This window comes from Moschus berezovskii, chromosome 3, assembly GCF_049115385.1.
Source record: "Moschus berezovskii isolate FMDL1 chromosome 3, NW_MosBer_1.0, whole genome shotgun sequence".
Taxonomy (NCBI): domain Eukaryota; kingdom Metazoa; phylum Chordata; class Mammalia; order Artiodactyla; family Moschidae; genus Moschus; species Moschus berezovskii.
The window spans coordinates 25,691,962-26,805,438 of record NC_142462.1 but is presented as its reverse complement, the minus strand read 5'-3'; the positions used below and the strand labels follow the sequence as shown (position 1 = coordinate 26,805,438).

At 38.6% G+C, this 1,113,477-nt stretch overlaps 1 protein-coding gene and 1 pseudogene across 1 annotated transcript; one reads left to right on the top strand and one right to left on the bottom strand.

Moving 5' to 3' along the window:
- Positions 1–380,259: 380,259 nt before the first annotated feature.
- Positions 380,260–884,783, top strand: THSD7A (thrombospondin type 1 domain containing 7A). The gene is made up of 27 exons (XM_055420502.2): positions 380,260–380,557; positions 593,990–594,821; positions 653,278–653,526; positions 656,523–656,704; positions 694,822–694,977; positions 696,572–696,784; positions 772,083–772,277; positions 784,472–784,706; positions 789,211–789,326; positions 804,391–804,523; positions 805,920–806,023; positions 818,944–819,138; positions 820,881–821,144; positions 836,078–836,256; positions 840,648–840,781; positions 845,600–845,753; positions 848,753–848,897; positions 850,452–850,567; positions 854,549–854,666; positions 854,914–855,059; positions 855,479–855,653; positions 867,513–867,686; positions 871,606–871,701; positions 874,963–875,045; positions 875,396–875,606; positions 878,599–878,686; positions 879,375–884,783. Exons 1-27 carry the CDS (start codon positions 380,383–380,385, stop codon positions 879,457–879,459), a joined length of 4,953 nt encoding a protein of 1,650 aa, XP_055276477.2. The 5' UTR covers positions 380,260–380,382; the 3' UTR covers positions 879,460–884,783.
- Positions 763,893–768,770, bottom strand: LOC148778303 (proteasome subunit beta type-6 pseudogene; annotated as a pseudogene).
- Positions 884,784–1,113,477: the final 228,694 nt, after the last annotated feature.

Sequence of the window (1,113,477 nt, the reverse complement as noted above, 5' to 3'; positions counted from 1 at the left end):
AAAAAGTCCACTTGGTAGGATTATTAGCCAACTGGATACAGCAGAAAAAGAATTCATAAATTTGAGACAGTTCAATAGAAAGTATACAAACCAAATATAAAGAGAAAAAAAAAGGGGGTGGAGGGGGACAGATGGAAGTGTCTGACATTTGCAGGACAGTATCAGATGGTCTAGCATACGTGTACTTAGAATTCAAGGAGAAGAAAAAAGAGGACGGAAGAAGTATTTGAAGAGAGAAAAACTAAGAAATCTCCAAAACAAATGAAGATATCAATCCAGGAAGCTCAGTGAATCCTAAAAAGCATAAAATTGAAAGAAAGAAAAGCAAACTTAGGAGATCATAGCAAAAAAATCTTAAAACCAGTCACAGAAAACCGATACACAATATATGCAGGGAGAAAATGGTTTTAACAATCATTAGTGATTTTTTATGTAAAAAACAACAGATGCCATAGAAAATGGAATGGAATTTTTTAAGTGTCTTAAGACTATAAAAAAATATGTATCAATTTAAATCTTATGTCTAGCAAAAAAAGCCCCAAATATTTCAGCCAAAACAAAGCTTTTTTCAGACAGACAAAAGCTGAACAAATTCATTTCCAGAACATTTCCAGCAGAAATTCCAGAAGTTCTTCAGGCTAATGTGAAATGACATCAGATGAAAATTTTGATATATAAATAAATGTATAGAGAAAGTTTCTTTTTCTAAAGCTATACATACCTTTAAAAGATTATTGACTAAAATAGGAGAACAAAATGGCGGAGGAGTAGGTGGATATGGAGTAAATCTCTCTCCATGGATACATCAGGAATACACCTTCAGACACAGAAAACCAGTTGAGAGCAGACCTGACCAGAGGAAAAGAATATATAGAACCACACAAAACTCAGTAGGAGGAAGGAACTGGGGGAAAAACAGGAGTGTTATTAGGACTGGACCTGCCTCTGGCAGGTGGAGGAACTGAAACAGGGGTCCGATCCCCACATTGGGGCAGTTGTCTGAATCAGAGGAGGAATGTTTAAGGCTGAGAGTGAAACAGCTGATCTGTGGCAGTCTAAATGAAATGAGAATCAGACAGTCCTTGCTGCAGCCATATATACCTGGCACAGGGACATGGATCAGCTAGAAGGCTCAGCAGCTGGGTGCTGGAGTTTGGGGATTGTGGAGCAATCCCAGGCTGAGGGCTGCTGTTGACTGTGGAGAAACAGATTGAGGGGAGGTGAAGAGGGAGATTGTGATGGGAAATGCCTGTGGAGGACAGCTGAGCAGCCATGAAAGCAAGGTGATACTTCTGGGTCATGTGTAGCGGGTGGAGCCGGCACCATAGCCCCTCTCCCCCCACATGCCAGGCATCAGCAGCTGAACAATAGAGAGGCTGGTCCATCAAATGCCTGATGCACTGAACTACAGAGCAGGACCCCACCCAGGGTGCCCCTTAAATGCCAGATGTGCCAATCTACAGAGTAGGACCCAGGCCAAGGGGGCCCCTCTATGTGCCTGACTCGCTGAACAACAGAGAAGGACCCCAGGCAAGGGAGCACTCGAAGTGCCTTATATCAAATACAAGAAAAAAAACAGGATTAAATAACAGCTTTATAAATAACCAATAGGATACTGAATAAATCAAAAGGGAAATAAAAAAAAATTCTAGAAACAGATGACAGTGAAAACACAACTCAAAACTTTTGGGATGCAACAAAAGGAGTCCTAAGAGGGAAGTTTATAGCAATACAATCCTACCTCAAGAAATAAGAAAAACATCAAATACACAACCTAACTTTACTCCTAAAACAACTGGAAAAAGAAGAACAAAAAAACCCCAAAATTAGTAGAAGGAAAGAAATCATAAAGATCCGAGCAGAAATAAATGAAAAAGGAATGAAAGAAACAATAGTGAAGATAAATAAAACTGAAAGCTAGTTCTCTGAAAAGATATACAATATTGACAAGCCTTTAGCCAGTTCAGTTCAGTTCAGTTCAGCCACTCAGTCATGAGACTCATCAAGAAAAAAAGGGAAGAATCAAATCAACAAAATTAAAACAGAGAGGTTACAACAGACAGTGCAGAAATACAAAGGATTATAAGAGACTATTATGAATAACTACTGCTGCTGCTGCTAAGTCACTTCAGTCGTGTCTGACTCTGTGCGACCCCATAGACGGCAGCCCACCAGGCTCCCCCGTCCCTGGGATTCTCCAGGCAAGAACACTGGAGTGGGTTGCCATTTCCTTCTCCAATGCATGAAAGTGAGAAGTGAAAGTGAAGTTGCTCAGTCATGTCCAACTCTTAGTGACCCCATGGACTGCAGCCTACCAGGCTCCTCCGTCCTTGGGGTTTTTCAGGCAAGAGTCCTGGAGTGGGTTGCCATTGCCTTCTCCATTATGAACTACTATATGGCAATAAAATGGATAACCTGGAAGAAATGGACAGATTCTTAGAAAAATTCAGTCTTTCAAACCTACCAGGCTCCTGAGTCTATGGGATTCTCCAGGCAAGAATACCAGAGTGGGTTACCATGCCCTCCTCCAAGGGATCTTCCCAACCCAGGGATTGAACCTGGATCTCCTGCATTGCAGCCAGATTCTTTACCATGTGAGCCACTAGGGAAGTTCCACCCCCCCACCCCCTCCAAAAAAGGAAAAGGTAGTGAAAATTTAGTCATTTGGTAATGCAAATCAAGACCATTTTCCAACCACTTGAAGGGCTGAAATGTAAAACAAAAGCAAAAAACCCTGAGAATATGAAATGTATCAATATTAGTTCATTAATGGTAACAAGTTTACCTCACTCATATAACCTGTTTCTATTGTGTAAACTGTTGTACATAGGACTGTCCTATGGTGAACATTTGAAGCAACTAAAATGCTCATAAATTGCTAATGAAAATTGAAAAGTAAATTATTTGGAGAACCATCTGGCAGCTTCTTATTAAGTTAAACATACATCTATCCTATGACCAACGTACCTAAAAGAATATCAAATGTGCCCATAAAAAGACTTATACAGGAATATTCATGCAGTCTTATTCTTCCTATGTCAAAACTTAAAGAAAAAACCCAACAAATATCCATCAACAGGGTAAAGCAAATGATATACATTTGTACATTCATATAATAGATTCAGTTCAGTTCAGTCGCTAAGTCATGTCCGACTCTTTGTGAACCCATGAATCACAGCACGCCAGGCCTCCCTGTCCATCACCAACTCCCGGAGTTCACTCAAACTCATGTCCATCAAATCGGTGATGCCATCCAGCCATCTCATTCTCTGTCGTCCCCTTCTCCTCCTGCCCCCAATCCCTCCCAGCATCAGAGTCTTTTCCGTTGAGTCAACTCTTCGCATGAGGTGGCCAAAAAATTGGAGTTTCAGCTTTAGCATCAGTCCTACCATGAACACCCAGGACTGATCTCCTTTAGAATGGACTGGCTGGATGTCCTTGCAGTCCAAGGCACTCTCAAGAGTCTTATCCAACACCACAGTTCAAAAGCATCAATTCTTTGGTGATCAGCTTTCTTCATAGTCCAACTCTCACATCCATACATGACCACTGGAAAAACCATAGCCTTGACTAGACGGACCTTTCACTACTCAGTAATTTTTAAAAAAGAACAAATTACTGATAAAAACAGCATGGAAGAATCCCAAGAATATTTTGATGTGCAAAATAATCTAGATTTTTTTTTTGAGTCTGTCATAAATGACTTTTATTAGGTTGAGGAGGGTCTCCTCTACACTGACTCTGTTAAAAGGTTCTATCATAAATAGATAGAATTTTGGAATTTTGCCAAAAGTTATTCTTTTGTCCCTTAACTTATGATTTATTATTTTTACTGTTATGTTTGGAATTTCTTTTTTTAAATTATTTTTTAATGAAGGATAATTGCTTTACAGAATTTTGTTGTTTTCTGTCAGACCTCAACATGAATCAACCATAGGTATACATTTATCCCCTCCCTTTTGAACCTCCCTCCCATTTCCCTCCCCATCCCAACCCTCTAGGTTGCTACAGAGCCCCTGTTTGAGTTTCCTGAGCCATATAGCAAATTCCCTTTGGCTACCTATTTTACATATGGTAATGCAAATTTCCGTGTTACTCTTTCCATACATCTCACCCTCTCCTCCCCTCTCCCCACATCCATAAGCTTGTTCTCTATATCTATTTCTCGATTGCTGCCCTTTAAATAAACTCTTCAGTACCGTTTTTCTAGATTCCGTATATATGTATTAGAATATGGCATTTATCTTTCTCCTTCTGACTTCACTCTGTATAATAGGTTCTAGGTTCATCTACCTCATTAGAACGGACTTAAATCCATTCCTTTTTATGGCTGAGTGATATTCCATTGAGTATATGTATCACAACTTCTTTAGCCAATCATCTGTTGATGGACATCTAGATTGCTTCCATGTTCTAGTTATTGAAAATAGTGCAGCAATTAACAATGGGATACATTTTTTTTTTTTTTAAATTTTGGTTTCCTTAGGGTATATGCTTAGGAGTGGGATTGCTGGGTCATATAGTGGTTTTATTCCTAGTTTTTTAAGGAGTCTCCATACTGTCTTCCATAGTGGCTGTATCGATTTACATTCCCACCAACAGGGCAAGAGCGTTCCCTTTTCTCTACACCCTCTCCAGCATGTATTGTTTGTAGAGTTTTTGATGATGGCCATTCTGACCCATGTGAGGTGATCTCTCATTGTAGTTTTAACTTGCATTTCTCTAATAATGAGCGATGTTGAGCATCTTTTCACATGTTTGTTCATCATCTATATGTCTTCTTTGGATAAATGTCTGTTTAGGTCGTTTCCCACTTGTTGATTGGGTTGTTTGTTTTTCTGGCATTGAGTTCTATGAGCTGCTTGTATATTTTGGAAATTAATCCTTTGTCAATTGTTTCATTGCTATTATTTTCTCCCATTCTGAAGGTTGTCTTGTCACATTGCTTATGGTGTCCTTTGCTGTGCAAAAGCTTTTAAGTTTAATCAGGTCCCACTTGTTTACTTTTGTTTTATTTCCATTACTCTAGGAGGTGGGTCATAGAGGATCTTGCTTTGATTTATGTCATCGAGTGTTCTGCTTATGATGTTTTCCTCTGAGAGTTTTATAGTTTCTGGTCTTACATGTAGGTCTTTAATCCATTTTGAGTTTATCTTTGTGTATGGTGTTAGGAAGTGTTCTAATTTCATTCTTTTACATGTAGCTGTCCAGTTTTCCCAGCACCATTTATTAAAGAGACTCTCTTTGCCCCCATTGTGTATTCTTGCCTCCTTTGTCAAAAATAAGGTACCCCTAGGGGCATGGGTTTATTTCTGGGCTTTCTATATTGTTCCATTGGCCTATTCTTCAGTTTTTATGCCAGTACCATACTGTCTTGATGACTGTAGCTTTATAGTATAATCTGAAGTTAGGAAGGTTGATTACTCCAGCTCCATTCTTCTTTCTCAAGACTGCTTTGGCTATTTGGGGTCTTTCGTGTTTCCAAATGAATTGTGAAATTTTTTGTTCTAGTTCTGTGAAAAATGACATTGGTAATTTAATAGGGATTGCATTGAACCTGTAGATAGTGTTTGGTAGTATAGTCATTTTCACAGTATTGATTCTTCCTACCCAGGAACATAGAATATCTCTCCATCTGTTTATGTCATCTTTGATTTCTTTCATCAGTGTCTAATAATTTTCTGTTTACAGTTCTTTTGTCTCCTCAGGTAAGTTAATTCCTAGATATTTAATTCTTTTTGTTGCAATGGTGAATGGGATTGATTCCTTAATTCCTGTTTCTGATTTTTCAGTTCAGTTCAGTTCAGTTCAGTCGCTCAGTCGTGTCCAACTCTCCACGACCCCATGAATCACAGCACGCCAGGCCTCCCTGTCCATCACCAACTCCCGGAGTTCACTCAAACTCATGTCCACAGAGTCGGTGATGCCATCCAGCCACCTCATCCTCGGTCGTCCCCTTCTCCTCACGCCCCCAACCTTTCCCAGCATCAGAGTCTTTTCCAGTGAGTCAGCTCCTCGCATGAGGTGGCCAAAGTATTGCAGTTTCAGCTTTAGCATCAGTCCTTACAATGAACACCCAGAATCGATCTCCCTTAGAATGGACTGGTTGGATCTCCCTGCGGTACAAGGGACTCTCAAGAGTCTTCTCCAACACCACAGTTCAAAAGCATCAATTCTTTGGCGATCAGCTTTCAGTTAGTATGTAGAAATGCAAGTGATTTGTGTGTATTGATTTTGTATCCTGCAACGTTGCTAAATTCACTGATTAGCTCTAGTAATTTTCTGATACTATCTTAGGGTTTCTATGTACAGTTTCATGTCATCTGCAAACAGTGAGCGCATTACTTCTTATTTTCTGATCTGGATGCCTTTTGTTTCTTTTTCTTCTCTGATTGCTGTAGCCAGGACTTTCAGAACTATGCTGAATAACAATGGTGAAAGTGGACACCCCTGTCTTGTTCCTGATCTTAGGGGTAATGCTTTCAGTTTTTCACCATTGAGAATAATGTTTGCTGTGAAAGTGCTGCACTCAATATGCCAGCAGATTTGGAAAACTCAGCAGTGGCCACAGGACTGGAAGAGGTCAGTCTTCATTCCAGTCCCAAAGAAAGGGAATGCCAAAGAATGCTCAAACTACCGCACAATTGCACTCATCTCACACGCTAGTAAAGTCATGCTCAAAATTCTCCAAGCCAGGCTTCAGCAGTATGTAAACCGTGAACTCCCAGATGTTCAAGCAGGTTTTAGAAAAGGCAGAGGCACCAGAGATCAAATTGCCAACATCCGCTGGATCATGGAGAAAGCAAGAGAGTTTCAGAAAAATATCTATTTCTGCTTCATTGACTATGCCAAAGCCTTTGACTGTGTGGATCACAATAAACTGTGGAACATTCTGAAAGAGATGGGAATCCCAGACCACCTGACCTGCCTCTTGAGAAACCTGTATGCAGGTCAGGAAGCAACAGTTAGAACCAGTCATGGAACAACAGACTGGTTCCAAATAGGAAAAGGTGTACGTCAAGGTTGTATATTGTCACCTTGCTTATTTAACTTATATGCAGAGTACATCATGAGGAACGCTGGGCTGGAAGAAGCACAAGCTGGAATCAAGATTGCTGGGAGAAATATCAATAACCTCAGATATGCAGATGACACTACCCTTATGGCAGAAAGTGAAGAGGAACTCAAAAACCTCTTGATGAAAGTGAAAGAGGAGAGTGAAAAGGTTGGCTTGAAGCTCAACATTCAGAAAACAAAGATCATGGCATCTGGTCCCATCACTTCATGGGAAATAGATGGAAAAAGAGTGGAAACAGTGTCAGACTTTGTTTTTTTGGGCTCCAAAATCACTGCAGATGCTGATTGCAGTCATGAAATTAAAAGACGCTTGCTCCTTGGAAGGAAAGTTATGACCAACCTTGATAGTATATTAAAAAGCAGAGACATTACTTTGCCGACCAAGGTCCGTCTAGTCAAGGCAATGGTTTTTCCCGTGGTCATGTATGGATGTGAGAGTTGGACTGTGAAGAAAGCTGATCGCCGAAGAATCGATGCTTTTGAACTGTGGTGTTGGAGAAGACTCTTGAGAGTCCCTTATACTGCAAGGAGATCCAACCAGTCCATTCTAAAGGAGATCAATCCTGGATGTTCATTGGAGGGACTGATGCTAAAGCTGAAACTCCAGTACTTTGGCCACCTCATGAGACGAGTTGACTCACTGGAAAAGACTCTGATGCTGGGAAAGGTTGGGGGCGGGAGGAGAAGGGGACGACGGAGAATGAGATGGCTGGATGGCATCACCGATTCTGTGGACATGAGTTTGAGTGAACTCCGGGAGTTGGTGATGGACAGGGAGGCCTGGCGTGCTGTGATTCATGGGGTCGCGGAGAGTCGGACACGACTGAGCGACTGAACTGAACTGAACTGTAGGTTTATCATATATGGCCATTACTATGTTGAGGTAGGTTCCTTCTATGACCACTTTCTGAAGAGTTTTAAAAATAAATGGGTGCTGAATTTTGTCAAAGGCTTTTTCTGCATCTATTGAGATGATCATATGGTTTTTATCTTTCAATTTGTTAATATGTTGTATAACATTGATTGATTTGCATATATTGAATAATCCTTTCATTCCTGGAATAAACCCAACTTGATCATGGTGTATGAGGTTTTTGATGTTTTGCTGAATTCTGTTTGCTAAAATTTTGTTGAGGATCTTTGCATCTACGTTCATCACTGATATTGGCCTGTCGTTTTCTTTTATTGTGTTGTCTTTGTCTGGTTTTGGTACCAGGGTGATGGTGGGCTCGTCGAATGAGTTTGGAAGTGTTCCTTCCTCTGGAGGTTCATGACATTGTACAGGAGACAGGGATCAAGACCATCCCCATGGAAAAGAAATGCAAAAAAGCAAAATGGCTGTCTGGGGAGGACTTACAAATAGCTGTGAAAAGAAGAGAAGCGAAAAGCAAAGGAGAAAAGGAAAGATATAAGCATCTGAATGCAGAGTTCCAAAGAATACCAGGAGAGATAAGAAAGCTTTCATCAGCGATCATTGCAAAGAAATAGAGGAAAACAACAGAATGGGAAGGACTAGCGATCTCTTCAAGAAAATTAGAGATACCAAGGGAACATTTCATGCAAAGATGGGCTCGATAAAGGACAGAAATGGTATGGACCTAACAGAAGCAGAAGATATTAAGAAGAGGTGGCAAGAATACACAGAAGAACTGTACAAAAAAGATCTTCCTGACCAAGATAATCACGATGGCGTGATCACTCACCTGGAACCAGACATCTTGGAATGTGAAGTCAAGAGGGCCTTAGAGAGCATCACTACGAAGAAAGCTAGTGGAGGTGATGGAGTTCCAGTTGAGCTATTTCAAATCCTGAAAGATAATGCTGTGAAAGTGCTGCACTCAATATGGCAGCAAGTTTGGAAAACTCAGCAGTGGTCACAGGACTGGAAAATGTCAGTCTTCATTCCAGTCACAAAGAAAGGCAATGCCAAAGAATGCTCAAACTACCGCACCATTGCACTCATCTCATATGCTAGTAAAGTCATGCTCAAAATTCTCCAAGCCAGGCTTCAGCAATATGTGAACTGTGAACTTCCAGATGTTCAAGCAGGTTTTAGAAAAGGCAGAGGCACCAGAGATCAAATTGCCAACATCTGCTGGATCATGGAGAAAGCAAGAGAGTTCCAGAAAAACATCTATTTCTGCTTTATTGACTATGCCAAAGACTTTGACTTTGTGGATCACAATAAAGTATAGAAAATTCTGAAAGAGATGGGAATCCTAGACCACCTGACCTGCCTCTTGAGAAACCTGTATGCAGGTCAGGAAGCTACAGTTAGAACTGGACATGGAACAACATACTGGTTCCAAATAGGAAAAGGATTACGTCAAGGCTGTATATTGTAACCCTGCATATTTAACTTATACACAGAGTACATCATGAGAAACGCTGGGCTGGAAGAAGCACAAGCAGGTATTAAGATTGCCAGGAGAAATACCAATAACCTCAGATATGCAGATGACACCACCCTTCTGGCAGAAAGTGAAGAGGAACTAAAAAGCCTCTTGATGAAATTGAAAGAGAAGAGTGAAAATGTTGGCTTAAAGCTCAACATTCAGAAAACTAAAATCATGGCATCTGGTCCCATCACTTCATGGCAAATAGATGGGGAAACAGTGGAAACAGTGTCAGAGTTTATTTTTTTGAGCTCCAAGATCACTGCAGATGGTGATTACAGCCATGAAATTAAAAGGTGCTTACTCCTTGGAAGGAAAGTTATGACCAACCTAGATAATATATTAAAAAGCAGAGACATTACTTTGCCAGCAAAAGTCGGTCTAGTCAAGGCTATGGTTTTTCCCTTGGTCATGTATAGATGTGAGAGTTGGACTGTGAAGAAAGCTGATCGCCGAAGAATTGATGCTTTTGAACTATGGTGTTGGAAAAGACTCTTGAGAGCCCCTTGGACTGCAAGGAGATCCAAGCAGTCCATTCTAAAGGAGATCAATCCTGGGTGTTCATGGTAGGACTGATGCTAAAGCTGAAACTCCCAGTACTTTAGCCATCTCATGCGAAGAGTTGACTCAACGGAAAAGACTCTGATGCTGGGAGGGATTGGGGTAAGGAGGAGAAAGGGACGACAAAGAATGAGATGGCTGAATGGCATCACCGATTTGATGGACATGAGTTTGAGTGAACTCCGGGAGTTGGTGATGAACAAGGAGGCCTGGCGTGCTGTGATTCATGGGGTCGCAAAGAGTCAGACACGACTGAGCGACTGAACTGAATGACCTGAACTGAACTTTCTGTGAAATTTTTTGAAGGACTTTTAGAGGTATAGGCATTAGATATTCTCTAAATGTTTGATAGAATTCTCTCGTGAAGACATCTGGTCCTGGGTTTTTGTTTTTTGGGAGATTTTTGATCATAGCTTAGATTTCAGTGCTTGTAATTAGTTTGTTCATAATTTCTGTTGTTCCTGTTTCAGACTTGGCAGATTGAATTTTTCCAGGAATCTGTCCATTTATTCCAGGTTATCCATTTTATTGCCATATAGTTGTTCATAATAGTCTCATAATCCTTTGTATTTCTGCATTGTCTACTGTAACCTCTCCTTTTTAATTAATTTAGCTTTTTTTTGTTGTTGTTCTTTTTCCAGTTGTTGTAGATGTAAAGTTAGGTTGTCTATTGCATGTTTTTCTTATTTCTTGAGGTAGGATTGTATTGCTATAATCTTCCCTCTTAGAACTGCTTTTGCTGCATCACATAGGTTTTGAGTTGTGTGTTTTCATTGTCTTCTGTTTCTAGAAATTTTTTGATTTACCTTTCTACTTCTTCAGTAAGCTGTTAGTTATTTTGAAACATGTTGTTTAATCTCTATGTCCTTGTGTTTCTTACAGTTTTTTTTCTTGTTGTTGATATCTAGTCTCATTGTGTTGCGGTCGCAGAAGATGGTTGATGTGATTTCAGTTCACTCGCTCAGTCGTGTCCGACTCTTTGTGACCCCATGAATCACAGCACGCCAGGCCTCCCTGTCCATCACCAACTCCCGGAGTTCACTCAAACTCATGTCCACAGAGTCGGTGATGCCATCCAGCCATCTCATTCTCTGTCGTCCCCGTCTTCTCCTGCCCTTAATTCCTCCCAGCATCAGACTCTTTTCCAGTGAGTCAACTCTTCGCATGAGGTGGCCAAAGTATTGGAGTTTCAGCTTTAGCATCAGTCCTTCCAATGAACACCCAGAATTGATCTCCTTTAGAATGGACTGGTTGGATCTCCTTGCAGTCCAAGGGACTCTCAAGAGTCTTCTCCAACACCACAGTTCAAAAGCATCAATTCTTCGGCGATCAGCTCTCTTCACAGTCCAACTCTCACATCCATACATGACCACGGGAAAAACCATAGCCTTGACTAGACGGACCTTGCTTGACAAAGTAATGTCTCTGCTCTTTAATATGCTGTCTAGGTTGGTCATAACTTTCCTTCCAAGGGGTAAGCGTCTTCTAATTTCATGACTGCAATCAGTATCTGCAGTGATTTTGGAGCCCCCAAAAATAAAGTCTGACACTGTTTCCACTGTTACCCCATCTATTTCCCATGAAGTGATGGGACCAGATGCCATGATCTTAGTTTCTGAATGTTGAGCTTCAAGCCAATCTTTTCACTCTCCTCTTTCACTTTCATCGAGAGGCCTTTGAGTTCCTCTTCACTTTCTGCCATAAGGGTGGTGTCATCTGCATATCTGAGGTTATTGATATTTCTCCCAGCAATCTTGATTCCAGCTTGTGCTTCTTCCAGTCCAGTGTTCCTCATGATGTACTCTGCATATAAGTTAAATAAGCAGGGTGACAAGATACAACCTTGACGTACTCCTTTTCCTCTCTGGAACCAGTCTGTTGTTCCATGTCCAGTTCTAACTGTTGCTTCCTGACATGCATACAGGTTTCTCAAGAGTCAGGTTAGGTGGTCTGGTATTCCCATCTCTTTCAGAATTTTAGTTTTCTTAAATTTACTGAGGTTTGATTTATGACCCAAGATGTGGTCTACCCTGGACAGTGTTCCATGTGCACTTGAGGAGGTATATTCTTCTGCATTTATATGGAACGTCCTGAAGATATCAGTGAAAACCATCTCATCTCATGTATCATTTAAGACTTGTGTTTCCTTATTCAGTTTCTGTTTTGATTTTCTGTCCATTGGTGTGAGTGGGGTGTTATCGTCTTCTACTATTATTGTGTTACTGTCAATTTCTCCTTTTATATCTGTTAGTATTTGTCTTTGGAGAAGGAAATGGCAACCCACTCCTGTATTCTTGCCTAGGGAATCCAAGGGACGGAGGAGCCTTGTGGGCTGCAGTCTATGGGTCGCACAGAGTTGGACACGACTGAAGTGACTTAGCAGCAGCAGCAGCAGTGTTTGTCTTATGTATTGAGGTGCTTCTGTTTGGGTGTATAGATACTTATAATTGTTATGTCTTCCCTTGTATTGATCATTATGTAGTGTCCTTCCTTATCTCTTGTAATATTCTTTATTTTAAGGTCTGTTTGGTTTGATATGAGGATTGCTACTCCAGATTTCTTTTGCTTCCTCTTTGCATGGAATATATTTTTCCTTCCTCTCACTTTCAGTATATATGTGTTTTTAGGTCTGAAGTGGGTTTTTTGTAGACAGCATGTATATGGATCTTCGTTTTGTATCTATTCAGTCAGTCTGTGTCTTTTGGTTGGATCATTTAATCCATTTATATTTAAAGTAATTATTGATATATATGTTCCTATTGCCATTTTCTTAATTGTTTGGAGTAGATCTTTTTCTTCTCTTGTATTTCTTGACTATATAAGTCCCTAAAACATTTTTTGTAAAGCTGGTTTGATGGTATTGAGTTGTCTTAACTTTTGATTGTCTGAAAAGCTTTTTATTTCTCCATCAATTTTGAATGAGATCCTTGCCGGGTACTATAATCTTAGTTGCAGATTTTCTCCTTTCAATACTTTAAATATATCCTGCCATTCCCTTCTGGTCTGCAGAGTTTCTGCTGAAAGATCAGCTGTTAAGCATATGGGGTTTCCCTTGTATGTTACTTGTTGCTTCTTCCTTGCTGCTTTTAGTATTCTTTCTTTGTGTTTAGTCTTTGTTAGTTTGACTAATATGTGTCTTGCCATGTTTCTCCTTGGGTTTATCCTGTATGGGACTCTTTGTGCCTCTGGACTTGATTGACTATTTCCTTTTCCATGCTGGGAAAATTTTCAACTATAATCTCTTCAAAAACTTTCTCATACCCTTTCTTTTTCTCTTCTTCTTCTGGGACCCCTATAATTAAAATGTTTGTGCATTTGATATTGTCCCAGTGGTCTCTGAGACTATCCTCAGTTCTTTTCATTCTTTTTACTTTATTCTGCTCTTCAGATGTTATTTCCCCCATTTTTTCTTCCAGCTCACTGTTTCGTTCTTCTGCTTCAGATATACTGCTATTGATTCTTTCTAGAGTATTTTTTAATTTCAGTAATTGTGTTGTCTCTGTATGTTTATTTCTTAATTCTTCTAGGTCTTTGTTAATTGATTCTTGGATTTTCTCCATTTTATTTTCAAGGTTTTTGATCATCTTTACTATCATTATTCTGAATTCTTTTTCAGGTAGTTTTCCTGTTTCCTCTTGATTTAGTTGGACTTCTGTGTTTCTAGTTTGTTCCTTCATTTGTATGGTATTTCTCTGCCTTTTCATTATTTTTTTTTTTAACTTATTGTGTTTGAGGTCTCCTTTTCCCAGTTTTCAAGATTGAATTCTTTCTTCCTTTTGATTTCTGCCCTCCTAAGGTCGGTCCAGTGGTTTGTGTAACCTTCATATAGGGTAGGACTTGTGCTGAGTTTTTGTTTGTTTGTTTTTCCTCTGATGGGCAAGGCTGAGTGAGTTGGTAATTCTGTCTGTTGATAATTGGGTTTGTATTTTTGTTTTTCGTTTAGATGAGGCTTCCTGCACAGGGTACTGCTGGTGGTTGAGTGATGCCAGGTCTTGTATTCAGTAAGCTTCCTTTATGTGAGTTCTCACTTTTTGATACTCCCTAGGGTTAGTTCTCGGAGAAGGCAATGGCAACCCACTCCAGTACTCTCGCCTGGAAAATCCCATGGATGGAGGAGTCTGGTAGGCTGCAGTCCATGGGGTCGCTAAGAGTTGGACACGACTGAGCGACTTCACTTTCATGCATTGGAGAAGGAAATGGCAACCCACTCCAGTATTCTTGCCTGGAGAATCCCAGAGACGGGGAGCCTGGTGGGCTGCGTCTATGGGGTCGCACAGAGTTGGACACGACCGAAGTGGCTTAGCAGCAGCAGCAGCAGCAGCAGCAGGGTTAGTTGTCAGGCAGTCTAGGGACTTGGGGTCAGTGCTCCCACTCCAAAGGCTCAGAACTTGATCTCTGCGCCACTGTGCGCCAGCCCGGCTCCTGGCTCTCGGATCCCAGTCCTGGACAAAATAATCTAGATTTAAAAAATATATACAATGTAATTCTGTTTACATGAATTTCAAGAAAAGGCAAAGGATATCAATCCTGGGTGTTCATTGGAAGGATTGATGCTAAAGCTGAAGCTCCAATACTTTGGCCACCTCATGCGACGGAGTTGACTCACTGGAAAAGACTCTGATGCTGGGAGGGATTGGGGGTAGGAGGAGATGGGGACGACAGAGAATGAGATGGCTGGATGGCATCACCGACTCGATGGACATGAGTTTGAGTGAACTCTGGGAGTTGGTGATGGACAGGGAGGCCTGGCGTGCTGTGATTCATGGGGTCGCAAAGAGTCGGACACGACTGAGCGACTGAACTGAACTGAATATATGATTATAGAGGTCAGAAAGTGATTGTCTTGGGTAGAGGTAGAAATGGATAAAAGCAGCATAAGGAAACTTTCTGGGATTATATAAATGTTCTTTTATTTTAGTTTTAACAAAAAAGTGTTGTATGCAATTGCCCAAACTCTTTGAACTGAACACTGTAGATCTTTCTTGTATTATATGAAAATTATACTTCAATAAAATTCTTTAAATTTATACCTTAGAAAACTTAAAGTATTAGATGAACTTTTATTTATCTTACTTCGTCTTCCATCCTGGAGGTTTCTGTTTGTCTTGAGTTTTCATTGCAAGGACTTAATATTCCATACTTTTTTCCAATGAGACTATAAGGTGATATTCAATTAATTAGTTTGGAGCTCTATTTGATGTTTATATCTTGTTACTCTCATTAATATTTAGTTGGGCTTTAAATTCCTCTTGTATAGAGGGTGTGCCTTTGTCTGGCCTGTGTTGCCCAGTCTTTTTGCTGCTTTATTTCCTTACCTGTTTTCCAGGATTTTGAACTTATTACCTCTTCTGACCTTCAGTACCTGTATAAACTTTAAAGTTCCTTCTTGTGTCTATGTTTCTTTTTCATTCATTGCACTATCTCTATAATGCTGTTCCATGAATTGGAGGAATGATATACTGGTTTTGAAATAAGTGTTAGCATTGCATACAGTACATTTGAAAGAAATTACTTCTAAGAAAAGTAAATTAAAATAATGAAACTGAGCAAAAAATGAGTTGATGCTTTGACTGTATTTGAATAGATGTATTTTCTTCTGTATATCTAGCCTGATTTGATCATGAATAGTGTGGATGAAATTTTAAAATTCAGTACATGTACTGTGTCATGAAAATCATTGTGTATTACATATCTTAAATTATTTTTAATATTTGCTATTAAATAATTGTTTTGTGCTTTATTTTTAAGGTTTTTCTGATCAAAAACTAGGAAGAGAGTGAAGATAGGCATAATTAATTATATGTATTGGTTATTAATAATAAATCATGCTAAATAATTAAAATTTAATAATAAATAGTATTCAGAATTTTGAAATGGACAATAGATACAGATTGAATACTCTAAACCAAAGAGGCAAAGTTGACAGTAGCTTTGAAGAGCTGTTATCAGATAATAATAGTGAAATGCCATTTGCACTTTAATCTAGAGAAAGAGTTAGGGAAGGTTGTCAGATACTGGAAAAAAGAAATGAGAATTGTGTCCTGCAGAATTGGCTCATTAATTCCACTCAAGTGTGCCCTTTTGTTCATCTAGTCACATTTGAGCAGCTTAGCCCCTCTGTGTCTGACCCCAGACGTGTGGGCTTGAGTATTTGATAGGATGGCTGGTGCCTTCTGGAAGGGAATTCAAGTGTAAACACTGCCAGGAGTCTGCAGTGAGTCCTTGGTCTTCTGCCTTTCCTTTCGTGTTCTTCCTGTCACTTTGATTTCATTCCTGCTCTGCTTATAATGTACTCATCACCTTGCAATCGAAGTTTTATGTTTTTGCTGCTTAATCATTAATTCCCAGCTAATGTTAAACACTTGGTATATCATCAGTGCCTTACTTTTATTATTCTCATTATATTGAGAATTAATGATCTACATGGAAGTACTGCCCCCTGCCCCAACTCCCCGACAGATGTATTTGACCTTTTCACCTAATATAATCATTCCTATGACATTTGCCAACCTATTTTCATTGAATTATTTTGGAGAGTTCATAGAATACTTGGCGGCAATACTTTGAGTCACAAATACAAAACTAAACAGCAAACAGGGAACATTTGAACAGGCTTTGGCACCAGCTAAATAAACCAGTTGGAAGACACAATCTGCTGCTTGAATCTAGTACCTGATGACGAATGGAAAATTACAGAGCCTCACTTCTAACCTTGACATTGTTTTAGGATGTGTTTCACAAGAGATCAGGCATGTATATGCAATAGGTAGAACACCCAAAGATAAGCTCTGTTAAAGACAGCATCTGTGAGAACATTCTACTTGTTTTGCTTTTCCTATCCTGGCACTAGAACTTGACTAGAATAATTATGTAGAGGTCATTGTTACAAATATGCCTGCAATAATTCTTTTATTAGGACTCTGTTATGTGCTTGTCTAGAATCACTGAACTCACTGTGGAATGAGAACTATATGAACTTTACTATTCAGTCAACTGGGAACATAGCTACATGTAACATACAGTGGATTTCCATATTCCTTTTTCACTGAGAAATTGCCATAAAATTTATCCTGATGTATGAAAAGACATCACCTTCTTTTAAATCAAGCTTTGGTTCATTTCTTTTGTTCTCTAATTATGGTGGGTATGCTGTTGTGTCTCTATGCTTATGTTTCCTGTTTGTTTCGTAAATTTTTCTAATTCTTACTCCAAGTCTTCAAAGTTTAATTGTCTTTAATAGTTATATTTTTAAAGGTTGACATCTTTCTTATCTTTTTTATAAAATACATAATGCCAGTTTTATATTTCCAGATACAGTGTGTTTTTCTTTTTAGAAAGAATGTGAAAATGTGTTGCACCTCTTCTTTTTTTTTTAGGGATATCCATGTTCTTTGGGTAGCTGACTAAGTGGTTTCTTCAAAGGAGGGGGGGTAGGATACAGAATTCTGATTTTGAAGAGAAGAATCCAAGTTGGAAAGAGTAGAAATATACTTGTGTTTTTGTGTAATGCCAAAGAATAACTTCTTAAATATTCACTGTAAACTATTTTATACTGATAATGTAGATTTTATACAAGTAATTTTAAGCATAGTAATACAGATTGTTGAACCTCAACATTTTTGTCTACAGTGTCTGAAAACAGGGGGCTTAACAGTGGTCTTAAACAAACCAAAACTGCTGAGGGATTTCTTCTTAACTGTTAAGACCCATGTGCCAACAGATGATATGGTTTATAATAATTGTTGGCATACTTAATTATATAATTTTTACAGTGAAAGTGACCTTTTCTTCTTGACACAAATCATTGTAAACTTCCACCGATCCTTTTTCCACTTGGGGAACCTTACATAGAACATAGACAAGAAATTACAGTGCATTCACGACAACTTCCCAACTGATTTTTTTTTTTTTTTCCCAAAAAAGGAAAAATTAATTTCATTTTCACAAATTACCTCAGGAAAGAATTTTTGATCACCGTGGTGGTTATCAGTTCAGTCGCTCAGTCGTGTCTGACTCTTTGCGATCCCATGAACCACAGAACACCAGGCCTCCCTGTCCATCACCAACTCCCAGAGTTCACCCAAACTCATGTCCATTGAGTCGGTGATGCCATCCAACCATCTCATCTTCTGTCATCCCCTTCTCCTCCTGCCCTCAGTCTTTCCCAGCATCAGGGTCTTTTCCAATGAGTCAGCTCTTTGCATCAGGTGGCCAAAGTATTGGAGTTTCAGCTTCAACATCAGTCCTTCCAATGAACACCCAGGACTGATCTCCTTCAGGATGGACTGGTTGGATCTCCTTGCAGTCCAAGGGACTCTCAAGAATCTTCTCCAACACCACAGTTCAAAAGCATCAATTCTTCAGTGCTCAGCTTTCTTTATAGTCTGACTCTGACCACTGGAAAAACCATAGCCTTGACTAGATGGACCTTTGTTGACAAAGTAATGTCTCTGCTTTTTAATATGCTGTCTAGGTTGGTCATAAGTTCCCTTCCAAGGAGTAAGCGTCTTTTAATTTCATGGGTGCAATCACCATCTGTAGTGATTTTGGAGCCAAAAAAATAGTCAGCCACTGTTTCCACTGTTTCCCCATCTATTTGCCATGAAGTGATTTATAGACCTATGAAATTGCTAACAACAACATAGCCTAGACCTCTCTTGGATGTGGCAAATGGGTAGACAGAGAGTGTGTTTTTCCAAAGTGAAAAATGTAATCTTGTAAAAATAAATCTTTTCAAAATTAATGTTTTAATTAAGATTTTATTCATGTATTTTAAGGGATATGGATGTTCTTCTTTTGTTAGAGTTGTCAACTTAAAAAGATGCACAATGTGAGAGTTGCGAGTTAAGTTTTATTTGGGCAAAATGAGGACTGCAGCCTGCAAGACAGCACCTCAGATGGCTCTGAGAGACTGAGCCAAAGAGGCAGGGGTGGGAGAAAGGCCAATATATGTGCGATTTTGGTGTAGGGGGAGGTCATGCCATCAAGCGTTTATCTTTGCCAAGGTTTTCTGCTAGTCACAAGGAGCTGATGTCACCATGAAGGGATTCAGTACTTTTCTAGATATGAGAAAATTCAAGGATTGGGTTAATAAAATCAGTTCCTGAAAATGTCGAACTATCTGAACATCTGTTCTGCCAGTTTTCCCAGAGCATGGAGTGCCTCCTTCTTGATACTCACCGTGAACTCTCTTCTCGGGGAGTTGAAGGTCAGCTGCTGCTGCAGCATTTGTAATTGGCACAGTGTTTTATTCCCCTTTTAGAAGTTTTTCACAAGTTGAAGTCAGAAGGTACTTATCTTGTATAAGTCCAAAAGGCAAGGGACCTAAAATCCATTTTTAAAACGATGTTTAAAAAAATAATTTTACCTCAGACACCATTGCCAGAAATATCACAAGTAAACAGTAAATAGTTGTTGAGTGCATAAAGGAATATCGGGGAGGAACAATACTTTACTATAATTTGAACCATATATATTTTATCCAGTTAAATGGTGCTAAAGTCTGAGATACAGAAAGCAAGCCAGCTTCACTCACCATTATTATTTAGCCCTTCATTATTACTAGTTATCCCCATCTGTGTTGGCTCCTGTATTGTGTACTCCCTCCCCAACAGTATCAGTTCTTTGCCTCCCACAGAACATTTTACTGCCCTGAGCTCTTGTAAGCAGTTGAACTTCTTCTTAAGACTTGAAAGATACTCTGAAAAAAATGAAGGAACTAAGGAACCAATTATAAACTATAGAATGATAATGAGACATTATATAGTAACATGCTAATTAATAGCCACTCAGGAGGACTTATTAAAGTGGACCACGTGGTCTGACTGTATCACTTTATTGATAGCGTCTGTACTATAGAGGCAGGAAAACAAGTATCGTACTGTCTTCCCCTCCTTATTTGGAACACCCAACATCTGTCAAACATTTGCCTCCTCTGTTTCCTCCACCTCCCAGAGGAAAAGGGACTGTTTATTTCAGAGACTGATTTTAAGATTAAAAACGCATGTGATTGCAATTTAAGTTTCTTACTGTTCTACTTTCCTTCCAAGGGGTAAGCGTCTTTTAATTTAATGGCTGCAGTCAGCATCCACAGTGATAGAATCTGATGCTGGGAACGATTGGGGGCGGGAGGAGAAGGGGATGACAAAGAATGAGATGGCTGGATGGCATCACCGACTCGATGGACATGAGTTTGAGTGAACTGCGTGCTGTGATTCATGGGGTCGCAAAGAGTTGGACACGACTGAGCAACTGAACTGAACTGAACTGAACTGTTCTACTGCTCTCCTACTCTGTGTCCTGCCCCACAAGCCTCTTCTTTCTAAAGCCTCATCTTCTTGTTCTAAAGCTCACTGACTATAAACCTATCTCTGTCTATCTATGTAGACTGAACTGAAATACTCTCTCAAAACATATAAATTTACATTCACAAATTTATTTACATCAAAAAATTTAAAATTTGTACTAACAAAACTCAGACCATTTTGGTGCAGTTAGAAGTGCCTTGAAAGTGCCCTCCCTGCACTCACCTTGGAAATTTACAAACACTATGTTCAGTAGTGATGATAGTATAGCAAGATAACATTTCCTTACTCATATTAACATCAGTATGAAGTAAAATTTATATCAGTGGTAGACAAAAAGTATACAAAGTCAAAGATAAATAATCTTTTAAGATAATGCAAAGTAGTATAAACATGAAATATCATGGCATGTGTTTTTTAAAATTTATTTTTAGAGTATAGTTGCTTTACACTGTTTCAATGTTTCAATTTTGAGGAGAGAAATGTAAAAACATCACAGTCTTTTAACATGACTTTGCGTACTTGAAACATTGCACATTTTCCATGTTTGTCACACAGTATAGGTATTCTAGTGTGAACAAGTATAGGTTCATTGATGACAGTTCTAGAAAGAAATCTCCTTTAACAGGATCATAATTCTGCTGAGAAGCCCTTCATGTTGTTTCACTGTTCTGTCTGAGCTTCTCCTGTGGCTTTAATTCACCTATCATATTTTGTTTTCTAAACATCTCCAGAAGGGAAGAGAGTATTTTGTTTTACTGCAGCTGTTGTATTGCTTAGGTGTATGATACTTTTGTAATATAACATAATAAGATGTATTACAGTTTAATGAGTGTTGTTTTTTTGAGTTAGGAGATCACATGTAATTGAATCACACTGAATTGAATAGGTTGGTTTAATTCCTGGAATCAGTACTGCTAGATCTGCTGGGAAGGCCCACCAAAATTATTTTATCAATTATAGAATTGCACATGATATAATGGAGACCATAATAGACTCCAGATTCAGAGGATGTTATAACTTAATGACCAAACAATACAGTTAAATGTCATTTTCAAATAAATATTATTATTGATCCAATGTCAGCAGCATATGTACTTATAGCTTCTCTTCCTGATATCCAGATTATTTACATTAATCAGCATCCCCTCTCTCTCTCTCTCACATACAGACACACACACAGTCTTCACAGTCTTAGCATTTAAGAGGTATGAAAGATTCTGAAATTAACTGATGTTATCCAAAGTCTCATTAGCACACTGCTCTTATCAACTAGTTAGTTCATCACTTATACCCTAAAATCCTTCCAACAATTATTTAAAAGGCTAAATAATTAAGTTTCAGTCAGAATGTTTCATATTCTAAGTATCATCCATATTTTATATGGATATTAAGTAGTTTATGTATTTTACAGGAAATGGGAAATATATTTTCATTGTAACCTTCGGATTAAGTGTACCATGTTGCATTTAAAATGTCATGCAGAAAAAGAGTTTGTTTATCACTTATTAGAGATTACATCAGCCTGCAAGTGTTGTCATTTTAGGTTTACTTCAGAATATTGTGGGTTTTCTTACAATGACATATTTGCACACAGGTACAGACTATAATCTCAGATATGCTGATGACACCACCCTTATGGCAGAAAGTGAAGAGGAACTCAAAAGCCTCTTGATGAAAGTGAAAGAGGAGAGTGAAAAGGTTGGCTTGAAGCTCAACATTCAGAAAACAAAGATCATGGCATCTGGTCCCATCACTTCATGGGAAATAGATGGGAAAACAGTGGAAACAGTATCAGACTTTATTTTTTTGGGCTCCAAAATCACTGTGGATGCTGATTGCAGCCATGAAATTAAAAGACGCTTACTTCTTGGAAGGAAAGTTATGACCAACCTTGATAATATATTAAGAAGCAGAGACATTACTTTGCCAACCAAGGTCCGTCTAGTCAAGGCAATGGTTTTTCCCGTGGTCATGTATGGATGTGAGAGTTGGACTGTGAAGAAAGCTGATCGCGGAAGAATTGATGCTTTTGAACTGTGGTGTTGGAGAAGACTCTTGAGAGTCCCTTGTACCTCAAGGAGATCCAACCAGTCCATTCTAAGGGAGATCGATCCTGGGTGTTCATTGGAAGTACTGATGCTAAAGCTGAAACTGCAATACTTTGGCCACTTCATGCGACGAGTTGACTCACTGGAAAAGACTCTGATGCTGGGAAGGGTTGGGGGCGGGAGGAGAAGGGGACGACGGAGAATGAGATGGCTGGATGGCATCACCGACTCTGTGGACATGAGTTTGAGTGAACTCCGGGAGTTGGTGATGGACAGGGAGGCCTGGCGTGCTGTGATTCATGGGGTCGCGGAGAGTCGGACACGACTGAGCGACTGAACTGAACTGAACCGAACAGACTATAACTTGGTCATTACTTTCATTAATAAGAGGATTTTAAATAATTAATTATTGCCTCTTAGGTGTAGTATATAATAGTTTGAAAACAAGAAAAATCAAGAGTGGTTATTTTCATGCTTTAGTCATTGGGCTTCCCTGGTGGCTCAGAGGTTAACGCGTCTGCCGCCAATGCTGGAGACCCGGGTTCGATCCCTCGGTCGGGAAGATCCCCTGGCGAAGGAAATGGTAACCCACTCCAGTATTCTTGCCTGGAGAATCCCATGGACGGAGAAGCCTGGTAGGCTACAGTCCACGGGGTCGCAAAGAGTCGGACACGACTGAGCGACTGAACGGAACGGAACAGTCATTCCATATCTGGAGAAAACAGAGTGGCTGGAAAACACAGGGCTGAAGATTCAGAAAAATGAGAATCTGAATCCAGATTTGTGGATATATGTACGTATGTGTGCAGGGATATATTAGCATTTAGCATAAACATTGTAATATTTTACTTTTCTAAAAATATTGTTTTTGTGTTTTGTTTTGTTTTTTAAGTTTTGGCTGTGCTGGGTCTTAGTTGGTTTATGGACTTTTCTCTAATTGTGGCAAGGGGGTTGCTACTCTCTAGTTGCTGCGTGCGGGCTTCTCTGCGGTGGATTTTCTTGTTGCAGAGCACAGGCTCTAGAGTGTTCGGGTTTCAGTAGTTGTGGCTCCCAGGCTCTAGAGCACAGGCTCAAAAGTTGTGGCTCATGGGCTTAGTTGCTCCATAGCATGTGGGGTCTTCCCAGACCAGGAATCAAACAATGTCTCCTGCATTGGCAGGCAGATTCTTTATCACTGAACCACCAGGGAAACCCTAATTCCCATTTTAAATTTAATTTTTATCCTGTTAATGAAAATTTGTTTTGTCAAATAATAATGTTATGTTTTTTTACTAATGATTAGAAGGTTTGAATCAGCACACTTACCAAAGAGACACAGAAATCATTTCAAGAGTGTCATAGCATTCCTAGAAAAATGGATAGTTTCTTTCTGAAAAAAGAAATTAGAACCTAGAGGCATAATTTATAAATCTGTGCTCAGTACAGTGGCCAGTGGAAGACCTTTTTACCATGTTGGAGTAGTCTTTTCCAAAACTTTGCTATACCCACAGACCCCAGTTAATGTATCCGATGCCCAGTTTCTAGACAGTGCTTTCCCACAGAACTTTCTGCAGTGATGGAAATGTCCTTTATCTGTACCATCAAATAGGACAGTCATTAGTAGCCACATTTGGGTTGAGACAAAAGGTAGAGACAGTGGAGATGAATTTTGTATTTTCTATAATTTTTTTAAAATTTAAATAATCACGTGTGCCCAGTAACTATTCTGTTGGACAGCACCGTAGCACTTAATCTTTATTGTGCTGTTCATTATAGGGGATGTTTTTAATAACTGCATTTTGACCCTTACTCTGATAAGCTGTGTTACTGTGGTTCATCGTGTCACAAGCAACAGAATTCAACTTTAAATAAGAGGGGAATTTATTAGAAACATATTAAGTTAATTCATGAATTAAAGTATGAATTAATCAACTAAGCTTCAAAAAGACAGACAAAAAGCCAACTCCAAGGACCTGAGTATCAGAAGCCTGAGACTTCTAGAGGGGCTACTACTGAAGTGACTTAAGTTTTAATATTCATCCAGAAAGAATCTTACTGTCTTAATGGATCAAGTGTCTAACTGGATCAGTTTATCCTTGATCTGAGGTCAGCTGGTAAAGAATCCTCCTTACCAGAAGGAGACACAGGAGGCACAGTTTACATCCCTATGTTAGGAAGATCCCTTGGAGAAGGAAATGGCAATCCACTCCAGTATTCTTGACTGGGAAATCCCATGGACAGAGCAGCCTGGTGGGCTGCAGACCCCTGGTGGGGTCGCAAAGAGTCGGATACAACTGAGTGACTAAGCACAGCGCAGGGGTGGAGGTAGACAGAAAATTATCTTGGTACTAAAGCCGGTCGAAAGATCAGTGTAAGCTGGGTAGGCACTCCAACTTGTGCCTAGCATAAATACTAATTTAGATCAATATTCAGGAGGTTAGCATGACCTATAGGAAAAGACTATTTACAATAGTTCAACTATAGTATGTGAAGTATTTCCTAAAATCTTCTCTTGCTACTTAGGGTGTTGCATGTATGGTCTCTAAGCACTGGCCTCACTGGACGTTATTAGAAGTGCACAATCTCAGAGTGCAACCTGGGGCTACTGAGTCAGCATGTGCATTTATTCAAAAGACATTCTAAGTGATTCGTATGCACGTTAGGTTGGAGGAGACCACATGAAATGTTTGTCAGGTCAGCTTAATGAAAGTTTTCATGTGATAATTTTTAACAAGATACTACATATTTATTTACTGTGAGTATATATGGATAAGGGCCACATGGCAGGCCACTGAAGGTACATCTGGGGCCCGAGAGCAGCCTCTGTCCGACAGCAGCTAGAAGCAGGGCTCTAAGTCACACAGCTGCAAGGAACTCTGTCAAAAACCTGGAGGAGTTCGAGAAGAAAATTCTTTCTTACCTGAGTTACAGGTCAAGAGCTGAGCTGTGAACAGAGTGAGCCTGGGTGACATGGTGATTGCCGTCTTTTGAGAAATCAGGAGACCCAGCTAAGTTATGTCTGAACTGCTGACACACAGAAACTGCTAAGCTACTAGGTTTGTGGTAACTTATTATTCAGTAGCAGATAACTAATACAACTGTCATGAACCATAGATGCTATTTCGTATGTAGACTTGGATGAAATCACTTAGAATATAATGCCCAACAACTATCAATCCAATACTGTTTTATAGGTCACTTTTTAGTCAACTTTTAAAAGCATGTAAGTGCTGTGCTAAGTCCTTTCCATCGTGTTCAACTCTTTGCAATCCCATGGACTGTAGCTTGCCAGGCTCCTCTCTCAATGGGATTCTCCAGGCAAGAATACTGGAGTGGGCTACCATTCCCTTCTCCAGGAGATCTTCCTGAACTAAGGACTGAGCCCTGTCTCTAAGTCTCCTGAATTGGCAGGCAGGTTCTTTACTGCCAGTGCCACCTGGGAAGCAGTCTAAGTGCTATGTCTAAGCCCAAATCCAAGTTTTCAGGAAAGAAAATGTTATTTGGCATGCTTAGATGAAGTGTCTAATCCATGAACTCAATCACTGTAATAGGAAGAAATCAGGGCACCTAGAATGAACACTGGCAAGGCCTCCATCTCTGTGAGTAGGGGGAAGGAAAGTGCAGTTGTCAGAGAAGAAAGTCACGGGCTTGGCAAACACCTTCACATTTGTCTGCAAATCTGTCCACTTGAAAGACTTAGAATGATACATTTTGATTTTCATTTCTTGGCTACTGCATTTAGGGTCTGTACCAGTCAGAATTCTGCATAACAGTTTTTCTGTTTCAAGACCTATTTGTTAAGGAACTTAGATTCATTTTTAAAAACCACATTTGTCATAGTATCAAGGGAGACTTTGTACTGATGTTTTTAAAAGCATGTCTGACATTCTCTGACATGTAGTGTTTTTATTTTACTTAATTATAAAAATAAATGACTGAGCACATACAAGCACACACACACAAAGTGCATATACCAGACTGGGAGCTGGCCATGCTTCTTTCTCCTTGACCTATAAACAAAATGATCAGGCTGCCTTCATAAGATGCCCTTGATCTTCCAAAATGTGGCCGTTCATGGAAGTCAGCAACACTGAATTTCTAAAGAGGTCAAAGAAAGGATAATCTATTTGGCAGGAGGCTTGGCTGATACCACAGCCCATCCTTTAGAAGATCACTGTCGCTCTATATAAGGTTTACTAGGGATGTTATTGGCTCTCTGCTCTCATCTTCTAAGAGACTTCGCTTTGGCCTCAGTCTAGGAAGGGGCAGGCGTATATGACCAAGAAATCCTTGCCTCCTGACCACAGTGATGTGTTCCTGAGGTATATTTTTCACTCTGGCTAGAGCATTCCAGTTTTCTCTTGTGCCAGTGAGTGGGGGAAAGTTTTGGAATTGTAATATGCAGGAACTATTGGTTTAGTTAACTGTGGATACCAAAGAGGGACACTATAAAGAACTGCTGCTAAGGTTATTCTTCTGACATGGCCTCACAGAATTTTATGATGAAGGAGATGATACTGGCTCGTGGAGAAGGCTGATGGACTGGTGACATGGAGGTGGTGGTGGTAAAGCATAGATCAAAATTACTTTTGTTTCAGAGAAAGGGAACAGCTCTTGGCCAAAGAGAAATACCATGAGAGGATATAAGGGTTGATGGTCTAATCATGCTTCACCTTATGAAACAGAAACATCTAAAAAATTAAACTGTCGTATACCTTAAAGAATGGAGTAGGAAATGGCAACCCACTTCAGTATTCTTGCCTGGAAAACCTCATGGACTAAGGAGCCTGTCAGGCTCCTCACAAAGAGTCGGACATGACTGAGCATGCGCACCTGAAAGACTAGGTCAAAAATTATTTTAGTGTCTTTAGAATAAAGAAGGATTGCCTCAAATTATGTCCACCTGCAAATTATTCAAAATAAAAGCAGTACATTAACTCATTTTTACAAATAGTTTTCTTTTGTGTGTGTAAAATTTTCATCAATTAATTTAAATGTTCATTTGAAAATGCTTATGAAGTATGTGGTAATTAATCCTAAAGTTGAATATTCTTAGCTTTTCTTTCTAAGTAATGAGATTTTTTTGTGTCTTTAGAATTCTTCATTTTACTTTGTTACAGTTTAGAAATCTCTGAAATAATGAAGTCATAACCAGAAATATAGAATAATCTTTAGTTTGAAATATTCCTAAACAAGGGAGAGACATAAACAAAATGGCCATATAGGAATTCCTAGGACCTTATTTTATCCAGAAACTTCAGTTTGTTTAACTGTCCACACAGGAAAGTGTAACTGTCCCCACTTCATAAGTGCTAAGGATTCCAGGTAAGGGATTTCAGGTCTCTGACTTATTCTAGCAGCTGCTCTTTCCAGGAAACAAAGAGGTATCTGCATTCCCACATTCATGGCAGTTGTACTCACAATAGCCAAGACACAGAAAGAACCTTAGTGTGTGTTCATGATGACTTCATATCTATGATGAGTGGGTAAAGCTAATGTGGTTTATATACCGCATATGAAATATTATTCAGCCATTTTTTTTTAAAAAGGAAATCTTAACTTTTGTGACAATATGGATGGACCTTGAGGGCATTACAGTAAGTGAAATAAGCCAGAAAAAAAAAAGGCAAATACCATATGTTGTCACTTAATACATGGAATCTGAAAAAGCTGAACTTACAAAGATGGAGAGTAGAATGGTATTTCTTAAAGACTGAAGCGGGTGGGAGGGGATGGGAGATGTTTGTGAGAGTATATATTGAATACTACCAGCTATAAGATGAATAAATTCTGAGGATCTAAAGTACATCACAGTGGCCATAATTACCAATGTGTATTATGTATTATGTGACAACTGAAATGTGATATTTCCGGGAAAAGCAATAAACCACTGAGTCATTTTCTCAACCAAAATTACCAGGCGATTCTGCCCTTTAGAGGAATACTCAAAATTCGATACTCAGAAAGAGTGGTCAATGATGTTTGTGTTGAATAATACCTTACACCCTACAATGAGGGCTTTGAATTCTTTCCAGTTTTGTGCTGTGTCTTAACAGTGTTACTAGCCAAGGTGCCTGATTACATTCACTTCGTTTGGATATTATGCCAGTCTTATAAATTATCAAACTGAAGCTGAGACGAATGATATTTTCATCCTTGTGCTTCTCAAGTTAGTGTTAATATCCTAAATTATCTTAGATGATTGGCTTTTATATCCAAAATATATCTATTATATGGGTGATTCATAACTTAGAATTCATTATAGATGTTCATTTTCTTAATAAGGGCTTCCCTGGTGGCTCAGACAATGAATCCACCTTCAATGCAGAAGATGCGAGTTTGATCCCTGGCTCAGGAAGATCCTCTGGAGAAGGGAATGGCAACCCACTCCAGTATTCTTGCCTGGAGAATTCCATGGACAGAGGAACCTGGTAGGCTACAGTCCATGGGGTCGCAAAGAGCTGGACATGACTAAGCGACTAACACTTTCAGTTTCTTTATAAACCTATGCCAGATCACTCCCTAGGCTTCAGCTAGAATAGATTCAGCCATAAGATATCACAGACGATCTTAGTCCCTACAGTATACTTTTGAAATCGACATCATAAAAGGGTGATACTGTCCTGTCATTTTCAACTTTTAAAGAAAAATAAAGGATTTCTTCTTTTGCAAATGCATTATTAACTTTTGTATATTATAATCAAAATTGTGCATTCACTGTGCTTAACTATGCAGTGTTGAGCAGAATATTTTAATTTATTATTATTTTAAAATGTATTTTACAGAAGTAAACACTGATTTACATTGTTGTGCTAATTTCTACTTTATAGCAAAGTGATTTAGTTTTGCATGCCTTCTTTTTCACGTTCTTTTCCATTATCACAGAATGTTGAATATAGCTCCCTATGCTATACAGTGGGCTTCCCTGGTGGCTCAGAGGTTAAAGCGTCTGCCTCCAATGCGGGAAACCCGGGTTCGATCCCTGGGTCGGGAAGATCCCCTGGAGAAGGAAACGGTAACCCACTCCAGTATTCTTGCCTGGAGAATCCCATGGACGGAGAAGCCTGGTAGGCTACAGTCCACGGGGTCGCATAGAGTCGGACACGACTGAGCAACGGAACGGAACGGATGCTATACAGTAGGACCTTATTGTTTACCCATTCTGTATAAAATGCTTTGCATCTGCTAATCCCAAATTCCCAATCCATCCCTTCTCCATACCCCTACCCCTTGGCAGCCACATGTCTGTTCTTTATGTCTGAGTGTCTGTTTCTGTTTCATGGAAAAGTTCATTTGTATCATATTTTAGATTCTACATGTAAGTGATGCCATGTATTATTTGTCTTTCTCTTTCTGATTTACTTCACTTAATATAATCTCTAGGTCCATCCATGTTGCTGCAAATGGCATTATTTCATTGTTTTTATGACTGAGTAGTGTATCATTGTACATATATACCACATCTTCTTTATCCATCCCTCTGTTGATGGGCATTTAGGTTTTACCCATGTCTTGGCTATTGTAAATAGTGCTGCAGTGACATTGGCATGCATGTATCCATTTGAATTTTAGTTTTTTCTTGGTATGAATGTTTTGTTAATCTCTTATTCATTAGATCACTGTTTATGACACCAAGTTAAAGTGTAAAATTCACAAGTCACATGTGAGTTGATTGTTTAAACCTCATAATGCTTTCTTTATATGTAAATTTAAAAAATGAAAGACCTATCCGGATGTTAATATTTTTTTGTGTTATTCCTAAGTTGTTTCATTGAATATAGCATATTAAAAAGGACCGTCTACCTTTACTAAGCCAGTATTCTTTATATTTTCTTTCCTTTCCTTATTTCAGTTCCTTAGTTTTCTTGCTCATACAATTAGGTTGAACCGTATGAAATTACAGTTTCTGCCATTTCTTTTATTTGGCTTAACATAAGAGAAATTGAATAGAAAATGAATAAATTTTTATAATACCAAGAGTATTTGAAAATTCAATGAATAATACCATATGTCAAAATTTTTTCTTGGGAAAAAAGATAACCTGGAATTTCCAGACAAAAATTACATTTAACTTCATCAATATAAACATTATACTTAGTTCCATTATGATTCTAAGAACAATTCATCTGGGGTTAATCATGTTGTAGACATTATTATCTATGAAATAACATCTTACAGAGAAGATGAATATTTCTACCTGAAAGCACACAAAGCATATTCCTTCTTGATTAATTATCTTGTCTTCAAAACTTGATATATGACCAGTCATTCAAACTACTGAATTGTGGATTTTGTGTAAATTCCAGTTATTATTAAAAGTAACCTACCTTGGTAGGAGGAGCAGTTTTCTCAGAACTACAGAGATGCTGTCTCCCATTATTAGATCCTAGAGTGCTTTCATTGTAAACAACTGTTTTGTTGGTACCTATAAAACAAAAGTCAAATTAACCTAAGAACTTTTTTGAACAAGAAAAAGCAGTTTAGGAAGCGTCATTGAGGCCTTCTCAATGGGCCTTACAGATGCTAATAAGAGCAATTAAGAATATCAACAAAAAACTTGGAAAAAAAAGTTCTAGCTATTATTTCAATGAGATAAAAAAAATTTATTTTCTTTTAAAAAAGGAGTTGCCACTAATATTCATTGTATGGTTATTTAGAATGGGATAAATAAAATAGACATTTATGTGATTAAAATAAGATTTGATACTATACTACCTAAAGTTGGCTTCCCTGTTGGGTCAGACGGTAAAGAATCTGCCTGCTGATGCAGGAGACCCAGGTTTGATCCTTGGGTTGGAAAGATCCCCTGGAGGAGAGAATGGCAACTCACTCCAGTATTATTGCCTAGAGAATTCCATGGACAGAGGAACCTGGCAGGCTACAGTCAATGGGGTCACAAAGAGTTGGACACGACTGACTAACATTTTCACTTTCACCTTGGTAGGATGATTCTGCAATGTCTTTTTCTTGCCTTACAGTCAAGCTGTAAAACTGGTAGCCTTGTAAATAAATAAATAATGATAATAATATGCTGCAATTGTATTCTGTCTTAATATAAAATAATAAACAACTAGGTACCTCACTCTTTGCTCATGTTTTGTTCTAACATGATGGACTGTTATACAGCAATGATGCAAACAAAATAGAGTCAGTATTAAAAACAGTATCTACTATTAATATTTTGTACTCTAGTCACATTAAGATTGAGTGAAATCTTTTTTTCACTGAAAATGACTTAAGTTATGTTAAGTATTGGAACTGTTGGTAGATGTATAAAGCTGTTTGGGATTTGGTGGCAGATCCTTAGGTATCAGGACAGATAAGAGAAAGCAATATAAATATAGAAAAAAAGAAACAGAAATTTTTAGTTTTTAAGAATATTGTTTGAAGTTAGAAGAACAACAGAAAGTTTGTCTATAGTGATCCTTTCTAACACTTAAAAAATTATGGAAATAGACTGAATATAGTCATTATTAATATCTAAGTTTCTTAAGTATTTTTCAAAATGGGCCTTTCAGATATTGGCTAAATTGTGTTTTGGTGAAATTAAAGGAAAAGAAGTTACAAGATTGGCCAGTAGTTTTTATCTTGTAGACTAGAAGTCTATTTGAATATTATTCTGTCACAGAAAAATTATGTTCCATTCCTCCTCTGCTAACCTTTTTCCTTTCTTCCCTCCCTTCCTTCCAGCCTCCCACCCTCCTTCATTTTTTATTTTCTCCCTTCTCCTCTTGGTGAAATTAAGACAAAGGGGGAAAATGAGTTGAGAGGAGAGATGGGAAATGCTCTTAATACCACAAAGACTTTCAATGACAAAACGACAATCTTAAAGACGAGGAATGATCTGCTAATTCCTTTGTCCATGTGCTATGGAGGCCTTTTCTTCCCAGTAATGCTGTTTGTGAGATGATGATGATCTATCTTAGATATCCTTAGTGTTACTCTGGCCATCATGCCCACTGTAAGGCTCTTTATCCAATTTCACAGATGATAATTTCTAGTTTGTAAACCATTGGTTATCAGCTAAAAGAAATCATGCAGAACTAATGATTTGGCTACTGTAATTAATCTTTATATAGTTTAATCCCTGTTTGATGAATTGATCTGCATCAAAGAATGGAGTATTTATTCCAAATCATATCCTTGGTGTACTGATAATCAATTTTTACTATCATCATAGTCATCTAGAAGAAAGGAGGAAGAAATTGATACATCTCACATATAGACCATCATAATGTTTTACTAAATGAGGAATTCTGAATTCTTTGCCTTCCTACACAAGGTCAACTCTGGATATAAAATAACAAGGAGCAATTAAGAATAATAAATGAGTAATGACAAAAGTCATGGGGTTGCAAAGAGTCGGACACGACTGAGCGACTGAACTGAACTGAACTGAACTGAATGACAAAAGTTGAGCTTCCCAGGTGACTCAGTCGTAAAGAATCTGCCTGTCAACGCAGGAGACAATGGGTTCTATCTCTGGGTCAGGAAGATTCCCCCAAATGGCAATCCACTTTAGTATTCTTGCCTGGTAAATTTCATAGATAGAGGAGACTGGCAAGTTACAGTCTGTGGAGTTGCAAAAGAGTCAGACACGACTCCATGATTAAACAACAATGACCAAAGTATTAAAGATTTAGCTCTTGTTTATAATCTATCACATATTACATTCTAACTCTTAATTCACTTATGCCGAATTATTATATGTAGTAGAAAATATACTTACTAAACATTGCTTTAAAATCTTTCAAAGTTCTGTAGCTACTCCAGGATTGGATATGTTATTGTTTTAACCCAGTGGCTCTCAAATGGGGATGATTCTTTCTCTTGGGGGGACATTTGGCAATGTTTAGAGATATTTCGTTCGTCATGATTTAGAGTTTGCTCTTGGCATCTACTCGGAGGCCAAAGTTACTGCTAAATATCCTGTGATGTACAGAAAAGCGCCCTTTAACAAAAAATCATCTGGCTGAAATATCAAAATAATGCTGAGGTTATAAAATCCTGAGTTAAACATACATTAACACTTCCTGGGTCCTTGATATTCTTAGGAATATCTGGAGATACAAAATAGGCCAGGTAGTCAATACACTCAAGAAGCTTGAAATCTCAGAGAAGAATTGAGTTGAAAGTGCAAATAATGATAACAATGATAGCAAATTGATTAATACATCACGAAAAGAGAAAATAAAGTCATAAAGACTCAGTAGAGTCAACTCACACTTTCTTGGGAACTTATTTTTACAAAGAGTGCATATCTGGAAGATTGGCTAGAAGTAAAACTTTGATTCCAGAATTTATATGAAATTGTTATTTTTAAAAGTATTTTCCAAGTTTCTCCCCTGTTGTAGCCAGTCTCCAAGATGATCCCCTATTATCCTCTTGTCCTGAAATATGTGCTTCTGTGTATCCCCCTCCCACACTGAATGGTGCTGACCTGTGCGACCACTAAGCTATGGAGAAAGTGATGCGCAAACGACAGGGTCTAGTCATAAAAGGCATCACAGCTCCCTCCTTGCTTTCTTTCGGATCTCTAACTGTAGAGGAATCCAGATGCCGTGTCATGAGGACACGCAAGCAGCCTTGGGAGAGGCAGATATGCAGAAGAACTGAGGATTCCCACCAACAGCCAGCACCAAACTGCTAGCCAGGTATGTGAGTGGATCACTCAGCTATCATCAGGCCTCAAAATGACCGCAGCCCTGACAAACATCCTGGTTGCAGCCTCGTAAGGGACACTGAGCTAGAACTGCCCAATATAAGCAGCTCCCAAATTTCTAATGCAAAGAAACTGTCAGAGAAAATAAATGTTTATTGTCATTTTTAAGCCTCTAAGTTTTGGGGTAATTTGTTATGTAGCAGTATATACCTAATATATTCTTCATGGGAGTTGTCTCGTTTTATGCTTCTAATAACAGTGTATGAGAGCACCTGGTGTCCTCTGTCTACACTTTCTAACACAGTGTGGTGTCATTTTTTTTTTTTAATGCTTTACAATGAAACAGGTAAATAATAGCATGTCATTGTTAATTGGATTGCATTTTCTTAGTGTGGTTAAACATATTTCCACACATTTAAGAATTATTTAATTCAGTATGGTATCTATTCACATACTTTGCTCATTTTTCTACCAGGTATCTGTTGTTTTCTTGTTTATTTTTAGGGACCTGTCATATATTGAGAAAATTTGCAATTTGTGTTTGATCCAAGTTGCAGATTTTTTCCTCTGGGTTTTAAAAAATGATTTTTCAATAAAAACTTAAATTTTTGTGGTAAAAATTTTCAACATTTAAAAAATTACTTTTAGACTTTGTACCACATTTATAAAACTCATCCTATTTCTGAGGTGACTTTCAAAATCCTACCATGGATTTTTCTAGCATTCTTGGTATCCTTTTTATATTTAAATATTTAATTCATCTGGAGTTTATTTTATATTAAGATATAAGGTAAAGATTCAGCTTCATTGATTGATTTTCTTGTTCCAAATAGTTACTCGAATCAAAACACCAATCATTCTGAACAAATCTTTCTCCTAATTTCAAATGTTTTCTTTCTTTTATACTAAATTGTGTTTGTATTTGGATGAATTTCAGGTTTTAAATCTATCTGGTATATTCTGTTGGTTGAAATCTCTGCCTATGTTATGTTACTGTAGAGTTACATTATTTTTATGATATACTACTTCGCAGAATGATTCTATTTACTAACTCAATTCAATATTTGTTGAGCACTTGCTGTATGTCAGATACTGTTTTAAGTGTTCAGGAAAAAGAGTGAAAATATCTTTGTGAAAATATACTTCTCAGTGGAGAAAATAGACAATCCTAAACCAAATCAGTTTATAATATGAAAAAAGCAAATTGGTATAAATACTATATTTTATATAGGCTTTTCACCAGCAGTTTCTCTGAGAAGGTGACATTTCATGTGGAAGTAAAATGAATATGATTTAATAGAGTAAAAGCATTGCTGGCAGAAGGAAGAGTGAGTACAAAGCTGATAGGCATTCGAAATGCATATTTGAGGAATATTACTGGAGAAAAGTGGGCTTCTCAGGTGGTGCTAATAGTAAAGAACTTGCCTGCCAATGCAGGAGACAAAAGGGACGCAGATTCAATCCCTGGGTGGGGAAGATCCCGTGAGAGGGCATGGCATCCCTCTCCAGTATTCTTGCCGCCTGGTGGGCTGCTGCCCATAGGGTCGCACAGAGTTGGACACGACTGAAGCAACTTAGCATGCATACATGCATTGGAGAAGGAAATGGCAACCCACTCCAGTATTCTTGCCTGGAGAATCCCAGGGATGGAGAAGCCTGGTGGGCTGCCATCTATGGGGTCGCACAGAGTTGGACATGACTGAAGAGACTTAGCAGCAGTGGCAGCAGCAGAAACAACCTAGGTGCTCATCAATGGATGAATGGATAAAGAAGATGTAATACTAATTCAACCATGATAAAGAAGAAAATTTTGCAGTTTTTTTACTATATGGGTGGATTTTGAAGACACAATACTAAGTGATATTAGACAGAAAAAAGACACACTGTGTGGTGTCATTTATATATGGAATCCAAAAACAACACAAAAATGCATATAGACAGTGGAAGAGTGGTTGCCAGGGGCTAGGGAGTGGGGGAATATCGAGAGGTTGGTAGAGGGGTACAGACTTTCAGCTCTAAGATGAGTAAGGTCTGAGGACCTAATATAAAACATGTGGACTACAGTTGATAATACTGTACTATGCAATTGAAATTTTCTAAGAGAGTAGGACTTTAGTCGTCTCGTATTTAACAAAGAAAGCAAGGAAGAAAGAACAAAGAAAGGAATTGCTAGGTACCTGGAGTGGAGGATTCCTATACTCACCTATCCTGTTCTCAAGGAGGTCACAGTATGGAGAGAGCAGCAGTCACTAGGATTTGATGAAGTCATGAGTGATCATGAGGCTCAATTTATCAATTTTATGTTTATTTGCTTACTATTCATATTTTTTCTTTTGGTGAAATATATGTTCCAATATTTTATTCATTTTTAATGAGACTGATTTTATAGCATTTTAAGTATTATATATTCACAAAATATTCTTTTATAAAATACGTATTTCTCTACTTCTGTCCTTTTTCTATTTCTGGATGTAATCCAAGATTTTGCAATGTATTTAGGCATCACATCTCCTAGTTTCCTCTAGTTTGTGGAATTTTCTCTGTACTTTCTTGAAAGTTTTAAAGATTACTGGTTAAATGTTTTATAGAATATTGCTCAATTTGGGTATAGATGATATTTTCTCATGATTTCCCTGAGAGTCTGGGTCTTGAGGGAAAATATCAATGCCCTTCTCATTGCATCCTATCAGAGGCACAGAATAGAAACATGTATTATCACTGGTGAGCTGAACCTTGATCACTCGTTTGACAGTGTATCTGTAAAGCTTCTCCCCTGTAAAGTCACTGTTTTTCCCTTTACATAGTCTATTCTTTACAAGTGAGTCATTAAGTCCAGCCCAGAGCAGGAGAACTGAGCTCAGTTTTCTGGAGGGAAGAGTATGAAGATGTTTGTGTAGGTGTTTAAATGACTGTAATAATTAATACATGTCTTTTGAGGGGATACTTTGACACTGTGCAGCTATCCTGTTTCTCCTCAAAGTTTTGTCCACTAATTTTATCATCAGCGTATCTTGTCTTCTGCAGTTGCTACTGTTGTGTTCTAATGGTTATTTTCTGTTTCTCACACTTGTATATTTAATCTTTGGAATTCTTCTGTAAGAAGGATTTGTTCTTTCTCTCCCATTTGTTTCTTTAATTCTAGGGTTTGAAAAACTTTTCCTGATAAGGTCCAGATAGTAAATATTTTAGACTCTGAAGGCTGGATTTTGAAGGCAAAATCCAAAGTATCTGTTACTCTAATAGTTGCTCTAAGACATTGTTCCAAACTTTGCAGTCACTTTTGACTAAGTTGTGTCTGAACCCATGGACTGTAGCCAGCAAGTTCCTCTGTCCATGGGATTTCCAGAATACTGGAGCGGGTACCATTTCCTTCTCCAGGGGATCTGTAGTCTACTGTTAATTGTGTATGTGTAAAAGAGCATTTCATAATAAGACACCTATTTTAAAAAACTGAGACATTTGGACATTGTCTTCTGGATACATTTTAATTAATGGAACATAAAATATGCTCTTGAGAGAACTTGGTGCTGTTTAAAGATTTGACAATTGGAAGATGCTTTTTCTTAGTGGAAATACAGTCTCTTATAACTTCAGCCAACTTCAGACATAGGTTCCTATATTTTATAGATGATAAAACCAATGCTTGGAGGGCTTAAATTTTGTGAGGTCCTATATAGGGCTGAGACCAGAGTCTAGACTCTAATACTAGTGAGCGGTTTTTTCCCATTATCCTTTGCTGCCACGTACAAGAAGATATGAATATGTCAGATAAAAAATGTAGAGGTAAACTAGTCTTTTAAAAAGTTTTCCAACTATAATGATTTAAGAGTGACCATTACCTGTAATATTGGAAAAAGAAAATCCTTGTCTATTTGGTGTTTATGACTGCTCACTGCCGGGGAAGGTGGCAAGCAATAAAAGAAGTGCACAAACATAAAACAAGTGCTCTGGCTACCATTTGTTTCAGCAATTGTCAGGGAAGATAAATTAGTCAGCACAAATTCCCCAGAGGTGGCATGATGTGTAAGCCTAATAAAACCATACCTGATGATTCCCGTGGAGAATGAAAGAATAACCTCAAAGAAGAATCAGAATTAACAAGAAATGAGACCAATCTTTCACAGCACCATGAAGGTTAGAAAGATAAAGCTATAGTACTCCAAAAGCCATGAAATTACTTCTAAAGGCAATAATCGATTTAGTGGGAAACATTAGAAAACTACAAGTCAAAAGCAACATCAACAAGAATGGTAAGCCCTGGAGGTCACAATCATCCAACAAAATGCTAGCTAAGCCCTGTTTCCTTCCGCCTGCTCCTCAGTTAAGATTGATTCTGTCCTGAATCCTGAGCCTGAAACAACTGTTTCCTGGGGAGAGTTCTTTTCACTTACTAAGGATTACATTTCCTTCACTGCTTTTACAAAAAGGATGTAAGGAAGGAAGGTGGAAGGAATGGAGGGAAAGGGGAAAAAGAAGAGGAGAAAAAGTCATTTGTCCATTTTCTTCCTTGATTATTTGCTTTACTTGACTGGTTGATCAGAAGACCTTCAATGAAATAGATTAGTTCAGCATTTTATGTTTCTCACAATAATATGAGTTTATTATAATAATAAGTAATGATTTTCTCAATCATTTCAAGTCTTTTCTGAGTAATATGCCTTGCTCTGTGCTCTGATAGGACTTCCCGGGTGGCGCCTGCCAATGCAGGAGACATGGGTTCAATCTCTGAGTCAGGAAGATCCCCCGGGGAAGGGAATGGCAACCTGCTGCAGTATTCTTGCCTGGGACATCCCAGTGACAGAGGAGCCTGGCAGTCCATGGGGTCACAAAAGAGTCGAACATGACTTGGCAACTAACGACAACATTAATTTTACTTATACATTTAGTTTTTGTCAAATAGCTGTACTTTCTGGTAGAAACAATTGATTCTTTCATACACTTCTCTTTACTCTCAAGAGCCATTACCTAGAGACAAGCACTTGCAATCACTTAATTCATTGTTCTGGTCTTTAACTCATATTTCTAAATCACATACACATGCTGATACTCCCTGATTTTCAGTTACAGATATCTATTGAATTCCTTGATGAGGTTTTACTTCTCTTTGCCTCCTCCCCTCCTATCACAAATACTTTCCCTCTTCCGGTATTTCCAATGCACATATTCATAACTGTTGGCTAAATAAACATTTAGCATTTGTAATATTTATACATACCTAAATATTGATCACAATAAAGGCTGTATATTTTTCTGGCCACATAAAATATACTTTTGATTTTCTGGGAAAAGTTATGTTGACTGTCTCCCCTTGGTAGCTTCTGATTTCTCCCTATAATAACATGGAAATTTTTTTTCCAGTCTCCCAAAGAAAATACACTCCACAGTGAAGCAGTTAGTGAAAAAGATTTTACTAAAGACCTGTTAAAAGAGGAGACTTCAGAACACGGGTCGTATATTGTATGCCACATAATAATTTTACATCTTTAAAAATCTCCCTGAAGAATCATTCCCATGTCTTTTTTTCTCAGTTGCCTGATAGTGAAGGGCAACTTTTCTCAGTTGCCCTCCCTCCTAATAATTTATGTAATTCCCTGTGCATAGAGCTCTCTCTGACTCTCCCATCTTTTGATTTGCCTGAATCTTTCTTTTTCTCTTTTTACTTTATGGCTGTGCTGCAGGGCATGCAGCATTTTAGCTCTGCAACCAGGGATCAATTCTACATCTCCCGCACTGGAAGGCACAATCTCAACCACTGGACTGCTGGAAAAGTCCTGCCTGAATCCTTTCTGATGCCATGTATTGTAGTCCTCCTCAGGCTTTTCATTCTTAGAAACAACATATGACATCAGTGGTGTGTCTGTAAAAGAAAGACCTTTGTGTCAGAGTAGTCCATTATTTCCTGGTGATGTTGTTTAGTCACTAAGTCGTGCCCAATTCTTTGTGACCACATGGACTGCAGCACACATCTTCCCTGTCCTTCACTATCTCCTGGAGTTTGCTCAAACTTATGTCTATTGAATTGGTGGTGCTATCCAACCAGCTCGTCCTCTCTTGCCCCCTTCTCCTCCTGCTCTCAATCCTTCCAAGCATCATGGTCTTTTCTGAGTGGGCTCTTTCCATCAGGTGGCCAAAGTATTGGAGATTAAATAGCAAATGAAGCAACTGACAAATAATTAATCTCAAAAATATACAAGCAACTCCTGCAGTTCAATTCCAGAAAAATAAATGACCCAGTCAAAAAATGGGCCAAAGAACTAAACAGACATTTCTCCAAAGAAGACATACAGATGGCTAACAAACACATGAAAAGATGCTCAACATCAGTCATTATCAGAGAAATGCAAATCAAAACCACAATGAGGTACCATCTCACCCTGGTCAGAATGGCTGCTATCCAAAAGTCTCCAAGCAATAATTGCTGGAGAGGGTGCAGAGAAAAGGGAACCCTCTTACGCTCTTGGTGGGAATGCAAACTAGTACAGCCACTATGAGAACAGTGTGGAGATTCCTTAAAAAACTGGAAATAGAACTGCCATATGACCCAGCAATCCCACTACTGGAAATACATACCGAGGAAACCAGAATTGAAAGAGCCACGTGTACCCCAATGTTTGTCGCAGCACTGTTTATAATAGCCAGGACATGGAAGCATCCTAGTTGTCCATTAGCAGATGAATGGATAAGAAAGCTGTGGTACACACAATGGAATATTACCCAGCCATTAAAAAGAATACATTTGAATCAATTCTAATGAGGTGGATGAAACTGGAGCCTATTATACAGAGTAAAGTAAGCCAGAAAGAAAAACACCAGTACAGTATACTAACGTGTATATATGGAATTTAGAAAGATGATAATGATGACCCTATATGCAAGACAGCAAAAGAGACACAGATGTATAGAGCAGTCTTGTGGACTCTGTGGGAGAGGGCAAGGGTGGGATGATTTGGGAGAATGGCATTGGAACATATATATTATCATATGTGAAACGAATTGCCAGTCCAGGTTTGATGCATGAGAAAGGGTGCTCAGGGCTGATGTACTGGGATGAACCAGAGGGAGGGGATGGGAAAGGAAGTGGGAGGGGGCTTCAGGATGGGGAACACATGTACACCCATGGCGGATTCATGTCAATGTATGGCAAAACCACTACAATATTGTAAAGCAGTTAGCCTCCAATTAAATAAATTTATATTAAAAAAACCCAAAAAACACACAAAGTATTGGAGATTCAGCATCAGTCCTTCCAATGAATATTCAGGTTTGATTTCCTTTAGGACTGGCTGGATTTTTATCTCCTTGCTGTCCACAGGACTCTCATAAATCTTTTCCAGCACCACAATTTGAAAGCATCAGTAACTCCTAGACATCAAGTGGTGGTGGTGCTGGTTTAGTCACTAAGTCGTGTCTGACTCTTTGCGACCCCATGGACTATAGCCTACCAGGCTCCTCCTACCAGGGATTTCCCAGGCAAGAATACTGGAGTGGGTTGCCACTTCCTTCTGCAGGGTATCTTTCGGACCCAGGGGTTGAACTTGCATCTCCTGCATTGCAGGTGGGTTCTTTACTGCTGAGCCACCAGGGACGCCCAAACATCAGGAACTTAATATAAAAAGATTTCTTGTGCCCAGTGCAAATTGGTGGGAGGGGGTCTGCACTAGGTTGATTTATACTTCCATAATCATGGTCATAATACATTATTTTCACTTACATTTTTAGGAAAAGCAAGTCACATGTCTATACATAACTGTATTGGTTACCCTACTGTGTGCCAGGGACAAACAGTATTTTAAAATAGCTCTAATGATAATTTTAACCATTATGGTAACTCTGTGTGCATGCATGCTAAGTCACTTCAGTCATGTCTGACTCTCTGAGACCCTATGAACATGAGCCTGCCAGGCTCCTCTGTCCACAGGACTCTCCAGGCAAGAACACTGGAGTGGGTTGCTGTGCCCTCCTCTCAGGGATCTTCCTGACCCAGGGATTGAACCCACGTCTCTTGCATCTCCTGCATTGGCAGGCATGTTCTTTACCATTAGCGCCACCTGAGAAGCCCATAGGAAGTATGAGTGAGTGATAGTCACTCAGTCGTGTCCAACTCTTTGCGACCCCATGACTTGCCAGGATCCTCTGTCCATAGGATTCTCCAGGCAAGAATACTGGAGTGGGTTGCCATTTCATTTTCCAGGGTATGGTAAGTATAGGGACTCCCTATACTGCAAACAAAGGAGACTCTTACAAATAACATACATATATAGTTACTTTTATATGTATTTTTCATAGAAAAACCTGGACAAAATGCAACAGAAGTCCATGGTTTCTTTTACATTTACATTTTCTAGGGGTTGTTGATCTTCTTAAATCATTAAGCTTATGCTCTTCTCCCAAAAACTTGTGAAATGTTTGCCATTTGCTGTAAATATTTTACTGCACAAATCTCCTTCCACTTTGCTTCAGAGAGTCCAATTATTATATTATTTGATATTGTCCCACAGGTCACTGCAACTCTGTTAATTATTTTTCAGTTTCTTTACTCTTCCTTTTGCATAATTTCTATTAATCAGTCTTCACATTCTTCAACAATTTCTTCCACTATCTCCAGTAATTTTTCATTTAAGTTATTGAACTTTTCAGTTCAACTTTAGCATTTTTTAAATTGTGTTCACTTCCCTGCTGTGTTATCTTTCTACTTACTCATTATTGTCGTCCTTGTTGTTGTTGTTCAGTCGCTAAGTCATTTCCAGCTCTTTGCGAATCCTTGGACTACAGCACACCAGCCCTCCCTGTCCCTCACTGTCTCCTGGAGTTTGACCAAATTCGCGTCCATTATTTACTCATGATTGCAATGAAGTAAACATTTTATTTTTCTGCTTTGAACATATTTAAAACAGCTTCCTTAACATCTCTGTTAAATCCAACATAGGTACCTGGTCATCACTGATCTCTTTTAGGGATTGGTGTGCATCCCTCAATACGCTGGCACCTTTAATACTGTTAATTCCACTTGGACCTCAGATGACTGATCACTCACAGCAATGGTGGAAACACAGAGTCAACCCTGGCAGAAGACAGCCCTTAATGGCCTGCCACTCCAGGAAAAGTCTAAAGCACCATGATCTGTACTCAGCCTGAAGTACTGTTGCTTTTTCTGGGGCCTGCTAACACATCTGCCCATATTGTACTGCCAAGAAATGACTGTTAGGATTTAGAGAAAACCAGCTTACGGTTCTCAGGGGGAAAGGGTTGTGGGGAAGGAAGAGAAAGTTAGGGAGTCTGGGATAACGTGTGCACACTGGTATATTTAAAATGGATCACCAGCAAGGACCTGCTGTGTAGCTCAAGGAATTCTACTTAATGTTATGCAGCAGTTTGGGGGAGAATGGATACATGCATGTGTGTGACTGAGGCCCTTTGCTGTTCACCCGAAACTATCACAACACTGTTGATCGTCTATACCCCAATACAAAATAAAATTTTTAAAGTGAAAAAAGAAAGAAAGAGATGACTGTTAGGGCACTGGTGACTCCTTTTATATACCATCAGATTGAGCTAGTCTCTTTCTGGAGTGCCAGCCTGTTACTCTAAAGTCTCTTTAGTCAGGGGTATTAGTTGGATTATGGGGCCAGGAGAGAACTCTGCAACTTCCCTTATGTAGTTAAATATTAACTGTGAGGCCTAAGAACCAAAGTAAAGGACCACTCATTTGGGAAGTATTTACATAATGTGCTAAAAAAAGTTTCATCTTTGGCGTAGATAATTAGTCAAATATTTTATCACCCCTTGGTGTCTGGGGTCTGTCTCCATGTATCAGTTTTATAGCATATATTGTAAAATTATCTTTTTTAAAAAGATATATATATATAAGTGAAAATAACTTATTTCCCATTTTATATATTTTGATAGCTTCTAGGAAAAAGGAGGGCCCAGTTAGCCTGACTCACTTCTAATTCATCCATTGGGTCACCCATCTAATAGAGGAAAATGTAACCTCCCTTATCTTAAAATGTCTAAAGAAAATCACTCTTCTGTGAGTTTACTTCTAAATTCATTCATTATTACGTTAACTTAAAATATTGTAAAAGCTATTTAAATTTTCCAAAAGGTGACATACCAACTTCTGAGAAGTGGAAATAAATCTAAGGCAAAACCTTAATTATTACATGCATACTTGATTTGTTATTGTAATACATTTTAGTTTTATTTATTAAAGTCTAAAATAAAAATTATTTAATGCTGAGAACATTGAAAACACTAATGTAAATTTATCTCAAAGAGTAACATTCTAGTGAGAAACTGAATATCAACTATTATATATTAACATAGTGTCTTGAAAAAAGAATATTAGTGTAATGACAATCTAGGCATTTACTCACAGCAGAATATATTTCTGATTAAGAGTAACTATTATTTCAGACCCAGTAAGCAAATTGAGAGTACCCATTCATTTCATGCAAACCTCTGACTAGCTGCCTATGGAAACAAATGTTTCTCATTGCTCAACTAGGCTGGGTTCAAACTGGTGACCTGGAGGCGAAAGGTTGTGGATTCTGTTATCAATCATCTAAGTGACCCATTCCTCTAACAGCAAAGCACTGGCTCAGACAAGGGAGGGGAGAATTATTTGATTCAACTCATCAACACATTATGCCAGTCTGTTAGCAAATATCATCTTGTACAAAATATGAACAGCATAAAAAGTAGCTTCTTTTTATTGGAACATATGGAACATACATGAGGAAATGTGCCAAATCCAACATTCTGCAGATTGCTATGAACTGTTAGCGAGAAGATTCATTTGCAGTTCCAAAGTATTTCTTGCCTGTGACTGTCAAACAATGGCAGTATGATGGATTGAGTTACCCCAAGCAGATCTCCTGTGAATAGTCTCTGGCCTCTGTCAGATAACATTACAGACATGACTTTTACACTCACTGTTAACATACATGGGGAATAAGTTATTTCACTTTTCTGTCACACCACTTTTTATTTCTTTGTATTAGATAACACAATAGAGAGTAAAAAAATGATTGTGGATATAGAGCTGGCAGAGAAGTCAAGAACTGCAGTCTGGAATACTCATTGCTTCATAAAGATCACTCACATACCTAATTTCTGAAAACAGTACAAAAAAAGTGGAGGCAGAATGCTGTCTTAGGATTAGTTAGCAATAAATATTCAATGCAAATATGAAATGTACTTTTGTGCTTTTGTCTGAGATAACCTGACTCCTAAAACACTGTAGCAGAATGTCTTTTCTGAAAGGATTCCAAAATGGTTTCAGCTGCAATTTTATGTCTAATTCATCAACGGCTTACTTTGTGCCACAGAATGTTCTAGAATACAGAAATGGACAAAGCCAACAAGTTACCAAGCATTGCATGAACATAACTGATACCCTACTGAGAAGAGATAATACAGAGAGAGAAATAAATGATAATGATAGTTTTAGTAAGTAATAGTTTAAAGAACCCAAAACAAGGTAAGTAAAAATGGGAGTCATGTGGTTTTATATCATTAGATAAGTTATTCATAAAAGGTCTGTGTGAGCAGATAACATGTGAGAAGGAGTATGAATAAAAATGAAAGCAAGTTTAAGGTAAAATTCATTTCAGGCAGAAAGGACAATTAAAGGACCATGGTAAGGAATTTGCGTGGAATGCTCAAGAACTGGCAAGAAGATCAGTGTGTCTGGATAAAATTGGATGAAGGAAGGAAAGGCAGACTAGGGGATGAGAGTTATCCATGGGCTAGATCATTTGGGACCACAAGTTATATAAATGCTTTGGGATTTGTTCCAAGTGTCATAGGTATGATTGGAAGGCTTAAACACAGGGATAGATTATTTACCTGTTAAAGAACTTCTCTGCCTGGGTATGGAAATAGACACTAGAGGTTTAAGAATTGAAGAAAAGAGTTCATTGCAGTAGCCCAGGCAAGAATTCCTGATAGATGGAACCAAATGATTATAACAAGTAGTACTCCTACTCTGGACATAATTAATGCTGATAGGATTTTGAGTCTGAGAGTACCAAAGGCATCAAGAATACTTATAAGAGGTTTACCTGATAAGCTGAGTGAATGGCTGGGCCATTACCTTAGATATGGAACATTAAAAGAGATGCCATTTTGAATGGCAAAGGGATCAGCACTCTATTTTGGATAGGATGAATGTATGAGAAAATGCCTGTTGAATAGCTGTATTTATTTTCTACGCTGCATCACAAATCATCACAAACTTAGTGACTTAAAACAACACAAGTTTATTATTTCGCAGTTTCTGTGGGGTTGGAGTGTGGCTGTGGCTTAGCTGGATTTGCTACAAGCCTGGAAGCAAGCTATCAGCCATCTGGGTTCTCATCTGGCAGTTTGATTGGGGAAGGATCAGCTTCCAAGCTCATTCAAATTGTTGGCAGACTTCCTTTCCTTGCAGCCATTGGATTTATGTAGTCTTGCTTCTTTAATATCCACAAGGAAAGCAAGACTCTAGAGCAATCAGCTAGCAGGATGGAGCCTCATATAATACCAGAGTTGGAGAGATATGTTTTAGAGTTATCAAAGTATTAATATTTCAGAGTCTTGGATCCAGAGGAAAATATAATCAACAGTGACATGGAAATGGTGGTTTATTTCAGTGGACATATAGTGGGAATATTCCAGTCAATCAGATTTTATTAAAAGGTGCAGAAAATAATCCTGAGATCAATTTTGCTACTTAATGGGTCAGTTCCTGTCTGCCTTCACATGGCTATTATTCTTAACTAATTGCTGGCTGCTAGAAGAGAGTTGTGTGCTTAGCCACTCAGTCATGTCCAACTCTTTGCGACCCATGGACTGTAGCCCTCCCGGTCCTCTCTCCATGGGGATTCTCCAGGTGAGAATACTGGAGTTGGTTGCCATACCCTCCTCCAGGGGATCTTCCTGACCCAGGGACTGAACCCATGTGACCTGCATTGCAGGCAGATTCTTCACCATTTGAGCAAGCCCTTCAAAGGTTTAGGATGTGCTTCCTAGGTGGCTCTGTGGTATGAATCTGCCTGTCAGTGCAGGAGACACAAACAACACAGATTTGATCCCTGCATCAAGAAGACCCCCTGGAGCAGGAAATGGCAACCTGCTCCAGTATTCTTGCCTGGAAAATTCCATGGATAGAGGAGCCTGACAGGAGCAAAGGGGAGCTCCTCCCTTGCTCCCCATGGGGTTGCAAAGAGCTGGACATGACTGAGTAATAGTATGCACGCACACACACAACAAATCCCAACACAAATACTATTCTAAGAGCTTTTATAAGGTCATCTAATTTTATCCTTACAATAAACTAGTGAGATAGACAATATTGCTATTTTAATTGATGAGAAAGCTAATGCTCAAGATCATACAGTTACTAAGATGTATAACTAATCGATGTGCTGTGACTTCATAATCTACACACTTAACCACGTCCTTCATAGTGTCTCTTTTTGTGTCCAAATTGCCTGGGTCCTGATTCCAAGTCTCCACTTCTGATCACTGACTGTTGTTCTTTATGCCTGCATGAATTTTTTTGATTTGTTTTCTCTCATCCTCCATCCAGGTAGTATCTATTTACTTCCTCCTTCCCTTAAGATCAGTCTACATATACTTTGTAGACTGCAATTGATTCAACATTATGTAATAGAGGTTATCTTTCATAAACTTTAGTCTCATCACTAAAGACTAAGTTATTTAAGGAATTCAAATCTGAATTAAAGTAGTGCACAAGAAGAAATTAGTTAAATCTGTTAGTTTGAACCTAAAGAAAGAGGAAATCCAAGAGAAGGAAGGAAGGTGATTTTTGAGTAGGAGAGAAAGAAGTAAACACATTCATCATTCTTACAATTATTATGCAAGCAGGCTATATGCATTATACATAAGAATAAACAAGGAATTATAACTTGAGAAATAAATATTTAAAAAGGGATGGTGCAAAATATGTTTCTCAATCATAATGGAATGCATTATAGTAGAAATTTCAGTGGATTCCTTTTTGTCTTATTGAACTTAGCTCCTGGTGAGTGGTTATAACTAATACATCTTATACAACGCATTCACTTATTTTTGTTCAAATTATATATAGGACATGGTTTAGTATATCTTTTTCACTCTAAGCATTTTTATCCTTCACCCAGTATTAGCATTAAGGTATGTTTATATTGCATATTCAAATCGAGGGGTACAACTATATAGAAGATCCTTTTTCTTACTGAAAAACAGTCTAAGAGAAATTATTATTTAAAAAGCTCTGATATTTATAATAGTTTTTACTATGGAAAATCCCAATCTAATTTTCCTTGCTAGATGTTTTAAGGAATACAACTTAAATGATTCTCAGTTCAGTTCAGTTCAGTCGCTCAGTCATGTCTGACTCTTTGCGACCCCATGAATCACAGCACACCAGGCCTTCCTGTCCATCACCAACTCCCTGAGTTCACTCAAACTCATGTCCATTGAGTCGGTGATGCCATCCAGCCATCTCACTCTGTCGTCCCCTTCTCCTTCCATCCCCAATCCTTCCCAGCATCAGAGTCTTTTCCAGTGAGTCAACTCTTCGCATGAGGTGGCCAAAATATTGGAGTTTCAGCGTTAGCATCAGTCCCTCCAATGAACACCCAGGATTGATCTCCTTTAGAATCAACTGGTTGGATCTCCTTGCAGTCCAAGGGACTCTCAAGAGTCCTCCAGCACCACAGTTCAAAATCATCAATTCTTCAGTGATCAGCTTTCTTCACAGTCCAACTCTCAAATAATTCTAGATGTAAGCAAATCACTTTTCATATCAGAAATATAGAGTATGTGCCTATATAAAATTGCATGTTCATAAAGTCATTGTTGATCCTCTTAAACTTGTTCATCATAGTAACCTGATCTAAAGACTTAAGTATAATGTGTAAGGTTGACTGTTTCTGAGAGGGCTTCTGAATAGCAAGAATAGTTCCAGTAAGTATTATTGATAGAATATATTCCCACCAAGACTAGGTATTTATTTTACTCATTCTTTATGTAATAGAATCTGCTGTCATTAAGGGGAGAAAAATTATAGTCTCTAAATGCAAATGATCTCAATTTGTATGATATCTACCTATTCTAATTAATTCTAATATTTTACAGTGTTTATTGTGGAGTTTCTTTTACATTTTATTATGAAGTTGAATATCTAGCCTTGTTTTTTAAAAAATTAGAGTCATCTTTTCCTTATTATTTCTACTTATAGTACTTATATAGAATTTTTAAAAATGTTAACTCAGAGCTATGCATTTGAGAGCTCCCTCAAAATACATAGGGAACAATCCTCCATAAGTTCACACTGCACTGGGCAAGGATGTGGTTGGCTGTTACTCATTTTGCTCACCTTCCAGTTCCCTGAAGGAGCATAATGATGCCAAATACTACTTGCTCACAGTTTCATGTTGCCTATGAATCAAATTGTGGGTTCTTTCTAACAGTTTACTGAGAACATAGAAGCAATAACAAATTATCAATAGTGAATGAAACAATGACCAGTCATCTCATATTTTTGTGTTTTGTAGGAAAACATCAGTGCAAGGAACCCAGGCTTGCTTTTCTGGACTCATGATTTTTTTTTTCTCCCTGAAAAGAATTATAATTTGTGCTTTAAAAAGAAAATGTGGTAAGCGGCTTGAAGAGATTTCACCTTTATGGGACTTAGTTATGCAGCCCGAAGGAAAATTGAATTTAGACTACAGGTAAAACTTAATCTAAACTGTTTGGCCTGCTAGATGGGCTTTCTACTGTTTATACTTCACTTCATATTGAAGACAGTCTACATTTAGTAACAGTATTCTACAGAGTTTTCCTTACTCTTCCTGCTTTTGTGCTAAGTTGCTTCAGTTGTGTCCAGCTCTATTCAACCCTATGGACTATAACCCTCCAGGCTCTTCTGTCCCTGGGATTCTCCAGGCAAGAATGCTGGAGTGGGTTGTCACGCCCCATGTGCCTTTTTGTGGGAACTGTGAAGATTCTTTGTATCTACTTCTAGTACATATGGAAACATAGACTACCTCAAAAGTATTAACTAAGCTGACATTAAATTAATGCACTATATTATCTATGTGAAATTAAAATATGTGATGTATCCTGATTTCATTCTGGATTTACCACTTAGAAAGTGGTGACGATCTTTAACCACTATGACGAAAGAAGTTGATTCAGTCTGTTCTGGCATCAGTTCAGTTCAGTTCAGTTCAGTTGCTCAGTCGTGTCCGACTCTCCGCGACCCCATGTCTGTTCTGGCATATCTCCTTTGAATCTCCTTTGCGCTTGATCTATGTGCCTATCCTGAGTCCTCAGTCACTAAAATGAGTTCATGCTGTAACTACTAAGTTTTTGTACACAAGATTTCAATGTTAATTTTTTATTAATATATTTTACATTGTGAAATAGTTTATTTCTGGAGAACAATTTGACACTTTATGAAGTTAAATATACAGTTGCCATATGACCTGCCAGTTCTACTTCTCGGTGTTCACCCTAGAGAAATAAAAATTTAAATTCACACAAAAACCCATACATGAATATTTATAGCAGCTCTGTACTGTGAATGGATAAACACGTTTCTGCACAATCACTCTGTGAAAGACTACTCAGTACCGAAAGGAACGGACTTCATACATGCATCAACGTGGATGCATCTCCAAAACATTATGCCAAGTGAAAAAAAGCCAAAAGGTTAAGTAACCATTGTGTGGTGCCTTTGACTGCTCTACTGACAGATCAGTGGCGGCCGGGGTAGAGGAGGGGGCATGGCGATGAAGGGAGAGCACAGGGAGATATGCTGGGGGTGATGAAGCAGCCATGGGGTCTCCAGGGTGGCTCCACGGGTAAAATATCTGCCTGCAATGCAGGAGACACAGGTTTGGTTCCTGGATTGGGAAGACCCCCTGGAGAAGGAAATGGCTACCCACTCCAGTATTCTCTCCAGGAGAATCCCATGGACAGAGGAGCCTGGCAGACTGCAGCCCACTGGGTTCCAAAGAGTTGGACATGACTGAGCACACACACACACACACACACACACACAAGCTGTTCCTTATTCTGATTGTGATGGTGGTTACACAAATCTATCTCTGTGTGTATAAACATCATTGAATTGTATACTGTCTGCTGTGTGCTTAATCACTCAGTCGTGTCCAACTCTGCAGCCCCATGGACTGTAGCCCACCAGGTTCCTCTGTCCATTGGGATTCTCCAGGCAAGGATACTGGACTGGGTTGCCATGCCCTCCTCCAGGGGATTTTCCCAACCCAGGGACTGACTCCAGGTCTCCTGCATTGCAGGCAGATTCTTCACCCTCTGAGTCACCAGGGAAGCCCAAGAATACTGGAGTGAGATCTTCCCGACGCAGAAATCAAACTTCTCTCTCCTACATTGCCAGTGAATTCTTTACCAGCTGAGCTACCAGGGAAGCCATGAATTGTACACTAATAACAGTTAATTTTACTGCATGTTAATTTGAAAATACAATAAAAACAACAATGTCATCACACACTCACTGCTGCTGCTGCTGCTGCTGCTAAGTCACTTCAGTCGTGTCCGACTCTGTGTGACCCCATAGACGGAAGCCCACCAGGCTCCCCTGTCCCTGGGATTCTCCAGGCAAGAACACTGGAGTGGGTTGCCATTTCCTTCTCCAATGTGTGAAAGTGAAAAGCGAAAGTGAAGTCGCTCAGTCGTGTCCGACCCTTAGCGACCCCACGGACTGCAGCCTACCAGGCTCCTCCATCCGTGGGATTTTCTAGGCAAGAGTACTGGAGTGGCTTGCCATTGCCTTCTCAGACACACTCACTAGAATGGCTAAAATTTAAAAACCTATTTGGAGTCAGGTATTTGGATAATTGTTCTTCAATTTAGGTTCATCTGACTGGAGAGCTGCAGTCCATGGAGTCGGAAAGAGTCAGACATGACTGAAGCAACTGAGCGAGTGAGTTTTTCTCATGCTTAGATTGAGATTACAGGTTTTGGGGATAAATGTCCAGAGGTGAAATGCACTTTTCATCACATTTTATCAGGGAGTACATCAGATCAACATGATTTGTCACTAGTAATATTAACCTTGATCAACTAGCCAAGGTAGTGTTGGCTTTTCCCATACAGGACTTTGAACTTATACACAGGTTGGCTAGGCAGGTGGAAGGAGTGGTCCCGAGCTTAGCCTTGACACAGTCAGAAAACAGGCAGACCAGATTCAGTCCCGCCTCATCTCAGAGAATACTACTGTAAAGGTCAGAAGTGGGGTCACCCCTCTGACATCTGCTCTGCTTGCCCCTACCCTGGACTTCTACTTTAGGAGGGTTTGAGATTCCTGGCAAATCAAGAACCTGCTGCCTCCTGCTCTCCGTTCTGCTCAGGGCAGCCAGAGCTTCTCCACAATCAAAATCACTTGACAGCTCTCTCAAATTCATATCGTTTAGCACATTCGCATGGTTTTTTGGATGAAATCCATATCTCTCACTCAGATGGCTGATCTGCTTCTGCCCCCCTCACACCCTCTGCTCATGCCTCCCTGACTCCAGCCACAGCACCCTCTTTTCTGCTCCAGGAATACACAGACCTCAGTCCCAACTCGGGGCCTTTGCACTTACTCATCCCTTGCCTGGAACTCTCATTTTCCTCAGATCTCCTTATGGCTAACTCATCCTGCACATCTCAGCTCAAGTGGCCCCTCTGCAGAGAGCTTTTCTTTCTCCACTTCTCCTGGGTGGCTCTCTTTCCTTCCAGATTCCCACTTCATAGTCATTGGTCCACTCTGAAATCACCTAGTTTATTTGGCTGTTGATGCCCATATCCCCTGTGAATTGTGAACTCCAGAAGAGCCACCGCCTCATCTGCCTTGGTCACCACTGTTCCTTGGGGGCTAAACACAGGGTCTGGCACAGAGTAAGTTCATAAATTAAAAAATGTTCTATGAATTAATAAATCTTGCCTTTTTCTGTATTCTTGAAATCGATCAGAGGTTTAAATAGGAATATACTTGTGACTTAGAATCACATATTCTATATGTTGAACCAATCAGGAGTTCAAACTGGAGGATAAATGCCAGTAACTGAAACCCCACCCGGTTCATTCAGAAGAAATTTCCTAGGTGACAGAGCTATATTCCTCAAATGGAGCAGAAATTTCAACTAAACATTTGGGACTCTGCCCTTTATATACAGGCAAGAATACTAGAGTGGATTGCCATGTCCTCCTCCAGGGGATCTTCCTGACTGAAGGATTAAACCCGTGTCTCTTATATCTCCTGTACTGGCAGGTGGGTTCTTTACCACTACTGTCACCTGGGAAGCCCATATATATATATATATATACATATATATATATATACATATATATATATATATGGTGGCTCAGTGGAGTTCAAACTGGAGGATAAATGCCAATAACTGTGAAGCCCCAAGTTGTTTACTGGGGGGGTTTCAGGGCGTGGGGAGGGGGAATGAGGGAATATGCATGGGCGTGCTAAGTCGCTTCAGTCGTGTTCAACTCTTTGTGACCCCATGGACTGTTGCTTGCCAGGCTTCTCTGTCCATGGGGATTCTCCAGGTATGAATACTAGAGTAGGTTTCTGTGCCCTTCTCCGGGGGATCTTCCCAACCCATATACCCATGCACACACACACACACATATATATATAAATATTTTTATTGTGGCAAAAGTCACAGAATATAAACATACTATTTTAACCATAATCAACTATATGGTTATAGTAGCACTAAGTACATTCACATTGTGTAACTCTCATCATCATCCATCTCTCGAATTTTTCACCTTCCTAAATTATAATTCTATCCCCATTAGACACTAACTTGCCCTTCCCCCTCCCCAGGCCACCTACCCCATAGTCCTGGAATCTACCCATATACTTTCTAACCCTATGAATTTGACTATTCTAGGTTCCTTCTATAAGTAGACTCAGTATTTGTCTGCACCTGCTGTATATTGGAATGCATTTTTAAGTTTAACTTACTATACATCCTATAAACAGATCGCACCTTCTTTTTTCTACCTGTGCTATACAGTAGGTTCTCAAAAGTTATCTATTTTATATGCACTGTATATATGTTAACTTCAATCTCCCAATTTATCCCACTTCCCTTTTCCCCCCTTGGTGTCCATACATTTGTTCTCTGTGTTTCTGTCTCTGTTTCACAAATAGGTTCATCTATACTATTTTTCTAGATTCCACATATATGTGTTATTTTGCAATATTTTTTTTTCCTCTTTCTGACTTAATTCACTCTGTATGACAGTCTCTAGATCCATCCACACCTCTGCAAACGGCATAATTTTTTTCCTTTTTTTTATGGCTGAGTTATTCTACTACATACACGTACCACATCTCCATCCATCCCTCTGTTGATAGACATTTAGGTTGCTTCCAAGTCCTAACTATTGTGAACAGTGCTGCAGTGAACATTGCAATACATGTGGCTTCTGGAATTACGGTTTTCTCCAGATATATGCCCAGGAGTGGGACTGCTGGGTCATATGGTAGTTTATTTATTTACTTTTTTAGTTTTTTTAAGGAACCTCCATACTGTTCTTTATAGTGGCTATATGAATTTACATTCCCACCAATAATGTAAGAAGTTTCCCTTTTCTTCACAGCTTCTCCAGCATTTATTGTTGTAGATATTTTGATGATGGCCATTTTAATCACTGTGAGGTAGTACTTCATTGTAGTTTTGATTTGCATTTCTCTAATAATTAGTGATGTTGAACATATTTTTCATGTTCCTCTTGGCCATCTGTATGTCTCCTTAGGAGAAATGAATATTTAGGTATTCCACCTATTTTTGATTGGGTTCTTTATTTATTTATTTTGGTGTTGAGCTGCAGGAGCTTTTTGTACATTTTGGTGATTAATCCCTTGTCAGTTGCTTCGCTGCAAATATTTTCTCCCATTTGGAGAGCTCTTTTCATCTTATTTATGTTTTTGCTTTTTTTTTTGGCTACGCAAAAACCTTTAAGTTGAATTAGGGTCCCATTTGTTTACTTTTTTTTAATTTTCATTACTCTGGAGATGTTGAAATATTTTAGATTTGTTAAAATGTTAAAAAGAATGTACAGAGAGTTCCTGAATGCCCTTCACCTATTTTCCCTTTATATTGACGTTGTACATAACCAAGGCACATTTGTCAAAATGAACAGTTAGCATTGGTATGGCATCACCGACTCAATGGACATGAGTTTGGGTAAATTCCGGGAGTCTTGGTGATGGACAGGGAGGCCTGACGTGCTGCGATTCATGGGGTCGCAAAGAGTAGGACACGACTGAGCGACTGAACTGAACTGAACCTCACTATTAAAAAAAAAAAAAAACAACTACAGACTTTATTCAGATTCTTCAGTTTGTTTTCTAGGATCAAATTTCTATTTTAGGATACACAGTGGTGATAGTGTTTGCAAGCATCAAGATTTTATCCATTGCCTTCCTCCATCATGCTCTAATCAGCTTGCTTAATGGTCCTGAGTATGTCTTCCTGTTCTTGATGTTCCAGTTAACAGTACAGTCATTTAAATTCGCTGATCTTAGTGACTTCTGTGCCCATTTTGTTGAATTGCTGTTCATGGTGGAATCCATAGCCATCAATGACTATAATAATGGTAGGAGGAAGATGATAGTGGCATAAGGAATATAGAGAAAGAGGTTTGGTTTCACTGTTTTTGGTAGAAAGACCTATTTATTTGTGAAATCTCAGCTTACAATGTAGCTTCACTACTGCAGTGACATGAAAAGACCTAGGACATGTTAAACATTCAAAAGCAACAAGAATCAGGGCAATTAATATCACACACATTAAGCCTTTGAAACTGAATGTATCAGTTTAGTTTTCCTAACCAATCAAAAGAAGAGGTCATTATTATACAAAATTTGTTGTTTAAAGTTATTAGGTTAAAAATCTTAAGAATTAGACTTTAATGTATATTTTAACTTTTTATTTTATACTGGGGTATTAACAATGATTAACAATGTTGTTTTCAGGTGTACAGCAAAGTGATTCAATTATACATATACCTGTATCTATTCTTTTTCAAATTCTTTCCCCAGTTAGATTGTTGTGTAATGTTGAGCAGAGTTCCCTGTGCTATGCAATAGATCCTTGCTGGTTATCCATTTTAAATACAGCAGTTTGTACATGTCAATCTCCGACTCCTAAGTATCCCACCTCTCTCTTTCACCCTGGTAACCATAGATTCTTTCTCTGTATCTGTGAGTCTATTTCTGTTTTGTAAATAAATTCATTTGTAACAGCTTTTGAATCTGCATATAAAGGATATCATACTGGATCTATTTTAAAAATATATCTAATTTATGTATTATATATAGGTGTCTACATAATACATATACATATGTACATATATACATAATACATGGCCATATATACATAATATATATATATAATTTAGATGCACTTTAAAATATTTTAAAGTGTGATCCTTAAGATCTTTAATTTGCTAAATTTCTAAACAATTATGTATGTGACACACATACACACACATACATACACATTCAGTGCCAGGAATTTTATTCTGAGCACTACTTTAGCTGTCTTCTTAAAATTTTGATGTTTTATTTGCATTTTTAGAGTACCATTTGTAGTAGATTTATCTGTGTTGTTTTGAGTGTATTCTATACAACTCTTGTGACGCTCTGTTGCACTATACATACATATTTTGTATGTGCATGTACATATGTTTGTGGTAAATCTATGTTGTTGTTGTAGAAACGTATGTTTCTGTGCTGTTGTAGAAGCAGAAAAACATCTGCTTTATTGACTGTGCCAAAGCCTTTGACTGTGTGGATCACAACAAACTGGAAAATTCTTCAAGAGATGGGAATACCAGACCACCTGACTTGCCTCCTGAGAAATCTATATACAGGTCAAGAAGCAACAGTTAGAACCAGACATGGAACGATAGACTGGTTCCAAATTGGGAAAGGAGTATGTCAAGGGAAAGGAGTACATCAAGTCTGTAGATGGTCACCCTGCTTATTTAACTAATATACAGAGTATATCATGCAAGATGCCGGGCTAGATGAAGCACAGGCTGGAATCAAGATTGCCAGGAGAAATATCATTCACCTCAGATATACAGATGACACCACCCTTATGGCAGAAAGCAAACAAAAACTAAAGAGCCTCTTGATGAAAGTGAAAGAGAAGAGTGAAAAAGTTGCAGAGTCAGACATGACTGAGCCACTTTCAGCCCCTTTGCTAAAAACCCACTTCTGTGTTTAATGTTCTTTTTCTTTGACCCACATCATCAACACTGCCCTCAAAATCTAACCCCCCTATAGGATATTCCGTCACATGGACTAAGTTCCTGGGAAGCTGGAAATCATGATTCTTTAACTTTTTAAACTGCCAGAAAAGGAGGGGGAGAGAAAACATTCTTACCCACTTGATCACCAGAACACCAGTATGAGCAGAATCTGGACCCCAATTCAAGGATGACCTGCAATCATTCATGTTCACAGGATTTGACAGCTGGAAACCCAAGGTTACACAAGGCTGCAAGGTTGCCTTTGTGAAGAAATGGCTTGAAGGACTCCGGGTTCTCTCTTCAAGGGTTGTGATGTCTCCACAAAGAAGACTTCATATGGATTGGGGTGGACCAGAAAGCATCAAAACACCCAGAAAAGGACATAATCAAAGCTGATCTTTTTATACTGTAGTACTTTGTTGTTCACGGTTCACATATTGCTGAAGCCTGGCTTGGAGAATTTTGAGCATGACTTTACTAGCGTGTGAGATGAGTGCAATTGTGCGGTAGTTTGAGCATTCTTTGGCATTGCCTTTCTTTAGGATTGGAATGAGGACTGACCTTTTCCAGTCCTGTGGCCACTGCTGAATTTTCCAAATCTGCTGGCATATTGAGTGCAGCACTTTCACAGCATCATCTTTCAAGATTTGAAATAGCTCAACTGGAATTCCATCACCACCACTACTTTGTTCGTAGTGATGCTTTCTAAGGCCCACTTGACCTCACATTCCAAGATGTCTGGCTCTAGGTCAGTGATCACGTTATCGTGACTATCTTGGTCGTGAAGATTTTTTTGTACAGTTCTTCTGTGTATTCTTGCCACCTCTTCTTAATATCTTCTGCTTCTGTTAGGTCCATACCATTTCTGTCCTTTATCGAGCCCATCTTTGCATGAAATGTTCCCTTGGAATCTCTAATTTTCTTGAAGATATCTCTTGTTTTTCCTATTCTGTTGTTTTCCTCTATTTCTTTGCACTGATCACTGAAGAAGGCTTTCTTATCTCTCCTTGCTATTCTTTGGAACTCTGCATTCAGATGCTTATATCTTTCCTTTTCTCCTTTGCTTTTCGCTTCTCTTCTTTTCACAGCTATTTGTAAGGCTTCCTCAGACAGCCATTTTGCTTTTTTGCATTTCTTTTTCATGGGGATGGTCTTTGTCCCTGTCTCCTGTACAATGTCACGAACCTCTGTCCAGAGTTCATCAGGCACTCTATCAGATCTAGTCCCTTAAATCTATTCCTCACTTCCACTGTATAATCATAAGGGATTTGATTTAGGTCATACCTGAATGGTCTAGTGGTTTGCCCTACTTTTTTCAATTTCAGTCTGAATTTGGCAATAAGGAGTTCATGATCTGAGCCACAGTCAGCTCCTGGTCTTGTTTTTGCTAACTGTATACAGCTTCTCCATCTTTGGCTGCAAAGAATATAATCAATCTGATTTCGATGTTGACCATCTGGTGATGTCCACGTGTAGAGTCTTCTCTTGTGTTGTTGGAAGAGGGTGTTTGCTATGACCAGTTTTAGAAAAGGCAGAGACACCAGAGATCAAATTGCCAACATCCGCTGGATCATGGAGAAAGCAAGAGAGTTCCAGAAAAACATCTATTTCTGCTTCATTGACTATGCCAAAGCCTTTGACTGTGTGGATCACAATAAACTGTGGAACATTCTGAAAGAGATGGGAATACCAGACCACCTGACCTGCCTCTTGAGAAACCTGTATGCAGGTCAGAAGGCAAGAGTTAGAACTGGACATGGAACAACAGACTGGTTCCTAATAGGAAAAGGAGTGCGTCAAGGCTGTATATTGTCACCTTGCTTATTTAACTTATATGCAGAGTACATCATGAGGAACACTGGCCTGGAAGAAGCACAAGCTGGAATCAAGATTGCTGGGAGAAATATCAATCACCTCAGATATGCAGATGACACTACCCTTATGGCAGAAAGTGAAGAGGAACTCAAAAGCCTCTTGATGAAAGTGAAAGAGGAGAGTGAAAAGGTTGGCTTGAAGCTCAACATTCAGAAAACAAAGATCATGGCATCTGGTCCCATCACTTCATGGGAAATAGATGGGAAAACAGTGGAAACAGTGTCAGACTTCATTTTTTTGGGCTCCAAAATCACTGCAGATGCTGATTGCAGCCATGAAATTAAAAGACGCTTACTCCTTGGAAGGAAAGTTATGACCAACCTTGATAATATATTAAAAAGCAGAGACATTACTTTGCCAACAAAGGTCCATCTAGTCAAGGCTGTGGTTTTTCCCGTGGTCATGTATGGATGTGAGAGCTGGACTGTGAAGAAAGCTGATTGCCGAAGAATTGATGCTTTTGAACTGTGGTGTTGGAGAAGACTCTTGAGAGTCCCTTGTACCTCAAGGAGATCCAACCAGTCCATTCTAAGGGAGATCGATCCTGGGTGTTCATTGGAAGGACTGATGCTAAAGCTGAAACTGCAATACTTTGGCCACCTCATGCGACGAGTTGACTCACTGGAAAAGACTCTGATGCTGGGAAAGGTTGGGGGCGGGAGGAGAAGGGGACGACGGAGAATGAGATGGCTGGATGGCATCACCGACTCTGTGGACATGAGTTTGAGTGAACTCCGGGAGTTGGTGATGGATAGGGAGGCCTGGCGTGCTGTGATTCATGGGGTCGCGGAGAGTCGGACAAGATTGAGCGACTGAACTGAACTGAACTTTGTTGTTAAATAACCCCAGTATTGTATTTGCATTTATCTTTTGTTCATCTGCTTTCACTTACAAACAGTATTATGTAATAGAGGAAAATGGAAAAATGCAAATGAGTTTAACTTTATTTTATACATTGTATATATGTACACCTGAACCATTCATTTGGGTTTTGTTAAAGAGATAGTCACAAAGGGCTTATGCAAATCATTTTGAATTGATAATTAGAAAACTGAATAAGCAATCCTGTGATCTACCAATTTGTTTTATCTCAATCAGGATTATGAATCTAGAATTACTATTTCAGTCATTTTGATTTGAAGTAACTCTAAATATAAAAGGATTACATGTAATGATGTCTCCCAGTCCTTCCATGTGGATATTTTTTAAGTGGACTTGTATGCTAATAATTCTAGACCAAAGTAAATATGGCAGAATATTTATACATGAAAAAATAATTTTACAAATATTTTCTATAATTGTATTATTCGTTTAAAATGTTGATAGCTTGTGTTAGTTTCAGGGAGGGGTGTATATTCTGGTAAAAAATACTTGACTTTGTAATTCTATGTATTCTATACAAATTATAGCAGAGCCGTTTTAAGACAGCCTTGTCACATTTTTTTGTTAATTGTGAAAATTTTATTCGAAGTGATGTTTATGCATTGAGTGCATAACGACCAACTAGTTAGAGTAAGTGTGAACAGTGAAACATACTGTATGCTGTACAAGACATATTGTAATTTGCTGTTTTAGCATCTGTATTTTGGTTAGAAGATATTATTAAATGCAGATGTTAAGGGTTGGAAAAGTCTAATTTTACTTTTAGAACTAATGGATATAAATTTGTTTTTGCTTGATTAAAATAGCTTATTCTTATGTTGTCTCTTTTAAAACATTTTAGTGTTAATTCTTTTGTGTAGCAAGGCAGCAATTTCATTTGTATGAGTCACAGCATTGTTTCACATATGATTCATTCAGTATATTTCTGTTTCCTCACTTGTTTACATTCCATGGTACCTGCTTACATGCTTAGGACTCAAATGGGATATGACATTAAAAAAAGCAGAATAAAAAAAAAACCCTCAACATTCAGAAAACTAAGATCGTGTAATTTGGTCTCATCAGTTCATGGCAAATAGATGGGGAAATAGTGGAAACAGTGACAGACTTTATTATTTTGGGTTCCAAAATCACTTCAGATGATGACTGCAGCCATGAAATTAAAAGATACTTACTCCTTGGAAGGAAAGTTATGACCAACCTAGACAGCATATTAAAAACAGAGACATTACTTTGCCAACAAAGGTCCATCTAGTCAAGGCTATGGTTTTTGCAGTAGTCATGTATGGATGTGAAAGTTGGACTATAAAGAAAGCTGAGCGTTGAAGAATTGGTGCTTTTGAACTGTGGTGCTGGAGAAGACTCTTGAGAGTCCCTTGGACTGCAAGGAGATCCAACCAGCCAATGGTAAAGGAAATCAGTCCTGAATATTCATTGGAAGGACTGATGTTGAAGCTGAATCTCCAATACTTTGGCCACTTGATGCGAAGAACTGACTCATTGGAAAAGACCCTGATGCTGGGAAAGATTGAAGGCGGGAGGAGAAGGGGACGACAGAGGATGAGATGGTTGGATGGCATCACCCACTCGATGGACGTGAGTTTGAGCAGGCTCCAGGAGTTGGTGATGGACAGGGAAGCCTGGTGTGCCACAATTCACGGGATCACAAAGAGTGGGACAGGACTGAGTGACTGAACTGATAGTTAACTATGTTGTTTTTGTTGTTTAACCACTTAGTCCTGTCCGACTCTTTGCAACCCTATGGACTGCAGCCTACCATGCTCCTCTGTCCATAGGATTTTCCAGGCAAAAATGCTGGAGTGGGTTGCCATTTCCTCCTGCAGGGGATCTTCCCCACTCAGAGAACGAACCCATGTCTCTTGCTTGGCAGATGTTTTCTTTACCCCTGAATCACCAGGGAAGCCTGTGATATAGCTTCATATTTGTATTATATTTGTATATCTATATCTGTGTCTATACTATGATATTTCTTTCTTTTTTTTTTTTTTTTATGCGTCGAACCTGGACTGGTCACTTATGATAATATACATGCTACAATTCCATTCTCCACAATCATTCCACCTTCACCCTCTCCCACAGAGTCCCAAAGACTGTTCTAAATGCCTATGTCTCTTTTGCAGTCTCTTATACAGGGTTCAGGTTACCATTTTTCTAAATTCTATATATATGCGTTAATATACAGTATTGATGTTCTTCTTTCTGGCTTACTTCACTCTGTATAATTGGCTCCAATTTCATCCACCTCATTAAAACTGATTCAAATGCATTCTTTTTGATGGCTGAGAAATACTCCATTGTGTATATGTACCAAAGCTTTCTTATCCATTCGTCTGCAGATGGACATCTAGGTTGCTTCCATGTCCTGGCTATTATAAACAGTGCTGCAATGAACATTGGAGTACATGTGTCTCTTTCAATTCTGGTTTCCTCGGTGTGTATGCCCAGGAGTGCGATCGCTGGATCATATGGCAGTTCTATTTCCAGTTTTCTGAGGAATCTCCACACTGTTCTCCATAGTGGCTGTACTAGTTTGCATTCCCACCAACAGTGTAAGAGGGTTCCCTTCTCTCCACACCCTCTCCAGCATTTATTGCATGTAGACTTTTGGATAGCAGCCATTCTGACTGGTGTGAAATGGTATCTCATTGTGGTTTTGATTTGCACTTCTCTGATGATGAGGGATGTTGAGCATTTTTTCATGTGTTTGTTAGCCATCTTTATGTCTTCTTTGGAGAAATGTCTGTTTAGTTCTTTGGCCCATTTTTTGATTGGGTCACTTAGTTTTCTGGAATTAAGCTGCAGGAGCTGCTTGTATAATTTGGAGATTAATCCTTTATCAGTTGCTTCGTTTGCTATTATTTTCTCCCATTCTGAAGGCTGTCTTCTCACCTTGCTTAGAGTTTCCTTTGCTGTGCAGAAGCTTTTGATTTTAATTAGGTCCCATTTGTTTATTTTTGCTTTTATTTCCAATATTCTGGGAGGTGGGTTATACTATGATATTTCTAACCCCACCACTTTTGTCTTCTCCTGGGACTCTGATGACAAGAAAGTGAATCTTCTGTTACAGTTCTGCAAATCCACAAGGGTGTGTTTGTCTGTTCATCTATCTATTTCTTTATTGATATATGTAGCTTTCTCTTTGTTGTTTGAACTGGTTAAAGAGTTAGATATGAAAGTCCTTTGAACGTTCTCTCTATGAAGTGCAAGTAGAACTGAAAAAGGATATAGTAATAGAATATAATGTGTCTGTGTAATGAACAAATATTTATATAGTTATAATGAGATAAATGCTGTTATGGGCTATAAACTTTTATAATTAACCGATATTCCAAAGTCAGGAAATTTTGTTATTATTATTGACTGGGACATAAATATCACCAATCTTGCAGTGAAAATACAATGTATGGGTGGCAGAAATTGGATGATAGACTGAGGAGAGGTGGGGGAATTATAATACTGTCATCGTCCAAAGTAGGTCACCAAAAAATTATATCTGTAAATAATGGAGTAAAAAATAAAATTTTAAACTGTTACTATTCCACAGTGACTGTGTAATATATAAACTAGATGCTCATTAAACTTTTTAAATACAGCTAATCTAAATTTCTGGCTATTATTGCAGCATCCTAAAGCTGAATTATGGCCAGTAAATTGGAAATAAAAGTAATATACACTGTTTACTGATTTCTGAAAATCAGAACATGTTTTGTTTTTCTACATTCTCCCCCATATTTTTTTATGCAGCTTTATTTTCTCTAGGATATTTATTATTTCATTTTTCTTTATGGAAGAAAAAGTGTTTCCCTTCCTCACTATATTTTTATTATTTTCAGCATCTCATTCATTCATTCAGTTTCCTGGTATCCAGTATCTGTTATTCTTCCTCAATCCTGCTGACTTCTAATTTTGGTTTGAACACTCACTTCATACTTGGACTGTAACTTTCCTATATAGCTTTTAAATTTTTTTCCACAAGATTCTGGTTTGGTTTGTTCTGATATTCTATGCTTTTCTAAAATCTACAAGATGCTCTAACTTATAAGTAAGAAGAGGTATTACTTGTGCCAAATTTTTCATCTTTAACTGGAAGCTCATGATAGCATTATAAATCAGTCATGATTCAAATTCATAGCAAACACCAGGACAGAAAATAAATCATAGAAACAATAGGTATATATGATCCATGAATGCATCTAAAGATTCTACCCTATTTTTATGTTTGAAAAAGTGACAGTTTTTAAATAATATTTATGTAGATTTAGTATAATTGTCCTAAAATCTGAACAGAATTGAATAATCACTGAAAAACAACTTTCAAAGGTTGAGCAAGACAGAGAGGTATTTTCATTTAGAATTGTTAATAATATTTTTCTTTCTCACAGTTTCTAGCTTAACTCTAATGCATTTTAATTGCATCTTAACTTTACTGATCACTCAAGGCTAGTAAGAAGTGAATGTGATGATGGTGAGGAGACATTTTAATGTAACTGATAGATTAATTAACATTTAAGTATTTGAGTGTACATAAATCTTGAGATCAGGTTCTGTATCAAATTAGTTAAATTTTTCAGTGTTATTACTAAATTAAGATGCTGAAGTCTCTTAGGCTTTATTTTATCATTTGCTCCTTTATTACTGGAAAAGGTAATTGTGCTAGCCTGTGAATTTTTATAAGCTAATATTAGAAATGTTTAATGATAGCATATCGTTTAGTTAATTTAAAACTTGGTGCTAATAATTTTATACTTGTCAAGTCTTCCCAAAACTATATGAAGTATTCTGCTATCAATTTAGCAAAATTTAAATCATTGTGAGATATAACAAACTAATATTTGTATGTTGCAGTTCAGTAGTTAGCAGACTGCTTTGCTCAAAATAGGTGTTACACTAAGCTTGAATGAATGAGTAATTTTGGGATTACTGAACCAAAACCTGTGGTTGCAGAATGGAAATATTTTGAGATAATAGAACTGGCTTTGTTTTATATAAAGAATACTCAAAGCAGCTTTGGATAAGCAGTTGACAGCTTTAGGGTTTGTGTGTCTGGGAAAGAGATAAATCGCAGCCTGTTGTGTAGAGAACACAGAACTGTAAGCCCAAATTGAAATATTCAGTGGCAGAGGGATAGATGAGAAAAAAATGGCTTAAAGCTCTTACTCTTTCCTGATGGTATTACTTCCACCACTAGAAATTCCTCTTATAATTGTGAGTACAGCAAGAAGTGAGACATAGTTTTCAACCCTTCCTTTAAGCATGGAGTCTTTTCCTTTATGAGAAATAAATTACTGGGCACAGCCATACTTGAAAATAATTGTGACTCTGTGGGAGAGGACAAGAGTGGGATGATTTTGGAGAATGGCATTGAAACATGTATATTATAAAATGTGAAACGAATCGCCAGTCCAAGTTCAATGCATGATACAAGATGCTCGGGGCTGGTGTACTGGGATGACCCAGAGGGATGGGATGGGGAGGGAGGTGGGAGGGGGTTCAAGATGGGGAACACATGTACACCCGGGGCAGATTCATGTCAATGTATGGCAAAACCAATACAATAATGTAAAGTAATAGCCTCCAATTAAATAAAAAAAAATTTAAAAGAAAATAATTGTGATATTTATTTTAAGTACCTAGATTTTCATAGAAAATTGGAAAAGTTTTAGTAAGAAATGGACTATTCAAATCATATACCCAGAACCCTTATAATCCCTAATAAGGGCAATTATTAATGCAATTATTGATGATTAAATATTTATCAGTTAGCAGTTAAGTTTTAGGGCAGCTTTGTGATCCAAAGATATATTCATATAGCCCATCTAAGAAATGTTTTCCTAACTTCATTCTCCCCAGTTAAGTAAAACTTTCCACTGTCATCAGTTCAGTTCAGTTCTGTCGCTCAGTTGTGTCCAACTCTTTGCGACCCCATAGACAGCAGCATGCCAGGCTTCCCTGTCCTTCACCATCTCTTGGAGCTTGCTCAAATTCATGTCCATTGAGTTGGTGATGCCATCCAACTGTCTCATCCTCTGTCATCCTCTTCTTCTTCTGCCTTCAATCTTTCCCAGCATCAGGGTTTTTTCTAATGAGTCGGCTCTTCACATTGTGTGGCCAAAGTATTGGAGCTTCAGCTTCAATGTCAGTCCTTCCAATGTACACTCAGGACTGATCTCCTTTAGGACAGACAGGTTGGATCTCCTTGCAGTCTAAGGGACTCTCAAGACTATTCTCCAACACCACAGTTCAAAAGCATCAATTCTTCTGCGCTCAGCTTTCTTTATAGTCCAACTCTCACATCCATATATGACTACTGGTAAAACCATAGCCTTGACTAGACGGACCTTTGTTGGCAAAGTAATGTCTCTGCTTTTTTCATATGTTGTCTAGGTTGGTCATAACTTTCCTTCCAAGGAGTAAGCGTCTTTTAATTTTATGGCTGCAGTCACCATCTGCAGTGATTTTTGAAGCCCCCCAAAATATATGACTATCTGTCATATATTTAATTTAAAAAAAAAGTAATGCCGGATTTTTTCCTCTTACTCCCCAATTTAATCCATTGTACCACCTAAGTAACTCTCTTAATTAGTTCACATCTCTCTGTGCTTATTGTCAGAATCCTCAACTGGGCTGTAGTCAGTACAGCCATATTCCCTTTGCTTTTCCTCTCCATTCTCCAAACAGCAGCCAGGATATGTCCTTTGTAAACCATCTCCGTCACACTGCTCATTTCCACCCTTCCCTGGGATCCTTAGGAACTCTTGGAACACAGTTGTCAAATGAGTATTTTTTGGAATAGATAAGCTAAAATATATAAACACCAAATTTCCTAGCTCTTCAAATAAGGTTGGTTTAATTAATTTTTTGTTGTTTAGTTGCTACGTTGTGTCTGACTCTTTGAGATGCCATGAACTGTAGCTGACCGGGCTCCTCTGTCTGTGGAATTCTCCAGGCAAGAATACTGGAGTGGGTTGCTATTTCTTTCTGCAGGGGATCTTCCCGACCCAGGGTTGAACCCTGGTCTCCTCCATTGCAGTGGATTCTTTACTGAGCCACAGGGAAGCCCCTCCAAGCTCATGTGTATGCACAGCTCTCCTGTGTGCTCACTTCATGTAAGCCACTCTGATTTTCTATTTCAGCATACAGTGGCTTCTCCTGCCGCACAGATTATATATATGTTGTCCCCTCTTCCTGGAATGTTTTACCCCTTCTCTTAGCCTTATCTAAATGGTGATCCTGTTTCAAATCACAATATGGATATTGCTATGCAGGTAAACATTTTCTAACTCAAATAAGCTCCATCCCCAAATTATGTATTTCCTTAGCACTAGATAGTGAAAGACAGGGAAGCCTGGCCTGCTGTGTTCCTTGGGGTCTCAAAGAGTCAGACACAACTTAGCAACTGAACAATAGCAAAAACCTGGGCTCATAGTTTACTATGAAAAGCTAGGTTCTAACACACAACCTCAATTTTGCACATAAGAGTTTCTTGATAGTTAGTAAATATTGGTTTAATACTTTCTTCTCAGTTAATTACTGAATGTGAACTCTACAAAAAAAGAAACTTTTGTTAACTGGGTCCATCATCTGAATATATGATATTGTCTGGTATGTAGTAGGCATACAAAAAATATTTGTTAGTTGACTGACAAATATAATGATTTAGAATTTACTTCCCTGGTGACTCAGATGGTAAAGTGTCTGCTGGCAATGCAGGAGACTCAGGTTCTATCCCCGGGTTGGGAAGATCACCTGGAGAAGGAAATGGCAACCCACTCCAGTACTCTTGCCTGGAAAAGTCCATGGACTGAGGAGCTTGGTAGGCTACAGTCCATGGGGTCACAAAGAGTCAGACATGACTGAGAGACTTCACTCACTTCACTCATATAGTGTCATATACCTAAAAGATTTTTTTCTAAATCTATGTGCACCCCTTGTTATGTTGAACTTTGTCAGGCTAGTAGGTAAGGTGAAGAGAGGAGAAGGTGGGAAAAAAGATTGAGGAGCTAGAGGGGAAAGTGAAGGGAAGGTAAAAGGCAAACACTGACAGTAGAGAATAACATCAAATCTTAGAACATGACAAAACATATCCAGAAGTCTTTCCTGTTGTTTTTTATTTTCTTTTTCTTTCAACACAAGTCTTGCTATTTAGAGGCTAATTAACTAGAATGATGTCGCTATATCTTTACCACTGTTAACTTTTGACATTTATATAGGCCATTAACGCTTCCTCTAAAGTGACCATGTGGAGGGAGTGGGGTGAAATTTAAGCCAGGCAATTTGCTTCCTGTTGACAGAGTTTGTAATATGATTGATGGGGGCAGAAGGTGAAGCTATCTGGTAAAATGAGTTTTTTGCATTATCTGTGTATTTCATATATCAATGCCAGTATTTCTCAAACTGCAGGTCAAGACTCTAGAGGGAAGGGTTACAATATAATTTAAGGGGTTTCATATATGGGAACTATTTGGAGGTGGAAATTGTGGGTTATATTGAGAGTGTGAGTCATCTTATTTTCCTGAGCTCTCCACAATTCCTCCCTCCTAACCTGTTAAAATTTGTTTTAACAATATTCTGCCAATTAGAGGATGTAAATCTTTAAGTTGTATTATTCATAGGGTAAGCACTTTAAAAGAAAACGTTTAGAGTGTTGAAATCACCTGGCTGTGCAATTCTGCCTGTAGTACCTTGCATAGTGCCTTAAATCAATTTATGTCTATAGGTTGATTTGCTTTCCCTTTACTCACAGGAAAAAAATATGATGATTATAAGAGAAAATGAATAAAATGTGGAATTGATAGGTACCACCCATCATATTAGTTATTGGTTATCATAGAGAAGAAAAAATAAAGTGTGCAGAAAACGTTTGTTCTTTATAAATTTGGTTTGAGCTCCTGATATATTAATAATACTAAACCCCAGATTAACTGTATTTACCAAGGTATCTTTTATATATTTCATGTTTAATTTCAGGCCTTGGTTATGCTTTTGTGCCCCATTTGTCCATTTCCTTTTACATCACCCTTCTCTATTTTACCCAAGAAAAAGATCCTTTTATTTGTGGACCATGAAGATTTATATTAGTTTCTAAAATTTTACTGCCAAATTACATTCATATTGATTCAAACAACTTTGGTTGAATATTAAGCCCCTGTACACATTTTTTTTAATTTTTAGTATATGAACATGGAAAATAATGAAAGTGAATTGTTTACCTTATCTAAACAATTTTCAGAAGAAATAAAGATGATAATGATAAAATTTTATATTAGAATTGCTTGTTATAGATGATTTTATTATAACTGACAATCCAACTTAGAGTCATAAATAAGTAAACTGATATCTGCAGTCATATATTTTATTTTTCTATTTGTTGTTGTTGTTTAATTACTAGGTCGTGTCCAACTCTTTGAGACTCCATGGACTGTAGCCCACCAGGCTCCTCTGTTCATGGGATATCCCAGTCAAGAATACTGGAGTTGGTTGCCATTTCTTTCTTCAGGGAGTCTTCCCAGCCCAGGAATCAAACCCACATCTCCTGCATTGCAAGCAGATTCTTTACCACTGTGCCACTGAAGAAGCCCTGTTTTTCTATTCAGTTTTGTTCAGTTCAGTTCAGTCACTCAGTCGTGTCCGACTCTCCGCGACCCCATGAATCACAGCACGCCAGGCCTCCCTGTCCATCACCAACTCCCGGAGTTCACACAAACTCATGTCCATCGACCTGGTGATGCCATCCAGCCATCTCATTCTCTGTCGTCCCCGTCTCCTCCCACCCCCAATCCCTCCCAGCATCAGAGTCTTTTCCAGTGAGTCAACTCGTCGCATGAGGTGGCCAAAGTATTGCAGTTTCAGCTTTAGCATCAGTCCTTCCAATGAACACCCAGGATTGATCTCCTTTAGAATGGACTGGTTGGATCTCCTTGCAGTCCCAGGGACTCTCAAGAGTCTTCTCCAGCACCAGAGTTCAAAAGCATCAATTCTTCGGCGCTCAGCTTTCTTCACAGTCCAACTCTCACATCCATACATGACCACGGGAAAAACCATAGCCTTGACTAGACGGAACTTAGTTTTCATTAAAATTAAATAAAAGAATTCTTAATTTTCCAGTAAGATATTCCTCTAAAAATACATTGCACTACTTTAACATCACTTCATGGGAAATAGATGGAAAAACAGTGGAAACAGTGTCAGACTTTGTTTTTTTGGGCTCCAAAATCACTGCAGATGCTGATTGCAGCCATGAAATTAAAAGACGCTTACTCCTTGGAAGGAAAGTTATGATCAACCTTGATAGTATATTAAAAAGCAGAGACATTACTTTGCCAACAAAGGTCCGTCTAGTCAAGGCTATGGTTTTTCCCGTGGTCATGTATGGATGTGAGAGTTGGACTGTGAAGAAAGCCGGTTGCCGAAGAATTGATGCTTTTGAACTGTGGTGTTTGAGAAGACTCTTGAGAGTCCCTTGGACTGCAAGGAGATCCAACCAGTCCATTCTGAAGATCAATCCTGGGTGTTCATTGGAAGGACTGATGCTAAAGCTGAAACTGCAATACTTTGGCCACCTCATGCGACGAGTTGACTCACTGGAAAAGACTCTGATGCTGGGAAGGGTTGGGGGCGGGAGGAGAAGGGGACGACTGAGAATGAGATGGCTGGATGGCATCACCAGGTCGATGGACATGAGTTTGAGTGAACTCCGGGAGTTGGTGATGGACAGGGAGGCCTGGCGTGCTGTGATTCATGGGGTCGCGGAGAGTCAGACACGACTGAGCGACTGAACTCAACTGAACTGAACTTTAATATCAATATTTAAGAACAGTTTTTGACTGCAAGTAATTCTAAAGGAGATCAATCCTGGATGTTCATTGGAGGGACTGATGCTAAAGCTGAAACTGCAATACTTTGGCCACCTCATGCGACGAGTTGACTCACTGGAAAAGACTCTGATGCTGGGAAAGGTTGGGGGCAGGAGGAGAAGGGGACGACGGAGAATGAGATGGCTGGATGGCATCACCGACTCTGTGGACATGAGTTTGAGTGTACTCCGGGAGTTGGTGATGGACAGGGAGGCCTGGCGTGCTGTGATTCATGGGGTCGCGGAGAGTCAGACACGACTGAGCAACTGAACTGAACTGAACTGAACAGACGCAAATTATCTTAGGCGTAAGAGGTCATTCATTAGTTAATATGATTTCTAAGGGCCTGGGTGTATCTGAAGATGACTGAGAGCTGGAAGCTGTGAGGAGCACCACGACATTCTTTCAGTTTACCTTCTTGTGTCATTTCGCTTGTCATATACTGCTTTCTTCATAAAACCAAAGTCATGACGTATGATATCACTTCTCTTATAGTTTTGCAAGAAAGAAAAGCAAGAACCCTCTTTTTCCACATCTTGGGAGAGATTCTCACTAACATGATGGGATTAATATCCATAGCTTGACATGTAGGGAAGTGGTTGCATTATGTTGGCCCTGTTTTCATTTCCTGCCCATCCAAATAACTGAAGATGACAATGTAGCATACAATGCGGATATTATTGTGAACCCAGGATATCACCCAAATGTGCATGGGCAAAGTTTTAATATGCACTTAAGCCAAGTTATATAATATGCACACACACATGCAAACACATACAATATAATTGTGCATACTAAAATCTTAAAATAGATTATCTGAAGTTATTTAATTGTATATTTGATAACTTCATTTAATTGAGATATTAATTTTAAAAAAGAAAGGCTCCTTATGATTGCCAAGAGTGGAGGGGTTGTGGGAGAGATGAACATTTGGAAATTTGGATTTGGTAGATGCAAACTATTGCATTTACAATGGGTAAACAATAAGGTCCTACTGTGTAGCTCAGGGAACTATATTGACTATCTTGTGATAAACTATAAAGGAAAATAATATAAAAAAGAATGTATATAACTCAGTCACTTTGCTGTACAACAGAGATTGGCACATTAGAAATCACCTATCAGTTCAGATCAGTCGCTCAGTCATGTCCGACTCTTTGCGACCACCTGGACTGCAGCATGACAGGCCTCCCTGTCCATCACCAACTCCTGGAGTTCACTCAAACTCATGTCCATTGAGTTGGTGATACCATCCAACCATCTCATCCTCTGTCATCCCCTTCTCCTCCTGTCTTCAAACTTTCCCAGCATCAGAGTCTTTTCAAATGAGTCAGTTCTTCGCATCAGGTGGCCAAAGTATTGGAGTTTCAGCTTCAACATCAGTCCTTCCAATGAACATTCAAGACTGATTTCCTTGAGGATGGACTGGTTGGATCTCCTTGCAGTCCAAGGGCCTCTCATGAGTCTTCTCCAACACCACAGTTCAAAAGCATCAATTCTTCAGTGCCTAGCTTTCTTTATAGTCCAACTCTCACATCCATACATGACCACTGGAAAAACCATAGCCTTGACTAGACGGACCTTTGTTGGCAAAGTAATGTCTATGTTTTTTAAAATGCTGTCTAGGTTGGTCATAACTTTTCTTCCAAGGAGTAAGCATCTTTTAATTTCGTGGCTGCAATCACCATCTGCAGTGATTTGGGAGCTCCAAAAAATAAAGTCTGTCACTGTTTCCACTGTTTCCCCATCTATTTGCCATGAAGTGATGGGACCAGATGCCATGATCTTAGTTTTCTGAATGTTGAGTTTTAAGCCAACTTTTTCACTCTCAAAGCTCGTTCACTTTCATCAAGAGGCTCTTTAGTTCTTCACTTTCTGCCGTAAGGGTGGTGTCATCTGCATATCTGAGGTTATTGGTATTTCTCCTGGCAATCTTGATTCCAGCTTGTGCTTCATCCAGCCCAGCGTTTCTCATGATGTACTCTGCATGTAAGTTAAATAAGCAAGGTGACAATATACAGCCTTGACATACTCCTTTTCCTTTTTGGAACCAGCCAACATCCTCTGGATCATGGGAAAATCAAGAGAGTTCCAGAAAAACATCTATTTCTACTTTATTGACTATGCCAAAGCCTTTGACTGTGTGGATCACAATAAACTGTGAAAAATCTTGGAAGAGATGGGAATACCAGACCACCTGACCTGCCTCTTGAGAAATCTGTATGCAGGTCAGGAAGCAACATTTAGAACTGGACATGGAACAACAGACTGGTTCCAAATAGGAAAAGGAGTACATAAAAAAAAAAAATCAACTATACTTCAATAAAAAAAGAAAGCCTGCTGCTAGCTTCTAAATTTGGTCATTGATTTTTCACATGTAAGTAAATATATTTTTATTCAAAATAAGAGGCAGAAAATATAATTTATTTTTATAAAATATTTTTAAAGATACTTATGTAAGAATAAACACTTCAAAAAGTGTTAAGACAACATCTAAACAATGTGTGAGTCAAAGAAAAAGAGCAAAGGCGGACTTAGAAGTGATTTTGAATTGAACAAAAAATGAAAACTCAGTGTATTAGAATTTGTGTGATGATACTAAAGCAGTATTAAAGGGGAAATTTGTAACAGTAAATGCCTATATTAGGAAAGGAAAAAAGGTCTCAAATCAATGACTTTAGTGTCCACCATAAGAAACAAGAAAAATAAGAACAAAATAAAACCAAGTTAAGTGGGAAAATGAAATAAGATCAGAGCAGAAATCAGTCAGAATAAGAGCAAGATGGCAGAATAAGTAGACCCAGCCCTTGTCCCTCCACAAAGACACTGACTTAACAATCAGTTCAGTTCAGTCTCGTCGCTCAATTGTGTCCGACTCTTTGCGACCCCATGAACCGCAGCATGCCAGGCCTCCCTGTCCATCACGAACACCCGGAGTTTACTCAAACTCATGTCCATTGAGTCGGTGATGCCATCCAACCCTCTCATCCTCTGTTGTCCCCTTCTCCTCCCGCCCTCAATCTTTCCCAGCATCAGGGTCTTTTCAAATGAGTCAGCTCTTCACATCAGGTGGCCAAAGTAATGGAGTTTCATCTTCAACATCAGTCCTTCCAATGGACTTAACAATATATGGGCCAAAATATCTTTATGGGTACTCCAGAAATCAAGAAGTTGTGGAACCCTATGCAGGTGAAAAGTTAAGAACAGCCACACTGAAATTAATGATAAGAACTAGTTCACTTTATTCCCAGTTGCCTCACCCTTAAGTCAGCAGAACTCATTGCTGTTGAAGAGAACTTCAACTCATGGCTTCTTGATGGGAAAGAGAAAACTAGAATATGTGTCCAACATGTAAGATTTTCACAGGACTGCCTGAAGGACTTTATTTCCTTTTTATATGACTTGGAGCATTGCCATGGTTCGAAACAGCATAGTTTGGATTCCTTGGGCCACTGAAAGTAAGAGAGAATAAGAGTACCTTGCTCTTATGCCAGAGGACCTGCAGTGCGATAGACAGGCCAGCATGGGTTGGCACTGTCAGAATGCACTGAATTTATGGCTTCTTGGACGGGAGAGATAAGAGTGGGGCATTCATCCAAGTATACAAGGGTTGCCAGATGGAGTGATTTCTGACTGGCCTGACTTCTAGCACTGACAGAGAATCAGGATACTTTGGATGCCTGCAGGCCACAGAATAAGAAGGAGCTGGACAACTTCATGCTGCAGTACCACAGAACCTGCAGTATTGCAGATAGACACTAGAGGGAGTAAGAGATTATGAGCTACTGAAACAGAATAGCAAATCTCTCTAGTCGGGAAATTACAGGTACAAGAACAGAGAAATTGCATCCCCCCGAAAAAGGTTTCAGGGGGCCCCAGACTCTCTAGCTGTGTTAATTGGTGAAAATCTTCCCCTGTAAAAAGCCAGCGTAAAAATACTCAGGGAAATGCTATTTTTTTCAAATGAAAAATAGCACACACGTACAAAAAATCACGGACACACACAGAGACAGGAAAACAGTACAATCAAAGGAACAAAATAAATCTAAACAAACAAAGATCTATGAATTACCTGGCAGATAATTCAAGGTAATTGTCTTAAAGGAGATCAGTGGTCTACAAGAGAACACAGATAGACAACTAAACAAAATCATGAAAATACATGAGCAAAAGGAGAATATCAATGAAGAGTCAAAAAGTACAAAAAAGAACCAAATAGGAGTTCTTGAACTGAACAATACAATAACTAAATTGAAAAACTCACATTTGATCAAGCAGAAGAGAAATATCAGCAAACTCAATAATAGTTCATTTGAAATTATTGAATCAAAGGAGCAAAGAAAGAAGAATATAGAAAACTGAAGAACGCTTAAGGGGCTTAGGGATATGATTAAGCAGCCATTACATACATTATAGGAGTTCTAGAAGTGGGGAATGGGGGAGATTAAAAGAAAAAAGGAGAAAGAAAGGGACAGAGAATGTAAATGGAGACATAAAACGTAATTTCCCAAACCTGAGAAAGCCTCTTGATGAAAGTGAGAGAGGAGAGTGAAAAAGTTGTCTTAAAGCTCAACATTCAGAAAATTAAGATCATGGCATCCAGTCTCATCACTTCATGATGAATAGATGGGGAAACAGTGGAAACAATGGCTGACTTTATTTTTCTGGGTTCCGAAATCACTGCGGATGCTGATTGCAGCCATGAAATTAAAAGATGCTTACTCCTTGGCAGAAAAGTTATGACCAACCTAGACAGCACATTAAAAAGCAGACACACTACTTTGCCAACAAAGGTCCATATAGTCGAGGCTATGGTTTTTCCAGTAGTCATGTATGAATGTGAAAGTTGGACTATAAAGAAAGCTGAGCATCAAAGAATTGATGCTTTTGAACTGTGGTGTTGGAGAAGACTCTTGAGAGTCTCAAGGATATCCAACCAGTCCATCCTAAAGGAGATCAGTCCTGAGTCTTCACTGGAAGGACTGATGTTAAAGCTGAAACTCCAGTACTTTGGCCACCTGATGTGAAGAGCTGACTCATTGGAAAAGACCCTGATGCTGGGAAAGATTGAAGGTGGGAGGAGAAGGGGATGACAGAGAATGAGATGGCTGGATGGCATCACTGACTCAATGGACATGAGTTTGGGTAAACTCCGGGAGTTGGTGATGGACAGGGAGGCCTGGCATGCTGCAGTCCATGGGGTTGCAACAGACATGACTGAGTGAGTGAACTGAACTGAACTGAGAAAGGAAATGGGCACCCAAGTCCAGAAAGCTTAAGGAACTCCAGCTAAAATAAATCAAAAGAGGTCCACACCAAGAGAAACAGTATAATTAAACCATCAAAAGAGAAAAATCTTGAAATCAATAAGAAAAGCAGCTTGTCATGTACCAGGGAGCTCGCTTAAGATTATCAGTAGGTTTCCTGGCAGAAACCTTTCAGTCTGTAAAAGAGTAGGATGACATATTCAAAGTGCTAATAGGAAAAGAAAACTACAATCTAAGAACAGTGTATCCAGCAAAACTGTCCTGAAAAGATGAAGGATAAATAAAGACTTTCCCAGGTAAACAACAGCTGAGAGAATTTATCACCATTAGACCTACCCTATAAGAAATTTTATAGGGAGTTCTGCAAGTTGAAATGAAAGGATATTATATAGCAATGTAAAAGTATATGAAAATATAGCTTGCTGGTAAAGGCAAATGTATAGCTTAATACAGAACGCTGTAACACTGTATTGGTAGATTAGAAAGCTTCTAATTTTGATACAAAATTTAAAAGATAAAAAACGTAAAAATTAACTATAACTACAAAATTATGTTAATGCACCCACAATATATAAAGATTAATTTGTGACACTAATAATAAAAGTGGGGGTGGGGATGTGTAAGAGTAATTTTACATATGATTGAAGTTGTTATCAATATAAAATAGATTTTTATAGCTATAAGATGTTTTCTATAGGCCTCATGGTATCCACAAAAAAATATCTATGGAGGATACATAAAAGAAAATGAGAAAGAAATCAAAGCCTGTCAATACAAGAAAAAAAAATAGCAAAAGCTTCACATCTTTCACAGCAAGTACTGTCAGAAAACTGTGGAAAAGTGAAATAGAGAGGTACATCTGCTCTTTATTCCATCATAAATAGGAATTTTATCCAATCATAAATTTTTGGAATTTTTGGAATTTTTAATCAATCATAAATTAATTGTTTTAAGACTTTATTTTAAGTGGAGTTTTAGGTTCACAGCAAAACTGAGAAGGTGGTATTGCAGTTTCCCATTTACCACTTGTTCCCACACATGTGTGGCCTTCTCTTATCAACATCCTCCAAGAGGATGCTGCATTTGTTACAACTGATGAATCATTATATCATTATCACCCACAGTGCATAGTTTACATAGGGTACACTCTTGGTGCTGTGCAATCAAGAAATACAATACACAAATATATTCATGTATATAATACAAATGTTTAATAATAAGTATCCATAACTATAGCATCATTAATCATCAGAGGATTTTCACTGCCCTAAGTTGGACACGGCTGAACAACTGAACTGAAGAACTTTTTACTTATTCGTCACTGTCCTTCCAGCCTTAGCAACCACAGTTTCTCCTGGCTCTATCTTGGCCTTTTTCAGAACGTCACTGTTGAAATCATACAATGTGACCATTTCAAATAGGCTCATTTCACACATTTACGTTTCCTCCATGTCTTTTGTGATAGATCATTTGTTTTAGTATTGAATAGTATTCCCTTGTCTGGATGTCCCATACTTTATTTGTCTTTCCACCTACTGTTGGACATCTTGGTTGCTTTCAAATTTTGGCAATAATGAACAAAGCTGTCTGTGTATAGCTTTATTATAAACAATTATAAACATTTGTGTGGAAGATTTTGTGTGGGCATGCTTCCAGCTCCTTTGGGTAAATATCAAGGAGCTTGATTGCTGGGTCATATGGTATGAGTGTCTTTAGTTTTGTAAGAAACTGTGGAAATCTTTTCCAAAGCGGCTGTAGCATTTTGCACTTCTGCCAGCAATGTATGAGAGTTCCCATTGCTCCGTGTTCTCTTTGGTGTTGTCAGTGTTTTGAATTTTAGCCATTCTAATAGTGTGCAGTTGTATCTCACTGTTATTTTAATTCGAATTTTTAATGACATATGATGTCAAATGTCTTTTTATATAGCTTATTTGCATCTATATATCTTTTCTGGTGAAATGTCTTTAAGGGTATGGGCCCACACAAATTGATTTTAAGAGATGGTTAGATAGCATCACTGACTCAGTGAACATGGATTTGAGCAAACTCCAGGAGATAGTAAAGGACAGGGAAGCCTGGCGTACTGCAGTTCATGGGGTCACAAAGAGTTGGACACTTAGCAACTGAACAACAATAGCAACTTTTTTATTTAAAAAAAATTTAGTCTAAACTTAAAGTCCTCAAAATATGTGCTTTTTACCATTAAATATAATTTAGTCAATTGAATATACTTTCTAGCCATTCAAAATGCTTTCTAATATATATCTCTCAGCCGTGTCTGACTCGTTGCCACCCCATGGACTCTACAGTCCATGGAATTCTCCAGGCCAGAATACTGGAGTGGGTAGACTTTCCCTTCTCCAGGGGATCTTCCCAACCCTGGGATCGAACCCAGGTCTCCCGCATTGCAGGTGGATTCTTTACCAGCTGAGCCACTAGAGAAGCCCAGGAATACTGGAGTGGGTAGCCTATCCTTTCTCCAGCAATCTTCCTGACCCAGGAATCAAGCCAGGGTCTCCTACATTGCAGGCAGATTCTCTATCAGCTGAGCCACAAGGGAAGCCCCCTAATATATATAGAAAAATATATTTAAATAAATATTTTAATGATTATTAACTTTGAAAATTTATACTTTCAGTTATAAAAATTATCATGGTTCACAATTAATATAGTTTTCAGTTCAAAAATATCTGAATGGTATATATAAGCCTGAGGCTTTTGAAATTGTATGCACTTTAACATATGAGTTGCTGCTGCTGCTGCTAAGTCGCTTCAGTCATGTCTGACTCTGCGACCCCGTAGACGACGGGCCCCTCTGTCCCTGGGATTCTCCAGGCAAGAACACTGCAGTGGGTTGCCATTTCCTTCTCCAATGCATGCACGCATGCTAAGTTGCTTCAGTCGTGTCCGACTCTGTGCGACCCTGAGGACAGCAGTCCACCAGGCTCCTCCACCCACAGGATTCTCTAGGCAAGAATACTGGAGTGGGTTGCCATTTCCTTAATTATACGATGATAAATTTGTCCCAGGAAAATTAAAGACAATTATTAGGAAAAAATAGGATAAAGAGTAAAAATAGATTTCATACCTCTGTTTGTTGCTAAGATATAAGGAACTCACCACTGTTTTATGAAAGTACATCAATAATAGGATCTCTAATATGCATTGTGCTTAGTATAGATTGTCTACAAAAGAGAGTAGCTTCTTAGTGATTGAAAATATAATCTTTAAATATATCACAATAAATTTTTTAATAGACAATAATCATTTTTCTGTTGTTAACTTACTATATGGAATTAGCGATTTTAGTTTGCAATAAACATAACATTTGATATCCAATCAATATTTAACTTTGTTTTAATGAAAATTATAAACTTGGTGACCTAAATTAATCTTGCATTGCCTGTATTTGAAAAACATTGAGGAAATTGTATGATTGGGAGAGACAAATTTGTTTTGCTGTTAGTAGTGATACATTCATATTTTCCAGAAAGCAAAAGAACTGTAAAACTATTTGAAGGATTTGGGTCCAGTTTCAAGGAAAAAAAAAAATATTTCTTAGATGTTAGAAAGTTCATATGTCCCTCATAGTGAAATCTGGAGAAGGAAATGGCAACCACTCCAGTATTCTTGCCTGGAGAATCCCAGGGACAGAGGAGCCTGGTGGGCTGCCGTCTATGGGATCGCACAGGGCCGGACACAACTGAAGCGACTTAGCAGCAGCAGCAGCATAGTGAAATCTTGCATATGAGAATAAGCCGGTTTACTGCAGGCTATTATTACCTCTGACATGGGAGAATTGGTACTACCCATTATGTATCCCAACTCTGTAGAAAGGTTTTCCACCTTCCTGCTTCCTCCCTTGTCTGAGCACTCATATCCCTAGATCTCCTTATTCGGTATCACAGAATCAGTGTGGCATGGGTGTCATTATTACCAAATATGTGTCCTTTATGACATGACAATGCAGTCAACCCTTGAACAACATGGGTTTGAACTGCACAAGTCCACAAATACCCAGAATCTTTCTCAGTATATACATGCAGTAGTACACAAATCTGAGGCTGGTTGAGCCTGTGGATGCAGAAAGGCGGTTGTGGAGAGTTGACTAAGTGACTTGAGCATCCAAAGAGTTTGACGTATGTGGGGGTTCCTGAAACTAATCCTCTGCAGATACCGAGGGACAACTGTATCACTGTTGAATATCCAGAAAAAATACATCGGTGTTCAGCACTAATGTACAACCCACAATTTTCTAAATGTGTTTCATTTTTTACATAAAGTTTGCCCTTCTAAAGGCAATGTCTTAAAGCTCTACTCACGTGATATGTAAATACATATAGGCATACCTTGGAAAGCTTATGGTTCTGTTCCAGATGACTGCAATGAGGCAGATAAAGCAAATCTCACAAAGGTTTAGGTGTTATAGTGCATTTAAAGGTATGTCTATATGATCCTGTAGTCTTATATGTGTGTGATAGCATTATGTCTAATAAAAAGCAATGTATATACGTTAGTTTAAAAATTGTTTATTGATTTAGAAAATGCTGCCATCATCTGAGCTTTCAGTGACTTGTAATCTTTTTGCTACTGAAGGGTCTCATCTCAGTTCTGATGGCTGCTGACTGATAATGGTGGTGGTTGCTGAAGACTGGGGTGGCTATGGCAAGTTTTAAAAATAATACAGCTATGGAGTTTGCCACATCAATTGACTCTTCCTTTCATGAATGCTTTCTCTCTAACATGCAACTGTTTGGTAGTATTTTATCCACAGACCTTATTTCACAGTCAGAGTCAGTCTTTCAAATCCTGCCACTGTTTTATCAACTAAGTTTATATAATATTTTAATTATTTGCTGTCATTTTGTCAGTCTTCACAACATCTTCACCAGGAGTAGTTTCCATCTTAAGAAACCATTTTCTTTGTTCATTCATAAGAAACAACTGTCTGTGGAAGTTTTATCATGAGATTGTAGCAATTAGTTACATCTTCAGGTTCCATTTCTAATTCAAGTTCTCTTGTTAATTCCACCACATCTGCAGTTACCCACTCCATTAGAAATCTTGAACCCCTCAAAGTCATCCATGAAGGTTGGATCAACTTCTTCCAAGCTCCTGTTAATGTTGATATTTTGACCTCTTTCATGAATTTCCTTAATGACATCTAAAATGGTAAGTCCTTTCAAGAAGGTTTTCAAATTACTTTGCCCAGATCCATCAGAGGAGTTAGTGTCTATGGCAGCAATAGCCTTAAGAAATGTATTTATTAAAGAATAAGACTTGACAGTTGAAATTGCTCCTTGGTCTGTGAGTTACGGAATGGATGTTGTGTTAGTAGGCGTGAAACAGCATTAATCTCATTGTGCATCTCCATCAGAGTTCTTGGTGGTTAGGTGCATTGCCAATGAGCAGTTATGTTCTGAAAGAAGTCTTTTTTTCTGAGCATAGAGCTCAACAGTGGACTTAAAATATTCAATAAATTATGTTCAAAGTAGATGTGCTGTCTTGCAGGCTTTATTGTTTCATTTATAGAACACAGGCAGAGTAGATTTAGCATAATTCTTAGGGGCCCTAGGATTTTTGGAATAGTAAATGAGCACTGACTTCAACTGAAAGTCACCTGCTGCATTAACCCTTAACAAGAGAGTCAGCTTATTTTTTGAAACCATATACCATGCATGAAGTATGACTAGCTATGAGAGTCTTAGATGGCATCGCCTTTCAAAATAGGCTGTTCTACCTATCAAACAAGCTGTCCCATCTACATTGAAAATGTTTAGTATAACCACCTCCATGAATTATTTTAGCTAGATCTTCTGGATAACTCGTTGCAGCTTCTACATCAGCAGGGGCAGATTCACTTTGCACTTTTTTTTTCATGGAGATGACTTCTTTGCTTCAATGTCATGAAGCAACCTTTGTTCAAAATTTCCTTTTGCAGCTTCTTTATTCTCTTGGCCTTCATAAAATTAAAGAGAGTGATGGCCTTGCTCTGGATTAGGCTTTGGCTTAAGGGAACATTGTGCTTAGTTTGATCTACCCAGACCACTAAAACTTTCTCCATATCAGCAATATGGTTGTTTTGCTTTCTTATCATTTGTGTGTTTACTGGAGTAGCATTTTCAAATTCCTTCAACAACTTTACACTCACAGCTTGGCTAACTGGTTCCAGAGGCCTAGCTCTTGACCTATTTTGGTTTTCAGCATGCCTTCCTCAATAAACTTAACATTTCTAGTTTTTGATGTAAAGTGAGAGGTGTACAACTCTTTTGTTCACTTGAACGTTTTGAAGTCATTCTGGTTGTTAATTGGCCTAATTTCAATATTGTTGTGTCTCAGGGAATAGGGAGGTGTGAGGAGATAAAAACATTTGAAACATTGTGAGAATTACCAAAATGTGACACAGAGACATGAAGTTGAAAAATACTTTTGGAAGAATGGTGCCAATGGACTTGCTCAATTGTGAAAAACATAATATCTACAAAGTGAAGTAAAGTGAAGCTGAAAAAAACTAGGTATGCCTATACATGGGACTTCCCTGGTGGCTCAGATGGTAAAGAGTCTGCCTGCAATGTGGGAGGCCCTGGCTCACTCTCTGGGTTGGGAAAATCCCCTGGAGGAGGAAATGGTAACCCATTCTGGTATTCTTGCCTGGAGAATCCCATGTACAGAGGAGCCTGGTGGGCTACCAGTCCGTGGGGTCACAAAGAGCTGGACATGACTGAGCGACTAACACTTTCACTTTATGCCTGTACATGTCTTCATTCCTCTTTGAAAACATTATATTAAAGTATATTATGTAACATACAGTTACAGGTACTAGTTATAGTTCTAGGTAACTGTACAGTTCACTGAAGTTTTTATAAGATGAATACGCTTATGGTACAACATGTGCATGTGTGCTCAGGCATGTCCAACTCTTTGCAACCCTGTGAGCTGTCATCCACCAGGCTCCTCTGTCCGTTGAATTCTCCAGGCAAGACTACTGGAGCAGATTTCCATTCCCTCCTCCAGAGGAACTTCCTGACCCAAGGATCAAACCTGTGTCTCTTACATCTTCTGTATTGGCAGGCAGATTCTTTACCACTGAGCCACCTGGGAAACCCATGCTTATGGTAGCCATCACCCAAATCCAATACAGAACACTGTCTATCAGCCAAGAGGACTTTTTCACCTTCCTATCAGTCATTAACTCTGTCTATTAAAAAGTTACTGGTGTGCTAGCTTCTACTACCATGGTTTGGCCATTTTTCGTTCAGTCGCTCAGTCGTGTCCGACTCTTTGTGACTGAGCGACTCAACTGAAAATCGCCAAACCATGGTATCTCTAATTTTCTTGAAGAGATCTCTAGTCTTTCCTATTCTGTTGTTTTCCTCTATTTCTTTGCATTGATCGCTGAGGAAGGCTTTCTTATCTCTCCTTGCTATTCTTTGGAACTCTGCATTCAGATGCCTATATCTTTCCTTTTCTCCTTTGCTCTTCACTTCTCTTCTTTTCACAGCTATTTGTAAGGCCTCCCCAGACAACCATTTTGCTTTTTTGGCCATTTATGTTTATGTAAATAAAACCACAGAGTCCACTCTTTTCTCTGGCTTATTTCACTCTAGACATTATGTCTGAGAAATCTGTCCACGTTGCTGCATATAGCAGTAATTTGTTGCTTAAATTGCTGTATAGTATTCCATTGCATGGAAATGTGTCCGTGTAATTACTATACAGTGAAGGGATATTTTTACTGTTTTGCCTATTTTGAATAATTCTATATTTACTAGTTGTGTTTGTGTGTGTGTGTGTGAGCATCATTTTGGGGATGGTACCTAAGGGTAAAATTGCCAACAGCTCGTAAGAATGTATACATTCAGTTATGCTCAGCTTTTATAGAAACTGAAGTAGTTTTCCAAAGTGTCTTTGTGTAAGTATGAGCAGTGTAAGAGAATGTTAGTTCTGAATTTGCTAGCCACCACTTTTTGTGATCACACTATCAATCTTCTCAGTGTGTAGTAGTGTCCTATTATTGTGCATATTTGCATACCCTTATAAGTCATGATATTGCCTATCCCTTTATTTTATCATTGGTCACTTAGGTATGTGTACTATCACTAATGAAATGCTTGTTCAAACCCTTTGCACATTAAGAAAAAAATTCTGCCATTTTCTTGCTAATTGGCAGGAGTTTTATTACATCATTGGAAAAGGAAATGGCAACCCACTCCAGTACTCTGGCCTGGAAAATCCCATGGACAGAGGAGCCTGGTAGGCTGTAGTCCATGGGGTCACAGAGTCGGACATGACTGAACGACTTCACTTCACTTTATTACATCACAGATGAGTACTTTGCCGAGAATATATGTTTAAAATATCTTCTTCCAATTTAGTCTTTTGATGAACATTAGTTCTTCATTTAAATCAAGTCTAAATTGAACATATTTTTGTTTATAGCTGTTGCTTTTTGTGTCCTATTTAAAAACTACCTTTCATTTGCTTACAAAATTATTCTCCTATGTTATCCTCTGAGTAGGGGCTAAAAGAAAAGATGATTAAAATGGAGAAAGAACAGAGGGATTAGAGTATTAGACAGATTATCTGAATCATTAGTTTTCCAACTTTGCTGTACATTGAGACATGTGGAAAGTTTTTAAGCCCCTCATGCCCCTGCTGTACCCCAAATTGACTAATAAAAAATCTCTTGGTTTGGTGCCCAGGCAGTGGTATATTTTAACTGGAGTGGAGAGCATTTAGGTGGGGAGAAAATGAGCAAAGAAAGAACTGCACGGGAGCAAGTACTGTGAATGTCAATTCGGGCTAGATTGTGGGTGCCACAGAGTGAAATAATGGTGACTATCATGGGAATTAAAGCCATGGTTTGTTGAGTTTTGAGTCCAGAATAAAGATTCAAATTGAATTCAACAAATAACAGGGCTGAACAAGTTTTTTAAGGAAATTAATATGATTCACTAATCCATTAAGAGGATTAAAGTGGCAGGGGATAGAGGTGGATTATAAGTGAGGGAAACGAGAAAAATTTCAAATTAGTACCTGTGTTCTGGTTCTTATAACTCTGGTAATTATTAGAAACTGTGTGGTGAATTTCACATGTATGGGATTTTTCTGACAAGAGGATCTAAAGCTACCATCAGATTTTCAAAGGAATCTGAAATTCCCAAAGTCTAACAGCAAGTAAATTAGAGAAGGAAATCAGTTAGAAGTTATTATGTTTTGCCACTTAAAAAGTTATTGAACACCCAAACCATGAAAAGAGAAGATTGGGGGTGGGAGGAGAAGGGGATGACAGAGAATGAGATGGCTGGATGGCATCACCAACTCGATGGACATGAGTTTGGGTGAACTCTGAGAGTTGGTGATGGACAGGGAGGCCTGGCATGTGTGATTCATGGGGTCGCAAAGACTCGGACACGACTGAGCAACTGAACTGAAATGAACTGAATGGCAGAGATGTTTATTGGTGGACTAAGAGGTGTCAGAGGCTGAGTGTGTGTGAGAGAGAGAGAGAAAAGGGAAGAGGCAGAGGGGAGGGGAAAAAATAGTGAGAACACAGTATGAATTAAAAGACAAGATAACAGGAAGAATAGATACATGATTAACAGGAAAATAATAAAAACGAGTAATGGAAGAGGCATTAGGTTAAGGTTTTATAATTTTATTTATTCATTGGCTGTGCTAGGTCTTTGTTGCTATGGCGGGCTTTTCTCTAGTTGTGGCGAGGGATGAATGCTCTCTAGTTAGTGGAGCACAAGCTTTTCATTGTGGTGGCTTCTCTTGTTGTTGAGCATGGGTTCTAGGGCACACGGGCTTCAGTAGTTGAAGTTCCTAGGCTCCAGAGCACAGGCTCAGTAGCTGTGGTGCATAGGCTTAGTTACTCCATAACAAGTGTAATCTTCCCAGACCAGGGATTAAACCCACGTCTCCTGCACTGGCAGGCAGATTCCTTACCATTGAGCCCCTGGGAATCCCCCTGAGGTTAAGATTTTAAAACTTGAGATTGACAGACAATTTGATATATAGACCTGAACTTCTAAATAAATTGTATTGACATGATCAGAAAGAAAAATCAATAATCAGTTCATGAACATGAATGTAAAAGTTGCTCAGTCGTTTCTGACTCTTTGTGACCCCATGGACTATACAGTCCATGGAATTCTCCAGGCCAGAATACTGGAGTGGGTAGTCTTTCCTTTCTGCAGGGGATATTCCCAACCCAGGGATCGAACAATTGCAGGTGGATTCTTTACCAGCTGAGCCACAAGGAAAGCCCAATCAATCCATGGTCCTTATATTTTTACTGTAAGCATTCAGTGGGTATAATTTTCATTCTAGCCATTTTGTTCTTTGCTATCAAAAACTTGTTCTTTTATTTTCTGCTTGGTGATCTACACATTAAATAATTTTTAAAATAGATATTGAAAACAGAATAAGATCCTTTAACAGATTTAAAAAGTAATTATTTTAAGTGATAAAATTATGTGCTAAAAAGTTTAGATTTAGATGCAACTGTCAAACGAGCTTAGGAATTCATTATAATTATGAAAGGATACATTTTAAAAACTCATTTTTCTTACATAGAGGTAGGAAAGAATTATTGCACAAAGAGCTGATAGATGAGCTGAATCATATCACTGCTTCACAGATAAGGCTAGTGTGAATGAAATAATATGTTTAATGGGAAAAAGTTGACAGGTTCCTAACTTTAAACGTTTACATACATGTCAAGCCAGAATAATGGCATTTGGTACCCTTGGGTTAAATAAAAAATCCGTGAGAAAAATCATAGACTTGGTTTTTGGCAAATTGTGTTCATAAGGTAAAACCACATTCATTTTATACTAATAAAATAAGCTGAGCGTTGCTTGAGTGTAGTCTTTGCAAATAGCCATCATTTCAGAGAGTGAGTCATCATAAAGTCCAGCTGTGTTTATTGTTATCGTATCACTGATAGCTTGATAGCTACAGCTTCAATAAGTCTTTGTGATAAAATTAAATTTTTATTTTCTAAGACTTGACAATCTGATAACTTCCATAGGGCTAAATATACTAGGTGATAAAAGCTTAGTTTTCTATATCCTCTGTCTTCCTAAGTTTTTGATGTGATGTTATGCCTTCAGATATCTACTGGGCATTCTTGAAATTAGTGAAATTGGAAAACTTTAATCTGCATCCCTATTGTTGGTTATTTTTCCTAGCAGATTTCAGCAACCGGGAAGCAAGCTCAGAAATGGTAGATAATTGTTAGGATTTTGGTAGATGAGTGGGTGGGAAAACCAGAGAGGAAGGCAGGGAAATATATTGAGTGTATTTGGATTAATAGGTAATGGGATCTGAGCTGAATAAGAAAGTTAGTAAGCATAGGATGGGGTCACCAAGCAGTGAAGAGGTAAAGAAAGACCTGGCCATCTCGGATGTGTTGTAGAACCTTGAGAGTGGGAATAATTAAACAGGATAATAAAAATATAGTATTTATATTTAGAATGTACGGACTTTTATACAGTTGATACTCAATAAGTACTCTTTCTAGTGCCCACTATTTCCTCCTTGCTCTGAGGACAAAGGGAATTTTATGTGTGATATTATTTAACTTTGCTGATTAACAAAAATAAAAAAATACATTATGCTTCAAAGTAATTCTTAATGATAAATAAAAATAGATACACAATAGTGAGAGCATGTTAGGAAATGAATGTAACAGAAGAAAGTGACTTTTAAATGATGAAGAAATATTATTTTTACTTTAGTATTCATTTTTAGAGTCTTTGTAATGATTCTCTGTAATTATAGTGTTCTTATTTTTGCAATGTACTGGCTAAGCCCAGTTGAAATTAGAGGATATGAAGTACTAAACCACTGTAAAAGAAATAATATCACAATATTAATAGGTTTGGTATTCCATGTAGATTAATCAAACTAAGGTGTTAAATTGTAGATATCCAAATTATCTTCATTATAATTTTATAGGAAAACCTACTTAAAGGTAGTATACAAATATACCTAGTATCAGTTCAGTTCAGTTCAGTCGCTCAGTCGTGTCCGACTCTCCGCGACCCCATGAATCACAGCACGCCAGGCCTCCCTGTCCATCACCAACTCCCAGAGTTCATTCAAACTCATGTCCACAGAGTCGGTGAAGTGAATAAAAATGTGTCCTATAATAAATTAGCTTATGATACCAAGTCTTCTTATATAATGAATTCTTTTTGGGGGGCTTTTATTATTAATATGAAAGTAATAATAAGGAACTAATACATCATAATGGCTTTTGTAAGCATAACTACAACTACTTTTGTAAAATGCAGGATGATAGGATAAAAACATTAAAATAAGCATCATTAATTTATGTTGAATTATAATGCCTGGTATGTTCCCATTAAACCTTGGTCAAATCTATTTTTAGCTTTGTTAAAAATTACTTTAACTTGGTCAGTTTTGATATCTTTGTTTCCCCTTACCCACCCATAGTGTGGTTGCCCACCTTTTAATGAAGAAGAGAGAAGGACAAATATTAAACAAATAGATGTGAAGAGAGGTTTGCTCTATCATTTACTTCAACCATTGACAAGAGTGTCAGAATTTGTACATGGATTTTGTGTCAGAATTTGAATGTGGATTTTAGTCAATAAGAATAACTGAAATTTGTGGCAAAGTAAAATGTACTGAAACTCAGATGGAGTGTCTGGATGAGACTGATGCCCATGCATGTGTAGGACTCATGAAATTACTAAACTTTTTAATCTTCATCTTTACTCAGAAAAGAAATTGATAGTTCCTAACCTCAAGGACCTTATTATCTAGAAGAATAAGGCAAGGCAAATGTGTGTTCAATAAGTAAAATAATATTCAGGGTGTATGAAGCTGAGAATATTTTCCTCAGACTAGGGAATTCAAGGGAGCTTCATAAGAAAGATAATACTTCAAAGGAAGCTAGGTGGGCAAGTTGGACTGAATTCATTTGGGGAGGGAGTGTGGACCAGTGTGTATAGAGACAAGAGTTGTAGGTGGGGCCAGGATATTCCAGACAGGTCCGATCCTGCAGAGGTCTGGAGGTGTGAGAGAATGTTTACATGTTCAATATTAGATACAGTTAAGTGTGGCCAGGAATGTAAGAGAATTATGAGGGATGATGCTAGAATGTTGGGTAGGGGCATATTGTGCAGGGATTTGTATGCTAAAGCAAAGAGTTAGATTTTATTGTTCCATCTGAAAAGAGTCATTGAAGAAAAAACAGTGGAAAGATTTTTCAAAAGGCCCCTCTGGTGGCAAAGTGAAAATTGATTGGACAGTGTATCTGGATGAAAAAGAAAAATTTAGAGACTTAATAAGCACGTGCAAACAGAAATGGCCAGTGTAACAGAAAATGATGTTTTCAAATACCTTATTGCAGCAGAGGAAAGAATCTTTTTCCTCTCGTCTTGTCCTCATGATCTTTCTAAAACGTTAATTTGTGTATGTGAAATCAGTGTTTCCTCTAGAGACTCCACCAGGGAGGAATCCACTTAGAGGGTATTTCGGGGTGAAGGCAGGATTTATTTCCTTGGGCACAGAGGGCGTGCATATCTGCTAAGTTGCTTTAGTTGTGTCCAACTCTTTGTGACCCCATGGACTGCAGGCTGCCAGGCTCCTCTGTCCATGTTCTTGTCCCAGGCAAGATCCAACCTGTCCATCCTAAAGGAGATCAGTCCTGGATGTTCATTGGAAGGACTGATGCTGAAGCTGAAACCCTAATACTTTGGCCACCTCATGCGAGTCCAAGGGACTCTCAAGAGTCTTCTCCAACACCACAGTTCAAAAGCATCAATGTAACTTTTTCAGAAAGGCTATAATATAGAATTTTACCAGTCATCATTGAGTATAACCTGGTTTCTATTGTCTTTTGGAATCAGTAATTGATGGTATTTTCTTCTGGTCTATACTGGTTTTGCTGGTTAGCCTCCACCTCCTCTACAGTTGAATATAAATTCTGCAAGAAAAATGTTTTAATGTGTGTAGTTAATCTTATTATTGCCGGAGCAGTTTGTCTCATTGGTGGAGCTCAATATTTATTTGTTGGATGAATGAAAATCCCCCATAAATCTTCTCTGGAAGCAGCTTTTGTCATTACTTGAGAAATCAGATTTGAATTACAAAAAATGCTTATTTTGCTTCATGTGTTTTTGGTTCGACTCTCAACATAAATTGTCAAAATCTTAGCTGTAATCTGCAGTTCTTTAGTAATCACCATAAAAACCTCATTCTCTGAGAACATCATTTTTAGTGCTGAATATGTGTTGGATGTTTGTCCGGACATAACCATTCTTTTCATTGAGTTGCAACTGGGAATTAACTATTTGCCTTATTTACTGATTAGCAACTCATATTGTTGCTAACTAAATGCATTTCAACCATGTAAATGATTTATTATTCCAATAAAAAATAATGAAGAAACTGATTCACTTGCATTCTTAAAGAAATCCATTAATGGCAATGCTATAAGATTAAGACTATCCATATGTGCTTTAATACAAACACCCCAGAAATTTTAGTGATTTTAGGAGTATAATACTACCTTTGAAAGGGATGGGATAATGCCATTACCAATAAAAAGAGAGACTCTTGATCAAGTAAATATATTCTGGGATTGCTTCTAGCTTGTGCAGTGCTGCCAGGTGATGAGCTTGATAAAGGAGTTGGTTTGTGTTTCAAGTGCTATCTATACTACTGACGATGTGGACTGGAGAATATAGAGATCTGGACATAAACTGGATGAATAATGAGTTGCACAGAGCTTTTATCTTTTTTTTTTTCTTTTTAGGGAAGCTATTCAACATTGAAAAAATGTAGTTAAAATTTTTTTAATATCAAGAAATTAGCTTTAATCAATTCCTCTAAGATTAAGAATAAAACAAGGCATGTTTTCTTTTCAGGAGACAAGACTGAAACTTGAACTTACAAAGCATACTTAAATATACAGAGATTCCTAGACACACTCATTTAATACCTTGTAACACAGTAGCTTGAGAAGAAATATGCAGAAATTTATATATAATTAAGATCAAGGTGTAAAAATGCTGGCAGTGGACTCTCCAGTAAATGCCTATTATCAGAAACTCACCTGAAGGAGCAAAGCTAGAGGAAAGTAATTAATCTTCAAGACTGAAAGTGTTATAATAGCAATTGTCCTTTTTGAGGTATATAATTGAATTTTCAAGAACATAGAATCATCTACTTTCAAAGGTGAAAACAAAGAATGTGTATGGATTTATGACTTTCCTAAGCATCATTTTTATTTTTTAATGAAGAGTTTCAAACTATTCATCTAGGTGAGATGTATATAATGACTGATCAAATTGTATCTTGGAACAGGCTGTCTAAATAGCTTATGATCACACACAGTGACAGTTTTAATAGGTTTCATCAACAAGGACTTCATGAATGAAAGGACGGATAATTTCTCTTCGTATATGAGATAGGTTCTTTTCTTTCTGATGCTACCACCTCAAAAAATCTTTTCATGAATTATACAAAGCTTACAGCACTACTTTCAATCAGATAGTACTTGCATGCCCTTCAGTGATAAAGTTTCAAAGAAAGTCCTTCTCCTCGGTGAAAAAGGAGGAGAGAGAAAGCTTCATTCACTTTTCAGCACAGTATACAGGGCCAAGCATTGTGATGCATTATAGGTTTTGTGTGTGCACAGTCACTCAGTCATGTCTGACTCTTTGAGACCCCATGCAGCCCACCAGGCTCCTCTGTCCATGGGATTTTCCAGGAAAGAATACTGGAGTGCATTGCCATTTCCTATTCCAGGGGATCTTCCTGACCCAGGAATTAAACTTGACTGTCTTGCATCTCCTGTATTGGCAGGTAGATGCTTTACCACTGAGCCACCTAGGAAGCCCACTATAGGTTTACATAGATAATAAAATACAAAGGTTTCTTGCACTTTGGTGTTTTCCATCTGTTAAACAGGTTTTTTTGTTTTTGTCATTTTTAAAACAACTTGTGCTAAGTCTTGGAATGAACAGTGTTCCAGATGAAAAGCAGTGGAAAACTTGTTTAGAGAGAATGTTTTGAGAGGGCTTGTTTTGGGGCGGGTGGGTTGGCTTTTAAGCTAAGATTTAAAAAGATATGGCGGAGAAATCACTGGGTGAAAACAAGTGAATGTGGTTTTATATGACCCAAGAGAAGAAAAGAAGGAAGGTGACTAGAGAGATGAGTCATCCCCTGCAGATGAGTCAGTTAAGAACAATGACACATAGTCATTAGATTAGGAACAGGAAGGGTTATAAGTTGCTTTGGCAAGAGAAATTTCAGTTGAGGGTAGAGAATGAAATTCAAATTGCTCAGAATTGAGGAATTAATGAGGGCAAGGCTGGTAGTAGTAAAAGGAAGTTCATGAATACAACCAATATCAAAAGCAACTTATATAGCCAATTTCATGTTGTTATATGATCTAAACACTTGATAACACAAGTTATGTTAGTAGCATTATTCCATGGTAGGTTATCATAAGAGAGTATTACATAACCATTAAATGTAATGTGAGAGAATATTTAACAATATATGAAAAAGCTCACTCATTTATAAATTGAAAAACAATGCGAATTCATGTCAATGTATGGCAAAACCAACCAATATAATATTGTAAAATAATTTGCCTCCAATAAAAAATAATTAAAATAAAAGATACAAAATAGATAAAAAAAAAAAAAGAAAAACACTATGTAATATTGGCTATACAGAAGTCTTTTAAATATATGATTCTAACACTTCTGCCTATGAATATATAGATATAAAAAAAGATGGAACTTTCACGGTGGTCCAGTGGTTAAGACTGATGATGGTGGTGGTTCAGTTGCTAAGTGGTATCCGACTCTTGTGACCTCATGGACTATAGCCCACCAGGCTCCTCTGTCCATGGAATTTCCCAGGGAAGAATATGAATGGGTTGCCATGCCCTCCTCCAGGGGATCTTCCCCACCCAGGGACTGAACCTAGTTGTCTTGCATTGCAGGTGGATTCTTTACCCACAAGCCACCAGGAACACCCCATGGTTAAGACTATGCACTGCCAATGCAGGGGAGCTTGGATTTGATTTCTGATCAGCAAACTAAGATCCCACATACAGTGCAGCCAAAAGGCAAAACAAACAAAAGAAATCAAAAAAGATGTCAATGTTAGATACCATTATTTTATATTATGTTCTATATATATATGTGTGTGTGTGTAAATGCAACTACAAGAGTTCATATTCATTCACTATAAACAGGTGTTATATAAGTATAAACAGTTGTCATCTCTGTGTGATTGTTTTATTGACATTAATTTTTTAACAATGAATGTATATCTTGTAATGATAACGTAAAGATTAAGCATCATAAATAAAGTGTAACAAGCTCTAAACTCACATAGACTTGCTTCAAGTCTATGCTCTGGTAGTCACTAATTTATCTTCCCAGAGTTACTCTTTCATCCTCTGTGAAAACAGAATTAAATAGATGCCTTGTAAGATTTGCAAGATCATATTAACAATATATTAAAAGTTCTAGCACTTTAATAATGATTATGCTGTCAATAATTTACTGCTATAGTCTGAATGTTTGTGTTCCTTCCAAATTCATATGTTGAAACCTAATACTCAGTGTGATGGTAATTGGAAGAGGGATCTTTGGGAGGTGATTAAATTTTGAATGTTGAGCTCTCAAGAATGGGATTAGTGCCCCCAGAGAGTTCCCTGCCCACTCTGCCATGTGAAGACGTAACAAGAATGTATTTGCCCATGAATTAAGAAGCTGGCTGTCACTAGACACCAGATCTTCCAAAGTGTGATTTTGGACTTTACAGCCTCCAGAACTATGAGTAATAAGGTTTTTTTTTAAATGACCTGATTGGTGATGTTTTTGTTGTAGCAGTCCCAACAAACTAGGGCACTTCCATAGATTTTTTTTAAAAAGTTATATATTCTTATATGTATATATGGGCTTCCCTGGTAGCTCAGCTGGTAAAGAATTCCCCTGCAATGCAGAAGACCTTAGTTTGGTTCCTGGGTCAGGACGATTCTCTGGAGAAGGATAGGTTACCCACTCCTGTATTCTTTGGCTTCCCTGATGTCTCAGATGGTAAAGAATCCGCCTGCAATGCGGGAGACCTTCATTCGATCCCTGGGTTGGGAAAATCCTCTGGAGGAGGGCATGGCAACCCACTCCAGTATTCTTGCCTGGAGAATCCCCATGGACAGAGGGAGCCTGGTGGACTACAGTCCATGGGGTCGCAAAGAGTTGGACATGACTGAGCAACTAAGCACAGAACAGCACATATGTATATATACTACAATATGTATATATAATTTTAATATGTATGGAAAAGTGAATTTGAAAGTGTTAGTCGCTCAGTCTTCTCTGACTCTTTTTGACCCCATGGACTGTAGCCCACCAAGCTCCTATATCCATGGAATTCCCAAGGTAAAAATATTGGAGAGGGTAGCTATTCCCTTCTCCAGGGGATCTTCCCAACCCAGGGATTGAACCTGGGCCTCCTGCATTGCAAGCAGATTCTTTACCATCTGAGCCACTAGGGAAGCATGTATCATATATATCATATACCTTCAGTAGGATGTATTAAAAAGAGCAATGGTGCAATAAACTAGGGAAAGAAGAGAATTTTAAGTAAACTAATGGAATTATTAGGTAAGCTAGTTGGTACAAGACTATACGGTCTTATACTTTTAGAATAAAAATAGTAATTTTTAATAGGAGAAAGGTTTTATCACCCATGATATATATTCTTCAAGGATTTTTTGTATTTTAAGGTATATTCAGGAAGTATCCTGTCATCATTGACTATGTGCTTACATATTCTATAAAACCCAAATGTGTCCCCCTCCCCATTCCTGCCCCTTTCCCTGCTCAGGACTGTTGGACAAAAAGGCAATAAAATGGGGGTGTGCTTACTTTCCTGTTTAAAAAAAAAAAAAAATGTGATTCATTGAGATGTTAAAGGTGTAATTATGCTTCTGGAATTTGGAGTGTAGAAGGATCTAAAAGTGAAATGAAAAGACCAATCATAAATTGGGCCCACAAAAATGAAAAGCAGTGATTTTTCTGTGCTATTTTATAAAAAGCAGAACCAGGTCATTCAGTTATTTTTACTTTAAGGATAGGTTAGAAGATTAACTCCTTTTCTTCTTGTGATTAAGTTTGTGTAGGTTTTATAGTAAAATTTATATCTTCTTTAAAAGTTATAGCAAAAGAGAATAAAGTTTTCCTCACCTAAGGCTACTATGAAATTGCAACTCAGAGGGAATTTCTCTTTCATAACTTCTATCATCAATGCAGGTTCATAAATTTCAGCTTTTTGTTTGAGTGTTCTATAAAAATGGAGACATAAGTTGAGTTTGGTAGATGCCTATTTATTTATATAAAAAGCTGTGTATACCACATATGTCCATTAATGATCTTTTGCTATATTTATTACTGCTAAGCAAGTCTGATATTTTGGCACATAGATGAAGGTATTGGCAGACACATTCCCTACCCTTAAGGCAGTTCTAATCTGTGATAACATGGATGAAAACAATCACATAAAGAGTATTTAGGCAAAAATATGGTACCAACTTTGAATAAGAAACAAAAATAATAAACTGAGGGTTTGGTGCATTTTTGGGAGAAATCAGCAAAGTAGTAATAGATGCATATGTAAATAAGCTCAGAAAAAGATTGTTATCCTCTCCTGTGTTCCTGGGGAGAAATTATGGGACTTCAGTGATAGTTTGAACAGTAAAAGAAAATACATCAGAGAGTGCTTTTGGGTAGATACTCTTGATATCACACAGATTTTTCCACTGTACAGTGATGAGTTTCATCCACTGAGGATAAAATTGGATTATATATCAACTCTCAAAGTACAGTTATATGATGGAGTTATTATCACCAACCATTAAGAGTCCCATTGCTGAACTTGCTAAGACAGCAGGGAGCAATATGGACAAAACATCTGGTATTATTTAAAAGCGCATCCTTTGCTGTCAGGAGATTCCATTACTGGCTTGGCCACTCCATCTAATGATCTGTAAGCCTTCTTTTTCTTATCTGCAAAACAGACGGAGTAAATAGTCCTTACAAACTCTCTTGTACTATCAGTAATGGTCTATGGTTCAGATTCACCATCAAACCCATGAGACACAGTATCTTTTAACCAATACCAATTTTTTTGTTTTGTTTTTTTAGCTTTAAGGAAACTTCACACATAGCAACAACATGGCAGAGGCTATGGATTCTGCATGACTACTTTTTTTTTTTGTGCGTGTACTACATATATATACACATATATTTGGTTGTGCCAGATCTTAGTTGCAGCACATGGGATCTTTGATCTTCTTTGACGCATGCGGTTTTTTGTTTTTTTTTTTTTAATTTTGGCAGGCAGGATCTTTAGTTGCAGCATGCAAACTCTTAGTTCTGGCATGTGGGATCTAGTTCCCTGACCAGGGATCACACTCAGACCTCCTGAATTGGGAGTGCAGACTCTTAGCCACTGGACCACCAGGGAAGTCCATAACATGTACTGCTTTTGATGTCCCAGTCATTTCATACTTGGGGCAGTGTGATCGTAAGATGCTGATCAACCTAGGCTTAGAGAGTAATCAATGCTACAGTTCCTTTAGCTTTTTCCTTTAGTCACAGTCACCTCAGGTGCTCATAATTAACTCAGTCTTCAGAAAACTTGCTTCTTATCAATAGAGATTATTCATTACTTCCTGTGATCAACAAAGCAAGTGTTTGGTTCAATACGTAGTTCTTGGCTGGATTCTCACTTATTTTCTATGTGGCATCCCATTTTTCTATAAATCTTGTGAAATATATTGTTAGGAGAATTGACTGAGTCAAATTCTTAGGCATCCCTGATAAGTATCAGTCAACAATTACCCTTATTAATAAGATTCAAAATATGAGACTGATGTTTGGTTTTCAGGTGTTATCTGACCAGATTCTATTTAGGACATGATATCTATAACTGTACTGCTGCTCCTACTAGACACATACACCTTTATAGCTTTTCTTAGTATCACACCTGGAAGCAATTTTTACATTGCTTTCTAATCAAGAGTTGAAGGTATTAATTTTCTTTAGTTTATATTTTCATCAGTAAATAAACATTTAGACATATTTCCATTTTGGTATCAAAACTGTGTTTTTTCCACAGCATTGGATTTAATTATGTCTCCACTCAGGCAAAGTTGCCAAAGATCTCTTTCTATTTTGAGCATATTACTGGAATTGTAAAATTTTAGTAAAATTTGCAAATATAAATGAATGTTCCATAATATTTATTTATATACTCATGAACATGTGCTCAATTGTGTCTGACTCTTAGGCTACTGTTCATTGGATTTCTCAAGTGAGAATACTAGAGCAGGTTGCTACTTCCTTCTCCCAGGGGATCTTCCTGATGCAGGGATTGAACCCGGGTCTCCTGCATTGCAGGTGGATTCTTTACTGCTGAGCCGTTAGGGAAACCCAGTTTATGTACATTCTTATCCTTCAGTGTTACAGCTCAGAGGTGAAGCAGATGGACAGATGATTGTACTTTGCATTGTTAGTCTTCAGAGGACCATACACGTAGAGCAAGGGAGGGAAGCTAATCATGTTGCTTCGTCTGCTTTTTTCAGGGCTGCTTTTCTTCCATTACTTTTTTAAACCCATAAAATAGAGAAATATCATATTTTTAGTATCTTGGGGTCCTTTGGTCCAAGGTTCTGTTAGTTTTCAGATTTTAAACCTTTTGGAGAAAGTTGTGAAGAAAAAATGTACTTTTTATTATGACATTGTTTCTTGTCTCTCTTCCATTTCTGCCACTTCTCTTCTCTCCTCTTGTTTCCAACTTAGTCTGATAATATGACTTGAACCAACAAGTTCAATTTTGAAAAAAAAAATACAAGGAAGTGTAATATTTAAAAGTACAAAATAACAGTAACCAACCAAAATCAACCCAAAACAGAACAACTTCCCTTGCATTGTCCGTCAGTTCCTAAGTGTGTCTCTTCTTAGAAAGGATGCTTCTTTCCCTACAAGGAGAATCTCTTCTCTATCCTATATTTGTTTTGGTAAATGATGTAAGAGTTTCTGTGTGAGGAGGAGAATGAATATTTTTTAATGTACAGGCAAAAACTACCTTTCAAAGGAAATGTACCAGGAGATCAATAGGGGCATCTCTTCCATCTTCAATGATTTTGTGCTTAAATAATTTGACTGTTTATTTCCTAGCAAGAGTTAGGACTTTTAGACTCTCAATAACAGATAATGCATTACTTTCCTAGTTAGTTCATGACTTAATCAGGACTTATTTCCATCCTAGCTCATGCAGACATGATAGTAATGTATGCTGAGGCCCTTGCATCCTAGTTTGATGAAAAGAGGAGGAAGTTACGATCCAGCTTTATGGGAGCAAGAATATGAATACATCTTCAGAGCTATATCTTGCAATGAATAATTATCTGTATATTATCTGAATGGTTTAGAGAGAAAAGTCATGGATATTGGCATGTAGATGTGACATTTTAAATTTGATGGTAAGCTTTTATACTTTATTTTGCTGTATTTTCATAAAGTTAATTAAATTAGTTATTTTATGTAAAATATATCCAGTTTTATATTATTCCTCTACTTGCCCACTTTTTTTCTATTAGAAACTCTTCAGTAGTCTGTCTCAGTTCCCAAACTTTGCTATCAAAATCATCTCCAATACTTACTTAAAAAGCAGATATCTTTGTCCAACCTCAGACCTACTTCACTAGGTGACTTTAATGCAAAATGTAGGAAGCAGTTAGTTGTAGATCTGTTTCTCACCCTGCCACTTCTTCACTCTATAATTGAAGAGGTTCATTCAGTATTCAGCAAACATTTGTTGATTGCCGTCAAAGTGCTGGAGACTGTGCTAGGTACCAGTGGTCCTAAATAAGCAGGAGATATTTCTGTCTTCAAGAAGTAATCAAACACCAGAGAGTTCTAAAGCACAACACAGTGTGACACACAGCATAATAGATAAGTGAAAAGTACAATAGTAGCAAAGAAATAGAGCCGCCTCCCTGTGTACAGAGGTGGGTACATTGTTTCACAAAAGGTACTACTTGTGAGCTGGGTTGGAGTAAGTTTCTGAAGAAGTAGACAGACACCCTAGAGAGAGAAAAAATAAATATCCCTAAAATGTTCAGAGAGAATGAAAATTTCTGGTGGTTGGAGCCTACCATGCATAGGTAGAAATCTAGGGGCTTGAGAAGGGCCCTAAAAGTAAGCAGACTTTTTTAGTCTACAGGTGATGAGAAATATTGAAAAATTTTAAGGAAAATGGTATAACCAGGTGAAGGTCTGTAGCTGCTTATGTATTACAAGGCAAATCATCTCTTAAAAGGAAGATTGTACCTTAATATTGCCACTGCCCCAAAACAGCAAAATAGTATTGGTTATTATGAATGAATGTACAATGTAAAATAATCAGCTTTGATTTTTAAAATGGAATTGATTGGATTACTTTCATTCAGGGCACAGAATAGTCAAAGATTCTAGTGATCTTGCTATAGGTAATGTTCCAAAGGACAAAATCTCTGTATTTTTATATAAAGTTTGAAAAGCAGTTATTAAGTTTGTAAACATGAAATGAAATGGTGTTATTTTTTAATTCCCCTCTTTCCTTTTGGAACTTTTTGCTTGTGTATGGAATTCTTAAATGCAGTTCAGCTGTGACAATCACAAGCGCTGTCACAAGCCAGAGTGCCCTATCTCTATATATGTCCTTCATCAGCTCAGGAAGTTCTTATTCAATTTTCAGGGACAAAGGAGAAATGAAAAAAGTCTCAGGACAGGCCAAGGAGATTCACTTACTATTTATAGAATAACCTTATGTTGGAGAGAATCAGCTTTTCAAAGAGAGGGAACTAAAGCTTTCAGTATATGTTTAATAGGAATGACATCATTGTGAAATATAAGGAAACAACTCCAAAATGAAAGGAATCGTTTGTAATTCTAAAAGGAGAATGTAAAGAATAAATATAAAATTATCAATGAGCTAAACTGAATGATTCTGTCATCTATTTTTTCATTTATTATTCTCTCTGGATGTTTATCTTGAGAATATTTTCTTAGGCAAGTTTTGCTATCCCCTCAAGACCTGTCCTAATAGTATGATATTACAAAGTTAACATCACCTTTGCACCCTGAATATCAGCTCTACACTCATATTGAATTTTTGCAAGTGTAAAATTGATGTGTTAATGCATTGTGGCTTTAAAGTAATTATTCCATTTAAGTAATATTTAAAATAATATTTTAAAATTCTACTCTTGTGGATCATAAATCCTGCCCAGTTTAAACTCTAGAAGTGTGAGAGATACTCTGTTCCTTTTTTGTTTGAAACCAATTTCATGGAGCTGTAGTTTTTTGCAGCGCTTTTATTATATAACTGGGCCCAGAAGATCCCCATCCCCCATCTGTTCACTATAATGTTTTCTTCCCATTTTATTCCAGAAGATGCCAAGACAGCCTCCTGGTGGGTTACCTTGGCAACCTCATGTGTCATGTTTTAGAACATCCTGGGGCTGCAGTTTTATTTCCATTTGCATGTGCTTCATTCAGCTAACTGTAAATTAAAAAGGCCTTTTGTAGTATCAACCTCTTTTTTTCTTACAGAGTGAAAAACAGATAATTAAGATTACTGTTCAGTAAAATCCATTTATATTTAAGACTATATATAGGAACACTTAGATTGCTCTTACATGATCCCCTGGAGAAGGAAACGGTAACCCACTCCAGTATGCTTGCCTGGAGAATCCCATGGATGGAGAAGCCTGGTTAGGCTACAGTCCACGGGGTCACAAAGAGTCGGACATGACTGAGTGACAGAACGGAACGGAACAGAAAGTGGTATTTTTCACAAGTATGTCATAAACTGATGCTGTAATGCCATATAATATGCAGTGTATTATACACATAATACCCAATGTGACTGCTTGATCTCATCTTTGAAAAGCATGTCACTTTACAGTCTTTTGATGACAACCTAGTTTTATTACATCAAGCTACAGATTTCCAATCAAGCAAATATTGAAAGTATATCATTTAGTGTTTTTCATCTGAATAGTCCCATCTCTTTAGCTATATCTTTTTAAAAGTGTCATGATTTTTTTCTGTAAGTTTAAAAGACTTTTAACATATTTTTGCTGAAAATAGCATACAATTTGTGTTAATCTTTCAAAGGTAGACTTTAGCAATTTTATAAAAAGCAAGAGACGTAGAAGGTCTGTAATTTGAGCAAAGTTATATATAAAATTGATAACAAAGCTAAAATGAGAAGCAGTTCTCTTTGAAACTCCAGCATTTGTTAGGTATCAAAGTGAGGGCAATGAATCAATGTTTTCAGTTCAGAAGAAAGCTACAGTCCTGCGTGCTCCACAGTCTGCAAGATAGATTTTGCTTCTTTGTGAAGAGTTTAGGCATTCCGTGATGACTGACAACATTCCGAGAAAACATTCTGCTATGAAATAGTTACATTTTTCTGTTAGACCCAGCCTCAATGTTACTTTGAAATAAATAAACGTCTCTTTCAAAGAAAGGATCTCTGAAGAGCTTTTCTAGGTAATTTTGAGGATCATCATAAACTGGGCTAGCTAAATGTTCCCCTTTCTGCTGGGAGCCAGCGAGGGAAATCCTACCCGTGGCAAAGGTCAATTGGGGAAGAGGCCTGACGGGCAAAGGCTAATCAGGACTCGAGGAACCCCCTGGACTTACCTGAGCATCTACCCCAAAGAAAACTGGAGTCTGACTGCCTTACTATCTTACGCCTCTTACCAAGTCCTCTAATACTTACGGGGGCTTCCCCCCAACCACCTTTCTCTGAAAACATTAATTCAGAGCTGTAGTTACAAAGTTCTCCTTGGCTTAATAGGAGTGTTCCAATCCAAGCCCCTCTGATAGCTTTCTAACTTGCATGACAAGTTTGTCCGGGCTCTTACAACTACGAGTGTGACTGTTTACAGCCTCCCAGCCATGCAAGGACAGAAAGCCTAATATTCTAAAATACAGGAATTTGTTGAAGAAGTTAAAATCATCAGAATAGTACTAAAAAAGATTTCATTGTTGAATCAATGCTTGCTGCAAAGTTTCCTCTATCTATTGTATCCTTGGAAATATATTAATCACATATAGAGAAAATAAGTAGTAGCCTTTGATTTAACCACATCAGATCTTAAGTTAATAAATTCCTTTCTTGTAGCTCACTACACCTTTGCCTTAAAGGAATGTAACTTTGTCATGTGTCTAGCACCTGACTTTAGGAAAATCACCTTAAAAGAATATAAGACTTTTTCTAGCTAACTAACCTTTGTTAGGAGAGAGGGCCATAAACTGTTAGCAGGCCTTCTGGCCAGAAGATGATGTAAACCACCTAAAACTTTTGTATATCACGAGACATACAAAAATGAGCCCTGATCCTGATAAGGGTCAAGACTGCTGACCCCGCGTGATTTTGGCGTGACTCTATACCTCTCTTTCTCTATTTTTTATGTGCACAACTTAGGGTATAAAAACAGCACTGGAAAATAAAGTTTTGGGCCTTGCTCACTGAAGCTTGGTCTCCCCATGTCTCTTTCTCTTTTTCCGTCCTTTTCTCTATTCTCCTTTTTCTGGTTGAGATCCTTGGAGCGCTGGGCCCTCTGCGTTTACTTATCTGCCTGGGCTTCTAAGACCCACTGGAGGGGGTGCCCTGGTGGGGTGCCTCCAGTGATTCGAGAGGGCGCCTGCGGCCTACGTAAACAGAGCAAACCCTGTGCTGGGGTTTTATTGGTTTCCAGCGTAAACCAAGGAATCATCAGCCTCTCTCTCTCTCTCTCTCTCTGACGCCGACGCCGTTCATCCCGAGGATACCCTGGGCCATATCGAGGCTGGTCCCCGATACCTTTCCTTTTTTAGTGCGATATACTGAATATTCTGGAGAAGGCAATGGCAACCCACTCCAGTGTTCTTGCCCGGGGAATCCCAGGGGTGGCGGAGCCTGGTGGGCTGCTGTCTATGGGGTCGCACAGAGTTGGACACGACTGAAGTGACTTAGCAGCAGCAACTGAAAATGCATCAACATGTGCAGGGTTATTCAGTTCGTATTCTCTTTTATAGTGATACCTTCTAGGCTTCATTATCCTTAGTATGTCATATATTAGCTTTGAATTTGATGAAGATGGTCAAAATAGATCGATCATCTTTGTTCATAAACTTTTTATTTTTCAAAATCCTCCCCATCCTAAAAGTATTAGGAGAATCTTCTAATACGGTGCACCCATTAAGGATGTCTGTATCTGAATATCATTTTTTTGGTCAATATCCTTAAAGCAATATGGTTTCTTTAGACATGAGTTTGTACTGGACAATTCAATACCTAATAAGGGCCTGGAGTAAAAGATGATATTTTTTAACTCCAAAGAGGAATAAAATTAGCTTGATAGTTTATTTATTGGTTTGGAAATCCTTTGAAGAGATAAGAAGGAGACAGAAGGACTGGTGCCCAGACTAACTTTGACAATGACATTCAGCTTGTTCATTTTAGATCAACTACCAATATCCAAGTCTTGTTCTTACAACACTATTAAAATCTTCTCCAGACTTTAGCTGTTTGTTGACACCAATGATTGCTTCCAATTTTTTTTTTTTAGGTGAACAGTTTTAATGGTTGCATATCAAAGGCAGATTGTTTCTCCTATAGCCACAGTAAGGTTGCATGTATGTGTATGTATGCTCAGTTATATCTGACTCTGTGACTCCATAAACTGCAGCCCGTCAGGCTCCTCTGTCCATAGGATTTCCCAGGCAAGAATACTGGAGTGGGTTGACGTTTCCTTCTCCAGGGAACTCTTCCTGACCCAAGGATTGAACCTGCGTCTCCTGCATTGTAGGTAGATTTCTTACAACTGATTTTCCTGGGAATCTCACAGTAAGGTTCCGTTCCGTTCCGTTCTGTCACTCAGTCGTGTCCGACTCTTTGCGACCCTGTGGACTGTAGCCTACCAGGCTTCTCTGTCCATGGGATTCTCCAGGCAAGAATACTGGAGTGGGTTACCGTTTCCTTCTCCAGGGGATCTTCCCGACCCAGGGATCGAACCTGGGTCTCCTGCATTGGAGGCAGACGCTTTACCCTCTGAGCCACCAGGGAAGCCCCACAGTAAGGTTAGCTAGCACTAAATGACAGGTGCAATAGTTATCTCTGGTTCTGAGCAGCCATGATTGAGATCATTGAGCAGATCTTCTAGTCAATGGAATGGTTTTTCATTTTAAATATTTTCAGATGACCTTTTGTGCAGATGGATGAGGTAAACATCTTTTTCAGTTCATGGTATATTGTCAGTCAACACTGTTTCTTGCAAAGCTTCTCTCTTGTTTTCATTCTTTCTCTTAATTTTTTATAATTTTATTGTGGTATAATTTACATATGAGAAACTGAACCCATTTAAACTGTATGATTTATAAGGTTTGACATGTGAAAACATCTATGAAATTACCATAGATGTAGTTTTCAGTCCATTAACAGAGGAACCTTTTCATGTATTTTGATTCTCAAAATATTATTATTATTATTGACAATAAAGACTCCTGAGGTGCCCAGAGTCACACAGTTACTTGGCTCTAGTCTGAATCTTAAATTCAAGTTTATCAATTTCTGGTTTTCAAGTCTCAACATGGAATATAGAGTTTATTAACTGTCTTGAGTCTTATTCATGGCTGTTGAGGAAGTTCTTTATGTTTTCAGAGCTTCAGCATCCCTTTTTTTAACCTGGAAGATCAATTCTTTGCCACTTATTTCAGACACCTGTGAGTAATGCTAAAGCTGAAACTCCAATACTTTGGCCACCTCATGCGAAGAGTTGACTCACTGGAAAAGACTCTGATGCTGGGAAGGATTGGGGGTGGCAGGAGAAGGGGACGACAGAGAATGAGATGGCTGGATGGCATCACCGACTTGATGGACATGAGTTTGAGTGAACTCCGGGAGTTGGTGATGGACAGGGAGGCCTGGCGTGCTGTGATTCATGGGGTCGCAAAGAGTCGGTCACGACTGCGCGACTGAACTGAACTGAACTGAACTGAATGAGTAATAAATGAGGTGATAAATATGAAAATTCTTTGAAATTTACAAAGTGTAAGATACATGAAGAATTTATGGATGGTAAAGTGAAGTCTCTGGGAGGAAAGTAACTGTTTTTGTGGGGTGTCCATAGAAGAAAGTCAAAACTAGAGCTCTAAATACACTCTAGTTAAGAATGATAATCCCATGATCTTCACTGAATATTTTTATTTTAGCTACTTAGTAACTTTGTTTCATGTAAAACATTGCTTCACATTGCTACAGATAGAATTAATCTCTGAAATAACATGAATACATTTAACATAATTATTTTAGTGTAGTTTTTCCTCCATGGTCAGGAAACTAAAGGCTGGAATTAGAACTTTTATCAGAAAATAAGATATATGCATGCTAATTCAGTATATAACATCTTTTCATTAAATTGATTTTATAAACAAAAATTTGTCTAACAGTATGTCATATTTGTTTTCCATTTTTGTCAGATTTAATCTATAAATTTTTCATGCATTTACATTTCAGGCGATTTACAATTCTCTTGATTAGTGTATCTATCCATTTCCCCATGTACAGGACAATTAATCTTATTTTCCCCCTGGGGTCTATTTTTAACATTTATTAGAGAAAAGAAGTAGAACATGAAGTGCCAGTAAAGAAATTATCATGTGTGTCATTTGCTTTCAGTTTTGAATAATATAGGTGAAGTATATGTTAGCCCCAGAAAAACCCTAAATGTTGTCTTCTTACTACTTAAAGCATGTGAGGACTAACTTATAATGTAAAGAAGTAGATCTTTTTTTCCAAGTTACTTTTATAACAAAATTCACTTCTTGAATAATTCAGAACAGTGATTCTTTAGGGGGAAGAGGAGATGGTTTTGCTCCATTGCAAGTGAAAGTATTAGTCCCTCAGTCCTGTCTGACTCTTTGTGACCCCCATGGACTATAGCTGGCTAGCCTCCTCTGTCCATGGGATTCTCCAGTCCAGAACACTGGAGTAGGTTGCCATTCCCTTCTCCAGGTGATCTTCCCAACTCAGGGATGGAACCCTGGTCTCCTGCATTGCAGGTGGATTCTTTACCATATTAGCCACCCAGAAGCCCTTTGCTCCAAAGGAATTTTTGGTAATATCTGGAGATGTTTTGGTTTTAACAACTGAAGGGGTGCCGCTAGTATCTAGTCAGTAGAGGCCAACGGTTAGGCTAAACATCCTACAATGCACAGGACAGCCCCCACAACAAAGAATTGTCCTGCCCAAAATGTGAATAGAGCTGATATTGAGAATCCTGGCTTAGATTCAGTGGGTTTCAAAATCTCATAATTGGTTGAAAGACTCACTGAGGGTTGGGAAAGGGAGAAATTTTACAGAGGCAGATTGAATAGGCATAAAAGAAAGTCATGATTTCAGCATCCAGTGCTATGGTTTTCACATTTGTTTAAAAAATTAGAGACTTTCGAAAGTTTGAGAAACAATCCACGTAGACTTAAAAATAAATCACACCTGAAAGCGGTTCTATCAAGGGTGTTGGGAGATCAGCTTGCTTGGTCGATCAGATCACTAAGGGTGGCCAGGAAGAAGGAGAAAAAAATGGAAGGGAAAATGTAGTAAGAGCAAAATCCAAAAAGGTAAGCCTGTGAAGGGAATAGCAATACTGTGGTGTCCTTTGCTGATTTTTTTGTGTAGTTTATTGGGTGGGGGTGGGGGGGTGCGGGGTAGGAGGGTGGAAAGAGCGAGTGAGTGGGAAATTATCTGCCAGTCTCTCAACTTCAGACGGTGAGGTGGACCCCGTCACAGGATCGGTGAGGGGGCTGGGACCCAGGGTTTGGGGTCTGAGCATGGCCACTGGCTGTAGGATATACACCTCCGGGCTCCGATGCCCGCGGATGGGACGGGGCTGTGGCTGCGGCCGGGTGCGCACCAGCCCTCTCTGAAGGCAGGGATGTGTTGGGCGCACGGAGAGAGGAGCGCACTCCCAATCTCGCTCCTGGGGCGCGCTGGTCTTGAGCGCATCCTCTGCCAGACTCCGGCCTCCATGCCGCGCCCTCCTCGGTGTCTGTCCATTCCCAGCCGCTGGGCCCGCAGGCTGAATGAGTATTTGTTGCTCCTGTCCATCGCGTCTTTCAGGACCCCATGGGGAGCTCCCTGTGCCGGCTCCGGATAGTTCACCGAGAGGGCGGCCCGCAAGGCCTCCGCCCTTTGATTTTTGGGGAAAGAACCATGCAACACTGTTGCTTTGAAGTTTTTTTCTATTTAGACAACACCCCAAGAACTGAAAGTTCCAAAATAGTTCTCCTTCAGTTCAGTTCAGTCGCTCAGTCGTGTCCGACTCTCTGAGACCCCATGAATCACAGCACGCCAGGCCTCCCTGTCCATCACCAACTCTCGGAGTTCACTCAAACTCATGTCCGCAGAGTCGGTGATGCCATCCAGCCATCTCATTCTCTGTCATCCCCTTCTCCTCCCGCCCCCAACCTTTCCCTGCATCAGAGTCTTTTCCAGTGAGTTAACTCGTCGCATGAGGTGGCCAAAGTATTGCAGTTTCAGCTTTAGCATCAGTCCTTCCAATGAACACCCAGGATCGATCTCCCTTAGAATGGACTGGTTGGACCTCCTTGCAGTCCAAGGGACTCTCAAGAGTCTTCTCCAACACCACAATTCAAAAGCATCAGTTCTTCGGCGATCAGCTTTAGTTCTCCTTACACATTATTATTATTATTTTTTGGAGGAGGGGTGGGGCGAGGTGGACTAGGACATGGAGAGACTGGGAGAAATTTGACCCAATGGAAAAAGTAAATATTTTAATTAGCACATTTATCCTTTACTTTCCTCATTCTAAGCTGTTATCTTTTATTTCTTTGAACAAATATGACCTGAAGTTAGAGTCTGAAAACTCAGGCAATCTTGATTCCAGCTTGTGCTTCCTGCAGCCCAGTGTTCCTCATGATGTACTCTGCATAGAAGTTAAATAAGCAAGGTGACAATATACAGCCTTGACGTACTCCTTTTCCTATTTGGAACCAGTCTGTTGTTCCATGTCCAGTTCTGACTGTTGCTTCCTGACCTGCATACAGATTTCTCAAGAGGCAGGTCAGGTGGTCTGGTATTCCCATCTCTTTCAGAATGTTCCACAGTTTATTGTGATCGACACAGTCAAAGGCTTTGGCATAGTCAATGAAGCAGAAATAGATGTTTTTCTGAAACTCTCTTGCTTTCTCCATGATCCAGCGGATGTTGGCAATTTGATCTCTGGTGCCTCTGCCTTTTCTAAAACCTGCTTGAACATCTGGGAGTTCACTGTTTACATACTGCTGAAGCCTGGCTTGGAGAATTTTGAGCATGACTTTACTAGCGTGTGAGATGAGTGCAATTGTGCGGTAGTTTGAGCATTCTTTGGCATTGCCTTTCTTAGGGATTGGAATGAAAACTGACCTTTTCCAGTCCTGTGGCCACTGCTGAGTTTTCCAAATTTGCTGGCATCTTGAGTGTAGCACTTTCACAGCATCATCTTTCAGGATTTGAAATAGCCCAACTGGAATTCCATCACCTCCACTAGCTTTGTTCATAGTGATTCTTACTAAGGCCCACTTGACTTTGCATTCCAGGACGTCTGGCTCTAGGTGATTATCTGGGTCGTGAAGTTATTTTTTGTTTAGTCCTGTGTATTCTGGGCTTCCCTGGTGACTCATATGGTAAAGCGGCTGCTTGCAATGTGGGAAACCTGGGTTTGATCCCTGGATTGGGAAGATCCCCTGGAGAAGGAAATGGCAACCCACTCCAGTACTCTTGCCTGGAAAAATCCCATGGACTGAAGAGCATGGTAGGCTACAGTCCATGGGGTTGCAAAGAGTGGGACACGACTGAGCGAGTTTACTTTCACTTTCTGTGTATTCTTGCCACCTCTTCTTAAGATCTTCTGCTTCTGTTAGGTCCATGCCATTTCTGTCCTTCATTGTGACCATCTTTGCATGAAATGTTCCCTGGGTATCTCTAATTTTCTGGAAGAGATCTCTAGTGTTTCCCATTCTATGGTTTTTCTCTCTTTCTTTGCACTGATCACTGAGGAAGGCTTTCTTATCTCTCCTTGCTCTTCTTTGGAACTTTGCATTCAAATGGATATATCTTTCCTTTTCTCCTTTGCTTTTCGCTTCTCTTCTTTTCACAGCTATTTGTAACGCCTCTTCAGACAGCCATTGTGCTTTTTTGCATTACTTTTTATTGGGGATGGTCTTGATCCCTGTCTCCTGTACAAGGTCACGAACCTCTGTCCATAGTTCATCAGGCATTCTATCAGATCTAATCCCTTGCTATCAGTTCAGTTCAGTTGCTCAGTCGTGTCCTACTCTTTGTGACTCCATGAATCACAGCACGCCAGGCCTCCCTGTCCATCACCAACTCTCAGAGTTCACTCAAACTCATGTCCATCGAGTTGGTGATGCCATCCAGCCATCTCATTCTCTGTCGCCCCCTTCTCCTCCCGCCCCCAATCCTTCCCAGCATCATAGTCTTTTCCAGTGAGTCAACTCTTCGCATGAGGTGGCCAAAGTATTGGAGTTTCAGCTTTAGCATCAGTCCTTCCAATGAACACCCAGGATTGATCTCCTTTAGAATGGACTGGTTGGATCTCCTTGCAGTATAAGGGACTCTCAAGAGTCTTCTCCAGCACCACAGTTCAAAAGCATCAATTCTTCCGCGATCAGCTTTCTTCACAGTCCAACTCTCACATCCATACATGACCACTGGAAAAACCATAGCCTTGACTAGACAGACCTTTGTTGGCAAAGCAATGTCTCTGCTCTTTAATATACTATCTAGGTTGGTCATAACTTTCCTTCCAGGGAGTAAGCGTCTTTTAATTTCATGGCTGCAATCAGCATCTGCAGTGATTTTGGAGCCCCCAAAACAAAGTCTGACACTGTTTCCACTGTTTTTCCATCTATTTCCCATGAAGTGATGGGACCAGATGCCATGATCTTTGTTTTCTGAATGTTGAGCTTCAAGCCAACCTTTTCACTCTCCTCTTTCACTTTCATCAAGAGGCTTTTGAGTTCCTCTTCACTTTCTGCCATAAGGGTGGTATCATCTGCATATCTGAGGTTATTGATATTTCTCCTAGCAATCTTGATTCCAGCTTGTGCTTCTTCCAGCCCAGCGTTCCTCATGATGTATTCTGACCCTTGAATTATTGCCAAATTCAGACTTAAGTTGAAGAAAGTAGGGAAACCCACTAGAGCATTTAGGTATGACAAAGATCTTATTGAGGGTCAGATACAGAGGGGTCTAATTAGACAAGTGAATCTAGTTTAATGGAATAACCCTGTTCAGCTGAAACTAGGACTTGGTAACAAAATGGTAAAATTGTTTCACAAAATTTAAAAATGAATTCCCATTGTCTCTTACCTGCGTCTAGATTTACTGTTGATGTTATATGAAAATAAAATTTAAGATTAATTTTGCTGATTTTTTTTAAACCCTCCCTGGCACTGTGTATATGTTACTGAGAGATGCTTAGGAAGAGTTCTGTGGAATGTAACCTATTTGAAAGAGGAGAATTTGTAGGGTGGGGGGAGCAGAGTGGGAGCATAAGGACACTTATTATTTCATTATTGAAATAAATGCCAAATCTGTAAGCTAAGCTACTTTGAAAAAACTTTAGTTTCATGTATGGTAGAGTAAAAGGAGGCTGAAAAATTTTGTTGGCGTTTTGCTTACTAATTGTGTAGTCTAAGACCAGTAACTTAACAGTTTGGGGGCAGTTTCTTCAACCTTCAAAGATAGTCAGTGGTTTGATTAGTGGGAACACATAACTGTTTTTCAGGCTGTAACATGAATTATCATCTTCCTCACTCCTAACAGCCTTAGGTGGACCAGGTGAAGGTGGGATGATGCTTCCCAGGTGCTTCTCATCATGATCTTTTCCCTTCCCTCCCCATCAGGAGATTCTTGAATCCTCGTGGACCAAAGACTGGGTAAGTTGTATAACTTTATAAACTGTTGAGTTTTTGACTATTCTGCCAAAGATTTTCTTTAGTCACAATTTTTTCTTAAGCATAAGTAGTAATAATATAGGTTTAAATTGGGTTGAGTGGTGAATGATGTATCTTAGAGTTGTATTTGAAATGTTGTTAAGTTGAAATATGTCTAACCATGAGTGTGGCACATACATGTTAAAGCTTCTGTGTGTAGGCCTAGACATTCAAGAATGAATACTCTTGAGGTCTTTCTGGGCTACATGAAAATACTTTTATAAGTTAATTAAACCTTTAATTTCTAATTTGGTTCACTTGTATCTCCGACCGCCTGGTTAAGGCCCTGTGTAAACTGGGCTCATTTGAGCCCCTTCTTGGCCTTAAGATGTGCACTGTTTTCACTAAAATTTACCTTGAATCATTATCTGCAATGAATTTTTGTTTTGAGTACATGAGATTTTTATGATTGATATGCCATGTATATGAATTAATCTAATTTTATTTATATAGATTGCTATAGTATTGAATGTATAAATGTTAATATATGTGAAGGTGAGTATAATATTAAATTTGCTGTCTGATTAGATCAGACATGATATTTTGAAGGTTTGGGGATTTGGTACTGCATTTTCTGGTAGATATTAATAATCTGAGTCAAAAAAGATCTCAGCCATTGATGAGGTGTTACTTGGAATTCCTTAGGTGGGATGAATAATCTGTGCAGATGAGATTCTATAAACCTGTTCATCAGATATTTCCAAGGTTATATCTGGGTAAATTCTCCTTTATATCTTTAATCTCTGAGATATAATATGTGTTAACATTGGGGAATTTGAACTAAGGAATACAAGAATTGTGTCAGTGTGTTGGGCACATTTCAAGTCAGATCTGCACCACTCACATAAGACTTGGAAACAAGACAATGAAAGTGTAGTTTTCCACCGAGTTTATCAGTTACTAGCAAGATAAATCAGGGGTAGCTAGAGGTTTGATGAGAATGTTAAGATCTGTGGAGTGGCTTGTTTGGGTCAAATCAATGGTGCTTCACCCATTTTCTATGGAGGAATGGAATGAAAGGCTTTTTGAAGAAGGGAATGTTTTCTCATCACCTGAAATTAAGTTGGAGAAAGTTCACAGTATCCGTTCATAGGGTTTGGTAATGTTTCTTGACATTTTGGAGAGTCATACCTACATGTATTTAAAAAGAAGAGACAAATGTCCCTGCCAGAGGAGAGCTAGGAAGCTGCATTAGGAGTAAACTGCAGTGACATCTTCCCTGGAAGCTCAGACGGTAAAGCATCTGCCTGCAATGCAGGGAGACCTGGGTTCGATCCCCAGGTCGGGAAGATGCCCTGGAGAAGGAAATAGCAACCCACTCCAATACTCTTGCCTGGAAAAATTCCATGGATGGAGGAGCCTGGTAGGCTACAGTCCATGGGATAGCAAAGAGTCAGACACGACTGAGCGAGTTCACTGGCAGTGACATCTGTCATGGGAAAAGGCTGTTTACATTTGACTGATTCTTGGGAAGAAGTTGACTTGAAACCATTTAGAAAGTTTTTCTAACCAGGAAGACCAAAGGTGGACCTCTGAAAGTGAGTAGAAGCCACTAGCAGAGAGGAATATTTCACGTCAGAGCAAGTTTAGTGTTCAGTTGGGTGTCCTTGGAGAAATGGACAGATGTATTCCTTCTTACCCCAGTCAGGATTTGTCCTCTGTTGCCCAGAAGACTCAGCCTCCATATGACATTGGCACCTGCCCCTTCCTCCATGTGACCCCTAAGGGGTCTAGTGAAGGGGGAAGGACTCAAGAGAAGAAAGCACCTAACCTGGTCACTGCTACAGGCTTATTAACCTGAAATGGGCTCAAAATGGGAAAAGCAGAGGTTTCACCTTTATGAAGTTTGAAAATTTTGATTGTTACATTAGGTGGACATTTTAACTAGTGAAATGGGATGATCCTTTTGATTAAAGGGAATTTGAAAACTGTGGATACTTCTTAAGGTTTTATCTAGGAACAGGAAAAGAATTATCCCAGAGAAGAATGTTGAAAGACAGTGGGAGAAAGTTTTTTATATTTACTAGGGAGTCTAACTTCTTTAAAGAAATGATTATTCTGTGATTCCTTTGTCTTTGTCCCGGCTGTGGGATCTTGGCCAATGTGCTTAATTTGTCCAAAGGTTTGGTTTCTATAGCAGTTAGAAAATCCCATGGATGGAGGAGCCTGGTGGGCTATAGTCCATGGGGTCGCTAGGGGTCGGACACGACTGAGCGACTTCACTTTCACTTTTTACTTTCACACATTGGAGAAGGAAATGGCAACCCACTCCAGTGTTCTTGCCTGGAGAATCCCAGGGACGGGGGAGCCTGGTGGGCTTCCGTCTATGGGGTCACACAGAGTTGGACACGACTGAAGTGACTTAGCAGCAGCAGCAGCAGCAGCAGTACAGGAGCATAATATTCGTACCTATCTCAAATCTTATTGTGAGAAACAAATGTTACTAACACAGTGCCTGACACAATGTAGAAAGTGAAAGTCTCTCAGTCGTGTCCAACTCTTTGCAACCTCATGGACTCTACAGTCTATGGAATTCTCCAGGCCAGAATACTAGAGTGGGTACCTATCCCATCTCCAGGGGATCTTCCTGACCCAGGAATCAAACTGTGGTCTTCTGCATTACAGGTGGATTCTTTACCAACTGAGCTATCAAGAAAGCCTGATGGTTCAGTATCAGGCACAGTTAGGTGCTAATTTACCTGTTTAGGTGAATTATTAGAATGACTTGGCTGAAGCAATAGAAATCAACAGATTTTGAGCCTTGATTGAAGAAAGTGGTGACCAAAGGCACAAACTTGTCTGATGCCTTGATTCTGGCTACTACTCCCAGATGTGAGGAAGGAAGCGTCACCTTGCCTAACCAGTTTTTCCGATGCCTTTAAAAGTAAGCACAGTAAAACAGCTTCTTAAAGATACAACTGAGTATATATCTGTGAAAATAGGGGCACAAACCAGGGCTTCTCTGGGCCATTTATATAAAGTAGTTTTAGGGGGAAAATAAAGATTCTGGTGAAGCTGAAATGGAATCCAGTTGTTGAAGGCAAAGGCAATACTTAGAAGTCAGATTGAATAGATGTCTAAATCCAAATGCCAGTGAATTATTTTCAGATAATACCACATCAAAGGCACTTGTGGCTGTGGATAATATGTAAACATTTGAAATCTCAGAACCATTACTTTGGCTTCAAACACCGGGAAGGTGTTTAAATGGTAACCAAGGAGTAGTATCACTTTTGCTATCTTTGAGTTTATATGCTCCAGTTGTTTACGAAAAATAAACCAATGTATTATGAAATTAAAGACATAAACTAAACTCCAGAGGAGTGACATATGGTTGGGAAGGCACTAAAAATATGCAGATGGATTTTGATATTCTCATAAACATTAAGGCTTGATTTGGTTTTGGCCTTTTTGTTAACTTTTAGTAAAATTATACAAGTAAGTATCTGCATACCAGGGAAAATAATCTCAATTAAAACATCCAAAAGAGAAGGCATCCAGCTCACTGTGACTTTTTCAACCACACAAATTGAGCTATAAAAAATATATATATGTATAAAAGAATGCCCATGGTGCATTTTTCTGTTCTTTAAAAGAAGTAAAAGTACCTAGCTCTTTGATCTTGTCTCTAGTCTCTTGCCTTTTTAAACGTGGTTCCAAGGACACTTATTTCTCCATAAATATGTAATCAGTAGGAGCTGACAAAATAACTTTGTGCAACTCCTTGTTCATTTTCCCTCCACAGCTTCGTAGCTCTTAAATTAGAGATTAAAAAAATTCGATGTGTGGGAGGCAGAGGATCAGTGCAAATCCATCTGAACTTGAAAGAATCTTTTGATATTTTTAACTAAGTGTCCATACTGGGATGAACAGTATCATTATCTTTTCATTCAATAAACTACTGTTTTTAGAAACTAACCCAAGTTATGAAGAACAGTAAATATTATAGTTTTAGTGAAAATGTTGTTATAAATATAGAGTTGTGTATTTTAAAACTTATTTCTTTTCTGTCTTGTCTTCTGAAAACAAGTGTTTAAAAGAAGCTTGGAATGTAATTTTGAATTGACAGTGTACTCACAGGTCCTTCTCCCTCATTTTATAACTGAATCTTAGATTGAGATTCTACATCGATTAGTAGGACTTGGACTGGAAGATAAACCTTGCTGTACATCTTTATGATAAAAAGAAGTCCAGGAAAGTTAAGATTCTGTGACAGTGACTTGTTTTTTTTTTTAAAGGTTCAGATTTTTGGGGACAGATTTATGTAAGTGAGAATAGCTTAATTTGATATAGTATTAGTCTTATTTAATAAAGGAATAGGAAATAATAGTTTTAAATCATTTATCTAAATTATTTTAGTTTAGAGATGTAAAACTATAGTTTGAAAACGTTGAAGAATATTTGAGAGAACATTTACCTGGATAAAGCAACAGGAATTACTGTTTATCATTCTTTCCTTCTTTAGTAGGGTATAGCAATCTTTCTTAAAATTCTCAATTTTTTTCAGCATTTTCTAGGTTGTAACTTTCGTTGAATGAAAGCACAATTCTTAAGGAATTTGAACCAGCTTTTTAATTTCAATTATTTAATTATTTTTAACAGTGCTCATTTTATAACATTAATTTCAGTACTTGATGTATTGAATATTTTATTATGTGCTGCTGTATGTACTTGAATGTTCATATTCTGGTTAACTCTAGTAGTTCTGAGCAACATAATGTTTGTCAAATTTACCAACTGCTTGGCATACCATTTTTCTTAAATAGCTTTATAGGCATTTACTGAACTATGTACTAAAAAGAGTTTATTCATTTGTAATCCATATATGATACTATATTGGAAAATGGAATGGAAACCCACTCCAGTATTCTTGCCTGGAAAGTTCTATGGACAGAGGAGCCTGGCAGGCTACAGTCCATGGGGCTGCAAAGAGTTGGACACGACTGAAGTGATTTAGCACGCACATACACGTGATATTATATATGTATAGAAATTCATTTGCCAATAAAAATCCTACCTATCTGATAATTTTTATTATATTTTTTATAATTTTATATAATTTTTATACTTTTAATAGAATAATAATTGTTTAATAAATGACATAATTGGTACTCTGTTTGAAAGGAATCAAACTGGATGAATTAAATCATTTGTTATTTTTAGGCTAGGCTATCCTTAAACTTTAATTAAAGAGGATGTTAAACTTGTTAACGTAAATGATTTATAAGCAAATGATTGTGTTGCCACTTGCTATTGAAATCAGAACATTTTGGTATAAAGCAATGAATTAAATAACCACTCTATTTTCTTTAGAAGCACTTGAGTTTCTATAAGGTTTAGAATTTCATCCATTCTTCAAACTCCTTTTCATTAAATTTCTCTTCAACCACCATGATTTAAGGTAAAATACCTTTTGTAGTGGGTAAGAAGTGATGCCCTTAATTTAACCAACTATGTGACAGATGTGATGTGAAAGTAGTTAAGTAACAATGAAAGCTACTCCTAGAGACAAATAAAAAACACACTGCATAGTTTCACAGGAATTTTCATCTGTTTAATGTATAGTGACGTTTGAATCATTGGGAGTATTTGAAGAAAGGTTTGGGTCATTAAATAAAGAGTAGATGGTAGTTCATCCATGTTGGTTTCTGAAATTGGCTGTAAAATGTATCATGAAATAAATTCCTCCCACTTGCTATTTTGTCCCCTGTATGTTTGATACTCTGCATGTGAATATCAGGCTGAAATAGTGGGACTTAAGTACTTAATTAGGTGACTCAGAATTAGATATTAAGTATAGGAGTATGCTGCTGCTGCTGCTAAGTCACTTCAGTCGTGTCCAACTCTGTGTGACCCCATAGACGGAAGCCCACCAGGCTCCCCCGTCCCTGGGATTCTCCAGGAAAGAACACGGGAGTGGGCTGCCATTTCCTTCTCCAATGTGTGAAAGCGAAAAGTGAAGTCGCTCAGTCATGTCCGACCCCCAGCGACCCCATGGACCGCAGCCCACCAGGCTCCTCCATCCATGGGATTTTCTAGGCAATAGTACTGGAGTGGCTTGCCATTGCTTTCTCCGATAGGAGTATGGGGAATCTCTAAATATTTTAAACCGTGTGGCTAATATAATATATTTAAGGCATGATTGAAACTGGATTGTCTTCTAGTAAAAGTTCAAGAATCCAGAGTTAGATTTGACTGTTTTAAAATTACATGGTCGTTAACTTGTAGTCAGTGTTGTTGGTTTATCACAAAACAGTATTCTTGTTAGCAGAAATCATTGTCACCATGAGAGTACTTTCAATCACAAGCACTAGAGATTTGATACTGACACATGTTGAGAGAATGTCGCATTCAATTAAAACTAGCCCATTAATGGTGAAAAATGTGTTTTCTGGAGCCAGACTGACTGTATGCAGATCTTGGCTTCACCATTTCCTAGCCATGTGATTTTTGAACAAATGGCTATCCTCAGCTGTCCTCCCATGAGGCTGAGTTTGTGAAATGACATATGTATACATTCTTCAAAGTCTTGCTCTAAGGGTTGAATGACTTAGTATATATCAAGTGCTTAGAATATTGCCTAGCACATTTGAATTATCAACAAATATTAGCGATTAGTTAGTTCTCCACCCTGTGCCCCACCACCGTGCTTTTTTTGTCCAGCTGCAGTGCGTTTCAGACTAATTTGTGCTAAATTCTCATCTTTTGATTTCTCCTGCTAGATTCATACCTTTTTGGTTTATGGAAGAAAGTAACTTGTCTAAGACTGAATTATGTGTGTCTGGTTATATAAATATATGTAAAGATGTGTGTGTATATGAGAGCCGTATGAGTAATATTTTGGACAATGTATCAGGAGGATTTATAGGGTTTCTCTTTAAATAGCCATATTCTTGTTAAAGGCAATAGTTTGGACCGTTTTACATATGTACTGAAACAATGTTTACAGATCTTAATAAGGCACTGACATGACATGTACATCTTTCATTGAGTATATTAGATCACTTGCTCCCACACTTCTTAGAAGATTCCTCTAATGATTACAGATCTGTGAACCACCACATGATAGTCAAAGAAGTTTTTCCTCGAGGATACTAAAAAGTTGATGTGGGAAGCTTTCAGTTTAGTGGTTAAGACTGACTGAGGATTGCCTTTGTTGTCAGTAGCTCTATAATCTTACACAAGTTACTTAATCACAACTCCTCTTTAAAACAGCTTGAATTTTACATTATTGTAATTCATAGAAATGCTTTATTATATTTCAGACAATGTTGCTCATAGTTCAAATGATTAAAACAGGAACTGGCAAAGAGCAAAGTGTGCAAAATGAAATTGCAATTCTATAACTCTTACCAATTGTTTCAAATGTTTATGTTACGAAGAGAATGAGTAAAAAAATCTCACAATTATTTCCTCCTAGATGAAGCGTTCTCTAAAAGCATCTCTGGTAGTGGACCTCTACAGCATTTTTATATATGAACAATAATTTTTTTTCAGTGAAAGTATCATTTGCATAACAGCTTGTCTTTAATTTGGAAACATTAAAAATTAATGTCAAGGTGAAAAATTGGGTTGTATCCCACACTTGAAATATTTTTTGAGAACTTAAAAAACCTCAATGTCACATGATTTGTCGGTTCTATAAGTGTTTACTTCTCAATTTTTCTACAGAATAATCAGTCAACGCAAAAGTCATGAGAAACTAAATTTTGCTTTGGCTGTGGAAACAGCCTCAGAAATACAAAATCTGGATATACCTAACCGCATCTTGTCTTGCCAAGATCTAAACAAAAAACAGATCCTATAATAAAAGCAAATATTTGACTATAGGAAAAAGCAATTTATGACTTCCCCAGTTGCAGTTTGAACAAATGTTGAGACTTTGGAGGATCTATTCATGTGGCAAAAGTAAAAAGACATGCTTCTTTCAAAGATCTGCTCCCTTAAGGTTAATCTCAGCAAATGAGTCACTACGTCAAACCCCAACCCAGAAAGTTTTGTTTGTTAATAAAAGGTTGGCAAAATTGAAAAGTTTTATTCTCCAAATGTTTAAGTCCACATTTTACTAGTTTTTCAGAACGTTAGATAAGAGACCCATGTAAAATTTAAAAAGGTGGGTTTTTGAGCTAAAAATGAATTCTGAATGAGCCATTATTAAAGCTTTCATCCTTGTGATGGACCAGCTGCCGGATTGCAGGCTCACACTGAGTCACTCAAGGCTTACAGAACACCCAGTGTGTGCTGGGCACTCAGTAGTGCAGCACCATCTCTGGGATTTATTGAATAATCACAGATCTCCTTTTAAACATAAATTATTTTACACTGCCCAGGACCTTTTCAAACAAAGCAGGGGAAAGTATAAAATGAATCATTTACTGGAGTTGGCTTTACTGCTTGGAAAGGAAATTTATTTGTAGGCTCTACTTATAACTGTGACACAATAATTATGAAACCCCTTTCAGTTAAATAAAACAAACGCTAAAGCCTTTATAAAAGACTTTATTCTCACCAAGAAATAAAGAATCTTTTCGAAATACTTTAAGACACCTTGCCAGAGTTGCTGCTGCTGCTGCTAAGTCACGTCAGTTGTGTCCAACTCTGTGCTACCCGTGGACTGTAGCCCACCAGGCTTCTCTGTGCATAGTATTCTCCAGGCAAGAATGCTGGAGTGCATTGCTGTGCTCTCCTCTAGAGGATCTTCCCAACCCAGGGACTGAACCCACGTCTTTTAAGTCTCCTGCATTCGTGAGTGGGTTCTTTACCACTAGCACCTCCTGGGAAGCCCACAGGTATCGAGGGAGCTGCAAAAGCAGTTACATTATTGTACCTATGTTTTAAACCACATTCTGCCAACAAGTAGAAAAGCGTAAGATAGAAGTGTTTTTTATTTGCTTGTTTTAATTAATTTTTAAAAAATTTTTACTCTTTTTTTTTTAAAGGTTTGTTCTGGTAGGAAATGGAGAAACCCAATAAAAATTTATACTTGTCATAGATAAGTCCAATGTTGCCTTTCCCCCTCTCCTTTTTGATTTGTATTGGACTGTGGAAGGACAAGGGAGTAGAAATGAGAAGGGAATAATCTTCTGGCAAGTGAGTACCTACAAGATGGAAGTAGTAGAGACTAGAGAACAAGGAGATAAAAGGTTTCTGTCATTTAGAACACAGAAAAATATTAAATTAAAATTAAATGGATTAAGTAATTTAATAATTAAATACTTATTAAGTTAATTAATTAAATAATTATTAATCATTAAATTAAATAGTTATTAAATTAATAATGAATACTTTAATATTAAATAAATTGAATAATTAAATTTTAATAATAAATTAAAATTCTGAGATTAAGTAGAGATAACCATGGTGTAAAAGGTATTCATTTTGTAAAGAAAATATTTTTCTACATAATTATGTAATTTGAAAGTTAAGGTTCTAAAAGATCCTGTGCTCAAAAGTATAAAAAACACAGAAGTAAGTTAACTATTTCAGGTGCAGACAAGCATTAATTTTACTTCTTTAAACAGATTCTTATGTGTTGCTAATTTAAAAAACTTATTTTGTAATAGTATTTTAAGCTAGTGATTAGCAAAGAAGTAATAACTCTCAATTTACTATATATTTGCCATCTCTAACTTTGCATCCCTTACTTCCTTAAAGTACCATTCCTGTCAAGTCCCATCACTCTTAAAAAACTACCACTGTTCACTTTTATCTTTTTACAGTTAGTTTTGTTGGGCTTTCTTTTTTTCTGGCTATTTTTTATGTATCTCTATTACCTCTGTTTTACGAATATGACTTTTTTCTCTTTTTAAATGATTGAGCACAGAAATCTCTCTTTTTCTCCTTTTTTTCCCCTCAGCTTTATTGTGATATAATTAACAAAATTGTAAAGATACTTAAAGTGCCCATTATCATATATATTGGAAGGATTCCACCCTAGTTAATTATCACACATTCGCCTCAGAGATTTATCTTTTGGTGTGTGAGGACATTTCAGTTTTCCTCTTAGCAAATTACAGTTATGCAATAGTATTACACAGCAGTGTTATCAGCTATAGTTAGATCCTCAGATCTTATAACTGAAAGTTTATACCCTTTTGCCAACATTGTCTCATTTCCCCTAACCCTTAGCAGCCACTTTTATACTGTTTCTATGAGTTTGATGTTTTCTTTATTCCACATAAATAATGCCATGTAGTATTTGCCTTTCTGGTTCTGACTTGCTTCACTTAGCATAATACTTTACGGTTTAGCGCAAATTGTTGCAAATTTCAAGATTTCCTTCTTTCTCATGGCTGAATGATATTTCATTGTATATATACACCACATCTTGTTATCCCTTCATCTGTTGATAGGCACTTAGGTTGTTTTCATAGTTTTCTGGCCATTTAAAACACCTCTAAGTGAAGTGAAAGTTGCTCAGTTGCGTCCAACTCTTTGCGACCCCATGGACTATACAGTCCATGGAATTCTCCAGGCCAGACTACTGAAGTGGGTAGCCTTTCCATTCTCCAGGGAATCTTCCCAACCCAGGGATCGAACCCAGGTCTCCTGTATTGCAGGGGGATTCTTTCCCAGCTGAGCCACAAGGAAAGCCCTAGAATACTGGAGTGGGTAGACTATCCCTTCTCCAGGGGATTGTCCTGACCCAGGAATGAAACCGGGGTCTCCTGCATTTCAGGCAGATTCTTTACCAACTTAACTATCAGGGAATATTAAGTTTCTGCCTCTTTGATAATGTCCTTTAAATTTTTTTCTTCTGCTGCTCTCACCCATTTCACTAATTGCGAATAATTAAAGAATGCAATGATTATTCGCTGTGAGTACATTTTTGTGATTTACAATCATAAAAGAACTCCAACCGGAATGCATGTCTCAGGCATGGATGCTGTTTTCCAATCTTTTTTCAGTGCCCATAATAGTGACAGACACAGCACTGGAAATAGAGATGAGGATCAAACAGTGAGAAATTATGTTAAAATACTACATTATAGTTGTTGTTAAGTTGCCCTGTCATGTTCAACTCTGTGATCCCATGTACTGCAGCATGCTGGGCCTCCCTGTCCTTCCCCATCACCTGGAATTTGCCCAAGTTCATGTTCACAGAATCGGTGATGTTGTGCAGCCACATCGTCCTCTGATGCCCTCTTCTCCTTCTGCCCTCAATCTATCCCAGCATCAGGGACTTCCCCAATGAGTCGTCTGACCAAAATACTGAAGTTTCAGCATCAGTCCTTCCAGTGAATATTCAGGGTTGATCTCCATTAAGATTGCCTGGTTTGATCTCCTTGCTGTCCAAGGGGCTTTCAGGAGTCTTCTCCAGCACCACAGTTCAAAGGCATCAATTCTTTGGCATTCTGCCTTCTTTAAGGTCCAGCTGTCATAATTGTATGTGACCACTGGGAAGACCGTAGCCTTGACTATACAGACCTTTGTTGGCAGGGTAATGTCTCTGCTTTTCAACACACTGTCTAGGTTTGTTGTTGCTTTCCTGCCAGGAAGCAGACATCTTCTGATTTCATAGCTGCAGTTACTGTTTGCAATGGCTTACTAATTTGACTATTTTTAAATATGAAGGTACTCTAGACTTAAAGGTGGGGAGAAACCAGTGGAAGGTGCTTATTAATAGGTTCTCTTGTCATATTGCCTCTAAATTTATGAATATGACAGGTGTTCATAAGTATAGGGGTGATTATGGGAATCTTATCAAAATATAATAATAATCAGAAAAAGTCCATTGTGCATACATTAAAAGGATCAATACGTCATAGTAGGTAGTGGAGAGGTGAACATAGGACATTATCTTAAAAAGTGAAAGAAGAACTTACAGAGGTATTTTCCTCTTACTTATTTAGGATATTTTCATATGATTTTCCAAACAAAATGACTGGATGTTATGACATGGTCCTTTCACTTTGAGTCCTACAGTGCAGTCAGTAGAATAATCTCTTTTAGAAATAGGCACTACCAATTTTCCCAAAGATTTTTAAAATTAATGCTTTAGTATTAAAACTAATCTTTTCTGAAACCTGCCTTGGTGGATTCTTCATTTTATAATTTGTTAAACTCTGGTATATCACCATTTGTCTATGGTTTTCCAATTTATTGTAAATAATAGACTACTTTTAACATACTTTGTAAATGATTTGAATATTGTTATCACAGTATTTTCAACACTATAATTGACAGTGAGGAACTGAACAGTAAGATTGAGCAATGAAGATGGTAAACTAATAGTAAATGGGGAGAGATATGAGTGCTAACCTGTTTCACAGGTCATCAGTTCACTTATGAATTAGTTTGGGCAGTGATGTTTTGCTTTTCTATCCTACTTTATAAATTCACAGTGTTTTGAAAAATGAATGTTGGGGTAATGGGAAATCCCGATAAATATTTGAAGCTAGAGGTGTATAGATAGTATTCTTAAGGGCAAATTGTGACTTGACTAAGGGTCAGGTGTGCCATTCATGGAAGCTTCCTATCCACCAGTGTCATACTTCTCTGCCATTGGCAAGGTGGATGATCAGGTCTCTGAAGGTGTTCGTCCGTGGGTGCATACCAACCGTGTTTCATATAATTTCACCCAGTCTTACACTTCACACACTATTCATTCCCTTTTCTTTTCTCCCATTCTCTTCCCTCTCCCCCTTTCATGATTGGTGCTGTCTTTTAAAACAGTTTCTAGCTGCTTTCTTTTAGAGATATCTTTATTTCTATTTCAAGATAGACTTTTTCCCTTAACTTTTTATTTTGTATTGAGATGTAGCTGGTTAACAATGTTGTGATAGTTTCAGGTAAACAGAAAAGGGACTGAACATGTATCCATTCTCCCCAGATTCTCCTCCCATCCAGGATGCCACATAACACTGAGAAGAGTTTGATGTGCTGTATCATAGGTCCTTGTTGGTTATCCATTTTAAATACAGCACTGTGTGTACCTGTGTGCATGTCCATCCCAAACTCCCTTTCCCCTTTCTTCCACCCAGCAACCATAAGATTGTTCTCTAAATCTGTGAGTCTCCTTCTGTTTTGTCAGATCATTTGTATCATTTCTTTAGCTTTGCCATATAAGGGATGTCATATGGTATTTCCTCTTCTCTGACTTACTTCACTCAGTAGGACAGTCTCTGGCTCCATCCATGTTTCTGCAAATGGCATTATTTCATTCTTTCTAGTGACTGAGTAATATTCCATTGTTTATATGTACCACATCTTCTTTATCCACTCCTATATTGACGGACATTTAGGTTGCTTCCATGTCTTGGCTCCTGTGAACAGTGCTGCAGTGAACATTGGGGTGCATGTATCTTTTTGGGTTATGTTTTGTTCTGGATATATGCCCAGGAGTGGGCTTTCAGTAAGATAAACTTGATTTTGAGCAACTTATGCTTATAGAAAGTGTACAGGATTTCCATGTATCCCCGCTTCCACCTTCCTGCAGTTTTCCCTATTAACATCTTGCATTGGTATAGTATATTTGTTAAAATTGATAAGTGAATGTTAATGTACTAACTTTATTCCACTATTTATGTTAGGATTTACTTGGTTGGACCTTCTGTGGGTTTCACAAATGTATAGTCATATATTGGCAATGAGAGTGTTGTGCAGAGTAGTTTTATGCCCTAAGAGTCTGCTGTGCTCTAGTCATCCCTCCCTATCTTCCAGTCCCTGGAAACCACTAATCCTTTTGCTGTTTTCATACTTATTTCTTTTCTAGAATGTCGATAGTTGGCATTATAAAATATGTAGCCTTTTCACTTGGGCTTACTCATCAGATTTTTTGAGGAATCTCCACTCTGATTGGTCACTTAGCCTTTGTTTTGCTGAGGTCTTCACACCTCTTCCAGTGTTCTTCATGGAAAGAATCTTAAATGGTCCCATACGTGTTCTCTCATTTATGTGGCCTTGATCGTGTCTATGGAAAATTCTGATAAACTCATTTTCTTTACAGCTGAGTACCAGCTGACCAGTGGGGATTACTTCTTCATTGTGCTTTTTATCAAAAAGGTAGCCGGTGTTTGACCTTAGCCTGGAAGATGGAAAGATGACTAGCACTCATTCAGGGGATCTCCGTCCCTTATAGCAGCTCCTCTTTGCTGATATGGAGTTGGCAGATAGTGCTTCCCATCCTTCCATTCTTCAAAAAGACTCTACTGTAAACCCTCATCAGTGTAACTGAGGGGTTTAAGAGTCATTGTACTGACTGTCGATCCCCATAAACAATTCTTGTCTGGACCCTTACTTTGGAAGCTCAGTTTAACATCCTACAGCAGAAGTAACTCAGAATATATATTTTTCCTCAAATATTCAGGGATTTATCCTGAATCCTTCTATTTTTTCCTTTGTATGCCAAAATGACACTCAAGGAGTGACTTTCCCAGACCCCTTAATGTCATTTTTCCTGTTTTTATCTGGATACCTTTCTAACTGATAGTTCTAAAATACGTGGAATAAAGCAAAACCACCAGATCAGCAAGTACTACAAGAGAAAGTACGTATTTGTGACATATATACATCAAATGAAAATAATATAAGCTTAACAATTTTAAATATTTTACCTATGAGAGGAATGAGTCATGGGATTCTTGAATAAAAATGGTTATGAACCGAAAGTTCTTTGACTCTCCCAAGAAAGTTCAGTTCAGTTCAGTTCAGTTCAGTCGCTCAGTCGTGTCCGACTCTCCGCGACCCCATGAACCACAGCACGCCAGGCCTCCCTGGCCATCACCAACTCCCGGAGTACACTCAAACTCATGCCCACAGAGTCGGTGATGCCATCCAGCCATCTCATTCTCCGTCGTCCCCTTCTCCTCCCGCCCCCAACCTTTCCCAGCATCAGAGTCTTTTCCAGTGAGTCAACTCGTCTCATGAGGTGGCCAAGAAAGTAGTCTTCCACAAAATACCAGAAGAAATTAATTCACAAATTATTATATATATAAACAACTTTTTAGGTTTCTATACTGTTTTCCTCTTGCTAAATATGAGAGCATGACCTACTTTTCTCCAACTTGTGTTCATTGGATATTTGCTCTATTTTATACAGCTATTTTCTCTTTGAGTTACTCTTCTACAGAAAGCACTTCCCAAAATGACTCATTAAAAACAGTTCTGTGAATCTTAATCAGAGATTCATAGTTTGTATTCATCTAGTCCACAACTCTGTGAATTGCCAATTTTTGTTGAATTATTTACATAGAAATGAATACATTTTAACTGTTCATTAATTGGCAGTATCTAATATTATCTTCTATTTGCTACTTGCCTTGTGGACATTAAGAAAATGATTTTAAAATTCAGTTGGCATTTTGGGAGGCTGGCCTAGATAATCCTATTTCTGGAAAATCACTGATTTATTGCAGAACATACTTAAAAAAAAATCTCTTCTTAAAGGTATATCACTCTTTTCTTTAATATCCTTAATGCAGTCACTGGACTCTTTTTGTTTTAAATTGTTTGCCTTCTAACAGCTGATTATCTGGAGAAACGTAGGCTAACACCAGCCAACAGAAGGAAGTAAGTGAAGTAAAGTCACTCAGTCATGTCCAACTCTTTGTGACCCAGTGGACTGTAGCCTACCAGGGTCCTCCATCCGTGGGATTTTCCAGGCAAGAGTACTGGAGTGAGTTGCCATTTCCTTCTCCAGAGGACCTTCTCCACCCAGGGATAGAACCCTGGTCTCCCTCATTGTAGGCAGACGCTTTACCCTTTGAGCCACCAGGGAAGTAAATGTGACATGACACAGCAGACAAGAACGTGGAACTATGATGCAAAACTGAGGGGATATGAGTCCTTCTTTGTCATCTCCTGAGTTACTCTGAGTATGTTTCTTGACCTGTCTGTAACTTAGTTTTTTATGTATGAAAACCAAATGAAAGTGAAAGTGAAGGTGAAGTCGCTCAGTCGTTTCCCACTCTTTGCAACCCCATGAACTGTAGCCTACCAGGCTCCTCAGTCCATGGGATTTTCCAGGCAAGGGTACTCGAGAGGGTTGCTAGTTCCTTCTCCAGGGGATCTTCCCAACCCAGGGATTGAAGCAAGGTCTCCTGCATTACAGGCAGACGCTTTACCATATGAGCCATCAGGGAAGCCATGAAAACCAAATAATAGCACACATCTCATAGGGTAAAAATGAAGATTAAATGAGTTAATACATGGAAAGGGCTTCTCAGTGTTTAAAATACTCAGTGAATGTATGCATTTTAGTATTTGTAAAGTCAGGAGGGGAAAAAAAGCCAAATCCTATTTGTCATATTTTCAGTTTTTTCCCTCACATGAAGAACAAAGGAAAGTTAATCAACTCAAATTCTGTGATTACCCTTTGCACCAACCTTTGCAGCCAAACTACTGGCTTAGAAAAGCTAAAAATAATAAAAATCCAACACAGGACACTAGAATTTAAATTGACAAGGTCTTCTAAAAGGTATTGGCCATAGTTTAAACCATGTGGAAAGGGGTTCAGAAATCTCCTTTGCTCATCAGAATGTTTAATCTTCTACCTTAGGGAAAGAAACAATAGTCCTCAGTAAGTGTACATTCTATTCTGAAAAGAACTTATTCCAGAAGGAAATAGTGAGTCAGCTTCTGATGGGTTTCCAGAGTTTGGTTCATTCACTTGCCTCTCCAGAGGGGCCTCTGTCTGAACCCCTAACAATGAGGAGGTTCTATGCAGTCCCAGAATCTATAGCTAAGAACTGGTGCTCTTGATCTTCTGTTAGCTTAAATTACCTTCTTTGATTTTCTAACAAGTTATTCTGAAGGATTACTCACATGCTGGCATTCTATCTGCTTTTCTTTTACATGCTTTATTTTTTCCTGGTTTGCACTTCTTACAAACCTAGAGCTGAAAAGCACACGGAGCATGGGTGTGCAGTGAGGAAGAAGCTGAAGTGTTTTCCAAGTTCTCTACAACCAACCCCTGCAGACCTCCTGCCGATACTCATGCTATTCAGAAAGGTTTGAGGGTAAAAATTCAAAGTGATATCCAGAAATTGTTTAAAATCTCAAGTGACTAAGTTGATAGTTACTTTTTCTATATCAGTGTAGCTTTAAATGGCGAATGGTTTCTCCTCATAGGTATCTTTTTCTTTTTTTTTCTTCAAGGATATATTTTTTATTTTTTCTTTAATTTCTAAATTCTGCATTGAACATATTATGGTAAAAATACTTATTATTTAACTTATATAGTACAGTTATAGGCATTTAGAAAACAAGAAAAATACTCTTTTTCTAACATATATTTAATAAGCAATATCCTATAAGGTCAATATTGTTATGCATTTAGAAAATAACTGACCCTCAGAATTCAATACTGGTCATAGTTCTACATGAATCAATACTACATCTCAAATTAGTCTTTACATTGACCAAAACAGAGTCACCATATGCATATTAGTTAGGTGTCACAAAATAAATCGAATTAAGGAGTGAGTGAAGAATGTACAGCTTTTTATATAACTTGATATGTGCTACTTCCAGTCTTAGTTCTCTATCACGTTTTTACTTTTTATCAATTATTCCAATAGCTAAACCATTAGCCACCTGCTCATTAAGTGAAATAAAACAGGTAAAATGTCTTGTACAGTGTCTGGTATATAAAGGCATTCATTAAATATTATAATCTTACCTCCTTCAATTTCTGTCTTTCAAAATAGGGGTATTAAGAATTTAATCAGTTCCTTTATGTATGTATAATACTAGCAAATTTGATGTTGGAAGCAAGTACTAAAAGCTGTTTTATGATGTAGCTGATTAATTCATTGAGTGGGGAGTTGGATGAAGGTTACGAATTGGGAAAGTCCTAAAATATTCTACAAGAGCATTTTATTAGAAAAAAAAAAAGAGTCCCTCCCTCTTCTGCCCTCCTCCAGGGCACTGCCCATATAATTCTGGAGGTGTGAATGTGGGAAGTTTCCTGTCCCAAATTTCCAGGTTTACCTTAGAGTTAATCACAAAAGGATCCTGTGACTCAGATGGTAAAGAATCTGCCTGCAGTGTGGGAGAACTGGTTTCGATCCCTGGGTCAGGAAGATCCCCCTGGAAAAAGAAATGGCAACCCACTGCAGTATTCTTGCCTGGGAAATCCCATGGTGAGGGAGCCTGGTGGGCTACAGTCCATGGAGTTGCAAAGAGCTGGAAACAACAGAGCAACTAACATTTGCAGTCACAAAAGGAAAAGTGCAAGTGAAAGTTGCTCAGTCGTGTCTGACTCTTTGCAACCCCGTGGACTATACAGTCCATGGAATTCTCCGGGCTACAAAAGGAGATCTCACTTTATTTTTCAGGAGGTCCAATACCCTTGAAAAAGGTTCAGGATTAGTTGGGAAAGTACACAGACAAGTTTGGACAGGATAGTGCCAAGAATGATGATGCATCTGTGGTTTTTGAACTAAAATCCCTTACTTTTCCTTCTCTCTGTCCTTGCTTCATTATCCTTAGAAAAACTGCCTTTCTAGCTGAAATTGTCAGAAATTGCCCTTCAATGGTTTTGTCATTGCTTTAAGGCCTAAAGCTATTATTCTCCAAAAGAACTCATAATTATATCGTGCACGCGTTCTCAGTTGCTCAGCCAACTCTTTGTGACCCCGTGGACTGTAGCCTGCCAGGCTCCTCTGTCCATGGAGTTTTCCAGGCAAGAAAACTAATGTGTGTTTGTTTAGTCTCTTCAGTTGTGTCCAACTCTTTACAACCCCATGTACTGTAGCCCTCCAGGGTCCTATGTCCATGGGATTCTCTAGGCAAGAATACTAGAGTGGGTTGCTATTTCCACCTCCAGGGGATCTTCCTGATCCAGGGATCAAACCTGCATCTTCTTTGTCTCCTCCATTAGCAGACAGATTCTTTACCGCTGAGCCACCTGGGAAGCCCTTATAATTATATATAAGGGTTGATTATTATAACTTCATGAACTTTAATATAAAGGACCCAACATCTATTTCTGCTTTATTGACTATGCCAAAGACTTTGACTGTGTGGATCACAATAAACTGGAAAATTCTCAAAGAGTTGGTAATACCAGACCACCGGACCTGTCTCTTGAGAAACCTGTATGCAGGTCAGGAAGCAGTTAGAACTGGACATGGAACAACAGACTGGTTCCAAATAGGAAAAGGAGTACGTCAAGGCTGTATATTGTCACCCTGCTTATTTAACTTATATGCAGAGTACATCATGAGGAATGCTGGGCTGGAAGAAGCACAAGCTGGAATCAAGATTGCCGGGAGAAATATCAATAACCTCAGATATGCAGATGACATCACCCTTATGGTAGAAAGTGAAGAAGAACTAAAGAGCCTCTTGATGAAAGTGAAAGAGGAGTGAAAATGTTGTCTTAAAACTCAGCATTCAGAAAACAAAGATCATGGCATCTGGTCCCATCACTTCATGGCATAGATGGGGAAACAGTGGAAACAATGGCTGACTTTATTTTTTTGGGCTCCAAAATCACTGCAGATGGTGATTGCAGCCATGAAATTAAATGACGCTTACTCCTTGGAAGGAAACTTATGACCAACCTAGACAGCAGAGACATTACTTTGCCAACCAAGGTTCGTCTAGTCACTGTTATGGTTTTTCCCGTGGTCATGTATGGATGTAAGAGTTGGACTGTGAAGAAAGCTGATTGCTGAAGAATTGATGCTTTTCAACTGTGGTGTTTGGAGAAGACTCTTGAGAGTCCCTGGGACGGCAAGGAGATCCAACTAGTCCATTCTAAAGGAGATCAGCCCTGAGTGTTCATTGGAAGGACTGATGCTGAAGCTTAAACTCCAATACTTTGGCCACTTGATGGGAAGAACTGACTCATTTGAAAAGACCCTGATGCTGGGAAAGATTGAGGGCAGGAGGAGAAGGGGACGACAAAGGAGGGACTGAGTGATTGAACTGAACTGAAGAGTTAAGAATTCTTTTTTTTTCCCTAATACTTAAATTTATGGGTTCTCTTTCTAAAAAGTCTAATCTTTTTTTCTTTTTGGACCAGATTTTCTTTAAAATTAATCATCTGCAACAAGTGCTAAGTTGCTTCAGTCATGTCTGACTCTTTGTGACTCTGTGGACTGTGGCCCACCAGGCTCCTCTGTCCACGGGGATTTTTTAGGCAAGAATACTGAAGTAGATAGCCTTTCCCTTCTCCAGGGGAAGATTGGGATCTTCCCAACCCAGGGATCAAACCCAGCTCTTCCGCATTGCAGGCAGATTCTTTACCATCTGCGCCACCAGGGAAACCCAGGAATACTGGAGTGAGTAACCTGCCTCTTCTCCAGGGGAACTTACTGACCCAGGAATTAAAACCAGGGTCTTCTGCATTGCAGGTATTTCTTTACCAGCTGAGCAACCAGACATACTTGCTAATCTGGGATTTTGCACTAGGTTTCTAGTAAGCCGTGTTACTGTCATGTTTTATCCTCACCTACCTCAGTTTCCTTTCCCTACCACTGCCAACGTGATTATAGTCATACCGTTATCCTGTTTCAAAATTCTAGAAACCAGCTGGGTATTTTAGTCATTAAGGAATTCATATTTTTTTCAGTTTGCCATTGGTATTGTGATCATATTACAAAAAAGGCATTCTTATTTTGTATTTACATAGAAATGAAATAAAAATTAATGTTGATTTTCTTAAGAAAGATATGTGATTTTTATTTGCTTTGGCTTTATTTTTATAGTATTAGATATATTTTAAAAATATGCATTGCTTTATGAAAATCCTTCATGGTACCCCAATTTTGTTTATAATATTTTGTAACTTTTTCACAATGTTAAAAACTTTTCAGATTCATTGTTTTATGCTTGCTCACAGTTCTGTTTCCAGATGTATCGAGGTATTTGCTATTCAGTTTTTTGATTCGTATTCTTTTTTTGCCTCTGCATATTTGTACTGTTCTAAACTGAAGAAGCACAAGCTGGAATCAAGATTGCCGGGAGAAATATCAATAACCTCAGATATGCAGATGACACTACCCTTATGGCAGAAAGTGAAGAGGAACTCAAAAGCCTCTTGATGAAAGTGAAAGAGGAGAGTGAAAAGGTTGGCTTGAAGCTCAACATTCAGAAAACAAAGATCATGGCATCTGGTCCCATCACTTCATGGGAAATAGATGGAAAAACAGTGGAAACAGTGTCAGACTTTGTTTTGGGGGCTCCAAAATCACTGCAGATGCTGATTGCAGCCATGAAATTAAAAGACGCTTGCTCCTTGGAAGGAAAGTTATGACCAACCTAGATAGTATATTAAAAAGCAGAGACATTACTTTGCCAACCAAGGTCCGTCTAGTCAAGGCAATGGTTTTTCCTGTGGTCATGTATGGATGTGAGAGTTGGACTGTGAAGAAGGCTGATCGCCGAAGAATCGATGCTTTTGAACTGTGGTATTGGAGAAGACTCTTGAGAGTCCCTTATACTGCAAGGAGATCCAACCAGTCCATTCTGGAGGAGATCAATCCTGGGTGTTCATTGGAGGGACTGATGCTAAAGCTGAAGCTGCAATACTTTGGCCACCTCATGCGACGAGTTGACTCACTGGAAAAGACTCTGATGCTGGGAAAGGTTGGGGGCGGGAGGAGAAGGGGACGACAGAGAATGAGATGGCTGGATGGCATCACTGACTCTGTGGACATGAGTTTGAGTGAACTCCGGGAGTTGGTGATGGACAGGGAGGCCTGGCGTGCTGTGATTCATGGGGTCGCGGAGAGTCGGACACGACTGAGCGACTGAACTGAACTGAACTGAAACTGAGTACCTTTTTCCTTCTTTGATGCTAACTCCTGTTCTTCCTTAATAGCCAGTGCATGTAGATATTACTGAACTTTGTATCGTGCCTCATGATACATTTTCTGGCTGCCCCACCCCTTCGTAGACAGTGAACTACTTGATAGCAGATACTGGAAACTAGCTTTATATGGAAATAGTAGGTGCTAGTCAATGAATGAATGAATTTGTAACCCAAGAGCATTTTTTTCGTACAAAGCGGGCCTCCTTTACCACGTTTAACTCTTCGAAGACCGAAGTTTCTAACTAGGACCAGAATCCCCAGACTTGAAACTGAGGCAGGCGGTCTCCTCTGTTCCTCTTCCTCCTTCCTTGCCAGATCTTCCTTCCCCACACCCCCTAAAAAATTTCAAAGCTGGAGGTTGGGACGAATAAACATGAATGAATTTATAGATGCTCTGTTAAAAGCAAAACAAAAAACCCTCAATGCCCTTCGAGACTTTTCGGCACTGATGACCTTCCTTCTGTCATTTCTTATTGTAGTCTAGAGTAGAGTGTAATTTGTAATCTGTAATTTAAGCAGATTTCCCTATTCACTAGAATACCTGGAATATTGTTTTAGATGAAGTTAATATCATATATTGTGGCTATCAGTTTTGACATGATCCAAGAAATATTAAAAAGTTATAACTTGTCTGTGTTTAATATAGATTATAATCTTACAACACAGAATAATAACATAGTGACTCACAAGGGGGCTCTTAGCTGTTTGCATTTCTGCATTGGAAGTTTATTAGAAGAAAAGGAAGAATTTTATCATTCTTTGGAAATCAGTTCAACTGTTTTGCATGACCAAGTTTCCCTTACTTAGAAAGGAAGCCCTTATTTTCCTTCAAAACAATGCCGTTTTGTCTCCTATTTGCAGAAAGTGAAGAGGAACTAAAAAGCCTCTTGATGAAAGTGAAAGAGGAGAGTGAAAAAGTTGGCTTAAAGCTCAACATTCAGAAAACTAAGATCACGCATCTGGTCCCATCACTTCATGGGAAATGGAGAAACAGTGGAAACAGTGTCAGATTTTATTTTTTGGGCTCCAAAATCACTGCGGATGGTGATTGCAGCCATGAAATTAAAAGACGCTTACTCCTTGGAAGGAAAGTTATGACTAACCTAGATAGCACATTAAAAAGCAGAGACATTAGTTTGCCAACCAAGGTCCATCTAGTCAAGACTGTGGTTTTTCCAGTGGTCATGTATGGATGTGAGAGTTGGACTGTGAAGAAAGCTGATTGCCGAAGAATTGACGCTTTTGAACTCTGGTGTTGGCGAAGACTCTTGAGAGCCCCTTGGACAGCAAGGAGATCCAACCAGTCCATTCTAAAGAAGATCGATCCTGGGTGTTCATTGGATTGCTAAAGCTGAAACTGCAATACTTGGGCCACTTCATGCGACGAGTTGACTCACTGGAAAAGACTCTGATGCTGGGAGGGATTGGGGGTGGGAGGAGAAGGGGACGACAGAGAATGAGATGGCTGGATGGCATCACCGATTTGGTGGACATGAGTTTGAGTGAACTCTGGGAGTTGGTGATGGACAGGGAGGCCTGGCGTGCTGTGATTCATGGGGTCACAAAGAGTTGGACATGACTGAGCGACTGAACTGAACTGAACTGAAGGAACACTTTATTTGTGAACCAAAAAATAATTCCTCATATAACAAGTGCAGATTCATTACTGTAAATTTAGTTAATTCTTGTCAACTATGAGTTTGAAATATGAAAATCAGTGGCTGTAGAATTATGAAAAGGCATTTTTTCCCTCAGGTTGTTTTTCTGCTACACTTAGAAAATGGGGAGGACGAACAAGAAAAAAATGAGAATGAGGGGGAGAATGTGAGGGGGTGGAGAGGAAAGGGGAGGGGGAAATACCTCATTCAGCTGTAACACATCAGAAGGTGAGAGGGTGAACATGCATTTCTGAGGTCTGAATAATATCAGCATCTGATGGGAATTCTGATATGAAAGTGATCGCTTCACTAAATCATTGTGATAGCATAGTGCTTGGGATTTGGTTTCAAGGACTTCAAGATGTTTCATGTTCTTATATCTGAATTTTTATATAGTTTATTTTCCTTCGTAATACCAACCATTATAAGAAATGAAGCCAATTTTGGTAACAAGTGTTTTAGTCAAAAAACAAAACCCCCCACAAATGTTAGTATTAAGCTACTTGAATGACCTATGTTGGTTGAACAAGCAAGGAGACAGTTTTCTTTCACTGATTCATTTCATGTTCTGTTGACTCGGGCACTTATATTTTTCAATTATAGTACAATATTTTAAAAAATTAGCATAAATATTATTCAGGGGTGGAAAACATTTCCCTTCTAGTTTCTTTGACTGATCTAATAATTAAATTGATATAAGACAGACTAACAGACGAAACAAATTTAGTTATATACATATGAGAATCTCATAAATACTTGAGACTTAAAGGCAGTCAGACAGTTTAGGCTTACATGCTGGCCTGAGCTAAGGGTAGAGGTAGGGGCTTGGGGCTTCAAAGAGGAGAGGGCTGATTCATAGGAGGAGGATGAAAGTAGATGTTTGGTAATCAGATATTTATGCCGCTGTGTAGGTAAGTCTTTCAGATAAAGTTTTCTTTGGTAACAGATCTCTTCCTGGCCATTTTCTCTATTGTTGATGTTTGGTTGCTAAGTCGTGTCTGACTCTTTGTGACCCCATGATCTGCAGCACGCCAGTCTTCCCTATCATTTACTATCTCCCGGGGTTTGCTCAAATTCCAGTCCATTGAGTTGATGATGCCATCCAACCCTCTCATCCTCTGTTGCACCCCTTCTCCTCCTGCCCTCGGTTGAGCTACCTATTGTACCTCGGAATGAAGCAAACAACAACAACAAAAAAACGTGTCATACCCCAAGAATGGATATACTCCAAGTCCTGATATTTGAGCCTGATGTCTTCTAGTGTTAGTTAATCAGTCGTGTCTGACTCTTTGTGACCGCATGGACTGTACTCACCAGGCTCCTCTGCCCATGGGATTCTCCAGGCAAGAATACTGGAGTGAGTAGCCATTCCCTTCTCCAGAGGATCTTCCCAACCCAGGAATTGAACCCAGGTTCTCCTGAATTGCAGTTGGATTCTTTACCATCTGAGCCATCAGAGAAGCCCATATATTCTATAATTAAGCTAACTAATCCCTTGGATTTTTCATTTATCTTTTCTGTTAAAATATTATTCCTTTATTATTTGTCTGTGTTAGGTCTCCGTTGCGTCATGGGAGATCTTTCATTGCAGCACAGGAACTCTCTACTTGTGATGTGGGCTTCAGCAGTCATGTGTGGGATCTTAGTTCCCCAACTCGGGATGAAACCACCAGGGAAGCCCCTTATAACCTTTTCCTTTAATCACTTTTGTTTTCATACTTACATCATCCATTCCTAATGGATAGTATCTGTATTCTTGATTTTAAATCTCATTGTCAGACCATAACTTTATCTTTCCAGTTTGCTGCCACATTACTTCTTCAACTTCTCTGAAATTGCTGTTTCCTTGACTCTTTGATGCCTAAGTAGATATTTGCACATAGTAGGTCTTGATAGATATCTCAAGTGAATGAGTGAATTGAAGGATATGACTCTTCTGTTTAGCTCTCTCTTCTCTTCAGATTTATTTGATTTCATTTATTTATGACCTAAGCACTTTCCTGGCAGTACCCTCTACTTCATTATCTACCGTTTTCATCTCATGTCCTTGGTAAAACATTAACATTTCATCAGTCTAACTGTCCTGTCTTCACGATTCCAATTTGGCTGTTAAGCACGTAGGACCATGCTGCCTGCTCTTGTAGGAAATGAACTCTATTACACAGGAATTCTAATTCTCACCTACACACCTAAAATTTAACTTTACACAATACTTTCTCTTTCCCTTCTGATACAATGGAAAGACCCATGTGGGCTCTGGGTTCCATGTCTTCCCAGATGGTTTGGGGTCTTTTATTTATCAGTTGGGTTTCCCTGGTGGCTCAGAGGTTAAAGCGTCTGCCTCCAATGCGGGAGACCCGGGTTTGATCCCTGGGTCGGGAAGATCCCCTGGAGAAGGAAATGATAACCCACTCCAGTATTCTTGCCTGGAGAATCCCATGGACGGAGAAGCCTGGTAGGCTACAGTCCACGGGGTCGCAAAGAGTCAGACATGACTGAGCGACTGAACGGAACGGATTTATCAGTTATTCCTTTGTAACACTATATCTTTAACCTCGACCTTCGTATTTTTAGTTTTTGATATATATTTGTTTTCTCATTGTTTCTCCTTCAAACTCACATTCCCTTCTAGTTATTTCCGCCCCGCCTCCTAATATACAGACTTCTTGGAAGAGTTGTCAACATATCTTACCTGAATTTTTTTCACCTGCCATTTTATTCAGTTCAGTGAATTCTGGTTTATTCCTGTGTTCTTACCTGATAATCCTTTTAACAAGAAAACCTAATAACTTTTCTCCACCATTTAATAGGTCTTACAAATGAAATACTGAATTTTCATTTTACTTTTCTCGGTTTGATATTATAGGCCTTATTTGATCATCCTCTGTTAAACTGCACAAATTTTCTGCACTTTAAATTCATTTTCTTGATCTTGATTTCCTGTTGATCTTGATTTCCTTGAGTTTCCTGTTGTACTTACACAAATAATTGTATGTTTGCTCGATTTGACTAATGTCGTTCTCTTCTACCAGCTTGTGTGTACTATTTTGTTCATCCTTTTAGTTACAGCATCTCATTTTTCTTGCTGTATAGAATTGATTAAAATAGATATTTTTAAATGAGAGTAGAGTGATTATCTAACTCAATATGGTAGGCAGAATAGTGACCTCCATAGATATTGGTGTCCTCATCTTTAGAACTTGTGAGCATGACATTTTTCATGACAAAAGGAATTCTGCAGGTACAATTAAATTAAGGATGTTCAGATGGGAAAATTATCCTGGATGATTTGGGTGGGTAAAATGTAACAAAAAATAGTCCTTCTAAGGGAAAGAGCAAAGCAGGAGGATCTGAAAACATGACAAAGACGGTGGAGTGATATAGTTACAAGCCAGGTAATGCAGGTAGCTTCTGGAAGTTAGAAAGCACAAGGAATGATTTTTTCCCTTACAGCCTTCAGAAAAAATGCATTGGACACCTTGATTTTAGCTTTCTGAGACCCATTTCAGACCTCTGTCTCCAGAGTTGTAAGATAATAGATTTGTGTTTTTACTACGGAATTTGTGGTAATTTGTTATGATGGCAGTGAGAAACTAATACATGAAACAATTTGATCTGCCTAACACTGTCAGAGACTTGTGTCCTCCTAAAGGTAATGACCAGATTCTTCACATGAATGACATAAAGCATCTAAAGTTGGCTTTTTAAAATTGCATCAGCTTTATTTTGATCACATACTAATAACCTTAATAGAAGTTTACAATTCTAAAAAACTTCCAGTTCCCTAAATAATTGCATTCTCCTTTGCTTTGCCTATTCTGATCCTTGGCCTCAAAATTCCTCCCATCGGACCATTTCCTCCAAAATAGAGTATATTTGTATAGTATAACTATATGAAATATTGTAAGGTCATTTCATGTATTATTTACAAGATGCATATAATTTAAAAGTAATTTTTATATTTGTATATCTGTTGAATATCCTTGTTGTTGTTTAGTCAATAAGTCGTGTCTGACTCTTTTCAACCCCATGGACTACAGCACGCCAGGCTTCCCTGTCCTCCACTATCTCTCAAAATCGTTTGAACTCATGTTCACTGAGTTGGTGATGTCATTCAATCATCTCATCCTCTGTCACCCCCTTCTCCTGCTGCCTTCAATCTTTCCCAGCATCAGGGTCTTTTCCAGTGTATTGGCTTTTTGCATCAGGTGGCCAAAGTATCGGAGCTTCTGCTTCAGCATCAGTCCTTCCAGTGAATATTCAGGGTTGATTTCCTTTAGGATTGACTGGTTTGATCTCCTTGCAGTCCAAGGGACTCTCAAGAATCTTATCTAGCACCACAGTTTGAAAGCATTATTTCTTTGGTGCTCAGGCTTCTTTATGGTCCAGCTCTCACATCTGTACATAACTACTGGAAAAACCATAGCTTTGACTGGACAGACCTTAGTTGGCAAAGTGATGTCTGATTTTTAATACTCTGTCTAGGTTTCTGGTAGCTTTTCTTCCAAGGAGCAAGCATCTTTTAATTTCACGGTTGCAGTCATTTTCCGTAGTGATTTTAGAGTCCAAGAAAATAAAATCTGCCAGTATTCCCACTGAATATCCTAAACTGGGTTAATATGAGGTATAATAATAGTAAGTAAAAGTCAGAAGCACTTGGAGTTTATCCACCCCTACCTTATTCACATAAGGCAGCTGAAACTGAGGAGTCATCAATAATGTGACCAATATATTTTATCTGATTGAGGATAGTAAAGTGAGGGAGATGATAAACCAGCTATTGTAGCCTCCTTCATTACTTTTGAAAGAACAGACAGAGAGGCATAAACTTTCCTATGAAATACACATATTCTGATAATTCTGACAGCTCAAATATTATGATAGATGTTAAAAGGAATAGAAAAAAATGGGGACTGGTGTTTTTTCAATTGTCTTTCTTTCTTAATTCTGCCTTGACTGTATTGGAGACGGTGATGATACAGATGATGAATGATGATGGTGGAGGTCTTGATTCTGGGATGGATCCAAATTTTGTGTGACCTAAATTAAATCTGAAGCAATTTGGGGAGTTCTCTATAAAATATATATATATATATATATATATATAAAATCACAAATACAGGTTTACTTGTAAAATGATTATTTAGACTGAGAAAAGATATTATAGTTATGTCTTCAGAAGCTGATAGATACCGTGGTCATTGCAGCATCCTCAAAATAATGTAATGTTATCATTTAACTGTCTAAAACACTTTTAGAATATATTTTTCTATGTTTTGAGTGCATATTCTGACCACTTATTCATATTACATTAATTTCATATATTTTTCTATAAAAAGAACAAAACACCAAAGTATCTTCTCTAGTATGATTATTTGAATTTTTATTTAAAATTGACTGTATAGAAGAGTTTCTTTCAGCTCCACAACTTCTTATTGATGTCATGTAAAATTTTAGGACTATCAGAGTTGAAAGAACCTCTTTATTATATCATATGGTTATAAAAGCTGGAGCAATTTTCCAACAGCCATTTTGTGACTACATTTAAATGTGCTTCTCTTCTAATACCCACATAATTCTAGTGCTGGGCTCTGCAGGGAACATTTGAAATAACTGTGATCTCTGGCCATGTACATCCATGAGAGAATCATTCACTGAGTGGTCACTAGGAATATGCTTGAAAGTAATTCCTAGGGCTAGATGGCTAGCAGTTACATAATATATGAATGACTGAAACTCACATATGTTGTGTCAAATTTGTTGCTATATCAATTGTCCCTTAGCTGAATATCAAAACGATGCTTATAGCCAGTTCAGTGGCACCCAAATATGGGAAGAATCATGGAGCAGAAGCAAAGTGAAAAGAAACAGTGGTCTTAATTGAAAGTGTGTAGAATCTAGTTTGTAAAATATTTTGCACACCACACGACCATGGGAACATACTTTTTGACATCTGTAGATTTTGGGAAGAGTTTGATGTCATAGAGAGCCTAGACCGTCTATCTCATTAGCCCTGTTGCACATTTAACTTTGATAATATTTTCAGTAGTGTTTTAGAATTTGCATGAGTCATGGCCAAAGATGACCAAATTGCTTTCTTGGGAGAAAACATTTAAGAATTCTCAAGAGTAGAAGCTAATTTTGAATTCTGAGGAAATAAGGTAGGAATAGTGTTATAGTGATAGAGTTAAAAATGAAATAAATCACAGATGTTGGCTTCCAAATTATTGCTGAATAATTAAACACATGATGCTGGCTTCTTCTTACACTTTGTCTATGCTCTTTGTCATCATGAGTTTGAGTACTACTTTTATATCAATTTAGATAGAAATTTGGAAAAACACTAAATAGAATGCAGCCCTGTGATTTCACACTAGGTAGCTCTTCCAATCTAACACCATTTAAAAATACTATTCAAATATCTGATTCTTTGAAGCTATTCTGCTCTAATGAGATTTTAATAGTGTTTGCTTTAATTGTATATGCTTGATAATCTGATACAATACTGCTGAGTTTGCTGTAAAACAAACAAAAAACTATGTGTATCTCAATTACATACCTAGACCTAGAGTGCTATATTAGAACTGAAGATACTTCACAGAGATGGAGTCAAGTCATCATTCAATAAGAAACTTAAAGATATCTTTAAAGTTTGGATAACAGCTACCTCTGAGCTTATGAACTGTAGGAATTTCAAAAGTGTTGATTGAATGGATCAGTGTACTGAGAGTAATTATGAGTCACTTATGCCAAAAGTAGCCTCATTTCAAACTATTTGATTTAGGAAAACTATAATTAAAAGAAATATTTTAAAAAGTAATGTCTTTTTGCCATGAGATCTTTTTCCTGACACTTTCAACTAAATAACAATTTTACAATAATCTTTTGGGAGAAGAAAATAAGGAATTGAAAATGAAAGACTTTGAGGAATAGTTTTGATGGTATATATTCTTAAATTGAAAAACTATACTTCTGTGTCTATAGCATGGATGCCTGCAGTAACTACTGCAGTGCTTGGTATGTATTTGACCATTATTTTGACGATTAGTGCTGTTCACCGAATGTTGTTGACTCCCTTGCTTTCTGGGCATTTCATAGGACTGACATTCTCCATAAGCTGAAGCAGTCAGATATGTCATGCTGTTTGCTTTGGCCAATGGAAGTGAGCAGAAGGAGAAATCTGAGAGTTGGCAAGTGGTGCAGAATTGTCTGCTCTCCTTTCTCCCCTCTCTCCTTTGTCTTGGCAATTATCATAACACGGAATTGAAGCCTTCCTCAGCCTGAGTTCCTGAAACAATGGGGAATTGTTTGTAACTGCAGCATAACCTAGCCTATTCAGACTAATGTAAATATAGAAACAGATAAAGATTCTGTTTTACTTTGTATCATATTCCTGTTAGTTCACATAGTCAATGTTGTTTGATTTTAAAATGTACAGACCATTCAGGCCTTAAGGTTGAATTTGAGCAGTCTTCTCTGAATTAATAAATTACCCAATAATGTAAACCATATTACCCAAATAGTCTATATTGTATAAATATTAATATCTAAGATAAACTTTGTATGTCTGTTTTCTCCCCTATTCCAAGTATGAATAGAAATATTTAAAATAATTATAAAAGTCATGCACATATGTACATACAATTTTTAATCTGTAAAGTAGGGAGAAGTTTAGTTAAATAGCATATGAGAACCTTTACAGTATTAATGATGTACCGACTACCCTGATAGCTTTATAATTGATTTAATAGAAATTTTTATCAGGTTATTGATAAATCTTCAGGTACACATGGAGATATTGTGATGTCATTTAGGATAAAATGTATTTCAGCTATGAGGTTTGCAAGCTGTTCAGTGGTTAAGAATCCACCTGCCAATGCAGTAGAGGTGGGTTCAATCCCTGGTTGGAAGATCCCGTGGAGAAGGAAATGGCAACCCACTCCAGTATCCTTCCCTGGGAAACCCCTTGAACAGAAGACCCTGGTGGGCTGTTGGACATGACTTAGTGACTGAACAGCAACAGTTTTAAGCTAATGGTTAGTTATTTTAGAGACAGAATTTTTAGATCACATATAATAACCTTTTAAAAAATTCTGTGCTTTTAATAATGCATAACAGTAAAACAAAACTGCTAGTTGTGAGTAGTCCTTTATTCATAAATACATTTTCTTCATGTTTATACAAATTTGTCTCTTTCATACGGATACTGAGTTCCGTCATGTTTTTGTGTGAAAGTGAAAGTTGCTCAGTCGTGTCCGACTCTGCGATCCCATGGACTGTCCATGGAATTCTCCAGGCCAGAATACTGGAATGGGTAGCCTTTCCCTTCTCCAGGGAATCTTCCCAACCCAGGGATTGAACCGAGGTCTCCCGCATTGCAGGCGGATTCTTTACCAGCTGAGTCACAAGGGAAGCCCAAGAACACTGGAGTGGGTAGCCTATCCCTTCTCCAGGGGATCTTTCTGACCCAGGAATTGAACCTGGGGTCTCCTGCATTGCAGGTGGATTCTTTACCTACTGAGCTAACAGGGAAGCCCTTTGTAAGAAAGGTGCTATTCAGAACTTAGCTGTAATTTCACATGATCTACTGCTAATCAAGAATAATTTTCTACATTCTGATTTTCTTTATCCCAATATTTAATACTTTCAAAGAAGACAAACTTCAAAGAGCTCAATTTTATATAAAGCCTTGTAAGAGTGGGAGTGTGCAAGTTAATAAATCATGTATGATTGCTCAGAATTACTCAATATTTTCTAATAAGTTAACTGGAGCAGGATAATAGGGTATATTTTACTAAATCCATACAGATAAGTTTATCACTTCTTTCAAAAACAATTATTTCTTTGCATTTCTGAGTACTGAATCTTCTCCCAGTTTGTCTTTCAAATATAGTGAATTGTATTCTTTTGGAACTTGGAATAATTCCTTCTCAGTTCCCCAGTGCTTCCAGATAGTGTCTGGGGCCCAGATTCTTAAAGTCATCTCTTTAGGTGGACTGCAGACCTCTAGTTCAGTGAATCCTAATTGGTTTTGAAAGTAGACTCCAATGGGAATCTGTTGAAAGTTGTGAATCTTCTCTCTCTCCCTCTTCCTCCCTAACCTCCCTTAAACTCCCTGCTCCCTCCCAGGCTCTCACTCAGCTGTCTTACTTTGTGGTGGGCTCAGGGTGTAGCTTCAGTCCCACTGTTGGTAGTGAGGTTGGCCCACAGGCCAAACCCAGATTTCGTATTTGATTCCAACTCATAGGTTTCTATCCTGGTTTCAGAATTTGATTTGTATACTTGCTTCCCTCCTTCTCCCTCCGGGAAAGGTGTATTTTCCTTAATTTCTGAAAGCCAAGAAAAAGAAAAGCTTGCTTTATGTCTAATTCAGTTGTTTTGTAGCAGTAAGACTCTTTATGAGCTTCCCTGGTGGCTCATCGGTAAAGAATTTGTCTGCAATGCAGGAGATGCAAGTTCAATCCCTGGGTTGTTGATCTTCAGTTGCTTAGTCATGTCCAACTCTTTGTGACTCCATGGACTGCATTTACCAGACTTCCCTGTTCTTCACTATCTCGCTGAGTTTGCTCAAACTCATGTCCATTCAATCAATGATGCTATTCAACCATCTCATCTTCTGTTGCCCGCTTCTCCTCCTGCCCCCAATCATTTCCCAGAATTGGGTCTTTTCCAGTGAGTTGGCTTTTCTCAACAGGTGGCCAAAGTATTGGAGCTTCAGCTTCAGCATCCGTCCTTCCAATGAATATTCAGGACTGATTTCCTTTAGGATTGACTCGTTTGATCTCCTTGCACTCCAAGGGACTCTCAAGAGTTTTCTCCAACACCACAGTTCAAAAGCATCAATTCTTCAGTGCTTAGCCTTCTTTATGGTCCAGCTCTCACATCTATACATGACTACTGGAATAACCATGCTTTGACTTGATGAACTTTTGTTGGCAAAGTGATAGCTCTGCTTTTTAATAGGCTGTCTAGATTTGCCATAACTTTTCTTCTAAGGAGCAAGCGTCTTTTAATTTCATGGCTGCAGTCACCATCCACAGTGACTTTGGATCCAAGAAAATAAATCTCTCAAGCTTTCATTTTTTCCCCATCTATTGCCATAAAGTGATGGAACTGGATTCCATAATCTTAGTTTTTTTAATGTTGAGTTTTAAGCCAACTTTTCCACTCTCCTCTTTCCCTTCATCACAAGGCTCTTTAAATTCCTCTTTGCTTTCTGCTATTAGGGTGGTGTCAACTGCACATCTGAGGTTATTAATGTTTCTCCCAGCAATCTTGATTCCAGCTTGTGCTTCATCCAGCTCAGCATTTCTCATGATGGACTCTGCAGTAAAGTTAACTAAGCAGAGAAACAGTACAAAGCCTTGACATACTCCTTTCCCAATTTTGAACCAGTCCATTGTTCCATGTCTGGTTCTGTTGCTTCTTGACCTGCATACAGATTTCTCAGAAGGCAGGTAAGGTGGTCTGGTATTCCAATCCCTTTAATAATTTTCCATAGTTTGTTGTGACCCACACAGTCAAAGGTTTCAGCATAGTCAATGAAGCAGAAGTAGATGTTTTTCTGGAATTCTCTTGCCTTTTCTATGATCCAACAGATGTTGGCAATTTGATCTCTTGTCCTCAGCCTTTTCTAAATCCAGGTTGTACATCTGGAATTTCTTGGTTCATATACTGTTGAAGCCTAGCTTGAAGGATTTTGAGCATTACTTTGCTAGTATTTGAAATGAGTGCAATTTTGCAGTAATTTGAACATTCTTTGGCATTGCCCTTCTCTGGGATTGGAATGAAAGTTGACCCTTTCTAGTCCTGTGCCCACTGATGAGTTTCCCAAATTTGTTGGCATACTGAGTGAAACACTTTAACAGCATCATCCTTTAGGATTTGAAATAGCCCAGCTGAAATTCTATCACTTCCACTAGCTTTGATTGTACTAATGCTTCCTAAGGCCCACTTGACTTCACACTCTAGGATGTCTGGCTCTAGGTGAATGACCGCACCTTCGTGGTTATCCAGGTCATTTGTTTTTGTACAGTTCTTCTGTGTATTCTTGCTACATCTTAATATCTTCTGCTTCTTTTAGATCCATACTGTTTCTGTCCTTTATTGTGCCCATCTTTGCATGAGATTATCCTTGGGTGGGGAAGACTTTTCAGAATATATTAACTAACATACTGTCCAAAGCTGAACCACAATGTAATTTTGGACGTTGGTTGACACTTTATGAAATGTATTTTAATTGAAACAATTATTTGACTCCTAAGAATATTAGAATATTTAATTTTATAAAATTGATTTTTATTACTGTCAGTATTGCTATAATTGTATGTATATTTATATACACTGAGTACAGCTAGTTCTAAATATTTCTTTATACAGCTGATTTTCCTACCTGATTTCATCCATTTGATACCAGTGTATCTTGAAGACCTAGTACAGTGCATATTGCAGTGTATATAGAAAAATGCTTGAGATGAATGTGTTCATTATTAGCTGGTATTATGGTTGCATTATAAGTTATGAGATTTGACCAGTTGGGTTTATTTTTCTGTTAACATTGTTTCATTGGGTAGCTTAATTCAGTCCAGGTTACACAAATAGTTACTGATTAAATTTTATGTGTTAGGTTCTTGGGCAGGAAAAAAAGTCCTTCTTGCAAGACTGGACCTTGACTGACATTTGGGAACTTAGCTATAAAATAGTTCCTTACAGTGATATGAAACTTTAGCTAAATGAGAAAAGGGGCTCACTTTGCCTAGACTGTATAAACAGTGTGATTTGTGTGGAATATCTGTTTTTCTTTTGTGAGTCTGGGGTTTTGCTATTAGTTAGGCAGAGAGTACCTTATGTGATGAACCCCCTCTATATACCATTCAGCCCTGAAGTTCTAATAAGCTGCCTTGGTAGACAGTATTTTTCATATGTTACCACAGTTTCATGCTGGAGGGGAAAAAAAGCATGTCCTGTGTGACTCCAAAGGGAGAGTACTCTTTTTTTCTTTGGCCACCCTGCACACTGTGTGGCATGTGGGCTTTTAGTTCTCCATCCAGGGATCAAACTCATACCACACCTGCTGGAAGTGAGGAGTCTTGACCACCAGACTCCCAGGGCAGCCTAAGTGGACTCAACATCTTAACTTGGTTTCCTCTGATCATTGCCGCATACACCTTTTCCCTTTGCTAAACTGCTTTGTATGTTTTCACTGTGATAAATCGTAGCCATGATTCAACTGTATGCTGAGTCTTGTGAACCCTCTAGTGAACTACTGACCATGGGGCTGTACTTGGGATCCCTCATACATAAGTTGTGCATCAGTTCTAGGAGCAAATAGAGAAGGGACACTTGTTCTTTAGGAACTTAATGGGGAGGAAGGAGGCAAGTTTGTACAGGTGTATGACATTCAGATAGATAATATCAGTATAATTTTGTTAATAATTATAGATATAAAGATTGTTATGATAGCACAGAAAAAGGACATTGTTTTAAAGGTTCAGGATAGGTTTTTTGAGTCAGGTTTTGAAAAATGAGAAGTATTTTGCCAAGTGAAGGAAGAAAGAAAATACATCCTGAACAGAGGGACTAGAATATGGTCACAGAAATAAAAGTAAACACACAGTGCTTACCAAAAACTGTTTTAAACCCTTTATGTATGTTCTTTACTCTTAATAGTAATCATGTGAAGTAGGTGATAACTGTTTTATAGAGGAAACTTTAGCACAGAGGTATTAGGCACATTGTGCAGACTCATAGCTGGTGTACAGTACCCTAGAATTTAATCTCAAGCAGTCTGCCTCTTACTCCATGCCGTTGTTCTAAGGAAGGAAAGCAAGAGGCTATATTTAATACATTTTTTTTTTCAGTTCCAAGCTTTAGACATAGAAAAGGCTTTCTGAATTATAACACATTTTTGAATTGAGAGTTTCGCAGCATAAACTTCTAATTTCAATAGAGAAGTACATTTGGAATCATAAAATAATAGAAAATAACATAGAGCAGCATGTTTGAATATGTGATACAATTGGAAAGAGGTGATGTAGACATGTAGCATTACTTCTTTTGTGCACGTGTGGTCAGTGGTATCCTCATGTTGTCCAGATCAATGATAAAAGCCTGATGGTGTCTCAGTAATTGCTTTAGTAAAGAACATTTATCCTCCCTTTGGATAATCTTTAGTACATTGTTATAGCTGACTTAATATTTTTAATGGTGAATGACTTAGTTTTTATCTTTGGTGTCTGTGTGTGCATACATATATATGCCTTCAGACTTGTTAAATAAAAAGTGGTGAATATAGCATTTTATTCAATTTTTTTCCCAACTGATGAATAATTTCTTGAAGTTTTAGAAAAAATTGAAGAGAATTAATGTGCTACTTTTGGTGTAAGCAGTGTCTTTTTTATATTAGAAGTTTGTTTATTACATTTCCTTATTAGTTTTATTTTTGATTGGAGGATAGTTGCTTTACAATGTTCTGTTGGTTTCTAGAATCAGTCAACATGTAGACAGTATGTCTCCTAAGTAGGAGACAGCTCTCAGGAATCTCTCCATGTAGATGAGAAATATTTTAAAGCAGTAGACAAAAATGGAGAACAGAGAATAAGGGAAAAAGCAATATGACTGACACTTAAGTTTGGGAGAAAACTGTTCTTAATTTAAAAGAATAGAAGTTGTTCATAAAATCATTCTCTGAAAGCTTTAGAAAATAAAGTGCTACCTTTTAACTTGTTCTCTCTCAAAACCGTAACAAGGCTTAGAGATACATATGAAAAAGATAGGCATATTACATACCAAAAACCTAAATATCTCTAGATACATTTCGTATTTCAGCATTCTTTGCTTAATTTGACTGCAGTGTAATCATGTTTAAAATTGCATTTCATTTATCTATTATTGAATTATATTTAACCTACATATATTTCTTGTGTACAACATAGTTATCCAACACGTATATATGTTAAGATCACCATGAGAAGTTGTTATATTCTGTCACTGTTTAAGCTTATTACAGTATTATTTACTGTATTTTCTATTATGCATATTGCATCTCCATGACTTATGTTATTACTGACAGTTTGTGCCTCTTAATCCTCTTTACCTCTCTGGCAACCGGTAGTTTGTTCTCTGTCTCCATGAGTCTGTTTTCTTTATTCTCTTTTGTTTTGTTGGTTCATTGTTTTGATTTTGGATTCCAAATATAAGTAAAATCACAGAGTAATTGCCTTGGACTTATTCCACTAAGCATAATAGCCTCTAGACCCATTTATGTTATGGCAAATGGCATATTTCATTCTTATGGCTGAGTAACATTTCACTGTATAATATACACCACATCTTCATTCATTTATCATTGGACACTTCAGTTGCCTCCATTATCATTGGATGCTTACAGTTGCTGCTATAAATAATAATGCAGACAAAGGACTGCATATATATTTTTAACTTAGTGTTTTCATTTCCTTTGGATATATAGCCACAAATGGAATTTCTGGATCATATTGTAGTTCTATTTTTAATTTTTTGAGGTGCTTCCATACTGTTTTCCATAGTAACTGCACCAATTTGCACTCCTGGCAATAAGGAGTTTTTTCCTCCACATACTGACACTTGTTACTTTTGTCTTTTTAAAATGGCCTTTTTGACAGATATAAGGTGATTATCTCATCGTGCTTCAAAATTTGCATTTCCTTTTTTTAATGACTTTATTATTTTTGACTGTGCTGAGTCTTCGTTGGTGTACAGGCTTTTCTGTAGTCGTGGCGAGTGGTGCACAGACTTCTTCCAGTGGCTTTTCTTGTTGTGGAGCATGGGCGGCAGGGCATGCGGGCTTCCATAGTTGTGGCATGTGGACTCAGAAGTTGTGGCTCCTAGGCTCTAGGGCAGAAGCTAGTAGTTGTGGCACGCAGGCCTAGTTGCTCTGCAGCATGGGACATCTTCCCAGATCAGGGATTGAACCCCGTATCCTGCATTGGCAGGTGGATTCTTTATCACTGATCCACTGGGGAAAGCCCTGCATTTCCTTTAAACATTTTTTTAAAAATTATTTTTGGCTCCATTGGGCCTTCCTTGCTGCCTTTAGGCTTTTTTCTCTAGTTGCGGCGAGCAGGGGCTGCTCTTTGTTGCAGTACAAGGGCTTCTCATTACAATGGTTTCTCTTGTTGCAGAGCACAGGCTCTAGGTCAAGTGAGCTTCAGTTATGGCAGTTGCAGCACATGGGTTTAGTTGCTCCACAGCATGTGGAATCTTCCCAGACCAGGGATTGAACCCGTGTCCCCTGCCTTGGCAGGTGAATTCTTATCCACGATGTCACCAGGGAAGTCCCCTGCATTTCCTTCTTGATTAGTGATGTTTAGCATCTTTTCATGTACCTGTTGTCCATCTATATGTCTTTTTTGGAAAAATATCTGTTCAGGTCCTCTGCTTATTTTTTCAGTTGGATTGTTTGTTTGATATTAAGTTATAAGTTATTTAAGTATTCTGGGTATCACCCCTTAGTGGATGTAGGATTTGCAAACACTTTCTCCCATTTTGCTTGTTGCCTTTTCAGTTCTTTGCTGGTTTTCTTTGCTGGGTGAAAGATTTTAAATTTGTAGTCTTGCTTGTTTTTGCTTTTGTTGCACTTACCTGAGGATACATATCTAAAAAAATATTGCCAACACTGGTGTCAAATAGCTGACTGCCTGTGCTTTCTTCTGCAAGTATTATGGTTTCAGATTTTACATTCAGGTATTATTACATTTGAGTCTATTTTTGTTTATCGTATAAAAAAGTGGTCCAGACTTATTTTTGCACATGTTCAGTTCAGTAGCTCAGTCACATCCAACTCTTTGCAACCCCATGGACTGCGGCACGCCGGGCTTCCCTGTCCATCACCAACTCACAGAGCTTGCTCAAACTCATGTCCATTGAGTCGGTGATGACATCCAACCATCTCATTCTCTGTCATCCCCTTCTCCTCCTGCCTTCCATCTTTCCCAGCATCAGGATCTTTCCCAAGGAGTCAGTTCTTCGCATCAGGTGGCCAGAGTATTGGAGCTTCAGCTTCAGCATCAGTCCTTCTAATGAACACCCAGGACTGATCTCCTGAACTGAGCACTGAGCTAGATAGGTAGAGGGATAGTTTGAAAAATGGCACCCTCTACTGCTTCAGTCCCTGGAGAAAATTCCAACAGCTCTTTTCCTCTTTGGCACTTTGCCTACGGTTCATCTGTCAGTCCTCTTCTTGTGTGGCCCTAGTACTTTTTAAACTCCTGCCTTCTGTGCTAGGTCTCAGAGCAAGTGAGTTTGTGCACAAGCCCTTTAAGAGGGAAGTCTGTTTTTCCCCAGCACTTAGACTCTCCTGAAAGTAAGTCCTTTTGGTTTTCAAAGGCAAGTGTTAACGGGGCTCATCTTCCTGATGCAGGTCCCCAGAGCTGGGGTGCATGATGTGGGGCTTGAACTCCTGCTCCTTTAGAGGGGACTCTGCCTTTATGATACCTCCCTTTTGCTTGTGGGTTGCTACACTGGGGATATGAGTCCTGACTCGACTTCATCTCTGTTCCTCCCACCCATCTTGATTATTTTCTTTTTTCATTATGTCCTTAGTTGTAGAAGAGCTTTTCTGCTAGTCTTAAGGTCATTCTCAGAGTTTTTCTAGAAGTAGTAGTAGTTTTGGTGTGTGTCTGTGGGAAGAGGTGGGGTCAGAATCTTCCTACTTCACCGTCTTGATCCTGCCTCAGAGCTCATTTTTAATACACCTGGGAAAATGAAATTTTCAAGTGACCTGACACATATCTATAAAAAATGAGACTTTCATAGATGGAGAATGAAAACCACAACCTATATTTGAGCACAAGGATGAAATTCATTGGTTAATTTGTAGTTATTAGAAATTTATATTTATATAGAAAAAGGATGGTATTAGTTTCATCTGGTCTAATTGTATTGAGTCTAATACTCAATATAATTATATGCCTGGAGTCACAATGTGTTTTTTAAATTTCAGTCACTGTTAAATTTTTATTCCTAGAATGACCATTTGGTTAATTTTTATAGTTTACATCTCTCAACTGAAGACCTCCAGCTTGTTATGTAATCACATGACAATACTCACAATATTTATTTTAATAGTTATGTCTGATAATTCCAGTGTCTGTTTCTACCATGGGTTTGTTTCTGTTGTCCTTTTCCTATTTGGCCTTGAGTAATTTGTTCTTTTTTCTTGATGTGCCTGGAAAATTTTAATGAAATGTTCTCTTTCCATGATGTATGAAAAAATTTAGGGGTAATTTTTTGGGCTCCAAAATCACTGCAGATGCTGATTGCAGCCATGAAATTAAAAGACGCTTGCTCCTTGGAAGGAAAGTTATGACCAACCTTGATAGTATATTAAAAAGCAGAGACATTACTTTGCCAACCAAGGTCCGTCTAGTCAAGGCAATGGTTTTTCCCGTGGTCATGTATGGATGTGAGAGTTGGACTGTGAAGAAGGCTGACCGCCGAAGAATCGATGCTTTTGAACTGTGGTGTTGGAGAAGACTCTTGAGAGTCCCTTATACTGCAAGGAGATCCAACCAGTCCATTCTAGAGGAGATCAATCCTGGATGTTCATTGGAGGGACTGATGCTAAAGCTGAAACTGCAATACTTTGGCCACCTCATGCGACGAGTTGACTCACTGGAAAAGACTCTGATGCTGGGAAAGGTTGGGGGCGGGAGGAGAAGGGCACGATGGAGAATGAGATGGCTGGATGGCATCACTGACTCTGTGGACATGAGTTTGAGTGAACTCCGAGAGTTGGTGATGGACAGGGAGGCCTGGCGTGCTGTGATTCATGGGGTCGCGGAGAGTCGGACACGACTGAGCGACTGAACTGAACTGAACTGAACTGAACTTAGTCTCTGAATATTTCTTTTTTTGAGTGAATTCACTTTTTCTTCAGGTAGGGAGAACAGATTAATTATATTAATTCAACATAATTGTAGAATTTCAGTTCAGTCTTAGAACTACTTATCTGTGTCAGCTTTGAAATAAGTATGTTGCTTATGTGTGTGCATATACACACAAATGTCAATGTAAGTGTTTGGTATATAGTCTTGTTTGGTTGTGTGCTCAATATTGACATTCATGGGTCCTAACAGGGGTATTTATCAGGAACACTTCTCCTTGATGTCTTTCAACTCCAGTTTGCTGTCCCAGTCCTATTAGAAGCTCTGTTCAAGTTTTCAGCCCCTACCCTTTGCTTCCCAAGTGGCTCAGTGATAAAGAATCCACCTACCAGTGTAGGAGACACAAGAGAAATGGGTTAAATCCTGGGTCTGGATGATCCCCTTGGAGTAGGAAATGGCAACCCACTCCAATATTTCATGGACAGAGGAGCCTGGCAGGCTACAGTCTATGGTGTCACAAACAATCAGACACTACTGTGCACAACACCACCACCCTTTGCTTACAAATTGGCAAATGATTTTAAAGGGAAAAGCAGTAATGAATATTGGGCTCTGACCTTTGCACTTCATTCTCTCTGAGACTAGGATCTCTCAAGCCCACAGCCTTGGTAATTCTTAAGTGCTTTCAAAATGATGTCACTTGGATTTTAGACAGTTCTCCCAAAATCTGTGCTCAGAAACTTTGTTTTGCAAGTTTTTCTGCAGAAAGCGCTATATGTTAGAGAAAAAGAAAAATATAAAGCATACTTAAGTGTGTTATTTTTTGTAGAATTAGTGATAATTTCAGAACACTTGACTATTAAACATACTGTGCAGTAATACCATATTAATCTGTGAGTGAATAAGCTAATGTGCTTAACAGATACTTAACATAGAATGGATAATTTCATTTAGTAATTGCTTTAATCTGGGCTAGACTGTGGTTTATATTTTAGACTACAGTATCTTGCCATTCAGAGAGTTAAATGCCTAACCTGTGCCTTAAGCTCCCTGCTATAGCTAGAATCAGGTGTCAACAGGATTCCTATTGTGAGTCGTGTCTGAAATTAATCTTTTTCACTTTTCATTATTGCATTCAGTTTGTTTCTCTCTTGTAATGAAGTGGTAATAGGTAAAATGCTTGGGGTTGAGTGATAGTGAATGTAACGATGACAAATATAAAAAACCCAAAAGTGTATATGTGTATTCCTTGCTCGTGACTGTTAGTCTCAATGTAAGTTCACATTTTTTATGAAAATGTCATTTCTTTCAGTTCCTAATGAGCACCTTGTCCTTCAGTGAATTAGAGGAAATGCAGCTTTATTACTTCTTAGCTCAGCACTATGAATTACCATAAATGCACATTAGTATACCATTTCCCCGGAAGCCTGTTTCACATAGCTTGGCAAACAAATGAGAAAGACACATGAAAGGAATTACGTAGTATTTTAGTCATTCAGCTGCACTTTTGACTTACAACTGTGACATAACATTTTAGCAAAACAAGGAGATAATGATTGAAGAAAAATGAACTACAAATTATTTTTTGAAATATTTGATTCCAAAATTTCAGATGTGAATTATTTTTACCATAACCTGTAGGCCTTGATGCTTTTTATAGATGGTTTTTGTGCATCAGTTTAACAGGAAATACATTCCTCCTCATGACCACCTGCAAACCACAACCATCAGTGTTCAGGGACCATTCACAGCAGGAAGGGCTAGAAGGATGGTTAACACCAGTAGCTTGTATGCATACTAGAATATTAGAGCTTTGCTTATGCCTGAAAAGTCAATAGTGGCTCAGCTTTCACTTGTAACATATATAACAACTAGTATTCTACATGAATAATTTGTTGAGGCTATTTGTCTTTGACAGATAGCCCTTTTTTGATAAATGAATTAATATTACCATTCTTTATTTCCCCATAATGATCATCATCCCCCAGAGCTCAAGAATTAAAACATGCAGTTCTGTATAATCTTCTTGTGTTATTATTTGCTTTTGCATTTATTCATATACTGAGTAAATTCTAAAAAATTCAGCACATTCTTATTAAAATGGATTTTTGGTTTTCATCTTTTAGTACAAAGTAGCTTTCAGTTATACAGAATTTCTTACAGGCACGTGAATACATTTGGTGTTTTGAATTCATTGATTACTTTAACCATGCTTTGCATTCTGTTCTTTACATATGTTCGTAGTTACTTACATACAATATGCATGAATTGTTGAATTAAGATTTATAGAAATAGATGCTAGCCGCCAAGAAGCTCTGCATACAGAAAAAAAGATAAACATTTTAAATGGGATAATTATCATCATCCCTATTGTAATTAACTAAGATATATTAAATACATGGAGATATGTGGAATACAATAAGATATATCAAATACCCTGAGATACATTGAATACACTAGGATATATTTGTATACAATAAAGTGCTTAGAGTTCCTGTCATCTTAGCTTTAAAAGATGAAGGTCATAAAGCAGGAATGCTAGGAAATAGGGTATCTTTAAAGGTGAAACAGGACATGATAAAGAACAAGGGTGTAAAAAAAATTCTTTACAGTCTTGGTCCAAGAGTATTTTATAATATGTGACTCCCAAGTTCTTCCATTTAAGCAATTGGTATTCATAGTTTTTAAAAATGATTTTATTTACAAGATTAATTACCCATTTGGATATGTACTTTGGCCTTATATATGTCAAAAATATGTGGGCTTCCCTCACAGCTCAGTTGGTAAAGAATCTGCCTGCGATGCAGGAGACCCTGTTTCAATTCCTGGATCGGGAAGATCCCCTGGAGAAGGGATAGGCTACCCACTCCAGTATTCTTGGGCTTCCCTTGTGGCTCAGCTGGTAAAGAATATACCTACAATGTAGGAGACCTGGGTTTGATCCCTGGATTGGGAAGATCCCCTGGAAAAGGGAAAGGCTATCCAGTCCAGTATTCTGACTTGGAGAATTCCAGGGACTATACAATCCATGGGGGTTGCCAAGAGTCAGACATAACTTAGCGACTTTCACTTTCATGCCAAAATGTATTTATTTTCCATAATATACTTCGGAGAAGGCAATGGCAACCCACTCCAGTGTTCTTGCCTGGAGAATCCCAGGGACGGGGGAGCCTGGTGGGCTGCCGTCTAAGGGGTTACACAGAGTCGGACACGACTGAAGTGACTTAGCAGCAGCAGCAGCAGCAGCAGCATTAATCCCACAGTCTTGCATTCACCTTCTTTTACAGTTTTGATCACATTATAGCATATTGCTGCTGCTGCTAAGTCACTTCAGTCGTGTCCGACTCTGTGTGACCCCATAGACGGAAGTCCACCAGGCTCCCCCGTCCCTGGGATTCTCCAGGCAAGAACACTGGAGTGGGTTGCCATTTCCTTCTCCAATGTGTGAAAGTGAAAAGTGAAAGTGAAGTAGCTCAATCGTGTCTGACCCCTAGCGACCCCATGGACTGCAGCCCACCAGGCTCCTCCATCCATGGGATTTTCCAGGCAAGAGTACTGGAGTGGCTTGCCATTGCCTTCTCCGATACATATGCGTTAGTATACATTGGTGTTTTTCTTTCTGACTTACTTCACTCTGTATAACAGGCTCCAGTTTCATCCACCTCATTAGAACTGATTCAAATGTATTCTTTTTAATGGCTGAGTAATATTAAATCCCAATCCTTATTTACCAGGTTTTCATTTCCTCATCTTCGAGATAAGAATACTAGTCCACATGACCTCCTCTTCCAAGGTTCTCAAATTCTGTGACTCCAACTATGGAAAAAAGCAAGTCATGACCACCACACCTGGACAGAGAAGAGCCTTTTCCATGTGACTATTCTTCTAAAGTGGACTTCCTTCAATCAATTTTGTTTGCTTGAAGGGTACCCTTTTGTACTTTCAGTCCTTAGAAGACCACCAAGAATGGACCACCACAGGAGTCTCAACATAATGATTACATTTATTATTTTATTGCTAAGTAAGAAGCGAAATAAACGGTGAGAAGCTGCAAATGCTTGCCAAGTTATGAAGATTATGGAACAATGAAGACATCCAGTATAAAAAGCTGCTTGTTCCTTAGGGAAGCAAGGACTACATGCACAAAGATCATCAATGGTGAGATTATTCCATCAGCCAGTTGATATACTTGGTTCTTATTTACACATGCCAAATACGGGAGGCGACACCTGCTGGCAAAGGAACTCCATTCATCGCTTCCACTTTGAGATACTCTTGAGTAAATTTTTCAGTTATCTTGCTGCAGCAACTGAAAAATTTACTCAGAGTATCTCAAAGTGGAAGCGATGAAGGGAGTTCCTTTGCCAGCAGGTGTCGCCTCCCGTATCCTACCCTGAATTAAGTAACTAATAAACAGATGGAAACATACTGAGCGTTAGGCACCATGAGGCTGCACTAATCAATAATATGTGATTTCTTTCTTCTGAAACCTTACAGCATGAAACAAAATAAATTTGCTAAATTGCAGTTAGAGAGAATAGAAAGGGTAGAGGTAAAGTTTCCCTCAGAGAGCTTTTGCTCTTAGAACAGAGAAAGTACTGAATTTCAAGGACATCCAAGAATTAATCTGTCCTCAAGGAGACCCTCAAGAGAATGAACTCTGTCTTCTTTCACATTTCAAAGTCATCCAGTGATCTCTTATCTTTCACCCTAGACTGGATACACACCAGACCCAAACTTTAACGTTGCTTTCTTCCTGTGCTCTCCAGTACGTTATCTGTTCCTTTTTCTTCCCCTGTTGCACAGAATTGACCTCTTCAAGTTACATATTTAAGGTAAGAAAATAGTTTATTTGCTAAGTAAACCTTGTCTTTTCCAGACTTAAGTGATTTTGCAAAAATAAACCCTTCTTTGGCTTTAAGTTTTTCAGCTTCCTCTGACAGGAAAAAGGTGGGGGCAGGTGGGGAACTGCACCAGCATATCCACATTTGGGGAAAGGGCTTGGTGCTTACTCTGAAGTTGATTTGTATGCTGATGTATGCCAATCAGTAAAACAGAATTCTCTAACAGAATTATTATGCTGACTCAGGTTAAAATGTTAGCTCATGTGGTTAATGTTTATCTTGTCCTCCAGCACCGGTGGTGTAAAGGGATTGATTTCACCGTACTGCCTGTGAATATGATGAATGTTAAAAAGCAGTTTATTGTTTTGGTCCAAGCCCAAATATCTTTATATAAAAGGAAAACATTGCTAAAAGTGGGCTCAAGGTTGACTTCCCATAGGGTTAACATAAATAACATGAGTAGAACAATAATTAAAATATGAGCAGGTAAATGCCCTCAAGCACTGTTTTAATGATGGACACATTCCAAGAGGGCTCTTATCTCCTCGGGGCAAAGACCGGAAGCCCCTTTTCTGACTCTCAGACAGAGAAGGGCATGGCATCTCATTTCAGTTGTCAAGAGTGCTTTTTAGGAGGAAAAACATCTAGAAATACACAGAAGCCTACTGCTTTTCAGGATGGAAAAATAGTGCAGCTATAAGGATCAGCTGCTTAGATTTTTTGGTTTTATTTCGTTTTTGCATGAAATGAACTTGTGAATATTTCAGCCAGAAGCAGCTTTTAGAAATTAAATGCTTTTGATGAATTTTAGACAGAAGGCCTATATTATGCCTTGGATTGAAGCTGTAAAGAATTTAGGGCGTATCTCATTGTTTGCTTTTCATAGGCACTTACATATGCTATTAAGACACAACCATTTTGTGATAATTCATTTTGGGATATACTTCATTGTAGCCATCAAGTTATGAACAAGTTGATGCAATCTTTTTCTGCTGTTCAGTGCTAAGCCTCTCCTCTGAACTGGCTTAGCACCTGGGCAGCTTCCTCCGGACATGGCTGCTGGTGACCCTACAAGCCCGGTGACCTTACCAGCTTTGTGCACATGAACCCTGGGAAGGTTTGGTTGCAGGGAATTCCTTGTAGGAACCTACATTTCACCATCAGCATTTCTCTGAGTTAGACAATTCTTGCCAATAAAATTAGTAGTTCTAAATGCTTGTGTTTTTTGAACCCCTAGTGTGCATGTGTGCTCAGTTGCTTAGTCATGTCCAACTCTTTGTGACCCTGTGGACTGTAGCCCACCAGTCTTCTCTGTCTATGGAATTCTCCAGGCAAGAATACTTGAGTGGGTTTGCCATTTCCTCCTTCAGGGGGTCTGTCCAAGCCAAGGATCAAACCTACGTCTCTTGTTTCTCATGCATTGCAGATGGATTCTTTACTGTTTGAGCCATTTGAGAAAGCCCCCTTTGAATTCCTCGAGATTCTGACTAAATTGGTCATGAGTGAAATGAATGTATTAGTATTTTTTTTTCAAAGCTCCTGAAGTGGGGAACCCAGCATTAGGTGATTTAGGGAAATCCCAAATCAGTTCCCTCAGGGGAGGGGAGCATGGTGCCCTCTAACTTTTCCATGGACTTGGCCATTCCACTTACTGCTTTCTGTCCAGAGGTACTTGCCAAGTCCTACCTTTTGACTGAGTCTTGCTTTTGGGACACTGAATCTTGCTTTTACGAGTTTTGTGGCTGCTCAGATTTTTTCTGGTTTCCTAGCCTGTGGCTCTGCAAGCTTTTAGACAATTTACTTGGGCTTCACGTCATGCAACTGGAGACCAGCCTGATCTTGGGTGATGTTAGCCTGCAGCAGCCTGAAACACAATTTCAGTTTCCCAACCAGGCTGAAGTCAGACCACTGCAGTGAGAGCGCTCAGTCCTAGCCACAAGACCATGAGGGCCTATGACAACACCCTGATCCATCGACTTTGTAAAACTGATTTTCTACAAAGAGATGGGAAGTAGTGAAACAAGTAAAGTGTTTATTATGAGGAGAGAGTATGTGTCAATAGACTCACACGTGCTGGCTCAGAGAGAGTGAGCTGCACCCTCAGGGTAGTCTGAATCACTTTATGGGGCATTTTTTCCCAGGTTTCTTCTGGCCAATCATCTGGTTTTGCCTGGCCCTGAGTTAGTATTTGGTTTGACTCAGGGTCCTCCCCTCTGTGCGCATGCGTCTCACAGCCAAAATGGATTCTAGCGAAGAGGCCTGTGGGTAGGTTGACATTACCTCCTATAGGTGGTGCCCTCCCCCCACCTTTTTGGTCCCTGAGGAGCCTTTCTGTTCATGTGGAGTTGGTAAGGTTTCCTTGACCTTAAGAATGAGAAATATGTGATCTCTTTATCTTTTATTTGGACAAGTCTTAGCTCCTCCTGGCTCCTACTATTATCTTCATCTTGGACTATCAGTTCACAGGGTCCAAAATCCAGCTGCTCAACCTGGGGCCCATCTATCCCCTGCCTCAGGCCTACTCTCTCAGCCAAGAGACAAGGCTGGACTGTAATCCATACTGTTACTAGGCATACAGGCTCATGAAAGCACTGTGTGCATTTTACCCCTTATAGTGTATACCCCCAATTCAAAGTGTTTGAATCCCCTCTGCCTACCATCCTCTTCACTAATCCAATGAATGGATATTAGCATTTTAGTGTATATGTTCTGCTGTGCTAAGTCACTTCAGTCATATGTAGTCATTAAAACAATAAAAATGTATATTGTGGCATTAAACCTTCCTTTTGGATTTTTTTCAGTTATTCTCATCAAAACAAACCAACAACTAAAATATAAGGATTTTTAAAAAACATTAATGCATTGCTTACTTGGCAAACAATGTAAAAAAAATATGTGTGTATCTATTTACAAGTTTCCAGTAATCTGGACTTTTACACTGCATGGTGTGACTCCCAATGATACTAAGATTCCTCAGGATATTTTAGTGAATTTTCAGATGGCTCAAGTTATTTGGAATCAGAGTTGTAATACTATTATCTCTATAACATAGTACTGACACACATGTAAACCTTTAACGACTTGTTTACACTCTTGTAGTTATGATAGTACTTTCTGCCCATTACTCACTATTCAAGTTTTGGTAATATTTTCAGAATGAACTAGAGTGTAATCATTGAGGCAAAAATCCATGATTCAGTAGCAGAGGTTATGTGATTAAGTTGTCTGAATTATTTGATTTGAAGTAAGGGAAACCAACTTGAGATCCTTCTAATAGTGAGGGTGTGGGGCCATAGCCAAAAGTCCAGAGACAGAAATTCATTCAAGACCCAGTTACTTTACATAAACAGGAAAAACCATTGGGACTTTCCATCCTTCATTTTTATTGCTCCATGGATGTCTGTTTTACTGTGTATTTTTGCAAACAAGTTCTCTCTTCTACTACATCCACTTGGTGGGGTATGGCTACTCCTCTTTACTTACGTCACATGTGGTAGATTGAGCCATATTTGAAGTGTAAGTGGCTCTGGAGAAGATGATCTGTTTCAGCTTTGCTCAGGAGTTCGCTAGTCTGTTAGTGTCACTGAGCGCTGACTTCTGGGGCCTTGGACTATCACGAGAAAGGGGTGTAAACTAGGACACATAACCAGATAATGTCAGTTCTCATTTTGGGAATGCACAAAACGGTCACATTTTATTTGTGTGTGAGGTTTACATTATTATCTGCAGCTAGCTTTTCCTTGGCCTAGGGATCAAGACCCTTGTCATCCAGCTCACCAATTATACACAGGGACACCGTTCACCTTCTTTTCCTGTATTTACATAGTTGAAAACCAGTCTGCTACTTCCTATTTTGTCCCACAAGAACATGGCTTGGTGTCTTCCATGACCCAAGTCTGGACCAACTTGTGATGTACCTTGGTTTAAAAAAAAAAAAAGACAGAATAAGATAACATAGGTTGTTCCTTTTTCTTCTGCCTTTCCCTCAACTCTGACCTATGTTACTTTAGCATCAGGCCTAGCATAATCATCAGTCATCATCGTAATTCTGATAATATTTAACGTTACTGAATGTTCATTACATGCGCAAGATTAGGCAAGTACTTTGATTGTCCCATTTAATACCGATGACAGCTGTACAGTGAGACACACATCTCCATTCTACAGACTGGTGAACTGGATCTTTGAGAAATTCTAGATGAAGTATGAAATGATTGTTCAGGATTCTAACCCTGGACAGTCTAACTTCCAGTCCGGTTTTCTTTACATAAGGACTGTGAAATACTGCAGGTGTACAGGCCAGTATCCCTTGCATCCACCCTTGCACTCATTCCAGTGTCAATAGCCAGATTCTTCATCCCAGAGTCATGTCTCAAGACCCTGTTGGCCTGCATAATGGTCCTCTAGGGTAGTCCACTTGGTCCCACAGTTGAAAGATTCTTTTCATGAAACACTGACTTTGCTGGGGAGGGTATAATGATTGAAATTTACCTTCTGCTATGGGCTGAATGTTTGTGTAATACTCCCATTTATATGTTGAAATCGTAAGCCCCAGTGTGATGTTACCAGGAGGTAGGGCCCTTGGGAGGTAATTAAGTCATGAAGGTGGAGCCCTCTTGAATAGAATTAGTGCCCCTATGAAAAAGACGTGGGGGCTTACTCCCTCTACTCTCTACTGTGAGAAGATACAGTGAGATCACCATCTTTAAGCATCTCAGAAATACTTCTCTCTAGTTTGTAGAGAAACTGCTTTGTAATCCCGTATTTTGCGCAGTTCATGTTCCTGCTTGTACTTGAAATATTACCATTATAAATCTTGAAAATAAAAAAGAGATCCTGGTTGTTTGCAGTCCTGGCAAAACACAGTATCACTGTGATATATTTCAATTTCTTTTCAAAACTATTAGAATGTATTTCCACTGGTGAAGCAATTGGGTTCATTTTTTTTTTTTTTTTTTTAAATCAAGAAGCTCATGGTTCATTCCGTACATATTTTCTTACAATGTAGGCAAACACAAATCCTTCGGGCACTTTCAAAAAACTCATTGTTCCACTATGTCTGCTAATTTCTGATTTCTCCCTGGGGGAACATAATGGTAAGTATAGCTCTGTTTTTTGGTGGCTAGGGCAGCTAAGACTCTGTATTCAACTTTTGCAAAAGACAGGGAAGAAACATTCTTTCCCAAAAGCAAATTGAAAAGTTCAAAGGCCCAGCTTCATTCCCAAATGGTGATTTGACTGGTTTCTTAAGATGCGTTACTCTAAGATTCAGTGAAAGGAGGGTATATAATGCTTACCTCTAGTAACTACCTTGCCAATGTTTTTAAATGATGCTTCTGGGATGCACTTGGAGGTCAGTGGTCCTTTTACGCTTATGCATGGGGCACACCCCAGTTTTACATCTTAAAGTAGCTTAAGAGGGAATGAATATAGGAATATTAGTTTCCTACTAAAGTCATGCTCAAAATTCTCCAAGCCAGGCTTCAGCAGTATGTAAACCGTGAACTCCCAGATGTTCAAGCAGGTTTTAGAAAAGGCAGAGGCACCAGAGATCAAATTGCCAACATCCACTGGATCATGGAGAAAGCAAGAGAGTTTCAGAAAAACATCTATTTCTGCTTCATTGACTATGCCAAAGCCTTTGACTGTGTCGATCACAATAAACTGTGGAACATTCTGAAAGAGATGGGAATCCCAGACCACCTGACCTGCCTCTTGAGAAACCTGTATGCAGGTCAGGAAACAACAGTTAGAACTGACATGGAACAACAAATTGGTTCCAAATAGGAAAAGGTGTACGTCAAGGTTGTATATTGTCACCTTGCTTATTTAACTTATATGCAGAGGACATCATGAGGAACGCTGGGCTGGAAGAAGCACAAGCTGGAATCAAGATTGCCGGGAGAAATATCAATAACCTCAGATATGCAGATGACACCACCCTTATGGCAGCAAGTGAAGAGGAACTCAAAAGCCTCTTGATGAAAGTGAAAGAGGAGAGTGAAAAGGTTGGCTTGAAGCTCAACATTCAGAAAACAAAGATCATGGCATCTGGTCCCATCACTTCATGGGAAATAGCTGGAAAAACAGTGGAAACAGTGTCAGACTTTATTTTTTTGGGCTCCAAAATCACTGCAGATGCTGATTGCAGCCATGAAATTAAAAGACGCTTGCTCCTTGGAAGGAAAGTTATGACCAACCTTGATAGTATATTAAAAAGCAGAGACATTACTTTGCCAACCAAGGTCCGTCTAGTCAAGGCAATGGTTTTTCCCGTGGTCATGTATGGATGTGAGAGTTGGACTGTGAAGAAAGCTGATCGCCGAAGAATTGATGCTTTTGAACTGTGGTGCTGGAGAAGACTCTTGAGAGTCCCTTGGACTGCAAGGAGATCCAACCAGTCCATTCTAAAGGAGATCAATCCTGGGTGTTCATTGGAGGGACTGATGCTAAAGCTGAAACTGCAATACTTTGGCCACCTCATGCGACGAGTTGACTCACTGGAAAAGACTCTGATGCTGGGAAAGGTTGGGGGCGGGAGGAGAAGGGGACGACGGAGAATGAGATGATGGCTGGATGGCATCGCCGACTCTGTGGATATGAGTTTGATTGTACTCTGGGAGTTGATGATGGACAGGGAGGCCTGGTGTGCTGTGATTCATGGGGTCACGGAGAGTTGGACACAACTGAGTGACTGAACTGAACTGAACTACTGCCATAGAAAAGTAACAACTTTAGTGGCTTAAAATAACACAAATTTATTATCTTACATTTCTGAAGGTACGAAGTACAGCCTAAGTGTCACTGGTCTAAAATCAAGTTGTCAATAGGGCTGTAGTCTTTTTAGGAGGCCTTTGGTGACAAAGGTCCATCTAGTCAAGGCTATGGTTTTTCCCGTGGTCATGTATGGATGTGAGAGTTGGACTGTGAAGAAAGCTGAGCGCTGAAGAATTGATGCTTTTGAACTGTGGTGCTGGAGAAGACTCTTGAGAGTCCCTTGTACTGCAAAGAGATCCAACCAGTCCATTCTAAAGGAGATCAATCCTAGGTGTTCATTGGAAGGACTGATGCTGAAACTGAAACTGCAATACTTTGGCCACCTCATGCAACGAGTTGACTCACTGGAAAAGACTCTGATGCTGGGAGGGATTGGGGGTGGGAGGAGAAGGGGACAACAGAGAATGAGATGGCTGGATGGCATCACTGACTCGATGGACATGAGTTTGAGTGAATTCTGGGAGTTGGTGATGGACAGAGAGGCCTGGCGTGCTGTGATTCATGGGGTCGCAAATAGTCGGACACGACTGAGTGACTGAACTGAACTGAACTAAACTGAGGGAAATATTTATTTTGTTGCCTTTTCCAGCCTATGGAGGCTGCCTGTATTCTCTGACTCATGACCCTCTTCCTTCATTTATTCTTTCCATCTCAAAGTCCTTAAGCACGTCTGCCAAGTCCCTTCTGCAATGTCAGATAATGCATCACAAATCTAGGTGTTACCATGTGGATAACTTTTACGGAACGGCGGACATTCTTCTTGCCACAGAATAGTTTAAGACAGCAGTGAAACTGAAAGTCAATCAGTTGTGTCCAACTTTTTGCAATCCTTTGGAGTATACAGTCCATGGAATTCTCCAGGCCAGAATATTGGAGTGGGGAGCCTTTCCCTTCGCCAGTGGCTCTTCCCAACCCAGGAATCAAACCACGGTTTCCTGCATTGCAGACAGATTATTTACCAATTGAGCTATCAGGGAAGCCCTAAGACAGCTGTACACAGAACTGTTAGGTCAAATGTGCAAATTAATTTTGGGTAGAATTTTTCTCCCTCACATAAATGATCTTTCAGTTGTCACCATGTGAAGTATTTTATTTTCATTTTACTTTATTATTTCTACTTTATGTGAAAATTGAGACTCATAAAATTTTCATATCTTGCTTCTAGTTATAGGAGAAGCCAAAGGCTTAGTTGAGCCGTCTAATTTAAGACTTTTTCCTCCTATGGCTATTCCAGATTGTTCATAAGGTAACAGACAGAAAATTGACATCCTGGAAAATTATAGGTTCATTTTTGGTTCAGAAAACCTCTGGGAATGTGGACTATCTACACAAGTACTTCAGATTTCCTTTTAATGAGACTGATAACAAATGTTCCCTCTAACTTTTAATACTATGAGTAAAATATGCAGTCAGGCCAGGGCAGAATGTATTTGAATAAATACCTAGGACAAAGACAATTGAATCTGAAAAATCTTAATGGTATACAGATCATAGGACTACCCACCAATTCAGGAAAAAATTAGTGAATCGGTCACATCAATTTTTGTAAAGTTCAGTGCTTCTCAAACTTTGAGTTATATATCAAAGTCATCTGGAGGGTTTGTTACAATGATGATGGCCAAGCTCCACACTCAGGGTTACTGATTCAGTAGCTCTGGAGTTAATATGCATTTCTGAAATATTCTCAGTTGATCTTGAAGATGCTGGTCTGGGACCACACTTTCAGAACCTGTGGTGATGATTTTTAATTTAAAAGAGAAGTCTTTATTTCAAGAATGAAATCAAGATGCTTCTGAAGGGCTCCTTTGCAATCTGCTAGTCTTTTTTGCTTCTTGAGTTAGGAACTCTCCTCCTTTATGCTGGCTGTAAGTCCGGACCTGGAGTGGGAAGGGAAAGAAACATTTGTGCCTGCCAGTTCCTGAAAGGGAAAAGGAATGGGGCTTTTATATATACAGATATAAACTGCAAATCTTTTTGAAAAACTTTAGCTCCCTATCTTAAAGGAAACTGCTTAACATCCGTTCCTCAAATAATTTTCCCATCAGTGATTCAAGGACACAGCAATGTTTGAAAACCAAGGGATTAAGGAATTCTTTTGTGGTACATGAGTTTATGCCTTATTACCATATTTATATTCAAATCTTAGGTTTGATTCTTATCTTTACTTCTCTGGGGTTATACCGTGAACTATGATCATTGTCTTCATAAATTGAGCCTCCAGACTGACTCCAGCTGTATGTCTGCAGGTCTCTGGTGTTGACTTTTTGCTCCCTAAATTGACTGTGCTTAGAGGGCATTGGGCTTAGGCACTGTCAGCTACCCTGGGCTAGTTCCTTCCTGGCTTTCTGGACCACACTCTCAGGCAAGCTATTGTCAGGCAAACTAAAGCCTGACAATACAGAGTACTCTGTTCTCTCTCCAAAATACTTTTAACTGTGCCGTTCAGAATAGCATCTGGAAAATAATGCCTGATCATCTAGGCAAGATTTACTTAAGTGATTTAGTATAAATTTTGTTATTTTAGCCAAATTGTCCAGTACTGAGAGTTGCTACTAATACTAATGTTCACATAACTACTGATGGCATTTGCAATAGGGTGACATCAGATGAAATAGAATAATAGTGATTGAAAATAAATGGAATTAGTCATATAATTTGAGTGGTTCTCACTTCCACTAGAAGATATCATGAAACTAGGCAACATGATGGGCAATTCACAAAGTTGCATAGATCAGACTAAACTGCATGCACAGTGCACTTAATTTCAGAGCCATGTTCTTAGAGACCTTCTTGAATTCCTAGTGTTATCAAGAAAATAATCACATGGTTGATCCACATCTGCATTTCTGACTACCAGTCTAGCTAATCAATACTCTTGGCACTCTGCAGCTATTTTATGAAAGTTTCAAAGCTTCTTTCTTAAAGACGTAAATGAAAACTCAAATGTCAGAAACCTGGTGGCCATTTTGAAAATTTAGCACTGGCTATTTATTTTCACTACAGAAATGGAAAAATGCAGTCCTAATGGAGAAACTTACATACATTATTAATTATTATTATAAAACTGACCTGGATATGAAATAGGTTGTTGCTTTTTCTGATGTGATCTTTAACAAGAACAGAGTAGCAGAAGGTCTGAGCATAATTCTAGGGCACCATATGATCCAATGAGTAAAATGTCATAAAATTTTCAGTACTGGGTAGAATTCTCACCACTCATTAAACTGAAAAATGAGAGAAGCAAGACTTCTGCTGCCACACACTTTGATAATGAGCCTAGTTTTCTTGATACAGAAATAAAATACTCATTCTATTCTCTTTTGAGCAATATCTTTGAAATATTACTAACCTCCATGGCAGAGGTTGCTTAATCTGCAAATATATCAGCTAGTAAAAACCATTATTATTGCTAATAACCTTTATTCACATTACTCAGAGAACTGCTACTTATACCATTCTTTAACAAATGGACTTACAGCATAGTAGGCGTATTGAAACCTATTAAATTTTTATACATCACTAGTCCCCACCTCCCTTAAGGTTTAGCTTGTATTTTTTCTCTTGTCTTTTTATCCATGAAGGTATTTTCTTTCTACTAAGGACAAATATTAAGTGAAAATTTGATGTTGTTTAGTGTAATTCTCATCTGTCATTTTACTTAAAAAGTCATTAAGGCATGAGCTCAAAGTGGATATGTGAATATTTTAAAAGTGCAAATAGTTTGTTTTGGTTGTATGAAAGTTTACAAACTCACTATATAGTACATAACTTAAAAATAGCAACCCTCCCCCAATCCTTAATTTGACCTGTATGGTTCATCATGACTATATCACAACAAATTCTTTTCAACATGGTTATTTTTCAAAGTTGAGTTTAGAAAAAATTAATTTTTTAATCCTCTTCCATTCATTAGTTTTCTCAAGGTCATTTCTTTAACTTTTGGTATGCAATATTTTGGGCTTCTTTCATGGCTCAGTGGTAAAGAATCTGCCTGCCAATGTGGGAGATGCAGATTCAATCCCTGGGTTGGGAAGATCCCCTGGAGAAGTAAATGGCAACCCACTCCAGTATTCTTGCCTGGGAAATCCCATGGACAGAGAAGCCTGTTAGGCTATAGTCCTGGGGTCACAAAAAAGTTAGAAACCACTTAGTGACTAAATAACAACAACAATGCAGTGTTTTGGTATTTTCTACCAAAATTTCTGCCAAATAGTATAAAAGTACTTTCAGGGAATGGCATATAAGTAAAACAGAACTACTTTCAACTTGTAATAATTTGCCGTTTCTTTCATAAATTTCCAGGGGGAAAGCAACCTTTCAGTTAACAGTAAGTATTTGGCCAAATATAGTGAAAGAGACTTGCTAGTCACATTCATAGTAAAATAATTTACCAATTATTCATATGCTAGTGAAGATCAGGTACATCTCAAGTCACAGATAGACCTTTTAGAATCAAGGCTTGAACCAGAAGTCAGGATGTATGTTGTGAAGATCAGAAGAACCAGTTCTGTTTTCCAGCAGGTCAGGAAAATAAAGTCTACATATTTTCACAGTAACTGAAATAACGTGACTGATGGGCTTATGTCTCTGAATAGTCAGATTTTTAATGATTAAAGAATATTAAGTACTTATAAGCAAATGAGGATGAATAATTCGGTAAAGTAGCATTTATAAAGCCAGGTTCAATATGTAAAGAATTTTGAGGTTGTAACTCCCATCCTTTTAACAAGCAAAAAGCTGAACAAATTGAAAGTTAATAACTCTCTAGATTCATCAAAGAATTGGAACCACGGAGCAAACTACTGCCCCCAAACTGTAAACACAGGCAAACATAGAGAATCACAGTTTGTGGGAAGCAGAATCTCTTGCTGTACCTTGGTAGGAAGACTTAAAGTGTAATTAATTATCAGAGACTACCGTGACAGAGAGAACATTTTGTGAGCTTAACCTTAGGAAAGCCTCCACGCTTCCCCAAGTTTTACCAAAGGGAGCCCCACCAGTTTCTCAGGTAGAAATTAAAGTAAAATTCCCTCCATGCTTTAAAAAGGGAGAAGGGGTAAATAACCATTTTGAAATAAACTGAGCTTTATACTCATTGAAAACTATTTTACCAGAGTCTAATTGACTTGAGTTTTACCAGAACCAAACCTCCCTGGAGGAAGGGAAATATCTAAATCTGGCCCCCTCTAGCCTTCCTGTCACCTAAAGGGATAGGAAAAGATAAAAACTGACAAGCACTTGTGAAGGTCATTGACCAGGGATACAATCTTAAAAAAAAAAACTGAAATTTAATCATAAGAATATAAAATGCTTATCCCTATCTGCCATACACTAACCACCATATCAATAGGGCTCCTGCAAAACAGTGAAAGAACTGTAAAAATCAGGCCCTAGATGCAAAATCCTTAACAAAATTCTAGCAATCAGAATCCAACAACACATTAAGAAGATCATACATCATGACCAAGGGAGCTTTATCCCAGGAATGCAGGGATTCTTCAATATCCGCAAATCAATCAACGTAATACACCACATTAACAAACTGAAAAATAAAAATCATATGGTTATCTCAATAAATGCAGAGAAAGCCTTCGACAAAATTCAACATCCATTTATGATAAAAACCCTCCAGAAGGTGGGAATAGAAGGAACATACCTCAACATAATAAAGCTATAAGTGACAAACCCACAGCAAACATTATCCTCAATGGTGAAAAATTGAAAGCATTTCCCCTAAAGTCAGGAACAAAACAAGGGTGCCCACTCTCACCACTACTATTCAACATAGTTCTGGAAGTTTTGGCTACAGCAATCAGAGCAGAAAAAGACATAAAAGGAATCCAAATTGGAAAAGAAGAAGTAAAACTTTCACTGTTCGCTGATGACATGATCTTCTACACAGAAAACCCTAAAGACTCTACCAGAAAACTACTAGAGCTAATCAATGAATACAGTAAAGTTGCAGGATATAAAATCAACACACAGAAATCCCTTGCATTCCTATACACTAATAATGAGAAAATAGAAAGAGAAATTAAGGAAACTATTCCATTCACTGTTGCAACGAAAAGAATAAAATACTTAGGAATATATCTACCTAAAGAAACAAAAGACCTGTACGTAGAGAACTATAAAACACTGGTGAAAGAAATCAGAGAGGACACTAATAGATGGAGAAATATACCGTGTTCGTGGATTGGAACAATAAATATTGTGAAAATGAGTATACTACCCAAAGTAATTTATACATTCAATGCAATCCCTATCAAGCTACCAACGATATTTTTCACAGAACTAGAACAAATAATCTCGCAATTTGTATGGAAATACAAAAAACCTCGAATAGCCAAAGCAATCTTGAGGAAGAAGAATGGAACTGGGGGAATCAACCTGCCGGACTTCAGGCTCTACTACAAAGCCACAGTCATCAAGACAGTATGGTACTGGCATAAAGACAGAAATATAGATCAATGGAACAAAATAGAAAGCCCAGAGATAAATCCACGCACTTATGGACACCTTATCTTTGACAAAGGAGGCAAGAATATACAATGGAGAAAAGACAGTCTCTTTAACAAGTAGTGCTGGGAAAACTGGTCAGCTACTTGTAAAAGAATGAAACTAGAACACTGCCTAACACCATACACAAAAATAAACAAAATGGATTAAAGATCTAAATGTAAGACCAGAAACCATAAAACTCCAAGAGGAGAACATAGGCAAAACACTCTCTGACATAAATCACAGCAGGATCCTCCATGACCCACCTCCCAGAATATTGGAAATAAAAGCAAAAATAAACAAATGGGACCTAATTAAAATCAAAAGCTTCTGCACAGCAAAGGAAACCATAAGCAAGGTGAAAAGACAGCCTTCAGAATGGGATAAAATAATAGCAAATGAAACAACTGACAAAGAATTAATCTCTAAAATATACAAGCAGCTCCTGCAGCTCAATTCCAGAAAAATAAACGACCCAATCAAAAAATGGGCCAAAGAACTCAACAGACATTTCTCCAAAGAAGACATAAAGATGGCTAACAAACACATGAAAAAATGCTCAACATCTCTCATCATCAGAGAAATGCAAATAAAAACCGCAATGAGATACCATTTCACACCAGTCAGAATGGCTGCCATCCAAAAGTCTACATGCAATAAATGCTGGAGAGGGTGTGGAGTGAAGGGAACCCTCTTACACTGTTGGTGGGAATGCAAACTAGTACAGCCACTATGGAGAACAGTGTGGAGATTCCTCAAAAAACTGGAAATAGAACTGCCATATGATCCAGCAATGGCACTCCTGGGCATACACACCGAGGAAACCAGAATTGAAAGAGACACATGTACTCCAATGTTCATCGCAACACTGTTTATAATAGCCAGGACATGGAAGCAACCTAGATGTCCATCTGCAGATGAATGGATAAGAAAGCTTTGGTACATATACACAATGGAGTGTTACTCAGCCATTAAAAAGAAAGCATTTGAACCAGTTCTAATGAGGTGGATGAAACTAGAGCCTATTACACAGAGTGAAGTAAGCCAGAAAGAAAAACACCAGTACAGTATACTAAAGCATATATATGGAATTTAGAAAGATGGAAATGATAACCCTGTATACGAGACAGCAAAAGAGACACAGATGTATAGAACAGTCTTTGGGACTCTGTGGGAGAGGATGAGGGTGGGATGATTTGAGAGAATGGCATTGAAACATGTATATTATCATATGTGAAACGAATCGCCAGTTCAGGGTCAATGCATGTTACAGGATGCTCGGGGCTTGTGTGTGGGGATGACCCAGAGGGAAGATAAGGGGAGGAGGGAGGTGGGAGGGGGGCTCAGGAAGGGGAACTCATGTACACCCGGGGCATATTCATGTCAATGTATGGCAAAACCAAGCAATATAAAATTGTAAAATAAAAAATAAATAAAATGCAAAAAAAATGAGAAGGAATCTCTAGGGAAACCAATAGACAGCAAGGGATACAAAAACAAGGACACCAGAGGAAATTTTTGCCTCTGAAATCACACGCAGCAGAGAACAGAGAAAAACTTAACTCTTAGCCACACAGTAAAGAATTATTTACCCCTGGTCCTTTTACCTGATACATCATATCTGGCTTTCAACAGAAAATTGCAAAGTATGCTAAAAAGCAAAACATAGTCTGAACAGAGAAAGCAAGAGTCAGAACCAGACTGAAGGACGACAGATTTGGAAATTATCAGACTGTGAATTTAACTCTGATTAATATGCTAAGGGCCCAAATATAAAAAGTGGGCAGAATACAAGAACAACTAAAATAATCAGATTAAAACTTAGAGATTAAAAAGGAAGGGCTAGAAATCACAGTCAGGAAAAAATTACATTTAGTAGGCTGATCAGCAGGCTGGAAAAAAATCAGTGAACTTAAAGGGATTTCAGTAGAAAGTTGGACTAAAAGGCAAACAGAATAAAAGGAACTGAGGGAGGGTGAATGTTTCTCAAGCTACAAAAATAATGTCCATCAAAATTGTGTAATTGGCAGGAGGGTGTATGTGTATACTTGTGTGAGTTGATATTTTAAAAATAACTGTGATGTCCACACAGTTTTGGAGCTTCATTTATCCAGCATGGTGTTTTGTGGGAAATTTTATATGCCACTATATAATACATTATTTTATTAAAGTCTGCCATTTCCTATCTCTAGCCTTCTATGCCTTCTTAGTCTCTCGGGTGTATTTGTTTATATTTTTTTCTTTCATATAGAGAATACATTATCATCTAGTATGGAAATGTGTCTGTATGAGTTTGGTAGCGGGAAATTGTGAATCTCACCAAAATGTTCAATACTAATGTGCATTTCCTGAGACAATCTGTTTTCCATATGTAGGTTCTTTTGTCCGATGATTTTCTCAAAACAACTAAAAAGGGACTTTGGAGGAAGTTTTAGAGGTTACTTTTTAAGGAAAGAAGAAAAACAAAAGAAGAAAAGTGGAAAGGGATACATTAGGGTAAAGGAAGTAAAAAAGTTTCCAGGATGAGTGTTTTAGGGAGAAAAGGACAGCAAAAATAAGGAAATAATAAGGAAAATGATACTTTCAAAGGCATAAACCCAGGTTTTCATGCCTTTTTGTCTCTTCCCTAATTGTATGGTATTGTCACTGGTTTCTTAATAGGCCAGGAAAAACTTAACTTCGGAAAAAATGGAGGGAACATGTTAGGAGACTTTCTCAGTTCCTTTTATATTTTTATTGGTATTAATTTTCCTGTCTTGTTCCACTTGACCTTTGCAAGACAGAGGGAATACAGTCATAGTCCTGAAGTTAGTATGTATGACAACCCTGAAATTTAAAGAGTGGACTGCAGTGTGCAGTATATCATAGTGTATTGCTTCTTTGTTTCTTACATTACCTGGGTTTTAAGATGTTCTTTTCGTCAGTTTCTGTTTACTTTCAAATTGTGTTTCTATGACAACAACTTATAGATATAAAATTAAACTTCATTTTTTAAACTGGTATGCCTTAAAAATAAAACCTTTCAACTTTTCATCTTCCTCATCTCTTTTACTCAGTAGAAAGAACATTCGTACACTATCATCACCCTAGGCATATTATTCATGAATTCCAACTGCTTGAGCTCATGATTAACATAGAGAAACCTTAACACTGAGTTTTTGCTATGATTTATTTTTGCTGAGATGTTAAAATATAAATTAAATTTGATTACCTACATACATGTGTGTGCATTCTATTTAAATCTTTTATATATTCTACATATGACATTAAGAGTAAGTCTGTGATGGTAATTGTCAAAATTTTTAAAAATTTATATTTCTGTCTTCTCCAGCATGCACTTGCATTTCTACTAACTTGGGTGGAGTTTTATAAAATTGGTTGTTCAAATTTAAAAAATTTTCTAGTCTCTTATTTATTTCATACTCCATTTATTCTAGGTGTTTTTTGTTTTGTTTTGTTTTTTTCAGTTCGGTTGCGTCCAACTCTTTGCGACCCCATAGACTGCTGCACACCAGGCCTCCCTGTCCATCACCAATTACTGGAGTTTACTCAAACTCATGTCCCTTGAGTCGGTGATGCCATCCAACTACCTCATCCTCTGTTGTCCCCTTCTCCACCCGACTTCAATCTTTCCCAGTCTCAGGGTGTTTTCAAATGAGTCAGTTCTTCGCATCAGGTGGCCAAGGTATTGGAGTTTCAGCTTCAACATCAGTCTTTCCAATGAATATTCAGGACTGATTTCCTATAGGATGGACTGGTTGGATCTCCTTGCAGTGCAAGGGACTCTCAAGAGTCTTCTCCAACACCACAGTTCAAAAGAATCAGTTCTTTGGTGCTCAGCTTTCTTTTTAGTCCAACTCTCCCATCCATACAAGACTACTGGAAAAACCATAGCCTTAACTAGACGGCTCTTTGTTGGCAAAGTAATGTCTCTGCTTTTTAATATGCTGTCTAGGTTGTCATAACTGTTCTTCCAAGGAGCAAGCATCTTTTAATTTCATGTCTACAGTCAAACATCTGCAGTGATTTTCGAGCCCAAAAAATAAAGTCTGACACTGCTTCCCCATCTATTTCCCATGAAGTGATGGGACCAGATGCCATGATCTTAGTTTTCTGAATGTTGAGCTACAAGCCAACTTTTTCACTCTGCTCTTTCGCTTCATCAAGAAGCTTTTTAGTTCTTCTTCGCTTTCTGCCATAAGGGTAGTATCATCTGTATATTTGAGGTCATTGATATTTCTCCTGGCAATCTTGATTCCAGCTTGTGCTTCATCCAGCCCAGCATTTCTCATGATGTACTCTGCATATAAGTCAAATAAGCAGGGTGACAATACACAGCCTTGATGTACTCCTTTTCCTATTTGGAACCAGTCTGTTGTTCCATGTCCAGTTCTGACTCTAGCTTCTTGATCTGCATACAGATTTCTCAAGAGGCAGGTCAGGTGGTCTGGTATTCCCATCTCTTTACGAATTTTCCACAGTTCATTGTGATCCACACAGTCAAAGGCTTTGGCATAGTCAATAAAGCAGAAGTAGATGTTTTTCTGGAACTGTCTTGCTGTTTCGATGATCCAGCAGATGTTGGCAATTTGATCTCTGGTTCCTCTGCCTTTTCTAAAACCAGCTTGAACATCTGGATGTTCATGGTTCATGAACTGGCTTGGAGAATTTTGAAGATTACTTTACTAGCATGTGAGATGAGTGCAACTGTGTGGTAGTATGATTAATCTTTAGCATTGCCTTTCTTTTGGATTAGAATGAAAACTGACCTTTTCCAGTCCTATGGCCACTGCTGAGTTTTCCAAATTTGCTGGCATATTGAGTGCAGCACTTTCACAGCATCATCTTTCAAGACTTGAAATAGCTCAAGTGGAATTACATCACCTCCATTAGCTTTTTATTTTTATTAATTGGATGTAAAAAATACACACTGTGCTAAAATATGTCACCTAAAGTCTTTGCCTTGGAGCAACCGACTCTGGGCATAACCTCTCATGGAATATTAGCAGCATATAAGAATACCCTGAAACAGTGTTAAGCTTCCTGAAAACCTAGAGAATGTTATAGGTTTCAGCTTTTATCTTGTGTTTTTCTTATTATATACATTTATATTTCTTCTCTTTGCTCTTAATCCTGGAGAATCTTTAGGTTTTATGGTAATTTTATTGATTTTAATTTCTCTATGTAGATTGTCCTTGCGTAATCGTAATTGTGATATTTTGAAGGCCACAGACAGGGAAGAACTCTTTCTGGTGATTCCCGTTTTGCATTTTAGGAATCTGATATTGCTGAGAGCCGTATTTCAAGAGAAATTAAGTGGTTTGTAATCCATGAGGTGCTCTGTCCTTCAATTGCCCATCTACATACCTCTGTTGCCTCAAGTCATTGTTTAGGAAAAATATGAAACTAGGGAGGCCTGACCCCTCTGACTTGGCCTTGTGGGTAGACCCCACTCATTTCTAGAACATCACATATAGAATGCTGTTGAAGTTTGCCATTGACTGTGGCATGGGGGTGGGGCTCAACCTTCTCTTGGCTGGATTCTATTATAATCTTTTGTTCCCAAATTGAGTATGTAGACTATTAAGGGAGGTTTAGTGAATTTCCTGTAGGCTTCAGGTAGTTGACCCAAAGTTCCCGTTGCTTGGTTTGACAGATGGAAGATGAGGTGGCTTAGCTAGCTGACTGCTGCTTGTCACATCAGCCTCAGTGATGGGAGGTAGGTCTGTGTTGTGGGGAGATGTCATAACTGAACATTTTAAACTTCAGTCTTCATTTCTGACCCTTTCTTGAGTGCTCTCAGTCTAACCCCCTTGGGAGGCTGTCCTCCCAACCACACACATACACAAATACACAGAATTTCCCAACCCCTCTTTCCAGTTATCCCATGTGTCTTTCAAATTTTGTAACCTAAAGCACATACTAAAGTCTTTTCTCATCTTTTTTGATGTTTTTCTGCTGGCCTTGAGAGGTGGATGCTTTGTACTAGTGTTTGTCTTCTGACTGTTAGAGGAAAATAATGAAGACTTTTGTCTCCCATTTAGAGGAAATAGATGTTGTGGGTAAAGGGCTTTTACTCCAGGCTGATGCTCATTTTCACCCAAAGTATTTGAAATCAACACACTTCCCACTGTGACGACTCATTTATTTCTAAAGGTCCCCATCTGGTCTCTGTGAGAAATTCATATTCTTCCTATTAACATAACTTTGACCTTCCTTGTAACAAACAAATAGCTAATAACTCTGGTCTTACCAGAAAGCAAGAGCACCCGCCTTTCCCTGCCCTGGGCTATGTTAAAAAATTGTCTTATATTAATAGGCAATGAAAGGTGGTATGCCTATTTGCCTCTCTTCAGTTTCTATATTTCTTCATGAATATTAGGGGTGAGAAAGAAATTCAACCTAGCAAGTCAGTTCTTAAAAAATAATTGGTCCAGCGTTGTACTAAAATTAGTAAGCTAGGAAGCATAACCTCTAAGCCTCATTTTCTTCAGTCTCACTGTCATCAGTACAGATTTTATATCCTCTGTCCAATATAGGAATATTTCCAGATGGCTTTATGGAACTTTCATTTTATTTTATTCAAAATTTCATAATAAACTAGAATAAAATTATAAATGCTTTTGTTTATGCAGGGAGAATAACAGGATAATCTCAGAAATCTAATTTAAGCATCTATGCTATGTGTTTTTTGAGGATAATTAAGATTATCATTTCGGTTACTTAGATCTCTGTATCTTTTGGGAATGGTTTTTGGTTAATGTTGAAAAAAATACAAAAGCATTCATGGCAGCCATCCTCAAAGAATGAATATTTCCACAAATACTATGCTTTGTAAATAGCCACCAGATACCGAAGTTTCTTATGAAAATGAACTTCACGTAAAACTTTCAGACTTTTACATTATTTGTAATATTTTGATAAGTAATGTATATGAGAACTTTAATTTTTTCCAAATGCTCTCATATCTTATCTTTCACCTGTACTGTAATATCTGCTTCTTTCTTTGGTTAGCTGAAGAGATTATTTTAGTCCTAATCCTTCACTAATGTGTTACTGAGGGATGTAGCTGCTGCAAGTAGAACCTATTCCTCACCCTGGTATCTACAATTTGTTTCGCTCCCTTTCACTTCATCTGTGTATTTCTAGATAGCTTTTTTCTTTTCTTCTTTGCCTTTTGTCTTGACTTTGTCATTACCATATATCTTCCTCTTTCTTTCTATTTTTCTAAAATTATCTACTCTAGCTGTGTTTTCATCATTTTATTGCTGAACTTTACCTCTTTTCCAAGGGTCTTATAATAGGAAGGAGAATGATCTACTGATACTATGTAGAGTAAGAAGAATCCCATCTTGTCCCTTCCCTGTTCAAATGAAATACCTATATCCATTTTATGAGTTTATTGATTACCTACAATGTCACGTGCCAGACACTGCTAGGGGTCCTAGGACACAAAGATAAACATGCTGTTGTTCTTGAAGTCAAGAACCTTTTAAAGTAAATGCCAGAGAAATGTCTGATTCAGATATTGCTTGGTTTTTGATGACAGATAATTCAAAGCCTTCAGATAATTATGATGGCAAATTATTGTAGATCTCCATATCCAGATTTAAATCGTATATACTAACAAGTTCTTTTGCATTACTGGAGTGTGAATGTAGTCTGAACTGCTATTTCTAAATAACTGAAAATTTTCTAGGTTTTTGACCTGTCTTATTTTGGAGTAGGGAAATATCTTAAATCACATTTTCTCTTCTTAGTCTTTTATGATTGATTTGATTTGAGATATCAGAAACAGTGGGGAATATGATTATCATGTTACAGCAGCTGGAGGGTAACATTACAAAGTAGTGGCCAAAGTTAAAAGTCATTTTTATATGAAATAATAGAGTGAATATTATGTTCACATTTTTTCAAATTGTGTTTATTTGGGAAATGCAATTAATGATGACTTAAGAGACACAGATTCAATCCCTGAGTCAGGAAGATCCCTTGGAGTAGGCAGTGGCAACCCACTCCAGTATTCTTGCCTGGAAAATTCCATGGACAGAGGAGCCTAGCAGGCTGCCATCCATGGGGTCTCAAAGAATCAGACATGACTGAGTGACTGAACACACAATTAATGATATTTTTATATTATCAGGGAAAAACTTAGTTGACATTAATTGTTTACTACATGACAGTTGCTCTGCCTGGTTTTTGTTACCCTGTTTAACACTCTAGATGAGCTAGTACTTTGATATCAAATACCTCACCAATTTATTCTACTATGTTCCATATGATGTTAGTAACTTGTGTTAGAAATAGATAACACCAATTAGACTTTGTATTATCTAAGTATTTTTGCAATAGACAGTCTTTTCTCTGTGATTAATTTATGTGCATATCTTAAAATAAAATTTCTTTAGAAATAATTGATTCAGCCAAGAGTCTTCTTGAATTCTACCCATCTTCTAGATGCTGCAATTTATTATATGCTTTCCTATTCCTTTCCTGTTATTGCAAGTCTTTGTTCAAACTTTGGTCCTCATGTTAGCATTTTTTTCCCCATAATATCAATGCCTGCTTAAGAATATAATATTAGGACTAGAAATCATAAGGGTTCATGGAGGGTAGTAAGAGAATACTGCAGTTTCCCACTCTGCTGTTCTCTGGTATATTTTGCTTGGACCTTGTCCTTCTGTCCTGCTCCTGTGATTCTCAAAGTTCTTGTTTTTCTCTCAGTTTGCTTGAAAGCCTGCTGAGATGAAAGGTTCTAAAATAAGGTTTAAATTCACTTCCATCTCTTATGTTTTCAAGAACTCTTCATTACACCCTCTATGTGTTTTCCTTGTAAGTGCAGATGAGGTGGAATGTGAAATGAGTGACATAGCTGCTGGTAGTAACCAATCTTAGAAAACACCAAGAAAAGGTTTTCATTTAGGGAAAGGATTATACAAGAAAAAAAATATGTAAAAATATACACATGTAGTAGACCAAGAAGGAAGTTCTAAATAAAAAATAGTCCAGTTCCTAGGCCAAGGGGGAATAAAACCGATAACCTAATTGCTTGGCTATATAGAAGAGGGAGGTAGATAATCAGTAAATTCAGACATGTCTTTATAAATTGTTTTCCTCTAACCTCCCCAGAATGCACTCCTTGTCCTTCTCTCTGTCCACTTGTTTCAGCTGCCTTGCTGGATCCCTTGCCTTAAGGCTTGGAATCCATCAATATGAAATTGGCATGGTTCTCCTTTCAGGAGGTTCGGGAAGGGGTCAGATTATTTCCAGGTTTAAAAGTATATCAGGAGCTAGCTGGCTTTGTTGCCCTGTTTGTTACCAGATTATTTTTATAAAACATAGTCTATTACATAACACCATACCAATGTGTTCACACCTAGAAAATTATTTCTTAGAGGTTTTCTGGGTTTCTATCACATTTTATTAAAAGGAGAATTTCCCCAGGCTTATTAGCACATATGAGTGATTGTGACATACCTAAAAACAGATTCCCAAGCTATATTATAAGATGTGTGACCAGAGAATTCATGTTAGCTCCCAGCTCTAACATATTTACTGATTTTAGTAAATTTATTTTTTTACATAATTTGTAATAAGTTTATTAAATTATAAGTATAAACTATGTCCTGACTACTAATACTGATGTCTGTTTAAACATAAAAGTAGAACAGTATTTCGGTTCGGTTCAGTTCAGTTCAGTTGCTCAGTCGTGTCCGACTCTCCACGACCCCATGAATCACAGCACGCCAGGCCTCCCTGTCCATCACCAACTCCTGGAGTTCACTCAAACTTATGTCCACAGAGTCAGTGATGCCATCCAGCCATCTCATTCTCTGTCGTCCCCTTCTCCTTCCGCCCCCAACCTTTCCCAGCATCACAGTCTTTTCCAGTGAGTCATCTCATCGCATGAGGTGGCCAAAGTATTGGAGTTTCAGCTTTAGCATCAGTCCCTCCAATGAACACCCAGGATTGATTTCCTTTAGAATGGACTGGTTGGATCTCCTTGCAGTACAAGGGTATTTAGGCACCTTAATTCCCGGAGGGCTTCCCTGGTGGCTCAGATGGTAAAGCGTCTGCCTGCAATGCGGGAGACCTGGGTTCGATCTCTGGGTCAGGAAGATCCCTGGAGAAGGAAATGGCAACCCACTCCAGTATCCTTGCCTAGAGAATCCCATGGACAGAGGAGCCTGGTAGGCTACAGTCCACAGGGTTGCAAAGAATTGGACACGACTGAGCGACTTCACTCACTTTAATTCCCTGAAAAAATTTCAAATATTGCCTAATACTTTATCCAGCTCCATTTTCCTTAATGAATTAACTGTGGTCTATTTCTAGTATGATCTGTTATCAATTGTTGTTCTTTTATCACGAGATTATTTAACCATTCATTCATTTACTTGATAAAAATCAAATACTTACTTTGTTGCAGGTGATCTGTTATAACATAGCTTTAAACAATCCATATCCAGGCTCTGCCTTCCACAAAACCAGGGAGTTATTCTTTTTTTTTTTTTTTTTTTACTACTTGCTAATAACTACATCCTTATCCTGATAATTTTTCTTTGTAGCTAGATAAAATTGCTACAATAATGTCTATTAAAATGTCTCTTGTTTAGGGAATGTACCACAGTACAATAAAGGCTGTATATGATAAGCCCATATTGAACATCATACTCACTGGTAAAAAGCTGAAAGCTTTTCCTCTATGATAAAAAATGAGATAAAGATGCCCACACTTGCCATTTTAATACAACATGGCATTGCAAGTCCTAGCCAGAGCAGTTAGTCAGGGAAAATAAATTAAAGGTATCCACATTGGAAAGGAAGAACTAAAACTCACTGTTTATAGATGATGTGATAGTACATATAGAAAACTCAAAACTTTACCAAAAATGGAACTAAAAAAAGAACTCAGTGAAGTTGCAGGATACCAAATAGTATACTGAAATCTGTTGCATTTATATACTCCAATAATGAACTAACAGAGAAATTAAGAAAACAGTTGTATTTACAATTGCATCAGAAAACATAAAATACTTAGGAATACGCTTAGCAGAGGAAATGAAAGACCTGTCCGCTGAAAGGTATGAGACATTGATGAAAACAATTGAAGACACAAATAGAGAGGTATTCTGTGCTCATGGATTAGAAGAATTAATATTGTTAAGTATCCCTACCACCTAAGGAAATCAACAGATTCAGTGCAATTCCTATCAAAATTTCAATATCATTTCTCACAGAAACAGAACAAGCAATCCTAAAATTGTTACAGACCCACAAAAGACCCTGAATAGGTCTTTTCACTGTGGAAAATAAATAAAAACCGACTCATAGATCAGTGTAACAGAACAGAGAACCCAGAAATAACCTCACACATAAATAGTCAATAATTTACAGCAAAGGAGACAAGAATATATAATGGGGAAAGGTGAATCTCTTCAAAAAGTGGTGTTAAGAGAATTGGGCCACTCTTATGCCATATACAGAAATTAACTCAAATGGGTTAAAGACTTGGATCTCAGCCTGAACCCACAGGATTCCTAAAAGAAAACATAGCCGATAAACTCCTTGACATTGTTTTTGACAATGTTTTCTTTTGATCTGACAACAAAAACAAAGGAAATAAAAGTAAAGAAAAAAATGTGAGAATACATCACACTAAAAATTCTGCACAGGAAAAGAAATCAATAAAATGAAAAGGCAGTTATCTGAGTGGGAGAAAATATTTGCAAATCATATTTCTAATAAGAAACTGATAGCTGAAACAGGGAGCTTCCGAGGTGGTACCAGTGGTAAAGAATCCACCTGCCAATGCAGGAGATGTGAGAGTTGCAGGTTTGATCCCTGGGTTAAGAAGATCCCTTGGAGTAGGAAATGGCAACCTACTCCAGGACTCTTGCTTGGAAAATTCCATGGATAGAGGAACTTGGTGGGCTACAGTCCATGGGGCTGCAAAGATTCGGATGCAATTGAGCACGCATCCAAAATATACAGAAAGCACACATAGCTCAGTAGCACCCACCTGCAAAAAAAAAAAATCTAATTTAAAAAATGGAGAAGGTGGATCTGCATAGATGTTTTTCCAAAGAAGACATAGAAATGTGTCCACCAGGTACAAGAAGAGATGCTCAGTGTCACTAATCATCAGAGAAATGTGAATAAAAACCTCCATAAGATATCACCTCACACCTGTTAGAATGGCTTTTTTCAAAAAGAGAAGAGACAACAAGTGTATGGAAGGATGTGGAAAAGAGAACCTTTCAGTGCTGTTTGGGGAATGTAGATTGGTGCAACCACTATGGAATATAGAATGAAAGTTCCTAAAAATTAAAGATATAACTACTGTATGATCCAGTGATTTTACTTATGGGTATTTATCCAAAGAAAATTAAAATGCTATCTTGAAAAGATATCTGCACCACATGTTTATTGCAGCATTATTTACAATAGCCAAGTTATGGAAACAACTTGTATCTATCAATGGGTATATGAAGACAATATGGTATGTATGTATAAAATGGAATGCTATTTGACCATAAGAATAAAACTTTTCTGTTTAAAACATCATGGATGATGTAATTTGAGAGCATTGTTGTTGTGTAGTTGCTAAGTTGTGTCCAACTTTTTTGCTATTTCACTGACTGTATAGCCAGCCAGGCTCCTTTGTCCATGGAATTTCCCAGGCAAGAATACTAGAGTGGCTATAGCCAGCCAGGCTCCTTTGTCCATGGAATTTCCCAGGCAAGAATACTAGAGTGGCTTGCCATTTCCTACTCCAGGGGATCTTCCCAACCGAGGGATCAAACCTGCATTGGCAGGTGGATTCTTTACCACTGAGCTGCCAGGGAAGCCCTCTTGAGGACATTAGGCTGTGTAAGTCAGAGGAAGACAAATGTGTTATTTCACTTGTTTGTGGAATAAAAAGAAAACCAAAACAACAAAAACGAACCTCATGGATACAGAGAACATATTAGTAGTTGCCAGAAGCACGGTTGTGGGGCTTGGGTGAAATGGATGAAAAGAGTTAAAAGGTATAAGCTTCTAATTATACGGAGGTGATTTTTATCATGGCAACTATATGTTGCAACAATATATTGCATACTTGAAAGGTACTGAGAGAATATATCTTAAAAGTTCTCACCACAAGAGAAAAAAGTCTGTAAATATGTATGGTGATGGATCTTAACAGACCTTATTGTGGTGGTCATTTCATAATGTATAGAAATTTTGAATTATTTTGTTGTAAACCTGAAACTTGTATGATGTAAGCCAATTATACCTAAATAGAAAATGTAATAATATCTCTTTTTATTATAAAATATATATTAATAGCAAATAAGTTATACCAAGTGAATGGTGTATATATATATATATATAAAAGTCAGTCTCTGCTCATATATATATTTACATACATACATATATCCTTCTAGATTTTCTGTGCATTAAAGTTATATTTTACATACAAGTGATCATACTGGCTTTCCTGTTCTACAGTTTTTCTATCAAAAGTATGTTAGATATTTTAAAAATTTCAGTCTACTTCATTTCTTTCAAATACAATATTTTCATTTTCATTGTTTGGCTAATATTCCATTGATTGAATTAATCATGCTCCAGGAGGTGAATATTTACATTTTTTTCTCAATTTTCGCTGTTTTAGACAATGATGAAAAACAACACCAAATTTCATTGCTATTTTAAATCTTTGTTAACATTTGATATTCTTTGATTATGAATAAAGCAGAGCAATTTTTCTCATAGATAAAATGCTTTATTTTCCCATATGTAGACGAGCACTTCATCTGATAGGTTTCTGTTATAAATTTGGAATCTTTGATACTCACTTCTACATTTTCCCTGTATTCTCCAAAAGAATTATAAAAACATATTTCCCAGGATACTTTTTTCCTAACTGTTCTCAATTATGTCAATGAGAGACATTAAAAAGATAGTTTTTAGAGAAGTAAAATCAGAATTGAAAATTGAACCATTTTGGATTGACTTGTGCTAAATTCTGGGAGTTGGTGATGGACAGGGAGGCCTGGTGTGCTGCAGTCTGTGGGGTCGCAAAGAGTTGGACACAACTCAGAGACTGAACCGAACTGAAACTAATCTGTTGTACAGATTTGGTTTTGGTGAACTAACTGACCTGATTTAAAGTTCTGATTGGTTTGGGTCAATGGATTACCACCAAATGTTTGCAACTGTTCTCAGTCCATATGAAAGTTGTGCAAATAATTTTCAAGTAGCTGCCATAAACATGAGAAGAAGTGATTCAAATGTATAGTGATTCAGTACCACTCAGGAACAAAACAACAGTTTCTATATTTTCTCTTTGGTGGTCACATTTCTGCTGGTGCTTGTACAAGTTGTGCTTTATCAGTTGATAGAGTAACTGAGCATGGAACCCGGATGCATGCTGCCTTTCAATATTGATCTCCTGTTTTGAAGTGTAGTGAACTTGATCATTCTGAACTTCAGACAGCAAAGACCAGTAACATAAGAGTTGATGGAAACCAGTCCGGATGAAATTTTATCAAAAAGGCAAAGGATTTCATCAGAGATGGTAACTATTCTTTGAACTAGCCAAGAGCACAGTTTAGAAATGTGAATCCTAGAAATGTGTTGGTTTAAGATAATTAATATATAGACTTTTACTATATTAAAGTTTTACCAAGGTGATTCTTTATCTTCTTGATAAATATAACTCCTTTGCTAAGAGGACACTGTCATAATGAAAGAAGAGTTTGCACGGGGTATGTAGAAGAATTCATGCTGCATATATCAGCATATTCAGTCCTAGGTGGTGAAAAATGAAATGTCTATGTAAGTGTGACTTGAGTGATTTTCAGGATACGTATTAACTAGAAATCTCATCTAGAAAGGTATATGGGTGTGTGTGACATGGGGTTTTCAGAATTTTTGAGAAACTTCTTTGATGAGTATTTCTTAAGATGATGAATATATTATGGTTGGGATTTTGTATCTGACTTACATAGTCTTGACCTGCTTATCTGTGAAGCAGAGTGAATAATCAAAGTCTGTCTTAGAATTGTCAATCCTTTTTGCTTCAGGGATCAAAAAGTCTAGAGGTAAGCAAAATACCAGGATAGTGATTGTTTCTAAAGATTGCTTATCCCGTCTAAAGAGAGTCATGGATGGAGAAACACAGAATAACGTAAATATAATTCTTTCTCCAATTTCAGATTCTGTTTTTGTGCTATTTCTGTTTTATTCTGGATATTTCAGGATAGCCTGTGCAGTCAGATAGTGTATTTAAGAATTGAAGAAGCATTAGTTATCTTTAAGTGAATAGAACAGTTTTCATAAATAGAAGTGTATCTTATTTATCTTTTTTCTTCTAATGAAAATAATTAAGATCATATCTGACTTTAAATACCAGAATATTATGACATTTTAAAAGAATCACTTCATTGAGTATTAGAAGCAATTAAGTATAGTCTTGGTTTTGGTCAAGTCAAATGAATTATCTTTTTATCTTGATATTCTTGGTGAGAGGAATATTAAAGTAAAATTAAAAGTGATCATTCTATGGACTCTACTGAGTCTTCATATTTCATTAACCTTATCATAAATAACTAATCCTTATATTAACCCATCAGATAAGAATTATTAACATTGTTCCACATTTAGGAAAATTCAGGCTTTGAAAGTCATAGTTTGTATGAGCTACAAGGTATCTGAGGGTTTCAGGATTTGAACCCAGTCCTTAAACCGTCCAAAGCCTATGCTCAGGAATAATAGTCATTACCAATTTTGTAAGAGTATTCATAATTTTGGGACTCTCTTTTCTTAGCATTGTTTTTTCTTACCATTCACTTTCTTAGATATTTGTTAGAATAAAAGAAATAAATGTTATCAATTGAGTTTTGTTTTTGTTAGTTTTGATTTTAAAAATACTATTTTTGATTTTTAATTTTTCTTACAGTAATGTGAAATCCAAGAACCAGTAGTGATTGGATTGAAAAGCGTTCCCCATTATTCCTTCCTCATTTCAAATAACCAAGAAATGTCATTCTTTTAAAATTTACCTTAGTTTCATTGATAGCACTTGGAAGCAAAGGTGGAAATCACTAAATATGACTTTTATTTGAATAGTGCATTGACTAAAAGATGGAATCGAAATGTTAAGTAACTTATCCTTGATTAACACTGAAATTTAACATTTAAATATTTCTTGTGAGGACAGCATTGGAGGACAACAGACATTTTTATCTACTTCTGTGGTATTAAATGCCACCTCCATGCTTGAATCTGACCATTTATGCTCTAATACAGAACATTTTTTTTAAAATCCAGACTTATGGATCCAGTTGCCTAATTGACATTTCCACTGAGATTTATCAATATTTTAAAACTTCTTAATGTGAAGTAAATACATGCATGGAAGAGTGCCCTCCACCCCAGTAACTATTATCTTAATGTTTAACTTCTGTCCTAACACTTTATAGTAGTCATCAAGATTTTAAATATACATTTATATAATAGTGATGGATTATTAGCTTAATGCCTGTTGACATAAGCTCTGTGTTCCATCAGTACAAGGCTTTATTCAGTATATGTATCAATCATCTAGCAGACTGCCTGATACTTAGTCTAAATAATACATTGAGTAATGAAGGGACTATGTAAAATACAACCAATTTGTATTGTGTACACAGACCAGTTTGCTGATACATATAGAATTTTCTGATTAATTCAAGGGATAGGGGAAAGGGAGAGTTAATTCTTGCCAGTTATTGTATCCACTTTTGTTTGCCACACTATATTGCATGTGGGGCTCTTCGCTCCCCAAGCAGGGATTGAACCCATGCCCCCTGCATTGAAACCCCTGGATCTCTGGGGAAGTCCCTCTGCTCACATTGTCTAATAATAGGATTTAGTTAAATGTATACATTTTCTTCTGGTCTTTCTGCTGTTATTCAGCAAAATGAAAAATAGTATTTTCTTTATGGGTAATAGATGAAAATTCCATGTACAAAGCCTACAGTATTTTTATTTACTTTCTCTTGAATAAAGAATGGAGAGATTTGTAGTTTTAGTTTATGTAACAGCCAGGCAGGCATGAACATTTTTATAAAAACGACATCAGGCTGGCACTGGAAAATCATTCTTTCAGCTTGTGTCATTAGTTGGATCTCTCATCCTTTTCCAGTTTATTTTTCTTTCCTTCTTAACACTTTTGTTCCCTCTCTTCTTTCTACCTGCCCTTTTTTCTTTCTTTTTTACGTCTACCAAGTATTCAGGTCTTTTGGGAGTACCCTTGGGGCTTACTCAGCACTGGTGGCCCTTGGTGCTGATGAGGAATAGAGCAGCATATGGTTGATCAAAACCATGTTGAAACTACTGGCAGATATCCTATGTGTATAATTACCGTTTAGGGCTTTTTTGGTTTTCCTGTTGAATGGTCCCTATTGTGCTTGATTTATTAGTTACTGGTTTGAACACTTACACAGTAAACTGCAATTCTGCAATTTAGAGGAAAGAACCCTCATTTGCCTATTTGCAAGTTCTTGTAGTTGAAGATTTCCCTTCAAAAAGAATACTGTAGATGAGTCTTTGAAAAAACACACAAAATATCCTATGATACTATTACCCAGTCTAAATGTCACTAAAGCAAGTTAACAATAAAACAGCAAAAACAAGCCATACCTTCTGTTATTTTTGCCTACAGAATCTCTTTACTGAATAGTGAAACATTATCACATACTCTATATTAACATGACTTTGTATGTTTGATTCTGTTCTGTGAATGACCCACAATTGTATGTGAAACCATAGAGAGTAAAATGATTTTTCATATTAAGGCTTGAATCTAATAATTCATCAAGAAAATGTACTATAAAATATATTTTATAAACAAATGCTTAAATTTCCATCCTTAGTAATCATTATTTTAAAAACAAATGCTGAGTGGACAGTAGCTATTTTGATGATCAATGTGTCATCTTGATGCACACATTAAAATTTTTTAAAGAATCAATAACATTATTGAAGTATCTTTTCTGTAATCTTCAAGTTTAACAAAGTCAAATTGATAGTCTACTGTTTGTTAATATAACTACAAATTACTTATTTAATATTATTGCTCTAATTTAAATTTATGCATGTGTGTAAGTGCCTGTGTATGCTTACACTATATAACCTGAAGAGCTTAGGTTTCGATTATGACTCTTCTAATTTAAATAGCAAAGATGGTAAAAGCAGAGTATCATAAATCTGTCAATGGCTTTGCTTGAGATTATTTTTTACTTGAAGCTTCAGCAATGTTTTTACAAAATGAATATTTAAAGAAGATGACCTGCCATACACTGTGTACCTGACCTAGTGCCATTTCTGCACCTGTTGCCCAGGGATAACTTTGGTTGTGGATGCTGTGGGAGTGATGGACAGCAACATGATGAGTTCAGGCCATGCTGATAGCTATCTCTGTAATACAGTGTCAGTGTGAATGAGAGAACAGTTCCCTGACTTCTATGTGACTGCTCTTTTTTAATAAGTTTGACTTTAATGAAAAAAAAAAAAATGAAAGTGGGAATGTAGGGAAAGTGTGGTCTACTACTCAGGGGTAAAGCGTTTTCTCTTTTGCATTATTCATTTTCTAAACTCTTTAATGCTAGGTACTAAGTAGTGTGGGAAGGTTACTAAGGTGATATCCTGAGGCTTGGCAGTACAACTCAGTTTAGACGGAAAAACTTTAGTTCCTTAAAAATTATTTTTTTTGGTAAATCAGTTCAGTTCAGTCGCTCAGTCGTGTCCGACTCTCTGCGACCCCATGAATCACAGCACGCCAGGCCTCCCTGTCCATCACCAACTCCCGGAGTACACTCAAACTCATGTCCACAGAGTCGGTGATGCCATCCAGCCATCTCATTCTCCGTCGTCCCCTTCTCCTCCCGCCCTCAACCTTTCCCAGCATCAGAGTCTTTTCCAGTGAGTCAACTCGTCGCGTGAGGTGGCCAAAGTATTGCAGTTTCAGCTTTAGCATCAGTCCCTCCAATGAACATCCAGGATTGATCTCCTTTAGAATGGACTGGTTGGATCTCCTTGCAGTATAAGGGACTCTCAAGAGTCTTCTCCAACACCACAGTTCAAAAGCATCGATTCTTCGGCGATCAGCTTTCTTCACAGTCCAACTCTCACATCCATACATGACCACGGGAAAAACCATTGCCTTGACTAGACAGACCTTGGTTGGCAAAGTAATGTCTCTGCTTTTTAATATACTGTCAAGGTTGGTCATAACTTTCCTTCCAAGGAGCAAGCATCTTTTAATTTCATGGCTGCAATCAGCATCTGCAGTGATTTTGGAGCCCCCAAAAATAAAGTCTGACACTGTTTCCACTGTTTTTCCATCTATTTCCCATGAAGTGATGGGACCAGATGCCATGATCTTTGTTTTCTGAATGTTGAGCTTCAAGCCAACCTTTTCACTCTCCTCTTCCACTTTCATCAAGAGGCTTTTGAGTTCCTCTTCACTTTCTGCCATAAGGGTAGTGTCATCTGCATATCTGAGATTATTGATATTTCTCCTGGCAATCTTGATTCTTCCAGCCCAGCGTTCCTCATGATGTACTCTGCATAGAAGTTAAATAAGCAAGGTGACAATATACAACCTTGACGTACACCTTTTCCTATTTGGAACCAGTCTGTTGTTCCATGTCCAGTTCTAACTGTTGCTTCCTGACCTGCATACAGGTTTCTCAAGAGGCAGGTCAGGTGGTCTGGGATTCCCATCTCTTTCAGAATGTTCCACAGTTTATTGTGATCCACACAGTCAAAGGCTTTGGCATAGTCAATGAAGCAGAAATAGATGTTTTTCTGAAACTCTCTTGCTTTCTCCATGATCCAGCGGATGTTGGCAATTTGATCTCTGGTGCCTCTGCCTTTTCTAAAACCTGCTTGAACATCTGGGAGTTCACTGTTTACATACTGCTGAAGCCTGGCTTGGAGAATTTTGAGCATGACTTTACTAGCGTGTGAGATGAGTGCAATTGTGCGGTAGTTTGAGCATTCTTTGGCATTGCCTTTCTTAGGGATTGGAATGAAGACTGACCTCTTCCAGTCCTGTGGCCACTGCTGAGTTTTCCAAATCTGCTGGCATATTGTGTGCAGCACTTTCACAGCATCATCTTTCAAGACTTGAAATAGCTCAACTGGAATTCCATCACCTCCACTAGTAATTGGTAAGTTAATGTTTTTAAAGCACAACTGCTAAACTGCCATTTTTTTACAGTCCATCATATGACTCCCAGGATGAGTACATACCAAACATTTATGCAACTGATTATAGGAAGAGAGCTATGTTGGCATCAGAGAAAGATGATTGGGGAAAGAATGGCTAGGTTAGTTACATAACTGATTAATGTCCTACAGGGTGTACATGCTCATTTGTTCAGTCATGGCCAACTCTGTGTGACCCCGTGAACTGTAACTGCCAGTCTCTTCTGTCCAAGGAATTTTCCAGGCAAGAATACTGAAGAGTTGCCATTCCCTTCTCCAGGGAAACTTCTGACCCTGGGATCGAATGGATTTCCTGCACCAGCAGGCAGATTCTTTACTAAGCCACCTGGGCAGTGGCCCATAAACTTGGGGATTACCTTTTCTACCAGACAAGTTATTTGCATCACTATCAGATGAAAATGTACCAGTTAACTGGTAACTTTACCTCCTCTGGGCTTTTAATTAATGAATATATCAAACATGTATTCTCCTTAGGCTGGTTAAAGAACGCTGCAATGTGATACTCAAAACCTAGACTGTTTTCCCTTTGCCTTATTTCCAAGTGTGAATATTTTTTTCTCAGCGGCAGTCATTGATGTATAAAAAGCAACCTATAAATATTTAAAAACAAGGGAAAATGTATTATGTTTAGGGTGAAAATTAGAGAATAAAACTTCTCTGCATAAAATAGAAATTTATTCCCAAGAGTTGGATGTGGGAAGGAGATTAAATAACAGAGAAGGGACCAGAAATAAAAAAACATAAGTTAAAGAAAAAAGGAGATTGATGGCTGCATGAGGGAAGGCTAAGGAAAACCCATAGTTGTGGCACTACTAAAAGGGACTTTGAGAATGGAAACAGCTAGGATTTGAAGTTACTTGTACTGTTCATTGGATGGTATAATTTATATCTTTGTCTTCCATTCTTTAGTAAATTCTGTGCTCATGAATGTTGTGTGTATGCTTTAATTTGTATATTGGTGAATGATTTTTTGTATTGTATTAAGTTGCTTCAGTTGTGTCTGACTCTTTGGGACCCTGTGGACTGTAGCCCACCAGGCTCCTCTGTCCATGTAATTTTCCAAGCAAGAATACTGGAGTGGGTTACCATTTCCTACTCCACGGGATCTTCCTGACCCAGGAATCAAACCCGCATCTCTTATATCTCTTGCATTGGCAGGATTCTTTACCACTAGTGCCACATGGGAAGCCTGAATGATTTTATAAATAGATTATTTATAAATAAATAAACACATTTATGAATATATTTCTATATTCAACAACAACTTTTGAACCCAACTGTGTGCTGGCCATGTATGAGTTGCTGGACATACTGAGTGTAATTGAACAAAGAAAATAAAAATGAGCCTTTATAGAATTTATAGTTCAGTGTGAAAGTCAGACAGTAAGTAGATGAACAGATCAGTATGTAACTGTAACTTTCGGTGAAGACTATAAAAATAGTATATGGTGATAAAGATTGATAGGTTTAGAGATCTATTTCAATGGTTTGGCCTAAGAAAGCTCTTCCTCTGAGGAGGCCTTTAGGCAGACCTGAAGTAGAGACCATTGATGAAGAGGGAAGTCATGTTCCTGGGTGTTAGTTGCCATAACAACCACAGACTTGGTGGCTTAAAACTACAGTATTTACCCTCTCCCAGTTCTGGAGGCTCTAGGTCCAGAATCGAGGTGTCAGCAGGGATGCTTCCTTCTGGAGGCTCTAACAAAAATCCAGTCCCTGCCTGTCTCCTGGTTCCCCGTGGCATCTGGCCAACCTTGACGTTGCTTTGCTCATAATTGTAGTATTCCAGTTTCCACCTCTGGAGAAGGCAATGGCATCCCACTCCAGTACTCTTGCCTGGAGAATCCCATGGATGGAGGAGCCTGGTAGGCTGCAGTCCATGGGGTCGCGAAGAGTCAGACGTGACTGAGCGACTTCACTTTCACTTTCATGCATTGGAGAAGGAAATGGCAACCCACTCCAGTGTTCTTGCCTGGAGAATCCCAGGGACGGTGGAGCCTGGTGGGCTGCTGTCTATGGGGTCGCACAGAGTCGGACACGACTGAAGCGACTTAGCAGCAGTTTCCACCTCTGTCTTCACAGAGCCTTCTGTCTTGAGAGTGGCTGTATTACAAGTCTCCCTCAGCCTTTTTCTTAGAAAGAATCCGTCACTGCATTTAGGGGTACCCTAAATCCAGGATGAACCCATTTGAGATTCTCAATTGCCTCTTTTCAACACTGGGCAGGGTTTAGTTTCTCATGTGCGGAGACAAGCATGTGCTAAAGAGTTCAAGGAAAGAGAATGTTTGGGGGGGAGAGGGAGATTAGGTCATTATCCAGTTGACGTGGTGGGTAATGTCATGTTGCCAGCTATGAAAGTGAGTAGAGCTGGAGAGGAAGCCTCATGTGAATTTTCAAAAGCATGATTAATAATTTGGGCTTCACAGAGCCTAAACACGGATTGAAGTTGTCTGTGAAATCCATTTGATGTTCAGTTCATTGTTACCTTTTCTCATAGTATTGTCAAAAGTCTTGTGACTTAATGAGCTTATTATAAGTGGGTATGCTCTTTTGCCTTATGTATAAATTGTCTGCATAATCACTGCTTGTGATTTTCTTGTCTGTTCCAGAAAGGGTCATTTTTCATGGTCCTTGTCTCTTTTATTTTGTTACCATATTCCATTTCTGAAATCATCAATGCCTCATGATCCATTTTCCATATCACATCTATGACAGAGTGAATCAAAGCCATAATACAGTGGTATTATACAGGTTGTCCAGACCGGCTGAGTCTTCTCTTAGGATGTCTAAGTATACAATATGCACATATCACCACTTTTAAAGCAGTTTTAGATTCCTTCACTAAGATATGCCAATAGAATTCAGCTTGGAGTATAAAATAACTGGTTTTGAAGTATTATCGAATCTGAAGAACTCTTGTTCAAGTAGACCAGTTCCACTAGTGTCAATTTTGTCTCATGTGAAGGGAATAATTGAAGACAACTTATAAAAAGGTCGTACTGTGAAACCTTAGATTATAGCTGATGGCTTCCTTAGATACAAATAATAAAGAGATTTCCTTTAACCTCTCTTTTTTTTTAAAACTGGTCATTTTTTTAGAACTTATTTTTGGTTGTGCTGGGTCTTCCTTGCTGCATGTGGGCTTTCTCTGGTTGTGGTAAGTGGGGGCGACTCTTTGTTGTGGTGCAGGAGCTTCTTGTTTTGCTGGCTTCTCCTGTGGTGGAGCCTAGGCTCTGGATGCACAGGCTGCAGTGGTCGCAGCATGCAGGCACAGTCATTGCAGCTCCTGGGCTAGAGAGTGTGGGCTCAGTAGCTGTGGTGCATGGGCTTTCCCTGAGGGGCGAGGAGTCTTCCCAGACCAGGGGTTGAGCTTGTGTCCCCTGAATTGGTGGGAGGATTCTTGTCCACTGCACCACCAGGAAAGTCCCTTTCTTTAACCTCTTACATGTGGCTTTCCAACTTCCTTTCCAAATAATGTGAATGTCCCAGTAACAAACTGGCCTGTAGGTAGGGTTATAATCATTGTTAAGCATTCTTCAGCATCTTAAGGTGGATACCTTTAACATTGTCAGCCACTAACCTGAATACTGAAATAGTAACATTAATAAGACCCTGTTTAGGAAAACTTTTGATCAAATGAATTTTTTGCATTTCTGACTAGTTTCTCCGGCTGATAGTTTCCTCAAAGTAATTTAACAGCAGCATCCCTGTAAAGGAAACCAGTTGATTACGGGTGTAAGTGTGGGGACTGTAACATTGAGAAAATAATTGAGAAGAAGGACAGAACAAAGTCAATTCACTCATACATATCCTGCGTACCTTCCTTCTGCAAGGCAAAAGGAAATAAACATTAGAAAGGTTGAAGTTGGTCTTTCTGTCAAGCAACTGAAAGACATACTTAAAAAAAAAAAAAAACTTATGTAAAATGGCAATTTGTGCTTTGAGAATGTTCCCCAAATGTGTGCTTGGATCCAATGTGGAATACACACTGAAGGACTCTGGGGAGCATACAATAATTTTCAGTAGTTTAACTGGAAAACTATGTCAAATAGCAACTTAAAATTTAAAAGCAAAGCAGATGAATTGATTTATTTGTTGACTCAAGATGGGTTGTAGATAAATGAAGAGAGCAAAAATACAGCTTTTCATGAGGGAGCAAATGAGATGTGCCTCACTGCTAAAATGAAATGTGACCAAAAATAGCATTTTGGAAAATAAGATTATTTGTTGGGATTGCATTTAAATATGCTTAAGAAAATAGCCATGCCTTGTGACAAATATGAGGTGGTGTAGAATAATTTACTGAATACTGTTTTGTGGGAACATTTTGTAAATCATCATGTTAGATTTATTTTTCCCATTAAAATATAAAAAGCTCCTCACAATTTATATCCCTTAAGAGAATTATAAGCTATTGGTTTATTGCATTTTTTATATTTAACTTGAAGCTTGTTTGGTTGTTGTATTTGACCTTGAATAATGAGAAAATAAACCTAAGATTAGAGCAATATTTTCTTTGTTTTATTACTTTCATTTTTTTCCCCTTTTGGGTAAATTAATGTGTTTCTGGTTTGGGGACAAAATTTAGAGCAGGGGAATAAATCAACAGAAGGGAGACTGTCTTTTTTTTCCTGTCAATAAGGGTGTTTTTAGACAAATTCTATCATTATGAGGACTAAATGACTTATTTTTGATAAGAGAAACAAAAATCAAGACCGGAAGTCTTTATTTTTTATTAATTAATATCTTTTGTATAAAAGTTTTAAAGATGTTTCTTTTTCAGGTAATTATATATTAAAAATTCATCTAATGTTAAAATTAGGACAGTAGGTATTATTAGATTTTAAATAATAGACTATATAAAGCATATTCTTATACAGTTTCCTTCTAAACTCTGAGTAAAGTTATCTAGTCTACCTTCTGGCAGAACTGGTTGATTAGCTTAGCATGTTCCTCATAGTGAAGGAGAAAACCTCAGCTCAAACTTTCATCAGTTCCACTCTCATTTTTGTCACCTCACTTTCCTTTTGGTAAAATGTATAAGTTTTTATACTTCTGATGACAACTATAAAATATGTTGCTCAGTAAGATAAGACTGTAGGATTTACCATAATTTGTGTATCTTATGGATTATGTCCATATTTTTGTTCAGAACTGTGAAGGAAAATTGGACTGAATGATTAGACAGGGAAGACTCAGTTGAAGACTGTTGCAGTGGCTAGGGGAAGGAGATGGAACTCAAATCTTCTCAAACAAAAGCCTGGAGGAAATTGTAAGCTGTGAAGTGAGCTAGTGAAAAACTAGTGAGAGATGTATGTAGTAGTGAGGAGGTTGGTCAGAGTGACTAGACCAATTATTTGCAAACTGGTGATTATGGCTTCCACCTACCAACTGGTGCACTGTCTTTCTGGCTGAAAATAGTTCAAAGGGGTGGCTTCCATGTCTTCCAGAGAGACATTCTGGGTCGAGAGAGACATTCTGAGTCATAAAACTGGCAAGAGGCTGGGAGAAGATTTATATCTCAAAGGGGCAGAGAAAGAATATAAAATAGCAAGTTTTCTAAAGTAAGAGAACTCATGTCACTTTTCTAAAGTGAAAAGAGAAGTCAGAGACTTGTGAAAATGAGTGTAAGTCACTCAGTCATGTCCAACTCTTTGCCATCCCATTGACTGTAGGCCCCAGGTGACTCTATCCATGGAATTTTCCAGGCAAGAATACTGGAGTATGGTGCCATTCCCTTCTCTGGGGGATCTTCCCAACCCAGGGATTGAGCAAGTCTCCTGCATTTCCAGCAGATTCTTTACCGTCTGAGGCACCTTATAGTCAGAAGGAAACCTGTCTCAAGTCAAGTGAAGCTGAGGGATGCTTAAACCAAAACTAAAGTCAAGATCAGTTCATTGACTATGTCTCCAGAGGTGATCAAAGAAAGTATTCTTTTTATGAAGATTGTTTCATTTCCAAGTACAGTTAGCCCTTGAACAGCACAGGTTTGAGCTGTTCAGGGTCACTTCTTTGCAGATGTTTTTCAAAAAACTAAAGTACTGCACAGTTCATGGTCGAATCTGTGGATGCGAAAGTGTGAGTACAGAAGACTGTGTGCTAATCCCCTAACACTTAGGCCTATCAGCATCTTAAAACATGAAAATAGTTATATTGCTGCCATAACTAGTTCCTGTGGCTTTATCTGTATATTCTAAACATATAAAATAAAAGTACTTTGGATGGAACTGTGCACCACTCTCAACCCCAATTCATATATTGAAGCTCTAACTCACGATGTGACTAATGATAATAACACTATATGTGAAGAAAGGGCTTGTAGGAGGTAATTAAAGTTAAATGAGAGGGAAGGAACAAGATGGCTGAGGAACAAGATGGCCAGACCACTCTCTCCCCCACAAATTCATCAAAAGAACATTTGAACGCAGAGTAAAGTCCACAAAAAAACTTCTGAATGCTGCCAGAGGACATCAGGCACCCAGAAAAGCAGCCCATTGTCTTCGAAAGGAGGTAGGAAAAAACATAAAAGATAAAAGACAGACAAAAGAGGTAAGGACGAAACTCCATCCCGGGAAGGGAGGCTTTAAAAAGAGAGAAGTTTCCAAACACTAGGAAACACTCTCACTGATGAATCTGTGGTGAGCCTTGGAACCTCAAAGGGCCACATAACAGGGAGGAAAAAGAAAGAAATAATTAAAACCCACAGATTACCCGCCAAACGGTAACTCCCAGCAGAGAAGCAGCGTAGACACCTGCATACGCCATTAGCAAGCGGGGGCTGGGCAGAGAGGAGCCGGCTGAACTGCCTAGAGAGAGGACTGGGCTCGAATGCCGTGAGAACAATATGAGAGATCTAACTGGGGATAGCAAAGCAGACTGGGATAGCTTCCCCATGAAAAGGCAGAAAGCTCTAACCTAAGACTCCACCAGCCCCGCTCACAGAACAAAGGGCTGAGCAGAGCAAACCGGCTGCCGTCAGCCCATCCCCCATCCCCCGCCGAGACAGGCAGGGAGGTCAGCCAGAGCTGGAGTGGGCAACCGTGGCCCCAGAAAGACATCTGATACCAAACTGCAGGCAGGCTTCTTTGCTAATCAAGACTTCTTGGGCTTGGGCTGGTCGATATCCACCTGAGAAGGTGCGTCAGTTGTACACACAGAAAACTGAGTGGCAGGGACTGGGGAGGCGATAAGTTGCAGCGACCGGGCTCACCAAACACCTGGTTACCTGAGCTGCTCGGACCGGGGTAGGCACAAAATGCAGACCCAACCAAGTCTGCACCTTTGTGGAGTACCCAAGAATCTGAACTTGAGCCGCTCGGACCTGGGAAGTGAATACAACCCAGGGCCGGCCTTGGACAGTTTCCGGCAGATCAACCTAGAGCCTGTGCAGTGTAGACTGGGACAGCACATGCGCTGTGAGTGGGGACAAACCCAGTGTGGCCGAGAGGCTGCAGACACCAGAGATATTTGTCTGCAGCGTTCCTCCCTTCCCGGAACAGGACTGAACAACTGAGCCTTAAAAAGTGTCCACCCACCCCCTAGTATCAGGGCTGAAATTGGACACTAAAGAGACTAGCAAACAGAAGCTAAAACAGAGGGAACCACCTTGGAAATGACAGATAGAGAAGTCTAGAGACTACTCCAAGAATAAGACGAAAAACCAGAGGCAAGAGGCTTAAGCCCGAATCCTGAGAACACCAGAGAACTCCTGCCTCCAGGAAACATTAATCGATAAGAGCTCATCAAACACTTCCAAGCACCACCCAAGGGTCAACAAGTTCCAGAGCAAGACATACCACACAAATTCTCCAGCAACAAGGAAAATAGCCCTGAGCTTCAATATACAGGCTGTCCAAAGTCATTCCAAACTCACTGACATCTCATAACTCATTACTGGACACTTCATTGCACTCCAGAGAGAAGAAATCCAGCCCCACCCACCGGAACACCGACACAAGCTTCCCTAACCAGGGAACCTTGACAAGTCACCCATCCAACCCCACACACAGTGAGGAAACTACATAATAAAGAGAACTACACAAACTGCCAGAAGAGGGAAAGGCCACCCCAAGCAAAGCAATATAAGCAAGATAAAGAGGCAGAGAAATACCCAGCAAGTAAAGGAACAAGATAAATGCCCACCAACACAAACAAAAGAGGAACATATAGGGAATCTACAAGATAAAGAATTTTGAATTTTGATGGTGAAAATGATTCAAAATCTTGAAAGCAAAATGGAGTTAGAGATAAATAACCTGGAGAAAAGGATTGAGAAGATGGAAGAAAGGTTTAATAAGGACTTAGAGGAAATAAAAAAGAGTCAATATACAATGAATAATGCAATAGATGATATCAGAAACACTCTGGAGGGAACAAACAGTAGAATAACAGAGGCGGAAGACAGGATAAGCGAGCTAGAAGATAGAATTGTAGAAATAAATGAAACAGAGGAAAAAAGAAAAATGAATTAAAAGAAATGAGGATAATATTAGAGACCTCTGGGACAATCTTAAACGTTCTAATGTTCGAATCATAGGAGTCCCAGAAGAAGAAGACAAAAAGAAAGACCATGAGAGAATACTTGAGGAGATAATAGTTGAAAACTTCCCTAAAATAGGGAAAGAAATAATCACCCAAGTCCAAGAAACCCAGAGAGTCCCCAACAGGATAAACCCATGGCGAAATACTCCAAGACACATATTAATCAAATTAACAAAGGTCAAACATAAAGAACAAATATTAAAAGCAGCAGGGGAAAAGCAGCAAATAACACACAAGGGGATTCCCATAAGGATAACAGCTGATCTTTCAACAGAAACTCTTCAGGCCAGGAGGGAATGGCAAGACATACGTAAAGTGATGAAAGAAAATAACCTACAGCCCAGATTACTGTACCCAGCAAGGATCTCATTCAAATATGAAGGAGAAATCGAAAGCTTTACAGACAAGCAAAAGCTGAGAGAATTCAGCATCACCAAACCAGCTCTCCAACAAATGCTAAAGGATCTTCTCTAGACAGGAAACACAGAAAGAGTGTATAAACTCGAACCCAACGCAATAAAGAAAATGGCAATGGGATCATACTTATCAATAATTACCTTAAACGTAAATGGGTTGAATGCCCCAACCAAAAGACAAAGGCTGGCTGAATGGATACAAAAACAAGAACCCCATATATGTTGTCTACAAGAGACCCACCTCAAAACGAGGGACACATACAGACTGAAAGTGAAGGGCTGGAAAAGATATTCCATTCAAACAGAGACCAAAAGAAAGCAGGAGTAGCAATACTCATATCAGACAAAATAGATTTTAAAACAAAGGCTGTGAAAAGAGACAAAGAAGGAAACTACATAATGATCAAAGGATCAATCCAAGAAGATATAACAATTCTAAATATTTATGCACCCAACATAGGAGCACCACAATATGTAAGACAATTACTAACAAGTATGAAAGGGGAAATTAACAACAATGCAATAATAGTGGGAGATTTTAATACCCCACTTACATCTATGGATAGATCAACTAAACAGAAAATTAACAATGAAACACAAACTTTAAATGATACAATAGGCCAGTTAAACCTAATAGATATCTATAGGACATTTCACCCCAAAACAATGAATTTCACCTTTTTCTCTAGCGCACACGGAACCTTTTCCAGGATAGTTCACATCCTGGGCCACAAATCTAGCCTAGGTAAATTCAAAAAAATTGAAATCATTCCAAGCATCTTCACTGACCACAAGATTAGATCTCAATTACGGGAGAAAAACTATTAAAAATGCCAACATGTGGAGGCTGAACAACACGCTGCTGAATAATGAACAAATCATAGAAGAAATCAAACGAGAAATCAAAATATGCATAGAAATGAATGAAAATGAAAACACAAAACCCAAAACCTCTGGGACACTGTAAAAGCAATGCTAAAGGGGAAGATCATAGCAAAACAGGCACACCTCAAGAAACAAGAAAAAAGTCAACTAAATAACCTAACCCTACATCTAAAGAAACTAGAAGAGGATGAAATGAAGAACCCCAGGGTTAGTAGAAGGAAAGAAATCGTAAAAATTAGGGCAGAGATAAATGCAAAAGAAACAAAAGAGACCATAGCAAAAATCAACAAAGCCAAAAGCTGGTTCTTTGAGAAGGTAAATAAAACTGACAAACCACTAGCCAGACTCATCAAGAAACAAAGGCAGAAGAACCAAATCAATAAAATTAGAAATGAAAATGGAGAGATCACAACAGACAACACAGAAATACAAAGGATTATTAGAGAATACTATCAGCAATTATATGGCAATAAAATGAATAACCTGGAAGAAATGGACAAATTCCTAGAAAAATACAACTTTCCAAAACTGAACCAGGAAGAAATAGAAAATCTGAACAGACCCATCACAAGCATGGAACTAGAGGCTATAATCAGAAATCTTCCAGCAAACAAAAGCCCAGGTCCAGACGGCTTCACAGCTGAATTCTACCACAAATTTAGAGAAGAGCTAACACCTATTCTACTCAAACTCTTCCAGAAAATTGCTGAGGAAGGGAAACTTCCAAACTCATTCTATGAAGCCACCATCACCCTGATCCCAAAACCTGGTAAAGATCCCAGAAAAAAAGAAAACTACAGGCCAATATCACTGATGAACATAGATACAAAAATCCTTAACAAAATTCTAGCAATCAGAATCCAACAACACATTAAGAAGATCATACATCATGACCAAGTGGGCTTTATCCCAGGAATGCAAGGATTCTTCAATATCCACAAATCAATCAATGTAATACACCACATTAACAAACTGAAAAATAAAAATCATATGATTATCTCAATAGATGCAGAGAAAGCCTTCGACAAAATTCAACATCCATTTATGATAAAAACCCTCCAGAAAGTGGGAATAGAAGGGAAATAGCTCAACATAATAAAAGCTGTATATGACAAACCCACAGCAAACATTATCCTCAATGGTGAAAAACTGAAAGCATTTCCCCTAAAGTCAGAAACAAGACAAGGGTGCCCACTCTCACCACTACTATTCAACATAGTTCTGGAAGTTTTGGCTACAGCAATCAGAGCAGAAAAAGACATAAAAGGAATCCAAATTGGAAAAGAAGAAGTAAAACTTTCACTGTTCGCTGATGACATGATCCGCTACACAGAAAACCCTAAAGACTCTACCAGAAAACTACTAGAGCTAATCAATGAATACAGTAAAGTTGCAGGATATGAAATCAACACACAGAAATCCCTTGCATTCCTATACACTAATAATGAGAAAATAGAGAAATTAAGGAAACTATTCCAATCACTGTTGCAAAAAAAAGAATTAAATATTTAGGAATATATCTACCTAAGGAAACAAAAGACTTGTACATAGAAAACTATAAAACACTAGTGAAAGTAATCAAAGAGGACACTAATAGATGGAGAAATATACAGTGTTCATAGATTGGAAGAATAAATATTGTGAAAGTGAGTATACTACCCAAAGTAATTTATACATTCAATGCAATCCCTATCAAGTTACCAACGATATCTTTCACAGAACTAGAACAAATAATCTCACAATTTGTATGGAAATACAAAAAACCTCGAATAGCCAAAGCAAGCTTGAGGAAGAAAAATGGAACTGGGGGAATTAACCTGCTAGACTTCAGGCTCTACTATAAAGCCACAGTCATCAAGACAGTATGGTACTGGCATAAAGACAGAAATATAGATCAATGGAACAAAACAGAAAGCCCAGAGATAAATCCAAGTACTTATGGACACCTTATCTTTGACAAAGGAGGCAAGAATATACAATGGAGAAAAGACAGTCTCTTTAACAAGTGGTGCTGGGAAAACTGGTCAGCCACTTGTAAAAGAATGAAACTAGAACACTTCCTAACACTATACACCAAAATAAACTCAAAATGGATTAGAGAGCTAAATGTAAGACCAGAAACTATAAAACTCCTAGAGGAGAACATAGGCCAAACACTCTCTGACATAAATCACAGCAGGATCCTCCAAGACCCACCTCCCAGAATATTGGAAATAAAAGCAAAAATAAACAAATGGGACCTAATTAAAATCAAAAGCTTCTGCACAGCAAAGGAAACTATAAGAAGGTGAAAAGACAGCCTTCAGAATCGGAGAAAATAATAGCAAATGAAGCAACTGATAAAGGATGAATCTCCAAAATATACAAGCAGCTCCTGCAGCTCAATTCCAGAAAAATAAATGACCCAATCAAAAAATGGGCCAAAGAACTAAACAGACATTTCTCCAAAGAAGACATAAAGATGGCTAACAAACACATGAAAAAATGCTCAACATCCCTCATCATCAGAGAAATGCAAATCAAAACCACAATGAGATACCATTTCACACCAGTCAGAATGGCTGCCATCCAAACGTCTACATGCAATAAATGCTGGCGAGGGTGTGGAGAGAAGGGAACCCTCTTACACTGTTGGTGGGAAAGCAAACTAGTACAGCCACTATGGAGAACAGTGTGGAGATTCCTCAAAACCTGGAAATAGAACTGCCATATGATCCAGCAATCGCACTCCTGGGCATACACACTGAGGAAACCAGAACTGAAAGAGACACATGTACTCCAATGTTCATCGCAGCACTGTTTATAATAGCCAGGACATGGAAGCAACCTAGATGTCCATCTGCAGACGAATGGATAAGAAAGGTATGGTACATATACACAATGGAGTATTACTCAGCCATTAAAAAGAATGCATTTGAACCAGTTCTAATGAGGTGGATGAAACTAGAGCCTATTATACAGAGTGAAGTAAGCCAGAAAGAAAAATACCAATACAATATACTAACACAGATATATGGAATTTAGAAAGATGCAAATGATAACCCTGTATATGAGACAGCAAAAGAGACACAGATGTATAGAACAGTCTTTGGGACTCTGTTGGTGAGGAGGAGGATGGGATGGTTTGGGAGAATGGCATTGAAACATGTATATTATCATATGTGAAACGAATCGCCAGTTCAGGGTCGATGCATGTTACAGGATACTAGGGGCTGGTATGCGGGGATGACCCAGAGGGAGGATAAGGGGAGGAGGGAGGTGGGAGAAGGGTTCGGGAGGGGGAACTCATGTACACCCGGGGCGGATTCTTGTCAATGTATGGCAAAGCCAACCAATATAATATTGTAAAATAATTAGCCTCCAATAAAAATAAAAAAAATAAAAAATAAATAAAATGAATTAGAAACAGTAAAAAAAAAATGTTAAATGAGGTCATGATGGTGCAATCTTAAACCTGTAGACTTGGTGGCCTTTATAAGAGAGATTTCTCTCTCTCTGCGCTCCATGTGGGGTCATAGTGGGCAGCCATTTGCAAGCCAGGAAGAGAGGGACTCATAGAATCTGACCATGCTGGCACTCTGATGTTGGACTGTCAGCCTCCAGAATTGTGAGAAAATAAGTGTCTATTGTTTAAACCACCCAGATCCTGATACTTTGTTATGACATCCTGAATGACTAGTACAATAATGAATATCATGTGGTAGAGACAGTTTGACATATTCTGAAGCTTGGTCTTAAGGGAAACTTACCTAATACCTTCAGGCCCAAAATAACTTTTCCTTTGCAGGAGGATTGATAGGGATTTTCAGGGACTGAGGACTATAAACCATGTGCTGATTTTTCAGTTTTCTGCATGTATTTGTTAGATAGTGCATCATTTTTTTGGCACCACACATCACACCTGGGAATTAATTTAAATTATGACCAAGCTAGATAGCATATTAAAAAGCAGAGACATTACTTTGCCAACCAAGGTCCGTCTAGTCAAGGCTATGGTTTTTCCAGTGTTCATGTATGGATATGAGAGTTGGACTGTGAAGAAAGCTGATCACTGAAGAATTGATGCTTTTGAACTGTGGTGCTGGAGAAGACTCTTGAGAGTCCCTTGGACTACAAGGAGATCCAACCAGTCTTCTAGAGGAGATCAATCCTGGGTGTTCATTGGAAGGACTGATGCTAAAGCTGAAACTCTAATACTTTGGCCACCTCATGCAACGAGTTGACTCACTGGAAAAGACTCGGATGCTGGGAGGGATTGGGGGCGGGCGAAGACGGGGATGACAGAGAATGAGATGGCTGGATGGCATTACCGACTCGATGGACATGAGTCTGGATGAACTCCGGGAGTTGGTGATGGACAGGGAGGCCTGGCGTGCTGTGATTCATGGGTTGCAAAGAGTTGGACACGACTGAACGACTGAACTGAACTGAACCTTGTAAGAGCTTCTCTCCCTTCTTAAATTTACCATGTTTAACACATGTATTAGAATCAGTTTCAGGTGCATATAGCATAACAAGAGCATCTTCTCAATTTTTTCCACTAGCCATGAGTAAGTGGTGGTGGGGCTAGGGGTGAGAGATGAGGAGTGTAGACCCCATGTATTTAGTTTCTTCTTCTTATCAATAAATTTCCATTAGATTGTGATCCCACTGGATGAAGGGAATGTTCCTCTCATTTACCTATGTAGAGATTAACTTCTAAAATGGTGCCTGGGACATAATCTCAATCAGTAGTTTCTTAATGTGCAAATGAATGAAATAATGAGTAAAAAGATTTGAATTTTGAAAGACAAATGAAAGTCCATTTTGTGTACAATTTTTTAAATGTCTGAAAAAAAGAAAAAGCCCACAAGCCTTCCCTTGTAGGTAATAGAAAACTATTGAATATTTTCAAGATAAGACATGATAAGCATTTTTCATACATATCACATATCTTGTTATAAATGCTGAAAGATATAATTAGTAGAGAATGATTACTTAAAATTTTTTGATTTGGGAAACTTTTAAACTTTCATAGATTTTAAAACTTAGTTTTATTAAGAAAAAATAGGTTATTTTTATAGAAATAGCTAAGAATAAGGTAAAAATACTTAGGTTAATAATAAAAGATATACGGCTATATGCATTTTTTTTTTTTTTTTTGGTTTTGAACAAAACTGAAGCCCCTTTCATGCATGAGTAACCATATTCTTACTCCTAACACATAAATTAGTTTAGCCTTGTGTGCCTGCATGCTAAGTCACTTCAGTCGTGTCCGACTTTTTGCAACCTGATGGACTGTAGCCCTCCAGGCTCCTCTGTTCATGGGATTCTCCAGGCAAGAATACTGGAGTGAGTTGCCATGTCCTCCTGCAAGAGATCTTCCCTACCCAGAGATCGAACCAGGATCTCCTGCATTGATAGGCGGCTTCTTTACCATTAGTGCCACCTGGGAAACCTCTTATTGGCACAATCAGTTGTTTTTAAATTTGTAGCCCCTGCCTCTGTCTGGAGGCTGATGGGTGGGACTCAAAATTCCCAAGCTTCTAATCAGAGCTTGGTCGTTCTGGTGACCCCCATCCACTCAGGAGTCATCCAGGACCCTATTCAGAGTTGTGTCAATAGAACAAAGGATACTCTGAATACTCTTATCACGTAAAATTTTTACAAGGGTTTTAGAGCCCTGTGTGAGGAATGGGTTCAAAGACAATATTAGAACAAGAGATTCTCCTAGTATTCTTTTCACTTAGAATGTTACAAGGGTTTCAGGGGTTCTGTGCCAGGAACCAAAGGCAAAAATAAATACATATTTATTTAAAATATTGTTTATAAGACAGGTTCACTACCACCCCCTCCCATGTACTTTCAAATCCTACCTTAGAGAATTAAGAGAACGCATTTTATTGGAATGCTCTCACCTTCTCCAACCCTCATGTCCTTGCTTGGGGCTCATATTTCCCATGTTTCCTCTTTATAGGAGGAAAAGGAGATGCTCTCTTTATGGTGTCAGTTCCTTCTCCTGTGCTCCAAATCCCAACACGTCATTCAGTGTCTGAGACCTTAAGCGTGGATTTTCCCTTTTCTATAATCATACCTTCAATCTCTCCCTTTCTGCTGGATTCTTGCTCATCAGCGTGTGTACGTATGTTAAAATATCTCTCATCTTTAAAAACTCTTCACAGATCCATATCCTCACCCAGTTAGCACTACTTACAAACTCAAGAAACAAGGTTCTTCTTTTAGTCTCAACCACCCACTTATTTATACTGTTTCTGATTTAATATCAGTAGCTCTCAAACTTTGCTGACTATTAATGACTTTAATACAGAGAGTTGCATTACTCACTCCAATTTGAAACACATGATTTTATCACTCATTTGGCAGGTAACCATGGTGTTTACATTTGATTCAGCAGAAGACCTCCTGGCCCTTCAGTTGTCCCTGTGAGGCTGTGAGTACTGTGAGACGTCCACTTTCTGAGATGCTGGACTGCTATTTCCTAGCACCGTTGAGTCCAGATGCAGAGCCAGCTGTTTTCTGCCCCATGCCTCTGAGAAGCCAGGCAAGGCTTATAGCCACCTGGAGTCCAAACCCAATGACAGGCTTCCCTTAGCCTCTGGCTTCTAGTCTGTAGGACATAGGGGCTGACCTGACTTGAGTTTGGTCTTTTCTAAAAGGTGTGTTGGAGAAGGCAATGGCAAGCCACTCCAGTACTATTGCCTAGAAAATCCCATGGATGGAGGAGCCTGGTAGGCTGCAGTCCAAGGGGTCGCTAAGGGTCAGACACGACTGAGCGACTTCACTTTCACTTTTCACTTTCACACATTGGAGAAGGAAATGGCAACCCACTCCAGTGTTCTTGCCTGGAGAATCCCATGGGGGAGCCTGGTGGGCTTCCGTCTATGGGGTCACACAGAGTTGGACACGACTGCAGTGACTTAGCAGCAGCAGCAGCAGCAGCAGCAGGATCATCTTAGGAGCTTTAGAAGAATTCAGTTCAGTTCAGTTCAGTCACTCAGTCGTGTCCGACTCTCTGCGACCCCATGAATCACAGCACGCCAGGCCTCCCTGTCCATCACCAACTCCCGGAGTTCACCCAAACTCATGTATGACCAAATATCTCCCTCAGAGATTCTGATTTAATGGATGTGTAAGGAGTCTGGGATTCTGCAATTTTTTATAGTCATAAAGTGATTCTGATGTTCAGCCAGGTCTGAGATGCAATACTTTAAATTCCATCTTCAGTTAATTTTCATCCACAGTTGTAGCTTTATTTTCTTTGTAACTAATATATGCCTATATTTGAGATTTGGGGAACTTTCGGCATATGGTTATTGGAGTTTTTAGGAAATCTGAAATCTTGAACTTGACCATGAAACACTTGGCATGGTTCAGTGTGGAAAAAAAATGAGGAGTGTTTTAGCCATGGAGAGATGGGTCTAGCAGTCTTCTTCACGGATCATGTCCCCAGAGTCCAAACTTGGGCAGTGTTTGGAGTTCGACAATATGGAATACAGCTTGAAAAATTGTGACCTTGGAAGGAAGGAGCCTAAGAGAAAGGGAGAGCTCTAAGAAAGGAAAGAAACGATTTCAAGAGAGGAAATTACAGAGAGGAAAAAATTTAAAGTATTTTTTCCACTAAAAGCTTGTTGCCTTTCTCCCTCAGTCCCTTTATGTTTCTTAGGCTACCACATTATGAAAAGTTGGCAACCAAAGACATAAAATGAGGCTGGTGTAAACCTTTCTTGGAGCTTTAATCTGATTTCAGCAAGAAATCTGATGGGTTTACAGAGGGGAAAATGAATTACTGTGAATGAGTCTGATACAGTGCTAGCCAGAAAGTATGGGTTTGCCTTTCTTGAAGAAATATCTATGGACAACTTCTTCTGATGCTCTGGACAGTAAATTTTAAAATTCATAAGATGTATGTCTTCTATACATATCATAGGAAAATAAACTTTCCTCTTCCTTTTCCATATTCTTGTGAAAGATTCTTCATCTTAAAGATTTTCACAGAATAAATAATGGAAAACAGGTAAAAGATTTTCAAAAATATGTATTAGATAACTTTTACTTTAATGCAGTTTAATTACTATATTATGTTTACAACATTGTTTTTCACAAGGCTGACTCCTTAGTGTCTTGAGAATGCCAGCTAATTAAATATGTTTACCCTAGTCACATGTTCTCCCTTAAACAGTACAAAACAAAGTCTTCCATGCTGTCTTGTCATTATGACACAAAATAATTCTGTTTTTTCAAAATCCAAAATCCTTTTTATTTTAAGAAGTATAAAGAGACACATGTACTCCAATGTTCATTGCAGCACTGTTTATAATAGCCAGGACATGGAAGCAACCTAGATGTCCATCTGCAGATGAATGGATAAGAAAGCTTTGGTACATATACACAATGGAGTATTTCTCAGCCATCAAAAAGAATGCATTTGAATCGGTTTTAATGAGGTGGATGAAATTGGAGCCAATTATACAGAGTGAGGTAAGCCAGAAAGAAGAACATCAATACCGTATATTAACGCATATATATGGAATTTAGAAAGATGGTAACCTGAACCCTGTATAAGAGACTGCAAAAGAGACATAGGCATTTAGAACAGTCTTTGGGACTCTGTGGGAGAGGGTGAAGGTGGAATGATTGGAGAGAATGGAGTTGTGGCATGTATGTTATCATAAGTGACCAGTCCAGGTTCGACGCATAAATTTTCCTCTGTTCATTTCTTTGCATTTGTGCTTTTTTAATAAAATTCCTTTTTAGAAAAAAAAAAAAAGTATAGTACTAAAAAAACAAAAATCAGAATTTTGTTTAGGCAAATGTTAGAGTCTACTTCTTCCACTAAAACTCTTTTTCTGGAGAATTATTTTAGACTAAGGACAAAGTTTTATTTAAACTGTAAGAGAGATTTTAACAGTTTTTATTTCTTTTTTTATGGTGTCAACTTTATTCTATAAATGGTAATGTAACACGATGTTTACCTGTGATACAAAGCTTAATGTATAGATTATTTGACCTTAAATTCAATTGTAGTTAAAATTAATGATTATATATCTTGAAAATTGTGTTCAATTTGAACTTTTCATGTATTTATTTACATTAAAATGCACTTCAAATGTTGTTAAAGTAAATGATTTAAAGTCAGTCTCAATAGTCTTAGGAACTGTAAGTGCGCTTCCTGAAAATACTCATGAAAAATTTCATGTCATTCTAGTGTTTAATTTTAGTTTGCTTGTCTAACCCCATCTTAACTAAACAAGGAGTCTAATTTGCTTATTTAATAATTTAATTATCACTTTGCTGGCAGTTTCTGTGTTGACATGTCTTATAAAATTCTGACTACCAACTGAATTGAAATACATGCCCCCATATATTTTAATGTTCTCAAGTATTTCTCTGTATTAATGTTTTCTTCAGTTCTTAGCATTTAACTGTAAAACATTTAATAAGATTTAGAGGATAGACCATGACCCTGAGAACACAGTTTTCTCTGTTATTACTCTTGAGTAGGCAGCTGCATGTCAAACACTCCTGACCTCAGAAGGCCTCAGCCATCCTCCACCTGCTCTATTTCCCTACTCTTGCTACACCCCCCCACATTTTCTTCTAAATTAAACTGTTGATGAGTATTATTACAACCTTTGAATCCTTCATGGCTTTTTCCACAACACTTTTAATAATATGAATTCCTCCTTTGTCAGCAAAATTTTCACAATTAAGACACAGATACTTTGAAAACTCTCTAAGCAATCTTCTAAAACAAAGCCTGACTTTAAAGCAGTTTATATTTGCACACACTGGACATAAATATATTTGTTGTAAGCCAGGTTTGCCCAAATGCTGTTCTCATTTCTCAATATGTAACTTTCCATTTTGCACAGAATAGACAATTTCTAGTAATTTAGGGATCATTAATATGATTTTGAATATAATATGTAGCTACGACTGTTTTTCAAATATGTTGTTTTAATTTATGATGGTTGACTATCAACTAATTGAATAAGTGCCTGAGGGCATCCTTCTCCGACAAAGAAAAGGGGAAAAAAAAAAAAGATGAAATAAAAAAGAGGATGTTGATGTTTTATGAACAAGTTATGAATGCATGATTTCAGTACAACTGTGTATAGTAAAACTTAAATAGATGCTAAGAATAATTTTATTGTTGTTGTGGTTTTTTATGTTACTGTGTTTTTAAAAGAAATCTGGAGGAACAAGCTACTTAAGGTTATTGTGTGTCTAGTTGCAAATCTTTCTTAGTTGTCCTGTTTCCGGATTTCAGGGCCAAAAAACCTCTGTAAGCTTTATCTTCATAATCTTTTTGTGACCTATGTGCACCAAACCGAATACTTTCTGCTTATTTTCTAGCTCTCGAGTCTCTCTGGTTTCAATAATAAAACAAAAACTTGAAGCAGAAAACTTACTGGCAGCTTCTTGCAAATCTTAGTTGAAAATTTGACTCAGTTTGTTGATGACTTTATTGCTCATGATCCATGGAAAGTCTTTTAAAATGATATATAATATATTTTATTAATGTATATTTGAGTCATCCTCTACTTTCATGCTAATAGTTTACTATTTTGTTTTATCATATGTTAATCCAAAGTGTGTTAATAATTTTAATAAAAATAAAAATGATGGAAAATTTAGATGAAAAGTCATCGATAAAGTTACATACTAAATTTCATCTTACGTTTATTTTTTAAACTGGAAATTTACATCGAGCATTTAAAACTTTGATTAGCTACATACATTATACTAGGAAATATTTTGTCCCAAACTAAAATGAGAGAGAATGAGAAAACTTAAAAAATAAAATGTTTTACTTCTTTCATTTCAGTATTTCTTGCGTTCCACCTCAAAACATATTATTACTATTAATTTAGAAGATTAGACAAAGCATCTTAGACAAAAATTTACAAGTGTTTTGCATTTAAATTAGTAAAATTTCAATTTCATTATTTTTAAAAAGGATATTCTAGCTATATTCGTTTGGAAAAAAATTGCATGAAGACTAATGATTTTAAGGTATATCTAATTATAATCTGGGCAGGGAATTAGAATTCCTTTTGTTATGTAATAAATCACTTATTTTTGTAATCTTCAATATAAAGGAGAATTTTTCTCCTGATATTTATTGTGGGCCTAAAAATACCAGTTCTTAGAATGAACATCACTTGGCTAACTAAAAATGTCAGCCATACTTAGCTGTGAGAGTACTATATTTATAATTTGTTTTAATTGAGCATAGTTGATTTATTGTATTCAGTTCAGTTCAGTTCAGTCGCTCAGTCGTGTCCGACTCTCCGCAACCCCATGAATCACAGCACGCCAGGCCTCCCTGTCCATCACCAACTCCCGGAGTTCACTCAAACTCATGTCCACAGAGTCGGTGATGCCATCCAGCCATCTCATTCTCCGTCGTCCCCTTCTCCTCCCGCCCCCAACCTTTCCCAGCATCAGAGTCTTTTCCAGTGAGTCAACTCGTCGCATGAGTTGGCCAAAGTATTGCAGTTTCAGCTTTAGCATCAGTCCCTCCAATGAACACCCAGGATTGATCTCCTTTAGAATGGACTGGTTGGATCTCCTTGCAGTATAAGGGACTCTCAACAGTCTTCTCCAACACCACAGTTCAAAAGCATCGATTCTTCGGCGATCAGCTTTCTTCACGGTCCAACTCTCACATCCATACATGACCACGGGAAAAACCATTGCCTTGACTAGACGGACCTTGGTTGGCAAAGTAATGTCTCTGCTTTTTAATATACTATCAAGGTTGGTCATAACTTTCCTTCCAAGGAGCAAGCGTCTTTTAATTTCATGGCTGCAATCAGCATCTGCAGTGATTTTGGAGCCCAAAAAAATAAAGTCTGACTGTTTCCACTGTTTTTCCATCTATTTCCCATGAAGTGATGGGACCAGATGCCATGATCTTTGTTTCTGAATGTTGAGCTTCTATTGTATTAGTTGTGCCCAATTCTATGCGACCCCATGGATTATGGCCTGCCAGGCTCGTCTGTCAATGGAATTCTCTAGGCAAGAATACTGTAGTGGGTTGCCATTCCCTTCTCAAGGGATCTTTCAAATCCAAGGATAGAATCCAGGTCTCCTGCATTGTAGGCAGATTCTTTACTTCCTGAGACACAAGTTTCAAGTGTACAACATTGTGCTACCTTATATAAACTTATTATAAAATACTGACCATATTCCCTGTGCTGTAATATATCTTTTAGCTTATTTTATACTCATTTGTTCACCTTAATCCTCTACCCCTATCCTGCCCCTCCCATGTTTCCTCTCCCCACTGGTAACTACTAGCTCATTTTCTGTATCTGTGTCAGTTTCGTTATATTCATTTTTTTTATTTTTCAGATTCCACATATAAGTGTTCAGTCAGTCAGTCAGTTCAGTCGCTCAGTCGTGTCCAACTCTTTGTGACCCCATGAATCACAGCATGTCAGGCTTCCCTGTCCATCACCAACTCCCGGAGTTCACTCAAACCCACCTCCATCAGTCGGTGATGCCATCCAGCCATCTCATTCTCAGTCATTCATTTCTCCTCCCGCCCCCAATCCCTCCCAGCATCAGAGTCTTTTCCAGTGAGTCAACTCGTTGCATGAGGTGGCCAAAGTATTGGAGTTTCAGCTTTAACATCAGTCCTTCCAATGAACACCCAGGATTGATCTCCTTTAGAATGGACTGGTTGGATCTCCTTGCAGTCCAAGGAACTCTCAAGAGTCTTCTCCAGCACCACAGTTCAAAAGCATCAATTCTTCGGCGATCAGCTTTCTTCACAGTCCAACTCGCACATCCATACATGACCATGGGAAAAACCATAACCTTGACTAGATGGACCTTGGTTGGTAAAGTAATGTCTCTGCTTTTTAATATGCTATCTAACTTGGTCATAACTTTCCTTCCAAGGAGTAAGCCTCATTTAATTTCATGGCTGCAATCAGCATCTGCAGTGATTTTGGAGCCCCCAAAAATAAAGTCTGACACTGTTTCCACTGTTTCCCCATCTATTTCCCGTGAAGTGATGGGACCAGATGCCATGATCTTTGTTTTCTGAATGTTGAGCTTCAAGCCAACCTTTTCACTCTCCTCTTTCACTTTCATCAAGAGGCTTTTGAGTTCCTCTTCACTTTCTGCCATAAGGGTAGTGTCATCTGCATATCTGAGATTATTGTTATTTCTCCCAGCAATCTTGATTCCAGCTTGTGCTACTTCCAGCCCAACGTTCCTCATGATGTACTCTGCATGTAAGTTAAATGAGCAGGGTAACAATATACAACCTTGACATACTCCTTTTCCTATTTGGAACCAGTCTGTTGTTCCATGTCCAGTTCTAACTGTTGCTTCCTGACCTGCATACAGGTTTCTCAAGAGGCAGGTCAGGTGGTCTGGTATTCCCGTCTCTTTCAGAATTTTCCACAGTTTATTGTGATCCACACAGTCAAAGGCTTTAGCATAGTCAATGAAGCAGATAGATATTTTTCTCGAACTCTCTTGCTTTCTCCATGATCCATTGGATGTTGTCATTTGATCTCTGGTGCCTCTGCCTTTTCTAAAACCTGCTTGAACAGAATGTGGTCCACTGGAGAAGGGAATGGCAAACCACTTCAGTATACTTGCCTTGAGAACCCCATGAACAGTATCAAAAGGCAAAATGATAGGATACTGAATGAGGAATTCCCCAGGTCGGTAGGTGCCCAGTATGCTACTGAAGATCAGTGGAGAAATAACTCTAGAAGGAATGAAGGGATGGAGCAAAAGCAAAACAAATAACCAGTTGTGGATGTGACCAGTGATAGAAGCAAGGTCCGGTGCTGTAAGAGCAATATTGCATAGGAACCTGGAATGTTAGGTCCATGAATCAAGGCAAACTGGAAGTGGTCAAACAGGAGATGGCAAGAGTGAACATAGACATTCTAGGAATCAGTGAATTAAAATGGACTGGAATGGGTGAATTTAACTCAGATGACCATTATATCTACTACTGTGGGTAGGAATCCCTTAGAAGAAATGGAGTAGCCATCATGGTAAACAAAAGAGTCCGAAATGCAGTACTTGGATGCAATCTTAAAAGTGACAGAATGATTTCTGTTCATTTCCAAGGCAGACCATTCAATATTACAGTAATCCAAACCTATGCCCCAACCAGTAATGCTGAAGAAGCCGAAGTTGAACAGTTCTATGAAGACCGACAAGACTTTTAGAACTAACACCCAAAAAAGATGTCCTTTTCATTATAGGGGACTGGAATGCAAAAGTAGGAAGTGAAGAAACACCTGGAGTAACAGGCAAGTTTGGCCTTGGAGCACGAAATGAAGCAGGGCAAAGGCTAATAGAGTTTTGTCAAGAGAACGCACTGGTCATAGCAAACACCCTCTTCCAACAACACAAGAGAAGACTCTACACATGGACATCACCAGATGGTCAACACCGAAATCAGATTGATTATATTCTTTGCAGCCAGAGATGGAGAAGCTCTATACAGTCAGCAAAAAAAGACCAAGTGCTGACTGTGGCTCAGATCATGAACTCCTTATTGCCAAATTCAGACTGAAATTGAAGAAAGTAGGGCAAACCACTAGACCATTCAGATATGACCTAAATCAAATCCCTTACGATTTTACAGTGGAACTGAGAAATAGATTTAAGGGACTAGATCTGATAGACAGAGTGCCTGATGAACTCTGGACGGAGGTTCGTGACATTGTACAGGAGACAGGGACCAAGACCATCTCCATGAAAAAGAAATGCAAAATAGCAAAATGGCTGTCTGAGGAGGCCTTACTAATAGCTGTGAAAAGAAGAGAAGCGAAAAGCAAAGGAGAAATGGAAAGATATGAGCATCTGAATGCAGAGTTCCAAAGAATAGCAAGGAGACATAAGAAAGCCTTCCTCAGTGATCAGTGCAAAGAAATAGAGGAAAACAACAGAATAGGAAAACCAAGAGATCTCTTCTAGAAAATTAGAGATATCAAGGGAACATTTCATGCAAAGATGGGCTCGATAAAGGACAGAAATGGTATGGACCTAACAGAAGCAGAAGATATTAGAAGAGGTGGCAAGAATACACAGAAGAACTGTACAGAAAAGATCTTCACGATGAAGATAATCACGATGGCGTGATCACTCACCTGGAGCCAGACATCTTGGAATGTGAAGTCAAATGGGCCTTAGAGAGCATCACTACGAACAAAGCTAGTGGAGGTGATGGAATTCCAGTTGAGCTATTTCAAATCCTGAAAGATGATGCTGTTAAAGTGCTGCACTCAATATGTCTGCAAATTTGGAACACTCAGCAGTGGCCACAGGACTGGAAAAGGTCAGTCTTCATTCCAATCCCAAAGAAAGGCAATGCCAAAGAATGCTCAGTATAAGTGTTAGCATATAGTATTTATCTTTGTCTGATTTATTTCGCTAAGCATAGTGCCTTCTAGGTCCACTCATGCCGTCACCAATGGCAAAATGCAATTTCTTTTTTATGATTGAGTAGTATTCCACTGTGTGTGTGTGTGTGTGTGTGTGTGTGTACCGCATCATCTTTGTCCATTCATCTATTGATAAACACTTAGGTTGCTTCCACATCTTAGCTATTGAAAATAATGTTGCTGTGAAGATCAGGGTGCATGTCCTTTCCAAATTAGTGTTTTTGTTTTCTTCAGATATATGCCCAGGAGTGGAACTGCTGGATCATATGGTAGTTCTATTTTTAGTTTTTGAGGTGCTTCCATACTATTTTCCACAGTGGCTGCACTAATTTACATTCCCACCAACTATATTTATAAAATTATATACAAAGAAATATAACTGTACTCTTCTTTTTGGATCTCCCAGAGGAAAACATCAAGCCAGAAACTGTACCACACTTGACTCTAAATGATTGGGTGTAAGACCAACTTTCCTTAATAATTGTAAGAATTCAGATTTGCATTTGATGGCACAGAAGAATCTCTCTGTTAGAATGCATTGTACTTCTGCTACAGCATAAATTCATGCTCTGTGATAGGCAGTTGTTTTATTATGGTGTTCCCATAAGAATTCTGTGTGTCATTTAGTAACAAGAAAGATAAATTAAGAGTTGTGTTGTTTTAAAATGGAATAGTGGGGCATGTGAGAAAGTATGTGGAAACTTTTATATCATTTCCTGGAGCTTTATTCCTAAGATGTCTTTCGGTTTTTTACTTGTAGCCTAGGGAGAGTCCCATTTTTAAGCATTCATGTCTTATCACTGAGGGAGAAAAGTATATATTAAGCAACCTTGTTCCCACTCTTTAAACATTTTTGTTGATTATCAGACATTTTTTTTCACGTTAATATACAAATGCATACAGCTCTGTGGTTCACAGTATTCTCAAGAGGAACAAAGATGAAGTTAAAACAAAAACAAAAATGAGCATGGCTTCTTCCTGAGATACTTCTGGGTAAAATGTTCAGTTTTGCAGTTCCTTTCTGTCCCCAAATGCCTTTTTCTTTACTCCATAAAAATATGGACATTCTAACTGAAACACAGTGTATCAAGTTATATCATCAGTCTCAGACAGAAAACAATTAGGCTGGCATAACTTTTGAAGAAGAGAAAGCATTTAAAGTCCACAGTAGTACTTTGTACTCACAAGCAGTATTCAAATTATAAAAGCTTGGGGTGATCATGGCTGCATGTTACTGATGAGCTCAGCACCACTTTTTTAAGATTCACTGTAATCAGGTAGATTTGACTGTTTTGTAACAACAGATTAAATGCTCATCTCACTCCTTCCCCGTCCTCACCAATAGAGTACTCTAGAGAGTGAAATATATCAGCTCAAGTCCAGCAGCCCTGCTGAGAGAAATATCTTGCATTTCTCACTGTGAATTAGTAGCATATTTGTACAGAGAAGACAGCAGGCTTTATAACACAAGATGGGTACTCATTCTATTTCTGATTAACTTGAGTGTTTCTGCATTATTAGGTACAAATCATCAGTAATTTAAATTGTCCCACAAACTAACAAGGAAATGAGATCTCTGTGTCTTCAGAAACATCACAATGGCTTATGAAGATAGATAAGTAAGATTTTAGCAGAGATTCCTGAATATTTTAAACTCTGAGTGCTGCATTTGCTGTTTTTTATGTAGTGAGTGCATAAGTACAAGACTGTGCATTTACTTAAGCATTCAGAATTTATAGAATCTCTTACCTGCAGTCAATGTTGTGTTAGGTATTAAGGATATAGCTCTTTGTCAAGATAAGATCAGTTTCTTAAACAAAAAAGTAAAATACAGTGAATGAAAATTGAAAACAAGTAAAAATATTTGCTTTTTATTTAATGGAAAAGAAAGAACTTGGACTGACAAAATAGCCAAGAAAAGCAGCTGCAAAAACATTGTCATCAGGGAGAAGGAAAAGTATTATTCACTCTCCCACTTCAGGAAAAAACAGCACACAGCAGGTGTCAGGGTATTCAATCTGGCCAGACAGAAAGTGCAAAGAGAAAATAAATGGGAACTGTTTAAGTCAAGTTAAAAAAAAAAAAAAAAAAAACTCCAAGAGAATATTTAATTGGAGGCCAAAAGCCTACAGTTCTACACAGTGTGTTCAAGCAAACTCCTTCAAATGAATTTATACTTCGAAGACTCACCACTCTTTTCATTTATATACAGAGAGTAGCTTATTGTATTTTTCTCTGATGGTTGAAATAGTTAACTTTACTGCCATGACATACTTTATTTCTATATCTTAACTGAATACCAGAAGGTATTTAAAAAGTAATCATCTAGCAATCATCAGTAATGAGGTAGCAAGTATAATTGTGTGGATGTTGTAGTTGGGAGTCCTTTGTCTCTTCCATTATGTCTGTTAATTCATAGTTGTTTTTTTTTTTTAGCTGAAAAAACAATTGGTCATTTATTATCGGCAGTTTATTTCAAAATGAACGTTCTGCAGCGAAGTAAGGCAGATATGGCAGTTAAAAGTTATAATTTAAAAAATTAACCCTTAATGCAGTTTTATATACTGTACATTTGTTTTATGTCTCCTGTGATTGTGAAATAAAAATATGCACAATTGTTTAAATGTGTTAAAATATAGAGACATACAAAACTGAAATTTAAAAATCCAGTTTGGATTCTAGGACGTAGGGTCATTGTGAATTTTTTGGACAGCTTCCTTGCAGATTTAACCCAACACATGCAAGCAGTATAACACTTAAAAACATACTTGGTATCCATTAGCATATGTAAGATTCATCTGTGAACAGCTTATCCTGGAAGTCTTAGCTGTCTTCACTTTTCTGTTTCTCCATTACCATTGGCAATATTGTGATATCCCAGGCAAGCATTTTCAAAATAGTGTTTTCACATTGTTTTTATTTCACCTTGTGTGTGTATGTGTGTGTAACACACTATTGTTTGTCACTTTTTCTTTACACCTAGAAATTTTCAAGCATCTAAAAAACGGAGGAATGGAATAATCTCTTCTAATAACTTTGTATATGTATGTGTGAATATTGTAAAGAAAACCTTAGATGTTTTTGTACCTATAAATATTGATACCGCATATAAATATCTCTACCATGGGATTTGGAAAATATAACCCTTATATGTAGCAATAAAATACTTTCTTAATGTTCAGTCAGTTTAGTTCAGTCACTCAGTCGTGTCTGACTCTGCAACCCCATGAATCACAGCATGCCAGGCCTCATGATTATCTGGGTTGTGAAGATCTTTTTTGTACAGTTCTTCTGTGTATTCTTGCCACCTCTTCTTAATATCTTCTGCTTCTGTTAGCTCCATACAATTTCTGTCCTTTATTGTGCTCATCTTTGTATGAAATATTCCCTTGGTGTCTCTATTTTTCTTGGAGACCTCTAGTCTTTCCCATTCTTTTGTTTTCCTCTATTTCTTTGCATTGATCACTGAGGAAGGCTTTCTTATCTCTGCTTGCTATTCTTTGGTACTCTGCATTCAAATGGGTATATCTTTCCTTTTCTCCTTTGCTTTTCACTTCCCTTCTTTTCACAGCTATTTGTAAGGCCTCCTCAGACAGCCATTTTGCTATTTTGCATTTCTTTTTCTCAGGGATGGTCTTGAGCACTGCCTCCTACACAGTGTCACGAACCTCCATCCATAGTTCTTCAGGCACTCTGTCTATCAGATCTCATCCCTTGAATCTATTTGTCACTTCCACTGTATTATCATAAGGCATTTGATTTAGGTCATACCTGAGTGATCTAGTGGATTTCCATACTTTCTTCAATTTATGCTTGAATTTTGCAGTAAGGAGTTCATGATCTGAGCCACAGTCAGCTCCTGGTCTTGTTTTTGCTGACTGTATAGAGCTTCTCCATTTTTGGCTGCAAAGAATATAATCAATCTGATTTCGGTGTTGACCATCTGGTGATGTCCATGTGTAGAGCCTTCTCTTGTGTTGTTGGAAGAGGGTGTTTGCTATGACCAGTGCGTTCTCTTGGCAAAACTCTATTAGCCATTGCCCTGCTTATTTGATTTATTTTTATATGGATATTTTCATCTTCCAAAGTTCTCACAATGTGTAAATACTTCTTTTAAAACTAGAATACCTAATTTATAATATCAAATACTTCATTGTTTAGTCACTCAGTCATGTCCAATTCTTGCTACCCCATGGGCTGTAGATGGCCATGCTTCTCTGTCCATGGATTTCCTAGGCAAGAATACTGGAGTGGATTGCCATTTCCTTCTCCAATTAAATACTTAATCATCAGCTAAATAATGGTTTGCGAGATTCCTTGCTCAGGTAGGTAAAGCTAGTACAGTTAGAAAAATGACAGAAGAAACATGAAAATTATCCTAAGTATGGGACTGATATTGAGAGCCAAATCTTGCTAATTATATGGCCCAAGCCAGACCAAATGAGAAGAACTTAGGACAGTGGTTTCTCTTGGAGATTTAGATTTATAAAGGGTTATTTTTCCTGTTGCAGCACATAGTAGTTCTGACACACAGATGATTTTTAATATACTAAAGCTTGTGTTTCAATACCATGAGTCAATGGAACATCAAATTATACATTCTCAGTAAGAGATCTCTTAAGGAATTTTCTTGAGTTGTGCTTTCAGCTTTTAGAAGTTTTTATCTTATTAATTGCTCGTTTGAAGATAGTATAATACCATATTAATTAATGTGAAAGTAATCATTTGAGCCTCAACATATGCACCACTACCTCTGGGTTTTGTGTTCTCTCTACACTAATATCCACTGTACCTTTTGTGGTTAGAGTCTAATTCAGTTCAGTTCAGTCGCTCAGTTGTGTCCAACTCTTGGCGATCCCATGGACTGCAGAATGCCAGGCCTTCCTGTCCATCACCAACTCCCAGAGTTTACTCAAACTCATGTCCATTGAGTCGGTGATGCCATCCAACCATCTCATCCTCTTTCATGCCCTTCTCCTCCCGCCCTTAATCTTTCCCAGTCAGGGTCTTTTCAAATGAGTCATTTCTTCACATCAGGTGGCCAAAGTATTGGAGTTTCAGCTTCAGCATCAGTCTAATTAGATGGGAAAATTCTTTATTTGTGTTACTGTTGTTGCTGGGGCAGCTGACATTACCAGAAACCTCTGAAGTCTAGGGTTTTTCTTTCTTTACTGGAGGTCCCTCAGTTCTGTGATTAACTGAGGTGATTCTGAGGGACTTAGTATCAATGAATACATCTAAATGGACAAACCATTTAATATCTCTTTTTGGAAACACTTTTTCTCCATTCCAAAGAGTCCTTCCATGTTTAGTTCTACTTCACATTTATAACTTTAAGAGAATCAGAGGTATCAGAAGAAAACTGTGACAGTGATGGTGTTAAGCACAAACATGAATTCTGGTTTCAAAAAACCAAGAAGTAAAAAAGGATTGAGTTCAGTGTTGTCAAGTGGTCTATAGAATTTTTGAGGATTACCAATTGTTGAAATTGAAGATGTTGCTATTATTCACATGGGTATCTAGTATTTCTCAGAATTGAAGCAAACTATAAAAGCAGGGTGATCTCTTAAAATTACCTCTCCCACCCTGGGACTTGACATTCTCTTAAAAAATTTAAGTGCTAGAGTTTCACAATGACTTTTCTCTGTCTCCAGATGTGCTTTAGAATATTTTCTTCTACATTCTGCATTATTATTCAGCTCCTTTGCTGTTGGCTTTGTCTGCCTTAACTAATAAATGAACCCAAGAATGAAACTGATACTGTGAACTGCTGCCGCTGCTGCTAAGTCGCTTCAGTCTTGTCCGACTCTGTGCGACCCCATAGATGGCAGCCCACCAGGCTCCACCGTCCCTGGGATTCTCCAGGCAAGAATACTGGAGTGGGTCGCCATTTCCTTCTCCAATGCATGAAAGTGAAAAGGGAAAGTGAAGTCGCTCAGTCGTGTCTGACTCTTTGCGACCCCGTGGACTGTGAGCTACAGCCTACTAATTAAATGGCTCAAGTATTTACAGACCAAGAGAGAAGAAATTAGGATAATGGTCTCTCTTAGAGGATTACATTTACAAAGTGCTATTTTCTTAGCACATTTGAGAATTAGGGCATTAGTGACTCTAATGCACAAATGATTTGTAAAATATTAGAGTTTGTATTTCAATACCATGAAAAAAATCTTGTAAAAGATTTTTGTTGCATAAATGCTGCATACTGGGAAGGGTATACTAAAAAAAAAAGTATGGTCCATGGACTCTTACATGTTAACATTGAAACAGGTACAGACATTGAAAGTAAGTGTTTAGACATTTTCATGGCAATTTGACATTGTCATGATGTCTGATCATGTGGTCAGTGATGGTCATGTTGAGCAAGGTATAAACCATTTAGGGCACTGCTGAGCTTGGGTGTTTAGTCACAGAGAACAGAAATTATATTCCAGTCACATTAGGGCATATAATAGTTTAAGATTATTGACAAATACCACCTAGTAAAGTACAAAATTTGGAATCCACTCACAACTTTTATTTAAAGATGTAAATTTAATTAAAATACAGGCTAAATTGTTGAAACTTGCTACTGATGTAATTTTGAAGATTAATTTGGAAAATAAACAGTATTATTTTAGATAGAAGTTAATAACCTAAGCTTGCTGAACTTGCCTTAAAAGCTGTTCACTCCTTGCTATCAGCATGCCTGTGTGAGAATGCTTTCAAATGCAAATGATATTTAACACTTAAAAGTATTTTATATATACATTACTGTACACAAATAGCTTTTTTGGCAATTCAATACAGATTAGAAAAACAAGCAAAAAGCAAGGTTGTCACATAAAATATTCAAATATTTTTATATATGATGTTTATTCAAATTGTGTGTATAGGTATTTAATATGGGGAATCCTATTTCCTGTTAATTTTTAAATGCCAAAATAAGTTTTAAGAGTCAGATGATTTTTTAACATTAATCACCTATATGTATTAATACATTTTATTTCTATTTGTTAAAATTGGGATATAGTTCCTTTCAGTTCAGTTCAGTTCAGTCGCTCAGTCGTGTCCGACTCTCCGCGACCCCATGAATCTCAGCACGCCAGGCCTCCCTGTCCATCACCAACTCCCGGAGTTCACTCAAACTCATGTCCACAGAGTCGGTGATGCCATCCAGCCATCTCATTCTCTGTCGTCCCCTTCTCCTCCCGCCCCCAACCTTTCCCAGTATCAGAGTCTTTTCCAGTGTGTCAACTCGTCGCATGAGGTGGCCAAAGTATTGGAGTTTCAGTTTTGGCATCAGTCCTTCCAATGAACACCCAGGATTGATCTCCTTGAGAATGGACTGGTTGGATCTCCTTGCGGTACAAGGGACTCTCAAGAGTCTTCTCCAGCACCACAGCTCAAAAGCATCAATTCTTCGGCAATCAGCTTTCTTCACAGTCCAACTCTCACATCCATACATGACCACGGGAAAAACCATAGCCTTGACTAGATGGACCTTTGTTGGCAAAGTAATGTCTCTTCTTTTTAATATACTATCAAGGTTGGTCATAACTTTCCTTCCAAGGAGTAAGCGTCTTTTAATTTCATGGCTACAATCAGCATCTGCAGTGATTTTGGAGCCCCCCAAAATAAAATCTGACACTGTTTCCACAGTTTTTCCATCTATTTCCCAAGAAGAGATGGGACCAGATGCCATGATTTTTGTTTTCTGAATGTTGAGCTTCAAGCCAAACTTTTCACTCTCCTCTTTCACTTTCATCAAGTGGCTTTTGAGTTCCTCTTCACTTTCTGCCATAAGGGTAGTGTCATCCGCATATCTGAGGTTATTGATATTTCTCCCAGCAATCTTGATTCCAGCTTGTGCTTCTTCCAGCCCAGCGTTCCTCATGATGTACTCTGCATATAAGTTAAATAAGCAAGGTGACAATATACAGCCTTGACGTACTCCTTTTCCTATTTGGAACCAGTCTGTTCCATGTACAGTTCTGACTGTTGCTTCCTGACCTGCATACAGGTTTCTCAAGAGGCAGGTCAGGTGGTCTGGGATTCCCATCTCTTTCAGAATTTCCCACAGTTTATTATTTCCATAGTTCCTTTAGCCCAATATATAGTCAAGGCTGTGTATTGTCAGCCTGCTTATTTAACTTATATGCAGAATACATCATGTGAAATGTTAGGCTAGATGAAGCACAAGCTGGAATCAAGATTACCAGGAGAAATATCAATAACCTCAGATATGCAGATGACACCACCCTTATGGCAGAAAGCAAAGAAAAACTAAAGAGCCTCTTGATGAAAGAAGAGAGTGAAAAAGTTGACTTAAAGCTCAACATTCAAAAAACTAAGATCGTGGCATCTGGTCCCATCACTTCATGGCAAATAGATGGGGAAACAGTGACAGACTTTAATTTTTGGGGCTCCAAAATCACTGCAGGTGGTGACTGCAGCCGTGAAATTAAAAGACTCTTGCTTGTTGGAAGAAAAGCTATGATCAACCTAACAGCATATTAAAAAGCAGAGACATTACTTTGCCAACTAAGGTCCACCTAGTCAAGGCTATGGTTTTCCCAGTAGTCATGTATGGATGTGAGAGTTGAACTGTAAAGAAAGCTGATTGCCAAAGAATTGATGCTTTTGAACTGAGGTGTTGGAGAAGACTCTTCAGAGTCCCTTGGACTGCAAGGAGATTCAACCAGGATATCCTAAAAGAAATCAGTCTTGAATATTCATTGGAAGGACTGATGCTGAAGTTGGAACTCCAATACCTTGGCCACCTGATGTGAAGAATGGACTCATTGGAAAAGACCCTGATGCTGGGAAAGGTTGAAGGTGGGAGGAGAAGGGGACAACAGAGGATGAGAATGTTGGATGGCATCACTGACTCAATGGACATGAGTTTGAGTAAACTCTGGGAGTTCATGATGGACAGGGAACCCTGGGATGTTGCAGTCCATGGGGTCACAAAGAGTCAGACATGACTAATGACTGAACTGAATTGAACTGAATATTACAAAAATGATCAGTTTCTAAAATTTCCCAGAAAACTAGTTTTCATTTGCTGCTTGTGTTCTTTTTAACTGTGTAAAGTTTAAGATTAAATTTTAAGTTTGGCTAAGGTAAAATGAAAAATTAAGTCACCTTGTGTTTTTTCTTTTTAAAAGAGTTCAGTGAGTAAATTTTATTTTAGCCTCAAACTGGTTATTTTAATTGTAACAGAAATGACTTGATGCTGTAAAGGATTTGTTTTTTTAAATAAAGATGACAACAGTCAACAAATGGCGTCTTGAATGCTCTTCTGTGCTGAGTGTGCTGAATTTCAGTGATGTAAAGTAAAGGCATAACTCCATTCCCAGATTAACGGGATTTCAGCCTTAGATGAAGCACAGAGAGAACTGTGGATACAGTGTCATGGTCAGAGAATAATTGGGGAAATCTGGGATGGAAATAACCAAGGTGAAGTGGAAAAACACAGTTGTGCTAAGAATCCAGTGTTGAAGGCAGGAAAGGCATAACTTGCATAGATATAATGGGTAAGTAAAGAATAGGAATGGTTCGAGAGGAAATAACATAGCACTGTTAATTTGAAATATAATGTAAGCCTCAAGTGTGAGCGACACACGTAATGTTTAATTTTCTAGTAGCTATTTTAAAGAGTAAAAAAGGGGGAGTTCATTAAACATTTTCACCTATATATCCCAAATGTTATTATTTTGTAATTATACAAACATTATAAGTGAGATACTTTATATTTTTCACCAGTCTAAGTCTTCAAAATTTGGTGTGTGTTTTTTTTATCGGTGTGTATTTTTGACTTTGTATCTCATTTCATAGTGGCTGCATTTCATGTGGCTACTGACCATTGTATTAGGTTATTGTTTTGGAAGTGAACAATGAAATTATTTAACTTGTAATTTTAACAAACTAGAAATTATGAAGGAGAATGATTTTGGTGTATCAAATATGCTACATCATAAAATTTAAATTTTGCCTATATTGACCTGTTAGGGTAAAGATGGGAATTTCTAACACTCATTAAATTCTCAGTAGTCTGAAGCCATAGGTGTGTTTATGTTTGTGTGTATAAATAGTGGTGTAGAATGACATATGAAAACCAATTTCCTCGATGAATTAAGGTTTTCAGTGTGGCAGGGAATAGAAGCTATTTTTCTTCATACATTTTTAGAGTATTTAACTTGTTATAATTATCGTGTTTTGAGTGCTTACAAGGATTGGTCACTTAGCTAAATTCTTTACTATTTTTCATTAGTTTCGATCTGAAAACAAGACAGGAATTTAAGTACAAAAATGAGGGATTTCCCAAAAGTCACACAATACTTGGCTGACTGGGCTTTAAAATAGCTTGTTTTGTTTGATCTTTATTCCAGTCATTTAAAAAAGGATTGAATGAACAATATTGTTGTAACAGAATCAACTTGCTTAATTTAGTCACTTTAACTCATTATATATTTTTGCATTAGGTTTCAATTCCATTGTAGAATGAAGTGAATTTTGTTCCTGGCTCACATTAAATGCCAGTGAGAATAAAACCAACCAAAAATTTCTGTGAAACTCCTCTTTGAACAATAGTTAAAGAGCCAAGGGAAATCAGTGCATTGGTTCTTTGTGACTTGAGAATACCTTTCAGTGTATTATCTCATCTCATACATAGTTAATGTGACTTTTTACCTACTGCATGGGACTGACAGACACTAAGGAGTTATAAACCCCACCCCACTCCTACATTTTTTCCTGAAACATCCTTTATGGTCCTTGAATAAAAGATAATCTGCAAAATGCTGAAAGCTTTTGTTTATGAATTGACTATACTCTGGAGATAAATGTCTATAGTAAGTTCTACCATCTGGTACACCTGTTTAAAACAAGAAAGCATCTTATATACAACGGTTTTGACAGACACTCATTTAAATGGGCCAGTCAGGTTATCCTCAAAGGTACTAAGTAGGGAAAGCAGTCATGTATTCAAGAACTTGAATTTTCCTTCTCTTAATTTCCCATTTCTCCATAACTGCTTTCAATTAGCATTCATCTCTTTCCTAATGCTTTGGAAATTAGAATGTTTGTTATACTCTGCAGTTGTTAGATTGCCTAAGGCAAAGTGAATTTTAACTTTAAATAATCTCAATAAAATTATCACTAAAATGCTAGCATTTATAGTTCTTTGTGCGTTTTTACTTGGTAGAATCTATATTCCTTGAAGGAGATTCTGATATACTTAGAATATAATGGAAACTCTTATATCAACTTAGCTGTTAATTATATTAATTTTTATGATTTTTTAATGTATACTGTACACTAGATCTTTTGGAAATAGTGTGCATTGTAGATTAAAAATTGATTATGGCCAATATCACTGATGAACATAGATGCAAAAATCCTTAACAAAATTCTAGCAATCAGAATCCAACAACACGTTAAGAAGATCATACATCATGACCAAGTGGGCTTTATCCCAGGAATGCAAGGATTCTTCAATATACGCAAATCAATCAACGTAATACACCACATTAACAAACTGAAAAATAAAAATCATATGATTATCTCAATAGATGCAGAGAAAGCCTTCGACAAAATTCAACATCCATTTTTGATAAAAACTCTCCAGAAAGTGGGAATTGAAGGGACATACCTCAACATAATAAAAGCTATATATGACAAACCCACAGCAAACATTATCCTCAATGGTGAAAAACTGAAAGCATTTCCCCTAAAGTCAGGAACAAGACAAGGGTGCCCACTCTCACCACTACTATTCAACATAGTTCTGGAAGTTTTGGCTACAGCAATCAGAGCAGAAAAAGACATAAAAGGAATACAAATTGGAAAAGAAGAAGTAAAGCTTTCACTGTTCGCAGATGACATGATCCTCTACACAGAAAACCCTAAAGACTCTACCAGAAAACTACTAGAGCTAATCAATGATTACAGCAAAGTTGCAGGATATAAAATCAACACACAGAAATCCCTTGCATTCCTATACACTAATAATGAGAAAATAGAAAGAGAAATTAAGGAAACTATTCCATTCACTGTTGCAATGAAAACAATTAAATACTTAGGAATATATCTACCTAAGGAAACAAAAGACTTGTACATAGAAAACTATAAAACACTAGTGAAAGTAATCAAAGAGGACACGAATAGATGGAGAAATATACCGTGTTTGTGGATTGGAAGAATAAATATTGTAAAAATGAGTATACTACCCAAAGTAATTTATACATTCAATGCAATCCCTATCAAGCTACCAACAATATTTTTCACAGAACTAGAACAAATAATCTCACAATTTGTATGGAAATACAAAAAACCTCGAATAGCCAAAGCAATCTTGAGGAAGAAGAATGGAACTGGGGGAATTAACCTGCCGGACTTCAGGCTCTCCTACAAAGCCACAGTCATCAAGACAGTATGGTACTGGCATAAAGACAGAAATATAGATCAACGGAACAAAATAGAAAGCCCAGAGATAAATCCACTCACCTATGGACACCTTATCTTTGACAAAGGAGGCAAGAATATAAAATGGAGAAAAGACAGTCTCTTTAACAAGTGGTGCTGGGAAAACTGGTCAGCCACTTGTAAAAGAATGAAACTAGAACACTTCCTAACACCATACACCAAAATAAACTCAAAATGGATTAAAGATCTAAATGTAAGACCAGAAACTATAAAACTCCTAGAGGAGAACGTAGGCAAAACACTCTCCGACATAAATCACAGCAGGATCCTCCAAGACCCACCTCCCAGAATATTGGAAATAAAAGCAAAAATAAACAAATGGGACCTAATTAAAATCAAAAGCTTCTGCACAGCAAAGGAAACTCTAAGCAAGGTGAGAAGACAGCCTTCAGAATGGGAGAAAATAATAGCAAATGAAGCAACTGATAAAGGATTAATCTCCAAATTATACAAGCAGCTCCTGCAGCTTAATTCCAGAAAACTAAGTGACCCAATCAAAAAATGGGCCAAAGAACTAAACAGACATTTCTCCAAAGAAGACATAAAGATGGCTAATAAACACATGAAAAAATGCTCAACATCCCTCATCATCAGAGAAATGCAAATCAAAACCACAATGAGATACCATTTCACACCAGTCAGAATGGCTGCTATCCAAAAGTCTACATGCAATAAGTGCTGGAGAGGGTGTGGAGAGAAGGGAACCCTCTTACACTGTTGGTGGGAATGCAAACTAGTACAGCCACTATGGAGAACAGTGTGGAGATTCCTCAAAAAACTGGAAATAGAACTGCCATATGATCCAGCGATCGCACTCCTGGGCATACACACCGAGGAAACCAGAATTGAAAGAGACACATGTAGTCCAATGTTCATTGCAGCACTGTTTATAATAGCCAGGACATGGAAGCAACCTAGATGTCCATCTGCAGATGAATGGATAAGAAAGCTTTGGTACATATACACAATGGAGTATTTCTCAGCCATCAAAAAGAATGCATTTGAATCAGTTTTAATGAGGTGGATGAAATTGGAGCCAATTATACAGAGTGCAGTAAGCCAGAAAGAAGAACATCAATACCGTATATTAACGCATATATATGGAATTTAGAAAGATGGTAACCTGAACCCTGTATAAGAGACTGCAAAAGAGACATAGGCATTTAGAACAGTCTTTGGGACTCTGTGGGAGAGGGTGAAGGTGGAATGATTGGGGAGAATGGAATTGTAGCATGTATATTATCATAAGTGACCAGTCCAGGTTCGACGCATAAATTTTCCTCTGTTCATTTCTTTGCATTTGTGCTTTTTTAATAAAATTCTTTTTTAGAAATAAAAAAAAAAATTGATTATGGAAATTTTCTACAGTAAGGACAGTAAAGAAACACATATTTAAGAGAAATAAGGATATAGGAAGATCTGAGTTTCAGTTTGTATTAATCCCACAAAGTAATATTGAGCTTGTGAAATTTTATTACCATGATGTGATAAATATGCAGAAGGTATAAAATAGTTTGATTGAAGCTTTCTTTTTACATATTTGCCACAGGGCTCAGGTTGGTATTTAAAAACATTAAAATTTCTGTGTGACCATTTCAGGCATGTTCACAAGTATTCTTCGGAAAATAAACCTCACTTCTGGACAAAAGATAGAAAATCTGAAAGGTGTCATAGAATATTATTACTTGAATTGATTGATTTTTAAGTCATGTGTTAAAATATTAATTGCCCTACTGACCTAACAAATTTACACTTACAGATTCAGATGACTTTAAAAATAGAATTTTAAAGGTAGATTCTCTCATTTTTGCTTTATTTTACTCAACTACAATATCATATTTTTGCCGTATAAATCTTTGAATACATTAAAGAAAGAATTTTGTCTTAATACAGATTTTAAAAAAATAAATATTTCATCACTTTCATTAAACAGAATAAAATCCTGAAACACTTTAAGTGAATTGAAAGTTGTGCAGTCGTGTCCAACTCTTTGTGACCCCATGGACTATAGCCTTCCAGGCTCCTCTGTCCATGGAATTCTCCAGGTCAGAATACTGGAGTGGGTTACCATTTCCTTCTCCAGGGGATCTTCCCAACCCAGGGATCAAACCCAGGTCTTCCACATTGCAGATTCTTTTACCATCTGAGTCACCAGGGAAGCCCCACAATGCATTAACATATATTCGAAGTTAATAATTTTATGTAGCTTTTTTTTAAGAAATAATTTGATCTCTAGAACAATCCTCTGAACTAATGAAAATAAGTGCATGGTTATTGTCATTTTGTAAATGAAGAAATTTAGGCCCAGAAAAATTAAGTGAATTTTTTAAGGGTCTGACTGGGTCCTCAACTGTTTTGAATATTATATAGTATAAAACATTGGTCAAAAATCAGTATAAAATTATAGCATGAATAATCTTATACTTAAAGCATGAGATTAGAGTTTTATATGTGTAGGCATTTTTTCCTAGCAGTGTAAGATTTTTTAGAATGCACACAATGAAAGAGACATATGATACAAGGAAGATATACATTTTAACAAATGTAACAAAGTTTCATAAATTAAAATGGCAATAAAAAAACCTTCTAAAATAAAATCAAAATAATTATGTTCTAACTAATACATAGCATTAAATTGCACGTAGATGATTGACTGGTTTAATCACTCTTTCAGGGCAAAGATATTTATTGAGTGCCTACTGTACATTAAAGACTTAGTAAAAGCTTGGAACACTAGAGTGAATGTCTTCTGGAAAGTCTTAGAAAGTTGTCTTGTATAGCTGTATACAAGTTGTATAGTCAACTTTTATAGTCTCATAGATCCCATCAGTATATAATGAGGATACATACTGACCATTTAAGGGCTTCTCTGGTGGTTCAGACAGTAATGAATCTGCCTGAAATGCAGCAGGAGACCCAGGTTTGATCACAGGGTGGGGAAGAACCCCTGGAGAAGGGAAAGGCAACCCACTCCTCTATTCTTGCCTGGAGAATACCATGGACAGAGGAGCCTGGTGGGCTACAGTCCGTGGTGTTACAAAGAGTCAACCACACACACCGACCATTTAAATGCTATGTAGTTCCTTCATAATAAAATTTTTTCAACATAATATAAATGTGAATTATGAACAGTGGCATAGTAATGATTACAACTGCTATAGTTTAATGTAAAACAAATCAAGAATGTTTGGTGACATGAAAGAAAAAATCCTGCCACAATATCAACAAAATATAAACTGGCAAATAATCTACAGGATGATGAGAAAGAGAAGTTGGAATGAAGGTATTTTGTCAGTTCTAATTATCCTAATTTGAAGAACCAAATAGGCTCACCAGATGTTACTACATGAGTTAATTCTGTCTTCAACATTAAAAGTAATTAACTTACATGCTTACATTTGTGCAATTTCTTAGACTGGAATTAAATTCACATGTTATGACTTTGTGTTATGCTGTCTTAAAACAAAGCTCTTATTAGAATGATGTAAATTCCTTGTAAATGAGAAAATTCTGGTTATCTGCTCATAGACTATCCTTTGAGGAGACTGTCCAGGGCAGAGTTCACCTCTCCCAACATTTGTGGCAGAGAGTGGGGCTTAGACCTTGCCATCCTGCTTCCATTTGTGGCAACATGGCTGCTGCTCAGTGGTTCCCTTGACATACTTTCTTTGTCTTATCATCGCCTCCAGAGCCTCATAAAGTGAAAGCACCATAAACTGAGGTGGTGATGTTGTGGCTGTATCTTCTGTCCGCTGATCAACTTATTGACTGTAATAATGGCAGCTAACCCTTATTGAAAGTCAGGCAATTGTCTTAGTGCTTCACATGTATACCCAGATTTTTATCCTTACATCAAGTCTTTTTGTTAAGTTTATTCAAGACCTGTATTTTACAGATAAGCATCCCGAGGTCCAGGGCGGTCAATGGGTCAGTAAACACCCAGTGATCTGAGATTTGAACCCAGGCTATCCAGATCAGAAGCTTTGCTTATCACAAGTCATGACTGTGGGGCAAAAATATTTTATGATTTCAGTTTTCCTGTACTCATGTTCGTGTGTTTGACCTAATCTTCCTTAACCCTGACTTTTTAATTCATTAAATATGAAAATGAGTCTGTGTCCTGCTTCTGTTAGGTAGTTAGAATAGGAAAACGGAGTCCAAAATAAATTAAACTGAGCTGTAACTGAGTTGTAACACTGGTCTACCATTTCAAATTTTTGCTGCGGCAAGACAGAACTGAGGAAATTACACACTCCCCCAACATATCTGGTGCCATTTCTCAGATTTAACCTGATTGAAACAACCTCGTCTTGGCTCCTGTGAGGCAGAGGCCAAGCACAGCAGAAGCTCAACTCGGCAGAAGCTCCTGTGATGGAAGCTGAATGAGAAGAAAACCCAGCGCCGTGGAAGTGACAAGAAGCCCAGAGTGCTGGAAACCCAGACAGCAAAAACAAACTCAGCAGAAAGCTCATGCGGCTCAGTCTCAGATTCCAGGAGACTTCCGGTTAAGGTGGGAGTCCTCACATCTATGGCTGGAAGGACATGTGGCTAACAAAATCTTAATTCCTTTACAATCTCTTGTTTCTTGTTTCAACTTCAAATTGGCATTTACCAAGAGCATTGCCAATGCCTGAACAACAAAGGCATTTGCCATCTGCCTCTATAGAGACTGAACTCCATGCTCCTATAGCTATTGACCTTCAACAAACCCTGCTAGAATTCAGGGTGGAGTGAGGCACTCTGTGCTCCGGGGAATCTGCTGAGAGAGGTCTTTAGATAGTTGGATGTTTTTAGGAACAGATTTTATGATCTCAATCCTTACATCTCCTCATTTCTAGAGAAACACTAAATCCCTTCATGGTGACATCGGATCCTCACAACTAACCAAAAACCTTTGTAAAATGAGTGCTTCATGGTCTTGAACTCCCCCTTCACCAAAACTTCATATATTGATTTTCCCCCACTGCCACTTTGGAGTAGTCTCTCAGAGCTATCTGAGATGCTGCCTCCTGGGCTGCAGTCCTCATTTTGCCCCAAATAAAACTGAACTCGCAATTCTCAAGTTGTACATCTTTTTTTTTAGTTGACACTTGTTTCCTTGAACTCCCTGTGAACAGGTGTTCAGCAGTGGGTACGACTGAGAAACTCTGGCAGGGGCTACTTACTAGCTGTTTCCCAAGGGGCTGGGGGTTATTTTGCCCTTAATCTTCTTTGTGCCAAGGATCAGGCCAAAGAAAACTGAGCACAGGTCAGGCATTTAGCAGATTTTCCAGAAGGTTATGAAGGGGATTGCTCAGCATGTTTTTCCCACTGCTTTTTCCTCCCGTTCTCCAGCTCCTCTTTCAATCCATGCCACTGCTTACAAAGTATTGGGCAGGTCATCATCTTTTCATTTCTGAAAGTTGTGCTTGAAATAATTTACCGAAGACTGTGACTCAAACCCACGTGGCAGGGAGTCAATGCTATGCTTACTCAGTCATGTCGGACTGAGATTTGAGCCCAGCCAAAATCCACAGTGCCTGGTTTTAGGATCTAATGAAGCTCAGGTTCCTGATGTCTCATTGCAAAAAATTCAGTGAGAGACACAGCGATAGGTGAGAGGTGGATTTGTTCAGGTTTAGAGAGAAGCACATTCTACAGGGTGTGGCCATCTCAGAGGGCAAGTGCAGTGGCCATGGAATGTGGTGTGGTTAGTTTGGGCAAGCTCGGTGATTTCCTATGCTAAAGAATGGGAAGATCATTCCAACAGTTGGGGAATCACCCACTCCTTGATCTTTTGACAATGCCCTGGAACTGTCCTGCCACCTCAGGGTGTGTCATTTAGCTTGCAGACTGAGGATCAAGGTTTAGTTGAATTTGACTTGTCATCTTGGAACCATTTGATTTTAATCTGTTTATGTTGTGCCCTTGGACAATGTCATTCTTTCAAAAGTTATGCACTGCTGCCTTCCCTCCTGCTTCATGCTCCTTTCTGGAGCCCTGTCCAGGCCCACAGTGTTGCCTCTACAATCTTCTGGAGGAACAACCAGAAAATAGTTGGCCTTTGGGAGGGAAATACTGTATAATATCCAATCCCTCTAGATATTCAGGGCTTCATCTTCCATGTTTCCTATAACATGTGCAACAACAGTGTCTCTCAGTGGACCCACTAGGGCGGGTGACAAACATACAGTGCCTGCTAGAAGTCCATCTGTTGGTGGCATCCCTTCAAGGGCAATTGGGCTTCCAGGGATAATGTTTGCCACTTTGGAAGTTAGCCCTGCAGGCCATTTGGGCCCCAAACCTTGCCACCATTCTCCTAAAGTTACAAACATATTCCCAGATCAAATCTACACTCCACTTTTATGAAATATCTGGTCTGTTGTCTCTAATCAGTTTGTTCTTAGTTCAGTTCACTCACTCAGTCATGTCCTACTCTTTATGACCCCATGGACTACAGCACGCCAGGCCTCCCTGTCCATCACCAACTCCCGGAGTTCACTCAAACTCATGTCTATCAACTCGCTGATGCCATCCAACCATCTCATCCTCTGTCATCTCCTTCTCCTTCCACCTTCAATCTTTCCCAGCATCAGGGACTTTTCCAATGAGTCTGTTCTTCCCATCAGGGGGCCAGAGTATTGGAGTTTCAGCTTTAGCATCAGGCCTACAAATGAATATTCAGGACTGATTTCCTTTAGGATTGACTGGTTTGATTTCAGTCCAAGGTACTCTTAAGAGTCTTCTTCAACACCACAGTACAAAAGCATCATTCTCCAATGCTCAGCTTTCTTTATAGTCCAACTCTCACATCCATACATATATGACTACTGGAAAAACCATAGCTTTGACTAGATGGACCTTTGTTGGCAAAGTAATGTCTCTTCTTTTTAATATGCTGTCTCTTCCAAGGAGAAAGTGTCTTTTATTTCATGGCTGCAGTCACCATTTGCAGTGATTTTGGAACCCCAAAAATAAAGTCTCTCAATGTTTCCATTGTTTCCCCATCTATTTGCCTTGAAGTGATGGGACCAGAAGCCATGATCTTAGTTTTCTGAATGTGGTTTTAAGCCAAGATTTTCACTCTCCTCTTTTACTTTCATCAAGAGACTCTTTAGTTCTTCTTTGCTTTCTGACATAAGGGAGGTGTCATCTGCATATCTGAGGTTATTGATATTTCTCCTGGCAATCTTGATGCAAGCTTGTTCTTCATCCAGGTTGTTATTTTGCATGATGTACTCTGCATATAAGTTAAATAAGCAGGGTGACAGTATACAACCTTGACGTACTCCTTTCCCTATTTGGAACCAGTCTATTGCTCCATGTCTGGTTCTAACTCTTGCTTCTTGACTTGCATACAGATTTCTCAAGAGGCAGGTCAGGTGGTCTGGTATTCCCATCTCTTTATGAATTTTCCACAATTTGTTGTGATCCACACAGTCAAAGGCTTTGGCATAGTCAATAAAGCAGAAGTAGATGTTTTTCTGGAACTCTCTTGCTTTTTCCATGATCCAAGGATGTTGGCAATTTGATCTCTGGTTCTTCTGCCCTTTCTAAATCCAGCTTGAACATCTGGAAGTTCACGGTTCATGTATTGTTGAAGCCAGGCTTGGGGGATTTTGAGCATTACTTTGCTAATGTGTGAGATGAGTGCAATTGTGCGGTAGTTTGAACATTCTTTGGCATTGTCTTTCTTTGGGATTGGAATGAAAACTGACCTTTTCCAGTCCTGTGGCCACTGCTGAGTGTTCCAAATTTGCTGGCATATTGAGTGTAGCATTTTCACAGCATCATCTTTCAGGATTTGAAATAGTTCCACTGGAATTCCATCACCTCCACTAGCTTTGTTCATAGTGATGCTATCTAAGGCCCACTTGACTTCACATTCCAGGATGTCTGGCTCTAGGTGAGTGATCATACCATTGTGATTATCTCGGTCATGAAGATCTTTTCTGTACAGTTCTTCTGTGTATTCTTGTCACCTCTTCTTAATATCTTTTACTTCTGTTAGGTCCATACCATTTCTGTCCTTATTTTTCCCATCTTTGCATGAAATGGCTCATGAAGATCTTTTTGTACTTGCTAACTTCTACAACCAATGTTGTCCCCTTGTAGGCAATATTGTTCCACCCCTCTTGTTACTAAAATACTCTTAATGCCCCAGCAGGACCAGATAACCCATTTCTTTTTCATTACTTCTGTTACTACCTGAAGTTGTTCTATGACAATGAAATGTTTACTATTGGAAACACTCTAAACTGCTCTTATGGAGGACTAGGGGAAGAAATCAGTGAGTTACATTCCCTCAGAGCAAAAAGAAGTAAGGCGTATGGCTATTTCACTAGGTTCCCAGTCTCAGGGCACAAGCTTGAATTGCTTTACATCATGATATCTATTCCCATCCCTGGTGGACAACCCAGCAATGAGTTGATTGCAACCCCTTAATCCTACCTGGCATTGGTTATGCTTCAGACCTTATCGACGCCCAACTCCAGTCCGGGAGTCCCAGGTCGACCTACCTTGATCTACCTAGGGGTCTGGTCCTTGGAAGGTTGTCACGCCTCAACCTGCTCAGGGGTCCGCCAGTCGAGGGGTCCCAGGAGGTCAACATATCTCGACCTACCCAGAGACTCAATTCTCAGGAGGCTGACCTGCCTCGTCCTACCCAGGGATTCAGTCTACAAGAGGCTATCATGCCTTAACCTGCCTGGGGATCTGTACCCTGACCCAGGGACGCCTGGCTCTCAGGTTGCAGCAATACTGGATAGGTTAAGCTTCAGAAAGACTCACCTCTAAGGAAATCCACCCATAAAAATGGAAGGAGGGGTATTAGTTTTTTTTCTTTTTTCTTTTCCTCCCTTTCATCACTGTCTTTCAGATGGGAAATAACCAATCCATTTCCCCACAGATACCCTTGAGATGCATCCTTGGTAACTGGAAGCTGTTTGATCCTCTAACTCTAAGAAGTCGCTTAAAATTCTTTTGTGCCACTGCATGGCCATGGTATCCTCTGGGGGACAAGGAACACTGGCCTGAGGATGGGAGTTTAAAGTACAATACCAGCTATACTTATTCTTCAAAAGATAAGGGAAATGGACAGAGATCCCCTATGTCCAAATTTTCTTCCAACTAAGAGATATGAAGGAACTCTGTCTTAAGGGATTGATGTATGCCCTAAAAGTGAGCCTACTAGGAAAATGGTGTTAGGCACAGACAACCAAGAGAAGGAAACCACCTGAGAAGGCTCACTTCCCAGGGCTCCCAAGTCCTTGTATCCAAATGTACCCCCATATCTGGAGCACCCCCTCCACAAATGCCAACTCAAGTATGTCCCTTAGTTGGAACTGGAGGAGAAATTGGACCAACTTGGATCCATAAGCCCTTCTTCCTCTTAGAACTAAGATCAAACAAGACCTGGAAAACTGTACAGGTGACCCAGGCAAATATACAGATACATTCCAACACATTACCTTGGCCTTTGACTTGACATGGAAGGACATCATGGTCATACTTAGTCAAACTTTGTCTGACCCTGAGTATGCTAGGGTCTTAACCTCGATGGTATGCTACAGGGCTTCACATGTCAAGTGATAAATACCTAGTGGTGGAAACTGCGGTCTCTTCCTCAGATCCTAATTGGCATTATAATGACCCTGAGCACATCTGGGAAAGGGATCATTTTCTGATCTGTGTAAAGGAAGGACTAAAAGCAGCAGAGCAAAGAGTAATCAGCTATGCCCAATCTCAGCAATAACTCAGGAGCCCGATGAGAATCCCATTTCCTTTCTAGAAAGGCTAAAAGAGGCCTTCAAAAGTTTACCAATCTGGACTTAGACTCTTATGAGGGACAGGTGATTTTAAAGGACAAATTCCTGTCCCAATGTGCATCAGACATCAGGATAAAGTTACAACAGCTACAGCAACAGGGCCCTGCTGCCTCTTTAGGTGGTCCAGACAGCCTCCAATACCTTTTATAACAGAGAACAGGAAAGGGAGGCCAAAGTCTGGGAAAGGGAGAAAAGGAAATAGACAAGATATGCCCAGGTGCTGGCTGCCCTACAGGGAAGCCCTATGGCAAACCCTGAGTCCTTGAAGGACAAGGCACGAGGCAGATGCCTAATCTGTAGACAGATAGGACATTGGGCCAAAGAGTGTCCAAACCATGACAAGTTTCCTGAAACGGCTTGCTACAAATGCCATCAATTGGGACATTGGGAAGCACTCTGCCCTAGGGACCCAAGAGCCTCAAGGTCAAGCGCCAAACCTTCCCTCATGATTGTTCAACAAGTGGTCGCCTCTTGTCTCACTTGCCAATTAAACAGCCCCCAAGGAGCTCGAAGATCCCAGCTGGCCCAGCCCACCCAACATCGTGGGAACTACCCAGTAGAGGACTGGCAGATGGATTTTACCTGGATTCCAGTTCCTCAAGGGTATAAGTATGTATTAGTCATGATATCTACATTCACAGGATGGATTGAAGGCTTTCTCACCTGGACTGAGAAGGCTGAGGACGTAGTAAAAAAACCTGCTCCATGAAATCATTCCGAGATTTAGTCTGCCCAGGTCATTACAAAGTGACAATGGGACATCATTTACTTCTAAGGTCACCCAAGGGCTCTCTAAAGTATTGGTCTTAACTTCTTATCTCCATTGTGCTTGGAGGCCTCAGTCTTCAGGAAAAGTTGAAAGAGCCAACCAATTCTTAAAATCAGTGATAGAAAAGATAACCTAGGAGACCTCCCTGGGTTGGAAAGAGGCTTTACCAATAGCTCTCTTCTGCACCTGTATTGCCCCTAAGGAACAGGTTGGTCTTAGTCCTTATGAGATACTATATGGGAGACCTTTTGTTTATGTCAATGAATTCTTCCTAGATCCAAAGGCTCAGACTATCCGGTCTTATACCATGACCATTGGGCAATTCCAGCAAGATTCCACACTTGTGGGGTGTCAACTTGGACCCAAAAGATTCTAAAGACCCACCACTGTATGCTCCAGGGACTCAAGTTCTAATTAAAGTCTAATTTAGTCTAACTAAAGCTCAACTCCAGCCCACATGGAAGGACACATACCCTGTAATACTTTCTACCCCCACAGCAGTAAAGGTAACAGGACAAAACTCCTGGATTGACTACTCATGAGTCAAGCCATGGAAGAAAACAGAAGAGGACACTCAATACACCTGTGAACCACTGGAATAACTCAGATACCTATTTAGGACTACAAATGGGTGCCATTCTAACGACCCCAAAATTAAGTTTTTGGGGATAAGATTTCTCAGAATAACTCTAAAGATCCAACACAGTTTGGCAGGGATTGCACTCCAAAATAGACAGGAGATCAGTTCAGTTCAGTTCAGTTCAGTCGCTCAGTCGTGTCCATCTCTTAGCGACCCCATGAACCACAGCACACTAGGCCTCGCTGTCCATCACCAACTCCCGGAGTTCACTCAAACTCATGTCCATCGAGTCGGTGATGCCATCCAGCCACCTCATTCTCTGTCTTCCACGTCTCCTCCTACCCCCAGTCCCTCCCAGCATCAAAGTCTCTTCCAGTAAGTCAACTCGTTGCATGAGGTGGCCAAAGTATTGCAGTTTCAGCTTTAGCATAAGTCCTTCCAATGAACACCCAGGATTGATCTCCTCTAGAATGGACTGGTTGGATCTCCTTGCAGTCCAAGGGACTCTCAAGAGTCTTCTCCAGCACCACAGTTCAAAAGCATCAATTCTTCGGCGATCAGCTTTCTTCACAGTCCAACTCTCACATCCATATATGACCATGGGAAAAATCATAGCCTTGACTAGACGGACCTTGGTTGGCAAAGTAATGTCCCTGCTCTTTAATATGCTATCTAGGCTGGTCATAGCTTTCCTTCCAAGGAGCAAGCGTCTTTTAATTTCATGGCTGCAATCAGCATCCACAGTGATTTTGGAGCCCCAAAAAATAAAGTCTGACACTGTTTCCACTGTTTCCCCATCTATTTCCCAAGAAGTGATGGGACCAGATGCCATGATCTTTGTTTTCTGAATGTTGAGCTTTAAGACAACCTTTTCACTCTCCTCTTTCATTTTCATCAAGAGGCCTTTTAGTTCCTCTTCACTTTCTGCCATAAGGGTGGTGTCATCTGCATATCTGATGTTATTGATATTTCTCCCGGCAATCTTGATTCCAGCTTGTGCTTCTTCCAGCCCAGAGTTCCTCATGATGTACTCTGCATATAAGTTAAATAAGCATGGTGACAATATACAACCTTGACGTACTCCCTTTCCTATTTGGAACCAGTCTGTTGTTCCATGTCCAGTTCTAAGTGTTGCTGCCTGACCTGCATACAGGTTTCTCAAGAGGCAGGTCAGGTGGTCTGGGATTCCCATCTCTTTCAGAATGTTCCACAGTTTATTGTGATCGACACAGTCAAAGGCTTTGGCATAGACAATGAAGCAGAAATAGATGTTTTTCTGGAACTCTCTTGCTTTCTCCATAATCCAGCGGATGTTGGCAATTTGATCTCTGGTGCCTCTGCCTTTTCTAAAACCCGCTTAAACATCTGGAAGTTCACGATTCACATATTGCTGAAGCCTAGCTTGGAGAATTTTGAGCATGACTTTACTAGCGTGTGAGATGAGTGCAATTGTGCGGTAGTTTGAGCATTCTTTGGCATTCCCTTTCTTTGGTTTTGGAATGAAGACAGACCTTTTCCAGTCCTGTGGCCACTGCTGAGTTTTCCAAATTTGCTGGCATATTGAGTGCAGCACTTTCACAGCATCATCTTTCAGGATTTGAAATAGCTCAATTGGAATTCCATCACCTCCACTAGCTTTGTTCACAGTGATGCTCTCTGAGGCCCACTTGACTTCACATTGCAAGATGTCTGGTTCCAGGTGAGTGATCACACCATCGTGATTATCTTCATCGTGAAGATCTTTTTGTACAGTTCTTCTGTGTATTCTTGCCACTTCTTCTAATATCTTCTGCTTCTGTTAGGTCCATACCATTTCTGTCCTTTATCGAGCCCATCTTTGCATGAAATGTTCCCTTGATATCTCTAATTTTCTTGAAAAGATCTCTTGGTTTTCCTATTCTGTTGTTTTCCTCTATTTCTTTGCACTGATCACTGAGGAAGGCTTTCTTATGTCTCCTTGCTATTCTTTGGAACTCTGCATTCAGATGCTTATATCTTTCCTTTTCTCCTTTGCTTTTCGCTTCTCTTCTTTTCACAGCTATTTGTAAGGCCTCCTCAGACAGCCATTTTGCTTTTTTGCATTTCTTTTCCATGGGGATGGTCTTGGTCCCTTTCTCCTGTACAGTATCATGAACCTCGGTCCAGAGTTCATCAGGCACTCTATCTATCAGATCTAGACCCTTAAATCTATTTCTCACTTCCACTGTATAATCATAAGGGATTTGATTTAGGTCATATCTGAATGGTCTAGTGGTTTGTCCTACTTTTTTCAATTTCAGTCTGAATTTGGCAATAAGGAGTTTATTATCTGAGCCACAGTCAGCTCCTGGTCTTGTTTTTGCTAACTGTATAGAGCTTCTCCATCTTTGGCTGCAAAGAATATAATCAATCTGATTTCGGTGTTGACCATCTGGTGATGTCCATGTGTAGAGTCTTCTCTTGTGTTGTTGGAAGAGGGTGCTTGCTATGACCAGTGCGTTCTCTTGGCAAAACTCTATTATCCTTTGCCCTGCTTCATTCCGTGCTCCAAGGTCAAATTTGCCTGTTACTCCAGGTGTTTCTTGACTTCCTACTTTTGCATTCCAGTCCCCTATAATGAAAAGGACATCTTTTTTGGGTGTTAGTTCTAAAAGGTCTTTAGGTCTTCATAGAACTGTTCAACTTCGGCTTCTTCAGCATTACTGGTTGGGGCATAAACTTGGATTACTGTAATATTGAATGGTTTTCCTTGGAAACGAACAGAAATCATTCTGTCATTTTTAAGATTGCATCCAAGTACTGCATTTCAGACTCTTTTGTTGACCATGATGGCCACTCCATTTCTTCTAAGGGATTCCTGCCCACAGTAGTAGATATAATGGTCATCTGAGTTAAATTCACCCATTCCAGTCCATTTTAGTTCACTGATTCCTAGAATGTCGACGTTCACTCTTTCCATCTCCTGTTTGACCACTTCCAATTTGCCTTGATTCATGGACCTAACATTCCAGTTTCCTATGGAATATCGCTCTTTACAGCATCGGACCTTGTTTCTAGCTTGCTTCCAGTCACATCCACAACTGGTTATTTGTTTTGCTTTGGCTCCATCCCTTCATTCTTTCTGGAGTTATTTCTCCACTGATCTCCAGTAGCATACTGGGCACCCACCGACCTAGAGAATTCCTCATTCACTATCCTATCATTTTGACAGGAGATAGATATCCTTATTGGGAAATAGATGGGGAAACAGTGGAAACAGTGTCAGACTTTATTTTTGGGGGCTCCAAAATCACTGTGGATGCTGATTGCAGCCAGGAAATTAAAAGACGCTTACTCCTTGGAAGGAAAGTTATGACCAACCTAGATAGCATATTAAAAAGCAGAGACATTACTTTGCCAACCAAGGTCCGTCTAGTCAAGGCTCTGGTTTTTCCTGTGGTCATGTATGGATGTGAGGGTTGAACTGTGAAGAGAGCTGATCGCTGAAGAATTGATGCTTTTGAACTGTGGTGTTGGAGAAGACTCTTAGAGTTCCTTGGACTGCAAGAAGATCCAACCAGTCCATTCTAAAGGAGATCAATCCTGGGTATTCATTGGAAGGACTGATGCTAAAGCTGAAACTGCAATACTTTGGCCACCTCATGTGACGAGTTGACTCACTGGAAAAGACTCTGATGCTGGGAAGGATTGGGGACAGGAGGAGACGGGGACGACAGAGAATGAGATGGCTGGATGGCATCACAGACTCGATGGACATGAGTTTGAGTGAATTCCGGGAGTTGGTGATGGACAGGGAGGCCTGGCGTGCTGTGATTCATGGGGTCACAAAGAGTCGGACACGACTGAGCGACTGAACTGAACTGAACTGAACTGAATACCCCTACTAATCCCTGTTATCATCATATTGATGCTGCTTATGATTGTTCCATGTATTATCAATTGTCTAACCGGTTTTTTCTCTGCCCATGTCAACAAACTACAACATGCAGTGCCAGTTCAACAATGATATATAAAACTACTGCCAACCATGGAAAATATCACTCACCGTTAGTTTGATACCGCTATAAGGACTCTGAGCCTTGAGACTAGCAAGCCGGGGAAGCCTAATGCCCCTCGCCATCCCAGTTCAGCCAGGAAGTAGCCAGAGAGAACTCGATGCCCATATTCCCAAAGAATTAGTCCTCCCATCTCTTTAGGGGAGAATGTTAGGTAGTTAGAATAGGAAAGAAGAGTCCAAAATAGTGGTGGCCAAAAGACAAAGAAAGGAAAAGCCCACAAAAATAGAATAAGGAACGTCCAAGGACTGGAGTGAGAATCTCGGGTGAAACAAACAGCCCTCCTGGCTAGCCCAGTTTACATAGGTTGGGCTCAGGGGGAGGGGGAAAAACATATAAAAAGAGGAGCCAAAATTGAGGTACTGATTTCTCTTCACTTTTTTGGGGTCAGCCCACCCTCATGCCTCAACAATGTATTTTCCTTTGCTTGCCAAATAAAACTGAGCTGTAACACTGGTCTGTCCACTGCTTCAAATTTTTCCTGTGGCAAGAGAGAACTGAAGAAATTGCACACTCTCCCGACACTTCCATCACAGAGTTTTCATTGATGACAAATTTTAATGTATGAAAAAATATTTGGAAGGTGGAAGATAGTATATTAGTGTAAAGATTATTACCATTTGGACTGTTAAACCCTCCTTCTTAATTCAGCTGTTTTCTGTCTGGCCTTGTGACAGTGATCTTTTTCAGCTTTTCTAACTGTTCCTTTTCTTTGTCTTTTTCTGGCACCATTTTAACACCCACAGTAAGGTGTAAAAGCCAGGGTCTTATCCTTGACTCTGAGATGTCACCTACTCTGACTTCTATTTCTTTCTTTTTTTTTTTTTTTTAAGTTACTAATGGGGTATATCCAATTAACAATGTGATAATTTCAGGTGAACAGCAAAGGGACTCAGCCATACATATATATGTATCCATTCTCCCCCCCCAAACTACTCCATCTTCTAGGCTGCCACGTAACACTGAGCAGAGTTCCATGTGCTATGCAGTAGGTCCTTATTGGTTATGCAGATTAAATGTAGCAGTGTGTACATGTCCATCCCAACCTCCCAAACTATCCCTTCCTCTCATCCTTCCTCCTGTCAACCATACGTTCTTTCTCTAATGAGTCTTTTTCTGTTTTGTAAGTAAGTTAATTTGTATCATTTCATTTTAGATTCCATATATAAGGGATGTCATGATATTTCTCCTTTTCTGACTTACTTCACTCAGTATGAGAATCTCCTGGGTCCATCCATGTTGCTGCATATGACATTGTTTCATTCTTTTTAATGGCTGAGTAATAGTTCACCTACTCTGACTTCTTAATCTTGCAGATAAAGAACAAGTTGTCAGAGTATTTATCTGATGCCACAGGTTAATTTTATCAGAAATGGCATTTATTCATGTATTTTATTATCTTATCCGAAGTCCTTCCAGCACAATGCTGGGCTGATGCAATGGCAGGGGTGGGGCCACATCTTGCTTTCACATCAAAGGATACTAGGTTTGAACATTTATAGTTAAAATATAATAATTTCAAGTTTAAATGTTTTAAAACTAGTCTGTATAAGATTGCAAGTAGTAGTATCAGTTAAAAGCAGAAAATGGAAATTGAATTGATTCCATAATAAAAAGATATGTAGTATCAGGGGAGAATAACAGAAACATCTGTTTTTATCTCTTTTGGGAAAGGGGAAAAAAAACTGATTAGTTTGGGACTGATCCAGATAGATGTCATTTTAAATTGCTTTCTTCTGTTTTCCAAGATAATGCAATTAGTTGGAGTAATTACAATAAAGATAGGTTCAGAACAGATGTCTGCAATAGACATTCACACTATTAAAAACTGTATATGGAACTGCCTACTATGCACATTAATGCAGAAGTAAATGTTGGGTCATTCTCAAGAAAAATGAGCCTTGATTGAAGTGCACAGATTTAGCCAAACATTTCATTTTTAATCAGTAGAGAACATCAATTGCTTCAGCTAGGCAAAATGACGTGGTTTGGACTTGGAGGGAGAAGAGGCAGGTTAATCAATTTACTCTAGAAATTGACACAAATCTTTCTTTTTTCAATTTTAAAGATTTTTTTTTCTTTATTTGCTTTATCTTCCTTTCATTTTGGATTGTGAATATACATCTGTCTACTTCTGTATAAGTATTTACACACAGACATATATTCCCTCATAGAGTTAGGCCATAATATATACAGTAAGTCTAATTTAGAGATATTTTCACTAAAAACTTAATCAATTTTTTTGGTGTAGATTTTCTGAGTAAGGAAAGGAGAGTGGTTGTTTTATCAAGTCCAAGCTCACTCTGTTCATTGCACTACAGGCCATTAAATTGGAGACTAGGTGTTGAGACAAGGATTAATGACTTTGTTTAGAAAGCTGGCAGACCGAGAAGATGACAGACTAATGTCTAAAAATAACCTTCTTGTTGGAGTCTGGATGCCAGGTTCTTTTATAAAACAGAGAGAAGGAGGAGGTAGTAAAGTAAAAAGCTCATGAGTCTTGCAGAGGTCTCCTGGAGTGGCCAGCCTCAGAGAGGGAATGTGTTAATTTCATCCTCCAGTAGCCATTCACAGTGGACAGGATCAGACTATTTCCCTGAACAAAGGCACTTTGGTTTAACATTCAGGCAGATGGGCATAGTTCCCTGCTGCTACTGCTGCTGCTAAGTCACTTCAGTCGTATCCGACTCTGTGTGACCCCATAGATGGAAGCCCACCAGGCTCCCCCATCCCTGGGATTCTCCAGGCAAGAACACCGAGTGGGTTGCCATTTCATTCTCCATAGTTCCCTGAGGCAGGCCATTATGTATAGACAGTATCCTTTTAGTAAACAAAAGCAACTGGAAGCAGAGGTTAAAATAAAAGAAACAGATTCAACAAAGAGTCAGATTTTGTTGATCCCTGTAATGGTTACAAGGTTAGTCTGAAATGGCAGCAATGGATTCTAACCAAAACATAAAGGGATTTTTATCTGAATTAACAGAGTGATATAACAGCAAAGTGCTAGATTTAAACTCTATTAATTTTCTGAGGACCTTTGGGTATTTTCTTAGTAATATGACTTCATTCATAACCTGCAAAGAATAAATATTATAGAAATTATATTCTGTAACTAAGTACTAGTTTTCCTTCCCTGAAGACTATCAGTTCAGTTCAGTTCAGTCACTCAGTCATGTCCGACTCTCCGCGACCCCATGAATCACAGCACGCCAGGCCTCTTATCCATCACCAACTCCCTGAGTTCACTCAAACTCATGTCCACAGAGTCGGTGATACCATCCAGCCATCTCATTCTCGGTCGTCCCCTTCTCCTCCCGCCCCCAACCTTTCCCAGCATCAGAGTCTTTTCCAGTGAGTCAACTCGTCGCATGAGGTGGCCACCATGAAATTAAAAGACGCTTACTCCTTGGAAGGAAAGTTATGACCAACCTTGATAATATATTAAAAAGCAGAGACATTACTTTGCCAACAAAGGTCCGTCTAGTCAAGGCTATGGTCTGTCCCGTGGTCATGTATGGATGTGAGAGTCGGACTGTGAAGAAAGCTGATCGCTGAAGAATTGATGCTTTTGAGCTATGGTGTTGGAGAAGACTCTTGAGAGTCCCTTGTACCGCAAGGAGATCCAACCAGTCCATTCTAAGGGAGATCGATCCTGCGTGTTCATTGGAAGGACTGATGCTGAAGACTATAAGTACTTCTTAAATAGTCATTCATTCTTTTAAAATATTTCCTGTATGTCTCCACAGTGTATGGGGCAAGCATTGTAAAGGATGAATATAGTCTCCTCTTACAGAATTTGAGTTTTAAAGGATGCAGATTTATAACTTAAAAATCCAGGTGATTTGGGCTGTGGGAAGGAAACTTTTAGTTTGCTCTATGAATATAGAATCTATTCAGTGAATCTACTCTGGTGTGGGTGAGGATCTGGGCAATATATAGGGGTTAAGAGGTATTATGTGGCTACCATTTGAAACGCTTGGAAGGACAGCAGAACCAGATTATGAGTTGTCTAATGAATTATGCTAAGAATTTTGAAACTCATCTCATTGACAGTGGCAAGCTGTAAAATGGTTTTGATATGGAAATGAGTGAACAGATTTGCATTTTAGAACATTGTTTAAATTGATTTGTCAATTAGGATTCTTTTAAGACAGGTTTATTCCCTTTAAATCTTGATAAAACTCCATGTCAATAAAGTCTTAGATACTGCAAAAAAAAAAAAAAAGGGGGAAGGGGGAATTTGGTCATATTTATTTCTGTTTGAGAGTTATCTATTTTGTACCTATTAGGTATATTGCAGCTTACTAGGTTCTGTGAAATATAAGACTCCTCAAGACCACACTGAAGCTTTCCGAGTTCTTAAAGTGGTAACACTTTGAAGAAGAATAATTAACGAGTAATCCCAGGGTTAGCACAAGTTTGCCCAACATACAGTGAGGCCAAACAACCAAAATGTCAGAGTTTGGGGCAGAGGAAGGTTTATTGAAGGGCCATGAAAGGAGATGGGCGACTCATGCTCTGAAAATCCCAAGCTCCCTAAAGGTTTTCAGGCAAAACATTTTTAAAAGCCAGGGCAGGGAGGGGCAGGTTGCAAGGTACATGATCAAATCATCCACAGTTCTTTCGTTGGCTGATGGTGAGGTAACAGGGTGGTGTCACAGAGTTTAAGTTTATCAATCCTTAGGCTCCAGGAGGCCTGGGGCTCTGTGCTCATGGTCATAAAGTAGTTTACATCTTCCATTTGAGGTGTGTGTGTGTGTGTGTGAGAGAGAGAGAGAGAGAGAGATCTGTAAAATAACTCAGAAAATCTGCATCAAATACTATTCTTTAGGTACTTCACAGAGGAGCTTAAGCAGAGGATATGGGGAAAGGGCCTATCCTGGGAACTTTATTTGGAAAATAAAGCACCCATATGGACCTGCTTGATTAAAACCATATTCTCTTGATTTTAAGGATTTTTGATCACTTGTTGATTTATAGGGTTGTTTGATCATTGGTTGACTGTTTTCTTTCATTGCCTTTTTAACCAATGCAAATCTTACACAAGTGCCTTGAAGCCATCCTCTTGGTCTCCCTTTCTCCCATGGAGTTTAATCTGCTGACAACCTTGGGTTTCTCTAAGAAAATTCTGTTTTGTCCAGCTGTCTTTTGAATTTACGTCTGCAACCCCCAGTTACCTTGGATCTTCAGTCTTAATAGCATCTAGAAGACAAATGTATTTCTTTCTAGAAATCAAAGAAAACATAAACAGATGGAGAGATATTCCATGTTCCTGGGTAGGAAGAATCAATATCGTGAAAATGACTATACTACAAAATGCAATTGACAGATTCAATGTAATCCCTATCAAATTACCAATGGCATTTTTCACAGAACTAGAACAAAAATTTCTTAATTAATATGGAAACAAAAGACCCCAAATAGCCAAACCAGTCTTGAAAAAGAAGAATGAAGCTGGAGGAATCAAACTTCCTGACTTCAGGTTATACTACAAAGCTACAGTCATCAAGACAGTATGGTACTTGCACAAAAACAGAAATATAGACCAATGGAGCAAGATAGGAAGCCCAGAAATAAACCCATGCACCTATGGGTAACTTATTTTTGACAAAGGAGGCAAGAATATACAATGAGGTAAAGACAGCCTCTTCAATTAATGATGCTGGGAAAACTGGACAGCTACATGTGAAAGAATGAAATTAGAACACTTCTTAATGCCATACACAAAGATAAACTCAAAATGGATTAAAGACCTAAGTGTAAGACTGGAAACTATAAAACTCTTAGAGGAAAACATAGGCAGAACACTCGATGACATAAATCAAAACAAGATCCTCTATGACCCACCTCCTAGAGTAACGGAAATGAAAACAAAAGTAAACAAGTGGGACCTGATTAAACTTAAAAGCTTATGCACAAGAAAGAAAACTATAAGCAAGGTGAAAAGACAACCCTCAGAATGGGAGAAAATAATAGCAAATGAAACAACTGACAAAGGATTACTTTCCAAAATACATAAGCAGCTTATACAATTCTGACAGAAAAACAAGCAACCCAATCAAAAAATGGGAAAAAGACCTAAATAGACATTTCTCCAAAGAAGACACAGATGGCTAACAAACATGAAAAGATGCTCAACATCGCTTATTATTCTGTTCTGTTCTGTTCAGTCGCTCAGTCGTGTCTGACTCTTTGCGACCCCGTGGACTGTAGCCTACCAGGCTTCTCCATGCATGGAATTCTCCAGGCAAGAATACTGGAGTGGGTTACCATTTCCTTCTCCATCGCTCATTATTAGAGAAATACAAATCAAAACTACAATGAGATATCACCTCACACTGGTCAGAATGGGCCTCATCAAAATGTCTACAAACAATTAATGCTGGAGAGGGTGTGGAGAAAAGGGAACACTCTTGCCCTGTTGGTGGGAATGTAAATTGATACAGCCACTATGGAAGATGGAATGGAGATTCCTTAAAAAACTAGTAATAAAACCACCGTATGACCCAGCAACCCCACTTTTCCTTCTCCATCGCTCATTATTAGAGAAATACAAATCAAAACTACAATGAGATATCACCTCACACTGGTCAGAATGGGCCTCATCAAAATGTCTACAAACAATTAATGCTGGAGAGGGTGTGGAGAAAAGGGAACACTCTTGCCCTGTTGGTGGGAATGTAAATTGATACAGCCACTATGGAAGATGGAATGGAGATTCCTTAAAAAACTAGTAATAAAACCACCGTATGACCCAGCAACCCCACTCCTAGGCATATACACTGAGGAAACAAATTGAAAGAGACACATGTATCCCATTGCTAATTGCTGCACTATTTTCATTAGCTGGAACATGGAAGCAACCTAGATGTCCATCAACAGATGAATGGATAAAGAAGTTGTGGTCTATATACACAATGGAGTATTAGTCATTAAAAGGAATGGATATGAGTCAGTTCTAATGAGGTGGATGAACGTAGAACCTATTATACAGAGTGAAGTGAGTCAGTAAAAGAAAGATAAATACCATATTCTAACACATATATACAGAATCTAGAAAAATGGTACTGAAGAATTTATTTACAGGGCAACAATGGAGAAACAGACATAGAGAGTCGATTTATGGGCATGAGGAGAGAGGAGGAGAAGGGGAGATGTGTGGAAAGAGTAACATGGAAACTTACATAACCATTTGTTAAATAGATAGCCAACAGGAATTTGCTGTATGGCTCAGGAAACTCAAACAGGGGCTCTGTATCAACCTACAGGGGTGGGATCGGGAGGGAGATGGGAGGGAGGTTCAAAAGGCAGGGGATATATGTATACCTATGGCTTATTCATGTTGAGGCTTTGACAGAAAACAGAAAAACTCTGTAAAGCAACTATCCTTCAATAAAAAATAAATTTAAAAAATGTATTTCTTCCTAAATATTAGATTGCTTTTCATTGCATTACTTTGATATATCGTCATACTAAAACTGGGTGCACTGATAAATGTTTGACAGCTGACTCTTAAGGGGGAAAGTATGCCCTGATTTGTAGCTTCTGTCCCTTTTGCAAATAATTCCATCATTGCAGATTCCACACTTCCAACTTGACAGCACTGTGAAGTGATGTTCAGAAAGAGATATTTACAGTGGACTGTTTTAAGTTGGTATGAGCCAGCTCTGGCACGTTGCTGAAACATTTCCTTCCTGCAACACAAGGTGACTGAGTCAGGGACAAAAAATGTAGAGGGCAGAGAACTCTGAAACCCCATCATGCCTCAGATGCATTAAACAAGAGTAAAATGACCCAAGAGAAAATGAATTTGAAAGAAATGAAATTCTTTCAATTTTAAAATATTAACAATATTCCTTCTCTTCTGGGCTTAGAAGCTAAGAATATAATAGTAGTTAGCTCTTAGTCTATTAACTTGCTTTCAGTTTTGAAATCTAGCCCATAAATCTATCCATTAGAGAGCTGTTTCTAAAATACTGATGTGGGGAGAAAAAATAATCTTCCCTCTATCCATCTTAGTTCTTGGCTGGGACCCATGTCCCCACTCCACCTTATAAAAAACAGATTAACAGTACAAGAACAGAAGTTTAATAAAACATATATATGTCTTGTATATGTGGGATTTACCCAGAAAAAGTAGCTCCTTCTATGGTCTAAGGCTTTATGTTAAATACTGCTGCTGCTGCTAAGTCACTTCAGTCGTGTCCGACTCTGTGTGACCCCATAGACGGAAGCCCACTAGGCTCCCCCGTCCCTAGGATTCTCCAGGCAAGAACACTGGAGTGGGTTGCCATTTCCTTCTCCAATGTTAAATACTATTGCAAGCTAAAGAGAAGGAAGTGTTGAGATTGGGGTGAGGGGAGATTCAGTTATGGGAGATGAGTATGCAAATCAGAGTAAGCACAGGTATGATTGTCATGAAGATTTAAGTCCCTGCCCTCTTTATTTATAAGAGTTTCTACAGTTATGCTAATCCCCTTTATCCTGAGATAATGAGGAAGACATTCTTACAAAGGGAAATTTCCCTCATAAATGTAAATTTTTCTTACAAAAGGGTAACGTCTCAGTTTTCAGAGTTTTTGCTAGATCTGCTGTTGCTTAAAAATAATTTTATGCCAAAGAAGCATATTTTGGAGTAACAAATTCTGCTTCCCTTCACTACTACAATATGTTCTGCTCTTCTACCGCCTTTTAAATTAGTTTGTTTCATTGGTATTGTGTTTATTTTACTTTCTCTTAACCTGCTTATGTTATATTTAAAAATTAGAAATACATAAAAATAAATATAAAAAATCATAGTTCTCTAACAAGTAGGTCAATACTATAAATATTTTTGAGTTTCCTTCAAATTTATCTGGTCTCTGATTCTGTGTGTGTATGTTTGTATATATGTAAAATGTACTTGCAGATCAGATTATACTGTGTACAATGTTTGTATTTGTTTTTCCTTAAAAGAAATCATGTGTATCTTCTATATGAAAAATTTCTAGTAAACCATATTGGTAGTAGTTAGATCATATTTTGTGGTAAATATCATGTTAGATAGATAGAATAGGAAAAAGGAGTCCAAAATGGCAGTGGCTAAAAGAAAAAGAAAGGGAGAAGCCCGAGAAAACAAAACAAAAGAAAATCCATGGACCAGAGTGAGAACTTCAGGTGAAACAAATACGCCCCCTTCTTGACCAACCCAGTTGGCTTAGGGCAGGCTCAAGTAGGGGAGGAGACAAAACATATAAAAAAAGGAAGTCAAGACAGATTGAGGCCTCTCCTTTGAGATCAGTGTGCCCTCACACCTCGAGGGTATACTAACCTTTGTTTTGTGAATAAAACTGAGCTGTAACCTAGCTGTAACACTGGTCCACTGTTTCAAATCCTTGCTGCAGTGAGACAGAATTGAGGAAATTATACACTCCCCTGACAATCAGAATAAATTATTTGTGTATTTTTGAAATTTAAGTAAGGATTTTTACAGTTATTCAGTATTATGAATAATGCTTCTGAAACTATATACCTCATATTAGGACTAAACCCACATAGCCCAGACTCAAACCTGGCCAAAACCTGTGTTTTCCAACTGAGATCACATACCTGGTTTCAGGACTTAATGAAGCTCAAGTTCTTGATGTCTCATTGCAGAAAGACTTCAGTGAGAGAGAAAGTTGTTAGGGAAAGCACACTGACTGAAACTGCCCATCCTGGTCAGGCACCATAGTAACCATTTGCACGAGTTGTTTTATGACAGGAGGTCCTGGTAAGGAACATGGAACTAATAAGCCTCCACCAACAGGGAGAATTCAGGAAAGGTAAAAAATGGCACTACATGTCCAACCATGTCACAGAATACTCACTACCATCCATCTTGGCTGAACAAGGCATGCACCACCAGGAAGGACTCTGAATCAGAATGATTGGCTAAAGACAACTGGAAAACTTAATCCCATCACCATAAAAGCCAGAGTTGGGAGACGAGGTGGCAGAGCAGTTCTCCTGGGTTCCATTACCCTACTGCTGTCAGCCCGGGCGTCCCTTCCCAATAAATTTCTTGCTTTGTCAGCATATGTGTCTCCTTGGACAATTTATTTCCGAGTGTTAGACAAGAGCCCAATTTTGGGCCCTGGTGGATTTATTTGCAGAGAAGCATATGCCACAGATAGAGTGTGGGCCATTTTAGAAGGTGAGAGCAGACTCGAAATATGGGGTGGTTAGGTTTATGGGCTGGCTAATTTTATAGGCTAAAGAATGGGAGGATTATTTCAACTATTTCAGGGAAGGGGCAGGGATTTCCAGGAATTAGTCCACCACCCACTTCTTGGTCTTTGATGATTGGCCTCAGCACTGTCATGGCGCTGATGAGTGTGTCATTTAGGCTGCTAATGTGTGAAGAGTGTGTTCTCAGGCTCAAGGTCTAGTGGAATTTGACTTGTCTGCCATCTTGGACCTCATTGGTTCTAATCAGTTTATGTCATGTCTTTGGGCAATGTTGTTCTTTTAAAGTTTATGTCCTGCCCCCTTCTCTCCTGTTTCACCTTGAAAACACAATTCTTTATATGCTTTTAAATTATCCGCCTCCCCCCTCCACGCCGGAGTAGCATTTCACAAATTAAATGAATGTTTCAAAAGAAATCAGTTGACAAGAACTTAGATACAGTTTTCAAAATGCTTAGAAAAAGGTAAAGTAACCCCCCACCACCACTCCCCACTAAGCTGGGCTCTACCTTTTCTTCAGACTTGTTAAACTGTAGACAGTCTTCTTCCTGACCCTGGATCCTTGAATTACCTTTTCTTAGAGCGTTTACTGTAGAAAATTTGTAATTGTTCATTCTTTTTTTCCCATTGAGATGTAAATATTCTTAAAGATCTTTGCCAGTGTTTTCTTTCAGGACTGTGTTTCTCAAAGGCTTGAGGGCTATCCCTCTAAAACGTAATCATCATGGAAGATAGGTGCTCTGTCTCCTGTCATAAAAATAATTGAAGATACTTTTCCTTTGGGTGAAGCCAGTTAGTAAACAAAGGTGGCCTAAGATCCTCTTGCTCCAGCTCTTAAAATTCTCCAGACCGTCCTTTCAGAGGAGTTGAGTTCAGACTAAACTCTGGCCTCTATTCTGTTATGAGAGCCTTGATCAGAGTCTTCCTTGGCCAGTGTAATTTTTACTTTGACACACCATATAGGCTGAATTATGCCTACACCCCCTAAATCATACATTGAAATCTTAACCCCAAGTACCTCAGAATGTGATTATATTTGGAGATTGGACATGTAAAGTGGTCAGTAGGAAAGATGAGATCATATGGGTGCCCCATGTTAGGATACAGACATACAGCAGGAAGACCATTTGAAAATACATAGAAAAGATGGCCATTATAAGCCAACCCTGTTAACACCTTGATTTCTGACGTCCACTTTTCAAAACTGAGAGAGGATAAACCTCTGTAGTTTAAATCATTCATGCTTGGTAACTATAGTAAAATAATAATACCTCACTAGCTGAGTAGAATATGAGGAGACATGTCTTGTAACATCATCAGTATTTAGTGCTAACCATTTTAAGTGAAAGTTGCTCAGTCGTGTCTGACTCTTTGAGACCCCATGGACAATACAGTCCATAGAGTTCTCTAAGCCAGAATACTGGAGTGGGTAGACTTACCCTTTTCCAGAGGATCTTTCCAACCCAGGGATCAAACCCAGGTCTCGTGCATTGCAGGTGGATTCTTTATCAGCTGAGCCACAAGAGAAGTCTAAGAATACTGGAGTGGGTAGCCTATCCCTTCTCCAGAGGATCTCCCCCACCCAAGAATCAAACTGGGGTTACCTTCATTGCAGGAAGATTCTTTACCAACTAAGCTATAATGGAAGCTTAAACATTTTAAACTATTTACTAAATTAGTAAATTCAAAATTGTTTTTGATCAACTTGCTTTGTATTTCATTAGTTAGTAGTAAGGTTTTCTTTTTCCTGTGTTTATTATATTTATCCTTGTATACATTAATTTTTATACATTATACATTTTATACATTAATCAATATAATTAATGCCTGACCCATTTTTCTTTTGTGCTTTTAATGTTATTGCTCTTAAAAATCTTTCTGAATGATTTTTCATGTTTGAGTATCAAATGATTCCTCAGTTTGTCATCTTTTTTGCTATTTTCCTTAAACATAGATTTCTGTGATCTATTTACTTTTATACTTAGAAACCTGTCTTTTATCTAAGGAAAAGAGACAACTTTTCCTTGGATACTTTTTTCTAGGATTTTTTTTTTTCTTCTTCTAGTGTTTCAAATATTAAAGCAGTTCAGTGCTTCAATCCATCTGAAATTTATTCTGGGGTGATATGGGAGTTTATTATTTTCCTAACACCTCTTCAATTCCCTATTGGCATTTACTAAGTAATACATTCTGTTTATTGACTTTATGGTTTATCAACTAGTAAATGTTAAATAGTGTGTGTTCAGATGTGTCTGACTCTTTGTGACCCCATGGACTGTAGCCTGCCAGCCTCCACTGTCCATGGAATTTTCCAGGCAAGAATACTGGAGTGAGTTGCCATTTCCTACTCCAGGGGATCTTCCCAACCAAGGGATTGAACCCACATCTCGTGAATCTTCTGTATTGACCAGTGGATTGTATCTTCTGTATTGACCACTAGAATCTTCTGTATTGACCACTAGCGCCACCTGGGAAGCCCAAATTTATATTAAAAACATATCTCTAAGTTATGTCTTACCCTCTATGTTTATATAAATAGCATGCATGCTACTATACTATAATACAGCATCTTTATTATTTAAATATGATAATGCAAATACTTTCTCAAGACTTTTTATAAAAATTCTTGGCTCATTGTTAATTTTCTACTTGAACTTTTTTATCATTTCATTAAATTTATTTTCAATTCCCAGCCCCATTGGAGTCTTGTTTTGGGAAGAATCCAACCTTTTAATAAATAATCTGTTCCCTTTCAGTTAACAAGGTATTTTTTTTTTGTCTCTGATAATTTAGTTATTTTGCATGTATTTCTATAAAAATGTAGTTTATTTAAAAACATATAGCAAGTTAGTCATTCTTTTCTTTCTTTACTTTTGTTAATGATTTGGTTAATGGTTCCCATACCCATTAAATAATCCATTTATTTGGTGTCTGGGAACAGTCATTTAACAAACAATAATATAAATATTTTTCATTTGGTTGTTCTCTTCTACTTTTGTTTTTACAAGTGAATATTTTTGAAATGTAGTGAATTTCTAAAAAATGATACTTGTTTTTGCTTCATCACTTCTCTGCTTTAGGACTTGAAGAATGAAATTGTTACTGATGCTATGAAACATAGTGTTCCTATCTTTAGCAAGGAATTTCTAATGTTTTGTTTTTAAGTATAAAGCTGAACAGTAATTATCTCTGCAAGTTTTTTTTTAAACTTGGTATTGAAATGGAATGGTATTGAATTTTATCAAAATTATTTGAGAATGGTATTGAATTTTATTAAAATCATTTGAGTTAGATCACATTCTTACTCTTCCTTTGTTCACATCATTTCAGTTCAGTCACTCAGTCGTGTCCGACTCTCTGCAACCCCATGAATCCCAGGACACCAGGCCTCCCTGTGCATCACCAACTCCCGGAGTTCACTCAAACTCATGTCCATTGAGTCGGTGATGCCATCCAGCCATCTCATCCTCTGTTGTCCCCTTCTCCTCCCGCCCCCAATCCCTCCCAGCATCAGAGTCTTTTCCAGTGAGTCAACTCGTTGCATGAGGTGGCCAAAGTATTGGAGTTTCAATTTTAGCATCAGTTCTTCCAACGAACACCCAGGATTGATCTCCTTTAGAATGGACTGGTTGGATCTTCTTGCAGTCCAAGGGACTCTCAAGAGTCTTCTTGAGCACCACAGTTCAAAAGCATCAATTCTTCGGCGATCAGCTTTCTTCACAGTCCAACTCTCACATCCATACACGACCACGGGAAAAACCATAGCCTTGACTAGATGGACCATTAGTAATGTCTCTGCTTTTTAACATGCTGTCTAGGTTGGTCATAGCTTTCCTTCCAAGGAGTAAGCGTCTTTTAATTTCACGGATGCAATCAGCATTCTGCAGTGATTTTGGAGCCCCAAAAAATAAAGTCTGACACTGTTTCCACTGTTTCCCCATCTATTTCCCATGAAGTCATGGGACCAGATGCCATGATCTTTGTTTTCTGAATGTTGAGCTTCAAGCCAACCTTTTCACTCTCCTCTTTCACTTTCATCAAGAGGCTTTTGAGTTCCTCTTCACTTTCTGCCATAAGGGTGGCGTCATCTGCATATCTGAGGTGATTGATTTCTCGTGGCAACCTTGATTCCAGCTTGTGCTTCTTCCAGCCCAGCGTTTCTCATGATGTACTCTGCATATAAGTTAAATAAGCAGGGTGACAATATACAGCCTTGACATACTCCTTTTTCTATTTGGAACCAGCCTGTTGTTCCATGTCCAGTTCCAAGTGTTGCTTCCTGACCTGCATATAGGTTTCTCAAGAGGCAGGTCAGGTGGTCACATAGTTATACCTATAACATGATATTGACACCTACTGCTACAATGTTAATCTATTCCTGTAATTAATAACTGTTCTACTATACACTTGAATTCCATTGATTTGCTAGTAGCTTGTTTAGCATTATGAAATTCAGGTAGATCATTGGTTGTATTATTTTATGTGGCTTTATTACTTTATTAACAGGTGCTAGAAGTTTGACTCTTTTGAAAAACTCAAGTTGTATACATTTATTGGAAGTTAATAATGAGGTTTAAAACTTTCAAGTTGACCTTATAGGAAAAAACTGAAAAACTTTTAAAGCTGTATAGAGAAAAACTAGGCTTAAAATGTATGGTTTTTTTTTTTTCCAAAAAGAAATATCTGAGTAAAAATAACTCTGTGCTGCATAAATAATTTTTATATCAAAATCCTATTGGCTAGTCATATTGATAGTATTTTCTACATTAAATGATTTTCTGACTCCATATTTCTTACTTAGGAAATACTAAATTATCTTAGGGACGAGTGAATATTTCTTGAATGTTTTATATAGCATTGTAATTATACCTTTATTCAGTACTGTCAGTTTATAACGTGACACATATTAGGGAATGCCAAAGAATGCTCAAACTACCACACAATTGCACTCATCTCACACGCTAGTAAAGTCATGCTCAAAATTCTCCAAGCCAGGCTTCAGCAATATGTGAACCGTGAACTTCCAGATGTTTAAGCAGGTTTTAGAAAAGGCAGAGGCACCAGAGATCAAATCGCCAACATCCGCTGGATCATGGAGAAAGCAAGAGAGTTCCAGAAAAACATCTATTTCTGCTTCATTGACTATGCCAAAGCCTTTGACTGTGTGGATCACAATAAACTGTGGAACATTCTGAAAGAGATGGGAATACCAGACCACTTGACCTGCCTCTTGAGAAACCTGTATGCAGGTCAGGAAACAACAGTTAGAACTGGACATGGAACAATGGACTGGTTCCAAATAGGAAAAGGAGTACGTCAAGGCTGTATATTGTCACCCTGTTTATTTAACTTATATGCAGAGTACATCATGAGGACCGCTGGGCTGGAAGACGCACAAGCTGGAATCAAGGTTGCCACGAGAAATATCAATAATCTCAGATATGCAGATGACACCACCCTTATGGCAGAAAGTGAAGAGGAACTCAAAGGCCTCTTGATGAGGGTGAAAGAGGAGAGTGAAAAGGTTGGCTTGAAGCTCAACATTCAGAAAACAAAGATCATGGCATCCGGTCCCATCACTTCATGGGAAATAGATGGGGAAACAGTGGAAACAGTGTCAGACTTTATTTTTTTGGGCTCCAAAATCACTGCGGATGCTGATTGCAGCCATGAAATTAAAAAGACGCTTACTCCTTGGAAGGAAAGTTATGACCAACCTAGATAGCATATTAAAAAGCAGAGACATTACTTTGCCAACCAAGGTCCGTCTAGTCAAGGCAATGGTTTTTTCCGTGGTCATGTATGGATGTGAGAGTTGGACTGTGAAGAAAGCTGATCGCTGAAGAATTGATGCTTTTGAACTGTGGTGCTGGAGAAGACTCTTGAGAGTTCCTTGGACTGCGAGGAGAGCCAACCAGTCCATTCTAAAGGAAATTGATCCTGGGTATTCATTGGAAAGACTGATGCTACAGCTGAAACTCCAATACTTTGGCCACCTCATGCGACGAGTTGACTCACTGGAAAAGAGTCTGATGCCAGGAGGGATTGGGGGTGGGAGGAGACGGGACGACAGAAAATGAGATGACTGGATGAGTCGGCATCACCGACTCGATGGACATGAGTTTGAGTGACCTCCGTGAGTTGGTGATGGACAGGGATGTGCTGTGATTCATGGGGTCGCAGAGTCGGACACGACTGAGCGACTGAACTGAACTGACTGATTCTTAAAAATCACCTACTATGAAAAATGATTCAATAAAACACTGTAAGGGTTATGAGAAAAAGTTGAAACCTCATGAAAATGGAAGCATTGTTTTATATAAAATATGTGAATACTGCAATAAATATTGCATTTACACATTTTATAAAAAGACTTGAGGCTTTGCTTATGGCATGGAAGTTAGAAGGATTGCAGAGTTATCTCAAAGTGGTGGAAGTAGGCTTAGCTGAAATATAGAGAAAGTTGTAACACCATTTGTGGCTGTGTGTGGCTCACAATTCACACCAAACTGGGGTGGCTGGAAGGGTGTGTGTGTGTCTCTGTATTGTGTATTTCTACCATCTCTGTTCAGCTGGCTGCAGTTTTCTGCCATCACCAAGTATTTCTTACAGATGAAATCACGCTTTAAGTAAACACAAAATTCCGGATATGCTAAATTTTTCTCCTTAGTATTTCAATCATGTTGGAGCAAATTCACTGTTCAAAACAAGTATTACAGCAAAATGACTTTATGTGGTGAGCTCAAGTACCTAGTCTGGTAATTCTTTTGGAACTAATTCTTTTGTGTAATCTTTTTTTTTTTTAGATCTGTTCAGGTTATCTTCTTTTGGAATTATTTTTGGTCATCTCATTGATTTTTATCTGCAGTCTGAGTGTGCTTCTGCTTCTGTGGTCTGATTTTAGTCTTTGCCTTGGCCTGATGCCCAGCTCAAATCTTTGTATATGAGTCAATTGGGAAAAATAGGATGAAACCAACAGTTCCCAAAGGAAATTTTTATAACACCTTCTTCCTCATTTCTCTGCTGTGCTTGAAGTCATGCCTGCTTTGAAGCAATTTTTTTTTGCCAAAACAGTGCAGTGTAGAGTTTGTATAGCTACTGTTTTCTGTGAAGCATGACCATGATAGTCTATAAAATAAGGATTCTTCTCTTGCTGCCATTAGGAGTGTATTCTGTAATATGACAAAAGTTTTTACAAGAGCTTCAAGTGAAACAAATCATTTAGTATTGTTATTTTACCAAATGTCTCAAAAATGAAATGTAAATATGGGGAGTTACTTTACAGCCTCAAAAATTTTATTTGCATGTTGAACAATTAGATCCATCATTTATTCAAAATCATGTTAAAATGTGAAACATGCTTGCTTGAAAATGCTGAAAGTACCTTTCAAAAATAACCACAATTGCTGGACTGAGAAAACACTGAGAAATACAAGCAACTCACTGAGACTCCTTGAAAAGACCAGAAAAAAGATTTGAGTGCACTTCACAGCTAAATAGTGTTGCTTGTGTATTGCTTATTCTTATTCAACCATGGATGATGGTAAATGGTTGCTCACCCCTCATGGTAATGATAAGAGTTATTAATAATAATGTTATTAGTTCCTATTAACACTTCTATCAATGGTAATAATTCAAACTCGTATAATATAGTAAATTGTAATTTATAAAATATTCTCCTTATTTATTATAAGAAGCAGGCTTATTGATGGCAAATTCTTCCATATAACCATCCATCTGACAGAACCAGTGTCTATTCTTCAAATACTATGTAGAAACCATGTTAATTTGTTCAGCTGTAGTAGTTGATAGTGGTTATACAACATAATTCCTTAGAAAGTCAGATTCCTTGGTTATTTGTCAAAATATCTGGGATTGCAGAGCAATTTTAAAATTATAAAGTTAGTAGATTTTCAAGAAAAGAAAGCTTAACTTAATAATATTGGCAAGTTGAATCATAATCCATAGCAGCTGGATGTGATGTTAGCAAGGTAATGAAATAAGAGGTCCCCTACTTGTATTCTGCCATAAGAACAGTAATTTGGTAGTCATCTGTGGACAAAAGTGCCTTTCTGGGAACTTTGGGATCCATTGGGAGGTAGGAAGCTGTGAAAGCCTAGCAGAGCTGAAGATTGAAAAGGGTCATTTTGAGAGGCCAAGTCTGCATCCAGGTGGCAGGCTTGCTGACCATGGCCCCAGTTTCTAGCCTGATGTAGTCTTGTCATCTAGTAAACTCAACCATAACCCTATTTGGGCTACATACTCCCACCAGCACCATCTCACAAATTTTTGTTTCAATATACTTTTTAAGTTTCACTTTTGATTTCTTTTTGACTCGTGGTTGTCCAGGATTGTGTTATTTAATTTGCACGTATTTCTGAATTTTCCATTTTTCCTTTGGCTGTTGATTTTGTTTCATACCAGTGTGTTTGGAAAGAAAACTTGGCATGATATTTTAATTGTCTCAAATTTATTAAAATTTGTTTTGTGACCTTACATATGACCTGTCCTGGAGAATATTTTGTGTGTGTTTGAAAATAATGTGTGCTCAGGTCCTGTTGTGTGGAATGTCACAGACATGTCTGTTAGGAATATTTGGTCTAAAGTATAGCTCAAGTCCAAAGTTTACATATGCATATTCTTTTGAGATTATCTATCTGTTGTGGAAAGTAGGGTATTAAACTTCTCTACTACTGTTGTATTATTTATTTCCCCTTTCAAATGTGTTAATATTTGCTTACTAAATTTAGGTATGCTGATGTGGTGCGTGTTTATTTATAGTTGTTATATTCTCTGGGTGAATAAATCCCTTTATTATTTTTTTTTCTTTTCCATTCTTTGAATGTTGAGTTCTAATTTATTTCTTTTTTAATTTTTTTAAAATTTTTATTTTTATTGGAGGCTAATTATTTTACAATATTGTATTGGTTGGTTTTGCCATACATTGACAAGAATCCGCCCCGGGTGTACATGAGTTCCCCCTCCTGAACCCCCCTCCCACCTCCCTCCTCCCCTTATCCTCCCTCTGGGTCATCCCCGCATACCAGCCCCGAGCATCCTGTAACATGCATCGACCCTGAACTGGCGATTCGTTTCACATATGATAATATACATATTTCAGTGCCATTCTCCCAAACCATCCCACCCTCACCCTCTCCCACAGAGTCCCAAAGACTGTTCTATACATCTGTGTCTCTTTTGCTGTCTCGTATACAAGGTTATCATTTCCATCTTTCAAACTCCATATGTGCCGGTGCCAGCTGGCAAAGAGAACAGGTCCGGACCGCAACGACGTAGAAGCCTGAGAAAAGAATTAAGGAGTAAAGAATGGGGTCGAGAGGACTGAATGCTCGTGAGGCAAATCAGCGACTTTATTGAAAAGGGCCAGGGTTTTTATACAAAGTGAGACAGGGAACAGGGTACATAAAAATACCAAGTCTTTTACCAGGTTAGTTATTGCATCTATAGAAGATTACAAAGGCTTGTTTGCTTTCTAAGACAAGTTTGGCATTTAGACTAATGCTCACAAGATAAGAAAAACTAGTCAGCAGGCTATAAAGATTAGGGGGTACATTCTTAATCTATTTTAAGAGATAAGGAAAACATACCTACATAAATCTGGGGAATAAACAAGAAACTTAGCAAAGGATTATTTGCTCTGTTTTTCTCTAGGAAGAACAAATAAGGCCTGGTAAACGTTTTATGACTCTCTTAAGGGGTGGCGGGACAGGGAACAGCACTTTCAAGGCATTCCCAGGGCCAACATTTGGGGCCTTGTTCAGGCCGGCTCCCCGCACATATGTATGCGTTACTATATTGTATTGGTGTTTTTCTTTCTGGCTTACTTCATTCTGTATAATAGGCTCTAGTTTCATCCACCTCATTAGAACTGGTTCAAATGCTTTCTTTTTAATGGCTGAGTAATACTCCATTGCATATATGTACCAAAGCTTTCTTATCCATTCGTCTGCAGATGGACATCTAGGTTGCTTCCATGTCCTGGCTATTATAAACAGTGCTGCAATGAACATTGGACTACATGTGTCTCTTTCAATTCTGGTTTCCTCGGTGTGTATGCCCAGGAGTGCGATTGCTGGATCATATGGCAGTTCTATTTCCAGTTTTTTGAGGAATCTCCACACTGTTCTCCATAGTGGCTGTACTAGTTTGCATTCCCACCAACAGTGTAAGAGGGTTCCCTTCTCTCCACACCCTCTCCAGCATTTATTGCATGTAGACTTTTGGATGGCAGCCATTCTGACTGGTGTGAAATGGTATCTCATTGTGGTTTTGATATGCATTTCTCTGATTATGAGGGATGTTGAGCATTTTTTCATGTGTTTGTTAGCCATCTGTATTGTCTTCTTTGGAGAAATGTCTGTTTAGTTCTTTGGCCCATTTTTTGATTGGGTCATTTATTTTTCTGGAATTGAGCTGCAGGAGCTGCTTGTATATTTTGGAGATTAATCCTTTATCCGTTGCTTCATTTGCTATTATTTTCTCCCAATCTGAAGGCTGTCTTTTAAACTTGCTTATGGTTTCCTTTGCTGTGCAGAAGCCTTTGATTTTAATTAGGTCCCATTTGTTTATTTTTGCTTTTATTTCCAATATTCTGGGAGGTGTGTCTTGGAGGATCCTGCTGTGATTTATGTTAGAGAGTGTTTTGCCTACGTTCTCCTCTAGGAGTTTTATAGTTTCTGGTCTTACATTTAGCTCTCTAATCCATTTTGAGTTTATTTTGGTGTATGGTGTTAGGAAGTGTTCTAGTTTCATTCTTTTACAAGTGGCTGACCAGTTTTCCCAGCACCACTTGTAAAAGAGACTGTCTTTTCTCCATTTTATATTCTTGCCTCCTTTGTCAAAGATAAGGTGTCCATAGGTGAGTGGATTTATCTCTGGGCTTTCTGTTTTGTTCCATTGATCTATATTTCTGTCTTTATGCCAGTACCATACTGTCTTGATGACTGTGGCTTTGTAGAAGAGCCTGAAGTCTGGCAGGTTAATTTCCCCAGTTCCATTCTTCTTCCTCAAGCTTGCTTTGGCTATTCAAGGTTTTTTTTATTTCCATACAAATTGTGAGATTATTTGTTCTAGTTCTGTGAAAGATATTGTTGGTAACTTGATAGGGATTGCATTGAATGTATAAATTACTTTGGGTAGTATACTCACTTTCACAATATTTATTCTTCTAATCCACGAACACTGTATATTTCTCCATCTATTAGTGTCCTCTTTGATTACTTTCACTAGTGTTTTATAGTTTTATATATACAAGTCTTTTGTTTCCTTAGGTAGATATATTCCTAAGTATTTAATTCTTTTCGTTGCAACAGTGAATGGAATAGTTTCCTTAATTTCTCTTTCTATTTTCTCATTATTAGTGTATAGGAATGCAAGGGATTTCTGTGTGTTGATTTTATATCCTGCAGCTGTACTGTATTCATTGATTAGCTCTAGTAGTTTTCTGGTAGAGTCTTTAGGGTTTTCTATGTAGAGGATCATGTCATCAGCGAACAGTGAGTTTTACTTCTTCTTTTCCAATTTGGATTCCTTTTATGTCTTTTTCTGCTCTGATTGCTGTAGCCAAAACTTCCAGAACTATGTTGAATAGTAGTGGTGAGAGTGGGCACCCTTGTCTTGTTCCTGACTTTAGGGGAAATGCTTTCAGTTTTTCACCATTGAGGATAATGTTTGCTGTGGGTTTGTCATATATAGCTTTTCTTATGTTGAGGTATATCCCTTCTATTCCCACTTTCTAGAGGGTTTTTATCATAAATGGATGTTGAATTTTGTGGAAGGCTTTCTTTGCATCTATTGAGATAATCATATGATTTTTATTTTTCAGTTTGTTAATGTGGTGTATTACATTGATTGATTTGTGGATATTGAAGAATCCTTGCATTCCTGGGATAAAGCCCACTTGGTCATGATATATGATCTTCCTAATGTGTTGTTGGATTCTGATTGCTAGACTTTTGTTCAGGATTTTTGCATCTATGTTCATCAGTGATATTGGCCTGTAGTTTTCTTTTTTTGTGGAATCTTTACCAGGTTTTGGGATCAGGGTTATGGTGGCCTCATAGAATGAGTTTGGAAGTTTCCCTTCCTCAGCAATTTTCTGGAAGAGTTGAGTAGAATAGGTGTTAGCTCTTCTCTAAATTTTTGGTAGAATTCAGCTGTGAAGCCGTCTGGACCTGGGCTTTAGTTTGCTGGAAGATTTCTGATTACAGCCTCTAGTTCTGTGCTTGTGATGGGTCTGTTCAGATTTTCTATTTCTTCCTGGTTCAGTTTTGGAAAGCTGTACTTTTCTAGGAATTTGTCCATTTCTTCCAGGTTATTCATTTTATTGCCATATAATTGCTGATAGTATTCTCTAATAATCCTTTGTATTTCTGTGTTGTCTGTTGTGATCTCTCCATTTTCATTTCTAATTTTATTGATTTGGTTCTTCTCCCTTTGTTTCTTGATGAGTCTGGCTAGTGGTTTGTCAATTTTATTTACCTTCTCAAAGAACCAGCTTTTGGCTTTCTTGATTTTTGCTATGGTCTCTTTTGTTTCTTTTGCCTTTATCTCTGCCCTAATTTTTAAGATTTCTTTCCTTCTACTAACCCTGGGGTTCTTCGTTTCTTCCTTTTCTAGTTTCTTTAGATGTAGAGTTAGGTTATTTAGTTGAATTTTTCTTGTTTCTTGAGGTGTGCCTGTATTGCTATGAACTTCCCCCTTAGCACTGCTTTTACAGTGTCCCAGAAGTTTGGGGTTGTTGTGTTTTCATTTTCATTCATTTCTATGCATATTTTGATTTCTCGTTTGATTTCTTCTATGATTTGTTCATTATTCAGCAGCGTGTTGTTCAGCCTCCATACATTGGCATTTTTAATGGTTTTTCTCCCGTAATTGAGATCTAATCTTACTGCATTGTGGTCAGAAAAGATGCTTGGAATGATTTCAATTTTTTTAAATTTACCAAGGCGAGATTTATGGCCCAGGATGTGAACTATCCTGGAAAATGTTCTGTGTGTGCTTGAGAAAAAGGTGAAATTCATAGTTTTGGGGCAAAATGTCCTATAGAGATCTATTAGGTCTAACTGGTCTATTTTATCATTTAAAGTTTGTGTTTCCTTGTGAATTTTCTGTTTAGTTGATCTATGCATAGATGTAAGTGGGGTATTAAAATCTCCCACTATTGCATTGTTGTTAATTTCCCCTTTCATACTTGTTAGTAATTGTCTTACATATTGCGGTGCTCCTATGTTGGGTGCATAAATATTTAGAATTGTTTTATCTTCTTCTTGGATTGATCCTTTGATCATTATGTAATTTCCTTCTTTGTCTCTTTTCACAGCCTTTGTTTTAAAGTCTATTTCATCTGTATGAGTATTGCTACTCCTGCTTTCTTTTGGTTTCTATTTGAATGGAATATCTTTTTCCAGCCCTTCTCTTTCAGTCTGTATGTGTCCCTCGTTTTGAGGTGGGTCTCTTGTAGACAACATATATGGGGGTCTTGTTTTTGTATCCATTCAGCCAGCCTTTGTCTTTTGGTTGGGGCATTCAACCCATTTACGTTTAAGGTAATTATTGATAAGTATGATCCCGTTGCCATTTTCTTTATTGTGTTGGGTTCGAGTTTATACACCCTTTCTGTGTTTCCTGTCTAGAGAAGATCCTTTAGCATTTGTTGGAGAGCTGGTTTGGTGATGCTGAATTCTCTCAGCTTTTGCTTGTATGTAAAGTTTTTGATTTCTCCTTCATATTTGAATGAGATCCTTGCTGGGTACAGTAATCTGGGCTGTAGGTTATTTTCTTTCATCACTTTAAGTATGTCTTGCCATTCCCTCCTGGCCTGAAGAGTTTCTGTTGAAAGATCAGCTGTTATCCTTATGGGAATCCCCTTGTGTGTTATTTGCTGCTTTTTCCTTGCTGCTTTTAATATTCTTTGTGTTTGGTCTTTGTAATTTGATTAATATGTGTCTTGGAGTATTTCGCCATGGGTTTATCCTGTTGGGGACTCTCTGGGTTTCTTGGACTTGGGTGATTATTTCTTTCCCTATTTTAGGGAAGTTTTCAACTATTATCGCCTCAAGTATTCTCTCATGGTCTTTCTCTTTGTCCTCTTCGTCTGGGACTCCTATGATTTGAACGTTGGAGCGTTTAAGATTGTCCCAGAGGTCTCTAATATTATCCTCATTTCTTTTAATTCATTTTTCTTTTTTCCTCTCTGTTTCACTTATTTCTACAATTCTATCTTCTAGCTCGCTTATCCTGTCTTCCGCCTCTGTTATTCTACTGTTTGTTCCCTCCAGAGTGTTACTGATCTCATCTATTGCATTATTCATTGTATATTGACTCTTTTTTATTTCCTCTAAGTCCTTATTAAACCTTTCTTCCATCTTCTCAATCCTTTTCTCCAGGTTATTTATCTCTAACTCCATTTTGCTTTCAAGATTTTGAATCATTTTCACCATCAAAATTCAAAATTCTTTATCAGGTAGATTCCCTATATGTTCCTCTTTTGTTTGTGTTGGTGGGCATTTATCTTGTTCCTTTACTTGCTGGGTATTTCTCTGCCTCTTCATCTTGCTTATATTGCTTTGCTTGGGGTGGCCTTTCCCTCTTTGGCAGTTTGTGGATTTCCCTTTATTATGTAGTTTCCTCACTGTGTGTGGGGTTGGACGGGTGCCTTGTCAAGGTTCCCTGGTTAGGGTAGCTTGTGTCGATGTTCTGGTGGGTGGAGCTGGATTTCTTCTCTCTGGAGTGAAATTAAGTGTCCAGTAATGAGTTATGGGATGTTAGTGGGTTTGGAGTGACTTTGGGCAGCCTGTATATTGAAGCTCAGGGCTATTTTCCTGTGTTGCTGGAGAATTTGTGTGGTATCTCTTGCTCTGGAACTTATTGACCCTTGTGTGGTGCTTGGTTTTAGTGTAGGTATGGAGGCGTTTGATGAGCTCCTATCAATTAATGTTCCCTGGAGTCAGGAGTTCTCTGGTGTTTTCAGGATTCGGGCTTAAGCTTCTAGCCTCTGGTTTTTGGTCTTATTCTTAGAGTAGTCTCTAGACTTCTCTATCTGTAATTTTCAAGGTGGTACCCTCTGTTTTAGCTTCTGTTTGCTGGTCTCTTCAGTGTCTAATTTCCGCCCTGATATTAGGGGGTGGGTGGACACTTTTTAAGGCTCAGTTGTTCAGTCCTGTTCAGGGAAGGGAGGAACCTTGCAGACAAGTATCTCTGGTGTCTGTGGGGAGTGCTCGCAGCGTCTCGGCCACACTGGGTTTGCCCCCGCTCACAGCGCGTGTGTTATCCCAGTCTACACTGCACAGGCTCTAGGTTGCTCTGCCGTACACTGTCCTAGGCCGGCGCTGGGTTGTATGCACTTCCCAGGTCTGAGCGGCTCAAGTTCAGGTTCTTGGGTACTCCACAAAGGCGCAGACTTGGTTGGGCCTGCGTTTTGTGCCTTTCCCGGTCCGAGCAGCTCAGGTAACCAGATGTTCGGCCAGCGCGGTCACTGCGACTTACCGCCTCCCCAGTTCCTGCCACTCGGTTTTCTGGGTGTACAACCGGCGCACCTTCTCAGGCGGATATCGACTGGCCGGAGCCCAAGAAGTCTTGATTAGCAACAAGCCTGCCTGCAGTTTGTATCGGATACGTTTCTGGGACCACGGTTTCCCCTTCCGGCTCTGGCTGCCCTCTCTGCCTGTCTCGGCGGGGGATGTGGGATGGGCCGACCGAAGCCGGCTCACTCTGCTCAGTCCTTTGTTCTGTGAGCAGGGCTGGCGGAGTCTTATGTTAGAGCTTTCCGCCTTTTCACTGGGAAGCTATCCCACAGTCTGCTTTGCTATCCCCAGTTCTCTCATATTGCCCTCGTGGCATTCAAGCCCAGTCTTCTCTCTAAGCAGTTCAGCAGGCTCCTCCCTGCCCAGCCCCACTTGCTAATGGCGTATGCAGGCGTCTGGCTGCTTCTCTGCTGGGAGTTACCATTTGGCTGGTAATCTGTGGGTTTTAATTGTTTCTTTTTTTTTCCTCCCGGTTATGTGGCCCTCTGAGGTTCCAAGGCTCACCACAGATTCATTAGTGAGAGTGTTTCCTGGTGTTTGGAAACTTCTCTCTTTTTAAAGCCTCCCTTCCCGGGGCGGAGCTCCGTCCTTACCTCTTTTGTCTCTCTTTTTATCTTTTATGTTTTTTCTTACCTCCTTCTGAAGACAATGGGCTGCTTTTCTGGGTGCCTGATGTCCTCTGCCAGCATTCAGAAGTTGTTCTGTGGCCTTTATTCCATGTTCAAATGTTCTTTTGATGAATTTGTGGGGGAGAGAGTGGTCTCACCGTCCTATTCCTCCGCCATCTTGTTCCTCCCTGAATTCCTTTATTATAATACTGTTTTGAGCAATTGAAATTTGGCAAGAGACTCTATCTTGGGAGTTCCCCAGTGGTCTTGTGGTTAGGATTCAGTGCTTTCACTCTGTAGTCTGGATTTGATTCCTGGTTGGGGAACTGAGATCCTGGGAGTGGCAGAGCATGGGCAAAAAAGATAAAGAATAGATCTTATCAAATACACACAATAGCTATGTGACGTGATGGTTGTCTTAATTAGCTTGATTGTGGTGAATTGAAAGTGAAGTCACTGAGTCGTTTCCGACTCTTTGCAACCCTGTGGACTGTAGCCCACCAGGCTTCTTCATCCACGAGATTCTCCAGGCAATAATACTGGAGTGGGTTGCCATTTCCTTCTCCAGGGGATCTTCCGGACCCAGCGATCAAACCCAGGTCTTCTGGACCCATGAATTGATTGATTGTGGTAACTCTTTATCAGTTCAGTTCAGTCCAGTTCAGTCACTCAGTCGTGTCCGATTCTTTGCGACCCCATGAATCACAGTACGCCAGGCCTCCCTGTCCATCACTAACTCCAGGAGTTCACTCAAAATCACCTCCATCGAGTCGGTGATGCCATCCAGTCGTCTCATTCTCTTTCATCCCCTTCTCCTCCCGCCCCCAATCTTTCCCAGCTTCAGAGTCTTTTCCAGTGAGTCAACTCTTTGCGTGAGGTGGCCAAAGTATTGGAGTTTCAGCTTTAGCATCAGTCCTTCCAATGAACACCCAGGACTGATCTCCTTTAGAATGGACTGGTTGGAAATATTAAATCATGTTGTACATCTGGTGTGTGTATATATATATATATATATGTTTTTAATTTGTCAGTTATACTTTAATAAAAGTGAAAAAAAACCTATCACCTGATTTAAGAGTTCTAAAGAAACAAAAACAACAGCAATGACCATAGCTTTCTCTTGACTATAACAAAAGTGATCCATAGGAGCAATAAGTACAGTATCAATTTGATTTTGTCTTCATTTGCAGATGGTCATGTAGTTGTTTTTTTTTTTAAAAAAACTTTATGTTGTATTGGGGGTATAGCTGATTAACAGTGTTATGATAGTTTCAGGTGAACAGCAAAGGAACTGAGCCGTATATGTACATGTATCCATTCTCCCCCAAACTCCCCTCCCATCCTGGCTGCCAGGTAAAATTGAGCAGAGTTTCCTGTGCTAAACAGTCGGTCCTTGTAACCAACAGGGTAATGTAGTTTTTATGCCATGCTTTCTCTTTGGTGGCTGAAGAGTGTATGTATATAAAAGACATGCCTTTTGACAATTCATTTTAGCTGAAGAGAAGCCTAGGGAAATAATACATTGTCTAAAATAGCTATTTTTTTTTCTGAAGTTTGTTAAGTTTGAGTCATTGAACATGTGATGTTTAAAAATCTTTTAGACAATAAATTTTAGGAGTACTTTATCGTTGTACACTTACCAGTTTATGATGTCTCTCTCTAGTCCCCTCACTCATATCTGACTCTTTGCAACCCCATGGACTATAGCCTGACAGGCTCCTCTGTCCACGGAATTCTCCAGGCAAGAATACTGGAATGGCTTGCCGTTCCCTCCTCCAGAGGATCTTCCTAACCCAGGGATCAAACCCTGGTCTCCTTCATTGCAGGCGGATTCTTTACTGTTTGAGCCACCAGGGAAACCCTTAATGATGTCTACTCTTATGATATTACAGAAAAAGTATATTATAACCTTGACAGTAACATAGATGTCTCATGGAAAGAGTTCTGAGGCCCTCATGCCAGAAGGAGAGGGAGGGGTCATTCTGGAGGGGAGAAGAAATATATTGAGCCAAAACAGCTTGCTTGCTCCCAGAAGCCAGAGTGTACTTAACTGATGTGATCAAGACTTGAACATGTTCCAAGTGTAACTGTAGGGTACTCACATGTAATGACTTCAAGGTCATTTGAGCTTACGGTTGTAACTAGCCCTGAATACTCATCTTAATTTCTGAGTTTCCATAGTTTATAAACATAATTTTTTCAGAACATATTTTTAATGTTTATATGTCTTGAAATTGTGAAACTGGATAGAATTAAAAGCAGCTTGCAGAATAGTGTCACTAAATATTATTTCCTAAGGCAGAAAGTGAAGAGGAACTCAAAGGCTTCTTGATGAAAGTGAAAGAGGAGAGTGAAAAGTTTGGCTTGAAGCTCAACATTCAGAAAACGAAGATCATGGCATCTGGTCCCATCACTTCATAGGAAATAGATGGGGAAACAGTGGAAACAGTGTCAGACTTTATTTTTTGGGCTCCAAAATCACTGCAGATGCTGATTGCAGCCATGAAATTAAAAGACGCTTACTCCTTGGAAGGAAAGTTATGACCAACTTAGATAACATATTAAAAAGCAGAGATATTACTTTGCCAACCAAGGTCCATCTAGTCAAGGCTATGGTTTTTCCCGTGATCATATATGGATGTGAGAGTTGCACTGTGAAGAAAGCTGAGCACTGAAGAACTGATGCTTTTGAACTGTGGTGCTGGAGAAGACTCTTGAGTCCTTTGGACTGCAAGGAGATACAACCAGTCCATCCTAAAGGAAATCAGTCCTGGGTGTTCACTGAAAGGAGTGATGCTAAAGCTGAAACTCCAATACTTTGGCCACCTCATATGAAGAGTTGACTCACTGGAAAAGACTCTGATGCTGGGAGAAATTGGGTGCAGGAGGACAAGGGGACAACAGAACATGAGATGGCTGGATGGCATCACTGACTCGATTGTCATGAATTTGAGTGAACTCTGGGAGTTGGTGATGGACAGGGAGGCCTGGCGTGCTGCGATTCATGGGGTCGCAAAGAATCGGACACGACTGAGCGACTGAACTGAACTGAACTGAATGTATTGCTTGAATATTTGGTACTTATTTTCAGAGCGTCTAAGATTTTACTAAATGCTTTATGATTTCTGAGGTTATCTTATATATTCCACATATTTAAATGGATATGCATGTATATTTTTAAATATATATCTCCATGTGTCTAATTACCTTTTTTTTTCTGTTGTTCATGGGCTTCCCTGGTAGCTCAGCTGATAAAGAATTCACCTGCAATGCAGGAGACCCCAGTTTGATTCGTGTGTCGGGAAGATCTGCTGGAGAAGGGAGAGGGTACCCAGTCTAGAATTCTTGGGTTTCACTGGTGGCTCAGCTGGTAAAGAATCTGCCCGCAATGCGGGAGAACTGGGTTCGATCCTTGGGTTGGGAAGATCCCCTGGAGAAGGGAAAGGCTACCCACTCTAGTATTTTGGGCTGGAGAATTCCATGAACTCTATAGTCCATGGGGTCACAATAAGTTGGACAGGTTGAGTGACTTTCTCTTTCTGTTATTCACGCCTTCCTGTGTGTGGGTTGATATCTTTCATTTCACTACATTAAAGCTATTTGGGCAAATCATTTCTGTATATTTTCCTTGTATATCAAAAAGAATAAAAAGTTATCAACAGTGTAACAAAAAGTTTTACTGTGGTAGGCATTTCTTCTTTAATAAATGTGAGTAAAATGTGATTTTTATTGTTGGTGTTGCTGCTAATTTATTTATGCTTCAGAGAGACTAGCAGGCAGCATTATTATTATAGATGTCCACAAAAGCTGATTGTGGTATTGATAGTAATATGTACCTTAGTAAAATACTGGAGTTCAATATGTATTAAATTTACTGGCTATATATTCTATTGTAGATATATTTTCATAGTTAATGACTTGACAGTTAATAGATAGATCATAAACATTGCTATTTAGATTTGTAATAATTACCGTGGAGACCACATTGGTAATTATTGCCATCCAATGCTCTTATAGCTCTGTTCTGCTCTAGAGATACAGACTTCATTGTGAGAATCAATCACTAGGTTTCCCTACTGTGGTCTAATGCAATAGATATTAAATCATTGTATTTCTTCATTCACTAGGGTTGAGAGTGAGTTTGGACTTGAAAGCAGTTCCTATTCTGTAATAAGCTATTGGTCTCAATTATAGGTATATTTAGAATCTCATTATCCCTCTACTGCAGAGAGGGAGACACTTCTGAACATTTACTCTGCGTTTTATATGGCATATGTTAACAAGCTATACATCTTGTTTTGTGTGTCATGATTTTTCTCCCTTAATATTCCTTTGAATCGCATCGTTAGGGAAGAAAAAACTCTTTTCTAGATATTTTGCCAATATAAAAAATGCTTGTTAATCAGTTTGAAAACTTGAAAACAAATATAATCAGTATCAGATTGTTAGCTCTCTACTGTTAAAAGACAATTCTGAGAGCTTCACATGTTATGAATATTTTATTGAGTGAAAAACAAACTTCAGGAGTAGGGTTTCTTCAGGTCTTAAGCTGACATGTTGCTCATAATGTTACAGGATGACTTAGAAAGTGAAAATCAAAGTTTTTAAAGCTTTACAGGGATTAATTATTACTGTAGGGGTTTCCAGAGGGCAGGTGATTGGGAAAAATTATTAACTTGGAAGATGTCTTAAGTTTATTTTTTGATTATCAGAGGCATTTATAAGAAATGACCTAAAGTAACTTTCCATTATATCTATGAAATTAGCTAGACTTAGTTTTTCTTATGTGGCTTAAGTGATCTTTTGTCTGCTTGGGAGTTTTTGAGCTTGGTCCCGATTTTATTTTAATACTACTATGTATCATATACTTTTTAAACATTTTGTTTTTTAGTTGAGGGATAACTGCTTTATAGAATTTTATTGTTTTCTGTTAAATCTCAACATGAATCAGCCAAAGGTATACATATGTCCCCTCCCTTTTGAAACTCCCTCCCACCTTCCTCCCCATCTAGGTTGATACAAAGCACCTGTCTGGGTTTCCTGAGACATACACCTAATTCCCGTTGGCTATCTATTTTACATACGGTAATGTAAGTTTCCATGTTACTGTCTCCATACATCTCACCCTCTCCTCCCCTCTCTCCATGTCCGTAAGCCTATTTTCTATGTCTGTTTCTCCATTGCTGCCCTGCAAATAAATTCTTCAGTACCATTTTTCTATATTCCGTATAAATGTGTTAGTATACCATACTTATCTTTCTCTTCCTGACTTACTTCATATCACGTACTTTTTGTTGCCTCACTTAAACCTATAAGATCTAGATTAAAACAATTTTCAGTAAGTTAAATGACATAGCCTTTCCTAATTATATTGGTTAAAAGATCAAAACAATACTCAGAAATACTACGCAAACTAATTTTTGTTAGATATAAAATATTAAGCATTACATTGCATATTTCTTTAAAGGATCTTCTTTTATCTAATGCTAGGATGTTGATGCCTCTCTGTGTTTTTTTTCCAGGAAAATAATTTATTATGGATATTTCCTAACACTAGCGATAACGTTTTATCTGCAAACTTTCGAATTTACTGAGAAGCATTTGAAGTATTAGTATTTTTATTTTGTGTCATAGTAGCACAGTATGATCCACATGTGAAGATATTTAAAAGTTTTCTCAACTTTTAAATTAGAGCCTAAATTTAATATGCTGTCTTCCACAGAAATATTATTGAAGTAAATCTATAGAATTATATAATATTGAAATATGGATAACTGACAGAAAGTAACAGTGTTTTTACCTGAAACTCCATTTCAATTTATGAGAACGGGCCATTTTAATATTCTTTCTACTTCTCCTTAAATATTATGGTGTGCTTTCTGCTTTATCCCAGTATAACATTTGCTGAGAGCAAAGGCAATGAATTCCACCTATACTGGAGGAAATTTATGTGCCCATGGATTTCATCAGCCTCGTGAAGAATATCATGACTCCACAAAATGTAAAAGCTGATACTCTAGATGGCATACAGAATTTTGTGTATGATTTAGGGGTTCCCTTATTTACCAGAGCCCATTTATATTTAGGTATATTTTTGTTCTGTCACATGAAATATTCCAGCATTCAATAGTCCATATAAAAACCCAAGATTATGACATTTTTTTTGCAAACCCAAAAGAAGGCTGCACTTAACCTTCAGTTTAGAATACTACCTTCGGTTTTAACAGCTATTGCTTATAAATAGCTCATCACTCCTCCAAAGACAGCAGAGTCACTACTGGGCAGTGAGAGACTTCTTGTATTTCTGAGGTTATCAGTTGTGGGTGTTTTTCTAGAATATCTGAAAATAGTATAGTAAAATGTGAGTTGTCAACAAGATGATGATATTAGCAGAATATTAATAGTTCAAAACACTTTAGTATGATGGTTTTAAAAAAGCCTGTTCCCTTGATATCAGGCCTCTACTCTGGGAGAAATTAATTTTAATTAACTGCTGTATATTTTTATTTTGCTAAGGTATGCTACACAAATATTTTTGATTCCTCTGTCCTTATGGTCTCAGTGGAAGAGAAACTCTTGTCTGCCCTTAAAAATTTACTCTATACCCAATGCTCTGACTTTTGCTCAGACACTTTGTTTCCATGATTATTCCTACAAATCTCTATATGATATCCCTCTCGTTTTCCTTCGGATTATAAAATGTTTTTCTTATATTGTATAAACTTATGTTTAGTTTCTAATCCTGCAATCTTTCTAGTTCCAGTGTCTTTATCCCTTCACACCTGAGCTCCTTGAAGAGGTAATTTATTACCTTTGTCTCCAACTTATCTCAATTTACTCTTCAAATTAGTTGACCAAGTTAACTTTAAAAAACTCATCTTGATTAAACTTTAGAAAGGCTTCTTCTTAATTCTAGGCCCTTAACTTTTCTTAGAGCATTTACTTCAGAAAAAATGGAATTCTCTGTTCTTTCTCTCCCCTTTGAAATATAAATCTTTTAAAAGACCTCTTGACAGTTTGGGCTTCCCAGGTGGCACTAGTGGTAAAGAACCTGCCTGCCAATGCAGGACACATAAGAGAGGCAGGTTCAATTCCTAGATTGGGAAGATCCCCTGGATAAGGAAATGGCAACCCACTCCAGTATTCTTGCCTGTAGAATCCCATGGACAGAGGAGACTGGCAGACTACAGTCCATAGAGTCACAGAGTCAGACAGTTTTATTGATAAAACCAAGGAATGTCTGTTTCAAAACCTGGGAGCCATCCTTCAATCATTAAGGAAGATAGGGCCCCTGACTGCGAGTTTCTAGGTAAGAGTAGGAAACCTACACTGGGGAGAGGCACTTTACTCCATATCACCTGTCATGAAGATGGGAGAAAATTTATCTGTAAGGCCAGTTAACAAACACAGATGGCCCAAGATGCCCCCACTCCACCTCTTAAAACTCTCCAATCCTTTGTCTCAGTGGAATTGATGTCAGGCTGAGTCTGGCCTTCATTCCCTCTGGCAATAGCCATGAATAAATTATTCCTTGTCTTTTTAACTTTGTCCAGTACAATTTTTGCTCCGGCATGGTACAATCTGTTTTCTACCGTAGACACTCCTCTTTATCTTCTTCCACTAAGATCACAACTTTTCTCTTAAATTAACTCACTTTTGAAAAACGTTTGGAAGGACTAATGCTAAAGCTGAAACTCCAATACTTTGGCCACCTCATGCAAAGAGTTGACTCACTGGAAAAGACTCTGAAGCTGGGAGGGATTGGGGGCAGGAGGAGACGGGGACGACAGAGAATGAGATGGCTGGATGGCATCACCGACTCGATGGACGTGAGTCTGAGTGAACTCCGGGAGTTGGTGATGGACAGGGAGGCCTGGCATGCTGTGATTCATGGGGTCGCAAAGAGTCGGACACGACTGAGTGACTGAACTGAACTGAACTGAACTGAAGATTATTCCATAGTGATAACCATGGCTTTTCTCTTAAAATTAGATCAGAGCTCTTTGGCTTTTTCTGATATTGTTCCTGATTTCACAGTTTTTTAGCCGTAACTGTTGGTAATCCCTATGTATTCTTCCTTCATTCTTTACCTATATGTCTCTACTTTGTTAATTTCAATATTTGAGTTCCCAAGTACATGCTTATGGCTTTGAAATATTCTTCAGGCCATACTTCTCTTGAGTTGCTGGCCATGTTTCCAGCTTCTTCCGTGTATCTTCACCTTATGCCTCATAAGCATTTCAGAATTTCTATTTATTTGAAAGCTCACCTTTCAGCTTTTTCAACATCCTTTTACTGGATGAGTGCACATCTCTCTACACAGCTGGCCAAGCCAATAACTTGGGCATTGATCTACAGCAGATTCATTAATTTACTTTTTCTGATACAAAGGAGGTGCCTAATAAATTTTGTTGAATAAAACAATATACGGATAATATTTTACAGAATCTTGTTTTTTAACCTGACTTTTTATCTTCTCTCTGGATGATGGCCAGGGATTGAGATGTAGTCAGCATGAATAACAGCTTAAAAACTTAACCTGAGGACAGGGAGGCTAACATGGTGATGATTAGTTGCTTTTTGAGATATTAAAAGCCTAGCTCAAAGCATGACAATAATTAGTTTATAACAACATTTCAGTATATGAGTGATGCTGGTGCTAAGTCGCTTCAGTTGTGTACAACTCTGTGCGATCCCATAGATGGCAGGCCACCAAGCTCCTCTGTCCCTGGGATTCTCCAAGCAAGAATACTGGAGTGGGTTGCCATTTCCTTCTCCAATGCATGCATGCATGCTAAGTCGCTTCAGTCATGTCTGACTCTGTGCGACCCCATGGACAGCAGCCCACCAGGCTCCTCTGTCCACAGGACTCTCTAGGCAAGAATACTGGAGTGGGTGCATATGAGTGCAGTATAATCACTCCCAGGACAAACTTTCTGTAAATTGTCATGTAAAGACAGTTTCAACTTTGTGTCAAGAAGGAAAACTAACTTATGTAGGTCCTTATATCATCTATTAAAATGTGATCATATAAAATTGTGAAAAAAAATTCTAATCTCTCCATTGATATAAAACCAGTTAGAAGGCAGATTTAGCCCACAGGCCATCGTTTGCCAATCCACACCTTTAACATATTATAAATGACAGTATCAAAGTCATGATGCAATGAGCCTGACTAAAGCTTTTTAAAAAATTAATGCCCAAACTGCCACCAGTTATACAGTGTGGTGTGTGTGTGTGTGTGTGTGTGTGCACGCGCATGCGTGTGCTTATGTATTTTTTGCTGTGTTCAGGGTTTTACATTGGGACACAGTCTTTTTCATACCTTGGGCTTAATTTTTATTCCTCTCTGTTATAGTTTCTTGGTAGATATAATTGGTATCCGTGGGTCTGGAAGATCCCCTGAGAAGGGAATGGCAACCCACTCCAGTACTCTTGCCTAGAAAATTCCATGGACAGAGGAGCCTGGTGTGCTACAGTCTGTGGGATCACAAAGAGCTGGACACAACTGTGCAATTAACACTTCCACTTCCAATCATTAGATGGAAATGAGATAAATTATAGTCATTTCTTGTCATAAAGGGTGAAACTAGTATTAATCTAATTGGCAGATGCTAGGAAAAATGGTAATATCTGTATTTATCACAAGATTATCTTATTCATGATGTAAATTTCATTGAGAAGAGGTATTTGTAAGTTAGTTTCTTTCTAGTTTTATGGAACTCAGACATGCTTCTTCTTCTTTTTTTTTCACTTAATGGGAGTTGATTGTGAGCATACTTTGCAGACCAAGGGAGTTCAGAGGCTTTTACATCTGTCAACAGCACTGGTAACCCCATGGGAGTTTGAGTTCTGTCTTGATTTGGCTCCCTCCTCTCTACTTGCCTCCTGTCCTACCGACTTCCTCCTGTGTTGCCTTCCTCTCTAAATTCTCTGACCAGTGTTGTGACATCTATTCCATGTAGAATTTACTTACTTTCTTCTTAATGCATGTGTGTGTTTGGCTTTTTTGTTGTTGTTTTTTAATGAGTAACATTTCTTCTCCTCCAAAATATGTATTGTGTGGGATTTTCCTTTTTATTTATTAATTTTTTTTTTAATTAAAAAAAATTTGGCTCTTTTTAAAGGTGGTCAAAGTAAAAGTTTTCAGTCTGAAACACTGTCGTTTAAACAAGAGGCTAGTCAATACTTCAAATAAAAGGACACATTAAGATTTGAATATTGTTTCCACCAAGGGAAAATTAAATCTGATTTATGAGCTTGACAGATGATAATACATTTTTTTAGAAAGTCTGTTTTTCTTTTACTGCTTTTTGGTTGTTCTTTTGCCATGTAGTTAAAGGGAAATTAGACTTGTAGTTCCTAAATCTTTGAATTCAACCAGTTTATTTAGATCCATCTTATTATTTTGAATAGTTGCTCAAAGTGGCTTTGGCCACTTAATAGTCCAGTCTGAACCTATCACATGGTTGATCCAATAATCACTTATACATAAAAGAAAGATGGCTGAACTCAAGGCAGCCATGAAAGACTAGTTTTAACTACTGCCATTCAGTGGAGGCACCATGGCTTCCCTGGTTGCTCAGACAGCAAAGAATCTGCCTACAGTGCAGGAAACCTGGGCTCGATCCCTGGGTTGGGAAGATCCCCTGGAGGAGGAAAAGAAAACCCACTTCGGTATTCTTGCCTGGAGAATTCCATCATGGACTGAGAAGCCTGGCTGGCTGCAGTGCGTAGGGTCACAAAGAGTTGGACACAACTGAGTGACTAACATTTTCACACTTTTGACACTAGTGGGACAGGAAGTTAAATGTTCTCATATTACTCAAAGGACAGAAAATCCTCAAACAGTTCTTGATATTCATAAATTTATAGTTGACAAGTAGTAACCAGAGATTAAGAAATTAAGAGACTAACACAACAGAAAAAAGAGAGCAGGTCATGCAGGAGAGAGTAGTCACAGTTTAGCTCTTGCTGATGGAGGCTTTGCAGGAATGCAAGCTCACAGTTGTCAATTCTTATGATTTCTTTCTTTCGATTAAAGCTAACAATCTGGAGTTTATTGTTAGAATGTTACGGGTTGAGTAGTGTTTCCCCACTGCCAACTTAAAATTCGTATGTTGTGTCCTTATACCCAGTACCTCAGATTGTGACTTATTTGGAGTTAGGATCATTACAGAGAAAATCAAGTTAAAATGACGTTGTTAGTTTGGGTCATAATGGAATATGACAGGTGTCCTTATAAAAATCGAGGCACAGACACACACAGAGAAAATGATGTGAAAAGACCAAGGACAAGGAGGCCATCTCTAAGACACAAGAGAGAGGCCTGGAACAAAACCTTCCCTGACAGGTCTCAGATAAAACCAACCTTGCCAACTCCTTGATTTTGGATTTCTAGTCTTTTTGAAACATAGTAAATTTCTATTGTGTAAGTCATCCAGTTTGTGATACTTTATTGTGGCAGTCATAGTACATTAACACATAAAGTCTTCCTGGGTTTCAGATATTGGTAACCTACTGAATTCAAGCTGAAACTAAAACATTATCTTCCTCCTTTTCACTTTTGACTCAGATTTATAGCTGATTTCAACAATTTTGTCATCAGAGGCAAAGGCAAGTGTACCTACCTATCTAAGGATGTTGAGTGATGATTGAACACTTAGTAGTATATTTGGGATTTGTTTCAATCATTGTTGTTGGATAATAATTCGGTTATTAGGTTATGTTATTAGGAAATAGGGCTTCCCAGGTGTCACTAGTGGTAAAGAACCCACCTGCCAGTGCAGGAGACGTAAGAGATGTGGGTTTGATCCCTGGGTTGGGAAGATCCCCTGGAGAAGGACATAGCAATCCACTCCAGTATTCTTGCCTGGAAAATCCCATGGACAGAGGAGACTGGTGGGTTATAGTCCATATGGTCACAAAGAGTCAGACATGACTGAAGCAACTTAACACATACAACAATAATTGGTTGCTAATTGTTACTTATTTTTCCTTTATAAAGGCCTCAAATTCAATTTTTCCAAGAGAGAGGATTCAGTTGGTTGAAAAGCCACACACTGGATCGAATACTTTTATTTACCAGTGTTCAATTACTTTTTTTTTTTTTCTTAAAGCAGATCATCTAAATGGTTGAATACCATTTAGGCTAGCATTTATAGATGAGGGAGCAGGTCATGAGCAATCACTGCATGAGCGCTCACCTATGGTTGTGGGTATAAAAGGTAATCAGTCTTTCATAGACTGCTCTCCACAATAGTTCAGTTCATTGACAAATGCATGTAAGGTTTTGGTCACATAAAATTTGTCCAGAAATTTATAATATTCACTCACTGAGTTATTGAAGAGAGAAAAGTTAAGCTCAAATGTCTTTATGGTTGGTTAAGTCTTATGGCATCTGTGTTCATCAAACATTTATCCAAATCTGGAACAATATAGTAATCATAGTTGCAGACAGAGAACAGGATGCTTTAAAAAATGGTTTACCTTTCAAACATAGTATCATTCTCAGCTATATTTAAATTCTATATTGTTTAACAGTACAGTCTTGTTGGTTCTGTTAGTTAAATGACAGTTGAAATCAACTGATACATGTTGCCAGCAGTTTTAAATAGTTCATAATCACAAACAAGTCTATTGTTAGACTAACTATATTCTTTCACTATTTTATAATAAACCAGATCTTAAATCAGTGTATGCTATGATAATAAAATTCAAGAAAGAGTTAAATATGTATTTCAATAAGCTAAGACTTTTTTGCATAGTAAAAATTATTTTAAAGAGATATGACCAAGTCAGTTAGATTCAACATTTCTTTATGTGTCTCATTTTCTCAATCATTGAAATTAAGTTAAAAGAAATTAATTATAAGGGCCATTTTAGGACCAAGAGATAAAAGCAGAAGGGTAGGTAGTTTTGTCTCCGTTAGTTGTGGAAAAATGTGTTTTATTTGATGGTTAGAAGAATATTATGGAAAAGTAATATTCATGTAAATATTAAGTTCTTTGGTATAATTTTTTTCTTTACATCCATTTTGCTAATGGCACAAATGGGCTAGAGCATACATTTGAAGAAGTTACAGCATGTTTTTTCCCCATTTTAAATTAATGAGGATTTATCGAGATTTTTTTTTTTAAAGAAAGAACTGCCCACAGACTTTAGCATATACCTTAGAAGGCAGTGGTGTCAGAGACAAGGCCATGTCACTTGCAAAAGAAAGTCTGCTAACTGTAACTACTATTTTTACCTGCTTAATGAGCAGCAGACCTCCTGAGTGCATATAAGTAAGCTCCTTGTTTAGGCATTAAGAGAACCTAGGAGGGGGAGTGTGAGGACCAGTGAATAATATAAAATCTATTCTCCTTTGAAGATTCTGTAACTCAGAAAATGTACAAGGAAAATATGATTTGGGGAAGACAAAAAAACATTTTTAGTAACATTTAGCTACACTTCAAAAACTGATGTTTGAAGAATAATGCCCTATACTTTCTCTGGAGAGCTTGTGCCACATCCATGGCATCCTACGGAGCGTTTATGCTCTGTTTGGTAAAACCCCTGGTGACGGACTCATAGTTTCTCTCCCAGTGCCTTGTGCTGATGACCCTAAATAATATATAACCCCAAATTCTAAACTGTGTATTTGTCATTATCTTTATATAAGGAACATATATCAGAGTAAGGAAAAAGAGCAGGGTTTAGACAGCATGATTTGTTTTTAAGTTATAGGACTCAATCGTGATTGATATATGTGCAGCAGCTGGCTTTTAATATGAAATACAATCTAAACCTTAGAGATCTGTTAACCAAAGAGTCATCACTGACATTAAACAATGTTACTCCATGCTGCTGCTGCTGCTGCTAGGTCGCTTCAGTCGTGTCCGACTCTGTGAGACCCCATTGACGGCAGCCCACCAGGCTCCGCCATCCCTGGGATTCTCCAGGCAAGAACACTGGAGTGGGTTGCCATTTCCTTCTCCAATGTGTGAAAGTGAAAAGTGAAAATGAAGTCGCTCAGTCGTGTCAGACTAGTAGCGACCCCATGGACTGTAGCCCACCAGGCTCCTCTGTCCATGGGATTTTCTAGGCAAGAGTACTGGAATGGCTTGCCATTGCCTTCTCCGATATTACTCCATACCGGGAAGTAAGCTCATGGAATACGGCATCATTTTTGAAAGTATATTGTAAACATCTGGGCAACATATTAAGATATTATGCCCAATTTTAATAGGTTGATGTGATACACAGTGCATGGTACTTTTTTCTTTAGGTGATATGAAGATAAATAGAAACTCTTGCATAATTGCTTCCTTTCATTTACCAAGTGCCCTTAACTCAATTTTTAAAAACCCAAGCTATTCTCACTGTTGGGCAGGTTAAAGGCCTGGTAGCATGGCAAGCCACTCCAGTACTCTTGCCTAGAAAATCCCATGGACAGAGGAACCTGGTAGGCTGCAGTCCATGGGGTCGCTATGAGTCAGACATGACTGAGCGACTTCACTTTCCCTTTTCACTTTCACACATTGGAGAAGGAAATGACAACCCACTCCAGTGTTCTTGCCTGGAGAATCCCAGGGCCGGGGGAGCCTGATGGGCTGCCGTCTATTGGGTCACACAGAGTCAGACACGACTGAAGTGACTTAGCAGCAGCATCCTGAGTCATGGCAGCATTCAATTAAACTCAGTTGATCAGTCCTGTCCGACTCTTTGAGACCCTATGGACTGCTGCTCACCAGGCCTCCCTATCCATCAGCAACTCCCGGAGTTTACTCAAACTCATGTCCATTGAGTCAGTGATGCCATCCAGCCATCTCATCCTCTGTCATCCCTTTCTCCTCCTGCCTTCAATCTTTCCCAACATCAGGATCTTTTCAAATGAGTCAGCTCTTTGCATCAGGTGGCCAAAGTACTGGAGTTTCAGCTTCAACATCAGTCCTTCCAATGAATATTCAGGACTGATTTCTTTTAGGATAGACCAACCTTGATAGTATATTAAAAAGCAGAGACATTACTTTGCCAACCAAGGTCCGTCTAGTCAAGGCAATGGTTTTTCCCGTGGTCATGTATGGATGTGAGAGTTGGACTGTGAAGAAAGCTGATCGCCAAAGAATCGATGCTTTTGAACTGTGGTGTTGGAGAAGACTCTTGAGAGTCCCTTATACTGCAAGGAGATCCAACCAGTCCATTCTAGAGGAGATCAATCCTGGATGTTCATTGGAGGGACTGATGCTAAAGCTGAAGCTGCAATACTTTGGCCACCTCATGCGACGAGTTGACTCACTGGAAAAGACTCTGATGCTGGGAAAGGTTGGGGGCTGGAGGAGAAGGGGACGACGGAGAATGAGATGGCTGGATGGCATCACTGACTCTGTGGACATGAGTTTGAGTGAACTCCGGGAGTTGGTGATGGACAGGGAGGCCTGGCGTGCTGTGATTCATGGGGTCGCGGAGAGTCGGACACGACTGAGCGACTGAACTGAACTGAGTTGGATCTCCTTGCAGTCCAAGGGACTCTCAAGAGTCTTCTCCATCAGCACAATTCAAAAGCATCAATTCTTCAGCACTCAGCTTTCTTTATAGTGCAACTCTCACATCCATACATGACCACTGGAAAAATCATAGCCTCAACTAGACAGACCTTTGTTGGCAAAGTAATGTCTCTGTTTTTTAATATGCTATCTAGGTTGGTCATAAGTTTCCTTCCAAGAAGTAAGTGTCTTTTAATTTCATGGCTGCAATCACCATTTGCAGTGATTTTGGAGCCCCCCAAAATAAAGTCTGCCAGTGTTTTGACTGTTTCTCCATCTGTTTGCCATGAAGTGATGGGACCAGATGCAATGATCTTAGTTTTCTGAATGTTGAATTTTAAGCCAAGATTTTCACTCTCCTCTTTCACTTTTATCAAGAGGCTCTTTAGTTCTTCATTTTCTGCCATAAGGGTGGTGTCATCTGCATATCTGAGGTTATTGATATTTCTCCCAGCAATCTTGATTCCAGCTTGTGCTTCATCCAGCCCAGCGTTTCTCATTGTACTCTGCATATAAGTTAAATAAGCAGGGTGACAATATACAGCCTTGACGTACTCCTTTTCCTATTTGTAACCAGTCTGTTGTTCCATATTCAGTTCTAACAGTTGCTTCCTGACCTGCATACAGATTTCTCAAGAGACAGGTCAGGTGGTCTGGTGTTCCCATCTCTTTCAGAATTTTCCACAGTTTATTGGCAGCGTTAACCAGCAATTATAACCATCAGAGTACTGAGCTCCAAACGGGAAATTCATTTTTTCAAATGTGATACAGACTGTTTGACACTTTACCAGATGACAAGAGATAGTGAAAAGTGTGCAACTGTTAGTCACTCAGTTGTGTCCAACTCTTAGCAACCCTATGGATTGTAGCCTGTGAGGCTCCTTTGTCCATGGAATTTTGCAGGCAAGAATACTGGAGTGGGTTGCCATTCCCTTCTCCAGGGGATCTTTCTGACCCAGGGATCAAACCCGAGTCTCCTGCATTGCAGGCAGATGTTTTACTGTCTGATTCACCTTTGCTTTCAGATAAGTGATGAATGAGTTTGATTGCAATTTAGAATACATATTGATATTGTAAAATCAGTTTTATCATATTAACATTTGTTAACCTATCTAATTTTCTTGTATGTGTTACTAAAGATGATGTCCACTGAACACTCTTTTCTTTGAAATACACAGATAAACATAATAAAAATTAGCAGGAGACTACAGGAAAAGTAATTTATTACTGTGCTTTTTAAAAACCTGGACTGCCAAATGTCCATCTCATTTATGAGAACTTTTGCATCTATGGCTCAGACAGTAAAACGTGGTGAGAAAGGAAATTTTCTGGAATAAGTATATTTTTGCATCTTCACAGGTGCCTGGGCTTCCCAGGAGACACTAGTGGTAAAGAACCCACTTGCCAATGAAGGAGACATAGAGACACAGGTTTGATCCCTGGGTCAGGAAGATCCCCTGGAGAAGGAAATGGGAACCTACTCCAGTTTCCTGAAGAATTCCATGGACAGGGGAGCCTGATGGACTACAGTCTACAGGGTCACAAAGAGTTGGACATAACTGAAGGACTTAGAATGCACTCAATAAATCTTAAGCACAGAAATCTCATATGTTTTCAAATTAGAGTATCTCAGAAGCTTTTAAAATGACAGACTTAGAAACCCCACCTGCAGCTCCTCTGCTAGATCTTGCTGAAGTTGAACCCAAGTTGCTGACTAGTTAACAGACCCTGTCTCATAGTGGTTCTAATGAAATGCTCCTGAAAGGGGGACATGTGGAAGATACTAAAGCAGCAATAGTTGATCTAATCACATGAATCAATTACTATTTTTTCTTACATCATTAATTAATAGATATTTATTCAATATGTATGATCAGTAGTTCAGTATAGGTTTATATAATATTTCTATTGTAAGAGAGTTCAGTCTGCTTATTTTTTGATTTTGTTGTCATTGATATCATTTGTTTAGGACACTAACATTTTTCAAAAAACATTAAAATGAAAGTCACTTAGTTGTGTCCAACTCTTTGCAACCCCAGAGACTGTACAGTCCATGGAATTCTCCAGATAAGAATACTGGTGTGGGTAGCCATTCCCTTCTCCAGGGACTCTTCCCAACCCAGGGATTGAATCCAGGTCTCCCGCATTGTAGGCGGATTTGTTACCAGCTGAGCCATAGGAAATGGAGAAGGAAATGGCAACCCACTCCAGTGTTCTTGCCTGGAGAATCCCAGGGACGGGGGAGCCTGGTGGGCTTCCGTCTATGGGGTCGCACAGAGTCGGACACGACTGAAGTGACTTAGCAGTAGCAGAGCCATAGGAAAGCCCAATTAGGTTTTCCACTAATACATTCAAATGTTTTTAAAAATGGAAACAGCAGGAGTGCTATAGTTGATTTCACTGTTTTGGTGTCAGATTGTTTGAAATCTTATCTTTAGCCCTAAAACCTATGTCACAGAGCTTATCAGCTGTTTTCTTCTAGAAGTGTTGTGGCTTCATAGCTCAATCCATTTTGATTTGATTGGTGTGTGTGTTGTAATATGTGGCTGAGTCTTATTCTTTTTCATGTGTTTGTCCAGTTTTCCCAGCACCATTTGTTGAGGAGATTGTCCTTCCTCTGTTGCATATTCTTGGCTTCTTTGTCATAAGTTAATTGATATGTATGCGTGGACTTCTTTCTGGACTTATTTTTTCTGTTCCATTTATCTCTGTATCTGTTTTTATGCTAATACTGTTTTATTTTAATGCTATAGCTTTGTAATATAGAGGGAGCACAGCTTTGCTTTTTCTTTAGATTTCTGTGGCTATTCAGGGTCTTTTGTGTCCACACAAACTGTAGGATTGTTTTTTCTAGTTTTGTGAAAAATGCATTGAAATCTTGATAGAGATTGCATTAAATCTGGAATTTCCTTGGGTAGTATAAACATTTTAACAAATTTGTTTTTTCCAATCTTGTTTTTCTGTGTATTTGTGTCTTGTTCAGTTTCTTTCTCCAATGTTTTATCGTTTTAAATGTACAGATCTTTCACCTCCTTGGTTAAGTTTATTCCCAGGTATTTTATTTTTTCTGATACTATTGTTTTCTTGATTTTTATTTCTGATACTTCATTATTAATGTATAGAAATGCAACAGAGTTTGACATAATGATTTTGTATCCTGCAACTTTTTCTTTTTTGGTAGAAACTTTATGATTTTCTTTATATAATGTCCTCTGAAAATAGTAATACTCTTACTTCTCCCTTTCTAATTTGGTTACCTTTTATTTCTTTTTCTTGCCTAGTTGCTTTTTAGCTAGAACGTCCAACACTATGTGGGGTAAAGATGTTGATCGTGGACATGCTTACTTTGTTCCTGATGTTAGAGGAATAGCTTCTAGCTTTTCACCATGGTGCATAGGATTAACTGTTGGCTTGTCATATGTAGCCTTTTTTATACTGAGGAACATTCCCTCTATACCCACTTTGTTGAGAGTTTTTATCACAAATGAATGTTGACTTTTGCCTCTTTCTGCATGTGTTGAAATCATCATATAATATTTATTTTTCATTTTGTTAATGTTGTGTGTCACATTGAATGATTTGTGGATGTTAAATCATCTTTTCATCCTTGGAATAAATTCCAATTGATCATGGTGGGAATTTTTACATTTTTTCTTATATATTGTTGAATTCGCTTTGCTAATATTTTATTGAGAATTTTGAGTTATTGACTTGTAATTTTCTCACAGTGTCCTTGTTTTATTTAAGCATCAGTGTAATAATATCTTCTTAAAATGAGTTTGGAAGAGTTCTTTTCTGTTTTTTTTGGAAGCATTTGAGAAGGATTGGTATTAATTCTTCTTTGAATGTTTGGTAGAGTTCACTAGTGAAGCCGTCTGGTCCTGGATTTTTGTTTGTTGGGAGGTTTTTTACTAGTGAATCTGTCTCCTTACTATTGATATGCTAATACTTTCTATTTCTTCCTAATTAAGTCTTAGGAGATTGGGTTTCTAGGAGTTCATTCATTTTTTCCCTAGGTTGTCCAATTTGTCGGCTTGTAATTGTTCATAGTAATCACTTATAATCCATTATATTTCTGTGGTGTCACCTGTAACATCTCTTTTATTTCTGATTTTATTTATTTGCAGTCCCTCTTACCTTTCAGTTTACTTAGAGGCTTGTCAATTTTATTTATCTTTTCAAAGAACTGTTAGTTTTATTGATAATCTCTATTGTCTTTTTATTCTTTATTTCTGCTCTCATCTTTATTTCTTTCCTTCTGCTAATGTTAGGGTTTGTTTATTCTGCTCTTTCTAGTTCCTTGAGGTGTAAAGTTAGGTTGTTTGCATAAGACTTGTTTTGTGAGATAGGTATTTATTGTTATGAACTTCCCTCTTAAAACTGTTTTTTTTTTTCCGCATCACCCAAATTTTGGTATGTCATATTTTCATTTTTCTTTGTCACAAGATATTTTCTGATTTCTCTTTATTTCTTCTTTGATCCACTGGTCGTTCACTGTCATGTTTTCAATCTCCACATTTTGTGAATTTTCCAGTTATTTTAATTGTTTTCTAGTTTCATACTATTGTGGTTGGAAAAGATGCTTGATGTGATTTCAGTGCTTTAAAATTTATTAAGGATTTGATTTATTCTTTGACTAAAACTTAGAGGTGAGGTGGACTTACCAAAAATAATGCTGCTGCTAAGTTGCTTTAATTGTGTCTAACTCTGTGAGACCCCATAGACAGCAGCCCACCAGAATCCTCTGTCCCTGGGATTCTCCAGGCAAGAATACTGGAGTGGGTTGCCATTTCCTTCTCCAAAATAATTCTAGTTGTCTCTAAACCCTTCAATTACAATATACTGCTTTCACCTCAGACTTATTAATTAAAATAGTTTTCTTTCTTCTGTGTCCATAGATATAAATTAAGACTTAGAATATTAAATGAAGTACAGGCTCAGTAAATCTTGAAGATCCTTACTTGGCATTGGCATGAGACATATTTCTCTTTATTTTAAAAACACCTTCACCAGTCAAGAAAACAGACAGGAACCATCAGAGATTTGAGATTATAATTAACTCTTTAGTGTTTTTTTTTTGTGTTTTTTTTTTTAAACAAACTAAATTTTCATAGACTAGAATATTTAATATGATTTTCTAGAGATAAGCAGAATAATACCTTATAGAACCGAGGAGAAGCATTTTAGTACTACTTTTGCAAGTGAGCAAACAAACAATTTAAAAAATTACATAAAGCCAAAAAAACAGAAACTTACTAAATTTTTATACCTTTTTCCAGCTATTTTAAAGAAACAGACCAATGAAATGTATTAATCTTTTAACAAAATTCTGCTTAATAATTCCAGTCAAAAAACATGCAAATACTCATTTAACTGTCATTTTAAGTGAGCATAGTTTTCTCTTACTTGGTAACATTCAGGAAACTATTTTGACACATATCAGTTCAGTTCAGTTCAGTTCAGTCGCTCAGTCGTGTCCGACTCTCCGCGACCCCATGAATCACAGCACGCCAGGCCTCCCTGTCCATCACCAACTCCCGGAGTACACTCAAACTCATGTCCACAGAGTCGGTGATGCCATCCAGCCATCTCATTCTCCGTCATCCCCTTCTCCTCCCGCCCCCAACCTTTCCCAGCATCAGAGTCTTTACCAAGGAGTTATCCCTGGTAAGAAGTTGTATTTTTTGTTCCTGTTACTTTAAGAACTTTCTGGTCTCAAACTGGCTGATTTTGTTTTTAAAGTAACAAAGTTAACACATTATCTTGTCAGAGGATTAGGAAAAATATGTCTATGCAGATACATGAAATCATCTAAGCCATGGTGTTTATCAAGGATATGGAAGCACTGGTGGGAGCTGGTTGAGTCCATTCTGAGTACTTGTCAGTAGAAATGATTTTGGCCATTTTCTTTTTCCACTAGGAAATTTAACCAGTATTAGTGAGTAAATATTGATATTGCATTTCTGCATTTATTAAAATGCAAAAGCTTCTCATTTTGAATTCCATGGGTGTGGATTAGAAGAAGGAAAGGATTAGATGGAAATACCCTGCAGTATAAATGTATTCATGGGATAGATAATTTCGATCTAAGTAGAGTTGGATTTGCACAGGAATCCCTATATATTCCTAGTGGGCTTTGAGATGATATACCATTTGGGGAGAAGAGAATCCCTGGTTGACCATGATTAGAAACAACATCAGCGAATACTTCATTCATAAACAATTGTTTCATGCCATAATTTATATGATAACTTGTTAATTGATTATTTGCCCTTTAGATAGCTGTAATAATGAATGACCCATCCTTATTTTAACAGCCTTCATGAGTTTTTCTCTGTGTCATAAAAATGATTTCTTTTCACATTATAAATCATAGCATTAAATTGGCTTTTTCAAATGTTTCTGTCCACTAGCACCAAATTTTATAGTATGTTGTTAATATTGTGTAGACATAGCTACATTTATTTTAAGGTACATTTGGAGATATAATGCACACTATGCATTTCTTTTTAGAGAAAAAAGTACAGGTATCACCACAAATTGTTAGACAAATATCACTTATTCAGAAATTGCCTTGGATTACATGAAAAAGAAAGTGTGTAATGAGGAAAGCTATGTGTTTAGAATAATGTATTCTAAACCTAATGCTACCTTCAGAAGGGGTGAGCTGCAGAGGTGGCAGTGTCTTTCTCTGTCAATAGTCCCCAAAGGAGATATTTCAATGTTTTTGTGCTGAACTCAGGTGACGTGATAGTAATAGTGTGGTTGCTGTGTATGTGCTTGCTTGCTTACTTAACAGTCATGCTCTAGCTTGGGCCCTGGTAACAGCCATGCTTCTCCATGCTAGATTTCACCTCTACCTGTGCTACATGGGTGAGCAAGTCAGCTGTTCAGAGTTTCCTCAGTTAAATTCACCAAACATTTATTGAAACTGTACCCTGTGGAAGATATTGTTCTAGGCATTATAAGGGATAAAACTGAAGTGATCTGAAAGGCAGCAAAGAAGAGCTGTAATAAAGGATGAGTTTAGGAGACACATGAATGCAGGATGCTTGGTTTCATTTTGGAACATTGATCCAGTGTACTGAAATGGAGTTGGTAGGGGAATATGGTTGGGATAGGTTAAAAAGTTAAAATGGAAGATTGGTTCAAATTTATGGGGAACTTAATGCTCTTACCAAGAGTTTGGGTCTTATGTCGGGTCAATAAGGAAGCATACTTTGATTCTGACTAATAGGTGACCTCCATCCTCACTGGGTAAGTTCAGAGTATCATCTTTTCTTAAATGATGGCCTCAGTGTTTTTCCATCCTGTGTATTAACCCTCGATTTCATTCTAAGTACAGTGAAATGAGGGCTTCCTAGGTGGTGCAGTGACAAAGAATCTGTCTGCCAGTGCAGGAGATGCAGAAGATATGGATTCTATCCCTGCATTGGGAAGATTCCCCCTGGAGAAGGGAATGGCTACCCACTCTAGTGTTCTTGCCTGGAAAAATCCATGGAAAGAGGAGTCTGGCAGGTTACAGTGCACGGAGTTGCAAAGAGTCAGACATGACAGAGTGGCTGCGTGTGCGCACGCGCATGCTCAGACACACACTCTGAAATGAAGGCGCTTTCCCTTCGTATTGTGAAAAATACATCCATGTTGTTTTACCTCTCAAGATAATTTAAGTAGATTTCCATTGCTTATAGGATAAATTCTAATCTCTGAGTATAGCCTACAGTATCATTTATGACTTCTCCTTTATTCCTTCCCTGGTTGTTGCTTCCACTTTCTACTTTGTCCTTCCAAACCTGTTTACTATGCTAATTCAGATATACCTGATCTTGCATAAATTATTCCTTTTGCCTAGAATACTTTCCCTTTCATTATGTTGCTTTCTCAGAGAGTGTCTATAAGGGCTTCAAACCAACTTAGTAATCATCTTTATGAGAACTTCCGTGGCCTTCTCTTGCTCATCATGGTGTTACTCATGATGAGTGTTTCATCATGGCATTACTGTGCTACTGTTCCTCCACTTGTTGGACCTGAAATACTGTTATTTGTTCAAATCTCTTTTCCCCATTACGTGGTAATTCTTGAGAACAGGAATTTTATTGTATTTTAACGTTTTTCATTTTTTGGTTTGAGAGTTTTCATCTTGATATTACTTTTTGAGCAGTTCTGGGCTCAAAGAGGTCCTCTTTAAATAAGTGACTAAGTATCACTGTAGACAGAGACATGTTAATTGTCTCAATTACTATCACTATAGGTTCTAAACACATTTCTAAATGGAAAAAAAACACATTCACTTGCATAGTTTAGGGGGAAAAGAACTTATCTAAAACAAACAAAAAATCAGTGTAGAGATTAGTTCACTCTTTTGGAGGCTGTAGAATATTTGTATATCTTTTAGTTGAAAAGCATTTTACTTTGTTTATAGGAATTTTTAGAAAAATATATATTGAATCATTTTTATAGTCAGATGCTCACTTGTAGGTTTGTATCACCGTTTGTTTCCATCACAATTTAGGACCTTCTTCTACTAGCTCAATTTTAGAACTGGGACATCTGCTACTCTTGGACATTCAAACTCATGTAAGAGCCAGCTGCAGCATACATTATTTATTTGAACAGCTGGTTGATTTGTAAGTTTGTAAAAATTCTTCCTCTAAAAGCATCAATGTATGATTTATTTATTTTGTATTTTCCTTTTTTGCTCAGTGATTTTCAATATATACAAGATTCTGTAACAGGATCTGGATAATTAAAATAATAGTAAGAAATCTCTAAAACAGTGGCATCCATCCCTTAAATAAGGGAAAAGGATACATTAGATAAAGGAAAGAGATGGCATTATTTTATGTTCTGGGAGGCACTTATTAATGTATCCAACTTATATATTGAAAAACTAGTTTTGTTTATATAAGTACTTATGAGTGGATCAGTCAGTAAAATTGATGCATATGAAAAATGCATGACCTAGTGGCAAACAAAAGTTTAACAGGTGAGCTTTAAAGATTTATTTTCTAATTGGTTCCTGCAAACTTTATCAAATTATTGAATTAAGTAGTGACTGAATTACTTTTAAATCCTAAGATTTCAATAATTAAAATTAGAGAAAAATATTTTTGGCACTGAATATATACTTTTTCTTCCTAAAATGGTTATTTTTCTTTGTTGTTGTTATAAAAGTATAAGGCTGATTCTGTCAAAAACAAACTGATATCACAGTGGACTATATACATATTTATCCTGTGTATTTTTTCAGGATGTTCACTGAAGCACAGAGGATGAAAAAAGATTTAAATATTACACAAAGAATGCTTAAGAAGTCGTAGTGTGTTATATGAATGTTTACTTATTTGTGACACATTCATTTGTATTCTTAATTAGCTGAAGCTTAGATCTTGAAGCAGTAACTTTTATGGCTAATTTACGTGGATCACAACACTACATTATGGGTTATTTCATTACAATGAGTACCATATTATGTGAGTTTTGATGTTTTTAAACCGTGGATTTTTGATTATATGTGAAAATCAACATTAGTATTTTTTGTGCAGTGAATATGATGTTGTATAGTCAAATTATAGATTCTTTTGTAATGATCTCATTACATAGTTACAATACATAATTATTATAGAAGCTTTGGAAAGTAGAAAATTCTTAAGAATGTATATAGAGTCACTCTTTGCCTTGTGTCACTAGTAGTGTATCATGTAGAATATATACTCAGGAAATTTTCATTTAATGTGTATTAAACATTTCCCACACAACTGAAAATCTTCTGTGATACATTATTTTTAAAACTTTTATTGTATTCATTCATTAAGAAGATCTTTAGTTTATTTAACCAATTCCTGTATTTGAACATCCTTGTATGTTGAAGACACCACCTCTTGTGCTGCATTCTGATTGTTAGAAGGGGGTCAGCAGAATAGAGCATGTAATGAGGAGTGTAGTTAATAGATATTTGTTATTCATAAGTTGCTGCTGCTGCTAAGTCGCTTCAGTCGTGTCCGACTCTGTGCGACCCCATAGACGGAAGCCCACCAGGCTCCCCCGTCCCTGGGATTCTCCAGGCAAGAACACTGGAGTGGGTTGCCATTTCCTTCTCCAAGGCATGAAAGTGGAAAGTGAAAGTGAAGTCACTCAGTCATGTTCGACTCTTAGTGATCCCATTGATTGCAGCCTACCAGGCTCCTGTGCTCATGGAATTTTCCAGGCAAGAGTACTGGAGTGGGGTGCCATTGCCTTCTCTGATTCATAAGTTAGGAACCATTTAAAAAGTGAATCTTTTTCATTGTGTGATAAAATTAAACATTGCTGTAAAGAACAAAGGGAACCTCCATTTTAAGAGATATTGATACTGTTGATGTACTCACCAGAAATTTTGCACCTCTTAGCTATAGTTACAAAACAATTTGCTGTATATTTTTATAATTTCTTTAGTAAACAAATATGAAAAATTTCAAAGTATGTCAAGAGTAGAAATTCACCCAAACATAATGTAAAAATCAGAGCTTTCTCAGTCTCGTTTCTTGGGTATACAAAGTTCAAAACTCATTAATGGGCACACCAGAAGTGTAAGATGATCCTTTGTCCCAACCTCACTGGATATCTTGGAGATTTTTTTAATTTTATTTTACCCAGTCGTGTTTTTTATCTATTGAATATATTTTCCCATCCATTCCAGTTTATTTCCTTAACTAACTTTGAAGGTGCACACTTTTTTTTTCTTTCTTTTAGAAGTTAATATTGAAACACGTGTTACTAGCTAGGTTTACATTCAGTCAGCATGTTTCCTGTTTCCCAAAGAATCCAAGTACTACAGAGTGTGCCAACACGGGTCTCTCTTCTGATTTGAATGCTCTTGTTCAGTATTATCATTGTCCCATAAAACAAGAATTGATTTAGATTTACGTGTGTACTTACCACTTTTCTCAGCTTAATGTTTTCCTTGCATCTCCAGCATTTCTTTTCATCATTCCTGAAATGTCCATGTCAAATATGTGTGTATGCTGTATCTTTCATGTACTATTCTTGATGTCTTTTATTCTGCAAGTATCTCAGGGTTTTAATTTGGGTTTTTTTGATAGCTATATCATCATTTATGAGGTAAGAACTGTGCAGACACAGTGTTTCTCAGAAAGTGTGGTTAATTAATTGTCAGTGTTTTCCAATTTCAGCCTACTTTTGTGCAGGTCACTATACAGTGGATATCAGCTTCATTTATATAGCTGTCAGTGACATTCTGGCTTTAGACAGGATTCTCCTTGGTCTGTTTTCTCTCGATCAAAATCATATTTCTCAATCCTTTGCTCTTCAACCTCAGTCTGTTTTGGAAAGTAGGTTAGATAATGGAATATGTGCAAAATGAAAATGTCTAGAGTTTAATTCTATCAAAATTCTTTATTTATATGGCTCAACCTATTTTAGGCAATAAATAGCATTCTTCATTTGTTTTGAATATAACAGTATGAAATAGCTTTGTATAATTTTCAGTATGAAAATTTCTTCATGTTCCTTGAAAGTCTCCAGACTGAGATTTTGTGAATAACCTCTGAGGCATCATAGTAGCATAGCTTCCAAGATAAACTGCATTTTGATTTTTATCTCTCCGCTCTGTCTTTTCCTATCTTCTTTCTAATTGTGGAGACTTTTGCATATGAAATTCTTCATGGTTCTACTGGATCTTTCCCTCCAACATCTTATCTCTCATTTGTCTCATCAACTTTCATATTTCTAACATATCCTGTTTTCTGTACAATTGTCAGTTCTGTAGTCTAGTCATGATATTAATGTTCTGAAATATATTATTGAAGATCACATCCACTTATGTTTCTGTTTCTCAGTTTTATCTGAACTCTTTTTCTCTTATGCGTGTCTTATTTCATTAATTTTTTTTCCATTAAATTTCTTTCAGAAATTTGCCATTTCTGACTTTTTTGGTGACCTTATTTTCCTAACTTTACAGGGTTGATATATCAGAATCACTTTGGTAGTAAACTTTTGCTTGGACTCCAAGAACCTGATATTCTTTAGGTTCAACACTGTTTCCCCCCACCCCCACCCCATACACACTGTTTCCTTGCCTAGACACCAGCGCTGCTATTCAGTTCACTTATTAAGGAATCAGAGCTTTCAAGCTAGCTTCTATAGACCTGAGTATCTTAAAGTCACCTCCTTGGACACCAGAAATACCCTTTTAAGCCCCTAATAAATCCAGCTTCTTACATAATTTGCTGTTAAAACTGTGACTAGATACATACTAATCATAGTAGAGCAACTTTAATCATCAAGAACTATCCTTGGTAGTCCAGATGGAAACTTTCTACTTTTTCTGAGTTCCAGGAGCACCTTAGAGATATTGGCATATTGATGATATGTTTTTGTACATGTCTGGCTTTCCCAGTAGAGTCTAGTGTGGTGTGATTCCTGTAGTGGCAGTTAGCCAAGTGTGGCTGCCGAACAGTTTTAATATGATTAGTCTGAATTGATGTACTGTATGTGTAAAATGCATACCAGATTTTCATGACACAGTATGAATAAAAAATGTAAAATATCTTATTATTTTATTGTGAACCATAAGAGCTACAAGCATGTTGCGACTTTTAGCACACATACACAAATGTTTGCAGAAATCTTTACTATGTTAATATGAAATCAGTTCTGAAGTCATGTAGTTTCCAGAAAAATATCCTGGCTAAAAGGAAACCTAGGTCATCTGGTCTGTAGACTTACTTTTTTTCCTTTCATTGAAGGGAAATACACAGAACAAGAAGCCTACTGAATCATCTTCCCAAGCTAGAGCTCACTTCTAGTTTTTCACGCCCCTCTGTGGCCTTGAGGTAGAGCTTTAATAAAGAGCAATAACTAGTTAAATCATGCCTTTGAGGCCTCAACTGTGCAGCTTCTTGTGTAATAGGGATTAACTGAAACCCTGATATTACTTAGGTAAATATGTATTATCTGATAATGATCCATTCTGGCTGCTTTGTGTCACTTGAAGTCATGACTTTGGCTTATGATGCAAAGACTGCTGACGATCTGACATAGACTTGCTCTCAAATTGGCCTTGTGTCTTTCCAGTATAAAATGACCTTGCAGGACTTGATGGACTCCCCCCACCCGCCCCCGCCCAAAGCTGGGAGCACAGCAGTGTCCACTTGAATGGCAAATTGTGATAAAGTAGCAGGAGCGAAATTGCATAGCATAATCACTGCAATTTTTTATTGAATTGAGCCCTTTGCTCTTTTTCTTGACAGAACAGTTTATTGAATGTGCGCGTGGAAAACAAAGAAAGGCAGTAAAGAAACGTATCATTTTTTTCTGCCTGAGAATAGAACAGAGAGAAAATGTGTCTGCTTTCAGAGTGCACTTCTTAAGTGGAAGAACATTTTCAGGTGCAAACAGACTCTTTAGAAATATTATAAAACTGTGCCGCTCAAGGGCAATTCAGTGACTGATGAGGTTTCTGTCTGGCAGCCCTATCAACTTGAACAATGGAAATTTCTTATATCCTTTATTCCTGGGAAATAGAGAAATTCTACCGACTAATAAAAATTTTTCATTAAAAGGTAGAAAGAAAATTTTAACAGATGGCTAATGTTTTATTTTGTACATTCAATAATGGAAGGTCTGTCAGCTGCAGGCTGAAGTTTTATAATGAACATGATTTAATGGAAAATCGTTTTTTCAGAATTTCAGGTAGAAATTCACGATGGAAATTTCTAATTTGACTCATAGGGTGAGCATTGGTCCATTTGACATATTACAGAAGCTTTCTAACTTTCCTTAGCACTCTTGAACTTAATAACCTTTGAAAATAAAATACTGAAATTGTTTAATTTCTCAGATTCTTCAGTTTAAAATGGAAACAATGGTGTTGTCACAAAATGTTTTGGTGAAATTTATTAATAAACTTAAAGCCTCAAATTCAGATACTGGACTTTATTATTTAGTTACTACACATACCAGTGGGCTTCCCAGGTGCCTCAGTGGTCAAGAATCCACCTTACAATGTAAGAGATTCAGGAGATGAGGGTTCTATCCCTGGGTCAGGAAGCTCCTTGGAGGAGGAAATGGCAACCTGCTCCTGTACTCTTGCATGAAAAATTCCATGGACAGAGGAGCCTGGCAAGTTACAGTCCATGGGACTGCAAAGAGTTGGACGTGGCTGAGTGCGTGCGTGCACGTGCACGCACACACACACACACACACAACAATAGATGACTCTGATATAATATTTTCATTGATGCTGTAATCTCAGCACATTCTAGTTATGAAGCATAGACTTTTGTCATATATTTTAAATATTCTTGAAGAAAGTAAAAAATTGAAGTGAGTATTAAGGGTCTTGGGACTTTCACCCTTTTGTTAAGTTTTATTTACTCTTAATAGGATTTTTGCTAAGAAAGTTAAAAGCATATTTTGAAGTTTAAAAAAACCTTTCCTTTAATACTAAATGGGAGTTTCCCTGGTGGCTTATATGGTAAAGAATCCACTGTAATGCAGGAGACCTGGGTTCAATCCCTGGATCGAGAAGATCCCCTGGAGAAGAAAATGATAGCTCACTCCAGTATTCTTGCCTGGAGAATCCCATGGAAAGAGGAGCCTGGTGGGCTACAGTCACAGAGTCATACATGACTGAGTGACTAACATTTAATACTAAATACCATGATCATGATATTGTTTTTCTGAAAGTTACTTAGCATGAATACCATGTTATAAAGTGTTTTGTTTTGGAATTCTTCCAAGGCAAGGAATATTATACTTAAAACTTGGAAAAGTTTTAGTAAATATACTTTGGAGAAAAAGTCCTTATTTAGCAGAATGGCTCAAAAAAGCTGGCAGATATTTTTTTGTTCTCTGGAAATTCCCTACTATCCATATGAACTTCCATTATTACTGATAAATCTTAAATGCAAACTAATAAGGTCTTACTTCAAAGAGAGTTGAACTTACAGCAATAGTAGTAGCTAAAACACCAAAGTTCAGTCACTCTTGAGTATCCATTAGCTGTTTTTCACATTTCTCTTATATTGGCTTTCCAGTGTACATATTTGCTAACTGAATGAAACAGTTTATTTTTAAGCATTAGTGTAAAATTAAGAATTTAAGTGAATTTAAATTTTAAGAATTTTAAACAGTAGAAGATAAGAATTTCATCCCCCCCGCCCCAGCCCTTCCATCATAGGGATTCCCTTATGGCTCAGCTGGTAAAGAATCCACCTGCAATGCGGGAGACCTGGTTTTGATCCCTGGGCTGGGAAGATCCCCTGGAGAAGAGAAAGGCTACCCACTCCGGTATTCTGGCCTGGAGAATTCCACGGACTGTATAGTTCATGGCTTTGCAAAGAGTTGGACATGACTGTGTGACTTTCACTTTCACTTTCCCCATCAAAGTCTTTGGTTTTATACATTTATATGATTTTCACAATTTTATTTTTCAGTCTTCAGAACTAATCTTACTTGGAGGTAGGAATGTTATAATGAATTACACTCTTCAAGATGATCTCTTTTAGTACTCTGGGTCTTCAGTTAAGTAACATGTATGTAGAAAAGAATTGAATGGTGTTCAAAAAGGAGTGTTCAAAAACTTTATCACAAGTTTTTGTTGTGATAAAAAATAATGTTATCCTTACCTGTTGATGTAATGATTCACAATGTATAAAGAAAACTTAAGATACTAAAGTATATTTTATCTAATTTAGCAATTCATATATTATATCAGCTATATTAGAATTTACAGTTTGTTTTCTGGACCCAGGTTTTATTATGGTACATATTACACAAATAAAATGGAAAACACTTCTTTATGCAAAGTGTAAAAATGACCTAAATCTCTGAATGGCTTATTAAACAACAAAAATGTGAAATTAATTTTATCATTTTAATTAGTGTGTGTAACAGTCATCTTGTACCTGACTTTATACCATCTGTTTGGTATTTTAAAATTCCCTACTGGTTTACAAGTTCTAATTTGAAGAATAACTAGTACTAGATAATTTTCTTATAATTCCTTTTCTCTTGTAAATCAGTGTGAATGAACAGAAAACCATGATTTATTGCCCTCCTGTGCCTTTTATATCAAAGGTGCTGGTTCCTGGTGGCCCGGATTGTGTAGGATGCTTCTTCAGGTGCATTGTCCCTCAGACTGTGTCCTTAGGCTGGTTTCCTCATGGAAGTGTGTTTCTTTTCCTGGTAACTCAGTTCCCTTCTCAGCCTGGAAGCCTGCAGTCACTGCAGTGTCCCTGCTGCTTACTGTTTGGGCACTGAAGGGCTCCTGCTGTTTTGGCATAAATGTTGCATTTACACACTTGGCCTTTGGGAGAGCTGTTATCATGAACATGATGAATTCATGAACCAGAGTGTTTTTGCACTCTCTGTTCTATTTTTCATATATTTAGTGTCACTTGTTATGGTGCTTCAAATAAGCATTCATGATTTATTTTCACAGTTTTACTAGGAACACAGTGTACAGTCAGATATGCATCCCAACAGATTTTGTTTTCCTATGAGGTTATGGTTTATCTATTTTATATTTTTCACTTAAAAAATATTTTTGTGTATGTTTGGATTTCTTTTTTAGAAGACATATATGTAGTTGAAAAGCTCACACTTTGGGGAAAGACATAGTTGAGTTTTATACTGAACTCCATTTCTTATTCTGTGATTTTGGAAAAGTTATTCTATACCTAAAGACCTAGTTTCACCTTCTGTAAATGAGAATAGTACCTTCTTTATAAAGTTGTTGTGATTAAATTGAATAATGCATCTAAAATATACAACACAAGGAATATGTTGAACAAATTTCACAATCTCCATGCCAGAAGGAAATAAAATTTGCAAATTACATTTCTGACAAGGAATTTGTACCCAGGTGTATAAAGGAATTCCCAAAGGCAACCAAAAAAAAAAAATCATATTCAACTTAATTTCAAAATAAGCAAAATGATTTATGCCTCTGGAAAGGCAAAGTTGATAATACTTTCCCTTATTCTTCTTATGCAGTAAAACAAAAAAAACCTGGACATTATGAATGATGTGCATGTGTGTATATCTCATATGTGTGTATGTGTATATATATATCATATGATAGCTTTTAATGGTGGAGAGAACACAGACCCTCTAGGGACTTTGGGACCCAAGAAGCATGATGGTGAATTTCTTGAGTTTTTATTTTACTTTATGTATTCCAGACTAGGCCCTAAAGTTGGAAACCTAGAAACACCAATAGGCACAGACAAAAAAAAATGTCCTAATAGAAAGTTTGCCCTCTGCAGTCCAAGGACAAGACAAGCGAAGATAGTCTATCAAGATAGACAGTAATCACTCTACAGAAGCCAGACACTAAAGAAGACAACTTTGGTCTCCTCCCTCCCTCTTTCCACTCTCACCAAGATATAGCGAAATGCCTCAATCCTCCCACAGGAGAGGTGTCAAGCAAGGCCCAATAGAAAGCCAGGACTTCTCATCTCCAACAGCCAGCTATCTCTAAGACCCCCATTATTTCAGTGGAGACCACCTAAAGGGCTTGGACTTTCATCCTTACCAAGAAGTAATAAAGAGTCCCTCCCCACCTCACTGGGACCTTTTCAGAGAAGCCACAGTGGAGAAGGAAGTAGAACTGTGCAATTAGAGGAACACACAAATAATCTCTATAAGATAGGTCCATGGATAGATGTTAGGACTGCTGCTGCTGCTGCTGCTAAGTCACTTCAGTCGTGTCCGACTCTGTGCGACCCCAGAGATGGTAGCCCACCAGGCTCCCCCATCCCTGGGATTCTCCAGGCAAGAACACTGGAGTGGGTTGCCATTTGGTATCAAACAAACAGGCACAGGTTATCTACATCAAATCCAGTGTACTCCTCCTACAAATGTATTTGGTTATTAAATAAGACAGTAGTTGCTATAGAGTGCAGAGTCCTGGCAAACACCACTTTAACCAGGTCTTTGAGGTTGGAGAAGACTCTTGAGAGTCCCTTGGACTGCAAGGAGATCCAAACAGTCCATTCTAAAGGAGATCAGTCCTGGGTGTTGATTGGAAGGACAGATGCTAAAGCTGAAAGTGCAATACTTTGGCCATCTCATGGGAAGAGTTGACTCACTGGAAAAGACTCTTATGCTGGGAGGGATTGGGGGTGGGAGGAGAAGGGGACGACAGAGAATGAGATGGCTGGATGGCATCACCAACTCGATGGACATGAGTCTGAGTGAACTTTGGGAGTTGATGATGGACAGGGAGGCCTGGTGTGCTGTGATTCATGGGGTCGCAAAGAGTCAGACACGACTGAATGACTGAACTGAGCCTTTCCTTTCTCCAGAGAATCTTTCCAACCCAGGGAATGAAACCAGGTCTCCCGCATTGCAGGCAGATTCTTGGGTTCATTTTTGAACTCTCTATTTGGTATCACTGAACTTTAGCCTTTCTTCAGTCCCAGGCAATGGAGATTACTGTAGATTTATATAATTTTTTTTCAATCAATTTTATTAATATATGATTTCTTTTTTTAAAGAACTGGTCTATCTTTTCTAGATTCTTTATTTTCTTATGTATTTTAGAATAAGCTTGACAATTCTAAGAATAAAAGCCTGATGCATTTTGGATAGGATTATCTTAAACTTAAAAATCCATTTGGGGAGAATTTGCAATTTAACAATATTAAGCCTTTCTATTAGTAAATATTGTGTGTGTTTGTGTGTGTGTATAATATAATATATAACTATATAAGAGGATCTATCGCTATTTAGAACTTCTTAAAATGTGTTTTTGAGAAAATATCTGAGTAGATTTAAAAGAAATTCAATATAAAGCAAATTGGTAAGCTGTGTTCTCCGGAGAAGGCTATTGCACCCCACTCCAGCGTTCTTGCCTGGAGAATCCCAGGGACAGTGGAGCCTGGTGGGCTGCCGTCTATGGGGTCGCACAGAGTTAGACATGACTGAAGTGACTTAGCAGCAGTAGCAGGAAGCTGTGTTCCCCTGTCTTTGGCTTTTCGTAACTGAAAAAAGTTGCATTCAGGTCTCTAATCTCAGTGAGTAAACGTTTCAAAAATAGGGCAAAATGGGTAAAATTGGCTCATTATGGGGAGTTAGACCTGGAAAGAACTAGGGCACAAGGAAGATAGTATTCTCAGAACCTGACCCTAAACTATTACTACATTTTGAATTTTCATCCCAAGAAGTTTCCTATTTTTTTCCCACACATTGGTTTGCTCAGTCTCTCTGAAAGTTTTTTTTTTCTCCTCTCATTTATTTTTATTGCTTTATGACATATATGGAACACCAAACTTTTTGCAGTCTATTTAAACAGGGCCTCCAGGTCCATCCTGTGCTTACTCTTCCCTGCCTGTTCTAGTCTCCAGTTGATCTTCATGTATTCGTAATCATAATTCTGTGTATAATATGATTTGTTTGGCTGAGACCTATGTGTTCATTCATATTAGCTTGGCTATTCCATTATCGGAGAAGGCAATGGCAAGCCACTCCAGTACTCTTGCCTAGAAAATCCCATGGATGGAGGAGCCTGGTAGGCTGCAGTCCGTGGGGTCACTAAGGGTCGGACATGACTGAGTGACTTCACTTTCACTTTTCACTTTCACACATTGGAGAAGGAAATGGCAACCCACTCCAGTGTTCTTGCCTGGAGAATCACAGGGACGGGAGACCCTGGTGGGCTTCTGGCTATGGGGTCACACAGAGTCGGACATGACTGAAGTGACGCAGCAGCAGCAGGTATAGAAGTAAACAATAATACTGCTTTTTAATGGCCAGTTTACTTTATACTTAATACTCGTCTAATTAAAAACATTTTACCTATCTGAATGATTTTTCTGACAAGTAAATTATGTGACAGAGGTCTATGGACAATTATTTATTTCTTTGCCTTATCTTATAATTAGTGATTACTTGCTTCAAATCTTATATATATTTATTAATAAGACAAAAATTAAATGTATTTAAACAACCTTCTGTTCAGTTAAGTCGCTCAGTCGTGTCCGACTCTCTGCGACCCCATGAATCACAGAATGCCAGGCCTCCCTGTCCATCACCAACTCCCAGAGTTCACTCAAACTCATGTCCATCGAGTCGGTGATGCCATCCAGCCATCTCATTCTTTGTCGTCCCCTTCTCCTCCCGCCCCCAACCTTTCCCAGCATCAGAGTCTTTTCCAGTGAGTCAACTCGTCGCATGAGGTGGCCAAAGTATTGGGAGTTTCAGCTTTAGCATCAGTCCTTCCAATGAACACCCAGGATTGATCTCCTTTAGAATGGACTGGTTGGATCTCCTTGCAGTCCAAGGGACTCTCAAGAGTCTTCTCCAGCACCACAGTTCAAAAGCGTCAATTCTTCGGCGATCAGCCTTCTTCACAGTCCAACTCTCACATCCATACATGACCACGGGAAAAACCATAGCCTTGACTAGACAGACCTTGGTTGGCAAAGTAATGTCTCTGCTTTTTAATATACTGTCAAGGTTGGTCATAACTTTCCTGCCAAGGAGTAAGCGTCTTTTAATTTCCTGGCTGCAATCAGCATCTGCAGTGATTTTGGAGCCCCCCAAAATAAAGTCTGACACTGTTTCCACTGTTTCCCCATCTATTTCCCATGAAGTGATAGGACCAGATGCCATGATCTTTGTTTTCTGAATGTTAGGAAGTATATTTTTCATTATTATTATTTAATACAGTTTTGTATTAAACATTTGATTTTAAGTTAAATCATTGCTCTGATTTCCTGTTCAAGTAAGTGAGAGAAAAGGATATTCTGTGTAGCCTTTCTTACTGTCACTTCCATATTAAATTCAGCAAACTGCTGTACAGAAACTACCTTTCCTTATGAAATAAATTTATTAGGCACAATGTTCTTTTTAATTGTGAATTGCTTAGATAGAAGTTAGCTTCATTAAAATTTCAACTTTCTGTATTTCTCACTAAGATGGTAAAAACATTTTGTCAAACAATTTAATTCATTTTAAATCTAAGCTGGAAGAAAGCTGGGCAGATTGTTCTCAATGTTCTTATTCATTCTTTGAATCATATTTAGTGTGATTTAGCTCATCCTAGTATGATTTCTTTTTCTCTTTAGTAAATCTAATATTTCAGTCACATTTTCTCATGTAGTATACAGAACTGACATATTTATTGGTCTCTTTTTATATCTATTATGATATTTCTATTGAATTTTTAGGTAACATGAAGTTCATGTATTACTTGACTATATATTGATCTACTTTTAAAACCCATTACATATAATATTTTTAATTATATAAATATTTTTAAATATCTGAATCCTTTATAGTTGTTACCATATATTATAAATTTTTAGTTTTTTTAGCATTTATGATGGGAAAATTCTTTCTCATATTTACTTTTGTGTATTCTTTCCCTTATATTCTATTTTTATTATATGTATATTGTTAAAGGAGATGATGGTAATCATTGATAGCTATAATTTGTTTTTTATTTTTATTGAACAGTAATTAAAATTAATTATTAGCATCATTACCCATGGGATGAACTCTGGAGAGACATGGGTCGGGGAGACGTAGAGCTGAGTGTTATCAGCCGACAGGTACTGAAAGAAAACTTGAAAATGAGCATATTCTTCCACAGATAAAATGCAGAATAAGTTGAGGGCTGAGGTATTCTCTCTACCATGCAAAGAGCAGATTGCTTCTTGAATAGCAGATCTAATTCTTATATTGACTGTAGGGTAAATCTAATCAGACTTTTGCAGAATAATCATAAAGCAGTTTGCTAATTTAACCTACCATCTGTGTTGAACAGTCCAGCCCAATTTTTAACTGATGTCCAGAGGCCAGAAAATAAGATTTCATAATAAAAGTATTTCAATTTTCTAGATAATTACTTGTTAGACCTTTCTGAGAAAGACATCTATTCTTTTAAACTTTATATATACACTTGACTGAATATGATTGCTATTTACTTTTTTTCTCAGATTTCAAATAACTTATTGTAAACTTTAGAACCCATAATAAACTTGTATTGACACTACCTCTTTTATTACTTGTATTTTATGTATGTAAACTATCATTGTTCATGCACTCAGTCATGTCCAACTCTTAGCAACCCCATGGATTGCAGCACGCTAGGCTTCCTTGTCCATCTCTATCTCCTGGTGTTTGCTCAAACTCATGTCCATTGAGTCGGTGATACCATCCCACTATCTCATCCTCTACCATCCCTTTCTTCCTCTGTCCTCAATCTTTCCCAGCATCAGGGTCTTTTCCAATAAGTTGACTCTTCACATCATGTGGCCAAAGTACTGGAGCTTCAGCTTCAGCATCAGTCCTTTAAATGAATATTCAGGACTGATTTTCTTTAGGATTGACTTGTTTTATCTCCTTGCAGTCCAAGGGACTCTCATGAGTCTTCTCCAGCAACACAGTTTGAAAGCATCAGTTCTTCAGGATCAGCCTTCTTTATGGTCAACTCTCACATCTGCACACGACTAGTGGAAAAACCATAGCTTTGACTATATAGACCTTTGTAGACAAAATAATGTCTGATTTTTAAATGCTGTCTAGGTTTGTTATAAGTTTTCTTCCAAGGAGCAAGTGTCTTTTAATTTCCTGGCTGCAGTCACTGTCCACAGTGATTTTGGAGCCCAAGAAAATAATCTGTCACCGTTTCCATTGTTTCCCCATCTATTTGCCATGAAGTGATGGGACTGGATTCCATGATCTTTGTTTTCTGAATGTTGAGTTTTAAGCTAGGTTCTTCACTCTCTCCCTTCACTCTCATCAAGAGGCTCTTTAGTTCCTCATTGCTGTCTGCCATTACAGTGGTGTCATCTGCATATCTGAGGTTATTGATATTTCTCCTGGCAATCTTGATTCTAGCTGTGCTTCATCCAGCCCAGTGTTTTTCATGATGTACTCTGCATATAAGTTAAATAAACAGGTGACAATATACAGCCTTGATGTACTCCTTTCCCAGTTTAGAACCAGTCCCTTGTTCCATGTCCAGTTATAACTGTTACTTCTTGACCTGCATACAGGTTTCTCAAGAGGCAGGTCAGGTGGTCTTGTATTCCCATCTCTTTAAGAATTTTCCACAGTTTGTTGTGATTCACATAGTCAAAGGCTTTAAAGTAGTAATGAAGCAGAATTAGATGTTTTTCTGAAATTCTCTTGCTTTTTTTTTGATCCAACAGATGCTGGCAATTTGATCTCTGCCTTTTCTAAATCCGGCTTGTACATCTGGAAGTTCTCAGTTCATTTATTATGAAGTCTAGCTTAAAGGATTTTGAACATTACCTTGATAGAATGTGAAAAGAGTGCAATTGTGTGGTAGTTTGAACATTCTTTGGCATTCCCCTTCTTGGAATGAAAACTGACCTTTTCCAGTCCTGTGGCCACTGCTGAGTTTCCCAAATTTGCTCGCATATTGAGTGCAGCACTTTAACCAGCATCATCTTTCAGGATATGAAATATCTCAGCTGGAATTCCATCACCTCCACTATCTTTGTTCATAATAATACTTCTTATGGCCCACTTGACTTCACACTCCAGGATATCTGGCTCTAGGTGAGTGACCACACCTTCGTGGTTATCTGGGTCATTAAGACCTTTTTTTTGGTACAATTATTTTGTGTATTCTTGCCACTTCTTCTAAATATCTTTTGCTTCATTTAGGTCCATACTGTTTCTTTCCTTTATTGTGCCCTTCTTTGCATGAAATATTCCCTTGTTATCTCTAATTTTCTTGAAGATATCTCTAGTCTTTTCCATTGTGTTGTTTTTCACTGTTTCTTTGCATTGTTCACATAAGAAGGCTTTTTTTAATCTGTCCTCACTGTTCTTTGGAACTCTGCACTCAGGTGGGATATCACTCATTTTCTTCTTTGCCTTTCGCTTGTCTTCTTTTTCAGCTAGTTGTAAGGCCTTCTCAGATGGCTGTTTTGCCTTGTAATTGACCATTCCAATTTACTTCTATTAAATCTTCCTCCCATGATTTACTCTATATAATCAGAAAGCCAGTGACACTAGTCAAAGAAATGAAAGACAGGTGCAAAGTGTAATTCAAAACACTCATCCCTCTGCCACCCTATTGGTTTACATCTAAGGGTATGTTACCTCCCAGAGCCCCCTTCTTGAAGTAATGGACTTTATGTCCCGTTTTTGGTCATTAAAATTTCTAATTACTTAGGAACTTCAGGCTATGTGTTTGTCCCTTTGTTTCCCTTTACCTCTGCTCATTGTCTGTGAGAAAATATTATAGAATTGAAAAAGCTGTCCAAATTGCCATTGGGGGCCCATTCCCAAAGATTTTTCCTTGAGTGAAGGAAGCCTTTGCACATGCCCTTCTCTCCAGGGATATATGCCTTGGAGAATGAAGTGCCATAAGTGAAGCTAAGTGACAGGATAAAGTGTGGTAAACTCCAGTAGTGCCAGGTAAATAGAAATCACAGCATGCTTTGGGGTAAATTTCTTTTTTTTCCTCTTTTTTTTTTTCAAATTTGGTGTAGTCTAAAGTGAAAAGGTTGGCTTGAAGCTCAACATTCAGAAAACGAAGATCATGGCATCTGGTCCCATCACTTCATGGGAAATAGATGGGAAAACAGTGGAAACGGTGTCAGACTTTATTTTGGGGGGCTCCAAAATCACTGCAGATGCTGATTGCAGCCAGGAAATTAAGACGCTTACTCCTTGGAAGGAAAGTTATGACCAGCCTAGATAGCATATTAAAAAGCAGAGACATTACTTTGCCAACAAAGGTCCGTCTAGTCAAGGCTATGGTTTTTCCCATGGTCATGTATGGATGTGAGAGTTGGACTGTGAAGAAAGCTGATCGTCAAAGAATCGATGCTTTTGAACTGTGGTGCTGGAGAAGACTCTTGAGAGTCCCTTGGACTGCAAGGAGATCCAACCAGTCCATTCTAGAGGAGATCAATCCTGGGTGTTCTTTGGAAGGACTGATGCTAAAGCTGAAACTCCAATACTTTGGCCACCTCATGGGACAAGTTGACTCACTGGAAAAGAGTCTGATGCTGGGGGGGATTGGAGGTAGGAGGAGACGGGGACGACAGAGAATGAGATGGCTGGATGGCATCACCGACTCGATGGACATGAGTTTGAGTGAACTCCGGGAGTTGGTGATGGACAGGAAGGCCTGGTGTGCTGTGATTCATGGGGTCGCAAAGAGTCAGACTCGACTGAGCGACTGAACTGAACTGAAATGACTTTTAGGAGTATATATAGTATTTTGAAAGAAATGAAATTTAGGTATACATGATAGCTGAGTAAATTGAATCTTGCTTTTTTGAGATTTCACTTGTCTTCTAGTCTAGTATAAAGAGTGTCCTAAACTGAGCTTCAGATAACAACAGTTTTACTCCTAATTTTGCTTCCAAATAAATCACTCTTTTACCAAGTATATTATCAAATTATTCAACACAAAGATATTGTCTCCCTCAAATTTTGTAAAGTTGATACAATATAATGCAAAGGATAGGAAGCCAAGGCTCTATGTAACATCTTAATTTTGAATATTTATTACTGGAATATGCTACAGGTACTTTGTTTAAGTAAAACCAGTGTAGTTTGTTTTACTTTTAATAGTAAATAATATTTAAAGCATATTAATGATAAAATGATTTTTGGAAGGCAAGATTTAAGAAATTTATTTAATCACAGTAAACTTTTATTTTAAATTTCTTTAGTAAATTTAATTGTGCTTTTATCTAACATTTATATTTTGAGTAAATACAAATGCAAAAGCAAAATGGTTACTTTTATTAAAACTTTGAGATCCTGAAGATGAAGTAATATAAAAACAGAAACTGACACTACTGGCAGAAATTTTCAGTGCTAATTAAGTTGTGGTCTGCTGGTTCCCATATGTTTTGCTTGGTTGCTATGATCAGTGTTTTGTTATCTCCTGGGCTTGAAAGGAGCCATGAAAATAAGTGGAGGTCCATGTGCCCATGGCCTAATGAGGACTGGGCAGTTAGCCTAAGTGAAAATTTAGCACTTCTATTTTCCTTTGTCATTATTTTTAATCTGCTTTGATTATACATCAAAAATTTCTCCTTTAAACAAATGTCTTTGCCTATTGATAAAAATAAGCTCAAGAAATGTTGATAACAATCTGTTATACATAATGCAGTATGCAATGTTGTGGGGAAACCACTCAAATGGTCTTTGTTCTCAAGGAGGTTCTAGTAATATAGAAAGTATAGGTATGTAAACAATCATTTTATACACTAGATCATTGTTTTCAAAATGGGTGTAATCATGTTTGTCTTGGCAAGTCAAGTAATAAATGGAATAATATTAATACACATTTAAATCCACATCCACATCTCATGTAAATTGCTAGTTCATTGCTGATATACTGTCAGTATTTTGCACTTGTGAAAATGTCTTAGAAAATGGTTGGAAAATGCATAAAAATGGGGAAACTGAATTATTGCATGAGGGTCAGATAGGAATATTGTACCTTCCTTATTTTAATACTATTTTCCTAAACCCATTATATCAAAGATAATTATTTTAGAAATGCAGAATAAAGACAATATCACACAACTCAGACAACAGTAATCACTCATATTTAAATTTTAAGTTATAAAACCTATGAGGTGTTTGCTTCATATTGCTTATTTTTTAAAAGAGGCTACATTCCTATAGAGAATATTCTATATTCATAATTATTTTATTCAATATGAATATTAATGAGAGGTGTAAATTAGTGTATGTTAATGATTTTTAAATATATTTAGTCTTATATCACTTACTACATTTGATTTATGAATGTTAACATCATAATGTCACATACCTACAGATATCTGTCTGTTATATTAATTTATACTAGAAAGTCAAAATAAATTATAAATGCTGTTTTCTTTGTAGAATATTCAAATGCTCTACTATATAGGTCTAATGATAAACCATCCTCTTTCTACTTCACTTCCTTTGGCATATATCTCCGTCTAATCAATTGTATTTTTCATTAGAATTTACTTATATACTATTTAAAAAGCTACTGTTCTTGAGTTATAGGCTTTAAAATATGCTTATTGATATAATATGCACATAAGAGATAGAACTACTATATTTGCATTTCCTTCATCTTTTACATTCTTCCGTTTTTAGGTGTTTGTATTTGATACATTCTGTTTCGCTCTTTCTGTGTGTCATCATAGTGCGTTTACTTCAGGTGCATTATGGGAACCCGGTATTGGTGTAAAGATTTAGACTTTACTGTTGCATTAGTTAGTTGACTCGATTGTTAAGGGAGAGTTTTTGGGACCATTATTCTCAATACTTTTACACGTTTAAAACTTTTACGTATTACTTGGGTACACATTTTGGGGTTATACTAGGTTTCACTTAGGAATTTGTGGAAATTGTCCAGTGTCTTTGGACATTAAAAGTTGATATGAAGAATTCTAAGACCGTTCCAAAAATTTCTTCATTTCTCCATTTATGTTTTGATCTTTGATCTAGCTAGACAAATGATAGTTTCTTTGATTTCAGTTACTGGTAACTTGAGTAGGGTATGTTTGCATGTTGTCTATTTTGGCCATTTTTTTCCAATAGTATTACATGTTTCTACCAAAGTTTAGATTCAAATATACTTGTATTTTAAGACTTTACTTATATGTATATCTGTAACTATTAATTTTGTTCCACTGTTTACTTTATTCTTTAATAATATTCTATTTTCATGTTCTTTAGTTTGTTTCTGTCAGGCTCACTTTAATTTCATTTTAATTTTTGTGATATTTAATTTTAATGTCATATCTTCCCTGAACTCTTTACCTTTCCATTATATCTATTTCTGTTTTCTCACCATCTCATCTCTAAATTCGGATATTTTTGTTTGATATGTTTGATCGTAAAAGCAGCAACTTTATTCATTTTGTAAATTCATAAGAGAAGTTTTTGGACTAAATGTTCATGTATTCCATGGTATACCAGGTTGAATAGTGTCCCTTCAAAATTTATGACCCTTCAGAACCTCATAATGTGGATATTTGGAAATAGGGTCTTTACATATATAAGTTGGCAAAAAGAGGTTTTGAGGAATTAGGGTGGTCCTTAAATCCTGTGACTGATGTCCTTGTAAGAAGGCCATGTGGAGACATAGTCACTCTGGGAAAATCCATGTGACAGTGGAGGCAAAAGTTGCAGTAATGCAGCTGAAAGTCAGGGAATGCAAAAGAAAGCTAGCAACCATCATAAGTAAGGAAGAGACAAGGAAAGATTCAAAGAAAGCATGGCTTCAGAGAGAGCATGGCTCTGCTCATGCCTTGATTTTGTTTTGTTTTGTTTTTTTGTATATTTTATTTTATTTTATTTTTTATTTTATTTTTATTGGAGGCTAATTATTTTACAATATTATATTGGTTGGTTTTGCCATACATTGACATGAATCCGCCCCGGGTGTACATGAGTTCCCCCTCCCGAACCCCCCTGCCACCTCCCTCCTCCCCTTATCCTCCCTCTGGGTCATCCCCGCATACCAGCCCAAAGCATCCTGTAACATGCATCGACCCTGAACTGGCGATTCGTTTCACATATGATAATATACATGTTTCAATGCCATTCTCCCAAACCATCCCACCCTCACCCTCTCCCACAGAGTCCCAAAGACTGTTTTATACATCTGTGTCTCTTTGGACTTCAAGCTTTTAGATCTAGGAGAGAATATATTTCTACCGTATTAAGCCAACTACTTTCTGGTAATTTGTTATTAGGAAGTTAATATAATTGGTAAACTTGCTGTAATGAGTTTTCTTCATCTGCCACTTTTCTTTTTCTTGTCTTACAGTGTTTTGGTATCTTTGTTATATGCTCTGTACTGAAGGAAATGGCAACCCACTCCAGTATTCTTGCCTGGAAAATCCTATAGACACAGGAGCCTGGTGGGCTACAGTTTATGGGGTCGCAAGAGTCGGACACGACTGAAGCAACTTAGCAGTAGCAATCAGTCCCTTAAAGAGGTGGTGTTTCTGTTTCTCTCATTTTTTTAATCATGGAGGACCAGGGGTGTTTTCTAGCCAAACAGATTTTTGCTAACAACCTAGGGATTTGTGTTTATATTTATTTATCTGTAAACTAAGCCAGTTCAGTTCACTTCAGTTCAGTCGCTCAGTTGTGTCCGACTCTGCGACCTCATGAATCACAGCACGCCAGGCCCCCCTGTCCATCACCAACTCCCGGAGTTCACTCAAACTCATGTCCATCGAGCTGGTGATGCCATCCAGCCATCTCATTCTCTGTCGTCCCCTTCTCCTCCTGCCCCCAATCCCTCCCAGCATCAGAGTCTTTTCCAGTGAGTCAACTCGTCACACGACATGGCCAAAGTATTGGAGTTTCAGCTTTAGCATCAATCCTTCCAATGAACACCCAGGATTGATCTCCTCTAGAATGGACTGGTTGGATCTCCTTGCAGTCCAAGGGACTCTCAAGAGTCTTCTCCAGCACCACAGTGGAGATGTGCAACTGAAATTTTGCACACAGTAAAAGATGTCTTTTCTGCCAGAATAATGTGTTTTTTTTTATGGATTGTATGTGTGCTCTCATCCTTAGCCTATGCATCTCATTAGTGCCATTGAAGACTTGAATTTTTGATTTTGCATCATGGTTTGGTCCCTTTGATCTATTCTGTGGTTTCCAGTTATAAAGCTACTATTTAATTTTCTGTATATTCTTTCATTGGCTTTAAGGTATTTTTCGAAAGACAAAGCATGATGCCAATATCCTACTACCATTTTCACACAGAAAGTTCTTTAACTAATTATAAAAATGGCAGTCCAAGTTTAATTTGCTTTAAATTATCCTCGTAGGAGACAGTTTAATATTTTTAGTTGACTATATGGGATCCAGAAATCAGTAGCTCAGATGCAAGTTTCAGATCTGCCGCTTTTTATATCTTTGGGGAAGTTACTTTTATCTACTTTAGTTTGCTTGTCTATAAAATGTAGTAATAAATAGGTGTCTTTTAAAGTTTCTGAGAACACTAAGTTATCTCTGTGAAGTGTCACATATATAAAATTTTTAGTACATGTTAGTATAATTTCCTGTTCTATTTCATTCTTGTTCACAGATAGGTTTGCCTGGAACAAGCAAAAGATCTTTTTTAAAAAAATTATTTATTTTAATTGGAGGCAAAAGATTTTATTCTGGAAACCATCCAGATATTTGCAAGTAATTTTTATACTTTAATTCTGTCTTAGTCTTCACTCAGTAAAAATTACTTGTTTTAATATCATTGAGATTACTTTATCAATCCTTAATTTATTCTTAGTATTCATTTCTGAATTTCCATAATTATCTTAATCTTTCCTTTAAGGATTGTGAAATGGCTGATTTCTGTCAGAATCAAGAATCGTCCTAGCCATATGTAATAAACTGGAAAAAAAAATCTTGGAAAATATTTTGTTTTTCTGAAATTTGCTGAAAGAATAGCTAACAGTGTAATTCAATTTCTCACTAAAAGTAAAGGGGGCTTTTATGTTTGAATGCTTTCTATAACATTTAAAAATCCATTGTTCTCCTGGTAAAATTGTCTCATCTCTTCATCTGAGATCATCTTTTCTGATCCTTTTAACATTCTTTTAGCATAAAATTCTAGCTTTTAAGCATCAGATATTCTTGGTACTAGCTGGGAATAAAAGCTACTACTAAATGTCTTTGAAGGAAAAGTGAATTTCCATGTTGAAATTAAGATTCCCAACATGAAATAAACTGAGTCGAACTGGGAATTTTTCTCTTAATTTCTATGGCTGATGTTATGGTGAATGTGAAATCAGGGCAGGTCATCCTTCCAAATCAGAATCTTAGAAACATGGACTGCATTATAGACCAGGAACTTTTCTACTTCTTAGGTATTCATTTTTCTTTCAAGTAAATGAAGGGATAATGTCAATCTTGAGTCCTTTCACTAAATCCATATACTTTCGACTTGATGAAGACTAGTTTAATTATGATTAGTTTAATGTAAGTGAACAATGTGTTATGATGATTGAGTAATATGCTCTATATGATTGAGTAATGTGCTCTCTCTATATATTGTAGAAATGTGAGCACTCTGACATCATGGCCTACTTCTTGTAAATCAATGTATATGAAATAAGGAGAAAATTAACTAGTTTATTGATTTTCTTCAACTTGTATGTAATTCCTAAACCATACATATCCATGTTTAAATGCTTATGTAGTACTTCTTTTTAATTGATTAGATTTCAGATATTTAGGAGAATGTCTTCAGACTTTGCTTTAATTGAAATGTCTTCTTGAAAAATCATATTTGTAGATGTCCAAAATGTGAGACCTTAAGTGAAAAACTTGCATTTTTATTTTCTGTTTCAAAAATATATTTTGAGGCTATTAAATGGCATCACCGACTCAATGGACATGAGTTTGAGTGAACTCCAGGAATTGGTGATGGACAGGGAGGCCTGGCGTGCTGTGATTCATGGGGTCACAAAGAGTCGGACACGACTGAGCGACTGAACTGAACTGAACTGAACTGAAAGAAGATAATAGAATAAATGACATACTTGTCTCTGTCTTAGCTGGCAAGACAATCTAGAGATAAACTCAGGACCTAGTTTTAACATGTCCTTAAATATATATCTTGTGGTCCTTTTACTCACTTAGGTGGGTGAGTATATGTATCCATATATCCTTTGTTTTACATTGCTTTTGAGCTTCTAACCTTCTTAAATTTCCTTGAAAGGAGACTGAATATTTGTTAAGGGTAAAGGATACTCTCCATAACCATGTGTATTTAAAATATCCCATTTAAATTTCCCTTTAGAAGTATTCTCAATACTTCTTATGTACTTACCATTCTTAAACTTATGATGATGCAGTGTTTGTTTATACATGTAAATGTAACTGGTAACAGAGCTTTTATATTGACATATTTGAATTGAATTTTAGTCTCAAAATGAAACTCACCCAGGAAGCTGTTTGAAGAAACATGATTAATCTTTGAGTAAATGAGAGTGGACCAGGTAGCTACTATCAAAGACACCACAAATATGGTAGCTTACAAAGAAAGAAGGTTCTTTCTATTTCACATGTAGCCCTGGGTAGGTAAGTTCTACTCCACTGAGTTACCCAGGGACCCAAGATAGAATGGTGGCTCTGACATCTCACTATACACAGGGCTTCCTACCTAGGTCATAAGGTGGCTGCTCGGTGGTCAGTCTGCACTGTGGAGAGACCAGGAGGTGGACCAGAATGTCCACTGAAAATGGACAGGCTGGTGAGCCATGTTGGTAATGCAGTTTCAGTCTTCATTGTACCTTTCAATGTTAACCTGTATCCACACTCCCATTTCCAGCTCATTTATCCAGCCTTCTCAGTTGCTACTTCCTCAACCAAATCACATTCTACCCACAAGGAGCAAATCATGGTTCCCAAATGCACAATGTCATGTTCCTAATATTTATACATCATTTTCCATGTTTTTTCCTGTATCTCTGACACCTTTTCTTTTTCTCGGAATGCTTTATCAGTCTTCAGTACACAGATCTCTGTGCCTTTGTTCAAAATGTATTACGTATCCCAGTTGTATTGTAAACTCTTTGTAGGCAGCTACCATGACTCACAATCATAGTTATGCCATTTCTGAGCTGTGTGACCATGGGCAAGTTATTTAAACCTTCCATACCTCATTTTCCTTATATGAAGTTGTGATATGTCCTTGGACAGAGGAGCCTGGTGGGCCACAGTCCATGAGATCACAGAGTTGAACATGACTGAGCCACTAATACCTAGGGGTTAGGTAAAGATTGAATGAAATAATCTAGGCAGAGCTCTTTCAAAAATAGCTCTTTCATCAAAAATAGTATAAGCACTCGACAGATGTTAGTTGTTCATAGTTATCCCTGTCTTTTGTGTCTCTAAGATACATAGCTTCCCCATAGGTTTCAAGAACATTTGTTACTTGATTTTATTTGAAAATCGCAACCTACATAGTGTATTTCGTAAGTTCACAAAAGACACACAACCTGGTTTGTGACTGAGGCTATAATGAGGATTAGAAAGTGAAGTGACTGTGATGGCCTGGAAGGAAGGATAAACCAGGGCCAGGACAATGAAACATAATGGCTTATATTCATCAAGATTATTTTTTGGCTGATTCATGTCAATGTATGGCAAAAACCGCTACAGTATTGTAAAGTCATTAGGCTCCAATTAAAATAAATAAATAAATTTAAAGAAAAGAGTATTTCTGTCTCAGGCAGGCAAAAATACCATTCCAATTGCATTTTGTATGCATGGCTTTAGAATGGAACTTATATCTGTAATGAATGTCACCACAAACTGTATTTTCTGTGTTTTGTACAATTCCACCAATAGATAAGACAACTTGAGATAAGAATTCATTTTTCAGTGTATTAATACATGTACACTTGTTCAAATATGTACATACAAAGATGTCCACTAAGTATTATTTGTAATTTGAAAAATAACAGAAATAACATAAGTGCCCAAAAATAGAATATTGAGTAAATCACCACTGTTTAATGAAATATTACATAGCTATTAAAAAGAATATGAAAAATCCATATTTATAGGCATAGAACAGTACGTTGAACTGTTACATTAAAATATATGATAATCATAACATAATATTAATAACATTAAATATAATAATTTATGATTTCCATGTCATTTCCTAAATGTTTTTTAAAATTATATACATTTTAAATTTTATATGTACATTTTTACATCTAGAGGGATACCTATTTTAGATGTAAACAGTTCTGGACAACAGTTTCAAATTTGTATGCTTGGTTTACTATTTGAACCATTTAAATGAGCATATATTGTTTTCTAATAAAATGGTAATTTCCACCTGGGAATATTTTCCTCTCAAGTGTCAGGAATGCAACTTACAGTTCATCTGTGAAAAAGGAAAGGATGAAAAAGAAAAGGTAAAGGTTTATGGGACCATCCACAGATTTGCAGCTTGGCTAGACACACATACCAAAGGAACATTATCTTCTTATCCATTGCTTAATTTACTGGTTATCTTCTGGGTTGACCTTATTCTTAATTCTGAGTCTCTTGTCAGCTCCAGATTTCTCTGATCCTTTAATTGGCAATGCCATTGAGAAGAAAATGCTTTTGTTTCTGACAGTTTTAATAGTGGTCTTAGAGCTGAATTTTACTCTTCTGGCTTTCTTTGTGAGCCCATCCCTGAATCAATCATTGTGATTTATTGGAAGAGTACTTCATCTATGTCAGGCCAGACATGCTATATTAGAAAATTTGCAACATAATTAAGACCTTCTATTACATAAGATAGTTTAGTATTTTACCTTAATACTTTCCTTTTGTATTATATGTAGAAACAAATGCCCATTTTACAAAAAGATCTTCAGAAATGTTTATTTATATTTTGTTTCAGTATGCTGATGGTCTCTTGGTGTTTAGCTCTTCACCTATTTGGTATTATATTGAGAGAAAATAACAAACAGTTATTCCAGAATGATTACTTTCCTTCTTTCTCCATCAATTTAAGTTGGCATTTTTATATCTCTCTCACTCACTTGCATGAAATTACTTCTAGACATGCACACATAATCTAGAAGTACTTTTGTTTTTGAGAGTTTTTGCCATTTGTTATAGAACATTGGCTCCTTCACATATTTTTTTTTTCTGGTAATAACAATATAACTTAGTTTACATTAGATTTCTATTTGTATATATGTGTTTTGCTGTATATATGTGTTGTACTGTGCTAAGATGCTTCAGTCATGTCTAGCTTTTTGCAACCCTATGGACTGTAGCCCACCAGGTTCCTCTGTCCATGGGATTCTCCAGGAAAGAATTCTGAAGTGGCCATGCCCTCTTACAGGGGGTCTTCCTGACCCAAGGATCAAACCTGTATCTCTTATCAAACCTTGCATTGGCAGGTAGGTTCTTTATCAGGAGCGTCACATGGGAAGCTCTTTGTCTTTTTCTCTGGTGTAGTCTCCTTTTGTAACCTTGTTATTGTTATATGACGTTATTCCTTTATATTTTGTGTCTATGTTAAAAGTTTTTCTTGTTATTCTGAGGCTTACATGAAATAACATGTATTTAATAGCATTTTAAACTGATAATAAGTTACATTTAATTTCAGACAAACACTCTACACTTTTATTTCTCTTCCCTCCACATTTTGTCAATTGCTATCACACTTTATGGGCTTCTCAGGTGTAGGAGAGTTCAGTCATGGTAAACTCCTGAGCTTTAATTTTTGTCGTGCAGTGCCTTTCTTTCATTTCTGGAAAACACTTTTTCTGGGTATAGTATTCTTGGCTTGCAAGTTTTTTTTTTTTTCTTTCAGCACTTTACATGTATAAAACCACTGCTTTGCCTTGGTGTTGCCGTATTTTCTTGATTTTTTTTTTTTTGTCATCCACATAGGCTTGTGTTGGTATCTATGCATCTGAATAAGCAGACCTTTCCTCTACTCTTTACAGATTGGTTTCATCAGGCAATGACCTGAACAGAATTCTTCTGTTGGTTCTCCAGGCTGATGGAATTATCTCCAAACTTGCAATCAGCCTAGGTTGGAGCTGGGTCATATGACTGTTGCTCAGACTGCAGTGGATTCCACAGTTGCTGAACCTGTTACCAGGGGTTTGGGGAGACTGATCACTCGGTGAATGAGACTAAATCCAAAACCTTGTTCAGTAGGGGTAGACACTGAGTACAGGGCTGCTTTAGGGTTCATTTATGTTTGGATACAGAGAGATTGGGTAACAGATATATAAGCAAGGTATACAGATGGTCTTGGCTTCCACCAAGTCCTTGAGAGAGCTCCTTTAAGATCATCTGGGGAGTCCGTGGGCAGTCAGGACTGTCCTATGACTGTAGCTGAGAGAGGAAGGAACCATTGCTGTTTAAGGGTCCACAACCAGGATGAAGTCCTCAAGACCTCTTCCCTGAGTTATGTATGGATAGGACTCCTCCTGGGTCACTTAGTATATATGATGCCAGCCCCAAATGCCACTGAGGCTGTAGCCAAGTCCATAGGGGTCAGAGTTTTTCTAAGTCTGTAGCCAGGAGTCAGCCATCTCGGCACTGGGCTGTTTTCCCAAAACAGCCCTCCTCAGTTTTAGACTCCGCTGGGGTTTCACAGTTTTCTATCCGGATTCCAAAGCTCTGACAGAATCACTGTTGTCTATATAGATGGCTGCCAAATTATTATGTTGAGGTGGGGTATGGGCAGGGGCCCTTCTAGTCTATCATTTCGCGGATCATTATTTTGTTTTTCTTAATCTATGTCTTTCTTGTTTTGTGGACTTTGCAAGAAAAGTCCTCCTATAATTTCTTTCTTTTGCTTGGTTATTGTTTTATCCTTTCCTCTCTTCTGCCTCTGAAATTTCCACTGCAGATGAAAGGAACTATTTTGAAATAATTGACATATCTTGTATGATTTCACATCTTTGTAATTTTAATTTTGATATGAGGGAGAATTGCTTAAACTTCATTTAACTTCATATATTTGGATTTATAAAAATTGGTTTAATACAGTCTGATGTTCATTCTCTCTACTGAAGCTTTTAATTCAACTGTATTTTAAATCTCCATTTCTTGATCTCAGATTTGTTCTTTTCAATGAGTTCCAATCCTGTTTGAATAGAGGCCAAATATTTTTGAATCCTATCATGATAGACATGTTTGAAAAATTGCATTTTTAAAAGTAGTTTTATTTCCTTTACAAGACATATGGTCTAACTTGCACGCCCCACTTCTTTAAATATTCTAGTGTATTTTCACATGTTTTGTAATGGTGCTCCTTTTGATGGTATTTATGGGTAAAGTCATGTACTATTGAAGCCTGCTTTGGAGAATTTTGAGCATTACTTTGCTAGCATGTGAGATGAGTGCAATTGTGCAGTAGTTTGAACATTCTTTGTCATTGCCTTTCTTTGGGATTGGAATGAAAACTGACCTCTTCCAATCCTGTGGCCACTGATGAGTTTTCCAAATTTGCTGGCATATTCAGTGCAGCAATTTCACAGCATCATCTTTTAGGATTTGAAATAGCTCAACTGAAATTCCATCCAACAGTACATGAACTGTGAATTTCCACATGTTCAAGCTGGATTTAGAAAAGGCAGAGGAACCAGAGATCAAATTGTCAAAATCCGCTGGATCATCAAAAAAAACAAGAGTTCCAAAAAAACATCTACTTCTGCTTTATTGACTATACCAAAGCCTTTGAATGTGTGGATCACAATAAACTGTGGAAAATTCTGAAAGAGATGGGAATACCAGACCACCTGACCTGCCACCTGAGAAACCTGGATGCAGGTCAGGAAGCAACAGTTAGAACTGGTCATGGAACAACAGACTGGTTCCAGATAGGAAAAGGAGTACGTCAAGGCTGTATACTGTCACCCTGCTTATTTATCTTATATGCAGAGTACATCATGAGAAACGCTGGTCTGGAACAAGCACAAGCTGGAATCAAGATTGCCGGGAGAAATATCAGTAACCTCAGGTATACAGATGACACCACGCTTATGGCAGAAAGTGAAGAAGATCTAAAAAGCCTCTTGATGAAAGTGAAAGAAGAGAGTGAAAAAAGCTGGCTTAAAACTCAACATTCAGAAAAGTAAGATCATGGCATCTGATCCCATCACTTCATGGCAAATAAATGGGGAAACAGTGAGAGTTTCTTTTCTTGGTCTCCAAAATTACTGCAAATGGTGACTGCAACCATGAAATTAAAATATGCTTGCTCCTTGAAAGAAAAGCTATGACTAACCTAGATAGCATATTAAAAAGCAGAGACATTACTTTGCCAACAAAGTTTCTTCTAGTCAAAGCTCTGTTTTTTCCAGTAGTCATGTATAGATGTGAGAGTTGGACTATAAAGAAAACTCATCATCAAAGAATTGATGCTTTTGAACTGTGGTTTTGGAGACGACTCTTGAGAGTCCCTTGGACTGCAAGGAGATCCAACCAATCAATCCTAAAGGCAATCAGTCCAGAATATTCATTGACAGGACTGGTGCTGAAGCTAAAACTCCAATACTTCAGCCATCTGATGCAAAGGATGGACTCATTGGAAAAATCCTGATGCTGGGAAAGATTTAAGGTGGGAGTAGAAGGGAAAGACAGAGGATGAGATGGTTGGATGGTATCACCAACTCGATGGACATGAGTTTGAACAAACTCCAGGAGCTGGTGATGGACAGGGAAGCCTGGCGTGCTGCAGTCCATGGGGTCTCAAAGAGTCAAACACAAATGAGCAACTGAACTGAACTGATTGGTAAAGCCACAAGTCTTAATTATACCTGGTAACTTAGATGAATCCTATTAATATCTTATTTGCATGTTCTTAAAAGTTTAGTCCCAGATGAGAGAACAGACATAATTTTTTCTATGTTGGATTTACTTTGTCAGATTAGTGGTCCAGCAACCTGGGTAAAGTAGGAATGTAGGACTCACCCAAAACAACTGTCGCATTTCCTATGCGACAAGCAGAACAAGAGGCCGATGCATTTTCTGTGCAGTGTGTTAGTAGAAAGTAAGCACAGTTCAGTGGTACTTCCGTTTGTGGTGACTTCTGACAATTTATCTGTTCCCAGGGGCTTTGAAAAAGATATAGGGGTGTTTCCCCAGGGCCTTATCCCACCGTGGTTAGGGAATATCAATGTGGTTCAGCAGTGATTTCTTTTTTCTCTTTCTTTCTTTCCTTCCTTCTTTTTTATCCTTCCTCTCTCTCTTTTTTTTCTTTCTACCAAGTAGCCTCTTTCACCACAAAGAATCTTTACATCTAGCCTTCCTTCAAGTTTTATCATGACTCCTTTTTGTGGAGGATACATTTCTTAAACTTTCAAGTATGTCCCTATCAGCCCTCTCTAGTTTCCAGGCCTCATTCCAAAAATTAAGTTGATTTATCCCTTCAGGTAAAATTTAGGGAAAGGGGGAGAGTTGGACATGTTTGATAAAATTTGCTTTCTCACTCAAAAGTAAATTTGATTTTTTAATCTAACAAAAACCTCACTTTCCCACATTAATTATATCTTATTACACACAACATATCATTTAAGTCTTTCCATATAAAGTACTTGGATATATTTTTGTCTGCAGGCTGATGTATTTGATATCCATGCAGTTTAGTTTTGTCAATGTGATGAATATCTATCCCATATATTCACCCAGATTTTTAATGAAAGAATGAAAAGGAAATAGTGTGTAGTTTGTCTCGAGAACTTACTTGAAGTTGTCAGCTCTCATACTATGGATATTATTATAATATCCTCAGTTGTCACTGTTCTCAATATTTTACCATATTGTTCTTAAGAACAGGTTGTGTTGTGTTAGTCACTCAGTCATGTCCTACTGTTTGTGACCCCATGTACTGTAGCCTGCCAGTCTCCCTGTCCATGGGATTCTCCAGGCAAGAATACTGGAGTGACTTGCCATTCGCTTCTTCAGGGAATCTTCCCAAGCCAGAGATTAAAGCCAGGTCTCCTATATTGCAGGCAGATTCTTTACCGTCTGATCTACCAGGGAAGCTCAGGTTCAGTCAGTCAGTCAGTTCAGTCTCTCAGTTGTGTCCAACTCTTTGCGACCCCATGGTCTGCAGCACCCCAGGCCTCCCTGTCCATCACCAACTCCTGGAGTTTACTCAAACTCATGTCAGGTCATGATTAGGTATGACCTAAATCAAATCCCTTATGATTATACAGTGGAAGTGAGAAATAGATTTAAGGGACTAGATCTTATAGACAGAGTGCCAGATGAACTATGGAAGGAGGTTCATGATATATTACAGGAGACAGGGACCAAGACCATCCCCAAGAAAAAGAAATGCAAAAAAGCAAAATGGCTGTCTGAGGAGATGTTACAAAGAGCTGTGAAAAGAAGAGAAGCAAAAAGCAAAGGAGAAAAGGGAAGATATACCCATTTGAATGCAGAGTTACAGAGAATAGCAAGGAGAGATAAGAAAGCCTTCCTCAGTGATCAATGCAAAGAAATAGAGGAAAACAATAGAATGGGAAAGACTAGAGATTTCTTCAAGAAAATTAGAGATACCAAGGGAACATTTCATGAAAAGATCGGCTCAATAAAGGACAGAAATGGTATGGACCTAACAGAAGCAGAAGATATTAAGAGGTGGCAAGAACACAAAGAACTGTGCAAAAAAGATCTTCATGACCCAGATAATCATGATGGTGTGATCACTCACCTAGAACCAGACATCCTGGAATGTGAAGTCAAGTGAGCCTTAGGAAGCATCACTAAAAACAAAGCTAGTGGAGGTGATGGAATTCCAGTTGAGGTATTTCAAATCCTAAAAGATGGTGCTGTGAAAGTGCTGCACTCAATATGCCAACAAGTTTGGAAAACACAGCAGTGGCTACAGGACTGGAAAATGTCAGTTTTCATTCCAATCCCAAAGAAAGGCAATGCCAACAAATGCTTAAACTACTTCATAATTGCACTTATCTCACACACTAGCAAAGTAATGCTCAAAATTCTCCAAGCCAGGCTTCAACAGTATGTGAACCATGAACATCCAGATGTTCAAGCTGGTTTTAGAAAAGTCAGAAGAACCAGAAATCAAATTGCCAACATCTGTTGGATTATCAAAACAGCAAGAGAGTTCCAGAAAAACATTTATTTCTGCTTTATTGACTATGCCAAAGCCTTTGATAGTGTGGATCAACACAAACTGTGGAACATTCTGAAAGAGATGGGAATACCAGACCACCTGACCTGCCTCCTGAGAAATCTGTATGCAGGTTAGGAAGCAACAGTTAGAACTGGACATGGAACAACAGACTGGTTCTAAATAGGAAAAGGAGTACGTCAAGGCTGTATATTGTCACCCTGTTTATTTAACTTATATGCAGAGTACATCATGAGGAACACTGGGCTGGATGAAGCACAAGCTGGAATAAAGATTGCTGGGAGAAATATCAATAACCTCAGATATACAGATGACACCACCCTTATGGCAGAAAGTGAAGAACTAAAGAGCCTCTTGATGAAAGTGATAGAGGAGAGTGAAAAAGTTGGCTTAAAACTCGGCAATTAGAAAACTAATTTCATGGCATCTGGTCCCATCACTTCATGGGAAATAGATGGGGAAACAATGGAAAGTGGCAGACTTTATTTTTGGGGGCCTCCAGAATCGCTGCAATGGTGACTGCAGACATGAAAGCTCAGGTTGAGGACAGTAAAAAACATACTTTGCTTAAGATTTAATATATTTTGTTAATTTATTCCACCTTTTCTTAATTTATAAGATTAAAAGTTTTACAAAGAAAATGAGGGTAGTCTATGTTATTACTTACTGATGAATTTTGCCGTCTGTAGGGATCATTGCTTGCTTTTTAAGAAAATAATCACAAATCATGCCCTTATTACAGGTCGACCTCAGGGATATTGTAGGTTTGGATCCAGACCACTGGAATAAAGTGAATTACATAAATTTTTTGTTTCCCAGCTCATATTAAGGTTATGTTTATACTATAATTTGTTAAGTGTCTAATAATATTATATCTTAAACAATGTGTATACCTTAATTTAAAAATACCTTATGGCTAAAAAATTCTAAGCATCATCTGAACCTTCAATGTGTTTTAACTTTTGTCAATAGTGACATCAAAGATCACAGATCACCATAAAAAATGCAATAATAATGAAAAAGTCTGAAATTTAACCTCATATTACCAAAATATTACACAGAGACATGAAATGAGCTGTTGGGAAAAATGGCACTGATAGGCTAGCTCCAAGCAGGATTGGCACAAACCTTCATTTTGTAAGAAATGCTGAATCTGTAACGTGCAATAAAAGGAGGTATGCCTATAATTTATTTTAGGCTCTCAAGTAAAATTGACATTACATTCTCTTTCTAGAGTATTCAGTATCAAATTATTTCCCTTATGAAAATGCACCCAATTGCTTACATTAAATTGAAAATGGAAAAATTCTGAGACTCAAATGATCTGTAAAATGTAAATAATTTTAGCCCCATCTGCTTCAGATATTCTTGGAAAATGGAATTTTGGAGCAGTAAAACTGAAATACCATTTTCATATTTTCAGAGCGTATTACTGTAATGTTGCAGACACTGTAAAATCTTATACCTATTTTTGTGTTGGGGTTCTGAAACCACTTTACTAAGAGTTTCCTTGTACATAGAAAAAGTCACGTGAAGATACAAGTACCTGCATGCCAATAACTTGGAAAGAGGCATTAGAATGAAAGAGGACAAAGAATTTGGTAACATAAATTTTAGGAAGTATGAACTTGAATTTGATTAAGCCATTCATTCTATTGCCTTTAATAGTCAAGTCACTCAAACAGTGAAATGAGTAACCAGAATTAATAGTAAATTCCTAATATGCCTCAACTATGAAAATTCTTCAACAAGTTTCTGTTTCTACCTTTGTGGTGATAGCTGTCCTGATGTTTTGTTACTCAGGAGCCATTTTGTTTGTTTACATTTCAAATGCTCCACTTAAGATAGACTTGCCAAATAATTAAGCCTGAACACTATTTGGATCCTCCATGCAGATCCTCAGTCAAATGACTGTCACATAATTATTGCTCTGCTTGAACAAATCAGCATCTAAAAAAGAGATCTATGACTAACTAATCTGGAAAGATAACTCTGTTCCCTTTAACTGTTTCCTCTGCTCTTTGCTGTTTTTTTGTGTTGTGACTGTTTGATGCTACAAAGATATAACCTTATAGATTCTACTGTGACTATATATGTGAATTAGGTTTTTTGTAAAAACATTTTAAAATTATGGAAGTCGGGAATTACAGAAAATAAATCCATCAAAAATTTAAAATCTCAGTTCACTTGAATTATTTAAATAAAAAATCATAAAAAAATGAGATATTTTGGAAATAAGAATAGATGGGTTCTCTAGGCAATACAGGTTTAGTGATTTAAAAACCCATCTCCCTCACTTTAGGGAAAATGTTAACCACCCTCCCCTCCCCCCATGGTGCATACTAATGCATGTTTTGTTAGCCCTTGATGCCTGGAAGAATCATTTTATTCAGTAACTGAAGTCTCATACACCCTTGCTCCTGTTTACCCCGCCTTGTAACACAGATGGACTAAATGGACCTGCAAGTCCTCAGGGTTTTAAAAAATTCACTGTGTGGTTCAGAAATTGTGGCTGCACCATTGACTTCCTACTAAAATAGCCTATCTCAGTATGGCATTCTAGATGTAAAGTCTGCATAAGGTGAAACCATATCCTTAACACCGCTCTATGGACTGTTAATCACCAAAGCAGATAATATAACGGATTGCAAATATTTACTATATTTTCCCTTCTATATTTAGCTGAGACTAGATAATTTAGTTAAGGTTTGCCAGACAGTTTCTTCTGAAGAGTTTTGTAATTGTGAATTTAATAAGGAACAACTCTAAGAAAAATACTATGCATTATAGTGATTTTGATTGTTGGCCATGAAATAAAAAATGCTTTCATTTCTGCCATATTATGTAAAAACTATAAAAACAGACATAATATTATCTATTGACAATATACAATTGCATGCTTAGGTTTAAAAAAATATGGCTCCATGAAAGCTCATTGAGGTTTTTCCCATGGGAAAGCAGAAAACAGACAATTCTGTTCAAAGGGCAGAAAAACAGAATAAAATGAATATAAATCTTAGGGAAAAGAATATCAGTTTCATTGATGCTTTACTGATGAACAGTATTCATTTCAAATGCATTAATAAAAACCTGTCTCATAGACAATCTCCTTCTCCCCAAATGGGCATTGCTTTATCCAATATTTTAAAATTTCCTGGTGAGAATCTTTACAGGGGAATATTTAGGCCCTGATTTATTTGTCATTTTATTAAGTTTGCTTCTTTCTTTAGCCCATATCTGTTTTGAAAATGCATAACCTCAAACACAAGCCAGCTGTGAAAGCAAATCATATAGGACAGCCATATGAGGAAACAAAAGGCAGTAACAGTGTCATAAGTAAAAACATTTATCAGTGATGATGAGATTGAATTCTGCAAGGAGATGTTTCATAGAAACTCATTAAGATGAAAATCAGTGTTGGGATATAGTTGTTACAGTAAACTCTAAAATCATCACAGAGAAAAAGAAACTTTGTACTTGAAAAGATAATAAAGCCCTGTGATTTTCAGACTGAAAACCACAATGGTTAGGAACTAAGCAGTGTAAGTGAAAGATTCAAAGATTAAGTGAGAATAAATTTAAAACTGTGCAAACTGCTCTAGGAGGCCTGTGAGACACAGGCTAAATATTTAATGATCCTGTTTCTATACTATAGAGAGGTCTAAAATGCCAAGTTGAAAGTCTTTATAATGGGCCTATCTTGAATAAAATGTAAGAATCAATTACCACAACTTTGTGGCACATACAGCAATAAATGTAAATCAAGAAGAACAAGTCAGGTTAATTTGTGTTAATCTGTTCTTACAGTCTGGCCATTTATTTAAAGTATGCCGCAGAATAATATAGGAATAATGACTATTTTACAAAGATTCTTCATATGGAAATAAAAAAGAGACTGTGTAATTAAAGTCTAGGGACACTCTATTAGGGCCTTGAGGGATGAGATGATCATGGGAGCAGGGAGGCTTTTATGTCACTTCCAAGGGAAACAGCATGTGGTATGGTAAACCCCTGAGGTTGCTGGTGATGAATACAGAATTAAGCCTCTAGGACGTTTTGAGGGAAGGGTAGGAAACTGTATGGGGGCTATTGGAGGCTTGTCTAATACTCCTGCACATCCTTAACCCTAGCTTAATTTTATCATCTCTAACCTCTAAAGCTATAATGCAAGGTGTGTATAAAACCAATTTGCTTTGAAGTTTGGCCTGTGGAAAACAAAAGCTTCAAAATGTGAACAAACAAAGCTTAGGGATGGATGTAATATTTTTAGATGTAGTATAAGGTGATTGAAACACTATGGATTGACTTTTTCTGATGGGAGTGAGTGGGGCAAACTATATTCTAACACTGAAAGGATTAAGGATCATGTTTACTCTTGAATTCCCCTATTTAAGCTTGTGAGAACTTTCCATTTTTTCATACAATCAATTGATTTCTCTTTGAATTAACTCATATCTTAGTTTTTACCTTTTTTGTAATGCTGAAGAAACTGCTGAGGATGGAACTAAAATAATCTTGGCAGAAACATATTGTTGTTCTCTGGAAAAAATTAATACAGTAATTTGAAAAGATCAACACACCCCAGTGTTCATAGCAGTACAATATCCAAGATATGGAAGCAACCAAAGTGCCCATAAGCAGATGATTGAATTAAGAAGATGAGGTATATATTTTAAAATGGAATATTACTCAGCCATATAAAAGAACAAAATACTGCCATTTTCAGCAATATGGAAGAACTCAGAGAATGTTCTTCTTAGTGAAATAAGTCAGAGGAAAACAAATAGTGTGATATCACTTATATGTGTAATCTAAAAAAATAATACCAAATGAATGTATAGACAAAACAGAAACAGAGATACAGGAAAACACACTCCTGGTTATCAAAGGAGAGACGGAAGTGGAGATGGTATGGGAATAACAGATACCAACTACTCTATAGAGCAAAGTTACAAAGATGTATAGCGCAGGAAATTATACCCATTATCTTACAGTAGTCAACAATGGAAAATAACCTGCCAATATACCGAATCACTATTTTGTATACTTGAAACTAATACAACATTGTAAATCAATTATGCTTCATTAAAAACAAAATAATAGCAAAATAAAGTCAGGAGTACAGGCACAGACATGTATCTGTATTCTCAGGAAAAAAAAAGAAATGTTGGCTTTCTTCCAGGATTGGGAAGTTGGGAGGGATTGTTGTAGAGGCTAAAGAGGCATGATGAGCCTTGACTGGCTCCGACTTAAAAAAACAAAATGAAACAAAAGCCACTAAAGTTATTAATTATTGCTAAAGTTATTAGGATAGTTATTATTGTTGTTGTAGAGTTGCTAAGTCATGTCCAACTCTTTGTGACCCCATGGATGATAGCCTGCCAGTCTCCTATGTCCATGGGATTTTCCAGGAAGAATACTGGAGTGGGTTGCCATTTCTGTCTCCAAGAGATCTTTCTGACCCAGGAATTGAACTCACGTCTCTTGCATTAGCAGGTGGATTCTTTACCACTGAGCCACTAGCAAAGCCTTTGAGTAACAGACCTTACATCTAATTGCCCACTTAAATTGTTTCCCCACGTGTTTAAATATTATACTTGTCAAAATGGAACTGTTGGTCGTTGTTTTCATATCACATTATCCATCCTGGATAGCATGAAAAATGAGTATGATTGAGGATCAACAGGAAAAAGAATACCAGTTTTAGAATAGAAATTTCATAACATCTTATTGACTGAATGAAACTTGGTCTTTTAAAAATTCTTTCCATGTAGACGTGATATTAACAGAGGTATTAGTAGACTGGATATAGAAGCATTAATGTGAGGAGATTTATATAATTTATTTCTCCTATTTAGAGGTTAGTATCTATGAAAATTGCAAATAATCATTAATGCGATGTGGCTATTTACTTACCTGATGATAAGAGAAATATTTCTCTAAAAATATGACTTACAGATAGATCTTAACCCAATAGTCTCTTTTTTAAATGATTTTTCAGAAATCATTATCCAAATTGATAAAACTTTAGTTGAGTTTGTAACATCTTTTTGTAAAGGTATATTGTTAATTGAAAACCTTGGCTCTCATTCCAAAATTTAACTTTCCATCAGACTCATCAATAAAAATATATTTGACATAGAATAATATAATTCTTTCTTTTCTTCCAAGGACTCTTTTTGTCTCTTCCTCTAAATTATGTCTTATGTTAGCAGTTAATTACCCCTTAATATTTCCCCCCTTTTGTATATGACTTCCATAATATATTTGTCTTTTCCTAATAAACTAATTTGATAGTTTGACATATGAAGTGTAGTGTAAAAGTGAAAGCGAACAATGGATAGGCTAAAATGTGGTGAGTGTTAAAGTGGACTATAGAGGGATGTTTTTATTAGATTTGAAATACTATATCTTACAACTGAAAATGCAAATTATGCTGTACCATAATGTTCCTTTCAAGCACACATGATAAAATTTGCATATCTAAATTGGATCAGGCTGAATGGGTTTCCCTAGTCTCTTTCCCTTGAGCAGCAGTCAGCCTGGAAAAGCTTGCAAGTGTTCCCAATAGTGAGTTTTTAAAGTCCACATTCAAGAGTCTTCTTGTGTGTGTATGTCTTTTGAGGTGTATCTACATGTATCTGTGATGTATAAATATCAATACATTCATACTCTATTTTTATTTTAATTTCAAGCACACATGATAAAATTTGCATATCTAAATTGGATCAGGCTGAATGGGTTTCCCTAGTCTCTTTCCCTTGAGCAGCAGTCAGCCTGGAAAAGCTTGCAAGTGTTCCCAATAGTGAGTTTTTAAAGTCCACATTCAAGAGTCTTCTTGTGTGTGTATGTCTTTTGAGGTGTATCTACATGTATCTGTGATGTATAAATATCAATACATTCATACTCTATTTTTATTTTAATTTCTTAGGGATTTACAGCAAAACTTTTCTACCTTCTGATAATTAAATGCTTTACATTTTATGTTATTTTGGTATATTTTCAAAATCTTTCTGCCCAATGTCCACATTGTGCTTTTTTCTTTTACTGATATGATTGTTAGTTTATGTTTTAGAGTGTGATAAATACCTGAAACTTTGAGTTCTAAATGAAATTATCTTTACATTTAATAAAGTATGTTTTCTGCTCCATTCATCTTTAAGGAAATACCTTAAATATTTAGTGAAAAAGAATAATGTTTTATGGGGTTATTTGTTATCCGAATATATCCTACATTTTATTTTTTAAGTACAAAATTCATATTCAAAAATTATTTTTAGTCTCTTATTTATAGGTATATGCTGTAACTAAATTTAGCAGTCAACTGTTCAACAGAAAGTTCACTCAACAATAAAATTTACTTAAATTTTAATATTTATGTATGTGCTAGTTTAACTTTCTTCAGTGGAATTAAAAATGTAGTTTAAGAACTTTGAAATATTGTCATGGTTGATTACCTTAACACGTTTATGTGTGTATGTGTGTGTACATGCTGAGTCATCCATGGACTGTCCCCATGGACTGTAGCCTGCCATGGAATTTTCCAGGCAAGAATACTAGAGTGGGTTGCCATTTCCTCCTCCTGAGGATCTTCCCAATCCAGGGATTGAAGCTTTGGCTCTTGCATCACCAGCATCTCCTGCAGTTGGATTCTTCACCACTGGACCAGTAAGTTTAGATAAAATGAATATAATGCGGAAAGTTTTGGATGCAATGGATAACTACGTCATTATCAAAACTTCAGCATTCCAGATCAAACCCCCTGACTCTAGATGCTATTAATAAAAATCAACTTTAGCTAAGTTTAACATATTTTCAACTTTAGGAATTTTTGAAAATTAAAATACATCCCAAGTGTTAACAAGTCAACAATAACCTTATGCCAGTTCAGTTCAGTTCAGTCACTCAGTCGAGTCCGACTCTTTGCGACCCCATGAATCACAGCACGCCAGGCCTCCCTGTCCATCACCAACTCCCGGAGTTCACTCAAATAGTGTTTAAAAACATTGGCAGTGTTTCTGTTTTTATAATATGTCAGATTCACTTCTAGTATATTTGCGTCTAGAGGATTGTATGTTTTATCCAAATGTCATAGTATTTCTGTGATGTTCATTCTTTTCCGTTATAGGTTATTTGCAAGATACTGAATTTATTTCCCTGCATTATACAGTATATCCTTGTTGTTTATATAGAGTAGTGTCTGTCTGTCAATCTCTAATTTATCCTCCCCACTTCCCCTTGTGTAACCATAAGCTTGTTTTCCATATCTGTGAGTCTGTTTCTGTTTTATATATTAGTTCATTTGTTTTTAATTTTTATTTTTTAATTTATTTTTATTTATTTTATTTATTTTTTCAAAAACAATTTTAGGAATCTTTACTTAAAAACAACCTTATCTTAAAATGGAGTAACTTTGGTTTTACGAGCGGCAAGCAAAATACAGAAGCAAAAATGCATTACAGGATCATTAAGTTCTACATTAGGTCACAGCATCTAATCTGAAATCATACCCATAATATCATTTTTGACTCCACGTACAAGTGATATCATATGATATTTGTCTTTCTCTGTCTGACTGACTTCACTTAGTATGATAGTGTCTAGATGGATCTATGTTGCTGCAGATGGCAGGCATTATTTCATTCTTTTTTATAGCTAAGTAATATTCTATTATATATATACATATATATATATATACACACATATACACAAGCACACCCCTATATACATATGTGTACCACATGTTCTTTATCCATTCATATGTCAGTGGACACATAGTTGCTTCTGTGTCTTAGCAATTGTAGATGGTGCTGCTATGAACATTAGGGTACAGGAATCTTCTCAAATTAGAGTTTTTGTCTTTTCCACATATATGCCCAGAAATGGGATTGCTGGACCATAGAAGAAACTTTATTTTTCATTTTTTAAGGGACTTCCATACTATTCTCATAGTGGCTTCAGTAATTTAAATTCCTACCAACAGGGATAGTAGAAGGATTCACTTTTCTCCATACCCTCTCTAATATTTATATTTGTAGAATTTTTTTTTTGATAGCCATTCCGACCAGTGTGAAGTGGTATCTCCTTATAGTTTTAATGCATTTCTCTACTCATTAACATGGTTAAACAGTTTTTCATGTGGTGGTTGACCATTTATATATCTTGTTTGGAGAAATAATTATTTATATCTTTTGCCCATTTTTTGATTGAGTTTTTTTTTTTTTAATTTTGAGCTCTATGACCTGTTTGTGTTTTTTTGCAAATTAAGCAATTGCTGGTTGGAACTTTTGCAAGTATTTTCTCCCAGTCAGTAGGATTTTTTTTTCTTTTATTTATAGTTTCCTTTGCTGAACACAAGCTTATAAGTTTAATTATGTCCCATTTGTTTATTTTTGCTTTTGTTTCGATTACTCTAGGAGATAGATCCAAAAAAAAATATTATCACAATTTATGTCAAAGGGTGTTCTGCATGGATTTTTTTTCCTTTATGAGTTTTATAGTATACAGTCTTATATTTTGGTCTTTCAACTGTTTTATTTTTGTGTATGGTATTAGAGAATATTCTCATTTCACATGTGGACATGTAGCTGTGATTCATGTGATTCCCTAGCATCACTTATTGAAGGATTGGTCTTTTCTGCCTTGTCTATTCTTGCCTCTTTTGTCATAGATTAATTGACTAAAAGTGTGGATTTATTTCTGGGTTTCTTTTCTGTTCTGTTGATACATGTGTCTATTTTTGTACCAGTACCCATACTGTTTTGATTACTCTAGCTTTGGAGAAGGAAATGGCAACCCACTCCAGTGTTCTTGCCTGGAGAATCCCAGGGACTGAGGAGCCTGGTGAGCTGCCGCCTATGGGGTCGCACAGTCGGACATGACTAAAGCAACTTAGCAGCAGCAGCAGCAGCAGCAGCTTTGTAGTATTGTCTGAAATCAGGGTGTGTAATACCTCAAGATCCATTCTTCTTTATCCAGATTGCTTTGGCTATTCAAGATCTTTATTGTTTCCATACAAATTGAAAAATATTTTCTATTTCTGTGAAAAATGCCACTGGAAATTTGATAAGAGATTACACTGAGCCTATAAATAGTCTTGGGCAATGATTCTTCTAGTTCAAAAACATTTATCTTTTCCATATGCTTGTTTCAGCTTCAGTTTTGTTTTGTTTTTTTAAATCAGCATTTTCTAATAATAGTTGTTCAGAGTACAGGTCTTTATCCTCTTCAGGTAGGTTTATTGCTGGGTATTTTATTCTTTTTGATGGATAGTAAATAGGATTGTTTCCTTGATTTCTCTTATATGTCATTATTAGTGTATTGAATTGCAAATCAATTTCTTTATATAAATTTTGTATCCTGCAACTTTTCTGAATTCACTGATGGGCTCTAGTGGCTTTCTGGTGATATCTTTAGTATTTTTTATGTATAGTATCATGTCATCTGTAAACAGTGACAGTTTTACATCTTCCTTTCCAATGTGGGTTCCTTTTATTTTTTTCTCTGATTGCTTTTGCTAGGACTTATAAAACTGTGTTGAATGAAAGTGGCAAGAAACAGTTAACAAAATGGCAGCAATAACATACATATTAATAATTACCTTAAATGTAAATGTACTCAATGATCCAACAAAAAGGCATAGACTAGCTGAATTGATGCCAAAAAAGACCCATATAAATGTTGCCTACAAGATACTCACATACTGACAGTGAAGGAATGAAAGGAAATAGGTATTCCATACAAAGGGAAATCAGAAAAAAAAAAAGCCAGAGCAACAGTACATGCTTCTATGAAGACTTACAAGACCTTCTAGAACTAACACCCAAAAAAGATGTCCTTTTCATTATAGGGGACTGGAAGGCCAAAGTAGGAAGTCGAGAAACACCTGGAGAATGAAACAAGGCAAAGGCTAATAGAATTTTGCCAAGAGAACACACTGGTCATAGCAAACACCTGCTTCCAACAACACAAGAAAAGACTGTACACATGGACATTACCAGATGGTCAACATCGAAATCAGATTGATTCTATTCTTTTCAGCCAAAGATGGAGAAGCTCTATACAGTCAGCAAAAACAAGACTGGGAGCTCACTATGGCTCAGATCATGAACTCCTTATTGCCAAATTCAGACTGAAATTGAAGAAAGCAGGGAAAACCACTAGACAATTCAGGTATAATCTAAATCAAATCCCTTATGATTATACAGTGGAAGTGAGAAATAGATTTAAGGGACTCAGAGATTCGTGACACTGCAGAGGAGACAGGGGTCAAGACCATCCCCATGGAAAAGAACTGCAAAAAAGCAAAATGGATGTCAGAGAAGGCCTTACAAACAGTTGTGAAAAGAAGAGAAGCAAAAAGCAAAGGAGAAAAGGAAAGATATAAGCATCTGAATGCAGAGTTCCAAAGAATAGCAAGGAGAGATAAGAAAGCCTTCCTCAGTGATCAATGCAAAGAAATAGAGGAAAACAACAGAATGGGAAAGACTAGAGATCTCTTCAAAAAAATTAGAGATACCAAGGGAACAATACATGCAAAGATGAACTCAATAAAGGACAAAAATGGTATGGACCTAACAGAAGCAGAAGATATTAAGAAGAGGTGGCAAGAATACACAGAAGAACTGTACAAAAAAGATCTTCATGACCCAGATAATCCCGATGGTGTGATCACTCACCTAGAACTAGACATCTTGGAATTTGAAGTCAAGTGGGCCTTAGAAAGCATCACTATGAACAAAGCTAGTGGAGGTGATGGAATTCCAGTGGAGCTATTTCAAATCCTGAAAGATGATGCTGTGAAAGTGCTGCACTCAATATGCCAGCAAATTTGGAAAACTCAGCAGTGGCCACAGGACTGGTAAAGGTCAGTTTTCATGCCTATCCCAAAGGAAGGCAATGCCAAAGAATGCACAAACTACCACATAATTGCACTCATCTCACATGCTAGTAAAGCAATGCTCAAAATTCAAGACAGGCTTCAGCAATACGTGTACTGTGAAATTCCAGATGTTCAAGCAGGTTTTAGAAAAGGCAGAGGAACCAGAGATCAAATTGCCAACATCTGCTGGATCACTGAAAAAGCAAGAGATTTCCAGAAAAACATCTATTCCTGCTGTATTGACTATGCCAAAGACTTTGACTGTGTGGATCACAATAAACTGTGGAAAATTCTGAAGGAGATGGGGATACCAGACCACCTGACCTGCCTCTTGAGAACCCTGTATGCAGGTCAGGAAGCAACAGTCAGAACTGGACATGGAACAACAGACTGGTTCCAAATAGGGAAAGGAGTGTGTTAAGACTGTATATTGTAACCCTGGTTATTTAACTTCTATGCAGAGTACATCATGAGAAACATTTGGGCTGGAAGAAGCACAAGCTGGAATCAAGATTGCTGGGAGAAATAACAATAACCTCAGATATGCAGATGATAACCACACTTATGGCAGAAGGTGAAGAAGAACTAAAGAGTCTCTTGATGAAAGTGAAAGAGGAGAGTGAAAAAGTTGGCTTAAAGCTCAGCATTCAGAAAACTAAGATCATGGCATCTGGTCCCATCATTTCATGGGAAATAGATGGGGAAACAGTGGAAACAGTGTCAAACTTTATTTTTGGGGGCTCCAAAATCACTGCAAAAGGTGATTGCAGCCATGAAATTAAAAGACGCTTACTCCTTGTAAGGAAAGTTATGACCAACCTAGATAGTATATTAAAAAGCAGAGACATTACTTTGCCAACAAAGGTCCGTCTAGTCAAGGCTATGTTTTTCCAGTGGTCATGTATGGATTTGAGAGTTGGACTGTGAAGAAAGCTGAGCACTGAAGAATTGATGTTTTTGAACTGTGTTGTTGGAGAAGACTCTTGAGAGTCCCTTGGACTGCAAGGAGATCAAACCAGTCCATCCTAAAAGAGATCAGACCTGGGTGTTCATTGGAAGGACTGATGCTAAAGCTGAAATTCTGATACTTTGGCCACCTCATGCGAAGAGTTGACTCATTGGAAAAGACCCTGATGCTGGGAGAGATTGTGGGCAGGAGGAGAAGGGGGTGACAGAGAATGAGATGGCTGGATGGCATCACCAACTCGATGGACATGGTTTTGGGTGGACTCTGGGTGTTGGTGATGGACAGGGAGGCCTGGTATGCGGCGATTTATGGGGTCGCAAAGAGTCAGACACTACTGAGCAACTGAACAGTACTTATATCAGACAAAATAGCCTTTAAAGACTGTTGCAAGAGACAAAGGTCAAGGCAAATTACTACATAATTATAACAGGATCAATCCAAGAGTTATAACAATTGTTCATATATATGTACCCAACATAGGATCACCTCAGTATATAAGGCAGATATTAACAGACATAAAAGGAGAAATTGACAGTAATAGAATATAGTAGGGAAATTTAACACCTCACATCAATTGGCAGATCATCTGGACAGAAAATTAATAAGGAAACACAGGCCTTAAATAACACACTAGATCAAATCAACTTAATTCATATTTATAGAGTATTCCATCTCAAAGCAGCATAATATACATTCTTTTCAAATACACGTGGAACATTCTCCAGGATAGATCACATGGTAGGCCACAAAATGAGCTTCAGTACATTTAGGAAAGTTGAAATATCATTTCAGTCATTCTTTTCTCAAATTTATTTTTGTCTGAAATTTCACTGGAGTATATGACTGTTAAGACAGTTTAATAGTTTGGAAAAATTTCCTAGAAAATAAAAAGATGAAATGCAAGAATACACCACCCATACTAGTTTTATGATGAAATTGACCATGACAACGTTGCCCATTTTATTATTTAAGTACATTTGCCACTATGTTGCAAACATAACTTCCAAAATCATAGTAGTGATTCGTACTATGATCTATCTCTCTCATGTTCCCACGTTTTAGTTCCTTTCTATTTGCACTTCTTTTCTTCCAGGTAATGAGAGGACTTAACAGAGTAAGCAATCACTATTTGAAGATATTTGGGCCTTTAAGAGGGAACTATTTTATGAATATGGCAATTTTCCACGATATTCTATAATTTTAGATTCTGTGTAAGGGCTATATACTTGGTGTATATTATTAATCATGAAGATATATATATGTATATTTGTACAGTATATTGATGTGTAGATATGTGTACATATTCATACATTTATATTGCCTAGTTGGAGAACATATACTAGTACTTTATTATAGTATGGTGGTGATGGTTTAGTCACTAAGTTGTATCCGGCTCTTGTATGGTTGTGTCCGACTCTTTTTTAGTATAAGCAAATGTAATTTTATATATAAACATTTTCCTCACATGTATTTATGTCTGTTAAGTTGTTTCTAATTCATGTGAGCACTAACTTTTAACTTGGTTGTAGTTTCTTGGACACATAGTATTCTCTCTTTTTTACACTTTCTCCACTGGAATAAATGGTTAATTCTATTTGTTGATTCTTTGAAGAAATATGTGGAAAAAAATGAGATTGATGAAATTTTTTAAACTTATGAAATCAGTTATTGCTGGAATAAAATTTTATTAAATATTTTGGAGTATAATTTGGCAGTATCTGATTAAGTGAAGACATACATGCTTATGATGAAGCAATAGTATCACATGGGGTGTTTAAAGGAGAGAAACTTGCCTGTGTGCCCAAAGATGGTATACAAAGATGTTCATGGCAGCCTAATTTTTAATAGCAAAATAGCAAACTCAATCTAAATCACCACCAAAAGAGGAATGCATAAATAAAATAAAATATGGTATGTTTATTCATTAGATTTTAAAGTGAATAAGCATAAGCTGTCATCTGTGTTAACACAGATTGGGAGATACAGTAGTTTGAGTTACACTGAAGCATATCCTGAGACAAGACTTTAAGTGCAGATAGTTTATTTGGGAGAGCGTGCATGCTAAGTCACTTTAGTAATGCCCATCTCTTTGCGACCCCATGGACAGTAGCCCACAAGGTTCCTCTGTCCAGGGGATTCTCCAGGCAAGAATACTGAAGTGGGCTGTCATGTCCTTCTCCAGGGGATCTTCCTGGGTCTCTTAAGTCTCCTTTATTGGGAAGCAGGTTCTTTACCACTAGCATCATCCTGGAAGCCCTATTTTGGAGATAATCACAAAGGAAACCAATAGGTGGTGGAGAAATGAAACAGAAAAGAGAAGAAATCCAATAAAGGATGTGTTATCAAGTGATTCACAACTGTGAATAACTGGGACAAGTACAATCCTGCTGGAGAACTCTGGAAGACTGAATAGGCTCACTTTAGGGATGAGGGGTATCAGCATCCATCAATTGCTTGTTAAGGGCTGCTGTGGAGGAGGAGAGGAGCTTAGCTTGATCATTCTGGCCTGACATACTGGGATGGGTGGACTTTAGTAGTCAAAGATGGGGATAGGCAAAGAGATGCAGGTGCTAGCTGTTGAAAGTCAGGACTATGGGCAAGTGCCTGGGGAAGACCTTGGTCCCTACCAAACTGATGACTGTGCTTGTTGGTGGGGAGTAGTAGGAGGGTAAGGAATGAAGTTGGGGATACAGGACAAATTCCATTTACATGATTTTCTTTCTGTCTTTACTAAATAAAAATATTTTATATAAATATTATACTATATTAATGTCTTTCAGTTCTGATATGAGTGAACAGATGTTTGGGATGGCATTTTTAAAAGTTTCATAAAATTAAAAACAAACTAAAAGTAAGGTATAATGAAAAAAGCCAATTAGCCTTTTATTAGTCAGCACATACTAATTCAGTTCTGAGAGTAAAGATACATGATATGAACTCTTTGAGATCAGGTATCATAAAATTTCATTTACCAGAAGATATACAAAGAATCTTGGAAGAAATTTGTAAAACAAATGCCAGAATTAATTCTGGCTTTTAATTTATGAAGTCATATCTCTACAGGTATTCTAGGCCAGCTGTGAGTTAGCCTTTTTGGCTTTAGCCATTATAAACATAATTGTCTCATACTTCTCTGATGTACTTTGGTGTTGGCTAGGCAAGAAATTTAATGTCCATTTAACTGATCATAGTATATAATGTGGGTGCTCAGCCGTGTTTGACTCTTGCGACACCATGGACTGTAGCCCGCCAGGCTCCTGTATCCATGGAATTTTCCAGGCAAGAATACTGGAGTGGGTTGCCATTTCCTCCTCCAGGGGATCATCCCTTTCCAGGGATTGAACCGATGCCTCTTGATTCTCCTGTATTGGTAGTTGTATTCTTTACCAACTGCACCACCTGGCAAGCCCCTTGTATAGAACACTGGTATCAAAAGAGGTTCAGTTCAGTTCAGTTCAGTCGCTCAGTCATGTCCGACTCTCCGCGACCCCATGAATCACAGCACGCCAGGCCTCCCTGTCCATCACCAACTCCAGGAGTTCGCTCAAACTCATGTCCATCGAGTCGGTGATGCCATCCAGCCATCTCATTCTCTGTTGTCCCCTTCTCCTCCCGCCCCCAACCTTTCCCATCATCAGAGTCTTTTCCAGTGAGTCAACTCGTCGCATGAGGTGGCCAAAGTATTGCAGTTTCAGCTTTAGCATCAGTCCTTCCAATGAATACCCAGGATTGATCTCCTTTAGAATGGACTGGTTGGATCTCCTTGCAGTCCAAGGGACTCTCAAGAGTCTTCTCCAGCACCACAGTTCAAAAGCATCAATTCTTCGGCGATCAGCTTTCTTTATAGTCCAACTGTCACATCCATACATGACCACGGGAAAAACCATAGCCTTGACTAGACGGACCTTGGTTGGCAAAGTAATGTCTCTGCTTTTTAATATACTGTCAAGGTTGGTCATAACTTTCCTTCCAAGGAGTAAGCGTCTTTTAATTTCCTGGCTGCAGTCAGCATCTGCAGTGATTTTGGAGCCCCCCCCAAAAAAATCTGACACTGTTTCCACTGTTTTTCCATCTATTTCCCATGACGTGATGGGACCAGATGCCATGATCTTTGTTTTCTGAATGTTGAGCTTCAAGCCAACCTTTTCACTCTCCTCTTTCACTTTCATCAAGAGGCTTTTGAGTTCCTCTTCACTTTCTGCCATAAGGGTAGTGTCATCTGCATATCTGAGGTTATTGATATTTCTCCTGGCAATCTTGATTCTTCCAGCCCAGCGTTCCTCATGATGTACTCTGCATATAAGTTAAATAAGCAGGGTGACAATATACAGCCTTGACGTACTCCTTTTCCTATTTGGAACCAGTCTGTTGTTCCATGTACAGTTCTGACTGTTGCTTCCTGACCTGCATACAGGTTTCTCAAGAGACAGGTCAGGTGGTCTGGGATTCCCATCTCTTTCAGAATTTTCCACAGTTTATTGTGATCGACACAGTCAAAGGCTTTGGCATAGTCAATGAAGCAGAAATAGATGTTTTTCTGGAACTCTCTTGCTTTCTCCATGATCCAGAGGATGTTGGCAATTTGATCTCTGGTGCCTCTGCCTTTTCTAAAACCTGCTTGAACATCTGGGAGTTCACGGTTTACATACTGCTGAAGCCTGGCTTGGAGAATTTTGAGTATGACTTTACTAGCGTGTGAGATGAGTGCAATTGTGTGGTAGTTTGAGCATTCTTTGGCATTGCCTTTCTTTGGGATTGGAATGAAGACTGACCTTTTCCAGTCCTGTGGCCACTGATGAGTTTTCCAAATCTGCTGGCATATTGAGTGCAGCACTTTCACAGAATCATCTTTCAGGATTTGAGATAGCTCCACTGGAATTCCATCACCTCCACTAGCTTTGTTCATAGTGATGCTTTCTAAGGCCCACTTGATTCACATTCCAAGATGTATGGCTCTAGGTCAGTGATCACGTTATTGTGACCATCTTGGTCGTGAAGATCTTTTTTGTACAGTTCTTCTGTGTATTCTTGCCACCTCTTCTTAATATCTTCTGCTTCTGTTAGGTTCATACCATTTCTGTCCTTTATCGAGCCCATCTTTGCATGAAATGTTCCCTTGGAATCTCTAATTTTCTTGAAGAGATCTCGTTTTTCCTATTCTGTTGTTTTCCTCTATTTCTTTGCACTGATCACTGAGGAAGGCTTTCTTATGTCTCCTTGCTATTCTTTGGAACTCTGCGTTCAGATGCTTATATCTTTCCTTTTCTCCTTTGCTTTTCGCTTCTCTTCTTTTCACAGCTATTTGTAAGGCCTCCTCAGACAGCCATTTTGCTTTTATGCATTTCATTTCCATGGGAATGGTCTTGGTCCCTGTCTTCTGTACAATGTCACAAACCTCTGTCCAGAGTTCATCAGGCACTCTATCTATCAGATCTAGTCCCTTAAATCTATTTCTCACTTCCACTGTATAATCATAAGGGATTTGATTGAGGTCATATCTGAATGGTCTAGTGGTTTTCCCTACTTTCTTCAATTTCAGTCTGAATTTGGCAATAAGGAGTTCATGATCTGAGCCACAGTCAGCTCCTGGTCTTGTTTTTGCTAACTGTATAGAGCTTCTCCATCTTTGGCTGCAAAGAATATAATCAATCTGATTTTGGTTTTGACCATCTGGTGATGTCCCTGTGTAGAGTCTTCTCTTGATACTCCTCTATGTAGATCATAGTAAGTCTGTGTAGATGGGTTTTCCATTTTTTTAGTATCTTGAGAAAATCATCGTAGATGCAGTTGTGAAGACAGTAAATCTCAATCCTTGTATAGAATCAACAAAGAACAGTAAAATATGGGTTTTCTTCCCTTTATTATGATTACAAAGGTACTGATACCACCAAATGTTCCCTTTGAATTTTTTAAAAAATTTATTTGTTTTAATTGGAGGCTAATTACTTTACATTATTGTATTGGTTTTGCCATACGTTGACAAAAATCTGCCCCGGGTGTACATGTGTTCCCCATCTTGAACCCCCCTCCCATCTCCCTCCCCATCCCATCCCTCTGGTTCATCCCAACATGTTGGGAAATGGTGAGGTGTGTATAACCCCATTCCAAAATATATCAGTTCATGAGGCAAAAACTTACTTGTGATGAGCCAGTTAAAGGCTGTTTTGTCTAACCATCATGAAATGAATTTTATCAGCCTTACATATAGCTCCTTTCTTAGTAACCAAAGGCTGTTAACAGTATTTGGTGAGTAAGAAAGGATGTGTCTAATTTGTTCTTTTGGCGGTAGTAAGAACTAATAAAACTAAAATGAAAAGGCAGAAGATGGAAATGCTTAAAGTCATATAGATAACTATAGTTCACAGAAAATATTATTTGAACTAAGATTATGAAATATTGATTGAAAAAGAAACTTGTCTTCTGTTCCTAACATAATTATAATGTGAAAAAAACATAACTCTTCTTTGAAAATGAAAAGTTCTTTGTGTTACCAATACTGAGTAATTTCAAAAGTTGTAAGGATGTAGTACATTTAAAGCTGCTGTCCAAAAATAAAGTATGGCAAAATAAAATCTCTAAAGTCCACAAGGCATATAACATTTTGTTGTTGTATATAATTTACAGGTCTGAAAAGTCACTGCTTGGTTTGTTTAAATCCTAGACAAGATAATCTTGCAAAAGTAAAGGACTAAATACTATCCCCGGACTTAATACTGATTCCACTTTTGCCTTAGGCAGTTTGTAATGCCTGTATGTTTCAGGTTTTGTTTCTAAAGCTTCATGTCTAAGTACCAGCATTCTTCAATTGCTTATTGTATGAGCTCTAACTAGTTAGTGCCTGCTAAGCATCCTGAAACACAAACTGCTGTGTTTGTGTATCATGCACTCCTTTGCCTTCGTGTTTGTCAACTGGAAAGGCTTCGTTTCTCCTACCTTCTGGTAGGCTCGCAGCACATGGTTTAAAGTTGCCAAAGTATTAGAATTGAAAGTGTGGATAGATAATCTTTTAAAAGTAGATATGGTTCACATTCTGTTTGTGTTTTCACATTGGTTTTCAGTGAAATTCCCTGTTATGAAGGGCTTCCCAGATGAAGCTAGTGGTAAAGAACCCACCTGCCAGTGCAGGTAGATGTAAGAGATGCAGGTTTCATCCCTGGGTCAGAAGGTACCCTGGAGGGGAGGGCACAGCAGCCCACTGCAGTGTTCTTGTCTGGAGAATCCTGTGGACAGAGGAGCCTAGCGGGCTGTAGCCCATAGGGTCACACAGATTGGGACACAACTGAAGTGACTTAGCACACCCCACCTGTTATAAAGTGTGAATTTTATCTTGTGAAAAAATTTTTAGCTTAATAACACCCACCCATTCCTTGAAGAAAATAGTTTAGAGCAGACAGCTTTGACTGCTATGAATGAACAACAAAGCATGTAGACGAAGACTCAGAGAAGCTTGTCAAAGCAAAATCTAAATTTTCTTTAAAAAAAGAATCATACAAACAGTACTTACTTATTTTGAAACAAAAGTCAAATATCACTGGAGGACAAAAACAAAGGGAAATGTCTCCTGTATTTTATTTCTTTTATATCTTGCATATTGAAGACGAATGTCTAAACAGTTCAACAATTTAAAGGATATATTACCCTTTAAATCTTAATGAATATTGCCAAACTGCTAAGAGGTTGTACCTAAAATCTCACTGTAGAATGTGAGAGAGCAGGCTTATCCACAGTATCATTTGAGCAGCCTGTAGCTACTCCTGGAACTGGGGAATGATGGGGCTGTTAACTGTCTTGTGGAAAATGAATAGGCGGCATTACTGTATGATGGTGTTCCTTCACCAGAACTGCTGGATGCACAAAATGTAGGTGTCTACTAAATGCTATTAAACATACTTTAATCTTACTAATATAACAGGTAAAAAAATGGATTCTCATTGCTATTTTGAATTTAATTTATTTAATTATAGGGTTGAACTCTTTTTTCTTGTCTTCTGGCGAGTTGTATATTGCTTTCAGTGAACGGCCTATTGATAAACTTCATCTGCTTTCTTATAGTATTGTTAAGTATTTGTGGTGCTAGGGATTTTACATGGTAAAAAAAACTGAAGGAAAGCATAGAAAAAGCTTCTTTCCAGTTTTTCTTGGTCACAGGATCTTACTCTTGATGTGTTATTTTAATTAATTATTTTAATTAAAGTATTAGTGATTTAAAATTTTTTGAAATTATAATTACTTAGTAAGTAATTATTAAATTATTTTAATTAATTATGATGAAGCCACATGTCATCATTTTTTTTTAATTTATTTTATTGGAGGCAAATTACCTTACATTAATATATTGGTTGGTTTTGCCATACATTGACACGAATCCGCCCCGGGTGTACATGTGTTCCCTTTCTTGAACCCCCCCTCCCACCTCACTCTTCCCCATATCCTCCCTCCAGGTCATCCCCGTGCACCAGCCCCAAGCATCCTGTATCATGCGTCGAACTTGGACTGGTCACATATGATAATATACATGCTACAATGCCATTCCCCCAATCATCCCACCTTCACCCTTTCCCACAGAGTCCCAAAGACTGTTCTATATACCTATGTCTCTTTTGCAGTCTCGTAAACAGGGTTAAGGTTACCATCTTTCTAAATTCCATATATATGCGTTAGTATACTGTATTGACGTTTTTCTTTCTGGCTTACTTGTATAATAGGCTCCAATTTCATCCACCTCATTAAAACTGATTCAAATGCATTCTTTTTGATGGCTGAAAAATACTCCATTGTGTATATGTACCAAAGCTTTCTTATCCATTTGTCTGCAGATGGACATCTAGGTTGCTTCCATGTCCTAGCTGTTATAAACAGTGCTGCTATGAACACTGGAGTACATGTGTCTCTTTCAGTTCTGGTTTCCTCAGTGTGTATGCCCAGGAGTGCGATTGCTGGATCATATGGCAGTTCTATTTCCAGTTTTTTGAGGAATCTCCACACTGTTCTCCATAGTGGCTGTACTAGTTTGTATTCCCACCAACAGTGTAAGAGGGTTCCCTTCTCTCCACACCCTCTCCAGCATTTATTGCACGTAGACCTTTGGATAGCAGCCATTCTGACTGGTGTGAAATGGTATCTCATTGTGGTTTTGATTTACATTTCTCTGATGATGAGGGATGTTGAGCATTTTTCATGTGTTTGTTAGCCACCTTTATGTCTTCTTTGGAGAAATGTCTGTTTAGTTCTTTGGCCCATTTTTTGATTGGGTCACTTGTTTTTCTGGAATTGAGCTGCAGGAGCTGCTTGTATAATTTGGAGATTAATCCTTTATCAGTTGCTTCATTTGCTATTATTTTCTCCCATTCTGAAGGCTGTCTTTTCACCTTGCTTATAGTTTCCTTTGCTATGCAGAAGCTTTTGATTTTAATTAGGTCCCATTTGTTTATTTTTGCTTTTATTTCCAATATTCTGGGAGGTGTGTCTTGGAGGATCCTGCTGTGATTTATGTCGGAGAGTGTTTTGCCTACGTTCTCCTCTAGGACTTTTATAGAATCTTACATTTAGCTCTCTAATCCATTTTGAGTTTATTTTGGTGTATGGTGTTAGGAACTGTTCTACTTTCATTCTTTTACACGACTGAGCAACTGAACTGAACTGAATATGTGTAATGTGGATTCAGTTCAGTTCAGTTCAGTCGCTCAGTCGTGTCCGACTCTTTGCGACCCCATGAATCACAGCATGTCAGGCCTCCCTGTCCATCACCAACTCCCAAAGTTCACTCAAACTCATGTCCATCGAGTTGGTGATGCCATTCAGCCATCTCATTCTGTCATCCCCATCTCCTCCTGCCCCCAATCCTTCCCAGCATCAGACTCTTTTCCAGTGAGTCAACTCGTCGCATGAGGTGGCCAAAGTACTGGAGTTTCAGCTTTAGCATCAGTCCTTCCAATGAACACCCAGGATTGATCTCCTTTAGAATGGACTGGTTGGATCTCCTTGCAGTCCAAGGGACTCTCAAGAGTCTTCTCCAGCACCACATTTCAAAAACATCAATTCTTCAGCTTTCTTCACAGTCCAACTCTCACATCCATACATGACCATGGGATTAATGAGCATGAATTCCAGTTGAGCTATTTCAAAACCTAAAAGATTTTGTGAAAGTGCTGCACTAAATATACCAGCAAATTTGGAAAACTCAGCAGTGGCCACAGGATAAGAAAATGTCAGTATTCATTGCAATCCCAAAGAAAGGCAATGCCAAAGAATGTTCAAACTATCGCACAACTACACTCATCTCACACACTAGTCAAATGCTCAAAATTCTCCAAGCCGGACTTCAACAGTACGTGAACCATGAACTTCCAGATGTTCAAGCTGATTTTAGAAAAGGCAGAGGGACCAGAGATCAAATTGCCAACATCTGCTGGATCATCAAAAAAGCAAGAAAGTTCCAGAAAACATCTATTTCTGCTTTATTGACTATGTCAAAGCCTTTGACTGTGTGGATCACAAGATGTCCATCTGCAGACGAATGGATAAGAAAGCTTTGATACATATACATATACCCAATTGAGTATTACTCAGCCATTAAAAAGAATGCATTTGAATCAGTTCTAATGAGGTGGATGAAACTGGAGCCTATTATACAGAGTGAAGTAAGCCAGAAAGAAAAACACCAATACAGTATACTAACGCATGTACAGGGAAGGCAATGGCAAGCCACTCCAGTACTCTTGCCTAGAAAATCCCATGGATGGAGGAGCCTGGTAGGCTGCAGTCCGTGGGGTCGCTAAGGGTCAGACACGACTGAGCGACTTAACTTTCACTTTTCACTTTCACACATTGGAGAAGGAAATGGCAACCCACTCCAGTGTTCTTGCCTGGAGAATCCCAGGGACGGGGGAGCCTGGTGGGCTTCCGTCTATGGGGTCACACAGAGTTGGACACGACTGAAGCAGCAGCAACGCATATATATGGAATTTAGAAAGATGCAAATGATAATCCTGTATACGAGACAGCAATAGAGACACAGATGTATAGAACAGTCTTTGGGACTCTGTGGGAGAGGGTGAGGGTGGGATGATTTGGGAGAATGGCATTGAAACATGTATGTTGTCATATGTGAAATGAATCACCAGTTCAGGGTCGATGCATGTTACAGGATGCTCGGGGTTGGTGTGAGGGGATGACCCAGAGGGAGGATAAAGGGAGGAGGGAGATGAGAGGGGGGTTCAGGAGGGGGAACTCATGTACACCTGAGGTGGATTCATGTCAGTGTATGGCAAAACCAACCAATATAATATTGTAAAATAATTAGCCTCCAATAAAAAAAAAATAAAGTTAAGTTTGAGACTCCATAAAAGTCTCAGCAAAAAAAAAAAAAAGGGTCTATGGTTATATAAATAATCAGGTCAAGTTTATAGAGAACAGATCTATTTTTTAAACAAGTCTTAATTTGGTTATATTTGGTAAAAATGAGGGTGATTTTAGAGAGAAAAGGATGTTTCATAAATGTTAAATCCCAGTTTGTTAATTGCGGTCTACCAATGGAGGTAGTAAGAATCATTTCTTGGATAGTTCCTTGCTGTTATGTGATATAAATGTAAAATTTAATTGAATCCTTAAAGAACACCCTAAGTTTGTTTCTGAAGCTTATCTCAGTGATCTATCTTTGGATAATATCAGATGCCTTGTGACCTGCAACCAGGACTAAAAAAAAAAAAAAAAGGACATAATTTAAAGGACTGTCTCCAACCTGGATGGAAGGACTTTTTTCAGAAGAAACTACACTACACCAGGATGAGAAGACGATGACATCAGAGGTAGACAGCTTGCCCAAGATGCTGGACCTGATTCGTATGATCATTTATAATGTTTTCTTGACTTCTTAGCCCTCTGCATATAAATCAAATGCTTTTCTACCACAGGCCTGATCCTATGGTAGTTTTAGAAATTAATCCAATTGTTGGGTTTGTAGACATGTAAAAGCTCATTCTGCTTATACAAAAACTCTGTTAGACTTGTGCCATCCTAATGTCCTTAAACCATGGCAACAGTCTGCTTCTAAATTGGAAAATGAAAAATAATAGCTGGAAATCAGAGTCAGGGCTATGGGAAATCCAAGATGGCTGCTTGGCTTTTCCCAGCTCCCTGACAAACCTCATTTTTTATTTGATGGGTTAAAGCCTCCCTGGCTACAGGGCCTCCATAATAAAAGTCATGGAATATTAAGTTTTGTAAATTGTTAAATTAAGTTTCTAGTTTTGTTAATGTCTAGTGTTTACTAAGACTCACTGCTGAGACAGTTCCTTGTTACGTGATACTGCTAAAAGATTTAATTAAGTTATTAAAAAGGACACTCTAGGTTAGTTTTTAAGGCTTATCTCAGTTACCAATCTTCAAATAAAGGTCGGATGCTCCATAATGTACAACCAGAAGATTAACACCAGACTATAATCATTTAACGAATGGAGTCAGGTGACTTGGGGTATACCAGGCTTTATCTAATGAACGTTCTTGACTTATAATTCTTATTTTACTAATAATTGATAGCTATGGCTATATTATTTTCTATGTCACTTGTTTCACTGAGCCTGTGATATAATGCTGAACTGACAGTTCCATATGAGATCAATAATTGTAATAATGTGACTCTGGGTATGGGAAAAAAAAACAAGAGGAAATATTTTCCTGGACCAGGAGGCTAGTAAGACAGTGGTCTAGAGATTTTTGCTACTTGCAAGGCCTGGTCCAATTTTAGCACACTGAGTGGCCCATCACTTCCCTAGACCTAGGAATGAGCCTTCCCAGCACCGCGGGACACAATGGCCATGAAATGGTGTCACATGGTCACATATGTGGCTATGAAGGGACCCTGCTGACTGGAAGTTGGTACTTGCCAGCTGCCTCTACAAAGATTACATCATGACCATTGCAAGCTGCTGACCTTCAATACCCCCTGAAAGAAGTTCAGGGTGAAAATCGGGAATGAGGCACTCTGTGCTCTGAAAAAAAAAAACAAAAAAACTGGCAGAACAGGCCTTCAGATAGTTAGATCTTTTCAGAAAAAGGTTTTATGAGTTCCAATTCTTGCATCTTCTCATACCTAGAAAAACACTGACGTCATTAATGGTGAAATCTGCTTTGGCTATTAAAAAAAATTTTTTTTTTTTACAATTAAAAGTCAAAATAGAGTAGCTATGGTTCAGACATCCTGGGAAATAACTATTTCCCAGATATCCTGAAAGATGATATTATGGGTTTGATTTCAGATTAGACACTGTGACCTAATGTAGAACTTAATGCTCCTGTAATGCATTTTTGCTTCTGTACTTTGCTTGCTGCTCGTAAAACCAAAGTTACTCCATTTTAAGATAAGGTTGTTTTTAAGTAAAGATTCCTAAAATTGTTTTTGAGAAACAAACAAAAAAAGAAGTAAAAAAAAAAAAAGGAAAAATAAAAAACAAATTGTGGAAAATTCTGAAAGAGATGGGAATATCAGACCACCTGCCCTGTCTCTTGAGAAACCTGTATGCAAGTCAGGAAGCAACAGGTAGAACTGGACATGGAACAACAGACTGGTTCCAAATAGGAAAAGGAGTACGTCAAGGCTGTATATTTTCACCATGCTTATTATGCAGAGTATATCATAAGAAAAGCTGGACTGGATGAAGCACAAGCTGGAATCAAGATTGCCGGGAGAAATATCAATAACCTCAGATACTAAGATGACACCACCCTTATGGCAGAAAGTGAAGAAGAATTGAAGAGCCTCTTGATAAATGTGAAAGAGGAGAGTGAAAAAGTTGGCTTAAAGCTCAACATTCAGAAAACTAAGATCATGGCATCCGGCCCCATATCTTCATGGCCAATAGATGGGGAAACAGAGGCTGACTTTATTTTTTTGGGCTCCAAAATCACTGCAGATGGCGATTGCTGCCATGAAATTAAAAGATGCTTACTTGTTGGAAGGAAAGTTATGAGAAACCTAGATAGCATATTAAAAAGCAGAGACATTACTTTGTCAACAACAGTCCATCTAGTCAAGGCTATGGTTTTTCCAGTGCTCATGTATGGATGTGAGAGTTGGACTATAAAGCTGAGTGCAAAAGAAGTGATGCTTTTGAACTGTGGTGTTGGAGAAAACACTTGAGAGTCTCTTGGTGTGCAAGGAGATCCAACCAGTCCATCCTAAAGGAGATCAGTCCTGGGTGTTCATTGAAAGGACTAATGCTGAATCTGAAACTCCAATACTTTTGCCACCTGCTGTGAAGAGCTGACTCATTTGAAAAGACCCTGATGCTGGGAAAGATTGAAGGCAGGATGATAAGGGGACAACAGAGGATGAGATGGTTGGATGGCATCACCAACTCGATGGACATGAGTTTGGGTAAACTCCTGGAGTTGGTGATGGACAGGGAGGCTTGGCATCCTGTGCTTCATGTGGTCGCAGAGTCAGACACGACTGAGTGACTGAATTGAACTGAAAGTCACTTAGGGAGAAACTTGCCCTTCATATTTAAATTTAAAGGTAGTTTTTTCCTTATTTTGGAATATCCCCTGAGAAACATTCCAATTTTCTTTTTCTGTCTTTTACAGCTCCTTTAATTCCCAAGTTCTTTTAGCTTAGTTTTTTTATACATAGGAATTCCTTTTATCATGTTTTCCATCTGATTATTCTTAGTTTCAGGAAATTAATGATTTTACATACTAAAAATTTAATTTTTTGACTTCTCAGTTATTTAAATGGCTTTTCTGTTGATATCTTTGGTTTTCTTAGATATATGATATTATAAGTTTAGTTACTGATAGTTTTCGCTATAATATTTATTCTTTCTTTTTTTCCAATTATATTTTTTGTACTATTAGAATAATTGAAAACTTAAGTAGCAACATTTGTATTTGCATCTTGTTCACTAATTTAGTGAGAATATATAGAAATATTTTCTGGAGAATGTAATTTGTGGTAAGGGACATACATCTTCTATCGTTTTGAAAATATCGGTGTATCTTTTGTTAAGAAACTTTATCAAATTTCTCTTTGGTATATTATAATGATCACAGAATGTGTCTCTCTCTCCCTAGGAATATGGGGAAATATATAAGTCCTGATATTCAACTATTTGCATTCTGGGCATAACTCTAAATAGTGCTTTGTAGTATTTTATTTTTCTACCAGGTAGCTCAATTTGCCAATGTTTTATTTCAAAATTTTGCATCTATATTTCTAATGAAATATTTTTTAAAATTGAGGTATAGTTGTTTTACAACATTGTGTTAGCTTCTGGTGTACAACAAAATGACTCAGTTTTTAATATATGTGTATATATATGTATACTTTTCCAGATTCTTTTCTATTATAGGTTATTAGGTTATTGCAAAATATTAGCTATAGTTTAGGACCTTGTTGTTTATATGTTTCTTATCTAGTGGTGCATATCTATTGATCTCAAGCTCCTAATTTATGCCCCCTCCTGCCCTACTTTCCTCTGTGTGACTGTTTCTGTTTCATAAATTATTTGTATCATTTTTTTTTTTTTTAGTTTCCACTTGTAAGTGATATACTGAATTTGTTTTTCTCTGACTTATTTTACTTAGTATGATAATGTCTAGGTCCATTCAAGTTACGGCAAATGGAATTATTTCATTCTTTTTTGTGACTAAGTATAAGATCCTCTAGAGTGGGAAATGGCAACCCACTTCAGTATTCTTGCTGGAAAGTTCCATGGACACAGGAGCTTTGTGGGCTCCAGTCCATGGGACCACAGAGAGTCAGACACAACTGAGTAACAAAGCACATGCATATACACAGATATACACCAGAGCTTCTGCATCATTTATCTGTCAATGGACATTTAAGTTGTTCCCATAGCTTAGTTGTTGTAAATGGTGCTGCTGTGAACACTAGGCTGCATATATCTTTTAAATTAGTTTTCTTTGAATATATGCCCACGAGTAGAATTACTGGATCATATAATATCTCTATTCTTAGTTTTCTAAGGAACTTCCATCACATTCTCCATAGTGGCTGCATCAATTTATATTTCCACCAACAGTGTAGGAGGGTTCCCTTTATCCACACCTTCTCCAACATTTATCATTTGTAGACTTTTTGATGATGACCATCTGACAAGTGTGAGATGATACCTTGAAGTTTTGATTTGCGTGTCTCTACTAATTAGTGATGTTAAGCATTTTTCATGTATATACATGCCATCTGTAGGTCTTCTTTGGAAAATTATATTTGTTTAGATCTTCTACCCATTTTCTGATTGGGCAGAAAATTTGTTGTTTGTTTATTTTTATATGAAGTGCTATATGTGATATTTGTATGGGGCTTATATATTTTGGAGAATTCTGGCAACCCACTCCAGTATTCTTGCTGGAAAATTCCATGGACGGAGGAGCCTGTTAGGCTATAGTCTATGGGGTTGCAAAGAGTCGGACACGACTGAGCGACTTCACTTCACTATATATTTTGAAAATTAATTCCTTGTCACACCTTTTGCAAATATTATCTCCCACTTATGTTTTCATTTTGTTTAGGGTTTCTTTTGCTGTGCAAAAGCTTAGAAATTTAATAAGTCCAGTTTGCTTGTTTTTGCTTTTATTTCTTTTGCCTTGAGAGACTGACTTAAGAAAACAGTGCTTAGATTTATGTCAGAGAATGTTTTACCTATATTCTCTTCTAGGAGTTTGGCATCCTGGCTTATATTTAAGTTTTAAACGACTTTGAGTTTATTTTTGTGTATGGTTGAGGAAGTGTTCTAACTTCATTGATTTACATGTGACTGTCGGGTTTTCCCAACACCACTTGCAGAAGAGTTTATCCTTTATCTGTTGTGTATTCTTGCCTCCTTTGTCAAAGATTAATTGACCATAGGATGTAGATTTACTTCTGGACTCTCCATTCTTTTCTTTTTATCTGTATGTCTGTTTTTGTGCCAAAACCATGCTTTTAAATTTACTGTAGCTCTGTAGTATATTGTCTGAAGTCTGGGAGGATAATGCCATCAGCTTTGTCTGTCATAAGAAGGACTTATATGGACCCTTCTGAAACTCTTCCAAAAGACTGAAGAGAAAGGAACACTGCCCAAGTTATTCCATGAAGCCATTGTCACCCTGATATCAAAACCAGATAAAGACATTATCAAAAAAGAAAGTTAAAAGGCAGTATCACTGATAAATATAAATGCAGAAATCCTGAACAAAATATTCACAAAATGAATCTAGCAATATATAAAAAGGATCATTCATCATGATCAAGTGGGATTTATTCTGGATTCACAAGGATGGTTTCAGCATACTCAATCAATGTGATATACTATATCAGCAACAGAAAAGACATAAATCACATGATCACCTCAGTAGATATGGAGAAGGCATTTGATAGAATATTCAGTACCCATTCATGGTAAAACTGTAACCAAAGTGGGTATACAGGAAGCATATCTCAGCAAATAAAAGCTGTTTATGACAAACCTGCAGCCAGCATAATACTCAACAGTGAAAAACTGAGAGCCCTCCTGCCAAAATCTGGAACAAGATAAGGATGTCCACTTTCACCACTTCTATTCAACATAGTGTTATAAATTGTAGCCACTGCAGTCAGACAGAAAAAGGAAATTAAAAGGTATTCAAATTAAAAGAGACATGGTAAAGCTGATGACATGATACTCTGTATGCAAAATGCTAAAGACACCACAGAAAAACTATCAGCTCTAATAAACTAATTCATCAAGGTAGCAGGATACAAGATTAACATACAGAAATGGGTCACATTTCTTTGTAAATATAGACTATCAAGTTTAAAACGTTTAAAGCTTGTGTTTACCTGCTTAGTCCAGAGACATTTTAGAGGATGAATCTGTTTGTAGTGAGTTTGGAGTGGTTGAAGGAGTCTTGCATGCAATTAGATGTGTCAAGCCAGTGATATATGGAACTATAAGATGCTCAGTGTCTCTATGTAACGGCAACTTAAGTTTCCTGCAGTCATGTAGGGAAATGAAAGTCAGGTTTAATTTCAGAGCAGTGTGTATTCATGACCTTTTTGCTGTGCAGTGAACTCTGTTTAATGTTTCCACTCAAGGTGCTGCGGTAATTGTTAATTCAACAAGAATCTTAACTAAAATATAAACATTTGAATGAAGCTTTCAGTGCAGATTTTACTGGTTTAAAGATTAACCTCTTAATTGTAAGAAATTATAATGCTTTCTCTGTTGCTATTACTCAATAACTTCTCTTTAGTATAAATTGACTTGTGGGATTTAATTACCACATTTATATTGTCTCACCAAAATTAAGTAGAAAATTCGATGAATCTGGTTGTTTTTAAGTGTTTTGCTATTAGATTAATAAAAGATTTTCAGAATATCGGGGTGAATTGGGCAGGAGAGATAGCCTATTACCATTCCAGCAGCCACAGCCAATAATGAAATTTTACATGAATTATGACTAGATCTAAATAATATTAATAAATAATATTTTATATAAATATTTTAATGAAAACTGACAAGTCAAATGACCATATCAGTGTCTCCTCACCTCCAGATTTCAAAAGAAACACTTTATGATAATCTCTGGGTCACACAGTTATTAGGGAATTAAGATTATAAAAAATATTAATTAAACTCAAAGTAACCAGTATACTGGAAACGCCAAGATAACTTAGGTATTCTGTAGTTATCTGTGTTGAAACACAGACTTGGTGTTTTGCAAAGAAATCATTTGTTCTGCCTTAGTGAAGCTAATTATTCTCAGCATGCAACCACTGTTTCAAAAAGCCACATCAGCCTTTGCTGTATGTTGCAGGAATTAAAACCCAATCAAATGAGATAATGAAGTGCATACAAAGAATATGATTTCCCTTTTGCAATGCAATAAAAATAAAAGCCATTAAAAATCTTGCAAAAATCATAATTTAGAGAGGAAAAACATGCTATAAAGCAAATGTTTACCGTTTATTTTAATTACTTATTGCTTAGAGGTAAGCATTAGGTTTATTTATGGTGTGGTTAATACTCGTCTTTTCAATGACTGAGGAACATGGTGGCTAACAGTCCAATATGAAGCAACATAATGCAGGAGCTTTTTAAATTTCATGGAAGACTGAAAGGATATAGTCCATATTATTCAGGGATAAAGCTATATACTTGTAGGAATTTCATGATAAAATACTAAGAAAGCGGTTATAGTAAATAGTAATAGGCCAAGATTGGTGCTCCTTTGTACTTGTTGACCTGAAAGAACAAAATATATCAGTGCTCCTATTCATTATAAAAAAAAATAACATCTATGTTAATATCAGCAACATATTACCTATTTAAAAATCTCTACTTCCTCTCTTTTTCCTGTGAAACTTCCTCTTTCTCTAAGAGTATATAAATCATTAGCATAGCCCCCCCATAATTGCATAATGAGAGCAGAACACAATAGGGTGTGGGTTTGTCATTCCATTTTACTGAAGAGAAATCTCATGATTTAAACCCACTGAGTTAGTACTTTTTTCAATCGATTGTTCTGGTGTATGTTTTCTTCCACACTCACCATTGTCAGTGATTCTTCCTGCTCCTACCAACACTACCTTTTTAGTTACCTGGGGTGACATTAGAATGGATTCTAGGTTTTGTCCCTAGCTTATTATGGGAAAGACCAGAGTAAGCTTTCCTTTCAGCTGCCAACACAGTACAATCATTGCAGCAGCCCAGAATGTGAAAGCAGCAGGATCCAGACATCAACAGTGACAGCACAGAGAGCCTGAAGTTTCTGCTCGTTACACACTATGGGGGCTACCTGTCTGGAGCCGTTTACCCTGCAGAGTATTGATTGAGGACAATGCCCACTGTTAGTTATTTACATGTCTAACAGTACCCGGGGTATTAATATGTTCATGGGCTTTTCTCTTGATTCTGTGTCCTGTCTTCATTTTACATTTTGTCTTGGTTTACAGGATGAACATGGCAGTTTGGCTAGCAGGTACACTTCCGAGCTCATTAACATGCCCACAGGAAGACTCAGTGAATGATGTGTGGTGTATATGTACGTCACTGTATCTCCAGAGCTTCACAGTGCTTGGCACATAGTAGGCACTCAGTAAATATTTTCCCGTTGGTTGAGTGAATGGGTCAGTTTTCATCAGAGGTTTGATTTGGCAGACATAGTGGAGATCACATAAGAACTGTGATTAAATTAACTTTCCACAGTCACATCTGGCTTACAATTTAGCAAGCCCTGGGAAGAGCCTTGGTCTAGATGCTTGGCTTGTGTGATGCTGACAGTGTTGTACTTGTCAGTATTTATATTCTTATTTTGGGCTAAAAATGTAAAGATTTCAGAATATTCAAACAGCTGCAAAATGTGGTTTCTGTCTCTTTTAATTTAAAGACGTGTTTATAAGGGCATTTTGTCCACACTCTTAAAAAGCCTTAAAAAAATTGGAAAATGAGATATGTTGTAGATTAAATAGTCATGTGTGCTAAGACACTTTTGCAGTACTGCTTTTATTCACATCCCAGTTTAGATGCTTATGTTCATTTCTTTTCAGTTGAGGAAAGTAAAATTGGATAGTGAGCTGTTGTTCAACCATAACTTGGCTGTTCTCAGCCCATTATTCAACTTAGAAGGGAAAACAGGTTTTGAGTACCTTGTTGTCCCCTTTATCATCTGCTGGGATCTGCAACATTTTTTGTGCCACCGATTAGCAAATGAAAGAAAAATTATTTTCATCGTAAATTGCAGAAGGATGCTCTTGTCATAAACTGAGACAGGTGAGCATCTGTATCTCAAGGGAAAAACTTTTGGAAGTAGCAGATCTGCCAGTAGCAATTAATTAGAAAGCTTTTCATACTGTTTTCAGCTACAGACGTGTACTAGCAGCTAGAGAAAATTGGTAGTGATGTCTGCTGTCACCACAGGATAGTACAAAGGATGGAGCTCATTTACTGACATTTGCTTTTTTCTTAAAGTATCCTGTCTTCATCTTTCATTGAGCTTGATTTTCATTTTCAAATGCTGAATTCAGCATAACTATAGATTTTTTATTGCATTTTAATGTGCAGTATGTAAGATGTAAGCATATCTTTCTCCATAAGAATGAATACATCTTACATTTGTGAATGCCAAGAATTGGTGTTGAACAGCTGATCTCTGTTCACCATCTACTAAGCTGAAGTATAAAGAAAGACCACACTTTTAGTAAACAAAGATATATCAGCCTAAAATACCAGTAGCAAGACTGTCAAAAATTGTCATTAAAAAAAATAAACATGACTTTTATATAACAAAATTTTTATCTCGAGGACAAGCTTGAGTTTTTAAGTTCCTTTATGGATGATCATGTATACTAAGATTCATTTTTCTTAGGAAAATATTGCCATTGAATTCATTCTGTACATCTGGTCCTAGGACATTTGAGTACAGTTGTTTATCTCCAAGTCTAATTACTAAAAAAAAAAAGGTTACTTTAAAATTTTAAGCACGTGAATTATTTAAATTATTTTCCTTTTTTATAAGCACTTTTCATGCATTAATTTCATGGACCTTGTACTACTTAAAAAATTTCAAGTTAGACAAATAGGGGCTTCCCCAGTGACTCAGCAGGTAAAGAATCTGCCTGCAATGCAGGAGACACAGGAAATGCAGGTTTGATCCCTGGGTTGGGAAGATCCCCTGGAGGAGGAAATGGCAACCTATTCCAGTATTCGTGCCTGGAAAATCTCACGGACAGAGGAGCCTTGTGGTCTACAGTCTATGCGGTTCCGAAGAGTCAGACATGGCTGAATGACTAACAATTTCACGTTGTGTTTATTGTATCTTTAGTGCAGATATTCTCTACAAAATCATTGATTTTCAGAAAGCTGTCTCCAATTTGGCAAAATAATGTATAGAGAGATCATGGTATCTTACTACTATTTTTTTGGCCACCTGCGCTTATGGGGAACTCCCAGATGAAGATCTACACCTCTTGCTGTGGAAACTAGGAGTTTTAGCATTGGACCACCAGGGAAGCCTGATATGCTACTACTTTCAAAACCATCAGTAAGCCCATGGGCAAATTGTTAAACTTCTGTGTTTCTTTTTTTTTTTTTTCTCTGTTGTCACATAATGTTGCGATTTCCACTTCTGATGTGAAAGGTTTAACAGACATTTAACATATGAAAGTAATGAACATCAATTAGTTTGTCTTCATAGTTGGTTAAAAATATAAAAGAAAAATGAAACTAGAAAATGAAATTATTGACTCCCAGTTAAACATTATTGGTTGAACATAAGAGTTCTCTGTGCTTCATCTTCAAATCCCGCTAAAACAACAGTAGCAGAATTTTAAATGTATTAAAACAGGGCTGTCTGGTGATGAAAGTAAAATCCAATGCTGCAAAGAATATTGCATAGGAGCCTGGAATGTTAGGTCCATGAGTCAAGGCAAACTGGACATGGTCAAGCAGGAGATGGCAAAGAATAAACATTGACATCTTAGTAATCAGTGAACTAAAATGGATGGGAATGGGTAAATTTAATTCAGATGACCATTGTTATCTACTACTTTGGGCAAGAATCCCATAGAAGAAATGGAGTAGCCCTCATAATTAGCAGAAGAGTCTGAAATGCAGTACTTGGGTGCAGTCTCAAAAATGACAGAATGATCTTGGTTTGTTTCCAAGGCAAGCCATTCAACATCACAGTTATCCAAGTCTATGCCCCTACCACCGATGCCAAAGAAACTAAAGTTGGTCAGTTCTATGAAGACCTAGAAGACCTCCTAAAACTAACACCAAAAAAGAAGTTCTATTCGTCACTGGGGATTGGCATGCAAAAGTAGGAAGTCAAGAGATACCTGGGCTAACAGGCAAGTATGGCGTAGGAAAACAAAATGAAGCAGGGCAAAGGCTAACTGAATTCTGCCAAGAGAATGCATTCATCATAGCAAATATCCGTTTTCAACAACACAAGAGGCAACATTACAAATTAGTTCAGTACAGTTCAATTCAGTTGCTCAGTCATATCCGACTCTTTGCGACCCCATGGACTACAGCACGCTAGGCCTCCCTGTCCATCACCATTCCCAGAGTTTACTCAAACTCATGTCCATTGAGTCGGTGATGCAATCTAACCCTCTCATCCTCTGTTGTCCCCTTTTCCTCCCACATTCAATCTTTCCCTGCATCAGGGTCTTTTCAGATGAGTGAGTTTTTTGCATCAGGTGACCAAAGTATTGGAGTTTCAGCTTTAGCATCAGTCCTTCCAATGAACACCCAGGACTGATCTCCTTTAGAATGGACTGGTTGTATCTCCTTGCAGTCCAAGGGACTCTCAAGAGTTTTCTCCAACACCATAGTTCAAAAGCATCAATTCTTCAGCGTTCAGCTTTCTTTATAGTCCAACTCTCACATCCTTACATGAGTACTGGAAAAACCATAACCTTGACTAGACGGACCTTTGTTGGTGAAGTAACGTCTCTGCTTTTTAATATGCTATCGAGGTTGGTCATAACTTTCCTTCCAAGGAGCAAGCATCTATTAATTTCATGGCTACAGTCAGGATCTGCAGTGATTTTGGAGCCCCCCAAAATAAAGTCTCTCACTGTTTCCACTGTTTCCCCATCTACTTCCCATGAAGTGATGGGACCAGATGCCATGATCTTAGTTTTCTGAATATTGAGCTTTAAGCCAGCTTTTCCACTCTTCTCTTTCACTATCATCAGGAGGCTCTTTAATTCTTCACTTTCAGCCGTAAGGGTGGTGTCATCTGTATTTCTGAGGTTATTGATATTTCTCCAGGCAATCTTGATTCCAGCTTCTGCTTCATCCAGCCCAGCGTTTCTCATGATGTACTCTGCATATAAGTTAAATAAGCAGAGTGACAATATATAGCCTATACGTACTCCTTTTCCTATTTGGAGCCAGTCTGTTGTTCCATGGCCAGTTCTAACTGTTGCTTCCTGACCTGCATACAGGTTTCTCAAGAGGCAGGTCAGGTGGTCTGGTATTCCCAACCCTTTACGAATTTTCCACAGTTTGTTGTGATCCACACAGTCAAAGGCTTTGGCATAGTCAATAAAACAGAAGTAGATGTTTTTCTGGAACTCTCTTGCTGTTTCAATGATCCAGGGATGTTGGCAATTTGATTTCTGGTTCCTGTGCATTTTCTAAATCCAGCTTGAACATCTGGAAGTTCACAGTTCACGTACTGTTGAAGCCTGGCTTAGAGAATTTTTAGCATTACTGTGCTAGCATGTGAAATGAGTGTAATTGTGCGGTAGTTTGAACATTCTTTGGCATTGCCTTTCTTTGGAACTGGAATGAAAACTGACCTTTTCCAGTCCTATGGCCACTGCTGAGTTTTCAAAATTTGTTGGCATATTGAGTACAGTACTTTCACAGCATCATCTTTTAGGGGAATCCCATCACCTCCACTAGCTTTATTTGTAGTGATGCTTAAGCCCACTTGACTTTGCATTCCATGATGTCTGGCTCTAGGTGAGTGATCATACCATCTGTGGTTATCTGGGTCATGATGATCTTTTTTGTACAGTTCTTTTGTGTATTCTTGCCACCTCTTCTTAATATTTTTGCATGGAATGTTCCCTTGGTTATCTCTAATTTTCTTGAAGAGATCTCTAGTCCTTCCAGTGCTATTGTTTTCCTCTATTTCTTTTCATTGATCACTGAGGAAAGCTTTCTTATCTCTCCTTGATACTCTTTGGAACTCTGCATTCAAATGGGTATGTCGACTTTTGGATAGCAGTCATTCTGACGTGCGAAATGGTATCTCATTGTGGTTTTGATTTGCATTTCTCTGATTATGAGGGATGTTGAGCATTTTTTCATGTGTTTGTTAGCCATCCTTATGTCTTCTTTGGAGAAATGTCTGTTTAGTTCTTTGGCCCATTTTTCGATTGGTTCGTTTATTTTTCTGGAATTGAGCTGCAGAAGCTGCTTGTATATTTTGGAGATTAATTATTTGTCAGTTGTTTCATTTGCTATTATTTTCTCCCATTCTGAAGGCTGTCTTTTCACCTTGCTTATAGTTTCCTTTGCTGTGCAGAAGCTTTTAATTTTAATTAGGTCTCATCTGTTTATTTTTGTTTTTATTTCCAATATTCTGGGAATTGGGTCTTGGAGGATCCTGCTGTGATTTATGTCAGAGAGAGTTTTACCTATGTTCTCCTCTAGGAGTTTTATAGTTTCTGGTCTTACATTTAGCTCTCTAATCCATTTTGAGATTATTTTCATTTATGGTGTTAGGAAGTGTTCTAGTTTCATTCTTTTACAAGTGGCTGACCAGTTTTCCCAGCAATACTTGTTAAAGAGACTGTCTTTTCTCCATTTTATATTCTTGCCTCCTTTGTCAAAAATAAGGTGTCCATAAGTGTGAAGATTTATCTCTGGGCTTTCTATTTTGTTCCATTGGTCTATATTTCTGTCTTTATGCCAGTACCATACTGTCTTGATGACTGTGGCTTTGTAATAGAGCCTGAAGTCCAGCAGGTTGATTCCCCTAGTTCCACTCTTCTTCCTCAAGATTGCTAATAAATGCTGGAGAGGGTGTGGAGAGAAGGGAACCCTCTTACACTGTTGGTGGGAATGCAAACTAGTACAGCCACTATGGAGAACAGTGTGGAGATTCCTCAAAAACTGGAAATAGAACTGCCATATGATCCAGCAATCGCATTCCTGGGCATACACACTGAGCAAACCAGAATTGAAAGAGACATGTGTACTCCAATGTTCATCGCAGCACTGTTTATAATAGCCAGGACATGGAAGCAACCTCGATGTCCATCTGCAGACAAATGGATAAGAAAGCTTTGGTACATATACACAATGGAGAATTACTTAGCCATTAAAAAAATGCATTTGAATCAGTCCTAATGAGGTGGATGAAACTAGAGCCTATTATACAGAGTGAAGTAAGCCAGAAAGAAAAACACCAATGCAGTATACTAATGCATATATATGGAATTTAGAAAGATGGAAATGACAACCCTGTATCAGTTCAGTTCAGTTCAGTTCAGTCGCTCAGTCGTGTCCGACTCTCCGCGACCCCATGAATCACAGCACGCCAGGCCTCCCTGTCCATCACCAACTCCCGGAGTACACTCAAACTCATGTCCACAGAGTCGGTGATGCCATCCAGCCATCTCATTCTCCGTCGTCCCCTTCTCCTCCCGCCCCCAACCTTTCCCAGCATCAGAGTCTTTTCCAGTGAGTCAACTCGTCGCATGAGGTGGCCAAAGTATTGCAGTTTCAGCTTTAGCATCAGTCCCTCCAATGAACATCCAGGATTGATCTCCTTTAGAATGGACTGGTTGGATCTCCTTGCAGTATAAGGGACTCTCAAGAGTCTTCTCCAACACCACAGTTCAAAAGCATCGATTCTTCGGCGATCAGCCTTGTATACGAGACAGCAAAAGAGATACAGATGTATAGAACAGTCTTTGGGACTCTGTGGGAGAGGGTGAGGGTGGGATGATTTGGGAGAATGGCATTGAAACATGTATATTATCATATGTGAAACGAATCGCCAGTTCAGGGTCAATGCATGTTACAGGATCCTCCGGGCTGGTGTGCCAGGATGACCCAGAGGGAGGATAAGGGGAGGAGGGAGGAGGGAGGGGGGTTCAGGAAGGGGAACTCATGTACACCCGGGGCAGATTCATGTCAATGTATGGCAAAACCAACCAATTAAAAAAAAATGGGTATGTCTTTCCTTTTCTCCTTTGCCTTTCACTTCTCTTCTTTTCACAGCTTTACACGTGGACATCACCAAATGGCCAATACCAAAATCAAACTGATTACATTCTTTGTAGATGAAGATAAATAAGCTGTGTACTGTCAGCAAAAACAAGACCTGGAGCTGACTGTGGCTCAGATCATCCGATTCTCATAGTAAAATTCAGGCTTAAACTAAAGAAAGTGGGAAAAACCACTAGGCCAGCCAGGTATGACTTAAAATCCCCTATGAATATACAGTAGAGAAAATAAATAGATTCAAGGAATTAGAACTTATAAACAGTGTGTCTGAAGAACTGGGGATGGATGTCCATAATATTGTATAGGAGGCAGTGAAAAAAACTATCCCAAAGAAAAAGAGAAGCCAGAATAAAAAGTTGTTATCTGAGAAGGCTTTAGAAATAGCTAAAAAAGAAAAGTGTAAACAAGGGAGAAAGAGAAAGGCGTATCCAACTAAGCACAGATTTCTAAAGTACAACGCGGAGAGACAAGAAGGCCTTCTTCAGTGTAGAATGTATAAAACTAGAAGAAAACATCAGAAGGGTAAGACTAGAGATCTCTTCAGGAACATTGGAGATATCAAGGGAACATTTTGCCCAAATGTTCACAGTAAATGGGCACAATAAAGTTCACAAAAGGTAGAGACCTAGTAGATGGCTGAAGAGATCAAGAAGAGATGGAAAGAATACATGGAAGAACTATATAAAAAAGATACAGATGAACTAGATGACTATGATGGTGTGGTCAGCCACCCAGAGCCAGACATTCTGGAGAGCAAAGTCAAGTGGGCCTTAAGAAGCACTGTTGTTAATAAAGCTGATGGATGTGATGGAATTCCAGTAGAGGTATTCAGAACCCTAAAGGATGATGCCATCAAGGTGTTGCATTCATTATGGTCAGCAAATCTAGAAGACTTAGCAGTGGCAATAGGACTGGAAAAGTTGAGTCCTCATCCCAGTTCCTAAGAAGGGTAGTAATAAAGAATGTGCTAACCATCAGACAGTTGCAGTTATCTTCCTTGCTAGTAAGGTCATGCTTAAAATCTTGCATGCTAGGCTTCAGTACTATGCAAACCAAGAACTTCCAGATGTCCACACTGGATTTAGAAAAGGAAGAAGAACCAGAGATCAAACTGCAGACATATGTTTTATCATAGAGAAAGCTAGGGAATTCCAAAAGAAACATCTACCATTGTTTCATTGAATATACAAAAGCCTTTGACTGTGTGGATCATAATAAACTGTGGAAAGCTCTTAAAGAGATGGGAATACCAGACCATCTTACCTGTCTGTTGAGAAATCTGTATGTGGGTCCAGAAGCAGCAATTAGAACAGGAATTATATGAAGCAACTGATTGGTTCAAGATTGAGAAAGGAGTAAGACAGGGTTGTCTGTTGTCACCATGTTTGTTTAATCTATATGCTGAGCACATCATGAGGAATCCTGGGCTGGATGAGTTACAAGCTGTAATCAAGATAGGCAGGAGAAACATCAGCAACCTCAGATATGAGGATGATACAACTCTAGTGGCAGAAAGTGAAGAGGAACTAAGGGCTTCTTGATGATGGTGAAGGAAAAGAGTGAAAGAGCCAACTTAAAACTAAACATTAAAAAAACTTAGATCATGGCATCTGGACCCATTACTTCATGGCAAACAGAAGGGGAAAAGGTAGAAGTAGTGACAGATTTCCTCTTCTTGGGCTCGAAATCATTGCAAATAGTGACTACAGCCATGAAATCAGAAGATATCTGCATCTTGGCAGGAAAACTATGACAAACCTAGACAGCATGCTGGAAAGCAGAGACATTACTCTGCTGACAAAGTCTGTATAGTCAAGGCTATCGTCTTCTCAGTGGTCACGTATGGTTGTGAGGGCTGGACCATAAAGAAGGCAGAGTACCAAAGAACTGATGCCTTCAAACTATGATCCTGGAGAAAACGCCTGAGAGTCCCTTGGACAGCAAGGAGATCACACCTGTCAATCTTAAGGGAAATCAACCCTGAATACTCATTGGCAGGACTGATGCTAAAGTTTCAGTTCAGTTCAGTTCAGTCGCTCAGTCGTGTCCGACTCTCCGCGACCCCATGAATCACAGCACGCCAGGCCTCCCTGTCCATCACCAACTCCCGGAGTACACCCAAACTCATGTCCACAGAGTTGGTGATGCCATCCAGCCATCTCATTCTCCGTCGTCCCCTTCTCCTCCCGCCCCCAACCTTTCCCAGCATCAGAGTCTTTTCCAGTAAGTCAACTCGTCTCATGAGGTGGCCAAAGTATTGGAGTTTAAAATCCAGTATTTGGGTCATCTGATGCGAACAGCTGACTCACTGGCAAAGTTCCTGATGCTGGGAAAGACTGAGGGCAGAAGGAAAAGAGAGCATCAGAGGATGAGATGGCTGGATGGCATCACCAGTGCAGTGGACGGGAACTTAGGCAAACTTCGGGAGATGGTGAAGGACGGAGAGGCCTGACATGCTGCAGTCCATGCAGTTGCAAAGAGTCAGACAGGACCGGGTGACCAAACAACAACAATATAGGGCTTCCCTAGTGGTTTAGTGTTAAAGAATCCACCTACCAGTGTAGGAGACACGGGTTCGATCCCTGCGATGGGAAGATCCCACATGCTGTGGCTCACCTAATCCCGTGCACCACAACTACTGAGCCCGTGTTCTAGAGCCTGGGAGCCTCAACTGCTAGAGCCCATGTTCGGCAGCAGGAGAAGCCTCCACATTGGGAAGTCCAGGCTTGGCAACTAGAGAGTATCCCCTGCTCACCACAACTAGAGCAAAGCCTGTGCAGCCTCAAAGACCCAGCACAGCCAAAAGTAAATAAATAAAAATGTTTAAAAAGATATAAACACATGAGAGGAAAGGAGGACTTAGTACAAATAGTGTTGCATCTCCAAACTTGCATCTCCTGCTTGTTTTTTTTTTTCTTTCCCACCACTGAGAGCTACCTGGGAAGCCCATAGCTCTCTAGAGAGCTGAAAACATGTAAGAGGGTTATATCATGTAGGTAATCAGACAAAGAAAAATCATAAAGCTTTTGGGTGACACAGTTGTCTGAATGCAGTAATTTATGGTTGAGATATTACTATTTATTTATTAAATCTATTCCATTTTCTTCATCTTGAGCCTTCAGTTCAGTCGCTCAGTCATGTCTGACTCTCCGCGACCCCATGAATCACAGCACGCCAGGCCTCCCTGTCCATCACCAACTCCCGGAGTTCACTCAAACTCATGTCCATCGAGTTGGTGATACCATCCAGCCATCTCATTCTCTGTCGTCCCCTTCTCCTCCTGCCCCCAATCCTTCCCAGCATCAGAGTCTTTTCCAGTGAGTCAATTCGTCGCATGAGGTGGCCAAAGTATTGGAGTTTCAGATATTACTATTTATTTATTAAATCTATTCCATTTTCTTTGTCTTGAGCCTACAGGGAGATAAATTTCCCAGCTTCCCTTGCAATCAGATTGTGACTGTATAATATCTTTTTGTACACTTGTATACAGAGATAAGTAATGTAGGCCTCTCAGAACTGTAGCACTCTCTTGCCTTCTCCTTTCTTTCAGAGGCAACCATGTAGAACACATGTTGAAATACTGAGTCAAAAGGTGGAAGAACTCTAGGTCCCTGGAAAGTAGAACAGTTGAATCAGTAGACTTAAATATAGATCAATTGAAATGATTTAATCTGATGAATATTGAGGGAAAAAAAAAAAGATAACATGAGCAGTGCCTCAAAGATCTGTGAGACAGCATTAAACATGCCAACAAATAGGTCGTGTTAATTCCAAAAGTAAAGGAAGTAGAAGGGAACCCCCCCCAAAAAATGTATTTGAAGAACTGGCCCTCAAATTTATGTAGGGGATCATGTCATCTGCAAACAGTGAGAATTTTACTTCTTCTTTTCCTATGTGAATTCCTTTTATGTCTTTTTCTGCTCTGATTGCTGTGGCCAAAACCTCCAAAACTATGTTGAATAGTAGTGGTGAGAGTGGGCACCCTTGTCTTGTTCCTGACTTTAAGGGAAATGCTTTCAATTTTTCACCATTAAGGATGTTTGCTGTGGGTTTGTCATATATAGCTTTTATTACATTGAGGAATGTTCCTTCTATTCCCACCTTCTGGAGGGTTTTGATCATAAATGAATGTTGAATTTTGTCAAAGGCTTTCTCTGCATCTATTGAAATAGTCATATGGTTTTTATTTTTCAATTTGTTAATATGGTGTATTACATTGATTGATTTGCGGATATTGAAGAATCCTTGCATTCCTTGGATAAAGCCCACTTGGTCATGATGTATGATCTTTTTAATGTGCTGCTGGATTCTGATTGCTAGCATTTTGTTAAGGATTTTTGCATCTATGTTCATCAGTGATATTGGCCTGTAGTTCTCTTTCTTTTGTGGCATCTTTGTCAGGTTTTGGTATTAGGGTGATGGTGGCCTCATAGAATGAGTTAGGAAGTTTACCTTCCTCTGCAATTTTCTGAAGAATTGGCCCTCAAATTTAATGAGAAACATTAACCAAATACCTAAGGAACTCAACAAAGCCTGAATAGAATGAGAAATCTTCATCAAATACAATAAGAATTTATTATAAAACAAGAGAAAAAAAGACTCATCGAGTCCAAGGGAACCACAATTGAAACCATGGGTTAAATCTGTTCCATCTTCCTTCACTAATCAGAGTCATTTTAAAATTTACATGTCCTCCAAGCAGCATGTAATCTGGACAGTAAGCCATTTGACTGAGTTGTTTTCTAGGAACTTGGAGTCAGCTGCTTCTAGTTAAGCTGAGCTGGTTAAGATGGGATAGACCCACTGATCCTTTAACTGGACAAGTTTGAGTATCCACTCCATGACATTTTGAACATGCATAGTCCTGTAGCTTAGCTATGTATTTCCAGAATAACAATTACCACAGCTTTTTTTTCCAGTCAACTTTTCCTATGCTCCCCATGCCTCAAACTGCCCTGCTTCTTTATTCATTATCCCATAAATACCTGGAGCTCCTTGCCTTTAGGGAGGCAGATTTGAGATTTGAAAATTAACAAATATATGTAAAAAGAACTCACAGAACAAGGAATTCATCCTAAGGGAAATTAAAAATATATTTTGAACTGAATGAAGATGAAACAACATGTCAGACTGTATGTAATGCAGAAGAGCAGTGCTTAAGGAAATGTTTTGGTTTAAGGCCTACGTCAAAAAACAAGAAAGGCCTACATAAAAAAACAAGAAAGGCCTATGTGAAAAAACTAGAAAGGCTCACGTAACTTCCATAAGTAAGTAATTAACCTAAGTACCTAAGTAACTTAAGGCCTCAGTAAACCTATGGAGAAGGCAATGGCAAGCCACTCCAGTACTCTTGCCTAGAAAATCCCATGGATGGAGGAGCCTGGTAGGCTACAGTCTGTGGGGTCGCTAGGGGTCAGACACGACTGAGCGACTTCACTTTCACTTTTCACTTTCACACATTGGAGAAGGAAATGGCAACCCACTCCAGTGTTCTTGCCTGGAGAATCCCAGGGACGGGGGAGCCTGGTGAGCTTCTGTCTATGGGGTCACACAGAGTCGGACACGACTGAAGTGACTTAGCAGCAAACCTAAGTTTCTACCTTAAGAAACCAAAAAAAAAAAAAAAAAAGCAATTAAGACTTTGGCAAAAGAAAAGAAATTATAGAATATAAACCAATGAATTTAAAGAAAGAAATTCAATATTGAAAAACTGGAGAAATCAGAAGTTCTATGAAAAGACTGGAGAAAAGGACAAACTTTTAACTAGGATGATTAAGAAAAAAGAAAACAGACGTGAATCACCAAAATCAGCAATGAGAGAGGAGAACTCAGTATCAACTTTATATAATACTTTTTGACTTAAACAACAGAAAGTATTTTAAGTAAGGTATGTATGCTTTTTTTTTTTTTTAAGACATGTTGTTTCACACTTAATACACATTATAGCATGAAAATAACTCTTATGCCCTGGGAAAGCAAAGCATTCCGTCACTCCCTTTATGGTGATATTTGTTTTATTATGATACCCTGAAACTGAACTGCAGTCTCTCTGAGATATTCTTCAGAGTGGAACAAAAGTAAACCATTTGATATATGGTCAGATGATTTTTTATTACAAAATGCTGAGACTTTTCAGTGGGAAAAATGACAACCTTTTACAATTGAGTGTCCATGTGGCATAAAAATCAACTCAAATGGATCAGACTTAAACCTATGTGACACCACCTATTGGTGGTGTGCAAAGAGCCACCATGGAACTCAGTAATGCTGGTGTCTTCTTAGCCTGTACGTTTCTGAAGGCCTTGGTGATTCGCGCGGTCTCTGTGTGTTCACTTGGACATAATCTTTTCTTTGGTCTTCCTTTTCCTTACACAGTGTGTCTAATCCAGCAGTGTCTCTTCCTGCCCTGTCTTCCTTCCCTGTCATTTCAGTTTTCATGTCTTTGTCCAGGCTTCTAGGAGCCATCAGTTTGCACCACCCCTTTCAGTCTTTGGCAGAGTATTGAAATTTGTATCCTTGGTATGTTTCTCCAAGTTAATAAATCTCTTATCGCCATGGGTTCTGAACCCTAATCAAACACACTCAAAAGCAAGCCTCTTGAATAGTCTTCTGGCTCCTACCAGTAGTTGCTAGCTAATTCTCATAACTACTTTGTATTTCAGCCTTTTATTCTCCTAACAAACTCAGCATGACTAGGGTGACTTAATGCTGCAATTGGGTTTCCCCGGTAGCTCAGCTGGTAAAGAATTCATCTGCAGTGCAGGAGACCCAGTTCAATTCCCGGGTTGGGAAGCTCCCCTGGAGAAGGGATAGGCTACCCATTCCGGTATTCTGGCCTGAAGAATTCCATGGAGTCCCAAAGAGTTGGACATGACTGAGCGACTTTCACTTTCTGGATTTTGAACATCACCTTGATAACATGTGAAATGAGCGCAGTTGTGAGGTAGTTTGAACGTTCTTTGGCATTGCCTTCTTTGGGATTGGAGTGGAAACTGACCTTTTCCAGTCCTGTGGCCACTGCAGAAATTTCAAAATTTGTTGACATATTGAGTGTAGCACTTTTACAGCATCATCTTTTAGGATTTGAAATAGCTCAGCTGGAATTCCATCACCTGCACAAGTTTTGTTTGTGGTAATTCTTCCTAAGGCCTACTTGACTCCAGGATGTCTTGCTTTAGGTGAGTTACCACACCATCGTGATTATCCAGGTCATTAAGACCTTTTTCATATAGTTCTTCTGTATATTCTTGCCACCTTTTCTTGATATCTTCTGCTTTTTGTTAGGTTCATACGATTTCTGTCCTTCATTGTGCCTATCTTTGCCTGAATTGTTTCCTTAATATCTCCAATTTTATTGAAGAGATCTCTAGTCTTTCCCATTCTATTGTCTTCCTCTATTTCTTTGCATTGTTCACTTACGAAGGCTTTCTTTTCTCTCCTTGCTGTTCTCTGGAACTCTGCATTCAGTTGGGTATTTCTTTTCTTTCCTCTTTTGCCTTTTGCTTCTTTTCTTTTCTCAGCTATTTGTCGGTCCTCCTCAGCCAACCACTTTTCCTCCTTTCATTTCTTTTTCTTTTGATGGTCTTGGTCACCACCTCCAGTACAATGTTACCACCACCTGTACAATGTTATAAATCTCTGTCCATCGTTATTCAGTCACTCTCTCTACCACATCTAATCCCTTGCATCTATTTGTCATTTCCACTGTATAATTGTAAGGGATTTGATTCAGGTCATACCTGAATGCCCTGGTGGTTTTCCCTACTTTCTTCAATGTAAGTCTGAATTTTGCAATAAGAAGCTGATGGTCTGAGCCACAGTCAGCTCCAGGTCTTGTTTTTGCTAACTGTATAGAGCTTCTCCATCTTCAGCTGCAAAGAATATAATCAGTCTGATTTCGGTATTGACTATCTGATGATGTCCATGTGTAGAGTCATCTCTTGGGTTGTTGAAAGAGGGTGTTTGCTATGACCAGAGCATTCCCTTGGCAAAAGTCTTTTAAACATTGCCCTGCTTCATTTTGTACTCCAAAGCCTAACTTGCCTGTTACTCCAGATATCTCTTGACTTCCTGTTTTTGCATTCTAATCCTCTATGATGAAAAGGACATCTTTTTTTGGTGTTAGTTCTAGAAGATCTTGGAGGTCTTCATGGAACCGTTCGACTTCAGCTTCTTCAGCATTAGTGGTTGGGGCAAGGACTTGGATTACTGTGATGTTGAATAGTTTACCTTAGAAACGAACCAATATGATGCTGTTGTTTTTGAAATTGCACCCAAGTACTGCACTTTGGACTCTCTTGTTGACTATGAGGCCTACTCCATTTCATGAAGGGATTCTTGTCCACAGTAGTACATATAATGGTCATCAGAATTAAATTTACCCATATCTGCTTCCATTTTAGTTCACTGATTCCTAAAATGTTGATATTCACTCTTGCCGTCTCCTGCTTGACCACGTCCAACTTACCTTGATTCATGGACCTACCATTCCAGGTTTGTATGCAATATTGTTCTTTACAGCACTGGCTTCTAGTTTCAACACCAGACCCATCCACAACTGAGCATCTTTTGCACTTGGGCTCAGCCTCTTCAATCTTTCCAGAGCTATTTCCCTGCTCTTCCCCAGTAGCGTATTGGACATCACTTGACCTGGGAAACTCATATTCTGACATCGTATCTTTTTACCTTTCCATACTGTTCATGGGGTTTTTTGAGGCAAGAATACTGGAGCAGTTTGCCATTCCTTTCTCTAGTAGACCACGGTTTGTCAACTAGGCTGACTTAGTGCTTACTCCTAGCTTTCAACCTGAACACCAGGAGAGGTGGTATATGCTGTCTCTTAACAGGGAGAGGTGGGCTGCCTCTCAACGCTTTAAGAGTTTAAAGGAGTCTGGGAAACCAGACATGGGGGCGTTGACTCAGGTATCAGGTTCCAGGTTTTTCTAAGCAGATCCTAATGTTAGCTTAACACATGGGTCTCAGTTGACCATTCAGTTATCTTTGAAGTTGTCAACTCTTAATGATTAAGTTTTCAGTTTGATCTTCAGCTTTGTTTCCACTCTGCCACTGTAGGAGATAAAGAGCCTCTTTTTCAGGACTCCTGGCTTTCATGTTTAGTTTTCAATTGTTTGTTAAAGTTCAGTACATTTTCATTTTCCACCTGTAGGCCACCAGCACAACTAGTGATAACTAATCAATTCTGTTGCCTCTGTATACATTATTCCTCTGGTCTTTTGAACATCTGAGTCATTGCATTGGCCTGAGTGTTGTGTATGGAAGCATTCTCCCAAGTTAACCCCTGGTGAAATGTTTTAATGATTGGGGTACTAAGTTGTATCAGGACTATTGATGTCTCATATACCACCCAGGATGGGGTCCTTATTGTAAGGTTTACAGTGAGTGATCAATTCTCCAAACCTGGAAGGATCTGAACCAAAATACTGTACATTTTCACCTGATACTCAAAACAAGGAGTCTGAATAGTCATAGCAGATCTTTATTGTTTCCAGAGTTAGTATCTAGTAAAATGGAGAAATTCTGGTGTTTATTTTCTTTGTGTAAAACTATTTAACATTTAGAATCTCCTCTCCTTTCAGCATATATACTGACAAGCCAGCAAACTAGTAAACTAACCAACCAACAAATGGAGCAAAGTAGTTATAAAGAAAAAGGAATTAGAAGGAAAATAGATGGTGAAGGAAAATAGATGAGTAATATTAGAGTCAGAATTGGGGAAGTAAAATTCATTGTTACTTATTGCAAAGATAAAAAGTGAAATATTTTACCTTTTAATAGTCTGGTGGGTGTGACAAGAAGGGGGAAATAGAAAGAAGCCCCAAATTATTTTTTTCTACCCCAAATGTTGGTCAAGTATGACACCTAGAGGCCACACAAACAGAATTCCTTTGGGTAACATTTTTTTATAAGGTAAGATGTGTTTATATAGAGAATTTCTTTAAAAATGGATATTCTTAGATAGTTTGCCATGTAGTCCTGAATAACAGATATATTCCTTCATTTACTGATTATTTTTCTTCATAAAAACTTATGATATTAAAAGTTATTTCCCTGTCTGTCAAGTAAATGAATTTTTGATTGAAGTACTGATCCTAATCACTGAAAGTCATTGTCTGTATGTCTTTTGGGCCATCAAGTATGGCTTTATACTTATTTATGTTCTACTGAAAGAGAAAACACATGTATACATCTGTGCACACCCACCCTTTCTGGAATTTGGAAATGAGAGCAAAAATAATAAACACAGATACAAGAGCAACACGTGAGAGGTGATAGGGTCAGAACTGTCTTCTTTCTAAAAATTAAAAACACCATAAATTCTTTGCATTTTTTCATCCGTTGCTTTGGAAACTTTTATTGCATGGCTCGTTAATACTTGAATAGTTCTTCATGAAAAATGATGAATGATTGACTTCAAGGCAGGCTGTGCAGATGGTCAGTTTGATCTGCATCTTTGAGACTTCTCATGACTAAATTTTGACATCACGTCATTAAACATTTGTGTGTTATATTTATGTCATTTGCTGGAAAACAAAGATTGCTGTGTCTTGCTATCTCTTGCTGTTTATCAGTTTTATTGATAGGATTTATCTAACTGGATACTCTAGCTTTCACAAAGGAACATGTATATGAATATATATAGCATTTATCTGTCCTCAGAGAACCATACATTTTTGTCCTCAAGTGCAATAATGACATTGTTATAGAACACATATGTGACAGTGGTGGAGACAAATGTTTCTATGGCTTAGTTTCTGTAACCTTGTCCAGAGGTATCTATTACTAATTGTGCATGTGCATGTATCTGAAGTGATTTTTTTTAACTGTTTAAAATTTAAAAAAAATTAATTGAAATATAGTTGATTTACAAATGTTTCCGGTGTCCAGAGAAGTGATTCAGTCATACACATACGTATATATCTATTCTTTTTCATATTCTTTTCCAGTATAGGTTATTACAAAATAGTGAATATAGTCCCCTGTGCTATACAACTGGCCCTTGTTATTTATCTATTTTATAGATAGTAGTCCCTTATACTGCAAGGAGATCCAACCAGTCCATTCTAGAGGAGATCAATCCTGGATGTTCATTGGAAGGACTGATGCTAAAGCTGAAACTGCAATACTTTGGCCACCTCATGCGACGAGTTGACTCACTGGAAAAGACTCTGATGCTGGGAAAGGTTGGGGGCGGGAGGAGAAGGGGACGACGGAGAATGAGATGGCTGGATGGCATCACCGACTCTGTGGACATGAGTTTGAGTGAACTCCGGGAGTTGGTGATGGACAGGGAGGCCTGGCGTGCTGTGATTCATGGGGTCGCGGAGAGTCGGACACGACTGAGCGACTGAACTGAACTGAACTGAACTGAACTGAGGGCTTCTCTGGTGGATCAGATGGTAAAGAATCTGCCTGCAATGTGGGAGACTTGGGTTCAATCCCTGGATTGGAAAGATCCCCTGGATCAGGGCATGGCAGCCCACTCCAGTATTCTTGTCTGGAGACTCCCCGTGGGCAGAGGAGCCTGACAGGTTACCGTCCATGGGGTCACAAAGAGTCAGACCCGACTGAGCAACTAAGCACAGTGTATATCTATTAATCCCCAATTCCTAATTCATCCCCCCTTTCCTCTTTGATAACCGTAAATTTGTTTTCTGTCTATGACTCTATTTCTATTTTGTAAATAACTTCATTTGTATAATTTTTGTGGATTCCACATATAAGTGGTATCATATGATGCTTTTCTTTGTCTGACTGACTTTACTTAATATGATAATCTCTAAGTCCATCCATGTTGCTATAAATGGTATTATTTCATTCATTTTTATGGCTGAATAATATTATTTGGAGTAATCTTTAGGCTTCGTGTAAATTGAAATTAAAAGAAGGAAATCAATTGTTGGCTGGTTTCAAACATTACAGCAGAATATGAGCCCTAGTCGTGTATTTTAAATGGCAGCAAATTTGGAATTAGCACCAATCCCTTGTTCTTCTGTATAATTCTTGAAATTGTAGCCATGATGTTTTAACTCTTGACCAGTTGAGGAATTATTACACAACTATGGATAAATATAAAAACCAGAATCTTTAAATTTTCTTTTGACATTAAGCTATTAAGTATAGCATCTGATGGCATTTCAAAGGGTTAGGTCATTATCCTGTACATCAAATTGTCCTAGCTTGACTCCTTAGATTCTTTGTCTTCTGTTACTTATTGACTTTCTTACTTGGTGGATTGGTTTGGGAATTTCCAAGATTGCTTAGAATGGGCTGATTAACTGAGTACTTTGTTTTAAATTCTGTTTGTGCCAGAAGTAGAGGATTTTAGGGTTTATCAACCCAACATCTGAGAAATGAAAACAGGACAGGAAAACACTGCCTTTGTACAGTGTATTACAGAGTGTTCTCTGAGAAGACAGCTATAGCAAATTGTATTCTCTTCTTTGGTCTAACTGTTGAAACAAGTGCTCTTCCAGGCAGCCACAAAGTTGGAATCAGGCTTTTTTGCATCCTTTATCAACCTATAATCTCTTGATGGTTGCCTACTATTTTTCACCAGTGAAGAAATAGTAATCCACACTAGCTTATCTCTCCTAATCCCAGACTCACAGAGCGAAGGCTCTCTGAGCTTTTAATTCCCTTTTAGAGGCCTAACAGAGTGGAAAGTAAACAAAGACCAAATTTGCAACCTTCAACATTGCTAATTTCCTCTGATGTCAGAATGCTTAAATAGGCAGGACCTAGAAATTATTTGATCAAACCTGCTTTTAATCTAATGCATGCAGCAGGGCTGTGTCTGGAATGATCTGCAAAACGACAGGAGTCCCAAGAGAGCTTTATGGAAGGTTTCCTCTTTCAGGAACAGTAGTTTCCTCATTTTAACTCTGCTTGGCTATGCTGATGGAGTAAATTCATAGAGTAGTTTTCCTGCTTTTTAGATTTTATTTGGCCAAATATTGCTAACTGGATGTTAATAGTTTTCTTTGGCTTTCTTTTTTGCCTGGTTTTTAATTGGCTAAATGCCTTGATATTATTTTAGCTTTACTAGGAAATGAATTAGTAGAGGTTATTATTGGGGAGAAGAGAGAAAGGGCAAAGCATTATCAGACTTCACACACATTTCTTTATTACTACTGGTTTAAGAAAGAGAAAACAAAGAACAAAAGGTCCAAACCCATTAAATTATATAAAGACACTTTTCCTACAGTAGTGTTATGAGAAATCAGTGTCAAATATTTTTAAGTAAAGAATTTACTAATTTGGAGATACACAAATAAGGAAAACTCAGTTTGTTCTTTAATTTTACTTAGAACTGTGTGAATCCTTAAAAGTAACATAATTTTGACAGAGAATAAAGGGATAGCCCTTTTATATTTATTTTTATATAAATATAAAATATTTTATAAAATTTTATATGTGAAATATAATTTTACGATTAGTTTTTGTAAAATGTTATCCATATCATTAGGTATCACTGTGAATACTTATTAATACTAATTCAGTTTTAAAGGCTGTTAAAAGACAATGTACTTTGATTTCTAACAGATCAGTACTGCTCATATTTTTACTGAGGATAGAATGAAGTTAAAAAAGAAAGATTTTTAAAAGTTTAAGTGCCTTTCAACAGCAAGTAAATATTTCTGCTGTTTTCCTATGTTTTTCACGTCTGATGATAAATCCTGCTCCCCACAAAAAGTAATTCAGAAGCACTGATGCTTTGTGTAAATAAATGTATACTAAGAACACGCCAGTGGATGTAGCATTTGACTCCTTGGGTGACGATGAATTTCAATGCCTGCTGTTTGTCACGCCGAAGCCTGTCGGGTGATGATTCTTTTTATTGGCGTGTCCCTCCAAACATATTTCACCACGCCGTGCGCACTGGAGTTCTTGGCTGTGCTGGATCCGGGTGTCCCCTCTGCGCTGCTCTCGCCTGCTTTCCCGCGGCCTCGGGGCCGGGTCGCCCGCGCCCCCTCCTCCCTCTCGGCTGGCTGAGGCGGGGGCGCTGCCTCCCGGACTGCAGGCCCTGCCGTCAGCGGGGCCCCTGCGGGCGCTGCCGCCCTCGCCGCCGGGACCTGCCACTCTGCGCGGCATGGCAGCGGCAGCAGCATCCCCGCCGGCGGCGGCGGCGGCGGCCACCGCAGACGCTATTGTTCCCCGGCGTTAAACGCGCTTTCCCTCCTTTTCATCTGACACGAAAACGAACAATAGCGGGAAAGAGCTTTGCCGTCTGTGCTTGGGAAGACATTCCGAGGGCGAAGGAAAATTCCCTGCCCGCCGCGTCCCCTACAGGGAGCTGGACCCTGGAGCGGCTGCGGGCGGCATGGGGCTGCCAGCGGGGCGCTCGTCGTCCCGGAGCCGGGGCTCTGCGGGCCGGCGCCCGGCCGTCCTGCCGCTTCTGTTGCCGCTCCTGCTCCTGCTGCTGCTGTGCCCGGGCGCCTGCCGGGCTGCGGCGCCGGGCGAGGCGGAGGCACCCATCCTCTATCTGTGGAAGACTGGTAAGTGGAATGGAGTCCCCCGGTGCTTCCCATCTTCACATCTGGGTCCACATCACGAAACTGCTGGGCTTCAGGAGGGACCCCTGTGCTTCTTGATGACCTGGGTGTGCTGGGATCCTAAGGTAAAAAGTATGATTCCTAGGAGGCAAATTAGGTCGTGTCCGAGGCTGTTAGCAGAGAAGAACCTAATAACTAAAAGGCATTAGTGAGTCACTGGAATGATATTTCCCTCACAGCTTCATAGTTAATGAGGGCAACCAGCGCTGCACTTTCATAATTAAGTGCAATATTTTTAACCTCTGTGTTCTCATTCTGTTAGGACTTTCTTAAATATATTTCTGGCAAAGAGCAAGCAAACATTTAGCCCCGGTTTTTATTCTGTGTTAAGGCAAATAATTCGCTCCATGCCATGATATACACAGACACAGAGTTAAATTTGTTAAGTGTAGCTTATGTGGGACACGTGGAAACAAGCCAAGTGAGGGCATGTCTAACAGTTAAAGGCAAATGGGGCGCCAATGAGCTGGCTGAGACCTTGTAAAGCTCAATTCTTAGTGAGTGAATTGTGGGGTTCTTAAAGTGTGTAATTGTTAGGATGTTTAGGTTTAAACTTTTCCTGTCTTGAAAAAATTTTTTTGCTTTGTTTTCAGCCAGCCAACAAAAGCAAGCAGCTAATTGCCCCTTGGAATCTCCCAGCAAAGTGCTGACTAGAGGTCCTGGTGGGGCAGTGACAGGCAGGAAAACAATACCAAATGAGGAATTACCACTCCTCTCCTGGGGCTCCTTTCTCCTCTAAAGGACACTGAGAATTCTTCATTTGACCTGAAACTTCTTGTTTATAGGAACAAAGTGGGAAGCATTATGCTTAGTGCTTCTGGCTAGGGATGAATTAAGAGTTTCTTGGCAGTGCCTGAACATTAAGAGAAGGATGCAGTAGATATGAGGAGGGAAGGTATGTTATTGGTCATGGGATCAGAAATGAGTTGCAGAGAGTGTCTCTGACCTGACTTCAGCTGTTTTTAGAGCTCTAAGGCAGAGACAAATTAGTCTGTGCTACAATAACATTGATATCCTGATTTGTTGCATCTGTGTAGCAATTTAGTGAACTGAGATTGAATAGAAACTTATCTAAAGCAAAAGTACATAATTTGCCTCAGAATGTTGCATGAAATAACACACATGTACACATGTTTAAAAAAGCCTTTTGGATATTAGTGTGAGTCACTCTTGTTACCACTTGAAGTTTAACGATCAACTGATTAGTTGATAAAGATGAAATCAAATTATTTTTTTTTTTTTCAATTTAAAGTAAAGAGTTGAAGATCCCTGATTTAGCTAAAGCCAGGGTTCAAATTTATACTTTTAAAGTACTAAGAGCCGAGCAGTAATTCAGATCAAAGATGAGTCTAGGCAGCATTCACTGTACAGAATCTGAGGTGCCAATATGTGTCAATATCAATGTCATGATGGAAACACAAGCCAATGAGCAGTTTAAACTAGTGGAAAGCTCAGAAGAGCAAGGATATGGAGACCTGGATTCCAGTGTCTGTTCCAGCTCTTGCTCCCTTCAGGAACATTGGAGTGTCACTTAAATTTTGATCTCCAGTTTGCTCATCTGCCTGTAAATATGACCTTCTCTTGACTGTTCCTCATATCATGAAGATGAAATGAGTGAGTGATGAGAATGTAATCTTTAAACTTTAGAGTTATATGCATGGGCAAATATAAGCTAGTATGATGAGGATAATGTAATCTCTTTTATGGTGAGCCTTGGTTTGGTGGGAAAAAAAAGGTTAATTAAACAGGAGAGCAAGATAAGAACCTTTTAATTTTTTTCCGGAGGGAAAGTAGACTTTACCATATCTATGAAGGAACTGAGAATAGTTATCAGAGGAAATAGGGAATATTTAAAGAAGAGGGATACACTGTAAATGAAAATACAGAGGTGATAAAATCTTAAGTGTTCCTCCTTTGATGGCAGTAAGGAGACAGGCAAGTATTTGGGAGAGAAAATGAGGTGAGACAGTCTGATTCAAGATTCTGGTGGGATAAGCTTGGTCTTGGTAGAACAGATTATTTAGAATCACATAATTGGTGAGATCATTGGATTAAAGTGATTTAGTGAAAAGTACACTGGATGAAGAGCTGAGAGAGGAACTCAACACTGTCACTATCAAGTTTTAGAATGTTGGCAAGGTCATTCAATGAATTTAGTTCTTAGTTTCCTGTTTTGTGATATTTGCTGATTAGGAAAGATGATATTTAAAGGCTTTTTCAACCCTAAAATATGTGCACATATGCACATACATACGCCATAAACATAGCTGTATGTGTCTATATTCATCTATAATATAGTAACATGTTTATATACATATAGATATATATGTACATAATATGTAAGGTTTAGGATACATAGTATATATTATATGAAAGCTTAATGTATAAGGCATTTTTAATTAATTTGTTTTAAGTCAGTTCACAACAAAGAGTTGTTGAGGACTCACTGTGTGACTTACATGAAGTCATTGTGTAGAGGATTAGGTGTTGTGTTCCCTGCCCCCAACAAAGTCCAGTTGAATAATATACAACAGTTGCAACATGGCATACCATACTCATGAACAGAACACTATGAGAGCAAAGAAGTTGTATAGCTGATAGAAGGAAACTATAAAAATGTAAGGCATGACAATACAATATTCATAGGTCTTATAAGTATTGTAGCTCAAGTCTGGGATATTTGGTGGGAATGAATGGATTTAATGCTAATGAGATGAGTTGGGCCAGATTGTAACAAAACTTTCAACCTATGATAAAGATGTTAGAATCTAATCTATAAGTTAGTGGAAGCCATTATAACTTAGAGCAGAGTAGCTGTTCCCCAGTAAATTTTAGGTTCTTGCCTCCTGGCCAAAGAATTTAATGAGAGACAATTGATAAGTAAGAAGTGGATTTATTTAGAGAAAAACACACTCCACAGACCAGAGTGTGGGCCATCTCAGAAGGCAAGAGGCCCTGAGATATGACTTGGTTAGTTTTTATGGATTGGGTAATTTTATAGGCTAATGGGTGGAAGGGGGTTTCCCTGGTGACTTTGGCAGTAAAGAATCATCCTGCCAGTAGAGGAGAATCTGGTTTAGCCCCTGGGTTGGGAAAATCTTCTGGAAAAGAAAATGGCAACCCACTCCAGTATTCTTGCCTGGGAAATCCCATGGATACAGGAGGGTGGGCTATAATCTATGAGGTCGCAAAAAAGGAAGACATAACTTAACTACAACAACATCAGTGAGAGAGAAACTGTTGAACGAGCCTGACAATGTGTGGTCAGAACAGGTCCAAAGAAAATGCCCGTAGGTGCTAAGTTAAGAAGATACTTTCGGAAGGGGGTGGGGGCACAAAGTATAAGGCATTTCTGAGAGTCTGAAAAGGGATTATGAAATATTTCAGAAAAGATCAAGTGAAAGGAGGAACTAATGAGATAATTCTTTTGGGAAAAGACATTTTAACTAGAATGGTAGAGATAGAACCTTGACTGAATAATAAACCAGATAGTGGGAAAGTTATATTATTGATACAGTGAGTAACCAAGTGGTATTTAAGTCTCTCCACAACATTGTTGCTTTTCAACAGAGAAAAAACCAAAAATATAAGATATTAAATTATAAAAGTAAATGTTTCAACAGTTTTATGTACAGTTAAAAGGTAACTTTTAATACTTGAAAAACATATTTCATGCATGCAGAGTTAGAGAACTTACATTATTGGAAGGTGAATAATTTACTGTTACTGATAAGTGTTAGACAGGTTTTTACTTTTAAAAATTCTTGAATATGGAATTGTTTCAGTAATAATTATGACTAATTATGCCAAATGAATAGCAATTACAAATGAAGTGCATTGAACAAAATACGATTGACTTAACATGAGTTAGACAAAAAATGGTAAATACATCCAACTTTAATCAATTTTGGCTGCAGATATATATTTTCAAAAAAGTTTTAATGAAATAATTGAATTTATTCTTATAATAATGAAATTACATTAAAATCCAAGAAATAGATACACACTTCAGTTCAGTTGTTCAGTCATGTCCAACTCTTTGTGACCCCATGGACTGCAGCATGCCGGACTTCCCTGTCCATTACCAACTGCCAGAGATTATTCAAACTCATGTCCATTGAGTCGGTGATGCCATCCAACCATCTATCCTCTGTCATCCCCTTCTCCTCCTGCCTTCGATCTTTTCCAGCATCAGGGTCTTTTACAGTGAGTCAGTTCTTTGCATCAGGTGGCCAAAGTATTGCAGCTTCAGCTATTCCCTAGCTACACAGTAGCCATATTTCAGAATCAGGTGATGAAGATGCATATATAACTATTTCTGAGGTTTTTTTTTCAAGGAAATTCTCACATTAAGCACTTTTGACCTGGGTTCATCCGGTGCAAGACAGTGCTATTAATGACTGTCGCTGTGTGCTTTACATGGTTAATTACACATAAAATAATTGTTTCATCAGTTTAAAATAAAAACAGGTATTATCCTTTTTACTTTCTATACTAATATAAAATGCTCTGCAAAGTATATGAAAAAATAGCCATCATAGTCTTCAGTTCAGTTCAGTTCAGTCGCTCAGTCGTGTCCGACTCTTTGTGACCCCATGAATCACAGCACGCCAGGCCTCCCTGTCCATCACTAACTCCCAGAGTTCACTCAAACTCATGTCCATTGAGTCGGTGATGCCATCCTGCCATCTCATTCTCTGTCGTCCCCTTTTCCTCCTGCGCCCAATCCTTCCCAGCATCAGAGTCTTTTCCAGTGAGTCAACTCGTCACATGAGGTGGCCAAAGTATTAGAGTTTCAGCTTTAGCATCAGTCCTTCCAATGAACACCCAGGATTGATCTCCTTAGAATGGACTGGTTGGATCTCCTTACAGTCCAAGGGACTCTCAAGAGTCTTCTCCAGCACCACAGTTCAAAAGCATCAATTCTTCGGCGATCAGCTTTCTTCACAGTCCAACTCTCACATCCATCCATGACCACGGGAAAAACCATAGCCTTGATTAGACGGACCTTGGTTGGCAAAGTAATGGCTCTGCTTTTTAATATGCTCTCTAGGCTGGTCATAACTTTCCTTCCAACGAGTAAGCGTCTTTTAATTTCATGGCTGCAATCAGCATCCGCAGTGATTTTGGAGCCCAAAAAAATAAAGTCTGACACTGCTTCCACTGTTTCCCCATCTATTTCCCATGAAGTGATGGGACCAGATGCCATGATCTTCATTTTCTGAATGTTGAGCTTCAAGCCAACCTTTTCACTCTCCTCTTTCACTTTCATCAGGAGGCTTTTGAGTTCCTCTTCACTTTCTGCCATAAGAGTGGTGTCATCTGCATATCTGAGGTTATTGATATTTCTCCCAGCAATCTTGATTCCAGCTTGTGCTTCTTCCAGCCCAGCGTTCCTCATGATGTACTCTGCATATAAGTTAAATAAACAAGGTGACAATATACAACCTTGATGTACTCCCTTTCCTATTTGGAACCAGTCTGTTGTTCCATGTCCAGTTCTGACTGTTGCTTCCTGACCTGCATACAGGTTTCTCAAGAGGCAGGTCAGGTGGTCTGGTATTCCCATGTCTTTCAGAATTTTCCGCAGATTGTTGTGATCCACACAGTCAAAGGCTTTGGCATAGTCAATGAAGCAGAAATAGATGTTTTTCTGGAACTCTCTTGCTTTCTCCATGATCCAGCGGATGTTGGAGATTTGATCTCTAGTGCCTCTGCCTTTTCTAAAACCTGCTTGACCATCTGGGAGTTCACGGTTCACATATTGCTGAAGCCTGGCTTGGAGAATTTTGAGCATGACTTTACTAGTGTGTGAGATGAGTGCAATTGTTTGGTAGTTTGAGCATTCTTTGGCATTGCCTTTCTTTGGGATTGGAATGAAGACTGACCTTTTCCAGTTCTGTGGCCACTGATGAGTTTTCTGAATTTGCTGGCATATTGAGTGCAGCACTTTCACAGCATCATCTTTCAGGATTTGAAATAGCTGCACTGAAATTCCATCACCTCCACTAGCTTTGTTCATAGTGCTGCTTTCTAAGGCCCACTTGACTTCAAATTCCAAGATGTTGGCTCTAGGTCAGTGATCATGCCATCGTGATTATCTTGTTCGTGAAGATCTTTTTTGTACAGTTCTTCTGTGTATTCTTGCCACCTCTTCTTAATATCTTCTGCTTCTGTTAGGTCCATACCATTTCTGTCCTTTATCGAGCCCATCTTTGCATGAAATGTTCCCTTGGAATCTCTAATTTTCTTGAAGAGGTCTCTTGTTTTTCCTATTCTGTTGTTTTCCTCTATTTCTTTGCACTGATCGCTGAGGAAGGCTTTCTTATCTCTCCTTGCTATTCTTTGGAACTCTGCATTCAGACGCTTTTATCTTTCCTTTTCTCCTTTGCTTTTCGCTTCTCTTCTTTTCACAGCTATTTGTAAGGCCTCCTCAGACAGCCATTTTGCTTTTTTGCATTTCTTTTCCATGGGGATGGTCTTGGTCCCTGTCTATTGTACAATGTCACGAACCTCCGTCCAGAGTTCATCAGGCACTCTATCTATCAGATCTGGTCCCTTAAATCTATTTCTCACTTCCACTGTATAATCATAAGGGATTTGATTTAGGTCATATCGGAATGGTTTTTCCCTACTTTCTTCAATTTCAATCTGAATTTGCCAATAAGGAGTTCATGATCTGAGCCACAGTCAGCTCCTGGTCTTGTTTTTGCTAACTGTATAGAGCTTCTCCATCTTTGGCTGCAAAGAATATAATCAGTCTGATTTCGGTGTTGACCATCTGGTGATGTCCATGTGTAGAGCCTTCTCTTGTGTTGTTGGAAGAGGGTGTTTGCTATGACCAGTGCGTTCTGTTGGCAAAACGCTATTATCCTTTGCTCTGCTTCATTCTGTGCTCCAAGGCCAAATTTGCCTGTTACTCCAGGTGTTTCTTGACTTTCTACTTTTGCATTCCATCATAGTCTTACCATTCATTAAATAACATAGGCGAGAGGAATGTTATTCCAGGTTGTAGGAACATAAGGTTGATATTATCTTAAAAAAAAAAATTGCACTTCAGTTGTGGTTATAATTTGTCTTAATTTGGAATGTGACACATTTGCTTATCAAATGAAGGATAGAGATGGAGCAGAGGGAGGGATGGACAGACTGTCCAGGGATGGACAGGATGGACAGATGATCCACACTAATTTGGAATAACATAGATCAAAATGTTTTTTTCATGGTACCTATGGAATTATTTTATCACCCTGAATATTTTCTTTCATCCCCAGTATGGATAAACATCTTGTATTCTGTAGGGGTTTTCTGAGGATTAAGTATAATAACATATGTATATACTTGTAGAGTACTTCATACATATTGGGACTTCAATAAATGTTAAGGTGTATTATTACTATTATTTTATTATATAATAGAATGGTTATTTAATTTTATGACCTATAGTAAGTCTAATAAAGTGCCTTAGCTTTCCGTAAAGGATCTGTTTTTTGTAAATGCACTATAAATTGCACATTGATACAATTATAGTGCTAGATATTCCAACAAATTAGAAGCAGCATTGTGGAATGGAAAGATTATGGACTTTGAAATCAGACAAATAATTTTAAATCTTGCCTCTTCCTTATTGGTGAAATTACTTAAACTCTGATTTATTTTCTTAACTTAGATTGGTGACAAGGGTTCTGAAATTAGAGGGCATTTGTAGAGTTTTAAAAGGTAGTAACTAGTGTTTAGCCACGTACCTAGAATATAGTGACTATATTTTAAAAAATGTTAGTTTTTTTCCCCATTCTTTACGTTTTTCTCTCCTAAAAATGTTATAACTTGAAGGAGTTTTACTGATCCACACATTTATCTATTGTATCCAACTAAGGAACACCAGGACAAACAAACCAAATCTAGAAATAAATGTTTTATTGTAGACTTGTCTTTTTCTATTATTTAATTACTTTGGCTTTTACATATAGACAGCGTGGACCAAAGACCATCAAATTATTCTGAGCTGCAAATTCAGGGTGAATTATATAAATGTAATTTTTATACTTTACTTTGTATAGTGTCTTAAGATTTTTTCGGAATCTAAGCTTTCACATTCTTGCAGTTATCATTGTCACCAGCACTTTCCAAATTAAATGTATTCACAGTAGAAATGTGTGTGGTATATGATTTGTTTAACATCCTAGGTAATTATCTAAATAAATAAAAATCTACAATTTGTGTCCTATTTTCCTGCTCGTCTTTCTTAGCATACATAGCACAGTTAGTGCTCCAGTTTTATTATGAGCTTCTTGATTATTTGGTCCAAAAATCAAATGCTCAGGATTTGTGAAGGTTTAATAGCTCAGTGGACTGTGATAACACCGATCACTCCTAACGCAAATTATAAGTAGCTACCCTGGAGAAGGAAATGGGAACCTAGTCCACTGTTCTTGCCTGGATAATCCCATGAACTGGAGGAGCCTGGAGGGCTACAGTCGATAGGGTCACAAAGAGTTGGACACAAGTGAGCAACTGAACGTGCATCTGGTTTGTAAAATAAAAGACCCAGTGCGGACTGAGATTAAGAGTTCTGTGGAGCAGCACATACTGAGGTCTTTTTCTGCCTTTTGTTGTTATATAAGAAAAGGTGGGGAGAGACGGATAGGGTGAGGTGCTGACGTTCTGATTAGGTTATCGGGGAAGTGTGATATGCTTTGAATCCTTTTAGGAGGAAAGGAAGCCTTTCAATCTCTGATTTAAGTTTGAATGATGACACTGGACAGTGGATCTTTCTGGAATGGGAGAGTGGAAGCCTCCAGGCTTCCTAATATAAAGGCACATTCAGTTCAGTTCAGTTCAGTTCAGTTGCTCTGCTGCTGCTGCTGCTGCTAAGTCCTTTCAGTCGTGTCCGACTCTGTGCGACCCCATAGACGGCAGCCCACCAGGCTCCTCCGTCCCTGGGATTCTCCAGGCAAGAACACTGGAGTGGGTTGACATTTCCTTCTCCAATGCATGAAAGGGAAAAGTGAAAGTGAAGTCGCTCAGTCGTATCCGACTTCGCGACCCCATGGACTGCAGCCTACCAGGCTCCTCCGTCCATGGGATTCTCCAGGCAAGAGTACTGGAGTGGGGTGCCATTGCCTTCTCCGAGTTCAGTCACTCAGTCGTGTCCGACTCTTTGTGACCCCATGAATCACAGCACACTAGGCCTCCCTGTCCATCACCAACTCCCGGAGTTCGCTCAAACTCATGTCCATCGAGTCGGTGATGCCATCCAGCCATCTCATTCTCTGTCATCCCCTTCTCCTCCTGCCCCCAATCCTCCCAGCATCAGAGTCTTTTCCAGTTAGTCAACTCGTCGCATGAGGTGCATTAGCGAGTTCCTTAATAACAGAAGCACTGGGGAAGTGGACCCAGGAAAATACATCTTTCCTATCACAAGCATATCATGGGGTATGAGTAAGAGGTGCCAGTGAGTCATCAGGTAGAGATTTTTTCTAATTTTCTTCATGGGAATTTTACACTTGACACTTTAGAATGAATTAAAATGATGAAAAATAAAGGAATTTGCATTTAATCCCCAAATACCTAAGCAATAATAAAGTACTTTATTTAAAGGAAGATATATAACAATTGGTAGCTTAGCTGGTAAAGAAACCACCTGCAATGCAGGAGACCCCAGTTCGATTCCTGGGTCAGGAAGATCCCCTGAAGAAGGGATAGGCTACCCACACCAGTATTCTTGGGCTTCCCTGGTGGTACTGATGATAAAGAATCTGCCTTCAATGCGGAAGATTCGGATTCTGTCCCTGGGTTGGGAAAATCCCCTGAAAAAGGGAACAGCTACCCATTCCAGTATTCTTGCCTGGAGAATTCCATGGACAGAGGAGCCTGGCAGGCTACAGTCCATGGAGTTGCAGAGTTGGATACGACTGAGCCACTTTCACTTCGCTTCCCTTATAAAAATTAAAAATAACCCAGTAAGGAGAGTGGAGGGAACATGAGTACTTAAAACAGTGATACCAAAAGTAATGTCTATTGCTTCTGATATGCCCTTGCACCTAACCAAAAGGTTCTCATCTTCTAGAAGAACTATTGAACTAATTGGTATTTTGCATAATTTAACATGTGAAATCATAATCTTTGGGAAATCATTTTTATTGGCTCTATATTATTGAATCAGCTGTACTATGAGAAAAGAAATGAAATAAAGGCAGATGGAGAAAATCATAAATAAAGACAATATAAAGACAGCCATTTTCAAATGGCACATGTAATCGAGTAATGTTCAGATAGGCTCTTGTTCCAGGAGCCATCAGAGAGAGAGATGGTTCAAGTAGAAGGTGTGACATCAGTTAATTCAGGAGAAGCTCTGAATGACTGCTAAAACTCGGAAAGAAAGTTAGACGCAAGAGAGGACAACAAAACAAGGAGAGAAAAAACAGGCAAATCATTTGCATTCTTTTAAAAGCTATTTTTAATAGGCTTTATTTTTGAGCAGTTTAGGTTTATAGAAAATTAAGCGGAAGTTCAGAGTTCTCATATACACCCCTCATCCTCTCTCCAATTTTCCCTATTATTAACATCTTACATTAGTGTGGTACATTTGTTACAACTGATGAGCCAGTACTGATGCATTATTATTAATTAAAGTCCATAGTTTATATTACAGTTCATTTTATATGAGGGTTCACTCTAATTTACTTTGGGTGATTTTGAGCAAATACATAATGACATGTATTCTCTAATATAGATATGGACTATTACAGTGTCACAAAGTAGTTTCACTGCCCTAAAAAATCCATTGTGCTTCACATGTTCATCTCTACATCTGTCCATCTCTTCTCCCAGATTACTGGTAACCACTGGTCTTTTTGCTGTATCCATACATAGGCTTTTTCAAGACTGTCATGCAGTTGGAATCTTACAGTATGTGGCCCTTTCAGATTTAGTCTCACTCAATAATGTGATCGAAGTTCCTCCATTCTTTTCATGGTTTGATAACTCATTTATTTTTTTAATTTATATTTAATTGAATGATAATTGTTTTATAATGTTGTGTTGGCTCCTGCCATACAACAGCGTGAATCATCCATAAGTATACATATGTCCCCTCCCTCTTGAACCTCCCCCCACCAACCATCCCCGCCTCTAGGTTGTCACCGAGCGCCAGGTTGAGCTCCCTGTGTTTTACAACAATTTTCATTAGCAATCTGTTTTACATATGGGAATATACATGTTTCAATGCTATTCTCTCAATTCATCCCATCCTCTCCTTACCGCTTTGTGTCCCAGGTATGTTCTTTATGCCTGAATCTCTATTCCTGCCCTACAAATTCATTCATCAGTACCATTTTTCTAGATTCCATATATATGTAATACACAATACTTTTTTCAATATTCCAATGTGTGGATATAGCACAGTTTATCCATTTACCTATTGAATGACATCTTGATTGCTTCCAAGTTTTAGAAATTATGAATAAAGCTGCTTTAAACAACCATATGCAGATTTTGTGTGGACCTGATTTTTTAGCTCTTTTGGGTAAATACCAGGGAGTGTGATTGCTGGATCATATGGTAAGAGTATGTTTAGTTTTCTAAGGAACTGCCAAACTGTCTTCCAAACTGTACCATTTTGCATTCTTGCCAGCAGTGAATGAAAATCCCTTTTGCTCTGCATCCTAGCCATGTTGTCAATGCTTTGAGTTTTAGCTATTTAAATAGGCATGCTGTTGTATTTTCTTGTTATTTTCATTTGCTATTCCCTGATGAGAGATATGATGTTGAGCATTATCTTTTCATCTTGTCATCTGCATGTCTTCTCTGGTATGGGATCTGCAGTCTTTTCATCATATGAATGAAAATAGCGCAAGTTGGTAGAAGTCTTATTTAATGGAGTACAAAGCCTCAATCCAGTCTGTGCTACACATATTCCATTCTTCTTGTTGCTCTGATTATGTGTCCCACAGTGAAACACAATTGTTCATATAAAGAGAAAACATATATGGGAATTAAATAAAGAATTAATGGAGATGGGTGTACACTTGGTCGAGTTATGCCTTGAGTGGGTAACTTTGGCAGAGAGTTTGACAGAGACGAACAATACCTTGAAAGAGAAGAAAATGGCTTGATATAGCAGCCTGCAAGCTTGTGAGATTTTTAAGTGTACTGCGAATGTCTTATATCTCTAACTCACTCCGGTCTGGTTCATAAATCACATACATAGCTACCTATCCACTTGTTCTTGCATGGAGGAAGCCAGGAGCCGGCAGAAAGTCGAGGTGCAATATCCTTCTGAACTTCTGGGGAAAAATGGAGGTCCACTGTCCTGAAGCCATGGGGAAGTTGACCTGAGAACCAAGTTGTCAAGGTTAGTCTGCCAGTCAGATTATTCCTACAGACCTTCCTATGAGCACAAAGTGCTGAGAACCACCGGAATGGGAGTAGTAGGATGATGACTCAGAAGTGAGTAGTTTGTGTGCACAAGGGTGAATTATAACCACCAAATTGCTCTGGTGAGACAGCCTGAGAGAAAATTAGCTTTTCCAAGCAAATGTATCAGGCACAGGCATGGATTATGTGGTTGGAATAATTTAACCTATGGTATATGGCCAATGCAGGGTTATCTAATTGTGGCACAGTCTGGATAAGAAGTTACCCCTTAGATTATTACAGCAGTAGCAATAGCTGGTGACTGCAGCCATGAAATTAAAAGACGCTTACTCCTTGGAAGGAAAGTTATGACCAACCTAGACTAGATATTAAAAAGCAGAGACATTACTTTGCCTACATAGGTCTGTCTTGTCAAGGCTTCCATACGTGCTGTAGTCATGTATGGATGTGAGAGTTGGCCTATAAAGAAAGCTGAGTGCCGAAGTATTGTTGCTTTTGAACTCTGGTGTTGGAGAAGACTCTTGAGAGTCCCTTGGAATGAGGAGATCCAACCAGTCCATCCTAAAGATCAGTCCTGAGTGTTCATTTGAAGGACTGATGTTGAAGCTGAAACTCCAATACTTTGGCCACCTGATGCGAAGAGCTGACTCATTGGGAAAGACCCTGATGTTGGGAAAGATTGAGGGCAGGAGGAGAAGGGGACGACAGAGAATGAGATGCCTGGATGGCATCACTGACTTGATGGACATGAGTTTGAGTGAACTCCGGGAGTTGGTGATGGACAGGGAGGCCTGGCGTGCTATGGTCCATGGGGTTGCAAAGAGTCAGACACGACTGAGCAACTGAACTGAACTGAGCAATAGCTGGTCATTCTGAGTATTGTAGATGGATAGGTTTGCAAGTATGTTCTATAGCATGCCTGCTAAAGAATGGCATCAGAGCACAAATGGTGCCTGTTTGGGTTCCACTATATAAAAATTATTTTTAGCTTTCTCTACCAAAATCAGAGAGTGTCACTGTAAATGTCAGAGGGACCCTCTGTATTCGGTACTTCCCTTTGACAACGAGTGAGAGTTGTTGCAGAGAATTGAACCCATATCTTGAAATAAACACTGATTGCTCAGCAGTTAAATAAATATATGTGTGTGTGTTTGCATGTGTATGTAATAAATAGAAAGAGATGTTCCTGAGGAGACTTTTGATCAGGGTAGACATGAATCTTGACCTAATTTTGTTGTGTATTAAGAATGTGATCCCTGATCTCTCTGTCTCTCGTTCCTCAGACATACCATATGCATGAGGTTAGTATCTACCCCTCCAGGTTATTTTAAAGGTAACTTGAGAGAAACCTGTAGTGCACTTAGGTGATGCCTGGCACGCATCGGTGCTCATAAACGTTCTCTCTTACTTGGTATGATCCTGCTGTGAGCTATGGATGCCTCCTCTCTGGGATGGGGTTTGTTTCCTGGATCTCTCTGCATTCTTTCCTTCATATTGATTCTTCTCTCTTCTTGCATCTGCATTTCAAGATTCTCTGCAACTGATGTTGCTCTGCTTTCTACCTACTGTCAGAGCCACCCGTGTAGTTGCAAAAGCCTGTTTTGCTCTTTGCAGAGTTTTCAAAGTAGTTTTAAAACAGAGACATTCTACCTTAGTGTTTTATTTTTACTGTGATGGTGCATATCTTTGCCATGCAAAGAATCCTGGAGGTGTGACTCTTTAACTGGGGCGGTGTGTTCCAAAATTCCTTTGTGTGAAAACACCTAAGAATATTCTTGGCAAGACTTTCCTGGTCTGTGATGCTGTGAGTGAAAGGGTGCAGGAAATGCACAGTCAACGCTGAGGCTTCCTTTCTCATGGTTCTCTTTCCTCTCCTACAGTACGTTGTCTCTTTCACTCCCTCACTACTTTCGTCCCTCCCTCTGTATGTAAATATACGTGTCGAGTATATGCTCTGTATATGTATGTGTACATCTTGTGTATGTATAAATATCCTACTTACATACCTCAGTACATGTGGTTCAAAATCTTCTTAGGGAAATTAAACAGTTTCTCAGTTTGGAGGAGAGATGATTATTCTATAGTTTTATGACAGTTACAACCTGTTTAGCTGTATATTCCCTAAATTTTTATAACATTTATAAAATTATGATAGAATTACAGTAAAAATTTAATGTACCATTACAGGCATACGTATGCATGCACACACATACCTAGATACATAAATGCATGCAACATAACATTCACATGCTAAAGCACATCGTTTATGGTGAAATGATTGCACAGAACTTCACCTGTTACCTGGTATCATGGAAATTATTATACCTCCTCACATGTGTTTTATATCTAGTATTTATAGAGATGAGTTTTAAAAATGTATGCAATTAGGAATACTTTTCACTAAAATATTAATTACAAAATTTATGTTAAAACTTTAATTTAGAAAATTTTATGCCAATTTAATATTTGTCGGGAGCCAACTCATGTATAACATCTCATTACATGAGTCCTTGCATTACTTCCCACCAACTTATAGCTTTTAAGATCCTTTTTATATCTCACCATCTTCTGTGTTTGCCTCTCTGGTGCCTGAGCAGGCTTCAAACTGCAATCCCTGTGCAGATTTCCAAGAAGTACTTTTCTTCTAATAGCACTGCTGGTCAGGATGTCCAGTAACATTGTTTATATGAAGTATTTCTTGTAGGTAGTTTCCACTGATTGGGCTGTCGTTAAGGCCGTATGTGTCACAACCTCAGGTGGAATGATGCAGATTAATTAATGTTTTATTCTACATGTGTATATGTATAATGTATATATCCAATGTATTTTTTCTATGGGAAATATAGTTTACTCAGAGCCACTATATTACACAACTCCAGGTGACTTTTGTCTTCATCAAGTTGTGTTGATCAGGTTCAGTTAAGTAAAACTGGCAAGTGCCTAGAGCCTGTCTTATGCCAAGCTCTGCGATAGGGGCTGGAGCTCAGACATACACAGCACATAGACCCATTCCTTCTGAAGTCCCCTATCATGGATGTGTTGCTCAGTTGTGTCAAACTCTTTGTGACTCCATGGACTGTGGCCCACCAGACTCCTGTGTCCATGGGGACTCTCCAGGCAAAAATACTGGAGTGGGTTGCTATGCCCTCCTCCAGGAGATCTTCCCCACCCAGGGATCAAACCCAGGTTCGCGCATTGCAGGCTATTTCTTTACCATCTGAGCCACCAAGTAAGCCCCCCTATTGTGGATAAATAAGTAATTAATTTTTAGTGAACTTATTGTAAAAACAGAAGCATATAAAAATATAGAATGAGAAAGGGGTGATTATCTTAGAGGAGACAGGGAAGATTTGCATAATATACACATTGAAAAATAAACAATTTACAAAGTGGACAAAGGCTATAGCGGGAAGTCCAGGCAAAGAGGAACAGTTGTGAAGAAAGTAAATGACTCACATGTCCAGGGGCAGCAGGAAGTTGTGAGGCGTGAGCAGAAAGAAGGGAGTGTGTGGACCACAGCAAACAGGCTGTCATACGGAGCTTGCTGCTGCTGCTGCTAAGTCGCTTCAGTCATGTCCAACTCTGTGCAACCCCATAGATGGCAGCCCACCAGGCTCCGCCATCCCTGGGATTCTCCAGGCAAGAACATTGCCATTTCCTTCTCCAATGCATGAAAGTGAAAAGTGAAAGTGAAGTTGCTCAGTCAAGTCCGTCTCTTCACAAACCCATGGACTACAGCCTACCAGGGCTCCTCCGTCCATGGGATTTTCCAGGCATACGGAGCTTAGCCGCTGTTTTTAATTGGAATCTAGAAGCCCAACTCAATTTGGGTGGATAAAATATTACTAAGAATAAAGATATATTTGCAAATATAAATCATATGTGAATTTATGGATTTTAGAAGATTGTTGATTGTATAATTACACTGTTCTAGTTCTTATTGCAAACTTGCTATAAGCATTGCTGTCTTTACCAAGTAATGTTGATTAAACACAGTTACTTCAAGAGTGGAGTATCCTTTCATGTCTATATATTAGAGTGATTTAGTATTTTATCTTTTCCTCTACAGTTTTGATTAGACCACTGGTGAAATGAATAAACCTGAAATCTAAGTGTTATTTGTCTGAGAAGTCAGTGACAAAGAATATAAATGACTGAAGTGGACCAGCCATGGTGTAAAGGCTGGTTAAGCTCACTCTTCTCTATGGAGACTTGGTTAATTAAAGAAGCTACACAGCTTCTCACTCTGCTGTGGGTCTGTTGAGTTCCATCATTTAGAGATGGGGTTCAGATGAAAAAATTCTCGTAAGGGACAATTTGTTTTGTTTAGTTGCTAAGTCGTGTCCAACTCTTTTTCGACCCCATGGACTATAGCCTGTATACTCCTGTCCATGAGATTTCCCAGGCAAGAATGCTGGAGTGGGTTGCCATTTGCTTCTCCAGGGAATCTTCCCGACCCTGGGATTGAACCTGTGTCTCCTGTATTGGCAGGCAGATTCTTTACCACTGAACCACCAGGGAAGCCCATAACAGATGATACTGTATGCCAAATACAGTGTCTAGTGAGCCAGAGTTGGATTATGGGGCTCTAGTTCACAGTCTCTGTTTGATCATCATATCAAGTCTTTAAACATGTGAGGTTTAACCATAGGATGGAAAAGATATTTAAAAAAAATTTTTTTTGAGTTTGAGAATAACTAAGATGAGAATATATGAAACTCCAAAATCAAAGTATCTGAACAGTCCTGTCTCCAGTGAACATCAACATTTCCCTCCACTTAACATGTTATGCTTCATTCATTCTTATCAATGAACATGCCTCATGGAATGAAAGAGACTAGCAGGAGCAAAGCTTTTGCTGCCTTGAGCTGGTGTGTGTAATCAGAAAAATGCAGTGGAGATCATAGAGTTCAATCTCGCTATAAAGCAGCTTCTTCTGACAGCTTGCAGTGGTGACTGCACACCTCTAATTGGTGTGCCATCAGACTGGATTTGGATTTATGGAGTCACATAATTCATAAGGAAAGCTTTGAGTGCTGCTAAGATACATTTCTCTCCCTGTCTCGTACTGCAAGATTTAATATAACTTCTTTAGTTCTGTTGGCTTGTTTTGTACAAGTGCTGGCTTTGGACTGCTTGAGCTGTGAAAATTCCACTGGAAGAGGATAAATATTAAAGAGCAGATAACGTGGTCTTTCAAACGTGGTTGACCAAGCGCTCCACACCATGGGCATCATGATGTCCCAAATAATAATGAAAGTTCTCAGAGCTCTCAAGATCATTCTTCTCAAAGTAATTTTGTCTCTTGATATAATCATCTACAAGCTGAATCAGTTTGGTGATTTAATGAAAAATGCGAATATTAGAGGAAAGAGTGATTCTTGTACTCTTGACACTGTAGATAAGATGAATCATTTTATTGACCATATGCTGAGTATTAGAATTGCTGTCACAGAGTCATTTTTAACAGCTTTATTGGACATAATTCAGATGCCATACAGTTCACCTATTTAATGTGTACAATTCAATAGCTTTCGGTATATTCATAGAGTTGTGTATCCCTCACCACAAACAGCTATAGAATATTTTCATTACTCCCAAAAGAAATCCTGTACCCCTCAGCCCTTGCTCCCAAACTCCCATTCTATTCTGTCAGACCCAGCCCCAGGCAACTAATATAGTTTCCATCTTTTTATGTTTACCTATTCTGGACATTTTATATAATTAGAGTCATACTTGATGTGATCTTTGGTGACTGGATTCTCTCAACATATTTTCAGGGTTCATCCATGTTTTAGTATGTAGTAGTACTTCGGTTTTTTTTTGCCAAATAATATTCCATTTGTATGGATATACCACATTTTAAAAATCCTCATATGGTAAAGCGTTTGTCTGCAGTGAGGGAGACCTGGGTTCAATCCCTGGGTTGGGAAGATCCCCTGGAGAAGGAAATGGCAACCCACTCCAGTGCTCTTGCCTGGAAAATTCCATGGACTGAGGAGCCTGGTGGGCTACAGTCCATGGGGTCGCAAAGAGTCAGACCTGCTTGCTCTTGGCAGTTTTCTTCCCCACATTGTGCCACAGCTACCCCGTCCCTCTGTAAGAGACCCTCCAGTGCCAGCAGGCGGATCTGGCCCAGTCACCGATGGGATGACTACTCTTTTCTCCTGTGTCCTGTTGCACACAAGATCCCATATGTGTCCTCAAAGAGTGGAATTTCTTTTTCCCCAGGCCTGTGAAAGTCCTGCAGTCAGATCCCTCTGACCCTCAAAATCAGACTCGTTGCAGACTCCTCCTCTTGTTGCCCAACCTCCAGGCTGGGAAGGCTGATGTGAGGCTCAGCACTTTCTCTCCAGTGAGAGAACTTATGTGGTACAGTTTTTCTCCCATTCCGTGTGTCACCCAGTCAGTGGGCATGGGACTGTTTCATGGTTGCACTTCTCTTGCCATCTTGTCCGGCTTCCCCTTTGTCCTTGGATGTGGAATATCTTTTTGGTAGGTCCAGCATTTCTTTGTCAGCGGTGGTTCAGCAGATAATTGTGAGTCCAGTGTTCTTGTAGGAAGGGGTGAGCGCAAGTCCTTCTTCTCTTCTATCTTGAGCTAATCTCCTGAGCTATATTATCTTTAACTTAGCACAGCACACTATGTATTATGTTTTCCAGGAACTTAAATTATGATATAATAATCGTTTGAGAAAATACATTAAAATTCCAATAAAAATGTATTATGTGATTAGAATGTAAGTAGTTGAGAAATACAAGAAAGTGCTTTAGGGAACCTATTTCATGAAAATAAAATCATATTTAGGAGAAAAGTCTTGAGTACACTTGATAGGATGCCTTGGAAGAAGCTTCTTTTGTGGTTTTAATCTGATCATATAGTGAATCTTCAGTAAAGAAAAAGTAGTTGGGATGGGAAAGCTGAGATGATTTAAAGAATGAGTGGATGACTTGATCATATGTATTTAAAATGCACAGAATAACCAAAGTGATGCTAATGAAAAATTTAAATGTTAACGAATTTTAGAAGTTGCCCATTTGGTGGTTTTTGCAACTTAGTGGGTGTAATAACAATCCCTGCTTGTATTCTCATGGTATTCTACGATTCTCTAAGCACTCATACTCAACATGTCCTTTTGCTAAATTCTCATGGTTTCTTCATTAGTGTCGTGCAGAACATAATGTTCTTCTGTTTTAATGAAAGGGTAAATCTGTGTTCCTAAGGTCAAGTGATTTCCCGCAAACTGCACTCTTAGTATAACACTAACAGTCAGGATAAGTATCTTTTATATTATGATATAAACAAAAATAAAAATTTTATACAAAACAGTTTAAATTATATGCCCTAATATTTTCATTGAAGAAGAGATAGGGAAAATATTCTTGGGTATGCGAAGAGTAAGCTTTAAATATTTAAATTAGCATTATGTAGGATAACATGTAGCATTAGGTATAAGGAAGTGGCAACCTGCTCCATTATTCTTGCCTAGAAAATCCCACGGACAGAGAAGCCTGGCGGGCTACAGTTCATGGTGTCACAAAGAGTCAGACATGACTGAGCGACTAAGAACACATGTAGTATAAATATGAGACAATAACAGACATTTAGTTTGAATACTGTGAGACAAGCATAGGGAGATGTGGTAAATGATGACAGATTTGGATGTTAATAACTATTTTGACTATTTTGTATCTTGATTGAGCATTTGACAGTTTCCTTGAGATTTTAACATTTACTCTAATAGTTTTCTTCAATTTTGTGACATAAAATAATGACATGCTTTTTTCTAAATAATTCATTATCCTGTAATCTAATATAAACATACTGTCATATTGTTCCACAATGCAAAGAATCTTAACATTGAAGAGTTTAACTACTGCTTCAAGTCATAACTCAATGTCTAATTTCTGTGTACTGATGTTATCCTTTTTTATTCCTCTTTATTTAGAGTCTTATTTGGATTTTGACTGTAGGTTTTCTTGACAGTATAACACAGGAGTTTATACTAAACACCATAAAACAAAATATCCCAAATCTTCTTTCCATCTCCCCAGATGTCCCGCAGAACTTCTCTGTTTTGTAGTCTCTCACAGACACACACACACATGCAGGCACTTGCTTACACAGTCTCCTTTCCCTCTCCTAAGTAGTCTCAGGTTTCTTTCATTCTCTTTTTAAGCTTTTCTTTACTGCTGGACTCTTTATAGCCCTTCTTTTCTGTTAATTTCCACCTATTCTGTGGTTTCTTATAGATTAACGAACCAAGTATATAGATATATTAGTGATTTGATTTATAATATGTAAAATATGATGATGTTTTATAAAAATATCACAGTTTTAGTCTTCCTTAAGGAGTGAAGATTTGCCTTTAAATTTATTTTATTTAATTATTTTTTACTATTAGTTTTTTTATTTTTTAATTGGAAACTAATTACTTTGCTATATTGTATTGGTTTTGCCTTTAAATTTAACTTGATTTTTTTTTTTTTTTTTGGCTTTAGTTTAATACAATAGAAAACAGTATAAGTAGTCAGACCATCTGTGTTGTGTTTTGGTACAATATTGCACTCTACCTTTAATTTCAGGGAATGGTTTTCCAAATATATAAACTGATGCAATTTCTTGAATAGGCTTATTATTGACAACAGAACTGCTGACTTGCAGTGTCCTGTACAGGGAGGCTATCTTTCCAGCTGTAGAGTTCCTTTTCTTTTCTTCCCAGAAAGAGACAAAGTGAAAACCTGCCAGCATCATTATGTTTGCCTGCAGGCAGTGAAACTATGATACATTCATTGTGGGCTACTGTAAGGGATACAGCTGTGAAATGAGCTATAATTTATTATTGAAAGTAAAAGAACTAGTGTAAATTTATTCAAATGACATTCTTTGCAAACATTACAGTAAATAGGCTTGGAAACATTCTCATTCTGTCTCTTGTACTTCAAAAATAACTTTTCTGAAGACACTATATCTTACGATATGTGATGAAAGAGATGAAAATTAGGGCTGTAAGTGTTCATGAATTTATGTGGTAGGTTTCTCCTACTAGTATAGTGGGTTTTTAAATTCAAATTCAGATCTATGTTTCAGTTCAGTTCAGTCACTCAGTTATGTGTGACTCTTTGTGAAACCATAGACTGCAGCACGCCAGGCCTCCCTGTCCATCACCAACTCGCCGAGTTGATTCAAACTCATGTCCATCGAGTCAGTGATGCCATTCAACCATCTCACCCTCTGTTGTCCCCTTCTCCTTCCGCCTTCAATCTTCCCCAGCATCAGTCTTTTCCAATGAGTCAGTTCTTCGCATCACATGGCCAAAATATTGGAATTTCAGTTTCAGCATTAGTCCTTCCAATGAATATTCAGGACTGATCTCCTTTAGAATGGACTGGTTGGCTCTCCTTGCAGTCCAAGGGACTCTCAAGAGCCTTCTCCAACACCACAGTTGAAAGGCACCAATTCTTTGGTGCTCAGCTTTCTTTATAGTCCAACTCTCACATCCATACATGACTACTGGAAAAACCATAGCTTTGACTAGACAGGCCTTTGTTGGCAAAGTAATGTCTCTGCTTTTTAATATGCTCTCTAGGTTAGTCATAGCTTTTCTTCCAAGGAGCAAGCATCTTTTGATTTCCTAAATATAGGACCAATGTCAGAAGTCTCTCTTGACAGAGTGGATGGTTAACTCCTAAATGTATCATGAGCACATCGAAGGATCATTTTAATCCTCAAGTATAAAGTATCTAGCCAGATAGCAGTTTTACTTGGAGGAATATTCTAGAATGTACTATTTTGTAGGTCTTTCCTAACTTCTGTACAGTACATGTCTTTATTTTAAGTTGTGTTGTGTGTGTGTGTGTGTGTGTGTATTTGATAATTCTTTTGGTTAATGTGCACAGGAAATTTGGTATCTTAATCAAAGTCTGCTTAATGGACAGAAGAGACATTATACACAAATCACCAAGTTTTAAAATATTGTAATCCAATAAGATGTACTTAACAATAACATCATAGTGCACATAATTTAATCTGCAGTTTATACATAAATGTCTTCAGAAGGTTGAAGTGCACCAGAGTCTTCATTATGAACAAAATTTTGTTGCTGAATAGAACTATGAGGAAGTTCTGTGAGAAATTTTTCATTGGTAGGATGCTGAATTAAGTGAAATTAAGTAGTCTTTTAGTCTTTCTGATTTAGTGATTTTCTACATTCAGAAATTTACAGAGACTTATATCATTCTACTGACATCTCAAACTTTCAGAGTTGAAGTTATTCTAGGTCTGTGCTAATATTGTCAATGTGTATATTTCTTTTATTATATGTTGAATCGTATTAATGCATCTAGAATGGACAGATGAATTCAAGTGGTAGACTGTTGTTATTTCATCTTCTAAATAAAGCTGTTCTCTCCTGTTCCATTTGAATCTATTACAAACATGTTAGTGATATCAGCATTAGGTATGGTGCCCTCCTAGCCCCAATATTTACTGCACAAACATTTTCCTCTCCTCCTGTCTAGATTTTTGTCTAATAGTGGGGAAGTACAGACTCATAGGACTGATCCGTTGGTCACGGAGCTCTTGAGAGGCAGACACAGAGCAACCGTAAATCAGTGTAACTGGGGCTATGGAGGCGGCATGTTTGAAGTGCTCTAAGAGCACTGAAGAGGCAGTGATCAATTTGTCTGGGCTGGAGAAGGGCGAGGACGAGGAGGGAAAGGCTTGACAGAAGCGGATGACTAAAAAGCTGAGTTGAAATGATGGGAGAGCATGCATGCTAAAGGCAGACAGGTATGAATTATCAATCTAAATGGATTTTATATTGTGAGTAGCTTTCTCCCTGCTTGTGAAACTTGTAACAACTCCCTGTTGGTAGCTTCAGCAACCTCAGTGATTCCCATCAGTTTTATTTCTTCTTTCATAAACCTGCCAGCTTTATGCAACAGCTACCATTTCTGCCTTGTTTCTGATTCCTTCTTTGGTCTCTTATAATGTCTACTTGAACTCCAAATTCTGACCCTAATCCTAGCTACTTACTTTTTCACATTCTTCGCTTCACAGTTTAACCAAACATTCAGTTTAGATCAGCTTCTTTGTCAAGCCCACTGTTCCACAAACCCCAACTTCAAAATGAACCCAGAAATATCAAATGGCTGTAATTGGTTATTACATCCAACTTCCAGCTGTATTTACCTTGAGCCATGTGTTATAGAATTTATGCTTTGGTACAAATAAGCTTTCTCTGGGGCTTTAGTGGGAAAGCCAATGAAAATTTGTGTATAAAAGTGCATGGCATATCCATTAGATCAGGAATTAAGCAAGTGAGAAAGTTCAAGATTTACATAGAGTAGTTCATTTGTATTTAAAAAGTGTCTTAGCTCTATACTGGTGCTTACTTTATTCAGTTGGTTAAGTCTTAGGGCTCCTCCTCATGTAAAATACAGTTTGATGCATTTGTGGCTCTATAGTGATAAGGTTGTGAAAATCCTGCTATAGTAAGTGAGCTACTCTTAAGGAACCACTCAGAAAGAGAAGGATGGTGCTATGTAGTAAAATGTAATATCTGAAGTTCTTGGTACATGAGCAACAGATAGCCATAACTCTAAGAGTAAAAGATTATGGGATCCAAAATTTGCTCCCCTGTGAAGACTTGGCTCAAATACCACTTCCTTGTGAAGCTTCTGTGATTTTTCTTCCTGATGGGTGGTAGTGCTTTAAAGGACAATATTTCCTCTTCTTTGCACTCTGCTGAGGAGGTGCCTTCCCAAAATACCTGTAACTTTCTTTTTGATACTTTATATGTCTCTTACTCTTGAAATGTGAACTTCTTTAGTCAGGGGTTCTTTTAATCAATCACCTTAGTTACTCAGTATCTGTTACATACATGATGTCAGTATGTGACTGATGAATGAATACATTACCTTATTTTAGATCACATACTTTTTATATCACTTTTACTTCGTAACATTCATGGACAATTTTCTTATTTTATTAAATAACTTTAGAAAAGTTGATATTTTTAATGGAGTATATTTTCTATTATACTGGCCATTTAGGTTGTTTTATCCCTGGGTTGAGAAGATTCCCCTGGAGAAATGAAAGGCTACCCACTCTGGGTAGTATTCTGGCCTGGAGAATTCCACGGACTGTATGGTCCATGGGATCGCAAAGAGTTGGACATGACTGAACGACCTTCACTTTCACTTTCATTATGGAAAAGATTCTAAGAATTAAATTCTTGTAGGTATGTCTCTTTTGCACATCTCTAATATGGCTGGATGGCATCACCAACTCTGTGGACATGAGTTTGAGTGAAGTCCGGGAGTTGGTGATGGACAGGGAGGCCTGACGTGCTGTGATTCATGGGGTCATGGAGAGTCAGACACGACTGAGCGACTGAACTGAACTGAACTGAAGTACTTCTTCAAGATGCAGTCCTGGAAAGAAAGTCATTCGGTTGGAAGGATGAATTCTTTTAAGATTCTTGGTACACACAGATTGTCAGACTATTATAAATACTAGTAGAGAAAGGAAATGGCAACCCACTCCAGTATTCTTGCCTGGAGAATCCCAGGGACAGAGGAGCCTGTTGCGCTGCCGTCTATGGGGTTGCACAGAGTCGGACACCACTGACGCGACTTAGCAGCATCAGCAGAGAAAGGATGGTGCCTCTGTCACGTAACTAAAACTGGGCATAAAAGTTTACAAACTTTTGCCAGTATAACAAATCTCAAGTCTTCTATCTCAATATTATCATTATTTTTAATCGATAAATTTTAAATATGTTAAAATATATTTTTCCATTTTAATATAAAATTGTTTTTGTTAGCTTTGGTTTCTTTTGAAACTGTCCTGAAGACGCTGGAGCTGGACCTGGGAGGTGTTTCAGCCTGGCATAATCAGAACATCTCACAAGAGGGAAGGAGGTTTCTGTGGAGCTGTGCATGGATAGACAGGTCGATGGATAGGGGAGAGTCAGTGAGAGGCCCTCCAGGGTGCTTTGGCAGGAGAACAGTGAGGCATGTAAAAGATGCAAATGGGGTGGTATCAATATTGTTCTGACAGTTTATTGTTCATCAGTTATCATTCATTTTGGTTTTAATTTAGAATTATCAATCTTAGTTGAGATTTTGGAAAATAGACTTAAAAAGTTAGCTTTATATGGGGCAACTCTTTTTTTTGGTTAAAAAAATTATAAAGAATTCAGGCTTGTATATTATAGTTGTAGTGAAATATTCATTGATTTAAAAGTCATGTCAGGTGAATTTTTACAAGATCATGTCAACATGATCATAACTATGTCTTTAACTACTCATGTCATGAATTTTTAAAATCTAATTCTTTTTCAGATTCTCTTCCCATATAGTTATTACAGAATATTATGTAGAAGTTTCTGTGCTATACAGTATGTCCTTGTTGATAATATATTTTTGAGATTGTCATTCATAAATGGTTTTGAATGTAACATATTATCACCACTTCTGAATAAAATTATTGTGGTTTTTAATATCTCACATGTTTAAAATTGCATATGATTATGAATTTGTCTTAAAGTTGAAATCACTATGATTTATTTTACATTATGTTAACTAGCTGACATTTCCAAGCCATAAAAGCAGATGTGAATCAATAAAATTTATCATCAAATCTTTGCATCTGTTCATGATACAAGGGAATTATGTTCTCTAAAGAAGTTTTAGAGTAGTGTTAAGGATTTCCATGATTATTATTAGGTATAATTAGAAATCTCTGGTGAAGAAGGCAATGGCAACCCACTCCAGTACTCTTGCCTGGAAAATCCCATGGGCAGAGGAGCCTGTTAGGCTGCAATGGGGTCGCAAAGAGTCAGACACGACTGAGTGACTTCACTCTCACTTTTCACTTTCCTTCATTGGAGAAGGAAATGGCAACCCACTCCAGTGTTCTTACCTGGAGAATCCCAGGGACGGGGGAGCCTGGTGGGCTGCCGTCTATGGGGTCTCACAGAGTCGGACATGACTGAAGCGACTTAGCAGCAGCAGCAGAAGTCTGTGGGGATTTTTGTTTATATATATGTGATATTTATATATGTCTGAATACATTGCATTAATAAGCTAAAGAACCATAACCACAAGTGAAATAGCAAGTATATATACTTTTATTTAGTAAGCAAAAGTAAGATTATATAATCACATTGTTGTGCTTCTTCTATAAGTACTACTACTAATAAATACAATGTAGTATTTCAATTGATATTTTGATGACTGTAAGATCAATCATTGAGATGTAGAAAAGAGACAGTCTCCAATTCTTCCAAATTCCTTTTGAATGAGAAAGAAATATTGCAGAGTAAGCATGAATGGAGAACCAGAATGAATGGGGGAAGTCTGGAGGTGTGAACTAAAAGTTAAGAGACTTGCCATGAATATAAGTGCAGGTAGGTAGCAGGCTGAGGTGGAGTGGCTATGAGGTGGGTACTGGCATAGTTACAGTCCTTGGAAGGAAACCAGTGCAAGGATTCAACTTGTTACTCAATTCCCATAACTGGGAGGGAACCTGAGGGCTTGAGGATAGTGAATAAGAAAAAAAAAAATTTATCATCAGGCTTAATTATCAAAATTACCAGAATTAATGTTGTTTCCTTATGGAGGCAACAAATTTGTGTAAAATCTCTCTGACTTTTCCACCGTCTCAGTCAAATGATCCTAGAAGGCGGGTGGGCGGACTCAGCCTGCAGATGGGGCCTCTGAGGCCCCAGGTGTGGGGAATGAGCACCACCAGGCAGTTCATTAAACAAACAATGGAAGTGTTAGAAATGAAGTCACAATATTTAAAGCATTAAAGGTGGTCAGAGCCAGGTTTCCATTTCCTCTGTGAGAGGAGAGATTAGCTTTAACCATTAGCTAGGAATTGACGGTCACATGATATTACAAACTTATAATGTTTCAGCCAGGAGCACTGTCTTGGCCAGTGTAATTCATGCACATTGAAAAACTGTGTGTAGCATTTTGTGTAGCACATTGAACACATCTCCAAAAGCCTCTTAAGTAACTTTCAGTGTTGAGTTGGAAGTTGATATGCATCTCTGGGATTTTCTGTTTATTTTTACATCATGTATGTCAGGAAATCTGTTCTTCATGTCAGTATTTATAGGAAACTAATAATTTTGAAACATCTTCACAAATCTAGCTGAGCATATGTTTTCTGGATAATAGTCAAGAAATCTGCTATTTTTCTTTTAATATTTAGAATAAATCCAAGAACCCACAAAAAGAGAACTTTAATTGATTAATCAATACTGTGCATAAATATCTTGCTTAGAATGAAAGAATACCTAAACATATATTTCTAAAATCTAATTTTACTAATTTGGAATAAAAATGAATGATAATTACAAATAGGTTCTATTTAATAACAGAATAGTCTTCAGTAGCAGAGTAGGAGATAGGTTGTAAAAAAGATTGAATATTCATTTAAATTTCTGAAATATAAATTGTAAACCAAAATAATTTTAATAACATTTCAATTGCCTTCTGAACAAGAAAATTTAATAATTACACATTTGCTATACACGCAGTGTCTCTAAACTGAATCTGTTGTCTTTCTAGCAATGATACTTATGAGACAAATTCCTCTTTACCTTTTCTTCTCCTACTGTTAGAGACCTAGTTGCTTCCTGATGTCTAGCTCATATTCTGGAGAAGCTTTTAGTTTTACACTTTGGAATACATTTGTACTCAAATAGAGTCAGCCATCATAGACTTTGAACTGACTGGAATTTCTACTTTTAGGTCTCTTGTTAATTTTATGTGACTTGCTTAACTTTTTCTAAGTTTTTCACTTCTCAGCTAAAAATATATTGATTGTAGTTCCTAGTGTAAAAAACTACAATGACTTAAGATAAAACCCCCGGCCAAGTACGGTCGCTCAAACTGAGGCATTTATAGTAGCCACAAGGCCCAGCACTTGCTGTTCTCTGTCCCAAAGATACCATTTGTTCCCACTGTCTTCACGCCTGCTCTGCCTTCAGATTTTTCAGGAAAACATTTACGTCATCTTATCATATTATATAGTCTGTTAGCTCCATCTGTCTTTTTCTAGATACAGGCACATTTTTAAAATATCTGAGCAGTTATTTGATTAATATATGTCTTCTCACAATATTTTAAGCTTTCTGAATGGAAATGTCTAGATTTTCTCATCTTTGTATTTTGATAACATAGCGCAGAGCTTGACACATTTTACGAGGCAGGTGCTAGCTAAATGGATAGATGCGTGGATGAAAGAATGAGTAAATATATGGTAGTGGAAATAGTTAATGAACATTTAATAAGTCAGATATTGCACATCAGATAACACATGCATACACAAAAATCTACTAGGTACTTTTATATCCTCAAGCGTGACTAACTTAACAATGATACACAGATGGGAAAGAGCAGAACTGGAAAAATAATTTATTTCCCATCCTGCTTGAAACTCGACCTCTCTCCATCCTTTCCTTTTATTTTTTTCCATTTACTTCTAAATGCATATAAGGTGTCCCAGTATTAGTACATGCACAGGATCCAGAGACTTTTTCACTCTGTCCTTCCTTGGCTTCTCCCACCATGTGGTGATCACACATTTACAATTTCAGATTCAACAGTCTCAGGCCTCTACACAAAGTCGATGTTTCTTAACCTTTGCTCTGTATCAGAAGCATGAGAGGACATGTTCATAACGCACACACTGCTTCCCCCCTCCAGGACTGTTAACTGGATCATGCAGGCTCCAGGTGATGATATGACAGTTGCCATGCTGCATCAGTGTTGAGGAACTTAAGCCTGAGCAACTCTGATTTGGGAACAGAAGCAGATTGTGTGGGTTAGGTATAGTGCAAGAAAGTGATACAGCCAAAAAGATTCCTCTGCTCTAAAAACAAGAAATTTCAGCCTTGGGAACATGAACTCAGTGTTGGAGACTAAAACATTTTGTAAAGAACATAGATGTGTCTTTATGGTTAAGAGATAGTTATATATAATAGGCAGGAAATCTGTCAATATTAAATGGCTTTAAAAGTCATATGGAAATACTGCCTGTGAGATGAGAAATTTTCATTTTGTAAAAATAACAGTAGAACAGTAAAAGCACTTACGTGAACTGATTTAAATGTGTTCCTAATAACGTATGTGAGCCTGCATGTATATTCTTAAATATGTATCACTGTAATTTTGTAGCGTGTTTGCCTAATTAGAATAATACACTATGTGCCACAGACTTTAAAAATTTTTGCTCTTAAACAAGTCAGAAAAACATGATCATAACTTAGAGATTTATTGTGTTTATTTTTGTCATTGTTCTGTAATTTTTGTATTTTTATCATTGTTTTTGTTGTTGTTTGGCTTTTTTCCCCCCCTCTGGCACAAAAGAAAAAACATGTAGCTACTCACTTTTCCAAATATAAACAGAGCTTACTTATTTTTCTGATTCTTTAGAAAAATATTTTACAAATTTGAAGTAATATGTGTTAAACGTTTATAAGGTTAGATGTGAATACTTAAAACTCATGAACATAGATTACAAAAATTTGGAATTCATAATATTTTGAGGAGTGATGAAAGCTCTAAACTCAGACGTACCTGCTTTTTTTTTTATTGAAATACAGATTTACAATGTTATGTTAGTTTCAGGTGTACCACACACACGGTGATTTATTTGCTCACATTGTGAAATGATCACCATAAGTATCAGTGTGTCTCCATACAAAGTTATTAAAATATTATTGATGAAATTCCTTATTTTATGTACTGCATTTCATGACTTGTTTACTCAGTTCAGTTCAGTTGCTCAGTTGTGTCTGACTCTTGCGACCCCATCGACTGTAGCATGCCAGGCTTCCCTGTCCATCACCAACTCCTGGAACTTACTCAAACTCATATCCATTGAGTCGGTGGCCATCCAACCATCTCATCCTCTGTCGTTCACTTTTCTTCCCACCTTCAATCTTTCCTAGCATCAGGGCCTTTTCCAATGAGTCAACTCTTCACATCAGGTGGCCAAAGTATTGGAGTTTCGGCTTCAGCCTCAGTACTTCCAATGGATATTCACAACTGATTTCCTTTAGGATGGACTGGTTGGATCTCCTTGCATTCCAAGGGACTCTCTAGAGTCTTCTCCAGCACCACAGTTCAAAAGCATCAATTCTTCAGCGCTCAGCCTTCTTCACAGTCCAACTCTCACATCCATACGTGACCACTGGAAAATCCATAGCCTTGACGAGACGGACCTTTATTGGCAAAGTAATGTCTCTGCTTTTTAATATGCTGTCTAGGTTGGTCATAACTTTCCTTCCAAGGAGTAAGTGCCTTCTAATTTCATGGCTGCAGTCACCAGCTATTGCTACTGCTGTAATAATCTAAGGGGTAACTTCTTATCCAAACTGTGCCACAATTAGATAGCCCCGCATTGGCCATATACCATAGGTTAAATTATTCCAACCACGTAATCCATAATCCTTTTCTTCCAAGGATCAAGTGTCTTTGAATTTCATAGCTATAGTCAACATCTGCAGTAATTTTCACTGCAGTTCAGTCGCTCAGTCGTGTCCGACTCTCCGCGACCCCATGAATCACAGCACGCCAGGCCTCCCTATCCATCACCAACTCCCGGAGTTCACTCAAACTCATGTCCACAGAGTCGGTGATACCATCCAGCCATCTCATTCTCAGCCGTCCCCTTCTCCTCCCGCCCCCAACCTTTCCCAGCATCAGAGTCTTTTCCAGTGAGTCAACTCGTCGCATGAGGTGGCCAAAGTATTGGAGTTTCAGCTTTAGCATCAGTCCTTCCAATGAACACCCAGGATCGATCTCCCTTAGAATGGACTGGTTGGATCTCCTTGCAGTCCAAGGGACTCTCAAGAGTCTTCTCCAACACCACAGTTCAAAAGCATCAGGAGCCCCCCAAAATAAAGTCTCTCACTGTTTCCATTGTTTCCCCATCTATTTGGCAAAATGTGTTATGTAATTGTAATTTTGTATCTCTTAGTCCCTTTCAGCTCTTTTGCTGCCCCCCCCACCAGCCTTTCTGCAACCATCCATTTGTTTTCTGTGTCTTTGAGTCTGTTTTCATTTTGTTATCTAAATTTTACATATTGAGTAAGATTATGTGGTATTTGTGTTTCTCTTTGACTTACTTCATTTGTATAAAGTCCTCTAGACCTGTCTGTGTTGTCACAAGTGGCATTTTTTTGTGTGTGTGTGTGGCTAATGTTCCATTGTCTGTATCTTTTTTATTCATTCGTGTATCAGTGGATACTTAGATTTCTTGCATATCTTGGCTACCGTGAATATGCTGCAGTGAACGTTGGAGTGCACATATCTTTTCAAATTAGTGTTTTTGTTTTCAAATGCACCTGGTGTAAAATACTGTTTCTGGCACTTTTTAGTATTATTATTTTGGACATGTTTCTTGAGCACTTTATCCTCAATTCAGTCATCTGCACATCAGAAATTTTCTGTCAGCATTAGGTGAAGTAATGTATGTTAAAGACTTAGCATGGTACTTCCTGTACTTAGTTAAAAAAAAACAATGCAATGAGTCAGTATTGACTCTTAGGACCACATCCAGCAACTTAACTCTCTGAGCTGCTGTAGGAACCTCTTGAGACTCCTGCAGTCCTTACCTTTAGACCACTCATATATACTCCTCATTGCGCTCTACCTGGGATCCTGGATCTATTGCACGTGTTCTAGACACGTATAGTGGAGCCAGCGTCTAACATGCCTGTTGAGTCAGTGTACCATCTTCACAGGTTTTCATATGTCAAAGTCAGCACAACTGTTTCATTGTATATAATTTTATATATGTCTACTGTAGTATCAAAGTCTGTAATCTTGCTGCTAAATAATTGTGTAATCTTCAGCTTCAACAATGGTAACAAGTGGATTGGAGTTTTCTTTATACTCACTTTTAGCTGTTAAAATCTCTGTCATGATCCCTCAAGTACCACTCTTCCTATACCGTAACAATTTGGGTCTAGTTTTGTTTATAAAACAATTATTAAATAAAAGACAATTTGTCAGTATTCATAGGAACTTTGAGTATGAGAGATGAAACCCTAAATAATTCTTTTTTTCTTTTGCTACCAATAAATAATACAGATAAATGTTTTAGAATGACAACCAGGAATATCATCTAAGGTATGAGTGCATTTATACTGTAGGTGCGCCTGTGTGCTAAGTCACTTCAGTTGTGTCCGACTTGTTGCAACACCATGGACTGCAGCACACCAGTCCTATAGGCATACTTTTTATTTAAGAAGATTGAGGACGCTTCTTAGAATAAAAAAATCTTTATTTTCTAATGAAATATGTTCTAAGTTCCTCTTGTTATACAAAATGGAATAGTTTTATTAACTGAGCATTAATGTTTTCCTGATGCAATTATGAAGTAATATAACTTAGGATATGATGTAGTCTAAAAATCAATGTAATTTAAAACAGTGTATCATATTAAGTCCATAAAAATAAAAAGGTACTAAGTGCGGCAGAATTTTCTCCACTGGACACTTAAGAATTTATTTGTCCAAATCCATTTCCCTATTTTAACCATTCTGATAACTAAAATAAAGCAGGAGACAGTGTAAGAGACATAAAAGACACAAGTTCAATTCCTGAGTGGGGAAGATCCTCTATAGGAGGGCATAGCAACCCACTCCAGTATTCTTGCCTGGAGAATCCCCATGGACAGAGGAACCTGGTGGGCTGCAGTCCATAGGGTTGTAAAGACTTGGATATGACTGAAGCGACTTAGCACACATGCATGCAGAGTGCTTTTTATATTATTTGCTAATATGTTTAATATTATTTCTTTACTATAGCACTATTTTACCAAAATTATGAATGTTATTGCTAATATATATGCATGTGTAATTCTTGATTTTTCAAAATAAGTAAAATGATTTAAAGAAGATTATCTGATTTACCAGTTATATATTGACTTCATGCATTAATAACATATGTTCATATTTTTATTTCCATCTTTGTGTACATTAAAAAACATAAAAATGTTACTCCAATCACCTAAATAATGGTTATACAAAATGCTCAATTTATGAATACTCATCAAGAATATATGATTTATATATGAATGCCTTTTTGTGTGTTTTGTTTTTTAAAAAAATAAGAAAAAAGAACATAATTCTATTATAGCTGTAAGAAGATAGTGTGAATAGTTATACCTGTTCACAGGTATTATAACTATTACCTGTTCATCTTAATAGAAAATAGATGGTTAGATGAATCCTATACAAACTTTTTATCTTAACTGTGCATTAATTCAGATTGATGCTTCTGCCTTTGCCTCTGCTTGTGTGTTGATCACAATGTCTGCATGTCATATATTTTATTTTAAGATGAAGATCTAGATGACTGAGTTAAGGTTTCTCTTATAAATTATTAAAAATATTATTAGTTTATCAAGCAATAATTTAAATTGAATGCAAGTAAATTTAATAACTATTTTGAGGTCATTCAGAGTAATGCATCATTGATTATCTATTGAAGTGATGTCTTAACATGTGAAAGTGACATTCGGTAAGCCTCTGCACTTAACAGAAAGCAAATGTAGGAATTTAAATTGCCACATAAAACACTGACTTAAATGTGTTATCCTTAAATAGCATTAGTGTTCTGAAATATAAACAGTTAATCAGTTAAATATAAAAACAAATTTTAAAATTTTTACTGGAGGTAAAAGGTAAGAAAATATGCATAAAAGCATTGAAGGTATAAATATTTATTCAGAGTCATTTTGATTAACACAATTTCTGACTGAGAAGTTTTCTAAATTGTGGAGTCTAGCTACTGCTGCTGCTGCTGCTGCTAAGTCACTTCAGTCATGTCCGACTCTGTGCAACCCCTAGAGTTTACCTCAAATACTTTTATCTATTAGTGGCTTCCTTTAGAGAACTTTTTTCAGGCTTAAAGTGAAAGCAAAATAAAAAAAGACTCTTTGTCCCATATTCAATTTGTTATTCACATTTGAGTAGCATCTTGGATGGTGGCTCAAATGGTAAAGCGTCTGCCTACAACGTGGGAGACCTGGGTTTGATCCCTGGGTTGGGAAGATCCTCTGGAGAAGGAAATGGCAACCCACTCCAGTATTCTTGCCTGGAAAATCCCATGGACGGAGGAGCCTGGTAAGCTACAGTCCGTGGGGTTGCAAAGAGTGGGACACGACTGAGCAACTTCACTTCACTTTTGTATGAAATCTCACCAATGTTGCTTTAGTACGCATACATTTGAACCATATTACACATGCTGTGACTGTGTACCTACAAAGCTCAACATAGTATAGCAAACTATTACCATTAATGGGAAAGTTTGCTGAGTGATTGGATGCAAGAAAAATATACACAACTGAGTCGTTATTTTTAAAGTAACTAACCAAATCACTGGACATGGAACAACAGACTGGTTCCAAATCAGTTAAGGAGTACATCAAGGCTATGTATTTCACCCTGCTTATTTAACTTATATGCAGAGTGCATCATGAGAAAGGCTGGACTGGATGAAGCACAAGTTGGAATCAAGATTGCTGGGAGAAATATCAATAACCTCAGATATGCAGATGACACCACCCTTATGGCAGAAAGTGAAGAAGAACTGAAGAGCCTCTTGATGAAAGTGAAAGAGAGTGAAAAAGTTGGCTTAAAGCTCAACATTAAGAAAACTAAGATCATGGCATCCAGTTCCATCACTTCATGGCAAATAGATGGGGAAACAATGGAAACAGTGACAGATTTAATTTTGGGGGGCTTCAAAATCACTGCTGATGGTGACTGCAGCCATGAAATTAAAAAACACTTGCTCCTCAGAAGAAAAACTATGACCAACCTAGACAGCATATTAAAAAGCAGAGACATTACTTGGCTGACAAAGGTCTGTCTAGTCAAAGCTATGGTTTTTCCAGTAGTTATGTATGGATGTGAGAGTTGGACTATAAAGAAAGCTGATCGCCGAAGAACTGATGCTTTTGAACTGTGGTGTTGGAGAAGACTCTTGAGAGTCCCTTGGACTGCAAGGAGATCCACCCAGTCAATCCTAAAGGAAATCAGTCCTGAATATTCATTGGAAGGACTGATGCTGAAGCTGAAACTCTAATACTTTGGCTACCTGATTCAAAGAACTGATTCCTTGGAAAATACCCTGATGGTGGTAAAGACTGAAGGCAGGAGAAGAAGGGGACTATAGAGGATGAGATGGCTGGATGGCATCACTGTCTTGATGGACATGAGTTTGAGCAAGTTTCGGGAGTTGGTGATGGACAGGGAAGCTGGTGTGCTGCAGTCCATGGGGTCGCAAAGAGTTGGACATGACTGAGCGACTAAACTGAACTGAGCGATATTCTAAATGGGAAAAGTATCATAAAAATAACAACTTCCAGATTAATATATGTGTGATGTAACCACATTACCAATGGATTTCTGTAGAATCCTATACAAAATTATCTTAAAGATGATCATAAAAGCTAATGAATGCATGCTAAATGTTGGCTTCTAGGTGTTATTCCATTTTTAAAAAACATGAAAATCGCTCAGTCCTGTCCGACTCTTTGTGGCCCCGTGGACTGTAGCCCTCCAGGTTCCTCTGTCCATGGAATTCTCCAGGCAGGAATACTGGAATGGGTTGTCATTCCCTTCTCCAGGGGATCTTCCCGACCCAAGGATCAAACTCAGGTCTCCTGAGTTACAGGCAGATTCTTTACTGCCTAAGTCACCAGGGAAACTTGCTTTTTTTTTTAAAAAAAAAAAGGTGTCCTGCATTTAAATCCAAAAAAATACCCAACACATATTTTAGCACAGTTCTAGGAAACAGTCAAGGCATAATTTTGAGTATTATAATTTATAATGATCAAAATTTTTTTGAAAATAGTTGATGGCCTGACCTTATAAAAAATGTTGAACTATGTGAAGTTTTATTTACTTGTTTTCTGACTCTTCTTTTGAGTCTTTCTTGAGCCCATATTTTTACTCATCTCTACTCAAATATCTTTCATGTTTCTTAGGGCTTTTCATTCCAGCGGTTCTTTGCACACTAAGATTCATTGATTCCAAAATTTTTGGTCTCTATCCTGGTCAGGAAGCAGAAAGAAAGGGGTTCAAAGAACAATCCAATAAATGTGTATTTATTTATAAATTACTACAAGTCTTCTGTGGTAGTATATATTTATTGATATGTATTTGAAATGTAAGTATTGTATTTCAGCCATTTAAAAACTTAAATCTATGGCCTAGTGAAATGAATTATAATGATTGGAGACTACAAATTATATTCGATTTTAACAGTCTTTGTTTTGTCTTTTTTTAAATCAAGCCATTACCAGAAAAGTAATTGAAGGCCATCTGCTATTTGTAAAGGCTGATTTCCTGTGTGTAGATAGCATCATTTTCTGACAAATCATAAATGGCTTGTAAATGCTACTAGGGGTTGAAGTTAGGATTATTAGCATATTATGTGACTCTTGAGTTTCTAAAATCATTTTTCTTTCCTCTCCAAAAAGGCAAAAAAGTTTTCTGTGTATGCTTGTATGTGTGTTTGTGTGTGCATATGTGTGTGTATATTCACATATATTTTTAAAATTTAGAATATAGCTAATTTTCCTAAGAATCCTGTAATTCATTAAAGTGATTATCCATTTAATTTTGTGCAAAATCCAAAGTTGGGTATTGCTGTAGTAAAAATAGAAACAAAAACCCCTTACAAGTGTTCATTAGATATAATGTTTAAAAAAAAACATCAAGAACTAAATTCTCTAACTTCTAGGTATAGCAACATTCAGAATTAACATGTATAGCAGCATTATACATGTTAGAAACTGTTCTAGAGGACAAAAAGTCTTCAAGGCCAGTGATAGTATTTATGTGGTGGATAATTTGTTTTGTTGTTCTTGATACTTTGAAAATGAAATCCTATTTCTACTCTGTTGTGGTATTGTCCCTAAATATGGCACAGGTTAAATAAGTTACCTTCTGGTGCATAGTGCTCTGCTATACATAATTTGCTTCCATTTTGAAGAAGACAAAGATGGCATGAGTGCTTTTGTATGATAGGCGAGTGGGTGGGAAGGATGTTGAAAAATGTTTCACTGGCAAAGAGACATATTTTAAGTGACTTTATGAAGATGAGCTCCTCATTATTGATTCTTAGGTCTTAGGTGACGGTATTAAAGCTTCCTGGAAAATTAAGCAAGCTTAATGCTGGCACAGACCCCTTAGCTATGCTGCTTTCTCATTCACGCTGTGGATTAGCAAGAGATTGACCTGAATCAAATCCTTATATCATATTGCTTGTTAGAAAAGAAGCAGGGGGGAGAGAGGGAAGTCAGTGTACAGAAGAGAAGAGATTTCCATTTTCCTTTATATTTGGTCTGAAGGATATCACTAATGAACATTAATTCCTGAGCATAAGCTTGATATGGATATAATTCTAGACCAGAGGGATGCTATTCAGTTAGACTTAATAAGAAAATTCTCAATTGAATTATGCAGAGAAACAGTAATGAATGACTGGATAAGCTCTGAAGTACTGACTATAATTTTTCAAGTTATGAGTAAAATTGTTTTTTGTGCATCTGTGTAACATATCCTTTATTTTACTACTGAAGAAAAATGTGACAGGAGGTATAGCTCGTGTATCTTGACCTCACAAACTTATTTGTCTTATACCCTCTGTGTTTTACTGGCCTTAATGTAAGTGAAATATATTAGAATATAATTACATAAGTGAAAATATAATTTATACAATCTTTATGTCCTTAAAAATTCCTGCTTTCCTGATTCTTCTCTACCTTTTCCCTCACTATATCACATTTATTTTTGAAAACATAATCTAAGATTCATTCTGTTTTTCTTCCTGAACTTTCCACAATTTTATATTTTTATGTTGAATAATCTGATCACCAGATTGAAAAAAAAACAACATCTGCACATTTAGTTTTTATTTGTTTTTTACTTGTTCTTCCTAAAAATTTTTGGAAAAGGCAAGGAATACATAGGCAGAAAAATGTTATACTAGAAGTCTAAGGCAGCATAGTTCACATTAAGCATGAGTATTTTCATTTTGTTTTATTCAACTATTTTTTAAAGAGTTTGAAATTGGCTGCTTATAAAATTTTATTTATTTTTTACTTTAAAAATACAGCATTTCCACATGACTTTTAGAAAGAATCAATGTCTTACTTAATGACTATGTAATATTCCTTTTTGATTATTTTTTGATTTTTGCATGTTTCTCCATTTTGACATCAAAACAATATATCTTTTTTATTGTTTTCATTTCAGACTATTTCCTTAGATTTATAAAAGAAAAAAACACAGTACATTGTATAGTCATGATTTCCAGATTCTTGAGTTTCTACTAATTTATTTTTAAGTCTAAATTTTATTTTTGTGAAAAAGCTGATTTCTTCCCCAGAGTAAGAAACATTTTTTCCAAGTTCACTGTTCAGTCTCTGTATGTCACAGCTCATTTTGTCATTGCTGTATGTTTTTCCACTACATACTGAAAGAATTATTTTGGTGTTAATTATGTTTTGTTGCTTAAAATGTAAATATTAAATCTGCCATTCCATTTTGATGGCCTGAAACACTTATGACCTCCTCAGTCTCTCCTTTTACCCTTCTTATTGTCTTACCATTTCAACCTGTTAGCTTCATTTCTCCTGTGGTTGTCCCTTTCTCTTGCATAGAGACTATATGATTCTTTTATTCTTTCAGAGATACCAAACAGTTTAATGTAACTTTTTTCCTTTCCAGTAATAACTCATTAAACACACAACAACAAAATTTGAGTTGATCCATACGTACCTTATTTTGAAATTATGGTGCTCTGGTACAATGCAGAGATTGAGAAACTACAGCCCACAGGCCAAATCTTGCCGCAAACCTTTTGAAAGTAAAATTTTATTGGCACGTAGCCTTATCCATCCCTTTACACATTTTCGATGGCTTCCTCTGTACCACAGTGAAGAGGTGAACAGTCATGGTAAAGACTACGTGAGTCAAAAACTCTAAACTGTTTACTAGCTGGCCCTTTATAGAAGATGTTGCTCACTTATAACATAGCAGATTAAAAAAAAAAGTGTTTTGTTTGCTTTAGGCTACCCATGCATTTCCCCTCTCTATCTTTTATTGAAATCACAGAAACTTTATTAGATACAGTTGGGAGCTATTATATTTACTCGATGCAGAACACATAACCTTGGCTAGTTTATTCACATGTACCTCTCCTGGAATTTGTATTTGAATAGATTGCATTTTGTGGTGAAGCTCTGATTAAACTGTCCCCACTAAAGGACTGCTGCAGATATATTGTGGGAGAGGAGAGTTGATAATAAAGTCAGGAAGACAGAGTTTGGAGTTAGGAGTCAGGTTGTTAAGGATACACATACCATGAAGAGTAGTTTGCAATGGGCAGCAGCCATTAAGGACTTATCATCGGGAGAATGACATTCTGATTTATGCTTTAGAACAAGCAGATTGCCCTGCTCCTGCGGAAATGCTTTGCTGTAAAGTTGAAGAGCTTTTCCATTATCAGCAGAATGATGCAAGCCAGAAAGGGTAAGAAACTTCAGTCAAGCAGTGATGATGAAGAGGTAATAGAGTGATGTTTAGAGAGTAAAAGCAATGGCACATAAGATGGAAAGAGTGAAATGGGGGAAGTGGGAAAGACAGTTCCAAGGGTTCTAGTCTGGATTACTGTTAATGGCAGGAAATGCACAAACTAATGGTTTACTTTTTAGACATAGGAAGGTGAAGGTGTTTCTGGGAAATTTAGGTGAACTTATAAGGTGAATCAGAGAAGGCAATGGCAACCCACTCCAGTACTCTTGCCTGGAAAATCCCATGGGCGGAGGAGCCTGGTAGGCTTCAGTCCACGGGGTCGTGAAGAGTCGGACATGACTGAGCTACTTCACTTTCACTTTTCACTTTCCTGCATTGGAGAAGGAAATGGCAACCCACTCCAGTGTTCTTGCCTGGAGAATCCCAGGGACCGGGGAGCTTGGTGGACTGCCGTCTATGGGGTCCCACAGAGTCGGACATGACTGAAGCGACTTAGCAGCAGAGCAGCATAAGGTGAATAGACTACCAGGAAACAAGAATAAAATTAGGAAAAAGCTTCCAGGGAAAGCACCAGGAAATGCCCCAAAGCAAGGGATAGGCCAGGAAGAGGAGGACGCAAACAGAGGAAGCATGAAGCATCCACAGAAAGGAAATGGTGCTATGTAGCATTCATTTACACACTTTACTCATTTTATGCAATTCCTCTGTGACTTTACAATGTAGATATTCTTTTTCATTTGCTCATATGAAAGAACAAATAGCCATCAGTAGCAAAATTTGAGATTTAAAGAGCTAGACTATATACGTTTTGTGTCCTTTGTGCATGATCAGTCACTCGGTAGTGTTTGAGTCTTTGCGACCCCATGGCAAAGAACACCAGGCTTCTCTGTCCATGGAATTCTCCAGGCAAGAATACTGGAGTGAGCTGTCATTTCCTCCTCCAAGGGATCTTCCCAGGCCAGGGATTGAACGTTTATCTTCTGCGCCTCCTGCATCACAGGCAGATTCTTTACCGCTGAGTCGCTGAGCCCTGTGTTCTCTTTATGACTAAATATTTTCTTAAAAGGGAAGTGGAAGTGAAGTTGCTCAGTCGTGTCCAACTCTTTGTGACCCCATGGACTGACTGTAGCCTGCCAGGCTCCTCTGTCCGTGGGATTCTCCAGGCAAAAATACTGGAGTGGGTTGCCGTTTCCTTCTCCATTCTTAAAAGGAAGACAACAGTAAATACCTAGGCTGCCATAATTTGCTGAGGAATTTTATTTATGAAACTTTTGTTCATGTGAGCAGACAATGGTTCACCAGGAAATATACTTTACAAAAATTACTCAACTGTCAAAATCAATTCAGCTTTGAGAAACTACAGTTGTTCCCCAGTTATTAATAAAATGTAAATATATCTGATCTAACTGCTTATATTCCACAATTTCCTAAGAAAAGTAGATAGTGATGTGGGGGAAATCATTTGTTTATTGGTAGGAGAGCAATCCCAACAAAGTTGCCAGAGCTATCTATAATAAGAGATAACAAAAGCCAGTTGCCAAGTGAATTGGATGGAGGACACTTGGTGATGATCAGAACAAACTGCTGAGACATACAAACCTGAAGCTTTTAGGCTCTAATGTCAACTATACTTGTTTATGTACTAGTTATTATATCTATGATTACTTTTAATTGTATGTTAACTGAACGACTTGCCTTTCACTCTTCACTTTCACACATTGGAGAAGGAAATGGCAACCCACTCCAGTGTTCTTGCCTGGAGAATCCCAGGGACGGGGGAGCCTGGTGGGCTGCCGTCTATGGGGTCGCACAGAGTCGGACACGATTGAAGTGACTTAGCAGCAGCTTATATTTATTTATCCAGGAGGGTATCTTCCCAACCCAGGGATCGAACCCAGGTCTCCTGCATTGTGGGCAGATTCTTTACCAGCTGAGCCACAAGGGAAGCCCTTATATTTATTTATACTATATTAATTAGTATTGACTAGCCTGTGTCCCACCAGGTCAAGTACTTATTGTTAAAGCTGTCTGCAGAAGTAAAAATTTCAAATCTAGTTTTATTTTGATCTTGTAAATTGATAGTAGACCAGAAAATTATGTGTGGTTAAATTTTCAGCCCTCCTAACTGTTTTTCGTTCTTTACAATACTATAAACTTTATAGCATATTACAATAGAATACAGGGGGATATCTAGAATGGGTTTTTTCCTTTAAAAACAGTATGAAAGCAGTAAGATTTGTGAGTAGTCAACCTGGTGGAAATGACATGTTTATTTAAAACTTTATCTCTTGAATAAAAATAATAGAAATTAAAATAAGATCATCTATTGGCTCACTGACTTGAGGGAATGACTATTTTATAAGCTTGTAATAATACATATGTTTGGCATTTATATGTATCTACATATATGTGTGTACTTGAATCTAAAAATCTTAAAAATCATTTGGTAGACGCTTTTGTAGGCATTCAATAACCATATTTTTATCAGTGTTGATCAGTGTAGTATTCTTCAAAATTTTTATAGTATTTGGAGACTTTCAGGTGAAAAAAATTCCTTGTTTTTAATGTAACTTTAAATTACATCAGGCAGAAATGCTCCTACTATTTCCCACTAGGAAGATCTTACTTTATAAATTTAAATTTTTTGTTGTTGTTGTTGTACCAAAACAGACAACGAACCAACACAGAGGAATTTGAAGGACTGTATTTGAAGCCATTCTATTGCAAAGTAAGGAACTGATTGTTCTTTACTTAATGACCTCCAGATCTCTGTACAGTTGCTCTTATTGTTCCTTCTGTGTAAATGTTGCCAATCTGAAGATACGTTACAGCTCAGCTCCCTAATATCAGTTCAGTTCAGTCACTCAGTCGTGTCCAACTCTTTGCAGCCCCATGGACTGTAGCACGCCAGGCTTCCCTGTCAATCACCAACTCCCGAAACTTGCTTAAACTCATGTCCATTGAGTCAGTGATGCCATCCAACCACCTCATCCTCTGTTGTCCCCTTCTTCTCCCGCCTTCAATCTTTCCCAGCATCAGGATCTTTTCCAAGGAGTCAGTTCTTTGAATCAGGTGGCCAAAGTATTAGAGTTTCAGCATCAGTCCTTCCAATGAATATTCAGTTCTGATGGACTGACTGAATCTCCTTGCAGTCTAGGGGACTCTCAAGAGTCTTCTCCAACACTACAGTTCAAAAGCATCAATTCTTCGGCGCTCAGCTTTCTTTATAGTCCAACTCTCACATCCATACATAACTACTGGAAAAACCATAGTTTTGACTAGACAGACCCTTGTTGGGGAAGTAATGTCTCTGCTTTTTAATATACTGTCTAGGTTGGTCATAGCTTTTCTACCAAGGAGCAAATGTCTTTGAATTTCACGGCTTCAGTCACCATCTGCAGTGATTTTTGGAGCCCTCCATTTTAAGTCTGTCATGTTCCATTGTTTCCCTATTTGCCATGAAGTGATGGGATCGAATGCCATGATCTTAACTTTCTGAATGTTGAATTTCAAACCACTTTTTCACTCTCCTCTTTCACTTTCATCAAGAGGCTTTTTAGTTCCTCTTCGCTTTCTGCCAAAAGGGTGGTGTCATCTGCATATCTGAGGTTACTGATATTTCTCCTGGCAATCTTGATTCCAACTTGTGCTTCTTCCAGACCAGCATTTGCATGATGTACTCTGCATATAAGTTAAATAAGCAGGGTGACAATATACAGCCTTGATGTACTCCTTTCCCAATTTTTGAACCAGTGTGTTGTTCCATGCCCAGTTCTAACTGCTGCCTGTTGACCCGCATACATATTTCTCAGGAGGCAGGTGAAGTGGTCTGGTATTCCTATCTCTTTAAGAGTTTTCCGGAATTTGTTGTGATCCACACAGTCAAAGGCTTTGATGTAGTCAATAAAGCAGAAGTAGATGTTTTTTCTGGAATTCTCTTGCTTTTTCGATGATCCAACGGATGTTGGCAATTTGATCTCTGGTTCCTCTGCCTTTTCTAAATCCAGCTTGAACAGCTGGAAGTTTCCTCAGCAATATTGGTTGTCATACAGTCAGCACTGTTATATTACAGTCAGCACCATTCCTTTTCTATTTATTTATTTTTAATTTCTATACAGTATAGCAGTATTTGAGCTTCTTAATTTGATTTTCAACCCCAAATAATTTGGTTGCCCTCATTATAGAACACTCAGAAGTTTTAGCCTAGCCATGTAGGCTTTTATTTTCACTTGGATTGAGAAGTCCATGAATGGTTAATTTGCCCCTTCTAGAGTTCAAAAAGTATCTTTATTTCACTTAAAATCTCTATTTCAGTACACTTCTTGTATCTCCTTGCCTCCAATCTTATGTCCACAGATTTAGTTTTCAAATAAATATTGGAAGTAAAATATCAATGCAGAACAAAGATTCTGTTATTCATATTCTATAAAATTTTAATACTGATTCTAGATATGCAAAATTGCATGTGCAAATTTACTTTTTCCAACAAATAGCTGTGACAACAAACTGGACTCCAAGAAGTCTGTATCACATAAATCCCCCATAAGGAGCTTAGAAGATGCTTAGGAAGAAGCGTACCCTATGAGTAATTATTCACAAACTACCATTAGGGAAGTACAGATAAATTGCAGTTTAACAGAAGATAAAGAGAGTTTGTAAAACAAAAGTATTTTTTGTGTTGGTTCTTAAAAGACAAGGATTTATCTACTTGGAAAAGACAGTTGTGGGTCCACAATTTGCCTGTTAGACTAGAGTGGCCTCCTAACTGGTCTTCTCTCTTCCATTCTTACCCTCCATATAGCAGTCCAGGTGATAATGCCTGCTCTTAAAAATACCCTGAGGGCTTCCCTTTCCCCTTGAAACAAATCATAGCCATTTATAGTGGCCTGCAGTCCCCTACATGATTGGTTAATTATCCATCTTTCTGATCTAATCACTTTGTCTTTCTACTTTGCTCAACAAAGTTCCAGGAACCAAAGACATCCCTTCAGGGCTCTGTACTTTGTTATTCCCCTTGCTTAGAAAGCCTCTTTGCATCTGTAGGGGACTGGGTGCATTGGATAATTCCAGTTAGTGCTCCAGTGTCACCTATTCACTGAGCCTTTCCCTGACCATCCATTCTGTCCCTTACCATGAATTACTATTTGACAAACCACTCAGTTAATTTTCCTCATAGCTATAAAACTTCTTACTTCCTGTCGATTTTACTCACTAGACTGTAGTAACAACAGCTAACATTTAATTGACATTTATTTTCTGGTACTTAGTATGTTACTATTCAGTGATAAGTATTAACTCATTTAGTCTTCAGTTCAGTTCAGTTCAGTCGCTCAGTCATGTCTGAGTCTTTGCAACCCCATAAATCACAGCACGCCAGGCCTCCCTGTCCATCACCAACTCCCAGAGTTCACCCAATCTCATGTCCATTGAGTCGGTGATGCCATCCAGCCATCTCATTCTCTGTCGTCCCCGTCTCCTCCTGCCCCCAATCCCTCCCAGTATCAGAGTCTTTTCCAGTGAGTCAACTCGTCGCATGAGGTGGCCAAAGTATTGGAGTTTCAGCTTTAGCATCAGTCCTTCCAATGAACACCCAGGATTGATCTCCTCTAGAATGGACTGGTTGGATCTCCTTCCAGTCCAAGGGACTCTCAAAAGTCTTCTCCAGCACCACAGTTCAAAAGCATCAATTCTTTGGCGATCAGCTTTCTTCACAGTCCAACTCTCACATCCATACATGACCACGGGAAAAACCCAGAGCAATGCTAATGGTTCGTTATAGTGTTATCTGAATTCTATGAATAATGAAATTCAGTCACAAAAGACTTAAAAACTCCAGGTGAATGGTAGAATTGAGATATGAATAAAGAAGTCTTAACTCCAGAGCCTGTGAGTTTACCTACAGCTCTGTGTTACACTTCTGCCTCCACATTGTCTTCTTTGTTAGTATATAAGAAAAAGCATTATTTGTACTCAAATCAGTTCAGTTCAATCACTCAGTCATGTCCGACTCTTTGCGATCCCATGAATCACAGCACGCCAGGCTTTCCTGTTCATCACTAACTCCTGGAGTTCACTCAAACTCATGTCCACAGAGTCAGTGATGTCATCCAGCCATCTCATTCTCTGTCGTCCCCTTCTCCTCCCGCCCCCAACCTTTCCCAGCATCAGAGTCTTTTCCAGTGAGTCAACTCGTCGCATGAGGTGGCCAAAGTATTGGAGTTTCAGCTTTAGCATCAGTCCTTTCAATGAACACCCAGGATTGATCTCCTTTAGAATGGACTGGTTGGATCTCCTTGCAGTCCAAGGGACTCTCAAGAGTCTTCTCCAACACCACAGTTCAAAAGAATCAATTCTTTGGTGATCAACTTTCTTCACAGTCCATCTCTCACATCCATACATGACCACGGGAAAAACCATAGCCTTGACTAGACGGACCTTGGTTGGCAAAGTAATGTCTTTGCTTTTTAATATACTAACTAGGTTGGTCATAACTTTCCTTCCAAGGAGTAAGCATCTTTTAATTTCATGGCTGCAATAAGCATCTGCAGTGATTTTGGAACCCTGAAAAATAAAGTCTGACATTGTTTCCACTGTTTTTCCATCTATTTCCCATGAAGTGATGGGACCAGATGCCATGATCTTTGTTTTCTGAATGTTGAGCTTCAAGCCAACCTTTTCACTCTCCTCTTTCACTTTCATCAAGAGGCTTTTGAATTCCTCTTCACTTTCTGCCATAAGGGTAGTGTCATCTGCATATCTGAGTTTACTGATATTTTTCCCAGCAATCTTGATTTCAGCATGTGCTTCTTCCAGCCCAGCATTCCTCATGATGTACTCTGCATATAAGTTAAATAAGCAAGGTGACAATATACAGCCTTGACGTACTCCTTTTCCTATTTGGAACCAGTCTGTTGTTCCATGTACAGTTCTGACTGTTGCTTCCTGACCTGCATACAGGTTTCTCAAGAGGCAGGTCAGGTGGTCTGGTATTCCCATCTCTTTCAGAATTTTCCACAGTTTATTGTGATCCACACAGTCAAAGGCTTTGGCATAGTCAATGAAGCAGAAATAGATGTTTTTCTGAAACTCTCTTGCTTTCTCCATGATCCAGCGGATGTTGGCAATTTAACCTCTGGTGCCTCTGCCTTTTCTAAAACCTGCTTGAACATCTGGGAGTTCACAGTTCACATATTGCTGAAGCCTGGCTTGGAGAATTTTGAGCATGTCTTTACTAGCGTGTGAGATGAGTGCAATTGTGTGGTAGTTTGAGCGTTCTTTGGCATTGCCTTTCTTTGGGATTAGAATGAAGAATGACCTTTTCCAGTCCTGTGGCCACTGCTGAGTTTTCCAAATTTGCTGGCATATTGAGTGCAGCACTTTCACAGCATCATCTTTCAAGATTTGAAATAGCTCATCCAAGGTAAGGTGCAGTGGCTGCGCTTTCTTGGAGCAGCTGTGAAGAGATATCCCACGCCCAAGCTAAGAGTAACCCAAATAAGACGGTAGGTATTGCGAGGGGGCATCAGAGGGCAGACACACTGAAATCATAATCACAGGAAACTAGTTGATCTGATCACATGGACCACAGCCAAATGTGGTCCACTGGAGAAGGGAATGGCAAACCACTTCAGTATACTTGCCTTGAGAACCCCATGAACAGTATCAAAGGGAAAAATGATAGGATACTGAATGAGGAATTCCCCAGGTTGGTAGGTGCCCAGTATGCTACTGGAGCTCAGTGGAGAAATAACTCTAGAAGGAAGGAAGGAGGGGATGGAGCAAAGGCAAAACCAATACCCAGTTGTGGATGTGACTGGGGATAGAAGCAAGGTCCGGTGCTGTAAAGAGCAATATTGCATAGGAACCTGGAATGTTAGGTCCATGAATCAAGGCAAATTGGAAGTGGTCAAACAGGAGATGGCAAGAGTGAACATAGACATTCTAGGAATCAGTGAATTAAAATGGACTGGAATGGGTGAATTTAACTCAGATGACCATTATATCTACTACTGTGGGCAGGAATCCCTTAGAAGAAATGGAGTAGCCATCATGGTCAACAAAAGAGTCCGAAATGCAGTACTTGGATGCAATCTTAAAAATGACAGAATGATTTCTGTACGTTTCCAAGGCAAACCATTCAATATTACAGTAATCCAGACCTATGCCCCAACCAGTAACGCTGAAGAAGCCGAAGTTGAACGGTTCTATGAAGACCTACAAGACCTTTTAGAACTAACACCCCCCCAAAAAAAGATGTACTCAAATAGTTTTTGAAAATTTAAAAAGACAGGCTATAACTTGAATAGTATATATATGGGTATACATGACTTATATAGAAGTTGAAGGGAAAACAGTTCCCCAGCAGTGAATAATACCAAGTGTCTCTCAAATTTAATGAGGTGGATGAAATTGGAGCCAATTATACAGAGTGAAGTAAGCCAGAAAGAAGAACATCAATACTGTATATTAACGCATATATATGGAATTTAGAAAAATGGTAACCTGAACCCTGTATAAGAGACTGCAAAAGAGACATAGGCATTTAGAACAGTCTTTGGGACTCTGTGGGAGAGGGTGAAGGTGGAATGATTGGGGAGAATGGAATTGTAGCATGTATATTATCATAAGTGACCAGTCCAGGTTCGACGCATAAATTTTCCTCTGTTCATTTCTTTGCATTTGTGCTTTTTTAATAAAAATACTTTTAACTGTAAAGAAAAAAAAATTATAAAAAATAAATAAATAAATAAATTTTGAGAAAGTCACAAAAAAAAATAAAATAAAATAAAATTACGTGAAATTCATAAAAAAAAAAAAAAATCAGAGGGCTATGCAGGGACTATTGAATACCTTAGAAACATAATTCCGGTCAGTAGGTTTGGACCAGACTACAGATCACATGCCAGATAAAATTAAGTAGTTGAAAAACAGTTGAGGTATTTCAGTAGGAGAGTAAGTATCAAATTTGTGTTTTTAAAATGATTGTAGCAGAATCATTGAGAAAGAATCGTAGAATACTAAAGGTGGCGATACGATGACTGCAGTAATAGAGGCAAAAGATATTAACATAAATAAGGTGGGCTTATGGAAATGATTGGGATGGATTAGAGGCAAAAGATTGTTCAGAGGCTGAATAAAAACTTGTAGGATGGTGGTGTCATTACAAAAGAGAAGAAACGGAGAAAAAAACCTGTGCCATAGAGAAGATGATGAGTTTGGATTTGGATATGTGGACTTAGCAGTGACCGTGGCACATTCAGCTGGACATTTCAGCAGGCACTGGCAACCTGGAACTGGTGCTTCAAAGTGGTCATGAGTAGTGAGAATGGAAGTTATGTGTGTGGAAACACCATTCCGCTCAGAGTCATTCTCTAGTACAACAAATTGAGAATGAACAGAGAGAGAAAAGACAGGTGAAAGACCCTAGGGCAGCGTCTTTGGCGCAAAGGCAGAAACAGAAACCAGAGAAGATCACGAAGGATACAGCATTAGGGAAGACTGAGGAGGAGAGCATATGCAACCGAAGATAGGGATGCTCAGGAGTGACATTGTTCCTAAACAAACCGATAAGATTAAGAGCTAAGGACAGTCTATTAAAATTAGTTGATCAATGAAGACAGTATCCAGACTGCAAGTGGTAAATGTGCAAGGAGGGCAGGCATTTGATATATGGGGACAAAGCTGACTTGATAAGCATGGTAACGACCTGGAGAAAGCTGCTCACTTTAATTTTTTTCTTATAGATTTGTCTTTTTTTCCCCAAAAGACATCTTTTGCTAGGTTCACTGCAAAATAGAGTGAAAAATGCAGAGTTCCCAAGTACCCCGTGACTCCACGAATGCACAGCCTCTCCCGCTATCATCTCCCTGCGGGAGTGGTTACGTTTGTTATAGTTGATGAGCTGACATTGGCCCATCATAATCACTTGAAGTGCACACTTCATTTAGGAGTTTGTTAGGGTTTGCTCTTTTTGTAAAGTCTATGCATTTTGGTAAATGTATAATGACATGTGGATAGTATTATACAGAGTATTTCACTGCCCTAAATATCTTGTGCCCCACCTGTTTACCTAACCTAGGGCAACCACTGATCTTTTTAGTGTCTCCATAGGTTTGCCTTTCCCAGAATGGCCTATAGTTGGAATCATACTGTATGGTCCCTTTTCAGACTGGCTTCGTTACATTAATGTACATTTAAATTTTCTCCATGCCTTAATAGGTCATTTCTTTTTAACACCGAGTAATACTCCGTTGTCTGGATGTACCACATGCTATTTACGTATCCACCTACTGAAAGAAATCGTGGCTGCCTCCAAGTCTTGGCAATTATAAATAAAGATGCCATAAACATCCACCTGTGGGTTTTTGTGTGGGCCTAAGTTTTCCACTTCTTTGGGTAAAAGTACCAAGGGGTATGATGACTGGATCATATGCTAAGGGTTTGTTTAGTTTTGTAAGAAACTGCTAGACTATCTTACAAAATGAATGAATCATTTTTCATTCCCATCAGCAATGACTGAGAGTTACTCTTCTTCCACATCCTCACTAGAAATTAGCATTGTCTTTGTCAGTGTTTTCCATTTTAGCCATTCAAATAGGTGTGTAGTGGTATTTGGTTGGTATTTAAATTTGCAGTTTCCTAAGGACATATGAAGTGGAGCATCTTTTCATATGCTTATTTGCCATCTGCACGTTTTTGGTGAGGTATTTGGCTCATTTTGTAATCAGCTTTTTAATTCTTAATGCTGAGTTTTAAGAGTTATTTGCATATTTTGGATAATAGTTCTTTATCAAGAGTGTCTTTTGAAAATTTTCTCCCTGTCTGTGGCTTGTATTCTTATCCCTTTATCATTGTCTTTCACAGAGCAGACATTTTTAATTTTAATTAGGTTCAGCTTATCAATTATTTCTTTCATGGATTGTGCCTCTGATGTTTTATCTAAAAAATCGTCACTGTATGCAGGGTTGTCTACATTTTCTCCTACGGTATTTTCTAGGAATTTTATAGCTTTGTGTTTTGCATTTATTTCTATGATCCATTTTCTGTTCATTTTGGGGAAGGGTATAAGGTCTGTGTCTAGATTCATATTTTTTCCCTGTCAATATCCCAGCAACATTTTGTTGAAAAGACTGTCTTTTCTCCATTGTATTGTTTGCTTCAGTTTCAAAAGCAGCTGTTATACAACTTCATGTGTTTTGCCCTCAGGAAGTCCTGGTCAGTCCAGTGACCCTAATCATTTTATGGTTCAATGAATCCAGAAATCCCCAAAGTTAACATTTTCTAATACTTAAGTGTTGGTGATTAATTTAAAATTTATATAATCTATTGGGAGCCAACAGGTAACTTTTGCCACTAATGTGCCCTGAGGGCCACTAGTTTGTAGCCACTGTGTTGTGTGAATGATTGGTGATAAAAGAGAGATTCAGTTCAGTTCAGTTCAGTTCAGTCGCTCAGTCGTGTCCGACTCTTTGCGATCCCATGAATCACTGCACGCCAGGCCTCCCTGTCCATCACCAACTCCCGGAGTTCACTCAAACTCATATCCACAGAGTTGGTGATGCCATCCAGCCATCTCATTCTCTGTCGTCCCCTTCTCTTCCTGCCCCCAATCCTTCCCAGCATCAGAGTCTTTTCCGGTGAGTCAACTCTTCGCATGAGGTGGCCAAAGTATTGCAGTTTCAGCTTTAGCATCAGTCCTTCCAATGAACACCCAGGATTGATCTCCCTTAGAATGGACTGGTTGGATCTCCTTGCAGTCCAAGGGACTCTCAAGAGTCTTCTCCAGCACCACAGTTCAAAAGCATCAATTCTTCGGCGATCAGCTTTCTTCACAGTCCAACTTTCACATCCATCCATGACCACTGGAAAAACCATAGCCTTGACTAGATGGACCTTTGTTGGCAAAGTAATGTCTCTGCTTTTGAATATGCTGTCTAGGTTGGTCATAACCTTCCTTCCAAGGAGTTCAGTTCAGTTCAGTTCAGTTCAGTCACTCAGTCGTGTCCGACTCTCCGCGACCCCATGAATCACAGCACGCCAGGCCTCCCTGTCCATCACCAACTCCCGGAGTACACTCAAACTCATGTCCACAGAGTCGGTGATGGCATCCAGCCATCTCATTCTCCGTCGTCCCCTTCTCCTCCCGCCCCCAACCTTTCCCAGCATCAGAGTCTTTTCCAGTGAGTCAACTCGTCGCATGAGGTGGCCAAAGTATTACAGTTTCAGCTTTAGCATCAGTCCCTCCAATGAACACCCAGGATTGATCTCCTTTAGAATGGACTGGTTGGATCTCCTTGCAGTATAAGGGTAACTGTCTTTTAATTTCATGGCTGCAATCAGCATCCACAGTGATTTTGGAGCCCCAAAAAATAAAGTCTGACACTGTTTCCACTGTTTCCCCATCTATTTCCCATGAAGTGATGGGACCAAATGCCATGATCTTTGTTTTCTGAATGTTGAGCTTCAAGCCAACCTTTTCACTCTTCTCTTTCACTTTCATCAAGAGGCTTTTGAGTTCCTCTTCACTTTCTGCCATAAGGGTAGTGTCATCTGCATATCTGAGGTTATTGATATTTCTCCCAGCAATCTTGATTCCAGCATGTGCTTCTTCCAGCCCAGCGTTCCTCATGATGTATTCTGCATATAAGTTAAATAATCAGGGTGACAATATACAACCTTGATGTATTCCTTTTCCTATTTGGAACCAGTCTGTTGTTCCATGTCCAGTTCTAACTGTTGCTTCCTGACCTGCATATAGGTTTCTCAAGAGACAGGTCAGGTGATCTGGTGTTCCCATCTCTTTCAGAATGTTCCACAGTTTATTGTGATCCACACAGTCAAAGGCTTTGGCATAGTCAATGAATCAGAAATAGATATTTTTCTGAAACTCTCTTGCTTTCTCCATGATCCAGCGGATGTTTCCATCCCCATGGAAAAGAAATGCCAAAAAGCAAAATGGTTGTCTGAGGAGGCCTTACAGATAGCTGTGAAAAGAAGAGAAGTGAAAATCAAAGAAGAAAAGAAAGATATAAGCATCTGAATGCAGAGTTGAAAAGAATAGCAATGAGAGATAAGAAAGCCTTCCTCAGCGATCAATGCAAAGAAATAGAGGAAAACAACAGAATAGGAAAGACAAGAGATCTCTTCAAGAAAATTAGAAATACCAAGGGAACATTTCATGCAAAGATGGGCTCGATAAAGGACAGTAATGGTATGGACCTAACAGAAGCAGAAGATATTAAGAAGAGGTGGCAAGAATACACAGAAGAACTGTACAAAAAAGATCTTCACAAACAAGATAATCACGATGGCATGATCACTGACCTAGAGCCAGACATCTTGGAATGTGAAGTCAAGTGGGCCTTAGAAAGCATCACTACGAACAAAGCTGGTGGAGGTGATGGAATTCCAGTGGAGCTATTTCATATAAGTACCGCACGCTAACTGATTGCGCCACTGGAGCTTCCAGTGGAGCTATTTCAAATCCTGAAAGATGATGCTGTGAAAGTGCTGCACTCAGTATGCCAGCAAATTTGGAAAACTCATCAGTGGCCACAGGACTGGAAAAGGTCAGTCTTCATTCCAATCCCAAAGAAAGGAAATGCCAAAGAATGCTCAAACTACCGCACAGTTGCACTCATCTCACACGCTAGTAAAGTCATGCTCAAAATTCTCCAAACCAGGCTTCAACAATACATGAACTGTGAGCTTCCAGATGTTCAAGCAGGTTTTAGAAAAGGCAGAGGTACCAGAGATCAAATTGCCAACATCCGCTGGATCATGGAGAAAGCAAGAGAGTTTCAGAAAAGAGAGATTAGCAATCATAGTTAGTTGTTTCATGTTTTAATTTTTGTCAGCTGGGTGTGGAGGGAGATAGATATCAAAATCAAACTACATTTTTTGTTTGTATGTTTTTTAATGAGCATTCCTTTGAGAAGAACTCCAGCAACAGAGTTCTGTGGTTGAAAATAAATCAAGGTCTCAGGTGTTTTTTGCTTTTTTTTTTACTTCATCTTTCTTAGCATTTTTGTAAGGTCACAGCAATTACAAGACAGCTAGCTGATGCACCTCTAGATTTAACAACCACACTCCAGGCAGAAAGTGGGGGAGGCAGAGAAAAGTTACTTCCTGGAAGGCTTACCCTTTTTAATAAAAGAAAGTCAGCTCCAGGGTTTTCTAGCTATATTTGTTGTTTTGTCACAGCCCTGTAGCTTGGCTTTTCATGACTGCAAGGGAAAATGCACATTTGGTAATTTCGCCTGCTTCTCTCTGTTATGGAGGAAGGTAAGACAGAAGAGGGTTAATGATGGCTCTTTTATGATTGGTCCAGTGTCTGTCACAGTGTAGAGGTGGGAGAAGAGTGAATATAAGTAGCAAACAAAACATTCTAGAATGTGATAAAGGAGCTGCTAGAGAAGGAACAATTGAGCATTCAAAATATCAGGAAATAATAAGTAAAGTAGATATTTTTTTGAGAAGAGAGAAAGAAATTAACTAACATGCAGGGCTACTACATAATGGATAAACCGGGTTAAAGGAAATTATTTCAGATTGAAATTGGAAATGAGGGGAAAGCAGAAAAATGTCTCCAAGATTTAATGAAAGATGAATTAAAGATTACAAATTAACTCATGTGAGTTTTGAGAAAGGGTTTTTGGTGTTTTTTTTTGGCTATTTTCTTCATTAAGTATTACTTTCTTCACTAAGTATTGCTTTCTTCATTAAGGCTTGGCAAACTGATTGCAACTGTATGTTGAGGGCAGGATACATTAAATGTTTGGGATACAATATAAAATATTGAAACTAGGTGAGTAAATTTAAAGCATTTATTAGACGTGATTTTATTAATCACAAAAGTGGAAGAAGTAAAAGCATAGTGGGACACAAAGACTTTGCCAAAAGGAACAGGAGATGTTTTAGGAACAGGATTAAAACAGTACAGATAAAGAGTAGGTAAAAATGGGAATGAACAGATGAATCAGAGGTAATATTTCACACACTGTGAAATACTACATATCATGAAAGACCGCTTTATACCGAATGTTAATGCTCAATAAAATGTAGTCTAATGTTGAAATTAGGAGTGAGCTTACAATAATAGAAAGGAAATTTGAAGGATCAAAAATAGTAATATTAAATCCAGAATCATAAACCCCACAGTGAAGACAAAGCTGACCTGGAATGTGTACAAATAATCAGGCCACTGGGATTTTTCTAAGAAGCTGAAGACAGAAGAAAAGACTGTGTAACTAGAAGAGGTAGGCAGTTGGAATTGAGATTCCCACATAAAGTTCAGACATGTGAAGAGCTATGAACTCTTGCAAAAAAAAAAGAGGACTATAATCATAGGTTTATAATCATTTCATATGTTTAAAGTTCAAAATGGTCCTATCTAAATAATGTGAAAAGTTAATTCATAGTGGTCCCTTTTGGGTTCTTTAAAGTACTTGGCAAAAATCATCACAAACCCACAATTTACAGTATTCCTATAGTCTGAATATTTGCTCACAATATCCTGTTTGTAATACACACACACAAACACACATGCACACGCATGCACACACACACATACACACACACATTGACTAAGGCTCAAGAGAAACTATAGACCTTATTATTTTACTGCATGAAATTATTGGCCCCAGTCTGTATGTTTAGAATGACTGAAAATTTCAATATGGAGTGATAACTTCTGAGAACAGAAAAAGTTACTATCCAAGAAAAGGAGGAATATTTGAAAGGGAAAAAAATGTAAGCTAGAAACAAATAGAAGCACTAATAATTGATCTTAAGAATTCAGTGGATTATTTAAGAGCAGATTAGGTGTGGATAAATAAAGAAGTAGTTACCTGGAAGATGAAGAAATTAAATTTAATGGAGCAATAAAACTGCAAATTATGGAAGAGGTTAAGGGGCACTGGAAACAAAAATGATATTATTTAACTGATGTCCAATTTGAATTTCAAATGACAACATTTGAAGAAATGTTGGTTGGGAATTTTTCAAAAATAGTGAAAATACCTCCTAAAATTATCTCCTAAAACTCTCCTAAAATTCAAGAAGCATTTAAAAAACACATTCAGAATCATATATATATATATATTTCTAGAAAGAATAACAAGCAAATATTAACTATAGCAAGATTAGGGAGAGAGCCTTGTTTAAGAGGAGAAGGTATTGACTTTTATTTTGTAACTTTCTAACTTTCTGTGCAGTTTGAATTTGTTAATCCTGTAGTTTTCAGTCAACAGGGATTTTTAAAACTTTATCTTAAAAATAATTAAATTTTATAAACAACAGATAAGTGGGTAGTTATGATTTATATCAATTAATTGATCAACCAAAGGGGAATTGTTTTTCATTTTTTTAATTTCATTTGGATTCTCCTAAAAGGACATTTTTATCACATCTTTAATATGGAGAGAAAAATATTTCCTCTTTGCTAATATGCAAGAATATATAATTAGGAACGTAATGTTGCTTTGACATTTCTGTACTATGATATTTATGTTGTAATGTAGACATTGTGAATACAGATGCAGACAATACCCTACCTTTTTCTTCTCTACTTTATTAGCTATTTGACTTCTAACTGCTCAATTCTGTATTTATTCGTTTGAGGGCCTTCTCTGGCCATTAAAGCCTGCTTTCTCTACTTGGGAAATTAATGTTCTTATTCAGTTCAGTTCAGTTCAGTCGCTCAGTCGTGTCCTACTCTTTGCGACCCCATGAATCACAGCACGCCAGGCCTCCCTGTCCATCACCAACTCCCGGAGTTCACTCAGACTCATGTCCATCGAGTCGGTGATGCCATCCAGCCATCTCATTCTCCGTCGTCCCCTTCTCCTCCTGCCCCCAATCCCTCCCAGCATCAGAGTCTTTTCCAGTGAGTCAACTTGTCGCATGAGGTGGCCAAAGTATTGGAGTTTCAGCTTTAGCATCAGTCCTTCCAATGAACACCCAGGATTGATCTCCTTTAGAATGGACTGGTTGGATCTCCTTGCAGTCCAAGGGACTCTCAAGAGTCTTCTCCAGCACCACAGTTCAAAAGCATCAATTCTTCGGCGATCAGCTTTCTTCACAGTCCAACTCTCACATCCATCCATGACCACTGGAAAAACCATAGCCTTGACTAGACGGACCTTGGTTGGCAAAGTAATGTCTCTGCTTTTTGATATGCTATCTAGGTTGGTCATAACTTTCCTTCCAAGGAGTAGGCGTCTTTTAATTTCATGGCTGCAATCAGCATCCGCAGTGATTTTGGAGCCCAAAAAAATAAAGTCTGACACTGTTTCCACTGTTTCTGCATCTATTTCCCGTGAAGTGATGGGACCAGATGCCATGATCTTTGTTTTCTGAATGTTGAGCTTCAAGCCAACCTTTTCTCTCTCCTCTTTCACTTTCATCAAGAGGCTTCAGCCTCCAAAAAATAGTAGGTGAGAGTTTGTGTATAAATGCCTCAGCTCCCTTGCCACTCAGCACTGTGATAATGAATTGTCAATTTCATATTGGCTCTCAGAGTTTAAGCTTCTGTTGCTTTCTGTGACAGCTCATTTAACCATGTGCCCTTTATTGACTGCCCTCCTCTTTTGGGTCTCACTTTCTTATCCCTCTGGCAATGTTTCCTTTCAAGGAAGTAAACTATACACACTCAAATCATTGTGTTAGACTTTGCTTCTGTGGGAACTTTAACTAAAACAAAAGTAGTTATCTTCGTTTATTTTCATAATTGAGATTTCAGTAAAATAGATGTTCCTCAGTCATTAAGGTGGAAAAATTTACATAATTTGATCATTCCTTATAGAAGAGTATTTCAGATACCTAACAAAGAAGTCCCTATTATTGCGAAAATAATTCCATCTCCTTTTTAGAAAAGCCACATGTGCCACAGCAAAGCATTTCATGGCAGAAATATCTATAAATCTAAGAAGTAGGAGAGGATCACAAACACAATTTTACATATTACATGTGTATTTTATTTTGCATGTGTACTCCTTTTCCAAGGCCATTATTAAAGTTTCTGGCCTCAAATTTATTTAAGACCTTTGACTGATTTAGATGATGATTATTGCTTCCTCAACTCTGAAAATTTCAACAAAAGAGACCTGAATTGTGATTTCTGTCATCCCCATTACCCGAAGGTTGTTCCTTTTCTTTTTTCCTAAATAATGTTTATAATTCATTTGGGAAACTACTAAAAGTACAAGGAATGAATGATTACTTTTTTCTAGAGTGTGTGTGTGTGTGTCTGTGTGCTTAATTAAAAGCTGTCTTTGTCTTCTGCAATAAAGACATCATAGCCCCATCTCTAAAAATATATTTCTCATGTTGATTCCTAACATCGGGCTGATCATTTGTGGCAATCTGGCAGATTATTATAACCATGGCAGATGGCCTTAGACTTTAATCAGAAAATCCAAACTGAAGGTCCTGGATTTCCTTTATATTTTGTCCTAAAGTAGGAAGTGCTACAGAACAGATGGGAACATTCCTACTTGTTGAAAAAAAATTTTTTTCCAGTAAATGATTATAAATTACCTTACATCTTAGAGTCTAAAACTATGGTCATTAGCCAAGGGTGATTTTGCCCTCTTGGAAACACTTGTTGATATGTCTGCAAACATTTTGTATTATCTTGACTTGAAGCAGTGGAGAGAATGGTGCTACTGGCATTTGGTGGATTGAAGCCAAAGGTATGCTGAGCATCCTACAGTGCAGAGGAAAGCCCCCTGAACAAAAAAGATGTAGAGCCTGGGAAATCTTGGTCTTTATGTTGGGAGAATTTGCACATTTCTTTTAATTTACAGCTTCTTGAGACACTCAGATATTATTTTTCCCCTTAAAGTTTTGAAGATAGAAACCTTTAACAGCTGGATTTCAAAATAGAGAAGAGGGATTGTTTTGTTATCAATATAGAGCCAAATCATTTTATAGTTTGTTAGTATCTCAAACAGATGTTCAATAAATATATGAATAACATGTGACTTGTAGATCTTATTTAAGATCCACCCAGATTTTGATAATAGCTCTTTCACTTGTAGCAAACACATTAACCATATATGGAATAAAACAGACTCTGAGCAAAGATTGTTAAAGTGGATTTGTACATGGAAATGCAGGTTGCAGAAGGATCATCTCTATCTCCTGACCTCGTAGAGTACTTGATGTAGCATATGCTTCTACTGTCTCATACCTAGCACCCATGTTTTATTTCTCTATCCAGGATATCTTATTACTACCTAATGCTCCCTATGAAATTAAAGCTCTTATTGTATTAATTATCTATTGCTGTGTAAAAAAAATTCTAGAAAACATAGTGGCTTAAAATAGGCGTTTATTTTTTCACACAATGGTTATCAGATCAGAAATTTGGGGAGTAAATTAATTGGATGATTCTGGAATAGAATCTCTCATAAGATTGAAGTCAAGATGTTTGTAGAACTACAACCATCTGAAGGCTTGATTGATGCAAGAGATTCCACTTGTGAGGTGGCTCGTTTGCATTCCCAGCCAGTTAGAGCTGGCTCTTGACTGGAGACCTCAATTTCTTACCGTGTAGACCTCTGTGTAGGGCTGCTTGAATATCCTCAAAACACGGCAGCCAGCTTCCACTGGAACTAGTAATCTCAGGGAAAGCAAGGCAGAAACCAGAGTATTTTTATGACCTCATCGCTAAAGTCATTCGCTATCATTTCCACAATATCTGGTTGGTTACAAAGATCAGCCTTAATCACTGTGGGAGGAAACTCTATAAGACAAAGAACCCACAGGGTGCAAACTATTGGGGGACACCTGTGATTCTGGTTCCCACACTTTTGATATATTCAATAAAATATTTTACTAAAATTAGCCAAAGATTTTTCTTCCTTCTGCATGTTATAGAGTATGTTCATAAACTATTTAGCTGTTCAGTTCAGTTCAGTTCAGTCGCTCAGTCGTGTCCAACTCTCCGCGACCCCATGAATCACAGCACGCCAGGCCTCCCTGTCTATCACCAACTCCCGGAGTTCACTCAAACTCATGTCCACAGAGTCGGTGATGCCATCCAGCCATCTCATTCTCGGTCATCCCCTTCTCCTCCCACCCCCAACCTTTCCCAGCATCAGAGTCCTTTCCAGTGAGTCAACTCGTCGCATGAGGTGGCCAAAGTATTGCAGTTTCAGCTTTAGCATCAGTCCTTCCAATGAACACCCAGGGTCGATCTCCCTTAGAATGGACTGGTTGGATCTCCTTGTGGTACAAGGGACTCTATTTTATATTAATTCTGCAGCCCATTGATTGACTTGAAAAAGAGACTAGAAGCAGAGAAATCAATAAGCAAGTTAATGTAACGGTTCATTCAAAGTAGGTTGAGGACTAGGCTTTTGGAAGCATAAGTATAGAGTGGTGGGAAAAGAACAGGGAGATATCAGGTTGGGTACATAAACAGTAGATGTCAGAGACCTAGACTGCAGATGATTCTGAGAAAGTTTACTTCTGCTTGTAGATAGAACGTAACCTTAAGAAAGATAGCAAAACAAACAGGTAAAGAGTACTTTTAGATAATGAATCTAGTTTTGATCTTTTGAGCCTTGATATGTCAGACAAAGAAATTTACATAAAAATATCCAGGAAGGAGTTGGAAACTTGGATTTGTTTTGTGGGAGAGGGTACCTAATTAGAGATCTTGTCAGGGAATTAACTGCTAAAAGGTATAGCTAACATGGATGCAGTTGAGATGGGCGTTTGAGGGGGTGGAACATTGAGGAAGTAGATAGTTCTTAAAGATTGACGAAATACTTCCTGATGCCTGCGTGCTAAGTCTCTTCAGTCACGTCTGACTCTTTGCTACGCTATGGACTGTAGCCTGCCAGGCTCCTCTGTTTATGGGATTCTCCAGGCAGGAATACTGGAGTGGGTTGCCATTCTCTCCTCCAGGTAATAATCTCCTGACCAGGGATTGAATCCGTATCTCTTACCTCTCCTGTAATGGCAGTCAGGTTCTCTGCCCACTAGCAGTGCCTGCTGCTGCTAAGTCACTTCAATCGTGTCCAACTCTGTGTGAGCCCACCAGGCTCCCCCCGTCCCTGGGATTCTCCAGACAAGAACACCGGAGTGGGTTGCCATTTCCTTCTCCAGTGCATGAAAGTGAAAAGTGAAAGTGAAGTCGCTCAATAGTCTCCGACCCTTAGCGACCCCGTGGACTACAGCCTACCAGGCTCCTCCATCCATGGGATTTTCTAGGCAATAGTACTGGAGTGGCTTGCCATTGCCTTCTCCGCTAGCACTGCCTCAGTTCAGTTCAGTTCAGTTCAGTCGCTCAGTCGTGTCCGACTCTCCGCGACCCCATGAATCACAGCACGCCAGGCCTCCCTGTCCATCACCAACTCCCGGAGTTCACTCAAACTCATGTCCACAGAGTCGGTGATGCCTATCCAGCCATCTCATTCTCTGTCGTCCCCTTCTCCTCCCTCCCCCAACCTTTCCCAACATCAGAGTCTTTTCCAGTGAGTCAACTTGTCGCATGAGGTGGCCAAAGTATTGGAGTTTCAGCTTTAGCATCAGTCCTTCCAATAAACACCCAGGATTGATCTCTTTAGAATGGACTGGTTGGATCTCCTTGCAGTCCAAGGGACTCTCAAGAGTCTTCTCCAACACCACAGTTCAAAAGCATCAATTCTTCAGTGATCAGCTTTCTTCACAGTCCAACTCTCACATCCATACATGACCACGGGAAAAACCATAGCCTTGACTAGACGAACCTTTGTTGGCAAAGTAATGTCTCTGCTTTTTAATATACTATCAAGGTTGGTCATAACTTTCCTTCCAAGGAGTAAGCATCTTTTAATTTCATGGCTTCAATCAGCATCTGCAGTAGGAAACTCCTAATATTATTTTCTAATTTAAGTAATTTGGTATAATGAAAAGAATATCACGTTGTGTTGAATCTCTCTCTGGTACTAACTAGTAGATTGATCTTTGACAAATCATTTAATTTCTCTTATCCTTACTTTTTGCATCTATATAAGACTTAACTTATAGTATATATATAATTCTCAGTCAAAAACTTAATGACACATATATTCACAAGTGTTTTATGTGAATATTAATATTCTTGTTCATAGGACTGGAATAGGAACAAAATAAGATGATGTATATAAAACTAAATTATTATTCATGTAGAATCTGCATGATGTTTAAAAATAAGGATATTATAACTTTGTGCATATAGTTGGTAGAATCATTAGGTATATTTCTTAGTACATGATTTCAGAGTGACAGTTTCTGTTCTCATGAGAGTAGTTTCTAAAAAATTCAGTGTGCAGTTACTCTCTTTTAATTGTCCGTCTGCTGCTGCTGCTGCTAAGTCGCTTCAGTAGTATCCGACTCTGTGCAACCCCATAGACGGAAGCCCACCAGGCTCCCCCGTCCCTGGGATTCTCCAGGCAAGAACATTGGAGTGGGTTGCCATTTCCTTCTCCAATGCATGAAAGTGAAAAGTGAAAGTGAAGTCACTCAGTCGTGTCCGACTCTTAGCGACTCCATGGACTGCAGCCTACAGGCACCTCCATCCATGGGATTTTCCCAGCAAGAGTACTGGAGTGGGGTGCCATTGCCTTCAAATTGTCCGCCTAGGTAGGTATAAAGCTTGAATTGTGATCTCTGAATATAAATATCATTCTTCATAATTATAGAAGTATTTATTTAGTTTTAAAAAGTACTTTCCATTTATTTTGATCTCTCCAAAAATAAGAACTTGGTTATATTGAGCTTTATTTTTGTTGACACAATTAACCACATTAAAATCTTTAAAAATGGAGAGAGTAACATGGAAGCATATACACTATCATATGTAAAATAGATAGCCAGTGCGAATTTGCTGTATTCCTTAGGGAGCTCAGAGTTTGTTACTCAAACTCTGTAACAACCTAGGGAGGTGGGGTGATGTGGGGTGGGGTGGGAAACCAATGGCTGATTCGTGTTGATGTCTGGCAGAAACCAATACAATATTGTAAAGCAATTATCTTTCAAATGAAAATAAAAAAATAGGTTTGGAACTACAGCTACCGATTAAGTAAGTGTTACAACTTGGTTAGTCATAGTTAAGCATTATCTAGGGAGGGAAAATGAATGGCTTTATGTTTGAATCAAGTGTTAAAATGTGTGACAAAGATGTTTTTGTCTTTTAGGAACTCTAGGCAATGGCAAGCCACTCCAGTGCTGTTGCCTGGAAAATCCCATGGATGGAGGAGCCTGGTAGGCTGCAGTCCATGGGGTCGCTACTAGTCGGACACGACTGAGCGACTTCACTTTCACTTTTCACTTTCACACATTGGAGAAGGAAACGGCAACCCACTCCAGTATTCTTGCCTGGAGAATCCCAGGGACGGGGGAGACTGGTGGGCTGCCGTCTATGGGGTCGCACAGAGTCGGACACGACTGAAGCAATGTAGCAACAGCAGCAGCAGCAGGAATCTGTTTAGTGGTTTATCTTTTCCAAAGCCCTATATAGAAAATAATAGCCAAACTCTGTTAATGTGTTTACTGCATAGAGAAGGGTTTTGTTATTGTTGGAGAAGATATGATTTTAATAGCCTCCATCATGGTATATGTTCAAGATTATCATAGAAAAAAACTACCGGACTTAAAAGGAAACCATGCCACAATTCCCATATCGGCTGTTTCATTACTGTTGAGTTCAGTTCAGTTCAGTTGCTCAGTTGTATCCAACTCTTTGTGACGCCATGAACCGCAGCACGTCAGGCCTCCCTATCCATCACCAACTCCCTGAGCCTACCCAAACTCATGTCCATTGAGTTGTTGATGCTATACAACCATCTCATCCTCTCTCGTCCCCTTCTCCTTCTGCCCTCAATCTTTCCCAGCATCAGGGTCTTTTCAAATGAATCAGCTCTTCGCATCAGGTGGCCAAAGTATTAGAGTTTCAGCTTTAGCATCAGTCCTTCCAATGAACACCCAGGACTGATCTTCTTTTGGATGGACTGGCTGGATCTCCTTGCAGTCCAAGGGACTTGCAGTAGTCTTCTCCAGCACCACAGTTCAAAAGCATCAATTCTTCGACACTCAGCTTTCTTTATAGTCCAACTCTCACATCCATACATGACCACTGGAAAAACTAGATGACTAGATGAATCTTTGTTGACAAAGTAATGTCTCTGCTTTTTAATATGCTGTCTAGGTTGGTCATAACTTTCCTTCCAAGGAATAAGCATCTTTTAATTTCATGGCTGCAACCACCATCTACAGTGACTTCGGAGCCCAAAAAATAAAGTCTGTCACTGTTTCCACTGTTTCCCCATCTATTTGCCATGAAGTGATGGGGTATGATGCCATGATCTTAGTTTTCTGAATGTTGAGCTTTAAGCCAACCTTTTCATTCTCCTCTTTCACTTTCATCAAGAGGCTTTTTAGTTCCTCTTCGCTTTCTGCCATAAGGGTGGTGTCTTCTGCATATCTGAGGTATTTGATGTTTCTCCCGGCAATTTTGATTCCAGCTTGTGCTTCCTCCAGCCCAGCATTTCTCATGATGTACTCTGCATATTAGTTAAATAAGCAGGGTGACAATATACAGCCTCGATGTACTCCTTTTCCTATTTGGAACCAGTCTGTTGTTCCATGTCCAGTTCTAACTGTTGCTTCCTGACCTGCATATATGTTTCTCAAGAGGCAGGTCAGGTGGTCTGGTGTTCCCATCTCTTCCAGAATTTTCCAGTTTATTGTGATCCACACAGTCAAAGGCTTTGGCATAGTCAATAAAGGAGAAGTAGGTGTTTTTTCTGGAACTCTCTTGCTTTTTCGATGATCCAGCAGATGTTGGCAATTTAATCTCTGGTTCCTCTGCCTTTTCTAAAACCAGCTTGAACATCTTGAAGTTCACGGTTCACATATTGCTGAAGCCTGGCTTGGAGAATTTTGAGCACCACTTTACTAGCGTGTGAGATGAATGCAATTATGCGGTAGTTTGAACATTCTTTGGCATTGCCTTTCTTTGGGATTGGAATGAAAACTGACCTTTTCCAGTCCTGTGGCCACTGCTGAGTTTTCCAAATTTGCTGGCATATTGAGTGCAGTACTTTCACAGCATCATCTTTTAGGATTTGAAATAGCTCAACTGGGATTCCATCACCTCTGCTACCTTTGTTCATAGTGATGCTTCCTAAGGCCCACTTGACTTCACATTCATGTTGGTGTCAAATGTTTTTAATTTAATATGGATCTGCTGAATTTTACTTTATTAATGCCTTCCTTTACATATGTGGACTTTAAGTGCTAGGGAATTTTATAGGATTGTTACCACATATAGACATTGGAAATTTGGAAGATACAGAAATAGATAAAAAGGAAATGGCAACCCACTCCAGGGTTCTTGCCTGGAGAATCCCAGGGACAGGGGAGCCTGGTGGGCTGCTGTCGATGGGGTCACACAGAGTCAGACACGACTGATGCGACTTAGCAGCAGCAGCAGCAGAAGCCATTTTCATTCCCTACTCTGGGTCCTCACTAATGGGGATGATCTACCCACACAGGTAGACTTTGAATCATATTAGAATACCCTGTATGGTAGTTAATAGCCACAGTTGACTTAAGGCTACAAGTTAGTGTGTGTGCGTGTGTGTGTGTGTGTGTGTGTGTGGATGAAATTACTTTATGTTTGTAATTGCTTTTGTTGCACCATTATGGCAAAATGATGGTCTTATGAGTTTTATTGGGTCTATCGGCTTTTACATTCTCCCTGTTGTTGAACGTGTTATTATTACTGAATTTTGGCCTTCTTGTGGAGATAAAAGTGTAATAAATCTCTTGAAAATGTTATCAAATGCCACAAAGTGTCTTTGCTGATAAGAGACAGCTGTAACTTTGCATTCTCTCAAGGAAATGGGCTTTTCAGAAACTGAGCTGAGCAATTTATGTTGCTTTTTGTATTTTTCCCATTGCACTTTATCTCTGGTGATGTGCTGTCATACAAAATAAGCATTGCTTTCCATTCTGTTCTCAAAAATGAGAAATTATATCTTTTAATGATTTTATAACATCTAAGAATATACACGTAATGAATGCCTAGATGAACAAATGTAGTGTGGTTAGACTTCTTCATATTAAATCAACTGAAACATCTATAACTGTTTCAAAAGTGATAGCCCTTGTCACACTAATGACTGAAATACCTTAAGTTTAAATCGGGCCTGATGAGACAGAACCGCTAATAATGGCATTTCACTTTTTTCTTTAAGCTACGGAATACTTTCAAGCTCTCCAGTGTTAGGACTTTTAAATGATAACGATTTCATTAATTTATTAATTTGGCTCTTTTGAACACTTCTGTAATGTTTCATCCATCCATTCATTCAGTAGACATAATGTCCACATTTCAAAAGCTGATTTTTAAAAAAATTTTACAAATTGGGTATGAAGAATGGAATAATATAATCCCATGTCTTATGAAACATTGCAAACATTAAAACAGAAGAATCCAAAAGGGACAACCATGATGTAATTCTTCACCTACCATAATGTCATTCAAAGTAGATTCTGTATAAATTCGTGAAACAGAAAATGAATTCTGATTATAATGGACCACCCACTCTATTAAGGTTGTGAATAGTGACCAGATAATAAAGGGAAGGTTTTTTATTTTTTTTTTTAATTTTCTTTTTCTCTCTAGGGACTTCTGAAAAAATATAAAGCCTTCAACATTTTCCTTCCAGGCATTGTAGTCTCAGCAGTTTGATGTGTTTCATTATTGGGACTGATTTTTCATATGCAGATTCAGTCTCTGGGGCAGAATTTCATATGTGAGTTTAGAACAGCTTCTTCTACAAATTTGTTAGCTGCCCTGGGGAGAAGATGAAACATATGCCCTAACGTTCATGTTTCTGATCATTGGTGGTCTGGAAAGATGCAATTTTCCCCCCAGTAGAACCTATCTAGAGAATCATTTTCAGTTTGTTTCATTGAAATTGCAGTTCCCTTGGGCCAGTTGTGCCTTAGGGACCATCTGCCTCACCATCAAAAGAGGTCTACAGAGGGAAACTACTCTCCTTAACTTACCTTTGAAAGAATACCAGATCTCATTTATTTTACTTACCAAATGTGCCCAACAATGGAGAATATTAGAGAATTTGTAAATATTTAATTATTTGAATGTTCATGGTTATTAATTTATGGAAAGTAGTTTTATCCTTGTTTTTTAAAATTGATACATAACAAAATTTACCATTTTCACCATTTTTAAGTGTATATTTCTGTGGCATAGGTATGGTCACATTATTGTGTAACTAGTACTATCATCCATCTCTGGAATATTTTTCATCTTGTTACCCTGAAACACTGCACTTACTGAATAATAACTCCTCATTACCTCCTCCTCGCCAGGTCCTGAAAACTACCATTCTACTTTCTGTCTCTATGAACTTCCTACTCTAGGTACTTCATATAAGTTGAATCATAAATTATTTGTCCTTTTGTAGTTAACTTGTTTCACTTAGCATGTCTTCAGCATTGTATTACATGTCAAATTGCCTTCTTTTTTAAGATTGAATGACATTCTATTCTTTGTCTATACCGTATTTTATTTAGTCACTCATCCATCAATAAACACTTAGGTTACTTCTACTTTTTTTAAATTTATTTTAATTGGAGGCTAATTACTTTATATTATTGTATTGGTTTTGCCATACATTGACATGAATCTGCCCCAGGTGTACATATGTTCCCCATCTTGAACCCTCCTGCCACCCCCCTCCCCATCCCATCCCTCTGGGTCATCCCAGTGCACCAGCCCCGAGCATCCTGTATCATGCATCGAACCTGGACTGGCGATTCGTTTCACATATGATAATGTACATGTTACAATGCCATTCTCCCAAATCATCCCACCCTCGCCCTCTCCCACAGAATCCAAAAGAGTGTTCTATACATCTGTGTCTCTTTTGCTGGCTCGTATACAGGGTTATCGTTATCATCTTTCTAAATTCCATATATATGCGTTGGTATACTGTATTGGTGTTTTTCTTTCTGGCTTACTTCACTCTGTATAATAGGCTCCAGTTTCATCCACCTCATTAGAACTGATTCATATGTATTCTTTTTAACTGCTGAGTAATACTCCATTGTGTAAATTTGTTTGTTGTGAATAATGCTGCTATGAACCTGAGCATACAACTATCTCTTCAAAACTCTATTTTCATTTCTTTTTTTTTAAATTTTTATTGGAGTGTAGTTCAGGTGTAAAGCAAAGTGACTTAGTTAGACACATACATATTCCATCCTTTATTAGATTATTTTTCCATATAGGCCATTACAGATCATGGATTAGAGTTCTCTGTGTACTATAGTTGGTCCTTATTAGTTATCTATTTTATATATAGTTGTGTGTAAACAAATGAACTTACTTACTTTCACTTCTTTGAGGTATATACCCACCTGGAATTGCTGCTCATATGGTAATTCTATTTTTTAGATTTTTGAGGAACCACCATACTATTTTTCACAGCAACTGTACCATTTTACATTCCCATCAAGACTACACAAGGATTCCATGGATGGACCTGGAGATTATCATACCAAGTGAAGTAATTCAGACAGAAAAAGACAAATATAATAATGTGATATCGCCTGTATGTGGAATCTAAAAAATTATACAGTGGAAGTTATTTACAAAAATAGAAATGGGCTCACAGACCTAGAGAGGAATTTATGATTACTAGAGGGGAAGGGTGAAGGGGAGGAATAGATTGGGAGCTGGGGATTGACATGTACATACCACTGTAGTGTTTAAAATTGACAGCTGACAAGGATCTACTTTATAGCCCAGGAAACTGCTCAATATTCTGTAATAACATAAATGGAGAAATAATTTGAAAAAGAATAAATGCATGTATGTGTATAACTGAATCTCTTTGCTTTACATCTGGAACTTATACAACATTGTTAATCAACCGTACTCCAATATAATTTTTTTTTAAATGACAAAACCTTTGAAAAGTGAAAGGTTGGCAAACACATACACACACGTATATAAACATACATATAATGAGTGATCCAAAAGTTTTGTACAATATTTGGTGGTGAAGTTTTATGTAATATTTCTGTTTCCAAATATTAAATGGAAATATAAAAAATAATCCTAGTGCCACAGGTTATCATTCCTAAAAAGATGATTCTAAATCTAGAGTACTAGAAAAGTATGTTTCAAGTTAAAAAAAAAAAACAGTACACAAAGGGTTCAATTTTTCCACACGCTCATGAATACCTGCCATTTTCTGTTTTTTTTTAATAGTCATCCTAATGGATGTGTTGACTTCACTTTTTATTACAAGTAATAGTGCATTAAATGGTCATTTTATTTTCTTAGACTACATTTCTAGATAAAGATTTATTGGCATAGAGGCAAGGCTAATTGTATGATTCTTAGTAAATTGCTTACAAATTATTATTCTCATTTATGTTTCAGCTATCGGTATGAGTGCTGCTTTCAACAGAGACTTACCACTACTGGTTATTATTATTATTTAAGATTGAATAATTTCTTATTGAAGCTTTTTTAAAGTAGTAAAGTTTCATAACACTATAGTTATTTAAATATTGTTTATTTACAATGTTTCAGGTATACAACAAACTGGTTCATTTACACATTCTTTTAAAATAATTTTATTTTTAATAATTTTAAATAATTTTAAAATTATTTTCCCTTATAGGTTATTATAAGATATTGAATATTGTTTCCTGTGTTACATAGTAAGCCCTCATTGTTTTATTTTATACATGGTAGGGTGTGTCTGTTAATCTCAAATCCTAATTTATTCCTCCATTGCTCCTTCCTCTTTGCTAACCAAGTTTGTTTTCTATGTTTGTGAATCTGTTTCTGCTTTGTAAATAAGTTCATTTGCATCACTTTTTAAGATTCTACATATAAGTGATAAATATTTGTCTTACTCTGACTTGCTTATTAACATTATTTTACTTTTAAGATGCTTGAGTTAATAATTGCTATATGTGTGCCAGCATGCTCAGTCGTTTCAGTCATGTCCCACTCTTTGTGACCCTATGAACTGTAGCCCACCAGGCTCCTCTGTCCATGGGATTCTCCAGGAAAGAATACTGGAGTGGGTTGTCATGCCCTCCTCCAGGGGATCCTCCCCACCCAAGGATGGAACCATCATCTCCTGTATCTCCTGCATTGCAGGTGGATTCTTTACCCCTGAGCCACCAGGGAAATCCAATAATTGCTATATATTGCAAGTAGTCATAAAAATGTTTTTAGGTTAAAGTTAGAAAGACTCATTGAAATATTTCTCATTTAGAATTAAACTACTGTTGAACAAAATTAAATTTGTAACTATTTCTTGGATATAAGTAAGTGAACTGGCTATAAATAAATAAACAGAATGTTCATTTGCTATATGTATGTTGAAAAACTACGTGTAGTTCTTTATAAGTAGTAGGAACTCAAGAATTATTTGCCAAAACTAATAAATCAAGTAAGTTATTTAGAATTACATGGGGAATGGTAAAGACCTTAGATATAATTACCAGAAGTGTTTCTAACTGAATGTACTACAAACTTTTTTGCTTAGAAAAGTGTTTCCCTAATGGCTATTTTTTTGGAGAATAGATCCTGCAAAAGAAAGATATATCCAGTTAAACTCATTTACATCACACGCTAATGTTAAACGGCAACCCAGTGATAACCTTACAAACTCTCTTAAGTCCCAATCAAGTGACCACCTTAACTGATTCTTTAATAATTAATGCTTGTTTGGTTACAGATATATTCAAAATGAATTTTTTGAAATAACTTGCTCTGCAAGTGAGTATTTTAAAATCCATTAAATGTACTATAATAGGCCATGTGTTTGAGAGCGTAAAGGATTGTGATGCTTGTGATGTTGAGGTTGATTGTGTTCTAGAAAACTTGTAAGCCAAGTGATTGTAATTCAAAATATATTATTTCATTTAAACATTATATTTTTAGATAAAGCTTCAAAGATGAAGTGTTCTGTATTGTAATTTAACAATGGATCATAAGTTGTCAATCTTTTCTTTTAAAGAACTGAGATATATATTAAACACATGGAAAATCTCCCAGCACTTTTAAAATAAAACCATGGTCTCACTGTCCTTGTTCAAGAAGTCTATTCCTGTGTTCAGAATCTTTAAGGTAGAGTTGCAGATCACTTTTAATCATACCCATCACTAATTTCCTAAATAAGTACCACTTAAATACCCAGGAATAGAAGAGTGACTAGGTAATACATATCCTAAAAAGAAGTTTGAATGCCATGCCCTGCAACCTGAAGATTCCTATTCACTTCTCCACTCAGAGAGTGGATTCCATAATTCCATGTTGCCACAATATGAATTACATGGCATTGGTTGTTTATTTCCTTTGGTATTAAGGTAGTTTGTGATTATATTGCAGATGTTAGAATTTGAAATATAAAAACCTTATCAGGTGGCTTTGCCTCCTGACAAGCATATGCTTTCATTTGCTATTGTCCTTAAAGTAGTAGGGGCTTCTCAGGTGGCTCAGTAGTGAAAAATCTACGTGACAATACAGAAGACCCAGGTTTGATTCCTGGGTCTGGAAGATCCCCTGGATAAGGATATGGCAACCTACCCCAGTATTCTTGCCTGAGAAATCCCATAAACTGAGGAGCCTGGTGGCTACAGTGTGTTGGGGTTACAAAGAGTGACATGACTGAGCATGCATGCATGCCTTTAAATGTGTTATAGGACACAACCACCACTGGTAGTAACCCAGGCTTTTTTGCAAATGAGCTTTGAAGTCATGTCACAGCATTAACATAACCACCATCATTAGGATACTATATAGTTTGACAAGTATAGTGTTCTTACTCCAATTCTGATTAAATACATCTTGTACATTACTAATCAAATATTCATGAGCATCTGACTGGATTATATTTATTCTGAATCATTTGATTGTAAATGAGGTTTCTCATATTACAGAATATCTAGAGCGTAGTCAATATTTTATTTTCCTTTCAGTTCCTCGTTCAATTTGTAAAAGTGAGCAAATATCTCAGTTGTCTTGAGGTCCTTTCTCATTCCACGTCTTTATTGCTTTATTCTCCTCCCAGATTTCTGTGTCTCTATGCAGAACTGTTTCTTCCTTGCAGTTTTATTTTCTGCAACCCATTGTGTCCTACTGCAGAATTGCACTAAAATCTTTCATTTTCTAAGTAAAAAGAATGCCATAAAGTTTTTTTTTCTTTCATTAAACTTTCAAAAGGATTAGTTAAGAATCTTTAACATGCTTTTATGTGCTATGAACTCTCCCAGGTCCTTCAGTGAATATAAAACCCTATAATCCAATCATCTTGGAACTTACTTTGGGGCAATGCATGCAATAAAAGTGAAAATACTATGTAATCAAATATGTAACAGTTTGAGAAGTGATTTAAATAGAAAATGTACACATTAACAATGTGTTGCAGCCAAGTTACAATTTTAAATAAAGGGGTTACACTAGATCTCCTTGAAGTGCCTTTAAATAAGGAATTAATACATCTAGAGGAATGGCATTTCAGGCTGAGGGAACAGGCCAGTACAAAGGCATGCCTGGTATGTTTGAGAAGCATCAAAATTTCCAGAGTGGCTGAAGTGAATTAACAAAATGGGGAGAATTATAGTCAAAGAGATCAGAGAGATTATGAGGAATTAAATCATGTTGGGCTTTATAGGTCACTCTGAAGAATGGCCTAATTCTAAATAAAATGGCATACCAGTACAGATTTTTAAACAGATGAATAACGAGATCTGATTTTTTTTTAATTAAAGTGTCTTAAACCCACATAAAAGTTGAAATAATATGCAGTGTATCTATGTACACTTTTTTCCTAGATTCATGAACTTCTTACCTCTTCCCACAGTTGCTCAGTGTACACACACAGACACACACTCTTCCACTTTGCGAGTCATCACATGTTGTCTCCAGACATCATGACACTTCTCCCTAAACATTTGGTTTGCCTTTCCCAGAAACAGAGACCTTCTCCTACAGAGCTCCATGACCATTATCATACTGAGTGCAATAAGTGATAGTTTTGAATTTCCCCAGTTTCTCTCAAATATCCTTTTTACTACCTGGCTATTCTGTAATCCTGGATAAGCTAGTAAGGCTCACTCATTGCATTTGCTGAGCTAATTATTATTCCCTATTTCTGAGTTCTCCCTCCTGTCTTCTTCATGGCAGATAATTTCTGAAAGAATTCAGGTCTCTGGTCCTGCAGATCAGCCCTCATTCTTTATCTGTGTGACAGGCTCCTGATTATATTAGATTTGGGTTATAATATCATACTATCTTTTACTTCTTTCTATATTCATTGGCTAGTTTGGCAGAGTAAGTCAATCTTATATTTACAAAGTTCACATGACATTCACTTGTGTAATCTCTAGAAGGACAAACATTGAACCAGGAGAGTTATTTCTATAAGTCATGTTCATTTTAAATGATAAATGAGACTCTTTCTGAGATAAATTATCTTGGGATCAATAACTTTGAGTTTGCCTTGGAAAGTTGTGTCTTATTTACCTACTTTCTTTTTTTCTCATAGGGCAGACAGTTGATTTCTAAAATTTGGAAATTTCTGGTTAGATGTGTTATTGATGAAATTGCTGTTCATATCTGATGACATTTTAATATAGAACAAAACTGGATTAAATGACCTTTGCTGCAGTTGATGTTGGCCTTTCTTCTTGTTAAGTGACTGGGCAATTTATCTAAGTTAAGGGAAATGTTGTGATTGCTAAATCAACTGTCATAGATAAAGATATACACCATTCATCTTGCAAAGGTTCGCCAGGCAATAGTAATAAGAGAAGGTCAAGGGGCAAGGGACTTCATAAACCTTCTTTTAAAATTCATTGTCCTTCCACACTTAAGTAGTAGTATATTTTTCACTCTTATTTCTGTATTCAGGGTTTAGTATCACTGAATAGACACTGTACATGCCCAGTAGTTAGAATAGATTTTGCTGGATCATTGCAAAGTAAAACTGTTAGATTTTGGTCCAGGATAAAAAGTAATCTGTGTTTATTCTTCTTGATGGGAAAGCAAGCTCTAATAATTATGACTTTAAGTTGCTTAGATTCTGGCCTATTTCTAAGGAAAGTGGGATTTATTTCCTTATAGTGTTGTACATGTTCAGGGTATATAGATTAGAAGGGACAGAACCATGGCATCATGACCAGCTTGGGTATAAAATGGAAGACTGCTGCTGTGTACTTGGCATGAAACTTTTCAAGAGAATTAATCTTTCTTTAGGAGAATTGGAGCAGGTGAAATGTTTAGTATTCTCACTTAGTGACAGAATGTGTGACTAAATTAAACCAAGAAAATGTGGTTGAAAAACAAAATTTCAGTTGGCAGTAGCTGAAGTTCTTTCTCTAGAAATGACTATACAAACCATGTATATTTTAATCTCTCATTGGCCTAAGCAACTTTTAAGTAGTGAAAGCATTTATTAGTTCTGACATTATTTGCAGATCTTCATAGGTAGCTGGTTACCTGTGGGACTAATGAAAAGTGATATTCATATTGTTGTTCACTGGTATATCTAACTAACACATGCCAAGACTGGGCAAGTTTATATTTGGTTATATACCTTCAAATCATTTCTCCCTGTGTTACAGTGTGACATATTAGCCTCTTGAAATCCTTGTCTTACATTTTTAAGGCTTTTCTTACCTTAACATTTAACTGTATAAGCAGAGAAATTCACTTAAATTTTCTGAAATTTAGTTCCTTCTTTAGAAATATAATATTAGCCAGAAGGCTGGAGTTGAATCAATTAACTTCCTAAAATCCCTTTGAAGTACTATGATCTATTAGTTTTCTGTATTGTTTACCCATAATTACTCAAAATTATGAAATCAATATTTAGATTTTAATAACATTTCAGGATATTGATCTGACTCTCTTTGTGATCTTTACATGACAATCTACGTAAGATCATTATAATTTTATTCCCTTCATTTTCTTATTTATCTATTTATAGTAGAGATGATATATAAATATTGTTTAATTTCAATTGCTCTTTAATATCAGAGGCATCTGTGCTGTCAAACACTGACATAACCTTTTTACTGTCGTGTGAATCATTCAGCTTTTGAGATTTAAGTTGAGATAGAATAATCGTGTTAGACTGAATTAAATCTTTGGAACAATAGATTAGTACTAATTCGGACAGGACTGAGCGACTGAACTGAATATATTTTAATGAAGAATTGCAGGATTTATTTATGTTCTTTTTCTGATTCTCAATTGGAAATAAGAAATTTAAAATGGTAAAGGGAGGAAAATATTTAACAATATAATGAATAACTAACGGATCATAAAGTTTAAATTCTTTTAAGGACTTTGCAAAATTTGACTGATCTCCTTTTTATACTAATCATAGTCTATGGTAACTACTACACAAAGCAAATTTTACATTATCATTCCAACTGACATTTAAAAAAAATCATCTTTAAATTCTGATAAAATGAGCAGTAGAGAAGAGCTTTGAAAAAGAACTAAAGCAATTACTGAAATATGTGTTCTCCTGAAAAGTCAGAAACAATATTTATTTATTTATTTGTTGGCAAAGTAATGTCTCTGCTTTTTATTTTTTTTAATTTAATTTTAATTGGAGGCTAATTACTTTACAATATTCCGTTCCGTTCCGTTCCATCTCTCAGTCGTGTCCTACTCTTTGCGACCCCATGGACTGTAGCCTGCCAGGCTTCTCCGTCCATGGGATTCTCCAGGCAAGAATACTGGAGTAGGTTACCGTTTCTTTCTCCAGGGGATCTTCCCGACCCAGGGATCGAACCTGGGTCTCCCGCATTAGAGGCAGATGCTTTAACCTCTGAGCGACAATGACCAGGCAAAATAGTGCTATAATCAATACAAAAATGTAATTAGCCTCCAATTAAATAAATTTAAAAATAAATAAATTTAAAAAAGGGAAATTATGTTCCAAGGATAAGTTAAGGTGATAAAAACTGATTGTTCATTGATAAACTAAATTAGAAGAGTTGACAAGCTTTATTAATACATCTACTTGACTTTTTTGCGTAGGGCTATTTTCAGATACCATGCTATATGTTAGATTTATTTATATAAAAAGTATTCATATGCATATATTAATGTAGATATCTGTGTTTATATGTGTATATACAGCTACATATTTATCTGTGCAGGTATTATGTGCATATATGTATGCATACATATGTATATACACAGTAAAAACAAAACAATATATAGTAAAAATAGTTTTAACTTCTATGAGCACAAAAGGAGAAAGCATCTCGCTCAACCTAATGGAGATCTAGGCAACCAAAAATTAACCTAAAAAGTGGTGTTCTAGCTGAGGCCTGAAAGTCTAATAGAATATGCAGAGTACATCATGAGGAACGCTGGGCTGGAAGAAGCACAAGCTGGAATCAAGATTGCTGGGAGAAATATCAATAACCTCAGATATGCAGATGACACCACTCTTATGGCAGGAAGTGAAGAGGAACTAAAAAGCCTCTTGATGAAAGTGAAAGAGGAGAGTGAAAAGGTTGGCTTGAAGCTCAACATTCAGAAAACAAAGATCATGGCATCTGGTCCCATCACTTCCTGGGAAATAGATGGGGGAACAGTGGAAGCAGTGTCAGACTTTATTTTTCTGGGCTCCAGAATCACTGCAGATGCTGATTGCAGCCATGAAATTAAAAGATGCTTACTCCTTAGAAGGAAAGTTATGACTAACCTAGATATCATATTAAAAAGCAGAGACATTACTTTGCCAACCAAGGTCCGTCTAGTCAAGGCTATGGTTTTTCCACTGGTCATGTATGGATGTGAGAGTTGGACTGTGAAGAAAGGTGATCGCCGAAGAATTGATGCTTTTGAACTGTGGTGCTGGAGAAGACTCTTGAGAGTCCCTTGGACTGCAAGGAGATCCAACAAGTCCATTCTAGAGGAGATCAATCCTGGGTGTTCATTGGAAGGACTGATGCTAAAGCTGAAACTCCAATCCTTTGGCCACCTCATGCGAAGAGTTGACTCACTGGAAAAGACTCTGATGCTGGGAAGGATTGGGGGCGGGAGGAGATGGGGACGACAGAGAATGAGATGGCTGGATGGCATCACCGACTCGATGGATGTGAGTTTGAGTGAACTCCAGGAGTTGGTGATGGACAGGGAGGCCTGGCGTGCTGTGATTCATGGGGTCGCAAAGAGTGGGACACAACTGAGCGACTGAACTGAACTGAACTGAACTGAAGGTGGAGGAGGGAGACAGGAGAAGGCATCTGAGACAGAGAGGGCAGCATGACTGTGTTTCTGACTGTGAGATGATTTGGGTACCAGCAGGGTGTGTGTGTGTGCTGAGTTGCTCAGTTGTGTCTGACTTTGCAACTCTATGAACTGTAGCTCATCAAGCTCCTCTGTCCATGGGATTCTCCAGGCAGGAATACTGGAGTTGTTGCCATTTCCTTTTCCAGGGGATCTTCCTGATGGACCTGAGTCACCTGCTTTGGCAGGTAGATTCTTTATCACTGAGCCACCTGGAAAGCGAGCATAGTTTGTTTTGGGGAAAAAAAAAAATAGTTGTAAAGGAAAGTATTAAAACAATTCAGAATGGCTTTATCTGTCATAAAAAAACCCTGTTATTTTAATTTTATTTTGTGATCAGTGCTAGGGACAGAAGAATTTCGAACAAGTATCTGGGATGACATTAGTTAGAAGACTATTATGATATCAAAGGGGAAAATGGTTTGAAGGCTGTTTGTAAAAAAAGTTTTTGTTGTTGTTTATAGTTGCTCAGTCATGGACTGCATCCTTCCAGGCTCCTCTGTTCATGGAATTTTCCAGGCAAGAATACTGGATTGGTTTGCCATTTCCTTATCAGTTGAATCTTCCTGACCCAGGGATCGATCTCGTATTCCCTGCACAGGTGGATTCTTTACCACAGAGCCACCAGAGAAGCCCCGTGTAAAGTAACAACAACAACAAAAAATTAGAGGATTTTAAAATTTTCAGCTCTTTCATAGTGTATTGGGCTTCCCGGATGGCACAGTGATAATCTGCCTGCCAATTCAGGAAACCTAAGAGACTCCAGTTCAGTTCAATACCTGGATCTGGAAGATCCCCTGGAGTAGAAAATGGCAACTGCTGCAGTATTCTTGCCTGGAAAATTCCATGGACAGAGGAGCCTGGCAGGCTACAGTCCATGGGGTCACAGAAAGCTGGACAAGACTGAGCAAGCATAATGAATCACTGCTCATTCACATGTCAATACAGTCTTTTCAATGGTGTACTTTTATATACAAGGAGATAATGCCCCCTCTTATAAAAAACATGCATTCTAAAAGCATCTTTGGGAAATAAGCTCTAAGAAAATGTTTCTAATAAGTCATTCTATCTGCAAATATGTGATATATTGACCAAAATTGTGATGGTCAAAATATTATATCTTTTGCAACAGATTTTTAAACAGATTTTAGATTTCCCTTTTCCATGAAAAAAAAATTACTGATTGTTAAAAATCTTGTTTAACCAATAATGAAGTATGTTTTATTAATGAACACTAATGACAATTTTTGGATTTAGTAATAGAAATACTTTTTAAAAACTGAATATAAAATTCTTACATAGTGTTTGATGTGATTGAAGTCTTCCTCTGGTTTCACAAACAGCAATTAAACCTTCAAGGTCTGCCAGCAGACCTTTTATTTGTTTGACATGTTTGTAATTTTGCATTAGACATGTTTGTATTTTATTACAATCTTAACAGCATGGGACAAGTTTGTATTAGAATAATAAGTTAGAATAGTATAGTTGAGTAGATTTTGTTTTCCAAAATATGTGAAGTTAGTGGATAATTAGTTTTTGAATACATAAAAAATGATTAGTATCACATTAAAACAAGTTGAACTTCATAAATCCTTTCCAGTTGAAAGTATTAATTTTGATCATCTGGTTTTTAATTGGTTATTTACTGATATTATTAGCACAGTATGTCTAAAACCTCTGGTACAACATGAAAGTAGTAATAAAATCTGTAAGCCATCCACGAAGGGGACTCTTATAAATGTTGAGATTATGTGAGCCTGTAGGCTACATGGCTGTAATTGACCTACTGTGAGGCTAGAGTTCTGCAATCCTTCCTGTAAGCTCAGCGAATAAGATTGGATTTCACGATGATTATATTTATTGACTGATATTTTTGAGTTAGCAAAGTTCACATGATGATGAACAGCAATTCATGCTTGTATCATTGTTCTTTGGATATGAAATGCAAAATTACATCTTAGTTTCTCTTTTTTTTTCTGCTAGAGATTTAGCTACGTAAATATTTTTGAAATGACTATCCAGTAAATATTGCTGAATGTTCTTAGTTTCAACACGTTTATTCCTTCCTCTGTGTAAATATGCTTAACTCTACTTGTAGTCCTGTAAATCTCTCCAAATTTAATTCAATTAATTTTTTTTTTCATCTTCTAGTTTGGTAGTTTTATACTTCTTAGCTAGTTAGTGGTTATAATAGATATCTTATCAGAAATATTTAAATTTACAAATCCTGAATTTAATTACTGTCTCTTCCTTCTGCAAAATGCAAGTGCCTTAGACGGTTTTAAATCAAATCACATATTGACTTCTAAGCTAATTCCACAGTGATAAGTGAACAGACTCTGGTATGATTTCAGTAATGTTAGACTATGAAAATTTTGCACCTTGTTTTATGTTCCTAGATATGTTCCAGTTCCAGTGTTCCCTGGTTCATAGTCTATGGGAACTTCAATAGAATTTGTATCCTATTGTGTGCAAATTGTGTAAATCTTAATTATGTTGAATTGGTTCATGGTGCTTTTCAGATCTACTATATCCTTCTTCTTTTCTGTCTGTTCATTCTGTTAATTTTGGGGAATGTGATATTGAAACTCCAGCTAAAATTCTTTACTTATCTACTTAAAAACATTGTGATACACACATACACACACACACAGTGGAACTATTATCATCTATGTTTTGTATTTTCCAAGTCTCCTGTAAATATGTTATCATAGTTTTGTAATTTAAAAAATAAAAAAGAAGAAAAAATCAAATCACACCTTTCCAGCTTATCTAAAAAGGTGTGATTTGATTTATCATATTTAATTTTTGCATTTTTATCTTCTAAATATTAGATATTCTTACTAATTCTTTATACACACATACCCTGTTTTGATATTGCAAGTTCATTTCTAGATTACCAAAGTAAGGCAAACATTGAAATAGAGCTAGTCACAAGAATTTTTTGGCTTCCCAGGACATATAAAAGTTATGTTTATATTATACTGTAGTTTTAAGTGTAGTAGTGTTACGTCTATAAAATAATGTACACACCTTAATTAAAAAGTAACACAATTAAATAAAATGGTACCAGTGGACTTGCTCACTGCAAGGCTGCCGCAAATCTTCATTTTGTAAAAAACGCAGTGTCTGTGAAGTACGGCAAAGCAAAGCATAATAAACTGAGAGGTATGCTTGTACAGTCAATAATACCTTAAATCCATCCATATCTATGGACTGTTTCTCAGATTTTGAAGCTCAATAACTTCTTTATGAAGTATGTTCTTAAGTTTTACTAGCGAGAATATGTAGTTGGTCAACTGTCTCAAATTTTGGATATCTGAAAATGTCCTTAATTCACCATTGTTATGCAAAATAATGCTTTCCCCAGTGTATGGTTGCAAGATGCCAGATACTTTATCTTAGCACTTTGAGAAAATTTAATATAATCCTTTGTTTTATGTTATGCTTCTAGATGTGAATTTTGAAAAAATTCTACTTCTAAAAATTCACTAGAATCCTAAATCTGAGAACTGATATTTTTGATCAATTGTGAAAAAAAATTTAGTCATTCCTCTACTGAAACTACTTTCTCTAATTCTCAGAATACTGATTGAAGATATTAGATCTTGCTATTTGTTTTCTCCTTGTCCTGAGGTCTGTGTCACACTGTGAATGATTTCTACAGACCAGTATTTCAATTCATTAATTTTTTCATGTGCTGTATCAAATCAGCTGTTTAACATTCTCACTGAATTTATATCAATAATTTGAATTTTATCCTTTATTTGTAGTTATTTTATTCTTTTTCAAACTATTAGTTATTTTATAGCCTCTTTGTATTTCAGCGTACTTTTATCACATGCATGTTCTTTTCAGTAAGTAAACATTCTTGCATTATAATTCCGTTATCTGCTCTTTTTGCACGTATCAGTTGCAGTGTGCTAGTTACTGTTGACTTTTGCTTCTGGTTGTTCCTTTCCTAGTCACTGACATGGCTCAGACAGTAAAGAATCTGTCTGCAGTGCAGGAGGTCTGGGTTTGATCCCTGGGTCAGGAAGATCCCCTGGAAAAGGGAATGGCCACCCACACCAGTATTCCTGCCTGGAGAATTCCACGAACCAAGGAGACTGGCGGGCTACAGTCCACAGGGTCACAAAGAATCAGACACAACTGAGTGACTAACACTTTCTTTTCCTATTGAACTTGTGTTCCTTAAAACATTATTGATGGGAATTCTTTGAAGTCTGGGTTTGAAGTATTTTCTGCAAAAGTGATTTGTGGTTTTTTCCTGCCAAGTCCCTGTATCATAACCAGCATGGTGTCTCTTAAAGCTGATACTTTCCTTAAGGTACTTTTGGCCAGGAATCAGCAAACTACAGCCTTAAGAACAAATTCAGCCTGCCTGCTGCCTGCTTTTATGATTAAAGTTTTATTGGAAATACAACCACAGTTATGTTTTGTTCTTGGATGCTTTTACTACTGTAATGGCAGGATTGAGTGGCTCCACAAAAACCATATGATTCACAAACTCTCAAATATTTACTGTCTGGCCATTTGCAAGAAAACTTTGTCAACTATGGTTTTAGAGCATAGAGGTAGTATGAATTCCAACCCCAACCCTAAAGGCAGATTTGTGGTTATGAATTATCACAGTGTTTAGAGTACTGACTAATGAGTACGGACAATATTTAGAGTACTGACCTGGTGGGAGTCCTAACATCCTGTACTGGTCTTTCAAAAACAATCTTGATTTATCTTTTGATAGGAGGAAAATTGCTTTACAATGTTGTATTGGTTTCTGCCACTGTACAATAGCACAATGTGTACTGGTCTTTAATTTGACTTCTCATTTTGAGCTGGTTTAAGACTGTCATATGTCCAGTATATCTTTAACCATTAAAGCTAAACCCTGTACCATCAAAGATGAATAAAGATACCTCTGGCAAATACAGATTTTAACATCTTATCTCACTGAATTAATGTGAGAATAAGAGAATAAGAATATTAATATTCTGGAGAATCAACAGTCAGCTTCTATTTGGTCAGTAACAAAAAAGTACCTCTAATCTCAGTCTGTCAGTCTGCTCACTCTGGCAAGTTTTATTTAAAGCAAAAGACAAGGGAGTGGGAGTTTAGATTTCCGTGACATCACTCTTGCTCCTGCCCCAAAGTGTGTTATCAGCAAGGAAACAGGGGTGTTTTTTTAAATAAAAAAGTGTAATTAAATTATCCTTTAGAACTTCCAGTGGCTTTCCATCTCTCTTGGAATAAAATCCATATTCTTTATCTTGATTATCTAAGTCCTGCATCACTTTACCTGCATGACTTAACTCTCTGATCTCATCTGCCATTTTCTTATCTATTTTATAGTCTACAGTCACACCTGCTCTTTTGATATTCCTTGGTATAAGAAGGATATGTCTATCTCAGTGTGTTTACAACTCCTGTGCCTAAGTATTTTGGTCACTTAATGTTACCTTTCAGAAAGGATACTGCATATCTCACTTAAAATAGTATCTTCACCCATCACTTGCTTCACAATGAGCCTGCTTTATATTTCTTCCTCTTCCCTACATATGTTATTATATTATTTACTTGATACTGGTTTCAATTACCTACTAAATTATCTACTATGTTTCTCTTGCTATTAAAGTATGTTTCATGAGATTTGTTGTTGTTCAGTCACTCAGTCGTGTCCGACTCTTTGCGACCCTAGGCTCTTTGCAGCACTCCGGGCTCCCTTGTCCTCCACTGTCTCCCAGAGATTGCTAAAGCTCATGTCCATTGAGTAGATGATGCCATCCAGACATCTCATCCTCTGTCTCCCCCTTCTCCTGCTCTCAGTCTTTCCCAGCATCAGGGTCTTTTCCATTGAGTTCGCTTTTCACTTCAGGTGGCCAAAACCTTCAGCATCAGTTCTTCCAATGAATATTCAGGGTTGATTTCCATTTAGGATTGACTGGTTTGATTTCCTTGCTGTCCAAGACTCTCAGGAGTCTTCTCCAGCACCACACTTCAAAAGAATCTGTTCTTTAGCTCTCAGCCTTCTTTCTGGTCCAACTCTCACATCTCTACATGACTACTGAAAAAACCATAGCTTTGACAATATGGACCTTTGTTGGCAAGTGATGTCTCTCCTTTTAAATATGCTGTGTAGGTTTGTCATAGTTTTTCTTCCAAGGGGCAAGTGTCTTTTAATTTCGTGGCTGCAGTCACCATCCCCAGTGATTTTGGAGCCCAAGAAAATAAATTCTGTCACTGTTTCCATTGTTTCCCCATCTATTTGCCATGAAGTGATGGGACCAGATGCCATGATCTTCGTTTTCTGAATGTTAAGTTTTAAGCCAGCTTTTCACTCTCCTCTTTCACATTCATCAAGAAGCTCTTTAGTTCCTCTTTGTTTTCTGCCATAAGGATGGTGTCATTTGCATGTCTGAGGTTACTGATATTTCTCCTGGCAATCTCTGATTCCACCTTGTTTCATCCAGTCGGGCATTTCATATGATGTATTCTGCATATGGGCTTCCCTGGTGGCTCAGAGGTTAAAGCGCCTGCCTCCAATGCGGGAGACCCGGGTTCGATCCCTGGGTGGGAAGATCCCCTGGAGAAGGAAATGGTAACCCACTCCAGTATTCTTGCCTGGAGAACCCCATGGACGGAGAAGCCTGGTAGGCTACAGTCCACGGGGTCGCAAAGAGTCGGACACGACTGAGCGACTGAACGGAACGGAACGGATTCTGCATATAAGTTAAATAAGCAGGGTGACAATATAACCTTGACATACTCCTTTCCCAGTTTTGATCCAGTCCATTGTTCCATGTCCAGTTCTAGATATTGTCCATTTCTTCTTGACCTGCATACAAGTTTCTCAGGAGGCAGGTAAGGTGGTGTGATATTCATCATCACTTTAAGAATTTTCCACAGTTTGTTGTGATCCACACAGTCAAAAGCTTCATTGTGGTCAATGAAGCAGAAATAGATGTTTTTCTGAAATGTCTTTGCTTTTTCTATGATCCAGCCTCTATGATTCCTGAGGTTAGGGACATTGTACTTGTTCATTATTGTATACAAGTACATGGTCAAGTTCTTGGCACACAAAGGGGATTCAGTTAATAGTATCTGAATAAGAAGATGAATTTGAACTCAAACTTACACAGACTGCAAAATAAAAGTTTACCCTTTCCATTGCACCACACTCTTCTTATTTCTGCTGCTGCTAAGTCGCTTCAGTTGTGTATGACTCTGTGCGACCCCATAGACGGCAGCACACCAGGCTCCCCCATCCCAGGGATTCTCCAGGCAAGAACACTGGAGTGGGTTGCCATTTCCTTCTCCAATGCATGCAACTGAAAAGTGAAAGTGAAGTCGCTCAGTCGTGTCTGACTCTTAGCAACCCCATGGACTGCAGGCTCCTATGTCCATGGGATTTTCCAGGCAAGAGTACTGGAGTGGGTTGCCATTGCCTTCTCCCTTCTTATTCCTAACTTCTGTATAAGCTCCTCATTTTTCAATTGATGCTTGATATTCATATTATTTATGTTATTTTCTCCACAAACATGATTTTGGATTTCATCATTGACTGTTACTCAACAAAATAGCCTAACAGCACCCTTCCTCTACTCCTCATAGTTTTTTTTATTTTTCTGGATTCATGAGTGAGATCTAGATATTCAGTGTGTATCAGAATTAGTCTAAACTTCTGAAACTTCCATGAGCACTCCATAGGCTTTAGCATCTAGTACTGAAGTGGTGAGATCCGGGAGCTGGGTATCCTAGACTGGGATGGAGGTTGGTAAGTTAGAGGAGAAGCTGTCAGCAAGTTGACAAGTAGGAAATAACCTGCCTAGTTTGAAGGACAATAAGTACTTTAAAAGTTGTGTTTACATTATTTTCTCTATGGACTTTTCCTCAGACTCTAAGTTGCAGGAGGACATGGGCCTTTGACTCTGTTTCTGATACACGTAAAATGATATCTGCTACATAGTAAGGGCTTTATACATATTTTTGAATGTATAAAATTGATATTTTTTGAAGGTAAATTCAATAGCATTAGCTTATGGACTGGATGTGGTAACATAAGAAAAGGAAGTCAGAAATTTAAAGAATGAAGTTTTCATTTATGAAGGAGAGGGAGGACTATGAGCACAGCTTTATGGGTGATGGAAAGGATTTATTGAGGATCCGTGAAGCTAGGGATGTATATTCGATATCAAAGGGGAGGTGCCAAGGAGGTAGTAAACGTGTGATTCAGAAATTCAGGGAAAAGACTACAGTTGGAGATATCAGTTTGGAATTTGTCCATGTTGGGCTGTCAAATGGCTGAACTGGACAGCAAAGGATTCTCTGAAGGGTGCTTGTAAGGGATGGCTTATGCAATCAAAAGATTATTTTGGCAACAGTGCAAAGAATGAAGGAGAAATGTAGAAGAAACCGTTAATACTTGAAGTGGGAAATTAATATTTTATGCAAAATAAATGAAAAAGATAAATCCTTAACAAGAATAGAAATAAGAGGAAAAGAAAGGCAGTAATGGCTCTATGTGCACTTAGGGAGGTGGGAAGTTTAGGTTTCATTAACCTAGTGAAAATGGAGGGAAGGAAAAGAAAGGACTCACAGGGGCCTGAATGAATAACCGAAGCTTTGACTGTGTAAGAAAAGAAGCTAGAATAGGGGGACGTTCAAAGTCGTATGCAGCTGTAATGTTAGTTTGAGATGGGTTGAAGTAGACCGTTCAGGTATGATGTCAATCAAATCCCTATGATTATACAGTGGAAGTGACAAACAGATTTAAGGCATTAGATCTGATAGAGTACCTGAAGAACTATGGATGGAGCTTCCTGACCTTTCATAGGAGGCAGTGATCAAGATCATCCCCAAGACAAAGAAATGCAAAAAGGCAAAGTGGTTGTCAGAAGAGGCCTTACAAATAGCTGAGAGAAAAAGAGAAGCTAAAGGCAAAGGAGAAAAGGAAAGATATACCCAGTTGAATGCAGATTTCCAAAGAATAGCAAGGAGAGGTAAGAAAGACTTCCTCAGTGGTTAATGCAATGAAACAGAGGAAAACAATAGAATGGGAAGGTCTAGATATCTCTTCAAGAAAATTAGAGACACCAAGGGAAATTTTCATGCAAAGATGGGCACAATAAAGGACAGAAATGGCATGGACCTAACAGAACGAAAAGATATTAAGAAGAGGTGGAAAGAATAAACAGAAGAACTATACAAAAAAGATCTTCATGACCCCGATAACCATGATGGTGTGATCACTCACCTAGAGCCAGACATCCTGGAATGCAAAGTCAAGTGGGCCTTAAGAAGCATCACTACGAACAAAGCTAGTGGAGGTGATGGAATTCCAGTTGAGTTATTTCAAATCCTAACAGATGATGCTGTGAAAATGCTGCACTCAAAATGCCAGCAAATTTGGAAAATTCAGCAGTGGTCACAGGACTGGAAAAGGTCAGTTTTCATTCCAATCCCAAAGAAATGCAATGCAAAAGAATGTTCAAACTACCCCACAATAGCATTTATCTCACATGCTAGTAAAGTAATACTCAAAATTCTCCAAGCCAGACTTCAACAGTACGTGAACCATGAACTTCCAGATGTTCAAGCTGGATTTAGAAAAGACTGCTGCTGCTGCTGCTGCTGCTAAGTCACTTCAGTTGTGTCCAACTCTGTGTGACCCCATAGACGGAAGCCCACCAGGCTCCCCCGTCCCTGGGATTCTCCAGGCAAGAACACTGGAGTGGGTTGCCAATTCCTTCTCCAATGTGTGAAAGTGAAAAGTGAAATTGAAGTCGTTCAGTTGTGTCCGACCCTTAGTGACCCCACGGACTGCAGCCTACCAGGCTCCTCCATCCATGGGATTTTCCAGGCAAGAGTACTGGAGTGGTGTGCCATTGCCTTCTCCGAGAAAAGACAGAGGAACCAAAGATCAAATTGCCAACATCTGTTGGATCATCGAAAAAGCAAGAGAGTTCCAGAAAAACATCTACTTCTGCTTTATTGACTACGCCAAAGCCTTTGACTGTGTGGATCACAATAAACTGTAGAAAATTCTGAAAGAGATGGGAATACCAGCCCGCCTAACCTTCCTCCTGAGAAATCTGTATGAAGGTCATGAAGCAACAGTTAGAACTGGACATGGAACAACAGACTGGTTCTAAATCAGGATAAGAGTAGGTCAAGGCTGTATATTGTCACCCTGCTTATTTAACTTATATACAGAGTACATTGTGTGAAATGCAGGGTTGGATGAAGCACAAGCTGAAATCAAGATTGCTGGGAGAAATATCTATAACCTCAGATATGTAGATGACACCACCCTTATGGCAGAAAGAGAAGAAGAACTAAAGAACCTCTTGATGAAAGTGAAAAAGGAAAGTGAAAAAGTTGGCTTAAAACTCAACATTCAGAAAAAAAAAAAAAGATCACGGCATCTGGTCCCATCACTTCATGGAAATAGATGGGGAAAACAATGAGAGACTATATTTTTGGACTCCAAAATCACTGCAGATGGTGACTGCAGCCATGAAATGAAAAGACGCTCCTTGGAAGAAAAGCTATGACCAACCTTGGCAGCATACTAAAAGCAGAGACATTTCTTTGCTGACAAAGGTCTGTCTAGTCAAACCTATGGTTTTTCCAGTAGTCATGTATAGATGTGAGAGTTGGACCATAAAGAAATCTGAGTGCTGAAAATTGGTGCTTTTGAAATGTGGTATTGGAGAAGCCTCTTGAGGGTCCCTTGAACTGCAAGGCGATCCAAGTAGTCAATATTAAAAGAAATCAGTCCTGAATATTCATTGTAAGGACTAATGCTGAAGCTGAAACTCCATTACTTTGGCCCCCTGATGTGAAGAACTGACTCGTTGGAAAAGACCCTGATGCTGGGAAAGATTGAAGGCAGGAGGAAAAGGGGATGACAGAGGATGAGATGGTTGGATGTCATCACTGACTCGACGGACATGAGTTAGAGTAAGCCACAGGAATTGGTGATGGACAGGGGAGCCTGGCGTGCTACAGTCCATGGGGTCACAAAGAGCTGGACCTGACTGAGTGACTGAATGGACTGAACTGAGTGAAGTATCTTTTAATCATCATTAAGTCGTTTATTAGCTGAAACATGAAAATGTAGGTGTATCTCCAGATTTTTGAAAGTGTCAGTTTTTTTCAGACTGGTTTAAAAATGTATCTCTGGCATATTTTTACCTTTTTTGTCTAAAGAAAGTAAAAGTGAAATTTGCTCAGTTGTCTCTAACTGTTTAAGACCCCTTGGACTGTACCCTGCTAGGTTCCTCTGTCCATGGAATTCTCTGGGCCAGTGGTAGCCATTTCCTTCTCCAGGGGATGTTTTGATCCCAGGTCTCCCACATTGCAGGCAGATTCTTTACCATCTCAGCCATAGGGAAGCTCAAGAATACTGGAGTGGGTAGACTATCCCTTCCAAAGCACATCTTCCCAACCCAGGAATCAAACTGAAATCTCCTGTATTGCAGATGGATTATTTACCAGCTGACATAAGAGGGAATCTCTTCTGTTTATCTAAAGGTTGTTATAAATGTATAATTACATAGCAGTTTTTTTTTTTTTTTACTTTATTTCAAGTTATTTAACTGAAAACAACTGTATGTTTTAAAGGAATATTTCTTTGAAACTTAATCATATTAAAAAGTTTAACTTCTTTTTATAACAAGTGAACTGCACAACTCATATGCCTGGAATACATGCATTTGTTAACTCAGATGTGTGATTACATTGAAATCTCAATCCCAAAAATGAATGATGCAGATGGTTTCCTTAATATAACATTGTCTTTTTATCTAGCCTATAGATAATATTCCCTTAACTGTGTTATTTAAGCTAGTAGACAAGTGAAAAAAAGAGGATTTCATATTGAATTGTTTCAAATAACTTTGGTGGTGGTCATGAGCTGTATTGCTCAGCTATCTGAGAAAACCTAGTGCTGGAAGCATACTCCTGACAGTCTCCAGTAGCCACACCTTGGCTCCACTAGTAGTGGGGGGGGGTGGTGGTGCTATGCCAGGTCCGTGCTTCCCCTGGTCTGTTCCCAGCCGTTGACTGCCCCACGGAGTACCAGAGCTCAGACAGTCTGCTCAACAAGAGATCTTCTCATGTGTATTTTTAGTCCAAATACTTCCCATCAGCCTGAGACTTCCCAGAATTGTACCACAATCGGAGGCTTTGTCCACCCCATCCTTTCTTCCCTATCTCTGTCATCGGTAAGACACCGCATAAGGGACTGAAAGGCTCTGCATTGCTTCTGCCCATTCCCTTTCAGTCATTTTAAAACACGTTTATTTATTTTTGGCTGTGTTCAGTCTTCGTTGCTGCACCAGCTTTCTCTAGTTGCAGTGAGTGGGGTCTCCTCTCGGTTCTGGTGTGAGGGTGTCTCATTGCAGTGGCTTCTCTTGTTGCCAAGCATGGGCTCCAGTAATTGTGGTGCGTGGGCTCAGCAGTACTGGCTCACAGGTTCCAAAGCTCAATCTCGTTTATTGTGGCCCATGGGCTCAGTTACCCCACAGTATGTAGGATCTTCCCAGACCCAGGATTGAACCAATGTTCCCTGCATTGCAAGGTAGATTCTTAACCACTGGACCACCGGGGAAGCCCCCCCTCCCCCCACTTTTAGTCTTAATTAGCATTTTCTCCATAAATATCTTACATGTCCAATCCCATCTTGGCATCTGCTTCATGGAGGACATAAGCTGTCATCCCTATATTGTGGTGTTCTTGGGTTTAAGGTTTTTCATAGGACCTTATTATTTTCATATTCATACTTCTAGTTGGAATTACAATAATTCAGTGTGGATGCTTGCTATTTGGAGAAATGCTTTATTGAAGATTTCTGTGGCGTGTTCACCTGTTTTACAGCATGTACATAGACCAGAGCCTGTCAGCGTCGCCACTGATGAAATCTTTGGATCGCTCTTTGTTTTGACAGCTGTCTCATTCGCTGTATGAAGTCCAGCAGCACCTGTGGCCCCTCTACCCACAGGCTGGCAGTGGTGCTGGCTTCCATGCTGCAGACATTGCCGGATGTCTCCACACGTTGCCAGTGGCCTTTCATAGGCAAAATCATTCCCAGATGTAGAAACACAATATCTGATAGAATCAATTATACCCTAGGAAACAAGCGAAGATTTGATCATTACAGCTGAAACGGTAGGAAAGGTTTTTAGGAGATGGCACTGAGACCGATTTTGAAGAATGACAAGGATTTCCTTACCTTCTAGGCAGTTTTAGTTGCATGACTTAAAACATAATAGCAGAAATAAAAACACATAAAAGAAAACCCTTTCCAAGGAGACTGTCTTGATATAATCAGAAGAAAGGTCCTTTACTGGCAGTGGCACAGTAATAGGTGTGCAACTTCTCCAACAGTAACATTCCGTTTGGTAAAAGCTATATTTCTTCTTTCATCCCCTTTGTTCTATCAGTTGTTAACTAAATGCTGTGTGCGGCCTCATCATGTGACTTCAGCGTGTCTTCTCTCCATTGTAGTGAGGTCACTAAACCCATGAACTTCGTGCCACCATCACATTTCCTTACGTGAAGCTCCTACTCCCAGCTCTTTCCTACATTTTGTTATTTCAGTCTCTATTGCTGTTCTGTGTTTTGTGTGACACTATTCTCATACTTTCCTTTAGTTCTTTAGACATGTTCTTTTTTTTCATTTCTTTGAACACATCTATACTATTTGATTGAAATCTTTGTCTACTAAGTCCAATATTAGGGCTTGAGGTAGCTTCTGCTGACTTCCTTTGTCTATAAATGGGTCAAGGTTTAAAACTTCTTTTATGCCTTACAGTTATTTTTGTTACAAAGTGGAAGTTTAATATAATGTGGTACCTCTGAAAATTATACTCCCCCCCCACCAGGTTTGTTGCTGTTATAGCTGTTCATATTGTTCTGTATTTGTTCAGTGACATTCATGAACCAAGTCGGTAAAGTTAAGATCTAATTCTCTTAAAATCTGTACTGATACCCCTTCTTTATTCTAGGTATTGGTAATTTATGTTCCGCCTCCCTCTCATCCTTCTCTCTCATCAATTTTGCTGGAAGTTTATAAGCATATGAGTGTTTTCAAAGAGAACTTTCTTGAGTGTTTTTCCATGTGTGACCTCAAACCTCAGAACAGTTTTAAGGAGGGATCCAGGTCTAAGGTGGCCTCTAAGTCTTAAGATGGGTCCATCTTTAATCTGGAAACTGGGCCCAGGTGACCCATGGTGACAGTGGCAGCTACAGCTGAAACCGTGATGGTGACGATGACTGCAGCAATGAGAGGGAGAAATGATGTTGCATTTTTAATTTCCCAAACTCTACTTTTCCATTATTGTTATATTGGAAATTAATTGATTCTTATATATTGCAACCTTGTATCCTGCAAATTTGCTATAATTGCTCATTAATTTCAGGATATTATTGTTCATTCTTTCAGATTGCCTTCATAGATGATCGTGTCATTTGCAGACAAAGACAGTTTTAAGTTTTACTTCCTGATCTGTATACCTTTTCTTTCCTTACTGCATTAGCAAGGACTTCTGGTACAGTGTTGAAGAGAAGTGCTGATAGGGAACATCCTTGCCTGGTATCTGACCTCAGAGGGAACACTTAGTTTCTCACCATTAAGTGTGATACTAACTGTAGGTTTGTTGTCATGTTCATTAAGAATGTTCCCCATATACCTAGTTTACAGAGAGTTTTTATTATGAATGGGTATTGGATTTTGTCAGACACTTTTTATCAATCTATTGATTTGATCATGCAGTTTTTTAAATAGTGGTTATTTTAATTGATTTTCCAGTGTTGAACCAGCCTTGAATACTTGGGATAAATCCTGCTTGGCTGTGGTATATCTTTTAAAATATTTTTAAGATCTGATTTGCTAACATTTGTTGAACATTTTTCTGTCTATGTTCATAAGCAATACTGATTAGTAGTTTTCTTGTAATGCCTTTTGTCTGGTATTGGTATTTAGGATAATTTCCTATAATGAGTTACGACTACCTCTGCTTCTGTCTCCTGAAAGAGATGGTAGGAAATTGACATAACCCCTTCCTTAAATGTTTGGTAGCATTCACCAGTGAACTCATGACTCACTTGGGCTTGGTAATTTCTGTTGTGGAAGTTATTAATTATTGATTCATTTTCTTTTGTAGGTATAAGCCTATTCACATTGTTTGTTTCTTCTTGTGTGTGTTTCAAAAGATTGTGTTTTTCAAAGAACTAGTTCATTTCATCTAAGTTGTAAAATATATGGACACAAGGGTTGTTCATCAGTTCAGTTCAGTTCAGTTCAGTCGCTCAGTCGTTTCTGACTCTGTGACCCCATGAATCACAGCACGCCAGGCCTCCCTGTCCATCACCAACTCCCGGAGTTCACTCAAACTCATGTCCATCAAGTCGGTGATGCCATCCAGCCATCTCATTCTCTGTCGTCCCCTTCTCCCGCCCCCAATCCCTCCCAGCATCAGAGTCTTTTCCAATGAGTCAACTCTTCGCGTGAGGTGGCCAAAGTATTGGAGTTTCAGCTTTAGCATCAGTCCTTCCAATGAACACCCAGGATTGATCTCCTTTAGAATGGACTGGTTGGATCATAGTACTCCCTTATTGTCCTTTTAATTTTTGTGGGATATATAGTCATGTTCCCTCTTTCATTTCTTATATTAGTGAGTAACTTAATCTTTGATTTTTTAAAAGGAGCCCTAAATTTTTATTTTTCACTGGACTCAGCAAATTATGTGTTAATCCTTAACTCTTAAAGGTGTACATAGTTTGGAAATTTATACTTTAATAATCTAGTATATCATTTGCCTGCCTTTAGATGACTTCTTTTGGCTTTGTTCTGAGTTTTATTTTGGACAGGGAGAGAATTAAAGATTAAATTACAGAAATATCAAAGATATGTGTTTGCTTTTCTGTTCAACTATTTGCATGTTAACAATTTATATGCAAATACTTTTAAAAATTTCTTCTGACATTTTGTCCTAGAAGTGTTTTCAAGAGAAAATGACCTTTCACAAATTAGGAAACAGCTTCATTTCCAATAACCTGCTAAGTCATATTATCTGAAAGCTCCATTATCTGAAACAACCTTGATCTCATTCTCCTCCTATTGAAGCTTTTCCCAGAAAGAAAACTGTTCTTCACTCCTGAAATTTAGTCAGTTTACCAAGTCTTACCAGTTTTGTCTTCTAAACAATTTAGCAAATGACTCACTTCCCTCCATTTCCACTTCTATAATCAGACCCTGTGTACTTCAGTTCCATTCTACTGGACCTTTCTGTCTTGACACTGTGCCAGACTGCTCTTAAAATTAGTAATCATATTGTATACAACCCCCCTGTTTAGAGTTCCTTAGCTTTTGAGTTAAAGCACAAGTTCCTTCACATGATATAGATTTATTCATGATTTGGCCAGCGGCCTCAACCTTCTTGTCTGTAACCTCCATGCATATTCTGACATGCAAAAATTGTATTTCCCTGAAGGTGACCTGTTGTGTGAATATCATTGTGCCTTCCTACATACTTTTCTCTCTGCCACTAATCTCTAGGTTTCCATTGTTCTGTTGGTTAATGCCGCCCTTAAGACTCAGTAGTATGTCAGTTTGTCTACGACACCTTCCGTGGCCTGCCAGGGAAACTAAACTCTCATAGCTTGGTGCTGCACAAGATCCTCCTTTCCATCATTACAGTGGCACATATTCATTGTAGAATTTTGTTCATTTGCTTATGCCTCTCTAAACATATTCAGTCAGTCAGTTCAGTTGCTCAGTTGTGTCCGACTCTTTGCAACCCCATGAACCGCAACACGCCAGGCCTCCCTGTCCGTCACCAGCTCCCGGAGTCCACCCAAACCCATGTCCATCGAGTCGATGATGCCATCCAACCATCTCATTCTCTGAGGTATTTGTTCATAAAACCAATAACTACAAGCTTATCATGAGAAAAACATCGGACAAACCCCAATGAAGGAACATTTTATAAAATATGTGACTAGTCCTCCTCAAAACTGTCAAAGGTATAAAAAAATGAAAATCTGAAAAATGTCATAGTATAGAGAATCCTAAAGAGACATGACAACTACATGCATGGAAAGAATCTTCAATTAGATCTTGAAACAGTAAAAGATATTAGGGAAAAAATACTGATGAAATACACACAAAGTCTGGGATTCAGGTGGAAGTAGTTTACCAAAGTCTGTTTCTTAGTTTTGACAAATGTGCTTTCTTTCATTTGAGTATGATGTTAACATTAGGGAAGGTTGTAAAGGCTATATTTAAACTCTTTATACTATCTGCGGCTTTTCTGTAATTTTGTAGGTATACCAGTATAAATGTTCATACACAAAATTTAAGGACAGATGCCACAATTGAAAATACTAACAAGTGAATACAGTTTCCAATTAATGGTTTGTTAAACACGATATGAAAATTTATATGAACACTATTAATCTACATATTTTAATTGAAAATAAATGTACATTCATTAGTCAGTCTTTTGATGTCAGGAAAAGGCTTGCCCTACAAGTTTATTGCCTCATGCATTGGTACATTAGTCAGTATGAACATAGGGCTTAATTTTAATTCAATAAATGAGTTATATTAAGGTCAAAAAAGATATCTCCTTATAAGAACTTTTTTTTAACCTACAATTCAGTTCAGTTCAGTCACTCAGCCGTGACCGACTCTTTGCGACCCCATGAATCACAGCATACCAGGCCTCCCTGTCCATCACCAACTCCCGGAGTTCACTCAAACTCATGTCCATCAAGTTGGTGATGCCATCCAGCCATCTCATTCTCTGTTGTCCCCTTCTCCTCCCGCCCCCAATCCTTCCCAGCATCAGAGTCTTTTCCAGTGAGTCAGCTCATCGCATGAGGTGGCCAAAGTATTGGAGTTTCAGCTTTAGCATCAGTCCTTCCAATCATTAATAACAGGACAGTGATTGTATTAAAGACCTTTATCTGCAGTACCCAACCTACTATGTGAGAAATCATGAGATGTTAAATTTCTGTGAAAGCTGTGGACTCATTTTGTGTTCCTCAACAATGAGGGGATCTCTAGAAGGAAGGTTCAAGACCCTTCAAAATGCTATGTCAGCTTTGTCTGTATTAAGTGTCTGACGACATTCTGACTGGTTGTGCTAACAAGTGGTTCAGTTCAATTCAGTTCAGTCTCTCAGTCGTGTCCGATTCTCCGTGACTCAATGAGTCACAGTACGCCAGGCCTCCCTGTCAGTGTGGTAGGAGCCATCAAAAGTTAACAAAGTGAAAGTCACGTGGTCGTGTCTGACTCTTTGTGACCCTGTGTATTATACAGTCCTTGGAATTCTCCAGGCCAGAATACTGGAGCAGGTAGCCTTTCCCTTCTCCAGGGGATCTTCCCAACCCAGGGATTGAACCCAGGTCTCCTGCATTGCAGGCAGATTCTTTACCAGCTGAGCCACAGGGAAGCCCCAAAAGTTAACAAGATTATAGTTTATTTGTGTTGTTGTTTAGTCCCTAAGTTGTGTCTGACTCTTTGAGACCCCATGGAATATAGCTCGCCAGGCTCCTCTGACCATGGGATTTCCAAGGCAAGAATACTGGAGTGGGTTGTCATTTCCTTCTCCAGAAGTTTATTTAATGATTGGATATTCAAGTGTTCATTAATTTTACCTAAAACTTGAATTTTTAAAAATCAAGATCTTTGTAATTCTTTATAGACTATTTGAATATCACATAAAATAGGCAAGAATTGCTTTTTGGAAAGATGTCCAAGTGCACTACAGAATTATTGGTTGGTGACCATACCATGGGATTGGGCAGTCAGATCTCTATTAAACAGCTCTGAGTGTTTTATGGACAATAATAAAAATTAGTGAGTTTTCACACTACTTTGTACTTAATCTTCATGTGACCATGTTGTAGTCTTTCTTGGGAGTGAAAAAGCAGTTTTCAAGAGGAACTATATCACTGACAAAATACATTATACACTAAGAGGAATTCAAATGCAGTAACTGAAAATATCTGAAACTAGAAGGGGTAGGATTAGATTACAAAAGAGAGTGCAGTGTTTATTTTTAATTATTTAATATTCTCACTGAAATACTGCTCTCCATTGAACTCATCACCAAATTGATGAGACATTTGAACATACAGAATATAAATTTGATCTCTCAGACTTAGATGAGTATCCCCAGTGGATGATAAATTTATTTCCAGCTGCCATAAATTTCAGGTCTAAGAGATAAGGAAATACAATACCATAAAAGTAGGTTCAGTGTTACATTCTAAACACCTTCACTATTTATTATTGAGCTGATTTGTAAAGATAACCAAAGTCAATAAAGCATTGCTATGTATCTTATCTATTAGGGCTGTAAAATATGCTTTTGAAAATGTTAATGAAAGAGACTACGTAAGCAAATATGACTGCAAATTAGAGTTTGAAAAGACAGTAATATGTAGCACGGTAGTTTAAATCATAAATTTTCTTGATCTTTACCCTTTGAATAAAGGATAAGGCCACCTCGATGTAGCTGAAGTCTTCAGTAAGGAAAAGGAGTCAAGACTCTAGATTGTAGGCACACGTCTAACCTTAATGGTAATATTTTTGAAGAATTGTATCAGAAAGTAGCAGATGGTATTGTGAACCTCAGTGAACAAAACCATAATGACACAAAAGACAGCCATTAATTAGGTATGAATTACGGTGTTTTAAAGTGCTGGCTGTGGAAGGAGAAATGCCACCATTGAATGAATAGCTTCCTCTGTCTGACCTGACCTCTTCGCACTTAGATGTGAAGGTGATAAATCACGAAGTGCAGCAACAGCAGGGATCCTTATTAATAGCTACATCCAAGTCATCTGGCAATCACTGCAAGTGCCAATGACACACACAAAGGTTTTCCTTCTCAGCTGAAAGGATGTGAATTTTCTATGAGAATTTGTTAAAAGTGGATGGGATGTGGAATTCTCTGGGTTTTGCATCTGAGCACGTCATCTACTAGACAAGGTAGAAATTCTTAGAACGTGCTGTATCAACACACAAAGCCATTATCAGTGATTTAAATTGAGAATTTTATATATATTCTTGAAACAAACAAAAAAAATGACTATTCAATTTCTCTTTAATGAAAATAAAATTGAAGCAATGAGCAAAGCATTTGATTTTTTACTAATCACCTGAAAGCGGTATCAAATTTTTAAATGACAGCTTAAAACAGCAACTGGATTTAGTTGTTTCCCCTCTCTCAGCCTAATTGTTACAGAAACAGTTGAATCTGATCATTTCTTTTTAAAATATATTTTTCAAGTTTTCTTAAGTTCAGTCATTCTGGTACTGCCTCTGAGTTTGACAGTTTCTACTGAAAACCGCAACCAGATGACAAGCAAGAAGCAGTGAGGTTTAATTCTGATTTTACAATTTTTCAGTACTACCAAAGTTAAGTTAAAAACTTGCTTGAAGGAATAGAAGGAGTTTGAATTTAAGAAGCCTGAGTTTAAGCCCCAGATTAAGCCTTGTGTGACTTTGGACACATTACTTATCCTTGAGACTTAGCACTTACATCTATAAAGTAAAAATTAGCATGCCAGCATTATCTAGCGTAAGGATTTTGGGGTGAGTACCATATTAAAAAATGTATATATGTGAGCTTTGGAAATGGTAAACTTATATATAGTTTAGAAGTAATATGAGAACTTTCTTCAACTATATTCTTTGTTTCTGTCATCAACATAGTTATTAAAAATTGATTTATATAGACACTGTGTACCTTTGCCTTTCATTTTCCTTTTGCCTTTCTAGAGGTGTTAGCTTTATAATTTAAAAATATTTATTATCTAAGATTTACTTTAACCAGTGAATACTCATGTTTTCATTTATCTATCCAGTGTTTTATCTGTTATAAAGATAATAATACAACATTAGATGAGATCGAGTACATTCAGGGTGGTGTGGCCATAGACAAAGATAATATAATATTAGACAACTTGATAATATAATATTAGACAAATTGCTCATGAGTTTATTTCCAGTGTTCATTATATATATATACACACACATATACATACACACAAACACATATGTACATAATATATAGCATATCTATCCCTGCAAAATTTATTATTAAGTGTTTTAATATTTTAGATACAGAGGATGGGCACAGGATAAAGTATAAACATTCACTCAGAAGTTGGTGTCAAATGAATGGTTTAGATGAAGAGATATTTGTGTTCCCTTTGTATCTATTAGGCAGGGACTAACTTTCCTGCTGGAGATTAATTGAAAGTCTTTTCTATAAAAATATTGAATCCCTATGTTGTATACCTGAATAAATCAACTATACTTTAATTTTGGGTCTTCCCAGGGGGCACTAATGGTAAAGAATCTGCCTGCCAGTGCAGTAGATTTAAGAGCCATGGGTTTGATCCCTGGGTTGGGAAGATTCCCCTGAAGCAGGAAATGGCAGCCCACTCTAGTATTCTTGGGGCATAGACCCCGGACAGAAGAACCTGGAGGGCTACAGTCTATGGCGTTGCAAAGAGCTGGACATGACTGAGAGTCTGAGCACATACTTTAATTAAAAAAAAAAAATCTTTCCTATGTCAAAAGTGCAAAGCATGGTGATGTTATAGAGAGTCAGACATTTTATATATCAGAGGGAAAAGCCATAATACAATTAAACACCTAGCAGATTTCCTCGGACACAAGGGCAACCACACCTGCTGCTGCTGCTGTTAAGTCACTTCAGTCATGTCCGACTCTGTGTGACCCCATAGACGGCAGCCCACCAGGCTTCCCCGTCCCTGGGATTCTCCAGGCAAGAACACTGGAGTGGGTTGCCATTTCCTTCTCCAATGCATGAAAGGGAAAAGTGAAAGTGAAGTCACTCAGTCATATCTGACTTTTCAGACCCCATGGACTGCAGCCTACCAGGCTCCTCCAACCACGCCTGCTATTCTGGTGTAATTATTAATAGCATCCCTTGTGCTCCCTGTTTGGACAATGGATTATATAATCATTTACATAACAGGTACTTAGCAAATGTTAATATTCTCTTCAGTATCCTAATTTGAATAATAATGTATATGCACGCGTTCATGCTCAGTTATGTCTGACTCTATGCGACCCCATGGACTGTAGCCCACCAGTCTCCTCTGTCCATGGAATTCTCCAGGCAAGAATACTGCAGTGGGTTGCCATTCCTTTCTCAAGAGGATCTTCCAACCCAGGGATCGAACCTGGATCTCCTGCATTGCAGGCAGATTCTTTACCGTCTGAGCCACCAGAGAAGCCTGATAATGTGTGTGGTCACCGTTTAATAAATGGTAATTTCTTTTTTTTTTAACAGAAACAGTAAAACTAAAGTCATTAATTTATTCATTCATTCATTCAGCAATTATTTGAGTGCTTGCTGTGTTCTGGGTACTGGTAAAATTGTAGGGAGCAAGATAAGTAAACTTCATGACCTTAGGGAATGTGTATTTTAGTGAAAAAGCAGACTCTAGAGTAGTAAATAAATATACAGTATACTTTTAGGTACTGACACATACTTAACATAAGCTAAAGATAGGTAATTGAAAATAAAATGTTGTGGAAGAATATAGGTACATCGAGATAGAGAAGACATCTTTCATAGGATGACACTTGGGAAAACATCAAATGACCTGAGGCAGAGTGCCATGTAGATATCTTAAAAAAGAGTTTTTCCAGGAGAGAAAACACCTTTCTTAAGTGTTCAGCCGCAGACTTCCCTGGTGGTCCAGGGGCTAAGACTCTGTGCTCCTAATGCAGAGGGCCCAGGTTTCCTACATGCTGCAACTGGGACCTGCTGCAGTCATATAGTGTTCAGCCATTGAGTTGGAAAAGACACTTGGCATATTTGACCAGCAACAAGACCAGTGTAGCTGGTACAAAGTGTGCAGAGAATGGATGGGGTTGGAGGGAGGTTGAGTGTCATGGTAAAGGGTCTGAGTTGTCTTCCGAATGCACTGGGAAGTTACTGGAGGTGGACACAATCTTAATTTAGCTTCTAAAATGATCATCCTGTGTGCTATGTGAAGAAAAGACTGCAAAGAAGTGTATCATGTTCCTCAAATGCACATCATCAGGTATTGTCAGCTGCACACCTGTCTCTGACCTCATTGATCCTCATTTCACCCACCCACCATGGTTTCCAAATTAATGTGAGCGTGACCTGAGATTACCTTTTCTCATGCCTCTCACCTTCCATTAGAGGCCTCACTGAGGTGTGAGACGCATGAGATCTGACCAGTTAGTGTCCATGCAAGTACAATCTGGAATTATAAGGGAACTAACTCTAGAAGAGAGAATGTGGACGGATTTTTTCTCTCTTCCTCAGAATTGTCTTGAGTTAGAGTAGCCCTTGTGGTCTCTTAAATATTTGTCTTGAAAGAGTGAGCAATGCATTATTCTTGGTGCCAACCCATGGGCAGCATTGTAGTGTACTCTGCTATTGGCTCAATTTTCTGTCTCACCTACCATGTCCATTATTCTGTATCCTTTGGGAGTGCACTTCCTAACACAAGAGAAACATAAACTGTTTCCCTTCCTCTACTTTCTGGGGAAAGCAGGCTAAGATAGGAAGAAGAGGACAAGTATAAAGACCAGTTGACAATATATTAAAATCATCCAGGCAGGAGATGCTGGTGACTTGGAATGTAGTGTTTGCTACTGTCTGGTAATCAAGAATGTGATTTAATTATATTTTTTCGATTTCCTCTTTCTTCATCACCATATTACCTACCTGATACTTTATCCTTGCAAGAATGTAATACTGTTGAAGATGCTTTTATTTTGATCTTTACCCTCCTCCAGCAACTTTTTTTTCATTGTTATAACTATGTCATTCTAGTACTCGAAAGCTTTTGTCCTTCAGTTTATCACCATATTAAATTTTAATTCTTTTGTTTATGTTTCATGCTCTTCCATTAGTTGCCTCATTAAAACTATCCAAATTTATGTCATACTTCTTAAAATATAATAATCTCCTTACTGCTCAAAAGTATGCTCTTATTCCTAGGATTTTCCATATGTTACCTTCTCCATAGACAAATAATATCAAATAGTGACAGTTTTACTTCTTCCCCTTCAAGTTGGATGCTTTTTCTCTTTCTTTCTTGTCTTTTTTTTTTTTTTCCTTTTGGTCTGATTGCTGTGGCTAGGCCTTCCAATACTGTGTTATATAGAAATGGCAAGAGTGGGCAGTCACGTCTTGTTCCTGAAATCTAGAAGAAAACTTTTTAGATTTTCACTGTTGAGTGTGGTGTTAGTTGTGGATTTGTCATCATCATGTGTGTGTTTAGTTGATCAGTCATGTCAGACTCTTTGCGACCCCATGGACTGTAGCCTGCCAGGCTCCTCTGTCCATGGGGATTCTCCAGGCAAGAATACTGAAGTGGGTTTCCATGCCCTTCTCCAGGGGATCTTCCCAACCCAGGGACTGAACCCAAGTCTCCCACATTGCAGGTGGATTCTTCACCATCTGAGCTACAAGGGAAGCCCATGTGGATTTGTCATAAATGTCCCTTATTATGTTAAGATATTTAACTTCTACATCCAGTATGTGAAAGTTTTTATCATGGGTGAATTTTGAATTGTTGAATGCTTTTCTGTATCTCTTGAAATGATCGTGTGATCTTTATCCTTTTGTTAATGTGATGTATCACATTGATTAATTTGCATATATTGAACTATTTTTACATCCTTGATATAAATCTCACTTGATCATATAGTTATTCCTTTTTATATACTGCTGGATTTAATTTACTGATCTTTGTTGAGGACTTCCACATGTATATTCACTAAAGATATTGCCCTGTTATTTACTTTCTGCCCTGTTGTATCTTTGTCTAATTTCAATACGAAGGTAATGATGGACTTGTACAATGAATTGGGGAAATGTTCCATATTCTTCAATTTTTTGAGTAGTTCGGGAAGAATAACTCATCTTTACATGTTTGACAGAATTATCCTGTGACGTTATGTGGTCCTAGACTTTTGTTTTTTGAGATTTTTTAAATTACAAATTCACTTTCACTATTAGTGATCAGTCTGTTCAAATTGCTGATTTCTTCTTGATTAAGTTTTAGCATGTTGTATGTTTTTAGAAATTCCTTCATTTTTTTCTTAGTTGTACAGTTTGTTGGCATGTAACCATTTATAGCATTTCCTTAGGATTTTTTTTATATCTTTGAGGTTTTCAGTTGTTATTTCTCCTCTTTCATATCTTATTTTGTTTAGTTGGGTCCTCTCTTTGGGTGAGCCTGGCTAAAGTTTTATCAATTTTGTTTTTATCTTTTCAAAAAACCTAGCTCTTGATTTCATTGATCTTTTCTCTTGTTTCCATGGTCTATGGTTTATTTATCTCCTCTCTGATCTTTATTATATCTTTCTTTCTTCTGACTTTGGGCTTTTTATTTCTTTTCCTAATTCTATCAGCTGGAATGTTTGAGACTTTTCTTGTTTCATGAGGAAGGCCTTTATCACTGTAAACTCTCCTCTTAGAACTGCTCTTACTGCATACCATTGGTTTTAGGAAGTTTCATTTGCATTTTCTGATTGCATCTTTGGTTTCATCACTGACTCATTGGTCTTTCCATATGCTGTTCCATTTGCTATCTACATTTAAGTGCTCCCTATATTGGGTGAGTATATATTAATGGGTGCAGTGCCCTCTTATTGTATTGGTCCCTTAATCACTATGCAATAACCTTCTTTGTCCTTTATTACAGTCTCTGCTTTGAAGTCTGTTTTGTCTGATATGAGTATGGCTACCCCTGGTTTTTTGTTGTTACTGTTTGCATGAAATATCTTTTTCCATCTCCTCACTTTGTCAATGTGTGTCTTTAGTCCTGAAATGAGTCTCTTGTAGGCAGTATATTGAAGAGCTGTTTTGTTTTGTTTTTCTCATCCAGCCACCCTATGTATTTTGATCAGGGCATTTAATCCACTGACATTTAAATAATTATTGATAGCTAAAGGTCCGTCTAGTCAAGGCTATGGTTTTTCCCGTGGTCATGTATGGATGTGAGAGTTGGATTGTGAAGAAAGCTGATCGCCGAAGAATTGATGCTTTTGAACTGTGGTGCTGGAGAAGACTCTTGAGAGTCCCTTGGACAGCAAGGAGATCTAACCAGTCCATTCTAAAGGAGATCAATCCTGGGTGTTCATTGGAAGGACTGATGCTAAAGCTGAAACTCCAGTACTTTGGCCACCTCATGCAACAAGTTGACTCACTGGAAAAGACTCTGATGCTGGGAAGGATTGGTGGCGGGAGGAGAAGGGGACGACAAAGAATGAGACGGCTGGATGGCATCACCGACTCGATGGACATGAGTTTGAGTGAGCTCCGGGAGTTGGTGATGGACAGGGAGGCCTGGCGTGCTATGATTCATGGGGTCGCGAAGAGTTGGACACGGCTGAGTGACTGAACTGAACTGAACTGATGTATGTATATGGACTTCCTTGGTGACTCAGTGGTAAAAAAAACAACAACAAGAAAACAGCTGCCAGTGCAGGAGATGCAGATTCTATCCGGGGTCAGGAAGATCCCCTGGAGAAAGAAATGGCAACCCACTCCAGTATTCTTGTCTGGAGAATTCCATGGACAGAATTCTCCTGACCGGCTACAAAAGAATCAAATACAACTTAGCAACTAAACAACAACAGCAATGTATTTGCGTGTTATTTTATTACTTGTTTTCCAGTTATTCTATAGTTCTTTTACATTTATTTCTAATTCTTTTTGTTTTTTTTTCCTTATGGTTTCATACTTTAGTAGTATGTTTATTTTCTTTTTGGTTTTTGCTTATCTATTGTAGGTTTTCAGTTTATGGTTACCATAGGGTTCATATGTTGACCTGTAATTATATCCACTTACTATAAATGGAGTCTTTTCAGTTAGGACACATTCTAAAAGATCTACATTTTTAAATCTTCTCCCTAGGAGAGGATTTTGTATTTTTGATGTCATGTTTTATGTCTTTGTGCTTATCCCTTAGCAGTTTATTATGGTAGTTATAGTGATTTTTTCAATATTTTGTCTTTTAATCTATATACTGGCTTATTTAAGTAATCATCAATCCTTATTACATATTTGTCTGTCTTTCCTAGTGGGGTTTCCTCTTTCTAGATTCTATTTTTCCATTTAGAGAAGACGCTTCAACATTTATTTTAGGGTAGGTTTAGTCTTGATGAAGTCTTTTAGTTTTGCTTGTCTGAGAAGTTCTTCATCTTTCCTTCTATTCTAAATTATAGTCTTTCTGGGTAGAGTATCCTAGGTTGCAATTTTTTTCTCTTTCAGCACTTTGCATATATCATGCAACTCCCTTCTGACCTTCAAAGTTTATGCAGAGAAATCAGCTGATAGCCTTATGGGGAGTCCCTTGTATGAGACTCTCTGTTTTACTCTTGCTGCCTTTAGAATTCTCTATATATTTTTGACTTTTACCATTTTGATTATGATGTTTTGGTTTGGGTCTTTTGGGCTTCATCTTTTTTGAGTTCCTCTGTGTTTTCCATACTGTGTCTGTTTCCTTCTTCAGGCTTGGAAAGTTTTCAAGCATAGTTTCCTCAAATACATTTTCAATCCCTTTCCTCTCTTCTCCTCTGAGACACTTACAAGGTGAATGTTGGTGTGCCCAACTTCCCTCAGATATCTTTTTTAAAGTTATTATTTTGACTACGCTGGGTCTTTGTTGCCGCTTAGCCTTTTCTCTAGTTGTAGTGAGCAGAAGCTACTCTCTAGTGGTGCATCGGCTTCTCATTGTGATGGCTTCTCTCGTGGAGCAGGCGCGGCGTGTGCAGCATGTGGGCTCAGTAGTTGCGGTTCCCAGGCTCTAGAGCACAGGCTCAATAATTCTGGCACATGGGCTTAGTTGCTCTGCAACATGCGGGGTCTTCCTGGATCAGAGATCAAACCTGTGTCTCCTGCATTGGCAGGCAGATTCTTTACCACTGAGCCACCAGGAAAGCCTCTCAGAGATCTCTTAAACTATATTAATTTTTTAAAATTTGTTTTTCTTTTTGCTTTTATGAGTGGATTGATTCAATTATTTAATCTTTCAAATAACTTATATGTTCTCCTGTATCAGTCTGTAAGTCCCTCTAATGTATTTTTTATTTCCTTCTAATGTGTTTTTCTATTTGAAACTTCATTTCTGATTGGGTCTCTTTTACATTTCCTAGTTCCTTGTTAAAATTTTCACTGTGCTAATTTATTCATTTTCCTAATTTAGTTAGCATTTTTATCACCAAAGCTTTGAATTCTTTATCTGATAAGTTATTTCTGGGGATTTTTAGGGACTTTTTTTGCTCTTTCCATTTAGATCACTTCCTCTGGCTCTTCATTTTGCTTAACTTTCTCTCCCTCTCTGAATTTAGGTTAAACAGTTACCCACTGAGATCTCAAACGGGTGTTCTTATGTGGGAGCATCATTATACAAATTGTGTGTACCCAGTGCGTTTGGTGGAAAAGCTGGATTTGACATAGATGCAAAATACATCTTTCCTCAGGGTGTACTGGCAGTTACCACTTTGGAACAGGGAGTGACTGGAGATGGAGGGAGCCAGGTTTGAGCTGGAACTTTCCCTCTGCTCAGTGGCCTCTGTCAGGTGTGGGATCTGTTCCCAAGCTGTTGTAGCAGAAGCCCTGAGGGTTGAGCACAAGCTGGCTCTGTTCCCTTGATGTGTATGTTTTCTTCTCTCCCCACACTGGGACCCTTGCCCTGGTGTCAGGGGAATGCTAAAGCAGAAGGGGGCTCATGTAGGCTCGTGTTAACCACAAAGAATTGTCCAGGCTATCTCCAGTGCACTGCCTGTTTAGACAGTCACGATTGTTTCTCTCATTTTGAGCAGATGCAGCTTTGTGTGCAAGTTCCCTTTGTCACTTACAGTGGGTCACTGACCCCAGGTATTGCTGCCCCTGCCCTCTTGTGGATCCACACTGCAGGACAGGCAGGGCCTACATGGACTTTTTGCCTGTATTGGGGCAGAAGCAACTGCTGCCAGGGTTGCAGGCTGCTTCCAATGTTCTGCTTGAGTAAGTGCCAATGATCGCCACCCTGCCCCACCCGGATTCCGCCTGAGATAGGGCCACCTCTCCATCTATCGGCTGATCTTCACATTCTGGCATATAAAATATTCTTCTTGTTATGTCAGCAAAATGAAATAAATGTCAGTATCCTTCTTTGAAGGTCAAAACTGCCTTTTTAAGTCATTTAGTTCTTAGTTTTCCATTTGCGTATATAAGTATCATAGGTGTACTTAGCCCTTTCTTTTAAGTATCAAGAAAAATGATGGCTTTCTTTTATGATTTTGGTTCCAGAAGAATAAAAGCAATATTGAGGTTTCTGATGGCAGCTTTAAAATAGCTTTAAACAGCCCTAGATATTAGAAAAGAAGGAGAAATTTGTTCTGTTATCATGTGGCCCTAGATTAGTATTATTATTCAGAACACCTTAGATGCATCTATGATGTTAGCCAAGTGATATCTGTATTTCCTCTATGTGTTCATCATTAGAAAATAATTCATCAATGTCTATAAACACTGTATTTGCTACTTCTTTGCCTTGATATTAACATGAAAATTTAGTTGTAAATTAGATGTATTAGAAAAGGATTATTGAACTTTAAGTACTATGTATTTACCATATGAATGTTTAGAACTTAATAAATTTAATTATGTTTAACACTTAAAGTAATATACTGTCATTTGAGTATAAGAAACCAGGTCATATTGGTTCCATTTTTCTGGTCATAAATTTTTCACTTTAATATAGAATATTTTATGTATATATCCATTTTTCATCCATAGTTAAGAATATAAAAACTAGATATTTATAATTATAAACAAAGCACTTGGTTTTGATTTCCCATGATTCAAAAGTGTTCTTATCCATCCAGGAATGAATACTTAACAATTTTAGCATCATGTTACACTATGTCAACATGAATACCAGTATCAACATGAAGATGTATTAGTCACTGTATGTAGGTTGATATATAATTTCTGACTTTTGGAACTATCAATCAAAATCCAGCAATGGAAGTAACATGGCTAATACTGAAATAGTGTGAATGAAGTACCTCATATCTATAGTGTATGGATATCTGATTTATGTTTTTCTCTTACTCCTATATGCATTATTCCCATAGAAAATGCAATCCTCCAAGGGATTTTTTTTTAGAGGACAAAACCTACCATGGAAAGTTCTTGTTGAGAACTTGAGATGGGATTGGTTTGTTCAGTCGGTAACAATAGAACTCTCATCAGAAATTGTCAGTAATTTTTCTCATACGAGTATATTTAATTACAGTTCTGGATAATCAACACTAGCTTATGCTTTTTGAATATTTATGTTCCAAGTGTTATGTTTACTAAAAGCTCATAGTTACAAAAGGTAGCTCAGTGTCACTAAATATGTTCAAGGTCATCCCAATGTACATGTGGTCTTTGAAATTACATTCTTTGAAGGCATTTAAAAAAAATCTGTGTGAGGTAAATAGGTTACAAACTTTGAAAAGGATTCATCTGAAGAAATAGGCCTTCAATCATGGTTCATATGCCCTCACCCCCATTTGATAATCTTGCAATAAGGTCACTGCCATGGGCCTCTTACATGTACTTTCAAAGCTGTAAAGATAATTAACTCTGGGTCCAAGGTTAGGCAGAGTTGTATAGATGGAGTTGAAACCATATTTACGGTTGTTGTGTTTTTTTGTTGCCTTGTAAATAATTGAAAGGTCTTCATGCATGAGTAAATGTGTTGTTTTGTGTTTTAAATGTAAACTGTATACTCTGGGTACAGTGTAAAATATATTTGACTTTATAATGTGCTGAAAACATTTTGAAAGATGAAAGGACATTGATACTTAAGGTTGGAAGAGTAATCCCTTAGGATTAAGCTCATGAATAAGAATTAATTTCATGTTTAACGTGGTTTCACTCACTTTGCTCTCTGGGTTCTGCAGTATGCCACATGGCTGACTGCACTTGGTTTTCACAATTTTATTTTATATTTCTGAATTGTGGCTTATCTATTGAATGATTATGTATTATCACACTTGAAGCAGTACATGGTCAATTTTTCAAAATCTTACTGTCAGGATATTACCAAAGGGTGTTATGTGAATCTCTATCAAAGTAAAAATGTATTCGTGTTTTGAATGATCAAATATGTGCCCATATATTTGATGCTTAATAAAAAAAAAATAACCCTCTCTTTTGTGCAGATAAAATCATACCTCTGCTGTGAGGATTTTTCTAGAGAAACACTTTTTTAAATCCTTAAGTAATGAATGGTATTGGTTAATATATGTGTGATTGTGTGAATATTCACTTACTACTTTTTCTGAAATGCCTGAAATGCATAATAACATACATAAACATTAGTATATTCATTTAAATTTTAGTGTCACACTAAAATAAGCTGGACTTAGGGCACCATTATTTATGGTAATGATTAGGATGATCAAATATATAAGGCTTTTTAATAGCATTTTTGAAGGAGAGGACTGGAAGGCCATGTGTCATAATACTTCTTATATCAACAAGATTTCTCTGTTTACATGGCACAAATTAGATTCTTTTGCAAAAGTTATCTGAGATTTAGTCTATAATTTGATTTCCTTTGTCATTTCAACCACATTACATTTCTGTTTTACATGTGGATTGATTTCTGTCTGGTTTCTTGCTTTTATTATTTATTTAGATCAGGCAGTTGAACTTTAACTCCACAAATGAAATAAAGTAGACAATAATGAAATAATAAAAGAAAAAATGATGTTGAGATAACAGAAACAGACCAGTTTTGACCCAAGCAATTGACTTTAAGAATTTACCGTAAACATGTAATTTCTATTAATCTCTCCAAGGCATGATGAAAGTACTTAGGACTCTTAATTTTATGAGTTAAACATATACATTATACATCATTGACGAATCTTTCCTGTCAGGCTTCCCTGGTAGCTCAGCTTGTCAAATCCACCTGTGATGCAGGAGACCCGGTTCGGTTCCTGGGTTGGGAAGATCCTCTGGAAAAGGGATAGGTTACCCACCCCAGTATTCCTGGGCTTCCCTGGTGGCTGTTGTATTAAGAAGCACTTATTCTCTGTCAGCAACATGGTAGGCACTCTTACACAGTAATCAGAGGTTATCTTCCCTCAAGGATTTTCAGAATTCATAGATACAAAGCTATTTTTATGAAAGGTAGCAAAATAATTAAATAGAAAAATACTTCATTGTATATAATGGAACATCAGTACAACATTATATGACATTGTATATAGTACAAGACAAATAATCTGCATAGTGAATAAAATTACAGGATTTCAAGAAGAAAAATAGATTCAGTTTATTGAAAAGGGACAAAGTTAAATATGAACTGTCTTGAAGGGAGTTAATTAGGTTGCAGAGAGGCCCAAAAGAGCATTTTTAAGCATATAGTAATCAAAGCAAATTGCAAAGTGAGAGCATGCATGTGTGGTATGTCCTGGGGAAGGTGGAGAAACTGCTTTAACTGTAGTAGAGAGTTGGCATAGGAGAAAGAAATATGAATGCAAAGATCAGCCAAGATTGCCTTGTGGAGGGTGAATGAGTGCACTACCAGATAAACATCTGAGGAGCTATCAGTGGATTGAGAGAAACTCAGGAGACAGAAAAGAAAATATAAAAGGGAAATTCAGTGAAAGAGATGACTTAGAAATGGGTGGGCAGCAGGCTACAATAAATGAATAGTATTGCTCCAAAGATAAAAGAGCTGAACACAGAGTTATAACTACTGACCAGTGTTCAGGAGGATAAACATTTACTCAACTGAAATGTTTTGGTGAAGAAGAGAAGTTGTGGACAAAAATAACCTGTATTTAGTTATTCTTGAAAAAGGTGAGGAAGATAAAAACATGGTAGTCAAAGAGTAACTTTAAAATATTTATTTTATAATATATTGTAATGTATGATATAGATTAATACTTTGTACTTTAAAGCATTATATTTGTATAAGACAAAAATATAAATCAAAAAGAGGGGAAAGTAAGATTAAAGAATTTAGACCACATTTAATGTCCTCCAGAAGCTCCATTTGTTTTTATTTTATATACTTTAAGATAAACACAAACATGTAAAAAATATTTCTCAGTTTAATTAATCGCTAACATAATTATTATCGACTAGTATTGGATGGAGGAGCCTGGAAGGCCGCAGTCCATGGGGTCGCTGAGGGTCAGATACGACTGAGTGACTTCACTTTTCACTTTTCACTTTCATGCATTGGAGAAGGAAATGGCAACCCACTCCAGTGTTCTTGCCTGGAGAATCCCAGGGACGGGGGAGCCTGGTGGGCTGCCGTCTATGGGGTCGCACAGAGTCGGACACGACTGAAGTGACTTAGCAGCAGCAGCAGCAGTATTATTTTTAAAAATACTTCTTTATTTTAATTCATGTTAAACATATTGAATATAAAATTCCAAGTTCTGATTCTAAGCTCACTAATATTTACTATTTGGTGCCATGTCTAGGTGCAAAATAATTATGCAACAAAAATAGGTGAATCCAAAAAAAGAGACTATATTAGTATTCATGCTTACTAAGTCATAATAGTCATTTCAAATCTGCTTACTAATGAGAGAAATTAGGCTACTGTTGTTGAATACCTCAACATTAATTATTGACTGGTTATATCTGGGTCTTCACTAATGTCAATCAGTTGTTTGGCAGACTAATTGAAAGTCTTTTTCCCTATGTCATCAATAAATAGGTCTAAAACCTATTTATTAACCTAGAACCTACTGAAGTTCTTTATTTCAAATATTTGAACAAGTGAGCAAATTTTGATTCCAAATATTAGTGTGCATAGTGCCCAAGGGTACTTCGTTTGCTTACAATACTACCTTGAAAAGACAGACAAATGTATTTATGTTTTTCAAACCATCTACTAAGCAGAATTCTTCTCAGTTTGGTTCAGTTGCTCAGTTGTGTACAACTCTTTGCGACTCCATGGACTGCAGCACACCAGGCTTCCCTGTCCATCACCAACTCCTGGAGCTTGCTCAAACTCATGTCCATAGAGTCGTGATGCCATCCAACCATCTCATTCTCTGCCATCCCCTTCTCCTCCTGCCTTCAATCTTTTCCAGCATCAGAGTCTTTTCCAATAAGTCAGTTCTTTGCATCAGGTGGCCAAAGTATTGGAACTTCAGCTGTAGCATCAGTCCTTCCAATGAATATTCAGGACTGATTTCCTTTAGAACTGACTGGTTTGATCTCCCTGCAGTCCAAAGAAAATTCTTATAGAATTCTTCTAGAAGGCAGTAAATTTGGATTTCATTTTTTAATAAAAGAAAACTGTTCAGTGTACCTTTAAATCTGATTCTTCTTGGAAGTGTTTTACCTGAGCAAAGTAGTGTTTTACTACATTTGGTAGTATAAATGATATTCTTGATAACTGTCCGTATATCATTACAGAGTTAAGAATTTAAGAATTAAATTCAGAGTTAAGAGTTGTTAAGAAATTACTGTAGATCTTGGTCTTATATTTGCTTATGTGCTTGCCTGCTTGCTTCTAAAACTAGTATAGAATTTTTGCCCCTTCATGCTTCTACTTCTTTCTTGCATTGCACTAAGAAGGATGCAGTGAAAGAAATTCACATGAGATATTATCTGTTCATAGCCTTACTCTAGAATCTGTTTGATCAGTTGTTACTCTTACAGAGCGTGGTCCCTCCTCACAAAACACCACTTTTACTAAATGTCATCTAACCATGCACAGCATATCTTTATCCATGCATATTCTTATATACTGTCTCAAACTAAACTTTTCACGAGCTATGACGGAATACTTCATGTTTGTATCTCCCTATGAGCAGCATCCCCAAATTACATAATTTGACATGCCTCTTCTATCATCAGCCATGTTCTCTGTGTGATTCTTCCTGAAAGTTTGCTGACAAAGGATTTCATTTCAGTTGTCACCATTTTGTTTAACATGTATTATTTCTGTCATTTTCTTTGATCACAGCAAACGAAAGCTATATTCCTCTAATGGTACAATTTCATTTCATTTTTAAGTTAGAAATTTCAAGATACTTCAAAATGCTATTTAATTTAAAACATTTATATTAAGTGATAATTCATAACTCAGTATTTCTGGAAAAGAGACAGAAGTTTGTCATTATTAACAGAATCTTTAGTTTTAAAATACCTTATTCACCATGAATCCTGAAGGTACTGGAAAATAGACATATTGTTACTAATATTTAGCGTACATATTGATACTGGCAATCCTTTATACTGATACTGAGTACCTGTAATATTTTGAGGGAAGTTTAGGATTCGATCAATGCAAATCTCAAAGTACAGAGTGCAGTTATGCTAGTTAGTAAGTGCTTTGTGAATTATAATTCAAATAATATTCTCAGTCATTCCGTAGGTCAGTTTCTTATTAGATATGACTATATTGTCATTGTACCCTGAATACTGGAGTGGGTAGTCTATCCCTTCTCCAGCAGATCTTCCCAACCCAGGAATCGAACCAGGGTCTCCTGCATTGCAGGTGGATTTTTTACCAGCTGAGCTACCAGGGAAGCCCATACCCCCTGCAACCCCCCAAATGACTGAAAAAGAGTTTGTAGTAGGAAAAGAGAAATCCGCATTATCAGTTTCTTGTTCATTCATGTTTGCATACTTTGTCCTATCTTTAATTCATGTTCACACTTTCATGCCATGCATTTATTTTGGGAAAATTGATTTATGCTACTCTGGATTGTGTAATGGACTTCCCTGGGGACTCAGTGCTAAAGAATCTGCCTTCCAAAGCAGGAGACTCGGGTTCAGTTCCTGGGTCATAAAGATCCTTTGGAGAAGGAGATAGCAACCCACTCTAATATTCCCCACCTGGGAAATCCCATGGACAGAGGAGCCTCTTCTTTTATATTCCATGGGGTTGCAAAGAATCAGAAACGACTTGGCGACTAAACAGCAAGGTAGTCAGTGAACTAAGTAAGGCACCAGTATTGATTTGTACACCGAATATTAGCAATTCTTAATGTGTTCTTTATTTTATAGATAAAATATAATTTGACTAAAAATTAATGAAGTACCTGGAGAACTTTTTGTAGATTCAGATAAAGCCAGTCTGGAGTGGAAACTGAGAGTTTGCATTTTTAACAAGCTGCTGGTAACTCAGGCTTCTGGTCCATGGACCACACTTGGAATAACAAGATTCTACAACATTTTAATGAATCTTCTCACAAACACCTTTAGGAAGCTTGCTTCCAATTTGAAGACGGCTGTAGACAATAGGGTGTCATCCTGGGTGTTCATTGGAAGGACTGATGCTAAAGCTGAAACTGCAATACTTTGGCCACCTCATGTAACGGGTTGACTCACTGGAAAAGACTGATGCTGGGAAAGGTTGAGGGCGGGAGGAGAAGGGGACGACAGAGAATGAGATGGCTGGATGGCATCACCGACTCGATGGACATGAGTTTGGGTGAACTCTGGGAGTTGGTGTTGGACAGGGAGGCCTGGCGTGCTGTGATTCATGGGGTTGGAGAGAGTCGGACACGACTGAGTGACTGAACTGAACTGAACTGAAGAGAAAATAAAATCAGGTTTATTTTAAGAACCGAATAGGGAATCAGGTTAGTAAGTTATTGCAGTTGTTCAGTCACTCAGTCGTGTCTGACTCTTTGCAACCCCATGGACTGCAGCACGCCAGGCTTCCCTGTCTTTCATCTCCCAGAGCTTGCCCAAACTTGTGTCCATTGAATTGGTGATGCCGTCCAACCATCTTGTCCTCTGTTGTCCCCTTTTCCTCTTGCCTTCAATCTTTCCCAGCATCGGGGTTATCAAATTATTGCAGTATTCAGGTAAGAAGGGCTAGCATTGTTAATGGAAATGAAAAATATTGGCTGTTATCCTAAGGGAAAAGAAAATCTCAGTAATATGAATGACCAAACCCTATTGATATTGGAGTACCTTTAAATGTTGAAATGCTTTTCTGTCATCAGTATAAAATAGAAATAGCAAATCTCCTTCTAGGTAAACTAGAAAAGTATAAAGAACACAATGATATCTTTCATTTTTTAAAACCATGAAACCCTCATTGATGTTCCACATCTATTCATTGTGCTAGATTTGGTAACTGTGTATTTCAGTTATTTCAACATTTTATCTCAAAATGAATTTAGAGAAAGGGTAGTATATGAAGATATTCCTTGTAATAGGTGTTTTTAGAGATGATATATTTATTAACTTACTGCACCACTGGATCACTGTTTTAAATTGCTCCTTCCCCTTATTTAGGGCATTAACCATTTCGGATTTTACACTGTCTTTGTAGGGAGTAACAGAACAGGAAGGGAACGGCTGCAATTAGAGAATGAAAATATGATAGCCTAGAAAAGAAGGTCAGTGAAGGGAAAGACTAGGAGATGGGAGGGGAGAAATGAATGAGGAGTTCAAGAGAGTTGAAAATGAGTATCTGATGATATTGGTAAGAACCTTGAAGTAAGAACTTCACAAATATGTATCCATTGCCTGCTGCCTTCCTGGTAAAATGGCAGAATATAGTCAACTGCAGCCTACATTTTCATTAGCCAGACAGTACCTATCATATGATAGAATATCACACTGGGGTTCAAGATAATCAAAAATAACTTGGTGCCTTTAACAGGGATTTCAGAACCTCTGTCATTGAGCTACTGGTTGGTGTATCGTGTAGTTCTCATCCAAACTACAATAACCTTGTCAAGACGTATTCCCCAAACCTCTGGTTTTCATCATAAAAGAGGCAGGATAGATATGAGAAATTACTCTTTGGTGACTGAAAAGTAATTTAGAAAACATGCAACCAACTAGGCATGATGTATTTATGTTTTATGATTCCCAAGTCAGTGTTATTTCTTCAGACTATGGGAAATGGTGTAAAGGGAAAATAAGTTAATTTCAGCACTACTCACACACTGGTCAGAATTCATGTGGTACTCACAGATAAAATAGCCAATGTGGAAAAAATATTTGTCCAAACTGTATTTCTCCTTAATTCAGGTATTCCTTGGGGGAGTCACAATCTAGAATATCAGCACAGTCATTGTCCACCTCAATCAATTTAATGCAAAGAGGGGAAGGGGAGTCATTAGGATGCAAAAAAAAAAAAAAAGAAAATCAATTCTGAGCATCTGTCTGCATGCAGACCTCAGGCCAAAACAGATTGAGTTCCAAAAAGTAGACAAAAGGGAAATCCCAGATTTCACTATGCAGTTTTTGGTGCTGCTCCTATTACGTGACTAATGGACCTTTCATTTTGAATCATTGTATTTTATAGCTGCATGTAATCATTACTCCTAAGACTAAAACTATGATGTGTGGCAGAAGCTTTAGATGAGGTGAGGCATGATGGATTGTCATGGTCAAATTATTAATAGAAAGGTTCATTTTCTAATAGAAGTATAAAATATGGTATTTTATTTACATCTCCCTTTTGAGCTCTGGTTCTAGCTGCCAAAATGAACTGTATCATTCAAGACTACACAACTTTGCCAAATGATCTAGGGCATTTAGCAGAACATCTATCAGATTTTATTTTACTCTAGTTCTTATGAAAAATGTTTCACATCACCATATTTCTCTAGAAAGCAGTTTTTTTCTAAATACTGTTAAATCATGATCAGACCACAGTGTGATAACCACATGAAAGAAGAACAGTGCAAATTAGTGTGCTAATTGAATTGTTTCTGTTGAAACATTAAGATATTATGTCACTTTCAGTATATTTATACTATAAATGTAAATTTTAATTTTGAAACACTATTCAATTAGTCTCTTTTTTATAGATTTAAGAAAAAGAGACATACAGGATAAAGTCATTCATGAAGGACACCTAGCAAATAATTATTTGAATATTATACAGTTTGAACCAAATTATGAATCTAATCAGGCTTCCCTGGTGGCTCAGTTGGTAAGGAATCTGCCTGTGATGCAGGAGGCCCAGGTTCAATCCCTGGGACAGGAAGATCACCTGGAGAAGGAAAGGGCAGATTACTTCAGTATTCTTGCCTGGAGAATCTCATGGACAGAGATGCCTGGCAGGCTACAGTCCAAGGGGTTGGACTCGACTGAACAACTAAACCACTACATGAATCTAAACCTAGCACTCTTGATAGTTAAGGGTCAGAAAAAGTGATAGATTTACAGTAGAAGTCATGCGAATAGTTTTAGATGTTCAAGTAAATGTAATATGGATGTTCACATCTCTTTCATACACATATATAAACATGGAAAAATAACATGAACATCACCGCATATACAAATAAAAGTCTATATCAAATGCATGAAGTAGATTATTTAAAAAAATAATTAACCACATAATATTCAGTCATTAAAAAGACAAATAATTTTCCATTTTTATGGCCCTATTGACGTTTTGCTTTCCAATCTGGGTTCTAAACTAATGTAAAATTGTAGAATGATACAGTAGTGAATCTTAGTAAATCCAGTACCATTCAAAGCCAAACAAGACCTTTCATAACTTTAATAACAAAAATGTTTTAAAGAACAATATATCTGAAAATGTTTGATACACGATTTTAATCATAGAAACTGTGTGTGATGCTTAAGCAAGCTCAGTTCTCATTACGGTTTCTGCTAAGAACATCTCAAATTTAAGAATACAAATATAATCTTGTTAATCCTGTTTCATTACATGTGTCATCAGGTTAACAAGTGTTACCAAGTCATCCTGGGAATTAGAAAGTAGGATTTATTTTAAGTTAATGCTTCTACAGGTTAAAACTTCAGCATTTTTTCAAATAAAAGTGTGAAAAATTGACATTAAAACTTAAAGCATGTTTTTCATTGAATCATGTTTGAGTAGGATTTTAAATTTTACAAAAAAAGTATTGATGAGTTAAATGACTTTTCTCCTATTTCTTTGTTCTTAATTTTGAGAAGTTTCTTTAATTTATTCATTGTCCTTGCCCTCAGCCCTATAGTGAACGGTTGTAATTTAGGAATTTTAAAAAATTCTGTTTCCATGATTTGGTCTGGGAGGAACATCTCAACCTTTCCTTTTTTGATTACTGCACTTGCAGCTTACACAGCAGGCTTGATCAGTAGTTTTAGCTGTTATGTATACCTATGCATATGTATATCCTTATGTTCATGCACTGATTTGGGTATTCAGATATATATATATATATACACACACACACACACACACACACACACACACATATATATATAGGTATATGAGAAAGAAGAGAACTGTTTTTCTGTAACATTTTTTTTTTCCTTTTTAAAAACTTAGCTTCCTTCAGTTCAGTTCAGTTCAGTCGCTCAGTCGTGTCTGACTCTTTGCGACCCCATGAATCACAGCACGCCAGGCCTCCCTGTCCATCACCAACTCCCAGAGTTCACTCAAACTCATGTCCATCGAGTCGGTGATGCCATCCAGCCATCTCATTCTCTGTCTTCCCCTTCTCCTCCCGCCCCCAATCCTTCCCAGCATCAGAGTCTTTTCCAGTGAGTCAACTCGTCGCATGAGGTGGCCAAAGTTTTGGAGTTTCAGCTTTAGCATCAGTCCTTCCAATGAACACCCAGGATTGATCTGTTCGCAATAAATTGAAAACCACATTTAATATACCAAGTATCAAAATATCAAAACTTAGGCTTAAATAATGCATTGCTGGAATTCCCAGGTAGTTCAGTGGCAAGGAATCCACCTGCAATGCAGAAGACTCAGGTTCAATCCCTGGGTCAGGAATATCCCTGGAGAAGGAAATGGCAACCCACTCCAGTATTCTTGCATGGAAAATCCCTTGGGACAGAGAAACCTGCTGGGCTACAGTCCATGAGGTCACAAAGAGTTGAACACGATTAAGTGACTAAACAACAGCAATACATTGCTATGGTGAGGAAGAATATATACACATATATTGTTACACATTTTTTCCTTAGTTAAATTTTGCCTAGATTTTGATCCACACTAATATTCCATGTGACCTGTTGTAAACAGTCAAATTAGTATAGAGGGAAGCAGTCCATGCCAGAGAATAAGATTAGGGGAGTGTTACTTGAAAATGTTTTATAAAAAGATGCGTCTGCTTCATATACCAAAAATGGAGCCATCCTGGCTTGATTGCAGGGATACTTTGCACTCTCTTGAGTTCTGTAATAGAAATGATTATAGTTTGGCTATAGAACTTTCAAATTGTGGTGCTAGAAAAGACTCTTATGAGCCCCTTGGACTGAAAGGATATCAAACCAGTCAATCCCAAAGGAAATCAACCCTGAATATTCATTGGAAGGACTGATGCTGAAGCTCCAATACTTAGGCCACCTAATGCAAAGAGTCCAATCATTGGAAAAGACCCTGAAGTTGGGAAATACTGAGGGGAAATGAAGAAGGGGGCAGCAGAGGATGAGATGGTTAGATAGCATCACCAACTCAATGGACATGAGCTTGAGGAAACTCTGGGAGACAGTGAAGGAAAGGGAAGCCTGGCTTGCTGAAATTCATGCAGTTGCAAAGAGTCAGACAAAACTTAGTGACTGAACAAGAACAAATTTTCCAGTGTATCATTTCATTTACTTATTTATTGGTTTATTTTTCTGTCTCCTCAATAAAACCAAGCTTTATAAGGCCAGGGCCTATTTTCTTTCCTTCATTGCCCTGTGCAGCATACTTTGAACAGTACCTAAAACCTAGTAGGTAATCAGTAAACATTTGCTGAAAGAATGAATGAATTTATTTCAAGAAGATGATTCTTGGGGATGGAAAATACACAAGTTTTATTTCTGCATTTATTTTTGTATATAATCAAAACTCTTACCATGGTGTTTTGGAGAAGTGATAAAAATAACAATCGTACGGATATAAGAAGGGAATTTTGGCATATGTAAGACATTTTAAAAACAGATATTTGTTTCTCCAGACCAGTACTTTAAATTCAGATTATCTGTATATCCAAATACCAAATGAATAGCAACTTCAAGTTTTCAAAGTCTTAAGAAAAAAAGCACATCAACATGATTAACATAAAAAAATAAGGGAAGCAAAGAAAGAGCAATGTACTACTTAGAAATGTAAACTGGCAAGAAAGCAAATTAGTTCTATGACCTCAGGTAAATTACAGACTTTTTGCATCAAGTCTTTCACATTTTAGAAGTGAGAAAGATGAAATAGATTTTCTTGGATCCCTTATAGCTCAAAGATCTTTCATTAATGTATAAAGCATATAAATGTGTTCTTATTTAAGGCATATGAAGTTTTTACCACTTCACACAGTTTTATCAAAAAATGCTTATTGATATGAACTGAGAACAGAGAAGGCAATGGCCCCACTCCAGTACTCTTGCGTGGAAAATCCCATGGACGGAGGAGCCTGGTAGTTTGCAGTCCATGGGGTCGCTAGGAGTTGGACATGACTGAGCGACTTCACTTTTCACTTTCATGCATTGGAGAAGGAAATGCAACCCACTCCAGTGTTCTTGCCTGGAGAATCCCAGGGATGGGGGAGCCTGGTGGGCTTCCATCTTTGGGGTCACAGAGTCGGACACGACTGAAACGACTTAGCAGCAGGAGCATGAACTGAGAATCATGAACAAAATCTATGAAGACAGGCATATTATATGTCCCCAGTGAGTTTACAGTTTGACTAAGAAGACAAAGTAGTATGGAGAAAAAAATGCAAATGAACCTGATCGGTGCTATGATGAGACTATGGTGCCATGGTGTGTGCCCTCTGGGGGAGGACCTAACTGGGTTGTGAGAGACAAATAAGACTTTTTTGGAACTAAATGTAGATTAAGCCATTAGTGTAAATAAGAGGACAAACTAACCGGGCAAAGAAGATGGGAAACTTTTTGAAGCTGGGAAGAATTAAGGGATAATATTAAGGAATCTTAGGGGTAAAAGATAATAATAGTTCAGTATATTCAGAGCACAGAGAACAAAAGAGCGACTCCAGATGAAATTGAAGTGGTAAAGTGGGGCAAGATAATAGAAAGTCTGAAACAGCACATGAATTTTGTGTTTTGACCAAAGGCCATTGTGGAATGATTGAAGAATTTAAAATAAAAATGTAAAAATCAGTTTTCCAGTTAAAGATCACTGCGGCAGTAATTTGGAGAATGAATTAAAGAGGAAGAAGACTCAGGGTAGAAAAGGTTTCACTGACTCTCAGTAATCAACTTGAGAGATGTCTATGGCTGCTTTAGGACAGGAAGTATGAATGGAGTTTGTTGTTCAGTCGCTCAGTTGTGTCCATCTCTTGGCGACCCCATGGACTGCAGCATACCAGGCTTCCCTGTTCCTCACTATCTCCCAGAGTTTGCTCACATGTCCATTGATTCGGTGATACCATCCAACCATCTCATCCTCTGTCGTCCCCCTCTCCTCCTGCCTTCAATCTTTCCCAGCATCAGGGTCTTTTCTAAGGAGTCAGCTCTTCACAGCAGGTGGCCCAAGTATTGGAGCTTCAGCATCAGCATCAATGAATATTCAGGGTTGATTTCCTTAAGGGTTGACTGGTTTGATCTCCTTGCTGTCCAAGGAACTCTCAAGAATCTTCTCCAGCACCACAGTTCGAAGGCATCGATTCTTTGACACACAGCTTTTTTTAATGTCCAGCTCTCACATCCATACATAACTACTGGTAAAACCACAGCTTTGATTATATGAACCTCTGTGGTTCTTTGGGTTATTTGAGGAAAAATGTATTTGGGGGATGAGGTTTGTTTTGTTTTGTACATGTGGATTATAGAAGTAGAAAGTGGAAGTGAGGTGCCGTTTCCTTCTCCAGTGGATTTTCCCGACCCAGGGATCAAACCCGGGTCTCTTGTATTGCAGGCAAATTCTTTACCAATGATCCATCTGGGAGAGAATCTTGCTAATTTAGGTTTTAAATAGGTAACCAAAAGGCTTACCTTTTCTTCAAAATGAAAGATGTGACACTTGTCTGTGTATGAACTTTAGAAAGAACACATTGGCACTCACACAAAGATAATATGTTTGTATAGGAAAAAATGAAGTCCAGCTCTTCTTTGTGCAGTAACACTTACAAAATTCCTCAATGACTGTAAAGTGATAAAATTGTCGACAATTCTTTGATATCCTTTTTACTTTCAATAATTTCCCCATTTCAACATCGGTGTCTATGTTTAAAACCTGTTGAGACAAAAAAGAAAATTTACAATAAAATCCAAAGTTTTATATGTCCAAACTTACTTTGTCTTAAATTATTTGAACAAAAATAGGACCAAACTATGCCTCTGAATATGTTGTTTCGTTTTCTGTGTTTTTAAATTTGCTTTAGAGTTTTATAAATTACTCTTTAAAAGGATTCTAATTGTGTGAATATTTCTTTAGTTTTCTGGATATTTTAAAATTTAATTTTTATTTTATATTGGAGTATAGTTGATTTGGAGAAGGAAATGGCAACCCACTCCAGTGTTCTTGCCTGGAGAATCCCAGGAAAGGGGGAGCCTGGTGGGCTTCCATCTATGGGGTCACACAGAGTCGGACACGACTGAAGTGACTTAGCAGCATAGTTGATTTACAGTGTTTTGTTAGTTTCAGGTGAATAGCAAAGTGACTCAGTAGTATATATACATATATATATTCTTTTCAGGTTTTTTCCCCATATATGATATTACAGAATATTGAGTAGAGTTCTTGTGCTAAAAGTAGGTCCTTGTTGATTATTTTATATATAATAATGTATGAGTATTAATCTCAAACTCCTAATTTATCCCTCCTTCCCACCTTTTACCTTGGGTAACCGTTAATTTGTTTCTGAAGTCTGTGTGTGTATTTTTGTTGTGTAAATAAGTTCATTTGTATCATCATTTATAGATTCCAAATAGAAGTGATAGCATGTGATATTTGTCTTTCTGTGACTTATTTCACTTGGTGAGATAATCTCTAGGTTCATTCACATTGCTGCAAATAAAGTCATTTCTTACCTGTTTGTGACTAATACCCTGTTGTATATATATGTACCAGTTCTCTGTTGATAGACATTTAGGTTCCTTCCATTTCTTGGCTACTGTAAATAGTGCTACACTGAACATTGGGCTGCATGCATCTTTTTGAATTGCAGGTTTTCTCAGGATATATGCCAAGGAGTGGGATTTTTGGATCGTATGGTAGCTCTATTTTTAGTGTTTTAAGGAACCTCCATTCTGTTCTCCACAGTGGCTGTACCAATTTACATTCCACCAACACTGTAAAGGGTTCCCTTTTCTCCATACCCTCTCTAGCATTTATTGTTTGTAGACTTTAGGATGATGGCCATCCATCCTAATGAATGTGTGACGATGTGTGAGGGGATATCTCATTGTAGTTTGATTTGCGTTTCTCTAATAATTAGCAAAGTTGAGCATATTTTCATGTATTCTTTGGCCATCTATATGTCTTCTTCAGAGAAATGTCTATTCAGATCTTCTATTTTTTTGATTGGGTCTTTTGTTTGTTTGTTTTTAAATTGAGCTGCATGAGCCATTTGTATATTTTGTAAAGTAATCCCTTGTCAGTTGCTTCCTTTACAAATATTTTCTCTCATTCTGTGGGCTGTGTTTTCATTTTCTTTATGGTTTTCTTTGCTGTGCGAGAACTTTTAAGTTTAATTAGATCCCATTTATTTTTGTTTTTATTTTCATTACCCTATGAATTGGATATTACTGCGATTTATGTCAGGGTTCTGTTGATGTTTCAGGTGAAGATTTCTTGCTAGCTAATTCTTTAGTCAATTCCTTATCCTCAATAGGGTTGGCTAATGCTATGTTAGGACCTACTGATTAGAGCAATTTAGGCACAGAATGATGATTCATTTAAAGGAAAAAATGTGAATATTTATCACAATTGTACCCATTGTTTCATAGTAGACCCTAGCTTGAATGTACTAGCAACTAGTTCCACACAACATGATCTTTTAATTATCTATAAAAACTATAGAATGTGCCAGTGTTCAAACTGAAGATATTTTAATAGGTCAATATAAATGTGAAAATATTCTTAATAATTTATCAGATTAGACATAGTAAACAAAACAACCATTGTTCAAATTGTATATACATATTTACTTAAGTTGGAGAAGGCAATGGCACCTCACTCTAGTACTCTTGCCTGGAGAATCCCATGGACGGAGGAGCCTGGTGGGCTGCAGTCCATGGGGTCACACAGAGTCGGATACTGCTGAAGTGACACAGCAGCAGCAGCAGTAGCATACACTTAGGTAGGGTAAGCCATTTGGTAGAAAGAATGAAGTCTAAATAAATAAAGTTGTTGAGAGCATCTCTTTCCAGGTGGCACTAGTGGCAAAGAACCCGTCTGCCAATGCAGGAGACACAAGAGACGAGGGTTCGATCCCTGGGTTAGGGAGAGCCCCTGGAGGAGGGCATGGCAACCCACTCCAGTATTCTTGCCTGGAGAATCCCATGGACAGAGGAGCCTGGAGGGCTATAGTCCAGAGAGTCACAAAGAGTTGGACACAACTGAAGTGACTTAGCATGCACACACGCATGATCAAAAAAGCCCCCATACAAAGAGACATACAAACAGTATTGCAAAATATGAGCTTGCAAATCCTCATGTAATTTTACATCTCTTGTGCTATCGAAATATATCAGAGAAAATTAAAGTACTCTCATGAGGATGCAGAGTGCTCTTCACAAACTTGTGTTTAGGCTCTGGTCCAAAAAAAGTGTGTATATCCTCTTATGTAGATTACTTCAGTAACAGTTGTGGATATATTGTTGACTCTTGTTTGACAATACATAAGGTTTTTTGATTTAAAATTTATTTTTAATTAGAGGATACTTGCTTTACTCTATTACGTTGGTTTCTGCCATAGAGAATATGGTTGTCTTAAATTTCATAGAGTCAGTTTTGGATTTTGGAAGGTGCAAATGGGTAAAGATCCTGGAAGAGATTATATAGAAGGCACTCTTCAGGCTCTACATGAAATAAATATGATAGAGCCTATATGAAGATATGTATCTGGGACTGTAGGCACAAAAGTACTAGTTATGGCCCAGCCAGGAGACCAACAAGTAACACTTGATATCCACGTGTTAGTTTGGAACCAAATAAGAGATAGATTGAATAATGCCCATCCACATTGGAGAGGGAAGTCTTTATTCTCCAATTCAGAGGCTAACCTCATCAAGATAGCCCTTTACATTCACTCCCAGAAATATGTTTAACCTGGGAGCTCCATGGCCCAGTTAAGTTGGTGCATAATATTGACCACCAGATTTAAAAGCCAATTTGGAGAATATTGTAGGCAACAGTGATGTAAACATAAATATGACTCATGACAGTAAGAGCAAGATACATTGAATAATACGAGGCATATATTGAGTTAGAAAATACCCACTGAATAATCTATTGGGTTTTGTGATTTTTGTTGTTGTTGTCATTGTTGAAGAACTTAGTGATAGAAATTTTACAGGGTCACTGTTTAGTTTCAAGATTCCAAAGCCTATAATCTGAGCAAGGAAAGCAGGAGAGCAGGAATCTGTGGCTTATGGGAGCATGGGTGTCTGTGGGAGGGGTCAGGCAGCTTTAGTCACCTTTGTGCTCTTCCCCATAGGATTCTGTGTATCCGCATCCTCCTCCTTGAAACCACGTGTTGTAATTTCTCTTAATCTCTGCTTCATTATTATCATCTGCTATGTGCTGGCTGGTGAGATGAATTCAGTTCAGTTCAGTTCAGTCGCTCAGTTGTGTCCGACTCTCCGCGACCCCATGAATCACAGCACACCAGGCCTCCCTGTCCATCACCAACTCCCGGAGTTCACTCAAACTCATGTCCACAGAGTCAGTGATGCTATCCAGCCATCTCATTCTCGGTCGTCCCCTTCTCCTCCCGCCCCTAACCTTTCCCAGCATCAGAGTCTTTTCCAGTGAGTCAACTCGTCGCATGAGGTGGCCAAAGTATTGCAGTTTCAGCTTTAGCATCAGTCCCTCCAATGAACATCCAGGATTGATCTCCTTTAGAATGGACTGGTTGGATCTCCTTGCGGTATAAGGGACTCTCAAGAGTCTTCTCCAACACCACAGTTCAAAAGCATCAATTCTTTGGCGATCAGCCTTCTTCACAGTCCAACTCTCACATCCATACATGACCACGGGAAAAACCATTGCCTTGACTAGACGGACCTTGGTTGGCAAAGTAATGTCTCTGCTTTTTAATATACTATCAAGGTTAGTCATAACTTTCTTTCCAAGGAGCAAGCGTCTTTTAATTTCATGGCTGCAATCAGCATCTGCAGTGATTTTGGAGCCCAAAAAAATAAAGTCTGACACTGTTTCCACTGTTTTTCCATCTATTTCCCATGAAGTGATGGGACCAGATGCCATGATCTTTGTTTTCTGAATGTTGAGCTTCAAGCCAACCTTTTCACTCTCCTCTTTCACTTTCATCAAGAGGCTTTTGAGTTCCTCTTCACTTTCTCCCATAAGGGTAGTATCATCTGCATATCTGAGGTTATTGATATTTCTCCCAGCAATCTTGATTCCAGCTTGTGCTTCTTCCAGCCCAGCGTTCCTCATGATGTACTCTGCATAGAAGTTAAATAAGCAAGGTGACGATATACAACCTTGACGTACATCTTTTCCTATTTGGAACCAGTCTGTTGTTCCATGTCCAGTTCTAACTGTTGCTTCCTGACCTGCATACAGGTTTCTCAAGAGGCAGGTCAGGTGGTCTGGGATTCCCATCTCTTTCAGAATGTTCCACAGTTTATTGTGATCGACACAGTCAAAGGCTTTGGCATAGTCAATGAAGCAGAAATAGATGTTTTTCTGAAACTCTCTTGCTTTCTCCATGATCCAGCGTATGTTGGCAATTTGATCTCTGGTGCCTCTGCCTTTTCTAAAACCTGCTTGATCATCTGGGAGTTCACGGTTTACATACTGCTGAAGCCTGGTTTGGAGAATTTTCAGCATGACTTTACTAGCGTGTGAGATGAGTGCAATTGTGCGGTAGTTTGAGCATTCTTTGGCATTGCCTTTCTTTGGGATTGGAATGAAGACTGACCTCTTCCAGTCCTGTGAATTAGATATGTCTATTCTGAACTGAAGAGTCACAGAGGATTGAAGAGGACCAGGGTTCAATCTCTGTGTTGGGAAGACCCCCTGGAGAAGGCAATGGCTACCCAATCCCATATCCCTGCCTGGAGAATCCCATGGACAAAGGAGGGCTACAGTCCATAGGGTTGCAAGAGTCAGTCACACTGAGCGACTAACACTTTCACCTGAGGAAAAATAAGAATAGTGAGATTGCCTGGGTTCCTTTCTTAACATGATTGTTCCTGGATTTGCTCAGCTAACTTGGATACTCCTCTTGCAGTGGTCATGCTAAACAATCTGTTGTAGTTTGCAAGCTTAGAATTCTTTGAACCTGACTGAGGAGATGCGTGTGGGCAGAGGGGCATCAAAGAGAAAGAATAATGATGCAGAGTACTCTGTGTACACTGTTTGCTGGCAAATGGTATCTGTTGGCTCCAAATATTCCTGTGGTTAAACTGTTATTCTGGAAGAGCTGCTTCCCCCCCGCCCCACCCCATGGCATATTTAAGAAAATGCTTTCATGTATTTGCTAAAAAAACTAAAAATAATGTAGGGTGAAGAAGGTGTCTTTAATGGTACCATCATTGTGTTCTGATAGACGAAGAGTCATAACTATTTATTCACTTATGAAAAAATATGTTATTTAATGCTAATTCAATCAAAATGTTATTATGAGAGTCTAAAATAAATGTCCCAGTAGCTCAGTTTATACAATGTGGAAGATAAAAATGTCTACCTTACAGGGTTAATGCAAGGACTAATATTAAAAATGCATGTACACCTCTATGAATGTCACCTGGCACAGAGCACACATTTTGAAATAATGTTATACAATTATTTTATTAACACATTTGGATATTTCAGTACTGCAGGGTTTACTACATCTATGCTTTCTGAAATTTTTTTACTGTGACCTTCATTAAAATATATTTTTAAAATTGAAACTCACACACACACATATTGTACACACACACATATTGGTAAAGAATCTGCCACCTGGGTTCAATCCCTAGGTTGGGAAGATCCCTTGGACGAGGGCATGGCAACCCACTCCAGGATTCTTGCCTGGAGAATCCCCGTGCACAGAGGAGCCTGGCAGGCTACAGTCCATGGGGTCACAAAGAGTCGGACAAGACTGAGCAACTAATCACACACACACATATATATACAACTTTAAAATTTTAAGAAATAATGCCTTTGTTATATGTAATGCACTCTGATATTTTTCCTTTTCTATTCTATTATCTTCTACTCTATTCTGTTCTATTTACTTTTTAAAAAGGATTGATACTGAACCACCTATTGGTTGTCACCATTTGGGAAAAAAACTGTGTGGCCATTTTTTCCCATTTAATAAAATCTGAATCATGTTAAATACTCAGGACCTGGGAGTAAGAGTCACAGAGTTTAAGTGACATAGGGATATTTGGCATCAGTGTACCTGTTGCACTTGTAGAGATTTGCCACTAGACTGAGAAATAATGATCATCTGACCTCTGTAGTATAGGTTGAGGGATGGGTGTGTTTTTTCTTAGTCCTTAGAAAAAGAATCTCACACATAAGACATGTTTAAAATTGCTTCCTGATATATAAAGAACTTCTGTCAGTTACTCTGTCTAGGAAGTTTCCCTGTTTAGTGTATGAGTAATCTGCTAAATGGGCAGAATGACAGTCAATTCATACCTTATGCTTAGTGCTTAAGTGAGCAGAGAGTCTTATTTATGATAAAGAGATGAGCAATCAGTTCAATTATTTTTAAGCTGTTGGCCACCACTGTAACACGGTATGTCTTATAAGTTAAACTGAAAGAGGCGTTTAGAGAGGAAAGGATTGTAAGAATAAACTTGAACCCTGTAATAGAGGATCGTCTTTCTTTTCTTTTCTTTCTTTGGCCTATTTTGTAGTTTCTTCTAGTCCTTCCTTGATTTGAGGAAGGGAAGTGAAATGCAAAATACCAGTCTCAAGAGTTGAGTTTTGCATGACTTCACCTGGCTATTAACTGGTTCAGCAGCAGTGTGCTATGCAGAACTGTTGATTGATGAGTCATAGCGTTGGAGCTATAGGTAGATTACCGCATCTGTGTTTGGAAGAGTTAAGAGAGATTATCTGTCTTGTCATTCTCTCTTTACATATACATGGACACACTAAGATGGGCAAGTAGAGATGTAATACTTTGGAAGTTCAAAGGGAGGGGAAATTTGACACTTATTCCTGGACTTAGAATAATCACATTGGAAGGAACTTAAGTTTGTCTGGTTCTCGGATTACTGTATGCTCAGTGTTCTGAAGTATGCCCTTTTAAAAACCTTTTTAGAAAATTGATGATTTCTGAATGGGAAACAGAACAGCTTGATTCCTATAATAACTTACAACCAGTCACTTATTACCTGATACTTGGACATGGGACTTGATGTTAGGATTACAGTGAAGACTCTTGTAAGTAAATAAATGCAGTCTGAATTTGTGGTCGCAAATTTGACATTCTGCCTAGGTTAATAAGGCATCAGGTTCATCTGGATCATGGATACCTAAGATCTGGCCAGTAACTGTGCCCATTGGAAGTGAAAATAACTTCCAATATTTGAAGGTGAGGGGGATACTTAAAACCTAGTACTAGATTAATAATTATATTTGTGCTATATCAAATTGTTGACTATTTTCAAAAAGCAAATAACTATAGTAAAGGTTAGGTGACGTCTGTATGATCTGTAAACTCCAAAGCGAAATGGCATTTTATATGATAAGAGGAAAAAAGTTATCTGTTCCTTTCACTGGTTTATTTTTACTTAGAAGCCCAAGCATAAACCAGTAATGAATAATATTTAGCTACTGTAGTAGACTGTGGACAGTAATATTAGACTTTAATATATAGGATCAGCCCTTCACCCGGGAGGTCATTTTGTATGATGCTGTCATCATTCTCTTTGAGTAAATTCACTCTTTATACCAACCCCAGTAAATAGCTGCAATATAATCTGGAAACATGAGGTCTTCCCTGGTGGATCAGTGAGAAAAGAAACTGCCTGCCAGTGCAGGAAACACAGGTTCAATCCCTGGATTGGGAAGATCCCTTGGAGAAGGAAATGACAACCCACTCCAGTATTCTTGCCTAGGAAATCCTGTGGGCAGAGGAGGCTGGCCGGCTGTAGTCCATGGGGTCAGATATGACTCAGCGACTAAATAACGACAGTCTGGAAACAGACACCATAAACACAAGTTCTGTAGTTTTCTCCCTTCATATTATGTGGTTTCTTGCAAGAAGGTTGGTTTTCAGCATTTCTTTTCATGTGTTACTTGTAAGAAGATTTCAGCTGTGCATTTTTATTTGTTTCTGGTGACAAAAAGAGAAATCCAAATAAGTGAGTCCCTGAAAGATAGTCTTAAGGTTTTTGTTGATAGGAATACAAAGATGATAAGTAAGTATTTTTTTATCTCAACTGGGATATTCGCGTATTAATTGGAATTTAACCACATCTCTCTTGTTCAGAATGGTTACAATGAAATTGGAGCTCCAATGAAATGGCTCCAATGAAATTGGAGCACAGATGAATTGTCTGTTATTGGGATCACAGACTTATATCAGTTCTCACTGAGGTAGAACCAGTTAGTTTTTTTTTTCCCTTAAAAAGATTACCACATTTAGTACCTACATTGTTCTGTGTCTTATAGCTTCACGTTTATTATTTCACATAATCCTAATGACAGTCTCATCTGGTAGCTAATTAAAATGCCACTTGCCTGATGAGGAAATTGAGGATATTAAAACATGAAAGTACAAGTGTGAATTTATATGTAGAGCAGGAGAAACATATGAATGAAGAGATGAATTGGTTTTATAAGAAATAATTGTCTGATTGAAGACTGAAGTGATATTTCAAAACCTTCATTTGGATCTGAGAATGTCACGTTCACCTGGAGGAGCTGACACAACTAATCAGTAGGACAGAGATTTGAACTCTGGGCTGTGTGGCTCAGGAAGTAGGCTGTTTCTGCTTTTCTATAAAATCTTTCATGTATATAACATGGAGTGGAGGACAGAACCATGGGTGCAAATTCCAGAGGCACAAAATCATCAAAACTTTCATGTTTGTGTGTTCAATTAAATACTTTGATCACAGTTGCTTATCTGATTTATTTGTATTCCTTCAACTTTCTAAGACTTTTAGCAGTCCTTGGAAAGTAAATAAAATAGCGTTAGAAATATTCCTGAAGCTTTTTCTTCAAGAAAAGTAAGCCAAAGATTTTTTGCTGAATTAAAACTCTTTTATACACATGTTATTTAGATACATCTTAAGGTCATTTAATACATAAGTCTTTTTTGCTTCCTTCAAGCAATCTGAGCTATATGTTATATTATCATATTAGGTAATAATCACAGTCATCATTTGAATAGCAAAAATATGAGGTAATTAGATCCTAGAACTTACTTATTTCAGCTATCTATTGTTCTGTTCTCATTTTTGATATAGCCTGCATGACACTGTGATCATCTAAAGCAGATGATAGTCTTTAAATAGGGACTTGTAATGTAGACCTTTTTTAAAATAAATTTATTTATTTTAATTGAGGGATAATTGCTTTACAATACTGTGGTGGTTTTTATACATCAACATGAATCAGCCACGGGTACATACTGTATTTTTTTGAAATCTTAGGTCAAATAATAAAGCACTTATCCTCCTCAGAGCATTATGCAATCTTAATCAATCATGCTTTCTTGAGAAGTAGGTCAGCATACAGATTCTCTCTGCCTTAGAACTAAAGAAGTATTTTTTAATTCTGCTTGCAAGAATTCAGCAGGGGCTATCCACTCTGGATTTTATGGCTAGTGATTCTAGCATCCACTCCCTTGGGACTTCACAGTTAAAGTTTTCTTGCATATTATTTTAGGTGAAAACTTACACTACCTATTGTTGAATTTCATATCTGAGACTTAGCCTTGATGAGTCAATGGAACAAAATCAAAGTTACTGAGAATCTAATTCTCATTCCCCAAGTGATCTGAAAGAAATATGAGTTATAGGAAGTACATATATTTGAAATTAGAAAAGTCACTGAGCAATAACTGGCAAAGTTTTTTTTTTTCTCTCTGTATGCATGCATATAAACATCTTTAACTGATCCTTGGTACACTGGTTCTAGAGGCTTATTCCATGGCCCACCATCATCAGTGTGAACTGGAAATTTGTGAAAAATTTGTAAGAAATGCAAATTCTTGGGCCTCACCCCAGACCTACTGTGGCAGAAACTCTTGGGGTATGGCCATGCGATCTTTATTTTAATAAGCTTCCATGAGATTCTGATGCTTGTTAAGGCTTTGAAACTACCACTTTAATGCATACAACAGATCCCTCTATTTTCTTGAATAATTGAATAAGTGTTTTCAGTGAAGTGACACTGTAAACCAGTTGTACTGGATATTCACAAGTTTTTTAACTACAGTGGCATTAAAGTTATAGATAGCACGTATAGTTTACTTGCCCTTTGGAGAATTAGCAGTCAGTCAGACACGTGGTATGAAGTTGTGTCTAGGTAGGAAAGCCTATTTGCATTGATCCTGTACAGAATTCAGAGTACCTTCAGCTTCTCTCTGTGGGGAAGGCTTTAACTGTCAGGAAATGATACATTTCTTGACAAACTTGCTGTATGGTTTCCTAGTCATGTTACCTTCTAAAAAATCTTTCATGTTTCTGTTTATAAAGGACCTTTTTTTTTTTTTTTTTTGCAATGTGCAAGTACTGGTTACCTCCAGAAATTTAATATAACATTATCAAAGCTAAGTTAAACTACTTCTTATATGTCTGTAAAAGCCTTACTATATTAAAAAAAAAAATGTCAGGTCCAGACTGAAATATAGACCAAATGAAACAGCAGCTGAAGATGGGTAGAGAAGAGATTCCTTCCGGTTCCTTCCATCCTAGCTATGAGTTATGGCCATAAAATCAAATCTGAGTCACAAGGGATTCAACTGCCCGTAACTCATTTACCAGGCCAAATCATGAGACTGATAAGTCAGAAAGCACAGCAGCCGTGACACTCAGGTGGTATGTAAATCATGTCAGCGGAGTTTTATTATCTCAGGCTGATCTGGCTATTGTAGGTATTTGTGAGTATAAATTCATGTGGTTAAGAGAATCAATCATTTATGAGGTTTCCTTGGGTGTACCTACTGTGCACAAGACACTCCAGGGAATATCAAGGTGTATTTTACACTGCACTTGTCTTGCTTGAGCAGAGAGCCTACAAAAAGAAGGAAATTAAATATTCTGAGTAAATGATTCAGAAACCCTCCAGCTTTGTCTTCTTCATGGACTAGCTTGGGCTTTACTAGTGATTTTCATGAGAGCAGGGGTCTTATCTTACTCATTTTTACCTTTCAAGGGCTTAATACAGAGTTTAGTGCAGTCATTTCCAAGTAAATCAAGGTTATTAAATTTCTTTCTTTTCTGAATTTTCCTTATAATAATTTTCTCAACCACTCATGTAGTATCCGGCATGTGTTGTTTAGATTTCCATTATGTTTCCTATGTTGATCTACTTCATTTGCCCACATATTATACAATGTCTAGATGTGCATCAGTCACATTAAATGAAATTCCACATACCTAAATGCCTAGAGATTATGCTTAGTTGACCACAGTGACTATTTGTTAATGATTGTGAACATAGCATATTGAGGTACAGCATATTAGACCATGATACAAGAGATGACAATATAACACTGCCAACTGAGCGAGTGGTCTGAAACTTAGAATTCAGAGGAAACATAAATCCCTGGGCTAGAGTAAAAGGAGAAAACGTTAATGGTGCACAGTTTGGAGCTAAGGTGGGATTTAAGGGTATTCTACTCTCCATGTTACAGCTGAGAGAGTCTAGCTACTGAAGGAGTAAATGATTTATTTTAAAGGTCCTATGGTTTAATGTTTATTTGTACTTTGTTATCTTGAGTTGTTGATAAGATCTTATTAGTTATTGATTTTATTATAAATTTTGTGCACCCTCAGTAGAATGTAATACAGTTGTATAAAATATATTAGAACACAAACAGTAAACATTTATAATTTCTATCTATGATTGCTTATTTTATTTTTAGACCTATGGAAACACTTTCAAACCTGTGACAAGCATGAGCAAAATCCACTGGATTTTTCTAAATTAAATATGTTTTAATAGCATCTATATTTATGAAATAGTGCTGATTTTTGACAAGTACTTCAACATGAGTTGAAGGAATAAATATAAATGTTTAACACTTAACATTAAATTATGACATTGTCCCTGTACTATCTGTATAATATGTAAAGTATCAGTTTATCTAGTTTTAATTCTAGGCTTTGAGCCAAACATTTTGAAAATTAATAAGTTGTGACTAGGCAAAGAAATTGGAATTCACTTCCAGGTTAAAGGAATGAGGAGAAAAAGAATTTAAATTGGGGAAAATTGCTAGAAATGTTTGAGGAACCTCTTGACATCCCTCAGTCTGATTCAGCTATGTGCTATTTTCATAGGTTTAAGAAATCATGGAGAAGGAAAAAGATAAAATGTGCATATTAAAACTTATGACAGTCTGTTAGAAAAAAATGAGAAAATAGAAAGTGATCCTTGAATAAGATATTTTATTTGTATGAGCATCTTTCACTTTCAAGAGTTATTTTGGCCCAAGCCAAATGAATTTCAAAGGAATATCAAATAAGCATTGAAAAATGCAGACATGAAAACGAGAATATATCAGAGAATGCTGAAGGCTTTAGAACAGATTCCTTTGGGTCCCTCAGCCTCTGGTTTCTGTGTGCATTTTATATTAATTAAAAATAAAAATAAGATTTCTCTACTGCAGGGGAAGATCTTAGCCTCCCTGATGGTCTTGCCTGCCAGGCATACACATCTGTGGTTTTGCAGAGATTATAATGATAGAATGTATTGATTCTAGCTAACAAATAGCAAAACAAAAAATCATTTGGGGGCCCCCCTTAATAATAAATGCCCAGACGTTTCTGTGATTTCTGAACCCAACAGAATTATATGAACTGGTTCAGGAAGCAACCAAAGTACTTGGTGTATGAGACAGGGTGTGGTGGTAAACAGAAGGTCTGTGAAAAATTAATAGCTTCATAACAGAGAAGTGAAACCGGAGGCCAAAGAACTTTTGCAAAGACAAACACTGTGCTTACCTTCCCACTGTGCTTCACTGAGATTTACAGCTGCTTGGGTGTGAATTCAAAGAAAAGGAGTGGAAGGAATCAGAAATATTAATTGTATCATGGCTACAGACAGGGATTCAGAGGTCTGTTTTAAAGTGGTTGTTCTGCCTCATGGACAGAGAGGATGATCTCATTTCCTAAACTCAGTGTGACCCCGTTAGTTCTAATGGTTAAATCATTTTGAAAATTCATTCCATTTTATGTTTAAGGCAGTTGCATGTTTTATGGAGAAAGTTTTCTCAACTTCACTTTTGTCTTCTTCAGTTCATGTTTTAAAAAATAAAGAATATGACATCAGGGAGACTCTCTTCTTGATTCTACAAAGAATCAAGCAAAGAACAAGAACAGGCTGAGAACCCTGAATCAGGATTGAGTGGATTTCTTAGTATCTGTTCTGTTCAGATAATGACAAGAAGATGACTGATCACTCATTTACCAATAAGTCATTGGTTCTTTAGGCTCTGATAAATGTATCTTAATGATTTACTGTTAAGCTTAGGCCTAATCTTTGAAAGTGATTAGAACACATTTCTTCTGTTTTGTATTATTTAACCTGGTTTATAGACAGAGCTTGTTTTAAGAAGCAAATGTGTTCCTGCCAAGTAGTTGTTATTTTTGTTTTTAAATAATATCCTTTTAAGATCTTTAGACAATTTTCAAAACTCAAGTGATGGAAACTTTTAAAAAGAAAGATAAATCTAAATATATAGGGTTTAAATGCATGTTAATATACTACTGAACACAAGTGAAACACTGTCCTGTCTTAATAGACGTGTCTTGTGAATAAAAGTAGATTGTATAGCTGCTAAAATATAAAGGATATTTTTGCAGACTAATGGCATTTTCTTTATTTTGTGAGGAATTTTAGCCTCTGACATTTCATTATGTGCTTTCCCACTTGCAAGTATAATGTGCAGTCCCTGCTTTGAAAAGTCATTTGCATCTCAATGGAAGTAACAGTTTGATAAATATTTAGTGTGCATTCATACTCAAGACCATAGCCTTTAGATTGACACTGGAGCATTGTACCTGCAGCTATTATAAAGAGAGCGATGTGTGCGACTCGCAGTGTGGTACCTTTTCAGTAGCGCATTTTAATATATGTAAGGTGGCTGACAATACTACATTTATCTATGATGTACATGGAATAACAAACCTTATATAGATTTTCAAGTGTACAATTACAGTCATTCTGAGGCATTTTGTAAGAAACAGATCAGTGTGGCTTCCAAGTATATTAAGAAGTATAGGAAGTATAGCCTGGATCATTTATATTGCATGGAGACTGTATAGTAGAAATGTTTTTCTTGATGACTGTGTGTACTTATATGTGATACCGTATTAGGTGCTCACTCATTTTATTCACGGTCTGTATTACAGACCATCGAGAAGTCTTATTATGTGATAGGTGTTCTTAGAGACACTGAGTAACGGTAAAATTGGAATACAGAAGACAAGGTTTTTGAACCATGAAAGACAACGAGTTATTTTGGTAATCCCTTATATGCTCAGATTAATTTATAGAAACTTATTTGTGATGGGTTCTGTTATTCCAAAAACATTTTCCCTTAAAAAGGGAATCCTTTGCCCACTGAACCAAGTTAGTTTAAATGTGCTTAAAATATAGTGCAAATCTTACTATAAAACCTGATTAAAAAAAACATGTAAAAGTTAAAAATCCTCCTGCATCCCTCAATCCCCTGTTTGAGGGCATATCTCCTTCTGTCCTTTTTTTGTAAAAGGAATTTTTAAAAAGTAGGAGTACACTGTAAACCCAAGTGCAGTAGTCTGATTGAAAGGGAAATGAGGAGGAAATGAAAGTCCTAAGTGCCTGTGAAAAGAAACTAGGACTCCTGGAATCACTGTAACACTGAATCAAATCGAATGTCCCTTGGTCGGTCACCTTCTGGAAGCAGACCGTGTGGCTAGGCCTGGCTCATTTAAATTTGGAAACACTTTTATATTAGATTAGCAAAATGTATAACAGGTACTTTCAAGCTTTGTACATATTTCCTACCTCAGTAGTTTAAACATGTTTTTAGAATGTTTAATTATTTCTGTTACTCCTGTTAGGCAAATATAATCATGATGAGGCTTTATATTTTCCTTAAGACTCCATCCCTATAGGTTTGAGTCAATTTCCCATTATTTGATAATATTATCTCAAATTGTCAGTGTAATAGTGACAAATACTTTTAAATTACATACAGTAACCCAACAGTGCCTTTATTCTTCCCCTCTGCATGGGGATTAATCACTTCCTTAAATCAGTCATAGTACTTTGAATGTATTTTTTAAAGTCACTTAGTTGTGAAGTGTCAATTAATGATTAGTATTTCAAATATGGTGCAGCCATTAAACTTATCTTGGGTGAAGCACCCATTGACAGTGTGTTTTCTCTTTGGAGAGCCATTTCAAATGAGGCATGTTAAATTATTTGATTTTCTTTCTGGTGCCCCATAATATAGTTCCCAAACCACCACTTAATATGGCAAATTATGCCGCCCAAAGGTCTCAAAAGCTATAGAGCAATTGTTTCTTAACCTTTTCTTAACCATGAATAGACTGTAAGCTAAGCATGTTCTCCCCAGGAAGTGAGTGAGAGGAGAAGCAGCACATCCGTGAATTCACGTATAATTCCTGGACCCCTGGCTAGCCTCGGGTTACAAATCCTACTCTGGGGAACAGGATTGGCGTAAATGTTTCCCAAGGGTTGTAAAAACTGCTCTTTATGAAGCCCTTCCACAATTACTGTTTGATCCCAAGCACTGTTGACAAATGGAGAAGGAAGCACATAAGGATTCAAAAGCTGTGTAAAAGTGTTAGCCTTTGGGAGGAGAAAATTTTGTCTGTTGAAACAGAAGGGAGGTAAGAGAGAAAAAGCAGTTCCATAAAGTAATAGTAATAACAATAGCAAAAATAATAATGATTCAGTAATAGTTATTATTTATTTAAGCCTATCATGTGGCAGACTCCATTATAAAGCACTTTACATGCATAATTTAATTTGATCCTTGCAACAACTCAATAAAATAGAGACTATGAAAATTTCAGTTTTGTAGATGAAGGAACTGAGGAACTATTTTTCAGAGGATAACTAACAGGTCAGTGCCACCATTAGTAAAGTATTGTAGAAGACCCCAGCTCCAAAGCCCAGTATCTTAATCACTATGCAATATTTAAAACAATGGCAGCTTTGTTGGTTTGGTAGCAGAAAGTTGAAACTCATGCTGATGTTCTTTCTGATCTGAAGTGTGAGATAAGTTTATATCTGGGAACTAAGGGATAAGTTTGGTTTGGGAATATTTAAAATGCTTTTATTCTTTGATGGAATATGTGTCTCAGAATTGACTAGGGAAAGTGTTATGATTTGCAGAATTTATATGAAGATAAGGATCATGGATTTATAATGAAAATCATGTGGCTGATGAATAGATTTTTTTTCCAGTAATTCTGGGAAACTTCAGTGTAGATATGGAGAAAGTGAAAGTCACTCAGTCATGTCCAACTCTTTGTGACCCCTGTGTAGCCTGCCAGGCTCCTTTGTGCATGGAATTCTCCAGGCAAGAATACTGAAGTGCGTAGCCATTAGCTTTTTCAAGAGATATTCCCAACCCAGGGATCGAATCCAGGTTTCCTGTATTGCAGGCAGATTCATCTTCTGAGCCACCTGGGAAGAGAAAGCATGCAACAAAAAGATATTAGGGTACTGGTAGGACCACTAATGAAATTATAGGATACTGTGTCAAAGACAAATAAGGGAAATATGAGAAAATCAAAGAAGTAATATACTCATGATGCACGTGAAGTTGAAAAAAAATGTTATAGTGGGAATAGTTGAACAATCTCGTTGGAAGATAAAAAAATATTCAGAAAGCATAATCTAGCATTAGAATTGATGATTTTATATGAGGGTTGCTTTTTTACGATAGTGTGACTTTGGGGTGATTGGATGAAGGAGGAAAAATTCTTTTAGGTGCAAGAGACAAAAAGTATACCTCAACTGATTTAAGCAAAATTAGCACAGGTGTGGAGGGTGAAAAATCTATACACAGTAGGCTAGAAGTAGAACCAGACACATGTAACCTTTTGAGGCTCCAAATACCACTGAGACGCCCAAGGATCCCTATCTCCTCCCTGCTTCGCCATCAAAGAAATTCAGTGAGAAACTGTACCAAAACAGGTATTCTATTGATTGCCTGTAATCCGTAGTCCCTACAAGGTTAAGTCATTTAGATAATATCTTGTGCATGAATGAGAAGAAAATCTTGTAATTCTGTTAGCAGCAAGACATATTTAGGTATACTAAGGTATGCTGTTATCTGTCTAGTATTAACTTACTGTGTCTTTAAAATACTGTATTTCTTATATATCCTTATGTTCAGTTTGAAAATGCTGAAGATTTTGTATTTCAGGCAGCCTAGTATTATTAGGGATAATGGTGTACCATGACACATTGCTTGCAGTTTTGCTTTAAAGTTTGATTAAAAGTTCAAATAACTTGTTGTAGGTAGAAAATATCTTTTTCCCACTTGTATTAGGGGATCCTAATGAGGATTTCCAGTGCTTTGTTCCTCTCAATTAAATACTTGTTCTGTATACAGAATTAGTGTAAAGATTGGTTTATGGTTCAAAGATGCCACTAATTAAATGATAATCTAATGTATTCTGAAACCTGTTGTGTTTTCAGCTCAAGTCTATGTTTGTTGCCAATTATACTTCCAATTAATTCCAGTTTCAGTGTGTGAAATGTTTTTTGCTTCACTGCACTGAATAGAGGGGATGCCTTTAACTGAAGCTTCTCTGATCTTCCAACTTTGTTCTTCTTTCGGAAAAGGTAGGCTTTACGAAGCATGTTAACTTGTTCAGTGCATTTCAGTCGGTCCTTTCATCCATCAGTGTCCATTCAGTTAGGGCATTAGGAAGATAGAATAGGTATATGTGAAGTCAAAGGTAAACATAAAGTCAAAGTATAGTCAGACACCACTGTATTTAATTTTAATATTCTCTGAACAAAAATCATTTTAATGCACAGTTCATATAAGATATCATGCCTGGCACTTTGCTGGCACATGGTAGTAAATTTTTGTAAACATTTAAGACTACAGGTGCCTTCAGATAATGGCAAATATTAATTTCAGAAGAATAGCAAGTTTTCAGCCGTGATTAATGAGGGAGGCAATACAATAGAAAAAGCTATGGACGTTGGATATACACTGGCACAGTTTTAATCCTGGTGCTGTCACTTATTGGCTGTGGTGAAATCAATTTTATTTAGTAAAATAAATTATGTTTTATTCTGAAATAAGATTTATCTGATCCTGTTATTTTTGAATTATAAAGCAGGAATAATAACTAATAAGCACAGGGGTGTGTGTGTGTGCGAGAACTTGAAGCTATTTCTCATAGTTTACAGATGGGCTCCTTTGTCTGTAATGAGCAATTTAACACAATTTGGGGAAGGGTTTCCTAGCTTTTTTGACATGCAAGCTTTGAACACTGCCAGTAAATCTGAATGATATGTGCAACAGTACACATTAGGTTACTAGGGAGGAGTGAGACCAATGGGACAACCATTTAGAGAACTGACCTTACCTAGAGAAAGGCAATAGCCAAGAGTGCTGTGCGTGTCTTCCCTGAGCAGGAATTCTCAGGTTTGAATATGTCCACTCAAAGAGTTGTTGGCTTGTTTCGATTGTTTTTTGTTTAAGTGTAGTTGATTTACATTGTTATATTAGATTCAGGTGTACAGCAAAGTGATTCAGTTACACACACACACACACACTTATGCTATATGGTCTTTTTTTCAGATTCCATTGTAGGTTATTGCAAAATATTGACTAGAGCTCCCTGTGCTATATAATAGGTCCTTGTTTATCTATTATATATATAGGAATGTATATATGTTAATTTCAGATGTCTAATTTATCCCTCCCCTCAACTTCCCCTTTGGTAACTATGAATTTGTTTTCTAGGTCTGAGAGTCTATTTTTGTTTTGTAAAGTCCATTTGTATCTTTTTTAGATGTAAAAAAAGTAAGTATTATCCTATATTGTCTTGATTTATTTCATTTAGTATAAAAATCTCTAGGTCCATCCATGTTGCTGCAAATGGCATTTTGGTTTTTATGACTGATATCCCATTGTAGGTATATACTATACCTTCTTTATCCATTCACCTGTCAGGAGACATTTAGGTTGCTTCCATGTCTTGGCTATTGTAAATAGGCTGCTGTGAACATTGGGGTGCATGTATCTTTTTAAATTATGATTTTCTCCTGATATATGCTCAGAATTGGGATTTTTGGATCACATGGTAGGTCTATCTTTAGTTTTTTAAGGAACCTCCATACTGTTCTCCTGTATGTAACTGTATGTAACAGGAGTTACGTACATAACTTCTGTATGTAAGTGGATGTAACAATTTACATTCCCACCAAAAGTCCAGGAAGATTTCCTTTCTTCCACACCCTCTCCGGCATTTATTATCTATAGACTTTGTGACAGTGACCATTCTCACTGGCATGAGATGATACCTCATTATAGTTTTGATTCACATTTTTTTACTAGTTAGTGATGTTGAGCATCTTTTAATGTGCCCATTTGCTATCTGTATGTTTAAAGAGTTGTTTAATGGAGTGTCTTCTTTGGAGAGTTTCCAGAGGGTTGAGCAGACATGATTGTAATTTTCTGTCTGGAGAAACTAAGAAGGATTACACTGAGTTAGCATAGTCCCACAGCAGAAATAAGTTTGAAGGGAAAAAAAGATGTCACTGACCATAATATTGATAGTAACAATTGTAGCTAATAGGTTCTGAATACCTAGCCTGAGACAGATGGTGTTTAAATGCTTCACATATACTGTAATATTTAATTGCCAAAATGATCTTATGAGATAGGTATTTATAGTATACTCGTTTACAAATGAAGGAACTGAAACATAAAGAATTATTTAATTTGCTCAGGCACAATTTTAAGATGACTCCCCATGATTCCCAGCTCCGGGTTATTCAATCAGACACTAATCTAGATACTGCTATGAAGATAGTTTGCAGATGTAATTCAAATTCAAATTCAATTCACATTAAGGTACGGAGATTTATCCAGGTGGGCCTGACTGATTGAATCACATGAGTCACTTAAAACAGAGAGTTTCCTTAAACTGGTGGCAGAAGTCAGAGATTCAATCCACAAGAAGGTCTTGAGGTGCCATCACTCCTTTAATGATGGCGGGGAAGATGGGTAAAGACCTGAGAATGACCCCTACCTATAGCTGGCAAGAAAACAGGGACCATAGTTTTGCTTTCTAACTCAAAATGTGACATGAGGAGCAACATCACCTGGGAGCTTGTTGGAAATGCTGAATATTGTTCCTGCCCCAAACCAGGAAGTCAGAATCTGCATTTTGACAAAGTAGCTTATTTGCACAGTCACGTTTTTGAAACCCTGCACTAGGAAAAAAGAAAAACACAATAGTTTATGTATAACAGTTCCTGTCATTTTCCACGTAGAGTGTAGCTGAGGAAGATATTAAGGGAATTTGAGATACTTTTCATCATTTTCTAGTTTTTAGTATCCTTCTAGTGAAGGCTTCCCAAGTGGCTCAGTGGTAAAAAGAAATCCACTTGCCAATGCAGGAGACGCAGGAGGCATGAGTTCAGTCCCTGGGTTGGGAAAATGCCCTGGAGGAGGAAATGGCAACCTATTCCAGTATTCTTGCCTGGAGAATCCTATGAACAGACAAGCCTGGCAGGCTACAATCCATGGGTTTGTAAAAGAATCAGACACAACTGAGTGACAGAGCACACATGACACATGCGCTCGCACACATAGAGTGAATTGTAATGATCTATATGGCTTAGAAGAATCGATGCTTTTGAACTCTGGTGCTGGAGAAGACTCTTGAGAGTCCTTTGGACTGCAAGGAGATCCAACCAGTCCATCCTAAAGGAGATCAGTCCTGGGTGTTCATTGGAAGGACTGATGTTGAAGTTGAAACTCCAATGCTTTGGCCACCTCATGCGAAGAGTTGACTCATTGGAAAAGACCCTGATGCTGGGAGGGATTGGGGGCAGGAGGAGAAGGGGACGACAGAGAATGAGATGGCTGGATGGCATCACCGACTCGATGGACATGAGTTTGAGTGAACTCTGGGAGTTGGTGATGGACAGGGAGGCCTGGCATGCTGCGATTCATGGGGTCGCAAAGAGTCGGACATGACTGAGCGACTGAACTGAATTGAACTGAACTGATACGGCTTAGAAAACACTGTTCAGAATATTCAAAGGATGAAACAGATTGCTGAACTAAGAAGGAAAATAAAAACTCACAGCCATGAGTCTTCAGATGATTTATATACATCTATAAGAAAGATCTGTGCATTAACAATCTGTATGCATTGTATATGAAACCCTGATAATATATTTACTACCTGCTGCTTGCCTTGTCTGATTCATCTGGATATGCAGCATCTTTCATAAAGAAAAGAACCCAAACATTGCATTTTTTAACAGTTTGCATGGTGTGCACTTGTTGAAACATGCAAGTGGAGTCCTAAAATATTTTATTGAATGTTCAAATTTTAAAGCAAGCATCACTATTTTAAGTCATGTGTGCCCTTTTTTAAGTAGTAAGAATTACAAAAATAATTTTTAAATATCAGTATATGAAAGCTATGTTGTTTTTTGTGTTCTTGTAGAATAAAATTAATAATCAAACTAAAGATTGCATCACTATAGAGGACAGTGCAAACAACCTAGGCATATGGATCGGGTAGCCTATCCCTTCTCCGGATCTTTCCGACCCAGAAATCGAACCGGGGTCTCCTGCATTGCAGGCAGATTCTTTACCAACTGAGCTATCAGGGAAGCCTATAAATTTACATAGAGTTGTGTTAATGTTGCCATTTTTTTTTTCCAGTGTGAAGCTGGAATTACTTGCAGATGAAGTCTGTTCTTTTTCCCTGGGTTATGAAGCAATCATGAATACAGAAATACTTTATTAGGTAGATAAAGTCTTGAGAGCAAACAGGCATGAAATCCAGGGCACAATAGTCCCAACAGGAGATTGCCATTAAGATCAAAGTAAATTATTATATTTCTTAGAAATGTTTGTGAGAGATAATTTAGTCTTTCACCTGCTTTCAGGAAGAACCACATGTAAACAGTGAAAACATAAAAACATTCCAACTACAGTTTAGCAATAAGATGATTTTTAGTAGAGGCTTTATATGTGACATTCTTGCCACTTGGTTATACATTGTGAACTGTTGATTGTTTCTACTGAAGCCAATATCAGTTCAGTTCAGTTCAGTCGCTCAGTCGTGTCCGACTCTCCGCGACCCCATGAATCACAGCACGCCAGGCCTCCCTGTCCATCACCAACTCCCGGAGTTCACTCAAACTCATGTCCACAGAGTCCGTGATGCCATCCAGCCATCTCATTCTCCGTCGTCCCCTTCTCCTCCCGCCCCCAACCTTTCCCAGCATCAGAGTCTTTTCCAGTGAGTCAACTCGTCGCATGAGGTGGCCAAAGTATTGCAGTTTCAGCTTTAGCATCAGTCCCTCCAATGAACATCCAGGATTGATCTCCTCCAGAATGGACTGGTTGGATCTCCTTGCAGTATAAGGGACTCTCAAGAGTCTTCTCCAACACCACAGTTCAAAAGCATCGATTCTTCGGCGGTCAGCCTTCTTCACAGTCCAACTCTCACATCCATACATGACCATGGGAAAAACCATTGCCTTGACTAGACCAATATACGTATTGTTAATTTGCAGTAGCAATCTGTGTTAGACTTGAATTTTTTTCTTTTAAGTGGATTTGTTTTTTCAGTTGAGAAAAATAGAATTACATAAAACCCAACCACTTTCCAAAAGTTGTAAGAAATTTCCAATAACATATGGTTGGTTTGTATTTGAAATGAGTGCCCTTACTATGTTTTGCACTACTGTTGTAGAAAAGGAGACTACATTATTGAATCAGTTTCCCTTTAATTATCCCATGAGCTCCTGGCATACACACCGAGGAAACCAGAATTGAAAGAGACACGTGTACTCCAATGTTCATTGCAGCACTGTTTATAATAGCCAGGACATGGAAGCAACCTAGATGTCCATCTGCAGACGAATGGATAAGAAAGCTTTGGTACATATACACAATGGAGTATTATTCAGCCATTAAAAAGAATACATTTGAATCAGTTCTAATGAGGTGGATGAAACTGGAGCCTATTATACAGAGTGAAGTAAGCCAGAAAGAAAAACACCAATACAGTATACTAACACATATATATGGCATTTAGAAAGATGCAAATGATAACCCTGTATACGAGACAGCAAAAGAGACACAGATGTATAGAACAGTCTTTGGGACTCTATGGGAGAGGGTGAGGGTGGGATGATTTGGGAGAATGGCATTGAAACACGTATGTTGTCATATGTGAAACGAATCACTAGTTCAGGGTCGATGCATGTTATAGGATGCTCGGGGCTGGCATGCGGGGATGACCCAGAGGGAGGATAAAGGGAGGAGGGAGGTGGGAGGGGGGTTCGGGAAGGGGAACTTATGTAAACCCGGGGCAAATTCATATCAATGTATGGCAAAACCAACCAATATAATATTGTAAAATAATTTGCCTCCAATAAAAAATAATTACCTAAAAGAAATAAATAAATAATAATAAAAAAAAAACAGAAAAAAAAAGAAAAGTCTGCCAGAAATTGATCCAGCAAGTACTACCCATTTAACATGATCTACAATCAGGAGAACTTCTGTAAAAGAGTTCATATCTTTTAGCACATTGTATTCCTTGTGGCTTTCAGAAAATAATAATTAAAATAGTGAACCTTCAATAATTATAATTTTAAAAAAATATGGACTTCCCAGGTGGCTCTAGTGGTGAAGAATCCACCTGCCAGTGCAAGTGCCTCCAAAGATGCAGGTTCGATTCCTGGAGAAGGAAATGGCAACCCACTCCAGTTTTCTTGCTTGGAGAATCCCATGGACAGAGGAGTCTGGCAGGCTACAGTCCATGGGGTCACACATGTCAGACACAACTGAGTACAGCACAGCAAAATAAATAGAACCTTATAAAATTTTAAACTAATAAATACTATTGGTTTAGAGCCATCAGAGATGTAATGGGACAAAGTAACTGTCTGTGTGTACATTTTCAGTGCCCTTTTTTGACGTTTCCATCAGTACAAATTATAATCACTTTTATAACACACTTTGTTTATGTGAGATCCAGGAAATCATTTATGTGATGCTGTCACACTTAAGTTACACAGGTGGAGAAGTGTTGTCATCAAGCAGCAAAACTAGCTTGTTTGGAAATTAAGTGTGAGTTTGAAGGAGAATTTTTTAAATGTTACATGCAACATGTATTTATTTAGAATACATGTTTATCACCATAACTAACTTTGAAGGTAACACACTTGCTCAAATTTAAAGAATTCTTTCTGCACTGTGCCTGATTTACTTATAATCCATATATTATTTATATTTATATATTTTATATATATAAATATTTATATTTATTATTTTTATGAGTGTGCCGAACTCAGTAATTGTAGTCATAAAATCAGAGAATTTGCAAACTGATGAGAAAATTAAAGACCAATGATAATAAATAGCCAAACGTCTGAAATATACAAAGTTTACATTCGCACTTTTTACTGGGAAGACATTTCTAGTGGGATTTCTCTCTTTTCTTTCTCAGGGAAAAGGCATTAAAAGGATCATCTAAGTAGAGCAGTATTACTACAGTATGGGTTTAATTTTACTTAAAGTATATTCATGTACTTCATTTTCTCTATGGCGAAAGGACATTTAATAAAAAAGATGTGTTTTAAGGAGTGAGACTGCATAAAATTAATGAAATAATGCCATCTGCAGCTACATGGATGGACCTAGAGATTATCAAACTAAGTGAAAGTCAGAGAAAGAAAAATATATGATATCACTTATATGTGGAATCTAAAAAAATGTTACAAATAAACTTATTTACAAAGCAGAAACAGACTTGGATAATACACTTATGATTACCAAAAGGGGAAAGGTGAGAGGAAGTATAAATTAGGAGTTTGGCATTAACATATACATTCACTACTATGTATATAGTAACATACAGATTCAGTAAAATAGATAATTGAAAGACCTTCTGTAAAGCACAGGGAACTATGCTCAATATTCTGTAGTAAACTATATGGGAAAATATCTTGGAAAAGAATGGATACATATGTGTATATTTATATGTAAAACTCAATCACTTTGCTATACACCTGAAATCAACACAGTGTTGTAAATAATGTAAAATAAAACTTAAATGAAAAAAAAAAAAGAGGCTGCGGTGCTTAAATAGAATGTGAAATTCCATCCCTCAAGGTCAACCTCAAACTAACCTGAAGTCACACTGTCTTATCAGTATGACAGAAGTTCATTTATTTTCTTGCTGCAAATTTGCTGTATTGGGCTTTTCTGTCTAATTAGTTATCTGCCTCTTAGCAATGTTAAGGAACCTTGACATTGTAAATGCAAAAGCAGAACAATCAGTAACATTTCAAGGCACCTATGTATAGATATGTTTATTTTTTTTAGTCCCTTTCTATAAGAAATAAACTTGAGTTACATAGCTGACTCAAAACCTGGTCTGATTCTCTAATTTTAGGTACCTAATTAAAATGATTACAGCTGTTAGTTTCTATAATTAATGTTTCTCTCTCTTCACATTACTATTTCTGAAACTAGCAAATTCCTTCATCTTTGTACTTCCTTTCAATGTTGGATGATTTCCAAGCTGAAGTGTTGTTTTGAACCTAAATAAAATCAGTTCAGAACAGCTCTATGATACTTTGAGAAATAAAGGCATCTTTGGAGAAAGAACTTCAAGTGCAAATTAACTTGAAATAATTTAAACTGAGTGTGGAATAATTTGCAGTCTTTCTTCTGTGCAGCTATGGGAACTGCTTGTATAGGCCTGGTTGGGGGAGTTACCCAACTACTTGGAATTTTGTCACATCCGTCAGCTGTAACTAAATGGAAAATATAGTAAAAGCTAACATTACATAGATTTGGAAGGTTCCCTAGAGGGTCTTGTCTCCTTGCAGTGGTGAATAAATTATGTGAGAGCTGAAATGAAATACAGTATTATTGATTTCTAATTTGAAAGATTGAAAAAGAAATCATTTCTTGGATTCACTGTGTAAATTCTTCACAGTCAGAAGCTCATATCTATTACGATCACATCTTCTAATCCCCAAATCAGCCCAGGGTTATCTAGGAAGGTTTTGGCTTTCTTCTGGTTTGTAAATTTTTTATGAAAATATTTTACAGAGAAATAATCATTAGATCATATTTGGATCTATACAGTCAGCAAATTTCCATTTTTTTAAAAAAAAATTACATGAAATCAGACATGCCAGCAGACCTACAATATTAAGTGTCAGACTCCATCAAAGCTAATTTAATATGATTATGCAGTTAAGAAAGACAGTAGCTTCCAGATCAAGTGGTGGCAATAGTGCAATTAATTTATTAGTTGAAACCCCAGGTTTCAGCAGTACTCTATTAGAAATTGGCACTGTAAGTGATTATTTACATGCATTTAATTGGTGTTAATTTTAGTGGAGAAACTTTATGATTTTCAATTCCTAGGAAGGCTCTTAAGTATAGGAACTAGATGACCTTCAGTTTGGTCATCTTACTGTACATATTACTACATTCCTACACAGAGATCTTTAACTAGATAGGAAATTGATAACAAAAACTTTCTGCATCATCTTGAAGAGTTCTTGTGAAGGTTAATGAGAAGACATTTGAAAGCAATTTATAAACTGTAAAGGATCAATAATTATTATTATTATCTTTTGGAGTTCAATAAGCAGCTGAAGAAAAAGAATTGAGCACATCTCTTACCTGTGTATTCACATAAAATGTTTAACTCATTATATAATCTCAAGATTTGCCTTGATCATGCAGAAATATTTACTACACATTAAATTTATACAGACGGAGAAGTCACTGGCGACCCACTCCAGTACTCTTGCCTGGAAAATCCCATGGACGGAGGAGTCTAGTAGGCTGCAGTCCATGGGGTCATGAAGAGTCGGACACGACTGAGCAACGTCACTTTCCCTTTTCCCTTTCATGCATTGGAGAAGGAAATGGCAACCCACTCCAGTGTTCTTGCCTGGAGAATCCCAGGAACGGGGGAACCTGGTGGGCTGCTGTCTATGGGATCGCACAGAGTCGGACATGACTGAAGCGACTTAGCAGAAGCAGCAGCAGCAGCAAATTTATACAGAATACCACATGAGCTATAAAACTGTGAATCATAAGCATCCTGAAGGGGGTTGTTGTCCAAAAATATGGCAACATATAGAAAACATAAAAAGAAAACTGTCAGCTGAATTATGGAAAAATAATATTTTGTTCTTCCTGAAGAAACCTGTGAGGACTTTTGCACTTAAGTTAGACCTTAAAGAATTAATGAGCAGTCAACGGTCTGAGTAAAGTGGGGATGTTATTGTAGGTATAGGGAATGTAGGATGCATCTGGGATGCAGGATGCAGAAAGGTTTTGGAAGAGTTAAGGCAAAAGATAGGTTGGTCAATGACAATACAGTTAGACCCAAGAATAGGAAAACATTAAGCTATTATATATTAAAGCACTGGAAATTGCAATATTTATTTGGAGTTGTTATTTAGGTGCTGTTGTGTCCAACTCTTGCAACCTCATGTGGGCAGCCCCTGCTGGGCTACAATAACAACTCCAAATAAATATTGCAATTTCCAGTGTTTTAATGTATAAGAGTATATTTGGCTTTAAAGTTCATAGATCTTTCATCATAGAATTGTTTTCCTGTTCATCTCTTACTGATCATAATATACTTTAAAGGAGATATTGACAAAACAGAGAATATATCAAGAGCAGTCAGGATAATGAATCATCTTAGAAAATATGACAACGTAAAGATGATTAACCTAGAAGTAGTCATTGATTCAATTATTCAATTAACATTTATTGAGTGCCAAATGTGTGCCAGACTCTCTGCTAGACATTACAGTTCTAGGAAATTGTGAAGATGTTATCTGTATTCTCAGTAGACTACTTAGTATTAGAAAGAGGAAAATAAAAAATACTGATTACCATGTAGTGCTAGCTACATGCATAAGGTACTATGGAAAGATAAAACCAAGTACCCGATTTGTCTCCAACATGATAGAGCAGAATGGCCTGACCAGGGAGATTTTAACTGAACTCATATTATAGGACCCAAGAGAGTCAGGCTGTCAAATGAGATGGGAAAGATATTGAGAGAGGAGTTATTTGATAGATAATATGGGAAATTAACTGTTGGTGTGACAGTATATTAGAACATAGTAGTAAATAATACTGGAAAGTAAATAGAAACAGATTCAGAATAGCAAGCTCATAGTTTGAAAGTCATTTTGAATATGGTGGTACTCCAAAGGCATTTTTTTTTTTTAATTAGAGGAATAACCACACAAATCCATGTTTTGGAGACACTTTATGACATCACTGCAAAGAATACACTGAAGGTGAGCATAACCGCGAACAACGCGAATGGAAGACGATTGGATGGTCCGCAGTCCTGACAACAGGCTGAACTAGGTTTCAGTGCAGTTTGGTACATGTTGAACAGATATAGATGTGAAGGAATGCAAGGGGTTTAGGAAGACTATAGTTTGTAGCCTGTGTCATTGATGAATACCGGGGTCTATTACTAACCTAGAGAATATAGAAAGAAGTAGAACCTGGTTTGGTAGGGAAGATGATTAATTCAGCCTCAGTTCAGACATGTTTTGAACTTCTGTGTGAGACAAAGATGATCTTCCATGCTCATGAAATTGGAATGCTGCTAAGTCACTTTAGTCGTGTCCAACTCTGTGTGACCCCATAGACGGAAGCCCACCAGGCTCCCCCATCCCTGGGATTCTCCAGGCAAGAACACTGGAGTGGGTTGCCATTTCCTTCTCCAATGTGTGAAAGTGAAAAGTGAAAGTGAAGTCGCTCAGTCGTGTCCGACCCTTAGCGACCCCATGGACTGCAGCCTACCAGGCTCCTCCATCCATGGGATTTTCTAGGCAAGACTACTGGAGTGGCTTGCCATTGCCTTCTCCTGAAATTGGAATAATTAATGTTAAATTATCCGTACTACCCAAAGCAATATACAGATTAATGAAGTCCCTATAAAGTTTTCAGTGGCATTTTTCACAGAAATAGAACAATTCAAAAATTTGTATGGAATCGCAAAAGACCCATACAACCAAAGCAATATTGAGAAAGAATAATGGAAGTATCACATTCCTTGATTTCAAACTGTATTACAGATCTGTAATAACCTAAGTAGTAAGATATTGGCATGAAAGCATATACATAGAATACAGAGCCCAGGAATAAACCTATGAATATATAGTCAATTAATTTACAACACAGGAATTAATAATATAAAAAGGGGAAAAGACAGTTTCTCAAATAAATGTTGCTGAGAACTGACCAGCCACATGTGAAATAATGAAACTGGACCATACACAAAAGTTAATTCAAAAGGGATTAAAGATGTGAACATAAGGCCAGAAACTGTAAAACTCTGAGAAAAGACTATAAACAGTAAGCTCCTTGACAGGTAAGGGTGATGATTTTTTAAACTCTGACACCAAAAATAAAAGCAACAAAAGAAAAAATTAAAAAATGTGACTGTATCAAACTAAAAAGCTTCTGTGCAGCAAGGAAAATCATCGACAAAATGACACAACCTATGGAAAATTGGAGAAAAATTTTCAAATTGCATATCTAATAAGGGGTTAATATATAAAACATATAAAGAACTCATATAACTTAATAGTAAAACAACAATCTCAGTTAAAAATTAGCAGAAGATCTAAATACATTTTTCTCAGAGAAGACATAAAGAAGGCCAGCAGGTACATGGAAAGGTGTTCAACACCATTAATCATCAGGGAAGACAAATCATAATAAGGTATATCACCTCACACCTGTTAGAATGGCTATTATCAATAAAACAAAGGATGACAAGCGTTAGTGAGGGTGTGAAGGAAACGAAGCCCTTGTGCCCTGTTGATGGGAATCTAAACTGATGTAGCCACTATGGAAAACAATAAGGAAGCTCCTCAAAATTTAAAAATATAACAACCATGTGATCCAGTAATCCCACTACTGGGTATATAGCTAAAGGAAATGAAAACAACATATTTAAGAGATATCCATATCCCCCGTATGCATTGCAGCATTATCTACAATAGCTTACACACTGAAACAACCTAAGTGTGCACTCATGGATGAATAGATAATAATATTGTAGTGTGTGTGTATTTACACAATAAAATATTCAGCCAAAAATGAGTGAAATCTTGCTATTTGCAGCACCATTCAGGTTCGTTCAGGGCATTATATTTATTAAAATAAGTCAGAGAAAGACAAATATGATCTCTCTTACATGTGGAATATAAGATAAAAAAGGTTAAAGATACAGAGAACAGATTGGTAGTTGTCAGAGGCAGGATATGGGGGTTAGGAAAAATGAGTGAAGGAAGACAAAAGTAAAATATGCAATTTAACATTGTTAGAATAGTTACAGTTTTCAACTTATGGCAAACTCTGTTTAACAATATAGAATGAGTCTAGTGAGCTGTCATGAAACATGGCCAAAAGCATTAACTAAATGTCGTGCAAGCTCATTAATATGTATATACTTGTTCCCATGCAAATAAATAGCTTTAAAAAATACATACCACTGTTAACTACCGTCACCCCTTAGAACAGGTAGATGCATTTTTAAAAGAAAAAAAAATTCATTTCTTTATATTAGGTTTATATTCCAGAATGCATCACATCACCACAATACATCAGTTCAGTTCCGTTCAGTTCAGTCGCTCAGTCGTGTCCGACTCTTTGCAACCCCATGAACCGCAGCATGCCAGGCCTCCCTGTCCATCACCAACTCCCAGAGTCCACCCAAACCCATGTCCATTGAGTCGGTGATGCCATCCAACCATCTCATCCTCTGTCGTCCCCTTCACCTCCTGCCCTCAATCTTCCCCAGCATCAGGGTCTTTTCCAATGAGTCAGCTCTTCACATATGGTGGCCAAAGTATTGGAGTTTCAGCTTCACCATCAGTCATTCCAATGAACACCCAGGACTGATCTCCTTTAGGCAAACTAAAATTTTTGCCAAATAGTCCTCTAGAATTAGACTTTGAATTTCCACTCATACTTCATTATTAATAGGACATTCTCTCCATATTATATTACTGCTGGGTCTTCAATTATTGTTGCTTCTTATCAAGTGCCTTTAGGTATGTGAGTTTACAAACCATTATCTGCTAGATCAGGAAATCCCTGTTTGACATTCAGAGCAGTTTATACTTATGGAGCCACAAAGAAAGAATTTTAATCTTCTTTCCTGTGGTAAATCTTTAAAACAATATGTTATTTCTTGATAATTTCATCCTTATTTATGGATTTAATTACCAACTATGTTGCCAACGCATTATTTTCAGCTGCCTACCAAACACTTCTTAGTCTTTGTCTCTTTTGCTAGATAAATAAATGAATTTATATTTCCAAGAAATGAAATAGAACAGTTTAATACATTTAGGTTGAAAATTTGGAGTAGAAAGTCTATAGCATATTTCAGTTCAAATATTCTGGCTATGTTCAGAGTAACACCGCTTAAATGGAAACCTGCTTGGGCCTTTTCTGGTTGCTATAGACTGTGTTTAACAAACTTCCTGAGCAGTGAGATGAACAAGCCCCACACTTATGGAAGCTTTACCACCTCATATTCAGTTGTTGGGCTCACAGTCAGCTGCTCTGTCTGCAAAGCAGCATCTGTCATTTCAGTTCTTTTATTGGTATTCTGCCCTGTATCTGAAAATGCTCAGTATTCAGCATAACTAGAAAACTCCACAATGGAGATATAGTAGAGCTTGAAATTTTGATTTGGAACAGACATAAAAATGCAGGATATTATCTCTGCATCTGATTCTTTTCCAGTGAATATTGGTCCAACTGTGGTTTCTGGTGGCCTGGGAAGAGCCTAGAGTTGGTCTACTTTTCCGTTCCGTTCAGTCGCTCAGTCGTGTCCGACTCTTTTGCGACCCCGTGGACTGTAGCCTACCAGGCTTCTCCATCCATGGGATTCTCCAGGCAAGAATACTGGAGTGGGTTACCATTTCCTTCTCCAGGGGATCTTCCCGACCCAGGGATCGAACCCGGGTCTCCCGCATTGGAGGCAGACGCTTTAACCTCTGAGCCACCAGGGAGAGCCTTTACTTAAAATGTGTGGAGCCACATGTGAATCCCCAACTCCCTAACTATCCTTCTCCCTTCCCCACTGGTAACCATAAGTTCCTTTTCTAAGTCTGTGAGTCTGTTTCTGTTTCATGAATAAGTTTATTTGTGTTATTTAGTGATATTATGTACACAGTGCTATATTTAAAATGGATAGCCAACAAGGACCTCCTGTACAGCACAGGGAACTCTGCTCAATGTTGTGTGATAGTCTGGATGGGAGAGAAGTTTGAAGGAGAATGGATACATGTATATGTATGGCTGGGTCATGTCGCTATGCACCTGAAACTATCACAGCATTGTTAATCAGCTGTACTCCAATATAAAATAAAAAGTTTTTAAAAAGTTTGGAGGTAATTGCAGTAACTGAAAATGAGCATATGTAGAATGACATGGTAAAAATTCCAAAATGAAGTCACTAATCATATATAGAGTCAGGCTTAGAAAGATAACCAAGAGGTTTGGCCAAATGAGATTCTGGGAATCAATGAGAAATGAAGTAAGCACTTTAGAGTGGTGAAACTTAGCTATGCTAACTTACGTCTTTATAAACCTGCATATTTAAAATTTCAAACACAAAACTTATTTGAGTACTCTTGTAAACCTAATTACCGAGATGTTTGGGAAAAGTAAGGGAAATTTTTCCTCTGAGTTTTATGAAATAAATTACTCCAAAAATAGATATATTGAGCTTTCATGAGATAAGTAAATAGAGATTCCTTAATGAGTTGCAAATCTGATGTATTTCAGACTTTTTTTCAAAAATATGCATGTAATAAAAATAATGTGAGCTATATATAACCAGCTACCATTTGTCACGGAGAAGGCAATGGCAAGCCACTCCAGTACTCTTGCCTAGAAAATCCCATGGACAGAGGAGCCTCGTGGGCTGCAGTCCATGGGGTCACTACTATTCGGACACGACTGAGTGACTTCACTTTCACGTTTCACTTTCACACATTGGAGAAGGAAATGGCAACCCACTCCAGTGTTCTTGCCTGGAGAATCCCAGGGACGGGGGAGCCTGGTGGGCTGCCGTCTATGGGGTCACACAGAGTCGGACACGACTGAAGTGACTTAGCAGCAGCAGCAACCATTTGTCATGGTACATGAATGAGTACATAGAGTTTACATGCACATGAAGTGAAGTGAAGTTGTTCAGTCGTGTCCGACTGTTTGTGACCCCATGGACTATTGCATACCAGGCTCCTCCATCCATGGGATTTTCCAGGCAAGAGTACTGGGATGGGTTGCCATTTCCTTCTACAGGGGACTTTCCCGACTCAGGGATTGAACCTAGGTCTCCACTTTGTAGGCAGATGCTTTACCATCTGAGCCACCAGGGAAGATCTTCTGTGCACATATATTTTCTAATTTGTTCCCCTGGAAATATTATTTTCCTTATTTTCAACATGAGGAAAACAGAATAAAGCTAGTCAGTAGCAAAGGTATTCCGCTTCATGGATCACAGCCTTCTCATGGCACAGGGGCTTGCATAACTCAATAAAGCTATGAGCCATGCTGTGCAGGGCGACTGAAGATAAACGGGTCATAGTGAAGAGGTCTGACAAAACATGGTCCACTGGAGGTGGCAGGGAATGGCAAACCTCTCTCCTGTATTCTTGCGTTGAGAACCCTGTGAACAGTAAGAAAGTACAAAAAGATATGACACCAAAAGATGAGGCCCCCAGGCTGGAAGGTTTTCAATATACTACTGGAGAAGAGTGGAGGGCAATTACTAATAGTTCCAGAAAGAATGAAGTGGCTGGTCCAAAGTGGAAATGATGTGCGGTTGTGGATGTTTCTGATGGTAACAGTAAAGTCTGTTGCTGTAAAGAACAGTATTGCATAGGAACCTGGAATGTTAGGTCCATGAATCAAGGTAAGCTGGGTGTGGTCAAGCAGGAGATGGCAAGATTGAATATCGACATCCGTCTTAGGAATCAGTGAACCACAGTGGACAGCAATGGGAGAATTTAATACAAATGATCAATGTAATACAAATGAACATTATATATATATTTTTTTTTTTCCTAAGGGATATAATGATCCCTTAGAAGAAATGGTGTAGCCTTCATAGTCAACAAAAGAATCTGAAATATAATACTTGAATGCACCTTCAAAAATGACAGAATGATGACCTCTTAGTTTGCTTCTAAGACCAATCATTCAACATCACAGTAATCTATGTCTGTGCCCCAACCACTGACACCAAAGAAGCTGAAGTTGAATGATTCTATGAAGACCTACAAGACCTTCTAGAACTGACACCAAAAACAAACAAACAAACAAACAAAAAAAAATGATGTCCTTTTTCATCAGAGGAGGTTGGAATATAAAAGTAGAAAGTTAAGAGATACCTGGCATAACAGGCAAGTTTGGCATGGAGTACAGAATAAAGCAGAGCAAAGGCTAACAGAGTTTTGTTAAGAGAACACGCCGATCATTGCAAACACACTTTTCCAATAACCCAAGTGGTGACTCTACACATGGAAATCACCAGATTGTCAATACTGAAATCAGATTGATTGTATTCTTTGCAGCCAAAGATGGAGAAGCTCTGTAGAGTCATCAAAAAGAACTGGAGCTGAGCTGACTGTGGCTCAGATCATAAGCTCCTTATTGCAAAATTCAGGCTTTCATTGAGGAAAGTAGGGAAAACCACTGGGCCATTCAGGTATGACCTAATCAGATCCCTTATGATTATGTAGTGGAAGGGATGAATAGATCCAAGGGGTTAAAACTGGTCGACAGAGTGCATGGAGAACTATGGAAGAAAGTTCCTAACACTATGCAGGAGGAAGTAATCTGTATAGAAAATATAAGAAGGCAAAGTGGATTTCTGAGGAAGCTTTACAAATAGCTGAGGAAATAAGAGAAGCAAAAGGCAAGAGAAAAAGGGAAAGATATACCCTACTGAATGCAGAGTTCCAGAGAATAGCAAAGAGAGATAAAAGAAACCTTCTTAAGTGAGCAATGCAAAGCAATAGGAGAAATAGTAGAATGGGAAAAACTAGAGTACTCTTCAAGAATATTGGAGATATCAATGGACTGTTTTATGCAATGATGGGCACAATAAGGGACAGAAATGGTAAGGGCTAGAAGAGAATAAGAAGAGGTGGCAAGACCATGCAGAAGAACTATGCAAAAAAAGAGATCTTAATGACTGGATAAACACAATGGTGTGGTCAATCACTTAGAGCCAGACACTGCGAATATAAAGTCAATTGAGTCTTACTAAGCCACTTCAGCAATATGTGAACCGTGAACTCCCAGATGTTCAAGTAGGTTTTAGAAAAGGCAGAGGCACCAGAGATCAAATTGCCAACATCCGCTGGATCATGGAGAAAGCAAGAGAGTTGCAGAAAAACATCTATTTCTGCTTCATTGACTATGCCAAAGCTTTTGACTGTGTGGATCACAACGAACTGTAGAAAATTCTGAAAGAGATGGGCATACCAGACCACCTGACCTGCCTCTTGAGAAACCTGTATGCAGGTCAGGAAGCAACAGTTAGAACTGGACATGGAACAACAGACTGGTTCCAAATAGGAAAAGGAGTACGTCAAGGTTGTATATTGTCACCCTGCTTATTTAACTTCTATGCAGAGTACATCATGAGGAACGTTGGACTGGAAGAAGCACAGGCTGGAATCAAGATTGCTGGAAGAAATATCAATAACCTCAGTTAAGCAGAAGACACCACCCTTATGGCAGAAAGTGAAGAGGAACTAAAAAGCCTCTTGATGAAAGTGAAAGAGGAGAGTGAAAAGGTTGGCTTGAAGCTCAACATTCAGAAAACAAAGATCATGGCATCTGGTCCCATCACTTCATGGGAAATAGATGGGGAAACAGTAGAAACAGTGTCAGACTTTATTTTTTGGGGCTCCAAAATCACTGCGGATGCTGATGGCAGCCATGAAATTAAAAGACGCTTATTCCTTGGAAGGAAAGTTATGACCAACCTAGATAGCATATTAAAAAGCAGAGACATTACTTTGCCAGCCAAGGTCCATCTAGTCAAGGCTGTGGTTTTTCCGTGGTCATGTATGGATGTGAGGGTTGGACTGTGAAGAAAGGTGATCGCCGAAGAATTGATGCTTCTGAACTGTGGTGCCAGAGAAGACTCTTGAGAGTCCCTTATACTGCAAGGAGATCCAACCAGTCCATTCTAAAGAAGATCAATCCTGGGTGTTCATTGGAAGGACTGATGCTAAAGCTGAAACTGCAATACTTTGGCCACCTCATGCGACGAGTTGACTCACTGGAAAAGAGTCTGATGCTGGGAAGGATTGGGAGAGGGAGGAGAAGGGGACGACAGAATGAAATGGCTGGATGGCATCACTGACTCGATGGACATGAGTTTGAGTGAACTCCAGGAGTTGGTGATGGACAGGGAGGCCTGGCGTGCTGTGATTCATGGGGTCGCAAAGAGTCGGATACAACTGAGTGACTGAACTGAACTGAACTGAACTGAAGCATTATTATGAACAAACCTAGTGAAGGTAATGATATTCCAGCTAAGCTATTTAAATTCCTGTTAAAGTGTTGCACTCAGTATGTCAGCAAATTTGGAAAACTCAACAGTGGCCACAAGACCGCAAATTGTCCTTTTTCATTCCAATCCTAATGAAGTTCATTGCCAAAGAGTGCTCACTTCCATACCGTTGAGCTCATTTCACATGCTAGCAAGGTAATGCTCAAAATAATTCAAGCTAGGCTTCAGCAGTGTGTGAACTGAGAATTTCCAGATGTACAAGCTGGGTTTAGAAAAGGCAGAGGAACCAGAGGTCAAATTGCCATTTTTCATTGGATCACAGAGAAAGCAAGTGAGTTCCAGAAAAACATCTGCTTCATTAACTATGCTAAAACTTTTGGCTGTGTGGCTCACAACAAAGTATGGAAATTTTGAAAGAGATGGGGATATCAGACCACCTCGACTGTCTCTTAAGAAACCTGTATGCGGATCAAGAAACGACAGAATTGGCCATGGAACAACTGACTAGTTCAAAATTAGGAAATGAGTATGAAAAGGCTGTACATTGTTACCCTAGCTATTCAAAGTACATCATGCAAAATGCCAGGCTAGGTGAATCACAAACTGAAATCAAGGTTGCAGGGAGAAATGTCAATAACCTCAGATATGCAGACGATCCCCCTCTAATAGCAAAAAGTGAAGAGAAACTAAAGAGCTTAATAAGCGTGAAAGAGGAGAGTGAAATAGCTGACTTGAAACTCAACATTCAAAAGACTAAGATCAAGACATTCGGTCCCATCACTTCATGGCAAATAGAGAGGAAAATGTGGAAACAGTGACAGATGTTATTTCTTGAGCTCCAAAGTCACTGCAGACAGTGACTGTGGGCATGAAATTAAAAGATTATTTCTCCTTGGAAGGAAAGCTATGAGAAACCTAGCTGCTGCTGCTGCTAAGTTGCTTCAGTCATGTCCAACTCTGTGTGACCCCATAGACGGCAGCCCTCCAGGCTCCCCTGTCCCTGGGATTTGCCAGGCAAGAACACTGGAGTGGGTTGCCATTTCCCTGTCCAATGCATGAAAGTGAAAAGTGAAAGTGAAGTCACTCAGTCGTGCCCAACTCTCAGAGACCCCATGGACTGCAGCCCACCAGGCTCCTCCGTCCATGAGATTTCCCAGGCAAGAGTTACTGGAGTGGGGTGCCATTGCCTTCTCCAGAGAAACCTAGACAGTGTGTTGAAAAGCAGAGACATCACTTTGTTGACAAAGTCCATCTAGTCAAAGCTGTCATTTTTCCAGTAGTCATGTACGGATGTAAGAGTTGGAATATAAAGAAGGCTGAGTGCCAAAGAATTGATGCTTTCTAACTGTGGTGCTGGAGAAGACTCTTGAGAGTCCCTTGGACAGCAAGGAGATGAAACCAATCAGTCCAAAATGAAATCAACTCTGAATATTCATTGGAAGTACTGATGCTGAAACTGAAACTCCAGTACTGGGGGCACATGGTGGGAAGAGCTGACTCACTGGAAAAGACCCTGATGCTGGGGAAAATGGAAAGCAATATTAGAAGAGGGTGGAAGAAGATAAAATGGTTAAATGGCATCCCTGACCCAGTGGATATGAATTTGAGCAAATGCTAGGAGATAGTCAAGGACAGAGGAGCCTGGCATGCTGTAGTCCATGGGGTTGCAAAGAATCGAACATGACAATGAATTAACAGCAGCAGCAGTAGAAAAGGTACTTTTTTATTATGGAAACATTACATCTAGCTCATTAGTCTTCCCTTATGAAAATGAAATAATATGGTGTCTACTTTGGTTGACCTTATCATTAATTTTCTGACCGGACAGCTCAATGATGCTAATCTTGAACTCAAGATTGAATATTAGTCTCATGTTGATTGCCTTCTAAGTAACATGGAGCAATCAGTTTAAACTTTCTGAGTTTACTTTAAAATTATAATATATAGTGATTATATGTTACTATTAACTATACTAGGTTATGAGATTCTGTCTATTTAGTACATCAATAACTCTGTGAGTTGTCAAATGGTATACTTATTTCTGATAATGTTCTAGATCAGAAAGTTTACTAGATTATAATATTCATTTATCTTCTAGATTTCACATTTCACAAGGCTCTATATATCCTTTGTTAGAAAAGTTTCCTATATGGAAAATTTAAGTGTAGTTTAAAATAGTTAAAGTCCATTTTCTTTTTCCTACTCTAAATTTTCATTAATATGTTTCCTACAAATTTTGACTTGTTTACAGTCTCAAAAATTCACTAGTTTACAATTGGCTTAAGCACAGAGGCCAAAATCATGAGGAATACATTTAATATTTTAACAGCATACTCTCTTAGAAAAATTGTAATAGCTTGAGATTCCATTTAGTTAGCAATATACAAATTAGTACTTGAGAACATGACTCGAATAAAAGCTTAAGGGCTAACCTGGGAGCCATAGACATGATCATAGCATCTTTTCCTGAAGGAGTAAATGATTAGGCTTAAATCACTGTTTAAAGTATAATATTATTTTTATTAAAATATTTTATAGTACGTGAACTGTGAACTTGCAGGTGTTCAAGCTGGATTTAGAAAAGGCAGAAGAACCAGAGATCAGGTTGCCAACATCCCCTGGATCATCGAGAAAGCAAGAGAGTTTAAGAAAAACATCTAGTTTTACTTTATTGACTATGCCAAAGCCTTTGACTGTGTGGATCACAATAAACTGTGGAAATTCTGAAAGAGATGGGACTACCAGACTACCTGACCTGCCTCCTGAGAAATCTATATGCAGGTCAAGAAGCAGCAATTAGAACTGGACACAGAACAACAGACTGGTTCCAAATCGGGAAAGGAGTACATCAAGGATGTATAATGTCACACTGCTATTTAACTTATATGCAGAGTACATCATGAGAAATGCCGAGCTGGATGAAGCACAAGCTTGAATCAAGATTTCCGGGAGAGATATCAATAACCTCAGATATGCAGATGACACCACCCTTATGGCAGAAAGAGAAGAACTAAAGAGCCTCGTGATGAAAGTGAAAGAGGAGAGTTAAAAAAGTTGGCTTAAAGCTCAACATTCAGAAAACTAAGATCATGGTATCTGGTCCCATCACTTCATGGCAAATAGATGGGGAAACAGTGACAGACTATTTTTCTGGGCTCCAAAATCACTGCAGATGGTGACCGCAGCCATGAAATTCAAAGATGCCTGCTCCTGGAAAGAAAAGCTATGGCCAACCTAGACAGCATATTAAAAACCAGAGACATTAGTTTACCAATAAAGGTTCATCAAGTCAAAACTATGGTTTTTCTAGCAGTCATGTATGGATGTGAGACTTTGGACTATAAAGAAAGCTGAGTACCGAAGAATTGATGCTTTTGAACTGTGGTGTTGGAGAAGACTCTTGAGAGTCCCTTGGACTGCAAGGAGATCCAACCAGTCCATCATAAAGGAAATCAGTCCTGAATACTCATTGGAAGGACTGATGCTGAAGCTGAAACTCCAATACTTTGGCCACCTGATGCAAAAAGCCAACTCATTTGAAAAGACCCTGATGCTGGGGAGGACTGAAGTCAGAATGGAAAGGGGACGACAGAGGATGATATGGTCGGATGGCATCACCAACGTAATGGACATGAGTTTGAGTAGGTTCTGGGAGTTGGTGATGGACCGGGAAGCCTGGCATACTGGGGTCGCAAAGAGTCGGACACGATTGAGCGACTGAACTGAGAGTGACTAATACATCTTACAGGATCCTTTGTTTTCATAGTTCACCTAGACCTAAATATGGCTAGAAATTCATATTGAAAAATTAATTCCAGGGTTCACATTTCACATGTTCAAAGGTTTACCTCAAGAATATTTCCTAAACTGTTCTTGTAATTTTAAGGGAAGTTGTTTCCCTGAAATTGACTTAAAGCCATCATATTTAAAATGTTTTCCAAGGATAGCTGAGATACTTGTGTGGGATGGAAGGATGGAGAGGGAGGCTAGAGAGGTTGAGCTAACTGAACTCCAGCACCTTCTTCAATCTGGTTCAGCTTTATCCTTATTTTTTATGTGCCTGGTGTGTGTGTGTGCTCTGTTCCTCAGGTGTGTCCAACTCTTTGCCACCCTATGAACTGTAACCTGCAAGCTCCTCTCTCCATGGGATTTCCCAGGCAAGAATACTCAAGTGGGTAGCCATTCCCTTCTCCAGGGGATCTTCCCATATCAGGGATTGAACCTGTGACAATGTGTCTCTTGCATTGGCATGCGGATTCTTTACCACTGAGCCACTTGCTAAGCCTTTAGGTACACTGAGCATCTGCCTAATATTTTAGCCTTAAAACTATAAGCAAGGTGAAAAGACAGCCTTCAGAATGGGAGAAAATAATAGCAAATGAAGCAACTGATAAAGGATTAATCTCCAAAATATACAAGCAGCTCCTGCAGCTCAAGTCCAGAAAAATAAATGACCCAATCAAAAAATGGGCCAAAGAACTAAACAGACATTTCTCCAAAGAAGACATAAAGATGGCTAACAAACACATGAAAAAATGCTCAACATCCCTCATCATCAGAGAAATGCAAATCAAAACCACAATGAGATACCATTTCACACCAGTCAGAATGGCTGCTATCTAAAAGTCTACATGCAATAAATGCTGGAGAGGGTGTGGAGAGAAGGGAACCCTCTTACACTGTTGGTGGGAATGCAAACTAGTACAGCCACTATGGAGAACAGTGTGGAGATTCCTCAAAAAACTGGAAATAGAACTGCCATATGATCCAGCAATCACACTCCTGGGCATACACACCGAGGAAACCAGAATTGAAAGAGACACATGTACTCCAATGTTCATTGCAGCACTGTTTATAATAGCCAGGACATGGAAGCAACCTAGATGTCCATTTGCAGACGAATGGATAAGAAAGCTTTGGTACATATACACAATGGAGTATTACTCAGCCATTAAAAATAATGCATTTGAATCAGTTCTAATGAGGTGGATGAAACTAGAGCCTATTATACAGAGTGAAGTAAGCCAGAAAGAAAAACACCAATACAGTATACTAATTCGCATATATATGGAATTTAGAAAGATGCAAATGATAACCCTGTATACGAGACAGCAAAAGAGACACAGATGTATAGAACAGTCTTTGAGACTCTGTGGGAGAGGGTGAGGGTGGGATGATTTGGGAGAATGGCATTGAAACATGTATGTTGTCATATGTGAAATGAATCACTAGTTCAGGGTCGATGCATGTTATAGGATGCTCGGGGCTGGTGTGCAGGGATGACCCAGAGGGAGGATAAAGGGAGGAGGGAGGTGGGAGGGGAGTTTGGGAGGGGGAACTCATGTACACCCGGGGCGGATTCATGTCAGTGTATGGCAAAACCAACCAATATAATATTGTAAAATAATTCAGTTCAGTTCAGTTCAGTTCAGTCGCTCAGTCGTGTCCGACTCTCCGCGACCCCATGAATCACAGCACGCCAGGCCTCCCTGTCCATCACCAACTCCCGGAGTACACTCAAACTCATGTCCACAGAGTCGGTAAAATAATTAGCCTCCAATAAAAAAAATAAATTTAAAAAAATAAAGTAAAATAAATCTGAAGAGCCAAATTTCAAAACCAATGGCCTAAAGTTGTCCTGTTTTCCCATGGTAGGTAGAGAATTGCTTTTGAAATAATGCGCCCATCACATAGCTATGGAGATTGATCACCTTATCCATTTTATTTATGTAAATTATGATCTTCTTATTTAAATATATCAGAACCACTGTAAGTACACACTTCAGTGGGAACTACATGAAGCTATTGCACAATAGATATAATTATGCCCAATCCAAGTACTCATTATTTTCAGATTTCAAATTTTGTAATTATCATTTCTACTCCTAACTTACTGCCACATATTTTGGTTTTTATTCCCAATATCATCATATTTTATTAAGCTAGAATCTTTGGATCCATTTTTCTCTACTCAAGCCTCCCATCATGTCACATGCTACTCCCCTTGACATTTGTAACTCCATCATCAACACAGGCTTTTCTGTGAATTGAGTTTTGTTAACAGAATTTGTTTTTAGTTTCTCTACCTGCTGAATGACAGAATATTTCTCTAATGCTACATGTGATTTTTAAATATTCAGTTTTTGTTAGATTATTCTTTTATGTCTGAATATCATATATTTTGAGAATAGCCTCTCAGCTTAGGAGAAATGTGAATATTTTCTAATATAATTTATATGTTTATATAATATCCCACAGGAAGCTATATGTAGGAAATTATGACATTTATGGATCATTCTTGCAAAAGGACCTATAGAGTATGAATTTTGGAAGAGTTTCAAAGGCAACTGTAACCTAATGGGAAGGTAGATCTCTTTCTGCCAAGTTATCCTCTCTTCAGACTTTCTGGCAGCTTGTCCTCTCATTCCATTACGAAGCCTCCACTGACCCCCTGGGTCAGATTAAAGACCTCTGTTTTACTCTATTATTATCATGTACTTTGCTAGTATTTATTACAAGTGCAATTTCCATGTATTTTACTATGAACATTTGATTAATGTCTGTCTCCCCATTGGACTGTGAGTTCCTTGAGGGCCAAGGGAATCAATCATTTTGTTCATCATTGTACCTTCAGTATCCACCCTAATGTTAGACCTAGCAGGCTCAAAAAATACATGTGGAATAAGTTTAAATAAATTCATCCATGTGAATAATTTCCTTCATTTGGAATTACTTTCATCCTAAACTTTAAAAGATATGAAAGCTTAACACATTATGGACATTTTGTTCATATGTAAATCATTTCTCCCCAAAATATAAAAATTTTCTCTTTTTTTCCACTTTTTTAAAGTGAAGAATTGTCTAAATTTTATGACTTTATGACTTCAATATTCCACTTAAATTTATCACTGTTACCTATCTACCTTAGGTAACATTTTTTACTTAGAAAATGCCACTAAGAATGTAAAGGAAAACTGAAGACTGATTAAGGAAATATCCAGATATCCCAATATGTGAACACTTGTGTTCAACTCAGCTTGCATTTTAAAAGGGAATATTTCAGCTAAGGAGGGAGGTTTGGTGCATCAGTACAAAAATGCATATTGTTTTAGTCTCCCCCATACATATATATATGAATATGAATATACATATGTATATACACACATACACATATAAAGGATTCTTATAAGAAAATTGTTGCCTTGTTTTCCCCCTGGGGAAAATTTGAGAAAGCATGAGTTGTTTGGGGAGTGGCATAAATTTGCCTTCAGAGAGCTAATATCTCCCCAAAGGGCACTCAGGGTGGATCAGCCTATCTATCATGGAGCAGGAACCTCAGAAAAACAAATTTGTCTCAAACTGCCATCTTCTGAAATACTGGGAAAACTTCCTGAAATAATAGAGCTGAAGGGAAAACACAAACACCAGCCTCAGCACAAATTTCATGATAGGAGATCACTAAGAATTTCAGGACGATATGGAATGCTGTTTGTTTTCTCCATTCTTAGAAGAATATGTGGTAATATTGACAATTTAGGTTCATATTTGGTATTTAATATGAACTCTTTATTTGCTAGAAGTTAAATAAGTCTCATATTCTCCTTGAAATGAAATGTATAATTGGAAGTATTTTATTAACAGCTGAAGTTTTAAATTTAATGCAAGCAGGTAGAAAACTCTGGAACCCAGCTTGGCAGGAATGCTCAGTGGTCTTTTTCCAAAGCTAAACTTTTTTCTTATTCATTCCAAATGGGTGACAGCTTTCTTAGTTGGAGTAGGTTCCATACATGAAAAGCTATCTTTACTCCATTTGCTACTGATTTCTAAAGGTTTGACCTCTTATATTTTTTGAAATTGTCGGTTAACCTTCTTGCCTCAAGGAGAGTGACACCTGAGAATGACATTTCCATTTTCTAAAGTATTATGACCATAGAAGCAGGGCTAAAATGGCTCCTGACATTAACCTGTGACTCTTAAGGGGATAGCATCATTTACCTGGTTTGGTAAAAGAAAAAAGAAAACCATGATTTTGTGTTCAATTGACCAAAAGAAAGAAATGAGCATAGACACTGCTTTTCAAAAATATCCTCAAAACGTTTTCTCAGTAGGATGTGTCAAGGCCAAGGTTACAAAAGTCATGTCTACTCTCTGCACTGTCAGTTACTCAAGTCATATCCCTGTGCCAGTAAAAGTTACTTCTTTATTTCTATCAAATTAGGGGAAATGACAGTTAGGATAGAAGTATTTTATTGCATACTGTGACACAGAAAGCAGTCATTGAACCAGCAAGTACTTGGACCTGACATATTAGTTATCATTTTAGCAGCTTTAACCAATTTGGCCATAATTTTTGGCCAATAGCTTGTCAAATAAAGAATTTCTCAGCTCAGACTCTGTAGCTTAATCTTTACAACATAGCCCTAGCATGGCCAGAGCTTACGTTGTTGTGTCTTGAATGTTTTCTCTGTATTGTATAGAAATTCTTATCCATATTTTAATCTTAAGAAGAAGGAAAGCCTGCAAAACCTGATTTCCACTTGAGAGAACAAATAGAGGAGAAAGAGACAAAGACCATAGAGGGGTGGGTACTACTTTTAAAAACATTTATCCTTTCTATGTACATGGATTTCAGTGAATTCTGTCTTTACTGTATTTCTCTTTGTAGTGGAGTCATTACATTTTACTTACTATAGACCTCAAAGTGTTGCTATGTGAATTAACTGGGGTAATGAAAAGCAAGCGCGGAGTGGTCAACTTAATGAAGCGTAGGCACCCAAAACTATTGTCTCCTGGTCACTTTCCTTCTCCAGCACCCCCATTTCATACCCACCTAACTTCTAATCTTGTCAGTCTGCCATCACTGCTCTGTAATCCTACACACTTGCTCCTTCTTTTCCCATTAAGAATATTTGCTCACATTTTCTGTCTGCTTGAAAATGTCCTGTGCTTGCCTGCTTGCATGGCTGCTGCCTCCTCATTGAGTCTATGTTTAGGTTTTACCTTTCAGGAAGGTCTGTCTGTGCATCCTGTGCAGTAGTCCCTCTACTTTGCTGAAGCAGTATCCCTTTGTTCTCTGATGGCATCTTGTCATTTTCAATGCACGGGTGAGTGACAGTGTGCAATGCTTGTATTCTCACCATTAGACTGCATGCCAGTGAGTTTCAATTCAGTTGCCTGTTAAAGTGTCTGGGGAGCATGGAAACAGTATTGGTGCTTGGGCTTCATCTTCTTGAAATTTCCAGTAATTGATCTTGAGTAAGACCCAAGTATCAGTATTGTTTAGAAGTTCCCCAGATGATTCTAACCCACAGCAGAGGTAAGGAGATCTGCCCTGAACTGCAGAAAAGCTCTGGTTAACTTCATTGGTCACTAGCACAGGGCTTGGCAGCTATGAGACCCATTCTGACCAACTATAAAATAGACATGTCAGACTGATGTCTGGTTTATCACTGGCATTCTAGTTCTCTTTGTCAGAATTTTCCTTGGGGATGATAAAAATATTCTCAAGCAGTGATATTCTAAAAGTTGAAAAGAAAAAGATATCTGCAAGTATAAGAAACTCTTCTGAAATTCAGAATAATAATTAATCCTGTTTTCCCTTCCAGTGATGAAAAGGAAATGTTTTCCTTCAGTTTTTTTTTTTACTGAGAAGAATGTTTTAAGAAAGTCTTCTATAAAATGTGATGATAAGCTGTGTGTATGTATATTTAATTTTTCTTTCTTTTGAGAATCTACCCACAGATCACTAAAGACATAAACCAGGATCTTTATCATAGGACAGTCATTCTGACTTATTTTGATCAAAATGATTAAAATTTCAATATAAGACTTCTTTGAATGACTGCTTATTAGGAAAATTCATTTTGCTTTTAAACTTCTGTATTTTACTGCACATTTTATTCACAGATGATGATTTCCTTATATAATCAAAACCAGAAATAGAGTGAGGCAAGTGAGGCATTTTTCTCAGTGCAAAATTTAAGTGAGGGAGTCCCACTCAGTAATCAAAATAGTAACATTTTAATGTAATACATTTAGAAATGCAAATTAATGCAAAAAATCCATCATGAAGAAAATATCAAAATTGTAAATGAAGATTACTGCCATATTGAGCCATAACACAGTTTGAGGCAAAAGGAAAAATGTGCAGCTCTAGATATATGGTTTGATGTATTTTTAAATGGATAATTTTTTCAGAACATTATAATTGAAAAATGTTTAAATGATATTTATGCTAAATATTTGGTTCAAGATTATTATAATTTTAATTCAGCTGAAGCTAAAATCATTTTAGGTTGTCTCTTGGTCAAGAGAAATTGCCAAATGTGGCAATGTTCTCAATTCAATAAAAGCTAGAGTTGACATATTTCTTTTTGCCTCCAACATTTCTCCTCCACACTGCATTGTGAATCATATAATGACTTTTTATTTATAAAATAATTTAACTATCCACCAAAGGTAAATATGTGGCACTATTAAACCAAGTTAAAATTGTTACAAAAGTTAAAAGTCAAACGAAGATGATTGCTCTGTATTAATAATGAAGATTTAACATTTATGATCTTTGAAATGTAACAATATGGTACAAGCATAAATATGCAATATTGGTTCAAAATGGAAGAGTAATAGAACCATTCATAATTATAGGATTAACACCTTAAGATAGTACAAAATACAGTGAGAGAATTTTAATAATAGAGGTACATTTACTGGTTAGATATCAGCTTGACCATTTTATTTAAAACAGGACATTTTAAATAACACTTGTATTTGCTATCAGTTCAGTTCAGTTCAGTCACTCATTTGTGTCTGACTCTTTGCAACCCATGGACTGCAGCACGCCAGGCCTCCCTGTCCACAATCAACTCCTGGAGTTTACTCAAACTCGTATCTATCGAGTCAGTGATACTATCCAACCATCTCATTCTCTGTCGTCCCCTTCTCCTCCTGCCTTCAATCTTTCCCAGCATCAGGGTATTTTCAAATGAGTCAGCTCTTTGCATCAGGTGGCCAAAGTATTGGAGGTTCAGCTTCAGCATCAGTCCTTCCAATGAACACTCAGGACTGATCTCCTTTAGGGTGGACTGGTTGGATCTCCTTGCAGTCCAAGGGACTCTCAAGAGTCTTTCTCCAACACATTTCAAAAGCACCAGTTCTTTGGCTCTCAGCTTTCTTTATGGTCCAATTCTCACATCCATACATGACTATTGGAAAAACCATAGCCTTGACTAGATGGGCCTTTGTTGGCAAAGTAATATCTCTGCTTTTTAACATGCTGTCTAGGTTGGTCATAGCTTTTCTTCCAAGGAGCAAGCGTCTTTTAATTTCTTGGCTGCAGTCACCATCTGCAGTGATTTTGGAGCCCCAAAATAAAGTCTGTCACTGTTTCCATTGTTTCTGCATCTATTTGCCATGAAGTGATGGGACTGGATGCCATGATCTTAGTTTTCTGAATGTTGAGCTTTAAGACAACTTTTTCACTCTCCTCTTTTACTTTCATCAAGAGGCTCTTTAGTTCTCTTTCTGCCATAAGGGTGGTGTCATCTGCAAATCTGAGGTTATTTATATTTCTCCCAGCAATCTTGATTGCAGCTTGTGCTTCCTCCAGCCCAGCATTTCTCATGATGTACTCTGCATATAAGTTAAATAAGCAGGGTGACAATATACAGCCTGGATGTACTCCTTTTCCTATTTGGAACCAGTCTGTTGTTCCATGTACAGTTCTAACTGTTGCTTCCCGACCTGCATACAGGTTTCTCAAGAGGCAGGTCAGGTGGTCTGGTATTCCCATCTCCTTCCGAATTTTCCACAGTTTATTGTGATCCACACAGTCAAAGGTTTTGGCATGTTCCCTTTAGGAATCTGTTAAATATGCAAACACAGAATGAAAAAAAAAATTGTAATTGCTATAGAAATTTCTGATTATCCTTACTTGGATTACATGTATTAAGATGAAATGAGTGTTTTGTGTTTCATTGCCCCAGTAAGATTTCATGATAATCCAAAATGCGTTCTTAATTGAACCTTTTCCTTGTTTGTTTTTTAATGTTATATGCATTATATATGTCTGGTCATTCATCTTTTGAAAGGCTGTGTAAAACTGTAAATGGATTTTCCAGTTATTCAGCACATTGGAAATTACAATGAATAATAAATGAAGGAAAGGTGGCTGTGTGGGATTATTTCTAAGCATGAGAAATGTTTTCTAAGCTTCAAAAACTCATGCCTATAAAATAATTTTACTGTTGTTTTTACAGTTTAAATAGTCAGGTATTTGATTATTACTAATAAACTGTTTATAGCTCAGAATTTCACCTGGAACTGAAAAGTAAAGTGTTTTATCCTACAAGTTTGTAATGTCTTATAAATAAAACCATTTCATGCTAAGGGCACAATCAGAGGCTATAGGTTGAGCTCGTTTCCCTCTCATTTTGAAAACTGATTACACGAGTACTGTAGGCATCAGAAAAGCAACTAAAAGCATTTGCTACTTTCCCTTCCCAATATTTACCACTGAAGGTCCATTAATATTGCTTTATAGCCTTTAGATATTCCAAAGACAGGACAGAAGAACTCTTCATAATCTGCCACTGCTGCTGCTGTTGCTGCTAAGTTGCTTTGTGCAACTCCATAGGCAGCAGCCCACTAGGCTCCTCTGTCCCTGGGACTCTCCAGGCAAGAATACTGGAGTGGGTTGCCATTTCCTTTTCCAATGCATGAAAGTGAAAAGTGAAAGTGAAGTCACTCAGTCGTGTCTGACTCTTAGGGACCACATAGACTGTAGCCCACCAGGCTCCTAGTCCATGGGATTTTCCAGGCAAGAGTACTGGAGTGGGGTGCCATTGCCTTCTTCATTCATTATCTGCTGTTAACCTATAGAGCTGCACACGTGAAAATCACCTATCAAAAATCGTAGGAAACTTGTTAAATCATATGAAAAGGAGCATTATTTTTTATAGAAGTCAGGGAGTCTCACCATCTAAGACCAGTTGTGTGCAGTGTGTTGGACTACTAGGAAAATGTGAGCATTTAAGAAGAGATTTCAGTTTAACATAATTGCAGTAAACAGGGAGAATTATTGGAGAGGGGGTTATGTTGAGTATTAGCACCCAGTTTTCTTAAGATATTCTGAAAACATCATGTTCTTCAAGAATATAGGATTGACTCCCTGTGAATAATAAATTTCTACCTAGGATTTGACATATATGAGTCCTGTGCTTTTGCTGAGTAAGATAAGGCTTCCCTGGTGGCTCAGATGGTAAAGAATCTGACTGCAGTCCAAGGGATTCTCAAGAGTCTTCTCCAACACCACAGTTCAAAAGCATCAATTCTTCGGCACTCAGCATTCTTTATAGTCCAACTCTCACATCCATGCATGACTACTGGAAAACCATAGCCTTGACTAGACGGACGTTTGTTGACGAAGTAATGTCTCTGCTTTTTAATACACTGTCTAAGTTGGTCATAACTTTCCTTCCAAGGATTAAGCGACTTTTAATTTCATGGCTGCAATCACCATCTGCAGTGATTTTGGAGCCCAAAAAAGTAAAGTCAGTCACTGTTTCCACTGTTTCGCCATCTATTTGCTGTGAAGTGATGGGACCGGATGCCCCGATCTTAGTTTTCTGAATGCTGAGCTTCAGGCCAACATTTTCATTCTCCTCTTTCACTTTCATCAGGAGGCTCTTTAGTTCTTCTTCACTTTCTGCCATAAGGGTGATGACATCTGAAAATCTAAGGTTACTGATATTTCTCCCAGCAATCTTGATTCCAGCTTGTGCTTCCTCCAGCACAGCATTTCTCATGATGTACTCTGAATATGAGTTAAATAAGCAGGGTGACAATATACAGCCTTGACATACTCCTTTTCCTATTTTGAACCAGTCTGTTTTTCCATGTCCTGTTCTAACTATTGCTTCCTGACCTGCATACAGGTTTCTCAAGAGGCAGATCAGGTGGTTGGGTATTTCTATCTCGTTCTGAATTTTCCAGTTTATTGTGATCCACAGAGTCAAAGGCTTTGGCATAGTCAATAAAGCAGAAATAGATGTTTTTCTGGAACTCTCTAGCTTTTTCCATGATCCATCGGATATTGGCAATTTGATCTCTGGATCCTCTGCCCTTTATGAAACCAGCTTGGACATCTGGAAGTTCACAGTTCACATATTGCTGAATCTGGCTTGGAGAATTTTGAGCATTACTTTACTAGTGTGTGAGATGAGTGCAATTGTGCAGTAGTTTGAACATTCTTTGGCATTGGCTTTCTTTGGGATTGGAATGAAAACTGACCTTCTCCAGTCCTGTGACCACTGCTGAGTTTTCCAAATTTGCTGACCTATTGAGTGCAGCACTTTCTCAGCATCATCTTTCAGGATTTGAAATAGCTCAGCTGGAATTCTATCCCCTCCACTAGCTTTGTTCGTGGTGATGCTTCCTAAGGCCCCGTTGACTTCACATTCCAGGATCTCTGGTTCTAGGTGAGTGATCACACCACTGTGATTGTCTTGGTCATGAAGATCTTTTCTGTACTGTTCTGTGTATTCTTGCCACCTCTTCTTAATATCTTATGCTTCTGTTAGGTTCATACCTTTTCTGTCTTTATTGTGCCCATCTTTGCATGAAATGTTCCCTTGATATCTCTAATTTTCTTGAAGAGATCTCTAGTCTTTCCCATTCTATTGTTTTCCTCTATTTCTTTGCATTGATCACTGAGGAAGGCTTTGTTGTCTCTCCTTGCTATTGTTTGGAACTCTGCATTCAAATGGGTATATCTTTCCTCTTCTCCTTTGCTTTTTGATTCTCTTCTTTTCACTGCTATTTCTAAGGCCTCCTCAGACAGCTATTTTGCCTTTTTGCATTTCCTTTACTTGGGGATGGTCTTGATCCCTCTCTCCTGTACAGTGTCACGAACTTCTGTCCATAGTTCATCAGGCACTCTGTCTATCAGATCTAGTCCCTAAATCTGTTTCTCACTTCCACTGTATAATCATAAGGGATTGATTTAGCTCATACCTGAATGGTCAAGTGTTTTTTCCCCACTTTCTTCAATTTAAGTCTGAATTTCACAATAGTCAGCTCCCGGTCTTGTTTTTGCTGACTGTAAAGAGCTTCTCCTTCTTTGGCTACAAAGAATATAATCAATCTGATTTTGGTGTTGACCATCTGGTGATGACCAATCTAGACAGCATATTAAAAAGCAGAGACATTACTTTGCCAACCAAGGTCCATCTGGTCAAGGCTATGGTTTTTCCTGTGGTCATGTATGGATGTGAGAGTTGGACTGTGAAGAAAGTTGATCACTGAAGAATTGATGCTTTTGAACTGTGGTGCTGGGGAAGACTCTTGAGAGTCCCTTGGACTGTAAGGAGATCCATCCAGTCAATCCTAAAAGAAATCAGTCCTGAGTATTCATTGGAAAGACTGATGTTGAAGCTGAAACTCCAATACTTTGGCCATCTGATGTGAGGAACTGACATTTGAAAATACCCTGATGCTGGGAAAGATTGAAGGCAGGAGGAGAAGAGGATGACAGAAGATGAGACTATTGGATGGCATCTTCAATTCAATGGACATGAATTTGAGCAAGCTCCGGGAGTTGGTGATGGACAGGGAAGCCTGACATGCTGCAGTCTATGGGGTCATAAATAGTCGGACATGACTGAGCAACTGATCTGAAGTGAACTGAATACAGCAGCAGAGTAAAAGATCAACAATTATCATCCGTTATCATTGGGCTATATTTGCTTATCAGTTTATTTAGCTACCTAGGAGACTCTAAAGCAATTCTTTTATATACATATAAAAGAATTTATATGTACATAAATTTCTCCTTCATGTATATGAGAACTCTGATCCCAACCAAGTTGTACCCTGAAAGCCCGGATCATCTGATCCTCCTTCAATTTCACAGCCATAGGACCTTAAATTTTGGCCTCTGCCTATTCACGGAAGATTCCTCTGTAGTAATGTATTGTCTGTACCATAGAATTTTAAGTTTTGAGTATAAACTCCTACCTCAGCCTTCAAAGCTCTTCAGAATCTGGTGAAAACTGGGTTTCCAAACTGTGTCTCACTCCCTGTAGTCTTTCTATGTTGCAGCCAAGCTAAATTCCCAATTAACATGTTAATCCAAAAAGTTTTGGGTGTTTTTCCTCTGAGCTATTTCCTCTAAGGGTGCCTTTTCCCTATTGTTTCCTGTTATTGCATGCCTGTTGTATACTATATGTTGCAACTCATGTTACTGATATTTATAACAGATGTACACACACACACACCTGCATGCCCACAGTCACATAAATATAGCACTACCTCAACATAACAAAGTTTGGGGGAGTTGTCACTGAGAACAAAAAGAGCTCATATTTTTCATTAAGGTAACAAACATCTGGAAGTCCAAAAAGGAGTACAGAGTAGCAGTAGTTTCTCAGAGGATTATACTTGTTCGGCTGGGGCAATGTCTGTTTACTAATTTCTGGGAAACTGTACTGATAATAGATAAGTTTAGAGGTAGTGTGTCTCTGAAGGGAGATCATAGATTCTGGTTATGACTTGTTTACTTATATTAATTTATGTTCATAAGTCTTCAGCTATAATAAGCCTTTTTAAAAGCCAAAAGTTTTACTTCTTTTTAAAGAACCAATAGTTTATCTATAATAATGGCAATTAAAACCAACAATAAAGTGGTCTTATCTTTAATTTCCCGAAGAATTTTGGCTATTCATTTATTTGGGGATCTTGTGACACTCTATACATTTAAGTACAGTATTCTACTTGCAAAGTGTCTGTTTCAAAGAGTTCTCTCACATTGGTTATTGTATTACTCAAGGAAAGGCCAAGCATCTTATTTTGTGTCTCGACACATGGTACAGCTAAAAGAAAAAGAAATCTTTAATTACTTAAAATACGGATTTTTGAAAACCACCTTTTAAGTTATCACACAAGTATTTCCAGTTGATCAGTGGAAAAGAGGTATTTCTTCTCTAGTGAGATTGGTTTGGTGTGCACATTAACTGAATAATTAATTATTTATGTTACAAATCAGTGAATTGGTATTTTATTCTGTTCTTTCATATTCCATGTGGGATTTCTATAGCAGAGACCCTCTATGTACATAATAACTTGTGGATTAGTGAAATAGAAATATTAATTGATAAATAGCTTGAACTGGGAAAAGTGTTAAACACTGACTCTAGGGGAAATGCTAGGGCATCACAGGTGGTGCTAGTGGTAAAGAACCTGCTGCCAATGCAGGAGATGTGAGAGATGTGGGTTCGATCCCTGAGTTGGGAAGATTCCCTAGACTCACGCACATGCCATAGACATAGTGGAGATCTACTCATCTAAATTGATGCTTTTTCAACTGTGGTGTTGGAGAAGTCTCCTGAGACTCCCTTGGACTGCAAGGAGATCCAACCAGTCCATCCTAAAGGAGATCAGTCTGGAATATGAATTGGAAGGACTGATGTTGAAGCTGAAAGTCCAATACTTTGGCCACTTGATGCAAAGAACTGACTCATTTTTAAAGACCCCGATGCTGGGAAAGATTGATGACAGGAGGAGAAGGGGAAAACAGAGGATTAGGTGGTTGGATGGCATCACTGACTCAATGGACATCAGTTTGAGTAAACTCTGGGAGCTGGTGGTGGACAGGGAGGCCTGGCGTGCTGTAGTCCATGAGGTTGCAAAGAGTCAGACAAGACCGAGTGACTCAACTGAACTGAACTGAAATAAAAAAATACTATCCCAGCCCACTTTTCTTAAAACTTGGATTTAATTAGGTGGAGAATTCAGAACAGTGGGGAAAATATGCATACTTACACCATATATATAATAACCAGTCATGCCCAGGCTCTGATTTAACTTGAGATGTAAATGTTTATCTTAATGAAATAATTGGACCATTCAGGATAGAAGGTTGAATTACGTGTGCCTTGCTCAGTGTTCCACTTTCCTCCATCTGTGCCTCTATTTTTAGACTTGACATTTACAGACATCATAAAATTGTGGGGCTTCCCTGATAGCTCAGTTGGTAAAGAATCTGCCTGCAATGCAGGATACCGTGGTTTGATTCCTGGGTCGGGAAGATCCGCTGGAGAAGGGATAGGCCACCTCCTCCAGAATTCTTGGACTTTCCTTGTGGCTCAGCTGGTAAAGAATCCACCTGCAATGCGGGAGACCTGGGTTTGATCCCTGGTCTGGGAAGATCCCCTGGAGAAGGGAAAGCTACCCACTCCAGTATTCTGGCCTGGAGAATTCCATGGACTGTATAGTCCATGGGGTCATAAAGAGTGGAACATGACTGAGTGACTTTCACTTTCTAGGGTAGCTTTTTAACTTTTAGTTGTGTCTTCTAAAGGTTTATTTATTTATTCATTTATTCTTGTTTGATTCATTTATTCTTGTTTAGTTTTGCTGATGTATTATGAGGTTAAAAGCAATACTTCCATTTCTTATGGGGAAGCATGGACTTCACATCCAGAATAGAGCACTGCATTGAATTCAGAGACCTATACTTTTTGGTCCAATTTGCTATCATGACTCCCACCTTGATCTTGGAAATACCACTTCAGCATTCTAATTTCACTATACACAAAGTGAAGCATTTGAGTTCAGTGGTCTCTGAAGCCTCTTTTAACTTTAGAAGAATATGCATTTATTTTGCTCTTAATATTAAAATTATACATATTGTTTTCTCCTAATTCACATACTTCTATTTAAAGTATGGCTTGAAAAGTTTTTCTAAATATTTTTAATAAAGCAGATGAGCAATTCCTCTCACATTTTTTTCAAGGTTGTTTTATGTAGTTCTGTTAAAGTAATTCTTCAGTTCAGTTCAGTTGCTCAGTCGTGTCCAACTCTTTGCAACCCCATGAATCACAGCATGCCAGGCCTCCCTGTCCATTGACAACTCCCGGAGTTCACTCAAACCCATGTCTATCGAGTTGGTGATGCCATCCATCCATCTCATTCTCTGTCATTCCCGTCTCCTCCCGCCCCCAATCTCTCCCAGCATCAGAGTCTTTTCCAGTGAGTCAACTCGTCTCATGAGGTGGCCAAAGTATTATTGAAACAAAACAGAGTAGATTACTCTGTGTCATACATTGATTTATGAATGGGTTACTGGTAACAAAATATTTGTTTAATCATTTACATTTTTTGGTATTTAGACTGTGGGCCTATAGAGAACATCATCTTTTTCAGGAGTATGTTTATTGTAGTGTGGCTGTAATCTAGGACCAGTGCAGTTGCATTGGAGAGGAAAGATGTCTTTCCTCTCTTCATTTTGCCCTACTTTTAATATTAATTTAAAACATTATTATATAACTGGTCCTATTTGGAAGCTAAGTTTTGATAAAAAATGGTCCATGATTAAAAATGGCTATTAAGAAGAAAGGGGAAGCATAAGAAACACTACAAATGTTCATGTTTGTAGGTTAAAACAATATTGATTTCATAGGAAAATGTAAAGAGAATTGTTAGCAAAGCTGAGAATACCTCCCATATTGTTCAATCACTAGACCTATATCAATTCAGACAGTTAACACTTAATGTAAAACCTGCTTTTTACAGTAAGAGTACCATTTAGATTCTACCATATATGAGTATTTTAGTTTCTCTGACTTAATATGCTTGTATCAAAGTAGATACCATTTTTAAATGAAACAACCAGTAATGAAATTTCAAATGTTTTAATTCCTCCTTTTCCTGAATTGTTAGCTAATTCCTCCTATAAAATGGAGTGTCATTTTTCATAGTTTTGAAAAGAAAACTTGATTTTACATTCTTTTTGATATACTTTGTAAAACATAACTTTAAATATTTTTAACAGAACTTTGCACTATAGCATAATATTTAAAGGAATAAAGTTTCATCACTAGTGGACAGTCAGATGCACTATGTGTTCCTTGATAATAAATTCATAAAAATAATATTCAATAAAATTGTTTGATCTCTAATATATACTAGTTTCTGTGATAGGCAGTATGTAATATTCAGAATATAAATCATAATAATATTAATTATTTCCTGCTATCCATTTGAATACCCACAAGAACTACCCAGGATAATTTCTAAGTGTATGTGTTTTTTTCACTCATTCCTTGCAGCCTTTTGAGGTCCACATAATTAATTAAGAATCAATGAGGTAAATAACCTGCATCCTTAGCTGGCTAATTAGAGGAGGGTTTACTTTGTAGAGAATAAAGCCTTTCAATTGCAAAAGACCTCCTAAAGCCCTAGATAGTCAAGTAATTTTTAACATTTGTTGTCTGCTTTCTCATTCTGTATAAAAATTTACTCTTGGGGCTAATTTCGTGCCTGTAATTTTGTATTCTTTTTCTTTAGCAAGGGTTTCCAAATTGTACAAACTTCAGATCCCACAAAACCTGTATCTGTTCCTGCAGCTAAAAGTGTCTGAAGTGGGTTGCTTGTCTTTAAGACTCTCAAGACTGCTTTTTTAAATTGGACCCCACTATCCAATTTACTGGACCTCGCCCTCTAGTAAAGTAAAATTCCTGATACATACAGGGAGTTTTATCTGCAAACAGCTAGAGATTACAAAAGGAGATGAGGGCTCCAAACCCCTACATCCCAATATTTTGAGGAGGGGGATTATAATGGTCACATGACAGAAAGTTTTGTTGAAAAGAGATGAGAACAGATTTTAAATGTAGGAAATGTGTAGCTGACCAAGAAAGGTTCAATTGAGGACACAATAGAAACCCAACTCACATTTGCCTTATTTTCCTCTGGGGTTTTAGGTCTCAACCTTAGCACTTACTGGTTCTCGTCATACCATATTTATTGAATTTATATGCCTGCAAAGCTGTTCTAGCTGGCAGGGTCTGAAAATTATTGGTAATTAACATTAATGGGCAGGAACAATTTCAGTGGAAATGGGCATCATGGCATAATAATGAGTTCAGAGGGTTGGCCCTTCCACTATTCACATTTCCTCCTTAGAAATAAGCTTTGTTGCATCATCTTATATATGCATAGACAACTGAGGGTTTTTCCTTCCTTTTATTTGAAATCTAAACGTTCTTATGCATCAAGAAGCAGTCAAGTAAACTCTGCTTGACATCACAGACAAAGCCTTTGATGCTACTTTACCTGTGGATCAGTATTGATGGCTCCTGAATTGTGAAATTCTGCTACAAGTAATAGACCCGTCAATTTGATACCTCAGTCACCCTTTTCCTTTTCTTTGATTTGCATCCATCTTATTAGAAAGTGATGCTCTTATTGATTCCATTCAACCCTTGAGAGAGGAGATAAGAAAAACGAAAATGTGACAGAGATAAGAGGCCGTCAAGGTGATCCATGGGTATAGTCTAAAGGGAAGGATTGTTCCTGAGGAAAATTAGGATCTTAGTAAATGCTATTAACGTACAGTATTTAGAGGTTAGAAGAAGCCCTTTAAAGGTTACCATCATGTACTTAAGAGTCTCTTCTGCTCTTCTATCCGTGGTTGTAATTTAAGTGCATCAGAAAGCATGTATCTCTTTTATGTTTCTATGTGCAAAGGTGTTTAAAAGGTACAGTTGATAGCCATATACAACCAGGCATCAGGTTCAGTGGTTATTTGCTACTCATTTCTGTGTAACCAAAATGTCAAAATATGTCTCTGAACCCTAGGCAAATATAATTTTTGATCTCTAGGTTTTTGCTTCTTAGTAATAATAATGGTAAGTGATCAATTTAATACTAATAGCATCCAATGAGTTGTATATTGTTACTGTCCTCTGTATAAACATGATGAAACAGATGCTTACAGAGATTAAGTAATACAAAAGAAATATAAAACAAGCATCTACACAAACACAAATTAAACTGATACCACGTATATTATTAGCACTCAGTTCTTCTGACTGCCATAGATTGTGTTTTGTTATAAATAGGGAAAATATACATAAGCTTTGAGGTACTTCAAACTACTACTCCTCAAAAACTCTATTGTCTTAGCTAATTTCTTTACCTTATATTAAAAAAAAATTTTGAGTCTCTTCTAAAATTTTCTTGTCATTTGAATTCTCTTGAATTCAATGTTAATTATTTTTTTATTCATATATTTTTATTATATATATAATATCTCTGAATGTCAGTTTTGATACATTTTGTGTTTTTCTAGGAATTCAGTACATTTCAGTTCAGTTGCTCAGTCATGTCAGACTCTTTGAGATCCCATGAATCGCAGCACGCCAGGCCCCCTTGTCCATCACCAACTCCCGAAGTTCACTCAAACTCATGTCCATCGAGTTGGTAATGCCATCCAGCCATCTCATCCTCTGTCGTCCCCTTCTCCTCCTGCCCTCAATCTTTCCCAGCATTAGGGTATTTTCAAAAGAGTCAGCTCTTCTCATCAGGTGGCCAAAGTTTTAGAGTCTCAGCTTCAACATCAATCCTTCCAATGAACACCCAGGACTGATCTCCTTTAGGATGGACTGGTTGGATCTCCTTGCAGTCCAAGGAACTCTCAGGAGTCTTCTCCAACACCACAGTTCAAAAGCATCAATTCTTCGGTGCTCAACTTTCTTTATAGTCCAACTATCACATCCATACATGACTACTGGAAAAATGATAGCTTTAACTAGATAGACCTTTGCTAATTTATTCTTTTCTCATTTCTATAGGCTAGTACTTAGATCATACATTTTTACAGTTGCTAGTTATTTTCTTTAAGAACTTATAATTTAACCATTGAATGCAGAGTTCCAGAGAATTAGCAAGGAGAGATAAGAAAGCCTTCCTCAGCAATCATTGCAAAGAAATAGAGGAAAACAATAGAATGGGAAAGACTAGAGATCTCTTCAAGAAAATTAGAAATATCCAGGGAAAATTTCATGCAAAGATGGGCTCAATAAAGGATAGAAATGGTAGGAACCTAACAGAAGCAGAAGATTTTAAGAAGAGGTGGCAAGAATACACAGAAGAACTGTACAAAAAAGATCTTCATGATCCAAATAATCACAATGGTGTGATCACTCACCTAGAGCCAGACGTCTTGGAATGTGAAGTCAAGTGGGCCTTAGAAAGCATCACTACAAACAAAGCTAGTGGAGGTGATGGAATTCCAGTTGAGCTATTTCAAATCCTGAAAGATGATGCTGTGAAAGTGCTACACTCAACATGCCAACAAATATGGAAAACTCAGCAGTGGCCACAGGACTGGAAAAGGTCAGTTTTCATTCCAATCCCTAAGAAAGGCAATGCCAAAGAATGCTCAAACTACCACACAATTGCACTCATCTCACATGCTAGTAAAGTAATGCTCAAAATTCTCCAAGCCAGGCTTCAACAATACGTGAACCGTGAACTTCCAGATGTTCAAGCTGGTTTTAGAAAAGGCAGAGGAACCAGAGATCAAATTGCCAACATCCACTGGATAATGGAAAAAGCAAGAGAGTTCCAGAAAAACATCTATTTCTGCTTTATTGACTATGCCAAAGCCTTTGACTGTGTGGATCACAGTAAACTGTGGAACATTCTGAAAGAGATGGGAATACCAGACCACCTGACCTGCCTCTTGAGAAACCTGTATGCAGGTCAGGAAGCAACAGTTAGAACTGGACATGGAACAACAGACCGGTTCCAAATAGGAAAAGGAGTATGTCAAGGCTGTATATAGTCACCCTGCTTATTTAACTTATATGCAGAGTACATCATGAGGAATGCAGGGCTGGAAGAAGCACAAGCTGAAATCAAGGTTGCTGGGAGTAATATCAATAACCTCAGATATGCAGATGAACCACCCTTATGGCAGAAAGTGAAGAGGAACTCAAAAGCCTCTTGATGAAAGTGAAAGAGGAGAGTGAAAAAGTTGGCTTAAAGCTCAACATTCAGAAAACTAACATCATGGCATCCGGTCCCATCACTTCATGGCAGATAGATGGGGAAACAGTGGAAACAGTGGCTGTCTTTATTTTTCTTGGCTCCGAATCACTGCAGATGGCAATTGCAGCCATGAAATTAAAAGACGCTTACTCCTTGGAAGGAAAGTTATGACCAACCTAGACAGCATATTAAAAAACAGAGACATAACTTTGTCAACAAAGGTCTGTCTAGTCAAGGCTATGGTTTTTCCAGTAGTCAGGTATGGACGTGAGAGTTGGACAATAAAGAAAGCTGAGTGCTGAAGAATTGATGCTTTTGAACTGTGGTGTTGGAGAAGACTCTTGAGAGTCCCTTGGACTGCAAGGAAATCCAACCAGTCCATCCTAAATGAGATCAGTCCTGGGTGTTCATTGTAAGGACTGATATTGAGGCTGAAACTCCAAATCTTTGGCCACCTGATGTGAAGAGCTGACTTATTGGAAAAGACCCTGATGCTGGGAAAGTTGAGGGCAGGAGGAGAAGGGGATGAAAAAGGATGAGATGGTTGGATGGCATCATCGACTTGATGGATATGAGTTTGGTTGGACTCTGGGAGTTGGTGATGGACAGGGAGGCCTGACGTACTGTGGTTCACGGGGTTGCAAAGAGTCAGACACAACTGAGCGACTGAACTGAATTTAAGCATTTAAAATTAAAAATTTTCTCTAAAAATTAGTTTAGCTTTAAATCACAAATTTTGACGTCACATTTTTATTCTCATCTGCCATGAAATAGTTTTTAATATATATTGTGATTCCTTATTTGATTCATATTTAAATGCATACTTCTAAATTTCAAACACTCAAGGAAATTCTCTTTATATTTTTGTTACTGATTTATAGCTTAATTTCACTGTGGTCAGAGAATATACTCTATTTGATATTAATCCTTTGAAATTTGTTGAGATTTTCTTTGAAATCTGCATGTGGTCAATCTTAGCTCTTGTTTTGTGTATATTCAAAAGAATGTATTTATTGTACAGCTCTGGATACAAGGTTATATGTATGTCAATTATGTTGAGTTTTGTTAATCATGTTGTTCAAATCTGAATGCTAGTGGTGTTGTCTCTAATTCTTCTATCAGTTAAATAAGAGAAGTTTTTTAATGTCTTGACATTTGTCTGTTTCTCCTAGTTCTATCAATTTTACCTTTATATGTTTTGAGCCTGGATGTTACTTCCGTTCTGTTCCATTGAGTCGCTCAGTCGTGTCCGACTCTTTGCGACCCCGTGGACTGTAGCCTACCAGGCTTCTCCGTCCATGGCATTCTCCAGTCAAGAATACTGGAGTGGGTTACCATTTCCTTCTCCAGGATGTTACTTAGGTATATGGAAATATTTTATTATTCTGGTAGATCAGTATCTTATTATTATTAACTGTCTATCTTTGTGTCTTTTCTTAAAACACTTTGTCTGGCATTAATACATTGTTCCAGCTTTCTTTTGGTTAGTGTTTGCATGCTATAATTTGCTTCATCTTTTGACTATAACTCAGTTTCCTTATATCTTAGGTATTACTCTTAAAAACAAGAGTCGGGCTTCAGTTTTATATCCAGTCTGACCACCTTTGTGTTTTACTAAGAATATTTATGTGATTTATATTTAATATGAATTCATGCATTTTGGTTTAAATATACTATCTTATTGTTTTTCCATTTCTCTATTTCTTCTGCATATATTTTTCTTTCCTTTATTTCACAAATTATTTTTACTATCACTATTTCTTTTCTGATAGCTCATTAAGTATATGTTGTTTGGATATTCTTTCAGTGGCTTAACTTTGTATTCATTAAAACTCAACTCTAAATTAGTAGTTCTATCTAATCCCAGAAAATTTAATGACCTTAAAACTCTTTGCCTCTGTTTACCCCATGTTCTATTGTTAACACTCACCGGGATCTAGCTTTTCAGTCTTTATTATTTCCTGAAGAATTTCTTCTTTCTCCAGTTAACTTGTTTGAATTTTAAAGATTTTTTTCATGTCCCATATGTTCTTACTTTACTTTCTGTTCTGTTCAGTCACTCAGTCGTGTCCGACTATTTGCGACCCCGTGGACTGTAGCCTACCAGGCTTCTCCATCCATGGGATTCTCCAGGCAAGAATACTGGAGTGGGTTACCATTTCCTTCTCCAGGGGATCTTCCCGACCCAGGGATCGAACCCGGGTCTCCCGCATTGGAGGCAGACGCTTTAACCTCTGAGCCACCAGGGAAGCCCTGCATCACTTTAGACAGTTTAATTGAATATCTTCTATCTCATCAATCCTCTTGCTGCTAAATCTCTGTGAAGTTTTTATTAGACTGTTATATTTTTACTTCTACATTTTTTATTTGGTTGTTTTAAAAATAGATTTCTGCTTTCTGCAGATATTGTTCATCATGTTTTCCACATTCTGAAAAACGTTCATCGTAGTTACTTAGACATGAAGGCCTGATAACCTTGATAATATGGATTTCCTATATTTTGATATCCAAAGCAACGTTTGCCTGAATCTCTGCCATTGCAATTCTTTAAAAGGTTTTTGTTTTTTTTTTTTAAATGGGGTGGGGACTCTGTATAATTGATACAATCTTCCAGATAGGATCTTTGGTTAGAAGCTGAATTTCAGCCTTCTTACAAGCTTATTTTTTCCTTTATCATAAGTATAGCCTTTAGAAATTCTAACTGACAGCTGAGTTTTTTTTTTCCTTCCTGGTCAACCCTGGATATAACATTTTCTTCCCAGCTCCATAAAACTACTAAAAGTTCTAAATTCTTCACCTGTTGGCCATAGTTTAAGAAATGGAAAATGGCTCAAGTTGAGACAAATCTCCAACTACCTATTCTGCACTTCATTTTTGTCTGGGATATTAGTTCTTCAGGATCTTGCTGCATTCATATTTTTCTGATGACATTGAAAAGATTTTTTTCTTTAAATTCTCTTTTCTAATTGTTCTCATTGAAAAGATAGGTCAGACAGAAGCAAGTATGTAAGGGTCAGTGAAAGAAGATGTCTTTCTTCGTTTCAACAATTTGCACATATTTTTCTCAATTCTGTTTATAATAGTTTTCTTATTTTTATACTGAACTCTTCCATACATAGGCAATTTATTTTGGTACATATTACCAGGTAGAGATTTAGCTTCTTTTGTCAAGAGTTCAATGTTATTAATTATTTGTTTTTATTATATTTGTATTTATTATATTTGTATTTATTAATATAAAATTCCCCTTCATTATATTTTATTTGCATATATATGCTTCTGAATATTATACTATGTTTGGCTGAACTATTCTTCAGTTCTTACTTGTCTGTTATTTATTTTTTTATATCATATTGTGACAATATAAAAGCAGACAAGTCCCAATAGCATTGCTTGTATTCATGTTTATTTTACATAGAGTTGATTATTTTAAAAAAATATGAAGTTTGGAATCATTTTATCTTTCAAAATTGTTTTGTTAGTGTTTTTATTTGACATATGTTACCCTGAATATCCTGTTAGCCTTTGCTCTACTTGTAAGTGTATGATAGTTTTTGTATGCTTTGTATAAGCTGATCTTCTGAGTAGGTGCAATGCTACATGAGGGTAGGAACTGCATTACTTAGAAATCATGGTATAACCAGATCTGGCACACAACTTAGCAGATGGTTGCTACTCATTATCTCTTTGTGGAAAGCATAAGTGAATTTATGAATTATTCTTGAAAAAAAAAACTGACTTTTTTCCAAATTAATTCTTTTTTTCCATTTTTTAATGTTTTTATTTTTATTGGAGGCTAATTATTTTACAATATTATATTGGTTGGTTTTGCCATACATTGACATGAATCTGCCCCGGGTGTACATGAGTTCCCCCTCCTGAACCCCTCTCCCACCTCCCTTTTCCCCTTATCCTCCCTCTGTGTCATCCCCACATACCAGCCCCGAACATCCTGTAACATGCATCGACCCTGAACTGGCGATTCGTTTCACATATGATAATATACATGTTTCAATGCCATTCTCCCAAACCATCCCACCCTCACCCTCTCCCACAGAGGCCAAAAGGCTGTTCTATACATCTGTGTCTCTTTTGTTGTCTCGTATACAGGGTTATCATTGCCATCTTTCTAAACTCCATATATATGCATTAGTATATTGTATTGGTGTTTTTCTTTCTGGCTTACTTCACTCTGTATAATAGGTTCTAGTTTCATCCACCTCATTAGAACTGGTTCAAATGCATTCTTTTTAATGGCTGAATAATACTCCATTTTGGTATATGTACCAAAGCTTTCTTATCCATTCGTCTGCAGATGGACATCTAGGTTGCTTCCATGTCCTGGCTATTATAAACAGTGCTGCGATGAACATTGGAGTACATATGTCTCTTTCAATTCTGTTTTCCTCGGTGTGTATGCCCAGGAGTATGATTGCTGGATCATATGGCAGTTCTATTTCCAGTTTTTTGAGGAATCTCTACACTGTTCTCCATAGTGGCTGTACTAGTTTGCATTCCCACCAACAGTGTAAGAGGGTTCCTTTCTCTCCACGCCCTCTCCAGCATTTATTGCATGTAGACGTTTGGATAGCAGCCATTCTGACAGGTATGAAATGGTATCTCATTGTGGTTTTGATTTGCATTTCTCTGATGATGAGGGATGTTGAGCATTTTTTCATGTGTTTGTTAGCCATCTTTATGTCTTCTTTGGAGAAATGTCTGTTTAGTTCTTTGGCCCATTTTTTGATTGGGTCATTTATTTTTCTGGAATTGAGCTACAGGAGCTGCTTGTATATTTTGGAGATTAATCCTTTATCAGTTGCTTCAATTGCTATTATTTTCTCCCATTCTGAAGGCTATCTTTTCACCTTGCTTAGAGTTTCCTTTGCTGTGCAGAAGCTTTTGATTTTAATTAGGTCCCATTTGTTTATTTTTGCTTTTATTTCCAATATTCTGGGATGTGGGTCTTGGAGGATCCTGCTGTGATTTATGTCGGAGAGTGTTTTGCCTACATTCTCCTCTAGGAGTTTTATAGTTTCTGGTCTTACATTTAGCTCTCTAATCCATTTTGACTTTATTTTGGTGTATGGTGTTAGGAAGTGTTCTAGTTTCATTCTTTTACAAGTGGCTGACCAGTTCTCCCAGCGCCAGTTGTTAAAGAGACTATCTTTTCTCCATTTTATATTTTTGCCTCCTTTGTCAAAGATAAGGTATCCATAGGTGCGTGGATTTATCTCTGGGCTTTCTATTTTGTTCCATTGATCTATATTTCTGTATTTATGCCAGGACCATACTGTCTTGATGACTGAGGCTTTGTAGTAGAGCCTGAAGTCCGGCAGGTTAATTCCCCCAGTTCCATTTTTCTTTCTCAAGATTGCTTTGGCTATTCGAGGTTTTTTGTATTTCCATACAAATTGTGAGATTATTTGTTCTAGTTCTGTGAAAAATATCGTTGGTAGCTTGATAGGGATTGCTTTGAATGTATAAATTACTTTGGGTAGTATACTCATTTTTACAATATTTATTCTTCCATTCCACAAACATGGTATATTTCTCCATCTATGAGTGTCCTCTTTGATCATTTTACTAGTGTTTTATAGTTTTCTATGTACAAGTCTTTTGTTTCCTTAGGTAGATATATTCCTAAGTATTTAATTCTTTTCTTTGCAACAGTGAATTGAATAGTTTCCTTTATTTCTCTTTCTATTTTCTCATTATTAGTGTATAGGAATGCAAGGGATTTCTGTGTGTTGATTTTATATCCTGCAACTTTACTGTAATCATTGATTAGCTCCAGTAGTTTTCTGGTAGAGTCTTTAGGGTTTTCTGTGTAGAGGATCATGTCATCAGCGAACAGTGAACGTTTTACTTCTTCTTTTCCAATTTGTATTCATTTTAGGTCTTTTTCTGCTCTAATTGCTGTAGCCAAAACGTCCAGATCTATGTTGAATAGTAGTGGTGAGAGTGGGCACCCTTGTCTTGTTCCTGACTTTAGGGGAAATGCTTTCAGTTTTTAACCGTTGAGGATAATGTTTGCTGTGGGTTTGTCATATATAGCTTTTATTATGTTGAGATATGTCCCTTCTATTCCCACTTTCTGGGAACATTTCCCAACATCATAAATGGATGTTGAATTTTGTTGAGGGCTTTCTCTGCATCTATTGAGATAATCATATGATTTTTATTTTTCAGTTTGTTAATGTGGTGTATTACGTTGATTGATTTGCGGATATTAAAGAATCCTTGCATTCCTGGGATAAAGCCCACTTGGTCATGATGTATGATCTTCTTAATGTGTTGTTGGATTCTGATTGCTAGAATTTTGTTCAGGATTTTTGCATCTATGTTCATCAGTGATATTGGCCTGTAGTTTTCTTTTTTTGTGGGATCTTTACCAGGTTTTGGGATTAGGGTGATGGTGGCCTCATAGAATGAGTCTGGAAGTTTCCCTTCCTCAGCAATTTTCTGGAAGAGTTTGAGTAGAATAGGTGTTAGCTCTTCTCTAAATTTGTGGTAGAATTCAGCTGTGAAGCCGTCTGGACCTGGGCTTTTGTTTGCTGGAAGATTCCGGATTACAGCCTCTAGTTCCGTGCTTGTGATGGGTCTGTTCAGATTTTCTAGTTCTTCCTGGTTCAGTTTTGGAAAGTTGTACTTTTCTAGGAATTTGTCCATTTCTTCCAGGTTATTCATTTTATTGCCATATAATTGCTGATAGTATTCTCTAATAATCCTTTGTATTTCTGTGTTGTCAGTTGTGATCTCTCCATTTTCATTTCTAATTTATTGATTTGGTTCTTCTCCCTTTGTTTCTTGATGAGTCTGGCTAGTGGTTTGTCAATTTTATTTACCTTCTCAAAGAACCAGCTTTTGTCTTTGTTGATTTTTGCTATGGTCTCTTTTGTTTCTTTTGCATTTATCTCTGCCCTAATTTTTACGATTTCATTCCTTCTACTAACCCTGGAGTTCTTCATTTCTTCCTTTTCTAGTATTTTTAGATGTAGAGTTAGGTTACTTAGTTGACTTTCTTCTTGTTTCTTGAGGTGTGCCTGTATTGCTATGAACTTCCCCCTTAGCACTGCTTTTACAGTGTCCCAGAGGTTTTGGGTTGTTGTGTTTTCATTTTCACTCATTTCTATGCATATTTTGATTTCTCTTTTGATTTCTTCTATGATTTGTTCATTATTCAGCAGCGTGTTGTTCAGCCTCCATATGTTGGCATTTTTAATGGTTTTTCTCCTGTAATTGAGATCTAATCTTACTGCATTGTGGTCAGAAAAGATGGTTGGAATGATTTCAATTTTTTTGAATTTACCAAGGCTAGATTTATTGCTCAGGATGTGATCTATCCTGGAAAAGGTTCCGTGTGCCCTTGAGAAAAAAGTGAAATTCATTGTTTTGGCGTGAAATGTCCTATAGATATCTATTAGATCTAACTGGTCTATTGTATCATTTAAAGTTTGTGTTTCCTTGTTAATTTTCTGTTTAGTTGATCTATCCATAGATGTAAGTGGGGTATTAAAATCTCCCACTATTATTGCATTGTTGTTAATTTCCCCTTTCATACTTGTTAGTAATTGTCTTACATATTGCGGTGCTCCTATGTTGTGTGCATAAATATTGATAATTGTTATATCTTCTTCTTGGATTGATCCTTTGATCATTATGTAGTTTCCTTCTTTGTCTCTTTTCACAGCCTTTGTTTTAAAGTCTATTTTATCTGATATGAGCATTGCTACCCCTGCTTTCTTTTGGTCTCTTTTTGCATGGAATATCTTTTCCCAGCCCTTCATTTTCAGTCTGTATGTGTCCCTCGTTTTGAGGTGGGTCTCCTGTAGACAACATATATGGGGTTCTTGTTTTTGTATCCACTCTCCCAGCCTTTGCCTTTTGGGTGGGGCATTCAACCCATTTACCTTTAAGGTAATTATTGATAAGTATGATCCCGTTGCCATTTTCTTTATTGCTTTGGGTTTGAGTTTATACACCCTTTCTGTGTTTCCTGTCTAGAGAAGATCCTTTAGCATTTGTTGGAGAGCTGGTTTGGTGATGCTGAATTCTCTCAGCTTTTGCTTGTCTGTAAAGCTTTTGATTTCTCCTTCATATTTGAATGAGATCCTTGCTGGGTACAGTAATCTGGGCTGTAGGTTGTTTTCTTTCATCACTTTAAGTATGTCTTGCCATTCCCTCCTGGCCTGAAGAGTTTCTGTTGAAAGATCAGCTGTTATCCTTATGGGAATCCCCTTGTGTGTTATTTGCTGCTTTAAATATTTGTTCTTTGTGTTTGATCTTTGTTAACTTGATTAATATGTGTCTTGGAGTATTTTGCCTTGGGTTCATCCTGTTGGGGACTCTCTGGGTTTCTTGGACTTGGGTGATTATTTCTTTCCCCATTTTAGGGAAGTTTTCAACTATTATCTCCTCAAGTATTCTTTCATGGTCTTTCTTTGTGTCTTCTTCTTCTGGGACTCCTATGATTTGAATGTTGGAGCGTTTAACATTGTCCCAGAGGTCTCTAATATTGTCCTCATTTCTTTTAATTCTTTTTTCCTCTCTGTTTCATTTATTTCTACAATTCTATCTTCTAGCTCGCTTATCCTGTCTTCTGCCTCTGTTATTCCACTGTTTGTTCCCTCCAGAGTGTTTCTTATCTCATCTATTGCATTATTCATTGTATATTGACTCTTTTTTATTTCCTCTAAGTCCTTATTAAACCTCTGTTCCATCTTCTCAATCCTTTTCTCCAGGTTATTTATCTGTTACCCCATTTTGCTTTCAAGATTTTGAATCGTTTTCACCATCAAAATTCGAAATTCTTTATCATGTAGATTCCCTATATCTTCCTCTTTTGTTTGTGTTGGTGGGCATTTATCTTGTTCCTTTACTTGCTTGGTATTTCTCTGCCTCTTCATCTTGCTTATATTGCTTTGCTTGGGATGGCCTTTCCCTCTTCTGGCAGTTTGTGGAGTTCTCTTTATTATGTAGTTTCCTCGCTGTGTGTGGAGTTGGACGGGTGACTTGTCAAGGTTCCCTGGTTAGGGAAGCTTGTGTCGGTGTTCATGTGGGTGGAGCTGGATTTCTTCTCTCTGGAGTGCAATGAAGTGTCCACTAATGAGTTATGAGATGTCAGTGGGTTTGGCGTGTCTTTGGGCAGCCTGTATATTGAAACTCAGGGCTATTTTCCTGTGTTGCTGGAGAATTTGCGTGGTATGTCTTGCTCTGGAACTTGTTGACCCTTGGTTGGTGCTTGGTTTTAGTGTAGGTATGGAGGTGTTTGATGAGCTCCTATCGATTAATGTTCCCTGGAGTCAGGAGTTCTCTGGTGTTCTCAGGATTCGGGCTTAAGCCTCTTTCCTCTGGTTTTTGGTCTTACTCTTGGAGTAGTCTCTAGACTTCTCTATCTGTCATTTCCAAGGTGGTTCCCTCTGATTTAACTTCTGTTTGCTGGTCTCTTCAGTGTCTAATTTCCGCCCTGACACTAAGGTGCGGGTGGACACTTTTTAAGGTTCAGTAGTTCAGTCCTGTTCAGGGAAGGGAGGAACCCTGCAGACAAATATCTCTGGCATCTGTGGGGATTGCGCGCAGCGTCTCGGCCACACTGGGTTTGACCCCGCTCACAGCGCGTATGTTGTCCCAGTCTACACTGCACAGGCTCTAGGTTGCTCTGCCGGGTACTGTCCGTGGCTGGCGCTGGGTTGCATGCACTTCCCAGGTCTGAGCGGCTCAAGTTCAGGTTCTCGGGTACTCCACAAAGGCGCAGACTTGGTTGGGCCTGTGTTTTGTGCCTTCTCCGGTCCAAGCAGCTCAGGTGACCAGGTGTTTGGCGAGCGCGGTTGCTGTGACTTATCACCTCCCCAGTCCCTGCCACTCGGTTTTCTGGGTGTACAACCAGCGCACCTTCTCAGGCAGATATCGACCAGCCCGAGCCCAAGAAGTCTTGATTAGGAACAAGCCTGCCTGCATTTTGTATCGGATGCCTTTCTGGGGCCTCGGTTGCCCCCTCCGGCTCTGGCTGCCCTCCCTGCTTGTCTTGGCGGGGGATGGGGGATGGGTCGACTGCAGCCGGCTCGCTCTGCTCAGCCCTTTATTCTGTGAGTGGGGTGGCGGAGTCAGGTTAGAGCTTTCCACCTTTTCGCAGGGAAGCAATCCCAGTCTGCTTTGCTAGCCCCAGTTCTCTCAGATTGTTCTCGTGGCATTCAAGCCCAGTCCTCTCCCTAAGCAGTTCAGCCGGCTTCTCCCTGCCCAGCCCCCGCTTGCTAATGGCGTATTCAGGCGTCTGCGCTGCTTCTCCGCTGGGAGTTACTGTTTGGCGGGTAATCTGTGGGTGTTAATTTTAATTATTTCTTTCTTTGTCCTCCCGGTTCTATGGCCCTCTGAGGTTCCAAGGCTCGGCACAGACTCGTCAGTGAGAGTGTTTCCTGGTGTTTGGAAACTTCTCTCTTTTTAAAGCCTCCTTTCCAGGGACGGAGCTCCGTCCTTACCTCTTTTGTCTCTCTTTTTATCTTTTATGTTTTTTTCCTACCTCCTTTCGAAGACAATGAGCTCTTTTCTGGGTGCCTGATGTCCTCTGCCATCATTCAGAAGTTGTTTTATGGACTTTACTCCGTGTTACAATGTTCTTTTGATGAATTTGTGGGGTAGAGAGTGGTCCCGCCGACCTATTCCTCCGCCATCTTGTTCCTCTCCCCCAAATTAATTCTTCACATCTAGGAATACATGCTTCTCTGCCTTGACTAATGTAAAATTCTCTTTTTTTTTTTAATTTATTTTTTTTAATTGGAGGCTAATTACTTTACATTATTGTATTGGTTTTGCCATACATTGACATGAATCCGTCCCAGGTGTACATATGTTCCCCATCTTAAACCCCCCTCCCACTTCCCTCCCCATCCCATCCCTCTGGGTCATCCCCGTGTACCAGTCCCGAGCATCCTGTATCATGCATCGAACCTGAAGTGGCGATTCATTTCACATATGATAATATACATGTTTCAATGCCATTCTCCCAAATCATCCCACCCTTGCCCTCTCCCAGAGTCCAAAAGACTATTCTATACATCTGTGTCTCTTTTGCTGTCTTGCACACAGCGTTATCGTTACCATCTTTCTAAATTCCATATATATGCGTTAGTATACTGTATTGGTGTTATTCTTTCTGGCTTATTTCACTCTGTATAATGGGCTCCAGTTTTATCCACCTCATTTGAACTGATTGAAATGTATTCTTTTTAATTGCTGAGTAATACTCCATTGTGTATATGTACCAAAGCTTTTTTATCCATTCATCTGCAGATGGACATCTAGGTTGCTTCCATGTCCTGGCTATTATAAACAGTGCTGCAATGAACATTGGAGTACTGTGTCTCTTTCAATTCTGGTTTTCTTCGTGTGTATGCCCAGGAGTGTGACTGCTGGGTCGTATGGCAGTTCTATTTCCAGTTTTTTTTTTAATGAATCTCCACATTGTTCTCCATAATGTTCTCTTTTATAAATTGGTATAAAATAATTATTGATCTGTACTTCCAAATCTCAATATACATACAAATTATCTAAGCATCTTCTAAAAATGTAGATTCTGAGTCAGTAGGTTTGGGTTTGCAGATTCTGAATTTAGATAGGGAAACAGTGGAAACAGTAGCTGACTCTATTTTTTTGGGCTCCAAAATCACTGAAGATGGTGATTGCAGCCATGAAATTAAAAGACGCTTACTCCTTGGGAGGAAAGTTATGACCAACCTAGAGAGCATATTAAAAAGCAGAGTTATTACTTTGTTAACAAAGGTCCGTCTAGTCAAAGCTATGGTTTTTCCAGTGGTCATGTTTGGATGTGAGAGTTGGACTGTGAAGAAAGCTGATCACGGAAGAATTGATGCTTTTGAACTGTGGTGTTGGAAAAGACTCTTGAGAGTCCCTTGGACTGCAAGGAGATCCAACCAGTCCATCCTAAAGGAGATCAGTCCTGAGTGTTCATTGGAAGGACTGATGTTGAAGCTGAAACTGCAATACTTTTGGCCACCTGATAAGAGCTGACTCATTTGAAAAGACCCTGATGCTGGGAATGATTGAGGGCAGGAGGAGAAGGGGTGACAGAGGATGAGATGGTTGGATGGCATCACCGACTCGATGGACATGGGTTTGGTTGGACTCCGGGAGTTGGTTGGACTCCCTTCCTGGTGATACCAGGAAGGCCTGGTATGCTGCAGTTCATGGGGTCGCAAAGAGTCGGGCATGACTGAGCGACTGAACTGAACCCAGTGATTACTGATATTCCCATTTCCTAGTTACATACTCTTACATACTCTAAGTAGAAAGGGTCTAGACTCTTAAATATGACTTATGTGAAATTTTGTATTTTAACTGAATTAAGGTGTTGTGCTCATTAGGACAAGTTTCTCCTCACAAAAGTATAGTGATAAATCTTTCTAATTAGGCAGCTGAAATTTTATTCATTAGTATGTATTCATTACACAAGTATTCATATAGTAGCAATTAATGTGATATGCATTATCTGAAGCATTGGGGGATAGAAAAATAAAAAGAGAACAGTTAGAGGTATGCCAAGTGGACTTGTAAAATTCCAGGTGTGAGTGTAGGTTATTTTAGTGCCTTTAAGCACATTATAAGCCCCTCTAATCTAATGGATAGCTACTGTAATAAATGGGATCTAAGTTACTCATATCCAGTCATTTAAACAGTAAGGGAATCAACAACAAGTGGGTAATGACCAGAAGAAAAGTCAAAGTCTTCGTCACTGAGTCATGTTCAACTCTTTGCGGCCATATGGACTGTAGCCTGCCAGGCTCCTCTGCCCGTGGAATTCTCCAGGAAAGAATCTGGAGTAGGTCGCCATTCCCTTCTCCAGGGATCTTCCTGACTCAGGGACTGAACTCAGGTCTCTCTCATACTGTCTGAACCACCAGGGAAACCAAATCAGAAGAACTAGAAGTAAATGAAAGACAGACACGTTTTCTGTTGTTATTGTTTGTTTTATGAGTAAATTCAAAACCCCAAATATGTCAATTATTTTTCCTTTGGAATACTTTCAAAAATTGTAGTTGAAGTCCTAAGAAATATGCCTTTTCTTGATCAAATTCCCATTTTTTTTCACTTATCCTCTTAGGCATCTAGCATTCTATGGAACTCTGCTGAGAATCTTAAAATATTTTCCAGTGCATCTTACATTTGCTCATTTTCTTTTCAAAACAAGCAAAAATTATCATGTTTTTCAGGAGCTACAGAGAAGTCAGAGTTAAAGGAATTCCCTCATCAGTAGACTCTGCTTTATAATTCCTTATGTCATGGAAACTGCAAGATATCAAATAACAATTTTTATGGCATAAAATTCTGAAAAGTGCTTACGTACAGTTAAAAAAATGCAGCCATTTGCAAATGAGTTTAAAAAACCTCTACAAGATGGATATTTCCTATGAGCACTGTGACTCTCAAATCTAAGGGGTAGTGTTTGTCACACTGAGAAATCAGAATGCTTGGGGAAGATAGCAATTATGAAAATGTAACAGATCCTCAGAGAGACTTCCTGACATTGAAGAAAATGCCATGAAATAATGAGTCAACTATTAACACCATCAGAGTGAAAGAAAGCCTATGAGAGGAAAATAATTTGAATTCCATCACTTCTTGTCCTTATCTTCACAAGCATATTAGCAAGTGACAAATAAGACTAAAATAAAATACACATGATAAACATGCATCTTTCGGATGGCAGTCTCAGGGGAAACAAAATAGAAAATAAGGCAGAAGGTTAATAAGGGTTAATAATGTTAAAGTTTACTAAGTAAAATCTCATTTTCAACAATCATGGGTGGCTCTTTCTTAAAAAGAAATAGTCATGCTTTACAATTTAACTGTCTAATGTCCTTGAGGCTTGAGTTCGTTTTTAGGCACAGATTTTCTTAAGCTACGTTTATTTTACTTACCTATTAGCCCTGCAGTTAATGACTTTTTAATGTTGAAATCACAGACTGCAGGTCCCCTGTTGATGCTGGCAGGGTGGCTCTCCCATCTAATGCTTGACTTTCATTACTGTCACTTTCTGAGTGTAGTATAACCTTGACCTCCATAGTCAGGGTAGTCTATATTCTAGCCTCTTGATAATTCACACAGGATGTCAAACTATTTATTTTAATTCAGATTCTTTTCCTTTGAGGATTTCTAGAAACAGCCATCCTCTGCTAGCTCTTACAGCTCATCAGGTATATATTAAGGAGCAATCCCAGTTATGTCTTAAGTAAATGTGCAATGGAAAAAACTTTTGTTATCAATTTTTGTTAATATAAATTTATTCATTTTAATTGGAGGCTAATTACTTTACAATATTGTAGTGGTTTTGCCATACATTGACATGAATCCGCCCCGCTTGTACATCCACCCCATCCTGAACCCACCTCCCACCTCCCTCCTCATACCATCCCTCTGGGTCATCCCAGTGCACCAGCCCTGAGCATCCTGTATCACACATTGAACCTGGACTGGCGATTCATTTCACATATGATAATATACATGTTTCAATGCCATTCTCCCAAATCATCCCACCCTTGCCCTCTCCCACAGAGTCCAAAAGACTGCTCTATACATCTGTGTCTCTTTTGCTGTCTTGCATACAGGGTTATTGTCACCATCTTTCTAAATTCCATACATATGTGTTGGTATATTGTATTGGTGTTTTTCTTTCTGGCTTACTTTGTATAATGGGCTCCAGTTTCATCCACCTCATTAGAACTGATTTGAATGTATCAATTTTTATTGGCAGTCTCGCATTATAATGGGAACTACAAAACAAGTGGGCTTCCTAGGTGGCCCAATGGTGGGGGGGCGGGCGCGGAAATTCACCTACCAATGCAGAAGATGCAAGTTTGATCCCTGGGTCGGGAAGATCCTTAGGGGAAGAAATGGCAACCCATTTCAGTATTTCTTTCCCGGAACATTCCATGGACAGAGGAGCCTGGCAGGCTGAACTCTGTAGGGTTGCAAAGAGTCGAACACGACTGAGCACACTCACAAAAGTAACATGACAAAGCTCCTGTCCTTGAGTAGTTTAAAATCTTATTGGAGAAATAGTTTTACATATGCAAAATGCTTTGTAAATAAATAGGACATAATGTAACAGTAGATCAGGACATGTGAGACAGATAATGTAAGAAATTCATGAAATTAAAGCATATTTTTGAGAGGAAGTTGAGATTTTTTAATACCTGTAGTAAAGTTTTGTAAGCTATATTCTGCTAGGATACACTTATGGAAAAGTTGCTCGTGACTCCCCAACCTGGCCCCAAGCTCCCCTTCCTTTTCAGACTTATGTCCCATGTGCTTATTTATTTATACAGTCTTCATTTCCTGGTTTTGTTCATGCTGTCCCCTATTCCTGGCACTCTCTTCTCCCACACTGGTATCTGTCCAACCTTATGTCCTGTGATTGCCATTCTATCTCTCCAACTGAAATATCACTATTTCCGTCAAATTTTGTGTTCTCCAATAGGAGTAGAATATCCTTCTTTAGGCCCCCGGTGAACCCTTTTTCCTCTCTGACTGTAATACATAAAACTCACTCTACTATTTAAAAGAATTCAGTGTTAACTTGTGATATATGACAAGGAACTGTGATTTAAAGCATGTCATTAAAGCTGTTTTGCTAACGTGTGTGTCTTCACAGCCCCACTCTTCAAAATAATATCAGCAGATTACATAAATTTATTGCATGGTGGTTTTAACAATTGTGTCATATTGAACTTACTTCAGAATTTGTTATAAAAAGTCAATAGTTGATTCTTTTTTCTCCATCATATTTTAAAAAGAAAATAACAATGTTCACTCATGTTTTTCCACATTAAAAACTATTTTCAATTTTCCAATAATGACTTTTCAAAAATGTGAAGGAAAGTTCCTGAATATCCATCAATATATGAATGAATAAACAAAATGTAATTCACAATGAACTTGTCTAAAATGTTAAACTTGTAGAAGCAGAGTGTAAAAATGCTGGTTTCCAGAGGCTGGGAGCGGGTAAAATATTAATCCATGGGCACATTTTAAAAAGTTCTAATGATCTGCTATACAACATTATACATATAGTCGATAATGTACGCTTAAAACTTTGAGTGTATATCTCATGATAAGTGTCCCTACCACAGAAAAACGAAATTTTAAAATTTTAAAAATTTAAGATTAAACTCTGGTAAGAAGGAACACAGTCTAAGTAATCCAAATGCAAGTTTCCTCTATCCTGCTGGTGTGTCCTATTTAGCCTGGAGACCATCTGTGATCTGTGAGCCCCTGTGACCTTTGTACTCTAGCAAATAATGAGCATTCAGTATAGAATGCTCAGAACATTTTTAGCACTGGAATTGCTTTCTATAATGAGAATTTCATTTATGAGTGTCATTTTGATTTAAATAATCCTTATTTTTTTCCACCAAAAGAATACTAAATGATGCAGATAGATGTGTGAAGTGTTTGCCTTGTGATTAGTCTTTATTTCTTGGTAGCATTATATGTACACCATATCAAAGTGTGCAGACATATATTATGAACATTACCCTTCAAATGTAAACTAAAAGGTTACCAGTTCTGGGCAATGCAGGAGAATTACAGCCTTCTGAGGGTAACCTCTCATGCCTAACTACACGCATGGCACCTCAAGAAGGTGGATCAGAGTTGCTGATCAAGGAATCTGGAAGAGCTCAGAGGTAAAATGTACCTCTAGTTCCTTGAGTCAGCGTCTGGGTAAGGCTTCACTGAATAAACAGGTGTTCAGGGACAGGAGTTTCAATATGTGCATCTGTCCTAATGGGGCTGAGTTAGCCAAGCAATTACCAAAGGAATAGCCATAGTGAGTAAATTCATGACATCGCATAGTATAAACTGAAAAAGTCTAAATGTTGAGAGACCATGTGTGAGATGAGTTAGCAGAGTTAAGAGGCTTGGTTAAGATTCATCATGTTGAAACGGATATGAGGTTATTATTTTTTTAATCTCAATTAGAATAAAAGATATGTGGATGTTTTCAGATATTTTATTTGTCTAGTCTGTTTTGTTTTCTTTACTAGTTTCCAGATTGCTCTATCGTATTATGACACAATCTAACAATGCCACCAAAAAGCTATAAGCCTAGTGACCAGACCAGATGTCTTATTAGGAATAAGGGGGGAAAAGCAAGCAGATTAGTATTTAGTTTGGAGTCTTAGAATATTTGGAAAATCATCAGGGAGAGATTAGCTTAGAATTCTTAGAAAGATTATTTTATAGAAATATTGGGAAGAAATCTCTAATAAAGCTCTCTACCAGCAGAATGAGTGACATTGCTAAACAATGAGCTCTTGTCACCAGAAGTGTTCCACCTGAGGCTAAAAGAACCAAAGAAATATTATATTACAGGATCTCCATGGATCCTTCCAAGCCACAGATTCCAAGATGATGATACTTTTTGTTTGTAAATTAATGAATTATTTTTGGAGCCTGAAGTCACTTTGATAATTAACTAAATAGAGTTTAAGAAATAGAGTCCCACTGTGAGCTGTTCATCTGAAATGAAGTCTCCTATGGTAGGGTATGAGAGGAGAAAGTCAGGGAATGTGAGCTGGGAAGTCAGGACACCTGGGTACTAACCCAGGCTTGGATGATACCTGTGTAAGCTGCACTTAAATACTGATGGTTTGAAGATCCCTGGCTACAAAATACTGCACTGTTTATCAGTGTGGTGTCCATAGTTTTAAATTTTACGATTTCCATGAATGTGCAGCTGTCAGCTCTCGTGTTCCTCATCTAACCATCTGCCTTAGTTGATTCACTATCATCCTCTTGGAACCAATTAATCAGTGAAGCCATGTGAAATTATGCCCTGAGTTAATTTCAATGGATACATATATTTTTTAATGCATCCTTACTGTGAATTTTAATCAAGCAAAAGAAGTATCACATCTACATGTGTCTTTAAGAAGACTAATGGTGTGTCTTAAAATATACATTGGCCTGATACCCTGGTATTAATGTAATAGATTTTTAAATTATAGTTATTTAATACTTATGGAATTTGTCAGCCGTGGAAATTTAATGATCAAGGAGAAATGTATCCCCAAACACAGAAATGTGCATAGAAACAAAAATCAGAAAATGGATGTTTATTTCTGACTCCCTAATTCTGAGTAAGATCTTAATGTTTTAGGGTAAAATTAACTCTTCCTAAAGATATAATGTTCACAGTTATTAAAAAACAACAGAACTATATGCATCTTCAACACTGCCTTAATGGTCATATTTCTTTGAAGATAAAACTGAATATCTGATTTTATTAAGAAAGGACATGATTTGTGTGTGTGTGTTAATTGCTCAGGAGTGTCCAACTCTTTGTGACCCCCTGGACTGGAGCCTTGGAGAAGGCAATGGCAACCCACTCCAGTGCTCTTGCCTGGAAAATCCCATGGATGGTGGGCTGCAGTCCATGGGGTCTCTAAGAGTCGGACACGACTGAGCGGCTTCACTTTCATTTTTCACTTTCATGCACTGGAGAAGGAAATGGCAACCCACTCCAGTGTTCTTGCCTGGAGAATCCCAGGGACGGGGGAGCCTGGTGGGCTGCCGTCTATGGGGTCTCACAGAGTCAGACACAACTGGAGAGACTTAGCAGCAGCAGCAGCAGGACTGGAGCCTGCCAGACTCCTCTTTCCCTGGAATTCTCCAGGCAAGAATACTGGAGTGGGTTGCCATTTCCTTCTCCAGGGGATCTTCCCGGCCCAGGGTTTGACCCTGGCTCTCCTGCATTGCAGACGGATGCTTTACTGTCTGAGCTATTAGGTAATTAGAAATAGTCAACATTGATTAAATCCTGTTATGGCTCTGCATTTTATAACTTAATTTGGGGCTGTCTTACATGTGCTGTATTTTATAAAATGAAATTACTATATGAAAAATAATGATCAACTCTAATTCTTGAGAAATTTGTGCATGTTTATGGATAATATTTTATTGTCAGAGTTGGGAAGATCCTTCTAAAAAATCAAGATATTCTTCATTTCATTTATTGGGAAACTTAAGCTTTCACGTTCAAATCTTTAATTACATACTGATTATTTTTCATTGCATCTTATAATTTTGGACTCGTACTTATCTTTATAAATTCACTTGACTTTATCCATTATGGAAATAATAATCGAAGGTCTACTAGACATTTCCAAGTCACTGATATTGCAAATTCTGCCCTAAACTATAAACTCAAGTTCCTTGGTTATATAGAGTTTGGAAAGATTAACTTGGCTTCATAGGAAATATTCTGGTAGCAAAATTTTGATATTTCAGGTACTTGAATTGCTTACTTTTTTTAATTACAACATTTAGTGCAATGGCATTTATGTGGAAATTGTGAAAATATACAGCAATGCATATGGACATGGATTAAAAGGTAACCATGGAGGAAAGCTGCAAGTCTCTTTTAAAAAGTCATACTTCCCAGTTTCCTAAGTGTATAGCATTTTAAGTAAGAAGATAAAAACTGAATTTATTGCTATCCTTAATAATTGCCTATAATGTAGTCCTGCCCCAGTGAGCAAGAGAAAGAAATTAACACTTATCATGTGTGAGCCTTATTAATTGCTATATTATATTGGGGGAAAAATATACTTTGGTCTTATTTTCCTAGAGTGGTTTATTATATGCAGAAGAATAGTAAACTGTAAAGTAAACCTAAAATATGCTTTACAAAAAAGTAACAGGAATGCACATATTTGTTAATGAAAGTAGGGGCAAAAATTATCCTAAATAATCAAAGAATAAAATGTTTCTAGATGAATAATGAAAACAGCTCTGATGCCAAAAGGTTATTACTTCCATTCATTTTGATCTTTACATTTTGTGAAGATCACATCCACAATCTCACATTAAAGGCTAAAACTGTATTGTAATTATTGTATGTAGTTAATAGTGTATCATCAGAAGAATGTGAAATATATTTTAATGATAACTATGTATTTAATATGCTAGGCACTAAGATAATAATGGTGGCGTTTCTGAGCTACTGTCCTTTTTCAGTGTTTAATAAAACAAGGAAAAGTCTATTTGATCTAAAATTGCCTCTTCCCTTTTTGCTTGAAGATTTCAAATAATTGCCTCTAGGCATGCAATGGAGAAGGAAATGGCAACCCACTCCATTATTCTTGCCTGGAAAATCCCAGGGACGGGGGAGCCTGGTGGGCTGCTGTCTATGGGGTCTCACAGAGTCGGACACGACTGAAGCGACTTAGCAGCAGCAGCAGCAGCAAGGAATTTAAGAATTCCCCAACGCTTTGAACTGGACAGTAACTTCCTAGAACCTTGACACTATGTTGTTATACCCAGAAGTTTCTTGAAGTTTCATAATATTATAGATTGAATATAAAAAGTGTTAGCTGAAGTTTGTTGTAACATTTAATTTTTTTAAGGCAAAGTGTACATAATATAAAGTTTGCCATTTTGCCATTTTCAATTGAACAGTTCAGTGACCCTAAGTATATTCATATTGTTATGCAACTATTACCAGTGACCATCCCCACATTTTCCTCATCCCAACATGCATCAAACAATAATTCCCCATTCGCTTCTTCCTTTAGTCTCTGGTAACATTCTGCCTTCTGTTCTATGAATTTGGCCAACCCAGTGCCTCATATAAGTGAAGTCATACAACATCTGTCTTTTGTGTCTGACCCACCTCACTTAACCTGTTTTCAAGACTCATATATCTTGTAGTACGTATCACAGTTTCATTCTTTTTTTAAGGATGAATACTATTCCATTTATATGCCATATTTTGTTTACTTTTCCATTTCTGATGTTTCCAACTTTTGTAGTGCTTTCTTAATGAATATCTATTTTCTTGCCTATCATAGCACCTAGCACATTGTAGGCCCACTAAACACTAAATATTTATTGAATGAGTAAACATGATAAAAGTTCAGGTTTCTTCAGCCGTCAGCAATTTTGTCCTGAAGGTATATTGTTCTTAGACAAATGTTTTTCATTTGGCATTTTTAGAAGAAAAACAACAACACAACCAAAAAAATTACCATCATTTGCTAAGCATGAGATGCCACTTATGTGCCATCTCAAATCCCCATGGCTCCCCCTCCACCTCTAGTTACTCCTGTGACTTCAAATTATGCACAACTTTAACTAGATTTATGTGACTTCAACTCACCAACAGCTGAGCAGCTTGATTTCCCAGAGCTTCTCTGAGGATGTGTGTAGAAACCCACTTGGCACTCACTCATGAACAACTTGACATTGGGAGAGAGTTACCAATCATGGGGTCATTCTTGACCAGTTGGGAAAAGGGGCAAGAGAATATTTATTTTGTGATATCAAAATATCACCTGCTTTGTGATATCACCTGCTAGGCTGATATACAGTAGCTTACAACTGAGAGTTACTAAGACTCTGACTATCTGAAAGATTGAGATGAACTGTAGGTAGGAAATGAGGCATTTTATGTTATCTAACATCCTTGGAGATATTAGTGCCACATTAAACATTCAAAAGACACTAGAGACATGGTCCACATCATATTCCTGTCCAATTGGCCTGTTGTGTTTCTAAAATAAGGTAGAACCGAATGGATTGTAGAAGATGACAGCAAGTTGCTCTAAACACAACCATGTGTTAGGCCCATTTTCAGATGGTACAAGAGATGTGGTGTTTAAACTACAACAAATCAACAGGACCTTGGTAGGCAGATACTGATCTAAAAATGTGTTTTCCTCAATTCTCATTAGTGAAATGAATCAAAAACTCTTTGCTTGTACTTGAGTCTATATAGCAGACACAATCACTCCCTCATCCCGGAGACAACATTTACGCATTTGTCGAAAAGAAAATCCCATTCAGTTTAGTTCAGTTGCTCAGTCATGTCTGACTTTTTGTGACGCCAGGCTTCCCTGTCCATCACCAACTCCTGGACCTAACTCAAACTCATGTCCATTGAGTTGGTGATGCCATCCAGCCATCTCATCCTCTGTCGTCCCCTTCTCCTGCCTTCAATCTTTCCCAACATCAGGGTCTTTTCCAATGAGTCAGTTCTTTGCATCAGGTGGCCAAAGTATTGGAATTTCAGCTTCAACAATGGTCCTTCCAATGAATATTCAGGACTGATTTCCTTTAGGATGGACTTGTTGGATCTCCTTGCTGTCTAAGGGACTCTCAAGGGTCTTCTCCAACACCACAGTTCAAAAGCATCAATTCTTTGGTGCTCAACTTTCTTTGTAATCCAACTCTCACATCCATACATGACTGCTGGAAAAACCATATCTTTGACTAGATGGAGTTTTGTTGGCAAAATAATGTCTCTGCTTTTTAATATGCTGTCTAGGTTGGTCATAGCTTTTCTTCCAAGGAGCAAATGTCTTTTAATTTCATGGCTGCAGTCACCATCTGCAGTGACTTTGGAGCCCCCAAAACTAAAGTCTCTCACTGTTTCCATTGTTTCCCCATTTATTTCCCATGAAGTGATTACCACTGTATTCATGACATAGATAGTTGGATTTGGTGACTCGGAAGTAACAAGTGGATATATCCTAATTAAAAAAAACAAAAACAGGTGGCACCCTCAAAACTCTGACTGGGAATCTTAGATTACCCAGTTCATAAGGTGTATTTTCTACTTTACATTACTGCAGGTGACAATATTGCTTAAACTCTCTGTCATGATATAAGAATCCCCTTTCCTCAGTCTCCATAAGATTCACACTTCTTTTTTTTTTAATCTTTATTGGAGTATAGTTATTTTACAACATTGTTAGTTTTTCCTGTAGAGCCAAGTGAATCCATTATACATACACATGGATCCACTCTTTTATAGATTCTTGTCCCATACAGGCCATTACTGAATATTGAGTGGAGTACCCTGTGCTATACAATAGGTCCTTATTAGTTACCTATTTTATATATAGTAGTGTGCATATGTCAAACCCAATCTCCCAATTTATCCCTCCCCCTGCTTTCTCCCTTGGTAAACATAAGTTTTCTATATCTGTGACTCTGTTTTCTAAATAAATTCATTTGAACCATTTTTTTAGATCACACATTTAAGTGCTATCATATGATACTTGTCTTTCTTTTTCTGACCTACTTCACTCAGCATGGCAATCTCTAGGTCCATCATGTTGTTGCAAATGGCCTTATTTCAGTTTTCTATGGTTGAATAGTATTCTATTGCATATATTACCATATCTTCTTTACTGTTCCTCTGTTGATGAACGTTTAGATTGCTTCCAGGTTCTGGCTATTATAAATAGTACTGCAGTGAACATTGGAGGTACTTATATCTGTTTGAAATTATAGTTTTCTCCATGTATATGCCTTCTAGTGGAATTGCTAGGTCATATGATAGTTCTATTTTTAGGTTTTTAAGGAACGGCCACACTGTTCTCCTTAGTAACAGAACAAGTTTACATTCACTTGTAGGAGGGTTCCCTTTTCTCCACACTCTCTCCTGCATTTGTTTGCGGATTTTTTTGGTGATGGCTGTTCTGATTGCTGTGAGACGGTACCTCATTGTAGTTTTGATTTGCATTTCTCTAATAATTAGTGAAGATCCCCTGGAGAAGGAAACCCACTCCAGTATTCTTGCCTGGAGAATCCCATGGACGGAGAAGCCTGGTAGGCTACAGTCCACGGGGTCGCAAAGAGTCAGACACGACTGAGCGACGGAACGGAACGGGACTGAATAATTAGTGATGTTGCACATTTCTTCATGTGCATCTTGGCCATCTGTATATCATCTTTTAAGATCTTCTCACTTCTTTTTCTTACTGGCAGCTTCCATTAGGATTCTTCCAACAGCCTTTTTTTAAAAGCACCTTTGGCTTTTACTAACACTTTCCTCATTGCCCTTTAAACTCTGGCCACTGCCTGGTTCCAGTATCCCAGTCCCGTGTTTTGGATTTTTGTTTGTGGCAGCATACATCTTTCAGGACCATAGTCTGTGTTAGATATCTATTACTACATAACAAAATGCCTCAAAATTTAGCTGATTATAATCAATAAAATTATCTTAGTTTCCATGTTTCAAATTCCAGTTTCAAATGTCCATGAAATCTGGAATCATCTTAGCTGGGTAGTTCTGACTACGTCTCCTATGTGGCTGTGGTCAACACTGGCCAGGCCTGCGATTTTCTAAACCTTGACTGGTGCCGAAGAAACTGCTTCCAGGGAGATCATGGGTCAATGGCCTTTCATGGAGTCTAGCCTGGTGGGCTTCCATCTTTGGGGTCACACAGAGTCGGACACGACTGAAGTGACTTAGCAGCAGCAGCAGCAGCAGCCTAAAGAAATCCTCTCTGATGCATGCAGAATTTAAAAGATTGTCACACAAAAATGAAATCTTTCTGTGTGAGGAAAAAGCATTTCACAACTTTATCACAAATTTTCCTTTTCTTAGCTTATTATTTCCAATAGTGATATGAGACGATGGAAGTTAATGACATGGTACGTATTATATTATGTTTTACAAAGGAAAGAAATCAAGATTCAAAGAGGTCAAGTAATTTTCATAAGAGAGATCACATTGATAGGGCCTGAAAATAGATTGCTATATTTGGTAACTGTGAAATCAGCTTTTCTAGTCACTGATTCATCATTCATTGTCTCATCAGATTTAAAGAGCTTGTTCTAATTTTTGTACACTTAATTTGATACTCTTATATAACTTCTTGTTAAAGTTTAATTACTTATTGAAGATGAAAGCTGTTTGACTTCACAGTGATCTTTCCTTATCCACCACACTGATTTGTCATTTGAGAGTAATATTTTAAATTAAAATGAAATTAAAACTCAAATCAAAAAAGTTATGAGCGCTCCTATCTTTGTTCCTTTAAAAGGGAAATTTAATCAGTTTTAGGTCAATAAATATTCAAAATTTAATTGTTTATGCTCATAAATGTACACAAAGGGGTCTCTTGAGAGGGTCCATACTTATAATTAAGTCAATTAGTATAATATAGAGTGGCACAATATGCCAGGCATTTGAATTACCAATCTATGGGATTATTTCTAGACAGATATTTAAGATCACATGGTGGCTTCTATCCATGGAAAAAAATCCCTTGAAATGACTAAATCAATACAGAATAAGCAAAATTATTTTTCGGTGTTGGAAAAAAGGAAAGACACTAGAATTCTTCACAAGCTTTGAGGTCTGTTGTTGACCACAGTACACAAAGGATTGGATTTAAGGGATAAAGACTTGTTAAAATAGTCAAAGGATGGACTCTGAGGAAATAAGCACATGACATCCCCCCAGTAGGAGCCCAGATTAAAAAATAGCAGTCTATAAATTATCAGGAAGAAGTGTATATTCATAAATGGCTGTCTGGAGGACAAACTGGTACATTTGGATGGACACATCTGCAATACTAGATGTATCAAAAGCTTGAAAATTTGAAAAACTTTTGACTAAATTACCTGACCAATATAAAACAGTGAATGTTTATTGTAACATTCTGTATAGTTTGGAAACAATTTTTTTTAATTTAAATTTCCACAAATAGAATATCAATTAGATAAATCACTGTAAATTGATACAACTTGCCACACAACCAAAGTGTAAATCTAACTGGGCAAATATGAAGAGTATCTGACTTTAAGTGTTTAGTAGGATCAGTCTTTGTATTTCTGTGTGTATGTGTGTGTGTGTGTGTACTTAAGCCTGCCCACCATCTATTGAAACGGAGTGACTTTTATAGCAGATTGTAAAGTAAAAATAGCAGATTATAAAACAACTTATAGCATGACCTTAAATTTATTTAAATATATTTTTAATTGCCTAATAAAATGATAGCAAAATATGAAGACTAGTTACCTTTAGTTTATGGGAGTTATAAAGAATTTTCTGATAATTAGCAGTCATTTCTAGTTATTTTTTCTCTATGTATTTACTAAAGTATAAACAAATAGAATTTCTTTTTTAATTCTGTGACTTGTATATTTCAAAAATAAAATATGGTGCAGCAATTGTGAGACAGAATACAGTATATTACAAAGCTGTACACTCCTTGATCTTGGTAAACTAGGACATGCTGTTCCATAACCAAATCCAGGAGGGAAAATGTACCATCTCATTTGAAGGATGAAAACATATTTAGTCAAACAAGAAACTGGCTCATTTGAGAGTCTTATAGCAAACAAGGACAGAAAGTAGTTTGCATAATTTTCTTATGCTCCTTTTATAGTGTTTATCTTTTATAAGGCTCTTTGGAACAGTTGCTAGCCACCTGTCAATAATGTGGCCTTTTATAGACTCAACCTTTTATTGTTCTCATGCCCTTGACATATAAAGAAACAACCTTAGAAGGCGTCCGTGTTGAATATGGTGGGCAACATACTAATTTTAAATTTAAAAGACTGTCTTTTGTAGACTGAAATAAAGAGAGAGTTTTGAATGACATGAAGAGAATAGGCATGCTATGAAATCCTCTTTAGCAGGAATAAAAATAAATTCATTATTTTATAAACATTTTTTGAAAGTTAGTTAAGGATCATATTTAAAGCACTAGCCAGTGGAAAACTAAGCCACATAGAATTCATTTAAAGTTGTTGTAAAAATATTGCATAATTTTGCATCAGTTCCAAGTGAAAATATTTGGATTGTGAATCTAACAATTACATAAATATTTTGTATATGTAAACAGTTGTTGAAACTTCTTTTTGATAGAATAAGACATCCAGTGTTTTTTCTCAATTTACATAAAATCTGTCAAGCTAAATGTTCTACATATATTTATTGACCTGCTTCCTAAAATCGTTTTGCATGATACTGAATGAACACAATCCTGTAAATCTGTATGCAGGAATACATTTCCATTCATAAAGGAATATTATCCAAGTCCTTAAGTAAAAAGCTACCTAGTTTTTATTTTGTACGATTAGATTCCTAGTTCTCTGAATATAATCATGAACAAGAACAATAAATGAAGCAAGTTTCAAACCAATGTAAATTCTTTCTACTCTTGTTAAAAAATAAAAAACCAAACATCCTGATACACAAACACAACATTTCCAACACCACCATTTCCCACTCTTAGTAATATAAGATGTGGGGCTACAATTTAATATTTATGCAGAGATATATGCATTAAAAATATCACATTCTTATATTGTATTTGGGAGACAACTTCATGTTCTCCTGGATAGAATTTGAATGTTATGCTTTCAAATTGTACTTCAAAATATTTGTAGTTCTTAAAACATGGTAGCTAACTGGGCTGACAGTTCTTAGCTGCCAAGAACAATTTTAGATGTGGTCCCTTTTCTGTTCCATGTGTGATTATTTTAATAGTACGTGGAGGACAGAGGTAGATAGCTCTTTATCGGGTTTACATTGGTGAAGATCTGGTTTTTCAATTGGACACAAGTGTAATACCCAAGGTGCAATGAGAAGATAAGAAAACAGGTAAGATAGCCTGCAAAGTGAATGTGCTTTATTTAAGTTCAATTGTGATTACATTGCCACCTCTACTTTCACTGGTGCCCTCATGCATTTATTTTCCTTTAGCCTAATGAGTAGTTTTATAGATCTCTAGAATTTTCTTAGGGTATCTCCTGGTTCTCAGTGTAAATATACTTGGAATAAAATAAGCCCAACAATGTTATCTATAACTAAATGATTAATAGGAATCTATGATAATATTTTTGGAATGAAAATTGAATTTGTATATAGAATATATGCTCTTTCTAGTTATCTAAGTAAACTTTAGAAATACTTATTCATTATCAGTATGTATGAAGTAGTGTAGACATTTCCTTGAACTCAATTTTTTTCCTGTTGGCATTGATATTAAGCATGTAATGCTGAGTCATTTCAGTCATGTTCAACATACCTCACCAGGCTCCTTTGTCCATAGGATTCTCCAGGCGAGAATACTTCAGTGGGTCACCTTGCCCTCCTCTAGGCGATCTTCCCAACCCAGGGATTGAATCCGTGTCTATTAAGTCTCCTACATTGGCAAGTGGGTTCTTTACCATGGGCGCCACCTGGGAAGCCCTAAGCATGTAATTAATGCCTTGAATAAAGAGATCTACAAAACAAATTCTCTCTTTCCTGAACAAAATAATTGAGGAAATTCATTCAGAAGCCAGCCAAGAAAATTAAAAAGATATGATCAAGCCAAATTTTGCAAAAATATGCAGAGTTCTATTGTTAAGGGGCCATAGAACCAGTCTAATGTGATAAACAGATACTGCCAAACTATTATTTAGTGAATTAACTGAAATTGCAGTAAACATGACGTGAGAAACATGCAGGGCTTCACCCATCCTTATTTATCCAGAGTGACTTTCAAACTTAATAGTTAGCTAGCAGTGTATATTTCTGCTCCCTAAGTTCAGATGGTTTGCTTTTTAGTATGTATGTTTGCTTACATACCAACTTAAAGCCAGTTAACATTTTGTATAATCAGATGTCTGTAATAAAATATTTTCATCAATTAGTTGAAGCATGCCCATTAGTAGTGGTGCAACCTACTTAAGGAGTACAATTAAATATTCTTAAGTGGCAAATCTGTAACTTCTATTTTTACTTGAAGGATAAAAGACTGACTTCTTAGTAGTCCTAATCTGATTTGATCTATTCAGTCTAATTTCATATTTATATCAAGAATTAGAAAACAATGGATTATTAAGAAGTTCTCCTGAATTATACCCTTGTTTTATACTTTGAGTTAGTTCAAGACTCTTACATTTTGAAATTTAGTTTTAATGGTATGTAACTCATAACTTGATGATCGAACATAAATGTGTCTTGATGTGCTGTGTTTAGGTTGAGAAATAAAGATTACTATTGTTCAGGTACAATAAGGAAAATGAGTAGATAGCAAAGATGTATGTAAGTAACTAAAATTATATATACATACATATATATATATCACTATGTTCCCTTGAGAAGAGTCCCATATTCTGATTCTCAAACTGGTTATTTAGAAAATTTCTAAGTGAGCATCAACAGATTTCTGAATACATATTTTCCTTGGATAAGTTGAAAGTAATATTAAAATACTATCAGGTCATCTATGTTTAAAAATGTAACAAATTCATTGACCTTCTTAGCTCATCAAGTTTTGACATCAGTACTGTGGGAGGACTGTTTCCATAAATATATTTTAAGCCCCTTATGACTCATTACATATGCATATGAAGTTCATAAAGTAATGATATGGGTATGTCACATATCGAATTATTATTTTCACGCAACTGTGATTAGTTAGCATAATATTTTCAGTCAGTCTCTTTTCTATTTACAACTCCACTATTCCATTTGTAATAAAGTTAACATCTTCCCAAGTTGTAAACATCTTCCTGCTGCTGCTGCTGCTGCTAAGTCACTTCAGTCGTGTCTGACTCTATGTGACCCCATAGACAGAAGCCCACCAGGCTCCCCCGCCCCTGGGATTCTCCAGGCAAGAACACTGGAGTGGGTTGCCATTTCCTTCTCCAATGTGTGAAAGTGAAAAGTGAAAGTGAAGTCGCTCAGTCATGTCTGACTTGTACCGACCCCACGGACTGCAGCCTACCAGGTTCCTCCGTCCATGGGATTTTCTAGGCAAGAGTACTGGAGTAGCTTGCCATTGCCTTCTCTGAAACATCTTCCTAGTTAAACAAAATTAAACGTTTAAATAGAAGCACATTCTTCATATGTCATTCTTTGTAGATTAATTTTGTACAGGAGTATTTAAGTCTCAAGCTCTAAAATCTAGGATGAATCATAAAAATAAAAGTCAGAACTTGAATCTGAAATCCAGGATGGTTTAGTTATTCATTTAAGCTGTGAACTTGGCAAGTCACTTCTCCTTGGCACTTGTTTTCTTCATCCATAGAGTGAACCTGCTGGCCTAGTATAGTGGTTTTTTACTTTTCAGACAGAAGCCTCTTCTCAAACAGAATATATATATAATCTCAACATATATAACAATGAATGATCATAATGGAGCTTTTCTCAGGGAAGAAGCCATGAGGAAGGATGACAGTGGGGTGGGGCTGAGTGACCCGAGAGTCCAGCCCTGTATGCTGCCTGCCCCATTCCCATATAACCTATGGAAGATGCTCTAGTCTACATCAAATAATTCCTCAGATGCCATGGATGCATTTTGAAAATCATGTGATTATATGATTTTTACATTTCTTTAAAATTCCAAAATAATGTAATCTCAATTACATACATTGATATTTGTCTCTTAAAGCCCTGAGAATCCTATCTTTAAAAAACAAATGACATATGCAAATATAAGTAGGTTTTAATCTGTGATAAGAAGGATTCTAAGGTTAAGAGCCCACATTTCATAATAAAGCCTCTGACTTAAGTATTCCATAAAATTTCTCCATAATGTTACTACATAGTTCATATTTAGGAAATGAATAAATTGATAAAATGTGAAGGAACCCTTTAAGATGCAGAAAATTACAAAAGTCTTTTAGTTAAATTTTTATTCTCTTGCCCATCTGTACATTTTACTGTGGAAATGAGAAAAAAATTGTTTGGTAAACTTAAAAGCAGAATGTGCTATAAAATGAAGATTCTTCACTCCCCAGCTTTGGTTACCAGAAAGTAAACACTTCTGTCAACACATGTGTACAACTAATAGATTCTTGAGGCCATAGCGGGTAGAGCAATGGAAAATGAGGGAGAAGAGAGCACATTGTACAAAATAGTTAATTGCTCAGGAAAACAAAAGCCTGCAGGAGACAGAGTTCTTCACAAGAGGTCCTTTTCTTTGCCAGTTAGTGAAATGAATGTGATGGATGGAAGGCAAGGGTAACAGGTTTTCACTGTGACTAGTTTCTAGTGACCTTTATGAGCAAGGGTTCTCTTCTACCTCACGTTAAGACAATGCATAAAAGTAAGTTTTCAGTAATCCCAAAAGGACTCAAAGTTAGCCTGTCCCAGCAGTTACCTTATATAAATTCTGTGATACAGTTCACCTTCCGCAAAAATAGAGTGTAGATCATTACTTTCCAACAGTCCTGTAAAGAGACCTACTTTACCACACTTCAGGAAAGTTAACGTTCTAGATCTTGAAGAGTCTTTCTGGAACGTGAAGTAATTTGAGGTTTTCATCTAGTAGCGCTGTTAACTCTGGTATTTTTTTTAGGTCCGTGGGGCAGATGCATGGGAGACGGATGTGGCCCAGGAGGCATTCAGACCCGGGCTGTGTGGTGTGCGCACGTGGAAGGATGGACAACGTTGCATACAAACTGCAAGCCGGCCGAGAGACCCAGTAACCAGCAGAACTGCTTCAAAGTCTGTGACTGGCACAAAGAGTTGTACGACTGGAGGCTGGGACCGTGGAATCAGTGTCAGCCGGTGATTTCAAAAAGCCTGGAGAAACCCCTGGAGTGCGTTAAGGGCGAGGAAGGCATTCAGGTGCGGGAGATAACGTGCATCGAGAAAGAGAAGGACGTCCCTGCGGAGGATATCATCTGTGAGTACTTCGAGCCCAAGCCGCTCCTGGAACAGGCCTGCCTCATCCCGTGCCGGCAGGACTGCATCGTGTCCGAGTTTTCCGCCTGGTCCGAATGCTCCAAGACGTGCGGCAGCGGGCTCCAGCACCGCACGCGCCACGTGGTGGCGCCCCCGCAGTTCGGCGGCTCGGGGTGCCCGAACCTGACGGAGTTTCAGGTGTGCCAGTCCGGCCCCTGCGAGGCCGAGGAGCGCGGGTACAGCTTGCAGGTGGGGCCCTGGAGCGCGTGCTCGATGGCCCACGCGAGACAAGTGAGACAGGCCAGGAGACGCGGCAAGAGTAAAGAGCGGGACGCGGACCGACGGAAAGGGCTCCGGGATCCAGAGGCCCGCGAACTGATCAAGAAGAAGAGAAACAGAAACAGGCAGAACCGCCAGGAGAACAAACACTGGGACATCCAGATTGGATACCAGACCAGAGAGGTTATGTGCACGAACAAGACGGGGAAAGCTGCTGATTTGAGGTAAGGTGTCTCTCTGTCAAGACCACGGGTTCGAGAGTATTTAAGACCTGTGGTTGGAAGTTCTGAAATTCGAATGTGTGTCCACCTAGGGCGAGCCATCCCCAAGGGGGGCATTTTTCTGTTTAAGGCACTTAAATGTTTGTGGGTTTCCTGAAGTTATTTCTGTTTTGTTCATACTAAGCACTCTACCACTAGAGTACATTTAAATTTTCCTGTCAGAATCTAAAGCTTAGGAGATTCTCTATGAGATGATACTGATTCTTTAAGTCAGCAATGCTGTTTTCCACCCATAAGAAGAGAAAAAAAAGACACAAAAAGGGCTGGAGTTTAGGAATGTTCAATTCCTATTTTAGTGAGACTAAGGCACACTTGCAATTTCTAAGTTTATAGCATTTTCAGAATTATCCTATAAACAAAATCTAAACCACCACCCAGGGAGCTATTTGTAAGAATAATTCCTTTCACATTTTATAAAATGGAATAACTCCCCAGAGAAGAAAAGGGGGAACCAGCAGAAAATAAGGTAAGTATAAGTTATTTAATCATGAGTAGCTTCATTTAGAAAACATGTAATTAATTGGCTGCATTGTCTAGACAGAAATTATTTGTCAAATTATCTCTGGGTAAACAAGGACTGTATTATGAAAGACTTTCTCATGTATGATTTATTTCTTGTGAAAATATTCATTGAGGATTATCTAAAGGATAGGAGGTTCTCTGATATTCTAAATTTTGCTCGTGGATAAGCCAGACCATCTGGGAGTGGCTTATCTGGATCATTTGCATAATTGCTTCTTCTGAAATATTTAGGCAGCTATGATTTGGAGTGAACTGAGAGAAATTATGGTAACATCACTCAGAATTTTATATCATATTTATTGTAGAAATGACATTGAAAGTGTCATCTCCTCCATCACACAGTCTGTTCTCTTGATTAAAAACACATAAGATAAATTTCACAGAAGTCTCAATCCATGTACTTCTGGTGAGCATCTGGATCGTTTTCCTTATGGCCCCTGGAAATCTTGTAATAGATCACGTTTTCCTGTTTACTTTGGCTCTTGAGAATATAAATAGGACTGTGTGGCATGCCTGTTATTTACTAACCACCCCCCACCTCCCCACCCCCACCACTGGCTTCTTTTTCTCATCCTGATTATTTTCCTTCATTCATTCTTGTCTAATGATTTTACTGTCGATGGATTTTGAAAGCTGACTGAAAGCCTTTTTGAAGCAGGATACAATTGAAATAAGTGAGAAAACAGACAATTGATATATCTGCCTAAGACATTTTCTCTCATCATAATGTTGTTCTGGTTGCTATTTTTAGGATATTTGCTACTCCTTTTTTTTTACTTATACAATTGTATTTTCTTTCAGCCATACAGTAATTTGCTCTTTCTGTCTATTCAGAAGTTGTTTGTCCAACTATTTTTCTGGTCTTGCTAAAGTATACTTTATTACCCAGGTTCCCTATAACCCCTTATATGTGTGTGTGTACCTGTGTGTTCACCTCTAATGCTGTGTCATGTACGTTTTCAGTTCAACCTCTGTTTTGTTTTTTTTTTTTCTTTTCTGACTGACCTTTTCCTGGTGATTTCCTGATCTCTTTTCCTAAAGTATTAGTTATAATAGTTATTTGGCTCCCACCATTTAATTGAATGAGCCTCCAAGGCAACTTTAGTTTTCTCCTGCTGTCACTGGGTTAATATGTGGTAGACAATTTCATGTTGACTACTGAATTAAAAGTATAATTAGAATAGTAGCTACTACTGCATTTGGAAGTAAATAGATTTAAAAATCTGTAGACCTGTCAGGTTATTTTATTAGACATACCATATCTATTCCAATAAAATGGCAGTTGTATACAACTTACTTAGTTTATACTAGAGTACAAATTAAACTTTATGTTAAAACAAATTGCTTCATAATATTTCTCTTATTTGAAGACTGTACAGACTATATGAATAACTCTGGTTAAGAGAGTTAGTTTTAGTAAAGAAGAGACAACAATTAGATATTTTGCCTACATTTTTCTCAAGCATCACACAATATCAGTGAAGCTAATAAAGTGTGAAGAGTAGATGGATAACTCCAGCAAAGAACAGGACCACAGGTGCAAGACTTGATGATTAAAGTGTTTCCTCATATCAAATTCAGAAACAGTTTTATTATGTAAGAGAATAAAAAGTTATTTAGTAAAGCTAAAAAGGCCTATTACAAAACCTAAATAAACTTAATAAATCTAAGAATCTTGGGTAAGTAGTTCATAGTGCAAATAAAATTTTTAGTAGAATTGCTGCTAGAACGTCAAAGCTAAAGATGATAGATTTGCTTTCTGCTTCAAACCAACTAAAATCAATAAGGATGAAAAACGTGAATGAAAGTTCATCTTTTATGACAACAGGAAACAATCACAGTCCCAAACCATAATTGATAGAGAAGATTTGGCCAATGCAGTGAAATTAGATCTAATTGAGAGAGGACAATTAGAGGGACATCGTGTTTTTACATCTTTCATAAGCAGTTAAAATCTCTAAGAGTAGCTTGAAATTTCTGAGGTGCCAAGTCAATGACACATCTTAAAATGGCATGAAGTGTGTTAGTGAAAGGGCTGCTGGAGCATCCTTGGTTTCTGTTTGAAAATAGAATGACATAATAGAAGGACTGGAGGAAATTCAGTATGCCATTATTGCTAAGAAAACACTATTAGTTTGATGGACTAGGGGATTAAAATTTTGATGACCAGTAGAAGAGAGTTATAAAGCATTACACACACCATGACATAGGGGGCTTCCTTGTGAACCTGTGATTTCCAGCCAGGCTTGAATAGAGTCTTAACCTAGGTAAACAGTTATTAGGAAAGTATTGACAAACAGCTCTTCAAGAAACCAAACATATTAAAGGAAATATGGTCTTCTGAATCAAAACCAGAAGTTTAGTGATCAAAAAAGAGTCAAGAAAATAGAATTTTAAAACTGATTTGTCGGAGCTCAAAAAGGATTATAAAACAGTCAAATTTATATTGCATACATCAGTAAGTAGAAGATATTCCATAGTACACGGTATCAGTGAGATGGAAAACAGTTTAAGAACATCAAGTAAATTCCAATTAAAAAAAAATGATGGATCTGGAAACAAAAGAGATCCCTATAAGAAATATTGGGATTCCTCAAGATAAAACCAGAAAAACAAAATAGATAAGAAAAAAAGGAAAGCAAAAGAAGATAAAACCCCCAAAATATAATCGAAGACTTTCCTGAGCTTGAAAAACTTTAATCCACAGATTGAAATTGCAAAGGGCCAATATTCTGCTAGAGGAGACTGATATAATGTTCTCGTGGAAGAACTAATACAGAACAATTTTATGAAGAGAGATAGACAAAGAGACACCAAACCAAAGAACAGAATAATACCCAGTTCTGAAACACTAGAAACATTTCCTTTGTAGTGAAAAGTAAGATAAGGCAGCACATTGTCTCCACTGTTAACATTGATCTGTTGGTATTAGTCAGTGTAGTTGAAAAGAGAAAGAAGTGAAAATTGGAAAGCAGGTGGAAATATTAAGATTTTTTCTAGATGTTTTAGAAAACTCAAGATACTCTATTGAAAAAAAACAGTATAAATAATAAAATATCTCAATAGGATGGGTGGACACAAATATCCCCAAATCAATATATCTCCTAGATGCAAACTGCAATTAGCTAAACATGATGGAAACAAAGTACTAATTCCATTTATAATAGTAAAAAAGTATGTAAATAAACCTACTTATAAAATTTCTGCACAGAGTACCAGACTTGGAAAGGTACAAAAGTAAATGTGTGCCTGTCCAGAACATCTAGTAAATATATCAACTGTTCCTACAGTGTTACTGTAAAACAAACAAGAGAAAAGTAAGTACAAGCCAGGAAAATTCTGAAAAATCAACGTAGAGAGCAAAGACTAATGTCACAAGACAATTAAATGCATTTTATTCTTTAAATAATAATAACAATTTTATGTTAGCTCATGAACAGTCAGATCAGAAAAGAGTCTAGAGAAAAGATCCTCAAAACCTTACAACATGGTGCCAGTGGTGAAGGAGCATTTCCAAGCTGGGGAAAAAGAAGCAATGTAATGTTTGTTTTGTTTTGTGGGCAATTGCTGTGCCATGTAAAGAAGAGGAAGTGGGGAGGGCAGGAAAATTGTATCCCCTTTTCATTGTATACCAAACAAAGTCCAGGTTCATTTAATACTTAAAAATGTTGTGTTTTTAAATACTTGAAGAAAGGATGGAATGTTAAAATCTTAGACTAAGGAAGGATGCTTTAGGCCACAGAATCCAGAGGGCATACAGGAAAAGATTATAGTATTTATTGGAATAAAGAAAACTTTGCTTAGGAAAAATTGTTATCAATTAATATCCAAATCGGAGAAGGCAATGGCAAGCCACTCCAGTACTACTGCCTAGAAAATCCCATGGATGGAGGAGCCTGGTTGGCTGTAGTCTGTGGGGTCGCTAAGGGTCGGACACGACTGAGCGACTTCACTTTCACTTTTCACTTTCACACATTGGAGAAGGAAATGGCAACCCACTCCAGTGTTCTTGCCTGGAGAATCCCAGGGATGGGGGAGCCTGGTGGGCTTCCGTCTATGGGGTCACACAGAGTTGGACACGACTGAAGTGACTTAGCAATATCCAAATAGATAAACAAACAAAAAAAAAGTGTGATATGTAAAACCGACATAGAGCTCATTTTCTTAGTGCTAAAGAACTACAAATCATTAGGGGAAAAGTCCAAAATCTAATGTGAAAATCTGCAAAAGTTCAAGAGAAAGGAAAGACAAACCACACTGAGGAAAACATCTGCAAGACACATTTGATAAAGGGCTGCTATCCAAAATACATGAAGAACTCTTAACACTCAGCAGTAAGAAAGCAAATTACTGGGTTAAAAAATGCACCGGAAACCTTTAACAAACACCTCACCAAAGAAGATATACAGATGGCAGATAAGCATATGAGAAGATGCTGCATGTCATATGTCATCCAGGAGATGCAAATGGAAAGAGTACTGTGATACCGCCACAGACATATTAGAATGGTCACAGTCCAGCACGCAGACAACTCCACAAGCCGGTGAGGACATGGGGCAGCGGGAAATTTCCTACACTGCTGGCAGGAATACAGAGTGGCACAGCCATGTTACTAGACAGACTGGCAGTATCTTACAAAACTGAGTCTACTCTTATCAAATGATTGTGCTTCTTGGTATTTACCCAAAGGAACTGAAAACATATGTCTGCACAGAAATCTACACATGGATGTGTATAACAGCTTTCTTCATAATTACCAAAATCTGCAGGCATCCAAGATGTCCTTCAGTAGGTGAATGGATAAAGAAACTGTGTTGCATTCAGACAACAGAGTATTTTTCAGTGCTTAAAAAGAAATACACCATCAAACCATGAAAACACATGGAGGAAACTTAAATGCATATTACTTTGTGAAAGAAGCCAATCTGAAGAGGCTGCATAGTGTATGCTTCCAACTATATTGCATCCTGGAAATGGCAAAATGACGGAGACAATAAAGAGATCTGTGTTCCAGGGGTTAGATGGAAGGGTAGGATATATAGGCAGGGCACAGAGAATTTTTAGGGCAACAAAACTACTTATTAGTATCATGTAATACTGTGACGACTGACAAACGTCCAAACCCATGGAATGTACAGCACCAAGAGTGAGCCATAATATAAGCAACAGGTTGTGGGTGATAATGATGTGTCAGTGTAGGTTCATCAGTGTCACTCTGATGGGGGATGATGATAGTGGGTGAGGGTATGCATGTGTCGAGGCAGAGGGTATATGGCAACTCTTTGTGTTTTTCACTCAATTTTACTGTGAACTTAAAACTGCTCTAAAAATCATGTCTATTAAATTCAGCAAAGGACAGGATCAGGTCAGAGAAAATATGCTAATCGTCAATCATAATTAAGAAGTATAAAACGTTGTTCCATCTCATTTTCACCTGTCAGATTAACAAATAAAAATGTTTGGTAGTGTATCAGGAATTATAGCCTCCAGGTTTGGTTATTCATTAAAAGGACTCACAGAAATCAGCATATAACTTCATTCAGGGGTAAGATTTATTGCAGTGGAAGGATGCAGAGCAAAATTAGGCAAGGAAAGTGTGCATGCAGAAATGAGAGGAAACCAGAGGCAAGCTTCCAGGGTCCACCCTCAGGAGTTTCGGCCTGTGCCCCTCCAGCACAGAACTGCAACAGCACGGGCAAGGTGGTGTCCCCTGGGGAAGCTCATTAGAGACTCAGTGCCCCCAAGTTTTTATTGGAGTTGATCACATAGGCACTCTCTACCTAGCATGTACAAAACTGCCAAACTCCCAGAGGGAAAACAGTGTTCTCCATAAATCAAATTGCTTAGACAAACAAATTAGTCATTGAGAGCCACTTTATAATTTAGGGCAGTTTTATCATTTAGAGAAAATTTGATATCAGTGTAGGGAACTGCTTACAAGTTAAGTTACCAGATGCCAGCTAATGGCCAGTTCTGCAAACAAGGCCTTTGTTTGGATAGAAGCCTGAGACTTGCTGTTGTATCACCAGTAGTATTTAATTAGGGAAAGAAACCCTCTTTTACACTGTTGGTGGGGGAAAAAAATTGGTAAAAAGTATCTGAAAATAATTTTATAAAATGTGTCCAAATTAAAAATACATGTTCCATTTGGCAGTGATTTTATTTCTAGAATTAAAAAAAAAAAAGTGTGTCTGTGTGTAAATATATGCATAGTTCTCATTATACCATGATTTGTTACAGAAAAACATCTAAAACCCACCAGTAAAGGGCTACTTAAATCATGGTGCTTCCACATGTGGAGGGTTTCCAAGGTGGCATTTGTGGTAAAGAACCCGCAAGAGACATAGGAGATACGGGTTTGATCTGCTGGGTTGGAAATGTCCCTTGGAGGAGGGCATCACAGCCGACTCCAGTCTTCTTGCCTGGAGAATCCCATGGACAGAGGAGCCTGGTGGGCTATACCCCATAGGGTCTCAAAGAGTCGAACATGACTAAAGCAACTTAGCAGGAATGCCACATACGGAATGCCATTGCAGTTATTACCAAGTGAGGTTATGTATCTCAATACAGACTGCTATAACAAAGTATCATAGACTAGGTGCTTTATAAATAACAGAAAAGATTTTTTGTCTCACAGTTCTGGAGGCTGAGAAGTCCAGGATCAAAGCATCAGCAAATCTGGGGTATGATAAGAGTCCTCTTCCAGCGTGCAGGCTCCTGACTTCTCACTGTATCTTCTTATGGCAGAATTGGGGAGAGAGCTCTCTCTAGGGTTCCTTTATGAGGGCACTAATGCCATTCATGAGAGCTCCATCTTCATGATTATCTCCCAAGGTCCCAACTCATAGAATCACATGGAGGGTTAAGGTTTTCATCATATCAATTTTAGGGGGACACAAGCATTCAGTCCATTGCAGTATGTGACTTCTACTTAAACTTAGATAAGAGAGTAAGGGGTTAGGGTTTTAATTTCCTGCTTTGAAATTAGCCAGAAACACCGATAAAAGAAATAATCACTTTTATTTATAGTATTTAAAAAAAGGAAGTTGAAAAACATATCCACATGAAAATTCCTGCAGAGTACATCATGAGGAACGCTGGGCTGGAAGAAGCACAAGCTGGAATCAAGATTTCCAGGAGAAATATCAATAACCTCAGATATGCAGATGATACCACCCTTATGGCAGAAAGTGAAGAGGAACTAAAAAGCCTCTTGATGAAAGTGAAAGAGGAGAGTGAAAAGTTTGGCTTGAAGCTCAACATTCAGAAAACAAAGATCATGGCATCTGGTCCCATCACTTCATGGGAAAAAGATGGGGAAACAGTGGAAACAGTGTCAGACTTTATTTTTTGGGGCTCCACAATCACTGCAGATGCTGATTGCAGCCATGAAATTAAAAGACGCTTACTCCTTGGAATGAAATTTATGACCAACCTAGATAGCATATTAGAAAGCAGAGACATTACTTTGCCAACCAAGGTCCGTCTAGTCAAGGCTATGGTTTTTCCCGTGGTCATGTATGGATGTGAGAGTTGGACTGTGAAGAAAGCTGAGTGCTGAAGAATTGATGCTTTTGAACTGTGGTGCTGGAGAAGACTCTTGAGAGTCCCTTGGACTGCAAGGAGATCCAACCATTCCATCCTAAAGGAGATCAATCGTGGGTGTTCATTGGAAGGACTGATGCTAAAGCTGAAACTCCAATACTTTGGCCACCTCATGCGACGAGTTGACTCACTGGAAAAGAGTCTGATGCTAGGAGGGATTGGGGGTGGGAGGAGACGGGGACGACAGAGAATGAGATGGCTGGATGGCATCACCGACTCGATGGACATGAGTTTGAGTGAACTCCGGGAGTTGGTGATGGACAGGGAGGCCTGGCGTGCTGTGATTCATGGAGTCACAAAGAGTCGGACACGACTGAGCGACTGAACTGAACTGAACTGAACTGAAATGAAGGAGGAATCGAGGACTTAGAGGTGTGAAGGAGATTCCTTTAATTAGGACCCAATCCAGGAAGATCCACTCAAGAATCTTTTCCTTTGGAGTATCTCAGTCCTGCTAGATGGGCATAGGGCCATCACAGAGGAGATGGGGAAAGTCCCTTAGGAGCCAATTCCACATCTGTGTACCACAGGGGAAGTGCAACCCTAACCCCTCATCTCCTGGCTGAGTTAAATTGTCAAAAGTGAAGTGGGAAAGAAGAGGGTATAGGAGGCAGACATTTCTAGATTGTAGCAAGCATAGTTTTAAAGCTCTTAAGATTTAAGCCTTGGCTGTAGGTCATGCTCACCTCTGGAAATCTTTTAGCTGTCCCAGCTCACCAGTTCCTGGGTCGACATTTCAAAGGCATATATTTCAGGAAGAACTATGAAATCTTCTATATGTAATACAAAGCATTTAGTCAAAGTAGGACCTACTTTCGAAAATATCTTCCATCTGAACATGCCTTGTTTCGTTATGTTGTCCAACAAAGGCAATTGGTTGCAAGTTTAAATCCAATAGAAGCAATGCTAAGAAGTATGGGAAATTCAGCCCAGTAAATTCCTGAGGGAATAAGATAGGATTTAAAACAAATTTCTGTTGGCTAAACCAAGAAAATGTAGATTTATCAAGCTTATAGATAACTCCATATATCAGACATTTTAGGCACAAATATAGAAGGATATAAAAAAAATCTCAATCCATATATATAGTCAACTCATCTCTGACAAAGAAGCAAAAGCAATACGCTGGAGCATGGATAGTCTCTTCAACAAATGGTGCTGAAACAACTGAATATCCAAGTGCAAAAAAAATTCTAGACATAGACTTTACACCCTTCACAAAAATTAACTCAGCCTCCAGCAAACAAGATACCCTTTCATAGGTGAATGGATGAGCAAACTTTGTTTACATTCAGACAATGGAACATTATTCAGTGCTGAAAAGAAATGAGCTATCAAGTCATGAAAACACATGGAAGAAACTTAAATGCACATTGCTAGGTGAAGGAAGCCCATCTGAAAAGGCTACGTACTGTGTGATTCTAACTATATATGTCATATTCTGGCAAAGGCAACACTATGGAGACAGTAAAAAGATCAGTGTTGCCAGGAGTTAGATGGGAGAAAGAGGTGAAAAGGGAAGGCTTTTAGGGCAGTGAAAATACTGTGCATGATATTATGATGAATAGATGCCATTATACTTTCATTCAAACCCATAGAATGTACACCACCATGTGTGAGCCGTAATGTAAACTAGGGACTTTGAGTGATAATGATGTGTCAAAGTAGGTTCATCCTTGGTTAAAAAAACAATGTACCTTTCTAGTGAGTGATTTGATAATGGGAGAGGCTTTGCATGTGTGGGGGCAGGGAGTACATAAGAAATTTCTGAGCCTTCCTCTCAATTTGTGGTAAATTTAAAACTGCTCTAAAATAAGTAGTCTTTTTTAAAAAAACAACACTACCTAATACATGAAGAAGAAAATAGTAACTCCTAGAAATACTGACACATTGGAATATTTTTCTCTGAGTTTTGTTACCAATTTTCTTTTTTTTAGTCTCTATATAAATGCATCTTAGCATTTCAGTAGTGATGAATCATGCTCAAATGACTGATTTTTTTTTCTAAACTCATGCTTTTTTTATATACCCTCTCAACTTCAAAATTAAATCTTATTGAGCAGGAAATTGTATTTCTTCTCAACACAATCTCTTTCTGCGTGTTTCCTGTTAGAATATTTGTTAACTACTCCATCCTTCTCTTTTAGGCTTGCTGTCTACAATGGTCATGTAAAAGCTACTGGCTTTACAACAGTCTGAAAATTGTAAAATTTAAGTAATGCGTAATTAAGAGAAATACGTACTTAGTAAGAATAGGGAAACCAAGCCCTCGTGGCTGCACACCATTGCACAAGTCATTTGAACTTTGTGGGACTTAAATTTTTTCACCCATAAACCATATGTGTGGACAATGTTAGGCAGTGACGAGTGAAAGAAGGAGGGATATTAAAAATTCTTCCAAGTTTTGTGATGACAGTGAACCTTGCACCAAAATCATGCCTAAAATTGTGGCTGTAAAACTGTATATATTTTTCTTAGCAGAAAGTTAATTTTCAACATGTTCCACAAATCACTTGATTGTGAAACACGGAAATGAGTATCTATGGAGGGCTTGTCGAATAAGACAGCTGTCCTGGTCTTGAAAGTATCTGCGTGGTTTTTACTTGGTTGATGTGCTATATGGTTCCTGAGGCCTGTTCCCAAGCTATAACTGTGAATCAGTGAAATTGAAAATCTTATCCTAAGCTTACCAAAAAGGAGGTAGTAAATTGCCCACTTTTTAAAAGTAATACTGACTATTTTTAGGTTACTCAGGATCCATTTATAAAATTACTACTTCTCATGCATAAGTAGCAGGCTTTTAGATTAAAAAACTTGCTGTAATATCCCATGTTGATTTGCCTGCCAGATAACTCACCAGTATTTCTCTCCATCATGCCTCAGCTGCATTCTGGCCACATCTTACTAGAAAAATAGTCAGTATGTCTACATTCTTTTGTAGATAATATATGGCTAACCAGAAAACCTTGACTTTTCTCAAGCCGACCGGATATAGATTATATTTACTCTCATAGAGTCACTCTTAACCCTTACAGATCCCACTTAGGTGCCTGGAGATTCATCTCATATTAATAAGATTAATAAGATTCATTCATATTAATATTCATATTAATAAGACTTCCCAGTTCTTTTCTTCCTGGTTGAACTCGACCCACGGGAGTAAGTGAGGTCTATCAGAAAGTGGGAAGAGGATGATTGGGGTATTCTTTCTGCCTTCTTGGGTCAGCAGTGGCTGAATTTTTCTAATAAAATACTTCACCCTTTGCCTAGCAGCCTTTTCCTATGGCTCTCCATCTGTCTCAGTGCTGCTAAAATCCTTTTCTTGGTCTCTTGATAAACCTTGGGATGATAAATTTCTTCGTTGTTTAAGCCCCAGGGTGCTTCGCCATGCCTTGACAATATAACACTGCCCATGCTGTTGTTAATAATGCTTGTATTGAACTCTTCTGAATTAACTCCTGTAAGTCTGAAATTTGCTTTCTTGCTACCCCTGACATACACTGGAATATAGTTTCAGAGCCAGAGAACTACTTCTATGTCATTGCTGATTTACTTGTTAATTAACTTAGTCTCTATTTACTCCCATTCAACTAAGTGCCTGGCCAATAATCAGCCTTCAATAAATGTTTGTCAAATATTAAAATTTAAGAAAGTATTTAGTCTTAGAACTTGAACCTTTTAGTGAATAGTAGGGAGTCAAGTAAGGCCAGTAGGAAAATGGAAACTTCTGCAGATTATTGAATAACCAAAATACTCAACTAAGAGAATATAGAATATATATAATGTAGAATATAGATATTAGGCCATTCAGGTGACATCCCTTAGGATAAATTTCAATATCATTGTGCCTGTTTAACACCAAAGAATGGCTGTTGCATAGTTAGATAAAATATATTTCTATAAAAGTTTAAAAATGTACCATTCCTAATACTGTAAATGTATCCCTGTAGGTTATAGGCATTAGTATATTTAGCTTAATCTTTAGTCCATTTATTAGCTTTTTTACTTATACTATAAGCATATTATTTCTGTTCACATCTTGAAGCCACTAAGCTACTTAAACTTATTCTTACCTATCAATTAGTTGGTGTTGATAACAGCAAACTAAAAGGCCGATATAGTCAATATCCGCATATATCAGATTCAAAAAAAGCAGTGTGGCCCTCAGGGTCACTTCTTATGTCCTAAGGTACCACTGTCTCATCATGCCTGGGTATCTTCATCTCTTGTACTCCTAGGAATGTTTGTTACCTCCCAGGAATGTTTTTTTATTTAAATGATGATCCTATCATGGGATAGTTTTGTTTGTTATTTTTTTTAAGGCAACTCTTAGGTAGCTTTTAAAATATGTTTAACTTAAAGGAAGGCATTTAAGGCCAGGGGCTAACCTTAAACCACATTGTAGACATCCCTGCCTCTTGCTCCTTCATATAAACTTTACATAAAGTTCATTCCAAATGCCTTTCCTCAGAGCTTTGTAATATCTCTCATTTGATTGTTCTAAGTTTAGCTTTCTCCCTTGAGCTGGTGTGAGAGCTTGTTTCCTTGAGAAACTTCCTGGAGCGGGCACTTCCTAAGCAGCATGGCCATGGATTGGGCAGTGACCTTGCGTCTCCTTGGCAGCAATTTTGATCTCACCCATTGTTCTCTTTTATTTGCTGGATTTCTACCAGCTTTATATGGGTAGTACTGAATCTCTCTCTGACTGGAATATAACAAGAATTTCAATGGGAGGAAATAACTTTCAAAGGAAAAGAAATCCATGTGGGATAAAGATTTTAGCAAAGCATTAATGCATTATTTGAATAACCTAATTAAGAATATGCTCACTCTTAGAATCTACTAACACATTGTGTCAGTAACTTCATGTTTATATCTTATTTCCTCCTTAAAATTGTTGCTTACAATACTGGGCATTATTTTAGGCCTCTTATCACACTTTCACCTCGCTATGTTCTTTATTGTTCTAATTTTATTTTATTGCAGAGCAGTTATCCAGTTTTACCCCAAAGATTTTTTGACAACTGTTTTTTCCTCTGTGTTGTATAAGTATCTGGTTATTGATACTACATTTTGAAAGAATGTCATCATGGAAAATTTGTTCGGGTAGTGTTTACCAGGATAGCGATTGAATTGTAAATGAACAAAATCACTGCACTGTGCTTAATACAAATAGCCATTGTACTCTGAAGATCTTGGAATGTTGGTACAATTATGTCCAGTGTAAAGAACTGGAACAAAGAAGCATGTTTTTGATTTTAAAAAATCAACCTTGACCACTGATAGACAAGAATGCATTAAATTTTGCTTTGATATTACAAAAAAACGTAATAAAGCTTTGAAAAGGCCTCTAATATCTTAAAGTCAGACTACTGATTGATGTGTATCATATAGGTAATGTTGTTGTTCAGTTGCTAAGTCATGCCCGACTGTTTGCTATGCCATGAACTGCAGCTTCCCTGTCCTTCGCTATCTCCTTAAGTTTGCTTAGACTCATGTCCATTGAGTCAATAATGCCATCCAACCATCTCATCCTCTGTCGTCCCCTTCTCCTCTTGCCCTCAATCTTTCCCAGCATCAAGGTCTTTTCCAATGAGTCAGCTCTTTGCATCAGGTGGCCAAATGTATATGTGTGTATGGACAGATAGACAGCACTCCTCTTGACAGATGGATATAGATAGAGATAAAAGGGATATAAATTTTAATTCAAGAGTAGTAACAATTTATCAGAAATTTTTTCAATAATACAAAATTTGTATACTGTCAGGTTTCATATAAGAAATGATATACTGATACGTTTTGGATTTTGCATAGAGTTTTAGAAAGCTCATCAGAAATGCTGTTCTCTAGCAAGTTCACATCCATCAAGGATCCTGTAGAGTAAAAATTAAACAAGAAATAGGTGAACTAAAATATGGTAGACACTATATAGTTCCAACTCTATATAAAGCATTGTCCCTTTACTTGATATCTGAACTTTATGCATGAGAAACAAGAAAAAAGTGAAAAACTAAGCAAAATGTATGGCAAAACCAACCAATATAATATTGTAAAATAATTAGTCTCCAATAAAAAAAAATAAATAAAAATTTAAAAGTTACTATAACTCAATAAATAAGTTTCTGTTGGGAAGTTTCTCGGGAAGTTTCTGTCCTTTATGAGTTGTATAATATATAGATCATAGTTGCTAAAAAAACACCTGATGAAAAGATAAATCTGATATAAAATGACTATAGTTTTCAAGAGAAAACTGCATCTATATTGATTAGAATAATTTGATAAGGCAACAAAATTTAACAAAGTTCCCAAAAGTGAATTGTGTTTACCTAGGTCTGGTGTGATAAGAAAAGTGAGCATTCCAAGTAAAGCATAGTTTTTTGAGAAAAATCTCAGAACTAGGAAGGAGCAGATCATCTCTAGAGGGTGGTGAAGATAGTAACACAAAAAATTTGAAGGGCTTTTTTAGTAAGCAGAAGCAGGAGCAGAATTATGTTCACAGACATAAATGGCATGCAGAATGGATTGGAGGGCCCAGATGTTAGTGTATAGGCAGCCTTGACTAGGTCATGTTAATAATCCAAGAATGGGGTGAGGAATGTCTGAATCGTGGTATCAGTGCTGGTGATATTGCGGTCAAACATACAACACAGAATCAGTTTAGGAGGAATTCAGTCTTGGCAGTTTCCATTGAAAAATCTGATTCTATCTTCAATCTCTGTCTTCTGTGAGCCTCTGATTTCCACAACTCTGAACAATAAATAACAACATGCTAGGATAGCTAGGTTAGCTAAAATGAAACACTGACAAGTCATAGAAATAGGAAGAAAAGAAGTTGCCTTACTGTTTTGGTGGTCAGCTATTTCATGCTCCTCAAATAACATATGGAGAAGGCAATGGCACCCCACTCTAGTACCCTTCCTTGGAAAATCCCATGGATGGAGGAGCCTGGTAGGCTGCAGTGCATGGGGTCACTAAGAGTCGGACACGACTGAGCAAGTTCACTTTCACTTTTCACTTTCCTGTACTGGAGAAGGCAATGGCACCCCACTCCAGTACTCTTGCCTAGAGAATCCCACAGATGGGGGAGCCTGGTGGGCTGCCGTCTATGGGGTCGCACAGAGTTGGACATGACTGAAGCAACTTAGCAGCAGCAGCAGCAAATAATATATAGGCTTTAAACTGGCCATTATATTTGGGGTACCACCTACAAAATAGATCATAGCCAAGAATGCTATGGTTGATGCCAAACCACTAAAGCTGATCCCTAACTGCCTCTGTGCATAAATTTTCATGATGATGATAAGTAAGGTTTTCCTCTACTCTTTGTTCAATATGTCCATGTCACTTTGATCCTTATCATTATGTATGCTTGCCAAATTCTACCTTCTGCAGGCTCAGTCCTTTCAGAAAGGAAGAGAAAGGGATGCAAAGAGATTCCTTTTTAATAATTACTTCATTCTACTTATTCAGTTCAGTTCATGCAGTTCAGTCACTTTGCAACCCCGTGGACTGCAGCACGCCAGGCTTCCCTGTCCTTCACCAACTCCCAGAGCTTGCTCAAACTCGTGTCCATCGAGTCAGTGATGCCTTCCAACTATCTTATCCTCTGTTGTCCCCTTCTTCTCCTGCTTTCAGTCTTTCCCAGCATCAGGGTCTTTTAAAATAAGTCAGTTCTTTGCATCGGGTGGCCAAAGTTTCAGAGTTTCAGCTTCAGCATCAGTCCTTCCAATGAATATTCAGGACTGATTTCCTTTAGGATGGACTGGTTGGCTCTCCTTGCAATCCAAGGGACTCTCAAGAGTCTTCTCCAGCACCACAGTTCAAAAGCATCAGTTCTTCGGTGCTTAGCTTTCTTTATACTCCAGCTCTCACATCCATACATGACTACTGGAAAAACCATAGCTTTGACTAGACGGACTTTTGTTGGCAAAATAATGTCTCTGAATTTAATGTGCTGTCTAAGTTGGTCATAACTTTTCTTCTAAGGAGCAAATGTCTTTTAATTTCATGGCTGCAGTCACCATCTGCAGTGATTTTGGAACCCAAGAAAGTAAAGTCTGGCACTGTTTCTATTGTCTCTCCATCTATTTGCCATGGAGTGTTGGTACCAGATGCCATGATCTTAGTTTTTTGAATGTTGAGTTTTAAGCCAGCTTTTTCACTCTCTTCTTTCACTTTCATCAAGAGACTTTTTAGTTCCTCTTTGCTTTCTGCCATAAGGGTGGTGTCATCTGCATATCTGAGGTTATTAATATTTTTCCTCGCAATCCTAATTCCAGTTTGTGCTTCATCTAGCCTGGCATTTCCCATGGTATACTCTGCTATAAGTTAAATAAGCAGGGTGACGATATACAGCCTTGACTTAACTCCTTTCTCAGTTTGGAACCAGTCTGTTGTTCCATGTCTGATTCTAATTGTTGCTTCTTGACCTGCACACAGGTTTCTCAGGAGACAGGTAAGGTGGTCTCGTATTCTCATCTTTTTATGAATTTTCCAAAGTTTGTTGTGATCCACACAGTCAAAGGCTTTGGTATAGTCAATAAAACAAAAGTAGATGTTTTTCTGGAATTCTTTTGCTTTTCCTATGATCCAGTGAATGTTGCCAATTTGATCTCTGGTTCCTCTGCCTTTTGTAAATCTAGCTGGAACATCTGGAAGTTCATGGTGCACATACTGTTGAAGATAGTTTGAAGAATTTTGAGCATTACTTTGCTAGCGTGTGAGATAAGTGCAATTGTGCGGTAGTTTGAACATTCTTTGGCATTGCCTTTCTTTGGGATTGGAATGAAAACTGACCTTTTCCAGTCCCGTGGCCACTGCTGAGTTTTCCAAATTTGCTGGCATATTGAGTATAGCACTTTCACAATATCATCTTTTAGGATTTGAAATAGCTCAACTGGAATTCCATCACCTCCACTAGCTTTGTTCATAGTGATGATTCCTAAGGCCCACTTGACTTTGCATATATGGCTCTAGATGAGTGATCACACCATCGTGGTTATCTGAGTCATGAAGATCTTTTTTGTATAGTTCTTTTGTGTATTCTTGCCACCTCTTCTTAACATCTTCTGCTAATGTTAGGTCCATACCATTTTTGTCCTTTATCGAGCCCTTCTTTGCATGAAATGTTCCCTTGGTATCTCTAATTTTCTTGAAGAGATCTTTAATCTTTCCCATTCTATTGTTTTCCTCTATTTCTTTGCATTGATCACTGAGGAAGGCTTTCTTATGTCTACTTGCTCTTCTTTGGAACTCTGCATTCAGATGCTTATATCTTTCCTTTTCTCCTTTGCCTTTATCTTCTACTGATTCCCCACCACTAAGTCTGCCAAAGAGTGTGACTTTGCTTTTTTTCTTCTAGATAATGAGTAGGAAAGAAGGACTTCCAATCAAGGCATAATAGGTTAGTGGGAATGGAAACAGGACCAAGGCAGCAGGAGGCAAGAGAGACTCCTGAGGCACAAAATTTGAGCATACCCTCACTTCTGGTGTCCTGCCAGTACTTCCTTCCGTTTTGCTCCACAGGTGCTTAGCCTGACTTTGCCTAACTCTGCATGAGTCGGGGATGAATTGACTAATGGACCAACTGCTCTCTTCCAAAGGCTGATCATCATCTGTTTCTGTATATTTATTCAGCAAATGAGTCCCTATTATGTGCTTGGTTTTCCCTGGTGGCTCAGCAGTAAAGAATCTGCCTGCCGATGCAGGAGATGTGGGTTCGATCCCTGGGTTGGAAAGATCCCCTGGAGAAGGAAATGGTAACCTACTCCAGTATTCTTGCATGGAGAATCCCATGGACAGAGGAACCTGGCGGGCTACATTCCATAGGGTTGCAATAACCCATAGGGTCACAAAAGAGTTGGGCACGACTTAGTGACTAAACAACAATTATGTAATTAATCTGTTTATTTGAAAAGTAGTTTTACTAGCATTGACCTTGGGTATCCCTGCCTTATAACTTAGATGTTGTAGGGATCTAGCAGAATTTTAGGAAGGTGCAAGGCACGGTGGAATAAAGTTTCAACTGATGCAAAATTATGAATACTTTTTCTTTGAGCCAAAGGGTATTCCTTTGTGAGAGGCCCTTTGAGTCTACTTTTCATTTGTGTCTTTCTTCTCTTCTGTAATTAAGTGCATATATCTAAAGCCTTTAGCAACAGATCCACGTGATGGCATTTTGGAGGCTTTCTCTACTCAGTCTCATTTCATCTGGCTCTGAGTTTGTTCTTCTACAGATACTTATTATTTAACGTAGCATACAACTCATATAAGCTATTCATAATACATGGCTCTTCACTCTGTTATTAGAAAAGAGTAGTGAGGGAAAAATTTTAGGTATTCAGACAGGTTAGTAAGAGAGAGAAGTTAAGGTAGATGAGTCTTTGTTGGATCTTTTAAAGGAAACACCTTACTCTTTTGGTTAGTTTGAAAAAAGGATGTAATGTCACCATCTGCTAGGAGCATACAAACTAACTAGTATTCCACACTCAATGAAGTTTTATGGGGGAAAAAAGAAATCATTTTATGCAACTGATGTAACTGACAGAACACCAGCATCAAACTTAGACTGCCTGGATATAAGTCAGAATTCTATCATTTATTTTCTGATTCCAAAGTGGGGATAATATTCCTGCATTATATATGTATAAGGATTTTTGTGAATATATTAAAAGCTATCTGTGTAAAATTGCAGTGTAAATTGAAGTGGCTGAGCAAAATCTGAATTTTTATTAATAGTTAAGTATGGCTTTAAAATAATCAGATGGCAAAGATCACTAAAAACAAAACCAAAGAAAAAAATGAAAAGAACCACAGCTCTTTCCACCTTAGATTCTTAAAATCCCTTTCAAAAGGGCAGAATTATATTACATAAGAAGAAAGAAATCAATATACAATGATTTACAAAATAAAATAAACATCTTTTAACGTTTATTTGTCTTTAGTATGGTAGGATAAGACCAATATTAATGGTAATATTTACTTTGTAAATATACACATTTTACTGTGAATATGTTTTTCCAATAAACTCACAGAATCTTGGGTTGTACTCACACAGAACAAAAAACCTAATTTAAAATCTAGAAGGATCCAATATATAGTTAGTAAGATATTACCTTTAGCTATATCCTACTAAGCATGAAATAAAACTATTTTTGTAAAAATTATATGATTATGAATAGTCATACTACAAAGGATATTTAAAGATAATTTTTATATGACTTGTGATAGTCAACAAATGTTTTATATATATATGTAATAGCTAATGTCATTGACTATTTTGATCTTCAAATAAATCCACGATTTCCATGAGGAATTACTGCATCACAGATTTCCACTGAAAAATAATTTAGTGACCTACCATTTCTTAATTATTTTGTCTTTGTTTCCCAATAAGACAGTCCTTTTAACATAAAGCTAGATGTAAAAACGGTGCTACATTTATATATTGCTAAATGTCAGGGGCTAATGTCTTCGGCAACCTGTCCATAGAGACAAAGTCTCGGTATTAGTTCAGAGCTCTGTGGAATGTTTCTACATAATACAGATAAATCAAGGAAAGCAAATTAAAAGAAATCTGCAATTAAAAATTAAAATATGAAAGTAAGGATTGTGTTAGAAAATTGTAAAGAAACTGTTACTAAAGGGATGTCATAATTAGAATCATATAAAGTTTATATCTTATCAGGAGGAAAGGAGGGGGAAGTAGAGAACCAAAAGAAATGGAAGCACTGAAGTGAATCAAAACTAGTTTTAATTGAATTTGTCATGATTTGGATGAGGCAGTGTTGAGTGAAACACATAATAGATCGTGTCATGTAATGTTAATTTTGACAACTGTAAATCAGACTAAGAAACACTGTGAAATCATCATGAATGATGCATATGCTCTGCTTTGGCATTTCAGCTTTAGACTTGCAAATTTGATTTCTGGAACTGTTTGCATTTGAACAACCAAAGCAGAGTGTTGTAAAATAAATCCGTTTGAAAAGAAAACATTCCCTAATGTGATTTGCGGAGTTTCTTGGTAAGAGTGCACTGCTGACATATTTTTGCATAACTTCATTCTCTTTTACTTTCATTATGAAGCTGACAGCCTGGAGCCCAGGGGAGCCAGAGGAACAGGAGAAGCTGAGAATAAGTTGGGAGTAGGGTCAGGGTTTGGGAGTAGGTCCTATTTTGTTGCTAGGGTCAGGGCTGTATAATCCACAGTAAGCATTTATTGCTTGTCAGGGACGTTTGCGGAGAATGGAAGGCTGGAAAGGTATAGGTTGTATGAACAGTAATGAGGAGAAAGGTCTGGTACTCTCTTCTTGAGCCGAAATGAAGTGCCTCAGTTGTGCTGTCCATTAATTTACCTTTGATAAGAAGAACGTGTTCTGTATCATTCACGTGCTGTGTTTCGTCAGCTGTAATGGGGACCACTTAAGAGTGTCACTCTAATTGTTGTCCCTGTCCCTCTACTGTGAGAGGACTTTGAGGAGGTGCTTAGTGACAGCTTCCAAAAGATGACAGGGTGTAATCATTAACTTAGTAAATGCAGCCCCTGAAACTGCGTGCATTGTTGTGCATGGATCCTCTCTATTAGAAATGACCACGTTGGCAACGTCAGTTTTAAAAGTTGAAATTTGAGATATGTCTTGTGCCTGTAATCTCTTTATATGCATTATATTTATTTCATTATATGCAAATGCATGGCAATACTTCTATACGTAAATTAAAGACATTAATCTAGGACTGTAACCTTAATAGCATAGGTATATTATTGATTTTAAAAAAAGTTTCTGGTGAATATTGTCCAGAAACTTTTTAAAAGGGAAGATGAAATTTTAAAAAGTTTAGACATCTTAAAAAAACAATATTGTAACTATCCTACAATTAAAAATAAGATAGTAGAAAAGCTTTTAAAAAGTACAATTAATAATAGTGTAACATACTTCAATAACAGAAAATGTTGAGCACTTATTGGAATTACAATTTTCAGGTATCCGTTGAAGAAGAAAGGTATGAAGTACAAATAGAATCGTTTTACTTAGGTAGCTAGTTTTTATTGAGAAAAATCATCACATAATTGATCAGATGTTTGTCATCCCCATGATTTGCTGTTAACAACTTACTTTCCAGACTTGACAGAGAAGTAAACTGGATGTTCTGAGAGTGTTGCAACAGACTAGAACCTCGCTGTAAGTTAGACATGAGTATTACCTAATTGGGATGTGCTGTGTCAGTAACTCTAGCTTATACAAAGGTGGAAATAATGTGAGAGCAGCACAAATAGAATATTATAAAATTATCACATTATTCTAGGAAGACAACAGAGTTAAATATTAATTATATAATCAGAAATTCATAAATATTTTAACTGAACAAATTAGTATCACTTGATACTCCTATTTCCTCGTGCCTTTCTCCGTATCCCATATGGCCTTCAGGGTACAAAGACTGTAAAATAAAGAAAAATATTTGTTCTTTATTCACATGGCTATTTTTTTTAATTTTATTTAATAAATGGTACAAAGCACAATGCCATAAACATTAACAGTTAAAATTTCACCAAATGAAAAAAATACTATAGAATACACAGTTGCAAAAAGCTACATTATTTTACAACTGCCTCAAGTTGCAAAAAGAAAAAAACCCAATGCCATACCTAAGTTATCCCTCTTTCAAAATAATGCCATTTATATTATAAACCACAAGCTCCCCATCAAAAGACGGGAACTGCTTTTGTTAATTCATATATATATATATATGACTGTATCACTTTGCTATACACCTGAAACAAACATAACACTGTAAATAAAATATAGTACATTATAAAATAAAAATAAGTAACAGATCTTAGGGGCTTTACACTGAGTTAGAGTTCCTATCAAAGGGATAACAGCACCACAGCCGCACTGAATCCTTATGAAGGAGACACATGAATGACTGGGTTACAAGAGTTATGGCTATTTTAATGTAAAAATCTAGATATTCCATATTATTTAAATATTCCATATTATATAAATATTCCATATTATATAAATCATATGAAAATTTATCTTTGAAACTTAGTTGTTCATGCCTAGATATAGTAGCAAAAGTCATAGTTTAATCACTTACGAGCATGTTTTTCAGATGTCAGTATTATAAAATTACATTGAAGTTTACATCACTAAGTTTTCAAAATTTGGTATATTTCAGTAACAGTAAATAGAACCGTCTTTTTGTTTCTTATTTGCTGATCACATTTCTTTGCTTTGTGTCCTCTAACTTACATGTTAATATTGCATAATGTGATTACTTTTAAAAATTTATTTTTATTACTCTTCATACACAATTCAGTTCAGTTCAGCCACTCAGTCATGTTCTACTCTTTGCAACCCAATGGACTGCAGCTTGCCAGGCTTCCCTGTCCATCACCAATTCCCGGAGATTGCTAAAACTCCTGTCCATCAAGTTGCTGATGCCATCCAACCGTCTCATGTCATCCCCTTCTCCTCCTGCCTTCAGCCTTTCCCAGCATCAGAGTCTTTTCGAATGTCAGTTCTTCGGATCAGATGGCCAAATTATTGAAGGTTCAGCTTTATCATCAGTCCTTCCAATGAATATTCTTGATTGATTTCTTTCAGGATTGACTGGTTGGATCTCCTTGCTGTCCAAGGGACTCTCAAGAGTTTCCTCCAACACCACAGTTCAAAAGCATCAATTCTTCAGCAATCACCTTTCTTTATGGTCCAACTCTCACATCCATAGCTGACTACTGGAAAAATCATAGCTTTGACTAGACGGACCTTTGTCAGCAAAATAATGTCTCTGTTTTTTAATATGCTGTCTAGGTTGGTCATAGCTTGTCTTCCAAGGAGCAAGAGTTTTTTAATTTCATGGCTGCAGTCACCATCTGCAGTGATTTTGGAACCCAAGAAAATAAATTCTGGCACTGTTTCTATTGTTTCCCCATATATAATAAGCAAAAGATCTGTATTTCTTCTCTTTTATGTCTGTTGTTCTTACTAGTTTATAGTAACTTGTTATGAACTCCGAGAGTTGGTGATGGACAGGGAGGCCTGGCGTGCTGTGATTCATGGGGTCGCAAAGAGTCGGACACGACTGAGCAACTGAACTGAACTGAAGTCTTCATAACGTTCATTAATTTTTTTTCAAATTTGTTAATTTGCTGACTAGCACAAGGTTTAAATTTTGAAAACATCAGATATTTTTTTTTTAAGCTTCCACATTTTCAGTTGAGGTTACGATGGCTTTTCTAGTTAAAAGTTACGTATTTAGTCTCCAAGATTTTCTCATAAGACTTGTGTTGTTTTAATTTCCCCTTTACATCTTTTCTATAAGCTTCCATTTATAAATTTTCCTTCCTTTGGGCATCTATCTTTGTTGGCACCATTTAAAAAGGTCTTATTTTTCTCATTTCCTTAAGCTTTCAGTACTTCAGATTTTTCACATTCTAAATCTGGATTCTCCATTCTGTGCGACTGATCTGTTTATCTTCTGTTCAGCAGCCTGTACATTGCTCTAAAGGGAATATATAGTGTATTTTTCCATATTTGGAATGAAAATTGTGCTCCTTCCTACTTTTTTTATGATTTTCTAGCTAGTTTAACACTGAAATCTTTAATTATAGGACAAACTGTGTTGTGATTTTAACTGGAGTAATTTATATTTGAATATAATTATAAACTATCAGCAAGGCTGTATTATGATTTTCTATTTCTTATACTCTTCTGTTGTGTATCATCCTTTGAAATAATACATTATAATTTGTATATCAATTCTGAATATTTCTAGCTGTCTTTAGTCCTAAATATTGTATAGGTGATTTTTTTTCTTACTGATATAAATAGAATTTTTAATATTTCCATGTCTAGGTGGATAAAGCTGTTGATATTTATGTCTTTAGCTTATATTCATCCACATTGCCAATTGTCTTTTAATTCTAAAAATGTTATATTAGAATCTCTTGCTTTTTCATAATATACAATGGAACCATTAACAGAAGAAATTTTTCTCTAATCTCTTCCAGTGTTATGTCAGTTATTTCATTTGAATGGTATTTTTACTTGGGTGAAAAAGCAGTTTCAACTATAATAGTGATCAGTAAATTTTTTTCCCTGGGGAATTTATTTTCGTTCACTGAAATAATTATTTTTAATTGTTAGTACAGAAGAAGATAATGTGATCTAGATGCATTAACTAGTAATGTGGTATTTGAGTTCTCTTTTATTTTCAGAAGTCTTGCAAATAGGAAACCTCAAATTTATTCTGTGCTTTACATTGGAATTAATATATGGTAAAAATAATTAGAGATGATTGGCCTTATAACATTGGTTGTGCTATACAGTCCATGCAGACTGAATCATGTCTAAGGAAGTGCACAATGTTGTTAGTTAAGCGTTCTTGTTCCAGTAATTACCACTGGAGCTGGAGCAGGTAGTGAGACCTGTGGTCTTCAAATACAGTAATATGTGTTCTACCTCAATAATTGAAGAGAGACTCTTGATAATGCCAATTTTCAATTAACTCTATGTCTTAAATAGCCTATTACTTGAAGAAGAGTAGTTAAGTATTGAAACAAAGTATTGTAATTAATTTACCTTTATCCTAGTTCACTCCCTAATTAGACCAGAGATTAACATCTAACAAAAGGTAAATTTAATATAACAACAAAGGAATTGGTGATTGTTGATATTTGCGATAAATAAAATACTAAATAGTATGAGCTATCAATGTAATTTGCCAACCATGAAAGCATCAGAAATTCATTTCATGTCTTTTTTAGCATTCATATAATGTAGTTATAATCTGTCTACTTCCAATAAGGATTTGAGGGTGGTTTATAATAATAAAGCAAAGTGAATTAAAAAATGAATGAATGATATATATATACACATATATATATAATGTATATCAGAGAATTTATATATGTCAGAAAATCAAAACCCATCTTTGAGAATTTACAACCTTCTGCTCGTTTCATTATTTAATACTTTCCCTTTTGCCTGTTGTTGAGTTGCTAAGTTGTGTCCGACTCTTTTGCGACCCCATTGACTATAACCTGCCAGGCTCCTCTGTCCGTGGGATTTCCTAGGCGAGAATACTGGAATGGGTTGCCATTTTCTTCAACAGGAGATCTTCCCAACCCAGGAATCGAACCCGTATTTCCTGAATTAACAGATGGGTTCTTCCCCACAGAGTTAACACAGAAACCCTCCCCTTTGCTTATTTTCCTTTAAAATAAAAAGGGAAAGAAGCTGCAGAGTTGTATGCTCTCAAGAAAAGTAATTAGAGCAACAGAAGAACTGGACTTTCCAGAGCACTGTGGGCTGTGGTGAATCAGACCTTGGGGAGAGCTAAGAAGGGAATGGCTCAAGTGAGAATGAGAGAGAGGAGAAAGCAAGAGGGAAGGGCTGAAACAATTTAACAGTGAGCCACTTCCTAGGATTTCAGTGAATACAAGACAACAAGCAATTTAATCACTACTGCTGGGGAACACATTTTATAGACTCCTTTTAATGTGTGAGAGAAACTGAGAAAAGACTCAATTTCAACTTTGATTTTTAAACATCATATTTGGATGAGATGAGGCAGTGCCCTCCAAAAATTTATTTATTTATTTATTTTTATTACTGGCTGATAAGTTTATCATAGAATTTTATTTACTTCTTTTTTTAATTTTTTAAAAAATTTATTTAGCACAATGTCATAAACATTAACAGTTAAAATTTCACCAAATGAAAAAAATACTATAGAATACACAGTTGTAAAAAGCTACATTATTTTACAACTGCCTCAAGCTGCAAAAAGAAAAAAACCCCAATGCCATACCTAAGTTATCCCTCTCTCAAAATAATGCCATTTATATTATAAACCACAAGCTCCCCATCAAAAGACGGGAACTGCTTTTGTTAATTCATATATATATATATATATATATATATATCACTTTGCTATACACCTGAAACAAACATAACACTGTAAATAAAATATAGTACAATATAAAATAAAAATAAGTAACAGATCTTCGGGGCTTTACACCGAGTTAGAGTTCCTATCAGAGGGATAACAGCACCACAGCTGTACTGAATCCTCATGAAGGAGGCACACGAATGACTGGGTTACAAGAGTTACAGGAATGAGAGCTGCTCACGTCCCAGAAACTGCAGCTCACAGAAAGCCAACAAAGGCACGAGACACAGACCATTCACTTATGAATGTGTAAAACTCAAGAAAGTCCACATTATTCCTACAACATGTTGAAAGTGCTTCAGAATTCACACAATACCAACTTTCTCATGGTTCTGGTTAAATTACATACGCCAGTTTATAAGAAATGGCAAAATTTTATTTCTGCCTCTCCTGATAGCCTTGGATCAAAATTGTCAGACCATATGGCTGTTTACAGGACCTGTGCCTTAATCTGTGGCTGGTATTTTCACATATGTCATCTTGACTTATAATAAAATTTATATGCCCAATTTAGTGGGAAGATTTGAGACAGAAATCTGAACACCACTCTGAACTAATTCCAGGTGCATTTTGTAATGATACATTTTTCCTCTTAAAAGTAGAGAAGTTGAGAACTAGGGCAACTCCATGAAGGTAGGAGTAGTGAACATGTCAAAATTACAGTGAGTAGTAATGATGTTAAAAATGTGCTTGCACTGGTTCAGGGATATACATATAAAAAGTAAACTGTTAAGAGGTTTTAATCTAGATTTACCATGTAGCACAGGGAATTATATTCGATATCTTATAATAACCTACAGTAGAATATAATCTGAAAAAAATATTCTATTTAAAATTTTTGTTTATAACAATGGAAGTATCACAAGTAAGGAAAATTTATTCAATAAATAGTACTGTGACATTAGTTATATATAATTAGTAACTAAAAATCCTTTTAAAAAATAGATTTAAAACCTACTGTATACAATACAGCAAAATGAATACTAGTCAGATATTTTTAAAACGTTAAATAATTGAGGAAAGTAGAAAAAAACAAATATTATCTAATTTATGGATGGTTTCCTCCATTAAGTAATTAAAATAATGGAGGAAATCACAGAGGTCAAAATTATATAATGTGGTAGATAAAGTACACTGTGTGAGACCAGACAAATCTGGATTAAATCAATGTTCTTCTGCTTACTTCAGACAGACTTCATTGGCCATAATTGCACATTACAATTAGAAACTGGCAACTGAAAGATAGCTAAAAGAAAAATATATACTCTCCAGCTAAAGAGGGGATGAAGCTAAAAAATTGAAAGCCACTTATAAATAATAGAAATTGAGTACATTATAAATGAAAATATATAATTTGGTATTTGGCCAAAACAGTAATTACAGACCTAAGTGAATTTATTAGAAAGCTAGTACTGTATACTGGTCAGTTATCTTATCTGCAAATAATTGAGTCCATAATAGCTAGTTTAAAAGCAGAAAAAGGTTTATTATTGACAACGGACAGAGTGCAGATTTCCAGGGAGAGCCAGCGAAACAAGGTTTGATGCCACATGGCCAGAAGTACTCAGTCCCATAAGGGAGAGCACAAGCAGAGATCAGTGCGTTATTCATTTACTCCCTACTCAGCATCCCAGAAGCCAGAGGCTGCATTGTAGCTGGTGAAGAGTAATCAGACATCTCTGTGACTACTTGCCTTCCTCCCAGGATGATCTCGTTTCTTATGTTGCCTGTGTGTGTGGGTGTGGGTGTGTGTGTGTGTGGGTGCACACTCAGTTGTGTCCAACTCTTTGACACCCCGTGGACTATAGTCCACCAGGCTCCTCTGTCCATGGGATTTTTCTGAGAGTGGTTGCCATTTCCTACTCCAGGGGCTCTTCCCAATCCAGGGATCAAACCCACATCTCTTTCATCTCCTGCATTGGCAGGAGGATTCTTTACAACTGCACCACCTAACTTGCCTACAGTTGTGTTCATAATCCTACCAAGTTGCATACAGTTGCATTTGTTTATGAACTCTAGTTCATATGTGTAACACAAGCTTCAAGGGAACCAGAGATATGTGGTCTTCATCCTTCCAGTCTCTGATGTACATGAGATATGCCCCAAGGAGATTGGAATCAAGTGAAGTAAGACAGTCTGTGCTATTTGCCTTAGTAAGTCATCCTCTTTTTCTGGATGCTAAATATTTATAATACTTTTATTCCATTCTGATGTTTCATATATCAATATGACAACAACATGCTACTGAAATTGAACTAGCCCTCTGACAAAGGAAAATGGTTCACCTTTTCTCCAAATTCTAAAAAGTACTTAATTCTATCCCTTGTAATATTTATTTCTCTAAATCAACTATAGTCCAAAATTTAGGTAAATGTGTATTGTGATATTATCTACCACCAGCATGCCATATAAAAAATAGAAAGGACAATAGGTAGGAAAAATTAATATGATTACTATAAATGAATACATATATACATAATAAAACAAGAAAGAAAAGTGAGCCCAAATTTTCTGAAATTGTTAAAAGGCTCTAGTTGTGATATGTAAGTTAATTCTTTCAGTGTGTGTTCAGTTTTACTTTCACCGAGAATTGCAGCTGTTGGGGATCCTTGCTTGGGGAGATGACACTACCTTGAATGCCCTGTTGGTTGAGATTAGTAGGTCTGCCTTCATAACACTAGACATTGCAGTACCAGGTGTGTGTGTGCTGAGTCGCTCAGTCATGTCTGACTCTTTGCGACCCTAAGGACTGTAGCCCGCAAGGCTCCTCAGTCCATGGGATTTTCCAGGCAAGAATACTGGAGTGGGTTGCCATGCCCTTCTCCATGGGATCTTTCCAACCCAGGGATTGAACCCAGCTCTTCCGCATTGCAGGCAGATTCTTTAATGTCTGAGCCACCATAAACACCTCCATTCTGAAGATGCATCTCCAGTTGTCTGTGTTGAATACAGGATCAATTACCACAACCGATTAAGTAACCCTTCCTTTTTATGCTGATTGATTTAGTGGCACCAAGAACCCAAACAGCCTATTGTTTGCTCAGCTTCCAAACCACTAAAAATAATTTCCTAGTGGAAGAATTCATGATTTGTAAGCCAAAACCTCTTTAGCAGGATGTCAAAAGTCCTGCAAACAAAAAGTTTTTCAAGTGGATCACTAAGTGTGACTCCTTATTCTACCCTTTGGTTCACAGAAACATATACATTGCCTGTGGAAAAAATAGCACCATATATTTGCTACTGGTTCAGGTAAAATATTCCAACTTCACCAACCATTATTTCCCAGATGGTACCTTAACTGAAACATCTTTTGACCATTTTGTCTTTCCATAGGGCCAGTTACTTCTGAATGGTGGGGCTACATGTTAAGACCAGTGGATTCTATTATGTTCATTTCATTACTTTCATTCATTTGCTATAAAATAGGTTCCCTGTGCAGAAGCAGTAGGGTGCCATGACTGAATAAGGCATTTAAATAAGTCCTAGAGGGCAGTGCTGGCAGAAGCATGGTGAACAACGAAGGCAGATTCACAGACCAAGGACTTGTCTGTTCCCTTGAGGTCAAACTGCACCCTACTTGTAAGATTGAAGACTTTATCTGCAGCCAATCACAGAATTGTTCTCACAGAATATGATGCTGTACCAGAGTCCAGGGTTGTCCACTACTGCTGGCAGAATAAACATTCAGAACAGTGGTGTCATTTAGCTTTGATGAAGTGAAGTACGTATTTTGAGCTTGTGCAAAACCTTCATCCTCACCAGCCTGTCCACCTCTTCCATGAACAAGCACTGAGGTAGCTGAAGAAACTGCCTGACATCATGGAGGTGAGGTTCAGATAAAAGGAGCAAGCATGACTTTATGCAAAACTGAGGTTCTCTTTTTTATTAATTTATGTTTAATAGGAGGATTAATACGTATTTAATAGGTGTTACTAGGATTTAATAGGTAGGTTTGTTCCTAAGTATATTATGCTTTTTGTTGCAGCAGTGAATGGGATGTTTCCCTAGTTTCTCTTTCTGGTTTTTCATTGTTAGTGTATGGGAATGCCAGGGATTTCTGTGTGTTAATTTTGTATCCTGAAACTTTACTAAATTCATTGATTAGCTCTACTAATTTTCTGGTGGCATCTTTAGAGTTTTCTTTCTTTATTTTTTTGAGGCAAGGAATTGACTAACCGGGGGGCCAGCAGACTGAGAAGATGGCAGGCTAGTGCCTGAAAATAAACATCTTCTTGGGGTCTGGATGCCAGGTTCTTTTATAGATTAGAGAAAAAGAAACAATGAGGAACTAAAGTCAAAAGGCAGAATGGAGAGGGAGATGCAGTGAGGAAGTAAAGTGAAAGGGTCTTCAGTCTTGCAGAACATCTCCAAGAGAGTGTCTCGTTTTCATATAAAGAAATATGTCATGATATCCTCCTTGGCTCCACAACTGTTGTTTCTACTGAGCCAGGTTCAAAGAACTTGGGGCAAAAGTCTGAAAGAGATTAATTTTTTTTGTTTGCTTGTGTGCTCTCTTGTTTTGATCTTGGCCTCACTCACAACTGTGTGTTAACTTAGTTTACTTAATAAATGGATCAGATTAAAAGTGCTGCATGTTGTGTGTATTTCCTCTATTATCCAGAGGTTTGCTTTGCACTTTGGGTGTCATGTGCCCAAGACTATTGGACACTTAGAAACCTCTCTGTGGTGGGAGTCACTGAATTTTTTTTATCATATCTGTTTGCCACTTCTAATGCCATATATTTCACAAAAGAATCTCGAGTACTTGTCACTGTCTGATGACAAGATTTTATTGGCATAGTCATCTGTATGGCTCTTCTGTGGGATGATATGAGCAAAATTCATGTGGATTAAACTATGGCACTGAGAGTGATGCAGCCCTAAGTTGTAAGATACGGAAAATGCCCTATTGTCCTTACCATGTGACAGCAGAGAGGACAAGCAAAAGGTCAACTGGTTTATAAACAGATATTCATTCTCACTAATAATCAGAGAAATACAAAGTAAGACAACAAAGAGTTAACCAGTATCACCTTTCAGATTTAAAAAACTATTGAAAAGTTTGATAATACAAAGTTTTGGTTCAGATATGAGGAAATGGGACTCATCCACTGCAGATCAGACTATGAATTAGGATTTTGACCTTGGAAGATGACGATCTTGAAATACCGTCAAAATGAACAATCATGTCAATGTATGGAAAAACCAATACAATATTGTAAAGTAATTAGCCTCCAATTAAAATAACAAAAAATGTATGACCCATAAATTCACTTCTGATGCTTTTCCAACTGCTACACTGCATACATGTATTTAAGAACATGTAAATGTCCATTTAAGGATATCTGTGTTTGCATATATGCAGTTTGCATATATCTTTAAGCACGTATGTGATTAAAAAGTAAATATCTGGATACTTGTTTGACAGATTTTGACCTTCACACCCACTTCAAGAATATGAACAGTATCAAAAGGAAAAATGATAGGATACAGAATGAGGAATTCCCCAGGTCGGTAGGTGCCCAGTATGCTACTGGAGATCAGTGGAGAAATAACTCCAGAAAGAATGAGGGGATGGAGCCAAAGCAAAACAAATACCCAGTTGTGGATGTGACTGGTGATAGAAGCAAGGTCCGATGCTGTAAAGAGCAATATTGCATAGGAACCTGGAATGTTAGGTCCATGAATCAAGGCAAATTGGAAGTGGTCAAACAGGAGATGGCAAGAGTGAACATAGACATTCTAGGAATCAGTGAACTAAAATGGACTGGAATGGGTGAATTTAACTCAGATGACCATTATATCTACTACTGTGGGCAGGAATCCCTTAGAAGAAATTGAGTAACCATCATGGTCAACAAAAGAGTCCGAAATGCAGTACTTGGATGCAATCTCAAAAACGACAGAATAATCTCTGTTTCCAAGGCAAACCATTCAATATTACAGTAATCCAAGCCTATGCCCCAACCTGTAACACTGAAGAAGCCGAAGTTGAATGGTTCTATGAAGACCTACAAGACATTTTAGAACTAAAACCCCCCAAAAAAAATGTCCTTTTCATTATAGGGGACTGGAATGCAAAACAAGGAAGTCAAGAAACACCTGGAGTAACGGGCAAATTTGGCCTTGGAGCACGGAATGAAGCAGGGCAAAGGCTAATAGAGTTTTGCCAAGAGAATGCACTGGTCATAGCAAACACCCTCTTCCAACAACACAAGAGAAGACTCTACACATGAACATCACCAGACAGTCAACACCGAAATCAGATTGATTCTATTCTTTGCAGCCAAAGATGGAGAAGCTGTATACAGTTAGCAAAAACAAGACCAGGAGCTGACTGTAGCTCAGATCATGAACTCCTTATTGCCAAATTCAGACTTAAATTGAAGAAAGTAGGGAAAACCACTAGACCATTCAGATAACCTAAATCAAACCCCTTATGATTATACAGTGGAAGTGAGAAATAGATTTAAGGGACTAGATCTGATAGATATAGTGCCTGATGAACTCTGAACGGAGGTTCGTGACATTGTACAGGAGACAGGGATCAAGACCATCCCCATGGAAAAGAAATCCAAAAAACAAAATGGCTGTCTGAGGAGGCCTTACAAATAACTGTGAAAAGAAGAGAAGTGAAAAGCAAAGGAGAATAGGAAAGATATAAGCATCTGAATGCAGAGTTCCAAAGAATACCAAGGAGAGATAAGAAAGCCTTCCTCAGCGATCAGTGCAAAGAAATAGAGGAAAACAGAATAGGAAAAACAAGAGATCTCTTCAAGAAAATTAGAGATACCAAGGGAACATTTCATGCAAAGATGGGCTCGATAAAGGACAGAAATGGTATAGACCTAAAGAAGCAGAAGATATTAAGAAGAGGTGGCAAGAATACACAGAAGAACTGGACAAGAAAGATCTTCATGACCAAGATAATCACGATGGCGTGATCACTGACCTAGAGCCAGACATCTTGGAATGTGAAGTCAAGTGGGCCTTAAAAAGCATCACTATGAACAAAGCTAGTGGAGGTGATGGAATTCCAGTGGAGCTATTTCAAATCTTGAAAGATGATGCTGTGGAAGTGCTGCACTCAATATGTCACCAAATTTGGAAAACTCAGCAGTGGCCACAGCACTGGAAAAGGTCAGTCTTCATTCCAATCCCAAAGAAAGGCAATGCCAAAGAATGCTCAAACTACCGCACAATTGCACTCATCTCACACGCTAGTAAAGTCATGCTCAAAATTCTCCAAGCCAGGCTTCAGCAATATGTGAACCGTGAACTTCCAGATGTTCAAGCAGGTTTTAGAAAAGACAGAGGCACCAGAAATCAAATTGCTAACTTCCGCTGGATCATGGAGAAAGCAAGAGAGTTCTAGAAAAACATCTATTTCTGCTTCATTGACTATGCCAAAGCCTTTGACTGTGTGGATCACAATAAACTGTGGAAAACCTGTATGCAGGTCAGGAAGCAACAGTTAGAACTGGACATGGAACAACAGACTGGTTCCAAATAGGAAAAGGAGTATGTCAAATTTATATATTGTCACCCTGCTTATTTAACTTATATGCGGAGTACATCATGAGGAATGCTGGGCTGGAAGAAGCACAAGCTGGAATCCAGATTGCCGGGAGAAATATCAATAAACTCAGGTATGCAGATGACACCACCCTTATGGCAGAAAGTGAAGAGGAACTAAAAAGCCTTTTGATGAAAGTGAAAGAGGAGAGTGAAAAGGTTGGCTTGAAGCTCAACATTCAGAAAACAAAGATCATGGCATCTGGGAACATCACTTCATGGGAAATAGATGGGGAAACAGTGGAAACAGTGTCAGACTTTATTTTGGGGGGCTCCAAAATCACTGTGGATGCTGATTGCAACCACGAAATTAAAAGATGCTTACTCCTTGGAAGGAAAGTTATGACCAACCTAGATAGTATATTAAAAAGCAGAGACATTACTTTGCCAACAAAGGTCCGTCTAGTCAAGGCTATGGTTTTTCCAGTGGTCATGTATGGATGTGAGAGTTGGACTGTGAAGAAAGCTGATCGCCGAAGAATTGATGCTTTTGAACTGTGGTGCTGGAGAAGGCTCTTGAGAGTTCCTTGGACTGCAAGGAGATCCAACCAGTCCATTCTAGAGGAGATCAATCCTGGGTGTTCATTGGAAGGACTGATGCTAAATCTGAAACTCCAATACTTTGGCCATCGGTTGACTCACTGGAAAAGACTCTGATGCTGGGAGGGATTGGGGGTGGGAGGAGAAGGGGACAACAGAGGATGAGATGACTGGATGGTATCATCGACTCGATGGACATGAGTTTCAGTGAACTCCGGGAGTTGGTGATGGACAGGGAGGCCTGGCGTGCTGTGATTCATGGGGTTGCAAAGAGTCGGACACGACTGAGCGGCTGAACTGAACTGACAATACTGAGCAAGAAGGATTCATCAAGTGATTTCTTGGGAAAAAAAAAAAAAAAAACTACTGCTGTCCTTCACCTCATACCTAATGAGAGGCGTTTTCTCAGGACGTTTCCATTATCTGGGGTTTGGGAATCTAGTTAGATAGGGTTGATTGACGACTTGGGGCTGTGCCCTGGAAGCCTGCAGTGTGGGCATGCACTCTGAGATGATTATGGCAGTTGCTGCCTCCTGCAGACTCCATGAAGACCATGCTATGGTGGGGGAAGACAGCTTGGGGTCATCTCTGTTGCTGGAGGGGCATGAAACCCCAGCAACAAGAGTGTGCTACCTTTCCCGTCAGCAATTCAGATATGATAGCTTGGCGTTGGAGAGCTAGCATGAAGCATCTGGGCTTCTCAGTAGAGATGCTGATAGCAGCACTTAACAGAACTAGAAAGCCAATGGCGGCAACTCTATGTATTTGAAAAATTGTTTAACATTTCAGGGTTGCAGTTACCTTATCTATGAAATGGAAGAGTTAGTTGGGGAAGTATTATCTTGGGTTCCTGTCAAAGAAAAAAAATGCCTTATGTTATTTTTATGATACTTATGGCCAATTGTAGCAGTGCATTCTGGATTATCCTATCACCTTCATCACCCTCCTGTGTTTTTATATATTGCGATTCAGGAAGTGTAAAGCTCAGTAAATAATGTTATAATATTATTAAATCTACCCATGTATTACGTTTGATTAAAAAATACAATCTGTATAGTAGCTTTTCTGAACTAATAAGGAGATTCAATGCCTAGCAAACCATTAAATCGATGTTACGGTTATTATTAATATTAATGAAATTGATCATTAATATTTATTACTGTGTAAGCATTTAAAATACAGTAATTATTTTCAGAAGTAATATAATAGATCTCCTGCCTGAGTACACAGTTACACATTAATGTTAGAATTACTTTAAAGAATAGTCTTAGTAATTAGTTATCATAGAATATATGTGTGATAAAATAACATATTCTTGTCAACTCACCCTGCTAAAATTAAAATCTATATATTTAAAAGTGCCATCTGCATACATTTAAATCATTTCCTTCATCCTATAAAATAAAAATTGGATTCATTTCTTTTTATTGCTCATTAGATATTGTTTTAGATAGATCTTCCCTAACACTTGAAATAGACTTGCAGTAAAACAAAACTGTATTTTAACTGAAAAAAAAAATATCTTTCCAAATTCTGGTAGTTTTGACAAATATATGCAAGTTATTATTGTCCCGATCAGCTTTCCATTTATAACTCAAAGCCCTGTGTGTCTTATAACATGCAAATAGGTATATAAACAGAGAATCTACCCTCTGCCTTTTCTTAATCTTCCTTAAACATCTTGTCCATGTAACTCTGTAATTCAACAAAAGAACTTTCTACCATTAAAGAGAAATAACTTTGAGATTACGAGGTACATCTATTGCAATATAGTGAAGAAGTGATGCAATGAAAATATAGTCGATAACAGGTACTTTTCCATTAAGTTTAACAAATACTCTAGCAGGAATCCCCATATAATCAGAGTGACTTCATTTTTCACGTTTATTTCATTTTATCTAAAGATGTTGATTTTAAAATCCTGTTTCTGAATGTCTTGATTTCTTCCCTGAGTCTTTTGAAGAATTCATTATGGAAAGGCAAATAGAATTATCTTCTTTTAAAAGATTTAGCTTTCCCATTTTTCTCAGTGTGGAAATAACTAGGCAAACTGTTTCTCATTCCACAGAGTGCACATTTCAAGAGTTTATTAAAAAGTTTTTGAGTAGTGGTTTTGAGATTTTATTATAAAGTACCTGTGTCTCAAGAAGTTTTTCTATCTTCTGATTAAAAGCCTCTTCTCCAGTTTTATCACATACAGAACACCCTTTACTACAGGTATGCTCTGTTGACAGTGATTTTTATCGTGCTGGGTTCTCTCCATCATATTGTTTATTAACTGAGTATATGTTATCTATTTCTTGCCCGATATTGAGATATAAATAAACAAATGAATAAATAAGATAACATTACAGTATATGAAAAAGAATAAAGTCCAATAGGGGAGAAAATAGTATCACACATGCAGAAACTTTGGGCTTTCTCGGTAGCTCAGCTGGTAAAGAATCCACCTGCAATGCAGGAGACCCTGGTTTGATTCCTGGATCGGGAAGATTCCTGGAGAAGGGATAGGTTACCCACACCAGCTTTCTTGGGCTTCCATGGTAGCTCAGCTGGTAAAGAATCCACCTGCAATGCAGGAGAGCTGGGTTTGATCCCTGGGTTGGGAAGATCCCCTGGAGGAGGGCATGGCAACCCACTTCAGTATTCTTGCCTGGAGAATCCCCATGGACAGAGAGACCCCTACAATTCATGAGGTCGCAGAGAGTCTGACACAACTGAACAACTGAACACACACAAACTTTAACCCTTGATATTAAAAAAAAATTAATAAGCTTTTCTGCATAAGCTGGAAGTGAGAACCTAGGATTCCCTTTCACTAAAGTCCCTTTAGCCTCCCTTCCTAAGGCCACACCACCCTTCCTCATGAATGTCCAACTAGAGCCTGCTTCAGCACTCCCATACCTGGTCTCTCTTCAGGCAGCTCTTTCTGAATAAGTAGCAATAGTATTTAGGAAATTTCCCTCTCAGGAGTTAGAATTTCTGCCTGCACTTAAGTTTTGCCTGATCTGAACCGGCTTGCCACTCTTTGTCGATCCTGTTGATTCTTAGAGACCAGCTCTGCCACTGTGTCAGAGTGGCTATTTAAAGCAAGGTTCCTCAAATCTAGGTATGTCATTTGCTAATCTAAATTGATATTTTAAATTCCCCACTCTTAAATTCAGTATTGAATAAAAATTTCATCAGCTTGAGCAGGTCTTTGAAATATTAAACTAGCCAGAGAGAACCAGAAACTGAAAAGCAGTGCAAGAGTGCAGTTGGGGTTCTGTGTTTCCATATTCGTGAGACCAAGGATCGCATGAAAGACTTAAAAGTCAGGAGAAAGGATCAATTGGACTCCAAGGCAGCCATTGTGGGTTTTTGAGCAGATGATAAGTTGAATAAATATAAACTTATCAGGTCATTCTGACAGGGGAGTACAGGACTCTGGATACAGGGGCAGATTAAAGAAAAATGGTGGTTTATCCTTTTACTCCTGTCATGGGACATGAAATACTTGCCTCAGAATGATAAGAATGGAAATGGAGATCGAAGGATGATCTGAAATGTCCTGTATAAGGATCTGTGTTAGCTTATTGCTAATTAGCATAAGAGAGAGTTGACAGTGAAGAATCAGGAGGCTTGGAGAAGACAACACAGAAAGACAGTTTGAGGGGAAGATGGTGAGCTCTGTTTGAGAGTGCTTATATTTGAGGTAGATAGAAATAGGTCCATAGTTATTTTAGTTGAACATGGTTATGGATGCTCATCTAAGAGAGTGACAGTTCAGAGAAAATAGAAAAAGACCAGAGACATAGCAAATAAATGGTCATCAAAACAGGAAAAGTGATATTATTTTAGAATAACTACATTATTTTTCTTATAGTTTTATGAATTAGATTCCATGATCATGTTCTATACTACTTTCAATAGTCACTAGGAACTTTGGATTGTCCAGGCACTGGGGAGTTGTCCAAGTCAAATGGTAATTAATCCAGTGTCTATATAGAAAAGAATTTCCAATCATTATTACTGCCCCAAAACTTTCTTGCCTTTAATTCTATTCCTTACCTGAGATATATTAGACTAATTCTCTATCTCTTTCGTATGTTATAAAAGTTATGACAGTTAGTGTTTGATTTGATACTTAGTAAGTCTCCTTTTAAATAATTGATATGTTCTTGTGATTTATAAAAGGATATATATTTGGTTATTCAGATGACCAGAATACATTTCTCATGTATATTTGGTCTTCATCATCCATAGTTTCTGGCTCAGGGTTCCCCAAACCATAGAAATTCTTCAGTGTAGATAGTGATAAAAGTGTCTTTGTTATGTCAATAGGTGATTTTTGAAAAGGACCTGAGGGGAGGGGCTAGTTGTCGGTGGAGCCAGCTTGTGATGGAAGGGTTGGAACTCTCAATCCCGTCTTCCCCCCCTTCACCTTCCAGCAGAGGAGAGGGGCTTGAAGTTGAAGCAGTTGCCAGTGGCTAATGATTTAACCAGTCTTGCTTCCTTAAAAACCCCCAGAAAGATTGTTTTGGAGTGTTTCCAGATTGGTGAAGAAGTGCAGGTGCAGATGGAATGACAGGCCTGGAGACAGCCTGGAAGCTCCACACCCTCTCCATACCTTGTCCTGTGCATCTCTTCTGTCTCTCTCTTCCTGAGTTATAGCCTTTTATTAAATAAACCACTATTCTGGTAAGTAAAATGTTTTTAACTCTGGGTTCTGCAAACTGTTCTAGCAAATTATTCAAACCCGAGAAGCAGAGCCTTGGGAATCTCTGGCTATAGTCAGTCAGTCAGTACAGGAGACACCCTAGCATCTGAAGTGAGAGGGTAGGGACAGTCTTGTCGGACTGAGCCTGTCACCTCTGAAATCTGACACTGTCTCTGGGTAGAGAGTGTCAGAAGTATTGACCTCCTGAACATCCAGCGAGTATCCAAGAATTGCTTATTGATGCTGCACACTCCCTCCCCTGCCACACACACACATTAGAAATTAGATGCAGAATTCAAAATAATAGCTAAAATATTTCTGTGGCTATGTTTCCCTTCTCTTTTCCTTTAGTCTGAGTTTTGAAAAAAGCGACAAACATTCCTTAATGCTGAAGAGGGCCTTTAATGAAAGGAATTGCCCAAATCAGTCATGCCAGGTAACACCATTTTAGAAGTCTGGTAGGTAGTTCCCACCCTGGCTCAGAAAGCTATCTACAGAGTTTTCACTGGGGGCGGCTTTGGGATTGTCATGGAACTTCACTGTGGTTCTCCTATTGGAACAGCTTGGGTGATAAGGAAGCAGCTGCACACAAGCATTCGCTGCTTGAAAGGATAGAAAATGTATGTACTGGCCCTTCCAGGGAGGCCTCGCTGCTGGAGCGGTTAGCCCACTACTTCACATTCAGCTGCTGACCAGCAGCACGGCCCTCAGCTCTAATAGGGAGCATATGATCCCTCCAGCTGGCAGGTGACACCATTTGGCAGCGTTCCCAGCAGCTCAACAAAAGGTTTTCAAATATCAAAGCAAGAGGAAAGACCTCTGCCTTTATAAGGAAAGTAATTTGACTGTGCATACATTTTGCTTCCATAAGAATTATTGCTTCTAACTCACTGAATTCTGTGGAGGAAAGGACTCACGTAGAGAATGAAATTAGAAAATATGTAAACTGTTCATTCAAATGGATAAATAAGTGTAAAATTAGAGAAAACCGAAGTTTGTGCTTAGGAAAAGGAATGCTATTTGAACATAATTAAAGGCGGGAAAAGTATTTTTTAAATTCTAGATTCTCAATTTATGATTAATCATTTGTAACATTTAAAATAAATGGCTTGAAAACCATTTTAGAGCATAATTAAGAAATATTTTCTGAATATATATGTGTGCTCTGATTTTTCACTAATTTTTGCCAGTTCCCAGTTCTGAAAAATTCAAGACAGAAATAAGACAGTCTTACAAATAGGATCTTGAATAATGTTCTGTGTTATGAGTGTAGCCATAATTTATGTATTTAACCTTCCCATTATTTATAGCCATTTATGTTGTTTCCATATGTTTATAAGTGTGATAAATGTCCTTATATTAATACTGTATCATTGTGGGGAAAAAGGAAATACCGTTTGAATGTAGTTAGAGGTGGGAAAGGTATTCTTTTTAAAGATTCAATATGAAAATGCAAGCCAATAAGAATTTAGATTGGTTAGATTATGAAGACTTAATAGTTTTTATTGAAGAAAGGGACTTTAGAGATCTTTTCAGAAAATGTAATTTCATCATATGGAAAAGCTATGTTGTAGAAGAGTCACCTGATCAGAGTCATGCAACTCAAGAGTGGTCGTTTAGAAATGACTTGGATCTCGACTATGAATACAGCATTCATCAACTTCTATCTTGTTACAAACTGGAGACTCAGAAAACTAGGCAGTCCTATCAGTCAACTCATTTATTCAGTTGAAAAAAAGGAAACAGTAGATCAGTAGGGAAAATAAACATATATTTGAGTATTCTTATATTAGTCTCTGAATATGATTTTAAAATTAAATCGTTTGTGTGTAAGCAGAAGAAATGGAACTGTAGACGTAACTGCCAGTTGGTTGATGGCTATCTTGTGTATGTTAAAAATACATCTGCCTCCAAAAGTGTGTAACTTTTTTTTCTCAAATAGTCAATAGAGTTATAGTAATACTCTGTATGTGTTTTTAGTTTCACACCCTTATATTTTCTTTATCATTTTTTAAAAATTGAAGTATAGTTAATTCACAATGTGGTTTCAGGTGTACAGAAAAGTGATTCAGTTTATATATATATATATACACATACATATATATATACACACACACATATATAATTTTTCAGATTCTTTTACATTATAGGTTATTAGAAGATAATATAGTTCGATACTCTATACTGTAAGGCTGTGCTGATTATCTATTTTATATATAATAGTGTGTATATGTTAATCCCAAACTCCTAGTTTCTCTCTCACCCCACTCCCTGCTGTCCCCTTTGGTAAACATAAGTTTGTTCTTGAAGTCTGAGTCTGTTCCCTCTTTTGTAAATAAATTCATTTGTGTTATTTTTTTTACATTTCACATTTAAGTGATATCATATGGTATTTGTCTTTCTGTGTCTGACTTAGTATGATCATCTCTAGGGCCATTCATGTTGCTGCAAATGGCATTACCTATTCTTTTTATGGCTGACTAATGCTATTTTGTGTACGTGTGTGTATATATACCACATCCTCTTTATCCATTCACCTGTCAATGGACATTTAGATGGCTCCTATGTCTTGACTATCGTAAATAGAGCTGCTGTGAACATTATGCATAACCTTGTATTTTGCAAGTCAGGATAAGGACAATCACTTTCATTAACAGAACAATTTATGTAATCCAATAAAACATGGGACCATGATGCTTAACAGAGTATACAAGCTACAAATGTATTTTGCTTTATACCAACAAAATGAATTTTTTAATCTACTCTGAACATGAAATTGTGTTTGTTCTCTTCACAAAACTTGGGGATTCTTATTAATATTATGAAAAGATTTATATTATCCTTTTTATAGAAAATTCTCCTGTATCATTAATAGTGTTACTGAATTTATTTGCATCTTTGCAGGATGAAAACATGCCCTTTAAATCACCTAATATCTGATAATAAATCCCATTTTGTGTGATCTACTCAGTTTTGTTTTCTGTAGGAAGAAAGGCTATACTGTTAAAGATTCCTTTGCTGACTGTAAATAGTGAATGATTCTATTTTGGGGGTAGTTGAGAGAGTTAGCTGTAGATCAACGTTCTCAAACTTCAGTATGCTTATGGATCACTTTGGAATGTAGTTAAAATACTGATTCTGACTCAGTAGTGAAGCCTGAGAATCTAAGATCCTGCATGTCTAACAAGCTTTCAGTTAATTGTCAAGGTGTTTGTCTACAGACCACTTTTAATACCAAAATTCTAGATTATACTAAGCCTTCAGGAATGACTTCCGCCTCCAGAACCCCTAACTGCAGATGTTAGACTTCAGTGAGACAATGAAAAACTATTCTGATCCATTTTATTACTGTCCCTGGATTAGAAACAGTAGGTCTAGGGTGATTTCCAAACATAACTACTTGATGTCATTTTCTTTTTTGCTTTGTTAGGAACAAAAAAAGACTTTTTTCATATATTGATACCTATCTATCTATTGATCGATCAAGAGGAGAGGTGTGAGAGAAAGGATTAAACAAGTTGATTCTAAGCAAAGAAACTTCAAATAGGGGATTTACAGATGTCACGTTTTCACCACCTCAGTGCAAATATTCAGCCTACCTATTTGTAACGGACACACAGTTCTTGCTTATAACTTATGAAATTTTGTTTTCATTCTGTTATTTCATATTTTTCTGTGAGAAGGAAAAGTTGTCTCATGGTGCTACTTGGCGGGGAGGGGATGTTTCAGGCCATATTTCAAGACTTTTCTTGAGCGTGGGCCATAACACCTAGATCCTGAGAGATACAGAAGATACAGAGAGATACAGAAGACAGGAGATGAGACTCCAAATGACAAGTGGTGTAGACAAAAGTGGGTAGACGGAAGCAGGCTAGTGTTATATGGAGACAGAAAGGAGACTGAGCAGAATTGCAGGGTACAGGGGAGGAAGCCTGAACATTAATTTTGCTTAACTGATGACCAGAGTGTCGTGGGGTAGTGACAGATTATAAAGAGCTTTGATTATGAGAAATGAAAGTTTGGACTTGGTCTTGAAAAAAATGAGAGATGTGGAAAGTTTCTTTTTAAGAGGCTAAAGAATGATCATGGTATTTTGGGAGGTTAATTAGGCTACCTTCAGAAAGAAGGTATATTTTGACAGGTATTATGATTATTAAATGGGCTACAGAAATAATTTTCATACAAAATATTTGAAATGGCATTTTATTTTGTGTAGTACAATTTGAATTATCAAAAATGAAATAAAAAGTGACCTACAGTTTATCCATTTTAACCTTGCCCTGAAATAAAAATGTTAAATATACTGGATGATCAGGTTTAAAAGTAACTGTCAGAAGTATCTGTGCTCTTTCATCTTTTAATGAAGTCTCTTTAATGGCAAAAATTAAACTTTGCCTTCTCCACTTTTTCATTTTTTTCAATTTGATTCTTCTCTGTGTGATACAAGGTGATTAAGCAGTATCTGTTTTAGTCTCAAAGCCAAACTTTTGTTCTGTTCAGTCTTAGCCATCAGGGCTATCCTGAATATACCACATAAACAAAAAGGAAACGTCCATAGTTTCTACATTCACATCTTCTACCATGCAGCTCTACAGAGGCATAGCCTTTGTCTTTGATTCCCGGAGGTGTATGTTCTCACGAAAACCATAATGAACCAAAATGTGTGGTTCCCCTAAGCTCGCTCATGTCATCTTTTTTCATGACCAGAACAAAGGAGAGAATGGTAAACAATGGTAGCTGAACAATTTAGTAAGTGTCAATTTGGTGACTCTATTTAGTCTCACTAGCAATTGCAAAATGAAATTAATAAGCACCACAGTGCTCACAGACCTATCAAGGTCCACTGTAAGACCATGTGTGAATTATTCAGGCCTAAAATGAGCCCCAGATTTTATTTTCCTGTGCTCCAAAATCACTGTGGATGGTGACCGCAGCCATGAAATTAAAAGATGATTGCTCCTTGGAAGGAAAGCTATGACAAACCTGGACAGTGTATTAAAAAGCAGAAACATCTCTGTGATGACAAAGTCTGTAGAGTCAAAGCCATGGTTTTGCCAGTAGTCATGTATTGATGTGAGTTAGACCATAAAGGAGGCTGAGTGCCAAAGAATTGATGCTTTCAAATTGTGATGCTGGAGAATACTCTTAAGAGTCCCCCGGGACTGCAAGATCAAACCAGTCAATCCTAAAGGAAATCAACCCTGACTGTTAATTGGAAGGACTGTTGATGAAGCTGAAGTTCCAATACTTTGGCCACCTAATACGAAGAGCCAACTCATTGGAAAAGACCCTGATGCTGGGAAGGAATGAAGGCAAAAGGAGAAGGAGGGCAACAGAGGAAGAGATGGTTCGACAGTACCATGTACTCAATGGGTGTGAATTTGAGCAAACTCCAGGAGACGGTGGAAGACAGAGAAGCCCAGCATGCTGCAGAGATGACAGCGACTGAACAACAACAAAATGAGCCCCAGTGTGTGAACAGTCAGCTACTCCTGTGGCGTTGGCTGTGAACTCTGATATGCTTATGATTTTTATAAGTATACAAGTCATCCAGATGACTGATCCAGAATTCTGGATCAGTCTACTGGAAATTTCTGCATGTTGGATATGTATGAAATATGCCCATATCAAATTAAGATACTAATGTTAAACTCAATTATCAGCTGCCAGAAGCTTGCTTTTGTACTCCATGTTCTCCATTTCAAAGCATCGTGGTGGTGCTCCCCAGATCGCCAAAGCTAGAAAACTCCAAGTTATTTAGTGACCCCTTCCTCTCTTTTAACACCTTCAGCTGTCCATCAGTTTATATGGTTTCTAACTCTCCTTTTGATAGTTTCTGACTCCTTTTAATTTCTCCTGTCATTGCTTTTGTTCACACTTTCATATGCCTCATAAGCAGAAATATCTAGTTAGAACTCCATTTCTGCTACTTTATCTAGACTTTCGCGAGACATTTGGATTCCATTTTTGTGGCGCTCGTGGTAAAGAACCCGCCTGCCAATGCAAGAAGTGTAAGAGACATGGGTTCAATACCTCGCTCAGGAAGATCCTCTGTAGTAGGAAATAGCAACCCACTGCAGTATTCTTGCCTAAAAAATTCCATGGATGGAGGAGTCTGGCAGGCTACAGTCCATAGGATTGCAAAGAGCCAGACATGACTGAAGCAACATAGCATGCATCTCAAAATAAAAAAGAGATAGAGCTTCATCTTACAGAATAGTTGTAAGGATTTCATGAGATAGAGATATTTTAGGTAAAACAATACGGTATGTGGCTCACAGTAGGCATTCAATGCAGATTAATCTCCCATTCGCAATCACACCTCACTCAGTTTGACCAGCGTCTAGCACACAGAGAGCACTCAGTCTGTGTTTACTGTAAATATTAATGATGGAATCATCATCATAGTCTCTCTGTTTCTAATCTTTTACCCTGTTATTCCAACCTCCACCCTGCCACTGGAATTTACATGAAATGCAAATATCATGTCCTTTATGCTCCAAAACTTTGAATGGTTCTCTCATCCACAGAAGGTGCTTTTCTGGATCTACATAACTGCCCTTGATCTGACCTAGGCTTCAATTCCACTCTTGTTTTCACTGCTCAACAAAAACTCCTTACAATGAGGCCAAGGAAAAAAGCTGTATTTCCGCCACACACCAACAAACAGAAGACTGTTTTTCATGTTTCCATCGATTACCTTCACTCTGTCTGAAAAATAATGTGTTGTTTAAAATTCACTGTAATAACATACTACTTCATATATCCTTCTGTGCCTCCCCAAGCAGAATTGTATGATTCCAGTTTAATTACTATAATCTCATCTTTGTACTTCTGAAGTCCAATATGTAGAGTTATTTGATTTCACATTTACTGAAATAATGGTATTAGAAAATTAAAGGAAAAATAAAGTATAAATAGATAAATAGGTATGTTACATGTCTCATATGTTAAAAACTGTATAATCATATTACTTAATGCTGTTCTCATGTTTATGCTTCTGATTTCTATGTAGGACCTCCATTAAAAGTTGTTAACATGGATCAGGAAAATGCATGTGGTTTGACTTTTCCCTAATTATTAAATCCACCTTAAAACAAGTAGCACATTTTCAAAATGCTGCTGCTGCTGCTAAATCACTTCAGTCATGTCCGACTCTGTGTGACCCCATAGACAGAAGCCCACCAGGCTCCCCCGTCCCTGGGATTCTCCAGGCAAGAACACTGGAGTGGGTTGCCATTTCCTTCTCCAATGTGTGAAAGTGAAAAGTGAAAGTGAAGTCGCTCAGTTGTATCCGACCCTTAGCGACCCCACGGACTGCAGCCTACCAGACTCCTCCATCCATGGGTTTTTCCAGGCAACAGTACTGGAGTGGCTTGCCATCGCCTTCTCCGTTCAAAGTGCTAGGATGGTACAAATCCGGGGATTGTGAAATAGTGAAACTAGTGGATTCACAAGTGCCAATAACCCTGGCATTGGTCTCAGCTACAGCAGTTTGCTCTAACAGAGATTTACAACCAGTTTAATCTGTGAGAAGAAGGGCAGAGTGACTAAGAAAATAGACTCTGATTTTAGAAAATCCAAGTTCAAATTTCAGTTCCCTCCTTTACACATTCCCATATGATCTTGAACACATTGCCTAACCTTTCAGAAACTCTTTCTCTATACAATAGAAATAATAAATGGTACCCACAGTAAAAAGATTATTGGTTGTTCAGTCACTCAGTTCTGTCTGACTCTTTGTGACCCCATGAACTGCAGAACACCAGGCTTCCCTGTCCTTCACCATCTTCTCTAGCTTGCTCAGCCTCATGTCCATCAAGTCAGTGATGCCATCCAACCATCTCATCCTCTGTCATCGCCTTCTCCTCCCACCCTCAATCTTTCCCAGCATCAGGGTTTTTTCCAATGAGTCGGCTCTTCTTATCAGGTGGCCAGAGTATTAGAGCTTCACCCTCAGCATCAGTCCCTCCAATCAATATTCAGGACTGATTTCCTTTAGGATTTCCAAGGGACTCTCAAGATTCTTGTCCAAAATTACAGTTCAAAAGCATCAATTCTTCAGCACTCGGCCTTCTTTATGGTCCAGCTCACACATACATACATGACTACTGGAAAAACCATAGCTTTGACTGCCCGGACCTTTGTCAGCAAAGTAATGTCTCTGCTTTTTAATATGCTGTCTAGGTGGTCATAGCTTTTCTTTCAAGGAGGATGTATCTTTGAATTTCATGGTTGCAATCAGCATCTGCAGTGATTTTGGAGTCCCCCAAAATAAAGTCTGTCACTGTTTCCATTGTTTCCCCATCTACTTCCCATGAAGTGATGGGTCCAGATGCCATGATCTTAGTTTATTGAATTTTAAGCCAGCCTTTTACTCTCCTTTTCACTCGCCTTCATGAAGAGGCTCTTTAGTTCTTCTCTTTCTGCCATATTAGTGGTGTCATCTGCATATCTGAGGTTGTTGATATTTCTCCCTGCAATCTCGATTCCAGCTTGTGAGTGATCCAGTCCAGCATTTTTCATGCATGAGGTAATATGAATTAAGTTTTAACCTTACACTGTCAGACTTCCAGATACACAGGACTCACAAGACTGCCATCTGTTTATAGTCTGCTTAGAAAGATATAGAGCTTGTCACCATTGTAGCCATAGTCATTCCTCATCTGATGGGAATTCTTCTAGAAATTCATGCAACACGTTTCATGGGGAAGAAGGTAATTCTAAGTATCAACCCTACAGGCACTGGTATCTCTGGAATTGATCTATTTGTAATAGCCTGTAAAGTCTCCAGAAAAATAAATCCTAGTCCAAGAGTTTCAGTTCAGTTCAGTTCAGTTGCTCAGTCGTGTCTGACTCTTTGCGACCCCATGAATCACAGCACACCAGGCCTCCCTGTCCACGCAAACTCATGTCCATCGAGTCGGTGATGCCATCCAGCCATCTCATTCTCTGTCGTCCCCATCTCCTCCCACCCCCAATCCTTTCTAGTATCAGATTATTTTCCAGTGAGTCAACTCGTCGCATGAGGTGGCCAAAGTATTGGAGTTTCAGCTTTAGCATCAGTCCTTCTGATGAACACCCAGGATTGATCTCCTTTAGAATGGACTGGTTGGATCTCCTTGCAGTCCAAGGGACTCTCAAGAGTCTTCTCCAGCACCACAGTCCAAGAGTTTAGGGAAGCACAAAGCTGTGACTTCCTACCAGGTAGTTTTAGTTTCTCCACAGCAAATTGAATTTATCAGTTTGATCATTGTATCATAAATAATATTATCTAGTAACATAGCTGATATTTCAGCTTTCATCAGGTTACCAGGTAACTGTAAGAGGAGGTATTTAACTGATTGTCAAATTCTCCACAAAAGATTAAAAGGGATTGTTAATTCTCTTCCTATACATAGAATATAAACTTTGTAAGTATTACATGTGTGTATGTGTGTGTTCAGTTGCTCTTTCATGTCCAATTATTTGAAACCCTGTGGACTGTCACCGCCAGGCTCTTCTGTCCATGAAATTTTCCAGGCAAGAATACTAGAGCAGATTGCCATTTCCTCCTCCAGGGGATCTTCCTAACCCAGGGATCAAACCCACATCTCTTGCATCTCCTTCATTGGCTGGCAGATTCTTTACCATGAGCACCACCTGGGAAGCCCCATATATGCATATATGTATATGATAACAATCTGATGAAGTGTTATAAATGTATCTAAGAGGAAATTAAACATGGAGGGTTTTGTATGAAATGAGTTGTAAAGTTCGTCATTTGGTCATTATTTTGCCTGATTTTCATGAAATAACTTGTGTTGTTCATCACAGAGAAAGTTTTGCTCTTAGGTTAGTGTTGTTACCTCAGTTCAGTTCAGTTCAGTCGCTCAGTCGTGTCTGACTCTCCGCGACCCCAGGAGGCATGCCAGGCCTCCCTGTCCATCACCAACTCCCGGAGTACACTCAAACTCATGTCCACAGAGTCGGTGATGCCATCCAGCCATCCCATTCTCCATCGTCCCCTTCTCCTCCCGCCCCCAACCTTTCCCAGCATCAGAGTCTTTTCCAGTGAGTCAACTCGTCGCATGAGGTGGCCAAAGTATTGCAGTTTCAGCTTTAGCATCAGTCCCTCCAATGAACATCCAGGATTGATCTCCTTTAAAATGGACTGGTTGGGTCTCCTTGCAGTATAAGGGACTCTCAAGAGTCTTCTCGAACACCACAGTTCAAAAGCATCGATTCTTCGGCGATCAGCTTTCTTCACAGTCCAACTCTCACATCCATACATGACCACGGGAAAAACCATAGCCTTGACTAGACGGACCTTGGTTGGCAAAGTAATATCTCTGCTTTTTAATATACTATCAAGGTTGGTCATAACTTTCCTTCCAAGGAGCAAGCGTCTTTTAATTTCATGGCTGCAATCAGCATCTGCAGTGATTTTGGAGCCCAAAAAATAAAGTCTGACACTGTCTCCACTGTTTTTCCATCTATTTCCCATGAAGTGATGGGACCAGATGCCATGATCTTTGTTTTCTGAATGTTGAGCTTCAAGCCAACCTTTCCACTCTCCTCTTTCACTTTCATCAAGAGGCTTTTGATTAATAGTCAATACATAGCATATGAGTGAAAATGGGACTCTGGTCCTCTCTGTTGTTATAAGGAGCAACAGAGCTGACTCATAGGACCATTTTACTGCCACTCTCAGATGATTCTTCTGCCCAGACCTCCCAGCTCAGACAAATTGACTTTGATGTTTTAAGCTCTAATTGTTTCCTAGAAATGTAATTTTCATACACATGCCAGTAGAATTAAGAAGACTGAGTGTGAGTTGTTATATTAAAATAGACCTGCCTCTCTGTATGGTTGATTATCATAGTTAAATATAGCACCTGAATGATTAGACAGAATTATCAGTGAAGTCTCCCATTGGAACAGATGCTCTGTTGTGGCAACAGGCCTCCTCTGTCTTATAAACATGAGCTTCTAGTTATTGATGATGTGCAAGAGTTCAACTAAGGATCAGCACAAGGCCATCTAATCCCAGGAAAATCCTTCAAAGTGCGTAAACCCGAGGTCGAATATGTTCTATAACATCATCTTCATCTTTGTATATAGACATTAGGATTAAGAATTCAACATCCCTTCTGGAAGGAGGGTGGGGGGGGAGGTATTCTTAAGAGTCTTCTCTGACACCACAGTTTGAAAGTGTCAGTTCTTCAGTGCTCAGCCTTCTTTATGGTCCAACTCTCATATTGATTCCAATTGCAGGATGGAGAGCCTTCATCAATCCTTAGGAAACTTAGGACTTCATTTATAGTAGACACATCTCTCAAGGCAGATGTCTCACTGAAGTTCCTCGGATTAGTGTCTGGTCGCAGTTTGCTAAAATAATAAAAGTGCATCATCAACAGTTCATGCATTGCCTTGGTGTGGACCCAGAGTGCAAGCATAGACAAAGAGCAGACACTGACTTCACACTTCCGATAGGTCACAGTTTGGTAATGAAATCAAAGCTCATGATCAACAGCTCATACATTGCCTTGGCATGGACCCAGAGTTCAAGCACAAAGGAAGAGCAGGCACTGGCTTCACGCTTCTGATAGGTTGCAGTTTGCTAAAATAATAAAAGGGTGTAATCAGTAGCTCATACATTGCCTTGGTATGGACCCAGAGTGCAAGCACAGGAGAAGAGCAGACATTGATTTCACACTTCTGATAGAGATCAAGCCCTGAGCCTTTGGAGTGGAAACACTGACTCCAAGACCTTAGACTACCAGAGAACTAACCTTCAGTTCAGTTCAGTTCAGTCACTCAGTTGTGTCCGACTCTTTGCAACCCCATGAATCGCAGCACGCCAGGCCTCCCTGTCCATCACCAGCTCCCGGAGTTTACTCAAATTCATGTCCATCAAGTCAGTGATGCCATCCAGCCATTTCATCCTCTGTCATCCCCTTCTACTCCTGCCCCCAATCCCTCCCAGCATCAGAGTCTTTTCAAATGAGTCAACTCTTCGCATCAGGTGGCCAGAGTATTGGAGTTTCAGCTTCAAATTCAGTCCTTCCAATGAATACTCAGGACTGATCTCCTTTAGGATGGACTGGTTGGATCTCCTTGCAGTCCAAGGGACTCTCAAGAGTCTTCTCCAACACCACAATTCAAAGGCATCAATTCTTCGGTGCTTAGCTTTCTTCACAGTCCAACTCTGACATCCATACATGACCACTGGAAAAACCATAGCCTTGACTAGACGAACCTTGGTTGGCAAAGTAATGTCTCTGCTTTTTAATATACTGTCAAGGTTGGTCATAACTTTCCTGCCAAGGAGCAAGCGTCTTTTAATTTCATGGTGCAATCACCATCTTCAGTGATTTTGGAGCCCACAAAAATAAAGTCTGACACTGTTTCCACTGTTTCCCCATCTATTTCCCATGAAGTGATGGGACCAGATGCCATGATCTTAGTTTGCTGAATGTTGAGCTTTAAGCCAACTTTTCACTCTCGTCTTTCACGTTCATCAAGAGGCTTTTTAGTTCCTCTTCACTTCCTGCCATAAGGGTGGTGTCATCTGCATATCTGAAGTTATTGATATTTCTCCCGGCAATCTGGATTCCAGCCCAGCATTTCTCATGATGTACTCTGCATATAAGTTAAATAAGCAGGGTGATAATATACAACCTTGACGTACTCCTTTTCTTATTTGGAACCAGTCTGTTGTTCCCTGTCCAGTTCTAACTGTTGCTTCCTGACCTGCATACAGGTTTCTCAAGAGGCAGGTCAGGTGGTCTGGTATTCCCATCCATTTCAGGATGTTCCACATTTTATTGTGACCCACACAGTCAAAGGCTTTGGCATAGTCAATGAAGGAGAAATAGATGTTTCTCTGGAACTCTCTTGCTTTCTCCATGATCCAGAGGATGTTGGCACTTTGATCTCTGGTGCCTCTGCCTTTTCTAAAATCTGCTTGAACATCTGGAAGTTCACGATTCACATATTGCTGAAGCCTGGCTTGGAGAATTTTGAGCATGACTTTACTAGCGTGTGAGATGAGTGCAATTGTGTGGTAGTTTGAGCGTTCTTTGGCATTCCCTCTCTTTGGAATCGGAATGAAGACTGACCTTTTCCAGTGCTGTGGCCACTGCTGAGTTTTCCAAATTTGCTGGCATATTGAGTGCAGCACTTTCACAGCATCATCTTTCAGGATTTGAAATAGCTCCACTGGAATTCCATCACCTCCACTAGATTTTTTGTTCGTCGTGATGCTCTCTAAGGCCCACTTGACTTCACATTCCAAGATGTCTGGTTCCAGGTGAGTGATCACGCCATCGTGATTATCTTCGTCTTGAAGATCTTTTTTGTCCAGTTCTTCTGTGTATTTTTGCCACCTCTTCTTAATATCTTCTGCTTCTGTTAGGTCCATACCATTTCTGTCCTTTATCGAGCCCATCTTTGCATGAAATGTTCCCTTGATATCTCTAATTTTCTTGAAGAGATCTCTTGTTTTTCCTATTCTGTTGTTTCCCTCTAGTTCTTTGCATTGATTACTGAGGATGGCTTTCTTATGTCTACTTTCTATTCTTTGGAACTCTTCATTCAGATGCTTATATCTTTCCTTTCCTCCTTTGCTTTTCCCTTTTCTTCTTTTCACAGCTATTTGTAAGGCCTCCTCAGACAGCCATTTTGCTTTTTTGCGTTTCTTTTCCATGGGGATGGTCTTGGTCCCTGTCTCCTGTACAATGTCACGAACCTCCGTCCAGAGTTCATCAAGCACTCTATCTATCAGATCTAGTCCCTTAAATCTATTTCTTACTTCCACCGTATAATCATAAGGGATTTGATTTAGGTCATATCTGAATGGTCTAATGGTTTTCCCTACTTTCTTCAATTTAAGTCTGAATTTGGCAATAAGGAGTTCATGATCTGAGCCAAGTCAGCTCCTGGTCTTGTTTTTGCTAACTGTATAGAGCTTCTCCATCTTTGGCTGCAAAGAATAGAATCAATCTGATTTCGGTGTTGACCATCTGGTGATGTCCATGTGTAGTCTTCTCTTGTGTTGTTGGAAGAGGGTGTTTGCTATGACCAGTGCGTTCTCTTGGCAAAACTCTATTAGCCTTTGCCCTGCTTCATTCCGTGCTCCAAGGCCAAATTTGCCTGTTACTCCAGGTGTTTCTTGACTTCCTACTTTTGCATTCCAGTCCCCTATAATGAAAAGGACATCTTTTTTGGGTGTTAGTTCTAAAAGGTCTTGTAGGTCTTCATAGAACTGTTCAACTTCAGCTTCTTCAGAATTACTCATTGGGGCATAGACTTGGATTACTGTAATATTGAATGGTTTGCCTTGGAAACAAACAGAAATCATTCTGTCATTTTTAAGATTGCGTCCAAGTACTGCATTTCGGACTCTTTTGTTGACCATCATGGCTACTCCATTTCTTCTGAGAGATTTCTGCCCACAGTAGTAGATATAATGGTCATCTGAGTTAAATTCACCCATTCCAGTCCATTTTAGTTCACTGATTCCTAGAATGTCTACGTTCACTCTTGCCATCTCCTGTTTGACCACTTCCAATTTGCCTTGATTCATGGACCTAACATTCCAGGTTCCTATGCAATATTGCTCTTTACAGCATCGGACCTTGCTTCTAGCATCAGTCACATCCGCAACTGGGTATTTGTTTCGCTTTGGCTCCATCCCTTCATTGTTTCTGGAGTTATTTCTCCACTGATCTCCAGTAGCATACTGGGCACCTACCGACCTAGGGAATTCCTCATTCACTATCCTATCATTTTGCCTTTTGATACTGTTCAAGGGGTTCTCAAGGAAGTATACTGAAGTGGTTTGCCATTCCCTTCTCCAGTGGACCACGTTCTGTCAGACCTCTCCACCATGATCCGTCCGTCTTGGGTGGGCCCACATGGCATGGCTTAGTTTCATTGAGTTAGACAGGGCTGTGGTCCATATGATCAGATCAACTAGTTTTTTGTGATTATGATTTCAGTGTGTCTGCCCTCTAATGCCCCCTCCCAATACTTACCGTCTTATTTGGGTTTCACTTACCTTGGTCGTGGAGTATCTCTTCACAGCTGCTCCAGCAAAGTGCAGCCGCTGTACCTTACCTTGGACGAGGGGTATCTCCTCAAGGCCCGCCCCTCCTGACCTTGAATGTGGAGTAGCTCCTCTCGGCCCTCCTGTACCCGCACAGCCACCGCCTCCTGGACGTGGGACAGCTCCTCTCGGCCACCGCCCTGACCTTGGGCGTGGGGTAGCTCCTCTCGGCCATGCTTGTGCGCGTGGTCAGTTGCGCCGCTGGGGCCGGCGTCTGTCGCGCCTGTGCCGCCAGGCCCGGCGCATATATGATAAGCATATAGTAAGTTTATTCCTAGATATTTAATTATTTTTGTTGCAATGGTGAATGGGATGGATTCCTTAATTTCTCTTTCTGATTTTCTAAGTTAGTATACAGAAATGCAGGTGATTTCTGTGTATTGATTTTATATCCTGCAACTTTGCTAAATTCACTGATTAGCTTTAGTAATTTTCTAACACTACCTTTAGGTTTTTCTATGTACAGCTCTCATGATACTATAAGCAAGGTAACCAGACCATCCTCAGAATGGGAGAAAATAATAGCAAATGAAACAACTGACAAAGGATTAATTTCCAAAATATACAAGAAGCTTATACAACTCAATACCATGAAAATAAACAACCCACTCAAAAAGTGGGAAAAAGACCTAAATAGACATTTCTCCAAAGAAGACATACAGATAGCTAACAAATACATGAAAAGATGCTCAACATTGCTCATTTTTAGAGAAATGCAAATCAAAACTACAATGAGATATCACCTCACACCGGTCAGAATGGCCATCAGCAAACAGTCTACAAACAATAAATGCTGGAGCGGGTATGGAGAAAAGGGAACACTGTTGCACTGTTGGTGGGAATGTAAACTGATACAGGCACTATGGAAGATGGTATGGAGATTCCTTAAAAAAACTAGGAATAAAACCTCCATATGACCCAGCAATCCCACTCCTAGGCATATACCCTGAGGAAACCAGGGTTGAAAAAGACACATGTATGCCATTGTTCATTGCAGCACTATTTACAATAGCTAGACCATGGAAGCAACCTAGATGTCCATCAACAGATGAATGGATAAAGAAGTTGTGGTACATATACACAATGGAATATTCAGTTAGTTCAGTCTCTCAGTCGTGTCCGACTCTCTGCGACCCCATGAATCATAGCATGACAGGCCTCCCTGTCCATCACCAACTCCTGGAGTTCACCCAAACTCATGTCCATCGAGTCAGTGATGCCATCCAGCCATCTCATTCTCTGTCGTCCCCTTCTCCTCCCGCCCCCAACCTTTCCCAGCATCAGAGTCTTTTCCAGTGAGTCAACTCATCACATGAGGTGGCCAAAGTATTGCAGTTTCAGCTTTAGCATTAGTCCCTCCAGTGAACACCCAGGGTTGATCTCCTCTAGAATGGACTGGTTGGATCTCCTTGCAGTACAAGGGACTCTCAAGAGTCTTCTCCAGCACCAGAGTTCAAAAGCATCAATTCTTCAGGGATCAGCCTTCTTCATAGTCCAACTCTCACATCCATACATGACCACGGGAAAAACCATAGCCTTGACTAGACGGACCTCAAGGCTGTATATTGTACCCTGCTTATTTAACTTATATGCAGAGTACATCATGAGGAATGCTGGGCTGGAAGAAGCACAAGCTGGAATCAAGATTGCCAGGAGAAATATCAATAACCTCAGATATGCAGATGACACCACCCTTATGGCAGAAAGTGAAGAGGAACTAAAATGCCTCTTGATGAAAGTGAAAGAGGAGAGTAAAAAGGTTGGCTTGAAGCCCAACATTCAGAAAACAAAGATCATGGCATCTGGTCCCATCACTTTATGGGAAATAGATGGAAAAACAGTGGAGACAGTGTCAGACTTTATTTTTTTGGGCTCCAAAATCACTGCAGATGCTGATTGCAGTCATGAAATTAAAAGATGCTTACTCCTTGGAAAGTTATGACCAACCTAGATGGTATATTAAAAAGCAGAGGCAATGGAATATTACTCAGTCATAAAAAGGAATACATTTGAGTCAGTTATGATGAGGTGGATGAACCTAGAACATATTATACAGAGTGAAGTGAGTCAGAAAGAGAAAGAGAACATCACATTCTATTGCATATATATGGACTCTATGAAAATGGTTCTGAAGAATTTATTTGCAGGGCAGCAATGGAGAAACTGACATAGAGAATGGACTTATGGACATGGGGAGAGGGGAGGAGAGTTTGAGATGTATGGAAAGAGTAACATGGAAACTTACCTTGCCATGTGTAAAATAGCCAATGAGAATTTGCTGTATGGCTCAGGAAACTCAAACAGGGGCTCTGTATCAACCTAGAGGGGTGGGATGGAGAGGGAGATGGGAGGGAGGTTTAAAAGGGAGGAGATATATATATACCTGTGGCTGATTCATGTTGAGGTTTGATAGAAAACAACAAAATTCTATAAAGCAATTATCTTCAGTAAAAAATAAATTAAAAAAAATTCAACATCCTTCTAATTCAAGGAGGAAATAATTTGAACATAAATACTTTACTGGTGACTAAATATTCTAGATCTATTTAGAGAATATCTCTACAGCAGTATAGCTTAATAAATTTATATTTCTAATATTTTTTAAATTTTTATTTAATAAATGGTACAAAGCACAATGACAAAAACATTAACAATTAAAATTTCACCAAATGAAAAAATACTATAGAATACACAGTTGTAAAAAGCTACATTATTTTACAACTGCCTTAAGCTGCAAAAAGAAAAAAAACCCAATACCATACCTAAGTTATCCCTCTCTCAAAATAATGCCATTTATGTTATAAACCATGAGCACCCCATCAAAAGACGGGAACTGCTTTTGTTAATTCATATATATATATATGACTGTATCACTTTGCTATACACCTGAAACAAACACAACACTGTAAATAAAATATAGTACAATATAAAATAAAAATAAGTAACAGAACTTTGGGGCTTTACACCGAGTTAGAGTTCCTAGCAGAGGGATAACAGCACCACAGCCGTACTGAATCCTCATGAAGGAGGCACACGAATGACTGGATTACAAGAGTTACAGGAATGAGAGCTGCTCATTTCCCAGAAACTACAGCTCACAGAAAACCAACAAAGGCACGAGATATAGACCGTTCACTTATGAATGTGTAAAACTCAAGAAAGTCCACATTATTCCTACAACATGTTGAAAGTGCTTCAGAATTCACCCAATACTAATATATATACCAGTTTATAACAAATGGTAAAATCTGTAACTCTGTTCAAAGTTTTAAAAGATTACTTAAGAATAGTTTCTTGTATTTCTATGCCACCTTTATAGTTCTGGTTTCTCATTTCTTAATTAGTAAATTCAGCGTGCAGGTTCTATCCCAGGCTAATTTATACAATTCCGGAAGGAACAGCCTCTTAAATCCACAGAATGTTGAGGTGGGGAGCCCCCAACCACGTCAGATTCATTTCATATATGATAATATACACGTTTCAATCCATTCTCCCAAATTATCCCACCCTCGGCCTCTCCCACAGAGTCCGAAAGACTGCTCCTCACATCCAAGTCTCTGCTTTTGGATTGTATACAGGGTTATCGTTATCCTCTTGCTATATTCTGTATATATGTGTTAATGTACTGTATTGGTGTTTGTTGTTCTAATATTTCTTGTTCGGTCACTCACTCAAGTCTGAACTCTTTGTGATCCCATGAACTGCAGAACACAAGGAGTCCCTGTCCTTCATTGTCTCCCAGAGTTTGCTCAGACTCATGTCCATTGAGCCGATGATGCCATCCAACCATCTCATCCTCTGTCACCATTCTAATGCTTCAGATGTATTTAATTAATATCCTCATAGGTAGACCTTGCATTAAAGTATGAACTGTAAAAAGCTGATGTATTTGAATAAGCCTACATTATAATTGTAATTGACAGCTAAAATTTCAAATGATATTAAAAATAATTGTAAGCATAAATTAAATTACATTTTTTCTATTCAAAATAATATTGTAGTAGTTAGCCATGCATGTTTATTTAAATCACTAAATGAGTGAAAATTATCTTAACAGTTCATTTTCTAAGTTAAAACAAATCTGGAGTGAGTAAAATGAACAATATGGTAAACTTAGTTTCAGCTAATTTTGCTTCATCCTTTTATTTTCTATTTCCTACGAATGGTTTAACAACTATTACAAACTAAGAGGAAATGCAAATGTTAGCTTGCAGTCTAACAGCTTTTGCACATCATAAATGTTGGTACGTTTTCAATGAAATTGGAATTGTACTTCCAAGTAGAAATAAAAATGTCCAAGCTGATTTTGCTCTGGAACGTTCATGCCTGCCTACAAGTTCATGCATGCCTACAAAGTTCATGCCTGCCTACAAGGCTGTGATGAGAATATTAATTCTCTTTTGCAGCTTCTGCCAGCAAGAGAAGCTGCCAATGACCTTTCAGGCCTGCGTGATGACCAAGGAGTGCCAGGTGTCCGAGTGGTCAGAGTGGAGCCCCTGCTCAAAAACATGCCATGACATGGCATCCCCTAAAGGCATCCGTGTGAGAACTCGGCTCATCAGGCAGTTTCCTATTGGCAACGAGAGGAAGTGTCCAGAACTTGAGGAAAAAGAACCCTGTGTGTCTCAAGGAGAAGGAGTTGCCCCCTGTGCCACGTGAGTTAATAAGGACAGCGGTCTCTGCTGCCCCATCTGCCCAAACTGCATATGCCTTTAGCTGTTTGATTTCAGCTGGATGGTATGTTGAGAAATACTGATTTTTACAAATTCTAAGTAGAAATATTTCTCTTTACAAACACTATCCTATAAAAACAAAAAAATACCAGTTTTACTAAATGAAAGTGTCAGTAACAAGCTATGTTTACCAATCTCCACAAAAGTTGGATTTTTAGCAGTAGTTCTTTGCATATTTTCTATAATGAGGATTGGCAAGCTTTTTCTGTAGTGGCTGCTGCTGCTGCTGCTGCTAAGTCACTTCAGTCGTGTCCAACTCTGTGTGACCCCATAGACAGCAGCCCACCAGGCTTCCCCGTCCCTGGGATTCTCCAGGCAAGAACACTGGAGTGGGTTGCCATTTCCTTCTCCAATGCATGAAAGTGAAAAGTGAAAGTGAAGTCGCTCAGTCATGTCCGACTCTTAGCGACCCCATGGACTGTAGCCCACCAGAGTCCTCCGTCCATGGGAGTTTCCAGGCAAGAGTACTGGAGGGAAGTGCCATTGCCTTCTCCGTTTCTATAGTGGAGAAGATAGTAAATATGTTAGTCTTTATGAGCCACATGTGTCTCTGTCACGATGATTCAACTCTGCTATTGGAGCTATAAGCAATATGTAAAGAAATGAGTGTGTATATGTTTCCATAAAATTTATTTATAGAAACGGTACAGGTTGAATTTAGCCATAGTTTGTCAACTAGTCTATAAGGTAAAATGACCTTTCAAAATATAGGTTCCTTTTGCCTATTGAGCAAGCCCTATTAAAATTCAGTACTGTACATAACAAATCCTATTAAAGAGATTAGAATACTAGATCAAAATAATAAGACTTTAAGCTCTCTCAGGACCAAGATTGTTTATTAACCTTGGGTGTGGAGATTGTTTCTTCTTTAATCACTCATATATGTCATAGGACCAGGCACAAAGTAAGTGCCCAATAAATGTTCATCGAATTCAGATGAAATAAGACTGATTTTGAAATAGTTGGCACTGTAACTATATTCATTTTATTCTTAAAAATCATTTCTAAGACATTTCTGTGAATTAACTTGGTGATAAATATGTTTCAGGTTGGTCTGAATGTAGAGAGTATTTATGAAAAAACTTACAAAATCTTAGTTTATCAGTAGATACCCGCAAGCTTCATTGAAAGGTTCCCTGGAATATTTGAAACACTTAGAGAACAGGCTTACAGCTTGTACTTGATGAACCAGTGAAGAGGAAAATTACCACTACCACTGCTGCTGCTCCTCCTCCTCCCATTTCTAACAGTAATAATAATAGTAACAAAGAATAGTAATGATTCATACAAGATCTTCAGCACTATGGAGTCCTCCCTTCTCCCCTAACATAACCAGTAACTGAACACTCTGAAGAGTTTCCTTCCTAACTGCTCTGCCTGCCGCACTGACTTGTGTGTTCCCCTTGACATAACAGTTTCAGGGAAGCTGCCAGGTTCTCTAGTCAGTGTTTCGTCTCCTGCGAGATTCTTCCATTTTTTTAATCTCAAGCTAGGATATCTTTATCCTCTCAGTTATTCAAACATCATTAACTATTAATTAAAATAAATCCCTATTCTAAATCTCTGTCTTCTAATCCTTTGTGGATGGTGGCATTTTTTTTAAGAGTGTGTAATCAATTTACATTACTAAAAAATTTCTCTCACAGGACTCCTTAGGATGACCCATGTCGGGATGCTGCTGTACAAAAAAAATAAAATAAAATTTTCATTTTAACTCCCTTAATGAATGGCTTGTTTAGTTTTCTTTCCCGTCCCACCTCCCCGTCTCTCCTCCCAAGGCATCAGTTATTGATGATTTTATTATTGACCTGAATGCTGCACTCCCTTTATAAATATATGTCAAGAGCATTGTTCCTTGATGCTCCAGACCTGTACCTCTGTTAAGCCATGAATCCGCATTTATAAAAATTGAAAAATAGGCATGAAGTTCACCTTTACTGACATGAAACCTTACCACTGACAAAGCAAAGCATCTCGATGTGACATCCAAGAGCCCATTTAACCTTTTTGTCTAATTGAGATGAGCATTAGCACATCCATTTGTACCTGTGTTGGCTGTTAATCTGATTACTAAGGAAGCATCTTGGTAAAAGTGACATAAAGTACTCCAAGAGCCATTTTCTTTGTGCTTTTAGAATATCCATTTTCCTTGAGGTGGAGAAATGCCGTCACTGTCTATCTTCAGTGACATCAAGACCTTGGCTATCTCCTTAAAGCATGTGTTAGGCTGACAATCCCCCGACATTTTTTTCACATCATAATCTTGATTGGAGCTTTAATTTAGAAGCATAGATCATCTTTCCTGTGTTCCACTGATTAGAAACGTCAGCTCTTTTCATCATTCATCAGTACTCATCAGGGATGCTCAAATGTTACAGGAGGAAAAAAAAAAACACTCTTATTCTCAGCGATAAAGAGAAAACTCTGAATTATGTTATATTTTTATTACTAACACACAATTACAATTTTGACCAGTACAAAGAAGGAATTTTCATACATTTTATTAAAGACAAAACAAATGTTTGGGTTCATCATCATTTAGAATGTTCTTCCTTCTCAGATTCAATCTTCCTTTGTTTATAAACATGAAAAAAGGGCAAGCCTGAGTTCAGCTTAATTAAACAGAAAATTTCATATATTCAACATTATGCTCTCTTTGCATAAAATATTTATAAGTAATTCCTAGTAGTTGCAGTTAAAACTGGATCATCTTAAATTTAACCCCTCTTTAAACAGAGCAGGGTAAGGATGTAGAAGAAGGGATTGAAATTGAACCTGTACCAGAGATGTGGTCGAAGATTGATTCAAGCGGAAGGAATTGTTCAGATTAATTTTCTTGAGGAGAAAAAAACAAGTAGGATTGGAGAAAAGTTTTATTCACTAAACACATGGCCAGTGCCGGCATTTTCTTTATCTAGATACAGCTGGAGGACCACGGAGTGGACCGAGTGTCGGGTGGACCCTCTGCTCAGTCAACAGGACAAGAGGCGAGGCAACCAGACAGCCCTCTGTGGAGGAGGGGTCCAGACCCGAGAGGTGTACTGCGTGCAGGCCAACGAGAACCTCCTCTCGCAATTGAACACCCACAAGGACAAAGAAGGTAAATCTTGTTTTCTTCTCAAGTATTCACCTATGGCGGAGAAGGCAGTGGCACCCTACTCCAGTACTCTTGCCTGGAAAATCCCATGGACAGAGGAGCCTGGTGGGCTGCAATCCATGGAGTCGCTAAGAGTTGGACAAGATTGAGCGACTTCACTTTCACTTTTCACTTTCATGCATTGGAGAAGGAAATGGCAACCCACTCCAGTGTTCTTGCCTGGAGAATCCCAGGGACGGGGGAGCCTGGTTGGCTGACATCTATGGGGTCGCACAGAGTCGGACACGACTGAAGCAACTTAGCAGCAGCAGCAGCAACTCACCTACGGAGAGCAGGCATGGGATCATCCTGCAGGGGTATATATGCAGCCATTTGGGGGCATGAAGAGCTGTATATTTGTTCACATTATGGCAGATATTAACTATGGTGAATGGTAGTCTAAATGATGGTTGTAAAAATAATTAATGAAGTTCCATCTTTGGTTCATTCTGGTTTGCTGATAAGCCTCTCTTTAAATTTTAACTTCAGGTTCTAAGTCAGAATTTAGCAAGAGTGATGCTAAAGCTGAAACTGCAATACTTTGGCCACCTTATGCGACGAGTTGACTCACTGGAAAAGACTCTGATGCTGGGAAAGGTTGGGGGTGGGAGGAGAAGGGGACGACCGAGAATGAGATGGCTGGATGGCATCACCGACTCTGTGGACATGAGTTTGAGTGAACTCCGGGAGTTGGTGATGGACAGGGAGGCCTGGCGTGCTGTGATTCATGGGGTTGCGGAGAGTCGGACATGACTGAGCGACTGAACTGAACTGAATAAATTATAAAAATAGAATAAACATGTGTCTTATAAGGATACATATAGGATGCAAATATGTATTCCGAATCCCATTTCTTTTCTTCGTATAAGTAAAACCTGTATGTTAAAAAAGAAACCTTGTTTTGCTGTTTTATAATAATGTTGAAAAAATAAATTAATTATGGTATTGAGAGAAAATTCACTTCGAATTTGAAGGAAATAGAGAATAAAACTACAGGGAAAGATCTTTAACCCAAAGGCATAACTCAAAAAAAAAAAAAACTTTGATTAAATGCTTTAATTTGGTAGACATATCTTAGAATTTCTTTGGTCTAAATCTCAGTTTGGGGACCAGAAGTGATAAGTGTACAAGAGAATAAGTGAGTCCAAGATGGCCAAGACTAAAAGGACATATTGTTAAACATTAATATTACTCTAAAATTCTGATCATCGTTGGATTGAGCCTCTTAAGAGCCTCTTAACATTTTACTACCTGAGGGACTGCAGGACTTGTATCACTAATATATTCAGCACATACTGATTAGTTGCCAGAAGAGTTCCAAAAATTGTCTATGGTGATGAGGACAGAAATATCAATACAAATTTCATGTCAGGAAAATGCTCTTAGTCATCATGAGGGCACACAGACCAATAGTCATAATGCAGTATGAAAGTGAAAGTGTTAGTCGCTCAGTTGTGTCTGACTCTTTGCAACTCCTCTGTTCATGGGATTTCCCAGGCAAGAATACTGGAGTGGTTGACAGTTCCTTCTCCAGGGGATCTTCCCCACCCAGGGTTCGAACCCAACTCTGCATTGCAGGCAGATTCTTAGCCATCTGAGCCACTATAATTGAGTTTTAGAATAGCCGTAGTGAGAAAATAGAGGAACCTTCATAAAGAAGGTGGAATTTGAGCTGAGTTATGATGCATATACTCCATATAGTTAAGCAGGTCAGGCATGCAAGAGGGAGTTTATTCTAAGCAGAAGGAACAGCATGTGTTAAAGGTAAAAAAAAAAAAATCTGAATAAAAAAATAAATATTCAGAGGAGTATGACCAAGAAGAATCAGAAGAGCAAGGAAAGAACCAAGAGAAAAAGACATTTCATAAAACAAAAGAAGAGAGAGCTCTTTTGCCTCCCACCAAAAAGGAGTGACTAGTAATTCTTGAGAAATAAGGACTAAAGTTTTGCATTTGCAGCTTGTAGAATTTGATTGTTTTGTATCCACTGGCTTTACACAGTATGTTAACTCATTTAGCTATCTAGCCTAGGGATACCTTTTACTACTAATATGTCTTGCAATTTTAAGGAAGTAGCATAAAACATGTAATGTTAGTACATTAATATTTTCTTAGTCACTTTAATGGCTACATTTTTAATACCCTTTGGTGAATTTATTATGGCAGTCCTTTCAGAGTAGTATAATTTCATTGCTAGAGGTAGATCAGATTTTAGTTTCTGAATGTCAATTATATCCTGTAGGTTATTACTTTCAAAAGATCCTTCAGAATTTTGAATTGTAATTGGACACTTTTAAAAATCATTTTGTCATAGAGTTCCCTGACTACTGCTGTCAAGACACTGCAGAGCAATGAAAATAAAAGTCACAGGAAAAAAAGATAAGACGCAAAGAATATTATTATTAAGATGTATCTGTTGGACTAACGCAAACACCAAAGCAGAGATTCATAGATATGGAAGTAGTCAATTCACCTAAAATTAATATTTAATCTTATAAGTATATAACATAAATAACTTAAGAATCTGTGTCCTTTCATGTCAAATATCAAAAACAGTTGATTCTTACTAAAAGTTGCAGTTATTTTTTCCTCAGAAGTTAGATTATGTGAGTTCCCCCTGCTGCTGCTAAGTCACTTCAGTCGTGTCCGACTCTGTGCAACCCCATAGATGGCAGCCTACCAGGCTCCACCGTCCCTGAGACTCTACAGGCAAGAACACTGGAATGGGTTGCCATTTCCTTCTCCAATGCATGAAAGTGAAAAGTGAAAGTGAAGTCGCTCCGTCGTGTCCAACTCTTTGCGACCCCGTGGACTGCAGCCTACCAGGCTCCTCTGTCCATGGGATCTTCCAGGCAAGAGTACTGGAGTGGGGTGCCATCACATTCTCCGATGAGTTCCCCCTAGTAGTACTCAATTTTCCCCAGTAGGAAACCTGTTAGCTATACCAGCATCCCAAGGGTAACACATGTGAATACTGTAGATATGTGTGAGTGGAGAGCAATTAGACTGTGGGCTGTGAAAATTGTTCACAGTCTTTTTCAATAAATAGGAAAGAATGAAAACTTACTTTATAAAAACAGGGAAACCTCTCAGAATAACTTGCTTATTCAATCCTAACAAGAAGGTACTCATCTCAAGAAATCCTGACTGTTTAACCATGAACAGCCTATCCTAAAAGCAATTCATATTGCACTTAATTTGAAGAGCAAGGATTCCCCTGTTGTTTTTGTAGATTCTCTCTCTGTGTTCTCTAAATGTCTTTTCACACATAACCAAACTATTAAAAATACTTTAACTCAAAATACTTTAGCCCCAACATAAAATTTCTTTATACAGAAATACTGAAAACAAGTGATATGACATCAACTTCCTTTGTTATCTTGGTATATCATGTTACATAGAAGATTGATAATGACTCAGTTCAGTTCAGTTCAGTCGCTCAGTCGTGTCCGACTCTCCGCGACCCCATGAATCACAGCACGCCAGGCCTCCCTGTCCATCACCAACTCCCGGAGTACACTCAAACTCATGTCCACAGAGTCGGTGATGCCATCCAGCCATCTCATTCTCCGTCGTCCCCTTCTCCTCCCGCCCCCAACCTTTCCCAGCATCAGAGTCTTTTCCAGTGAGTCAACTCGTCTCATGAGGTGGCCAAAGTATTGGAGTTTCAGCTTTAGCATCAGTCCCTCCAATGAACATCCAGGATTGATCTCCTTTAGAATGGACTGGTTGGATCTCCTTGCAGTATAAGGGACTCTCAAGAGTCTTCTCCAACACCACAGTTCAAAAGCATCGATTCTTCGGCGATCAGCTTTCTTCACAGTCCAACTCTCACATCCATACATGACCACAGGAAAAACCATTGCCTTGACTAGACGGACCTTGGTCGGCAAAGTAATGTCTCTGCTTTTTAATATACTATCAAGGTTGGTCATAACTTTCCTTCCAAGGAGCAAGCGTCTTTTAATTTCATGGCTGCAATCAGCATCTGCAGTGATTTTGGAGCCCAAAAAAACAAAGTCTGACACTGTTTCCACTGTTTTTCCATCTATTTCCCATGAAGTGATGGGACCAGATGCCATGATCTTTGTTTTCTGAATGTTGAGCTTCAAGCCAACCTTTTCACTCTCCTCTTTCACTTTCATCAAGAGGCTTTTGAGTTCCTCTTCACTTTCTGCCATAAGGGTAGTGTCATCTGCATATCTGAGGTTATTGATATTTCTCCCAGCAATCTTGATTCCAGCTTGTGCTTCTTCCAGCCCAGCGTTCCTCATGATGTACTCTGCATATAAGTTAAATAAGCAAGGTGACAATATACAACCTTGACGCACTCCTTTTCCTATTTGGAACCAGTCTGTTGTTCCATGACCGGTTCTAACTGTTGCTTCCTGACCTGCATACAGGTTTCTCAAGAGGCAGGTCAGGTGGTCTGGGATTCCCATCTCTTTCAGAATGTTCCACAGTTTATTGTGATCCACACAGTCAAAGGCTTTGGCATAGTCAATGAAGCAGAAATAGATGTTTTTCTGAAACTCTCTTGCTTTCTCCATGATCCAGCGGATGTTGGCAATTTGATCTCTGGTGCCTCTGCCTTTTCTAAAACCTGCTTGAACATCTGGGAGTTCACGGTTTACATACTGCTGAAGCCTGGCTTGGAGAATTTTGAGCATGACTTTACTAGCGTGTGAGATGAGTGCAATTGTGCGGTAGTTTGAGCATTCTTTGGCATTGCCTTTCTTTGGGATTGGAATGAAGACTGACCTCTTCCAGTCCTGTGGCCACTGCTGAGTTTTCCAAATCTGCTGGCATATTGAGTGCAGCACTTTCACAGCATCATCTTTCAAGACTTGAAATAGCTCAACTGGAATTCCATCACCACCACTAGCTTTGTTCGTAGTGATGCTTTCTAAGGCCCACTTGACTTCACATTCCAAGATGTCTGGCTCTAGGTCAGTGATCACATTATCGTGACTATCTTGGTCGTGAAGATCTTTTTTGTACAGTTCTTCTGTGTATTCCTGCCACCTCTTCTTAATATCTTCTGCTTCTGTTAGGTCCATACCATTTCTGTCCTTTATCGAGCCCATCTTTGCATGAAAAGTTCCCTTGGAATCTCTAATTTTCTTGAAGAGGTCTCTTGTTTTTCCTACCATAGCACAAAAGCCAGATCACTTTAAATTACTTTTTTCATTGATGTATTTTCTGCTATTAACTGACTCACACCACACAAGGCCATAATTCTTTTCCTTGGAGCTAATATATTTAATTTTCAGGAAGTTGAAATATTTATTATTAAAGTACTCACAAAGTATAAAGTATGATGTTCAAAACTTGGTATGAGTTGAATTATCAGGATAGTTATTAAGTTGGTAATGGCAGACAATAAGAAAAATATGTCTACTTGTTATTGGAGAATATCCACATTTTATTCATGGAACTCTCCCAGTTCTAACAGAATATTGAGGTGATCAAAATTTCCATTATCACTTATTTAGAAGAAAGACTTTGACAGGTTCTCTGCTGAGAAGTGTCAGTAGTAAAATCTTTCATAGTTTCTATATGAGCTGGCTGTTCAGAATTCCAGTAGTCTTGAAAAATGTCCAGCTTGTCCTGGGAAATCTAACCTCAAAATATGACAGGAAGAGGCCTTGCCCATGAGGAGATTATCAGTGTAACTCCTAGAAAGCTGATGGAAGTGTTACTGATCGTTAGATGCATAATGTGAATTGACTCTTGTAAGAGTTCATAGTGAAATGAAAGTAGATTCCAGCTATAGCAACTCAAGACATCTTTTCAGTTGATACAGAATGGACATGTTTTCAAATGAGGGAAGCCAAAGGTATTAGTTATAAAGCACCATAAAGCTTACTGTGATTTATATCATAGAAAAGGTTAGAACGTGCTTTTATACAAAACATACCAAATAATCCACACTTACATCTGCATAAGGTGTGTGAGATTTGTGGTTATTAAGAAAGACAGTCTGGATAATAAGCCTGTATGAAGACGTTGAATGAGACAAACCAGCAGAAAGGTTTGGAGGATCAATGGAAAGGTGGATTGAGGGCAGGATGATTGTCCTGTGAATGGGTAGACAGAAGAATGAATAAAGAGCTCATGTTTTCACATGTTTTGCCCCCAAAAAATGTGAATAAAATAGTCACCATCCCTATGAAGTACAAATTACTTATAACTGTAGTCTTCTTACTGTAGTTTCCACAGACTACCCTGCTTCAGTCAACACTGTTTTTTGGGGGGAAAGACTATGCTTATATATATGCTGCTCTTTCCCTGTTATTTCAGAAACGAAATATCAGAATACATTGAAGCCTAGTGCTGCACCTTCCCTGTCCATCACTTTTGAAATAACAGGTGGGTGAGGCTGTTTTACATAACATTTAAATCAGAATTGTGTGTCAAGAGTCTCTATACCTTCCCTGATATAATTCTTAAACCCTCTAGGAAAGATAGTAGTTTAGTTTTACTTTCTATTGTCCTTGAAATAGACTTAAAGCTGGGACTTCCCTGGTAGCTTAGATGGTAAAGAATCAGTCTGCGTCTCAGGAGACCCTTGTTCGATCCTTAGTCAGAAAGATCCCCTGAAGAAGGGATAGGCTACGCACTTCAGTATTCTTGGGCTTCCCTGGTGGCTCAGGTGGTAAAGAATCCGCCTGCAATGCAGGAGACCGGGGTTTGATCCCTGGGTTGGAATGATCCCCCAAAGAAGGTCATGGCAACCCATTCCAGTATTCTTGCCTGGAGAATCCCCATGGACAGAGGAGCCTGGTGGGCTACAGTTCGTGGGGTCCCAAAGAGTTGGACATGGCTGAGCCCCTAAGCACACATGAAATAGAAATGATTTTTTGTCTCTTGGCTTTCTATAACCTCATCATATAGATATAAATATTGTAGAAAACATAAAAGGATTTTTGAATTTACTAACTTTATAATGTCTCAGATATCATAAGTATATAAATATGTATTAAGTTTGGTTCTGAACACTTTTGTTGTAAATTCATGAACGTGTGCACAGTTTTCATAATTTATCATTTTTTTTAAACATACCACTTTGTGCTCTACTAATCTTCATATGGTAAATGAAGAAGGAAGGAAGTCACATAATTGTTGTGTTTGAGAAACATACCGTACCTACACTGATACAGTGGATGTAAAAAGCACTGTGATATAGAATAATTAAAACAAGAAATTCCTTCAGGCATTGGGCCTTCCTCAGAAATTTGTCCTCTGGATATTTTGTGGAAGAGAAAGGATGTTTCCCTATTCCCCTACAGAAATTTCCTTGTGATCAGTAGATTACAAAATGGAAAGTGAGATGCAAGAGGTTTCAGCCACTGGGATGGAAGTTAATCAAAGCTTACATGCTGGGAATTAGATTAAGCTGGTCAGTGGTCTACACTGGGGATAACTTAGAATTTTTAGTAGAGGAAAAGCTTACTAATGATGTGTCAGGGAAAATTCAACCAAAAGGTAATCAAAGAAAATTGTAATGAGACAGCTAGGAAGTCATGTAATCATGAAAACAATGCTCACAATACCTTTGACTTAGTGTTTAATAAACATTTGTTGTTTGACATGTTTACTCTCCCCTTTGTTAAAGTGGTGCAATTTTTAAAATTTGTCTGAAAATTGTCTCTTTACTGCTTCAGTTGCAATTAAACATTGTCTCTTTCAGGTAGGGACTCTAGTCACACACATCATCCTTTACCCCTGAAGAATTACTATTCACACCTCTGACTTTGAATACAGGAAACATGATCTAGTTGTTAGATCAAATGATGAGAATAAAAATTTATGCATTTTGTGTCAGGTGGGCCCCTCATTTAAGAGACTATTTTTGTTAGTCTGTTTTTTTTCTCTTTTCTAATTATATAGATAGCTTAAAAATCTTTTGAGTATTCATATTAAGGCTACCTTCATGAGAATCCCAGGCAGATAATCAGGAAATATGGTTTTCATTTCTTGGCCTTATATCCTGAGGCGTGGTGCTTATTTACCTAAAAATATTTAATGACATCTATGCTATGTTTTTTTTTTCCAGTGAGTCAACTCGTCCCATGAGGTGGCCAAAGTATTGCAGTTTCAGCTTTAGCAGAAAGGTTGGGGGCGGGAGGAGAAGGGGACGATGGAGAATGAGATGGCTGGATGGCATCACCGACTCTGTGGACATGAGTTTGAGTGAACTCCGGGAGTTGGTGATGGACAGGGAGGCCTGGCGTGCTGTGATTCATGGGGTCGCGGAGAGTCAGACACGGCTGAGCGACTGAACTGAACTGAACTGAACTGAATGCTATGTTTAAGCAATATGGTAGACTAGCTTAAAATCATATTTTTTAAAAAGATTTATTGATTGATTTATTTTTGTCCGTGCTGGGCCTTCATTGCTGTGTGTGGGCTTTCTCTAGTTGCAGTAAACAGTCTTCTCATTGCAGTGGCTTCTCTTATTGCAGAGCACAGGCTTCAGCCATGCAGTCTTCAGCAATTGTAACACGTAGACTCGGGAGCTGTGGCTCACTGGCTCTAGAGTTCTAGCTCAGTAGTTTTGGTGCACAGGCCTAGTTGCCATGTGGCATGTGGGATCTTCCCAGAGCAGGGATCGAACCTGTGTCACCTGCATTGGCAAGCAGAAGATTCTTAACCACTGGACCACCAGGGAAGGCTCTGAAAATCATACTTTAAAAAATACTTGGACATTCAGGATGCAATATTTTTTAAAATACTTTCAAGAGCAGAACTGAGGTCTTGATAAACTAAATGATTTCCCAATAATGAAGGCTGAGTTGATACCTTCTGTGATTACGCTTGGGAGGGGATGGTATAGGAGAAGGGTTTGCATTATGGGAACTTGGGAGAATGGAACCAGTAAGGGGCATGACATTAACTTGCACTCAGAGAAAGAGAGCTTAAGCAGAAATACTGCATTACTTCATCAACCTCAAGGGTTATAGGATCAATGAGTGAGCAGAAAAATTCAACATACTTATAGACGGAGATAAAAAAGAAGTAGACCAACTTCAGCCTTGAATCAGGGCAAAAACAAACCTTCCTAAGCATTCCAACTATGGCCTGTACTCATATGAGTTTAAATCTCAAATTTATGGTACTTCCATAAGTCCTGAGACCACAAAGCTGAAAATTAATGTAAGAAATGGCGTCAGGCAATTGTATCACCAAAGTGCCTGACATAGCAAAAGTAAAAAGTCTAAAGAGAGAGACATTTTAACCTAAGCTGCAGGATTTTCCTGGATAAGCGACACCACTCAAAACTGTGAGGTACATGTGAAAAATAATTCATTGTAAACAGGATTTAAAATGCCTAACAAACAGTAAAATTTGACTTGCAAGTTTGGAAATATTTTAAAAAGCAGATACAGACTAAAAAATACATATGTTAAAACTTATTTAAGATGTAAAGGAAAATTAGAACATTAACTATAATGAGGCACAATTAATTTCTCTACACCCTCTCCAACATTTATTTGTAGACTTTTTGATGATGGCCTTTCCAACCAGCATGAGGTGGTATCTCATTATAGTTTTGCTTTGCAGTTCTTTAACAATTAATGATACTGAGCATCTTTTCATATCAGAAAAGATGCTCATGTCACATGTTTCATGTCACAACACTCAGAGGAGTGTTGTATTAGTCACTCAAGTTGTGTCTGACTCTGTGACCCCAATGGACTATAGCCCACCAGGCTCCTCTGTCCATGGGATTTCTCCAAGCAGGAATACTAGAGTGGATTGATATTTCCTTCTCCAGGGGATCTTCCCAACCCAAGGATCAAACCGGGCCTCCTGCACTGCAGGCAAACTCTTTAGCACCTGAATCACCAGCGAAGCTTGTGTCAGAGGGTTACTGTTAAACTCATGCTGTCTGTTCTCCCAAGTATTACTTTCCTGAACATCAATCACAGTCTGATTAATGAAGTGCTACAATTTGCGTACCTCACTTGGTATTTCTTCATTCACTCAATACATACTTACTGAGCAACTGTTACGTTGCACCATTGATTTAGATGTTGAAGATAGAATGTTTTAAAAAACAGACTTGATCACTGCCCTCAATATTTAAGGCTACTAGTAGCCTTGTATTTAAGGCCTGTTTACTGGAGGTTCAGAGTTGCCCCTTCACAAGGCTGACATGGAGAGGCTTCTACATACTGGAGAGCCAGTTTGGCACTCTTTAGTTAAAATATGAAAATGCACTATATAAACGTGGTCCATGTTTAACAAAGAACCTTTACTCTTATCCATTGGGTATATTATTTTTCTGGAAATCACATGTTTTCAAAATGTAGCTTAAGAATCACCTGTATGCTTTAAGAAAATGCAAAAAATCCCTGGGTATTATGCCCTGGGATTGTGATTCTGTAGGTCTGAAATAGATGCAGAAATCTCTTTGTGATAAGCACCATGATGATTATAATCAGGGGATGATTTTACCGTAAGTCTCATGATGGTCCTTTTCAAAGGCCCTTTCCAAAGTCTTTGGAGAGACGGGAATAGAGAAAGGCAAATCCCTCTTTTTTTTTTTTTTTTTTTTGAGGCCCAAAACATGCATAATTTATGCATTTTAAAAAAGCAAAATTGCAAATACATAATCTCTAAACTCTCTATCATGGTTTCAGAAGGGTCTTGTGTACGTGAAGGGACCTGACCTTAAGCTCCATGAGTTCCTTAATGAATCTGTTCTAAATTCTAACACAAGATTTTTTTGTTCTCTGCCAAAGAGGATCAGTATATTAGGATGAGAAACAGAAATACAGGCATTTGTGTCCTGAAATTAGGTTCCCTAGAGTTCTGGATGTAAAACTGGGGAGAATGGAATGACTGGGAAAAGTCACTCTGTGTCTTCAGAAGCGAAGTAGAACTTTCAGTTCTGATATTGGTCTGATTTATGTTCATTGAGCCCTAGTTTTAGGTCCCTAAGCTGCTGATCTTTAGAAGACCATGACACGTTGCTAGTAGTTAAGTTAGGAAATTGGAGGGGAAGAACACTTTGCACTGAGATGCTGTTTCATCTTACTTTATACCTGTAACCCAAGATGGGAAGAAGCCAGAGCTGTTAGTAAAAGACTTTCCATTAATGAAAGAAAAAGGGTGTATAAAATGTCACATAACCTGACGCTATCAAGTGACTATACTGTGCGTGCTTTTTGTAACCCTTAAGCACTTATTTCATCGAGTCGGTTGCAGATGAGTGATAGCACCAGAAGGAATTTTGAAACGAGTACTCAGGGACCTGCGCTGGCGAATGAATAGAGTTTTTTTCTTTTTTTTTCTGAGGCACACTCCTGCCATCTAAGAATGTAAAAGAAATGGTTTGTGGCAGACTGTTCCCTGCCTTGCTGATGATTGCTCAATAGGGAGTAGCTACTCTCACCAGTGTTAACAGAGGAGTACAAACTACATTGTGGAACTCATTAATATTTATTCCTGCTAAAAGCAATGGGCAATAAAAAGGGAAATAAACCGGGGAGAATAGCAAGGGGAAAAGGAAACCATGACAGCAGATTCATCTTGAAAAGCTTCACCATTTATTGCACACAAAAAATACACTTGAAGTACAAGAATCCATATTATTAGTTCAGAATCCACTCAGAATGCCTCTTATGGGTCAACTAGTTTATAAAAATTGTGTGTTGAACACAATTTAAGAATTTAAAATAGCCGTCCGTACTCTTGTAATGATGTGATTTTGAGTTATCATTTTACACAAAGCCACATTTCCTCAGCATCAGAATCGATGCTCCTGTCTGTAGACAAGAACTTCCTCTAAGCCAAGGATCCCCTGTCTGTTGCAGCAGAGACCAGTGGCATTCCTCTTCCTTTTCCCATGCTGCTCCTGTATGATCTGACTTGAAATGCCTTCAGCCATTGTCACAACTATCCAAATATCTGCTGTTCCAAATCATCTTTGTTGTACTTTTAAGATTTCAGTGATCTTCCTTCATCCAAGGTCTATGCCTTTCTTATACTACATAATGCAAGTTCCCATTTGATTACACAGAATTCTATGCTTTGATAATTGTGTCATGAGTATTATGCCAACTCCCCAAGATTATAAGCTTAGAAGGAGGGAATGGTATTTTTCCCCTCCTAAATTTTAATTTATCCATCATTCTTACCAGAAGTCTGGGTGGTTTGCTAATTGTGTCATTTAGAAATATCTTTAAGAAAGATTAAAAAGCCCTTCAATGAAAGGATGTTGACTTCCTAGGCATCTAATTTATAGTGTTTCATTTTGGATTAATATTTATGTCCCATTAACTTCATTTTTTTCTTCCTTTGTTTTCCTTTCCTCTGCAAAGGCTTAATGAGATAACATATGTAAAGCACATCCTAGCATAAGGCCTTGTGTTTATTATATGCCAAATGAGTATTAACTGCTTTTGTTTATGTGTTTACTTTTCTGCTTAAATTGAGAAAAAGGAAGGAATTTTTTAAAATGATAGTTTTACTCTAAGCATTTTGCATGTAATAAAGGCATAATTGTATCCTGGCCTTGCTAGTTGAGAAACATCACAGAGAATGTATAATTCATGGAGTCTTTTTTCACTATGTCTCAAAATCCTTTCATATGCTTACATTATACATGAAATTGCTCCTTTTTTGGAAAAAGTAGTTTTCCTTTGTATTATTTCAGAGTAAAAAGAAATAGAACTATTTTACTTCTATATTTATAGGAGACAGAATAATTACCGCTTCCCTTACTTGTGATGCTGAATCCTTGAGAAGTTTAAGCAGCACTCTGTTGCTAAAGGAATCTGATGGAGATACTTGCAATAATCCTGGGATTGTGTGATTGCTCTGAAAGCACATTTGCCTCATTTGCTCAGCCTATCCCACACTGGTTTGTCTGCCCTTTATGGCACACAGGATTCCTGGGCATCTAAAATCATATTTGTTAGGCCTTGGTGTTGTTCAGTGACTCAGTTGTGTCTGATTATTTGTGACAATGGACTGCAGCACACCAGGCTTCCGTGTCTTTCACTGTCTCCTGGAGTTTGCTCAAATTCATGTCCATTGAGTTGATGATGCTATCCAACCATCTCATTCTCTGTCACCCCCTTCTCTTGCCTTCAATCTTTCCCAGCATCAAGGTCTTTTCCAATGAGTCCACTCTTCGCATCAGCCTTTCAAATGAATATTCAGGATTGATTTCATTGAGGGTTCACTAGTTTGATCTCCTTGTTGTCCGAGGGACTCTCAAGGGTCCTCTTCAGCACCACAGTTCGAAAGAATCAGTTTTTCGGTGCTCAGCCTTCTTTATGGTCCAACTCTCAAATCTGTACATGACTACTGGAAAAACCATAGCTTTGACTATATGGACCTTTGTTGGCAAAGTGATGCCTGCTTTTTAATATGGTGTGTATCTTTGTCATAACTTTTCTTCCAAGGAGCAAGTGTCTTTTAATTTCATGGCTGCTGTCACCATCTACAGTGATTTTGGAGCCCCCCAAATAAACTCTGTCACTATTTTCATTTTTTCCCTATCTGCCATGAAGTGATGGGACTGGATGCCTTGATCTTAGTGTTTTGAATATTGAATTTTAAGCCAGCTTCTTCACTCTTCTTTACACTCACCTTCATGAAGAGGTTCTTTAGTTCTTCTTTGCTTTCTGCTTTAAGGGTGGTGTCATCTGCATATCTGAGGTTATTGATATTTCTCCTGGCAATCTTGATTAGTTAGGCCTGGGAGACCTTAACTTTTTTTGTCAAAATAATGTTAATAAATAGATGCGAAAAATTACAAAAAAGGCTTGCTGTTTTACATGTCCTCAGCTAGGTCGGACACGAGTGAAGTGACTTAGCAGCAGCAGCAGCAGCAGCTAGGTCTGGTTAGAAAGGCTTGGGTCAATTAAGTTCCTCTGCATTAGGAATTTCCAGAAGTATTTTGAGACTAAGTCAGGTTTTCACTAAGAAAGCTATCGATCCATTTGTCACTGTCTTTCAAAAATTCATAGCAAAAGGACTAAGCAAGAAACTAACATGTTGTAATAGTGTTTTCCCATTAATGCATGACTACATTTTCACAGACAGACCAAGACAGTAAGTGACAAGAGAACGACCTCAAGCCAGTTTTCTGACTCCAAGTCTAAATTCCGTCTAGTCCACCTTTGCCCTATGAATTTGCTTCAGAATAAAAAACTGGATAGAGCAGCTATCCACAACCTTATCAAAATCATCAAAACTAGTTGTAGGGTATTAAATGATCTATCCTCAGAAATATCACAAACTGATGGTATTTCTGTTGCAAAAATAAACAAAAATGGTCCTTATAACAGAAAATTGAAAAAAAAATTAAGGATAATTTAATTGCCTTTTAAGATTCAACACCATTAAGAGATTGATTCCTCAATATGGTTCTATAAGAGGTCAGTATGAAGTCTTGCCCACGTCAAGTCTTGTCAAGTCTTGAAGTCTTGTCAAACTCTTGACATTTGAACCAATGTTGTGTTGAATCATATGAAATTGTAAATTTTGTAGGTCAAGAGCTGTTGATTAGTGGCAGTTTCCTATATGTCACCTGAAAAGGTACCTTTACTGTATTATGTCAAGTCACCTAGTGTCTATAGATTATCCACTGTCAGTATCAAGCCTGCAGCGAGTGGCTATGAGCTGTAGTCATTGTTTCCACATGAACAATATATATTTGTGCTGTGTGCAGTGTGCTTTAGAGAGGGTAATGATTGTCTTCTGTAAAATTATGTAAATTTCCCCATAGTAGATATTATTTATGGGAAGATAACTTATATTGATGGCTTGAGAGTGACTTGAATTTTTCAAGCAACTTTTATTCTATGTGCAGTTAGAAATCACATTCAATTATGCGATTTTTAATACTTATCTCTGCCCCATTTTGTTCTATGTAAGCATATAAAATAAAGGGTGCTACTGTCATTTTAAGAATAAATGGGTGAAGAATGTGGGACAGAGGAGAAATACAAGTAGAAACAGACTATCAACTCAATGATGAATCTAATAATATACAGAATGGGTGCCATAAGGTCCTAGAAATTTCTTGAAGTGGGACTAATAGTTTTAGCTCTAAGCTTGTAGTAGCCAAGCAATGAGGAATACTATGTTAATTATGAAATTCACAGCATCCATTTAGACAGTAGAAACCAGTTGTAAAAGAAAAGCACAATTTCTGGTTTTGAGAGAAAGAAAATTCACCAGTAAGCCTTAATAAAGAGGGCATTGTAACTATATTGCTTTACAGCCTCATTAACATCTTTAGTATCAATACCACAATGAATTTTATAAGGAAAGTTTTTTCTTTAAGCAGTTTTCCTCAATGTAGGCCACTCACATAAATGAAAGTGTAACTCAGGAAAGGCAAATCAGTAGGGATTAATGTGATATGGTACAGATTTATAGGTCTCTGCTAAGCAGGATAACCCAGGGATAGCATTCAGAGTATCTATGAATGGATGTGGAGCTATTCCCTCAGGCAGCCCTCCTCAGAGCTTTGATAGATGTTGAGAGACAATGAGTTTCCTTACATCCCCTGACACAGGGATCTGGAGCACTGTTATTCTGAGTTCTGTTTAGCTGCACTTAAATGCAGAGACACATATTCTAGCCATCATCTAGGTGAAAAGAGGATTAGCATCCTTAAAAGAAAATCGAAAGGCTTGACAAAGACATAAGCTTGAATAAAATATGATCCCACTTTGAACAGAGAGAAAAGTTCAGCCCTAACTAGGTGTAGGACAAGGAAGAACTTTAGACACAGATAAAGGAATGTCAAAGGTCCTTAAATCTATTCCAACACACAATCCAAGGTAAAAATCTGGACACAGGTGCAAGGGAGACCGAGCTTCAACATTAATGCCATGTCTTAGAAGAAGCAGTTTCATTTTTTGGTGTCTTCTTCAAGATAAAGTTTTTTACAAATGTAAATCTGTAGACCTAAATGAGTTAATTTGAAGTAATTAATGTTAACAATGAGGAGGATTGAGAAGGCAATAGACACTATATGTGAGATGCTGTTCTGTTTTACCTTTAGTGGCTCATTGGGCCTCCACGAAAAGTCTAAGAAGTACCATTGTTATATAATACTGAGGTACAGAAAAATTAAATATTTCTACCAAGGCATATATAGCTAGTAAATATAATAGCCTGGATAGTGAATCAAAAAGCCTACTTTCTGAGCCTGTGCTCTTAACCAGTATGCCATAGAGTTAGGGTTTTTAATTATAAGACAGTTTGATACTGGGAAAAATTTAAACTCCCCTCTTAAGTAACATTTGTTTTAAAATATATTGTTCAGTCGCCCCATCATGTCCAACTATTCGCAGCCCCATGAACTGCAGCATGCCAGGCCTCCCAGTCCTTCACCATTTCCCAGAGCTTACCAAGTTCATGTCCATTGCATTGGTTTCTTTCAAATTAGGTCTCAGAGCCAATCGTTTATAATAAGGTTATTCCTGTTTAATAGCAGAAAAACTGCATATATGAAAATGTCAATGTTTCTATTACTATGTCAGAAAATTAGTCATTCTTTCATTTATTCAACCAATATTTTCTGAGTGCCTTCTATGTCTAGGTAATATTCTAAATGGTGAAAATAGAGAAGTAAACAGACAAAATACTTGCTCTGAATTTTAAGAGACAGGTTAAAAGCAAAGAGATAAAATAAACAAGCAATCATCAGATAGCAATAAGTACTATGCAGAGGATCAAAGTAGGGGAATGTGAGAGAGAATGACAGGGCAGTGATATTTTTTTAGATCTTCAGGGTATTGTTTGGCTTCCCAAATTTGTATATCTAGCCTAAAATTCTCATCTGAGAAACAAAAATTGTATAATGACCTTTCTGTTTGACATCTCCAGTCAGAACACTCAAGTATCCTTGTCTCCCTTCCGCACATTCTTATAATGGCAGAATAAATGAAAGTTTTAAAATAATATTAGAGTACAATATACTTGAATAGTGCAAGTTCCATTATCTACTTGGTACACATGTCAAAATAAATCCTTTTAAGCTACTTAGGGGTGAAAAATCACTATCAGAATAGGCAACACATAATAGTTGTTTAGTAAATATTTACTGAGTAAATCAATAAATGGACTTAATAAATGACCCCCAAGGGTTGATATATATGATTTCTAATAATCATTATTTTGGCAAAATTTCTTCTTCTGATAGCTAAAGAGATGAAAGTTCTAAGATATGCATATTTAGAAATGTATTTTAAAAACTTTGTAAGTAAATATTTTAAATCATCAGAAAATCAAGCATATTGTTAGGCTTCAGCTTCCAGCTATAATTAAGTAACCCTCTCAATAAGAATAATTATAAAATTGAAGAAAATTACAAAGCAGCTGGTTTTAGGTATTAAACAGCAAGCAGCAAAAAATTGTGGTCATAATTGTGAAATGATCAATCACCTCAGTCTCCTACTTGAGACTCTTTCCTAACACAGAGTAGAAAAAATGAAGACAAGCATAGCTTCAGGTCTTGCTAAAATAAGAAGTCAGAAATCTGAGTTCCAGGATGCTAAAATGACTAGAAATTTCAGTGCAGCATGCAGAGAAAAAACAGCTGCACTGAGGGGAATGGGATGGAGTCCAGGAATCTATGTGGGATGCTCCGTGGAGCCTTGACCAGGGCATTGTGCAGACCAAGACTCTGGGAAGTCTAGCAGAGATCCTGTGCTACAAGGCTGATAGTGCAGTGCTCAGAGATGTCGGTTTCAGCCCTGGAAGGATGAGAATACTCACTGAACACCTCAGCCCTCATGGCTTGGGAGTAGGACTGTACTGTCACAACCAAATTCAAATCTGAACCAGACAAGCCTGAATCCAAATGAAACCAAGTTTGAGAAGATCAAAAGGATCTACTGGCGGTTTAACTGTTTAACAGAAAAAACTTCATAAAGAAAGATGATGCAGTTCAGATTTCCTGCAACATATTATTCGCAAAGTCTAGAAAGTGTGATAAACCATTACTCCAGGGAATTTCCTGGCAATCCAGTGGTTAGTGTTAGTCACTCAATTGTGTCCAGCTCTTTGCAACTTCATGGACTATAGCTTGCCAGGCTCCTCTGTCCATGGAATTCTCCAGACAAGAATAGACTGGGTCGAGTCCTGTTTATGGAACTAAATCCTGTAAGCCATGTGTGGTGCAGCCAAAAAAATTAATGTTAGTCTACATGCAAAATTAAAGAGATTGTTATCAAGAAAAAAGTCAACAAAGTATATCTGAGAAGACCCAGATATTACAGTTAGCAGACAAGGACTTTAGGGAACTTATTATTGTACATATTTTCAAAGGTTTAAAGGAAAAGATTGTCTTGGAGAGTGAACAGCTGGGAGTATAAAAGGAAAGTTAGACATTAATAAGAATATGGAAGTTCAAAAATGTAACAAGTCTGCAATTTAAAAAATACATTCAGTGTGCTTCACTCTTAGTGCTACCAAAAGAAGGATCAAGTGATCTTGAAAATAGATCAATGGAAATTGTTGGATCTGAGTAGGAGAAAGGGTTATTGATCTTGAAGACAGATCGATAGAAATGATCAGATCTGAAGAACAGAGAGAGGATGAGGTAGGGGTGGGAGAAGTGAAGAGAGACTCAGTAATTGGTGAAGTAATAGCAAAGTATTAATGATATTACAGGAAAGAGAGACAGTGAGCTGATAAGAAACATATTTGATGAAATAAAGGCCAAAATATTCTCAAATTTGTTGAAAAAGAAACCATCAACTTTCATATCTAATCAGCTCAGCAAACCCCAAACAGGATAAATATAAAGACAACAATGGCAACAGCAACAACAACAAAAACATATTAAACTTAAATTTCTGGACACTGAAGATAAAGAGAAAATTCTCAGAGCACCCAGAGAAAAAAACACATGATATATACATGTGAATAAAGATAACAAAGGATTGAAATCTCATCAGAGACAATTAAGCAATGTTTCTGCTGGGGGAAAAAAAATTACCAACTTAGACCTTGGGAATTGAGTAAGTGCCTTCAGGGCCCAGTTTTCTCCCTTCCCCAGAATAACATCCTAATTTACTTTGGCGGGACAGCTAAAGAACCTGAGGGACCTCCATCCTTTCTCTAGTTTCAGAGGCCTTTATCTGGCAGAATCAAAACCCAGAGTCCTGAGGAAAGGACCAGCTTTTCTTCTCATAGCTATGGTTTCTCAGGTTTATTTGGTGCCAGCTGATCATTGTGATCTATTACAAAATGAACATGGCTGTCCAGCTGAAATCCTGCTGAGCTAATTGGCAAACTCCTCTATCTGAGGATAGAGCTGAGAAATACCACCTCCAGGAGGGTTTTTTGATGAATGCATCAAGACTGGAGAAAGAAATCATCTTGACAGAACACAAGAACCAAGCAAAATACATATGAGGCAGGATCCCAAGTTTTGGATCCTCTTCTAACTATCCTCTCAAGAACCCTTTTCAGGTTGTATGCCACCTGGTCCTTCATCGAGATGTTGCCAAAAGCTTAAAGTCTCTCTCCGCCTCCATGTCTATAGTCTCTCCTTACTTGGGCTGTAATGCTGACTTTTTTTTTTTCCTCCACATTCAGGGGTTCCTTGAGTCAGGTTTGAAAGTGAAACTCGCTCAGTGGTATCCAACTCTTTGTGACCCCATGGGCTATAGTCCATGGAATTCTCCAAGCCTGAGAACTGGAGTGGGTAGCGATTCCCTTCTCCAGGGGATCTTCCTGCATTGCAGGTGGATTCTTTACCATCTGAGCCACCAGGCTAGCCCTGTGTCAGGTTTAGTGGCTTTTAAAACAAGTAGCTCTTCATGTAAACTTTGAATGATGTGTAACGTTAAAAACCAAGACCATTCCATTTTTTTAAGCTATACTTTAAAACATTCAGAGACGCTTTGGGGGTTAATCAGGAGGTCAGCAGAGTAAAAGGAGAATTCCCTACCCATATACCTGTACATTCATTGCTGAAGGTTCTCTCATTTTTGCTTTCAGATGAAAAAAAAATCTGAACTGAGAACAGGGAATTTAAAAATAATAGGAGAAATTAGGAGTAAAGTCTTTAAATTACAAAAAAGATTTAGAAAAAAAGTAATAAGTTAAAAATATGATATGCAAAATACCATTAAAATAAAAAATGAAAAAGATAATAAGATTTTGATTATTAAAGTAGGTTGGAAGTCAAGAGAAACATAAATATGAGAAAAAGCTGAGATTAAAGAGTTAAAAATCTGTAAGATAAAATATAAGGGAGATTCATTAATAATTAATAAAACTCAATTAAAATTGATTGATGATTTGAATGTAAGACCTGACATCATTAAATGCCAAGAAGAAAACATAAGGGGTAAGCTCCTGACATTGGCCTTGGCAATGATTTTTAGATTTGACACTAAAAGCAAATGCAATGAAAGCAAAAATGAGCAGTGATGTAGTGGAGCTACATCAAACTAACAAGCTTCTACTCAGCAAAGGAAAGCATCAACAAAACAGAAGGGGAACCTGAGGAACGGGAGAAAATATTTTCAAAGCACATATGTTATAAGGGATTAATAACCAAAATATGCAAGTCAATGTGCTTTAGGAATCTCCCACATTCTCCCACAGTTTTTCTCATTTTCCCTAAAATGATTTTGAGTTAGTCGCTAAGTCATGTCTGACTCTTTGAGACCCCATCCTCTGTCCTTGGGGATTGTCTAGGCAAAAATACTAGGGTGGGATGCCATTTCCTTCTCCAAAATGATTTTATCAGCACACATAAGTGAATCAAGGAGATCACCAGTATCAAAGCTCCAGAATGAGCTTTGAAATTTATAACAGCAGATGTTTTCGAATCTCCAATGTCATTTTCCAAGCAGTTTTATTGAAAAGAATATAGTATAAACTCAGGGAAAGTATTCAAACTCAGTTCATATGCTACCCTAAATTAAAATGTGGACTTAGGCTTACAAGAATTTTACTCAGGAAGAAATACATCCCTGATAGGAAAAAGCATACCCCTGAAGAAATGGTTCTTAATATTCTTATGGCCAAAGACAACAGCAAGCTGTTCTTTGCCAGAGTGTGCACATCTGGTAGACCCAAATCACTAACTTTGCACGTTCCAAAAAGTCCTAATGCTACATGATGACTTTTTCCAACAAGCGATGTTGTAACTCAGTCACCTTTGACATTTTGTTTGATATTTTAGAAACACATACTAGAGTTTAATGCTGTTTTTTTTTTCAAGAAGTCTTAGCATGGACTTCACGTATCTTACCATGAATGGGCTGAACATTAGCAGTGCTCATGTTATAGCCTAATATAGCTCATGTTATAGCCTATAGGAGTAATCTAGACATCTTGGAAACTTGTTTAAATGTCAAACCCAGCAATTTCATCTAGACCTGCCAGTTCAGCTGGCAGCTTCAGGAATGAGTGAACTAAATGGCGTGAAGCTTAACAGGTCAGGAGTAGACCTACAGAGAGGAGGAATTGGGATTCCTGTCAATTGGAATGTTGTATGGAGCACAGGACCCTGATCTTCTGAAAGGCATTGTGAGAAAAAAAAAAAGAAAAACTCATCACAGTCTGAAAGATAAAGAACAATGAGAAATGATGCAGTGACAACCAAAAGTTCAGTATTAGTTGCTTGGACCAAAATCTTTGGTGTCACTCTGAATTTCTCTCTTTCTCACAATCAGTTCCGTGGGAAATTCTTCCAGCTCTACCTTCATTGTTTATCTGACCACTTACTTCATCTCCACTATCACCCCTGGTCTGAAACACTGTTTTCTTTTGCCTTTATTGTTAGAATAGCATACTAACAGGTGTCACCATATCCCTTCTCCCCATACAATCCATTTTTGGCACAGCAGCAAAGTAGTCATTTAAAATCGTAGTCAGACTGTGTCACTCCTCCACTCAAAGCCGTGCCTCTGCTGTGGTTCACTCCAAGTAAAATCCATCCCCTCCCCCTGCCCCTTGTCTCTGACCCCACTTCCCATGCCTCTGTCTCCTGCTCCTTTTTCTCCAGTTCCTTGAGCCTCCTCTGCAGTTCCTGAAACACACCTTCTGCCAGGAATGTTCTTCCCCCAGACAAGTGCTTGGCAAGTCCATCCCCTCCCTCAGCCTTGTCTCAAATGTCTCTTTCTCAAAGAGGCTAGATTGATCGCTCTACTTTAAATTGCCCGCCTTTCCCCCTCACACTCCCGGACCCCTTCCTCTACTCTTTGTTCTTTCCTCATGGCTCTTTTTGCCTTATACCATGCTATGCCAGTTACAAGTTGATTAAGCTTCTTGTTACTTTTAGGTTTCTCCACTCCTTCAGTGAAAATTCCCACTGCAAGAAAGCTGGCACCTTTATCTGTTTTGTTCTCTCCTAAATCTTGAGCATCCTTGTGTCCCAGTATGTGCCTGGCACATAGTAGGTGTTGAGTCAACATTCACTGAGTGACTTACTTAAGTAGATAGTCACAAACACTGGCCTTGACAAAGTGTAAGAGCAAATGTAGGAATAATTACAAAGGACTAAGTAGAGAAAATTAATTAGAAGAAGAATCAGATCTGAGATATGCAAAAATAACTAGGTGGGTCAGAAACTCTGAGCAGTCATGGATCCAATAGACTCATTATGACAGTAGCTTATGTGTAGGTGGTAAGTAGTTTTGAGGTTACAGATCAAGGCTGCCCACAAATCATGCTTTTGGCCTTTGACTCAGTGTTTCAAGTTTTCTTTTATTTTTAATAATGACATTATAAGCCAAGACATTATAAGGAAATGCCATAAAACTTCTCTAAGCTTTTTGTCAGGTACATCCTCTGTCTATGCAGTGATCAGGAAATGAGAGTTTCTGCTTGGAGTTCTATGAATAGAGGTTTTGAGAAAAGAATGAAAAATTTCAGGAAAAACAGAAAATCTCATACTGGAGGTATTATATTCACCTCTGTTTGCTTCTGAATAAGGTATAGCTGGGCTTCCTTAGTGACTCAGATGGTAAAGAATCTGCCTGCAATGCAGGAGACCTGGGTTTGATCCTCGGGTCGGAAAGATCCCCTGGAGAAAGGAATGGCTACCCACTCCAGTATTCTTGCCTGGAGAATCCCACAGCCTAGTGACAGTCCATGGGGTCACAAAGAGTCAGACCCAGCTGAATGACTAACACTTTCACAAAGTGTAGGCTGAGAAACGGTGCCTGCTATGGAGAGACTTGAGTTAGTGCAAGTTTAGCATAGATTTTTTTTTTTCCCCAGAAGAACAGGGAAAATTTGATCAAATACACCAGTGAATGTGACTATGCTTAAGTCATTATCCCAAATTATTTTTTCCTTCAGTATCCCATTAAGCTTGGTATTATGGACTGAATTGTGCCCCCCCTCCCCAAATTCATTTGTTAAAGCTGTAACCCTAATGTGACTTCTCTTGGAGATAACGTCTTTAAAGAAATAATTTTGGTTAAATGAGATCAGAAGGGTGGGGCCCTAATCCAATAGGATTGGCAACCTGAGAAGAGGAAGACACCAGTGATGAGCATACAGAGAGAAGATGGTGTGAGGACAGTGAGAAGGCCACCAGAAGAGAGGCCTCAGGGACCCTGCCTGCACCCCTGTCTAGAACTTGCAGTCTCCAGAGCTGTGAGCAGATACACTGCTGTTGTTCTAGACACCTCCTCTGGGATATCTTGTTATGATAGCCCTTGCAGACCCTTGGTCATCCGAACAATTATATTTGAAGGAGCTTGGCTTTGCCGAGCTGGTTGCAGGCATTCTTTGATTAGATGTTCTGACTTTTTAATAGCTGTTTTTGAAACAATAGTTGCAGTTCTTTGAAATTCTAACTGCTAAGGTTCTCTGTCATTATATTGTGGATAACAATACAGGCTCCAAACATCTGCTTATTTTAATTTACAATATTGGTTAATGTTTTATAGGTTAGGGGCATTGTAAATGGGAATTTGAGTCAATAATACTGTGAAAGCTTTTAGTGTAACTTTTATATAGATTATTCTACAACAGGTCCCATTTAAAAAAAAAAAAATGGTTGGGGGAGTAAAAAACCTTCTGTATCTGCAGTTACAACAGATGGTACATCCCCATGGTAGGAGAGTGATGTCCTCATCAAGCTGTTGATAAAGTTTGTGAAATTTAAATCCTAACATGATTGGCATTGCTATGAAGATATATATTTTGAACAGTCCCATGTATTTTTAAATGTCCTTGTTTTGTAGAAATAAGGGTCACCAAGAGAAATTACCAGACATATGTTTGTCCCTATAAATACTTAAAAGTGTTTTATTTGAACCAAGACACAAGGATAGTTGTTCTCTAGTCAATATGGCATTGTGAGCATAGGCATATGGATCTCTTTCTGTAGTTCCCTAAATGACCACTCGGAGTCCATAAATAGAGAACAACCTGCATCAATCAGCCCTTGAAACCAGGAGAGAGCTCGTTCAGAGGCTAGATGCTTAAAGCAATTTCTGTGTGCTAAGATACTAATGATATAGGCTTGAAGGAACAGAGGCACCAGGACAAAGGAACAACCCCTGTGAGATGGAGTAAAATTCCTAAGAGAAGTAGGAAGGGACCTGGCAGTCCTATCCCTGACACCAACAGAGCAGAGTGAAGGCTGGAGGCAAAAACAGTAATAGGCCGATCTCTTGGGGCCCCCCTTACTCTGCTGGCAGGCAGCACTCAAACAGCACACCAGCCAGAGGGTGGGTGGAGACCTTTATAGAGGGAAGGTGGCTTTCTTAGAAGTCTGCCCGTCTGTCCAGTTGACAGCACCAGTGGTGTTCATGGACTAGCTCTTTTTGCCACCATCAGTCTCCTCAACACCTGTAACTGAAAAGTTAAAACTAGAATATATAGCTGAGAAGAAAAGAAAGAAAAATGTTCTCTTCTTATTTAATCTGGACCGAGGTATTCTTTACTGGAATATTTGGGAACAACTTATCTAAATGTATGAAATGTATTCAGTGCACCTTTTACTTGACTGTTAAAACCAGGATAGAGTGAGTCTAGAGGAGCTTCCCTGGTGATTCAGTAGTAAAGAATCTACCTGCCAGTGCAGGATATATGCAGATTTGATCCCTGGGTCAGGAAGATCCCCTGAAGAAGGAACATGGCAACCCTCTTTCGTATTTTTTCCTGGGAAATCCCATGGACAGAGGAGCCTGGTGGGCTACCATCCATTGGGTCGCAGAAGAATCGGACACGACTGAGCAACTAAACAGCGATAACAGAGCAAGCCTAGACTTTAACCCCTAAAGATTAAACAGATAAATTAGAGAAATGTAAATATGCCACAATTTCAAACACAGGGACCATTCAAACAGCTTTGTTCTGAAATTGTCTAAGAAAAAAAAAAATTGGATAGTTTTGTGACCTCAGTCAAATGTTTTGATCTGATTCCAGAGGTTATCCAAATGGCAAAGGCAAGCAAGCACAAAGAGGAGGCAAGTTAGGTCAGACAGGATGCACTGGGGGTGAAAATCGTGGTTATCAGCTCATAAGCGTCATAAAAGCAGTGGTAGGTCCATCAGACACTGAAAGTATTCATTATGGTGTAGAAAATGAACTCAAGACATGTGTGCTTCATAATTAAACTGTATGTCTTGTGTTAATTTAAGAAATGATTAATCCAAAACAGTAGCTCTATAATGAATTAATTATAGCCAGAAAGGACTGGCAGTGAGCTTCAAAGTACATTAAATACTGAGAGATAATTCTCAACCATCATTTTAAATATGGTTGCAAAATTGATTAAAGTATAAGTACATTATCTTAAAAACAATGCCTTCTATTATTAAAAAGAAAATAGGTTTCATGTCCTCATTAACTATAGCTGCCTGTGAAAGATGAAAGAAATTTTCTGTGATAAAGTTTAGCACAAGAACATCTTCAAAAAGCTTTAATCAATCGCTGATACAAGGAGAATTTGATTAATTTTCAGAATAAAGACTTTATTTGCTTGACATAAGTTCTTTATTGTGCCTCTAGCTGACATGTAAGTGGATGTTGAGTAAACCATCAGTAGAACCTTCATGGAATTAAAACTACTTTGGTTAAATAGACTTTAAATTACTAACACATACTTATAATAAGAAAAACAAATCATTGTTGCCACTGCCATTGACCCTCTAGCACCCTTGGGCAAAAGGTTCCCAATACAATGGCAGGGCTTTGCACAGAGTTGGCATCTAATACATATTTTAACACGTTGAACAAAATAAGAACAAAGGAAAGGAAAGCCATTTGTAGCTGATTTTATTTGTAGATCTTTGGAATCTCTTTCGTTATCAGGCACCTTTGTATTTAATAATGGTGTTTGGTCAATTCCTACACAGAAACCAAGACTTAAACCCAAGAGAATTTCCTTGTAATTGTGAATTTGCAATCAGATAAGCTTGTTTGAAGAAACAGTGCTATTTCAAGAAAAAGATAAGATTTTCAGGGAAGGCAATGGATAATGAATACAGTATCAGGAGACTTTATGTAAAATGCTTAGCCATTTTGCTAAATGGATGAATGAATTATTAAACCTATTGCATTTTTCTCAACCTTTGAACCTTAATATATCTTTTGAATGACTCAGAGGAGGCATATCATTGTACCTACAGATTTGAAGTATGCTGGGTGTGAAATCTGTCATTTAAAATGTTTTGAGATTCAAAATATATATTTTCATGATAAAAAGTTGAAAATACGTATTTGGTATATTTTTAGGCATTAGAACAAAACTTGTTTAGCTTTAAAAATTTTGTATTAAAAAATAGATGAGAATCTAAAATGCTTCTTACTAAAATACTGAGGACTCATTTGCCAGATGAATATCACTCCCAGTTTCTTCTGTCACCCCCTCAGCAGTAACTAAACAGACTGTTTAAAAAGTATATTATGTCTTCTAGTCAAGCCACACTTCATAGTATAGATTTCCAGGAGTTTGAGGAAAAAAATGGGGGAAGAACATGGCTTCTACTAATTGTCATATCATAGTATATAGCAAAATGGGTAAGGGCATGCTTGCTAAAGTCTGATGTCAGCTGCCACTAATTAGCTATGTGACCTCAGGCAAGTTACTTAATCTCTGTGCCTTACTTTCCTCATCTTCAAACTCGGGGTTACTACAGTTATACCTACTTCATGAGATTGCTGTGACAATTAAAAGAATTTATTTAGTGAATTCAATGTATTTACTATTTTTACTATTATATTTATTATCAGTATAAGTACAGAACATCCCATGTTAATAGTAATTTATTAATAATTGAATAACCAGTTCTTGATACCTTGTAGAATGAAAATTTAGTTTCATTCCCAATTTATGTTTGAAAGTCACATTAATTTTCACTTATTGGCCACAAAGGTTGATGTTGGATTATCTTGATAGCCTCATTTTACTGTTATGACCTCCCTGGTGCCTCAGACGGTAAAGAATCCACCTGCAATGCAGGAGAACCATTTTCAGTCCTTGGGTTGGGAACATCCCCTGAAGAAGGGAATGGCTACCCACTCCAGTATTCTTGCCTGGAGAATTCCATGAACAGAAGAGCCTAGTGGGCTACAGGGATCACAAAGACTTGGACATGACTGAGCAACTGTCACTTTCACAGTTATGACATATAGACATAATATTAATAATCTGCATTAACTGTGTTTTAATACATTATGGTCTATTACAAATGTATTCGCCTGTGTGTTTGTGTGTATTTACTGAAACTTCCTCACTTATCCTTCCAAGGTCACTTGGAGTAGTACTTAGAAGTACACAGTGAAGATCATGGAGCCAGACTGCCCGAATGAGTATCTAACTCTACTGTTACCTAGATATATGACTTTGGGAAAGTTACTTAACCTTTCCATACTCAGTTTCCCCATTTGGGAATAATTAGCCGCCACCCCCACCCCAAAGGGAGATAACTGAAATACCTGTCCCATGGGGTTTTGTGAAAATTATATGACTTAATATTTGTTAAGTATTTGGGGGACCATAACATTGCCTCAGTTCAGTTCAGTCGCTCAGTCGTGTCCGACTCTCCGCGACCCCATGAATCACAGCACGCCAGGCCTCCCTGTCCATCACCAACTCCCGGAGTTCACTCAAACTCATGTCCACAGAGTCGGTGATGCCATCCAGCCATCTCATTCTCCGTCGTCCCCTTCTCCTCCCGCCCCCAACCTTTCCCAGCATCAGAGTCTTTTCCAGTGAGTCAACTCGTCGCATGAGGTGGCCAAAGTATTGCAGTTTCAGCTTTAGCATCAGTCCCTCCAATGAACATCCAGGATTGATCTCCTCTAGAATGGACTGGTTGGATCTCCTTGCAGTATAAGGGACTCTCAAGAGTCTTCTCCAACACCACAGTTCAAAAGCATCGATTCTTTGGCGGTCAGCCTTCTTCACAGTCCAACTCTCACATCCATACATGACCACGGGAAAAACCATTGCCTTGACTAGACGGACCTTGGTTGGCAAAGTAATGTCTCTGCTTTTTAATATATTATCAAGGTTGGTCATAACTTTCCTTCCAAGGAGCAAGCGTCTTTTAATTTCATGGCTGCAATCAGCATCTGCAGTGATTTTGGAGCCCAAAAAAACAAAGTCTGACACTGTTTCCACTGTTTTTCCATCTATTTCCCATGAAGTGATGGGACCAGATGCCATGATCTTTGTTTTCTGAATGTTGAGCTTCAAGCCAACCTTTTCACTCTCCTCTTTCACTTTCATCAAGAGGCTTTTGAGTTCCTCTTCACTTTCTGCCATAAGGGTAGTGTCATCTGCATATCACAGTGTAAATTCCAGTAAGCATTTGTTATTAAATAAGTCACATGCACTCCATCCACAGGTAAGGCTCCTATTCTAACTTTGATGTTTGACATTCCTTGCTTTTTCTTATATATTTTACATGTCCACGCTTTTCAACCAGAGACCACCAGGAACACACTTGTGTTTGAACAAGCTGGATTTATTACTTTTTGCAGCAAGGTGCACTCACACCTGGACAAAACCATGGGCATCTCAGTAGGAGTGTCAGAAAGCACTTATATTAGCATTTGGGCTTCAGTTAAGTAATTATTTTAGGACAGTTTAAATAAGTGGACTTCCCTATGGATTGAATGCTATAAGGAGGCAAGTGTGATTCTATAACCAGGTTTATCTTAATAAACCTTACTGGAAAGTAGCAAAGACTAGAGGGAGACCAAAACTGTAATAGCTAAGGAGGCAAACCTCACTCTTAACTAGCTGGGAGATGGGAATAGTTGACATTTCGGTAGTTCTTATGGTGACTTTGTTTTCACTTAGACAATGAAGTAGTCTTATTTTTCGTCTTACTCCATCAGAGCCTAGCTGAAAAGACCAAGCCAGTTCACAGACAATGGTGGCCACTCCCTCTTTTTCAGACAGATATTTATCCCCAAACGTGATGATAATGCTAGCTTTTTAAAACTCTATATGAATAGTATAATTTCGTATATATTCTTTGGTTTGCTTTCTTCACTCTGCTGTTGCTACTGCTAAGTCACTTCAGTCGTGTCCGACTCTGTGCGACCCCATAGACGGCAGCCCACCAGGCTCCCCCGTCCCTGGGATTCTCCAGGCAAGAACACTGGAGTGGGTTGCCATTTCCTTCTCCAATGTGTGAAAGTGAAAAGTGAAAGTGAAGTCGCTCAGTCATGTCCGACTCATAGCGATCCCATGGACTGCAGCCTACCAGGCTCCTCCATCCATGGGATTTTCCAGGCAAGAGTACTGGAGTGGCTTGCCATTGCCTTCTCCGCTTCACTCTGCTACACCGGTGCATTTCATCTTAGTGGTTATTGCACTATAGTTTTATTTGCGCCTCTGTGTAACATTGTATTGACACAGTAGTATCGACACCATAATTTAAAATCCATTCTCTTTTTGTTGGACACCTGAGTGTTATTCCTTGATATTTTCAATTATAAACAATGCTGCAATGACAATTCTTGTAAATATTTCCTGAGGTAAATGATGTCTGATGACTTTTTCCAAGGTATATACCTGGGAGTTAGCCTGTCTTCAAACATTTGAGAAGAATATTCCAAGTTATTTTCCCCAATGTTGAAAACAACCTGGTTTTCTGGAAGTGGTGTTTAACTGTTCTGGTTGTTTCACGTCTTCTTCAGCGCTTGGTTTGTCAAACATATAAGTTTTTGGATAAACTAGTAGATATAAAATGTCATTTCAGATTTTATTTTTCTATTAACTCTCATGGTCTTTGACTTTTAGTGGTCTATCCTCTTGTATTCATTTCTTCCATCTTATCTTATTCTCTTTGTTCCATTTTTTTCTGTTTCTTTGTTTCTTCTCTCTTGCTTTCCTTTAAATTTATTACAACAGTTTTGTTATTGTTATGCTGTTTCCCTTGGTTTAGAAGTTATATATTCTTATCCTATTTATATAAAGAGATTACCTTAAAATTTTAAAGTCCAGACCCAAATGAATATAATCTATAATTAATATGCTAACCTTGCCAAGGGCTGTAAACTGTCTTACCTCTGAGTAGCTTTCACCAGCTTACATATTATATAGTCTTGTACTTTAGTTCTATATTGCTATTTGTAACTGTCTGTATTAAATTTCCATAACTACTATAACAAATGACCACAATCTGAATGTTTTATCTTCTAGTTCTGTAGGTCAGAAGTCTGACATGGGTCTTACTTGGCTAGAATCAGGGCTTTGGTAGAGCCATATTCCTTTCTAGAGGCTCTAATGAAACATTTATTTCCTTGCTCATTCGGATTGTTGGCAGAATTCATTTTTTTGCAGTTGGAGAACCAAGATCTCTGTTTCCTTGTTAGTTGTTAACTGGGGACTGTCCCCAGCTTCTAGAGACCATATTCTTTGGCCTTTACTCCTTTCCTCCAAAGCCAGAAATGGCAAATCCTCTCATGCTTTGAATCTCCTCTCATCCTTATCCCAACTGTCCTTTCTGACCAACTGGGAAAGGTTCTCTGCTTTTCAGGACTCATGTGGTTAGATTAGGCTGATTCAGATAATCCAGGATACTTCCTCATCTCAGGGATTGAACCCTGAGTCACATCTGTAAAGTCCCTTTTCCCATTAAGATAATGTATTCACAGATTCCAAGGGTTAAGGCGTGCGATCTTTAGACCACTGCCCTGCCCACCACACTCCCTGTTTAAACATCAATTGTGCTTTTACAGTCAGGGTTTGTTTTGCTCTCGTTTAATATTTTCTTTGGTCACCGTTCCATCTGCCATCTTAGTCCCTGCTTTTCTGTTCACTTCCCTTTGTATGAGAAATAAATCCTTTAGAAATGTCCTTAATGATGGCCTGTTTAGTTAAACTTGCATGTTCTGACTGAAAATGCCTTCCTTTGTTCCTGGTAATTAAAGAACTCTAGAGATGGGAATCCCAGACCACCTGACCTGCCTCTTGAGAAACCTGTATTCAGGTCAGGAAGCAACAGTCAGAACTGTGCATGGAACAACAGACTGGTTCCAAATAGGAAAAGGAGTACATCAAGGTTGTATATTGTCACCTTGCTTATTTAACTTATATGCAGAGTACATCATGAGGAACGCTGGACTGGAAGAAGCACAAGCTGGAATCAAGATTGCTGGGAGAAATATCAATGACCTCAGATATGCAGATGACACTACCCTTATGGCAGAAAGTGAAGAGGAACTCAAAAGCCTCTTGATGAAAGTGAAAGAGGAGAGTGAAAAGGTTGGCTTGAAGCTCAACGTTCAGAAAACGAAGATCATGGCATCTGATCCCATCACTTCATGGGAAATAGATGGAAAAACAGTGGAAACAGTGTCAGACTTTATTTTTTGGGCTCCAAAATCACTGCAGATGCTGATTGCAGCCATGAAATTAAAAAACGCTTACTCCTTGGAAGGAAAGTTATGACCAACCTATATAGTATATTAAAAAGCAGAGACATTACTTTGCCAACCAAGGTCCGTCTAGTCAAGGCTATGGTTTTTCCCGTGGTCATATATGGATGTGAGAGTTGGACTGTGAAGAAAGCTGATCGCCGAAGAATTGATGCTTTTGAACTGTGGTGTTGGAGAAGACTCTTGAGAGTCCCTTGTACCGCAAGGAGATCCAACCAGTTCATTCTAAAGGAGATCAGTCCTGGGTGTTCATTGGAAGGACTGATGCTAAAGCTGAAACTCCAATACTTTGGCCACCTCATGCGACGAGTTGACTCACTGGAAAAGACTCTGATGCTGGGAAAGGTTGGGGGCAGGAGGAGAAGGGGACGACAGAGAATGAGATGGCTGGATGGATCACCGACTCTGTGGACATGAGTTTGAGTGAACTTCGGGAGTTGGTGATGGACAGGGAGGCCTGGCATGCTGTGATTCATGGGGTCGCGGAGAGTTGGACACGACTGAGCGACTGAACTGAACTGAACTGAGATATGCAGATTCTATGACCTAGGATCAGTAATGCCCCAAAGGAAAGGCCAGCTTTAGGATTCTGGTACCATATGGAATTTGTGCTCTGGATCTGGGGAATCATTTGAGGATTTTCCTTTCTTGTGATCCCAGTTATCAAGGTGAAAAGTTTTATTTTTAAAATAACATATAGGCTTCTGCTTCCAGGAAGATAGAGAAGATGTAATTTTTCCTAATTCTCTCACTAAATAAATTAAAAAAAAAAATCCTGTAGTAAACAGACTATAAGATGACTCTGAAAGATGGAGAAGGAGGCAGACAAGCTATAGATTTTAAAACTCAAGAAATGACAAATGCTGAATTCCCTTGGTTTATCTTTTCCTCCCATGTCTCAGACTTGGAGTGAGAGAAGAAAACGACCCAGAAACGCCAGTGGGAGCAGATTTTGAAAGGATCTAACAGCTACCTATTCAGGCAATGTTAGAATTTGCTTCCAACACCATATAAAAATTAAAATGTATTCTCTATCTATAAAAAATTAAACATGTAAGAAGGAGAGACACTAGTTGGTAGAGTGGATTAAAAAATATGACCCACTATACACATTCAACAAGAAACCTCAAATATAGTAATGTCCCAGGTTGAGAGTAAATAATGAAAAACAATAAATCATGAAAATATTATTCAAAGAAAAGCAGGAATGGGGTATATTACTACCAGACAAATTAGATGTCAAAGCAAAGAAAATTACCAGAAAACTACTGTAACTCACTGAACATAGAACAGGAAAATTCTATCCAAACAGTAGTAAAAGAAGGGACAAAGAGCAAAATAATAGGACCAAAAGCAAACTGCAGACCAAAATCCCTCATAAATACAGATACAGAAACCCGTAGCAAAATATTAGCAAATAGAATTCAGTTATCCACCCCACTCCAGTGCTCTTGCCTGGAGAATCCCACGCATGGAGGAGCCTGGTGGGCTGCAGTCCATGGGGCCGCTAAGAGTCGGGCACGACTGAGTGACTTCACTTTCACTTTTCACTTCATGCATTGGAGAATAAGGTGGCAACCCACTCCAGTGTTCTTGCCAGGAGAATCCCAGGGACAGGGGAGCCTGGTGGGCTTCTGTCTGTGGTGTGGCGCAGACTCGGACACGACTGAAGTGACTTAGCAGCAGCAGCAGACATTCTAAGAACTGAAGACTAGGACCAAGTACAGTTTATTCAGGGATACATGGCCAGTTCTGTATTGGAAAAATCAGTTCATATAATCCACCATGTTAACAGGCTAATGAGCAAAAGTTCACATGATAATATCAGTCAGTGGAGAAAAAGCACTGAGCAAAATTCACCACCCGTTTATCATAAAAACTCTCAGAAAAATAGGACTAGAGAGAAACATCCTCAACTTGGTAAAGCTTGTGTACAAAACCCTTTAGGTATTGTTATACTTAATGGCGGAAGACAATTCTTTCCCTGTAAGATTACGAACAAAGTGGGTGTAGGCAGTCTTCGTAGCTACATCACTCTAATCTCTCTCTGCGTTATGGCAGTGCCTTTGTTTCTGTGTGTCGTCCATGGCCTTCTCATAAGGACAGCAGTCACTGGATTTAAGACTTACCTGAGTCCAGTAGGACCTTATTAGCTAATTATTGCAGTGACCCTATATCCAAATAAGGTCATGTTCTGAGCTTCTGGAAGACACGAATTTGAGGCAGGGTTGAGAGGGGAATACTATACAACCCAGTACATGTACCCTATCTGTGTCAATATCAGTATTCTGGTTATGGTATTATACTATAGTTTTGTGAGATCTAATGGGAGAAACTGGGTAAAGGGTTTGTAGGATCTCTGTGAAATTACAATTTCATGTGAATCTATAGTTATCTCAGAATAAGACATTTAATTTGAAAAAATTACATATTCACTATTCTTAGGGATTATACAGATAGTATATTTTCACAATACCATATTGGCCTCATTACTAGAAACAAATGATTAAGTTTATCTCCTATAATGAATTTTTGTCTATTGTAATACTCTATACAAATGCAAAATGTTTCAGACCTCCAAAAATTGCTTTACTAAGTCCAGAAAATAAAATTCTTTCATGACTTTGTGAAGCATACAGAGTACATATAATTAAAAACCCTTTAAGTCATATGAGAACAATAAAATATCTCCTTTATTTTCAAGAGATCAATAATAAGACTTAAAAAAATCTAATGTATACTTCTTTGTCCCTTATATTAGAAGAACAGTTTCTTAATAACTTCTAATAAAATTATATAAGAATGATGACTGGGCCATGCTAAAAAAATTCAGTTCTCAATGTTTGAGAATAAGGGATCAGAAATAAATACTATATTATGTAATATAAGACTGTAGGAACTATATCTCACAGATTAATCTAGAACCTAATAAGATCTTCTGTGTCTGTTCTTTACTTCATTATTGAATCACACTGATTACAGATAAAACTTGGGCCATTGTAAAAAATTAAAAAGACAGCTTTTGAAGAGTTCAGCTCATGCCTGTGATTTACATTAATCAGCATATACAGTTTAAAGGCATAGAGTTGACTCTGATGAACCTATGCTCTCACTACCCAAACCTCCTCTTACTTTCCCTGATGGTTTCATCCTGGTTGCCTCCACCGGTCAGTCTGTATACTGGGCATGAGGCTTGAAGTGGTAGCCCCAATTTGCCACCTCTTTGTGTGCCAGGGAAGGTGTAAGACAGAACCCAATCAGATCAACAATTGTGTGATTCAGATTTGTAAAACTGGCTGAATACCTTTATTTACAGTATCTTTTTTTAAATAAAAAAACTGAAAATGCAAAATAATAATAATAAATCAGCATATACCAGATAAGAAAATCTACAGTGAAAATCATCAAAGAAATAGAATCATACATAAATACATATTTTCCCCCTGTGTTTATTTGATTAATGAAAGATAGAAAGTTATCTGTGAAATTGAGACTTTTATCAACTGAAAAAAATGCACAGTGTGAAAATTGTGAATTAAGTTTTATTTGGGGCAAAATGAGGACTATAGCCCAGGAGACAGCATTTTAGATAGCTCTGAGAAACCTCCAAAGAGGTAGGGGAGAAGGTCAGTATATATATATGTATATATATACATATATATATATATATATGTCATTTTGATGAAGGGAATACATGCGATCAGGCACACATTTTTTGCAGAAAGTTGCTGCTAATCTAAGGAGCCGATGTCACTGTTAACGATTTTAGTGTTTTTCTAGATATGAGGGGATGCAAAAAGTGGGCTGATAAAATCTGAAAATATCTATCTGAAAACCTGTCCTGTAGTTTTACCCAGAGCACAGAGTGCCTCCTTCTGGGTCTCCACACTGAACCCCTTTCAGAGTGTGTTGAAGGTCAGCTCTCACAGCAGCTTGTGTTTAATCCTTGAAGAGGCAGATGGCAAGTGCCAAATTTTAGTTGGCACTGTTTTTCAAGAACTGTATTATCTCTGTGTTGAGTTGGCCAGCTTAGCAGAAGATTGTTAAGCATATTTTGCTTCAAGCAATACTTCCTTAAGCCTTTATTAATCATATTTCTTTCTTAATAGTTAAAGAATTGTGAGTATTCTTCTTTGTTTACTCAGAATACACCGAGTTAAAATTAAACTTTAGAAAAATGGCCAGGAATTAATGATTTTATCTGTTTCCTTAAAAAAAAGGCAACCTTGTTTCCTCCTAAAGTTTTCAATTTTCTATATAAAATAAATTTCTTCAGGCTCTAATAGTTCTCACAATTGTATACTTTCCAACTCTAATTTCCAAAACTGTATAATAACACCGAACAATAAAGTTACTTTTAGTTCACTGAAAGTAAAACACAGAGACTTTTCAGGTACGTATACCAACCTAGATAGCATATTAAAAAGCAGAGACATTACTTTGCCAACAAAGATCCGCCTAGTCAAGGCTATGGTTTTTCCAGTGGTCATGTATGGATGTGAGAGTTGGACTGTGAAGAAAGCTGATTGCAGAAGAATTGATGCTTTTGAACTGTGGTGCTGGAGAAGACTCTTGAGAGTCCCTTGGACTGCAAGGAGATACAATCAGTCCATTCTAAAGGAGATCAGCCCTGGGTGTTCATTGGAAGGACTGATGCTAAAGCTGAAACTGCAATACTTTGGCCACCTCATGCGACGAGTTGACTCACTGGAAAAGACTCTGATGCTGGGAGGGATTGGGGACAGGAGGAGACGGGGACGACAGAGAATGAGATGGCTGGATGGCATCACCAACTCGATGGATGTGAGTTTGCGTGAACTCCGGGAGTTGGTGATGGACAGGGAGGCCTGGCGTGCTGTGATTCATGGGGTCGCAAAGAGTCGGACACGACTGAGCGACTAAACTGAACTGAACTGAACAGTTTGCTTTAATGTTTAAACTACAAGTAGATATATTGAATATTTTTATTTAAAAATTGGGTTATTATAGTTTAAAATATTTTATTTTCTCTATGAACATCTATATGTAATCCCATCTAATTGAAATTTGATAGTCCTTTAAATGGGCTTCCCTGCTGGCTCAGCTGGTAAAGAATTTGCCTGCAGTGCGTAAGACCTGGGTTCTATCCCTGGGTTGGGAAGATCCCCTGGAGAAGGGAAGAGCTGCCCACTCCGGTATTCTGGCCTGGAGAATTCCATGGACTGTATTGTCCGTGGTGTCACAAAGAGTCAGACGCTACTGAGTGATTTTCACTTCACTTTTACATAAAGAACGTAAGATCTTATTATGTCAGGCTTTTTGTGCTACGTGAATGGGCTTTTCAGAGTATCAGACTATAACAGAAGCTAGCTGTCATTAAAGGAAATGTGTGTCTAAGACATTTGCTTCTTTAAACTTTTATGACAGTAGTAAACTTGGTTCTCTTCTGATGTCTTTATAGCTTCAAGTATCTTTTTCACTTAGTCATTTTTAACCAGAACTATGGACACCATCTGACATTAACTGTCAAATGTATGTGTTGTACAAAATAGCCACATTGCAGTCATCAAAGGAAGAAAGAAGCAAGCGCTAACAGTATTTATCCACAGTTCATTGATCAACTCATGAACATACATGGACAATTATAAATTAGTCCCTTTAGCAATTCTGAGCTTTACACCATCACATACACAGATGGTGTACTCTTGAAAGTTCTGGAAAGTACCTGGTGAGTCATGCAGTTGGAGCCAGAGATGCCCCGTTTGGTCCCTCATCATATCCACCAGGTACCTTTCTGTGGGCCTAAAGGGAACGGCGACTATTATGCCACAAGGCACTCAGTGGAGATTTTCCATAGATATTTATTTCCCCTCCTACTCTGTTCTGTCCTCCAAAGTAACTTCTACATTTTTAGAATCTGACTGTAAAATTTTAGAAATAAAATTAGCCATAAGTATTGTTTTATTGGCTAGGAATATTAGACTCAGCATTATTAACTGCATATGGTGAAGCTGGAGATTAAACAATTTTAGGACTTCTAGCCCAGTTTCCTTTGACTACACTACATTGCTTCCTTTTCCCCCTTCTCCTCCTTTTATTCTCAGGATGGAGCTGAGAAGCATTGAAGTAATGTCTTGGTGACACTTCCCTAAGCATTTTTCCTTCTTCATACACGTAGAAGAATCATATTATTGACCAGTACTATGTTTAATGCTTAAAGGATCTCTCTTTGTCTCCAAACAGCCTCAAAACCAGTGGACTTGAAATTATGCACTGGCCCTGTCCCTAACACAACACAGCTGTGCCACATTCCCTGCCCTATTGAATGTGAGGTTTCACCTTGGACAGCTTGGGGACCTTGCACTTATGAAAACTGTAATGACCAGCAAGGCAAAAAAGGTATGTAATACTAAAATGGCATGCTTGAAACTCCCATCAGCGGAGTCAAACCGTGAATTGTTAACAAATGCTGCTGCGTGTTCCTGTGATCATTTGTTGACAGTATTTTCTAGAATGGCTAAAGAGCATTGATCACAGAAGAAGTATAAACCCACTCTGGTGATGATACCAGAAGATAAAAGCTGCAGAATGTAGGCAAGATGCTTATTATTTTAGACAACAGATGGAGAACATCTAAGGCAGTTGGTGCAGTGGTTAAGATGAGCTATGGTGTCATACTGACCCGAATTGGAAAACCTGTTCTGTCCTCTACTGTTTAGATAATTAATGTAAGTCTTTATCCCCTTATCTGTAAAAGTGATGTAATTTGATCCAGCACCCATGTTTTCTTTAAAGATCCAAGGAGATAAAACAAAGCATTTATTTCATTGCCTGACCCTTAGCTGCTGCTGCTGCTGCATCGCTTCAGTCGTGTCTGACTCTCTGCAACCCCATAGATGGCAGCCTACCAGGCTCTGCAGTCCCTGGGATTCTCCAGGCAAGAACACTGGAGTGGGTTGCCATTTCCTTCTCCAATGCATCAGAGTGAAAAGTGAAAGTGAAGTCCCTCAGTCATGTCTGACTCTTCACGACCCCGTGGACTGCAACCTACCAGGCTTCTCCGTCCATGGGATTTTCCAGGCAGGGATACTGGAGTGGGTTGCCATTGCCTTCTCTAGACCCATTGCTAGTAATAAATAGAACTCCTTATTATTTTAAGATAAATAATGACCATTACTTTTATGATGCAAATGTTATATCTGAAAGAAATAGAATAAATTCAATTGTTTCCCATGTGGTAGGCACGGTAGAGTGATTTTTGCATGATCTAGTAATTGAAAACACTTTTCTATTTTGTTTCAAAGGACAACTTTCTAGTGATTCTAGTATGTTCACTTAGTAATAGACAGACTTACTAATTTTGTCTTACAATGTCAGACAAGGCAACACTTGGGTGCTATTAAAGCACAGAGCAGGTCTTTGAATACTCCTCATTAGAACTCAGATTGATTATATCCCTAATTCAAATTTCTGGGGAGTCTAAAATCAACTAAGGCTCAAAGAGACAATTTCCTGAGATCATCCAGCTTCTCAGAGGTTCCTTTTCAAGTTTAACCACATAAGCCTATTGAGGAATTCAAAGTAATACCACTTTTGTCTGGTCATGAATATTTCTGAATACTTTGAGATTTTATGGTGTCTTTGGAGATCTTATTGTTTTTGAACATTTTATAACTGCAGACTTTCCAAATTAACCAAAAGCAAAATCTCCTCTCTCTTTTTCTCTCTCTCCAGCTCCGTTCTTGCTTTATTTTTACTATAGTAAGCTAACACCAAAAGTCCCTCTTTAGCCATTTGTTCATTCATTTATTCATTTAATAAATTATTAATGAGCTCCTATTAAACTAGAGTTTGGGGATGCACTAGTGAATAAAGCATGTATGAATTTTACCCTTTACCCTCATCCTGCTTTCACTTAGGGTTTCATTCAGCCTTTCTGACATATTCAACCCATGATGGTAACAAAGAATATTTTCCTTCTCCAACAATTCAGGTTTCAAACTGAGGAAGCGGCGCATCAGCAATGAGCCCACTGGGGGCTCTGGAGGCTCTGGGAGCTGCCCTCACTTACTGGAAGCCATTCCCTGTGAGGAGCCATCCTGCTATGACTGGAAAGCAGTGAGGCTCGGTGACTGTGAGCCAGATAATGGCAAGGAGTGCGGTCCAGGCACGCAAGTTCAAGAGGTTGTGTGCATCAACAGTGATGGTAAGAAAGATTATCTGTCCTCCTTTCTTTTTATGGTTGTCTGTCTGGCCCTGGAGAAATACTTTTCCTTATGTTAAAATATCATGTCTTCTTGCATCATAGCTGGTTCTGTTTACAAACACAGAAACAGCTGCCCCTTCCATCCGTCCTTCTTTCCTTCCTCTTTCTTCTTTTTCTCTCTTTCATTTTTTCTGATGGTGGCTGCGGAGAGGGTCTTTAAACAATCACAGGGTATTTTCACTTTTAAAACAAGTAACATGCAATAAGAAGCCATCATCAAGACAAGGTGTAAAATTGACAAATTTAAAAATAACAATGGAGGGACCATTTTTCTAAGATTTTTTAATTTGTCATAGAGAGTGATCTGTAAATAAAGAAGGGTTGTTAGCTTTGGTTGACTTGATTTCAGAAGCCTTCATCTCCCACCCTGATACTGTGTCTTAATAATGATTACCAAGCTGTGAGTCCTATTGCAGCCTAGAGTTCCTCCTGAATCAACCTTCTGAATTCTAGGACTCTCCCTTCCAGGAATGTCACAGAGTCCCCCGGGTGGGGATTTTCCACAAAGTTCTCTTCCTGAACCATGGGAATTACCCGGGACTTTTACAACTGATTTTTGTTTGATAAAATATACTGTCTTGCTCTCAGCTTTGACTGAAGATTTTTGCATCCTTTCCAAGTATGGTGCTACTGTTTCAGGGAGATTCCCCCTGACTCTTTAGCAATCCCTGAATTACACTTAGGAAACACAGAACTCCCCCAGACGTAGTGTAAACCTCTGGCTAAAATTGTCTCTAAGGTCCCTTCCAACTCTGGAATCCTGTGACTCTGCATATCAGAGCAGCGTGAGCACCACGCCCCAGGGCCCCATGGTTGGCAGTTGCTGCTGTTTACAGCATACACGGAAAACATTCTGGTGCCCCCGCAGGGCCTCTGGAACATCTGGTAACCATCATGATTCCTTCTATCCTATTTTCTTCCAGCAAACAGAATCTTTTCCTCCTGTGACTCAATCACTGCTCAGTAGAGAAAGATGCTCTCTGGGGTAAGAGACTGACAAACACTGCCAGTGCTGAGAAATGAGCCTTTCCACTTGCAAAGTGCAGTGTTGTCTTTGCCTGGTGTCTCAGGTAGCCGTGCAGGACCGCATCAGATAAAATCTGAACCAGCAGGAGGCTGGAAGGTGAATGTGAAGAAGGGGATTAGAGCTCCACACACTTGACAGTGGATGTTGCTCCTTTCTCTGTAGATATAATTAGGTATGATACATCCTCTCTTTAGCTTGTACCCAGTTCTACTCTAAAGGGAAAGAAAAGAGGATTAGCATCTAGGAGAAAGGATGCAAATGGAGCGCATCCTGTTGTGTTTATATGCCCACTTCAAATCCTAATTTGAATTAAATGACACTACATTACCATGTGAGTTGATGTAAAAGCAGTAAGGGTCATATTTATTTTAGCATCATTAGTAACTCCCTTAATGATACTACTTCTTGTTTCCTTTTCCTCAATTTAAATAATTTTTCTTAACCTCCTAGAGACCTAGGGAGAAACGGATCCCAAGTATTATTAAAAGTATATTTGTGTGGGCTAGGATGAAAACAGCTCTAAGATGAAAAGTTAACTGTGCATGGAACTTCTGGCTAAATGTTATAAAATGAAAAATCAGATCTTACATATTGCAGTGGTCATCCTGGATGTTTGTACAAATTGAATACATTTGAAATATACTAGAGGAGCTGACTATTTTAAAAACACTAATGATTAATTTTGTCAGGTAAAAAATATTTTGTAGGACAATCACTTCCTAAATTTTCTTATGGAATGTTGAGACAAGCAGACAAATGAGTTAGCTATGTCTAGTTACATTGAAAAATAATGTATGTCATAATCTAAAATACAAGTTGATAACTCAGTATACATAGCAGATTTCACTTTGTCCACCAAACAAAGACAGTGAATTTTAAAAGGTAAGAAATATGTTATTGGAATTCAGTTTGTTATTATTGTTCTTTATCAGGACATCTCCTCTGTCATTATGTTTTACTCCCTGACATATATTAGTTGTAGGGCAACTCAGTACTTTAGCTGGCTCAACTACAGAAATGTAGAAAATCAAGAGGATCTTTTATTATAAATCCTAGAGCTGTTCAAATTTATACATACCTGAAACATAATGGCACTGCTAGAGTCAGCACAAAAGCTGGGGACCTGTAAGTACTATACTAGTATTATCATGTGGTCATCTGGTAAAGTGTTTAGCAGCTGCACCAAATGTCATTTTGTAATTAAATCGAGCCCAGGGAATTAAAGTTGATTAGTTGTACAGACTGTACCTCTAGGCCTGTCTGTGGCTATAGATTTTGTTTTATAATTAAGTTACAGCTCAACTAGGGAAATGAAGAATTAGAGCCTGTGAATCTGACAAATAATTTTTAAAAAAACGTTTTTTCTCCCACCTTCCTCACAGATTTTACAACTTTGTTAATAATCACAAAGTGCCTAAGGTCTCTTTTCTTTTGAATTATTCTTTACAAGGCTTTTCAGATCATTAGGATTTGCTGCTTGCTGTTATTGTTCATTTTCTCAGTTGATTTTTAAGGAGCAGGACTGGGGAAGAGTTGGAAGAACACCCAAGAGAAGTTTTGGGTAGATTCTCTGACAGAGGGTTATAACAAAAATGAGAGACAAAGGAGAACTCAAGGAGGCAATTAGCCTCTCCAGAAAGAGAAGAATGTTTTCTGTGTAACAGAAAAAAATATTACTCAGAATTAAAAGACATTCAGAAAAGCAGTGCCAGATCTCTGAGCACAGATGAAGGAATTCTGCACCGAAGGTCTGGTGTGATGGGGCAGTGGGCAAATGGGATCCTCAAGGATGCTGAACCTGTGAGCACACCCAGAATCTGCCTTCTTCCAGGTTTTGCAGGATTTGTTTGTGCTTTATTTAAAGGTGTAAATTGATGAGGCAAGTGTACTTTGTTTCCCAAATTGGTTCCTTAGAGACAGAAGGAAAGCAAGGCTATTAGGCTGAAAGTGAAAAATAGTCTATAATCTTACTGATTATGTAAGGATACTGTAAATCAAATATTATTTCCATATAAGATGATATAAAATCATACTATCCATATAAAATGATACTATCCATATTTCATTATCATGTGTTCTATTCCAGGAATCTGAGTACTGGTACCTTTCTGTGTGAATTTCAAAACTACTGTTTTCCTGCAGTTTCTATGCTACCTTTCTCATTTCTATCCATATGAGTAAAAGTTAACATCTAACCAGTGACACTGACATGCATGAGTCACATTCACACTTGACAGAGATTTTTATAAAACCCTAAAATAATATTTTTATAGAAGTAAATCAATACAATCCCTCATTACACAGCTACTAATATTAATAGTACAGTAGTAAGAGCAGTATCCAGCCATGACCTCCAAGTGTATTGTACTGTTCTTGAAGTTCAGTCCCTTCCTCTTCTATTAGGTAAAGTGTGTCAAAATTCAACTAACTGGGAATGTCATGATTATGTAGATAACCTTAAATTATTGCAATTCATTTGTTAAGAGTAACTGACTTACTCTAAGTGTCATTAACAACAAATGTTTAACATACACGTGAACCCTGATTGTAGCACACCATTGTGTCATGCCAGTGTGGTAAAAAACTATTGGATTTTTTTTTTTTCCAGTACTTCATTTATCTTTATTGGTAAAAATGACATTAATAGGAAACCAACAGTTTTCCAAAGTGGTTGTACCATTTAAAGTGTATGAGAATTCCAGTTTGTCTATAACATTGTTCATACTTGTAATTATCTCTTTGATTACAGTCATTCTCGTGAGTATAAAGTATTAATAGTATGTCAATATTGTTTTGATTTTCATTTCCCTGGTGGCTAATGATGTTGAGGATCTTTTCATGTACTTATTGACCATTTACATATCTTTTCTGGAGAACTAACTATTGAGATCCTTTGCTAATTGTTTAATTGGGTTACCTTATTTTACTGATTTTTAAGAATTTTATTCTGGATACAAGGCTATGATAAGATAAATTATTTTTCTCCCATTTTGTGGGTTGTTTACCCTCTGTGATAATATTCAACTCACTATTTTTCTTTTATTGCTTGGGCTCGGTATCATATCTAAAAGACTTTGCCTAACTCAAGATTTTAAAGATTTATGCATATATTTTCTTCTAAGAGCTTTATAGGTTAGTTCTTAAATTTAGGCCATTAAGCCTATGATTTCTTTGAATTTATTTATGTGAGTAATGTGAGGGAAAAGTCCCATTTTTTCATTTTCTCATGAATATACATTTATCCTAGAAACATCTGTTGAAAATATTTATCTTTCTTTAATACATTTTCTACAAACATTGACAAAGTAAATTTATCATGAATGTGAGGGTTTACTTCTGGATTCTTAATAACATTCTATTTATCTATATGCTTGACCTTAGGTCTGTACCACAGAGTCTTGATTATTGCTTTGTACTAAGTTTTGAAATTATCATATGTGAGTCCTACAACTTTACTCTTTTCAATATTGTTTTGGCTCTTCTTGGTTGCTTGCATTTTCTTTTTTTTTCAAAAACAATTTTAGGAATCTTTGCTTAAAAACAACCTTATCTTAAAATGGAGTAACTTTGGTTTTACGAGCAGCAAGCAAAGTACAGAAGCAAAAATGCATTACAGGAGCAGCAGCAGCATTAAGTTCTACATTAGGTCACAGCATCTAATCTGAAATCACACCCATAATATCATTTTTCAGGATATCTGGGAAATAGTTATTTCCCAGGATGTCTGAACCATAGCTACTCTATTTTGACTTTTAATTGTAAAAAAAAAAAAATTTTTTTTTTAATAGCCAAAGCAGATTTCACCATTAATGATGTCAGTGTTTTTCTAGGTATGAGAAGATGCAAGAATTGGAACTCATAAAGCCTTTTTCTGAAAAGATCTTACTATCTGAAAGCCTGTTCTGCCAGGTTTTTTTTTTTTTTCAGAGCACAGAGTGCCTCATTCCTGATTTTCACCCTGAACTCCTTTCAGCGGGTGTTGAAGGTCAGCAGCTTGCAATGGTCATGATGTAATCTTTGTAGAGGAAGCTGGCAAGTACCAACTTCCAGTCATCAGGGTCCCTTCCTAGCCACATATCTGACCATGTGACACCATTTCATGGCCACTGTGTCCCGCAGTGCTAGGAAGGCTCATTCCCTGTTCTAGGGAAGTGATGGGCCACTCAGTGTGCTAAAATTGGACCAGGCCTTGCAAGTAGCAAAAGTTTCTGGACCACTGTCTTACTAGCCTCCTGGTCCAGGAAAATATTTCCTCTTGTTGCTTTTTCCCATACCCAGAGTCACATTATTACAATTATTGATCTCATATGGAACTGTCAGTTCAGCATTATATTACAGGCTCAGTGAAACAAGTGACATAGAAAATAATATAGCCATAGCTAGCAGTTATTAGTAAAATAAGAATTATAAGTCAAGAACTTTCATTAGATAAAGCCTGGTATACCCCAAGTCACCTGCCTTCATTCGTTAAGTGATAGTCTGGTGTTAATCTCCTGGTTGTACATTATGGAGCATCCGACCTTCAGATTTTTCATGTACAAATTTAAAAAATGTATACGTAATTTTAGGGCTTTCAGGTGGCTCAGTGGTAAAGAATCTGCCTGCCAGTGCGGGAGACACAAGAGACGCAGGTTCAGTCCCTGAGTTGAGAAAATCCCCTTGATTAGGAAAAGGCAACCCATTCTAATATTCTTGCCTGGACAATCCCATGGACAAAGGAGCCTGTCTGGCTATAGCCCATAGGGTCGCAGAGTCAAACATGACTGAGCGACTGAGCATACACATAAATAGCATTAGATGTTTTAAGTCATCTATAGATAGATATGAGATATATGTATATATGTGTATTTTCATTATATGCAAGTATTTTTTCAAATTACCCTGTAAGATGCTAGATCTGCTTTGGCAAAGGGTATGCTGGATCCCCCAGTATCAAAATCTCCTTAAGTGTGCTATAAAACCAGATTTCTGTCTTATCTACAGACTCACTTAATTATAATATATGGAGGCAAGTCCCAGAAAGCTGCATTTTTATGGAGATTTCTGGATAATTCTGATGCTTGCACAGTGAAGTCTGTGAACCACTGTACTAAAATGAGAGAAGGATTGTTTTGGTGGAACCTAGGAACTGACTCTTACCCAAAGACTCCCAGCACCAAAGCAAACTGGCTGGATTTGGGTAATGCTGAAGAAGACATAAGGTTAAGACCACTAAGACAGTAGTACTGAAGCAGGTCTTTAAAGTAAATTTTTCTGCCTGTTTTGGGAACCATTTCTGTATATTGGCAGAAGTTCCAAAAGAACAAACTGTGAAAGATGGTTGAAGATGACTCTAATATCCCAGGCACTGGCTTGTCATATGACTTCTTGCTGCTGCTAAGTCACTTCAGTCGTGTCCGACTCTGTGCGACCCCATGGACGGCAGCCCACCAGGCTCCGCCATCCCTGGGATTCTCCAGGCAAGATATGACTTCTTAGTCTTTCTTAATTTTTACCACCAATTTCTTCCTCTCCCTCATGGAACGAGATATGTGTCCACATATGAGTAGAAGGAAGGAGAGACTTGAATACTATTTCTTTCCCAAGCAGTTCATGTTTTACTTCTTTTTTCCCAGGTATACAGTATTAAGAGGAATGTAAAACCTGGTATCCTGAGGTAAATCAGGAATAAGCACCTAAAAAGTATGGAAAATTTTTGTCTCTGGAAAACATTACTCGGTATGGGGAGAAATGGGGCAAGCCTGTTCTATTTTAAGCCTTATAGTGCATACAATGTATATGCAATTTGCAAATCATGTAGATGCTGAAATAATTTGTCCAAATATATATTTATTAGAGAACAATAGTTTGGAGGGGGATAGAGGTATTTGGAAAAGAGTCTAAGAGGTAAGGAGGAAATCATCCCAGGAATAGAGATTACAAAGCTTCTAGTTGAAACTAATATTTGGTCTGATTGAGAATATTCATGAGCTGCCCTAGAGACATAGACCCTGTCAAGGATTGGGATGCTGCCAGTTGATTAAGGATGTGCTCTCAGGGAAAGCCAGTAAGTAAACGGGGAATGGAGAAGCAAAGCAATGAAAGGGGAGTGTGTCTGGGGTACCCAAGACCACCCCCAGGTTCTTTAATTAAGGAGAGGAACTTATAGAACTCAGTATGTGATTTATTTTGTCAAAAGGACACAAAGCAAAATCAGCAAAAGAAAAAGGCACATGGGGCAGTCTGGAGAAAACCAGGCGCAAGCTTCTGAGAGTCCTCTCCCAACAAAATCACGTAGGATGTGCGTCATTTTTCCATCAGTGAATTGTGACATATGTGAAGTGTTGTCTACCAGGAAAGCTCATCTGAGCTTAGGAGTCCAGAGTTTGTATTGACTCGGCCATGCAGGCACCTTCTGTCTGTGTGCTGTGCTCAGTTGTGTCCGACTCTTTGCTACCCCAAGGTCTCGCACAACAGACTCATCTGTCCATGTGATTTCCCAGACAAAAATACTGGAATGGGTTGCCATTTCCTCCTCCCAGTGGATCTTCCTGACCCAGGGGTCAAACCACGTCTCCTGCATTGGCAGGTGGATTCTTTATCACTAAGCCACTAAGGGAAGCCTCACCTGCTAAGTAGCACATACCAAAATTGCATTTAGAGAACATGGAAAGTGAAAGTCACTTAGTCGTGTCCGACCCTTTGCAACTCCACGGACTGTCCATGGAATTCTCCAGGCCAGAATACTGGAGTGGGTAGCCTTTCCCTTCTCCAGGGGATCTTCCCAACCCAGGAATTGAACCCAGGTCTCCCGCATTGTGGGCAGATTCTTTTCCAGCTGAGCCAGAAGGGAAGCCCAAGACGAATGGAATGGGTAGACTATCCCTTCTCCAGGGGATCTTCCCGACCCAGTAATCAAACCGAGGTCTTCCACATTGCAGGTGGGAGTCTTTACTAACTGAGTTATCAGAGAAGCCAAGAGAACAGAGCCCTGCAGATATTCAAGTTTGCAGATGCAAGCCACGAGCCAGCTTAGTGAGCAAGAGTGTCTAAGGGTAACAGTCGCAGGCCTGCTAAGTGAACTCCTTTCTGCACAGAGAAACACCAAAGTTTCAGACTCAGTCTAAGCAGGTGAGACACTCTGGAATGTAAATTAAATCCCAAAGCTTATAGTTTGAAAAATAAAGGAGCTGGGATTTTATACTCTCAAACCAGTCAACCACTGGCCCAAAGATGCTACCTGGAAGGAGGAAGGTAGGTCCAGGAAACTGCCAGCTATTATGGCACAATTGTTTGTGAATTCTCCAGTGAAATTTAAATAATCTATTTTAAGTTAAATGGAAAGTGGAATTTCAGAAGGCTCAGAAACTTAAAAACACCCAAGTAGCAGCCATTGAGGTTGTTCAATAGTTGAAAATGTTGACATATCTTTTCAAGAACTTGAAATTCAAAACCCTATTCTTAAATATTTTTGCTTTTTTCCATCAGGATAATACCCTTTGTGCTGTATCTTTTCATAATTATTATCAATAATGTACAAGAACCTCGTAATACAGAAGGAATGATGAAAACGTCATTTAAAATTTGTGTAAGTTTAGAAGGGAAGCTAACCTATGATTTGCTCCTAAAACTTTGACAAGAACTTGAGTTCAGATCAATTGAAATATCTGTAGAGCACAATTTCAAAACCATGATCACTCTTTGGAACTGGAATCTACTTCTTAACACAAATTACGTAACCATTATGTGGAAAAGCTGATCTTTTTAAATGCACGAATATGTCCTATAACTGAATTGTTTTCTATAATTTAGGCAATAAATCAACTAAGGAGTTTCCTTCCTGTAGAATGCTATGTCATTTAATGTGTTTGGAATATAATTAGGTTGGATATTATGCTTAAATCTAAGCTCTCTTACTTTACAATTGGGATCATCTAACACTGTTGGTAAGAGTCTGTTTCCTATAATTCAGTTGAGATTCTCTATTCAATTTGTTGTAAAGATGAAAGTCATTATAGCCTTTTTAGAAAGTTTAAGACAAGCTATTATTCAGTGTTTGTTTGTAGTAATCATAACTTTATTCTGGTCTTAAGAAATCTGGCATCAGATGTCCTGATCTAGCTTTATACATTTGTATATGTGAGTGTGTGTGATATGTATGGATCTCCCTGGTGGCTCTGTGGTAAAGAATTTGCCTGCAATGCAGGAGATACAGGTTGTATCCCTGGATCAGGAAGATCCCCTGGAGGAGGAAATGGCAATCCACTCCAGTATTCTAGCCTGGGAAATTCCATGGAGGAGCCTGGCAAGTCTCATGAGTCAGACACAACTGAGTATGCATGTGTATGTGTGATATGTATATTAGGTTTTGATATGATATAAATAAAAAATATTTTTTTATTTGTAAGGAAGTCATCAGGATTAAGCCAGTGTTCTGTTGCCTAGCAGTATCTTAGCAAAGAGCAGAGTTTTATAAGGAAGTTTCTTCTTTAAATTAGGATAGTTATAGCAGAAACCTCGAATGAAAGTTAAGTGAACAGTAGTTTGCTAACCACTTAACTGGATGATATAAATCTCCCACTGAGTGTTATTTACCACTTGAAATGGCAAGTGCAAGAGGAAGAAAATAGCTTTTCACTTTATCATAAGTGATCAAGTGCCTTAACATAACCCAGGGCAGCCAGTTTTCTCATAGCTGGACCAGTAAAAGCCAGTATGATAGAAGACACATCTTTCAGTCATTTTAGACTGGAGTTTGACTATTCAACCTAACAGATTCTCCTGAGAGTAAATCTAACAGATTCTCATCCCTTACACTGTCTCTCTCGTTTGCTTCTGTGACTTTGTTTATCTCTTAGTCTCCTCCACTTTGTTTCCCCTGATTTCGTTGATTCTCCATCCTTCTGATTTCTTTCCTACCTCTCAGGTCATGTGTCATGTAACTGTTGCCAAGTAGTAAACCACCTCGAAACTCACTGGCTGAAACAAAGCCAGTTAGGATTTCTCATGGTTCTGCCGAGTTCAGGTTTGACTGTGCTCACTTGCAGAGGTTTGGCTGTGCCTGGAGCCAGATGCAAGATGGATGCCCTCACATATTTTCCAGCTGATGTGAACTGCCCGCTGTGGTGTGTTGGTACTTCTTGACAGGGGCTCTCATCCTCACTTAGGCTAGACCAGCTTCCTTACATGGTGGATGTAGGGCACTGCTTTAAAAGGACGGAAACAGAAGCTGACAAGACTCTTGAGCTTGTCCGATGTCACTTCTGCCACATTCTTTTGGTCAAAACAAGTCCCGATGACAACTCAGATTTAATGAAGAGAGAAACAGGCTCTACCGCTTGATAAGAGACATTACAAAGAATTGTGGCAAAGGATTTAATTTACCACAGTCCACCATCTGGTCACAGTTGTTTTCATTCCTCTAAAATTCTATGTATACCCCCTTTTCACCTGAGACTATCAAAATTCTCAGGCAGTTATGTCATCAGGCTTAAAGTTTACTATCTCATGATCTGCATCTAGTTCAAATGTAGATGAGGTGTCTCAGGGACAACAGTTCAAGTGCAGCGACTCTTTTTTTGGCTTCCTGGGTGGCTCAGGGTTTAAAGAATCTGCCTGCAATGCAGGAGACACAGGAGATGTCTGTTTGGTACCTGGGTAGGGAAGATTCCCTGGAGAAGAAAAATGGCAACCCACTTCAGTATTCTTGCCTGGGAAATCCCATGACATAGAAGTCTGGCGGGCTACATTCCATGGGTTCACAAAAGTCGGATGTGGCTGAGTGACCAAGCACTCACACACACACTTTTTTATTTGTATTCTTTTATATATATATATGCTTTGAGCTTTTATTTTTAAATGAGCTATATTTCCCCTGGAGGCAATTTGTCAAATTCTTTCCTGTCCATTTCAAAGTCATTTAGTGCTATTCTTTAATAATAGACTTTTTTTTGAGAAGAAAAAATGAAACTTAAAATATAAAAATAAATACATAACCTTCTTATTGAAGTGAAGTGAAAGTCCCTCAGTCATGTCCAACTCTTTGTGACCCCATGGACTATATAGTCCATGGAATTCTACAGGCCAGAATACTGGAGTGAGTAGCCATTCCCTTCTCCAGGGGATCTACCCAACCCAGGGATCAAACCCAGGTCTCTAGCATTGCAAAAATAAAATGACAGTCTCATCTGATCAAATTAAAATTATAGAACTTGACATCTTAAACAGAATTGTGCTTTGTATCTTCCACATAATACCCCCTCCACAAACACAAAATTATTTCCTATGATAGGGTTAGAGTGTTTATTTTTAAAAATTGTAAATGTTCAAGTGCTTTTGTCTCTAACTTGTATATCATTATTCCTTTCTTTCTTCTGTGAATTTAGAAAGTACTCAGTCCTACAGAATCTCTCAGTTTATCTGAATGAATTATTTAAGGTGTCAAGACATGGAAAACATAACCCTCATATTGAAAGATATTTCAATTTGTAGATATAATAAAAAGTTTAACCATTAAGATAATTTCCCCCCAAAATGAAACTCTTTCATCCTTCACCTGACATACACATTTCTTCAAGGTCTTACTCTACACTGCTACTGCTGCTAAGTTGCTTCAGTCGTGTCCGACTCTGTGTGACCCCATAGACGGCAGCCCACCAGGCTCCCCCATCCCTGGGATTCTCCAGGCAAGAACACTGGAGTGGGTTGCCATGCTTTCCACAGAGTGATTTGTGAAAAATGGTTTTCCTTAATGACTTCATATAATCCTTGTTTTATGTTACTTGTCGCAAAGAACCTGATTTCAGATTGAAATCACAATTTATGGTTTCTAGGTGTGGCTACTCTCAAGTCCGAGGAATTTGAACAAGAAAGACAAGATACCTTCTCCACACATACAACATACAATGATGTAACAGGGAGCAGAAAATCAGAATAGACTCAAAGATGAGAAAAATAGGAAGCATTCAGCAGTCCATGGTCTACACCAGTTCTGAAACCCAGCCTGTCTCCCCTTTATCAGGGGAGAGAAAATTCCCTGCTCTAAGCCAGTTTTTGTTCCTTGAGTGTGGTTGCCTAGTCCATTTTACTCCTTGGCTCTTTGTTCTTCACTTCTGAGCTTTGGGATTTTCCATAAGATGTCTCACCTTTTCCATAAGAAATGGGCATTTATAGCTGAGGAACTTCCTTAGTCTGCCTTCTTCTCATGTAAACCAGAGAACCTGGAATCCTTTTATTCATTTTGAAATGTTTCAATATCTCGAAGACCAAGCTGACAGTGTTTTTATCAATACAGCCCTGTTAAAATGTGTGTTTCTTAAGAATCTCATTGGAAGTCCCTGTCTGGTACCAAAGCCATATCCATAATGTGGATAATTTGTTTTTGGAAAAAATCCTCTCTTTATTTTGGGCCATGTATGAGGCTGCTGTGGAAACTACCTTTAAGAATTTTAGAGACCTTTTAAAAGACAGAGAATCTTCTAAATACCACTAAATTTTTCTGAGGTCTTATCAAAGAACTTTTAGCTGCATCCTTGAATTGATTTTTATCTTAGGCGATTTATTACTCTGAAAATCTCTCTCTCTTCTTCTAACTAGAAGAAACAATTTTATTTTCTATTTCAGCACATCATGGCATCATCATAATTCCAACTTCCCATTGAGTTATTCTTTTTGTAGTTTATTTCTCTCTATATAGCATATGATTCTCAGTGGAAAAAAGTTAAATTGACATTTTTTTAACATCTTTCCTGGAAACATCTAGATTCATAGGTTCATTTAATATTTTCTATCTTGCAAGTTTGTATGAGCAACAGTTCTGCCAATTTGTCCAAAATATGTAATGTGAGACTGTCTCCATCCTCTGTTAACAATCTTTTCACCTACTTTTCAGCCTTTACTGCATTTTGGGCATGCTACCTGTTTTGTTGTTGTTGTTGTTCAGCTGATGCTGTTAATAACAAACTCCTCTGTCCTCCACCAGCTCCTGGAGTTGACTCAAGTTCATGTCCATTGAGGTAATAGTTTAGGTGTATGTTACAGAAGACCCCATTTCTAGGTACCAAGTTCTGTAACAGATCTGTATGCTGCATAGCAAACCACCCTTAAACTTAACAAAATTTTTTTCTCAATTATGTTGGTTGGCTGGGCCTCTTTGGTTCCTCCTAGGCTCACTGGTCAGGTGTACTCCACTGGAGGGCTGGTGTGGATGGTGTCTAAATTGGCCTCAATAATATCGGAGAAGGAACTTTGTTTTTCCTCCACATGTCTTCTCATAGCCCAGTGGACTAGACTGGCTTAGTCTCAAGGTGATCACAGAGCAGTGTTCCAAAAGGGCAAAACAAGTGAAAGACCTTATAATGCCTGGATTCTGGGGCAGCCATAAGGTTACTTCTACCACTTTCTTTGGGTCAAAGCCAGACACTGGGCTAGCCATAGTCAAGGGATACTGGACTCAATTATACTTTTTGATAGGAGGCACTTGTCAGAATTTGTCTACCACAGGCTACTTCTGTTTCCAGTAAGCTATATTCCTTCTGTGCTTCTTCCTTAAACGTTAAGATTACCCTTCAGCCTTCTGTTTTGGGGTTCTACCTGACACCTCCAGCTAAACCCTACTGGCATTTCCAAATTAGTATGTACCAAAATGAAATTCATTATCTTCCCTGAAAAACTGGTTTTTCCTCCTGGTTTCCTCCTCTCACTCATAGCACCAAAATTTACTCAGTCCTGTTGATAGAGTCAAAACTGTGAGGATACATACAGGAGGTGAAGAAGTCACTCTATGGGAATTTGGGGGGATAATGTTCTAGACAGTTGTTCTTCAACTGCTGAGTCATGTCTGACTCTGAAACACCATGGACTGCAGCACGCAAGGCTTTCCTGTACTTCACTATCTCCTGGAGTTTGCTCAAACTCATGTTTATAGAGTCGATGATGCCATCCAGTCATCTCATCCTCTGTTGCCCCCTTCTCCTCCTGCCTTCAGTCTTTCCCAGCATTTGGGTTTTTGCCAATGAGTCAACTTTCATATCAGGTGAACAAAGTATTGGAGCTTCAGCTTCAGCATCAGTCCTTCCATTGAAAATTCAGGATTGATTCTCTTTAGGACTGACTGGATTGATTTCCTTGCAGTCCAAGGGACTCTCAATAGTCTTCTCCAGCACCAGGTTTCAAAACACATTTCTTTGGTACTCAGCCTTCTTTATGCTCCAACTCACATCCATATATGACTACTGGAAAAACCATAGCTTTGACTAGATGGACCTTTGTCAACAAAGTAATGTCTCTGCTTTTTAATATGCTGTCTAGGCTTCTCGTAGCTTTTCTTCCAAGGAGCAACCATCTTTTAATTTCATGTCTGCGGTCACCATCCACAGTGATTTTGGAGCCCAAGAAAATAGTATCTGTCACTATTTCCACTTTTGACCCCATCTATTTGTCTTGAAATGATGGAGTCAGATAATATGCTCTTAGATTTTGAATGTTGAGTTTTAAGCCAGCTTTTTCACTCTCCTCTTCCACCTTCATTAAGAGGCTCTTTAGTTCCTCTTCACTTTCTGCCTTTAGGGTGGTACCATCTGCATATCTGAGGTGGTTGATATTTCTCCTGGAATCGTGATTCCAGCTTGTGCTTCGTCCAGCGAGGCATTTCACCTGTTGTACTCTGCATATAAGTTAAAGAAGCAGATGACAATATAGCCTTGATATATTCCTTTCCCAATTTTTAACCAGTCCATTGTTCCATGTCTGATTCTAACTGTTGCTTCTTGACCTGCATACAGTTTTATCAGGAGGCAGGTAAGGTGGTCTGGTATTCCCATCTCTTTAAGAATTTTCCAGTTTGTTTTGATCCACAAGTCAAAGACTTTGGCGTAATCAATAAAACAGAAGTAGATGTTTTCCTGGAATTTTCTTGCTTTTACTATGATCCAAATGGATGTTGACAATTTGATCTCTGGTTCCTCTGCCTTTTCTAAATCCAGCTTGTATATCTGGAAGTTCTCAGTGTGTGTTCTGTTGCACACTAGCTTGAAGCATTTAAGCATGAACTTGCTAGCATGTGAAATGAATACAGTTGTATGGTAGTTTGAACAATTTTTGGCATTGCCTTTATTTGGGATTGGAATGAAAACTGACCTTTTCCATTCCAGTGGCCACTGCTGAGTCTTCCAAATTTGCTGGCATATTGTGTGCATCACTTTCACAGCATCATCTTTTAGGATCTCAAATAGCTCAGCTGGAATTCCATCACCTCCACTAGCTTTGTTCATAATGATGCTTTCTAAGGCCCACTTGACTTCACATTCCAGGATGTCTGGCTCTAGGTGAGTGATCACACCATCATGGTTATCTGGGTCATTATGACGTTTTCTGTACAATTCTTCTGTGTATTCTTGCCACGTCTTCTTAATCTCTTCTTCTGTTAAGTCCATACCATTTCTGTCCTTTATTGTATACATCTTTGCATGAAATGTTCCCTTGGTATCTCTAATTTTCTTAAGAGATCTCTAGTCTTTCCCGTTCTGTTGTTTTCCTCTCTTTCTCTGCATTGTTCACTGAAGGCTTTCTTATCTCTCCTTGCTATTCTTTAGAACTCTGCTTTCAGATGGATATATTTTTCCTTTTCTCCCTTTCTTTTCACTTCTCTTCTTTTCTCAGATATTTGCAAGCCCTCCTCAGACAAATATTCTACCTTGTGGCATTTCTTTTTCTTGGAGATAGCTTTGGTCACTACTTTCTGTACAATGTTATAAACCTCCATCCATAGCTCTTCAGGCACTCTGTCTATCAGATCTAATATCTTGAATCTATTTGTCACTTCCACTGTATAATCATAAGGGAATTGATTTAGGTCATACCTGAAGGGCCAAGTAGTTTCCCCTGCTGCTGCTGCTAAGTCGTTTCAGTCGTGTCCAACTCTGTGACCCCGTAGACGGCAGTCCACCAGGCTCCCCTGTCCCTGGGATTCTCCAGGCAAGAACACTGGAGTGGGTTGCCATTGCCTTCTCCAATGCATGAAAGTGAAAAGTGAAAGTGAAGTCGCTCAGTTGTGTCCAACTCTTAGTGATCCCATGGACTACAGCCTACCAGGCTCCTCCGTCCATGGGATTTTCCAGGCAAGAGCACTGGAGTGGGATGCCATTGACTTCTCCAAGTTTCCCCTGCTGCTGCTGCTGCTGCTGCTGCTGCTGCTAAGTTGCTTCAGTCGTGTCCAACTCTGTGCGACCCCATAGACGGCAGCCCACCAGGCTCCCCCGTCCCTGGGATTCTCTAGGCAAGAACACTGCAGTGGGTTGCCATTTCCTTCAATGCATGCAAGTGAAAAGTGAAAGTGAAGTTGCTCAGTCGTGTCCAACTCTTTGCGACCCCATGGACTGCAGCCCACCAGGCTCCTCCGTCCATGGGATTTTCCAGGCAAGAGCACTGGAGTGGGGTGCCATTGCCTTCTCCAAGTTTCCCCTACTTTCTTCAATTTAAACCTGAGTTATTCAACAAGGAGCTCATGATGTGGACCATAGTTAGCTCCTGGTCTTGTTTTTGCTGACAGGGTAGAACTTCATCTTTGGCTGCAAAGAATATAATCAATTTGATTTTGACCATCTGTTGATGTCCATGTGTACAGTCTTCTCTTGTGTTATTGAAAGAGGGTATTTGCTATGACCAATGCGTTCTCTTAAGAAAACTCTGCTAAAAAGGAACATCAAATGCAAGACCCAGAGGTGGGAACTGCTTTGAATCTGAGGCACAACACAGTGGCCAGTGTGGTTGGAGAAGAGCATCTTAGGGGCTGAATAATGAGGGATGAGCTGAAAGAGGTTGTGGAGGAGGAAGATAACACAGAGGCTTTGATCTTCACTCTAAGATGAAATCTGTTGGCGGGTTTGAGTAGAAAAGTTAACTGGAACTTTGACTTTTGTTTTTAAAGAATCATTCTTGTTGCTTTGATGAGAATGAACTTTGAAAGCATGAATAAGAAGCAGTGAAGAGGCTCTGGCCGTAATTCAGGTGAGAGAGAGTGGTAAGGCTTAGATAAGGGTGGCAGCAATGGAAAGGGTGGCGCTAGTGTAAAGGAGATAGACTGATTGTCTGGGAATCATTAAGGCAGTTAATAGAGACGGTGGGGTCCCGTGGGCAGATTTTCCTTATTTGGAGATCACAGGTCTCCAAACATCCTCTCTTGATTGTGTGATTTAGCTGCTTAAAAATCTTTTGATGGCTTTTTCTTGCCTCCTGTATAATGTTCAGAGCTGTTTAGGAATCACAGTATATATTCTCTGATCTCACCTGGCCCTTTTCTCACTCATCTTTCTGTCCTTCTGTTTCTTGCATCATTGTACCTTTTAGAGAATTTGGTTATTTCCAGTGTACCCATTATCCCCTCTATACTATTTGTCACTCTGGAGGTAGGGATGCACTGAAAACTGCAGCACCTACAGTCAACATTTTTGGTCAACAGAAAGGGCCCAATTTTTCTCCATGCCAGTGGAAAACTGCACATTGCACAACCAGTGAATGCTTCAAGAGTTAGACAAATTTGGCGATGAATTTTTGCCTCATCTGCCATATTCACCTGACTCCTCACTACCACTTCTTCAAGCATCTCGACAACTTTTTACAGGGAAAATGTTTCCACAACCAGCAGAAGGCAGAATATGCTTTCCAAGAGTTCATGGAATCCTGTAACATGGATTTTTATGCTACAAGGATAAACAAACTTATTTCCTGTTGGCAAAAATGTGTTGATTGTAATGATTAAGATTTTGATTAATAAATATGTGTTTGAGCCTAGTTACAATAATTTAAAATTCACAGTTCAAAACTGCAATTACTTTTGTACTAACCTGATAGCACGTAACCCAGATCTGACTGCTTATTGCTCAGAAGCCATTAAAGAGGCGAGGCTGGTGGAAAGGAAAGTTTGCTTTATTTTGGATTTTGCAACTGGGGCCGAGGGTACCAAAGGCCACCTCCCCCCACTGAGAGTCAGTGGGCGATAGCATTTATAGTCTGAGGGAGGGTGGCTACGTGCAGAAACAGCACAGTCAGCTCTGGCGGTCATCTTGAAATTGGTCCTCAGTGGTCTCACCAGCATCATCTTGGTTGTTTAAATCTTTAGGTCCAGAGGTGGTTGTTTCCATTTCTTGAGACCAGTCCTCAGAATTGTGGCTGCTATATCATGGCTACAGTCTGGTCATCATGTAGTTAACTTCTTCCACCTAGTAGGGTTTCAGTATCTCCCAGACAGCTCACAGAATATGGTTCAGAATATTACCGATAGAGCTTGAGAAGGAACTAAAGGTCTTTGGCTATGCCTAATGACTAACCTATTATTATTTGGTTTCCTTTAGCTGTTTTCCTTTATTTCTGCATGTTCTTACTTCTCTGATTAAAATTACTCTTTGTCTACACTTTTTCCACAGACAAAAGCAGGCTGAAATTGTTGGTAAGGATGTAGAGAGAAGAGGACCCTTGTACACTGTGGTTGGGATTGTAAATTGTTTCAGCCACTGTTGAAAAGTGTAGAAAAAAGTGTGGAACTTTTTTGAAGTTCCTCAAAAAAAACTAAAGATAGAGCTACCATATACACTAGCAACCCAACTCCTGAGTATATGTCTGGAAAAAACACTATTTCAAAAAGATATGTGCATCCCAATGTTCATAGGAGCATTATTTACAATTGCCAAGATATGGAAGCAAACTAATTGTCCATCAACTATTGAATTGATTAAAAAAAAAAAAAACTGTGGTATATCCACATACACACACTCACAGTGGACTACTATTCAGCCATAAAAATGGAAAAAAGTTTGCCATTTGCAACGACATGTTTGGACTTGGAGGACATTATGCCAAGTGAAATGTCATAGAAAGACAAATGCTATATGATATCACTTATATATGGAATATAAAAAAATACAGTGAACTAATGAGTATAGCAAGAAAACAGACTCACTGATACAGAAAACAAAGTAGTAGTTACCTGTGGGAAGGGGGTGTGCAGGAGCAGTATAGGGGTGGAGGAATAGGAGGTGCACCACTATTGAGTATATGGTAGGCTCAAAGATGTGTTGTACAACATGGGAAGTATAGCCAGTATTTTATATTAACTGTAAATAAATGAGAAGAAACTTTTTAAATTGCATTAAAATATTTTAAATAAAAAATTTTGAAAGTATTCTGCTATGGAGGTGGTATAATCAGATAATGTAGAAATAGAACTCCAACTACAGCAGGGAGGAAAGGAGGTTGAAACAGATGCTCTTATTCTTCTTTAAAATAAACTAAGTATATTTGTCTTTAAAACCAAATTTGATCTAGGAATAATCCTGAGGATTTTATTGTAGTGGAATTTGGGTTTCACCAGTGTTGCCAATGCTCTTGTTCACCTCACACGTTAAATTTAGAAAGTGAGGGAGTCCATATGTTTTAGAATTTTCATTTTATATATTTCATCAATCCTGAAAGATTTTTATAGGTTGTCATAATGCTAATGAAAAAAAGGAATATTCCAAATTAGTGTGATATAGCAAGTAAATAAGGAAAGAAATTATACTGAACACTTTATTTTTTATTTACTTTAAAGAGCCTCTGATAATGTAGCAATAAGGATGTCTTTCATAATTACTGGAGAAGTTCATATCCAAATGTTACATATACATACCTCTTGATAAAAGTGAAAGAGGAGAGTGAAAAAGTTGGCTTGAAGCTCAACATTCAGAAAACAAAGATCATGGCATCTTGTCCCATCACTTCATGGGAAATAGGTGGGGAAACAGTGTCAGACTTTATTTTGGGGCTCCAAAATCACTACGGATGCTGATTGCAGCCATGAAATTAAAAGATGTTTACTCCTTGGAAGGAAAGTTATGACCAAACTAAATAGCATATTAAAAAGCAGAGACATTACTTTGCCAACCAATGTCTGTCTAGTCAAGGCTATGGTTTTTCCCGTGGTCATGTATGGATGTGAGAGTTGGACTGTGAAGAAAGCTGATCGCCAAAAAACTGATGCTTTTGAACTGTGGTGTTGGAGAAGACTCTTGAGAGCCCCTTGGACTGTAAGGAGATCCAACCAGTCCATCCTAAAGATCAGTCCTGGGTGTTCATTGGAAGGACTGATGCTAAAGCTGAAACTCCAATCCTTTGGCCACCTCATGCAAAGAGTTGACTCACTGGAAAAGACTCTGATGGTGGGAGGGATTGGGGGCGGGAGGAGAAGGGGAAGACAGAGAATGAGATGGCTGGATGGCATACCGACTCGATGGACATGAGTTTGAGTGAACTCCGGGAGTTGGTGATGGACAGGGAGGCCTGGTGTGCTATTATTCATGGGGTCGCAATGAATCGGACACGACTGAGTGATTGAACTGAACTGAACTGACCTCTACATAAAAGTGTAAAGATTGATAGATTATTATAATATTGATGAGAGTTGTAATTTTTAAATATCATGTTTTAATATGCTAGAAATACTTGGGAAAAAGTTGTAATTGTATTAATTCTGTTACTCAGAAGTAGTAGGGTTGTTTAAGTTTTGTATTCCTGGAATTGATCTAATCATTTAGATTGTGACAGTGATTAAATTGTAATCATAGCAATGGTTAAAATGTTGATTTTTCTTACGTTTTTAATCTAAAATTTTATTTTCTTCTATTTTCAATTTAGTATGAAGAATATTATGTATTTTAGGGTATTTTAATACATTCATTTATAATGCAGTTTCTTAGCAGGATGGAATTAAATAATAACCTAATGCTATTTAGATAGACTATACTTAGGTATGGTTGATTGATTACAGTCAGGGGAAAACACCACACCAGAGTTGCATTTGAGTCATAAAAGAATCCTTTACCTTTGTTCACAAAGTCAAATCCTCTTCTTATAATTTGATAAAAGCATTTCAAAACGGATTTACTAAAGGCTTAAAATGTAGCTTTGGTCAATAAAAAGGTTAGTATTAAATGTGAAAAACATGATAATAAGTATGAAGAATGTGCCTTTCATCCCCAGAAAATGGAAGTGTTTATCTCTTTCTAAAATTAAGAAAGGCAAGACTGGTTCCCTGCTGTTTCTTTTTAAAGAATACCATAATTATTTAGTCAAATTCAGGGGAAAAAAATATTTGTTGAACTTTTCTTTTATGAAATTGTACTTCATGTGGGTTTGGGGGTACACATTAACCATACATTCTGAATTAAGTATAACTTGATTTCTTAACAACTTTACTCTTTCTCATAGAAGAATGGCATTAATTTGACTTAAGCCTAGTGGTCCATATTATTCTAATTTGACTGCCCACATGCATAAGAGGAGGGAAATAGAGCTCTGGGGCCATTCAGAGTCCCTGGAGAGCTCAGATGTATGCTGCGCTTCTGCCTGGCTAGGCACATATGACATACAAAGATTGAAAATGATTTTACAACCAAATCACCACTCTACCTATATAAAATATTTGTTTTCTTTTAACGTTTCTACATCCATAAAAAGATTGCTCATCTGAAGCAACTTAGTTTCAATTTCAGTTTCACTGAAGCACTCAAAAGTATTACTCTAAATGAGTGGGGTTTGTGATTTCTGTAAAATGGTACAAGTCTTAAACCTGCTCGAGCTGAACCAGTCAAGCTGCTCATGAGCCCTGTTGTATAAAGAATGGATCACATGGCACAAACCTTCAGAGCTTCATGCCATTCTGGGAAGTTGTGCAGCAAGACTGTCATTCATTTAGAATGTAGGATACCTTCATTTGGAATGTTCTCTCTGAAGTTCTCCGCTACACTGACTTTCAACCCTTCTGAGACCTAGATTCTGAGCACCACCACAGAACCAGGATCCAGTTCATACTTTAAAAAAATACAGGGAGTTACCAAACATATGAAAACACTGCAACAGCAACAAAAGTGAAAATCGGTGTAACAATAGTACAGTCAATAAAAAGAGCATCCATGCCATGAAATAGAAGTTCTTACACAAAAGGGGAAGTCATAAATTATTCTCATCTTTAGAATGTAAACAATATATATAATAATCTTCAAGTATGTTCATTTGTGGCCTTCCCAGATGCCTCAGTGGTGAAGAATCTGCCTGCCAAGCAGGAGTCTGGTCTATAGTCACAAAGAGTCAGACACCACTTTGTAACTAAACAACAACAGTGTTCATCTATACAACCTCTAGTAAGCTACTCTGAGGAATAATACCGAAAATGTGAATTCTTAAAGAAAAAAATTGTCTACAGCCTATACTAAAGGGAATAAGAATGAAGTATGGAAGAAACAGAATAAAAAGTCTTTTTGTAGGAAAACATATTAGTTTTACTAATTACTGTGAAGGAGGACTGTACAATATATTACAGTCTATTGATCTCCCTGTCATTCTTTTCTAAACTTTCAATTATTCACTGCTGAATCATTTTTCAAAGTTACAAATTCACTTTTTGGGTAAAATTTTGACTGGGAATATACAAATTCCTTTTTCCCTTTTTTCAGAAATGGTTGTTTGATTTTGTCAAATAACTTTCCTATATATGTTGAAGAAAGTAGAGAAAACCACTAGACCATTCAGATATGACCTAAATCAAACCCCTTATGATTATACAGTGGAAGTAAGAAATAGATTTAAGGGACTAGATCTGATAGATAGAGTGCCTGATGAACTCTGGACGGAGGTTCGTGACATTGTACAGGAGACAGGGACCAAGATCATCCCGATGGAAAAGAAATGCAAAAAAGCAAAATGGCTGTCTGGGGAGGCCTTACAAATAAGCTGTGAAAAGAAGAGAAGGGAAAAGCAAAGGAGGAAAGGAAAGATATAAGCATCTGAATGCAGAGTTCCAAAGAATAGCAAGGAGAGATAAGAAAGCCTTCCTCAGCGATCAATGCAAAGAAATAGAGGGAAACAACAGAATAGGAAAAACAAGAGATCTCTTCAAGAAAATTAGAGATATCAAGGGAACATTTCATGCAGAGATGGGCTCGATAAAGAACAGAAATGGTATGGACCTAACAGAAGCAGAAGATATTGAGAAGAGGTGGCAAGAATACACAGAAAAACTGTACAAAAAAGATCTTCATAACCAAGATAATCACGATGGCATGATCACTCACCTGCAGCCAGACATCTTGGAATGTGAAGTCAAGTGGGCCTTAGAAAGCATCACTACGAACAAAGCTAGTGGAGGTGATGGAATTCCAGTTGAGCTGTTTCAAGTCCTGAAAGATGATGCTGTGAAAGTGCTGCACTCCATTTGCCAGCAAATTTGGAAAACTCAGCAGTGGCCACAGGACTGGAAAAGGTCAGTTTTCATTCCAATCCCAAAGAAAGGCAATGCCAAAGAATGCTCAAACTACCACACAATTGCACTCATCTCACCCACTAGTAGTCATGCTCAAAACTCTCTAAGCCAGGCTTCAGCAATATGTGAACCATGAACTCCCAGATGTTCAAGCAGGTTTTAGAAAAGGCAGAGGCACCAGAGATCAAATTGCCAACATCCGCTGGATCATGGAGAAAGCAAGAGAGTTCCAGAAAAACATCTATTTCTGCTTCATTGACTATGCCAAATCCTTTGACCGTGTGGATCACAATAAACTGTGGAACATTCTGAAAGAGATGGGAATACCAGACCACCTGACCTGCCTCTTGAGAAACCTGTATGCAGGTCAGGAAGCAACAGTTAGAACTGTATATGGAACAACAGATTGGTTCCAAATAGGAAAAGGAGTACGTCAAGGTTGTATATTGTCACCCTGCTTATTTAACTTATATGCAGAGTACATCATGAGGAACGCTGGGCTGGAAAAAGCACAGGCTGGAATCAAGATTGCTGGGAGAAATATAAATAACCTCAGATATGCAGATGACACCACCCTTATGGCAGAAAGTGAAGAGGAACTCAAAAGCCTCTTGATGAAAGTGAAAGAGGAGAGTGAAAAGGTTGGCTTGAAGCTCAACATTCAGAAACAAAGATCATGGCATCTGGTCCCATCACTTCATGGGAAATAGATGGGGAAACAGTGGAAGCAGTGTCAGACTTTATTTTTTGGTGCTCCAAAATCACTGCAGATGCTGATTGCAGCCATGAAATTAAAAGACACTTACTCCTTGGAAGGAAAGTTATGACCAACCTAGATAGCATATTAAAAAGCAGAGACATTACTTTGCCAACCAAGGTCCGTCTAGTCAAGGCTATGGTTTTTCCCGTGGTCATGTATGGATATGAGAATTGGACTGTGAAGAAAGCTGATCGCCGAAGAATTGATGCTTTTGAACTGTGGTGCTGGAGAAGATTCTTGAGAGTCCCTTGTACAGCAAGGATGTCCAACCAGTCCATTCTAAAAGAGATCAATCCTGGGTGTTCATTGGAAGGACTGATGCTGAAGCTGAAACTCCAATACTTTGGCCACCTCATGCGACGAGTTGACTCACTGGAAGAGTCTGATGCTGGGAGGGATTGGGGGTGGGAGGAGACAGGGACGACAGAGAATGAGATGGCTGGATGGCATCACCGACTCGATGGACATGAGTTTGAGTGAACTCTGGGAGTTGGTGATGGACAGGGAGGCCTGGCGTGCTGTGATTCATGGGGTCGCAAGGAGTCAGACACGACTGAGCAACTGAACTGAACTGAACTGATATATGTTGAAATATTCCTATGATTTTTCTTTCTTAGTGTGGTGATGGGATAGAGTTCATTAACTGAATTTTGAAAGTTAAACCAGATCTATCTTGGATAAATCCCACTTGGTCATAATGCATACTTCCTTTTATACATTGTTGGATTTGGTTTATTATTATTTTGCTAAGAATTTTTGCATCTGTATTTTTCTTTTCTTGTAATCTTTTTGCCTGGCTTTGTTGCTACAGTAATATTGACCTCATGTTTAGGAAGTTAGAAACATTCCCTCTGCTTCTACCTACTGTTCAGTTCAGTTCAGTTCAGTCGCTCAGTCGTATCCGACTCTGTAAGAGATCACCAAGAATTGGTATAATTTCTTCCTTAAATGTTTGATAGAATTCCCCAGGGTACCCATCAGGACCTTACACTTTATATTTTTAAAGGTTAGTAAATATTGATTCATTTCTGTAATAGATATAGGCCTAATCAGATTGTCTATTCTTATGTGACTTTTGGCAAATTGTGTCTTTCTGGGAGCTGCTTCCTATTTTTGTTATTTTTTTCAGGGGTTGTGGATATATAGACACAGGATCAAGAAAGAAGATAGATCAGTGAAAATGACAGAATCATTATGTAAAAATACAGAGAATAGTAAATGTCCACAGGACTTAAGAATGTATTTATCTGGAGGATACACATAATTCACAAAGAAAAACCTCTCTTTATATATTATGTGTATATATTTTAAAGCATTGTTATTATTAATCCCTTCAAAATTTTTAAAGAATGCGGCAGTTTGTGTATAAGCAGTGTGTAGCTAGATAAAGACATGGTCAGAGGAGTATCTGAATACAGGGTTGGAACTACTGACTCTTCAATTCGCCTGCCTCTGCTCTAGAGTCAAACGCATCTCCTCCTTCTGCTCAGAACGTGATCCTTATACCAGCTGCATAGCATCTCCCAGGATCTTGTTAGAAAGGCAGTATCCTGAGTCCCAGTCCAGACCTTCTGAATCTAAATCGGCATTTTTAAAATTTGAGGTATAGTTTTTAAATTTTTTAATTGAAATATAGTTGATTTGAAAAGTTATATTAGTTTAGGTTTACAGCAGAGTGATTCAGTTATACATATATATATATATATTCTTTTTTAGATTTTTACATATTCTTTATTATAAGATATTGAATGTAGTTCCTTGTGCTGTATAATAGGTCCTTGTTGTTTATCTATTCTATATATAGTAGTGTGTATATTTTAATCCCAAACTCCTAATTTGTCCCTCCCTTCCTTAGCCCTTTGATAACCATAAGTTTGTTTTCTATGTCCCTGACTCTAAATCTTTTTGGTAAATAAGTTCATTTGTATAATTATTTTAGATTCCACATATAAATGATATCATGTGATATTTGTAATTTCTATATCTGGCTTTCTTACCATGATAATCTCTAGGTACATCCATGTACCTGCAAATGGCATTATTTCATTCTTTTTTGTAATTGAGTAATATTCCATTGTGTATGTAAGCCACATATTCTTTATCCATTTATCTGTCTATGGACACCTATTTTGTTTCCGTGTCTTGGCCATTGTAAACAGTGCTGCTATGAATATTGGGGTGCATGTATAATTTGAATTATGGTTTTCTCTGGATACATGCCAAGGCGTAGGATTGCAAGATCATATGGTAGCTCTATTATTAGTTTTTTAAGGAACCTTCATATAGATCTCCATATGGCTCCACCAATTTATATTCCCACCAACAGAGTAGGAAGGTGGATTATGCAAATCTTAAATGAATTTAGACAAAACTGACATTTTTACTGTATATAACATCTCCATCTAAGAGTTTGGTGTATTTCTCCATTATTTGTCAAGTTTTCCTTTATTTTTCTCAGTCAGTTCAGCTCAGTCGCTCAGTCGTGTCCAGCTCTTTACGACCCCATGAACCGCAGCACGCCAGGCCTCCCTGTCCATCACCAACTCCTGGAGTCACACAAACCCATGGCCATTGAGTCAGTGATGCCATTCAACCATCTCATCCTCTGTCGACCCTTCTCCTCCTGCCCTCAATCCTTCCCAGAATCAGGGTCTTTTACAATGAGTCAGCTCTTCACATCAGGTGGCCAAAATATTGGAGTTTCAGCTTTACATCAGTCCTTCCAATGAACACCCAGGATTGATCTCCTTTAGGATGGACTGGTCTGATCTCCTCGCAGTCCAAGGGACTCTCAAGAGTCTTCTCCAACACCACAGTTCAAAAGCATCAATTATTCAGTGCCCAACTTTCTTTATAGTCCATCTCTCACATCGATACATGACTACTGGAAAAACCATAGCCTTGACTAGGCGGATCTTTGTTGGTAAAGTAATGTCTTTGCTTTTTAACATGCTGTCTAGGTTTGTCATAACTTTCCTTCCAAGGAGTAAGCGTCTTTTAGTTTCATGGCTGCATTCACCATCTGAAGTGATTTTGGAACCCAAAAAAATAAAGTCAGCCACTGTTTCCAGTGTTTCCCCATCATTTGCTGTGAAGTGATGGGACCAGATGCCATGATCTTCGTTTTCTGAATGTTGAGCTTTAAGCCAACCTTTTCACTCTCCTCTTTCACGTTCCTCAAGAAGCTCTTTAGTTCTTCTTCACTTCCTGCCATAAGGTGGTGTCATCTGCATATCTGAGGTTATTGATATTTCTCCTGGCAATCTTGATTCCAGCTTATGCTTCTTCCAGCCCAGCATTCTCATGATGTACTCTGCATATGAGTTAAATAAGCAGGGTGACAAATTACAGCCTTGACGTACTCCTTTTCCTGTTTGGAACTAGTCTGTTGTTCCATGTCCAGTTCTAACTGTTGCTTCCTGATCTGTATACAAATTTCTCAAGAGCCAGGTCATGTGGTCTGGTAATCCCATCTCTTTCAGAATTTTCCACAGTTTATTATGATCTTCACAGTCAAAGGATTTGGCATAGTCAATAAAGCAGAAATAGATGGTTTTCCTGGAACTCTCTTGCACTTTCCATGATCAAGCAGATGTTGGCAATTTGATCTCTGCATCCTCTGCCTTTTCAAAAACCAGCTTGAACATCTGGAAGTTCACGGTTCACGTATTGCTGAAGCCTGACTTGGAGAATTTTGAGCATGACTTTACTAGCGTGTGAGATGAGGGCAATTGTGCGGTAGTTTGAGCATTCTTTGGCATTGCCTTTCTCTGGGATTGGAATGAAGAGTGACCTTTTCCTGTCCTGTGGCCACTGCTGAGGTTTCTAAATTTGCTGGCATATTGAGTGCAGCACTTTCACAGCATCATCTTTCAGAAGTTGAAATAGCTCAACTGGAATTCCATCACCTCCACTAGCTTTGTCCATAGTGATGCTCTCTAAGGCCCACTTGACTTCACATTCCAGGATGTCTGGCTCTAGGTCAGTGATCACACCATCGTGATTATCTGGGTCGTGAAGATCTTTTTTGTACAGTTCTTCTGTGTATTCTTGTCATCTCTTCTTAATATCTTCTGCTTCTGTTAGGTCCCTACCATTTCTGTCCTTTATTGTGCCCATCTTTGCATGAAATGTTCCCTTGATATCTCTAATTTTCTTGAAGAGATCTCTAGTCTTTCCCATTCTGTTGTTTTCCTCTATTTCTTTGCATTGATAGCTGAGGAAGCCTTTCTTATCTCTCCTTGCTATTCTTTGGAACTCTGCATTCAAATGTGTATCTTTCCTTTTCCCCTTTGCTTTTCGCTTCCCTTCTTTTCACAGCTATTTGTAAGGCCTCCTCAGACAGCCATTTTGCTTTTTTGCATTTCTTTTTCTTGGGGATGATCTTGATTCCTGTCTTCTGTACAATGTCATGAACCTCCATCCATAGATCATCAGGCACTCTGTCTATCAAACTGAGTTCCTTAAATCTATTTCTCATTTCCACTGTATAGTCATAGGGGATTTGATTTTGGTCATACATTCCTGAATGGTCTAGCGGTTTTCTCCACTTTCTTCAATTTCAGTCTGAATTTGGCAATAAAGAGTTCATGATCTGAGCCTCAGTCAGCTCCCGGTCCTGTTTTAGCTGACTGTAAAGTGCTTCTCCACCTTTGGCTGCAAAGAATATAATCAATCTGATTTTGATGTTGACCATCTGGTGATGTCCATGTGTAGAGTCTTCTCTTGTTTTGTTGGAAAAGGGTGTTTGCTATGACTAGTGCATTCTCTTGGCAGAACTCTATTAGCCTTTGCCCTGCTACATTCTGTACTCCAAGGCCAAATTTGCCTGTTACTCCAGGTGTTTCTTGACTTGCTACTTTTGTATTCCAGTCCCCTGTAATAAAAAGGAAATATATTTTTGGGGTGTTAGTTCTAAAAGGTTTTTTTTCTCAGTAGAGATTTGAAAATTACTTTTTATGTTGAAGAAAAATACTCTTAGACAAAGACCTGGTGATGTGGTTACTGCTGTTACATTCATTTTCTAATGTCTGTTAACTCTCATTTGGTAATCATTTTATAAAAGCATAAGTCAAATTAGCCATGTTGTTAGAGGGATGAGAAAGCTCAACTTTCACCTGTGATTCTGCTTCTGAGTAGTTTTTGTATAATGCATTGAGCTGTCTGAAACTTCCCTTCAGTTCAGTTCAGTTCAGTTCAGTTGCTCAGTCGTTCTGACTCTTTGCAACCCCTGGGACTGCAGCACACAGGGCCTTCCTGTCCATCACCAACTCCCAGAGTTTACTCAAACTCATCTCCATTGAGTCAGTGATGCCATGCAACCATCTCATCCTCTGTCATTCCCTTCTCCTTCTGCCTTCAGTCTTTCTCAGCATCAAGATCTTTTTCAGTGAGTCAGTTCTTCGCATAAGGTGGCCAAAGTATTGGAGTTTCAACTTTAGCATTAGTCCTTCCAGTTAATATTCAGGACTGATTTCCTTTAGGATGGACTGGTTTGATCTCCTTGCTGTCCAAAGGACTCTCAAGAGTCTTCTCCAGCACCACAGTTCAAAAGTATCAATTCTTTAGCACTCAGCTTTCTTTATAGTCCAACTCTCATATCCATACATGACTACTGGAAAAACTGTAGCTTTGACTCGACGGACCTTTGTTGGCAAAGTAACGTCTCTGCTTTTTAATATGCTGTCTAAGCCGGAGAAGGCAATGGCAAGCCACTCCAGTACTCTTGCCTAGAAAATCCCATGGATGGAGGAGCCTGGTAGGCTGCAGTCCGTGGGGTTGCTAAGGGTCGGACACGACTGAGCGACTTCACTTTCACTTTTCACTTTCACAGACTGGAGAAGGAAATGGCAACCCATTCCAGTGTTCTTGCCTGGAGAATCCCAGGGACGGGGGAGCCTGGTAGGCTTCCATTTATGGGGTCACACAGAGTCGGACACGACTGAAGTGACTTAGCAACAGCAGCTAAGTTGGACACAACTTTTCTTTCAAGGAGCAAGCATCTTTTAATTTCATGGCTGCAGTCACCATTTGCAGTGATTTTGGAACCCAGAAAAATAAAGTTTGTCACTGTTTCAGTGACTCCCCATCTATTTGCCGTGAAGTGATGGGACCAGATGCCATGATCTTAGTTTTCTTTCTTTTTTTTTTTATTGGAGACTAATTATTTTCCAATATTATATTGGTTGGTTTTGCCAAACATTGACATGAATCCGCCCCGGGTGCATGTATGTTCCCCTTCCTGAACCCCCCTCCCACCTTCTTCCTCCCCTTTTCCTCCCTCCTGGTCATCCCCATGCACCAGTCCCGAGCATCCTGTATCATGCGTTGAACCTGGATTGGTGATTCATTTCATATATGATAATATACATGTTTCAGTGCCATTCTCCCAAATCATCCCACCCTCACCCTCTCCCACGGAGTCCAAAAGACTGTTCTATACATCTGTGTCTCTTTTGCTGTCTTGTATACAGGGTTATCATTACCATCTTTCTAAATTCCATAGATATGCGTTAGTATACTGTATTGGTATTTTTCTTTCTGGCTTACTTCACTCTGTATAATCAGCTCCAGTTTCATCCACCTCATTAGAAATGATTCAAATACATTCTTTTTAATGGCTGAGTAATACTCCATTGTGTGTATGTACCAATGCTTTCTTATCCATTCATCTGCAGATGGACATCTAGGTTGCTTCCATGTCCTGGCTATTATAAATAGTGCTGCGATGAACATTGGAGTACATGTGTCTCTTTCAATTCTGGTTTCCTCGGTGTGTATGCCTGGGAGTGTGATTGCTGGATCATATGGCAGTTCTATTTCCAGTTTTTTAAGGAATCTCCACATTGTTCTCCATAGTGGTTGTGCTAGTTTGCATTCCCACCAACAGTGTAAGAGGGTTCCCTTCTCTCCACACCCTCTCCAGCATTTATTGCATGTAAACTTTTGGATAGCAGCCATTCTGACTGGTGTGAAATGGTATCTCATTGTGGTTTTGATTTGCATTTCTCTGATGATGAGGGATGTTGAGCATTTTTTCATGTGTTTGTTAGCCATCTGTATTGTCTTCTGTGGAGAAATGTCTGTTTAGTTCTTTGGCCTATTTTTTGATTGGGTCATTTATTTTTCTGGAATTGAGTTGCAGGAGCTGCTTGTATATTTTGGAGATTAATCCCTTATCAGTTGCTTCATTTGCTATTATTTTCTCCCATTCCGAAGGCTGTCTTTTCACCTTGCTTATGGTTTCCTTTGCTGTGCTGAAGCTTTTGATTTTAATTAGGTCCCATTTGTTTATTTTTGCTTTTATTTCCAATATTCTGGGAGGTGTGTCTTGGAGGATCCTGCTGTGATTTATGTCGGAGAGTGTTTTGCCAACGTTCTCCTCTAGGAGTTTTATAGTTTCTGGTCTTACATTTAGCTCTCTAATCCATTTTGACTTTATTTTGGTATATGTTGTTAGGAAGTGTTCTAGTTTCATTCTTTTACAAGTGGCTTTTGGATAGCAGCCCTTCTGACTGGTGTGAAATGGTATCTCATTGTGGTTTTGATTTGCATTTCTCTGATTATGAGGGATGTTGAGCATTTTTTCATGTGTTTGTTAGCCATCTTTATGTCTTCTTTGGAGAAAGGTCTGTTTAGTTCTTTGGCCCATTTTTTGATTGGGTCACTTATTTTTCTGGAATTCATAGGGATTGCATTGAATGTATAAATTACTTTGGGTAGCATACTCATTTTCGCAATATTTATTCTTCCAATCCATGAACACGGTATATTTCTCCATCTATGAGTATCCTCTTTGATTACTTTCACCAGTGTTTTATAGTTTTCTATGTACAGGTCTTTTGTTTCTTTTAGTAGATATATTCCTAAGTATTTTATTCTTTTCGTTGCAACAGTGAATGGAATAATTTCCTTAATGTCTCTTTCTATTTTCTCATTATCAGTGTATCGGAATGCAAGGGATTTCTGTGTGTTGATTTTATATCCTGCAACTGTACTGTATTCATTGATTCGCTCTAGTAGTTTTCTGGTAGAGTCTTTAGGGTTTTCTGTGTAGAGGATCATGTCATCAGCGAACAGTGAACGTTTTACTTCTTCTTTTCCAGTTTGGATTCCTTTTATGTCTTTTTCTGCTCTGATTGCTGTGACCAAAACGTCCAGAACTATGTTGAATAGTAGTGGTGAGAGTGGACCCCCTTGTCTTGTTCCTGACTTTAGGGGAAATGCTTTCAGTTTTTCACCATTGAGGATAATGTTTGTTGTGGGTTTGTCATATACAGCTTTTATTATGTTGAGGTATGTTCCTTCTATTCCCACCTTCTGGAGGGATTTTATCATAAATGGATGTTGAATTTTGTCAAAGGCTTTCTCTCCATCTATTGAGATAATCATATGATTTTTATTTTTCAGTTTGTTAATGTGGTGTATTACGTTAATTGATTTGCAGATATTGAAGAAGCCTTGCATTCCTGGGATAAAGCCCCCTTGGTCATGATGTATGACCTTCTTAATGTGTTGTTGGATTCTGATTGCTAGAATTTTGTTCAGGATTTTTGCATCTATGTTCATCAGTGATATTGGCCTGTAGTTTTCTTTTTTTTGTGTGTGGGATCTTTACCAGGTTTTGGGATTAGGGTGATAGTGGCCTCATAGAATGAGTTTGGAAGTTTCCCTTCCTCAGCAATTTTCTGGAAGAGTTTGAGTAGAATAGGTGTTAGCTCTTCTCTAAAAATTTGGTAGAATTCGGCTGTGAAGCCATCTGGACCTGGGCTTTTGTTTGCTGGAAGATTTCTGATTACAGCCTCTAGTTCTGTGCTTGTGATGGGTCTGTTCAGATTTTCTATTTCTTCCTGGTTCAGTTTGGGAAAGTTGTACTTTTCTAGGAATTTGTCCGTTTCTTCCAAGTTGTTCATTTTATTGCCATATAATTGCTGATAGTATTCTCTAATGATCCTTTGTATTTCTGTGTTGTTGTTTGTGATCTCTCCATTTTCATTTCTAATTTTATTGATTTGGTTCTTCTCCCTTTGTTTCTTGATGAGTCTGGCTAGTGGTTGGTCAGTTTTATTTACCCTCTCAAAGAACCAGCTTTTGGCTTTGTTGATTTTTGCTATGGTCTCTTTTGTTTCTTTTGCATTTATCTCTGCCCTAATTTTTAGGATTTCTTTCCTTCTACTAACCCTGGGGTTCTTCATTTCTCCCTTTTCTAGTTTCTTTAGATGTAGAGTTAGGTTATTTAGTTGATTTTTTCTTGTTTCTTGAGGTGTGCCTGTATTGCTATGAACTTCCCCCTTACCACTGCTTTTACAATGTCCCAGAGGTTTTGGGTTGTTGTGTTTTCATTTTCATTCATTTCTATGCATATTTTGATTTCTCTTTTGATTTCTTCTATATTTGTTCATTATTCAGCAGCATGTTGTTCAGCCTCCATATGTTGGCATTTTTAATAGTTTTTCTCCCGTAATTGAGATCTAATCTTACTGCATTGTGGTCAGAAAAGATGGTTGGAATGATTTCAATTTTTTTTAATTTACCAAGGCTAGATTTATGGCTCAGGATATGATCTATCCTGGAAAATGTTCCGTGTGCACTTGAGAAAAAGGTGAAATTCATTGTTTTGGGGTGAAATGTCCTATAGAGATCTATTAGGTCTAACTGGTCTATTATATCATTTAATATTTGTATTTCCTTGTTAATTTTCTGTTTAATTGATCTATCCATAGGTGTGAGTGGGGTATTAAAGTCTCCTACTATTATTGCATTGTTGTTAATTTCCCCTTTCATACTTGTTAGTAATTGTCTTACATATTGCGGTGCTCCTATGTTGGGTGCATAAATATTTATAGTTGTTATATCTTCTTCTTGGATTGATCCTTTGATCATTATGTAGTGTCCTTCTTTGTCTCTTTTCCCAGCCTTTGTCTTAAAGTCTATTTTATCTGATATTAGTATTGCGACTCCTGCTTTCTTTGGAGACAACATATATGGGGGTCTTGTTTTTGTATCCATTCAACCAGCCTTTGCCTTTTGGTTGGGGCATTCAACCCATTTACGTTTAAGGTAATTATTGATAAGTATGATCCCATTGCCATTTTCTTTATTGCTTTGGGTTCAAGTTTATACACCCTTTCTCTGTTTCCTGTCTAGAGAAGATCCTTTAGCATTTGTTGGAGAGCTGGTTTGGTGAAGCTGAATTCTCTCAGCTTTTGCTTGTCTGTAAAGCTTTTGATTTCTCCTTCATATTTGAATGAGATCCTTGCTGGGTACAGTAATCTGGGCTGTAGGTTATTTTCTTTCATCACTTTAAGTATGTCTTGCCATTCCCTCCTGGCCTGAAGAGTTTCTGTTGAAAGATCAGCTGTTATCCTTATGGGAATCCCCTTGTGTGTTATTTGTTGCTTTTCCTTGCTGCTTTTAACATTTGTTCTTTGTGTTTGATCTTTGTTAATTTGGTTAATATGTGTCTCGGAGTATTTCGCCTAGGGTTTTTCCTGTTAGGGACTCTCTGGGTTTCTTGGACTTGGGTGATTATTTCCTTCCCCGTTTTAGGGAAGTTTTCAACTATTATCTCCTCAAGTATTCTCTCATGGTCTTTATTTTTGTCTTCTTCTTCTGGGACTCCTATTATTTGAATATTGGGGTGTTTAACATTGTCCCGGAGGTCTCTAATATTGTCCTCATTTCTTTTAATTCGTTTTTCTTTTTTCCTCTCTGTTTCATTTATTTCTACAATTCTATATTCTAGCTCGCTTATCCTGTCTTCTGCCTCTGTTATTCTACTGTTTATTCCCTCCAGAGTGTTTCTGATCTCATCTATTGAATTATTCATTGCATACTGACTCTTTTTTATTTCCTCTAAGTCCTTATTAAACCTGTCTTCCATCTTCTCAATCCTTTTCTCCAGGTTATTTATCTATAACCCCATTTTGCTTTCAAGATTTTGAATCATTTTCACCACCAAAATTCGAAATTCTTTATCAGGTAGATTCCCTATATCTTCCTCTTTTGTTTCTGTTGGTGGGCGTTTATCTTGTTCCTTTACTTGCTGGGTATTTCTCTGCCTCTTCATCTTGCTTATATTGCTTTGCTTGGGGTGGCCTTTCCCTCTTCTGGCCGTTTGTGGAGTTCTCTTTATTATGTAGTTTCCTCACTGTGTGTGGGGTTGGTCGGGTGACTTGTCCGGGTTCCCTGGTTAGGGAAGCCTGTGTCGGTGTTCTGGTGGGTGGAGCTGGATTTCTTCTCTCTGGAATGCAATGAAGTGTCCAGTAATGAGTTATGAGATGTCAGTGGGTTTGGAGTGACTTTGGGCAGCCTGTATATTGAAGCTTAGGGCTATTTTCCTGTGTTGCTGGAGAATTTGCATGGTATGTCTTGCTCTGGAACTTGTTGACCCTTGGGTGGTGCTTGGTTTGAGTGTAGGTATGGAGGCATTTGATGAGCTCCTGTCGATTAATGTTCCCTGAAGTCAGGAGTTCTCTGGTGTTCTCAGGATTCGGGCTTAAGCCTCTTGCCTCAGGTTTTTGGTCTTGTTTTTGGAGTATCCTCTAGACTTCTCTATCTGTCATTTCCAAGGTGGTTCCCTCTGTTTTAGCTTCTGTTTGCTGGTCTCTTCAGTGTCTATTTTCCACCATTATTCTAGGGGGCAGTGGTGGACACTTTTTAAGGCTCAGTTGTTCAGTCCTGTTCTGAGAAGGGAGGAACGTTGCAGACAAATATCTCTGGCGTCTGTGGGGAGTGCTTCTCACGCTGCGTGTGCTATCCCAGTCTACACTGCACCGTCTCTAGGTTGCTCTGCCAGGGACTGTCTGAGCTGGTGCTGGGTTGTATGCACTTCCCAGGTCTGAGCGGCTCAGGTTCAGGTACTCGGGTACTCCACAAAGGCGCAGACTTGGTTGGGCCTGCGTTTTTTCCCTCCCCCGTCCGAGCAGCTCAGGTGACCAGGTGTTTGGTGAGCGCAGTTGCGTGACTTATCACCTCCCTGGTCCCTCCCTCTCGGTTTTCTTGGTGTACAGCCAGCGCACCTTCTCAGGCGGATGTTGACCAGTCAGAAACCCATGAAGTCTTGGTTAGCAACGAAGCCTGCCTGCAGTTTGGTGTCGGATGCCTCTCTGGGGGCACAGTTGCCCCTTCCGGCTCTGGCTGCCCTCCCCTGCCTGTCTCCATGGGGGATGGTCCGTCCACAGCTGACTCGCTATGCTCAGTCCTTTGTTCTGTTAGCGGGACTGGCGGAGTCTTAGGTTAGGGCTTTTCGCCTTTTAGTGGGATAGCTACCCCACAGTCTGGTTTGCTGTCCCCAGTTAGTTCTCTCAGCTTGCCCTCACAGCATTCAGGCCCAGTCCTCTCTCTAAGCAGTTCAGCCGGCTCCTCCCTGCCTGGCTCCCACTTGCTAATGGTGGATGTGGGCGTCTGTGCTGCTTCTCCGCTGGGAGTTACGTTTGGTGGGTAATCTGTGGGTTTTAAGTATTTCTTTCTTTTTCCTCCCGGTTAAGTGGCCCTCTGAGGTTCCAAGGTTAGCCACAGACTCGCCAGTGAGAGTTTTTCCTGGTGTTTGGAAACTTCTCTCTTTTTTAAGCCTCTCTTCCTGGGACGGAGCTCTGTCCCTACCTCTTTTGTCTCTCTTTTTATCTTTCACGTTTTTTGCTACCTCCTTTCGAAGACAATGGGCTGCTTTTCTGTGTGCCTGAAGTCTTCTGCCAGCATTCAGAAGTTGTTTTGTGGACTTTACTCTGCGTTCAAATGTTCTTTTGATGAATTTGTGGGGGAGAGAGTGGTCTCGCTGTCCTATTCCTCCGGCATCATGTTCCCTCCTCCCATGATCTTAGTTTTCTGAATGTTGAATTTTAAGCCAACTTTTTCACTCTCCTCTTTCACATTCATCAAGAGGCTCTTTAGTTCTTCCTTTTTGTCATAAGGGTGGTGTCATCTGCATATCTGACAATATTGATATTTTTGCCAGCAATCTTGATTCCAGATTGTGCCTCATCCAGCCCAGCAATTCTCATGGTATACTCTGCATATGTTAAATAAGCAGGGTAACAGTGTACTTCCATTCAGCAACATGCAAAATCAACACAGAAGTGAATGTGGTCTGATATATACCTTGGGTCTTACATGTTACTGCTAATTAAGTACCATTTTCTAGTAACTTTTCTTTGTAGCTTGGGCATTGAGAGAGTTTATCTGAGTTTGTCAACCATAATAATCCTTTTATTTTATTGGCATTCAGATTCTACAGAAATATTTCAAATGCCTCAAAACACCAAGTGCAGATTATCATAAAGGGACAGTGAATGTTTAACAAAGGAAAAATATTATATGCACCTGTTGATAGTTTTAATTAAATGTGTGCTCTGCACTGATATTTTAATTTAGAAAGTACTTTCATTCTATAGGAGACACCAAACAAACATTACCTCAATAAATATTTTCCATAACAAAAGTGAAAGCAATGAGTTGATAGAAACTTTTAAAAAACCCTAATATTATAACTTTCATCATTCAGTTCATTTCAGTTCAGTTGCTCAGTCATGTCCGACTCTTTGCGACCCCATGAATCACAGCACGCCAGGCCTCCCTGTCCATCACCAACTCCTGGAGTTCACTCAAACTCAAGTCCATCGAGTCGGTGATGCCATCCAGCCATCTCATTCTCTGTCATCCCAGTCTCCTCCCGCCCCTAATCCCTCCTAGCATCTGACTGTTTTCCAGTGAGTCAACTCGTCGCATGAGGTGGCCAAAGTAGTGGAGTTTCAGCGTTAGCATCAGTCCTTCCAATGAATACCCAGGATCGATCTCCTTTAGAATGGACTGGTTGGATCTCCTTGCAGTCCAAGGGACTCTCAAGAGTCTTCTCCAGCACCACAGTTCAAAAGCATCAATTCTTCAGTGATCAGCTTTCTTCACAGTCCAAGTCTCACATCCATACATGACTAGGCCCTGATGTAATCTGGTTCCTATATTTAGTGTTTTAGCAACAAATGGATCATCATTTTATCTTTTATCTATGGTAATTTATCTGCAATGTTGCAGGATGCTCTACAAATAATAGATAGTCTTCAGCTGTCAATAATGAAAATCTCAGATTATCTCTTATAGTAGCAACCAGAAATAAAAGAAACAATCCAAAAAACAAAGCCCTAGGATAAAAGAGAAAAATACTTTAAACCCGTATGTAAGTGTGAACTCTCATCCATAAACATGAGAGTGCAAGAAAACTGTTATAAATCAATGTGTTAAAATATTTACCCAAAGAACATTTTAAATAATATTGATTTCTACTAGTTTTATTTAGGGAAAGTGACCTACTTCAGTTGGGCATTTGCCTAGTGGCCTATGGGGAAACATGCACTTTTAAAAGGAAATGGAGGAAGCAGGCTCTGACTCTTGGACTGCCAGCTAGGATTTCTGTCCTCTGGATAACGGATGATAAATGTCCTCACTCTGTCAAATAGTGCCACTTCCTTACCACCCTCCACCACTTTAGTTTTTCCCTGATAGTATCATGAATAGCCTTACTATCAAGGTCTTTATCAGGTTCTAATTCTTCTTTCCCTAGCACTGGTCACACCCTTCCTGGGTTTAGGACCTAAAAAGCTTAGAGACTGTAAAGTTTTAGGACTAAAATAAAAAAGCTAGATTGGTCCTTTATCAGAAAAGGTTTATAAAATCTTTTTAGAAAATAGTGATTAGGTATAATATTTTTCCATATGAAGACACCATCACAAAAGGCATGTGAAAGGAAGTTGCTGTGGTAACACTTATGCATTAATTATATAGTATCTCCCTTATGAAAATCATGGGAAGAAGTTTACTTTTTTTTTTAAAACAAGAGCAATTTTACCTCCCCTGAAAATTGTCCTAAAAAATTTATTCTTGGATAACTTTGATAATCAATCCCCCTTTATGTTGATTGCTAAGAAGATTAGAACTGTGATTATGAGGAACCTGTAACCAGTATATGGAATTTTATATGCATAACTGCTTGTGTTAACATCATTTCTCCAATGTCTGTACTTAAAATAAATTTATTATTCAACTTTTTAATTACTGTTAGCTAACTCTTAGGTGCCACAAACTACATTAAACCTTTTTTGGAACAATATGACATAGGAATTAATATATTAAATTCCTACTTCCAGATCTATGCCTGGAATTTTGAAATCAACCAGTTAGATGGTTGTGACTGCCTGTACCTGGTATATGCCAATCCTCTTTTCCTCTCACTCCCCAGTCATATAAAGGAAAAAGGCATACAATGGAAACATTGTGCTATGAAAACTCCATTTTTTACATTTATACTGGAATATAGTTGGTTTACAATGTTGTGTTTAGTTCCTACTGTACAGCAGAGTGAATCAGTTATATGTATAAATATATCCACTCATTTTTATGTTCTTCTTACATATAGATCAGTGCAGAGTAATGAGTACAGTTCCCCGTACTATACACTAGGTTCTTATTAGTTATCTATTGTATATAGTGTAGTGTGTATGTGTTCATCTGTCTCCCAATTTATCCCTCCCCCACCCATCCCTTGATAACCATAAGCTTGTTTTCTTTAAATATGTGGCTCTATCCCAGAATCCTAAGCTTGTGACTCAGTGTCTCTACAGAGTTCTGTCTCAGAGATAACATTTGCCACATTAGCAAATAATTTTTTAAAAAGTCTTAGTTATGTATAAAGTTCTTTGAAAATACAAGGCTATATAAATGGACTTGGCATGTTTCATTATTTAAAGGTGTAAGAGAATGGAAGATGACCTAGGTGACATTTTGTAATTGGAAAATAGTGCTACTAACAGGGCAGCTCAAATGGAGCGCTTTTTTGTTATGTCTGTGTGTGTGCAGATGTGTTCTAATATATGAAATGTCTGAGTGTGTCGTATGTTTATTATCACAGTCTAACTTAAAATGATCACCACTTATCTGATAAAAGCACAAACATTTTAGATTACATTTTGGAGAGCAGTCTCTGTATGCTTTTCTTTCAAATAGCACAGTCAGCATTCTGATTTCCTCTCAGGCCTTTCAGTATATTTGTAGACTGGTGGTCTGCATATTGATCCCTCGTGTTTCCATGACTAAAATTGATTCCTCCCGCCTGACACTGAGACCTTTGCCTGTCATCAAGCTTACTTTTTCTCTTATGCCAAAATGACATTTGATTGGATTATTCAACAGAAGAAGGCTTCTCTCATTGAGCACAATCAATATCCTTGTGTTCACTGATTTTATAGACCTTTCAGTGACTACCTTCATAAATGAAAGCTGGAATAGTTCAGGTTGTAGTCAGATTATACCAAATCTTGAAGTTTTTTCTTAACAGGTGTGAAAAGTTCTTTTATCAACCTAAGTATTCATCAAGTCTGTTTCTTAAAATGTTATGTACTCATACATAAATATATCAGTCAACAGATATTTTCAAGCATTCAAGATTTGCAAGAGTACATATATACATGGTTCATATTCTATATATGGACATATATAGAATAACAGTAACATATATGGGATATTTACATAAAAGATAATTACAATAAAAATAGCACACAATTAAATTTAAATGAGTTATACCATTAATAATGATAGAAGTAATATCTATCACTTATTATAACAACTCTTTTGTACCAGGCTCTTTATACTGTGTTCAGCTTTTATATCTCTCATATCTAAACTTTATAAAAGCCCATCAAAAGAGTGTTAAATCCATTTCGCAAACAGGGAAGTTTGGTAACCTACTCAAGATTGTGCAGCTAAGACATAGTTTTAAGTTCAGCTCCATTTGACAAGTGTCTACAGTTTGTCAGAGTATCATGTTGCATCTCTATAGACTTTACAGATTTTCAGCGGTTAGGGATTGCCTCCAGCTATAGGAGGATTTGACAGAGGACAGGTTGAATTAGCATCTCATAGTGTGATGGAGTTTCAGAAGGGTGTCTGAGTCAGGGAGAAAAGGCACAAGTTGGTGCATAAAGACAGAGGGAGGAGGTGCACATCCGTTCTGGAGAACTGAATATGCTGATGTGTACAGAGCTCAAGATTCATCTGAAAGTAGTTTGGAGATAAACTGAGTCACTAATGTAAGGTTATGGAAGGGTTTGTGTGCCGTCTAATAGCTTGGTGTTTATCACTGAACAGACCACATTTACTTGAAAACTTTTGTGGGAAAGTATAATACTATCAAATGCTAGATTAAGACTACTGTATTAACCTGACAGAACTGGAGGATAGAGTCTGAGTGTCTGGAAGTAGAACAATTAGGAGACATTTAGATTAGCCCAAAGATATGGAGTTAAGTTTCACAACAAGATTCTTGCAGTGGAATTAAAAGGCTAGTGATATTTTTAAGGACAAATCAGATCTTTTCAATTGAATAAATAGTAACAGAAAGTTGATTCAAACATTCCTCAAAATTTGGGGGTTAACTAGAAAAGCAAAGTCACCACAAAAACATTTATCTATAGTTCATAGGAGCAAGTGACCTTGAGAAGAAAGGTTGTTTAGATGAATTAGTCATATTTGAGATATTAAGCAGCATCAGCAAGTGATGAGCAGGAGATAGAACATCAAAAGAGAGGTCAGGAATGAAGTACGACTTATCAAGTATAAGATAAAGCCACCAGACTAGATCAAATCTCTAAGTAAATAAAGCAGCAGTTCAGTTCAGTCACTCAGTCATGTCCAGTTCTTTGTGACCCCGTGAACTTCAACATGTCAGGCTTCCCTGTCCTTCACCAAATCCCAGAGTTCGCTCAAACTCATGTCCATCAAATCAGTGATGCCATCCAACCATCTCATCCTCTTTCGTCACCTTCTCCTCCTGCCTTCAGTCTTTACCAGCATCAGGTTCTTTTCCAAGGAATCAGTTCTTTGAATCAAGTAATCAAAGTATTGGAGTTTCAGCTTCAGCATAACTCCTTCCAAGAATATTCACAGTTGAAATAAAATATCATTCTTGTCTGAGTTACTTGCATAGGCAGAGAATGCACTAGAAAATTTTAAAGGTAATAATTTTATTTCTGTTTTATAGTAGAATGAACTGAGAATCAGATTACGTAACCTGAGTATAATAACTCAAGTTATTAAAGTCATATCTATTAAATACTTTTACTGTTGATAATGAAGAGTAATAATTACGACTGATTCTAAGAACAATTTTAAAAGCCAGAAAATAATTTTTTTTTTTTTTTTGAGTACACTGGAGAGCTAACAAGGCCGTGAAGAATTATAGGAAAAAGATCTGAGAGGAGAATGGCAAAAAACTGTTTGCTATTGGATAGTCTCAGCTGTATGGATATCTACAATTCTAGAATGGGAGGCTGTGTGGCTGAGAAGATTAACAGCTTTTAATAGCCAAATAGTGCTATGCAGACAAAATTAGAGTTCAGGATCTGCCAAGAAGGGACACTAATGAGTATATCAGTATTTAGGATGAGATCTCAAAGAACGCTACCCTAGGATAAATCAAAAGAATAAATAAATGCCCAATACACAGAGAGTCTCAAGGCCAGCTTCAGATCACTTTAATCAGGAAAACTGGATTAAGTTGTCCAGGATTGCAAGAGACAAGTACAGATTAATAAGTACGGTGTGAGATTTTAATAGATCACTATCAATAACTGATAGAATAGTAACACAAAAATCAGTAAGAATAACAAAGATTTGAAAAGCACAATTAACAAATTTGAACTAGACTATTATATCCAATAATCACAGAGTAGTATTCTCAGTAAATACAAAATTTTTAAATATTGGGGGACATAAAGCAAGTGTCGATATATGTAAAAGGTATCAAATCTTCCAGAATGTATTTTCTAATCACAGTACTATCCAGAAAAACATCTATTTCTGCTTCATTGACTATGCCAAAGCCTTTGACTGTGTGGATCACAATAAACTGTGGAACATTCTGAAAGAGATGGGATTCCCAGACCACCTGACCTGCCTCTTGAGAAACCTGTATGCAGGTCAGGAAGCAATGGTTAGAACTAGACATGGAACAACAGACTGGTTCCAAATAGGAAAAGGAGTACGTCAAGGTTGTATATTGTCACCCTGCTTATTTAACTTATATGCAGAGTACATCATGAGGAACGCTGGGCTGGAAGAAGCACAGGCTGGAATGAAGATTGCCACGAGAAATATCAATAACCTCAGATATGCAGATGACACTACCCTTATGGCAGAAAGTGAAGAGGAACTCAAAAGCCTCTTGAGGAAAGTGAAAGAGGAGAGTGAAAAGGTTGGCTTGAAGCTCAACATTCAGAAAACAAAGATCATGGCATCTGGTCCCATCACTTCATGGGAAATAGATGGGGAAACAGTGGAAGCAGTGTCAGACTTTATTTTTTGGGGCTCCAAAATCACTGCAGATGCTGATTGCAGCCATGAAATTAAAAGACGCTTACTCCTTGGAAGGAAAGTTATAACCAACCTAGATAGCATATTAAAAAGCAGAGACATTACTTTGCCAACCAAGGTCCGTCTAGTCAAGGCTATGGTTTTTCCCGTGGTCATGTATGGATGTGAGAGTTGGACTGTGAAGAAAGCTGATCGCCGAAGAATTGATGCTTTTGAACTGTGGTGCTGGAGAAGACTCTTGAGAGTCCCTTGTACTGCAAGGAGATCCAACCAGTCCATTCTAAAGGAGATCAATCATGGGTGTTCATTGGAAGGACTGATGCTAAAGCTGAAACTCCAATACTTTGGCCACCTCATGTGACGAGTTGACTCACTGGAAAACAGTCTGATGCTAGGAGGGATTGGGGGCGGGAGGAGACGGGGACGACAGAGAATGAGCTGACTGGATGGCATCACCGACTCGATGGACTTGAGTTTGAGTGAACTCTGGGAGTTGGTGATGGACAGGGAGGCCTGGCGTGCTGTGATTCATGGGGTCGCAAAGAATCGGACACGACTGAGCAACTGAACTGAACTGAATTAAGCTTGACATCAATATTAAAATAATAGATACATTCTTCATGTGTGGAAATTGAGAATTAATTTTCCAGTCAGTATATGAATCAAAGAAAAAAAATCAAAATGGAAAGTAAAATATATTTTTAAGTGATTTCTAGTATAAATACTATGTATCCAAACTTATGAAATGCAACTAAATCTATATGTGAAGAGAAATTTGTAATCTAAAAAGACATATTAGACACAAAGGTAAGCTAAAAAAATAATAGCTGTGTATCCCTGTACTTTAAAAAGTATACTAGAAATGGAAGCATAAATAATAGGAAGAAAATATTTGAGTAAAAAAATGTATGGAATAGAAAAGAAAGTATGCACTAGATAATGATAAAGGCACACAAATTTGTCTTTTTAATAGACTAATTAAAGATTTATAAATCCACACAGAGACAAATGAGAAAAAATTACAAGTGTACATTACCAATTCCAAAGTGAAAGTGGCAATATCATTAGATATCATAAAAGCATGAAAAAAATACTAGAAGAATAAGATTAACTGATTGATGCCAGTTTAAAAATTTAGGTGCAAAAAACAGATATCCAGAAAAATGTAATTCACTAAAACTGAATCCAAAATAAATATCTCCCATAAATAAAAGTACAAATCCAGGTGGCTTTACTAGCAAATGCTGTCAAAATATTAAGGAAAAAGCACTGTCAGTCTTATACAAATTTTTTTGAGAGAATAAAAAATGAGAGATAATCCCAATTTATTTATTGAGGCCAAGCATAACATTAATACCAAAGTTAAAGTTGAAACTGTATATCAAAATTAGAAGAAAAAATTATTAGTAAAAGTTAGCAAATATTACCCAATTATATATAAAATGAGTAATAGATAACAACTAGTTATGGTTTTTTCCAGGAATGTGAGGTCAGTTTATCATTCAAAAGTCAAAGATTTGATTCAATTAGTTAACAATGTGAAAGAAAAAATACAACTTTCTCAGTAGATTCAGGAAGGGTGTTTGATAAAATTTAACCTCTATTCAGGATATAAACTTACAACATTCCAGTAATGAAAGGAAACTTACTTTATATTGATAAGTATTTTATAAAATTGCTAAATCATATATGATATTTAGTGATAAAGCAGAGACATTACTTTGCCAACAAAGGTCCGTCTAGTCGAAGCTATGGTTTTTCCAGTAGTCATGTGTGGATGTGAGAGTTGGACTATAAAGAAAGCTGAGTACCAAAGAACTTATATTTTTGAATTGTGGTGCTGGAGAAGACTCTTGAGAGTCCCTTGGAATGCAAGGAGATCCAGCCAGTCCGTCCTAAAGGAAATCAGTCCTGAATATTCATTGAAAGGACTGATGTTGAAGCTGAAACTCCAGCACTTTGGCCACCTGATGCAAAGAACTGACTCCTTGGAAAAAACCCTGATGCTGGGAAAGATTGAAGGCAGAAGGAGAAGGGAATGACAGAGGATGAGATGGTTGGATGGCATCACCGACTCAATGGACATAAGTTTGAGTAAACTCTGGGACAGGAGACCTAGCATGCTGCTGTGCATGGGCTCACAAAGAGTCAGACATGTCTAAGCAACTGAACTGAACTGAACTGATGAAAACTTTCCTTCTGATGTATTCAGAATATATATATATATAAAAAACTGCTACAACTCAACAGTAAAAACAGTCATTCCTATGGAAAAAAATCATTAGGAGATCTGAACAGAGTTTTCCAAAAAGACGTTGTAAGATAATGTATATATTCAAACATACTCGTTAGTAACTAGAAAATGCCAATTAAAACCAAAATGCTATACCGCTAGATATATATGAGGATGGCTAAAAGTTCAAAAGTTAGACAGTACCAAACATTAGTTTGGATGTAGAGCAAGGGAACTTTCAAACACTGTTGCAGGAAAAGTGATGGTTTACCACTGTCTAGCAAAAATGAACATACTCATCACCAATGGCATAGGAATCTCATTCCTAAGTATGTACCAAAAGGAAATGTGTGCATAAGTGCTCTAAAACCATATGAAGAATGTTAAAAAGAGTTCATATGAATTTTAAAAGCAGACAAAACCAAAGGACAGAGCTAAAAATCAAAATAATAGTTACTGTGGGGAAGAGGGAAAGAGAAATTGTTGGAATGATCATGACAAGGCACCAGGGCTTCAAAAGTGGAAAAAAGTGTTCTATTTTACACTCTTTGAGAAGTTATTACCCAGGTATGTTTTGTGACAATTACTGATCCATATATATTTTTTTAGAACATTGCCCTATGTATATTATATACTTCAAAAAAATTGTATGTAAAACCAAATACTAAAAATAAGAAAAAAGTCATCTGTCCAGAAAATGAAAATAAGGGCTTAAAATTCAGGTCTACCTAACTTCAAAGCCTGTGAATGATTAATCCTCATTCAGTAAAATAATTGCGAGGAGTAAAACTTTGGTTCATATTCAGATTTGGTGAACAAATTTCTCAGGATGTCTGTACTAATGAATAGTGACAATGAAAACATTAGAAAAAGACATGTGAATGGAATATGTTCCTGCACTGTCTCTGGTTCTTAGCTCTGATTTCATTTATAGTCAGTGCCACAGAATGTGATTATAATTTCACATGAGTTCATTTTGTCCAATGAACGAAATTATAAATTTCTGGAAACCATAAGTCATATTTAATTGGGTTTTAGTCAGAATGGCTGCCATCAAAAAGTCTACAAACAGTATCTGCTAGAGTGGGTGTGGAGAAAAGGAAACCCTCCCAACCCACTGTTGGTGGGAATGCAAACTGGTACTGTCACTATGGAGCACAGCATGGAGATTCCTTAAAAAACCGGGCACAGAACTGCCATACAACCCCTCAGTCCCACTACTGGGCATACACACCAGGGAAACCAGAATTGAAAAAGACACATGTACCCCAGTGTTCACTGAAGCACTGTTTACAATAGCCAGGACATGGAAGCAACCTAGATGTCCATCTGCAGATGAATGGATAAGGCAGTTGTGGTACATATACCCAACAGAATATTACCCAGCTATAAAAAGGAACACATTTGAGTCAGTTCTTATGAAGTGGATGAAACTGGAGCCTATTATACAGAGTGAAGTAAGTCAGAAAGAGAAACACCAATCCAGTATATTAATGCATAAAAATGGAATTTAGAAAGACAGTAACAACGATCCTATATGCAGGACAGCAAAAGAGACACAGATGTAAAGAACAGACTTTTGGTCTCTGTGAGAGAAGGCGAGGGTAGGATGATTTGAGATAATAGCGTTGAAACATAGCATTGAAATATGTAAAACCGATGGTCAGTGCAAGTTCAACACAGGAAGCAGGGCACTCGAAGCTGGTGGTGCTGGGGGACAACCCAGAGAGATAGTGTGGGGAGGGCAGAGGGAGGAGGTTCAGGATGAGGCGACACATGTGCATCTGTGGCTGATTCATGACCATGTACGGCAAAAACCATCATAGTATTGTAATTATCCTCCAATTAAAATTAATTAATTAATTTAAAAATAAAATGATAGACATATTTAATTGGGCTTTAAGTACCCACAGCATCTAGTTATGAACACATAGCGCATACATGGCTCCAAAATTTCTCTTCCATGTATCTCATTATATGCATCTTTAAAACATACTTTCTATACAGAACATTTATGAAGTTGTGTTTAAAATCCTGTAGTTGTCTTCTTACAGCCCAGAAAAGTAGAAGGCCCTAAAAAAAACACTTGAGGGAAAATGGCAATCAGAAGCTCACACTAAAATATTATAATGTGTTGGAATTTTCGTCCTTTTATCTGAATCCCTTGTGCTTTTTCTTTATAGCTTGTGCTTTGTTATACTCGGTGCAGCTGTTTTTAATGACATAGATGTGTTTCAGGAAGGAAAACATATTTTCTGCAATCTCAGTATAGTAGGTTTTGTAGATTTTGTCGTATGGTAGGTTTTGAAACATAGCCTTTGGTTTTTTAATTATATGAAAATATTTCTACCATCTTAACTGTTGACTCTATTACTGTGACAAATGGCAATACATTTTACATATGAAAATAATTACTGGTAAGGGGAGAATATAGTTGCTTTCTTCTATCACTTTGTATCCTATAAAGATACGGGATACTTTAGTTACTTTATGTGACCATGACTGTAATTCTGATAGATAACAGCTGTATAAATAGAGATACCTATGCCCTCTTAGGGCTTCCCAGGTGGCCAGTGGTAAAGAATCTGCCTGCCAGTCCAGGAGACACAGGTGATGAAGGTTCAATCTCGGGATCAGGAAAATCCCCTGGAGGAAGAAATGGCAACCCACTCCAGTAATCCTGCCTAGAAGATTCTCACCATGCAGAGAGAAGCCTGGTGGGCTATGGTCCAGGGGGTCACAAAGAGTTGGACACACAGACCATGCCCTCTTAATACCAAATAGAAGTGCTAATGAAATTACAGATCAATTGGCACCATATCCCCAAATGCACATTCATTATTAAACATATAGTGTCTCCTAATTACTTAAGTATATGTAGATTTTCAATTAATATTTAATCTTTCAAAAATGCAATTTAAATTCTGCTTTCCTATTTCTCCTGTAAAGTTGTTGTGTGGAGTTTTCTTCAGAAAAAATATAGGATTAAGAGTTTTGCAGATAATTAAGTATTTATAACTAAAATATTTTTTACAGCATTTTATACTAAACCCAGACAGTGACCTTAGTACATATACAAACAAGCTCACCTCTGCATGTGGACAAAGTTAATTGGCTTTTGAAAGCCTTGTTTTATCTGATAATGGGACTGAGTGACTATATTGCATCAGTGAAGTATGCTTTCATAATTTCTATTCTGGAAAAACTAACAAGTCTGTACTAGGTCACTTAGAGTCATGAAACAATTCTCAGAGTCATTCTCAGGGTACAAGGACATTCAGTTCTGTTCAGTCACTCAGTCGTGTCTGACTCTTTGCAACCCTATGGACTGTAGCACACCAGGCTTCCCTGTCCATCACCAACTCCCAGAGTTTGCTCAAACTCATGTCCATCAAGTCGGTGATGCCATCCAACCATCTCATTCTCTGTCGTCCCCTTCTCCTCCTGCCTTCAGTCTTTTCGAGCATCAGGGTCTTTTCCAATGAGTCAGTTCTTTGCAGACTGGCTCAGTTCATGCTCTAATTCATGTCCATCGAGTTGGTGATGCCATCCAATCATCTCATCCCCTTCTCCTGCCCAAAGACATTAGCTCAGTTTAAATCAACATCTCTACTTATCTTCCATTCTGCCTTTCTTATTTCAAGAAATGGATCAATGCCTTAGTTTAAAACTTTTGATTTCATATTTCATGTATGTGTGTGTTTTATAAGTGTAGTTACCTTAACCTTGGAGACGGAAATGGCAACTCACTCTAGTCATTCTTGCCTGGAAAATGATATAGACAAAGGAGCCTGGCGGGCTACAGTCCATGGAGTCGCAAAAATCTCAAATGAGACTTAGCAATTAAACAACAACCTTAACCTTTGGTGTAGAATTTACTTTCAGTAAGTTCATTAAATTACTAATTAGGCATTATACTTCATTATAGCTAAAATACAGCTTAAATATACATTCATAATACAAATAGCAGCTCTTATTAATTAATGGGAAGGGACATTGGCAAATACATTTTTAAAGTGATCACAGTCAAAAGTTTTCATATTTATATAAACAAATTACATTCACTACTTACTCAGTCACAGTATATTCTAAATCATGATTGATACTGCTGCTTGGAATATTTTGTCAGGCTCTTATTGTGATTTGACCAGTCATGATTATGAAATCCCAACTCTTTAGCCAAAGCAGTACTCCACTCTTTTCAGCAACTTTAGAGGTTATATCCCTGGATAGCGCAACTAATATTATATATACAAATCATCTCCATAGGAATACTGGAAAGACTACTAAATATGAATAAAGAGACATGAATTCTAATCCTAGTTCTGTCACTTACTGTAAAATGTTGGAGAAATCTTTTCTACTATCACCAGTTCAGTTTATTCATCTCTCTAAAAAAATGCAAAAGCTCTCTTAAGCTTTATTTTTCAATGATCATATATCAGTATCTGGCAATGAATCCAGCCGTTTTAAACCCAAAGACATTAACTTGTTTTCATGATCAGTAGGTAAGTGAAATTTGCGTATTAAGTAAATACATTATATTTGGTTATTGGTACTTGTGCTTATTTATGGCAATCTGGATTATTAAATTGCCTGTCTTGAACATTTGCTGGATCAGAGAGGAATTATTTTCTCTCAACTAAAAGATAGAAATGCATGGTCAAGTTGACAGCTGTCAGAGGTCAGTGAGGGATATATCAACAAGTAGAAAAATAGGGTCAGTTTTGAGGGTTTGATGCCAATCTTGTTGGAGTTGTGACTATTAAGTTAAAATACTACATACTGAACAACTGATTATACTGTTCTGAGGCCAATAGCATAAATACAGAGTTCAACAAATAAATTTCATTGTTAGAACAGAAACCAGAATCAGAGCAGAATTTTTCCATTTTCAGTTGAAGGGCATGTATTTTAATATTTTCTAATGGATTGTTAATCAAGTTTTCTAAGAACAGAGACATGTATGAGGTAAGAGAAATGTGTTTGGAGGGGATTTGTTAAGACTGCAACCCAGGAGACGCAGATCTAAGAAGCACTTGAATTGTGTTCTACCACATTACAAAATGGGAGAAGCTTACAAAGGAAAAAACACTAAGGTTTTATAAATTGTCAAGATTTTGGATTGGAGCTGGCAAGAAGTAAGGGTGCTGGGTAAGCAAGTATTGGACATGAGGGAGCAATGAAGTGAATATCAAAGAGAGAAATACTACAGCCAGAAGGAAGAGTCCAGACAGAATACTTCAAGTGTTCCAGGAGTGTCACGTGGGCCAGAGGGGCTAGAACAGAATATGAAAGCAGCGAAAGATTGATGTGACAAGAACCACACCATAGAGAGCCCTTTAGGACTTGGGAAGCCACTCCACGTTAATGGGAAGCCACTCCACGTTAATGGGAAGCTCTTGGAAGATTTCAGGAGAGGAATGATGTGATCAGAATTAGGATTTTAAACTGGCTGCTGAGTGGAGAAGAGCAGGAGTGGAAGCTGGAACCTACAAGGTGACCAAATCAGTAATAAAATGATCAGGATACAAATGAAACAAATATAATAATAACCATCTAAATCAAGGTGCATCATGAAAATATTAAATTAACAGAGAAACTTGAAAACATCAAAACACATGTATTTTTTGCAGTGTCCCTCAGTGAGATTGTCTGTGCCTGCTGGTAACTCTGCTTTAGTCTTGCTTCAGGAACACTGCTGTTGCTATCAGTCAGTCAGTCAGTCAGTTCAGTCGCTCAGTCGTGTCCGACTTTCCGTGACCCCATGAATCACAGCACGCTAGGCCTCCCTGTCTATCACCAACTCCCGGAGTTCACTCAAACCCATGTCCACAGAGTCGGTGATGCCATCCAGCCATCTCATTCTCGGTCGTCCCCTTCTCCTCCCGCCCCCAACCTTTCCCAGCATCAGAGTCTTTTCCAGTGAGTCAACCCGTCGCTGTTGCTATAGGATCTCTTTATCCCTGTGTGGTTCACATAGAATTTTATATAATTTGCTTCAAAAGTACTTTTCAAAACAGGTACTCTTTTTAAAGCACTCTTAGAGCCTCCATCCCTTAATTCCAAATTCTTACCATGCCAAGTCACTATCAAAAGGACAAGAAAATAGGTACTGGGCACCACAGATACATAAATCTCAAACTGCAATGCACAACCCAGTAATGCAATAGCTGCACAAATGCCATTCAGCTAGCTTTCTTCATTTCCTCATTATACTGAATCCTCCATCAATTTTAACCAAGTACAATTTCCCATGACCCTATTCACTAAACATGCCAATGTTATATGCATTTCTGTTTTTCATTCTAATGGAAGGGAGTCTCTCCCTGAGTCCACCTAAATCTTTTTATTATATAAATTCTCCAGTGTATTTAATTTTTTTTTACCTTAAATATATGTTCTGCTTTTAATTTTGATGTTTCTGTCTGTGGCAACTCTTTTATTCCCAATTACACTATAAAACTGCTTTGCCTTTATCTTCAAAGTCTTCTGCTCTGATCATTTGAATTAAAAGAGTCCCATGGATGCATGGATAAAAAAGGATATGGTGTTTGTGTGTGTGTGTGTGTGTGTGTGTGTGTAGTTGTTGTTCAGTCACTCAGTCCTGTCTGACTCTTTGTGACCTCTTGGACTGCAGTATACCAGGCTTGCTGTCCTTCATTCTCTCCCAGAGTTTGCTCACATTCATGTCCATTGAGTCGATGATGCCATCCAATCATCTCATCCTCTGTCGCCCCCTTCTCCTCCTGCCCTCAGTCTTTCCCAGCATCAGGGTCTTTCCCAGTGAGTTGGCTCTTCACATCAGGTGGCCAGAGTATTAGAGCTTCAGCTTCAGCATCAGTCCTTCCAATGAATATTCAGGACTGATTAGACTGGTTGGATCTCCTTGCAGTCCAAGGGACTCTCAAGAGTCTTCTTCAACACCACAGCTCAAAAGCATCAATTCTTCAGTGTTCAGCCTTCTTTATGGTCCAGCTCTCACATCTGTACTTGACTGTATATAATTGAATGCTATTCTGTCATGAAAAGGGAAATATTCTGCCATTTGCTTTGGACCTTGAGCATATTGTGCTGGTAGGATGAATCAGACAGAGAGAAAGTACTGTGTGGTGTCATTTATATGAAAAATCTAAAAAAAAAGAATAAACTGTAAAAATAAAAACAGAGTAGAATGGTGGTTACTAAAGAATGAGGGAGGATAAGAGTGATTGTATTTAGAGTACAGACTTGTTACTCTTAAAGTGGTAAATAAGATGTGGAGATCCAGTGTACAGTATGATGAATATAGTGAATAATACTATAGTATAAGTATATAATGTGATACTATTCCTTCAGTGACAGTCACATTATATCTGTGTCAAAGTAACATGTTTTATACCCTGAATTTACAAATCTTAACATGTCAACTTCATCAAATAGAAAGTAATTCTTTTACAATGTAATATTCTTGGAAGCATAGATTGTAGCTGTGCTAAGTCCCTCAGGCATGTCCAACTCTTTGCAACCCAATGGACTGTAGCTCTCCAGGTTCCTCTGTCCTTGGAATTCTCCAGGCAAGAATACTGAAGTGGGTTGCCATTCCCTTCTCCAGGGGATCTTCCTGACCCAGGGATTGAACCTGAGTCTCCTGCATTGCAGATGGATTCTTTACAGTCTGAGCCACCAGGAAAGCCCATTTAGGTTATAGCTGAGTTCTTTTGAAATACTTAAATCAATCCTACTTTAAGTTGAAAAGGCAAAAGGAATTACTCTCTCGCATCAAATATTGGAAATGGATGTTTGCGGTTAGTGATCATTTCTAAGACATTTTAGAGAGAAGAATTAGAACAGCTGATGAAATGAGGTGGATTATATTGCAAAATGTGTTTACCGACTGGGTGATCAGTGATTTCTATGCTGTCTTTGAAGCAGTGCTGGATTGGGGATTGGCTTTGTTTGAATTGCTTTCTCAAGAGCTACTTTATTTCTAATTTGTCCTGAAGAAACGGAATGGGGTGAATTTCTATCAATACCATTTACTGGAAGGTGTACCAGAACATCTTGCTTATCTCATCAGATATATGTCTGTTAAAATTACCTTATTGATTTATGTTGAATAGTTTAATTTCTGGATTCATGGCGTCTGTGTGGTCTTCTGTAGTGAAGTCTCACAGTTATTTAACTTCAGTTCCTTTATTTACATAGATTCAGTTGCTGTTATCAGACCCATAACTTTTTTTTCTCTTTCCTACCCCTAAGTTGTTGACTTTGGTTCTACTCTTCATTGGCTGAATTTCTTCACTATTTCATTTTGTCTCAAGAAAATTCTGTGTTTTTAACCCCATACATGCTTCAGTGAGATTTGCTGTTTTTATATTTGATTTAGAGTTTCCTCACTTGTAAAAGCAAGATAGTATTTTCTGCTTCTCAAGATTATTTTAAGCAGTTTACAATGCACAAGTATCTTGGCCTCAGGAGAAGTGGAATTTGTGTTTCTTGGTGCGTCAGATAATTGAACACAGTGTTGTGAAGTAGTATCTATAATCTCTGTAATGGACTTGTATATAAGAAAATAACAGATATTTCTTCCCTGAACCCTAACTTCATATGCTCACTGAATGAATAGTAGAAATCCAGCTATATCATTAACAATGGGGTGTGACCCTGGGCAAGTCTTTCCTTTTCTATGGCCCCCAGTCTTTAAACTGAATCACTTCCATATCTTTTCTTTCCACACTTTTCTATGTGAACAACAGTCTTTTATTGGAGAATTACAAGATATCAATCACATATTATTCAACTTCTACACCTTAGTTTCCTTTTCTGTAATACAGATATGGTAATCATATGCACTTTGTTGGATTGTTAGAGAATTGCAATTAACTAAAACCTGTAAAACACTTAGTGCCTAACACATAGCAATGTTCAAATGTCAGCAATTATCATTTCCAGATTGTGATTTTATGTTCATGTCCCTTTGAGTAGAAATAGAAGCATAATGTTCTCATATGATCATAGCATTTGTTTATACTTCTGACTATAGAATTTATCACTTGAAAAATTTATGATCTTAGAATATTACTGACAAGTTTCCTCTGTAGGTCTTTATTGTTATTCTGGGCATTGACTTCCCAGTAACTTGTCTAAAAATCTCAACTCCTCAAATCCCCTGTTATTTTGAGTCTGTGTATTTCATCTCATGCATTCCCCCAGGGCTTTGTAAGTCCATCCAAACCCAAGCAGAGTAGCTTATTATTCATGCCCTCGGGGTAAAGACTTCAAAAGTCTTAGCACATTAGCTATGGAACTCATTCTGCCTGCATCTTCTCTCCTTGTTTGATCACATAGGCAGCCTCTATTCCATCTTTTGGATGTACACATAAGCTGAGCACTTTTTAAGATTTCTCTAGTGCAATAGTGGTTTTGATTTTTAATGGCTTCTGGAGAGCATTATCTTGGCAGACAATGCTAGAAGATATAGTTTTACAATAGAAAGTATTCACACTGGTTTTTTTTTTTTCTTCTTCTTCATTGATACTCTAGCAGCTACTTATAGAATTGGGGGGTAAAGTGCTGTCAGTTTGTAAGTGGATGTAATCATGGTTTCCTTAGTATTTAGGCTGATTTTTAGTAAAAGAGTTCAAGTGTCACTGTTGTTTATGTCTCTTCTTCTTTATTTGCTTACTCAATTGTTATTTTTAACATTTATCTTCATAAGCATTAGGGCCAAGCTCCTTAAAGCTTTGTTGCCTACTTACTGCATGTGTTCTGAACCTGAGATTGTGAAAGTACAATGTAAAATAGCATATGCATGCAGGGTATTAAATCAAAAGGTGACATTATAAATCAAATAAAATTTTATCTGAAAAAGCATTGCTTTGTAAGCCAATTATTTTTATTTTTTTATTTTCTTGCTTGTTTAACTCTCCTCCTGAATTTTCTGTTTTGACAAATTATCAGGCTCCAAGCTTGTAAAAAGAGATGTATCACAGGTCAAGTTGCTTATAAAAGCATTACTGAAATGTCAGAAACAGTTACACTGCATAGAAAAATCAACCTCCAAAGAAATTAAGCTTCCGTTTGTTAAAAGTTGTGACTTTACTGTGGTTCCATTTCTCAAAGTTATACTGTTTCCAGATTGTAATATGCTACATGGAATTGGTCTAATATAAGGGTAGATTATACTCTGAAAGAAAAAGAAAATATATTTTGAAAAATGTATTAGTATATAGATTTGGGTAAAATATAAACTCATTTGTTTTACCAGTTTTTAATGGTGTCTATAAGATACTTATGCCTGGAACTTGTCATGTTATGATGGAGAAAATATGAGCTTTGGAGTCTAGGAATGTGGGCTTGAAATCCTGCCTCTGCATTAAATAGCTGATGAATTGGGGCAGAGTTGGGGAAAAAAAAAAAAAAAAAAACTTTGATTCTCTTTTTCAAATATTGTAAAATGTGACTAAGAAAAATATTTACCTATTGTCATGATGATGATTATTTGCTAGACACTTGTGAGGTACTCACAAATGTTATTTCATCTCCCTTAATTTAGAATATAATAATCAGTGCAAAGCTATTATGGATTTCTAAACAGAAAAGAAACACAAGAGATTATCTTACCTTGAATTGCAATGGTAGATAGATTTGGATGTAGACTGGGGAGAAATTTAAGGTTCTTGAGCTCAACTGCATAATTTTTTGTTGTTTCTTTACTATTTTTCTTTTAAAATTATAATGAAAACACTAGGAATTAAAAGAACAGAACTTGTAACTAAATTGTTGATTATACTCAAGCCTTTTATTTGTAATACTTAACAAAGTATTCACTGACCAAGACACAAACACAGACCAATTTGAAAAGATGCCTTAATCTGTGTGTTTTTAAAAATTGTGTGCTTTTTTGTGTGCAAGCCAGCACATACCAACTGAATATTAGCATCATATTTACCTGATAAAATTGTGTAATATCTTTAGCCTAATCTAGTTATGTTTCAATTTTAGGAAACATTACTCTTTCCTGTAAGAGTAGAGTTCCCACTAATGTATACAAATGCTTGGATTTCGGATCAAATTATATTACATATATTTTGGTATAAATGTGTGTATGTGTTCTTTCAGAGCAGCAATTGTATTTTATTGATTTATGATTAAATATCCCACCTACACTCATCAGTATCTTATAAACAAAATGATATTACCCCCAAATGTCTTGATTAGGAAACCACTACTATAGAACTTCATTACTTAGTCTGTTTATAGAAGACAAAGTTAAAAAAAAAAGAGCCCACTCTGATTTACTTATGTCTCCTTATGTCTCCTTAAAATACCTAAATTACCTCTTCAGCTTGGGCCTTGAGATGAACAACAATAACAAATGTTATTTAAGAGAAATTTAGGTGAGGCAATGGGCCAGTGTTATTTACTTTTAATTAAATAAGTACATAAAATGTTAGTCCCAAATATGACTATGAGAATTTGATTGAACTATTAGTCCATTCTTCCTTCCATCTGTCCTTCCTCAGAAATAAGTAGACAGAATAGTTCCTGAACACTGATGTATCAGAATCACTTAGCAATTTTTCCCCCAAAATGTATTGAAATGTAATTGACATGTAACATTATATTACTTTGAGATGTACAAGATGTTTATTTGATACACTTATATACTGCAGTATGATTATCATCTTAGTGTTAGCATCATGCTAAGTGAAATGTCAGAGAATGACAAATACAATATGATCTCACTTATATGTAGAATCTGAAAAAGCTGTAAATTCCAAGGGCTTGGGTAAGCAGTAATGAGGAGACATTAGACAAAAAGTACAAACTTCTAGTTAGAAGATGCGTGAGTTCTGGGGATCTGAGGCACAATGTTGTGGTTATAAATAACAACACTACGTCGTACATGTGAAAACTGCTAAGAGAGTAGATCCTAAACGTTCTCCCCACACACACAAAAAAATGATAATGTTGCGATGTAATGGTGGTGTCAGGGATCTTAAAATAAATGCTTCTAAGCTCTTGTTGTGTAGAGCCAGCTGAGTAGTTGTGTAATGGGACCTGAAGATGAGAATATTTGGAACTGTCACCACTCCCCACCTCCATCCAGGTTCAGAAAACTGTGAACTAATTTTTCTATCTTTTCTCAGATTCGTGTTCTCATTGGCATTTAATTTTGACTTACGTTGACTGGTTCCTGAGTTCCATTCTGGCTCATCTTTAACCAACCAACTCTTTATCAGTACAGACATTAATGTTTTATAGCGCTCTCAGGTTTACTTCCTACAAATATTCATTAATCATGGTTTGGCTTTGTTTGATCTTAACAGAGGCTTTCTGTTTCAGTTGTTGAACTCTTTTTCTACCAGCTGTAGCTATACTTTTTTTTAAGTATTATTGTTAAAAACTCATGATTGTTTTTAGGTCTGAGATGGTCCTGAGCAACATTTTATAAATGTTTACTCTTGAGGAAATGGGCTGGTAGTTCCTAACAATCTGTGATTTTCAGTGTGGAAGTAAACAGCTTTTGGATCAATTAATAGGATCACATTTCTCCCATCAGTTCAGTTCAATTCAGTAGCTTAGTCATGTCCAACTCTGCGACCCCATGGACTGCAGCATGCTGGGCTTCCCGGTCCATCACCAACTCCCAGAGACTACTCAAACTCATGTCCATCGCATCGAAGATGCCATCCAACCATCTCATCTTCTGTCCTCCCCTTCTTCTCCCACCTTCAATCTTTCCCAGCATCAGGGTCTTTTCAAATAAGTCAGTTCTTTGCATCAGGTGGCCAAAGCATTGGCGTTTCAGCTTCAGCATCAGTTCTTCCAATGAATATTCAGGACCAATTTCCTTTAGTTTTGACAGGTTGAATCTCCTTGCAGTCCAAGAGACTCTCAAGAGTCTTCTCCAATACCACAGTTCAAAAGCAAGTTCTTCCATCAGTGAAGCTTTATTTTCCCTAGGATTCTTTTCTGTGATTTACTAGCAGATACTCCGCTAGAGTTATCCATGTTAAAGAGACAGACTGTGACTTACTCAACTGTAACTCTGAGGCCACAGAGTTTTCATGGTTCAAACTCTGTTTCTACATCAGGGTTGTCAGCGGGCGAAATGGAAGATCTTGAAAAAATTTAATGGTGATTGTTAATTATTTGAATTAATTTCTAATTCAGAGCCTTCCATATAGAACAGTCTCCTATATTTTACTGTTCTCTCTTTCTGATTTCCAATCACTTAGCTTTCATTCCCTCAAAACTGTGTTCAAATTTCAGACTGTCTCCCTTTAAAAACTTGTGATCTCTGATCACCCATCAATTCTATCAGTGAGCCAAATTTTACACTGTATTTATTTCTTAATTTTTATTATAGATTACTTTTATTAATTTTTATTGGAGTATAGTTACTTTACAATGTTGTGTTAGTTTCTTCTGTACAGCAAAGTGTATAAATAACTTGTATACATATATCCTCTCTTTTTTGGATTTCCTTCTCTTTTAGGTCACCACAGAGCACTGAGTTCCCTGCACTATACAGTAGATTCTCATTAGTTATCTATTTTATACATAGTATCAATACTGTATATATGTCAATCTCAATTTCCCAATTCATCCCACCCACCCACCCATCCCCCCTGATGGCTCAGTTGATAAAGAATCCACCTGCAATGCAGGAGACCCCATTTGATTCCTGGGTCGGGAATAAGGAAGATCCACTGGAGAAGGGATAGGCTAACTACTCCAATATTCTTGAGCTTCCCTGGTGGCTCGGCTAGTAAAGAATCTGCCTGCGATGTGGGAGACCTGGGTTCAATCCATGCGTTGGGAAGATCCCCCGGAGAAGGGAAAGGCTACACACTCCAGTATTCTGGCCTGGAGAATTCCAGTATATGGGGGATTAGTCCATGAGGAAATAATCCACGGGGTCACAAAGAGTCAGACACGAATGAGTGACTTTCACTTTCACCCATCCCCTCTTGGTGTCCATACATTTATTCTCTATGTCTGTGTTTCCATTTCTGCTTTGCAAATAAGATCATCTCTACCACTTTTCTAAATTCCATCTGTGTTATGTGCAATGTTTATGTTCTGTTTCCGACTTACTTCACTTTGTATGACAGTCTCTAGGTCCATCCACATCTCTGCAAATGGCACAGTTTTTTTCCTTTTTATGGCTGAGTAATATTCCATTATATATATGTATACCTTATACTCTTTATCCATTCATCTGTTGATTGACATTTAGGTTGCTTCCATGTCCTAACTTTTGTAAATAGTGCTGCAATGAAGACTGGGTTACATGTGTATTTTGGAATTATTTTCTCTGAGTATATGTCCAGTAGTGGGATTGCTGGGTCATATGGTAGTTCAAAGGAGTTCCCTATTGGTTCAGACAATAATCTGCCCACAATGTCGGAGACCCAGGTTCAATCCCTGGGTTGGGAAGATCCCTTGGAGAAGGGAATGACAACCCACTCCAATATTCTTGCCTGGAGAATTCCATGGACAGATGAGCCTGGTGGGTTACAGTCCATGGGGTTACAAAGAGTCGGACACGATTGAGTGACTAACACTTCACATCATGGTAGTTCTATTTGTAGTTTTTGTTGTTTTTTTTTAAGAAACCTCCATACTGTTCTCCATAGTGGCTGTATCAATTTACATTCCCACCAGTAGTGCAAGAAGGTTCTCTTTTCTCCACACCCTCTACAGCATTTATTGTTTGTAGATTTTTTTAATAGTCACCCTTCTTACAGGTGTGAGGTGATACCTCATTGTAGTTTTGATTAGCATTTCTCTAATGATTAGTAATGTTGAGCATCTTTTCATATGGTTGTTGGCCATCTGTATATCTTCTATGGAGAAATGTCTAGTTCTACTTTTTTTTTAATTGGGTTATTTGCTTTTTGATATTGAGCTGTGTGAGCTGTTGTATATTTTGGAGACTAATCCCTTGTCAGTCACTTCATTTGCAAATATTTTCTCCCACTCTATGGGTATTCATTTTGTTTATTGATGAACATTTTTATGTGATAAATATAGTATCTCTAAATCATTTGGTCTTCTTAATCCTGGCAAGATTTCAAAGTCAAATATAGGTCTACTTAAAATTTTTTTGTAATTTTTCCATTATTCCATAGACTTGTTTGTGCATTGTGATCTTATAAAAGCTACTTGTAGAGTAACTATACTTTTTATTTTTGTGACTATAAAAGAGATCCCAAAATGTAACAGTGGCAAGAGATGGTAAAACAAGAAAATTTACAAATTGATATTGTTTTTTAATGTAGTCCTAAATGGCTTCCCTGATGGCTCAGCAGGTAGGGAATCCACCTGCAATACAGGAAATGCAGGTTTGATCCCTGGGTCAGGAAGATCCACTGGAGAAGGGCATGCATCCTGCTCCAGTGATCTTGCCAGGAAAATCCCATGAACAGAGGAGCCTGGTAGGCTACAGTCCATGGGGTCACAAAAAGTCACATATAACTGAAGCATCTGAGCACAGCACATCCAAAGAGTTGATAAAGGCTTGGAGTCATCCTTTTCCGAGCAGTGTGGTCTCTTGAGCCTAATCTTGTTGCAACCATACCCAGAGCATTGGAAATGGATTTTTTGGACAAGGTATGTCAAGTTGCGACAGATGGTGGAATGTCTTAAAACACAGCAGACAGGAATGCACGCTTGATCTGGAAAACTACAGGGAATCATTAGAGGGTGTAATACAATCACAGCAATGTGGCTGGTTGACTATTTGGTGGATAATTTGCAGGACAGATTGGAAATGTGAAACTCTCCCAGAGAAAGCATGAGAGGTAACCAAGACTTGAAAAAAGGAAAAACAGAAGTTTGAAAAGAACAAAACAAGAGGGAAAGCCACTCCCAGCGCCCTCGTCCTCAAAGAGCCTTGCAGAGTTGTGAGAAGGACTAACTGGCATACAGCCTGTCAAATGCCTTAGTGGGACAGAGGATGAGTCTGGAGAGATCAACACAGGAGTTGTATTTCATTTCCAAGTACGTGGGGTTCTATGGAAATGCTTGATATGGAACTGTGTATTCACATAAGCTTTTAAACTTAATTAAACCAATAGGTGGTAATAAATGGGACTGTTCTGTTGATGGTATTGATAACGCTTTGAAATGACCCTAAGGTATAATTGCTTTCATTTAGTAACATAATTTCTCTCATTTAGTACTATAAAACAGTTCAGTATAACTGTATCACTGAACTTCCAAAGAAGCTTTTTTTTTTTTTCTTGTCTAGAAGATGCCTGTGAGGCTTAATGACTGAAAGTAGTTGTGTGCAGCTACTTAACGTACAGTTTTTAGTGCATAGAGAAGGTACTGAAGGAAGAGTATGGGATGCCACACATCTTGGTACTTCTGCTTATCACTGTGATCTAAATATTCTCTAATATAACCTTAGATTTTTAAATTTTTGATTGAGGCCCAGAAGACATTTATAACACAACTCTAATTTTCAGAATATTAAATTTAACATCTAATGGTCATAATTACATAAATTGGCTTTTCCAAGGGTTTCTGTATTTTCCCACACCTTAGCTCTTTAACAAAAAGAAAAATACAAAATTACTGAATGGTGAAGTTTATGATGTGAGTCTAGTACAATGATATTTGCTAATACCTTTCTGCAAGCCCACTTATAACCAGAATTAGGGGGGAGATGATTAAGCATGTTAATGTAAGTGTATTGAAAAACATGGTGTTTTGAATGGTGTAGATACATTTTCACAAGGGTGCAGGGAGGAATGCTCAACTCCTCCACAGACAGAAGGAGATGAAAGTAGGCAGGATATTGTTATAATATGTAACTTTTCATCTGTGTGCCAGACATTGAGCTAGGTACATTAAAACATTTTTCTCATTTAATATGCACGCCAGCACCATAAACAAGTTTCTCATTTAATATGCATTCCAGTGCCATAAATATTTTGGCCTTCCCTGGTGGCTCAGTCAGTAAAGAATCTGCCTGCAATGCAGGAGACCTGGGTTCAACCCCTGGGTTGGGAAGATTTGGAGAAGGAAATGGCAATCCACTGCAGTATTCTTGCCTGGAAAATCCCACAGAGAAACCTGGCAGGCTACAGTCAATGGGGTCACAAGAGTCAGATACAACTAAATGACTAAACCACCACCACCATAAATATTTAACTTCCATTTTACAGATTAGGAAACTGAATCTCACAGCAATTAAATAATTTGCCCAAGAACACATAGTAGTTAAGTGATAGAGGCAATATTTGCATAAGGGCAGTGTTCTTGCCTGGAGAATTCCAGGGACAAGGGAGCCTGGTGGGCTGCCATCTGTGGGGTCGCACAGAATCGGACATGACTGAAGCAACTTAGCAGCAGCAGCAGTTTCAATTCTAGTTAATTAAAAATATAAATTTGGAAGAGATGATGTTAACATTATAGATAATTTCAAACTCAAAAACAAGGAGACTGAAGTCACAAGAAAGAGCAAATCAAGAATGAAAATATGAAATTGAAACAATCTGAGGACTAAGAATGAATTAAGCTCTCTTTAATCTTGAATAATGCCAGAGGTAAAATCATTATTTGTGTAGAGTTTCCATGAAGTGAAATATTAGTTGCTCAGTCATGTCTGACTCTTTGCAACCCCATGGACTGTAGCCCGCTAGGCTCCTCTGTCCATGGAATTCTCCAGGCAAGATTATCAGAGAGGATAGCCATTCCCTTCTTCAGGCGATCTTCCTGACCCAGAGCTCGAACCCGAGTCTCTTGCATTGTAGGCAGATTCTTTATTATCTGAGCCACAAAGGCTTCAGAGAATTCCCACAGTGCTTTTATAAACATGAGTCAGTTCACCTGTTAGTTACTAAAAGTGAGCAAAGCACACTTTTGTTCAGACAGATGAACAAAAGTATAATTGGAAAGAACATAAAATGAAGTATTAAATTCAGTTAAGAAATGCATCTCACACCTTTATGGCAAAACACATGTACCATCAGTTTTACCAGTAGCATATTTTACATATAGAGAATATGAGTTTAAAAATTCATCATGATAGTTGACATTAAACAGAGGCAAAAGCCATGGACCTGATGACCGTCTTTACTGTTTACTTATTTTTCTGCCTAACCCCAAGTGAAATCCTTAACTAGAGTTATTAGGAAAGGATGTCATTGATGAAGTAACAAATAGCTGTTTGCCTAACACCCTATTCACTAAGTGGGCAATTTGCACTACAAGTGCCCTAAGGTCAATGAAGCAAGAAATGCAAGGCTATGGTTATATTTAGTACTAAATTTTCATCATTTATTTATAAAAAATCATTTTACTTACTATACCTTGTTAGGTTTCTTCTAAAAAATGAAATTAAAGCTTGTATTACTTTTTATTTTATTGTTGATTTTCAATGTGTTAGTTTCAAGTGTATAGCAAAGTGATTCAGTTATACGCACACACACACATATGTATAGATATACATATACATATATATATATATATATATATATATCCAGAATTCCCTGGTAGCTCAGCTGGTAAAGAATCCATCTGTAATGAAGGGCCCCCTGGTTTGATTCCTGGGTCGGGAAGATCCCCAGGAGGATAATAGGGTACCCACTCCAGTATTCTTGGACTTTCCTGGTAGCTCAGGTGGTAAAGATTCCGCCTGCAATGTGGGAGATCCAGGTTCGATCCCTGGGTTAGGAAGATCCCCTGGAGGAGGGCATGGCAACCCACTCTGGTATTCTTGCCTGGAGAATCCCCATGAACAGAGTAGCCTGGCAGGCTACAGTCCACGGGGTTGCAAAGAGTCAGACATGACTGAGCTACTTATAGCACAGCACATACATATATCTATCCTTTTCTCATGTAGGTTATTGTAGAATATTGAGAAATTTCCTATGTTATACAGTAGGTCTCTGTTGATTATCTGTTTTATATATAGTGGTGTGTGTATGTTAATACCAAACTTCCTAATTTTTCTTCCCTCCACCTGTCCCTATTGGTAATTGTTACTTTGTTTTTTAAGTCTGTGAGTCTGTTTTGTAAAAAAAAGTTTATTTGTATCACTTTTTTAGATTCCACATATAAATGATCATATATGACATTTGTCTCTGTGTGTCTGACTACAGTTAGGATGATAATCTCTATGTCCATCCATGTTGCTGTAAATGACAGTATTTCATTCTTTTGACTCTGAATAATATTCCACTATATATATGTACAACATTTTCTTTATCCGTTCCTTTATTGATGGACATTAAGGTTTCTTTCATGTCTTGACTATTGTAAACAGTACTGCAATGAACACTGAGTTGCATGCATCTTTTCAAATTATTATTTTCTCCAGGTATATGCCAAGGAGTAGGATCGTTGGGCCATATGGTAATTCTATTTTTAGTTTTTTAAGGAACCCCCACACTATTCTCCACAGTGGTTGTACCAATTTACATTCCCTCCAACAGTGTAGGAGGGTTCTCTTCTCTCCACACCTTCTCTAGCATTTATTGTTTGTGGACGTTTTGACAATGGCCATTCCGATCAGTGTGACCTGGTTTTTGATTTGCGTTTCTCTAATAAGTGATGTTGAGCATCTTTTGCTTTTTGGCCATTTGTACATCTTCTTTGGAGAAATGTCTATTTAGATCTTCCACCCATTTTTTAATTGGATTTTTTAAAAATATTGAGTTTCGTGAGCTCTTTATATACTTTGGAGATTAATCTGTTGTCAGTGGTTTCCTTTGCAACTACTTTCTCCCAGTCTATGGGCTGTCTTTGTTTTGCTATAGTTTCCTTTGCTGTACAAAAGCTTTTGAGTTTAATGAGGTCCAGTTTATTTATTTTTGTTTTTCATCTACGAATTGGATCCAAAAAGATATTGCTGCAATTTGTGTCAAAGAGTGTTCTGTCCATGTTTTTTTCTGAGTGTTATAGTATCAGGTCTTACATTTAGGTCTTTATTCCATTGAGTTTATTTTTGTATATGATGTTAGTGTTCTAATTTCATTATTTTACCTGTAGCTGTACCATTTTTCCAGCACAAATTATTGAAGAGACTGCCTTTTCACCATTGGATATTCTCATTTCCTTTGTCTTAGATTAATTGACCATAGGTGAATGGGTTTATTTCTGGGCTTTCTAACCTATTCTATTGTATTTCTCATTTTGTGCCATTACCATACTATTTTGATAACTGTAGTGTTGTAATATCATCTGAAGTCAGAGAGCCAGTTCCTCCATCTTTGTTTTTCTCTCTCAAGATTGTCTTGTCATTCTGGGATTTTTACATCTCCACCATTGGAAGGACTGATGCTAAAGCTGAAACTGCAATACTTTGGCCACCTCATGCGACGAGTTGACTCACTGGAAAAGACTCTGATGCTAGGAAAGTTTGGGGGCGGGAGGAGAAGGGGACGACAGAGAATGAGATGGCTGGATGGCATCACCGACTCGATGGACATGAGTTTGAGTGAACTCCGGGAGTTGGTGATGGACAGGGAGGCCTGGCGTGCTGTGATTCATGGGGTCGCGGAGAGTCGGACACGACTGAGCGACTGAACTGAACTGAACTGAACTGAACAAACTTAAAAAAAAAAGTTTGTTCTAGTTCTATTAAAAATGTTTGTCTCTCTCTCTTTTGTTTTTTTGGTAGATTGTTACAAAGGTCTGTTGGGTTTGAGTTTAGGTTTCATGAAAACGTGCAAAAGAAAGCAAAGGCAAAAAAATAAAAATGTTGTTGGTAATTCGATTGGAATTGCATTGAATCTGTAGATTTCCTAGCATAGCATTTTGACAGTATTGATTCTTTCCATCTGAGAACATGATATATCTTTCCATCTGTTTGTGTCATTTATTTGATGATTTCTTTCATCAGCATCTTGTAGTTTTTAGGGTACAAATTTTTGTCTCAGATAAGTTTATCACTTTTGATGCAGAGGTAAGTAGGATTAATTTACTTAATGTCCCTTTCTGATCTTTTGTTGATAGTGTATAGAAATGCAACAAATTTCTGCATATTGATTTTGTATCCTACAATTTTACTGAATTCATTGATAAGCCCTAGGAGTTTTCTGGTTAAAGCCTGTATTACTCACTATGTCAGAGCCTAGATTTGCAATATGGCTACTGTCAGGGGAGGAAGACTTTTTTTTATCTCAGGGTCACTTGTTTCAGTTTTGCCTGGAATGTGAAAACAGGCTGGAAATAACAAAACAAAGGTGATAAGGAAAAGAACAGAGTGTGGACATAAAAGATAAGCTTATTAAGGAAGGAAAGAGTTTGAAAAAGATGATGAAAATGGAGGAAAATCCTGAAAAATATATATAGTAGGAAGACCCTAATTTGTTTAAAGATATTTAAAAATCAGTAGGTGATATATATATGGTAAGAGTAGGTGAAGCCAAAGATAACATTCCTTTTTTTTCTCACTGATGAACTTTTTATTGAATTTTGAATGGGGTATGTATGGGGTGTCTCATTACATCTTAGGATCTCAGGATTCAGAGAGGTGGTAGAGTGGCAACGGTGAATTTGGGAATCTGGTCTCCCAGAAGTACCTGCCGTTCTACCCCTGGTTCTGCAATGGCTGCCAGGCGGATCACCCCTCCACTGGAGCCGTCCTGCTCCATTGCCAAAGCGAGAGCATTGGCAGTGAACTGTAGGCATTCTTCCTTGGTCATGCCTTCCCGATAGGTAGCATCCACATAGCCATAAATATAGGAGCTCCCAGAGCCCCCAGTGGCAAAAGGCTGTCATACCATCATACCCACCATGGGCTCTGAGTACACCTGTCCCCCTTCTTGAGGGTCCCAGCCGGCAATGATGATTCCTGCCATCAGGTCTTCTCCATATCGGTAACACATCTCCTTAAAAAGGCTGGCCGCTGTGTGCACCAGCGGAGGCTCATTCAGCTCAATGCTGTGGAAACCAAGCTGGTAAGTGACTGTGTCAGCTACTGCTTGGGTATCAGCTGCTGAGTCTGAGCGTCCAGAGGAGGAAGATGGCGGCCACCGTAGTAGCAACTCCGGGAACAAAGCTGGCAGCAGCCTGGGGGCCTGAGGCTGTTGCCCCCGACTGGGAGAACCGGGAAGTTTCCACAGGGACCACTATCATGGCCGTGCAATTTGATGGGGATGTAGTTCTAGGAGCCGACTCCAGAACAACCACTGGGTCATACATTGCCAATCGAGTGACTGACAAGCTGACCCCTATTCATGACCAAAGATAACATTCTTATGAATTACATATAAATTGGTCAAAATAAAAACTGCACCAAAGTTACACAGTAAGTCAGTCTTTATTCTGGACTGTTACACTGGAGAGAAGCTTAAATCAACTGTGCAGAAACAAGGCATTTCTAAGCACTGGGGTGAGCTAGTGGGAAAACACTGGAGGATATTAGAGGAGACTGATCAATTGGATGTTTTGAGCACATAGAGTTACTCCTGAGTCTGCAGATGTTTTTGTGTTTGTGTGATTAGACCGTCTGTGTTTGCTGATTGGTGCCCAATGAAGAAAATAGGCATCTACCAACCTACTGAGACTGGGAAATCAGGACACTATCTTTGATGTTTCCATGACAGAGATGGTTCCCAACTCTTGAGAAAGACATTTCCTGGGTTGTAAAACACTGACAAGAGGCTAGGAGAAGATTTACACCGATTTCAAAGGGGCAGAAAGAAAATTTACAATTGCAATTTTTCCGAAATAAATTATCTAAGAGAAGGGAGGTCAGGGGTCCAGAGTCAGGAAGAAATCTGTCTAAAATTTAGTCAAGCCAAGGGTAATGTTAAGGCTGTCTTGGTTACATTCTATTAATAGTAACCTGACATTGGAAATGTATAATACCAGTGGCTTTTTCAGGAAAACAATAAATGTTCTGGGCTTTCCAATTCATTTTTTTCCCTTATCCAACAAACATTTACTGAAAAACTCTTTTAAGTCTTAACAATAACTGAAACAAGGGATCCAGATATAGAGATGCTGAATAAGATGAAATCTCTGGTCAGAAGGTTCTCATAGGCTAATGGGGGTGAAGGTGAGTAAACAGATCATTGTAAACAGTTTTAAACAGTGTTATGTCTACAAAACTCTGTGAACAGAGAGGGTAGAGCGTAACTCCACCTGGACAGTTTAAGAAAGGCAGAGGAGGTTTGTAGAGGAAGGAAATCCAGTCCAAAAGGATGACTTAGCAAGATGTGGGGCAATGAGGCATGGAGAACCATGCACACGAAATGACAGAGTAGCAAGAAAGCAGCTTGTCAGTTCCTGGAAAAGCAAATGGCTCTCGGGGCGAGAATTCAGGGAAACCATGAGGCAGGGATGGAAAAGGAGGATGTTTTGTTTTCTGCCCTAGTAAGAATTTGGCCCTCAGCTGATAGATATTGGGAAGACTGTGATGCTCATATTTGCATTTTAGAAATACACCCTGGGGGTCAGGATGGGTGATGGGCTGCGGAAAATCAGACCTGCTACTGGATGTGATCACAGAGGGAGTGCAGAGATTAAAACTGATTTAGAAACTTCCCTTTGAAGTGGAAGAGATGTGTAGCATCTCTTCAGGAAGGGGAATGAAGAAAGAGTTAGAAAAGTTATGGGTCTCCTACTTCAGTAGGTAGAGAGTGATTCTGAATCTACATATCTTACAGTTGTTTTAAAGTTCAGATAAGATGGTTATTTTAAAATGTTTTCTAGGAGATCTAGGCAAATAGGATCCTCCATTCTTTTCCCATCTCAATTCCCATCTCAATTCTTTATTGCATTTATATTAGTTATCAATATATAAGTAAGTATATAAATAGTAGCTTTCACTTTCAAAAGTCCATATGAATTTTTAAGACAATTTCTGAAAACATAAGACATCAACAATTCAATAATAATTCTTATGGTGACTTTAGAGTTTGTACATGTCTGGCAAGAGGAATCTGATCCCAAAGTTACAATATTAGAGACTTTCTAACTAGTGTGATTTAAAAAAAAAATATTGACTATATATCTGGTTTTCCTCTACTTTGATTTCTCCTTTCTGCTTACCCTCATCTCAGTTTCATTACACTGATGAATTCTGATTTTACAATGACTTCCAGAGGTGTATTTCACACAGTACTACTGGGACTGTTAAAAATCAACTATAACAATCTCCACATTTCTATGATTAAAAAATAATCAAGATGATCCAAGTGACATTTATGGAATAGGATTATAATATATATATATATATGCTTTAGATTAAAATATAGTTCATTATATTTTAATGTATTATGTACATGAAAAATGTATTTAATGTATTAGTGTTGTGTTCTTAGTGACTCAGCTCCTAAACTATAAAAACCTTGACTCTATAAAAACCTTCATAAACCAAGGTTTGTCTTTTATATTACATTTAAGCTTCACCACAATGAGTGCAATAAACTTTTAGTATATACTTTTTCCAAGCAAAGAAAAAGTCTTAACTTCTGACCTCAGTTCTCATCTTGTTTTATTTCTCTGGAAATCTTCATGAATTTTTAGTTTAATTACTTCAAGCAGATGTTCAGTTCTCTTATTCTATAGCAGGAAACAGCAGAATGAAAGGAGATACTTTAGAAAAGTTAGAGTTTGGTGGTATCTATGAAAATAGATTAAACAAAGGGACATTTGGGAGTCACTTCAAAGATGATACAAAAGAATGTTTAAATGTATTGAAATGGAAAATTATTAAAAATATTCTTAAGATTATATTTGTGAAGAAAAATGTTAAATGGGGGTCACAAACTTAAACATTTAAATACATTTTTGAGTTCATAAAAATAAACTCAGGCATTTTCATCTTATTTCTCAACTTCTTGTTATTGGGTTTCACAAACAAGGTTGAACAAAATATGCTTCAGTTAAGGCATCAGAGCAAGACTATATTGTAATACGTAGACAATGATTCATTAATTTATTTCTGTTATATATTTCATGTAAAGTATGCATATTTTTAAGATTTGGTTAAAATGTCTAGAGCTTGATGTGGACTGAGGGGATGAGTATGTTATCTAAAAGTAAAGCAGTCCTTCCAAATTTTTCATGTTGGAAATGCCAAAAAATATAGCATATTTAATATAGAAAGGCAAGCATGAGGAGGATTCTAAATGTTGGTATCACATTCAGAATAACAAGAAATTAACCTCAGAAAAGGTTTCCCTGGTGGCTCAGACAAAAGAATCTGCCTGCAATGCCGGCGACCCACGTTCGATCCCTGGGTCGGGAAGAGCCCCTGGAGAGGGAAATGGCAACCCACTCCAGTATTCTTGCCTGGAAAATCCCATGGACAGAGGAGCCTGGCAGGCTGCAGTCCGTGAGGTTGCAAAGAGTCAGGACACAACTGAGCAAGTAGCACTTCACTTCAACTTCAGAAAGATTAAAGAAAAAAAAAGAAACAGGTTTTGTTCGCCTGAGTGAGTTGTAGAACTATGTTATTCACCATAATGATAATCAGATGTGCCTGCCTGGATTTATGGGGATGCACATTCAGATAATCAGAGTGTCAAATGGTTCTATAATGGAGACATATGGTGGTTGAAAGTGTCCTAATAATAGGAGGGTTGATACAGAAAAATGGAATTTCCATTTCTCTCTCTGGAAAGATTATAAATTAACCTGATATTTTATATGTTTTTGTTTGAGTTACTGCTATATTTTCTCTGGTAGTGTCATGCGAAACAGTTTTTATCTCCTTAAAATAATATTTATGTATATGTGATCATATGGAAATGTTCATTGGACTTATTGTGGTGACTGTATATACCTAAAATTAATGTAGCATTATATGTCAATTATACCTAAAAAAAAAAAAAGATTGTTATCGCAATTAGCTGGGATGATGTGTATAATATTCATGGCACAATGCCTGACCAAGGATGGGCAATCAGTAACTATTCATTGAATGACTGTTTTCACCCAGGTATAAAGAGAGGCTTAAAAGGGTGTCCCACAGAGGAATGAATGATGTTAGGTATGAAATCCGGATGAATTTGTTTTATATGCTTCTCTTTCACAAGGCAGTTTGGTTCTAATCAAACCACAAGAGAATAAGGGAATAAGAGAATTTTCTTTCTTTAAGAAAATCTTAAAGCAGTCCTTTTCAAATTTTACCTGCCTACATACAGATCACCCAGGGATCATTTTAAAATACAAGTCACAATTTATGGGTGGGAACTGAGAGACTGCATTTCTAGCAAACTCCAGATTGTGCATATGCCACCGGCTGTCCTCCAAATACACCTTAGCGCAGTCCTCAAGCAGTAGAGTACATGACCATTGAAGAAATACTGTATTTAAACCCATTTTCGTCTAGTCCAACCTTCTGTTCCCTAGAACAGTAACTTCAGGTTAATTAATTTATCTGTTTATATAGCAGAAGATGTCTTTTAGGTGCCTGGTGCTCTTTGGGTTCTAAGTATAAAATAATGAGCAAGGCAGATAAGAATCATGCCCTTATCAGGCTCGTACTCTAGTAGCAGGATCAGATAATAGACAATGTAAAAAATTCATTATAATAGTTTCTAGTGAAACTAGAAAATAAGGCTTTAAATTATTAGACTTGCTCACTAGTAAGACTCACTAAAATGAAAATAAAATGAAGCTACTATGAAATTGTATCTGGTCAGTCCCTGATAGCTCAGTTGTTAAAGAATCCTCCTGCAATGCAGGAGACCTCGGTTCAATTCCTGGGTTGGGAAGATCCCCTGGAGAAGGGAAAGGCTACCCACTCCAGTATTCTGACCTGGAGAATTCCATGGACTGTATTCCATGGGGTCGCAATGAGTCGGACACAACTGAGCGACTTTCATTTTCAAGGCTCCCCTCGCAAGGAGACAACTGAACTGAAACCTGCATGGTGAGAAGCAGTCTACTGTGTGAAGATCTGAAAGCTTTATGGAAAGTGAAGAGCAACAATGAGATTGGCCTGTAGGAGGAAAGGGGAGAAAGCCACTGTGGCTAGGACATAATACTGGTATTTGGATGCAAGACCAAGATGGGCAATCAGGAGCCATTAGGAGGCAAACAGGCAAGGTCTCATGTGACAAAGCTCAGGGGGCAAGAGAGGAGTAAACTAAATGCTGAAATCTTGGCGGTCGGATCCATAGTAGATCTTTAGAGCTCCACAGAGGGTTAAGGAGACTCTAGAAGGAATGTAACTACAGGAAAATATATTAATACATAACTAAACCAAAATGATGAGTGAAAAAGAGCTAACATGAGATGAGGGACACAAGTTGGAAAAAAAAAAAAACACTTCAAAAAGCAAAAAAGGTTAAAATTGTATACTCTTAGGTTTATACTATGAAAGAAAGTGAAGTCAAAGTGTTAGTTACTCAGTTGTGTCCAATTCTTTGGGACCCTATAGTCTGTAGCCCACCAGGCTCCTCTGTCCATGGGATTTCCCAGGCAAGAATACTGGAGTGGGTTGCCGTTTCCTTCTGCAGGGGATCTTCCCAACCCAGAGGTCAAACCTGGGTCTCCTGCATTGTAGGCAAATTCTTTACTTCTTGAGCCACCTGGGAACTCAGATTTATGCTATATGCAACAGAAATATATTACTTATGTCATCCAAATTAATGTAATAACACACAGGTAGCAGTCTCTCCTCAAATGCTACAGAATGAATTAAATTTTTCTGAGTAGAAATGATTAGGTAACTATTATAGAAAACAAAACTGTAGCCCCAAATTTGCCTTACATTTTACAGACTATTGGAAACACAAGTGGATGAAAGTAGATGAAACAATAAAAGATAGCAACAAAGGAAATAAAACATATGCAAGTCACTCTTTGCACTAACAAAAAAAGTCTAATAAACACAAGAGTCATCATTGTTATTTGACATGAATCCACCCCAGGTGTACATGTGTTCCCCATCTTGAACCCCCTCCCACCTCCCTCCTCATACCATCCCTCTGGTTCATCCCAGTGCACCAGCCCCGAACATCCTGTATCATGCCAATGTATGGCAAAACCAATACAATATTGTAAAGTAATTAGCCTCCAATTAAAATAAATAAGTTTAAAAAAAGATTAAAAAGTAAAATAAATTATAAAATATTGCATGCCTTGTATTATAATGATTTTTGTACTCTATCATATAAGGTATCATGTCATTTATTGGGATATAAGCCAAACTCAAAAGAGATCTCACAGGTCAGAGTAACTAAAGGAGAATGAATGATGTAATGATGACTCAGCTCCATTTTAGTGAGTCTTACTAGTGAGCAAGTCTAATAATTTAAAGCCTTGCAAACTAGTGATTGTTAACATGTAAGTGCATTATAATTGACTTTTGATTTTGCCTGATGATTTAAAGCCGTACAAACTAGTAGCTATTTAATATGTTAGAGCATTTCCAATTGACTTCTGATTTTTTGTCATTTTTCAAATACATGAATAAATGACTGTCCATTAAAATGATCCTCCTAACCCTCCATCAGTGACAAAGCTGAGTTGTTTGCTTATAACAATGAACAAAGGCAAAATTAGTCACCTTTTCTCATCTGAATGCATAATGCCTTAAAGCACACATTTCTGATATACTCATTCAGAATTATGGATATATTCTGTGGAAAAATAGCAGATTTATTTTGCTTGTTTCTGTATTTTACTCTGTTTGAGTGACCTCATTAGCACCTACACTTACCAGACATGCAACAGAGTTCAGACTTTTTTCATACTATATTTTGATCAGTTATTTGTAATTATTCTAGGTTTCTTTAGCATTTATTAACAGCAACAGTATTTTCTTTCTCATTGGCCTTTTGTATATCTCACTTCATTCACTCAAAAAACACCGAATAAGTGCCAGAATCTAGGGCTTTGGGGTAACAGGAAGAGTGAAGTGAGATGAAGCTAGAAAATGAAGCAAGAACTATGTGGTTTGAAGTCTCATAAACTTTTGAGAAATCTAGCCTTTATCTTAAGAGCAGAAGGAAACTACTGAAGAGTTTTAAGCACTGGAGTGAGAACATCTTGCTTCTGCTATTTGCATACTTTGTTTTTTTCCCCCTTTCAAAATGGGATCGCAATAGCCAGTGGTTTTATAATACTGTCCTACTATTTATGCTTCCTGTCTATTTCCAGCTAACAAAGTCATTTTTAAAAGAAAGAAAAAGGTTGCTGGTTGTACAAAAATAAATTCCCTGAGAGACATAAGAGTTTACAAGTAGCGACTATGAGTTGGTTTCATGAAAACAAATGGTACATACTATGGATAGAATCATTATTTGTGAATGATGACTTATCTCCAACAATTAAATAAAGGGGGGTAGACAGAGTTCACTGATGTTCTTTACTGCAGAGATTAATATCTGTAAACATCATTTCCTAGGCTGGTATTACAGCATAAAATACTTGAAGAAATGTGTTTGATCTATACACCTAAGCACTGATAATAAAAAAGCCTCATTTGGGGATCTATCTGTTTATTCATTCCTGGTATTCTTTTAACATCTGGTTGTAGTAGACAGTGACTCTTTTTTTTTTTTTTGGCTTTTAACAGAGAACAAAAGGAAAGTAAGGTAATTTATTCTGGTACCCTTCTGGTTTCAGTTGCTCATTTTACATTATTTTAAAATGATGGACTGTTGGTGATGATGTCTTTCCCAGGAGAAGAAGTTGACAGACAGCTGTGCAGAGACGCCATCCTCCCCATCCCCGTTGCCTGCGATGTGCCCTGTCCCAAGGACTGTGTGCTCAGCATGTGGTCAGCGTGGTCCTCCTGCTCTCACACCTGCTCAGGAAAAACCACAGAAGGAAAACAGATACGAGCGCGGTCCATCCTGGCCTATGCAGGAGAGGAAGGTAAGGTTGCCAGCTTCAGAAGGGACTCAGATCTCTTCCAGAAGCTGGTGTGCCTTTCATTGTTGGTATGTACAGCCCGGATACAGTGATAGTTCCACAAAAATCAGCTTCCTGAAACCCAGCAAACCAAGGAGATTTAATACCTGTTGACATATTAGACAGCTTGCTCCTGTTCCTTAATATTAGCCTTGAACATAGATCTTTAGTAAAAGAGAAAAGACTTTGAAAAATGAATTCACTTTTCCTTTCCTCCCTCCTAATAACTCAGGGTCTTTCTACTTCAAAGTGTTAAATGTGGAGAAATCTGAAAATGACTCTTTAAATTCCAAATGTCAGGTTTCATTGTTTTCTCTCTATTTCAGTAGTCAGTTTTTTTTTCCCAGTGAAATCCTATTCTACCTTCTCATAAATACTAAACTTTATTTAAAATAATCACCACCATGACTATTGCTTGACTGAAAATTACATGGATTTTCTACCATTCAGGCTTCTGAACATAGGCTCTGAGTCTCATATGGAGATTGTGTTCACTTTTAAAATATGTTTCTCCTAAATCACTTCATGCTATTGGGTGAACAAAACACAGGTTTTTCATATATTCATACCATGCAAGCTCCATTGTCAAGAAATACAAGGTTCTTGGTAATTGTCTCTCAAGTTTGTATCTGAATGCTAATTCGGCCTCTGTGTGACTGGGTGATATAATTTCATACTTCATCTTGTCATTCTGGAAAATAACACAGGGGTAAGGAAAACACAGAAATAAGTCAAGTTCTGTCACGTGTCACATGTTCTGTCTCAATAATATAGGCATATGTTATTTAAATATTATCAGGCTGAATGACTATTTTCATTCACATTTAACACTAGTTAATGATTTCTATTTGTAGTAAGCACATGTTTCTTTAAGTATATCCCCAGTTAATCAATTTTAGAAGAGTTTTCACATTGCCTATTTTATTTTCCTGTTTATGAAACATTTTAGTGATAGAAATCTGCTAGTGTTCTTTTTTAATCAAATTTGCTTTCTTTGTATGTGATTCTGTGAAAAACTTTAAGGCCAAAAATATGTTGGCCTTAAGGCATAGGAGAAAATTAACATATTTAAAATAGTCAACCCATGAGAAAATTTAGAATTTATTAAGTGTCCAAACACTTTTTCTTGTCACCTCAATATAAATGTAATTTTTTGCTACCAAAATAAGAATGTATCTGTGGAACCTAATAGAAAAAATAGAACCTTTCCATGAAAAAATTATATTCCTTATGTTGTCAAACAATAACTCTAACCTTGTATAGATTATATTCAGACTTCACACTCTATCAGCTTGAATTATGTCTTGGGCTTCATTAAAATTAGATCTGTGGTCACCCTGCTTCCTATAAATCCATTATACTCTGCAGACACTTGCTGTGTGACTAGTAATGAGTGACTTTTCGCCCCATGAGTCACATGGCTGAGATTTTGCCGTGCTTGCAGAACTCACCAGATCATTATTTCCATAGACATGATGCTTCACACTGAAAGGTCATGAAATGCTTTAAAGGCAGGAACTTATGATTGCTCTTTGGTATGTATCATCTGCTTAGTTTGAAAGGATGGGGCTTGGATAATTTTTAATGAAGGCTAACAACTGCATCATAAGAAACACGTGCTGGAGAATTATAAATGTGTAAATAATTAATCATAAAGGTGAGATGAAAGTCACTCAGTTGTGTCTGACTCCTTGAGACTCCGTGGACTATACAGTCCATGAAATTCTCCAGGCCGGAATACTGGAAAGGTAGCCTTTCTCTTCTCCAGGGGATCTCCCCAATCCAGGGATCCAACCCAAGTATCCCACATTGCAGGTGGATTCTTTACCAGCTGAGCTACAAGGGAAGCCCGTGAACTTGAGATTCAGTCAATGGGGAACCTACTGTTATTTATCTCTGTTAATAACAGCTACAGAAACTGGTATCTTTATGTGAAATATTTAATGAAGAATTTGTCTTCCAAACACAGTTTAATACCTGTTATTTGCTTGACACTGAAACACATTTTCTTTCCTTCAAAATAAGTCTTTTCTAATTCTGAAGCTATTTTTTAAATGATTTAGAAACTAATTTGCACGAAGTTTTAAAATACATTTCCCTGCCAATTAGATAACCTTTTTATAATTCTGTACAAAAGCAATTTTTTCTATTATTCCCCAAGAATTAATACTTGTACGTGTCATGTGTGCATGTATCTAAGTCGCTTCAGTTGTTTCTGACTCTATAACACTGTGGACTCTAGCCCGCCAGGCAAGAACACTGGAGTAGGTTGCCATACCCACCTCCAAGAGTTCTTCCCGACCCAAGAATCGAACATCTCCATCATTAGCAGATGGGTTCTTTACCGCTAGTGCTATCTGGGAAGCCTGATCTTCTTAATTATCTGTGGATCAGAATATTATTGTGATAACCTTAAGGGTAAAGATCACATTAGTAAAATTAAATATTGGTTGTTTAAACATGAAATTAAATGATTTTCTGGTGAAATAGCTTACAGGACAAGTCCATGTACAAAGCATTTATCTGGATTTACAAAATAAATGCGTAACCTATTCATTTGTACTTTTATCTCAGTAAAAATGTCATCATTATACATTATACTGGAGATTATATACCCTCTGTATTGATGAAGTCAAAGTTGTACTGTAGTAAGCCCATAAATTCAGTAACTTAATAGAACAATTATTTTTCCCTATTGGGAATTTTGCTACAATGACAGGTAACTCTCCATGATAGTCTGTCCTCCATGAAATGTCTCAGCATTGCACCTCCATATGAAAGCCTGCCTCACAGTCTTCATGCCAGAGGAAGAAGATAGCTGGGGACTCTTATCTGTTTTAAGAGAGTCAGCAATTAAATTCTTTCATCCAGAGTGATTTATACCATTTCAATTGATATTTCATTATCAAAGCAGGTCATATAATCATGACTTGAATTTGAACCTAATCTCAGCAGGAGCAGAGGAAATGCATTCCTACTGTGGGCTGGAAAGAAAGGAGTGCTGGCTACTGATCTTATCCCTGGTCTTCTCTTGTATACGTGTCTGTGTATCTTCCTCTGTGTCTGTATGTATCTATATCCATGTGTGTATATATAAGTGTGTGAGATAGAGGAGTATTCCATATGACCCCAATGAACTAGACACACTCTCCATTGTTAAAATGTTATGACTCATTATTTTCTTATTCCTATTAAAAGAATGGTAAAATAATAGAATAGCACCTTCCTTCACCTCATGCTATGCTTTCTTTTCCCTTTCGTTCCTGTCCTTTTTAGGCTGTTTAGCTCCCTTCGTGAACAGTTTTATCTGCAAAGTTATTAAGTGGAGCCAAACAGTTGAGCATCTGTGCCACCAGGTGGGCAGGAGGGGACATCTGTACTGATCCAGTGTGGTTGTCAGAGCCCACCCTGAGTGAGATGGGCATCCCCAGTGAGAAAAGTAAGGCCTTACCTGAAATATCAGGGACACTGAGAAGTCTAAAAGGATTGCCCAAGAGAGTAAAAGCAGTGACCCAACACAGGATGCCAGGGCACAAGCAGGATGAGGAGGGAATCTCAGCATTGAGGAAGCCAACCCAGTGGGAGTTGTCAGAGCCAAGCAGGCTTGAGGAGGGTTTCAATAATGTGGAGTGGTTGAATGCAGGGTGTCAGAGTATGAGCATAATGATGAAGATGGCCCATGGATAGAGCAGTGAAGATGGCAGTGGGAGACTGGTGAGGGGAGTTGGTTGACCAAATAGGTACATGTATTAAACATAATAGTTGGGTTTCTCATTGCTAAAGAAGGGAGTTTTGAATATGTTAAGAAAGAAAACTAGAGTAAACCTTGTTGTATTATATTGGAATTTGAAGTTATCAGTGTGAATTCATGGTGTTCAATTTGTGAATTTAGACATGAAAGTGAAAGTGTAGTCACTCAGTCGTGTCCAACTCTTTTCAACCCCATAGACTAACAGCCCATGGAATTCTCTAAGCCAGAATACTAGAGAGGGTAGCCTTTCCCTTCTCCAGAAGATCTTCCCAACCCAGGGATCAAACCCAGGTCTCCTGCCTTGCAGGTGGATTCTATACCATCTGAGCCACCAGGGAAACCCAAGAGTACTGGAGTGAGTAGCCTTCTCCAGGTTATCTTCCCAATCCAGAAATTGAACCGGGGTCTCCTACATTGCAGGGGAATTCTTTACCAATAGAGCCATCAGAGAAGTCCTAGACATAGAAATACATAAAATTCAAATATAAGTATGATATATATTCATATTATAGACATATACATGTATTAGCTCTGTTCCCTGAAGTGGCATGAGAGCAGTGGGACCCTATTAGCAGTCAGTGCATTCCGCACTGAGATCTTGATATCTAATACCATTCTCCAATGGAAGGAGCCAGGGCTTCTTGGAGAAATAGCTGATTCTAGGGCTGGGATAACAAAAGTACAAGATGTGCTGGAGGATCTTGTGCCAGAAAGAAAAGAAGAGGAAAATATTTCAAAAGGTCACACTATTGTATATATAAAAGAGATAACTAATAAGGACCTACCGTATAGCATAGAGAACTCTAGTCAATATTCTGTAATAACCTATATGTGAAAAGAATCTGAAAAAAAAGTGGATATACACATATATGTATAACTGAATCACTTTGCTTTATACCTGAAGCTAACACAACATTGTAAACCACCTCTCAGTCAGTTCAGTTCAGTTCAGTCGCTCAGTCGTGTCCGACTCTATGCGACTCCATAGACGGCAGCCCACCAGGTTCCCCCGTCCCTGGGATTCTCCAGGCAAGAATACTGGAGTGGGTTGCCATTTCCTTCTCCAAAGCATGAAAGTGAAAAGTGAAAGTGTAGTCGCTCAGTCATGTCCGACTCTTTGCACCCCATAGACTACTGCCTACCAGGCTCCTCCGCCTGTGGGATTTTCCAGGCAAGAATACTGGAGTGGGTCGCCATTGCCCTCTACTCCAATATAAAATAAAAGTGAAATTAAAAAAAAGGTCAAGGAAGCTAGCTTGAAGAGTCTCCCACTGGCCACATACAGGAGCAATGTGAATGCAAATTAACAATAAAAGCTATTTATATACATTAACTAAGATAGGAAACCATGAATCCATACTTGATATAAATAAATTAATTGGAATTCTGATGAAAAGCATTATATTTGCAGTCTTAAATATCCTTCTAATGAAGAAGTTTGACAGACACTATGTTATTTCAATATCAGAGTTTACATCATCAGTAATGGGGCAAATACAAAGGATGTGTTCCTGGTGTGGTATGATGAAAGCATGATGTCATGTCTGTACCATCCCTGTCAAAGATGCATATTGTAGATTCTGATCATGAGGGAACATTGGACAAACCCTACCTGGAAGATATTCTACAAAATAACTGGCCCCTAAAGCTCAACATTCAGAAAACTAAGATCATGGCATCTGGTCCCATCACTTCATGGGAAATAGATGGATAAACAGTGTAAACAGTGCCAGACTTTATTTTTTTTGAGGGCTCCCAAATCACTGCGGATGCTGATTGCAGCCATGAAATTAAAAGATGCTTACTCCTTGGAAGGAAAGTTATGACCAACCTAGATAGCATATTAAAAAGCAGTGACATTACTTTGCCAAGCAAGATCTGTCTAGTCAAGGCTATGGTTTTTCCAGTGGTCATGTACGGATATGAGAGTTGGACTATGAAGAAAGCTGATCACCAAAGAATTGATGCTTTTGAACTGTGGTGTTGGAGAAGACTCTTGAGAGTCCCTTGGACTGTAAGGAGATCCAACCAGTTCATCCTAAAGGAGATCAGTCCTGGTTGTTCATTGGAAGGACTGATGTTGAAGCTGAAACTCCAATACTTTGGCCACCTGCTGCGAAGAACTGACTCACTGGAAAAGACTCTGATGCTGGGAGGGATTGGGGGCAGGAGGAGAAGGGGACGACAGAGGATGAGATAGCTGGATGGCATCACCGACTCGATGGACACGAGTTTGAGTGAACTCTGGGAGTTGGTGATGGACAGGGAGGCCTGGCGTGCTGTGATTCATGTAGTCGCAAAGAGTCGGACACGACTGAGCGACTGAACTGAATTGAATCTTCAAAAGTGTCTAATTTATGAAAATTAAGGAAAGATTGAGAAAGATTGAAGGAAACTAGCCGCACATAAGCTCTAAATGCAACAGTTGATTCTGAACCAGGTCCTTTTATTATAAAATACGTTTTGAGATAATTGGCAAGTTTAAATGGGTCTGAGGATTGGATGGAAATAATGCATCAGTGTTAATTGCCTAATCCTGAATATTGAATATGCTTATGTATAGGAAAATGCCCTTGATTGCAGGAAATACATACTGAAGTATTTCGGGTAATGGGGCATCATTTCAATAACTTCTTCCATATGATCCAGGGGAAAAAATTCTTGGGTAACATTTTAAATACCCCTATAGTTTTGGGGTTAGTTCAAAGTTAAACATAAAAAATAATAGAATAAAAATAATTTGAATACAATTGCTTTTCATATAATCTTTGAGTAGCATTTCAGTTCAGGTCAGTTCAATCGCTCAGTCGTGTCCAACGCTTTGCGACCCCATGAATCACAGCACACCAGGCCTCCCTGTCCATTACCAACTCCCGGAGTTAACTCAAACTCATGTCCATCGAGTTGGTGATGCCAACCAGCCATCTCATTCTCTGTCGTCCCCTTCTCCTCCTGCCCCCAATCCCTCCCAGCATCAGAGTCTTTTCCAGCGAGTCAGCTCTTCGCATAAGGTGGTCAAAGTATTGGAGTTTCAGCTTTAACATCAGTCCTTCCAATGAACATTATGTAACCTATTATTTTGTGTATTGGCAGTAAACAAAAATGTCATAAAATGCCTCTTACTGAAATATTGTCATTTGGAAACCAAATCACAAATGGCATAACTGAAGACAGTTAATATAAAAATATTTCTTTTCAACTTGAAAATAAAATTGTGTGTATGTATCTTGCTTCAAAAGCTTTGACTTTTGGTTAAATAAGATTAATAATTTGCTTTTAGATTTGTTTGACACTTTGATGTAAAAATCTTTGTATCGTGTGAAAATACAGGATGGGTCCCAAGGGCTACTTTAGAATTATTTCCGGAATTCTAAAAGAATTCAGTGCGTTAACGCTTAAGTTTGACATATTTTTTATATAAATAGTAGTATATTGAATTTTTAAAAAAATTTTAAATTGATGTTATATTTATGACCTTCTCCATTTTGTAACCCATGTTGCAGGTTCTTAACAAATTTGGTTTAAAAGGAAGAATGATTTTCAAAGGGTTTTCCACTAAGTATAGCAACTTCTGTTAGTTCTCATTATAGTTGATTATCTTTAAAAAGCAAGATATAAGAGAATATTTATTTTTGCAGAGTTCAGAGTGACCTGATATTATAACTTCAGCCAAGTGTTAATGTGTCTTTACACCTTCTTTTTACTTGCAGAAAATAGATGCAAATTGAAATAAAATTATGCCAATTTTACCTCAAATAATTAGTAATCCTCAGAAGTTTTACTTTGCAAAATAAAACATTGAGGGGATAAATATTTGTTTTATCTTGTTTCGTTTTTACAGTGAAATGATTTTAGTTCTGAAAACCAGGCAGTACTTCTATTTCCTATAGAGGAATTTGAAGAGATTAGGATCTATTTTATGTATACATACACACATAACTCTGACTTCTAAGTAAATACTGCCACTTCTGCATCTTCCTGCTACTGACTTTGAAAGAGCAGTTCTGCTTCAGTCTGTTCCTACAGTCCTACAGGAAATATCCAGACTCTATGGTGGGATATTGGGGAAAAAAATGGAGGGGGTGGTGGCTGCCCCAGAGTCTTGAGGTTCTCTGTGACTAACGCACTTCCAGTTAAATTCCCTGAAATCATTGCCATTGCTTTTCACCCACCAGTAGTCTACTGTCAAAGGTATTAGGGCTGCAATAGCAGGCAAAGTTACAAGTATCTTAAAATTGTAATTCACAGTACACTGTAACAGCCTCTTACCCTGAGCCTAGTCCACTTTTTTATCCTTATCACCAGTTACTTCCCTGTGTGAACTCTGCACTCCAGTTGACTGCATCAATACTGCTAATTCCCAGGGTCATACCTGCCTGAGTGCCTCAGCTTTTATTTAGTTTCTCTTCTGCTTAAATTAAATTTTCTCTTCCTTGTCTCCCTTCCCAGAACTCTGCTTATCAAACTCCTATTTCTTCAAAAGTCATCTCAATGCCTCATCTCAACAACCTTAGTCATTTTTAGTATCCCCCAAACTAATATAATTTTAAACTTTTGAATCCCAATTATACTAAATACCTCTTTTAACATAATTGTCATATTCCTTATCATTATATTATTGCATTCACCTAGAATTGTACTCAATTCTTTGCTTATATTATCACCTCTATACTTCTCTCCACTGCATTGTAAGATCCTTGAGAGCAGCAAGAATTATTTCTATTTCTAACCCCTCTAGACTATCCCTTGAATCATAGGTAACCATTGCATATTGCAGTCAGTACATAGGTATTCAATTAATGTTTTGAAAAGGTTCTTTTTTTAAAAACCACTTATTTATTTTATTTATTTATTTGGCTGCGCCAGGGTCTTAGTTGTGGTATACAGGATCTTTAGTTGCAGCATGTGGGACTAGTTCCCTGACCAGGGATCGAACACAGGCCACCTGCATTAGAAGCTCAGAGTCAGCCAGTGGACCACAAGGGAAGCCCCTGAAAAGATTCTTTTTTTTTCCTCTCCAATCTGTGATCTAAATTGTAAGGACTTCAATGCCACACTCAAAAACAACATAGCTCTGTTAAATGTCTCCTAACCAAGGTGTTTTGGGCTTGATGGTAAGGAGGAAAAGTCATTTTTGGTTTCTGAGAGAAGTTTTGCATATTATAATTGTCATTTTTGTATGAACATGAAAGTTTATTTATATAACAGAATTTCATCAAAGTATTATAAAATCTTTCCTTTTGGTGAAATGATAGAAAGCCTAAATAGTCACATTAATATGAAGCATATATTTTTATGTATAAGAGGATTTTTTTTAATACACTTATCACTAATTTTATCACAGATGACATTTATAATCTCAGTACTACAGGAATGGGAATATTCCCAGATGTCTGAAATTAAATCTTCCCATAAATAATAAATAAATTCAGTATCATATCTATCAATTTTGTAACCATAAAAGTATTCCCCGAACAACACGACAGTGCTGCAATGACTGATTATCCAAGCCATGCTTTCCAAATTGCCACATCGTTATTATAATTAAGACCACACTGGGACTTATCTGTGCAAATATCTTGAAATCACACTGAAAATGCTGATGTGGCTTTAATGTGGATTGGGGCAAGAAAATAAATAGTCTTTATGTTTGTAAACTTAACAGTTTTCTTGCAGTTCCTGGACACATTATGCTGATGTAGAAGCTCTTTTCTTATTATTTTTTTTTCAAAACCAACCAGTCAGTTCCAATGTCAAAAACAATTCAGAGTTTTTAAATCACAACTTACACAGCATACATATATTCAAAGTAAAAATAGGGTAAGTAAAAACACATTATTCAATTGAGGAGGGATGATTTCACTATTAAATAAGAAGATATAGTTTTAAATGATTATGTAAAATGAACACATTTTTCTACAGTTAGCATGTGTTTTCCTGAAAAATACCATTGGATAAATCTAGAGCCTCAGGGAAGTGGGTAGTAAGAGTGCTCCTTTACTTCTCTCCAATTCAATTAGCAGGTTTAGGAGCTGTCCCTATTCAAATACTAAACTTCTTGCTCCCATGGTTGCTGAGCTGTGTGATGGAAGATAGGATATGAGCTGTGACAGATGTTTTCACCTTCATGAAGCAGGGGACAGTAATGAAACGCTGTTTAATACAGGTTATTCTGATGTTGATCCCATGTTCAATATTGCATAAGTTGAACACTGCATAAGACTGTAAATTGCAGTTAAATTATCACATAAATTGCCTACTGATTTGTATGCTGAATAGAGGGATGTCCTTAGTCACAAATGAAATGATACCTGAAGTTCAGCTCAGGGTGTGATTTTGCTTATTACTTTTACCCAGATCTCAAACTTTAGGAGCTATCCTCCATATTAGTGTTAGTTGCTCAGTTGTGTCTGACTCTGTGACCCGGTGGACTATAGCCTGCCAGGTTCCTCTGTCCATGGGATTCTCCAGGCAAGAATACTGGAGTAGGTTGCCATTCCCTTCTCCAGGAGATCTTCCCAAATCAAACCCAGGTCTCCTGCCATATTAGAGTCACTAGCTATTGAATCACTTTTCTTAACATTTTTAAACTTTTTAAAACTTGCTTTCCTAATATCTAAAACCCACATCTTATTATGTTCCGTATTCCTCCATTTACTGTCACAAATATGTGTAATGAACACCCAAGGTTCCACCATTCCATGTGAACAACCAGTTATTTTCTATTCTTAAAATGAAATCCAGAGACTACAGAAGTATGACTAGATCAAATTGTCAATAAAATAAACAATAGATTCCTCCCAATACTCTGTTTTTAACAGGATAAACCTTTTTATTTTCAGAGCTGGCATCACAAATAATATTTAGGTAAAAACAAAAAAAGCACCGGACTCCATAAATTCCTAACTGCTCCTATGACTGCATGATTTAAGCTGTCTGACTCATCCGCTTCATAATTTTTATGAAGCATAATTCAGCAGCTGTGGATATAAAATGAGATCCCACCTATAAAGTACTTATAATGGGCTCAGCATGTTAAAGAAGAGTTCCATATTGACAACTACACACCACATTCTATTGATTAAAGGGCACATGTGTTTAAGCCTTTATCATCTCTGTAATTACTGCATCTTATATTAGGTTCATTTTAAAATCACTGTGGCCAAGCAGCAGTTATAATATAGTTGTCATTGCTAGTACTTGGAAATTTCATTGTTATTCCTGAGAGCATTAGCAACCCCATAATATTTCTACCAAAAACAAAGAAATAAAAACAGCTAAGGGCCATTTGAGGAAGGAAAATAAACCCTCCTTTGGTTGCTAGCTTAAACCTTTCATTGACAAACATCTGGTACAATTAAAAATGGAGCCACATTAGAACTTAGAAATGGGTACCAGTATCCTGGAAAAAAACCCTGGAGACAACAGGAAACACTCTTTAAGAAATCCTGGATAACCAATGCGTGTGATACCACAGAGATGATCTATGTAGGAGAACACAAAATTTGAGGAGTGTCAACTAATAAGCTATTTGAAAGATTTGTATTCTGAATGTAAAGAAGTTTTAGGACTACCTTCCCTTTTAATGTATGTAAAAGTGGTACATTTTTTAAAAAGTATTTAAATAAGTCATACAAAGCTATTTGAGTGAGCATACAGTAAAAATTACACTTCATAAAAAAGTATTGTAGTTTAATTTGAAGCCATTTTACTCTCTCTGGGACACATAAAATGATGGTCTATCTCACAGTCATTCACACATTTTAGATTTGAAGAAATGCAGTGTTCTATCATTAATACGTGTATAATGTATTCTTCAGTGATGCCATGGAGGGTCATAAAGCATCTATTGATTTTAAATCACCCTAAATCCTAATTCACTGAAATAAGCAGCACTTTGAAACCTATAATTAAGACTTTCAATTTGATGGCTATCATTTGTGAACATACTGGGTTTCCCCCATCTGTGGATTCTCAGTGTCCATGTTTCCTCTGGTTAGGAATTACGTAGGCTTCGCTTATTCCTCATTTTCATCTTCTGTAGAGAATAATGGCCTGTCTTTGAGGTCCTCCTGAGTCCCCCAAACCAAATATCAAATATACCACAAAGTTTACATTTTAAGCCAGACAGTGCCATTCATGCGATTTACCTTTTCATCTTCTTTAGAGAATAATGGCCTGTCTTTGAGGTCCTCCTGAGGACTCCAAACCAAATATCAAATATACCACAAAGTTTAAGGTTTAAGCCAGATAGTGCCATTCATGCGATTTGCCTTCCTAGCAGTGTGGTGGCCACATGTGCTAGTAAGTGGCCGGCATCGTTCTGATTGTTAATTCCAAGGAACAGAGAATGATAAGGTTTCTGTTGGCACCGTATCTAATCTGCTAATACCGTCTGTTTTTGTAGGTGGAGTTCAGTGCCCAAACAGCAGTGCTTTGCAAGAGGTACGCAGCTGTAACGAGCATCCCTGTACCGTGTACCACTGGCAAACTGGTCCCTGGGGCCAGTGTATCGAGGACACTTCAGTTTCGTCCTTCAACACAACTACAACTTGGAACGGGGAGGCCTCTTGCTCCGTTGGCATGCAGACAAGGAAAGTCATCTGTGTGCGGGTCAATGTTGGCCAAGTGGGACCCAAAAAGTAAGGACTTGAAAACGACAATAGTTAACTCCTGTGGCCAACCATGTAGGGAAGGGCCCAGGCTTCACTTGCTTCATGAAATGGAATATCTGATGCTCATCATACCTGACCTCAAGAGTAAGATTCTCTGTTTTGAAGGCAGCCACTGATAAAGTTATAACAGCTTGTTCCTGGGATCCATAAATTCTGTAGAAATCTCTCTGTGTGGTACCTAATTTCAATGTTACAGTAGCACTTTCTGTTTTTATTGAGCTAGTGAGGCAGTGAAAGAAGTGCTCACTCTAGGCCTGGCTGATCAATAGTGACAGTATCCAAAATCCTAGCAGTGGAGGTCATCCATGCCCTCCTGTGTACCCGTAGGCTGTGGAGGCTGCCCGTCTAGTTTAATTGGGCAATAGCCTTCTATGATCTGCCTTTCACTTCCCTTAGAAGGTACTATATCAAAAATACTGAGGCCAATTTTACTACATCTTTTAATGGTTAAATAAATAAACCATTTACTCCCAAGAGAGAGCCTTAGGATATAATGAGGGTTAGAATAAGCAGAAAAAGCACCAGTGTCTCACTGTAGTTAACAAGTTGTGTGATAACACAGCAGTTTGCTCGAGAACCCGAGAGCTGACATATTGTATGTGCCTTGTGAGAAATTAAAAAAAAAAAAAAAATCAGCTAATCATTTGTTGGAGAAAATTAACAAATCATTTATAAAAATATATGCAAAGAGGAAGAAAACTCTTATCATTTGCGATTTAGACAGCATCCATTTTTTAAAGTTCATATCACTTTAGCCATGTGAAACGTGAAAAGTAAAACCCATCAGTTTTTCACTGGTATAAAAATGGCCTCATAATTTCTGAAAACTTGGTCGAGTACTTAGGTTTTGTGTGTGGTCTTAAACATCCTACTTAACAGATTCTGGCTTCAATTTTCAAAAATATTTTCAGAAATTTAATGAAAACAAAAAGTAGTAATGTAAGCACTCAATAAATCTTAGAAATTATTTTCTCTTGGAAAATTCTAGATACTTCTTAGTGTTTCAGAGAAATGGTAATAATGTAACTGATATATGACAAACTCCAGGGGATAAATAAAAATCTCATGATGACTTTTTGCTAATGGCCAGGGTTCTGGACTTAGCAATATTTTGCCCCATCGTTTACTTAGAAATTAAGAAACATGCAAAAATTGATGGTTTTTCCTTTTCATGTTTCACATGGCTAAGATGATACGAACTGTAAAAGATGGATGCTGTCTGAATCAGCAATGATAGAGTTTTCTTCCTCTTTGCATATATTTTTATAACTCATTTATTAATTTTCCCCAACAAATGATTAGCCCAGTTATGCTGATATGGTTTTCTTTTTGTTTCTCACAAGGCACATACAATATGTCAACTCTGGGTTCTCTAGCAAACAAGTTTGTAGTTAGAAAATATATGCCAAAAGATTTGAATAAATTGAGAAGCTATTCCATATGCTTCATAGGTAGCCCTAAACCAATATTTCAGTAAAAATGATGCTAAATTTGTGATGAATGGAACAAAGGATATTAATGTGCAGTATATTAAAAGTCAATAGCAGTAACAGCAGAAGCGGAAGTCCCAAGTGCCGGGGGGTTGTGGAACTTGCTGGGACAAGCAAAGAGGCAGAAATATTTGCTGCAGGGGGTTATCACCTGACCAACTTGTCATGGTTCAGGTTGGAGGGTTATTGTTCTGAGCTTCTACGGGTAAGCTCACTCTGTTACTCTTCTGAGGTTTTAGATGTTACTGTTATATTTTCCTCTCTTATGCAAACTGCAGAGTTTTTCCCTCAGCAGTGGATGTACATACATGCAAGCCTATGTGTGGTAAAGCCTGGTGGATTAATGTCATTAAATCATTCAATAGAAAGGATATCCTGAAGCCCCATGTCAGAGCAACACAATAATCCATTAAAAATGTGCTTTACCCTTGCTGCCTTTATTCAATGACCTGGATACAAGTATAGATGTGTTAAATCAAATGAGTTTCCTTTGCCCTTAAAGTTCTAAAAAATAAAGCCAATACTGTGAATTCAAAAGAAAATATTACTACCCTTATGCCTAAATATGCTAGGTTAAATTCAGTGACTGCTTTTCAGTACTAGGCATTTGAAACAAAAATGCAAATAGAAACCTTGTTTTAAACTCCTCTTAATAAAACAGATTACTGTGCAATGGTAAAATCAATGTTATTGATCTTATCTATCCTCCGAGTAACAAACTTCAACTCCTATCACATCTGTTTAATTTGACCTTGAATAAGATTTGGGGGGAAATCAATTCCTTGATTTAAACCACAAACACTAAATACAAACAGTACAAAGGAGAAAAGAAGCATGTTGACTGAACCAATTGCCTCTCCAAAGGAAGTCTGAATTCATTTCATTGGATGTGATCTAGGCTGTATAATTTATATTGGCCTGTTCATTTAACAGCTTTGTTGTTGGTAATTTTGTTCTCCACAGTTAACCAAATATCTTGCTGAGGAAATTTCTAAACTAAAATAGAATTTTTGAGGTTGTCAATGATAGCATTGTAAATTCCATTGATTTATTCAGAGCTAAAATTTGAAAAGCATGTAATTGAGTAATTCTCTCCCATTGTTAAAGTTCTAAAATTGCTTCATTGAGAAGGAATGCTTCCAATAATACTTACTAATCAATAATTCCATATTTTCAACAAGAATTAACAGGATGATTGTATGTGAGGTTTTGCCATATAATGATTCCTGGTTAAGAGTGTAGGTTAACTTATAATTCTAGTGAATTATAATCTCAGTTGTAACAAAACATTAATTTCTAATTATTCTTATCTAAATTTCTTTTCTGTTCATGACTTTGAGTAGGCATGGCAGTTAGGAAAATCCAAGTGTGTATTCCACATAAACCAGAGAATATTTTATTTTTAAATGTTGAATCCAATGTATTTTTTAAAATCCACTTTCAAATAAAGCCTGGTGTTACTAAGTGAGCAAAAAAAAGCATGTATCTGTGTATAGTTGAATAGAATATAATACTTATGGATGAGATAGGACACATAAATAAAAACTTATAGATATATCAAAAATGAAGTGTAAGCAAAGTGCTATATAGAAATTACAGGAAGGAGATTAATGATGTTGATTTATTCACTCATAGTTCAGTTCTGAAAACCTGATTAACTTACTTGTTGAAAGACAATTTATCTTGACGTACAAGAAATTTGACTTCTCCTATGGGGAGTATTTTTAAATCCCATTTTTCACTAATTTGCCAAGTTATTCCAGCAAGTTATACTATACTGGTTGATTCATTTCTTCACTGCCTCTTAACTTACTTGTCAGAGATAATATGATATCACCTCAAAAGAAAATGTCTTAGGAACCAGAACATTACTTTTAGTTACATGAATTATGTTATTATGTTTTGTTGTCCTTATGTGCATCTTCTAGTATTGATAACATTTGATTGCTAATGATAGTAGAATCAGATTGTGAAGATGCAGAAAAGAATTGGGAAATTTAAAAATCATTTAATAAGTACACAATAAACAAAAGAGTATATTTAAAACTCATACATCAGCTTCCTAAAATTCTTCTAGGAAGTGAAAACCTTATAAAGTATAAGGCATTTCAGTGTTTTGTCATTATTTTTCTCTCGTGTCCCTAATAATATAGTTTATATTTTGGTGTTTTAAAAAAATTATAATTAAGCTAATTTTACTATAATTTATGTCAAGAACACGGTGTTTTGTTTTTATTTAAATTACTTATTGACTCTTTTTGTTTATATTCATTCACTCTTTTTGTAAAAATATTATAATTTATAAAAATACCTAAAATATTTAAAATCCAGTAGATTAAAACTTGGAAGAAAATGGGAGAAAAAATAAGAATACTGTGAATGAAACCTGGAACAGAACAAAAATTGTTTATTTTAATTAGCTGTATACTTTACTATTTTATTACTTATTTTGTATGACATTCATAGCTGTAAATACAATATTGGTTTTTGAACATTCACTATGTATAGAATATGCCATTATAAATTTACTTTTTGCTAAACATATTTTGTAAAAATAAAGTACAGAGTAGCCTGGAAAATTATGATTGACAATAAGCCTATTTAGTTATACAAAGGAGTAGAATTGGTTCCTTAAATTGGTAATTTGAACTTTCATAAATTTCTTATAAGGCATGTTAGAAAATGCAGTTTTATTAACAGATTGTTATAAATGGATAAAGACTAGTTATTATATTTTCTCATATAAGCACAATTACTATAATTAAATTTTCACTTCCTGCCTTGAGAAGCTTTATTGGGGTTCAGTTCAGAAGAATTATTTTAGTTGTATAGTTCTTATCAAAAAGTAGAAAGAATCCTGGAGGTTGAATACTACAGATGGATGACTGTTTAGCAATTTTAGAAGTAAAAATTCTAAAGATATAAATTACCTGGTTCTGGGTTAGTACAGAGGTCTAGTAATCTCCCTTTGCTTTTCCTAGGTGTCCTGAAAGCCTTCGACCTGAAACAGTACGACCCTGTCTGCTTCCCTGTAGGAAGGACTGTATCGTGACACCATATAGTGACTGGACATCATGCCCTTCCTCATGTAAAGAAGGTATGCCCTGAAGAGTTCTGAAGGCAGTTCACCCGGGAACCCTCTCTCTAGGCTGCCAAGTTCCTCTGGCTGAGCAATGTTTTGATTCTTACATGGGGCTGACTCTATGATCCTGGATTGGGACAAATGCCATGAGATTTGGATTTCCTTCTAGAAAACAATACAGGTTTTACAGTACCAAACAAATAAGTCAAATGAGTTTTATACCAAAACTGACTTAAATAACTGTGTGATATAGATCTAAGTGAAAATATTCTAGATTTTATTATATTCATAATGTTTCCTTTAACATTGATTCTACAAGAAAGTGTAGTGGCCTTGTGTATTTCAAAAAGAATACACAGTGATCTTCTGAGTACTCATAGTTTTCAACCTATTTAGTTGCAAGAAACAGCCATGGGACCAGATTCACTACAGATTCAATTATGTGACCCAAAGGATGGGAATAAAGGAAAGAGGGAAATGATCAAAGTGTACCTCTGCCAACACTTAACATGCCATGAGGCATTTATAAGATGAGGATCTGTTCCCAGTTTGGTTTGGTTTTTTCTTCGTATAATTGTTCTGCAGTTTGTGGGTCGTCTGCATGGCGGCTCTATAGTGGGGCTAGTGGTGACCTCCTCCAAGAGGGCTTATGCCACATGCATAAGGTCCTTTCTCATTGCCACTAAAAAAGATGTCCTCATCCTCTAGATGACTTGTACAGAAAGTGAACAGCTTTTCTCTCAGTGTCACAAATGACATTGTCTCCTACTTTTTATTTTACTCTCCTGACAAATAGAGATCATTTATCTTAAGTTTCTTTTATGCTTCTACTTATGCTTCTTGACTCTTACTATAGGGATTAATGTAAGAATCAACTCTGGTTTAACAACTGTTTTAAATTACCAGAATTTTTTTTTAATCCTGAAGATATTACATAAGATTATAAACTTCATAATTGATTGTTTTTGCTGTGTGGCTATGTTATATAGTTCAAATATGGGTTCCTTTTTATGCTTTTTCTATTTTAAATACCATTGATATATAAAATAAATCACAAAGTGAGCAAGAATAGAAATATTTTTCTCTGTTATTTCATTCTTTAGCATCTTATTTATTTACCTATTTATTTATTTTTGGCTGTGCCCAGTCTTCATTGCTGGGCTTTCTGTAGTTGCTGCAAACAAGGGCTCCTTTTCTTTCCATGCTGGGACTTCTCATTGAGATGTCTTCTCTTCTTGTGGAGCATAGGTTTCAATAGTTGTGACATTCAGGCTCAGTTGCTCTGTGGCATGTGGGATCTTCCTGAACCAGAGATCAACCATGTCCAATGCTTTGGCAGGCAGATTCATTTTATTTTTTTTAATTTATCTATTTTTAATTGGAGGATAATCAGTTTGCAAGATTGTCTTGATTTCTGCCATACATCAACATGTATTGACCATGCTGCTGCTGCTGCTGCTGCTAAGTCATTTCAGTCGTGTCCGACTCTGTGTGACCCCATAGACGGAAGCCCACCAGGCTCCCCCTTCCCTGGGATTCTCCAGGCAAGAACACTGGAGTGGGTTGCCATTTCCTTCTCCAATGTATTGACCATAGGTATACATATATCCCCTCCCTCTTGAACCTCCCTCCCGCCTCCCACCCCATTCCACCCCCTTAGGTTGTCACAGAGCCCCAGTTTGAGCTCCCTGTCTCATACAGCAAATTCCCACTGGCTATCTGTTTTACATATGGTAATGTATATGTTTCCCTGCTACTCTCTCAATTCCTCTGGATTCTTAACCACTGGATCAAAAGTCTTTTAAGGCATTTTAAAAGCTTGGGACAAAAAGAGTTAGTATTAACTCTTCAAAACTGTTAATGACTTTAATCTTATTGATATAGTAATGTCTTTGTCTATCATTTTTATCCAGGTTTTCTTCTTTTATCCCCTTACTTTCTTTTTATTTATTTTTGATTGAAGGATATTTGCTTACATTATTGCATTGGTTTCTATCAAACATCAACATGAATCAGCCATAGGTTTACCCATGTCCCTTCCCACTTAAACATCCCTCTGACCTCCCTCCCTATCCCACCTCCTAGGTTGTTTTCCCCTGAGTCATACCGCAAATTCCCATTTGCTATCTATTTCACATGTGGTAATCTATGTTTCAATGTCACTTTCTCCATACCTCTCACCCTCTTCTCCCTGCCCGACCTTGTCCATAAGTCTGTTCTCAATGTCTGTGTCTCTATTGCTGCTTTTGAAATAGGTTCTTCAGTACCAACTTTCTAGAATCCATATATATGCATTCAGTTCAGTTCAGTCGCTCAGTCCTGTCCGACTCTCCGCGACCCCATGAATCACAGCACGCCAGGCCTCCCTGTCCATCACCAACTCCCGGAGTACACTCAAACTCATGTCCACAGAGTCGGTGATGCCATCCAGCCATCTCATTCTCCGTCGTCCCCTTCTCCTCCCACCCCCAACCTTTCCCAGCATCAGAGTCTTTTCCAGTGAGTCAACTCGTCGCATGAGGTGGCCAAAGTATTGCAGTTTCAGCTTTAGCATCAGTCCCTCCAATGAACACCCAGGATTGATCTCCCTTAGAATGGACTGGTTGGATCTCCTTGCAGTATAAGGGACTCTCAAGAGTCTTCTCCAACACCACAGTTCAAAAGCATCGATTCTTCGGCGATGAGCCTTCTTCACAGTCCAACTCTCACATCCATACATGACCACGGGAAAACCATTACCTTGACTAGACGGACCTTTGTTGGCAAAGTAATGTCTCTGCTTTTTAATATACTATCAAGGTTGGTCATAACTTTCCTTCCAAGGAGCAAGCGTCTTTTAATTTCATGGCTACAATCAGCATCTGCAGTGATTTTGGAGCCCCCAAAATGAAGTCTGACACTGTTTCCACTGTTTTTCCATCTATTTCCCATGAAGTGATGGGACCAGATGCCATGATCTTTGTTTTCTGAATGTTGAGCTTCAAGCCAACCTTTTCACTCTCCTCTTTCACTTTCAGCAGGAGGCTTTTGAGTTCCTCTTCACTTTCTGCCATAAGGGTAGTGTCATCTGCATATCTGAGGTTATTGATATTTCTTCCAGCAATCTTGATTCCAGCTTGTGCTTCTTCCAGCCCAGCGTTCCTCATGATGTACTCTGCATATAAGTTAAATAAGCAAGGTGACAATATACAGCCTTGACGTACTCCTTTTCCTATTTGGAACCAGTCTGTTGTTCCATGTCCAGTTCTAACTGTTGCTTCCTGACCTGCATACAGGTTTCTCAAGAGGCAGGTCAGGTGGTCTGGGATTCCCATCTCTTTCAGAATGTTCCACAGTTTATTGTGATCGACACAGTCAAAGGCTTTGGCATAGTCAATGAAGCAGAAATAGATGTTTTTCTGAAACTCTCTTGCTTTCTCCATGATCCAGCGTATGTTGGCAATTTGATCTCTGGTGCCTCTGCCTTTTCTAAAACCTGCTTGAACATCTGGGAGTTCACGGTTTACATACTGCTGAAGTCTGGCTTGGAGAATTTTGAGCATGACTTTACTAGCGTGTGAGATGAGTGCAATTGTACGGTAGCTTGAGCATTCTTTGGCATTGCCTTTCTTTGGGATTGGAATGAAGACTGACCTCTTCCAGTCCTGTGGCCAGCGCTGAGTTTTCCAAATTTGCTGGCATATTGAGTGCAGCACTTTCACAGCATCATCTTTCAAGACTTGAAATAGCTCAACTGGAATTCCATCACCTCCACTAGCTTTGTTCGTAGTGATGCTTTCTAAGGCCCACTTGACTTCACATTCCAAGATGTCTGGCTCTAGGTCAGTGATCATGTTATCGTGACTATCTTGGTCGTGAAGATCTTTTTTGTGCAGTTCTTCTGTGTATTCCTGCCACCTCTTCTTAATATCTTCTGCTTCTGTTAGGTCCATACCATTTCTGTCCTTTATCGAGCCCATCTTTGCATGAAATGTTCCCTTGGAATCTCTAATTTTCTTGAAGAGGTCTCTTGTTTTTCCTATTCTGTTGTTAGTATATGATAATTGCTTTTCTGACTTACTTCATTCTGTGTAATAGACTCTACTTTCATCCACCACATCAGAACTGACTCAGTCTCCTTACTTTCTTAAAAACTAAATATCATATGATATCCTTTACTTTGGTCACAATCACCAATAGAGTTGTAGTTTCTCAAAGATTGATACGTCTGTGATAATTATTGGTTATTCATCACTACCATGAAAAAGGTTGTTTATTACGTGAAATTTATGTGCTTAAAAATTTTATTCTGGATATTTTTATACTTAATGTTTTATATTGCAAGGAGATCCAACTAATCCATTCTAAAGGAGATCAATCCTGGGTGTTCATTGGAAGGACTGATGCTAAAGCTGAAACTGCAATACTTTGGCCACCTCATGCGATGGGTTAACTCACTGGAAAAGACTCTGATGCTGGGAAAGGTTGGGGGTGGGAGGAGAAGGGGACGACGGAGAATGAGATGGCTGGATGGCATCACCGACTCTGTGGACATGAGTTTGAGTGACCTCCGGGAGTTGGTGATGGATAGGGAGGCCTGGCGTGCTGTGGTTCATGGGGTCGCAGAGAGTAGGACACAACTGAGCGACTGAACTGAACTGAAGCCATTTACTAATAATTCCAAATCATGCAGTTACATTTGTAGTACCATGATTAATAACCTCACAGAACTTTAACATTTTGAAGTAAAATTTTGAAAGTAAAAAAAAAAACTTTGCCTCTTCTTTATATTGGACATTTTTTCATTTTGGGTAAAATATTTTGAAATAACAGTTCTCTTTGTCTTAAGTATTTTAAAGAAATAAAGTAGGGACTTCCCTGATGGTCAAGTGGTAAAGACTGTGTTTCCACTGCAGAGGGCATAGGTTCAATCGCTGGTCAAGGAACTAAGATCCTACATGCTGCGTAGTGTGGCTGAAAAAAAAAAAGTCTAGTGTAATTATATTTTAAAAATTTTTAAGAAATAAACCAGAAATATTCCATTAAATTGATTCTGGAATAGCCCTCCTAAAAATAAGTATCTGTCATTTCATTATACCTTCATTTGAAACTAATTTGGGATATTGAAATGTGTCCCAGAATTAGGTAATAGTTTAGTAGCCTATGAAGTTGTTATTTTATTATGCATTATCTGTGTCTGAAAAAGGAAGAAAATAGATATAACTTATTAAAAACCTATAACTGGAAATTAAATAACATGATTTTTAATTTGATCTCTGCTGATGCTTTTTATATCACTAAAGCTGTTTACTCTTCTCTGACCATTTCTAAAATACAAAAAGTTTTATATGACAAACTGTAATACCTTATTTAAGGCACTTAAAAAATTTTACAGATGAGGGAACAAATAAATTGTAAATGCTCTGCATGTATTAATTAATACTCAACTGTAATATATGTATAAATACGTATTGCATTTCTAATATTGATTACTGTATTTAACTAACACTTTGATGGCCCTACAGAGAAGAGCTTCAAAGAAGCTTTTGATCTCATTTAAAATATAGAACTATTCTACATAGATCAGATAATGTAAGACTTAGATGACTCGGTAACAAGATTTAGTGGTAAAGCAGAAAGAGCTCTAGGGAAGAAACAGGGAAAATCCATTGTGGGAGCAAATATCAGGGGGGAATCTTGCTGAAAAGAAGGGAGAAGAGACCTTTTTGAAAGAGAGAATGCATAAAAGAACCCCAGATGATCAAAAGCACCAGGAAAAGTCTTAGTGACCATGAAAAAGATGGGTGGACTGTTCAAAAGAAAGTGGGATCCAACCCTCTGGAGCTTGGAATGTCTGGGGGAAAGTCAGAATGTGAAGCTGGAAAATTGAGGTAGGCTGTAGAAGATTGAATTAGACTTAGGTGGTGCTAGTGGTAAAGAACCTTCCTGCCAGTGCAGGCGATGTAAGAGATGCCAGTTCCATCCTTGGGTTGGGAAGATCCCCTGGAGAAGGAAATCACAACCCACTCCAGTATGCTTGCCTGGGAAACCCCATGGACAGAGAAGCCTGGTAGGCTACAGTCTATAGGGTTGCAAAGAGTTACACATGACTGAAGCAACTGAGCCTGCATGCATAGCAGGACACAATTTCTAGTTTTTGATTGAACATAAAAATGAGTAGTGAGTATCATGATGTGTGTGTATGTATGTACATATACACACACATATGTATGCATCAGTAAACAGGGAAACCAATTTTCCTGATATCAGGAAGCTTATTTTCTGGTAGTATGAGACAGAAAAGGCATTTAATGATTGTTCTAATGTCTTGATGCTTGTGAAGGATCAAGTGAAGGATGCAGGGTAGGTAAGAAAAAAAAGATGTGAGATCATTTTGGAGAATGCAAAAGTGGCCAAATAACATGTAATAGAACTTGCAATAGGCAACACGGAATAGCCATGTAGTCGTTCATTTTAAAATGAGTTGCTCAACACAGTTGCCACTGTTTCTTCAGCCATGTTCAGCTGCCTGAATGAAGGAAAGGTGTAGGAAAATAATTAGCGTTGATTAAGGTCAGGGCTCTTCTAGAACAGTACAAGAAAGGGAGAATGGAACAGAGAGTGTGTTTTCAAGAGTGTTTTCAATGGAGTACTCTTAATAATGGAGTATGGAATCTAAGGTGGGTTGGGATGGAAGTGAGGTCATGAAGGGGATGATATAGTGAAAAAAGTGATTGGGAGAGTGGATTGGCAACCTTTAGAAGTTTAAAGAATTTTAGTAAAATTAACTTTTACCTTTAGTATACTAGGTAAAGTGGAAGTTTAGGTGGAATGACCAGAAATGAAGGTGTTTAAAGATGAGAATGTACAAATATTGATGAAGATATCATCAGGGGATGACAGAAAAGCTAGTAATTTATGCAAGATGCACAAAAAAAGTCATTGGAGGTGAGGAGGTACAGCAATTCAGAGCCTCCAGTGCCTTGAATAGAATAACTGTGTGGATGACCAAACCAACAGAGTGGTGGCAGGGGTAGGAAGAGAAAGGATTACAGTGAGGGATATTCTAAAACCATTGATAGATGATTGTAAAATTCATGACAGGAGCTTCAGAGGAGTTAGATATTATTGAATTAGTTAGTATCACCCACTTAATGGACCTGAATTTGACAAAACTCCAGGAGACAGGGTTAGACACAGGAGGCTGGTATGCTATACAGTCCATGGGATCGCAAAGAGCTGGACACGACTTAGTGACTAAACTATAACAGCATTAAAGTGAGAAGAAAAGACTGGGAAATAGTTAGGCAGAACCAGCCTCCACTCGCAAAGAATGTGAAGGGAAATTTCTAAGAAAAGACTGAAGCCTATAGCCAGTGTGCTCCTTTGGGTTGTTGTTCTTCATTAGCTCAGCCATGTCCAACTCTTTGCAACCCCATGGGCTGCAGCCGGCCAGGCTTTCCTGTCCTCCACCATTTCCCGGAGTTTGTTCAAACTCATGTCTATTGAGTTGGTGATGCCATCCAACCGTCTCATCCTCTGTCATCCCCTTCTCCTCCTGCCTTCAATCTTTCCTAGCATCAGGGTCTTTTCCAGTGAGTCAGCTCTTCACATCAGGTGGCCAAAGTATTGCAGCTTCAGCTTCAGTATGAGTGCTTCAAATGAATGACTGGTTGGATCTCCTTGTAATTCAGCAGACTCTCAAGAGTCTTCTCCAGCACCACAGTTTGAAGGAATCAATTTTTCAGTGCTCAGCCATTTTTACTGTCCAGCTCTTAGATCCATATGTGACTACTGGAAAAAACATAATTTTGACTGTATGGACATTTGTCAGCAGAGTAATGTCTCTGCTTTTTATTTGATATGCTGTCTAGGATGGTCATAACTTTTCTTCCAAGGAGCAAGTGTCTTTTAATTTCATGGCTGCAGTTACCATCTGCAGTGATTTTGGAACCCAAGAAAATAAAGTCTGTTACTGTTTCCATTGTTTCCCAATCTATTTGCCATGAATTGATGGGACTGGATGCCATGATCCTCATTTTTTGAATGTTGAGTTTTAAGCCAGCCTTTTCACTCTCCTCTTTCACCCTCATCAAGAGGCTCTTTAGTTCCTCTTCACTTTTTGCTATTAGGGTGGTGTCATCTGCATATCTGAAGTTGTTGATATTTCTCCCAGAAATCTTGATTCCAGCTTGTGCCTCATCCAGTCCAGCATTTTGCATGACGTACACTGCATATAAATTAAATAAGCAGGTGACAATATACAGCCTTGACATACTCCTTTCCCAATTTGAAAGCTGTCCATTGTTCCATGTCATGTTCTCACCTTTGGGTACAATGCTGGAAAGATTAGAATATAAAAAAGAGTGACAAATTGAATTAAGTTGTGCACAGCATGCATGCTGTGATCCAGGTGATGATGAAAGACACGCGGGGGGAATCGGAACTGCTAGTTTGTCAGGGCGAGTGACAGGTATGTGAGATGTTTATTTGGGATGGTGTCTCAGCAGAAGGTACTAACTGCTTTAAATTAAAATGCATGGAGCCACTAGGATACTGGTCTCCTCTGGAGCTCCTCTGTGGTCGTGGCCAAGGAATGCAAGAATGCCAGTTCAGGAATCTGCTATCCTGTGAGCAAGAGGTTCCGAGAGGTGGGGCTGTGTTTGCCAAGCTCAGACCATCTCGCCACCAGCAAGTGAGCTCTGCCTCTTCTGTTTGGCAGCTCTCTGTTATGTCTCCAAGAACAAAAGCCTTTCAGAAATCTAAACCTAGACACTCAGACTTAAAAAGAATAACTGTAATTGTCTATTGAGGGAAAAACGAAAGATCGGGGGCGGGGGGCAGAGGAGGTTGCTATTGAACAACAGTGCCAAGACGCTTTGTGCGCTGGGAGAAGCGTTTTCTGTTTTGCCTGGAGACTGCTGTAACTGAGAATAAAGATACAATGGTTTTATAGAAAACTTGTCTTTTGTTGCAGGGAAAATAAAGCAATGACATGTCGTTAGCTTTTCATTATTTGATATGAAATAGGAATGAGGCAAGCTCCATTGAAATTACTCTGACTTCCACACACAATTTAAAAATGTTTAAAAAGTTGAATATTCGAGGATAGATAATAGCAAAAGAAAAGTAATTCAGGAATGGGGTTGCTCTTTGAAATTTAATTCTATAGGTAAATTTTACATTTTAGAAAATGGAGCGCTATCTTCCTTTTTAAATCATTTTAGATAGGTAACAGTATAGTATAGTACTGCAGAAAGAAAGAGCAGAGTAGCTTAGGGTTCCAGAAAGAACAGAGTAATTTGAAATGACCTTCTCTCATGGTGTATGTGTATGTGTGGGTGTGTGTTAGTCACTCAGTAGTATCTAATTCTTTGTGACCCCATGGACTGTAGCCTCTGTCCATGGAATTCTTCTGGCAAGAACACTAGAGTGGGTTCCCTTCTCTGGGGAATCTTCCCAACCCAGAGATCGAACCCACGTCTTCCACATTGCAGCCAGATTCTTTACCACCTGAGCCACCCAGGAAGCCCCTCTCTAATGATAACGTCTTGAAAAATCAATGCTGATAAACATCAGTATTGAGTAGAGAGTAGTTTAATCCTCAAACCAGTGTACTTGTTAACTTTCCAAATTTTCTTTACAAAGAGCTTTATTAAAGATGGAAAACATTTATGCATTTAAATTATTTGTAACTCATCTTAAAAAAATCAGTACTTTTGATCAAATAATACACTTGACTGCTCACAATCTGTTTGCTTCTTCTTTTTCTTTTTCCTTACTACCTTTATTGACTTGAGGGCTGGAAGGGATATTGCAGAGGCACCTTTTCTACTTTGATGCTCTCAAGCTGTACTCTTCTAGAATTACCCACGATGGGCTCAAAACTGCTTTTACATTTTACTTTTTGCATGACGTTTCCCTTTCAATTTCTTATCACTATGCTGCCCCACCTGTCATCTACTCACTTCCAGCTTAACCCATCTTAGTTTTGCCTGCCCTTTAAATCCTTCTATCAAGAAACTTCTCCAGTGAAATTTACCTTGACTGTCTTAAGATAACTGAAAAGTGTGTAGCTGAGTGAGAGGTTATATATCCTCTGCGTCTCTGTGGCCCATTACCATGTAAATATGTTATCCCTTTTTTCTCTACCTATCCTAGGTAGGTATTTTCAAGTATAAACACTACAGGATCTTTAGATCTTTAGATCTTTAATCCATTTTGAGTTTATTTTGGTGTATGGTGTTAGGAAGTGTTCTAGTTTCATTCTTTTACAAGTGGCTGACCAGATCTAAATGTAAGACCAGAAACTATAAAACTCCTAGAGGAGAACGTAGGCAAAACACTCTCCGACATAAATCACAGCAGGATCCTCCAAGACCCACCTCCCAGAATATTGGAAATAAAAGCAAAAATAAACAAATGGGACCTAATTAAAATCAAAAGCTTCTGCACAGCAAAGGAAACTCTAAGCAAGGTGAGAAGACAGCCTTCAGAATGGGAGAAAATAATAGCAAATGAAGCAAATGATAAAGGATTAATCTCCAAATTATACAAGCAGCTCCTGCAGCTTAATTCCAGAAAACTAAGTGACCCAATCAAAAAATGGGCCAAAGAACTAAACAGACATTTCTCCAAAGAAGACATAAAGATGGCTAATAAACACATGAAAAAATGCTCAACATCCCTCATCATCAGAGAAATGCAAATCAAAACCACAATGAGATACCATTTCACACCAGTCAGAATGGCTGCTATCCAAAAGTCTACATGCAATAAGTGCTGGAGAGGGTGTGGAGAGAAGGGAACCCTCTTACACTGTTGGTGGGAATGCAAACTAGTACAGCCACTATGGAGAACAGTGTGGAGATTCCTCAGAAAACTGGAAATAGAACTGCCATATGATCCAGCGATCGCACTCCTGGGCATACACACCGAGGAAACCAGAATTGAAAGAGACACATGTACTCCAATGTTCATTGCAGCACTGTTTATAATAGCCAGGACATGGAAGCAACCTAGATGTCCATCTGCAGATGAATGGATAAGAAAGCTTTGGTACATATACACAATGGAGTATTTCTCAGCCATCAAAAAGAATGCATTTGAATCAGTTTTAATGAGGTGGATGAAATTGGAGCCAATTATACAGAGTGAAGTAAGCCAGAAAGAAGAACATCAATACTGTATATTAACGCATATATATGGAATTTAGAAAAATGGTAACCTGAACCCTGTATAAGAGACTGCAAAAGAGACATAGGCATTTAGAACAGTCTTTGGGACTCTGTGGGAGAGGGTGAAGGTGGAATGATTGGGGAGAATGGAATTGTAGCATGTATATTATCATAAGTGACCAGTCCAGGTTCGACGCATAAATTTTCCTCTGTTCAAAAAAAAAAAAAAACTACAGGAATATTCCTTTATTTTTCCCATGCTCATTATTTCCAATGAAAACATACCTTGTTTTTTTTTTTTATTAAAACTAAAGAACAGACTTAGTACCCATATGAATAATTCTATTAGGAAATGGATAAAAAAGAACAGAAGATGTTAATTTATAATCCAGTTGAGAAGAAGTGAAATTAATGTGTTTGCTCATTCAGCAAACATTTATTAAGATTTTCCTCTGTGTGACCATTGGTCTCAGTGCTGAAATACAAAGATAAATGGAAACTGTGTATGTATCCCCACCATATGCAATAAGTGGTATAAATACATACAGGTAACTGTGAACTTTTCAAGTTCCACATTTACTAACTCAAGTTATTGGTAGGGTTGCTTCCACTTTTATTTATTAAATTTTTTGCACATGTGCTGGAGCTCTCCCCTTGCACTCTGATCAGAGGGCTCTACAGCTGGCCTGAGCTCCACAGTGCGGTTTTGTTGCTGCTGCTGTCTCTCCAGTCGTGTCCAACTCTGTGCAACCCCATAGACGGCAGCCCACCAGCCTCCCCCATCCCTGGGATTCTCCAGGCAAGAACACTGGAGTGGGTTGCCATTTCCCTCTCCAATGCATGAAAGTGAAAAGTGAAAGTGAAGTCGCTCAGTCGTGTCCGACCCTTAGCAACCCCATGGTCTGCAGCCTACCAGGCTCCTCCGTCCATGGGAGTTTCCAGGCAAGAGTACTGGAGTGGGGTGCCATTGCCTTCTACAGTGCTATTTTGTTGCGTATATAAGTAATGCATTAACTGAGAGCGAGAAGGAATGAATCTCCTAGTTCATAGGAATGTGGATGTCATGACACTTTCTGTGTAACTCCATTAAACTTCCTCTCTTGGTATTATGGCTTTTGAATGTTCCATTTTAATCAGGTCACAATCTCTACCCTGTAGCCTGCACAAGGTTAAGGTATTTGAACTTTTTATAAGAATAACTGGATTCCCATTGTAGAATCAATTATGGAAGTGAAAAAAAGTTATTACAGTCTTATATATATCTAGTACAAACTTGTGGAGATGGTGATAAGGAAACAAGAATGTTTCAGAGTTTTATATTAGGAGGCTTTTTGCTTTCAAGTCAGTAAACAAAGTAGAACTGAAATACTAATATTTGATTGCTGCTTCCTATCTGAACACCCTAGGAATATACCAGGTGATATCTAGGTAATCTATATGGTACCACTGATGCTAACCTCATTCTCCCCTCCAGTCTCCAGATCCCTTGACCTAAATTCTGTGTCTGTTTTTTATCAGCCAGTTGGAGGGAGGATATGGGGAAGAGGGAGGTGGGAGGGGGGTTCAAGAAGGGGAATACATGTACACCCGGGGCGGATTCATGTCAATGTATGGCAAAACCAACCAATATATTAATGTAAAGTAATTTGCCTCCAATTTTAAAAAAAATAAAATAAAAATAAAAATGTAAAAAAAAGTTACTGACTCAAGAATTTCAACGACCCGGGAAACAAAGACCCCTCTCTGCTCTTTCCCTCTTTTTCCCTGTTAAAAAACAAACACGTCTTCCTCCTTCCCTCAAGGCTAAACAAATGATACGAATGCTCATTTAGTCTTTTAAAAAGATTAAAGACACATGATAAATAGAAAACATAAGGAAAGTAAGAGATAATAGTGTAAAAAAAAAAGCTTGGAGTCAGGTAGTAAATAGGGTAGAGGGAAGGGAGAAGAGAATTTATAATGTAAAATGAAAGTTAAGGAAAGCTTCTGTACTTGAGAAAATTAACTCTGAGATTCTGGTGAATAAAGCAGAAATTGAAGCACAGTGGGTTCTTAACAGATTTTGAAGGGAAACAATATTTTTCCTAGCTCTAAATTATTAGAGGAACTTATCACCTGGGCCTAAAAATAGCGGTCAGTGAACAATGTAATAAATGAAGATAGCATTGCCGATTTTATTAAGAGTCCTATTGGCAATCCTTAGATCTTTCTTAGATAAATTATACTTAATATGTAAAAGTTGCAGCTGACATTCAGACTGTGATTGCTACAATTTTTAAAAGCCTATGATAATATATCAAATGTGTTAATACTCTGCTACCCACTACCTCTACCTCCTAGTTCCCTACGTCATTACCTATAGCATTCCAGATGTTCACTGAAATAGTTAAAACAGTCATTAATAGTTCAAGTTTCCCCCACTATAGGAAAAATCCTAAAAAGCTACATGCAAACCCTAGAATCTTAAATTGGGACATACAGGGTCAATTATTCCAATAGATCTTAAACTCAGCTGTATATCACCATTTCCCAGCAAGCTTTGTCAAAATCAGATTCCCACATCCAGTTTCTCACATCTAGATCCCAAAAATTCTCATTAACAAATGTACCTAGAACTAACAAGTTCTTCAGACATTTAGGATTCCCTAATCTGACCCATTCTCCTATCTAATACAGGCACCTCCAATTCACATTTCTGGGAATCAGTGGCCAGACCGTGTTGAGGGGTAACCCTGACTCCATGTAAAATGATGTTCCGTTTATTGGAAGCTTCTAATCATCAAATCATATTTTTCTACAAACAATGACTTTAAGGATATTTCATTTCATTTCTGGAGAAGGAAATGGCAACCCACTCCAGTATTCTTGCCTGGAGAATGCCAGGGACAGAGGAGCCTGGTGGGCTGCCATCTATGGGGTCGCACAGAGTCGGACACGACTGAAGCGACTTAGCAGCAGCAGCAGCATTTCATTTCTGATTAAACTTTCATTGTGTTAAGGGCGACTAACCCTTCTAAATATCTCTGTTTTTGTAGTCTACATCTCAAATACTTAATTGTCTTATGAAAAAATGTAAATGCATCAGGGGAACTCTATTAAATGACACATGACTATTCATCCTTAAAATGTATATATTGTAAGTTCAGATAAATTTTACCAAAGCTGTCAGTTTTATATGTCACCTGTTTTTCATACTAAAAATTTCTGAACAACTTTATATCAGTAACACTGTTACATTGATATCTTCATCTAAGGTAAATCTTAATTAGATACATTGTCTTTTTAACATAATTTGGAGTAATTTACTTACAATAATTATTACTATTTTGAATGCTTCTCTAAAAATTCTGCCTCTAGGAAATTACAGCTCAGATGTTTAGGATGTGACCTGAATTAAAGATTTTAAATTTTTTAACATGAATAATGAATGACCAGAATAATTTATGAGTTATACATTTCAAATTAAGTGAATAGTCAAGAAATAGAATTTCACACAAAACATTGAATATATTCTCCTAAGAAAGATTCATTAGATGTGTATGAGTCCCATGTGGTAAACAGGGCTATATATGAAATGGCATGAAATTAAACTTATGGGAGAGAAAAATAAATTAATTAGATCTGTCATATTTCTCAAGGGGAAAGAAACATAGGACAGAGCAGTCACATTGTAACTGAGCTTTAGGAAGGCTAGCTGACTATTGAACTATTTTCTCCATTCTTCACATTTTTAATATAAATTGATTGGGTTTCCAATATAAGCAGTCTTCGGGAGAATTGAGGAAATGACTCGATGAGGCCTCTCATTCAGGAATGTCAAAGCACATGTAGCTGGAGGCAATATAATTTCTTCACACAGGCTGGTATTCCGAGATTTCTTTATCAGTGCAAAGAACAAAGGTTAAAAAGCTGCTTCATTCCAGGGGACTCCAGAATCAAGAAACAGACTCGGCACCGGGTCATCATTCAGCTGCCAGCCAATGGAGGCAGGGACTGCACGGATCCACTCTATGAAGAGAAGGCCTGCGAGGCCCCTCAAGTGTGCCAAAGCTACAGGTAATGGGGTGAAAAAAAAGCCTTGTGAGCAACGCACTGAGCGAAACACTTCCGGTCCTACTCCTTCCGATGTTAAGAAAAGGAAGCTAACACTATGCGCAGATTCAGTGGAGCTGAGGATGTTTATGACCATCTCTTGCCTTTTTTAAAGAGCTGCTTTGCTGCCAAAATCATCTCCAGGGACATAAATACTTGTGTAAACTTCCAAGCTCTATTTTTAGCTTCAGGAGCTTGAGGAAAATTCTTTTGTTGATATAAGCTATAGGAAATGCAGAAAAGTGATTAATAATTATGAAACATGTGCTTTCAAGAATAGCCAAAGCAGTCCTTCCTGAGCTCCAGAGAGCACATGTTCTTCATGAATGATGGCATTCTGGCTCACTAAATGACATCTTTATGTCAGTGATATTAATAAGATGACTCTTCTCTTCATTTCTGGTCACCTCAAGGAAATTAAAGCTATTGAAGCTATATATATCATCATCATGATAATTGCTAGAGAAAAGTTTTTTTCTCCATAACTATTTTTAAAATGTACCTAATTGAAGCTTGATGTAGTGAAAACTTGCAGACCTGACAAAACTTGCAGTGCCAACAAATGAAATATTATGGCATCAATTGATGGAATGTGTGATCACAAAATAATAATTTAAGATGAAATTGATGGCAAATTTGTCATCTTAATTTAACTGTGTTTAATTCTTAGATGACAGACAATATAATTGTATGGTTACATGATGGACTTTAACTATTAGTCCAAATTTATTTATTTGGGGGGATTTGTTTTTGTGAAGTGTATTATAAATTGCACCTTCTGGGTTACCCCTAGAATGATAATCAAAAGAGCATTATACAAAAGGCTCATGGCTTGAGTGCAGTTGTACAACTTGATTATGAAATAAAATATACCTTTTTAAAATGAAGCACATCACTTCTGGTACTATCTGCTACATTTTCTGGCAATCCTAATCATTAAAAAGGCTAAATGTGGCACTTCTCTGGTGGTCCAATGGTTAAGGCTCTGCTTCCACTGCATGGGGCCACAGGTTTGATCCCTGGTTGGGAAACTAAGATCCCACATTCTTCATGATGTAGCTTAAAAAAATTTTTTTTAATAATTTGAAATTTTTAAAGGCTAAATCCTATCAGTAGAGTTCATTCCTTTAGGAATTGACAGTGATGGACCCTTGTCTCCACTGCCATAGAAAGTACTTTTATATTTAGTGCTGCTTTTTGTAATTCCTTGATGAAAATTTAAATTGAATTTGGATAGGACTGAAGCACTGTCAAATTCCTTTCTGTAGCGGTCAAAGTCATGGCTCCTTGGCATTGTATCACTATGATTCCTCTGGCATGTTTGCTTCTTCTCTATGTAGCTTCTGTTCTTTCCATGTAGGTGGAAGACTCACAAATGGCGCAGGTGCCAGCTTGTCCCTTGGAGCGTGCGACAGGACAGCCCTGGAGCGCAGGAGGGCTGTGGGCCCGGACGGCAGGCAAGAGGTAGGAGACCCCATTCCACAGTTGATTTGCTTCACATTTCTCCAGCATCACTAATTTAACCACTAGCTAGCCTGTAGAGTTTGTTATTCTGATGCCACACTAGGCAAGCAGAGCAGAGCACATAAAATTCTGCTACTATCCATTCCATCACACACCAGAACACGGAGACCTGTCTTTTTAAGTTGTGTCCTTTGTTCTTTGACATTAGTAGTTCATTTGTCATTGTGGTTGTTTGAGTGGCTCAGTTGTGTCCGACTCTTTGCGACCCCATGGACTGTAGCCCACCAGGCTCCTCTGTCTATGGGATTCTCCAGGCAGGAATACTGGAGTGGGTTGCCATTACCTTCTCCAGGGGATCTTCCCAACCCAGGGATCGAACATAGCTCCTCTAATTGCACTTCCGTTCATGCTTATCCAAAAGATGATCAGAATGTACAGTGCAGCTTGTTTTTGTTGTTGTTCTTGTAATTAGTTTTTGGCTCATGGTATTCCGTGACACTTTGCTTGTCACCTTAACAGTCAATAAGATTCTTACATCTTTGCCCATATGCATTATGTATGTGCATGCATATAATGTAATATAATTGGTTAACTTTCCCAGAAATTCTCAGCAATGACTTTCTTGTCATTGTCATGGCTACCCCCAATTCAGTTCATATTTAGTACTGATTTTTAAATGGCAAATTTATGTACTCAAAGCCTGCCATATGTGGACTGCAATCTGTCAACACTGCTAGATAACATGGTATCTTGCAGAAACGAAATATGGTAATATTTCCAGCTTTCCATGATTATTTACTAGATATTATGGATAATACTATCATTTCAAGCTTTGAAAAGTGTTCTTTATACATGTAGCAAATTCATTCTGTAAAGAGTACATGATTCTTTTTATTCATGTTGCTTATAGCATTTAATTCCAGATACATATTTAAAATGTATTTTGAATATGTAATTGAATACGCAGCCACCTTTCTTTAATTCATAAAAACATGTTTTGCACCCTCATTTGTAGTTACATATTTGATGATATTGCGAAAGTGTGAACATACAGAATTGGATTCCAGTTTTTGCTGATTTTATCTGGGACCCCTTTTCTTTACAGAGTAAAGGTTGCTTTTCTTTTAATTTGAAAAAAAAATAGCATCATTTTTGGTAAAAATATTCTATGTTGAAAGTCATTTTAGAAATCTTCATTTGAAACATTTAATTTACAATTAACATTAACTAGTTAGTGATTTTCAGGATTTTGTTTTAATGCTTATTTTTCATTCTGTATCCTCTACCATCAACATCAGCTAAAAAATAACTCTCTCCCTTCACAGTTTCAGAGACTTAGGTATTTAGAGTTGAAAGTCTTTCTCCCCATTTCAAACCATTCATGAGAAATTGAATGATATAAGGCTTTCTTATCATGCCCTACTAATTCCTCCTTGAATCAAGCATGCATTTGCATACAGTCTGGACCCTGCATAGAGTTAATCATGAAAACAGGCATGCATTTAGGAATCAAGAACCTAAATTTTAGTCCCAGTTCTTTCACTCACACAATGTGAGTTTTATTCATCCCTTTACCTTTCTAGGTCTCAGGTTATTTAGATGGGGACAAAAAAGAAAAGAGGGCTGGACCAAATGATCTGTTACTATTTTTTCATATCCTACAATCTATGCACAGATAATATCCTGCCATCAAAGTGTGACATGAATTTAGGTAAAACAGTTGAAAAGTATATTTTTGTAGGCACTGAGGAAATTCTAAGATGTGAAAACTGCACAGGGTGAAAACAGCTTTAGTTTTGAACTCTTTCACTTGACTGCACAACCTTGGTTTATTCATTTCCTCTCTCTGAGGCTGAGAAAGTAATGATCCTTACAGTGCTTTGCACATTGTGAAAATTGCTCAGTCATGTCCAACTCTTTGCGACCCCATGGACTATACAGTCCATGGAATTCTCCAGGCCAGAATGCTGGAGTGGGTAGCCTTTCCGATTTCCAGGGGATCTCCCCAACCCAGGGATCCAACCCACGTCTTCCACATTGCAGGCGGATTCTTTACCATCTGAGCCACATGGGAAGCCCTTGCACATAGTAAATCTTCATTAAATGCTAATTCCTTCCCCCTTCCTGTTAGATCATGGCCTAATGAATGTGTGCATAGATCATTGTAGGCATAAAAGCAACAATATTAACATGGGTCTTTAGTTTTTTATTGACACAGTCTGTATAAAACATTTCTTTTGGTGATTACCAGTGATCTTTTCATTTCCAAATCTGAAAACTTCTGCTTATTCCTCTTTGTAGTTGACTATTCATTATAACAAGTAATGTCTGCATTAATATACTCAGAAGAACCCCTTTGAATTCTGTATGAAGATAATCTTTTTCTTTGTTGCCTTGATAAAGATTTTATTTTTCCTCAGAGTCTATATTCCTACAGAAGTATGAACTGGAGAGAGTTAAGAATGTAGAAATATCTTGTATTATTGGTAGAAAAGCAAATAATTCTTTTGTTGATGGTCATGGCTGTTTTCAGCACTCTGAACAATTGACCTGTCAGACTCTTGTTTTATTTTCATCTTTGTCCTTATCCAGAGACTTTTAAAAATGCCAAGTTGTGCTATTTTGAATAATTAAAATAAGAACGTAAGAAATTAGTATCTTACTAAATTATAAGATGATGTAGTAAAAATTATTATCAGTGAGCAAAAACTATGGAGAAGCTATTTGTCTTTCCTCTCTAATACTTCAGACTTTCTAATTCCAGTCACTCTTGTGACTTTGACTGCATTCAGAAGACTGTGTAGAAACAGTCATGAGTGTTAAGAAGGGATGATGTTCAGCCCAGGGAACTTAATTTGTTTAGGGAAATGAGATCACTGGTAACATCGCCTAACAAGGAGGAGATAAAGATGGAAACCAATCCATTGCAAAAGTAGTCATTTGAACATAAAGAGCTTACGAAAGATCTAAAGGATGAGCCGGGACTTGACTTGTACCATAATCTTAGATTAAATAGAAAGGAGAAAAGAATAGAAAATGAGAGCAAGTCTATTATTTAAGCATCAGAGGTAAGGAAAACAAAAAAAAATTAGATGTGTTCTCAGAAAAGTGGATAGACCGAAGCTCTGAAGATGTGAGCTGGAGCCCAGGGTAATTTTGTAGAGGGCCATAAATGTCAGAGTCAGTATTGTAGACCTTGTTCGATAAGTGGTGCAAGCAAGGCCCTGATGAAAACAGTGTGTTATCTGTCAGTGTGTACAGAGTAAGTTAGAAAGATAAGACACGTGGGTCTGGATGCCAGCCAGGGCATTGCTGTAGCAGTGCAACGTTGAAGAGCTCAGACTGGAACCACTGTAGTCAAAATGGGTAAAAGTAAATGGATTTTCAACATGTAATAGAAGAAAATAACTTTAGGACATGGTAGCAGACAGTAGCAGCAGAGATGGACCTAAGTAAGTCAAAGACAATCATATAGTTTTTAACTCTAATATTTTCAGCTTGTATAGCATAGGGGATTGTTTTTTAAAGAGAGTTAAATACTCTGTGTGAATCTTCTCTTATAACTAAAAATCTTATAAAATCTCAGATCAAATTTAGATTTTAATCTAAGCTAATTGTAAAACACTGCATTTCAAGACTCAAAAAGAAGAACAGGATTTATCTTGTCCTTCATTCTGATGTGAACTACATTTTGAAGTGCTTATTTAGATTTCTTCAGTTAAATAAAAATGTTGTATGATCCCAAAGAAGAGTTAAGTTACTAAGTAAGAATAGAAAGGAAATAATGTGTGTGTCTCATATACTGCCCATCACTCAGAAGTACACTTAGAAAGTCACCATTCATTTTTTCTAAAATGACTTGAACCTTTCCTATTAGTAGAAAAAATATAACTCTTCTTTTACCAGCTTCTAGCAAGCTGCGGAGAAGGAAATGGCAACCCTCTCCAGTGTTCTTGCCTGGAGAATCCCAGGGACGGGGGAGACTGGTGGGCTGGCGTCTATGGGGTCGCACAGAGTCGGACACGACTGAAGCGACTTAGCAGCAGCAGCAGCAGCAAGCTGCCCACATCGTCCTCATATTGAGGCACCTGTACCTACTGTTAGCCACCTGCTAACAACAACAAAAATATTAGCAAGTGCCAGAGACTTAAGAGATGCGGGTTTGATCCCTATATGGGGAACATCCCCTGGAGAAGGAAATGGCAACCCACTCCAGTGTTCTTGGCTGGAGAATCCCATGGATAGAAGAGCCTGCAGACTATGGTTCATAGTGCTTGCAAAGAGTTAGACATGACTGAAGGGACTTAGCACAGCACAGCCATAATAGACAGATGTTCAGTTTTACTCTTAATCCTGCTGTTAGCGTAATTCCAGCTGTAGGAACTGTCAGCTACACTGATGCCTTGCAAAGGAGCTGGAAAGCAGTTATGTTCCCAGAGTCTCTTTAATGAGTCACCAACAGTAGCTGCTTTATCATCCCAGTGATGGCAGTCCTTGTAAAGCATATCAGTGAGAATCAGCCTTCCCCACAAATGAGTTAGAATAACACAGGTGTAGGAAGATCGGAAGATTCTACTCGTCAGGTAAATGCAGTCATGACCAAGTCTACATTCTGTGTATTTCAAACCTATGTGAAAGTACTCTCTATGGAAATGCTTTCAGTTCAGTTCAGTTCAGTTCAGTCGCTCAGTCGTGACTGCCTCTTTGCGACCCCATGAATCACAGCACACCAGGCCTTTACATTAGAACACAATAGGGAGTTAGGAGTAATGAGGAACTTTAGCGAGGCTTTGGATATTGAGAATGGTGCTTCAAACCTCCATCTCCCGCATTGCAGACAGATTCTTCACTGCTGAGCCACAAGGGAATCCCTTATCTGGTGGTATAAGCACTAAAAAGAGAGAGGAGAAAAAGGTATTTTAAAGAAGGAATTAACAGGGTTTTGCAACTTTAAATCATTCTTAAATCTCACAGGGAAATTTTAGAAGGTTTTTGAAATAGGCATATTTCCTATAATATTGTCAATAAAAGAAATGCAAATAACAAAAATATCTACAGTCTATTTAATTTTTAAGTGTATGTATACAGGTTTTATTTGCTTTGTGCTATTCAAGTCACTTGGTGTAAACTTTTAATAGAACTGTAACCTCTATTGTCTCTTCTCTCTGCTCAGGCTAAATTATTGATTGGTCAGTGACTATGTCATTGAAACATAGCCCTACTAGCTGTAGCTAGAGTCATCATTACATTTGCATTCAAAATGAAAGAGGTGGTTCATATTAATGACAGTTTGGGACATTTTGTTTATTTTTTCTCTATAACTGTCCTAATGTCAATCACTACTAATATATATAAGTGTTTATTACCTTAGACATATATATATATCAGGAATATGATCCAAAAATATCATAGATTAGATCCTTGAATTTCGTAAATTCAAATTTATTCTTTCTCAGTCTCTGTGTTGATCTTGATGCTACCTTCTGCCAAGTGTATTTTCTGTAATTTAGATGGAACTAGAGTAAATAATCCCCAGGGTCAACCCTGCCTGATCTCCCACACACTCTGTATCCTTGCATGCCAAGGAATGTCCGCTATGATGTTGATCCATCACTAAGATCTGACATCAGTCTTTACGTGGAAGCCAGCCTAATTCAGATGTATTCTCAAGTCCAGACCACAGAAAAGAAAAATACTTCAACTGTATGCCTCACATGGCAGGGAACCTCCGGGCCCTGGGAGTCCTTACCCTATATCACATATTGTTTAAAAAGGTTATAAAAGGAAAGTCTAGGAATAAAAAGCGAGGTTCTAATTTTCCTCCCAACAAAATTAAATCTAAATAAATTTGTAGAAGGTGAGATGTAGGTATTTAACTATAATTCATGCTGTTACTTTTTGTGAGCAAATAGTGGCTTAAACAGAACTGACACAGTTGGTATCTCTTTCAGTTAGTTTCTAAAAGATTATACCTTAGAGGCATTATTGGGGTTAGGCCCAGAAGATCTGGGCCAATTTATCTCAGAAACTCACATTAATCTATTAATTTTCAGAGATTGTTTTATAATAGGAATGAAAATAATGGCATAGAAAGAGAACTGGATAGAAAAGAGCCAAGGAGTTTGCTGTAAAGAAATTTTGTGCAGACATGATTTTTAAACTCTTCTTTGGGCTAATATTTAATACTGTATGTGTGTGTGTGTGAGTTGCTCAGTCATGTCCGATTCTTTGCAACTCCATGGACTGTAGCCTGCCAGCCTCCTCTGTCCTCCAGGCAAGAGTACTGAAGTGGGTTGCCATTTCCTTCTCCAGGGGATCTTCCTAACCCAGGGATTAAACCTGGGTCTTCTGCATTGCCGGCAGAAGCTTTACCATGTGAACTACTAGGGAAGCCCATGATATTTAATATTAATTATATTAACAGTATATATTTATACTATTAATACTTACTAATTACTATACAATATCTTCATATTCTTCATTGATGTAAGTTGTTATTTAAAACTTCTAGAATTATTTCTGCTTTTAAATTACTTCCTCTAGTTTTCTATAAATATCAGCATTCTAGTTGATTTGGGGATTTTGCTTTGGTTTTAGATTTCTGAGAGCCCTGTCATGAAATAATGATATTTAATATTAATTATATTAACAGTATATATTTATACTATTAATACTTACTAATTACTATACAATATCTTCATATTCTTCATTGATGTAAGTTGTTATTTAAAACTTCTAGAATTATTTCTGCTTTTAAATTACTTCCTCTAGTTTTCTATAAATATCAGCATTCTAGTTGATTTGGGGATTTTGCTTTGGTTTTAGATTTCTGAGAGCCCTGTCATGAAATAATGAGCAGCATGTGCTGTTTTTAAGCAGCTGATAGAATATGCTTGACACGGGGATGTCTTTGTGATGGTTCCTCAGTGCCCTGTTCGTTGTGAAGCAGCAAGTTAACCCTTCCCAGCTCCCAGTCAAGGATCTAACTGACCTTGGTCTGTGCTGCTCCATGGGGAGCTGATTATTATTTCCTAGTAAGTCTCTACACAAGGACTTTTGCATGCATTAAGAGCATCAGTGAGACTAGAGATCACTGGTAACTATTTAGGATCAATAAAAAAAAAAGGTGCATTTCTTTCCATTCGGCCAGAGTTACATTCACAAATTGTAATTAGGAAGTGTAATTTGGCAGACTTGTCCATGAAAATCTCTTTCACACAGAGAAAGACCAAGATCATTAAATCCACGTAGTAAACAACTGGAGCCCTCTTGCATTATTTATAGGTTTGGTCTTATTTCTAAGTACCATTAGGTCTCTTGGTAACTAGCTCCCTCTCACATTAAGCTTTTTCTCTTTTATTTCTACACGATCCATTTTCACTATTGTCTTTTTTTTTCCTTCATAATACCATAGGGGGGAAAAAATCGCTCCTCTAATTGCTCAGTCAGCTGATCATATTCTGTCTGCAATGCTATCCAGACATGGTTGCTGTGGGAAAAGCCATGTTAATATGGCTCAATTTAATAAATAAGGCCTCAGAGCTCCTTGAACTCTTCATTACATAGAATCTAACAGCTTTCACTCCACTCGGGCATTGATCTTATTCTGTTTCCTGTAATGAACTTCTGTGTATGAATTTTCAATCTAGTCATTTATTTCACTCTGATTATTCAGAAGAAGTGACAACTTGGCCTTACTTGCTGAAGGGTAATCCACAGACCAATAGAATACCTTCTTTTGGTGCATCTTGAATAGTAAGGGTATTTCATTCCTCTTCAAAAAAAATGAAGATGAGCAACTCCATTCTGAATTCTATTAGATTTACTTCAGAGCTCCATCAGTAGCCTTCCATTGACATATTCATATATGCGTAACCTGGAGACCCATATCGTTTTAGCTCAAACCAATGTTATCTCTTCCCTTTCATTTCAGAAAGCTTTATTATTCTCCTCTTTAAAACATAACTCAAAATTCAAGTTACATGGAAACACTCTGGAATTGGCTTTACTTATTCTACTTATTAATCTTTTTATTTAAATTTATGGGATGTTTCAAAAATACACAAAAATATAGAGACTGACGTAATGAATACTAGTAGTGTGGTCATCACTGACATAACTTGAACAGATTGTAACATGTTGTCACTCTTGGTCATCATCTACTCCTCACACATGTAAAGATGTTTTGCTGGAGTATTTTAAAACAACTCCCAGTTAAGATATGCATCTAATTTTTTAAATATAACAAAAGTATTATTATAGCACTAAACAAAATTAAGTGTAATTCATACCACATTTAGCTGTCCCCCATTGTCTCAAAATTGTCTGTTTACAATCAGTTTGTTCCAATTTGGGTTCATGAATGTTTCCACATTGCATTTGGTTAGAACATTTCTTCAGTCACCTTTAATATAACAATTTGAGCTCCTTTCTTCAGAGCATTTACTTGTTGAAGAAACTGGCTTCCTTACTTAACTTTCCAACATTTCCTCAGTATTGTTTGGCTGAGCTTGCCTTCCTTGATTTACAAGTAATCCCCAAGGTAGTCACATGGATATCTTCTAGGCTTTCAGCCTGTTCGAAGCTGCCCATCCATGACACTTTTGTGCTTCATATAGATAAGCTAACATTATAAATAAAACAGATTGATATAAGCAGTATAGAGTTAAAGAAGGAATTTTGCTTTAAAATAATTGTTTTTACATCTGCTGACCTCACTAAGAAGCTTTCATGCTCATTTTCATGGTAATTTATTCATAGGGCAGCATGGGTTTGGGCCATCTTCCTAACAAGGCCTCAGCCCAAAGGAAACCTTGCGTAATCATTATACACAAGATACACACCCTGTACCTGTGAATACAATTGTGTATATGTAGCTTTCTCATGTGCTAGGAAACCATGCTTAGGATGATGCATCTTTTCTGCAGTTAAAACCACCCTATTTTCAGTGTCTTAAAGATGATTTCTAAGATTTATAAAGTTGAGAACTCAGATGGTTTCCTTTCCAAAAATTTGTATTTTCTTAGCAGGAAGTTCATTTCAGATTACATTCCTGTTTGAATTGTTGTATTTCCTCTAAGTCAGAATAGAAACAAGTTGAGATGTATGATAAGTTTCAATATATTGTACAAACGGTACTGTTGCTGCTTGTTTGGATAACATTGCATAAGTAATTCATTCAAAATACACTGCCTAAACTCTCAGATGGAGAAGGCAATGGCACCCCACTCCAGTACTCTTGCCTGGAAAATCCCATGGATGGAGGAGCCTGGTAGGCTGCAGTCCATGGGGTTGCTAAGAGTCGGACATGACTGAGCTACTTCACTTTCACTTTTCACTTTCATGCATTGGAGAAGGAAATGGCAACCCACTCCAGTGTTCTTGCCTGGAGAATCCCAGGGACGGGGGAGCCTGGTGGGCTGCTGTCTATGGGGTTGCACAGAGTCAGACACAACTGGAGAGACTTAGCAGCAGCAGCAGCAGTAGCGAACTCTCAGATAAAGGGAGTGGAATGCTGAGTGGGTTTCTGAGAACAAATATGGGAATTTTACACATTTTTTTTCTTTTGAGCTACTTGAAATACTTTTTGAGATTTTGCGTACTAAGGAATATAGGCTTTAGATTTATATAAATGGTATATAGATTTGCACAGAAGAAATTGGTTTCTAGAATTGTGTTCATAGTAGTTTTACTTTATTTTGGTTTTTCATGTCCTTTAATGTGATGATGGTTGGAACAATTGTGAAATAAAATTTATAAGAGAGAACTGTAGAAAACCTCAATGGAAAACCCAAGGCAATTGCATTTAGTTTAAAAGATTTATAGTCAAGACTGTATTTCAGAGAGCCAAATTGGATGCTTAGATAAAACTCATCTTTTTTCAAAGAACATAAATTTAGTTTTGTAGTTTTTTTTTTCTTTTAGTTATAAACAGTGTGACTCTATTCACAGCTTAGAAATCTTATGGCTAAATTTCTTATTTTCCAAAATAATCATTTTTGAGGTTCCTACATATCCTGGTGAGTAAAGACCTAATATTTTCCTCTTTATCAATCCTTCCTCTTAAGCATCCTTGGGGCAACTTTGGCCACAAACCGTCAGAGCTTCCTTTGTATAAAGTGTTCAAGCAGGTGTAGGGAGAATTGCAAAATCACATGAACTTATTAATATACTGCATTTTGTGGATTCCTCCTATACCAATCCACAGGTAGCAGTCTTCTCACCTACCTGGATGCTTGTTTTGGTCTACTCCTTGTACTTCAAGTTTAAGTTCCCTTTAGCTCATTCCCACGTGCTCAGCCTTTGTTTTCCAAAGCTTGGCACAGTGCCAAGCTTTGGGAAATTGGGCACCAGAGGACCTTCAGTTTTAGTCACAAGTCTCGGGCAAACATATCCTAGTGACTTGAATACTCAGGCTTGTAGGTCTTAAGCTTGAATGGGCATGAGGACCATCCGAGCAACTTGAAAATAAATGCATATTCCTTGACCCCACACACAAAAATCTCATCCAGAAGCTTTGGAATGAATCCAGAAATCTTCAACTCAAATAGCATTCCAGGAGTATCTGATGCCCTTGGAAATACACTGCCTACTGGAGCAGTGGTCTCATTTCACTGATAGGTGTTAGAATCATCAGAGAGCTTTAAAAATGATATTAATGCCCGGGACCCTGCCCTCAACCAGTTAAATCAGAATGTTGGAGTTTAGCAAGGACATGCGCATGTTCCCAAAGCTATCCAGGTGATGATCATCTGCAGCTTGATGTGAGAGCCTCTACCTGGCACTGGTCTGATGACTGCAGTCCACCAGACAACTCTTCTTCCAAGAGGTGAGAGTCTCTTGGAGCACTTAATGTTTTTTCCTGTCACATCAACTTTCTAAAGTCTGCCACTCTCCCCTCAACCAGATTTTCATATCTTTAAAATTCATGGACCTCTGTTCATTTCCTAAAGTTTGGCTCTTCCAGGGTTGTGCATATTAAATGAAGAGAAATCTAGAGCTGAGAAATAAGTGTTTTCACCTGCATTTGCCCAATTAATGTAACTTTTCCTACAGCAGTAGCAACAAGTTGTGTTCACCGTACACAGAGAAAGTCTCCCTTGGATAAAGCCGTTTAAATCTTTTTACAAACCCCATCACACACTCCGTGTGTCCTATAGGGTAATTTAGTTTTAGCTTACAGATCCAGAGGGTCCTATTTAACCTGGGGCCCTGTGTGCCCTAATGGTAACTTAGTATCAAAATGCCAGGCTCCTTCACCTTCGTTTCATGATGATAGAATTCTGAGCAGAGCAGAGACTAGCTGCAGTGTCAGCCTAGACCAAAAACCTGAAAGGCCCATGTAAATTCATCTGACTGGGCCATTTAAGCTGGTTCAATGAAGACTTAACTTTAGGACCAAGGTCTAAATGTTTCTTCTGCTTCCTCAATAAAAAATGAATTACTTCTAAAACCAATGGGGGAATGGCTGCGGGGGGAAAGAGGACTCAGACATCACTTGCTCTTTTTCTTTAAGACATTTTACCTTACAGCAGTTTCACGTCTGTGTTCAATAGGTAATAAAACAATGACTTGGTTTTAAAAAGTCAGCCGAACAATATCTTGGGAAAACTAAAATATATAAACCAAAACTATTTGACCCTTTTTTGAGACTCCATAGGTAATTATTGGAATTGTCAACTACGATGTGATAGATTAAGACTGCTAAAAGTTTTGTCTTAATTTTTTATTTGGAGGATAACTGCTTTACACTGCTGGGTGGGTTTCTGCCGTACACCAACATGAATCAGCCAGGAGTATACATATGTCCCCTCCCTCTTGAACCTCCTTCCCCTCTCCGACCCCAGCCCATCCCACTAGGTTGCCACAGAGCACCAGGTTGAGCTCCCTGTGTTATTCAGCAACTTCCCATTAACCATCTGTTTTACATATGGTAATATATATATTTCAGTACTACTCTCTCAGTTCGTCCCACCCTTGTCTTCGTTCTAAACTCATGGTTGTTATTTGTGCCTGTGAAAAACTTGCACACAGAGGGAAGTAGGGAGGGACTTTGACCCTGCCCTCTCCCATTAATCACTAATCACTTCAAAGCCATCACAACAAGCTTTCAATGTAATTTTAAAAAGAAACATGCTTCTTTTATGCAAATGGAGCTCTGTGACAAGTTTCATAAGCATTCTCCCCCACCCAAACCTTTTAAAGAGTTGACTGCCACTAAGACCCTATTAGGGGCTTCCCAAGTGGAACAGTGGTAAAGAATCTGCCTGCCAATGCAGGAGACATGGGTTGGATCCCTGGATCAGGAAGATCCCCTGGAGTAGGAAATGGCAATACATTCCAGTATTCTTGCCTGGAAATTTCCATGGGCAGCAGAGTCTGTCTATTTTCTCTTTTAAATAATTCACTTCTAAATATAATCCACATATGACTTACTATCCTTGAAAGTGAAAGTATTAGTTGCTCAATTATGTCCGACTCTTTGCAGTCCCATGGACTGTAGCCTGTCTGATTCCTTTGTCCTTGAAATTCTCCAGGCAAGAATCCTGGAATGGATGCCCTTCTCCAGGAGATCTTCCCGACCCAGGAATTGAACCCAGGTCACCCGCATTGCAGGCAGATTCTTTACCATCTGAACCACCAAGGAAGCCCTAAAATCCTTAATAGCATCTAATAAAAACTGCTGTGTGCATGTGTTTGCTTCTGTTGTGTCTGACGGTTATCTGTTATTTTAAAAATGCTATAGGATCAATTTAATGACCACTGTGATTACTAGAAACACTCCTTCCAGATTTCTGCTGCAAATAAAGAATCAAAAGAGGATTTCTCCGACTAATTAAAACAATGTTAGGTTAATTCCTGATTAAGGGTAATTACAGACATTCAAATTCATGATAAATAACCCTTTGCTTTTCCTTTAGCCATTACTTGTCGAAAGCAAGATGGAGGGCAGGCTGGCATCCATGAATGCCTCCAGTATGCAGGCCCCGTGCCAGCCCTCACCCAAGCCTGCCAGATGCCTTGCCAAGATGACTGTCAGCTCACCAGCTGGTCCAGGTTTTCTTCATGCAATGGAGACTGCGGTGCAGTTAGGACCAGAAAGCGTGCTATCATTGGTAAGAATAATTGGGATGCCAACCCCAACACTTGCCAAGGTAGAAAAACATAATAAAAAGTCAGAACAAGATAGTTCTGACAATGTATTTGGGAAATGCATGGATATGCCTTATTCTTGCTGTCCTAACACTTAATATGGCAGTGGATTCAGAGCTGGATTTTAACATAAGGTGGCCATGACAGATGCATTATGTACTTTTAGTAGAAAAAGTAACCTTGGAAATTGAACTCTGTCTGCCTAAACGATCTGTGCTAGATTACTTTTTGGTTTCAACATGTACCTTTGTTGAATTACCAATAGACTGTGAGGTGCTTAGAAAAAAAGTTTTTTAGGAACCCAGGGAGAGGTTGCAATTTGACTTTCTTAAATCATCCTCCTTGTCACAACCTCAGATTATCCTTCATCATCTAGAAGAGAAATACGACATTAATTCTGTATCTGAAAGCTTTATTTTAAAAGGTAGTCACAGTGGCGAAAAACATAATGAGCAGAAACAGGAGCCATCATGCTGAACTAAATTCTGATGCACTCAAAAATACTGTCAGTGGCCAAAAAAACCTAAAAATATTCATGCTAGTAGAGTATTCAGAATTTGAAGTGATAAAATGGACCAGATGTCATAATGAAGACTATTGAAAACTGTATAAGGCAGCTTATGAAAGTCAAATATATACGTAAGACATATGGAACTAGTTATGTGCAATATAATACATATATGACATAAATGCTGCTGCTAAGTCACTTCAGTCGTATCCGACTCTGTGCGACCCCATAGACGGAAGCCCACCAGGCTCCCCCATCCCTGGGATTCTCCCGGCAAGAACACTGGAGTGGGTTGCCGTTTCCTTCTCCAATGTGTGAAAGTGAAAAGTGGAAGTGAACTCACTCAGTCGTGTCCGACCCTTAGCGACCCCACAGACTGCAGCCTACCAGGCTCCTCCATCCATGGGATTTTCTAGGCAAGAGTACTGGAGTGGCTTGCCAGTGCCTTCTCCATATGACATAAATATATGACATAAATATATGTAATTAATTAAAATAATGGTTTTATTCAGGCACATATTACTATTATACTCAAGTTTTTTGTTACAAGGGAATTTAGATTTACACACAAACTATTTCTAATATTTTTATTTGATATTAAACATTTTCATTTTAATATCATTATTCCCTACATTAATCACCAAGTATGTCAAAATGATTGTTCTTCAGAACTATTGAAAGATGTGAAATCACAATCAGAAAAGTAAATGCGAAACTCTCATTTTCTGAACTAGAAGAACATAATATATATATGTTATATAACTGTACCATCTATTTGGACTTAACAGAAAGTTAGTTAACTGTGTGGGCCTGTGCAGTGACTTCTCTCTCCATGTCATGTTTTTGTACAGACTATAAAGGAGATATTTATGCAGTTACCTCAGACTCCCTAGTCAGTGAAAGCACGTGATCATTTGAGAGGATTTTAATCCTTTCGAGGAGTGTAAAATTCAGCACAACAGGCTTATTCAAAACGGGCTATTTTTAATTGAGAAAAAAAAGAAAATTTTCACTATGCAAAGCACCCAGTATAACAAAAACCTACATAAAAAGCACTGCAGAGGGAGAAAGTAGCGTTTATTTATAGGCTACAGTTGAATACAGTTAAAAATAAAGACAGGAAGGTAGGAAAGGAAAAAAAAACTTAGGGATGCTTAGTATTAATAACGGTGTTTTCCAACTTAATTTTCTCCACAGGAAAAAGTAAGAAGAAGGAAAAATGTAAAAATTCTCATCTGTACCCCCTGATTGAGACGCAGTACTGTCCCTGTGACAAGTATAACGCACAGCCTGTGGGAAACTGGTCCGACTGCATTTTGCCCGAGGGGAAAGCGGAAGTGTTGCTGGGAATGAAGGTCCAGGGAGATATCAAGGAATGTGGTCAAGGATATCGCTACCAGGCGATGGCGTGCTATGACCAGAATGGCAGGCTCGTGGAGACGTCCCGGTGCAACAGCCACGGTAGTCCAGTTTTTCCTCACTGTTGTACATTTGTGATCTTTGGGGTTGAAACGCACATGTTTCAGGATGGAGGGAAATGAAAGTTTACCGAAATGAGTTCACTGAACATCAGAGGCACCACCACACTGTATGTCTCTCATTTATGTATAAAAGGACATTCAGTGGCACTTGTCTCATTGTCCAGAAGTTGGCAACCAAGTCCCAAAGTTGGTGACAGGGAAGCCTTGCTGTGCAGTACATAGTCGTTCAGTCGTGTCCAACTCCTTTTGACCATATGGACTGCAGCCTACCAGGCTCCTCTGTCCATGAGATTCTCCAGGCAAGAATCCTGGAGTGCGTTGCCATGCCCTCCTCCAGGGGATCTTGCCAACCCAGAGATTGAACCTAGGTCTCCCGCATTACAGGCAGGTTCTTTACCGACTGAGCCACCAGGGAAGCCTTACGTGTAGGCAAAACGTTGCCAGAGACCTCCTCTGGGGCTGAGTAGGCTTGACAATCCCCAGCACGTCTGTGTACAGAGAGTGGGGAGGAGTAGAGAAGATGTGAGTATAATTTGAGAATAAAGTTTTGAACTAGGCAGACTTTTAAAAACTCAACTGTCAAGATTCGTGACGTCCCTAAGGTACATTCAGTGGCAGAGGAGAAAGATTGAAAGCCATAATTCGTGAAAACTCGAGCATCTCTTGTTTATTCATCATTGAGTCAAGTCTGGCCCAAACAAACAAAACCAGAAAAAGGTACATAGAGTTAGGATACTTTTGTTTTCTAAAGAAACAAAAAGTATATCAAAAAAAAAGAAGCTAAGATACTGTGTTAATGAGTTGCCGAAAGTTTGTAAAGAGTGGTTTTGACCAAAGCATGTAGTGAACTCTTTGGTTCTACATCATAATATAGTCAGCTTTAAGCAATATTTCTTCATTCTTTTAATGTATCTGTCATTTTATTATGGAATGAGATCAGTTTCTTATGGGTCAGCCTGAATCACGGATGTCACTTGAGGATGTCACGGATGTCACAAAATATTATTTGTACCAGTATTTGCAAACATTGGACAGTGATCTTCCTTCCTTCATGGAGGTGACCTGAGAAAGATGAATTAAACTACTGGGAGAGAGGTACATGGTAGTTGCCCGCCAACCTTGCTGAAATAACTTCTGCTATTGGAACAGAACTCCTCCAGTTTTATTATATAGTTCAAAGACAACATGAACTAATAGGATCTGGGCTGCCGTCTATGGGGTCGCACAGAGTTGGACACGACTGAAGTGACTTAGCAGCAGCAGCACATATATAAACCATTATGGGGTATCGTGGTGACACACTTATGGAATCTCTTAAATCTGTCCCCAAAATGAAGTTTCCAAAAACCCTGACTTTTTTTTTACCTTATCTAATAATTACTGTTATATCACAGTCTAGTGGTAGGAGCCCCCATTATAAGACTCCATTATGTTGAAGCTCTGGATATAAGAATTTTGTATATGTGCATTTCTAAATTTAAGATTATTCTATGAATTTAGAACAATATTAAGTTTAGTATGCCTTGAAAAACTTCTGTAAGAGTAATTGCTTTTTTATTCTCTGTACCAATTAACATTTTTGTTGTTCGGTCGCTAAGTCAGTGTATCCAACTCTGCGACCCCATCAACTGCAGCACACCAGGCTCCTCTGTCCTCCACTATCTCCCGGACTTTGCTCAAGTGCATTGAGTCAGTGATTCTATCTAACCATCTCATCCTGTGTCACCCACTTCTCTTTTAGCCTTCAATCTTTCCCAGTATCATGGTCTTTTCCAAAGAGTCGGCTCTTTGCATCATGTGGGCAAAGTATTGACTCTTCAGCATTAGTCCTTCCAGTGAATATTCAGGACTGATTTCCTTTAGGATTGACTAGTTTGATCTCCTTGTTGTCCAAGGGACTCCAAGAGTCTTCTCCAGTACCACTGTTCAAAAGCATCAATTCTTCGGCACTCAGCCTTCTTTATGGTCGAACTCTAATAGTTTTACATGACTACTAGAAAAACCATAGCTTTGACTATACAGATCTTTTTTGGCAAAGTGATGTCTCTCCTTTTGAATATGCTGTCTAGCTTGATCATAGCTTTCCTTCCAAAGAGCTTGAGTCTTTTCATATCATGAATAAACTCTATCACTGCTTCCACATTTTTCTCTTCTATTTGCCATAGAGTGATGGGACCAGATGCCATGATGTTAGTTTTTTGAATGTTGAGTTTCCAAGCCAGCTTTTTCACTCTCCTTTTTTTACCCTCATCAAGAGGCTCTTTAGTTCCTTTTCACTTTCTACCATTAGAGTGGTATCATCTGCCTATCTGAGATTGTTGATATTTCTCCTGGCAATCTTGATTCCAGCTTGTGCTTCATCCAGCCCAGCATTTCACGTGATGTACTCTCCATATAACTTAAATAACATAGGTGCTATAAATAGCATGAAAAATGTAAATACGCTTCCCATTCTGAGGTGATATGATGATAATGTAGAAGATCCATAGTTAGTTATTAAAATGTAAAATTGAAGATCACTTTAAAAATGTTTCTCCTAACTTGTAGCATGTAAGTGTTTGCTCACATTTTAAATTTTTACTCGTAGTGAATCACCAAGATAATCATTTGTAATATAGCCTGTAAGCTTTCAGAATGACTCTCATCTATTCTCTTTTACCCTGATCTGCTAATTAGATGCATGAGCACTTCAGTCAACCACTTAACAGTCAATCTTATTTTTAGAAAAAAAAAGAAAAAGAAAACTTTAAAAATATCTTGTGTCTCTCATGAAAATGTTTCAGTTCAGTTCAGTTGCTCAGTAATGTCCGACTCTTTGTGACCCCATGGACTGCAGCACACCAGGCTTCCCTGTCCATCACCAACTCCCGGAGCTTGCTCAAACTCATGTTCATGGAGTCAGTGATGCCATCCAACCATCTCATCCTCTTTTGTCCCCTTCTCTTCCTGCCCTCAATCTTTCCCAGTATCAGGGTCTTTTCCAGTCAGTCAGCTCTTCACATCAGGTGGCCAAAGTATTGGAGTTTCAGCTTCAGCATCAGTCCTTCCAATGATATTCAGGACTGATTTCCTTTATGATTGGCTGCTTTGACCTCCTTGCAGTCCAAGGGACTCTCAAGAGTCTTCTCCACAAAAATGTTTGATCCCTTGTAAAAAGTACAACTACAGAAAAAGCTGAAATTGACCAAAAGCAGTAGACTTCCTGCCTTAGTACTGTCGATTCAAAGCATGAAGAATTCAGTACTATATTTTAAAAGAAAAGCACATCTAGGAAAAAGGTGGTTCCCTGGAAGCACTGAACTTCATGGAAATTGTGAATGGATCGAAGATCTTCAAGTGAACTGTTCAATTAGGTTATTTGTGTCTATCCAGCATCACTCCTTTCTCAGTAAATCTGATCTATGATGCGTGTCCAGTGGGATATTTTAGTGTTTGCTAACAGTTTTACTCAAAGTCTGAGGAAATGGACTCTCTATTACCTGATTTCTTTGGAATTACTACTGATGTTCTGTCAATCCTGACAGTGGAATGCTGTCACTTTGGTACTCTATCTTAGGCATTCTCTAAATTGCAGTTTCTATGACCCCTGCCTTTGCTCAGCCAAATCAGCTTTCCAGATGTATGGTGGAAATGGGGTTTTAAAGTGGCTTTCAAGAAAGGTCTCTTACAGCTTTCAGTTTAAACATAAAATTGATCCCCACGTGTGTGCAGTGCAAAGACACTAATCCCCTGTCCTGTTCAATAGTGGCCTTATGGCATTTCTGTTTAATCTGTGTTATCCATCTGTGGATCATATTATCAGTTATTATACTCATAAAACAGTTTGACTGTCATCAGTTTAAGTATATTATTTTAGGTCATTTCCCATGTGGTTACCATTTTTTTTTTAAATATCTGTAACTCAAGGCACAATTCTGTCTGGAATTTCTCATAGTAATAGACTCTGTACTGAAAAGCAATACCAATACTCCAAAAATCAGATCTTAAAGTATACCTGGGAGCCAAATAAATGTTTGCCCCTCCTGATACATGAAATTAAATATAGTTCCCACACAATTGTTAATATATGAATAGATTTTTGACTGTTATCTCTCTTAACTGCATAATACAAACTACATATATTTACTTTTGTTATGAAATCTTGGACAGTGTCACTATTAGCAACAGACTGTAAATCACTCAAAAACCAAATTACACATTTTCTCCTCACTGCTAGAATCCTCTAAGACCTTGATTGTTGTTCATCGCTAACTCGTGTCGAACTCTTTGCCCCCATGGACTGCAGCACGCCAGGCTTCCCTGTCCTTCACTATCTCCCAGAGTTTGCACAAACTCATGTCCATTGATTCAGTGATGCCATGCAACCATTTCGTTCTCTGTTGCCTCCTTCTCCTCCTGCCCTCAGTATTTCCCAACATCAGGGTCTGTTTCAAAGAACTTGATTGGTTTACTAGAAATTGATTGCCTATGCACATTAGTACTAAGTACTTCTACAGTTAATCACTCTTAAAATTTGACAGAACAGGAGGTAGAATTTCCGGAATTATGGTATCATTTAACCTTGATATTTTAAAGAATCTTAGAGGTAACCTAGCTTATGCAAGGTACATGTATACAAGATTTTTGTTGAAATGTGACAGATTTTATTATGCTGTCCCTCAACCCTACCCAGATTGCCCAAAACCCCTTTTTCTGCTCAACATTTTGTATTTCAAAAGCATGTATCGCTCTATAACATGCCATGTAATTTTATTATGTTTTTATCTATGTTGTATCTCCTGTACAAAAACGTGGATTGATGAAGTTATCTTTGACTACTCTATTCACTCATGTATCCCAAGCACGAAAACAGTAGGTGCTCAGTCAGTATTTGTAGAATGAATGAATGAGTGAAGAGTTGGAGAGAATTTTGTAGCTACAATCAGGCTTGGAGACTTTTTTCAAGCAGTGTCCTTCCTTCTGTGTCACCGTTCTGGGATATAATCAAACAGATCACTGAGAACAACTAAGACCTTTGGAATAAAACATGTACATGCCACAAACTTTCTATATGCTCTTCATCAAGTATGTGGGCTTCTCTCTGCCTGCTAAATTGTAGGTACGTTTAGAATTGCCTGATTTGTACACCAGATTTGGACAACAGCTTATCTCTTGGTTTATATTAGCAACTGTGACAACTTGCTTTTTCCCAGCCTATGTTTACAGCTTAAATTGGGAATGTTGAACTTTTACTTAATTCTCTTTGTGTCCACTCAACTTCCCTTGAGAAAATAAGGAATAACATTTCTATTAGATTTATCTCAAAACAATACTTTCAAGGTGAATGGGATAAATTGTAAAAGTTCCAGATGCTCAAGTCTTGAGCTCTTTGAATTATGTAATTTCTTCCAGACACTTCTCTTCAATCTTTACTCGCAGCATATTTGTCTTTGATGTTCTTCATATCGAGTTTAAGCCACAATGCACTATCAACAGATATTCTAAAATTGAACTCATTTTTATTTGTGATGTTTTATCATCTGTTAATGTCAAATAAGCAGAAAAGCCTGTCTCATAGGACTGTTTTACTTGAGCCCACGCTGTTGTGTATACATAAGTCTCCTATCACCTAAAAGTAATTTTATATATTGCTGTTGATACCTCTAAAATACTTACCAACTTGGACAGACTCTGAGGAAACTTGAGCATCAGCTTTTAGGTTAAGTTGCGTGTGCACTCAGTTGCTTCATTCATGTCTGACTCTTTACGACCCCATGGACTATAGCCTACCAGGCTCCACTGTCCATGGTTAAATTCCTTGTTATCATATTTCAGGCTCTGCAGGCGAAAAGGTATCGGTAACCACTACCAATTCTGCAGTTATAGCATGAAAGCAGCCAGAGACAATATGTGAGTGAATTGCGCAGTTATGTTCCAATAAGATTTTATTTACAAAAATAGGCTGTCAGCCTAGGCTATCATTGGCCAACTGGGATTTGAACCCTTCTTACTCATACCAGCAGCATAAACATTCCAGAAAAGCCACTGGAAATTCAGTCCACATTGCAGAGCTGCTGAGTCAGAATCTGCATTCTGACAAAATGGTGGGGAGGTGGGGGTGTGCAGAGGGTGTCAAAATAATCAACACCTAATGGATGATAGTTGACTTGCTTACCAGTTGTGGGGAGGAGCACAAACATTAGGAAGTTTTTAAAATTTGTAAATATGGATCTTTATAAAGGGAATGCCTGTTTAGGTATGATTTTGAAAACAGAATGAGTTCTGTAGGATCTTCTGTGAAAGGATATTGGCAAGTTAATGATTGCCCTGAGGATGAGGAAAGTCTTTTTTGGCTCAGATAGAGAAATAGGAGAGAGCTCTGTGTTTATTTACTGCTCTATTCATAAACAGAGTACGGTATTGTATTAAAGTGTTGTGTGTGATTTGGACTTTTGCACTCAGTATTCACGGTCCAGTGACCAAATTCTAGGACTTTGTACTGCCTTTTGTCCATCATGCTGGCATTCAGATAGCTGCACTACTTGTTCCAGGTCACATTAAGCTCTTTTAAATATTTCAGTCTTTTAACTACAGTCACTATTGAATTGTTCAGCATAGTTTGCCTAACGCCTCAGTAGTATAAGATTGATTTCCCTTTAACATTGATTCTAAAATATAATGATTTATATTGATTCTTTCATGCTTTCTTTCTTTGCCTAGCATGTTTATGAATGGTATCACAAAGAACCTTCTGGACAGTAATGAATGGCTTTAGCAGTTAGTTTTGGAAGCATCAGTGGGGTTCAAAGTATGCCCATTAAAATTTGATATTTTGCAAAACCCTTTCTGGAACCCACAGTCATTCTTACAGGTTGCTTCATAGAGGGGTTGTACCACAATACTAATTATTTTAATAAAAAGAAAGCTCTGCAAACTTTACAAGTAAAACAAAAGCTTTTTAGTAAGATATTTTCATTTTATAATGATAGCTCACCCTATGGCAACATTTAATATTATTGCATAATAACCTAAATGATCTACATCTTTATTTCACCAGTTTCCTGCAGTTATGATGTGGATGATTTGAAAACAGGTATCATGTTTGAATGATCGTCCCTCAATGTTGTAAGGAACTGTAAATGCTGGATGCTGCCTTATCAGTCAGAAATTCTCGTATACGTGCCACCAAGTGTGGGGTTTTCTTCCTATTAGGATCTATGGGAACAAAAAAAAGACCATCAACAAAACTTAGAAAAGGAATGCATTCTAAGTGTATTTCTTGTACAAGTGCCCAACTGAAATTTTTAATATTCAGAGACATTGTGGAGCTCAGAGTACATCTGATAAAATTAATTATGGACATGAAGAAAGTAGATTCTGAAATAACCTACATGACCACTGAACCATAATATACCTGGAATGTTTTCCTTTTTGTAATGAAATTCTACAGAAGATGATATAAGTTTAACATTAAAGGTTGATTAGAAACAAAATGGAGTGAGAAATTATTCCTTATTGTAGTAGATGCCTGTATTTGAGGAAGAGCATGTTTCATTAAACCAGGAAAAAAGGCAATTTTTTAATTTTTAATTTTTTAAATGAGCTGAAATGGCATGCTGATTTCTCTAAGAAACTTTGTCAGTTGGTAGTATTTTTCTAATGTCTTAATTCATTTTAGAATTTAAACCTTTCGTTTGATAACACAGGTAAAGCTAGTGCTGCTTTTACAGTCATCTTTCACAATTGAGATATTTTTCCCTTCAAATGTAAAAAGATAGACAGGGAGTGAGAGACTTTTCCTGAGGTAGACGATGCAAGTTTAAAGAACCAGGCAAATAAAGAAAGGGCTACTGTGGATATGTGGGTTCAGAAAGAAACCAGGTGCCTAGGGTGGAGTTTAATAAAGTGTGGGCACCAGCATTGTTTTCTAACAGGCTCCCTGAAGGAGGGCCATAGAGGTTGAGGGTGACTTTCCTTGGCAATTTTCCTGCAGCGTGAATTTTCCATTCATACTGTATGAGATGGGAATACTTCTGGTGTTATCACTTAGTTCTGTGCTCCATGTCACAGAGACCTGAACTTAGCTAGTCCTTACTTATAAGGTTTTAAACTGGGCTCCATGGAGCCCCTCAGGCCAGGCTGCCAAACATAGCCTCCAGGATACCCCATACACTTACTGGGCTTTCTGCCTTTTTAGAAACAAAGTGTTTCACTGCTTAAAATAAAATTTAACTACCAAGGACAATTCATTATTTGCAACAGCAGCAGAAAAAAAATCTATTTACTTTTGCCTTTATCAACAATATCTGCTATTATGTTTTATTCCACAGCCTTTCTTTTGGGCTCTGACCGCCCCCACCTCCCCAATGCCTTGGAGGAAAGATAACAGTGAGTGAATGAGTGAAAGTCACTCAGTCGTGTGGACTCTTTGTGACGACCCCATAGTCTATACAGCCCATGGAATTCTCCAGGCCAGAATACTGGAGTGGGGAGCCTTTTCCTTCTCCAGGATATCTTTCCAGTCCAGGGATCGAACCCAGGTCTCCCGCATTGCAGGCTGATTCATTACCAGCTGAGCCACAAGGGAAGCCCTAAGATAACACTAACCAGTGAAATGACGAGGTGTGGTAATCTTGCTGATAACTATGATAATTTGATTGATAAAAACCACAAAGTTGTTCATTATTCATGTTGTGTTATGTTGTTATTGAGGTTGTTGTAGTTGTTTAGTCACTAAGTCTTGTCCGACTTTTTTGCTACCCCAGGGACTATAACCTTCCAGGCTCCTCTGTCTGTGGGATTTTCCAGGCAAGGATACTGGAGTGGGTTGCCGCTTCCTTCTCCAGGGGATCTTTCCGACCCAGGAATGGAACCTGCATCTCCTGCACTGCAGGCAGCTTCTTTACCCCTGAGCCTCCAGAGAAGGCTACTGTATTATAAGATTTCATAATTCACGGAGACACTAACTGACCCTCATACAGAATCCTGTTATATTAATGCCCTGCAAGTCCAAAGTAACTGTAATATACATTAGTTGAATATAGTCTAATACCCTTTAGTTGAGTGTGGTCTCATTTCAGGACTTCCCCTATGGCTCAGTGGGTAAAGAATCCGTCTGCAGTGCAGGTGATACAGGAAACTAAAGTTTGATCCCTGGTCTTTTTCTACTTCAAAGTATCATCAAAATGGTTATGTAGTAAGTAAAGCTTATACATAGGAATTTTTTTGTAAATGCATGAAGAATTAGACATAAACCATATCAATGGGCTCAAAAAGCAACCCGAGAGCACTCCAACATATTTGTGGGCATTTTAAAGTTAAATTTAAAAGGAAAATCTTCACTTGCATTTACTCTCCAGTGTTTAGCCATTTTTTCATAGTTACATTGAAAGCCAGTTTAGCCCTGACAGGAAATTGTAGTTAATCTGCATAAACACAAAATGGTCGTTTAAAATGTCATTAAAAAAATATTCAAGAAGTTTATCTGCATAACAGTTTGCTCTCTCTTTGCCATAAGTTTAACCTTTACTTCTTTAAAACTTTAAAGTATAAACTAAGAAGGAATTTTCTTAAGGGTTTTGTTTTTGTTTGTTACCTTTTGTATTTTTCCCCTTATCTAGAAATGGATATAAAAATGTCTAATTAAACATTAAAACTCTGTACAGCTCAAAACATGAATCTAGTTTTAATGCATTATAATTACAACCTATCGGAATGGTCTGTTTCTCACTGGTCCAGTGAGATGCTGTAGGAAAAAGTTAAGAAGCATATAATGCAGTGTCTGAGTCATTCTCCTAGATTCACAGTTCATGTTAGCAAACAAGCAACACACGAAAAAAGAAAGCCCAGGGTGAAAAGACCTGTTTAACCTAGTTTAATGCAACAATTTTCCAACTTGTTTGACCACGTAATTTATAAAAATCATGTTTAACACTTATTAGAATCTTCCCAACCAGGGAAGCCAAGAATCCAACAAACGAGTGTTTAAAGATAGTCCTTTGGAAATACTTCATGTCATTGTGTGATTCTTGTTGACTAAAAGAACAGTGCCCTGATGGATCCAGTTAAAAATAAATTACTCTACTGTTTCAAAGTTGATTTATTTCCTATTACTTCATAATCTGAACACTCTATCAAATATGTTTATATTGCTGACAAAGCCCTATTTCCAAAATGGGTTCTTAGAACTTTTTTCCAATTTTTAATACAATATTAGTTAAAATTATAAATGTTAGATTTGGGGAGAGAAAGTCTATAAATGCCTTCATGTATGTAATTAGTCGCAAAGTTTTTATTTGGGTTGAATAAGTAAACTTTGGATATGGGCTCTTGCATAAATAAGTTTATTTCCTCTTTAAATAAAATATACGTCTGAAAGTAGAACTCATTTGTGACACTAACTACCTAGACTTGAGCTAAACTTCACAGGTTAAGGGTTCAGTCTTCTACAAGACTGCTCTCACTTCAGACGTGAGCTGTGCATGTTCGGGAATCCCAGGTGAGCCTCGCTTCTGAACAACTGGCCACAGATTTTGGGGTTCCCACTACTCCCTCAGGTTCAGTAATGCACTGGGATGATTCAGAGAACTCAGAAAGCACCATACTTACAATTAGAGGTTTATTATAGCAAAAGGATGAAAATCAGAACCAGTCAATAGAAGGGACGCATAGACGAGGGCTGGGAGGGTCCCAAACACAAGGCATCCATGCCATCGCCCCGTGGAACCAGGAGTCATCACCATCTTGGCCCATGGATATCTTTTACCAGCCTGAGCTTTTGTATCCAGAGTTTTCTAGTGGGGAAGGAGTTATTTTGTAGGCATTATTAGTTGAATCACTGACCACACAGTTAAACTCAATCTCCTCTCCCCAGAGGTTGGAGGGTATCAGGAGGCTGCAAGCCCCAAGCTTTTTAAATACATGGTTGGTCTTTGTGGTATAGTCATCCCCCTTACTTAGACATCTTCTCATAAACTCACATGTAGTCTAAGAGGCCCACCATGAATAACAAAGATACTCCTGTCATTCAGGAAATTTCAGAGCTTAGAAGCTGTCTGCCAGGAATCAGAGAAACAGAACAGCCAAAGTCTTCATTATACAGCAGCATTTTAGAGTTTGCTAGTAGAAATGGCCTTGATCATGAACTACATAGGTATACTGCCTGAATCTGAATGCTCCTAGTCATTGGGTGTCAGTATTGGAAGAGCAACAGCTACAAAACCTGACAGCAATTAAAACTGATGTTGAAATTTTCTGAGAAAGTCTATAAGTACCTAGCAGATATGAAGAGATGTGTCTTCACATGTATATGAAACAAAAATATAAAAATAAAATTAAAATAACTGTTTATTGCAGTTACATAAACTTACCTGAATACTTCATTATGAACATTTTATTTGCCCAGGGTTGATTCATAACCTTTCATGCACTGAATTTAAGAATTTTATAGGTAGAATAGTTGATTATAGGAGTTTGGATATATACATGGTAGTTTAGTTTCCCCAGCTTTTCAAGTCATTTCTTAATATATAATTACAAAAGAATATTCTACTCATTTTGAAACTATTTTTCAGTGACCTTTTCCAGTATTTTCAAATCCATAAGGACCACAGTAGATAAACTTCTAGCTAAACGTTCTCATTTGCAATTGCAGTCATGTGCATATAACACACATTTAAGCAGGATAGATTTTTCAGGTCACTTTTGAGATTAATCCAGATGTTTCCAATGGAGTGCCAGCAGAGCTCATTCACACAGCTGTAAATCAGAACCAACCAATATGTTCCACGTGCTTTCAAAATGAATTCTTTAATCTATCGACAGTACACCTTTCAACAGCACAATATCGTAATTGGGAAAGTTGTTGAAAGCTACTTTATCTGCGCATTCATAATTCAAATGAATGAGGTGACTGGATGTATCTCAAAGGTCCTCTGGTTGCCACTCAAAGCCTGCCAATTTTGTCAGGAGTTTGATTTTTTCACGTGTCATATTCTGTGTTGAGCTACCAAGTTTTAACACCCTCATTGTGAAGTCATTTTATTCCAGCATTCTCGGGAACCATAAATTGCTTCAAGATGCCAGCAGTTTATTTAGCCTTAAAATGCTTCAGATGTTTCTGTCTTTCTATCCCCCATGATCGTTTGGTGTTAATTGCCCTCAAAAATGATCCTAGTGGAGAAGGCAGGGGAATGCTTATCTGGCAGTTCACTAGTAACATTAAGGATTTTAATTGTACGAGATAAACATGACAGGCAATTATTGAATGTTGTTACACATTAGAAAATTAAAATGGAATGCTAAGCATTATACTCTTTTGCAGTTGTGTCTTTATCTCAGTGCCTAATTTGTATCTTTCAGCATTTTAATAGATTGAGTTTTATTGGAGAGACATTTTCTGGAATACTCTATTGGAAGATCAAACATAAAAATTTTATATCCGCTTACTTAATAGTACAATGTGAATCAAACTGAAGTCAGACATGACATATTTCACCAATGCCATTGTACTTCAGCAGATAAAATGGAAAGAATTTCCATTTATCTGTTACTCTGAAGTAGTGACATGGAAAATCATGTTGAGTCTAATGTCAGTTATAATTACTGAATGACAAAAGGTTAGAGCTTTGTTTTTGCAGTTATTTTGATCTTTTGCAAGCCAGGAAAGGTGGCGCTAGTGGTAAAGAATCTGCTTTCCAGCGCAGATGACATAAGAGATGCGGGTTCGATCCCTGGGTCAGGATGATCCCCTGGAGGAGGGCATGGCAACCCACTCCAGTATTCTTGCCTGGAGAATCCCATGGAGAGAGAATCCTGGCAGACGGCAGTTCATAGGGTTACAAAAAGTCAGATACAACTTAGCATGCACACACACACAAGGTAGGAAATGAAATTCTAGAAATATTTCAATAATTTATTGCATATGAAATACTAGCGTTCTTTTACTAAAGCAGTTTTGATAATATTTGGAAATAGTTGGATTTTTGTTAATTATAAACATTAAATAATTTGGTTACTGATGACAGGATTTGTAAATGACTTTAGACATTTTTAGCTTGACTCAAAAGGAATTATATACCTCAATATAAGAACTAAAACTGTAAAACTCTTGGAAAAAATGGGTGTTTTTGACCTCTATGACCTTGGATTAGATAACTGTTTCCTAGATAGGACATCAAAGCACAGCAGTAAAAATAAAAATAGATCAATTGGACTTCATTACCATTTAAACTTTTCTTCTTCAAAGGACAAGGACACTAAAATAAAAGAGACCTAATATACGAGTTTTGACAAATGTATAAAGTGGAACACTCATATCCTGCTAGTGGTGTCGTAAAATGGTACAGTCACTTTGGAAAACAGTTTGGCATTTCAGTAAAAAGTTAAATACATACCCAAGAGAATTGAAAGCTCATGTGTACAGAAACTTGTACACAAATATTCACAGCATTATTTGTAATGTATAAAACATGGAAACAACTAAAATGTTCATCAGTTGATGAAAGGATTGAAAATTTGATATGTCCATATAATGGAATACTATTTAGTTATAAAAAGGAATGAGATACTAACAAATGTCACAACAAAGAAGAATCCTGAAAATATTGTATTAAGTAAAAGAAGCTGATCATAAAACATAATGTTTGATTTCATTTTATAAAATGTTCAGAATAAGTGAATTCTTAGAGATACAAACTAGATTAGTGGTTGCTAGAGTACGGGAGGGGAAAATGGGAAATGGCTGCTAATAGGTATAGCAGTGGTAATGAAAATGTTCTAAAAGCAGATGGTGGTGATGGTTGCATAACACAGAGTAAAGCCCAAAACATGAGCTGACTTTTATGATATATAAATTATGTCTCAATCAAATTTTTAAAAGTCTACCTAGAGTTCTTAATAGAAACTGTTTACATTATAGTCATTTTCAAAGTGGAATCTTTGTTGTTGATGTAAAATGATAAGAGCAGAGTGTTCTCTTGTTTCTAGAACAACCACTCTCACAGGTAGATTGTGACAGAGGATAACATTTGACTCTTGACCAGGGGAATTTTGCTTTATCCACTTATTTGTCTTGAGAAAAATAGGGATAAATTGGTAACTGTGAAGGGAATGGTTAAGGAAAATGCTCCCATTTCTCAGGACAAATCTGTAGACTCTTAAATTAATTGACTGTGTGATTTGATGGAATGAGTGCTAGACTAGACTCAGATCCTAGCCTCATCTCTGACTGTGTGACCTTGCCCTTGTCATTATCTCTCTGTATTTGTTTTTGTATATGTCCAGTAGAGCATCAGTACATGCCTACTATATTTATGCTATTTTCAAGATAATCAAATGAATATGGTATATGAAGGTGCTTTGAAATTGACAACATTGTAATAATATGAGACATTATTTATTTAGCATCCTTCTTTTTCTTCATCAGACTTGATTTTCAATGAAAGAGAAACATAAGGTGCTAAGTTAAATGGTTCCTTTTGAATACTGATTGAGAGAGTCTGGCTTTCTTCTTGAGGAAGAATGTTGCATGGACTCAGACACTTGAACTTATGTGACATTAGCAGATAGGATTTTATAGAAAAGTTATAATTTTTTTAATGTATTATTCTGGCAGCATGAGAATGACATGGCAGTAGACAGGTTATTGTCAATTAAACACGAGCTGTCAGAAAGTCAGAAATGTTGAAATATGGTGAGCATGAATCCTAAGCAGATCATATGGCAGCTACTCAGCTGTTATTTTAACAGAGTTGCTGTGTTATGTGTCATTTTCCTGCAGGATTTAATTTGAAACCCTAATGACAGAGACACCTCTATATTTGCATGTCGCTGTCAAGTCAAACTTGGACCTTCTAAATGGGCTGGAATGGGTGGATGGTAATAGCCAAGTGTCATGTGGAGGAGACACCTCTTGTCTCATTTTTGTCCACTCAGGTTACATTGAAGAGGCCTGCATCATCCCCTGCCCCTCAGACTGCAAGCTCAGTGAGTGGTCCAATTGGTCACGCTGCAGCAAGTCCTGTGGGAGCGGCGTGAAGGTTCGGTCTAAATGGCTGCGTGAAAAACCCTATAATGGAGGGAGGCCATGCCCCAAACTGGATCACGTCAACCAGGTATTTTCTGCTCTTGGGAATATTGTAAAATACTTCTTAGATGCATATTGATCTCTTTTTTTTTTTTTACCCAAAATAGAGAATAAATAATAACCCCTGAATAAGATATTTGACCCACTTAATCTTTACAATGCCTGAGTAAATTATTAAAATTACAAGTCAGATGGATGATCTCTGTATTCTCAAGAGATTTACTATACTGTATGTGTATATATGTGCATATTAATATAATGGAAATAAAAAATGAAATCTACCTTTGAAATACTGTTAAGGTATTTAATCTGTTGTTATACAATAATTTGAGTGTTGAGAGCAAGATTGTCTTATCTGATAAATCCATTAGACTCAGAAAAAAAATCTCAGTTGCCAACCATACAAATTAAAATCAAGGAAAGTATGTAGGGTGTGGGTCAAAAATTGGGAAATATGTTATGTTGATATGAAATATGATGAGATGAGAGAGATATGAAGATGGTGTCAAAGTAACTCTATATTATCTATCAATTTGGTGATTGGCCTTTTCAGTATTAATTGGAACTTTCTTTGACTTTGAATACACACTTTGTTAGCAGCTATTCATAGTTATTACTTGTGTTCCATTTGAAATAAGGAGTGAAATATCTAATGGGGGAATTGTTTAATATAAGATTGCTAGTTTAATGTAACATAAGATTCATCAGAAAGTTATTGCCATGTTTGGCCTTCATGAGAATTAACAAAGAGTGAATTTCACACTAGATATGAAGATATGTGTGTGGATATTAAGATGTATGTTTAAGTCACAAAAGAACAAAGTTATATGTATGAACCAAATTTAAATATGTAGTTATGTTTCATACACACATAGATTGTCTAATTTTAATCTTCAAATACACTGCTCACCTATATACATTTGTCTTCCCAAAATAACCTTTGTTCATCACAATAAAATTATAGAGAAATAAAAATAACTTTTGAATAAAGCAATCAAGGGCCAGGAAAGTGGAGAATTAAATTGCATTGAAAGTCTTCTAGAAGAATGTTGATTTTTCCCAAGTAAAATTGCTAAACCGGCCTTTAAATAAATGCAACTAAAGGTGAATAATATACTGCACTGCTGCCATCTACTGGTAATTGAGTTTCTCTGTCCCAGTAACTATTTCTTAAGAAAATGCATGACCCTGATGAAACAGAATAACTGAATGTAATCTTTATAATACAAAAGAACATTTTTCTACAAGTTTTAAAATATTGAATTTCCAGTAGTAAACTTAAATTTCAATCATTTTATTCAAGTTTTGAATAAATTCTACACATTTTCTTACCTTTAGTGTGTATGTGTACAGCCAGTCAGAATTTTAAGTTTTGTTTGCCTCAGCATCTTTTATGTAGTGAATTTAGAAAAGTTCCAAATGGCTGTGCCAAGTTGTCTTTGCTGCTAAAACTTTTACCTAAGCCATTCTGTCACTCTGATAAAATCTACTGCAGAGTGTGATATCTGAGTATTTGTTACCAGACTACTGGTGGTATACTGAGACATGTACAATGGAAAAATCAAAACTGAAACAGGAAAGAATAGATTTCTGAACCTTTGAGCATAAATGTTCTATATTAAAAGTAGAAACTGCGAAGGATTTATTTGTTAGTAAAATGTAAGAAAAGTAAAGAATATGCAAAGGTTTGTGTAACTGAAAATTGGGGGGGGGGCTGGTGTAAATTCGTGAAAATCATAAGTCATGTAGATTTTTACTGCAGTCACACATTCCTCAATAAGTAATCTGTGGTAGTTTGCCTTGAAAATGGTTTCTGAGATTCCATTTTCCATTTGAGGAAGCAAATACTCATTCCTCAGAAATATGGGTGAATGAATTGCTCAAGATCACTCAGTCTATAAGTAGTCCACTCACAGTTTGGTCCACCAGATATTTGCAGTCATGTATTAATTCCCCATGATACGTATTTTGAGGTCTACTCGGTCTTCTAAGATTTCTTCATCCTGCCTATCAAATCCTTTCCTGGACTGTGCTGTTTGCAATTCGTGTGTATATCTTAATTTTAAACAATAATAAGGAGTTGGCTTTTCTATTTCAAGATCTAAGATAATGTTCGAATCATTTACAAAAAAAAAAAAAGCCACCATTTTATCTGGATAATCCTTGAAACTTAGAACGTAGGAGCTTCTCGCCAAATATACTGACATCTTAACTTGTCTCTGTTTCTCTCCCTTTTCCTCATTCCTGATGAACCCTGCTCCAGGCCCAGGTAAGCACTGCTCAGCTTTATGGTTCATGATGGAGTGCTGTTGGTTTCCATTTTACTCCTGGCATCAGAGAATGTATTCTTTTCATCTTTTACACAAAAGAAGTCATATTTTTCATAAAACTTTTCTTCTGCAGCTGTTCCCTTTTTTTTCCCTAACGTGTTACATGTGTTTTCTCGTTTTAAAATCAGGGCCTAAGGTTCAGGGATAGGGGAGAACAAGCTTAATTCACTCGCCTTGAAAAGGCAGTGACACCTCCTGTCCCATGCTTATGGGGTGTGGGAGAGGAGTAGGTGGGCTCCCAATGGTCGCGGGAGGCCGCTCTGAACTGATCTGTATTCTTTCCAGCGGAGGAGATTAGAATGAAAGCCGTCAAAGGACTAGGAAATATGGCCTTTCCCCTTCACTCGTCCCCTTCTCCACAACATGTAGGGTAATGTTTTACTAAATACTGAAATAGTATTTCGGTTCAGTTCAGTCACTCAGTCGTGTCCGACTCTTTGCGACCCTATGAATCACAGCACCCCAGGCCTCCCTGTCCATCACCAAATCCCAGAGTTCATTCAAACTCATGTCCATCGAGTCGGTTTAGTCCTATTTTAATACAGCACGCACTGTGAAGGTGCTCACGTCTGACAGTAATTACAGATTCTTACTCCACTAGTGCATGCTTTCTTCCTATGTGTGGTAGATCAACTTTATTCACTTTCCAGGGATGTTTAGTAAAACTAAAATTTGCACAAAGAATAGTTCAAATGGACTGTTTAAATCTGTATTTTCTGGAATTGAATAACTTTATAAAATATTCACGTACTATTGTGTGTGGGCGGGTATTAAAAAGTAGTAAATAGAGTTGAATTATCAAAAATTTTGAAATAATTTTAAGAGGCATTTTTCTTTAATGATTGACAGCTCTGTTGCAGTGGATTCAAGTCCTTTTTTTTTAAATTAATTTACTCCATTCTTCTCTCTCACTGAAAAAAGACTATAGTTGGTTCATTGTGCTAAAAATCCTGAAACCAACCAATGACACCACCGCAAACCTGGACCTACAAGCCTTAATGGGACCAGAGCACTGACAATTTGCTTTATTTCACGTGGCCCTCACTGCTTTGTAGCTGTGTAATATGAGACCAATTTCAGACTTTACCTCCAAGCCCTAAATGATTTAAGATAACTTTATTTAAGATAGCTGTATTTCATATTATTTATCTTTTAATTTCCTATATGGAACATGAAAAAATTCTTATTGGTATACATACTTATTTGGAAAGTGGGCCTAATTATATTTATTTGAAAATAACTACTTTTATATGCTGCATTCTTACTGTTGTTCAGTTGCTAAGTCACATCCAACTCTTGTGGCCCCGTGGACTGCCACATGCAAGGCTCCTCTGTCCTCCACTATCTCACAGTTTGCTCAGATTCATGTCCATTGAGTCAGTGATGCTATCTAACCATCTCATCCTCTGCCGCCCTCTTCTCCTGTTGCCTTTCAGTCTCTCCCACAGCATCAGGGTCTTTTCCAATGAGTCAGTTCTTTGCATCAGGTGGCCAAAATACTGGAGTTTCAGCTTCAGCATCAGTCCTTCCAATGAATATTCAGGGTTGATTTCCTTTAGGTTTGACTGGTTTGATCTCCTTGCAGTCCAAGGAACTCTCAAGAGTCTTCTCCCAAACCACAGTTTCAAAAGTGTTGTTATATGCTTCCGTAATTACTTAAAAATTAATGATAATTATTCTATTCATTTATTCATCTTACTCAACAAATCTCTATAGCATGCCTCACATATGAACACCCTAGGCTAAGTACTGAAGACACAGGAAACTTTGAACAGGAGGCATGGCCCAGGAAGTTATAATACCATGTGGTAAGGGTCAGTCCAGGAAACTGCAGAGTGTGTCTGTCGTGGTCCGTGAGGTCTGATCTCCAGCTGCAGTGTGATAGCAGATCAGCACAACACAGCAGGGCTAGCCCTGCCTGCCTGTCACTGCTGCAACTCGAACTGTCACGAGGGCCTCCATATTCCCGTTTTAGGACAGTGAACAGTAAAAGAGAGGCTGGTGTAAAAATGAACTGTCATGATTACTGAAGAGTGAGTCCCTTCTCAGTCCCGTGCAGCGAGGTCACTGAGAACCATGTGTGTTTCAGGTGTATGAGGTCGTCCCTTGCCACAGTGACTGCAGCCAGTACGTATGGGTCACGGAGCCGTGGAGCATCTGCAAGGTGACCTTTGTGAACACACGGGACAACTGTGGAGAGGGTGTGCAAACCCGAAAAGTGAGGTAAGGGCAAGCACGGGGCAGCAAAGGCCCCCTCCCAAGTTTTCGTGTGCCAGCCTGAACTTGCCCTCCCTCAGGTCTCCTGAATGAAACTGTCTTCAGCTTTACTTTTAGGGAGTCTTATGTTCATGGAAAGCTCTGAGAGGATCTGCTTCCAACAGCAGTTTGTCACCCTCCGCCTTCTGATTTTTGGGAGCTTTGCTTCACGGTGCTCTTGCCGGGAAAAGGCTGCATAGTGTATGTGAGCTGGACTAAATACAGTTTTTCCAACCCAATCAGTTCTTCCTTAAAGGTCAACTATATTTCTAACCATAGTTCTTTGATAATCTTTTATAAACTCTTTATCCTTAGCATCAAACTGTCCACCTTTTGAATACTCCCATTGCCCTGGGAAGCCTTCACTAAAACCCCTGGCTGGCTAGTGCCACTCATGTGTTATCTATGGCCAGTGACCAGGAGGGTAGCCACTCACCACCTGTGGCTATTTCACTTGAAATCTAAACTAATGAAAATTAAATAAAATGCATTGCCTCAGCCACACTAGGCCCATTCTAAGTGCTCCATAGTTGGAGGGGGCTAGTGGCCGTTCTTCGAGACAGCACAGTATTTTTCCATTGTCATAGAAGCATAGAAGGTATGATAGCCTTGTCATACTACTGAGCAGCCTTGTTCTATAATGCCCCACATACCCCTTAGTGTTCTGAAAGATCCATCTACATGTCTGTCCCCTTTATTAAATGCTATCTCTCCAAACTGAGACCTGTCATAGTCATAGAAATTCTCTAAAACCCAATACAATTGAAATATTGTAATAAATGTGGTTTAGTTGCTAAGTTGTCTCTGACTCTTGTGACCCCATGGACTGTAACCCCCCAGGCTCCTCTGTTCATGAGATTTTCCAGGCAAGAATACAGGAGTGGGTAGCCATTCCCTTCTCCAAGGGATCTTCCTAACCCAGGAATTGAACCCGGGTCTCCTGCATTGCAGGCAGATTCTTTACTGACTGAGCTACAAGGGAAGCCCGTAATAAGTGTAATACAATTAAATTAACTCATTAAATTATACCTAAAGCATCTGCATATGATTCTTAAGGGTCTCAAACCTGGGAAATCAGTATATAAGGCTTTATTATCTCCACTTTAAGAGAAGATTCAAAAGTACTAAGTAATTAATGTGCCTAAGCAGACAGTGAGTAAAGTGTCAGAGTTGCATTGAAACTCAAATGCTTTGTCACTCTTTAACCAGTTTATCCGAACTCTACTGAGTGATACACGGTAAAGAAAAATATAAAACATCCAAAGCTTTACAACTTCTGATTGTGAAGAATTCCATGCTCACTCATGACATAACCCTTCGTGAACTTAAGATGACTGTTTATCTGTTTCAGTAGGAAAGTAGAGCAAATTAATGTTTATATCATAAAACCTTGGGACTCTGTGTAAAACATTGGCTCTGATAAAAATAATCTCTATCTCTTTTTTTTAAAACCTCACTCATCTTAACTCTCAAGTTATTTTTCTGAGTATTAAAAAGTGGATGAGGTGGAGGGTGGAGGAAATGAGTTAATAGGGAAACAGGGAAGAAAAAGACAGACATTCTGTTTTCTACCACTCTTCTGCCAAATTTAAATTTTATCTTTAAAATATAAAAACATTTTATTTATATTAAAAACTTTATAAAGTTGGGTTTTTTGTTAATATAAAAATCACAATAGCTTCTTTCAGCTTTCCCTTCAGCTGTCTATTCATATATGTTGCTTCTTTTTGCTTTCCAAATGGCTATTGTCAATGTCTTCAAACACATTTTAAACAAAGTAACTTTTAGGATCAACTTATTTTTTCAGTAAACATTTTTAATGCAAATAGAGAAATTGATGAAAATTTCTTATCATGTAATAATGTTCCTTAAGGTTAAATGTCGTGTTAGATGCAACCATTGGGTGACATTTCAGGACAAATACATCTATAAGAAAGTATGAAAGTAAAAGTCAATCAGTCGTGTCTGACTCTTTGTGGCCCCATGGACTATACAGCCCATGGAATTCTCCAGGCCAAAATACTGGAGTGGGTAGCATTTCCCTTCTCCAGGGGATCTTCCCAACCCAGGGATTGAAGCCAGGTCTCCCACATTGCAGGCAGATTCATTACCAGCTGAGCCACAAGGGAAGCCCAGGAACACTGGAGTGGGTAGCCTATCCCTTCTCCAGCGGATCTTTCAGACCCAGGTATCAAATTGGGGTCTCCTGCATTGCAGGCAGATTCTTTACCAGCTGAGCTGCTAAGGAAGCCCTTTTAGGGTGGTGTGACATATCAAAGACTGAATAATAGTAGTGCTTTGCCCTGGTGAGAGAATATTTTTTCATTGACATTTTTCTAAAATTTACAGCACATGATGATAATAAAAACCAGTCAGGTTTGGTTATTTCTGTTGCTTCTGAAATCTCTGCAGGCAATCTACCCACTGTGGTGGGGGGTAGATCTACAGCTGTGGTGGGTGCCTGGCTCCACCCTTGGCCCCAATTTGGTTCTATGCTCTGTTTTCTAAAACAGCTTGATATTCTCACAGCATAATCCCTTCTCTTATGGAATGGAAAAAGTCCAGGCATTTGAAGAAAGCAAATGAATTTAAAGTGCCTTCCTTTGGGCTCAAGACTTGATCCAAATAGTTTTTCTGTATTCTGCAGTGCTAAATAGTGGTAGTGGGACTAAACCACTATCACCATTCTACAGTGATAAAAATATCATTAATACAAAATCAAATAAATAAAACTTACAAATAATCTGAATGTCAGAAAGAAGGGTTTTCTTTGCAGTTGTGGCACATTTAAATGATGAAATTGCAAAATTCAAATGTAATCATTAAAAAGTATGTTTTAGAAAAACAGTTAATAACATGAGATGTTTATCATATATTATTAATGTTTTTCCTAAATGGTACAGATAGTAGGTAAAGTTTATTCCTATTTAGTGAAATGAAAATATATGTTTAAATACAGTAGTCTGCTAAGAGTGATTCTCTCTGATATAATGTAGTGAATTTTTTATTATTCTGATTTTCCTAAAATGAATTTATTACTTAAATAATAAAAAATGAAGGAAAAGAAAAGCCTTTGAAAATAAAGTTTTATGTACATAAGTACTTAATAGAGTATTGAACATCTGTCCCTAACTCTAGATCAATAGGTAATTTTGCAAGTTAATCCTTGTACATCATGTCAGAGCCTAACATGAATGCAGTCCTTTCTTAGCAGCAAATCCAACTTTGGAGATTGAACTGTCCTGTCTGTTCCATGTCCTCTCAGAGCTGCTGTCAACAGAGCATTTTTAAAATGCCAGTGAAGCTAGAAATTTTTTCCTAGGACACTAAAATTCTCCCCCCAAAATGTATAATTTATTTTTTACCTTCAACAGTGAAATTACAGAAAGTCTACATTTGCGTGTTTTTGTGATTGCTTTTTATTTTTTAATTAAAATTCTTTTTTAGAAATAAAAAAAAAAATTTATCTTTAATTGAAGGATAATTGCTTTACAGTATTGTATTGGTTTCTGCCAAACAACAACATGAGTGATTACTTTTTATATTTATATTCAGCATACAAAAAAATGCAGAGCTGGGTATCTGTGTGGATATTTTTTCAGGTTACAAACCCAGTTAAGATGAAACCAGCAGCATAGTTTTCCAGGTTTTGATGCATCCCACAGGAAACCCATATTTCTCTTAAAATCAGCAGCATGGTATGGAAAGGTGATTCTGCAGAGTAGAACTGTCAAGATGCAATCTCCCTACTGATTGTAAGTCCCTGAGAAAAGCTGAGATTGGAGGTCTAATTGGTAACATAATGCAACCAGCAGTTTAAAACACGGCAGCGGGTTTGAGGCTTAGGAGCCCAAGCCTTCCTCTTCATGTCCTGCAATGCAGTTCTCTTCCCAAACCGACTAATTTGGTTGACCTGCTCTGAGTCACCAATGAGGGATAAAGCTTTTGTCTTCTGCCTGGAGAGATTAACTATGGTAAAAAGCGAAGTCCAGTACTAGCCACTTTAATTAGATTCCCAAGAGATGAGTTAAAGAGCCCTTTATGACTGCTCACAACAGAATGAAGTGTAATGAAATGTTTGGATTTATTCTGTTAAAAGAGAGCTAACAATAAAAAAGGTCAAGATATAGGAAGATCCCAGCAACCCCATTTAGAGAAGTCGTGCTATTACTCTAATGATTGTCTCTCACTTCTGGCTTTCTTTTAAGGTTATCAGCAAATGGGAAGCTAAAATTACTTGTTAAATGACAAAATAACTTGATAAATATCATCAGTTACTTTCAAAAGCGGTTAATGAAACCTCTCCCTAGGCGAGGTTTCAATGTGCCTTGTCTTTCATCATATATGAATCTACCTTCTCTGTGGAATCCACTATTTTTCTTGAAAGAAAAAAAAATGCATTATATTCCAAAATTGCAACCCATCTCTGAATATCTTTGGCCAATGCTTTAGTTTCTGCATGCTATTTAGGTGTAATTAAATGACTCTCCTTTCAGAGGAAGACACGTAGAGTTTGTATATACAGAGTATACACATAGTGGCTACAATTTAAAAGATGATAATGATACGTGCAAGCAGAGATTTTTAAATCATACTGAAGGGCTCCAACTATTCATGGGAGGCAGAGATCGTCTGTGTGTTTATGTTTGGAGAATTTTATTCATTAAATGCCAAGCTCCCCATCCCCTGCCTCCATGGTGATGTCTTAAGAGAAACCTTGAATCTTATGGGTTGCCATTGTTTGATTGTCCAGATTCCTTCACTGATAGACGTGTTTTCTTCTAGATGCATGCAGAACACAGCAGATGGCCCCTCTGACCATGTAGAGGATTACCTCTGTGACCCAGAAGAGATGCCTCTGGGCTCTCGAGAGTGCAAACTGCCATGTCCTGAGGATTGTGTGGTATCCGAATGGGGTCCGTGGACCCGATGCTCTTTGGTGAGACAATTAATCATTTGTTAATGTAGATTTGCTTAATTCCTTACCACTGAAGCTTTTAAACTACTATTAAGAAAATAAAACTTGGTTACTGAATTAGTTACCAAAGCAAGGCGTGCTGTTGGCTACTTCATTCTTATGAATGTGCCATTTAAAATCAGCAGTGTCTAGACTCATCCCGGCACAGCTTAGCCTCTTGCAAACTTCATACTCCTTCACCATTTCCCTAATCCTAGCACAGAAATGCCTTTAGATTGATTTATGAATACACAGCATATTACAAACTGCAGTGGTGATAATGATTCCCTCCAGGTAAAGAGAAAAAGAATGGGACTCTAGTAAAAGTACCTTCATGGTATCAAGTTGTTATCATCCCTTGCTTTTTGCCCAGTCCATTTTATTTAAATCGTAGGAATAATCTTTCACACCGTGGGGGTGTGGCAGCAGGAGTATTGACACGAAAACTCCAAAGATTCTGGTAAGAAAGGCAGTGGAAAGAAGAATGCTGGGCATCAATGAATCTCTTTCCACGCACTGACTCTGAGCCTCTTTGGACCTGGAAATCCAGATGAGAGTTTCAGATCGCACAAAGCTTCTAGATTTCAGCAGCCCATGGGACACTTCCATGGGCCCTGGGGAGGAGAGTCACTTGAAACAGGACTGGCTGATGATGTAGGAAATTTGGCTTACCCCAGGCACATTTGTAAAGTTGCACACATGTGGCATCAAAAGCATGGGAAAGATATTTAATATATAATTTATTTGCTGAAATATAATATGGGACAGATACATGTTTTCAAGGAGAAATTAATTTTCTGTTCCAGTGTTAACATTATTAAAGATGCTGATTAGCAGCCAACTGAGAGCAGGAGCAAAACAGAGGTGGCATTTGATTTGGATACAGAATGCTGCTGCTGCTGCTGCTGCTAAGTCACTTCAGTCGTGTCCGACTCTGTGTGACCCCATAGACGGAAGCCCACCAGGCTCCCACGTCCCTGGGATTCTCCAGGCAAGAACACTGGAGTGGGTTGCCATTTCCTTCTCCAATGTGTGAAAGTGAAAAGTGAAAGTGAAGTCGCTCAGTCGTGTCCGACCCTTAGCGACCCCACGGACTGCAGCCTACCAGGCTCCTCCATCCATGGGATTTTCTAGGCAAGAGTACTGGAGTGGCTTGCCACTGCCTTCTCCATGGATACAAAATAAACTACAATAAAGAATCAGCTGTTTCACAAGGGTATGAAAATGATTTTGTATTCTAATTTCATAGCATCAGGTTTGAAGTTACTGTTTCTGCTCTTAATAACCAAATGTTTCCAAAACAAGACTGTACCAGTAGGAGAATGGCAGCCAGTTTTTTAAAATTAGTGCTCCCTTATATTTGTATGCATGTATGTGTGCACATTAGGAAAATATTAATAGCTGTTTTTCCATGGACAGAGGAGCCTGGTGGGCTGCAGGCCATGGCGTCACAGAGTTGAGCACAACTGATCCACTAACACACACACATACATACAACCTTAATTTTTCAGGTCCAAGAAAATAGATTATAAGTTCTGTGACCCACAGTAAAATTTGTGACCTACAGTAATTAGTATGAGCATATATTTTTGTGTATGGATGATGTGATGTATCTATTAATATTTGACTATTTTTTATCCCAGTTCTATTGAGAGATAATCAACAGACATGTTTAAGGCATACAGCATGGTGGTTTGATTTACATATGTTGTGAAACAATTACATTAGTTTCAGCTAGCATCCATCTTCCCAAATAGGTATGATAAAAAGAAGAAAAGAATAAAGGAGGAGAAAATGTTCTGCTTGTGATGAGAACTGTTAAGATTAACTCTGTTAGCAACTTTGCTGTATAACATACAGCAGTGTCAGGTGCAGTCATCATGCTGAACTTGATGCAGTTCAAGTAGTGGGGATGTATCCCTACTCCTTACTGTCTTATAACTGGAAATTTGTACCTTTGACCACTTTCCTCCAGCTCTCCCTCTCCCCTACCCCTACTTCTGTTAACTGTGAGTCTGATCTTTTTCTATGAGTTTTGGGTTGTTTTAGATGCCACATGTAAGTGAGAGCATACGGTATTTGTCTTTGTCTGACACGTCACTTAGCATAATGCCTTTGAGGTCCATCCATGTTGTCACAAATTGTAGACGTCCTCGTTTTTAATGGCTGATAATATTCCGTTGTATAATTTTACTACAGCTTATTTATCCATCGATGGACATTTTGGTTTTTTTCTGTACCTTGGTTATTGTAAATAATGCTTCAGTAAACATAGAGGAGCAGATATATCTTCAGGTTAGACACATAGACTCTTAAGTATTGTCAACTGAAGAAAAAGACACAACCTGGAAGTTGCCAGTTAAGTTTCATTTGGAGATCTTACTGAGGACAATGGCCTGGGAGACAGCCTTTTAGACAGCTCTGAGGGACTGCTCCAAAGAGGTAGAGGACGAGCCTGAATAAGCATGAGTTTTTTGCTGGAAAAAAAACACGTAGTCAAATATCAAGAGTACTGCTAATCAGTGAAACAGAAATCTCTAGTTAATGATTTTAGTGCTTTCCTGTGTATAGGAATATGCAGGACTCTGGGCTCATTGAAATTATGCCTTAGACATGTATCTTAACCATCTCAGGTCAGTATCCAAAGCATAGAACGGTGCCTCTTTTTCTCGATCCTTTTAGCCTTAGGGCACATCGCTTGCAGCAACGGCAGTGGTTGGTAATGGTTTGGTCCTTGTGGAACCAGGACAGTGGGACCCTTCCCTGTCTGCTGGAATGGCAGGCAGCATTCCCTGTCCACAGCATCTTAGAGCCAGATGGCACATCAGAAACTCATCTAACACCTGGACTTACAGATGAGATGGTTGAAGTTAGCCAGTGGCCCAAAGGTTCTAACTCTTGCTCCAGTGCTTGCCTTAATACATTTGCTCTTGTGTGGCCAAGTATTCACCTTTCTGAGGAGTTATGTTATGCTCTGTCAGCCTTGCAATCAAAGCAGTTTCCGGCAAAGGTCAGCTGATCCCATCAGACAACCAGCTGAGGAAGGAAGAGCCTGCCCTGACACTGTGGAGAAGGAGCCCTGCAACCTAAACAAAAACTGCTTCCACTATGATTATAATGTAACAGGTACGTGAGTGGTCTTCACCTCATAAAGGCCGTATTCCATGTCTGTCAGCTTAGCAGCATTCCCAGAAGTATGGTTCACCTCCATCCACGTGTCTTTTGGACATGCTACTTGGTGGTTTAGTCACTAAGTCGTGGCTGACTCTTGTGACCCCATGGACCCCACCAGGCTCCTCTGTCCATGGGATTTTCCAGGCAAGAATCCTGGAGTGGGCTGCCATTTCCTTCTCCAGGTGATCTTCCCAACCCAGGGATCGAACCCACGTCTCCTGCATTACAGGCAGATTCTTTACTGCCTGAGTCACCAGGAAAGCCATACACACTGCTTACTCTCCCAGCAGTAATTCTGTATTAAATGAAATAAATATTTGTCTGTCTTATTTTTAATAAACATCAAGAGGGAATGAAAATATCACACAAACATTAGCTCTTAAGGGAGATTGTGAATAGTCTAAAGGTTCCTATGTAAGACATACTCCCACTTTCAGAAGGTGGAAATAAACATCTTTCCCATGGATATCAGTTTATTGAAAGATGTCTTTCTTCTTCAGAATATGTTTAATCATTATGAGTACTGGGACAGCAGTTCTTTGTGTGGGGGCAGTTCATATGCATGATTAGTCTGATGTAAAAAGCATTAGCAATCTTAACCTTCCAAATAGTGTATAAAGAGATTTTTTGTCTAATGTTATCAAAGGTATAGGTAAAAAAAGATGATTTTTTTTTAGAAGAAAAAAAGGCTTATCATAAATCCTGTTTTTACCCAAACCCTCGTCTCATATGTCATCAAGGCATATACTCTAGGAAGGAAGAGGTTTTTTTGGCTTATATGACTTGGGGCAACACTGAAGCTTATTTTGGAATTTTCCCCCGTGTAATTTTCATGCTGAAATAAACCCCAGAAACTGTACTATGACACATAGCAGTCAGCTTGATTTTTTGTTTCTTTTGGTTGTTCTCTTCAATTTGCTTTCATGACACAATGAAATCACAGTTCTCTGGGACAGGCTACATTACCCTGGGAAGAAAGATAAAAGAATTACCTTGCCAAAGATACTTAATAAGAGAAATAAATATGGCCAAGCTGGTTTTGAAATAAATAATACATTTTACAATATTCTAAGTATGGACAGCAAGTGAAATAGTTTTATTTGGGTATAACTACACAAAATGCCAACCATTAAAATTATGATTATTTTGCTAAAACAAAAATGTTGACATTTGCATTTTTACTTTCATTAGGATAAACAGTTTCTAAGTGACATTTCACCTGCAGGCCACAGCCATTTTTTACAGCATCACCAAAAGACTAGCCATCAAGATGGTCAAGGAGACAGCTGCCTCAGGAATAATCCCTGTAGCTGTGTGCAGCCCCAGCAATTCCATTTGACTCCTGATACATTCAAAGCTGGGACCCATATGCTCTGCATGTGGGATGATTGATGGTGGGGCTTAGGAAGCAGTTGTGAATTAAATATGGGATTCAGGTCATCCGAGTTTCATTTGAAATCTGTTCCATACATAGCCTTCTGTTCTGATGTGCTCCTTCCCTTTCAGACTGGAGCACGTGCCAGCTGAGCGAGAAGGCAGTATGTGGCAATGGCATTAAAACAAGGATGTTGGATTGTGTTCGAAGTGACGGCAAGTCGGTTAACCTGAAATACTGTGAAGAGGTGAGGGGAATCTGTGCTACATCTTTGTGAGTAAATTCTTCCTGAGTAGTCTCAGTTCATGCTGAGCCAAGTGACCGGTGCTTTATGCAGCTCTTTGCCAGCAGATGTTTTCTGCTAAACACGTTCTTGAAAAGAGACTCTTAACAGCACTACTGATTTCTACACATAATTTCCTGTATTTTGTTCGGCTGGGAGCCCAAAGGTATGCTAATTAGCCCATTCCGAAAGAAATGCTTGGGTAACAATAAGTAATCAAGGTGAATAAAGGCAATAAATCTTAATCAGACTGCTCATCATCTTTTGTAATTTCCTATGAATTTTGTGTTGCCTGGGACACCTGCCAAGAGCCGTCATTTATTCTCTGTTGCAAAACATTGATCACATGTGGTTTGGTAACAGATTTTGATATTAGGATCGAATACCCAGCTGTGAAAGTCTGAGTCAGGTCTGGGTAAGAGAGACCTTGAAATCCAAACAAAGGAATGGAGACAACCATTAGTATCTTTCGGGTACAGAGAATGTAACTGTTAATTCTCCAGTTTACAAAAGTAATGTTATCTTTTCTAATATGATCTTATGAAATGTGAGAAAATGTAGTCCTAATTTTCATGAAGCTGTACTTCAGGTTACAATTATTTTGCCTTATTTCCAAACGAAAAGGGTACTCATCTTCCTGACAGGTTTTGACTCCTTCTGAACTAAGGCCCACTGGGTTCAACATGAACCAAAACAAGCTAGATCCTCTGTAGACCTGGAACATCCAGGGAGGGACTTGTAACCTCAGGGCTCAGTGGACATGTGACCACAATCTCTGCCATAAGCCTGTGGTAAATTATTCCAAATCTTAAGGGAAAACTCAAGATGGAAATATTTTAATCCATTTGACATCTTTGATATTATCATATAGACCTAATTTAACTTTCTATATATCTGTCCATAGGAACGGAGCTCCCAAATGCACTGAAAACTAGTTAATAAATTCCTCTATCTTACAACATAATTCAGTCAATTATGGCCTTAGCTTTAATCAGAAATTTCATACCTGAATCAATTTGGCTTTGAAACTAATAACATCGAAGTAATGTGACCACTATAAAAATACAAAAATAACATTATTAGTGAACATTATTTTTATAGTTATACACACAGGCTGGAAAGCATCCTGTGATCTGCCTCTCACATGCATCTTTTTTGTTGTTTTTGCAAATGCACATGCAAATGCCCTTCTAGGCCAGAATAAAATAACAATGAATAGCTCTGAGAGCTTTCAGAAAGCTTAACCCAAATCATACAAGTTGCTGCTGTTGTGTCACTAAGTTGTGTCCGACTCTCTTACATAATCACATAAGACCAGTATTTAAGTATCTCATATGACTCCAGGAAAAAGATATAAATAAGGCCTTTTATTTCTTAAAAGAAATGTGAGTAAAAGTCTGAGAAATAATTTTCGTTATCCAGAAGGCTGGATAAATTTACCTTTATGTACAAATATTATCATGTTTGAATACTATGATGACAATTAGGGATTCAAATCATAACATTTCTGCACACACTGTTTTCAGGGAGAACAGTGCCCCTCTCGCAGGAATCGGATTAAGCAATTCATATCCCATTTTATCCACCCTATGGAAGCAGTAGAATTAAATAGTAGCCCTGAGCAAAGCTGGCTGTCTTTTCTAACAATGGATCGGTTGCCTACCTACTAATACATGTGCAAACCCTTCATTCAGTGCAGCAGCAGCAGCAGCTAACTCTTGCTGTTCCTCTAACAGCCAAAAAAGAAAGATGGCACTACTCTCCAACAAAGAGGAAAATTAGGGTTAAACCCATCCAGCATTTATATAGCACTTCTGTCTTTGATGTTTCTCAGACATTAATTTACCTGATACCTAATGATTTGGTTTCTCCTTTCCTATTCTTTGATCCCTGAACATATGTTTAGATAAACGATAGATTAGATAGATGATAGTGGAGAAAAGAAGATACAATAAATTTAAGAAACACTACATTGTAAAGCAACTGTACTCCAATAAAAATGAAGTAATAAAAAAAATTAAGAGAGTAAGTAGTACAGGGTTAAAATATCTTACTGTTAGATACCCCAAAATGTCTGTAAACAGACATCCTTTTTAATCCCCTAGTGAAATAAATAAGCCAATAGTAATTGAATACTGTGATTCAAACCTTTACTCCATGAAACCATCATGTACCTTAAAAGCAAAACATGTTTTATCATATCACCTTAAGATTTCTATCTCTAATCTCTGGTGACTTCAAGTGATTTTATGAGACTTAAGTGATATGGTAAAAGTTTTCATACCAAATGCTGAGCTTTGTCGAGTATTCCTGGTGGAGAATATAATGGGAACGCCTGCTGAGGGCTCTGCTGCACAGACCACCGGTCTGATCCTCTCCCAGTGCGTAACTTGGGGCCAGGAGCGCTACCTGAACCACAGCATAACATTTCAGAGCATTTTTCTTTGCATTTTCTGCTGTATAGACACTGTAAGCTTATCTTTCATGTAGAAATAAAAAAGGTCTTAAATATCCCCAAGGATTACCAATTTTAAAAATTGCACTTTCCTAACCTGCAGCCATGAAATTAAAAGACACTGTTACACCTTGGAAGGAAAGTTATGACCAACCTTGATAGTATATTAAAAAGCAAAGACATCACTTTGCCAACAAAGGTCCGTCTAGTCAAGGCTATGGTTTTTCCCGTGGTCATGTATGGATGTGAGAGTTGGACTGTGAAGAAAGCTGATCGCCGAAGAATTAATGCTTTTGAACTGTGGTGTTGGAGAAGACTCTTGAGAGTCCCTTGCACTGCAAGGAGATCCAACCAGTCTATTCTAAAGGAGATCAATCGTGGGTGTTCATTGGAAGGACTGATGCTAAAGCTGAAACTCCAATACTTTGGCCACCTCATGCGACGAGTTGACTCACTGGAAAAGACTCTGATGCTGAGAAAGGTTGGGGGCGGGAGGAGAAGGGGACGACAGAGAATGAGATGGCTGGATGGCATCGCCAACTCTGTGGACATGAGTTTGAGTGAACTCCGGGAGTTGGTGATGGACAGGGAGGCCTGGCGTGCTGTGATTCATGGGGTCGCGGAGAGTCGGGCACAACTGAGCGACTGAACTGAACTGAACTGAACCTGATCTTAATTTTTTTTCTCTCAGTGCTACTTTGCACCTTAGACTTTGAACATGCATGCATACATAGTGGATAAAATCTCTTCCTGTATTATAAAGGTGGAACACTTAAACAATGCAACTGAATGCAATAAAATACACATTATTATGTGATAAGAGGCTAATGCCAAAATAACAATTACACCACCGTGGGCTGCTGAGTTTTAAAAGAGAAAATCTCTGTAAAAAATTAATAAATATATATAAAGTATTTGTAATGAAAATTCTAAAGGCCCACTCCTCCTTTTGAGAGAGGTAGCTTATTCAAAACTGTTCAATATTATGTTAGTACATTATATTTGGGGGTTTGAGTGGCAACTGGTCTTTAACTTTTCTCCTTTGCTTTTCAGTTTGACATCCACATGTAAAAATAATATCCCCCAAATGCAATTATATGTCTGTATATTGATGATAGTCTGGGTGTTTAATAGAAAATATTTGTGCTTACACCTATTTATTCCTCCTTTAGAGACGTTCAACCAATATGGAGATTAAATCTTCCTTTTTTCAATTTTTGTTTAAAAAGGTCAATAATATATAAGTATATTACATACATTTGCTCCTCCATTCATCCTGTCCCTTTGCCCACCTCTCCTGGAGTGAACCAGTTTATATTTTTAATAGTTTGGGTCTTTGTCCTGCAGACATGTTTTTACTTTATTATGCATCTTGCTGATTCTTCCTTTCCTCCCCTCCCCTCTCCTGTCTTGCCCTTCCTCCTTCCCTCCTTCCTTCACGTGGTCACGCCTTGGCATCAGTACAAACAAATCTACCTCTGTCCTTTCAGCTTGGCTTGGAGAAGACCTGGCAGATGAACACGTCCTGCGTGGTGGAATGTCCTGTGAACTGTCAGCTTTCTGACTGGTCTTCGTGGTCAGAATGTTCTCAAACATGTGGCCTCACAGGTTTGTTTGTGCTTTATTTGGCATTCGATTAATGGTCAAGGAGAACAATATACAATGTCCCTCTTACTTTAAGTCATATCAGACAATCTTCAGAAAGGTTGAATCGGGGTATATTTCTTTCCAAAACATCTAAACCTTTCTTGTTCCTCAAATCTCAGGAGAAATGTCTTTGACCCCTTCTCCGAGAAAGATACATGCTTGATAATATAGCATATTACTAACACTGCATCACGTTGTATCTTTTAAGGAAAAATGATCCGAAGACGAACAGTGACCCAACCTTTTCAAGGTGATGGAAGACCATGCCCTGCCTTGATGGAACAGTCCAAGCCTTGCCCAGTGAAGCCCTGTTATCAGTGGCGATATGGCCCATGGTCTGCATGCCAAGTGCAGGTAATCAGTCTCAAGAAGTGGTATAGAAATGTGTATTCTTTATCTGCAGAGACTTGGTTTCAGAAGTCTCTCTCAGAGCTTACAGATGGCATGTTTCTTGTTAAAGATTTTAGTACTTTGCCATTTCATAGCTGTTTAATTAGTTTTGATAATAAGCACTTCCTGTCCCATATTTTAAAACCATTTGGAGACTGATCCATTTTAATGAAAATTTATTTGCCTGTCTTTGGCTAGAAAACAAATAAATTGTTCATTGTATACTTTATAGCTAGTGCCCTACAGGACTTCTTCCCTAGGGTTTCAGATGCTCCTTAAACTGCTCATAAATCATAATCAGTGGTGCAGAGATGACTGTTGAGCGATAAGCTAACTAATGAATTATTTTCTTTCCTGATTAGTCATCTCTTCCTCCATTTCAGGATGCACAGTGTGGTGAAGGGACCAGAATAAGGAATATTTCTTGTGTAGTGAGTGATGGGTCAGCTGACGATTTCAGCAAAGTGGTGGATGAAGAATTCTGCACTGACATTGAACCCACTATAGATGGTAATAAAAAAGTGGTTCTTGAAGAAACCTGCACCCAGCCATGCCCAGGTAACAACAGCAAAACAGAGTTCATACTTTTGGCCATTCCTTACCAGGACCATGGTGAAGGGGTGCATGTGTAAGCCCAAGGTAGGAGATGTCAACAGTCTTCTCATCCAGTAATAGCTGTGCAAACAGCTAGCGGCTGCAGTGTGGATGAAGCGGGCACTGCCTCCTTATTGCCAGCCAGGGGTGAAGTCCAGTTCCATGTAAGCCTCTATTGACACTCACCGCCTTAGAGTTTTAACATCTGCAAAGAATGGTAGAACATATCTGTATTCAGGATTTTCAGAAAGAGAGAATGGAGAATGAGAGGCAGGTGGTGTTTATACACGTAAGGCATAGAGAAGGATTTAAGTCATAATGAAAGCTTCTTGTGGGTCCTGGGTACAGTGCACAACAAATTCACACCTAGATACGCTGTAGTGAAAACATAAAATGTAGGAAAATAGAGAATTTATGATGCATTCAGAAAGAAAAAAGCAGATAACCCACAACTGGAAGACAATCAGAATTATAACATATCGTCTTAGTTAGATAGAAGCCAAAAGATAATGGAATATATTCATAGCATGATACAAGATAATCAACAACCTAAAATTCTACTGCCAGCTAAATTATCATTCAAGAGTAAGAAAAAATAATGCTATGTGAGGAAACTTTCGAAGAAATCATTGTGGCTCAATGTTGGACACAAGAGTGCAAGCAAGTAAAATGTGGAAGGCAAATGCTGTGTATCAAGTGGTGTAGAAATAATTAACAGGAAGTGATATGTTAATGATGAGGAATTTGAGCTTCATGCAGAACACCCAAAGGCAGATTGTCAAGCATGACCTTGGGCCTTAAGATCAAGGGGCAGCAATATATTTGTGGGCTAGAAAAGAACAAGACTGAGTGTGAATTATCTATCTTTTTACATTTAATTGCTATTTTATATTGGAGTATAATTGAGTTACAATAATGTGTTAAGTATCAGGTGTAAAGCCAAGTGATTCAGTTATGTGCATACACACTTTCAGATACTTTTCCCATATAGATTATTTGAAAATGATGAGTAGATTTCCCTGTGTTATAGGGGAATTGGTCCTTGTTAACTGACTATTTTATAGATAGTAGTGTATATGTGTTAATCTCAAACTCCTAATTTATCCCTCCCTCTCACCTTTTTCTTTTGATAACCACAAGTTTATTTTTGAAGTTAATGAGTCCATGTTTTAGAAATAAGTTCATTTGTGTTATTTTTTTAGATTCCACATATAAATGATAGCATGTGATATTTGTCTTTCTCTGTCAGACTGACTTCATTTAGTACAGTAATCTCCAGGTCCCTCCATGTTGCTGCAAACGGCGTTATTTCATCCTGTTTTATAGCTGAGCAGCATTCTGTTGTATGTATGTGCGTGTTTTTTGCGCCTTCCTCTCTTCCGTGTCTTGGCTGTTGTAAACAGTGAACTTTGGGGTAGGTGTGTCTTTTCCAGTCACTTTTCTCTGGATACAGGCCCAAGAGTGGGATTTCCAGACCATACAGTATCTGTGTCTTTAGGTTCTTAAGGAACCTCCATGCTGTTCTCTACGTGGTTGTTAGCAATTCAGGTTTTCAGCAGCGGTGTAGGAAGGTTCCCTTCTTCACAGGCCCTTCCTAGCATTTGCTCTTTGTAGACTTTTTGATGATGGTCATTTTGACTGGTGAGAGGTGATACCTCCGTGTAGATGTGTAGATTTGCTTTGCTTTCTTTTTGATATTTATTTGCTTGTTTCTGGGTTTCTTTCTTTGTCTGCGCTGGTTCTTTGTTGCTGTATGCAGGCTCTCTAGTTGCGGAGTGCGGGCTTCTCATTGCGGTGGCTTCTCTTGTTGTGCAGCATGGGTTCTAGAAGCTCAGGCCTCAGTAGTTGAACGTCTCATGAGCTCCAGCTGTGGTGCACAGGCTTAGTTGCTCCCTGGCACGTGGGATCTTCCCAGACCAGGAATCGAACTTGTACAAGGCACACTCTTAACCTCTGAACCACCAGGAAAGTCCTTAATTTGCTTTTCTCTAACAATAGGCTATAGGGAAGACCTTTGTAGGTGCTTTTTTTCTTTTAAAGAGTATAAGTAAAATTTCCCTGTTGAAATTGACTTTTTGAAAGCCTGCCCTGTTTTGAATTATTCGATTATGTACCCCAGGCCATTGTCTTAAAGCAGGAGTCACTTACAGCCCTACAGTCCTGTTGAGTTTTTAGTGCCCCTGAGCACATGGATTTCAATTTGCTGTTATTAGAAATGGCCACAAGGCAGCAGCATTTACTCTTTCCAAACTGGTTATTGGGGCACCCTGGCCTTAGAGAAAGTCCTGTTCCTGGGATGGAAATGACAGTGAAATGTAACAGAAAAAAGACTCAAGGGTTGTGTCTCATTATTTCCTGCCTATGTTCTTCACCCCTACCTGGATAAATCCCAAACCTTCCAATCTGCCCTGCCAATGGTGCTGTCATCTTTAAGTTGGGCACCTCACAGGAAGGAAACTGGAGGTAGGAACACTACCAACAGGAGCTATGGGGACTTGATAACTTTTCAAAACTCTTCCAACCCCAAGGGTCCACCATCCTTTGGGTGCAATAGGTATATGTGGGGAGCATGGACACTGCTTTCCTCCAAGGGGACAAACATTCCAGGTCCAACAGGGGCTCATTTGCAGGCACATTGCTGTCGCCTCCCTCAGCACCATGCACAGTCCAGTTGGGGGACCCAGGTTGCTCAGGCTTCAGGGTGTAACAGTAGCCAGGGTCACCAAGCCCTGCGGGGAATATAAGAGAGAACTCATTTTACTTGTAAAATTAGTCCTTATTTTCTTTTGGAGTGTAGTTGTGTCCCAGGGTTGAGTTTGTTGTAGGTGGATAGCAACTAGATGCAGATATACATAGGTGAGTATCTAGTCTTCTGAGGTTGCTTTGCCCTGCTGGGGTATGAGAGTGCTGAGTAGGGTTTTCTGTGATACACCATACATAGCTCCTTGTTGATGCTCTTTTTTGAGATATTTGAGTGTGTTTATGTTAACAGAATATGAGATGGCTGGAACGCATCACCAGTGCAGTGGACATGAACTTGGGCAAATTTCAGGAGATGGTGAGGGACAGGGAGGCCAGGTACGCTGCAGTCCATGGGGTCACAAAGAGTCGGACACTACTGGGTGACTGAACAACAACAATATTATCTCCAAAGGTTCCCTGGTGGCTCAGTGGTAAAGAATCCGACTGCCAGTGCAGGACCCACAGGTTCAATCCCTGAGTCAGGAAGATCCCCTGGAGAAAGAAATGACAACCCACTCCAGTATTCTTACTTGGGAAATCCCATGGAAGAGGAGCCCAGTGGGCTGCATGAGGTCTCCAGAATGAAACACCACTTATAATTAAATCACCACCACCACGTGTTAATCCCAACGTCCTTATTTAAGCCTACCCCTGCTCTTCCCCTAACAAAATCCTAGGTGCATTTTCTAAGACTGTGACTCTCTGTCTTCTGTAAATGAATTCCTTTGTCTCCATTTTTAGATTCCATCTAAAAGTGATACTGTATGATATTTGTCTTTCCCTGTCAGATGTACTTCACCTGGAATGATCATCAGTAAGCCCTTCTATGTTTCTGCAAATGGTATTAGTTTATTCATTGAGATGTCTGAGTAACATTCCCTTGTACATAAATACATCTTTTTCTGTTCATCTCTGGAAGGACACAGGATTGCCTTCATGTCTTGGCTATTGTAAATAATGCTGCAGTGAATGGGGTGGTTTGTTTTTTTCCAGTTATCTGGAATATTTTTCCAGTTATACTGAAATCCCAACAAACAGTGGGGTTTGTTTTTTCCAGTTATACTTTGCTCCAGATATACACCCAAGAGTGGATTTCCGGACCATAATGTATCTGTGTCTTTAGGGTTTCAAGGAAACTCCATGCTGTCTCTACAGTGGCTGTTATCAATTTTTATTTTCAGCTGCAGTGCAGAAGGGTTCCCTTTTCTGCAGCCCCTTTCCAGCACTTACTGTTTGTACACTTTTTGATGATAGCCATTCTGACGGATAAGAGCTGATACTTCTGTGGAGATATGATTTGCTTTTTCTGACAGTGGGCACTGGTAAGGATCGTTGTTGGTGCTTTTTTTCTTTTAAGAGCGTGAGTAAAATTTCCCTGTTGAAATGGGCTTCTTGAATGCCTGCCCTGTTTCAAATTGTTACGTGATTATGTCTTGAGGGCAGGAGACAATTACGGCCCCAGAGGCCTTGTGAATTTTAAGAGCCCCTGACCTCCATTTTCAAAGTTGTTGTTCCTGGAAATGGCCACGAGGCAGCAGCACCTCTTCTTTCCCCATCTCTGGTTTTTGGGGCACCAGAGTCTTAGAGAAAATTGTGTCCTGGGTTGTAAATGAGAGTGGAATGTGCCAGAACAATGACCCACGGGCTTGTGTCTCATTTCTTCCTGTCCATCATTCTTCACCCGCACCTCTGGACAAATCCCAAACTCTTCAATTTTGCCCTTCCAAAGGTGCTGTCATCATCTTTAAGTCAGGCAGTTCTAAGGATGGAATCTGGAGGTAAGAACCCCACCACTGGGAGCCCTAGAATCCAGATGACTTTCAGAGCTCTTCCAGCCCAAAAGGTTCAAACCCCTTTGGGTGCCCTCAGCTTGGTGTGGCTGTGGAGGGCTGGCCCGGGTGAAAGACTGTGCTTTCACCCAGAGGGGACCAACACTACAGGTCCTATGGGGGCTCACTTGTTGGCATATCCGAGGACTGTCCAGCCTTTCCCCCAAGGCTGATCAGACTCCAGGGATGTGGCAGCAGCCCAGCTCACAGAGGCATGAGGGGAATATAGGAGGCAATTCATTTTATTTGTCAAATTAAAATTTTTATTTGAAACAGTTGATTTCCAGTGTTGAATTTGTTGTCGGTGTGCAGCAACTTGATAAGATAGATGAATATCTCATCTTTGGGGGATGTTTTCCCCCTATAGGGTATTAGAGTGTTGAGTAGGGTTCCCTGGGCTGTAATGTAGGCCCTTGTTGATGCTCTTAGAGATATTTGAGTGTGTATTTATGTTAATCCCAAAGTCCTGATTAAACCCTCCCCACCCCACCCCCGATCTTTCCCCTTCAGTAACCCTGAGTGGTAATTCCAAGACTGTGTCTTTATATTTTGTGAATGAGTTTTGTATCAATTTTTAGATTCCATCTATAACTGTACCCTACAACCTTTGTCTTCCTGTGTCACACACACACACACACACACACACACACCACATCCTCTTTATCCATTCATCTCTGAAAGGACATTATGGTCGCCTCCATGTCCTTGCTATTGTAAATAGTGCTGCAGTGAATGTTGGCGTGCATGTGTCTTTTCCAGTCATACTTCGCTCCAAATGTACACCCAGGAATGGGATTTCTGGACCATATTGTACTTGTGTCTGGGTTTTAAGGAATCTCCATGCTGGTCTCCAGGGAGGCTGTTAGCACTTTGTTTTCAGCAGCACTGTAGGAGGTTTGCCTTTTCTCCAGAGTCTCTCTAGCACTTACTCTTTGTAACGTTTTTGGTGATGGCCATTCTGATGGGTCAGAGTCGATGGTGATGCCTCTGTGTAGATTTTGTTGTACTTCTCTTAGTGGGCACTGGTAAGGATCTTTGTAGGTGTTTTTTTATTATTCCTTTTAAAGAGTGTGATTAACATTTACCTATTGAAATTGGCTTTTTGAAAGCGTGCCCTGTTTCTAAGTGTTAGTTGGTTATGTACCCCAGGCCATGACTGCAGGGTTGAAGATATTTATAGTCCTGCAGGCCTTTTGAGTTTCATGTGCCCGAGCACTGGTCTTAAAGTTGCTGTTACTAGAAACAGCCACAGGGTGGCAGCACTTCTTCCCCATCTCTGGTAATATTGCTGCCCTAGACTCAGATAAGTCCTGTTTTGAGTTGTGACTGAGTGTGAAATGTGCCAGAACAAACACCCACAGGCTTGTGTCTCATTACTTCTTGCCCATCATTTTTCACCCCCAATACCTGACAAAACCCCAAACCTTCAATTCTTCCCTGCAGAGAATTAAGTCGGATGCCTCTAAGGAAGGAATCTGGAGGTGGGAACCCCACCACCGGGAGCCCCGGAGACCAGATATCTTTTCAAAGCTCCTCCAGCCCAAAGGGCCCACCATCCTCTGGGAACCTTAGGCGTGGTGTGGCTTTGGAGGGCCGGTCTGGGTCCCGAGATTGTGCCTTCAACCAGCGGGGACAAACACTACAGGTCCTGCAGTGCAATGCTTAATCGCTCAGTCATGGAGGACTCTGCGACCCCATGGGCTATAGCCTACCAGGCTCCTCTGTCCATGGGGATTCTCCAGGCTAGGATACTGGAGTGAGTTGTCATGCCCTCCTCCAGGGAATCTTCCAGATCCAGGGATTGCTCATTGCAGGCAGATTCTTTACCATCTGAGCCACCAGGGAAGCCCAGGAATACTGGAGTGGGTAGCCTGTCCCTTCTCCAGAACATCGTCCCAACCCAGGAATCCAACAGGGGTCTCCTGCATCGCAGGCGGATTCTCTACCAGCTGAGCCACCAGGAAAGCCCCCACTGCAGGTCCTATGGGGGCTCAGTGGCTGGCATATCCTTCTCAGACCAGGGCAATTCATCCTTGCCCCCAAGTCTGCTCAGTCTCCAGGGATGTGGCGGCAGCCCAGGTCACTGAGCCCTGAGGGCAATATAGGAGGCAATTCATTTATCACATTAATGCTTACTTTCTACTGAAGCATAGTTGCTTTCCAGTGTTGAGTTGGTTGCAGGGTACAGCAGCTTGAAGAGTTATACAGTGATGAATATCTGGTCTTTGGGGATGCTTTCTTCTCTCTTGTATGCTGAAGGGTAAACTAGGTTTCCCTGTGCTGTACCGTAGTTCCTTGGTGATGCTCTTTTTTAAGATACTTGAGTGTGTATATATGAATCCCAACATCCTGATCAAACCCTGCCTTTGCTCTTTCCCCTTCAGTAATCCTGAGTGGCTCTTCCAAGACTGTGAGTGTCTTTGTAAATGAATTTTTTGTATCAGTTTTCTAGATTCCTTCTATAAGCGATACTGTATGATATTTGTCTTCCTGTGTCTGACATAATTCACCTAGGTAGGTTCTTCTGTGTATATATCTCTGTGTAAATCTCCCAGACCAGGTGGTATCTGTGTCTTGAGGTTTTTAAGGAAACTCCATGCTGTTCTCCACAATGGCTGTTAGCAGCTTACATTTTCAGCAGCACTGAGAAGAGTTCCCTTCCTCCAGGCCCGCTCCAGCAGGTACTGTTTTTAGACTTTTTGATGATTGCCTCACTGACAGGTGAGAAGTGATCCCTCAGTATAGATTTGATTTGCATTCCTCGAGTTGGTGATGGACAGGGAGGCCTGGCGTGCTGTGATTCACGGGGTCGCGGAGAGTCAGACACGACTGAGCGACTGAACTGAACTGAGTGATGGACGATGTTGAGGATCTTTGTCAGGTCCTTTTTCTTTTAAACAGTGAGTAAAGTTACCTGTTGAAACTGGCTTCTTAAAAGCCTAACCCATTTTTGAATTGTTATTCTATTATGTACCCCAGGCCATTTCTTGAAAGAAGGAGCCTTACAGTCCCGCAGACCTTGTGAGTTTTAAGTGCCCCTGTGCACCGGTTTTAAAGTTGCTGTTACTCAAGATGGCCACACGGAGGCAGCATTTCTTCATTCCCAACTCTGCTTATAAACTTTGGCCACCTCATGTGACAAGTTGACTCACTGGAAAAGACTCTGATGCTGGGAAAGGTTGGGGGCGGGAGGAGAAGGGGACGACAGAGAATGAGATGGCTGGATGGCATCACCGACTCTGTGGACATGAGTTTGAGTGACCTCCGGGAGTTGGTGATGGACAGGGAGGCCTGGCGTCGCGGAGAGTCGGACACGACTGAGCGACTGAACTGAAATGAACTGAACTGAACTGTCCTGAGTTCTAACTGAGAGTGGAATGTGCCAGAACAAACACCCAAGGGTGTCATTACTTCTAGCCCATTTCCCTTCACCAGCCAACCCCCCACCGTAAACAAATCCCAAGCTCTCAAATCTGTTCTGCTGAGGTTTCCGTCAGTATTTGTGAAGTGCAAATTAATTCAAGGAGGTATCACCTCCACCTGTCAGAATGGCCATCGTGTCAAGCTGCCACCAGTAAATGCTGTAGAGACTGTGAAGAAATGGGAACCCTCCCAGACTGTGGAAATATAATTTGGTACAGCCGTGTCGGCGTGCATTATGGAAGCTGCTTTAAAAACTAAAAATAGAACTACCATATGATCTTGCAGTCCCACTCCTGGCATAATTCGAAACAGATTCACCCACGCCGTGTTCTTTGTGATGGCGTTTACAACCCGCAAGCCCTGGATGTAATCTAAGCGTCGATGTAATTGACAGAGGGATGGGCAAAGACGGGGTACAGGTACACAAGGGAGTATCACACAGCCGTTAGCAAGAAGGAAGCAGTGTCATTTGCAGCAACAGCGATGGATGGACCTGGAGATTAGTATAATAAGTGAAGCAAGTCAGAGAAGGAGAAATGCCATACGATGGTGCATACATGTGCAATCTAAAAGAAAGATAAAATGAACTATTTACAAAACAGATACAGACTCACAAGAGCACAAACTTGGTTACCAGCGGGGAAGGGGTTGGGAAGTGGATTGGGAGTTTGCGTTTGATGTACACACTTCTACAGATAATTGACAAGGCTTGCTGTATAGCACAGGGATCTTGGTTTAATATTCTGTAACAGTTTAAATGGGAAAAGAAGTTGAAAACTAATGGAAACTTGTGTAGGTACAGGGAATCATTTTGCTGTACACTTATAGCTAACACAGCATTGTTAATCAACTATACTCCAATATAAAATCTGTTGTAAACAACTTGAAGAAAAATTTCAAGATCCCATAGTAACATAGAACAAGGTAATTCACCATTTTAATTAAAGCAAATTAGAAATCCAGTGGGAAGCTTCTGTTGTAAATTACAATCTATTCATTTCCAATCCTCTCTTGCTAATTTTTTCCAATGATGGGTTTTAAAAGCTAGCAACATATGAGCTAATAAGCTTAAAGAGTAGAATACTGAGGTAGCAAATGCATTTCAAACAGTTGTAATTATCTTTGGCAGACAGAGTGTAGTTTTATTACGACAGTGGTTTATATGGGAAAATATAAAAATATATTTTATGCAAGTCAGTGCCTCACACTCATTTACTGTTATTAAATCTTGGAAGCTTGACACAGATTATTTTGGAGTGCTAGTTGTATAATTCACAGACTAACATTAAAAGATTGAGTTTTGTGTCGAAATACACTCTGTCAAGTGATATGCTGCTGCTGCTGCTACGTCGCTTCAGTCGTGTCCAACTCTGTGTGACCCCATAGATGGCAGCCCACCAGGCTCCCCTGTCCCTGGGATTCTCCAGGCAAGAACACTGGAGTGGGTTGCCATTTCCTTCTCCAGTCTGTGAAAGTGAAAAGTGAAAGTGAAGTCGCTCAGTCGTGTCCGACTAGTAGCGACCCCATGGACTGCAGCCCACCAGGCTCCTCTGTCCATGCGATTTTCTAGGCAAAAGTACTGGAGTGGCTTGCCATTGCCTTCTCCATCAAGTGATATGAGAAGAGAGCTAAAGCCTAGTAGTAAAAAGGTGTATTTTACTTCCATGGAGTTTGCAGTCTCTGAGATGAAGTTATACTACACTCATATTGACAGGAGTTCCTCTATTTCATTTTTAATAGTTTCTCCTGTATAATTAAAAACTGAGTGACCCAAAAGTAGTATTTCCTAAGGGATATAAATAATTCTAAAACTTTCTTTGACCGCTTAAAAATTCTTACTAGTTTCTTTCTCCCTAGCAATTCCAAAATTTACAAGAATTTCCTTCATTTTAGGGTGACATTACATAGAGTAATAATGACACACTATAATAAAGGCCTACAAAAACCATTCCACTTTAGTGTTATACATGTATCTGTTTGTCAATAATTCATGTCTTTCCAGAACTTAATCCTGGCACAAGAAGTTCTTTTCATTAATCAGATCTCCAGGCAACTTCATGCTAACATTAGACATCTTCAGTATAATATAAGGCAATATAAATTAGGTGATATGACTGAAATAATTAAAGTGATAAGAACTTCTTATGGATCTGCATTTATCAAAAGGTACTGTCCCCTCTGAACAGTATCATCAAGCAGTGTCCTAAAGAATGAATGAGTGTATGGGAAAGGTGTATCACATTAAGTCTCCCCTGTTCTGAAACTGGTTGAAGATGAACACATGCTATGACCCAACAATTCCTACAGAACTATAGTTTCTAGTTATATGCCCAAGAGAGACGCAGATGGAAGGTCACCAAAAAACTCACACGAAAATGTTCACAACAGCAGTATTCATAATGAGAAAAATTTACAACTCTGTACATGCCCATCAATAGTAGAATGGATATGTAAATGGTGGTATGTTTATAGAATAAAGCAGAGCAGTAACAATGAGCAAATTGTGATGGATCTCACAAACACAAATGAGTGAAAGAAATCAAATATTAGAAAGTGCAAGTGATTCTACTCCATGCGTAATGTGGGGAGGGTTACTGGGATTCTGAGAATGCTTTGTCACTGGATTTAAAGGTTGCTTGCTGCTGCTAAGTCACTTCAGTCGTGTCCGACTCTGTGTGACCCCATAGACGGCAGCCCACCAGGCTCCCCTGTCCCTGGGATTCTCCAGGCAAGAACACTGGAGTGGGTTGCCATTTCCTTCTCCAATGTGTGAAAGTGAAAAGTGAAAGTGAAGTCGCTCAGTCATGTCCGACCCCCAGGGACCCCACGGGCCGCAGCCCAGCAGGCTCCTCCATCCATGGGATTCTCCATGGTTATTTAATCAGATTGAAAATTCAGCTCTCTGTGCACTTATGATGTGTCATCATTTTGCATATATATTATTCTTTAGTATATAATTGAAGAAAGTGGCAGAAGATACAGGTCAGAGGAAATTGTGTGCCTTATTGCCACACCAGAGCAGATTGGTTGACTGTCTCACCTCCACAACTTTGGGAAGAAATAGGAACCAAGCCTTGGACTTCAAGTTCTTCAAAATTTTGAATACCTACATAACAAGACCTATGTCTATTTATATTTTCTTTTAATAGTACGAAGTGCTTAGTAAACCTCTTTATGATGATAATGACAAGAGTTGTAGTAGTTGGTGTTAATTCAGTATTGTTGTCATTTAAGATAAGGGGAATCATGACAGATGAGCTGCTTTAAGCATAGTTTACATTGATATTATTAAGTGACACATAGCCTATAATCAGTAACATCCACTCGGAAAATAACACTATTAGCACAAATATATAAATAGACTCTTGAGAGTCCCTTGGACGGCAAGGAGATCCAACCAGTCCCTCCTAAAGGAGATCAGTCCTGGGTGTTCACTGGAAGGACTGATGGTGAAGCTGAAACTCCAATACTTTGGCCACCTCATGCGAAGAGCTGACTCATTTGAAAAGACCCTGATGCTGGGAAAGATTGAGGGCAGGAGGAGAAGGGGACAACAGAGGATGAGATGGTTGGCATTACTGACTCAATGGACATGAGTTTGGGTAAACTCTGGGAGTTGGTGATGGACAGGGAGGCCTGGCGTGCTGTGGTTCATGGGGTCACAAAGAGTCGGACACGACTGAACAATTGAACTGAATACATGTCTTACCAATTTCATGTATGACTGTCATACCTAAAAACAATGCTTAACTGGCTTAAACATAAAATGATGATTTGGCTGGCTATTCTTTACAGGTAAGGGTATAAACTACCAACCTGTGTTTTGCAGGTGACTGCTATTTGAAGGACTGGTCTTCCTGGAGCCTGTGTCAGCTGACCTGTGTGAATGGCGAGGACCTCGGTTTTGGTGGAATACAGGTCCGTTCCAGAGCAGTGATAATACAAGAACTAGAGAACCAACATCTGTGCCCAGAGCAGAAGCTGGAAACAAAATCATGTGATGGTGAGTGCGACCATTCATAACACCTATTTATTTTAGTGTTGTGTTCATAAGCAAAAGAAAAAGTGTAAATTTTTCTGTTAGATAAGGAAATTTGCTAAGATCTCACTTTTTAAAAGTTGAGAATTAGGTTAAGGGTATGATTCTGAATTCTAAAGATTTGAAGAGTCTTGCCACCCTTCATAAGTTAGGTATGAAATACTTAAAAGTATCTCTAAATTTTATGTTAAAAAAAGCTAAGATCATTCAGAGCATGTTGTTTCTACGTACCTATAACAATCCAGATCCAGTGTGAATCTAAAAATATCAGTTTATTTAAATCAAAAGAAAAATTACAAAAAAATAGCAAAATGAGACATTTTACTATAGTCTCAGAAATTGATAAAGTATTGGTAAGGACTGGTCTAAAGTTTACATACAGAATATATAAAAATATATGTTTATATGTCTGTGTGTATATGTATACACACACAGAGCCGTGCACCTAGTATAAGCAATACATTACACTTACAAAAACCACAAAGCATTATTGTTACCTAGCAGAGAATGTCTTGCTCAAAAAAAAAAAAAAACCTCTCATTCTTGCTTATGTTCTGAAGTAATTAAGGAGCATGACATATATTAGCAAAGAACGGCCAAAATAACATCTGTATTACTGAAAAGTTGAGGAAAGCTTAGAATGTTGAACAGTGCTTAGAATAAAAGCCACCTGAGCTAGATGACTTAACCCAGGAATTACTGAATTATCCACTTTATTGATTACATTTTCTCAAATTTACCAACCATATTCTGGGGACAGGGTAAGTAAAGAAGGAGAAATAGGACAGCAGTTACAATAAATGAGTTAATTCCCAAGAAAAGAAAGAATTGTTTACCCCATAATGACAATTAGGAATCGGCAACAACAATTGCAAAGAAATTCTCTCATTCACCCACAGAACTAAAAACTGGAAGCTACAATTCTAGAGCATTGCATATCAAATGTTATGCAGGGTGCCGCAGCAAAGTATTTAGAAGGGAATGTAAAGCCTTACATGCTTATACAGGAGAGAAAGTGTAATATAAGCTCGACGTTCAACTCAATTTAAAAAAAAGGAAAGAAAAGAGAAATAGAGTATAAATAATACAGATAAATACAAATTCAGCGAAATAGAAAATAACCAAGATAATCAATAAAACCAATAGCTTGTTTTTTGATCAAAGTAGACCACCTCATGGAAAACTCAATGAAACAAAAAAGAGGACAAAGTTATAATACTGATAGTGTTTAAAAACTGTAATTTCTGTGAATACATTTTGTTAATAAATGTAAAAACTTGACAGCTATTTAGAATGTTATTTATCAAGAGTAATAGAGAAGCAAAGCATGGACTCACTAACTATTAAAACCCAGGTGTATCAGATAGGCCCACACATGCACACACAATAAAACCATTTATGTGAAATCTTAAGAAATAAAACAAAGTTGGGTAGAAAAAAAAAAAAAAATCTCCCCAGTACAACACCAAGATCACAAACAAAAATGATAAACAATAAAAATACTTTTAGATCAAAATTTAAATCTTCTACATAGTGAAACAGGAGGAGAGCATGACAATCCACTTTAGTATTATTGCTTGGAGAATCCCATGGACAGAGGAGCCTGGCGGGCTGCAGTCCATGGAGTCGCAAAGAGTCAGACACAACTGAGCATGTGCAGATAGTAAAACAGATCATAAACCAGGTTACCAGACAAGCCACAAACATAGAAAATATATTTGAAGTCAGTTTGAAGGAATTACTGTCTAGAACAACTATCCTAAAACTTTTCAGCATTTCAAGACAATTTCACAGTTGAAAAATTGTGGAGGACCCCAAATGGCTTTTCTTTGATGTATACATATCAAACTTTTGCACACTGAAAAATGACAACTGTTAAGTTTTTAAATATTTGGTAACTTATTTAAAACAATCACAAATCAATTGTATGTTATCATAACATATTTCCCGAAAAATAACTATTTTCCAAAGCAAAAAGAAAGTAACTTTAATGACAGGCGTGGTCTTCTTTTACACTTTTTCACACCTCTGTAACATCTGGCTTAACGGAAGACAGCTGGATTCTCTTATCTGCCTCTGCATTCAGTCTATTGGCATCTTAGTTTAGTTTCTGTATGTGAAGGAAGGCCAGGCTTACTTACCCAGGTGTGCAGTTAGAGCGGAAAATCCTCACACATACTCTGAGGGAATGCCAAAGGCATCCCTGTTCCCTGGACCATCATCTGAGAACTGTTATTCTAGAATAAAACATTCCCACAACTCAGAAAAGGCATAGATTTCAGTAGAAGGGTTGGGGACAACCAAAAGACATACATAAGCAGTTCACAAGAGGAAATCTGAATGCTGCAAAACGTTTTCCTTACTGTTTGATAGCTTTGGTAATAGCTGCAAGTTAAATCCCAGGGACAAGGGAGCCTGGTGGGCTGCCGTCTATAGGGTCGCACAGAGTCGGACACAACTGAAGTGACTTAGCAGCAGTAGCAGAAAGTTAAAATGACAAGATAGCTTTCCACACCCGCAAGACTGACAAGAAATTTAAATCTGGAACTTATAAATGTTTGTGAGGGTTTAGAGTGATAGTAACTCTTATTCACTGCTTGGGGTATGTAAACTGTCACCATTTAAAGAAAAAAACGACCTGTGTTTAGTAAAGTTTCAGCCATCCCTACAGTAATGCCCAGAAATTTCCCTTCTAAATATTTACCTTAAGGAAGCACTAGGAGGCTTGCGGAGAAGGCAATGGCAAGCCACTCCAGTACTATTGCTTAGAAAATCCCATGGATGGAGGAGCCTGGTAGGCTGTAGTCTGTGGGGTCGCTAAGGGTCTGACACGACTTCACTTTCACTTTCACTTTTCACTTTCACACACTGGAGAAGGAAATGGCAGCCCACTCCAGTGTTCTTGCCTGGAGAGTCCCAGGGACAGGGGAGCCTGGTGGGCTTCCGTCGATGGGGTCGCACAGAGTCGGACACGCCTGAAGTGACTTAGCAGCAGCAGGAGGCTTGCACAAGGTTGAGCTCTGAGGCACTGCTGTAATAGCATGAATTGAACACAACCTAAACGTCCACCCATAGAGGAAATAAATTGTAGTAGTTAGTATCATGGAATTCTATGTAGCAGTTAAAATTAATGACTGTGTCTGTATTAAAAAATCACATAGAAATATTTAATCTATAACATTGACTATTAAGTTTCAAAAAGATATATGTATCATGTGTCAATATAATGCTTTTTAAATTTTAAAACTGCCTAAAAATAATACTGTAAGTCATTTATGGATTGGCCTGGCATGCTGTGATTCATGGGGTCTCAGAGTCAGACACGACTGAGCGACTGAACTGAACTGAACAGTATAGTTATATTCAAAGAATAAAAAGCCTGTCACAGAAATGCTTGTATCTACTTCAAAATAGTACATATTGCAGGACAGGTATGGAGAGAGATCAGGAAAGAATATAATAGGGCATCAAGTTTGTTAGTTTTTTTAACTCATCAACAAACAAAAGTAGAGCAAATATGACTAAATGGTAATATTTGTTAAAATTGAATGATGGGTAGTTGAATATATTTTTTCAGTTACTCTCTGTCCTCATTTGTATGTCTGATATAATGCTTTAAATAAAACATATATTTAAATTGAAAATCTAGGTTCACATCAAAGAGTATGGTAGCTGACTTGGAAAATTAGTTGGCATTTAGGCACACATCTGGAATTTTCTAACATCTATATGGCAACTTCAGGATGGTAACTTCACATTTGAATCATTCAGGATGGACTTCTTATCCCTTTCCAATTGTTTATAAATATTTCACTAATACTTCTCTCCATGATTGCCCCCTGGCCTTCAGCATGCCTCTGTTAATGTGTATTGTGCCCTGCAGATGGACAGTGTTACGAGTATAAATGGATGGCCAGTGCTTGGAAGGGCTCTTCCCGAACAGTCTGGTGTCAAAGATCAGATGGTGTAAATGTAACAGGTAAACCTTCCATTCCTCTTTGTTCTTTGAAAGTCTTCCTATAACTCACATGTATTTTGTTAAAGAAAATAATTAAGAAAGCAGAGATATTCTTTCAGTATTCCACATGCAGTTGAGTTCACGATACCTGAGCTGTATACCTGATGACCAGTGATAAATTATTTTACTTTTAAATGTTTCAACTAAATTCCCCCTCACCCAGCCTTTTTAGATATTACTGTCTAATTCTAATTACTATTATAAGTAAATCTCAGATTGTTTCCATAAAAACTTATATATTAATAACTTATTACATGCTACAAAGTCAGTGTTTTGTTGACTATATCTGTTTTTGTACCTTAGAGGCAATATATGCAGTCCAAAAATATTGCCAAGAGAATAGATTATACAAGTCCAAATATTTGCTTCAATTCAGAAATCTATGACCTCTAGTTTTTTTTAATTAACTAAGATACCAGACCTATTGGTAAAACTCAAGCTCAGAGCATCTGAGTAGTCACTGTACCTACTCTGTTCCCACTCAAACCTTATTATACATTGAAAGGAGACATCCAAATAAAGAGCTTTTTTTAAAATTCCCTTTGACCCAGACAGACCCCATAGAATTAATCTACAATTACTACAAGTTTCCTTATCTGAGTCCAGTAAATGCAAGGGATCCCAAAGACCCTTGAAGAGGAAAGAAAATTGGCTCACGAGATAGAGTGAGCCAACCTGTAAAAATTTCCTATCAAGGAACTAAGTTCAGAACGAGAACCTCAGCGTCAAGCCTGTGGACCCAGAGATGGATCCCTAGTGTCTCAAACAACGTATTTGTGGAGATCTGTCCACAGGACTCTCCATAGGGTAACCTGAGGGTTGCACGTTAACTATTCAGAGGACCTGCTGACCTGCTGCCATTGTTTTGACCCTCTGGCGGAAAAAAAGGTAGTGTGCATTTTGATGCCTCTGAGTAATATCTATTTGTAAATTTAACTGTAGCATCTACAGTAAGATGACAGGATCAGGGATCATTATGCTTTTTGGAAAGCATAAATTTTTATATTGAATTTTAAATTACTTGGATTTACTGAAACCTAATGCTAAAGCTGAAACTGCAATACTTTGGCCACCTCATGCAATGCGTTGACTCACTGGAAAAGACTGTGATGCTGGGAAAGGTTGGGGGCGGGAGGAGGAGGGGACAACAGAGAATGAGATGGCTGGATGGCATCACCGACTCTATGGACATGAGTTTGAGTGAACTCCGGGAGTTGGTGATGGCAGGGAGGCCTGGCGTGCTGTGATTCATGGGGTCGCGGAGAGTCGGACACGACTGAGTGACTGAACTGAACTGAATTATACATTTCCAGCCTATGAAAGCTAGAGCAGGATGTCAAATTGTATTCTTGTGAAGATAAGATTTTATACATGAGCAATCTGGATTAAGAAACACTTGATAATAGCAACTCTCAGGGGACACATCTATAATAAAGACATCTACCAGGAAACCCTTTGCTCTCTGACAGTGTCATTTTCTGGAAAAAAAAATCCAAGCAAGCCACTCTCAGAGGCAACAGGGGGAGACGGAGCTCTGGGGAGAGGAGCACAGGCTTTCTGAACCTGAAGACATTAGAGAGGCGGTCCTTCCCAGGTGGCAGTAGTGGTGAAGAACCTGCCTGCCAACGCAAGCAATGTAAGGGATGCAGGTTCAATCCCTGGGTCAGGAAGATTCCTTGGATGAGGGCATGCCAACCAACTCCAGTATTCTTGCCTGGAGAATCCCCATGGTCAGAGGAGTCTGGCGGGCTACAGTCCACGGGGTCACGGAGAGTCGGACACAACTGAAGTGAATTAGCATGCATGGACACCACTCAACTCAGGTGTTGAAAATAAATGTCTACCTTCTTTAAGCTAATCAGGAGTTTTACAGCTTTCCCAGTGAATCCTGTTAGTTTTCAGTATTTTTTTTTCCAAATATGGATGCAAATAATCGTTGTCTGACTTTTATTCTACACATTCTTTTCACACTGAAATTGGGGCTATTCCCCAATATAAAGGTAAGTCAAATTTTAAAAGACTTACCTGCAGAAATCATATTTTCAATTTCTTTTCCATATAGTAGAGTATCCCATGTATTTATCCCCATCTAAAGTTGTTTTATAGCAAAAAAGAAAGAAAGAAATTCTGTAAATGATTTGTAATAAAACACTATATGCATTTTTCTCCCATCTTTTAGGAGAGGTGAGACTGTTTATGGGAAATAGACAAGCATGTAAAGTATATTACCTACCATGATCGATTATTCTCATTTTATGAATAGTTGTCCTTACAGGAAGCTCACAATGTTTTCCTTTGTCCTCATATGTTTAATGCTAATACCTTCAGTACAGCCATGTCACTCCAGCTGCCTTCCAATGACTAATCAATTTTCCATAACAACTTTTCTGTGAATATTTTGTTTATAATGTTAAGTGATAAGGCAAAGAATTAACATCTTTAATTCAATTCCAGAGGTTCATCAGTTCAATAAATAAAGGAAAATTTTTGCTTTGCTAAAATTCTGTGAAATTGATCAAGTGTGGTTTGAAACTATGAGTTCTTTACATGCTGCCAGTTCTCTTTCTTAATGACAGCTAGTCTCATCCTAAAAACTTCATTGTAACCACTGTGGCATACCTGGTACTAAACTCAAGAAGGAGGAGGAAATAAGAGGAGTCACTGGAGAACTGCGGTGTCAAGTTAAAACAGTAGTGCAGACATACCACTTAGAAGCTGCATTTGTCTTCTTATATACCAAAAAAAAAAAAAAAAAAAAATCCTGAATTAGTGACTTTTTCCAAAAGAAATATGTATTATAAAAAAATCCATTTATAAGGTTGTCACATAAATCAAAAAGGTATCTTAAGTTGAAGACTTTATTTGAAAAACAAGGAAAGAATTTAAACTTTAAAAGAGAATTAAATCTGCTTTTTAATGATGGCCTTGGTCTCAGAAACTGACATTAGCTTGCAGACAATTAGTGTTTTCAAAATATCAGCTATAAAATTATCTAATCAACAGGTACTTACTAAGCACCTGCTGGGGTGGCAGGTGTTGTGTCCTCTGAAGAAGGGTCTCAAATTCCTAAATAAAGTGGTCAAGGTTAACCAGCTGCCCTCAGAAGTCTGTGGGACTCCCAAGGGGGTTCAGGATTCAAAGACTAGTCTACAACAATGGTGTATTTTTTTTAAATCACTGCAAGAGATGCTACTTGTCAAAATATGATTTTCTGTTCTGCAGGGGGCTGCTTGGTGGTGCGCCAGCCTGATGCTGACAGGTCTTGTAACCCACCGTGTAGTCAACCCCACTCATACTGTAGCGAGGTATGTGTGAATTCATTAGAGTAGACTAGCCAGCCTCATCCTTTGTCACCACACTGCTTCTGGTACAATCCATTCCCTCCCCCCCCCAAAAAAATGTCTTGCATAAAAATTCTATTTTGGGACTACTTCTTTTTATCAGTATAAATAATTCTGAATGCACTTCCTTGTACCATTAGAATAAATTTGTATAAGGTACCAAAAAATTGTGTTATTTCTTACATAGTGGTGACAGAAATTACGTGGAGTCAGTTCCCAGAGCAGTACCTCTTTAGAGCCTCCCCTTCGGGTCAGGTGTGGTATACTTACAAAGATCACCTTGCATGCAGAGTGTAAGTCTTGTTCTCCTGCAGACGAGGACGTGCAGTTGTGAAGAAGGGTACACTGAAGTCATGTCCTCCAGTGGCACGCTTGAGCAGTGCACACTTATCCCCGTGATGGTGATTCCCACTGTGGAGGACAGACGAGGAGACGTGAAGACCAGCCGGGCAGTGCATCCAACCCAGCCCTCCAGTAACCCAGTGGGACGGGGACGGACCTGGTTTCTGCAGCCGTTTGGGCCAGGTGAAGTGACCAGACAGTGCTGATGAGGCTGTATATTTAACCAATAATGAGCAAGCATTTTCTTAAGACAGAATTATTTCATCTATAGTCATTTCTTTTGATACTGTCTTACATTCGTATAATTTTTACAATTATTATGAAAAAGGCAATCATACTCAAAATTCAGAGATATGAACCTGCTCGCTTCTGAGAAAAATTCTAGGATTGATAAATTTCAGTCGTAAATTTAGAATTATTTTCACATTGATGAAAGCAATCTCACAGTGAAAATATTAGGGGGAAATTGTGTTCTCATGCAGAACTAGAACAAATCAGAGCTATGAAAAGACATTCAAGAATTTTCCATTTGACCACAGAGTGTTAAATATTTGAACCCTAAATGGGAAGGTCAGTAATGCAGGGGATGCTTGGCAGCCAGACCAATCTCTGTCAGCGCTTGGAGCTGGCACACTCAAATACTCAGAATCTGCACTAGGACCACATACATGGGGACAGGCGTGGAGCCTTCCCGTCTCGATGGGACAGCCTAAACTTGGAGACTGACCAGACCCTTGTCATTAAACAGACAGCCCACAATGTATCCAGCAATGGACTTGAAGTCTGGAGGCTGGTCACATTCCATCCTTACCTGAACATCTGGTCTCCTCCGCTGATTCCGCCACATACTCATCCCTGGAACTAAGCTGGGGCTTGAAAAATGTGCTACGAGAGCTACATGTAACTCAGCTCATGCCACTTCTCCTCACACCCTAGAGGGATTACCACTTCATGACCAAAGGAAATTGCCAGGCAAAGCAAAGCATAAACTACTTCCTAACTCCATTAGAAACTTGAGAAAGGAAGGAAAGAATTTGCATAGCTAGCACAACTGTATTTTTTAATGCATGGAGTCAAAACACTTTACCTCACTGGTGAATCACTATTGGGATTTTTTTTAAGTATTTTCACTGTTAGGGTGATTCATATATAACCACATCATCCCTGACTTTATTAGATTTTGATCTGAAAATAAAATTTATTTTGTAAAGCTGACCTGTCTGTGTAAGCATGGGAAGCTCTTCTTCTCAGTGTGCAAGATGGCGAACCAACAAATAGCCATTTGCAATCTTGACCTTGACCAAGAATTCAAGCAGATCTCCTCATATAAAACTGCTTTTTAAATATAACATATTATTATTGTCATTTTTCATTTTATGTTCCTAAAATGAGCATTTTAATATATTAAAAAGCTATACATTATAAAAACATACAATTAGATCATGCTCTTGTTTTCTGAAAAACCCAAAAATATTTGTTGAACTTCTCTCAGAACAGATAAACCCAACAGTAGAACAGTTCTTTTGATTTTGAACTCACTCAGTTTTTTAAATATTTAGAATTGAAAAAAAGAATATCTAGAATATTAACTTGGTTTATTTCCAGCATATAACAACTCCAAAGTTGATCCAGCTGTAGGCAAAAATCATCATCATCATCATCATCATCATGATAGTACTCATTTGCTTTTGATGTCTTTCAAATGTTGGATAAACCAGAGTCTCTGTGGGATCAGTTTGCCCAATCTATAATTTCAATTTTAAAATTAATGTTTAGCTGGTTGGGTATAACAGAAAATATATGTTGGTGTGAGGAACAAGTTAGGCAAAATCATTAATACTATCATCCGTTTGAAGTTTATTCAGAATATAAAACAGAAGTTCAAAGAGAATGAGACCAGAAAACCAAATTTTAAAAGTTCCTGTCATAAAACTAGAAAAAAGTTCCTGTCTTGTCTGATACCATAAATAGAAAAGATAGAAAAAAGTTATTTTGAGATTCTTTCATGTGTTAATCAAACTTGGTTATTTTTACAAATGATATTGTCAAATTAATTTTAAAGCACACTCTAAAGTATAAACTAGATAAAGGATTATTAATTCCAAAAATGTTAAATATATTTACTTTCATCTGAAAAAAATATTTAAATGACAAAATTTACATTGAGATACCTGTCAGCATCAAAAAAGTTGTAGGAATTTCTTGAATTCCATTGTTTTCTTCTTTTCTCACAATTGCCATTCTGAAAATAAAATGAAAATCAGGAGAAAACATTTATATAGTGTAACACGTATGTTGCGGAGAAGGCAATGCCTAGCCACTCCAGTACTATTGCCTGGAAAATCCCATGGATGGAGGAGCCTGGTGGGCTGCAGTCCATGGGGTCGCTAAGGGTCGGACATGACTGAGCGACTTCACTTTCACTTTTCACTTTCACACATTGGAGAAGGAAATGGCAACCCACTCCAGTGTTCTTGCCTGGAGAATCCCAGGGACGGGGGAGCCTGGTGGGCTTCCGTCTATGGGGTCACACAGAGTCGGACACGACTGAAGTGACTCAGCAGCAGCAGCAGCAGCAACACGTATGTTGAGTTTAAAATCCATATAGGAAGTAGCAGAAATTTAGACATATTAACTTGAAATCTGAACTTGAATTGCAACATTATTTATCATTTTTCAATTCAGTTTTCATTGATAATTTATCTTTAATGAAAGAGCATCTAACACAAAATAGCAGCTTTGCATTAATCATTAACTCTGCCTAAGCAATAATTCATTTTGAGTTTTGAAAGAACTTGGTCATGTGTGACTGGTCGTTGGTCATAATTAAAGACTGTAATATATATGGCTGCTGCTGCTGCTAAGTCACTTCAGTCATGTCCTACTCTGTGTGACCCCATAGACGGAAGCCCACCAGGCTCCCCCGTCCCTGGGATTCTCCAGGCAAGAACACTGGAGTGGGTTGCCATTTCCTTCTCCAATGTGTGAAAGTGAAAAGTGAAAGTGAAGTCGCTCAGTCGTGTCCGACCCTTAGCGACCCCATGGACTACAGCCTACCAGGCTCCTCCATCCATGGGATTTTCTAGGCAATAGTACTGGAGTGGCTTGCCATTGCCTTCTCCGAATATATATGGCAGACTAATGTAAATTAACGACCAATATCTACTCTTCTTAGACGGGAGACTGAAGACCTGGGTTTACGGCGTAGCAGCCGGGGCATTCGTGTTACTCATCTTCATTGTCTCCATGATCTATCTAGCTTGGTGAGTGTTTAAATGTTTAAAAATCTAAGGAGATCTATTTCAGGGGAAATACTTTCAATTGGCCATAACCAGGAACAGCAATCTAATGTCTCAAATAAGCATTCCACATTTATTTAGGGTTCATCTGAGTTTCTGAATAAGCATAGATGGATAATCTAAAAGCAACTGAATCCGAACCATTTTATTTCTGAATATGAGCCAGAACTGCCCCAGGCCATCTTCTCAAGTGGTTCCCCCTGGCTGTGTAAGCACCATATATTACTTTGTATAGTTATGGTGAACTGTACATTTTTTATTAAGATACTACCGAGGAAGAGATTATGATAATACCTAATTCAACTGCCTTTTAAAACATATTATAAGTTGTGTTATTTATAAAAGTTTGTGGACAAATATAAATGACTATACTATAACATTACTCCACTATTAGTACCAGAGAAATTATATCTAGATAATTTACCTTTTACAGGATAATAACATACTTGACGGGTTTTGGTTCATGTTTATTCAGAGCATAAAACTGAGGAATTAAAAAACCAGAAAATCAAATCTGGGGGTTGAATTTAGAAAGTGTAGGCAATTAAGCAATTTTTAAGTTTATCATTGTTTCAGTTTTTTCCATTTAAAGCAATAAAAATTACAAATGAAGCTTTTCTTTCTCACCGTTTTATTGATTTTTTTTTAACAGCAAGAAGCCAAAGAAACCCCAAAGAAGGCAAAACAACCGGCTGAAACCTTTGACCTTAGCTTATGATGGAGATGCTGACATGTAAGTCGTAACTTACCCTGAAGCTTCCAATTCCAGCTTTCTGCCTTTGCTGTAGATATCCAGAGGCCACAAAGCTATTCAAACTGTGTGGATTAAACTACAGTGTTACTTCTTAAAAGATCATCATTAAGGAAGGAGTGAAAATCACAGTGCCACTGGATATACCAGGACAGTACTACTTACACCGAAACCATCAGCCCTGAGAATTCTGGGAGATTTCGTTTATACATGATGCATTCTGAGAGTTTTACGTGATCTTTTCTGAAATCTACCAACTGATAATTCACTTTCATCTCTAAAAACATGATGGTGGGATTGGCCAGTTTAGGATGCCTGATGCAAGCCTCTGTCTTCAGTGTTAACCCCTAGTAACATTTTAGCATGAAGAGTTTAATACCAAAATCTCTACACTACTGTATTCAAATATAACAACACGCCTACTCAATTGAATGATACACATTATTATGTCAGATTATATACTTGTTAATAAGCAATTTTAATGGTGGCTAAAGATTAGCTCTAAACTGAGCAGAAAACCCATTGAATAAATTCAGCATCTTGGTGGTTGATAATAGTTTCATTGAGCTGCATTTCAGAGGCAAAGACGCTTTTGTAAGACTTCTTGTCTCTCTCCAAAGTACGAATGCTGGACATGTACTAGTACCTTAGAAGAGTCCTCAAGTTCGGTATTTTACCATGGTTATTGTCCGGAAAACAAATCTGCTTGTGTTAATACAGTACATTTCTACTTTCCCTAATTCTCAAACTGGTTGCCTGCATCTTTTTTACGGAAGGCACATTTTTGCACTATATTAGTGCAGAGCATGATAGGCGCTTAACCAGTATGGCCATAGAAACTGCCTCTTTTCATATGGGATGAAGACATCTGTGCTCAAAGTGTCGTGGAGACATTCACAAGTTCTTGTGTCCTGAAGAGAGTAAAAGTTCAGCTGGGGTGGCGACAGGGTGGAGTTAGCTGTTATATCTGCTGCATACATGCTTCCTCATCGCTGCAGCCATTGTGATAGCAACGACATGGCGATAACTTAAGTGTTTAAGTCCCGAACTCATTAACCCTCCAAAAGATGGATCCCTCTAGTCGGTTTCTAATTGTACTTTGAAGGCTGTTTATGACTAGATTTTTATATTTGTTATCTTTGTTAAAAAAAGAAAAGAAAAGAAAAAAAGGAGCTGGTTGTCTTTTTAATTTTGAGCAGATGGAAAAAAATAATTTATTGGTGATTTTTTGTAATTAAAAGAAATCAAAATGGTCTGATTTTTTTTTTTCCTCCCAGATTTGTTTTCCTACTTTCGGATGGAATGTATTTCAAAATCCATAGTTTAGTCTTTCTCAGTGGCAAAATTTGAAGCAAATCTTTTTAATGTATGATATAAAAAACTAGAATTTTCAAAAGAGAAGAATATTTTGTCCAGGACCTCATGAAATGTCTAGACCAAGGGTGGTACTTCTTTTTTTTTGTAAAAGGTCAGATGGTAAATATTCCATCCAGGTCTATGTTGCAGCTCGTCCATTCTACCATTGTGAGAACACAGCCATAGACAATACACAATGCAGAACATAGAGAATGGGCATGGCTGTTTTTCAGTAAAGCTTCCTATAAAGCCAGCAGGCCACATTTGCAAGGTGTGATTTGCTGCTCTAAAGGTTTTTTCCAGTGCTAATTCCCCACCATGTCATCTTGAGTTTTCACTCATTTACCCTCTGACTGTGATCAGTGTTTAATTTCAAAACCGAAAAACAATCATTAAACGTCTTAATGTATTGCAAGTAGTTATATTTTTCACAGATGTAGCCCTGGGAATGGCACAGTAAAATGATATCTAACTTGGCCAGTTTCTTTCATATGAAAAGAAAATCCAAAAGGTGCCATTAAAAAGCAATACCATTTTTCAGGCAACATTTTTGCAACAACCTTTGGGAGAGGGGAGGACATCAGATGTTCAGGTCTTTAAAAAAAAAAGTATCACAAGCCATTTTATCTTAAACATAGCTGTGTTGCTGTACAAGTGGTTAGGACTAGAAGGTATTTCACCTTTGTACTAAAGTTTGAATTCACCCTACTGTTCATTCTAGAGTATCTGCAAAGATTACAAAAGATAGATTAGAATGTCATTGTCCCTCAAATAAGCAGATTTCTACATATTTCAATAAGCATTAAAGGTGGTATGCACTAATACCTTGATCAGTATTTCCTGTGTTAAGCAATGTGTAAATAATTTCTGAGCAAACAGGTTATCAGGAAAGTGAGAATTTTGCCTTATACCAAGGATTTCAACAAGGAAAAGCATGAAAACAAATTCCATCTCATATGTCTTACTAAAGAGGAAGACAAAAATAATATTGTCACCCTAAAACTGTGATTGTCAATAAATATACTCAGGGGTCTCCCAGATAATCCTCAAGTTGATTTGAGTAAAATGAGCTCCCATTTGTCCAAAATGGTTGAGAAAGAATCTATTACCATTACTTGAAGAATCTTGCTAAGTCTTATGAAATGCATGCCACACCTAATGCCCTTGAGATTGTTGAGTGGAATAAATTGTTACTACTAATGCTATACTTATAATACTGTAAAATGGCATTCATTCAGAAAGCAGATAAGTATCTTCCTACCTATACTGTTAAAATTAAATGAATTCATAGGTCAAAATTATGTTATGAAAATCCAAGGTGACCTTATTCATAAATTGATTACCTTTTACATGTATGAAGTAATCTAGATTCAGTGTGACCTAATACTAGGGAGCATATTGGAAGTTCATCATTAGGATAAATAAATACCAGATGGCCTCTTGTTAGGAAAGGTACAGAGAGGCTATTTTGGACAAATGAAGGTTACTATATTCATGTTTATAACATGAAAATGGCCTTATTTTTGTTCTTGGCATAAGTCAATAATGAGTTAAATACTTTACTGGGATTTCATCAAAACAGTATTCCTCCTGTTCATTCTAAGAATTCAGGAGGGGAATATAGTAGTAACTTGTCTATTGACACTTTTGCCTTACCAAAATGGTCTGTGAGCCCACAAAGATGGGAAGAATCACTGTTCTTAAGTACGAAGGTCTACTTAGTCGGATAAAAAAAAGAAATGAAAAATTTGACACAGTATTATTTTGTTGGACTGTTTCCATTTAAACGACATAGAAGTGACATAACTGATCTATCTTGAAAGGGGGTGATTTGTTCATTCATCAATATCTAATCTAGGAAACTGACCATAATCCTTATTTCAAAGCCTTTTTGAGGACACTACAGTGTAGCTTAAAGCTAATTTGAAAAGGGGTTCATAAAAGCATGTTCTTAATTATAGCAAAAGCACAAAGTACCTGTAATAAGACTAATATTTATTGAATTATCACACATAAGACACTCTGCTAGATATTGTAAAATATTAGTAATGGCTTTTGTTTACATGCATATCGAAGACATTCAAAAGAAGGGGGAAAGCTTAATGAGTGAAAATGACACACACATCACCCTTCACTCTAGATTTGGTGTTCAAACTTGGTTAATATTTTTCCTTATGTAATGTCTGTGTGTCAGGCCATGCTGTCAGGCTTGGGCTATATGTCTGCTCCACCCTCAGGCAGGTGGCAGTGGTTCCAGCAGCTTAATCTGAACCCTCTTAAGTTCCTAGACATTTCAAGACAAAGTCAGTTATTTAAAACTTCTCACAGGAAGCAAGTAACGCTTCTCAATTTTTTTTTAACCTCCAACTCGCTATATACCCTTGCTCCTTTACAATGATTTTCAATGCCTGGTCTCTTGTCCAGTCTGCTCCCTTAGCAACAACTAGTCTTGTCTGCTTCCCCTAGAACCATCTTCTGCTAAACATGCCTACATTTTTAATAAGAAAAGAGGTGACTACCTATGTCTCTTTTCTGTTGAAGTCAAAGTGTCACTTAGAGTGTGAACAGTTTGGTTTAAACAGATTGTACCAGTCAAAGACATGGATAAAGAAGGGAAAGCTGTGGATGACATCCCTCCCACCCCACCCCACAAAAAGACCTTTTCTGTAAAAATGTCAATTCTTACCTTAGATTTAGTCCTACCCAGTACTCCCTCCACCAACCTTCCCCTTGTGTCTCTGTACACGTCCTACCCTATTAGACAGCAAGGGAGGCCTGCAGCTCTCAAAACTGACAAAAGAGCCTGTCCTTAGGCTGAATCAAGGTTTGAATAGACTTGCAAGAAATCAGGCTTCCCAAATGGCCCAGGGTCTCACTATCTGTAAATATATTATCAAATTAAAATGTGTTTCTTGTTCTGTTTCCCCTCTAAGCTTGAGGGTGTTGAAAGAACAGTCCGTGAACACATCTGTGAGGAATCAGGTCAGACATGATCTTGCCTGGGTCTGATTGCTATGTGAGAACTGAAATTGCTGCCTGTCCCCTCTGGTGCTGCCCTCTGGTGGCCGGAGCTAACCGAGCGGGATTTCAGGGTCTGAAACAGGAGATGGGCCCCGCAGATGGGACTGTAAAAAGGATATTAGGCAGTGTGATAGGATAATTGTGTATCTAGCAGGGACACTGAAAAATGGGTATGTCTACATTGTTAAATGAGCAAAACAAATACTAAATGGATAGAGTTAATTTTGTAGCTTTATGTTTTTGTGCTTCTACCAAGCTTGATCTTAAAATGGGCAATTTTATGAAGACACTTAGCTGTGAGAGTCACGTTTCCAATGATCAAAAATCTCTAGTCTATTTAGACTGTCCTTGGGTGTCAGTCTTCCTGTGTTTTGTAGATTTTTTTTTAATCAATACTTTCTGGATTACCTGCTTTGAAAGCTCATTGAGCTTCTCCCAACTATTTTTCAGGACTCTATTTATGTTTATTTTTTTTAATAAACATTAAGATTTCCTTTCTGGTACTTTTTTCTTGCCTATTTTTAGCACAGAGATTTTGAAGCGATCGGTATCTGTCGTTGTAAAATATAACTTTATTAAATTTGCAATGTCTTTCTATAAATTATAACCCCCTAAATGTGTTTTCTTTTTGGTTAATTTAATTACCTGAGTATTTATTTTGTTTAAATAAGAAGGCAGCTGTCTAAGAAGTTTTTGTTAATATTACTTTGTAAATTGTGTAATGTAATTTATTTTAAATTATGTACATTTCTTTTTTAATGCACAAGAGGTCTATGTACAATTTACTACAGATTTGCGAATATTGTCACTAAGCTTTACTCAGTTAATACAGATGGCATGTGAAGATGTAATATGCTTTTTTACATTTTCATATGGGTTATTTGTAAATAACTGTTGCTGATAAACATAAACACGGAGATCATTTTCATTCTACTTGTGTGTATCTGTGTTTTAATTTGCACCATTTGCTGCTGAAATGTGGGTTAACATTTATTTTCAGTGAAAAAACATCTTTTTACTACCATATTGGCCTCTCTTGGGTCTTTTTGTTTACAATCCCAATTTAGAAAGTTTGAGAGATGCAAACCTTTAAGTGTCTGCAGAAGCCACAGTTTAATCATCCTGGACAAAGGACCTCTTGGTTTCCAGGACATTACAAGGTAGTAAGCAGCAGAGGACGCTAAGACATGCTGGAACACTACGGTACAGCGCTTCTTCCCCCTCAGTCAGAAGCAAGCTGTTCCCTGTCCCTTTTCCCTGTGTCCACCAGTAGGAGACTAACCCTTAGAAACAAGGTGGAAACTCATACATTAATAAATTAAGATTCCTCACTCTCCAAATTAAGATACACATGTTAACAAATTCTGAAAGGGATGCACAAATTAGATGAATCATTGCAATTATTGTTAGGGTAGCTTGTAACTAAAACATTTTTTGAAATCGCTGTTTGCTAAAATATAACTAATAAGGAAGGAACCTGTTAAACATAGTATATAAAGCTCAAAATATACAGCTAGACTCAAATGCTTGATGAAAAAATGATTTGCAGTCTCTTAATTTTCTATCTTGCTCACTACAGCTGATTCAAGAGGACAATTTTTAAAATAACTGACATGTTTGGACATTCATAGTCAAATCACTGACTTCATTTTTTATTTTGCAACTCTAATTTATGTCCTGCAAACACAAATATGAACATGACTGGTCTACATTTTGCTGGTTGGTCTGAGTCCCCAGGGATTCCTTTCATTACACACCAAACGTACTCCAAAGAAAAGCCACCACACACTACAATTTACAGGTCTTGTCAGTGTCCATTACTCTGAAAACAGTATGTCCATACAGAGGTGCTTACATGCAGTCAGGCTTTCTGATGTTGCATCTTTTTTTTTTTTCCTTTTCTTTCAAGGATCACTCCCTCCTGCTTTCCACCTTCTGCCATAGCATCTCCCTGCCAAGGGAACTCAAGTTAACAGTCTCATATGTGTTCAGCCATGTTTTCTCCTTGATCATATAATCTTATGCATATGATGGTGACAGGAGTGGAAAAAGAGAAGACAGAAAAATGAGTTAAATTTAGTAGATACAATTGGAAAACAGCTTCATTTCTTTTCCTATTACTATTTCAAACAGAGTGAAATGTCCTTTGTCCTCCCCTTGTAAACACCTCAGGCAAATCCCATAGCTTTTTGGTCACAACTTGTGTTAGGAAAAAGACAGTCCAGGCCAGAACAAAACATCAGACTGTCTCATTGTTTTCCATTTCTTCGGTGACTAGCAAATTTGTATGTGTTGGCTACTGGGTTTGGTCCTCTCCTACATATTATCTTTAAATGGCAATTTTGGCTCTACCAAAGTAGTTGTTAATTTTAGGCCATCAACAAAATTTAAACTTTTGGGTAAAGAAAAATTTCTGAATTTTATTTCTCCACAATCTAGTTTTCTATCCCAGGCAGAGATTGTCTTAATGAGGGCCCATGCCTCTTCATCGTCTCCAGCTCTCTGCTCTTTCCTGAGCATGCTCACTGTCCTCTCTTGATGGCCCTTGAGGCCAGTGTCACATGGAGGTGATGAAGTTGGAGCCAAATCTTCTCTTGAAACCACACAATTTGCTTAGAGCTCTGCCCTTACTGTTATCTCTACCTGGAACACTCTTCCCCTTGATATAAGCCTGGCAGCTCCCTCACTTCATGAAGGTCTCTGCTCAAATGCCACCTCCTATGAGAAGTCTTCCTTGACTACCTTTATCCCTTTTATTTCCTCTTTCCCTTTTTTAGTTTTCTTTGTAGTCCTGATTTTATATATCTTTTTGGCCTGTAGTTGTGTTTTTACTCTCTCTCGGATACACATGAGAGAGGCCAAGCCTTTATCTGTTTTGATCCTCACCTGGAATCAAGTCCAACACATAGTAAGAACAAATTCTTGTGGGATGAATAAATGAACCAAAGAATTAGTGAACTGTGAGGTTAATGGACAAAGAGTCATTAAGGTTAATTAGCAGATCAGTTATAAAGAGACCACTAAGGTTAATTGACCAACTAATTCATTAAAAGCTTCAAGTTGTCAGTTCTCCGTCATGAATCATTTTATATCATTTCACTTGCCAGAAATATGTTCACCTAAACTACTCAGAAAACACAATATTGTGACATGGGAAGAGCAGTAACAGAGCAGGCAAAGAAATTATATCAGTAATGATGAGCCTGGCCTCAGAAAAGAGTGACAGCTGGCGACATGCCAGCAAGATGTGGGTGACGGGGAGAAGGAACAAGATGGCAGAGGAATAGGACAGCGAGACCACTCTCTCCCCCACAAATTCATCAAAAGAACATTCGAACATGGAGTAAAGTCCACAAAACAACTTCTGAATGCTGCCAGAGGATATCAGGCACCCAGAAAAGCAGCCCATTGTCTTCGAAAAGAGGTAGGAAAAAACATAAAAGATAAAAAGAGAGACAAAAGAGGTAAGGACAGAGCTCCGTCCTGGGAAGGGAGGCTTTAAAAAGAGAAAAGTTTCCAAACACCAGGAAACACTCTCACTGGCTAGTCTGTGGCGAGCCTTCGAACCTCAGAGGGCCACATAACCGGGAGGAAAAAAGAAAGAAATAATTAAAACCCACAGATTACCCACCAAATGGTAACTCCCAGTGGAGAAGCAGCGCAGACACCTGCATATGCCATTAGCAAGTGGGGGCTGGGCAGGGAGGAGCCGGCTGAACTGCTTAGAGAGAGGACTGGGCTTGAATGCCGCGAGAACAATCTGAGAGATCTAACAGGGGATAGCAAAGCAGACTGGGATAGCTTCCCTGCGAAAAGGCAGAAAGCTGTAACCTAAGACTCCGCCAGCCCTGCTCACAGAACAAAGGGCTGAGCAGAGTGAGCCAGCTGCGGTCGGCCCATCCCCCATCCCCCGCTGAGACAGGCAGGGAGGGCAGCCAGAGCCGGAGGGGGCAACCGCGGACCCAGAAAGGCATCCGATACAAACTGCAGGCAGGCTTGTTGCTATTCAAGACATCTTGGGCTCAGGCCAGTCAATATCCGCCTGAGAAGGTGTGCCGGTTGTACACCCAGAAAACTGAGTGGCAGGGACTGGGGAGGTGATAAGTCACAGCGACTGTGCTCACCAAACGCCTGGTCACCTGAGCTGCTCGGACCTGGGAAGGCACAAAACGCAGGCCCAACCAAGTCTGCGCCTTTGTGGAGTACCCGAGAAACTGAACTTGAGACGCTCAGACCTGGGAAGTGCATACAACCCAGCGCTGGGCTTGGACAGTTCCCGGCAGAGCAACCTAGAGCCTGTGCAGTGTAGATTGGGACAACACACGCACTGTGAGCAGGGGCAAACCCAGTGTGGCTGAGATGCTGTGAGCACTCCCCACAGACGCCAGAGATATTTGTCTGCAGCGTTCCTCCCTTCCCAGAACAGGACTGAACAACTGAGCCTTAAAAAGTGTCCACCCGCCCCCTAATATCAGGGCGGAAATTAGACACTGAAGAGACCAGCAAACAGAAGCTAAAACAGAGGAAACCACCTTGGAAATGACAGATAGAGAAGTCTAGAGACTACTCCAAGAATAAGACCAAAAACCAGAGGCAAGAGGCTTAAGCCCGAATCCTGAGAACACCAGAGAACTCCTGACTCCAGGGAACATTAATCGATAGGAGCTCATCAAACGCCTCCATAACTACACTAAAACCAAGCATCCCCCAAGGGTCAACAAGTTCCAGAGCAAGACATACCATGCAAATTCTCCAGCAACACAGGAAAATAACCCTGAGTTTCAATATACAGGCTGCCCAAAGTCACTCCAAACCCACTGACATCGCAAAACTCATACTGGACACTACATTTCACTTCAGAGAGAAGAAATCCAGCTCCACCCACCAGAACACCGACACAAACTTCCCTAACCAGGGAACCTTGACAAGTCACCCAACCAACCCCACAAACAGCGAGGAAACTACATAATAAAGAGAAATCCACAAACGGCCAGAAGAGGGAAAGGCCACCCCATGCAAAGCAACATAAGCAACATGAAGAGGCAGAGAAATACCCAGCAAGCAAAGGAACAAGATAAATGCCCACCAACACAAACAAAAGAACATATAGGGAATCTACCTGATAAAGAATTTCGAATTTTGATGGTGAAAATGATTCAAAATCTTGAAAGCAAAAGGGAGTTAGAGATAAATAAAGGATTGAGAAGATGGAAGAAAGGTTTAATAAGGACTTAGAGGAAATAAAAAAGAGTCAATACACAAAGAATAATGCAATAGATGAGATCAGAAACACTGGAGGGAACAAACAGTAGAATAACAGAGGCAGAAGACAGGATAAGCGAGCTAGAAGATAGAATTGTAGAAATAAATGAAACAGAGAGGAAAAAAGAAAAACGAATTAAAAGAAATGAGGACAATATTAGAGACCTCTGGGACAATGTTAAATGCTCCAACATTTGAATCATAGGAGTCCCAGAAGAAGAAGACAAAAAGAAAGACCATGAGAGAATACTTGAGGAGATAATAGTTGAAAACTGCCCTAAAATGGGGAAAGAAATAATCACCCAAGTCCGAGAAACCCAGAGAGTCCCCAACAGGATAAACCCAAGGCAAAATACTCCAAGACACATACTAATCAAATTAACAAAGATCAAACACAAAAAACAAATATTAAAAGCAGCAAGAAAAAAGCAGCAAATAACACACAAGGGGATTCCCATAAGGATAACAGCTGATCTTTCAACAGAAACTCTTCAGGCCAGGAGGGAATGGCAAGACATACTTAAAGTGATGAAAGAAAATAACCTACAGCCCAGATTACTGTACCCAGCAAGGATCTCATTCAAATATGAAGGAGAAATCAAAAGCTTTACAGACAAGCAAAAGCTGAGGGAATTCAGCATCACTAAACGAGCTCTTCAACAAATGCTAAAGGATCTTCTCTAGACAGGAAACACAGAAAGGATGTATAAACTCAAACCCAAAGCAATAAAGAAAATGGCAACGGAATCATACTTATCAATAATTATGTTAAACATAAATGGGTTGAATGCCCCAACCAAAAGACAAAGGCTGGCTAAATGGATACAAAAATAAGAACCCCATATATGTTGTCTACAAGAGACCCACCTCAAAATGAGGGACACATACAGACTGAAAGTGAAGGGCTGGAAAAAGATATTCCATGCAAAAAGAGACCAAAAGAAAGCAGGAGTAGCAATACTCATATCAGATAAAATAGACCTTAAAACACAGGCTGTGAAAAGAGACAAAGAAGGAAACTACATAATGATCAAAGGATCAATCCAAGAAGAAGATATAACAATTATAAATATTTATGCACCCAACATAGGAGCACCGCAATATGTAAGACAATTACTAACAAGTATGAAAGGGGAAATTAACAACAATACAATAATAGTGGGAGATTTTAATACCCCACTTACATCTATGGATAGATCAACTAAACAGAAAATTAACAAGGAAAGACAAACTTTCAGTTCAGTTCAGTTCAGTTCAGTCGCTCAGTCGTGTCCGACTCTCCGCGACCCCATGAATCACAGCACGCCAGGCCTCCCTGTCCATCACCAACTCCCGGAGTACACTCAAACTCATGTCCACAGAGTCGGTGATGCCATCCAGCCATCTCATTCTCCGTCGTCCCCTTCTCCTCCCGCCCCCAACCTTTCCCAGCATCAGAGTCTTTTCCAGTGAGTCAACTCGTCTCATGAGGTGGCCAAAGTATTGGAGTTTCAGCTTTAGCATCAGTCCCTCCAAAACTTTAAATGATACAATAGACCAGTTAGACCTAATAGATATCTATAGGATATTTCACCCCAAAACAATGAATTTCACCTTTTTCTCAAGCTCACACGGAACCTTTTCCAGAATAGATCACATCCTGGGCCATAAATCTAGCCTTGGTAAATTCAAAAAAAATTGAAATCATTCCAACCATCTTTTCTGACCACAATGCAGTAAGATTAGATCTCAATTATGGGAGAAAAACCATTAAAAATGCCAACATATGGAGGCTGAACAACACGCTGCTAAATAATGAACAAATCATAGAAGAAATCAAAAGAGAAATCAAAATATGCATAGAAATGAATGAAAATGAAAACACAACAACCCAAAACCTCTGGGACACTGTAAAAGCAGTGCTAAGGGGGAAGTTCATAGCAATACAGGCACACCTCAAGAAACAAGAAAAAAGTCAACTAAATAAGCTAACCCTACATCTAAAGAAACTAGAAAAGGAAGAAATGAAGAACCCCAGGGTTAGTAGAAGGAAAGAAATCCTAAAAATTAGGGCAGAGATGAATGCAAAAGAAACAAAAGAGACCATAGCAAAAATCAACAAAGCCAAAAGCTGATTCTTTGAGAAGGTAAATAAAATTGACAAACCACTAGCCAGACTCATCAAGAAACAAAAGGAGAAGAACCAAATCAATAAAATTAGAAATGAAAATGGAGAGATCACAACTGACAACACAGAAATACAAAGGATTATTAGAGAATACTATCAGCGATTATATGGCAATAAAATGAATAACTTGGAAGAAATGGACAAATTCCTAGAAAAGTACAAGTTTCCAAACTGAACCAGGAAGAAATAGAAAATCTGAATAGACCCATCACAAGCACGGAACTAGAGGCTGTAATCAGAAATCTTCCAGCAAACAAAAGCCCAGGTCCAGACGGCTTCACAGCTGAATTCTACCAAAAATTTAGAGAAGAGCTAACACCTATTCTACTCAAACTCTTCCAGAAAATTGCTGAGGAAGGGAAACTTCCAAACTCATTCTATGAGGTCACCATCACCCTAAACCCAAAACCTGGTAAAGACCCCACAAAAAAAGAAAACTACAGGCCAATATAACTGATGAACATAGATGCAAAAATCCTTAATAAAATTCTAGCAACCAGAATTCAACAACACATTAAGAAGATCATACATCATGACCAAGTGGGCTTTATCCCAGGGATGCAAGGATTCTTCAATATCCGCAAATCAATCAATGTAATACACCACATTAACAAACTGAAAAATAAAAATCATATGATTATCTCAATAGATGCAGAGAAAGCCTTTGACAAAATACAACATCCATTTATGATAAAAACCCTCCAGAAAGTGGGAATAGAAGGGACATATCTCAACATAATAAAAGCTATATATGACAAACCCACAGCAAACATTATCCTCAACGGTGAAAAACTGAAAGCATTTCCCCTAAAGTCAGGAACAAGACAAGGGTGCCCACTCTCACCACTACTATTCAACATAGTTCTGGAAGTTTTGGCTACAGCAATCAGAGCAGAAAAAGACATAAAAGGAATACAAATTGGAAAAGAAGAAGTAAAACTTTCACTGTTCACTGATGACATGATTCTCTACACAGAAAACCCTAAAGACTCTACCAGAAAACTACTAGAGCTAATCAATGAATACAGTAAAGTTGCAGGATATAAAATCAACACACAGAAATCCCTTGCATTCCTATACACTAATAATGAGAAAATAGAGAAATTAAGGAAGCTATTCCATTCACTGTTGCAACAAAAAGAATGAAATACTTAGGAATATATATACCTAAGGAAACAAAAGACTTGTACATAGAAAACTATAAAACACTGGTGAAAGTAATCAAAGAGGACACTAATAGATGGAGAAATATACCGTGTTCATGGATTGGAAGAATAAATATTGTGAAAATGAGTATACTACCCAAAGTAATTTATACATTCAATACAATCCCTATCAAGCTACCAATGATATTTTTCACAGAGCTAGAACAAATAATCTCACAATTTGTATGGAAATACAAAAAACCTCAAAGAGCCAAAGCAATCTTGAGGAAGAAAAATGGAACTGGGGGAATTAACCTGCCGGACTTCAGGCTCTACTACAAAGCCACAGTCATCAAGACAGTATGGTACTGGCATAAAGACAGAAATATAGGTCAATGGAACAAAATAGAAAGCCCAGAGATAAATCCATGCACCTATGGACACCTCATCTTTGACAAAGGAGGCAAGAATATAAAATGGAGAAAAGACACTTCCTAACACCATGCACAAAAATAAACTCAAAATGGATTAGAGAGCTAAATGTAAGACCAGAAACTATAAAACTCCTAGAGGAGAACATAGGCAAAACACTCTCTGACATAAATCACAGCAGGATTCTCCAAGACCCACCCCCCAGAATATTGGAAATAAAAGCAAAAATAAACAAATGCTGATGCTGCTGCTGCTGCTCAGTCACTTCAGTCGTGTCCGACTCTGTGTGACCCCATAGACAGAAGCCCACCAGGCTCCCCCGTCCCTGGGATTCTCCAGGCAAGAACACTGGAGTGGGTTGCCATTTCCTTCTCCAATGTGTGAAAGTGAAGTCGCTCAGTCGTGTCTGACCCTTAGCTACCCCACGGACGGGACCTAATTAAAATCAAAAGCTTCTGCACAGCAAAGGAAACTATAAGCAATGTGAAAAGAGAGCCTTCAGAATGGGAGAAAATAATAGCAAATGAAGCAACCGATAAAGGATTAATCTCCAATATATAAAAGCAGCTCCTGCAACTCAATTCCAGAAAAATAAATGACCCAATCAAAAAATGGGCCAAAGAACTAAACAGACATTTCTCTAAAGAAGACATACAGATGGCTAACAAACACATGAAAAAATGCTCAACATCCCTCATAATCAGAGAAATGCAAATCAAAACCACAATGAGATACCATTTCACACCAGTCAGAATGGCTGCTATCCAAAAGTCTACATGCAATAAATGCTGGAGAGGGTGTGGAGAGAAGGGAACCCTCTTACACTGTTGGTGGGAATGCAAACTAGTACAGCCACTATGGAGAACAGTGTGGGGATTCCTCAAAAAACTGGAAATAGTACTGCCATATGATCCAGCAATCACACTCCTGGGCATACACACCGAGGAAACCAGAATTGAAAGAGACACATGTACTCCAATGTTCATTGCAGCACTGTTTATAATAGCCAGGACATGGAAGCAACCTAGATGTCCATCTGCAGATGAATGGATAAGAAAGCTTTGGTACATATACACAATGGAGTATTTCTCAGCCATCAAAAAGAATGCATTTGAATCAGTTTTAATGAGGTGGATGAAATTGGAGCCAATTATACAGAGTGAAGTAAGCCAGAAAGAAAAACACCAGTACAGTATACTAACGCGTATATATGGAATTTAGAAAGATGCAAATGAAAACCCTGTATACAAGACAGCAAAAGAGACACAGATGTATAGAACAGTCTTTTGGACTCTGTGGGAGAAGGTGAGGGTGGGATGGTTTGGGAGAATGGCATTGAAACATGCATATTATCATATGTGAAACGAATCACCAGTTCAAGGTCGATGCATGTTACAGGATGCTCAGGGCTGGTATGCAGGGATGACCCAGAGGGAAGATAAAGGGAGGAGGGAGGTGGGAGGGGGGTTCTGGAGGGGGAACTCATGTACACCCGGGGCGGATTCATGTCAATGTATGGCAAAACCAACCAATATAATATTGTAAAATAATTAGCCTCCAATAAATTTTTTTTAAAAAGTCATAAAAAAAAAAAGATATGGGTGACGGGATTTGGAAACCTATCTTGAGAATGGAGAGTATAAAACAATTCTTTCATAGCTTTCTCTTATTTTCACTTCATTGCATGGAAAATTCCAGTGGGAGGCGTGGGTGAGCAGGGAATACTGGAAAATAAAGGCGGCAGGCAATCACAAATTTCTAAAAAAAAAACACCTCGTTCCAGGATCCAAAAGCAGCCTGACTCTCCTATTCAGTCTTATACTGTATTAATTTACTTTATGGTATACTGTAATACCAATAATATCTTGAGTGTCCCTTGGACTGCAAGGAGATCAAACCAGCCAATCCTAAAGGAAATCAACCCTGAATATTCACTGGAAGGACTGATGCTGAAGCTCCAATACTCTGGCCACCTGATTCAGAAAGCCAACTCATTAGGAAAGACCCTGATGCTGGGCAAGATTGAGGGCAGGAGGAGAAGGGGATGACAGAGGATGAGATGACTGGATGTCATCATCAGCTCAACTGACATGAATTTGAGTAAACTCCAGGAGATACTGAAGGATAGGGTAACCTGGCATGCTGCAGTCCATGGGGTCACAAAGTATCAGACACAACTTAGCAACTGAACAATAATACCACCAAGTGATATACTATTTGCTTGCTTTAAAGCATAAATACAACAATAAGAGCAGAATAAAATTGCAATTCATTGTTTCCCAAATCCCTATTACTCATTTTGGAAGAACTGACATGGACATTCAGCAAACGTGTAAATACCTGAATTAAACATTTAAAATCCATTCCTTCTAGAATACAATGTCTTGATTTCCTGGGAAAGTGAAAAGAATTTCAAGATCAGAATCAGTTGGTGAGTCTGGGACTATGTTCCCCACAACCCACTGTCTTTCATAAACATAGTGATGAAAACCCAGTCAAACCACATCTAGTTTGACAGCTGATGTATAACTATACCCTTTCACAATTTAACTTTATAAAAGGCTCCCTCATTTATAATATTCATCTGGGGATTTTGGTGTTTATCACTTTTTACTATCTTTGCCAAAAGGCTACATGTCTTCTGATTACACTCCCTTGCTACCTACTGGAAAAATAATTTAAAAAATAAGAAGTATTCTAACTATAGAAGGTGTCATAAGACAGGATTTTTATCTGATATCTGCTTAAAAGATCCTTAAAAGTTAGAAGAAAATTCTTTTTTGTATGTTTATTCTAACGTCTATATGTAAGAATCCACAGCAAAATCAAATTAAAATGTCTCCTATGATGAAGTAGATAATGATATACTGAAGCTATGTCTAGCAGTGATTATGATTTAATGGCATGTTGCTTGTGGCAACATTTGTTCAGCAATAGAAACTAAAGAGGACTTTGATACAATTCTCTTCAGAATAGACATCATATTTGCCTTCAAAAATTAATAATCCCTAGTCAAAAATATTTCAGTGTAATTATGGATCCATGCCAAAGCAGATGTTGCAGTAAATTAGTGCGTTTCTTAGATAACAGTGCCATGCCTAGACACAGTCCATAAGTTTTAAAAGCAGTACCTTCCACTGACAGTTACCGGATCCTGCCTATTATACAAAGCTTGTTTTTAAAAAACAAAACAAAGCAAAACTAAGGAGGGGTCCAAAAAAATCATTGACTGAAAGATCCTTCTTACTTTTTGGTAGGATATAAGAACAGTGTCAGAAGAACCAAAGAAAATGTGACTTTTAAACTTACAAAAAATATTCTCATGAACATTCATAGTTAAAGAAGTGCCATTTAAAACAAAAACCCTGTGGATGAAGGAAAATGTTGTGACAATACATGATCTTATCAAGTAAGAGGCAAAATAGATTTTTGTTTATACTAATGAGGAAAATACTAAGTCAATGAAGGGCAATGTAGCACTTTTTTAAATTAAAAATAAACATGTCTTTTGACTTAGTAATTCCCCAGAGTAGGAAGGACAGATAGGGAATAGATACCAAGTGTGGTGTGTGTACTGTGCGTGTGTGCAGTGACACAGATGGCAGGTAGGCAGGCAGATAAAGCCCGTGCACAGCGATCGAGCATAAGGGTATGCAGCACATTTGTGGTTATAAACATGTGGCAGCAACATAATGAAAAAGTTTAAAGAACCTATGGTGCGTTCATAACACACAATACTATGCAAGGTTCTATACAATCCTCTTATTTCTGTCTTTAATTTTTCAGAACTGAAGACTGGCAAAAAAATTAGTGAAAAAAATCATAGCACACACATATTCCCAGAATATTTCTAAGTTATGCTCTAGAAGTAGTCTTCAAACCATATGTTTTCGGTGTTACAAATGACAGGAAACTGAGAGTCCAGATTTTTGCTACAGAGTGGAACTCAGAAATATTTCATGGGGATCATGTACCTATAAAGCCAACTTAGACAATGGTTACAATTGAGGACACTTCAATATACATAGAAGGAAAGATAATGCTAAATATTTGTCATTTGGAATGGATTTTTTTCTAAGTCCCTATCTTCCAAAATAACTACCAAAACACCAACCACCACCACCCTGTGGCTCCTTGCTGCTAGTGTGAGGCTAGATGTGGAAGTGCCAAAGAAATAACAAGAAAAAAACTAGCCTGCGGTTTGGTAATTGCCTGGAGTTAAATTTAATGAGCTGAAAAGGAAGGTTTCTGCAACATTAGGGGGAGCAGCTGGAGAAAGAAGCCCATTCCTATCTGCGATGGTTGGTGCTTACCAGCTAATGAGCAGGACATTTGCAGCTCATCGGTTTTAAAAAAACACACAACACTAACATGGAAGCTCAGAGAACTGATAATCTCCTTCTGATTAGATCAGTTCAGTTCAGTTCAGTCGCTCAGTCGTGTCCGACTCTCCGCGACCCCATGAATCACAGCACGCCAGGCCTCCCTGTCCATCACCAACTCCCGGAGTTCACTCAAACTCATGTCCATAGAGTCGGTGATGCCATCCAGCCATCTCATTCTCTGTCGTCCCCTTCTCCTCCCACCCGCAACCTTTCCCAGCATCAGAGTCTTTTCCAGTGAGTCAACTCATCGCATGAGGTGGCCAAAGTATTGCAGTTTCAGCTGTAGCATCAGTCCTTCCAATGAACACCCAGGATTAATCTCCTTTAGAATGGACTGGTTGGATCTCCTTGCAGTCCAAGGGACTCTCAAGAGTCTTCTCCTACACCACGGTTTAAAAGCATCAATTCTTCAGCGATCAGCTTTCTTCACAGTCCAACTACCTAGCCTCAATTTTTGAAGCTAATTAAGTGGGGGGGGTGGGGTGGGGGGCATCTCCAAAAATCTGCATTAGATGGCTCTGGGGGAAAAAAAGCAGAGCAAACGTTTATCTAATTGTATCCTCACTATGTATCTTCTGAAACACTGTTAGAACTTGGTTGTGAAGACCAAACACAAAAAGCACGTCAGAAACTTTTACCTTCCATTCAGAAGTAAAATGCTGGTAACTGAACATCAATGGCCAATACAAAGGTAGCTGAAATGGAAAGCTAAATGCCACGTGAAAACACTCAGTTCTAATATGCCAAGATTGCTGCCATAATATAACTGCTGGAAAATTGGGGTTTTTTTTTTATTACTTTATAGAAGAAATTACAGCTATCACTGTGAGTCTGAGAAGACCACTTGGTTAGCGAGCTGTCTGAAATCTTCTCAATCAGCCTGAGAGGCGGTGTTCACTGAACACAGGCAGTGGCGGGTGGGTCTCTCTCAGTCATTTGTTTACAGTTGATGAGAAGCCACTGGGTGCCAGGTACCAGTCTAGGCTCTGAATGGCGGGAGGTGAGAAAGAAAAAACCCCAAACTGTCCTTACTGATAATATGATCTGATGAGGGGAAAGCCAGTAAAGAAATAAGGAACACAGCATTGTAAAGCAACTATATTTTAGATTTAAAAAATATAAATTTTAAAATTCTAAATTTTAAAAATTAAAAAAAAAAATGAAGAAGAAAATGTACTTGTCGATGGAAATGGCCATGGAGAAAATAAAGCGGGATACGGTGAGAGTGAATGTTCGAGCACAGTAGTGGAGGCCCCTGTATAGGGTGATACTTTGTATTCCTGCCCCCAGTTCCACTGGGCAGGGTGGGGGAGATGAGTGAGGATCCACCGTGCCCCCGCACGCAATTCCCTGAGGGAATGCTACTCAGAGCAGACGCTGTCTCCCTAGAGAAAGCATCCATTCTCCAGGCTACCACAGGATGGACCTGCGCCCAATTTTTTGCCAGTTCCAAGTCCAGGCTAACACCAGACTGGCTATAAACCAGAGGTTCCCATGATCCAAGAGCAGCTCAGCCATCAACAACAACAAATGCTTCTGCTGCTGCTAAGTCGCTTCAGTCATGTCCAACTCTGTGCGACCCCATAGACGGAAGCCCACCAGGCTCTGCCGTCCCTGGGATTCTCCAGGCAAGAACACTGGAGTGGGTTGCCATTTCCTTCTCCAATGTGTGAAAGTGAAAAGTGAAAGTGAAGTCGTGTCCGACCCTCAGCGACCCCACGGACTGCAGCCCACCAGGCTCCTCCATCCATGGGATTTCCCAGGCAAGCGTACTGGAGTGGGGTGCCATTGCCTTCTCTGACATCAAATGCTAGAACCTAGCAAAAAGACATCCTTCATCCAAAGACAAAGCAGCAGCCACAAGGCAGCAGTAGGAGGGGCTCCAACATGATAAAGTCAAATCCCATAGACCCACGCGGTGGCAGCCAGAAACCAGAGAACGAGTTTCCAGTTCCACACAAGTTCTCCCACAGGAGCTTAAGTGCTCAGCCCCGTGTCAGGATTCCCAGCCGGACAGGTATGGAACCGGGAGGAGAAGTCCCCCAGAGAATCTGATTTGAAGGCAAGCTCAGGGGCTCAATGGTAAAGAACGTGCCTGCCAATCCAGGAAATCCCTGGGTTGGGAAGATGCCCTGGAGGAGGGCAGAGCAACCCACTCCAGTATTCTTGCCTGGAGAAGCCTGGTGGGCTATAGCCCACAGGGTTGCAAGGAGTCAGACACGACTGAGTGTGCGCGTGCATGTACACACACACACACACACACACACACACACACACCGTTTGACTGCAGGACTCCACAGGACTGAGACAAAGAGACACTCCACTCGGGACACAGAAAGGCTCTTGTGAACCAGGACACGGGGAAAAGCAGTTATACCCTAAGACGCTCAACCAAACCTACCTGCCTAGAGTTGAGGGATCACCCGCAGAGACAGCCGGTGTCAGCAGTGACCCACTGGAGGGGGAAACACACCGGCAGTAGCAACTTTGGGAATGGCTTACTGGAGTGAGCCCCATTGGAAGCTGCCAGTACTGCACCAAACAGCTTGTAGGCTCCTGACCTCAAGAAATATCCTGGTGTAATCGGAGAAGGCAATGGCAAGCCACTGCAGTACTCTTGCCTAGAAAATCCCATGGATGGAGGAGCCTGGTAGGCTGCAGTCCGTGGGGTCGCTAAGGGTCGGACACGACTGAGCGACTTCACTTTCACTTTTCACTTTAACACATTGGAGAAGGAAATGGCAACCCACTCCAGTGTTCTTGCCTGGAGAATCCCAGGGACGGCAGAGCCTGGTGGGCTTCTGTCTATGGGGTCACACAGAGTCGGACACGACTGACGTGACTTAGCAGCAGCAGCTTAAGGAATAAAAATTACGGCGCAGGCTTTCAAAGAGTCAGTTACAAAAGTTAATTTAATTCACACTGATTACAAAAGAAAAAAAGCGTATACAAAGATCCTCACCACTTCACATTATCACAGAAGTGCAAATCAGAACTTCAAAGAGGTACCACATCTCACTGATCAGAATAGAAATCCTCAAAAAGTCTATAAGCACTAAAAATTGGAAGGGGCTTGGGGAAAAGGGAACCCTCCTAAGTGGACAACGGGCATGCAAATTGCTAAAAAATCACTGGGAGAACAGCATTGGGGTTCCTTAAAATTCTCAAGAAACACATACCATGAGATTCAGGAAAACTATTCTTGGATGTATTTCCCAAGAAAACTAATTGTAAAACAACTTGCAGCGCAACATTCCTGGCAGCACTGTTTATAGCAGCCAACATACAGAAACAACCATAATGTCCATCAATGGCTGAATCCATAAACACAATGTTCTACAGATGTACAAGGGAACGTTACTCAGCCATCAAGAAAGAAAAAAAATGAAATGCCACCAGCAGCAACCTACAAGGAACTAGCAATGATTATACTCAGTGACGTAAGTCTGACAGAGGAAGACACACATCCTGGTAGCCCTCATGGATAGAATCTGAAACTTGATAAAAAGTGCCTCAGACCCACAGACCTTGAAAACCCAACCAGTGTCACTGAAGGCCAATCAGAGCTGAGAGTTTTCAACCAGGATGTTTGGAATTACATATAAACACTCACATGTGTAAAAACTGGTCATCAACAAGGACCGATGACAGAGTACATGGTGCCCCAACAATCCCCTATGACACCCTAAAGGGACAAAAACTCAAAAAAAAAAAAAGGCCAACATATATATCAATCTATACCTGAATCAACTTGTTTTATACCTGAAACAAACACAACATTGGAATTCAACTATTCTCCAGTAGAGAACAGTCCTTGACAATGGCTACGATATTCTCTCAGGAGACCACCTGCAATGCAAAAGACCCAAGATTGATCTCTGGGTCAGGAAGATCCCCTGGAGAAGGGAATGGCAATCCATTCCAGTATTCTTGCCTGGAGAATTCCATGGACAGAGGAGCCTGGCAGGCTACCATCCATGGGTCCCAAGAGTCTGAAATGGCTTAGCAACTAAGCCACCAATAAAACCACCATTATATTCGGCAGGCCTCCATGACCAGGTTACATTCACATCCCTCGATCCTTGGCAGCCTTGGCTCCCAAGGATGAACTGTCCTTGGGCTGAGGGAACTGAGAAAAATGTACCCAGTTAGATGTGTAGTGATTGTCCTGTTAGGAAAAAAGCAAAATCTCCAGGTCAGGGCTGGCAGCTCACAATGAAACCGAGTCTAGGAATCCAAAGGAAGTTGTACCTTTATTTCAAGGTATGAAAAATGATCCAGTCTCTACCTCTCCAGTAATGAGTTTCCTGAAGAGTTGTTCTCTGGAGTTCACTCACAGAAAGCAACAGCAGGCACAGAAGGACAGATTTGACAGGGTTGATATTGGAATCGAGCAGACATCGAGTGGGATTGTGGAAAAACTGATGAGACCCAGGCCCTGGGCATATTTCACTCTGTCATCTCCAGAACAGGACTTGACTAAGGCACTGGCATCCCAGTGATCAGGTCGTTACTTGTAACAACAACAGCTTTGCCATCGTTACTCGTAACAACAACAGCTTTGCCAGTGCTCGGGAAACTTAAAACTCACAAGACCAAAGAGGCTCTAAATGAGTCTTCTCCTCAACACATCACCTGGGTAGGTAACAGAACCAGAATTATAAAAAGACAGACTGTTGAGAAACAGATTCTTAAAGTTAATTTTAATTACATGGCCACCCTATGTTATTCAGATTTGAAGTCAATATCAAAGAGGCATCCCCTACCATCCATCAGAATGGACATCTTCAAAAGGTATAAAAAAAGTAAACAATGGGAGGGACCAGGAGAAGAAAAAACCCTCCTGGTCCATCGTAGGTATAAAAATAGATAAGACCTTCATAGAGAACACCATTGTGCTATTGAAAAATTTCTAAACACTTTTAGAATAAGACCTGAAATCACAAGATGGATCTATATCTCCACAAACTCTAATTGGAAAAGAGACTTGGAGCTGAGCAACCAGAGCAGCACTATTCACAGCAGTCAAGATTCGGAAGCCACTGTAATATCCAGCAACAGACAAATGCATAAACATGATGTGGAATTGCAAAGAAGGGAAGGATGCTCAGCCATCAAACATGATGAAATCAGGTCGGTGGCAGCAAGCTACAAGGACCTGGGGATCCTCATGCTAAGCTAATTGTGACAGGCAGAAAGCGATCATACAGTGCATCTGGAGGGTGAAATTCCAAGCCTGGTACAGAGTCAGCCAGCTGGAAGACAGGAACACACCTACGACCTTGGAAAAATCAGTCAGTAAGGATTCCTGAAGACCAAACAGTGGGTAGGATTAAATCAAAATGTTTCCATTGCCATACACACACTGTAGGTGCAAAAAAAGGTCATCAGAAAGACCTAGTCTAGAGAAAAAGAGACCCCAGACAATCGTCTTTTTGCCCTACAGGGATAGAAAGTGGGAAAAAAAGAAACAAGATACTAGTGGACATGGAGCAGAATAAAAATGCTGTACACCCTGCACAGGTACAACAGTCAAAACTGACTAAAAATGATTAGGAAAACAGGTTCCTTTTCAAACGTAAGGAAATGCCTTTGTGTCCAGGCAGGCCTCAGGGAGCAGAGTTGCAGTCAAATCCCTGAGGCAAGAGCAACCCTGAAACCACAGAATGAATCGCCTTAGGGCTGAGGGGGTTCTCGAAAATATGTGAACAAATTTTCCTCGGTTCTAGCTATATGGTTTGTCCTCACTGGATGAAGCCAACATCACCACACCAGACTTTCACAGCTAATCCAAGTCTCTGTTCAGTTGCTCAGTCGTGTCAGACTCTTTCATCCCCGTGGACTGCAGCACGCCAGGCTTCACTGTCCTTCACCATCTCCTGGAGCCTGCTCAAACTATGTCCATCAAATCAATGATGCCATCCAACCATCTCATCCTCTGTCATCCCCTTCTCCTCCCACCTTCAATCTTTCCCAGCACCAGGGTCTTTTCCAGTGAGTCAGTCCTTCACATCATGTGGCCAAAGTATTGGAGCTTCAGCATCAGTCCTTCCAATGAATATTCAGGACAGATTTCCTTTAGGGTTGACTGATTTCTTCTCCTTGCAGTCCAGGGGACTCTAAAGGGTCTTCTCCAACACCACAGTTCAAAAGCATCAATTCTTTGGTGCCAGGGCTTCTTTATGGTCCTTTTCTCATATCCATAGATGGATGACTACTGGAAAAACCATAGTTTCTGACATATAGTTTTGAGTATATGAGCTTTGGTCACCAAAGTAATGTCTCTGCTTTTCAATACACTGTATATATTTGTCAGACCTTTTCTTCCAATGAGAAAGCACCTTTTAATTCTGTGGTTACAGTCACCATTTGCAGTGATTTCAGAGTTCAAGAAAATAAAGTCTGTCACTGTTTCCATTGTTTTCCCCATCTATTTGCCATGAGGTGATGGGACCAGATGCCATGATCTTCATTTATTGAATGCTGAGTTTTAAGCCAGCTTTTTCACTCTCTTCCACCTTTATCAAGAGGCTGTTTAGTTCCACTTTGCTTTCAGCCATGAGGGTAGTGTCATCTGCACATCTGAGATTATTGATAGTTCTCCCAGCAATCTTGATTCCAGTTTGTGCTTCATCCAGCCCAGCGTTTCACATGATGTACTCTGCAAGTTAAATAAGCAGGGAAACAATATACAGCCTTGTCACACTCCATTCTGAATTTTAAAACAGTCCATTGTTCCATGTCCGGTTCTAACTGTTGCTTCTTGACCTGCACGTAGGTTTCTCAGGTGGCAGGTAAGGTGGTCTGGTATTCCCATCTCTTGAAGAATTTTCCACAATTTGTTGTGATCCACACAGGCAAACAGCTTTAGTGTAGTCTCTGAAGCAGTAGATGTTTTTCTGGAACCCTCCTGCTTTTTCTATGATCCAAGGGATGTTGGTGATTTGATCTATCTCTTTTCTAAATTCAGCTTGAACATCTGGAAATTCTCAGTTTACATAGTGCTGAGACTAGCTTGGAGATTTTGAGCATTACTTTGCCAGCCTGTGAGATGAGAGCAACTGTGCAAAAGCTTAAACGTTATTTGGCATTGCCTTTCTTTGGGATTGGAATGAAAACTGATCTTTTCCAGTCCTGTGGCCGCTGCTGAGTTTCCAAATTTGCTGGCATATTGAGTGCAGCACTTCGACAGCACCATCTTTTAGGATTTGAAATAGCTCAACTGGAATTCCATCACCTCCACTAGCTTTGTTCTTATGATGCTTCCCGAGGCACACTTGACTTCTCATCCCAGGATGTCTGGCCCTAGGTGAGTAACTACCCCCAAAAGTACACCCTTTAGGCATGAAGTTTGAAAAGTCATCTGGTCTTTATAAGACCTGGTGGGAGGTTCCTCACCTGCTCCTCTTTCTTTAGAATGCCTCACAGGCAGAAGACAGAATCGGGCCAAATTAGATTTGAAGGGATTGATAATGCAAAGGTAGGGGAGAGCTGCATGGGATGGGGAACCTTTGCTGCTGCTAAGTCACTTCAGTCGTGTCCGACTCTGTGTGACCCCACAGACAGAAGCCCACCAGGCTCCCCCGTCCCTGGGATTCTCCAGGCAAGAACACTGGAGTGGGTTGCCATTTCCTTCTCCAATGTGTGAAAATGAAAAGTGAAAGTGAAGTCGCTCAGTCGTGTCCAACCCTTAGCGACCCCACGGACTGCAGCCCACCAGGCTCCTCCATCCATGGGATTTTCTAGGCAATACTACTGGAGTGGCTTGCCATTGCCTTCTCCGCTCTGATCAGCACTGGCCCTCAATCTCATAGACTGAGTCCACTGATCAGGGGTTGGGTCCTTAGTTCAAGGTCACTGTAAAGAAACCAAGTCAGAGCCCCAGCCCAGGGTCTGCTGACTCCTTCAGAATCAACCTCGGTTCTCCAACTGGGGCCTGGTTTACATGCCAGTTCTGGGGCCCAGGACTCTGAACACCGATAAGGCACCCAAACCACCCCCATCTCCTAATCTACATCATGGTGCTTCCTCCCGATAAATACTGGAGCGTTGACTCTTTAAATCAAAAGGGAGATGGATTTAAGGCAAAAGAGGGAAAAAAAGAAGATAAAGAGTGATTCCAAAGACCTGAGAAACCACACCTTTAAGAAGACACAATTCAGCCCTTAAGGATTGTTTTACCACATTGCACTCGCATTTGGAACTCAGCATGAACATGAGGACTTTGGCTTTGATGCCCTAAGAATCAAAGGAGGAATGCAGTGCTGCCACCTAATGACCATAACTTGTAACAGCCGTCATAACATGAGTGCTCAGGGAAATTGAAAATTCCCAAGCCTGACGGGCTCTAAAGGACTTTTGCCCTCAAGACCTCAACTGGTTAGGTGTTCGAATAAGGTTACTAATCCGGGCATACATTGAAGAGGATGATTTAAAAATGAATTTTTGCTAACATTATTTTAAAATTTTTTAAACAAATGACATACTGATTCCTTCCCAGCCTACATTATTTGAGAAAAACTTCATCACATCTTCTAAGCGGTAAGCCCTCCCACCAGTCAGAAGAGCCATTTTCAAAAAAGTGGACAAACAGTGTCACCTGGGCAGGGCCTGGAGGGAAAAGAACCCCTTGGACCACGTTGGTCATAAAAACAGGAAATGAAATGGAGAAAAAAATTCTGTTTATTGAAAATCTTCCAAACACTCTTACTACAAGACCTGGAAATCACAAGTTGGGTCTATAGCTCGACAAACTCTAATTGAAAAGGAGCCTTGAAGCGCAACATTCATTAGCAGCACTATTTACAGTAGCCATAATATCCATCAGCAGATGAATGCATAAACACCAAGTGATATGTACAAAGAAGGGAAGGATGCCCAGCTGGAAAAGACGATGAAATCATGTCGGTAGCAGCCAGGAGGACCTAGGACCGAGGGATCCTCATACATAGTGAGCTAATTCTGACAGAGAAAGAGAGAGACCATGTGGTATCCTTGCTGCGTGGAATATCAAAACTGACACAAAGCAACTCCATGGGAAGAGAAGACCAGACCCATAGTCTTGGAAAACCCAGCCAGTTTTCCTGAAGACCAAACAGCTGGATAGGCTTCAATCAAGACGTTTCCATTGACATCTCCACTCTCGTAGGTGTAAGCATCAATCATCAACTGGACCTAGTCTAGAGTAAAAGGGACCCCAGTCGATCCTCTACACGACTCTAAAGGAACAGAAAAGTCCAGGAAAAAAAAAAAAAAAAGGAACAAGATATCTGTGGATATGGAGCGGAATCAAAATGCTGTACACCCTACATGAATGTAAGATTCAAAATCGACTAACATTGATTCGGAAAAAAAGTTCCTTTTCAAATGCAAGGAAATGCCTTCTGTATTCCAGGCAGGCCTCGCAGAACAGAGATGAGGTCACATCCCTGCGCATGAACAGCCCTGGAACCAGAGAATGGAGTGTTTTAGAGCTGAAGGAGATCAGAAAAATATGGGAACAAATTCTCTTGGGTGGCAGCTCTATTGTTTGTCCTCTCAAGATGAAATAAGCATCGCCCCACTCGGGCCTGCCTATCACAGCTAATCCAAGCCTAGCGAACACCGGAAAAGTCCGCCCTTTAGGCTTGAAGTTTGAAAAGCCCTCTGGTCTCTGTAACTCCCTTTGGGAGGCTTTTCACTTGCTAGTCTTTCGTTAGAATGCCTCACAGGGAGAGGACAGCATCCGGCTAGGGTATATTTGAAGGTGTTGATAATGCAATGTGGTGGAGTGCTGCATGGGATGAGGAGCCTTGAAGGAGACACAATTCCACCTCTCGGGATTGCTCTACCACATTTCGCTCTCCTTTGGAACCCAGCAGGAACATCTGCCCTTCAGCTCTAATGCCCCCAGCATCAAGGGGAAGAATGAAGAAGTGCTGCCGCCTTGTGGCCACTGCTTGTAAGAACAGCTTTAACAACAGGGCTCGGGAAAATTAAAAATTCGCAAGCCTGAGAAGCTCTAAAGGACCTTTGCCCTCAAGATTTCGTCTGGTTAGGTGTTTGAATAAGGTTACTCATCGGGGCAGGTGGCGTAGAGGCTGATTTCAAAATGAATTTCTGTTACAAAATTTAGAATTTTTTTAACCAAGGACATACCGATTCCTCCTCACCCTACATTTTCCCAGAAATGCAAATCAGATCTTCAAAGTGGTAAGCCCTCCCACCAGCCAGAAGTGTGCCATCCTCAAAAAGGAGACAAACAGAATCACCTGGGCGGGGCCTGGAGGGAAAGGACCCTCCTTGGTCCATGTTGTACATTAAAATAGAAACTGAACAGGGGAACACAATCGGGCTCCAGAGAAATTGCAAAGCACTTGAACCATAAGACATGGGAATCAACATGGATGTGTATCTAGACAAACTCTAACTGGACAACGTTCATAGCAGCAGTATTTACAGTAGCCAAGATTTGGAAACCACTATAATACCCACAGACGGATGGATGCATACACACGATGTGGTATGTACAAAGATATAGGGACTCATCCATCAAATGCAACGATATCATGTCGGTGGTGGCAAGCTACAAGGACCTGGGGAGTCTCATACTCAATGAGCTAATTCTGACAGAGGGAGAAAGAGACCATGTGGTATCCCTGGTGCGTGGAATCTCAAAAGTGACACAAAGCAACTCAATCTGAAGACAGACACAAAAATATAGGCTTGGACGACTCAACCAGAATTCCTGAAGACCAAGCAGCTAGGCAGGGATAAACCAAGTCGTTTCCATTGCCGTATACACCCTCATAGGTGTAAACGCTGATCAGCACCTGGACTGAGTCTGGAGGAAAGAGACTTAGTCAATCATCTACTGCCCTAAAGAGACAAAAGCGTCAAAAAGAAAGGCAACAAGATGTTAGTGGACATGGAGCAGAATCCAAATGCTGTACACCCTACAAAATTACAGCACTGAAAATTGACTGAGATTGCTTCGAAAAAGAAAGTTCCTTTTCAAATACAAGGAAATAACTTCTGTGTTCCAGGCAGGCGTCGGAGACCAGATCTTCAGCCATATCCCTGAAACATGAACAGCCCTGGAACCAGCAAATGGTTTGCCTTTGGGTTGAGGGAGGTCAGAAAAATATGTGGGCAAATTTTCCTGAGTTGCAGCTATATGGCTTGTCTTCTCAGGATGAATTCAACATCTCCACTCCCTGGCCAGCCTTTCACAGCTAATTCAAGCCTAGTGACCCCCAACAAAGTTCTCCCTTTAGCTTGAAGACTGTTATCCGGTCTCTGTAAATCTCGGTGGGAAGCTTTTCACCTGTTACTCTTTGTTTAGACTGCCTCACAGGCGGAGGACAGCATCCAGCCAAGGTGATATGAAGGGGTTGATAATGCAAAGGTGGTGGAGCGCTGCAGGGGATGGGAACCTTTAAGGAGACAGAGTTTAGCCCTTAGGGATTGTTCTTGCCTGTGTCACTCTCATTTGGAATCCGGCCGGAACACGTGGACTTTGTCCCCAGGATCAAGCGGAGGAATGAAGACGTGCTGCCTCCTTGTGGCCACTTCAGGGAAATTGAAAACTCAGGAGCCTGAGGGGCTCAAAAGGACCTTTGCCTTAAAAACCTCACCTGGTTAGATGTTTGAATAAGGTTACTAATCGGGGCAGGCAATGTAGAGGCTGATTTCAAAATGAATTTCAGTTACAAAATTGAAAAAGAAGGACATACTGATTTCTCCCCACCCTACATTATTCCAGAAATGCAAATCAGATCTTCAAAATGGCAAGCTTTCCCACCAGCCAGAATTGTGCCATCCTCAAAAACTGGACACACAGAATCACCTGGGCGGGGCCTGGCGGGAAAAGGACCCTCCTTGGACCATGTTGTTCATTAAAATAGAAACTGAACAGGAGAAGACAATCTAGCTTTTGAGAAACTTCAAACCACTTTAACTAAAAGGCCTGGAAATCGCAAGCTGGATCTGTATCTCCACAAACTCAAATTGAGAAAGAGAATTGCAGTGCAACGTTGGTAGCTGCAATAGGCCCACAGGGGTGGACGACCCAACCAGCATTCCTGAAGACCAAGCAGCCAGGTAGGGTGAAATCAAGATGCTTCCATTGCCACATACACCCTCATAGATGTGAAAATCGATCATCAGTTAGATCTTGGACTAGAGAAAAGCAACCCAAGTCAATCATCTATATCATCTGCTACTGCTACTGCTGCTAAGTCGCTCCAGTCGTGTCCGACTCTGTGCGACCCCATGGACTGCAGCCTACCAGGTTCCTCCATCCATGGGATTTTCCAGGCAAGAGTACTGGAGTGGGTTGCCATTGCGGGACAGAAATGTTGAAAAAAACAAACAAGGTATTAGTGGACATGGAGTAGAATCCAAATGCTGTACGCCCTGCACAAGTACAGCATTGAAAGCTGGATAAAATCGATTCAAAAAAGAAAGCTTCTTTTGAAATGCAAGGAAATGACTTCTGTGATCTGGGCAGGCCTGAGACCGGAGCTGCTGCCATATTCCTGAAGCCTGAACAGCCCTGGAACCAGAGACTGGATTGCCTTAGGGTTGAGGGAGCTCAGAAAAATATGTGAGCAAATTTTCCTGGGTTCCAGCTATATGGTTTCTTTCTGGGGAAATTCAACATCTCCCCACCCTGGCGGCCCTTTCACAGCTAGTCCATGCCTGGCGACCTCCAACAAAGCCCTCCCTTTAGACTTGAAGTTTGAACAGTCATCCTGTCTCTATGACTCTTTCCTCCTCCTTGCCTTTCTTTACAATGCCTCACAGGCAGAGGACAGCATCCGGCTAGAGTAACTTTGAAGGCGTTGATAATGCAAAGGTGCTGGAGTGCTGCATGGGTTGGAGAACCTTTAAGGAGACACAATTTGGCCATGAGGGATTGTTCTGCCATACTCTGATGTCATTTGGAACATAGCATCAGTAGGTAGACGTAGGCTCTGGTGCTTCCAGAAACAAGTTGATGAATGAAGAAGTGCTGCCATCTTGTGGCCACTGCTTTAACAGCAGTTTTTAAACCAGTGCTCCTGAAAACGGAAAACCCTCAAGCCTGAGGGGCTCTAAAGGACTTTTGCCCTCAAGACCTCACTTGGATAACTGTTTGAATAAGGTTACTAATCCGCACGGGCGTTTTAGAGGCTTATTTCAAAATGAATTTTACTAAAAATATCAAAAAATTTTAAAAAGAGGACATACCTATTCCTTCCCAGCCTACAGTATTGGAGTAATGCAAATCACATCCTCGAGGTTGTATGCACTCCCACCAGCCAGAAGAGTCATTCTCAAAAAAGTGGCCAAACAGTTCCACCTGGGCAGGGCCTGGAGGGAACTGTACCACTGTCCTTGGACCATGTTGGCCATAAAACCAGCAAATGAAATGGAGAACAAATCGGTTTATTGAAAATCTTCCAAGCATTCTTACCACAAGACCTGGAAATCACAAGATGGATCTGTACCTCGACAAACTCCAATTGGAAAAGAGGCTTACAGTGCAACATTTGTAGCAGCACCGTTTGCAAGAGCCAAGATTTTGGAGGCCACCATCATATCCAGCGACAGATGAATGATTAAACACGACGTGGTATGAACAAAGAAGGGAAAGATACTCTGCATCAAATACGATGAAATCATGTCAGTGGTGGCAAACTCCAAGGACACGGAGATCTTCCTACTCAGTGAGCTAATTCTGACAGAGGAAGAAAGAGACCATGTGGTATCCCTGGTGTGTGGAATCTCAAAAGTGGCACAAAGCAATTCGGTCTGAAAACAGATGTAGACCCATAGACTTGGACGACCCAACCAGCATTCCTGAAGACCAAACAGCCAGGTAGGGTGAAATCAACTCACTTCCATTGACATATACACCCTCATAGGTGTAAACATCAATCATTTTTTGGACCTAGTCTACAGAGATTCCATTCAATCATCTATACTGCCCTAAAGGGACAAAAAAGTTGAAAAAAAGAAACAAGATATTAGTGGACATGGAGCAGAATCCAAATGCTGTACACCCTACACAAGCACAACTTTGAAAATTGACTAAAATTGATTCAAAACAGAAAGTTCCTTTTAAATTGCAAGGAAATGACTTCTGTGATCCAGGCAGGCCTTGCAGACCGGATATGCAGCCACATCCCTGAAGCTTAAACAGCCCTGGAATCAGAGAATGGGTTGCCTTAGGGTTGAGAGAGGTCAGAAAAATATGTGAGCAAAATTTCCTGGGTTCCCACTATATGATTTGTCCTCTGTGGATGAATTCAACATCCCCCCACCCTGGCCACCCTTTCACAGCTAACCCAAGCCAAGTAATGCCCGACAAAGTCCTCCCTTTGGACCTGAAGTTTCAACAGTTATCTGGTCTCTATAAATCCCAGTGGGAATCTTTTCTCCTGCTACTCTTTCCTCAGAATGCCTCACAGGCAGAGGATAGCGTCCAGCTCGGGTATATGAAGGAGCTGATAATGCAAAGGTGCTGGAGAGATGCACGAATGGGGAAACTTTAAGGGAACACAATTCAGCCCTTAGTGATTTTTTCTCAATTTCGTTCTCGTTTGGAACCCAGCATCTAAATGTGGACTTCAGCTTGGATTTCCCCAGAATCAAGGGGAGGAATGAAGAATTGCCGCTGCCTTGTGGCGACTGCAAGGAACCTTAGCTTCAACAACAGTGCTCAGGAAAATTGAAAACTCCCAAGCCTGAGGGGCTCTAAGGATTTTTGCCCTCAAACCCTCACCTGCTTTAGTGTTGGAATAAGGTTATTAATCCGGGCAGGTGTCATAGAGGCTGATTTCAAATGAAATTTTACAAACTATATTTAAAATTTTTTAAACAAAGAACATACCAATTCCTTCCCAGCCTACATTATTTGAGAAAAATTTCATCACATCTTCTAAGCGGTAAGCCCTCCCACCAGCCAGAAGAGCCATTTTCAAAAAAGTGGACAAACAGTGTCACCTGGGCAGGACCTGGAGGGAAAAGAACCCCTTGGACCACGCTGGCCATTAAAACAGGAAATGAAATGGAGAAAAAATCTGTTTATTGTACATCTTCCAAACACTCTTACCACAAGACCTGGAAATCACAAGTTGGATCTATATCTCGACAAACTCTAATTGAAAAGGAGCCTTGAAGCGCAACGTTCATAGCAGCACTATTTACAGTAGCCACAATTTGGAGGCCACCATAATATCCATTGACAGATGAAGGCATGAACACGATGTGGCATGCGCAAAGAAGGGAAGGATGCTCAGCTGTAAAAGGCGGTGAAATCATGTCGGTAGCAGCCAATGACCAGGACCTAGGGATCCTCATACACAGTGAGCTAATTCTGACAGAGGAAGAGAGAGACCATGTGGTATCCCCGATATGTGGACTCTCAAAACTTACACAAAGCAACTCAGTCTGAAGACAGACACAGACCCATAGGCTTGGACGACTCAACCAGAGTTCCTGCAGACCAAACAGCCAGGCAGGGTTCAATCAAGACGTTTCCATCACCATATCCACCCCCTTTGTGTAAACATTGATCAGCAGTTGGAGTTAGCCTAGAATGAAAGAGTACCCAGTCAATCGTCCATACTGCTGTCAAGTAGAAACTGGCACTTACCAAGGGCACTGCCAAGGCCTGAACAACAAAGACATTTGTCATCTGCCCCCGCAGAGACTGAACCCCATGCTGCTGTAGCTGTTGACCTTCAACAATCCCTGAGGGAGTTCAGGTGGAGTGAGGTGCTCTGTGCTCCAGGGAGTCTGGTGGGACAGGTCTTCAGATAATTGGATGTTTTTAGGAACAGATTTTATGATTTCAATCCTTGCATCTCCTCATATCTAGAGAAGCACTAAATCCCTTCATGGTGATGTCAGATCCTCACGACTGACAAAAAAACCTTTTGTAAAATGAGTGCTTAATTGTGTTGAACTCCCCCTTCACCAAAATCTTATAAATTGACCTTCACCCACTGCCCCTTTGGAGCAGTCTCTCAGAGCTTTCTGCATTTTGCCCCAAATATAAAACATAACTCATAACTCTGAAGTTGTGCATCTTTTTAGTCGACACTGCCCTAACAGGTGGAGAAGGCAATGGCAACCCACTCCACTACTTTTGCCTGGAAAATCCCATGGATGGAGGAGCCTGGTAGGCTGCAGTCCATGGGGTCGCTACGAGTCGGACACAACTGAACGACTTCCCTTTCACTTTTCACTTTCATGCATTGGAGAAGGAAATGGCAACCCACTCCAGTGTTCTTGCCTGGATAATCCCAGGGAAGGGGGAGCCTGGTGGGCTGCCGTCTATGGGGCCACACAGAGTCGGACACGACTGAAGTGACTTAGCAGCAGCAGCAGCAGCCCTAACGGGACAAAAAAGTTGAAAGAAAGAAACAAGATACTAGTGGACATGGAGCAGAATCAAAATGCTGTACACCCTACACAAGTACAACATTGAAAATTGAGTAAAATCGATTCGATAAAGAAAGCTTCTTTTCAAATGCAAGGAAATGACTTCTGTGATCTGGGCAGGCCTCGGAGACTGGAGCTTCTGCCGTATTCCTGAAGCCTGAACAGCCCTGGAACCAGAGAATGGATTGCATTAGGGTTGAGGGAGCTCAGAAAAATATGTGAGCAAATTTTGCTAGGTTCCGGCTGTATGGTTTGTCCTCTGTGGATGAATTCAACATCTCCCCACTCTGGCCGCCCTTTCACAGCTAATCCAAGCCTAGTGACCACCCCCCAAACAAAGTCCTCCCTTTAGACTTGAAGTTTGAACAGTTGTCTGGCCTCTATACTACTCGGTGGGAAGTTTTCACCAGCCACTCTTTGATTAGAATGCCTATTTTAGAATCCATGGCAAGCCACTCCAGTGCTCTTGCCTAGAAAAATCCCACGGACAGAGGAGCCTGGTAGGCTGCAGTCCGTGGGGTCGCGAAGAGTCGGACGCGACTGGGCGACTTCACTTTCACTTTTCACTTCCACACATTGGAGAAGGAAATGGCAACCCACTCCAGTGTTCTTGCCTGGAGAACCCCAGGGACGGCGGAGCCTGGTGGGCTGCCGTCTATGGGGTCACACAGAGTCGGACACGACTGAAGCGACTTAGCAGCAGCAGCAGCAGCGTAGATTGAAGGGGTTGCTAATGCAAAGGTGGTGGAGTGCTGCATGGGATGGGGAACGTTTCAGTTCAGTTCAGTCTCTCAGTCGTGTCCGACACTCCGCGACCCCATGAATCACAGCACGCCAGGCCTCCCTGTCCATCACCAACTCCCGGAGTTCACTCAAACTCATGTCCATCGAGTCGGTGATGCCATCCAGCCATCTCATTCTCTGTCGTCCCCTTCTCCTCCCGCCCCCAATCCCTCCCAGCATCAGAGTCTTTTCCAGTGAGTCAACTCGTCGCATGAGGTGGCCAAAGTATTGCAGTTTCAGCTTTAGCATCAGTCCTTCCAATGAACACCCAGGATTGATCTCCTTTAGAATGGCCTGGTTGGACGTTTAAGGAGACACAATTTGACCCTTAGGGATTGTTCTGCCACATTTAGCTCTCCTTTGGAACCCATCATCAATACATGGACAGAGGCTCTAGTGGCCCCAGAAAAATGGGAGAAATGAGGTAGTGCTGCCCCTTGTGGCCACTGTTTATAACAGCAGTTTGGGGGCTCAGGGAAATTGAGACCTCTCAAGCCTGATGGGCCCTAGAGGACTTTTGCCCTCAAAACCTCACCTGATTGTGTAGGAATAAGGTTTCTAATCTGGGAGGGTGTTGTAGCAGCTGATTTCAATATAAATTTTACTAACATTATTTTTTTTAAAGGACATACTGATTCCTACCCCGCCTACAATATTGGAGAAATGCTAATCACATCTTCAAACTGGTAAGCCCTCCCACCAGCCAGATGAACCATTTTCCAAAAAGTGGACAAACAGTATCACCTGGGAAGGCCCAGGGGGAAAAGAACCCTCCTTGGACTATGTTGGCCATAAAAACAGAAAATGAAATGGAAAATAAAATCAATTTATTGAAAATCTTCCAAATACTCTTACCACAAGACGGGGAAATCATAAGCTGGAGCTGTATCTTGACAAACTCTAATTGAAAAGGAGCTCTGAAGCGCAACGTTCATAGCAGCACTATTTACAGTAGCCAAGATGTGGAGGCCACCATAATATCCATTGACAGATGAATGCATAAACACGATGTGGTATGTACAAAGAAGGGAAGGACACTCTGCATCAAACACGATGAAATCATGGGGCTGACAGCAAGCTATAAGCAACTATGGATTATCATATTCAGCGAGCTAATTCTGACAGAGGAAGAAAGAGACCATGTGGTATCCCTGGTGCGTAGAATCTCAAAACTGACATAAAGCAACTTAATGGGAAGACAGAACCAGCCCCACAGTCTTGGAAAACCCAGCCAGTTTTTCTGAAGTCCAAACAGCCGTGCAGGGTTAAATTAAGACATTTCAGTTGACATACAAACCCTCATAGGTGTAAGCATCGTTCATCAACTGGACCGAGTCTAGGGTAAAGGGCCCCAGTTACACCTTATACGACTCTAGATGGACAGCAAAGTAGAAAAATAAAAGACATTTGTGTATATGTAGTATACAGCAAATGCTGTACACTCTACACAAATGCAACATTCAAAATCGAGTAAAATCAATTTGAAAAATAAAAGTTCCTTTTGAAATGAAAGGGATTGCCTTCCGTGTTCCAGGCAGACCACACAGACCCGAACTGGGGTCACATCCCTGCAGCATGAGCAGCCCTGGAACCAGAGAATGGAGTGCTTTAGTGCTGATGTTGGACAGACAAATGTTCGAGCAAATTTTCATTGGTTGCAGCTCTACTCTTTGGCCTTTCTGGATGAAACCGACATCTCCACAACCTCGCCTGCCTTTCATAACTAATCCAAGCCTCGTTACCCAAAAGAAGTACGCCCTTTAGGCTTGAAGCTTGAAAAGTCATCTGGGCTCTATAAGTCTCCATGGGAGGTTTTTCACCTGCTACTCTTTCTTTAGAATGCTTGGGCACAGGCAGAGGACAACATCCAGGTAGCACAGATTTGAAGGGGTTAATAATGCAAAGGTAGGGGAGTGCTGCATGGGATGGGGAACCTTTTAGGAGACACAAATAGCCCTTAGGGATTGTTCTGCCACATTTCACTCTCACAGCAGGAACACGTGGACTTTGCCCCCAGAATCAAGTGAAAGTATGAGGATGTGCTGCCACCTTGTGGCCACTTCTTGTAACAACAGCTTTAACACCTGTTCAGGGAAATTGAAAACTCCCAAGCCTGAGCGGTTCTAAAGGACTTTTGTTTGCCCTGAAGACCTCACCTGGTAAGGTGTTTGAAGGTTACCAATCCGGGCAGGCGGTGTAGAGGCGGATTTCAAAATGAATTTTAGTTACAATATTTTAAAAGACGACATACCATTTCCGCCCCACCCTACATTATTGGAGAAATGCAAACCAGATCTTCAAAGTGGTAAGCTTCCCCACCAGCCGGAAGCCACTCTCACATAGTGGAGAAACAGTACTCCCCGGGCGGGGCCTAGAGAGGAAAATACCATCCTTGAACCATGTTGGGTACAAAAATAACTGTCTGGGGTACAAAAATAACCATCTTGTACAAAAATAGAAAACAGCATGAAGATCACTATATGCTATTGAAAAACTTCAAAACACTTTTACCATAAGACCTGGAAATCTGTATCTCTGCAAACTCTGATTGGAAAAGAAGCTTGCAGCATCATGTTTAGGGAAGCACTATTTACAGTAGCCAAGATTTGGAAGCCACCATAATATCCACCAACAGATAAATGCACAAACACAATGTGGTATGTGCAACGAAGGGATGGTTCCCCAGCCATTAAAAAAAAAGATAAATGAAATAACCTCCCGGCAGCAAGCTACAAGGACTAAAGTAGAGTCCTACTCATGGCGGTAAGTCTGAAATAGACAGAAACACCTAATGTGGTATGCTTGTGCTTGGAATCTAAATGTTGATGCAAAGCTACTCAATTCCAAGACATAAACACATCCACAGACTAAAAAAACTTAACTATTGTGACTGTAGGTCGCTTAGCAATTTAGGTTGTATCAGGTCATTTGGATTTACATGTACACAATAATATGTGTAAAAATCTATCACAAAATGACTTACTCTATGCCACAACAGACGCTGCTCATCCTCTGCCATAAGGTAACTTGGGAAAAAAGAACATAGAGAAGTTAAGTGAAAGTAAAAGTCGTTCAGCCGGGTCTGACTCTTTGCAACCCCATGGATTGTAGCCCACCAGGCTCTTCTCTGTCCATGGGATTCTCCAGGCAAGAATATTGCAATGGGTTGCTATTCCCTTCTCCAGGGGATCTTCCCAAACCAGGGATCGAACCCAGCTCTCCTGTTTTATCTTCTTTTAGTTTTGCTTCCTTTTGGTCTTTACCCTGTTGGCATCTTTGGGAACTGTGCATACGTGTAACAGCATCTACCATACCTCTTCACTTTAGCTTAGGCTGGATTTGAAGAGCCAAAACAGGAAAACACTTAAGGAGACTTGAGATTCTCATAGAGAAATAAATTAGAGCTGCTGTTTCTTATACCTTTGCTTTCCTGTTCTTTATTATTTATTTTTTTAAAAAACGTAAAAGAACTCTTTATGTGCCGGAGTCAAGTAGCTGTGTATCTACAACAAACACATCATTGGCAGTTAAGCATCAGTTCAGATCAGTCACTCAGTGCTGTCTGACTCTTTGTGAACTCATGGACTGCAGCACGCGAGGCCTCCCTGTCCACCACCAACTCCCTGAGTTTACTCAAACTCATGTCCATTGTGTCAGTATGCCATCCAACCATCTCATCCTCTGTCATCCCCTTCTCCCCCTGCCTTCAATATTTCCAAGCATCAGGGTCTTTTCAAATGAGTCAGTTCTTCACATCAGGTGGCCAAACTATTGGAGTCCCAGCTTCATCATCAGTCCTACCAATGAATATTCAGAACGGATTTCCTTTAAGATGGACTGGTTAGATCTCCTTGCTGTCCACAGGACTCTCAAAATTCTTCTCCAGCACTACACTTCAAAAGCATCAATTTTTGGTGCTCAGCTTTCTTCACAGTCCAACTCTCACATCCATACATGACCACTGGAGAAACCATAGCCTTGACTAGACGGACCTTTGTCGGCAAAGTAATGTCTCTGCTTTTCAATATGCTGTCTAGGTTGGTCATGACTTTTCCTCCAAGGAGCAAGTGTCTTTTAATTTCATGGCTGCAGTCAGCATCTGCAGTGATTTTGGAACCCAGAAAAATAAAATCTGACACTGTTTCCATTGCTTCCCCCTCTATTTGCCATGAAGTGGTGGGAGCAGACCCAACTTTTTCACTCTCCTCTTTCACTTTCATCAAGAGGCTCTTTAGTTCTTCATTTTCTTCCATAAGGGTGGTGTCATCTGCTTATTTAAAGTTATTGATATTTCTCCCAGCAATCTTGATTCCAGCTTGTGCTTCATCCAGTCCAGCATTTCTCATGATGTACTCTGCATATAAGTTAAATAAGCAGGGTGACAATATACAACCTTGACATACTCCTTTTCCTATTTGGAACCAGTCTGTGGTCCATGTCCAGTTCTAACTGTTGCTTCTTGATCTGCATACAGATTTCTCAGGAGGCAGGTCAGTGGTCTGGTATTCCCATCTCTTGAAGAATTTTCCACAGTTTGTTGTGATCCACCCAGTCAAAGGCTTTGGCATAGTCAATAAAGCAGAAGTTTTTCTGGAGCTCTCATTTTTTTGATGATCCAGCGTATGTTGGCAATTTGATCTCTGATTCCTCTGCCTTTTCTAAATCCAGCTTGAACATATGGAAGTTCACTGTTCATATATTGTTGAAGCCTGGCTTGGAGAAATTTGAGCATGACTTTGCTAGTGTGTGAGATGAGTGCAATTGTGTGGTAGTTTGAGCATTCTTTGGCATTGCCTTTCTTTGGGATTGGAATGAAAGCTGACCTTTTCCAGTCCTGTGGTCACTGCTAAGTTTTCCAAATTTGCTGGTGTATTGAGTGCAGCATTTTCACAACATCATCTTTTAGGACTTGAAATAGCTCAACTGGAATTCCATCACCTCCACTAGCTTGGTTCTTAGTGATGCTTCCTAAGACTCACTTGACTTCGCATTCCAGGATGTCTGGCTCTAAGTGAGTGATTACATCATCATGATTATCTGGGTCGTGAAGATCTCTTTTTTGTATAGTTCTTCTGGGTATTCTTGCTACCTCTTAATGTCTTCTGCTTCTGTTATGTCCATACCATTTCTGTCCTTTATCGAGCCCATCTTTGCATGAAATGTTCCCTTGGTATCTCTAATTTTCTTGAAGAGACCTCTAGTCTTTCCCATTCTATTGTTTTCCTCTATTTCTTTGCATTGATCGCTGAGGAAGGCTTTCTTATCTCTCCTTGCTGTTCTTTGGAACTCTGCATTCAAATAGGTATACCTTTCCTTTTCTCCTTTGCATTTTGCCTCTCTTCTTTTCTCAGTTATTTGTAAGGCCTCCTCAGACAACCATTTTGCCTTTTTGCCTTTCTTTTTCTTGGGGATGGTCTTGATCACTGCCTCCTGTACAATGTCATGAACCTCTGTCCATAGTTCTTCAGGCACTCTATCAATACTAATGCCTTGAATCTATTTGTCACTTCTACTGTATAATCATAAGGGATTTGATTTAGGTCATATCTGAATGGCCTAGTGGTTTTCCCTACTTTCTTCAATTTAAGTCTTAATTTGGCAATAAGGAGTTCATGATCTGAGTCTTGTTTTTGCTAACTGTATATAGCTTCTCCATCTTTGGCTGCAAAGAATATAATCCATCTGATTTCGGTGTTGACCATCTGGTGAAGTCCATGTGTAGAGTCTTCTCTTGTGTTGTTGAAAGAAGGTATTTGCTGTGACCAGTGCATTCTCTTGGCAAAGCTCTGTTAGCCTTTGCCCTGCTTCATTCTGTACTCCAAGGCCATATTTGACTGTTACTCCATGTATTTCTTGACTTCCTACTTTTGCATTCCAGTCCCCTATAATGAAAAGGACATCTTTTTTGGGTGTTAGTTCTAGAAGGTCTTGGAGGTCTTAATAGAACCATTCAACTTCAGCTTCTTCAACATTACTGGTTGGGGCATAGGCTTGGATTACCGTGATATTGAATGGTTTGCCTTGGAAATGAACAGAGATCATTCTGTTATTTTTAATATTGCATCCAAGTCCTGCATTTCGGACTCTTTTGTTGACCATGATGGCTACTCCATTTCTTCTAAGGGATTCCTGCCCACAGTAGTAGATATAATGGTCATCTGAGTTAAATTCACCCATTCCAGTCCATTTTAGTTCACTGATTCCTAAAATGTCGATGTTCACTCTTGCCATCTCCTGTTTGACCACTTCTAATTTGCCTTGATTCACGGACCTAACATTCCACATTCCTATGCAATTTTGCTCTTTATAGCATTGGACTATACATCAGTAGAAAATACACAATCCTTTGACAAATAACAGGAAATTCCTAGTACAACACAACACCCTCTGCAGGGCAGATTTGAAGGAGTTGATATTTTAAAGGGACACGGTGCTGATTGCGAATGGAGAAGAATTAATGAAGTAAAAGCCCTTGTGTGTTTGTTTTGCCACATTCTACTCTCATTTCCCTCCCAAGAATAGACCTTTCTCTTAATAACAACTTTAAAATCTGTGCTAAGGGTAACTTTTAACTCAGAAGGTCTGATGGACTCAAAATTACTTCTTCCCACAAAAAATGCCCTAAGTATGTAATGGAGTATGAATTCAAAAAAAGCAGGCTTACAAGAAGTCAATTTCAAAAGTTAGCTTTGCTCACAGTTTAAAGAAAGAGCGCACTTCCCATCCTTACCAGCGCACATGATTACAGACACGAAATCAAAGCTTCAGTGATATCGCCTCCCGTGGGGAGCAATAGCCATCCCCAAAATCTCCACAAGCAGTAAATGCTGGACAGATCCTGGAGTAAGGGAAACTCCTATGCACTGTTGATGGGAATGTAATTGTCCAGCCACTTCGGAGAACATTATGGAGGTTCTCTAAAAACTACATGTAGAAGTATCAAGTGACCCAGGAATTCCACTTCTCACCATATATTTGCTTTTTTTTTTTTTTCTTAATTATATTGGTTGGGTTTGCCATACATTGACATGAATCCGCCCCGGGTGTACATGAGTTCTACTTCCTGAAACCCCCCTCCCACCCCCCTCCTCCCCTTATCCTCCCTCTGGGTCATCCCCATGCACCAGCCCCGAGCATCCTGTCTCATGCGTCGAACCTGGACTGGTGATTTGTTTCACATATGATAATATACATGTTTCAATGCCATTCTCCCAAATCGTCCCACCCTCGTTCTCTCCCACAGAGTCCCAAAGACTGTTCTATACACCTGTGTCTCTTTTGCTGTCTCATATACAGGGTTATCATTACCATCTTTCTAAATTCCATATATATGTGTTAGTATACTGTATTGGTGTTTTTCTTTCTTGCTTACTTCACTCTGTATAACAGGCTCCAGTTTCATCCACCTCATTAAAACTGATTCAAATGCATTCTTTTTAATGGCTGAGTAATACTCCATTGTGTATATGTACCACAGTTTTCTTATCCATTTGTCTGCAGGTGGACATCTAGGTTGCTTCCATGTCCTGGCTATTATAAACAGTGCGGCAATGAACATTGGCGTATATGTGTCTCTTTCAATTCTGGTTTCCTCAGTGTGTATGCCGAGGAGTGCGATTGCTGATCATATGGCAGTTCTATTTCCAGTTTTTTGAGGAATCTCCACACTGTTCTCCATAGTGGCTGTACTAGTTTGCATTCCCACCAACAGTGTAAGAGGGTTCCCTTCTCTCCACACCCTCTCCAGGATTTATTGCATGTAGACTTTTGGATAGCAGCCATTCTGACTGGTGTGAAATGGTATCTCATTATGGTTTTGATTTGCATTTCTCTGATGTCAAGTGGGCCTTAGAAAGCATCACTACTAACAAAGCTAGTGGAGGTGATGGAATTCCAGTTGAGCTATTTCAAGTCTTGAAAGATGATGCTGTGAAAGTGCTGCACTTAATATGCCAGCAGATTTGGAAAACTCAGCAGTGGCCACAGGACTGGAAGAGGTCAGTCTTCATTCCAATCCCAAAGAAAGGCAATGCCAAAGAATGCTCAAACTACCGCACAATTGCCCTCATCTCACACGCTAGTAAAGTCATGCTCAAAATTCTCCAAGCCAGGCTTCAGCAATATGTGAACCGTGAACTCCCAGATGTTCAAGCAGGTTTTAGAAAAGGCAGAGGCACCAGAGATCAAATTGCCAACATCCGCTGGATCATGGAGAAAGCAAGAGAGTTTCAGAAAAACATCTATTTCTGCTTCATTGACTATACCAAAGCCTTTGACTGTGTCGATCACAATAAACTGTGGAACATTCTGAAAGACATGGGAATCCCAGACCACCTGACCTGCCTCTTGAGAAACCTGTATGCAGGTCAGGAAGCAACTGTTAGAACTGTACATGGAACAACAGACTGGTTCCAAATAGGAAAAGGTGTACGTCAAGGTTGTATATTGTCACCTTGCTTATTTAACTTCTATGCAGAGTACATCATGAGGAACGCTGGGCTGGAAGAAGCACAAGCTGGAATCAAGATTGCCGGGAGAAATATCAATAACCTCAGATATGAAGATGACACTACCCTTATGGCAGAAAGTGAAGAGGAACTCAAAAGCCTCTTGATGAAAGTGAAAGAGGAGAGTGAAAAGGTTGGCTTGAAGCTCAACATTCAGAAAACAAAGATCATGGCATCTGGTCCCATCACTTCATGGGAAATTGATGGAAAAACAGTGGAAACAGTGTCAGACTTTATTTTGGGGGGCTCCAAATTCACTGCAGATGCTGATTGCAGCCATGAAATTAAAAGACGCTTGCTCCTTGGAAGGAAAGTTATGACCAACCTTGATAGTATATTAAAAAGCAGAGACATTACTTTGCCAACCAAGGTCCGTCTAGTCAAGGCAATGGTTTTTCCCGTGGTCATGTATGGATGTGAGAGTTGGACTGTGAAGAAAGCTGATCGCCGAAGAATCGATGCTTTTGAACTGTGGTGTTGGAGAAGACTCTTGAGAGTCCCTTATACTGCAAGGAGATCCAACCAGTCCATTCTAAAGGAGATCAACCCTGGATGTTCATTGGAGGGACTGATGCTAAAGCTGAAAGTGCAATACTTTGGCCACCTCATGCGATGAGTTGACTCACTGGAAAAGACTCTGATGCTGGGAAAGGTTGGGGGCGGGAGGAGAAGGGGACGACGGAGAATGAGATGGCTGGATGGCATCACCGACTCTGTGGACATGAGTTTGAGTGTACTCCGGGAGTTGGTGATGGACAGGGAGGCCTGGCGTGCTGTGATTCATGGGGTCGCGGAGAGTCGGACACGACTGAGCGACTGAACTGAACTGACTGAACTGAACTGATGATGAGGGATGTTGAGCATTTTTTCATGTGTTTGTTAGCCATCTTTATGTCTTCTTTGGAGAAATGTCTGTTGAGTTCTTTGGCCCATTTTTTGATTGGGTCATTTATTTTTCTGGAATTGAGTTGCAGGAGCTGCTTGTATATTTTGGAGATTAATCCTTAATCAGTTGCTTCATTTGCTATTATTTTCTCCCATTCTGAAGGCTGCCTTTTCACCTTGCCTATAGTTTCCTTTTCTGTGGAGAAGCTTTTGATTTTAATTAGGTCCAATTTGTTTATTTTTGCTTTTATTTCCAATATTCTGGGAGGTGGGTCATGGAGGATCCTGCTGTAATTTATGTCAGAGAGTGTTTTGCCTACGTTCTCCTCTAGGAGTTTTATAGTTTCTGGTCTTACATTTAGATCTTTAATCCATTTTGAGTTTTTTTTTTGTGTGTGTGTATGGTGTTAAGAAGTGCTCTAGTTTCATTCTTTTACAAGTGGCTGACCAGTTTTCCCAGCACCACTCTCACCACTACTATTCAACATAGTTCTGGAAGTTTTGGCTACAGCAATCAGAGCAGAAAAAGACATAAAAGGAATCCAAATTGGAAAAGAAGAAGTAAAACTTTCACTGTTCACTGATGACATGATCCTCTACATAGAAAACCCTAAAGACTCTACCAGAAAACTACTAGAGCTAATCAATGAATACAGTAATCAACACACAGAAATCCCTTACATTCCTATACACTAATAATGAGAAAATAGAAAGAGAAATTAAGGAAACTACTTCATTCACTGTTGCAACGAAAAGGATAAAATACTTAGGAATATATCTACCTAAAGAAACAAAAGACCTGTACATAGAAAACTATAAAACACTAGTGAAAGTAATCAAAGAGGACACTGATAGATGGAGAAATATACTGTGTTTGTGGATTGGAAGAATAAATATTGTGAAAATGAGTATACTACCCAAAGTAATTTATACATTCAATGCAATCTCTATCAAGCTACCAACGATATTTTTCACAGAGCTAGAACAAATAATCTCACAATTTGTATGGAAATATAAAAAACATCGAATAGCCAAAGCAATCTTGAGGAAGAAGAATGGAACTGGGGGAATTAACCTGCCGGACTTCAGGCTCTACTACAAAGCCACAGTCATCAAGACAGTGTGGTACTGGCATAAAGACAGAAATATAGATCAATGGAACAAAATAGAAAGCCCAGAGATAAATCCACGCACTTATGGACACCTTATCTTTGACAAAGGAGGCAAGAATATAAAATGGAGAAAAGACAGTATCTCACCATATATTTGGATAAAACCTTAATTTGAAAAGATGCATGCACACAAATGTTCATTGTAGGGCTTTTATAGTAGCCAGGACATGGGAGCAACCTCAATATCCATCTACAGATTAATTGATAAAAAAGATGTGGAGGATATATACAATGGAATATTGCTCACCCATAAAAAAAGATAATACAGCCTTTTGCAGCAGCATGGACAGACCCAGAGATTGTCATCTTGAGTTAAGTGAGTCAGACAAAGACAAATATCTTGTGCTATTACTTATATGTGTAATCTCAAAAAAAGTGTACAAATGAACTTATGTACAAAATAGAAATAGAATTTCAGATTTAGAAAACAAATATACTGTTACCAGGGGTAAGGGGGGCATGAATAACAGGAGAATGGTATTACCATATACACACTGCTGTATAAAAAACAGATAACTAATAAGGACCTACTGTATAGCACATGGAACTCTGCTCAATACTTTGTAATAACCTATGGGAAAAGTATCTAAAGAAGAGTGTGATAGCCTAATTTGAACAGTGTCAGACTCATGATTTCTGAGGAAGAAGATTTAACTTTGGGACCAGGGACCAGGCTTGATTGCACAAGAGCTTTTGTATAGCAAGAGTTTTATTAAAGTATAAAAGGGGACAGATAAAGTTTCTGACATTGACATCAGAAAGGGGATGGAGAGTGGCCCCTCACTAGTGTTAGCAAGGGAGTTATATACTTTTAAAATTAGTTATTACAGTAAATCAAAAGGTTGTAAAGGTTGTAAGAATTTTACCAGACCCACTCCCACAATTTACATTTTAGGATAATGGGATTAGAACTAAACAATAGAAAGATCCTACCAGACACACAATGGGATAATCCTACCAGATAATCATGATGGTGTGCTCACTAACCTAGCCAGACATCCTGGAATGCAAAGTCAAGTGGGCTTTAGGAAGCATCACTAAGAACCAAGCTAGTGGAGGTGATGGAATTCCAGTTGAGCTATTTCAAGTCCTAAAAGATGATGCTATGAAAGTGCTGCACTCAATACACCAGCAAATTTGGAAAACTCAGCAGTGGCCACAGGACTGGAAAATGTCAGTCTTCACTCCAATCTCAAACAAAGGCAATGCCAAAGAATGCTCAAACTACAACACAATTGCACTCATCTCACACACTAGCAAAGTCATGCTCAAATTTCTCCAAGCCAGGCTTCAACAATATATGAAGAGTGAACTTCCAGATGTTCAAGCTGGATTTAGAAAAGACAGAAGAACCAGAGAGCAAATTGCCAACATCCACTCAGTTCAGTTCAGTCGCTCAGTCGTGTCCGACTCTTTGCGACCCCATGAATCACAGCACGCCAGGCCTCCTTGTCCATCACCAACTCCCAGAGTTCACTCAAACTCATGTCCACAGAGTCGGTGATACCATCCAGCCATCTCATTCTCTGTCGTCCCCTTCTCCTCCCGCCCCCAACCTTTCCCAGCATCACAGTCTTTTCCAGTGAGTCAACTCGTCGCATGAGGTGGCCAAAGTACTGCAGTTTCAGCTTTAGCATCAGTCCTTCCAATGAACACCCAGGATTGATCTCCTTTAGAATGGACTGGTTGGATCTCCTTGCAGTCCAAGGGACCCTCAAGAGTCTTCTCCAACATCACAGTTCAAAAGCATCAATTCTTCGGCGATCAGCTTTCTTCACAGTTCAACTCTCACATCCATACATGATCACGGGAAAAACCATAGCCTTGACTAGGTGGACCTTGGTTGGCAAAGTAATGTCTCTGCTTTTTAATATGCTATAGGTTGGTCATAACTTTCCTTCCAAGGAGTAATCGTCTTTTAATTTCATGGCTGCAATTAGCATCCACAGTGATTTTGAAGCCCCCAAAAATAAAGTCTGACACTGTTTCCACTGTTTCCCCATCTATTTCCCATGAAGTGATGGGACCAGATGCCATGATCTTTGTTTTCTGAATGTTGAGCTTCAAGCCAACCTTTTCACTCTCCTCTTTCACTTTCATCAAGAGGCTTTGAGTTCCTCTTCACTTTCTGCCATAAGGGTAGTGTCATCTTCATATCTGAGGTTATTGATATTTCTCCCAGCAATCTTGATTCCAGCTTGTGCTTCTTCCAGCCCAGCGTTCCTCATGATGTACTCTGCATATAAGTTAAGTAAGCAAGGTGATAATATACAGCCTTGACGCACTCCTTTCCCTATTTGGAACCAGTCTGTTGTTCCATGTCCAGTTCTGACTGTTGCTTCCTGACCTGCATACAGGTTTCTCAAGAGGCAGGTCAGGTGGTCTGGTATTCCCAGCTCTTTCAGAATGTTCCACAGTTTATAGTGATCCACACTGTCAAAGGCTTTGGCATAGTCAATGAAGCAGAAATAGATGTTTTTCTGGAACTCTCTTGCTTTCTCCATGATCCAGCGGATGTTGGCAATTTGATCTCTGGTGCCTCTGCCTTTTCTAAAGCCTGCTTGAACATCTGGGAGTTCACGGTTCACATATTGCTGAAGCCTGGCTTGGAGAATTTTGAGCATGACTTTACTAGCGTGGGAGATGCGTGCAATTGTGCGGTAGTTTGAACATTCTTTGGCATTGCCTCTCTTTGGGATTGGAATGAAGACTGACCTTTTCCAGTCCTGTGGCCACTGCTGAGTTTTCCAGATCTGCTGGCATATTGAGTGCAGCACTTTCACAGCATCATCTTTCAAGATTTGAAATAGCTCGACTGGAATTCCATCACCTCCACTAGCTTTGTTTGTAGGGATGCTTTCTAAGGCCCACTTGACTTCACATTCCAAGATGTCTGGCTGTAGGTCAGTGATCACATTATCGTGACTATCCTGATCGTGAAGATCTTTTTTGTACAGTTCTTCTGTGTATTCTTGCCACCTCATCTTAATATCTTCTGCTTCTGTTAGGTCCATACCATTTCTGTCCTTTATCGAGCCCATCTTTGCATGAAATGTTCCCTTGGAATCTCTAATTTTCTTGAAGAGATTTCTTGTTTTTCCTATTCTGTTGTTTTCCTCTATTTCTTTGCATTCATCACTGAGGAAGGCTTTCTCATCTCTCCTTGCTATTCTTTGGAACTCTGCATTCAGATGCTTATATCTTTCCTTTTCTCCTTTGCTTTTCGCTTTGCTTCTTTTCACAGCTATTTGTAAGGCCTCCTCAGACAGCCATTTTGCTTTTTTGCATTTCTTTTCCATGGGGATGGTCTTGGTCCCTGTCTCCTGTACAATTACACGAACCTCCATCCAGAGTTCATCAGGCACTCTATCTATCAGATCTCGTCCCTTAAATCTATTTCTCACTTCCACTGTATAATTATAAGGGATTTGATTTAGGTCCTTTCTGAATGGTCTAGTGGTTTTCCCTACTTTCTTCAATGTCAGTCTGAATTTGGCAATAAGGAGTTCATGATCTGAGCCACAGTCAGCTCCTGGTCTTGTTTTTGCTAACTGTATAGAGCTTCTCCATCTTTGGCTGCAAAGAATAGAATCAATCTGATTTCAGTGTTGACCATCTGGTGATGTCCATGTGTAGAGTCTTCTCTTGTGTTGTTGGAAGAGGGTGTTTGCTATGACCAGTGCGTTCTCTTGACAAAACTCTATTAGACTTTGCCCTGCTTCATTCCGTGCTCCAAGGCCAACATCCACTGGATCAACAAAAAAGCGAGAGTTCCAGAAAAGCTTCTGCTTTATTGACTATGCCAAAGCCTTTGACTCTGTGGATCACAACAAACTGTGGAAAATTCTTCAAGAGATGGGAAAAGCAGACCACCTGACCTGCCTCCTGAGAAATCTGTATTCAGGTCAAGAAGCAACAGTTAGAACTGGACATAGAACAACAGACTGGTTCCAAATCGGGAAAGGAGTATATCAAGGCTGTATCTTGTCACCCTGCTTATTTAACTTATATGCAGAGTAAATCATTTGAAATGCTGGACTGGTTGAAACACAAGCTGGAATCAAGATTGCTGGGAGAAATATAAATAACCTCAGATATGAAGATGACACAACCTTTTTTTTGTTGTTGTTGTTGGAGGAAAATTACCTTACATTAATATATTGGTTGGTTTTGCCATACATTGACACGAATCCGCCCCTAGTGTACATGTCTTCCCTTTCTTGAACCCCCCCTCCCACCTCCCTCTTCCCCATATCCTCCCTCCAGGTCATCCCCGTGCACCAGCCCCAAGCATCCTGTATCATGCGTCGAACCTGGACTGGTCACATATGATAATATACATGCTACAATGCCGTTCTCCCCAATCATGCCACCTTTACTCTCTCCCACAGAGTTCCAAAGACTGTTCTTTATACCTATGTCTCTTTTGCAGTCTCGTATACAGGGTTAAGGTTACCATCTTTCTAAATTTCTATATATGCGTTATTGATGTTTTTCTTTCTGGCTTACTTCACTCTGTATAATAGGCTCCAATTTCATCCACCTCATTAAAACTGATTCAAATGCATTCTTTTTGATGGCTGAAAAATACTCCATTGTGTATATGTACCAAAGCTTTCTTATCCATTCATCTGCAGATGGACATGTAGGTTGCTTCCATGTCCTGGGTATTATAAACAGTGCGGCAATGAACATTGGAGTATATGTGTCTCTTTCAATTCTGGTTTCCTCGGTGTGTATGCCCAGGAGTGCAATTGCTGGATCATATGGCAGTTCTATTTCCAGTTTTTTGAGGAATCTCCACACTGTTCTCCATAGTGGCTGAACTAGTTTGCATTCCAACCAACAGTGTAAGAGTGTTCCCTTTTCTCCACACCCTCTCCAGCATTTAATGCACGTAGACTTTTGGATAGCAGCCATTCTGACTGATGTGAAATGGTATCTCATTGTGGTTTTGATTTGCATTTCTCTGATGATGAGGGATGTTGAGCATTTTTTCATGTGTTTGTTAGCCATCTGTATATCTTCTTTGGAGAAATGTCTGTTTAGTTCTTTGGCCCATTTTTTGACTGGGTCACTTGTTTTTCTGGAAGTGAGCTGCAGGAGCTGCTTGTATATTTTGGAGATTAATCCTTTATCAGTTGCTTCAGTTCAGTTGCTCAGTCGTGTCCAACTCTCCGCGACCCCATGAATCACAGAACGCCAGGCCTCCCTGTCCATCACCAACTCCCGGAGCTCACTCAAACTCATGTCCACAGAGTCAGTTTGCTATTATTTTCTCCCATTCTGAAGGCTGTCTTTTCACCTTGCTTATAATTTCCTTTGCTGTGCAGAAGCTTTTGATTTTAATTAGGTCCCATTTGTTTATTTTTGCTTTTATTTCCAATATTCTGGGAGGTGGGTCATGGAGGATCCTGCTGTGATTTATGTCGGAGAGTGTTTTGCCTACATTCTCCTCTAGGAGTTTTATAGAATCTGATCTTACATTTAGCTCTCTAATCCATTTTGAGTTTATTTGGGTGTATGGTGATAGGAAGTGTTCTAGTTTCATTCTTTTACAAGTGGCTGACCAGTTTTCCCAGCACCACTTGTTAAAGAGACTGTCTTTTGTCCATTTTATATTCTTGCCTCCTTTGTTGAAGATAAGGTGTCCATAGGTGCGTGGATTTATCTCTGGGCTTTCTATTTTGTTCCATTGATCTATATTTCTGCCTTTATGCCAGTACCATATTGTCTTGATGACTGTGGCTTTGTAGTAGAGCCTGAAGTCTGTCAGGTTAATTCCTCCAGTTCCATTCTTCTTCTTCAAGATTGCTTTGGCTATTAGAGGTTTTTTGTATGTCCATACAAATTGTGAGATTATTTATTCTAGTTCTGTGAAAAATATTGTTGGTAGCTTGATAGGGATTGCATTGAATGCATAAATTACTTTGGGTAGTATACTCATTTTCACAATATTTATTCTTCCAATCCATGAACACGGTATATTTCTCCATCTATTAGTGTCCTCTTTGATTACTTTCACTAGTGTTCTATAGTTATCTACGTACAAGTCTTTTGTTTCCTTACTTAGATATATTCCTAAATATTTAATTCTTTTCGTTTCAACAGTGAATGGAATGGTTTTCTTAATTTCTCTTTCTATTTTCTCATTATTAGTGTATAGGAATGCAAATGATTTCTGTGTGTTGATTTTATATCCTGCAACTTTACTGTATTCATTGATTAGCTCTAGTAGTTTTCTGGTATAGTCTTTAGGGTTTTCTGTGTAGAGGATCATGTCATCAGTGAACAGTGAAAGTTTTACTTCTTCTTTTCCAATTTGTATTCCTTTTATGTCTTTTTCTGCTCTGATTGCTGTAGCCAAAACTTCCAGAACTACGTTGAATAGTAGTGGGCACCCTTGTCTTGTTCCTGACTTTAGGGGAAATGCTTTCAGTTTTTCACCATTGAGGATAATGTTTGCTGTGGGTTTGTCATAAATAGCTTGTATTATGTTGAGATATGTCCCTTCTAGTCCCACTTTCTGGAGGGTTTTTATCATAAATGGATGTTGTATTTTGTCAAAGGCTTTCTCTGCATCTATTGAGATAATCATATGATTTTTATTTTTCAGTTTGTTAATGTCGTGTATTACATTGATTGATTTGCGGATATTGAAGAATCCTTGCATTCCTGGGATAAAGCCCACTTGGTCATGATGTATGACCTTCTAAATGTGTTGTTGGATTCTGATTGCTAGAATTTTGTTCAGGATTTTTGCATCTATGTTCATCAGTGATATTGTCCTGTAGTTTTCTTTTTTTGTGGGATCTTTACCAGGTTTTGGGATTAGTGTGATGGTGGCCTCATAGAATGAGTTTGGAAGTTTTCCTTCCTCAGCAATTTTCTGGAAGAGTTTGAGTAGAATAGGTGTTAGCTCTTCTCTAAATTTTTGGTAGAATTCAGCTGTGAAGCCATCTGGACCTGGGCTTTTGTTTGCTGGAAGATTTCCGATTACTTCCTCTAGTTCCGTGCTTGTGATGGGTCTATTCAGATTTTCTATTTCTTCCTGGTTCAGTTTTGGAAAGTTGTACTTTTCTAGGAATTTGTCCATTTCTTCCAAGTTATTCATTTTATTGCCATAGAATTGCTGATAGTATTCTCTAATAATCCTTTGTATTTCTGTGTTTTCAGTTGTGATCTCTCCATTTTCATTTCTAATTTTATTGATTTGGTTCTCCTCCCTTTGTTTCTTGATAAGTCTGGCTAGTGGTTTGTTAATTTTATTTACCTTCTCAAAGAACCAGTATTTGGCTTTGTTGATTTTTGCTATGGTCTCTTTTGTTTCTTTTGGATTTATCTGTGCCCTAATTTTTACGATTTTTTTTCCTTCTACTAACCCTGGGGTTCTTCATTTCTTCCTTTTCTAGTTTCTTTAGATGTAGAGTTAGGTTATTTAGTTGACTCTTTTCTTGTTTCTTGAGGTGTGCCTGTATTGCTATGAACTTCCCCTTAGCACTGCTTTTACAGTGTCCCAGAGGTTTTGGGTTGTTGTGTTTTAATTTTCATTCATTTCTATGCATATTTTGATTTCTCTTTTGATTTCTTCTATGATTTGTTCATTATTCAGCAGCGTGTTGTTCAGCCTCCATATGTTGGCATTTTTAATGGTTTTTCTCCTGTAATTGAGATCTAATCTTACTGCATTGTGGTCAGAAAAGATGGTTGGAATGATTTCAATTTTTTTGAATTTACCAAGGCTAGATTTATGGCCCAGGATGTGATCTATCCTGGAAAAGGTTCCGTGTGCACTTGAAAAAAAAGGTGAAATTCATTGTTTTGGGGTGAAATGTCCTATAGATATCTATTAGGTCTAAGTATCATTTAAATTTTGTGTTTCCTTGTTAATTTTCTGTTTAGTTGATCTATCCATAGATGTAAGTGGGGTATTAAAGTCTCCCACTATTATTGTGTTATTGTTAATTTCCCCTTTTATACTTGTTAGTAATTGTCTTACATATTGCGGTGCTCCTATGTTGGGTGCATAAATATTTAGAATTGTTATATCTTCTTCTTGGATTGATCCTTTGATCATTATGTAGTTTCCTTCTTTGTCTCTTTTCACAGCCTTTGTTTTAAAATCTATTTTATCTTATATGAGTATTGCTACTCCTGCTTTCTTTTGGTCTCTTTTTGCATGGAATATCTTTTTCCAGCCCTTCATTTTCAGTCTGTATTTGTCCCTCAATTTGAGGTGGGTCTCTTGTAGACAACATATATGGGGGTCTTGTTTTTGTATCCATTCAGCCAGCCTTTGTCTTTTGGTTGGGGCATTCAACCCATTTACGTTTAAGGTGATTATTGATAAGTATGATCCCGTTGCCATTTTCTTTATTGTTTTGGGTTCGAGTTTATATACCCTTTCTGTGTTTCCAGTCTAGAGAAGATACTTTAGTATTTGTTGGAGAGCTGGTTTGGTGATACTGAATTCTCTCAGCTTTTGCTTGTCTGTAAAGCTTTTGATTTCTCCTTCACATTTGAATGAGATCCTCGCTGGGTACAGTAATCTGGGCTGTAGGTTGTTTTCTTTCATCACTTTAAGTATGTCTTGCCATTCCCTCCTGGCCTGAAGAGTTTCTGCTGAAAGATCAGCTGTTATCCTTATGGGGATCCCCTTGTGTGTTATTTGTTGTTTTTCCCTTGCTGCTTTTAATATTTGTTCTTTGTGTTTGATCTTTGTTAATTTGATTAATATGTGCCTTGGAGTATTTTGCCTTGGTTTTATCCTGTTAGGGACTCTCTGTGTTTCTTGGACTTGGGTGATTATTTCCTTCCCCATTTTAGGGAAATTTTCAATTATTATCTCCTCAAATATTCTCTCATGGTCTTTCTTTTTGTCTTCTTCTTCTGGGATTCCTATGATTCGAATGTTGGGGCGTTTAATATTGTCCCATATGTCTCTAATATTGTCCTCATTTCTTTTAAGTCTTTTTTCTTTTTCCATCTCTGTTTCATTTATTTCTACAATTCTATCTTCTAGCTCGCTTATCCTGTCTTCTGCCTCCGTTATTCTACTGTTTGTTCCCTCCAGAGTGTTTCTGATCTCATCTATTGCATTATTCATTGTATACTGACTCCTTTTTATTTCCTCTAATTCCTTATTGAACATTTCTTGCATCGTCTCAATCCTTTTCTCCAGTTTATTTATCTGTAACTCCATTTTGCTTTCCAGATTTTGAATCATTTTCACAATTAAAATTCAAAATTCTTTATCAGTAGGTTCCCTATATCTTCCTCTTCTGTTTGTGTTGGTGGGCATTTATCCTGTTCCTTTACTTGTTGGGTATTTCTCTGCCTCTTCATCTTGCTTATATTGCTGTGTTCAGGGTGGCCTTTCCGTCTTCTGGCAGTTTGTGGATTTCTCTTTATTAAGTAGTTACCTCGTTGTGTGTGGGGTTGGATGGGTGACTTGTCAAGGTTCCCTGGTTAGGGAAGCTTGTGTTGATGTTCTGGTGGGTGGAGCTGGATTTCTTCTCTCTGGAGTGCAATGAAGTGTCCAGTAATGAGTTTGAGATGTCACTGGGTTTGGAGTGGCTTTGGGCAGCCTGTATATTGAAGCTCAGTGTTATTCTCCTGTGTTGCTGGATAGTTTGCGTAGTATGTCTTTCACTGAAACTTGTTGACCCGTGGGGTGGTGCCTGGTTTCACTGTATGTATGGAGGCATTTGATGAGTATCTATCAATTAATGTTCTCTGGAGCAGGAGATCTCTGGTGTTCTCAGACCTTAAGCCTCTGCCTCTGGTTTTCAGTCTTGTTCTTGCAGTAGGTTCAAGGCTTCTCCCTCTGTTACTTCCAAGGCAGTTCCTTCTGTTGAAAAAGCTCTTCTGTTTTCTGGTCTCCTCAGTGTCTAATTCCCGTCCTGACACCAGGATGCGGTGGTGGACACTTTTTTTTTTTTTTCCCGGCTCACCTGTTCAGTCCTGCTATGGGGAGGGAGGAACAGCTAACAAATATCCCTGGCGTCTGTGGGGAGTGCTCGCGTTGTCTCGGCTACACTGGGAATGCTCCTGCTCGAGGCGTGTGTGCTTTCCCTGTTTATGCTGCTTAGGCTTTAGGTTACTTTGCTGGGAGCTGTCCACGGCTGGCGCTGGGTTGCATGCACTTCCCAGGTCTGAGCGGCTCAGGTTCAAGTCCTCAGATACTCGACAAAGGTGCAGACTTGGCTGGGCCTGCGTTTTGTGCCTTCCCCGGTCCTAGCAACTCAGGTGACCAGGTGTTTGGCAAGCGGTAGCTGCGACTTATCGCCTTCCCGGTCCCTGCCACTCGGTTTTCTGGGAGTACAACCGGCGCACTTTCTCAGGCGGATATTGACCGGCCCGAACCCAAGCAGTCCTGGCCAGCAAGGAAGCCTGCCTGCAGCTTGACACGGGAAGCCTCTCTGGGGCCACAGCTGCCCCTGCCCCAGCGCTGGCCGCCCTCCCCGCCCGCGTTGGCGGGGGCTAGGGGAAGGGCCACCCGCTGCCGCTTACTCCGCTCTGCACTGGTTCTGTGGGCGGGGCTGGCAGAGTCCTGGGTTGGGGCTTTTCGCAGGCTTTTCCCAGCCCTCTCGCCCTTCAGCTGCAACCTCTGCTCTGGTATCTTAAGTTGAGCCCACAGTTTGCCCTGGGGCATTCAAGCCCGGTTCTCCCTCTAAGCGCCGCTGCCCAGCCCCCACCTGCTAGTGGGGGGCGCGGGCGTCTGCGCCACTTCTCCGCTGCAAGTTTCCTCTGGGCACTTAGTCTGTGAGTTTTAATTATTTATGTCTTTTGTCTCCCAGTTATGCGGCCCTCTGAGATTCCACTCGCCAGTGTTTCCAGGTGTTTGAAAACTTCTCTTTTTTTTTTTTAAGCCTTCCTTCCTGGGGAGGAGCTCCATCCCTCCCTCTTTTGTCTCTCTTTTTATTTTCTGAGCGCCTGATGTCTTCTGCCAGTATTCAGAAGTTGTTTTCTGGGATTTACTCAGCGTTCAAATGTTCTTTTGTTGATTTTGTGGGGGAGAAAGTGGTAACCCCGTCCTATTCCTCCACCATCTTCCTGTGCTCCGACACCACCCTTATGGAAGAAAATGAAGAAGAACTAAAGAGCCTCTTGATGAAAGTGAAAGAGAAGAGTGAAGAAGCTGGGTCTGCTCCCACTTCATGGCAAATAGAGGGGGAAACAATGGAAACAGTGACAGACTTTATTTTGGGGGGCTCCAAAATCCCTGCAGATGGTGACTACAGCCATGAAATTAAAAGACACTTGCTCTTTGGAAGAAAAGTTATGACCAACCTACACAGCATATTGAAAAGCAGAGACATTACTTTGCCAACAAAGGTCTGTCTAGTCAAGGCTATGGTTTTTCCAGTAGTCATGTATGGATGTGAGAGCTGGACTATAAAGAAAGCTGAGCACCAAAGAATTGATGCTTTTGAAGTGTAGCGCTGGAGAAGACTTTTGAGAGTCCCTTGGACAGCAAAGAGATCCAACCAGTTCATCCTGAAGGAAATCCATTCTGAATATTCATTGGTAGGACTGATGATGAAGCTGAAACTTCAATACTTTGGCCACCTGATACGAAGAGCTGACTCATTGGAAAAGACCCTGATGCTAGGAAATATTGAAGGCAGGAGGAGAAAGGGATGACAGAGGATAAGATGGTTGGATGGCATCACTGATGCAATGGACATGAGTTTGAGTAAACTCCGGGGTTTGTGGTGGACAGGGAGGCCTGTTGTGCTGCAGTCCATGGGGTCACAAAGAGTCGGACAGGACTGAGCGACTGAACTGAACTGAACTGAACCAGACCCACTCCTATAATATATATTTTAAGATATCAGAATTAGTCAGAACTTTTTCAGGAAGGAGAAACTGTCCTCAAGCAGGATACATTGTTGATATTATCCCTAGTACAGAGTGTAAACTGAGTTGTTGTGTAATCATCAGTTCCTGGCTTAAAGAAAAAAATAGCTTTATGTGACTAAGACTAAAAAATGTAGAGAGAAAAGGAAAACCAAGCATTTGTCCTTTCCTCCTCCTTGAGAATTCCAGACCCCTCTTCTCCTCGAGAACTCCAAACCCCTTTCTCCTCATCAGGGACCCCAGATTTCTTATCAGCCTGCCTAGGAATTGACTCTCTCAAGCGGATATATGTATAACAGATTCAATTTACTTACACCTGAAAGTAACATAACAATGTAAACTACACTCCTGTAAAAATTATAAAAACGTATCCTTCAATAAAAATTATTAAACAATTAAAAAAATCTGTTCAAAATCTTTGCAGTTTATTACACCATGACACTGGAGTAATAGTTAGGCTTCACTGTTCAACTGGAGGTTTTCTTATATATTTCAAGACTTGCTTCTCTTTAGGCTTTCATTGACCAACTTAAAATACCACAGTGGACAAGTTGTAAAAAGTTTTCTTTTGTCAAATTTTTTCATAAAAGTGTACTTGTAAACAAATAGGACTCTATAATGATGTGTGTTAATTTGCTTCAGTCGTGTCTGACTTTTTGCAACCCCGTGGACTGTAAGCCTGCCAGGCTCCTCTGTCCATGGGATTCTCCAGGTGAGGATACTGGAATGGGCTGCCATTCCCTCCTCCAGGGGGTCTGAACCCTCTCTCTTATTTCTCCTGCATTGGCAGGTGTATTCTTTACCAACTGTGCTGCCTGGGAAGCCCTCTGTAAGTATACCGCCTAGATTAAAATGGTAGCTCTGCACTCAAGCTGTATGACCTTGAGGACCTTGTGACCTCTTTGTTTTGTGTTTCCATTTTCTCCCTTTTTAAAACCTAGACAAGATACCCTGTTTTTGTTAAAGACAGCTGCAAGTTCTTTGTTCAGTTCAGTTCAGTCACTCAGTCGTGTCCGACTCTTTGCGACCCCATGAATCACAGCATGCCAGGCCTCCCTGTCCATCACCAACTCCCGGAGTTCACTCAAACTCATGTCCACAGAGTCGGTGATGCCATCCAGCCATCTCATTCTCTGTCGTCCCCTTCTCCTCCCGCCCCCAATCCCTCCCAGCATCAGAGTCTTTTCCAGTGAGTCAGCTCTTCACATGAGGTGGCCAAAGTATTGGAGTTTCAGTTACTTTTGCTATATTTCACTCTTCAGAACTGGACAGAAGCTGTGACTGCTTGATCAACAGAACATAGTAGAAATGATCTGTGCTTAAGAGACTGATAGCTACTGCTTCTTCTCAAACCATCTGTTTTTGGAACCTAGCTACCAGGCTGAGAAAAAGTTCAAGTATCTCTGTAAAGTGGCCATTCCAGAAAGGAATCAAGTCTCCCACCAACCACCAACACTGACTGGGCCCCTAAGCCATTTTGGTCAGTCACTCAGTCATATCCGACTCTTTGCAAGCCCGTGGACTGTAGCACGCCAGGCTTCCCAGTCCTTCACTATCTCCCAGAGTTTGCTCAAACCCATGTCCTTTGAGTCGATGATGCCATCCAACCATCTCATCCTCTGTCACCACCTTCTCCTCCTGACCTCAATCTTTCCCAGAATCATGTTCTTTTCCAATGAGTAGGCTCTTTGCATCAGGTGGCCAAAGTATTGGAGCTGCAGCTTCAGTCTTTCCCATGAATATTCAGGAAATATTTCCTTTAGGATTGACTGGTTTCCTGTCCAAAGGACTCTCAAGAGTCTGACACACAAGATAAATTATCCTAAAAGACACCTCCCCTGTCATCACTCTGCACAGATGAGTTACCCCACCCAACTATGCCCACATCACAGGTTTGTAAGCCAAATAAATTATTACTGTTTTAGGCCACTTAGTTGTGTATAATTTCAACTCAGAAATAGGTAGCAGAACTTGATCCCTGGAAGTTACAGAAGTCTACAACACGTGGCATTGGCTTTACCACCAGGGAGCAGGTAGAAGACGGAGGACCTCCAAAGGATTGTTTTCAATAGCTTTAAGGGCCTGTGGACCTAGAACAAATGCATTGCCAGTTATCTTTCTAGCAAAGGTGGATTTATTCTGGGTCGGGAGAGGATTGCAAGCTCTCCAACCATGACATGCAAGTCTTCACAGGGCAAGGGAAGGAAGTGTTTTACTCAAGGGGGAGAAGGAAGTTGGAGGCCTATAGTAAACAAAGAGTGCAATTTTAATTGGCGGAATCCTTGTCAGAAGAGAGAGGGGGTCTACCTTCTCATTGGGTTTTGCTATTGTCCCAGGGCTTGAGACCTTCCCTTTCTGGTCTCCCAACTCTATTTGAAGTCTCCGTTTGCTAATTGTTTACAGGTCTTTCCTATCTTACAGCAATCATAGAGTTTGGAAGACATGTTAGACCAATTATTCACTGCCAAGTTTTTGAAGCATAAAAGTTTTAAAGTATAATTTAAGAAAGAAAAAACAGAGATCAATTAGACTAGGATGTAATTAGCTGCTTTGGTTTCAATTTAAAGGGTTATAAAATAAGATCTATCAAGAAAGCCTTAAAGTTCCAGAGATTAATTAATACTGGAATAGAAGTAGCTGGGAAGATTTGCAAAAATAACACTCAGTATATCACCTAGAGTTTTTCTCCACTGACAAGACAATAAAACACGTGCTTAAACAACAGCAGGAAGGAGACGGGCTAAATTTAAAGCATGCTTGGCAAGAGTTAAGCTTGTAAATTCTGAAAAGGTCTGTGTTAGTTGCTCAGTCATGTTTGACTTTCTGCAACCCCATGGACTGTGGCCCATCAGGCTCCTCTGTCCATGAGGTTCTCCAGGCAAGAATACTGGAGTGGGTTGCCATTCCCTTCTCCAGGGGATCGTCCCAATCCAGGGATTAAATCCAGATCTCCTGCACTGCAGGCAGATTCTTTACCATCTGAGACACCAGGTCTTTCTGAAAAGGTCTAAATCAGTTGTGTTTACTCTGGATGAGAATTTGAGGAGAAGCCCAGAGATGGACTAGTTGGCCTCCTCAGTATTCATTTGCATACTTTCAGTTGCAAGTAACCCAGACTCAAAGTGCTGGAGCACTGAGGCCGTGTGTGGAGACGGACCAACCGCTGTGGGACTGACTGGACCAGCGGCTCCCTATGCCATCAGGGATCCAGGTTCTTGTACCTCTTGTACTTGTAGCATCACTTGTGTCTAATGAGAAGCCAGGTAATAGCTAACACCCACAAGACATCTTCACACCCTTGCTTATGAATTAGCTACCTTGCTTTCTTAGAGCCATGACGCTGGAAGTTGCTACTTAGCCTTCCAACATCAAATAAAGCCCATTTTGGGTTACTTTATAGATGGGATTATTTGTACTGTTATTCCTTTCTAAATCCATCCGTTCCGTTCCGTTCAGTCGCTCAGTCGTGTCCAACTCTTTGCGACCCCGTGGACTATAGCCTACTAGGCTTCTCTGTCCATGGGATTCTCCAGGCAAGAATACTGGAGTGGGTTACCATTTCCTTCTCCAGGGGGTCTTCCCGGCCCAGGGATCGAACCCGGGTATCCCGCATTGGAGGCAGACGCTTTAACCTCTGAGCCACCAGGGAAGATTGAGGGCAAAATATCTAATGCAAGATGTTACCCACAGTCAGCAATTGTAACAGCCATGAATCTAAATGTCTGTTTTCCAAATGAAAATTTTAAATATAGAGCTTTAGATTTTCTATAGAAAATTAGGGCCATATATCCATTCACATCACAACCATCCTCAAAGAACCAAACCTAGCACATCCTAACTGTCGACTTCTCGGCCCAGCCCTTCTCAAAGGCAATAGGATTGATAGAGTCTTGCAAATTATATACACATTCACGATTATATCTTTGCTTGAATCCCGGGAAACAAAGCTTCCTTAAAACAAAGCTGATCTTGCTGTAACACACACACACACACACACACACACACACACCCCACATACACAAATTTTCACAGCTGTCTCATCTTTAGATAGGTTGACATCAAATGTCTTTTAAGACTATGGCAAACCCCCGAGGGTTTTCATGCTAAAGTATGTGATAGCTAATGTCAGAAAATCCTAAGCAAATTATTCCACAACATCAAACTTCAAATACCTGAATACACAGAGGCTAGATGGCAGGGCAGCTGTCCTGTACAACTCCAAGGAAGATCATTTACCTCATGATCCAGAACTGTTCAGAGCAAACCCTAGACAGCTGTTCAAGGCAGCCTAGCAGGTGTTTTTCTTGCTGCATCTAAACACAGAGTTCCACATGACACAAGGATCTCCTAGTTATGACACAAGGATCTCCTAGCAAGTTATTGTGAACTTGCTAGTTATAAAAGACAGGCTCTCCAGCTTCCAGAAGCCATCACTTTACTTTTCACACCCAGATGAATGCACTTGAGCTGCCATTAACGTGTCAGAAATCCAGCCCCCTTCATCATGAATTTCAGCTACTTCTGAGGCCCCCAGGCTGCTGCCTCACATGCTTTAGAAACAGAACCCTCAGAGTCTTTAACTCCAGCTTCTTCACCATGCCACTCTGCTGGCGCCTCTTCAGTTTATGATCACTGTGACTTAGCGTTAGACAATGTGAACCTAGGTCCAAGAAGTACCTCTGAACTGCCAATCACCCCAGCATCGCTCTACCCATGAGATGGAAGACAAGGTCAGTATCAGGGCAGTCATGTCCAGACTCCCCTCTGCCTCTGTCTGTTGGTTGAAGTGTCTGAAGAAGGGGATGGTGGTGGTGGTTTAGTCATGTCTGACTCTTCGCGACTCCATGGACTGTAGCCCATCAGGCTTCTCTGTCCATGGGATTTCCCAGGCAAGAATATTGGAGCGGGCTCCCGTTTCCTTCTCCAGGGGATCTTCCTGACCCAGGGATCAAATTTGCGTCTCCTGTAGTGGCAGGCAAATTCTTTGCCACAGAGACACTTGGGAAGCCAGAGGAGGAGATAGATTTGTGTAGTCTCACAACAGGAAATTCAAGAAGGGAACATAACTCAGTTCTCTAATTTGGGTATTGAAATCAAGGTAGCTCCAGCCATTCTCCGACTGCATTTGCCTCTGTGATCACGCAAGCACCCAGGGCTAGATGGTCCCTGTGGTTCATATCTGGGGGACTCTGGACACTTGCCCTGGCAGGTAAGTGACTCCAAGGAGAGACTCGAGAGCTGGTGGAGCAGTGGCTGATTGGTAGAGGGACTTGATGCTTCTGCCGCAGCCAGACAGAACTTCATGGTGTTAGGAGATGCCACCAAACACTAAGCGACTGCTTCTTTGACTGCTGGTTTTAACACCTAAGCTCCTAGGGAGAGGAGAGTACACTAACCTCCGTGAGTCCATCCCCAGAGGCAGAATTTCACTTAATTCTCTGCAGCAGAAGAGACGAATCCCCAAGTTTCACCAAGACACTATGGAAGGATCTGGGGCAAAGGGAGAAAACGGAAGTGTGTAGGGAAAGCATTACTTATGGCTATACACATACATATAGGGCCTAAGGGGCTTCCCAGTTGAAGCAGCAAAATATAGGCAACCTTGTGGAGTTCTCTACATGCCCAAAAAAACCCCACGTCAACGCAGGGGACACAGAAGATGCAGGTTCTAACCCTGGGTCGGGAAGATCCCCTGGAGGAGGAAATGGCAGCCCACCCCAGTTTTGTTGCCTGGAGAATCCCATGGACAAGAAACCTGGTGGGCTACAGTCCACGGGGTTGCAAAGAGTCCAACTTGACTGAGCATGCACTCAAAGGGCCTAGCCTAAGTCTAGCTGTATTCTCAGAGTTCCTTGCAAGAGTCTCCTGTCCTAGTGCATGGCTCTCCAGGACAACTTGAGGTATTTCTATCAGTCTAAACACCACCCAGACCTTTGACATCTGTGAGAGCTACTTCTCTCACTTCCCAAGCTCATCCTCTGGTCCAAAGTCCAACTCCAGAGTCCTCATTCTCTGACAATCAACTGGGGAAGCACACATTGCTTTCAGGAGAAATCCACAAGGTTGCCTATATTTGCCAACTATAGTAGGATTACAGACAACTTTGACTTTCTTATTTATACCCTTTTATTTCCCAAAACACAGAGAATAAATATTGTTTTCATAACAAGGAAATGTAGTAAATCATTTTCATTTAAAAAAACAAAAAAAAACCACTTCTGAGTAAAGTTTGTTCGGGGGAGACTATTTTTCTCCAAGAAAAATCAAATGTTCCTTGGAAAGATTCATTTCAATTAAACAAAACTCAAAACTTCACCAGTAATTAAGATATCATATGTCTATATAAAACAATGTAATGGAAGAGAATGTTGCCTGTAATCTAGCAAAACAGATACTCTTCTACTTGACTAAGATGCTCTGAATCAAACGGAAAAAAAACTAAGATAAATTCCCACTATGTTATTTCTGTATTGCTGCAGTAATGATTACCACATATTTTTTAGTATTTTGTAAACAACAACAATGTATTCTCTTACAGTACTGGAGGTCAGAAATCTAAAATCAAGATGTCAATAAGGCTGCATTTCTTTTGGAAACATCAGGGAAGAATCTTTTTTTTTTTTTTCTTCTTCTTCTTTTTTCAACTTCCAGAGGCCACTTGCCTTCATTTCTTGGCTTATTCCAACTTCCCTATATCACTCCAAGCTTTTGCTTTCATCATCACTTCTACTGTTAACTCTAACTCTCTTACTTCTCTCTTATAAGGACCCTTGTGTTTATACTGGGCAAACCTCAATTCAGTCGCTCAGTCGTGTCTGATTCTTTGCGACCCCATGAATTACAGCACGCCAGGCCTCCCTGTCCATCACCAACTCCCGGAGTTCACTCAAAGTCATGTCCATCAAGTCAGTGATGCCATCCAGCCATCTCATTCTCTGTTGTACCCTTCTCCTCCTGCCCCCAATCCCTCCCAGAATCAGAGTCTTTTCCAGTGAGTCAACTCGTCGCATGAGGTGGCCAAAGTATTGCACTTTCAGCTTTAGCATCAGTCCTTCCAATGAACACCCAGGATTGATCTCCTTTAGAATGGACTGGTTGGATCTCCTTGCAGTCCAAGGGACTCTCAAGAGTCTTCTCCAGCACCAAAGTTCAAAAGCATCAATTCTTTGGCGATCAGCTTTCTTCACAGTCCAACTCTCACATCCATTCATGACCACTGGAAAAACCATAGCTTTGATTAGATGGACCTTTGTTGGCAAAGTAATGTCTCTGCTTTTCAATATGCTGTCTAGGTTGGTCATAACTTTCCTTCCAAGGAGTAAGCATCTTTTAATCACATGGCTGCAATCAGCATCCGCAGTGATTTTGGAGCCCCCAAAAATAAAGTCAGACACTGTTTCCACTGTTTTCCCATCTATTTCCCATGAAGTGATGGGACCAGATGCCATGATCTTAGTTTTCTGAATGTTGAGCTTCAAGCCAACCTTTTCACTCTCCTCTTTCACTCTTATCAAGAGGCTTCTTAGTTCCTCTTCATTTTCTGCCATAAGGGTGGTGTCATCTGCATATCTGAGGTTATTGAAATTTCTCCCAGCAATCTTGATTCCAGCTTGTACTTCTTCCAGCCCAGCGTTCCTCATGATGTACTCTGCATAGAAGTTAAATAAGCAGGGTGACAATATACAGCCTTGACGCACTTCTTTTCCTATTTGGAACCAGTCTGTTGTTCCATGTCCAGTTCTAACTGTTGCTTCCTGACCTGCATATAGGTTTCTCAAGAGGCAGGTCAGGTGGTCTGGTATTCCAATCTCTCAGAATTTTCTACAGTTTACTGTTATCCACAAAGTCAAAGGCTTTGGCATAGTCAATGAAGCAGAAATAGATGTTTTTCTGGAATTCTTTTGCCTTTTAATGATCCAGCGGATGTTGGCAATTTGATCTCTGGTGCCTCTGCCTTTTCTAAAACCAGCTGGAACATCTGGAAGTTCACGGTTCACATATTGCTGAAGCCTGGCTTGGAGAATTTTGAGCATGACTTTACTAGCATGTGAGATGAGTGCAATTGTGCGGTAGTTTGAACATTCTTTGGCATCGCCTCTCTTTGGGATTGGAATGAAGACTGACATTTTCCATTCCTGTGGCCTCTGCTGAGTTTTCCAAATTTGCTGGCATATTAAGTGCAGCACTTCCACAGCATCATCTTTCAAGATTTGAAATAGCTCCACTGGAATTCCATCACCTCCACTAGCTTTGTTCGTAGTGATGCTTTCTAAGGCCCACTTGACTTCACATTCCAAGATGTCTGGCTCTAGGTCAGTGATCATGCCATCGTGATAATCTTGGCCGTGAAGATCTTGTTTGCACAGTTCTTCTGTGTATTCTTGCCACCTCTTCTTAATATCTTCTGCTTCTGTTAGGTCCATACCATTTCTGTCCTTTATCGAGCCCATCTTTGCATGAAATGTTCCCTTGGAATCTCTAATTTTCTTGAAAAGATCTCCTGTTTTTCCTATTCTGCTGTTTTCCTCTATTTCTTTGCATTGATCGCTGAAGAAGGCTTTTTTATCTCTCCTTGCTATTCTTTGGAACTCTGCATTCAGATGCTTATATCTTTCCTTTTCTCCTTTGCTTTTCACTTCTCTTCTTTTCCCAGCTACTTGTAAGGCCTCCTTAGACAGCCATTTTGCTTTTTTGCATTTCTTCTCCATGGGGATGGTCTTGGTCCCTGTCTCCTGTACAATGTCACGAACCTCCGTCCAGAGTTCATCAGGCACTCTATCTATCAGATCTAGTCCCTTAAATCTATTCCTCAGTTCCACTGTATAATCAGAAGGGATTTGATTGAGGTCATATCTGAATGGCCTAGTGGTTTTCCCTATTTTCTTCAATTTCAGTCTGAATTTGGCAATAAGGAGTTCATGATCTGAGCCACAGTCAGCTCCTGGTCTTGTTTTTGCTAACTGTATACAGCTTCTCCATCTTTGGTTGCAAAGAATATAATCAATCTGATTTCGGTGTTGACTACCTGGTGATGTCCATGTGTAGAGTCTTCTCCTGTGTTGTTGAAATGGGTGTTTGCTATGACCAGTGCGTTCTCTTGGCAAAACTCTATTAGCCTTTGCCCTGCTTCATTCCGTGCTCCAAGGCCAAATTTGCCTGTTACTCCAGGTGTTTCTTGACTTCCTACTTTTGCATTCCAGTCCCCTATGATGAAAAGGACATCTTTTTTGAGTGTTAGTTCTAAAAGGTCTTGTAGGTTATCGTAGAACCTTTCAACTTCAGCTTCTTCAGTGTTACTGGTTGGGGCATAGGCTTGGATTACTGTAATATTGAATGGTTTTCCTTGTAAATGAACAGAGATCATTCTGTCGTTTTTGAGATTGCATCCAAGTACTGCATTTCGGACTCTCTTGTTGACCATGATGGCTACTCCATTTCTTCTAAGGGATTCCTGCCCACAGTAGTAGATATAATGGTTATCTGAGTTAAATTCACCCATTCCAGTCCATTTTAGTTCACTGATTCCTAGAATGTCGATGTTCACTCTTGCCATCTCCTGTTTGACCACTTCCAATTTGCCTTGATTCATGGACCTAACATTCCAGGTTCCTATGCAATATTGCTCTTTACAGCATCGGACCTTGCTTCTATCACCAGTCACATCCACAACTGGGTATTGGTTTTGCTTTGGCTCCATCCCTTCATTCTTTCTGGAGTTAATTCTCCACTGATCTCCAGTAGCATACTGGGCACCTACCGACCTGGGGAATTCCTCATTCAGTATCCTATCATTTCGCCTTTTCATAGTGTTCATGGGGTTCTCAAGGCAAGTATACTGAAGTGGTTTGCCATTCTCTTCTCCAGTGGACCACATTCTGTCAGACCTCTCCACCATGACCCACCCATCTTGGGTGGCCCCACACGGCATGGCTTAGTTTCATTGAGTTAGACAACACTGTGGTCCGTGTGATCAGATCGACTAGTTTTCTGTGTTTATGATTTCAGTGTGTCTGCCCTCTGATGCCCTCTCGCAATACCTACCATCTTATGTGGGTTTCTCTTACCTTGGTCGTGGGGTATCTCTTCACAGCTGCTCCAGCAAAGCGCAGCCACTGCATCTTACCTTGGATGAGGGGTATCTCCTCAAGGCCGCCCCTCCTGACGTTGAACGTGGAGTAGCTCCTCTCGGCCCTCCTGCGCCCGCGCAGCCACCGCCTCTTGGACGTGGGGTAGCTCTTCTAGGCCACGCTTCTGCGCGTGGTCAGTTGTGCAGCCGTCTCGCGTCTGCGCGCTCGGAGCTGGCGTCCCGAGTCTAGTTAATCCAAAATAAACTTCCCATTTCAAGATCCTTAACTTAATCCTGTCTGCAAAATCCCCCTTTCCACATAAAGCTATATCTTCACAGATTCTAGGGGTTAGGGCCTGGGTATCTTTAGGGAAGGCATTATCCAGCTTCCCACACCCACCTTATATTTAAAACTTGTTCTTGTTAAGGCGCTCCCCAGATGGTACCAATATATACAAAATTCCAAAATGGAAAATCCTACTGTAATCAAAATAAAAACCTCTCAAAGTCTCTTGACTTTTACATCTGAATTTTTTTTAGAAAATTAGCTGGATAATCTCAGATTTGAAGCCAGTTAAACTCTCAACTCTTTTGACATGTGGACATAGTAAGAATACTTGTAAATAGGTTCATGATAAAGTTTTGGAAATAAAATATTTTGCAATTATTTCCTCATATGAATCTTTATTTCAGACATTTTATAATGTTTCCAGTGACTATTTGGACCTGTTTGTTTTCTAAAAGGAAGAAAGAAAAGGAGAAAACAAAAGAAATCATTGCGGTTTGAAAGGTAAAGCATCAGAGTCTAGGTGAGAGTGCTGGTTTTGTCACTTATTAGCCATATGACTTTAGTCGCCTCACCATATTCCCCTGTATAAAACTGAAACAATACTTCCTGCCTTGCCTGTCTGACAGGTTGGAGCAAGGATAAAAAGAGATAATTGCAAACATACGCTATTATTATCATCCTACAGGGAGAGGCATTTGAACTGTCATCCCTTATTTTTAATTTGGATCACAAGGAGAAACACTTCAGTTTGGAGTTCATTGAGCTATTTCCTAGAATTCAGACCAAGGAGAATTGAATCTGAAATTTCTTCTATCTTCACACACAGCCTCACAGGAAGAAAAAAAAGAGGATCAGCTTAAAAGTAAGAAGTATGTTTGTCATATCTATGAACTCGATTTATTTAGTAAAGAGAACTCAGTACACTTGTCAGTAAGTCTGGCTTACTCTAAGATTATTCCTTCCACTGCCAAAATATTTTGGTCAGGTTTTCACAGAACAATGGAAAGTCACATAAAACCAAAACAAATAAAAAAACTAAGGACAAACAAAAACTTGTCTTCCATATCTAGATGGCCTGAAACAAGTATTTTGATTTCCCTTCTGTTCTCTAAGATAAAAACCACTACACTGTAAAATGTTTTCATTCATGCAATAAAAATCAATTGGCTTCAACAATCTCATACCTAGCTGCCTATCCTTCCACACATTAAGGTTTGTACACAAAACTTCAAGAGCTTCTTTAATAGATCACATTCATAACTGGCATTTCCTTCCCGCCAGTTTTGGTGTATACATGCTCCAAATTTCATCCGCTTAAGACCTAGGTGATTTAGCATTTCCAGAAGAGCTCCTGAGAGTGAAGCTGGCAGTCAAATGTAGGAATCAAAGACAGCTTTGTGTAACTTAAAGAAAGCCTCCTTCAACATGTATTTAATGTTAGAGCCATCACGTTTCTCTTTGACAAGATTGTCTGAATTAAGGTTTCTCAAGAAAGCCAGGGGACTAATTTATTTCTGCCATCATGATTAACTGCAGAGCAGCTGCCAGGCAATTGAAGTGTCTCCAATCTCCAATACAAATTACTCTAAATGGTTTTTAAGATAAACTTGCCAAGCCTGTTATGCCTAGCAGCTCTGACTGGAAAATGGGCAATTGATTTACATGAAAAAAACAAGAGGATCTCTTTGGAATCTTCATAATAAAACTGCCATGGTGCTTTTGCTGATGGCCAAGAAGCCGTAGATGTATCATGAACATCTAGAAAATTAAGGAAGCTATTCTATGCACACCTCTATGTAGTTTATAATTTGGCAGCTTAAAATTGAGCTTGTCTAAAGCAACAGACTGCAAAAGAAGGCTACCATGAGACTCTTAGAAAATGCTGACTAAAAAAATTAATCAGGTAATACTGTGAATCTTTGTTTCCATCAATTGTTCTTAGTGCAGATACATTAAGGAGGATAATGTATTTCTCCCCTCACTTTTTCAAAGGGGTAAGTTGTGTTCTTGCAGTAAGGAAATAAGCGTGTTAACTATGGTGGACAATGTGTTACCTGGATCATGAGGAGGTTGTGTAAAAAGCAGTTTGAATGAAGGACAAAGGGCCTAGGTTTTGAAGGGGAAAAACATCTATGAGGTAAATCTATTTATATTGGTTTTAGCCTTTTTATTTTTAGGGGCTTCCCTGGTGGCTCAGATGCTAAAGAATCTACATACAATGCAGGAGAACCAGGTTCAATTCCTTGGTTGGGAAGATCCCCTGGGGAAAGGAATGGCTACCCACTCAGTATTCTTGCCTGGAGAATCCCATGGACAGAGGAGCCTGGTGGGCTACAGTCCTTGGGGTTGCAAAGAGTCGGACATGACTGAGCAGCTAACACTTTCACATTGGTTTTTATTTTTAAGTAGCTATGGATGTTTCCTTAAAGCAGTTTTTCATTGTTGACTATAAAAATTCTTGGGTATGTTAACCATTACAATTGACAGTGCAAATGAAGACTAAGAATGTCTGAATAGCTGAGAGGGGATGTGAATTAGAAGTAATCAAGGCCCTTGGTATACAGAGGACTTAATATGCCACCAGGGAACAAAAGGACCTCTTGACAAAGCAGCTATCAGAACAGTAATGAGGGCAGAGAACCATGGAAAGGTATTCCAACCCTGGAAAGGTATTTGCAAGGAAAGGTATTACTTATTTCGAGAATTATTGAGTATTACTCTTTACCAAGCAGTGCAGTAGGTGCTGGAGATATAGTAAATAAGACAAGCCCTCTCTTCTCAGAGAATACACCAGGGGAAAAATAAAGTTAACTCGGCATATCAAAACTCTTGGAACTCAGCTCAAGTGGAGCTTTAGAGGAAATGCTATGGTGTAAATGCTAATATTGGGAAATAAGAAATGTTATAAATAATGTTCTAAAATACAACCATAGAAGCTGAAAAGAATAAAAGAGTAAGTTAAATACCAAGCAGAAAGAGCAGAAGTCAATAATATAAAACAGAAAAACAATAGAGAAAAAATTGATATACTCAAAAGTAAATTATTTTAAAAGATGACAAAATTAATTAAGACTAGCCCAGATGATCAAAACAAATTTTTTAAAAGGAAAATACAAATTATTTATGTCAGAGGTGAAAGAGGAAATATACTACAGAGCCTCTAGACATTAAAAGAATAATCAAGAGATATTATGAACATTCTACAAACAAATTCATCAATACTGAATGACACAAAATAAGCAAGTCAAATTTTTCAGAGTATGGTTGTATTTTAGAACAATATTTGTAACATTTCTTAGTTCCTAATATTAGCATTTACACCATAGCATTTCCTCTAAGGCTCCACTTGAGCTGAGTTCCAAGTGTTTTGATATGCCGAGTTAACTTTATTCCTTCCCCTGGTGTACTCTGAGCTCTGAGGAAAGAGAGGGCTTGTCTTATTTACTAGATAGCATTTTATATCTAGCCAAATTTTCACTCAGTATGAGAGAGTAATAAAAAACAGAAATCACCTCAGGCACCAAGGTCTTCAGAGGTTTCCTCACACAATGACTTCTATCAGAAACAATTCTGATTTCCTAACTATGACTCAAAATCCAGAACCAGTAAGGACAAAGACATAGGTATTTGATTAAATTAAAAGATAAATTACAAGGCAAAACCCACCATAAAGTGAAAAGGCAAGTGAGAAAAGGCAGATTACGGAAAAAGAAATTGAAATGCCATTCAAATCTATGAAAAAAAAACTCAATCTAGCTTATAAGAGGAGTGCAAGTTATTATTGAGATATAATTTCTCACCAAAAAAAAAGAATAAGATATAAACATTATACTAAAAAAACTCAACAACTTGGACAAAATAAATAAATTCCTTGAAGAACAAATATTGTCAAAACTGACAGAAGAAATCAAAAATCTGAATATTCCCTTTAATGTAATTACTTACTTATATGTTAAGTAAATTGACTTTATAGTTTAAAACATTCTCACAAAGAAAATTTCAGACCTAAATAGCTTCACCTGTGAACACTATTAAATATTCAAGGAAGATATAGTACCCATCTTATACTAATTCCTTCAGAAAATAAGTGATAATAGGATATATCCAAATAATTTTATCAGACCAGCTTAAATTAATATGAAAGTCTGAGAATAATAGTGAAAGTAGAGTTGAAGATTAACATCAATATCCCTCATGATACACGTAAATATTCTTTTAAAATTTACAAACTAAACACAGAAATAGATAAAAGGATAAATGACAAAATCAGGTTTATCACACATGAATGTGAGGTGTTAAGCAGTGTCCATTAATCAATATTTGTTCATAAATGTAATTCACCAAATTAACAAATTAAAAAGGAAAACATACAAGATCATCTCAATAAACGCAGAAAAATGTTAAAATTCAAAACCTGTTGTTGATAAAAACTCTCATTAAACCAAGAATACGAGAAAACTTCCTCCAACTGATAAAAAACATCTCTGAATAGCCTACATTTAACACCATGCTTCAGAGAAGGCGATGGCACCCCACTCCAGTGTTCTTGCCTGGAGAATCCCGGGGACGGGGGAGCCTCGTGGGCTGCCGTCTATGGGGTTGCACAGAGTTGGACACGACTGAAGCAACTTAGCAGCAGCAGCAGCAACATAATGCTTAATGGTGAATTTTTTTCTCCTAAGATAAGGTACTATGCAAGGGTGTCTGGGTTCATCACTTCTGTTCAACAGTATACTGAATCTGATGTTCCAATAAGGCCAGGAAGAAAGAAAGCATATAAAGTTCAAAAAGAAAAAAGTAAAAATTTTCTGTTTTCAGATAATACAATCATTTACATAGAAATTCCCAAGGAATTTAGGAAAACAGCTACAAGACTGGATAGATGAATTAAAAGATCACAAAATGCAATTATAAAATTTAATTGTATTTCTGTATACAAGCAACCAACAAATGGAAGATTAAATTTAAACTTTCATTGATAATAGCATTCAAAAATAAAATATTTAGGGATACATGTAATGAAAGATGTGCAATATCTTTATACTGAAAACATCAAAACATTGCTGAGAGAAATTTTAAAAATCAAAGTATGTAAAGAGATATACAATGTTTGTGAATTGGGAAAAAATCAATATTAGCTATTAAGATCTCAATCGACTACAAATCGATTTGTGAAAGGAGGGAAAGGGGCAGGATAGAAACTCCAGATGATGAAGAAGGGACTCAGCTTCTAGGATGTAATAGTGACCAGTTGAAACCAAGGTGGCCTGGAGAATAATCCGGTCGTTAACCTGTCTCATTGTACCTTTATTTGAATACTAAATATCATTTGCCCTTATGCCATGGCAGTTCTGAGACAGACCATAAAAGGCCAAAACATGAGCAGTCACCCAATTCCTGGAAAATCCCCACTCTTTCCTAAAATAGCAAGAATATTCCTCCCACTTGTTGGCCTATGAAATTCCTTAGCCCATAAAAACCAAAGACCTCCTGCCCTGGCGCACTCTCACTTTCTGGGAGGTTTCACATTGTGTCTATGGAGAGTGCATCCCTCTAAATAAGCTTGCTTGTGCTTTTCTTTGGCTTGCTTTTGAATTTTTCCCTGCCCAACACCAAGAAGCCTCACTTGGCAGTCCATCTTAAGGACTCTTCTGGGTTCCAGGACATGACACAGCCACTCTGCAACAATGATTTATAAAATCGAAGCAAGATCAATTAAAGTCCCAACAGATTTTCTGGAAGAAATGGACAAGCTGATTCTAAAACTTATTTGGAAATGTAAAGACACTAGAATCAAGACAATTCTGAAAAACAAAAATTTCAAGACCCACACTACTTCAAGACTTACTATAAAAATTTCTAAGTAAACAATCTTCTCACCTGAAAAGAGACAGTTATACTTTTCTGATCTTTATGTCACAAACTTCTGGTTTCTAAAATATATAAATAACTGCTACAATTCAATATGAAAAAGAAAGCAATCCAAATAAACGTAAACAGGTGATAGACAGGAATAAACCTTCCCAAAGGAACACAGAAAAACACCAATGAACTCATGAAAAGGCCTCAATGTAACTTATTACGGAAATGCAGATTTAAAAAGCAATGACATTCCATTACACAAACACTAAAGGCTAGAATTATGAATCTGTTTCAAACTGACCGCTCCAAATATGAGTGAGGATGGAGAGCAACTGGAACTCACATATAGTGTTGATTAGATTGTAAAATGGTTGTTGGGCTGCACCTCACAGGCCTGCAAGCCCTGTACCTGCCCAGCTTCAAGATCAGAGAAAGAGCCTGGAGTTGGTGGTGACAGAAGCATCATTGGTTTAATCCAGGGGTCCCCAATCTTTTTGACAACAGGGACCAGTTTTGTGGAATATTTTTCCATGTACTCAGGGGTAGAGGGATAGTTTTGGGATGATCCAAGTGTGTGACATTTATTATGCAGTTTACTTCTATTATTATTATATCAGCTCCACTTCAGATCATCAAGCATAGTAACCTGGAGGTTGGGGACCCCTGGTTTAATGGATAGAGGATCTTACTTACATTTCTGAAGCAAGGTCCTGGAGCAACACCCGATGGTGTGTGACTGGTGGGCAGAACACGGGGGCACTTCACACTCCTGGAGAAGGGGAAGTGACACTTATGGAGGCATTAGTGTCAGGTGGCTCATTGGTTACCAGGGAAACTAGCAAAGGGACACGCCCCTTCCAGCTCCTATGAGTGGAGATGTTCTGATTTAAAGGTTAGAACAATTACTGACGGGGCAGGGGCAGGTTTGCAGTTAGGTGAATGGTGAGGCAGACACAGGTGGAGCAGGGAATGTACAGAGAACAAACAGCACAGCCACCTTGAGTGGCCTGATCATAGAGTGGTTCATCAACTCTAAACACTGCACCTTCTTATGTTATACGTCTACCCTGCATGTGTGTGTGCAGTCATATCTGACTCTTTGCGACCCCGTGACTGTAGCCTGCCAGGTTCCTCTGTCCATGGGACTTTCCAGGCAAGAATACTGGAGTGGGTTGCCACTTCCTCCTCCAAGGGATCTTCCTGACAGAGTGATTGAACTCTCTTTTCCTGCTTCTCTTGCATTGGCAGATGGATTCTTTACCTGCCACCATTGAGCCACCTGGGAAGCCCATATGATCTGGCAACTCTTTCCCTAGGCATTTACTCACAGAAACAAAAACGCATGCCCTCAAAAAGAATTGCACAAGAAAGTTCACAGTAGCTTTCTTTATACTTGCCAAAAACTACAGACAACACAAATGTCCATCAACAGGAGAAAGAATAAACAAACACTGGTATATTTGCGCAAGAGAATGTTACTCGGAAAATTTTAAAACAGGAATAATCTATTAATGCATGCACCAACATGGATGAGTCACAAAACATTATTCGAAGCCAAAGAATCCAAACAGTATGATTTCATTTACATAAAATTCTAAGACAACTAATAATTCTGATAAAATAATTTTGGTGGAATTCAGAATTGCCTCTGGGACTATAGTTAACTGGGAAGGGGCATAAGACAGCATGCTACAGTAATGGAAAAACACATTTTTTTTGGCCATGTGGTATGTGGGATCTTAGTTCCCCGACCAGAAATTGAACCAGTACCCCCTGCACTGGAAGAGCGGAGTCTTAATCACTGGACCAGGATAGAAGTTCCAAAAAGCACTATTTCTTGATAGCAATGTGGTTACATGTATTTGACAAACCTAATTTAATTTTAAGATATGTACATTACTCTGCATGTAAATTCAGACAGGTCTCAGGCAAAATGGTAAAATGTCAATATTGCTTATATCTAACTGGTGAATACCTAAGTTTTCTGTTTATTCATCTCTGTTTTTCTGAAAATTGAAATAATACAGAATGTTCAAAAAGGAAAGAAACCAACATTTTCAACAATTACCCTGCAAAACTAGTTTTCTGTGTCCTGACAGTCTTAAGGAAGCACCAGAGAACACTGGGTACCCGAAGGTTGGTGGATTGGAATGGGTGCTTCAGAAAAAATACAGTTGCTATTTTATCTATTTACAAGGGACAGGGAACTTCATACTCAGTTTTAGATCAGAGATTTTAGTCTCTGGCTGCAGTGAACACACAACTTACTTTCAGTTCAGTTCAGTTCAGTTTACTCGCTCAGTCGTGTCCGACTCTTTGCGACCCCATGAATCACCCTCCCTGTCCATCACCAACTCCCAGAGTTCACTCAAACTCATGTTCATCGAGTCGGTGATGCCATCCAGCCATCTCATTCTCTGTCGTCCGCTTCTCCTCCTGCTCCCAATCCCTCCCAGCATCAGAGTCTTTTCCAGTGAGTCAGCTCTTCGCACGAGGTGGCCAAAGTATTGGAGTTTCAGCTTTAGCATCAGTCCAGCCAATGAACACCCAGGACTAATCTCCCTTAGAATGGACTGGTTGGATCTCCTTGTGGTACAAGGGACTCTCAAGAGTCTTCTCCAACACCACAGTTCAAAAGCATCAATTCCTCGGCTATCAGCTTTCTTTATAGTCCAACTCTCACATCCATACATGAGCACTGGAAAAACCATAGCCTTGACTAGATGGACCTTGGTTGGCAAAGTAATGTCTCTGCTTTTTAATATGCTATCTAGGTGGTCATAACTTTCCTTCCAAGGAGTAATCGTCTTTTAATTTCATGGCTGCAATTAGCATCCACAGTGATTTTGAAGCCCCAAAAAATAAAGTCTGACACTGTTTCTACTGTTTCCCCATCTATTTCCCATGAAGTGATGGGACCAGATGCCATGATCTTTGTTTTCTGAGTGTTGAGCTTCAAGCCAACCTTTTCACTCTCCTCCTTCACTTTCATCAAGAGTCTCTTTAGTTCTTCACTTTCTGCCATAAGGGTGGTGTCATCTGCATAACTGAGGTTATTGATATTTCCCCCATCAATCTTGATTCCAGCTTGTGCTTCATCCAGCCCGACATTTCTCAAGATGTACTCTGCATATAAGTTAAATAAGCAGGGTGACAGTATACAGCCTTGACGTACTCCTTTTCCTATTTGGAACCAGTCTGTTGTTCCATGTCCTGTTCTAGCGGTTGCTTCCTGTCCTGCATACAGATTTCTCAAGAGGCAGATCAGGTTGTCTGGTATTCCCATTACTTCCAGAATTTTCCACAGTTCATTGTGATCCACACAGTCAAAGGCTTTGGCATAGTCAATAAAGCAGAAATAGATGTTTTTCTCAAACTCTTGCTTTTTTGATGATCCAGCAGGTGTTAGGAATTTGCTCTCTGGTTCTTCTTGTGGACTCAGTTCAGTTCAGTTCAGTTCAGTCGCTCAGTCGTGTCCGACTCTCCGCGACCCCATGAATCACAGCACGCCAGGCCTCCCTGTCCATCACCAACTCCCAGAGTACACTCAAACTCATGTCCACAGAGTCGGTGATGCCATCCAGCCATCTCATTCTCCGACGTCCCCTTCTCCTCCCACCCCCAACCTTTCCCAGCATCAGAGTCTTTTCCAGTGAGTCAACTCATCGCATGAGATGGCCAAAGTATTGCAGTTTCAGCTTTAGCATCAGTCCCTCCAATGAACACCCAGGATTGATCTCCTTTAGAATGGACTGGTTGGATCTCCTTGCAGTATAAGGGACTCTTCAAGAGTCTTCTCCAACACCACAGTTCAAAAGCATCGATTCTTTGGCGATCAGCTTTCTTCACAGTCCAACTCTCACATCCATACATGACCACGGGAAAAACCACAGCCTTGACTAGACGGACCTTGGTTGGCAAAGTAATGTCTCTGCTTTTTAATATGCTATCTAGGTTGGTCATAACTTTCCTTCCAAGGAGTAAGAGTCTTTTAATTTCATGGCTACAATCAGCATCTGCAGTGATCTTAGAGCCCAAAAAAATAAAGTCAGACACTGTTTCCACTGTTTTTCCATCTATTTCCCATGAAGTGATGGGACCAGATGCCATGATCTTTGTTTTCTGAATGTTGAGCTTCAAGCCAACCTTTTCACTCTCCTCTTTCACTTTCATCAGGAGGCTTTTGACTTCCTCTTCACTTTCTGCCATAAGGGTAGTGTCATCTGCATATCTGAGGTTATTGATATTTCTCCCAGCAATCTTGATTCCAGCTTGTGCTTCTTCCAGCCCAGCGTTCCTCATGATGTACTCTGCATAGAAGTTAAATAAGCAAGGTGACAATATACAACCTTGACGTACACCTTTTCCTATTTGGAACCAGTCTGTTGTTCCATGTCCAGTTCTAACTGTTGCTTCCTGACCTGCATACAGGTTTCTTAAGAGGCAGGTCAGGTGGTCTGGGATTCCCATCTCTTTCAGAATGTTCCACAGTTTACTGTGATCGACACAGTCAAAGGCTTTGGCATAGTCAATGAAGCAGAAATAGATGTTTTTCTGAAACTCTCTTGCTTTCTCCATGATCCAGCGGATGTTGGAAATTTGATCTCTGGTGCCTCTGCCTTTTCTAAAACCTGCTTGAACATCTGGGAGTTCACAGTTTACATACTGCTGAAGCCTGGCTTGGAGAATTTTGAGCATGAGTGTGAGATGAGTGCAATTGTGCGGAAGTTTGAGCATTCTTTGGCATTGCCTTTCTTTGGGATTGGAATGAAGACTGACCTTTTCCAGTCCTGTGGCCACTGCTGAGTTTTCCAAATCTGCTGGCATATTGAGTGCAGCATTTTCATAGCATCATGTTTCAAGTTTTGAAATAGCTCCACTGGAATTCCATCACCTCCACTAGCTTTGTTCGTAGTGATGCTTTCTAAGGCCCACTTGACTTCACATTCCAAGATGTCTGGCTCTAGGTCAGTGATCACGTTATTGTGACTATCTTGGTCGTGAAGATCTTTTTTGTACGGTTCTTCTGTGTATTCCTGCCACCTCTTCTTAATATCTTCTGCTTCTGTTAGGTCCATACCATTTCTGTCCTTTATCGAGCCCATCTTTGCATGAAATGTTCCCTTGGAATCTCTAATTTTCTTGAAGAGATCTCTTGTTTTTCCTATTCTGTTGTTTTCCTCTATTTCTTTGCATTGATCGCTGAGGAAGGCTTTCTTATCTCTCCTTGCTATTCTTTGGAACTCTGCAATCAGATACTTATATCTTTCCTTTTCTCCTTTGCTTTTCGCCTCTCTTCTTTTCACAGCTATTTGTAAGGCCTCCTCAGACAGCCATTTCGCTCTTTTGCATTTCTTTTCCATGGGGATGGTCTTGGTCCCTGTCTCCTGTACAATGTCACGAACCTCCATCCAGAGTTCATCAGGCACTCTATCTATCAGATCTAGTCCCTTAAATCTATTTCTCACTTCTACTGTATAATCATAAGGGATTTGATTGAGGTCACATGCTGCTGCGCCACTTCAGTCGTGTCCGACTCTGCGTGATCCCATAGACAGAAGCCCACCAGGGTCTCCCGTCCCCGGGATTCTCCAGGCAAGAACACTGGAGTGGGTTGCCATTTCCTTCTCCAATGTGTGAAAGTGAAAAGTGAAAGTGAAGTCGCTCAGTCGTGTCCGACCCTTAGCGACCCCACGGACTGCAGCCTACCAGGCTCCTCCTTCCATGGGATTTTCCAGGCAAGAGTACTGGAGTGGCTTGCCATTGCCTTCTCCGAGGTCACATAGTAAGGTATAAAGTTTTCAGTCATAAATAAATGTTTGTTATTTCAGAACTCTCATCATTTTCTCTAAATTGTCTTCATTATCTGTAATTTCTAGCATCTGTAGTTTCTCTGCTCCAACAGTGCAGAAGGCAATGGCACCCCACTCCAGTACTGTCACTTGGAAAATCCCATGGATGGAGGATCCTGGTAGGCTGCAGTCCATGGGGTCGCTAAGAGTTGGACACAACTGAGCAACTTCACTTTCACTTTTCACTTTCATGCAATGGAGAAGGAAATGGCAACCCACTCCAGCATTCTTGCCTGGAGAATTCCAGGGATGGGGGAGCCTGGTAGGCTGCTGACTATGGGGTTGCACAGAGTCGGACACGACTGAAGTGACTTAGCAGCAGCAGCAGTTGCCCCAACAGAGATTTAGAAATCATCATTTACTGAACACTTTCTGTGTTAACGTCCAGCCCTCAGGAGCCACAGTTGAGGGAGCAGAAGTGGGAAGCATACTCACCTACAACATCAGAGAAGGGGCCTACTCTATTGGTCTGAGAGATGCGTGGAGCTAGAATCGGAATGCAGCATTGATTCATTCTGTGGCTCTGGTGGCTGGAGCATTAATAACAAACTTGGAACTGTTGAAAGCAATATTTTTGATCCTGGGACCTGGGAAGCAGAGAGAGCCAGGTGACAGTGAGAGGGAAGAGAAAAGCAAGACAAGCAAGAAGGAAATCCTGAGAGAATAGTTCTTAGCTTCTTTGGTTCCTAAAGTTCAGCTGGAACTCTCCTAATTCCCCATTTTCCAGCATGCTCGTTCAAAGAGGTTGGTCTAATGGCAAACTCCAAACACATAGACTTGTGTTATTATTAGGGAGAAAGTGTATGTATTTCTGACCTCAAATTATCTGTGATATCTAACAGTCAAATTTCTGCTCCCTGAAAATTAACATTTGAATATAGTTATAGAGGGGTTTCCCTGGTGGCTCAGTGGTAAAAAATCTACCTGCAATGCAGGAGACCTGGGTTCAATTCTTGGGTTGGGAAGGTCCCTTGGAGAAGGAAATGACCACCCACTCCAGTATTCTCGGCTGGGAAATTCCATGGATAGAGGAGCCTGGCGAACTAGTCCATGGGGTCACAGAGTTAGATACAACTGAGCGATTAAACAACAATAATAACAATAATGTGGAGACTCCTGGTGCAAGAATGTTAAATTACTTCCCTCAGATCATCCTTGCTGGGGTGAAGCTCCCACTTGGACATATTGAGTGTTCTATTTAAAGGCAGACTGCTGCTGCTGCTAAGTCACTTCAGTTGTGTCCGACTCTGTGTGACCCCATAGACGGCAGCCCATCAGGCTCCCCCGTCCCTGGGATTCTCCAGGCAAGAACACTGGAGTGGGTTGCCATTTCCTTCTCCAATGTGTGAAAGTGAAAAGGGAAAGTGAAGTCGCTCAGTCATGTCTGACTCATAGTGACCCCATGGACTGCATCCTACCAGGCTCCTCCGTCCATGGGATTTTCTAGGCAAGAGTACTGGAGTGGCTTGCCATTGCCTTCTCCGAGTCAATTCTATATACATCCAAAATATTCTACAGCTCTTACTGTGTCAGACCCTCTTCTAAATGTGCTAGTTGGGTTATCTCAGTGTATCCTCATAACCACTCCATGAAGATGGTAGAATTGTAACCACACTAAGCATGAGAAAGGGAGTCCTAGTAAGAGTTTAGTGACTTGCCCACAGGTAGGAACAGCACTCAAGCCAGGTGGGCTGACCTAGGTCTGGCTCTTAACCATTTACCACTGCGTGGAGGTACCATAAGTTATTGTTTAACTTCATATGCATTTAACCTTTTGATTATGGTTGTTATAGCTGAAGCTGCAGGAGGGGAAGAAGGAAAGAACTGAACAAAAGATAATTGAAGGGCATTCCCTTCATTTGCCTTCATCTAGGATTACAAGGTAAAACCACTAACGAGTGTGCAGGGCTGCATTGTCATTCAAGGTGCCTTCCCCCCACCAAAGGGCTGAAAGTTCAGGTTATCAGATGGACTGCAGGGGAAGGGCACACTGTGGCTTGGAATGCCATACTCCTCCATTTCACTAACCTTTCACATCAACGAGTAGGGATGGGAGAAAAAAGAGATGCTGCAGTTCAGCAATGGCTGAGCCAAAGCAGGAGATGCAAGAGATGCAGGTTGGCTCCTTGGGCCAGGAAGACCCCCTGGAGGAGGAAATGGCAACCCACTCCAGTATTCTTGCCCGGGAAATCCCATGGAGAGAGGAGCCTGACGGGCTACAGTCCATGGGGTCTCACAGAGTCGGACACAACTGAGTGACTGAGCACACATGAGCCAGGTGTAGGAGTGAGAAATGTTTAAAGGATCTAAACTCCAGCCATTCTGACTGCCTCAATTTCCTATTTGAGTTATCAAAGGAATTAACCTGATGCACAATCACAGTAAAAAGGCAAGCATATCTGTATTGTCAGTATTACATGAATTAGTATTACAAAATTAATAAACAGAAAGCTAAATTAAACAGGGGCTTCCCTGGTGGCTCAGAGGTTAAAGCGTCTGCCTCCAATGCGGGAGACCCGGGTTCGATCCCTGGGTTGGGAAGATCCCCTGGCGAAGGAAACGGTAACCCACTCCAGTATTCTTGCCTGGAGAATCCCATGGACGGAGAAGCCTGGTAGGCTACAGTCCACGGGGTCGCATAGAGTCGGACACGACTGAGCGACAGAACAGAACAGAACAGAAATTAAACAGAGTTGGATGATCAGAAGAGGGCACTCTCAAGCCTTGTCATGACAGCAGAGCCCAACAGGAAGAATAAAGACTCCTTTTCCTTCCTGGCCAGGACAGGGTCACTGAAAAGGCTCGGATTCTTGGTTTACTGTAGCCCTCCCAACTTTCTTTACCTCTGTAAAGTATGCTGTTCTCCTTGCTGTGGGGGGATTTGCATACAGTTCTCCATCATTATAGATTCTGAATTGCAATTCTCTGTTGATCTGGAATGAACCCATCTTTGCTGGAGAAATAGTTGGCAGCCTATTTGTTTCAGGCAAAAGTATCATTTAGAATTATCTTCATTACTTCCAACCTTCACTCATTTCTCTCTCTGTCCCAATGTTTACTGAATAAAAGATATTAAATAGATGTACAGCTTAGGATGGTAAGGAATTCATGACCCAGTGTCTCCCAGTATCCCATTAAAATTCTAATTTTAAAAAAGGAAAACCTCCTAACAATAATGAAACTTAGCTCTAATAATTAAAAAACTTTTCTATACATGCAGAGAAATCTATGCTAATTATGACCTACAGAAGATGCTTCTTCGTTTATCCCAAAGACTAACAGGAAAATTACATTGGAAAATGGTTTAATAAAGAACCAAATGAATCAAAAAAAAAAAAGAACCAAATGAAAATGATTTTTATTTCTAAAGGATATCTTCACAAAGATACAAAAAGACATGGCCTCTAAGACATGGAAATGGAAAAGTATACACAAAAGAGAGATGAAGATGGAAAATGAAAAGGATATCTCTGAACATGAAAGCTAAAAATGGAGCAAAAAGGAAAAATTTGGTGAATTTTATTCCACACAAAAAGTTAAACTTCACAAACCAAGTAAAATACACATGACAAGTTGGGGAAATGACTGGCAGCATATATGATGAGAAACGATTAATAGCTTCTTTGTAAATAGCTCTAACAAAAAAAAAAATGCCACGCGAGGGGAAAAGTACAAATAATGACGCAAGAAATGCAATTGCTGCTAAACATAAAAGAACCAGTCTAATAATCAAAGAAATGCAAATTGTCGTTCAGCGAGAAATTCTTTTTACATTTATTTAATCAAATGAGAAAGATGTGACTAGGCTGAGATGAAAGGGATCCTGCCATACAATGCTAGCCTGAAAAACTTATTACAACTCTATGAGAGGTGACTTTGCTCTTTAAAGTGCAAGTCTTAAAATATTTCATCATTCTGAACCCTTTAACTTCAAGGGACTCTGTACTCAAGGAAACAATCAAATTCTCACCAATGTGTACATGTTAGGAGTTCAAGGTGGCAGTATTTCAAAGAGGAAAATATTTGAAAACCACCTATGCTTTTAATAATTAGAATTGGTTAAATAACTTTTGTACATAATAATGAAAATTATTCTATGGCTGTTGAGAGTGGTATTTTTAGAAGAACTTCCCTGGCAGTCCAGTGGTTAAGAATCTGTTGTGCAATGCATGGGATTCGAATTTGATCCCTGGTCAGGGAACTAAGGTTGCTTATGCCATATGGTGTGGAAAAAAAAAAAAAAGAAGAAGAAATTGTATTCTTGAATCACCTGATAAAAATGTTCATCTTGTAATATTAATTAAGAAAAGCGGGACTAAACTGATTAAAATTTTGTCAAAGGAATGTTATAAATATATTATGTCTATGAAGAGACAAAAAGCTGAAATACATCAAAATGATATAAAGGTGGCTATGGTGTTTTGAAGAGGAAAATTACAGATGTCTTCTTTATTTTTTATAATATTTCTGAATTTTTAAATTATCTGTAAGGAAACTGTGTCACTTTTACAATCAGAGAATTGTCATGGATTGATTATAAAAGTAATTCACTCATATATGCAGAAAAATGAGTAAACAATAAAAGTAAAGCCATCTACTAGTATACTGCCCCACAGAAACATCTTTGCATTCCCTTTGTTTTTCAAAGAGAAACCATAACAGCATTCATACTTCATGGCATACAGTTAATGAAGTTAATGACCTAATTTTCTTTTTCTAGGACAGCGTGGCTGTGATCTTTGATGATCCGCAGACAAGACATCTCCTTGTATTTTGCCTTTCTCCCTCAAATTGCTTCTGTCATTAGTTTCGCCATCACACTTTCCACGGCAAATATAACAGGGCTACCTTTGTTTACACAACTGTTCAAAAGCTCTGCAGAATTTAATAAGACAGCAAACACATATATCCAGAAACCATTTCAGAAAATTAAATGCAATTTTCAGTTTCACTACACAAATTTGGTAAATTGGAGTCCAGGCACTGCTTTGAACTCTGATGAAAGGAGTAATGACTATTCTGAGCACTGTGCCTACTTTAAACTTTTGCAACTATCACCTTAAAAGTTGTCTTAAGCACTTCATTCCACTAGATGGCAGACATGGAATGCTACCCGCAAGAAACTGAGTAACTTAACAATAACCGTTAAGAAAAGTAAGACCATAGAAGGTAAAATGAGGTTGAAAATGGGAACATGAGGGAGTATAAACAAGCAAAGGGGACATATTTAATAATCACAGATAATACTAATAATGGAAAAATAAAAAATGATGACTCCTATCTGAACAGTATGTAATTTGAGTGTACAACTCAATCCTTTTCATAGTTTGCTTTCTTTGATTAAGAAACATTAAAAAAAAAATCTTCTGTGAACAAAGAGAGGTAACTAACCAACCTTGAAAAACTAATACCGAAATGTCCTAGAATATGACAAGTCAATTAAAAGCAAATAATTCTTCTATATCAGTAGTTATATTAATACCATTATCTTTGTTCCTAATAGTAATGATCTAGTCACATTTTCCGGAGAAGGCAATGGCAAGCCACTCCAGTACTACTGCCTAGAAAATCCCATGGATGGAGGAGCCTGGTAGGCTGCAGTCTGTGGGGTCGCTAAGGGTCGGACACGACTGAGCGACTTCACTTTCACTTTTCACTTTCCACTTTCACACATTGGAGAAGGAAATGGCAACCCACTCCAGTGTTCTTGCCTGGAGAATCCCAGGGACGGGGGAGCCTGGTGGGCTTCCGTCTATGGGGTCACACAGAGTCGGACACGACTGAAGTGACTTAGCAGCAGCAGCAGTCACATTTTCATTCAACACACATTGGTGATGTCTCTGGGTGGGCACTTCGTGATCCAGATTTGCTTCCCTGGTGGCTCAGTGGTAAAGAACCGACGTGCAATGCAGGAGATGGGAGTTTGATCCCTGGATCAGGAAGATTCCCCTGGAGAAGGGAATGGCAGGCCAATATCCTCGCCTGAAAAATCCCATGGACAGAGGAGCATGGCGGGCTATAGTCCATGGGATTGCAAAAGAGACACAACTCAGCACTAAACAATAGCAACAACAATGGCAAAACTAGTGTGCTCCACAATCCCACTCCATAATGGTCAATTGAGCTGTCGCACCCTCAACTAAAGGCTGGCATTATGTGTCAGATGGCATGACACATTAGGTTACCCAGCAAGTCAGTAAGTGAGAGCCCTTCCCTACGCTCTTTGAAATTCCTCTCCCACCATCACTCCACTGCAGTCTCCCCTGGGTGATGCAACGGAGAACAAGCTGGGCCCCGTCTGCCTTTCCCTGATTCCCATCATTGCTGTACCTTCCCTCACCCAGCAGCGTTGAGAGGACGAACATATTCATTTGTTAAAAGTTCAGTTCTCAACATTACTATTTCATTCCTTTTTACAAATATTTCTTGAATTTCTGCTCTGCTCCAGGCTCTCGATTTGGTTAAGATAAAAAGTTAGTTCCTGTTACCCCGAGCCATAACCTGGCAAAAGAAGAAGCAGGGGAGGTGGGTAAGGGGGTGACCTGCAGCGCATGGAGAGCACCCCATGTCATGATCTTAAAACCATAATCCGGGACCCGTAACCAAGGGGTGGGTGTGAGAGACCACAGAGCCCTCCGGCACAGGAAGAGGAGCAGTCAGACAGCAAATCGAGGTTAACCTGACCGCAAAATCCATGGCTGTAAGCCCCGGGGTACTTCACACATTCTCTGAGAATGCAGTATGTTAACAGTATTCTATACTTCTAGGATCACTCACTCTATGAGTCTTTTCATATGAAGCAATAATTATAAGATACATATTAATATATATATAATTTATAAAGTGCTTTCTAAATTAAAAAAATGATACAAATGAACATATATACAAAACAGAAATAGATACAGAAAACAAACATGATTTCCAGGTGGTGCAGTGGTAAGTGGTTAAAAATCAGTCTGCCAGTGCAGGAGACGTGGGTTTGATTCCTGGGTGGGGAAGATCCCCTGGAGGAGGAAATGGCAACCCACTCCAGTATTCTTGCCTGGAGAATACCACAGACAGAGGAGCCTGGCAGGCTACAGTCCATGGGGTTGCAAAGAGGTGGACGTGACTGAGCACACATACAGCAAAGTGATTACCAAAGGGAAAAGTGGGAGGGAGGAATAGATGGGATTAACACACACACCACTACATGTACAACAGATAACCAACATATACAGGACCTACTGTATAGCACAGGGAGGAACTATACTATAAGGGAAAAGAATGTGGAAAAATATATACATGTATGTATAACTGTACCATTTTACTGTATGCCTGAAACTAACACAACATTGTAAATCAACTATCAGTCAGTCAGTCAGTTCAGTCGCTCAGTCATGTCTGACTCTTTGCAACCCCATGAACCACAGCACGCCAGGCCTCCCTGTCCATCACCAACTCCCGGAGTTCACTCAAACTCATGTCCATCAAGTCGGTGATGCCATCCAGCCATCTCATTCTCTGTCGTCCCCTTCTCCTCCTCTCCCATTAAAAAAAGAAAGAAAGAAAGTGCTCTTTATAAATGTTTTAGGGAGGCCAGAGAGGTGATGTTATTTATAACTGGGGAGAATCAACAGAGTCTATGCATGAGTTGACACTGAGCAGGCCTTAAAGGGTATTTAGGATTTGGACTTGTGATAATGGGCAGAAGCAGCAGCCGAGGAATCATGGACTAGGCAGAGGGAACAGTGGACTGTTCAGAGTGATCAGAGTGAATTTTTTACTCATTAATTTAAAATAAACATTTATTGAGCATCTACTATATTCCTGGTACTTTTCCAGACTCTAAGAATTCAGCAGCAAAAATACTACTCAGTCTGTTTATTTTAATCCATGTTTCTCTGGCATATCATAAGTGAGTAAAACAGACCGTATGCCAAAGGATGAGTAAATGAGCAAAAAATGTCTAACGAGAGAAGGATATGGGCTGCAGGAGACCAGAGACCTGGAGGAGGAGAAGGATACGCATTCCAGTAGAGAGGACAGTAAGTGCGTAAGTCCTGAGGCAAGAACACACAAAGAAATAGGGGAAAAGAGAAACTGGCACAAAATACAGAGAGGCCATCATATTGGCATCCCTCATGATATTCTGCTGACAGCTAAGACGGCTCCCAGATTCGACTGTAGCTTGAAGCCAGGGAGAGCTTCTCCTAAAGGTATTCAAACTCAGACACCTGCCTGAAAAGCGGACCATCTTGTGTTCATTCCATTCTGACAATAAAAGGGTAAAGCTCCTCCTAAGGGGGCTCTATGTCAGCATCCTACATTTGGGTAGAGAGGCAGCTTAATTCTTGGGTGCATCCACTGGAAGGAGGAAATGGATCTCATGAAATATGAGGGTAGGCAGTTTACACTGCAGAAGAGATGACCCTATGGGCTTCCGAGATGGAGCTAGTGGTAAAGAACTTGGCTGCCAATGCAGGAGACACAGGAGACCCGAACTGGGAAGATCCCCTGGAGGAAGGCATGGCAACCCACTCCAGTATTCTCGCCTTGAGAATCCCACAGACAGAGGAGCCTGGTGGGCTACAGTCCATGGGGTCTCAAAGTGTCAGACACGACTGAAGTGATTCAGCTCACACATATGCATGAGATGACCCTGGTTTTCTATCCAGACTGTGAGGAGAAGTTCTGGAAAGCTCTTATCACTGTGCTTGGTGACAATCAGGGCAACGGATCATAGTCAACAATGACAATGCTTCATCGACTTCCATATCTCAGCAGTCAGCACTTGAAGCTGCGAAAGTGCCTGCATTTGCAGTGCTCACGTCCATGTCTGACTCGTGCCAGGGACGTGCCTGCACAGTTCTCCTCATGTCACAGGGAGGGCCTCAGTGAGCCAGTCCTCATCCGTGAGCAGACCAGACTCAGTGCGGCCTTGCTGTCTTCTCTGGCTTCTAAGTTATCTTCACCATGGTGGCACACATTCATGGCAAGAAGAAATGGAAAGTAGGGAGGGTAAACAATGACACAGATTTGCAATTCAAGATGGTAGACTGGTCACGTACCTTTTGTCGCTCCTCGCCTTTCAAGACTCCACTTTAAATTCATGCTAATTGAATAATTCACCTTATTATTCCAAAGAAAATTACTCTGAATTTAAATTAGGCCACTTCTAAAACTGTGGAAAATTCTTCAGCAGAAGGGAATACCAGACCACCTGACCTGCCTCCTGAGAAATCTGTGTGCAGGTCAAGAAGCAACAGTTAGAACTGGACATGGAACAGACTGGTTCCAAATAGGAAAAAGAGTTCATCAAGGCTGTATATTGTCACCCTGCTTATTTAACATATATGCAGAGTGCATCATGAAGAATGCTGGACTGGATGAAGCACAAGCTGGAATTAAGATTGCCGGGAGAAATATCAATAACCTCAGATATGCAGGTGACACCACCTTTATGGCAGAAAGTGAAGAAGAACTAAATAGCCTCTTGATGAAAGAGAAGAGTGAAGAAGCTGGGTCTGCTCCCATCACTTCATGGCAAATAGATGGGGAATCAGTGGAAACAATGACAGACTTTATTTTGGGGGGCTCCAAAATCACTGCAGATGGTGACTGCAGCCATGAAATTAAAAGACACTTGCTCCTTGGAAGAAAAGTTATGACCAACCTAGACAGCATATTAAAAAACAGAGACATTACCTTGCCAACAAAGGCCCGTCTAGTCAAAACTATGGTTTTTCCAGCAGTCATGTATGGATGTGAGAATTGAACTATAAAGAAAGCTGAGCATTGAAGAATTAATGCTTTTGAACTGTGCTGTTGGAGAAGACTCTTGAGAGTCCCTTAGACTGCAAGGAGATCAAACTAATCAATCCTAAAGGGAATCAGTCCTGAATATTCATTGGAAGAACTGATGCTGAAGCTGAAACCCCAATACTTTGGCCACCTGATGTGAAGAACTGATTCATTGGAAAAGACTCTAATGCTGAGATTGAAGGCAGGAGGAGAAACCAATGACAGAGGATGAGATGGTTGGATGGCACCGCTGACTTGATGGACATGAGTTTGAGTAAGCTCTGTGAGTTGGTGATGGACAGGGAAGCCTGGCATGCTGCAGTCCATGGGGTCACAAAGAGCTGGACATGACTGAGCAACTCAACTGAACTGAATTGATTTCTGAACCCCAACAGGTGAGACAATGTCAGTGATTCCTTTTGGCTGCAATAAAAGCTGGAGGGAAAGTGGAGCCCTGCAAGGCCTTAAAATTAGTTTTTTAAAATTTATTTATTTATTTTAGTTGAAGGCGAGTTGCTTTACAATGTTGTATTGGTTTCTGCTACACATCAACATGAATCAGCCATAGGTATATGTATGATCCCTGCCTCTTGAAGTTCTCACCCACCTTCTTTCCCATTCCACAAGGCTGTAACATTGGGAAACACTTTTTTTTCACAAGGGAGAGAATATGCAGCAGAATGCCCATGCCTGTGGTCAGGCCTTAGGCTGGCAGGTCACGGTCTAATGTGGCTTTCTATGCTTTTCCTCTTAGGACCATTACTCTTTTCAGTGCGGGTTTGGGAATGAAATTAAGGTCCAGTTATTTCATGAATGCCATTGACAAGCTCATCAGCAGCATTAAACCACCTGAGCACCCAAGGACAAAGACCTCTCTATGAGTCTCCGTCACTGGTTCTTATCTTTGCATGGAAATCACTAATTGCAACTAAATTGCTGATGTAAAAACTCAGTAGAAATCAACTAATGGCATTCATTTGCTGGGTCAAGAAAGTAGTGACCATTTTATGCTTCTATGAAATAGCATAATCCTTTTAGTCTGCCTGTTCCAGAATTCACCTAATATTTGTCTGTAATTCTTTTTAGTAAAACAAGGGGTTTTCATGAAAACAGAAGGAGAACAACATCAGGCAAAGTAACATTTTCCTGAGTGTTGGACTGAATTTCAGGACATAAGTTTTAAATTCCAACAAATAGACAATTAGAACAATCAAAATTTAGATAGATCTTAACTGCTTAAATTACAAAAATTCTACTGAATAACATATTACCAATAATGCAGAATGGGATAATACAAGCATTATCATCTAGTCTATTACAAAATTTTGTTTACTAGGTATCTTTTTACCTAACCAACTAGTCTTCATTTCAAAGGAAAGTATGTATTTTCTTTGTCATCCGATCTGTCCTTCTACACTGTACCCAGCTATGTACCTGAAAGTATCCTCTTCAAGAATCTCTATGTATCATGTTTTAAAATTCACTGTAAATAAATCTACAAAATAAATACTTATGTACTTGAACAGAGGTGCCAATACAAGTAGATGCTGAGATAATATCAAAGGATTGAAGTAACAGGTTGAATTAAGAAGTCTGTAACACTCCAGTAGTCTTGCCTGGAGAATCCCATGGACAAAGGAGCCTGGCGGGCTACAGTTCATGGGGTCGCAGAGTCGGACACAACTGAGTGACTAACACACACACACACACACACACACACACACCAAACTAGAAGGGTGGGGTGGAGTGGGGTTGGGCAGGAGGTTCAAGATGTAGGGTACATACATATGCCTATAGCTGATTCATGTGGATGTTTAGCAGAAACCAACACAATATTGTAAAGCAATTATCCTTAAAATAAAAATAAATTTAATTATAAAAAATTTGATACAGAAAATATAAAAAACAAAGGCATTATTTTTCTTGAGCAAAGAGAAGCTTTTTAAAAGGTATGGAGGAAAATCTTTACAATACTAGAATTTTAAACATCGTGAAGAGGAACTTTTTTAAAGTGTTGCAAAAAAGCATTACAAAAATTAAAATGTAAGTAAAAAATTGAGTGAAAATATTTCCATTTTACATAAGAGAGATCAGAATCCAGAATATATATAAAGAATAAAAACTACTCTCCTAAAAAAAAGCAAATAATATATACAGCAGCTCTCACATAAGGGGAAAGTATAAATATACATGTGCCCCTAACTTGCTAAAGTTCAGAGAATTAAGATTAGACATTAAATCTCAATAATACGTCATTTCTTACACAGCAAATATTTTAAAAATTTGATAGTATCAAGATTTGACAATTGTGTGAGGAAACAGTTGCATATGCCATTGGCTTTACAAATAGGTACAGCCACATAGAAGGACAATTCGTCTGAATTTGCCTGTCATTCAGTCGAGAAGTTGTGCCTGACTCTTTTCACCCTATGGACTGCAGCATGCCAGGTTCCTCTCTCCTCCACTGTCTTCCAGAGTTTGCTCAAATTCATGTCCATTGAGTTGGTAATACCATCCGACCATCTCATCCTCTGCTGCCCTCTTCTCCTTTTGCCTTCAATCTTCCCCTGCATCAGGGTCTTTTCCAAAGAGATGTCTCTTCGCATCAGGTGGCCAAAGTATTGGAGCTTCAGCATCAGTCCTTCCAATGAATATTCAGAATAATCTGAATCTGCCTAAGACTCAGTAAATCCCTCCTTTGAATCTATCCCCCGAAAAGCTTTGCCTGTGCCCACAAGCAGAGGGATTCAAGGATAAGTGAAGAATTGCTTGTACAGCAAAACATTCAGTGAAACACTTTTCAGGTGCTTAACAGGTATTAAGCAAAAAAGGATTTCTCAGTCAGTTATGTGGAGGAAGCTCTAAGTTAAATGGATCAGATCTTGTTATTGTGGGACTTCTTAGTGCGGCAGATACCTTACTCTACCCTGAGTTTCTGGGGGCCTGTAGCAGACAGCACTTCCCACAATTACTGAACCACTAAAACCTTCTTTCAGGGACTCAAGGAACTAGTGGTTTAGGAAATGAGCTGAGGAGATGCTGAACTACTTGATGGTGCAAAGCAGTTTGGGGCCTCTCTGCAGAAGGACCAGTGGAATGGGAGGTTCTGAACTTAGCAGTCAGGCAGACTGAACGATGAGTAGACAAGGAAGAAATAAGACACTGAAGACTTTTCTTCAGGAACGTCCAGAGCAGCAGCATTGGAGACCGAGGGTAGTGCAGGATTTAGGGTAGGTATGTTGTTTTGTTCTGTTCTGTTTGTGGGTTGTTTTGTTTCTCTTTTTGTCTGTAGTCTGGAAGACACGTGTGTTGGTAGATAATGGGGAATAATCCAGCAGAGGGGCGGGAAGCCCTGATGGCACAGTGAGTAAAGAATCCTCCTGCAAAGCAGGATCAGCAGGAGACACGGGTTTGATCCCTGGGTTGGGAAGATACCCTGGAGAAAGAAATGGCACCCCATACCTGTATTCATTCCTGAAAAATCCCATGGACAGAAGAGCCTGGTAGGCTATACTCCATAGGGTCACAAAAAGTTCGACATGACTGAGCTACTAAGCATTCCGGCACCAGTAGAGGGGCAGAATCTCAAACTACAAATACACCAGAGAAGATGCACATTTCTGAGACAGAGACATGGGCCTTGCCGGGACGCAGTGTCATTCTGGCAGTGGGTGGAAGGGTTTTGAATGTGGACCCAGGTAGACCGGTAAAGGAAAGAGGGAACTGATAAGTTGAATACAGATTAATGTGCTATTTCCTACTTTTTTCAATAAAGTAGGAGGTAAGGCGATCTTCCGTGATGGAAGGAAACACCAGTGTGCCAGGGTTAAGGTGAGAGAGGTCAGTTGAACACAGCACTTGCAGGCAGGTGCTGTGTTCAACTTTGGTTTTCTTTCATCTCTTTGTCTTGGTGCTGATATTTTCCTTAGTTTTCTCTCATTCATCATTTGTGCATGAATTGCCTTTTATCAAAAATAATCAAAAAGCAAAACTGAGATGTCCAGATTTCTTTTACAGAGAAAGCTATACAATCAATAAAGACAGTGGGGAGGGGCAAGAGGAGGCAGTTGAAAGAAAGGGAAGTTATATTTTCTTTCGGGAGATGGTACAGCAAAGATTTTCTTTTTTTAAAGAGGAATAGTAAAAGTAGGAAAATAGTAAATAATGGTGAAAATAGTGAACAACAGAGGGTTTTGATGACCTCTGCATCCAGAAGGTGGGTGGGTTAAACAACAAATAAGGATGCTGCCAAAATTTTCAAACATTGTTCTGAGATCCTAATCATGCAGACCACTTAAGACCTGTTCTTTAGGAAAATAAAAGCACTCGGTTCAGGATGCACCTTGTAAAGACCACAGCTCTCCACAAGAGGGGAGCATGTCCTCAGTTTTGAATGTCTTTGGATCCCTTTCTCTTCTTGAGATTCTTTTTTGCCTTTCACAGAGACAGAGGCTATACTCGACCTGTTTGTTGAGTCTGGGAACATTGATGTGAACATAACACATTCCTCCCCCATGCAGGCACAGGTGAGATTTTATTGGACACATGCTCACTATTTGCAGGAACACTGACCTGACACACATAAAGAGCACATTAAATGACAATGGGGACAGTGGTGAAGCAGTTTGAGATTATGTAATTTTATTCTTCATAAGCTGGCAGAATTTTTCTCTTTAGTAAGCACTGTATTCCTTCCGAAAATCTACCTTCTTCTCTTCGGTGAGTATATATTCACCAAAACCATAGAGCAACATATACTGCTTATATAAAAACAAGACGGATACGAATACTGCTTTTCCAGCTTAAAAAATATGTGTAAGATTTCTTTGACAGCTTGCTTCCAATACAAATATTGTATTACAATGTTTTAATCTTCATTAAGTACTAAAGATGTGCTAGGTTCTATAATTCATACCAAAAATAAAGTGGAGGGTACTAGTAATATAAGAACCCAGGTTTCATTATTTTTAAATTTTAATTTATAAGAAGAACAATACAGTGTTGCAGTGGGCATGTTTCCCAAGTTGGTAGAAATTGTTCAGACCCCACAAAATTAATGTGATAAAAACAGCGAAGTCTTATTGACTCTATAGCCTACTCTATAGCTCTATAGCACTTTGCAATTTAAGTAATACGATTTAATGAAACATCTAAGAACCTAGAAGTAAAACCCTCTGGTTTATTTTACCCTCTTTAACTTTGAAGCAGATTTGTTCTGTTGGGTTTTGTTTTTGCTTTAAATTCCCTGGAGCTTGGGTTGCCTTCCCAAAGTGAATTATTTACTAATACATATCAAGCTCAGAGTAGAATATCTCCCATCAAACGATTGGCATCCACTAAATGCTAATAACCTAAGAATTCAACTCTGCAGAAAAGCAATCTGAAGTGTCTGGGAATGGACAGCTTGTTTCACAGATAATCCTGCCTCTGCACCAAAGAAACTGGGGTGAGAGAGCCACACTGTTCTTTTGATAACACGTGGTATAGCTCCTCCCCGTGGAGCCCCTCCCTGGCTGTCTCCTTTCCCTGCTCTGCTCTGGAATGAAGGTGGGAATGTAACTCAAAGTGTCTTGCTTTCTGCTCATTATGATTCTGTAAAGTCCTGGCGTTTAGGAAATGTGTCTCCATTTCCGTGGAGATGAAGCAGGAAGGTCAGACTGAGCTTTAATCAAAGGTATCTCTCATGCCAGGGTAGGAGGCTTCTCTCCCTTACATGTGTGCCTTTGATTTGGTTGCTTTTTTTTTTTTTTTAAGATGCCAAAAACCATGTCAGGGGCCTGGCTGTGGCTGTTGTCACTTAATTCAGATGCCTAGGGAAGACACTGATGTTGTCGTTGACAATTTACTCTTGCAGTATTTCTCCGCTAAACTCAGAGGGATTTTGTCACTGGTGCATTATCAAAAATACATGAAGTTCTCACCCCTTATTAAAAGACGTCATGTCAGTTGAGCTAACGTTTAAAATATAACCCTAGCGGTGAGCAGGCCCCATCTCTTGCAGGAAACAAGCAGGTGCACTGTGTTGCCAGGGGCACCATCTCCCCCTGGGGAGGGTGTATTGTGCTGTTGCCCCATTTACTTCAGAGATTTTCCTCTTCTCTCTGAACACTCTGTCAATCTCTCTCCCTCCCACCCCCCGCTGCCCCACCAGCATCCTCATTGCCACTGGTATATTTCTCTTTCTCCTGTCCCCTGTCCCTATCTTCTTTGGCTGGGAGCGCCCTTGCTAACCTCCAACCCCTTTTTTTCATAGGAGAGAGAATCCCTTTTACTTTTCCAGTGTTGCTGATGCCATAAGTTATTCTGCATTATTTCCTGAGGAGCCCGAGTCATTAGATGCATTGCTAACCCAAGTATTTCTTGTGCTGAGAAGGGTGTCATCACAATATGTGGGGCAAGAGGGGGCCTACCTCTCCTCCCAACCTTGACCCTTGGATCCCCCATCTGTTTTCCTTCTCAATTTTGAAGGCTCTCAAATTTCACTCAAGTTCAGGACTGTATGTGCTATACAAAAAATTTGGTTTCTGTTCCAGTTTGAAAAAAATATGGATTTCCACCCTTGTGCTTCAGACATGTGAGGTGGTCATGAGGGGAGAGCCAACCCTAGGTATCGGGGACCAGCCTCGATATGGCCCAGGGTATCCTCGGGATGAACGGCGTCGGCGTCAGCGAGAGAGAGAGAGAGAGAGAGAGAGAGAGAGACAGGGGCTGATGATTCCTTGGTTTACGCTGGAAACCAATAAAACCCCAGCACGGGGCTTGCTCTGTTTACGTAGGCCGCAGGCGCCCTCTCGAATCACTGGAGGCACCCCACCAGGGTACCCCCTCGAGTGGGTCTTAGAAGCCCAGGCAGATAAGTAAACTCAGAGGGCCCAGCGCTCCAAGGATCTCAACCAGAAAAAGGAGAATAGAGAAAAGGACGGAAAAAGAGAAAGAACGACACGGGGAGACCAAGCTTCAGTGAGCAAGGCCCAAAACTTTATTTTCCAGTGCTGCTTTTATACCCTGAGTTGTGCGCATAAGAAACAGAGAAAGGGAGGTATAGAATCACGCCAAAATCACGTGGGGTCAGCAGTCTTGATCCTTATCAGGATCAGGGCTTATTTTTGTGTGTCTCGTGATAAAAGTTTTAGGTGGTTTACATCATCTTCTGGCCAGGGGACCTGCTAACAGTTTATGGCCCTCTCTCCTAACAATAGGTTAGTTAGCAAGTAAAAGGCTTATATTCTTTTAAGGTGACTTTCCTAAAGTCAGGTGCTAGACACATAACAAAGTTACATTCCTATAAGGCACAGGTGTAGTGAGCTGCAAGAAAGGAATTTATTAACTTAAGATCTGATGTGGTTAAATCAAAGGCTACTACTTATATTCTCTATATGTGATTAATATATTTCCAAGGATACAATAGTTAGAGGAAACTTTGCAGCAAGCATTGATTCAACAATGAAATCTTTTTTAGTACTATTCTAATGATTTTAACTTCTTCAACAGATTCCTGTGTTTTAGAATATTAGGCTTTCTGTCCTTGCATGGCTGGGAGGCTATAAGCAGTCACACTCATAGTTGTAAGAGCCCGGACAAACTTGTCATGCAAGTTAGAAAGCTATCAGAGGGGCTTGGATTGGAACACTCCTATTAAGCCGAGGAGAACTTTTAAACTACAGCTCTGAATTAATGTTTTCAGAGAAAGGTGGTTGTGGGGAAGCCCCCGTAAGTACTAGAGGACTTGGTAAGAGGCGTAAGATAGTAAAGCAGTCAGACTCCGGTTTTCTTTGGGGTAGATGCTCAGGTAAGTCCAGGGGGTTCCTCGAGTCCTGATTAGCCTTTGCCTGTCAGGCCTCTTCCCCAGTTGACCTTTGCCACGGGTAGGATTTCCCTCGCTGGCTCCCGGCACCTAGGCAAAACCGTCCGCTCCGCTCCCACTCCCCTTACCAGCCTCTCTTCCCCAGGCTCCTTTTCTTCCCCATTTTTCCTTCTGGCTGGCTATCTGCTATTGGCTAACAGATCTTTAATACCAGCTTAAGTTGGGGCCATTTCCAGGGAGGTTTGCAACAGAAAAATGAGAAGTAGGAGAGACCTGCTATATGACCTTGGAAGGCTGCTTTCTCATGTTCTCAATAAAATCTCTAAAGTGACTCCAAGGATGTTGTCTAGGATTAGGGATTTTCAAGAGGGCTAGGACCATCTCCATGTCATCTTCCTTCACTGTTATAGCCTTTTCCTAATGAAGTGCTTGTCCTTTTGCTAATACACCTTGAACTATAGAATCTTCAAAAGATTAAGTAACAGTGCTTCAGGGAATAGAAAGAGCTATTCTTTTAATGCCACAAATATTTCCGTCCTTACTTTTGGTTGCAATTATCACCAGCTTTCCCTGCACAACATCCAGACATTCAAAAACCTTGTACCAGACCCAGAATATCACACTGACAAGCATCCTAGTTATCAAGAGCTCTCTCTTTTGCAGCCCACCTAACATCAACTGAATCAAAGTCAAATTCTTATCCACAGGTCTTACCCTCTCTACCCCATTACCAGCCACATTCTTTCTCTGTCTCTATATTCTTGTAACTGTTAGGACTCTTAGCTGAGGATGGCAAAATCAGACTAAGGGGAAAGAAAAGGAATTTGCTGTTTAGATATGAAGGTATCCCATAGAAAGCAAGAAAAGGTCGACCAGCAGACCAAGACAAGGGTAGGGACTCAGATGAGTCTCAAAAGTGAAAGCAGGGCCATGGGATCATGGCAGGGCTCCCCAGCTCTGCTGTTTGTTCTTCAGTCATATTCCCTCCCCTGTGTCTGTCTGTCTCTCTGGTGCATGCCATTTCTCTCTCAACTGCTGCCATGATCTCTGCTCCTATGGCAGGAAAACCACCAAATGGTCTGAGTTTTACACAGCATAGCTCCTGCTATCTGCACAAACACAGAATCACCTTTCTCAGAACAAATTTTAGAATGCAGGATCATATTTCAATGGGCCTGTGTAGCACCCTCACCTTGGGCTGTACAAGGTGCAGAAAGTGTTCAGAAGGTGCACTCACATGTCAGCACCCATTGTCACCAGATGGCCAAGTAGAGTTCAAAAGGGGGAGGGGTCGCTGTAGTGACCTGAATAATGGGCCCCAAAGATACCTGGGTTCTAACCTCAGGAACCTGCGAGTGTTACCTATGTGGCCAAAGTGACTTTGCAGATGGACTAACTTAAGAATCTTTAGATTGGAAGGTTATCTAGGATTATCCAGTGAACCATAAGTGGAATCATAAGTGCCCTTTCTGGAACCAGGCAGAGGGAGATACAACTTTAAAGGAGATGGAAGCAGAGAGTGGAGTGATGTGCTTTGAAGATGGAGGAAGGGGCCACAAGCCAAGGAGTCCAGGCAGCCACTGGGGACTGGAAAAGGCAAGGAGATGGATGTCCTTCTAGATTCTCTGGAAGAATCCAGATTCTTGCTGATGCCTTGATTTTAGCCCAGTGAAAGCCATTCTGGATTTCTGGCTTCCAGAACCATAAGAGAATAAACTTGTTTTGTTTTAAGCCAGCAACTTTGGGTGTTTTATTACAGCAACCATAGGAAACTAATATAGAGGATCTTAAAATTCAAGGAAGGGAGTAAATGCCTAGGAAGGGGGTATTTGGTGAGTCTCTGAGCTGTTAGTGCAAAAGATGCTTGCAGAAGACTGCTGTTAGGGCTTCAGGAGGGGGTATCGCAGTGTTGGTCAGATTCTGACTTCCGATTAGAGACTTCAGATACATGCAAAGAAAATGCATCATGACCGAACAATTAGATGCAAATGCTTACTGGTTTAAGTGGGAAGTAGGACTGGCTATAAATGGTCACATGGGGGAAGTTTCAAAGAGAAAGCAGATAAAGGGGGAAAGGATCTGAAAAGAGAAGGAAAGAGACAGGAAAGGTCTAAGAGAAAAAGAGAGAAAGGGAGAGAGAAAGTGTTAGTAGCTCAGTCTTGTCCAACTCTTTGTGACCCTGTGGACTGCAGCCCGCCAGGCTCCTCTGTCCATGGGATTCTCCAGGCAAGAATTCTGGAGGGGTTGCCATTTCCTCCTCCACAGGATCTTCCCAACTGAGGGATCAAACCCAGGTCTCCTGCATTGCCGGCAGATTCCTTATCATCTGAGCAAACAGGGAAGCCCATGGGAAGGTCCTAGAAACAGCACTAAGTAGACAGTGAGGGCCCTGTTCCCAGCTCCCTGCTGCTAGTTCCAAAGTAGAGATGGTTCTCTACCTTCATAGGCTTGGTCCAGGCAATTCTGAGGGAAGGGCTTGAGGGACCTGATCCTGCATACCCACTCTAGCTCAAGGACACTGCTTGTGTGTCTGATGGCTCAAATTTGTGTCTAATGTTGGCCTGGCTGTTGCCTTGTTAGCTCCTGGGGCTTCTGAAGTTTATATCACACACTTTGGGACATGGTAGTTATATCAACACAAAATCCTGTACAGCTAAAATGGAAAAACCCCAGCTGGCCATGCACAAAATCTCCAAGACTCCTTGGTAAAAAACAGAACAAGAGAAACCAAAAGACATGACCCTTGTGTCAGCCCTGGAAAATATCTTCACAGTGGACTAAGTGCTTATTGAGGCAAAATGTGAATATTCCTCAAGGAAATCTGGAGACAGTTCTGGAGAGCTGAAGCTAAAACACAAATCCATCAGCACCAGTAGAGGCAAGAACACATTCTCTGGTAATGGCAGAATTTATGGGTCACAGAAAAGATGGCACTTTTAACACAAAAATAAGGAAATTCCTATATTTGGGGAAAATAAACTGAAGATAAACAAATGTGCCTGAAATCACATCAAAACTTACTTTCTCCGAAAGTCCCCGTCTGTGTTCTTTTTGTCGACTAAAATCATAACAATCCTAACAGAAGTTATTAGTTATTTGAATCCGTATAATTTTTAAAATATAGCTATAAATTGTACTTTCAATAGCTTCAAATCATCTGAATAGCTCTGTCACCTGTATAGAAATAGATATTTTTTGTTCAATCCTGGAACTGTAGTTAAAAGAGAAAGTGTGTGTGCCAGTTCAATATTGCGTTCAGTTAAATGTACAGATCCCCAAATATAGTGGTTTAATCTAAGAGGGCCCAGATCTTCTCTCATTAGAGTGATTCCTGAGGGAGGTGGTCCAGGGTTAGTCCACACTCTCCACGAAGACACCCTTCTCTCCTTCTGCTCTGTCACCCTCAGCAGGCAGCTTTGCTTTACTTTGGCTATCGATGCATACGAGAGAGCTTCAGTGTCCGCTCACTCTGCATTCCGGGCAAGAAAAAGCAGGGGATACGAAGGGTCAAGGGGAAACGGTGAGAGCAGCATCTCCTTGTCTTACATTACCAGAGCTACGGCCCTCTTTATTCAGCCCATGCTGCAGCTTCTTTTTAAAGCTGGGTACTTTGCTTTCTTAAAGAACATCAGGGGACTTCCCTGCTGGTCCAGTGGTTAGGAGTCTGCCTTCCAATGCAGAGGACCCAGATTTGATCCCTGGTTGGGGGACTAAGATCCTGCATGGCAAGCAACTAAGCCCGTGTGCTGCAACTAGAGACACCCACATGCCGCACCAAAGATCTAGTGTGTGCAACTAAGACCCTGCACAGCCAAACAGATACTTAAAGAAAAAGAGTGTCAGAAGTCTTTCAGAAAGAAGTTAAGGAGTGGACATGGAGTATACAACTAACATGTCTGCCATACTCTTGAAAAATGGTCAACCGTCATAATTTGCCAAGATAAAAACCATCATTAGAGCTTCTCTTACTGCTATTTTAAAAATCAAGAAAAATGCTTTAGTATTCATTAAGACTATTTTAGTTGTAAGGAACTGAACCAACTGACAAACTGAAGCTAAAAGGAAGGGCTGTTAGAGGTATACTAGGTTATGTCATACAAGTGAAGAAAAGTCTGATTAACCTACTCTCAGAAAGAAAAGCAGACAGGAATTCTCCAGGGATGTATTGGATTTTTTTTTTTTTTTTCTGTATAAATCTGCCAATAACAGATACAGACCACATAGTGCTTCTTACAAAATAGCACCCTAAAATTGCACGGTGATAACTACCAGCTCTGGAGAAGGCAATGGCACCCCACTCCAGTACTCTTGCCTCGAAAATCCCATGGATGGAGGAGCCTGGTGGGCTGCAGTCCACGGGGTCGCTAAGAGTCAGACATGACTGAGCGACTTCACTTTCACTTTTCACTTTCATGCACTGGAGAAGGAAATGGGAACCCACTCCAGTGTCCTTGCCTGGAGAGTCCCAGGGACGGGGGAGCCTAGTGGGCTGCCGTCTATGGGGTCGCACAGAGTCGGACACGACTGAAGCGACTTAGCAGCAGCAGCAACAACTACCAGCTTATGTCACAGCTGGGCTTCTATAGGTCATTGAATCATTCTGTAAGGCCAGTATTTTCTGAATGACAGGGCATATGATAGTATCCATCGATCCCTTGGATATCATCTCCTTGCTGGCCCATCTTTGCTGTGAAGTGGATTTGGTGATAATATGTTTACTGACAGTGCATATGACCTTCAATAAACTCATAGACGATGTACATGGGTGTGAAGGGAAGACAAAGTCCAAATCCAGAGCATGTGTATCTCTTCTGATAGTTAAAAAAAAATCCCCAATTTATTCACCGATGGCAGGGGCCCCGTCTAGTTGCTCTAATTACCAAGTGCCCAGAAAGCATCCTTGAGGTTTGGTGCCAGATAGTGGTTCAAAATTGGATGTCCCTGCTTAAAAAATTGGGTACTCAGCAATGATCCTAGGTAGGAAAGCCAGATCCAGTGAAGGGGAGTTCAAGCAGTTGAGCCTATAGCAAGTCTAGTATCTATCTCTGCCACCGTGCCTGCCTTATTCATAAACCCAACTATTAAACAACACACTGACTAATAAAGGAAAATGTCATCTACGGACCATCCTGCCCACCTGATTATCACGAGTTTCTTCTATGAAGAAAGTCTTCTGAAAGGAATGTGTGAGATACAATTGTTTTCACGCTTTAAGCCCATCCTGAAAGACCCAACCCACTTTCCCTTTCCTTAACCTTCTTGTCATGAATAATCTAATCTTCCTCCTTTCCAGTGAGGGACAGACAATAACAATGGCCTAGAAATCAATATTGATCCTGATTTTAGGCCACATTTCCTTTTAGGCAAAGTAGATAGCCAATTATTGGTATGCTTATTGCTCTGGCCACAGAGAGTTTTAATTTCCGCCACTGTCTGTCAGGCCACTCCTGTCTGGAGCACTGCTGTCATACTATAGACTATTCCAGTTCATGAGAGCATTTCTCCAAGAATCTAGTGTGACCATTTCATCTTGAGTCAAATGGTCACAGGAAACCACCCATGAGACCATTCATAGGTATGGACTAAGAAATTCATGGGAATGTGAACGATTGGAGTTATATGACCTGATTGTGTAAATGACTTGTGCTTTCAGGATCTGATTTGATAATGGAATATTACTAGCCATACCCAGTTTTAGAGCTACGTATATCAAATGGTATTAGTTGCTCATGAGTAGTTCAAACACTATAGCTTTCTATGGGACAGGTATTCTGTATTTATGAGTCCATTTAAAAACTGGCAGCTCATTCTAAAGGGAAGAGTCACCTGGAAAGCAGAAGTATGCTTTGCTTTCAGACTGTAGCGACCACCACTAGATTGTCCCATTAGGGCTCATCACAGACTCCATTGTGCAACCCCATCTGCAAACAACACCACTGCACTTGCTGGGTTACAGAGGCTGAGGGGAAAGTAGCATGAACTTTGCTGCTGTTGTTTAATCGCTAAGTTGTGCCTTACTCTTTTGTGACCCCATGGACTGTAGCTTGCCAGCTTCCTTTGCCCATGAGATATCCCAAGCAAGAATACTGGAGTGGGTTGCCACTTCCTTCTCCAGGGGATCTTCCTGACCCAGGGATTGAACTCACATCTCCTGCTTTGTAGGCAGATTCTTTACCTCTGAGCCTCCAGAAAAGCATGAACTTTGCTCTGAGAGAGTTAAAGGTGTTTCTCTCATGCTGGCAGATTCTCAGGTACCTGGAGATGACATAGTCACAATGATTTCTCTCCTTTTTCGTGCCATGGTTCACTGTGGATAAAGTCTATTTATTCTTGTCTCACAGACTTTGGGTTTCCCCACCAAATGACTTAGTTTCATCAACGGAATGTATATGGACATGATATTCCAGCTCCTAGAAGAGACTGTTAGGTGTGATGTCTGTTGCCAATTGCTTTCTTGCACCCCTGCCCTGCACCAAGAGAACAGCCCAAGTAGATGGCCCTCTTCAACTCTGGCCCTAGAATGAGCATGGCACGTGGTGCATTACCTGCAGCCTGGATTAGCATTCCCATGGCAATTCATGATGCAAGTGAAGGAGAGATAAATGCTTAGTTTTGTAAACCACCGAGATTCTCAAGGTTATTTGTGACATGTGCTGTGTTCAGATGCTCAGTCGTGTCCAACTCTTTGCAAACCCATGGACTGTAGCCCACCAGGCTCCTCTGTCCTTAGGATTTCCCAAGCAAGAATACTGGGGTGGGTTGGCAGTTTCTCCTCCAGGGGATTGAACCCTCGTCTCTTACATCTTCTGCATTGGCAGATGGATTTTTTACCACTAGCACCACATGGGCTTCCCATTTGTGATGAAGTAAAACTAAATGAAAGCAGACCAAGGTGCCAAGTAAACAGGTCAAAAACAATGTACAACAGACTTCTTTTGAATGTGAGACAAACTGTCATCAAAATCTGAAAAGGACAATCATCCCATGTGTTGTGTTTCCTTCTTCATGTCAGAATAAAGGGATAAACTTGTATTTTAGAATGTTATGTGGCAGCCTGGATGGGAGGGGAGTCCGGGGGAAAATAGATACATGTATTTGAAAGGCTGAGTCCCTTTGCTGTTTACCTGAAACTGTCACAACATTGCTAAACAGCTATGGTTTAGTTGCTAAGTCCTGTCTGACTCTTGCGATCCCATGGACTGTAGCCCGCCAGGCTCCTCTGTCCATGGGATTCTCCAGGCAAGAATACTGGAGTGGCTGCAATACAAAATAAAAAGTTTGAAAAACTTATATTTTAGGTTGGAAGTAATATCCCAACATATTCTAAAGTATCAATGCCATAGATATGTCATAGTATTAACTCCCAGAACTTTTGCATATACTATCTCCTACTCCTTGAACCAAAACATCTGGGGTGTTTTGCTTTTCCTATTTTCTCAGATTCATCACCTTGACATCGTTGACGTAATGAACACAGATAGTACCCACTCCTGATGGCCTGCTGGGATCCCCTTGTCCAGGCAGGCCTATCAGTGTCCAGTGCTTTGAGTGTTACCTGCTAATGACTTTCAGCTGCCAACTTTTGCCCAATGGTTACAGGCAGGAAGATACTTTCTGAGTAGATTTCTTAATGGCTGAATATAGGTCGCAGGCTGCTAGTTTTCCAAATATGCAAGGTATCTGAACATACACACAATCCAGTGACCAATTCCAAATACCTTCTCTTATTCATCTCCTGAGAGTCTGCTGCCTGCAGTCTCTCTCCTGGACAATGACTGTGTTGGTTGAGGTTATTAGCATTGTTATCACCAGAAATGGACTCTGGCTAGCTTAATTTAAAAACTTAATTAGGGAGAAGTATAGCGGGGGCTCACAAATTAAAATAAGAATTGAGCAAGGGTGATTGGAGAGGTGAAGAAACTACAGAATCTCCAGGGACATTCGCAGCAGAGATTAAAGACCCTGTCTCTTTGGCAGTGGTTCTCAAGTTCGTCTGCATATTCCAGTCATATGGGAATTATGTAATCTTAATGCTGATACTCAGTCCACACCCAAAACGAACTGAAATCAAAACTTTTGGAATGGGACCCAGGCATCAGTATCTTTTATAACTCAAAAGTTGATTCCAGTCGGCAGCCATGGTTCAAACCTCAGCTGCATCAAAATTACCTGGAAGGCTTATTAAAACAGACTGCTAGGCTCCAGTCCCAGAATTTCTGACTTACACAAAATCCATTAGAAATGATTTGTATTTACAACAAATTCCCAGGTGATGCTGAAACTGGGTCTGGGGATAGCCTGAGATTCTATATTCTTTTTTTTTTTTTAATTTTTTATTAGAGGCTAATTATTTTACAATATTATATTAGTTGGTTTTGCCATACATTGACATGAATCCGCCCCGGGTGTACATGAGATTCTATATTCTTAACAAGTCCGCACGTGATCTGAGGCTGCAGAGCCTCAAACCATATTTAGGGTAGCAAAGATCTAGAGCAGGGGTTCCAAAACATCTTTTCTCAATTCTTAACTTGTGAGCCACCTGTTTGGTCTTCCCTGTTGGAGAAGACTCTTGAGAGTCCCTTATACTGCAAGGAGATCAAACCAGTCCATTCTAGAGGAGATCAATACTGGATGTTCATTGGAGGGACTGATGCTAAAGCTGAAGCTGCAATACTTTGGCCACCTCATGCAACGAGTTGACTCACTGGAAAAGACTCTGATGCTGGGAAAGGTTGGGGGCGGGAGGAGAAGGGGATGACGGAGAATGAGATGGCTGGATGGCATCACCGACTCTGTGGACATGAGTTTGAGTGTACTCCAGGAGTTGGTGATGGACAGGGAGGCCTGGCATGCTGTGATTCATGGGGTCGCGGAGAGTCGGACACGACTGAGCGACTGAACTGAACTGAACTGAACTGAATCAGGTTTTAAATTAAGCTGCTACTGCTGCTAAGTCACTTCAGTCGTGTCCGACTCTGTGTGACCCCATAGACGGAAGCCCACCAGGCTCCCCCATCCCTGGGATTCTCCAGGCAAGAACACTGGAGTGGGTTGCCATTTCCTTCTCCAATGTGTGGAAGTGAAAAGTGAAAGCGAAGTCGCTCAGTCTTGTCCGAACCCTAGCCACCCCACGGACTGCAGCCTACCAGGCTCCTCCATCCATGGGATTTTCTAGGCAAGAGTACTGGAGTGGCTTGCCATTGCCTTCTCCGTTAAATTAAGCTAGCCAGAGCTTAATTTCTATTGGTAACAAGACTAATAACCTCAACCAATACAGTCACTGTACAAGAGAGTGATTTAGCAAATATTAAAGGCATTGCAAACCTTGTGAAAACATGGATACTTGGACCCCACCACCAGATTTTGATTCAGTAGTTCTGAGGTGAGGCCCGATAATTTCTAAGTTGTTCTCGGGTGACACTGTTCCCACCAGTCCACAGACCATACTTTTTATAGTGCTGGTCTTGAGGTGGTTCTGACCATGGTGACTGTCCCCGCCCCCCAACAAAAGGGCATTTGGCAAGATCTGATTACAGTTTTGATGGCACTGCAGCAGATGGGGAGAAGGTGGGAGGAGAAGGAATGCTACCGGGTAAAGGCCAGGGACGTAGCTAAGCATCACACGATGCATAGGAAAAAAACAGCCTCCCTCGCTACTTTTTCTGATTTTGTAATTCCAGTGAGAAAGAAGAATATTTTCCCAGTTTGGGTCAGGTGCCCCCCTGTGTGGATCAGTCAACTATGCCAGCGTGGCAAGGTCTTATACACATGAAAGGGGAGAGCCAGTCCTCAGAGCAAATCAATAGAAGGCAGACAGTGAGCTCTTCTGAAAGTCAAGAGAAGTGGGGAAAGGTGTAACTTTAGCCAAGACAATTGTGCTCACTAGAGCAGCGTGGTGGTAGGTAATAGGCACCTCTGAGGAGTGACAAATGACTGAATCTTCGCGTACACAGCAGTTGCTGGAGCTGCTTCTGTAATCGGAACAGCTGGGAACCTCATTCCCGGCTCTCGAAGCCCAGGGCAGCCGCAGACAGACAGCTCCCTGTGTTTCCCCACTTCCCTCATGTCCCCTCTCTCAGGCAGCTGAGCCTATTTCTTTTCCTTTCAAACTGAAGTATACACACACAGGCAGGCACACACATGTGAGTGTGCAAGCACAGTGCTCAGTGTTGATTCAGTTTGAATTTTCACTCTGTCCCCCACAAGAACTGGTGAAACACACAATGAGCTAGAGATAAAGAAAATAACTCTGCCCTGGTCCTTATTGGATCACCACTCACTTTGGTTGATCAGTTCTATTTCAGGTACTTTTTTGCTCTACCTAAGTCTACCTTGGAATTGTTATTGACATTGGCTCATATAGGAGTAGTAATAGCTAACTTCCACTAATATTCACTCAGGCTCTATGTTCAGCTATATACACATATGAACACATATATAATAAATATGCCCATATAAACATATATGTGTATATACACACATACACACGTCTAATTTTAATCCTCACAACATTCTTATGAGGTAGGATTATTATCAATGGAGAAAATTAGTTTTAGAGACCTTAGATACTAGTCCAATGTTATACATTTCTCAAATATATAGTAGAACAGGAATACAAACCCAGATCTGTCAGTCACCAAAATATTTTGCTTAACCATGGTCTTCTCCTGTCCTCCCCTACTCTGGACTTTCCCCTACTTCCCAATCCCAAGCCAAAATATATCCCAATATCCTCAGGAGCTAAAACAGTTTAATGAGATCTTACAGAACTGTCATGGAAAACCAATTTAAATAAAAAATGCTAATCGAAGTAGAACACACAGTACTCAAGGCTTAATGAAGACAATCTGAAAACACAGCTTAGGTACATATCAACAGTTAGAATTTTCATGTCACTCAAGAAAGTACAGAGCACACAAATGATTTCAGTGTGAGTGTTAGTCGCTCAGTTGTATCTGACTCTCTGTGATCCCATGGACTGCTCCTCTGTCTATGGGATTCTCCAGGCAAGAATACTGGAGTGGGTAGCCATTTCCTTTTCCAGGGAATCTTCACAACCCAGGGATCAAACCCAGGTCTCCTGCATTGCAGGCGGATTCTTTACTGTCTGAGCCACTCGAGAAACCCAAAATGATTTCAGACCAGATGGCAAAGTAAACTTAGAATGAGAGAGCCCTCACTGCAGCCACTATCTCAATGGAGACACCGCGTATGAGGCTGTAATGGCAGCCATCTCCCTGCAGATCACCCAGCAACATGCTGTCAGATCAGCTGAGCTGGAATGAACCCTGGGTGTTAAAAAAAGTACTAAGGATTCCCCAATGCTTTGTTGATTTCAGACACGGTGTTTCACTGGCTTTTACCACAGAGGGTAAATGAGTGGAGTGTGCCTGTGCCACGCCAGCTCCTCAGAAGGCTGTGTCTCATTTAGATCATCAAAGCCACTGGCCAGACATTCTGTCATCCCCTGTGCTCTGTGGAATGCCAAGCATTCTGCAGATGGTCCTCCACGCGCTAAATAATAACAGTGTCTAGCTTTCATGGGCTATTTGAGGTAGTCATTCTTCATACTCGTTCTATTAACTGCCTCTGTCTCTGCTCTTGGTGAGAAACACTGTTATGAGTGACAAGATGGACACCTGGTTAAAAGACATCTTCAGAAACAGAACTCCTTGCTCCCAATCATTCAAATTCTTACAGCATTTGACTGAAGTAAAGCACACACACACAAAAATTTAGTTGCTTGTCCTTTTTGCTGGTTGCAAAATTTATAGTCACCCTTCCACCTGTATCTTCTCTGAGATCCTATCTGCCTTTGAGGGCTAACACAACATAATTCTACTCCACTATATAATGTAATGGTGAAGAGGAATTTTCTGCTTGGAACGGACCATCTCATTTCAATATGCTGTGACATCTTTTGGAAACCAATATCCTCTATAATGGGGAATGGCTGCAGATCAAGGGCAATCATTTCTGTGATTTATGAGCAGTGCAAGCAGATGGTTTTTTGAATATCTGGCCTTTTCCCAAAAACCTCGTGCAAGCTAAGCTGTTGTATCTCATTGAGTGAAAAGCTTTTGCTTCCAGGTAAAGTGTTGGGATGACTCAGAATCTGACTTTGTACTTGAAAACAGAAACAGAAGATGCTGCTAAAGAAAGTCAATGAACTATTTTTTTATTTTCCCTACAGCTAGCAGCAATCATAACTACAGACCAAGCTCTGTCAGCCTTAAAAAAAGAGAGGGAGAGAGAGCCAAATACCTGGTCTGGAAGGTGAAGATGTCTCATTTTGCTATGGTTATTAGATTATCAATTTTCTCCCCTCAAGACCTGTGTGATTCACAGGGAACACTATTAGTCTGGCAAGAATTAATTACAGTCCTGACAAAGGTGACTTTCCAAACAAAAGCAAAAAGGTAAACTACTCTCTATGTGAAATACCTGTGAGGTTAGGTTTGGCTAGGATCGGGGGAAATTCTCTGATTAAAAGGAGTATATTGGGCTCTTTTAAGTGAAAGACCAGGTAGGTGGGACTTGATCCTGAGCTATGACCAAAAAGTTGCTATTATCAGCATTATTTCAATATTTTGAAAAATTAAGGCTTTCATTTCAACTTGATCGATCCCCTCACAGGTAAAAAAAAGTGAGAATTTTTTGAAGACTAGGGATTGACAGTGATCAAGATTTATTTCATCTCAGCCTCAGAAGACTTGGGGGTGTTGTACACATGAACAAAGGAAGCCAGTCTGAGTGACTTGAAACAAAGGGAACTGCGAAAGTGACTCTCTCCACAGTCAATATATTCAACGATGTGTCATTAATTTGAGATCCTACTTGTTTCTCTTTCTTTCTGGAGAATTAATGTTGGGAAAATGTTTGAAGCAGTCAAATGAGTCTTTGATGATCCTGCATTCTTTCCTGTAGCAATGAAAACCCTCCCTTCTCTTCAGTTACTTAGCCCTCAGCAGTGCAGCAACCTTCTATTTCAAACTGTGCATTCAGGAAACATTTTTGCTATCAGTAAGAAGCCTCAAAGTAAGCCTCAAGCACTTCTGTTATTGCGTGGGTTTTATTTTCGGGTTGAAATGGAAGTCTTCGGCACCTGTTCAAAGGATTTCGAGGGTAAGCAGTAAGAGAGGGAAGGATGGCTTTTGTCTCTTGCAGTGTACTAAACTGCCACAATGTCCCTCTTCCCAGAGGCAAGTCTCCCATCTGTGACAGATTTTTAAGCCCCAACAGGCACCAAACATTCCAGAAATGAACACTGAAGCCTCAGATGCTCTCCACCTGTGCGTCTAAGACCACACGTGGCTTAGCTTGTCTTTTTGCCCTGAGAACAGACATCAGGAAAATCTTATATTTTTCAGCTCTGTTAATTCTCTTTATTCCACAAACTCTGTTTTATTCACTTATGTAATCGCTCATTCACATAGCAATTTAACAAACACTTATCAGTTGCCTGAACTAGGTTTAGGATGTTGGTGGGCTCCCAGCCCCAAACAGAAAAGAAGAGGTCCATATCCTCATGAGGCTTATATAAGCTTAGGTATCTGGTTAACTTAATGTTATCTGGTTTTAGCTTTAATAGTTTAATCAATTTTTTCTTGTTTAATAATGAAAAAATTTAAACTATGAATTTGCCTTTGAATACAGCTTTGATAGTATGTAATTAATATTCTTATTTAATGTCATCCTTGCTATTATTTTTGCTAACAAATGATTTGAGCTTTTCTTTAACTTAGTTTATAGGAGGATAGTTTGCAGTGATGCTTGTTTAATCTCAAACAGGTATATTTTGCTTCCTTATTATGAATTTCTGGTTTATTTTACATTAAGACCAGAGAATATATCCATTATAATTCCATTTCTAGAACTATGGTTTCTTTGTGGACTAGTAGTTCTGACTTTTATAAATGTTTTATTGTGAGTTGACAAAAATATACATATAACAAAGTTAGAAATATGACAATGAAATGTGTTATATTTTATTTAGATGCTATTATATTATTTTATATACTTCATGGTATACCTATATTATAAATATACATGTCATTATATGATACTAATAGGTACTATTATAAATTGTTTCATAAAACAATACAACTAATACTAATAATTTTTTATAATAACAATATACTTTTTCATATTTGACTTTTTGATCTGTTAAAAACTGAAAGAGGTGTGTCTAAAATCTCCTGATATTTTAACTTGCTTTGCATATTTTGATGGTATTTTATTCACTACATAAAAATTAATTACTATTAAATTTATGCAAGAACCTCCTGGTCGCTTTTAGTAGGTTTTGCTTTCAGTTCTATTTTCTTTGATATTCAGTTCAGTTCAGTTCAGTTCAGTCGCTCAGTCATGTCCGACTCTCCATGACCCCATGAATCACAGCATGCCAGGCCTCCCTATCCATCACCAACACTTGGAGTTCACTCAAACTCATGTCCACAGAGTCGGTGATGCCATCTAGCCATCTCATTCTCTGTCGTCCCCTTCTCCTCCCGCCCCCAACCTTTCCCAGCATCAGAGTCTTTTCCAGTGAGTCAACTCGTCGCATGAGGTGGCCAAAGTATTGCAGTTTCAGCTTTAGCATCAGTCTTTCCAATGAACATCCAGGATTGATCTCCTTTAGAATGGACTGGTTGGATCTCCTTGCAGTCCAAGGGATTCTCAAGTCTTCTCCAACACCACAGGTCAAAAGCATCAATTCTTCAGTGCTCAGCTTTCTTCACAGTCCAACTCTCACATCCATACATGACCACGGGAAAAACCACAGCCTTGACTAGACAGATCTTTATTGGCAAAGTAATGTCTCTGTTAAAACAAGAAGAACAAAATAAAATCTAAAAATTTAACCTAAATGTTATCTAAGAGATACACAAGGAAGGACCATTTCATAACAGTCAAAAAGCACAAATAGCAATGTGCTTTTTGACTGTTATGAAATGGTCCTTCCTTGTGTATCTCTTAGGTAGCATTTAGGTTAAATTTTTAGATTTTATTTTGTTCTTCTTGTTTTATGCTGCTGCTGCTGCTGCTAAGTCACTTCAGTCGTGTCTGACTCTGTGTGACCCCATAGACGGCAGCCCACCAGGCTCCCCCATCCCTGGGGTTCTCCAGGCAAGAACACTGGAGTGGGTTGCCATTTCCTTCTTCAATGTGTGAAAGTGAAAAGTGAAAGTGAAGTCGCTCAGTCATGTCTGACTCATGATACCTGAACAACTTGATTTTATTTAAAAGATTAACCCATTTAAGTGTATCATAATTTATTTATTTGGTCTTCCTCTTTTGCAATATGTCTTACGCTTTCCACTTGGTAGCCATACTCTTGCATGCCAACTCTTTTTTTACCCTATTTTTGGCTGTGTTGATCATATTTTTTGTTTTGCTTTTACAAAACCAAAGTAGATTGATTTTGGCTTTCCAAGGGTATATTCCTCCAGTTGTCTATTGATGTCTACTTGCTCCAGCACCATTTGTTGAAAAAGCTGCTTTTCTTCCATTGGATTATATCTTTGTCAAAAGTCAACTGGGCATTTTTGTGTGGGTCCATTTCTCAGTTCTCTATTCTGTTCATTGATTCATGTGTCTGTCCTTCTGCCAATAACACACAGTCTTAATACTATAGAAATTGGGTAGATTGATGTCTCCCAATTTATCATTTTTCAAATTTTTGTAGCTATTCTAGTTCCTTTCATTTAACCTTTTAAATATTAGAATAATCTTGTGTGTATCAACACAACAAAAATTCTAGGTTTATCTTTGAGTAATCTTTTTCACCAGGAAAAATGTGGAATATATTTTCCAAAGCTTATAACAAACATATCAATATATGCTAAACAAAAATTCTCTCTTTACACATGAATGATACTGTAACTAAATAGGAAACTCCTGGTTAGAGCTCAAATTCTTCCTACTCCAAAATTCTATCAACATTGCTCCACTGGTATCTAATCTTCACTGTTATGCTGCTGCTGCTGCTAAGTCACTTCAGTTGTGTCCGACTCTGTGCGACCCCATAGACAGTAGTCAAACAGGCTCCCCCATCCCTGGAATTCTCCGTGCAAGAACATTGGAGTGGGTTGCCATTTCCTCTCCAGTGCGTGAAAGTGAAAAATGAAAGTGAAGTCGCTCAGTCATGTCTGACTCTTCGTGACCCCATGGACTGCAGCCTGCCAGGCTCCTCCGTCCATGGGATTTTCCAGGCAAGAGTACTGGAGTGGGTTGCCTTCTCCGTACTGTTTTGCTGGAAAAGATCAAAACCAGTCATTTCTCTCCATTTTTTCTCTATGGATGTGCAGAAGACACTTAACTTACTATTGAAATTCAAAAATTTCACCAGGATATGTTTAGGTGTTCTCCTTTTGCCCAATTTGCCTTATGTGCTGTTTCAGGATATTCTTCCTCTCAGAAAGTTTTTACACTGTTATTTCCTGATGTTTGCTGGGTTAAGTTTTTCTCTTTTCTTGGAACCAATATTACGTAGGTTGAACATGTGCCTTTCATACCTATGCTCTTCATTCTTGTTAATTCCCTCTCCTTGTCCTTATCCTCTGAATCCTGGGAGAATTTTTAAAAGCTGTCTTCCAAGTCACTGGTTACTTCTCTGAAAGATAATTCTTATCTTTATTGCTTCTAACATACACTTTAAATTTTCTCATTATATTTTTAATTTCTTTACAATTTAAACTTTTCTTGTCAGTTCCCTTTATACTTACAACTGTGTAGAAATCCCTTTTCCACTTTTTAAATATCAACTTTCTTCTCTCATTTCAGAGAATCTGTATCTTTTTAAAGTTAATTAAGTGCATAATAAAGATGGGATTGTGTCCCCTCTAGTAAATCTTCTTTAGTTGAATAAATAAAATGTGAGCAAGAAAAACAATCAAACATTACAAAATGTATGTAATTAAGAGGTAGTCTCCATCTTATCCCAAATATCTATCCCTTTCCTATAATCAAATATTGCTAATAATTTCTCATTTCCTTCTAGATATGTTTTATGTATATACAAGCATGTAGATGGATATGTTTTTAATATAGATGAGATGACTTTCTGTAAGCCTTGCTTTTTTCACTCAACATGTTTTGAAGATCATTTCATATTAGCATATAATATTTTACTTCATTCTACTAACAATGCTGCTTTCAAAGTAGTGCACAAATAACAAATATCTTCCTACATGTTTATAAACACATCTTTAAATGTATCACAGAATGGTTATCACTGATTGAGTCCACCATAATTCATTCATCTGCTACCCCATGATGGACATTTAAGTTGTCACAAGTATTTAACCATGGAAAATGTGGATTTTTTTAAAGCTTGGTTTTCCTTTGATACTTGAATTGTGGGGTTGTTTTTTTGGGAGGGGATTGTAAATATTTGTTCTTTCTGTTTTCTTTTTTTTCTTTTATTTCCTTCTTTCTTGTTTGTACATCACTGAATAATGACAGACACATCCAAACTTGATGCTTACCCAGGAACAAGGTGACTTAATTCTCCTTCTTTCCCCTCACCCCATTCCACTTTTCATAGTGTCCTCCTTCCAAACATAAAATTGAGATTCCCATTTGTTTTATAGACCCACTTAAGAGAGTCTGAAGGAATACACACCAATATGTTAATATTTATCTATGGGTGGTTGAGTTATAGGAGATTTTCACTTTCATTTCTTTGCCTTTTATATTGCTTAAATCCTTTACATTGGAAAAATATCAATATTACAAGAAGAAAAAATAATGCCATGAAAATTTAAAATATACCATTCGCAGTTCAACAGCCCATGATATGGGAATAGGGACCACGGAACGTGAAAGTTGCCCCATAAGAGGGATTTCATCTCTATGCCATTTTTCAAAGTGTATCGAAGCCAGTAATACACTGCCAAGCTTTCTGTTGGTTTTGGCCCTTGTAGCAGGAATTATGGAGTCTCTTCAATGCCAACCCAAAAGATGTTTCCCTTTCTTTACTGCTAACAAAATCTCAATTTTGTTTAGACAGAAAATGAAGAAAAGGATTAAACAGATGAGAGTTCAATGAAAGGATTACTTAGAGTGGTTTGAGCAGGTTCCAAGGATCAGCGACAGGAGAGAGCTAAAACCTACTTCAGGCCTGGAGGAAAAGAGGGACAAGAGGTTATTAAACCCAAGGGAAAGCTACAGAAGAAGGTCTTCTGGAAGGAGTTGTGGTCTTTGGAATAAAGAGAATGGTGTTACCAAAACCCAAAGAGAGCTGGAGTCACAGAAGCTGGACTACCTACCCAAGAGAATTATGCCAGTGGCAGCCCAAACAGGGAGGAAGCTGGAGAGAATAATATCTCACCATTTTTTTTCCTCCTGCCTTCAGATTCCCTCTCATGTCTCCTGGTACCAAGACTCAATGAGAAGCCAGATAACAAAGGAGATTAGGTGATCTAGGTTATAGATATCAGCCCTTGAGGTAGGTAGCAAGTTAAGAAAAGCAGAGAAATATACACGTTTTATGTCCTGTATCGCATTCTCTTGGCCCACCATTTTGTCCTGGTCATTGCTAGGTCACCCAGCTGTAGCAACAGCCCCTGGACTCAGTTTCATAGTATGTCTCTTGTTTCTCCAGAATCCTTTGCCTTCATCGTCTGAGACCCCTACATGAGACTAGCCTGCTTACCCATTCTGCAGCATATTCAAGCTGTACATGTAAGGAGGTTAGTGGCCTCTGGGGAAACTGTTGATGGATCGGGTTTGGAAACCAATAGAAAAACCTAATTTTTTTCATGTCTTGAGCAGACAATTCTGAGATGAAAAAATATTCACAGAACAGACACAGTTCTTCAAAGGTTCTCAGACTGAACCCTAGGTACCCATAACAGTAACCAGCATTTAACTTTAATAACTTAACTCTTGAATTAATTTACCTCCTTCTCTGTTTTACTACTCCCAGTCCCTTGACTCCTATTGCCTGATATCATTTCCCCAAATGACTACCTTCATGTATCCCTTTCTCAAATTCTGCTCTAGGGGAAACTAAGATAAAATAGAAAAGAGTAGTTTTGGAGGGGCGGGTGTACACTTTTTTCCCAAGTGATGCAGGGTTCAGTTCGTTTCAGTCGCTCAGTCGTGTCCAACTCTTTGCGACCCCATGGACTGCAGCATGCCAGGCCTCCCTGTCCATCACCAACTCCTGGAGTTCACTCAAACTCATGTCCATCGAGTCGGTGATGCCATCCAGCCATCTCATTCTCTGTCGTCCCCTTCTCCTCCTGCCCCCAATCCCTCCCAGCATCAGAGTCTTTTCCAGTGAGTCAACACTTCACATGAGGTGGCCAAATTATTGGAGTTTCAGCTTTAGCATCAGTCCCTTCAATGAACAGCCAGGACTGATCTCCTTTAGAATGGACTGATTGGATCTCCTTGCAGTCCAAGGGACTCTCAAGAGTCTTCTCTAACACCACAGATCAAAAGCATCAATTCTTCGGTGCTCAGCTTTCTTCACAGTCCAACTCTCACATCCATACGTGACCACGGGAAAAACCATAGCCTTGACTAGACGGATCTTGATATGCAAAGTAATGTCTCTGCTTTTTAATATACTATCTAGGTTGGTCATAACTTTCCTTCCAAAGAGTAAGCGTCTTTTAATTTCATGGCTGAAATCAGCATCCACAGTGATTTTGGAGCCCAAAAATAAAGTCTGACACTGTTTCCACTGTTTCCCCATCTATTTCCCATGAAGTGAAGGGACCAGATGCCATGATCTTAGTTTTCTAAACATTGAGCTTCAAGCCAACTTTTTCACTCTCCTCTTTCACTTTCATCAAGAGGCTTTTTAGTTCCTCTTCACTTTCGACCGTAAGGGTGGTGTCATCTGCATATCTGAGGTTATTGATATTTCTCCCAGCAATCTTGATTCCAGCCTGTGCTTCTTCCAGCCCAGCGTTCCTCATGATGTACTCTGCATATAAGTTAAATAAGCAGGGTGACAATATACAGCCTTGACGTACTCCTTTTCCTATTTGGAACCAGTCTGTTGTTCCATGTCCAGTTCTAGCTGTTGCTTCCTGACCTGCACACAGGTTTCTCAAGAGGCAGGTCACGTGGTCTGGTATTCCCATCTCTTTCAGAATGTTCCACAGTTTATTGTGATCCACACAGGGGTAAGTAACCCTTTTCCAAAATGCAGGTGTAGATTCTGATTAGTCCACAGTGATAGTTTGGAAAAGGGTATGTGATTAGTTTGAGCTAACAATAAAAGAAATAAGTTGCTCTAGTTTTATAATGTAAAGTGCAAACTGTAGCACAGGTGCAGTTCTAAACAAGCAGTCTAAAATATGACACTACTGAAAAACACATCATGTCTCCATTGGGTTCAAAACATTTTCAAGGGTTTAGGTAAAATTACATATCAATAATCCAACAATTTTTGATGCCACCGTCATAGACAAGAGTTGAGGCGCCACAGGAGAGATGAGGGTTGCTTGTGGTTTCCACAAATGTCTATCCAGAGTACAAGGGATGGGAAAGAACGAGGTTTAACTCTTTGTCAAATATGTGGTCTGACTTTCCCATAGTTTTGAGGATGTACACACTCTGCTCTGATTCCACAAGAAAAGTTAATAGTGTAAACCACAGGTTGGCATATTTTTTTTCTAGAAAGGGTCAGATAATAGATATTTTAAGCCTTATAAGCCATGCAGTCTTTTAAAAAGGAGACATAGAAGCTTACATAAATGGGCATGGCCATGCTCCAGTGAAACTCTGTTTACAAAAGTAGGTGATGTCCTCGATTGGCCTCGAGGTTTTAGTTTGCTGACACTGGTATAAACCAAGCAGCCCATTGTTGTCACCTCACAAAGAATCCAGTTAATACTGTACCTCAGTGAATACTTTCTTCAAAATGTGAACGATTTCATCAGTAAATTAAAAAAATGTAGACTATCCAGCAGCTTTCTTCTAAAAAATTTCATTTTCTCTTAAGAATATTTGCCTTCTACTGTTGCTATTTTCAGGAAAAAAATCAGATCAGCAAAATGATGTCTAATTGATCAACTCAGAGTTGTCAATTGTCTAACTGATCAACTTATTTTTCAACTCAAAACAGTTGAAAATATCTCTCAGAATATCTCATTCTGAAACTTTTACCCCTCCAAAAAATAAAACTGAAAGTACAAGACCTTAGAACCTATCATAAAAGTCCATTAATGTAAAAACCACTAAGTAGAACTAAAGAAAAATACATTTGTTCAAAAGCAATCACATAACTAAACCAAAAAGTAGTCTCCTGGAGATAACCTTATGTTAAAAGAGTTTCATGTTTTCTTGAGAGCCTTTCATGCTGAAAATTCTAAAGGCCCACTGGCTGCACGCAGTGGCAGAATGTAACAGTGATTTCACAACCCCAGGCAAAATTATATAACAAAGTAAGGATATGACGGAGTCTATTACTTATCCAGTAGTAAACAATCTGCAATTGCAAAAATTAAAATTTGGTCCAGCCCCAGATGCTAATTGCAATACCAGGCAGAGTGTACTCAAGGTTTAATTTACATCAAATAGAGAAGAGCCTTCCAGTACCAGGCATTGAACCCCGTGTTGGAATGCTGTAGCTTTTTCTAAAGCAAAATAACACACTCCCAAAATTATTGTTCAGCTGCACCATAGACATCTCTGTGGGAGCTTTCTAACATATTACTGACAAGAGTTGGCCCTATTTAATCTATAATCATGAATGCCATCAGTGCCTATGGTTAGAGGACCATAAAGCCAAAGAATAGCATACACTTGGGTCTTGTTCAGACTAAATTACTACAGAACAAGGGCCAAATAACATAGTAACTGTGACTGCATCATTAGATAGACCTCTCAAAATAGTTATTTCTTTGTCCTGAGTATTTAATGGAAAAATTAGCAATTCCTTTGCAGTTAAGAATTTATTTTTTTTTTCTGATAAGCAAATGTTTATCTTTCCCACGAAACAATGAGTTTCTTCACTTGTCAACGCACACATTTTCTATCAAAGAGCACAGAGTTTTCTTTGGCATCTTCTTTAGATATTCTGTAAACCAAATTGATTTATCATGTGTAGATTTTGATGTTGAGCAACTTACAGCTACATAGCATAATTTAGTCAAATTCAAACAGATTCATTAAAAACATCAAAATCACTAAGCAAGCACTGAGATCTTTTAGCAACATGTGTATTCAGGTATGAGTGTGAGGGGCAGGACTTCCACTCACTGCTATTTTATCACAAAAGACCTCCTGAGAGAGAGTATTGTAGAAAACACAGAAGTTCAAGTCCAGGACTTGGTGAGCTGGGAGATGTATCAAGCATGAAAGATGAAAATAGAGAAAAAATTCTATTTAGAACATGTATATGCCACTTAGATGAATGGGAACTAGAGTAAGTTTGTCTAAACAGAGCATAATAAGAGAACTAGTCTGATTATGAAAAGTTACAATGGTCTCTAAAGAGACATTTTTGGGGTCACATGACGGTTGTGTTTAAGTAATGGATGAGACACTTCCATTAAGTAATGGAAGTCAAAATAAATACATTATACTTGCTGTTCATAAGGCTTTGCAAAGGATGTCAGGTACATTGATTACATCCTGATAGCAAGTCTGTAGTACATGTACTATCCCCAATTTCCTCACAAGGAAGTAAAGGAAATAGGTGGTGCTAATGGTAAAGAATCCACCTGCCAATAGAGGAAACTCAAGAGATGCGGGTTGAATTCCTGGGTTGGGAAGATCCCTTGGAGAAGAAAATGACAACCCACTCTAGTAGTCTTGCCTGGAAAATTCCATGGGCAGAGGAGCCTGTTGGTCTACAGTCCATGGAGCCTCAAAGAGTTGGACACGACTGAGTTCATGCACATAAGACTATTTATCTGGTAAATGGTGGAATAAAACAATGAACAAACAAAAACCCTCTTCTCATTGTCTAGAAATGTTATTTCCATTCTACCACAGCACCCTTTGCATGAAGGACAGAGAAGCAACATGTCACAGTACCTGCACTCCTGGACTAAAAGATGCAATAAATTCCAAAGTGAAGGATGCGTAAGTTCCAAAGTGAACTAAAAAGGTTTTACTTCAGTAATCTAGTATTTCCCAGGCCTTGCCATTGTTGGCTATCTGTGGACCTCATTAATGGCAATAACCCAAATTTCACTGGTGTTTCCTCTACCTACATTACACACACTCTCACTTCTTTGCAAACCCCTCCATATCCTCCCAGGAGTTCCAGGGCTGCCTCAGGAATCTCCAACCCTGTCTTTTCAGTGATGCCCACTCCCCTGACCCCACTTGGGGGAAAGCCTCACAGTGCTACTACTACAGCCGCATGCCATGAGAATACTGATGTGTGACCAAGAAAGCCTTAATGTTCCCTCAACTGGACTAAACTTTACACGGGCTTCTTCCTCACTCTAGTGTCCTGATCTCCCTTTTCTTATAGCCTTTATTGAGGAAAACTTGCATCTGTACATTTTATTCTCTGCCCCTTTAAATTATAAATCTTCTCCCAGTCTCTTGTGAGTTTTATAACCCAGAAATACCTTCTCAAGGACTTGGAAGTCATACCTGTGAAATACAATTGCAGGGAAAGACAGGACACCTATCTCTTTATCTCTGTAGGAGGTAGGAGCCTGACTTCAGTAAGTGCCAAGTAGCAAACACAGATGGACTAAACACATGGCCCAACCTCCCCACTAATATCCTCTAGTTACCTTCCATTAGCTCACCCCACTACCTAAAACTCTCCAACCCTTTGTCCTATTGAAGTTGAGTTCATTCTTCTCTCCCTATTTTAATAATCTGGAATAACGTCTTGTTTAACTCTACCCAGGTGAAGGAAATGGCAACCCACTCCAGTGTTCTTGCCTGGAAAATCCCAGCGACGGGGGAGCCTCATGGGCTGCCATCTATGGGGTCGCACAGAGTCAGACACGACTGAAGCGACTCAGCAGCAGCAGCGCAATTTATCCATACCAAAATGCTACCACTGGAAACCTCTCAAAGTAGTAAATCCCCAGCAACTCAAAGAGGTGCAAAGACAACACCTTTATGACTTGGGTCACACTTTGTAAGTTGTGAGAAAGCCAAAGGACCCTCACTCTTTCCATATCTCATGGAGCCCTTCATGCAAACATGTCCTTCACCTTCTTGCTGTAGCTCTACAGACTGATGTAGAGACAGCATGACAGGCAAACACCATGCTTCTCTCTACATCTCAATTCTTTGGTTAGGTGCTCAAACAAACAAACAAACAAACAAAAATACATTTTCTTCCTACCCACCCCCTCACCCACCCACAATTATTTTTTACTACAAATGGATCTACCCACTAGATATCAATCATGCCCACAGATATTTGAATTCCAGGGCATCTCTGGTGGCTCAAATGGTAAAAAATCTGCCTGCAATGAGGAGACCTGGGTTCAATCCCTGGGTCAGGAAGATCCCTGGAGAAGGAAATGGCTACCCATTCCAGTATTCTTGCCTGGAGAGTTCCATGGACTGAGGAGCCTGGTGGGCTACAGTCCATGGGATTGAAAAAGTTGGACACCACTGGGCGACTAACACTTTCATTTCACTTTCACTTTAGTCCAAAGATCCCTATTTCACTTAGATGAGTGAAATAGTGTGATAGGGGTGCTTAAAAATAGAACAAATGAGAAAAAAAAAATGAAGCATTCTCAAATTTTCTTTATCCCTTTTACATTCTTTGAAGGATCCAGTTCAAACAACCATTCATAAAGCATATTTAAACACTCATATGCTTTGTACCACCCATTGATTTTTCAATTTAAGTTTAAAGGCCAGCCCAGCACGTTTAGAGCCATTGTACTCCCTAGAAGGGAAGAAAAAAAAATTTAAGAGATTAGCAGCATGGGTGGAATCCAGAGGAAATAGATTTCAGTTCAGTATTAGAAAGGGCTGTAACAATTACAGGAATCCAGCACTCTAATCAACTGTTTTAAGAAAATGGTTTTGTCCATGTTGGAACCTGGGTAGAGGCTGGAGATAGTATTCAGGATGTTGTAGAGGAAATTCATGCATCAGGTAGGATACCTGACTTCTCCAAGGACCCTTCCAACTCTTAGATGATGCTATGTGATGAATTTGCTGCTTGCAAAATATTATTCTTGTGGGTTCATTAATGAGATCTTAATTTCTTTTATATATATTAGTACCTCGTTAATGAGAAAAATCTCTCTTAAATATAGAATACTTCTTTCTAAAATGAACATCTAATAACAAAAGTCATTTTTTATCAACACATCAACTTCATGGCAGAGAAGGTAAAGGCACTGAACATCCAGGTGCATTTAACTGGTTACTATACAGCTTCCATCACCTTTGTACTTTGACATCAAGTGTGAATTGATTTAGTTATTCCTCACGGCAATCTCCATGCAATTAGGTATTGCTTACTCACAACTAAGTGATCTGAGCACTACAGAGATAAGTAAAGTGCTCTTTATCTTTTTCTACAGGTGTTTCACTAGATAGCTTTCCAGAGCCGTGTGCCAGACATCAAACTACCCCAGAAGACAGAATCCCTACTCTCAAACAGCCAAAGCTGTAGGAGAGAGGGAATGAGCTCAGGACAGGAATCAGATATTTCTCTTTCAGTTGATCTTCCCCTCCTCCAGGTTAGTGAGTGAACAGCTGGGCTCAACCAATGCTGGAAGTCAAGCCAATTGGCCCAGTTGCATTTCTGGAGGTCATCCAATCTTGCTGGCATGGAAAGCCACAAAATGTTGACAGCAAGAAGATACTTCAGACTTTAGGACACTCCAGTCTTATCTTTAGGATGTTCTAGGCACCCCACTCTCCTCTTTCACTTTCATCAAGAGGCTTTTTAGTTCCTCTTCACTATCTGCCATAACATAGATGGCAGATAGTGAAGAGGAACTAAAAAGCCTCTTGATGAAAGTGAAAGAGGAGAGTGGAAAAAGTTGGCTTAAAGCTCAACATTCAGAAAATTTAGATCATGGCATCTGGTCCCATCACTTCATGGTAAATAGATGGGGAAACAGTGGAAACAGTGTCAGACTTTATTTTTTTGGGCTCCAAAATCACTGCAGATGCTGATTGCAGCCATGAAATTAAAAGACGCTTACTCCTTGGAAGGAAAGTTCTGACCAACCTAGATGGCATATTAAAAAACAGAGACATTACTTTGCCAACAAAGGTCCATCTAGTCAAGGCTATGGTTTTTCCAATGGTCATGTGTGGATGTGACAGTTGGACTGTGAAGAAAACTGATCACCGAAGAATTGATGCTTTTAAACTGTGGTGCTGGAGAGGACTCGCAAGAGTCCTTGGACTGCAAGGAGATCCAACCAGTCCATCCTAAAGGAGACCAGTTCTGGGTGTTCATTGGAAGGACTGATGCTAAAGCTGAAACTCCAATACTTTGGCCACGTCATGGAAGAGTTGACTCATTGGAAAAGACTCTGATGCTGGGAGGGATTGGGGGTGGGAGGAGAAGGGGACGACAGAGGACAAGATGGCTGGATGGCATCACCGACTCGATGCACATGAGTTTGGGTAGACTCTGGGAGTTGGTGATGGACAGGGAGGCCTGGCGTGCTGCGATTCATGGGGTCACAAAGAGTCGGACACAACTGAGCGACTGGACTGAACTGAACTGAGGCATGAGTAAGTCACCTTACAAACATTTTCAGGTCTTAAGATCTCACACACATCTGCAAAATGGGAATGATAACACATACTCTGATGCTTGCAAGGCATTGTAAGAATTAAAAGATAAAAATGCTATGTATGTATTATTTAAAAGTGGTTATTATTTTTGAAAAAATAATGAATGAAGAAAAGAGCCACTTCCCTGCTAATCAGGAAGGCCCTAGACTTATGTCCATATGTGCCTGGTGCCCAAGCCACAGTAGAAAAAGGTAACAGGCTGGGTTAGCATTGCCTAACAGGTCATAGAAAATTAAAGTAGAATTTATGAGATTCTAATTTCTTCACCAATAATGTCAACTGCTAACAAAGGCCCTCGATATAAAATCCAAAGAATTTTGCTTGTGCTAGACATAAAATATTTCTTCCTTTATTCACCACTGAACATATGTTTAAAACTTTTGAATATATGCTTAATAGGAAATTTATCTTCTCAAAGATGCCATCTTTTGTTAGGAGAATTTTAAAATTTTTCTTTAAAAACTGTTTATTTTAAAGCTTTTAGCTCTAATGGGGAAGAATGCTGAGAGTGATAGTGGGCTCTCCCTTTAGCTACATGGGTTCATTTTGCTCTAACTGCTATTATTTACCTCTGTGATTATGTTACCAAGAGTAAAAGCCTATTATATAAGAAAAACCATTTAAAGAATTTATTGGTATTGTGTGTACTACTCTGCTCATCAAAACAAATGGAGGGCAGAGTTGTCTGTGATTGTTGAAATCTAGTACTCTTGGAATTGTGTCAAGAATATAAACAGAGAGACTCCCCATCCACTAAAAGCCCATATATACTGTTGACTCTAATGAGGTTCTTAGATTTTAAAACTTACAGTAGCCAATCAGAATATAGAATTCTGATTCCAGTCAAAAATAAAACATCTAGCAACCCTTTTCTGCAAGGATAATGCTATTTTTCTGAAGGTGGGAGAAATATTTTAATAGTGAGAATGAAAAGATTAATCATTTTTTCCCCCAAAACACAACTCTGGAAGAGAGCAATTCTGTTTCTTTTTTGTTTGCATCTTCATCACTGTCTTCTCTTTACTTTTACCAAGAATATATAAGATAAGCTTCTCTTTATCAAATTTTACTTTGAAAGAGTAGGAGTTTAAATGCGGTTGGCATTCCCTGCTGGTCTAGTCAGAGCACAGAGAATTATGGCCAAGTATATCTTTAAAGTCAGCGTGTTGGCTTAGACACAGGCCAGCTTTCGTACAAAGGTGCTTTGTGAATCATGAATCAAATGAATAGCATAATAAAAGTGCACACCTCTGGAAGTATCCATCTAATGCATTTTGGGTGGAGAAAGAATATCTACTCTCTCACTTCAGAAACTATGGAAGTGAAATAAAAATGGCTTATATTTATCAAAATCTACACATTCTTTTTTCTCTTCCTTTTTTTAGGAGGCATTACTTATTTACAATGTGTTCTCTCTGGGATAGTCTGTGAGAGGAAACATCTTGTTTGCCCAACACTCTTTAAAAAAATGGTGAGCCCATGAACATCCATTACGGCAAGTCCCTGCAATAGAAGTGTTAACAACTTTGATGACAATATAAATCAAACAAAGGTAATGGGAAGCATACACACAGACACAAAGGTTAAAAGCAATGATGAAGGTCATTCCCAAAAGTTGTCCAAGAATATTTTTAAGTGCTTTTGTAGTGTGAATAGTTGGTGAAAGTCTCTTGAATTTATTGCAGTATTAAACTCAGGCACAGCTTTATTTGAAAGTTCTTGAGTTTTTTCCCATTCCTTTTCCATATTTTTCTATCACAGAAATTTTCTCAGAACTGACATTTGAGCTATAGAGTTTAATAAGACATGTTAAATAACAAAAGAGATAGTCTATAATATTTACTCATAGGGGTGAGTGGGAGGAAATTTTGTCCCCACAAAGTGCTGCTGAAAAGAAGAGCAATTTTCCTTTCTACCCTGGCCTGTGTCTTGTCTGTGTGTGTCAAGCTGTTATTGAAATATTGTGTTGAAAGTTTTAGTCACTCAGTCATGTCCAACTCTTTGTGACCCCATGGACTGCAGCCTGCCAGGTTCCTCTGTCCATGGAATTCTCCAGGCAAGAATATGGGAGTGGGTTGCCATTCCTTCCTCCAGGGGATCTTCCTGATCTAGAGATTAAACCTGCGTCTCCTGAATTGGCAGGCATATTCTTTACCACTGAGCCACCAGGTAAGCCCATATGTCATTAAACCCATTCTGTTTCTGAGGCTATGAATTTCTAACCATTGAAAAGCCATTTCCAAAGGGAGCAGTTCAAATACATCTTATGACAGCTTCAGGCAGACATCAATGGAAAGTCTTCCCCGGCCCTCTCCCTTCTTAAAATTAATGAGGATTCTTTGCACAGATTACCTACAGCTCAAAGCACTGGTATACTGATATCCACTCAGCTTCATCTCCATGTGAAACCCTTGGGGAAGACTTAAGTCTCTCAACACCCTCAAAAAGTATTTCCCATCCACTCTTCACTCTTTTATCCCCAGCCCAATATGACTTTTCTTTGGGGAAACTCCACTTAAAAAAAAAAAAGAAATTTCCCAGACTCCTTTGCAACTAACTGTAGAAGAACCAACTTTGGCCTTCAATACCTAATCGTACTTCTCAGAGTTTTGCTTTCTGTGTCCTCCTCATTTTCTGTCTACATAGGACACCAATACGGGGCTGGAGCAGGCATATTGTGACCATGAAGTTCAGTTCAGTTCAGTACAGTCGCTCAGTCGTGCCCGACTCTCCGCGACCCCATGAATCACAGCACGCCAGGCCTCCCTGTCCATCACCAACTCCCGGAGTACACTCAAACTCATGTCCACAGAGTCGGTGATGCCATCCAGCCATCTCATTCTCCGTCGTCCCCTTCTCCTCCCGCCCCCAACCTTTCCCAGCATCAGAGTCTTTTCCAGTGAGTCAACTCGTCGCATGAGGTGGCCAAAGTATTGCAGTTTCAGCTTTAGCATCAGTCCCTCCAATGAACATCCAGGATTGATCTCCTTTAGAATAGACTGGTTGGATCTCCTTGCAGTATAAGGGACTCTCAAGAGTCTTCTCCAACACCACAGTTCAAAAGCACCGATTCTTCGGCGATCAGCTTTCTTCACAGTCCAACTCTCACATCCATACATGACCACGGGAAAAACCATTGCCTTGACTAGACGGACCTTGGTTGGCAAAGTAATGTCTCTGCTTTTTAATATACTATCAAGGTTGGTCATAACTTTCCTTCCAAGGAGCAAGCGTCTTTTAATTTCATGGCTGCAATCAGCATCTGCAGTGATTTTGGAGCCCAAAAAAACAAAGTCTGACACTGTTTCCACTGTTTTTCCATCTATTTCCCATGAAGTGATGGGACCAGATGCCATGATCTTTGTTTTCTGAATGTTGAGCTTCAAGCCAACCTTTTCACTCTCCTCTTTCACTTTCATCAAGAGGCTTTTGAGTTCCTCTTCACTTTCTGCCATAAGGGTAGTGTCATCTGCATATCTGAGGTTATTGATATTTCTCCCAGCAATCTTGATTCCAGCTTGTGCTTCTTCCAGCCCAGCGTTCCTCATGATGTACTCTGCATATAAGTTAAATAAGCAAGGTGACAATATACAACCTTGACGTACTCCTTTTCCTATTTGGAACCAGTCTGTTGTTCCATGTCCAGTTCTAACTGTTGCTTCCTGACCAGCATACAGGTTTCTCAAGAGGCAGGTCAGGTGGTCTGGGATTCCCATCTCTTTCAGAATGTTCCACAGTTTATTGTGATCGACACAGTCAAAGGCTTTGGCATAGTCAATGAAGCAGAAATAGATGTTTTTCTGAAACTCTCTTGCTTTCTCCATGATCCAGCGGATGTTGGCAATTTGATCTCTGGTGCCTCTGCCTTTTCTAAAACCTGCTTGAACACCTGGGAGTTCACGGTTTACATACTGCTGAAGCCTGGCTTGGAGAATTTTGAGCATGACTTTACTAGCGTGTGAGATGAGTGCAATTGTGCGGTAGTTTGAGCATTCTTTGGCATTGCCTTTCTTTGGGATTGGAATGAAGACTGACCTCTTCCAGTCCTGTGGCCACTGCTGAGTTTTCCAAATCTGCTGGCATATTGAGTGCAGCACTTTCACAGCATCATCTTTCAAGACTTGAAATAGCTCAACTGGAATTCCATCACCTCCACTAGCTTTGTTAGTAGTGATGCTTTCTAAGGCCCACTTGACTTCACATTCCAAGATGTCTGGCTCTAGGTCAGTGATCACATTATCGTGACTATCTTGGTCGTGAAGATCTTTTTTGTACAGTTCTTCTGTGTATTCCTGCCACCTCTTCTTAATATCTTCTGCTTCTGTTAGGTCCATACCATTTCTGTCCTTTATCGAGCCCATCTTTGCATGAAATGTTCCCTTGGAATCTCTAATTTTCTTGAAGAGGTCTCTTGTTTTTCCTATTCTGTTGTTTTCCTCTATTTCTTTGCATTGATCACTGAGGAAGTCTTTCTTATCTCTCCTTGCTATTCTTTGGAACTCTGCATTCAGATGCTTATATCTTTCCTTTTCTCCTTTGCTTTTCGCCTCTCTTCTTTTCACAGCTATTTGTAGGGCCTCCTCAGACAGCCATTTCGCTCTTTTGCATTTCTTTTCCATGGGGATGGTCTTGGTCCCTGTCTCCTGTACAATGTCACGAACCTCCGTCCAGAGTTCATCAGGCACTCTATCAATCAGATCTAGTCCCTTAAATCTATTTCTCACTTCCACTGTATAATCATAAGGGATTTGATTGAGGTCATATCTGAATGGTCTAGTGGTTTTCCCTACTTTCTTCAATTTCAGTCTGAACTTCGCAATAAGGAGTTCATGATCTGAGCCACAGTCAGCTCCTGGTCTTGTTTTTGCTAACTGTATACAGCTTCTCCATCTTTGGTTGCAAAGAATATAATCAATCTGATTTCGGTGTTGACCATCTGGTGATGTCCATGTGTAGAGTCTTCTCTTGTGTTGTTGGAAGAGGGTGTTTGCTATGACCAGTGCATTCTCTTGACAAAACTCTATTAGCCTTTGCCCTGCTTCATTCCGTGCTCCAAGGCCAAATTTGCCAGTTACTCCAGGTGTTTCTTGACTTCCTACTTTTGCATTCCAGTCCCCTATAATGAAAAGGACATCTTTTTGGGGTGTTAGTTCTAAAAGGTCTTGTAGGTCTTCATAGAACTGATTAACTTCGGCTTCTTCAGCATTACTGGTTGGGGCATAGGCCTGGATTACTGTAATATTGAATGGTTTGCCTTGGAAACGAACAGAAATCATCCTGTCATTTTTAAGATTGCATCCAAGTACTGCATTTCGCACTCTTTTGTTGACCATGATGGCTACTCCATTTCTTCTAAGGGATTCCTGCCCACAGTAGTAGATATAATGGTCATCTGAGTTAAATTCACCCATTCCAGTCCATTTTAATTCACTGATTCCTAGAATGTCGACGTTCACTCTTGCCATCTCCTGTTTGACCACTTCCAATTTGCCTTGATTCATGGACCTAACATTCCAGGTTCCTATGCAATATTGCTCTTTACAGCACCGGACCTTGCTTCTATCACTGGTCACATCCACAACTGGGTATTGGTTTTGCTTTTGCTCCAACCCTTTATTCCTTCTATAGTTATTTCTCCACTGAGCTCCAGTAGCATACTGGGCACCTACTGACCTGGGGAATTCCTCATTCAGTATCCTATCATTTTGCCCTTTGTTACTGTTCATGGGGTTCTCAAGGCAAGTATACTGAAGTGGTTTGCCATTCCCTTCTCCAGTGGACCACATTCCGCTGTGGTCCATGTGATCAGATCGGCTAGTTTCCTGTGGTTATGATTTCAGTTTGTCTGCCCTCTGGTGCCCCCTCGCAATACCTACCGTCTTATTTGGGTTTCCCTTACCTTGGTCGTGGAAAATCTCTTCACAGCCGCTCCAGCAAAGTGCAGCCGCTGTACCTTACCTTGGGTGAGGGGTATCTCCACAAGGCCGCCCCTCCTGACCTTGAACGCGGAGTAGCTCCTCTCGGCCCTCCTGCGCCCGCGCAGCCACCGCCTGTTGGACGTAGGGTAGCTCCTCTCGGCCGCCGGCCCTGGCCTCAGGCGTGGGGTAGCTCCTCACGGCCGCACCTCTTTGCGTCGTTCGTTGCGCCCGGGCCAGCGTCTCTCGCGTCGCGTCTGCGCCGCCGGGGCCGGCGTCTCTCGCGTCGCGTCTCAGGTACTCCACAAAGGCGCAGACTTGGTTGGGCCTGCGTTTTGTGCCTTCCCCAGTCCGAGCAGCTCAGGGGACCAGGTGTTTGGCGAGCGCGGTCTCTGCGACTTATCGCCTCCCCAGTCCCCGCCACTCAGTTTTCTGGGTGTACAACCGGCGCACCTTCTCAGGGGGATATCGACCGGCCGGAGCCCAAGAAGTCCTGAATAGCAACAAACACCACGTAAATGAGAGCCAGATAGAGATAACTGGGTAACAGAGCAGAAGGATAGAGCTCTGATATTGTTATTAAGGACCTGCTGTGCCAGCCTTGGATGCCTTTTCTGGGCTTTTTAAATAAACCAATGTGTGGTTAAGGCAGCATTGGCTGATTCTATTACATGCAACCAAACACAGTTCCTCACTGATTTGCTAGTCATGGTGCATCTAGTGGCCTAGAAGGTGGGGTAGTTGAACTCTTCTCTGCTCTCTTTTCTATTTGTTGTCATTGTCCTAATATCTGTATCTACTTCCTTCAGAGTCTTCCCTTTTGATTCGCAAGAGACTGTTTTTCCTGCAATCAAACTCAGTTTTTGTTATGCATTCTTTGGCTTTTGAAAATACTGATTTTGATGTGAGTTTCAAAAGCCTATTTTAGAAGTCAAAGACTGAACATCCATTGATTTTTCTTCTCTTTGCATTCCAGTTACAACAATCTTAACTCTCCTCAAGGAAATGTGAAAATGTCTGATCACTGAGGAAATGATCATACATTGGGAATTGTGGACAAGAAAATACAGATTTGTTTAAGATATTACATCGTAACAGAAAAAAACAGACTTATAAATTTATTAAAGTCTTTTTCAATGTCCAAGTTACTCATTACAGTTGTTAAGTTTTCTTACTATATGCTAAAGAGAGATGGGATGCCCAAGCTTATTCCTGCCTAGCTTTAACGTGCTCAGAATACTTATATTCGCTTACAACGGGGCAAAATTATCTAACACAAGTCTATTATATAATAAAATGGTGAATATCTCATGTAACTTATTTCACACCACTGCTAAGTTTAAAATTCTTAAGTTGAACTATCATAATTCAGGGACCATCTATACATACCACAAAGATTTCTCAAGCAGTTTGCCAAACTCTTGTCTAAATTATCATTAGCAACAAATATGAAAAACATATGGCATGTATTATCTACCAGCAAATGCAAGTGTTTCATATGGAAAATATAGGTCATTAATAGCTTAAAAAATTGTTAAGAGAACTTAATGAAATTAAAGTATATTAAAGAATATAATTTATTTGCCCAATGCCAGAAAATAAATATGAATTTCAGGACTTGCTTACCTAAAGTTCCTCAAAGTTTAGCCACAGTTTATTGGTCTCCCTAGATCTGGCAATATTTATGGTAATATCTTTTTCCCATAATTTTTATAAAGAAGATAATTTCTTAAGGACTATCTTAAAATACTATTTAACCCATACTTCTCACTATGTTTTTAGAATAATGGAAACTTTACATACACTATGTGTCACAAAGTCCTTATGACTATGATGAATTTTGTGACCTCTTCACCAAATGTCATTTAAACATGCTAGCAAGGTGTAATGTAGGACTATTCACTAGTTTCAGGTATTTGGTAAAACATAAAAGAAATATACTGTATTAAACATTTTTACCTGGATAAATGGCCCATAATATATTTTTATAAACTTTTAAATTGAAGTATACCATATACACAGAACACAAATGTGAAATGAAATTACTACTCAGATTAAGATCTAGAATATAACTGTCAGAATTAAAATGAGAAATAGACAAATCCACAATCATAATTACTTCTGTCAATTTTTATATATTTTGAAGCGGTTTTATTAAGTGCATACATGTTTAGAATTGTTTTTGGCTTCTGGCTTAACTGATCCTCTTTCATTATGAAATATCATTTTTATGCCTTTCAATATTTCTTGGAGTCTTCTTTACCTGATATTATTATAGCCATGTTGAATTTTTGCCATTGTTTATTTGGAGTATCTTCTTTCATCCTTTTATTTTCAATCTATATGTTTAAATGGATCTCTGTAGAAAGCATATAATTGAATTTCATTTTTATAATCCATTTGTGTTTTAAATAGTGCTTACTCCATTATATGTAATAACCAATGCAGTTGCATTTAACAGTATCTCAATAACTGTTTCCTCTTGTTCTATCTGGTCTTTGTTTCTTTTTTAATCTTTTCCTCCCTTCTTTAATATTCAATACATTTTCAATAAATTCAATAAAGGTTCCTTTTATTTCGTTTTTATCTTGTTTATTTTACATTTTTATTACTTTTAAAAGTTAGAGATTATAATATTCTCTTTGCCATCATATAATCCTCTTAATATTAGTACCTTTATCATTTTTAAATAATGCAGCAACCTTGTAACAATTTAACTCGATTTACATGCCACTTGATGTTATGACATTACAGTCATATTTTACACTCATATATTATTAATATAAAAATATTAATATAAACCACAAAGATAGTATTGTTATTTTAAACACCTATATCCTTTGATATTTAATCATATATTTACACTTTCCACTGCCCTTTATTTCTTTCTCGAGTTTTATGCATCCATCTGAAATTGTTAATACTTTCTTTTGGTGTCAAGAATTTCTATTAGCATATCTTATAGCCTACTTCTACTCATGACAAATACTCTCAGATTTTATCTAATTTCTTTAATTCATCTGTATTTTTGAATCACTTTAAATTTATATACATCTATTTCTGCTTTATTGACTATGCCAAAGCCTTTGACTGTGTGGAACATACTAAACTGTGGATAATTGTTCAAGAGATGGAAATACCAGACTACCTGACCTGCCTCTTGAGAAACCTGTATGCAGGTCAGGAAGCAACAGTTAGAACTGGACATGGAACAACAGACTGGTTCCAAATAGGAAAAGGAGTGCGTCAAGGTTGTATATTGTCACCCTGCTTATTTAACTTCTATGCAGAGTACATCATGAGGAACGCTGGGCTGGAAGAAGCACAAGCTGGAATCAAGATTTCCGGGAGAAATATCAGTAACCTCAGATATGCAGATGACACCACCCTTATGGCAGAAAGTGAAGAGGAACTCAAAGGCCTCTTGATGAAAGTGAAAGAGGAGAGTGAAAAAGTTGGCTTAAAGCTCAACATTCAGAAAACTAAGATCATGGCATCCGGTTCTATCACTTCACAGCAAATAGATGGGGAAACAGTGGCTGACTTTATTTTTCTGGGTTCCAAAATCACTGCAGATGGTGACTGCAGCCATGAAATTAAAAGATGCTTACTCCTTGGAAGGAAAGTTATGACCAACCTAGACAGCATATTAAAAAGCAGAGACATTACTTTGCCAACAAGGGTCTGTCTAGTCAAGGCTATGGTTTTTCCCGTGGTCATGTATGGATGTGAGAGTTGGACTATAAAGAAAGCTGAGCATCAAAGAATTGATGTTTTGAACTGTGGTGTTGGAGAAGACTCTTGAGAGTCCCTTGGACTGCAAGGAGATCCAACCAGTCCATTCTAAAGGAGATCAGTCCTGGGTGTTCATTGGAAGGACTGATGTTGAAGCTGAAACTCCAATACTTTGGCCACCTGATGCTAAGAGTTAACTCATTTGAAAAGACCCTGATGCTGGGAAAGATTGAGGGCAGGAGGAGAAGGGGACGACAGAGGATGAGATGGTTGAATGGCATCACCGACTCAATGGACATGGGTTTGGGTGGACTTTGGGAGTTGGTGATGGACAGAGAGGCCTGGCGTGCTGTGGTTCATGGGGTCACAAAGAGTCGGAAACAACTGAGTGACTGAACTGAACTGAGATTTATATAAAAGCTGAATAGATGGTGCTGAGAGTTTCTCTATAGCTTTCACTCAGAACTCCCTAATGTCAGCATTTGAAACACTTCAAAACTAAAACATTAACATTCATTACCTAAACTTTATTCATATTTCACCATATTTTCCACTAATGTTCTTTTTCCTCTCCCAAAGTACTTAATGAGATAAGAGACAGCGTCTAGTAACTTTATTTTTTGTAGAATATTTTACTGTGTATAAAACTCTCTATTGATCACTGTTTTCCTTCCATGTCTTTTAAAAATGACATTCTACCACTGATCAGCACCCCCTGTAATAGTTATGTGCCACCAGGTCGCACATTCTGCTGTGCTGCTGGCTTCCCCTACCTACCAGCATGGCCATAGCAGTCAAACACCAATGGCCTTCAGCCAGTTGCAGTGGAGGTCTGTTCTACCCACCAATGCACCTGCAGCAGTTGGCCCCAACACAGCAGAAAGGTTCGTATAGCCCACATAGGAAAACTCTGAAGTATGTTACTGTAATGGCCAGAGGGCAGTGTGCTGCTGGGTCCCAGAAAACATCTCCTACATAAGGTCATGTCTCCAAGAGCAGGAGATATAACAAACCTAACTAATACAAAGAAATAAGCAGGACTAGGTACAATGAGGAAACAGGTGGTTATCTTCCAAGAGAGAGAACAAAACAAACCCTCAGAAAAAGAACTAAACAAAAGAGACATAAGAAATCTACCTAATAAAGCGTTTGAGGTAATGGTCATAAAAATGCTCCCGTATGTCTGCCAGCTTGCTTTTCAGCAGAAACTTCGCAGGTCAGAGAGGACTGACACAGTACATTCAAAATGCTGAAAGGAAAAAACCTACAAGCAAGAATGATCTACAAGCAAAATTATCATTGCAAATTGAAGGAGAAATAAAGAGTTTTACAGACAAGCAAAAGCTAAAGGTGTTCATTACCCCTAAACAGGCCTTACAAGAAATATTAAAGGTCTACCTTTACTGATTATTTTTGCTCTTTCTTACTGGTTGCATTATCCTATCTTTTCTTAGTCTCATAATTTTTATTGTATATTTTACATTGTATAAAAAATAACTGTAGCACCTGCTGAGAATGTTATTTTCCCCAAAGAAATGTTATTCTTTTTTTCTCTCAAGTAGATAAATAAAAAAGTTGATTATTTGAACCCAATTAGAGATTTAACTGAGTCAGGTCTAGGTTGCAATTTCAGTGAAATGAAGTTTCCATTCATTTAAAAATGGTCCTTAGTCATGGGCATTCTAGACTTTTGCTTTAGGCTCTGGAAGGTCTTTGTCTCTAATCCTGAAAAACTATAGGAGATTCTATTCTGTCTTTTGTGGATATTGAGCTGAACTGCATAGTTTCGTACTCCACACCATTTCAAATATATATCAAACATATGCCAAGTATTTTGATATGGAGACTGGCCATGACAAACCTTCTCTCTCAAGCAGTACTACCTATGTTGTTTAGCTGCTAAGTTGTGTCAGACCTTTTGTGACCCCATGGACTGTAGCCCATCAGGCTCCTCTGTCCATGGGATTTCCCAGGCAAGAGCACTGGAGTGACATGCTATTCCCTTCTCCAGGGGACCCTTTACCTCTGAGCCACCAGGGAAGCAATAAAATTGCTAGAAATTTCACCTTTTACAGGTGGTGATTCCATCTCCAAGCAATGTCTCAGGGGAAAAAGGAACTATGCTTTTGAGTCCCCTCTGAATTCAATCAATCATACTACCTTATACAATTTGCAAAAGAAGTAACCAAACAAAAAAGAACCAAACTTGAAAAAATGGTAGTTACCAGAAGCTGGAGTAGTTGGGGGAAGGGATAAGAGTAAGAGTATGTACTTGCAAACAATGTCCTACTGTGTAGCACAGGGAACTATATTCACCATCCTGTGATAAACTTTAATGGAGAAGAATATGAAAAGAATACACACACATACATATATAACTGGGTCACTTTGCTGTATAGCAGAAATTAAACACATTGTAAATCAACTATATTTCACCAAATTACAAGAATATATAGCTGAAACTAGTAGATAAAATAATGGATATCTAATACATAGTACAAGATTATAAGCAACAAAAGCTGTATTATAAACATTGCTGCTGCTGCTGCTAAGTCGCTTCAATCGTGTCCGACTCTGTGCGACCCCATAGACGGCAGCCCACATAAACATTAAGCTTGCTAAAAGACTAGATCTTAATTATTCCCACCACTAGAAGGTATGATAATTATGTGGCGTGACAGTGCTACAGTGGCAACCTCACTATGATGTAAATGCATCAGTTCAAGACGTTGCACCTTAAACTTACAGAGTAAATTTATACTGTGCCAATTATACCTCAACTTTCTAAAAAGCTCCAGTTTATGTTATATGTCATAAAAGCTTTTTTAAAAAAGCTCTAGTTTCTCCCTCAGCAGAATTCCTCTGTTTAGATTAAGACCAATCTTGTTCCTGGACCAAGTAAAAAATGTCCCTAGAGAAGAAAATGGCTGGCAATTATGAACCTATCTAGGAAAAGCTCTTCACTGTCTGGAATTTTATTTCATCTATTCTCCTTATTAATAAACCAGTGCAATTTCTTAAAAAAAAAATCCTGTATTTTTTTTAAATTTGCTGTTTTAGTGGGACTATTCCCTTTCCACTAGTAAGCAAAATTTCAATCCCATTACCTAAACAAACAAATGTGTGTTTAATTATTTGAGATATATGCTAAGAAACAGAATTGTAAATGGTCTTAAAAATAAGCCTTTTCCTCTACTGTTGACAAAAGTCTGAAAACAGTAATGATCCTCTAGACAATACAGAATCACTGGCATTACCCCCTCACCAGTGTCTAAAGTGGCCAGGGTATACCCTGTTACAGTATCATTTGCCAAAAAACAAAATGAATGGATTCATAATTTTTTTTCTATTATGTTCATATACTGCTGCTTTAAGAAAAGCCATAATAAAATTTCAGTATTAATACAACTTTATGCTCCCATAGATAAAATGAAGTTTACTCCTATTAAAATATTTTTTATATTTTAATATAGACTATTTAATGTTTAAGTCTCCAAAATATGCCAGTCAAAAAGCAGTTGACTCATTTATTACACTAGTCGTATACACTTGGGATGATTATATATCCCAATTTTCCCTGGACAGTTTTATTTTGTAACTACAATCAGTGCTCTTTTACTCACAAACACATCCCAGGTAAAATGATAAATTACATGTCCCGTCTCGGTTTATGTATAGATATGAGGCCTGAAGAAAGATAACCTTTTAATTTTCACCGTACCTCCTGCACCTCAAGCTTACGTATGTCATTAGACTTACTGTCACCACACTGGCATGTTGGTTCTGAACCATGACCATGTTACAGTATCATTTACCAAAAACCAAAATAAATGGATTCATAATTTTTTTCTATTATGTTCATATACTGCTGCTTTAAGAAAAGCCATAATAAAATTTCAGTATTAATACAACTTAATGCTCCCATAGGTAAAATGAAGTTTACTCCTATTAAAATATTTTTATATTTTAATACAGACTATTTAATGTTTTAAGACACTTAGATATGTACTCCCCCCACCCCACCGTCTCCTCTTTTAACCATAATATAGTAGATAGTTGAAAAACAAAGCCAGAAAACAACTTTGGAATTTTCGTCATTTTTATAGGTATCATATAAAGCAGGCTGCATTTAATTCTCCATGGAGTAAAGTTTTGAAATGAGGCTGAATTATTTGCAGATGACAAATTTTAGACCCTAAAACATGCTTGGTACATTGGAGAAAATTAAATCACTTGAGCCATCAAGTTTTTCTTAAAGCATCTCGATATGCTTTTGACTGATACCATCTGTTATCTCCTGAAAAAATTATTTTCCTTTGGAAGGTATTCATCAAATTATAGGTGACATATTTGTTTGAGAATATAGTAGACCATCTGGTTCTACAAAAACGTGTCTTTAAAAAATATTGCCATCCTATCTCAGCTACGCCATCCATATTTTTCAGAAGCTTTTTTTTTGTTATTGTTGTTACACTCCCAAAACAGAAACACAAGATATTTTTGGCTCCTGGTTAAAGAAGCAAAGAAAAACATTTACAAAAAGATTTTTCTAAGCACCATGATATTCTACAGCTATTCACTAAAAGAATAAGTAGGTGACCAGAAGAATAGAGTCTGGAGAAGAAAGGAAGAAGCCATGGTGAGCTCAATGAATATTTCATATCCTGAATAGAAAGGCACTAAAACAAAGAGCTTCGCAACCTTCTCCCTGCATATATGAGCTCTGTAGAATACCGAAGTAGATTACCTTATTTGTAATCAAGAAAGTGAATATTGAGTTTACAGACATATTCTCATTCCTATGACTATCCTGCAATTGCAACTCAGTGATATAAAAAATTATTTTCTTTTCCTAAGGATGCCTTTCTACTTATTAAAATAAGAGATGAGAAACCTAAGAAAATAGCCTCACTTCTGATTCCCTATTTGGGCTCAGTAAACTCTGTGCCTGTGCTTAGCCACTCAGTTGTGTCCAACTCTTTGCAACCCCATGAACTGTAGCCCACCAGGCTCCTCTGTCCATGGGATTCTCCAGGCAAGAATACTGAGTGGATTGCCATGCCCTCCTCCAGGGGATCTTCCCCACCCAGAAATTGAACCCAGGTCTCCCACACTGCAGGCAGATTCTTTACCATCTGAGCCATCAGGGAAGCCCCTCAGTAAACTTGGAAAGACCAAATTTTCTCCAACTATAAAATGGGTCACTTGCTTACCAGAACAAAGCTTATCGATATCAAGCCATTTTTTAACACTGTGAACTACAGCAATTGTTCTCAGACATTCAACCATACATTTCACCAGCTCTTGCAAGTGGTGGTAAAACACTGTGAAAGAAAGTAGCAAGATTTTCCTATTAAGGATATTCATGTATTTCACCATATTTAAATGGTATCATACTCATTTCTTCATTTAAAAATATTTACTGAGCCCTTATGTGGCCAGCACTACCAAACACTGAGGGTCTAATATTGAACAAAAACAGTTATAGCCCCTGGGCCTGGGAATTTAAAATCTAGTAAATTAGGGCTGGTGCACTGGGATGACCCAGAGGGACGGAATGGGGAGGGAGGTGGCAGGGGGGTTCAAGATGGGGAATACATGGACACCCGGGGCGGATTCATGTCAATGTATGGCAAAACCAACCAATATAATGTTGTAAAGTAATTAGCCTCCAATAAAAAAAATCTAGTAAATTAAAGAAGCATTATTTAAAGGATCAACAGAGGACTTCCCTGGTGGTCCAGTGGTCAAGATTCTATACTCCTAATACATGGGTTCAATCCCTGGTCAGGGAACTAAGATACCACATGACACACAGTACAGCCAAAAAAAATAAAATCAACAAATGTAAAATTAGAAGTATAAAAAGAGTTATGGAGACAGAGACATGAAGTACATTGTGTGTGTGTGTGTGTGTGTGTCACTCAGTTGTGTCTGACTCTTTGAGACCCCATGGACTGTAGACCACCAGGCTCCTCTGTCCAGGGAATTCACCTCCATGGAATTCTCCGGGCAAGAATATTGGAGTAGGTAGCCATTGCCTTCTCCAGGAGATCATCTCAACACAGGGATCAAGCTAGGAGTTTGAAAGATCACAGTGTCTGTGAGGAAGTAATACGTGATAAGAGATACTGAGTGTGAGGAGGAGTTAATTTGGTAAGGAGGGGAGGAAAGAGCCTTGCCAAAAAGAAGATGTAAAAAGCAACAACAGCAAAATTATCTCACCTTTGACTTGAACTAAAGACACTCTTAATGAAAGTGAAAGAGAAGAGTGGGGAAAGCTGGCTTAAAACTCGTCATTCAAAAAATGAAGATCATGGCATCTGGTCCTATCACTTCATGGCAAATAGTTGGGGAAACAATGGAAACAGTGACAAACTTTATTTTCTTGGGCTCCAAAATCACTGCAGAAGGTGACTGCAGCCATGAAATTAAAAGATGCTTGCTCCTTGGAAGAAAAGCTATGACAAACCTAGACAGCATATTAAAAAAGCAGAGACATTATTTGCTGACAAAGGTCTTTCTAGTCAAAGCATGGTTTTTCCAGTAGTCATGTATGGTTGTGAGAGGTGGACCATAAAAAAAGCTGAATGCCAAAGAATTGATGCTTCTGAACTGTGGTGTTGGAGAAGACTTTGAGAGTCCTTTGGACTGCATGGAGATCAAACCAGTCGATCCTAAAGGAAATCAGTCCTGAATATTTATTGAAAGGACTGATGCTGAGGCTGAAGCTCCAATACTCTGACCACATGATGCAAAGAACTGACTCGTTGGAAAAGACCCTGATGCTGGGAAAGATTGAAGGCAGGAAGAGAAGGGGATGACAGAGGATGAGACAGTTGGATGGCATCACTGACTCGATGAACATGAGTCTGAGCAAGCTCCAGGAGTAGGCGAGGGACAGGGAAGCCTGGTGTGCTGCAGTCCATTAGGTTGCAAGGCGTCGGATATGACTGAATGACAACTGAACTGTACTCGATCATTGTAATATAACTCACAATCTATATCTGGGAAGGAACTAACACTTCTGATAAAATGCTTAAGCAATATTCTGATGGATATTAATTGGTTTTAGGAGTCTGGGAACTAGTAATCCTGCTGTCAGTTGACCTGTAACGAGATATTCATTTTCCTTTCTGTCTGGTCCATCTGTGATTATGATTATTGAGGCCAACTTACTTTTTTCTATACATATCACTACCAAGAGAAATCTCTAAATGATCTACTACAGATCTTTTCAATTGTAATAAAATGCTGATACAAGCTCATGATTATTGTCAGAAAAGTATTTATTACAGTTTTGGAGGCCCCATCAAGATGAGATTCTCTCACAAAGACCCACCAGAGTGAAGGGGATCAAAGAACAGGACAAGCATGTTGGTGGGATCGTGTTGTGTTGCCCTAACCTTCCTGTGCCTGGGTTTTGACTGGAAGTATTTGCTAATATGTCAAAAGTTGAGCTCATGCTTGTGTTCACATGTCAAAGTTCAATGGCCGTTGTATCTGTCTTCTATTATTATTATAACAAGTTACCATACATGAGCATCTTTAAAACAACAGAAGCCTCTTATCTCATGACTCTTTAGATCAGAAGTCGAGGAACAGGGCAGCTCAGTGGGGTCCTCTGCCTTAGAGTCTCAGACTGAAATCAGGGTGTCAGCTGGACTACGTTCCTTTCTAGGTGCTCTGGGGATAAATCTTCTGAACTCGTTCAAGTTGAAGAACAAATTCAGTTCATGTGGTTATAGGAGTGAGGTATCTGTTTCTTTGCTGGCTATCAACTGGACACCTTTCTTGGCTCTTTGAAATCTGCTTTGTTCCCTTGTCTTATTAGTCCTTCCATCTTTAAACCAGCAACAGTGCATCAAGTCCTTCTCGCACTTCAAATCTTTCTGCCTTCCCTTTCAACCCCATCTCTTCTATTTCCAGCTGGAGGAAGTCTCTACTTTTACAGGTCCAAATGTAGTGGCTCAGACAGTAAAGAATCTACCTGCAATGTGGGAGACCCAGGTTCGATCCCTGGGTCAGAAAGATCCTTGGGAGAAGGGAACAGAATACCCACTCCAGTATTCTTGCCTAGAGAATTCCATGGACAGAGGAGCCTGGGAGGCTACAGTCAATGGAGTCATAAACTGAGTCACACAACTGAGCGATTAACACTTTCACATGATTCTTGACACCCAGATAATGCAGGATAATCTCTTTTAATGTTTATAGTCTTAATTGCATCTGCAAAGACCCTTTTGCTATGTAACATAAGTTCCATGGGATTCATAGTTTCCAGGGATAAGGGCATTGGCATATTTGGGGGGGTCTCTATTATTTAGCCATTTTAGAGGATGACTGTCTAACAGCCATCTTAAAAGATGACTATTTTTGACACATTTTGCCATCTGAGGTGAGAACTGGTTAAGTTAGTTTAGGTTTGCAGTGTGGGTCCTATCACTGACCTCCTTCAAAGTGGGATTGTATGAGTTGACATGTTCAGTTCAGTTCAGTTCCGTCGCTCAGTCGTGTCCGACTCTTTGCGACCCCGTGGACTGTAGCCTACTAGGCTTCTCCGTCCATGGGATTCTCCAGGCAAGAATACTGGAGTGGGTTACCGTTTCCTTCTCCGGGGGATCTTCCCGACCCAGGGACCGAACCCGGGTCTCCTGCATTGGAGGCAGACGCTTTAACCTCTGAGCCACCAGGGAAGCCCAAGGGATATCAATTTCCCTCAGGAAGGGGAATATGGTTTCCCACGGTTCTGGTAAATGTTGAGAACTTCTAGAGATGTTTGAGGAATTCATGAGTATATATTGTCTTCTTCCTGCAGGGCTTATTTTTGGACACACTTGTGTCTGCTTTCAGGCTAGAATATTGTATTTGGCTCAGGATTCTCTATATGTTTGCCTGTGTATTTCAGAAGCTGCTTGTTGGCCCTTGTGTTTACAGTCAGTAGAAATTCTCTGAGAATCTTTTAGATACACAGCTTCCCATTTGCTGTGAGTAGCAGCTGTTCTCTAACTTTTGGTTTTAGGACTCCTTTCCTTTATACTCTTAAAAAGAATTGAGGATGCCAAATAGCTTTTTAATGAGAGTTCTATTGATGGATTTTTAATATATTGCAAATTAAAAGCCAAGAAAAAATGAACATATTTCTTAATTCTTTTATAAATGTAACAATTTCATATAGCATAAATACCATATTTCTATGAAGAGCTAAAAATTACCCAGAACATAAGCATATTTAGTGATAAGAAAAGGGTTGTTTTACTGTTTTGCAAAACTCTTTAATATCTGGCTTAATAGAAGATAAGCTGTATTCTCATGCCCACTCCTATATTTGGCCTGTTGTAATATGCTGTTTTGGTTTGAGTAAAGCTCAACATTCAGAAAACAAAGATCATGGCATCTGGTCCCATCACTTCATGGGAAATAGATGGAAAAACAGTGGAAACAGTGTCAGACTTTATTTTTGGGGGCTCCAAAATCACTGCAGATGCTGATTGCAGCCATGAAATTAAAAGACACTTACTCCTTGGAAGGAAAGTTATGACCAACCTTGATAATATATTAAAAAGCAGAGACATTACTTTGCCAACAAAGGTCCGTCTAGTCAAGGCTATGGTTTTTCCCGTGGTCATGTATGGATGTGAGAGTTGGACTGTGAAGAAAGCTGATCGCTGAAGAATTGATGCTTTTGAACTGTGGTGTTGGAGAAGACTTTTGAGAGTCCCTTGTACCGCAAGGAGATCCAACCAGTCCATTCTAGGGGAGATGGATCCTGGGTGTTCATTGGAAGGACTGATGCTAAAGCTGAAACTGCAATACTTTGGCCACCTCATGTGACGAGTTGACTCACTGGAAAAGACTCTGATGCTGGGAAAGGTTGGGGGTGGGAGGAGAAGGGGACGACCGAGAGTGAGATGGCTGGATGGCATCACCGACTCTGTGGACCTGAGTTTGAGTGAACTCCGGGAGTTGGTGATGGATAGGGAGGCCTGGCGTGCTGTGATTCATGGGGTCGCGGAGAGTCGGGCACGACTGAGCGACTGAACTGAACTGAATGAAGCAACCTGGATGTTTACAGGTAAATATTTGGAAAAGGGAGAAATAGTTAACAGCCTTTCAAATAATTGTGAACTCTTTGACACTACAAGTCTATAAATGGTAGTTTTTGAAAAGGTTAGTTGGCATGTGGAATTTGATACCATATGAACAAACTCTTTGTATCTCATTACATTAAAATCCATGGTTTTAATTTGCTTGAATGGATCTTTTTGGCACATATATAATTTTGCAACATCATGAATTTGTCATTTGGAAAACACAGATTCCCTGAGTTATGAGGATCTTCCAAATACTGACAAATTTCATTATAAAATAGCCAAAACATCACTTCAGTTGGTATCATCACCAATATCAAAAGACTGTTATGAAGCTGTGAAGCTTCCTGTGGCAGAAAAAAAGTTTTCCAAAATGCAAATTTTGTACTTGAAAGTTCACATTTTATCACTAGCAGAAAACACTATGAAATCTTTTTTTGATGTGATACTAACCTCATTCATTTTCAGAAATGTGTCTGCCAACTACCCAAGACTGAATAACCCAGTTTTTCCTTCATGTAAAAGCAGTATTAAATGAAAAAAAAAAAATGCTGCTAGTTTCAGGGCTTGTCATTTATGTCACAGTGGGGTTCTCGAATTCAAATAAAATAGTCCTTCCAGCCAAGGGGATCCCAAAGAACTTTTGGCCTGTTTGTGAGTTATTGAGAAAAGTTCTAAAATACTTTAAAACATGGAATTATTAAATTACATATAATTTGAATTTATGATGGTATATTTATTGCTTACTTCTTGGACGCTTACTCCTTGGAAGGAAAGTTATGACCAACCTAGATAGCATATTAAAAAGCAGAGACATTACTTTGCCAACAATGGTCCATCTAGTCGAGGCTATGGTTTTTCCAGTAGTCATGTATGGATGTGAGAGTTGGACTATCAACAGGGCTGAGCGCAGAAGAATTGATGCTTTTGAACTGTGGTGTTAGGACTCTTGAGAGTCCCTTGGACTGCAAGGAGATCCAACCAGTCCATCCTAAGGGAAATCGGTCCTGGGTTTTCGTTGGAAGGACTGATGTTAAAGCTGAAACTCCAGTACTTTGGCCACCTGATACGAAAAGCTGACTCATTTGAAAAGACCCTGATGTTGGGAAAGATTGAAGGCAGGAGGAGAAGGGGACGACAGAGAATGAGATGGCTGGATGGCGTCACCGACTCAATGGACATGAGTTTGTGTAAACTCGGAGTTGGTGATGGACAGGGAGGCCTGGCATGCTGCGGTTCAGGGGGTCACAAAGAGTTGGACACGACTGAGTGACTGAACTGAACTGAACTGATATTTATTGCTGAGTAACAAACAATTCCAATATCTAAAGCATTAAAAGAAAAGATTTATCATTCTTCATAATACTATGACTTAAACAAATTATTTTTCTGCTGGTTTTGCCTGAGCTCATTCATGCAGCCAGTTCAGCTGGAGAGTCAACCATGTGAGAAGATCCAAGATGGTCTCACTCACATGTCAGACGGTTAATGACTATGACCACTGGGAACCCTGGTTTTTCTCTAGGTGTCTTTTCATCTTCCAGTAGGCTAGACTGTCTTCCAAACATGGTGATCTCAGGGCAAAAGTTCAAAAAGGTGAAAGCAGAACTTGCCACACCCCATTAGCTAAGAATGTCACAAAGTTTGCCGGAAGGGCCTGCAAAGACTCTATGGCCATATTTAGTATACCATAAATGGCCAGTGAAGGTCTCTTTTAATGTAATTAAAACAAGTCACCTTAGAGAAATGTTCAAATCAAATAGCCACAGCCTTAGATGATGGGGTAAGGTATTCCCAAAAAGACAACACAAGTCTCAAGTGTGAGTTCTTTAAAATATTGTCCAATTGCTTTTTAAGGACATGTTCAAAGAAGGATGGGGACCTGGCAAAAGGTCATAAAAGTTCCCACTGGTCAAATAAAAGACAATTTCAGTATCAAAAGAAACAATAATAATGGATTATTTCATTTTAAATAAAACAAGACCCCATGAATCCATACTGATACAAATTAACAGAAAAGATTGCTTTCCTTATAGTGGAATGCCAAGTAATAAATGTAGAAGGAATACCGGAATTAGAAAAATCACCATTTGACAACCACCGATTAATAACTGCTTCAGGCAAAAATCGTTCAAGACACTAAAGCTGGTAGGCATAAGGTTGAAGAAAATGTAATAGGGAAACACAGATCTGACTTGACATTGGATCTGGATTTTTTTTTTTAACTTTGGCCTCTGTATGCTGTTGTTTTTTGCTATAAGTTAAGAATTTTGGCTATAACCTGAAATATACAGGACAGTTCATTCTCAAGGCCCCGATCTTTAGAGGTGTAACACTTTTCCATTCATATAGAGAAAAAAAGTTGCAGGACAGAGAATAACATTCATTTTGCTGGAGGTTTATAGGAACAGCGTGACTGGACCCACTTGAACAACTGCAAGAACAGAGTCTGGCACCAAAAAGTGTTCAGCAACCAACCACACACCCCTACCTTTTCATAAAAAAGAAGCCTGAATTCTTACCTGGGTAAGATGACTCTTTGAGCTACTAGTCTACCATCTTCTTGGTCTGCTGGCTTTCTAAATAAACTCTCTGTTCCTTGACTCTAACAACTCATCTCTCCCTTTACTGGCCTATCCTGTACTACTGAGTACCACCACAGTACTACTAAGCAGTACAAGCCTGGACTCAGTAACAAGAAGAGGAATAACTTACAAGATCTCAAAGTAATTTCCTGCAGAAGAAATTTTAATTAAAGAAAGAAGAAGTCTGGCAAATATGACCTTAACCAAATGATCAGTTAGCTTCACCAGTAATAAAAGAAATAAATGCGATGGGCTCCCGATAATGTACACTGAGAAGAACACAACTTTTGTAACATTCTTGCCAAAACTGCATAGCCCAAATTTAATCAAAATGAATCTGACAATCATGAATTGAGGAAGATTCCACCTCAATTAAGTGAACTACACTCTTCAAAAATGTTGGATATGAAAGAAAAAGAATGATTTAGGAGTTAGTCCAGATTTAAGGGAAGTAAAATGATAGGAAAGCCATTGCAATGTGTCTTTCTAGACTGGATTTTATACTCTAAAGTGTTCTTTAAAGTACATTAGCAGGAAATTAGTGAAATCTGAATCAGGTCTTGGGACTCGATAATAGTATTGTATTGGTGTTAATTTCCAGTAATTTTGTAATTGTGCCATGGTTATAAAAGCAATATACTCATTAACAGGAAATATACACTGAACTGTTTATGGTGTTATGAAGTGTTATAGGGGCTTCCCAGGTGACTAGTGGTAAAGAATCTGCCTGCCAATACAAGGGAAGTGTTTTCCATCCCTGGGTCGGGAAGATACCCGGCAGTAGGAAATGGCAACCCACTCCAGTATCCTTGCCTGGAAAGTTGCAAGGACAGAGGAGCCTGGAGGGCTACAGTCCATGGCGTCACAAAGAGTTGGACATGACTGAACAACTGAGCCTGCATGCAAAGTGTTACAAACCTGCAGCTTATTCACAAATGATTCAAAAATTATAATACTTTTTACATATTTACCTAACACAAGAGAAAACATAAGGTAAGTGTGTTTAAAGTGTTAACGTTTGAAGCATCAGTATGAAAGGTAATTTACACAGTTTTTCATAGGTTTTTTTTTATGACTTTTCCTGAAATAATTTATTAAATTTAATAAAATTTTAAATTTAAAATAAAAAACTAAAACTATAACTGAGCAGAACTTCATGGGGCCTTCCTAAGGCAGACCCTACCATTTTCCTCTGCCTGTCTCTTGTCTGCAGGAAAATTTTGGACTCCTAGGCCTTTCCTAAGCTACAAAGAATTCATTTAATTCTTCCAAAGAGAAGTGAGAAAATGCAGTAACAAAAGAAAATAGTCAAGCAAGACAAAATAAAAATAGTTTATCCACTAAAAAGGCAAGAACCTTTAGCTCCTTCTCAAGGCCTGTAGAGAATATTCTGAGCCATATCCTTTCAGCTGCTTTTGCAGACACTGAAACCTCCACCAGATGGAAGAAGCTAACTGAAAACTATCCACAAGCATGTAGATCCCAGACCAATCAGAACCAGAAGGCTGATGATGTGGACTCCTGATTATCTCACCACCAATCAGAAGAATTTCCACCAGCTGATCACGTACCCCACAACCCTCTTCCTCACCCTGTCTTTAAACCCTTTCCCTGGAAGCCATCAGGGAGTTCAGGCCTTTTCTTTTGTACATTAGCTTTTGGCACTCCTTGCTTGGTGCCCTGCAGTATATACCACATTTTCCTTCATCACAACCTGGTGTCAGTAGGTTGGTTTTACTGCACTGGTGAGCAGACTCATTTGGTTTGATAACAAAATCAATTTAGAAATTACTCTTCAAAGATAGAGAATTTAAATGATCTTCTCTTGAGCCAAAATATAAAACTGTATGCAAAACTTAAAAGAACAAGTAGCAAACTACTAAGTCTGCATATATTATTTTTACAACACTCTGGTATTACCTATCCTAACATAAAGATAGGAACATTTTGGCTGCTACTTTTTAAGACTAAATTCTGAAATTCAAAGTTGAGTGAAAAGTGAAAGTTCAATCATCAAAGAGTTACTTTGGATGAGATTCAAGGTGCGTCATAACATTGCCAACAAAAAGTCTTAGAAAACAGTTTCAAAAATCTGCAAAAATAAGTGTTAGTTTGAGAAATGCAGCAGTTAGGAACATTCATGTAAACACAGAGATCTCAGAGCTGTTCAAATTAGTCCAAATCCATTTCAGATTTCTGGTTTCTAGAATCTATAAATAACTGCTATAATTTAATATGAAAAAGGAAGCAATTCAAATAAATCTAATGGGCAACTGGCAGGGATAAACCTTCACAAATAAAGACAATGAACATGTGAAAAGGCCTCAACATATTAGGAAAATGCAAATTAAAACCAAAATGAAATTCCATTAGAGTTACACTAAAAGGTTAGAAATCTAAATTTGTTTTAAATTGACAGCTCCAAATATTGGTGAGTATACAGAGCAACTGGAACTCGCATATATTGTTGATTAGACTGTAAAATGGTTGTTGGGCTGCACCTGCCAGGCTTGGAAGCCCTGTACCTGCCCAGCTTTAAGACCAAAGGAAGAGCCTGGAGCTGGCGGCGACAGAGGCATCAGTGGTCTAATCCAGGGGTCCCCAACCTTTTCGGCATCAGAGAACAGTTTTATGGAAAACAGTTTTTCCACAGTCTCAGGGGTTGGAGGATGGTTTTGTGATGATTCAAGCACTTTATTGTGCACTTTATTTCAATTATTATTCTATATCTCCACCTCAGATCATCAGGCATTAGGTCCCAGAGGTCAGGGACCCCTTGTTTAATAGATAGGGGATCTTACATTTCTGGAATGAGGTCCTGGAGCAACATTGTGCAGTATGCATTGGTGGACAGGACATGGTGGCAGTCCATACTCCCAGAGCAGGGGTGAGGGGGGGGAGGTTACTATTTATGGAGTAATTAGTGTCAGGCGGCTCATTGGTTACCAGGAACTAGCAAAAGGGCACGTCTCTCATGGCCCCTTTGATTAGCTAACAATTGGAGATGAGCTGATTTAAAGGTTAGAACAATCACTAAGGGGCTTCCACAATTGCTTAGTGGTAAAGAATCTGCCTTCAATGCAGGAGACACAGGAAAAGCAGGTTTGATCCCTGGGTCAGGAAGATCCCCTATGGGAGGAAATGGCAATCCACTCCAGTATTCTTTCCTGTAGAATCCCATGGACAGAGGAGCCTAGTGGGCCACAGCTTGCCAGAGGGCTACAGGTTGCAAAGCATCGCACATGACTGAACACAAGCACAGATGGACCATCACTAGCTGGGATGGGGACAAGTTTGCAGTTAGGTGAGCTGTGTGAGTGTAGGTGTAGGTGAAGCAGGCACTGGTTGAGCGATGTACAGAGAAGGTAAGAGAGCGGTCAACGAGGTGGCCCAATCACACAGTTCTAAAAATAATTGTGTTCCAACTACAGAAAGACACAAAATTCTCCACAAAACGGAATGAATATGTTTCATGTAATTGTTAGAGTCCCTGGTGACCTAGATTTAAAAAAACAAAACAAAACAAAAGGTAAATAGACAGGCATCAGGCCAATTTTAAGAAAAGTTTCTATATTAAGATTTTACCATTATTCAAAAAATTTTAAACAGTATAAAAATGTTTTAATTATTGATAAATGCTTATAAATAAATATTTTATATAAAGGTTACAATATTCAGTACTCCTAATTATGTTAATACTTGGATGGATTAAATATTTTCACAGTGTGGGATAAAATGCAAACACTTTTGTTTACGTCTGATCCTCACTTCTTTTCTGATAGGGAGTCAATTTATTGGAAATAACTTATATCTGTCTTATAGATGAATAAATAATCACTAACTGCACTGAAGTTCACAGTTCACATATTGCTGAAGCCTGGCTTGGAGAATTTTGAGCATGACTTTACTAGCGTGTAAGATGAGTGCAATTATGTGGTAGTTTGAGCATTCTTTGGCATTGCCTTTCTTAGGGATTGGAATGAAAACTGACCTTTTCCAGTCCTGTGGCCACTGCTGAGTTTTCCAAATTTGCTGGCATACTGAGTGCAGCACTTTCACAGCACTTTCACTTTCAGGATTTGAAATAGCTCAACTGGAATTTCCATCACCTCCACTAGCTTTGTTTGTAGTGGTGCTTTCTAAGGCCTGCTTGACTTCACATTCCAGGATGTCTGGCTCTAGGTGAGTGATCACACCATCGTGATTATCTGGGTCATGAAGATCTTTTTTGTACAGTTCTGTGTATTCTTGTCACCTCTTCTTAATATCTTCTGCTTCTGTTAGGTCCACACCATTTCTATCCTTTATCGAGCCTATCTTTGCATGAAATGTTCCCTTGGTATCTCTCATTTTCTTGAAGAGATCCCTAGTCTTTCCCATTCTGTTGTTTTCCTCTATTTCCTTGCATTGATCGCTGAGGAAGACTTTCCTATCTCTCCTTGCTATTTTTTGGAACTCTTTATGGCAGAAAGTGAAGAGAAACTACAAAGCCTCTTGAAAGAGAAAGAGGAGAGTGAAAAATTTGGCTTGAAGCTCAACATTCAGAAAACAAAGATCATGGCATCTGGTCCCATCACTTCATGGGAAATAGACGAGGAAACAGTGGAATCAGTGTCAGACTTTACTTTTGGGGGCTCCAAAATCACTGCAGATGCTGATTGCAGCCATGAAATTAAAAGACGCTCACTCCTTGGAAGGAAAGTTATGACCAACCTAGATAGCATATTAAAAAGCAGAGACATTACTTTGCCAACAAAGGTCCGTCTAGTCAAGGATATGGTTTTTCCAGTGGTCATGTATGGATGTGAAAGTTGGACTGTGAAGAAAGCTGAGCGCCAAATAATTGATGCTTTTGAACTGTGGTGTTGGAGAAGACTCTTGAGAGTCCCTTGGACTGCAAGGAGATCTGACCAGTCCATTCTAAAGGAGATCAGTACTGGGTGTTCACTGGAAGGACTGATGTTGAAGCTGAAACTCCAATACTTTGACCACCTCATGCGAAGAGTTGACTCATTGGAAAAGACCCTGGTGCTGGGAGGGATTGGGGGCAGGAGGAGAAAGGGATGATAGAGGATGAGATGGCTGGATGGCATCACCGACTCGATGAACATGAGTGCAGGTAAAGTCCGGGAGTTGGTGATGGACAAGGAGGCCTGGCATGCTGTGATTCATGGGATCACAAAGAGTCAGATCCGACTGAGTGACTAAACTGAACTGATCTGAATTGAGCTGCACTGAGCTTTCAAGATCGCAGAGATGTAAACATGTATCTAAAACTATACTCTGTCAAAATTATGAACATCTGACCACTGTTCTTGTAAACTTCAAGCAATGCTATATATTACCTAAATTCACACAGTTACCTTATTTGTATTATCTGAGTAAAATTTGGGGGATAAATGTTCAATACCAAGTAAATTTAGCATTCTTTAATGTCAACTTAAATTGTAAGTCTAAGACCCTTAATTAAATGTATGACTTCAGACTTAATTAACTTTAAGACCTAAGGCTTAGAAAAACTTAAGTAATTAAAATAAATAGAAATCTCTCCTTGTGACAGAGGATATGGTGCTTGGCAAGTAGAGACACAAGCAGTAGTGTCAAACAAAAATACTGGGTGACTATACAGTAATTTTTACTTATGTGCTGTTATTCATTCACACCTTTGTTCTTCTTAATACTCACTTTAAGAGGATAAAATTAGCAGAGTGAAATATTGTCTTAAAATGTGCTTGAGTGCTTCCCTAGTGGCTCAGTGGTGAAGAATCTGCCTGTCAATGCAGGGGCACAGGTTCTATCCCTGGTCCCAGAAGATCCCACATGCTGAGAGACAACTAAGCCCCTGTGCCAACTACTAAGCCAGCTCTCTAGAGTCCACATGCCTACACCTCATACTCCACAGCAAGAGAAGCCGCTGCAATGAGAAGCCTGTAAACTGCAAGTACAGAGTAGCCCTTGCTCACTACAGCTGGAGAAGGGCCCTCACACAGCAAAGACCAAGAACAGCCACAAATAAATAAGGCTTTAAAAAATGTGCATTTTAAAATGAATGGTTTATTTAAGCAGTAGCATCTCATTAGGTAGTACATATATATTTTAAATAAAAACATTTGGAGGTAATAAGATTAAATTTTAAAAGAAGTTATGTATAATAGAGAAGGCAAGCTCTGGTAGCTCACAAATAAAATTAGTCTTTGTAGGCTATACAAAAGTATTTTTGTTTTCTTCATGTTCTACCCAGATGTCAGGATTTTTGCCTTTAAGAAGGGTTTATTGAGAACTGAGCTGTTCTGGCATATTTCACAAATATAAACAATCATAAGCAAATCCACCAGAAAAAGAAGGGATTTCTCACTTGTGTAAAGTTAACATTCCTTTGGTAGTTGTAATGTATTACTACTCTGGTTAATAATTTAGGCAAATATGTGGCTATTTCTTTTTCTTAGAAACTTATGATTTTACTCAACCATAATTCCATTGATGATCTATTCAGGATAAGTCCTCAAACTCCATAATAAACTGACCAGGTGTTTTTCATACTCCAATCATCTGTTACTCCCCTGAAGCACAGGCCCTCTCTCTTTGAAACCAAGGGTTGGCCCCTGGAAAGGAAGTATGCTATCAATAGTGAGTTAGGATAGATAGGCTTCACATTTTCTTAGTTAAGTGAAAAAGAAGCTCAGCCAAACCTAAATGATTAATATGAATATAATGTAGTAATTGCATTACCTCTGAGGATGGCTAGAAGTATATTCATGTTCATGAACTTGGGCTGATATGGTCACTTCCAACAAACTGACTTCTAAGAAAATTTTATTGATGGGTTTAAAATACCTGGGTCAACAACTCTGGTTCTGGCCCAAATGAAGAATTTTGGATTTTCTCTCTTGCCTGAAAAAACAAAATATATACAAAATAAGTCATAATTTTCAAGACATTGAACATCAAGCAATGAAAGACAGCGATCCTTGAGAGATAAACAGTGAATAAGGTGAGCCCGATGACTGTCCCAACCAAGTACTTTGGTAGAGTTTCAGACCAGAGTGTGGAGGAAAGGACCAAAAAACTGGACACGTTCAATGACTTAGAATTCCTTGAAAGGCATAAACTACTAAAACTCGCTCAAGAAGAACTAAATAACCTGGATGGCCCTATATGTACTGAATATTGTATAGTAAATTAAATAAACTGAATTTTTCAGTAGAAACCTTCTGACAAAGGAAACTCCACACCCTGGAGGCTTCAATGGTGAATTCTACCAAATATCTAGAGAGAAATGGTATCACTTTTTCAGAAACACTTCCAAAAATTTGAAAAGGAGGGCATACTTCACAATCCATTCTAAAAGAAAGGGCATTGCTATATTACTAAAACCAGACAAAGATACTACAAGAAGACCAATCATCAGTATCCTTCATTAATATACATGCCAAAATTTGAAATAAAATTTTTGCAAACCAAATATAACAATATATAAAATGTATAATACATCATCAATGGAGCTTCCCTGTTGGCTCAGACAATAAAGAATCTGCCTGCAATGTGGGAGGCCAGAATTTAATCCCTGGGTCAGGAAGACCCCTGGAGAAGGGGATGTCTACCCACTCCAGTATTCTTGTCTGGAGAATTCCATGGACAGAGGAGCCTGGCAGGCTATAGTCCATGGGTCACAAGTAGTTGGACACAACTGATCAGCTAGCACTTTGAACTTTTTAATATGTTAGTTTTATTCTAGAAATGTAAACTCAACTTATAATTTGAAAATCAATAAGTATAATTCACCACATTAAACAACTTGAAAAGGGGAACAAATACAGGAAACAGATACAGGAAAGGATTTAACAAAATCCAACATCATTTCCTAATAAAAAATTTCTCAATGAACCGAAAATAGGAAAGAACTTCCTCAACCTGATAAAGGGCATTTATGAAAAATGTATAAGTAACATTAGACTTTATGATGAATGTTTTCACCTTAATTTCAGGAACAAGACAAGGATGTATGCTTCCACTATTTCAGTTCAATAAGGAGTTTTGGCCAGATGAATAAAGCTAGAACAAAAAATAAAAGAAATTCATATAGGAAAGGAAGAAGTAAAACCATCATTATTCATATATGATATCCTTGTCCATGCAGAAGATCCAATGGAATCCACAAAAAAGCTTTGAATTTATGAATTCTTAATATGAGAACTGTAAATGTAATTAGTGGACTCTCAAAAGAATTTAAGTGTAATGACTCTAATATTTGGAATTCAGGAGTATTTTAAAATGAGTTGACCTTGGGGGAAAAAGTCACAATTATTTTAGATAAAAGATGTTGGTATAAAGTTCACTAATTCTAACCACATAATATCTGTAAATAATCAAACCACTAATGGCATTTATTATGATTTTGTAAAAATAGTATATATATTAATTGGCCTTGCTATAAAGCTACTTGTTAAATAGGTCAACTATTATATAAGCACAGTGTCTTTACTGATTCCCTGTACACCACTCATGGCAATGTAGTTGCGTGGTTTCAACATAATTAGAAAAACCAAGTTTATAATCATAACTGCACCAGAAATGTCACACTTGAAGGCAAAGTGCATTTCATTAAGTGGACAAGCCCACTTTAAAAGAATTAGAACTGCATTTCATGCATGTAATTTGGTTTGGTAACCATTCTATGACTAATAGGATTCCAGCCTTCCAAGAATATATATCATCACTCCTGGTAAGTCAGATACAATCAGGAATTTGAGTTCTTAGAGGTGAAAAATGATTTTTGTTGTTGTTCAGTTGCTAAGTTGTGTCTGACTCTGTGATCCCATGGACAGCAGCACGCCAGGCTCCTCTGTCCTTCGCTATCAAGTAGAGTTTATTCTGATTCATGTCCACTGACTTGGTGATGCTATCCAGCCATCTCATCTTCTGTTGTCCCTTTCTCCTTTTGCCTTCAATCTCTCCCAGAATCAGGGTCTGTTCAAATGAGTTGGCTCTTCACATCAGGTGGCCAGATTATTGGAGCTTCAGCATCAGTCCTACATTTTTAGGGATGGTGGTTAATCCTAGAAAAAACAGCAACTTTTTCTTTGGTTCCTTGGCTCAGAGTAGACAAGGTGACAAGAGCAGATACAAGTAGGGAGGTCTGGAAGGAAGGGGGAAGGAAAGATGGAAAAATTAAAGAAAAAAAAGAAGGGAAGGGAACTGAAAAGCAGAGAATTAAAGACAGGAAGGAGAGAAAAAGTTGAGGAAAGAAGGAGATGAATAAGGAGGAGAGAGAAGAGAAGAAAAGACATGGATGGGAGGAGAGAAAAGGAAATTCTGGAACAATAATGGAGCCTGGATTTTTTTTTTAATCTCTGAATAGAAATTAATTCTCTGTCTTTAAAAAGGAGTAGCCATAGTTTTGTTACACTAACAGCAAAGGCATTAATCAACACCTTCAACTGAACTTCAGTTCAGTTCAGTTCAATTGCTCACTCGTGTCCAACTCTTTGTGACCCCATGAATCACAGCACGCCAGGCCTCCCTGTCCATCACCAACTCCCAGAGTTCACTCAAACTCATGTCCATCGAGTCGGTGATGCCATCCAGCCATATCATTCTCTGTCATCCCCTTCTCCTCCTTCCCCCAATCCTTCCCAACATCAGAGTCTTTTCCAGTGAGACAACTGTTTGCATGAGGTGGCCAAAGTATTGGAGTTTCAGCTTTAGCATCAGTCCTTCCAATGAAAACCCAATGATCTTCTTTAGAATGGACTGGTTGGATCTCCTTGCAGTCCAAGGGACTCTCAAAGTCTTCTCCAACACCACAGTTCAAAAGCATCAATTCTTCAGCGATCAGCTTTCTTCACAGTCCAACTCTCACATCCATACATGACCACTGGAAAAACCATAGCCTTGACTAGACGGACCTTTGTTGGCAAAGTAATGTCTCTGCTTTTTAATATGCTATCTAGGTTGGTCATAACTTTCCTTCCAAGGAGTAGGCGTCTTTTAATTTCATGGCTGCAATCAGCATCTGCAGTGATTTTGGAGCCCCCCAAAATAAAGTCTGACACTGCTTCCACTGTTTCCCCGTCTATTTCCCATGAAGTGATGGGACCAGATGCCATGATCTAAGTTTTCTCAATGTTGAGATTCACTTAGGTAAATAAAATAGGTCATGCTGAAAAGAACATAATATAAAAGCTTTAGTCCACAGACTATATAAAACATCTAATATTGATCTTGAGTTGCCACAAGATTTTGTTTGGAAATTTTCTTATTACACTGGGAAAGGAATATCAGTATATGATGAAACACTAATGCAAGCATGATTCCATATATATTGCTAGATTGAACCTATGTCTAATTTTTACCATTTATTAAAAAATGTAAAAGAGACTGACTGGGCTAAAAAAAAATCTGGTGAGTGATCTGAGCACAAATATGCAATGAAAAATTTTTTTTTTTTTTTTTTGGTCTGAGAGAGATCTTGGAAGATTTTCTGAGTCAAAAGAAGGACGTTAAAAAACTGTCCAAATCTGCTCTGAGACAGAATCTTTTTCTGGTAATATAATGTACAACCTCATCTTAAGAAAAGATTGGTAGTCCTGATGAACTGTGTAAGCACTTTCTAATAGATGTAAAATGGATTAAAACCGCTTTGAAGAAACTAGCAACCCACCCAACCCAGATGACTGTCATTAGACCTGAAACTAAATTTACTTTTTAATCTGACTTCTCTTTTCCCTAAAAATGTCTCTACCAAGAAAGAAATCCTTGAAATAGCCTGCTATTTTATAAGTCTGTAAAATCCTTGACATATGTACATAGCTCAATGTTATTTAATGGCACTTGTAAAAGGAATAATAAATTGTAACTTACTAATGGATTTTTAAAAATGACAATGTTAAAGACAAATTATATTGCTCTTGCTTAAGGAAAAACACACCAAAATCATCACTACATTAGACACTGTTTTGAAGGGGAAATATCAGTAACAACATTATTACAACAACAAAATTATCAGTAACAACATGTCATGTGACATGACAACCACTTCTAGGGTGACATGGGACATATGTCTAAACAGAGGGAATAAGAACAGTTATAAGACTTACCAGGAAAGATAAGTTATAAGATTTATCAGGAAAACCAGCTGGTATCTAAGGTTCTGAGCAGGATCATCACAAATAGATCACGGGTATCACGCAAAGTAGTCCCGAAAGAGCATGTCACATAAGCACAGTGATTGCTAAGGAAGAAATAATTCTTTGTAAAACAGAATGAAAGTAGTGTGACTGCTCCACTCTCTCTTCTACAGCATAGAGATTATGGGTTGCCTGAAAGTACTAAATCACGTGTACAGATATTTATGAAGTATTCGGCAATCCTGATCTTACTTAGGGGAGATAAAAATCTACTCAGACTGCCAGTTTCTAATATTATCCAAAATTTATTTTCAGTTACAACAAACCAAACAAACGGTTGATATAAGCACCAGATATTCCCCCACCTCAGGATTTTTTTTTTTTAATCCTAGGCTGTACAAAATCAGACAACTAATACCATACCATGTGAAAAAAATAGAGAATGTAAGTTAAACAATAGAATGTTTAACTTCAAAGTATAAAAAATAAGCCAGGTGCTAGTTAAGAGCATGGACAAGAGATATTGATACAAAAGAAGAAATCTTACCTCCACACCCAAGAGGGTGAGGGGTCAGGTATGGTTTTCCCAACATGTTTGCCATGTCTTTATTCTTTCTGTTTCTTGCAAGTCCTGGAGGAGAGCAGCAGAGAAGTCTTTATAGACATTTTGGGGGAGCCAGGTGATGAAGTGAGGGTCAAAACAGCAGGAAAAGATGATAAATCTGACTTTTCCTACTAATCTACATACCCACAGCATAGCTGTTTGTAACCTCAGTAACAGGGTAAAAAAAAATTACCTCTTGGTTGCCAACCCTAGATCATATATCACGTAACCCTTTCGTTATAATAGTCGTCCTTAGAGTGGTTCCTCTAAATCAGAAAAGACCTTGCCTAGAGAAAGGGGAGGGAGAAATATGCAGTGAAGTTTAAGTAAGCAGCTGGTTTGGACTTTTAGGTCATACTGAAGAGATATAACTTTATTCTAAGAGCATGGGGAAGCCACTGACTGATTTGAGCATAAGTGGCTAGATCTAATGTATTCTTTAAATATTAGTTTGTAAAGAAGGAATTATGGAGAGGCTAGTCAGGATAATTTTGCTGCACTCTAGGTAAGAAATTAGGGCTTAGAATATAGTGAAGAATGGAAGTAGACGGATTGAATATATATTACAGAGGAACTAAGAATACTTCCTTGTGGTTTGTGAATGGGGGATGAGAGAAAGGGGGAAGTGAAAGCAATTCCCTGACTTTTTATTTGGGTCACTGAGGAAATAACTGATCTGAGGACAGACCGAGAGATTAATAGGTTTGGGAGTGAAGTCAGGAGTTCAGATTTCAAAGTGTACATTTTTAAAACCTTAGCAAATAAAGGTGTCAATTAAACATTTGTCTATATGACATTCTCAGAGAAAATGTCAGGGTTAGATAAATACATTTGATAATCATCAGCATGTAAGTTGTGTTATAAAAATGGGTTTATATGAACTTCACTGTGGAGAGAGTGAAATACGCAGAAGAAGTTATATCAAGAACAAGGTGTAAAGCAAGAATTAGTATTCCATTGAATTTAGGGGAATGGAGGTCACTGGTGACTGACTAGAATAGTTTCATTGAAGTGATGAAGCAAGATTAAGAGTAAGTGGGAAGAATTCCCTGGTGGCACAGTGATTAATAGTTTGCCTGATAATGCAGGAGGCATGGGTTCAATCCCTGGACCAGGAAGATTCCACGTGCTGCGCAGCAACAAAGCCCATGTACCACAGCTACTGAGCACACACACCAGAAGCACGTGTTCCGCAACAAGAAAAGCACCACGAGGAGAAACCTGAGCACGGGAAGAACAGCGCTTGCTCACTACAACCAGAGAAAGCCTGCCGACAGCAGTGAAGACCCAGCGCAGTCAAAATTAAAATTAAATAAGTAAAAATTATATTAAAAAAAAAAAGAGTAAGTGGGAAGTGCGAAGTTTGAGCAAATTCTGGGAGATGGTGAAGGACAGGGAAGCCTGGAGTGCTGCAGTCCACGGGGTAGCAAAGAGTTGGACACGACTTAGTGAATGAACAACAGGAAGTATGGAAATGAAGACAAGCTGTGGAAACAGAATGGCAGCCGGAACGGGATGATGGATCAAGATAGTCTGCTTTGGTTATTGCTTTTTTAATAGAAAGAAGGCCCTAAGGTGTGTGTGCATACCCATAGAAATGGCCGAGTCAATAATGAGAAATCAATGATAGAGGACAACATTGGAGAGCCTAAGTATGGACTGACGGTGGTTGTTGTTCAGTCACCCAGTCGTGTCCAACTCTTTGCGACCCCATGAACTACAGCACGCCAGGCCTCCCTGTCCATCACCAACTCCCAGAGTTCACTCAAACTCATGTCCATCGAGTCGGTGATGCCATCCAGCCATATCATTCTCTGTCATCCCCTTGTCCTCCTGCCCCCAATCCCTCCCAGCAACAGAGTCTTTTCCAGTGAGTCAACTCTTCGCATGAGGTGGCCAAAGTATTGGAGTTTCAGCCTCAGCATCAGTCCTTCCAATGAACACCCAGGACTGATCTCCCTTAGGATGAACTGGTTGGATCTCCTTGCAGTCCAAGGGACTTGCAAGACTCCTCTCCAGCACCACAGTTCAAAAGCATCAATTCTTTGGCCCTCAGCTTTCTTCACAGTCCAACTCTCACATCCAGACATGACCACTGGAAAAACCATAGCCTTGACTAGACAGACCTTTGTTGGCAAAATAATGTCTCTGCTTTTTAGTATGCTATCTAGGTTGGTCATAACTTTCCTTCCAAGGAGTAAGCGTCTTTTAATTTCATGGCTGCAGTCACTATCTGTAGTGATTTTGGAGCCCTCCCCCAAAAAATGTCTGCCACTGTTTCCACTGTTTCCCCATTTGTCATGAAGTGATGGGACCAGATGCCATGATCTTAGTTTTCTGAATGTTGAGTTTTAAGCCAGGTTTTTCCACTCTCTTCTTTCACCTTTCACTCTTTAGTTCCTCTTCGCTTTCTGCCATATGGGTGGTATACTGGCATATCTGAGGTTATTGATATTTCTCCCAGCAATCTTGATTCCAGCTTGTGCTTCATCCAGCTCAGCATTTCACATGATGTACTCTGCATAGAAATTACATAAGCAGGGTGACAATATACAACCTTGATGTACTCCTTTCCCAATTTTGAACCAGCCCATTGTTCCATGTCTGGTTCTTAGTGTTGCTTCTTGACCTGCATACAGGTTTCTCATGAGGCAGGTAATGTGATCTGGTATCCCCACCTCTTTAAGAATCTTGCACAGTTTGTTGTGGTCTACACAGTCAAAGGCTTTAGTATAGTTCTTGAAGAAGAAGTGAATGTTTTTCTGAATTCCCTAGCTTTTACTATGATACAACAAATGTTGGCAATTGGATCTCTGATTCCTCTGCCTTTTCTAAATCCAGCTTGAACGTCTGGAATTTCTCAGTTCACATATTGTTGAAGCCTAGCTTGAAGGATGTTGAGCATTACTTTGCTAGCATGTGAAATAAGTGCAACTGAGGAGCAGTTTGAACATTCTTAGGCATTGCCCTTCTTTTGGGATTGGAATGAAAACTGACCTTTCCCAGTCCTGTGGCCACTGCTGTTTTCCAAATTTGCTGGTGTATTGAGTGTAGCACTTTAACAGCATCATCTTTTAGGATTTGAAATAGCTTAGCTGGAATTCCATCACCTCCACTAGCTTTGTTTGTGGTGATGCTTCCTAAGATCCACTTGACTTCACACTTCAGGATGTCTGGCTCTGGGTCAGCCAACATATCATTGTGGTTATCCTGGTCATTAAGATCTTTTTGTACAGTTCTTCTGTTTATTTTTGCCACCTCTTCTTTTATTTTCTGCTTTTGTTAGGTCCATACCATTTCTGTCCTTTATTGTAGCTATCTTTCTATGAAATGTTCCCTTGGTATCTCTAATTTTCTTGAAGAGATCTCTAGTTTTTTCAATTCTATTGTTTTCCTCTATTTCTTTGCATTGTTCACTTAAAAATGCTTTCTTATCTCTCCTTGCTACTCTTTGGAACTCTGCATTCAGATGGATATATCTTTCCTTTTCTCCTTTGCCTTTTGCTTCTCTTTTTTTCTCAGCTATCTGTAAGGCCTCCTCAGACAACCATTTTGCCTTTTGTATTTCTTTTTCTTGGAGATGCTTCTGATCACTTCCTCCTGTACAGTGTTACGAACCTCTGTCTATAGTTCTTCAGGCACTCTTTCATATTGAATCCCTTGAATCTATTTGTCACTTCCACTGTACAAACAGATTCAAGGAATTAGATCTGATAGAGTGCCTGAAGGTGGGAGAAAGCAATTCTGTGCTTAGGTAGGACAGGTGTCTGCAGAAAAAGGACATATATGAAAACCCTGTGTGAGGCAAGAGTGAGATCCATATTTTGAAATTAATTAGGGACCACAGGATGCAAGCACTTCCCCTGAAAATAGCTCACAGAGTCAGTGAATTGAGGCAGCAGTGGGAAATGGCCATAGGGCAATGAGAAGAAGACTAATCAGAGAACTACAGTCAGAGCAGCTGGCCCAGTTGATCCCAATGCAGCTTGTACCAAGGAGCACATGTCTGTAGCATTTCCAGTGGCATGCTGGCAAACTGGCTCTCCAGAAAAAGAAGAAAGGAAGGAAAGGAGGAAGGGAAAGAGACAGGAATGAAAGAAGGAAGAGGGGAGGAAGGGAAGAAAGGAGAGAGGAAGGAAGAAAAAAATGAAAATGGCAGATTAGGAGGCACCAGGAACTTATCTCCTCACCAAGAAAATAACTGTACTGGCAGACTCTGTCTGATATGACTATTTTAGAATGCTGGAGTCTATTGAAAACTTGGACATTCCAGGGGAAGGCTTGGACAGTAAACTGCAATTAATTTTGGTCAGTTTCAGCTCTTAGTACAGTAGCAGCTGCCCATCTCCCAACACCAACTCCATGGTAGGCAGCTGTGCACGTGACCCTGGAGCAATCTGCAGAGCCTGAAGGAGACAGGATGGACAGAAATGACCTTGACCTCCAAATATCAGAGGTCTGTGTTCTGATTGCTGGTTGCTGCTTCTGATCACAGAGTGCAGACACAGACGTGGGTGGCCACCATTGTGCCTCCTTCTATTATTGACAAGCCCCACCCTCCAGGACTGAAGTGGGACCTAAAGGGTTAGTTCTATTTCTCCCCAAATAACTTTTTTCCTTTCCCTCTTTTGGAAGACAGAAATTAAAGATTAGGACATCCTAAGGCTATGGTTTTTCCCGTGGTCATGTATGGATGTGAGAGTCCCGTGGTCATGTATGGATATGAGAGTCCCATGGTCATGTATGGATGTGAGAGTCCCGTGGTCATGTATGGATGTGAGAGTTGGACTGTGAAGAAAGCTGAGCGCTGAAGAATTGATACTTTTGAACTGTGGTGCTGGAGAAGACTCTTGACAGTCCCTTGGACTGCAAGGAGATCCAACCAGTCCATTCTGAAGGAGATTGATCCTGGGTGTTCATTGGAAGGACTGATGCTAAAGCTGAAACTCCAATACTTTGGCCACCTCATGCGACGAGTTGACTCACTGGAGAAGAGTCTGATGCTGGGAGGGATTGGGGGTGGGAGGAGACGGGGACGACAGAGAATGAGATGGCTGGATGGCATCACCGACTCGATGGACATGAGTTTGAGTGAACTCCGGAAGTTGGTGATGGACAGGGAGGCCCGGCGTGCTGTGATTCATGGGGTCGCAAAGAGTCGGACAGGACTGAGCGACTGAACTGAACTGAACTGAACTGAAAGCAACTACTTATATAGGGAAAATTAGAAATTGACCATACATGCCCAGGAAAAGGTGCAGACTCAAAATATCTGAAAGGATCAAGGGCTTCCCTGGTGGCTCGGATGGTAAAGAATCTGTGCGCAATGCAGGAGACCTGGGTTTAATCCCTCAGTCGGGAAGATCCCCTGGAGAAGGAAATGGCTACCCTCTCCAGGATTCTGGCCTGGAGAATTCCATGGACAGAGAGGCTGGCAGACTACAGTCAAGGGGTCACAAAGAATCAGAGACAATTGAGCAATTAACACTAAGTATACACTTCAGGCTGTTTCCTTTCTAATTGTTTCATTTCTCTGATGGAAATAAACCATTTCTTTTTGTCTTCTTAGAGTCATTCTGTTCAAAACAGAGGAAAAATCCTTTAAAAAGTAAGTCTATACTCAATATTCAGCAGAATACAAAAGATGAAGTAGATCTTAAGTTACCTACCAATAAAATTGACTGCAACTGTTAAGAGGCTGAATTGTACAGCATGGAGCAAAAGATGACTATGAAATGAGAGCAAAAATCATTTTTTTGTGTGTAAAATGCCACATTATATACCCTATTCTTAAATTATTCATGCTGAATAAATATAATGTATAAACCAAATTCCACAAACAGCAAATAGTAACAAAAGAATTGAAACTATTTTTTTGTTATCATATGAATCTACAACAGATTCAAAAAGTATTGGGCAAGCTGAATAGAGTTCTGAGAATGCTATGCACATTTGCAGATCAAAACACTTCCCACAGAGAGGGGGGGGAAAAAAGCAGATTCTATTGAAAAACATTTTCATAACACAGAACCACTGAATTAAGTGACTTTCAAATAAAGGTGTGAACCTTACAATAATTTCAAGTCACATTCAATATGAAGCAAAGATTTACATGAAAGAAGTACCTTTAGATGTATGAGCATTCAGAGGTAAGAAATGTACTCAGTGAAGTAGAGAACCTGCAATGCTTTGCAATAGCCTGTCCATTGTTCAAGAATGATGACTTCAAAAGGGACTTCAGAAAGAAATGAAAAATTGGAATAAATACAGATCAAGTAATGAAAGAGCACAATAAAAGTGAGCTTCTATACCTATATGCCTGAGTTCAAATGCTACTTCTGTATGGATGACCCAGGCATGATTAAGTCACAGCATATCAAAACCTCAACTAATCTTGACTGCTATCAGATTTTCTTTCTCCAAATCCTGTTTGATGATAGCCCAGCTACCCAGTTACACAACATACCTCAGAGTCATCTTTAAATCCTCACTTGCTCCCATTTTCCCTCATCTTTTACTAATTCTATTGCTTTTATTGCTAGTGTCTAGACACTCCTTTCATTCTGTTTGTTAATGGCTGAATCAGAGACCCATCAATCTCTTGCCTAGGTCACTGTAACAGTATCTTAATTGATCTCCAATGTCCCAATGTTTTGCCTTTCAATTTTTCTCCACATTGCTGACAAAATAATCATCCTAAAATGCAAATCTGATAATATCACTTCCTTGATAAATATCCTCCAAAATTTCCTTGGTACCAACTGGGATGAAATCCAGACTCTCAGCATGAGATTAAAAGCCCTGACAAGGACTTTTGTTAGCACTCAGTCGTGTCTGACTCTTTGCAACCCTATAGACTGTAGCCTGCCAGGCTTCTCCATCCATGGAATTCTCCAGGCAAGAATATTGGAGTAGGTAGCCATTCCCTTCTCCAGGTGATCTTTCCAACCCAGGGATTGAACCCAGGTCTCCTGAATTGCAGGAGGATTTTTACCATCTGAGTCACTAGGGAATACGTCTTCCCTACCCATTCTTTCCCTCATATCCCCTGCTCATCCTTCCAAACCCAACTCAAGAATTATCCCCTGTGAATATTCATTCATGGCCTCCTTATCTGAATCAGGCTTCCTAGTCACAGCTCCTTGCAGTTCCCTTTGTCTTCGAATTTATCTCAGTTTTCATAATTGACTGACCATGTTTCTTTATTCACACTATTCTGTGAGGACATTAAGAAAAAGTACCATTGTTCTTCATTTTTGTATCTCCAGCAAGGTTCATGAATACATAATAAGCAGTTCAATATTTGAGAAAGAGAAAATAGGGAAGGAAAAAAAGAAGGGGTTACTAGATAATGCTGGGAACCTTTTAGCTCTAAAATTCTGTCTTCATGATTCCTTTTATTTGGGCCAGACTCTCATGGCATACACTTATAATCTACAGGCAGTAAGAGGGTAGCTATCAAAACCAATAAACTATTCTTCTGTTGTCCAGTTCCAAGAGAAAATGTTCCCTTAAACTCAGCACATAAAGGCACAAAGCTTCAAGGTGAGAGAAATATGTAGTAGTAGTATAAATTATTAGAAGTATCAAGAGAAATAGATACCAAGGTGGTATACCAGAGAGCCAATTTTTACCTCCAAAGCAACAGTGCTCAGAATATACAAACAGACCATTCAGGTCAATATAAAAAATACAAACAACCCAATCAAAATATAGGCAGAAGATCTAATAGACATTTTACCAGAGAAGACATATAAATATTCAAAAAACACACGAAAAGATACTCAACATTATTAAGTTCTAGAGCAACAAACACAAATCAAAACCACAATAACATATCATCTCACACCAAGCAGAATGTCCATCATCAAAAAATCCACAAACAATAAACGTTGGAGAGGGTGTGGAGAAAAGGGAATGCTCCTGCACTGTTGGTGGGAACATAATTGATACAACCTCTATGAAAAAGTATGGAGGTTCGTTAAAAGATGAAAAATAGGACTACTATATGATCCAGCAATCCCACTCCTGGGCACATATCTGGTGAAACCCATAATTCAAAAAGATACACACATTCCTATTTACAATAGCCAGCACATAGAAGCAACTCATGTCCATCTACAGAGGAGTGATAAAGAAAATGTGGCTTATATACATATATGAGAAGGAAATGGCAATCAACTCCAGTATTCTTGCCTGGAAAATTCCATGGACAGAGGAGGCTACAGGCTACAGTCCATGGGGTCACAAAGAGACAGCCATGACTTAGTGCCTGAACATATGTATGTGTGTATATATATATATATATACAATAGAAAATTACTCAGCCATTAAAAAAGAATGAAATCAGCAACAACATGGATGGACCTAGAGATTATCACACTAAGTGAAATGTCAGACAAAGATAAATGTCATATGATATCACTTATATGTGGAATCTAAAAATAATGATACAAATAAACTTATTTACAAAACAGATTCACAGATGTTGAAAACAAACTTATTGTTGCCAAAGGGAAAGGTGTGGAGAGGGAGGGATAAGTTAGGAATTTTGGATTAACATATGCACACTGCTATATATAAAATAGATAATCAACAAGGACCTACTATACAGCACAGGGAACTCTACTTAATATTCCACAATAACCTATACAGGAAAAACAGCTGAAAAGGGGCCTTCCCTGGCAGTCCAGTGGTTAAGGCTCAGCACTTCCACTGCAGGGAGTATGGGTTTGATCCCTGGTTGGGGAACTAAGACCTCACATGCTCTGTGGTGCAGCCAAAAATTAAAAAAACAAAAAGAAGGAATCTGAAAAGGGATGGATAAATATATAAGCATACTTGAAATACTTTGCTTTTACTGTGTACCTGAACTAATGCAACATAACCCACACACTCCAATGTAAACTAATAATTAAGTTAAAAAAAAACACAGAAAAACAAACAAAAAACAGTGTTCAGAGATGCACAGGTCATCTTCCCATCCTGCAGAGACATCAAAGTCAAATGTCAGGGAGGTGAAGCCTTTTCACACACTAGAGGGCAGTCTTGGAGCAGCAGTAAGTGTTTTCATGCTTATGAAATTTTTGGTCTGGGTTTTTCTTCCCTTCTTATCAGGTTAAAATGTATCTCTCTTTATTCCTAGACTCTAGGAGTCAGACTTGGTTGTGCCCTTCTCTGTGGCATACCCATAACTCTTCTACAGCATTTTTCACACTTTTGTTAATGTTTCTAGAAAACTGGTGAGAAAAAATTTTCCATAGGGCTCTTGCTTTTTAGCCCATTTGAGCAAAGATATTGACAGCTTTTGCTTCCAACTGTCTTTTCAAGGATGTTTGTATGGCAAACTGTCTTTCAAGGCAGAGACAATGTCTTCCTTCGAGGGGGAAAAAGGCAGGTTTTTCCCTAACATGTGTCGATACCAAAGAAGATGACTTGTACCAAGCTGAGGTTAGGCAAGTTCACTAGCAGCCTGCTTTACGACACTGGGAGTTTCCTAAGCTTAGGGTTCCTCAGCTTTGATATCAACCTCGTATATACACATCTACCTGGGCACTTTACATTGCCGCCATGGAATTTGGTGGGGGTCAGGAAGGATTCCATGAGAGTATGAGGTTCGTGCCACCAGCTGTGCATGAGTTGTTTTTGTTGTTGCTGTTCAATCACTAAGTCATGTCAGACTTTTTGCTACCCAATGGACTGCAGCATGCCAGGAATCCCTGTCCTTCACTGTCTCCTGGATTTGCTCAAACTCATGTCCATTGACTCAGTGATGCCATTCAACCATCTCTCTCTGTTGCCCTCAATCTTTCTCAGCCTCAGGGTCTTTTCCAATGAATTGACTCTTCACATCAGGTGGCGCAAGTATTGGAGCTTCAGCATCAGTCCTTCCAATGAATATTCAGGGTTGACTTCCTTTAGGATGGACTGGTTGGATCTCTTTGCTGTACAAGGGACTCTCAAGAGTCTTCTCCAACACCACAGTTTGAAAGCATCAATTCTTCAGCACTCAGCCTTCTTTATGGTCCAACTCTCACATCTGTACATGACTACTGGGAAAACCATAGCTTCAACAGGACTGACCTTGTCCTTTTCTCTGAGCCAGGAATCTCATGTATTATGCCAGTCAACTCTTTGTGACCCTATAGACAGTAGACCACCAGGTTCCTCTGTCCAAGGAATTTTTCAGGCAAGAATACTGTAGTGTGTTGCCAATTCCTCCTCCAGGGAGTCTTCCCAACCTGGGGATTGAACCCGTATCCCCTGTATCTCCTGCATTGGCAAGCTGATTTTTACCACTGAGCCATGTAAGAAGCCCTGGTAAGCATTTAAATAGAGTGAAATCTCAGACCTTTCTTGAGTTTCTGATAAAGTGAAAAGTGTGTGTGTGTGTGTGTGTGTGTTTAACCTATTCAGTTTCTTCCGATCATGAATTCCCTAAGAGTGAGGATTGCATCTAATTTATAAAGGTGTTTCTAAGTCATAACTTAGTTAAAATTAAAATAGATGCTAGCTGAATAAAGATATAAGGGGAAAACCTACCATGTAATTTACAAATCTCTTCACTTAAATTCATGCTGTTTTCATTTAAGTTAAATGAATGCTATTATTTCAAGTTAGAAAAAAATGAGACTGTTGCTCATATATATTCTTCACATTACAATCATTACCTCAACTCTTATACTGACATTCTAACCTCACATCATAGATGTTTGACATACCTCAAAATGAATACATTAATTCTGAGAATCCAAAACATTTTATCACAAATAATGCAAAAATTTACAAGAAGTTTTACCTGAGTAGAAATCTGGGGTTATATGTAATCAGTGATAGAAATAAGATGTCATTCCTTCCCCAGTGGCGTGGCTCAAGAGGAAATGAGGAAAAAGTCCTCCCTCAATACCTACATTTGATGACACAAATTTATGTAGAGGAATAGGAATCTCATGGAAGATAAAAACTTGGGCAATGATTCCTCTTTTTTCCACTCACCAATCCACCATCAATATTAAAGTTCAAAATTTAAAGTATATTTTATATATAAAAACATAAAATCATGTCTTTTTTCAATAAAGGAAAATGAGGGCTTCTGACTGAAAATGTCACATAAGGAAGAAGGGGTTTGGACCTGCGTTATAGATGGAAATGTTGCTTCTGGATTCTGCTTTTGGTTAACTTTGGAACCCACACTTATTCAGTCACTCTTGCCCTGTGGGTGTGTCTGGTAAAACAACTCTGTGTATGTGCAGCCAAAGAATTGAAGCAGCGTAACTAATAAAAACTGGAACCCAAGTAATTTAGTTATGGACAGCTTCCTTCAGAGAGTGATACCAAGGAAAGCAATGTCTTCTTCCTCAATGCAAGATTTCGAGGCTGAACAAAGCCTCCAAAGAGACGAGAGATTCAATGGTAATAGCAATGGGATCAGTAAATGAGGCATCAGAACCAGGAGGAATGGAAAATTTAACTGAACCATAGTTCTATGAATCTCCTGGGGCCCTTCTGACTGCTCTCACTGGCTTAAGGAGATGGGGCTCCAATGACCCTGGAGGCACCTGATGACAGACTGGATGTACCTGACAGATAAAGTTATCCAGATGTCAGTCTCAGTGGGGTCCAGACAAAAGGTCTGAATTCCTATTTATTCTGAGATAACTGATTCATGGTCATGAGTAAGCATCCCTGGGGAGTCTTAGAAAAATTGGGGAAGGGGAACCTTGCTAGTAAACTGGGAGAGGTTTTAAAGCCATTGAAATGTGGGTCATAAATACAAATGCAATTTCATTTTATCCACAAGCTTGTGAAGCACAGGGGACATTTGGTAACAAAAATATCAAAGTACAAAAGATAAATTTCACAGGAAAAGTTTACAGCTTGTCCTCTGCAGGACAGACTATCTGTGCTGCTCTTTCATCACAGTTAGTTAAATGAGGGCTCTGGCAGTGCAATGACTCAGAGATAGCAAAATAGAGTCGTAACATCAATATCCTCAACTGTTTGGGGATATATTTGAGAACATAAATATTAAATGTTGAAAAAGGGATTCAACCTGCCCTTCACGTCCAGCCAGCTGGCTTTTCTCCATCATGCCGTGTCCTCTAAGATTATCCAAGTGAGAAAAACAAAACTTTCAAGGAGCAATGGTCTAAGGTGCTTTGTTAAGAGGTAGTGAATTAGTGGTTTTGTTGTTGTTGCTGTTGTATTTCATTTTTATAAAAAAAAATTTAATTGTTCTGACTCCACAGTCATAACAGATACCTCATTTGAGGGCAACTATTTCAGTATAAGGGACTGTGAGCACTTCCAGCCAAATAAAATCTTCCAGTATCTATCCAATGTTACCATTGATAGGTAAATTTCAACAAATCATTTCTTTGAAAGAAGACTTTCCTGACATTCAAGGTCTGTTGGTTAATAATGCATTAAGTTTGCTGATTACTCTTTCCAATATGGCTGCTAAGGAGAGCCACTGGGAATAATAAAAAATGAGAGGCGTAAATTAAGAACATGGCATATAAACTTCATGGTTACCCAAGATTTTCATAAAATATGAATAAAAAAGGAGAAAACAGTAAAGCAGGAGGTGAGACAACTCCAGAAGCAATCTTCACAGATTTTACCCATGACTTGACAATAAGAGCCATGGAAAAATCTAAATTCCTTTCTGAAACTTGGAACTTTATACCCTTTCTTTGAAGTGCACCTCACAAATTATGTTAAGTTAACTACCAGTTAGGGAAAGTTCTGAACCCTGTTTGGACTGTGCACTATTTAATAGAAGCCCAATGTCATCTCACCTTAATACACTAGAATGAAAATCCCACCAAGAAGAAAAAGGTTGATAGAGAGAGGTAAATATTCCCCTAGCATGTATGATTAGCACCTCTGATGATTTTTCTTGAGCTCGAAGAGCTATTATTAGAAAATTGTAACTCTGTGTAGTTAAGTGTGGCAGATGGCATGTAGGAGTGAGTGGTGTGCAATTTACAGTAAACAAATTTTTTATCTTTGACGGGTCATAGGGAGAACTAAAACGGTCTCCAATTCAATCAGGGAATACACTAAAAAACACTGGCATGCAGATTCACTAATTATAGTGAAATGTGTTAAAAAGCTACAATTATCCCAATGGATGGAACCTTTTCCCATGAAAACGAGAGAAAACCACCTGGTGTCAGGGGCTGACAGCAGGATGCCATTTGTAAATGTGCCCCCAGGTTGTTTGACACCTGCTCAGAGAAGATACTTAAGTCTTCAGGACTTTCCACTTGGTCTTCTCTCAAGATAGGTATACTTTCTGATAGTATATATGAATGTGATTTCCTCAGCTGTTCTTGTATCAAACATGAAAGCAAAAACTGTAGCTGATGTTTTTTCTGTCTTAAAGGGAGAGGATCAGAAGCTAGTGGGAGTGTTTCTTATCATACTCCTCAGTTATCATTAAAATAATGTTTCAAATATTCCAGAGCTTGATTTCTACTTCCACAAAAAGAAGAAAGAAAACAAAACACAAATATGAATGTGTTTCTTAATAAAAGTTATTTGATCATATATTGAACTGTGGCCATGAAAATTTCTCAGACTGAGAAATAAAGGTTCAGAATGTGCAATCATATAATTTTTAGGAACCACCTATATGAGAGAGACTGTCACCTACACTGGAGTACTCCATGGGATTAACTGGTGGCTTGGAGCATATGAACGTTATAGAGGTGCAATGGGGTGCTCTTAAATGATGCCATGTGGGTTGTTGTTGTTCAGTTGCTAAGTCGTGTCTGACCCTTTGTGACATAGGACTTCAATCCAAAGGAGTGAGACCATTGCATTGGAGGACTTGACTTGGATAATCCCTTAAATTCAGTGGTAACTGGGTATTTGCGCTCACTCAGTCATGTCTGACTCTTTGTGACCCCATGGACTGTAGCCTTATAGGCTTCTCTGTCAGGCAAGAATACTGGAGTGGGCTGTCATTTCCTTCTCCAGGGGATCTTTCAAACTGAAGGATTGAACCCACATCTACCGCATTGTAGCCAGATTCTTTACCCACTGAGCCATTGGTGGGGGAAGCCCCTCAATGGTAGATAGTGGAATGTAAAAAAGAACAGCTATGATTTGAGGAAAGTATTTTATCAAACACCCTCCAGATACCTGGAGACCTGGGAAATTTAGCTGGGTTTGTACCATTTTTGTGTGTGTGTGTCCGTGTTATTATTTGTAACATAACCATTACCTAAGGAAGTTCAGGCTGGAATTTCAAGTGTGCCAGTTGTACTGTAAATGACCTAAGCATCCTTGGTGTGCCAGGCAATTCTGAAGGAAAAACTACAGACACTGTCCTGGAATTGTGGCACCCTCATTTTTTTTTGATGAGAGATAGATTCCTCATTCTAACTGGGAAAATGTGACAATGAAAACTTATCTAATAGGTGTGACTGGTGGCTGTTTGACCACTTACTGTTTATCATGTCACTGGCCCAGATTTCTTCCTGAAGGGGATACGTGACTTTTTGTTGGGGACTGTATTATAGGCCAATGTTTCTGGACTCAGGATAGATATATAAAGAGACAGCGACTAAGTGGGCCTCAGGGTCTTTATTTTTTTTAATCCTATTATATAGGAAGTGGTAGAGGAAAAAAATTACACTTTAATTCATTGGATCTATAACTCACAAGGATAAGAGAATGTGATTTGGGACTTTGCTTTGGAATTTAACTTGAGAAATCTGGAATTTAATTTCTTTGTATTTTCAGTCTTTGAGCTTTAATTTTCTCCTGGCAATTTCATGATAGCATTGAGCATATCTTCAAGTATGAGGGCCTCCTATATTGGAGGCATTTTGTTTTTGGAATATATGTTGTTGTATAATCTCACTGCAAGCCGTCTACTAGGCCATGTGTCTAGAAATAATGTGGGAGGAGAAATAGAATAAGGTGACCTCTAAGCACTGGGTAGAGCAAGGATCTGGGATTAATTGAAATAATGTACCATTCTCATTCATTTTTAGAGCCTTCTAAACCAAAGTCTACACTGCTCACCAGTGGTCCAGGTTGCACAGCAGAGCCCTGTTGGAATTCAGAGAACGGCTTCATGAAGCTCAGAGTATAGCTCTGTAGACAGTGGTCTCCTCTGGGACCCATAGACACATTCTGGGAAACCACAGGCTCATTGCCAAGCCAACCGGTTTAGAGGAACAAACAGTTGGAGATGTTATGGAGAATATTCATCCCTCACTCTGTGATGCTTCTCTACCGAGAGAAATTTTAAATTCAGGTTTCCAAGCCTTTGCACTAGCACTTCCTCACTTCTTATGGCCACTGCTCACCTACTGTTTTTGTGGGAAGAAATTAGTAAGTCAGGTTTCAAAATTAGGTGGAGTCTTCTATTACATCTCTGAAACATCAAGAATTTAGTTTCCTTTTCCCTAGCCACCCAAAGCAATGAATGGGAGGCAGTGATACTGGATAGGTATCCATCCGGAAAGTGTTAGCAACCTAATTTGTTTTTATTTAAGCCACATTCTTCACACTAGCAATAAAAGTAATGACATTTTCATCTTCATCTGCCTGTAACTATATCTCCAATAGTTCTACATTCAGGCAGAGAATAAGGGTATTATTAGCCAATTCAGATTCCTATATATTCTAGTTGTCTTAAGTATTTAAATTACCTTCAATATCAAAATAAGAACATTCACTTCTATGTATCTACTCCAGTGTCTAAAGCTATGTTAGAAGTCACCTTCTAGAAAAAAACTGAAGATCAAGTAAACATACCTTCATAGCTTTTAAAAATCCTCTCACATTATAGTTTTGACATGAAATAGTCATAAATTTCATGGGTATTACATATATATTGGAAATAAAAGGTATCATATATATAATATTTTAATATTAATTTTAAAAATCTAATATTTTTCATAAGCCCTATCTTATCCTACTCAATAACTAGAAAACCCAAGCTTTTTAGGTAGACATTGTCTTTCTTTGGACTATAGCAATCGCCCTGCTCTCACCCAACTCTATTCATGGGGAATCTCCTACTCCAAGACTCTTGATAAGAGGCAGTGACTACTGCCCATTCTAGGAACTGAATTTTTTTTCCCAGCTTTCACTTGACTTAGCTTCTACCAGTAATATACACACACTAGACCTTGGTTTAGAGTCTGGGATACACATAAGCAGCAAGTGTGCAAAATCCATTCTTTCAATATTGCCAGTAAGATCAACAGTTGCATTCATCTCCCAAAGCTGGCAGCAATAGAAAGAGTTCCAGCATTATCTCTATTGCCCAGCAATGAGCATGGAGGCACTTTCAATGGAGATACTCATTCTCAGCAGTGTTGTCTTGATGGATGCATTCTACAGAATGATTTGGACTTTGACTAGGTAGCCTCCAAGTCTAGTTTTCCAGCAGTCACAGCAATTGTTAACCAACTAATAGTTTAGTAAGAAGAGTCAGCAAGAATACACAGAAGAACTATACAAAAAAGATCTTCATGACTCAGATAATCATGATGAAATTATCACTCACCTAGAGCAAGACATCCTGGAATGCAAAGTCAAATGGGCCTTAGGAAGCATCATATGAACAAAGCTAGTGGAGGTGATGGAATTCCACTTGAGCTATTTCAAATCCTAAAAGATGATGCTGTCAAAGTGCTGCACTCAATACACCAGCAAATTTGGAAAACTCAGCAGTGGCCACAGGACTGGGAAAGGTCAGTTTTCATTCCAATCCCAAAGAAAGGCAATGCCAAAGAATGCGCAAACTATCGCACAATTGCAGTCATTTCAAACACTAACAAAGTAATGCTCAAAATTCTCTGTCTCAGACTTCAACAGTATATGAACCCAGAACTTCCAGATGTTCAAACTGAATTTAGAAAAGGCAGAAGAACCAGAGATAAAATTGTCAACATCCGTTGGATCATCAGAAAAGCAAGAGTTCCAGAAAAACATCTACTTCTTCTTTATTGACTACACCAAAGTCTTTGTTTGGATCACAACAAACTGTGGAAAATTCTTCAAGAAATGGGAATACCAGACCACCTGACCTGCCTCCTGAGAAATCTGTATGCAGGTCAAGAAGCAACAGTTAGAAAGGGACATGGAACAACAGACTGGTTCCAAATCAGAAAAGGAGTACGTCAAGGCTGTATATTGTCACCTTGCTTATTTAACTTATATGCAGAGTACATCATGAGAAACGCTGGGCTGGAAGAAGCACAAGCTGGAATCAAGATTGCCAGGAGAAATATCAATAACATCAGATATGCAGATGACACCGCCCTTATGGCAGAAAGTGAAGAAGAACCAAAGAGCTGTTGATGAAAGTGAAAGAGGAGATGGTAAAAGTTGGCTTAAAGCTCAGCATTCAGAAAACTAAGATCATGGCATCCAGCCCCATCAGTTCAGTTCAGCCGCTAAGTCATGTCCGACTCTTTGTGACCCCATGAATCGCAGCATGCCAGGCCTCCCTATCCATCACCAACTCCCAGAGTTCACTCAAACTCATGTCCATCGAGTCAGTGATGCCATCCAGCCATCTCATCCTCTGTCGTCCCCTTCTCCTCCTGCCCCCAATCCCTCCCAGCATCAGAGTCTTTTCCAGTGAGTCAACTCTTTGCATGAGGTGGCCAAAGTATTGGAGTTTCAGCTTTAGCATCAGTCCTTCCAATGAAAACCCAGGACTGATCTCCTTTAGGATGGACTGGTTGGACCTCCTTGCCGGTCCCATCACTTCATGGCAAATAGATGGACAAACTTTAGTTTTCTGGGTTCCAAAATCACTGCAGACAGTGACTGCAGCCATGAAATTAAAAGACGTTTACTCCTTGGAAGGAAAGTTATGACCAAACTAGAGAGCATATTAAAAAGCAGAGACCCTTTGGCAACAAGGGTCCATCTAGTCAAAACTGTGGTTTTTCCATAGTCATGTATGGTGTGAGAGTTGGACTATAAAGAAAGCTGAACACCAAAGAATTAATGTTTTTGAACTGTGGTGTTGGAGAAGACTCTTGAGAGTCCCTTGGACTGCAAGGAGATCCAACCAGTCCATCCTAAAGGAAATCAGTCCTGAATATTCATTGGAAGGACTGATGCAGAAGCTGAAATCCAATACTTTGGCCACTTGATGCAAAGAACTGACTCATTGGAAAAGACCCTGATGCTGGGAGAGATTGAAGGTGGGAGGAGAATAGGACAACAGAGAATGAGATGGTTGGATGGCATCACTGACTCAATGGACATGAGTTTGAGTAAACTCTGGGAGCTGGTGATGGACAAGGAAGCCTGGTGTGCTGCAGTCCATGGGGTCACAAAGAAACAGACACAACTGAGTGACTGAACTGAACTGAGCCTTAGTAAATCTGATTCTCGCCTTAAATTAACAAGCAATGGTTCTGTCACTTGAAAGTAAAAGTCCTGATGGATACCCTGTTCAGGTAACACTATCAGCTTCTACCAGTATGAACAGTTTCCTGTCTGTTTAATACAACCTCTTTCAGAGTAAGACCTCAGTTGTACACACTGATGTCCTTTTTCTTCCACAAAAAGTACCTAGGTCTGCACAGTCCAGTAGAGCAGCCATTAGTCACAGGGCTATTGAGCACCTGAGGTTTGGTTATTCTGAGTTGAGATGTGCTGTAAGTGTGAAAAACAACTTAATTTCAAAAAAAGATATAGAATATCTCCTTAACAATGTTTCATATTAATTACATATTGAAATTATATTCTGAAAATATTAGCTTCAATAAAATATATTAAAATTAATTCCCTTTGCTTCTTTTTACTTTTAAAATTACGGCTACTAGAAAAATTTTACTTACATGTATGGTTCACATTATATTTTTATTGGATAGGCATATGGGAGAGAAAATGCTTATACATATATATATTATATTGTTATTCTGTTAACTGTAATCGAAATGCCTAGTCCTTAAAAATAATAAAAATCCTTTCTTCCACAATATTATTTGAAATCTAAATTATTTTTATTAAGTAAGGGCAAGGGGCTAATGTAATAAAAGTGCCCAGGTGCCTGACACAGTGCTATGTAATTTGTTTATATTATTTTAATGAACCTTCATTATCATTATGTGAAGGAGATATTATTATAAATGGAGATATATACTAAGAAATTAGATAGTTTTCCCAAGGACATTTATCTATTACATAGCAGAGCTAGGTCTGAAACAAAAATCAGTTTGTCTTCCAAGAACTATTTGCATTAACCCAAGGGTCACGCCCCTTCCGTCCCACTTTCACCCCATTAACTATTCAGAAGAAAGCTTCCAAAATAAATCTACAGCCTATGGATCAACAGAAACTCTCTGCTTTAATCTATACATTCAGTTCAGTTCAGTTGCTCAGTTGTGTCCGACTCTTTGCGACCCCATGAATCACAGCACGCCAGGCCTCCCTGTCTATCACCAACTCCCGGAGGTCACTCAAACTCATGTCCATCAAGTCAGTGATGCCATCCAGCCATCTCATTCTCTGTCATCCCCTTCTCCTCCTGCCCCCAAATCCTTCCCAGCATCAGAGTCTTTTCCAGTGAGTCAACTTGTCGCATGAGGTGGCCAAAGTATCGGAGTTTCAGCTTTAGCATCAGTCCTTCTAAAGAAAACCCAGGATTGGGGGGAGGAACAAGATGGCGGAGGAATAGGACGGCGAGACCACTCTCTCCTCCACAAATTCATCAATAGAACATTTGAACGCGAGTCAAGTCCACAAAACAACTTCTGAATGGTGGCAGAGGACGTCAGGCACCCAGAAAAGCAGCCCATTGTCTTCGAAAGGAGGTAGGAAAAAACATAAAAGATAAAAAGCGAGACAAAAGAAGTAAGGACGGAGCTCCGTCCCGGGAAGGGAGGCTTTAAAAAGAGAGAAGTTTCCAAACACCAGGAAACATTCTCACTGACGAATCTGTGGCGAGCCTTGGAAGCTCAGAGGGCCACATAACCCTCTTTTTTTTTTAAGATTTTTTTAAAACCCACAGACTACCTGCCAAACGGTAACTCCCAGTGGAGAAGCAGCGCAGACGCCTGCATACGCCATTAGCAGCGGGGGCTGGGCAGGGAGGAGCCGGCTGAACTGCTTAGAGAGAGGACTGGGCTTGAATGCCGCGAGAACAATTTGAGAGAACTGGGGAGAGCAAAGCAGACTGTGGGATAGCTTCCCCACAAAAAGGCGGAAATCTCTAACCTATGACTCGGCCAGCCCCGCTCACAGAATAAAGGACTGAGCAGAGTGAGCCGGCTGTGGCTGGCCCATCCCCCATCCCCCGCCGAGACAGGCAGGGAGCGCAGCCAGAGCCGGAGCGGGCAACCGCGGCCCCAGAAAGGCATCTGATACAAACTGCAGACAGGCTTGTTGCTAATCAGGACTTCTTGGGCTCGGGCCGGTCGATATCCCCCTGAGAAGGTGCGCCGGTTGTACACCCAGAAAACTGAGTGGCAGGGACTGGGGAGGCGTTAAGTCGCAGAGACCGCGCTCGCCAAACACCTGGTCCCCTGAGCTGCTCGGACCGGGGAAGGCACAAAACGCAGGCCCAACCAAGTCTGCGCCTTTGTGGAGTACCTGAGAACCTGAACTTGAGCCGCTCAGACCTGGGAAGTGCATACAACGCGGTGCCGGCCTCAGACCATTCCCGGCAGAGCAACCTAGAGCCTGTGCAGTATAGACTGGGACAGCATACGTGCTGTGAGCGGGGGCAAACCCAGTGTGGCCCCGACGCTGCAAGCACTCTCCACAGATGCCAGAGATAATCGACTGCAGCGTTCCTCCCTTCCCAGAACAGGACTGAACAACTGAGCCTTAAAAAGTGTCCACCCACCCCCTAGTATCAGGGCGGAAATTAGACACTGAAGAGACCAGCAGACAGAAGCTAAAACAGAGGGAACCACCTTGGAAATGACAGATAGAGACGTCTAGAGACTACTCCAAGAATAAGACCAAAAACCAGAGGCAAGAGGCTTAAGCCCAAATCCTGAGAATACCAGAGAAGTCCTGACTCCAGGGAACATTAATCGATAGGAGCTCATCAAACGTCTCCATACCTACGCTAAACCCAAGGGTCAACAAGTTCCAGAGCAAGACATACCACGCAAATTCTCCAGTAACACAGGAAACTAGCCCTGAGCTTCAATATACAGGCTGCCCAAAGTCACTCCAAACCCACTGACATCTCATAACTCATTACTGGACACTTCATTGCACTCCAGAGAGAACAAATCCAGCTCCACCCACCAGAACACCGACACAGGCTTCCATAACCAGGGAACCTTGACAAGTCACCTGTCCAACCCCACACACAGCAAGGAAACTACATAATAAAGAGAACTCCACAAACGGCCAGAAGAGGGAAAGGCCACCCCAAGCAAAACATTATAAGCAAGATGAAGAAGCAGAGAAATACCCAGCAAGTAAAGGAACAAGATAAATGCCCACCAACACAAGCAAAAGAGGAAGATATAGGGAACCTACATGAAAAAGAATTTCGAATTTTGGTGGTGAAAATGATTCAAAATCTTGAAAGCAAAATGGAGTTACAGATAAATAACCTGGAGAAAAGGATTGAGAAGATGGAAGAAAGGTTTAATAAGGACTTAGAGGAAATAAAAAAGAGTCAATATACAATGAATAATACAATAGATGAGATCAGAAACACTCTGGAGGGAACAAACAGTAGAATAACAGAGGCAGAAGACAGGATAAGCGAGCTAGAAGATAGAATTGTAGAAATAAATGGAACAGAGAGGAAAAAAGAAAAACAAATTAAAAGAAATGAGAACAATATTAGAGACCTCTGGGACAATGTTAAATGCTCCAACATTCGAATCATAGGAATCCCAGAAGAAGAAGACAAAAAGAAAGACCATGAGAGAATACTTGAGGAGATAATAGTTGAAAACTGCCCTAAAATAGGGAAAGAAATAATCACCCAAGTCCAAGAAACCCAGAGAGTCACCAACAGGATAAACCCAAGGCGAAATACTCCTAGACACATATTAATCAAATTAACAAAGATCAAACACAAAGAACAAATATTAAAAGCAGCAAGGGAAAAACAGCAAATAACACACAAGGGGATTCCCATAAGGATAACAGCTGATCTTTCAACAGAAACTCTTCAGGCCAGGAGGGAATGGCAAGACATACTTAAAGTGATGAAAGAAAATAACCTACAGCCCAGACTACTGTACCCAGCAAGGATCTCATTCAAATATGAAGGAGAAATCAAAAGCTTTACAGACAAGCAAAAGCTGAGAGAATTCAGCATTACCAAACCAGCTCTCCAACAAATGCTAAAGGATCTTTTCTAGACAGGAAACACAGAAAGGGTGTATAAACTCGAACCCAAAGCAATAAAGAAAATGGCTACAGGATCGTACTTATCAATAATTACCTTAAACGTAAATGGGTTGAATGCCCCAACCAAAAGACAAAGGCTGGCTGAATGGATACAAAAACAAGACCCCCATATATGTTGTCTGCAAGAGACCCACCTCAAAACGAGGGACACATACAGACTGAAAGTGAAGGGCTGGAAAAAGATATTCCATGCAAATAGAGACCAAAAGAAAGCAGGAGTAGCAATACTCATATCAGATAAAATAGACTTTAAAACAAAGGCTGTGAAAAGAGACAAAGAAGGAAACTACATAATGATCAAAGGATCAATCCAAGAAGAAGATATAACAATTATAAATATTTATGCACCCAACATAGGAGCACCGCAATATGTAAGACAATTACTAACAAGTATGAAAGGGGAAATTAACAATAATGCAATAATAGTGGGAGATTTTAATACCCCACTTACATCTATGGGTAGATCAACTAAACAGAAAATTAACAAGGAAAGACAAACTTTAAATGATACAATAGACCAGTTAGACCTAATAGATATCTATAGGATATTTCACCCCAAAACAATGAATTTCACCTTTTTCTCAAGTGCACATGGAACCTTTTCCAGGATAGATCACATATTGGGCCATAAATCTAGCCTTGGTAAATTCAAAAAAGTTGAAATCATTCCATGCATCTTTTCTGACCACAATGCAGTAAAATTAGATCTCAATTATGGGAGAAAAACTATTAAACATGCCAACATATGGAGGCTGAACAACACGCTGCTGAACAACGAACAAATCATAGAAGAAATCAAAATATGCATAGAAATGAATGAAAATGAAAACACAACAACCCAAAACCTCTGGGACATTGTAAAAGCAGTGCTAAGGGGGAAGTTCATAGCAATACAGGCACACCTCAAGAAACAAGAAAAAAGTCAACTAAATAACCTAACTCTACATCTAAAGCAACTAGAAAAGGAAGAAATGAAGAACCCCAGGGTCAGTAGAAGGAAAGAAATTGTAAAAATTAGGGCAGAGATAAATGCAAAAGAAACAAAAGAGACTATAGCAAAAATCAACAAAGCCAAAAGCTGGTTCTTTGAGAAGGTAAATAAAATTGACAAACCACTAGCCAGACTTATCAAGAAACAAACGGAGAAGAACCAAATCAATAAAATTAGAAATGAAAATGGAGAGATCACAACTGACAACACAGAAATACAAAGGATTATTAGAGAATACTATCAGGAATTATATGGCAATAAAATGAATAACCTGGAAGAAATGGACAAATTCCTAGAAAAATACAACTTTCCAAAACTGAACCAGGAAGAAATAGAAAATCTGAACAGACTCATCACAAGAACGGAAATTGAAACTGTAATCAAAAATCTCCCAGCAAACAAAAGGCCAGGTCCAGATGGCTTCACAGCTGAATTCTACCAAAAATTTAGAGAAGAGCTAACACCTATTCTACTCAAACTCTTCCAGAAAATTGCTGAGGAAGGGAAACTTCCAAACTCATTCTATGAGGCCACCATCACCCTAATCCCAAAACCTGGTAAAGACCCCACAAAAAAAGAAAACTACAGGCGAATATCACTGATCAACATAGATGCAAAAATCCTTAACAAAATTCTAGCAATCAGATCCAACAGCATATTAAGAAGATCATACATCATGACCAAGTGGGCTTTATTCCAGGAATGCAAGGATTCTTCAATATCCGCAAATCAGTCAACGTAATACACCACATTAACAAACTGAAAAATAAAAATCATATGATTATCTCAATAGATGCAGAGAAAGCCTTCGACAAAATTCAACATCCATTTATGATAAAAACCCTCCAGAAAGTGGGAATAGAAGGGATATACCTCAACATAATAAAAGCTATATATGACAAACCCACAGCAAACATTATCCTCAATGGTGAAAAACTGAAAGCATTTCCCCTAAAGTCAGGAACAAGACAAGGGTGCCCACTCTCACCACTACTATTCAACATAGTTCTGGAAGTTTTGGCTACAGCAATCAGAGCAGAAAAAGACATAAAAGGAATACAAATTGGAAAAGAAGAAGTAAAACTTTCACTGTTCGCTGATGACATGATCCTCTACACAGAAAACCCTAGAGACTCTACCAGAAAACTACTAGAGCTAATCAATGATTACAGTAACGTTGCAGGATATAAAATCAACACACAGAAATCCCTTGCATTCCTATACACTACTAATGAGAAAATAGAAAGAGAAATTAAGGAAACTATTCCATTCACTGTTGCAACGAAAAGAATTAAATACTTAGGAATATATCTACCTAAAGAAACAAAAGACTTGTACATAGAAAACTATAAAACACTACTGAAAGCAATCAAAGAGGACACTAATAGCTGGAGAAATATACCATGTTCATGGATTGGAAGAATAAATATTGTGAAAATGAGTATACTACCCAAAGTAATTTATACATTCAATGCAATCCCTATCAAGCTACCAACGATATTTTTCACAGAGCTAGAACAAATAATCTCACAATTTGTATGGAAATACAAAAAACCTCGAATAGCCAAAGCAATCTTGAGGAAGAAAAATGGAACTGGGGGAATTAACCTGCCGGACTTCAGGCTCTACTACAAAGCAACAGTCATCAAGACAGTATGGTACTGGCATAAAGACAGAAATATAGATCAATGGAACAAAATAGAAAGCCCAGAGATAAATCCATGCATCTATGGACACCTCATCTTTGACAAAGGAGGCAAGAAGATAAAATGGAGAAAAGACAGTCTCTTTAACAAGTGGTGCTGGGAAAACTGGTCAGCCACTTGTAAAAGAATGAAACTAGAACACTTCTTAACACCATACACCAAAATAAACTCAAAATGGATTAGAGAGCTAAATGTAAGACCAGAAACTATAAAACTCCTAGAGGAGAACATAGGCAAAACACTCTCCGACATAAATCACAGCAGGATCCTCCATGACCCACCTCCCAGAATATTGGAAATAAAAGCAAAAATAAACAAATGGGACCTAATTAAAATCAAAAGCTTCTGCACAGCAAAGGAAACTCTAAGCAAGGTGAAAAGACAGCCTTCAGAATGGGAGAAAATAATAGCAAATGAAGCAACTGATAAAGGATTAATCTCCAAATTATACAAGCAGCTCCTGCAGCTCAATTCCAGAAAAATAAATGACCCAATCAAAAAATGGGCCAAAGAACTAAACAGACATTTCTCCAAAGAAGACATAAAGAAGGCTAATAAACACATGAAAAAATGCTCAACATCCCTCATAATCAGAGAGATGCAAATCAAAACCACAATGAGACACCATTTCACACCAGTCAGAATGGCTGCTATCCAAAAGTCTACATGCAATAAATGCTGGAGAGGATGTGGAGAGAAAGGAACCCTCTTACACTGTTGGTGGGAATGCAAACTAGTACAGCCACTATGGAGAACAGTATGGAGATTCCTCAAAAAATTGGAAATAGAACTGCCATATGATCCAGCAATCGCACTCCTGGGCATACACACCGAGGAAACCAGAATTGAAAGAGACACGTGTACTCCAATGTTCATTGCAGCACTGTTTATAATAGCCAGGACATGGAAGCAACCTAGATGTCCATCTGCAGACGAATGGATAAGAAAGCTTTGGTACATATACACAATGGAGTATTATTCAGCCATTAAAAAGAATACATTTGAATCAGTTCTAATGAGGTGGATGAAACTGGAGCCTATTATACAGAGTGAAGTAAGCCAGAAAGAAAAACACCAATACAGTATACTAACACATATATATGGAATTTAGAAAGATGCAAATGATAACCCTGTATACGAGACAGCAAAAGAGACACAGATGTATAGAACAGTCTTTGGGACTCTATGGGAGAGGGTGAGGGTGGGATGATTTGGGAGAATGGCATTGAAACACGTATGTTGTCATATGTGAAACGAATCACTAGTTCAGGGTCAATGCATGTTATAGGATGCTCGGGGCTGGCATGCAGGGATGACCCAGAGGGAGGATAAAGGGAGGAGGAAGGTGGGAGGGGGGTTCAGGAGGGGGAACTTATGTAAACCCGGGGCAAATTCATATCAATGTATGGCAAAACCAACCAATATAATATTGTAAAATAATTTGCCTCCAATAAAAAATAAATTAATTACCTAAAAAAAAAAGAATATTCACATCTTAAAAATAAAAAATAAAAACTTCAAAAAAATTAAAAAAATAAAAATTTGCTGAAATAAAAAAAAAAAAAAGAAAACCCAGGATTGATCTCCTTTAGAATGGACTGGTTGGATCTCCTTGCAGTCCAAGGGACTCTCAAGAGTCTTCTCCAGCACCACCCCCTCAATTTTTCTATTTTAGAAAACTATAGTATTAATATTTCCAATAAGCTATATTATGACTATTTCAAATTGTCAAATTCAGTAACTAATGCAAAATTAAACTTACTGAAATGAGACATTCTTACCCAATAAAATTTATGAACCAAAAGAACTTCTCTATTTCTTCTGTCTTCTAGGTCTAGGTTCTTAGGTCTAGCTGAACTTAGAACTATTTTAAACATAAACTATTTTTAAATTTTCTATTTTAATCAACTGTCTATCTGATCTGCTTGGAGCCCTTGAACCAATATGAATGACTCCATACATAGGTACAGGTGGTCAAATTACTTTCTGTGTGCAAGAGGTTGTCTAGGAGATATATTTTTAAGTTCTGAAATATTAAAAACTGGGGAATATTTTGATAACTTATAGAGACATCAATAAAGACTATTTTTTTTTTTTTATTATGAGGTACCAGGATATTAGGATTTCCCCAGTGACTCAGTGCTAAAGAATTTGCCTGCAATGCAGGAGCCATAGGAGACACAGGTTCAATCCCTGGGTTGAGAAGACCCTCTGGAGAAAGGTATGGCAACCCACTCCAGTATTCTTGCCTGGAGAATCCCATGGACAGAGGAGCTTGGTGGGCTACAGTCCATAAGGTCACACAGAGTCGAACATGACTGAAGTGACTTAGCACGCATCAGGATATTAGGAGCATTTGAAACCATACATAAAAGTCCAGGAAAAATTTAATGCCACTATTTATAGGTTCAAAATAAATGCCAAAATAAGTTCATGTATTGCTCTTCATCCTGTTCGTGTGGCCAGTTGTCTTGCTGTTCACATTATTCACACTATTCGCTGAACCCAGGGTAGGCAAGGATGATGTAAGAGGCTGGAAGAAGACACAAGGAGCCATAGGAACTGCAGTCACATTTGTTCTGGCTGGCACAGCAGCCATAACACAGCCTTTCTCCTGGCTGACTTAGTAGCCATAGCAGCAGCCATAACACAACCATAAGGTAGCCATAACATAACCTCATATAACATAACCATGATGTCACTCCAGTGTAGGCCCAATGCAGCAGCAGCCAGAGGTTTCATGGTTAAGCTCATACAGGTGTACCATACCACTGTGGGCTTTTCCAGGTGAAGCTTATATATCAAAAGTAGCCCGTGTCCAAATTGTGACACATATGTGCAGCACTCTAAGTGACCTCAGCTGTTACATAATCATTATTTACAAAACGTGCAGCAAGAGCGAGAGGCTGTGGGGCAAGTGAGCCTGTCCACACCATCTTGGCTAGTTTGCTCTTTCCCTACAGTTCACTAATTCAGACTTTAGACTAATTTTCACCAAAACTTGGTATTTTTTTAACCTTTGAACTTTTGTTAATTGCAGATTAAGTCTGTCCCACATACATGTTCAACCAAAACAGTACTATCCTTGCTATTTATTCTGTGGTGAGCGTAGAAGCAATATGTGCCTATAGAATCAAGGGCCCTGTTGAAATATTTCATTAACAAAAATCCTCAACCTCTGTGTGTCATAATTCAGTCTAAGTGATACACCTCTGTATTGGTAGGGGACTGGGGTCTGAGAAAGGTAGAAGGGGTGTTACAGCATGTCTTTTGGAATAATAAAATTCAGTGTACTGTATTCTCCTAAGTAGCTTCATTTGAACACTAAAGATTTTTGATGATATTTAAAGGGCCATAAAATATACTCAAAGGAGAGACTAGTGAAATATATGTATGGCCTGTGCTAAAGAAGAGCACAGAGTAACAGTGAAGTTGAGAATAACATTCTTTGACTTCAAATTCAGGAATGATTGTTAAAAATGGAAATGATCTGAGGAGGTTATGAGGTCTTTGGAAAGACAGACAAAAAGAAGATCAGAGTACCAAAATAGTTAAAAGATAAAGTTAGTTGGAATAGAATGTGAAAGAAATGAAAGGGAAGTCAGAAAGAACTTTTTTGCTTTAGTTTGTAAATATTTTGAATGGCAGGCTAGAGATTTTGGATATTATCCTATATGTTACAGGGTTATGATGAAAACATGGTTTGATAAAATTCTGAACTAATGAGATCAAAATCAGGAAAATGGGGTGTGAGACACATGATAAACAAAGCACTGACAAAACTGTGGCTGTATAACACAATAATAGTGGGAGACTTAAACAGCCCACTTACACCTATCAACTAAACAGAAAGTTAGCAAGGAAACACAAACTTTAAGTGATACGATGGACCAGTTAGACTTAATTGATATCTATAGGACATTTGACCCCAAAACAATGAACTTCACCTTTTTCTCAAGTACACACAGAACCTTCTCCAGGATAGATCACATCCTGGGCCATAAATCTAGCCGTGGTAAATTTAAAAAAAATTGAAATCATCTCAAGCACATTTTCTGATCACAATGAAGTAAGATTAGATGTCAAATACAGAAAAAAAAAAAATTTAAATACAAACATATGGAGGCTAAACAACACGCTAGACATACAGATGGCCAACAAATACATGAAAAGATGCTCAACATCACTCATTATCAGAGAAATGCAAATAAAAACTGCAATGAGGTACCATCTCACACCAATCAGAATGGCTGCTATCCAAAAGTCTACAAACAATAAATGCTGGAGAGGGTGTGGAGAAAAGGGAACCCTCTTACCCTGTTGGTGGGCATGTAAACTAGTTCAGCCACTATGGAGAACAGTGTGGAGATTCCTTAAAAAACTAGAAATAGAACTGCCATACAACCCAGCAATCCAACTGCTGGGCATACACACCAAGGAAACCAGAACTGAAAGAGATACATGTACCCCAATGTCCATTGCAGCACTGTTTATAATAGCCAGGACATGGAAGCAACCTAGATGTTCATCTGCAGACGAACGGATAAGAAAGTTGTGGTACATTTACATAATGGAGTATTGAGTTCTGTTCAGTTCAGTTCAGTCGCTCAGTCGTGTCTGTCTCTCCGCGACCCCATGAATCACAGCATGCCAGGCCTCCCTGTCCATCACCAACTCCCAGAGTACACTCAAACTCATGTCCACAGAGTCGGTGATGCCATCCAACCATCTCATTCTCTGTCATCCCCTTCTCCTCCCGCCCCCAACCTTTCCCAGCATCAGAGTCTTTTCCAGTGAGTCAACTCGTCGCATGAGGTGGCCAAAGTATTGCAGCTTCAGCTTTAGCATCAGTCCTTCCAATGAACACCCAGGATTGATCTCCTTTAGAATGGACTGGTTGGATCTCCTTGCAGTATAAGGGACTCTCAAGAGTCTTCTCCCACACCACAGTTCAAAAGCATCGATTCTTCGGCGATCAGCTTTCTTCACAGTACAACTCTCACATCCATACATGACCACGGGAAAAACCACAGCCTTGACTGGTCGGACCTTTGTTGGCAAAGTAATGTTTCTGCTTTTTAATATACTGTCGAGGTTGGTCATAACTTTCCTTCCAAGGAGTGAGCGTCTTTTAATTTCATGGCTGCAATCAGCATCTGCAGTGATTTTGGAGCCCAAAAAAATAAAGTCTGACACTGTTTCCTCTGTTTCCCCATCTATTTCCCATGAAGTGATGGGACCAGATGCCATGATCTTTGTTTTCTGAATGTTGAGCTTCAAGCCAACCTTTTCACTCTCCTCTTTCACTTTCATCAAGAGGCTTTTCAGTTCCTCTTCACTTTCTGCCATAAGGGTAGTGTCATCTGCTTATCTGAGGTTATTGATATTTCTCCCAGCAATCTTGATTCCAGTTTGTGCTTCTTCTAGCCCAGCGTTCCTCATGATGTACTCTGCATATAAGTTAAATAAGCAAGGTGACTATATACAGCCTTGATGCACTCCTTTTCCTATTTGGAACCAGTCTGTTGTTCCATGTCCAGTTCTGACTGTTGCTTCCTGACCTGCATACAGGTTTCTCAAGAGGCAGGTCAGGTGGTCTGGTATTCCCAGCTCTTTCAGAATGTTCCACAGTTTATTGTGATCCACACAGTCAAAGGCTTTGGCATAGTCAATGAAGCAGAAATAGATGTTTTTCTGGAATTCTCTTGTTTTCTCCATGATCCAGCGGATGTTGGCAATTTGATCTCTGGTGCCTCTGCCTTGTCTAAAACCTGCTTGAACATCTGGGAGTTCATGGTTCACATATTGCTGAAGCCTGGCTTGGAGAATTTTGAGCATGACTTTCTAGTGTGTGAGATGAGTGCAATTGTGCGGTAGTTTGAGCATTCTTTGGCATTGCCTTTCTTTGGGATTGGAATGAAGACTGACCTTTTCCAGTCCTGTGGCCACTGCTGAGTTTTCCAAATTTGCTGGCATATTGAGTGCAGCACTTTCACAGCATCATCTTTCAAGATTTGAAATAGTTCCACTGGAATTCCATCACCTCCACTAGCTTTGTTAGTAGTGATGCTTTCTAAGGCCCACTTGACTTCACATTCCAAGATGTCTGGCTCTAGGTCAGTGATCACGTTATCATGACTATCTTGATCGTGAAGATCTTTTGTACAGTTCTTCTGTGTATTCTTGCCACCTCTTCTTAATATCTTCTGCTTCTGTTAGGTCCATACCATTTCTGTCCTTTATCGAGCCCATCTTTGCATGAAATGTTCCTTTGGAATCTCTAATTTTCTTGAAGAGATCTCTTGTTTTTCCTTTTCTGTTGTTTTCTTCTATTTCTTTGCATTGATCACTGAGGAAGGCTTTCTTATTTCTCCTTGCTATTCTTTGGAACTCTGCATTCAGATGCTTATGTCTTTCCTTTTCTCCTTTGCTTTTTGCTTCTCTTCTTTTCACAGCTATTTATAAGGCCTCCTCAGACAGCCATTTTGCTTTTTTGCATTTCTTTTCCATGGCTATGGTCTTCGTCCCTGTCTCCTGTACAATGTCACGAACCTCCATCCAGAGTTCATCAGGCACTCTATCTTATCAGATCTTACTCAGCTACTAAAAAGAATGCATTTGAATCAGTTCTAATGAAGTGGATGAAACTTGAGCCTATTATACAGAGTGAAGTAAGTCAGAAAGAAAAACATCAGTGCAGTATACTAACGCATATATATGGAATTTAGAAAGATGGTAACGATAACCGTGTATGCAAGATAGCATATGTGAAGAACAGACTTTTGGACTCTGTGGGAGAGGGCGAGGGTGGGATGATTTGAGAGAATAACACTGAAACATGTATATTATTGAGAGAGTCAATTCCTAGGCAGATTGATAAGAAGTCCAGGGTCCCCAAGGAGGAGACAGAGGTCTGGAGCTCTCGAAGTGGAGATAGGGGTCTAGAATTCTCAAGGAGCAGGAAAGGACAAATCTTTTTTGTCTACATTCCTTCGTCTCAGTCAATTGCACAAAGTCAGTTTAAACTCAGTACTAGGGATTAGACAACAACAATGTATCCTGCTTGAGGACAGTTTCTCCTTCCTGGAAACCTTCTGACTAATCCTGGTATTTTAGAATGTATATTAAAAGAGTGGGTCTGGTAGGCTCTTTCTATTGTTAAATTCTAATCTTGTTATCCTAAAATGTAAATTGTGGGAGTGGGTCTGGTAAAATTTTCACAAATTTGAGACATTCTTTTGATTCATTGTAATAAATAATTAAAAGGTATATAACTCCATTGCTAACACTAGCAAGTTTTCTTTCTGCCCTCTTCTGACATCTATGTCAGAAGCTTTCTCTATCTCTTTTATACTTTGATAAAACTTTATTACACAAAAACTCTGAGCAATCAAGCCTCATCTCTGGCCCAGATTGAATTCCTCTCCTCCGGAGGATAAGAATCCCAGAGTCTTTCGTGGTTCAGCAATAGTGAAATAGATCACCAGTCCAGGTTTGATGCATGAGACAGGGTGCTCAGGGCTGGAGCACTAGGATGACCCTGAGGGATGGGATGGGGAGGGAAGTGGGAGGGGGGTTCAGGATGAGGAGCACATGTACACCCGTGGCTGATTCATGTCAATGTATGGCAAAACCACTACAATATTGTAAAGTAATTAGCCTCCAATTAAAATAAATTAATTAAAAAAATAAAGCCTGTGGCTATAGGTGGGGAACAAGGATAAAGGGTTAATTCAAACTGAAACTAAGGTACCAAGCCTGGGAGCTTAGAAGAAGGCCTTAAGTATTAATAAAAAATACAAATAATACGGATATTGCAAGAGTTGACTAAGTTGGAAGGATACATTGGTTAATTCCATTGATTCTGAGTTGATAATACACATTATTAACAAGACACACAAGACTCTTGAGACTGTGTAAAGGCTGGTGGGGTGTGAGCCTTTTGATTCGCCTACTTTACCAAATTAATTGTGTGTTCAGTTCAGTTCAGTTCAGTTCAGTCTCTCAGTCGTGCCCGACTCTCCGTGACCCCATGAATCACAGCACGCCAGGCCTCCCTATCCATCACCAACTCCCAGAGTTCACTCAAACTCATGTCCACAGAGTCAGTGATGCCATCCAACCATCTCATTCTTGGTCGTCCCCTTCTCCTCCCACCCCCAACCTTTCCCAGCATCAGAGTCTTTTCCAGTGAGTCAACTGGTCTCATGAGGTGGCCAAAGTACTGCAGTTTCAGCTTCACCATCAGTCCTTCCAATGAACACCCAGGATCGATCACCCTTAGAATGGACTGGTTGGATCTCCTTGCGGTACAAGGGACTCTCAAGAGTCTTCTCCAACACCACTATAGCAATATGAAGAGTCAAATCACTCAAAAGTGGTTTATCATTTATAGAATTATTTTCCTACTCCCTTGAATCACTGCCTGATTTTAGTTGAAATAACATAACATAAAGTGATTATTCAAGTGTCACAAGTAACTGGGCAAATGAACATATGCATGTGCAGGCAAAGAGACTGTTAAAGTCATTTATCATTGGAAGATATACAGTACCTAAATTAGTAGTTGTTTTACTATTTTTTCATTCATTGGAATGCATCCTTTGATTTGACATTCCTGTTTCACATTACTTCTATATTGTACACCCAAACATAAAAATTGAGGGAATTAGTGATGATGTGACTGGTGCTGAATTTGTTGATTTCTTTAATATATTTTATACATTGAACCATGATTAATTTTGAATTTTCTCTGAATTATTTCAACCACATGATTCTACAAGAGAGACTTGTTTGGGGAGGATACATTTGGGAGGACTGGTTTTTATTTGACCACATACGCAAAATAGATTGGAGTCTATTTATCTTGCTGCTGTTTGTTATCCAAAGTTTGTTATCTCAAAGTCATTGTTCTAAATCAAACAAGTTCAGAAATAACAGAGATTTGAGAACTTTAAGAGCATTATAGTGATATGCTTGATGACTATTTATAGTATATTTCAATAGGAAAGAAAATTACTTAGGAAGAAATATTTTTCTTCCTAATCTACCTTTACACTACAACTATAATAGAGACACTGTGACCTTTATTCTATCTTGGTTCACTTGGAAAAATAAAAGTATATTAAAAAAGGTTCTAAGACAAATGGACTACTATTACTGCAGCCACAGCTATTAGTATTATTTATAAATGCTACTTCCTTCGAAAAGGAGCCCTTTGCCAAAGGAATCATAAAAGCTACCGATTTTCACTTTTGTAGAGATGGATTTGTGGATATTAATGTCTCCTTTTGTCACATCTTTTTTATTCTATCCAGCAAAGTAGAGAGAACAGCTAAACTAGGCAGAACAAATAGAAGTTCTTTGACTTGTATGACAGAAAATTCCCCCAGGTGGAAACTTCAAACAGCTATAATAAATCTTGATTTAGAGAAGTATATTTCATAATAGAATATATTTCATTTCCCTAAACCACTGTATTGCACATGCCTATGAGAGACAAGCAAGAAACATGCAATTTTTATTGACTGATGAAACTAGGACTGATAGTTGCTTAGAATTTGAAAAAAAAAAAAGTGTGTTAATTTTTGAAATTAAAATAAGCTATAAATTGTAGGATGGTATTAGCACCTACATTATAGGGTGTTTTGGAGATCAAAAGAGAATCTGTATGAGGTTCTCATCACCATCAGTCTCACTGTAGGTATTCCATCAAACTGCCACCAGTGTTACTTCCATTACTACTCACATAGCCCAAGCAACATAATATACTAACTAAAAGTATTTATATTGACATTTAAATGACTTTCATTATATTAGAAGTCATTATTTAATCAGGGGGCAGTAGGACACAGCTGAGCCCACATGCACATATTCAATTAGAAATCATTTTTTCCTACTCATTTTCACACATGAAGGTGATTTAACACACATTAGAATTAGTGGTACAGTTATCATAAACCTGGGGCTTCCCTGGTAGCTCACTGGTAAAGAATCCGCCTGCCAATGCAGGAGATAGGTTTGATTCCTGGGTTAGGAAGATCACCTGGAGAAGGAAAATGGCTACCCACTTCAGTATTCTTGCCTGGGAAATCCCATGGAGAGAGGAGCCTGGCAGGATACCATGGGGGCCACGAAAGAGTCAGACATGATTTAGCAACTAAAAAACAACAGCATCATAAACTATTTGATAATTTCTAATAGATAAAACCCAGCTTTAATTAGCTGAGTCTTCATTCTAAACTTTCCATTCCAGTTTATTTAAAAAACTATATTTAATCCCAGGAAGAGTTTTCAGTTTATTTCATGAAGATATGCCATCATCGAGTTAGACTATAATGTAGGTAGGGGTTTGGAGAAGCTCTTCATGTAGCCATAGAGGGTCTGGACTAGAGAGAATGCAGTGAGAGCAGAAAGAATAGAAGTTTGCTGGAGTCATCCAGGAATAAAATGAGGAAGAATGTGTTCATATTTACAAATAATGTGAAATGAAATGAAAAAGAGAATAATACCCAACTTAGGTGGAAATAAATTTTTGGTTGTCCTAGTCATTCAAAACAAAGTTGTGAATCTGTACCTTTTGAAAAATAAAATGTCCATAAGCATATGCAATGGAAAACAACCCTCAACCGTTACTCAGGGTCTATTTTTCCTTTGTATACAAATTATACAATTTACCCCAGGTTCTAAAGAAGTGTTTTAAGATGAAGGAGAATAAAAAATATATCAAAGCAGAAAAGCTAGTAGAAAAGCAACAATTTAATATCCTGAATGTGGGGAAAATATGACCCAAAGCATGGCAATACCTCTAGGGACTATCTTAATCTCACATCATCATTAAGATGAGTTTGGTTATATTTATAACTCAACAAGAGGGAAAACGTGTTTTCTCCAGAATTCATGGGGTCGCGGAGAGTCGGACACGACTGAGCGACTGAACTGAACTGAACTGAACTGAACAGATGGCAATAGCAAAGTGAGGCTGAATCCCAAGAGCAAAGCAGGATAGGGGTGGGGAGAGAAAACAACCATGTTTCCTAGTGGACTGCCAAGAATAGGGAGGCAGCATCAGGAGAACTTGGGAGGAGACAGAGAGGGAACCAGAGGGCCTAGGAGTTGAAACAATGCCACAGATGCCACCTGAACAGTCATCCCTTCCTAGCTATAACCAGGATCAAGGTTCAGAACAATGTCCATCTATATTTCTGTAAGGCAGAGAAGTTTTTGATGACATCAACATTCTGACTAATGAGAAAAAAACTGTTTTGAATCCGCATTAATGTTTAAAACTTCTGTCACTGTAGAGAGAATAGCTTCACAGTTCTAAGAACCAACTTTGGAGCCAGGTGGATCTATGATTAAGTCCCTATCTCATCTGGGTTGTACTTTTGACCACATAGTTAATTAACCTCTCAGAGTCTTTCTTCATAATGGTAATAGCAACATCCACTTCACTTGGCTTGTTAGAAAAATGAAATAACATATCTAAAGTTGTATTAGTTATTGATTGCTGTACAATGAATTACCCCAAAACTTAGTGGCTAAAATCAACAAACATTAATCGTGTCACAGTGACTAAATCCAGCCTACACTTGAAAGAAGAGATTACACAAGGCAAGAATTCCAGGAAATAGGATCATTGGACCTTATCTTGGAAGCCATCTGTCACATTTGTGTTTAGCAAAGTGCTAGTACTATTGCCTAGAAAATCCCATGGATGGAGGAGCCTGGTAGGCTGCAGTCCGTGGGGTCGCTAAGGGTCGGACACGACTGAGCGACTTCACTTTCACTTTTCAGTTTCCACTTTCACACATTGGAGAAGGAAATGGCAACCCACTCCAGTGTTCTTGCCTGGAGAATCCCAGGGATGGGGGAGCCTGGTGGGCTTCCGTCTATGGGGTCACACAGAGTCGGACACGACTGAAGTGACTTAGCAGCAGCAGCAGCACATAATGGAGAAGGAAATGGCAACCCACTCCAGTATTTTTGCCTGGAGAATTGCAGGGACAGAGGAGCCTAGTGGGCTGCTGTCTATGGGGTCGCACAGAGTCAGACATGACTGAAGTGACTTAGCAGCAGCAGCCGCAGCACATATAAAGCTTAATATATGCTAGTGCCAATGATTAGTATCTTTTGGAAAATTCACAAAATAGCTCTTTATTTATGGTTAGTGGATAAATGAGGTACTACTTGTGCTCAATCTTTAAAAATATCCTAAAGAACAAATAAAATTGGATATGCCCAAATATGAAACTCGTCACCAAGTCCTTAATCTAGTAAATTATATCTGAACACACAGTATTAAAAATCATTTCTTTCAAGCAAACGGGGAGATAGTTAGAAGCAAAAGACCATGAGGAAGGTTAGCCTCCTCGATCCACTCTGAAGACTTGTGAAGTGGTGACCTGCTTTCACCATGACCACCAGAGTCTCCTATTCTGCAACTGAGGACACTGGAATTAAGTAGTCTTGCTGTCCCTCACTATAGTAAGTCAAAGGGTGATGTGAGGAAAAGAAAAAGAAGTACCCATCACCTCAGAAATTAGCAGGATAGCTAGACAATGATTTTTCTAAGTGGAATCAGTTTTCCTTCAAAGTATGTGAATACGAGTAGCAGGAAAAGCAAGAGGAATTAAAAGAATTTGATGGGCTAAATTCTTCACTGAAAGAGCTGTCTCTCTAGCTTTTGCCAAGAAAATATGAAAGATGTCAAAACAGGTCATGACCACTACTATAAACATAAGCAGCCCTCAGACGAGCACAATCTTGGGTACTGTGGTGACCCTAAAACTGACAAGCTCAAATCCATTACACTTGAATGAATGTACCTTCACCCCCAACCCGCCCACCAGCAAACTGTCCTAAGAGAGCTGCTAATTTAAATGCAGAATTAATTATAAGTGACTTTGTGACAGATGTTCTGCATTTGGACTCCAACTGAAAAAGCCACTCTCTGTTCTGGGCACGATGCTGGTGTTCTACTCTACAGATTTCGCTACAACCATGCAGTGCTACTTGCTGGGTGACTTGCTTGCAACCTGTCTGGGCAAACCACTGTGACTTAGCCTAGTTTTCTGACTTCCCCAGCTTGCTGTCCCTCTTGTTGGCCTTTTCCTGTGTTTCCTGTGGCTAAAACACAGTTTTATTTGTCACAGTCTGTCAAGTCACACAGGAGAAAGGGAGATCATTCCAGAGAAATTTTCCTGCCCTTCCTTTCATTTATAAGCCAGACAAGGTACTTTGGATAGAAAGCACTGACTCTGCAAAGAGAGTACTCGCACTCTGGGACTAGTCTCTGCCTCAGCAATTCACAGCTACCATGTCAGTCACTACTCCCAGTTCCCTGCAAACCACCTGATTCCTTATGCTGGAGGAGAAACCTAGAATGCTGTAAGCATTTATTTTTAATGTAATACTTTTTCATTTTAAAAAAGCTGAAAATACATTACATTTTTAAGAAAAAGAAAAACAACAGAAATACACTTTCTAGTCTTTTAGATCAATTATTTTAAAGGTTCTCCTTGTCCTACATTTGGGGAGTCCTTGATATATATCAGACATAGAGAAAAAAATGTTTTCCTTATTCTTATACCTTGTCTGCTTGGGTAAGTGTTGGCCAATGATATTAATTTATGATTTTCATTTTGATTAGCATATTCTTAAGTTCAAACCAGCTATTTTGAACCCTGAATTCCAATATGCCACACAAGATAAGATAATTTTATTTTTTTCTTTATAGAAATTAAGTTTCACCTATTGATAAATTTGGAAATTATTAGGGTGCTTGAGAAAACCTGCCTCCCTTTTTACCTACTTAAATCAGAAGTTTTAGATATGCTTGACGCTACAAATGTTACTCTGATACCATATGTTTTGTCCACCAAACTTCGTGAACCTTATCAATTCTCTTTCATAGATTTTGTGTTTCAGATTCCCAGACTAACTGTGTAATCATTACATTCAATAATCATGATTTACAATATATAACACAAAGACAGTTATTTCTAACTCTCTTAAAGTACACGCCATGGGCTAGATCTTTCCTGGCAGGCCCACTGACATTTTCTGGTGCTTCCTAGATAATAAAAACTCTATGGTCTAGTCCCCCAGTACAGTTGCAGGAAAGTCATTATTTATGCTTAAAGAATGGTCAAAATTCAATCTTCTTTAAAGTTAGAATAATACTTCCTTTGAAATTTTTGCATCATAATTTTGTACTTTACTGTGAAATATGGCATTTTCTCAGTGCTTTGACCAAAACTTCAATGACAACATCCTTGTCATACATATTCCTTTCTCTTCTTTTTCTTAGAACTTTTAGCAGTTATATTAGAATCCCCCCAATATAATCCATTAGTATATTTTACAGCACCTGTTCTCTATGTCAAATGCAAAACAAACCAAATCTCATGTGTCTACAGATTTATTTTGTTTGATTTTCAGAAAGAAAAAAAAAACACCTTATTTTTGTTTTACCTTCTACTTACCATGAAGGGTCATAGGCTTTTCCCAATGGAGGTAACCAAAGGCCTCAGTCCCATCTGCAGAGCCCCCATGGAGACCCAGAGAGGACGATATTGTCTTAGTAAAGCCTCACCATGTTAATATCAAGACTATTAGAGCTACCCCAGTCCACCTGTTTTGCTTCTCTATCCCTTCATAATTCTTGTTATCCTACTGTCTACATTACCTCACCCTGATAAGAAATATCATCCCGGATAAGGAAAATCATCCGCTCTTCAGATCCTATCCTCTGCTGTGAACGTACTTTCCTGCCAATTTCCTACCACTGTTTTATTCATCCTAGTTCTGCTCATCAGTACACCTGGCACCAAAATCCATGGGCTTTATATAAATGAAAGTTCATCCAAGAATACATTCTAGCTCCATGTGAAAACTCCTTTGCTCCCCATTTTTTTGCTCATATTCTAACAAATTAAATAATGTATAGAAATCATACACCTTACTGGCCACTCTGGTAAAATTTTACCTGTCTCTGACTCTTTCAATTCAGAGCAGACAAGACAATAAAAGGTATCAGCCATTTCTGAACTTTTCATCTCAATTGGATCACTTAGTGACACTTTCCACATTGATACTCAGAGGATAATTATAAGTCATGCATGTCATAACCATGCTTTCGGGCATAGCTCTCCTACATGTTATTTATGTCACACCCATGGAATCTATTCCCTGTCTTCATGAAACCCAGCCTTAAATCATTCATCTCCTTAACTTATGTTTTTTTTTTTCTTTAACCTGTGCTCCAAAGTAGAGATATAGGAATTTTCTAGGCAATCAGGACGATCTGATTTTTCCTCTATCTCAGCAGACCAGTATCATTTTTATTCTGCTAAAATGCAACTCTTTTTATGTAACCCCTTGCCTAAGTACCTTTAATGGCTTGCCTTTACCTACAAGAGTAGAATGACAGTTTGGTGTTGAGCTCCTGAACCATAGAGACCAGACTATACTAAAGATAAGACTACCAGATTTGGCAAATAAAAACAGAGGACTTTATCTGGCAACTTTAATTGAAGGCTAACCAGCTGCAACAGTGAGAACACACTACACCCACATCATACAAATACTATGGCTGTTGCTGCTGCTGCTGCTCAGTCACTTCAGTCGTGTCCGACTCTGTGTGACCCCATAGACGGAAGCCCACCAGGCTCCCCATCCCTGGAATTCTCCAGGCAAGAACACAGGAGTGGGTTGCCATTTCCTTCTCCAGTGTGTGAAAATGAAAAGTGAAAGTGAAGTTGCTCAGTCGTGTCTGACCCTTAGTGACCCCATGGACTGCAGCCTACAAGGCTCCTCCGTCCATGGGAGTTTCCAGGCAAGAGTACTGGAGTGGCTTGCCATTGCCTTCTCTGACTATGGCTGTTACTCTTTACAGTTCTAAACAAGGAGGACAGAATGGACAGTGACCAATCAGAATGGCTGTGGATGATAACCAAGTGATAAGGCTGAATCAATGCGTCTTTATAACACATCTGCCTCATATGCATACTCTGTTCCTCAAAAGAAGTACCAGTCCTTTTCTTTATCCTTCCAAATATTACCCATGTTTTAAAGACTTCTAAATGTTAACTTTCTCTCTAAAATCTTTCTGAACTAACTGAAGCAGTTTGATTTTGGTATCAAAGATCAAATTCATAGCTTCCTTCTCTGAATTTCTCTAGCAAGTACTGCTTATGTAACTCATTTAGAGATATGCTCCTGGTGGGAGGCAACCCTCCATAGACCTTCTGCATTTATGCCTGTCTTATAAGAAGAGGCACTGACTGGTCTTTCTTCTGGACTATCCTTTCAAAGACGATTATACAGCAAACAGCTCTGGAAAATAGATAGGGTGTCTCTCTCTGAAGCAAACAGCAGGCATGCTTATAGCCTCTTATAAAAAAGAAAATGCAGGTTGCCTAAACATATGGTTTCTTTCCTATATCAAAACACAATGAGTGTGTGAACATGCACCTGGCCCATTTGTATCACTTCTTTGGGACTTAGAGGCAAGGGGGAACTGAATCAAACATGCCCGTGTAAGTTTCATGCCCATGTAACTTTCTGTTCTGTAAGTAATGAAATCTTTTTCTCCGACCTAAGGGTCTCGTGTCTTTTACTAATATCCAGGAAACTAACTGTGACAGGGCAACTTGTAAGCTTTTAAGTATGGAAAAGTCTCAAACCCTTCATAGCTGTTGACACTACTTTGTCATTTAAATGTTTCACACAGGTAAATCTAATATCTCCAACCAGATCATGCTTAGTAGATTCCACCTTTCATTCAGTACCTAGCTCTTCACATAGCGACAGCTCCACACAAGATCTCATTGAATGATACTTCCACAAATTTTGAGAGACAAACAAAAATTTAAAGAGGAGAGGTTATAGAAGATGTTTAGCAAATATTATAAACAAGGAAGGACATCTTATTAAGAAATTGGACATTGGCTTAAAGTTAAGGATAAAGTAAAACTCAGAATGCTAGGGGCTTCCCAGGTGACTCAGCAGTAAAGTATCTGCCTGCAATGCAGGAGACACAGAAGAACGTGGGCTCAGTCCTTGGGTCAGGAAGATCCTCTGAAGGAGGAAATGGCAACCCACTCCAGTATTCTTGCCTGGAAAATTCCATGGACAGAGGAGCCTGAGGGGTTGCAAAGAGTTGGACTCCTGGGCAACTGAACAGAATGCTAGGGAAAGATTCAGGCAAAGTGAAAAACTGATTTCTAAATCTGTGTTGCATATTAACAACTGACTAATTTGCAAAGAGCTTACATCATAGTCACCCTTGCCATCTCCTACGAATTACTGACTTTTCTTCTATGCCTACTTTATGGCATTAGTGATGTCACAGCCACAGTGATCATTCAGGTGGACTGCATGAGTTAGGAAGGCACCAACAATGAGTTCCTTTAAGCCTTGAACTGAGGCAGGGGGTTGGGAGATTAGCAGTCATCTGGCTGTGGACCTCCAAATAGCTATATGCCATTCTGGCTTTAGCAATAAGCCTGTGTAATGACCCTGCACAGGAGCTACAGCTCAACATTGCTGTCAAGTCGAGGGTCATGCACCAGAGCATTGTGCTACATGAAAACAGAAACATTCATTTGAAAATATGCACACTTTACAATAGCCTGACATTAGACTGGCCTCAAGCTACCTGTATTTATCTAGAAAGAGAATTTGTAGTGTTGCTCATCCTAGAAGCTCAGGTAAAAATGTTTATATTATAACTGAATTGACCTCTCCAGCATTCCACGGGTGATATGTGGTAAAATATATAATCTCTGTTGTTAAAGAAGGCTGATTTTGAAGCAGTAATTTAGAAAATCTAAACCTTTCTTGACCTGAAGTATTAAATTCCAAATAGACAATGATTATGAACTAAATGTCAAAATTTTTCTAGCCTCTTGTCACTGACTTTTAAAATTTTCACAGGACAATTTTGGGCGCCCTCATGCTGAGTCTCATCACCCATCAGAAGAATTGACTTGAAAACATCTGACAGACTGAGCTGGCTTATAAATTCATTTTAATCATGTTCAAATATCCACATCAATGCTCTGAGCTTGATAAGTGGGCTTTTTAAATAAGCATATTATAAGCCAGCAGGAGTCATCTTCCCAGTTACATTTTCATGCAAGAATTAGATATTAGGAGATTCCTAGGTCAGTGTAATCAACAGCAATTTAAACTTTTTCTTAAGAATTACCAGCTTCTGGAAATGGGCTATTAGGATCTCCAAAAGGTGTAGAAAACGGCAGGAACAAAAAGCATCCCATTATGGTGTTTTTCTGATATTCTCAAGCCTCTTATCCTAAAGCCTAAAACTAAAGCATAGTGAAGTGAAGTCGCTCAGTCATGTCCAACTCTTTGCAACCCCACAGACTGTAGCCTACCAGGCTCCTTTGTGCATGGGATTTTCCAGGCAATAGCATGCTGCTGCTGCTGCTGCTAAGTCGCTTCAGTTGTGTCCGACTCTGTACGACCCCATAGACGACAGCCCACCAGGCTCCACCGTCCCTGGGATTCTCCAGGCAAGAACACTAGAGTGGGTTGCCATTCCCTTCTCCAAGGCATGAAAGTGAAAAGTGAAAGTGAAGTCGCTCAGTCGTGTCTGACCCTCAACGACCCCATGGACTGCAGCCTTCCGGGCTGCTCCATCCATGGGATTTTCCAGGTAAGGGTACTGGAGTGGGGTGCCATTGCCTGGAGAAGGCAATGGCATAAATATCCACAAATAAAAGGTAGTTAAGTAACAGGTTTATAAAACACATATTGTAAAAGTTTTCTACAAGGTTTATTTCCCTACAAGTTTTTTTTTCCTACAGGTTTTTTTTTTTTTTTCCTTTCCTTTCAACAAGACCTAAACTTGGACATCAACAAAGTTTATCTTGCCCACTTCCTCCCTAGCCTAAGTCAGATGTTCACCCCCAAGCTACTTGCTGGCTGCCAAGTCTCCATAATTTGCCCTTGGTGCCACTGTCCAGGTCTCTCTGCTCTTGAGTCCTCAGCCTCAGGCTTCTAGAGTGTGCATGTGTGTGCTCTGTTGTATCCGACTCTTTGCAACCCCAAGGACTCTAGCCTGCTAGGCTCCTCTGTCCATGGGATTTCCCAGGCAGGATATTGGAGCAGCTTGCCATTTCCTTCTCCAGAGGACCTTCCTGACCCAGGGATTGAACCTACATCTCTCAAGTCTCCTGCATTGGCAAGCAGCTTCTTTACCACTAGTGCCCCGTGTAGCCACACCCAATGACTTACAGTGCCACAGAAAAGGAAAATGTCAACTATTTCACACATTATTCTTGAGTCAAAAAAAGTGCACCTCATCCCAAGGTTCCTGAGAATGATTTCCTTAACACCAGAAGGTTATTCTTAAAGTCGCCTAATACAGTCCCTGGAATATATGTTCAATCAACGTGTTTTTTTTTTTTTTAATTGAACTAATTGTGACAGTATTTGGCAGAGTAGGGGAGAGAAGGCATTCTGGTTCTCACACATTATTACACTATACCCAGACACAGGGGCTGATCCCAACTGACTGATCAATCTTGAATAGAGAGAGAGACACCAAATATGGCTGAATATAAATATCAGCTAAAAAAAATGACAATAATTCATTGTGCAAGCAAATTTGGGCCACTTGATATTCATTATCGATCCTTCAACTCAGATACAAAGCATACTGATAAGCATAAAACCAGACAACTTCAAGCACTTACTACACACTATATATTATGGCCACCATGTTATATAGGCTGCATTTGCATTGGGTGGTACAACATGTATCAGGGCATATTAATTATTACTGTGGAAAAAATGGCCCTGAAGTACCACTGATTTATAACAACAAAGATCTACTTTTGTGTCACATTGTGGCCAGCTGATTTACAGAGCACTATGTCAACACTTGCTTCCATGATCCCCAAAAGAGTGCAAGGTTTACAGCAACTTAGGGTTTGTAGAGGTGTCTTCTTGGAAAACACACGTATCACTCTGACTCACATTTTATCGGCCAGTCAGCTATTGACTTCAAATATGTCCAGAAGAAGAACCTAGGGTATTATTAACAACCTTAATGATACCAACTTAATATCTGAGCCTCAAGAGACGTTGGAGTTTATCTTGGAATATCCTGTCATTTTACAGATGTGGGATGGAGACCCAGAGAAATGAAAATCACATAGTCATTCAATGGTATAGCCAGAAGACAGATCCTGGAATCCTAAGACTTCTTGTTACACACACACACACAACCACACACACAATTTTCTATTTCTTTAATTTTATCTTTTTATAATAAAAAATAAATTTATTTATTTTTCAATTGAAGATAATTGCTTTACAAAACTTTGCTCAGTTCAGTCAGTCAGTCATGCCCAACTCTTTGTGACCCCATGGACTGCAGCACTCCAGGCCTCCCTGTCCATCACCAACTCCCGGAGCTTACTCAAACTCATGTCCATAGAGTCAGTGATGCCATCCAACCATCTCGTCCTCTGTCGTCCCCTTCTCCTCAAGCCTGCAATCTTTCCCAGCATCAGAGTCTTTTACAATGAGTTAGGTCTTCACATCAGGTGGCCAAAGCATCGGAGTTTCAGCTTCTGCATCCGTCCTTCCAATGAATATTCGCAGCTGATTTTCTTTAGGATGCACTTGTTGGATCTCCTTTTAGTCCAAGAGACCCTCAAGAGGCTTCTTCAACACCACAGTTCAAAAGCATCAGTTCTTTGGCACTCAGCTTTCTTTATAGTCCAACTCTCACATCCATACATAGCTACTGGAAAAAGTATAGCTTGGACTAGACGGACCTTTGTCAGCAAAGTAATGTCTCTGCTTTTTAATATGCTATCTAGGTTGATCATAGCTCTTCTTCCAAGCAGCAAACATCTTTTAATTTCATGGCTGCAGTCACCATCTGCAGTGATTTTGGAGCCCAGGAAAAGAAAGCCTCTCACTGTTTCCATTGTTTCCCCATCTATTTGCCATGAAGTGATGGGACTGGATGCCATGATCATAGTTTTCTGAATGTTGAGTTTTAAGTCAACGTTTCACTCTCCTCTTTCACTTTCATCAAGAGCCTCTTTAGTTTTTCCTCACTTTGTGCCATAAGGGTGGTGTCATCTGCATATCTGAGGTTATTGATATTTCTCCCAGCAATCTTGATTCCAGCTTTGCTTCATCCAGCATGGCATTTCGCATGATGTACTCTGCATATAAGTTAAATAAGCAGGGTGACAATATACAGCCTTGATGTACTCCTTGCCAGATTTGGAACCAGTCTGTTGTTCCATGTCCATATCTAACTGTTGCTTCTTCACCTGCATACAGATTTCTCAAGAGGCTGTTCAGGTGGTCTGGTATTCCCATCTCTTGAAGAACTTTCCACAGTTTGTTGTGATCCACACAGTCAAAGGCTTTGGCATAGTCAACAAAGCAGAAGTAGATGTTTTTCTGGAACTCTCTTGCTTTCTCAATGATCCAACGAATGCTGGCAATTTGATCTCTGGTTCTTCTGCCTTTTCTAAATCCAGCTTGAACATCTGAAAATTCACAATTCACATATTGTTGAAGCCTGGTTGGGAGAATTTTGAGCATCAGGAAGCTTCCATAAGCCTCTTGTCTTTATCCATCAGAGGGCAGACAGAAGGAAAACCACAATCACAAAAAACTAAACAATTTGATCACATGGACTACAGCCTTGTCTGACTCAATGAAATTATGAGTCATGCCATGTAGGACCACCCAAGATTGACAGGTCATGGTGGAGAGTTCTGACAAAACGTGGTCTACTGGAAAAGGGACTGGCAAACCACTTCAGTATCTTTGCCTTGGGAACCCCATGAACTGCATGAAAAGGCAAAAAGATAGGACACTGAAAGATGAACTCCCCAGGTCTGAAGGTGCCCAATATGCTACTGGAGATCAGTGGAGAAATAACTCCAGAAAGAATGAAGAGATGGAGCCAAAGCAAAAACAACACCTAGTGGTGGATGTGACTGGTGATAGAAGAAAGGTCCAATGCTGTAAAGAGCAATATTGCATAGGAACCTGAAATATTAGGTCCACGAATCAAGGCAAATTGGAAGTGGTCAAACAGGAGATGGCAAGAGTGAACACCGACATTTTAGGAATCAGTGAACTGAAATGGACTGGAATTGTTGAAATTAACTCAGATGACCATTATTTCTACTACTATGGGTTAGAATCCCTTAGAAGAAATGGAGTAGCCATCATAGTCAACAAAAGAGTCTGAACTGCAGTACTTGGATGCAGTCTCAAAAATGACAGATTAATCTCTGTTTGTTTCCAAGGCAAACCATTCAATATCATAGAAATCCAAGCCTATGCCCCAACCAGTAATGCTGAAAAAGCTGAAGTTGAACGGTTCTATGGAGACCTATAAGACCTTTTAGAACTAACACCCAAAAAAGATGTTCTTTTCATTATAGGGGACTGGAATGCAAAAGTAGGACATCAAGAGATACCTTGAGTAACAGGCAAATTTGGCCCTGGAGTACAAAATAAAGCAGGTCAAAGGTTAATAGAGTTTTGCCAAGAGAATGCTCTGGTCATAGCAAACACCCTCTTCCAACAACACAAGAGAAAACTCTACACAGGTACATCACCAGATGGTCAATATTGAAATCAGATTGATTATATTCTTTGCAGCCAAAGATGGAGATGCTCTATACAGTCAGCAAAAACAAGACCAGGGAGGCTGAACAACATACTGATGAATAATGAACAAATCATAGAAGAAATCAAAATATGCATAGAAATGAATGAAAATGAAAACACAACAACCCAAAACTTCTGGGACATTGTAAAAGCAGTGCTAAGGGGGAAGTTCATAGCAATACAGGCACACCTCAAGAAACAAGAAAAGAGTCAACTAAATAACCTAACTCTACATCTAAAGAAACTAGAAAAGGAAGAAATGAATAACCCCAGGGTTAGTAGAAGGAAAGAAATCATAAAAATTAGGGCAGAGATAAATGCAAAAGAAACAAAAGAGACCATAGCAAAAATCAACAAAGCCAAAAGCTGGTTCTTTGAGAAGGTAAATAAAATTGACAAACCACTAGCCAGACTTATCAAGAAACAAACGGAGAAGAACCAAATCAATAAAATTAGAAATGAAAATGGAGAGATCACAACCGACAACACAGAAATACAAAGGATTATTACAGAATACTATCAGGAATTATATGGCAATAAAATGAATAACCTGGAAGAAATGGACAAATTCCTAGAAAAGTACAACTTTCCAAAACTGAACCAGGAAGAAATAGAAAATCTGAGCAGGCCCATCACAAGCACGGAACTAGAGGCTGTAATCAGAAATCTTCTAGCAAACAAAAGCCCAGGTCCAGACGGCTTCACAGCTGAATTCTACCAAAAATTTAGAGAAGAGCTAACACCTATTCCACTCAAACTCTTCCAGAAAATTGCTGAGGAAGGGAAACTTCCAAATTCATTCTATGAGGCCACCATCACCCTAATCCCAAAACCTGGTAAAGATCCCACACACAAAAAAAAACTATAGGCCAATATCACTGATCAACATAGATGCAAAAATCCTGAACAAAATTCTAGCAATCAGAATCCAACAACACATTAAGAAGATCATACATCATGACCAAATGGGCTTTATCCCAGGAATGCAAGGATTCTTCAATATCTGCAAATCAATCAACATAATACACCACATTAACAAACTGAAAAATAAAAACCATATGATTATCTCAATAGATGCAGAGAAAGCCTTCGACAAAATTCAACATCCATTTATGATAAAAACCCTCAAGAAAGTGGGAATAGAAGGGACATACCTCAACATAATAAAAGCTATATATGACAAACCCACAGCAAACATTATCCTCAATGGTGAAAAACTGAAAGCATTTCCCCTAAAGTCAGGAACAAGACAAGGGTGCCCACTCTCACCACTACTATTCAACATAGTTCTGGAAGTTTTGGTACAGCAATCAGAGCAGAAAAAGACATAAAAGGAATACAAATTGGAAAAGAAGAAATAAAACTTTCACTGTTCGCTGATGACATGATCCTCTACACAGAAAACCCTGAAGACTCTACCAGAAAATTACTAGAGCTAATCAATGAATACAGTAAAGTTGCAGGATATAAAATCAACACACAGAAATCCCTTGCATTCCTATACACTAATAATGAGAAAATAGAGAAATTAAGGAAACTATTCCATTCACTGTTGCAATGAAAGAATTAAATACTTAAGAATATATCTACCTAAGAAAACAAAAGACTTGTACATAGAAAACTATAAAACACTGGTGAAAGTAATCAAAGAGGACACTAATAGATGGAGAAATATACCGTGTTCGTAGATTGGAAGAATAAATATTGTAAAAATGAGTATACTACCCAAAGTAATTTATACATTCAATGCAATCCCTATCAAGCTACCAATGATATTTTTCACAGAGCTAGAACAAATAATCTCACAATTTGTATGGAAATACAAAAAAACCTCGAAAAGTCAAAGCAATCTTGAGGAAGAAAAATGGAACTGGGGGAATCAACCTGCCGGACTTCAGGCTCTACTACAAAGCCACAGTCATTAAGACAGTATTTTACTGGCATAAAGACAGAAATATAGATCAATGGAACAAAATAGAAAGCCTAGAGATAAATCCACGCACCTATGGTCACCTTATCTTTGACAAAGGAGGCAAGAAGATAAAATGGAGAAAAGACAGTCTCTTTAACAAGTGGTGCTGGGAAAACTGGTCAGCCACTTGTAAAAGAATGAAACTAGAACACTTTCTAACACCATACACAAAAATAAACTCAAAATGGATTAGAGAGCTAAATGTAAGACCAGAAACTATAAAACTCCTAGAGGAGAACGTAGGCAAAACACTCTCCGACATAAATCACAGCAGGATCCTCCAAGACCCACCTCCCAGAATATTGGAAATAAAAGCAAAAATAAACAAATGGGACCTAATTAAAATCAAAAGCTGCTGCACAGCAAAGGAACTATAAGCAAGGTGAAAAGACAGCCTTCAGAATGGGAGAAATTAATAGCAAATGAAGCAACTGATAAAGGATTAATCTCCAAATTATACAAGCAGCTCCTGCAGCTCAATTCCAGAAAAATAAATGACCCAATCAAAAAATGGGCCAAAGAACTAAACAGACATTTCTCCAAAGAAGACATACAGATGGCTAACAAACACATGAAAAAATGCTCAACATCCCTCATAATCAGAGAAATGCAAATCAAAACCACAATGAGATACCATTTCACACCAGTCAGAATGGCTTCTATCCAAAAGTCTACATGCAATAAATGCTGGAGAGGGTGTGGAGAGAAGGGAACCCTCTTACACTGTTGGTGGGAATGCAAACTAGTACAGCCACTATGGAGAACAGTGTGGAGATTCCTCAAAAAACTGGAAATAGAACTGCCATATGATCCAGCAATCCCACTCCTGGGCGTACACACCGAGGAAACCAGAACTGAAAGAGACACATGTACTCCAATGTTCATCGCAGCATTGCTTATAATAGAGAGGACATGGAAGCAACCTAGATGTCCATCTGCAGACGAATGGATAAGAAAGCTTTGGTACATATACACAATGGACTATTACTCAGCCATTAAAAAGAATGCATTTGAATCAATTCTAATGAGGTGGATGAAACTAGAGCCTATTTTACAGAGTGAAGTAAGCCAGAAAGAAAAACACCAATACAATATACTAACGTATATATATGGAATTTAGAAAGATGCAAATGATAAACCTGTATACGAGACAGCAAAAGAGACACAGATGTATAGAACAGTCTTTGGGACTCTGTGGGAGAGGGTGAGGGTGGGATGGTTTGGGAGAATGGCATTGAAACATGTATATTATCATATGTGAAACGAATCGCCAGTTCAGGGTCGATGCATGTTGCAGGATGCTCGGGGCTGGCATGTGGGGATGACCCAGAGGAAGGATAAGGGGAGGAGGAAGGTGGGAGGGGGCTTCAGGAGGGGGAACTCATGTACACCCGGGGCAGATTCACGTCACTGTATGGCAAAACAAACCAATATAATATTATAAAATAATTAGCCTCCAATAAAAATTTTAAAAAAAGAAATTATACTTGTTTCAGCATGAGGGAAGGAGAAAGAAATGGCATGACTTCCCTACAAAGTGGAAATCTCAGTATTTTTGATAAGTTGTTTTTCTTGTGTTTCATCAAACGATGGATCTAAGACTCTCAATTGACTATAGTATGTGAATATTAGGAAAAACTTGCCTCTGAGTTATGGTTACAGTCTATAATAATAGTTTAAAAATGTAGGATGAGTTTGAGTACCTTTCATCATTATACAAAATTTTTTTTCTTGCTAGTGTTTTTTTTTCTTTTTTTTTAAATTTTTTATTTTTTTATTTTTTCAAAAACAATTTTAGAAATCTTTACTTAAAAACAACCTTATCTTAAAATGGAGTAACTTTGGTTTTACGAGCAGCAAGCAAAGTACAGAAGCAAAAATGCATTTCAGGAGCATTAAGTTCTACATTAGGTCACAGCGTCTAATCTGAAATCACACCCATAATACCATTTTTCAGGATATCTGGGAAATAGTTATTTCCCAGGATGTCTGAACCATAGCGACTCTATTTTGACTTTTAAAAGCAGATTTCACCATTAATGACGTCAGTGTTTTTCTAGGTATGAGAAGATGCAAGAATTGGAACTCATAAAACCTTTTTCTGAAAAGATCTAACTATCTGAAGGCCTGTTCTGCCAGTTTTTGTTTTTTTTTTTTCAGATCACAGAGTGCCTCATTCCTGATTTTCACCCTGAACTCCTTTCAGCGGGTGTTGAAGGTCAGCAGCTTGCAATGGTCATGATGTAATCTTTGTAGAGGCAGCTGGCAAGTACCAACTTCCAGTCAGCAGGGTCCCTTCATAGCCACATATCTGACCATGTGACACCATTTCATGGCCATTGTGTCCCGCGGTGCTGGGAAGGCTCATTCCCAGGTCTAGGGAAGTGATGGGCCACTCAGTGTGCTAAAATTGGACCAGGCCTTGCAAGTAGCAAAAGTCTCTGGACCACTGTCTTGGATAGTTCCTTGCTGTTATGTGATATTAATGTAAAATTTAATTGAATTCTTAAAGAACACACTAAGTTTGTTTCTGAAGCTTATCTCAGTGATCTATCTTTGGATGAAGATCAGATGTCTCGTGACCTGCAACGAGGACTAAAAAAAGGACATAATTTAAAGGACTGTCTCCAACTTGGATGGAAGGACTTTTTTCAGAAGAAACTACACTACACCAGGATGAGAAGACAACGACATCAGAGGTAGACAGCTTGCCCAAGATGCTGGACCTGATTCGTATGATCATTTATAATGTTTTCTTGACTTCTTAGACATCTGCATATAAATCAAATGCTTTTCTACCATAGGCCTGATCCTATGCTAGTTTTAGAAATTAATCCAATTGTTGGGTTTGTAGACATGTAAAAGCTCATTCTGCTTATACAAAAACTCTGTCAGACTTGTGCCATCCTAATGTCCTTAAACCATGGCAACAGTCTGCTTCTAAATTGGAAAATTAAAAACAATAGCTGGAAATAAGAGTCAGGGCTATGGGATCTAAGATGGCTGCTTGGCTTTTCCAGCTCCCTGACAAACCTCATTTTTATTTGATGGGTTAAAGCCTCCCTGGCTATAGGGCCTCCATAATGAAAAATCACGGAATATTAAGTTTTGTAAATTGTTAAATTAAGTTTCTAGTTTTGTTAATGTCTAGTGTTTACTAAGACTCACTGCTGAGACAGTTCCTTGTTACGTGATACTGCTAAAAGATTTAATTAAGTTATTAAAAAGGACACTCTAGGTTAGTTTCTAAGGCTTATCTCAGTAACCAATCTTCGGATAAAAGTCGGATACTCCATAATGTACAACCAGAAGATTAACACCAGACTATCCGAGAAACATTTCATGCAAAGATGGGCTCGATAAAGGACAGAAATGGTATGGACCTAACAGAAGCAGAAGATATTAAGAAGAGGTGGCAGGAATACACAGAAGAACTGTACAAAAAAGATCTTCACGACCAAGATAGTCACGATAACATGATCACTGACCTAGAGCCAGACATCTTGGAATGTGAAGTCAAGTGGGCCTTAGAAAGCATCACTACTAACAAAGCTAGTGGAGGTGATGGAATTCCAGTTGAGCTATTTCAAGTCTTGAAAGATGATGCTGTGAAAGTGCTGCACTCAATATGCCAGCAAATTTGGAAAACTCAGCAGTGGCCACAGGACTGGAAAAGTCAGTCTTCATTCCAATCCCAAAGAAAGGCAATGCCAAAGAATGCTCAAACTACCGCACCATTGCACTCATCTCACACGGTAGTAAAGTCATGCTCAAAATTCTCCAAGCCAGGCTTCAGCAGTATGTAAACCATGAACTCCCAGATGTTCAAGCAGGTTTTAGAAAAGGCAGAGGCACCAGAGATCAAATTGCAAACATCCGCTGGATCATGGAGAAAGCAAGAGAGTTTCAGAAAAACATCTATTTCTGCTTCATTGACTATGCCAAAGCCTTTGACGGTGTCAATCACAATAAACTGTGGAACATTCTGAAAGAGATGGGAATCCCAGACCACTGACCTGCCTCTTGAGAAACCTGTATGCAGGTCAGGAAGCAACAGTTAGAACTGGACATGGAACAACAGACTGGTTCCAAATAGGAAAAGGAGTACGTCAAGGTTGTATATTGTCACCTTGCTTATTTAACTTATATGCAGAGTACATCATGAGGAATGCTGGGCTGGAAGAAGCACAAGCTGGAATCAAGATTGCCGGGAGAGATATCAATAACCTCAGATATGCAGATGACACTACCCTTATGGCAGAAAGTGAAGAGGAACTAAAAAGCCTCTTGATGAAAGTGAAAGAGGAGAGTGAAAAGGTTGGCTTGAAGCTCAACATTCAGAAAACAAAGATCATGGCATCTGGCCCCATCACTTCATGGGAAATAGATGGAAAAACAGTGGAAACAGTGTCAGACTTTATTTTTTTGGGCTCCAAAATCACTGCAGATGCTGATTGCAGCCATGAAATTAAAAGACGCTTACTCCTTGGAAGGAAAGTTATGACCAACCTTGATAGTATATTAAAAAGCAGAGACATTACTTTGCCAACCAAGGTCCGTCTAGTCAAGGCTATGGTTTTTCCCGTGGTCATGTATGGATGTGAGAGTTGGACTGTGAAGAAAGCTGATCGCCGAAGAACCGATGCTTTTGAACGGTGGTGTTGGAGAAGACTCTTGAGAGTCCCTTGGACTGCAAGGAGATCCAACCAGTCCATTCTAAAGGAGATCAATCCTGGATGTTCTTTGGAGGGACTGATGCTAAAGCTGAAAGTGCAATACTTTGGCCACCTCATGCGACGAGTTGACTCACTGGAAAAGACTCTGATGTTGGGAAAGGTTGGGGGCGGGAGGAGAAGGGGATGATGGAGAATGAGATGGCTGGATGGCATCACCGACTCTGTGAACATGAATTTGAGTGTACTCTGGGAGTTGGTGATGGACATGGAGGCCTGGCGTGCTGTGATTCATGGGGTCGCAGAGAGTCGTACACGACTGAGCAACTGAACTGAACTGAACTGATAATCATTTAACGAATGAAGTCAGGTGACTTGGGGTATACCAGGCTTTATCTAATGAAAGTTCTTGACTTATAATTCTTATTTTACTAATAACTGCTAGCTATGGCTATATTATTTTCTATGTCACTTGTTTCACTGAGCCTGTGATATAATGCTGAACTGACAGTTCCATATGAGATCAATAATTGCAATAATGTGACTCTGGGTATGGGAAAAAGCAACAAGAGGAAATATTTTCCATTATATAAATTTTTTACTTCATGGAAAACAGAAAAGAAAAAAGTGTTCAGGGCCAGAATTGAATGATCTTGCATGATTATTCATATAAATTCTAATCAGTACATTTTCCAATATGATAATGCTTAAAATAAGCATTTTTAACAAAAACCCTCAAGTTTATTTATGGTAAAACTTTGCTCTTGTTACCTTCTTTACTCCTATTGATTAGGCAAATCACTTAAAGAGGCAATTAAATGAATTGTATGCACAAGCTATTATCCCAGAATAGTCACAAATATGAGAAAGTTATAACACCCTTAGCTACTGATTATCAAAAGATCAGCTTAACATCAAGCTTTTATTTAAATATACAACTGACCACAGTAAATGCAGTCATAATTGGTATCCAGTAATATTTATTTTGTCATCTACAAATTGGCACTTGCCAAGAGTGCTTGCCATCTACCTCTACAAGGATTAAACCATGTGCTGTGCAGGTGCTGATATTCAACACTGCCTGAAGGAGTTCGGTGTGGAGAGCAGGAGTGAGCACTTTGTGCTCTGGGAAAACTGGCTGGACAGGTCTTCATATAGTTAAATAGTCTCAGGAGCTGATTTTATGAGCCTCATTCTTGTATCTCCTCATATTAAGAAAAACACCAAAATTCTTCATGGTGACGATTGTTTCTCACAACTAGCAGAAGTTTCATGAGACAAGCAGAAACTTTCTATAAAAAAAAAATGTGCTTGAATACATGTACTCCCCTTTTACCAAATCACATATATACTGTCCTTCCCCTATACCTCTTTAGATCTGTTTCTCACAGATATCTGAGGTCTGTCTCCCAAATTGCAATCCTCGTATTGCCCCAAATAAAATTTAACATGCAACTCTCACATTGTGTATTTTTTTTAATTGATAATTTCTTCAGGCATTTTAAAAGAATTGTTATGATACATATGTTAATTTTGGAGTCCCCAAGAAGTGGAGGCTATTTCATAGTTTTCTCTAATATCTTTCATAGTTTTTTTCATTATAATAGTCTTTGAGTTGATAAATTATACAGCACAGAAAATGTTAAACTCAGTAATTAGAAAAGTTATTTGATTTCTCAACAAAATGTAATTACATTATTCTTTTAAGTTGCACTGTTTTTCACGTAGTTACTAAATTGGCCACAATATGAAAAGGAGAGTATACGCAATATTTTAATGAGACTATCAGATTATGTTTATTGTACTTGTGTGGTAATAAAAAATAAGGTTAAACATGATACAATATTTACTCAGTTACTGAAAAGAGTAATTCTGGTGAAATCACAAAATGCTATTCTCTCTTGCATTTTGAAACTTCACCAGAAGAAAAGTGCATGAGAGAAGGTTTTCAATCTGAATGGAAAAAATGTATATGTATATATATGTACATATATGAACTGGAAAAGAGTCTAATGCTGGAAGGGATTGGGGGTGGGAGGAGACGGGGACAACAGAGAAGGAGATGGCTGGATGGCATCACCGACTCGATGGACATGAGTTTGAGTGAACTCCGGGAGTTGGTGATGGACAGGGAGGCCTGGCGTGCTGTGATTCATGGGGTCGCAAAGATTCGGACATGACTGAGCGACTGAACTGAACTGAACTGAACTGATGAAGAGTTCAAATTTAAATGGCAAAAATAAAATACACATATGCAAATATCCTTGGTAAATTGCTGACAATAAAAATATAAATGATGGAAATGAATCTAGGGAGGCTGTGTAGATATTAATAAATTTTGAAAAACCCTGATTAAAATAAAAAAAAAGACCAGGAGCTGACTGTGGCTCAGATCATGAACTCCTTATTGCAAAATTTAGACTTATACTGAAGAAAGTAGGGAAAACCACTAGACCATTCAGGTATGACCTAAATCAAATCTCTTATGATTATACAGTGGACGTGAGAATTAGATTCAAAGGATTAGATCTGATAGAGTGCCTGAAGAATTACGGATGGAGGTTCGTGACATTGTACAAGAGGCAGTGATCAAGACCATCCCCAAGAAAAAGAAATGCAAAAAGGCAAAATAGTTGTCTGAGGAGGCCTTACAAATAGCTGATAAAAGAAGATAAGCTAAAGGCAAAGGAGAAAAGGAAAGACATATCCCATTTGAATGCAGATTTCCAAAGAATAGCAAGGAGAGATAAGAAAGCCTTCCTCAGTGATCAATGCAAAGAAATAGAGGAAAACAATAGAATGGGAAAGACTAGAGGTCTCTTCAAGAAAATTAGAGATACCAAGGGAACATTTCATGCAAAGATGGGCTCAATAATGGACAGAAATGGTATGGACCTAAGAGAACCAAAAGATATTAAGAAGAGGTGGCAAGAATACACAGAAGAAATGTGAAATGTACAAAAAAGATCTTCATGACCAAATAACCACGATGGTGTGATCCCTCACCTAGAGCCAGACATCGTGGAATGCGAAGTCAAGTGGGCCTTAGGAAGCATCACTACGAACAAAGCTAGTGGAAGTGATGGAATTCCCGTTGAGCTATTTCAAATCCTAAAAGATGATGCTGTGAAAGTGCTGCACTCAATAAGCCAGTAAATTTGGAAAACTCAGCAGTGGCCACAGGACTGGAAAATGTCAGTTTTCATTCCAATCCCAAAGAAAGGCAATGTCAAAAGATGTTCAAACTACCACATAATTGCACTTATCTCACACGCTAGCAAAGTAATGCTCAAAATTCTCCAAGCCAGCCTTCAAGAGAATTTTGCTGGTTTCTGTCAAACATCAACATGAATCAGACATAGGCATATATATGTCCCCTTCCTCTTGAACCTCCCTTCTTAGTTCTTTAATTTTGTATCTGTATGAGATGATGGATGTTTACCAAACTTACTGTGGTTATCATTTCATGATGTATCATTTCATACATATAAGTCAAATCCTTATACTGTATCCCTTAAACTTGTATAGTGCTGTATGTCAATTATATATCAGTAAAACTGGAGGAATAAAAAGAGAGTGAGAGAGAAAGAAATAAAGAGAAAAAAAGGCTTAGACTCAGATACAGGATTTTCACACTAAAGCAATCAAACTATTGTAGGAAATTCGTCTTTGCAGAGAAACAGATAAGGCAACATTTGGTAAAAGGGCTGTTTTGCTATTTCATTTAGTTCAAAGAAAGTTGTATCATACTGTATGCTTTAGTTTAGTTCTGTTCTTCCCAGATATTTACTTATGATAGCATCTAGAAAGGTCTTTAAAGAAAGTTTTTAAAATGACAAGAAAGGACTAATTGAAAGTAACTGGACTGCCTGATAGCTAATGTGATAAATTAAAACTACAATGATAGCAACATATACTGCACAATGTCTATGTACCAGGCACCATTCTGACATTCAATAGGTACTAGTTCCTATAATCCCCAGAACAGCCTTTGGGGTATGCACTAATACTTTCCTCATGTGACTGAAGTATCTGAGGAACCAAGAGGTTAAATAACTTGCCCAAGGCCACACAGATATTAAACAGCAGGTTTAAGATTTGGACTCAGACATTCTGGCTACAAGTCTGCACTCAGTCTCTGCCATCCTAAACCACTGCTCTACACGTGAGGACTTCATTGACCTGTTGATCGAGCATGAAATAATACCTGCAATAAGCTATAGTTAATATACAGTGTGTGTCTAATTTTAATTTCTAGCTCTTTCAGTGTACAGCAGAAGGAGATACCCCTGGTCTATCTAGCTTACTCCATTCTGTCTGCTGTACTCTGTAAATTCCTTGAGGGCAAAGATCAAGCCAACACTCAGCACCATGCCAGCAACATAATTAATGCATAATAAATATCTGTGGGACAAATAAATGAATTCATGTTCTCTATTGCTTCTAATTTGTCATTGTCACTCATAATATCTAAACTAGAAAATCTTTTTATCAGAAGGTTAAAAACTTTGAATACACATTTCCAAAGCTGTTAAATTATTGGTCTGAAAATTCAAATTTGTTAACTGTTAATTTCTACCAATGTGCTTTGAAAACGTTTGACTGTGCATTTTGCCCAAGAAATAGCTTATTGGTGTCTACCGCACAATATACTCTTCAGACCTCCCCCATTCTGTTTAGTCATTTGGTACCATGTACTGAAGCCTCATACATACCCTTCAGTATCCTGAGAAGAAGCTCTCCCTGAGTTCACTGGAAGAAATTCAGTTGTATACTTGCCCTATTACATATGAATTCCCCACTGCTCCCTAATGTCTTCCCCACTTTCCAGAATCCAGTCTCAGAGATTATGAAACAGGTCAAACATAAGATTCACAGAGCTCAGTGTTTTGTGTAGACAGGTACACTGAAATTTTATTTTTTGCCTTTGATGTATTGATTACCAAGTGCAAAAAACAAAGGCAGAAGTTAGGCATAAGGAGGGAACAACACAGGAAAGAAAAGAAACTTCAAGATTGACTCAGTTGTGTCCGACTTTGTAACCGCATGGACTGCAGCACTCCAGGCTTCCCTGTCCATTACCAACTCCTGGAGCTTACTCAAATTCATGTCCATAGAATCAGTGATGCCATCCAACCATCTCATCCTCTGTCATCCCCTTTCCCTCCTGTCTTCAATCTTTTCCAACATCAGGGTCTTTTCCAGTGAGTCAGTTCTTTACTTTACAAAGTATTGGAGTTTCACCTTCAGCATCAGGACTTTCGGTGAACAACCAGGACTGATCTCCATTAGGATGGACTGGTTGGATCTCCTTGCAGTCCAAGGGACTCTCAAGAGTCTTCTTAGCTACCACAGTTCAAAAGCATCAATTATTCAGCACTAAGCTTTCTTTACAGTCCAACTCTCACATCCATACATGACTACTAGAAAAACCATAGCTTTGACTAGAAAGACTTTTGTCAGCAAAGTAATGTCTCTGCTTTTTAATATGTTGTCTAAGTTGGTCATAGCTTTTCTTCAAAAGAGCAAGTGTCTTTTAATTTCATGGCTGCAGTCACCACCTGCAGTGATTTTGGAGCCCAAGTTTGACTAATACATCCTAAACTATGTGGTGCACTTCAGGAGATAGGCCCTCCCTAATTCCCTTCTGGTTATTATAGTAAGTACCTAGTTTCCTATTTGAACTCAGCTTTATGTAACTAATAGGAAGTTCTTAAGGAATTTGAAAAAGAGCCATTATCCTAGAGCAGGGGTCCCCAACCTCCAGGATTGAACACCTGATGATCCGAGGTAGAAGTGAGTTCAGTTCAGTTCAGTTCAGTCGCTCAGAAGTGAGTTATAATAGAAATAAAGTGCAGAATAAATGTAAAGTACTGAAAACATCCTGAAACAATCCCCATTTCCCCAGGTTCATGGAAAGACTGTCTTCCATGAAACTGGTCCCTGGTGCCAAAAGTTTAGGGACTGCTGTCCTAGAGTGAAATACCTCAAATTGTGCTCCCTTGACTTGTTTTTTCTAAAAATGCTATACATGCTCCCTGCTAAATGGGTTCTTTAATCAAATAGACTAGGAAAAAAGAGACAATTAAATGGGTTTCTTTGTATAGACTATTTAGATACTTTTCAATGCATGGGGTCAGATGTTCATTCATGTCCAACTCTTTGCAGTCCCACAAGACTGTAGCCCACTAGGCTCCTCTGTCCATGGGATTCTCCTGGCAAGAATACTGGAGTGGGTTGCCATTTCCTTCTCCATTTCAATGCACACAACTCTATAAATAGAAATTTCCAGGGGACCTTAAGTTAATTACATTTTCCTATTCTTTTATACCAGCATGTTGAAATAAAGCTATGCTTTTGAATGTCCATTTTTCTATGAAAAGTGTATCTTTGTAGAACTACACTTGACAAGTAATTTCTTTCTTTCAACTCCAAAGCTGAGGATTTACAGCTTCCAAAGACCTGTTGTTGAGAATCTATGTATCAAATGAATATACTATTTAAACAGTCAGTCCTTCTGACTAACACACTGCATTCACACACACACACATGCAATCAGTAAACTTCAACAGAATGACTGAACAACAACAAATCTAGTTTGGAGAATTAATCATTCAGCATTTTGATCCTTACTTGGCAGGATCATTCCATGAGTTGTTCGCTCACCTACCACCTAATTAATGTGCCAAGAATGAATACCAGGACCATTTATCAGCTCTATAAGATCCAGCGATGTACTTAAAACGCATGATCTCTTTCATCATCCTTTTTATCTTTGATGATTCAAGCCAGAAGAATCAAGTTCAACTTATATCATTATCACTACTATTTGTTGTTGCTAAGTCATGTCCAACTCTTTGTGACCTCATGGACTGCAGCATGCAAGGCTTCCCTGTCCTTCACTATCTCCCAGAGTTTGCTCAGATTCATGACCATTGAGTTGATGATGCTATCTATCCATCTCATCCTCTGCCACTGTCTTCTCCTTTAACCTTCAATCCTTCCCAGCATCAGGGTCTTTTCCAATGAGTTGTCTCTTTGCGTCAGGTGGCCCAAAGTATTGGAGCTTCAGCTTTAGCATCAGCCCTTCCACTGAATATTCAGGTTTGATTTCCTTTAGGATGGACTGATCTGATCTCCTTGCAAGAGACCCTCAAGGTCTCTACTGAGCTTGTTATAAATAGAAACTGCTTCTTATTCTGAGTACAGTTATTTGCCTGAAGAGAATCATTTTGCTTCCTCTCTGTTATGAAATTGTTTTCACTCAACTTCCCAATCTGCTTCAGATAATTTTATCATCATAACATCTGCTAGTTTCATTAAAGTAAAGTGGCACACTGGTTGCCTGGACCAATTAGTGGGCTCCTGAGAGTTGGACTGTGAAGAAAGCTGATTGCCAAAGAATTGATTCTTTTGAACTGTGGTGCTGGAGAAGACTCTTGAGAGTCCCTTGTACTGCAAGGAGATCCAACCAGTCCATGCTAAAGGAGATCAATCCTGGGTGTTCATTGAAAGGACTGATGCTAAAGCTGAACCTCCAATACTTTGGCCACCTCATGCGACGAGTTGACTCACTGGAAAAGAGTCTGATGCTGGGAGGGATTGGGGGTGGGAGGAGCCGGGGACGACAGAGAATGAGATGGCTGGATGGCATCACTGAATCGATGGACATGAGTTTGAGTGAACTCCGGGAGTTGGTGATGGACAGGGAGGCCTGGTGTGCTGTGATTCATGGGGTCGCAAAGAGTCGGACACGACTGAGCGACTGGACTGAACTGAACTGGCTTGCTCTAGAAACTTTGAGTCACAGAACACAGTTCAGTTCAGTTCAGTCTCTCAGTGGTGTCCGACTCTTTGTGACCCCATGAATCTTAGCACGCCAGGCCTCCCTGTCCATTACCAACTCCCGGAGTTCACTCAAACTCATGTCCATCGAGTCGGTGATGCCATCCAGCCATCTCATTCTCTGTCGTTCCCGTCTCCTCCCACCCCCAATCCCTCCCAGCATCAGACTCTTTCCCAGTGAGTCAACTCGTCACATGAGGTGGCCAAAGTATTGGAGTTTCAGCTTTAGCATCAGTCCTTCCAATGAACACCCAGGATTGATCTCCTTTAGAATGGACTAGTTGGATCTCCTTGCAGTCCAAGGGACTCTCAAGAGTCTTCTCCAACACAAGCAGATGTAAACTGCACATGACTGCTAAAGCACAACCCCCCACACACACAAATACCAAAGAATTGTACCTCTTTCTTAGTGATAACAGGCTCAACCAATAACTATTTGTTCTTCCCTTGGAAGAAGAAATCTTGATAGTCCTCAGGTACTTCAAAGAAGTGATAGTATGCTATATTCAGTTCAGTTCAGTTCAGTCGCTCAGTCGTGTCTGACTCTTTGCGACCCCATGAATCACAGCACGCCAGGCCTCCCTGTCCATCACCAACTCGCAGAGTTCACTCAAACTCATGTCCATCGAGCTGGTGATGCCATCCAGCCATCTCATTCTCTGTTGTCCCCGTCTCCTCCTGCCCCCAATGCCTCCATTAGAAAGAGTATTATCCTCCTCTCTGGCACTTGAAAAGACATCTTACCAGACTTCCAGGGTTTCTTCTACTTCCCTTTCTCCTCATCTTATAGAGTGTGATAAATGTGGTAAACCAACATAATATTCAGGAAGGCAGTGGCTTACACCTGTTTCTTTTAGACAAAGCTGTAGCACAAAACTGGAAAATTGATCAAACCCTGAGAAAAACAGTAAAGGTGTAGTGTTTAACTTCCAGATAAGAACAAACTGCTCCTGTTTTGTTTTTATTTTTGTTTTTAACTAACTGGACAAAGTGGGTAATATTTATTGGTTTAAAAGCTACACAGCAGATTCATGGGCTGTAAAAATTCTCTCATCTAAGGAGACCTCATCAGGAAAAGCAACTATACTTTGACTCAGTACCTGATTCAGTTCAGTTCAGTTCAGTCGCTCAGTCGTGTCCAACTCTTTGTGACCCCATGAACCACAGCACGCCAGGCCTCCCTGTCCATCACCAACTCCTGGAGTTTAACCAAACTCACCTCCATTGAGTCAGTGATGCCATCCAACCATCTCATCCTCTGTCATCCCCTTCTCCTCCCACCCTCAATCTTTCCCAGCATCAGGGTCTTTTCCAATGAGTCAGCTCTTCACATCAGGAAGCCAAATATTGGTGTTTCAGCTTCAATGACAGTCCTTCCAATGAACACCAAGCACAGATCTTCTTTAGGATGGACTGGTTGGATCTCCTTGCAGTCCAAGGGACTCTCAAGAGTCTTCTCCAATACCACAGTTCAAAAGCATCAATTCTTCGGTGCTCAGCTTTCTTTATAGTCCAACTCTCACATCCATACATGACTACCTGAAAAACCTTGACTAGACAGATTTTGTTGATAAAGTAATGTCTCTGCTTTTTAATATGTTGTCTAGGTTGGTCATAAGTCATAACTCTCCTTCCAAGGAGTAAGCGTCTTTTAATTTCATGGCTGCAATCACCATCTGCAATGATTCTGGAGCCCCCCAAAATAAAGTCAGCCACCTATTTGCCATGAAGTGATGGTACCAGATGCCATGATTTTAGTTTTCTGAATGTTGAGCTTTAAGCCAAATTTTTCACTCTCCTCTTTCACTTTCAAGAGGCTCTTTAGTTTTTCTTCACTTTCTGCCATAAGGGTGGTGTCATATGCATATTTGAGGTTATTGATATTTCTCATGGCATTCTTGATTCCAGCTGTGCTTCCTCCTGCCCAGTATTTCTCATGATGTACTCTGCATAGAAGTTAAATAAGCAGGGTGACAATATACAGCCTTGATGTACTCCTTTTCCTATTTGGAACCAGTCTGTTGTTCCATGTCCAGTTCTAACTGTTGCTTCCTGACCTGCAAACAGGTTTCTCAAGAGGCAGGTCAGGTGGTCTGGTATTCCCATCTCTTTCAGAATGTTCCACATTATTTTGTGATCCACATAGTCAAAGGCTTTGGCATAGTCAATAAAGCAGAAATAGATGTTTTTCTGGAACTCTCTTGCTTTTTCAATGATCCAGCAGATGTTGGCAATTTGACCTCTGGTGCCTCTGCCTTTTCTAAAACCAACTTGAACATCTGGAAGTTCACGGTTCACGTATTGCTGAAGCCTGGCTTGGAGAATTTTGAGCATGACTTTACTAGCATGTGAGATGAGTACAATTGTACAGTAGTTTGAGCATTATTTGGCATTGCCTTCCTTTGGGATTGGAATGAAAATTGACCTTTTCCAGTCCTGTGGCCACTGCTGAGTTTTCCAAATCTGCTGGCATATTGAGTGCAGCACTTTCACAGCATCATCTTTTAGGATTTGGAATAGCTCAACAGGAATTCCATTACCTCCACTAGATTTGTTCATAGTGATGCTTCCTAAGGCCCATTTGACTTCACATTCCAGGATGTCTGGCTTAGGTGAGTGATCACAACATCGTGATTATCTGGGTCATGAAGATCTTTTTTGTACAGTTCTTCTGTATATTCTTACCTCTTCTTAATATCTTCTGCTTCTGTTAGGTCCATACAATTTCTGTTTTTTATTGAGCCCATCTTTGCATGAAACGTTCCCTTGATATCTCTAATTTTCTTGAAGAGATCTCTAGTCTTTCCCATTCTATTGTTTTCCAATTAAGTTTATAATAATCTGCCATCATCCTCTAAGAGACATCTGTCTTCTACATTAATCTAACTAGGGATGTGATAAGAATCATCAGTCTTCATCTTTCAACACTTTAGAAGTGGTACTCACATCTATGGTTTCTCCAGAGATACAGAATTGACTTTAATTTACTCTTTCGGAAGAGAACGAGAATTCCAGATGCTTCCACATTGCCATTTCTACCACAGTGGAATTCATACCCATTGGATCTCAACCCACAAGAAAATTTTGATGCAGGAAAGCACTTTATATTCCTTTTTTCTTTCCCTTGTACTTCCAACTTTATACATTTAAGCTTGTTTTCTAACCCTCTTTTGTAAGCAAAGCCTGGGAAGATGTTACTGTCATTTTTCCTTTGAAAAACTATTCATGTTCAAATGAAAAAGAAAAATCATAAGCTTCAAACAGAACCAATTGGATTTCTAACTGTAAACCCATCACCTGCTAAATCATGTGTGACTTTGCTCACATTAATTAACCTCAGTTTTATAATCTATAAAAGGGTGTAAGTCTAAAGACTTATGAAGCAAATCACTGAACACAGGTGTTTATAACAACCACAGGTATGTAAAACAATGCTGACCTCTGCCTAAAATAGTCCAATTCTCCACCCTTCTACCCTTCCTTTGGATTTCCCTGGGAAACATACTCTGTTCCCTTTGTCTGTTTAGGTCAAATTCTCTCTTTTGTATACTCCTTTAATATCCTCTTTCCCCTTTCTAGTGTCTGTCTCAATTTATATCTCATATTTGTTTTTGTATTTATTTAATTATTGTTCATTTTTACCAATAATTTATATACCCCCTTGAGGGTTTTGTTTTGCTCATATTTATAAAAGTCTCAGTCTTAGCATTTAAAAATTAGTTGAATGAATGAATTAATATCAAGAGGCAACAACTAATGAACACTTACTGTGGGTAATACTCTGTGCCATGTGCTTTATGTCTGCCACACATAAAATACCCAAATATCTCTCAAATACCCAAATATTTTTTCATCAAAAATTTCAGAAGGATTTAGAGAAGCTAATACTGAGATTTTTCTCACTATTTCCCTCAGTAGTCTGGGTATCTTCTCCTCCCACAATATCTTGATTATACATTCAAACATCTCATGTTCATGATATAATTTGCCTGTACTTTCAAGACCTCCAAAACAACACAGATGATTTGGGAACTCTAGTCTGCCTGAGGAACATCTGAAAGCTTGCTTTAAGTACTTCCCTCATGCATAGAGATTCTAACTCTGTAGGTCAGGAGTGAGACCTGAATATATGTGATTTTATAAAACGATACTGATACTAATGCACATATATTTCAGAAATTTCGAGATCTAGGAACCTGGAGTTACAGAATGAAACAGATATAGAGTTGGAATGTTCAGTGGTAGACCACAGAGAACTTTAATGTTAGGGAAAGTAAATTCTCACTCTTGGAAACTGAACTCCAGTGTTCTGAAATAATAAGAGTTCTGGGTGGCCAGAGATTATTAGTTAGTATTGTGGTATGTGATAAAGGTTTCCCTGGTGGTTCAGACAGTAACAAATATGCCTGCAATGCAGGAGACCCAGGTTCAATCCTTGGGTTGGGAAGATACCCTAAAGAAGGGAAGGGTTACACACCCCAGTATCCTTTCCTGGAGAATTCCATGGACAGAGGAGCCTGGCAGGCTATAGTTCAGGGGGTCACAAACAGTCTTACAGGAGTGAGCAACTAACACTTTACTGTGATACGCGAGGAGACCATCAACACTAACAAGTTAAAGCATATATGCTGGAAAACGGACCTCATAGGCTGAGAAATCTTGATATGATTGAAAAAGAAGCAGAATTATTTACATAAACTGATTTACATTTATGCCTAATTGCCATGCAGTCTAACCATAATCATGTATATCCCCTAAATAAATGTCAGAGGGTGCTTGTGTATTCAGAACAATGATCTCTGTAGATCTGCATTTTTTAGATTTCTTTTCTGAACCATAGACATTTGATCACAACCTAAAACAAACAGTAAAAGTCATTAAAATGTACAGCTTTATTTTGGGTGATTTCTTTGGAATTGTCTTATATCCTTCTGGAAAGAGAAAACTTGGTATTTACTTTCTAGAGGGACAGTTGGCATCTCTGAAAATGACAATGGGAATTTTGGAAATGGACACAAAATGACCTGTGCTTTTCTAACCACTCCATGGGCTATCTCTAAGCAGTAGACAAAGGAGTCTTCTATTAACACTTCCCACTGAAACACACAGCTCAAATGCTAACATAGGAAAGTAACATGGATAGTTCAGTTCAGTAGCTTAGTCGTGTCCGACTCTTTGCGACCCCATGAACCACAGCATGCCAGGCCTCCCTGTCCATCACCAACTCCTGGAGTTCACTCAGACTCATGTCCATCGAGTCGGTGATGCCATCCAGCCATCTCATTCTCTGCCGTCCCCATCTCCTCCTACCCCCAATCCCTCCTAGCATCAGACTCTTTTCCAGTGAGTCAACTCGTCGCATGAGGTGGCCAAAGTATTGCAGTTTCAGCTTTAGCATCAGTCCTTCCAATGAACACCCAGGATTGATCTCCTTTAGAATGGACTGGTTGGATCTCCTTGCAGTCCAAGGGACTCTCAAGAGTCTTCTCCAACACCACAGTTCAAAAGCATCAATTCTTCGGCGATCAGCTTTCTTCACAGTCCAACTCTCACATCCATACATGACCACGGGAAAAACCATAGCCTTGACTAGCCGGACCTTGGTGGGCAAAGTAATGTCTCTGCTTTTTAATATGCTATCTAGGCTGGTCTAACTTTCCTTCCAAGGAGCAAGCGTCTTTTAATTTCATGGCTGCAATCAGCATCTGCAGTGATTTTGGAGCCCAAAAAAATAAAGTCTGACACTGTTTCCACTGTTTCCCCATCTATTTCCCATGAAGTGATGGGACCAAATGCCATGATCTTTGTTTTCTGAATGTTGAGCTTCAAGTCAACCTTTTCACTCTCCTCTTTCACTTTCATCAGGAGGCTTTTGAGTTCCTCTTCACTTTCTGCCATAAGGGTGGTGTCATCTGCATATCTGAGGTTATTGATATTTCTTCTGGCAATTTTGATTCCAGCTTGTGCTTCTTCCAGCCCAGCGTTCCTCATGATGTACTCTGCATATAAGTTAAATAAGCAGGGTGACAATATACAGCCTTGACGTACTCCTTTTCCTATTTGGAACCAGTCTGTTGTTCCATGTCCAGTTCTAACTGTTGCTTCCTGACCTGCATACAGGTTTCTCAAGAGGCAGGTCAAGTGGTCTGGGATTCCCATCTCTTTCAGAATGTTCCACAGTTTATTGTGATCGACACAGTCAAAGGCTTTGGCATAGTCAATGAAGCAGAAATAGATGTTTTTCTGGAACTCTCTTGCTTTCTCCGTGATCCAGCGGATGTTGGCAATTTGATCTCTGGTGCCTCTGCCTTTTCTAAAACCTGCTTGTACATCTGGGAATTCACGGTTCACATATTGCTGAAGCCTGGCTTGGAGAATTTTGAGCATGACTTTACTAGCGTGTGAGATGCATGCAATTGTGCCGTAGTTTGAGCATTCTTTGGCATTGCCTTTCTTTGGGATTGGAATGAAGACTGACTTTTCCAGTCCTGTGGCCACTGCTGAGTTTTCCAAATTTGCTGGCATATTGAGTGCAGCCCTTTCACAGCATCATCTTTCAGGATTTGAAATGGCTCAATTGGAATTCCATCACCTCCATTAGCTTTGTTCGTAGTGATGCTTTCTAAGGCCCACTTGACATCACATTCCAAGATGTCTGGTTCCAGGTGAGTATTCACGCCATCATGATTATCTTCGTCATGAAGATCTTTTTTGTACAGTTCTTCTGTGTGTTCTTGCCACCTCTTCTTAATATCTTCTGCTTCTGTTAGGTCCATACCATTTCTGTCCTTTATCGAGCCCATCTTTGCATGAAATGTTCCCTTGATATCTCTAATTTTCTTGAAAAGATTTCTTGTTTTTCCTATTCTGTTGTTTTCCTCTATTTCTTTGCATTAATCGCTGAGGAAGGCTTTCTTATCTCTCCTTGCTAGGCTATGTGTTAAATGATATGCTTTGTCTTTGTCACAGAAATTCTCATATTATTTTTCCCTAAAATGTTTCCTAAGATCCCTAAAGAAAACAAATAGGATTTTCCACTTGCACATTCAACTCATGCATCTCCTTTATATAATTCTTGTGATTCTCCAAATATTAACATTTTAGGCAGGTACAATGAAATTCAACAAACTAAGCTAAAATAAATATATTACCAAATCAAATAAAACTCAAACCTAATCCTTTAGATTTCAAGTTTCAAGCAAGCCTTATTTAAAGTAATATATTTATCTATGTAATTGTTTAGCTAAGACTAAGATAAGGTTGACCATAGTTCAAGTATCAACTCTGCCATTTACTAGCTCTGCAATCAGAGGTGGGCTTCCCAGGTGGTCTTAGTGGTAAAGAACCCATCTGCCAACGCAGAAGAATCAAGAGACATGGGTTCAGTCCCTGGGTCAGGAAGATCCCCTGGAGGAGGCCACAGAAACCCATTCCACTTGCCTGAGAACCCCATGGACAGAGGAGCCTGGTGGTCTATAGTCCATAGGGTCATAGAGGGTCAGACAAGACTAAAGAGACTAAGCATGTAATCAGAGGCAAAATTTTTTAACTTCTCCAAGACCCAGCCCATTCATCAATAAAATGGGGACATCTATAACATAGGTTTGATGTAACAATTAAAGGAAAGCATGTTTTAAGAGTACATTAAGATGGGCCCAACATAAGGTAAATATCATAGGTTTTATTTTTTTTTGCTTTGAAAGAATACAAGCACCCCAATGCTCGTTGAAGCATTGTTTACACTAGCCAAGACATGGAATCAGCCTAAATATCTATTGACAGAAGAATGGATAAAGAAGATGTGGTACATATATACACTGGAATATTACTTATCCATAAAAACTAATGAAATAATGCCATTTTTAGCAACATGGATGGACCTGGAGATTATTATACTAAATGAAGTAAGTCAGAGAAAGACAAATATCACATGATATCACTTATATGCAATACCTTAAAAAAATGACACAAATGAACTTATTTACAAACAGAAACAGATACACAGACTCAGAGAACTTACAGTTATCAAGAGGGAAAGGTGTGAAGGAGGGACAGATTGGGAGTTTGGGACAGGTATGTACACACTGCTATTTTTCTAAATAGATAACCAGGACTTCCCTGGCGGCATAATGGATAAGAATCCACCTGCCATTGCAGGGAACATGGCAAAGATTCTTTCTCTGGTCCAGGAAAGACTCTACATGCTGAGGAGCAACCAAGCCCATGAGCCACAACTACTAATTCTGTGCTCTAGAGCTGGCAAGCCACAGCTACTAAAGCCTGCATCCTCTAGCGCTGGCTGCTGCTGCTGCTACTGCTGCTAAGTCACTTCAGTCGTGTCCGACTCTGTGTGACCCCATAGATGGAAGCTCACTGGGCTCTCCCGTCCCTGGGATTCTCCAGGCAAGAACACTGGAGTGGGTTGCCATTTCCTTCTCCAATGTGTGAAAGTGAAAAGTGAAAGTGAAGTCGCTCAGTCGTGTCCGAACCTTAGCGACCCCACAGACTGCAGCCTACTAGGCTGCTCCATCCATGGGATTTTCTAGGCAAGAGTACTGGAGTGGCTTGCCATTGCAACACCTAATGAGGCCCTGTGCCACGCCTACTGAAGCTCATGCACCAATAGCCTGCGCTCTGCAACAAGAGAAACCTGTGTCCTGCAACTAGAGCATAGCCCCTGCTCTCTGCAACTAGAGAAAGCCTGCATGCAGCAATGAAGACCCAGCCCAGCCAAATATAAATAAATATATAAAGCAGTGTGTACATGCAAAAGATAAAGAAATAAATAAAATAGATTAATCAACAAGGACTTACTGTATTGCACAGGAAGCTCTGCTCAGTCCTCCATAATAACCTGAATGGCACAAGAATTTGAACAGGAATAGTTATATGTATAACTGAATCACCTTGCTGTACACCTGAAACTAATACATTATTAAATCAATTATATTCCAATATAAAATTTAAAAAAAAAGAATTACGGTATGAGCCAGCAATGCCACTCCTGGGATTTCCAGATACATCTGAAAGAAACAGTAACTGAAAAAAATTCATGCACCCCAACATTCATTGTAGCATTATTTACAATAGCCAGGACATAGAAGCAACATTAAACGTCCATTGATAGAAGGATGGATAAAGAAGATGTGATACATACATACAATGGCAGGTTACTCGGCTGTAAAAATGAAAGAAATAATGCCATCAGCAGCAACATGGATGGACCTAGAGATTATGATACTAACTGAAGTAAGTCAGACAGAGGCTAATATCATATGATATAATTTTTATGGGTAATCTTTAGAAATGACACAAGTTAACTTTTTGCAAAACGGAAACAGATTCAGACTTTGAAAACAACCTTATGGTTACCAAAAGGGAAAGGTTGGGGGGGTGATACAGTAGGAGTTTGAAATTAACAATATACACTTATTATATATATTATATATAAAATAGATCATCAATAAGGACTTCCTACTGTATATATAGTAAAGGGAACTACCTAGAACCAGACATCTTGGAATGTGAAGTCAAGTGGGCCTTAGAAAGCATCACTACTAACAAAGCTAGTGGAGGTGATAGAATTCCAGTTGAGCTATTTCAAGTCTTGAAAGATGATGCTCTGAAAGTGCTGCACTCAATATGCCAGCAGATTTGGAAAACTCAGCAGTGGCCACAGGACTGGAAAAGTCAGTCTTCATTCCAATCCCAAAGAAAGGCAATGCCAAAGAATGCTCAAACTACCGCACCATTGCACTCATCTCACACGCTAGTAAAGTCATGCTCAAAATTCTCCAAGCCAGGCTTCAGCAGTATGTAAACCGTGAACTCCCAGATGTTCAAGCAGGTTTTAGAAAAGGCAGAGGCACCAGAGATCAAATTGCCAACATCCGCTGGAACATGGAGAAAACAAGAGAGTTTCAGAAAAACATCTATTTCTGCTTCATTGACTATGCCAAAGCCTTTGACTGTGTCGATCACAATAAACTGTGGAACATTCTGAAAGAGATGGGAATCCCAGACCACCTGACCTGCCTCTTGAGAAACCTATATGCAGGTCAGGAAGCAACAGTTAGAACTGGACATGGAACAACAGACTGGTTCCAAATAGGAAAAGGAGTACGTCAAGGTTGTATATTGTCACCTTGCTTATTTAACTTATATGCAGAGTACATCATGAGGAACGCTGGGCTGGAAGAAGCACAAGCTGGAATCAAGATTGCTGGGAGAAATATCAATAACCTCAGATATGCAGATGACACTACCCTTATGGCAGAAAGTGAAGAGGAACTCAAAAGCCTCTTGATGAAAGTGAAAGAGGAGAGTGAAAAGGTTGGCTTGAAGCTCAACATTCAGAAAACAAAGATCATGGCATCTGGTCCCATCACTTCATGGGAAATAGATGGAAAAACAGTGGAAACAGTGTCAGACTTTATTTTTTTGGGCTCCACAATCACTGCAGATGCTGATTGCAGCCATGAAATTAAAAGACGCTTGCTCCTTGGAAGGAAAGTTATGACCAACCTTGATAGTATATTAAAAAGCAGAGACATTACTTTGCCAACCAAGGTCCGTCTAGTCAAGGCTATGGTTTTTCCCATGGTCATGTATGGATGTGAGAGTTGGACTATGAAGAAGGCTGATCGCCGAAGAATCGATGCTTTTGAGATGTGGTGTTGGAGAAGACTCTTGAGAGTCCCTTGGACTGCAAGGAGATTCAACCAGTCCATTCTAAAGGAGATCAATCCTGGGTGTTCATTGGAGGGACTGATGCTAAAGCTGAAAGTGCAATACTTTGGCCACCTCATGCGACGAGTTGACTCACTGGAAAAGACTCTGATGCTGGGAAAGGCTGGGGGCGGGAGGAGAAGGGGACGACGGAGAATGAGATGGCTGGATGGAATCACCGACTCTGTGGACATGAGTTTGAGTGTACTCCGGGAGTTGGTGATGGACAGGGAGGCCTGGCGTGCTGTGATTCATGGGGTCGCGGAGAGTCGGACACGACTGAGCGACTGATCTGATCTGATCTGATCTGACTCATTATTCTGTAATAAGCTATGCAGAAAAGAATCTTTAAAAAGAATGGACAAATGTGTATGGATAACTAAATCACTTTGCTGTACATTTGAAATCAATATAACATTGTAAATCAACTATAATATAAATAAAAATTAAATTTTTAAAATTAAAAAAAAATAAACTAAAAAATCTCCACTATGCTGTACACCTGAAACTAATAATATTATGGTCAACTAGACTGCAAGGAGATCCAACCAGTCCATTCTAAAGAAGATCGATCCTGAGCGTTCATTGGAAGGACTGATGCTAAAGCTGAAACTCCAATACTTTGGTCACCTCATGCGATGAGTTGACTCACTGGAAAAGACTCTGATGCTGGGAGGGATTGGGAGCAGGAGGAGAAGGGGACGACAGAGAATGAGATGGCTGGATGGCATCACAGACTCAATGGACATGAGTTTGAGTGAACTCCAGGAGTTGGTGATGGACAGGGAGGCCTGGCGTGCTGTGATTCATAGGGTCGCAAAGAGTCGGACACGACTGAGCGACTGAACTGAACTGATACTTTCAATAAAAACAAAACTACTCATCATTGATAATAAAGGACACTGAGGACAATCATGATAGTGATTATCATGGGGATATGAGAAAAAAGACCTGCAAGTCTTTCACAAACTTCAAATCTCTAAGTACTTGATTGTTGTTATGGTTGTTTATAAACTCTGACTCCATTTTCAATGATGCCTCTTGGACTCAGATGGTTTCCATCCTCAGTCAAATTGTTAAAAATACTTATTACTTTGGGATTAACCTAACTATTAAGCAAAGTGACAAAGGTTTCTTCGGTTTCCAGCTTTCAAGTTTCATGCTTGATTTGTTTTTTTGGAGGAGGGAAACTATTGTGATGCACGAATGGTAGCAGCACTTTTATCAGATGGTCCATTAGTCAGTTTTCTTGAAGTGAAAAGTGAATTTCATCAACACAGCTGTCATTTAGCATTCTCATCCATGAAAAGAAAAATTAAAAAAAGATGGAAACTTGCTATTTTTCTGTTTCAAAAATAAAACAAGGTCAATGAAACTGTCATCCGGTCAACTTTACTCAGAAAAGAACTGGCTGTCTTCCCAAAGGCAAACTGAATTGTGGAAAATGTTTCTACTGGTTTTCACAGGAAAAGCAGAATAACTGGGGACAAAGTAGGCAAGAAGTTGACAATTAGGAAAGGAACTAAAATGTAAATAAGAAATCATGTATGATTTGATTTTACTGACTGTCTAATATCCAGCTAAAGTTTGGTTAACAATTAAAGTATTTAGTTCAGGGCACTTCAGTTGAGATGAGGTGTACCTAACTTCCATGGATGTTATCTTTGGACTTAGAGGTACAGGTGAATGAACAAGTAAGTGTTCTGTCAGCCAGAGTTGTAATATTAGAACCTGAAGGCAATGGCACCCCACTCCAGTACTCTTGCCTGGAAAATCCCATGGACGGAGGAGCCTGGTAGGCTGCAGTCCATGGGGTGGCAAAGAGTCGGACACGACCGAATGACTTCCCTTTCACTTTTCACTTTCATGCATTGGAGAAGGAAATGGCAACCCACTCCAATATTCTTGCCTGGAGAATCCCAGGGCGAGGTTGCTTGGTGGGCTGCCGTCTATGGGGTTGCACAGAGTTGGACACGACTGAAGCGACTTAGCAGCAGCAGCAGCAGCAGCTCACTGGTGTGGCTTTGTTTCACATAATTCAAAATTTACATTATTTTGCATCTAAGTGGGAATAATGATTTGACTCACATTCTAGAGTAGAAGAAAAGAGAAAGGATAAGTGACAGTGCTCAGTACAAATAAAATCGTATCATATTACACTGAGACCTTTTATTTTGGTAAGACAACACTACAAATAATGGTGCTGTTAAAAAAACTTTATCCTCAAATATAATACTTCAAAGACTGAGAAAGACACTATGTGATTGATTAAATAAATAACATAATCATTCATGGGAATAAGAAAAGATTAAGAGTCATTTGCTGCTGCTTCCTTTACAGTATCTCTTCACTAGCTTTTATTAGAGAAAAATACTTGAGTGAAATTCCTAATGAAAAGTGCTTATATTTATATTGTTCTGAGCAATTTTTTATGCCCAGTTAGATTCAAATTATAGAAACATCCTATTAGCATAGGTGTCCTAAAACAAAAACAAAATGGTGGGCAGGAATTCTAAGAGCAGCCAAAGTTAAAAACTGCAATAAATTGTAATTAGAAAAAAAGGGTAGGTTTACATGAATAATAAGGAGGGCAATTTTTCCTGAAACTTAAGATAGCCCTCCACCAAAGTATTATTTTGGTTGCAAAGGGAGAGCCAATCTGACTCCATGTTGGATCTGTTTCTTTGACTTGCTTTTCTTTGCTTTTGCTATTATAATCATACAATAGGAGCTTTCCTGATGTCTCAGTCAGCAAAGAATCTGCCTGCAATGCAGGAGACCTAGGATCTATCCTTTGGTCAGGAAGATCTGCTGGGGAAGAAATGGCAACCCACTCCAATATTCTTGCCTGGGAAATTCCGTAGACAGAGGAGACTGGCAGGCTACAGTCCATGCGGTTGCAAAGAGATGGACACAATTGGACAACTGAACCACCACCACCATCAAGCATACACAGTGATCAGTGGTTCTCCGCCTCAGAGAACCCTGTCCCTCGGCCTGTCTGTTAAACTAAAGTGCCTTTATTCAGCTTACAGAGAGGTAATCTGACCCTGTCCACCTGTGTATGGCTGCCAGACAGAAGAGATGAACACACTCCTTCCCCACGTGGGCCTTTCCCAGAGATGTTTTCACAAGACTGATGGCCCTTTATACTTTACTTCCTCATTGCCTCTCCCTCTCTATTCCGCCTCTGAACATCA

Bases quoted from the DNA above. Each gene is read 5' to 3' on its own strand.
- THSD7A (XM_055420502.2), top strand. From the start codon at position 380,383: ATGGGGCTGCCAGCGGGGCGCTCGTCGTCCCGGAGCCGGGGCTCTGCG. The intron at 819,139-820,880 runs GTAAGAATAATT...TTTTCTCCACAG, and splicing joins CAGAAAGCGTGCTATCATTG to GAAAAAGTAAGAAGAAGGAA. The intron at 855,060-855,478 runs GTAATCAGTCTC...CCTCCATTTCAG, and splicing joins GGTCTGCATGCCAAGTGCAG to GATGCACAGTGTGGTGAAGG.